The sequence below is a fragment of the Microtus pennsylvanicus genome, chromosome 8 (assembly GCF_037038515.1).
Source record: "Microtus pennsylvanicus isolate mMicPen1 chromosome 8, mMicPen1.hap1, whole genome shotgun sequence".
NCBI classification, from domain to species: Eukaryota; Metazoa; Chordata; class Mammalia; order Rodentia; family Cricetidae; genus Microtus; species Microtus pennsylvanicus.
Window position 1 is genome coordinate 49,686,544 of NC_134586.1, and position 989,083 is coordinate 50,675,626.

At 39.9% G+C, this 989,083-nt stretch overlaps 1 protein-coding gene, 1 long non-coding RNA gene, 1 other non-coding gene and 2 pseudogenes across 4 annotated transcripts; 3 read left to right on the top strand and 2 right to left on the bottom strand.

Moving 5' to 3' along the window:
- Positions 1 to 139,341: 139,341 nt before the first annotated feature.
- Tafa1 (TAFA chemokine like family member 1) lies at positions 139,342 to 649,437 on the bottom strand. Its single transcript, XM_075983393.1, has 5 exons — positions 648,977 to 649,437; positions 646,940 to 647,060; positions 254,314 to 254,454; positions 147,223 to 147,347; positions 139,342 to 140,465 (listed from the first exon to the last, which is right to left on the bottom strand). The coding sequence occupies exons 2-5, from the start codon at positions 647,055 to 647,057 to the stop codon at positions 140,448 to 140,450; spliced, it is 402 nt and encodes a 133-aa protein (XP_075839508.1). The 5' UTR covers positions 647,058 to 647,060; positions 648,977 to 649,437; the 3' UTR covers positions 139,342 to 140,447.
- On the top strand, positions 212,757 to 212,860 carry LOC142856657 (U6 spliceosomal RNA). The gene has a single exon (XR_012911698.1). It is a non-coding gene; the product is annotated as a U6 spliceosomal RNA (small nuclear RNA).
- Positions 382,937 to 383,977, bottom strand: LOC142855515 (nucleophosmin pseudogene; annotated as a pseudogene).
- Positions 590,681 to 591,982, top strand: LOC142855517 (nuclear pore complex protein Nup50 pseudogene; annotated as a pseudogene).
- Positions 645,488 to 783,357, top strand: LOC142856231 (uncharacterized). Of its 2 annotated transcripts, XR_012911604.1 has the most exons (10): positions 645,597 to 646,443; positions 658,072 to 658,130; positions 662,449 to 662,574; positions 699,297 to 699,410; positions 755,525 to 755,630; positions 755,965 to 756,030; positions 774,388 to 774,477; positions 776,519 to 776,565; positions 778,147 to 778,231; positions 779,776 to 783,357. It is a non-coding gene; the product is annotated as an uncharacterized LOC142856231 (long non-coding RNA). The 2 variants fall into 2 exon arrangements; XR_012911605.1 differs by lacking the exon at positions 755,525 to 755,630 and having other exon boundaries at positions 645,488 to 646,443.
- The last annotated feature ends 205,726 nt before the right edge of the window (positions 783,358 to 989,083 follow it).

Consider the following 989,083-nt stretch of genomic DNA (forward strand, 5'->3'; position numbering starts at 1 on the left):
AACCGCACAGACCCAAATGAAGGCCAAGTAAGGAATAGTTGCACACCTATTAGCAAGCTGTTAGAATCCACATCCATAAGGTTGTCTACAAAGCAGCAGCTGAGCCCTCCTCCCAGCCCTTTCTGGAACTTGGTGTTTGGAACTTGGCAGTCCTTCTTCCTAACAGGTACCCCAAAGCTTTCACATACGGCATTGGCCCAGGAAGGCTACTGCGCTCTCCCTTATCTCCATTCTAGTCTCCCTAAATGAACCCTAGTCCAAAAGACACTGACAGCTTCATCCCCATTCTTAGGCCATCTCCACTCCTTTGGGACTCACCCCAGACCCACTTCCTACCATCACCACTGCAGGGGGTACACCGAGACAGGACAATTTTGCTCTCCCTTCCTCCTATTCTGCTTGTCACTTGTATAGGCAAGCTCTAGGTTTTGCCTAGATAGATCCCATGTCCTATGGCCAGGTCCAGTCAATTCCCTGAACTAGAGTCACTTGTTCTCCCTTCTAATCTCTAAACATAGCCCAGTTCTCTCTCTCTCTCTCTCTCTCTCTCTCTCTCTCTCTCTCTCTCTCTCTCTCTCTCTCTCTCTCTCTCTCACACACACACACACACACACACCCCTCTTAGCAGGTCCAATAAAATCAATCTTGGCTACATGATCTCTTCCCCCTACCCCCAGGCTGTTCCCACACTACACCCTATATGTTCACTGAATATAATCAGCAACTTCTTCCTCCATCTAACCTTCAGGCCTATTTCTGGTGGCACAGACTGTATCCAGGTCTCATCTGGTAGTTCCTTCAACTTGACCCTCCTTGAACCCTTCCCCAATCTCCAGACCTAACCCTGGTTACATATCCCGTCAAAGGTCAAGTTTGATGAGTCCTTCTTCCTGATTCCTTAGCCATCCAGAATCACACACCATCTCTGGGTCTAGCCCACGTCACACATCTGTACAAGCATCCACTCTGGTGAATCCTTAGAACATGTGTGACTTCAAGGCCTTTCCATATAGCTTGTGCATTGGCCTAAAATCTTACATCGGATGCACAGACCATAAAGTCCACTTGCTCAGGTCTCATTGTGAGAACAAAAACAATATGAATGGCCACGACAGTACATCTGCCCCCACATCCACCAGTCCTGTAAAAATGTTCTCCAGTGAGACTTACCCAGATGACCCATCGGACATGATACAATTATATTTTAATTAAATGAAAAAGGCAGTGGGTGAAATATAAACAGTGCAATAGAAAGTGGAAAATGTATACTCATAATACATAGAAGTTGCATTAAAACCCCCAAGACTCAAGGATTTGAGAAGTAGCTCAGGTTAGTCTTTAGTGTATCTGTTTTTCAAGTAGTAAAAAGAACGACGATGTTGAATAAGAATTGACAAGATGGCCAGCTCGTGGTGGCCGGCTCGTACTTTTAATCCCAGTACGTGGGATTCAGAGGCAGGTGGATCTCTGTGAGTTTGAGGCCAGCCTGCTTTACAAGAGCTAATTCTAGGACAGGCTCCAAAGCTACAGAGAAATCCTATCTTGAAAAAACAAAAACAAACAAACAAAAAGAATTGACAAGATGTATGTAGGGTTAGATGGTATGTATTGTATAGTAAGAGTTTTAAGATAGTAACTCTTACTATTTCAATTTGTAGGAATTTATTTATTTATGTATGAAAGAGACAGGGCTTACTGAACAGGGAAGTAACGCCCTGCAGCAGGGAGCAGGCTTGAGAAGAAGTTGCTTCATTTGTAGAAATTTATTTCAAGCCATTAAGGAGCCAGTTGCATAGATAAGAAAGGGAACCACATAAGAGCAGAAGGAAATGTTCAGAAGAGCAGAAGTTAAAATAATCCTATATCAATGGTACCGCTAGCCCTCAAAAGGGTAGCGGTACCATTCAAATTCTGGGTAAGTTTATTACCCACACACACACCATCAAATAACTAGAAAAAATCCACATAAATATCTTAGCAGAGATATCTGAAAGGTTGAGGAAAGGGAGCCTGGTTAAGCACTGTAGAAGTCTGGGAGTCTCTGGGATTTCTGGGACTGAGTGGTAGACTCGTGTTGGCTCTTCTACCTGCCTTAGAATGGGCTCTTGAGAAATTAGCGACTGAGCCACATTGAAAAACCAGAGAAAACAGTAACCCGGAGACAAAGTGGCTTCTCTGGCTTAAAAAAACATGAAAGTCACAATTCAACAGTATAGAAACCTTGAGCGAGCATTGTATGTTCTTTTAAAATTAGTGAATTAGCTTGACTATGTGTGTGTGAGTACAGGTACATCTTGGGGGCTGCAGTGCATGTGTGGAGTGTTGCAGGGAGGGGGCCCGCTTGTTCATCCCAGCCACCTGGCTAGCTTAGCCCTGAAATAACCACACAGAAATTGTATTAATTAAAATCACTGCTCGGCCCAGTAGTTTTAGTCTCTTGTTCGCTAACTTTTACATCTTGATTTAACCCATTTCTATTAATATTTATATCGCCACATGGCAGTGGTTTACTGGGAAGGATTTAGCATGTCTGTCTCTGGCGGCTCCAGGGCGTTTCTCTTACTCTGCCCTTCTCCCAGCATTCGGTTCCATATCCCTACCTACCTAAATTTTGCCCTATCAATAGGCCCAAATCAGTTTCTTTATTAACCAATAAAGCAAAATAAAGACAAAAGGACCTCCTATACCAGTGGAGCTCAGAGGAGAATTCCTGCTTGTCTGTTCTCACCTATCAACTTCTGGGCTCTGGGGACTGAACTCAGGTAGTCAGGCTTGCACAGAAGGCCTTCTACCCCCTGAGCCATCTCCCCAGTCCTGTTTATTCTTCAGATAAACACCATAAAGAGACTACTCTAGTAGAGTTTGGGCTTGGAATACTCTCTCCTATATCCCTCTCCTTCAGTGTTTCCCCCAGTGCTCACAGACCTCTGGTGGAGCTTGTGGTTAGAATCGTTTCTTCCGTATCTCTCTCCCTCAGCGCACAGGCTCTGTTCTATCCTCCCACTGTGCAGTCCTGCATGGCCTGGGATGAACTGATTTTTACCACAATCCAACAGCAATGAGGGAATATGCCTCTCCTTTCCAGGAAGAACTGATTTCTATCCTCTGCCTTCAGTCAAGAGGGCCCTTTTGTTGTGTGGAGCTTGGGAGCAAAGTTGTGACATTATCTTCTTTGAAGGGAGACAAGAACACCTTCTCTTCTCTAGCTATGTCAGCACACAAAAGCCTGTCTTCTGCTTTGACCCTGTAGCACACAACACAGGATTCCCCAATGAGGTTGTGAGGGTGGACTCCTATCTTCTATTGTATAGACTACACAAGTGAAGAAGGTAAGAGTAGCCCATTATGCTTTATAAGCCAAACTAACATTTGAACTATGACCCTCATGGATAGGTCAGACATGTCTAAATGGGTTACTATTTGCCTACGCAGTTGATTTAAATAGAAATAAATCTTATAAAACAATCCATAGAATTTCTAGGATACAATCTAAACATCATTATCATCATAAGATGATGACAATGAAGAGGAGGAGGAGAAAGAGGAAGAGGAAAAAGAAGAGGAGGAGAAGGAAGAAACAACCCCAGTTCAAATGAGGAAATGGGGTGGGCATAAGTCAGCATGGAGAGGACCAGGTGCTAAAGTTTATGGATAAGCATGTTAGAGAACAGTACTCTAATATGTAAGCATGTTAGAGAACAGTACCATAATGTGTAAGCATGTTAGAGAACAATATCCTAATGTATAAGCATGTATAAACATAAAAGTAGACTACCCTAGCAACAACCAGGAGGGTATAAAGAGGAATGGAATTAGATTCCAAAATTACTCAAAGTTTAGAACCTCCCTGGATAGGTGGATTGGAGTGAAATGAGGAGGGAAAGGATGAGCGAGGTGAGTGGAACGGTAGAAACCACTCGTTTTGAGCGACGAACAGAAAATGAACTGGAATAGAAAGAGCAGAGTCTCCAAAAGTGTGAGAAAATAGTGAACAACTCACATGCAGGTTCTTTGGGAGACAGAAGAGAATAGAGAATGCCCCACATGCAAAACAAAACCTTTTTAACATGTGGCCAAGAACATGGCAAATTTAGCAAAATGACTCGTATTTACCCTTTCAGGAGTGCACATATAGCTAAGTTCTTGCTAATGTGGGAAAACCACTCAAGGACAACACTCAGGGAATAGCGTGTGCACATTTAACTTTGTAAGAATATCTGCAATCATTTCTAGAGTTTCTGTGCTCTTCACATTACCACATGCCATTTTTGAGACACCTGGTTTGTCTGCACCCTGTCCAGACATTGTAGCCACAAACACTGAATTGATGAAAACTTAACCCAGGTTCCTAGGAGAAAATGGAAGTCTTGGTACACAGCCTCTGGTCACAACTCTTTCATCAACCAGTAAGTTGATGAAAACAACCAAAACAGTGTAACCTTGTTTTGTCCGTGTTTCTAGCCGAAGACACCTCATTCAGTGTAATGTTATCTCATGACCAACAGCACTATGACTTGTGTCTGCTCAAAGTCTGTGCAACACACACAGTTTTACTCTAATTCCAGTGTTAATTAGTTAAATGAACTAATTCTATCTTGCCTCCCTCCTGACAGCATCCCAGTGCAGTCTGTAGGGTGGGATTTTCCACATCCCTGCTCCTACCTTCTGACTAAGGTGTGAGGCCCTCTCTCCACCCCTGGCTCTGTGAAGTGTGCCACAACTCTTTCCTCTCAAGAATTGAAGTAATAAATTCTTCTCTCAATGTTCTGTCCTCCATATATCATCATTCAGTCCCTCCATGAGTGACAGTCTCTCTGGTACTTGTGACACAGGAAAAGTTGTTTCTTTAGAGACACACTTATCAGAATATATAACTTCTTTTGGTATATCACTGAAAACACCCTAAGTCTATCTGGCCATTCCAATCTCAGAGCAAGGAAGACGATCATAATCATTAGATATTGTATCATATTTAACTGTCGAAACTCTTTGAGATCATATTTAGGTCTGGTGAGTAGAGAATTCATGTATCAGAATATTGATTGGACAAGACTTCTGCAGCTGTGCAGAGTTTGTTACCTTCTGCTGTGGGACAATGGTTTGTATCTGTCAATTGTATTTTAATAAAATGCTGATTGGCCAGTAGCTAGGCAGGAATTATAAGTGGGACAACTAGAACAGGAAGTAGAGGTGGGTCAAGGAAAACAGGAGAATTCTGGGAAGAAGGAAGTCCTAGTCTGCAGTCGTGACCCAGCCACAGAAGAAGCAAGATGTGACTGCCTTGCCAAATAAGGTTCCAAGCCATGTGGCTAACATAGACAAGAATAATGGGCTAATATAAGTTATAAGAGTTAATAATAAGTCTGAAACTACTATGCCAATCAGTTTATAACTAATGTAGACCTCTGTGTGATTTCTTTGGGACTTAACGACTGCAGGAACTGGGCAGGACAGAAAATCTCAGTCAACAACCTTCCTCCAATCTCCCAGGAAGCAGTCCTGATGCAGTCCTGACAATCTTTACCTTCACTATTCAGAACCCTGAGGAGGGAGGGAGGTTTAGCATTTACTGCTCAATCACTGTGTGCAGATGTAAGGGACTCTTTCACCAGTACTTCCAGAAAAAGATTACAGAGTGATCTGGAAGACTTGCAGAGACTTCCAGAGCTGACATTCATCCTTTTCCTCATGTCCCTACCATTATTCTTTATAATCTGCAACTGGAGAGGAAATATTAGCTAATAGTATTACAAATTACTAGCCACTATCTTAGACTTCCAATTTCAAAAAATAAGAAATCTAGAGAAAATGAAAGCCTCATTCAAATGATGAGAAGGGAAACTGAGAGAAGATGATCATGTGACATTCTCATAAACTACTACAGTAGCAGTAGAGAGTCCAGAACTGGGAACGTCATTCTTAGAGTAAAAAGATTTAAAAAGGAATTACTTAACTAAGAATTGGTAAGACATTAGCTGAATTTCAGCAATATGAGGTTATGTGATGTGCAGTCAACAAGACTGCTAGGATGGGACAAAATACATCTTGAAGCTTAGTGGAGCATCATCTCACTTGCCAAGCTGCTGATTCAGCAGAAAATAGGAGTATTAGATGCCCAGTTAGAGCCACTTGTCCTTCACGGCCCTAAGCAAGGGAAAGCAGGATTTGGGTAAAATTGTATTCCATGTGAAATTTTGCAGCTAGGTGGATGAAGATGAGCTGTTTTCTTTTTGGTTGACAAATAGGGCTTCCTTGACTGAGCTGAAGGTAAAGGGAGGATTAGAGAAAGGGATCCCTTAAACCTGGGCCAATACTCCGTGTAACTGTCTGGGGAACCAATGAGAACATCCAGGTCTCATTGAAAACTGGACCATCTTCACTGTGATTTCCATAGGAGACATGAAGTCTTAATTAGTTTCACAGCATTTCTCTACCAAGAGGCATACTCCCTTTAAGTTTCTACCTTCAACAGTCTCCTTGGAGTGTAAGCAGACTGTGCTTTTGTTTCCCGGCCATCTAGACCCAAAATAATCACAGAGGAACTATATTAATTACAGAACTGTTTGGCCAATCAGTTAGGTATATTCCTGGCTAACTCTTATATCTTAAATTAACCCATTTTTATTAATCTGTGTGTTGCTACGGGGCTGTGGCCTACCGACAAGGTTCCACTATTCTGGCATCTTTCTCCTTTGACAGCTACATGGCATCTCTCTAACTCTACCTACTCTCTCTTGATATCTCTTCTAGCCTGGCTATATTCTTCCCTTCCATAGGCCAAAGCAACACATATATAGAAGGACATCCCACATTATTGGAGAAAAGTGCTAAATATTGTGCTAGCTTGAACAATATCAAATTAATTTTTGTGTGCTTATTATATATGTATACACATGTGTGTATAGGTGTTTGTGTGTATTGGAGCCAGAGATCAATGTCTGGCATCCTCCCCAAGTTACCTTCTGCACTAATTTTTAAGACAGAATTTCTCATTGAGCCTGGAGCTCCCAGACTTGTTATGTTGGTTAGAAGGTCAGTTGGTCAATGAGTCTCTGGGATGCTCCATTCCCTGACCTAAAGGTCTGGGGTTATGCATGCATCCTGCTTGGCCTGGCCTTTTATACTTGGTACTAGAAGTCTAAACTTAGGCCCTCAAGCTTGTGAGACAAGCGGTTTACTGACCGAGCTTTCTCCCTAGCCCTCTCAAATCAAATTCAAAGACTGTGTTTAAAATTAAATACAGATATGAAAAGGACAAATTTTAACACCAAGAATGTGGCATCCCAGTGTGGGGACCATATCGGGTGTTGCTTTACTCAATCAAAGGAAAGCCTTTGTTGGGGAAAACGCCTAATGACATAATTAGGCATTTGATCCTATGCAGTGTTTGAGTCCCCTTTTCATCTTTCGATGAACATGTGAAAGCAATACCAGCCAGCCTCTTGCCTCATAGATTAAAAATAGCCAGGACCATGAAGCAGGAAGAGCTGCATCCCCCTTTAATTTCCCTGTGATCCCTGGTACAGCTGTTCAGAGCAGCAGGGGGGTGGGGGGGAGATGTGTCATAAATCAGAGGCACTAAGCAAGATCAAACACCATGCATCCAGAGCAGCAGTCTCAGCCTTCCTGATGCTGCCTCTTTCTAATACAGTTCCTCATGTGTGGGACCCCAGCCATAACATTAATTCATTGCTACTTCGTAACTGTAATTTGCTTCTGTTATGAATCTTAATGTAAATATCTGGTATTCAGGATATCTAAAATGCAACCCCCGAGTGGGTCGGGGCCCCACAGGTTGACCTTAATGGAGCTTAAGGCTCTTCAACTTGTCTGCTTCAATTGTCTCTCAGTGTTTGTCCTCCAATCATATCTGAAACTCCTTTGCTCAGAGAGCCCCCAAATACTAAGGACATGCACCCATTATCTATCGGGTCTCAGTATTGAAGAACCGGTAGATGTTTAAATAATAGCAAGACTTGTTTATCAAAAGGAATGTTTAGTATGTTTTAAATCCTTCCCTGAAGGAATAGATGGCTTTTGCTTGGATTTATTTTTATTTTTAAATTTTGAAATAACTATAGAAAGTTGAAAAGTATTGACAGATGCTTTGGGGCTCGGTCCCAGGTTGCTCAGTGGCTACATGTTATGTAAATATAGCACAGTATCAAAATCAGGAATTTATATTTATGAACATAGTTATGTGAATTATAGGGTTATTTTTTTAAGTCAAGTAGTTAATAGTATGATTTCTTGTATTTTTCAGATATCCTTAGACTTATTTTACCTGGCTCCCCTCACCTTCCTTAATGACCTTCCCTTTACCCTTTTCCCTGGTCATATCTTTTGTGCCCAGCGACTCCCTTCTCTATTGCTCCTTAATCTCCACATCCTGGCAATGGTCCCATTTTTATTTCCTGGTTTCTGTAGTTACTATAGGCTACATACTCACACCTGAAAATTTGAGACTAGGACCCTCCAATAGGAGAGAACGTGTGACATTTCTCTTCCTGGGTCTGGGTTACTTCAGTCAGGATGACATCTTCTAGTTCCATCCATTTACCTGGAAAGTTTATGATTTCATTTTTGCGTAGTTTAAGATATATAACTTTTCTGACACCACAAAGATCTGCCCACATTGAACTTTGAGAACTCATATGCTCCAGATTTGAATCTTGAACATGTTTGGCCATTTTATTTGCTAGACAGCTGCTTTTGTCTTATGTGGCTATTATTCTGAGCCTTATATTTTGGTGAGGTCTCATTTCTCTCGCCTCTGGCACATCATGTCTTATGTGATGTCTAACGTTGTCAAAGTCTTCTGTACAGAATATTTCACCACTCGTGCCCATTTTATAGATTTACATTTCACATCCATCTGTATAACATATAGGGTATGCTGGGCTTTGGCCTAAGAATATTCAATAACTTTGGTGCCATCTGCTAAGACCTGGATGGAGTTGCTTTTGCATTACTGCCAAACATCAGCTTGTCCAATTTGTATGCGTCTGCCTCTCAATTCTGTGTTCTGCTCTATTTATTTATGTGTATGTAATAAATATGATATCATTATTCTTATATATAAAATCCTGACATTGATTCCTTGTACTTCATTCTTGTTTTCTGAATTAAATCTAGGTATTTTGGCTTTTTTCTTTCAATATTTGAATAATTTTGTTATTTATAAAACTACTACTAGAATTTTTTTTTAGGAATTGTTTAAACTTATTTTGGTGGTTTGAATGCAAATTGCCCCCATAGGCTCATAGGGTGTGATACAATTAGGAGATATGGCCTTGTTGGAGTAGGTATGGCCTTGTTGGAGGATATGTGTCACTAGAGGTAGGCTATGAGGTTTCAGAAGCTCAAGGCTGACTCAGTGGCTCAATCTCTCTTCCTGCTCTCTTTGGTTCTAGGTGTAGAAGTCTCAGCTCTTTTCCAGAACCATGTCTGCCTGCATGCTACCATGCTTCCTGCCACAATGACAATAGACTAAACCTCTGAACTTCAAGCTAGCCCCAAGGAAATGGCTCTCTTTATAAGAGTTGCCATTGCCACAGAAACAGGATACTGACTAAGACACCTATCTTCATTTTGAACTCAGTATTTACCTTATTATTTGCTTTCTGTTAATGGAATGAATTGTTTTTAACATTTGACAATTGTAACAGCTTGGCACCTTTGGAAGAAAGTCTTCTTGGTCAAGACATATATTTCTATGTATTATTGAATTCTATGAATATGTGTTTATTAAGGATTTCTGAGTGTATATTTGTGAGGAATACTGTTTTATTGTTTTCCCTTTATTATCTTTGATTTGATGTCATTAATTTAATAATTAGTGGGTATTGTAAATATTTTCTCCCATTTTGTGGCAGTCTCTGAACTTTGACAGGGTCCTTTAGGGTATCATGTTGATTTTCATAAGGGTCAATTATATCCTTTTTCTTTTCTTTTACGGATTTAAGTGACATGTCTACACAGCCATGGCCCAGTTGAGGATCAGTAACATTGATACCCATATTTTCTTTCACCCTTATTTTGTGTCTTTGATTGTTGAATTGGTTCTAGAATATTGGATGAGATACATATAGTATTTACTACAAACCTGGGGACTTCAATCAACAAAAATGTATTCCTTCACAGTTCTTGAGGTAATATGTCTGAAACCAGTTTAACAGGATTGTTTCTTCTGGCAGTCTTCGGGCATAATGTAGTCTCTGTTTTCTCCAGTTCCTGGGGGCTGCTGACATTGCTTTTTTTGAGATTGCACCATTGCAATCTATACCTAAGTGACCCCTTGCCTCTGCCCTTCTGATTGTGTTCTATATGTCCCCCTTACACCCAAGGTCTGCTTTAGGGCCAAAACAAAAGCTCCATACTCCGTAAGCACTCAGTTATTCATATCCACAAAGTCTTTTTGAATATGTTGTAAAATATTCAGGTGGAGAAAGCCTACCACAGAAGAGAGACCCCACTATCTGTACGTGTGGGTAATCTGCCTTGGCAACATGGTATAAGAAAAGTCTATTCTTATTCCCTTTGAGCTGTCACGTACAATTGTCAAAAATCAGTTGGCTATAAATATGTAAGTCCATCTTTCTTCCCTTGGTTTTCAGTAATTTGAATCCTTTCATCTTGGTTGACCCGAGGGAGATTCCTCAATATTGATTTTTCCCAAGAGTCCAGTAAGCTGGTTTCTCATTGTTGATCTTTCAACTTTGTTGATTTCCTGTATTTTCTACTTTTGTTTATTTCAGTTCTAATCGTTATCATCCCTCTTTCTATGCATTGGTATGGGTTAGCCTTTTTTTTTTTGCTGTTGGCAGCATAAGGGCTGAGATGACTCATTTGTGATTTCTATCTAACAGTTATTTACAGGTAGACACTCTCAAATTTCCCAGTAAGCCCTGCAGTGGTTGAAACCCTTGAGTTTTTGTAGCTGTGTGTGTGTGTGCTTTACCTCACTTACCTTAAAATATTTTTCTAATTTTCCTTGTGATTTTTTTCTTTGACTTTTTGGTTATTTCAGCATACATTATTCAAGGTTCACATCTCTGTGAATGCTCCTGTTGCCAACAATTTCTAATTTCTTTTCGTTATATTTAGGAAATCTACTGTCAAAGATTGCAGTTTTCTGAAATTTATTTTGTCTACCCACACATGGTCTTTTCTGGGTAACGGCCCCTGAAAACTTCAGAAGGATGTGTGTTTTACTTTTGTGAGATGGGGCGTTCTACTGATGCCTGCTAGGCTAGCTGGCTCACAGTGCTGTCCAGGACTCCTGTCATCGTATTTGTCTTATGTCTAGCTGTTCTATTGTTAGCAGTGGGGTACTGATACCTTTAATCAATAAGGTTGAATAACTCAGTTCTTTCGAGTTTATCAGTTTTAAACTGCATGTGCCTTCACATTTCACTGATGTGTATTCTCCCTGCTTAGAATGCTTCAATCTTAATTAATTCCATTGTCTTAAAAAATACAGCAACATTCCAAGTGTATTTTGTGCCCAGTTGGATTTGAAAAGGCAATTTAACAACTAATGTTCTATATAGGGTTTAGAAATAGAGTCTAGGTAAAGGGCCAGGAAATTAATATTTAGGCTCTGTGAACCATGTGGTCTCTGTCAAAATATTTAGCTCTGTTACTGTTCTGAGTAAACAGACAGATAAGGTGTAAATGAACAGGGTGGAGTACAACCCAGTGAACCTTTATTTACAACAGCAGACAACAGGCAGGGCTGCATTTGCCAACCCCTGATCCACAGGAACACTTTCCAGAAAGTTACTCATTCCCAGGATGGTTTTAATCAATATCACCCCTCGTGATTTTTCAGGCCATTTCCTCTGTGTAATTTCAGCAAGTAATTTGACATTATGAAGTTTGCACATATTTAAGGCTTCATCTACCAACTCAGGATGAATTTATTCCCAAGGGGGAAAAAACTTTCCTTCTTTAATGTCTATTTCTGAAACAGATATGAAAAATATTCCCGTATTATCTTTACAGTCTCTGTGTCACTGGGAACTTGAATATTGACATTTGACATTTAATAAACTTAAGACAGCATAATTTTCTTATCCTAAACCCAAATGGACTTGATGCATGTATTCTAATGAGCCACATATGTGTTCAGAGTACAACTTTGCAAGTCAACTACAAAAGAACATGCTAAGATCTACTGTGCTTGTCTAGAATGCACGAGACTCTTGTGTTGGGAGGGATGTGGCAAGTACTGAGTTGTCAAGGTGCCAAGCATACTCCTGAGACTTCAGAGGCGCAGGGCAGGGGAATGGTGCCATACCAGTCTAGAAGTGTGACAACCAGAAGGTGGAGCTAATTGGTGACTGTTCGCTGGTATGCAGTCTGCAGCAGAGACTAAGTGGGTGAAGTAATAGAATGACAGCTTGTGGAGAGAGTTCTGTAATGGGGATGAGGTAGAGCTGCATTGATACCTTCATGCCCTGGGAGGAAATGAGACATGGACGTGAGGTATTTATCACAATGTTATTATCCCATGACACATTCCTTCCACGGGCCTCGAATCCTGCCACACGTTTCCTCAGGGAGGAAGAAGTGGAGGGTGAGGTTATCTGAGTTTAACAGACTCAGAAATGATGGCCGGCCGTCACTTAGTGACAACGACGCTAAGCTTGTTTGCTTCGGCTCTGGTGCCCCTTTTGGGACGAAACCTGGACATCTTTCCAAGCTGTCTGCCTTCAACTACGTTATGGCAACAAGTATTTATTGAACTTTGGCTGTGTCTGGGGAGAAGGATAAGAAGATAAAGCAGTTACTGGTTGTGGCAAGCTTATCAATTACCAGGCGCTGTGCTGAGGGCTTGACAAATGTTAGTTCATTTGTTGCTCACAAGTGAGGCTGGTGGCCAGGACTCAAATGATCCCCATTTTGATGATGAAGAAACTGAGGTCATGAAGGATTAAGGACCTGAACCCTCTTTTTTCTGATTCTAAGATTCTTTAAACAGTGTCTGCAGGCCCTCAGCTAGCACTGTTTTGTCTGTCTGGCAGCTACATTTTATACTAATTCATAGTGGTGCCATTCTGGTTTACTGGCTAGTGTCTTGTGACTCCTAGGGGCCTAATTTAGGTTCAAGGCTGAATAGGTGAACGAATTTAATTGTCATCCAATGATAAGTAGCTTGCCATGACTCACACCGATGACCTGCTTTTTTATGGACAATGGCAACTCACATCTTTCTCCTTCCTTCTCCTAAATATAGTTAACAATGCCATGAGAAAGTTTATGAGCCTAAATGCTATGTGAGCTGGAAGGGCCAAAAAAGTGTGATAGGCAGAATTCTAAATCCCCTTCAACAATTCCTGTTTCCTGATGGAACTGCCTTGCATAATTCTCTCTCCACACACACACACACACACACACACACACACACACACACACACACACACACAAACACACACACTTGTTCAAACACATTATATGCATATATGAATATGTATCTATACACATATGACTTTCTAAAAGAAAGCTGGAGAGATGGGTTTTATTGTGGATGCTGAGTGGGATCTGATTTCTTGATATTTTGGTTGTGATCCTTAGTATTTAACCTCTGAGCTATTGCTCCAGCCTGAATTACATATATGGGAATATATGGCTCAGTGTGTGTGTGTGTGTGTGTGTGTGTGTGTGTGTGTGTGTGCGTGCATGCACAGAAGTCAGAGAACTACTTGCAAAAGTTGGTGTGTTTCTTTCCAGGTATGGGTTCTAGGGATGGAACTCAAGATGACTTTCACCTCCAGAGACATCTTGCTGGCCCTTCCTGTTTATCTGGGTGGGGTTTGTCATTATGATGGTCTCTCAGTCTCATGGTTAGATCACACTGTTGGGAAAGTATGAAAGGATTTCTCAGGTGTAATCAATGACTCAGTTCTCAGTTTAGTTGTTTGAAAATTAACCAGAAGGAAGATATCCTAGAAGGGTCTGAACTAAGGTGAAAGGCTTCCAAATAGGGCTTGTCCATTTTGGAAAGACTTAATCCCTTGTTCTTGAAAGGCTGCCATGCGGTGAGATGCCGCACAGCAAGGAACAGACACACTGAAGAAGACATCTAGTTTATACCTACTAAGAAAATGAAACTCAACCTTGCTTTCACAAGGGTCTGGGACTAACAGCAACCACATGAACTCCAGGAAGACATTCAGCTCAGTCAATAGTTGGATTTAGCGGGGGAAAGATGCTGAGAGGACAAGCGCTTTACGTTAAATTTGCATTTCTGACCCCTGGGAACTGTGAGCCTGGTGGTGGGTGTTATTTTACACCATTAAGGTTGTGATGAATTGTGTCCGGCTAACACAAAAGGACATATAGAGAGAGGATCTACTATTCTCTTGTGCTTTCCCAAACCCATCATCCAAGCAGCATTCAGAGTTCCCTTTCATTACCACACACAAGAAAGTGGCTCTTCTGCATAAGGTGCCCTGTGGCTTCCCTTGACTGACCTTGTCTCTCAGCAGACTTTCAGCACTGTAGAGAACATGGCTTCTGCTTTGCCTGCCCTTCCTCCCACATTCTCCCACCCCATGCCTGGGTCTCCCTTTGCTTTCCAGATGACACCGCCAAGCACATCACCAATATAGAACCTTTGCAGTGCTCCTCCTGAGTCTGCATGTTCTCTAGGCTGGATGATATTAGACTTGTCATTCAGGGCTACATTTTCTGATTTAGAGGTCACCCTTAATTCCCTATCTCAGTTGGAATCTTTGATTTATAGATTTGCTCTGGTGTCTCAGAGATCTGTGGTTGTGCATTTGCATGTATTTCCAATGATTCCCTCCATCTTCCTTTCTCCCATTAGAATCTCAGCTCTTCCAGGTTAAAGGGTGTGTGCATCACACTTCCTGCTGAATATCCAGAATCTTTAGTGGAGCTGTTGTGGAGCTCATTCATGCTGGTGACTGATAATTTTTGTTTCCTACTAGGATGTCAGGGATTGCTCTTAGTGTCTCCTGGCAGGATATGAGCATGTGGTTCATTTGGGTACTTGAAATTTGGCAAAACATGACAATTATTACTTCTGGGCAGAAACGTTTAGGAGTAGGGGTGTAAGAGTCCATGTCTCTCTCTCCCTGACATAACACCAGTAATGGCTCTATCCAATTCAGAATCAGGGGCCAAATTTTGGTTATGGAAATCTGAACTGATTTAAGTTAGCATTAAATAAAAATGAAGTGTCATTGTCACACCAGTAGCATTTTAAGTGCTTAGTTGCCTCCCATGGCTAGGTACTGTTTTCTGCTATCAAAAGTCGACTTTTTCTTTTATTACAGTTAGACCTTTTGGGCAGAGCTGCTGGAAACTCTTTGTGAATGAGGAAACTCTGAACCCCCCCCCCCCCTTTTTGCCACCTATAACATTAGCTTATCCTGACTGATCAATGAAGTCATTGAATACCTTCTGAATAATTTCATGATTGAATTCCAAGAAGAGATTGGATAAAGACGGGGCAAGGAGGATATACTAAGAAAGGGGAGCTCCATAAGAAGCAACATGGATCTGGGAAGTTGACAAGAATGCCAAAGTTTATATGGGGAGCCTTTGATGTGGAAGAGACCTGTAAAAGTCAGAATTAAACCTTGGTAGAGAGAGTGAGTCAAGGGTAACTGGTAGACTCTATTCTCATTGGACTCCTGGAGTTCTTAAGCCATTATGGCTTGTAGAGGACATAGCTTGAATTCAGTTAAACACCTTGACATGCTACATCTGTGATCCACATCATCTGTCAAATGGGCATAGGAAACCTACTTCAGAGCTTAGAGCCCAGATGGTCCTTAGTAGGCTCCTGTCCTCATTGTCCCAAAAGCTACAATATACTCTTTGCTAAAACCAGAGTGAAGACAGTTGCCACTTCCAGTGCACTTCCCCAAGGGAATCATTGCAAGAGAAAATAGTCCCTTCACCCCGAGAGGGCCACAGTACCACACTGATGAGAAAAATACAAGAACAATTATTGCCTCTACTTCTCAGGTACACATAGTGGGAGATAACCTGGACCCAGACACAGAGTTCCAGGTATGTCCCCTCCAAAATGCATGGGTGACATGACCACTCCTTCATTTCCATCCTGTGTGGGGAAGTTAATGAGATTCAGGACTGAATGTTCATGAAATGAAGAGAGAGAAAAGATAAGAGCAGTATTTACTATCCAAAGAATCTGAATCTCAGAGTCTAAAGCAGACTCATGGAATAAACAATAAATACTTGAAACTCATGGAACTGTTGAGGTAGAAGGGGCTGTTACCAAACTGGGAAGAGTTGGAGAGGTTTTGCATTGGCTTCCTGAGGGTTCTTACTTAGGAAAAAGATTCTTTTTTCTAGTTAAATAGTATTGGATTCTTCAATGAGCCTGTTACCCTAGGACTATGGTTGGAACATGGCCATCCATTGATGATCTTCACAAGTGTTACAGGTTGAAAGATCCTTTAAGAATTCACTCTTGAATACTCTCCAGTTTCATCCTTTAAGCTCCAAGTTGATGAAACATAAGTAACCTTAAAACAAAGCAGGGGGAGACAATGTGATATTCTTAAAGCATTTCTAGCTTTATAATTATTTCATGGATGAGAGAGTCATTTTCTGGTACTATTCAGAAATGTGAAAATTATTTGTTTCAGACAAGCAGACCTGGTTCCGTTATAGGTTTTGATTAAAATAAAAAACTTACTACATTTCACTCCTCAAAATATGATAGCTTCACGGGCAATTGATGTTAGCTAGTTCCACTGCTGCATCTCTAATTCCAGAGCTTATGATAATATTTTTTTTTGGAGTCAAACATGACATAATGCTAGAACTCCTGGAGCTGGCAAAGATGATAAAGCGTTTTAGCCACAGCAGGTGCTCTGCAAAATCTTTTATTAGAAGAGCTGCCATGCACATGCTCAGAGTGTGATGGATTGCACAGAAATTAAGAGTGACACACTGTGCATTTACAGCATGAAAATTTTTCCACTAATTGAAGCAATGGGAATGATCTCCAAACAGAATCTGGCTGGAACTGGGCAGGAATGGCTGCTTTCCCCAGCACTCCAGAGCATGGATTTTTGACCCCTAGTTTTTACAAGAATGCTTGACTGAAACTATGAGTTGATGGTAAAACATAACTGACATGATTTAATCAAAAGTCTAACTCTTCTGTTATACCTCTTTCTACTTAAGGTATAATGTGTAATGTAACTTCCAGCAACAGATTTCAGAGTGAATGACTTCCAAATATCACAGGTGTTCAAAGCATGGCACCAATGGTGATGGTTGTGGTGTGTGTGTGTTATATGTGTTATTTATGCATGTTGTGTCTCTATGGTGTGTGTATTCATGTATGTTGTGTGTATGGTAGATACATGGTGTGCATGTGTGTATTGTGTGGTGTTTGTGTCTGGAAGTCTTGTTGTACACTGTAAAGACGCGTTATTTTCATTGGTTTAATAAAGAGCCAATGGCCAATAGTTATGGAGGAAGAAGTTAGGTGAGATTTGCAGACCTAAAAACAGAGTGTATGATGAAGAAGGGTAGAGTTGCCAGGAGACATGGGGAGAAGCAAGATGAATATGCTTTGTTGAAAACAGGTACCTTTGGCTAAGGCCTAATATAACTCCTCCATCAGTGTGTATTCGTGTGACTTGTATATATGTACATGGTTTATCTGGGGTGTGTATTTGCATGTGTGTGTGTGGTGTGTATAAATGGGGTAAATGTATTTTGTGTGTGTATATATATGGTGTGGTGTGGGTTTGTATTACCAGTGAATAAGAAATTCTTGATAAATGCTCTCTACTAACAACTACTTGACTTCTGGGGAAGATGTTGAAGGGCTTGATTTGTTTTGTACACACCTTGCCCAGAAGAACATGAAAGCACATATCTGTTCCTATTGGCATACCAGCATAAACCCATAGCTGATTTTCTAAGCTTTTGAAAGAGAAAGGTGGCCATTATGCACATAAGAATGTGAAACACAGCTAAACAAAAATAATGTTTCCCACAAATCATAGCAGCTTTGTAACCAAACAAGCCCATTCATCCCAGATGTTTGCTCATTTCCTAATTCTTTGTCAGGCTTTCCCACACTGTGACCTGGATATCTTCTTTACCCATTAGCATTACAGCTCCACCTCCCCAGGAACAATGCTGAGGACATGCATAGGAAATGATACATGGTTCCCTGTCCTCTCCTTCCCATAATACACTTGTCACTTTTATTTTTGTAAGTCAGCACTTAGTCTTACTGGTTTTCTCTAGCAGTGTGACATCACCACTGACAGCTCCATGATTTCTGGGTCCAAGAACTCCATCTTCCCTTTAAACCCCTCAAATGTTCTGAGGATGAGGCAGTATTCAGTGACTGTCAGCTGTAATTGTTCACCGCTATCATCATTATTAGCCATGAGTGGAGACCTGGACTCACTCAGGCTCATGCAAATGACATTTGCAGAATTCTAAAATTGGTAATAAAATATAAAAATACCTGTGAAGGAGCCAGCTATCTATCTCAGGAAGACAAGGAGAGATCAATTTATTTATTTTTTCCTAAGATCTATTTATTTATATATATAGTGTTCTGCCTGCATGTATGCCTGCAGGCCAGAAGAGGGTATGAGATCGCATAGATGGTTGTGAGCTACTATGTGGTTGCTCTTGAAGAACAGCCAGTGTGTTCTTAACCTCTGAGCCATCTTTTCAGCTCAAAATCATTTAGTTATTTTTATTTGTATTGGTGTTTTTCCTACATGGATATTTGTGCACCTCATGCATGCCCAAGGAGGCCAGAAGAGGGTGTCAGATTCCCTAAGACTGGAGTTACAGACAGTTATGAGCTATCATGTGAGTGCTGGGAACTGAACCCTGGTCTTCAGGAAAAACAGACAGTATTGTTAACTAATGAGACATCTCTCCAGTCTTGAGATTAATTTGTTCTTATACTCCTCAATAGTCTGTTAGGTCAAGTGATGGTAGAGAGGACTAGACAATGGGAAAAAGAGAAAGGTGGAAAACGGCAGATGGAGGAGAAGGAGAAATTTCATATAGCATAGAATATGAAGTGATGTGTGTGATTTTTAAATACATTCTTAGCTTTGCTTTCCCATCTAAAAGTGTCACTGCCTGTGCTGGGAGAAAACCTCATATCCCTACTTACACATTGTCAAAAGCTCCGCCAGGTCTCCACAATCTTACAATGAGCTAGAAATACACTTGCATGAGAACCTCATCTAACTTTTAATCTATTCAAACTGCCCAAGGATGGCAAATGATCTTCATCATGTATAGCACCTTCTCCAATGACCCGGTTAACAGCCATTGTATTGCTATGCAAGTTAAATTTCTACACCCACCCCAGGATTCTACAAGCAAGACTAAGTGCTGCTCCCATACTTCAAGTATGGGAGTGAGGAACAGACATGAATGGTTGTCACTCTTGTGACTGTTATCAGCAGTGCTTTTGCTTTAAATGGTTTTCATCTTGCCTTGAGTCCACACTTGCTGTTGGAAATTCGTCAGCCGTAGCCTTTAAGTTACCAGTCCACTTGGGCATGTCCTCTTATACTATAAATGCCAATGTAAAGCATGTGCTTGGCCTCTCTCTTCTGGCTGATAGATTCAGTTGCTGTTCCCCATTCGAGCAGAGGACTGTGATCTGTGAGTCTACCCCTAAATAAAAAAAAAACCTTATTATACTCAATTCTGAGCTAGTGTGGAATTTCTTTTTAACCTCTGTCTTCATCTGGTGGCCCACGTGAATCCCAACTCCACATCTATTAGGTCGAGTGGTCAAAAATGCCCAAACGTTCCACAGCCCAGAAGGTCTCCTACTCCTGCCTGCCTGGCTTGCTTTTACCTACTAAGCAGTTTTTTGTAAAACCCTGTCACAGTGGAGCGAAGTGCATGGTGCCTTGGAAATTTCCCAAGCTCATGCACATCCCTCCCCCCCAGTGCTGTGTTCCCTGCTGCACTGTGATTTGAGCAGCTTCCAGTCTGTGCTCCCTGCTTGTGAGTTCCGGGCTCCTTGCTTCATGTACAGAATTGATTTAATTGCTTTTAATTTGTCAGGAAAAGCATATTTGCCAGTATTTAACCAGGCACCAAGGCTGAAAACCAAAGTGGCCCAGGACTGTTCATGCTGCTCCCGTTTGTGCCACCACTAGTCGTGACTCTTCGCCACGTGGTTGCTACTGTGACACCTGCTGGACAATAAAGATTATCACACCTAAAACAATTTACCAAATATCATAACAAAGGTAACTATTTGATTAATAAATAAATCAATTAACTTGAAAGTTATATCATTGCAGACAATAGTCCCATGCAAAATTTTAATAACCTTTTTGCTGATACTGTGGGTTATATTCTGCAAGGCTTATATGGTTATTGTGATACATCCTTTTATTGGATATTGGAACTCAGTTTTTCCTTCATATTATATCCTTTAGAAAATGGTTTGATAACAGACCCAAGAATGAGGTACTTTTAGAAATGATACAGTCTTTAGAGACTCTTAATAAATAGTTAGCTGACATCATACCATTGAAAATTAAAGGTTACCTGAAAAAAAAATTATTATTGAAAAGGATAACATCAATTTGACAGACAAAATTCAATCCATATCAAAGGTACTGAGAAATTATCTGAAAGAATTCATACTGTTGAATTTGACAATTAAAATCTGTTTAAAAAGTTATGATAGGTTAGCAGATAGAGTATCCCACGAAAGGCAATATGCATGCTATCCAAATAATGTCCAAGGATGAGATGTTATCTTTAAAGGAAAAATGTCAGACCTTGGAATCACATGTGCAGAATGAGGACCAGAGGCTAGGTGCCTTAATGAAATAACTAGAAATATACAGGCCAGGAGATTCATTCAGGCTTCACAAAAGATAATAAAAAGACTTGAAATAGTTGAGGAAATTGTTGGAGCTGAACAGGGAAAGAAGGTACAAGGATAAGATTTAATATCATCAGTACCTGTCAGAGATGACTTACCCAGGGTTTTAGCTTCCTATCCTGTAATCTACTCCAAAAAGGCATGAAGACCTAAATGCTCAAAAGATCCAAAGAAGGTTGGATACCAATAGGAATGAATGATCTAAAAGAAATTAAGCAAGGAGCAGTATCTAATGGCTTGCATTCAGCATTTGTTAGGGAGATGGTAAAGACATGGGCTTCTAGCAATAAGACTGCCCCACATGGCTGGCTTCAATTAGTTTCAGCAATAGTAAATGATGGGCCACAATTACTGTGGAAATGTTATTTGCTAGCAGAGGCAAAAATTTTAGAACAACAGGGAAAAGCAAAAGAACTTCAGACTTCCCAAGATAAAATTCTTGGTGAGGGTACATATGCTGACCCACAGGCTCAAGCTCTTTTTGATAAACAAGTCTTGTCCCTATGCCACAATGCAGTCTTAAATGCTTGGGACAGGATTCAAGAACTAGAAAAATGAATTGAATCATACACAAGCATTAAACAGGGCCGGAGAAAATCTTTTAGTGACTTTTTACAAAGATTAACTAAGGCTGTACAAATAGGAGTAACAGACCCAGAGGCTAAAGAAGTACTTATTGAATCTCTGGCTTTTGAAAATTCCAGCTTAGAATGCAAAAGGATACTTGGGCCTTTAAAGGTTAGATCAGTATCTGTGAATGAATGGATCCTGCATACAATGAAAATTGAGACATTTGACTATAATACTGAATCTTAGGTAGGAGAAGCAATTTCCAAAAGTATGAGGAGACATAAAAATGCCAAATTTTTTAATTGTGGTAGACTAGGACATGTGAGAAGGGATTGTAGATGAGAAATTCCTAGAAATAATGTCTCCTTTGGGAATGGCAAAAATAAAAGTTATCAACCTTCTGGATTATGTAGAAGGTATGGCAAAGGCCAGCACTAGACCAATGAATGCAGATCAACAAAAGATAGACAAGGCAACCTGGTACCATTCAGAAACTTTTTTTGGGGCCTCTTGCAGGCTCCCAAGCTAAAAGTGGTCTAGCCATTCCCAGTCAATGAGGAGGACATGTCTCACCAGGAAAATTAAAAAAAAATCCAGAGCACTCTGTAAAAAGCTATACTGTTCTGGATGATGGAATAAACATGGAGAATGAATAAAAAATTCTAATAGGAAATAAGAAATGTATATTATGGCAGACTTCTATAAATGTTCAAAGACCAAAGCAAAGAGTGTGTATAAATGCTATTGTAATTGTTGGTTTGATAGACATGGGTGCAGATGTGAATATTATTACTCCAGAATCTTGGCAACCAAATTGGCCTCTTCAAGAAGCAGATGTTCAATTCCTAGGAATTGGAACCCTATCTCAAGTGAAATAAATCATGAGATGGGTTGAATGAACAGGGCCAGAAAGATAGAGAGAAAAGCTGAGGCTAATATTGCAGTAAATGTATGGGTTCATGACCTGCTGCAGCAATGGAATACCCAGATTAAAATTCCTGCAGTCTCAGAAACTCATATTTATGGGAAGGATATTATAAGGTACTACAAAGGTCACCAGACATTCAGGCTGTACAAGAATACAAAGCAATTAGCAAAACTTTAGAGGTACCAATGGATATACCTTTAAAATGCTTAACTAAAATACCAATATGGGTTAAACAGTGGACTTTAACAGAAAACAAACTGCAGGCTTTAGAACAGCTGGTACAGGAGCAATTAGATGCTCACCATATTGAAAAAATCAACCAGCCCTTGGAATGCTCATGTATTTGTTGTTAAAAAGAAATCTCGTAAATAGAGAATGGTGATCTAATAGCTGTCAACAAGGTAATTAAGCCTATGGGCCCTCTACAATCTGGAAGTCCTTTGCCTTCTCTGTTACCTAAAGGATGTCTTCTTATAGTTATTGATTTAAAAGAATGTTTATTCACTATACCTTTTCAAGAAAAAAACAGAGAAAAATTTGCCTTTACAATGCCTATTTATAATAATTCTCAGCCTACTAGGAGATACCAGTGAACTATCCTCCCACAGTGAATGCTCAATAGTCCTACCATGTGCCAATACTTTGTAAGCCAGCCATTGGGAATAATATGTAAACATTTTTCTAAATTTATAATTTACCTTTACATGGATTACATTTTGCTATCTTATTCAAATGTAAATACTTTAGAAAGAATAGGATCCTTAGAAAATCCTGACTGAATACTCAAAGACTATTTGCTATTATACCAGATAGTAATCTTGAAACTTAACCATCATTTTATTTTTACAGGATCCTATAGAAAGAACATTGCCTCTATGACAGCTGGAAGTAATTCTAGAAGACAACATCCCCTCTCCCAACAAAGTTTGTCCTCAGGGTTAGGGACATCATTTAGGGGTTGATTATAATTGGTATAGGGTTGGGGTTGGATTATGTAGGCTCAGGTATCTCTTTGAAAAAAAAAGGAAAATTAGATGGGATAATAGATAGATTAGTTTGAGTTTACCACACTAATAATAATAGTGAGTAATAGAGTAAATACTTGTGAGCTATTATTTATAGGCAATTTACATTGGTATAGATTCTTGCATATGGATGCAAATTTAAATTATATTGAAGAGTTTCCATTTTTGTCTACAATATTTGTATACTAGGCAAGTTATTTTGTCATATTGTATGCATGCATGCTTCTACCTCTGCTTAAGACATTTTGTATCTTGATACAATTTTAGAATATATTTATCATATTTCAATATACATTTCTACCTCTTATCAATATACGTTACATTGTTTACATCTTGAGGTCACTGTCCTCATTTGTTGCACAGTTGTTTAAAGATTGTTTAATATTCTAATATGAAGTCTTAGGTATTAAGAATTATAGGTCAATAGTCATCTATGTTTGTCATACTTATAGTTAGACTAATATGGTTCTTTAGATACATAGAGATTGTATTCCACATAGATAGGTAATCTTCAGCCACTTCAAAGAGCTGTAGAATATGGCATTTAAATAACTTAGGGTTCTGTTGATGTGAGAAACGATTTCTCCTGGCAGCACCAATCTATTCCTGAGAAAATGTTGATCACCAAAGACACTCCACTTGGAGCTTGTTTTTTTCCTGGAAAAACTGGCTTTGTGCAAGAAACTCCTCATGCCTTGACCACTGACAAATTGCATGATATCCAAACAGTACAAGCAGGATACAAGAAAAAAAACTGTCAAATCTTGCCAATACAGGGTAAGACAGTTTTGAAATATTCCTTGCCTCTGAAAATGGTCTGTCAGTTTCTCTAGGCCTTAGCCAAAATTGTTAGCTCCAACATTGCTAATGAGACTTTGGGTGATTGCCTAGGTAGTCAGTTGTCTCTGTCATTTGTTACACATTTTGGAAGTTGCTTGATTGCACTTTCTGCTTACTCAAGTAATATTATTTCCTTTTTCTGGTCTTCAATAGGGTTGAAGACAAGATAGTCATAGTTACTTTCCTCTCATGACTTGGCCAAGTTATTTATAATACAAGACTTAGACTCCATAGGATAGGATGATTACTGAAACATTTATCACATGTTTCTTGCTTGATATTGCTTATGTTGGTTGTAATTCTAATTTTTATACTTGATATTTGTTCTTATTGTACATAATTTTGTATTAGGCTTAGAACTCTCTTATTTAGACAATAGGGGGAGAAGCTGTAGGAAATTCTTCAGCCAGTAGCCTTTAAGGTACCAGTCCACAGGGAGTGTCCTCTTATACTATAAATGCTGATGTAAAGCGTGTACTCGGCTTCTCTCTTCTGGCTGCTGGGTTCAGTTGCTATTTCCCGATGGAGCAGATGACTGTGATCTGTGAGTCTATTCCTAAATAAACAATCCTTTAGTATATTCAATTCTGAGCCAGTGTGGGATTTCTTTTCAGCATCCATGTTCACACTCTTATATGTGAACATTTCCCCTACTCAACAATTTTTGAGGAATTCAGAATATTTTATCTTCTCCTTTTGATCAGAAGTTCCACATGAACACTACGGATGTTGGTAATGATAATTATATGTTGGGTGATTGACATCCAGGGGCTGACAGTAAGGTATCTTAGTAAACAAAGGTAAGGCATATATGTCCGCCTTTCCACTGAGATGATGGCTTCTCACCACCCAAAGCAAAATCTTCATCAACTCACAGAACTCCCAAGGAATCGTCATTTTTCAAGGAGTTCCTGTATTTCCCATGCACAGGAAGGAAGATGCTGGCATAATATGTGGAGAACAGCCTCTGAAACACACAATGACTCAATTTGTATAGTTCAGCATCATTTTCCCTGTCTTGAAAAGTATTAGAAATAGCAGGGTGGAAAGAGTGGACCTTTTGAAAGAAAACACACTATTCTTCACAGGAGTTATATTGAAAATGCTATTTAAACCCAGGGTACACAAGAGCCTAGACCTGGAAAGTATCATGCTTGGAAAATGAGCAACTATAGCGTTGCCATTTTACTTTTCCTGTTTGCCATTGCTTCTCTCATTTGGGTTAATATAAAAAAGTCACTAAGAACCCACAAGGCAGGGCGTACTGACAGCAGTTGGGGCAATTAAAGAAACTTCAGGCATGCCTTGATCTGTAGTTGATAAAGAGAATCCATGTTGGGGCACGCAGAGTGAGGGTGTATGAAGGTACAGTCGGAATCACTCAGCCCCCTCAATTTCTCTTGCTAATTCAGAAGAAGGCACAACTGAGGTGTGCACTCATCTAATCAGTCATCAAAATGTTGCTAAGTAGCACAGACAGGGACTGGTACCTAGAGGAACATGGATGCCCACACAATAGGGTAAAAAACAGATTCACACTTATTCAACTAGGTCAATGATTTTCTACCCTAAGATTCTTGCTGCTTCAGAACTGATGTATTTCTATTAGCTGGGAATCTGTTCTGTGCAAAATATTGTTTAATAGATACCTGGACTGTACTTTTAAGATTCTACTATTGCCCACTCTGAACTTCTAAAAAGATTTATTATTGCATTTTTTTGTGTATGAATGTTTGACCTTGTGCATATATGTGTACCATGTACATGCCTGGCATCCCCAGAGACCAAAGGAGGGCATCAGTTCTTCCGGAACAGGATTGAGAGCTACCATATTGGTACTGAGAACACCAACTCGAGTCCTCTGTAAGTGTAGTCTGTGTTCTTCACTGTTTAGCTGTCTGTCTAACTCCAGCCACTCTGAATTTTGATAACTGAGTTGTCTACAGCTATTGCTCACCACAGGAAGAAAGTCACCTTTTGTTAGGACTATTGGATCAGATCTTTTGCTTTTAGTTATTTGAAGTTGAAAGTGGAAAGAGCACCTGGTATTTATAGCAGGAACAAGATACCTTGTCTCCATGTGGAAAGTGAGAACTGACAAGCAAAGTCTTCCGACCCCCACAACGTGTGTCATGACATGCATGTGCCAACAGTCATATGGGCAGAGTGCTTTTTTTGAAGGTGGAATGGGCAATGAATCAACACAGAACTCTTGGCTTTGTAGTTTCCCAAGTTCTGTGCATAGACCTTGTGTTCTCTCATGTAGAATAGCCTTGAGACGTGTCTCTGTTTCAAGCCACAGTGGTATAAAAATTTTCATTAGTATTTTAAATCCTTTTTAAGAACATAGGATTTTAATTTTGAGTATATAAGTTTATGTTCATCAGAGTATTTTTATACAGACAAATAAATCTATATATACCAAGTCACAGCCATATATCATGGCAGAGCTGGCAGTGTATCTAAATTGGAAATGAGTTACATAATAAATGAAAACATGAATAAGTACGTCCCTAATGGTATCCTTTTGGGGGATTGTACTAAATTGGAAAAAAGGAAGAAGTACATGCAGTGGGAGTTAGATATATAGTACATTATATCTGACAAAATATCTTACCATGCGTGGATTTACTAGAATGTGTAGCTTACCGATGTTTTCATTAATCTGGATTTAAAAACATCTCAATGAAAAAGGCAAGGGAAAACACACAGAATCCTCATTGGAATCAACTGAATAATATAGTAATTGAAAGATGCAGTGTTGCAAACATTCAGTCAAAATCTTTACAGTTTGGCACCATCATCCTTTTGGTTCGAGTCAGCTACCACTCATTGACTCAGTACAGAGACAAGGTATGGTAAGAGGAAAAGGATGGGCCAACAAGTTCAAGAGTTTTCCTTTTAAACTTACTGTTATATTCTCTCGGATACAAAGACAATCACTATTTCTATGAAGTTATTTCTACAAAGCAAATTGATCACTAAGCAATTCGGTAGGGAAAGGCAGCTGTTAGTAAATGTAGTTCTTTTGTCTGGGTGGGGGAGCACTCAGTCACCTCAGTGGTGTACTTAGATTGGGTAATTGAACTAGTAACTAGTAATTCTATTAGGTCCAATCATCGCATTGATTTTCCCATTCAAAAAGCAAGGGGATTTTCTACTCCACTTAGAATTACCCTCAAATTCCTGACAGCTCTTTTTATGCTACCATGTGTCTTTATGTCCCTTTCATAGTAAAACAAAGCCTTTCTATTTGATTCAAAGTCATGATGGACTTTTTCATTTACCATATGTGTTTGGGAGTTTGCCTGCTCACCATGCAATACAAGACTCATTGTGCTATACAGAAGCGCACAGAGACTGTGGCAGTATCCACAAGACCTGCATAGGTTCAAGGCAGATGGGAAAGTGGACGTGAGATTCTATGTCTTACCAAGAAACTACGTGCAATTGATACAGCTGGCAGAAGGAAAACCAATTTTCTCCAGTGTCCCTGGGTTTATCAGTCACACTTCATGACAGGCTCCAGGAATAGTTGGCAAAGGCAAAACCAAACTGTATGCTTTTGTTTGTTTGTTTGTTTTCTGTGTGTTTGAGACAGTATATGAAAGCAAGCACCCACAAGAGTGAGAGTGAGGACACAGAAGCATAGAGTTGGGTGAATAGGAGTGTGGGGAGGTTCTGGGAGGAGCCAGGGGAAGGGATAACATTTAAATAATAATGAAAACGATTCTTGTGCTAACATAGCCCTTTGCTGTATGTGATGGTAACCAAGCACGCTCCCATTCCTAGTAAAATTGCCCCTTCCTGTCTTGTGGTGTCTATAGGACTTTGATCCTGGACATCCACCCTCTATCCTCAGAATATGCAATTTGAAAACACCAAGTTCCCCTACATAAAATATTACATTATTTGCATATAATACACTCACAGCCTCATATGTACCTTAAAGTATCTTCTGATTACTTATGTCATACAATGTAAATGTTACAGAAATAATTGTCTAGTATATTACTTATACATTAAGATAAGGAAAACCATCTGCATATGTTCATTCTAGAAAATTATTTATTTTAGCTGCCTTTTTTTCTCCTTTTTTTTTTACCTATAAGACTGAATCCACAGTGGTAGAACTCCAGGGAAAATGACTATATCATAGTTAATGGATGAGGAAGCAGCCCCAAATGAAAGCAGTTTACTGATGAACAGATGAAGCAACTATGGTAAGAATTCACTCGGCCATATAAAGAATGGGGTTCTGTCATTTTCAGCAACAGTTAGAAACCATTATTTTAACTCACACCCAGAAAGCCATGTACTACATGAGTTCTTTCCTTTGTGGAAAGTGAAAATGCTGGTCTCGTTGAAGCTGATGTAAAACAGTGGAAAGAGTATCAGGGAGGGTGAGGGGGCATGGGAAATTGATGATCAATGGGAGTTAACTTAGGAACAAGAGACTCTAGCATGCTGTGGCACAGTAGGGTGACTTTACGTAATAATCTATAAGGTGAGTGCATATCATAATGCACTGCACATCTCAAAAAATAGAATTTTTGAAGTCATGTACCATAAATAATAAATGTTAGGATAGACGTATACTCTGATTTGAGCATTATGAATAAATACATATATCAAAAATTATGCAGTACCTTCTGTAGGAATAGCCCAGCCCCTTAGGGGGTGTGTTCGCCTCGGGGTAATGTTTACATATAAACCTGGCGAGTGAGCCCCAACGCTCTCTTTTTTGTATCTCCTGCTCATCGCTGGATCCCTGATGTTGTAAGCTATCCCTTCATTAAAATTTGCTGTTTCATATTAAGCTAGCCTGGTTATTACGCCGCCTACAACCTTCATATGTAAATTCATATTTTTATTTATTAGCTAAAAATAAAAGGAAAAATTATCTTATAAATCAGGGTCTAAAATAACCAGACTCTAGGTTTTCATGGAGTACATTGGTTAATTAGAGGTGTGAGTAATCAAATATCATAGGAGACAAAAACACATGTAAGCCATATAGGGGATTATGTCACTTACCTAAATGAATTGAGATGCTCAGTGGCAGAACTAGTATATGATTCAGGCAGTCTGGCCCTGGGGCAGGTGTTTTCAATCACCACACTATAGTTTACAGCCTATCCAGGCTCCAACAGTATATGGAAATTAATAAGGAGAGAAGGAAGAAAAAGAACAAATGACAAAAAAGATGATGTTTATTGAGCTCTAGTCAGAGAAGCAAGGAAATAGAATCAGCCTAGGTGTCCGTCAATAGATGAATGGATAAAGCAAGTGAGGTACATATACACAACGGAATTTTAATCAGTTATAAAGGAAAATGGAATTATGTAACTTTCAGAAAAGTAAATGAAACTTGAAATTATTATATTAATTGAAGCAACCAAGACCTAGTAACACAAACATCACATTCTCTCTTACACATGGATCTTAGCTTATAGTTTTTTCATAGATAGAAATCAACATGGCAGTGAGTGAAAATAGATGGCCAGAAAAATTCACTTTCAATAGAACATCACCCTATAATTAAATTTCAGTAAATGTTAATGATGCCATATTTGAAACTTAAAAAGCCATGATAGATTGCATTAACATCTGGCTACTTCTGAGAGATTTAAAATTGCTGATTATATTCTGCCAGGAATTGCTGCTCAGATTTTCTTCCAGAGGAATTTTCTCTTCTAATTAGTAAAGATACTGAAAATATGGTATCTGCTTGTGCACATTCCTCTATGCCTTACTGTCTCCATGAGGCACTGTTTTTATTTGATCTCAATGCCTTTTAATGTTCATTAGTTCTCATTATATACACTTAAATCTGCTAAAAGAAAGGAAAATAATAATAGGAATAGATAGCCCTGGTAGACCACGCTGGCCTCGAACTCAAATGGCTGAAAGACACTTAAGGAAATGCTCAAAATCCTTAGCCGTGAGGGAAATGCAAATCAAATTGACTCCAAGATATCATCTTACACCAGTCAGAATGGCTAAAATCCAAAACACCAATGATAGCTTATGTTGGAGAGGATGTTGAGTAAGGGCAACACTCTTCTGATGTGGAAGTCCCCTCTGTGTGCTGTGATTACCATTAATGAATAAAGAAACTGCTTTGGACCTATAGCAAGGCAGAACTTAGGTAGGCAGAGAAAAATAAGCTGAATGCTGGGAGGAAGAAAGGTGGAGTCAGAGAGAAGCCATGGAGCTGCTGGATATAGACGTGTTAAAACTTTGCTGGTAGACCATCACCTCTTGGTGATGCACAGACTAATAGAAATGGGTTAAATTAAGATGTAAGAGTTAGCAAATAAAAAGCTAGAGCCAATGGGCCAGGCAGTGATTTAATTAATACAGTTTCTGCGTGATTATTTCAGTTCTGGGAGACCAGGACAAACAAACTGCTCCTCCTCCTATACTCTTCCATTGCTGGTGGGAATGCAAACTTGTACAACCACTCTGGAAATAAGTATGGCAGTTTCTCAGAAAATTGGGAATCAACCTACCTCTGGACCCAACAATACCACTCTTGGGCGTATACCCAAAGAATGCTCAATTATACTACAAGGACCTTTGTTCAGCTATGTTCATAGCAGCATTATTTGTAATAGCCAGATCCTGGAAACAACTCGGATGCCCCTCAACCAAAGAATGGATAAAGAACATGTGATAATGTGATATATTTACACAATGGAGTACTACTCAGTGGTAAAAAACAATGATATCTTGAAATTTGCATGCAAATAGATGGAACTAGTTAAAAACCATCCTGAGAAAGGTAACCCACACCCAGAAAGATAAGCATGGTATATACTCACTCATAAGTGAATATTAGCTGTAGAGAAAAGGATAAATGAGCCTAAAAACCATGATCCTAGTGAAGCTAAGTAACAAGGTGAACCCTAAGAAAAAAATATATAGATCCACCTGGGAAGGGGAAATATATAAGATCTCCTGACAAAATTGGGATCATAGGGGTGGGGGGAAAGGGGAGGGTGGAAGGGGAGGAAGAGGAAAGAAGGGGAGGGTAGAAGAGAACTTGGGGGAACAGGATAGTCAAAATGGGGGAAGGACAGAGATGGAGAGCAAGGAAAAAGATATTTTGATTGAGGGAGCCATGATGGGACTAGCAAGAAACCTGGCACTAGAGAAATTCCCAGGAATCCACAAGGATGACCCCAGTTAAGACCCTAGGCTATAGTGGAGAGGGTATCTGAACTAGCCTTGCCCTGTAGTCCGATTGATGACTATCTTAAATGTCACCATAGAATTTTCATCCAGAAACTGATGGAAACAGAGGCAGAGACCCACAGATGAACACTGGATTGAACTCTGAAAGTCCGGAGGAGTGAGAATATGAGCAAAGAGGTCAAGACCATTATGGGAACACCTACTGAAACAGTTTATGTGAGCTAATGGGAGCTCACCAACTCCGGTTGGACAGGAAAGGAATCAGTATAGGACCAAACTAGTACCTCTGAAAGTGGGTGACAGTTGTATGACTGGGGCAGACTGGGGCATTACTGACAATGGCACCAAAATTTATCCTTATTGCTTGTATTGGCTTTTTGGAACCCATTGTCTTTGGATGCACACCTTGCTCAGCCTAGATATAGTAGTGAGAGCCTTGGTCCTTCCACAAAGCAATGTGCCTTACCCTCTCTAAGGATGAGGATGGGGTGGGGTGGGGGAGAAGGTAGAGGAGATAAGAGGAGGAGAGAGAGAGTGGGAACTGGGTTTGGTATGTAAAATGAAAAAAGATCGTTTGTTTTCTTTTGAAAAAAATAAATAGAAAAAAAAAGGAATGTATAGCCGTTGAACGTTAAAGACCAATTTAGTGGAATCTAGTAGTTACAGCAGGGACAACCTTCTCTCACACAGGAAGTTTCTTCCTGCCAAGGCACATAATATTTGATTAAATGCAAAATGGCTATTAAATGGTAATCTTATTTACTAATTGGTTTATGAAAATGTTAGCTAGCATACCAAGCAACAGGATCCCTCCTCACACTTTCATGTCCCATTAGGCTCCACTCTTACTTGTTCTAAAACAGCAATGCTGGAGAACTCTGTGTGTCGTGAAGTCAGAGCATTTGAGCAGCAAGGGCGCTTGTGTTATAAAGTTTAGTGAAGAAAAAAAAATGAACCCCAAACAGCACAGAGCAGAGCTGTTGAAAGGAATAGCTAAGGGAAACACTACAGGTAGCATTCATAAGTTTAATCTTAAACAAATTGTGAAGTTAATTTTAATAGTAATAACTAATCCTATCTTAACACATATCGAAGTTAAATTTTAAATAAGTTGTTTCAATTTTTCATAGTCAATCTTCCAAATATAAAGTACATATCCTTATAACGCATCACCCAAACATGCTATTTAAATCTCAAATGGTTCATAGCTTGTAGCTGGTGGCTACTGTCTTAGCAGTGTTGGTTTAGGATTCTATTATAGTTAAAAGTGGTTTACATTTATTTATTTATAACTATTATTTATACCTGGGTGCAAGTCACTTTCTTTTAAAATTACATTTATTTATTTGTATATATGTACTTTTGCATGTATGTCATAGCACATGTGTGGAAGTCAGAGGACAGCTGTGAGAGTCGGTTCTCTCCCTCCACTGCATGGTTTTGGGCTTCGAACTTCGGTCATTAGGTTTGTTTACTAGCACCTTTAACCTCTGAGCAATCTGACCAGGGACGATTCTCTTGTTACCACAGTCAGCTGGTGAGTCCTTCTACCTGTCTCCATTTATTCGCATGAGGAAGTGGTTGGTAGAGAATACACTATAACATGTGTTAGCTGTTACTGTCTTCTAGTTGAGGGAATACAGGTACCTTTTTTTCACTCTTAAAAAGAGTTCACTGGTTACTGATTTTTTTAATTACCAAAGTATTTAAACCGTCACACTTATGCTCTCTTAGGAAAAGAAAACATTATGAAAACTGAGTAAAACAGCCTGTGAAGCACAAGAGAAAAAAGAACACACCGTATCCCTAAGTGTTGTGGATGAAAACAGTAGCCAAGATTCTGGGGAAGTTGCGAAGGGAACCCGAAGACATACCTCCCAAGTCAGCAAGACTACTAGGGCCTCCCGTTTCTGATCATAGAAAATGAGCCTTCTCAGAGAAATGTCTCATGGAGAACAATAGAAACTGCTGGATAATTATCAAATAAATTAACAAGATACTATACGTAGTAGGAAATTACCAGGCCAAATGGGATCATGAGCTCATAATACAAAGAAGTTAGCAGGCTATAGAAGATATAAGGAGTATGGTGTAAAATAAAAAAAACAAGCAGACCAGGAAACTATAGGGGGTGTATCTTAGAATACAGAGAACCAAGCAGACTATGGAAGTTGTAATGGGCACAAAATAGAATACAGAGAATCAGACTGCGGAAACTGTGGGAGGGCAGTTTAGAATTTAGAGAACAAAGACAGTGGAAACTGTAGGGAATACAGTTTAGAATACAAAGAACTAAGCAGACTCTGGAAGCTATATGGGGTGCAGCTTAGAGCACAGTGGACTAAAGAGACAATGAAAGCTTTGGGAGGGAAGCTTAGAATATAGGAAACTATAGAAACTGTAGAAAATGGAAGTTATGCCCTGAGAACACACACACACACACACACACACACACACACACACACACTTTTCCAAGTCCACAGTAAGGCTTTAGGGAGAAGTTAGTCTATGGAAACATTCATGTTGATAACCTCGACACTGTTTTGGAACTGCCAAGTGCCACGCCATCAAAGGTGGTGTAAAGTCCTTGTGATGGCTGGCGTTGATTGTTATCTTGGCAGAATCTAGACTAAGAAGGGAGACAGGCTCTGGGCATGCCTTTGAGGAACTCTCTTGATGGCCTCTTCTGTGACTGTGTTTTTCCTTGGTTGGATCCTGGGCTGTGTAAGTGGAGGAAGGGCAGTGAGCTGCAGAAAGCATTGCTTGCTATTTCCTGGCTGTGGACACGATGTGAGCAGCTGCCTCCAGCTTTTACCTCCTCAACTTCCTCACCATGATGGGCTCCACCTTGAAACAGGAGCCAGAATACATTCTTTTTAAGGTGCTTCCAGGAGACCTCATCACAGCGACAGCGAGAGAAACTAGGACAGGCTCCCAGGCTGCCCTTCTTCAGACACAGGATGTAATTACAGTGAAAGGAGACACTCAGCAGAGGAGAAAAATGAGGAAAATTACTGACACCAGCTAAATTTTACAACCAAAACAATAAACTTAAACCTCTCATCAGGCTGAATGTGAAGACAGGCAGCCCAAGTTACTCACAGCAAGAATGAAGAGGAGACGTAACTCTAGAATGATGAAATAATCTTCAATAATTTTATTTCTGTAAGTTTAATAGCAGAATGGACAAAATTTTGACAGATATAAATTACCAAAGCTAACTGGAAAAGAAATTAAAATATTCTCTCTCTATTTCTCTGTACTAAAGAATTTTATAAAGATGTTTCAGGTCCACTTTGATCGTTCTGTGTTACCAAGCATATAATGAAGAAATCAACAACTCTACCTAGACACCATCAGAAGATAAAGAAATGATGGATATTTCCCACCTTGTTTATCTCACCATTACTCAAATACTAAATCCTATAAATCAAAAGAAATTTTCATTTGAGTATCACTTAAGACAAAAGATTCTCAAATAAATGGGAAATATTATTAAACCAAATCCAGACATATATAAAATATTAATGTATAAGAGCCAAGTGATATTTGTCTCAGGTTTCACAATTGGATTAACATTTAAAAATTAATGTAATTTTCTAGACAAATAGAATTAAAGAAAAGGACAAGTGGCTATCTAAATAAATGCAGAAGTATTTCTGAACTTAACCGAAGGCCCACTCATTACAGGAATTCAATGCTCATTCGTTACAAACCATTTGTAATGGACGAGAATTCCTTTAACTTGTGAAAGGGTATCATTAAAAAAATACCTAGGCTTTAATCAATGAGTTGAAGAACTAAGAGGAGAAATTTAAAAATGCCCAGTGATGAATTAAAATAAAAACAACTCACTATGATATGATGTTGCAAAAGCAGTATCAATATGAATTGTGTAAGCATAAATGCATATTTTCTAGAAGAAGCTATCGCACTAATAATTGCTAACTGCACCCCTTAAGGGACTAGAACAAAAATTGAAAGCTAAATCTGAAGCTGATAGAAAGAGGGGAGTGAAAGGCAGAAGTTGGGATGAATGGTGAAAGATAAAACCAGAGAGAAAAATCAAGAAAAAGAGCTGTTCTCAGAAAGGACTAGGAAGACTGAAAAAACTAGCCAGATTGCCCCACCCATCCCTGAGGTCCACACTCTAGCCCTGTCACAAAGTAGGACTCCTGACTGTCCCCAACTTCTCTGACCTTGGTTTACCTAAGGACCATGGGTCTTGTGACTGGTCCCTGTCACAGAATTCTAGAGAGGAACACAGGTCTTCAAACACACCAGTTGCCTGCAGAGACCTGTGTCCCCATGGATTTTGACATTTCATAACTTTGGATGGAAGCTTAGGAGTTTGATGAAGTTCCGCTGTTTTCAATTCTTTATATTTTTACTTTGGTCAGTTGTGCTTTTAGTACCATATCCTGGAAAACCCCCTATTCTACCCGGAATCCAATATCAGGGAACATTTTCCTTATGTTTTCCCCCTTAGGCATTTTATGGTGTTAGCACTTTCCACTGAAGAAACTATTCTGTACCCACTGAGTATTCTTCATGTGTTTATCACAGATGAGCTGACCACATAAATGTTGGTTCCTGTCTAGGCTCTTCCTTCTGTCTTATTGATCTTCTTTCATACTAGTGGTACACTATTACAAACAGTTACTACAGCTCTGTAACACAGTTGGAGATCAGGTAATACAGTGTCCCCTACTTATTTGATTTTATCAAAATTGCTTTAGGTTTTTGGGGTCTATTATAGCTTAGTTTCATGAAAAGTTTAGAATATTTCCCCCTGCTGCTGTGAAAAACATCATTGGAATCTGATAGAGACTGCATTGAATGTCTAGATTGATTGAACAGTATGGATATTTTGATAATGCTAATTATCTTGTTCCATAAACATGAGATAGTTTTCAGTTATGTGTTATTTTCCATTTCATTAAATAACATTCATAATTCAGAGTGTATAGATTTTTTTACCTCCTTGATTAAACTTATTCAAAACTATTTTATTCTTTTTGACTCATTATGTGATTATTTTCTTAATTTCTTTTAAAGATAATTTGTGAATGTTGATTTTATGCCCTGTAACTTTGTTGATTCATTCCTTAAACTGAGTATTGAAAGAAGAATTAACACCACACTTCTCCAAACAGTTGAAGAGGAGAGAACTTGTGTAACTTTAATTTTCCAGGAATGTAAATCCCTACAAAGAAACCAGAAAGCTCTATACAGGAAAATAAAATTATAGGCCAATGTCCATGGTGAGCACATTAATAGATACAGAAGTTCTCAACGAAATAGAAGAGGATGAATTTAGCAGCACATTAAATGGCTCGTGCAAGGATAGCTCAGTATACACCATCAACCAATGTGATATGCAAGTTTGTGTCTCCATGTTCAATGGGGCAATATTAATATTAGTCAAAATGTGGGAAGACCCAAATATCTATTGATTAAAAGAAAATATGTTATATTTAACTACACACACACACACATAGAATGGAACCTTTTTCAGCCAAAAAGGAAAAATATTCTGTCAAGTCATAATATAGGTGAAACTGAAAGTCTTCTTCCCGTGCTAACTGAGGAAATCTGGTAACCAAGTACTATGTCCCTAGTGAGTACAGCATTACAGTAACTTATAGGGACTGGGGGATGACTCAGTAGGTAAAGCACTTGCTGGGCAAGCCTGAGAACCTGAAATCAAATCCTTAGAACCCATCAAAGGCAGTGCGTAGTAGCACATGTCTATAATCTCAGTGCTCTATGGTGAGATTGGAGGTGGAGAATACCTTGGAGTTGGTGGGTCAACTAGCTTTGGGTATACGGTGACGAACAAAAGACCCTTTCATAGAAGATCAAAGGAGAGTACTAACATTTGAGGTTGTCTTTTTATTTCCATACTGTTACTGAGGCATGTACATGCATGCATAGAACCCAACACACATACAGATTAAAAACTGAAACATAGAAATACAACTGAAGAAATGATGTGAACACTATACAGTCACTCACACTTGTACACAAAGCCTAGAAGGAGACATTCTCCAATAGAATAAAAACTTGAAGCTGAGGAAAGTATATGACACTAATGTCTCATTTTTTTGTCTTGGGTTTTCTGACAGTTCATCAGTGGGAAATGTAGCATTTACAGCAGTCATTTTGTATAATAATATTTGATATCAAGGATGATTGTGGCCTGGTAAGAAACATACAGGGGAGTTATCGTTCCTGTTAGAGCAAATTGGCTAACTATGCCTCCAAAATTATATACACAAAAGTAAAGACAAAATATTCATTACAAGTAACAGGAAAAGGATAAATAATACACTCTAGGGATTTCTGAGACAACAGAATTTCTGGGGCAAACTGTAACAAAGGAAACAAGGATGATGATGAGGACTACTGAGAACTCAAGAACAATGGCAATGGGTTTTTGATCCTACTGCATGGACTGACTTTGGGGGAGCCTAGGCAGTTTGGATGCGCACCTTACTAAACCTGGATGGAGGTGGGCGGTCCTTGGACTTCCCACAGGTCAGGGAATCGAGCTGATGAGGGAGGGGGACTTGATCAGGGGAGGGGGAGGGAAATGGGAGGCGGTGGTAGGGAGGAGGCAGAAATCCTTAATCAATAAAGAAATTTAAAAATAAATATAAAAATAATCAATAATAAAAAAAAGGAAACAAGGAAGACCATTCTCCTCTCCTAAGGAAGTCCCAAAGAGAAGTTACTGAAGAGAGTTAAGCATCTCATACTGGAGCTGCTTTCAAATTGAATGTTATCCCCTTTATTTTTGCTTTCCCTCAATTATATAATTTCCCTTTTCTCTTCATCCTTCCAAACTCTCTCATACATGCCCTCTCCCCTGTTCTTTTTTAAATTTGTGGCCTCTCTTTTCATTAATGTTGTTGTAGATATGCATATGTATTGCATATATATTTATGTAATAGCACACGGATGCACACACATACATGCACATTCATCCATATTCATGTATACACACAAATACATCATTTATTTGCATATATCTACATGAAAGTAAAAACATCTAATTTATGGATTAAGAGAATTAGCATGGAAATAAATAATAATTCCAAACAATTATTAATGTGATCATGTAGGAGGAGGGCCTGCTTGTTTGTCCTAGCTGCCTGGCTAGCTTAGCCCTGAAATAACCACACAGAAACTGTATTATTAAATCACTGCTTGGCCCATTAGCTCCAGCTTCTTATTGGCTAACTCTTACATCTTAATTTAACCCATTTCTATTAATCTGTATGTCACCACGAGGTTGTGGCCTGCCAGTAAAGCTCCTGCATGTCTGACTCTGGTGGAGGCTCCATAGTTTCCCTCTGACTCCACCCTTCTTTCTCCCAGCATTCAGTTCCATCTTCCCCGCCTACCTAAGTTCTGCCCTATCAACAGGCCAAGGCAGTTTCTTTATTCATTAATGGTAATTACAGCACACAGAGGAGACTCCTACATCATGATCACATAAGGATACTAAAATAATATCTGAAGAAAAGACCTTTATTTTATGTGTATGCCTGTTTTGGCTTAGTGTGTTTGCTACCTGCAGAGGCCTGAAGGGAGCACCAGTTCCTCTGGAGCTGGCGTTAAAGGTGGCTCTGAGCTCCCACATAGATGCTAGGAATGGAACCCTGGTCATCTGCAAGAGCAGTCACTGTGCCTGTGCCACTTCTCCAGCTCTGAATATATAATATTGGAAAATATTGGTGTGGTTTCCAGCCTAAGTAGGTAAGTCAAACTGGGTAAAGTGAAGGGGTAATGACTTGACTATGTACAAACACGGTTGAGTTTTCAAGGATGAAAAACCCTAAGAGATTATTTTTATACTAATATTAACCCTTTGAAGGCAGAGTAGAAGCATAGGGGCTCAGAGTAAGTATATGTTAGAAATCACTTTTCTGTCTTTTCTAGAAGTTTGATTTATAACAGTTTTAATCTAATCCAATGGCTAGGTATCTTCTCTTCTCACAGGTAATTATAGTAGGTTATATATCATATAGTCAGTACCTTTTTTCCGTAGAAGATTTACTGATTCAGATAAATAATTAAGAATTTTTTTAGATAAAATAATAATCTATATGTAATTATGTTTTTTTTTCTCAGAAAAAGTTGACTGGAAAAAGAAAACTAGAATTTAGGGCTGTGGAATTTGGTTAGCCATTACTGCTCTATTATTGCTAGATCAACTCCTATCAAAGTTGTGTCTAACACCTGCACACTAAACTAGAAAAGAAATAGACCTTCAAAACATCCATAAAAATGTGATAAGCACTGAGGCCTTATGGATGAGGCTTGCTTTTTCAGACTCATGGGGCCAAAGAGCAGATGTTTATGATTAGGGGTAGAGTCAGGAATGGGTTTTTAGAAAAGCCTCACGGCTTCTACTGCTTTCCCAGGAGACGGCTCTCTTGGGAAAGACAGTTCTGTTCTCCACAGATGCAAACTCCTGGCAGTGTTCTCAAACAAAATGGAGAGCTGTTATGTGGAGTTTGTTTAGAAGGCAGTATCACCTAGAGACATGCCATTCACAGTGAGCTGCTGGTATCCAAAGTTCCAGGACGCGCTAGATGCTAAAATCCTAAAATCTCTTTTACAAAACAGCATGGAATTTGCATATAAAAAGACCTCTTATGGTTTTTGAGCAATCTCTAGATGACTTACAGTTCCTGTGAATGTTACTTGTGTAGTATGTAATTGTTATACTCTATTGTTGAGGGAACTATGACAATAAAATAAGTCCATATTGTTGATACAGATGCACTTCCCCTACAGGTATTTTGTGTATGTGCTTTTGTATGTGTGCATCTGCATGAGGATGTGGAGGTACGTGTTTATATGTTATCTACATGAAGTGCAGAGTGTGACATTGGATGTTTTCTTCAATCACTCTACACTATAGTGTTTGACAGGGTCTCTCACTGACCTGGGAGCTCGCTGATGCAGCTTGGCTGGCTTGATAGAAAATGCCCACGGCTCCTCCATTTTTCCCCACCTCTGTGCTCCCAATGCTGGGGTTACAGACATACCATGCCAGCTTTTCTGTGAGTGCTTGGGATTCAAGCACCACTCCCCTTGCTCACACAGCAGACACTTCACCCACTGAGCCATTTTGCAGCAGTAACCCACAAATACTTTTGATCTGTGGTTGAGCCTGTTAGTTTAGAAACTGTCTGTTTGGATGAGGGCCAGCTATATTTTAAAGCAAAGAGACCATTCCTTGATCCCATGGATGACAAATGACTCAGTTACATGAGAAAAGTCAGTCATTTCAAGATGGCTAGATATGAAAAAATCCTGCATTATGAGACTCACGTGTGGAGAAGGCTCTCCCCCAGCAGGAGTCAGAAGGTTGGCCTTAGCCCTGAGCTTCTCAGTACCTTGTCAAAGTTGCAGAAGCTCCCGGGCTTCCTCAATTCCTGTCACTCTCTACTCTTTTAACACTCTAAAGAGCACCACTGAGTTCATACTAAAGAGTGGTGGTGAGGGGCATGCATATGTGGGTATTTGTATGCATGTGCGTGTGTGCACATACATGTATTCATGGGTACTGGGGGATCTAAACAACTCACATCCTGATTTGACCAGAGTGAGGCTGTGTGATGAATGCTCACAGGCATTCGTGGAATCTCTAAGTTCATCACTGTGCATATCTGCAAAAGGGCAGTGGCCCAGAGGGTGTGTGTGTGTGTGACATGTGTTCATATGCTTCAGCGTGAGCATGTGTGTGCCACACCCCACATGTGGAGGTTATAAGGCAACAGGTGTTGGTTCTCACTTTCCACCTTGTTCGAGATAGTCTCTGCTGTTCACTGCTCCATGCACTGGGCTACTTAGCATGGAAGTTTCTGGTGATTTAACTGCTTTTTCTTCCTATTGTCATCTCAAAGCACAGGGATTACAGGTCCCTGAGTCACTTCCTCTGGCTTTCACATGAGCTCTGGAGACTTAGGTCACCTGGCTACCAAGGAAAGCACTTGGCTCACTGAGCCATCTTTCTAGTCCTCATGTCACAGGCCAAATAAACAAATGCATGTTGCATATTTTATGTTCTGATGCTTAGATGTCCAGCTATCTAGTCCCCTTTGCCACCTTTGCCAGAAGAAAAACATGTTAAAAAATAATGGTAGTAGTAAAAGCTTGCTTGTTTGCATGCCAAGCATTTCTGTACTCTTGACGATGTTCCATGCGGTAGATGCTCTTTCTTCCCATAGTACTGGTCATAAAAGTGAGTCCGGAAGACCTTAAAGTCTTTCTCTGGTTTAACACAGAAGCACAAAGTTCCTATTAGATTCTGTGCTTAACTCATCCCATCACTCAGTTTTTAATCGCTATCATTTAATGTCTTTCTACTTATCCACATATGCAAGACATTTTGCATACATTACATATTTAAGCTAAAAAACATCTCCAGGAAGACAAAGCTTTAATTTTTCCTTTCCTCATCTTAATTGAGGTGACTGGTTTTGTGGCGCATAAAGCTGGCTGCTCAGAGAGTTAGGACAATTATAAGCCTCCAAGGCACTAGTAAATGCTGAAGTTTGTCAAAAAGTGAAATATTATAAAAGAGGATGCTATTAATTTTTAAAATAATTGCTAGGTCCCCAAGCTGCCAGCACAATGCTACATATATATTCTGAGTAATTTGATGGGGATGAACTTCAAAAACAGATTAAGTCTTTTTAGTTTTTCACCTCAAACAAAGATAATTAGCTTGAAATACGGGGAAAGAGAATCAATCACAAATACTGTTATTTCAAAGACATTCCCGTGATTCACTTAATTCTCATTCACCTGATGTCTCAATTCATAAAGAGCAATGTCCCATCTGTATGCAGGGTTTGCACATTTTGTGTAGAAATACTGTTCTTATGGTTTAACTCCTACATGGCAATTCCTAAGGCTTCATGGGTTCTGAATTGACAGCTATTCAGTGATGGGTCAGTCTCGTGTGTATACGCAGCAAAGGGAAGAAATAACACCAGCACAAAGATGAAGGGTACTTTTTCTGTCTAAGATCGAGAAAAGGAGCCAGTTGAATTCCACGCTGCAGCTGAAGAGCAGGAACCCCTTGAGGTCTTTCCTTGTGTCTTGGATATGTTAGGAACTTGGGCTATATAAGAACTTGAGGCATCAACAAGACATGCCTGTCTGACAGCTTCAGCCCACGGTTTACTCACCATTAGCAACATAGATAGCTGGGTAATGTATGTGTAAGTGAAATAAACAATGGCCACTGACACTCAAAATTCATAAAGAACTACCATTTTTAATTATCAATTATTCCTAAAAAACCACCTATCTTGGCCCACATCTAGAAGACACTGAACATGGGCCAGTATATATCTGTCTTATGATTTTGTCCAATCTGTCACACATCATATCCTTCTTAATTTTTCACTCTAAGTTAACATTTATTTTGGTCATTAAAGAATTATTCCTACTGGGCAGTGGTGGCACATGCCTTTAACCCCAGTACTCGGGGTGTAGAGGCAGGTGGATCTCTGTGAGTTCGAGGCCAGCCTGGTCTACAAGAGCTAGTTCCAGGACAGAGTTCAAAGACAGAGAAATCCTGTCTCAAAAAAACCAAAACCAAACCAAAACAAAACAAAGAATTAGTCCTAACACCATTCAGATATTTCAGTTCACCTATGAACATCAGTCACAAGATGCTGAAAGGGGAAATATTCTTTTTTACATGTTCGATTAGATTCCTGAGACATCTACTGACGCAGTGTTGGCACTGTGTACGGTGTTGGGTACGGTAGTGGACAGGAAAGGGAGAGAGATTGTATATGCTTTGGAGACTTACCCACCTTTTCCAAATCATAGACTTTCACTGCATGTCTTTTAATAAAACATTTCTAATCCTGGCCAAACTGCCGGAAAGAAATTTGTAATGAAAGGTTGCTTTTGTATCGCTTCCCACTTTTTTTTTAAACCTCATTACTATGACAAAAAGCATATTAGTGTCTGAACATTTCATCAGTTCTGAGAACTGTAGCTGTAGGCAGTTCATAAAATGGAAATTGGTGACTGGTTGGGCTCCTCATTTGCATGTGTACCACGCCCACAATTGTTTAATTTGCATTGCGATTGCCTACTTCCTACTCACATCTTCCCGAGGTCTACAGGCTGGGGTGAGGTAGCTTGGTTGTTGGTGAAGGGATCATCCTAGGGTCTTTGAGAGTTCATTGGGAGCTTCTTCTGCAACAGGTAAAATGAAACACTGAAAAATATTGAATTATTCTAAAATAATATGTTACATATCCTCTTCTAATGTTATTCATATTCCACCTTCAGGAATTATTTTAGGGCTGCACTGAATACATTATCTCCCTGTACTGAGCAGATGTAGGAATCATGCCTAATATCTTTTTGGATATTTGGTGTTGAAAATACATACTCGATGGTGAAACTGAACTGGGCACAATGTGGTGACAACTCAGAACAATACATTTTTTTTTCTTCTTCCTGCTCCATAGATCTCATGAAGTAAGGAGGGACCACAGGGATCTAGCATTGTGGTTTAACCCGTGGATAGCCTAAACAGCTAATAAAACACTGGTGGCACATAGAAGATGTTTAATAAGTGGGGCACTGGTTGAAAAGACAAATCCTATTAGGCTCTTTCAGTCTTAGTGCTGTGAACATTGTGGGTCACGTGATTCTGTGGTATGAATGTGGCCTGGGCAAGGATAGTATGTAGAAATACTTCTTCCCTCCACCTAGTAGATGCCAGCACCACCTTTTTGCAATCAGAACACCCCCCAAAGTCACCAGACACAAACAAGTGGCACCTGTGGCCACAGCGTTCATGGTTTGCAGGGCTGCCATGGATACCTGCAGAAGAGAAGACTCCTAGGACAATGGCTGGCTCAGAGTCTACATAAAAAAATGTTTATGCCCAGCTCAAAGCACTGCCATTGCTGAAAACCGTATTGGAAGCTGAATTTTAAAGATGACCTTCAGATGAATTGGAGAAAGCTCACACTAGGGATTTCTCGGTAAAAGGACAGTTTGATGGTCTGTAGGCCTCGTGAGGTTAGGTAATTATGTTCTCCTTCAGAATGGTTATCTGAAGATGGTCACACAAATATTTGATTTTAAGCATCCTTAGTGAAAAATCAGGCCCTTCATTTTTTTAAAAAAAATGTTACATCTTATAATTTATCAGCATGATTCCTATTAAATCAGTGAGGAGTCAATGAATAAATCCATACACAAGACTTGAAAACATAACCTTGACTGTGATCCACTTGTTATATTCATGAGGATTATAATGACTGCCTGCACTCAGACACATTCCTCTTTCTTTTCCTTTAAAAATTTAAAGACATGCACGCTTTGCCAACGGAGCTCACTTTGTCAAGAAAGCAAATAGAAAAATGAGATTACAAAGTTACTGTTGTGAATGTCACCTTTACTTCATCACGCAGTAGCAGCCATGCCTGCAGCATCCACCAGACAATGGACTTTGTCCAGAGGCAGTGGGCAGAGGGTGTGAGACTGAGAGCAGAGGGAGAAGACCTTGTGTTTCCTCCAATCAGCTGAATGTACGAGAATTCCCCCAGAGCAGTACATATGTACTACCTTAGACTGATGCCTGTATTGTGCCTCGACTTCAAAACACTTGAGAACTTTGGTAAAACAGATCAACACCATGAACACTCAACAGAAAACCCAACCCTGTATCTTGCCCTTACATTCTATCATAATGACAGATATGGCTCTACGGGACACAGCAGCAGCAGCAGATGCTGCAAGTATTTCTTACCACTAAACAAAGCTGGCTCCCCCTTCAAGCTCAGTCCCTGCATTACACACAGCTCTACAGCAGTGAATGATGCAGTTTGCAGCCACCAATGCGTCCAAGCTGCCGTGGCAGCCGTGGTCACCACCACCACACTAAATCTACCATTATTGCTCTGTCATGTCCACCTCAACCTCTGGAAAATGAAATGATTGCGTTCAAAATCTACATAATTTTTTAGACTTCACACCAGTATAAACTGGGCGTTATAAAGTCAACCAAGTTTGATAAAGGTACTTACCAAATGCAAATTTTGATTGACAGATTCAGTGTCGGTGGGATTCTGGGTCCCAGGTTCAGTAAAGTATGTTCACAGACTAAATACCCCAGTGACTATGATCTTCATTTTTCCAGACTCCAGTCTTCGTGCTTATTGCATACCAAGAACAAGTGAAAAAAATATATAGATAGGTCTCTCTATTACTGTTCAGGTAAACTTCAATACTACATTCTGTGAATGTAAGCCAGCAAGACATTGTACCATCATCTAGAACTCCATGTTCAAATGGATCATCTCCTGGTTTCCACGGGATGATGGGTCAAAAAGCAATAATTGAGTTTGTCCTCTCCTGGCCAATAGGAGAATGCTGTGATTAAGAGTCCCAGTGTCAATACCAAAGCTGGTCATGAAGCACGGTATTTTAATTTGTACTTTGCCTCTTTTTTGTGAAGTTTAAAAAATAAGGATTATAAAAAGTCTAAGTTAGCCATGTTTTCAAAAACATTCTAACTCAAGATAAAAAGACGGAGGAAGGATTTGGCTACAGGGAGAGCAAGCTTGGGCTTGTGCGGGAGTAGCAGAAGTGTGGAGAACACCAGCCTGCAATAATAGTGTTGTTTATAACAGCAAAAGTTTGGATGCCACTTATATACCACAGGAGAGGACTGACTGAAAAAAGCTGAAGAGTTCTCTACAATGTACCGATGTTAAAATGATGTATGCAGCCCTAGGTTTGATAAAGGATGATTGTTTTATAGTTAATGGCATACATTTCTAAATCACACACTTTGTTAAAAATATCAATATCTCAAACTCCCTGTACTCAAAGTACAAGGGAAATTATTTAAAATGCAGACAAAAGTATAAATCCAAGCTACCTCTTGGTAGAGGGATTAAACCAATTGTAATTTTATCTATCCAAAAGTTAAATAATAAGTAAAAAAAGATAAAGCTTAGATGGAGGGGCTGTTTCCAGTGTCTAGTGATGTAGGCTTTCTTTGAAGTTCTTTTCCAGAGCGTGTCAAATCTGCAAATCATCTGTCCAATTCATTTACATGCCACCGGCCTCTTCACAGAGCTCCCAGTCACCTATCTCTTCAGCCACATTACATGTTAGCTTTGATTCAGAACAACTGGTGGTGTCTCATTAAAATCAAATCCTCCCAGAAGGAGATGGGCTTAGCTGGCAGGTGCAAAAGCCCCGTGAGCCGTGAGAGCATCTTAGGTGAACATCATGGGAACAATTGCCAAGCCCCAGAGACAACTATTCTGCAGGAAACAATGCTTCTCTGGACATAGACATGATAAAGTCTGGGCTAAGAAAGGCACTTCTCTAAGGCATGTAAGTGAATACATGAAAGGAGGCTGTTGTACATGCTTTCTTTCTCCCGTCTTCAGCATATTTTGTATGATTTCCAAAATAAGGCTCTCCAACCTCCAGGATTGTCTCTCAGACTCAATTTGGTTTGCTTATCTATTTTCTTCATTGGTTCTCTCTTTGAGCCCAGTGCATTCTGGGCTCTTTTTTTTCTAGAGGCCTAGAGGCATCTGAATAGGATAAGTCAATGAATAAGCTTAATGGATCCTGTTGGGCTTTCATTTCTGAAAGGGGAGTCAGGGGCTGCTGACTCTGGTATCTTCTGACAATTATAATTTTGGAAAAGCTCATTTCCACCTGATTATTTTTTGCTGAAGGAATATTTACCTTTGCATTATTCAGTGTATATTGACTATGTGATTACGAGCATCCTCCATTGCAGATATAGGTTTCTCCAACCTGCTGTCTTTATGCGAGAACTTCTCTTGGTGTGAACGGTAGCAGTTCTCCAAAGAGAATCAGTTGTACTCAAATATCTTCTTACAGACTCCCATGTCAATATCAGAAAAATTCTGGTAGTGTGAGAGTGAGAAGGAAAAGACCCAGTTCTAAGAGGGTCAAGCTCTGGCCTTGTATGGTCCGGTTCTTTGCCCAAGCAACCACCATCTTCGTAAGTTCAGCTGTGCCTGCTTGCAAGAGACCATCACATTTGGCCTTGTTGACTGTGGGAATTTTCTCCTAAAGTATGTAGAGAGGATCATAGGACCCTCCCCTGGGTATCCAACCACCTCCTTCCAGCCACTTGTGTGCAGTTCTGCTCTCATTGCATGTGGTCTTTAGGTCTCTAGAGTGGATAGAGCAGTAGGCTAGGGAAGACTAAGAGAACGTGGCTCCATCACCACAGCAATGCGAGAGTCATCATCTATGCTGTGTATCATCCTCCTAAGGTGTCGCTTCGGGGTACCCCATGCTTTTGTCTATAATCCCTCACCCACTGATCTGTATGTAAGCCTAATGAACTCACTGGCTCTTCAGTGGGATTGTTTTTATTGGAACCATTGAAGGAGCAGTGGGGTAGGTCCTGCCTTATGCTCCAACCCAGAGCAAAAAATCCTCCCAATAGATTGTTATCAAATATAGGGCAAGCTGTGTGAAAAAAAATACCCCCACTCAGGTGTCTTGAAATGCTTCCTGCCCAAGCCTGTCCCTTGTCATTTTCTGAGGCTGCCCAACTCAATGGCTGAACATCTTTCTCCACCTAACCTTAAATATATCCCTCAAAACAGGGTTAGGGGCCAGAGACACTGGCTTGCTGTCCTCCATGCTAACACAAACTGACATTGGTATCCTCTTCTTACCTGACATTGGTATCCAGCCACACAACTCAGCACTGTTTGCTCAGCGTGCTTGCCCTGATGCCTCTTGAAATCTCTATCCCTTCCTAAGAACGTTATCATCTTGGGATCATTAGCTTAGAGCACAACATTCTTAGCTGGCTCATTTCTGTTTTCTTCTCTGAAAGGATACATGCAGGAGTAAGAGAACTTCCATAAAGTTCCGTCTCCTGGCTTACCATTCAGCTCTCCAGTCTAGGTGTGCTGTCTCCTTCTTGTTGCTGTAGGGGTTCTGTACTGGTGCCTTCCTAAAGATAATGCCCCTCTTGGAAGACAAAAGGTAACCCTGTCTCTGTCACTCTAAAGCACGACCCTACATCTATACCTTATTCCTCTACATCCTCACACATCCTTTCCACACTAACCTGTTCTTGGCTGTAGGAAAACATGACAGTCTGTCACTGTAAAACAATCTTCCTTGATGGCCTCTCTCCAATTAGAGCTCCATTTCTCCCTGCTCTCCTTTAATGATTTCACCCGAAGATACTGAAGTTGAGGGCATGGATCTCCACATTCCCAAAACTTATTCAGGGAGATTTTCTTAATTTTTATCCATGCCTTTTCACTGATGCTAGATTTTCATCAATGACACCAATGAATTTTGTTGCTAGCAAAAAGAACTGTCTAACAAGTTCCCCCCACTTCCACCCTTCCCACCCAAGTAATAGTCTAAATCCAGTAGCAGATCCAATTCTAACATGTTGCACCTCTGTTAAAAGCTCTTTCATGGAGGCCATGCTTCCTATAGGCCATCCTTATATGGTATGGGAAGTCAATCTGTATATGTGTTGCTTTTATTGGTTAATGAATAAAGAAGCTGTTTTGACCAATGGCTTAGCAGAATAGAGCTAGGTGGGAAAAACTAAACTGAATGCTGGGAGAAAGAAGGTGAAGTCAGTGAGAAGCTATGTAGTTCCACCAGAGACAAACATTCATCTTTCTGGGTCTGGGTTATGTCGCTAAGTATAGTTTATAACTAGTTACATCCATTTGCATGCAAATTTCAAGATATCATTTCTTTTACTGCTGAATAGTGCTCTATTGTGTAAATGTATCACATTTTCTTTATCCATTCTTCAGTTGAGGGGCATCTAGGTTTTTTAAAGAGGTTATTAAGGTTAAATGAGGTCATAAGGGCAGGGCTCTACTTGATTGGATTGACAGTCTTTTTTATGAAGATGATTGATTTTATTTTGATTTAAGTGTACATATGTGCACAAGTGCTGGTGACCATAGGGGGCAGAAAGAGTATTGGAGCCCTGAAGCCTAGAGTTGCAGTTAGATGTGATCTGCCCAGCAAGGGTCCTAGGAGCTGAACTTGGGTCCTCTACAAGAACAGCAGACTGCTTTAACTGTTGGACCGTGTCTCTTGTGATGTTCTTATAAAAAAAAGAAAAGAGTGCACACAAAGAAAAGGACACACATAACATTGAGAAGGAGCCATCTGCAAGCCAGGGACACATCTGAACTAGGATCAACTTTGCTGACAGTTTGGTCCTGTATATACAGCTTTCAAAAAGGGAAATAATTTTTTTTGTTGTATGAGTCTTCTAGGCTGTGGTAGTTGATTCAGCAATTAGCTGACTGCTACAGATGGCAACAGGCGCTGCTGTTTTTTGTTGCTCAGCATCTGATCCCCTGTTTTATACATTCAGATTTTCATGTGGAGAACCCCTTTATCTCTACCAGAACTGCCTGGAATTCAGACAGGCTTGGCCCCGTTTCTGAATTTATAAGTCTAACCTACAATTTAGGCTTGACCAATCAGAGCACACTCTGTTCTCTTGACAACAGTGCCCAAAATCAACTCAGTAGAAATTCTAGGGTTTCAACACATCAATTGGAAAAGAGGACCTTGCCTTCAGTGAAGAAAACACAGGGGGCTTGGGAGAGAGAGGGGGAATTGATAGAGAAGTAGAAGTATGAATTTTGAAGCCCTAGACTTAATTTTAATGATAAGCAGATGGGCAGGAGCCCTGAAGTTTTGATTTGTAAGAATGAACAAGTTCTTATTATAACCTACTTGTTGGATTGATCAACACATTTAAACCAAGTACATCTTATCTTCAATTTCCCTGAATATAAATTAAGGAGATAGATTTGACTCCTGACTAAGAACTTGTGGGATATACTAAATCATATTAAGGACCATTTCTTTTTTTCACCTGTGATATGAAGCAACAAGATGATCCTGTATATCATGAACCAATGCTCTTAAAGAGATATTGACTGTGAATCTAGCTGAAGAATACAGTGGTGATCAGAGTCTTTAGGACTCTTCCTTTGATGAAGGTTATCTTGAAAAGAATAGATTTGCAAGGTATTGTAGTCCTGGCATTGGGCTAATTATGGCTTAGTGGACAAGATAGAAAGAAAAAAATACTACTGTATGATGGTTTGAATGAGAAATGTCCCCCACAGGCTCACGTATTTGAATAATTCATCACTAGTTGGTGGTGCTGTTTTGAGGGGTTTGGTGGAGGAAGTAGGTTTAAAGCCTAATGCCACTTCCAGTTCACCCTTTCTGTTTTCTGCTTGTGGTTGAGGAGATAAGCTTTCAGATCCCTGGCCTAGACACCATGCCTCCTGCCTGTCTTCTCATCATGATGGACTCTTAGCCATCTAGAACCATAAGTTCAAGTAAACTCTTCCTTCTATATGTTGTTTCTGGTCATGGTATTTATTTGTAGTTATTAAGAAGTAATTAATACAGACCATAATGTTTGATGTGTGGGGTCAATTGACTCTGGTAGTGAGGAAACAGGTATTATATAGATTTCCTTATACACTCAATATAAAACCAAGAGTTATGGGGTCTTGGTGCAAGACAATTATAATCCAGGGCCACCAACAAAAATATCAGGGCTGGCTCCCCAAGTAACTTTTCTCTGAATGCCTACACACATTCCACTAATCCAATTTAAGCAATGTCATGAGTCAGAACAGATCCCTATCAGCTCTGGCATGCTTGTCATAACACACTATTTGAATACAAGACATCTCTTCCCAAGAGAAATCCCTGAGAAGGAACTGTGCTATTTAATGGGGATTAAAGATCACTTTAAGTTTTGGAGCCTGTTTGTCCAAACTTTACCTTGGCAAAAGGAACTATTGGCCGGGATCAATCTTACTGTAGACATGCTTTATCAAAGCAAGGAGCTATCAGCCCCACTATTGTAGTTAACTAATGTTGGTGACCCTGGAATTTATCACGAAAATGAGGGAGCTTGTGTTTAAATATGGAATCATGAAGTTTTCTAGAAGCTACTGTCAGGGATTTGGAGTTATCTCCAAGTGACTACAACGTGTTTGACACTCATGGTGCCATTTCTCTGGCGGAGATGACAGGTCGATTTCTGCCCAATATTGGTCATCAGTTTCTCTTAGTATCTGGATATGGGACAAGTAGGGATATGTATATTTCCTCTTGAACTTGTGGTGTGTATATTTCTTTTTATTAATTAAAAATTTAAGAATTTTTTATATATTATGATCATGGTTTCCCCTCCCACATGTCCTCCCAAATCCTCCCCAGTTATCCACCCATCCAACTCTTTGCCTTACTTCTCTTCCTCCTATCTTTCAAGAAACATATGCTGATGGAGTTTACAATCTTACATTTGTGTTGAGATAAGAGAGTCCAGTCTACTGGAAACTGAAGCCTATGGTTTCTGTAGAAGTCACAGAGAAAATTCAGAGAAAGAAGTACGATATTCTTAAACAACTTAGTGATTTCACATCTATCCTGTTTTAAGGAGAGAAATATATCTAAATACCTCTTCACTCCCAAAAGAAGCAATTTATCAGGTGTGGTGTTGCAGGCCTGTTTTCTTGGCATTTGAGAGGTGGAGGCAGAAGGATCAAGAGTTCAAGACCTTGCTCAGATACATAAAGGAATTTGAGGGCACTCTGGCTTACTTGAGATACTGTCTCAAAACAAAAAAAAAAAAAACAAAAACAGCAAATTGCAAACTTTTTCTTTCGTTTCCTACTATTATTTTAATAGTGTCAAATCCACAATTTTCCCGGAGGTCTTTAAGCAGAGAGTTCTTGAGGTCTTTTGTTTTTCTCATTTTTAAATTCTTCATTTCAATTAGTCTTGGTTTTCCAGAGAGCAATCACTAGCTTAGAAAACAACGTTTTAAGGATTTATTTTATTTTTGAGTATGTGTATGTGCATATATACTCGTGCATGCCTGCACTCATATACGAATACCCTTGAGCTAGTGCAGGAGTCTGCAGAGGCCAGAGACATCAGATGAGAGCTGGAGGTGGTTGTGAGCCACAGTGTGGGTGCTGGAAACTAAACTTGGGTTCTCTGCAAGAGCAGTATGCCTTCTTACCTAATGAGCCATCTTTTCAACTCAGGAAACATTATTTAATGGAACTGTTGAAAAATTAACAAAAGACATACTCAAGTCAAGAGTACTAGAAACTGTCACAGTAAGAGTTATCCTATTAAATCCACAGAGGAAGATAGATGATCACAGAAATGTAGAAACCGATTGTAAGTATCCTCAGGATACCCTGCCTGTATCCTATAGCATTTTCCCCAAATGTTGCTGGCTACTAAGTCTCTGCATTCCTCTTCATGTCTTGAACTGGGTCAGTATCCAAGTGTCTTATGGCCTTGGACACTTTCACAAGGGCTAAGTAATAAGAAAAAGTTTCCTTTTTCATGTCAGGAAAACAGTGAATTGAATGAAGGCTCTTGTTAGTGATTTAGTTTTTCTAAATGCCTTTTCGCTATGAGTCATGACAGTAGGTCAGCTGTAAATCATCCAGATGTTGCCTTTCATCCACGGCTTCCCTTGCCTTCTTCACTTGTTGCTTTTTCTTTTACTTTCTGATTTGAAAAGCTAAACAAACAAAACAAAAAAGCCTGAATCCAAAACAAAGCAAACCAACCAAGCAAACAAAAAAACCACCACCATCACCAAAAGCTTCTCAAACACTATTGTAGGAAAAGTCCTGGGGTTGGCCATATGAATGAAAACATGAATTGGGTAGGAGAGAGAGAAATAGCTCTGAATATTTTATGTTTATGGTAAAATGAGGTTATCCTCTATGTGACACTGGAGAAAGAATTCTCTCTGTCAATTAGAAAGGTATGTTTTGGATGTGAGGCTTTCAGCAGATAGGCTGTTTTTTTCAGGAGGGTAGGATACTCTGGTTGCCAGTGGCCGTGGTTTTTAAGCAAAGGCTATGGTCAGCTTCTTAGGTCTACACAATGATGGCATCTTGGTTGCCCATTCACATATCCAACCAGATGCTCTCCAGTGTTTCCAGTGGTCTTTGAATATCAGCCCCAGAATCTTTGGGCAGAAATTATTCATCGACACAAGTAATTTCGCCATAAGGTTATTTTCAGAAATCTTTATGACGAGTATATTAATTAGAAGTCTTATTTTTTGCTGTTGTTGTTCTTGGGGGTAGGGGCTACTCAGGTCATTCTGTCTTAGACACGACATAAATCCCGAGAAACAGGACCAAGAGGTTCCACAAACACGCAAGCCCAGAGACTCAACCTCCTTTGTCTCTTTTCATTGTTTTTCCCCTCAGTGACTCAATTGTCCCATCTTTCTATCATGGTGGATCCTGAGAGGGCCAGGATTAGGCTGCACATAGAGTTCTTGCTCAATGTCAATTTCCTGGTTTGTAGACCGGCTCCCTTATTACCATGCCTTCTGCTGATCTTTGGCTACTTCCTCCTAGCACAATTAGTTACATTAGTCTCCTTATGGGTGCTCCACTGTCATGACTTCTTCAAAACCCATTCCCCATTGGCCTCGTCTCCAAATGTCACATACTGGGGACTAGATTGTCAAAAATATGAATTTGTGTGGAACCAACAAACTTTAATTCCAAAGCCTTTCCCTTCTTTTATAGCCTGGCTACTCCTGACCATTGATGATTTATTCTCTTTCCCTGTTTTCTAGTTCTGCCTTCTTATCTCTCTTTCCTAACCCACAGCAGGAATTATCTTTTGGAAAATGAATTGATAGCTGTCTCTCCCTCTAAGTTCAGGCCTCTCTAGGCAGTCATGTTAATACAGAGAATGGATAACTTGGCTTCTTGAGACTAGTTCTGCTTTCATTTCCAGAAACGTGCACATCTTGGAGCCAGTAAAAGCCCAGAGCCCCCACCCCTTATCCGAGCTTTACGAAGTTTCATCCTAATACATTCTTGGATTTTGAAGCGGTAGTAGTTATGAGTAGGATCCACAATTAACTTCCACAAATAAGGAAAAGGAGCACAAAGCCACCTGACTCAATTTGATATAAGGCTTTATTTGGCATCTACTGAGAGTAACAGGCTTAAGGTGTTAGCGGGCTAGGCCAAGCAGATTAATAACTTGCCTTGGGTTATCAGCCAAGCTTCATCCAGAAATAAATCCTGTCTGATCTCTTGGTACAAGCCAGAGATTATTCCATCTAGTCTAGAGGCAAGGATTTTTTTTTTTTTTGCCTTGTAATTGAGCAGCAAAATGTCTCTGGCAAAAGCATATGTTGTGTGTTTTGTGGTTTGGATCATTTATGAATTAGGACCATGGGGAAAAGATGAGTTGCTTGCTGTCACCAGAAATTTCACATCTGAGGAGCAGATGACGAAGCTGGAGCAGTGGCCATAAGCCCGGGAGCAATTCTGCTGTCCCTTCTCTCCACAGGGGACATTTGGCACTGTCCACAGATAGTCTTTGTCATAGTACCAAGAGCAGAGAGTGATGCCGGCACACAGTGGGAACAGGCTAGAGCGGCCTCTGAATGTTCTCCAATGCACAGGGCGACCCCAAAGCAGAGAATTACCTGGCCTGCAATGTTGATAGCGCTGATATTAAAAAGCCCTCAGGTAAATGCTAAGCAGCCAACGATGATTCCCAGGCTACCAATCACGTCAAGTTTTTTCTCAGGAGCTGTTTCAAGAGAATTTAGCTCTTAAGTTAATTTTCTGCTGCTACTGTAACAAATGGCCGTGACCTACTTGGCTGAAATGATACAGATTTCATTATCTTGGACCTTTGAAGGTCAGAAGTCTCCCTTCTCTAGGTGATGATAAAGAGTCTGTTGCTTGTCATTCTCAGCTCCTGCAAGCTTCTCATTGTCTCTGATTTGTGGCTCTGACATCCTAAGATGAGACGTCCCATTGCTCATCTATGCCAGGTCACATGTTTCTCAGACTATACTATTCCTGTCTCTGTTCTATAAGGAGGTTTATGATGACATTCAGCACCCCATGAGTAACCCAGGACAGTTTCACCACCTTGAGATCCTCCTATTCCCACTTGCACTGTCTCCTTTGCCAACCAAAGGGCACACACTCACCCATGTGAAGGCTGGGGATGCCAGCCTCTTTAAAGGGTTACATTTTGCCTCTCATCCAGCCCTTTTCTTCAGGAGGAAGAATTACAAACACATCCCCATTCCCAGAAACACCCCATTCTCCAACCTTTCAGACACCACATGAATCTTGTGTACAAAGGGAAACAAAAAAATGGTTTAAGAAAAAGCGAACCAGACAACCACAAGAGCCTCATGAAAAGATGGTTCTGTGGGAGAAGTTCCTGGCCAAGTGCTAAAGCTAGTCTGCTAGACTTCCACAACTGTAACTGTCATGTTCAAGATTATAAAAAGACTGGAGGGTTGAGCCACTACTTGGGGCTTCTGCTGTTTCTTTTTCTTCATATAGACCAGTGCTAAATGGAGTCCTTTAAAAACACCATTCTCTCCTCCTCATGGTCAAATGTTTCAGGGTCCTTTCTACCAGTTTCTGCTAGTTTCAGGCAAGTCTCCAACTTTCAGATTCTGAACCTGAACCTTAAAATATAACAAAGTTTTCCCTGAACTTGCATTTATGGTACTGTTTGGACAGCCCTGTGCTTTTCACAGTGACTCAAAACAGAAAAGTGGACACAAGCATCTCTCTCCCCACACAGGGCTCAAGGCGTTTGACTCTACCTAAAGAGATAGGGAACCAGGAGAACATTCAAGCCGCCTGAGAAAACACTTCTGGAGTGTACTCCCTGTATCAGCTTGGGACAAAATGGGAAGCTATAAAGATAAGTAAGCAAGCTCCTTTTGGCCTGAGGAGCGAGAAGAGAGTTGCCATGATCTTCTCTACTAGGCTGACTTCACACAAGTCTTCCTTAACAGCATTCCCTAAAGGCTTCAATTTTTTCCTCACCTTTAAGAAGAAACATTACATTTCTACCTCATATTGTGCAAAGCAAATAAAAGTTTTGTTTCCTATGGCTGCAACTTGGCATCCATCCTTTCCCATTTGATCTCGGGAGAAACAATGTGACAGAGGGAAAGAGCACCATCTCCCCAGTTTCTAGAGCACAGCGGGACCCCATTTCAAGCCTTTGCTAGACAGTGGGGCTCTGCAATGCTCTTATTGCCTTCTGCATTCCATTTCCACTTTTGTTAAATAGTGCTCCTAATGCTCTGACTATCAGGAGACACACCGGGAAGGGCTTTACCTGGTAGCAGACGCATAACAGGTGGCAAGCGAGTGATGGCTAAAATAACTCCCCCTCTGTGAACTCCTGATTGCCAGACATGATACTCTCAGGCCAATGTACCTACTTTCTGTCAGAATGCAGGAGCTTCCTATGCAGGCCAGTTACAGACAGGTGAAAACTCTCCAGTCAAGTTTGGAATGACTTTATTCATACCTGTGAAAGTACCTCATTTTTCATAACACCTGATTAACACCTGATGCCGCAAAACCATCCACCATTTATTTTTAACACAACAGCCTATCTTGTAGAAAGTCCTGGTTCTGACTCTCCAGCTTCTAAATTCTATTGCTTAATGAAGTTATTTTTCACATTGGGAACACCTCATCTTCATGGTACATGCAGCCTGTTGGAAGCTTTTAAAACTCATTGTTCTGTTCACCTCTGTCCTTTTTGGAATCCTTCCTCCAAGAGAACAAATTTCTATTAATGGTTTTGGTCAGTCTTGTGTATCTAGAGAGTGTGAGCCTTGGCAGCTTCATTTCACAAAGCCGTGTTTCAAATTGGTAGACAGCCGAGAATTCAGAGTATGAAGTCATGAAGAACTCGGAGTATGAAGTCATTTGAGTCTTAGCTCTATACCTTTCCTGCTGTGTGGCTTTCGGCACGATGCAGAAAGCATCCTTTCGGTTTTCTCAGCTGGCTCATCTGCAATATGAGGATTCTGAGAATTCCCTCAATAAGATTGTTATGAGATATATCATAATTCTTAATACAGTGCCAAGAGTGTGTGCTATCATTAATGTTATCATCTTTATTGCATTTCTTTTTGTGAGTATATAGGCATCACATATGTGTGTGCATATTCACATGTTTATAGGCTCATGTGTGTTCTGTCTCCTTTGCCAGCTAAAGGGCACACCTTCACCTGCGTGAAGGATGCCAGCCTTTTTAAAGGTTTATATTTTGCATGTGTGTAGGGGCAAAAGGTTGATGTTGGGTGTCTTCTCCAATTGATTTCTATTTTACTACGAGTCAAGTGTATCCAACCAAGCTTATAGTTTCAGCTAATCTAGCTAGCCAGCTTGCTCTACCATTCCTATGCGTGTCTTCTGAGTGCTGGGATTAGACGTGGGCCATCATACCTTCTTGACTTTTTCTGTGGGAGCTGAGGATAGAAACCCAGTCCTTACGCTTACATAGCAAGTCATTTAGCCACAGTATTCATTGACTTAGGGTTGGGATAATTTTAGATAGTAAATATTAGATGATTAACATTGAGTCTGGCCAAAGGTAAGTTGTTAGTAAATGGTACGTATTATCACTCATTACTTTTAACAACCCTGTCTATGCTTCTATTTTCCTCATTTTATAGATGGACACATTGAAGCATTAAATGGTTAATACCTCCCGCAAAGGCAAATAGGCATTAATTGACAAAACCAGGACCTGAACCCATGCAAGTATTAAGCTGAGAGACATTTTTATCCCTTAGCTACAAAATTCTCTTCCATCTAGGTGTTACAGTCATGGCCATGATGAAAATCTAGTTCAGTTTTCCAAAGCAAGGCCAGATGAACAAAAATAAAAAAAAGACATTACTGGCTTCATATGGCTACTTCCCCTACAGGACAATATTCCAACCAGAGTAAACAGGAAGGCGAGATCTTCCACAAGCTGACCTCTTCGTGTGGAGCAGCCACAGTCGAAGGGGGATGACTGTGGGTGAGCCAGCTGTAGGTTCTAGCAGACCTGTTCTTCAGTAAGAATGCCCAAGCCGACCCATTTTCCTGACAGCAATTTAAACAGCGTGAGGTCAGGAGGCTCTCTACCACCTTCAGAGGGAAGAAGACCTTGCTGTGGAACAGGCTTCTCATGGAAACCTGAAGCCCGAGCAAATCGTAGTGCTGCCTGACGCCATAGTGAGGGGGTGGGAGGGGATGATGCTGAGAGCAGTCATGTGGTGGCCACAAGTCAATGGATCTGACCGAATGATTAGCTGCCTGAGCAGGATACTGTTTCCCTTGAAGATGACCCTCAGCTAGACGCAATCCTCCATGTGACAGCCTGTCTGGTTGACAGGCAGTTGCACAGCCATGAGGGTGTAAGGAGTTGGTATTATTATTAAGATTTATTGATTTTTCCTTTATGTGTATGAGTGTAGGTATGCATGTGCATATACCATAAGTGTCTGGGACTCCTGTAGTTTAGAAGCAGGTATTGGATTCCCTGGAACTGGAGGTAAAGGGGATCCATTGTGAGCCATTATATGGATGCTGTGAACTCAGCCTGGGCTCTCTGCAGGAGCAAGTGCTAGTTCGTACTGAGCCATCGTTCCAGCTCCCTGATGGTATTATTCTCATTAGTATCATGTTAAATATTTACCAGACATTTGCACTGGACTCTCATCCCACCGTTTCACTGTATTACACAGGAGGAAAGGGATGCATAAAAGCTCAACTTCCATGCTCAGGTGTTTAAAAGTAGTTTCATTTTCCCCATTGACTATTTTTGCTATTAAATTTGTGTCGTGATATTAATGGATGAGGTACATTTGATGTTTTAATTAATGTATATATTAGTTAATCACTATTCTACCCTAAAATTCTGTGAAATTAGCTTTTCATGTTTTATAGGTAGGACATAGTAAAGTCAGAATTCAAACCCAAGCCTGCCTGTCTCTGTCAATTGTTAAAGCAATTACTCAACCACACAAGCATCACCAGACCGGAAACCTGTGAACTACCTAAAAGAATTACAGAGAAGCATTTTGGTTTCCTCATCTCTTTGTGGAGGAGGGTACATACAGAATATCCTTACTCAGTGTCCTTTAATTTACATGATTGTCCTGGGGGAATGGATATCAACACTCTTTGGAAATAGACTAAAGATTATAATTATAATTAATGAAACACATCTACTTATAAATTACCTGTTAAGACAAAATACCGAAACCTGGGGAGGTTGGGGTTGGAGAATATCTAGTTTCTGCCAACTCTCCTTCACTATGGGCTTTGGGAATGGCATCAGCGTTTTTCAGGTAGTGTTTGATTCCCTTTCTTCTCCCCAACCTTCTGAGCAGGCGATAAAGAACTTGTGAACCTTGCCTATTAGTCCTGCTCTTTCCTACGGAATCTTTGGTATGGGGTTGACTCTGACATGGCCAAGTTCTCATTCTAGATCTAGTCTCTGGAGAAGATTTGCTTGAGTCAGCCAGAGATTTTGACTGGAACTAAGGGGAACTAAGGAAAACCAAGGGAAATAGGGCTGAGGAGGACAGAGGGGTGAATTTCACAAAGACATGTCAAAGAGTTTGGTTCTTGGTAGGGACTGAAGAGATGGGTATTGGAGACATTATCGACACACTATCAAGATTTTGTAACTTGGTGAGAGCCTCCGCTAAAGCCTAGATTGAAGCTGGAATTACTCCTCATCTCTTATTTTGAAACACACACACACACACAGACACACAGACACACAGACACACACACACACACACACACACACACACACACACACACACACACACCCTACAGAGTCTCTCCAAGAAGTTCAGGATCCCAAGTAGGAAGGTTATGGACATGTGCCCCCATGCCTAGCATAGCAAATGAATTCTTTCAGGATGTATGCCTAATTTATCACAGAACACTAGCTGTTCTCAAGTAGGGTCCTGTTCCATTTTTTCTCACTTATTAAGTAGGCATCATTGGATCAAAGATAAATTCTGTTTCTACTTACCTAGCTTAATAGACTTCATTAAAAAATGGTACCATAGAAACAATGAAAACAGTGATGTGACCATTCTTTATGTGAGTCTTGCAGCACATAATCCTACTGGTAACTGAATGTGAAGGGAACTCCTTGTCATGCCACTTCCAAGGCTCCGCCAACTTCTGATGCAAAAAGAGAAAAACTTCCCTTTGGCAGTGGGTAAAGGGAAGGACTGTGTCTCTTCTGTATTCACTGCATTGCTGGTCAGCTTCTCTGTGGCTAGTGTCAAGCCACAATGTTGATTGTTTCCCCAGCTACAACATACTTAAGGTAGGCAGGGCAAAAAGCCTGCAATGGCTACTATTTTCTTGACAACATCTGGAATTACTTGGGAGACAAACCAATAAACTGAGTTAATCAGAACGGAGAGACCTACCCTAAATATGAAGGTCACTGTTCCCTAGGATGGATTCCTCTACTGCATACAAAGGGTAAAGAGTTGAGGGCCAGCATTCATCAGTCTCTGCTTCCCAACGTTTAGTACAATGTGGCTGGATGCTTCGCCTTCTTGATGCCATGGCTTATCAAACTGTATCCCTCAAACTACAGGCAGAAGCAAGCCCTTTCTCCCTTAAGTTGGTTTCACCAGGTGTTTGTCACAACATTAGAAAAATAACTAATACCAGGCCTTCACTCTGAAAGACCACAGGTCCAGGAAAGCACCAGTTAAGACTCAATACCATGTATGCAGATGAAGTGAGAGCACACACGGTACTGTAAGTGTATGTGTGCCTGCACAGACACATTCTAGTGATGAATAGCCAGCACCAGAGGGTGAGCGCTTTTATGTTCCCTGACTTGTCCTGTCTCTTGGTGTCTTAGGCTAACCCTTGGTGGTGCTGAGAACTCTTGCTACATGCTCAATTCCCTAGCCTCTAGAACACTATTTGAGACCATTGAGAACATAAAATAAAATACCCTTTGGAAGGGTTGGTCATTTTTGTGAGGCTGGGTTTGTGGTGAAGCAGTACTCTTGGGGGCTCCTCTCTTATTCCTCTGAGAAGGTATTCATCAGTCTCATTTCACTGCCGCTGATTCTGACAAGGCTTAGGGAAATATTCTTAAGACCTTGGCATGATTATGGGGCCAACCATGTCAGGCAGGAAGGAAGCGATTCTTTGAGTACTATGTCTCAGTCATTCAACTGTATAGTGAAAGTCTTCGTTTTGGAGGCAAAGTGGTGAAACTACACCACGGTATTAGAAGATAATAGCAGTACTTGTCTCTAGGCTTTGGTTTCCAAATGTCAACCTATGCCAGTTACTATATCATGGGGTTTATTTTAGCTCTTTCAGTGCCCTTCAAACACCGATACTATTATTCTCCATATATCCTGGACAGAGAAACTCAAGCAAAGCTACCAAGGTTACAAGCTAGAAATTAGCATACGTTGTTTTTAGGTTGTAGGTTATTAGTCCCCAAACTTTGTTAAGCAATAAATTCCCATGCACTGTTTTTAAATATAGGTGGCTACAACCTAGGAATCTGACTATATATGGGGTCTAAGCATATATATTTTAAGTTCCTAGTTGACAATGGTGGTGTTGGTTCAAAAGCTGTACTTTGAGAATTTTAACTGTCAACAAAAAGTCTTTGAAATTTATAGTCCAGTTAATAAAATTGGCTTGAAAAGAATATTTACTGAAAGATCCTGTAACATGGCATTTGAATGGCCTTCTTGACCCTTGTGGGATAATTTTCTTTCATTAACTAACCAATGACCATTCAAATGATGTATTATCTGAAGTTTGTATAGCTTTACTGCAGTTATTATAATGACATTACCTTTTTCCCTCATTTGCTCATTTTCAGAGTAATTTGCTACAAAGGCTTAAACTAAAATTTAAAAAATTAAAAATTAAAATTAAAGTAAAATTAAAAAGTACATATCCCTACAAAGAAATACTGCAATGCTGTTGCAAATAGAGATCTTCCAATCTTATTTCCACTTTATATTGGGTATGTGGTGACCAGGTAGATGGATAATGTCATAGCTGTCTTTGCAGCCAGGAGTGAGTCATGTGGTTTCTTTTTTTCCCAAGATAGATTTTAGTTTGCTTCATTTGCAAGAAAATTGCATGCCTTGGCCTTCTTCATTTTTCTCTTTCCGTAAGCAAGCATACAGACCAGATCACAGGCCACCTTTACTCTTGCAGGTGATGACATTATGCTTGAGATAGAAAATAAACCAACAGGGACAGAGGTCCCCAGAAGGTAGTAAGGGGTAGACTTCAATTTGTGCTTCATGTCATTGAACTGTACTTGAGAGACAGACAGTTTTAATCAAGTAGGTATAGTTTAGAATTTTGTTTCTTCTTTGTTTTAAGCATCTTGGTCTTTTTAAGAGTCAATATCAAATAACATATGTGATTACTTAAAATTATCCAAGGTCTATAGATTTAGCTAAGTTGGAATAACAGTTGCAAGGCTATGGGTTGGGTCCTTTAGCCCTGTGCAAACAACAACTGAATCAAAACCACAACCACCCACATCTACTACCTCAGATTTAGAGGTTGAGGAACTGGGAGCAGTCCTGCTGAGCTTGGTGGTCAAGGTCTCTTGTGAACTTGTAGATAAGGTGTTACCTGAGAGCACAGTGGTTGGAAATCCTTTATTAATGCTGGAAGATGAACTGAACTACAAACCTTTATCTTCAATGACCAGAGAGCGCAGTTATTTCCTCTCCACAGGGCTACTTGAATCTCCCATCATCATACACCAGGTGCTTTACCTTAGAGTCGTGTTAGTCTGACGAAGAGGAAGATGGAACCCACAATCCTTTTGTGACCTGATATTGGAAATCACACACTGCTGGTTTAAATGACCCCCTGTTGAATTACAGTCAGCTCTATCTTCATGAAAAGGACAGCACAGGGGCACAAGAAGATCAACAGGATCACTAGAGGACATCATGGTATGAACCTCCATCAGAGTTAAACTTTTATCAAGGTCAGCATGGTACATACAGTTTGCTTCTAATGGTTCTGGTTTTAGGGAAATGCATACATATCTGTGCATAAATATATGCATGCATGCTCTTTCTGAAAGGCCACCTAATAGAGGGGTGACCAGATGGCCTGCAAAATGTTTAGACTAGGGGTTTTAGGCCAAAAGTTCCATTTTGAAAACTTTAATCCATGTTGATTTTTACCGAGTAATTTAGTTGAAATGCTACTTGGCTAAAAGTTAAAAAAAAAAAACACCCAAACTTAAATCAAACAAAACAACAAGAAGAAGCAGGAAACAATTGAAATTTAGTATAACACAACCTATTCCTTTAAAAAAAGTAAGTTAGTATTGTTAGAGTTTGCTATTACTTATTTCTCCCTTAGACTAAACACATATTGTAAGTAAAACAGTATATATTTTAAAGGATTTTTTGTTGTATGTGTGTATGTCTGTGTATATACTATGTGCTTGCACTATCTACCGAGAGCAGAAGAGGGTTGGATCTCAGAACTGGAGTTATAGGTGGTTCTGAGTTATCATGTATGTGCCTGGAATCAAGGTCCTCAGCAAGAGTATTCAGTGCTCTTAACCCTTAGCCATCTGTGTAGCCTCTAAACAGTGTAATATAACAATATAACATAGTATAAAATACACATATATGTATACATGCCCTATGAATAATGTGTTTTAAAGCCATGGCTCATTTGAAGAGTGAGTATCTTTTTGATAATGCACAATATTTTAAAGTTGAATGAAAGGAAAACAACAGTGTCATCAAGAGCCAATGTGTTCTCTACATACAAATAACCAAGACACACAATGAACTTCATGTCTAATTCTTATAAGAACAACTCCTTTTATGCCACTAAAGGCATTTAAAAGACTCTTAATCGAGACCTTTTTATTTTGGTCTTGAGACAAAGCAGACAGCAGTTATAGAACAGAACAGTTTGCAGACAGTGAGCACACTCCACTTTCTGAACAGCTTCACTGAAACTTTAGACTGAGCTCTTTAAAAGGAAAAGTGATTTTTTTTCTTTAGATAAACTAGCTAAGACAATTTTCTGGCAGAAATAATAACAGCTCATTATTTAGGACTCAAGGCTGAGTGTTGAAGGGGAAATATCTAAATAACTAGGGGAAAATGAAAGCTACCACTTCCCTCCACATGACCCTTCCCAGGAGGACAGCATCAATGCCTCTCAAATGATCCATGAGTGGAGTTTTTGAAACTTTACAACCCATGGTTTCCAGACTCACTGAGGACAACTCCAAACCACTCTATTCCCTTTCAACAAAGTTCATTGTATACATTTTTTGTTTTCCCAGTAATCAAACAACTTTGCAAGTCTCTAAAACTTATTTTATGTGCCTCAAATTATCATATCTCAGATACACATAGAAGATTTAAAAAGGCATCTGTCATCAGGCTAGATGTCACTACTAAACCAGATCATAGTGGGAGAGAGATGATTTGGGTAAAAGAACAAAAGAATGGTTAGAGGTATATGTTCCATAAATGCATAGATTGAAATGTGTTTTTCCTCAAATGGCTAAATCTGAATCTTTGGTGCCCGGAAATGTTATCTTATAGTGAAAATAGTTTTTCTCAGATGCCATATGGTTGAAATGAGATCATAGTGGGACAGGATGGGGCCTAAATTCAATAGCTGGTGTTTTTATAAAGAGACGTGTGGAGATGAGAGGAGATGCAGGGAGGAAGACCATCTGAAGACAGAGGCAGGGACTGGATGATGCAGCTGCAAGCAGAGAAGCACTAGATAGCCAGAAACTGCTAGAAGGTTAGGAGAGCCAAGGCAGGATCTTTTCCTTATACAGACTGGAAATCCTGATGACACTGTAATTTTAGAGTTTTCAGTTGCTAGAACCAAAATTCTGTTATCTTGGTACTCAATCTGTAACTTGTTGATGGTAGCCATTGCAAATGAATCCATCAACCAAGAATGGATTTTATCTGCCTATCTATCTATCTATCTGTCTGTCTGTCTGTCTGTCTATCTATCTATCTATCATCTATCTATCTATCTTCTATCTATCTAATTTGGCAAGATCTTGTATAGCCTGGATCTTGTGTAGGTCAAGCTGGCATGTAGCTCAAGGGATAAAACCCAGTTACTTGTGCTTACAAACAAGCACTCTACCAACTGAGCCATATGCACTTTCCCAACACACACACACACACACACACACACACACACACACACACACACACACACAGAGGCACAGACACACATACAAGCACTCAGAGATCCAACTGCCTCTGTCTCCAAAATGCTGGATTAAAGGAGTATGCCACTAAATCCAGCCAGAGTAGATCCTATGCATTGGCATTATGTAATGGTTGTTATGTAACAGGAAACCAGAGGTTTTCACATCTTAATACATTTCCTAGGAGAAAGCGAAAGACTGTAATTTTAAATTGTTTTCTGAATGCATGAACTGGAGAGATGGCTCAGTTTAGGTAGTGCTTATTTTGCAAGCACGGGTACTTGGATTTGATTCCTTGAATCCACATGAAACCACTGGGTCGGGTAGTGTGCTCTGAGAAACCAAGCACTGGCAAGGTGGAGACAGGAGATTCCTTGGGGCCAGCAAGTCTCACTCCAGGTCAATGAGAACCTCCATTCAGAGAAGGTGGATGGCATTCCTGAAGATGACACTGGAAGTTGCCCTCTAGGGTACACACACATGTACACACACACACACACACACACACACACACACACACTGTTTTTCTTGAGGGATTTTGACATAATATTAGCTGCTTCTGTTGTCTGAGCATTTAACATTCTTCCCAGAAGGTATGTGACAGAGAAACCCTGTTAATTCATTTGATCATTATATCAACTCTATGAAGTGGGGAATTTCTATACTACCCATTTTTATTTATTGTTCTTTTTCACATATATGGTTGTTATGTCTGCTTATATATCTACATACCATATGTGTGTGTAGTGTCTGAAATGAAGATGTAAGATTTTATGGGACATATGTAGAAATTATGTAGAATTTCAGACAGTTACGAATTGATATGTGGGTGCTGGGAATTGAACCTGAGTCTTTTGGAATTGCAGTCAGTGCTCTTAATTGCTGAGCCATGTCTCCAGCCACACTCTGTCCATTTTTGAAATGAAACAGAAACATAGAATCATTGAAAACTTGCATCTTAGTAAAGACCGAGAGCCAGAAACTTGTGTCCAGAACCTGGGCTATCCTTGGAACAAAAGGCCACTGGAGATCTGAAAGGACTCCAACAGCAACATCAGGGAGATTCCTTGTACAGAGAACTTATAAAATTAATATTCTTTGGAGAGCGACTCCTAACCTGTCACTGAACACTACTACTGACAGACTCCAGCACCTTCCATGTCACAGGAAAATTAACTGGCATCATTATCCATGGCCTCCAGTGCTGGCAGACACACTTAAAGAGCTAACCAAATTATGTTTATAATGAAACATTCCCTCTCAGAACCAACTTTCTATTTTCCTTCAGGACTTGGGATTAGAACAGAGAGGCGCACACTGGTTAGTAATAAATACAGCCTGACAGAAGTCCCAGAAAATCTTCCCCAGCAAATGGAAAACAGCTAAAATGAGCCGAGGGCACAGGACAGCTGACTCAGGTGGGAAGAAATGACTTGCCTGTGAGTCACGCCTTGTTATAGAGGATGTGAGCTTGTTTTTACAAAAGTCAACAGCAAGAGAGGAGTCAGGGGAGCCTTGACATTGAACCGCGGGGGATTCAACCACGGAAAAGCAAAAGAAAATAAGTGGTGATCCTAAGTATTTCATGCTTTAAGTGCCCGGAGGCTGAAGGATGGGTGACTGAAAGGGAGTTAGAGACTTTTGGTGGTAGAGGGCAAAGATCCATGTCTCTTTCTTACATGATGGCCTTGCTATTCCACTGCGAATGTCAGAGCAAACAGAAAACAGCCCCTTTGTATAAACACCAGCAATGCCTTCTCTTCCCTGGACCTGCCTCTATTTGTTTCCTGCTCTCTTGGTAGTGGAATAAAGGTTTCCTTTGGTCTTCTCACTACACCCTTGTGTGATCTTCCCACTTTCCCCTTTTGTGTCATTAACTTTAACCCTGCAGGATCACTTATAGCCACGCCCAAAACCACATCCTCCTTTAAACTGATGCTCCTGAGATGCAATGCCCTTCCACTGGCCTTCCACTCTCCTTTCCCTTTAGAGAGAAGCTGGAGAATTCTTTTCTTTTTCTCCTCACTTCTTCCCCTCTCATCTGTCTTGAAAACATGCCCATCACATGATGATCCAGACAGCTCCACCAAATCATTCTTGTCAAGTTGGCAACAACTCTGTCTTGCCAAATCTGATTGCTTCTCTGTCCTCATTTTGTTCAACCTCTCAACACATTGACACGACCAATCACTCTTTAAAACTTTCAGTGCTGCCTGTCCAGGTCACTGAACTCATCTGGAATTTCTCCTGTTTTCCTGGTTGTTCCTTCAGTCTCCTTTCTGGGATTTCTTCATCCTGACCCTAACATTTGTTATTCCTATATGTATTTGTCCCTCAAAAGACTTCATCTCAGCTGGGCCTGGTAGTGCAGGCCTGCAACTTAGGAGGCTTGCCACAGGCGGATCAGGGATTCAAGGCCAGCCTGGGATATTTTTTAGAGATCATTTCTCAAATTGGAAAATCAAAGAGACCTGGGAATACAACTCAATGATAAGGAGCTTTCCTAGGACGAGCAAGGCCCTGGGTTCCACCTCAGTGCTAGACAAGATCTCATTACATCTCTCAGCTGTAGGCACCCCTGTAAGGTCTGCCTCTCACATTGTACCTCCAGTCCTACCCTCACCCTTAGTATTATTTTTAGGCACTGGTCTTCCCTCAGCTGTCTAAACGTGAATTTGCACACCTCTTCTCTACATCAGAACTATCATTTTTATTGCCTCTCTGCCCCAGTCCTGCCTATGCAAGTTGGGTTCTCTAGAAGTAGATGTTGAGACAGAGTTTGGTGTGCAGAATATTCACAAAGTATCTGCATCCCTAGTGAGGAAAATGGCTCGAAGAGTGGGAGATGCTTCTTGCGATCCAGGCCCCTCAAAGTCTTGGTCACAGAGCTCATGAAATTTGTCCATGTGGAGTTCAAGTGAATGGGCCTTTATGATAAGTCCCATTTCACGGGTCAGTGTATATAGAATTTCTGAGGAAGAGGCGACTCTAGGGTGTGGCAGCAATCTGTAACCAAGTCCAACCTTGGCTACAAATCAAGCAGAATTGGTGGCATAGTGTGAAGCTGCCTCTCTGAGTCAGTTCCTCTGCCACCACTAAAACACATTGTGTCACCTACCAATTTTCTAGGGCTCAGCAGCACCTTTGCATGCCAGTGTAACCTGCAGTATGCTTTGAGAAGCTGGGTATTTTGCTAGTTTTTGGTATCTTAGCTCAACCTCAAAGTATTCCTTATATAACACTGGGATATTTTCTCCCACTCATTCTTCTTGGATTATGCTAGTGACCTTTATAAAGGCACTGCCTACTCTATTTAGTTTCAAACACATCTTTAAGACCTACTTATGACACCAAATCTTGGCCATCACGATAGTCATATTTCTAGAAATAAATATTCAGTCTCGTATAAAGATAAGCAGAAAAAACCCGTTAGAAACCAGTATTGTACAGGGATCTCTATAAATACCTCTTTTCCATGTATACCCATAATTTGTGTTTATGCATGAATGCATATTTGTGTGTGTGTGTGTGTGTGTGTGTGTGTGTGTGTGTGTGTGCATATATACAGAGATTGTTGTTGAATATCTTCCTTGGTCAGTCTCCATCTCATATATTGAGGCATGAGTGCTCATTAAACCCAGATCTTGCCAATAAGCTAATCTAGCTAGCTAGCTTGTTCCTGAGAATCCCTTGAATCTGCCTCCCACATATCATACCTACCCAACATTTACAAGACTGCTGGGGAGTTCAATGCCTGTCTTCATGGTTGCACAGCAAGCTGCTTGCTCATGGGGCCATTTCCCCAGCTCCACCTAAAACTATCATCTCTAATTGACTTAGCATCTTTCAAGCTAGGTTTTCCCCAAATCGTATGTTTTCCTACCAAAGTTAAGAAATTGAAAAAGTTTGAAAAGTGGTACACGAGATGACTCCATACTTTCTTAATGGTGAGTTTTGGAAAAACAAAACAAAATAAAACAAAACAGTATCTTGTATTCAGTCACATATCTTATTTAAGTCTATATAAAAACTAGACAGATAGAGCTGTCTCAATGGGTAAAGTAAATCTTGCTTTATATACTGAAGTTAATTCCTCCTAGGCCCAAACAACAAAACCAATGCTCTTCAAAGCATTGCATCTGGAGAGAACTCTGCATTCCGAGGCTTTCCTGCATTTCATTTTCTCTATATGATTTCTTTTGAAAACCCAAGCCCCTCACCTCAAAGTGACAGACCTTTAATGCAAAGTGCCAGCTTTGTATTTCATTATACACAGGCTCAAGAATCCAATGTTAGGTCTTTATAACCTGCATTGAGAAACTCTGGCCTGTCCTCTCTCCTGGACTTTTTTTCCACTCATTGTGGATAAGCAGATTCTCTTCCCAAATCAAAAACCAATAGTGAAAGTACCCAAGGGGGCTCCTCCTGTCAGAACAGGTCCCTGTGGCCCACATGTGGCACATCTGGGTTCCACTAGAGTCTGTGTGTATTTCTGTCCCCTCACGCTGCTGAGCCCTCAGGGATGTACAAGTACAAATTTGACAGATGAAATGGTAGAGGAGGTATATCCTGATCAGGAAACTGAACAAGTGGAAAGCATTGAAGTGGCTCTTGAAAGCCTTATATCATGGTAGATAATATTGTCTTTTAGGCTTGATTTTTGCTGTTTCCTCAATTACCATCATTTTGCTCTTAAGCATAAGTTTAAATTGTAAACTTAAAGAGTAGTCCCCTGAAGAGGGGCTGCCTACATGATATGATATTTTCACTTGGGATAGATGGGCCTGTGTTATATGAAGCACTACCCAGCTTGACCCAGGCACATACTACATATTCCTTTTCTCTGTGATTTTTCTCCCATCTAATTTTTCTTCATAGCATTTTCTAGTCTATTAATTTTTAAATCCCATTCCTTATTAGAAAACAACAATAAAACCAAGATCACCAAATATTTATTGGCCATCTAGAATTGTAACATGAATGGGGCCTGCTTGTTGGTTTTTTTTGTCCTGCCCAGTTCCCCACAGCCAGCAAGCCCCAAAGAAAATCACACGGAGATCTCCATAAGTTATAAAACTGATTAGCCCATTAGTTCAGGCTACATATTAGCTCTTGTAGCTTATATTAACCCATTGTTCTTATCTATGCTAGCCATATGGTTCGGTACCTTTCTCACTAGGGCAGCTCACATCTTGCTTCTCAGAGTCTGCGCAGGACGGGGAGCAATCAACTTCCTTCTTCCCAGAATTTTCCTGTTCTCATTGCATCTTTTCATGTTACATAGAATGGCATAATGTATAGGTAGGTGTTTAACCTGAATTATCACTGTGTCCTGTAAATTCAATTATCTAGTCTATTTTACAGATGAGAAAAGAGACGTTAAAGGAGCTAAGGGGTCTCGGGACATAGCTCAGTTGGTGAGGTGTTGAAATAAGAGCGGCGGGGCTGTGTCCCACCACCCAGCTAGCTTTACCCAAAATAATTACACGGAAACTGTATTCTTTTAAACACTTCCTGGCCCATTCGTTCCAGCCTCTTATTGGCTAGCTCTTACATATTGATCTAACCCATTGCTAATAATCTGTGTAGCCCACGAGGTGGCTTACCAGGAAAGATCTTAACCTGCGTCTGTCTGGAGTGGGAGAATCATGGCGACTCACTGACTCAGCTTTCTTTCTCCCAGCATTCTGTTCTGTTTACTCCACCTACCTAAGGGTTGGCTTATCAAATGGGCCTAGGCATTTTCTTTATTAATTAATCAATGAAAGCAACAGATTAGAAAAAATAATCACTCCCATATCAGTGGGGAATTTACTTATTATGTACAATACCCTATCTATGATTCTCAGAATTGAATAAAACTGGACATTGTGGTGAACTTGTAATTCTAGCACTTGGGAGGTAGAAAGTGGAGGATCATAAACCAAAGGTCATTCTTGGCTACAAAGAAAGTTCAAAGCCAACTTCAACTACATGAGACCATGTCTTAAAAAAGAAACAATGTATCAGGCTTTCTATTTGGTCACTGCTCAGTTCCCAAATCATGACACAGAGACTTCTTATTAGTTATGAATGCTTTACCTAGTTTAGGCTTGCTTCCAACTAGCTCTTTAACTTAAATTAACCTATTTCTCTTTAATCTACCTTTTGACTCAGTACTATTTACCTACTGTTTACCTTCTTTCTTTCTATATATCTTACTTTCATTAGTTCCTGTGCTGTCTGTCTGATGGCTGCCTGGTTCTTGCCTTGAGTGTGTCCATCTTCTTTCTCTCTCATTCTCCTCTCCTTCCTCTTCTTAGATTTCTTCTATTTCTTCTCTCTGCCTACCAGCCCCACCCATCCCTCTCCTGCTTAGCTATTGGCCATTCAACTTTTTTATTAGACCAATAAGGTGCCTTAGGCAGGCAAAGCAAAACAAATGCAACACAACTTTTCATAATTAAACAAATGGAGCATAAACAAGTGTAACACATCTTTACATCATTAACAAAGCCAGAAGAAACAAATGTAACACATCTTTGCCCAGTTAAAATAGTATCCCACAATAAGGCATCTGAGAGATGACATGGGCAAAGATTGTCTTAATGCAGTAGATTAATAACTGTTTCAGAATATAGAACCAATGCCTGGAGGTCTAGCAACTCATTTGTAAGCCTACAAAGCTGGGGCAGACTAGAATCTGGATCCTCCTATTTACATCTAATGGGATAAAGCTTGATATCATAGATATGATACTGTTCTCAATGTAACTAGTATTCTGGAATATCGGGGTCTCAGCAGTCTCATTGGCTTTGACTCAAAGTAAACTTATGTGAAATTGTAGTGACCACAATTTCTAGAAGAAAGTGTTGTGGGGGTGAAGTACTGGATTACCTTCCAGCTTCTTATCCTTCATTCTGGTCATGCTAAACAGGCTGAAGTTCACATAGAGTACTGACATTGGTTTAATTTCTAACTGTGGGGCTATTTGGGCAAGACCCAGGAGGCAATCTTCTCTGTTCATCTTGTCTTTTAAAGCTCTGTTCTAACCCATTCTACATGCTTTTTTTGGAAAGTGAGAACAATAGGGCCACCAAAATGCAGTTTTGACACATTTTTATGTGACACTTTAATGATAGATATTCATTGGCACATAGACCGTTTTATGAATCAGACTTTGTACATATTTTCATGCATCCATCATCCATCCATCCATCCATCCATCCATCCATCCATCCATCCATCCATCCTCCTTCCTTCCATCCAATCATAAATCATTTCTTATTTTTGTAATGAGTAGATGAAATAAAATTCATACACCCAGTCAAATACCTGCTCATCTCACAGAACCAAAAGCAAACTTCCTGTATACCCTGACCCAACTATATTTTTTGTTAAAGCATTGTACTGAGCTTGACATGGAATTACAGGACTGCTTCTAAGGTTGACAGCCAAACACACAAATTAGTCAAATAATGGGAAGAGTGACTGCGTGCAGTGATGGCAAGAGAGAGGCAATTACATAGGGCATACTGCTGCTTTTGATGTGCAAAACTCTTCTAACACATTGCCTCACTGGAATTTCAATTCTTATTTTTTTATGGTATTAATGCATACTATTTTTTTCATGGGCAAAAACAAACGATTTTGTTGAGGAATAATTTGCCACCTCTTCTAGCAGAGTTTGACAGAACTGTTCAAAGCCAAGCGATTGATGAATTATTTATAAACTCTAGCACTAACATCTCATTGCACACCGATTGCTAAGGGTCTGTTTGGCTCTCCAATAGATCCTGCCTTTTTCTTTTTCTTCCCTGGGCATAGATCACTTGCCCATTTTAAATGGTAACAAGTTGAAATTTGTTGGAGAAAATGACATTTTATTTCAAAAATCGCCAATGGCTCAATAGATAGAGAAGAAAATTGCCCTTGCCCTAGTCACTGAAATTTCCAGGGACACAAAATCAGGAGGTGATGGAGTTGAATAAGCAAACATCTCAGAATAAAGCAAAGATGATTTGCAATCAATGAGAATGATATCCTATGTTTTATATAAGAGTTCAGATTAAATGAAAGTGGGAATAAAATGCTAACCAGGCTCAGGGTTTATCATTTCATTCTCACACTGTCTTGTACATATTCATTGTTATTGTTGCTTCATCAGAACACCAAATAACACTGCCTACCAGCTCATTTTTAGTTACCTAAACTGCCCAGCTCAGGAGTCATCAATATGGGACTGTTGTAGCCTTCTTTGTTTCTGAACTTTGCTTGACCAAAGCATACTTCAGTCTTACTACTTGTCTATCTTGTGGTTTCACAGATAATGTACTCCATCATCCCCATTTTACAAGAAAAGCAACAAAAATATAGAAGTAAATACCAGGTATGGAGATAGCCTGCAAATCTTATTTTAAATTAGTTTAAAATCATTATGTGTCAGAACTATTGGGACAGTGAGTGAGAAACATATTACTCCAGTTCATTAAATCACTACACAACCACTACATGCATACATACATATGTGTGTAATATACATAACAGATACAATGCAATGTACAAAAAATATTATATGCATGATATAGCTATATAATGTTATATATTATAGTTGTATATAACTATATAATTCATATTATATATAAGCATATATATGTATTAAAATGTACATGTTGATAGCAAAATCAGTGAATCTAGTTCAGGATATTAATATCACTAATATTCAATAAAAATGGGATTATAATACAAGGGCCATATCTTACAAATCAGATTTAAAGAATAGCCAATGTGCATTAAAATGTACTGTATGTTCTTCACTGCTCCCCAATCTCAAGAAACTTACCATAATTTAGGCCATCTACTTGGACTACAGAAATAACAACATCCTAACTCATGAATTCTTAATGTGGTCCCAGGTATAAAATTCAGGGGGAATGTTTGAACTTGTATGAAATTAGAAATTCTTCATTTTCACTAGTGTCTGAATAGGAAGTTGGACATTTCATTAAAAATTGGCTCTATTTTTATACTATAAGACTTTAAGCAGAATCAATGACATATTAACTAAAAACATTATAGAAAATTCCATGCATTACAGCGGTTCACAGTATGTTAAATATTGATATACATCATGCCTTTGGCATTTTGAAAGATTCAGAGTTAAGATCCTACTATTTGGTGGACTTATAAAGAGATTCATATTTTACTGAGCGGCAGACTTCATTTAATATTTCACTAACTGCATTTTGTGTGACTCTTCTTATAATTAATCTAACTTTTGTTAGGCAATTGAAAGTTGTTTTTAGAAGTCAGATTCCATAGAACCACGAAGTTTTAATGTTATTGTTTTCATTTCACGGGTTTCAGGCAACCTCTCTTCTTCATGCAATGGCCTCATTGGTTCCTGTCACAGATTAAATGTACCATATATCTCCCCCATTCATCCCCTCAAGGACTTCCTAACACCAAGTGAAAGCTAAACCTCAATGCTTGAGCCATATAAGACACAACATAAGCCAGTGTCTACCTTTCCTATCTTCACATCTGCAGACGTCTGCCTCAGAGATGACTGCACTTGGGACCTTGTACCAATTTCTTTGTGGACGATCTTCCCATAGACTGGAATAGGTTATCCCCAGAGATGCAGTGTCCTCTTGCTAAAGAGACTTTACCCATCGTACTTAAAATAGTTCCCACAATCACATCACTCTCATGTCCTCATAGACTGTTCTCTCTCTCTGTCTGAGCATTAGGGACTACTTATACCCAAAATACGAATCAGTAAACTGCATTTAGGGAAATTGAAAGATGAGCAATAGGTCAGTATGACACAAAACAAGACACCAAAGGACCAATCAAAGGAGATCCAAGGTTACTTTCTATTTTGCCAAAGTCTCGGTAGGCCACATGGAATAGTAAAGTGATCTACATGACTTGACAAGAGGCCAGGTGATTCTGCATCATTTCTTAGCCAAGGGAATACTGGGATATATGCGAAAAACCAGTGTGTAGTCTCCTGTGGGTTGGGAGAATGACTTCTTAGCTTATTGAGCTGGGGATTGCTATATAAACTCTTGACGGTCCATGTTTCTCAAGTGTAAAATGGAGATACTATCACTATCTAATCCTAGGGAAGTATAAGAGTGGAATGAAATAAGGACAGCATTTAGCTTCAAGCCTCATCCATGGTAAGTGCTCAGTAATGCTTGGTTATTGTCACCTTTATTGTTTCCATTATAGAAATGAATCATCAATCAGCAGTGCTATAAAATTTCAACCAGAGTTTCTTTACCTGAAAAATCACAAGGGGCTTCAGGAGATTGTGGGCCCTTGAATGTAAATTCCTGTACATTGGAACTAGGAATAAATATGAAATTCTGAAATGAAAACGGGATGCACTCCTATCATACTCCTCTCCTTGCCACCAGAGAGGTGCAGAATAATGTCAATATTTAGATGGGTTGTAGAACAGTGTGGAATGAGGAACAAGAAGCTGCTGGCTATACAAAGTAGGGGGACCCTCTACCTAACTCAGAGATGAAGGAAACATCCTTGTTATGGAAGGAAATATACTGTGGAATAGAAACCCACATATTAGTGGACTTTAGAGAAGAACATAGACATACACAAGAAATTAACTGCCAAGCGACAAGAAATTTCAAATCCCAGGAGAATAGAGGATCTCTCACACCAGACAACGAGTGGTAGTGATGGATGTAAGTTAGTATAAAAGTCTGAAAAGCAACAGAGGTACTTAAATTTTAGTATGCATCTAAATTCTCTGTGAGGTGTGTTAAAATGTCCAGAGGTTCTGATTTAGTCTGTGAGCTGAGACCCATAAATCTGTCCTAGTAATAAACGTCCTAAGGAATTCTGATAGAGGTGGTCCAAGAGAAATGGGACCAAGAGAAAAACATTGAAAACAGGCCTCTTAGTTTATTTCAGCCAAACTGACCAAGAGACAGAGCCTAAGTATTTAGGCTCAAGTCTCTAGGAAGAATAGAAATGTGTTTACCCTGAATGCTTTCTTTGTCTAATGTCTACCATGTACTGATGGTAGCTGGGTGAGGCTTAGAGATTTTAACCATTTCCTTCTTGGGGACCTAGCTCATATCTACTGTGTTTTCTATCATTTATTCATTGTCTTTTTAATCCTAGGCCATTTTTCCCCTGTTATAGAACCTCAGATAGGTTCTGAATTGTTCCTATGCTCATATATTTGGAAAAAAGACCTCTTATGCAAATGCTATTAAATAAGCAGAACAAAGCATGGTCAAATGTTATTGGTGGAAACTCCTTGCCTCCATTCCCTCTGTCCTCTGGAGAACTAACTCATTTCCAGCCTCACTGATACCTGGGATGGCCCTGTATTGGCTTGGCAATTTGCAAATTCCATGCTTAGTTTGGAAAAGCGTTCCATGTTTCTATGCATCCTTGCATGTATGTGTATTAATTTAATTTTCGGTAGCTGCTGTAACAAATGGCCAAAACTGTGGTCATTTGAAAAGTAGACTTTTTTATTGTTTTAGAAACCATAAACCTGAAATCCTGATGTCAGGAAGTTGGATACCTTCCAAACTCTTTTAAAAACAGTTCCTTCCTCTGTGTCTACCCTCTGTGGCCCCAGGGCTTCTTCACTTGTCTTTGCCCAACTACAACATCTGTCTTCATAGTCAAGTGACCTTGTACTGTGCCATCGTTTCTGTTGATCACTAGATTTAGAGTTCAGTTGGATCACAAATGATAATCTCATTTTGAAGTTCTGCATTTATTTATTTTTATTTATTTATTTTTTTATTTAATTTATTTATTTATTAAGGATTTCTGCCTCCTCCCCGCAACCGCCTCCCATTTCCCTCCCCCTCCCCCGATCAAGTCACCTGCATTTAATTGCAATAATACAATACTGTAGTCTGGGAGGCTTAGATATTTATGTCTCACATTTCTAGAGAAGGCTGAAGATCTAAGTCCCCACTGAACAGTGTCTGCTAAAGTCCTGTTCTTGGTTTCTAGGTGGCCACCTTCTTGGTGCTCATCGGGATGGTAGAGGGAGAGAAAGCTCTAGTCTCTCCTTCTTCTCAGGACACTAATACCATCATTGGGGGCTGCAGTGATTTGAATGAGACATCCTCACACAGACACAGGCCTTTGAACACTCAGACCCCAGTTGGTGGAATTGTTTGCGGATGTTTAGGAGGTGTGTCTTGCTGGAGGAAATATGTCTCTGGGGTGGGTTTTGAGAATATTCAGCCACACTGTACTTCCAGTTTGCTCTTTGTGCTTTCTGCTTGTGCTTGAGATGTGGTCTCCAAGTTTCCTGGTCTGGCTGCCTTGCCTCACCAACATGGTGGCCTCTTATTTCTCAGTAACTGTGTGCCCAAATACATTCTTCCTTCTATAAGTTGCTTTTGCTTGTGGCATTTTATCACAGCAACAAAAAGGTAACCAACACAGGGCCCTGAGCTCATCTTCCTTGGTTACTCCCCAAAGGCTCCAGTTTTAAACACAACCACTTTGAGTATTAGGTCTTCAACATATACATTTGACGAGGACACCAATATTCAATACACAGCAAGCCCCCTCTGAATGTCTATACTCAGAAATTCCAGGAGTTAAAAATGCACATGGAATTTTATCCCCCCAGCCAGATTCAACTCAGTATATACTATGAGCTTTTGGTTCCTATAGAAAGTACTTTACCCCAATCTTCAGTCTGTGCCTGCCTGTGCACGCTTAAACACAAGCCTCAGTCCCTGTACTGACTGTGCACCAGTTGATCTTCCAAATTTTAACACAACTGTTGACTACCGAGTACTACTGGAACTAGGTTATAGCTTCTTGCAAAACAACAGCCTACTAATCCATTGAGATAAATAATACACACAGTTACTTTCCTGTTGTGGGATCTTTCTACACTGTGTGAAGATATATTGCTGTGATTGGTTTAATGAAGAGCTGAATGGCTAATAACTAGACAGGAGGTATAGGTGAGACTTCTAGGCAGATAAAGGAAATAGGAGGAAATAATCGAGACACAGAGGAGACACCAACAAGACAAGCAATGAGTTGGACATACAGAATAGAAGGAAGGTAAAAAGCTACATAGTAAAACATAGATGAATAGAAATGGGTTAATCTAAGTTATAAGGGTTGGTTAGGAACAAGCCTCAGCTATAAGCCAAGCTTTCATAATTAATAAGATGTCTCTGTGTCATTTTGGGGAGCTGGCTGGTGAGACAGAGGAAGAGCCATTACACTCTCCTTCCAGCAAAAGGGAATATACAGACTATGCAGCAGATACAGCAGTGAGTGGCTGTGTATTGGAAGTTCTTAGGGAGGCTGGTTTTAGGTTCCAGCACCAGGTCATTTACCCCCAAATTGGCCCAAGACTTTTCATTCTGCCTTAGTTCTGAACCCTGGTGACAGAACTGCTGGAGTAGAGATGGTTTTATGAGAGAGGAATAGATTTTTAACACTCTTTACCTGCTTGCTCATCACTAAAGCAATTCATAGTTGCGAATGATGATAAGACTCCTTCAGATAATTTGCATTTTCTTTACAGCGAAAAATTGACTTTTAGGAACCTGATAAAATACATCTTGCTGTGGAACATTTTTAGCTGCCTCTACACCAGCCCTGGATCAGCCGGGAGAAAGGGGCTATTAGTCAGATTAGTGAAGGTAATGGATCAGCCTGTGGAAAATAGGTGTTCCCACCAAGCAGAGGAAAGGCATTAGACGGAGGAGTTGTGGAGGCACTCAGTGGTGGAATCAAATCACAGCCTCGCTCCCTCATAACCCATGGGCTTTGCTCATATACTGAATTAAATCAGACTTTTATTCATTTCACAGCACCCTCTATAAATAACTCCTGCAGAATCTCTGAGTTGAAGAAGAGTCCAGAGAACTTTGTGTCCCCCAACACCTTGTGCCAAGCATGATGCTAAGTATATGGCCAACAAATAGTGGCTACGTGAGCACATACATAGAAGCCATAGTACTTCTCTTAAAATTTAAGACACATTGACTGCTCTTATTTTGCTCAGAGATTAAACTCAAAGTCCTTTTGATGCCTTTCAAAGCATTTTATGGTCTGACTGCGAGTTTCCACATTCACCTCACCTGCTCACGATTGCCGTACACTCTCATTCATCACCAGCTGCTCCATCTTACTGATGTTGTTCTTGCCTCAGGACCACCATCCTTTCCAACTGCTCTGCCCGTTCTCTGCTTCTAAACATCTGCATGGATTACTCCCCTAATCATTTTACTCCTCTCTTAGGACTTCAATGAATGTCATACCTAAGTCTGCAATGTCCAGCCTCACCTACTCCTCCTGCTTCTCATTCATTGTTTTGCTTCATTTGCTCTAATAATGAATATATATGTGAAAGAATATATTTATATATACATTAATATATATTATATATTAACTATATTGTGTGTGTGTGTGTGTGACAGAAAATGGCCCCCATAGGCTTAGAGGGAATGGTACTATTAAGAAGTGTGACCATGATGGAATAGGTGTGGCATTGTTGGAGGAAGTGTGTCTCAATTCACTTCCTGCTGTTTGCTGAACCAGATGTAGAACTCCCAGCTCTTTCTCCAGCCCAGTGACTATCTGCCATCTTGACAATGGACTAAACCTCTGAAACTGTAAACCAATCCCAATTAAATGCTTTCTTTTATAAGAGTTGCTGTGGTCATGGCACTTTCCACAGCAATAGAAACCCTAACTAAAACAGATATATTTATTGGCCTTTTATCCCAATAAGCTGTAAACTTTCCTGAAGTAGGACACTCATGGTTTTTGTTTATTGTTTTACATTAAAATAGTGCCTAGATCAGAGTCCTTGCATGATAAGGATTCATTAAGGGGGGAAGAGTGGCAATTTGTGTCATACAATTAGTGATTGCATGAATAAAAAGGTGAGTTGGCACTGAAAGCAGTTGCTATAACTTAGGACCAGGATTTTGTACAAAACTCAACCTAGACGTGATGCAAATATTGAACCAGTTGGGAGGTGTGCAGGGAAGAATTCTGGAATTTATTTGTGATTATCTAACCTTGACAGCTAGGAGGCTTTGTGTTTATATACAGGTTGAAGTAGCAAGTGCGCTTTAGCTCAATATTACAGATCAGTCTACGACTTTGTACTGGTCAATAGGAAACAGCCAGATGCATGTTCTGATTTATTAAACATGTCCTCATAATTAAGATGAAATAGCTGCTGCAGGAGTATTTCCCTGCCTGCTGCCTGGGCCTCAGAGAAAGTTCAGTGAGAAATAAGCTCTTAAAGCTTGGATGAACTGCCGTGGGAAGGGCCATGTGGAGAGGAGTAGAAAAATATTTTAAAATTCTAAACTCCAGGATGAACTGTAGATGGTTATTTATAAATTTAATAAGACAGATAAAATTCTCTGAAAACAACACTGTGCTATTCCTCTGGCTCTGTCAGCATGGGAAACACGGGGACACCTGTCCATGGTCAGGAAAGCATGTGTCATACACATGCACATAAAAAAGCTTCATTAACGTAATGTCCTCCATAGAGGAAAACAAGGCTTAGGGAAAGAGACCCAGGCCACGTCACATCTCCTGAATATGTTCTGTCTTGGGGTCAGGGATGGGAGATGATGGGGCGGGGGGCGGATACTGCTACATGCAGACATCCATTAAACAAGAGTTCTTGGATAATGCTATTGAAGAATATTGACACCTGGTAAATCCAATGCCAGGAACAGAGGAAACTCAAATACATTCTAAACCAAAGTAAGTTTTGAAGGATACAAGTGAGAGTAAATACAACGCATGAGGGTATGTGTGAAGAAGGAAACCCTCAATTTATCACATTTTTGGAGCATAGACTTTAGAGTTCCCTGCAACCAAGACACTTGAATGCAGTGACTACCAAGACACTTGAATGCAGTGACTATCAACAATAGATTGACAATTATATTAATTATGCATGCTATTTAGTGCAGTTCTCACCATAATCTTACTAAGCAGGCATCCTGATTTATCCACAAACATTCATCTGTTAAGTTAGGGCACGTTTTTAGATTATTAAGAAATCTTTTCAGAAAATCCAGGCAACTTTTCAAGTCAGAGCCTTGGTGTGGACAGAAACATGATGTGAACCTGGTCTCTCTTCCTAAGCCATTCCTGGTCACACCAATATTTCACAGGAGAACTGAATGGGATTACACCTTCAAGAAATAAAAAAAAAAATTATTTAGAAAATGGCCTACTTCAAAACTCTGTCACCAGGTATGGCTTTACAGGAAATGCAAGGTTTCAGTCATGCAATCCTGATTATGGATACCTTCAGTTTTCCCCCTCAGCTTCAACTGTGTATTTTAGTCTACTTGGTTTTCCTTACAAATAATATTCCAAGCTATACTCCTCATTCCAAGGTTTTTCAATGTGCGCTCATGCGAAATTCCTTAACTGCCACAGACAGACACTATGTAGTTTCCAAAACCTACTGTTTCTGCTCTTTGTAACATCATGCATTTACTCAAGAATGTTACAAACCCCAACTGACAAAAGGTCTGTTTCTGATTTATTTCTATATGTCGTAGTTAACTTTGGACATATGAAAATAAGAGGGTGGTATGAAAATTGATTACAGTGCTTTGCTTAGTAAGAAATGGAGGCCAGATTTGCATTTAAAGACACACTAAGGAGTATTTATTAGAACGTTGGAGAGAATCTCTGCCTACCAGTGTTCTCATGGTCATCACATGAGGATCAGGGGCTTTATACCCTCACACTTCAAAAATATCAATAAATCTACCTGTCTGTCTGTCTGTCTCTTTACCTTCCATTTATTTATAACACACACACCTACACACACACACACGTGTGTGTGTGTGTGTGTGTGTGTGAGAGAGAGAGAGAGAGAGAGAGAGAGAGAGAGAGAGAGAGAGAGAAACGGACAGACAGACAGACAGACAGAGAGTGTGCACATGCCAAAGCATGCATGTGGAAGTCAGAGAACAACCTCAGGTGTGAGTCCTCACCTTCCACTTAGTTTTGATGTGAGGTCTCTTGCTTGCTCCAGTGTATACCACGCTTGCTAGTATGCAAGAGTCTGTTAATTCTCCTGTCTCCACTCCCCATCTTGCTCTATGAGCTCCGAATATGTAGGTCCTCATGCTTACATGCAGACTTTGCCTACTGGGTCATCTCCCCAGTCCTAATTCCATACTTAAATGAGTATACAAAGTATTAGGTTTCATTATAGCATTTTCAAACAAAACTTGTTTTAATTGATCCCCTTCCCTCATCTCATCTCCCTGTCTGCTTTTATCCTCCACACACTCCCCTTCCACTTTCATATCACATGTATCTTTCTGCTCCCCCTTCCTCAACACTTCTGCTTACTTATCCCTTTGTATAACATCTGTGTATGCCTTTACAAATCTCCCTCCCTTGTTATTAAGTAGGTTCAAATAAAGCCTAGAATGTGATTTGCAATGCTGGATTCATTAGTTTTGTAAATCCTCGTGCACATCAAGCAAGTCATTGATGGTCATGTTTCACACCAGCACACGATACAGAATTCAGAGAAAAGCTTTTTCTTAGAAGCCTAACTGACAGTTTTGTAAGATGGAGTGTTACAAGGTGGGATGGAGTAAAAATGGGGAGGCATGGCTACATTTCCAGACACACTTTTCTAGGAAAGTCAGTTTCACCAGACTCCAATCTCCAATTCCCTCATCTCTAAAATATCAATGTATATATCTATGTTCTATTTATTATCTATCTATCTATCTATCTATCTATCTATCTATCTATCTATCTATCATCTATCTATTCATCATTTATTTATCTATCATCTGTCTATCTATAATTTCTCTATTATCTATCCATCATCTATCTATCTATCTATCTATCTATCTATCTATCTATCTATCTATCTATCTATCTATCTTCTATCATTTGTCTGTTTATCAACAATCAATCAATCTTTCTCTCTATATATATTTATCTATCACCTATTTAATGTAAGTGTGCAATCTTGAGTGTACGCATGTGAATATGTGAAGCATGTGCATGCAGTAGCCCATGGGAATCAGAAGGACACAAGTCCATGGAAGTGGAATTACAAGCACTGTGAGCTATCTTATGGGTGCTGGGAAGCAAATCTGGGTCCTCTGCTAGAGCAGTAAACACTCTTACCGATGAGCCATCTCTCTAGCCAGGGAGCTCATTTTTATACTCATGGAGCATACGTGCCAACATGCATGCCTGATCACTCCACTGGCACATTAAAGCAGGTGTTGGTGTTTTAAGTAACAAAACCCTATAGCTTTTTAAAGGGCAGTCTCATACATCTTGTTATAGAAACAACCAACCAGACAGCTGGATATGTCAGATGTCAAAGAATGTTGGAGCCTACCAAAACATCAGAATTCTTTTAAATGAGTTATTGCCTTGTTTATGAAGTTGCCCATGTGCTACAGTACCACGAGATTAAAATCCACAAAATACGTTGGTCTTTTTTTTTATTTTTTATAAAATTTCAGCTGAGTTGAAAGAAAAAGCCAGTTCATGTTAAATGTGGGGATTGCTCCTTAGGGCTCCAGTTCAGCATTTAAGACCCTGTCTTAATAATTTTGACAAAAGACAGAATAACAATAATTAGAATATTGTAGATTCACACATACAGGTGAAAGAATTCCAGTGTGTATGGCGGGGGGCGGGGTGTTTCATTCATAGGCAGCTTCTTCACTTTGGAAGGAAAATACACTGGGAAAGCTAAAGGTTTGTGATCTATAAGAAATATTTAAATGGTACTATTTTCTTCTCTGCTTTGGAAGAGAGAGCTGTCCTAAGGATTAGGAAAGATTTCTCAAAGGTTTGAAATTAACAGATGTTACTCATTCTCTCAGACTCATACACAGGTCTTCACCTCTCTCCCAATACCCCCTGCACTGCTCTGTGGGACTTACTCTCCCTTTTAAGCCTGCCTGCAAGAGGATTGCTGAGTCCCACACAGAATTACCACTCCTCTTCATCATTCTCTTTGTTGCTTTCCTAAGAAAAGGAAAATTTAATGTAATTGCTCAGATTCTAGGATACATTTGGGCTGATTTACTAATGGATTAGTTACTGCAAATTTAGGCTTTCCATTTGATCTTGAAATAGAGTATCAAACCTAAAAAAATCAAGCTTTTGTGCATCTATTTTTGTGTGGTCATGTATTTGTGCATGCATGTGTGTGTGTTCACATATATGATTACAGGAACCTGCATGTTACAGCCCACATGTACGAGTCAGAAATCACAGCAGCCTTGATTCCTGGTGTTGGCTCTTGCTTTCCACCTTGTTTGAGAGAGGGTCTCTTGTCCACTGCTGCACTGGCCAGATTCCTGTCAGTCCCTCCCATCCTGCCCTAGGATTACAGCTGAGTGCAACCTTGTCTATCTTTACAAGCATTCTCAGACCCGAACTTAGTGCTTCACACGTGTGTCAACACTTAACACGCTGATCTATCTCCCCAGCCCTACAGTGTCAAAACTTTTAAGTTCAAATATTAAAATAGATTGATTGAACTGAAATGAAGTTTAAACCTGCAACATTTCTCTGATTATTCCTTTTTTCTCTATACAAATAGACCCTGATTCACAGTAGAATAATAACACAGTGGTTTTTTTTTGTTCCTTTCTAGATAGCATGCTTTGATCCTCTTTCTTATCTATTCTTCCACCTCAGAGACCAAGTTACAGCTCCTTGTAAACAAGGTTATTAGGTATGAACAGGGGATTTGTTTTCTTGTCTGGGAATTTGTTTTTGGGCTGTCACTGTTGGGTGCTGACTAGTTTATTATATCTTTGCAATATCAAATGATAGGTTTTCACTGTCATCCACCTCACCCCATCCTGCCACTGAAATGTGGGCAGAAAGTCTTAGTAGAAGCAGCTGGTGACTTGTTTTGGAATTCACAAAAGCTTTGTGAAAGTCTTCCCCTCAGAGTCACCCTGGGATTTGGCCCTGCTTGGCCACAAGGAGAACCATGGGGGAAGATAACGTCGGATGGATTTTGATGACTTAATGGTCTCATGGTTGTGTTCTTTGTGGTACTGACTCTGGTAAGGGGGTGCAACCCCACCTCTCATCCTTCTCCCCATTTCTTCTGCTCTCCTCTTGATGTAACTTTCAGCATAAGTGTGCATCCTGTCCCTGAAAGGGTTGGGACAGGATCTTGTTAAGGTGTCCATTGGACCAGGGGGGTTGTGGCCAGAGACTCTGCATTTCTAAGCATCTCTCAGGTGATGCAGAGCTGCTCTGGGAACCACACATGGGGTAGACAGTGAGAACTTAACACACCAAAGTCCTCTCCAAGCACCAAGGCTTCATCAGCCTGACTTGCTGGAGTACAAGGTCCTTCAGTAGAGCAAGACAGCCTCTCCCTCCATAGTCTCCTCAGCTTCTATGCCTTGCAGGTGCAGCTACCTCCAGCTTTCTTTGTGGAGGGATGAGGACAAGCACAATAGTGGTTCCTTGTGCAAATACCACATTAGTTTCCTTAGCTATGTTACTACCCTGCCTACCAAAACCTCATTTAAATCTCTGCATTTAAAACTGCATTAGCAAAGCGAATGCTCTCTAGGGAATGCTGGCTTATGGCCAGAAGGCGGTCACTGTCACTATTAGTCTTCATTCTCTTTTGATTTATATTTAAGTGTCTTAGGAGATCTGGTCTCCATGGAAGTGACTATCAGTTAGGCTGCTGATATCTCCATGCAGGGGATAATGAGATTTTCTGAACTAATGATATCTGAATTAAAGTAATATTCACCAACATCAAAGGAAAGTAAACAAAGCCACAGGGGCACATTAGCCTGTTTAAGAAGTCAGAGAGGCAGGCAGGACAATAGAGGAGTATGCTCCTCTGGTCGAGGAATCTAGCCCTAGTCTGTCAGATGTATGTTCCATTCCCTGGCATCAGTTCATTTTCTGGGTTGTATTCCTGCATGAGATGTTTTGTGCATACATACTACTTAACATCTGTTTTGTGTTAGGAACCACAAAAGTTATTATGGGAATAACAAAGTTATTATGGGAATAACAATGTTATTATGGGAATAACAAAGGTATTATGGGAATAACAGAGATGAATAAGAGAAGTGCCAGCTTTACAGATTTCTAATGCAGGCCAGAACTGACACATTAATTACTGGATTTTTAAAGGATTTACTGGAGGCCACTGATGTATGCATCCAATAATAGTTAGTAAGCCATGATCATAAGCCAGGAAAAGCTGTCAAAATAGTAGATATAGTGCCACCTTTCATGGAGCATATTAAGTATCCAATTGCACAAATAAATAATGCATGAACAATAAATATGTTTTGTGAATGGTAGATAGGCTGTGAGGATGCAGGAAAAGGCTCCTGTTTGTGAACTACCCGAGAGATTCTTCTGCCAAAACTTTGAAGGATATAAAAAGGTTTTCTGAGTGAAGAGATAAGAACACTTTAAGAACAGAGACTAGCATAGGCTGTGGTTCAGAGGTAAGAATGCTCAATGAGATATAGAACTCAAGGCAGACTTTCATGGCCAATGGGCTATGAGGGGTAAGGGAAGGAACACAGTGTTTGGATGAGTGGAGGGGCTCACACTGAAGCATGTCACAGGATGTCTGATGGAGTCTGCCTTTTCTTGTAAATACAGTGGTCCAGTTTGCATTTTGAGTAGAGACTGTCAGTGCAGCATTGACAGATGTTGACTGACAGGGTCAGAGGAAGCTGTCTGTGAGCTGCATCTATAATGACCATGAAGCACTTTCAACACAGGCTAAAACTAAGTTGGTGACTGGTTTGGTAAGAGTGTTTCACTCACTCACCTGGCCGTCATCTCTCGCTCACTGGGCAAGGCAGGTTTAAAAGAAAACAGACCCCAAATTTCTTCATTCCATCTTCATTTCTACCCCACACATCCAAAAATTGTGGTTCCACTCCACAGAAACCTTGTGGATATTTATTTATTTGCAAACAATGCTCTTAAATGCCTGTAGTGTTGGGTAGACTCAAGCCATTTGTCATTAGTATATGTGTGTGTGGGTGTCCTAAGATGATTCCTCCTGTGAGTGTCACTACTATTGACAATCAGCAATTCTTTTGTCTCCCTCCATATTCTAAGCTTAACTTTCCAGAGAGGGTTCAGCTAGACAAAAAAATTTATTAGGATGTTCTTTAGTGGTGCAGGAGAATTGTCTGTATTCTGTCAATCATATTTTAAATAAATGCTGATTGGCCAGGCAGGAAGTATAGGTGGATCAACCAGATAGGAAGTAGAGGTGGGGCGATGAGAACAGGAGTATTCTGGGAAGCAGGAAGCTCCCTCCACAGTTCTGCCCAGACCACTGAAGAAGCAACATGTGAGCTGCCCCTCTGAGAAAAGTACTGAGCCGTGTGGCTAACATAGATAAAAATAATGGGTTAACGTAAGTTATAAGAACTAATAAGTAGCCTGAGCTAATGGGCCAATCAGTTTCATAACTTATGGAGATCTCTGTGTGATTATCTTTGGGGCTTGCCAGCTGTGGGATACCAGGCAGGACAAAACCACCAACAAGCTGGCCATCATGTTACACTTTGGGGAAGCGTGCGGGATTCAGAGATGACCTAAAATACATGATAAATCTAGTTCTCCTTTTGGATAAGAATAGTATAATACCAGGCAATGGGAGATTCAAGTACCCATCTTAATGACATTATTTATGAATTGTATCCTTTGGACAAATGCTTATTCTTCTATTTATAAAGTACAATTATTAAATAAGATGATCCCTTGAGTCCAACTCAAGTACAGATTTATCTTGTGGAAATGCACATGGGATCTGGAATCAGAAAAGTACATACTGCTTCTCATGTTGTGACTGCAGCAAAGTCATTCAAGGCCCTGAAGGTCCCTGTTCTGAAAAGGAAGACAGAAATGATGGTACATAGAATTCCAAACCCAGCACCAAACACAGTGCCCGGCATATAGTAGGAACAAAAAATCTACTGCTGATAAAAAAAATAGTTGTTTCCTCTGTGGATGATTAAGTGATATTAATCATTTGAAAGAAGTTTAGGGAGGCTTGAGAGATGGCTCAGTCTCTGGCAAGTCAGAGGACAGGAATTTAGATTAATAGCACCCACAGAAAGATGGGCATAGCCACAGCATGCCTGCAACCTCAGTGTTATGTTAAGTCGAGACAGGAGGATTACTGGAACTGACTATCAGCCTAGCTTCAGGTTCAGTGAAAGATCTTGCATCAAGGGAACAAGAGAGTAGGTGATAGAGCAGGACACCTGATAACCCCTGACTTCAGTGTACCTAGGAATCTTCACACATATATGACTTTACATCACATACACACATACAAAAAATGCTCTTACAAACACATTTTTAAAAGAAAGCTCAGTTTCAGTACTATTTCCCACACTCACCAGCAACCCAATTCATGTAAAAAGAGCCTCATCTGTGCTATTACTTATTCAGCATTACTTGTGGACATGAGGGCAATCTCCAGATTCCTCAGCATACACGGAAATAGTAGAAAGTGAGTCTGTGAAGAAATTGTGTGTGTGTGAGTGCCATTTAATAAGCTATCAACATTTCCATCAGAAAGATGGAAACTCAGAGGGAGTCCAAAATAGCAACTTCTGCACAACCAGTCAAATAATGAGCTACTTTTAAGAGCCGAGATTTATTTTTAACATGCCTACAAGATAAGGTGAACAGAGAGGAAAAATAAAAACAGGCATTGCCACGCACTTCCTAGTGTGGTAATGGAATTCTTTATCTCCAACAATGCACTTTCTAGATTCCTAAGCCACAGTTTCACCAAGACTCGCAGGCTTTGTGTGAGAACGCTCAGTGGTGTAAGGTATGAAAAGCTGCCTTGGCTGGAGAGCATCCATCTAAGGCTGAAATTTTCTTAATGTGATGGCTTGATTTCAACCTGCCAACATCATTTCAATGCCAGGGTGATTGTTCCCTCTCTACCCCAAGCCTCTGCCATTCTGTCGTTCTCATTTTCTGATGGCTGCTTTCCCATTCTTCTGCGAGTTGCCAGGGGAACTAATTGTGGTTTAGCCTGCCTTTGAATTCAGGAAGACGTCCCAGGCTTCCCATGAATGATTTCTCTCATTGAGGGTTATGTTGAGCTTCAGATAGGATTCACAGTTCTCGAAAACAAAACAAAACAAAACAAAAATCCCTCTAGGTGTGCGAGATGAAGAAATAAGACTCTTCTTATTTCTGCCCCAGCTCATCTATCCATCTAAAGTCTGCCCAGTGGGAAGGCTGGACAAAGGCTAGGCTAAAGTAGCACTCTGGATACATTATCCACTATTTATAACTGTACTAGGAAACCTGTTGGCAGTCCCATGGATAGGGCCAGAGAGAACACAAAGATGATTGGAAGAAGAAAAAAGTCATGGTAGACAAAGCCTTTTCCTCAGAGGTTGGTATTTTACTAATAAGAATACCAGCAAAGGTAGCAGTAACACTAGTAATAACAACAACAACACAAACCAAGTGGCACTGAACTGAGAGCCAAATATGTGCTGTGCAAGCAAGGTCAACTGAGTGCCTACTAAGTACTGGGCATGCAAGTTTCATTCACTGAAGGCGTAAGTCACAAACAATCCCACACCAGTTTGGAATTATGATTAATAGAATGGTTATTTATTTGAAGGGGAAAACTTACAGATCACCGTCCCAGACAACAGCCAGGAAAGGAGCCTAGTCGCTGGAAGCAGAGCCGGAAGCCAGAGAGAGAGGAGAGGGAAGTGGCCGCTTTTTTAAAGGGAGAGAGACCACACCCCAATGGGCTGGTATCTCAGTGGCTATTGGCTGAAGGAGCAGAAGGAGCTCCCACAACAATTCACTATTTGAAAATTTACTCGATTTTTTTTAAATTAGGAGATAGAGGGAAACAGGACTGCTGTGATTTGTCCAAAGCCACTTAGCTAGAATAATAGAGAATTGTATTTGAATCTGTGTTCATCTTAGTCTGTAGTCTTTCCATTAATCGTACTATTGGGTACCAGAAGGACCTTAAAACCTTTTTCACTGGCACTTGTACTTTTCTATCTCTCCTGATATCCACGGCATGCTTTAAGGAAGATGGAGCTGGCTAAATGTTAACAAAGTGGTCCTTTTCTGCTAAGACAGTGAGGAAGCTTGATTTTTTTGTTCTTGTTTAAGGCCAAACTCAAATGAATTGTGATGTGTTGGTAAGAGGGAAGAGAAGCAGTAAAAAGGGGCTGGTATAACCTAATAGCAGGTACACAGACGTGAACTACACATTTTCTAGAAGTGCGAAGCTCTGTGGGTATTTAAGATGAAGTGAATTTTAATATGATTGAGTGAGAGAGATGGGCCCTGTAAAGACTTCATGATAAAGGAGGATTTTGTATGTGCATTGAAAAAAATGCAGACCTATAGAGGACATGGTTGTGTCCTAAAATGTTTAATAATGGATTTAATTAGTTTCATTTCAGTCAGTAGGTTGCTGTCATAACAAGGAGACATCTTCATGGCTAACAAAAATGTTGGCTCCAGCAGTGTGCTACAGTGGTGGCCACTGTACTCTTGTGGAAGAGCCTTGAACTTTGAGTAAAAAGACTGACTTCAAGTTTTATTACAGCACTGAGTGGGACTGAAATTAATTTAGTTACTTTTTCATTGCTTTCACAAAATATCTGATAGTAAGATCTTTAGGTAAGAAAGACTCGTTTTGGCTCATGGTTCTAAATGTTCCTGTCACTTGGTCTCAAGTAGGATGTCATGGCAGGAGGAATGGAAGCTCGTTGCATCACAACAATTTGGGAGTAGAGAGAAAGTAAAGTGTCATGGACCAGGCAGGACCTGTAAATGAACACCCTTCAGTGATCTCCTTCTTCTAGAGAGGGTCCACCTCCTAAAGCCTCCCCCACCTTCCAAAGCAGTTTGGTGAATCGTGAATTGGTGATCAAGTGTTCAACACATGAGCCTTCTAGGAAAACTTCCTGTATGAGCCATAAGTGACACGGAAATCCCTCAGCTGTGAAGCTGTATAATAAGTTATGTTCTCTTTCCCAGCCTGCAAAAGGGTCAAATGAGAGACTGTGCATGCAAGGTTATAAACTGAGGAATGATTATTTTCTTTAAAAGATTTTTTTTTCCCATGGAGATCACTCTGACACTTGGGTTAGTGATTTCTACTGGAAACTTCCTTTAAATTTCAGTGGTTACTTGCCTTGCCTTTAGATGCTGGAGTTCCTAAAGCCAAAAATAAATAAAAATAAATTTGGATATTTAACTTTCTTCATATCAATGGGTAATAAAAACTGTCAAGTTCAGGTATGAGGCATGCAATTGTACACAAACACACACCACAATCTGCCTTTACCAATCTTGTTTTGAAAGTAAAGGTTTGGACCCTTTAAAAGTATTAAAATCATAATCTCCGTAATAAGTCAGTCTTTGAAATGGAGTAAGTAAAGTTTTATGGAAAATTTACTGCTTTGCCCATCTGCCACAGAAGGTGAAATTGTCAAACCATGATGGCATCAAATTGAGGCTTGTTTTCAGACGTTCTATACAGGCTTCCTGGGGACAGGCAATTTTGTTTATACATTAGTTTATTTTTATTGTCCCACTTTATGCTTCAAGAGATAAAAAGAACTGAGATAGTATAGGACCCTCAAAGCATCTTTTGCCCATAGCTAGATTGTGAACTTGTTCTGGAGCACCACAGGAATGTTGGGGGGAGGGGATAAAAAAGTGACTCCCCATATTCATCAGAAAAACTTCTGAGTTTAGCAGTTGAAAGAGAAATTGCGAGATGAAGCAATGCATGTGGGTGTTTAGTGCACAAGCTGAAGATAGATGGATGTTTTCTTAACCTCCCCTGTAGACCCAGACTCCAGCCCAGCATCTCCTCAAACAGGCAGAGGTTAAGCATTCTTATAAGCAAAGGCATGTTAGATTTCACTGTGTGTTTATCCCACACTGTTCTGGATTTATTTACTATACTAAATAATGAATTTGAATACTTACATATCCACATATAGATTTCTTTGGTTTCATCTTTTAGAATTTCTTAAATTTTGATGGATGTACAATTACAGCATTGTGCATGTAAAGGCATTGATCTGAATGATTTTTTATATTAATTTATAGTCTTTAATTTCTCCTTACTATACTTACTCATATCTTGTACAATATTTTTTCCCAACCAAATAATAAATTTACTGATCATTGGGAATAACAGCATAGGTCATGGATATTTCCTGGCAAGTAGATGAACTGTTGATGGTTAATGCAGAAAATTGAGGAAGAAAATTGAGAGACTCAGAAAGAAATAAAGGAGCCCCTGGTCTGTATTTCTTAATGTATTTATTAGTTCTGGTCTCAGTGATGCTATGTAACAGATGGCTCCCAAATTCAGGCGATTAAAGCCGCAATGACTTCTAATGAACATGGATCAGTAGCTTAGATTTTGTAAATTGAGGCTACTTGGGCAGATTTGATTCCACTTATGAGTCTGCAGGGCTTGACCTTACCTTGCTTTATGGTGCTAAAAGGGCATTTAGTTCCTGAACATTGTTTTTTCATGGAATAGAACAAATCCACACTTGAAGGCACAATTCTAGTTTATATTAGTATCATGTTTGCTAACTAATTATCCATTGGCAGTGCTGATCATGTTTCCAAAAAGCCAAGGGTTGTAAAATACATTCCAACAGGGTCATGGCAGAGATCACTGCAGAAGGCTAAAAAATGAAGGTCAATAATTATACTATGACCGAGAGGAAGTACAGATATATCATGGAAAAAAAATTTCTGAAGGATAAATGGGGAGGATTTTGGCAAGTAAGGTTCTCATTGCCTCCCCAAGAAAGTGACTTGATATTTTTCTTTTTATCTATTTTCTCTAGAAAGCTTTACCTATTTTTTTTGCAAACTTTCCTTTTGTTGAATAAATATGAAATAAAAATATGACATCAAGTGTTTGCCATGCAGGCATGAGAACCCGAGTTCCATGCCCAGAACCCACACTGGAAACAACTGGCCATAGTGATATGTATTGTGATCCTTGAAGGTTATCCTGTTGGGGAGGTGGAGACACTGGAATCACCAGGGTCTCATGGCTAGCCAGCCTAGCCTACTTGGCTCACTTCAGGCCAATGGGGACTATCTCAAACAAACACAAGAAAAATGGACTGTGCCTAAGGAATGATACGCAAGGCTGTCCTCAGGCTTCTACACATATTTTCATACATCTCTGCACCTGCATGTACATGAACATAAACAACAAGCAATCATATGTACACATACACACATATACAGACACAGAGTTCACCATCTAAAAATTTAAACCTTTCTAACTTTTACAGTTTAACTTAGAAAGGAAACAGTGAGATCTTGAGTCAACTATCTTTGTTCCTACAGACAGAGCATTTCTCTCAATGGGGTCACAGAATAGTTGAGGAATTGATGTAGGAGTGTCTTTTATCTGTCACTTTCATTGGTTAATTAATAAAGAAAACTGCTTGGCCTGATAGGTGAGAACATAGGTAGGCGGGGAAGACAGAACAGAATGCTGGGAAGAAGGCAATGAGGCAGATGCCATAGCTCTCGTCTTCAAGATGGAGACAGGTTAGAATCTTCCCAATAAGCCATCACCTCATGGTGCTACACAGATTACTAAATATGGGTTAAAGCAAGATGTGAAAATTAGCCAATAAGAGGCTGAAGCTAATGGGCCAGGCAATGTTTAAATGAATACAGTTTCTGTGTAATTATTCTGGGGCTAAGCTAGCTGTGTGGGAGCCGAGGGGGAGTGGGGATGAAAAGCAGGCCTGTCTGCAGCTCCATCTACAAGGAATAAAATTCTAAGGGCCTACAGGTAAAACAGCTGCTGTAAAAAAAAAAATGCTTTCTTCTGCTATTGTTTGAAAAGCACCCAGGAAGCAATCCAGTAAACAAACCATGGGAAGGATTTGAAACACATCATCACAAAGTCCTCTCAAGATGTCTAAGGAAGGGAGAGAATACAGAACACTCTCTTAGGTGATACTGTGTGAGAAGGGAGCAGAGGTGGCCATCCAAACACAGGGAATCGTCTCAGTATGGCTGCTCAGTCTTCACAGTTCCCGTTTCTGACATGCACCGTTACTTTACCTGTGGGTCTCATAGGCATCAAGGAATGTTGGCTGAACATGCTTGTCAGAGATTTTACAAGGAGAGCAAAGTGGCATCTAGGCACACAGTTCCACAGGTTTGTTAGCCTCAAATTGGAGTTTGCCACGCTCTGAGTGGTCATCAGATCTTTGAGTACATGGGACTGGATTTACGAGAAGTATCATTCTGAGAAATCTTTTATGAATGTCAGACACCTGTCTGGACACAGTGACCTGCCTGAGACATCAACAGTTCTATGGAAAACTCAAAGCCTGAGAAAGTTTTGATCAGATGTAGGGCTGAGAGTTTTATACAGGGAGAATATCATTGTCTGTGTGGTACTACCTCAGGAACAATTATTGTCACTGGAAATAAAAATCAAGGGTTCAGCGACTCTCCTTATTTTAGTAGCTCTCAAAGGGAATGCCACAATATTATATACTAAGAATCACTTGCTTCTGCCTTCGGGTTTAAATCAATGTGGACAATGAGTTTTTTGTTACAGTTTAGAGTGCGTATTATTGTAATGCCTCGTAAGATAGAAGTCTGTGCTGAGTGGGACTTAGCTCTGTAGAGAAAACCAATAAAAACAGATGAACCACAGTTCCAAGTCACTTTAGAGAAGGAAGCCTGGGTTTCTTGGTGAGCTGAAGAAGTTTTCCTGGTGGATATTTTAGGGAGCTCAGTCAGAGAACTAAACTAGTCTTCTGAGAGGGGCTGTTTTGGGGTGAAAGATAATCAAAAGGGATAAAAGCATGATCCATCACTCTCTGTGATGTATTATACTACTATAAAGAGTGCTTCTAGAATCACATTCTTTATTACTACTGTCAGTCTTACAACTGAATTCATACCAGGTCACAATTCCTAGTGTCTTAAAGGTTGAGAATTGCTGGACTGGTACCATACCATCGCATCCTTCAAATGCTTTGGGGCCAGAAGCTCAGGGTTTTCTGAGTGAGTAGGGATCTGCCATTTATGTGCTCCTCACAGGTTCTTAGGGAAGGATTTTGGATTTGAGAAAGAGCTGAGAAATGGAAAGCTTAAACATTCTTCACATTAAAAACGTAGGAGGCAGTAATGATACAAAGTCAAATGGGCCAAAAATAGTATGGACTAATCATCAAGTACTGAAAGAATGAGCATATGAAGAGGCAGAGCAGCAGTGGCTGTATAAGGTTAGTAGCATTAATGAATGAATGCTTGAATGAGTGAATGAATGAAAGGAAATAATGTTTGCTCTATGTTACAGGCTTGATATACTCCTTTAACTTTGACTATTTAAATAGGCAGATATTATGTGCCCTTCCCAACCCTCAGCTTGAGTTTTAGAGTTAGGGATTGGCATCTCTAAAGTAAGATTGTAATTGACAGAGCTGGGACTTGAACTCAGATCCAGTAATTGTCAAGTAAAAGTCCCCTAGGCTATACTTCGGGCAGAAAGCTCGAACATTCAGGTAGAACAGATAAGGCAGTTATGGCCTTCACATAATAAAACTCAGTGATAGGTTCTCATCAGTCAGGTAAGAAAGTGCAAACTATTGACCTTGGCCAAGGATGTAGCATAAAAACTCATCTCTGCCTGTTTCCAGCTACTTACCTTTTGCCTAGGACTCTTTTTTCTAAACTTTTTTCTTTGCCTCCAAGAGGCTTGTGTTGTCTGTCTGGTCAGAGATATTCTTTCCTTCAACCTTTTCGGGTATCTTTATAAATTCTCTCTCTTCATGACATATTCATAAGGCATGTATAAGAACATGTTCAATTTCCTAACACCATCGCCTTATTCACCTTCTGAAATTAAATGTTTGCCTTACTTGTTTATTGTCTCTTACCTCCAATCTTCTATGACTTCCAATGACCCTCCTAAAGTCCTCCTGTAACAACAGCAGACACATAGTAGGTATGCAGAACTCAAACAGTATTGTCAGCTGAATGAAATATTCATTAATTGAATGAACAAATTTATCCTTTGAGGAAAAAATGCAGTGTGTCATTGCAAAGACATTTCCTTCGTCTGAAAGACAGATGATATCTACAGCAGGGCAGGGAGGTGAAAAACAGTGTCGGAGTGAATATTGTCATTTCAAGAAAGCACAAGATTGATCAAGGAACATAAACCCGTAGCCTGGAAGAACAGGGCAGCGAAAAGATGAAGTTGAAACACAGAACTGAAAAGGTTGGAAATGTGTGGTCATATTCTCACTGGTCACGTTAAACTTCGTGACCTGAACATGGTACAGGTAAAAATGAATTCTGGCTAAAGTTAACTGATGGCAGATTGGGCCATGGGGTCACAAGGCAGGCACATTCTTAATGTAAACAACCTTCCACGCCCAGAGCAGCATCCCAAATGTGAGTGTGACTGCAAGGTAATGCCTCAGTGGACATCAGCAATTTGGAGCAGACACAAAGTGGTCGGAGTCGCCAGCTGAGCTGAAATCACTACGGAATTCAGAATATGTTGTCTGAGGTTCATTTTGTGAGTTCTCAACTTGAACAAGTTTTAGGAGACTAATCAGTGCTCACTCCGCTCCCCACTCCAAGGTTAAAGTACCTCAGAGGGATGCTCTCTGGGCCTCGGATGCAGTTTGGAACTTAGTAGGTTATTGTTTCAGGTTAGGAGTATAATCTAATGAAGTGTGCAGTAATGTCCTGAGGTGGGCACCTGAGCGTTGATCTGCTTGGCATATGGCAGTGGATCTCAGCTGACCTTGTCATCTATATTGAATTTAACACTCCCAGTGAACGCATTTCAAGCAGCACACCCTCAAATGGATGCCATCTATTTCGATTTTCATTTTTCCTCCTAATAGTTTAATACAGCTGAGTAACTCCAGGGGCCTTGGTAAAATCAGCGGCCCTGTTCCCCACTGTCACTTAACGGAAGGTTCATACATAGCTTGGAATTGACCTTCATACAACACCTCACACTACCCCTACCCCACATCCTAATTCCAGAAGGAATCCACAAACTCAGAAGCAATTCTTCCCCCAGTGATGGTCCCCACAGAGAGCCATGACAGATGTAGGGATTGTGTGAGGTGGAAACTGACAACATCTGTTTCTGTTCATACTTAGAGCTTAATTGACAAGAAATAGATGCGCTGAAGTAACGATGAGCAGTACCTTCTGGATTCTGTATTTTGCAGAGCATAGTAAGTGAAACACATATTAACAGTGACCCCCAACCCATTTGTTTAGAGGAGGTGGTGACTACCAGTGGGTAAGAAAAGACATTTCTGGACTGGAAGGATGCTGGGGGCTGGAGGGATGCTGGACGGTTGCTGGAAGGATGTTGGAGGGATGCTGGGGGGATGCTGGGGGGATGCTGGAGGGATGTTGGAGGGATGCTGGAGGAATGCTGGAGGGATCCTGGATGGATTCTGGAGGGATGCCTCACTGATTAAGAGCTTGTGTTGTTCTTCCAGAGAGCTGGGTTCAGTTCCCAGCACCACTATGGTGGCTCACAATTGTCTATAACTCCAGTTCCAAAGGATCTCATATCCTCTGCTGACCTCCACAAGTACCAGATACACACATGGGGCACACATAAACATGTAGGTGAAACAATCTTACACAGAAAATAAAAAAAATACATCAAATTTAATTCAGAGAAAGAGAAGTGATATTTCTTTCTTTTGTAAATTTCATTTTACATTCCAACCAGTTTTCTCCCCACCTCTCCCCTGTCCACCCTTGCCTCCCTGCAGCCCACTCCTCATCCATTCCTTCCAATGGGTAAGGGCTCCTATGGGGAATCAACAAAGTCTGGCATATTAAGTTGGGGCAGGACCAAGCACTTCCCTACTGCATCAAGGCTGAACATGACATTCCACCATAGGGAATGGGCTCCAACAAGCTAGCTCATGCATCAGGGATAGATCCTTGTCCTACTGCTGGTGCCCCGCAGATAGTCCAAGCTTCACCACTCTCTCCCAAATATGGAGGGCCTAGTTCAGTCCCATGGAGGATATTTCTTTTGTAAAGATATTGACAGGAATTCTAGCCAAACTGTCCTTTTAGTGACCCATCCAGAATGCGGGGTGAGAGCCTTTTCTTAAACTTCACTGCAGTGAATATTAGATAATTATCTACCTAAATGTCACCACAGAGGCAACAAGAGAGTTCAGGCTTTGAGACAGCTGCTGCACAGCATCTCTGTTGACAATGAGTGCACAGTAGAACTCCTGTATCTGTGGGCACATGTGCAATTTTAGTTTCTGAAAATGTGTGTGTGTGTGCATATACATACATGTGCACATGAATGTTTGTGTATGTATGTTTATAAAGATGTGTGGTGGATAGAGGACAACTTGGGGGGTGCCATCCCGATGAATATGATCTACTTCTTTGAAACACAGTATCTCACTGACCTAAAGCTCATTTATTGACTAGGCTAGCAGGTCAGTAAACATCAGGGATCTTCCTTCCTTTGCCTCCTTAGCACTGGGTTTATAACTGTGTGCTTTCACATCTGGTTTTAAATAAACAAACAATAACAAATAAACAATCACAAGTTCTGAGCTATCTCCCATTCCTGTGAGAGATAAATTCTAAGATACTGAGTGGATGGTAAAATCCACATATAGAACCAAGTTCTATATTTATATAATGCTTTTTGTTATACATACACACCTGAGGATACCTTTTTAACTCTTTACATGAAGTCGTCTCTTTGGCACACATGACTGACGAGTATTGCTGCTCTTCACATTGAGAATGTTATTAAGATACACAGAAGTCATCTAAGCATAAGAATTATGGTACAGTAAGTCTTAAAACTAAGAGGGACTCCAGTGGCTATCAGGCATGTAGCATATACAACTTAAATGTGCTCGACAAAGGGGTGACTCACATCCTAGGTGGTATGGAGCAGGAGGACATGGAATTTCGTCTTGGTCAGAGTGACACACGATTTAAAACTTAAGGATTATTTATTTCTGAAATTTTACACTGGTTATTTTTTTCACTGCTGTTGATTCTGGGTAACTGAAACCATGGACAGTGAAGCCAAGCCTAAGAGAAGAACTAAATATGGCATTACTCTAGAAAGCAGGATGGGTAACTTATAGGAAATATGTTATTTGAATTTAAAAATGGAATATATTTTAAATCTGATGAATTAATAATAAAAACTGAAAATAAATTTTCCTGATGTAGTCTATGTAATTTTACTTTCTCAGTGAAACAACTTCAAAAGAAGACAAAAATTGGAGCCAAAATTTTACTTTAATCATTTATGTGGGAGTGATATGCGCCGAGCTCTAGGCTGGGGATTATGGCTAGCTCTCATAAATAAGCATTTTATAGATGAAAAGATTGAAGTTCAGGGAGTGTAAGTGACTTTTCCAAGGTCCTACACAATGTCAAAACCAAATTTTGAAACCAAGTTCATTCTGACTGTCAAGTCTCAGCTCTTTCCCTAAGTTCCACCTGCATTTAGACAGTGATGTCCAACTCTCTATCAATCTGTGAACTCTCTAAATGGGTATTCCATGGCCAGGGTAGGATCTGAAGAACTTCTAAGATGTGACCATTTGAACCAAGGGTTCTTGGAGGACTGTCTCATGGATCTTTAAGAGCTATGAGAATGCAACACATATCCATTTCATATATTACTGTTTGTTAAAACCATTTATGGCTCAAAGTATTGAAGTGCCTTATAAAATGCTGTATAAATGAATGAACAGATAAACACATGGTCCAAATATATAAGATTCTACATACCTTTCTAAGTAGGAAGAACTTGGGTGATCAGATCTGGGTAAGGCATGCAGAAGTCAACAAGAACAGGAGAAAGCAATCAGGAATGTCCCCAGCTCAGAGCCTTCACCTTAGCTGTCTGAATTGCTTGGTGAATTCTGTCCAGGAATCTTTGCATACTTGGCTCCTATTTTGCCTTTAGATATTATTATCTTCAATGCCATCTCCTCAGAGATATTGTCTTTGTACCCACCTAGGGTTGATCTCAATTCTAGTCATCATTCTTAATGATGACTTTGATAGACCTTACATCACCAGGCACGCCTTCATAACTCATTTGTGTGTGTTTCATTCTTGTACATGGTTTGCTCCCCACATTTGGAACATCACTTAGCATCCTACTTATTTCCACTACTGTATCCCTATACCCAGGTATTCAGCGAACAATTATTTCATGAATGAATGAAAGAAACCAAGAAAAATTGGCTCATGATAGAATTCCAGAGCCTACAGTGCATAGAAAGGGCTCAAATCTAAGGAGCCAGAGAATAACTAGCACAGAACTGATGCCATGGAACCTTATGTATTTGTCTCTCTGTCGTACCCCATGGATTTTGACTTAGCCTAGTCACTAGCACTCTCCCCATAATGCCTGCTTGGGCTGGATGATACTCATTTTCAGTCTCTGATTGTTCTTGGGTAAGTGCACACACAATTGTGAGATAACAAATCCTATTCTTCTTTTCCCCCAGTTCCAAGAGGGTAAGATGGACAAGGTATCTTTGGTTGGTGGGAAACAGAATTTTGTCTTAGATAATGCACAGATACAGTGCATTATCTGTGCTTCTTGCATCCACAAATGTCAAGAAGTATTTGTGCCAAGATCTATCCATCAAAGACCACCATCTTCTCTCTAGCTATTGTTACAAGGCTGGGTACCTTTGTTCTGCTTGGCTGTCAATCATCACCATCTTTGTGCTATAGAGGAAGGAACAGAGGGCTGGGAAGCTGAATATTCCCACCCTCTGTTAGAGAGCTGGGAATTGAGACTGGGACAGTTTGAATGCATGCTAGCCTGACCTCAGGAAGCATACTTCTTTATCTTAGTATGTGGTGCATAGCTGCACAGGTGGCCAAAGGTGACCTTTGTGTATCAGCACCAGTTACAAATAAAGTCTGAGAATGGTCGCCCGCTTGTTTTAATCTGTGTCCTTCCAAAAATCCAACCGTATGGTGTTTTATGCTATTTTTTTTATTACACTTAAAGTCCTTAACAGCAAAGAGTTTTCTACCTGAACAACAAAGCCACTGTTCTGTAAAATGGAAGGTTTAAATGGTTTACACTCCAACTGTGAATAGTTAAAGGGCAGTTTGGAAGCCTTCTGCAGGTATGATCATCCTCAGATTAATCTCATGTCAGGGGCTGCCATCTCCTGGAATGAAGTCACTCACATCATTTCTCCATTCATATTCTTCACCCAGATGGATAACTGCATCTTCTACTTCTGCCACCACACTGCCTACCTCCCCGCGGGATTCAATAAAGAGTCTGGCCAAAGTAAATCAGACACAGGCAGGTCGGGCTGTCTCATATCCATGCAGGAAATGCCATGGCTGATCATGGGTTGGACGTTTCCTGAGAAAGGCTGCAAGTGCAGGGGAAAGTCGATCATTTTCTAGCAGGCACTGTCTCTTTTGCAAGAAAGAAAGTTCATCTGTCTAAATCCAGATGGCTTTTGCAGTACTGGAACCTTACCTGTTGGAAACAAGTAGAAAGAAGTCAACAGCATATCACTCACACAAAATGAATTGGTAATGATAAATGCCATAGATGGAACCATCATATCTGTCATTCATCAACTGATTATTAACCAATACCCCATCCTTCCCACCACCTCACTTAGTAATCATACTGACAACTCCAAAGTAGGTCTTCATTGCTTCAATGTCTCTGAAATATTAAAGATTTTATCTGAGGACACAATTAGAAGGTAGGTGGCAGATTACCACTTGAACCCAAATATACTACAGAAGTAACTCCTAAATTATATACTTCTTTGGTAACATACACAGCACCTTTGACATACGTTTTAAAAATTAGCTTTCCTGTTTTTTTTTATTTTTGATTAGTGTAAAATTATTTAATATATTTATATGGTACAGTGTGATATTTCCATACACATGTGAGGCATGAGCTGATCAACAGTACCAGATTAGCATGTCAAATTCTTATAATTTCCACGTGTTTAATAGCTTCAAGCTCCTCTATTCTAGTTCTTCATGAAAGGTGTGGTGGGGTATTGTGAACTGAAGTCTGCTCACTCTGCTATAAACACTAGCACCAATGAGCTATCTGTGTTTTGTTTCCCATTACCAAACCTGTTCAATCTGCCCTTGGCAATCTCTAGTAACCCTTTCTCTACCTTTAGTTTATGATCCCACATGCACAGAGAAAAATCCTTCATTTTATCTTTCAGTATCTGGCTTATTTCGGTTCACACAGTGTCATGTATTTCCATCCATTTTGCAGCAAATGACACGGTTTCATTCTTTTTATAGCTGAGGATTTTGTCATTGTGCTTTTGTGTGAGAACACTTGTGTGCACGTGTGTGCACTCACACACACGCGCACACACACACCACATTTTTAAAAGGCACAATCGGTTCTTCAAGTAAGAAAGTACACCTCTCTAAGCCCAAGCTGCTTTTGTAGTTCTTATTTGGGGTCCTTCTTTATCATCCATCCATGGCCATGGGGATTGTCTTTATACCAATGTAACTGTCAGTAGTGTTGTAATAATAGTGCAGGTGTCTTTTTGATTTGCTGGTTTAATTTATTTTAGATATCTACCCAGAAGCAGGGTAGCTGGATTACATGGTAGGCCGAATTCTAGCTTTCTGATCAACGTCTATACTGCTCTCCTCAATAACTGTATTTGTTCCTGTGGTCACGATGTCTCTCCATGGCCTGCTAGCATTTTTTATTTTTGCCTTTTTGATGATACCACTCTAACTTCAGAGCAATGACAACTCATTGTGCTACTGATTTGGATCCCCCCCAAGAATACTATCATGATTGTCCATTATTAAATTGTTTTGTTGTTGTTGATGATGATGGTGGTGAGTTTGAGTTCTTTATGTACTGTGAGTATTGATCCTGTGTGAAATAACAAATTATAAATGTTGTCCTGAATTTCTTAAACTTTCTTCAGGCTCTTCTGGATGTTTGAATGTCCCCTTTGCTGTTGGGCAACAGCTTCTCATTTGTGGGTTTTATTTTTCCAGTGGTTTGGATTATTATTAAGACACGCCATTACCTGGAATAACAACCTGAAGACTTTCCAGTTTCAAAGCTTGACTTTGATTTTCATTTCAACTTGGCTTACTGTGAAGAGAGAAATAGGAGTTTTAATCTTTTGCCAGTCTTTGAGCATGGGAGGTCTTTCCATGCCCTAGTGTCTTCAGGCATTTCTCAATGCAGTTTTTATTCGCCCTTTACCTCCCTGGTCATTTACTCACCCCTAGGTGTTCCTTTTTTGAAGCTATTGTGAATGGGATTTGTTTCTTCGATTTATTTTTTGGCAGGTTCTTTATTGCTATATAGAAAAGCTACTGATTTTGTATATTGATTGTGTAGACTGCTGCTTTGCTCAAGCAGTTGATCATGTTTGAAAGTTTTCTAGTAGAGTCTTTAGGATCTTTTAATATAGGATTTTATCAGATTCCATTTATGTAAACATATATATACATATATATATATTCTTTTATTATGTAATTTCTCTGTTACTTCAAGCACTGTATTGGGCAAAAGTGGAGAAAGTGGGCACCTTTGTCTTGTTTCAGATTTTATAGGAAAAGCTCTCAATTCCCCTCCATCTAGCAGAATGTTGGCTATAGGTTATGTCACATATAGCCTTTATTATATTAAAGAATGTTCCTTCTAGCCCAATTTTCACAAGGTGTTTTAACATGATGAGACTCTAAAATCTGTTGAAGGCCTTTAATGTATTAATTGAGGTAATAATGTGATTTCTGTTCTTAAGTCTGTTTATCTGCTATATTACAGTAGGTGATCTGTATCAATCAACTTTTCATCCTGGATTAAAAGTAACTTGATCATTGTGTATGATAATAATATTCCTGAATTCGGTATGCTAGATTTTTTTTGAGACTTTCCTAGCATCTATACTCATCAGGAAAACTGACCTGTGGATTTTTAAGTTGTGTGCTCATCCAGTTTCCCTGTTAGGATAATTTTGGTTTGGAGACGAGTTAGATAGTGTTTCTTCTCTATTTTATAGAACAGTTTGAGAAACATTGGGGATTAGCTCTTTTTTTAATGATACAGCATAATTCAACTGTAAATTTTATGGCCTTTCTATTTTGAAAATATTTTATTCCTACTTCAGTTGTGTTAATTATTATGTATCTGATTAAGTTGTTTATATCTTCTTGATATCAATTTATTATGTTACATTTATTTATGCATTTACACATTTATCTTAGATTTTATATATTTTGGGAACACCAGTTTAGTGCAAATGGCTATATTAGCTAAAGTGATCTATAAATTCAACTTAATACCTATAAAAATCCCAATGGTATTCTTCATAGAACTAGAAAAAATTCTAAAATTCATATGAAAACATAAAAGACCCCCAAATACCTAGTATGATCCTTTTAAGAAAGAGCAATTCTGGAAGTATTACAATCTCTAGCTTAAATTATATTACAGAGTCATAGTAAGAAAAACAGCACGGTACTGGCACAAAGGTAGACCAATGAGAACCATCTAGAAATTAGCCTACACTACTACAATCATTCAATTTTTGGCAAAGATGTCAAAAGCATATAAGAGAGAAAAAGAAGGTTTATTTATTTATTTTTTTTTGAAAAATAAGTTTTTTAAAGAAATGGTGTTTAAAAAATATTTTCACTCCAGGCAGTGGTGGCGCATGTCTTCCACCACTCAGGGGGCAGAGGCAGGTGGATCTCTGTGAGTTCGAGGCCAGCCTGGTCTACAAGAGCTAGTTCCAGGACAGGCTCCAAAGCTACAGATAAACCCTGTCTCGAACAAAATAAACAAACAAAAGAAAAATCACATGTAAGAGCATAAAACTAGATCCATATCTTCTACCTTGCAAAATAAAATTGACTCAAGGAATTTAGCATAAGACCTGAAAATTTGAAATAGTTAACTTTAGAAGAAAATAGGTAAAACATTTCAGAATATAGGCAGAGGCAAAGATTGCAAACACTGCCATGTTCACAGGCATCAGCCATGTTACCTTAAACATTACTGTCTATTTTTTAATCTAAAATTTCTGGGTGGAAATGTAAGACAGGCAGACGTTCAGCTCTTGGATAACAGACCATTTCTCATCCAAAGCAGATCAACTAGTTAATAGATCAAAGATGTACATTTATTTGTGGAAATAAATCATGTGTGTTTCTTGCTTGCCTTGGAAAAGAAGATACATCTGACCAAAAGTGCTTTTCTTTCTTTCTTTCTTTCTTTCTTTCTTCCTTCCTTCCTTCCTTCCTCCCTCCCTCCCTCCCTCCCTCCCTCCCTCCCTCCCTCCCTCCCTTCCTTCCTTCCTTCCTTCCTTCCTTCCTTCCTTTCTTCCTAAGTCTTACAGTCATTTTACTGTAAATTTTCTCTTATACTCATAGCCATATAATATAAAATATTGTTAAAATGCCCAAGTAGAATCTGACCATTTCTAATCATCTTCATTAATAACCTTGTTATTCAAATCATCCTCCCTTCATGCACGTAACATTGCAATGGTTTCCAGATGTCTTCCCTGTTTCTGCCCTAGCTCATGAGCCAGAGTAAGATGTTTAACATATACATTAGGAAATGTCTCAACATGGATCATAATTCTCCAGTTGTCTCCATCCCATGAAAAGTGAGATGCTTGCTATTATCTGTCAAAATAGACATGTGGGATTTTGTCAAACTGAAAAGCTTCAATACAGTAAAGAAAATGGTTTAAAGGAAAGACAGAGATTGTCAGGACTGGGAGAATATATTTACAAGTCGACATTTGATAAGGAATTACTATCCCAAAATATAATGAATACAAATAGTCCAACAGTAAGTAAACAAATAGCCTGTTTAAGAATTGATAAAAGACCTGAGTAGACACATCAAAAGAAGTAATACAAATGGCTAACGGGGATGCGAAAAACATGCTCTGCATCGCTCATCTACAGGCAAATGCAAATTCAAACTATAAAGGGCTCTCACTTTATACCTGGGAGAATGGCTATTATCGAAAAGATGGAAGAGAGTATTAGCAAGGACGTGATGGGAGTGCAGATTGGCTCGGTCACTATGGAAAACGCTATGCAGGTGCCTAAAAATTAAATCAGAACCACCCTTTGGTCTAGCAGGTCTACCACTCAGCATTTATCCAAAGGAAATGAGATCAATATCTCAAAGATACAACATCCCCCACATTCATTGCAGCATTATTCACAATAGCCACGATGTGGACTCATTCTAAGTATCTATCAGCATATAAACCAATAACGAAAATGTATTATGTACTTAATGGAATAGTATTCTGTCTTCCAAAAGAATGAATGCCTGCCATTAAAATGTTTTTGGTTTCAATTGATGCATAATAATTATACATATTTATGAGGTACTGTGAAATTTCAATAAATACATATAACATGTAATGATCGGATTAGGGTAATCAGCGTGTCTATCACCCCAGACATCTGCCATTTCTTTGTGCTGGAAACATTTAAAATCCTCTCTACTAACCAGGAAATCCTCTCATTTGTGGCAGCATGGATAGACTCGAAGGGTATTATGGTAAATGAAATAAGCTAGACACAGTAAAGGAAATCCTGTATGTCATTCTTTGTGAACTCTACAAAAGTGTTAGGCATAGAAGCAGAATAAAATGTTGGGGACCAAAAGTATGGAGAATGGGGGAACTATGGGTGAGAGGGAAAGGATACAGACTTTAAGCTGGATAAAAAGAGCAAGTGTGTATCACAGTGAAAACAGTAAGTAACAACATCCTGGCGACTAGAAAATTGCTGACAGGGAAGATTATCATCATCATTTTTATTGTATATTTTATGTCACTTATGATGGGCTTTCACTAAGACATCCAGATTGGATCTGAAGTCCTGAACTCAAGCAGTCTCTTTCTTCCAGCCTCCCAGTTGGTGGGATTGCAGGAGTATGCCAAGTTTGTGAGGAACACTAGATACTTTGACCTCATGAAAAGACAATATTCTGTGCTTGCCCAAACTACCATGACTGGTACAGTAAAGGCTTATACCCTTGTGGAACCACTGTCACACATTGCTGGCCAAAGTGGCACTGTATGCCATGTGGGTGCCCCATAACCTGGTTAGGGTGACACACTATTTTTTAATTGGCATGTAAAAATTGTATATGTGTTTATGATATACAATGTAATGTTTTAGTATATTTGTGCAAGGCAAAACAGCTGAAGAGAGCTATTTATCATATTCACTGTCTCACATACTTACCTGCTCTTATGGTGAGAATATTTAGTGCCTACTCTCACATGTGATGCATCCCTGTAATTCCACCAACTGGGAGGTTGAAGGCTGAAGGAAAGTGATTGCTTAAGCTCAGGACTTCAAATCCACCCTGCATGCCACAGTGACTCAGTCTACACACTCTTCAGAATATATATCCAAGATCATATGACCCATGACTTGTCAGACATGACTCTGGGTGTGGTTGTAAGGGCAGTTTCTAATACTTTAATATAAACAGATATTTAAGCAGATAGACTGAGCAAATCAGATTGTCTTTAAATGTAGGTGAACTTTATTCATTGTCAAATCCCTGAGTAGACCACAAAGGCTTACCCATCAAAGGAAGAGCACATTCTCTCCATCTGACTGTCTTTGGGTTAGCCCATTAACTTTTCGTACTTACCCCAGGGCCTGAATTAAAATTGAGAGCTTGGGGGGTGGGGGTGGGTTAGGGGTAAGGGGAGATGGGGAGAGAGAAGGGAGAAGGGGAGGATGGGGAGAGCTTGGGGGAATAGGACGGTTGGGATGGAGGAAGAGTGGATATGGGAGCAGGGAAGTATATATTTTAATTAAGGGAGCCATTTTAGGGTTGGCAAGAGACTGGACTCTAGAGGGATTCCCAGGTGTCCAAGGAGATGTCCCCAGCTTGTTCTTTGAGCAGCTGAGAAGAGGGTGCTTGAATTGGCCCTATCCTATAGTCTCACTGATGAATATCTTGCTTATCAACATAGAACCTTCATCTGGTGATGGATGGAGATAGAGACAGAGACCCACACTGGAGCACTGGACTGAGCTTCTAATGATGGAGGAAGGACATTGGCTAATAAAGGAACTGCCTTGGCCCCCATTTTATTGGTTAGAACATAGGTAGGTGGAGTAAACAGAACAGAATGCTGGGAGGAAGAGGAAGTGAGCTCAGACTCCACAGCTCTCCTCTCCGGAGCAGACGCCTCAGAGAGACGCCATGCTCCTACCCAGGATGGACTTAGGCTAGAATTTTCCCGGTAAGACCAGTGCTCACAGATTATTAGAGATGGGTTGATCGGGATATCAGAATTAGCCAATAAGGGCTAGAACTAAAGGGCCAAGCAGTGATTAAAAGAATACAGTGTCCGTGTAATTATTTCGGGGCATAAGCTAGCCGAGTAGGCGGCTGGGGTGTTGGGGACGCAGCCCCGCCGCCCTTATTACTACATTCCAAGATCCAAATGAGGAGCAGAAACAGAGAGAACATGAGCAAGGAAGTCAGGACCGCGAGGGGTGTGTCCACTCACTGTAACGGTGGGGCTGATCTATTGGGAACTCACCAAGGCCAGTTGGACTCTCTGAACGTGGCTGACAATGAGTGATGACTGAGAAGCCAAGGACAATGGCACTGGTTTTTGATTCTACTCCATGTACTGGCTTTGTGGGAACCTAGTCTGTTTGAATGCTCACCTTCCTAGACCTGGATGAAGCGGGGAGGACCTTGGACTTCCCACAGGGCAGGGAACCCTAACTGTTCTTTAAACTGGAGAGGGAGAAGAAGGGGAAAGTGGGGGAGGGGGAGGGAAGTGGGAGGAGTGGAGAAGGTGGAAATTTGTAATAATAATAATAAATAAAAAAAACTTCAGACTTCTTTGACTTTTGAATCTACCAACTTTTAGACTTGACTAATGTTCCATCAGCTTTCCTGATTCTCAGATCGTGGTCCCTACACCATTTGGTCCTTAAATGGGCTCTCCTGTTCTCCAGGCTGTTGTATGTATATTTATACTTGGCTTTGTTATGTCTCCATAGTCATATGGACAAATTCTTATTTCTCTCTCTCTCTCTCTCTCTCTCTCTCTCTCTCTCTCTCACACACACACACACACACACACACACACACACACACACACACACACTCACACACATTTGGATCTGTTTCTCTAGATAACTGTAAGTAAAGATGGATTGAGTCTGAAATATGTCTCACAGGCCCACATAAGTGTGCATTAACACATTGAGTTCAACATTACCAAACCAGAAACACAATAGAAATATATTCAGCTTCTCCCACAAGAACAGAAAGAGGCTGTTTGCTTGAGAAGTTCCAAACTTTTCTTCTAATCTCTTTTGATGTGTCTCTCAATCTCCTAAACATGTTGAATCATTGCTCCCTCCCACGACGCCTCGACTTTTGTCGAAATCACATTTGTTCCTCCTGTTCTTATTATCTTCTGAACCCTCTCTATTTGTCCAGACTACCTCAGCTCTTATCCCCTAACTCCGCTTAGCAAACAAGAGTGGAGAGAATAAACAAGACGGATAAGCCTCACACTGACGCTGTAGACAGAAACAAGCCTACCCGAGGAACAGACACTTAACACCATGCCATTGTTAGAGAGCTTTGGAGAGCAGGCTGGGAAATTTTCACTCTCTTTCATTGAAGTTCTTATTTATGGCTTTGCATGTTTTTGGATGAATGAAAGGATTGTGGGGATTTGTGACCATTCTCTGAGGCCCTCCATTGCATTTTTATTTAACTCTGTGTGCAATGAGAATCAATGCATTTTATACACATCTTTTATATCTAAGTTGTTATTTCTAGCAGATGTTGCAAGGCTGCCGACGCCCGTTTCTAACACAAAAGTCAGTGCCGTGTTTACGTGCAACCTGTGCAAATCCCTCCGTATAATTAACATCACTTAAAATACCTTATGCAATGTAAATGCTGCCTAAATAATTGTCACGCTTTTAAGGAAATAAAAAAAAATTTGTCCGTGTTTGACGAAGACATAATATTTTAAGCATTGTCAGCTCATAGCTAACATGTTTGCATGTGCTTCAGACACAGTACAATTCAATACTTGGACTGTCTCAAATAAGCTGCTGGTTTCTTTAGAACCCAAAGAGGATGACAAACTCAATTCCATATAGCAAATCCTGTGGGTGTTCCAGTCATTACTTCTTCAGAAGGTCCTGGCATCAGTGTCTGTCCAAGGCCACCCTTGGTGGCTGGAAGTTCTATTCTACTGGAGCAGCTGTCTACTGATGACTGGCAGGATGATTTCATACTCCCCCACTGGGTTGAATGCATCATTTCCCAGAGTTCCCCAGCAAGGTGAAGCTCTATCCCTCTCTAGAGTACCTTGATGGTAACACACACTTTCCTGGGGGTTTTCCTCTCTCCTCCCTTTTCTACTTCTTAGGTAACCACTGACACTCAGACTTTTGTCTGGGTCTTCTTAGTGGAGATTCGTTCTGATAGAAAATGTTGAAATCAAACAAATCAGACCAATTCTCCATCTTTACAAGACTCACTATAGTTTCGTCTCTCCATCCTCCCACCCCTTTCCTTCCCCTCCTCTCTGTTTTGCAGAATTTAGTTTCCTGAACTACCCCACAAAAGGTCTCCCTGATATGAGAACACTTGCTGCTGATCCTTTGCTGAATTTGAAGCAGGAAAGAGTAGAGATGCCGGAAAAGCTTAGCCACTGGGGCCGCCCCTCGGCCTGAGCTAAACACATATCCCACTCTCAACACTGTACTGAGAGAGCTGGACCACACTGACACTGAGATGCACAACATAATAACACAAACAAAGTCATCTGTGTTTCCTTTAGCAAACTTTAGTAACTCTCCTTTTGTAGTCAAACACCTGCTGAAATATATCCTGAAAATAGAGGCAGTCAGCCAATTCATTCTGGACTGGTTTTAGTTGTCTATGTAGTTAAGCAAACCGCGTCTTCTGAGTGGTTTTAGGCAGGTTCTCTGTGTAACATAGTAAAGCCTGTGCATTAGTGGAGGCATGTGTATCATTAAAATCAGCTGTACCACGAGTCAGGACATGTGTAGAGGACAAAGACGTCATATCAAAGACTGTCATTCAAAACACGAAGTCTCCCTCCCTCCACCTCTAACAACCAACTTCTGGATCCAGGAAAGATAGCTCTAGGCTGTAACCCGGGTCTCTTGTGTAAGTCATGCTAACAGCCTACTGTTTTCTTGCAGCGTACCTGGCCTGTATGTTTGCTTTGCTTCTGATTAAAATCCCTTGCTCTTCTGACTTTGGAATGTGCTTCTTCAATTCTGTGAACAAGAGGTCAAGAACCTGCAATAACTGGCACAGACAGCGACGACTGATAACAAATTCATATATATGTGCTTTAAAAAATGATAGTTTATTCTGTGGTAGTAATGTGACCTATTTCTATTTTTTTGGTTAGGCATTTTGTAAGAAGAATGTTTACTATGCTGGTTAGGCTAGGAGCTGTCTTTAGGCAGGTGAAGCCATGATGAACTTGATTTTTCATTTTTTTAATCTTATATTTTATTTATTCATTGACTTTTATTATTTAATTGAAATTTTACATACCAATCCCACCCACCCTATCCAAACACTCCTCAGAGAGGGTAAGGCTTCCCATGGGGAGTCAGCAAAGTCTAGCACATTGCTTTGAGGCAGGACCAAGGCCCTCGTCACTTTATCTAGTCTGAGCAAAGTATCTTCCAAAGAAAACGGGCTTTCAAAACACAGGGATAAATCCTGGCTGCACTGCCACTGACCCCACTGGCTTAGTCACACAAGTGTCACACACATTCAGAGGACCTGGTTTGGTTCTATGTTGGTTCCCCTGCTGTCAGTCCAGAGTCAGTGAGCTCCCATTAGATCAGGTGAATTCACTGGGTATCCCCAACATTATTTTGATCCCTTTGTTCTTATTATTGCTCCTTTCTCTCTTCAACTGGATCTCAGCCCAGTGCTTAGCTGTGGATCTCTGCATCTGCTTCCATCAGTTGCTGGATGAAGGTTATGTGATGACAATTAATGTAGTCATCAAGTTGATTGCAGGGGAAAGCCAGTTCATACACCCTCTTCACTGTTGCTTATGGTCTCAACTGGAGTCATCCTTTGGATTTCTGGGAATTTCCCTATTTCTAGGTTATCTTGCTAGCCCCATAATGGTTCCCTCTATCAAGATACCTCTTTCCTTGCTCTCCTTCTCTGTCCTTCCCACATCTTGAACATCCTATTTCCTCATGTCCTCCTTATGGCTCTCCTTTCCCCCTCCTCCTCTTTTTCTCCCTCCCTTCTCCCCCCACCCCCATGCTCCCAGTTTTCTCAGGAGATCTTGTCTATTACCCATTCCCAGGGGCATCCATGTATGTTTCTGTTAGGGTTCTCCTTGTTACCTTGCTTCTCTGGGGACAGGGGATATAAGTTGGTTATCCTTTGCTTTGCATCTAATATCCGCTTAAGAATGTATATATACTATGTTCGTCTTTCTGAGTCTGGGTTACCTTAGTCAGGATGTTTTTTTCTAGTTCCATTCATTTGCATTCAAATTTCAAAATGTAATTTTTTTTTAACCACTGAATAATACTCCATTGTATAAATGTCCCACACTTTCTTTAGCGATTCTTCAGTTGAGGGGCATCTAAGTTGTTTCAAGATTCTGGCTATTACAAATAATGTTGCTATAAACATAGTTAAGCAAATGTCCTAGTAGTACGATTGAACATCCTTTGGGTATATGCCCAAGAGTTGTACTGCTGCATCTTGAAATAGATTGATTCTCAGTTTTCTGAGAAACCACCATACTGATGTCCAAAGTGGCTATACACGTTTGCACACCCACTAGCAATGGAGGAGTATTCCCCTTACTCCGCAACCTATCCAGCACTAGCTATCTCCGGTGTTTTTTATCTTAACCATCTGACAGATGTAAGCAATACCACTCTTGGTAATATACCCAAAAGATTCTCAATCATACTACAAAAGCATTGTTCAACTATCTTCATAACATGCAGTAGTAGGAGCGGCGGGCTGAGTCCCCGCACCCAGCCGCCTGAACGGCTAGCTTTACCGGAAATAATTACACGGAAACTGTATTCTTTTAAACACTGCCTGACCCATTAGTTTCAGTTTCTTATTGGCTAGCTTTTACATATTGATCTAACCCATTTCTATTAATCTGTGTAGCCCACAAGCTGGCTTACCAGGAATGATCTTAACCTGCATCTGTCTGGAGTGGGAGAACCATGGCGACTCCTTCACTCAGCTTCTTTCTCCCAGCATTCCATTCTGTTTACTCCGCCTACCTAAGGGTTGGCCTATCAAATGGGTCTAGGCAGTTTCTTTATTAATAAGAAATCACTCCCCCATCAATAACAGCATTATTTGTAATAGTCAGAATCTGGAAAAAAAAACTAGATGCCCCTCAACTGAAGAATGGATAAAGAAAGTGTGGCACATTTACACATAAGAGTACTACTCAGTGGGGGAAAAAACCCAATGACATCTTGAATTTTGGGTGAAAATGGATGGAATTAGAAAATACTATCCTGAGTGAGGTAACCCAGACACAAAAAATGAATATGGTATATACTCACTTATAAGTGGATGAACAGTAGCTATAAATGAAGGACATTGAGCCTATAGTTCATGATCTTAGAGAAGCTAAGCAATAAGGTGAACCCAAAGAAAAACATATATAAACACACCTGGAAATTGGAAACAGACAAGATTGCCTGATAAATTGGGAGCATTGGGGCAGGGGCTAAAAGAAAGGGGAAAAGGGGAAGAAGAGGAAAGAAGGAAAGGCTTGAGGAGAACTTGAGGGAATGGGATAGTAGAGATGGAGGAAGGACAGAGATGAGAGCAAGGAAAGGGATACCTTGAATGAGGGAGCCATTATAGGGTTAGCAGAAACCTGGCTCCAGAGAAATTCCCAGGAATCCACAAAGATGACCCCAGGTAAGACCCTAAGCAATAGAGGAGAGGGGGGCTGATCTTGACTTGCCCTGTAATCAGACTGATGATTTCTTAAATATCACCATAGAACCTTCATCCAGCAACTGATGGAAACAGAGGTAGAGACTCACATCAGAGCACTGGACTAAGATCCAAAATCCAGTTGAAGAGTTGGAGGAACAAGAATATGAGCAAAGGGGTCAAGACTATGATGGGTTCACCCACTGAAACAGTTTACCTAAGCTAATAGGAGCTCATCAACTCTAGCCAGACTGGGAAGGAACAGTCATATGACCAAACTAATACCTCTGAATGTGGTTAACAGTTGCATGGCTGGGGCAGACTGTAGGGCCACTGGCTGTGGCACCAGGATTTATCCCAACTGCATGTACTGGCTCTTTGGGATTCTATTCTCTTTGGATGTATACCTTGCTCAGCCTAGATATAGTAGGGAGGGCCTTTGACCTTCCACAAAGCAAAATGCCTTACCCTCTCTGAGGATTAGATTGGGATGGGTTGGCAGGGCATGTGGAGGGAATGGGAGGAGAGTGGGTGGGAAATTGGATTGTTTTTGTTTTTGTTTTTAAAATCTAATAAATCAAAAAATAAATGGTATCTCAAGAGTCTTTTTAAATTGCATTTCCCTCATGACTAAGAATGTTGAGCCATTCCCTAAGTGTCTTTCAGTCATTTGAGATTCTTTTGTTGAGAATTTTCTGTTTAGATATGTACCTCATTTTTAAATTGGATTATTTGGTATTTTGATGTCTAGTTTCTTGAGTTCTTTATGTATTTTAGATATCAGTCCTCTGTCCAATGTGAAGTTGGTAAAGATTTTTTCCTATTAAGTAGGTTGCCATTTTGTCTTATTGACTGTATCTGTTGCTTTGCAGAAGTTTCTCAGTTTCAGAAGGTCCCACTTATTTATTGTTTCTCTTAGTGTCTGTGCTATTGGTGTTATGTTTAGGAAGTGGTCTCTTGTGCCCATGTGTTCAAAGCTACTTCCCACTTTCTCTTCTATGAGGTTAATTGTGGCTGGGTTTATGTTGAGGTCTTTGATCCATTTGGACTTGAGTTTTGTGCATGGAGATAGATATGAATCTATTTGCATTCTTCTACATGTTGACATTCAGTTATGCCAGCACCATTTGTTGAAAATGCTTTCTTTTTTCTATTGTATAATTTTAGTTTCTTTGTCAAAAATCCAGTGTTCATAGGTGTGTGGATTAATATGGTCTTTTTTCTATTCCATTGGTCTGTCTGTCTGTTTTTATACCAATACCAAACTCTTTTAATTGCTGTAGCTCCATAATAGAGCTTGATATCAGAGATGGTGATGCCTCCAGAAGTTCCTTTGTTGTACAGGATTGTTTTGGCTCTACTGGGTTTTTTTGATTTTCTGCATGAAGTTGAGTATTGTTCTTTTGAATCTGTGAAGAATTGTGTTGGGATTTTGATGGTGATTGTATTGAATCTGTAGATTATTTTGGTAGGACTGTAATTTTTACTATGTTGATCCTACCTATCCAAGATCATGGGAGATCTTCCATTTTCTGATATCTTTCTCAATTTCTTTCTTCAAAAACTTAAAATTCTTGTTGTATAAGACTTTCACTTCTTTGGATACAGTTACCTCAAGATATTTTATGTTATTTGTGGACTATTGTAAGTAGTGCTGTTTCTCTGCTTTCTTTCTCAGCCTCTTCATCACTTGTATATAGGTGGGCTATTGATTTTTTTGAGATTATCTTTTTTTTGTTTTGTTTTTTTAAGATTTATTTATTAATTATGTATACAGTGTTTTCCCTACACATATGCTACAGACCAGAAGAGGGCACCAGATCTCATTACAGATGGTTGTGAGCCACCATGTGGTTGCTGGGAATTGAACTCAGGACCTCTGGAAAATCAGTCAGTGCTCTTAACCTCTGAGCCATCTCTTCAGCCCCTGATTTTTTTTTTTTTTTGGTTTTTCCAGACAGGGTTTCTCTGTGGTTTTGGAGCCTGTCCTGGAACTAGCTCTTGTAGACCAGGCTGGTCTCTTTTATCCTGCCACATTACCGAAGGTGTTTATCAGCAATAGGAGTTTCCTTGTAAAATTTTTGGAAGCACTTATGTATACTACCACATCATCTGCAAACAGTGAAAGTTTCCCTTCTTCCTTTCTAATTTGTACATACTTGATCTCCTTTGTTGTCTTATTGCTCTAGCTAGAACTTTGAGTACTATATTAAATAGATATTCAAAGAGTGGACAATTGTCTTGTTCCTCATTTTAGTGGAATCACTTTGAGTTTCTCTCCATTTAATTTGATGTTGGCTGTCGGTTTGTTGTATATTGCTTTTATTATATTAAGATCTGTTCCTTATATTTATTATCTCTCCAAGACCTTTAATCTATGAAGGGGTGTTGGATTTTGTCTAATGCTTTTTCAGGATCTAATGAGATGATTATATAGTTTTTTTCTTTCAGTTTATTTATATGGTGAATTACATTGATAGATTTTTATATATTGCACCTTCCATGTATTTCTGAAATGAAGCCTACTTGATCATGATGGATGATTTTTTGATGTATCTTTGGATTTGGTTTGCCAGTATTTTATAGAGTACTTTTGCATTAATGTTCATGACAGAGATTACTTTGCAATTCTCTTTCTTGGTTGAGTCTGTGAGGCTTGGGTATCAGGGTGACTGTAGTCTTGTAGAAAGAGTTCAGCAATATTCCTTCTGTTTCTGTTGTGTGGAACAATTTGAGGGTTTAGGTATTATTTCTTCTTTGAAGAATTGGAAGAATTCTGCACTGAAACCATTGGGTCCTGGGCTTCTTTTGGTAGGGAGATTTTTGATGACTGCCTTTATTTCCTCAGAGGTTATAGTTCTATTTAAATTGATCATCTGGTCTTGACTTAATTTTGTTATGTTGTATCTATCCAAAAAATTGTCCATTTCTTTTAGATTTTCCAATTTTGTGGAGTGCAGGTTTTCAAAGTATGACCTAGGGATTCTCTGAATTTCCTCAGTGTCTGTTGTTATGTTCCCTTTTTTATTTCTGTTTTTGTTAATCTGGATATTCTCTCTCTGCACTTTTATTAACTTGGATAAGGGTTTTTTTATCTTGTTGATTTTCTCAAAGAACCAGCTATTTGTTTCATTGACTCTCCATATTTTTTGTTTCTATTTTATTGATCTCTCCCCTCAATTTGATTATTTTCAGTTGTCTACTCCTTCTGGGTGAGTTTACTTCCTTTTGTTCTAGAGCTTTCAGGTGTGCTGTTAAGTCATTAGTGTGCAATTTCTCCACTTTCTTTTCGTAAGCTCTGAATGCTGTGAACTTTCCTCTTAGCACTGATTTCATAGTGTCCTGTAGGTTTGGGTATGTTGTTCACTCGTTTTCATTGAGTTCTAGAAAGTCTTTAATTTCTTTATTTCTTCCTTAACTCAGGGGCGATTAATTTGAACACTGTTCAATTTCTATGAGTTTATAGGCTTTCTGCAATTAGTGTTGCTGTTAATTTTTAACTTTAAGTCATGGTGATCCAATAAGACACAGAGGGCTAATTTCCATTTTTTAAAAATATCTGTTGAGGTTTGTTGTTTTACAGAGTATGTGGTCAGTTTTAGAGAAAGTTCCATGAGATGCTGAGAACAAGGAATATTCTTTTGTGTTTGGGTGAAATGAAATAGTCTATAGATATTTGCTATGTCTAGTTGACTCATAGCCTCTGTTAGTTCTCTTATTTCTCTCTTAAGTTTCTGTCTGGCTAACCTGTCCATTGGTGAGAGAGGGGTATTGAAGTCTCCCACTATTAGTGAGTGGGGTTTGATGTGTGATTTAAGCTTTAGTAATGTTTCTTTTACAAATATGGGTGCCCTTGCATTTGGGGCATAGCTGTTCAGAATTGAGACTTCATCTTGATAGATTTTCCCTGTTGTGAATATTAAATCTCCTTCTCTTTCCTTTTTGATTAACTTTAGTTTGAAGTCTATTTTGTTGGATATTAGCATAGCTACACTTGCTTGTTTCTTAGGTCCATTTGATTAGAAAATCTTTTCCCAGCTCTGAGATAATGTCTGTCTTTGATGTTGAGGTGCACATCTCGTATGCAATAGCAGGATGGATCTTGCTTTTGTACCCATTCTGTTAGCTGGTGTCTTTTTATAGGAGAATTGAGTCCATTGATAATATGAGACATTAACGACTGTGATTGTTAATTCCTGCTACATTTGGTTGGATAAAGATGTGTAGTGATTCTGGAATCCTTTCTACTTTCTGACACAGGGATTAAGAGAAGACTCTTTTGCTGTAAAACCACCACACAACTCTTTCTTTATTAGAACTCATGGAAGAGTCCTTACTCACCTTTCATCCCATAGCACTAAGCATGAAATGTATTCAAATCCAAGATAAGAGATCAAGATGCTTTGGAGTCCCAGGTTGAAAACTTGAGCCCAAATGAAAATGAAGAGAGATTTCAAAGATGAGGGTTGTTGGAGGCTGTTTGTTTGTTCCCAGCTGCCCAGACCTAAAACAGTCACACAGAAACCATATTATTTGCAATATTGTTGGCCAATAGCTTATGCATATTCTTAGCTCACTCTTATATCTGATATAACCCATTTCTATTATTTTGTATTTTACCACAAGGCTCGTGGTCTACCAGCAAGGTTCCAGCTGGCAACTTATGTTTTTCTCCTCTAGCAGCTCCATGGCTTCTCCCTGATTCTGCCTTCTTTCTTCCAGCATTCAGTTTAGTTTACATTCTGCCCTATCACAGGCCAAGGTAGTTTCTTTATTAATAATAACCAATAAAAGCAAAACATATAGAGAAGGACTTCCCACACCATTTTCCCCTCCTCTGCTTAAATGAAAAGGAAGGTTTTAATTTTAACATAGTAAAATTACATATAACAAAGTAGGTATAAAGCAAGTATCACAGTTACAACATTTATATATTCTTTATCTTTTATCGTAACTAAGGAAAACCATAATTATAACTATCTATCCCACACCCGAGGGTGACCACTTGTGTTTCCTGTGATTGAAATTGGTAGGAAACACTGAAAATAGATAGGGGAGAGAAGTATGGAATTATAGATCGTGGGAGTTTGGGAGTGTTATCTTCTCTCATCCAGAGACAGCAGATCAGCTTTGTACATTGTTCTATAGCAGTTCAATAGGGAGAAACTTGGGGAATTAACATCATGACTGTATTGTCTCTTCATTTTACTCTCCCAGACCTGGTCTCTGTTGGCTGAGCACAAATGACAGTCAGGAACCAAGGAGATCTGCTGATGTCCTACATAGGTATTAATCTTAAGCCAGAGATAAGGAGTAGATGCAAAGAGGTGCAAGTGACTTAACCATATCACTATGGTTAGAGGTGAATTTCTAGATTAAGATTTAGAAAGGGCTCCTGAGTCTGCAACTATAGTAAAATAGCAAGTGTCATACATAAAACGTGGTCACAGCAGACAGAACCCTGTGCCATCATCCCTCCTCCATCCTGCCCAGTACCAATGCAGAGACTGAGACAGCAGGCATCTCCTCTTCCAAGCTCATGGATCATCTCAAACATGGAACCACAAGTTTACCATTATTCAGGAGTTATAAAGAAAGCTAGAGTAACCCGAAAAATAGCAGCTGAAGAAAACCATGCTTGGTAAGTCATACAATCTGCTTGCCTTTAAGACAGAGTAGTCTACGTGCTGCAGACATTTAATCTCCATTTACTTGCACACTCAAGCCTAGCATCTCACAGAATTTCTGAACAGAGTTTCATTATCTACTTTAGTCTAAACCATAGTGCTGTTTTTAAATATAGAAAACATTTGTAAACAGCTTAAGAATGTGTGTGTGTGTGTGTGTGTGTGTTTGTGTGTAGTTCCTAAATATCTACTTTGTATGTATGCACACTACTTTTCTCTAGAAAGTTAAAATGTCAGTCTGAAAAAGTGATGCTATTACATAATATATATATATAATGTGGGAGTCCCTTTTGTGTGCTGTGATTACCACTAATGAATAAAGAAACTGCCTTGGCCTTCTAATAATGCAGAACTTAAGTAGGCAGAGAGGACTGGACTGAATGCTGGGAGAAAGAAAGGCAGAGTCAAGGGATGCCATGGATCCACCGCCAGAGATAGACATGCTGAAACTTTGCTGGTAGCCACAACCTCACAGTGATATGCATATTAATAGAAATGGGTTAAATTAAGATGTGAGAGTTAGCCAATAAGAAGCAAGAACTAAGACCAAGCGGTTATTTAATTAATACAGTTCCTATGTGATTATTTTGGGGGTCTGGGTGGTCAGGAAATAAACAAGTGGCCAAGTGGCCTGCTCCAACATATATACATTATTTTGCAACTGGAAACTACAGAATGTGGGTATCCTAAGAAGGTTTGTTCCTCTTATTACCTACTCTTATGGTAGAAACATACTTTCCTCAATTAATTTTTTCCTATTCTTCATATGATTCAAGGATGAATCTAGTTCTGCTGAATATGAGCATCCCTCTAGTTGCAGCAGCTAGTTTTGGGCCAGCTGACTCACCAACATAGGCTGGTCAGCATGCTCATTGGGCACATGGGCTGCAATTTTGAACAAGAAGCATGTTCAGATGTTTGGATCAGAGACTGTGAGAAGGCTTGATGTATGCATGACATTCTTAGTAACTATCTCCCAATTATACAATTATATGGCAGGAAAATGAAGACAAGAAAGATCAATACATACCAGAAGCAGAACTCAGAGACCAAAAATAAGCATTCAAAATCATTGAGGCCCTGGACCTTGCTGTGCCTAGCATCTAAATGTCTTCTATGGTCACAGAAGATAAGCAAAAAAGACCCAATGTGCAAGTGTGTGTGTGTGTGTGTGTATAAGTTCTTGTGCTTGCTGTGGGAAAATGCTCCTGTACACTGTGAAGATTTGTCACTGGTATATTAATTTAATAAAACGCTGATTGGCCAGGCAGGAAGTATAGGCAGAGTGATCAGACTAGGAGAATTTTGGGAAGAGAAAAGGCGGGGAGTCAGTTGTAAGCAAGACACAGAGGAAGCAAGATTGGAATGCCTTACTGAGAAAAGGTACCAAGCCACGTGGTTAAACATCGATAAGAATTATAGGTTAATATAAGTTGTAAGAGCTAGTTAGTAATAAGCCTGAGCAATAGGCCTAACGAGACTGAAATGCTGTAGGACTAGGTGGGGCAGAAACTTCTTTCTACAGGTACTCATGTATGTAACTACATATGGAGGAATGGAGGAGAGGGAATAACCTTGGATGTCATTCCTCCAGTGTTCTCCATCTTGCTTTTAAAACAGTTTCACTCACTGACATAAAGCTTGTCAAGTATATAGGATAGCTGTGATGGAGGAAGGTCATTGGCTAAGTAATAAAGAAACTGCTTGGCCCTGATAGGTTAGAACCTAGGTGGGTGGAGTAAACCAAACAGAATGCTGGGAGAAAGAGGAAGTGAGGTAAGATGCATCAGACAGACGCGATGCAGCCAGCCACCTGGTCAGACATGCTGAATTATTCCCAGTAAGTGCACCTCGTGGTGCTACGCAGATTATTAGAGATGGGTTAAGGCAAGATGTGAGAATTAGCCATTAAGAGGCCAGAATGAATGGGCCAAGCAGTGTTTAAGAGAATACAGTTTCTGTGTAATTATTTTGGGGCATAAGCTAGCCAGGCGGCTGGGAGACAGGTGGCAGAAACGACAGCCTGCAGCCCCTTTATTTATTAGCTGAATAGTCTTTGTTTTCAATATTGAATCCATGGGATGTGTAAGTGTGCCTGATAGTAGAATGTGCCAAAAATATCTTTAGAATGTATAGAACATATGTTTAAAATGGTTAACATGAAAGCATGGTCAATAGGTAAGATATAACTCTCTCTCTCTCTCTCTCTCTCTCTCTCTCTCTCTCTCTCTCTCTGTGTGTGTGTGTGTGTGTGTGTGTGTGTATGATTTTTTTTGAGGAGGTGTTATGCTAGATTGGGGAGGGAAAATGGCTTTACAAAGGCAATAAGCATATACAGAAAATAATTGGGAGTTAAAAAGAGAAGTTGACAGCAGGTGATATTAATGTATTTGTGCATGTGTATGCACATAACAATAATCAAGGAAAAGATTTGAGAATTTCTTTTGATTTAAGAATGGAATGACATGAGAGAGAGTAGAGAAAGGAAAGAGGAAAGTGATGTAATTATATTTTAATTAAATGTATAGAATAATAAAATAAATGTTGATATAAATGTACTAACATAGGACAATGTAAAAGATATACTACTAATGAAACAGACAAGTTATTAAAAGTAAGGTTAGCATTTTGTATATGTATTTGTACACACACACACACACACACACACACACACACCCAACACACAAACATCAAGCTCCAGCCTCTGTCCTGACTCAGGGTCCCTTAGCACTGCTGAGTCCAGTGGCCCTGCAAAGCCTGTGTGAGTGGTTGCTCATTGAGTTTTGTCATTCAGATGTCTTAATTACTTAGCTCTTTCCCCAGGAGAATATAGACAATAAATTCATAGATAAAGATGTAGAAAACATAAATAAATTGGGAAAACCAAGAGAATAATAAACATTCAAGGAATATATATATAAAATAATTGATTTTAAATAAATAAAAGGATGTGTAGCTTCATGTATTTATAGTCTTTCCCCATGTTTTTTTATGAAGGTAAATAATAATTTTGATAGCTCCTGGGCTTTTTTTTTTTTTTTGGTTTTTCGAGACAGAGTTTCGCTGTGGCTTTGGAGCCTGTCCTGGAACTAGCTCTGTAGACCAGGCTGGTCTCGAACTCACAGAGATCCGCCTGCCTCTGCCTCCCAAGTGCTGGGATTAAAGGCGTGCGCCACCACCGCCCGGCTGCTCCTGGGCTTTTAAGGATAGGCATAAGGCATATTCTGTGAGGCTTACAACCTAAGATGCAACCTCTATGTTTTTCATGATTATCCATTTTCCTAGTATTAACACTTAAAATTTCATCTAGAAATCAAACCCTTCGAATAAAAGCAATTTTTACCAAGTACACTGATCTTTTTTTTTTTTTAAAAAAAACAGATTTGGGTACAATATAAAATAGGAAAGCTTCAAGTAGAAATCAGTTATGTCCACATTTTGTTTCAAGCTTAGGTGAGCATACTGGGTAATGAATATTTATACATATTAAGCATGCTTGTCAAGGTATGAACTGCTTCATGGGCTCGGTATGTCAAGACTTTGTAGAATAAGCATTTGAAATGTTTCTTTTCTTTTTTTCTTTTGCAAAACCCATTATTTGATGGTTTCTTTACAAAGAAGCAAAACAAAGCCCACGTACATGTGCGTTTCTTTGTGTGGGAGACAAGAATTACTTCACCAAGTTTTGCAATGTTTTTTGTTCAGTAGCAGGAGAAGTTTATGGTGGCCTTCAACTTTAGTGTCTAAACTGCTAAAAAATTGTTTAAAACACCTCCCTTGCCACAGGTTAGTACTATCTCATGTGGCGTCACAAAATAGCCTATTTATTATCATCAGTGTAAGTCTCATTAAAACAACAGGCCACCATCTGCACATTCCAATTGCTGCTATTCTAAATGTTTTGGGAGAAAGGAAAGCAAATCTATGTCTGAGAAGTTCTTTAAAATCCCCTATTGAGAATTCATCTAAAGTGCAAGATTTTAGTTTTAAAAATATTGATGATTTCCCCCATGTTTACAGAAAATTTCACTCTCAGTTGCATTTTATGATTTGATTTTTTTTCAAAGTGTTAGAAGCCCACATTTCTCCATTCTGGGCTACAGCAGCCATTGTCACAAGAGAACGTGTTTGCCATGAACTGACATCAGCTTGGCATTCAACACTGTTTGGAATGCATGTGGAAATGCAGTCTTAAGTATCCATGAACAAACATCCTACTTGATATGCAAATGCCTCCGTGTTTTCTTATCATCCCAAAAGGTGTGAATTAAATTATAAAAAATGAGAAACTTGCTGTTTGAAGTCAGGCTAACTATGGTGAGTCTCCACCAGCACACGCAACCTCAGAAGTGGTGAAGCTTGTGCCTTGAAGCTTTCTTCTAACAATCCAAACCTTGTCCGTGTAAAGCAAGCATAGCCAAGCATTCCATCCTTGAAGCAGCTTATTGAATTAATAAGTCAAGACAATTAATGTGGTGCTCTGTCACTTTGGGATAAAAAAGGAAACATGACCATACAGAGCTATTTGCCATCTGAGGGTCAAGCAGAGGGGAATAAGGAACAAAATGTTCTACTTTCTCTGAGTCCTAAAAAGCTCAGTAAGGATCCTACTGCTTCATGAGTTGAACCTTACCAGTGCTTCTCAACCTTTCTGATGCTGAGACCCTTTAATACAGCTCCCCATGTTGTGGTGATGACCAACTGTACAATTATTTTTGGTTCTCTTTACAACTGCAATTCTGCTATTGTTATGAACTGTATGTCAACATTTGATATGCAGGATATCTGATATGTGACCCCAGTGAAGGGATTGTTAGATCCTCAAAGGAGTTGAGATCTATAGGTGAGAAACACTGCCTTAAGTCCTCTTGTTTACTCTTTTCCTCTTCTTCCCTCCTCCACTGCTTTCACACATCTTATATACCTCAGGAGTTGAGCAGGCTAGCAATTTTTGTTTGTGTGGTGTGGGTATATATGTGTGTATGCATATGTGGGTGTACATACCTGTGTAAATGAGGCCAAGGTTGATGTTGGATGTCTTTTCTATTGAGTTCTACTTTATTTGTTGAGACAGGGTCTCTCTCTGAACTTAAAGCCAAGCAAGACAAGCTGTGTGATCATCTGCAAGTATCCTCCTGGTTCAGCTCCTCCTTCCCAGGCTTGAGGTCACAGCTATGTGTTGCTATATTCCACTTTTTACTTTATACGGGTGCTGGGGATCTGAACTTGCATTCTTCAACTTCCATGCAACACCTCAGCAACTGAGCCAAATTCCTAGTGCCACTCCCAATGCCACATCTTACTTTGGACTGCCCACATTCCAAATGGTATAAGAATAAAATTTTATTGTTTAAGCTACCCAGGGAAAATGTCATGCCATGGCAGCTGGCTGAAGTTGCCTAATACAGGTTCCATCACTGCTTCGTTCAGAGCAATGGAAAGAGTTCTGTGGTAGACAAGGGCTGAGTATTTAATCAGGCAGTCTTTTGTCTAGACTCTCTCACCAGGCTTCCTTACAGGTAGTGGGGACAGAAGCCGAAGATCTGGTTAAAACAGCCCTTGAACAGCTAAGTCCCTTCAGGTCTCTGAACCGGTCTCTGGGATTACTTTACCTGCTTGATGCTGGGAAACAGAAGCTCAGTAGAAGAGTCCATGACCCACAAATGTGTGTGTGTGTGTATGTGTGTGTGTGTGGTCTTTATAGACTGGTGTGGATGGAATTTTTGGTATATAGATGGAGTTCTAGTATCTTCAGTTTGGTTATAAAAAGTGAGTATCTGTATTTTCAGAAAAGGTAAGCATAGGAAGTTCGTCTATCACAAAAGTGGGTAAAAAGGCCACCGTGATACTAGCACAACCTGTTATTGTGCTGTGTAGAGATATCAGCGATTTCATAAAATTGTACAGCTGTAGATGTTCCGAAAGTTTGGTGATATGCTACGCAAGCACTGTACTACTAGGCCACACTACCATCCTCTCTACATGTTTTTACACTCACAACTGCTGTAAATTGTGAGCATTATTAAAACTGCTACCGGATTTTGTTAACATTTTGATAAAGGAGCAAGTTAGCTATTACATCTCAAATTTGTTTTCGGATATTTGACTAGATATTAGTGAGTTTTAATATAATTTAAAAACCCTATGTATTCTATTTTATAAATTTTAAGACTATTATCCTGAAAGGGAGTGGCAGACTTCTGTAGACTCCCAAAGGAGTCCAAGGCAGAAAGAAGACCCCCTTGGCAATTATTCATCTCAGTTCTTGCAGTGTGAAGCAGCCATAGGTAATGTGTAAATGAATACAGTGTGCTAGAGAAGTAATACTTGTGGACATTTCAATGCAAATTCTGTAGAATTTTTAACATATTAGCAGTATTTTCATTTTTTGTTTCAACTGTTAAAAAATGTAAAAGAAATTCTTCAATCACAGGCTACACACAAGCAAGCAGAGGGTCATGGTTCTAATATAGAGGAAGAGACAGTACATAGCCCACCATGACATCTACATAATGCAACATCAATATTCTTTCAATCTTACTTGTTTTCCAGGTAAATAGAAGATACCTAAGGCGGTTCTCAATAAGCGCTCAGTGGTAGTGTGTGCTTACTTGTGTGATGTCCTGAGTTCAGTTTTGGAGTGGAGAGAGAGAGAAAGGGGCAGGAAATAATAGTCTGAAGAGGGGCACTGTGGTACAGTTGCCTACTGTCCTCAAGAGCCTTTGAACCAGAAGCCCTGACATCTCACCATAGTTTAAAAGAGAGACCATTGACCATTAACTACTTGCTAAAATTAAAATAGTTCATAAAAGAAATTTTAATTTCCAGTTGTGGACTCCTTGGTGCTTCAGGTCTCATGAAATGACCAAAGGAAAAAAAAACTTAGAGACATGTTCCTCACCCCAGCATTGGAATGATCTACATGGTATCTAGAAAGAGGATGATTGTACTAACTAGTTTTATATCAATGGCTCACAAACTAGAGTCATCTGAGAAGCAGGAGCATCAGTTGAGGAGATACCTCCTCGAGATTAGCTTGTGTGCAACTCTGTGGGGCATTTTCTTTTTTGATGATCGATGTGGGAGGACACATTTCCCTCTGGATGATGCCATCCCTGAGTTGGTAGTACCAGTTGCCATAAGAAAGCCGATTGAGCAAGTCATGGGGAGTAAGCCAGTAAGAAGCACTCCTCCATGGCCTCTGCATCAACCAGTTCCTGCCTTTAGGTCCCTGCCCTGACTTCTCTGTATGATGGACCACAAGCCATAAAATGAAATACACCTACTCTTCCCAAGCTGCTTTGGTCATGGTGTTTTATCATAGCAATATAAGCCCTAAGATAATGACATTCTTAAATAAATCATGTTCCTTTTGAACACTTTAAATAAAACCTTTCTCTCTTTGAGACAACGATCATTGCTTTAACTCCATCCTCCTTGTGAAAATGACCATAGGAGCTTTAGAAGGCAGTCATCTGGTCCTGTCAACAGTGGCCAGTCCTGGGATGTTTCTTTGTGAATGACTGGGTAACACTTCCCATCTCTTTTAGTTTACTCTAGGGGTATTTTTTTTCCAAAAGGAAAATTAATGCAAATGAAGTGTTTGGAGGGTGTTAGTCTCTCTAAACAAGAGGAAAAAGAGGCAAACTTGGTGTGGTCGGTCTTGATTCAGGAAGCACTGACTGGAGTTCAGCCCTGAGCACTGAGCAGAGTCAATAAAGCCAAAGAAGGAAGTGCCTTTTGGTTCCCAGAAGACCTCAGCTTTTCAGGCAGACAGGAAGACAGGTAGGCAGGCAGGCAGACAGACAGACAGAAAGACTCTGAGCACAGCCTCTCACTTCCAATCCGAAGCCCCCTTTTACCTTGAGGGCCTCTTAACTGCTGTTATAATAAAAAACAAAACAAAACAAAAACCCCCAGAGAAACAGGAAAACCTTCAGTCCCAGCAACAACCCATTTTTATATAACACAAAAACTTTAAAAGTTTTATGTTTTGTGGAGACGGAAAGAGATGGTTCAGATGTTAAGAGCACTGACTGCTCTCCCGGAGGTCCTGAGTTCAATTCCCAGCAACCACATGATGGCTCTCAACCATCTGTAATGAGATCTGGTGCCCTCTTCTGCCTGCAGCATACATGCAGACAGAACACTGTAAATATAACTAATAAATAAATATTACACACACACACGTATATATATATATATATACCAAAATTTTATGTTTTATATGTCTTTTCATGGTAGTATTGGCTTGGAAGTGAGAGGCTTCACTTCCTTCTTTGAGATATGGATACAACCATGAGAGCAGCTGAGAACTCAAAGTGCTGCATGTTCCAGGCATAGATACCCAGGAGCAAACCCTAGAACACTGCCAGTGCCTTCCTGGACTCTTGAAGAACAGTACATTCTGCTATCTTCCATGAGATGGACGGGTAAGGAAGTACAGACAAGACCAAAGTGCAGCGTGGGAAAAGCTTGTGAAAAGGTCTCGGCACTTGGACTGCTGCTCAGTTTGGAAACTCTGGGAGTTGCTGCATGCTGCAAAGTATTGTTTAGATTCTGTCTTCTGATAATAGGGGGGCAGTTCTTTACACAGTGATGCCTGACCTTGAGGCCACTTGGAAATCAGGATAGGGATCTGTGGGTTGTCACAATGGTTGTGGGGTAGTATTATTAAAAGAAGAGGATGCTGCACGGCCTGAAATAGATGACCAATTCTGTACAATATAGAATTAATTGCTGTCTTAATGAATTTTTAGTGTTCCACTGAACATGTAGGAAAAATCCTATTGTAATAACTGGAGCCTGAAAAGCAAGCTCAGTTTGCAAATAATGCTGAAAAGAATCACAATGAAATCAGTACAGTTCAAATTGCACCCTTAAACTTCACTGCTGACCGGAAGAGGAGAAGGCCTCTTCTCCAGTTTCTGGGCCATTTCCTCCTACAGGACCGATCTTCAGAAAATGACCACTAAGTTGAAACATTGATGGCGTCTCAAAGATCTAAGAAGAAGTTTATTTAAAAAGATAATTCTCTTTCTAACTGTCATAGAAATTATTTCACCCCTTGAAATGTATGCAACGTGATGGGTTTCAAGTGTCCAGTGACTGACTGTGCCACCTCCACCCTGCCGAGTTCCAAACATTTTATCTCTTAGCACAGCCAATTCAGCCATTCCCTCATCTGCATCTCTCCAGCCCCTTGGAATCAATCTTTCTGTCTTCGGAGAGTTGCTTAATCTGGACATTTCCCACAACAGAGATGAAACAGTATGTGATCATTTGTGTCTGCTTTCTTTCATTTAGATGAATGTTTTCATAGTTTATCTATATTGTAGCATGTATCAGTTCTTCTTTCCTTTTAATGGTTGAACGATACTCCATTTTACGGACATAGCACATTTTTCTTTATCCACTTATTAATCAATAGATGTTTGTGCTGATGTGATTTAGGTGTGGACTTACTCAGGAGTGAGCGAAGCTACCATGTACATGTGGGAAAGACTATACTTTAAAACTTTGACTAATAATTATTCACCATTTGAAAAAATTACATTATTAAGAGCAACAGGGGTTGTGGACTTGAATCATGAATGTTTCAACTTTTTTGCAGTTGAATGTGTAAATGCTGAGTGGTTTGTTTTATATATAAATACCTAAACTTACCAACTCATTTTCCCTTCGTCTGTACTTTAAAACACAAAATACAATATATTTGTATAAATTTTACTTTTCTTAAAACTAAACACGATTTATTGAAGTCTGTACAATCATCTGTTTCACCATGTTGTCTTCCTTTACCTGTTAGAGATAAATTAGACATTTTCAAAAGTACTTTTCCATGCTTAATTGCTGCTAGGGAATAATTGAGCAGTATATTTTTTTCTGTTTTGTATATGTAGGGAAGTCCTACTAGCCATGAATTTAATTATACAGAAGATAATGTCAAAAAGTAATTATCATCAAAAGGGGGCTTGGCTCATCTAGGGTCGATAATCACTGTATTAGGGAATGAGCAGTCAACTTTCTTGTGGGCTCACATTCCATCGCTGTTGCTTGTGCACACATAGGTGCGTTCATGTTCTTGGGTCCTTGGGGAAGTGAGCTGCATTTCCTGTAGAACCAGGTGAGTGTGGCACAATGACAAGATCCTTAATAATGACATTGTATTGTGTGTGCTTGTTCCTGATGAATGTGTTTCCCAAGAAAAGAAAAACATTGGGACAAAGAAGTAATTGGTGGCTGCCTTTTTCTACTACTAAACTTGCAATTAGTATGCTAAGACTACCAGGTGAGGTAGAATTTGGAGGTTTTCGCTTAGATGAGTTTCACTCAGTGTCCCGCAATTCATTTTTGTTACTGCATTTTGTGGGAGTGATAAAAGTTCAGCCCTGCATGGCCTGGAACTCACTATTTGACTCAGGCTGGTTGAACTTGCAGCCATCTTTTTGTCTCAGCATCCCGAGTGTTGGAATTACAGACCTTCATCACCACACTATGCTGGCACTGCTTTTGAAAATCTGATGTAGACTTGATGTTGTCTGTAATCTGGCGAAGGGTCATTTTATAGGTTATAAGTATCTCTGGCTAAAATATTCACTGGCTGGCTTGTTTTGGTACTTTTGAAAGAACTTATGTCTTTAATCATATTGTAATTTGGGCCAATTTGTCTTCTGTCAATTTGTGTTTGGTCTATTTCCTGCTATCAAATGTTTGTTTCTTCATCTGTAGCTGATGAAACGCCTGTGTCTTTTTGTTCTTCTCTATATAAAGAGATGCGAATGTATTGAATTCCTGCAGGGCATCACCATTAGCAGCCCACTGCTCTCTCTAATGGACTAACCAGAGGTGAAGAGGGCTTCCATCAGGCATGGTCTCCTCACTTTGAAGAAACAGATGCCCCTGATCCTGGAGAAAGAAACTGTTATTGTTGGCAAGTAGAACTTTTAGGGCAGTCAAGAGGTATTTGCATATCTGAACCAATCCACCCAGCTTTCTGCCGTCTGAGTTCTTCTTCAGTTTCTTGAGTTATAAAAATCTGATAATAGTGAGTGGGTCTAATTTTCTTGCTATTCCCTCAGCAACGAAGCCATCTCAGAGAAGGACATGGTCTGAGAAGGACGAGACTACTTAGTCACAAGTCCTGACCCAGCCCCGCTAACAGTTCTTCTGAGTGAAGTTTCAATACCAGGCATGACAAGATGCTCATGACCACTGAAAGAAGCCTGCCAGTACTTTGTTGTTACTGTGAATGAAGCATGTTTGACTGAAAATTTACATGTACTTTTCAGAACTGAATATACTTCCTTTTTTAAATTACAGAATTTTAAATACTTGCATGTGGCTCTCATTCCTAAGCCACTTATCCACTTTCTGAGAATCTAAACACATGCCCTTCGACTGTACACACTTGTCACAACCAATTTGGAGCATCTGTCTATTTGCTTGAGTCCCTTTAACCATGGAAGGTGGGCAATGGCTGCCTACACCGTCAATCATACGCAAAGGCAGTCTTCATATAGAATCCAGCCTCTCCTATGTGCCTGATGATAAACACTGTGCAGAATGAAAACTCTTCTCTAGGATACTGTTGTCCATGAATTAGAAACATTAGAATATGGCTGCAGCCACGGCTGTGAGCCCACATATTTGTTTGTCTCTATCATTCAGCTCTCTCCACTTAAACCAGTTGTCTAAAATCTTTCCTTACGCTGGATCGTGCAGTAAGTGTTCCAGGCTCTCAGAGCCGTCACAACTGTTCAGTCGCTGTTGTAATACAAAAGCTGATTTGTTAACAACAGACTATGTCAGAATAAAACTTTATTTTTTTAAAAAAGATCTAGAGTAAGAGCCATGCAGAATTTTGAAATCCTGGATCTAGGGTTATGTCTCGTTAAGTCTAGAATTGGGTTCTCCATTTTCTTTTCATACTTTAGACTAGTTTCAAACAAGACCAGTGAAAATAGTATCAGATGTGATTTTCTTTTAATGGAACGAAATTATAGATTGCTATCTCCCTAATTACTCACAATCCACTCTAGACTTTTGCCCTGGGTTGATTTCCGAGTCTCTGTATTTTAGGTTTTAGGACCTATGTCTTTTGACAACAATAGCTCTATTAATTAATTTTAATTTTTGGCACCTCTCCCAGCAAGCTCAGAATTTTCCATACACTGGTGTGAAAATATTTGGGTAAATTCTTTTCTTTGGCATAAAGAATAAAGAGTATAATTCCCCCCCCCACAAGCAGTTATGCACAGGATACTCTCTCTCCCTGGCTGTGGAAGCGGGCTACATGTACCACGCCTCAACTCCACATTTCCAGCTTGGGTTCAGCTCTGGTGGAAATCTTTGCACACAGATAAGAACAGAGTACGCCTGACCCCTTCCCTCAGCTCCGTACCCGGGTGGGGTGGTTGAGTAACAGAGGAGGACTGTTTCCAGTCTTACAACTCTCCTTCCCTATCCTGGGTGTATTTCCTTCTTTCCAATATTCCTTCCAGGTGTTTTTGCCTGAAGATAATTTTTATTGACACAAAAGACAGGAAGAGTAGTCACTTGAGAGAAACCTAAGTTCTCTGTTGCCCACACAAGACCAGATTCTGGCAGATGTTTGCCCTTTCTTTGTTTTTCTTGTTTTGAGCTGAGATACAGAAAGCTTTTGGGGGTTTGCTCTTTGTATTTCTGAAAAGAATGCCACTGGGAGAAAGGAACCTCCTGACTGGATTCTTAGAGGTACTGTCTGTCACTCACACAGTCTTTCTTGATGACTCGAGGAAGAGTTTGTCCACGTCTTTAAAAATTCTAAACCGGCACTTAAGCTAACTTGCCGTAATCCCATTGTTAACCCTGGCTGTTGCTGCCTAGGACACCAATCTGTGAACCAATCCCAGGGTTTTAGGTGACTCTGAGGTCAGGACCCAAATGAACTTACACAGATGCCATGTTTACTTTTTATTTTTCCCAAGGGAGGGTCTTGATATTTTCCCAGGCTGAAACTGAACTCAGGTCCTAATGCATGTAAAACAAAAAGTTTACAGCCAGAGTGTTCACTACAGTCCCACTTAAACTTCTTTGTTACCTACACGGCCTTAGCAATTGATTGTGGTGACTGAGACCAGAATCAAAGGTATCATCTCCTCCTCAAAAGGAGCAGTGATATTCGTTGCTCTGGCCTCAGCTTCGGATGAGGTGAATCTTCCCTGTACATAACTGAACACTGGTTACCTCTGTTCCATTTGTGTGCTCTTCAATCTCATCTCCATTTGGCTTTCTTAAAACAATTTTTGGGGCTCTTCATACGAATATCTTGATGCAAAGATTTTGGGGTAACGAGTTTGAATGATAAACTTGAGATGTTGGTAAGCGAACAAAGAAATAGGTCAAGAATCAAAGGCAAACGAGTTAAGCTTGTTATGAGCAGACTAAGGGTCTGGTCACCTGTGATCTTGGGATTCAGGATGGATGGATAGACCTCTGTTGCTCAATGCGGTAGCAGCTGGTCAGGTCAACATGACACTCGATTTTAAGTCAATGACTATTCTAAGCAGAAGTATGTTACACTGTGGTTACCTCATTCAACAACTCGAGAGCCACACGTGCCAACAATTTCCCAACCAGACAGCTCAAATGGAGGCCATCTTCAAATTTTAGGGTCTTTTCACAGAGCTTGAACACAGAATATGCTTCAGTTTCTCCCACTTGGAAGGGAGGAGGTTGGGGGTTTTATTCTCTAGTCTCATGTCTTAGTGATCAATGATTAATAGTTTTGATTTTTCTGCATCAACAAGGATGTAAAGGGAGAGTATGAGTCACAGCAATGATGCCTATTACAGGTATAAACCAGATTGGGTGGCTTCCCTTTATAATGACTTCCTGCTCCAATTCAGAAACAATGCCACATCTTAGTTGTGTGTATGTGCTACATGATGTTACTTCAAGCTCCTTTCCCAATGTCATATAGCTCCAGAGGTGCTTTCATTTTTGCAGACACATCCAGTTCTTTCTTGACTATAGCATTTGCACAGACCATGGCCCCTTGGAATCTGCATATATCCTCTTCATTATCCCTCCTTTCAACTCTCTCACTTCCTGCTATGCTTCTATTCTCAAACTAAACGCCACCCCCTTAAGACCTTCTGTGAGTATTCTACTGAAAGCTAGCATTACTGTCCCATCATTTACTTTCTTGGTGCCTTTGGAACTTCTTGAGTTATGTGTGATTCTTGGTTATTAGATTGCTTTTTGTCATTTATAGAACATATAATGTCATTCTCAATATCTACTACTGTGGTCACTTAGTGTCAAAACCCAATAAGTGGTTGTTTCTTGACTGAATATGTGACTGAATGAATAAACATGATTTTTAACAGTAAGGTACATATAAATAAAACTTGAGATCCTACTTCTGGTATAATAAAGAGTGTTATATAAATCTTCTTGGCCAGTTAGCCTGAATGAGTTGATACCTATAAGTGGAGAAGGTGTCTGGTCATGACTTTCATGGTTGTTGGTCATCCTCTTGCATACCAAATGGCTCGTGCCATCATTGAATTACATTCACGTTTATTCTGGACACTTGCCATGCCTTTACCATCAGGTGCTTACTTGTATTATTGACATGGTTCAAGAGTAGCGTACACTGGCATTTTCAAGCAGCTGAAAAATACTGGTAGTGGTACTAGTGAATGGAAAATTCCAGACAATGGATCTATCCAGTCTTTGAACATTGTAGAAAGAGAGTGTGAAATAACACTGTGACTTTGTTTTCAGTGTTTATCTTGAGTGGGGAGCAGTGACACGGAGCTTCTAGGATGATGACGTCATAGAATACCACTGGTATTACTCACTGGCAGTGATATTCATGAAAGGCTAATTACTCAAATCACTTTGTGTAAAATGTGTCTGCTTCTTTCTCCCTTAGTCCTCCTATAATCTTCAAATTTTATGTAGTAATATCCATCTTACACTATGAAAGCAAATAGAAAGTGTACATGCTTTTCCAGGTTGTGGGTGAAAGCAAGGAAAGAAATATGTGTAAGTGACATGCATAGGACGTGAGAGTGGACTTCAGTGACATGTATAGGACAGGGGAGAGGTCTTCAGTGACATGTGTAGGACAGGAAAGAGAGAGAGAGAGAGAGAGAGACAGAGAGAGAGAGAGAGAGAGAGAGAGAGAGCCCTTCAGTGACATGTGTAGGACAGGAGAGAGGTCTTCAGTGACATCTGTAGGACAAAAGAGAGAGAGGGGCCTTCAAGTTTTCTCAGTCTGGCCCCCACTGACACTGACAAAGTCCAGGTCAAAAACCAAACAAAGTAAGTGTTCACGTATAGTCTGCCTGTGAATGGAGAGGGTCTTTTATGAAAGGGAGGGAGACACATACTCATTTTAAATGTGGGAGGTTGTATGCACAGCATAGAAACTTATGGGGGGACATTGTCACTGGCCTATATTATTTTGAGTAAATACACAAGTTTTCAAGTCATGTGAATATCTTAAGCTGCCAGTGTCCTCTCCCAGTCCCCTAATTTTCCCTTTCTACTAGTTTGATTACTCCAAAGTAGGAATGTATAGAAGTTAAATTTTAAAAAAAGGCTAAGAGAATAGGTTGAATCCACCGTGTGTGTGCATGTGTCTGTGTGTGTGTGTATGTGTGTGTGTGTGTGTGTGTGTGAGAGAGAGAGAGAGAGAGAGAGAGAGAGAGAGAGAGAGAGAGAGAGGACATGCTCACTGCCATGGAGTGTGTGTAGCAGCCAGAGGGCAACTTGTCAGAGTTTATTTTCTACCACGTGGGTTCTGAACTTTGCTCATCAGGCCTGGAAGCAAACACCTTTGTTTTCTGAGAGGCTTATCAATGGCTCAATATATTTTTAAAATGAAGCAAACTCATTGAAATAAACATAATAAACAAATGGGAGCCAGCTATAAGCCAATAATGTAAGGATTCCATAACAGTCAATGATGGAAGCCCCAGACTAATAAATTTAAAATCACAGAATCTGTTATAGGTTATTTAGCATGTGAGAGAGGGGAGGAAGAGAGAAGGAGAAAGAGGGAGAATGAGAGGGGGAGTCAGGGAAAGGGAGAGAGGGGGAAAGAGAGAGAGCCAGAGAGAGAGAGAGAGAAAGAGAGAGAGACAGAGACAGAGAGAGAGACAGGTAGAGAGATTGATTCTTGGCCTCTTTAATTTACTTTGGAGTTTAAACTTTATTTCTTTTCATCATTTTGACATAAAGCCTGTGAGTTATAGGAAATTAGCTTCCATCCCCCATGCCACTTGTCCCAAATACTCTTGTTGCTAATTCTGCCTTTCATCATGTCTTCTTGTATTTATAAAATATGTGGAGATGGCTTCAGTCTTAACTTTTACTAAACACTAACCCTGCTGTTTAGAAGGTAATAACTCAATCAAAAAGACATGACACGTCCCTGTGTCACATAGACCCTAAGAGCTTTTGAAATGTAACTGCCAAGTTTAGTTAGTAGAGAAACTCCATGGATGTGAGGAATGGGTGATTCTCCTCCTATAAACAATATTTACGCCCTTTATAACTTACTGTATCTGTGACAATAGCAAGGTGGCATAATATACCACACCATAAAATCATGACATTGCTTTGTGAAAGCTACATGATTTAATCGAAAAGAGATGTTGGCTGTGTGTTGGTGAAACCACTCGTTACACGGTGCTAGACAATGCTGAGTAGTCAACTTCCCAATGTGCTTGTGGAGCCAATGAATAGGTAAATCCAAGCACCCAAAGCGCCAACAAATGAACTGGGCTCACTTCAAAAATCTTTGAACAAGCTTCATTTTTTCTTTTATTAAGAACAGAAGTCTGATTGAAATGTCGTGTGTGTGTGTATATATATATATACCAGCTGTATATATATATACATATATGGTATATATATGTATATATATATATATATATATATATATATATATATATATATATATATACCAGCTGTGTTACCGATTATTCATGGTACATGGGGCACAAGCTTATAATTGATATTAGTCATACACACTAATCCCTTTATTATCATATGCATGTGATAAAATTTTTTGCACCATAAATGTGCAGGCTCAGTAGGCAGATGGTAGCGACTGAATTCCCCAAATTTGAACAAGTTAAATTTAAACACAATTTGATGGTTCACACATTTGTGTAAGGGGCTTGGATGAATCTAAATTGCATTTGACATTTACAAATATTTGCACTGTCTTATTGGATAGCTGCCTGATTCTGATGTGATTTATTTCTCTAGGTCTCTTCAAGGGATGTTGCTGCCTGAATTTATGGGTGTCAGTGAGCTAACAGATGTAACTCTCCAGGCTAGGTCTAACATTGGGTTGGGTTAGAGCTTCTGGTGCCTCACATACTGGTGTTTCTTTCTTTCTTTCTCTCTCTCTCTCTCTCTCTCTCTCTCTCTCTCTCTCTCTCTCTCGTGTGTGTTCCAGAATTGTCTTACCATGAGAGGTTTTGCATAATAGAGGAGTCTGCTTCTCATTGGTCTTTCATCTGGGATCAAAGTTAGTAGAAGACTCTAGGGGACACTAATATCATAGCTCAGTCCACCCTTCAGAGAACGTGACACAAAAACAACATTTGCTGCCATTTAAGTGAAGTTGGCTCATTTAGTTTTAGGAATGTTAGGGATTTTATGTAAAACTCTAGACTTCTGTGTTTCCTGAAAAACTGAAGATGTGACAATATGGTGACAGTAAATTCATCTAGACGTGAATTTTTATAGGCTCCCATTTCAGTCCTCTTTAGCAAAGTGATATCTCACACTGTCTTTAGGTGTGTTTGAGGCACTGTTAAATTCTCTGTCAAGCATTTCTATTTTAATTTTAAGTTTTTTCTTAACTATATAATTATTAGGGTTTATGGTTTTAATATAATTTATTTTTTCTTTATGGTTATAATCTGAAGATGACAGATAAGAAGTAATCTCTCTCTCTAACAGATATTGCTTGCCACTTGAATGTAAAACCCAGAAAGGACTGCTGGAATGAAGGTTTTTGTTGTTTTGGGGCAGGGGTCTCACTCTGTATCCCAGGCAGACTTGGAACTCCTCACAGCCCTCCCCTTTCCATATCTCAAGTGCTGGGGTCTCAAGTAGTGGGTAGCTATCACTTGCAAACACACCTGGGTACTGGAATGAATTTTATATTCCCTTTTTAGCAAGAATCCACACTGTTTGGAAGTCTCAATTTTACAGTCAAGATTTCTATTTCTTTCTCTAGATGTTTTTTTACAGGACTTCAAGATACAGAATCAAATTTTCTGGTTAGAAGTTCACACATTCAATCAAACTTCAGGCTGTTTAGGTAGAGTTAAAGGGGCATCTTGAGTTTTACTTAAGGTTTGATACTAGAGAGTCCAGAGTCAGGGGCTGCAGTGCTGTTGATTTAGGAAGAATCTCCAACAACACAGAGGCCAGAGATTAAGTTTGGGGGAAAACAGAACACAACACTTGCACTTCTGGGATGACACGGTAACAGGCGTGTAAAGTTCCATTAAAACTTCCCCCAGGAAAAGCAGGTCTTAAGCGGGAAGATGTTTACTCTTAGCTCAGCAACTCCAAAAAGACAGGGGAAATGACTTTGTGGTGGGGGTGAGCCCCATGTAATTATCAGCGTGACCCACATGGAAGTGACCCAGTTGTCATTGGATTTATCGCTACAATCATGTTCATCAATTTCTAGGTTTCAAAATACTTTATTGTTGGCAATAGTAGCCTCCGTAGTTTCAAAGACCTTCTAGCTAACTACAAATATGAACAGGGTCTTCTTGTGATTTGGTCGAAGCAGAGTCTGGAAAACTAAATGGCAGACACAGAGGACAAGTGGGTTAAGAAAGAAGTTATTTACCACTTTAATAGGGCTGTCCAACATTTGGTCACATAGATCACTGGGAAACCTAATTGCTTTCATAGCCTTTCTATCTCACCGGAGGAGATGCGAATACCTTAGGAAAAAGCAAATCAAACATAGAAAGAGGTGCCTTGATAAGACGCGTCACTACCGCACGATGTGGTTGACAATGCCAGACTTTGGATTTAATCAGAGGACACTTCTGCAGTCTAGGAGGCTATACAAAGCCCTAAGACATTGTATTTACAGGACTTATTAATATAGGGATCTACATCCTGCCACCCTGCCAGAGTCTTAAAAGCGTGGTGGAGCAGCTCCCTCAAGAATCCTCATTTGCCTATCTGTGGAAAAGCTAGTAGTTCTAAAAATATTTTCCTGGAAGAGGTTAGAACGGTTATTATATATCAATCGAATATAAAGTATGGTTATGTAAGTCAAGCTTGCATGCTAATATTGCACAGGTAGAAAGCAATAAAACAAGACGAAGAGCTTCCTTGGGTCACCAGGGAGAAGCAGAGGGAAGCTCTTGACTCAGAGTTGTCAGGATGCCTCAGATTCCAGGAGTCTGCCTGCAGCTGGCCTTCCAGGGAGAGCGCCATGTTGGATTCTCACACGGACGTGTATCCTCCTCACCAAGAGAAAAAGAAATGGCAAACAAAACAAAACCGACTAAACATCCAAACCAAAAGGGATACACCAGCCACCTCGCACTGTGGTACTGTTCATTTCTTGAAGAGAATATATAATATTTCAAAATATTATATATACATATATTTCAAATGGTACAAAGTAATGGTAGTTCCAAGTTAGAAGACGATTGATCGTTCTTCATGATCCTCCAAACTTCACTGAGAAAACTCGTTTGTTTTGATTTTTTTAAAAGTCTTTTCCCCTTGATGCTGCCAGAAAAATCCCGAGTCTTCTTATGGGATACTCTGTTTCACAAAGCGAATGCACTCTGAGTAACCAGTCAAAGTGCAAATAAGAGAGATCCATTTGGCTTGCAAATATGTAAGCTATTTTAAATCCTCGCAATGTATTTTCCACAGGTTGTTTTTTCTATTTGTATAATGAATGCTTCTGTTAGGTTCTTGGGTGAATCTGAAATAAAAGAAAGAAAGATATTTCAGTAATAAAAGTAAGAAATGAAGACAAAAGAAATGTGCACACGCAGAACATGAGGATGTTTTTAATTTCAGTGTGTTCATTCAGGTGGTTTCCATTGATACCTAAAATATGTGAACAGATGCTCCATATTTCCATAAATTCATTCAGCTCCTTTGTGTCAAAACCAAGAAAAAAGATTCTTAGAGAAATGACTACGCAGAGCTGGCTTCATGGTTATACAACTGCTATCCAATTCCATGGGTTCTGGACTAATAAGGGTCCCACAGGTGGTTTATTTCATCGCTACTACTGTATGGAATTCACCAATAAATTTTCAATCAGGACCTAGCATTTTCTTGTTGCATTGGGCCACGTAAATAACTTAATCAACCTCTGCTCCTATGATGAGCATTTGAACTCGTCACCCCATGGCCTTGTGTAGCTGTTCTATTATAAGCCATTGAGGAGTGGCCATTGCTAGCCATTGCCTAGATTAGTCCCTGCATGTGGAGGAACAGAAGAAGACCTTTATAAGATGAGGAACTGTAGCAACCAATGGTGAGTGTTAACTGGGAATCAAGAACATGCCTATACATCTATACATGCCACTTAGTCCATCTCAGTATAGACCCAAAGATTCAAATGTTAAAGACATATGCATGCTCAAGGTACCACTGGCTGAGAACATGAACAAGGAGTCTAACACGGAGAAGCCAGCTTAAGGGAAATATTGTTATTGTTCTTTATCATCTCAATTTCTTGTGATATTAGGACCAAACCTATGGTCTTGTGCACACCAGGGTATCATAGAGGTACATTCCAAGCCCTCCTAATTCGTGATAGCTTTGGAAAATGATTTTCCTGAATCCAGGAGTACAAACGAATTCAAGTCTTTCAAAGTTAGGTAGAGCAATAGTAAAATTTTGCACTCAAACATTGCTTGGTCCAGCTACAGAATTGCATGGGAATTTTTCATAAATTTATTTTGAATTCTCTCCTTACAATGATGGAGAATTTTTAAAACCACTATTTCCTTTATTCCAATGGTGGACATAACTTTTGATTTACAGTGTCTTCTTGTCCACCACATAAAGAATATAAAGTAACATTATAAATAAGATAAAGTAACATTCACCAAACTGAATTGAAACTGCCTTTCTTCCAAACTTTCTTTCTTTCCTTCGTAACCCAACACAGAAGATTGGGAGACTCTGTCATGTTGCCATCAAATCCTGGGGACATTAACACATTAGAATTAGACACCAGAGGCTTACCTGTACTTCCTGACTAAACTAATGATTGTGTTGATCATTTCAGGGGGGGGGGGGAATGGCACTGTGTGAAGTAGTTTATCTTCCCTTTGCACATTTTTCTGACCCTTTCAGCCAACTCCATATTTAAAGCCCCTCTTTTCCCTCCCAATTGCTTTCTAATTTTGACAGCAATTTGATATTACTTCCTTGGAGGTTGATATTCTCCTCTCCCTCCCTTTCTGTATTTCAACTGGAAATTGAACAGAAATCAGAAGTTTAATGTCACAGTCTCTCAAAACATTTTAGACCTGGTAGAATTTTAGTGAAGAAGCTAGAAGGTGTCAAAACTGATATTCCTCTCTTTCTTAAATATAAAAGAATTTGGGGTAGTTAGGATGGACAAAAACTCTCAAATTGAAAGTCATCATCTGAGGGAGACCAAGAAACCATCAACAGAAAACCATGGATTGTGTTGGCCACTCACAAAAGCAGTGACTTTACAAGATGACTATTATTCTCTGTTGTGTAATTTAAGGTTCAATATTTCCTTGCTTAAGTGGAAAAAAAAAACCCTTGAGTTTACAAGACACACTAATTATTGTTTTTCCCCACTGGTTTGAAGCAAATCCACAGATGATCGATTCTTCCCGAGGAAATCAATCCGTCTACGTTCTACAATCTTCATCCTTTTGTTTTTCTTTCCAATTGACTACAATTGTCTCTGAATTTCATCCCTTTATCTTAAGTATCTTCAAAGCACTTGACATCCCATTTCCAGGTGTGTATGTATGTATACACACACACGCGCGCGCGCGCACACACACACACACACACACACACACACACACACACACACGCTCCAAATAGCTCATTTCCTCTGTGGGAAATTCTGCTGCTCTAAATCAAGCCATTGTGCCTCCTATATAAGGTTTCTGTGACACTGAGCTTGAGTACAGCCTCACCAAAATTCCAAGTCTTTATTTGATACATTATTTTAAATAAAAAGAAGTGCTAAGAAATATCTGGAAACACAGAAAAAAAATTTAGGCAACATTTAGTTTAGTTTTGCTATTATATAACAATAAAACAATTTAATCAAATAATTCAAGCAATGCTCAAGGTGAGGAAGGTTAATGTGTGGGCATGACACTTTGCTTCTCCCTAAAGGAGTGTGATATCAATGTTATTCTACAGCACTGAATCTTTGCAAAATTCCCAAACATGAATATTTCATTCTTATATGGTGACTCCCAGGGATCTTCTGTCTTTCTGAGGTTTATCTCTCCAAATCCCTTGGTAGAAAATGATTTGCCTTGTTCCATCTATCTTTTCTACCTCCTTAGTTTATACTGTCTCTAAGACTCACTATTACCATGAGTCGTTTGCACTGTGGCTTGCTACCTTAGCCTGTTCATTCTGGTTTAGGTGATACATGTGATTTCTACTCTCCAGCCCTCCTTTAAAAATGAACACTGGAAATCTTTAAAGTACATCACACAGCGAAACATCTTGTCAGTATTACAGAGACTTTCTGAGTCCCCCCTCCCCTGGAAGGTTTTGGTGGTTTTTGATTTCCCAGGGAAAAGAATCAAGTCCCTAGGAACTTTCTGGCAAAGTCCTTTACCATAGAATTTGTTTTATTTATTTATCTTTGGTTATGTGTGCATACATATTTTCTCTCTCTGTGTGTGTGTGTATATACATGTACATGGAGCTCACCAGAGGTTCATGTCTTCATCTAGGCCCTTGCACTGTGTTTTCTGAGACAGGATCATTCATTTAACCCAGAGCTTATAGATTTGGCAAGAATAATTGGCCAGCAGGATATAAACATGTGTTATCACAGCTTTTAATGTGGGGCGTGGCAGTCTGGTTTTAGTTCTTTATACTTGACCAGAAATTGTTTTAGCAATTGCACCATCTCCCTGGGCCTAGAGTTAGTATTTAAATTAACAGCTCGAAAGAAATACTCACTTCCCTTAGAGTTGTTATGTATGGGACCATTAAGGGTTTATTCTTATAGTTTATTTTTTTTAATTTATTAAATTAAAAAAAATACCAATCAAAATTTCCACTCCCTCCCCTCCTCCCATTCCCTACACAATCCATCTCACCCCCATCCAATCCCAAGAGAGGGCAAGGCACCTTGTCCTGTGGATGGTCCAAGGCCCTCCCTACCACATCTAGGCTGAGCAAGGTATACATCCGAAGAGAATAGGATCCCAAAAGCCAGTACATGCAGTAGAGATAAATCCCAGTGCCACTGCCAGTGGCCCCTCAGCCTGCCCCAACCATGCAACTGTTAACCACATTCAGAGGGACCAGTATGGTCCTATGCTTGTTCCTTCCCAGTCCAGCTGGAGTTGGTGAGCTCCCATTGGTTCAGGTAAACTGTTTCAGTGGATGAACCCTCCATGGTCTTGACCTCTTTGCTCATATTCTTATTCATTTTATTCTTCAACTGGACCATGGAAGCTCAGTTCAGTGCTCCTTGAAGCTTGGTTCAGCCCCCTTACAGTTGTTTTGGAAAGGCAAGTTGCATTTTGAGGTTCCTGAGCTGCTTATAGAGACTAATGGTGAGGCTATCAACTGTGGTTCTTTCAAATTAGTGAACACATTGTCGCTATCTAGAGAAACACAATTTCTCTGTGTTCAGTTCTCAAATAGTATTTGAGAATTTATTGAGTGCTAAGAAGAATAGTCAACTAAAAAGCAAGGCTTTTTCCCCCATTAAATACTTCTTCTTGTGTAGAGAGATGTGTTCAATTAACCTCAAGAAAAGAACATTTAAAACCCGTACCTGGGGATGGAGAGATGGCTCAGAAGTTAAGAGTATTGGCTGCATTTACAGAGAATCCGAGTTCTGTCCCCAGCACTCACATTGTGGTCTACCAACATCTGTAACTCCAGTTTCAGGGGACCTAATAACCTCTTCTGGCCTCCGTGGGCACCAGGCACACACATGGTGCCCAGAGATACATGCAGGCAAATTACTCATACACATACAAATAAATAAATCTAAATAAGTTTAAACTACAAAAAAAAAGAGAAAAGAAATGTTCACTTGTCATTTTAACAGTTAGGAGTTTAGAATATCTTTTACCTTTTTCATTTTTAAAATAGTGGGCAGTGTTCGTTTTAAACCAATCTTACATATAAGAAGAAAATGAGTAGGTTCTTCTATGTTTCTTACCTCTTAGATAACAATAAAAATTGAACTCGTAACGATTGAAGTCCCTCTGTGAATTAAACTACTTTAAAAATCAAATTGCTAGAGTCAGTATTTGAAATGGGTAGGCCTACATGGAATCTCATGGGAAAAATACACAGTAGTGTGTGAAAATTAGCATAGACCTTGTTTGGGAGATATCTTATCTAAGAGGTGATGTTAGTCTGCTCTGAATGTGGGCTCCTGGATGAACGAATGTCTGGGCTCAATGGCTGTGTTTACTGCTTAAACGAGTCTTTTTTTCCCAATCTGGGAGTTTTTAGGAATCTAGCAGAGAAAAGGTGAGAGAAATGCCTGCTTCTCTCACTGTTTATAAAGCACAGCCTTATTCAGTGTCCGCTTTGCCCACTTTGAAAGTAGCCTTGAGAAGTCTTAGAAGTGTGAGAACACATACACCCTTAACTTTCAAAGCAGTATCAGCCACGGTTTATTTCTCTTGGACCTTCATTTGCCTGGGTCAATCTCTGTGCACCAAGTGTGGAGCAAACAGCCACAACAACCTCAATTACAATGATCAGGTTCTGCACAAGCCTCCTTCAAAGTGGAAAGTGTTTGTAGGTGCATTACCACATGCCAGATGGTTAAAATAGAGGTAGAATTTGGATAAATGTTGGACAGTGTTCAAAAAGGTATCACGAACTATTTCTGGATATTTCCATTGTTTAGATTGTCTCATTCTCAGTTTTAGTACAAAGTCTATCTTCCAAAGAGTCTCTGAATTGGGATTCATGGAATTTTCTATGCTTGAATACTGAAATAATTTGAGTTGGGTTCATTTTTATTATTGAGTTTTGGATTCTTAGCCAGTGTGAGAGCAATGGGGTGCCTTCCATAAAGGACATCAGTCATCAGTTGAAGAAGGACTGAGAAGGCGTAAGACACCTAAATGATTTGTTATGACCAAATTTGATTGGATTCTAACTAAAATTCAGAGTAGCTTCAAGTGTTCTAGTTTGTCCAGGTATGTTTCAGAGAAAACATAACCAGAGCCAAAATTGGCCTCCTCCATCAGCTAATTAAAACAATTTCTTTGAGTATAAACAACCCAAGCCAGCCTCATTTCTCGATGCTTCCTTATGTAAGTGTTTAATTGAAATGTGAGTCAAAAACCTGTGCTGAATTATTCAGAGACATAAGGATTCATATTAATAAGCTGAGGTTGTTCAGAAATCCCTCTTGACCATAAGTCAAGGAATTATGGCCATTTGTTGGCCACTATAGTCAATGGTCTATAGTGATAATCCTTTGTTTTGTATGTGAGAACTTGAATGTTTTATATAGCGTTATGTAACTTTATTACTGATTTCTGTACCACATAGCTGTAAAGATCACTTTTACTAATTGACAGTAGGATATTGAGAAGGATCAAATGAAGGTTCATTATGTTGTAGCTAAAATTAAAAAAATTGAATAACCTTTTGTTAGAGTAAAGTTTATCATGTGGACTTCGAACTCGTAAAGATCACTTTTAAATGACAAGAAATGAAAGCACACGAACCCAGTTACAGGTACTCACACACACACATACAGGCACACACAAACTCTCCAGGGCTGATATGCTGACAGTTGGGAATACATAGCATAGGATCATACCAGCTGTTAAATTATTTTCATGCATTTGTACTGTGAATAAATAATCTCTCTCAAGCATCCAGAACTCCACTCACCTTCCCCCCTTAGGTGTCTTACATTCCAGACACATTTCAGTCCCTACATGATTAATGGTTGGCCTAGCCACATCACCTCACCCAGGTATAGCAGTATAACACTGATTCTAAAGGATGAGGCAATGTTACCTACAGACTTCAAACATTTTAGGAAGCTCCTGGTTTAACCAGAGAAACAAGGAATAATTACTGATTTTACAAATCTCTTTGTATTTCTCTAAAATGTCATTAAAATTCCTTTAAACATGATTGTACTTAAACACAGTCTTTTTTAGCATACCACCTGGATGAATGAAGCAAGCCATGTGCTTATCACTCTGAGCACTGTGGTTGGAAGATACATTCCCCAAGTAACCACCCTACTGATGCCTCCTCCCTTGCTTTATTTGGGATTCTGTAATGTAAAGAACTACACAATGCAAAAAGGTCAGGTTCTAACTTTCAATTCATTGATGGACACTGACCCACCCAATCTAGAATATGTCCTGATAAAGGAAATCTCCCCTCCTGTCCCACTCAAAGCCCTTCAGACTGCTGCCAATGCAAGAGCAAAGCAAATGGTACAATCTGAGACATGAATGCAGTATTTGAAGTGGACTTACTCTTGTGGTCTTAATTTTGTTGCCTGTGGCACACATCCATCCAGAATTGTCAGGGAGTGTCTTACATTCTTCTCCTTCTAGGCAGGGCTCCATCTCACACCACCATTTCCCAATCACTATGGAGGCTGCGGGAAAACAGGAAACAACTGTATTTGGTACTTTGCCTTACAACCCTGTTCTGATTCTGTATCCTTCTGCAGGTTTTAATATTCTCTGAAGCACAGTAGGTATACTTCCATCATCTAAGACTGACTAGGAGAGACACATCAAGAAAACAGTTTAATACATTATAATGTCATCATCTTGTCCAAATTCACCTCATATAGTTAAAAAAAAAAGTGGGGAATGAAACAGTTTTGTGTCATTCTGTCGGTGACAAGGTCGTGCTATGTAGCTCTTTCTGGCCTGAAGCTTGCTATGTGGGAGACTTACTCTCAGAGTTTGAGGGATTTCGACTCACTACTTTTTGTAGATGAGGCACCTTGTGATATTTCTTGCCAGTTAACGGGGCAAAGAGTTGAGTATTCTTTAGAATGACTAACGTATTCTTTCCAGAAAGGCCAGTTTATCCACCCAGTATTAGGTTTATCCATTAGCCTACGTCCTGTGAGAATTTCAAAGCCCTAGCAAAAGAAAAAAAAAAGCAGAACTGAAAGCGTAGAAGCAGAGCTATAAAGTACAAATCAAGAGTAATGATGAAGACAAGCCCGATCCTTTGCAGCCAAAGGTGCAGTTGGTATGGGCAGTGGTTTCCCTTTCATGTGTTTGAAAAGCTGTAGAAGAGCTATAAAAGCCCAACCTCAGGTGAAACTGTCTTTTGGGGGTTATATCAAGGATGATCATATGAAGACACTGGCAATGAATACACATGTATATATATATATATGAATACACACATATATAACATTTTTTGATAATGATACTTAATAAAACAATGAAAAACAAATATCCGTTATGCTGTGGTTTTTACTGTGTTAGTTCCTCACAAATCCACCTGGGTTTGTTCCATTTGAGGAACTCAAAAGAAGGGCCTGGAGAGAGGGCTCAAGGGCTAAGAGCACTTCCTACTCTTGCAGAAAAACTGGGGTTCAGCTCCCAACATCCACACAGTGGTTCACACCTGGAATCTGTAACTCCAGCTCTAGGGGATGCAAGGTTCTCTTCTAGCTTCAAGGGCATCAGTCATGCACACAGTGCACATATGTACAAACAGGTCAACACTCATGTGCATGAAATAAAAATAAGTAAATCCCCCAAATAATAGTAACAATAAACACACATGCTCAAAATGGCAACTGGCAGCCATTTTTTTTGTTTGGCTGGTTATTCAAATTCTATACTGGGCCTCCAGCTACTCAGCCATCTCGCCTCACATCCCCAAAGGGAATCAGCTACCGCGGTTTTAAAACATAGTGGTAAAGGAGCCAAGCAATACTTATGTCTCAGAAGATGAATATTAAAATTCAGGGAAGTAGGAACACATTAAAATTCTCCATGCTTCCTGTGTTAACTATAGGGATTAGATTTCTATCTTAAAAGTATGTGGTATACACCCCTAAACAGCCACTTGAATTTCAACTTTCCTTCTTCCACACCTTTTAAATTAAAAAATTTATTTATTTATTTTTATTTAGTGTGTGTGGATATTTTGCTGTGTGCTTCTCTATTAACACCACATGCATGCAGTACACGAAGAGGGCCATAAGAGGGCATCAGATCCCCTGGAACTAGAGTTGCAGATGGTTGTGAGTTGCCTGCGGGGTATAGAAAGCCAACCCAGTCCTCTGGAAGAGTAGCCAGTGCTCCTAACTGCTGAGTCATCTCTTCAACACCATTTCACACTTCCTTTAGCTCATTTCCCTTAGATTTCAATATTGCTTCGGCATTGTATCGAGTCAAAATCATTGGACAGGGTTATGTAGACAAAAATCATACCTGTTCATTTATATCATGAATTTGAGAACATTTCTGGGGGCGATTTTGTCACATTCATGTGGAACAGACTAATGCAAATATGATGCCTCCATCAGGTTTGCTAAGAAGGTGTCAGAGGTCAAAGTTCACTAAGCCTTCTATCCTTGTACAGGACAACATGAGATGATGAAACAGACAAAATACTTCCCATGGTTCAGCCTTACGACGCAACTGTCTACTTATTTTTCTTGCTAGTACCAGTACTCACTCTACAACAGGCATACAGAAGGGCGGGGTTTTTATGACACGTGTAAAGGACTTATCCATGCTGATGAATAGGTGAGCGCATTAAATAAGACAGTCTAAATTTTTCGCAGCAAAGAAAACCAATGTCACGTTGGGAGGGAACAAAAAATAAATGTTAAAACTTCAATAACGTGAAAGAAAAGTAAGGATTTGCTGGTATTTATTGAAATCCTGTAACATGTGGTTCCCTTCAGCTGGTGTGTAGCCAGAAACAATTCATGCACACTTATCGCCAAAGCCAATGTTCTCTTGTAAAGCCTGCCCCTTATTTCCATACCGTGGCCCTGAATTGAACAGACGCCATCTGATCTCCTCTCTGAGGGGAAGATGCTCTCCTAACAATTCTTTCACTGAGCCTGTTGCCACATATTTTTCTTCTCACGGAGGCGTAGTGATAACCAACACGTGGCAATGCGTCAGCCTGTAGTATTTAAGCCTGCTCCTACAGCCCTGTGCTCCCTCCCTTCCCTCGGGCAGCTCTCTGTCCTCTTTGTGCTGCCCTACTTTTCTACAAGCTTCTACCAAAGCCGTGTCCCTTTCTCTTGGGCACTAATGTCTCCTAGGTAAATGTATAGACAGACAGACAGACAGACAGAAGAGAGTTCCCAACCTCAAGAAGCACCTTTAAGTCAAAGCTTTAAAGAGCCACAGACTGCTGTGGGAAAGGCTCCATGTAGACGGAAATATCCCCAGATACATTTATAATAGCAAAACATTTGGACCATGGCGTTCTTTACAGAGTGAAGTCGCTGATCTGCCTTTCCTCTGTGAGTCTGGTTCATCATCCAGCATGGCCTTGTTTGATGGACCACCCCATCCATCATACGGGCATCTTCAGAAATACTTCTTCTCATCCTAGGTCAAACCGCAGTCCCTAATTCTGACTTTTTTCCATAAACTTGTATTTCTTTAATATCTTTTATATGATTGACAGAGACCGTTTCAAACTACCCCCTTCCTTTGCTCAAATTGGAAGTTATTTTAAGCCTTCAAACTTGGGAACAGTTAAACTTTGTTAAACTTCATAAAATGAGCTTTATCAGTGCAATTTAGCTGTTCTATGATATTTTTTTTAAATGGAGATAAAATTAAAAGAAGAAAAACATGAATATAAAAATTCCTTTTTCCTGCTCAGCACATATTTCTGAAATAATATAAGAATTGATGCGTGCATTTAGTAGTATTCTCCAAACTTTGGTTAGTTTCCTGAAATGTATTCAAATTTCATTTCTTAATTGTCCCTTAATTTTACACATGAATGAAACACACTATTTGGTTCTTTTCTTTATTACATTTCTGTTCTCCCCATTCCTTCTCTTTAGACCCCTTTTTTGTCCAACATACTCTACTTTTGTTCCTTGTACTAATATATGTATATATATTCACATATATATTAAAAATATACATTTAAAATCTAGAGTCTACATCTGAATAATTCTTAATTGTCTCAAATTACAGTAGTTAGTAATACCTATAACTGTCATTTACTGAACGTCAGTCATGTGTTTCTATATTGGAAATTCTATATTTTTTTTTCATCTTGAGGATCTTCATTATGTAGCCCAGGTTGGCCCACACTTAATGATACGTCTGCTTCCACCCCTGAGGATTAGCATTGCAGTGGTGTGTCACCCCTCCCGTCCCCTGTACTAAGAACTGAAAAGGTATTATATCCTCCTCCCAGGTGTTACTATGGAGCCGTAGTGGTTAGTTTTTCCAGGTTTACAGACGTAAGAGGGCCTCCTGGCCATCTTAAACACAATCCTTGCAGAGCTCACATTTTTATAGCTTTGTGTTCAGAATTCGGAGAACTTAAAACAATTATTGATTGCTGAGTGAATGAATTCTCCCTGCCATATTACTGCTGAAAATAATTTCATGTCAAACAAACACATACAGAAAATAAAAACCATTCAGTGTCTGATGAAATTAGTTTCAGCACGCTTGCTGCTTCTCCGGTCTGAGATGCGCTCTGCTCGGTTCCATTAGTTACAACATTGTAACAGAAATCCCCACCAGGGAACAATTTTGGAAGTGAGGGATGCTGTGTGGCAGATCTGTAACTGTGACAAGGGCTTTTTCATCCCTTAGAAAAACCGAGTTAATTAAACACCATCTACAAAAACGACTTCCTCTTTTCCGTAGTGATTATGAAAGGGGGCGTAAAAGGTCCCTTTTAACCCCGGGGTTCAGGGATTTGCTCTGAGAATGTGTCACGTGCAGGAAATATCTGATCTTCAGCCCCTTTAAAAATGTTCATGTCTCCTGGAGAGATTCTTAAAAAAATCACTAAAGCCCCTTTAATCATGAGTCCTGGATTTCTCCCCTATACCAGATCATATTGCTGCTGGGCCAAAAAGATACTGTAAGGAGAATCAAACCGCCTGTCAGTGAGACTCTAGATGGGCGGGCATCCTTGTTGGGTACTGCTTCTGTTTTCACTACTGTCGTTGATGAGGGGATGCAGTGAGATACTAATCGGCGCTAAGTTTAATAAATATAGCACAGAAGCGTCATATTGAACAAGAGTAGAAATCCGTCTTTTATCATCTCAGCAAACAGAGGTTGACTCCCAGGCCAGCAACTGTTTGTCGTCGCACTATTAGTATACCTAGAGTGATTAAGACCACGACAGAGGCCGGCCCTCCAGCTTCAGTCTAGATCTGGATTCTTGCCAGAGGCCCAGGCACTATTTGGCATGAATAAATGGGCACAGTGATCTTCTGCGAGCATTACCATACTGAAAGAACTGGCATTGGGCGTGGGGTGAGAGGGTGGGGAGAGGAAATAGGAAAACTTTATTATACTCTGGAAGTTCTTCACAGCAGGAAGCTAGGCTTCTGTTTGCTACTTTTGTTGAATAGGGTAAGTCACTGAAGATTTTAGAACCTAGATTCCACGAGCAAAAGTGAGATATGAGTGAAGGGTGCTTGAAGAAGATGAATTGGGCAGTCGTGTGTAAGACACGAAAAGACCAAGGAGGAGCCGATGTGTCTGTGAAGCTCACTACACTCAAGACAGACCTTAAAGGTTTTTGCTGTTGCCATTGTTTGGTTTTTCAAACTTTTGTATAAAAGACATTTTTTTTTAATTTTTGAGATTATGATATAGTTACACTTCTACCTTCCCTTTCTCACCTTCAAACCCTCCCACATCCTCCTCCCCACTCTCCTCCAAATTCATGACTTATGTATGGAGAAACCCTGTCTAAAAAAAAAAAAGGAAAAGAAAAAATTCACTACTTTTTTTTGCTAGTTGTTATTGCCTGCATATATATATAGTCCTAAATATTTCCTGTCTAGTATGTATAATATTAATTAAATTAATATTAATTAATGTTTGTTTTCGGGGCAGACCATTTGGCACTGGACAACCAATTGGTGTGCCATTGCCTGGGGAGACCACCTCTCCTGCTCCCAGATTTCCTCAGTTGTCTGCAGTTCTTTGTGTTGGCTTGTGGTCTCCTGGGCTTTTACCGTCTACTTTAGCATGTCCATTTGTGCTGTCTTTCTTCAGCTCCTGTTTGCACATCCATTTTGTGAGACTTTATGGGTGTTGCTTCTGGTGTTACCAGCAGCCAAGATCTCACACCAATTCCTTGATTCTCTGATCCTTGCAAATCTTTCTGTACCCTGTTCTGCAATGTTCCCCAAACCTTAGGCATGGAAGAGTTTATAGATATATCCATTTTGACTGGGTTCTCCAACTCTGCATCCTGTTTGGTTGTAGTTTTCTGTTGTGGTCTCTGTCTGACAGAGCTTTCTTGTGTTTTTTAGGCTAGCCTTTAAGTTGCTGCTTCCCTACCTCAGCCTTTCAAGTATCCCTAAAGCAGACACTGCCATTATGCCTAATTAACAGAAAGGCTTGATTTGGGGTTCCTGCAGTAGAACACCTAAGAAGTGCAGAGCTGGTAGCAGCGTCAGAAGCACTGGAGGAAAGAATGTGGCCACTAAGTCCAACACCTAAGTTGTCCCTCTCACGGCAGTGGACAGTGGAATAATGTACCCACCTGTTAGTACTAAGTGCCAAACCTCAGAAACAGATAATTTGATGTATATGTTTTCAGGGCTAACCATTTGGTATTACACACAGAAACAACATTATATGGATTGGGCAGGCTGCATTTACTTATGTAGGAACAATACAGTGTGCGTGTGTGTGTGTGTGTGTGTGTGTGTGTGTGTGTGTGTGTGTGAAAGCGAGACTATATTTTGTAAGAAAGGTGTTACATGGGAGGGCTTGGATGATGGAGAGAAATGAGAAAATGATGTAATTATATTATAATCTTTAAAAAAAACAGGAGAAATCTTACATTTCATTATTTGAGGGGTAGTAATATCTGAATGTAAGTTATCAACTTACAAATGAAAGAATATAATCTGAAACAGAAAGAGAAAACAGAAATGCCTGAAACAGTGGTTGTGAGGATTACATGGCGAAAAACGTATGAAGCACAAGGCAGACGATGGCATTCAGTAAACACTCCATACATTCTAGCTGTCATTTCCACTGGTGTCATCATTTTTTTCTCAGAATAAAGTCACTCTAGGCAGAACAGCAGTTCGTCACAAGCTAGAGAGTACACCATTGTTCTTCAGTGCTATGCCAAAGTCCCAGCTTGTTTTTATGGTTTATGAGAGTCTGAGCATAAATAAGTGCTTGAATATATGATCACGTTCATGTTCCTAGAAGATTATAAGCACATCAATCAAGACGGGTTTCCACCCTCATTTTTATCCAGCCTGTCATGCAATGGAAGAGACGGCGTCAGCTCCATAGGGGTGGGACGGCTCTCCAGCCTCTTTTTTTGCAGTTGTGGGAACACAGTTGCAGTAGTTTTTTTTCCCAAGGGATGTAATAATTCTGTGTATATCATTGTCTTTATCAAAGCAAATAGAAAATCAAAGCATTGAATGCCTATCCCTGCAATTTATCCAGACACCCTCTTCTTATGATCAGACATTTAAGGAAGTGGTCTAGCCTGAGGCATTATGCATTGTCAAGCTCCATGGCACATGCTGAACAACATGCCCATGATTCTGGGTCTCAAGTTCCTGTCTTAACTCCACCACTCATTAGTGACATGAATGTCAAACATGGCTTGGCTCAAGACTCAGGTTCCTCACTTACAAAAACCACATTGGTTATTGTGAATTTCACATGACATAACAGATTTAGCATAACTCATAATAAAGGTTGTGTTTGCCACATGGTAGTTATTCATTATATGTGTGTTCATTATGTACTGTGCATGAATTTACCCATGAGTTAATGCTTGATTTTCAGTGGAAGTTTGTATGAGTTCTAATACACATACATTACTAATATAGTATAACATTTAATCATTTTAACACATACGCTATATAACACATATATTAATATTACACATTCCATAACATCCATGGAATGAATAGGCATGGATAGGTTTGACTATCATTAATTCTTTCTACAATTGTTTTCTAGTACTTTCCAGACATTTCCAGAGGTAATTTTCTTTCATAAAGGTGTTGGTGAAGGGGGGGGGGGATGTAAAATAAGTAGGACAAAACCCCAAAGATTGGTAGAATGTCTCTGGGTGCTATTGCTCCTTGAAAGCATTTGGAGAAAAGTATTATATCTATGCATTCAAAAGTTATGTGTTGACTTTTATTCTATATATAAAACAAAGAGGCACAGTTCCCACCTTTCAGCCACTGCTAGCTTCTTACAGGAGAGACATGGATACTATTGAGAGCCAAACTGTGCTGCCTTAAGGCACAATATACCCTTCAGGGATATGAGAAGTGGGTCTAATTCAGACAAGGAGGGTGGGAGTGGCAAGAGGATTTCCCACTGATGAGATTATTTCATACTCATTCATATTTGGTTTCTAGCCATAAATAAAGGACATTGAGCTTATAATGCATGTTCCTAGAGAAGCTAAATAAGAAGGTGAACCCAAAGACAAACACATAGGCATCCTCATGAATATTAACCTTCATCAGGCGATGAAAGGAGACAGAGACAGAGGAGCACGGGACAGAAATCTCAAGGTCCAAATCAGGAGCAGAAGGAGACGGAGCACGAGCAAGGAACTCAGGACCGCGAGGGGTGCACCCACACACTGAGACAATGGGGATGTTCTATCGGGAACTCACCAAGGCCAGCTGGCCTGGGTCTGAAAAAGCATGGGATAAATCCGGACTCGCTGAACATAGCGGACAATGAGGACTACTGAGAACTCAGGAACAATCGCAGTGGGTTTTTGATCCTACTGCAGGTACTGGCTTTGGGGGAGCCTAGGCAGTTTGGATGCTCACCTTAGGAGACCTGGATAGAGGTGGGCGGTCCTTGGGCTTCCCACAGGTCGGACTTTATCGGGGGAGGGGGAGGGAAATGGGAGGCGGTTGCGGGGAGGAGGCAGAAATCCTTAATAAATAAATTAATTTAAAAAAATAAATAAATAAAAGAAAGAAACTTTCATAGTAGAACACACAGGCATATTTTTTTATAAGAGAGGGGTAGCTTTGCATCGGTGGTAAGGTGGAAGAACACCACCAAGTCCTCTCTTGTCATCACTGGTTGTCCTGAGCTATCTTACCACCTGCTGGGGCACATATCCTGCTTTATAAAGAATGATCTGTTCTGGTGACAGAAACTTCCAGCTTGTGCTACTCAAGGGAGAACCCCAAGCTCTTGTCACCAGTAAGCTTTTCCTTCTTCAGCTGGACACTGACACTTGAGTCCAGGCTCACTCTGCAATTTCGCTCAGGATATCTCTAACTGTGGGTCCAGTAAAGATCCTAACACTCTGTCGAGCTTTCTTTTAGAAGTTAGTTTAGCTAAATGTACTTTCACACCAGTGTAGGTTCAATTATTTGTGTGTGTGTGTGTGCGTATGTGTTTACATGTGTATGAGCATACATGTGTGTGCTGTCCTGTGGAAGTCAGAGGTTGACATTGGGTGTCTTCCTTCATCTTTTTCCACTTCGTCTACTGAGGCAAGGTCCCTCTCTCTGAACTTGTGGCTCACTGATTTCATTAGCCGAGCAAGCCAGATGGCTCTGGGCATCACCCATTTCTGCCTCCAGAGTTCTAGGATTACAGCTGGGCTGTCCGTATGGCATTTATGTGGGCACTAGAGGTTCAAACTTTGTTCCTCATGCTGTACAGCAAGTGTATTAGCCACTGAGCCATCTCCACAGTCCCCCGTATATGATTTTAATCAGTTATAAGAGGAACAGAAGGATTTGTGACTCTTAAGTAAATTCCATATTGCTTATATCCTGAATCTCTTAATTTAACATTTCACAGTTAAGACAGTAAACAGAAGTTGTTTGTTTTGCTGAGGCATAAATGTTTCCAAAAGTTCTTCCATTGTCCACAAAAACGTACTTGGAATTCTTCTCCTTTGATTCTGTAGCCATTATTTAACCATTTTCTAGCATTCTGAACATAAAGATAAATGTCAATAGAGAGGAACATTGCCCATAATCGTGTGTGGTAGAGGCATACTGTTCCATTTGACTATGTTTTCTTACAACTTCAGAAATGTCTCCTTGGAGGACTACATTGGTATACAAGTATTTTTTTCAATTTGAAAAGAATATTTTGCAAAAGTATTAGGCTCTCTAATATGGTTTTTTCTAGAATTGCTACAGATTTACTATAATCAAATAATGTCGGTTAAGTATGCTTTCTTCTTTTCATATGCAAAGTAATCACTTTTATGGTTATTGATATATTAAAATATCACTTTTGCTTTACTTCACTTTGCGACTGATCTGGAATACTAAATCATGCCCGGAAAATTCCTGGCATCAAGTTCATTTGCAAAGCCAGCACACACAGCGTTGGCAGTAATGGGAAAGTGGCACACTGATTGTAAGGTCTTTCATTTTAATCTCACTCCCACTAGAGAAGATTGATATAAATAAAATTTAAATAGAAAACACATTTCAGATGCCAGCAGTGAAAAAGACTTTGTCAGCCTAATGAAAAGGTATCAATTTTCTCCACTTTATTCAATAAATTGTAAGTCATTTTCTAAATGGATTAGATTAAAGGGAAGTTCAGACTCCCAGGGAGATGCTCCTGACACTGACAAGACTTTAGACAAGGGAGAAAGAACAGGGCACACAAACCTCTCAGGCCACTTCAAATCTATAAAAATTGATAGCAACGAGGGCAGCTGTGTCTCTAACCCTGAGCTCACCTACTGCCTGCGCAGCCAAATCCCGGAGAATTGAACAAGACACGCAGTTTCTCTGATTTCATTACGATGTCATGGGTGGCTGAGTGAATTCCAGCTGAAGATGGAAGTTGAATCAAAGCAGGCTGGGCTCAGTGTTGTACTCGTCTTTCTCATAGACACTTGTAAATTCACTAATTGAGGTGTTTTTACAAAACAAGACAGCAATATGCTTTAACACTCCTCCGGTCCTGCTGTCTCTGGGGAGACCAGTGTCTTTGGGTTTGTGGTAATGGATTTACCTTCAAAATAAAAAAAGTTTGACTTTCATGTGAGAATGAAATGCTTCACCTGGGATCATAGAGCAGTGACACCTAATTCAATTTGTCTGAAATATCAACATAATTCTTTTATTACTTATTTCTGCCATTTTCAATGAGTTCCCATCATCTTCTCAGAATCAAACATCTGCCATCAATCCCTTGAGAAGCAGAAAACAACAAATGATGATTTCATTACCCCTACACAATTTGATTCAACTAGCACAAATATTTATTTTTAATAATCTGTTTTATTTGTTTAAAATGATCTTATGTGCATGGGTGTTTTACCTGCATGTATGTCTGTGCACTATGTGCTTGGTAGTGGGCAGAAGAAGGCGACAAGAGTCCCTGGGACTGGAGTTAACAGATGGTTGTGAGTTGTCATGAAGGTGTTGGGACTGGAACTAGAGTCCTTTGGAAAAGCAGCCAGTGCTCAAGTATAAGTTAGTTAAGTTGAAAGGCAGGCATGATGTTTTATCAGAGTTCCACAATAAAGCCTAGAAATTAGAATGGCATCTCCAAATTTAAGGGCAAATACCCAGGGAGGAAGGAGAGCTGCAGGGCTTCTATTTTTTTTTTTTGCCTTTTATACTTAATTTACTAACAACAGTAATTTTGATGCTGATAGATTTCTGCCTTACTCTGAAAAATCACTATCTTCTTATGTCATGTGACATAAATTTTCATTTTTAGATGATGAAAATGTCCAAAATCTTCTCCGCCATCTGTGCTCACATCTTCACAAAGTAACTTCAAGAAGTGGTCTGTTTCATCAGTGCTTCTAGTTGACTTTGATCATGTGACTTGCTGGGTCAATAACAAATATCACATGGGAAGAGGATTAAAAGTAATTGGGCTATCGAAGGGGCACGTGAGCACAGAGTAGCTAGCCCAGGTTTGGCCCTCTTAGATGATCACAACCATCAGATGTGTAGCTGGAAAATGGAATATATTACAGCCTGAGATGGACTAGGTAGTCAGAAGATACACTTCTAAAATGAGCATGTTTAAGTAAACATAAAAAACCAAGTCAAGCAAAGAATAATAAGGAGAGTGTGGGGTTATATAGCAAAAATATGAAGATGGTATAAAAGGAACAAAGTTGAAAAGAATTGCTATAGAAATGTCAAGAATCCTCTATGCAAATCTCAAAGAAGCGTCCTGACAAGCTATAATTTGATTTTCTTGGTGCATTTTGGAGGGATCAGGGCTTGTTTCAAGCTAAGGAAGAAGCCCGTGTAAATTTAAGTCTTTAAAAGGAAAATAAAACAAACCCCAAATATTTTTTATTGATTTTTATTGAGCTCTACCCTTTTCTCTGCTCCTCTCCCTGCTTTTCCCCTCCCCTTCAGCCCTCTCCCATGGTCTCCATGCTCCAAATTTACTCAGGAGATCTTGTCTTTTTCTACTTCCCATGTAGATTAGATCCATGTATGTCTCTCTTAGGGTCCTCATTGTTGTCTAGGTTCTTTGGGATTGTGATTTGTAGGCTGATTTTCTTTGCTTTACTCAAAAATCTTAACAACCACAAATAGCATGAAACTGGGAGGGTGAACACACATTGGGTCATGATCAGGAGTGTTATTTGGATAGGATATTTTCTTTCCATCCAGTGCTGACATTACAGTTACAGAATTTTGTCTCTGAAGGCACTGGTGCAGAAATTAATCAACTTCATCCTCTATTTAACATTTCACACATACTCTGGAAGCAATCCCAAGCATATTATTTGGGTTATTAACAACAACATCCCTACAAACAACACCCAAACCAAAAACCAAAACAAAACACCGAAGGAAAACTAACTGACCTGAGAAGGAAAGGGACAAATGGGGTGACGTGTGTGTGTGTGATCAAAATACATTGCATAAATGTTTGAAAAAATCTCACAATGAAACACCTTATGATGTATAATTAGCATAAGTTGGTGAAAAACTTTAAAGACTGAAGCAGCTTATGACGGGGCATGTTGTAATGGCACCCCAATCACTGGCCGGTCCCTCTACTGGCACATGAGGCTGTTCTTGATTTGGAATCATGGTGGTTCTAAGAAATTACAAAACCAATTTGACTCAAAGGTCAAAAATTTGCAACTTGTGCACTAAACCCATCTGAAGAGTCCGCTTTTCTTTCTGACACAGTGGTTTTTAATAGCTGAATTTAATGGCCGATGTTGAGCTTGTACACTAAGTTTCAAATTTCATGTTCTGAATAAAATGAAGAAATCGAGCCACACACTGAAGTGGCAAGTTCATGATACCAAGTAGTGTTTGTTTATGCTGTCTACTTTGCTCGTTGTTGCTCCTTTGTCACAGCCTCGATACTCACATTGTACACACACACACACACACACACACACACACACACGTACACACCACAAGTTATGCCGTAACACCCACATCCCGGTTTAAATGCTGTTTCTTAAACACCGTTCCAACTGACTAGAATCAAGAACACCTTTTCAGACTAGCAACTATGGATGGCCTCGTGTTCCCCAGACCCTTGCCATTCGTCTACTTTTCTTCACACATTTTCTCACTGCTTGCATGGATTTCTGGTCATTGACTTCCGCTCTCAAGTGAGACCTTTCTTTTCAGTGATGATGTAGGAAGGGACAAGAGTTGGAGGTGAGCAAGTGAGATGGAAGAATATTGGCAGACATCACAGGAGATCTATCCGTCTTCACTTTCCACAGCTAGTGCTTTAGATTTCTAGAAAAATCTACTAATACCTATGAAAACTTTCAGATTCTAGTTAGCAGACTTGAGAAGACAAATCCCAGAACCACATAATATCTGTCTGAACACAAAAGATTTTAAAAAAAAAAACAAATTTCTTAGGGCCGAGAACCTCTAGAGTTCCTTTCCCCTCCCGCCTCCCATGTGAGACTGACTGATGGCAAGCTGGTTACTTGACTCATTCTCTCTTTGCACAAGAGAGAAATAACTAATTGTCCCATGCTCCCTAACACTGTAAAAATTTTCTTGACCTGCCTTGACCAAACTTCAGTCTTCTTTTAGGTTGTGTTTTTCCTACGGCTTCAAAAGCTGAAGAATTTCTTTCCCCATATATCTCTGCACTAGGCTGTACATCTCTGAAGGCCAGGGACTACACGTCTCCATCTGTGTGTTTAAGGATCCACACAGAGCAGATGACACACTGAAATTGTGGCCAGAACTGTAAATTGGCTACAGAAAAGCCATTTCCCAGCCCTTTCTCCCATTATAATTCCTACCCCAGAATCTTGACACAAAAATAATTTCCTTGTGACTGAGCCTGGGCAGTTCTGCTCTATAAAAGCAACTAAGGTCTTTTAGGGAGAGTGTTCTGGAAAAGTCCTCATTTCCTGTCAGCAAAAAGCATTTGCTCCTGGCCTGGTTTTCCGTCTTCTGACTCCTGGCTTTGTAGGTGTGTCTACTGAACGCAGAGATGATAGCTGTAACTATAGGCACCTTCAAGGTGAATTCATAAAATTGTCCAATACTGGCACTTAGCTTACTAAATGTCTGCTGCAGGCTGATACCTAAGAAATATCAGTTCCTATTGTTTAAGGTACTATTGTTCAAGCATCCTAGTACTTACTGCTGAACAGACTCCTATGGGACACCAATGTACTCCGGGAGCACTTATGGACTGACTGCAAAAATGAATGGATCTAAGCATACAAAAAACAAAGCCAGAACACCGCCATCACCCCTCATTTAGCACTGAATATGCACAAAGAATATGATTGAGGACGGAATATTTTAATATTACAATTCAAACACTCAGCTGATTGACTGGCAACCCTGAGAGTGGCTCTCCGTCCTGATTATTCTGTGTGCCTCCACTTTGCATACATCATTGCAATGTCCTTCTCAACACAGCAGATGCAGAAGATGCAGGATGGGCACAGCTGTATGTAAATCAGGCATTTTCCTGGTTCGCTTGAGTGTCAGTGGTGACGGGTTTTCTTAATTACAATCTAGTACGCTTGCCATGGAGTAATTCTAATTGTTATGATCTAGAGAAGCTAAATTCAATTTTCGTAAGCAATTAAGATCTGTTTTCTATTCTCTACCATGATTCCAGCAGAAAAGGGCACCATATAAAAACTGGTGCCAGGGAAGCACTTCCTGAGGCCGGCTGCATCTCATGAAGAAACTGGGAGACAGCATCAGCTATCAAAATATATATATATAAAAATCTACATGGAAAATAGAAAAAGATAAGATCTCCTGAGTAAAATGGGAGCATGAAGACTATGGGAGAGGGTTGAAGGGGAGGGAAGAGGCAGGTAGGGAAGCAGAGAAAGATGTAGAGCTCAATAAAACCAATAAAAAAATGAAAAATGAAAAAAATAGCAGCCAGAGAAGGGAAGAAGGTCTGGTAAAATTTCTCGGCTGTTTGTTTAAGGTTATGTTCCCTTCTACCCATGTCAGGCTGAAACATACCCTACACAATGCAAGGGACTGAAGAGCTTTGGGAACTGACAGGATTTTCTGAGAAGAAAGGTGTGCACCAACTTCACTCCGCCTTTGTGCTCTGAGTTTTCAAGCTGGCTTCAGACCAAGCACTAAAAGCAAAAGCCATTTTCATGTCACGCTTTGAGATGACAACTTTTCTCCAGGAAAGAAATGCTTGGTGGAGAAACACGGCTTATGGTGAAATTCTGAGGAAGGCAAACGCTGTGATGGCCATGAGCCCTTCTTTCAGGAATCACGAACCTCACTGCGGTACCCTTGCTAAATAGTGTCCCCCTCGATCCTCCAGAATAGAGACGTCCATGCCATAACTGAATGTTCGTGCTCCCCCACTTCCACCCTGGAAACCCTGATCTACAACGTGATGGTGAGGTGGAGCCTCTGAGAAGAGGACTTGAGAACCGGTCTCTCAAGGATGGAATCATTGCTCTTATAAAATAAACCCCGAAGAGCTTTCTCTGTTCTCTTTCAGAAGAAGATAGTAATAAGTTGGCAGCTTATAACCTAGAAAAGGCTCTTTACCTGAGGTTGCCCATACTGGCATTCCAGTCTGTTCGGCCCATACAAATATGAGATATGGATTTCTGATGTGTGTCAGGTCTCCAGGTTATCATGTTTTACTAGAACCACCCTGACTAATGAAGAAAGTCCACAGCACAATAAGATTACTCATTTTTGAATGTATCCTCCTAGAGAAACTAGTTATGACAAGACTATGAGGTAGCGGTGAGCAATTATCTTAGTCTATTTGGATGCTAAAACAAAATACCACGACCTTATAGTTTGAAATGCAGAATGTATAGGTCAATTTTAGGAAAGAGAAGAGTGAGTCACCGGCATGTTCATGGTTTGATGCTGAGCCACTTCCGGTTCATAGATAGTGTCTTCTCGTCACATCTTCACAGGAAAGAAAGAGACAGAAGGTTCTGGAGACCTCTGTCATGGGAATACTGTTTCACTGAGGATATGATTTCCACTAAAGCTCACATCTCCTAATATCATGCCGGTGATTAGAAGTCAATAGGAAGTCTTCAGATGGATACTTAGCGGTAACCTTCTAGGCTTCATATACTGTGTTTTAGATCAAGATGATGAACATCTGGTTTCATGTAGACACAATAGTACCTATTTTTTGGGAGTAAAAGAATTTTTGATATCTAAAATGGACTTTAGTTTTATCATTGATGTTAACTACAGAAGTAGTTGCTACATAAAAGCTCAAGAACATCACAGACAAATGAAAGTGAACCCGAAACCAGCTTTGTGGTCAGGTGTCAGCTGCTATCTTTCTGCCGAGCAACAACTCCACATTCCCAACTCTAACGGAAACAGTTGGGCAACCCTTAGGGACACCTTGTCTCACCCTCTCAAATCAGGGTGACATAGCACTGGCCTAATTACATATTCCTCCCTGATTATCTCCATGCTCCATAAGGATGGGAATGGAGCAGTTAAGCTTCTATTCTTTTCTCATAATTATATCCTCACAGTAGTTTTCCCTCCCTCCACTCTTCCTAGTCTGTGCCCCCACCTCCCTTCTATCCCAGTTCAACTCCTCTTCTGTTTCCCTTTAAAACAAAACAAAAGAGTGAACATAGCCTAATGAGATATAATAAGACTGGGCACAAATCATCATACCATGGCTGGAGGTGGCAACCCAGGAGGAGGAAAAGGATCCCAAAAGCGGTCAAAAGAGTCAGAGACACTCCCTGACTCCCACTTTTAGAGTTTCATAAGAAAGACCAAGCTACACAACCATAAGGCATATGCAAAGGACCTCGCTCAGACCCATACAGGGCCTGTGTTTGTCACTTGGGACTCTGTGACACCACCCCCATCAGCTGCTTAGTTGATTCTGTGACCTGTGTTTTTTGTGGTGTTCTCCATCCCTCTGGCTCCTGCAATCTTTCCTCTCCCTCTTCTGTGGTTTCTCCTGGCTCCACCTAGCATTTTTCTGTGGCCCTCTACATCTGTTCCCATCAGTTGCTGGATGACACCCCTGTAATGACAACTGGGCTAGGCATTGATTGGCGAGTAACCGAAATATCATTAGAAATAATTTCTTTGACTCCCCCTCCCCCCAGTTGTGTTTAGTTCTATTCTGGATCTCTGGGCTGTCTTGCCTCTGGTTCCTGGTCATCTAGGCAGTGCCAGGTATGGGCTCCCTCTTGTGGCATGGGCAACAAGTTGGACCAGTCATGAGTTGGTCACTCCCACTGACTCTGTGCCTCCATTGTCCCATTGCTATCTCGCAGGCAGGACAGATTATAGGTCGAAGGTTTTGTAACTAGGCTGATATTCTAGACCCACAGTGGTGCAAGGGGGACACTCCTCCATTGTTGGTAGGACTGTAAACTAACAGTCACTATGGGAATTATTATGGTGGTTCCTCAGAAAATTGCAAATTAATCTACCTCAAAACCCACTTATACCACTTTTGGACATATATTCAAAGGACTCCCCATCACACCATAAGGACAGTTGATTAGCTATGTTTATTGTAGTTTTATTCATAATATCCAGGAACTGGAAACAACCTAGATGTCTAGCAACTTAAGAATGGATAAAGAAAATGTGGTATATTTACATGATGGAGTTTTACTCAGCTGGTAAAAACAAGTACATCATAAAAATTTGCAAGCAAATGGATGAAACTAGAAAAGATCATTCTGAGTGAAGTAAGCCAGACACAGAAAGACAAACATGGTATATAATCACTTTTAAGTGGGCACTAGCTATTAAATAAAGGACAATCCACAGACCTAGAGAGGCTAAATAACAAGAAACTTCAAGGGGGAAAACTTGGATCTATCTCCATGGGAAGGGGAAAGAATAGATTTTTATGGTGAACTGGTGGCTGGTAGGGCTGGGAACAGAAGGGACCAGGTAGGGTACTGGGGGAGGAGACTGGAGTTAGGGTTGGCTTTTTATGGGCGGTATAGAAACCGCATGCAGTGGGAACTCCCTGGAGTATATGAGAGTGGCCCTAGCAAAGTCTCCTAGTAATGGGGGACACGGAGCCAGAACTGCCCTGTTTTATTTCAGGACTGACAGCATTACTACTTATAAAACTCCATATCAAACCCTGGTGCAAAGCGAATGCTCACTGACCAAGTGTTATTGTTGCTATTGATTAAGTATCACCAGTAATTAGCAAATGTCATCAGGGGATCTCATCTAGACAGGTTTTCATGCAGTTCAGTGAAACACATTCCTGGGGCTACATTAGAGCTGAGGATAAGCTGATTAATTTTAGTAAATGCCGCTGAGAAGCTCTCAGCTTAATGCAAAATATAATTTAATTGCCATTAATGTGCTCAGTAAGAGAGTAAAATGAATAGTAGTTTGAAGTCATAATAGTTATGTAGCTCTTACTATGAGCCAGGTATTGCGGTAACTGAACTGCATGAGTTCGAGGGGTCAAACGTCCAATTAATCCTGGGTTGCAGATATGACTACTGTTCAGAGAGGTGGAGATTGAGCAGAGGAAGAGGCCATGACTGGCCCGTGTTTACACAGTTGGTAAGGGAGGGCTAGAACTGGGGACCAATCAACACACACTGTGTTCAAATATGATTAGAGAGCAAAAAGGTAATGCCCCAGATAAGTACTGAAGGAGGAATTAATTACAGGCCAGGCACTGGTGTGTGTGTGTGTGTGTGTGTGTGTGTGTGTTCATTGTTCATGTATGGGTGCACATGTGTATAGATGTCAGAGGTCAGATGTCATTCCTCTGAATGTCATCCAGCTTGTTTTATGAGACAGGATTTCTCATTGGCCTAGAACCTACCAAGAAGACTTGGCTGGCTGGCAAGGAAGCTACAAGAACCTGCTTGTCTTCACCTCTCCCAGTGCTTAGATTACAAGCATATGCCACCATGCCAGGCTTCGGTATGTGAGTGCTATGGATTGAACTCTGGTACTCAGGTTGCCATGGCGAACATTTTACTAATCACTCCCTCCCCAGGCTGAGATGCATATTCTCATTGGAGGTAAAATTTGTATATAACCCAGATGTGTGATCAAGCATGTCACATTCCAGCCAGTATTGGTTGCTAGATATTTTTGAAGCAAGAGGAGGTATGTGTTTGTGAATGGGTGGCAATAGTAGGGATGGATCTATTTGGGTGTAAGTAGACTTGGATCACAACCTTCCTCATAAAGTAGACCACGCACTACACAATTGTTTTGGAAAAATCAAAGGTGTGAAGAAGCTGATGGAAATGATCACTCTAAAAAGTTTGAACTAACAACATTTAGATTTTAATGTTATGTGTATGGGTGTTTGCCTTCATGTATGTATTGCACTACATGTATGTCTCGTGGCTACAAAGTCAGAAAAGAACACCAGATCCCCTGGAAATGGAATTACCTATGATTGTGAGCCACTATGTGGTACTGGGGACAGAACTCAAGTCATCTGTCAGAACCAAAGTGCTTTTGACCCCTGAGTCATCTTCCCAATGGTGACATGATCTCCTTTAGAGCAAGAACAGCTCTCTCTCTTCTCAGGCTATAGCTTTCCTTTGTTTGGTGAACTTTTCCTCCCTGGCCACTGTTGTATGTTTGAAGAATGAAACTTTATTCTAGCTGGTGCCATGAATGAGTTGGTTAATTTAAGAAGAACATGCATGCAGTCTGCTCTTCTTAGTACTTCCTGCAGTCTAAATTTCCACCAGGAGCTGCCTGGAGGAGGCTTGCTCAGCATTGATTGTTTGCCTTGCTGCAGGTTGCTTGGCTGTGCTTTGCACAGATTTCCCTGCACTGATATCGAAAAGAAAACTAAAAGCTGTGTGGAATTCTGGTTGATTAATAGGAAGCCCAGACAAGGAAACTGTATAGGGGCTCAAGAGAAACAAAGATCTCCATTTGAGTTTTAAACATAGTAAGACTTGACATCTGTATGTATCAGTGGTAGATCATCTGCCTAGCATGAGAAAGACCATGGCTTTGACAACAGCACACACACACACACACACACACACACACACACACAGAGAGAGAGAGAGAGAGAGAGAGAGAGAGAGAGAGAGAGAGAGAGATCAAAATACAGTTTGTCACTTTTAGGAATTGTGGCAAACTTTTCATATCATGTTGTATCATTGTATCATAGTATCATATCACATATATAATTAACTCCATGGTCAATAAAAACAAATATAACAAATAGTTACTTTCTCTAGGTAGATATGGTCATTGCCCTAAGGAGCATTTTTTACTTTGTATCGAGCACTGGAGGCAAATGCTTTGAGAGCTGTTACATGTATGACAGTATTCACCCAGATTCTGTCTTCTTAAAAACATCAGAAATATTGAAGACAAAAGAGAGAGATGATAGAGAAAGAGAAGCAAATGTGTTGTAGGAGGCTCCTTGTTTGTTTCCCAGCCACCCAGACTCCTGAAATAACCGCACAGAAGCTGTATTATTTAAATCACTGTTTGACCAACCACTTAAGCATATTGCAAGCTAGCTCTTACATCTAGAATTAACCCATTTCCAGTATTTTATCTTTAACTGGCATGTTTCTGATATGTCTGTCTCCAGTGGAGGCTCCATGGCTTCTCTTTGCTCTGCCTCTTTCTCCCAGCATTCAGTTTAGTTTTCCCCGCCTAGTTCTACTCTACCCTATCAAGCCAAACCAGTTTTTTTATTCATTAACCAATAAAAGCAACACATGGACAGAAGGACCTCCCACACCACAAATGTTTAGTTTACTCTATTCTTCCCTGTTATTTAGCACTACCTCAATTATTACCACAAACAATCGCATCTATTATCAGTCCATGACTCCTACACACTGAGCACACAGAAATATTTCTGATCTCCTGTACTCTTTTTTTATTGCCTTTTCCAGGAACAGGATAAAGAATTGTAGCTGTCCTTAGATGCCACATAAAATCCCAGTTGCTTTTAATCCAAGATCACTGCTTTTTTTTTTAGATCAAATTCAAGAGCTAGATATATTAATTGAAAATATATACAAAAGAAAGCTTAAAATATGAAAGAGTGCACTATCCCTATCTTAAATGTTCCATCTGGCATTCACATTTAAAGATATAGAACCCCATGATAACATCTCCTGAAGAGCATTTCCCTTTCAGAACTGTCTTCATGATGAAAAGCCTCAGACTGAGAAGTCATGGGTCTAGTATTTGAAGGCAAATTTAATCACAGGATTTTGGTGACAGCTTCCAGCCACTGAATGTCCAGGAAAAAAATATTAAGCAATCAAATTTTATCAGCAATGACCAATAAAGAAAAAAAAAACTAGCTGCAGCCTCTGATCCCATTATGAAGATGGGTTCAGCGGCTTCCAGTGCTGCAGAAAGACCACTGGCCCTGAATGCTTTGCTTCTGAGGGGAGGCAGCTTTCAAAGGTTGAGAAGGAAGTGTCACCTCAGATATGCATAAGAGCACTCTACTCTGTGAATGAAGACAGGTCTCTCTCTACTTTTACAGATCAAAGGAAAGCGCAAACTCCATCTGGGAAGTAGAGCCCACTGCTGCTTGCAGATAATATTTGGGTTCTCTACAATTAAAGCCCTTGGAAACTCCTTAGCTCACCACATTTTATGCTGCCCTCAAAGCGGATGCTGTGCTTTAACATCAGCTCGTGTCCACTGCCTCACACATCAGGAGAGAGACTGGGAGAAGCGCCCCTTTGAAAACTCAGGGGCTTCATCCAGCCCCTTCTGCATCCCTAGATAGCAGTTACTATTATCCACAGTTTATAGAAAAGGAAAGGAAGACTAAGAGCACAAAACCCAGCTCAAGTTAGTGGATGGTAGAGCCCGAGGTTCAGCTCATCACTGTTTTATTTTGTGTTTTATAATGTCTACTAGAACCACAAGGCTGTGTGATGTAAGCAACTCTTTGCTACGGAGCTGTTGCTTATATGTCCACATGCTCCAGTTTCTTTTCTTTCTTTCTCTTTCCCTGGGAACGTGTCTGATTTTCCTTTAGGAAATATTGGTCATATACTTCAGGTAGAGCTGACCTTAGCCCTTGGAAACAAGGGTAGTCACAGACCCAGGCTTGTCATATTAGATAAATCTATCTCTTTGTAAGGTTAAAGACTGTTGTATGAAAAAAAGTAGTTAGCTTCAGGTACCCCTTGGAGGTAGAGCTTCATTACCCAGTGACCACTTTTTCCAGATGAAAACATTTAGAAGGACCCTTCAGGATGTTCTAAACTACAGCATAAAAAGTCTCTCAAATTTTCTCTTTGGTAATCAAGCCTGTTTCTTCTGGAACAATCTTACAACCCTCCCCATACCATTCTAGAAAACACAGTACATGTGGATATCACATTGGAAAATCTTAGCTGAGCTCTGCTTTCCAGTCCTTTTTACGCCAATGTGCTTTATTCTATGTTGTTTCCAGACTGAGATTTCCAATGAACAGGGAGCACCATTAAATGACCTCTGTCAATACGGTGTGGGGCAGAAAAAAATATTCCTCTGAACTTCATCCAAATTACTGACGAATAAAATCATGGGCTGAAATAAAATGCCAGTTTTGAGCCCCAAGTGTTAGGTGTGTTATGTAGCAATTAAAAATTGGGACAATCAATCTCTCTGGCCACAGTGGCTGATTTGGAGACAGGCTTGGGGCATGAGCCAACCAATTACCTTCAATTCCAGGGTTATACTAACACTAATGAGGAGAGGATGCTTTCTGCTTATTGCCAAGGGTGACTTCACAAGATGATAGAAGACTGGGTTATTGTTGGTGTTTGGGGACAGATTGAGAAAGACATCAATAGAGAATAAACCACAGCAGAGATACTAAGGGATAGTGGTATCTGGAGACAGTCATTGCCTTCATTTTTAACATTATGTTTAAATCAGTTGAATTTTGATCTTTGCCACTGTAGTTTTTTCATCCAAGGAAAACTGTACCTGGGAGAAAAGGCAACACCTCAAGGACAAGGTTGTGGGCAATGAAATGAAAGCTCTCTACTTCTGCACATCTGTTACCATGAACTTGAAATATTAATAGTAACCGATGCTGTTTCACTGTTATTTCATACAAAAAAGACAAACTTAAGGATACTAAGAAAATACTTTGCCAAACCTATATGGAATGGTCTTAATTCAAAGGCCATTTTTACTTCTGAAATGGATTAAAATTTAGTCACTAAATGTTTACATCCTTCCATAATTTATTTATCAAAATTACTAATAGTTAGGGTGTTGAATGTTTCACAAGGCGGGAGATTGGAAGATAATTAATCCACAGAGATGTCACACTCTTGACTAGGATCAGTGCTTTTAAGAGGAGAGCCCATAGGCATCCTCTGTCCTGCATACTCTGCCATTAGAGGGCGACAACAACGTTGATTCCAATGCAGACTCACATGAGGCTCAACTAGCTGGACACTTGATCTTTCATCTCTGGTCTCTATTATGGCGAATACATTTCTGTTATTTGTGGACGTCCCAGCTTATGTTATTTTCGTTGAGCATTCCACAAAGGTATAAATAACTTCTATATGTAAAAATGAAGGCACATTGTTTGATCAAAAGATATTTGGAAAAATAAGAATAATTCAATGGTCATAATCACTAGTTTATGCATTCATTATTTCATCACTAATATACTGATTTTTATGTGGAAAACAAAAATTGTATTTGTCTTACTTCCTTAATAGGTTTGTTTTGAGACAGGATCTTGCCCAGATTGACTTTGAACTCTTGGACTCAAGCGATCGATCCATCTGTGGGGTAGCTGAAGGTATAGGCATGCCACTATACTTGGACTTATTTTTTAATTAAATGAGTTAGAGTTTGGGTAGTCAGATGGTAAAAGACAATTAAAGCTGTATCAGGGCTCACAACTGTGCAGTGTTGATTTGGCTGCACAAGTAGATAGTGGGTCTGTCTCAACAGAAAGAATGAAAGTAAATCTAAATAACATCAAAAACTGGTTGTTAGCCATGTGAACTTAGTTTTATAGTAGTTAAGATTTGGTAAAAATAAAATTTAGTTCATCTATATAAGTCACATTGGAAAGACATAACCACCAGCCAGGGTCACCATGCTGAATAGTGCAGAACAGAACATTTTCACACTGTGGAAAATGGTGTTGCACTGGGTGAGCATTCTTGGCATTCCTTCTACTAGAAGCTATGATTCACGACCTGGTATATATCCATACTGCCCATGTGACCTCGCTCCACTGGTCTTACGGCGTTCTTTAATCTGACCCTCAAATTCTTGTCATGTCTATGTTCACTGCTCTGGACGCATGCAGGTAAAGGACAGATGAATGGTTTGTCTTCACACATGAAGTTCAGGTTAATAACATCTTCAAAAGATCAAGTACAACAACCTACTGACTGGGAGAATATCTTCACCAACCCCGCAACAAACAAAGGTCTGATCTCCAAAATATATAGAGAACTCAAGAAACTAGACTTTAAAATGCTAATTAACCCAATTAAAAAATGGGGCACTGAACTGAACAGAGAATTCTCAACAGAAGAAGTTCAAATGGCCAAAAGACACTTAAGGTCATGCTCAACCTCCTTAGCGATCAGGGAAATGCAAATCAAAACAACTTTGAGATATCATCTTACACCTGTCAGAATGGCTAAAATCAAAACCACCAATGATAGCCTTTGCTGTAGAGGCTGTGGAGGAAGGGGTACCCTCATCCATTGCTGGTGAGAATGCAATCTTGTGCAACCACTTTGGAAATCAGTGTTTTGGTTTCTCAGGAAATTCGGGATCAACCTACCCCTGGACCCAGCAATACCACTCTTGGGAATATACCCAAGAGATGCCCTATCATATGACAAAAGCATTTGTTCAACTATGTTCATAGCAGTATTATTTGTAATAGCCAGAACCTGGAAACAACCTAGATGCCCTTCAATGGAAGAATGGATGAAGAAAGTGTGGAATATATACACATTAGAGTACTATGCTGCGGTAAAAAACAATGACGTCTCGAATTTTGCATGCAAATGGATGGAAATAGAAAACACTATCCTGAGTGAGGTAACCCAGACCCAAAAAGATGAACATGGGATGTACTCACTTATAATTGGTTTCTAGCCATAAATAAAGGTCACGGAGTCTATAATTGGTGAACCTAAAAAAGCTAAGTAAGAAGGTGAACCCAAGGAAAAACATATAGTTATCCTCTTGGCTATGGGAAGTAGACAAAATTGCCTGGGAGAAAATTGAGATCTTGGGGGTGGGGTGGGATGGAGGTAAGGGGGGATGGGGAGAGAAAAGTGAGAAGGGGAGGATGGGGGGAACTTGGGGAAACAGGATGATTGGCATAAAGGAAGGTTGGATAGGGGAGCACGGAAGCACAATTCTTAGTTAAGGGAGCCACCTTAGGGTTGGTAAGAGACTTGAACCTAGAGTGGCTCCCAAGAGCCCAAGGCGATGTCCCCAGTTAGTTCCTTGGGCAGCTGAGGATAGGGAACCTGAAAGGACCCTATTCTATAGCAATACTGACGAATATCTTGCATATCACCATAGAACCTTCATCTGGTGATGGATGGAGATAGAGACAGAGACCTACACTGGAGCACTGGACTGAGCTCCTAAGGTCCCAATGAGGAGCAGAAGGAGGGAGAACATGAGCAAGGAAGTCAGGACCACGAGGGGTGCACCCACCCACTGAGACAGTGGAGCTGATCTATTGGGAGCTCACCAAGGCCAGCTGGACTGGGACTGAAAAAGCATGGGATAAAACCGGACTCTCTGAACATGGCGAACAATGAGGGCTGATGAGAAGCCAAGGACAATGATACGGGGTTTTGATCCTGCTTCATGTTCTGGCTTTGTGGGAGCCTAGCCAGTTTGGATGTTCACCTTCCTAGACATGGACGGAAGGGGAGGACCTTGGACTTTCCACAGGGCAGGGAACCCTGACTGCTCTTTGGACTGGAGAGGGAGGGGGAGAGGAGTGGGGGGAGGGAGAGAAGGGTGGGAGGAGGGGGAGGAAAATGGGAGGCTGGGAGGAGGCGGAAACTTTTTTTTCCTTTTCGCAATAAAAAAAAAAAAGATCAAGTACAATCAAGATAAGGAACTCTAATAAGAAAGAGCATTTTAAAATATATTTACTTTTCTATCTTGCTTTATAATTTACTACTTATAAAAACCTAGATAATTTTAAAACTCTTTTCAACCTATTTTTTTTTCTAAAATGAAGGAGCAAGAACCACCTAATCAAATAATAAGGTTAGGAATATTGTACCTAGAATGGACTAAAAATTTCTCACTTCCCTTCCTCATCTTCAGGCCATTGCAGTCTTCAATCAACACAGACTTGAGATGGTTAGAGAAATAAATCTGTCCTTCTGTGGATGGACAGAGAAAAGCTGATAGCGGTATCACTGTTGTAATACCACTTTATCAAACCAATTGTATATAATTCTTTGTGCCGATAAGATTAAGAGTTAATGAATGTTTTGAGAGTAGAGTTTATCATGTCTTTAGGTGGGGTACCTCCGTTGACTTTTAAGAAATAATCAAGTTGCAAAATGATGAGTGAAACAGAATGAAGCTTGCAAATGATCCAACCATGGATGTCTACATCACAGGAAAAGATTACACCAAGGAATGGTCGACTGCGGTCAGGTGGTCTTTAAAGACTTCGACACAGGTACTTAACCTCTGTAAGCCTCAGTGTTGTTTTACATTAGTGATGGTTACAACACTCCTACCTCCTTGGGTTGCTAAGGTGTATATGCAACAAGCTAATATAGAAAGATCTGAGGACACTACTTGTCATACATGAGTGCTGTATACATGATCCATGGTGCTGATGCTGGCCACCAGCACCACTCTCACTAAGAACAATTCCTGCTGTATCTCAAGGGTCTAATTAGATGTTGCACATCACTCATCATTCCCTACTGTAATTCTAAAATATATATTTGGTTTTAATTTGAATAAGTGATATTAAGAGTCGTAATAAAAATAGATAAGTTATTTAGGTAGATTAAATTGATCTAGGGTTACAAAGAGTACTAGGGAAACATTGAAAGAGCATAAGCCTAGTGAATATCAATCTGTTTTAAATTAACATTTTAAAATTGAAAGCTGTGTGGGTTTATTTTTGTTCTCAGATCACTTTGAATATTTACTGATCTAGAGCAAGGAATTCCTTAGCATCATTTTAAAGCAGGAAAACCTCAGGTTACCTATCCATCTTATCTTTGATTACCTCTATTCACAATCATATTCGTGTTTTTATTGTTTGACAAAAGAAAAATGGTTACCTTTGCTGCTGTATTTCTAGTTGAGGTCTAAAGGGAATAAGTTATTTCAACTTGTTTGCTTCTGGAAATACATGATTAGGAACTTATTGAAGCACTACAGATAATTAAGCTAATAGGGTTTATTACAACCACACTTGCTAATGGTATTGTTTTTACACCTCTTACTTCATATATAAAACTTATCATAGTGAGAAGTTGAGCCTTATTTTCATATTTATTGCCACTCTGATATTTGTACTATATGCCTTTTTAAAAAAATAAAAGGAAACAGCAATGGATGTAGTTTTGAACAAGCAAAATGAGTGAAATGTGACCACAAAAGATCTAATGAGATTTTTCTCCTTCCAAGGCCAAGGAAAGAGCGTATAGCATGGAGAAACATTTGCTTCCAAGCCTTTTAGTATGCACTCTGGACAATCAATGCAGCGGATACCTGACCTTTTTTGTGTTTTTCTGAGCAAGCAAGAAAAGACTTGCAATCAAAAGGTATAAAACCATAGGATTGGAATGAACGCATTCATATCAGAGGGAAAATTTCCAACTTACATTTACCTGAGAGCCAAAGAAGAATAATAACCTCCCATTCCCCTTTCGTAGAGCCCAGTAAATCTGTCACCTTCCTGCATTTTTATTTTTCTTGTCTTCACTTTTTCCTTTGCTGTGTGAAATGATACAATGAGAAATGTGCTGAATTGGCCCTCAAAGCTCCACTGAGTAGCAGCGCTCTGACATTAACTACTGTGTCACCTCACTTGACATTTTCAAATTTCCAAGTCTCAGTTTCCTTATCCTAATGAAGTGTGCAGAATCTAAATTTTAGATGTGGTATAAAACTTAATAGCATTGGGTGGATGGTTGGGAACAGAGGTGACTAAGGTTGTTACCCTAAGACACACAACTGGGAAATGGATGTTGCAGTTAGTCACCAATGAGTAACAACCCTATAAGCTATTCCCCTGGAGATAGGCACACAAAACAGAGCTTCCTGGAGTACAAGGTGGCATGTCTCAGCGCCAGTGATTTCCTCTATGAATTAGCCCTGGGAATGGGGTGATGGGTGAAGTGCTTTCTATTCTCTTCCCATGACTTGCTCAGTGTGTAGTGGGGAAGGTCAAGTCCACAGGCAATTACAGTTCAATATAATACATCCTGAAGAGGAGAGAGATAACAGATACTAACCTAGCGCAGCAGAGGACCAGCCAAGAAGACAGATGAGGGAAGATTGAGGTTTATGGATATAGGAAAGTCCTCTGCTTCTTTGTAAACGCAACACCAGAGGGAAAATGGGGTGAGGAGACAAGGAATCAACAGAATAGCCTTGTAGGTCACTGGAATGACACTGGATTCTATCATGAGACAACGGGCACCTGAATAAGGTTACATATAATATTTATGAGGCCTTTCCGTGAGCCCAGAGAAACCACACAATGTTATAACAGCTATCTTGAGCCTTCGTGCAGGATGCCCAGTTGTACCCAGTACCATTTTACCCCATCATTCCTGCCCCCTGCCTCCCAGGAAGCACCTACATTCTGGAGCCCTTTCTGTAGCTTTCCTTTCTGTTGTAGTTTGAATGTAGAATTCCCCTACAGGCCCATGTGTTAAGCATTTTGTTCTTAATTTGATGTTATTAGAAGATGTTGGAATTTTTAAGAGTTGGGGTCCAGTGGGAGTTTTTACATCCCAAAGGGTTATCCTCTACAAGGACTATGAGAAGTGGCTCTTCCCCTCTGTGTCCTCATCCTCCTCCCTTTCTTCTTACCAGATGCCCTGAGGTGCACTCAGGCCATTAGGCAATGCCTCATCACAGACCCAAAAGTGCTAAGCCCGATGCCCACAGACTAGAACCTCTGAGACTGTGATCAGGGCAAAGCTTGCCTCTTTAAAAGCTCTGCAGCTGCGTTGTCAGTAAAAGAATTTTACCGACACAGTTGTTAATTTTCTACCATTCTCTGGAAAGAATCAAACTAATAAATTACCTTCCAATTACTAATTACTACTAATTACCCAGAGTAATGGCTGATGAGTAGATATGCTATTTTCTCAAGGACTGTGAGTTTTAAAAACAATTGGGATTTGATATTGGTGCTTTTATTTTTTTAAATCCACTTTCATTGTATCTTCTTACACTTGGCAAACCTCATTTTTAATTGATTTAAATCAAAATGACATTTTAAATCTTTTAAAAATTTATATAAAATTAGAAATGTGTTACTTTTAACACCTTGAAAATGCCCAAGTTGGTAGGAAGATGGAGTGAATACTTTCAGGTTATGGGTCTTCAGAGGACATATATTCACACAGGACCATGAGGGAAGGTTGTCTGGTATCCTTCAACATTAAGCCACTGTCTTCCTCTATCATCCTGAAAATGGGATAGATATGCGAATTGCTTCAATAGGCTAAGTGCTGATGTTACCTCATTGATTAATTTGGTGCGTTTTCAAGAAACAATACAACAATGACTTTCCTTTAGACCCCTTTGGCAATTTATTTGAGATAAAAAACACAGCTGAAGCACCTCGAACTGAGCCCAATATGTACCAGGTGATCAGTAAGTACCCTTCTTCTATAGAAAGAATTTTTCTGAGGTACTTAGGTGCTGGATGCCTTGGTGACTTCCAGGTTAGAATTTGCCTCAGCATTTGCACCATGATCCTGTCATTAGGTCTCTGTTCTTCCTCCTGTGTCAATTCCTTTCCCCTCATTTCTTCAGTTGGTCAGCCCTTTTGTCTCTCTCTCTTCAGTGTCTCCTCCATAAACTGTAGACCTAGAATTCGGGCAGTATTACTTCCTCACTTTGTTTCATTAACAAAGTTTCATTTTTTTCCCCCTCACTCCCCAGAGTCACCTTAAACCACACAGTTTTCTCATATATTTACTCATTCCTAACTTGAGTGTAATTATCTGTACTGGTATTGTGTGCATCTGATTTCATTTCTCAATGCATAAGCTTTCCAAGGAGAGAGGTCTCTTCTGTTTCATTCATGGACAGACTTCACGTACTGTGCATTGTTTTGGCACAGAAGACAAAGCTCCTGAATATTTTTGGTTTTTAGACAAAGAAATAGGTAGTTCATTGTGATTTGGAGATAGTATACATGACATTTCTAAGAATCTACAATATGTTAATTTCATAACATCAACTATTCACCAACACAGAGTTTCTATGGAGACTAAATGAGATAATTTAGGAGCAAAAAACATGATATCCAGTTGTCTTGGTTAGTTATTTTGTTTGTTTTTCCAAATTGACACCAGCTAGATTCCTTTGAAAAGAGGAAAACAATTGAGAAAAATTTTCAACTACTAGTTGGGCTTATGGGGCCTTTTTTTGATTAGCGCCCTGCCCACTGTAGGTAGTATATTTCCAGGTTAGGTGGTCCATTCACCAAAATGAACACCATTCCTGCCCAGAGAAAAAGTAATTCAAAACATTTTACCGCTCTAAAAACATATGTTCTGGGGGATCCTGTGTTCACCACCTTTGTGAATGTTTCATGTGAAATAAATGAAGAATTTTTGGTCAACTCAAATAGAAGGATATTTTCATGAACATTTTATATGGCAACTTTTCTGGTCATTATGAGGGATGAGTCACCTGAAAACCATTTTCTATTAAAGTATTAAAATGTGAACAATCTTATCAGTTCAAGATGGTTGTCTTGGATTAGAGGTCATCCTTGACTAATATCTGAACAACAGCGACAGAGTATCACAGTGTCCTGCTTATGTCCACAGAACTGACACTGGTAGTGGCTATTAATTGTGAATTGGTGTAGCATCCGTACTGTGTGTATGAAAAACATACCACCCTCCGATGGAATCCTGATCATCTACGTTCTTGTATAATCTCCTCTCCTTGGCAGGGCCTATAAGTTTTATGTTGTTATTGTTGTTGTTGTTTTTAAGAATATGGTAGAGATGTTACAGGCACTGCTCTCATAATTCTGTTCATTTTCAAGATTCAGTCTTGGCAGCCTAAAGAAAGTAATTCTCTTTCTTCTCTCGAGGAAGCAAGCTGCATGAGTTGCTGGCCTATGCTGGGCTTAGGTGGGAAGGTAGTGTCCAACACCTGAAAGCAGCATCCATCAGATATCCAATGACAGGAGGTGCCTATGCCAGGAAGTAAGTGCTGCTAACACCCTAAGGAGCTTTGAGATGGACTCCTGTAGTCAAGGCTCCCGATAAAGATCAGCCTGCTTAGCATTCTCACAGTAGCTTAGAAACACATTAAGAAGTATCATAATGGCACAAAAACAGACCCGTTGATTGATAGATTCAAGTTAAAGGCCCAGACATAAATCCACATGCTTATGAATACCTGATTTTTGATAAAGAAGCCAGAAACACCCACTGGACAAAGACCGCATCTTTAATAAGTCAAGTTGGATGGGTCCATGTAGAAGAATCCAAATAGATCCATACTTATCACCCTGCACAAAACTCAAAGACCTCAACAGAAATTAGATACATGGAACCTTATAGAAGAGAAAGTGGGGAATAGCCTTGAATTCACTGGCCCAGGAAAAGAACTTCTGAACAGAACACTGTTAGCATAAGCACTAAGTTATTAATTAATAAATGGGACCTTAAGAAACTGAGAACCTTCTGCACGGCAAAGGACATTGCCATTTGGATAAAGATGAAGACAACAGAACAAGAACAGATTTTTACCAACTACCATCAAATAGAGGTCCAATATTCAAATATATAAAGAACTCAAAAAACTAGATATCAAGAAAACAAATAGCCTAATTAAAATGAGGTACGATTTAAACAGAGAACTCAAAAGAGGAAACTCAAATGACTGAGAAGCACTTAAATGTTCAGCATCTTTATGCACCAGGGAAATGCAAATCAAAACTATTTCAAGACTGCATGTTACACATGTCAAAATGGCTAAGATCAATGAAACAAGTGGCAACACATGCTGGTGGGGGAGTGGAATAAGGGAAACACTCATGCATTGCTGGTAGGAATCCAAACTTGTACAATAACCATGGAAATCAGTGTGGCAGTTCCTCAGGAAGATGGATATCAATCTACCCTATGATTCAGCTATACCTCTCTTGGTCATAAACTCCCAAAACACTTTACCTTACCAGTGAGATATTTGTTCAACCATGCTCAATGCTTTTCTTATACCCCCAAATTTGCAACAACCTAGCTATTCCACAAAAGAAGAATGGTTAAGGAAAATATAGTACATTTACACAATGGAGTATTGCTCAGAGAGTAAAAACTGAAATAATGAAATTCACAGGTAAATGAGAGGAACTAGGAAAAATCATCTTGGAGGAGGTAACTCGAATTCAGGAAGACAAATATGGTATATATTCACTTATATGTGGATATTAACTTATGTTAATAACTTAATAGTAAAGAACTAGGGCATACAGATAGATCTCATTAGGAAAGGGGAATAGAATAGACAATTATGGACAGGTAGGGGGCTGGACCAGAAGGATCAAGTGGGAGTCAGATAGGAGAGGGAGACAAGCAATGAAATACAGGGAAAGGCAGCTAAAATTAAGAGTCATTATAGTGGTAGTATTGAAACCTAATACAGTAGAAGTGTCCTAAAATACATACATATATGAATACAATCTAAATGAAATAGTCAAATAATAGGGATGACAGATTCTCAACTGGTCAACTCTTGTAACCAAATGAAATCTCTAGTACTGAGATTGAGTTTTACATCTAATAGAGTTGCTGACCTAAAAGGTTACATGGGAATCCCCGAAGAATCCAAGCTGCTATCAACTATATATAGCTGTAACTGTATGTAACTTGAGTGCTGGCTTGTTTGTTGGGGTTTCTGTCCTGCCCTTTACCCCACAACTGTTTAGCCCCAAAGAAAATCACACATAGGTCTCCATAAATTATAAGCTGATTGGCCCATTAGCTCTAGCCTCTCACTGGCTAACTCTCACATCTTCATTAACCCATTTTTCTGATCTATGTTAGCCATGTGGCTCAGTACCTTTTTCAGTGGGGTAGATCAAATCCTGTTGCTTCGGTGGTCTAGGCAGGAGTGGGGGAATCAACTTCCTCCTTCCCAGAATTCTCCTCTTCTCTTTGTATGGTTTCTACTTTCTGTCTGGTTTTCCTGCCTGTACTTTCTGCCTGGCCAATCAGCGTTTATTTAAAACATGATTGACAGAATACAGACAATTCTCCCACACCAACTGTATACAGCTACAGCTGCCAACAATTATAGTTCTCCGCCACGTGATGGCAAGACCTCATTACTGAAGACAACTCCTACACAACTCATTGAACATGGAGAAGTCAAGCTGGTGCCCACATAGAGCCCTCACCCTAGTTCTAGTGTAGTGATTCTCAACCTGTGATGGTCAAAGGGCCCTTTTACCGGGGTCACTTAAAACTATCAAAAAACACAGATATTCACATTATAATTCATAATAGTAGAAAAGTTAGAATTATGAAGTAGCAAAGAAAATAATTTCATAGTTGGGGGGTCACCAGAACATGAGGAATTGGATTAAAATGTTGCAGCAGTAGGGAGGTTTAGAATCATTGTTCTAACATCTTTAGTACAGAGAAGAACTCTGCAGGCTACCAAAAGAGAAATGTAAATGCCAAGATGGCCATAAAACCTTTATGTACAATAGTGTCCTGACTTCAAGATGCACTAGGGAAATGGTGGCACAAAGCTTGTGGGACTAACCAACCAATAGACTTAAGGCTCTCTCCATGAGATAGAAACCATTCCTGGCACTGTTTGGGTGACAATGAACCAGAGAACTAGATAGCCCAAGGATGTAGGGTAAAACCAAATACTGCCGTTCTAGACAACAACAAAAACGTAGCAACAAAATGACTCCTGATTTTCTGCTATACTTATAGATCAATGCTTTGCTCAGCCATCGCCAGAGGAGTTTCTTCCTGAAGTAGATGGGAACAACTAGAGATCCACAGCCAGGTATTATGCAGATAATAAGAAACCTTAGAACACTCAGCTCATTTCAGAGCTCAGGCTATCCCAAAAGAAGAGGAAGAAAGAGTTAGAGCCAGAGGGGAAATAGAGAACACTGAGAAAATAAGGCTTTTTAAATAAATATAATCAAAGCTTATATGAACTCACAGAGACTGAGGCAGCATGTACAAGGCCAGAATGGCTCTGCACCACATCCTCTGTGTATGTGTATTATGGTTTCTAGTTTATTGTTTTATGGGATTTCTGAATGTGCAAATGACTGGCTTCCTGATTCTTCTACCTTCTCTTGGCCACTTTTCCTTCTTTTTGTTTTTCTTGTCCAACTTTGATGTGTCAGGTTTTGTTTTATATATATGTATATTATATATTATAATATGATATTTTATTATTATCAATTAAAAGCATGTATGCTTTCTAAAGAGAGACAGAAAGGATGTGGATCCAGATGGGAGAGGAGGTAGGGAAGAGGGAGTAGAGGGATAGGGAAATCATAATTGGAATATATTCTGTGAGAAAAAAATTCTCAATAAATGGGAAAAAGAAGAGGAGCAAGTTGAGGCATGCTTAAACTCTTGTGGGACACATTTTGAGTTGATAAATATTGTTATCTTTGTTAATATTGTTATATTTGCATAACTTGTTATGAATATATGGAAAGTAACCTTAGGGGTCAGTGATGAGCCTAAAATGAAATCCTTGAATTTGAAGGATATGAATATAAAAATATGAAAAAATGGATGAGTATGAAAAATAGTGACTAGAAGACAGCTCAGATGGCAAAGTGTCTGACATATAAGCACAGGGACCTTAGCTGGAATCCACATAAAAAATACTAGTGTTGCAGTGCACATTTCTAATCCTAGTGTGGTAGGTAGAGGCATAAATTCCTGAGAATTGTTGGTCAGCAAGTACAGTTGAATTAGTAAGTTCCAGGCCAGTAAGAGACCATGTCTTAAGAAACAATATGGCTGACTTTTAAGGAACAATAGCCAAGGCTGACCTGTGGTCTCCACATACATGGGCACACAGGTGAACATGCTCCCTGCACAGGTACACATAGACACATGATAACATGAAAAGACTCTTATACACATGTGAAAAGTAATATAGCTCAAGAAAACATCATCATATATGACTGTCCTCTGGGGAGTAGATTTTTTATTTTAATTATTTTTGCTAAATACTTCTAAGTACTCTGTCTCTCTAGTTTCCTCACTATGTACCTGGGCATCCTCCAAACACACACTGCCAAGTGAGGCCTGCAGTGCCTGGATTCTGCTTTGTCACATGCTTGGGAACTATCTGTGGATCTTCTGTGGCCTTGGGTGTCTGCTCAGTGTAATTTAAAATTTCCCATCTTTTCCATACAGGAAGATACTCTATGCTTTCTCATTTCATGTGCTCCTTTCATTTCACAGTCTAGTCTTTTCATAGACTTGACTTCTGAGGCCATTTCATCATGTCTCACAGGAGTCACCAGTATTCCTTGGTCAAAACTGAATCCACTTGAGTCATCATTATATACCTGTAAGGCAGAAACCACTAATGTTTGGGTTTCCTATTCTCTGATAGACTTTTTACTGGCCATCGATAATTCTTGTAGATTGAAATGGGAGAAAATTCAAGCACATGAAAAGTGGATGATACTTTTGTCATGATAAGTACATGATTGAGAATCATAGTTTATATTTATTACAGGGTTTCCTATTTCATTTCAAGAAACAAGGTTAATGTGGGAATCCAGTATTGGCTGTGATAGCTACAAATTTCTGGTGGTTGTATTTTTGTTTGGGTTAGGTATTACCAAAGTAATGAGCTTCAGGTTCAGTGAGGAGACTCAAACTAGAAAGAAAGGAAAAAGGAGAGGGAGGCAGAGGAAGACACCTCGATATCAGTCTTTGAGCTCATATGCATGCTCGCATGCATACACACACACACACACACACACACACACACACACACACACACACTACATGTACTCATAAACCAAATCCATACATTCTATCTCATATTCTATGCTTCCAGAATCTGCATTATTATAAGTGGTATTTCTACTGGAGAAATTAAAACATTCCATGAGAAATATTTTCATTAAAAGGTGTCCCTAAGACAAATACTCTTGGAGTGACATTTTTAAACTATTGAGAGAAACTTACCTAACTAGAACTTGGCATCATAATCAACTCAAAGTAGACAACCCAGGGTCTTTAAGCACATTCACAGTGCATAGCCACCTCCACTAAGCTATTTCTAGGACATTTTCAGATCTCCAAAGGAAACTGTACACAATAAGCATTTTTCCTCTTTTCATGATTCTGATAACCATTAACACATCTTCTGGGATCTTTCTCATTTGGGGCTAGTATGCATGATGCTTCTGCAGATATCTGAGTAAAGTGTAAGCTTGAATACATGTGTACAGTTCCTTGGCATCTTGTAATGATTTTAAGGCTTGATTTTTATATTAGTTTTTAAATTACCATACAGAAGTTCCATTGTGGCATTTCCACAGTGCTCTGTTGTTTTTGATCCTTCTCTCCCTTCATTATTTTCCTGTCCTTCTCCTGCTGGTCTCACTGTCCCCCATCATCCCCTGTTACCTGTATGTGTCATGTAGTCTTTCATTTTCTTCTCGCATTCATGTAAGGTCTCATTTCCCCCTCTTATTGTTCCTTTCTTGTTCCTGAATCATAATCTTCAATATCCCACATATATGAAATTAAAATTTAGGATCCACATGTGAGGGAAACACTTAGTACTGGTCCTTCTGAGTCTGGCTTATTTTGCTTAACATACTGTTTCCTAGTCCCACTCATTCTTTTGCAATTGGCACAATTTTAATTTTCTTTCTGGTTGATTGTGTATGGGCATTCCATTCCTTTTTTACATCTATTGATGAACATTTATGCTGGTTTTGTTTCTTATCTATTATGAATACTACAGAAATAAACATAGATGTGCAAATATCTCTGTGCTAAGACTTAGGTAGATCATGACAAGGAAAGATGCCCTCACACCAGTTTCTGGCTTCCTATGGCATGCATAGTCCTTTGGTCCTTAAGGTGCATGCTTAGGAACAATGCAGTGTATATTACTTGTTGAGGGAGCTTAAGTCTAATCCAGAATGACCGAGACCACATGGAGCATGTTGTATTTCAGAGTATCAAGGACAGCTGTCTGATTTGGCTGGGAGACAGAACACAGCAGGTGAGAAGACCTGGGAACTGGCAAGTGTAAGAGTGATATGGGAAGATGGGAAACAGCATCTGGGATGTAGGCCTAAGTTCTCATCACTGATTGTCTGTGCAGTTCTCTGTTGTAGGGGAGTAGGGGACCACGTGTTTGTTTCCTGGCCTCTCAGACTCCCAAAATAATCACACAGAAACTATATTATTTAAATCACTGCTTGACTTATTAGCTCTAGCTTCTTATTAGCTAACTCTTACACTTTAATTTAACCCATCTCCATTAATGTGTGTATTGCCACAAAATTGTTGCTTACTGGGTAAAGTTCTGTCTTTGGCAGGGGCTACATGACTTCTCTGTCTCTGCCTCCTTTCTTCCAGCATTCAGTTTAGTTTCCCCGCCTACCTAAGTTCTACCCTATCAGGCCATGGCAGTTTCTTTATTCATTAATAATATCCACAACATACAGAGGGGAATCCCACATCAGTGCTCATCACAGTGTCTACTTAATGGTTGTTTTCTTTCAGCTGTATGCCCAGAGCATACTCATTACCCACCCAGTCACTCAGTGTTTCGTGACCCATGAATGTCTCCTGTATGGAATGGCAAGGATGTCAGTGTCCAACTCAGAACACTTGTTTACAGTAGCCCAAGGTTTGCTGACTGACTTTGTTCCATTTTGTGTGTTCTGAAGCACAAGAAGAGATGATTTTTTCTATTGTAAAACAAAGAGTAATTACAATCTTTATGTGTAAAAAATGAAATTAATATCAAGGTTGTCATAGGAAATTAAGTTACTTAATGCATTTAAATTACTCAGAACATTGTTATTAATTCTAGCCAATCAGTATGTCACCATCATTACCCACTCAATGTGTAAAACCAAAGGTGATGTTTTCAAAAGTAACCTAATATGTTATTCATTTGCTTAAAGCTCTTCTCTCTCCATTTTTATAAATCAAGAAAGACTGTGTGTACCTCGGCTCTGCTCCAAAATTCAGATTCTAACCACCCAAGTTATTTGAGACTATTGTTGGTTTAGCTCGCTCTTTAAACTGCTCCTTTTCTTTCCTACAAACTGACAAAATTTTGCTATGACAAGGGATCAAGAGATTTCTCTTCCTCTGCCCATCTATACAGCAATTCTCTATGATGTGCCTACACAGCAATTTTCTCGGCGAGTTGGTCTTTCCACTATGGAAATTGGCTTCAAATCACTCCTATAAAAGAACTTTGGTAAAGAAATTCCTCTATTATTAATTTTTATTTCTAATCTCTAATAATAATTTCTTCTCTTTTTTTGCTGTAGTCCAAATGTAGCCTAATTACAATGTAAAGGTGTTTTATGTAATGACTATAGTTTTGGCTCTCTGGCCTTCAACTTTCTTACAGGGACTCATTTATCCACTCATTCTTAAAATTTTCATATTTCACAATGCTTAGATATTTGTGCTATATATTCATGAAATATTGTATAAATAAATACAGTAACTAGTATAGCTTTTACTTCCATTTCTGGGAAATAGGACAAAAGGCATATACTATAATGTTTTCATTTTATATACTGTTGTGATATGAGCGGCAGGCTGCGTCCTGCCATCTGGCTCCTGCCCCTGCATGGTTAGCTTTATATCTGAAATAATTATATAGAAATTGTATTTTTTTTTAAACATTGCTTGGTCCATTTGTTTCAGCCTCTTATTGGCTAGTTCTTACATATTGATCTAACCCATTTCTAATAATCTGTGTAGCCCACGAGGTGGTTGATCAGGGAAGATCTTAACCTGAGTCTGTCTGGAGTGGGAGAATCATGGTGACTCCTTAACTCAGCTTCTTTCTCCCAAATTGTAACGGGTGTAATAACCAGGCTAGCTTAATATGAAACAGCAAATTTTAATGAAGGGATAGCTTTCAACATCAGGGATCCAGCGATGAGCAGGATCTATAAAGTAAAAGAGAGCGGCGGGGCTCATACCTCCAGATTTATATGTAAACATTAGCCCGAGGCAAACATGGCCCCCATTGGGCGGAGTTTCCCCTATAATATACTACTCTGTTGGGTGTTAATAATTCTCTTATTTTCATTGAAATTAGGAATTTATTCTTCTGTATAGTTTAACCCTTCATCTTAGTCAGTGTTCTTTTGCTATGAAAAGGTACCAGGACCACAACCACTCTCATAAAGGAAAGCATATAACTGGGATTATCTTCCAGTGTCAGAAGTTTAGTCTATTGTCATTATGTCTGAAAGCACAATGGATGCAGGCAGACATGAGGCTTGAGAAGGAGATGAGATTCCTATATCCAGATCTGCGGGTGGAAGGAAGAGAGAGTGAGCCTTTGGGCTTCTTCTGGGCCCTTGAACCTTCAAAGGCCAGCCCGAGTGACATACTTCATCCAACAAGGTCCACACCTACTCCAGCAATGCCACGCATCCCATTCTTTTCAAGTAGCAGACTTCCTGGTCACCAAGCATTCAAATATATGAGCCTATGGGGGCCATTCTTCTTCAAACCACCATGCCATCCTTATTCTGCAGAGGATGTACCATGGTAAATTCTTGTAAGCCCTGGTCATCATTTGAAATCACAGCATGCTTTTATCTTACTCATTTAAAACTAGTAATTCAATTTTCAGTATGTAAGACACAATGAAAACCTTAAGAAGGGTAAAAAGATCTGGATTCTGGGCTACACACTTGTAGAGTTTGGCTTTCCTGGATAAAGCTTCTCTTCCTTTGACAGGTGATGCAATCACCTGCTCCCCCTCCTTTCCACATGTGCTTCTGGCGTGTGTTCCTTTGTCTTTACCTAGCACAAATCATACCATTTCAACCATAATGAGTGCTTACAGAAGGCATTAGAAAATTACTTTCCTTTGCAACAAGATAGCAAATATTTTGTACCTGTAGGTGACATACTCTGCCACCACCCCTGAACTGTACTATCATGTCCTGCAAGCAGCAGAGATAACTAGGCATAGACAAACTTCCCTGACTATGTTCCAATAAGACTGTTTAGTGTGGTAGGGGCCAGACTTGGTCTATGGGCTGTTGTTTACTGATCCCGAGCTTAGAGATCTTCTCAAAGCATGGCTGGGTCTGCAGCAAATACAGACATTTGGAACATGTCACTTAAATCTCACAGGAATTTTACATCTGTAAAACCTAACAATAAAAACTTCAGACATATGCCATGTCAGTATTTTCATTTCCATTTCATGCTAATTCACTTTTTCTTTTACTGTGTTTGAAGAAAGGAGGGTTCCATGAAAAATCAGATGTTCAGTGATGATGATAAAAGATCGATCACAACATAGCACTGAACACTACTGATTCAGATCACCACATGGTTTAAGATCAGCTCAGGAAACCAAGTTGATCTGCCATCAATCTAAAGAAACATGCTATCTCCTGTTGTACTTAAGCACGCACAAATGTGAGCTTGTTGATGTCTGAGGTTATCCCACAGAACCTGGGGAGAGAGGTGGAGTAGTGGACGCTACAACCTAGAGATGAGAACGGATCTGAGCACCAAGGACACAGTTTGAGACTATGTCTTAATAAATATGCGGTTCACAAGCTACCTCTCCCCTGTTATCACTTTCTTTGCCTATGAAATTTTCCCTCTCCCTTTACTGAGAATTTAGCTAACAATTCCCTCCCACCCCTTTCTGTCCCTTGTAACAAAATCAATCCTAAAAGCATCAATCTTCCTGCATTCTTCCTCCATGAGTTGCCTGTTACTTACTACAAACACCACTTCTCTTATTCATTCATGGGTTTCTGCTGCTATAAAATACATGAGTTTTATCAAACAATATTGCGATTTTGTTAGAATTTAAATATATTTTCATTTCTGGTTTATGGCTAAATTGTAGATATTTATGCTTTAATTTATAATATAATTATGATATTCAGGAATTTTTGTTTACAATGCCTATTGAAGTAAAAAAAAATGGGAATGAAAGGATAAGAAACTCTGAATTAAAAACAAAACAAACACAATGTTACAATACCCCTTATGTGAAGATCTCTGATATGATTAAGTAATACATCTGCCAGAATATATTAAGGGTGATTGAAATGTACCAATAAGAGTGTACTTTACAACATTTTTCTATAAATTTTTTTCTTTTAAAATGCTTTTATTTTCAGCTTTATACATAAAATATGATCATTTATACCCAATTCTCTAATTTCACTCCATGTTTCACCAACTTTCCCTATTATTAACTTCATATTTGTGTGTGTGTGTGTGTGTGAGAGAGAGAGAGAGAGAGAGAGAGAGAGAGAGAGAGAGAGAGAGAGAGAGAGAGAGAGAGAGAGAGAAAGAGAGAGAGCCCATTAAATCTGGTTAGTGTTTCACACTGTGGAACCATCTATGGACAAGATATTTGTTATTAATATCAGTTTTGCGCCCTACAAAATAGGATGAGTTTCTTAGTATAAATAAAATTCTGCATGTATCTCAAAAGAGGATTTCAATGCCCAGTCTGCTCTATGAGAGTCAGGGAAATGTATCTCTTTGATGAGGTTTACAGTTTCATTTCAGTAATGCAAGGCTGACCACTTGAGTCTCTAGCAGCATAAAGGGAAAAGATTATTACAAAGGTAGGAGAGAAGAAATTTACTTCTAGGCTCCAGCCAATACATTCCCCCAAATCCCTTTAGCTGAAGACAAGCTTTCAGGGCTTCATTTCCCAAGAAGTGTTAAAAAATAAATCTTGTCTTCAGAAAAGTCCCTGAAGATCATTTTGGTCAGTTACCTGGCAACTGACCCCCTATACAGAGGCACTACTTCAAATGCTTCCTTCTGCATGGTGGGCCATTAAAATATATTTTTTCCTTCACAGGGAAAAGAAAGCTGCCCAAAAACTTTTGGAAGAATTTTTATGTTCTAAAATAGACTTCTTCTAATCTGCCATTGGAATCAGGAGAAGTATTTTGTGTCCTCAAGCTGTCTTGCATTCCCAGTGACATCTTGGGTTCTATAACTATCATATTCTGTCCTGACTGGACTTAGGAAAAGAAAACTTTTTCTGTTTTAGAGAGAGGCAGCTATCTGTGCACATCAACACAGCACCCTTTCCCACTGCTCACAATGATAGAAGGACTGTTGTTTTCACCTCCAGCCCCATTTACCCCTGTGTTGTATAACCTGGTGCTGCTAGCATTCCATAATCCATCTAATTGATTCATCTTTGCAGCCCCAACTCCTCACTCTTCTACGGAGATAGAAACATTACAAATCCATAAGGATTAGTAAGGAGTCTCACCACTCCTGTTGCCTCTCAACGATACTTGATATATGAACTATGCTTGCTGAAATCCCATGAAATGAGCTCTCCCCTTATGCTACATTACAGATGAGGAAACAGGCCATAACAGCAAGAAACTGTAAAGACAAGATCAAACTCTTATCTGGAATATCTTAACTAACAGTGCTGTGTTGTGAACATCAAGCTGCTGTTGTTGAAAAGTATATTTACTACTATCAGGCATGAGATTTGCATCTCAGTAAGCATAACATCTAAACAGATTTGTTGAAAAATTCAAAAATATATGTTGCTGCACATAGAGGACAACTTTCTACTAGCAGTGACTCTTTTTTTATTGAAAAAATTTCTGCCTCCTCCCCACCTCCCACTCCCTTCCCCTCCCCCCACTCCTCTCCCCCTCCTCCCACTTCTTTCCCCCTCCCTCTCCAGTCTGAAGAGCAGTCCCGATTTCCTGCTCTGTGGGAAGTCCAAGGTTCTCCCCCCTCCAACCAGGTCCAGGAAAGTGAGCATCCAAACAGGCTAGGCTCCCACAAAGCCAGTTCATGCAGTAGAATCAAAACCCAGTGCCATTGTCCTTGGCTTCTCATCAGCCCTCATTGTCTGCCATGTTTAGAGAGTCCGGTTTTATCCCATGCTTATTCAGTCCCAGTCCGGCTGGCCTTGGTGAGCTCCCAATAGATCAACCCCACTGTCACAGTGGGTGGGTGCACCCCTTGCGGTCCTGACTTCCTTGCTCATGTTCTTCCTCCTTCTGCTCCTCGTTTGGACCTTGGGAGCTCAGTCCAGTGCTCCACTGTGGGTCTCTGTCTCTATCTCCATCCATCGCCAGATAAAGGTTCTATGATGATATGCAAAATATTCATCAGTATGGCTATAGGATAAGGTCATTTCAGGTTCCCTATCCTCAGTTGCCCAAGGAACTAGGTGGGACATCTCCCTGGACACTTGTGAGCCCCTCTAGAGTCAAGTCTCTTATGTGTATTATGATGCTGAGCAGAACTATTCTTCTTTTAATACACATGCACACACACACAACATCCCCCCCACACCCACAGAGAGAGAGAGAGAGAGAGAGAGAGAGGGAGGGAGAGAGAGAGAGAGAGAGAGAGAGAGAGAGAGAGGAGAGAGAGAGAGAGAGAGAGAGAGAGAGAGAGAGAGAGAAGGAGAGAGCTTTTAAAAACCAAATAGGGCAGATTAGATGGCTCAGCAGGTAAAAGTTGGCAAGAAACACACTATCAACTGTAGCCACAGTGTTGTTGGTAATGGTTTAGATGGTGATGGTATAATGGTAATAAGATTTTTTGTAGGTTTTATTCCTTATTTGTACCATAATCATGTGGTCTTCAAAGCTCCTAGATGAGGTAGTTAATGTAATTACTACTACCGGAGTGATACAGAAAGGAGGGATGAATAACTATTTACATGAATAATAAGTGAGGAGTGAGGATACATTTTAAACCATTCTTAGAATTCCAAGCCTTCACTGTTAAGGACTAGCTGGGCAGCAAGTCTTCTAGTTACCCACTGCTCAAAATGTACTGGTCCCAAAAAACAACATGCTACCTCAGTTTTGTGTTTGACTTTGTTGAGCTGGAGGTTCTTGCATTCATTTAATCTCTTATGAGCAAATAGACACTGGTCACTGGGGCTTTAGGCATCTGGGGAGGGATGTCCAAGATAACTTACTTGCCAGGTTGGCAACTGATGCTGCTGTGGGTTGGGAGACCATTGAGACTGTCAATTAGCACACTTATATATGACCCATCCAGACAGCATTGAGACTGAAATTTGATGAGGAGCATCCCAGTAGGAAAATTCAACACCCTGGAGGCAGGGCAAGAGTACATGTTGATCCAGCCTTGGCAAGCCTGGACACGACTCCTCATATCTCTTTGCTCATGGAAGAACTCAGCACTCAGGGCAGTCCAGGTCAAGGGTGATTATATCCAACAACTCAGTAGGGATAACAGCCATGTATGAACACCAAGAGAAAGAGTGAAAATCATTATTTTAAAAACTATCTACAACATCCCATTTCCTCCCCTAATTTAGGCAAATTTGGAACTGGTTCTCTGGAATACAGAGGATGCTGGGTAAGAAAGCCTGCCTTGCTACTCTCCTTGAATGTCCCACAGGGCAATGGCTTCAGATATCTGTTTTGAACCACAGTTTCAGTGATAGTGGATTGAGCAGGCCCATTATTCATCTTTATTTGCTTGAGGGAATGAAGGTTCGCTGGCATTGTATTTCAAGAGGTGGGTAGGAAAATCCTGCAGAATAAACAGCAGTCTTCAAAGGATGCTTCTTAAACCTCTGCCCACAGAGATCGCTTTCCCCTTCCAGCCTGTGAGGGAAGTTTGCTTGGCATTGCCTCACTTGCTTTGATGTAAATTCTTCCTCGGTTTCCTTTCTTTCTTGATCTGTGTGTGAGCCTGGGGAGCTCATGTCTTTCTGCACCCTCACAATCAAACCCAAGTTGCTTTAGATATCTGTCCTTGGGCTATGCCTGCAGCAATACCGACTTCGGGTGGGATTTCAAATGTGCCCCCTAATCCAAAATGAAGTGAGCTGAATACTCTGGAATAGCCATTAAGCAGATAAGAAGTATCTCTTATAGATTTTACTCTAACTTAAAACAACTAAATGCATATTTATTTGTCAAGTTTTTAAACGCAAGGTGAGGGGGTTTCTGGGACTCAGGATTCTCTTATTGAGGTCTCACAAACTCAGTGATTCTTGTCTAAGACACATTTGTTGAGTATTACCTGCAATGACTAGTTTTGTTTTCTTTAAAATCAAAATGAACAAAATGAAAATTGGGGAAGATCGCAGATAGAAACCCCAGTAATGAGCATCTCCTTGTCAGTCTCATAGACAGAATGGAGGATATCAGTTAGCACAGCAGTTGGTGGCAATGTTGAAGAGCTTCATTGCATTCTGGTTCTCACTCTGGCAAGCAACATCTTAGTGAAAACCACACTCTCCAAAGTCCATAGGAAAAGCCAGATTTTAACATAAAACTTTTGGTAATCTAATATGGAAGCTAAGTTTAACTTGAACAATAATTATTTTGAAAGCATATTTGTAGTAGGAGGCCACTTGTTTGTAGCCACAAAGAAACTGTATTAATTAAATCACTGCTTAGCCTATTAGCTCTAGTTTCTTATTGGCTAGCTCTTACGTCCTAAACTACCCCATATTCATTAGTCTGTGTATCGCCACGTGGCTGTGGCTTACAGGCAAGTTTCCATCTGGTGTCTGTCTCTGATGGGGCTACAAGGTGTCTCCTGACTCTGTCTTCTTTCTCCCAGCATTCAGTTTAGTTTTTCCCACATAGCTCTATTCCACCCTATGCAGGCCCAAATCAGCTTCTTTATCAAGTAAGCAATAAAAGCAGCACATATACAGAAGGACCTCCCACACCACATAGTCTATGTGCCAGACACAACTCTAAGTGCTTTTTTATTTAACATGGGGTTATAGTAGGCTGTGAATATAAGAAAAGAAGATTTTGTCAGGGGAAAGACTTAATGATCATGTTAAGACTTGGGTTCGGGGTCATTTGGAATTCACTGACTGTGTGTGACCTTCTGTTTTCAAGATCACGGCATAACTTAAGAGGAACCTGGGAAACTCAATTCTCTAGGACTTACCATAGATCCATGACTTACAGGCTTTACCTTGTGTGCTTATATTTAGCTGTGCAAATTGACACTCGGTGTCGCATCTGCTTTCTTCTACAGTAGAGATAGGGGAGGGAATAGTAGGGAATCACTAGCAAACTAATACATTTGTTTTTGCTATCTGTTTTCTAAGGGAGGGAACTGAGGCTTGATTTCTAAGTAATAAGCAAAAGTCTAGACATTAGTGCCAAGGGCAGTGTTAACTCTTAAAGCCAAACTGAGAAATTGCTATTTCCCACCACAGTGTTAAGGAAAATCAAACTTAGATTAACCACACGAACACAAAGCAAATAAGATCAGAGTCTGAAACAGAATCCTAGCTCATCAGATTTCAAAGCAGAAGCTGCCAGGCAGCATATCACATTGTCTCATTGATGTTTGGGGGTGGAGTCCATCCACATACTCCACAGGCTGCTCCATTCTTGGTGTATGAAGCACAGGAGAACTGTGCTCAGCTCTAGAAAACCATCCAGGCTTGTAGAAGCAATGTGTAAACTGCCTCAGATCAATAGAAACACAGGAGTCATTCAGCAAAAACCACCTTGGCCATGTATTAACCAGAGCAAGCATCTGACCTGTTGAGATGACTACTACTAATGAAGAAAACTAGGGAAGCAAACATGTTGGTGGAGACATGGGGAAAGAAGAGTCCTTCAGTGCTTCTGGTGGGCAGAGCTGCTGGGGAAAACAGAATGGAAGGCCCTCCAGACACTAAGAGCATTAAGAGCAGAACTATCATATGATGTAGCAATTCCATTCTGGGAATACATCCAGGAAAATTTAGAGCTAGCATTTGAAGAGGAATTTGTTCACACATGATTGTATGATCGATGCAAACCAAACCCCTTCACTAGATGAACAAATAAAATATAGAAGGAAAGAGGAAAGGAAAGGGGAAAGAGAGGGGTGGAATATGATTTAGTCCTTAAAATGGAAGAAAATCTGACACAAAGCATAACATAATATCTAATTCCTTTTCCTTTTAGATGATATTTGGTGGGTCTGGAACAAAGCCAAGGAATCTATGGATTCAGAAACTACACCAGCTTGGATTTGTGTCCACCGTGGTGTGGGAACACACAATGTATAGAGTTTAATCAGAACCTTAACTCATTTAAATGAGTCCACAGGGATTTTTCCAGGTAAAAATGTCTTCAGGGTAGTTTACCCCATGTCTTTCCTTTCAACAGAAGGAAAAGAAAATAAAAAACAATACAGAAAATGTTGTTCATCCTTGGTCTTTGTTTTCCCCCTGCAAACCAAATATGGGAACATCACAAAGAAACTACCTCTCAAACTCCAAAGTGACTTATGTTGAACCTCCAGGATTAAAAACTCATCCATAAGTAAAGTCAAGAATGAAAGGCTCCGGTAAACAACAGAGAGCTTGAGCAAACACTTGTACTGATTCATTTATTGGCTCCTTTTTTCATTCACAGAGAGGAGAGATCAGAGGGATTTCCAGAGGAACTTAGGCAGTTGGACTGCCAGGGAGGGAGTTCACTCAGAAATTCCCTCTGTAGTCTGGTTGCTCTGGGTTCTCCCTTTACTCCTAGGGGGAAAAAAAGCCTCTGTGTGGGAACCTCCACAGAGAATTTTGGCAAAAAGCTTAATGGAATAACCAAACCGAACAAACAAACAGACAAAGAAAAGCCATTGGTTTAAACAGAAAGGGAAAGAAAGAACTGTCTTAAAATATTAAGGTTCCATTACAGGGAAAAGAGGAAGTATTGAGAAATTCTTGTCTTTTTACGGCACAATTCTATGAGCCTAATGGGTTAACCTCTATGCATAGTTACACAGACAGAAGAAAAAAACACCTCATCCTCTCATTTCTAGTTTTTTGAACATATGTCACTTTTTCATGAGATATTTATGACACATGAGTGTAGCATGGTCTATATACAGACTAAGCTAAGAAGTGTGCATGAACAGAAAGTACGTTCCCTAGTTCCTATCAGTAAAGATGGAGTGTGTTAATGTAGTTTGAGGGAGACCAGCGTTGCTGTCTTTAGGGAGTTTTGGAGTCACCTCGCCTGTTTGTCTATCACCCATTGGTGATTCCCCAGCGAGATTTGGATCTGGCAGGTTTGGAATGGAACACTCCAAATTGCATTTTTAACTATTTCCCCAAACCTGCACAGATCAGTACTAATCTGAAGGGTAGGAACCATTCAATTTTAACTTCAGGATCCTGTTCCACTCTGAAACAAAGTGTCCTCAATAACTTTGGTGGTATATAGAGATGGTTACTGAATTAAAAATGTAAAAAGGAGAAGTTTTACAAATGTTTCAAGTTACCTAAATTAATAATAACATCGCAGATTAATATAAATAACTTATTTCAAAGGAAAATAACTATATTTTCTAAAAGAAATTAGCAAAAATAATGGCTTATTTTCTAATTTTTGATAGCTTTAATGCATATATTAATGTGAGAAAACAGGAGTTTCATATATGCTTCTTCATTTAATCTTTTGTGATATGTGGTTTTACTTAAAATATGTGAAGAGTGTCTCTTCTTGTGCAGATATATGATAAGACAGAGAAAGTACTATATTATAAGATGCTAACATGGCATTATTGCAGCTACCACCAGATATAATGTCTTACACTTGCAATCCCAGCACAAGGAAGCCGAGGCAGGAGAATTGCTATGAATCTCATACCAGATTGGGCTACCTAGTAAATCCATGGTGAGCCTGGGCTATAGTAGAGTGAGATGTTATCTCAAAACCCAAACAAACAAATAGAACATCAACCAAGGAAGAAATGATATTCATTGTACATCTCCAAAATACAAAGGAAAATAGTTTCCATGCTGTTACTGATAAGCCTTTGTTCTCTTTGTACTGTGAGAGAACTTATATCCAGGCAAGAATTTGTCATATTGGTAATTGTTCACTTTGAAATGTAGGTTCACTGAGTTAAGCAGATTTTGAAATGTTGGCACATTTCATCATATAATATCAAAACCAGAATCTTAATATGCCACTGCCAATCACGCCAGGAAAGTCTGCATGTATTGGGAACCTGTCAAGTTAAAGTTTTCCTAAATTGGAATTTTTCCCTTGAAAGCTTGAACTTTCTCATAGTCGTCAAATACTATGAATCATTGTCCTGAGAAACGACAATCTCATGTTTATGGGTGTGGGGAGGGTGTGCTGACAAATATTGAATCTGCATGACTATACCCATCAGTTTGAAAGGAATTAATAGTGGTATAAACAGGTTGGCTAATCAAGTTAGCAATGGGAACAAAGACAATATAAGTCTTTGAAGTTTTGTCACATGGAATACTTGTGTGCTCAAGTGTTTAGATTAGATGAAATTAACATGTTCACATAATTGCTAGTTCAATCTTGAGTGAATGTAATTACTTTAATTTACTGTAATCAGGTGTCAGTGAATGCTATAATAACTACTGGTGTGTTCTGGTTTCTGGAGACACTGATCTGACTGTTATGTGAACTCTAATCATCACTGACTTCAAATCAGGATTTTTGAAAATAATTTTGAACACTTGGACCCTTATGAGTGTCAGAGAATCACTAGTTAACAGTGAATATCTAATCCAGAGAACAACATAGAAAATGAAAACTCACAGGCCCTCACAAGACTGAAGATTTAATTGAATTTGCTACAAGCATTTATTAATCAGGAGTTTTCTTTAGAAATATGAATTCCACAATATGGTAGTTTCTCAAAAAATTGGGACTAGATCTTCCTCAAGACCCAGATAAACCACTCCTGGACATATATTCAAAGAATGCTCCATCCTACCTCAAGGGCACTTGCTCAACTATCGTCATGGTGGCCTTATAAAAGCCAGAAACTGGAAGCAACCTATATGTCCCTCAACCAAAGAATTAATAAAGAAAAAGTGGTACATTTACACAGCAGAGTATTATTCAGCTATTAAAAACAATGACATCATGAAATTTGCTGGCAGATGCTTGGAACTAGGAAAGATCATCCAGAGTGAGGTAACCTAGACCTGGATAATAAACTTGGTAAGTAGTCACTTATAAATGGATATTAGCCATAAAGAAAATGATAACCATGCTACAATCCACAGACCCAGAGAGGTTTAGTAGCAAGGAGAACCCAAAGGGGGACACATGACTTTCTGTGAAGGGGAAATAGAATAGGCATTGCCAATGAATGGGGATGGACACAGGAGAACTCAGGTATGGGGAGAATGTAGGGAGAGTACTGGGAGAGACAACTGGAGTCAGGGGACATCACTGGGATGAGATAGAAACCTAGTGTGATGGAAACTCACTGGAATCTATGAGAATGACTCCAGTTAAGACTCCTAGCAATGGGGGATATAGAGCGTGAACTGGCTATCTCCTGTATTCAGGCAAAACTTTCAGTAGTGGGATTGGGACACCAACCCAGTCATAAAACTTTCAATCTACAATTTGTCCTGTCTACAAGATGTGCTCTGTTAAAGGTGGAAAAGAAGTTGTGGGAGTGGCCAGCCATTGACTGGTCCAGCTTGAGACCCAGACCATGAGAGGAAGCCCACTCTTGACACTGCCTGGAGTGCCAGGACCAGAAGTAGTATAGCCCAGAGACCTAGGGAAGAACCAAACATGACTGACAAAAAGTCAATGAAATGATTCCTAAAGGTATTCTGCTGTACTCATAGATTGGTGCCTAGCCCAGTGGTCATCACAAAGGCTTCACCCAGCAACCAGTGGTAAATAGATGCTGAGACCCACAGTCAAACAGTAGGCAGAATTGAGGGAATCCTGAAAAAAGAGGAGGAAGGATTATAGGAGCCAGGAGAATCAAGGATACAAGAAAACCCAGGAATCAACTATCCTGGGCTCATAGGGGCTCACAGAGTCTGAACTGACACCCAGGGAGCCTGCATGGGACTGACCTAGGCCCTCTGCATACATGTTATAGGTGTATAGCTTGGTCTTCTTGTGGGGCTCCTAATAGTGGGAGCAGAGACTGTCTTTAATTCTCTTATCTGCTTTGGGACCCTTTCCTCTTACTGGATTGCCTCCTCCCACCTTACAAGGCAAAGAGGTGCCTAGTCTCACTGCAATTTGATATACCATGACTGATTGATATCAATGGGAGACTTGTTCTTCTCTGGAAGAGGAGGCATATATGGGGTGGAGGTGTGTGGGGGGGATCTAGAAGGAGAGGAGGGAGAGAAAACTATGGTTGAGATATAAAAACAAAAATATATAAATAAATTTTTTAAGAAGTAAAAAAACCCCTGAATTCCAGACATGTCTTAAGATGTTACAGGATGTGACCAGACTCTTTCTTTCCCCTTTGCTGAAAATCCCAGCTAGTTTAGTTCATTTATTGCAGTTACTTCCTGCAGCACATGTGAGCTTGAATCCCCCAGTAAGTCCATTACAACAAAAGGTGGCAAGCATTTGCTTGCATTAAATGTACCAGATTAACATCCTCCTTTGTGTCTACTCACAGTGACTGGTGAAGTGCATCCTATCTCCTATAACTTCAGCTCTTCATCTTCCAGATGGAGACACAAGTTTGTTCTCTAGCACAGTGGTTGTATCAATGATGCAATGGATAGGTTCTTGCCATATCACAGAGCATGGCCAATCTTCACTGTCAATTGACTGGGTCTAGAATCACCACCCACACATCTGGGTGTCAATCAGGGTGTTTCCGGAAAGGTTTAACTGAAGTGGGATGCTGGACTGAATAGAAAAGAAGTGACTTGAGCATCAGCATTAGTAACCACTCTCTGGTTCCTGACTGAAGTCTCAGACTCCTGATAATACACCTAAGCCACCATGACGGACTTTATACTCAAACACTGTGCTCAAATAAACCCTTCCTTCTCAAAGTTGCTCCTGTTGTATTTCTCACAGCAGTGAGAAAAATACATGATATAAAGATGTGGTGTGATTCTGTCATGATCAACATTTTCACTGGGTATTTATATTACCCTGTAACTGATATGTTTTATTGACAAACACACATGGAACAATAGAGGCCCAGGAAATTTGTTCAAAATCAACAGAGAAACTTGGATTTCATCATAGAGAGGGCTGCAAATTTTTGTCCTTGGTGCCAAGAAGTGCATTCTAAACAGGTCCTGAAATATAGTTCTAAGCAGCCCTCACAGTTGGCATGGTTGCTGACAGTTTGAGGGGTGGTGTATTTTCAGGGAGGAGACCCTCCTTATGCTGCTGTGCTGTCTGATCATACAGATGTGTCTGTCTGAGGAAGCCCTCCAATAAAGATCAATCAAAAGAACATGGGAAACAGGCACAATACTCAGTATTTCAGTAATATTGATGCATAATTTATCACCTCAGCATTTTTTTTTGGTAGAGAGAACTGTTCAACACTGACACAACTTTCAACATTTATAAGAATAAAAATACACTTCCACCTGTGGAAAAATTAAATACCACAAACATGGGTATTTTCTCCTTTAGCTGAATCCAGACATTTAAATAGTAAAATTTATAGTTTAGATAAATGAAATATCTTGGGGCATTTTGACTCTAGTTAAAGACACCCAGACTTCGTCACAGAATTCTATTAGGTTTCTTCAAACTTTTCCTAACAGCATAATCTTTGGGATTTAGTTGAAGGCAATTGACATTCTCTTTTATTTGCAATTAAACTGTGAGGGTTTTCAAACACTCAGGGACCCATCATAGTATTTCCAACTTTTCATAATTTTGAGAATGACCTTCTTTGGGTTAATTGGATCCCAAAGGTCCCCTCATTTCTTATATTTTTAATTTGTTTCATCTTTGGTTTACTGTCAAAACTTTGTGGAAATGAAACATTGCAATAAACTCCTATCTAGTTTAGAACAGTGTTTAAAATAAGCAACCAACACATAAGTAACCTCAATGTGACTGATAAATTCTTTTATTTATTTATTTATTTATTTATTATGTATGCAATATTCTGTCTGTGTGTATGTCTGCAGGCCAGAAGAGGGCACCAGACCTCATAACAGATGGTTGTGAGCCACCATGTGGTTGCTGGGAATTGAACTCAGAACCTTTGGAAGAGCAGGCAATGCTCTTAACCACTGAGCCATCTCTCCAGTCCCTATAAATTCTTGAAAAACTTTAATTCTGATATAAAAATACCAAGTGGTACAAAGGGAACTCCTTTTCCTAAATGGTCACATGCTATCCAGCTAATCAACTCAGTGCTCACCTTGTACAGACAACTGCTACAGACAACATCCTTTAATGGGTTGCTTCAGACTTAGTGCATCCTTGCTCAGGTAGCTTTTCTAGGTGACATGTACTGGACGGGTAGAGCACATTAACTCCTACATCTACTTTACAAGTTCCATACAGCAGAGTGAGCTAGTAGTCCCATTCCAGAGAAGAGGAAAATGGAAGCATAGAAAGATCAAGAAATTTTTTTCCAAATTATAAAGCTAACAAATGATGAGACTGAGATTTGAACCCATGTCTCACCGATCTCAAGGGCCAGGCTTTGCTGATATTCAAGGCATTGCACAGATCATGGACTGGTCAGATGGTTTGAACAACATGGGCTTTTTTCAGACTAGAAAGAGTGGCATTCTCTGTGAAGAACTAAAGATTGCACATCCTACGTGAAACGCATGTCACAGGCATATAAACCATAAACACCCTGTTTTTCAGTTTGCTTCTCTCATGCTGACAAAAATCAATCAATAATAATAGCATTCACACACACTTCTTTCATTTAACAACTAGTTACCGAGGCTGCTAAAATTTCTTTTAATAAGAACCTACCAAAGAAGGAAAAGTCTACATTTTACCAAATTTAGGTGAAATGTAGGTAAAATGTTTTTAAAAAGCACTGAGTTGAATGAAGTTGGAGATTCCTAGCTCAAGGCATATTTGCACTAGCATTTCATTACAATAATAACTGCTCTATAGCATTTCAACTCCCGAGAAATTATAGTTCAAGGTGCCAATAACTGAGCTACTGCAGGAAAATGACTGGTAAGAAGGTCAGAATAATTGACAAATGTCGATAACCAACATCCAAATTCAATAGAATTGATATAGGTTTTTTTTTCAAATCAAGGATACACAAAGCTCTATAAAGTAATAACAAGTTACTTACATTTACTGGGATACCTAGAGAAGAATTAAACCATTTTAAGACAAGTCTCATAAAATACACTAACTGGTTTTCACAATTGCCAAATGTGTTATGGTTTTGATTTGATATCTTCCCCTCAGACTAACATGCATGAAGCCTTCTTTCCCGAGCTGGCAGCACTGTTTTGAGAAGTGGTAAAATCTTTTAAACATGGGATACAGCTGGCAGACATGGATACATAGGTATAGAATTTAAAGACTCTAGGTGCCTCCAGTATAGTCTCAGCTCTTTGCTTCCTGATCTGCTGAGATGTAACATGTACTATAAATTCCCACCACTGTGGACCAAACACGACTGTCATTCTTTGCTACCATGATAGACTACATACCCTTAAAAGTGTAGGCGGACACAACGCTTCTCATGAGTCACTTCTGTCTGTTATCTGTAGAAGCGATGTGACTGATAAAGATAACTGGTACCATAAGTGGCATCCTTGGGCTGTAAATCTGACCATGTAGTTCATACATTTATCACCAGTTCATGAGAAGAACGTGAAAGAGTTAGAAGCTACAAGAGTTATAGAGTTCTATAAATAGGGCTCATTCTGGTGAGAGTTTGAAAGACTATAATCTGGAAAGGTATGTTTATAGAAAGGAGTAGACACATAAAGTCTCAGATGAGAGTAAGTTTTCTATTGGTAATTGGTATAGAGGCCACTTTTATTACAACTTGGCAAAGAATCTACCTGTGTTCTGCCTAGGTCCTGGTAATTTAAATGAGGCAAAGTTGAAAAAAAATGGACTATTTTGTTTGGTGGAGTAAATTTTAAGACCATATAATACCCTTCTGTGGCAGAGTTATTGCCACTGCAGATAAAACAAGACCAGAACACATCTCAAGGGAGCAGCAGAATGAACTGTCTTCCTGTGGTGCTGAGTTTACAGGAAGCAGAAGTAAATATTACAGTCACGGAGAATTGTGCTAAGAGCCTAGAAAAATCCTATGAAGCCTGGGAATATGAAAGTCCTGGGGAGTCATCTGAGATGCTATTGTGTGAGGCTGTGAAGGGTAAGATGTCATGGAGATCCCATGATGCTGGAGACAAGGCACTGTGTGGAGCTGTCACGTTCAAAATTCCATGTGTTCTACAGGGGACAGAGCTCTAGGTTAGGGCTTTCCAAGCTGCTCAACTCTTGACACAGACCCAGAGCAACAACACTTGGGTGCTTTACTATAATTGTTCGTTACCAACCTTTTATTCTTCCCTTTGGAATGGTAAGGGTTTCTTTGTGTCAGTTTTTTAATGAAAGTATGTAAGCTGTGTTTTGATTTTTACATGGACTTATAGTTAAGAAACTGACTTGAGTATCAGAACACACTGAACTTAGCTATGCCAATGCTTATGATAACTGGGCCAGTAAAAAGACATCTTTTAAAGTTGTACTCCTTGCCTATTGTATTATGAGATGACCACAAACCTATGGGGCCAGAGCGAGATGCTATGATTTGGATGTAAGACATCTCCAACAAGCACATGCATTTGATTGCTTGTTCTCCTGACACTGTGTACTAATTTGGGAGGTTGTGGAATCTTGCAGGGCCTTAGCTGGCATATATAGGGCATTAGAGGTGATTAAGGAGTAAAGGCTAGCTTGCTGAGTGCCTCAGCTGTCTGCTTCTGGCTTATTCTCTCTGCTTCTTAATCCACAACGATGTAAGCTCCAGTCCTAGGCATCCCTTCCACACTACAATCGGCTGTATCTGCTTAAATCATGAACCAAATGAAACGTTCTTTCTTTAAGTCACCTCTGCCAGGTACTCTACTGCAGTGATATAAAAGTAATGAAAACAGAATGGTTTAGTGGGGTGTCATCTGAGACATCACTCTTATCTAAATCATGACTTTATCAGTAGGCACAAGACAAATTGCTTCCCTTTCCTAATTCTCTACGAGAGCCAAGAGGATATAGGAAAAACAAGTAGATTCATTTAAACCAGTATTAGATAGGCAGTGGAGGTGGGGTAGAGTAATTTAATACAAACAAATGGTTATTTTGAAAACTGCTGGCTGGAATCAGTTGCACATTAGGCAAAGTCTGCTGGGGAGTTAATGGCAGCAGTTATTTTCCCCCAGCTGGCTTAAGTGTGATAAGGTGTTGCAGCTGGCCACCAAAAGAGATGATGCAACTTGTGGCCTTACTTGCAGAAAGCATTAGGGACAGACAGTTGCTTGTGCTGGGTGGATTTGAGGCATAAGATACTGGGGACAGTCATAACTTGGACCTCTGATAGTGGCTTTGTGCCTGTGTAGATATGGCCACCTCCACTTTCTTGAAATTCCAGTAATCCCTCTTTGTATGCAAGAGCACATGTCACATGGAAAGCAATCGAGGCCAGGTTTAAAGCAGCCCTGGTTATGATTCTTGCCTTGAAATTAAACCTCAGCAAGCAAATTGTTTCCTTTTTCCCTGAGAAGATTTTTAAATCCAATTTATTTGAGATTTCTATTTAAATTGAAAATACTGTAGCATCTCATGCAAAGTGAAATCAATCTCTTCAGAAACAGGGGGAGGGGAAGGAGGAAGGGAGGATGTGGGCCAAGCGTATGTAGATTAAAACTTGCTTCTTCAAAGCCTCTGCAATATGAGCATCCACTTCTGCCTGTAAGATTAATGGTGGATCCCTGGGACAGAACCACTCTGTTTAACTGCTTTTCTGGTTGCTTAATAAGCATCTCCAACTTAATATATTTAAGCCCAGGCTTCTTGGAATGCTTCTGCCAGCAACTTTCATGGGCTTTGACTGTTCAGAAAAGAGTCAACACATTAGTCTCTGAAGCCAGTCTCCAATTCTCCTCCTTATGACACTCTCCACACCCAATTAGCAGCTGCTTAGCTGCACAATAGGCCCTAATATTTGCTGAAGGAATCAGTGAAAACATTGTTAATATATTTTGGACCTCATGAAGCATTACGCAGATTTGGGTATATGGGGCTTATGAGTTACTTCCTGCTGTAGGGGAGAGCCTACATGTTTTAACAAAGACCAGGTGAGTTCTATGGCTTACAAAGCCAGAATATCTGCCTCATTGCAGAGAACATAAATATTTTAATATTTATATAGCATATTATTTTGTTTGTGTGGTGTGTATGATATATGTATGCATGTTTGAATGTATATAAATGGCATGTGTGCACACATATATGCATATATACATATATATACATATATCTATTAGGTGGTCTGAGATTGACATGTGGAGTTTTCTTCAGCCCCTCAACCCTCATACATACCTGTTTAAAAAGCTATACAATTTTCTTCATAAACTGACCCCTGTCCAGTGTCTTTTAAGATGCTTTCTCCCTCTATCCCATATATAGCAGCTATGAAACACTGTGGCATCTTGAGGACTGAATGCCACCTTTTTTCTCTGGCACATAGTTTTCCACTTGCTGAGTTTGGAGCTGAGAATGCCTTTCTTCTTTGTTTTGGCAAAACAAAAAAAAAAAAAAACCAAACAGTTGCTGTCAAGAGTCAGTAGAATTGAAAAACTGCCAATATTGGTGGAACTGTCTTTGAATTTCCTGCTTTGTGGAAAAGTCTTTTGGATAGTATGGGCCCATAGGCTGAAGATTGGATGCCCCAATGATACAGAAGAACTTTGGGTAACTGTTCAGGCAGAGAGATGTTTCTGTCAATTCTAGAGATTTGGAAGTTTTTTACAATGCACTTCCTGTTTACCTAGGTAATATTATATTCTTCTAGAGTCTTTGATGGAGTTGATGAATATATAGTTATAATTATAGTTTTCCTTAGTTATGATAAAAGATAAAGTAGATATAAATCTTGTAACTGTAATTCTTGCTTGATACCTATTTTGTTATATGTAATTTTACTATGTTAAAGTTAAAATTTACCTTTTTATTTAGACAGAAAAGATGTGGGATTTACCTTTGTATACTGTGAATATGTTTTATTGCCATTGGTTAATAAAGAAGCTGCTTATGGCCTATGGTTTAACAGTGTAAAGCCAGGCTGAGAGAGATATAGAAACAATAGGCAGAGTCAAAGAGAAGCCATGCAGCCACCCACAGGAGACAGACTCCTTCACTCTGATTCTCGTGGTAAAATACAAAATAATGAAAATGGGTTAATTTAAGATATAAGAGTTAGCCAGAAATATGCTTGAGCTATTGGCCAAACAGTATTGCAATTAATACTGATTTCTGTGTGATTATTTGGGTCTGAGCTTCCAGGTATGAACAAGCAGCAGCCTCCTGCCGATAGAGGTGTTTGTGTGTGTGTGTGTGTGTGTGTATGTGTGTGATGCAGGTGTGTGTGTGTGTGCATGATGCAGTTGTGTGTGTGTGATGAAGGTATATGTGTGTGATGCAGGTGCGTGTGTGTATGATGCAGGTGTGTGTGTGTGCGCGCGTGTGATGCTGATGTGTGTATGTGTGTGATGAAGGTGTATGTGTGTATGATGCAGGTGTGTGTGTATGTGTGTGTGTGTGTGAGTGAATAAATAACCATTGAGAGAGTTTTCTGTTTCACAGACCCAAAGCCTTACAGAGAATAATTTTCATTTGAAAAACTTCCCTTTTATGTTATAGAAGTTGCTCGATGTTATCTCAAACATTGCTAAAAAACTCTTCCTGGTTTCTCCTTTAGGAGGGGCCACTGAATTGCTGGAAGTATGAAGAAACCAACTAGATGTGCACAGGTGTTCTGAGCCCATTATAAGCATCACTGAGAATTCTCCTCAACTCTTCTGTCAACTTGCCACACCATGTTCTGATTTGTTAAACAAAGAGAGTGGCAAAGTTGAGAATACCTAATGAGACAGAAAATGCAGCTGCCACCACCCAGGAGAGCGCAAGAGTCACAGCGATGGATCTGCTCAGACTTCCAAAGACCAACTTCAATGCTGGGCTCCGGCAGCCCTATTTGTTCCCAAATCTCATTGGATGATTTTAAAACTCTGTCCCTTTTCTGGGAAAGGCTCAAGACTCAAGTATTCCATAAATAGGGAAATAATCCCTTAGTAGAACTATTTCTATGTGATTTATGTTTCCTGCTCCTAAATTTAAACTCAAAATAAAATGGTAACACTATCTATCCAGCAATGTGATTTTTTAAACAATGCCTAAACCTGATAATACTAAACACTAGGGCTAGGGAGATGGCTCAGTAGGTAAGGGCATTTGCTGTGCAAGCAGGAGAAATGAGTGTAAATTGTAAACAAACTTGTAAAATCTTGGCTAGGCCATACTGTCTATAACCCCATTATTGGGGTGTGGAGATAGGAAAGTCTAGGGAGCTTGCTGGCCAGCCAGCCCAGCCAAAGCAGTAAGGTTCAGGTTCAGTGACTCTATCTCAAAAATAAAGTGGAACATTAAGAGGAAAACAGCCAATGTTTCCCTCTAGCCTCTGTACACTTGTGCATCGAGTGCACATACTCCACCCCACATGCACACACACACACACACACACACACACACACACACACACAGAAATGCCACAAACACATACCAACTATTAGTAATGTACCGGTCTCTTTAGCCGAATCTTCTAAAACTAAACATATACCTACTCTTCAATCCAGCAATTTCACTCCTAGTTTTATAGCCAATGAAAATATACACTTATATTTGCCATAAGATGTGCATATAGATGTCTACAAAATGACACACAATGTTCCAAACTTGTTCAAGAAAGGTTGGACAAAATTCAAAACATGAACTATTGTGGTGTATTTAGCATGTGGAAAACTCTACACATTGTGTAGTGTAGTGGTGAGAAAAAGAATAAGTATTACATGGAACAATATAGAACATCATTACAAGCTGTTTTAAAAATACACTGCAGAATTGTATGATTAATTGTATGATTAATAATTAAAAAAGACATAAACTGACTCATGATAACAGAAGTAAGGAGTAGACACCTGTGACTGTAAGGTAGAAAGGATGTAAGTGAGCCAAGATGCAGGCACTATTGTTTGTCATGGGATACCTGTAACATGTGTGTGTCCATTCCAGAAGCTATTTAGTTTTGCATAAAGATCATTATTTTGCATAATTATAAAGATAAAAAGAAAACAATTATTGTTATAAACTTGTACACTCCGCTTTAATATTAATGCTAGGAACATTAATAATTATAGCCAATATTGGTATGACATTTGTATCTATCTACTTGTCAAAAAGTTTGATCTTGGTAACAAATCCTATGAATATTTTTTAAAAAATGGGTATTAGAAAATAATTCACTTAGGCTTATGTAGGTGAGACTCCAGATCTTGTTAAATGGTTTTTAGCAGTAGATATTTGACCATGAAGTCATCTTAATCCATAATTAAAACAGATACTAGTCCGTGAAATTGCTATTTTAATCCTCTACTTTCAGAAATGTAGGAAGTGATGTGGGTTTGTTGTTGTTTTGTTTTTGTTTGAGTCAAGACTCACAATCTTCCTACTCCAGCTTCCTAGGTGTTGGTATGTGTTATCATATCGGGCTGAGACACAACAATTAAGGCATTCAAACATGAATTCTTCATAATTGAGTCGCAGGTTCCCAAGTCTCAATTTCTGAGACAAGTGGGCAAAGTTCCAGGCATGTTTCTGCATGCGTTGAATGGCTGCTGGTTTCTGAAGGCTGGCACTCTCTCTGTCTGAGCAGCTTAAGGTCAGGCCCCTGAAAATGAGACCCCAGCATCGAAAACAGGGTTTTGAAGGATGAGAACAGAAGCTTTTCACATCTGACCCTAGCAGGAGACTTTCACTCCCAATGCCTAGGGTGAGCACAGCGAACCAGAATGATTCTGACAAGGATGTGGGACCTAAGGCAATCAGTTCAGCAGATCACATCTCATCTGAGAGAAATTCACCACACTTCTAAAAGTCAGTGGGAAAACAGTCATTCTAAGAGACAAAGCCAATAACGCGATAAGCGGGATTGTATCCCCAGTGTCGCCGTTATCTTTTCCACTTTCCTTGTTTCTCTCTAATGCTACTTAAAAAAAAAAACTACATTAGAGACTATGTTGAGGTGATGATTTATTTAGTTCACTTTGTTATAGTCTCTTGTGGATTTGTTGGCATATCTGACCACTACCTAAGTCTACTTTTCATGGAGAACAGACATGGGATGCAGTCACAAGGATAATTTTCAAACTCGTGAAACAAACATGAAGAACCAGTGATATTTTTCACAGGAATATCACGGGATGGGTAGTCACTGTTCTCAGAGTCTACATTTAGCGATATTATGCTGCTAGGTGTGTGTCTTCTCTCCAAGTTCATGCCTTTCTGCGCTTGCTTGTCCTCTTCCCTCAGACTACTCCCGAAGCTTCCAGTTGTAGAGCGAGCTGCATGGCTCTGCTGTCTTCCTAGGAGTGGTTTGGGCAGTTGGTGCAATTTCCGAGAGTAGGGAAAGAGTATGGAAATCCACTCTTGTGTAAAGATTCAGCCTCTCATGTTGTCAAGTATGACAAGACTGTCATATATCACCACTGTAAGGCATCCAGGAGAAATGGTTAAAGAAGAGGCTTCTGTGATTTAGAGACTTCAACTTAGTTACTCGATCTTGTGATCTTCTCGTTCCTTTCTTATACAGGATTCCCAAACATGCTAGTGATACTGTAGTACTAGAAAACAAGCTATGTAAAGTGCCCATGTAATGATCTGACACTTAAATTTTAGTGAAGACTTGCAGTATCTGGAAGTTTTATTTACTTAAAGGTGTTACATTGTCTTACATACATACTATTTAACACCAAACTCTGATCTTATCCACCTTTCTCATGGTGACCTCCTGGAAGCCTTTTTTTATTTAGATTTTTATCTATTGTACTATGGTCCATATTTCAGGTATTTTTTAGGCCTTGAAAATACAATACAAAAAAATAAAAAAATTATGCTATCTGTAGGAATGATATTTTGGGGAAGAGAGGAGATAAAGTATAAATAAACACACATTTAAGTCACTATATATTCTGCTCAAGAAAGCAAATAAACACCAACTACAGCAAAACTATTGGGTAGAGTCACTAGATACTGGAACTGAGTAAAGTAGGGAAGGCCACCTTGAACCCTGTTCTGAGCAGCTGTCAAATTGGAAGGCTGAGGGATCAAGACAAGGAATGACACTTTCTTTGCATGGGTCTACTTGATTTATTTCAGGAAAACATGGCAGATAGATTGATATGAGCTCTTATCTGAGGGAACCATTCTCCCATTGTCCAATGTCCCTGGAGAAAAAGGCAAACCAAACAATATCATTGCCGCTATCTTGTGGGCAGGTGTACCTGGAAAACAGTGTCACCCCACAAAAAGCCTTCTCATAAAGAAATGCTGAGCATACAGAGAGATTGAATTATCTATCATCAACTCACATCAACCTTGTGGTTCATCACCATCATACCTTTCAACATTTCCTCTTCTTTACCCAGGAGAACCTTATAGCCACACTTCCCAGCATCATATTCTGTGTGTTTCTGGCTTAGATACAGCATCCAAAATCAGAGGAAGATGGAAGAGACATAGCAACCGTTATTCTCTGGTGGTATTTTTCTGGCAGACAATTCAGAGCAGCAGCTGCTGGGGCACTAGAGAGTTCTTGAGTGGCTGGGATAATGGACAGTGGCTTGCTTTCACATCTGTGGGCTCTTCCCAATCAATCAGTCTGATCTTAAAAGCAGTGGGGACCATCCACTCGGATGTATTCACAATCACTTCAAGGTTTCTTGGGTGTGGACTACTAACCATTTCCTTATTCGGCTTGCCCTAACCCTCCTGTCAGACATCCAACCATGACATTCATACATCCTACATCTATCTAATCAGGCTATCTAGAGTGGCTCCTATAGCTCTATTTAAAGCAAACTGATGTACTATTCATCCCTCTTCATCGGTTCAAAGCAATTTATTAGTCAAAACGGTACTTTACCAAAAGTTATTATCACTAATTGACTGGAAAATCCTACGTGATTTCCAGGTAGGCTGTTAATTGCTTAACACACATTTTATTCAGATAAATGCCCACGGATGAGAAACAAGTAAGGGGCCAATATTTGTGCATTATGTATCCATGTTCCAACCAGAGTGACTGTTCCCTTGATTCCAGTACAACTCAACCAGTGGGAGGTCAGTGTTAACACCACCATTTCATTCCAATCCCCCCAGCTCTTCTCATGCAAGGATATTTAGTTCTAAAGAATTTCACCCTGTTTTGTGTCTTGTACCTAGCGCAGCCACCAAGATACCAATTCTGGCAGCCAGGACTCCAAGTATGCTTTTGAGTTTCAGTCTTTACAGTGTCTCTACATGTGGTAAGAGCCTCTCTGCTTCCCGGATTAAAAGGCTAAACTGCCATAAACAGTTTAAGTCATCAGTTCAAACCACTGAAGTTAAAAGATAACCAAACCAGAATTTGAACACAAATTATCTTATACCAGAGCCAGTGGCCTGGCCAGCAGCAGAGTAGAGCTGCCCCTGCCCCTGCTCCTGGGGACAGTCACTGTAACCTTTCCTGTCTTACTGGCTCTCTCTCTCACTTTTCAAAAAAAGAGAATAAAAGAGCCATTCTTGACTGTGAGCAATAAATGAGGCATAAATTATGCTTTTTCCATATTTTTCCTCTCCTGTGACTTTGCAAGGAACTAACCACATTGACAAAGAGCCATTTGACACCTTGCAGACTTCATTTTTTACTACAAATGATGTAGCTATTGTTGAGTTGGCAGATTTTTTTAAGTCTCACAGGCAACAAACACGTCTCACTTAGAAATCAGATTTGACGATAATAGAATAGTGCTGATCATGTGGGCCCTGGGTTGGATGCAGAGAACAAGGGAGGTTCCTTATAAATCTCAACAGCATTGCCACACCAGCTATGGATGTTAATAGGGGTCCGGAGGAGCACAAATACTGTAATTGAAATCCACGGATATTCTCAAAACTTCATTTTACTCAATTGTTTCAGTGCCCTTGTGGACAAGCCTTGATAGGAATGGATAACAAGCAGTCCTGTGACTGATATGTGTTTCCTTTTCTTTTGCTTGTCCCAACAGAACCCAGCCACTAAGATGCTCAGCCTCCTACCACGTGGCCAGGAAGGTACTTGGCTTCTCTGTCACAAACACAAATACTGCCCATTAATCTTTATGACATCCCCAAGTCAAAAACACAGTCTCAGAGTCACAGTGTGGGACTGGAAGTAAAACGTGTTCTTTACATATCTTTTAACTGATACAGCATTGATGTGTCATTTACCTCTTAGTCTAGGGGCCAAGAATCATCCTTTCATTTTGTACCATTGTGGCATAAGCAATACATTTAGGCTGTGTTCCTTTCAGTTTGAATTAAAAGCTCAAACTGATTATAAATCTGAAGGAAAAAGAAACCTTGAAACCTTCTGTGTTTGCCTATGGGTATGTTTGTGTTGCTGTGTTAAACAGTGCTAATGAGACAGCTGTACGAACCTGAGGTTTACTTTCTTATAGTTGTAGAGTCCAACTTAGGTCCATAAGAGTCTTCTCTATGTGTCCTTTGAGGGGGATGTATATCATGGTCTTGAGCCCAGGAAAATAAGAGAAGCAACAGAGTCAAACAGTTTTATCAGCATTAGCATGTTGAAGGAAGCACAACACAACCTAAACATGACTCACCAGGTCCTACCTTTCAGACACCTTGTACTGAGAATTAACTTGCAGCACATGAATTTGGGAAGGTTGGTTATTTAGGGGTACTGATCCATAACACAGCACCTCATATCAGTATGTTTTAAATATAATAATGTATCAAGACCTCAGAAACAGGAAGTGACTTGCAGCATTGGAGAAAAATCCAAGTGTTACTGCATAATTGCATCTTGCACATGGCCACAGCAAGGAGTCTGTGTTATTTTTCCTATTCAAAAGAAAGAGCTAGCTTTGGTAGTACAGTTATTAAAATTAGAATGATACATAGATTAGCAAGACCTCTATATAAGGATGACATAAACATCTGTGAAGTGTTTCACATTTTTAGCTGGGAGTAGTAGGTCACTATTATAACCTTGGCATGTGGCAGGCTAGGCCTACTGTGAATAGGAGGCCAGCATGAACTATTTTGATGGAGGAAGGTCACTGGTTAAAAAATAAAGAAACTGCTTGGCCCTCATAGGTTAAAACATAGGTGGGTGGAGTAAACAGAACAGAATGCTGGGAGGAAGAGGAAGTGAGCTCAGACGCTATGCTTCCCCTCTCCCGGGCAGACGCAATGAAGCAAGCCGCCAGGTCAGACATACTGAATCATTCCCAGTAAGACTGGTGCTACACAGATTACTAAAAATGGGTTAGGCAAAATATGAGAATTAGCCCGTAAGAGGCTAGAGCTAGGGGGGCCAAGCAGTGTTTAAATGAATACAGTTTGTGTGTTGTTATTTTGGGGCCCAAGCTAGCCAGGTGGCCAGGAGCTGGGCTGTGGGAAGAGGCCCGCAGCTCATACAACACTATTCAGTGAGTTTCAGACTTTGCCCAGAAGACACTATATAGGACCCTGTTTCAAAAATTAAGAAACATAGGAGTTATCCCTTAAGTCTTTACTAAAACACATGCACAAAGCATACACACATGCACAACACATTCACACAGAAACCACACTACACCACCAACACATCCCATGCAACACATAAACCACACATTTACATACACACACCACCACCACCATCATCACACAAGCATCTCATATATGAAACATCATATACACATATTGCATATCCCCCACATACACTATACACATATACATATCCCCACATTACACACATAAATGCTGTACACACATCACCACGACCTCCATGGAAGACAGAGACAAACAGATACACACACACTTCATCACAATCACAAATAGTCAGAGACATAGACACAGACATATACAGGGAGAGACAGAGAGAGACAATACAATTCTATACAGTATACGGCTTCTAACTATGGAGAATAATCACTGATAAACATTCTGATTGACCAGACATTATTTCTGCTTCCGTGACATTGATTCTAACTAGGTCTGACATTTTGTTTGTCTCTGCATTACCCAATCTTAGCAAAAATATTAATTTAGTTAACCTGATAACCATAAAAAAAATCTACTTATCTAATCATAATCCTTGGGGGATGGCTCCAAGTGGAACCCAATATATTAAGGAGTATTTAACTAAAACCTAAGGTTTCAAGAGAGTAGTTTTATCTCAGTATTTCTAAAGTGGGCATGGTGATATTCATATTTAGGGATATCTATATATGTCCAAATATAATTATATTTATATTATATCCATGATTATAGGCTATGAAAACCGTCAGAATTGAATGTCTTAAATCAAAGGAGTTGATTTTGGTGAGAGTTTTTTCTCCATTTCAATGCATACCTTATGTGAATTCAAGCAAGAGTAGTGAACCATTGATCTGGACTGTCACCAACTACAGTGTCAAAGGAGAACCTGTGTATATGATCTCATTTAGTGAACATGCTCTGTTAAATCTTAAAAATTTCACCCACACTTTGTACAATTTCTAGAATTCCAGGAAATATAAAACTATACAATACATCTAGAAATACCTAGACTATTTGGCAGCTTGTTCAAGTACAAAGTTTTACATATTCAATAAATGTTAATACTACTAAGCTATACCACAGAATGGGTCCCCGACAGACTGACAGCTCCTAGTCTTTAACATACTCGCTGGTAATCTTGCCTTCTCTTCTTCTTTCCCAGTGTACAATCTTCTCTCTTGTGGTAATTGCCCAGATCATAGCCAGATACACAGTTCTCTAGAAACAGACACTATTTTCTAGGTAAGCAGATTCATGAGATGAAAATAGGGCAAAGAAAAAGTCAGTGGAAATGACTGTCTTTAAGGGAAAAGTCATACCCTCTATTTTCTTTTTTTGGAGGGGGGATTTTTCAAGACAGGGTTTCTCCGTAGCTTGTTGGTTCCTGTCCTGGAACTAGCTCTTGTAGACCAGGCTGGCCTCGAACTCACAGATATCTGCCTGCCTCTACCTCCCGAGTGCTGGGATTAAAGGTGTGCGCCACTACCACCCAGCTACCCTCTATTTTCTAGTGGTTTGAATACAAACCTTATAGACAGAGGAAGTGCGGCCACCTTACCCAGGAGGGTTGTGGTCCAAGAAAAAACCCATCAGTCTGCTCTAGAAATTATCTGGATCTAGACTTCAACTTGAGATAGAAGTTTCTGGGTTACTTATACCACCGCTAATTGGGATATTTTTTTCTTTCACTTTCCCCTGTGAAGAACTAAATAATGTTCTGAGTTTACACAGAGCCTTCAACTCCCAGTTGCTGAGAGCCCGTGATGTAACTCAGTGACAGTGTATAGCATGTATGAAGCCCTAGGTTCATTCTCAGAGTGACAAAGAAACAGTAGTATATTGGTGTGTAAGCAATACTATATCAAGTTAGTCATGGCTGAGATTAGAGAAGCCAGACATGAGCAGATGTGGAAGGTCTACAGCTCTGAGACTCTTTTCTTCCTAACCTGTGATCATCAGCAAGTTGAGTGTGGTTTCAGGCACAAAATGCCATGATGATATTCTTCACACTTTTCAGAGAATTATCTCCCCAGTTATCTCTGTGTAGATCAAGATTAAATAATCTCTATGAAGGCTAACTATCTCTTTGCTCTTTTCATAATCCTGGTCCACAAAGAATACCTCTAAGCCAATGAAAAGCCAAGTGGGCTTGGAGTAGAGGGTATCATGACTGACCTCCTGGGTCGGTCCTCCTGGTAGCTTTCTGCTACCCAAACCCAATCAGGATTCTAAAGTTCTTCAGGTTTAGGAAGACAGGGATATGTAAGCACGTGGCTCTGCTATCATAAGAAATGCGATGGTACGGGATGGGGAGGAAGGACGCTCATTGTCCTATGTTGCTATCCACAGTACTTTACCAGCCAGCCAATCTTATCAATTTTTCACTTCAAATATTTATTTTATATTTAATTGAACATATATGTGTGTGCAGCCTCCTTCATGCTTATACTTGAAAAGGCCTGGAGAGGCTCCCGGCATCAAATTCCCATAGAATTAGAGCTATAGGCATTTCTCACCTGAAGCGTGCCCTCTGTGTTCATGTGGTTTAAAGGATATAGCTCTCCATCCAAATCTCCATACCTTCATCTATTTTTATTCACCTTGTGGTAATTTCACTATGTGAAATTATCTTAATTTAATATTTATATGCTTCTTACACTCATAGTTCTATTTTACTTCCATTAGCTTGCAAACTGATTACAAGCCTGGGATTTTTGTCTGTTTCCTTTATGAGCATATGACTTCATCAAGTATAACACCCAGTGTCAATCAGCAGGGCTTATTGCTATGTATCTATACATGTTTAATATCAATTGATAGTATAGTGAGCTACAATTTTCAGGAATTATACATATGTTCAATCTTATTTGATATCGAGCTATAATTTTCATTAAAACCTTGGATACAAGGCACTGACTCAAATCAAAATTCAGCATGGAACATGAAATTGGTTCATAGGCGACAAAGACAGAGTAGAGGAGCAACAGAATTCAACAGTCAGGGAAAGCTAGCGACAGGTCCAGAAAGTCAAACTAATTTAAAAATAAAACTCCCACTTGTATGTCGCCCAAAAGTGCTAATCAAAACTGTGTACAGTGAAGTCTTTTAACAAAAACCTTCTAAGTAACTCTGCTGCACTGCAAGTTGTTGGTATCGAGCTCGAAACGAAACAGTGGTTTTTACATTATGCTCCAGGACGTAGATGCTCTCAAAAGATCTCCTTCAACTTTTCTCTGGCAACTATTGATCATATCCATAGAAATTAAGAGGAGATGGCAATTAAGTGTAAAATTTAATGGTGCTCCACTGCTGTTAATTTACTGGCTGGCTCGATCAATGTGTCACCCTGGATAGAAATCTATGTACCCCTGTGTGCTTGAAAATTCTATGCTGCCCTTTCCGCTAAATTTATAACAATAACATGCAAACAAAGACTAAGTGGGCACTGCAGAAAGAGGTGAGAGGATAACTTCAAGTGTCCACAAGAATGTAAACCACATTTTAAAGGAGATTACTTAAGCAAGAAAAAAAAAGTTTTGCAGTTGTATTTACCGTAGTATTTGTCACTTTTGGGATTCACCAAGTGATCCATGAACTACATTCATCAGAAAAGTACATTTTTTTCCTCCCAAAGAGTGCTAAAAAATATGTATTTGTCATGGGCATTCATTTTGCCTGACAAACAATGACAAGAGGTCCTACACATGTTATGATTTAGTCTGAAATGTGTCATTTAACACACAACCCAAGTGGATTAGGAAACCCAACGGCTTCCTCACTTTACTCTGTGCCAATGGACTTTCTTATGATAAGCCATAAGATAAAACTCCTGATAATTACATATAAGAAGCTAAAATACCCCTTCCTGCAAAATCTATATAGGATGGATTATACATTGATTATACTTAATTTTATTTCCACTAAATCAAGTATAGACATACATTTAAAACTATTTAAAGATACAAAAAATATAAAGTAAGTTTAAGTGTTATTTCTCTATTATTTTTATATGTCATCCTATTCAGAATTTCCCTAAGGTTTTCAGAAATGTAACTTACAATAGCAAGAATACATCCTGTCTTATCAAAGATTTACCATTTACTGTGAATGCACAGAAAATGTTTCTTGCTTTCATATTCCTTCTGAAGCCCTGATAATTGCTCTAGGAGCAATAGATTTTCTTCAAAGGTGATAATGCATTGTGATTGAATAGCTAAAAGCACCCCCAGAAAGCTGGGCATGAACTGAGAGGGGAACCAGAGGTAAGCATAGATAGACAGGGGCTGAAGCACGCCAAGACATCGGACAGCAATAGACAGAAGGATCCACTCCAGAAGAAGAAAGGCTTTTTGTCTCCATCTTGAGACCAGATTATTATAACTGAAATCCGTTTTCATTCCCACTGACATTAGGAGGGTATGTTGTGCTCTGTATACCACTATAGTGTCCACAAAAGCCAGCAATTGCCATCAAAGCTTCAGTTGCTCTTCATATAGTCATCTGCACGAAGATCACAGAGTGGATAATGGGAACAGCTGAAAAGCATTGTGTGGGGGATATATATATATATATATATATATATATATATATATATATATATATATCTGTGTTATACTGAAAGACAAAATGTTGCATTTAATCTGCATAAAAGCAGACTCTGGCAGTGAGGAGACCCTACACTCAGTCCCAAGCATGTTTATTTGCAGGGTCCTTCTAGCCTAGGCTGGTCCCCCAACCCTGTGTCAGAGAGAAAGGAAAACAGTGAAATGGCTGCATCCCTGAGAACAGCGAGAACACAAACTACTTCCAATAGAGGTTATTCTTGTTTATCCCATGGTTTAAAATGTCTGAAAGAGGATCAGGAAATGGGAAGCTCATCTATAGAAAATTGCACAGGGAGGTCCTTAACAGAGAGCTCAAGCTGATGCCTCACCCTTTCTGGTTGATTTTTTCGAATGTTTGTAAATCGTCCATTTGGTGATGGTACCTTTGTTTGCTTTCCTATCCCAGCTACCACAGTCATCTCTGGCACAGGCCATGAACTCCTGATTTGTTGATATTTTGTTCTTTCTTTGCTGCTTCTCTGTGCTCGTCATTTGTTCATTTACTTTTGCTTACTATATAACTAACAAATGCACTAATTCAAAAAATGCCTACCAGGGATCATTCGGTAGACTTTGTAGAACATAGGTGCAACATAAATGATTTGGTCTCTTTTAGAAGATTGGAGCTAAGTTATTTTTATCTATGGTTGTTCCTAAACTGGTGGAGGTTCCATTTTTGTTTAAATCTTTGGCTACAGAGAACTATTTCATTCGAGATATGTTTCTTTTAAAATTCACTTTAATTTGTTTAGATTATATGATTATCAGTACATCAAATAATTATATCACAGTGGTTATGCAGGTATGGATCCCAGACAAGGAGCAAGAACAGTTTCTGGATAACTGCTAGGAATACACATTATTATGCATTAGCCCAAGTATATGGAATCAGAGACCCTGGTAGGACCAAGATTGGGGTCTAGCGCATAGAGATAAGGGGGCAATGTTGTCACAGATAGACACAGTTCACCAGCAAATGCAAAATCCCAAGACTATATTACAATCACATCTACTAAGCTGCTTAATATGTACCTGTCAGTAACTACTTTGTTCCTTATTATGCTAAAGTCTGTCTTTTCCCTGGACATGAGTATTTTAAAAAATTCCTTTATTCATGGAGGAGCCCATCCCAGGGAGTGAATGCTGAGAAGAAAGATGAAAAGTGTTATCCTTGGAGATAGCTCCCATGATGGGATGGAGGAGCTGGGCTATCAGATGTTGGGGGTAGGAGGGGATATTCTAAGGATTTCTTCAAAGGCTGCCATATCAGGATTTGGTAACATATACTTTATCCAACTCTTTACTTCAAATATACAATATTCTGTCTGTGTGTATGCCTGAAGGTCAGAAGGGGGCACCAGACCTCATTACAGGTGGTTGTGAGCCATCATGTGGTTGCTGGGAATTGAACTTAGGACCTATGGAAGAACAGGCAATGCTCTTAACCACTGACCCATCCAACTCTTTTTTATACTTCACAAATGTATTCCTACCTAGATAGTTTTGTTGTTATGGAGAGAAGTGATTTTTTAAAAAGCGCCTCAGTCTATTTCTTACAGAGACCACAAACCAGCAAACAAAAACAGAAAACTATTTTTATGCTCATTTTTTTATGCTTTTTGGGAGACAGGGTGTACAATAAAGCCAGCCTCTCAGAAAGGATGGCAATTATGTACTCTCAAGACTTCCCTTCTGATCTGCCCATGTAACAAAGCAGGTGTCAAATACTGTGCCAATCTGAACAAAGGAAAGAATACTGAAAACACAATCAAGTTCAATGGTAATGAGTGCAACATCTTAATTAAGTTTTCCAGAACTGCAGGTCTCTGTGATGGTACATGGAGAGTTTGCCTCTATTTATGTATTGCTTTGATTTCACTGGGGATGATGTCGCTTCATGAGCATCTTAAAATGAGAATCTTCTATGGGCAAATGGGGAATTAGGGAAAAACAGAAATGAGATTCTCTGTATCGATCTTATCACTCATTTCAAAGATGAGATAATACTCCCTATCAACTGCAAACACATGCATTCAACTCCCATAAAACTAGTATTAGTCCCATTTGATTTTGTGCTTGAACCAGGATTTAGTTATATTTATTCAATTCTCAGAACTTGTATTTTGCAAAAGCGAAAGATTCAAGTTTGAATCATTGCTTACTCCCTGTCCATTAAACGATCAAGTGAACAAAAATTACTTGCTTTCGGAATTAGTCCCTGCATGAAATTCTTTATTTCTTTTTCTCTAAGACACAGATGCTGAATTCAAAATCAAAGCTGAACCAAAATTTTCAACACTTTTAAAATAACTTCATTTTCTTAACACAACTTCTCTTAGATAGGAAAGTCGCTTGTTAGCTGAAAGGTCAGGGTCTTGGTCCTCGCAGTGTGTGCAATGGTCTTGATTTCTTTTTTGGAAAGATGTTCATTTTCCCAGTTCCTGCACTGGATTTCTGGAAATGGCCCTGAGCCTGAGCTTCATTTTGGAAGGGCATGCCCATACTCAGGGGAAGCTTATGTTTTATGATCATAAAAAATGGTGAAAGAATGTCCTGGGTGTTGTCGCCATGTTGTCCATGATGCAACTGCTTCTCATAACAGCACCTTTGCTCATCACTGACTCCTGCTCTTCCACAAAGGTGATTCTCAAAATGTTGCTCTACAAACCTCCAAAAAACAAGTCAGTTTTGAGGGAATTTCCCAAGACATTACTATACATATTGAAGTAATGTTTAGATTGCCCTTATTCTATAGGAGTAAGTTATATAGGAAAGGAAAAAAGTAAAAATATCTCTACTCAGCTCATAATAGATTGTAGCTCAAGCTGTTCAATGTGGCCTTCAGATACCATTTTTCTTTTTGTGAAAAGTATCCAGAGATATTTTAACAGTTGTATCACTGTTATTTATTTGTTTTTTAGAGTTTACAGACCCATGTAGGATTCAGACTTTCTTAGAATCAGAATCCTGTATCCTAACACTAGAAAAAAGCATTAAAGTATCAATGGAACAAATAGTTTGTTATTCTAGAAGGTTAACAAGATTGACAAATCCTTAGCCAAATTAACCAAAAGAATAGAACAGAAAAGAACTAAATTAATATAACTATAAATGAAAAGGTAACATTGTAGTACTAGTATCAATGAAATCCAGAAAATCACAATGATACACTAAAAATTTGTACTCCCTTAATTTATAAAACCTAAAAGAAATAAATGAATTTCTAGATGCACCTGACCTATCAAAATTAAGTCAAGATGATAACAATAATTTTAAAAGATTATGATAAGTAATGAGATTATAGTAACTAAAAAAATCTGGGTTTGCTTTAGTATTCAGTTTTGGATTTTGGTCCTGGTGTTGAACTGAGGATTACATGAATGCTGGAGAAGTTCCACACCACTGAACTACAACCCTCCAGTCCTGAGCTAATTGATTTGGAGAGATGATTTAACACAACAGTGGGCCATTAAGTAGACCATGGGAAAACAAGCCATGTACTAGCTCATAACATATGTTCTAGTAGTACAACAAAGTCATGTTGTTAAATGCTTCATATCTCTCCTAATGCACAAGCAAAGGGCAAACTATTTAGAAGCATGACACCTGGGACGATGTTATTAGAACTATTAAGATATTAACAAAAAATTGTAGGCACTTGTATCTGTCTGCTATGTGTATTCTAAAATAGTCACACAAACATGTAGATTTGGAAGTAGAGCTGTGGTTACCATGAGCTGAGTGGCAAGAGTAGTCGAAGTACGCACAATTTCAGTACTATAAAGAATAAGTTCAAGAGATCTTAAAAATCATTAACCAGTTGATTTTTCACCTCCCTGAAATCATTAAATTTGTGAGGCTAATTAACTACATTTAACCATTCTATCACACATACATATTCTGAAACAGCATGCTGTAGATGATAAATGAAAGTAACTTTTGTCAATTAAAAGTAAATTAATACAAAGAGAATGGTTATGGATCCCTAGCTTTTATTTCAGCCTTCTGAGTCTGGAATCAGCATTAGGAATATAGCTTTTAGGTAAACAATCTGGAGGATGCCCTCCTCTCTCCCTCCCTCTCCCCATCACTCTTGTTTTTACACAGGGTCTCACCATGTAGTCGAGGTTAGTCTTGATCTCTTAAATTCTCAATTCTCCTTTCTTAGCTTCTTGATAAGAGTTACTTAAAAATTCCTTGTAAACGCTACTGAAGCTATGCACAGGAATGATTCTGGGTACTTTAGAGGCAAAGCAAGAGTATGAAACATCAGTTGCTATGACCTGGCATAAACAAAAACAAAACACTGCCACTGACCATTGTTCAAGACTCCCAAGTTTTTCCAGAAGGTCAGAGAAAACTTTAATGTCTATTAAGCAGTAGCTGGGCTTCATCAATGGAATACAGTGCATCAACACAGCCACCAGCTTCTGAGTGCCTGACTCTAATATAAGGATATTTGAAATAGCTGATCTTGAGATCGAAGGAAGGAAGAAGGACATGAAGACTGCTGGGAACAACTGTTAGGCTGGTGAATAGAGGAATCAAGGTGCTTAGAATCAGGTTACAGCACAAACAAGTGCATATATGCGTAGAACAGACATTGTTTAAAGACAGAGAACGCTTGAGAGACTCCTTACATGTAGCCGATCTGTTTCGCGCAAAGAGTGCAGATTAACCCAGGAGAGCTGTCCCTATTCTTGTTTAACTTGTCTGTTGACCAATGTCAAATGTTTTGAAGTCACCAACTCTTCTCTAACATCACAGCTGCCATCACGCTCTGAATTTACAGAAGGAGCCCCATTGGTAGAGTCTCTGTCAACTGCTCTACTTCCACGGGACTTGTGAAGAATTTATTTCTTATTTCAGCGCTTCTTCTTATACCTTTATTTACTAAGAAATACCCAAGAGTTAAGCTTCAGGGTACCAAGATGAGAGGTTATAGACAGTCACCAGTGCTTCTATCAATAAAGAGTAAGCATAGGGAGGCCTGGGAAGAATGTTTTGACCACAACATAACCCCTGTGGTTAATTGTCAGTTGATTCATGATATTGGTGATTACACCTCAGGAATAATGAATGTAAACCCGACAAATAGTTCCGTTAAAATTATCTAGCACAAATCTGGCATATTGCTGTTTGTCAAATTATTCCTATGCCAGATGCTTACACAAAGTCTGTTGCCCATTGCCAAATGGCCTCGCTGCGCATTTTCTCATGAGGTAGGATTGACATTCTTCACAGACACTCGATCAAATAGAATTAATGACAAAGAGCTTCATATTTGCATTCTGTACCTACCTTGTCTGTTGCCACTTCATACCCGACTCACCTGCTGGTTCAGGCTCATCTGTCTTCTGTGGATTCGGAATGTACCAGAATTGCCAAGGGCAGAGTTACAGTTTGCATTTTGATCAGACACAAAGCAAAGCAGTGTGGCACCAAGAGGAGCTGCCTTTCTAATGTGCACCCTCCTTTGTCATGTCTGAAATATGCTGCGTTTTCAGATTGCACATATTTCCACATCCTAATGTAGGGCCTGTCAATCCCCAGCACAAACTGCAAAAGGGTAAAGGACTCTGCAATGGCTCCTTTGTCAAGACAGAGTATTTGGGACACTACATCTGACCCACTCAAACCCCATCATTCTTCAAAGAACTCAAAAGCCTTGAGTCTGCTAGTGTTCAAGGTCAGCAAGTGCTCTTGTCTCTAGAGATTAATCCATTTCTCTCCCAATCCTAGTGAAATAAAGCATTGCCATAGCAGCCAGGCAAAAAAAAAAAAAAAAAAAAAACCGAACAACTGGATATGTGTGCTGTTTCAGATGAAAATATATCATCATTCAAACGGGGAGTATGTGAGTTCATGATTGACAGTTACGTTATTCAACATTTACAATTCCCTCTTCAGGGATATTCAGCATCGATTGAAACAGAATGCAGTGTTTAGGAACTACTCAGGGGTACTTTCAATAAAATGCTTCAAATAATGATTGTCTAAAGCTTGCTAGACACTTTGTAAATGTCAGAAACACATTAAATATGTTAAATGAGCATGTCCAGTATCCAGAAAACATCATGAGTGATTTACAATCAATTTCACACATGCCTGAGAATGCCTCCCTGGTGCAAGGCAAAAAGGTCCTCTTTGACCAGGGCATACCAACCCCATGTTTTGGTCCTGGTTCAGTATTTAAATTCATTAGTTGGCTCAACATAAATGTGGGATACTTTCTTGGGCGTAAATGCATAAACTTTGGGGCCCACTAAGAGTTTCAAGTTGAATATGCCTTCTATGACTGAGTAAGGACCAGAAAAGATGTCACACTTCATTAAAAGTAGATGAAAGAAAAGGTAACAGCATATCTTAAGTTAAAGGATTCTGGCCATAACCCTCCATCCCTCAGGTCCTTCAGACCGTCTCCATAGCCCAGCACTCAGGCAGTTGGGCCTTTCTTCTCTCTCATGGGCTCCTCTCGAGCATTCTTAGAGAGGTACCACCAGATTATCCATCACTTAGATGCCTTCACAATTACCACTACATGTGTCTAGGAAAATCTTGACAATAAAATTCCACCGAGTCTGAATTTTCACTATACAATATATTATCTCTAACCTTAGGCCACCAGAGATCCTATTTGATCTGTGTACTTTTAGAAGTTTATTGTTTTATTCTATATGTTCAAGTATTTTTCTTGTATGTATATGAGTACAATATATGCATTATAGTGCTTCTTGAGGAAAAAGAGAGTGTTGGATACCTGAACTAGTTACTTGGTTTATATGTAATGTTTGGTTTATTTGGTTCATATGTAATGTTGTTGTTCATATGTATATATCTACATGTGTCTTTAGGGCTGACCACTTCAGGATGACTGAAAGACTGGTTCTCTTTCTCTCAGGAATCATTAATTGCATGTAACTCTTTATCTAATGTGAGTGTTGTGTAGTTTCCCCTGATGCCATGGGCATGCCAACTGGTATTGTCACTCTTAAGGTCTTATTAAAGCAGCCAGATCGTTGCAATATCCTGAGTGTGGCATTCCTGTCATATATGGAAGATACAATCTCATGGCAGGTGTTTTGGTCCTCTGTCCCTTATTCCTCAATGCTCCCTTAAGGAGTTGGGTTGTGAATGTCTCTATTGGGGCTGGACACCACATAGCCAGCTGTTCTTAGTTTGAGCAGCTGCAGTTTTCTGTAAGGGACCTTGTCTGTAAAGCTGAAAGGGAAGCTTCTATTGATCGGAGAGTGGTTGGTGAGTTACACCTTTCAAGTTTGATCTGGGCACAGGATGAACGACCCATACAAAAGTTGGAGGTTGGATGTGGTGCAGGTGGACTGAAGTTGGGCAAGCTTCCAGACTTGGCTGGCACACAGGATGCGCAACTGATGCTAAGCTTAAGGGGTTGGAGATTGACCAGACTAGTCTAGCTCATCAACACTGTTCTTCTAATGGCATAAAACTATATAAAACATATAATGTTTGGGACTATAGTGACTGTCATGCAGGAAGTGTGTGCTGTCACTATTATTACCTGGTGTTATCCTTAAAGATTCACCGAAATTCATTAATGTCAACAAAGGAGTTCAAATCCTCAAAAGATGGGCCTTGCACTAACTGTATTTGATACTTCTTAGAAATCTACTTACTTACTTTTTACACTATCCACACCTCTGGATTCATGTCACTCTTATTTGCTGTTTTGGTGGGGTTTTTTTTTGCTTCTCTTTCTTGGATAATTGTGCTGTTGTCCAGGCATCTGTCTATGAGCCTTAATAAACTTCATGCTCACTGAGTGGTGGATTCATTCCCAAGGCCTTACCCATCAACTGCCCAAGGCTGATTATTTAATCCCAAACATTTAACCCAGACACATCTGCTGGTTTTCTGTTGAACACTGATAACCACAGTTATGCTGAGTTTACTTCCTACTTTACATCTCCCCAAAGGATAACTCCTTCCTTGCCATAAACATTCCTTTTCCTCTTTAATCCCCATGATAGCAGCCCCCAGTAACAAACTAGAAAGCAGAGGAGTCCTCCTGCACCACTTTTCCTCAACACCAAAGAATCTTGAGTAGCTACAGGATCCTAAGCAGTAGGAAAGGAAATATGGTATCTTCCATTTTTCTAAAAACACATAACTTTTGGGAATTCATTTTCCCACCTTTGGTCTAGTTTTGAATACTATCAAATAGTTCTGTACTGTATAAAAATGTGCTATAATTCTGATAACAAATGGCTATAACATAGCCCTACAGATGGGACTTTGTGTTAGTAAGAAAAGTAGAGGAGTCCTGGTCTCCAGGACACTATGCACTGTATCAGACATTGTTACTAAGTTATAGACAACGGATCTGGGCTATGTAGATTTGATTATTAGATCCTCCAGTTTTCATGGAGGGTGTGTGATCTCCTGATTATTTAATTATGATAAGAAAAGGAGTTGGAATTTAATGGGGTAGCCAAACATACGTGTAAGCAAGATTTTTCCCCAGAAGTTCATGAATTTTCAATTCCCTTGTAAGACACAAATGATAAACATATAAAAACTATATTCAAAATCATGTGTCCCTCTCCCAAAAAATAGTGTTCAGTCACCTAAACATGAATGGTAAGACCTTCCAGATTCTGTCCATTCCATCTCCCTTCTATTTCAAAAAACAATCAAATCAATCCAAAATAAACAAACAAAAAAGCCTAATCTCCTAGTCTAGCAAAAAATGAAGTGAGTGGCATTTCCTATGTCGTTTCCTATACGCCTAAGTCCACAGCCTACTTCTATTATTTTAATGCTGTTCCTATAATTGGAGCATCAATATGCCTGCCTTTCATAATCAGCTGGTGACTTTATGGATCATCTCTTACAAGAAATTCCCCTTCTTGCTCTCTCTCTCTCCCGCTTCCTTTCCTCTTTCCCCTCTCCATCTCCCTCCCTCCACCTCTGTACTTTCATTAATGATGGAGGTGGATCATTGTTTTCTCACAGTAGCCTTGGCTTCCTTGCAGGTAAAGGCTTATCTCATTATGTTTGCACCCTAGCACCGAAGCCATCCTAGTGTGGAGGCACAGAGAATCTGAGAAACAAAACATGTTTTTAGCATCTTGATTAAAGTGAAGTAGCAGGCAGCTCTTCATACTGACACGTGACTATTTCACCTAATCATCCCCAAGTCCTCTAAGGATGAAGAAGAGCTCACAAATCCTTCCAACTAGATTACTTTTTTCTTCTTTACAAAAGACCTGCAAGAGAAGTTTATTTCTGTCTTACAGCAGACAATGGAAACTTAGTGGCTTCATTCGGGTGATGTAGTAATAAAGCTTGCTGAAACTTCCCTGCCTCCTTTCCTTTGGCAACACGGAAGCCATTTTATGAATACCCTAGTTTTTAGCAGGCAAAATGTGATGCAATTTTTAATTAACCACTAACTCAAATTATATAAGACTCAGTACATTAGACTCAATAGTAGCTACCATTGGCACATGCAGAAAGCACAGGCTTTCATAGAATCCTGTACTCAAGGTGGAGTCCCTGAAGTGTTGTTTATCTTCTTCATTATTTAAAAGCTTCCATGGCTGTGAGACTCAGGGGTAGAGCTTGCTATTTACTCTATGCAGATGGCACATATCCACCACACTCACAACCAAACATCTGAAATACTTTGAAAACTGGATGTTAATAGGATATATTTTCTTAGCTGTCCCGTGTATTTCATCTTGGACCTTTAGGAAGCATGGTGCTGGGAAGGGATCTGGGGCTTTATATCACTTGGTTTGGGCTTCAGGACATAAAGCAGGTTAAGGAGACTGGAGACTTGATCTTTATTTCACTTCCTTACTAGGTGACCCATCTAGTAATAGAAATGTCTGTTTTGTGTTGTGGGATTCCCCTCTGTATGCTGTGAATATGTTTTATTATCATTGGTTAATAAAGAAGCTGCTTTGGGTCCGCACAAGGTAGAATAGAGCTAGGCAGGGAAAACTAAACTGAATGCTGGGAGAAAGAAGGTGGAGTCAAAGAGAAGTTATGTAGCCTCTACCAGAGACAGATGTGCCAGAATCTTGCTGGTAAGCCACAGCCATGTGGTAATATACAGATCAATAGAAATGGGTTAATTTAAGATATAAGAGAAAGCTAGCAATATGCTCAAGTGATTGGCAAAGAAGTGATTTAATTAATATAGTTTCTGAGTGATTATTTCAGGTCTGCGTAGCCAGGAACGAACAAGCAGCCTACGCCAACAACACCAAACCTGCATCCTCTGTTCTCTCTGGAAGAAATGCCCACCACTTCCACATTCAGCTGAGTTTCCCTGTTTTGTCACTCCATTGTGCTTCTTGCTAATGTGACATGGTGCATTGCTTCTTAGTAATGTGAGATGGTGCATTGGGCCAGCCATTTAACCCCAGGGCCTTTGCTCTATCCTTTGGCTTAAAGGACAGTTGTGGAATGGATCAATGCAATATACTTGCCGGCTCCAGATGGCAAGTTATGTTGTCAGAGCTCAATCTTGTGATTATTATCTACAGTGCATTTCATCCTAAGAACATGGCTTTAGAATCCCCAACACAGAGCACTACAATAACCATTAACAAATGCCTAGAGCTGTCTCTGTGACAGACATTATTGGATAGCCTTGGCATTATTCAGTACATAAGAATGCTTTTCCATGACTTCAAGTCATACTTCTCTGTGGAAACCTAGAAAATTGTTAAAACTTCTCAGTATCATCTATACTCGTCCATCTATTGTCTATACCTCTGAGATGAACTTTTGGATCATTAACGGTCATACAAGAAATAGAAAGTTGGAAGCAAGCAATGGTTGTGGATAAGTGGAACAAAGTGTTTTTTTTTTCTTTTTTTTTTTCTCTTACAAAAGGCTCGCTGGCAGAAGGAGAAGGTCCAGAGAGGTAAATGCAATAGTAGGTGAAACTAGTGAAATGTCTAGGAAATATAAGAGAGCAACTTGACACTGGGAAGAGGGAAGCAGTCAGCTTTTGGTTGTTACATCCCCCAAACTGTCAACCACCTGTTAGAATGGACCTGAGTAAGTCCTTTAATATTCTAAACATCAGAGTCTCCCACCATGGAACAAAATGCGACCACTAATCTCACAACAGTGCCACACTGAGCGTTGGAGATGAGACAAATAAATGCCTGCAATTACCATGAGCATTAAACTGGTTGCTTTGCCTTTACTCACTTTGTAAGTATGTTGTACCACCCAGTGCCATACACATCATTTTATACCTCTTCTAGTGACAGCAAATGATTCAGTACTCTGAAGAGATTCATCAACCTTGCTGTCACAGAGACACAGAAATGCAGCAAACACATAATTAATGCCCCTGTGCTAAATCTGTTATAAAGCCAAGAAGCAACCAGAGTGATACAGACCTATCCCTGCGGACTACTCCACTCCACTCCAGACAACCTCATTAAGGAACAATTGTATTCAGATTAGTGGGTTCTGTGTAACAGACACATGGCTCCACTTCTTGCACTTTGGTTTCAGATGAGCATGTGTGTCTAATTAACTGGACATGACAGTGGATCATCCGTCACACTGATGGAGGGAGCCCCTGCCACCTCAGAGGGGAACATTAACCACTGTTTCTTTCCTGGGAGGGATTGATTTGCCACAGAAGCTATCTTTGTGATTCCCTTTTGGACATAAGTCTTCTATCTGTATAGTAGAAATTGGGTACTGAAGTGTGTAATTCAATTCCCTTTCATTTTCTGTCTTTAGTGACAGGCATATATAAATGATTTGTCCTTTTAGCTCGATGTGCTGCTTATGGGCATGTAGAGGATCCCAAATTCAAAGCAATAAAGGGACTATATACGAAGGTTAGAGGGAAGGAAGTAGGCAGGGTCTCTCTGTTCTCTTTACTCACATCTCTTTTCATGAACCAGAGATCCAGAAACCTTTTCTACAGGAGCAGACATAATATTCTGCCTTCCAGACTTATGATCTGTATTATGACTATTTTGTTTTTTTGTGACTCAGTGCAAAAAAAAGACATAAAGAATACACAAATAAATGAGTGTAGCCATATACCAATAAAACTTTATAAGAACAAGCAGAGGGCAATTGAGTGGGGAGGGTGTAGCTTCCCAATTCCTTTGTTAGGTGTATGGTTCCAAGAGTGTGATCACAAGCATACTCACGGCATCTTTGAGGAATTACTTAGAAATGCAATTTTTTAGCCCCTGTCTTAAACCCAATTTAGACTTCTTGGAGATAATATCTGATGTCTGTGTTTTAAACAGTTTTCTAGGAAATCCTAATGCATACAATGTTGAAGAACATTGGGTTGGGTCAAGAGTCCATACCTATGATCCAAATAGAGAGCTTTCTTCTACCCAACATACAGATAGAATTCATTTCAAAGGCTTTGTGGTTAGTGTTAGTTTCAATGATTATAAGGGCAACAGTTTTTATGTATTTGTTCAATATAAAATCACACACACACACACACACACACACACACACACACACACACTCCATAGAGAATTCCCTAGAGAAAATTAGTTTGCTCTAGCTCTATTGTATGGACCACTTGTTTATTTGCTCACCGCCTAAGACAAACATCTCACAAAGCAGATAATGCCTCAGTGCTGGCTTCTGCAGGGTGCAAAGCCTCACAGTCATGCCTGTCTAGATCGCAGAATTCAGAATCAGAGATTTTTTTTCCTACAGCTGGATTGGTGTGGTTGACATTCTCAAAATGCAAAACTAAAAATGGCAGAAAAATAGAGACGGCACTCAACATAATCTGTTAAGTAGATGTCACAGAAAGTCAGCTAGTTTTTTAGAAAAGCAAATAAGGCTCTCCAAGTATATGGTTTATAAAATATGAAACACCTCAGAGATGCAGTCATCAGCTCTGCAAGTCTTCGGTGTAATATCATTGTGTTATGACAAAAACTGAACACAAATATGAGCTACAGGCATCAAAATGATGTTTTACTCTTTCTTTGAATTATTGGACCGTTGTTGGTAAGTCAGATAAATATTTCACTCCAAGAAACCAAGCCTATGGAGTAAATAGTGTTATCAATATTTTACAACAAAGAACATGTGATGTTCAGAATGGGTAAAATACTGCTTGACATTGCAGAGGTTGAAAATGGCAAAAGATGAGAGTTCCATCTCATCAAGCTAAAAGGAAGGCCTAAGAGTCCCAGATTTTTATATGCATGTGCATATTCTTGCAAATATTCTTAGGAAGTTATAGCACAATGTTCAGCTCTTCCCTGCAGATGTGTACTCTCTTCTATGGGCTGGTGTTATGACAGAAAGCCCAGGCAAAGGCTTCATTTTCCAGGCACCCTTCGATTAATGAAGTCACTTGACTGCTCTCAGCCAATAATATTATGTAAATAATAACACATGCCATATGAGGATAGGGATGAGAAAAGTACTAAATGGCAGAATGAGTATCATATGAAATGAAAGTGCAGTCTCTGTTTACATGGAAGTATAACCCTATATCTGATACATTACAGAGTGTTCCCATCCTTAACATCTTAAGACAGGGAGCTGGGGTAGTCCAAACACTAGGCTTTTGGGCTTCCCTCTATGGAGGTACATGGAGACTATGTTCTATGTGGGAGAAAGGGGGATACAGATGTTTGGTGCTGGTAAGAAGTGCTGTAGAAAATACAGCCAGTGCTGCCCAGAGCAGGATGTTCTCACTTCCTAAGGGAGAATGACACCACATACACACAAAAAAATCTGCTTAATTTTCAAGGCTTTTTTGTAGTGAGGTAGGACCCTTCATCAGTGAAATGTGGAGTAGTCCAGATGTGAAAATGTCCAACACAGCTTCAGAGGTTAGAGACTTGTTTTTTTTTTTTTTAACCAGGTAGTGATAGAAGATTGTAGTAATAAGGGCGGCGGGGCTGTGTTCCCAGCACCCCGGCCGCCTGCTCTGCTAGCTTATGCCCCAAAATAATTACATGGACACTGTATTCTTTTAATCACTGCTTGGCCCATTTCTATCTAGCCCTTACTGGCTAATTCTGATATCCCGATCAACCCATCTCTAATAAACTGTGTAGCTCCGGTCTTATCGGGAAAGATTCAGCATGTCTGAACTGGCGGCTTGCTTCATCACGTGCATCTTCCCGGGAGCAGGGAGCATGGCATCTCTCTGATTGCGTCTGCTCCAGAGAGGAGAGCTGTGGAGTCTGAGCTCACTTCCTCATCCTCCCAGTGTTCTGTTCTGTTTACTCCTCCCACCTATCTTCTAACCAATGAGGGCCAAGCAGTTTCTTTTTATTTAACCAATGACCTTCCTCCATCATTAGATCTAAGTGGTCACTTGGAGCATGCCTCTAGTAAAAAACGCTTTGTTCCTGGCCTACTAGAGTCTTTCTGCTTTTTAGGTATGTTGAGGTGAACAGCTGATTTGTCACGTTTCCATGACCATGAGCTTCTGCCTCACTTCAGGCACACAGTGTCGAAGCCAATCAGCCATGTGCTAGAGGCTTTGAACCATGAATCAAAATAACTTGTTCTAAAAACCTAACACACAGTGTGAATGAAGCAATGTGGTCAGTTTCTTAATCAGTTTGGTTAAGAGGCTGATGGGCCTGTCCTCCTGTGTTCCACATGACATGTTTGCCCTTGGTGGCCAAAGAGGACAGAGCGCAGTAAGAACAAGAGGATTCCAGAAATAAAGCATCACACACAGAGGACAGTCACTGGCTACTCATATCCACCTAAATTTTCTGTGTGAATGAGGAGTGGCTTTCTATTGAATGTCCATTTCTGCTTTTAGTAAAAATTGTCTGTGTGATATTTAATCTACTCCTTTCTCCAGGTATTTAGATTTATTTCAGGCTAGTTGAATGTTGACACCTGTGCTGCACTATTTTGGACATGCAAACTCTAGAGTTAGATTTATTAACTATGAGAGGTAATGAGCCCTCAAAGAAGGGTAATGGCAAAGCATCATGTAAGACTTAGGAATTACACCAAAGGTCCCTCCCCATGTCTCTCCCCTTGCCTTCCCTGTCTCTCTTTCTCTAGTCCCCCATTCTCTGTTCACTGCCTTTGCAACCTCTAGGCAATAGGCACTGTTTCAGCATCCTGGGAGGTGATGAGACTAATGCTACTCATGTAGTGTAACACTTAATATATTTTTTGTCAGAATGAGAGGCTATGAAATCACCTAGGAGACCAACCTCTGGTATATTTCAGGTTGATTCCAGATTCGGTTGATTAAGGGAAGAGCAATTGGACCCTGAATGATGATATAGCACAATTAACAAAAACCTAGAGACAGAAATTGGGGTTCAACTTGAAAGTCAGAAAAGCAAAACAGTTGGCCACTGGCTCTTACCTCTATCTCAGTCCTATATGGTAGTTCTGCCTCCAGGAATCTCAGAATGAGACTGGGTGTGAGAGCTGTCTCCTCCCATCTTATATTCCTCTCTAGGGCTGGGATTAAGGGCACACACCACTACTTCACAGTTTCTATGACAAATTAGTGTGGCTACTGGGATTAAAGGTGTGTGTCACCACCGCCTGGTCTGTAAGGCTGATCAGTGCAGCAATTTTACTCTCTGAACTTCAGAGAAGCTCTATTTATTAAAATACAATTGAAATATCATTACAGGATGGTATTGACCCATGGGTATAATCTCAGACTGAATAAAAAGGAGACAGTGAACAGGGCTCCAGCACTCATTTCTCCCTAAGCTTCCTTATTGTGGGTGCAATGGAACCAGCTGCCTCCTGCTCCTGCTACCATGGCCTCCCACCACAGTGAGCTGCATCCCCATATCCTCATTATCTTTAAGTTGCTTCTTTTCACAGGACCTTAAATTTAACTGATGCGCCCAGCACACTGTTTGCCTCACCCTGGAACTAGAGTTTGGTCTTGTACTCTTCTAGAAACAGCTGTTTCTCTCCCAATCAGTGGTCTGGGTTAATCTTGGAACAGTCTCTCTGTTGTGATAAATCTTGTCTTCCACTGTTGCCTCCTCTTGGCAGGTTTAGTGTGGAATCTGCATGGTGCAGGTTTACACAGGCTCCCACAGACTCCTTTAGGTGGACTGGCTTCCCTTAGACTTCCACTAAAGCTCGTGAGTCCTGTCCCTTTATATTTTGGTTTCTTATCTAGCTCGGATTTCTCTTCCCTGTGTGTGGGATACATCCTTGTAAGTGACTTCTAATCGGTTCGGAATATTAAAAGAGAAGTGGCAGAAAGAGGAACAATTTGAAGCACCAGGTGGGGCTTTCTAATGAAGAGGGCAGAGATTCTGACAGCAGGCCTGAAGCTGGCTCTGTCTGCCAAGAAGATGAAGGCATCGGAGAGACATCCTCGCCCCTGACCACCAAGGCGTAATAATACCCACTACTTCTCCGCTCAGTTTTAAGGCTTTTGGGTGATTTCACTTCCAGTTTTCACATAGACATCTGTTGGTTCTGCATTTGGGTTAAATTCAAATCCGAACGCAAGTTTTGGAACGAAGTCTGAGCAGTCCACTCATTTATTCTGTTTTATATGATACACACCTGGCTTGTCCCACCTGCTTGGGGACTGTGTTATTAGATGATCATTAATGAACATTCTCTGGAGTTGAAATATGAGCCTGGAGCTCCAGGAAGTCATTTGGCCCCAACACACCTTGGTAAATGTTTTTCTCTATTACTCCCCCAGGTCCCAGGCAAACTGATCTGTGTCTTTGGAATAAGACTTCTGATTTCCATCCCTTCTGATGCGGCTGCCACCTTCATCTAGGGTAAGGACAACAGATGCATTTGTGAAAAACAGTGTGGGGATTTGTAAACTACCTCATATGTTATAGAATCCTTATATTGATCACACTGGGCAGGTACTATTATTTTTCCCAGTTTACATATAAGCAGACGAAGGTCAAAGCTGAATTGCTTTAATATTTCGACTAGATTCTAAATTTTTCTCATTGTAATGAAAATATTATATATTTTTTGAGATGGGGTCTCAGTGTGCAGTTTTCACTGGCCTGGATTTCACTATGTAGTTCAGGCTTGTCTCAAACTTAGAGATTCACCTGTCTCTGTATCTCCACGCTGGGATTAAAGGAATGTGCCACCATACCAGGGGAACTATTCTTTTAATGTTTTATGAAAATTTATAGATGAAAACTTTAAAATTTAAGATAATCCTGCTTTTAGAAAGAGGTGGAGGTACAGCCCACTTTTCTATGCTTTGTAGTCCTACAACTCCAGTTATTAACTGTTCATATCTCAGTGTCACCAAAAAGTATTTAGGTGTACAGACCCCATCTCGCTCCAGTTAATACTTATCAGAGCGAGCTCTTTAAAAACCCAGTTCCATGAGTGAGGACTGTATGCCAATGCCAATGTGGGCAGTGATTAAAAACAAATGACACCTAGGGACAAGACGGGGTGATTTTACGACCCTCCTTAGATGATTCTAATGCAGAAGCTGTCAGAGAGTCAACGTTGTCTTCAGTTCTCATAGTGTTATGTGCTTTCTCTGCCTGGTTAGGACTTCTTCATCACAGACCTCAAGTGTCTCATTACTATAGTGATGCCTGACCACAAGAGTTTTCACAGGAACTTTGAAGTGTGTGTGTGTGTGTGTGTGTGTGTGTGTGTGTGTGTGTGTGTGTATCTGGATGGAGAAATCATTCTTTAGCATGTCTGTCTTGACCAGTACCTCACTGACTCGAGTAGGCGGAATGACAAGGGATTCTCAGAGATCCTCTTCTCTCTCACTCTCCAGCACGGAGAGTATAAGCATATGCCACAAGGACAAAATGCTCTTTAGCATCTGCCTCGATTGCTCTTGGACAGGGGTACATTTGACTCGCCGCCACTCTACCTGCCAGGGTGTTAATGAGCTCACCTCTTTGTCAGAACTTTGAGCCCCTTTTTACAGACTCATCCCACAATCTTTTCTACCCAGGCACAATGCACTTCTTTCTGTTCATTGTTGTTTCATCATGCCCTCTCTTGTTGACTTTACATTTTTATAGGCGCTATTCCCTCTGATTCAAACATTCTATGCTGTCTCCTCCATGTCTCAGTTTGGATATAGACTCATCTGCAACTTGCCTGCTCTCGAGCATTTGGTTGACTCCCATAGCTGCACACATCATATGACCGTAGATGTGCATCTGCTTTCGGCTCTATAACAGCCAAAGTGATGGTGTCTTTGGCCACTCTATCTCTGAGTCTCTGTCAAAGAGGATGGCTATCTGTGGAGTGAGGTTTCTGACAGGAACTTTTCTTGAGCCTTCCATGCAGCCTTTTATGGTTTAGAGATGAAGTTGTGTTAGACACGTTTCTTCTGAGTCTCAGGGTCTACAAGTTGAAATCATTCAAAATGAGATGTTTTAGAAAAATGGTCTTAACCTTGAAGTTTTCATTGAAATTCTAAGAATCAGTCAGCAGGTTAGAAAAGCCATTTGCAGAGTTTCCCGGTAGGAATAGTCATCAGGCATATTAAACCATTCTTCCTATGACCCAAGACTTGCGTGAAGTCACGCTATGTGTTTTGGCTCCACCTAGAACATCAGCAATATTGAGGGGCAGAAGGTGTCTAGTAAGGCCTTTTTTTGCATTAAAATGGATTTTTAAAAATCCCTGGCATATCTGTGACTACAAAGATGGAGTGAACCACATGAAGTTTTTCAGTGTGGCCTAGAAATGGTGAATTATGAGATCTGCTCAGGTTCTTTGACTGAATCTGATTGCATGTAGTCCTTACAACAGCTGAGAGAATGTTACAACCATCTTATGTAGCTTGGAATAATAGTAGATAGGAGAGGAAGTATTTATCATTTGGATTTTTTTTCTGAAAACAATTTCCCCTTTTAAAATTTATTTTATTTTTTTAAACAATCTTTTTTTTTAATTTTACATACCAATTCCAGTTCTTTCTCCCTCCCTTCCTCCTGCTCCCCCTCCCCCAACCCTATTCCCTATTTGTTTCTCAGAGAGGGTGAGGCCTCACATGGGGAGTCAGCAAAGTCTATCACATCACTTGAGGCAGGACCAAGGCCCTACTCCTTGTATCTAGGCTGAGCAAGGTACCACTCCACGGGAAATGGGCTAAGGATAAATACTGTTTCCAAAGTCAGTGACCCTACAAACTGCCCCAGTCACACAACTGTCACCCACATTCAGAGGGCCTAGTTCTGTCCTATGCAGGTTCCCCAGCTGTCAGTACAGAGTCAGTGAGCTCCCACTGGCCCAGGTCAGCTGTTTCTGTGGATTTCCCCATCATGGTCTTGACCCCTTAGCTCATATTGTTGCTCCTCCCTCTCTACTATTAGCCTCCAACTGCTCAACCAAGTGCTTAGCTGTGGATCTCTGCATCTGCTTCCATCAGTTATTAGATGCAGGTTCTATGATGAGAATCAAAGTAGTCATCAATCTTCTTACAGGAGAAGGGTAATTAAGGCCCCCTCTCCACTATTGCTTAGGGTCTTAACTGGGGTCCTCCTTTGTGGATTCCTGTGAATTTCCCTAGTGCCAGATTTCTCACTAACCCCATAGTGGCTCCCTCTATCGAGATATCTCTTTCCTTATTCTCCCTCTCTGTCCTTACCCTGAGTAAAGTGGGAGTGTGGCAGGGCTAGGGTGGGTGAAGGGTGGAAGGGGAGTGGGGAGGGGAGAAGGAAAGGGAGGGGGAGAAAATTATTTTCTAAATATTTGAGACACGGTCTCACTATTTGGGCCAGGTTGATCTTAGATTCTTGATCTGCTCACTCAGCCTCCCAAATACTGACAGGTGTGTTGTACCACACCTGCAAAAATCCTTTGAGTTTCCTTTTTTTAAAATTGATGGCACTGGGTATGGTGTTCAGGGTCTTGCACATGCTAAATTTATAGGAGGAAAAATGCCTCCATAAGACCAGGCTGTAGGCAAGCATTTTCTTAATTAGTGATTCATAGGTGGTGCCACCCTTGGGCTTGTAGTCCTGGGTTCTATAAGACAATGGGATGAGCAAACCTGTAAAAATCACCCCTGCATGGCATCTGCATCAGCTCCTGCCTCCAGGTTATTGCCCTGTTAGGTTCCTGCCCTTACTGCTTTTGATGATGAACCATTACGTGGAACTAACTGTGTGTGAAGAAACCCTTTCCTTCCCAAGTTCCTTTGGTCATGGTGTTTCATCACAGCAATAGAACCCCTGACTAAGATGATACTTTTATGGATTTATTAATGCAGCACAGTTTTATTCCCTGTTTCCAGGTGATAAACCGTGGTCCAGGGGACTAGAATGCTGATGAGTGTGAGGATAATAACTGGCAAACCTAGGGTGGAGATCTAGGCCCCTCTGTGTTTCAGGCTTCAAGATTCTCCAGGGTCAATGGAAGTTCCATTGTGTCTCTGTGGGAATAGACACACCTGTCTGATCCTATGTGGGTGCTGCTTTTCAATTGCTGAGGTTGAAGCCTGGTTCTAAATATGCTGGCTTTGTCATCTAGGGAAAGTCCCTTATCATTTTTTTACTCAGTTTTATCAACAGGAAGATGAGAATAACAAGAATATGCAACCCAGGCTGGGGATATGTGTGTAAAGCACTTGCTTTGTAAATGCGAGGACCTACGTTTGAATCTCCAGAACGCAGGCAAGGTTGAGTACAGTATACACATCTCTAATCCCAGTGTTTCCATGGGGAGATGGGGTGGGATGCAGAGACAGAGACAAGAGAATCCCCAGAAGCTCATATGCTTGGTATGAGCTGTACACAACAAACAATGCAAAGAGAGTCATTGTGTCAAGCAGGGCAGAGCAAGAGGATAGGCAGCGGCTGTCCTCAGACCTCCACACATATCATGGTGTGTATATGTGCTCACACACATGAATGCGTACACTTGAAAGCACACACAATGTATCATTCACATAGAGGATGCATCTCATGCATTACTAAATATATTAAATGTTATAGTGTTAGAAATTTTGTCAGTGGGTATCTCACATATTCTTTGCTCAATAACTGTCTTCTCCTATAGTTCTTAAAATTTGCCTTTAAGTGATGCTAAAGATGGTGGGAAATGTCTGCAGGATACAATGCATTCCTTTATGTCATTTCTCAGACACATGATGCTTGCTGATTTTCAATGGCAATGAGAGAAGAAATGGCTTTTCCACCATCCCCCCATTCATGTACACACTCTTCTGAATTACACCAACCACTTGAGATTTTAAGAGCTATGTTGTAGCATCTGGTGATAGTGTGTTAATGAGATTTGGGGGAGGGGTGTAGATACATAGAATATGGTGTTGTCAATCCATATAGAAATGTCTATAACAGAAAGCCGCAACTTGTCAAAATGCAGATAAGTGACTGTGGGGTGTCCATCCCCAGCTGATACATCTATGACACAACTCTTACAACTTAGGTCCAGGGAACCCTTAAGGAGAGAGGATGAAGAAAATCTTAAGAGTTGAAAGACCAGGACGTCTGCTAAGAAACTGTGTCTTCTATATAGGACAAGAAAGCTACATCCATGAATTATCAGTCATATGGTTTTCTAAACAAAATCTTTATAGTGACAATGCCAGTTGCTATACCAATATGGATGGGTGAAATCTTACAAGAATCCAGACCTAAAGGAAAAGCAATAGGCAATTAATGACTGCAAAGAGAAAGAGAGAGAGAGACAGAGGCACAGGCAGATACAGAGAGACAGAGACAGAAAGAGAATAGTAGTCTTCTTTAGGGACAAGCTCCCAGTACTATGTGGTCTGCCCTAAACACATAAACACCACCACATGGACTCAGAAGGCTGTATTTATGTATTTACATATATGCATACATACGATAATAATAAGTGAAGAAAAAGAAATAATAGAGATATAAATGAGAGAAGGATGTGTTGGAAGTAGAAGAAGGGGGCAGTAGAAGGGGAAGGAAGATAGGACATCAGGGGTTTGAAGGCACTCAAAGTATTTTATGTACATATGAAATGTCATAATGAAACCCATTAGTTTGCATAATTAATAAATAGCAATAAAATCAAAGCAAAAATGAATTGTCACTAATGAGGGAAACAAGAAAGGGGAAGATGAAGTGACATGGCATTGGAGTCCATTGCCATATTGAAATGTGCCCCAAGGCTCCTTGTGCTGATACCTCTTTATGAAAAGAACTACCTGCAAGTTAATATGTGATTAAAATAGGAAGGCAGACTTGAAAAACAGTGACTGGAAATTGCATCCAGATGTTTGTTTTGCTTGACTTGGGAGTGGCTGCAAGGCATATTTGTGGCAGGGTGGTGAGTCAGAAGTGAAGAGTATACAACACGTGCGGGTGACAGCAATCATAGGGAGGATGACACATGGGAAAGCTACTGATGCCAAAATGATAATACAGCTTTCTTTGCTTTGGCATGATCTGAAATCGTATTGCTGAGGTTTTGAAGTCTGTTGTCAAACACTACATAGGAGTTTTTGTCTCAACAAAGAACGCTTTGTGCTACTCCTTAATCACAAAATCTCCTGGTGGGCTCACTATCCAGTTTCTCACTGCAGATTCCTCTTTTGTTGTCTTGATTAACACCTCTCAGACTTAGGAATCATATCAGGAAGCGATGACACCCAGCTTAGTTATGTCACCCTTTAATGTGTGGCCCCATCTGTCTTTCCCACCTGTTCTTGCATACAATCTCACAGTTCATTGGCTTTTAGCCATGATAGCTTTCTCTCAAGGTCTTGATCAAAACCCATGGATTTTGCTCACGCTGTCTCTCTGTTTGGAATGCTCACTCTACCACCTACATCTGTAGGGCACATCACAGACTTCTCACTACAGAGGTCTGCTGACTTCCCAGAAGTATTCCCTGGGAACATCCTTATAACATCTTCAACAACTAAATGTGTAATCTGACAACTTGCACTTTTTGCTGCTAGAAAGATTCATCCGCCCACCCACCCATCCATCTATCCATCCATTCAATAATTACTAGAGAGCATTGCCTGTATCCCAGGAATTATTCTAAATTTCAACACATAGTGATGAAACCAAGCCTGTTTCCATGTAGCAGGCGATCTAACAGGAGAGACGGACATTAGCCTAAGTGTGTTAAAGTCGAAGGATAGAAACTACACATTCAGAAAGGAAAGCAGTGGGCCCTTTAGGAGGATAGACATCAGAATTCTTGAGCTGATACATGGGGTCTGGAAAGGATGAGTCAGATAAAAGTGAGAAAGGGTCACCAAAGACACATTTTACATGGAGGAATTAATAAAAGTCAAGGAAAGTGTTGTGAAGTCCTGAAATCAAGGCACGGAGAAAACTTGAGGTGAACAATGATGGGCATGTGTTGGAAAAAAAGGCATAAGGAAGAGTCTCACATGTTTCAATAGTGGTGTTCTCTGGGGAGATGAACATGAGAAGAGGGCAGGTACCCTCAAGATTCTTACCAGGAGTATCTCAGAAGCCTAGTCCTGACTAGTCTTTCCAGGAGCTCTCCACTAGAGGGCCCACGTGAGTCTTCACCATATCCTGGAAGATGCTACCAGGTTCTTTTCCATCAGTAGTCCTTACTACATACAGAGCTTTGAAAGGATTATAAGAAACAATACATATAACACATGGGGTATGGCACAAACTGAAAAACTAGTAATTATTCTTTTTTACTTTTAAACAAATGATATTACCAATTTTAATATTAAGTTATAGCAAATGGTCCATGTAATTGGTATCATTTCCAGCTGCTGTGGACAGCTGCCTCATTTGTAGAAAGAAAAGGGCATGGTAGTATCTAGAAAGACTCCAAATAAAAGATGACATCATTGGTAAGATACAGTTGAACATAGCTTGGCTCTGATAGCTTTCTGGCTCTAGCTGCCTCATGGCCTGTTCGAGAACATTCTATGATTTTGAATTTTGTAATCCTAGTAAAATATCTCCAGTGAAATATTCCTTTTCCTATGAGCAACCGCTGAGGTGGTAGTTTGTGTTAGCTGCACCCTGGGGCATATTGATGAGAATACGCACCAATGCAAAGAAAACTTCACGAATACCAAAGGAGAAAACGAGCAACAATTTCTAAATTAGTACATGCAAGTCATTCCAAATTTAAAGAAATGTGGCCTTCCTTTGAGAGAGTGGCTGGCTAATTAACCAGTCTTTTTCCTAACATAAATACTGGGAGCTGGCAGTTCACTGGAACATCAGACTTAATGTGATAAGGAAAATATAAAATAATATCAGGCATTATCGAGAATGTTCTTCATCTTAGTTACTTTCTGTTGCTGATATTAAATCTCATAACAAAAGTAAAAAGTGATTATTGTGGAGATGGAGGGGAAAGGGAATAGCAAGGCAAGGTATAAGCTATGTGAAGGGGAAGTGGGAAATGGGGGTCTCTTAATTAAGAAGGGAGATAAATATAGAAGCAGGGAAGAGGGTAAAGTAACAGTAAGTTACCTAAAAAGTGATAAGATTCATACAATAAGGATCTACCTATAATGTTTGTGAGTCAAAACATAAATATACACACACAGAGTTTAAATGAAAAATGTCCATCTGGGCTGACAATGCTTCCCCCAAGAGCCAGAGATCAAAGAACGATATCTCCAACACCAAGCATGAGAAGTCCTCTTTTGAGCTGTTGGTCAGAATTGTCTAAGATAATTCCAATATATTATAAACTATTGCTATTGCCTTTGGTTGTCCCCAGAGAAGGAAAGCAAGTCCTTATTGCTGAATACATCATGTATTTCAGACACAGCTCAGAGGACCAGAGCTGGAGATGATCAGAAAACCACATCCTGTGGACTAGCTCTCATTACACCAGAAGGTGCCATGCAAGCTTGCAAGGAAGGGAGACAACAAAAGTCCCAGCCATCATAATGACCATCATTGCACGGCAGCCCTAAGGGTGTAACAGTCACATGTGTATCTTGGTTATAACCAGAAGTTCTCTAATTGGACTTAGGAGCTACTCAGCAAGAGTAAATTATGCCTTGCAAACCACCAAAGGCTAATGAAGTCACGGATCTTAGAGAAGAACCTACAACTACCATTTGTTAAACCAGCACAACCGTAACAATATTATAAATACTCATCTTTATACCCACAGATAAAAGTAGTTCTTATTTCTTATCAAGGAAACTTTTCATTGCAACAGAGACCATTACATGAAATCACAACCTACAAAAATTGCAGAGTTGTGGAGCCCAGTCCCACCTGATACTTCTATAATAAAACTCCCGAATCTAAGGCCTCAAGATCATTCCAGAAGAGGAGGCAGAAAGATTTAAAGAACCAGAGAACAGAAATTTTGATGTGAAATTTTGTTTTCTAAAAATGTCTGAGCTATACCCATGAAGTTTCACCAACATAACAATGTAAACCAGAGAGCAGGAGAAACGGTCTTCCCTTCCCCCCGGAAAAACGTACCAATTGTCTGTCCAATATCAAAAGGTCAGACCTGAAAGTATATACATATGAGCAACATTATATGGACTGTGTAGCTTGAATTTATGTACTTAGGAATACACATATACATACGTCTATGAAAATTAAAGAAAAAGAAGCCACAAATTTCAAAGAGAGCAAGGGTAAGATACATCAAAGGGTTTGGAGGAAGAAAAGTGAAGGGTAGAATGATGTAATTATATTAAAGTATCAAAAATTGAATATTTTTTTAAAGTAACTTAATGGGCTTATTTTGCCTCAGAGCTTCAGGTGGGGAATTCACAGCAGGAGGATTTTGAGGGATCTGACCCACACAGTAACGTGTCCACAGTCAAGAAGCAGGAAATAATGGATACCTGAGTTCAGCTCTCTTTCTCCTTTCTATATAATCCAGGATCGCAATCTAGAGAGTGGTACTATCCACAGTGGGCAGGTCTTCCCACCTCAGTTAACCCAACCATGATAATCTGTCATAGGAATGCCCAAAGGTCCATCTCTTAGGTGATTCTAGACCTCATCAGGTTGACAGTTTGAGATTAATCATCACACCCTCTGTTTTAGAAGTGAAATGGGGTGAATTGTGGATGATGAGAGTTCTGTGCCAGTGTTCTTTGTCAGGTGGATACCCCAAACCCATCCAGATGGTCCTGAGAAGTTGGTGCATGCAATCGCCTTTCTGAATCCTTTGCACATCTTGGAGCCCAGATCCCTCATCTCATTTTTAAGAGACCACATATGTGGAGGAGATTTTGATGCACTAATGGTTATGACTCCTGTTGGAGAACTAATGGGCACATGCTATCTGTGATTGATAAAGAGTCCACTAAAAGACAAGGGACAGGGCACAGAACATGGACTAATGTTTTTAAAGTTCTTGTGGCATGAGGTTATAGAGCTGGCCTTATAGGGGAGGATAATTAATTGGCCACTTCAGGTAGACAGTCATGGTTCTAGAAGACCACACCCCTGCCAATGAGGCTTTCTTGCCTGTTCTGGCAAGGTCTATGGAAGACTAAAGTGGAGGAAAAAAATAAATCTTGCATTTCCCAATCTTAAACAGATTTTGAATGCAGATATTTCCGGGTCTCTGCCATCTGGTTAGTATGGATTGTAATTCCTTCTTACTGTGGCTATGGAATTTCACAAGCCCCTGAGGTTACAACTTTGCTTACAGTTCAGGAGGGTACAGCCCATTATCGTGGGGATGTCATGGTGGCAGGAGAGTGAGGCAGCTAGAAAAGCCATCTATACTTTGGAAGCAGGGAACATTGAATGTTACTTTGCCTTCTCTAATGTAGTCTTGGATGATAGCCTGTGAGATATTATCACCCACATGAAATGTGGGTTTTCCAAAACTGACTAGCCTAATGTAGAAACTCCCTCACAGATGGGCTTACAGGCTTGTTTCTTTGATGTCAAATTGACAGTCATGATTAGCCATCATAGTAGGCAACTCATGCCCTGTTTGCATTAAGAGTAAGCCTTCAGAGATTTAATAAACTTCAGAAGATGGAGGAAAGTATTAATTTTTAAAAGTACTATTCGACTGTGTGAATTTATATGTGAGTGTCAGAAGGGGTCATCTGCATTGCTGTTCTCTTAGATGACATTATCAGAAGGTACTGCATAGAAATACACTACTATCCCCGGCGGTGTCCAGCACCACTGCAGAAAACAGGGCCATGGATCTTTCCAGGGGTCTGAAATAATTCACAAGGCTTTCTTGTTATTAATATGGTCAGAGCATTAATAAAACAAGACCTTGAGACCCTGTCTTCCTGAGCCTCAAGACCAGCTACAGAAATGAGGAGCTGGTTCCTTAAATTTAGAGCAGCATTTTCTCTCCCCTTTGGGAAAAGGAAAGAACTGATTAAAAGTGAACTCATATGAGAACAACACACCTGGGCTCTTTAGAGATAAATGAAAACCAATTGCTTTGGGAGAAACACAATCATTTATGAAAATGATATCATGTGTCATCAAATTTATAGCAGGTAGACGACTGACAGGGGTTGCGGCTATACCAAGATCTCTTTCTCTGCCTCTGTCTCTGTCTTGCCTCTCTCTCTCTCTCTCTCTCTCTCTCTCTCTCTCTCTCTCTCTCTCTCTCCTCTTCTCTTCTCTTCTCTTCTCTCTCTTTTACACACACACATATGCATGAATGCATGCACACCCCCACACTCACATACATATTCACCCATGCATACACACATTTACACACAAAAGCTTGCATGCACACCTTTAATTGCATGACATGTATTTTATGACTGCTATATTTCACAAACCTGTATTATGCATCAAATGTAAGTAATTCCATACATAGTTTTCCCACTAAAATGACACCAAGTTCTCTGATTGTTTTTTTAGCTGCTGTCTAGATCCATGGAGCTAATATGTGTGAAAATGCAGGGAATTAAATGCTCAAGGACTGTTGCTAAATAAAAGTAAGCACAAGCAGCTATAACACATCCAATTTCTATTATGTCCTCAAAACATCCAGTCTCATTACAACTCCTTGTATTTATCATCCTCCCTTTGGTGAGCCACACAGAGAAGAGTGGCTAACTAATTGAGTTTGTAAGCCGTTTGTCATTGAGAATGATTTAAATGTAATTTTTCTCTCCTCCCTCCTTAAGACTGAATATTACCAAACTTTTCATCTCTGCCTACTTGATTGATGAAACTGCATCTCAGTGTTTAATTTACATTTCTCTAAATGAGTAATGTCCAGTAATTTTTTTTCAAGCTTGTCAGCCATTTCTCTTTCTCTTTCAGTGACTTATTTGAGGTATCCCCCTATGCTATGCTATAACATTACAGACATGGATCATTCTATTTAATATGGTAACATTTGATTTATAAAGTTTTGTGTATGCACATCATAGGCCTGTGTGTGTCTAATTATTTTCTGTAAAGATGTAATGGTTACTTCTGGCAGCTACATTGTAAAATAATTGTAGGGAATGGAGGACAGAGAAAATTACTTTTATTTTTTACTTTCCCTTTGCTGCACCTATATACATAAGCTCCTTTTGAATAGTTCTCACTGACAAATAACTATACAATATAATGGATACAGTGTACATTTGTACTATAGGGTGTACACACATATTTCTGTATATATCGTGTTGTTTATTACTTTACACTAAAAAGTATTATGAAATAACTTGCTTTTAGCTAATAAATAGTCAAAGAAAAGTGACTATATGAGTCACATGACTTTTATCTCATAGTCTTTATGAATCAGGTGTCAGTAATATTATTGTGCTAGAAACTTAAGAGGCTGTACGGAAGAATGGAGGCTGAGGAAAGATGAGGTGTCCTATCCAAACACAATTCCAAACTTATGGTACGCTGCTGGCCAAAGGAATGATGTGTACATGGTTCTTCTCTCTGTTGGTAACGACTCTGCAAACTGGAAGAAAAGGCTAGGAAGGTGATGGAGGACAGTACAATGGCTTCTGCTCTGAAAACCGCTGCTCACCAGCTTCCTGCTCTTCTCATCATGAAAAGGAGTGAATGCAGAAACTGGCTTTCAGTTAAGAGGTGCTTCTTGTACGAATGCAGCCTCCAGTTCTTTTGTGGCTGGGCGGGTGCTGGTCTGTAGTTGGGAACTCAATGCTGTTTCAAAGAGAACTTGCATATAATTTAAAGCCCACATCTGCATCTGCAAGTACCGCCATTTCACACATAATGGCATCTGAGCTTTTCTTCTAGTGGGAGGAGTTGGTTATGCCTATTAAGCCAGCTGGACTTGCCCTTTCAAGAGCAAGGCAGCTATTAGAGGGAGGTGGTAGAGAATGGCATTTCTGACACGTCACATCAGCTCCTCACATGGTGCTCCATTGAGTGGATGACAAGCAACAGTGCAGAACCCAAAGAAATCTTTTCCCATCACTAACATATTTGTAAATAAAGGAAACAAATTTTTAGGTTATGTCTTGAAAAGTCTCTAGATTATTGGCAAACCATACCTGAACTTCACAGGTCACGAGATATTGGAAAGATCTGTGCACTGTTTGCCTAGGGGGGTCTAAGGAAAAACTCTGAGCCATAGACATAGGAAAAACAAAGAAAAACTATAGTATCTACAATGTTATGGCCTTTTGTCTTTATCATGGAGCACATAAGGTCTATGTAAGTGCTTGTAACAGAACAAAAGCTTATAGTATAAAATATTTGACACTCATTGCAACTTTAACCAACTGCTCGTCTGCAGAACTTCTTAGAACTTTTAATATGATAGTACAGTTTGGCAGGCTACCAATGGGACTATTTAGTGTCAAATTGTATATAATATTATTCTATGGAAAATATGCTGAATTTAAAATTTATCTCTATTCTCAGGCTTTCCCAGCATTATACTGTGTTTTGGAATTAAGATGGTATATGTCAAGTACATCAAGAAAATTTTATCATGTCTTTTCAATCCAATCGATATCCATGAAACACTTGCAAAAATTCAGGTTCTGAATCTCATGTCATACAACTGTATGAGACTATATATTATAAATCTAACTCTGTCAAGTAAAATTGATTGTGACAGGAACTTTATATGTAGCCCAGGTCAACCTCGAAATTATGATCTTCTTGCTTCAGCCTCCTGAGTACTCAGGTTATGAATTACACTATCATGTCTGTTAAATTTTTCTTTAATTGTTTTAAAATGTTGTCCTTCTACCTACAGATAAGTGTAGTTCTCATCAAGGAAGCTTCTATTTACAACATACAGAGATCAATATAGAAAACCACAGCCAGTCAAAATACAGAGTTGTGGAGCCCAGGCCCAAAGGATACAGCTGTAAAATACTCCCTCATCGAAGTGTAATGAAACATTCAGAAAGATTTTGGGGCCAGAGGTTCAGAGAGTTTGCTGTGAGATTGTGGATCCTAGTTATTCTCATGAATTTCTGCCAACATGACTGCCTAAACGTGAGCTGAACAAAGTTGACATCAATAGACAAGGTAACGTGGGCAGAAAAAAGTCCATGAGGCCTCAATCCTACACAAATAATTATGGACAAACTGAGGAAATCTGGGAGTAGGAAAGGTGGCTTTCTACAATGAAGAGAACACCAAATGGTTGTCCAGTATCAAATGGTCAGCCCCGGAAATATACAAAGTAACACTCTAAGGACCAAACAGATTATATTTTGAAAAAAAATATATATATACATAAACATATATGCATGCAATAACAATTAGTGAAAAAATAGGTCATAAATATGAAAGAGAGTGAGGAGGGATATATGGGAAGGTTTGGAGGGAGGAAAGTGAAAGAAGGGATGCTGTAATTATATTATAATCTCGAAAAAGAAAACATAATCCTCTCCAAAAGAAACAATCCCAAAACAACAATAGCAGTACTGAATAGACAGTTCTTCAAGACAATGAATCAATCTATTTTGTGGAAGATCTGTCTAGTGTTTGTATTCAGTGTCTATGGAATACCCTTTCTAAGTCACTACCTTTCCTTTCCTCCCTATGGCTCTCTCACTCTGCGGCCTTTCTCCTCGTGTCTGCCAGTCTTCTGTGCTGTCAGAATCTTTGTGTCCCTTTCTTTCTATGTGTTCTTGTCTTGCAGCCTTATGACAAGCTAGGAGGAGATTGTGCTGACGTACAAGGACTTGTTTGTGTCACAAAAGTTACTAGGAAAGTAGTGACTCATTGTATTAGCAAAGGGTTTAAGGAGATCTTGGGATGCTCATGGGTGAAGGATTAAGAGATCTCTAAAAAAAGTTTGCTTCTGTGCTCCTCCCCATGCGTGGTGACAGAGGGTAAGACATAAGAATATAAGAGCCTCAAGTCAAAATCACCAGGACTGTAGTCATTGAAATAGTCATCCTCTTCTCTTACTGAGAAGAAAGACAGATGAAGTTACAAAGTCAAATCAGACTTTTACTAGTTTAGACTGAGGTTAATGTCTACAAGGCATTACAAAGCCCCTGTACTGTATGAACATCTCATTATGAAATAGGTCCTCCCTATAACACACACATACACAGAGAGAGAGAGAGAAAGAGAGGGGGTAGGAAGAGGAAGAGAGAGTGGGACAGAGAGAGAGAGAGAGAGAGAGAGAGAGAGAGAGAGAGAGAGAGAGAGAGATGCATTGCCCTGTTAATACTCAATTATATAGAACTAAAAGCATGATTTACAGAATCACTTCTACCTAGTTTATGGCATTGACTCCAGAAGGTACAATTCCTATGATATCTAATAGGAAGATACAGACATCGCTCGAAGTATATCATATTTCTGTAATGTCTTTTCCTATTTACCTAGATATTTGCATCTTACAAGAAAACCTTTGAAGCTCAAGTGTGGTAATAACAGATGTTGCTTTTAACTACATTTGATGCATGAGGTCTCCTGGAGCTCCACAGCCCAGGTTGACCTTCTGTCTCTGCCTCTTAGGGAAGAGAGTAAGGGGAATTCAAAAAATATTGCAAGTGTGGAAAGCAGAGAGTGAATAAATGAAGGTATATTTAATCATTGAGAATCCTATGTAGTTATTGACAATTATGTCTGGAAGAATATTCACAAACATGGGAAATATTTATCATATATTAAGTTAAATGAGCCCTCTATCTATTAGTATCACAGAATCTAAATCTAGTAAATATCTCCATTGAGCTTTTACATTTTGGTGTTTGGCTAGGACTATAAGGCAATCACCAAAGCCATGACCATTTCTGGAAATGGTATCATGGGTGTTTTCAATGTATGGGTATTATTTATCTATGGCTTTAAAAATCCCTACAATGAACTTGAACTCCTGAGAAGCAATCGATGCTATCCAGGATGATTGGTTGGAAAATATTCTCAGAACACATGGGGGCCAAGATGCCACCATGCTGAATTTACATGACAGTGATTTTTCTAACAATTATTCACACTTACTAGTAAGATAAGAAATAGAACCTATAATTTAGAGAACACTTGAGTGCCAATGTGGAAATCACATTACAATCATAGTTCTATTATTCCTACCTCAGCTCCAGGAGGCATTAATCCTTCTCATTCTCATTTTGGAGAGGACAGCACACTGTGGTGAGAGGGACACACGTCGCCAGAGGCTGTTCTCCTGGTAAAAGGTTTAGCTGTGATTCTGGGAGAATAATGTAGTCCAATATTCTAGCAACTCCATCAAAATGATTGCTCCGTACTTATTTTTTCATATTGAGTGTTAGGTTTTCCAAACAAATTAATTGATGTCTACATGTACTTGTCCATACATGCCCATTGGTGTAGGAGAATTGTCTGTATTCTGTCAATCATGTTTTAAATAAATGCTGATTGGCCAGGCAGGAAGTATAGACGGGGAAACCAGAAGGAAGTAGAGGTGATGAAATGAGAACAGGAGAATTCTGGGAAGCAGAAAGTTGATTCCTCCCACTCCTGCCCAGGCCACCAAAGCAGCAGGATGCAGGCTGCCAGCTGAAAAAGGTACTGAGCCACATGGCTAGCATAGATCAGAATAATGGGTTAATATAAGCTACAAGAGCTAATAAGTAGCCTGACCTAATGGGCCAATCAGCTTTATAACTTATAGAGATCTCTGTGTGATTTTCTTTGGGGTTAAACAGTTGTGGGGTACCAGGAGGGACAAAACCCCCAACAACAAACAGGACCCTCCATGTTACAGCCCATAGATTTGAAATTGAAATGTTATTTAAATATGAATATTCATCATCATACTAAAGAACTTTTAAATTATTTTTTCTTGGAATACGGAGGTGGTGGTCTTTTTGTTTGAAACAATCACACTGACAATAGTTTCCAAAATTAAATAAACTTGTCGTGAGATTAAAATATTGCTGTCATATGGTTCATCATCCAACACAAAATTAGAGCCAAATGCAATTTCTCACTCTCTCAGCCCAGCCAATACACTGTACTTTGTGTTTTTCATCCAAAATCTGAAGGCAAATCCATTCTAGATCGTTAGTGATGAAAATAAACTAGAAGCAGGATGAAGATTTATAGGTAACAACCTCAATGCTTTCTTTGGCCAAGAACCTAAGAGACCATTGTAGCTTTATGCAGTACAATGCCTCCTGCCTTCTTGGCAAGTACTTCCTCCTGTAATAGGCCAATATGGCTTTAGTAGGCTAGCTGCCTTCCTTCCCTCATTACCAATTCTTCATGGTGTTCATTGTGATACAGAACAGTCCAAATCACAATCTAAGTCAGTCAACCTCAGTACCAATGACACTGTTGTAAATCCTTTGGTCAGGGGAGGAGTCCAGTGTAATGTGGATGCTAGGGCCAGCAGCAATAACACTCCCCTTATTGATAGACATTACCAAGTGACTCCTGGGACACACTGCTACAGTACAGAACTGATAGTACTATATTCTAAAATTTGGGTAGTCACATCCTTCAAGACTAAATTTACTTTTCCATGGAACAGAAGGACAGATTGATGGCCATGTATGCTTGTTCCTCTGGCTGTCGTTGACCAGGCAAAACTCTTGACCCACGTTGGACCAATCACACACACACTGTTGTCTCAGAAATCTTATTTACAGCATGGGATCTTGGTTAAATATGCCTTACTGAAGCTTTACTATCAAGCCAAGTGAGATCAGAGTGGTGCCTTTTACCATTTCTAATTCATATGAGAGTGTGAAGCAAATACTTGAAGAGAGAATCAGGCCCTAAAAAGGAGAATGAAGTAAGCAAAGATCAGAAATCAAAGGAAGAACAAAGACAGCAACTGCCAGTGGTTCCTGCAGAATTCTTGTACTTTCTAAAATAACTTATCTTTTCCTTGTCATAACTTGAGTGTGCTTCTCTCTCAACCACTGACTAGTACATAAAGAAAAATACAAAATGCAATCTTATCTAGGAAGTGTCCTCCTTACCCTGCATATCTAGAAAAAGAAGAGAGGACCTAAGCCAAGAGATAGAAGTTCTCAGTTCTGCTCTATGACCCTGCACTCATGGGTCATTTCTCTGAGTCTCAACTCCCCTGGTGAAGAATCACGAAATCAAATCACACCTACAACTTTAAATTTTATTAACTGTAGGGAAGCACAGTCTCCCTGCTTGGCCATAGTATATAAGATTATCTTAAGGTGTCAGCAAGATTTAGGATTAAAGTCTGCGATACTGGCATTAAGAGTCACAAAAGAAAAAACTGTCAAAGCATGTATTAAGGGGATTATCCTGCTATCCTTAGTCTGTTTCTTTATGCTTGCATTGGGAAAGAAACAACCTCCTCTGATATCCAGTCTTTGCCATTGCCTCTTATGATTTCTGTATGTTTGTCTTTATGTTTTGGCAACCAGCTTTATACTAAAGAGGGTAGACTGATGTAACCTATAGGATAGCAACAAAGTAATGACACACGAGCTCTAAGGTTTAACATAAAGAGCATTGGAACTTATGTTCTGCTTTCTTGCAGGCACTCTGGGGAAAACCTACCATCATATTGTAAAGAAACCAAGCCCCAATGGATAGGTTCACATGGCAGAGAACAATAGCACTTGCCAACAGTTATAGGAACAAGCCATCCTAAATCTCCCACTAGCACCAGTCAACATGATAGAACTCAATTGCGGCTCCATGAGCGCTTTCGAGACAGAACCTCCCAGCTAAGTCTAAGTCTTAATCCACAGGCATGGTAAGATAACATTGGAAATTTAACTTAATCTTTTTATTTGATACAGGATTATATGTAATCCAGGTTGGTCTTGAAATTTCCATGTAACCAAGGATGACTCTGATTCCATTTCTACCTTCCAGCCATTGTGATCACAGGTATGCATAACTACACCAGGTTTATGCCATGTTGGGGTTTGAATCCAATGCCTTCTGCATGCTCGGCAAGCATTCTACCAACTGAATCACAGCCCTAGTCCAGTGTTTGGTATTTTGGGCTGTTAAATTTGAGTGTGATTTATAACACAGAGAATAGAAACCTCATATAACAACAGTAAGCGTTTTGTTAGGATTAGCTAAAACAGCAATAAGCAATGTGTACCAGATTTTAGCACATACTCAGACAATGGTGTTCACTCACGCATATATCCAAAGCAACTAGAGTGATACCTGGCAGATAATTTGTGATCACTAAATATCTTTTAAATGAACTTTAGGTACTGCAAACTTTCCTTTTACTAACACTACCATGACCCCAAACAAAATTCTTCCCAAATAAGTTGAATCCATACATTTTTTTGTTGTAAAATTTCTTTTACTTAGTTTTCTTCTACAATATTAAAATATGTGAAATCTCTCAAGCCAGATGTCTCTCTCTCTCCTTAACCCCCCTTGTGTGTGTGTGCTTCTATAACAGAACACCTGTGACTAGATAGCGTACAAATATACTAAATTAATTCCCACAGCTCTAGAGACTTGGATGTTCACGATCAAGGCATGAGTGTTTCTGATGGACGTTTGTATTCTGATGGTGGCCTGTCATGATTCCTCACTACATAGTGGGAACTTTATGAGTGTTTCTGATGGATGTTCGTATTCTAATGGAGGCCTTTCATGATTCCTCACTACATAATGGGAACCAGAAAAGGAGGGGCACAAGAGGGGCTGCACTCCCCTTTTTTAATAGCACTAACTTCACTCACAATGGTGTAGGCCTCATGACTCAGTCACCTTCCAGATGCCTCATTTCCTGAATCATCAAAATGGCAGTTTGCCTTCAACATGAGTTTTGAAGTAGACATTCAAACCTAACACCAGAGGAACAAAAGTTCCACATATATGCTGAGTTCTGACATTTAGCCTCACAACAGTTTAGATATGCCTTGTCCATGGTCCAGAAACACAGTTTACACAAGAAAACACATTGTATGTTGTGTACACTGAATTAATGAGTGGATATCCATTAGAAAGGGCTAAAACCCATTACTTACCATCCACACAGGAAGGTCGGTTTCTTGTTGTCCCAGCCACTTTCCCAGGTAGACAGGAACACTTCACTGTTTGCGACCGCTCCTCTATACGGTTCTTGTTACAACACCTGTGGGCTGCAATCACTTCGCAGGTCCCTCCTTCTGTCAAGACAATAAAAAGATGGACATTGATTATTTCTAACTCCAGGGCTCCTGTGGTGTATTAAAATACACAGACAGGTTTGGAGAAAATGACAGGAATTATAGAGGGTCCCTGTGACATACAATTACTAAAGAGCTCTCTTCCATGGTCCATTACAGCCTCAGAGAACCCAGGCATTGAAGTGCTACACTCTAAACAGTGAAGAACGCCAGCAAATAAGTAAATGGGCATCTCAAGATGCGATGATTCTGGGTTGGATGTAATAGAAAGCAGTGGAGCAGCAAATGCCTGGAGCTTAAATGCCAAGTAAAGAGACCACCTGATTTAGATGCTCTGTGCTGAGCACTCTTACCTGTGCTATCTGCATGTAAGGTTCTCTGAACACCCACTAACGAGGAGAAGCAAAAACCCAGTGATGCAGAACCTACACGGCCATAAAGTGGCCAGGTCAGGTCCCTTTCCCACTGCCTACCCATGATAAAAGGGCTGAACTGAATAAAAATCTAGTCCAGAATCATTGTCAAAGCCAGATGGCATGCACAAATGAAAGGGAGAATTTCTAGAAGGAATGCTATGTGCTTTCTGTGGCATGGCTACATAGGACGCCATTTAAATACGTAGGGCTCACGCAGTCATGAACCAATGTGTGCATGTATCCTAATGGATCCCACTGTCTACTAGCTCCTGGGAAGATGAGCTCCTGGGTCAGGGTAGATGTTGGTGGCTTTTGATTTTGCTGTTGTTGTTAAGCAGCCCATAAACCAGTCATTTTCTCTATTAGCCTCTCAAATGCTTAGATTAAAGGACTGCATTGCCACAGTCGGCTTGGGTCAGTTTCTTCCATCTGGAAGCAATGAGCTTTTCAGAGTTATAAAAGATATCAAGAATTAACTTTCCTATCATCAAGTTTTGAATTCAGAGACAATGGATTTTCGTTTTACCAAAATGGGCTCTTAGAATTCTTGACCTTATAATTTTTGACCTTTGGCATTCAGTAAACAGATAGCAAGAATTTGTTGAACAAGTGCTCTATATGATACTGTTATAAGCTCTAAGGCGACTGTCTACTATCCAGATCCATAGAAGGTAACACAGGCAAGTGGAAAAAGGGGACAGAAAAAAACGGATAATTAAGACAGTTCTCTGAGAACTCAGCTACAACACAGTGTTTTAGGTACAGTAGGAACAGGGTATGATGTGGTTCTCTCCTACCAGTCATTGGAAAGTTTAGAGAAAGTTTGTTGCTTGTAGTCTCTAGGAGGAGCAAGATGCCACTTGCATCCTAGTTAAAAAAATGGATGCCATGAAACATCCTACAATGCTCCCTGATAAACTGCTGCAGCAGGGGAGGACCTTGTCCCCAAATATTAATAACAACTGCTACAAAGCCTTCATCTGCTGTTAAAGAAACACACCAAAGTGACCCATATTAGATATGTAGTTCTGTCTCCTGTAAGAGAAGAGAAGAGCCCAAAGCTTAACCCACTGATTTTCATTAGAACTTCACTCTTTCCACTTAGTATTGGAGGGTCCTAATTTCCTCATCTGTAAAGTGAGAATCATAACCCCAACTCCTACAGCAGATGTGCAGATGTAAACTAGAGAACGTGCCCACTTAAGGAGGTTATCAGTAAGCTTGATGCATAGCCAAGAGTCCCACAACAATACCTGCAACAACAGTTGCCGAGGGGATTTCTGCCTTGCATTCCTCTCCTTTTGTTTCTTGTTTGGTTTTGGCTGTGATGAGGACCAAAACCAAGGCTTTGTGTATGCTAGCCATGCAGAGTTACATCTCAAGTCCAACTATCCTCTTTCCTGTCTCAGTGTATATGGTCCCTTCTATTGCCTCTTAGCTCCTATCCAGCTCCATCACTCAAGCACAGAGGCATAGTCCTGAAGTACTGTCTTAGTGCCTATGTATCCAATGCCACCTCCCTCCATCATGTACACATAAACTATAAAGAAAAAGAGGAGGGATATAGAGCAGGGGACACACACACACACACACACACACACACACACACATATATATATATATATATACACACATATACATGCTTGTGTGTATGTATGTGTGGTTGTGTGTGTGAGAGAGAGAGAGAATCCTCAAGAATTTTCTTTGTTACTCAATGCCAAGATCAGTTCTTTAGAGAATGTCTCATGATCTCCACAACTATTCACTCTTTCTAATTACCCAGAAGTCAATGTTGGTGGTTCCTCCCACTCAAGCTATAAACTAAGACAAGATCAAGGTTATTGTTTATTTGTTCTCAGTCCTATCAAAACAGAGAAAGTCTAGAAGTCTTTTTATTTTAAATGACTGATTAAATAAATAAATTAGCTGACTCTATTGGCAATAGAGTATATCTCAGGGTCTGTAAACTGGCAGAGTGGGAGATCCATTTGTAAAGGGAGACTACAAAAATTTCCAAGATTCTGAGTTGAAAGCCGATGCTCCAATGGGCAGTTATGAACATGTATAACATGATAATCTGAGGCATTGTAAATGTCAGTTTATTATTATAGAGTAATTTTAGATTTTCGCAAGATTTATGAAGATGGTACTGAGATACCCCAAATATATCTCACTTTGCTGTTTCCTGCTTGTGTTATCTAATTATTGACATCTTCAGTATGGTGCACTTGTAGTTTATTGATCCCTGGCATTGTGATCCAGTCCTATGGCACCTGCTTGCTTAACAGATTCTGACTTTGATGACTGGGAATTCTTCCATTGGCTTATGCATTGCTTTGACAGGTGGTGACCACTGTAAGTTTGTTTGACTTTTGTTTTGAGGACTCTCTTACTTTCTGATTCTTACTCTTGCTCCAGAATCATACTCTCTGACATATTTACATGAACCAAAGTCTAAGCTCTCATAGACATTCTTAATTTTAACCTTTTCTAATCCAGGGTTCAACCAGGCAGATGAAACTGTATTCACTTATCTTTCTAGGTGCCTCATGGCTGTGACATCTTCTCAAACATTCATGGCTTTTTAGTAACCTTGGCATTTGGGAATAGACTGGTCAGGCGTTTTGTAGAATGTCTTTAATGTCTTTCAGTTGGGCTTTATCTAATGCTTGTCTTATGATTAGAGTGAGATTATGTGTTTTTGGAGGAAGATTGGAAAGATAAATGCTGTTCTGGTCCCATCCTACCACAGGTATACACTATCAATCCATCTTTCCCCTATTAGATGCTGAATCTTGTCACCAGGCTGAGGTAGTAACTGACTACTATCTTCTTTGTTATTGTATTTTCCCTTCCTTTCTAGTCTGTAGTATACTCCCTGAAAAGAAGTTGCTGTGAACAGTCTACATTTAGGAACCAAGGAGTTAAATTCTTTGCCCTGAGATTATGATAATTCATAAAAGTATCTGGAATTCTTCTCCATAAGCTTGGTATCTTTCTCCCCATTTTTACTTACTTACATGTACCTATATATACTCATGGAATTTATTTATGCGTAATCTTATCTTGCAGTATGAGGTCATTTAATTGCTTCGAATATTACTGATTTGAATACTGTGAGATTTCTTTTGTCTTCTATGTCCCTTTGCCACAGTGACCATTGTTAGCTTAATTTGCTTTTGTCTTTATTCTGAATACTTCCTCACTTCTTGGCTCTTCAAATTGGTAAACGAGCATATTGTAGATGTCCTGGCCTTATGTTATAATTATTTTGGAGCCATTTCTCCAAAGCAATTATTATGGCATTTCAAATAGATACTACAACCAAGAACTAAGGCTTCTAGGCCAGATAAGACAAGATTCAATTGGAGGGTACTTCCTCTTCCTTCTCTCAAGAGAATCTTGTCTCTTGCAGTGTGGCCAGAATAGCAATTTGGAAAGACAATATCCAGTTGTGGGTGTTTCTTCAGTACCACCTCCTTGGTACCTGTGTATAGGAGGAATTGCAGAAAAGAAAGGTGGCCAAGCAAGAGGGACAAACAGCACTGCACAATACTGAACAGGAAATAGAATGACTTGAATTTGGGACAATGGAAAGCCTCTCCCTATCTCTATGCTCACAAGCATGGGATTAGAGTTAATGCAACAGGGCCAATGTACATTATACTCTCATCTGGTCACCCATGATTATGTTGCTTTAGGTAGCAGTTGTCACCTACAACTTCCTTCAATCAAACTTGTAATAGGTAGATTTCTACTTCATGAAAATACTACTAATTTAAGTGATTACTTTAATACCCATCTGCAGCAGTATTTGGGAGGAAAACCAGAAGAAGGCATGTGGATGCTCCCAGGAGGCACTTTGAATCTCATTTGATTTAGACTCAAGTCAGCAGCAGTCATAGACATACAAGATCATGAGTGTAGCATGCTGGATCCCAACAAACTTTACATGACATCACCCCCAGTATATGAGAAAACAAGTCCCAGACACAATTGATAACTTTATTAGATACACAAATGTGACTTCAGACAACAATGCCATAAAAGCAGTTTACTGGGCCTGGAGAGCTGACTAAAGCAAAGGTAAAGAACTTGCCACCCAAGCCTGAGGACCTGGTTCAGATCACCAGGACCCACATGAGACGGGAGAGTGGCAGGCTTCTGCAATGCCAACACTATTCGGGCAAAGACAGGTAATCCTTGGAGCTCTCTGGCCAGTTTGTCTAACCAAATCAGTGATCCCCACAGCAATTCAATATTCAAATCTATCCTGATCATGTAAGTTGAGTTCATTTGTTTGTGCTGACAAAATGAAAATACGTAACATTTTATAGGAAAAGTTTCCCTTATGCTAAGTTATGATTTGTGCGGTGTATAGGTCATGTAAAGGAGTCCAGCTGTCTTCACAAAAGGAAAGGAGTCTGCTACCACAGTGCCTAAAAATTTAGTGCAACAAAGTGTTCTTTAACCATAGCACTCTGCTAAGGAAGAACGAAACAATCACATTTAACCCGTTACCAGCTATACAAAGCTAGTACTAAATGACAAGCATCAAATGGATGGATGGATGGATGGATGGATGGATGGATGGATGGATGGATGGATGGATGATGGACAGGCACACAGATACAGAATGTAATTGAAAAAGGTGGATTTCTTTAGCATAGTAACTAAAGTACAGTAAACATGTCAAATGTGGCTCCCCACCCAGATCTATACTTAATATTTCTTAGTGATAGCAGCATCCCATGTTTAATTTGATCCATGTCAAATTTAGCCAGAAATTGATGAAATTGTAGGAAAGTAAAACCCTGTTTTTGTAGCATAACTACAGAGATTACAAAGTCTATTGTCCACACCAGCTAGCTGATTGGAAAAACAGAATGGATACACACACACACACACACACACACACACACACACACACACACACACCTGTCCGAATCAAAGAGAAGTTTTATCATACCCCTTTCTAGAAACTGGAAATATGGACCCTTTTATTTAATGTTATTTGTATTTTAAGGACTACCTCGTGAACTGTCCCTTTAAATCTAAATGCCAAAGCTATTTAGAAATCACAACAATACTTGTCACGCAAATGCTTTTCAGCCTTTCCGTGGTGCCATTGGCAATCCATTCCCAAATTTTGACTTCGTCCAAGTTGAAATGATTTCAAGATGATCTATGGCCTGTCAGAGCAGTCATTTAAGAGCTCAGAAAATCAGACTTCCCCTTTCTGCATATGGATTATTTGGAAAATGACTTCTTTGGGATTCTGAAGAGCATTTGTACGCTCAGCCAATCACCCAGGTGGAATAACTGATTAACTAATGGCAGAAGATACAGTGCAAATAACAAACAGTTTGGTTGCTGTCTGTACTACTCAGATATTCAAATCATTGTTCATCTTGACTATAGAAAACAAGTCTGTGATAAAGTATCTATAAAAACGCAACCCTCTACCCTAAGTTTACTTTTATAAAGGATTCTGTTATTTTCCAGTTAGGTCCTAATACACGAAGTGTCTGGTTAATGTAGGTCCTTCAGAAATAGCTAAGTGTGTTCAGCAGACAGCAACCTCCTAGTTCTCTCCCTACCCAAATTTCAATAGACTCTCTTGCCTCTCACCCTCTTCACTTACCTTCACCCAGGTGCAAGGGGAAAATCCCTTGCAAGGAAACCCCACGGGCCATTGTTCCCTTCCCCATCCCTCTCAATCTCTTTGGTTTGTCAGAGCTCTGAGTGCATTATCAAATTTATTCTTAAAAGGAAAAGAAAATTTCTAATACCCTCAAAGGTGAAAAGAAGTCATCATTTTAAGATTATTTTTGGCAGCATCAACTCTCTGCCAAACCCAAATGCTCCAAGCAAGAGATCTCTCTTTCTCAGCTCCGTGCATCACTGTCTTGCTCTATACAAGAGAGAAGACCCAAGGGAGATGGATTGCTAAGGAAAATGTTTCTTTTCAAAGGACTCCGCACTGATGGCAATTGCGTGTCATGATGGAAGGGAAAGCCTAAGAATGATTGGCAGACAGATGATTAAAAACAGAATTGAAGGTTGTCATTACAACCAGAATTTTCCCCTGGATTGGAAATCTACTAAAAGTAGCCTATACTAAGGAACTAATTCATTCTGGGCTACAAACTGGGAAAAACCAGTTGAAAATGGTCACTCGTAGGAAGTTTCTTATGTCTATTCCTTTTCATCTGTCAAGGAAATGTATTTATCTATGTGTTGATGGCTTTACAAGCCAGAAGCAGCATAGTGGGATAATTTAAATTACCACAAGAGCAGTCTTTTTGGGGAAAGAAAACAATATTCTAGGCCAGGAGATACAGAGAACCTCTTTTCTTTCCCAGAAAACAGAACAAAAATGAACACTTGGAATTTCTTCATTTGCTCTGTGTGTGTGTGAGGGGGGGGGGGGAGGCAGGGAGGAGGGAGAGAAGGAGAGAGAGAGAGAAACCATAATTCAAAGTCTTCTTTGAGTGCTCTTCCTGAATCAATACACAAAAATTTTTCTAATATATGTTTATACCCTTCACATAATTCTTCCATAATAACATTCAGAATGCATGATTTTGATATTAAAAAATAATGCTCACTTTTGCTATAAAGCTTTGGCCGACTTATTTTCTAAGTGATGGAATTGATTACATGTCTGTGATAGATGGAAAGGAGAAAGAAGCAGAGAAGGGAAGAACTAATGGAGAGTGAGTATAGCTAGATAGGAAACATTGGTATATGAGAAGAAAGGCTAACCATTAATTTTTATTGTCAAATATTATGATTGTAAAAATTCCTTGACATGAACACAACTATGTTATGGTATTTAATCCATGCTTTCCCCTAACTCTCCCCAGGTCCCCAGGTCCCCAGCCCTTCCCAAATAAATTAATATTTTGAACATTTTTAAAAAGTTGTCTTTACATTCCCACCAGCAATGGATGAGTGTACCCCTTTCTCCACAACCTCTCCAGCAAAGGCTATCATTGGTGTTTTTGATTTTAGCCATTCTGACAGGTGTAAGATGGTATCTTAAAGTTGTCTTGATTTACATTTCCCTGATTGCTAAGGAAGTTGAGCATGACCTTAAGTGTCTTTGGCCATTTAAACTTCTTCTGTTGAGAATTCTCTGTTCAGCTCAGTGCCCCATTTTATAATTGGGTTGATTAGCCTTTTACGGTCTAGTTTCTTGAGTTCTTTATATATTTTGGAGATCAGACTGGACTGAAATCTCAAGGTCCAAATCAGGAGCAGAAGGAGAGAGAGCACAAGCAAGGAACTCAGGACCGCGAGGGGTGCGCCCACACACTGAGACAATGGGGATGTTCTATCGGGAACTCACCAAGGCCAGCTGGCCTGGGTCTGAAAAAGCATGGGATAAAACTGGACTCACTGAACATAGAGGACAATGAGTGCCATTGAGAACTCAAGAACAATGACAATGGGTTTTTGATCCTACTGCACGTACAGGCTTTGTGGGAGCCTAGGCAGTTTGGATGCTCACCTTACTAGACCTAGATGGAGGTGGGTGGTCCTTGGACTTCCCACAGGGCAGGGAACCCTGATTGCTCTTCAGGCTGATGAGGGATAGGGACTTGATTGGGGAAGGGGGAGGGAAATGGGAGGCAGTGGCGGGGAGGAGGCAGAAATCTTTAATAAATAAATAAATTAATTAGTTAAAAAAATAAATAAAAAAATAAAAAGTTGTCTTTATATTTTCTTTCTTTAGAAATAAAGAAGTGACTTTCCAGGACACCTAAAAACTTGAAACTTTGAGTAGAGGTAGAGTTAAAATATATATAAGCTTTTTATTTTAGTTGAAATAACTTGGAAATGAAGTAGCAACTAATCACACACACACACACACACACACACACACACACACAGACACACACATGAATGAAGCATGGGTCTTTATCAATAGCCAAGCAAGGATAGTTGTTTAAGGTCCATGTTAGAAAAATCTTGGTTTGCATCTTGAGGAGAGGGAACCTCAATTGTGGAACTGCCTCTGTGAGACTGGCCCATGGGTATGTCTGTGGGGTCTTTTCTTAACTGGTAATTGATGTAGAAATGTCCTGCCTACTGTGGGTGATTGTTCATTCCTGGATGGGGTTGAGCCAAGGCTGTAAAGGACAGATAACTGAATGAGAGCTATGGAGTAAGCCAGTAAGTGACTTTTCTCCATGTTCTCGTTCTCTGCTTCAGTTTCTGCTCTCATTAGCTATTGTAAGTTCCTTACTTAGCATCCCTTGATGGTGGACTGTGACCTGTAGGATGAAATAAAACCATCCCTCTACAAGCTGCTTTGGTAACAATGTTTATCACAGCAACAGAAAGCCAACAAGGACAGAACCAAAGCAATATTTGGAGGAAATTAATAAAACCTAGGTGGAAGTATGTTAAGATTGACAAGATTAATTGGGCACTTAGATTTTCACTTTTTTTCAAGTAGTTCCTTTCATGAAAAGCTGTAATATGTAAGATAAAGCAGAGTCTTTGAGATTCGTTTTTATAGGACTTCCTGATCAGGCTTTAAAAATAGCTCTTTAGGAATCTATTGTAGCGGATGTCAGAAATGCATATTTAAGACTCTGTTAAAAATGCTTTATTGACCCAATGGGCTGGAAGGAAGCTCCAAGTGTCTCTCTGTCTGTGAATCATTGGCAGGAGAGACACTAATGGATCTTCAGGCATGGTCTGGTCAAGCAGGTCAAAATGGCTGCTTAATGTGTTTAAGTAGTTTAAGATTAAACAAGTTATCATCTTCTCTGTTCCAGGGATCTGGGCATGTACAAGACAAATTTTCAATAAAGAAGAAGAAACCTGGGAAGAATAGCCACATCTGATGCGGCATACAATGGGAAGGCCATATATAAAAGCTCGTTGCTAAGGTTCAAGTCCTGGGACAGGATGTTTCCTCTTATTTTTCATCTCACTCTTTGGTTTCTCAACTGAGAAGTGGATGATGGTGCCAGCTTTATAACGGTGCTTTGAGGACAAGGTACAGGGGTTAAGTAGTACAGACAGATGACTACCATGATGCTTGGTTCAAAGTAGGCACTAAAGAAAATCTGATGTTCTGATGCTGTGGAGATGGTCTTAGACTCGATAGGAATATTGATGGGAGTAATAGTCTCCCTGTGTTTTTCCTCTTTGTGCCAGCATGAGCCAGGTGTATCTTTTCCTCTTCACTTTCAGTGACTAGGTGGCTATATTCAGTTCTCAAATGCCCCTGAAATAAAATACTAAAGGAACATTCGAAGCAACTCATATTATTCATTAGATTCTTCTTTTTAGGGAAGAAATGACTTATACAGTGGATACAGCAGAACACAACTGTATGTATCATTTTTATTAATGGCTGTATTCACATGAGAATAAATTTTACCTAACAATAATCTTAGAAGAGAAAAGAGTCACTAATTCTGGACTATTTCTTATATAAGGTCAGATTTTTGTTCCTTAACAGTAAGGAAAGCTTTGTTTGACCCTGAAGATTGTGGTCCCTATAATGAGCTGGACATCAAAATGCCTTAGTTTTATTCTCAGGTCTATCGGTGAATTTTTCTTTATTAAAATGAAGTAGAGAATATAACTTGTCTAACTATTCTTCATCCTCAAAATATGCTTGGTCTAGACTTGCCCTCAATACTTTGTAAACTGCTGTGGTGTTGGAAATTATTTATTGTCCATAACATAATTATTCAAGTAAAGTAAATATGAAATAAATAAAAATAAAAGCAAATACATGGGAATATTCTCTCTCAAAGATGCATTTTCATCCTGGATGACCATGAATGTCTCTGGAAACTGAATTACAGCATATGAGCTTTTTAAGCATCCCTGAGCTATAATCTCCAACAATAAGATGTGTTCTACTTCTGTTGTTAGGACTCAAGACAATAAAATGTTTCTGCCTACCATTCCATTATAAAGTAGGCCAGTTTTGGTCTAAGTCTCCTGCAGGCCTTCTTCAGCCACATCGTTGAACCAAGTTTTGCTAGGCAATGGGCGATCTGACTTTCTCCATTGGTAGCCTTCAAGGCTGAGTTTGATATGGAGATAATTTCTTGACAAGACACAGGATATCCTATTTCATACGAGGAACCCTTTTGGCTATGTTAATTTCCCTAGGATTATATGAAAAAGTGGCATTGAGGTTGAATATATTAATGCTGAAATGATATTTCAAATAATAAGCCTGTCTCGGGTTACTCAGCTCAGGGACTAAGGTTACAAAATAGTGCCCTCTGTGTCTTGGTTCCTCTGAAATAAAATGTTCTCTTTTTAAGGAATTTTGAGAGTATTAGACAGTTGATAGGGAATTAATAAAAGTAGCAGCATATAATCTCTTCTTACCAATATAAAAATGCAATTTGTTTTTTAAAAATACTAGTGGAAGAGGGGCATTTGTTCCAGGTGATGGCTGAAAGACAGATTGCTGATTGGTGGGAATGGCTGCATTTATCTTTCAAGTGTTAGGACGCTCCTGTCAGGGGCCACATACATTTGAACTGTTCATCTGTGGTAATGGGTCATCTCAGTGCCTCTTCATCATGCTCTTTCATTGACTACGCACCATGCCATTCATTTGGAGTCTGTGATTCATTACGTATATTTAATGACATTCAATAATGAATATAACTTGGAATAAAAGAGTATAGAAGTGCAACAATATATATGTACTTCAAAAAAATCTCTTTAAGGGATTTCCTCCCATTATCTTCCACTGAGTGAATATGATGGATGCTGAAGGTAACACAGCACTGATGATACACAAGAGCCTTCATGATAACCTGAAAGAACCACTAATAAACAACGTGATGCTCACAGCCCATCACTGCTACACCACAGCTATTTTAAGATCTCTCCTGCAGTTAAATGACAACATACTCATAGCATAGTATTACTGAGCTGGCTTTGTGCAAAGCTGACAGGATAAAAACACGATGTCTGATAACTTAGGTGAGGTAGTTGAAAGACACAATCCTCTGGAATATACACTCTAACAATGATGCCCATTGGCGGATCTTCTCACCACAAACTCTTCTTAAACTACAAGCCCTTTCTTCAGCATGCCTGGAACTTGAAAACCACGTATAACACATTAGATTTTACTTTATCTGTGGACTAATTATTAGCAACCTCTTAAGCAAGTAACAAACAAACAAGAAATTAGTGTTTCGGTTAAATCTATTCTTTCTTTAGTAAAAGGCTTTGTCAGGAAGCAGTCTCTTTGGCAGTGGTTCTCAACCCTCCTAATCCTTTGACCCTCTATTACAATTCTTCATGATGTAATCGCCCCAACCATAAAATCATTTTATTGCTACTTCATAACTGTAATTTTGATGCTGTTATGAAGTAAAATATAAACATCCATGTTTTCTGATGGTCATAGGTGACCCTACCTGGGAAAGATTATTCAACCACCAAATGGGTCATGACCAGCAGTTTGAGAACCGCTGCTCTATTGTATCAAAGACTGTTGTGGGATTTTTTTTTCTTCTTTTGCTGTTGTTGTTTTTAATCTCAGATATCCATGTATAGGTAGAATGGTTAGAAACATAGTCGTTGAGATGAGAATTTAGACCTAGGAGCAATGCTAACATGATTTTGATACCTCTCCCATGCTTTATCAGAAATATTTAGGTCAAGAAAACCATGATACCTTTCTTGCCTATTTTGCTAATCTGAGAAGTAGAGAACAGTCATCTTTAGTCCCTTATGAGTTGTAGTGAAGATGAATGAGTGAATACAAGTGGAACATTGGCACGGGTGGAGAATGAAAAGCACAATGCCATTGTCTTCTGTGGTAGGTTGTGCTGACACTCACTGGTAGCTCTGTCTTCTCTCATTCCAAGGCTGGCCATGGAAGCTTGCTACAGCTAGACAACTGGTTGTTAGGAGAACTGACATGTCACAACCACGCTGAGAGCTAATTGATGGTGCAAAATTCTTCAGAGATCCCCCTTTTGCTATTGCAGCAGCTAGCAATATTTTAGACCAGAGGTCAGCAAACCTTTTCTATAAAGGTTCAGACTGTAAATATTCTCAGCCTTGTAGGCCTTCTAGTAAGGGCAACTGCCAAACAGTGCTGTTATATCATGTAAATAGCTTCGAGCAATATGGGAACAGGTGAGCATGGCTGTCTACCCACACCGGTGTTATTTATGGAAACAGAAACTTGAATTTCATGTGATTTTGATGTCTCATAAATCATTTCCTTTTGATTATTTTTCACAGGCATTGAAAAAGTAGAGATTTCTCCTAGCCTTTATACCATACAAGTCTAACAGTGAGCTGGATCTGGCTGTATGGAGCACAGTTTGCCTTTCTTATTTCAGTTAGTGGCCCCTCCAGAATGCTTGCCCCTGATGAACTGAAAACCCAAGATTACTGTTGAATCATATCTTACAGCCAACTAGTAAACTTTGTTACTTTTTTTTCAGCCAATGACATACGGATAAGTTGTTGCTGACAATACAGCAAGGTCCATTCGCTATATTATCTTTTAAGTTAACGAGACTAAACGGGGTACATTCAACCCTTTGTGTGCTTATATAACTTCCACTGATGATGCATTTCGTCACAGTGAGAATGATGGGTGGAGGCACCTCCAAAACTTTTGCCCACTGAGAGAGTCTTCCAAGTCTCTGCCTTCTGTGAGTCACTTCAAGGAGATAGATATTTCTGCTCAGCTCCGGCTGAGGGGCTGACCCTTGTCACCCTGGTATTTTATTGGCTTGGCTGAGAGGTAATAATAAAAGTCTATATTTATTTATAATATGAGACTGTGTTTCATGTCAACAGCCAGGGAGATCAAAACATCACAGACATTTAAGGGGAAAGGAGGCAAACAGAAACTGATTTGTGCTACACATGGTAGAAGTCATTAAGGATGACTCAGGTAGAAAAACTTATTACTTCTCCCTTTGACAGTGATGACAATTTAATAGCATTTGACTCCCCCAAGTTGCATATGGCATCCGGAGGCATTGAAAGAGACGGTTTATCAAGATGATAAACAAGGTTTCATTTCCTCCCTGGCTGCATGGATGTGATCAGAAGTCTAAGGCCACCTGAATTCACTTAGGCTGGCCACAGGCAGACACTAAGCTACCAGGGGACCACCTGTGCCTCCCTTTAATGGGCCCTCCTCCAAACAGGCCAGCAATCGCAGAGGCATGCTTGCGTGTGTGCATGCACACGGATGGCAGGGTAGACTGAAGGGCAGAGGGAAGGATGTTAATTGCTTTAGAAACCCCAATATGTAGGATATTCATGCAGTCCAGTTTCAAATGTCGGAGTGAGTTTTGCTTTGTGGATGGGGCAGCTATTGCAAAGCAGGGTGTTTAGGAGCTCATTTAGTGAAGATGGTAAAATGAGTTTGCATGAGGAAGGATAATCAGAGGCACTTTTAACGGACTGTTTCTTCATACGGATGCTATCATTTCCATATGCCACTGTCGTTCTGCAGCAGACTCTGCTCTTGCTACAGCTATTGTCTTTTGTTCCTGGTAAGCCAGTAGCTTTTCTCCCTCATCCCCAGCTCATGAAGTAGGATAGGTACTGGTTTTAGTTCCAGTCCCATAAGCTTCTCTCCCGAGTGTGCTGATCCTGCCATCTCTAGATCTAACAGTTCTGGCAATTGGATTCAAATTGTTCACTGTGAGACCAAACCACAAAACATTTTATACCTAGAAAAGAATACAATTTACCTATCTCACTGATGGAGAGATATGCATGGAGCTTGCTCATAACTTAGCACCGTGGTAGAAAAGCCAGCAAATGAATGGGATCAATGCAATGGAGGGTTGGAAGCATCCCCAACACAGCTGTTAGTGCCCTTTGCTGCAGTTATGCCTCTAGTTGGAAGATGATCTTCTGACAGACTGTAATTCTTTTGCTATTTCCTCTTGACTTTGAATTTGCTATTTTTTTGCTACTCATACTGCAAAGAACCGTGAAGTTAATGTGTGCTAAAACTATCAGGAAGATTATATTTTATTTCTCTTTTCTTTGTAGGTGCGTGTCTAAGTTGAACATTTGTGTCAGCTTCCCTTTCCTCGGAGGATCCTTCCTTACCCTCTCAGGTCATTGATACCTTGTTCCTCTCATGCTGTAGCCTCAGATCACCGTGACCAACACTCCAGCACATCCACAATCACATCTCTACAAGCATGTGTCAAATATCTTATCACCGTTTCCTGTAAGAAATCAAAACCCCATAGGGGAGTGGTCACACATGTTTTCACTAATGGTGTTATCTCAAGTGGTCAGACTTTGGAAATTGTTTTTGCCCACATAACACATTCCTCCGTGTCCATGGGGAATTGATTCTAGACTCCCACACAAAGGCACCAATATCTGGGGATGTTAAAATCATTCTACAAAAATGTTGTAGCATTGATATAAAATTTACACACTTTGAACTTCTGTGTATTAGACGAATAACTTATATTCTTTCCCTTTATAATACTTCATGGCAAGAATGGAATTTGTGACTTACTCTTAACTAACCCAATATACAAAGAGTGATTTATGTAATTATCAAAATTTCAGCTGGAATGGTGGTTTATTTGGTAAAATACTTGCCACATAATCATGAGGACATGAGTTCAAATCTCCATAACCACATTTAATAAGAGTCAGCCTTGGGGATCTGTACCTGTAATCACAGTACTATGGAGTGAAGACAGGGGCATCCTCTGGAGTTTGTTGAGGAGCTACCTACTCTAGATGAGTCAGCAAGCTTCAGGTTCAGGGAGATACCCAGGTTTGAAAAATAAGGCAGAGGGTGATTGACAGAGACACCTGTCATTGACCCCTGTCATCTTCACACACATGCATAAAAGCAAAGATCAAAATTAGGTTGTATTACCTGTCAAAATTGATAAAACAACCCTTCTGATAATACATCATCAATATAGGTGGATGGATTCTCTATTGCTGGTGCTGAGTAAGTGGGCTGTGGCGCTCTAAAGAAATGTGCATATGGAAAGGATCTAAAGAGAAATATTTCAGATTTTTGAGTGCTCCCTTTCCTCTTCACCAAGGAAATTGGAAGCCTGTCCTTCATGTGGAAGATCTCTAGACACCACCCTTGCGAGTATGAAGTCTCCATTTCCACACTAAAGTACTTGATGACCGCATGGCCTGAGCTAGCACCTGGGTAAGGTCGGATAAGACTAAGAAAAGAAAGTGTTTAAATCATGCCCAGAGTCCAATGCATGGGCACTATGAGGTAATAAATGTGTGTTATTTTAAGACCTTTGTTTGCTTTGTAGGTACCTAATACTGGGTTTAAGTGAATCCATGTGTTTAACAATTTGCCTCCTCCTCTTTCTTATACCCTAACCATGTATGTGTTCTTAGCTATGGATTAAGGAACTACAATGTAGAAATGGTTGCCAGGTTTGACATTTGAATTTAGTTACCAAGAACTTCGAGGAGTCATTAGTATTCATTAGATTTTACAGCTGTGTTCATATGGATTTTGTTCTTGGAGAATCTGTTCAATGACAGAAGGATTTACAGTTTCTACGTTACTGGGTGTAGCCCTTTGTCCCATTATGGATGCTAGAATGACTGTCAAGAGCTGTGTTTCCATATTAGGAGTGGAATAAGCAATCTTGATCACATAGACTCCACAGGGATAGAGAGGGACGTACAAGTATCCTGAGGACCTTTGTATTGATTATTGGTTTTACGTTTTATAGCTGGCAAATGTCCAAAAACAATAGCCTCATACACCTTGAAGGGAAATGCTGATGACCACCACTGTTTATATTTATAACCACTGCTCCTGTTTATCTGTGTCTTAATCATTTTTATAGTAATAGTATGGGCTCTTTCCTGTTAATCTTAAGTTTTCACTGTGCAGTAGACAGGAGCTCTAGAATAGTACTGTGACTTAGACATTGCCAAACATTCTTTTTCCAGTCACAAAGTGTGGCCAGAAAGTGGGATTATTTTGACCCAACTTGGCTAAATCAAACTCAAAATGAGGTCTGCATAGAAATGCTTGGTTAAAAGAAGATTTCTTTCTGTTGAACTTGAAGACATGAGCTGACCTTTGGAGAGAATGTGAAGTGATGCAGAGAAAAGTGAGAGATAAGAACAAGGAACCAGGATCTTGTGACCCCTTTCAGCTCTCAACACATTGCTGCTGGTTGCTCTCTGAAATTTTCAATTCAGTGGGCCAATATATTCCCCTTTTATTTATTTAATCCTTTTGGAATTAAGTCACCAAGGAGTTTTAGGGATTGGCAAGTAAAACCTCATAAAGCATTTAGTACAGTGTTTAAAATGCCCTTCAAACTGGGGTGTTTTGTTACCACTATTTTCTATTGTTAGAGCTGCTATAACAAAATGGTTGAAATTTTATCATGATAAAATGCATATATGCCTGACAGAATTACTGACAGCCTCTAAATTTACTGAAAGGGATTGGGAGAGCAAATCAGGTAGGTACTGATTTCCTGAGATTTTTAGAACAGGCAAAGCCATAAGAACACTCCACATCGATTATAGCAATTGATAACAACCAGTTGAACTGATCTTGGTTAGCTGGATGGTAGAGCCTTTGTTGTTATTATGAAATGGCAAATAGCAGAGTGAACAATGGTGGGAAAAGGATTTGGTAAAGAGAGCTGAACTTCGTAATTAGCCAAACAAGGGTTCGACTCCCAACTCTGTAGCTTGTAAATCATGTCGTATGAATTTGTGACTTAAACTCTGGGAGCTTCTTAAAACTATAAGAATACCTCCTAAGATAACCGTGAAGAATCAATAGCATAGTGATTATGTACTGCTCTTCATAGCCCAGCCCAGATTGTAAACCTTCATCGTATTACTTTAGATATTTGAGTTACATTGACCATCATGGATAAAGGAGTGTCAGCGGTAAGGTGATGTAAATTAGACCTTAACATTTTAATTAACAAAATCTTAACTATTATTTAAGTAACGTAAGTGTTATAAATGATATAAATGCAAACAAATAATTGAAATGTTAAGTTGTGAGAGTAAAGGACAACATTTTGCTATGTGATTTAAAAGAATGCAACTTTGAAATAATAAACATATCCCTATATATAAGTTATCAGTGTGTGACCCTGTAAGAATGGCCTGAGACTATGGGTACTCTTCCTTGGTGATATGTAAGTCTGCTGGCAAATAGTTAAAGAATGATAATCTGTGAGCAGAACATGTAGTGTTCAGTTCCCTGAAGAAACGTTCATGAAAGTTAATGGTGGTCATGAAATAACTCTGGGGAGAAGCTGGCCAAAAAAAAGTATATATGTTTCAACTTAAGGCTAAAGTTTTCTTCTTCACATTGTATTTGGGTTACTGGGGTTAATGTAGAGACTGGAGCTATGGAGATATCTCAGATTGCTCATACTAAGCATGTGCTGAACTCGCTAATACACAAAAGTTATGGAGAGGGATGCTAGATAGGATGGTGCTTGTGTAAATGCAGTCTTGACCATAATAGCGTCTGAGATGAAACTCCTTTCTATCTCCTTCCTAGTTTTGCTTGATCCTTTCTCGGTAAATAAAAAGGTTTTCCCCTAAACAAAATAGAAAGTGACTCGTAAATGACCATGCTCAAGTCAAACCTGGGGAAAGCTGTCATTAAAGATGAGCTGGGAGGGAAGTATGAAAGGCAGTCTGGGGAGAATATTTAACAGATGTTAAAATCTAAGTTAAATGGTCCCCTGTTTATTGGAAGGACGCGGAGTAGCTCATAAAAGATGTCAACAGGCAAAATGACAGGAGCAAGGCAGTGCTTTCACTTCTGTGGAAAGCCGTTAGCTTTCTTGGAGGCATGTGCCCAAGAATAATGAGGGCAACCAGGCAAGAAGCATATAAAAATGTTCACGGAAGCTTTGTTCATTATAGTCCCAAAGGAAGCTGCTAAATCAACTCCCCTACAATACCAGTCCCTAAAACAAGAAGGGGAGAAAGAATAGAGAACATTAGAACTCCTGCCATATGTGGCCCTCACTTCAACAAGGGTTTTATTTATCATAAAAAATTAAGAAAAACACTTAAAATTCAGTAAAATAATTTAGAACTATTTTCTTTTTCCTTGCAAAAAAACTCCAAAGAAGGCTATAATTAAGAGTCAATGAGGAAAGGTAGAAACATACACATCCAAAACCAACTGTGGTATAAGCTAGATGTCAATTTTTAAACATTTTGAACCTCCTGATTGCACTGTTAAGTTCTACTAAATATTTAAAGGATAAACACCACCATGATTCCTTGGGTTATTGAATAAAGAAATCTTTGCAAGCACATTCTATAAGCCTAGCTTTACTCAAACACTAAAATCACACAGAAAGAAAGAAGACAGGAGAGACTGAAGCTCGGAGGACACAAAATTACCACCCAAAAAGAGTTACCATGTAGTCATCAACCTATGGTAAATTATCAGGAATTGAAATTAAGAAAGCAACCTTGCCTATAATAGCTACAGGAACATTTTTTAAAATTAGGAATAAATGTAACCAAAAATGTGAAAGATCTATAATGAAAATCATAAAGCATTGATTGAGTCAATTGAAAATACACAATAAATAAAAGACACCCTGTGTTGTTCATTGATTAGAAGAATCAGCATTGTTAAGAGGTCCATACTGACGAAAAGAATCTACAGATTTAATAAAATGCTTCTAAGAATACCAATGGCCTTCTTCACAGACTAGGAAGTAACAATACCAATCCAAATTGAGTATGGACACATAAATGTCTAAATACTCTAAGTCACCTTGAGCAAAAAAGAATGAAGCAGAAAGTGCTACATTTCCTGACTCAAAATGTGCATTGAAGTTGTAGTGATGAAAATAGCATGGCTCTAGGTAAATCCATGCACACAGGTCAAGTAGGCAGAGCAAAGAGCCCAGAAGTAATTCCACATGCCTACAACTGATTTCCAAAAAGACACACTGGAGCAAAAGAAAAGTCTTATCAGTTAGCGGTGCTGGGAAAAATAAAAACTCAGTTGAAGAAGAATTAAACAAGATTGTTCTCGCTCACTGGCTATCAAATCAGTTCAAAAGGTATTAAAGCCTTAAATGTAGGACCTGAAATGATGAAACGATTATAATAAAAGAAGAGAATACTTCATTTAGAATGGGCACTGCTCTTCGTTTCTTTCTTTCTTTCTTTCTTTCTTTCTTTCTTTCTTTCTTTCTTTCTTTCTTTCTTTCTTTCTATCTTTCCTTCCTCCCTTGCTTCTCTTTCTTTTTCTTTGGGTTACATCCCTAAAGCAGAAGAAACAAGAGCAACCAGAGTCCAATGTCTGACTAAACATTCTTGCTTAACAAAGGAAACAATCGGTAGAATAAAGAGACAGCCTCCAGAAGGGGAGAAAATACTTGAAAATTGTATATCAGGTAGGGATTGATATATACAATATGGAAACAACAAAAAACCTAGTAGCCCAACTGAAAGCAGGTAGTAGAAATATAAAGACAATTCTAAGAAAAGTATACACTATGAATGTACAAAAAAAATACTTTTTTTCCAATAAATATTGTCAGGTAAAACAACAACCCACATTTCTAAAGACAATTCTATGCTTTCAAAGACTTTACTGATAGATGATACCAGAAAAACACGTCTGGGCCGTGACAGGATTTGCTCTGCTTTGTAAATGAACCCATCTCAGGTTCAGCATGCTGTGTACTTGACAGGGCTTTGCAAGCTTGTGGATTTCTTTTTATTACATAAGACACTTTTCTTTCTTTTTAAATCAGTCCACTCTTGCTCAGACTAAAAACATTTTCATCATTTTATATCATCTTCAGTAACTAACTCATTTTTTTCCATTATGAATAAGTTGCCATTGAACACAAAGATTTGTAAACATTGGCAGGCATCAGTGAAAGAGTCATTCAGAGTTGCAACTCCTAATTCAGGGAATACGTACCCTATAATACTTTTAAGAACACTCCAGTTATGTTGCTTGACTATTTGCTTTTAATTCAACTTATTTTTAACAAATACATGAAAGTAGATCTTGAAGTTATTAATGGAGTAGCATGCTGTTTTAATAGGTTAGTTTTGATTGTTACACTGTATAATATTTAAATCAGGATAAATACATCTGTCTCCTCACACCACACATGAACCAATCCTTTATGACAAAGACTTTTACAATCCTTTCATGGAGCCTTTTGAAATGAGACAGTGTCTTACTCTCATCTGCATTCCCCTACTGTGGGATATCGTACCAGAAATTCTTATTATTTTCATACTATAACTTAGCATACATTGGTCAAACTTTTCCCATCTATCTTTCCTCCTTATTCTCTCCAGCTCCAATTTCTTTTACTTATTATTTAAAAAATAGTGTGTTGTTTTACCTATGACGAGAGATAGCTTCATATTTATGGTGAGAAAAAGTCATAACAAAAAAGTTCAGCTGAGTGGACTTTGTGATCATTAACTTCTATATCAGAAAATCTTTTCCAAAGCCATAAACAATGACCATAGCTGGTTTCCAATATAGACATCCTGTAACATGGGGGAAAAAATCAACCCACCCTTGCAAAGAGACAAGGTGTTTGGTGAAACCACAACACTAAAAAGCCGTCACATGGAGCTCTCTCTTTCACCTTCACAGAGTTGTTGTGCCCTTCTTCTGCTTTCGAAAGAAATGAGGTGGCCAAAACCCCATTAAATAAAACAGAACGTCTTTATTAAGAGTGCCTTGGGCTAGTAGAGTCGTCAGGTTTGGAATTTTGGAATATGGGCCTGATGGGGAATGAAGGGACTTGACACACTGAAGATGCAGCTGGAGTGGTTTTAATAAATGCTGGGGATTTTTTTTTTTTTTTGGAAATAGCACATAAACAGGATGGTGGTGGTGGAACCAAAAAGCATTCTAGATAGTGGACAGGCTGAGCAGAAGGAGACTAATAGAGATAAATGTTTAGCATGACATCTCAGAGAAAAAGCAGAGAGGGAGACAGAAAAGGGAAGTGATTTACAATTATGATTTACCGAAACAGAGAAGCATCATTTGATAGTGATTTCAGAACAAGGCCCCAGTGGGATGCTCTTACTAAAATGGCTTGTGTGTTTTCAGGTTTCATTAGTGAAAGTTTATCACCTGAAGCAAACCTAGCTGATGAGCACAACTATTTTGCTCTAAATCCATACTATCCTTTAAAAAACAAATATAAAGTTTAATTCTACTGTTTCAGTATGATATGACTCCAAACTCCATAAAGAACCAGTACTTTTCTGAATGTCTTGCCAGATAATTTTTTATCTTAAATTATTAAATATGAACTTCAGAGAAAAATTTTACATGCTTTTTTCTTAAAAAATAATATGTTGAAAAATTGAATGTAAATTACATAGGATGTTGACTTGGGGACCGGAGAGCTGCCATTTATTCATAAAGCAGCACAATTTCTTTTGAGGAATTGAGCCTAGATGATGTGGGAGGTCCTTCTATCTTGGTTAATGAATAAAGAAACTGCCTTGGCCTGTGATTAGGGAGGAACTTATGTAGTCAGAGAAACCTAAATGGCATGTGGGGAAAAAGAAAGCAGAGTTAGAGAGATGCCATGGATCCACCGAAGACAGACACTGAGAATTTTACCCAGTAAGCCACCGCCACATGGTGATATAGAAATTAATAAAAATGGGTTAAACTAATATAAGAGTTAGCCAATGAGAACCTAGAGCTAATGGACCAAGCAATGTTTCAATTAATACAGTTTCTGTGTAGTTATTTCAGGGTTAAGCTAGCTGGGCAGCCAGGATGAACAAGCGGCCTGGCTCTCCATGCAACAGATTGGCATCCATGTGGCCAATTAAATCCACAAAGAACCTGAGAGGGCTTGAAAAGGAATTCTAGAAAAAAAATACAGAGTTTAACACAGCTCCTTGCTGTTTGCTAGCAGCTTGCCACAGCTCCTTTGAGAAAGATTTTCCTGATTCAGCCATAGCAGGAAAAAAAGCCATGGCTGTTTTAAAATGCCTGCTTTCTGTGCTATGCTTCCAGTGAAACCTCTGGCTCTTTTGGAAGACAGAGCATTGGAAGGGGTTTGTGAGCAGACTGCTGCAGATGCTGCTTAATGGAGGCATGGACTGGCTATGTGCTTAGAGATGGGGCACTATGCATGTCTCTCAGAGGCAGTGAACAGCTCTGCTATGCTGGACTGTACAGAGCAGAGTGGATAGGCAGTACCCTATATACCATAGTAATAGCGCATCTTAAGTGTTAGACTGTGTGGGACAAACAGGCGGTACTGTATTTGACCTACTAATGTCACAGCTTAGATTCTTAAGTGCTTAACATTTTAAGAAGCACTTCTGGTCAGAAAATAATTACAGATATTGCAATAAAGGCAAATCTAGATGAGTCATAGTGCTGGATAAGTATACATACGATTGAAAGAAAGAAGAAAAAGAGTAAAGAGAGTTGAAAAAGAAGTAAATAATTTTTTTAAAAAAGTCTTTAAAGAAACAGAGTACAGATAGTCATAGATTAAAAGGAGTAAAGAAAAATAAACCATGTAACAATGGAAAATTCACAGAAGTCTGAATTATGTATACTACTGTGTGTTTTTTATTTTTATTTTTTTTTGACTGTGAAAGAGCTACGTACAGAGAGACATTTCATTGTATGGGCTGGTAAACTAAACCAAAATGTATATTTAAAGGTATCTTGATTTCAAAATTTGGGTCTAAGGACATGTTGCTTGGGAAAAGAGGTTCTTCTTTTGTTTTCACAGAAGATGAGAATCTGTGAATTGCTTCCAGGCGAATATGGTTTCATGGACCAAGACCTCCTGAAAGGTTGCTGTGAACACCCTCAAAAAAATTACTTTGCCCAGCTGCTGACTGAGATGAACCTAGCACACAGGATATACCATGAAAGACCTGATTAACAGTGCCCCCCAAACAACAGGAAGTAGTATGGACAGAACTACACCAATATTTCCAAATATTGTTTATAAATGTTCTTTTACATTTAAAGGAGGATATGATATAGATATTAATAATTTGCATTGATATGGATCGTGGCTCATGGATGTAAATTTAAGGTCAGCCTTGCTATATGTATATTTCTGATTTTGATTAAGGTATTGTGTTTGTGTAGTTCATTTAAAACTATAATGTATAATTAAGAAATATAGGTTAATAGTCATCTATTATAGACATGCTTGTAGTCTTGTTAAGTTTTCTAGATATATAGAGATATAGTTCAGTTAGATAGATATTCTTCAAATCTTTTAGAGACCTTCAGAATATGGCATTTAAAATGTTTAAGAACTTAAGACTTTTCATGACAGTGAGACATATATGCTTAGGGGAACACCAATTACTTCAAGAGAAAGATGGGCATTGAAGAGGCTCCTTAAGGAGTTTGCTAGCCACTTGAGCAAGAAACTGCTCTTGCCTGAACTTCTTCTTTTTTTTTTTTTGCTGTTGTGTCTCTTCTTATTTATTTATTTATTTATTTATTTATTTATTTATTTATTTATTTATTTAAGATTTCTGTCTCTTCCCCGCCACCACCTCCCATTTCTCTCCCCTCCCCCAATCAAGTCCCCCTCCCTTATTAGCCCAAAGATAAATCAGGGTCCCTGCCCTGTGGGAAGTCAAAGGACCACTCACCTCCATCCAGGTCTAGTAAGATGACCATCCAAACTGCCTAGGCTCCCACAAAGCCAGTACGTGCAGTAGGATCAAAAACCTATTGCCATTGTTCTTGAGTTCTCAGTAGTCTTCATTGCCCGCTATGTTGGAAAGGGGTACACTCATCCATTGCTGGTGGGAATGCAAACTTGTGCAACCACTTTGGAAAGCAGTGGGGCAGTTTCTCAGGGAATTCGGGATCAACCTACCCCTGGACCCAGCAATACCACTCTTGGGAATATACCCAAGAGAGGCCCTATCATATAACAAAAGTATATGCTCAACTATGTTCATAGCAGCATTGTTTGTAATAGCCAGAACCTGGAAACAACCTAGATGCCCTTCAGTGGAAGAATGAATGAAGAAAGTATGGAATATATACATATTAGAGTACTACTCAGCAGTAAAAAACAATGACTTCTTGAATTTTGCATAAAAAAGGACGGAAATAGAAAACACTATCCTGAGTGAGGTAAGCCAGACCCAAAAAGAGGAACACGGGATGTACTCACTCATATTTGGTTTCTAGCCATAAATAAAGGACATTGAGCTTATAATTCGTGATCCTAGAGAAGCTAAATAAGAAGGTGAACCCAAAGAAAAACATATAGGCATCCTCCTGAACATTAACCTTCATCTGGCGATGAAAAGAGACAGAGACAGAGACCCACATTGGAGCACCAGACAGAAATGTCAAGGTCCAAATCAGGAGCAGAAGGAGAGAGAGCACGAGCAAGGAACTCAGGACCGCGAGGGGTGCACCCACACACTGAGACAGTGGGGATGTTCTATCGGGAACTCACCAAGGCCAGCTGGCCTTGGTGTGAAAAAGCCTGGGATAAAACCAGACTCGCTGAACATAGTGGACAATGAGGACTACCGAGAACTCAAGAACAATGGCAATGGGTTTTTGATCCTATTGCCTGAACTTCTTAACTAGACATGCAGAATCCACATAAAAATGACTCCTGAAGTTGCCTAAATGTGAGACGATTCTTCAGGGTTCCTGATTAATGAAAGAGTCTGCTAGACATTCTATAGGATACAGATGAAAGTGACTGACAAAATTCCCATATAGGCAGAATTGTCTTTGAAATCTCCTACTTCATGGAAAAGTGACAGACACTGAGAATTCACTGTAATTCATGGCAGTAAGTCACTGCCATGTGATGATATATAAACTAATAGAAATTGGTTAAATTACTATAAGAGTTAGCCAATAAGACGCTAGAGCTAATGGGCCAAGCAGTGTTTTAATTAATACAGTGTCTGTGTGGTTATTTATAGGCTAAGGTAGTTGGGCGCCTGAGACATGCAAGTGGCCTGGCTCTCCTTGCAACACCTAGGTTAACTGAATTGAGAATAAATCTTAATAATATCAGTGCTGAGGAAAGTAAAGTGGAAATTTCTTTGTCTTCCAGTTTTCATGTCCTCAGCACTCATTCTAGTGCCTGTCATGAAGTTATTTGTCAGTCAATGCTGAAGTTGAAACACATAGTAAGCCCTTTACAAGATGCTCCATTGAGACCAATTCCATGGTAAATTGGTACAAATTTTCATGCACAAAAGTTCCTTAGGCTGGTACTATTCAACATATAAAGCATAAAAATAGATAGAGACAGGTCAGTGGGTAAATGCCTGCTGTACAAGACTGAAGACTTGAGTGCACGAACCCCCTTAATTCCACATAAACTAGGCACAAGACACTAATTTATAATTAGTGGTTCCATGGAAGAAGGGGAGGCATAAGGAGGAGAATTCCTGGAAAATCCATGGGCCAGATAGCCTGGTGCATGGTGTACACATGATGGAACAAGAGACCCCAGGTCAATCAAGGTAGAAGGAAGGAACCAACATGCAAGGTTGTCCTCTAACTTCCATGTGATGCCATAGCTCATGAACATGCATACAAGAACAAGAGAGAGAGAGAAAGAAAGAGAGAGATTGTCAAAAATAAATATAAAGTAGACTTATAAACCTGGAATTAATAAATAACTCTAAACGATACTTTTTATTACTGTATTCTAATTGCTCGCTCCACTTTCCAAGGGTTTCGTAGTGTTTTGAAACAGACCCCTCACAAATTCAGCTACCATTGACCATCTTGAGCCAAGCATTGAGAGCTTCCAGAAGTGTAGATTTGATTTTAATTTCCCCTGTCCTGGTAGTTTAAGTTTTTATTCTTAAGAAAACATCTACAATATCAGTTGCAAGAAAGAAAGACCAAGGCCCAGAGTATGCCTTGTGGTTTCTGGGTTTACAAAGAAAATCTTGAGCACACTAGCGAGTAGATGTAGGGCAAGCTCATGCATTTCCATATCAAACCAACAAACACACAGGAGAATGATCTGTCTTTGTAAACTAGAGAATCTTGCAAATTGATCTCATGGGAATGTTTTCCCAGGACCCAAATCTTATGCATACATTTCAATAATGAATCAAAAGGAAATGGAACCATCTCGAATAAAATTAGCCTTAGGCAGGCAAAGTTTTAGAATCAAACATTTTTAACAGACTGCGCCTACTAGCTACAGAGAAGACATCCAAAAGGCTAGTAAGGAAGTAAGCCACAGTACAGGACTAATTCACGAACTCCAGAGCTGGCGCTCCAATGTTGGTGAGGGCAGAGTTTCCACCAGGATATATATGCTCATCCACATGGAAGTCAATAGCAAAGCATTTCTGTAGGCAGGCTAAATTTCACCACAAAATACCAGGCTAGACTGTGCACACAGCACCCTACAGGAGTCCTCAGTGCAGGTGAAATGGAACTGGAGGTGGACTTGTTAGATATGTGTTCTTTGTACTATCTACACGAGAGGGTCACCACATCACCAAAAAAAAAAAAGTTGGGGAAATGTGGTCAGAAATATAAATTTTGATTCTTAATAAAGAGCCTGGATAATTCTTAAACCTTTACTTCCTCATCGGCAAAACAACAGAACTGACAGAATCAGTACTTAGGTTGCAAGGACTCAGTTACGTGCATTGCTTTGCTTGAAGCAAAAACAACAACCTTTTCCCTGCAAGTCCAGATAGCAAAAAAATGTGTGAGGCGGGCTTGTGAACTGCCACAAGTGCACACTGTACTCTGGTGGATCACAAAAGCAGTCACGGAGAAGTAAATGATTGATGACTGTGTCTCTCCAAAACGTAGAGCAAGAAGAGGTGCATGTTGCTCAGATTGTAATTCACAATGGTTATAGACTGTCTAATAATATTATTATGAACTTGGTCCATTCCCCAGCATTATAAACACCAAGTATAATGGCACACATTCTAACTTCAGCACTTTGGAGGTGGAACAGGAGGATCTAGAGTTCCAGGTCATTCTTGGCTCCACTGAGAATTTAAGGCCAGCCTGAACTAGAGAACCTGTTTCAAGTAGGGTACTGTCTCAAGTAAGGTAAGAATAAGAATGAGCAAAACCCAATAGTATATTACAAATAAATCCAAGCAAGACAAATATTTAAGATTGTTTGCCACATTTCACAAGCTGACTTATCTATATTAGTTTACCCTGTCTTGGGCTTGGGATGCAGCTCAAGTGATCAAGAACTTTCTCAGCACACACAAGGCCCTACGAGTTCAGGTCCCACCACTGCATTAACAAGGACTGGTACTGAGCATCAGAATCCCTAGCACTCAGGAGTTGGAGGTAGGTGGTGCAGAGGTTCAAAGTTATCACCGGCTATTCAATGAAGTTCAAAGTCATGTTACACAAGACTGCACCTGAAAAAAAAATTAAAACATATACACTAACTAAAATGTATCAGTGTCTGTCCCTTTCAAGGTAGAAATGGAATCTATTTCTGCTTTAACAAGGCCACACAGGGCCAGGGACTATAAGCAATTAATATAATGCCACATAGTTGTTGACCTGAAAAGTGCGGATGGAGTGCAACTCCTCAAGCTTTGCCCTCTGTGCCCCTCGTGCCTGCTCTTACAGACTGTGATGTAGGAGGAATGTGATTTGCAGAGGTAATACTATCTGGTCAGCTTTACACTCATGCATAGTGTGAATCACTACTGAAGAGGTTCTTTCCAAACAACAAGCAAGATTCTCCGTGTCTGGAAACATTTGGGGGACAGTTCTCTCATCCCTCACAGTGGCCTCCATGCTTCCATTATCTTACTTAATTCCTATTCCCAGGAGAAGAGCTTCTATTACCATCTCCATTTGGCAGGTGAAAGAGTTTGAGTCTCAGAGACATTAACTTTCTCACCTCGGGTCACATAGAAAATTACAGAGCAAGGACAGAATCCCCAAATATTAGATTCCAGGGTCTAAATGTCAAGGCCTTTAAACTCTGCACCAAAATGTCCCTTTCAGCTCAGAAATACCATATAATTGATAGAGACTTGATTAGACCTCAAGGGCTCACATCCTGATTGTTTCTCAAGACCTTTGGAGATGGGTTGACATACCACACACTAGTGTCCACGTCAGAAGACAAACAAAAGATAGAGTTTGAAGCCAGTGAAAAGTCAGAGGGAAAAGATCATTCCCTTGATGTTGTTAATCTCTTTGCTGTTCTGCCTGAGCAGCCTGTGGGAAGCTTTGATGTGCAAGGGTCTGACTTGTCTCTGCACAGAACCAAGTCACATGGACTGGGGTAAGAGATGAGCAGAAGTTTCCATAGGCTACATATTAAGATCAGGTGGGGTGAATAGATGGGTGTACATCCCCAAAATTGTAAAAATTAAAGGGTAGAGTCATGTCTTCAAACTTGACTGCCCACTAGAGTCACTCACATATGTAGAGTATTTATTTGTCACAGAACCTGACACGGAAGTACCTTTAAAGTTTTAATTGGAAATGTTAAGAAGGATAAAGCAGATTTCAGATCTGTATTAGTGCACTGAGTGGAACAGGGGAAAATGGTTCATGGTGCTCCTTGGAAATCACATGCAAGTAAATTTGCCATTGATTTTCCCCAGACCTGAGAGTTGGTTGGGTGTATCTGAATACAGAATGCATTGATCATGACATTTTAAGGTTAGCCATGACATCTGATTTTATTCCATTTGTTTTTGCTTGCATGGGGTAAAGATGCCAGTAAGTCTTGAACTGACTCCAAGTCTGTCTTGTGCAGGTAAGCCACAGCCCACAACTTGAATCAGTTGCATCTGAATCGAGAAAGACTTAGAAATTAGTTGCAAGGTTATGAAAAGCCCGTGTAGATAGAGACATAAATTCACATCACTTGCCAGAATGGGATACGCAATAGAAGCCAGTCTTGGTGGGGACAAAGGGAAAGTTTGCTTCTGAATAGGAGAGCTGCTCAGCAAACAGAGTGAGAAGGAGGGATGAGGATTATTTGTGTTTGGAAGGATTAGACTCTAGGTGGAAACTCTGAAAAAACAAAATAAAGAAAACAGTCCGGTGGTATCAGGTCAAAAGAGGATCTGCTTCTTTAAAGACGGGTCCTAGTAAGACGGAGCCAGATACATCCATTGGTATACATTCCATCTATACCATTATCTTGAAATGTGATTAGTCTTAGAAGGTTGGCATTGTCAAGAAAGAATGGTAGCTAAGGATGTTTTTACTCTCACACTGAGAGATAATTTTTGTGGGCAAGGAAATACGAGGTATTGAAAGTCATATGATCCACAAAGGATGCGGAGAGACAGTCAACCTGAGATCACCCAGATAACCAGATGAGGATAGATTGGAGTTCCTGGCAGGGATGGGGCAATTTTTCTCAGAAGGAAGCTTGAATAACTTAATTAAAGGACAAAGAAGTAAGTTGGTTTCATTAAAGCAAAAGTGAAGACTTAACACAGTGTACTGATTTTTAGAAAGATGGGGGAAGGGTAGATATAGAATTTAGCATGGTTAAAAGTCACTTTATTTACCAAAGGCTATGCATCCCAGATTACCTAAAAAGCCAGCTTTCTGTGATAAATAATGATGCATTAAACTTTCACGATCAGCAAATGTGTACCTCGAATTTTCTGTATTTGTTTCAAACAGTAGGAGAATTTTTTCTTTTTGTCATATGGGTTAGAGCAAGGAGGTGATGGCATAAGTCACAAACAATCCCACAGCAGTTTGGAATTATGATCAATAAGGTGGTATTTATTTAAAGGGGAAAAAACTTACAGATCACCGTCCCAGACAACAGCCCTCTGCACAATCAGGAAGGAGTCTAGTCGCCTAAAGTGGAGCAGAAAGTAGAGAGAGCAAGGAGGGAAGACTCTGCTTTTTTAAAGGGAGAGAGACCACGCCCCAATGGGCTGATATCTCAGTGGCTATTGGCTGGAGGAGCAGAAGGACCTCCTGCAACACCTCCCCCTTTTGTTTAAGTAAGAGAGTTATAAACCTATTATGAAATTATATACAATAAGTACAAATATCCTATTCTATAATAAATGGCTTGGCCGAGTCATGAGAGGAAAGTAATTACATTTATATAGTCTTCAACCCCATCGAAGATCTGAGAAGGGAAATAATGTTACCTGGGTAATTAGGAAGTTCAGTAAAACAACTTCCAAATCATGCAACAAATCACAGAGACAATTGACTACCTGGGCAATCACCTAAGGTCATGTTTGCAGCGTTGAAGCAACCAACTTTGGCTAAGGCCTAACATAACTGACATACCATTTTCAAAGGCAAGAAACTTGTCAAAACTATCTTATCCTGTCTTGGCAGGATATGATAGTCCTGTTTTTTCTATTCATGGATATTCTGTATCTCTGTCAGTGGTTGAGGTATGGGCATTTCTTTGCCCAAAGATCAGTTCAGCCAAAAAGAAAGGCTCCAGGTGGAGTGTCTTTGGTGCTCAACATTCTCTCGGGAATAGAGCGATGTTGCCAGGAGCAATTGTGTCTCACTACCACAAAACTCTGAGTTAGATTAAAGGTCATTTTCTACAGCTCTTTGAAGAGGTTGAAGATTATCTATCTATACTGAGTATAATCTCTATGTATCTAAAGAACCTGATTAGTCCAATTATACATGACAAACTTAGAATACTGTTTATCTATATAATTCTCAATACCTATCTAACTTAAAGACTAAGACAATTAACAACTGTGTAACAAATGAGGATAATGACCTCCAAATATAAACAATGTACAAATATACATTGCAATATGGTAAATATACATATCAATACACAAACATTATATAAGTATCTTAATCCAGAGGTAGAAATGTACACTGCAATATGGCAAATATATACAATATACATATATATATATATATCAATACAATATATGTCAATACATAAAAAATGTTTTAAACAGAGGTAGAAACATGCATGCATACAATAGTCAATATAATTTCACTTTGTATCAATATATAAGAATCGATACCAATATATTTGTCTCAAAACAATAACTCACGAGTACCAACAAGTATCAATCTATTATCCCATCATCCCATTATCCCTCTTTTTTTTCAAATGATCCCTGAGCTTATAAAATTCCTCCCCCAACCCTCAACCATATACTAATTATAATCAACCCTTAAATGATGTCCCTAAACCCAAGGGCAAACTGCCAGGTCAGACATGCTGAATCTTTCCGGATAAGACCGGTTCTACACAGTTTATTAGAGATGGGTTGATGGGGATATCAGAATTAGCCAGTAAGGGCTAGAGCTAATGGGCCAAGCAGTGTTTAAATGAATACAGTTTGTGTGTTGTTATTTCAGGGCATAAGCTAGCTAGGCTGCCTGGAGCCGGGTGGCAGGAACTGTCAGCCCGCAGCTCCTTCAACAGGGAGCAGCTGAGAATGGCTAAGGCTCTCAGGATCTGCAGTTCCTCGCTGTTCCTCTTCGTGGGGACAGTCCTTCATACTCCTCCATTCTTATGATTACCACACAAACACGTATGTCCACGAAATAGGATTCCAGCCTTCCAGCCTCAATGGTTTGCCCCGGACTGGTCAAGGACACAAACCGGAAGGGCATGTGGAATTCCCAGCTCTGATGAGCTCCTGAATGGAGGGTTATAATATCAGGCATGGATGGCTATTTTGTCATGAGGACTGAAGTATAGAAAAGGTATTGATACCTCACCTAGTCTGTTTCCGAGTCTCCAATGCATTGCCTCCCCGAGGCTCTAGGAGACACTGTATTTTCTTACAACAAATTTCCTCCTTAAACATTTTATTTTTTCTTGAGTGGGTTTCCACTTCCATCAAATAAGAGCCTGAACTAATACAGAAATAGGATTCAGCTATTTGCAGAACCCATTCAGTTTTACCCATGAACAGGGGTCCTAACAAAATGAATGTTTGCTAGGCAGAGTGACCCAAGTATTCAGTTTGAATACTGATAAGCATTTTCCACACATTGAAGTTAGATTTAAAAAATCTGGTCCTAAATTAAGATTGGCATATCTGGGTTTCCAGATGGTGACTCATATCTTGAAGTAAAATGAAATGACTTCTGTCTCTTACGGTAGTTTTGACATCACCATTTATTACAGAGCCAGGGTGTGCTGGTGTCTGCTGTGTAAAACCCTCCAAAGCAGACCTTTATTAAGAGCTTCAGTGGGGGTTGCGGGGACAAAGCCGATTTGGGGACAGGAGACCATAGAAAGTGCAGGAGTTAAGAGCAAATGATCTGGGCATACATTTTCTGTTTCTTTGAATAGCATGAGTCACTGTGGACATTCTTATTTGGATGACAATAAACAAGTAGAGTAAAGAAAAGAGTATGCTTTTAGAGCAGATTACTCAGAGGTTCATGTCTCACTTCTTTCATGAAACCTTAACTCTATTACCTTCCTGAACTTCTCATTTGTAGCATGAAAACCACAGTTTTTCTCTGCTATAGAATTTTAATAAAAAACTTTAATAGAAGCTATGGGCAAGGCAAATATTCACTGGATTGTAGTTATTATTATTAGGTCAAATAAAGTTGTTACATTTAATTCCTATATTAATTTTTTGTGCATTCATTAATTCCACAAGTTTTTTTTCCTTGTGTCTACTATATGCAATCCCTGTTAATGAAGAGAAGCAACATTGGCTCCCACAAGAGCCATCTAAGAAAACCACCAGTACCAGGCATGAGAAACACCTTTTCTAATTGTTGCTAAGTGGTAACCAAAAAATCCCTCCAGCAGGCTATTGCTGCTGTCTATGGTTTCCTACCAGGGGTTGAAGGTAAGTCTGCTCCGGCCTGTGCAGCCTGGATAGCCGAGATTGGCGGGAGGGGGGGGTGCCAGGATTGAGACTTGGAAACTTCTTTTCAGGTGGAAGAACAGCAACCTTTATTTTGCCCAGCAACCTTTCATACCTCTATTCCTTCTGTGGAGACCCCCCCCCCCCGCCTTGTCAATTACAAATTACAAACTGACATCCTTGTCAATTACAAACCACAAGGAAGTTACCCTGCGGGTCAGGGGGAGTGAGGGCAGCTGGATCACAACATAAATCCTTAATCCTGAAGGCGCCATGCACTTTGAACCCAGCACTCAGAGGATCAGAATTAGGTCTGACCCAAAAGCCTCCTTTCTGAGGACCAGCTTTCATAAAACCATCAGATATACAAACTACCAAGGAAAGTAAGTAGCCAATAGTCCTATATAGTTATGAACCCTATAAGCCACAATGACAAGCATGCCAAGATATCCCTAAAGGCGCAATAGTGGCGCTCGTATCTTGGCTGTAACCAACAGCTGTTTAATTAGACTTTGAGCCTGCTCGGCAGGAAGGAAAATCATACCGGGTACTGGAAACTTAGCTACCCTGGATTAGTGGAGTCTTTGGGAAGAGCCTGCCACAATCAGGAAATCTGCTATGAGATTGTGTCTTCTAGAAATGATAGGGAAGTTTCACCCAGGCTGCCTAAACAAGACCTGACAAAAATGTAGCACCAATAGGGAAGCTGATATGGAAGGAGGAAATCTCACAGTACCCCACCCATAGACAAATATATGTAGATAACTAAGGAATGTTGAGAGCGGGAGAAATAGTCTTCTTCCAGGAAGAGTACCTAGCTGGTTATTCAATACCCAGTGTTCAGTCCTAAAATCATATTTATTCAAGTGACACTAAATGGAGTGAGAAGATTGTGTTTATATATTCAGGTATGGTGTGTGTGTGTGTCTGTACATATATATGTGTACTAATAACAATTATGGAAGAGGAGACCAGGAGTTTTTTAGGGAGTTGTGGGGAGGTGTGGGAGGAATTAGAGGAAGAAAGAGGAGTGGAGAGAAAAGATATAATAATATTTTAATAAAATGTTAATTGAGTTGGGTGGTGGTGGCACATGCCTTTAATTCCAGCACTTGGGAGGCAGAGGCAGGTGGATCTCTATGGGTTTTAGCCCAGCCTGGCCTACAAGATCTAGTTCCAGGACAGCTTCCAAAGCTACAGAGAAACCCTATCTCAAAAAACTAAAAAAAAAAAAAAATGTTAATTAAAAAATTTACTATTTAAACTGGCAACAAATAATGTGAACTTTACATATTCAGAATTCAGTTTTTCCCCTGTGTAACTGACCCAAACAAATCCATTTCTGTCTCTAGCAGGAGGTTTCCCAGGGAAGGGGCTGGGGACCTTGTACCTTGGCATCATTTACAAGCCTACGCAGGTTTATAAATAAGTGTGGTCTTTTCCAAAGGATCCCTGGCTCAGCTTCTGGTGGGTGTTATTTCTTTGTATCTTTTCACTTCCTTTTTGTTTAATAATGATTCCTCCATTGCCGAATCTAGTTCATTTCCCATTTGATTGCTTACGTTATTTCATTTTATCAGTTCACCCAGTCTTGTATATTGGTCTTGGCAATTTGTTGCCACATGATACTTGTCTAGTTTGGTTTTCACTGACCTTTGTCTGACAATCCTGTACTGAGGCATTATGTCCGGGGATATCTTTACCCTGTCATTTCATATCACCTGTGGGGTCCACGTGGAACTCTGTCACACGGCTAATAATTAGGGAAAGAGGCCTTTGGAGCACAGGCTCAGAGGAACACGAAGACTGGTCAGCGATCTTCCGAACCACGTGGCTCTCTCTGCTCAAGCGTGCTCCAGGCCAGAGTTTGAGTTTTTGAGATGTTATTCCCAGCATTGATCATCTTCCTCTACACTCCAGATCAGTACCCACAATAGTCTTATTTTTTTTTCCTGCACATGCATTCCTCAGTTTCAATCTTTCTACCACCAGCAGGCCTGAGGCACACCACCACACAGGGCAAGGTTACATTCTCAGAGAGTCTCCGGCGATTTGGCCAAGCCATAAACACAGTCAGGCATATAATGCTATCATCGTCACAGTGTGTGTGTGTGTGTGTGTGTGTGTGTGTGTGTGTGTGTGTTACACATTGGTGTGCATAATACAGATTGGAGAGGCCTAAAGTTGATAATGGATGTCTCTCTCTCTCATTGTCTACCTCAGTTATTGAGGTGCATTCTCTCACTGAAGCTGAGCTCAGCTGTTCCTAGACTGTCGAGCCAGCACAGCCCTGCTAGCAGCCTTTCTCTGCCTCTGGAAGCACAGACACATGTCACTGGCATGTTGCACAGGTGCTGGGGATCACAACACACAGCCTCATGCTCCATAGCAGACCCTTAACTTGCTGAACTGTCTATGTCATTCAGTCCTTGTCATACTTAGGAAACAAGTGCACGGCCCAGATCTTCCCTGATTATTGAGGACGTCTTAAGTAGCTTAGGTATTCCTCTGACAATCAGGACGAAAGTAGGGAAACTGAGGAAGCGCTTTCCAGTAAATAGGGTCATGGCTTAGACCAGGGATCTCAAACTGTGCTTTAAGGTTTTCCATAGATGTAGGTCATTCAAAAATCTAATTTAATTGAAGAAATTAGTTTATTGCTTAGTTTCTTGAAAAATATCAGAAGTTTCTCAGCAAGAAGCCATCATGCATTCATAGAGATAGCTAGCTGCTGGAGACAGTCATTAGTGACAGCCTTCCAATTAAGAGCAGATTATGATTTCCCATTTATATTCTCTGCCAGGCCATTCTGCCTCCAATTTGGCCATCTTATCTATTTCTAATTTTCTGAATTCCGTGTGCATTTGAGGTTGCAACCCCTGGCTTAGGTGATCTCAAGCATATTGATTTAATAAACTCTCCAGAAGTAGTACTTCAGACTGTCAATGGACAAACAGAAGTTCTATGAGATTATATTCATGTAACAATGGACCCATGATGATTGAGACATGGTTAATAGGAAGAGGGAAAAATAGTCAAAAGAATTGTTTTCAGGTGTTTCTCTCTCTTTCCTAATTCTACATTATCTTGATAACTAAATTTACAATTAAAAGTATTTGGAAGTGGGAAAAGCAAAGTAATGTTCAGGAAAATTATATTCCAAATCCCTCCTTCAAACATAAAATCATACTACATGATTTCAGGTAATAAAGTTGATTTATTTTTCTCTTTTCACCGGACTAGTACAGGTGTCTTGACCTGACGGAAGAAGTATGGGCATGGACCAATGGATCTGAGCATCAGTTCTCAATGCTCCAGCTTTTGTGTGGGCACTCTACAGCATAACATCTAGTAATGGTGGAATCAACACAACTAAACCCAAACACAAAAGACCAAAGAGATTTAACAAACAAAACATTTGTTCTCCCCTTTTCTAGTAGCAATTTTGACTTTTTTTTATTTTGCTATCCCACAATGACATTCACAATACCACCTTTTTTTCTTCTTTCACGCTTAAAGTACAGGCCATACTGTCCTATTTGTAACTTATTTTTCATTAAGTAGTCAACAGCCTTTGTGAGCACCAACACACACACACACACACACACACACACACACTTTATAATGACCGTAGAATCCTCAAGATGCTTTCTAGTTAGTGGGAAGCCTGAAATTCCAGCTATTTATTGATGCTTTATAATTTGGGGGTTCTCTTTCCTTAGAATACATTATTTATATGGTCCCCAGAGGCATAAGATATTTGAAGAGAAAGGGTTTTGTGGCCTAGTGATGAAGTTGCTGTACATATGGTGCCCATATTTTCTACAATTAGGAATTAGGAAATCACTATTCTCTATTTGGGATGTAGACCAGCACCCTATTTGTTTATCTAATTTCAGACAGAATGGTGGTTTTTCAAATAATACATATGTTAATCTAATATCAGTTGACTAAGTTTGTTTCATCTCATAAATTTATTTTGATTACAAGTAGACATGAGTCAGTGATTCAGACTACACAAGTTTTCTGTTACTTGGGGAAAAATTAACATCTGTAGCCTTTGCACTGGGCATGTGGACAAAAATGAAAATTTCAAGCAATTAAATGGCAGAGTTGCATGTATATGTACATTCAAAATGCCTTATTTTTCACTGTAATTAGCTTGTAGAGCATCACTGGGGACTTCAAATAAACATATGGGATTGTTTCCATATAAATAAACTGTTTGCACTGGAGTTAATTTGCTTTACCACCAGATATAGGCAGAAGCTAAGTGAGCCATTAATGTTGAGCATTAGTTTTGCAGACAATAGGAGCCCTCCACTCTAGCAGCTGTCCTTTGTTTTCCTGTCTCCATCCTAATAGCTGTCTTCTTAGCATTTCCCATCCCATTTCTTAACCTTGTTCTATCATTTCACCTCCAGGAAGTTGTAACAGAAGGAACATAGCAAGTAAATGCATGGTTCCTACCAGGGAGCGGTCTCCTCTGCCTGGAGGTCGGGCTGACTTAGTGCACACCTGAGGTGTGGTGCTGTGCAGCAGACTCCAGCTGTAACACTTACCAGGTTAGGACTAGTTCCTCAGTGACCACAGTTCTAGCCACACCTCCCGGCTCACAGGTGATTTAGTGTTGACACTGAGGGCTAATTCATGTAGAGGAAGTGCTAAAGCCCATTGAACTTCAATGGACATTTAACTGTCACTAGGCCAGAGGACAGAATGATTCTCAATCTAAAATTTGCTTTTTTTTGACTCATTTTTATGCTGCTGCTACAATATTATTAAAGCCTGAAGAGATTTTACACACCTATCGACAACGGTACCTGTTAATTGAAGGGCTGCTAAATAGATGGAGGTGACTCAAGAGCAGCCTGGGTCATTTGTGAGAACTTCCCATGGATGAACACGAGCACATGGCTGTCTGAGAGCTTTCTGTGCCATAAATACATTTACACCTTCAGGTGGGGCCAAAATGAAATATAAATAATATCACTGTTTCAAAGCTGGTAATATCCAAACTGGTTTGTGGGTAGCAATCCTCTAAGTCCTCAGATGTACCTTGTGGACATAATTTATTATCCCTGTTCTGTAGATGGGCAAACATGAAGTAAACCTAAAAGAAGTGGGGAGTGGTCAGGGAGCTCCAAAGCATTGGATGGGTCATGGACGAGGTCCAGGGTGTACTAAGTGACTCAGGGGTCAGAATACAGTTATCTGAGAACATGTTCAGGCTCTAGAGGGGCGGCAGTGATTCGCGGCTTTTCCTTCCAATGTCTCCTCTCATAATTACACTGGATCCTGTCTAAAAACACAAACTATCCATGTACACTTCATGTCTGTTAATTCACTTCATTTCCACAAATCCTGATAAGTACAAGCACTCTTTCTGATTTATAGATTATTTAGGCTTTGAGACATTAAATAATTTGCCTAAAATCTAAAACTGGATTTGAACAGCAGAAGGCTATTTGTTATGTTGGGTTTCAAGATTCTGGGGGAGGTCAGTGGCCACTATAGGTGAACAAGTGTGCATGGTTGTCTTCTCCACAAGAACCAGGAAAGACCTTCCAAAATAATCACCCAGAAGGTATTTTTTATTATTATAGAATATTCTTTATTTATGCTTCTTCCATTTTCATTTTCTTAGGAAACACTTGCTCAATGTTGTGTGTAAGACAATAAGGCATAAGGGTCAGGAATACATGTTCTAGACATAAAATGTCCTTTTCTATGAAGATTATGACAATGTGCAGTCTTAGAAAAATCACACCTGAGGGGAGGGGTGTAAATCTGGAGAGTGGAGAGGTAGGGATGGGATCCTGGAGGATTGGAGGGAGGGGGAGCTGTGGTCTGGACATATTATATGAGAGTAGAATAAATAAAAATAAAAAGTAAAATTAGCAAGTGTGTTGCAGCATAACTGTAACCGTATATTCACCCATAGTGTCTGCACAGAATCCCATGAGAGCTTGCTCCCCACACACCTTGCAGACATTTGAGGCTTGTGACTATTGAAGGCAGAAAGACTATTTCCATCTTGCCTAGAAACCAGCTTAGAAGTTTGCACATCGAGAAGGTGTCCAAAAGGAACATGTTCAAGCACAAACTTCATGTCACTAAAGCCTATTCCAATAGCACAGTTTTATTCTTCGACAGACAAATGTAAAAATCATTCCACTTACTAAACAACCAACCTAGTATTTTACATTATTTGGAGACTATTTGGCAGATGAGTGACAGAATATTAATGCAGTGGTCATTGATTTTATAATATGACACTACTGTGACTTTAGCTATATGAATGCAGATAAATTCTATACCTTTCAAACATTCAGTGCCACTGTATGAAATTGAAATAAGGTACGTGTATTTGTAACACAGCTGAATTAAAATATGTGCATACTCAGACACCTGATACAATGTGATTAGTCCAATCAGCTAGCACACAATGAGAGATGGTGACTCCCTCTTTTTGTCCCTATTTCTCAGGCCTTACCAGTCTGCTGCCTCTTGCTCCACACCTAGTAGAGGCAGCTGGTGTGTGCTAAGTCCCCACCTCCATAATCATTACTTCAGTACTTTAAGACTGTCATGAGAGCAGTCGGCGTAGGATAACAATTAATTTGCACTTACAGCAAGCCTCTATTTGGCCTTATTACTTCTCCAGTATAAGCCCATACCCCACTTCAATCCATCATCATACAGAAGACTGGAAACATAACATTTACTTCTTATGAACATTAAACTTGGTGATTTAAAGGCCTCTCAGTAGCTCCTCTAATATTTGATGAATAATAACAGATACCAATAAATTTTAGCTTTTATTAGAGTATAATAAAACTTTTCTCATGGCTGCGGTATGTTGACGGTGGGATAATGTCTGGCACAATCATTTCTGTCTCTGCATAAAATGTGAGCATTTCCATATGAATCAGGGATTTCAGCATTGTTGTGTCTTCATGTGAGGCCAAGCTGTGAATTTAAATAGCAGCATATGTCATACTTATGTGTACAGACAGTATTTCAAGTGACTAACTGTGACAATATTAGTGATACCGACTTGAAATTTTCAACCTGCAGAGTATGTATTTGTGACTACGGAAGAGAAATCAATTCTGCTACATTCAGTAACTGTTGAGTAGTTACTATGGTGAATTCTGACCTTGCCTTCTGATTCCTTTGTCAGAGTACATTGGGAAACAAGTGGAACTGCCTTCCTGTGCCTTGAGAAAAATTGGGTTGACCATGGTAACGGCGGCACTTGAGTACCAGGTTATAAACCGTGGCACATATTGTAACCACAACCTGGCAAACAGCCCCAGACAAAGGAGAAATGCCTGCATTGCTCCAGTCTCCCTCGCTGGTTTCATAAAGGCTTTCTGATCAACAGAGTGACTACTGACAAAGCCAGGTGTTTCTTACTGGTATTGTCTGTAGAGCACAAGGTGGCGTGGATCTCTATGAAGACTGTAGAATCAGCATTTTTCACCAAGTCACCAAGATGAATAGACAAAGACAAGAAAAAGCCACTGAAATTGGCTACTTGCTCTCACTGTTGGAGAAGAAAAACAAGCCAGTGTCACAGCTGAAAACAATGAGGGACATAAACTGATCCAAATTTGTATGATCTGGGGTCTAAAACCATACTCACCTAGAATGGAGAAACCAAGATTTTATAGAGGGGCAACTATCTATCATTTATTATTCAACATATTTGTCTCTTATCAAGGAGCCAACTGATAAGATTCCACAACAAGACCCCACGGAAAGGAGGACAGGTTGCCACATTCACCTCTACTTTGACCTTAAAAATTTCATTCCAGCTATGACTTAGTGCTCTTTGAATCAGAGTTTGGTGGTGGTTATAAAGATTACCAGAAACATGGCTGCCTGAACCACCATGAATTCATGCCCTTTTATTTTATTTTATTTTTTGGTTTATTTATTTATTTAAGATTTCTGTCTCTTCCCCGCCACCACCTCCAATTTCCCTCCCCCTCCCCCAATCCAGTCCCCCTCCCTCGTCAGCCCAAAGAGCAATCAGGGTTCCCTGCCCTGTGGGAAGTCCAAGGACCACCCACCTCCATCCAGGTCTAGTAAGGTGAGCATCCAAACTGCCTAGGCTCCCACAAAGCCAGTACGTGCAGTAGGATCAAAAACCCATTGCCATTGTTCTTGAGTTCTCAGTGGTCCTCGTTGTCCCCTATGTTCAGCGAGTCTGGTTTTATCACTATGAAACAACATGTAAATATATCCAATGTTATTTACTTATTTATATTTAGGTTCTGAAACAGTCTCACTATGTAGACCAAGCTAGCCACCAACTAGAACCCACTCTGCCTCAGCTCCAAAAGGCTGGATTTACTATCACACCTATTTTTTTTAATTTGATATTTCAAGACAGGGTTTCTCTGTGTACCTTTGAAGTCTGTTCTGGAACTAACTATGAAGATCAGGCCGGCCTCTAACTCACAGAGATCTGCTTGCCTCTGTCTCCCTGAGTGCTGGGATTAAAAGTGTGAACTACCACCACCCAGCCACACACCTACTCTTTTCACTCTATCATCTTTAAAAACAAGTCTCTGATTTTCAAATTCACAAACCTAATATACAGAGGGACATCTCTTGTTATCTCTGGGATTGCTGAACAAACATACATAGGCATCTACAAGGTCAAACACACTTCCACCTGTATACTGGATATGAGAACAGTTTGCCACTCCACTCTGGATGTCTGCACAAGAAAGAACAGAAAGAACTCAGAAAGGGCACAGCTGCTCACAGCTGTTTTCCCTGTGCTTTATCTTCTTAAAAGAACTTTTGTAACTGTTCCTCTGGCTGGAGTTTTCTGTATGGCTGGCTTAGCAAAGAAGCCAGACTACACCTAGTATGAGCGTCTTCCCTGTACAAAACTGGAAGCTGTCAAAAAGCAAACACTACTTATAACAGCCTTTCAAGAAATTAAATGACAAAATAAAACCAAAGGAACGATGCTGGTCCTCATTAGCCAACAACGTCTCCCTTGCCTAGACTACTTATTATTCTTCTGGGAACAAACAGCCCCTTCCATTTTGACCACAAGCATTCATCAATAACCAAAGTGATAATATAATGGGGCTGTTTTGCTACATCGACACAGACAGGTTTCCCTGAAGCAAGTTGCTAAGTAAGAAGCAGTTCTTACACAATCCTTTTTTGGAAGATTTACTTCCATTCAATTGTGTAAATAGTTGCTGAATTCTTGTGTGTTCAGCACAGTTCTGGGAAGGATAGAAGAAACAAATGTTGTAGACATAATTCTTGTCTACTGAGAGCTTGCAATGTTATTGGCAAGAGGAGACACGAGCATAGCATCTTTATCTCTCTGTGACAAAGTACACGGTGTCATTGGCCCTTGCAGATTTTCTCACATATCTTATAAACAAGGCAGCTCAGCTGAGAGCCCAGTTGTAAAGCTCTTTGTCCTAGACAGAATTGTATCCAGACCCCATCCATGCCTGCCCTGAATGTGTGCTGCTAAATCACACATTTAAATGGTAAAAGTGTTGCATGGTTTCTGCCATTTGTGAATTCTAGCTCTGCACCTTCAGATGTGAGTCTATAGCCTGAAGTAAGCACAGAAACCAGGAAGGTAAGGTGGACCATGGTGTCAGGGAGAAGGAGCTCTAGGGAAGGGGTAGGACACAGGCGCTAAGAAGGTGGAAATGGGAAAATGGGGCAAGATTCACCTAGGCAGGGGGAGCGAGAAGAGTAACATGGATGGAGACTGAAGAATGAGTGGTTGAAACAAAGAAACCATTAAGGATATTTGAACGAGCCATATGGAACATATTATGCTATGTTTACTTTAAAACACACATATAGTATATGTAAGTATATCTGTCCACATATACACAGTATAAGTAAATAATATATTTATGCCATATGGGGTGATATGCAAAAAGCCATAGACTAACAAAAATACCAGTGTCAGGCATGGCAAACCTCCCTTTGAGTCACTGGTCGGAGTGTCTAAAACCTCCCAAACCAAAACAGACTATTGCCATTACCCCTGGTTTCCTGCAAAGATTTGAAGACACAACACACTTCAAACACAGGACTTAGCAGAATCAAGCTGGGAATGACTGGGAAGCCCCTTCCTGAGGACTGTCTCTCATAGTATCTGAAGTTATGCACACTGCCAAGAGAGAAAAACAGTCAATATTCCTCTCTGTCTGTAAAGCCACAAACAACAACCATGTCCATCACAACAAGATAAACTCAGTGGTACAATAATGGCACACTTATTTGGGGAGTAACCAATAGCTGTTTGTTTGAAGTTAAGATCTGATCAATAGGAAGAAAGTCATACCTGGTACTACAAACCTAGATAACTAACCATGGCTGGAGAGGTTCTAGATTCTAGAGAAAAACTACCACTTGACATTTTCCTAAACCAATATAATTTAGAACTGTATTTTAAATACTTATCATTATAGCCTCATAGAAGAATAGGCCTCACCCCTCATCAAAGTAGCTTCTTTTGGGAAGAGACTATTACAGAGGACCATGATTGTTCAAAAGCAGGGAGGGAATAAGTGACCATGGTATACCCAGTCCCAAATGATACATCTACATGGCAACTCCTCCATCCAAGGCTCAGTGAAAAATCATAGAAGAGGGGCAGAAATATTATGAGAACTGGAGTACATACCAGGATGCTTGCTTCTAGATAGTATCTTCTAAATAGGATAGAGAAGCTGAAACCATCAAATCTCTACAATGTGGTTGCATAAATAAGACATACACATGACAATAGCAATTGATAAGCCAGTATGGGTGGGGAGATTTTACAAGGGCCAACTCATAGATCAAGAACTAAAGGCAATTAGTGTTTTCCAAGAGAGAAAGAATCAGTTTTCTTAAGCGATGAACGGTCTAAAAGACTATCAAATCTAAAGTGGTCAGTCCTAATCAATATCTTGTGTGTGTGTGTGTGTGCATGCACAATCATATATGTATAACAATAATAATTAAAGAAGAAGCAATATATTTGAGACAATGGGGGAATACACAATAAGAGTTGGAAGGAAAAAAGCAATGAAGATTATTTAAATTTAATATTCATGTATGAAATTCTCAATTAATTAAAAAATAACTTACAGAAGAAAAATTGGGCTGAGAAGATGGCTAAGTCAATAAAGTGCTTGCCACAAAAGACCTCAGTTTGATCTCCAGAGTAAAGGTTTAAAAGAAAGCCAGGCATAGTGATATATACTTATAAGCCTAGATAGCACTGGTGAGGCAGATGTAGTTAATCCTGGGGGCTTGTTGGCAAGCTAGCAAGATCTACAGGCCACTGAGAGAACCTCTGATGTCCACAAACATGCGTGGGTACCCTTAACATATGTATGTACACACACACACACACACACACACACACACATTATATATACATGTGTACAATTGCCCCAGTTTAGTGTTGTATGAACTGCTTAATGTTCACTGTGGGCAGCTCTCAATTCTGAAATGAATTGGCTCTTTGTCAGCTTTTCTGTAGAAGAGGCCAGTGGATCTACAATGTTTCACTTCCACTATGGAAAGAACCCAAGCACCTGTGCACCACACCTCCTCCGTGCCCCCAAAAGTGGTTGTGAGTATAACTGGATGAACTTCAAGCAATTTTAATTCTACATGAGGGAAGTTGAAACTCAAAACCCCTCCTGGAGTGATGATGGGACCCGAAATGTAGGCATCTCTAGGCAAGTGTTTCTCCACTTCACAGATCAAGTTTCTTCTCTACTGTTTCTACTTCATAACTCCTGTCTCCATCTTTCCCAAGGATTTGATTTAAAATGGAGTTTTCCACCAGAATTTGCTGTGCCATTTAATAAAGTAGCTCCAGCCATTGTCATGTGTGGCTCTTGCTTTTAGCATTTGAAATTTGAGTGGTATAACTGAAGAGCTAGCTGGACTTTAATTTTATTCCATTTCAAGTAAACTTAAGTGGCCTCATGTAGCTTGTGGATAAGAGTATGAACAGAGGCCCCACGGCATTTCTCAGGCACAATCATCTCACTCCACACTGCAAGGGATGGGCTGCTCATCCGGTGACAAAGGGCCCATTCCCTGCCTTCTGTCTCCAGTTAAGAGAAAACTCATCATGATGTTGAGCCAACATTTCTCCCTAACTTCTACTTCCTTGATCTGAGTTTTCCCCTGAATCGACATAAATCATGGTTAATCAGTTTCACAAAACAGTCTGTATTAATACTCCTTGCTGCATGCAAATGTTGGCAATTACAAAGCCCTCTAGGTTTTGGGTTTTAAGAGGCTGCAATGCAGACTCAGAAGGCAGGGGTGATGATGGTATCAAGGTGATGAAGAAATTCATCATTGCATGCTATCTAACACTCTCTGTGTGTCAAGCCTTGCAACAGCTCCTCTCTACTCCCCATAATAGCTCTCCAGGTCCAGTGCTAGAAAACAGGAACCAAAATAAACTGTGCATGTATCAGCATACATGTTGAAAGAGATGAAGCCTGAGTTCTAAACTACAGAGTTGGAATTCAAAGTTCACATGTTTAATCATGCTGCAGTCTGGCTTCCCAAGACGACAATCAATGACACAGAAAAATAGCTCTGTGGTGACAAAGACCTTGGGACTAGAACCTTTCACTAGGTAGCAGGAAGGCAGAGAGCGTTATAGATCTGGGTTGCCAAGAGCCTCGCCATTATCACAGAATACTGGCTTGGTAGGGAAAAGCCAGTTCTCAAATGTCCAGAAGTATCTAGAATATGGGAAAATGTTCTTGGCACAGACTTCAAACTGAAATGTTTATGGCATCTGGGAAGCTCACAGAAGTGCATGTGATGGGTTATTTAGTGAAATGAATGCATATATACATGTTTGTGCATGTAAATATGAGTATGCATGTTCCAAAGCAGACCTTAATGTTTACATAGAAAGCAATTTACCAAGTAAGCCATCTTTTCAGCCTTTAAAGAAGTCTTTACTTCTTTAATGTTTTCTTTTCCTATTTGTCTTTTTGTCAGAATGCCTTTGAGCACAGTAATTATCCCATTGTCCTTGTCTGTGTCACAATAAGAGGTGGACAGTGAGGATAATGGCTGTAAATGTGTACCACTGTCCAGGAAGCAATAGAGAGTAGAGGAGACTGTGGAAAATGAAGGTCCAAAAACACCATTTATAAAGGGGTAATAGTGAGTCAGTAGAGAATGGGATTCTTGCCATGTGCTGCCCATGTTTCCAAGAGACATATTAAATTAATGCATTTATGTGAAAAGTTTTATTTTTGAAATATTGATAAATGATTAGACAAAACATGAGCCTGCACTAAAGCATTATAGAATATATATTTAAGTCTTAGAATGAAAGAGAAAACTTTTGTTTTTCTTTTTAAAAAGGAAGTTAAAGAAAAGCCGGCGGTGGTCAAAGCCTGAGGTCAGAGACTCTACACGTAGTCCACAGGCTGTGGTATGTATACTTTGTTCAGGTTTATATACCATATCTAGTGATAGGAAAGTTCAACCCAAGAGATGAAAAATGCATTGTGCAAAGATATAAATTAGTTGTATGATTTGGTCTGAAGCCTGCATTTATTTCTGCTTAGGCCAGGGCTGATTAACCCTGGAATTGTAGGTAACGCAGTTTTCTTTGTTTAGTCCACACTGGAGCAAAGCAAACCTTAGTGAGTTCACTGTGGCAGTCGTTACAGAGATGGAGCTGAGTGACCCTGCTGTTGATGAAGAGCACTTTGCTTCTTCCTTCCGACTGGCCTTCCTTCCCTGCTCCCTACTTCAGACTTAGCTTTTCTCTTTGCTCGACGTTTCTGTGTATCAAGGTTTTCCTCCCATTGCTCCCTACTTTGTCCCAGCCCCTGTGACCTGGAGAGCCAGAGAAGACATCGAGTACTGACCATAAATACAAAAAGATGTACTTAGCCACAAGCAAACTCAGAAATACTGCTAAGCATCAACAGCTTTTCAAAACAACAAGAATCATTGCTGAAGTGTTCATGTCACAGAAGTCACATGACCTTCTCACAGCTGAACGCACAAGATAAGGCAAGGATCCTCTATAAATGACTAGCAGACTTACCTGTCTTAATGAAAAAAAAAAACAGTCAAGCAATCCATCTACATTGTGAAGGACCAAACAGAGATGAGCACTAGATAGGATATACAGATAGGATATATAGATAGGATAGTAGACATCTGAAGTCTACTATCTGGGCCAGCTGCATATGATGCATGGAAGACATAATGTAAAGTCAGAATCTACGGAGGAATGAAATAATGCCTGAAAAGGAAGGAGCTGTATCTGTGGCATGTTCTATCTCCCTTACAGGGCACAGTCTAAGGACAAAGAGCGAGTCACCCATTCTATGGAAATGTACAATTTTAGCAGTTCAAAGAAGCAGTTTTACCAGTTTGCTACCTTGCTCCAGGGACAGAAGGAAGATGCAGTGGAAATCTGCAAGGAGCTATGCATATTCTAGAGGTTGTCCTAATAAGAGGCAGTAAGGGATGGGGAAGATGACTCAGTCAGCAAAATCTTGCCATGAATATCTTGATAGACCCATGTTCTATCCCCTGGACCCACATAAAAAGCTAGGCATGGTGTCAAGAATTTGTGAACCTGGCACTAGGAAGGCAGAGTCAGGAAGACCCCTGATCTAGCCAGCCTAGACTATTTGGAGAGCTCCTGGTCAGTGAGACCATGTAGCATAAAACAAGGTAAAGAAAGAGTGTGTGAACAACATCACCAGGGTTGACCTCTGGCCTCCACATGCGCACGTGGGTACCAAGTGCACACACATAAACACACACAAGGTCTGTTCCTTTGGTTTGTCTCTTCCTTAAACATTGACTGCACATCACTGGAGAAGCTGTACAAGCTGGGATTCAGAGCCATCTCAAGTCTTTTCATTCTCTGAGTATCTCCTATGTATATAAGTTACACATGGTAGCTAACAGTGTCTATCTCTTTTATCAATCTGTCTTTTATAATGGAATTCATTTTGTTCTCAACCCGCAGTTACAGAAAAGCTTTTATAGTATATGGAATCAAATTGATGGAATGAGAATTATTTTGATGTGGTTTATTTGATCGCAATTATCATCTTGATTAGTGACTGGCCTAGAAACTTGAGGTCAGGGACTGAGATGCTGCTTTTCCAGCAGGCGTCCAGTGGTTCTTGTAATCAAGTTACTTTGGCTCTCCTTGCTTCTGAGCTGATGTTCTAATGTTGGGTGCTCCCTGGAACCATCAGCATAACTGGCTTCCACCTCTGTAGATTTTGGCTTCATTATTTAGGAGCTTGAACCAACCCCCAGGAAATAAAAATGCTGATTGGAGAGTGTCGTGCATGGTTGGGGTGGGAAGCTCTGCCTTCCTTAAATGACCTTGAGCTGAGTGCAGCTTAGAAACAGCAGGTGCTTTCTCCACTCCACCCACCAACCATAGCACAGGCAACAGCAGGGATATGCTCATAAAATGTAGAAGTCAGTATTCTAAACTACAAGTAGCCTTGATGGTTTTTAAGAAGGAAAGATATTGTGGGGAGGGGGATAGAGTAAAGGCATGTACAACATGAAGGAGGAAGGATGGATTTGCCGAGTGGTGGCGGAGAAGGGGGTCCAACAAGAGGGAGACAGGCTGCATGTGAAGTACAGTGGGGGAAGGAGGATGACTAAGAAAAAAGAAAACTGACAAAAATGTATTAAAAAATACCACAATAAAACTCATTACTCCCTATGTTAATTTAATAACAATGAAAAAGGAAGGAAGGAAGGAAGGAAGGAAGGAAGGAAGGAAGGAAGGAAGGAAGGAAGGAAGGAAGGGAGGGAGGGAGGGAGGGAGGGACGGAGGGAGGGAGGGAGGGAGGAAGGGAGGGAAGGAGGAAAGAAGAAGGAAGAAGGAAAAAGGAAGGCCAATTCATCCTCATTTCTGTTCTTAGGTTAGTATGGGGAGACCAGAGAGGTTGAGAGGGAAGTCTAAGGCCATAGAGTTCTTAAAGACACAGCATAGACCTCCCTGGCACAGACAAGCAGACTCTTATCAGTGCTAATTGCATCTTGAATAGATGTCCTTAAATGTAATTGACTCTGTCCTGAAGATGCATCCTTGTTCTTTTCTGTTTTAAAGGAATTTAAAGTATGTCTCCCGAATGGGAAATAGAATACTGCGCTTGCTTTATACTGGCAGTTCTGTAAACTTCATAGTGAGTAGGAAACATAAACCCTTTTAAAATGCAAGACTGTAGAAGACTGACTCAGGAAATCTGTGTGTTGGACAAGATTAGAGTTGGTAATCCCCGTTCTAATCCAATCATAAGCAGGCGGTTTCCCTAATCACCCTCAAAATTTTAGGAATCTGACTGAGAAGCCCCTGTCCTGTCATTTGATCCCTGCCACTGGTGTAAGATACAGTCAGAAGATACAGTCAGTGTCTATGCATGTCTTTATATGCATGTGTATATGCAAGTTTTTATTAGCATACAAAGCAATATGTTTTATTATGGGATTTTCATACATATATTTTATCTTTGTTCTCATTTATCCCCCTCCTGCACTGACCTCTCCATACTCCTTAAGTCAAAGTCATAGAGACAGCCCTTTAGAGGGCAGGCAACATTGCTAATGACTCAAACAGACTGTTGGGAACACAGAGGGACTACTATGGACCTCGGCAAACTGTTCGGCTCATGCATGTCTGAAAGAGAACTGTTTTGCAGTGTGTCGGGGCTACTATTATGATGTTTACCCAAAGGTGCTAATCTTTACCTCATCCGCTCTCATCCCTCATTGCCAGAATCAAAAGTGATGATCTCCATCAGGGTTCTACAGTCTGTGACATGAGGGCCTAATCCACCCAGTCACCTGACTCCTCTCAGTGAAGTTTTATTGAAACACTCAAACACTTGATAGACGAATTTTCAATGGCCTTTGTTTTCTTACATTGATACAGTCAAGTATCTGTGACAGGCTTATGGTCCTCTAAGCCTAAAATATTTATTATCTGGACCTTTACAGATAAAACTTGCTGGTCCTAGTCAAAGTAGTTTTTGCATGAAATTTTAAAATTTAAAATATTCAAAATTTCCTAAGACCACATGTCCAAATGGCAAAGAACTTAACAGATGCTTCTTTTACTATATATATGTATGGGATACAGCTCCACAGGGTAAAGCATCCAAAGAGCATTCATTTCAACAATACCTTTTCATAAGAGAAAATGCCCAGAAAAATGAGCATTTGAGTTATGCTATCTGGTTAGAACACGATCAGCAATTAAAAACATTGTGCTTGCAGGAGGAAAGGGGAATAGTAGACAAGGATACCTTTGGATTAAGATAGTAAACACAGATTTAAAATTTTCAAATAGAAAAGAAAACTTCAAAGAGATTCAGTCTAGATAAAAGAGCCTGTGGGAGGATCCACCTCAATTTTTATGATGCTCTTGAAAAAAAAACAGAAAAATCTCCCCAAAACATACAGAATAATTCAGGAAGGGTTTTCAGAAATAAAAAATAATAGCAGGTCTGCACAGAAGATAGATATAGGAAGCAGATTGCCATCAGCCTTTTAATAAGATGTTGACATAAGAGGGCTGGTTTGTCTTAGAATCAAAGTCTTCAGAATGTTTACCCATCATGTTTTAAAATCAGCGAAAGCCTTTCCAGTTGTTTTTGCCCCAGCCGTTAATTTTAGGAGCCCTTGATCTTTCTGCTGCAGCCTTTCAAGCACACTGGTTCTCATGAAGGAATGCGATCCCTGTGGCTGTGGAGGGATTGCAGTAATTCATTCTCACACTTCATGTTGAGTTTTAAAAATTGCTTTCAGAGGTGTCAGGGAACGGAGGAGAAAAGGAAGAAAACAAGGGTTATAAAGAAGCCAGTGTTGAAATATTTCAGAACTGCAGCAAGATGGAATTCTCTCAGAATTCATTGGCACTTCCAGGAAACTTACCCAAACCCAGGCACAGAAGAGAAATTAGAAAAAGAGGTTTTATGTGATTCACAAATTATATTTCTTATTTTCATTTTTTTAAAAAAATGTGTGTGTGTGTGTGTAGACACACCTCTACATTATGTATGCATCTGCATGTTACATGCATAAAGGCCAGACGTTAACTTTATACAGTATCCTTCCTCAGGATAACATTCATTTTTGCTTTTGTTTTTTGAGAGAGGGCTGCTTATGGGACTGGGACTCCCCATGAAGGTTAGACTGTCTGATCAGGGAGGACAAGAGATATCCTGCCTCTGCACTGGGGTTACAAGTGAGACGAAAAGCAGACCTGGCCGCAGCTCCATCTACACAAGTGCATGTCACACCCATCGTGCCTGGCTTTTCTCTTAAACGAGGTTCTAGGATGTTTACTGGGCAAGGGACTTTACTGAATGAGCTATCTCTGCAACTCCTTCTTCTAAATTTCTAGCTTAGTTTCTAGGAATAATATGGAATATATCAAGGTATTGAAGAATACAAACCTACTTACAGCAGAATGCAATTCAATGGGTAGCAACTCCTCTTGTAACCTATGAAGCATCCATCATAGGCAGAATGATAAACACAAATAAGTAACAGTAGTCAGTTACCACGCACTTCCATTGTGCAAAGCTCCAAATAAGCATGTTATACAAATTACCTTCTTTAGTTCTTACAAGGTTCTTAGATCTTACAAACTAGTGGTCGAAAGTTTGCCATATGGAATACAGCTAACAAGGGGATAAGGCCAGCACCAAGACTGTGCTCTTTAGAATATTTGCTTTTCAGTGACCTTGTGAAGAGTGGCTTCTTTACAGAGTAAAGTAAGTGCTCCTTGGAATTGCCTTCTTGCAATTACTTAGCAAATGGCAGCACCAGAAGAACTAGTGGCCAGTCTTCTGGATTTGATAGGCATTGGACAATATCTGCACACAGGGAATTGTTCGTAAATACATTAAAATAGAGGAGGAGAGTCATCCAAGAATTTGTTTCCTGGATAGGTTACTATGGATAAGTTGCAAAGATGGATAAAAGTAGAGAAGAGGGCTCTGATTTCCTGTTGATAGGACTATTCAGTGTGATTAAAAAGTATCCTGTTGTCTCCACTGCTAAAAATGTGTAAAGGCCGTAGGGATTAGAAGAAGAGAATAGAGAAGGAGTAGAGAGCCTCATCTCATGGCCCAAATCAGTTCCCATGAGCCAAATAGATTGATACTGGACTTGTTATCATAAGTTTTATTAGAATAGGAAATATATGTCCCTTATATCTCATCTACAGTGTTCTGTATGGTCTAGAGAAGGTCTGTGATAGCTACACTTTCAGTTTGGAATTGGTGAGTTTATAGAGTATAGAGCAAACAAAAGTAAAATAAAATACAGCAAGTGGCCGATGGATGGAAGCAGCAAACAGAGAGCAAGATGCCATCCAATTGGGGGTTTAAAATCTTTCAGCAGAAATTAACAGGGAAACCCCTTTGAGGCAATCAGCTAGAGTTTCCAGTCAGGTAAGACTTCTCAGCAAAATATTAAATAGCTGCATATCACTGTTATAAAATCAGGTGTTCACATCTAACAGAAACCACTGGGCAAGCTGAAGCAGGTAGCTTGAGTTCCTGTTGCACTTTCTCTACATGGCTGAGCTTTCCACTGTGGCACTTCCAGCTCCCCTTTCCCACTCTGGCCACTTTCATATTTTGTGATAAACTATTGTAATGTCTATTGAAAATGGTTGACCTTCTAGCTATTCTCAAGGACACAATCCTGTTACTCTTGGGCTCATTTGCTCTTGTCTTCCTTCCCTGCTGCAAAGTTAAGGTGTCAGCTCAACTCTGGGAGTCTTTGGAGGATACTTTTAAGGTGCATGTCTGGGTCTGAAACGCAGGGTAGAGGAATCCCACACTTCTCAGTGAGCTCAAAGGGAGCATGCTGATTTACCATTATAATGTATATTTCATATGGCTCTATACATGATGGTACAGTAACAGGGATTGCATAATTGTAAGAGGTCTGCAAAATCTAAAATCCTATTGTATCCATTACAATAGGAAGCAGCTTAGCTCTACTCTAGAGAAGCCTGACTGTGTCATAGGGGAAATGTTTACGTGCTGGGTATCAGAGAACCAGTTCCAGCCAAGACCTACTGAGGAGAGTAAGATTTACTGAAAGTAAGAATTTTTTTAAAAAATGCCTGAGCCCCATAGATCACTTATATCAGTGGTTCTAGCGTGAGAGAGCCAGAGAAAGGACACTTTAAACCGAGAGTGGAATCATTTAAGGCATTGTTGTTAATTGGCACATCTAATAACTAGTAATTAGAAGGTAAAATCTCCCATCATGATTTCACAGTGAAGATCAAATGCTCTGTGAATGTGTAATGCCAAGGACATTCCAGAGAGAAGTAACTGGTGCACATTAGCAATGGTGACTAAAGAACTAGAGCTAAGTGCAGGAGGCAGGGGGTAAGAGCAAGTCCTTGCCACTCAGTAGAGAAAACATAGCAGGTCCGACACCCCGCCTGAGGGGAGGGTAGAGGGTTTCTTTCACTGGAAAGTGGAAGAATTTGTCAAATGACATCATGCACACTGTAGCTTGTGCTACTCAATCCACTGTCCTTTAACAGTTTATCGTTATCCCAATGGCCATACATTTCCTTTTCCATTCATTATATGGAGAAATGAAGAACGCTGTGTGCAATTCATCACTTATGGCTATAGAGCAATTCTATTCAGAATATGCAACCATGCATATATATATATATGTGTATGTATATATACATACATATATATATGTATGTGTGTGCATATATAATGTCATACTGTATAAGCATATGAGGCTGTTTTGTTTTGTTTTAGCATTCAATGGACTTAATATAGACCAAAGTCTCTATGGCAATGGCCAAAGAATATGAAATAGAGAAATGTTAGCCATCGTTGCCAGCCAATGTTTCTGCTGTCTTCATAAGATAAAGGCCAAGTATCTTGGTGTAAGTGTCTAATCCTAAAACTTTAGAGGTAAGGGATGATAGGAAGATCTCAAGTTCAAGGTCAGCCTGAGCTGTGTTTTAAAAAGACTTGGGACTTCAGTGAATGAAAACACCGGGTAGTCAGCTTTCTCTCATGGGGCACACAAAGCTTGACTCTAGCTGAGTGGACTACATGTTGTTGTTATATTTCTCAGTAGCTTCACTTCAATCCAATCCCCATGTAGCTACTGAGGACACAGGCTACAAACAATAGCAGGTAAACATTCAGCCATCCCCTCTCAGTACCCCAAGTCTGTGACTCAGCAAGCCGCTGACTCTCCTTGTCCCCAAGAGAGAGAATGGATATTTTAACATCATCAACCCATCTTTTGTTCCACCCTTTTGTCCCACCTTCCTTCAAAGGCTATTATATAAATTTACAACAAGGTATATCTGATTTTCTAGAATCAAATTCCAATCCTACATCTTACAAGCACGCCATTTTTAGAGAGGATCTGAGTTCTACCCCTATCTCTGAGAGTATTTTCCAGGCAAGAACAAAAGCTTGGATGAGTTATTATCTCTCCACCCTCAGGAAATACGGGCCCAGGTTTCTTCTGCTTCGTTGTTTAGTTGAAATGTCACTCTGCTGTTCTTATCAGCGGATTGCTGATTTCTCTCACTTTTTACCTACCTTCTTATGCCCTGAGTACTGTTAATCCCTTTTCTATTTTCCCCCAGTCAGAGGATTTTCCTGTGCAAAAGAGCAACTCTATTCTGTATTCACTGCATCATGTGAAATTGCATCCCGTAGAAGAAAGGACAGCCACACTGAGAGCTACAGGCACACAGGAGCTTCAGAGCAGGGGCTGGTAGGTCTTTGATGAACTTTCCTCTTTGTCTGGACCAGAGACTTTATCTGTCCCGGACTGCTCACTCTGTTATGGTACACCATAACTTAGGCCTTAATAAAAATTCTATGGGAATTTCAACAGGGTACAAACAAGGAGTCTCCAGAGCCTGACAGCTGGTCTCCTCTGACACAGCAGTGTCTTCTCATCCCTGGACAGTGAGTGTCAGCAAAGGCTGACATTATACAGGTTACATATGCCATCAGTCTCCTTTAGCCAGCAGGAACTGAGCTTCTCTTTTCATTTTGAAGACTGTAAAGAAACCTGGATCCGCTTGTCAATCATGCAGTTGGTGACAGAGCACAAGTCATATGCTGCATGGCCTCTGAATGCCACCTCCCTCATCTCACTTTGCATGTCTTTGTTATAGAGAGAACAAAAGAACCAGCTTCCAAGATATTAATAAATCAAGTAAAAATGACACAAATAATGGTCACAGTTCCTGGGAGCTAAAGATCTATGTTCAGCTGCCTTCTCCATGTCTCTACGCTGTGAAACAAGGCTCAGACCCAGCTTAGGTCTGGGCTGGAACCCCAGTTCCTTGCTTCTCAGTTTGATTTGGTTATTTTGGTGGACTGAGAATATCAACTGATGCTAAGTAGTTAGTGTGAATTTACAGGCAGCCTTGTTGTCTGGAGTGCCTTGAGACTGCTATGGTACAAAAGCTACCATTGAGTAGGAAGGCCCATTTATGAGATAGACTTGGTTCTGTAATTAACTTCTGCAATATATGAGTACAACCAGGGGTCTCCAAACCTTCTAAAGTCAAGTGGTACCTTTGTGGCATTAGTAGATGCTCAGCCTCAGCAGCTGCATGAAGCTTTCCGTTTAGTAGTTAATACTTGGTTCAAACACTTCCACAGATATGTATGCCTTAATAATTTAGAAGTCACCCAAACCACCATATTATAAAAAAGTTATATCACACTTTGCACACATATTAACTATTATAAAAATAAAATAGTGCTGTTATGTAACTTCTAAAATACCAGCGTCTGATAGCACCACAATACTGAAATGGTCCATTTGTAAATGTTATGTTACATTTACTTATGCATTCATGTATATACGGCACAGAGCAGATATGAAGGTCAGATGGTAGATGGTAGGAGTCAGTCTGACCTTCCATCATGTTGGTCCCATGTTTTGAACTCAGGTCATCAGATCTGGTGGCAAGTACCTTTGCCTGTTAGCCATCTCACCAGCCATGACTTTAAAAAAAAATACCGTAATTGCTGAAAACTCTGTTCTATAAAGGTGTGAGATCATTAAAAATACATAGCAAAAAAAAAAACCCATAGCAAATAGTACACATGATAATACAGTTTTAAAATTACATAGTAGTTCACTGTTCAAAATTTATTTAGGGATAATGCATTGTCTCGGTTATTTTAAGGTCTGCTGGATGAACTCAGGTCCTCAAATTGCACAGCAGTACATAAACACAGAGTTTAAGAACCATGAATTGAAATCAAGCCATCTTCTTACCTCTGACTGGCAGGTCGAGGAGGCTAATATTGTGTTTAACACTTATGAGAGCCAAGAGCAGAATTGCCATGAACAGAGGTTAACCTCCTTCAACCTTTACTGTGCATAAGAATAACCCTTTACTGTGCACAGAATAAATAAATGGTTCCCTGCTCCAGAAATTATGATTCAGTAGAGTAATGAAATACTTCTAGAATCCATGTTTCTCATTTTACCGAGGGTTTTATATGTAGGTGGTCTGAAGGCTACATTTGAAGAAAGACTGCTTGCAATAACATTTATTTTCTTGTGTTATATTAAAACACCAACAATTTAGGAAAGAAGAGTTAACCTGTAGCATTTTCTTCAGAATGGATAATAACACCCTTGAAAGGACCCCAGTGGCTGGCTCAGTAATGTTCTCTGATTGGATCCCCTAAGTAATCGATCTATAGATTCTGACCCGCCTCATGCAGGCTTTCCAAAAGCTCCCTGTTAGAGCAACTAGCCTATAGGAAATTTGATCTTTTAGGTAGAAAAAAAAAGCATTGAAAGAAAGAAAGATGCCTTGTGAGTGAAGAATCTATGATTAAATCCTAGAGGCTGCTCTGAATAAAGAGAAATTACGGTTATTAAATTCTTGGCCGATTACAGGGTAACAGCACCTCACACGGAAAAGGCCAGATCGGGTCTTTGTGATGGGTAACTCACTAAGCTTGAAAGGAGCAGGCTGTACTTCTTGAAGGATATTTGCCTACAGCATAATACCAATAATGGAAATAATATCAGATCATATAAAGTTGAGGCTTTTATTCTCCACAGAGCTGAGAAATGATGAGAGAGGCACTCTGGGAATTTTCCCTGTAGATTAAATATTTGAATCATGACTGTCGGAGACAATCACATTCAGCTTGAAAATTACTTTGCTATCTCAAGCATGCTGAGAAGAAAAGAGACTTTCGGTATCACAATTAAGACATGAAAATTTTATTTTCTGTGGGATTTGTATAGTTAAGGAAAGAGAAAAATATTTGAATGGTACTTAATGTTTTAGCTAAATTTAACTAGCTCATTTTCTGGCACCCATACAGGATAAACAAGTTCACAGCCTTTTTGGGCTGATTAAAAATATTCTGTTGATGCTCTCATCCATCCTGAATAGGATCAGTCAGTAAAACAGAACAAAAGCTAACTGCAGGAACATTTTTATTGTTAATGGAAGTGGCAAATTACACATTTTCTAGCACCTACTTTTGTTTGCATCCAAACTGGTGTGGACTTTGTTTTCTGCTGAGACTTAAGAAGACCTTTAGGGGCAAGAGGTGGCATTTTTTTTCCCTATGGATTTATTCCTATATTTATTACTTTTCTATTACTGTGATAAAACACCATGACCAATAGCAAATTATAGAAGAAAGAGTTTATTTTGACTTTGGGTTCCAGAGGAAGAGTCCATAAGAGTGGAGAGGGCACAACAACAGGAATAAGACTAGCATGCTAGCTGATCACGTGGAATTCACATATAGGAAGCAGAAATGGAGCAAGAAATGGGGCGAGGGTATAGACTCTCAAAAATTGCCTTCAGTGAAGTTCTTCTTGTAATGAGGCTCCACCTCCTAAAGGCTCCATAACCTCCAGGGAAGGAATAAGCCTACAGAAGTGTTTCTCATCCAATAGAAGGCAATTCCCTTATCTTTGCCAGGGCTAGTGGTGATTCTCTATGGAAGCTACCAGCTTGTTCAAAAGGGTTTGGAGACATTCCATAGATTCATAGGTCAGCTAGCTCAGCTGAACTTCAGGGAAGATAGTAACCATCTAATGATAGATGGATGGATGGATGGATGGATGGATGGATGGATGGATGGATGATGGATGGATGGTAGGTAGATAGATATGCAGGATTTCCTTCTCAAAATATAAGTTCTTTCAAATATCAGTTCACAAAAACACCAGTTCTCAAGCTCCTTTGTATTCTAGTAGCTTTCATGTTGAGCCTTCATTCCACACCTCCTCACCCACGCTCAAACTCCTGCCAAGCACAATCACTGGTATTTCTCGTTGCTCTTTCTGACCAATATCACTGCTTCCATGACTCCTCCTGGTCTAGAGGACCAGCTGACTGCTTCCTGACTTCTACCAACCAGTGTCTCCCATGGTATTTTATGTCACTTCTTCTAAGGCTTCTCTGACTCCATTGTCTGAATCAGAGACACCCGTATCTTGACTGAGATAAAACAACAACAACAATAACACTTTAGTGCATACTCCCCTCCACCTATAAAGAACCACCACTTTCAATGTCATTGACCCCTCTACAGCTTTGCCATCATGTGACTAGGTAGTCACCCCTTTAGTTTTTAATTCAGCTTAATACCCCTTCAAAACATTTGAATTACTTTTAATACAAGAGCTTTCTTTATACACATATTTCTTGTTTCTCTTATAGAATATTTCATATTTTTGGAAAGAGAAAGAGCCTCAAATTTATCTTTCTTTCTCAAATTTGGTTAGCATTCCCTTCTACATTGGTATGATTCTTTTAAAATTGCAATTGGGAGCCGGGCGGTGGTGGCGCACGCCTTTAATCCCAGCACTCGGGAGGCAGAGGCAGGCGGATCTCTGTGAGTTCGAGGCCAGCCTGGTCTACAAGAGCTAGTTCCGGGACAGGCATCAAAGCTACAGAGAAACCTTGTCTCGAAAAACCACAAAAAAAAAATTGCAATTGTGGTCTAAACTGAACTCCCTACCTCTAATAACTCAGGGCTCCCTTTACTTACAACTGCATTTTCTAGTAAAATGTTAGCAAAATGATAGAACAGCTTTAGTAAGACACATAATCAAATCCTATATTATACTTTGAGGAAAATAAACAGCTTTTTGAATGCTTTGCTTAGAATCTCATGCCATTTCTATTACACTAAAACAGCAAAGTGTAGCTTTGGTATGTAGTGCCAATCTGTAATTATTGAAGTACTTTCTTCTTTCTTAGAATGCACATACATTTTAATCCTTCTTATCTCGCCCAACATGGTACTGTCCATGTGACTTGTGTTAGCCAACAGGATGTAGGTAAAATCTACATTGCATATGTCTCATCGAAGCCTCAAGAGATACTTGTTTTTCATTTGTTTGCTTGTTTTTACCCCACATACTATTGGCCAGAAAAGGCTTCATCCCTAGACATCTCCTTTCTTTTAAAATTGAGCCCAAATACCTGTGATTTTTAACTTAAAGAAAAAAAAAACAAAACAAAGAACAAGATTGGACAGTCCTATCTGGCCAGGGCCACATGTTGCTGCACACATGGCATGAAAACAGGGTCAATCCCCATGTGTGAAATGGAGGAAGGGACACAGGAGATGATGCACTTTGTAATAGCTTGTCCACAGTGACTAATTCAGGACTTAGAGTAAGCTCATTTCCTTAAAACAGCACCATTTCATTCAGACATAGTCAGTGACTCAAAAACCTTCCACTGCCCCCTCCCAGTTCCTAAATACTAAAAAGCTAAGTCTCAACATGAGTGTTAGTGCTAACAAGCAATATTTAAAACATAGCATGAGAGTGACTGTAGCTTTATACACAGCCTGGCTATAAGCCCAGATAAGCTTGTCTTGGATCGGGCAAACCAGAGACAAATCACCAAAGTCTATAAGTGAGTAACAGAGAGTTTGAAGTCACTGAAGTTTGCAGTAATTTGTTATACAACAGTTAAAATACCAATAAATGACTAATGCATTTCACAAACATTGAGTAGGCCTAGAGCAAGTATGAAACATCATTTTTACAATAACTTAGAATAATCCTTTTCTTAAAAAAATTAAAGGCGGGGCTTTGTATATCACAAATTGGCCTCTAACTTACTGTGTATCTAAAGATGTTATAAAACTTCTGATTCTCTTGCCTCCACCTTTCAAGCACTGGCATTACAGTCATTTACCAACCACCGTGCTCCATTTATGATGTGCTGGGAATCAAACCTCATATAGCTAGGCAAGCACTGTGCCAACTGATCTACATTGCCCACCCTCCTCGTCAATCCTGTATATGTTTTTAGAACCAGAAAGCAAAGTTTGAACTCTGACTTAATTATTTTAAATCCCGCTAGCCTTGGGTTCAATAAAAAAGGGTGGGGGCAATGATTCCTATTTTACAAGGTTTTGGTAGAGATAGCAAGGAAACATGGTGAACACACAATGCTATACGATCAGGGGCTTGACCTAGAATTTGGGACATAATAGATAAAAGATTACACAGATAAAAGATAAAACTAGACAATAAATAAAAGAGGGTGATGCGGTGAGCATCAGCGTTCCTTTAGTTAGGGGGCATTTTGGCCACTTACTGTTCACAGAATTGCTAACACTAACTGAAACCTATCGGAAAACAAAGATGGATCTTTTTGGTTGAGAGTCAGAAATCACTAAAAGGCAAAGCCACCTGCAAGGCCGCTTATTCAATATTGACAGTAGAGCACAGCCCAAGGCAATTGCTTTAGAATTAAACACAAGTTTGAAACGCAGACTTACTTTTTGAACATCAATAAACACTGACCATGTCAAAAAGGCTCTCTGAGATGTGATGGATGAAGTCCATTATTTAGGTAAAAATTAAGGCCTGGTCTCCTCCAAGTGCTGTTAACAACAGGCATCAAAGATCCATACCAGGTAGCCCAGAACTCACCAGGGAAAAGAGTTTTCAGCATAAGCTTGTACAGCAAAAACAAATACCCACATCATTAAATAAGCCCCAAGCCAGAAGAACTTTAAGCATTGCACTTGAACATGGGCTAATCTTATCTGACAGAAAGCCAGTAGTAAGTGATTAGACACCTCTACCATGTGAGCTTCAGTGAATTAATGACACTGGCTATGGACTATTGTCTCAGGCATGCCACGCTAATCTGTTGTTTCTTGTTTTCCTTTAAAATAGAGTTGAGAAGACAGGCAATGTAATAGAAAGCAAAAGCTAGGGGGATGTGAATTTTACACAGCAAAAAATCCCTCAGAAGTGATGACAACCTGCTCACCCATGTGACTTTGGCACACAAGTTTGTAATTTCTTCCAAAATACAATATGGAAACACTTGGCAAGGAGGGGAGATGGAGCTTAGATGTTTAAGAGACACATACACACAGGCACAACATGAAACAGAAATAACAAATAGACAGGAGAACCCCCCATGTGTGTGTATTATATGTATGGGTGTTTATCTGTGTCTGTGTGTGCATGCAGAGACCAGCAGTGAACTGCAAGGGATCTCTCCCATCACTTTCAACCTTCATTTTTGAGACAAGATTTCTGAGTGGAACATCCATCCAGTGAGCTCCAGGGACCTCTCTGTCTCAGCCCTACTTGTACTGTTATAGATGTGCAGGCACATACCATCATCTCCAGTGTTCAATCTTTCTATTGTTTGAGAAGTTTCTACACATGTTGAACATGTTTTGATTAAAAAATGTAAATTGTCAAACATTACAAGACATATTAGCAAATGGGCAACTTACTGAAAATACCCATCCTGCCTAGCTTCCTAGTACTGAATCAGTATATAGTCATAGACTTCAATGAATGGCCAAAGATATGTTTTTATAAATATATTTGATATTTAAAAGAGTAGCAATGTTTATAGCAATGTTTATATTTCTGGATTTTCTCTAAAATTTGAATAGATAGGATAATTCTGTGTCATGAGGTGGCAGGGAAGCAAATGAGATCCCAAATGCATGAAAATGAGACTCCGAAGTCATAGCAAACAGTTTCAGAGGCTGCCCATCCCAATATCATTAGAATCATCATGGTCAATATTTAAGGAAGGGATGAAATAAAATGGGCCCTCGACTAGCTCTTTTAACTATGTTACCTTTAATTCTCAATACAAACTGGATTTTTTTTTTAGCTTAAACCAATGATCAGTGAGACTGTTTTACTTAAGTGCACACATCTGGCAAAAGGTGAGAATGGGCTTCAAGACCAGCATGGTCTGACTCCAAGTTTTCCCATCCACTATCCCAACTCAGTATATTAATGAGAAACAGAAACACTGCCACATGCTGAAAGTGGTGGGCAAGGCTTCAGGAACTGCAAAGAAAATTTACAAATCAAAGCTTGGCAAAGCAACTAAGTAGTGTTTGCCATAAATAAATCTCCCATGTTGCCAGAAGTACCAAGGGGATTCCTTCCAAGGGAGGACATTTTTTGTTTCAGCAAATAATTCATGAACGAACTGAGATTCATTCTAGTGACTGATAACACTCATCATTTATCCATCAGTGTTTACAATCAATGAAAATTATTAGAGCAAAGTTACTTAATAACCTTCCAAAGTAGATATGATAGTATATATCTTTGGCTAATGTTATATGTATAAAAATGTATGTCATACATTTTGTAGCATATTCTCTGATTTAAAAAGTGGTTACAACATGATCATAAATCATTGGAAATGCCTGGAAATCTCAGTCATTTGGACATTTAAGACACTTCTAATTCATCTCTTTTAAACTTAGAAGAGTCACAAATGTCATCATAAGAACGGCATGTGGGAGAGGGGAGAAGGAGAAGGGAGAGGAGTAGAGTAAATATATAGCTCAATGAAAACAATTGAAAAAAAATAGACCAGCATACAATTGCAGACTTGGAAAATTTGATCTCTGTTTGGATAACTCAATTCTTGCTATTTCTTGGGATTCAAAATAGGCAAGTGATGCCATGGGATTGTTCTAAGTGGATGCTTAGATAACTGGACCCTCTCAGATCTGGAAAACAATGGACTTATACTATTATTTTTATTCTTTTTATACTCCAACTCTAAATTTAAATAAAAAAGTTGGTAATCAATTCAACAAATTTGCTCAATTCCCGAACTCTATCAGTCTGGAGGAATGACTAGCTTATTCTGTGAAGAGGGAGGAAAAACATTCCAAACTCCTTCCAGATCAAGGTTTGTGATTGCAACCTTCATGCAAACATATTCCTTTTTGTGAAAATGAAGAACAGTAACATTCAGGATCCTCAGCTCTGTCCATCCCTTGACAAGATACTAACATTTACTAGTGTATCAGGGTCAGTACACCATATCTGAAGTGCTGAAACCAGAATGCTTTTGTTTTTATTTATTTTTACATCTTGGAATGCATTTTGAATTTTATAATATTTGCCTGTACATAATGAGACCTCTTGTGGGGATGAGAGCCAAGTCAAAGGCAAAAGATATTTCTGTTTCATCTCTGCTATATCCATGTAGTACAAAGCTAATTTTATACAATATTTTAAATATCTTGTCCATGAAGTAGTTGGTGTGATAGTTTCCACGTGGGACATAGAAGAGTTCAAAAGGCTTCTGATTTTATAGCTTATAGGGCTTGGGCTTTTTGGACAGAAAAATGCTAATTTGGGCAAATGAGATAGAATTTCTAGTTGCCATGGGATACCTTGAGGTTGGAGCATTTAATTGCTGGGGTTTACTTTTCTAGCTCTCTTTTTTTCTATCCTTTTATGATATAATCCCAAAGTGGTAGGTCCACCATTTACAGGGTTCGGTGAATGAGCATACAGGTGAGTATATCATTGACCCACCTTAGATTGTAAACAAAAACATAAAGAATGAGTAAAACTCGGGGCAATAGTATCAAAACACCTGTCTTTAGTGGGGATATTGGTATAAGTTTGAAATTTGTTAAAAATACAAGATCAGAGCTACTAAATCAGAGGATTTTTTTTTTTGAGACAGCATTTCTCTATGTAACAACTATGGTTGTCCTGGAACTCACTTTGTAGATCAGGCTGGCCTCGAACTCACAGAGATCCACCTGCCTCTTGAGTGCAGGGATTAAAGGTATGTGTCACCATGCCCAGCTCTGAATCAGAGAATTTTCCAGAATGGAGAAAACTGGCATTTTTTTTCTAGAAAAGACAATGCATTTCTTTAAAGCAAGCTCACTATTCTACTCACATTGCTTAATACAGTTGAAAGAAATCTTGCTTATCTGTATACACACTATTGCTGAGTGGACTGAGAGTTTATTCTGATTTTATGTGAAGACTTAGTAAGTAGCTACATTTTCACAAGAAACTTGTTCATTTGAGACTCTTCTCAGCTCATATTCAAAGGTTTTCTCACAAGTGCAGCAATGAAATAATTCAAATACACTATGTTTATTGAATCAATCTATTATATATAGTAGGGATGTTTCCTATATCTGTCTCTCTGTGTGTGCATCCGTGTGTGCACCTATGAAGGCCAGAGATTGGTATTCAATATTGTTTCCAACCATTTCCACCCTATATTTTGACATGGGGTCTGTCTGTGTGTGCACTGGAGAGCACCTTTTCTCTGCATGCTCTCCAGCATTCATGGGTTTGTTTCTTGCAAACTGTACTGAGTGTGAGGCTTGCCTCACTATGGCTTTGACGTTTTTCTCCTCAGGGTTGGGTGTTATTGATTCCATTCCATATACCCATCATTTGTCTGTGTCTTCCCTGGAAAATCTCTTCTAAGATGTTTTGTCAACTTTTAAATCTTTTCTTCTGTCCTTATAAATCTACATAAGTTCCTCATATCCAGAATACCAGTTCTCAAACAATTTATTTTTTGCAAATATCTTCACATAGTCTGTAGGTTGCCTTTTAATTTTATCAACTGTTCCCCTTTCTTGTAGTAACATTCAAGTTTGATGTAGCTTTTACCTTATTATTTTGATTTTGTTGACTGGTCTTTCAGCAAGGCTCTTATCATAGATTTTTCATCTTGTGCCTTTATCTAGAAGTTTACACTCCTAAGTATTATGCATACATCTTCATCCATCTTTTTTAATTTCACTATATATAATTTACACAAATATTTCAACAATTATTGACACATATATAATTCGTTTAACTAGATAACTAGAAAATTAGTTACAGCTACCATGAGAAGGTATAAATAAAATTATGTACTATCTTTAACTTTAAACTCTTTTATATATAAATTGTATAGTATAACTTAAAAACATTACTCTTTATTTGGTGATGCATCTATTTCTGCTCCTTCAGTTACAGTATCTCCAAAGACTCTAAACTGGGCCAAATGCTTTTCATAGTGACAGCAAATAGAGAACTGGCTATTTAACTGGCTTTCTTTTTATTTTGATTAAATGCCATATAGTAATACAAATATTTAAAAAATGTTTAAAGTCTTCCATGATCACAGTTCACGAGCACTTTGCTCCAGCCTGCTCGCAGACCATGGAGAAATAGATGCTGTTCTGCCCAGCAGCTGCAGGTGGTGCCACACTGCTTGACCTTGTGATTCTGAGTTTCCACCATCAGGTCTGTGGTGTAGAGGGTGGACAGGTGGTGCGTGATCACAGTCCAGGTGTGGCCTCACCTAGTTGCCCAGGAAGTCTGGACAACCTTTTCACTTTCTGTATCCAGAACTATGTTGCTTCCTCCAGAAGAAACATATGACAGTCTAACAAGGGCGCATGCTATGGCGGTGCATGACTTCTGCCCGCCCAGCGGCTAAGCTCCTTTGTCTTCTACTCTGATGTTGTATTTACCATTCTGAGTTGATTTTGTATGTGATGCAAGATGTGCACATGTTAAACACTGCTTTGCACGTGGCCGTCTAGTTTCCTCAACACGAAGGGTCTCTCTTTACTCTGTCTTGGCACCTTTGCAGAATGTTAGCTGACTATAAATGCCCAGGTTTATTTGTAGGCATTCTACTGAGTTGGTCTATGTGCCATGGTAACATATGCCTGTCAGCTTTGTCATATAATTTGAATGCTGGCTGCTTCATTCTTATTGTTTAAGATTGCTTTAGCTACTCCAACTATATTGGTTCTCTATGAATCACATCAGTTTCCTAATAATCCCATAGAAGATGAGTGTTCTTACCTCCAAGTTACCAAAATGATTGTGTTTCTCAGTCAAGTAACTTGTTCATATAATTTGGAATGAGCTAGGCCTAAGAGATCAGACTATTTTCATATCTGGGCACAAAACCTCTTTATAAACCAAATGCAGCTGTAGGTTATCTGTATCTTTCACATTTTCCATGACACCTATACAAAACTCTTCCAAATTTTCAGCTTTAACCAATAGCTGAGATGGAAAGTGTGTGGATGGAGTTTGATGAAAGTCATAGTAACACTCAAACGAAACAATTGTTTAGGACAGTTTTTGATTAAAGCAAAAAGGATTTGATCATAACAGATACTGTAACAGAAGTGAGAAAGCGAGTTCCCACCACGTCATTGGCCATCGCCATCTCCTACAAGTCTTTCCTGGGACAGAACTGGTTGCGAATGGTTATACTGGCACAGACGACCTGAGGAGTACAGAGACTGGAAACCAAGGCACCACAAATTCAAGATGTACCTTTAAGTATGACTACGATAGTCTGTGTTCTGCTCTCCATGGGGACTATAGAGAGGTAACCAGGTTCCCAGAAAGCATCACAGGGCTTAGTAACATCATGAAGATTTTTCCATTTTGTTTAGCCTGGGCCCCATCTGCCTTCCACTGGATTTTCATTTCTTTATATTCTGTCAATGCTCTTGCTTGCTGTCTAATCCTCTTCTGAATTTCTGTATCACTGTTTTCTGCCACTAGGTTCTAATTTCTGACTCAATTTCATCGGTCTCTGCTCTTCAGTGGTACAACGCTACATACACATTCATTGTGTGTAAGCAATCTATTCTCTAAAATGGATGAATAAAATAGGAGCTGTACAGAAAACAGTGTTATCTGTGAGCTGATGTTCAGGCCAAGTGAATTCTAAAGTGAACTCAACAATAAAAATGAATAGATAATGCATGTATGCCTCACGTCTGCCTGCTGCTTTATGCAAGTTCCCGGAAAAGCCTGTAAACAATTTGTAATGCTCCACCAAGGTTGAAACGTTTGTTACTGCCTTTCAGCAAATGGTTGAAATGCTCAGGCTGGTTTCCTGGCCCAGCAGATAGTTTACCCAGCAATTGCACCTCAAGGGGCTTCAAAACCGGGTAATCACTGCTTCCCCCAAACACAAATCTGAAACTAAATAGGATCATCAAGAGGAAGAGAGTGTCCTCTTGAAACCGGGGCAGCAATTGCCGTGCTCAATAAAAATAGCATCCTACCCAATATCAGAAGCAATTTTATGAAATTGGTAATTTCAGCACTCACACCTCCCAAGCCCAGCACTGGGGAATGTATCTGAGAAAACAGCACAGAATCCCAGTTGATCCCCAAGCAGCTGATTCATGAAAACTCAGCATGGAGAAAACATAAAAGTCAAAGCTATCATTCCAGTTGAGAAAGAGGAGAAAAAATGTGAGACTCGGTCGCATCAAATGACGATGTCCTTTTATATTGACAGGTTTCCAGGTCAGAATCAGCCACGGTGAACAATAAATTCACCTCTGAGACACTTTTCATTTCTGGAAATGTAATATTCCTCTGATCCCAATTACTTTCTATACTTAGATGCCCATTTAAGAAAAAACCCTCCTCATATTATGACATGCTTTAGACACAATTCTCTAGGATTCGAATTTTCTTTAGTTTTTTGGGTATTTGAATCCACTTATTTTCCCCGGTAGTAGCTAATCAGGGAAGAAGTATTTATATCTTGCATTAAATATGAGCCAGAGAACAGACTTTGTGGAGAAGCCTCCTTCAGTATAACAGAGTCCTATCATTCATCTCAGTTTGGAGATTTTCATGCACTTTGGTTAACTATTCAAAATGACACTGAACCATGCCCAGGTGGTAATAAAGCTCAAAAAATAAACTTTGTTGGGAACTTACTTCATGCCCAGCCTGTCAAGGGTTTTCATGAGCCTAATATGTTTGCACTTTAATGAAGCTGTACTGCTATCCTCATTTTACTGTAAAAAAAAATGAAATCTTAGTGATATTTGCTATTTTGGCCCATTTCATGTTGCTAATGAATTATAGAAATTAGCACTTGAACTACAATTGACCTAACATGTTAAAAATTAGTTTACCTGGTCTCTGCCTAGTTTTACATTAATTTTAATTCCAATCCTACATAAAATTATTTTTTTTGTTGGAACACTGATAGTCCTAAGATTCCCAAACTAGTCTTCTTATTACCTGGATGAGGTAGTAGTTTGGCGATGAAATCCAGAGTCAAGAGTGTGTGCTTAGAGGTGTCCTTACCCAGCTCAGGACTCTGCCAGCTGCAGTAATAACTGGCCTTATAAGACATGTCCATCAGTGCAACAGTGATGTGAATATGTCAGGGAAAAACCTTCACTTTCTGATCTTATAGAACTCATACCAGGTACCTGGCCAAGAACCCATAGCCAAGTAGGTCATAAGGCTAGGAGAGGACCTACCATTATGTTGCTAAATGGACACAGCATCAAACTGTCCTTTAAATACTTGTCTTTATACCCATAGATCAGTGCAACGCTCAACAATCATCAGAGAAGCTCCTGTTTGTAGTGTATGATGCTCAATATAAAGATCTACAACTGGTCCAAGTTCAGAGAATAAGAGAGTGTAGAGTTCTCAGCCCCACATGGGGACATCTGTATCAGAACCTTCTTTACAAAGCTCAGCCATTATTGTGGAAAATGGAGAATAAAAAAATATAAGAACCATAAGTTGAAAGAATTGCTACTAAGCTGTGTTTTCCAGACATGACAGGGCGGTTGTACTCGTGGATTCACAGTGGATGTGGAATGCACTGTACCTGAAGAGGAAAATCAAGCCAGATGAAAATCCAGCGTGAGAGGCCTACACAATCCCAACCCTAGCAGAAGAGTTATTGTTAGCTGAGGCTGCTAGAGGAGAAGCAACAGCTTTCTTCAGAGAAGTGGTCTCACCTAAGTTATCCTTGCCCCAGTGAATGGCCAATCCACAGAGGCAGCACTAATTGGAATCGGTTGTACAGTATATGAGATGGGGGAGAGGTCATGGAGGAGGGCTTGAAGGAAGTGATTGGGGAGTCGATTTGGTAAATATGTGTACATACGTATACATACATACATACATACATACAGTTCTAAAAGAAATTTTAAAAATTTTAAAAAGGCAAGATGTCTAAACTCAGTTATAACATTTGGAGTTTTGTTTCATAATATTCCTTACCCTTTTTAAATTCATTTCAGAGGAGAAGATACTTTCTCTTACCAGAAATGAGAGGATTAAGCAAAACAGCCCTCTGAGGTATCCCTAACCTTGTGTCTATCCAATAATGAGGGCTCTTAAGTTCTAGTTTTATTTGCTTCTGACATGATCACTCTTTACTTCATGGTGGCCAAATCTGTATGTCCACTCAAACATGAGATCCTGATCTCACAATGGCCATGGAAAGGCAGCACGCAGGACGGACTGACAGTCAGCCTTCTCATTCACATGCCTTGGCTGCTGTAAGTGTTCAGGTAATCTGAGGAAAATTCAAGGGCTATGTCACTAGTGCATCCATCCACTACTCCTGGTTCCTCTGAGTACTGTGTTGTATCATAATCTCCAATGGCACAAAACCAATGCTGTTGCAAACAATCCTCATTTGGAAGAACTGCATACAATTGGGGGGCCCAGAGCTGTGATGCCAGGCATGCCTCAAATGCTGATTTTATTCAATGTTCAATGGCATCAGTGAAAAGAAGAATGATTACAGAAAAATTTTAAAGATAAATCCTAGAAGAATATTTGAAATGTGTAGTCAGGGTGGTCTAAAAATTTCAGTTCCCTGTTTTGTACATGAAAATGAGAAAACAACACATACAAGAAAATGGCATTTGGGACTTGAGAGCTCAGTGAATTCCATTAAGTATTTTATTTATATTTTCCTGGAATTACTTTTTCTTGGATTCTCAGACACTCTAAGTCCAGTTCATACAGTCCTCTTATAAAGTTACATCAAATGTTATGCATATCTCTTCCCTGCAAAAATTCTTCAGCGTAGCAGCTCCTAATTTTAGAGAAGTTGGTAAGAACTGGGAATATGTGTCCAAGTTACTGCAAGGTAATGTGATTGGGAAAAAAAAAATCTTAATGATGTATCAAGTCATGGCCTTCTAAGTCACAAAAAAAATCTGAGAAGAGATTTCGAGATTCCTGGAGCGTTATGACAACTTGATTAGTACAATAACATCTTGAAATCCCCACTGGTTCCTCCCAGAGTCCACTGACACTGAAGCTCCAAGATTTACCCGGGACCTTGTAGTTCATGTAGTACCGCGAAGAGGTTAATGGGCTTGTCTCCACTACACAGAGAGCACGTGCAACATGATGCATACACAATGAATAGTGGGAGGCCTCAGTACAATGCCCTACAATGGGCTCCGTGGATGTCTGCATGCTCCTTTGCTGCCATGCATACTTTACAGTCTTCACAACCCTTACCTAATTGCATCATTACAGCAATCTCAGAAGGTAGATGCTATTACCATCCTCAGTATATGAGCAAGAAGTTAATAACTAATACAGACATCAGCTGTGGGGGAGGCAGCCCCAGCCAAACAGATCACACTGCTCAGAATCCACACTCCTATCTACAGCACTCCACAGGAAACATGAATGCTTCTAACTGTTGGAGGAAGGACGCTTGTTTGTTCCCAGCTGCTCAACCCCCAAATAACCACATAGAAAGTGTATTAATTAAATCACTTCTTGGCCCATTAGCTTCAGTTTCTTATTTGCTAACTCTTACATCTTAGTTTAACCCATTTCTAGTAATCTGTGTATCGGCGCGAGGATGTGGTTTACCAGCTTAAGTTCCAGCGTCTCAGAGGTGCTACATGGCATCTCTCTGACTCCACCTTCTTCCTCCCAGAATTCAGTTTAGTTTTCCCCGGCTACCTAAGTTCTGTCCTATCAACAGGCCAAGGCAGTTACTTTATTCACCAATGGTATTCACAGCATACAGAGGGGAGACTTATATCATCTACCACCCTCCCTCCTAAAATCAATGACACTTGCATCTAGTGCCATTAAATGATTTCCCTACAATCACACATCCAGTTCATGACATATATAGATTTCAGTCCTCACCCTGATGTCTTCTATTGCAATAGTTCCCAACCATTGTAATTTGGTGAGAAGTTAGACACACAAATACATTCCCTTTGTGTGTCAGCTTGGAGCCAATGTATCTCTAACAGCTCAACATGGTGTTCCCATGGGAAACAATTTCATAGGAGGAAAAATCACATTACACAAGGCCACTCTGTGAGGAAGAGTGATAAAGAGACCACACATGCACAGACAATGGGAAGAGCATGGTCCAACTAAGGAAGAACCCAGGTCTCCCTTTTTTCTAGGTAATGAATTTGTGGTCCTGAGAGAGTTTCTTAAAATGGGGTTTGGGAAAGACTCTAAATGGTGGCTCACACCTATAGTCCCAATCCCTGGTCTAGGAAGGCAGAATAAGAAGGGGCTTAGAATGAGGCTGGACATGGTGGCTCATGCCTTTAATTTCAGCAGTAAGGAGGCAGAATCCAGGGAAATATGTTGATTTTGAACATAGTCTGGGCTACAGAGTAAGGCACTATCTCAAAATCAAAACATAAATATTTTTAAAACAAGAAAAACTCAGCAGAGCAGTGGTGGTGCACACCTTAATCCTAGCACTAGGGAGGCAGAGGCAGGAAGATCTCTGAGAGTTTGAGGCCAACTTGGTCTACAGAGCTAGTTCCAGGACAGCTTGGGCTATTACACAGAGAAACACTGTCTTGAAAACAAACAAAAAGGTTGAAAAACTGGTATTTACTGACAAAAAAAGCAAAACTGCAATTTCTGGAGCCTTAGAGACCCTGGTACCCCTCTACTAATGTCTCTTCAGCTGTTGACCTGGTTAGCTCTGGCTGTCAACTTGAAACAATCTAGAATTGTTTGGGAAAAATCAGCTTGGTCTGTGGCCATGTCTGTTGGAGACTGCCTTGATTGTTGATTGGTGTACAAGGACCCAGGCAATGGTGGGCAGCACCATTCCCTGGGCAGATGGTCCTAAACTACATGAGAAAGCAAACTGGGCATAAGTCTACCTTTCGGGCAGCATGTAATATCCTTTATGATTCCTGAAATATTTATTTGGGTGTGAAGTGAGCTCCTTTGTCAGAGGAAATACTGTGTGGTATGGTAAACAAACCTGACTCCAAGTTGTTGCTTCTGTGATGGACTGTGACCTGCAACTGCAATCCAAATAAATCTTTTCTCCCTTAAAGATGTTTTTTTTTTTTTTTTTTTTTTTTTTTTTTTTTTTTTTGGTTTGGGTGTTTGCCACAACAACAGAAATAAAACCAGAAGAGCTTTGATCAGAAATGCTAAGATGAAAATTAGTCTGGATTACAGTGTGGCTTCCCCTCCTCAACGCAGCACAGGGGCTCCTGTTAGCAGAGGCCTCCACTCTCTGATTTCATTTGCTTCACAGTAAATCCACAAGCTAGCGTGTGCTTTATGTCATGCTGCTTCTGAGGACCGCATTTTAAGTTAGGAATTCCAGCTAATCGCACAGGTTAGAGGAATCAACAAACGTTCCTGTCATTGAGGTCCTCTCACCAGCCGGTAGCTCTTCTACTTCCATCCTTTTCAGTTTCGCACGATAGTGTGCGTTTCAGTTGTGAGATTCATAATTTTGATGGCTGAAATTACCTGGATACACAAACAAGGACAGTCAGCTCAATACATTTTAGCCAGAGAATTGTCATCCCCTGACCTGTAGTTAACCCAGAAGCCTTTGAATCCTTTCTTCCTGAGACCTAGTGTTATGTTTTGCTTGATTTGGTTTGGGTCTGACTCCCCTCAGCTTTTCTTTGCGTTTGTGTTGGCTCCTATTCCCGGGCTCCTCAATCTGCTCCCTACTTCTGGCCACTTTAGCCTATTTATTTCAGTGTGTTTTGCACAGCTGGGTAGGTCTGCAGGTGGCAGCTAATGTATTGTACAGGTGGCTGCATAAATCCTGGTTCATTTCATCTGGAGGAGATGCTGTTTCTCCTGGAATATGTTCAGCTCACTAGGATCTGGGCACATGGCCCTGGTCATGCATATGAAAGTGGATATTTAAAGCGAAATGACACTTGCCAAATCCCATGAAGATATTACATGGGAGCTGTTTTTCCAAGCATCTTTTAAGATAAGCAATGGCACATCTTCTCAGAAACGGTGATTATGAACTGCAATTGATCCTGACTTTACTTTGGATTGGGAGGCTCTGCAGTGTCTTGGTACTTACAGCAGATTTTAAATTCCGGTTTGAATGATATCTGTGAACTCTATGAACAGGGCTGGGAAACCCAAGTGGGAGTGTCAGCGAAATGGAGACAATAGCATTGATGTTTGAGGCCGTGAAAATAAAGAGCCAGAGTAATATGAAAAGTCCAGCTCTGGGAAAGATCAAGGGAATGATTGCAATCAGGCTAACCAATAGATTTCTCATAGACCTGAGGCTTTCCCTTTAGGAGGGAGTTCATTCTCTGAATCAAGGAACTTGTCAAAGGGCAATGACTGGGGAGGTCATAGTCACTAAGAGTGAACCTCCACAATGCTGGTCAAAGCACCGAGAACAACTGACTTGAGTGTTCAGCCTTGAACATACCAGTCTCTGCAAGGTTCAGGGAACTTCACATACAGATTCAGAGAAATATAAGGGTGGGGAAGAAGAGTGTGACAGACAGTATTACAGGTATCACAGCTGTAGCACTTATGAACTCACAGCAGATGATACAGTTGCATGGCATTTGTCTGCCATTGAGCCCCAAAATATTTAGTCATAGACTAAAGAGGGGCTCATGGTGCCCAGCTGACCCCTCAGGGAGCTAATGGGAGTCAAGGGCTGCAGGTAGAGAAGTCATTGTCTTTAGTGATGTAGCCATTGATGCTTTTGCATGCACCACTGGATAGCCCCACACCCATGCTCTTAGTTAAGTTCAGTAGGTCACAAAGTAAACGCAAAACCAAAATGAAAGGACATGAAAGTGGGGTGGGGGAGCTGGTGAGGGTGGATGGGGAGTAAGAGACACTGCATGCAGAGGAGGATGTGTTATGCACACAGATGAAGTTGTCAAAGACTAAATTAATCATAATGAATACAAAATAATAGACATAAATATACAATTTGATTTGTACATGATCATGAGTTTGTATTTATTTGCACATATCTATATGCATATTCATGTATGTGGAGACAGCATGGGTTCTTATGAAATGCCTTTTTCTATCACACTAGACTTTGTTTTTTGAGTCTGGGTCTCAAAATCTAAAACTCATTGGTCCAGCTTAACCATGACCATTGAGTTCTAGGGATAAACCTGTCTCTGCCTGCACACTGCTAAGACAGTAGGTCCTGCCGCAGTTGCCCTGAGTCTTTCCTACATAGGTGCTGGGGTCTAAACCCAGGCTTTAAAGCTTATGCAGTGGTACTTTACTGGCTGAGCCACCTCCTCAGTCCAAGCCTATGAACTTGCTGAGAGAAGTACAGGCCTAAGCATATGTGATAATTTTGAGAAAAACATCACCTGAAGTCAAAAAAATCTTGCTGTAACATTAATGTTATTAAATATTGAACTTTAGGTATATAGGTATGCTATATTATAATGCATTTTATATTTAAACAACTATCATGGAGTTTGAAGTGAAATGCCTATACTTATGGTAAGGTATCTATAAGACAAGGTCACAAACAAGTTGGACTTTAAGTAGGTACCATCAACTTATGGTCCTGGGAGAAAAAAACAAAACAAAACAAACAAAAAGCAAAACTGTAACTTCTTTTTCAGTTAGGCAGAGTTTGGTGTAACTTAACTGTGTCATTTTAAAATTCTGCATTTATAAAGTATTCTATGACTTCTGGAACAATCCTTGAGTACACAGCTTTGGAAGAACATTTGTCTTTGAAATAGACATAGCTGAAATGTCTGGAAACAGGTCATTATAAGGATAGTAAGCAGAGGAAGAAGAAATTATGCATAATTTAGGTTCTTTCAGTAAACCTTGGTGACGGCAGTTGACTATTTCCCTTAAGACAGAACACGATGGTCCTTCTGCAGTTTTCCAAGCCTCTAAGTCCAGATGGAGACTGGAGAGGAATGACAAAGGTAACGAAACTTAGAAGTCTAGGTGAGAAGAGGTGATAACACAGTAGAAGAGAGGGACCAGAGGAACTTGGTCAGAAGGAGAGGACAAGAGAGGAACATGGCTACTGGTCAGTCAAATGCTTTAAAAGCATGTGGCTTATTAAAAAGTCCCAGCATTTTTTAATCCCGGGTTTATATGTTTATTATCGGCCTTTCTTACATAGCTAATGATTTTCAAGAAACCAGAGCAATTTTAAAAAGTCTTTGAATTAGGGAAATGGCTCAGTCAGTAACATGCTTCCTATTCAAATATTAGGACACTGGCTCCCCAGCAACCATGTAAGAATCCAGGCACAGCAGTGCACACCTGTAATCTCGGGGCTGAGAAGGCAATTAGACAAGAGGAATTCGGATTGCCGGGGCTTGTTAGACCATCAGTCCATCAAACTGGTGATCTCCAGGTTCAGTAAAAGATATTATCTCAAAGAAGAAAGATAGATAATGAATAAGGGACAGACACAGTGCCTTGCTTCCATACATATGCACATATATGCCCCCACACTCACACACCACACTCAAACATACAATTCTAAATAGTTGCTTCTTATGTATGTAAAACATTTATTCATTTATTTATTAATATCTCTACTTTCATATATTTTTTCTCCACCATTAAGGGAAGTCACAGTCCTTGGGCTTCCCACAGGTCAGGGAACCCTGATTGCTCTTCGAGCAGATGAGGGAGGGTGACTTGATCGGGGGAGGGGGAGGGAAATGGGAGGCAGTTGCGGGGAGGAGGCAGAAATCCTTAATAAATAAATAAATTAAAAAAATATCCCAGAAGGGATGTCAGTTGTAATATCTACTTTATTGAGCACTTATGATGTGCAGGGATAATACACTGAATGATAAATGAACCTAAAACGTAGATGCTGTGATTTTGTTATTATATATGTGATCCCTATTACAGGTGTGACCAAAAAGAACCTAAATAATAACAATCACATTGTAGAATGCCTACCCACATGAAACAGGCAATGTTCAAACTATTTCTCTGAACTAGATTATGGGTAAAGCATAAAGCTGCATATTATAAAATGTTTATTCTCTATTTGACAGAAAAGGGAACTCCAAGAATATAAGCTAACTAACTTGCCTACATAATACAGCTGGAAGAGGCAGGTCAGAGATGTGGACCAACACTGACAACTGAAGTTTGTTTTCCTCCACAGAGTAGGAAAAATAGTAACTTCCAGTCCACTCTGCACGTGATGATTCACAGGCCAGGCTTTCACCAGTTCTCTCTGCCACATTCTCTCTTCATCCACTTGAGATGAAGGTATCCATCAGAAGGTTCTAGTTCCTTCTGAAGACATGCATACTCTTGGGACACACACTCTCTCTGTTCCAGGTCCCACCCCATGAAGTGAAGGTCAGGTCCTATCTAGAATGAGAAGAATCTTTGAAGACATATCTTTCAGCAGAATACTATGGAGAGGAAGGATCTGATGCTACCTACAGTGGAGACTGGAATGGATTGTAACAGGGAGGCGCAGGTCTGAGTGAGAAGGAAGAGTGGGGCCAGCTGGTTTTACTGAGTTTTAGAATCCAGCACATTCTCTAGAAAGAGAAAAGGCTGAATTATTATTCTTCTACTTCAACTGAAGCATTTGTTTAACAGCTTGATACACACCACACATACACAAACATCCATACATACACCCCCATTGCACATGAAGCAAAAATTTCACTCAGGTAAGAATCATCCTTTTAGAAGAAACCCAGTTTTGGTAATATTCTCATTACAAGCTGTATCAAAGCTAACAACCATTGTAGTCTTACTATGAAAATAACCAATTATTTTTATGATAATGAAGACTTTAAATAGCTCAGCGGGATAAATTAGATCCGAGTCTAGGCTTAGTCAGTTCTTTCCATCTTTGGAATACTAAACTGGAATGAAAGATTCAATCCCTCTAATACAGGCGCATCTCTTTTGAACTTGGAAGAAAGGAAAACACTTATTCTGTTTTGAGGATGATGAATCAATCCGAGAGTAGGGTTAGGAAAATGGGATTTTTACTGAAGGGACTAAGCAAGCTAGGCATGAATTTTAACTTTGCAAAGTCCTTAGTGGTAACAATCATCAACATCAACATTGAGGATTAATGAGACAGATCTAATAGGTGTGCATAGTAATTCACTAGGACAGGGTATGGATACAGAACCTAGGGCATTTTCCTAGACCTCACAGTATAGATATTTTTGGACAGTTAATGTTTTTACTGGGAACCATGCAGTCCTGAGTAGTGCAGGATGTTCCCCTGACTTCTATCTACCAGGTGCTAGTAATCCCCCAAACTCCATCCCTCAGTGAAGACAACCCTGCTCCTAGACATTTCTACAATAGCTCCTGTCTGAGAGTTACTATTTTAAAGGCTTAAAGTTACCTTACTTGTGCATATTTGCTTGTGACCATTCACTATGATTGCTGAATTAGTTCTCCTTTGCATTGTTTTTTTAATTATCTGCATTGGACTTAGGGCCACATACTTGTTGGGCAAGCACTGTACCACTCAGCTATATTCCAAGCCTTCCCTTAACTTTTTCAGAATTATTTGTTTTGATGACATCACACTTGTATACAGTGCACTGTGAACACTACTCACTCTCATTCCCTTCTCATTCCTGATGAACCTCTCCTTCCCAACAAGGCTCCCCACCATCCTCATGTACCCATTCCCAATGCCTTAATTGCAGCTTCTATGCAGGCGGTATGATGATTGCTATGGACAAAGTATGTCCAGAAGATGGTGGCCCACCACACTTCGCCCCATTCTTCAGCTCCCTCCTGTGATATTTCCTGGGACTCAGGGTCAGGGTGATGAAGGTGGTATGGTAGCCATCCTGTTTGGGACTGAGCGCTCAGCAGCCACTTGTTCTTAGCCCTTTGAGCAGCCAGCCACATGTCCCCTCTCTGAGAGACAGTTGCTGAGACTAGGACAAAGGCTGAGATTTGCACTACGGAGGTCATGAGTCTTGAACGTTCTGCTGATATGTTGCCAAACTGACATGGACTTATACTACCTGCTTAATATGTATGTGTATACCAAAGATCTCTGCATTTATTTTTTTTTTGAGATGGCATCTCCGTAGGTTGGCCAAGCTTGCTTTCAATTTGCAATCTTCCTGCCCCAGCTTCTGGAGTAGCAAGGATTACAGGCCAGCACCGCCAGTGCCACCAGGTCAGGCTCAACTTCCACTTCTAAATCATAGCCAAGAAGATGATTTTACTAAAAGTAGAAGTTACATGCAAGGCTCAGTCTCTCTGTAGGATGAAACAGTTTTGCAGCTACCTCTTACTTGCCCTTAAAATGAAAAGTTGCTTCCATACTCTTAAAGATGGAATGCATCAACTGCCTTTTGAAAGGGTTATGTTGAGACATAAGGGGAAAAAGGGATGCAACAAAAATGCAAATAATAAAATAAATCTTGAAAAAAATAAATGGGCATTTGTTACTGCTGTGGATTCTATTTCCACCTATGAATTTATATTGGGCTTCATTTCTTTATTAACAAGGATATTATACAATGCATTTTTTTTAAAAATCATCATTCAAAAAGGTTTAAATTCAATTACTTTTTAGGCAGTAAGCCTACTTAGAACAGATTACATTCAAATATTTTAAGCAATTATGAGGAAAGAACAAGGTTTCATATAAAGCATATTTCTCAGTTTAAAGAAGATACTCATCCCCTTGTATAATTTCTAATGATAACTAGAAACTAAAAGGAAAATAACACTCAAAGAGGAAGAAAAACACAATAAAAAATCAAAACAATATAGTGTTAAATGGAAAGGCAGAAGAGCTGGATCCTAGCCAGACACACTAGTAACAGTGCACACTAGGTGACCTATGAAACACCACTCTGCCTCTTGAGGAATCAGTTCTTCCCTGAAAGTAAAGGTGGTCAACTTGATGACTCTGGACATCCCATGAACGTCAACGGCTTAGGATTCTACAAATAAATATCTACCAATGCACTATCTCTCTAAAATTTTTAGTTTTTTAGTTTCAACATATAACGACAGTCAGTTGCAGTCAGTGCTGGTGACATTCTATGCATAATTGGTCCTTCAGCCTGGGTTCTGGGATGGGAGGCAATGTAGAACAGAATTATTGCTGATGTATGGCCTACGTAAGAAGTAGCACTGGCTATAGGAGGAGTGTGTGTGTGTATGTGTGTGTGTCTGTCTGTTTGTGCATGCATGTGTGCATGGATGTGTTTGTGCCCATTCATCCCCAAGCTGATGCCACAGGTCTTCTACCACTGCCCACCATAATTTTTGAGAGAGAGTCCTGTTCTTGAAGGTCATCATCTGGTCTATGCTGGCTGGTCAGTGAGATCCCAGGGACTTTTACCCCTGCCCCTCCTCCAGCACTGGGCTTACATAGCTAGGTCTAATGTAGTTAGTGTGGACTTGAACTTAGGTCTTCTTGCTTTCATAACAAATGTTCTTACCCCTTGAGACCTTTCTCCAACTCCAGGAACTGTTCCTTAATGTAGGATGCTTAATGTAGTATAATTTTTACTAATTTATGATTGATAGCATTTCACTCATGGAGAGGAATAGCTATAGAATCTCTGGAAAATTAACAGAGAATATGACCTATAAATGTAAACCTTCTACTTTACATAGAAAACAGCAATTTATCAAGTCTTTGGGGTTATTTTGCTTAATTTTAACCTCCCAATCAATCATGTCTTACAACCATCCCCTTTAACTTTCAATATAAAATTATTGACTTCTCAATTAATGTGTTTAGTTTGACAATTTTTGTCTTATAAGGAACCAACTATGAATAATTTGCATATTTGAAATAACCCATTTCAATCTGCATTAGTATGGTTATGGAACAAAATAGTAATTACTCAGCTTGATTAGTGAGTATTTCATTACAAATGGGAAGGTCAGCAGCTTTTTATCAAACACACATTTTCTGCATCTGTATTGTGCACGTATCACTGTCGCTCAAACTGATAAAAATATAGTCAGAGATAATAGATGCACATGGTGATGTTTCCCTCAATCAAAACACTTCAGAAGCATTCACTCTGTAACCATTTTGTCTTCCTTAGCTTCCCATATTAGAGACCTAGACCAAGAAGTCCCCCAACCACACTATTCAAGTGTTCCTCTGCAGCTCCGTTTCACTTACTCATCTAGCACATTCATCTGTCGAGACTTGCTGTTACGTATCAGACACTGGAGTAGACAGTGTATCGCCAGGGCTTAGGATGGCTCCAGGTACTTACAGAACAATCAATAAATACTTGTTAAAAATAAGACTCTAAGGAATGCATTCAAACCACCTCATAGAAGCCACAATGTTTTCAACATTACTTTTCATTGTCTGGAAGGAAGTGGAAAGGAAAAGTACAGCGAAAAAGCCCAGACCACACAGGTAAGGCTCCTAAGAGGCAGGACATTATGAAAAAATCTAAACAACATTAAAAGCACATTCAATGTGAGATTTATAACTACAGCAACATGAAACAGTATTGGTTGGGAAATTATTCTGTTTCCTTTCCGGTCTTCAGATAGATCCTGAAATGCTTTCGGGCAAGTGAATTTTCTAAGCCACTGTCATTTTATTGAACCATTCTGATCACTGCTCAGGGAAGAGCTTCCCTCTGGTGGGGTGAACCTTCTTATGCACCCTCCAGGGTATCATCGGGTTGTCAGCTTTACAACTCAGGCCATGGAATGCATATTTAAAATAACCCATTTCAACAGAGCATTAGGACAGTTATGCAATGAAATAGTCTTCACTCGACTTAGATTAGTGAATCCCTCATTTAATTATAACGGGAAAGGTTAGAAACTTTTTTTATCATAGACACATTCTCTGGGAATTATCTGCCTTTGGAATATAATTAATCATCTTCTGTCATGCTTTCATTAAACACAGCGCTCTCCAGAGCCCTGGCTTTCTTCTCTCTTCATTCATATTCCTCTGGCCTTCCCCTTCCCTGTTCCCACAGACCTCAGGTGAATTTTGTCAATTGCTCAGAAATGACTGGATATTGTTAAACCCATTTGTCAACCTCCATTATCAACACACAAACAACAAAAATCTCTGCACGTGCTTAGCCTTTTCCATATATATCAGTCTCGGCATTAACGTGGATGGCATCTGTCAATGTTGACAAAAATTGAATTTCAAAACTACTGTAAATAATAAAGCAGTCATAGAGAGACAGTCTCTCTGGAGTAGGAGCTACTCGTAAACATGATTTGCATATTGTGCTTACAGCTGTTTCAACATGAGCTGTTTGCTGTGGTTCATTAAAGTGATTTGATGTGTCAGGTTCTAGGATGGTTGGAAGTTTGCACAGAGAACTATTTAAGGGAGTTTTGTGAAATTTTTGAATTTTACAGCAGTACATATTGGGCAAAACAATAGTAAAGAACATTCAGGGGTGTGGCTGTAGCTCAGTGGTAGGGACCCTGCCCATAAAACATACAAACACTGGTTCAATTCCTAGCGCATAAAAAAATCATTCTAATTAAATGGATTGAGCAAAGTATCTTTAGGAGAAATTAATAGTGATTGAAGTCATAAGAATGATCATTAATTAAATTCCAAGCCATTTTCTCTATCTCTGTACAGTTCCCAAGATATTCCAGGCACAACTCACTTGAAGTCAGAGAGCTCCTTGCCTTTCTGAAGTCGAGAGGAGATGATGAACTTGCTCAGCGACTGTGCATTGTGGAATCAAACATGCAGTCACTGACCTGATTACCACTTCTGGGGAACGGATTTAATTCAATAATCTACAGCCTGCCTATCATCCTACCACCACTTCTAACGAGATATCATAAATCCTCATTGCTCACTGCAACTGGTAACGGGTACACAGGTTGGCATTCTATCTTCCAGGAAGAATTCAGCTAATCTGTCTGTTTTAAAGTTATAATTTGTTTTTTTAATAATTTCTGGGAAATAGTATCCCATGATTTGTTACTTATGGGAAACATTTTTCCTTTAAGGCAAATCCCTTTGAAAATGTCTTATGATTTCTGTGACTTCTCTTTTCTTCGTTATGCTGGCATGCACACTGTATAATCTGTGTTTGTATAACTATCATAAAACACAAAAATAAGACTCAGGAGTCTGTCAAGGTTTAGCTGACTTCAAACTGTGGAATGAGTCTCCTCAGCACTGGTTTGTTAAGATGCAGGAGTAGGGTGAGCTTTGCTAGCCATAGGTCATAAATTTAAAAAGAAAATTTAAAATGTCCATCCAAATAGCACAGCTGTCTAGCACATGCAAGGCCCTGCAATGCTGAAGTGAAAATATTTTGAATACAGAAGTCATTGTCAAATTCACAATGGAAGAATCACCATAGGTAAAAAGTATCCCAGTTATTGATTGCTAGCCAACAGAAATAGTGACTTGATGTGTGTGAGTGTGAGAGTGTGTGTATGTATAGAAATACACATGTATGAATACTGAATATGTATGTACAGAAATACACATGTATGAATACTGAATATGTATGTACAGAAATACACATGTATGAATACTGAATATGTATGTACAGAAATACACATGTATGAATACTGAATATGTATGTACAGAAATACACATGTATGAATACTGAGTATGTATGTACAGAAATACACATGTATGAATACTGAGTATGTATGTACAGAAATACACATGTATGAATACTGAATATGTATGTACAGAAATACACATGTATGAATACTGAATATGTATGTACAGAAATACACATGTATGAATACTGAATATGTACATACAGAAATACACATGAATGAGTGCTGAAAAGTGACACTTTCTTTTTCGAAAACCAGCCTTATCAAGAGAAAACACTACCAAACATTTGTCTCTGGGTGTGTGATCAACAACAATTTGGGGGACACCGATGGCAGGTGGATCCAAAGGGGGCTGAGGAAATGAGAGAAATGAGCAGGTATTGCTGTCATGGCTTTGTCGTAATTCCACTGCTAGGCAGCAGACATCAATTCTCTTTCCAAATAAGCATCCAGACAAAGCCTGGCTCTGAACACACAGGTGTGTCCCCCATGGACAGAAACAGGTGTTCCTGTTTAAAATTTATAAAGAAAAGTGCATTCGTGACTTACTCAAGTGTCAAGTATTGCTCACTAATTGGGTCAGTTGTTCAATCATGAGGGTTGGTCTTCTCCTAACTACCTTTCAAGGGCTGTCATAGGAAAAGCAATGATTAAACCCCAAAAGGAACAACATCCCTCAAGTCCAGAAAAACACACAAGGAGGGCAGAGGTCACTTTAGCTCCACTTGAGGCACCAGGCAGATGTGGTGGAATTGCTGTTTTGCTTAATACCTAAGGGAGAAGCTTCCTCTTACAGGTCTCAGTGTTTGGACTCAAAAGAAAAAGAACATTTGTCATTTCTTGAGGCTAATATTAATAACCTAGTTTCCAAAAGAAAACATCTCATTGCCCCTAGTCCAACAGCTTTTATGGAAACTGACTTCAGCCCCACCGGGATATGATAGGAGTGGCAAAGCCCGGATTAAGACTTCAGCCTCTTACAGTGAGCCATATAAGCAAATGCCTCAATACTGCCAATACTGCCAAGCTATGGACAAGTACAGAAAGGACTGCGATGTGCTTTATACTCTTTTCATGAGAGTTGTATACACATATCCAGGTTCTGTACTGCAAACGAGTCTTCCAATTGAGGAGCAGCATATATATTAAAATATCTTCAATAGTTGGACTTTTTTGAACTCAAAACTTTTATACTTCAGCATATATGATTTATATATTATTTGACAAAGCTTTATGAAAGATAGCATTAAGATATTTTATTTTAAGCAGCTCATCATGGCAGAATAATTTTCCAGTGGGTAAATTAGGTAAAGGCTGAATCTCAGGAAGTTCTGTTGAACATGATGCTTTGAACTGGCCACATTTGTGCTGCAGGACATAGTAGTACACACATAAGATAACACACAGCAGGAGATTGTCAGCAAGGAGCTTCCAACGTCGACTATGCAGGGAAGATGAATGGTTCACTTTCATGTCTACTTGTTCAGTTTTAATTTGGTGTGATGTTTTAAAAAATGAGAATGCCTTAAGCACATGATAAGCATCATAAGCTTTGCACACACACACACACACACACACACACACACACACACACACACACACTTAAATAAAGCAAAGTTTTAAAGGTATATAACTAAAATGTGCACCAAATCTTTTAGCATTAACATTGACTTCTCCATAAAAAAAACATTGCTTATTTCAAACATGAATCCAATGATCACATCCTCTATAACCCAGAACTAAATTTTAAAATAAGAGTTGAAGAACAATAATAATCACAAATGACTTCAGCACTCAAAACTGCAAATCTGAACTGAGCCAAAAAACACAATGGTACAATATAGAGGAAAGCAGTGCAACTTAGTAATGGCATTGCACACTTAATTTCTTCACATTTAGAATGGTTCCTGGTGAACTAGTCAAATACTCGGTAGTAATTCCCCTGTTTAAAAAAATTCCATGTTTGTTTGCTTTGGCTTTCTGACACTGTTTAGACCCAAATGGTCTCAAATCTATGATCCTCCTGTCTCAGACTGAGGTCACGGATGCTTATTGCCACACCTGGCTCAAACATTTTATTTAAAAATATTCAGAATATTTAACTTCAATACTGATCTCTAATAAAGACCTGGGATTCTCAGAATTAAAACAAAGACTTCCCCAAGTCTCCATGCAAGCTGCGAAGATAGAAAAGTAGGAGATTCAGCTCTGGGTACAGGAAAACTCTGAGAACAACACTTTGTTTTCCTCAGAGGAAGTCAACAATTTTATAATTGGCATGTAACAATGCCTTTGAATTTTTAATTTCTGTGACAAGAGTGTACAAACTCCTTGATTTCCAATGATGACTTTTTGTGATTTTATGCATGTTTCAGTAATTTTTATTGATAAATAAATCATACACTAACTTTGAAGACTTCCTGGAACAAGAGGTATCTTTTCCTAACTTGAGACATATAGTCAGGCCACAGCCTTGATTTCCAGGAAAACAAACTTCTTCCCGCTAACATGAGAGAGAATCTGTGATACCTGGAGTGGCTGGAACTCCCATCTCACCAGCCTATCACTGAAGGCATAAGTATAAAAATTAAGGGAAAACCTGAGTCATATTGTCATAATTTGAGAGCCAAATTGGACCTCCTTTAAAGTTGGAGCCTCTTGATGGGTTCCATTTTTGTGGGTTAATAAATTTCTTTGTACCTACCATTGCTAACATATTCCTCTGGTCTCTCCTCAGTTGCTGCTTTCTTGTTCCTGTCTTGAGTTTCAGCCTTAGCTTCCCTCAGGATGATACTGTCATTAGAAAGTATAAGCCAAGGTAGCATTTTCCTCCTCAAGTTGTTTTTGATGATGGTATTTGTCATAGCAATGGATGGTTAACCAGAACAGGAAGAGGTAAATGTTTAATAATAAGTAGCCTGTGTGTTCCCAAGTGCAAGGGTCACAGGTGTACACCATCACACATGATTTCATATATGACACGTGAAGGAATGGGAGGTGTCAGAATAAAAGTAAGGGCTCTGAAGCAGGAATCACACTTCACGAGAAGAGACTGGCTTCCAAAAGCCTTAGATTGTTAGAAAGGTATCTAATGACTACCCTATCTATTCTGATTAATGGGTTTGTTCACAAGATAGCAAATTCATCAGGAAAGGGGGAAAGATTATAGAGGAATAACTGTAGAAGAAGGCACACTTGCACTTCATCGTTAGGGACAGATATAGGCATTTCTTTTAGTAAAACTAACTAAACTAAAAATAGTGATTTAGTTTGACCCCTCCAGGGTGATACTATTTTAATTAAGGCTGAACAGAAGATAAAGTCAGATCCTGTATGTTACACACTGTGCAGGAGACAATTGTCCCAGGAACAAAGCCTTCCTGGTGCTTGTAACCCACGTAATACAATTCTGTGTTCAGAATCACAGAGTTGTCAGGCAGGAGATGTTATATCATTATAAGTTTAAATGTATAATTATTTTGGAATATTTATGAAAGCTAAAATCTCCATGTTAGAAACCATATTAGAAGTGACAAGGGCAATTATGAGAACTTCTACCCTGACTGTCACTGTTTTTATTATTGTTGTGCATCTTTACATATTCTCAACTCTGGCCTAAGGTTCACTTTGTCACTTGGGTTCAGTCCTCACTATGAGAGGCCCAGTCATTAGAAACTATTCTCTCCTGAATGCCTAATGTCTCCAGATAAGATTGATAGGCTAAATCAAGACCAATGTGTCCATGGCTTTCAAACTTCTTACTTCTTCCCAACCCTTTAGCCTATGGAGTTAAGCAAATGTAAAGCAGGCATAGAATAAAATTAGTTTTAGGGAAGGCAGATACAAACTTCTGGTACAAAAACAAAACAAAACCAGTTGAAGCTTGACAAATCTTCACATCTCATACAGTTGAGAATATTAACAGATTAGCTCATGTGTAAACACACGCAGATACCACTGCCAACAGCAGCGCCTGAGAAGGCACCCAACCCCAGATTCCTAACACTGAATTGTCAGCATTAGAGTGTCTCTTGCCTGGTTCTGACAGGGATGAAGGTGTTATGAAGAAACAGTTGTGACTCCCCTTTGGCTATCAGACAATTGAAACAATGGACACTCCAAAACTGAAATTTCTGCAGGAAACTCATATTAGGAAGAGAAAAAAGAGTGAAGACAGGGAACATCCAGAGTGGGTACAAAATTTCTGGAAAGAAAATTTCAACTTCCCGGATGACTTCACAGGGGAGACTGAAGCCAAAATAATGATGGGTCAGTGATAGATGGGACTACAGCTTGACAAGGGCCAATGCTTAATCTTGACCCTCATATCAAGATCCCACACAGACTCGTTGGATGGTTACTGGAGGTCTTGGTCTCCATTCACAAATATGGTCATGTTTTCTCCATTAATTTATCTTTTTAATTGGCTTTTGGATGATGGGTGGCTGAGCCTGAGTTGTTATGCTACCAATGCCCAGGATTTTATCCTAATAACACCACAAATATCCACATACTTGGATATTGTCCTACAAGATCATTTTGGACTATCAATAAGACATGACACAAAATTTCAAATTGTCTATAATGTCTTTGATTTTGTATCCCATGATTATGCAAATATTTCTAATCTTACTTAATATAAATATTTTTAAACTTCTGAATAATGAGCTATAGATAAATACTTTAGAGGTTTCTCTCATTTTATCATAAAATGGTCTTAAGTTTGTAGGCTGAAAAGTTACAGTTTGCAATGCTGACTATGTCTACTGGTGTGTGGTTGACAATGTGTTAACTTAGTAACTTAATTAATTATCTCAGTTCCACACTATTTAGCATTATGCAGAAATCAAAGTATAAAGATTTTAGACAGCTTCCCAGAGTTACACATGATAAAGGTCTTTGTTTGATCCAAAGACTACTTTTAAAAAAATCACAACAGAAATATGTCTTGTAATCAAAAAAGAGAAAAGGGGTATCTTTTTCTTTTTCCTGTCTTACCATAAGGAAATAGTAAATATTTTAATGGTTATGTATCTTCAACCTTATTGAATAATTTCATAATGTGTTAATGAACCAAAATATATGTTAGTTCATTAATGTGTGTAATTTTGCTTTTATGTATCAATTAGAAATCAATTAATAGCAATAACAAGTATTCAGAAAAGGAAGGTAAATATTTGGAATAAAATGATTAAAATATGTTAATTATTTCTAAATTAGTCTTGGAGCAAACTAGAAATGAAATTGTTGCTGGGATACAGGCACGGGAGAATTCACTCCACCCCACCCCACAGCTGCCTACTGCGTGTTCAGCATGAAGGACAGCAGTCCCACTCACTGCTTGGTCCTCAGCCTGTGGGGCTCAACCTGCACAGCAGTGGGATGTTGGATACCCCACATAGCAGATATTTCCCACCTTAGACACAGGCATGTGTTACAGTCACAGAGACTATGAGATGCTGTGTTTGAAACTTTCATATAGAAAGACTACAGAGACAATTTTTTTGTCCCTTGAGGTCTGGTTCAATCCAGAGGTTGGACTCCTCAATGAATTTACATGAAACAAAATTTAAACTAGAGCGTCAAAAAATACTTTTGACAGCATGCAACTTTAAACAACACACAGAAACACATACACACACTTGCTCAAATGCACAAAATGCACCCATGCACATTTGTACACACAAAACTGGTGGTGTGAGGGTTTTTTTTTAAGTATTTATGCTTGTGTAGAAATTAAATTCAGGCAAACTCTCTGGGGTGGGATGCAAGTCTTGAATGCTTTGAAGTTAATAGCACTCTGATAATTACTGTCATTTAATTAAGTTTTTGCAAGGTCAAACCCACAGAGAGACTTGTTATTTCCCTTTAGGCACTAACCCACTAAAGGATAAGCCCACATATATGGAGGAAATGCAAAGGCAAAAGATGAGCCCATTAAGGAATCACTACAGAGTAAGTGCCGACCCCAATGTTCCCTCCCTGAATAACATGCAGGCACTGCTCAATGGACAGAGGCTTCCCTTCATCCACTGGGTCTTTCCTGGAATCTGACGTTCCCTGGATCATATTTTCTGTGTAAGAATTGCATCAAGCAGCTAACTCATGAAATTCTCATTTCCCTGTTCTCTTCTCTTTTCCAGTCATTCAAGGGTATTAGTTATTGATTTAATTGTATTGTTTTTAAACTTTAAAACCCACGTGTTCCCATACAGGGCATTATCCCATTAGCCACAGCAGTCCTGCCTTGTTAAGAGCTCTGGTTAACCTGAAGAAACTGAGGCTCAGAGGCTACATGTAACATGTCCCTCTTGCACACTGAGGAGTAGACAGACGAGCATGTGGGCCAGTTTTTCTTTGGCTCTTTTGTTTGCTTCTTAATGGCTCTGCTGTGGCCTCTCTGTATTCATATTGTGTGTACACTTCCAATGACAGAATCTGCTAGGGGCCTATGACAAATTCCTCTCCCCTAACCACCAACTTCTACTTAATAATTATAATTATTCACTCTGGCTAGAAACTTATTAGAACCTCCCTATAATTCTCAGGTCTCTAAAGTGCCTACTATTTCTGGCCAGAAAATTATTATCTTTTTCACTTTTTACCCCTTTGATCTAAGATTTTATTATAGTTTGAATTCTCCACCACTAAAAGAGAATATGAAAGTCCTAAACCCTGTACATTATACTGTAAGTTATATTGATAAATTGCCATGTACTGTTTAATCTTATTGAAAGTGGAGTCTATTAGTGTGGTGGGCTCTCTTATTCCAGACTCCGGCATGTTTAAGTACCCTCCAAGAACTGACATCCAGAGATGAGCTGGGCCTTCTATATCTGCAACATAGAGAAGGAAAAGCGACAAACCAGCTCCAAAGCGAAAACATGGTGTCCTTGAGAACAGCCAAGGGCAAATCATCTCCAGTTATGATTGCCGTTGTTTATCCCATATTATAAAAATGGCTGCAGCGGGAAAGGGAAGGCAAAAGCTTACCACAGACGGGCTGCTCTGCTCTTTTGGGAAATCTCCACCAGAATCTCCAGTGAGACTGTGCCAGTAGGGCTTTGCTCTTTACCCCTGCTGCGTATTTGAGAGTGCCAAGTTTGATTGTGCTACTTTTCCGCCTTTCCCCTTTTATTGTCGGACTCTTAATCAGGACTCCAGCTGGCTGGCTCAGTGGAGCTGGACATTTGTAAACTCGGGATTTGATAAACTGTTGTTTGGGTTCTCATTTGGGCTAGTCCAGTTGTGTCTGCTAGACTTTGTAAGCACCCAGTTTGATGATGCTTTTCTGTCTACTACTTCTGGATTGCCACTCACTGTTTATTTTAATTTTACTTGCTCTCTGACAAACAAACGCATCCAAACCAAAAACATGGCTGTAATAGATAATTCTCTGGATCGCATGCAATACCCTGGTACCTGTAATTGTGAGTTGTCTTGGAATAATGTGACTGCAGATATACCTGAGGTTACTAGAGTGGTCTCTAACCCACTAACACCCTTGTAAGAAGAAAAATAGCAGACAACACACAGGAGAATCTGGACATGATGACACAGATAGAGATTGGCATGCTGGAGGTACAGAGAAGTTTCAGGGCAAGGAGGCTCAGAGGAACATAAATAGGTAGGAAAACCAAAGGCAGGCTCCCTAAAACAGCAGCTTCTTATTCCCTTGAGACTTTGCGAGGTAGAACATCAAGAACGCATGCGCTGGGTATCTAAACAGGACCAGCTGGGAGAAGGGGAGGATGCAGGGACCCTCAAAAACAGCTGAATTAGAGCCCCTTTAGGGGAATTCCAACCTTAGGATTGCTAAGGCTGTTGCTCTCCTTTTCTCTGAAGCTTGGATTTCTGTCTTTCTGGGTCAGTTCTTTGTAGAAGGGAATGAGCTTGGCAAACCCCTAGACAACTTTCAGTACAACCATTCCATCAGTGACTTAGGGGCAAAAACTCGAAAAAGATAGAAAGGATTTCACATGGAGTCTTAGATGGGGCATGGGCCTGCCTGCGCACATTAGTTCCTCTAGGTTTCCAGAATAAATCCTAAACGAAAACTACCCAGCTTGTGGTTCTTTGTATTAGCAATCACCGTGGCCAAGTTTCCATTTGCATTGGACACGAAATGGAAGAATCTCGTCAGGTGCAGTTATGATAAGATCTGCAAAAGCAAATGAAAAACCCACGCAGTCCAGTACACTTTCCTTCGCCATCATTGCCTCTGGTACCTTCACTTTTTCCTTCTTAGATGAAACCATTCGTTATCATCTCGTGGGATTTCACTTCCTTATGTCTTCACTCACAACTGAGACCTAACAATGTCTCTGCAGATTTTCTAAATATTCTTTGTATTTCATCCCAGTGGTTGTTTGGAAAGAATAATCTCAAACACTGTCACATAAAGCTTATCTTACTTCCGAGGTGCTACAGACGATTATCGCTCGGTGATTAGCACGGATCCTGGGGATGAGCTATTATCCTCCAACCTTACGTACATCCTCATGTCTTAGGGGCACATAGGCTTTGTTCTCAGGACCAAGTCTCATTCTTCCTTTAGCTTACTTAGAGAAAGGAAGTATATATTTAAAATACTAGCTGTGCTGCCCAAAGATAAACTGATAGCCAGAAATGCCCTTTTTCCTCAGTTCAAATATAAGTATAATTTCAAAAGAATTCTCACTATAGTTACAAATATACTTGTTTGAACTTGGGCTTTTAGCAAACAAAACTCTACATCATTTGAAACTTGGATTGTTGATTCTAAATGCAACTTTCTCCTTCACATATGCTCATAGCAGAAATATATCATTTAAATCACACAGCTATTGAATATTTTCTATTTTAATATGCAACAGGATGAAAATATGGTTTGAATGTTTCCACATGCTTTTAGAAACCTTCATTTAGCCATATTTAAATATCCAATTTCAGATTTCTATCATTTTGAAATAGCTCTGCCTTATTCTTTGCGGGTAAAACTATTACCGTACACTTCAATTTTCCACTAATGCAATGTCTACCTTTGTTAAGCAGACACTACATTGTGGATGCAGCTTAACACTTAAAATTCTAGTGAACATGTTTCAAGTGGGAAGAAAGGAAATAAAAACATTTACATTGTTTGTTTGTTTAAAAACTGCTTTGATAAAGTGAATGGCTGTAATTTCCTAATCATTTTTCAAACATACCTGAGCAACTTTGGTCCTTGTGCTATATTTTGAGTCTTCCTAAAGGATCTTCCTAATAGGAGGAACTGAGAAAATCTTTGTTTCATCACTCTTTGGGGAACAACTATGTGGATTATGTTAGGGTTCCCACTCCATCTGTATGTCACAATTTGGAAGTATTTTTGTTAAATCTATGACTTTTGCTTGGATCACCTGGTTCTAGAATCGTCATACACTACAACAAGTGTACATTCTCAGCAAAGATGAAATGAATGCTACCATGATCTGAACATGTCTGTGAACTTCATGTACTGGGAACTTAACCATCAGCACAACGGTGCTAAGTACTGGGGACTCACCCGTCAGTGTTGCAATGTTTGATAATGGGAACATCAACATTATTAACTGTGCAAAGTTTGAGGTGATTGGACCATAAGTGCTCTGACCCTTCTAAAACATCATCATCTTGAAAGTGTGCCATCATGACAATGGGAAACCACAGACAGGACAAGTTCAGCCCTCCTCCATTCTGTATCTCACGTGAGCTTCATTGTCCTTATGCCCTCCACCATGGGAGAAAGCCCAAGGGCTGACTTAGCACACTGGACCCTTATCCTTGGATAGCATACTTTCCGGAACTAAACTAAATAAATTTGCTGTTTTAAATAGACTTATTTTATTTTTAATTTATGTGTAGATGTGCGTGTTTCTGTTGAGTTGTGCACGTGAGTGCAGGAAACTGTGAAGAATGGAAGAGGACTTTGGATCCACTGAAGCTGGAGTTACAGGTGGTTGTGAACTAACAGGTTCTAGGAATGGAACTCGGGTCCTCTGCAAGATATCTGATCTTTTATCAGCTTCTCTAATATTCTGTTAGGGCAACACAAACGGATCTGAGCCATATAGTAGCCTGGAAATGTCTCTGTGTGGACCTATTTGTTAAGTAAAGGGGCTCTCATTCAGCATGTATTATTGGGTTCTTTCAACAATGCTGGGAGTGGAGATGGTCCGTGTTTATTGAGCCTTTACTCTGCACCACCTGGCTGCATACGTTCAAAAAATGAGGTCATCATAACTACCTGATGGTGAACATTACTAACACTTTTCTCATTTAATGAGAAAACTGAGGTACAGAGGGTTGTGTAGCCTTTCTGGGATTACTCATAGCCAGTAAAGAGTGGAGTTTTGATAAGACACAAGTGTTTTAAATCTTAAAATATTATTTTCAATCTAAATCATTAGCCTTACTTACAAAGGTAGAAGCTGGGGTTCTGAGATCATTGTTTTCCATACTGGTCCATATAGTTAGCAAATGTAAAAAATGGACTTGAAAATTTTAGCCTATCAGACACCTGGTTAGGCTCCGCCCCCTGTGGACTCAACTATATCCTATGCCCAATTCATAGGATGTTCAATGAGTTCCCCATCTTATGTGTCTGTGGATGTTACAGATGTCAGCACACAATAGCAAAATCCAGACAAGGATCTGCTCTTGGGAACTTGGGTACAGTGCTAAATGAACTGAGAAAGTTTTAGAGAGTAGGTAAAGAAGGAAAAAAAAAGATGAGGGTGTGAAAAGAAAAACAAGGACCAGGATGTGTAAATGATGTAACTGGCATCAGCTGTGAGCTCTATCTACTTTTTCTGAGCAGCTCCCTGTCACTCAGAAATGCAAAGCACGGAGAGGTCATGGTGGATCCTGACAGCAGAGCCTGGGGAATTCTTTGAGGGAGAAGCCATGTTAGATGTGTGCTGTGATTGATATGTAAGACCCAGTCGAGCCATTTCCAATGACTTTCTGGGGGAGATTTTCATTCTCAAAAGCTTGTGGTATGGCTGCAAAGAAATACTTCACTATCCCTAGGACTTTTGATAATGAGTTAAGAGTTTATGTAGTCATCACTTTGGCCTAGTGAATTATAGCTAGAAATATGTATCTCTTCCTTTAAAAAGTAGAGGCAAAGGAAACATTTGATCTGTGGCAAAGAGTCTCAAAGTCATGTTAACTACATAGCAAAAAAAGATGCTATATAATAAATTTTTAATACTTTCATTGAATACAAAAATAAAAAAATGGGTAGCAGCGATACAAAGAAGAGCAAAGGGAAATGATGGCATAGCTGGCTGGATCCACAGTGTACCAGAGGTAGGGCCGGAAGTGAACTTGAGATACAAATCTGAATAAAATTACCATAAAAAGTCTGTCTCCGAAATACATACATTGACCGAATGCCATCATTCTGAAATATAATCTTCCTTTTAATGTGAGCCTAGACAGTTAAGTGATGTTCTTTGTAGCTTTTCCACAGAAGCACCAGCTGTCAGTCAATTCACAGACTTTTTACGGTTTTCAGTGTTGGCTAAATCTCCTATGTTAGTTTTCATCTTAGTTAGGACCCCTTTATCATAAGTAGTTAGATGATGCTCTTTTTCTTTTATTAAAAACAAACTCAAGTCTTTCATAGAGATATATACTTACTGCTTTTAACTTTTCTTTTCCTTTGGTGGCCCAGCTAAGGTCACTTTGCCGCCCCCGCCCCTATCATCTGTCAGACTTAGCCACTTCTATTGTTCACATTTGGACCACTTCTCTTGAGCTTTGATGAGACTTGTTTTAGGACACAGTATTTCACCTTTGGGTTTAGAAAGTCTCTCAGTGGATCCTCAGGAGACAGCTCAGCTGGTAAGGTACTCGCCTTGCAAGCCTGGGAACCTGAATGTCATCCTCAGAGTCCATGTGAAGATACTCAGCATGCCTCTGAGAACTAGCCATGCCAGAACTGGAAAGAAGAACCCAATCCCTGGAGTTTACTAGCCAGCCATTCTGCTCTCCCATCCAAGTACTAACCAGGCCCAACCCTGCTTAGCTGCTGAGATAGACAAGACCGGGCGCGTTCAGGGTGGTATGGCTGTAGAGAATCTGTGAACTTTAGGCCAATGAGAAAACCTGCCTTGCAGGAGGTAGATGGAGCCTGACAAACTACAGCCCAGTTGCTCTCTAGTCTCCTCACACAGGCCTACGCACATACACCTGCACATATAAACACAGGCATTTGAAACAAAAGCCAGTCAAAGTCTCCTCAGGCTTGTCTAAGAAGGAAGTAGCGTCCTGTGTGAGGACACCAAGTGGGTCTCTATTGTGCATCAAGGAAAGATGCCAAGGTATGAGTTTGATCAGTGCTACCTCTTATGTGAGGAGGATCTAAATAAAAAGGGGATTAACTTGGCAGATATTTTTAAAGAGAAATTACTAGAAGAAAAGTTGATGGGAAATGGTGCAAGTGACTATTTACAGGGCAGAGAAGAGATTGAGAGGATCTGGAGGTGGGATTAAAAATCTGACAGGACACTGATATTTTTGCTTTCTTAGTCAAAAAGGATATACTAACCTAAAACAAGTTATAGATTTGGGGGTTTATACATATGAAAAACTCATTAGGTATCATTAGGTAGCAGCAGGAAGATCTGACATTCAAAGTTATCTTGACTACATAGAGAAGACTACATAAGCAAATCTGGGATTTAGGAGAACTTACCCCAACTCATATTAACCCCTCCCCACCAAAGATAAACAGGATGGAGAATCTAATCAGTAATCTAGTGAAAGATTCAAGGACAGATAGAGCAAGCGCCCTGAGACCCTCCCCTCACTGTCTCCTTCTTTGGATCCCCCCCTTTGGTTCATTTTCTTTTTCCTTCTATGTTTCTGTCACCCCTTCCATTCCATTCTCCCAGCTATAAGACTTTCCAACACTAAACAATAGCCCTCTGATACTTTCCTTTCTATGCTCCACATTTTATTCTATTTCCTTGATTTCCCACTCTCATTTCTCAGCGTATTGCACATGGATTCACTTCTACTTGTTAGTGGTTATTCCTGACTCTGCATGGCTGCTCATTTCCAGGAGTGTTAACTACCTACCCAGATGTGTTGAGTCCCTTGCTAGCTGAAATTTCTGCAGGGAAGACCACAGTGGCTTCACCAGAACTGGCATCTATCTCTGGGCACTTCGGGTTGGCCGAGGCATTGACTTGTTCTGTATTGGTCAGGTTCTCAAGGAGGGCTTAAGGAAGAACAGATCCCCTTTATGTCTGCCAAAGCAGATGAAAAATAACCAATGTGTTAGGGCAGGGGAAATGTTCTCCAAGTTCAAAGAAGTAACTCAGCCTGAGAGAAAACATCTTTTGCATCTCTTCTGAAGTGCCCAGAAAGTATAAATACTATGGACTGCCAAAGAATATGAAAATTATAATGAGTTCTTAACAGACAAAAAATAAAATAAAACTACTATAAGAAAATGCTTTATATATTTTGGAGATCAGACCTTTGTCAGTTGCGGGGTTGGTGAAGATCTTCTCCCAGTTGGTGGGTTGCCTTTGTGTCTTAGTGACAGTGTCCTTTGCTTTACAGAAGCTTCTCAGTCTCAGGAGGTCCCATTTATTCAATGAGGTCCTTAATGTCTGTGCTGCTGGGGTTATACGTAAGAAGAGGTCTCCTGTGCCCATGTGTTGTAGAGTACTTCCCATTTTCTCTTCTATCAGGTTCACTGTGTTCAAACTGATATTGAGGTCTTTAATCCATTTGGACTTGAGTTTTGTGCATGGTGATAGATATGGATCTATTTTCATTCTTCTACAGGTTGACATCCAGTTTTGCCAGCACAATTTGTTGAAGATGCTCTCTTTTTTCCATTGTATACTTTTAGCTCCTTTATCGAAAATCAGGTGCTCATAGGTTTGTGGGTTAATGTCAGGGTCTTCTATTCGATTCCATTGGTCGACTTCTCTGTCAAGGCCAGCTGGCCTGGGTCTGGAAAAGCCTGGGATAAAACCGGACTCTCTGAACATAGCGGACAATGAGGACTACTGAGAACTCAAGAACAATGGCAATGGGTTTCTGATCCTACTGCACGCACTGGCTTTGTGGGAGCCTAGGCAGGTTGGATGCTCAACTTACTAGACCTGGATGGAGGTGGGGGTTCCTTGGACTTCCCACAGGACAGGGAACCCTGATTGCTTTTCGGGCTGGGGGGAGACTTAATTGGGGGAGGGGGAGGGAAATGGGAGGCGGCGGCGGGGAAGAGACAGAAATCTTTAATAAATAAATAAATAAATAAATAAATAAATAAAAAGAAAATGCTTGACCTACAAAGATTATTGTAGGGACTTATTTGATTGACTTTCAGAACACAAAGAAATTTTAAGTCATTAGAAAGATATAATGTATGTATACAAACGCATTATTGAGGTATAAGATCCCAGAAATGTCAAAACAACAAATACCACATAGACCATTGACCTCAATAAAGGAAAACCACATAGTAAACATAGAAAAAAGCAGGCAGGCATGGCACTAGAACAGTAGCTGAGAGTTTATATCATACTTCCAAGTTGGAGGCAAAAGAAAAAAAACTGGGTGTGGTGCGGACCTTTGAAACCGCAAACCCATCCTTAGTAACAGTTCTCAACAAGACCACACCTTCAAACCCTTCTTAAAGAGTCCATCACCTAGGGACCAAGTGTTCAAATACATGTGCTTATAAGGACCATTCTCATCACACCACTCTAGTAATTTCTTCTGAAACCATCCAGTATCACTGTCCTTCCCACCTGTATGGGGATTTTGTGATGCACAGGTCTGTCCAATAAGAGCAAGCCCCCTGAGAGCAGCAGCCATAGCTTGTCCTATTTCTAAGCATAAAGTACAATGTTTGCTTGGGGGAAGGATTCAGTATGAGACATATAAACACGGAAGCAGAGGAGGACAGTTCTGAGGTGAACCAGGAAGTACATCTGCTGCATGAGAATTCAGTTCCAGGGGCTCAACTCCCCTATAGAAAGATCTTCTGACTAGTTTCTCTTGGGGTCCTTACAACATCATTTGGCACCTTGCATTCTTTTTAGTGATGATCTGAATATGTCCTATCTTTCTGTGGCTGCTTAGCCTGAATATACTTGGATGGATTCTTTTTTCATCAAATTACAAGGATATGTTTGGGATTATGAGATCTAAATAGAAATTTCAAGGCATATGTGACAGAAATTTATTTAGGGGGTTCTTGGGAACAACTCAACTGAGAAGCCAATAATTCTCCAGAGAGGCTAAAACTGAAACTCAAAAACCATTCACGTGGAGAGGCATACCACACGCTCTGAAAGCCTCTAGATAGGAAAGAGTATGAGTCTCATATGTGAAGCTAAAGGAAGTTCATAGAGCATGGGATCCAGATTTCTGTGGCTCACATTGGCTTCTCTGGGGCTGGGCTCTTTGTGTGTGGAGCAGGGTTTGTGTATGCTCATTTGTTCCTGCATGTGCGTAGGCCAAAGTCTGATGTCTAGCGCCTTTGCCAGTTGCTATTCTGGTTGGTGTTTGCCAACACAAACCTAGATGGATTTGGGAAGAGGAAATCTGAACTGAGAAAATGCCTCCATAAGAATGACTTGAAGGCACACCTGTGGGATAATACCTTGACTAATCATTCACGTGGGAGGGACTCACTCCCTGCAGGCAGTGCTAGTCCTGGGCAGATGGGTCTTGATGGTGTAAGAAAGCGGTGGGAGGCAAGTCAGAAAGCAGCACTCCTCTGTGGCTTCTCTTTCAGTTCCTGCTTCTAGGTTCCTGCCATGACTTTCCCCAGCAATAGAGTATAACTTGAGAATTGAAGGACGAACTAAATCCTTTCCTTTCTAAGTTTTATTTGGTCATGGTGTTTTAGCAGAGTAATAGAAACCTAACTAAGACAACCGCTCTCCACTTTATCTGTTGGGACTAGGTATCTCATTAAACTTGAGGCTAGCTAGCCAACCCAAATATTTCTTCTGTCGTCACCTCCCCAGTACTGGGGTCACTGGTACTCACTGCCAGTCCTAGTGCTTTCACAAAGATACTGGAGATGTGAACCCAGGTCCTCATGTTGTGGACAGCCAGCCCTTTACCAACCGAGCCATCTCCCCACTGACTTGGATTCCGTTAAGAGGCAGCTACATCGTTACTGGAGTGTCTGCAGCAATTCCCACGTGCAACAGCAATGGTGGAGCTGCAAAGAGAACTTAGTAAATTTCTTATTGAAGAGGACCATTCCTTTGCCATCTGCACTGGTTTTTATAGCATATGTATGCCTGCTTAATTCAAAATTGAAACACTACAGAATCCTCTGGAGTGAAAATCTGGGAGGCACGTCCACTTTCCACCTATCTCTGTGGGAGCAAACAGGGCTGGCAATTTCATGTATACATTTTCCTTTTATATACACACACAAGTCCATATACGAATACCCTACTGTGACCATCTTGTCGCTTCCACTTTTGTGAAAAACTGAACAGTCTATTTTTAATTTAAAAACACATCTTAGAACTTACAATCAAGATAAAAGCATGAATTTTTCTATTAGGAAGCAGGAGAAAGTGTTGCTTTAAAAAGCTACCAATCCAGTGCATTTTAGCTGTAGGATTTATAATCGGCACCACAGGAAGGGAGATGAGACCGTTTCCTTCGTCTTCTATAAATGTTGTAAAATTGATTTTAAAAAAACTCTAAATAATGAACTCTTTCCACACTGTTTGCATTTAAAATGCATTGTATTTGCATTGCATTGTACAGGTCGCTGGCCCTTTAATTGGCATTATCCTCTCAACTCTCTGAGCAAATTTATGCAGAGAACTGGGGCCAGAAATGAGGCTCAGAGAGGGTAGGTGACTTGAGCAAGGATGCACACTGAGAAGCAGAAAAGGCAGGATTCCGACCTAGAGCTGAGAAACAGATGGTTCAGGCACAAAGCTGAGCTGAATTCAGACCCTTTCCTGTACCGTGTTAGTGCCGTGACCACTAACATCACGGTGCCTGTTGCGCCCATGAAACTTGGCTTGGCAACTAGGAAGCTGCTGCCGTTTTGATTTTATCTACTTGAAATATAAATTTAAAGTAGACATTTTACAAATCTTTTTTCTCCCATACAAGGTTTATTGTTCCATTCAAACTGCAACTGAGTTGCTCTGTTAGAAATTTAGTGCCAGAACATAATACAAACACACAGGATTTTGAAGAGTTTGCGTAATTCTGTATGAACTCAAAATATCTCATTAGTAAACCTGCATTGTATGCTGAAATGACATTTTGGAAATATCGTTTTCAATAAAATATTTGTTTATGTTTTTCTACTACTTTAAATGTAGTTACATGGAATTTGAGGATTATATGCAGAATGGAAATTTCCTTGTCTTGGGCAGGACAGGTCTGACATACTTTGTCCCATTGATTCTTGGATGTCTGGAAGAGTTGTGCCTGCAGGATATTGTGATTTGAAGTTTGTTACTCCGACTGCATAATTTGACGACTCAGAATATTCTAAAATCTTTCCTTAGATAGAGAACGTCCCAAATAAGCCCAGGCCAGAGGTGATTTTCTCCACTGCCGAGAGTGTGTTTCTGGAACGTTAGAGCATATTTCACTCGAAATGAAGAAAATCCCTCCATCTCGATCGATTGCTTCGCAGAGATACTCTGTGCTCTGATCAAAGTCTGTTCTTTGTGTGTTTTGACAAGACTTGCCTTTCCCCATGACCTCGTTCATCGGGCAGCTTTAGGGAGCAGTCCCTAGGTGGCCCTCAAAATGAAATAAAAGAGACCTTTCCCATCACAGTTCTCAAACGTTTTTCTCACCTCCCCAAACATGGGGGTTTCTCTCCACCAACTTCCATTCTCAGGGAAAGAACTAAGGGACCAAGTATGAAGGCTTCAGGGAGAACAAGGAGGCTCACGGTGATCAAGGGCTTGAACAAGGTACACTGCTAAAGTCTTGGTATCTGTAATACCACGTTCAGTCCTAACTGAAGCTCAAGATGAAAATTCCACCATTAAACATGTGGACTGGCCAGTGTTAGTTTGTCTCATAAAAATTATGTAGAAAGGAGACTTGAAATCTCAAGGTCCAAATCAGGAGCAGAAGGAGAGAGAGCATGAGCAAGGAACTCAGGACCGCGAGGGGTGCACCCACACACTGAGACAATGGGGTGTTCTATCGGGAACTCACCAAGGCCAGCTGGCCTGGGTCTGAAAAAGCATGGGATAAAACCGGACTCGCTGAACATAGTGGACAATGAGGACTACTGAGAACTCAAGAACAATGGCAATGGGTTTTTGATCCTACTGCAGGTACTGGCTCTGTGGGAGCCTAGGCAGTTTGGATGCTCACCTTACTAGACCTGGATGGAGGTGGGTAGTCCTTGGACTTCCCACAGGGCAGGGAACCCTGATTGCTCTTTGGGCTGATGAGGGAGGGGCACTTGATTGGGGGAGGGGGAGGGAGATGGGAGGCAGTGGCGGGGAGGAGGCAGAAATCTTTAATAAATAAATAAATAAAAGACTTGAGCCTTTGTCTGAAACAGAGTAAACATTTTTTTGTTTATATTTTCATCAGCTTTCAAGATGTTGGCAAGGCCGCAAAGAAGTTCCCAATCTGTGGCCTTGGATTAATGTCTGAAGCCAATGAAGCTGTTGGTGACACTGCCACATGTTTTCAGAATGTGCTACCCTGTCCTTGGGTGAGGGTCTATAATTTTCATTATTCAATCAAACTAATCCATCACTTTGGTCGACAGAGTAGTGAAACTTCTGGTGAGTGTTTTCAGCCTTAGGTTGTGGTGGTTAACACAAACCAGAAAAAAAAAACCACAAAACAAAATATAAATAAACCCACTGGGTCCTCCTTCTATACTCACAATTTAAAGATGGCACAAGATTGCCAATGTAGCTTTGGAGAATTCATGTCAAAACAATGAAAAATAATCAGCGAACTGCCTCTTAGTCTAACCTGCAAATGAGCGCAGGAAGGTGACTACTGATTTTTCCCCCAACTCCTAGTAGCTCACTGGTGGTCACAAAGGGAGTGAAAAGATTAAGAAAACATTTACATGAAACCTAACTCCTGTGCATAATAGACTCCCAAGAGCTCTGAACTGGTTCAGAGATTATGTATGTTGACAAGCAAAAGGTCAGGAGGGAAAGCCACAGAGAAATAGAGAAGAAATGGGGGCAAAATTTCTTTAAAGTTCTAATGAAGTTAAGGCTGAGTACATAGAATTCTATGTGCGTAGGTGAACTAATATGATCTAAAAACACTCTTTTGAATATTTATAATATGCAACATTTTATATAACATATTTAGAATAAAAGACAACTGATGTCTATGTTGATTTGTGTTAGGAAAAAGACAATCATGAGAAATGAGTGAAAAAAAAATAAAATTACATTTTCAGGAATACCGGTTTCCAGGTACACTTCTGAGAATGTTTTACTAAAATTCTGGGTCAGGGCCTTACTATACTAACTACTCTTTTGTGAACTTGACACAAATTAGAGTCACCTGAGAGGAGAGAACTTCAATGAGAAAATGTTCCCATAAGATTGGCTTGTGATCAAGTCAGTGGGGGCATTTTCTTGATTAATGTTTCAGGTGGGGAGGCTCAGCTCACTGGATGTAGGCCCACCCCTGGGCAGATTGTTCTTGATGACATAAGAAAGCAGGCTGAACTGAATGTCAAATCTATTTAAGTGAATGGTGGTCTTTTCTAAAAGACAGTCTATGCACACTCAATCTCTCCCTTCTTCGTTTCTCTCAAGAATGTTTTTTACTACTTCCTATTTTACCTTATGGCTCTAGTCTCTTCTGCATTGGGTTACAATGAACTCATTCATGAAATTTTCTTCCATGTCTTTATAGAGGAAGCATTACTGCCTAGTACCACATTACTCCAACACTGAATTGTAGTGAAATGACTGTCTTTTCTGTCATGGCAGCCAGTATTCTCTACATATATACGCACATACATATGTACATACACATATTTATTGGGAAGAAAACACATAATATGATATATGGTTTTTAAGCAAATAAACATTATTTTCTCATAATACTTTATGCATTGTTGAAAATGTTCCAAACTCCTTTTGTGCAAAACAAACAGAATGTCTCCATCTAGAACTACTCGAGTGTGTATATCTTGCTGTTTTTACTTCCTCCTTTTTATAAGATGACTTATTTTCACAAGGTTATTTTAATAGGAGCACTGAAAGAGGCTCGATGTACATGCTTTGGGGAAGACAACTCCATGGCCACCACGGTAGTAAATTTTGGCCTTAGGCAGGCATCAACCATAAATTTTCTTGTCAAATAAGATAAGCAATTTTGTCCACCTTGTAGAGTTTCTATGGAATTTAAACAAGCCCATAGCTATAAATAACTTAGAAGCCATTAGCCATATAAAGAGTACTCTATGGAGGAAATACAAACCATTCTGCCCCAAAGCACTTCCTAGGTCTTCTAATTAGTTATTCATAGTTACACTGCTATGGGCATAAGGCTAGACATCATCTTTTGGAATAGGAGCCTTGTCCTCAATATCTTTATTCTAGTGATGCATAAGAGAAAACTTCAGTGCTAGTTAGCATTAGTTCAATCCAATAACCTCATAATGGAGCCTGTGTTGTCATCATTTTCACAACATTATTATCAATGAGGTAGATAAAGATGGATTTTCTTTAAAATTTTATGAGTCAGATCCAGTTGCCATCCTTTGATATAAATTATTTTTATTTGACATTTACTATGCTCATAAGACTTATTTACTATACTCCACAGGTTAAAAAAACAAAGGGCAAACAAAAATCAGAGTTTAGCAGAGTAGAATAAAACATGAAGAGTAGCTAACTATTAAACAGACTGTGGGTGGGAAAATAAGATTTGTTTCAGAGTAAAAGGAGTTAAATTTTAAAAAGCCATTTTCAGATATAACTATTTGTAGCTGATAACATGAGTAATTTCTTCTTTAAATTATTTCCCACATACAGATTAAAGGTTACAAATTAATACTTAAACACATCAGACAAAAGCCTTCTTTCCAAGGCACTAATACAGATATCAATTAAATCATAAATTAGATATACCTTTTGACTTCTGTGAAAATAAGAGAATTACTATACTATTAAAGAGTTTTAAATTACTGGGTAGTCAAGTAATTAGGAACCTGTCAAAGCTTGTTATGCTACCTTGTCTTGGTTACTGTTCAGAATCTTTCTTGCTGCTTCTGGACCAAATGAGATGTAGTTAACATGCAACTTCAGTCAACAAACGTTCAAAGGGGTTGAACTCTGCGACTTCTGAATTTTCAATTATTATGACATGGGGCAACTGCCCTTGAGAGGGGGCAGTTAAGAGGCAAGTTTTTCGCTCAAAAATTGTAGAAAAAAATAAGTTTGAGTAAGAATACTTACTATTCATGTATTTTTAAAGGTTGAAGTATGACAATAGACTCCCCAAAGCACACAATGTATATGAACACACACACACACACACACGCACACCCTAATTTTACATGGTAGTGTTGAAGAACACTAAAGCCAATTCTATTGACCACTACTTGCAGTGCTGTGTGCTGTTACATGTTTTTCTGGAGGATACTTTCAAGGAAAAATATTATAGAAATGAAGGGGTTAAATAAAACTAAAGAGTTATTTTTCTGTGAGTAGCATTTCTTAGAAAATAGTGTATAAAATAATTCAAAGAAACTACTATATAAAATATCCCAAATTGTGTATTTTGTTTTGCCATTTTTAGTCGTGTTTAATGGACTATTCTCTGGGTTATGCTCACATTATGCAAAAAGCCTTCAGCATCGAGTCAGGACACATGGGTGCCCTAGTTACATTACTAGTTGGCTTTTATTTCTCTCATGGGCAACCTGTCCTCTCAATCCAGTACCTTTTCACTTCCACCTACATGGTTTGGGTTAAACGAATGAGATGACCTGTGGTTTTCCTGTGAGAAATGTAAGCCTTCAAATTTAACGAGAGCCAAACTTAGGACCCCCATTTTCTTCACAAAACATTTTTCCTTCTCTTCTGATCAGTCTGAGCTGATGGTTCCATCATTCATCCAGATGCTCACATCCAGAGCCAAGGACATACGGGTGATTTCTTTTCCCACCTCATCTTCCACATTCTGCTCACCTGAAACATTTGAAGGCTCAACTTCTGAAACTAGACTCCACTCTGCTTTTCTGCATTTTCACAGATGCTGCCCAGATTTTACCAGTAATCATTTCTTATCTGCACTATTGCATTGGAATAGTCTAATGTTCTGTTTCTTTCCATCTTTGTTTGTAGTTTAGATTACTGTCAAACAGAAGTAGTTTGTGCCAACATTCTTCTAAGAACATTCTGGCGCACTCCCCTGGTTCTCTCACTAATCTCAAACCCAGTTTCTGAAAACATAGAGATCTAACTATGAAAGGCATACAACAGGACATCGGCAAGCAAGTGCAGAGATATTTAAGACTTGAATTAAGTAAATAATTTAAGAAAAACAAATCAAACACTAAACAAAGAAGAAAGATTAATAAATTGAACTACATTAAAAAACTAAAACTCTCTCTACCCATTAAAAGATGCCAGTAACAAAGGGCACTTTGTTAATACTTACATAGGTTTACTAACATACAGGAGCTAAGATTCAGATTATATATACATATATATTCCAGACCTATATACAAACAGCACAATCAATGTAATAAAATATGGGCTAATAACGTGAGCTGTGTAAAAATCTTATTCCTTTGCTATGGCAATGGATAAACATTTTGTGATAATTCATTGAAGTAAAATTTATGACATGAGGTTTCTATTTTAATAAGCATGACAAAAGTTAACATAGCCAAATACTTCAACCCCTGAGAGAACTTCCTTGGAGACTAAAGAAATGTGAACAGGTTTCAATACTTAGGAATTGCTCCAAGGATCTTCACAGACCTAGTCATTTTCTCCTACAGGGTGAAATTGGCAGAGTAGATTTGCATTAAAACTGTGTGAGTTTTAATAATATAGAATCCTGCCTCACTCTTATCATGACACAATCATTACTAAGTCCGTTCACCTGCTCACAGAGTGGTATTTGATATGGATAGACGCCTTGGTGTTTCCCTTTATGGAAGATGAATAAACAAAGAATAAAAGAGTTAGGACATTAATGTTTTAAGTGCTATGCGTACGTTGGAAAAGAGGAATGGAAGCTATTCATTGGCAGCACAGGTGGGAAACCGCCTGGACGAGAAGTGGAGAAGAAAGTCAAGACCGCTGTAGCATGGTGAGGTGGAGTACAAATGAAAGCATGGCTAGAATCTCTCAATACACAGCCACTCCCACTTCGTGAGAGTCTTAGCTAGAATCTCTCAACTCACGGCCACTCCTACTTAGTGTGAGAGTGGGCAGCAGCATCTGCCAGGGGCCAATTCTCCATGCAGCAAAGCCAATGAAATGGAAGTTTCCAGAGCAGATTTTAATTTCATTTGCTTCATTTTTATGCTCACTGGCTCCTTTGGATTCAACACACATGCAATTCAAGGAAAGCTGAACCTTAGTAGACCTGCTTAAAGTTAAATGTTTGGCGATGGACAGATGGCTCAAAGATTAACAGCACTTGTTACTCTTACAGAGATTCCGGGGACAGTTTCCAGAACCCACATGGCAGCACTTATCCATCTGGATCTTTAGATTCAGGAATCTGAGGCCTTCTTTTCTAGACACCTGACACACACCAGTGTACATACATACAAGTAGGCAAAATACTCATACACGTAAAATAAAAATAAATATATCTTCTATGTACAGAATGCCTATGGCAAGGCCAGGGCTCACATGCAGTACTAAAATGTGCTGTGTTCTGAACCCAGACATGATGAGCAGTGTATACATGAGAAGCAGTCTAAAAATAAAGAGCATTACACATGAGGAGCAGTGAACGCATGGGGAGCAGTGTATGCATGGGGAGCAGTGTATGCATGAGGAGCAGTGTATGCATGGGGAGCAGTGTATGCATGAGGAGCAGTGTATTCATGGGGAGCAGTGTATGCATGGGGAGCAGTGTATGCATGGGGAGCAGTGTACACATGGGGAGCAGTGTATGCATGAGGAGCAGTGTATGCATGGGGAGCAGTGTATGCATGGGGAGCAGTGTATGCATGGGGAGCAGTGTATGCATGGGGAGCAGTGTATGCATGGGGAGCAGTGTATGCATGGGGAGCAGTGTATGCATGAGGAGCAGTGTACACATAGGGAGCAGTGTATGCATGAGGAGCAGTGTACACATAGGAAGCAGTGTATGCATGAGGAGCAGTGTACACATGGGGAGCAGTGTATGCATGGGGAGCAGTGTATGCATGGGGAGCAGTGTATGCATGGGGAGCAGTGTATGCATGGGGAGCAGTGTATGCATGAGGAGCAGTGTACACATAGGGAGCAGTGTATGCATGAGGAGCAGTGTACACATGGGGAGCAGTGTATGCATGAGGAGCAGTGTATTCATGGGGAGCAGTGTACACATAGGGAGCAGTGTATGCATGGGGAGCAGTGTATGCATGAGGAGCAGTGTATGCATGGGGAGCAGTGTACACATGGGGAGCAGTGTATGCATGAGGAGCAGTGTATTCATGGGGAGCAGTGTATGCATGGGGAGCAGTGTATGCATGGGGAACAGTGTACACATGGGGAGCAGTGTATGCATGGGGAGCAGTGTATGCATGAGGAGCAGTGTATGCATGGGGAGCAGTGTATGCATGGGGAGCAGTGTATGCATGGGGAGCAGTGTACACATGGGGAGCAGTGTATGCATGAGGAGCAGTGTATGCATGAGGAGCAGTGTACACATGAGGAGCAGTGTACATATGAGGAGCAGTGTACATATGAGGAGCAGTGTATGCATGGGGAGCAGTGTATGCATGGGGAGCAGTGTATGCATGGGGAGCAGTGTACACATGGGGAGCAGTGTATGCATGGGGAGCAGTGTATGCATGAGGAGCAGTGTACACATGGGGAGCAGTGTACACATGGGGAGCAGTGTATGCATGGGGAGCAGTGTATGCATGGGGAGCAGTGTATGCATGGGGAGGAGTGTATGCATGAGGAGCAGTGTACACATGAGGAGCAGTGTATGCATGGGGAGCAGTGTATGCATGGGGAGCAGTGTATGCATGGGGAGCAGTGTACGCATGGGGAGCAGTGTATGCATGAGGAGCAGTGTATGCATGAGGAGCAGTGTATGCATGGGGAGCAGTGTATGCATGGGGAGCAGTGTATGCATGAGGAGCAGTGTACACATAGGGAGCAGTGTATGCATGGGGAGCAGTGTATGCATGGGGAGCAGTGTATGCATGGGGAGCAGTGTACACATGGGGAGCAGTGTATGCATGGGGAGCAGTGTACACATGGGGAGCAGTGTATGCATGGGGAGCAGTGTATGCATGAGGAGCAGTGTATGCATGGGGAGCAGTGTATGCATGGGGAGCAGTGTATGCATGAGGAGCAGTGTACACATAGGGAGCAGTGTATGCATGGGGAGCAGTGTACACATGGGGAGCAGTGTATGCATGGGGAGCAGTGTATGCATGAGGAGCAGTGTATGCATGGGGAGCAGTGTATGCATGAGGAGCAGTGTATGCATGGGGAGCAGTGTATGCATGGGGAGCAGTGTATGCATGAGGAGCAGTGTATGCATGGGGAGCAGTGTATGCATGAGGAGCAGTGTATGCATGGGGAGCAGTGTATTCATGGGGAGCAGTGTATGCATGGGGAGCAGTGTATGCATGAGGAGCAGTGTATGCATGGGGAGCAGTGTATGCATGAGGAGCAGTGTATGCATGGGGAGCAGTGTATGCATGGGGAGCAGTGTATGCATGAGGAGCAGTGTATGCATGGGGAGCAGTGTATTCATGGGGAGCAGTGTATGCATGAGGAGCAGTGTATGCATGAGGAGCAGTGTATGCATGAGGAGCAGTGTACACATAGGGAGCAGTGTATGCATGGGGAGCAGTGTACACATGGGGAGCAGTGTATGCATGGGGAGCAGTGTATGCATGAGGAGCAGTGTATGCATGGGGAGCAGTGTATGCATGGGGAGCAGTGTATGCATGAGGAGCAGTGTATTCATGGGGAGCAGTGTATGCATGGGGAGCAGTGTACGCATGGGGAGCAGTGTATGCATGGGGAGCAGTGTATGCATGGGGAGCAGTGTATGCATGAGGAGCAGTGTACGCATGGGGAGCAGTGTATGCATGGGGAGCAGTGTATTCATGGGGAGCAGTGTATGCATGGGGAGCAGTGTACGCATGGGGAGCAGTGTATGCATGGGGAGCAGTGTATGCATGGGGAGCAGTGTATGCATGAGGAGCAGTGTATGCATGGGGAGCAGTGTATGCATGGGGAGCAGTGTATGCATGGGGAGCAGTGTACATTAAAGATCAGCCAGTATATGAAGTCTGTTTTCTTGAGAAGCAGGTTTTGCAGTTTATGCGAATTCTAGTTTAGAAATACATGTGAACTCTCAGCATGCATGGAGAAATAAGATTTCCCAGGACCAGAGAGTAAACTAATGAGAAAGAAGACCAAAGGAGGTTTTGGAGCCTAAGCAATAAGACTTTACTCACAGTAATTGTGGGTTTAAAAAAGTATTTAAAACATTACGAATGTTCCAATCATGTCATAGTTTTCAGGAAAAAAATTATAATGCTCCACAAAAACAACAAAATCCGTTACAACAAATCTCCTCCGGGTACATGAAGTGAGTTAGACGAGACATTCTACAATGCCCTTCACTCCAGCAAATGAACAGATGTAATTAGATTTCACAAACAGGCCTTGCTCCAGGGCATAGGAGAAAGGGGTGAGCAATTCTAATTGGAAGTTTATACAGTATTCAGTGCAGGATAGAAAGCATTCACGATTAAAATAATTTGCCCAGGTGTATTTTTTAAAAACTTAGCATGCATACGGTAGCATCAGGAGGCACTTTGAAGCCACCAGGAGAAGAGGACTTTTGGATGGAAGATCTGCTAACAGGGCTCTTTCTGAGCATTCCTTGGGCCAGATCCACGTTTGATTATAGTTGAACGTGAAGTTAGACAGACAGGAAACAGTGCTTAATTCTCTGTACTCCATAGAGAAGAAGTAAAGAAATCTTGATTGGCCCTGACTATGATTTTCCGTTAGTGACTTCAGCCCCGAAGGGATGCATCTGTTTACTCATGACCATGGTGGGGAGGAGCAGAGGTCAGGGAAGAGCAGCTGCCCAGGAAACCAGAGCAAGCCAACGAGGCTTCCATAGTTAGCAGGTGATGAATGAAGGGCAAAGAGGAGCCTACGTCTTCTGTAATAGGGTGATAATAGGAGTCTCATTTGGGCTGCTGTATTCAGCTTCAGCTTGTGTCAGCTTTTCCATTACACAGGCAGCTTTTCAGCAGAGTGATAATTCAATTCAGGGGTAAGGAAAAAATAAGAGGAAAGTAAATTAACTGCAGGCTGAGATTTAGCAAATAAGGGTATCGTTTGGGTATGCAGAGCCCAAGAAAATGTGAACGCAGACCAGACCATATAAATATATATGGCTTGGAATCAAATGTGATTTGCATATATATATATATATATATATATATATATATATATATATATATATATATGCAGGGGTAGAAGTGATGCAAATACAGTACTCATATATGAAACTCTCAAATGAAACCTATCTTTCAGAAATGTCCAGACATTACTCAGAACACAAACTCTATAGTCATATTTTCTGTTATCACTAGAACCTCCAGTAAATACACTGAGGCAAGAACATACTTCAAGAAGACACACAGCCTATTGGAAGTTGGCCTCTTAAAGAAGTCTGTGGCTGAGGTGGGCATCAGTGCAGATTCAGCACCAAAAGCCAATGGCAAGCTTGTTAGCTATAGATAGCCCAAAAGAACAGGCATATTCTCTAGTGGGGAATCTCAGGACTTGACTTCTGGTTCTTCACTTGGTGTGTCATTTTGCTTACATCACTGAGTTTGATCAAGATGAGCAAAACTGTATAAATGTCTACCCTAAGAAACCATTGAATACTAGACAAGTCATACAACACAGCACGCCGACAGCTCAGGGTTGATCACACTACGTAGTGGTGTGGAATAGGCCATGGGGAAGGATGAATGGCAAAAGGAGGTGGCGTTTCCTCAGTCCTATGACAGGACCTTTTCCAGAAACATACTTTCAAGCTTCAAATACTCCAATGTGGATTTTATTGCTTTCCTGAGGGAAACCGAGGCTCAGAGGAACCGAGGATATTTCACTTCTGCACCCAGGTTGGGAGGCATGCAGAATAAAATAATGGCTCGAAGTTTTATCTTGATGGAGAATGTATCAAATTTAGGGATTATATGCATACACTGCTGTAATGAAGCCTTTGAATTTCTCAGTGAGTAGAACAGACCTAGTCTGATATAGGTAACCCTAGAGAATCATATATAAAAGTATAGGAAGGCTTGAAAACCAGCAAGTTAGACAAAAAGAACTAACAAAAAAAGCATGTGTGGATTCATGGCTCCCCTTTTTGCATTTTAAGACATTCATCAATTCTTCTGTGGGAATCAATTATGACAAAACAATCGTAAACACTCCTACTTATGTGCCAAGTTCATTTGTTTGCTTTAAACATTAATCCTCTATGACAATAAGGTACATTACATCTTTTTTTAGATTATAGTAAAGTCACAGTTCCAAGAGAAAATGCCATCTTCTAAATGAGCCAAAAGTAAAACATGCCTACGATATGATGATGCCTCTATTCCCACTGTATCAAAAACCAACCTGATGTCTGAAATGACATATACCAAAAGCCCTCATATTTACTAGAGCATGGCAATGAACCCAGATCATCTCATCACAAACTCAAATTTGATGACCCTTTCCATCAATGACTGAGTGAGGACAAACAATTGATCTGGAATGTGATAGATTCCAGATTGTCATATTTCAAAAATTTTGAGGAAACTTAAGCCCCTAAACATTCTTGTCCACTGGGTTTATTCCAGGGTCATAAGACAATAAAAGTAATAATTCTGTTCTTTCTAAGAAGATTCTTTAGCGCTGACCATGACAATCAGGTTTCTACTGTGATGCACAGAATGACTTACTCTGTTCAGGGAAGAAGCAGTATCCCTGGGCTATGTTCAGGTTGGTTACTCCATAAGTCTGCCCATTAGAAAAACAAGGTGGGTAAAAAGGCACTTGTTGCAAAGAGAGGGCCTGCTTGTTTGTCCCAGCCACCCAGCTAGCTTAGCTCCAAAATAACCACACAGAAACTGTATTAATTAAAGCACTGCTTGGCCCATTAGCTCTAACCTCTTACTGGTCAACTCCTACATATTAATTGAACTCATTTCTATTAATCTGTGTATCGCCACTTGGCAGTGGCTTCTTGGGAAAATTCCCAGCATCTGTCTCTGGTGGATCCATGGCATCTCTCTATGACTCTGCTCTCTTCCTCCCATCATTCTGTTTAATTTTCCGTGCCTACCTAAGTTCTGTCCTATCAAGGGCCCAAAGCAGTTTATTAACCAATGAAAACAACACAAAGACAGAAGTACCTCCTATAACAGGCATTACTTGAGGAACCTTCACCATTATTTTAAAATAAAGCATCTACATATACATGATTATTCAACAGTCTTATGGATTATTTTTATAACATATCCATAACTTATCAGGACCCCAAGAAAAATTTTGTACACATAAAAATGTGGCAGCATTTTTCCTGATGGTACTGTCTCATATTGACTTTTAATGACTAAACAGGGACCATTTGACACTGAGCTAAAACAGAGGGCAGCTAAGGGTTAGAGTTCAGATCAAATCCCAGCCATCAGACCTTGAATAGTTTAAACATGCTAACTAATGAGGATGACTGACAGTTGTGCCTACTTCATTAGGGCATCACAAAACTGAATAAAACGTGTAACATCATATTACAAGCACTTAGCATAAAGAGTTCACTGCAATGAGTAAGAAAATGGAGAGGTGGGCATTAGCAGCATGAAATGATTATGTATGCAATCTACCAGGAAATTATATTAATAAGTAACAACGGTCAGCATTAAAGAGTAAGCCTGCACATATAGGGGAGACACTATAACAATGGGCTCCAAGAAAAAGTGGGTAGAATCATAAGTCCTGGTTCTGCTGTACACTCTTGGGTAAGTCACTAATGCATGCCTGATTCTGTTACCCCATATCTGAAATGGTCATAGTAGCTGGCTAGTTTATAAATAAAAGAGTTGGCAAGATCCCATGCAAACACGCACAATGTATGCACAACAATGTCTGATCCACAGTAGGTGCTGGATACCTGCTATCCTTGAGGACCATCAATTAGAAATAGGAACAAAGCATGCTAACAGATGCCACTTTGGGGCTGGCAAGACTGACCAGCAGTTAAAAATTCTTGCTGCACAAACCAGATCACCAGAAGTCATGGAGGAAAGAATGAACTGACTTCAAAAGATGTTCTCTAGCCTCCACACATTTGCTGTGCTGTGTGCAACCTCCCCAGTTCTCCTACTACTACTGCTAGTACTACTACTACTGCGAATACAAGTTAGAATAAAAATAAATAGCACTCATTTTTTGGGGATCAAAAATATACTGCTAATTTATACTAAGGAAAATAAAAGAAGTAACTTGACAGAAGCACACATGCATCCAATCATGTCAGTATCCCAAACAGTATAAGAAGCCACACAAGGAAGAAAACATGAAAATGTATTCACTCCAATGGAGCTATCACATCAAATAAAAGGTCCCCATGCTTTTGTTGAATTTCAAACTGTGGACAGAATTCAGCATGAACAATGGATCGGATCATTAAAGGATCTGAATATGAATTCTGAGTTGATTGCAGTTCACCAGTGCCACTACTGTGCTATAAATAGAACGAAATAGCACGATCCTGCTTCCCCTGGTTTTCCTTCAGAAAAGTAGCACATACTTCATTAGAACGGTTAATATGGAAATTAACACCCAGAAAAATCAAAACATCTTAAATATGGGATCCTAGAGCTTGCTGTCGCAGCAGGTGCCGAGCATTCCTGATTTTGAAGGCACTGAAAATACAGCCTTCTGACAGTTTAATCTCAAGGGCAACATGGTGTGGTGATATCTAGAGGACTCCAGTACTACAAAGGCACTTCTCGATGTGCAAATGGCCTTTGCCACATATAAGGCTCACAAAGAATAGGTATTCTACCTTTTACCTTCCCCAAGCCTTGGGTTACATTCACTGTTTTAATTTGCTTCTCTATTGTTGTGATCACCGACTAAAAGCAACTTGAGGAAGGAAAGTGCTTCTCTGGCTTATATGTCTTCAACACAGTCTATCATCCAGGGAAGCTAGGGCAGAAACGTAGCAGAAGAGAGCAGGGGAAGAGCCAGGCTGGTCTGCTAGCTCTATCTTGTTCAGCTACCTTTTTTGTTGTTGGCAGTGAATTCCATTTAATCAGAGACAACTATGACAAGTTAATTCACTATAATACATATTGCATAGATGAATGACTGTTTTTAAAGACAAAGATTGTTTGTAGTAAATGCAGATTTTGATAATGGCTTTGTCATGATTGTCTTTGGTTAAAGAAAATTCAGCTACCTTTATCATACAGGTCAGGCCCACCTACCTAGGGTGGCACTGTTCACAGTTAGCGTGGTCCTCCCATGTCAATCAGCAATCAAGGAAATGCAACACAGACGTGACACACATGCCCACAGACAAGTCTGATGAAGGTAACTCTCCAGCTGAGATTCTCTTTTCTCAGGCATGTTTAAGTCTGCATCAAATTGACAAAGAGCATGACATCCATAAAACCTTAATTTAAATATTTACATCCCTATCCTCTAGGGCCATTGAAAGAATCAAAAAAATTGATAGGGAATTGAGTAGACCTATAAAAATTAATACTAATATTTTATAAGAAGTTGTGTTGATTTCTTATTGCACAGAATAAGAAATGTTTACACTTTCATCATCTTGACCAATACCATATTTGTTAAAGAATGTGCAATTTTCTAAAACCTTCACGAAATAGAGAGTATAATCATGAATATAAAAGAAGTTTGTGATCTAAGAGTATGGACCTGAAATCTTCTGAAGGAATACAGTCTTATCCCCCTCAAAAAAAGAAACACTAATATCACTGTCAATTCATTTTTATTTCTTACATGACTTAAACACTGAACACTTCCAACTTTTTAATATGTTCAAAATTCCTAAATCCCTATGATCCAGATTTCAGATATGTAACTTACATAATGTAGGTTTTCTTTTGTATTAAAATATGCTTAAGCACCCCACTAACCAGAAAGTGAAGACTCAGTGCCCTGACAACTCCTCTATTACTAGAGGCATGGTTGCTTTGTAATGATGGAAACCTGAAGCTATACTATTGCAATGTATTGCCTGAGAAATCATTCTCTGTCATCTGAGAATTTTCCTAACTCACTGAGTCATATTCTTCTAGAAGGAGAATATTGAGATTGCATCACAGTGAACCATAGAAGATTAGGGTACCACTAATCCAGTAACTTACAAAGAATCATTGCCAGCCAGGATTGTTAAAGGATCAATGGTATCGAAGTAATGAGTTGTGGGGAGCAGAATATTGACCACTGAAAAGAATGATGGACAATTGCAGCCCCGTTTCAGCATCCGTGTTAAAGAGGCCTTTGTCATCAGGTGTCTCAGCCCCTGTCCCTCTGAAAGTCCTTTTCTGTTTGACTACGGGCTTTCCACTCCACCTCCTTAACTCTGTTTTCTCAAGTGTTTCCTCCATAATCTTAATGGGAGCAAGTAGCATTATCCAGCAGATGGAAAAACATATCACTTACAATGTTAACATTATTAGAATTTTACATCCTGTATGGAAAACTACGTAGGAGAATTTCAGCAAATGTGCTCTGCCAAACTGCCAGTGAACATTACTTAAAATGCAAATAGCTACAGTTGTATATCATTAAGGATACTAATATAAATTCCTCTAAAGTCCGTGAATGAAAGGAGTTATGTCTCTCTAGATGGTGTTCAATTCCCTGTTGCCACATGTACCATGTAATGCAGGACGTGTTGTGTTAGACTTACAAGCTTAGCTGTTAACCAGGAGTAGCATCCATGCGCAAAGCCCATATTAGGACTTAATGTTGCTCAGAAAACCATCTCCTAGCTGTTCTATGATTTTATGAGATTTCTGCTCAAAATGGGAAATTTCCTATTTAGTAAATGTTTTTAATTGAGATTCTAGGTAGAAGAGTAGAGAGGAGAAATATACTAGTTTCTCCTTAGATTGCCTATAACAGACATAATGTATTAATTATTATGTCTACCTTATTATTTGGATTATCAGATCCAAGAAATAAGATCCACACCAGTTCATCTCTGTATAGTCTGAGGCAGCTACTGTAAAATGTCAACTGACTACATATGTCTTGATAGGATGGATGACTTTGGAGTAGGAGGGGAAAGCAGGTGAACCCAAGCATGGATGAATACCTGTGCAACATCTTTTACAAATAAAGTCCTGGCTATCTTTCTATGTTCCATAACGTTAAAAAAAAAATCTCTGGACCTCTACATAGTTTTCTTTTAGATAAATAAATGTCTGGACATCTCCCAAGTTTTGTGATGAGGCACAATGTCTCTCATGTTAGGTTTAAATTTTATTTCAGTTTCTATATGGCTCTAGCCTATTCAGTGATACTTAGGAACCATTGCTGTGTCTCTGTTCAGACATGGCGCATAGTCTCCATTTCTGCAAACTCTGATGAAGAAGAGCAGTTATTGAGGACCTGGGTATCCAAACCAGGCCATGAACAGTCAGTAGCAACTAGAGCCTTGGTGGCAGCCATTGGATCTCAGCTCTCACAGCAGATCTACTGAGATCTGCCTCTAAACTTGATTCCTGGTCACAGTTAGAAAACATTCTTTACAAAAAGCTATGGAGAAACCCTGTCTCAAAAATCCAAAGAAAAAGAAAAAAAAAGGAAAACATTCTTCAAGAGCACTGACTAAAAGGGTGCTGCGTGGACAGGCCGTATTGGGATTATCGTCACTTAGAATCTTGTTAAAAATCAGAATCTTAGTTTCTGCTCTAGACCTGCTAAGCAAGGTTCTGATAGAGCAGGGCTCAGGATGTGTATTTTAGCAGGCTCTCCAGCTGATGCTCAGGCTTGCTAAGTTTGAGAGCCACTGATCGAAAGCCCCATGCTGGCAACAGTTGAAAGGGTACACCTGGGCTTAAACAGGAAGAGGTATTGATCAATTCATATGGTCCATGCAGGTGCACAGTTGCACAGCTAGACTTATGCCACAATATTTAGTATCCCTTCTCTAGATAGAAAAATCTGACTCGTGGCCATGTGCTTTAAGACCATATATATAGGACTTTTCAGGAAATCAAAATTGGAACTAGGATGAGAAATAAAAGTTGAACAACCACATAAAGGAAGGGGGAAGATGAAAGCAATCTAAGAAAAAAATTAAACCCTATGTAGATAAAATGAATGTCAGGTATATTATAAGCTTCAAGTTGGGTAGCAAGCAAAGGGAATAGGTTGGCATTCCTTATACTTTTGAGTACAATAATCATTCATTGTAGAGAAACAATTTAAGATGCCCAGTGGATGGTTGAAATTGCACACAGAAATTGCCAGAACTCCATGTACACCCTGATTTTTCAAAATATGCATAGCTATGACAAGGTAAGGAAGTAGCCATTTTCATAAAGTCTTAATACAAATGTCTATGTTTCTTTCTTTGAAATGACCATATGGAGAGAATTGGAGCCTGTGCACTGACAGAGACAGAACTGTTCGGCAAATGGGATGTGTTCATAGCACAGTTATTCCTGAACGTATTGACCTGGAAAGCTGTCAACAATGCACAGAACAAAGAAGAAACTGTCCATCATCCTTTCTTCGTGTGCAGAAAAAAATGCTTATGTGTGCATCCGTGTCTACACGGACCAGCATCTGGAAGACTAACAAACAGTCTTTACCTCAGAGAAAGAGGAAGGAAAATGCCTGCTCTGGGGAGGATGTCCATCACTTTTATGTGACTGTAGCTTTGTGCTAATGCACCTTGGGGTCAAGGTGACACAAACCCAGCCAATGAGTTTCCCAAGGGAAACTCTGAGTAAAGCTCACTTCTGTGCCTTCAGCTTTCTAATCTTTGCCTTCTCCCTGCTTCCGTATTGAAACCAGGAAAAAAAAAAAAAACCTTAAGATGGGGAAGTTGTTGTAATGTCTGAACATAGGTCTTCAGACCATAAATGGCACAAGGGAAAGCTAGAAGCAGCCAGCCTGGGTTCTAGAAAAATTGTAACCAAAGAGTACACACATGATGTAACTAGCTCCTTTCCAATTGTTTGCAGTGTGCATTTAACAGGGTCTTCAACATTTAATTCATTGTTTTTTAGGTTTTCTTCTCAGAAGAGTTCTCATTTAAATGTCCAATTGTCAGGTGCATGTGGTACAAGTAGGTGCAGCATAGATATATACATGCATGTATGTAAGATGCATACATGCATAAAACACATATCTTTGAGAAAATGCTTGTCTACAACATAAATGCACACATATAGCATAACAGATATTGCATATGTATATGATACGAATATGCTATATATACAGTATACATACATATAACATATACTATCACACACACACATAAACACATATGTATATTATATACACTGTGCTCAGTAGTATACACAGAAAAAGATTTCGTATGAAGAGGTACACCATATATCTTACATGTATCTCAGCCTAGCCTTCTGCCTGGCACATAATTTAATGAAAGACTAAATGAATCTATAAAAGAATAATGTACACAGTTATCTTTAGATTGTGGGGTTATGGATGATTTTAATTTCCTTTTGTATACTTGCCTCTACTCTCTGAATATTTAGCACCAGGAAAAAAACAATGAAGCCATTTTTTAAAGAAACTATTAAAACTGTAGAAGAAAGCTGTGTGCTACTGCGTGATGAAGTAGGGCTGTGCATGCCACAGATTTCAAAACACTGCAAATCACATGTCCTCCCCCCGCTCCATAAGCTACTTAAAAAATAGAATAAAACCCCGATAAAACTCAATATACAAGATAAGTATTAGTCCAATCCCCCATCAGAATGATAAAGGAGGCTTAGTCTACAATTATATTACATATTTATAAAGAAAAATTTGGAAAGCGGATTCTTTTACATTGATGGATGTGTGAACACAAACCATAAGAAATAATAAAAAATGAAGCATCTTTGTTTGTTGTGGCTAAGAACGCACATATGATGTACAATACTTCAATTCAGGGAATATATTTATCATGCCTCTTGGGAATGTGTGCGCAGAAATCAACTGAAAACCCTCTGGGTGGCGGGAACCACCTTCTGCATTGTTGACTTCTGAGACATTTAGAAAACAACTCGGCGTGAATACCTTCACCCCTTTGACCTAGACTGGGCCACTTAGTAAAGTCTCAGGACATTTGGGGTTGTCACAAATGGAAGATGCTACAGTATCTTACAGGTCAGAGCAACGGGTTCTACAAGACCTCCGCCAGCACATCACACATGAGCTGTTGTTAAAACTATTGAGATGAAAGCACTCCTCCAAGTCTGCTACCAGACCCTTGCTAATTGCTTGACCCGAATTTAACCTCTGCTTTACGTATTGACCTATTAAATTAGCAGTTGGATAATTGAATTTCAAACTAAGTTATTTTTTTTTCCTAGTCTTGGAATTTTAGCAGAACTGTGGCTGTTTACTTTGGAGATGCCTTCAATCAATGGATTTCTAATTCACAGTCCAATGGCGATTCCAGCTATCACTGTTGGCTCTAGGTTTACAGAACTGAGAGACCACATTCCCTAGCCTCAAGTATTTATTGTCTAATGAAACAAACAAGCGAAGCCCCAGAAAGGAGTCCCACTTGGAAATGTCCACATTCTGTTAGCTGCTGTCTGCTTTCTGTTTACGAGACAAACAACCGTAGACTTTTGTTACTCCCACGCCTCTGCAGTTTTGTCTTTTTTTTTTCTTCATGAAAAATCTTGCTTCACATCTCTTCTTAGCTGGCTCTTTTGTGTCACTTAGGTCTCTGCTCAAATGTCACCTCCTGAGAGAGGGCATAGGTGATCATTCTGGCTATTGTCTCCTTCCAACTCTCTACAGCCCATTGTTGTTTCTACCCTTTATCTTAAATTATCTTGCTTTTCTGTTTAGTGTTTGTCTGGAAAAAGTGACTTTTAATGACTTTGGGGCCAGGGGAAAATGCCCTCACCACAGAAGGCCTGAGACGGTGCCATGGCCAAGGACATAAAAGATACTCCAACGCTGTTTCTTTCTTTTTATTTCCAGCTGCACTGGTCTGATTTCTCTTCTCACGAAACACACTTGCTGTGAGTATCTGGACATGTCCGTCTCTCTATCCCCCACCACTCACCTCATCACTACTCAGTCTCCGCTGCTCAGCGCTTAGCTTACTCAGTCTCCACTGCCTCACTTACCACATCACTCAGCCTTGCCTACTTCCTTCTCTCTCTCTCTCTCTCTCTCTCTCTCTCTCTCTCTCTCTCTCTCTCTCTCTCTGCATACACACACACAAACGCATACACACATATAATTCAAATCTCTCTCTCATATATATACATACATACACACATATATACATACACACACATCCTATGTTCCAGTTCACTTCATGCCAGGATTTCTTTCCCATAGGTAGAAAACACAAAGATAATGGAGAACATAATCCTTGAGCAGAACTAGATAAGATTTAAAAAATGAAATCAAGCTAAGCATTTACTCAAACTTTATCTTGCAGCTTTCTCTCAAGAACTCTTTGCTTTACTGGCCACCCGTCCAATATGCTTCTGCAGATTGTGTGCACTCTACATTAATTTTACATCAGAAGTGATAGAAAAATCTTTTGCTGAAATAATCCTTTCTAGAGAGAACCACTAAACCAGCCGTCATGACATCATATGAGAGCAAAGGCCCATAACGATACTTCTGACTAAGGTTATGCACTGAGACATGAGTACACTTACCTATATACATAGAGATTTATACACACATACATGTATGTACATGCACACAAATATGCATACATATACAAACTCACTCACATGCATACATGCATGCACCTTGCCTACACAGAGGTACTTTAGAATGAAACGTGATTGTTGAGGTGCACACCATTATTTTGACACTGTTTTGTTATGGTTTATGAGTACTGAAGCTGTTAGGGGTCTGAAGTCCTCTCGGTGGAAGATATCAATTCCCACAGTACTTTAGGTGAACTCAGTGTAGCCAACGTGGGCGATGCCTGTTCTTGAGGATATTATCTGTGGAACGATTTTTGCAAACCACACTGTAAAGTGGGCATTGATTGCCTGCATCTTGCCTGCATCTGATTCTATATGCAGAAGTGAACTTTGGCTGTCCCTTGGATATATTGGCATCCCACACTACTTTATTCTTCTGTTAACTTACCATTTTCTCTAGGCACCCGAAAGAGAACTATCAGAGGAGGTGTGGAGAATTTTCTTCTTCTAATCTGTCATTTAGTAAAAGTTTTATTGTAGATCTGTTAAATATTTTGCCCTTCTCCATGAAAACATTCAACTTGAGCACATGTTACAGAAATTTAGATTCATAATATGGGATTCTTAAATTTATAATGTGACTTTGGAATCAGAAATTTATTTGTACATCAAATCCATGGGCTCTTTTGAAGCTACCTTGAGTTTGAAAGAGAGAAAATAATTCAAGACAACTTAAAGACTATCCCACCCCTATTGGTTGCTAAGACTCAAGGCCAGGCTAGAAAGCTAATCAGGGCAACTGGGGTTTATTGGGTAAACTACTTGTATCTAAGGAAAGGCTAATAATCAGAATGAAATGTAGGTATAGGAGGAACAGAGATATGTCCTATGTATTCATGTACGTAGGGACACTGAGTCCCAAGGACTTAATTAGATTTTGAATAAGTCGCATAGCCAGGGAGAAGGCTGATCTTTTTCTCCCTTATGTTATCCTGCTACCATGGAGCTTTCTTCCCGTGCCGTCTGTTCTCCGCACTTCTTTGCCTAACTCGTCTCCCTACTTCCATTCTTACACTCTCCCCTGACCATCCCACCAAAGCCAGCATCTTCTCAAGCCATAGCTTATGCCATCCTAGCTCTGCACAACAGTGCCTCTGCGCAGAGAGAGTGAGGCTTTGACGACACTTTATAACGCTGTGCGTGACGTAGTCCCTTCCTTTCCCCCAACACATGTCATATCCCCTACCTTGCCACACCCACTGTTTCCAGCCTCGCTTGGGACTCAGTTCCCCCAAACACATGCAGCTTTTACTTGCAGGCAGGTATTTTTGCATTTGTACTCTTTCTGCATTCTTTCTGTTTGGGATACTTCCTTTTGTTTCTTTGCCTGGTTATCTGCTTTTCAGTCTAGATATTAACTTATTGCCACCTCTTAGAAGCCATTCTAGATGAAAAGGAGGCTTTTCCCCAGGGTAGCAAGTCTGAGTCTCTTGTTTTATTTCCTCTAGTGCATGCAGACTTACTTTTCTATTGTATACTTCTATGCCCCTTCCTCAACTAAAATATTACCCTGGTAAGTATCACAGAAGTAGGGACAGAGCGTAACTCTAGTTCATTCACTGTTGTAGAATGGAACTTAAATTCAAAACAAAAACTACTATCTCAATGCATGCCTGAAAGAATAAGAAAGACAGTATTAGATGTATTGCTTTAGCCAACTACAGAGTCCCCTTTGGCTTGAAAATATACAGCTTCTTTTCACAATACAGGACAAATAAAGCCACTGAAAAATTTTAATCAGAACACTAGACACCATTTGAGTCCTGCTTCCCATGAAGAGCCTAAGACCCAGGCAGAAGAAAGACAAGTGCCATAAAACTGCCTTTCTCAATGCCTAGCCTTTAAAGAAGATTGTGGTTCTCAAAGACAGAATAAATGCACGATGTTGTAAAAGTCACTTTGAATAGTAATATTCCAGTGAAGCTGAGACAGGAGGATCACTGGAAATGTGAAGCTACCCACACTATGGAGTGTGAGGTCATGTCTCAAGATAACAACAGCCAAGGTTTTGCTTATGTTTCCATGCACTGAGCATGCATGCACTTCCATCGCCATTTTCACTTGGCTTCTGAAAAGGTCATGGTCATCAGACATATTTTATGGATTATAGCTCTTTTTGACTTCCTAACTTTATTTGCTTCAGGAACCTTATCTTAGCTATTGAAGAAATGAAGAAACTCAAGTTGCACGAGCTAAGTAGGTAAAGCCACCTAGAGTAGGGAGGGGGCAGGAGGTCCCTGAGGGCAAACAGGTGTTGAAGCTGCAGGGTGACCACCGCCCTGCCTGTCTAATGGAGCTGCAGTGGAGCACAGAAGCTAACACTGCTATTCATAGTTCTGTATTTTATTGCAAAAAGAGCCGTTTCACCACTGAGAATAGGCTCTTTTATGTAAAGTGATTTTTATCTTTGGCAGAAAGCAACTGCAATACAAAGTCATATTTCACTCGGCCCAGAGCTCAAATCTACACATACATCTCTATAAGTCAATAGGATCGGGGAAAGAGACTGTCCCCCTGAGCATCTATTTATAGCTACATAGTACAAATCATTGTGGGCTTCAAAATAACTTAACCACATTTCAATCATGTTAGTGACACCCTCCAGTGGGCATTGAGCCCTCATTTCTGAGATGAATAAGCTTATTGTATGTATTTAAATATTATAAGCATGTGTGAGACAGAACATGAGAGAAAGAAAAAAAGAGGGGAGAGATATTTAATATAGAAAGTAACAGACAAAATACAGGTGGCTGTTCTCCCAATTCCATCCACAATGCATTCCCCAAACCTGTAACTGACACCACAAACATTCCTAATAACTTCTTGCAAAGTATAGGGCTTTCCATCACTCCCTCTGGTTTCCTAACAGAATGTCTTGCCTTAAATTTCTGATTTGTTCTTAAAACTTCAAAATATTCCCCTTTCTTCCCAGTCTTCCTTCTTTCTTGGCCAGTAGTTCAGTGTCACGGGGGCAGTGATTGTAAGTGGTTGGTTCTCTGGTGTGAAGTAGTTTGGGTTGCTGTGGTCAACTCCATGCCCCAGACCACATTGGTAGCTATTGATAGTTAGGGTGTGGGGGAAGGCAGAGCCATAAAACTGGATCCCAAGACTCCTGTGGCTACAGCCAAGCATCAGCAGCTGTGCATGTTGCTGGGCTTTATTGCCTCATAGAAAACAGATCTGCTACATCCTGGGGAAATCTTCCCATGCAGAAGAAATCTCATGGGGAGATGGGGGCCAGAAGACATAGGCATGAACAGGACTTGACACTCCAATGCTTCACATGCTAACCTGTATCAAAACATGTATATTCTTGCCAGGTAAAATTAAGATAACCTGACAATCCCACATCTAATTTTGTTTCGTAATTAGTTTGTTTGGATATCTAAATTTTTTATAAGGACTCTTGATGACTGCAGATTGAAAAATCAATTTTCTTAAGCTTTCAGTAAAAACAATATAGCCAGTTATCATTTCATCACTCATGTGCTAAATTGCTCAAACACTTATACATGCTAAATGGTCCCTATGTGCTTTTTCTTTATGAATTTTAAGTTGAAATTTGACTTTTCTCTCCTGCTGAATCCATATCCTCCCCCATAGTTTCCGGGGAGACTAGTTGCCATATAATCAGAAGGAGATGTCACTTTTGCTCTTATGCCCAGAGGATAAGCTCCATTGATTAAAATCCCAAGGCACAGGAAATGGAAGCCATGACTGTCCTAGGTCATACTGTCACATGGAATCCCCATGATAAATCCTTTACAAACACAGTACCAAAATTCTAAATCTTTGCAGTGGCATGGGTACAAGTTTTTCACAAGCACACCCAGGCACTCATGAATATGTTGAAAATTTCCTGATGTTCTTTGCTGCACTTGAAACAAATATTTTCTAAGCATTATGGGAGGATTGGAAATGTCTGTGTGTCTTCTCACTGAATCCAGACATGCCAAATGGGATAAGAAGTACCAAAAGCATATTCAGGTGATATCTCTAGTCCCCTTTGTTCTGACCCATGCTAACTTTTGAACTAAGGCCCCTCCACAGCCACTTAAAAAGACTGTCACTTCCATCTTCATTTTCAGGAGGAGCTTAGATTGGCTAAGTAATATCCCTGAGAAAATGGAGGATGCATTTGGATGTGCCTGGATGTACTTCTCTGTAGCCTGACTTTCAGCAAGAGTGGGAGAAGAAACAAAATTCCTGAAGCTATTTAGCCAAATATATCTCTGGGTTAACAGCTTCCAGAATGGTCTTTGATAATAATAAAATGGGTTAATTCCAAGTGCAGTAGAAATCTAAGTGTTGTTGTCTATAAACACTCAGTGTCTTGCATCAGTCAACAGGATCATCTTCTCAGTCAGAACACACCATTTCAAAAGGAACCACAAGTTACTCCCATGACCATTTAAGTTAGGGACACACGAGCCTGGACTAGAACTGTCAAAGTGTGACTCCGGAATAGACTCCCAGTATCAGTGGGAGTGTGATAGAGAAGTGATAGAAAGAAAGGAAGGAAAGAGGAAAAAGGGGGACGAGAAAAGGCAATCAAAGGAAGACATAGATAAGAAGACATAAAGGAAATATTCATGTTAATTAGAAATTCTTACATGCAGGTATAACAGGGTGCTGGAATTAATGCAGGGATGCTGGGTTAGTCAGGGAAGACAGCTCAGTGTCAGCGACTTTGAAGGTTTGCATCTTTTATCCTGATTGTCCAACTGACTGGTTTCTTTTTCACAGCAGGAAAGAGCAGGCTAGGCATGAGTTAAGTCCCATCGGCAGGACTCATGGAGCATGTGTAAGAAAAGGCAGTGGAAATGTCAGGCAGGCAAAGGGTGGATATTTTTAGGTTCCTGGAGAAAAACCAAAGGCCTGGGTTTGGACCTCTTCCCCTTCTGTCAGGGAGTCTGGCCTCTTTCGCTATTCATCCATCTTATCCTTTTCATTCCGTTCACCTCTCATTCCCTTCTCGGCACTTTCTCCCAGTGGGGAGGGGGGATGGAGATGATCATACCTGTCAAAGAGAGGTCAGATATCACAGAAGAAAATATCTCAAGGACTTGACCTGCCCACCTCACTCGCCTTGCCTCCTCTTTACACATCCATGATGAGTTGAACCATAGGGCCAGCAAATTTTATTCTTTGGTTTGAATGTGCTAACCCTCAAGAATGTCAAAGTTTGGATAACTTCCTAAACTATTTCTTTCATCTTCTCTTTCAACCTGAAATGTTATTCTTTTTCTTCCATTTCAGTTTTCTTATCCCCTCGTAAACTGTTCTCTTTTAGAATCTCATGATTCAGAACCAAACTTTGGTCATCATCTTGCTGTAAAGAGCACCTAGAAAGCCAAAAACTTTATTTTGGAAGCTGGTATCGTAAAAGAGAATGACTCTGATTCTGAAAACACATTTCACCTCTAACCAACCCTTACATGGGGAAAAACTTACAACAGAAAGAATTTTCCTCTGTGTCACCAGTGTCAGGAGAAACAATTCTAAGAGTACACTGTGAAGAAGAGCGTCAGAACTCATAAATGTTTGCTGCCTCATATTTATAATTGTGTTTAGTGGCCCCGATACTGTCTTACAATTGTCCAGAAGAGATCTGTTATGTGCTTCCCATTGTGATGTAACTGGAATCATTAAAAGGCATTCAAAGAAAAAGACAAGTTTGAGACGTTACAATATGGAGAGTAATACAAATCTAGTGTCTCCCCCGAATCCCTTCAACTCACAAAGGAAATATTTCAAATAACCTGTGCAGACTGAACAAGATTTCAGGGGTTGACAGAGAAATCAGAACATCAGCAATTGCCTGTTCTTGAAGAAAATTCCCTGGAAACTCTCTAACAAAAGCCCTCAAGTCAAGGTGTCAAGAGAAAGATCTTCTACCAATTGGGTGGAGTCATACTTAGGACCAGCCACAGGTGACTCAAAACTGCACTTCAAATTTTGTCTTCAAGCCGGGTGGTGGTGGCGCATGCCTTTAATCCCAGCACTTGGGAGGCAGAGGCAGGCGGATCTCTGTGATTTCGAGACCAGCCTGGTCTACAAGAGCTAGTTCCAGGACAGGCTCGAAAAACCACAGAGAAACCCTGTCTCGAAAAAGCAAAAAAAAAAAAAAAATTGTCTTCACATCTGGCCTTCTATATTATTGTTGGAGTTCCTTGAACTTAAAACCTCACTTTCCTTGCCTGAAATAACTGTGACGTACATACAACACATACATATACACCACAGCCCTTCATGGGACACTTTGCTTTAATAAAATTATTCATGACAAGTGACTGGTACATGTTAATGGGGTTCAGTAAGTATTTTTGTGTTTTTATTTTGAACAAATTACTGACAAACAGTAAGGGCATATATTTATGGACTATAACTTGGCAGCGTGGCATTGTTTGCACTAAGCAGGGTAATTAACTCTAAGTCTTAACCTTTGTGATCCACAGAAAAATGCCACAAATGGGTGGGGATAAACATGGCTTAGTGTGGGGAGAAAAGCAGCTTTCTCTTTTTAAAGCTTCCCTTGGGAAAAGGATCATTTGCATGTTGGAAGATCATCTCTGGAAAACGTGTTTTTATTGGCATCCACAGTACCCAACGCCTTGGCAAAGGCTGCTGGAGAAGCTGCCATTGCCTGAGTCTAGCTGTGGATATGCCTCATTAAGGTCCAGCCAGGCAGGACACATAGCTTGAAATGATGGTAACAAGCCAATTAAAACCACATATGTATCCCCCCAAAGAACTGGGCAGCACCTTCCAGTGAGGAGGACACAGAAGGCAAAAAGATCACTGGATGACAGCAACCAGACTCCCTGTCTTCCTTGTCTCACCCTCTCTAGGTACCCAAACACCCATGGGCACAGCCTCTCTCTGTCTCTCTGTCTCTCTCTCTCTCTTCTCCCTCTCCCCAACCCCCTTCTCCAAGAAATCCTAACTGCCTTTTTCTGAAACTACTTTTTTTTTTCACATAAATCCTTATTTGGTTTATTCAAAAAATTTATTGAACAGCTAAGGATAGAAAGGTATTAAAACATGGTAAGAGATGAGGCATATGCACAAGTATAGAAAGCAGTAAAGCTCTCTGCATCACAAGAGTGAAAGAAAAATGCTTTAGGAAAACAAGAGATTGCTTCCAGCGTGCAAGGGTGAATGGATGGCCAATCAGGAAAGGGGATTGAGATTAAAAAGAAGACTTCAGTCTGAATTGTTGATGGTACTCAGTATGGACTATATTTGTTTCTCCTTTTCCTCTTTCCCCATCTTTGGGCTTAAATTACCAGTAGCACCCAGGAATGTTCAATGCGCTTTTTCTATACTTGCTTGCATTTTTGCCTTAATGTCTTCTACAGAACTAGGTCCTTTATGTGTTTTAGGGTTTTTTTCTGTTTTTTGAAGGACTCTTGACCCTTTGATCTTGGTGTTGATGGTTTTAAGTCTTTTCCATTTTGGTTTGACTTTTGTGCGTTTTTGGCTGGGGTATCTTGTACAGATTTCTTCACTGGAACTTTTTCTTCAGCTTCCTCATCATTAAAATCATCATCGTCATCATCTTCATCATCCTCATCATCTTCATCATCTTCATCATCATCCCCATCAAGTTTTACTTTTTTCTGTGGAACCTTGTTGCCACCTCCAGGAGCAGATTGCTTTCCAGACATACTCAACAGCTTTACATCCTCCTCATCTTCATCTTCTGACTCTGCATCTTCCTCTACAGCTACTAGATGTTGTCCACTAATGTGCACAGGCCCAGAACCACACTTCAATCTTAAGACCACAGGAGGTGTTATTTCAAATCCCCCTAGAGAAACTGTTGGCTGTACAGACATTTTCAAAGTTGCCAGTGTTACTTTAATTGGACTGCCTTCATAGTTCATTGCTTCTGCCTCTATGATGTGTAATTTGTCTTTTGCCCCAGCACCTAAACTAACCATTCTTAGTGATAACTGGTTCTCATTCTCATCATTATCCACCTTAAAGTGATCATTTTTGTCGGCTTTTAGTTCACAGCCAAAAAGGTAGTTCTGAGGCCTTGGAGGACTCATGTCCATGTCCATGGAGTCTTCCATGAGGTGAAGGCGCGTTCTTCGGTGGCAGAGAAGTCGGACGGAGGGTTCTGCCTGCTGCTCCTCAAAACAGGCATGCAGAACGGAATCATGCCAGGCTTTCTGGAACTTCTTAAGCTTGTGATTCATGTCAAAGGGTTTTCAGTCTTATGTTTAAAAAATGTAGACCTTCTAATCTGAAACAAGTGTTTGTAAAGGAAGGATAAAAATACACCATAATACAGACAGGCAATAGGGAGCAAATAAGTTTGTTTAATTTCTTTGGGGCAGGAACACTGTTCATAGAGTAAAGACATCTGCCACCAAGCCTCACGACCTGAGTTCAATCCTGGGGAACCACATGGCAGAAGAAGAGACGACATTCCACAAATTGTCCTCTGACTTCTGTGTGAACTAATAAATGGTGAAGAAGTAATATACTTTGAAAAATTCTGTAAACAATAAAAAATGAACTGAACATTAACATAAGGAAGAAGATTCTGGCGATAGAAAGGAGGCTCAATGGTGAAGAGCACTTTTGCTCTTGCTAAGGACCTGGGTTTGGTTCCCAGCACTCACATGGCAGCCCACAACTGTCTGTGACTCCAATTCTGGGTGATCTGATACCCTCTTCTAGCCTCTACAGGTACCAGGTACACTTAGGGTTTACATATATACATGCAGGCAAAACACTCATATGCATAAAATAATCATAAGAAGTTAAAAATTAGAAGGAAGGGAGACAGAGGCTGGCTTAGTGTTGGTCTATCCATGTTCTACTTCTGCAGAAGAATGTAGTCACACTTTATATTATAAAATCTTCAACTTCACAACACCCATGACACACATCTGTTTAATTAAAAAAATGCTCTCTTTTAATATCATTCTTTTAAGCTAGATAGCAAGCTTCACCTTTTACCAGCTTTTTTTTTTTACACTTTTTCTACAGTGAAGAAAAGTATCCATGACCATCTTGGCTGCAAATTAGGTTGCCCTGCATGAAAGAGATGACATTCCGCATCTCTCTCCACAGCCCCACACCAATCTCTTGTCTCCAGAGGGATCCAGATCATAGAGGCTTGTTTTGGCCCAGAAAAGAGATGACTTATGTGTTGAGGTGCAGCCATGAGGCACAGTCAGGAAGAATAAGGTCTTGCTACCATGTCCTGGGAAAACATCCAAGGGCCTCCCACATAGAAACTCAAGACTCCCACACTCCACCAATCACAAATTTTCTTTTTCTCTTGTTTCCTTTTACTTTTCTTCTTCTTTTAAATGTCAGAACCAGAGATTAAATCTGAGGTCTTCTGTATGCTACAAAATTGTGCCACCACTAAGCTATATCCCAGCCCCTTTCTACCTACCTTTTCATTTTGAGTCAGGGTTTCAATAATTTGCCCAGGCTAACCTTAAACTCAATCCATAGCCTAGGCTGCCTTGAACTTGTAAATAGCTAATTTTTTTTTGTTTTGTTTTGTTTTTCGAGACAGGGTTTCTCTGTGGTTTTGGAGCCTGTCCTGGAACTAGCTCTTGTAGACCAGGCTGGCCTCGAACTCACAGAGATCCGCCTGCCTCTGCCTCCCGAGTGCTGGGATTAAAGGTGTGCGCCACCACCGCCCGGCGTAAATAGCTAATGTTACAGAACTATAAAGACCAAAATGCAGATACCAGAAGCTATAAAGTGGATTTTGGCTAGTTCTAGTTTTGCTGTGAATTTTTTTGGTTTTGCTGGAGGCTAAGTCCATAAAATATATTCAATACTGAAAGTGCAAAATTTATTGTGAAGCCCCATAGCTTTTGACCAGATGCCCCTTGTAACACTATAGAAGCTCATTGAGCTGTATAGACTTTGGGTCTGATTAATTTGGGTATGTGAAATTTTTATTTATTTGAAAAATTTTTAGCAATAAAGTTTATAAACTAAAAATAAGTTAAAATATCAGCAGCGAAAATAGTCAGAAACCCTCCATCCAGATGTTGGATGAACTGGAGTCATGAAGTATTCCAGAGAAGTATACCAATGCCACTGAGGCCTGTCATATTATTCAGCGGCCCAGATGTAGCTGGCCAACCTTTACTGCAGTACTCAACAGTATACAGACCATGGGAGAGTGGAGGTTGTCTGTCTTTGCAGCCTGTTCTGTCAAGAGCGGTTCTTTATTTATTTTTTGTTATTTTATTGTCAAATGTCATTTATGTTTTTATTTTTTGTTTATGTTTTTAGTTGTTGAAAAAATTCTGCCTCCTCCCTGTTTCCCATTTCCCTTCCCCTCCTCCCACACATCACTCCCTCCCCTACTCTCCTCCCCCTCTTCCCTCCCCGCCACTCCATTCCCCCACCTTCTCGAGAATGAAGAGCAGCCCAGATTCCCTGCCCTGTGGAAAGTCCAAGGTCCTCCCACTTCTATCCAGGTCCAGGAAGGTGAGCATCCAAACAGGCTAGGCTCCCACAAAGCCAGTTCATGTATTAGGATCGAAACCTAGTGTCATTGTCCTTGGCTTCCTGAGTGAGGTATCCCAGACCCAAAAAGATGAACATGGGATGTACTCACTCATAATTGGTGTCTAGCCATAAATAAAGGACATTGAGCATATAATTTGTGATCCTAGAGAAGCTAAATAAGAAGGTGAACCCAAAGAAAAACATATAGTCATCCGCCTGGATATGGGAAGTAGACAAGATTGCCGGGCAAAAACTGGGAACTTGGGGGTGAGGTGGCATGGGGCTAAGGGGAAATGGGGTGAGAAATGTGAGAAGGGGAGAATGGGGGGAGCTTGGGGGAATGGGATGGTTGGGATAATGGAAGGGTGGACATGGGAGCAGAGAAATATATATCCTAATTAAGGGAGCCATCTTAGGGTTGGCAAGAGACTTGACTCTAGAGGGGCTCGCAGGTGTCCAGGGAGATGTCCCCAGCTAGTACCTTGAGCAACTGAGAGGGAACCTGAAATGACCCTATCCTATAGCCACTGATGAATATCTTGCATATCACCTTAGAACCTTCATCTGGCGATGGATCGAGATAGAGACAGAGACCCAAACTGGAGCACCAGACTGAGCTCTTAAGATCCAAATGAGGAACAGAACGAGGGAGAACATGAACAAGGAAGTCAGGACCACGAGGGGTGCACCCACCCACTGTGACAGTGGAACTGATCTATTGGGAGCTCACCAAGGCCAGCGGGACTGGGACTGAATAAACATGGGATGAAACCGGACTTTCTGAGCAGGTTCTTTATAAGTAGCTTCAAGCCCCCATCTTTCCCCTATGTCATTTATCCCCCAGGCCTGGAAATGAATCCAGACACTAAAAGCTATGAAACATAACCAAGGTCCAGAAAATAGATCTACCCATGGGGGCAAATCAAAACATCCTTCCGAAGTTTGGAATACAAAAATAGTTCCCACTGAGAATTCCCACTTGAGTTTTTTTTTTTTTCGAAAGAAAGAAGGAAAGAAAAGAAAACACCCTGATCTTGGCAGCATGCTGGACCAGTGTGCTAAATCGCTGTTAATTAACAAACGAGTTGCCCTTGATGATGGCAAGCCACATCCACATGAAAGACCTCTCAAATTAAGTTGATGTTGAAAGCAGCAGGGATTGGGGCCCTTTGGAATACAAAAATGCTGTGTGAGACTCTTAGGAAGAAATGATTAGGACAAAGAAAATGAAATCAACACATGTTAATAATGGCAGAGGGAAATCAAACAGAAAATTGAGCCCTGAGTGATGTGAACCTCAGAACAGGAATTTGATGAAGCTCTTTGAACAGAACTCTCAAGTTAAATAGCACCATGAGGAGGTGAAAATAAAACTCTGACATTATGGAAATTACTCTGAGTTGAACACATATCTAGCTTTGCCAGTGAAGCAACATGTGAGTTTCTAAATTCAATAATATATAAATCTATTCCAATCTTTTGCATATATTTTCATATAAGGATGCCAATTCTATAAAGAGATATGGAATCTTAGATAAAGTTTTAAATAAAATTTTAATATTATCAATATAATGTTACCATATCTCACTTATGCACTTGTTATTAAAAACTGTCCATGTTTCCCTAAAATACAGCTCTAAACTTGTCCAGTTTTGATCTTAATAGAACAATACATGAGTAGTTGATCATCATTAAGATAGGTTTTGAGCTGGGCGGTGGTGGCGTACTCCTTTAATCCCAGAGGCAGAGGTATGCGGATCTCTGTGAGTTCAAGGCCAGCCTGGTCTACAAGAGCTAGTTCCAGGACGCGCTCCAAACCACAGAGAAGCCCTGTCTTGAAAAACAAACAAAACAAAACAATAAAAACAGGTTTTGAGCCATTTAAGTAAACTTTCTCAAAAGCCCCCCCCCCATCTCAGACAGTTGAAAGAATAGGACTTAAGTTCTCCACACTCTATCCTTTCTGCAGTAAAGTACGATCATAGGACTGGATCCCCACTAAATGCAATCATTACATGTATGGAAGAAAGTCTCCAGGCCTCAGCGAAGCCATGGAAAATATCTTTTTTAAATCAATTTTTCATGTACTATGTAGAATTACAATCAAATTTTGCATGAGATAACTTTCACATATGATTGCTGAAAAAAATTACAAGGGGGAATATAAAGTTGAGAGAGATAAAATAGTATATTGTGGGTCAAATCCTGCTGATGCTCCCTGATGTAATATCTGTGGATATTTAACAACAAAATGTGCCTTTGATGATTTTCAGGGCTCAAAATTCTGTGTGGGGACATTAGCCTCCCTCATTGAAATCAAACTTCCATTTCCACACACAACACTCAAATAACTTTTTCTAAACAAATCTGTATTTTCTATGCTCAAAAGCCACACTATGCTGAACATTATTAAGACATGTTGTTAGACTGGGTGTTTTTTTCCCCAGACACACAACCTGGTATCAAATCTACATTATAAATGTTTTCAGTGACCCTGCACAAGTTATGAAAATATCATAAGATTTGAAGGCTCGGAGTGGATGGAACTGGAGTGGGGAGGAAGGTGGAGATAGTAGGAAGAAGGAAGAAAGGGTGAACTGCAGATGAAATATAAAATGAATAACAAATTTAAAATAAAAAATATGTAATCAAACAAATCTCCAAATACGTTGGTCAAATTCTGAAATTTAGTTCTTAGAAAATAAGGGAGGAATTCTGCAAAATTGGGAATTTCTGAACCAAAAGAATTAAATTCAAAAGAGAAAATGATATTGAAGAATGCAGTTAAATCCTTGAAGATATGATTTTACTTTGAGTATTTTATTAATCAGCTTTTGATCATCATAAAAAGTACCTACAATGGGCTAATTTATACTACAGTGCTAAGGTCTCCAGGCTTACAGTTTTGGAGAGTAAACATACTAATGACATAGAAGGTCAATCTGAAAGATCTGTTCACACACATTCATTTTTCTGATACATTCACAGAGCCTCCAGCACACAATGTCCGTGTCCCAAGAATGTGTCCAAATGTATGAGGTCACCAGGAGATTTGACAACACTGGCAACTGGTCTTTGTTGGGGAGAGTCACTATAGAGTCCTGTGGGATTTTAACTTGCATTTTCATGTGCATATCAGATGGAGATATTAATTATTCTCTGAACACTCAGGTTCACCATGGCAACCACTAAGTTGAATAGAATAGTCATAATACAGCTTCATGTTTTGAAAAAAAAAAGAAAGAACTCACCTTATTTGAGAGAGAATACTTTAAGCACACAGTGCAGGCTACTGTGTGTTTACCCTGGTGCTTATTGAATTAAGTGTTCATTTGATGGATTATCCACTGGTTCCTCAGCTACTGCCTAAGTACTAGCCATGCTCAAGGCGATTTCCTAGGAGTTAACGTACATAGGTGAGGCCAAAAAGAGAGACTACAGTCTCTGAGTCCATGGACTTAATTATCTTTTGAGTAATAGGTCATGCCAAGGAAATAATGATTATGTTATACTTGAAAACAGATGAGGGAAACTAACTGTTGGGGTGGCATGAAGAGGCTTCATGGACATGCTGCCTAGGAAGAGCAAACAGAGCGTGCCACATCTGGAACCGCATGTGCAAATTCCCTGAGGCTGGAATGGGTCTCACATGTTCGAGGACCAGGGAGGAGGCCTGATAACACAGATCCATACAAACAAATGGGGACGTGAGATGAAGCCAGAACGGGGATCAGGGGCCTGATGCTTTGATGCTATCTTCTTATCCCTTGAATGGTGCTAACCACAGGAGTGATAAGATGCGGGATAGAGTCATGAAATAGCACACCGACTGTGGTGTGAGCACAGGAATGAAATGAAGACGTGGGAAACTGGCTACTGTGGTCATTGGAAAGGTTCTGGATAGAGATAGGGCAGCTGAAGAACAGAGTGGACACATTGCCTTGGGAAATGTGGAGCCACAGCACTTTGGAAGTGCTAAGCTTCCCTAAGCGACCCTCAGTCCTCTCGCCACAGGCTCACATTTTCTCCTGACTTTCCAGTATCCCAGTGATGTGGCGCACAATGCCTTGGCCATGCACATTAGGTTTCGCACATGATCAAACATTTTTAAACATTCCAATTACAATTTGCAGGCAAAATGCTCTCAGTGGCATCTTTATCTCTCAGGATGGTCAACTAAGAATCTTGTAAGAAAGAAAACTACAATTTACGGGGAAAAAAATGACACCTCACAGACACTGTTAAAAGCAATCACAGATCAAAATACAACTTTGCACTGCAATGCCAGGAGCTGGGTATCATGACTGCCACGCTGTACAGATGACAATGGAGGCACAGACAGGGTAGATAGCATAGTCAAGTCCTTAGTCTCACAGATTGTATGCTTGCTCTGAACAACCATGACAAAACCCAGAAATAAGGACGTTTTTATTTGTGAGACCCCTTGCAGCAAAAATGTACTATGTCCCTTGTGGCTGAAAAGGGGAGTTTCCGCGATGGCACTGTGGAGCTAGAAAATGTAGACATTGTTCAGTGATGGTCAGCAGGGCCCCTTATCAGGGTCATCAAAGACTAAGAGTGAAACATTGCTTTATCCTATTATAACCAGAAAGGACAGTAGCAATGCTTCAGTTTAAAGGCCTTATCTTAGATTCTACTATTGGGAGACATTGTAATACAATTTTCTGTCTTTGACAAATAATTTATCCTACAGATATTAGAGGTAGGATTATGAGGCAGAACAATTATTAATAAAAGGACTCATTAAGAAATTTATTCACCAGTAAATTGATTCTTTGATCCATACTTTGGTTATTTACATATAAATGCTCATGAAAACAAGGTCTCTGGTGGTTACAGATTTTCCAGCTGTCAGCCACAGGAAGTGGCCAGTTGCCAACCACCCTCTTTCTCTTCGTAGACATGCTAGTCAATATCTTCCAAAAGGCTCAAATCCCAAGCAGTTCAGGGGCTTTTAAACAGATAAATCATTATCTCACAAACCAGACCAGAAGCTGAACAAATCAGAAAAACTGTAAAAGTCTAAAGGATTGTAACATGGGTTTCAATTTTCTTTCAGTGATTCCCTGGCCTGTGATCACAGACACTTCTAATTCCCAGAAGGGCATGTGGACAGTAATTATCTCCAAGAAAAAGAAACAAAGGGGTGAGATATGAAGGTGATTGGGGATGTTACAAAGACCTGACACAAAGTCCTCATTTTTAAAAGTTTCTTGGCAAAATACTAGAATTGGTAGATTTATTTTTTTATAATCTAAACTTAGTGATTAATGTTGACAGAACGGGACCAATGAATGTAAAATACATAATGTTCTCCTTAAAATGGCAAGTAAACCATATTTATAAATATAAGTTTGTAAGCTAAATTTAATAAGAGAAAAAGAATTACATTAATGAAAGCTCACTGAGAACAAAAGAGTGCTCTTGATTCCATCTTTATCCATTCATATTTCTCAGACTGGATCCTTCCAATTTGATCCAACTGAGTGAGGCTGTATATGACTTGAAGATGAATGAAGACATTTCATCTGTTGTGCTAGCAACTGTTTGATTGATTTCTTCCCCTTTGGCACAGTGGCCACTCGTAGGAATGGTTTGTTTCCTGTTGTAAACCAGATATTGTTTGAGTGACAAGCAATTCATTACAAAATTCATTTCCTCCCCACCATTTTGAATGAGGCCAAATAGTTGCCACTTCCAGTGGCACTGTTTCAGCCATTGCATTGTGGAACCTGGCAATGTGTTCTTGGCTTGCTACTGCCATGGTTAATTTGACATGTTAGAATCTAACAATCACAGTACTCCATTGTCCTTCGGAAAAGCAGGACTGTCCTAGATGGTCCCTCACAGAATACTGAGGCTTATTTTTTGGCATGATGCCTTCTGTAGAGAACTACAGTGATTTGTAACATCCCTACCCCGCCCCCAGCTTTCCTTTGCTGAGGTAGTGATGTCCTTAGAAGATCTCACTGCTTCTTATTGGACCAGGTCCCAGCAGAGCTATTTAGAAAGTGGCTTCAGTGCTTATAGCTTCCCTCCCCACATTGAAAGACAGATAGAAAAGTATTTTGTTTCTGATGTACAAATTATTTTTAAAAAAGTCTTTTTGGGTTAAAAAAAGATATGAGATTTGACTGCATTTAAGGCAAATTTAAGTTGGTATTAATGTAGATGAATATTGGAATGTTTTACTTTCTCTTATCCTTATTCAGTAGCTAAATATTAATGGAATTGATTTTCATACTTTTTCAATTATTAGTTTCCATCCCATATATATTATAATTCTTGTATTTTGTCTTTTATCCATATTAGAGACCAATGTTTGTATGAACCATACAAATTTTATGTATTTTGATAAATTTTATAAGTACAAGGAAACTGATTCCCCAGTCATTTCTGTAGATTTTCCAAGCGAATCTGGAGTTCTGCAATGTAGGAGCTAAGACAGAGTGCAAAGTCAAAACACATTTGTGACAAAGGAAAGACCTTGCAACTACAACTAACGTCTCATTGACCTTCAGTCATCAACGACCTATATGCCAATGATGAATAAGGTGTTTTGACGTATGAACCCTGCTATTAAAGCTGGCTACCCATTTCCATCTTCCACTGATAGGAGAGAAATCCACCTTTTAGCTTAGTGTTGTTGGCCAAGAAAAGCATAATATTTCAATTCTTCCATGGACTTCCATAAAATAAATACTGCCCAGCATAGCATGTTGCTGCCTCGGGGCCAGAAAGTTGAAGCTTGATCCAATCATTACCTACCTTCCTTCTCATTAGAGCGCTACTGTCTGGTGGAAGGGATAAAGGCTCAGCACACTTAAACAGCGGTGTGTACAACAGAAGTTCTGCACAGCAGCAGAGCTACAGGAATGGAGAGGAGTGGAAACTGATGTCTAGAAGAATCACTGTGATGGACTCCCAGATGGATGGAATTTCAAGTAAGCCTAAAGAGGCAGGTGCCATTCAATTATCACAGAAGATGGGATGGGCTTTCGAGAAGGGCAAAGAAATGGGATTGTAAAGGCATATTCACTTTTATGAGCAATGACAGTTAGTACACTCATTATTCAGTAGGTCTAAACGCATGTGCTATGTCATTTGAAATAGGACTTCAAAAAGTAAATTTTATTGTGCTTTTTTTTAACCAAACAGTACTTTTATTAATTATTTGGAAATGTTATACAATGCATCCTGATCACACCTGCTTCCTACTTCTTACAAGTCCACCATCCCACCCTTTTGTTCCCTGTGCCTAAAAGGAAAACAACAAATACATCAAGCCCAATTTGTGCTGCCCAAATGCCCAGCAATTGCTTTAAAAGGTTTTGTGTGTGTTTGTCCAGTTAACCATTACACTCATAAAACCAGGTAGTTGTTCTCATCACCTTCCTTTCACAGGCACTCACAGAGCTTTTAAACAACTGGTCAGCATCAGAGTGGGGGAGGGGTCAAGTCAGAGTCTGAACCTGCACAATGCTGTAAACAGTGGATTCTAAACCCGATTGGTCAATTCGATGAGAACCCATCTCAAAATCAAATGCAAAAAGAAGGCCATGTATATAGTTCAGTGGTAGAGCGCTTGCCTGGCCCTAAATTCAATTTGTAGCATCTCCCACCATCCACCTGCCTCTACAAAAAAAGAGGAGAACATGTGGCTGAGAATGTAGACTGTAGGTGTCAAACTAAGACATCAGGGAATATTGAATATGGATTCAAAAGGTGGTACTAGATTGCCACACGTTCCGAAAACTTAGGAAAATACAGTATAGGAGGCTTTGACCTTGAATCATCATGACAATAGAGAAGAAGGGAATACGGAGAGAATTTCAGAAGGATAATTTATCTGGACCCGTGAATCTGGAGAGCTAGAACAGGAGGATAAGAAGCCAGTCAAGTGAGTTCAGTGCACACAGTCATAAGTTTAGAAGGCTAAGCTTATTTTTAAAGCCAGTGATAGGCCACACCTGGCGTTGCCTGCAGAGGGATGAGAGTTAGACTATGGCAGTAAATGGTTAAGGCTTTGGAGCTTCAAAGACCCTAGTGTGAATCCCAGCTCTGTGGCTTCTCTATCTTTGACATCTGCGACTGAATTACATCCCTGTAGCTCCAGTGTCCCTGCAAGTAAATCATGCTACTTCTCTATAGTCACTTGTGTGGCTTTCCTTTAGCCTCAGGAGGAAATGAGGTTTTAGCTGTTCTATAAGATCTTGGTTTGGTTCCCTCTTCTGTTTCAGCGTATTCCCCACAGAGAAGCCATGATCTAGTCCTTACAAACACGTCTTCCTCAGGACCTCTGCCCTGGACTGGGGCCATGCTGGAAACACTATCCCCTGAGCAATCTCCATCTCTTCACTCAGCTCTCTCTTTAAACTCAACCTCATCCTTCCCTATGTCCTTTTCCTCCACTGAAACAGAGCCTTTGTTTCCTTCATAGCCGTTTCCTAACCTAAACAAATGACTTCCTAAATGTTGGTAGAAAAGGGTAAGTGGAATGAAAAATGACACAAGAATAGTAGAAACTCTAGCAGGGTATGTAAACGAGATGGGAAGTCATTCCTCATACTTATCAAATAGTCTTATCTTAGCAGTTATGAAGGAAATGCTATATTACAATGGGGTCAGGAATTGAAATGTCCTGTCTGAAACCGTGAACAGATTTCAGCCTTGACCCACAGGCACCCCCTGCCCTCTCATGCATCCATCATCCAAATTCTTGGGAGGGACTTCGAATTCTATTCCAATGAGAAGCTGATTATTATTGGCGTATTAGGAACTAATCATTTGTTGTGTTTGTTTTCTTGCTTAAACACCATCTACCAGCCGCCATTTATTGCGGCTCTGCGGATACATCGGAGATTTGGGAATGGTGTGATATTAAACTAACAGCAATGAGAAGCTGAAAGAAAGCAACTGCCATTTCTATCATATGAATTGTAGTTATTTCAAAAATTACCATCACATTACCATAATAAGAGAAATGGGGTTCCTTTTATGATTTTTTATGTAATTATGGCCTTTATGAATAGTAATTGACTTGAAAATAGATCCTTGTCCTGCAGGGTCAGGCTCTGGGGAAGAAGGAAATTGCTAGGAAAATGATTAAGGGATCACTTAGGCTTGCCCAACTAGGCTAGAGAATTTCTTTCCTTTTGTGAATTTCTGTCCACATCCCCATTCAAGCGGTTTTTATTTCACCTTAGAGGCCGGTCATCTGTAAGAAAGAGTGGGTGAGAATTTCAAAGTCTGCAAGATAAGTTGTTACCGACTGTTTCAATGTTTCGGGCCTAGAGCCAGCCATCCTTTGGAAAAGAGACAGCATCGTGATTTATATTTAGGAGGCCTGAACACACAGTGTAGGGCTGCCTTCAGGATACAATAGAGAGGGGGAGAAGAGGCCTGGACACAGAGCAGAGCTGCCCTCCAGACGTAATAGAGATGGGTGAGAGGAAGAGTTCAAGGGTCCACACCAGTGTGGAAGAAATATTACCCTTGGTTCTGGTTCCCCCAAATCATGATATTGAAGGCCTGGATAAATGCTCAGCCATTAAGAGTGCTTGCTGCTCTTGTAAAGGCCCGTGTTCGATTCTCAGCCACCTATGTGGTGGCTCCCGGTCCTCTGTTATCCAATTCCTGGGACTACAGAAAAGCCTTCTGATTTTCCTGGGCACCAAGCACATGCTTGATACAGATATATACTGCAGGGAAGACATTCGTACACAAAATAAAATAAAATAAAAACAGCAAAACCCAAAACAAACCATGTATCGAGCATTGGTGGATCATGCTTTTTCAGTCTCCAGTAAGCAAAGATGTATGTGTTGAGCTTGAAGATCACAGCTGGTTCTGGATATTCTCAAAACACCCAACTAGTCTCATTCAGGCTCCATATCTACTCAATGATGAACCTTCTCTACCTCTGTCAACCATAATTCCTATAGGCAAAAGAACATGGGGGGGGGATTTCCTGGGCATTCTTTTCTTTCATCTCCTTTTAGGCCATGTTTGTTCTTAGAGGTGCCTTTCTTTCTCTTTTCAGTGCCCTCTGAGTCCAGAGCTTGGCAGGTCAGTTGTGGGAGACTCCCACATTGGCCTTGCCGCCTGTGCAACTATTCTCAAGTTGCTCTGGAATATTGTTCCTCTCCCGTCCATGAGACTTTGGATGGAAGGGCTGAAGAGAAGATCTGAAACATCTCTCGGGGCTGATGTTCTAACCACAACCAATAATTGTGGCTATAAGAAACATACAGGGAAGATTCTCCAAAGGAAATGGATGAACCAGGGAGCTTAAACCTGAAACTCTCTAGGCTAGTTTAACCAGATAGCAAAGCCATGGCTAGGAAGGACCAGGAGAGATCAGGTCCTGGTGACAATATCTTTGTTCCTCCACTGGGTCATTTCCTGGCCTATTCTTGTCACTTCACCTGAGGCTTAAGGCATTTGAGTTGGATTGTTCTTGTCACTTCTTTGGTGATGAAGGCATTTGAGCTGACTTTCTGAAGCCAGGAAACTTTTCTGCCAATGTCATGACACATTTCACGTCACGGTGACCAAGAACATGACAGACATGATGTAATGGGAGGAAGGATTTATTTTTCTCGTGGTGTCCGAGGGTTGAGTGCATGGTTCCTTAGTCCAAGTGGTAGAGGTATCTCATACGGCAAAGGAGCTCCTTAGGTGCTGTCTCCAGGGAATCAGAACACACGGCAGGAGAGGAGCCAGGGATAAGATACTCCTTTTCCTCCAACTTAATCCTACCACCTAAGGTTCCAGAGCCTCTGAAAAGAGTGTAACCATCTGGGAAGCAATCACAGGAGCCTTCTCACAGATATTTTGTATCCGAACCTTAACACAGGATATTTGCCACGAGGGCTTGGTTTGTTTGTTATTTTAAAAATTATTCCTTCTCCAAGTGATTTGTCTTATTCTTAATCTCATCTCAATAATTTTATTTTTCTTCTGGAAACAGTAAGCCTAAGGCAGCCTGAAGCCTTCTCCCCAGTAATGATCTGAAATTACATTGTTTCATCAAGGGTCTCTACTTAGCAGTTCTTTCTGAGGTTCGGATTTGCCAAACTATGAATTTCTGACATTTATAAAACAAGGAGCCACAGTCTTTGATTTTGCAGATAAATCATTGAAAACTAGTTATTAGAAATTAATATGAAAAATGTGTCAGGGCGCTGTGATTCTCGTAGATGCTTTTCTTTTAAACAAGCAACTCTCTCTAATTTTAAAGTCTGTATCTTGAAGGAGATCTTAGAGTTCCCATACCCAATGCCTTTGTTAAAGCGCACAAGGTCATTCCTATCTCTGCCACTTAGGCTGCTACTGAATTAATACGCAAATTGTGTTTAGTATAAACTATAGCTTGGGCATTTATATCACCTTTCCAAAGTGATTCCAACAAAATGGAATTTCCAGAAACAGGATACTCAGGGTGATTCATGCTCAGTGTAAAAAACTAAATGCCTAGAGCATAAAATGCCTTCCATGGGATCTTATGACCCAGTGGAGACGGTCTGTCCTTGGCACTCTGCCGCAGTTCATGAACTGTGGCTGAAACCTCATGGGGTTGGGTCCTCTGTCCTAGGCAGTGCTGTGTTCATGTCCTTGTTGAGTGAGAAATACTCATAAAAGTGGATGGAAACTAGAAAACCTAAATGAGAATAAGGTGGGTAGTGGCAAGGAATGGTGGAATATGCTTGCTCTTATATCCCTGTAGCACTCTGGGTCCCTGAGTGTGTGCATGCTAAGTAGACTGTCACCTCCAAGTCTCTTCGCATACCTGTGGCACCAGGGACTTGAGGTGGCTTCAGGCAAAAAGCACTGGGACTCTGACAAGCCACAGACTCTGACAAGCCTGCAGGAGCCACCGGAGCTGGAACTAAGACAGGTGTTAGCTCTGATGACATTTAGAGACAAGAAAAACAATAATATTGCACATGATAATTTTTTTTTCTTAAAGCAAGAGGAGAAAGAATTGGAAAATTCTAAGAAAAACAGGGATTTCTTCAAAGGATGTATACAAAAGAAAAGTCCAAGTTGTGACAGATAGAATATTTCAGGTAGATTTCAGGACAATAGAATTTCTTGTTTCTAATCATATTCCTGGACTAAGAGTCGGGAAATAAGAAAGGAGAGGTTTAACTGTCCTCGACAGGTTTTCTTAAAGCAGAAATAATGGCTACATGTTGATTCATATTTACGAATGTTTTCTATGAACCAGGTATATTGTGAGTCATTTCTTGTAAAGTTTTTTTCTTATTTTCAATCAACCGCAGGGGATAATCAGCTTCAAAGAGATGGCTCAGTAGATAAATGTACTTGCTGCTAAAGTTGAGGACCTGAGCTCAATTCCTACGACCCATAATGTGGAAGTAGAGAACAGCTTCCTACCACTTTCCCTCTGAGCTTCTCACTAGTGTGGCACACACGAGTGTGCAAGCACACGCAAATGGTAAGTGAAGAAAATAATGTAATAAAGGAAAAATGAAGGTGAGAAATTTAAGAAGAATCACCCTGCAGCACTTAAAGTGGCAGAAACGGACACACGATTTTCCGTAAGTGGCAGAACTAGGTCTTGGCCTCAAGCCGCCGACTTGACATCAGATCTTTATCAGGCTTCTAAATCCTCAGATTAGCTTGTCTTACTTCATATGTGGGACAAATGAAGTCTTTTCCATTTTCATCATTTTCTATGCTGGTTATTATTTAAGTGGGTTGAGCAGCCAGTCTGAGCAGACATGAAGCTATAGCGTTGGTGATGAGAACACTCCTAGACTGAGGGCAGAGCTTCACAAGTGGGAAAGACCATTTCACTATTCCACTGTAGGTACAGCAGACCAGAGAGTTTTAAAATTACTTCTTCAAATGACAGAAATAAAGTTGAGACAAAAAGGAAACAGATGAACTAAGATCATCTAATATTCATTGAGTCTTAATCTCGTATGCTTCCTCACAAAGGTTGTGACCGTGGGAAATATTTGGCCACAATGTAGGTACTAGATGACCAGAGAGAGGGATCACTCCTTGGGCATGCATGCAAGATTCTGTGTTGCTTTTCCCGTTGCATTTCCAAAATACCTGAGAGAAACAATTTATGGGATAAAAACCTTATTTTGGCACATGGTTCCCAATGTTTTCAGTCCAGTATGGTGGGAAGGCATGGCCATGGGTGTGTTTCAGGCCTGGTAGCTGGAGCTTGTGGCTACACCAGGGAGCAGAGACCTGGGCCTAGAACCTGGGGTGGGGCAGCCTCTTAAGACCTGCCCTAGTCACCTATGACTCTTTAAGGATTTGTAGCCTTAAAAACAGCATAATAAGTTGGGGCCAAGGGCTCAAGTCCTGAGCCTATATGGGATATTTTAGACTTGAATTGTAGCAAGTTCTAGGGCACACCGGACAGACTTCACTGGACTGCAAGTTCTATACGGTGGTATAGAAATGGGATCAGAATAGCAGAGGCGAGTACCAGATGTGGTGGATGATTCTGGAGATGAAACAGGGAACAACACGCTTAAGCTGCCTGTTCTTGGAGAGCTTTCATTACTGGAGACTGTTCTGTGTCACATTGACTTTACCTATGTAGCTAGTTCTGATGGGTCATTACTTAAAGGCTCAGCATCCTTTCTCTTTCCTCCAGAAAACCAGCCCATGCATTTTATAAAACAAGGAAACAATAAGGGCTAACCCTAAAGAGCAAAGCATTTATTTTCTCTATGATCTGTACTCTCTGGATCGGCAGGTTTCAGGTGGGAGGCTGTTCAAGGTCATTCGAGAGGTAATCAGGAAAGGAAGCAAGGCAATTCATCTTCTGATTCCTGCTCTGTCCGAAAGATTTTCTATTTGCAAAAGGTGAGCAAGTATCAGACATTTGTGAAATAAACTATGGAAAAAATAAAAGGCGCCTAGCAGTCCTCCTTTGAGCACCAGATGGTACCAGGTGACCCTTTTGTGCACTTTGCTTTAGGATGCAATAGCTAAGCAAGGCTCCATGAAATGAGAAGAGGCACTTTAGGAATATATGTAAATTGCAGGAGCAATATGTAAATCACAAAGAAATCATTACTACAGGTTAATGTCCAGGAAAATAACCCATCAGGATCTTTAAAAGGAATTAGAGGCTGGATAAATAAGGAGGTTCATCCCTAGCTCTGTGGCCTTTGTTAAAATCAGCAAGGCTCTTGAAGGCGTTTGATCAAATGGACACCCTGTAAGAAGGATCAGTTGTGTTGCTGGGTGCTTTGGCTGGAAGTACTGGCGTGGCAGAAAGTATTGTCAGCAACTAATGCTGGGAGAAGGCTGTCACTTAGATTTCCCAAACTGCTCAATGGATAATATGGCCAGCATTTGGCTGAATATCATCATCAGTTCCCCAAACCTCCTGAATCCTTGAGATGTAGAAATTCATTTTATAAAGGTCTGCCAAAGATATCATCTATCCTGAAGATCTGTCGGTGAGAGTTTGAGAAAGGAAAGCCCCATTCTGCGCTTCCTTTACCAGGGAGATAAGTCCATATTAAACACAGTGTGGCCTTTCAGGGCATGCACGCAATAAATCTGATCCTATATGTGTATCACATGAACTTTGTGATACTGGGAAAGTCACTTGATCTTTTCAAATCGTAGTTTCACACTATTATGAGCAAGGCAGTAATCCTACCCACATATTTTATTTCCTGCAAAGTATGTGGGTAGTGATTCAGGTGGGGTACTTGGTAATACACCGGGTAAAGAATAAATAGATACTTAAATATCCCTAAGTATATTATTCAGATCACATATTTATAAAAGCACTATATACGTTTAAAAAATGCTATAATTCAATGGATGAGGAATACTGAGACAATGGGGATGTTCTATCGGGAACTCACCAAGGCCAGCTGCCCTGGGTCTGAAAAAGCATGGGATAAATCCGGACTAGCTGAACATAGCAGACAATGAGGACTACTGAGAACTCAAGAACAATCGCAGTGGGTTTTTGATCCTACTGCACGTACTGGCTTTGGGGGAGCTTAGGCAGTTTGGATGCTCACCTTAGGAGACCTGGATAGAGGTGGGCGGTCCTTGGGCTTCCCACAGGTCAGGGAACCCTGATTGCTCTTCGAGCAGATGAGGGAGGGGGACTTGATCGGGAGAGGGGGAGGGAAATGGGAGGTGGTGGTGGGGAGGAGGCAGAAATCCTTAATAAATAAATAAATTTAAAAAAATTATGTTGGAGCAATTGGACATCTTGAGGCAACAGAAACAACTCTAAACACAAACTACACATCCTTCTAAATAATTGACTAAAGGGATGGTCATATGGTTCAGGAGGTAAGAGTACTTTCTTTGCAAGTGTGAGGACCTGAGGGCAGATACACTGCACCTGCCTAAAAGACTGAGCCTGGGTATACCTATCTGTAGCCCCTGCATTGAGAGTCAGAAACAAGCAGATACTGAGAGCTTCCTACTCAGCAACACTAGATGAAAAGGCAGGTTTCTCTTTCAGTGAGATACCTGTCTCAAGGAAGTAAGGCAGAAACCGATGGAGAAGACGCAGCCATCATATACTCTGGCCTAGTAAAGGGTATGTACACATGCACACAAAGAGCACCTTAAACACACCACGCCACACATGGACTGAAGAGAAATGATGAACTTGGGTCTAAAATATAAAACAGTAAAAATTTCAAGAGAAGAGAGGAGAAAATCCCCATAACCCACTTCCAGTCAAAGAATATTTAGAGATAAAAGCAAAACTCATAAAAGACCTGATAACTTTTCCTTTTCAATATTAGTATCTATTGCTCTGAAAAATACAACCCTTATGAGTATAAAAAGCATTAACTAGAGATGGAATGAAAGCATTTTAAATAATATATGTGGCGATAGATTTAAATCTAGAATCAGATTGCTCAAAACTCAACATTCAAAAGAAGCTAGTTGTAAAATGGACAAAAGTTTTCCAGATATTTCTCTGGAAAAGATACATTAGTGGTTAATCAGCACATTAAGAAAATGCTCAACATCATTGGGAAAGTGAAAATTAAAACAGTTGTGGAATTCCACACCTATCAGGATGTTTGAGTTGGAAAACGTCACCACATCAAATGTTGGTGAGGATGCCAACAGCCTGGATGAGTCTCCCACTACAGTTGGAACTTTAACATGAGTCAGAGCTGGGCACTCTGAACAGAAATCTGGAAATTTCTCTAAAAACCTAAACTATACTTACAATATGACTCAGAAATTTAGTTTAAATATTTTCCTAAGCTTGTTCTTGGTATCATAATTCATAATAATCAGACACCGGCAGCTGCCCCAGTGTTCCTCATTGGGTCAGTGGCAACACTGATCATGATTGTATCTATGATAATTGACAGAAATGAAAGAGAATGTTCTATCTACAACTTGAATGAGCCCCACATAATTTTTGATTCCAGAAGAAAGGCTGTTTTAACAGGTTACATAGTATATGAATCTATTTATATAATCTTTGTAGAATAATATATTTATATAAAGAAAGATTCATAATTGTTGGAGGTTGGGTGGGCAGGGTACAGTTTTGAAGGAACAGCTCAGGTAACTTGTGGTTATGATATATTGTTTTTCTACTGTGGTGGGTGGGTAGTTAAGCTGTGTGTTGAGTGTAAGCAAACATGCACATAAAACACTCATAAACCCTCAGATACATAATACCCTTACCAAAAAATAAACTCAAGTGTAACTGGAACATGTGAATGTATTCTCAGAATTGCCACATCAGTTACTGGTAACCATACTGAAACAATATCCATGTTGTTAACTGGGGAGCTGCTTGCTGATCTGTGGAATTCTCTATTTCTTGGATAATTCTTACTTAAAATAAGTTAAGCTGACTTTATTCCTTTAAGTAAGACCTCTCCAAACTCTTAGGTTTACACCAAGAATGAAATCTGTAGCTCACTTTCATTGTTGGACAGAATCCGGGGAATCTGACAAGAAAAGAGTCCCATAATCCATCCGGGCAAAGTTGATGTGTTTCTCCCCTCTGTGGGTAGGAAGATAAATATCAACTCAGAATGCTCCCAAGGAAATAGCAAATGGGAAAACTAGCTTATTTTATCACACTTCCTTCAATACGCATGCTTATACATCTCACAGTTACTCATCAGTCACCATATGCTAAGTGTTATAGACAACACAGATAGTGAGAAACACTGTGCTGTCTACATCAGAATTTCAGTTTATATGTGTGCACTCAATTCTCACCAACAGCACTTAAGTAGGCAAAATATAAATGACAGTTTTTGGTTTCAAACTCAATTTGTGGTATTAGATAAATTACTTTAACTCCTAAAGTAGTTTTTAATATGGGAGTTTAACTAAATGTCATAATGATAATCATAATTAACTAACAAACAATTTCAAGGAGTAAAAAGTCATGAAACACAGTACTCCAAAGGTATTATGCTTAATTTAAAACCTCACTAGTTCAGACCAATTAAGAATGGTCACTTTATATATAACTCCTAATGTTCACAAAAGAATTCGATCTAAACAATTCATGTAAATACATGTGTAACTATAAGCAAATTTAAGTTTTAAACTTTTGAAGTCATTAGTTAATACTTTATATATTTTCCAGTACATGCAAAAATAGAATAGTTCATTACCAGCTGGGCAGAATCAGGGTCTAAACTATAACAAAGGAGCTCCCTAAACTATGGAATTTCATTACAAGCATTTACAAACTGCAGGCTGGATCCCAGTACCTGAGCCTGATAGTCAAAAATTTTTGTCTGGGGCTATATTACTGCAGATTCAAGCAGGATGAGGAAGAGGTTAGTAAAGCCAAAGTTGTAGATGGTAGTTTCTGCCCAACTGGTCCTTCAGCCATTCAGTCACAAAGAAACACACAGAACCTTATATTAATTATAAACTGTTTAGCTCATTGGCTCAGGTTAATTATTGACTAGCTCTTACAATTTTAATTAACCCACAATTCTTGTCTATTTTTAGTCACATGGCTTGGTACTTTTTCTCAGCAAAGCATTCTCATCTTATTTCCTTTGCATCTGTCTTTCAGCTACATCTCTGCCTTTCCTCTTCCCAAAATTCTCTTAGTCTGGTATCTCTGCCTATACTTCCTGTCTGGCTACTGGACAATCAGTGTTTTATTAAAGTATTACGAGTGACAAATCTTTACAGTATACAAGAGCATTTACCCATAGCATTTCTCCCTTTTCTCTTTTCAAAAGAAGGACTCCAAATCAAATCTCCTTTGTTTGGCTTATTTCCTGACCACTATCCATAACAACTTGTAATCAACACTCTAAGCAAAGATCAACATTCATAATCCATGTTTTGCGAATGTGGGCATAGTTTTCTAGGCTACTTCATGCTGATTGAGGGTGTTGATATTCTTATGTGGGCCCAAGGAAAATTTAGAATTATAATCAAGTCCTAACTTGAGTATTCTGTGAGGCTGAATCATCTCAGCCAGCAGTCTTGAGGCTGTTCTGGATGTTAAACTCAGAGGAAACTTCAACAGAGGTACTGTGAAATGTTGAATCACCTGGGCCATCTGTTCCCATTGGAGATTTTTCAGGGGGGGAGTCTTCCCTGATTAAACTTGATCTTTCTTAACCCAGAATGAATCCACAGCCTCTCATTTTTCTGTAGAAACAAAAGCAAAACCTCTTCTCCAAAGTAACATACCTTTTGACTTAAATTTTAAAGTCAAGGCATTTTCAAAATATATTGGTTGGATTAATCCAGCGGCATTTATAATCAAATGTCTTTTAGTAGCTGTTGTTCCTTCCTCAGCAGTCAAACAATTCAAAGACAACACAATATATACAAATTCTTTGTGTATTTTCCATCTTTACATGACTCCTTTCACTCTATTTCTTTATTTTTATTTTTTAATTTTTCTGAGACAATGGTTCTCTGTGTATCTTTGGCTGTCCTGGACCTCACTTTGTAGACCAGGCTGGCCTAAAAATCACTGAGATCTGCCTGCCTCTACCTCCCAAGTGCTGGGATTAAAGGTGTATACCACCACACTTGACTACTTTATTTTTTTAAAGACTTTCTCTATCCTTTTTCTTCTTCTTTTTAAATTATAAACTGTTGTAAACTGCTTCTGGGTAATGCTCTGTACACTGTAAAGATACTAACAAGGATGGGAAATCTCACAAGGCTCCCCTACCCCTGCCCCACATGAAGAGCTACAGGCAATTAATGGCTGTTAAGAGAATTCTCCAGGGACAAGACTCCTGACAGATTATCTGGTAGTAGGAAGTCAGTCCTACACACACACACACACAAACATACACTGAGCACCACTAAATAAACTCATCAATTTGTATATATAAATATGTAACAATAATAAAATAAAAAAATAAAATAAAAAATGTCTTCCTTATACCTTAAATTTCCTATTGGCTTTGGCTCCAAAATCAAATGGAATATAAAAGATGGGTTCTGAAGGGCATAGAAAAATCATATCTTTGCATCAAGCTTTAAATTGAGCCACTAGCGGTCCTGCCATACCCTTGCCTCTGTCTCTTCTTGGAAATTGCCTTAATAAAGAGGAAGAAAAAGCTGGGGCATTCAAGTGAAGAGTCATTCTATAGGAAGATATAACAATGGCCCACTCAGGGGCAAGTGAATGGATATATCTATGAAAAGCATACTTCACAAGAACTCAGGGTTTATGTTCTGTGCTTCATTCTCAAGTGAGATTCCTCTTCCCCTTCATTAATTTCAATGCTTGAAAAAAAGGAATTCTTTGAAAGTCATAAAAGATGGGATTTTCAGCATGGCTTCTCCCATCATGCACTGAATCTCACGAATCTCGAGACAGATGTATGGGCACAGCAGTTTTAGTGCATCAACATCAGAAAGTGTTTCCTGAGAAAAGAGATCTCAGTCACCAAGTAACTGCATTGTTCTTTTCTTCTATTTAATATCTTCAATCAAAACAACTTCACTTGCTTTATACCCTTCCCAATAGGATAAAGTACAGACAACTTATGTAAAATTAATCTAATTAGAAATTTTATGATAAATAAGAGCATTATTTTACAACCCCATTTCTGTTTAACCTCACATAATTCACCTATTCATTATCAAGACAAAATCTCCTTCCCTTTTTTTCTTTGCTGTTTTTTGTTTGTTTGTTTGTTTTTGTTTTTGAGACAGAGTTTGTTTGTGTTGCCCTGGCTGTCCTGGAACTCTCTCTGTAGACCAGCCTGGCCTCAGACTCACAGAGATCCAATTGCCTCTGCTTCCCAGTTGCTGGCATTAAAGGCCTGCATCGCTACTACCCAGCTATGACAAAATTTTTATACACTACTTTAAACAGAAAAATATATCTGTGAAGGTAAGTCTTCCCCCTTTCTGAAGAAAAATATGAGCATACACACAATGAAGCCTTCTTTATGGCCTCACATCTTTGTCTGATGCCAGTAACTGGCCAGAATTAACCAACACTCTACCATTGTGGGTCGTTGGCTTTTCATTTCTGTACACCACAGCTTATTACGGTAATGGGCGCACACTAGCTTCCTACGAGGCAGTGCCAATCAGGAAGGCAATGTGCATGAGGTGTTTTAAAAACCTGGCCTTTGTAAAGTATAAGGGTGCTTCAGTAGGCACTCAGACCTCCCAATAACAGGAAGGAAACAGGCTTTTTCTCTTCCTATTCCATGACTATTTTACCTATTTCTCAACAAGAGTGACATAACAATGAAGATCCAAAACTCTTTATGTCTAATCTACAGTGTTGTATGTTTATTAATGACATCCTCAAATGTCATATAGACATGACACAAATATCAGTATGTAATTCCTTCCCATATAATTGGGGTGAAAATAAGTAATAATAATAGTAATAGAAGTAGGGTTGTACTATGTTCTGACTGCTGCCATCTCCTGGTTGTCTCATCTCATTCTTGTTATATTCCTGTGGTGTTGACTAAAGTAAAGAATTTGAGCTTTGCCATGTATTTAAGGGAAAAGATACTGCATTTGGATTGGTAGAACCCTCAGCTGGCTGGCACTGAATTGACTAGTGTGAGGCTTGCTGTTTCTTAAATGTTCAGATGCCTGTGCAGGGCTAGTGGGTTTTAGGAGACAGCTTTGCCTATTCATTAGTCCTCCCCCAGAGCACACCATGGGTAGTGACAGGACTCTCTGAGTAAAGGAAATGAGTATTCCTGGATCACTGGCAAATCTCAGAGCTTCCCTTCACTTCTACAAGCATAATAGAGAGATCACTGACAGCTAGCCAGCCCACCAGGGGCTGGAATCACAACTCAATCCATGCCTGGACAATCTCTTCACCTGGTGTACCGAAGAGCTGCTGTGAGCATCCAATTTCCCAATGCACGAGAGCGCCTTTTGATGCCCAAGCACTGTTTATTTATAAGATGCTATTATATATTTAATAGAAAAGTCCATTTTCAATGAAACCATCTGTCTCCTCATCTACAAATGTGTCAATGAGGTTGGTACAGGACAGAGGGGATGCAAATGGTTCTGACTAATTGTCTGAGGGCTTCAGTGAATTTGGGGCTGCTTGCTCTAAATGGCACAAAAGAAGCAGATGGGCTGCCTTCTTACCCCTCACTAACCCTGCTAATTGTTTTGGCACCTAAGCATTCAGGAGATGAGAAGTTGGACCAAGCACTTCTTCAATTTGTCTGCTCTTGGAGTTGTAGAAAAACCATGAACCCAGCTGGAAATGTTCCTGTGTCAGGATCTGGATACTAACTTTAAAGGGTTGTTTTACTTGAGGCTGGAGCAGTGTGGTGGGGTGAGTGAATTCACCCAGAAATCCACAGGCTTCTGCTAGGAAAGGAGCTAAGACTTGGAGAAGAATATCCTCTTACTGAACAATAAAAGAGAAAAGTGATGGAATCTGTTTTGTCATAAATTGGAGTTCAGCACAATTGGCAAATGGAAACACAGATAGTTTATTTGTGAATGATTATCTCAGTTCAGATTTAAGACCTTTGATTTCCCAAAAATTATTGATAAATATTTTAATGGAAAATCAAGTCAGTTCTCTCATAGTGCTTTCTTCCAAATTAGTTTGTTAAAAATAAATTATTGATAGATGAAAAGTGGAGATACAGATGTCAGGTGTCTTATCAATTATTTGACTGGCATAGACATAAACTTTAATTTTGGCCCAACTAAGCATAGACACATACCCACTGTAAGTCAAATGTTTCTGAAAATTTCTCTTCTGTTAAAATTTAAGTTTCATTGGGTAACAGTTAAATTGCCCCATCTGTTAAAAAGTCTTAGAAATTTAACTAAACAAATGTACAAATACAAAGATATGTAATTTAAAATCTTTACCCAGAAGAACACTATTGGTGATTATTTTCCATATTTAAAACTTAAACATTGATCTAAACTGTACAGTCCAGACTTCATCCATAACCTACAATTTTGTTAATCTTCTCTTATAAAGTTAAGCATACACAGATTGTGGCTCAGAAGAGAAGGAAGCTAAAGGAGGGGGCTAATATTACACTTGCCTGACGTGTCTTTGTTTCTCTTAAGATGTTACAAAATATTTAATCATCAGTCATCAGTTTGGCAAAGGAAATGATAAACAAAAGCATGTCTACCCTTCCTGGGGGATTATTCACTCGCTGCTAGCATTTGCCTAAACAGTTTCATCTCACTCCCTACCAAGTTGCCACCATCAGAAAGAGAAAATGTTCAAAAGAACCAGTTGAAGTGTGTGGGTGCACCCTTCACGGGCCTGAGTTCTTTGCTTGTGCTCTCTCTCCTGCTCCTGATTTGGACCTTGGGGTTTCCGTCCGGTGCTCCAATGTGGGACCTGGAAGGAGATGGGAGGTCCTTGGACTTCCTACATGGCAGGGAACCCTGACTGCTCTTCGGGCTGATGAAAGAGGGGGAGTTGATTGAGAAAGGGGGAGGGAAATGGGAGGCAGTGACGGGGAGGAGACAGAAATCTTTAATAAATAAATCAATAAATAAGAACCAGTTGAAGAAATGGGCCATATAATGTGTTCTGAAGTTCATTTCTGTACAGTCCACCTACTGAAAACCTGTTCACTGTCAGTGGCTTCTGTGGCTAGACCTGACATTTGATAAGACATTGTCACCTTCTCCTCTTTAAAGAGAACCGTAAGTGCTCTTTATCCAAAGCAGGAATACTAGGTGGTCCATGAGATCCAGCAAAGTAGGTAGTGAAACCGCAGCAAGTTGGTGTCTTCGGGTGCCACATGTCATCCAAGGGCAATGGTTACTTTCCATTTGCTGCCTGATATTATTCTGATAACAATCTTGAATTATCAATCATCAATCTCCTGATTAATCTATTTCCTTTGACGTTTTCAGACTCAACTTTCTATTCAAACTACTGCTTAGTTTCTCATTTCTGGTTGGATTCTTTGTATATATTTTACTTTTAATAATAAGTATGGAGTATGTTCATAATTATTTTGGGACCAGGGACAGTTTGCTAAGCTCTCTGCTCCATATTACCATACCATCTGATGCTGATTCATGCCTGGCTTGAACCAGACCCTCAGGAAGTATGTCCAGAGTGGTAGCCAGCCAGGGTCCTACTTAGTTACAAGCAGGAGCTGTTCTATTTTCAGTCAGACAGACCCCTGACAGACACTGCAACAACAGTTACTGATCAGGTATCATGAACAAATCATAAATTGATTTCTGTACCAGTAAGGGTCTATACCTAATCAATTCAAAGTACACTTAACCAAATCTGGAATTCCCCTAAGCATATGGAAAAGGGACTGTCCTACCATCCCTCTGGTTCAAAACCATTTTGGGTGGGCCCCAGCATGCTGGTTTCCTTGTCTTGAGAGTAAAGCTGCTTTCCAAAATTGCATATTGGGTGTCGTCTGGTCATTTGGAGTGCTCTAAGGACCCTAAATCATATATAGGAACAGATAGATATTAAATATAGATAAAAATATATATGCATACATACATGCATACACACATATGTGTGTATGCATGTATGTGTATGTATGTGCGTATGTAAGGTAAAACAGAATTCAAAGGTACTTTTATCTTTATATGATAATCTTTTTTAAAAAAAATTTATTTATTTATTAAAGATTTCTGTCTCTTCCCCGCCACTGCCTCCCATTTCCCTCCCCCTCCCCTAATTAGGTCCCCCCCTCATCAGCCCGAAGAGCAATCGGGGTTCCCTGCCCTGTGGGAAGTCCAAGGAACCCCCACCTCCATCCAGGTCTAGTAAGTTGAGCATCCAAACTGCCTAGGCTCCATGTCATATCCTAGGATATGATGAGCTTTCCTGATGTGGGAGGGTCTTCTGTTTTGTGGTGATTTCATTGGTTAATAAAGAAACTGCCTTGGCCATTTGATAGGCCAACCCTTAGGTGGGTGCAGTAGACAGAACAGAATGCTGGGAGGAAGAGGGAAGTGAGGCAATCGCCATGCCTCTCCTCTCCGGGACAGACACCATGGAGCCAGCCACCAGGTCAGACATGCTGAATCTTTCCCAGTAAGCCACCACCTTGTGGTGCTACATACATTAAGAGAAATGGGTTAACCAAGATGTGAGAATTAGCCAGTAAGAGTCTAGAGCTAATGGGCCAGGCAGTGTTTAAAAGAATACAATTTGTGTGTTGTTATTTCGGGTATAAAGCTAGCCAGTGGCCAGGAGCCGGGCAGCAGGAAGCGGCCGGCAGCTCCTTCGACACTTTCCCCATGAACACAGAAACACAGAACTCAGAGATGCTTAGCTATCCTCCCAGGCACCCAACATATGGGACTGCATTTAGGTTGGAGGATAATCATGTACTTGAGCATCAGCAGCCTGTGACATTCAAGCATTTGTTTCTCTCAAGTCTTTATTTCAAAATCAACACTCCCAAGGCAACCTTATTAGAAGACAAGGCCTATGAGGGGTGACTACATTATCATATATAACCCTTCACAAGTGACATTGGTGGCCATGCAGAAGATACCTTGGAGTCCTGTGCCATGACAGAACACAGTGAAGATGGCATCCTCTGTGAGTGTGAGCCAGAAGGCAGGTCTGCTCCAAACACGGAGTTCACTGTGAACTGTGGGAAGTGCATTTCTGGCCTTTTTCAGCTCCCTGGGATGTTACAGACATATTTTTCCACAGCAGCTTGGCTCGGACAGTTGTGGGCTAGCCTGTCTTGTGGGGTTCACAGGTGTATTTGGGCATCACCTAATTGTGATGAGAACAATTAGTCTAGGAACTCTACAGAGTGGCATTTGCTCCAGCACACCTTTTCTGAGATCCACACACTATTCTCTGATCGTGATCTCAGGGGAAACTGCCGCTTCTCACTACAGAACACATCTGGGAAGTCCAGGGACACAGTTTCACGTACACTGTTTTCCAAAGCTGTGAAAGATCGGGATGGCATATGGGAATTTAGCTTCAGGCCCAATTGAAACTTCCTTTCAGATGTACATTTCCCTATGAAGAATATTACTTTAGTCTGAATATGGAAGACTATCTGAGAAATAGAGCAAAGGTGAAGAAGCCTTTAGCTCCATCCTATCATGTCTCCCATACTTCTGTCTCCTTGGTTCCATCAATATCTCCCTGCACACCTGAGAAGGAAATCTGTCACTAAACACATTATAAAATAAGGAAGGAAAGTAAGCTGCAGTGATTGGAGTCCACCATTTCTCTCTATGTGAAAATGCCATTTCCTGGGCTGAGGCTAGCTCAGTTAGTAGTATGCTTGCCTAGCATTGAGTTTGATGCCCACCACTGCTTTCACCAGCTCTGGTTGTACATTCTGGTAATCCCAGTACTAAGAGGTGGGATTCTAGTACAGGAAGATTAGACATTTCTCAATTCTATTAAGAGATTAACATATAGATTCCTATTGAGTGTTTTGTGTATAGACCCTCATACACACACACATAAACACACATACACACACACACACACACACATACACACACATAGGAATCAAGTTATAACCATAGCACATTTTACTTCACTGAATGTAATATTAGAATTTTATCAGTGAATTAAAAATGAAAGTAATTGAATGGCTGAAGAATGCCTACTTATATTACAAAGTGACCCTTTCTTTTTATCCACTCTTACTGTAAGTTTGGGAATATTTAATGTTTCCCAAACATCAAATCTGTGCAAAAATATTAAACATATAAATGCAAAACTGTGTGTTTTGCTATTAATAATTATAATACTATGTCAACCAAGATTTCAGTTTTTAATTTTTTTTCTTTTAAACACTGCCTGGCCCATAAGTTCCAGCCTCTTATTGGCTAGCTCTTACATACTGAACTAACCCATTTCTAATAATCTGTGTAGCCCACGAGGTGGCTTACCAGGAAAGATCTTAACCTGCATCTGTCTGGAGTGGGAAAATCATGGTGATTCCTCGACTCAGCTTCTTTCTCCCAGCATTCTGTTATGTTTACTCCATAAAATTAGGTAGGTGGAGTAAACAGTTTTTAATTTTTTTATATTAACTTATTTTTAATTGCATTTTGCATTCCGTCCTTAATTCTCCCCTCCCTTCCTGCTCTCCCTGCCTCTCCCCAGCCAACCCCCATCTACTCCTCCCAAAGGGTAATATTTCTAGTTTTAAAATCCAAAAACAAATTCAGATGACGTTAAACAAATAAGGGAATTCATAGTATCTCTTACTGAGGAAGTTCTAGAATGGTTCTAATTCCAAGGTTGTCTATGAAACACTCAACCAATATGAGAAAACTTCATGTTTCTCTTTCCTTTATCCAAGCTTGCTTTTCCCTGCTTCCCTCTGAAGAAATTTCCATGTGTGCCATGATTCTCAAGAAAGACAGGTTGATAACGTCCTAGCCTTAAGTATAGTTAACACACAGTTTTCCTCTACCAAAGTACTGAGGGTCCAGAATTGAATCCAACTGGCCTGCTATGGGTCACAGAGAGCTTAGAATGGTCAGACATGATTGATTTACAGAGTATAAAGTAGGATTAGCCCAAAAGATCTTAATGACTTCACAGAGAAAAATCAAGAAGAGAAAGAACATTCTGTTAGGAATATCAGAAATAGGGACTGGGCAGACACAAATACAACTTCTCCATTCCCAGAAATTACTATTTATTTTAGCCAATTACAACCTATGATACTGTAGCCAATTCTAAAATTACCACACATTTCTTAAAATCATAGAAAGGAGTCGGTGTTCAAAAGGTATATAATATGCACAAGATTTCAGAACTGGTTTGTATCGGGGCTGCTGTAAATATCGTCATCCTTCAATCTGCACTCAGGAAGTCTGGGAAATGTACCACACATGTGCTCCATATACTTGGAATGATTGCTGGATCACATGTAGTACACATTATTATGCACATCCATAGGAGAATACAATGTAAATTCTACCCAACTAGTTGTTACACTCTATTATTTAGAAAAGAATGACAAGAAAAAATAGTCTGAACCCATTCACACTGATGTAATTTTTGGGATACATTTTATCCCTGGCTGGCTAAACCATGAGTGCTGAACTTGTAACACCAGGACCCATCTGGACCGGTAGTTGCTACCAGTGTAACAAAAAAGGGCACTTTTCAAAAGAAGTCCCATCTTATGAGATATCTTTCATAGTTAATCTGAGGTTTATGGTGGTTTGGACAATATGTAACAGAGACATCACTGACTGCAACACAATACGATATCTACATAACTACATAAATTGGACATTTCTTCCAAAATTATCAAGTTGGAGAGAGAAAAATAGTTCTGAGCAGCAAATATACTTCTTATTTTGAGGTAAGATGAAAATTCATATTGTCCTCTGAGAGTAAGCCCTGGGAATTCCAGAAAAAGGGGCGTGTGTGTACATGTATGTTTGCATGCACATTCTATATAAGATTGAACAAGGATCAAGAATGGTTCAAATGTTTGTTGTAGATGGCCAAGTCCATTTGCTATATCCACTCATTCATTAATAAGATTTTACCACACATTCTTGTGGTCCTAGGGAAGCACAAGAAACTGAGTCTAAAGGAACTACAAGCTGCTTCACTTGAATGGTCATATGCTCCATCACTTTGATTTAACTCTGTCATATTCAAGGACCAAATCATTAGAAGAAGGATAAGAATAGTTATTGAAAATGATATTTGCATTGTTTGTTAGTTTTATTATCTGAGAATAAAGCGTGCAAGAAAAATGTGGGCGAGCATGACTCCATCTTGGAATGCCAAGAGGAGCTTTGTGGGCTGGGTGAAAAGGGAACCAGAGCACTGTTACTTGTGAATGAATCAGAATCCACACTTTCTGGAACGAGTAGCATGGAACGGCATGTGGCAAGAGCTGGCGTTTTCTCGCTTTAATCATGCTCAGAAACAATAAGCCCTAAACGCCCTCTTCTGGGTTAGCACCTGCAAGTTGATTTCCAAGAGAAGACACTCTACACGAGAAGGTGGCATTTCCAAGGCTCTCCCGCTTTCTACTCCCATGGATTTATCTTCAGGATATTTAATCCAAAGGAAACTGAAATTTTCTCTTGGAAAGCTGCCACAGATGTAACTTCCCTCTGAGAACGCCGTTGACTTCTCTCGTCACCCACGAAGTCAGTATCTAGCTGCTTTCTGTAGGAGGCCAATTCCAAATTCAGTTTCCAAACACCTGCCACTGCTCCTCTTTGATTTCCTTCTCAAATGCCATCGTGGGGAATCTGTTCAAGCAATCACCACCGTGGTTGAAAACCCACAGAAATACAGCTGCTGCATAATCTGTCTATATTCTCCAACCCAGTGGTGTTGGGAGGACCACAGTGCTCCCAACAGACCCTCCCCAGCCCCAGTGTGAGCAAAGGCATGAGCAATATGAGCTCCTAATTTGAATTCTACCTCTAGCACCTCTTCCCTTCCCTATTCACATATGCTTTTTCCCTCTTCCTTAACTCATTTGTTCTCATCAGTAAAATGGGAATGAACCAATTTTCCAAATAAAGAATTAGAGCAAGTTTAAGCATAGAGTAAGCTCATTACGGGGAGATTAATTGTCGGTGCTGTGTCCCCTCTTCCCCTATAGAAATGTAAGTTCTCTTAACTCTGGATGCTGCTTTCCATAAGTTTGTGATTTTGGAAATCTTGGTTTAGAGGTACTCTGTGAAGTTTTATTATGTTGGTTACAATGTATCGCTTTTTAAATCTACAGAGACAGAAAGTAGATGAGCTGCCTGGGGCTCCAGAGAAGGGGCACTGACTACAAATGAACACAAAGCGTCCAGGATGACGGCAGTGTGCTAAAACTGGGCTGCAGGGAAGGCTGCGCAGTTCTAGCCAAAACCTTTGCATTTTACCTTTGAAGTAAATACTTCTTACAGACTATAAATCATACTTAAATCAGCTGTTAGTAAAAAGAAATATGGATTAGATAGTCGGACTGACAGATATGTGATAAAGTAACTCTAATAAAACTATTAATTGTGCAAGCTGTTTAGGATAATTGTTGACTAATTAATGTTAAGTATTTAATATTCTAGCTCCTCCATTCACTGGCATAAATAGCTGGTCAATGTCAAAAGTCACTTCTTGCAGTTTCCTCCTTCTCTTAGGCCTGGAAATCTTCATAGCAAAATCTCATAGAAAACAGATGTGTGGAAGACCGGAAGCTCTAAACTCGTAGAAAGGGTGGAGTCTTCTACTTAGTGGAAATCTGTAAATATGCACATAGTTAAATAGCAACAAATGGAATCCAGTCCAAACTTTGGCTCTCTTTGACGAACGCATGTCAAATGTGCTGAAAGAATTATAAATATATCTATTATATACCTATACATTGAAACCAAGTCTAAGTCCTGTTGAAATGGCCATATAAATGGGAGAGTTTGAACATGACACAGCTGGCATAGAGGCCTCATCACTCAGCTTCTGGTCTAAGGACACATACTGGGAGCAGTTCACATGTCCACATAATAGCGTCCTTAGTCTGACACTTTTTTCCCTCCACAAGGAACAGAGAGATTAGTGTGCACACACTCTGAACTGACTGCATTATGACTCGTTTGGCCATGGTAAATTCCAGACTCTATTCAAAACAGAAAATCACTTTGTATCTTCTGGAAAGATGCAAAGTGGTGTCTTGGAATGCCACTGTGGCCACTGTAAGATAAAGGGGCTGGTGTCAAGCACTATCAATGAGGGTGGCTGACGAATGACATTTTAGACAACACACCAGGGGCACATTCTTCCTCTTTTCATAAGGACCCCAATATTTTCAAGCAAGCATGTAAGATCATCAGGTATGTGTCTATTTCATGGAGGCAAAGCTGTTGTTCTCGAGAAACTGAGAAGAGCAGCTGGAAATGGCACTTACCTGCTGGACAGAAAACCTAAGAGGAAACGGTCACCAAAGTTGCAGTTAAGGCAGCACTACATACTCCTGAGACTGTTTTGCCTACTTGGCTCCAAACTCTCAAGTTGTAGCCAAGATGGTTTGACTCTGAGAAGAATTAAGCTGGATCTTTTCAAAGGTTGAGTTAAGTGCCATATTGGAGGGGGAAGGTAGTGGGTGGCCACAGGCACAGAGGAGAATATGCATGAAAATCATCTCTGTTAAAATAAACTCCAGAAACAATACTTCTTTAAGATCCCCCCATCAAACTTCTTAGAGATTCTTTTGTCTTCTGCTTCCTCTCTCTTCTCTTCTTTGATCTTAAGTCTTTGATTAAGGGCTCAATATAGGCAGAAATGGAGAGGTGACACTCAGTCTATTTCTTTTGCAAGTTCAACAACAGATCAGATCGTTTTAGTTAAGCTTTGAAGGATTCTCCAAAGTGGGTTTTGCTGGGGAAAAAAAATCCAAAACAAACAAACACAAAACCCCACAAAAACCAAACCAAACAAAGAAACAAAAATCCAACAGCAAAGGCATTGCCTCCAGGCAATGCACCTTGTTTATAGTGACAAGAAATGAGTCCGCTTTTGAGGCTCCATGGTACAGTGGAAAAGATGAGCGTGTGTGTGAATTAATGACTAAGCAATTAAGCAAGAGAGAATGTCATAATTAAAAGCATGGTTGCCATATGTCAACGTGATACAGAAAAGATGCAGTCACGCTGCGTTTTCTTTAGAAATGCCTTTGAGTCTGAACCCAGTCCCCATAGCAGAACTACTCTTTATCAATCATTCCCGTCACACCCAAGTGATGTGAGACAGTGCTGTGGATCCATAATCTAATTTAATCTTCACGATGAGCCATCAAGTAACTGCTGCTTTAGTCTCTCTAGTTTTCCAAATGAGCAAAGCTCAAATGCATCTGCTCAAACAAGCTATAGTCTACAGCTTGATGCAGTTTAGATGCAAGCAGCATGCTTGTGCATGTGGGAGCCTGTCTCCAAGTTCAACCGTTGAACTGTCTCCTCCACAGAACCTCCCTCAAGTAAATCATCCCCTCGCTACAAAATTAAAGCCAGTCAGAAAACACCTTCTTTTGGGGAATAACTTTGTGTGTGCAGATCTGGCTCGATGAAGTATCTGTGGTTGGGAAAAGATGCATTTTTAATTAAAAAAGAGCCAGATACTACCAATATTCTGCAATAAATTCACACTCTGAGCATCCGATTGGGTTTTAGGCAGAGAGTGGGAGAGAAACTTTCCATCTTGACCAAAGTTGGATTGAGAGGGGCCTGGCAAGGGCAGATGGGGAGCTGGAGAGATGGCTTAGTGATTACGAGTCCTTGCTGCCCTTGAAGATGACCTGGGTTAGTTGCCAACAGTAATATGGAAGCTCACAATGGTTAATAAGTCCACCCCTAGGTGATCCAACAGCCCACCTGGCCTCCATGTATGTCAAACATACTTGTAATGACCCCACACACGTAGGAACTCACACACTTAAATTAAAATTAATTTTCTTTTTAAAAATAAACCTAAAGCAATACTCTCTAACATTTAAGTGATCACTATTACTTTTTTTGCCTTTAGCTTCCTCTCTCCCCTTTCATTTGGTGGTATTTAATGATCACTTCTTCCCCACGTTCCTGGAGGAGGCCTTTCTATGTAGGAAGTTACATGTGGTGCTTGCACTCATTCTCCAAGTTCACCTGCCTCCAACATGAAAGGTTGAAAAGGACTGGCTGAAATCCAGCTTTTGTAATTATGTTCTAATTTGTCTTTATTTCTTCTCCTCATTTTTCATACGATGTTCTTCACACAACTCAAAACATAATTGCATTGCTTTTTTTGTACAGAAGAAAATAAATGGAAGCACTGTGAGTCCCTAATGACCTGAGCTTTATTTTAGTTCTATTCCTGCTGAGCAAAAGCTAAACAGAGATTACTAAGATCCTAGGTATGTGTACACTTTTCTACATGAATATTTGTAGAAAAAAAGAAAGGAAAGAATAATGGGAAAAGAGGGGCGAAGAAAAGTGTAGAAGAGGAGGAAGCAGGGGAAGTAGTGAAGGAGAGAGAAATCTTAAATTATCTAAAGGCCAGCAGTCTATAGGGCTCGCTCAGTCACTAGGAGTGCTTGCTGCTCTTGCTGAGGATACTGGCTCAGTACCCAGCATTCACATTGGGCAGCTTAAAATCACCTCTAAGTCCACCACCTTCACAGAATCCAGTTTCTACTTCTGGCCTCCATATATACTTGTAGACATGGTGCACATAAATTTACACACATGCACACACACACACACACACACACACACACACAAAACTCACAGAAATGTATAATAAATAAATCTCTAAGAAATGTTTGGAAATACCATTTGACTGTGACTGCTTGACCCTGGACTCTCAACAGCCCTTTGCTTTGTAAATGTATATCCTCGAACTGACCGAAATCCAAGCACTTCTTTGTGCACTGTAAACTCCCAAACTAGTTTGGAGTCCCTGAGTTCTCAGACTTTCCTGGAAGCATTCACTAGATATCACTGCCTTGTATAGGACTGGGTTTTCCTCTGGTGTGAACCATAACATATTATCAAAACCATGCTCTAGGGACCAGACTGGTTCTGTGACTCCAGTCAGACCATTCTAAACTTTTGGTTTTCAGACATCAAACAAAAGACAGTTATTGATATCCTATCAACAGTTCTGGCCAATTGACCACTTTAAGCTACATAATACACCTAAAATATACCTTATAGCATGTTCTAAATAATAAGTTAAAATGATAAAGAAGTGAGTAAGGCAGTGAGGAAGTACATATTCTTTTCTATTCAGACCATAAATTCATTGATTTAAGGTCCACACAGTTAAAACACAATTTTAAAATTTGTTTGCCTCTTTATATTTGGGTTGTCATATAGCCCAGGCTATCTTGTAACCGATTATATAGCTGAGGATGACTTTGAACTTCTGACCTTTCTCACTCCAGTTTTGGAATGCTGGGGTTGCAGGTATGCATTACCCCACTTGGTTTATGAAGTTGCTGATAATTGAGCTCAAGGACTTCCTGCATCCTAGGCAAGCAGTCTTAACAACTGAGCAATACCCCCAATCCTAAAGATTTATTTTTATGACTTTTATGTGTTCCATATTAGAACTTCATAAGAAGGTATCACAGGAAATGAAGGAAGTAGAGTAGAGTGGTAGAGATCAGATAAACATCTTGAAGCGATCACTGCCACATGCATATAAAATCATGTCTCTAAGAAGCATTCATCTGGACATGTAAAAAGATAGTTGTGCAAAGTCTGCGGTTACAAAACACGGCAATCACTCTTCCTCTGTGAATGGTCATGAAAGCCTATAAGACAACTGAAGCATGCACCTCCTTGAAGCAAACAGCCCTTGTGCATGACACTGACTCACTTCATGCTTAGTTGTCTGATCAAGAAGTTCTAGAGGGGCCAGGTGGTGGTTGCGCACGCCTTTAATCCCAGCACTTGGGAGGCAGAGGCAGGTGGATCTCTGTGAGTTCGAGACCAGCCTGGTCTACAAGAGCTAGTTCCAGGACAGGCTCCAAAAACCACAGAGAAACCCTGTCTCGAAAAACCAAAAAAAAAAAAAAAACCCACCAAACAAACAAAAAAAAAAGTTCTAGAGGACAGGGGCGAGAGTGCGTACTCAAGACTGAGAAGTTCTCACTACTTTCCAACAATGAGCCAGTCTCTGTTGGAACTTAGAAAATGGGATCTGGAGTCTACTGTACTGGTGATTGCGTGCTACGTTTTCATATAAATACTCCACTTTAGGTAATCAGGACTTTCATGTATTGCATCAGCTACATGCTGTCCACTTACCCATTGCCATATCTTCTCTCTCCACATTAATGATCTTCTATAGTAATAAAGGAATAGCTAGGGACCAGGAAGCTTGTTCTATACTATAGTCTCTTACGCTCATGCTCTCTGCCCTGCATATAGGATTCCTAGTATAGGATTTGCTTAATATATAGTAATTGCTCAGGAAGTCAATATTTCAACACACATGAGTTGAACAGACTTGACTAGAGGAGGAGATATGACCGATCCAAGGTCACCAGCTGGCCCTCCTTCTGTGGCTCCGCATTGTCACCGCAGGCAGGAACTATCAGGCTATCTATTTTCCTTACCCATCTCGATGGATTCCTTTGGTGTGGGTTTATTTTAAAGAGATGGGCCTGTATAATTCACAAAGACTATATATACACAAGATTCTGGTTAGACATTAAAGACTGTTGAAATTTCCCATTCGTGCCTTTTCTCTTTGAGTATATATGAATGCGTGTGTGTGTGTGTGTGTGTGTGTGTGTGTGTGTGTGTGTGTGTGTATTGTGCCTATATGCTGAGGATTGAACCCAGGCCTCATACATATTAGAAGGACACTTTATAACACTCCTAATTCCTCATGTCTCCTCTTGAACAAGAGATTTCACCAGGTTTAAGTCAGGGAAATAAGCTATTATTCAATCAATTCGTAAACTATCACTAACCAAAGATGTAGATAGTAAGATATGAAGGGTTATAATCAGAGGCCCGTTCATTGTTTCCCTTCCACCACCATCTTACTGTAACTCTGTAAGATCTCATATTAATATGAGTTCAATTGTCATATTAATATGAGTTCAATTGTCTTTTAAAAACATATCTAGGATAATTAGTTCATTGGAAGTCTAGGCAAAGTGGTCCCCAGAGCCAACAATGAGAGTCAGTGAGCCTCAGTCAGGAGAGTGACTGGTTTCTTTGTTAAGACTCGTTTTTGATGAACTATATCATACCACTTATATTGAAAGCCACAAACAAGCATTTCCAGGAAGCAGACACCCAAATCTCCAAGTTGACATCCCTCTGAGTAATGGATTTACGGAATGCCAACCAGCACGCCTACCAAATTAAAATCATCACCCCTTTAGCTAAGGTTGCAAAACGTTTACAAACAGTAGGATTAAAATTTCATTTTCAGCCTCACAGTATGCATAATTGTAATGGTTTATACCTGAAGTATCTCTAAATCGGCCCTGGTAGGCATCACCGAGCAGGGCAGACAACCAGAGGGATGATACCTATGAAGGGCGTCTAAATCCTTCCTTACAAGCAGCCAGGCGTCCATCTACTTTCATTAACAGAAGGTAATTCATACACATATTCAGTTCTTTCTTTTTTTTTCATGAGAAATGACGGCAAGACAGGATCAGTTCTTTCCAACATATACTAGCCTTCATGTTGACGTGAGCAATGAACCAGAGAACATTGGTGGGTATGTGAGACAGAAAATACCCAGTTGCAGCAGTTCCCCAACACCAGCCTGATGAATCAGTGCTTAATTAATTGTATTCTCAGCTGCATTCAGAATAAAGGAAGCAGTGAATATGGGTTAGCAAATTCATGTATTTGATTTTCAAAACTTCATGTAAGTGTAGCTATTGAATCTTGCACTCACTTAAAATGCAGAAGTAAAATAAAATGGATAGTCACGAAGTTTGATTGGTCACAGATTTCTGCCTAAGACTGCTGGGAACTTCATTTTCTCTGACCAGTCTATGTCAAGACACCGGATGAAACAAAACCACATTGGCAAGCCTTTGCCATTTGTCTCAGTGTCTCCCACTCCCTGCTATCAGTGGACAAAGCTTTTGGGGCAGGTTTTATGAAGCTTGGAGATTTCCAAAGAACTGTGCGGTATCCATCTGCTTGTCAGTAAAACTTTCTGAAGGTTTACGTACTTGTTGAAGCATGAAGCAATGATAGGAAATTTGCCTACTTGGCTTCTGAGAGTGCACGCATGCCTTTATCCACACATACATGCAGAACACACACACGTCTGGAGGATAGCTAGAAATAGTGTTAGCTTTGCAGACTATATCATGACTTCATTACTATGGTTGTAAATAGGAAATTTAAAAAAAATAACGTTAGTATCTGGGACATACATAGCAATTGTTCATTTATTTAAAAATTTTTGAATGAGAGTTCCAACATGCTTATTGGCACAGATTTTCTTTCAAGTGTAAGTGGAGAGGCTTGATAAGCTAGCTTAACCTTAAGTAGCTTGAAAGTACTTGAGTAATTATTTAATAAATCCTCAAGGAAATCATGCTGATAACTTTGGCAGGAAAGAGGACTACCCATTGAGAGCCCCTACCTTAGTCACCAAAGTTGGCTCTGAATCTTTTGGTTTCTTCCAAAAGACAAATCAAGCTTCAAAGAAAAAAAAATGTCATAATGGAGAGTGTTCCGTGGAATGTGACTTCTGTCTCCATGTGCATTGTAGAATTACTTATAATGGCCATGGCAATGCATGAACCTAAAGGTCCATAAATCAGATGACTGAATAGTAAATAAAGACAATGTGGTATATGAACACAATGGAGCTTTGTTCAGTCATGAAGAAGAATGAAATTAAGTCATTTGAAAGAAAATGAATGGAACAGAACTGGAGATCACTGAGCAAAGTGATATAAAATAGACTCAGAAAAGACAACTATGCTTTCCTTTTATGAGCAGAACCTACATTTGACACACACAAACTACATATAGATATATTTATAAATAGTCATGAAAATAGAATGGTTCTAAAGAAAAATAAAATGGGGACATGAGAAGTCAGTGGTCATGAATTGAGCAAGAACAGTCTAATAAAATATATGCATAAAATAATATACTGAAGCATTATTTTGTATGCTAATTAAAATATTAAAAATATGAAAACAACAAGTTATGCCCCTTAAAAGGAGAATGATGGATGTGCGTTTTACACAGCTAGAATAAATGCCTCATGTGCCACACTGAAGGGAGAAAACCCTACACATACAAACTCTGGAAAATTAATTAAACCAAACAAATGATCCATAGATACTAAATACCTGCTTGATGGGAGCACCAGAATGGCAAGTGTATAGAAAAGAGGTGACAGAAATGTAGAGAAAAGTGACCCTTCCCTCTACAGGGATTAGATGTCATCAAAGGGGCAGGTGAGGGGCCAGCTTGAAACACTTTGCTTTTACCTCCACAAATCAAGAAATACCAGAAGTGCAAGTGGGGAGAGGAATACTGAGGACAAGCATTGGCATTTGTCACTGGGAGGGATAGACCATGGGTATTGTTATGCAGTAATGAAAGGATGCCACTGGACCAAAGGAGAGCAGGGAGAGCCGAGGGCTCAAATTCTTGCACTTCCCATGACCCTATGAGGTCAAAAGGACTAGAAGCTGCTATGGAATTGGGGGATTCTACCAGGGTGGCCGAACAAGATAAGATGACCCTACATTAGGGATACTAAGCATCCCAGACAAGTCAGCTCTCATAGTCATAGCAGTCAATAGGCAGTTGCAGCTATAGTATTATGGAAGAACATTAAAGATGGAGTGGGAAGGGGCATCAGAAGCTTCAGTCAACAGAAAGAGATCAAATTGAAATACCACTAGTTACCTGAGAGTAAGCTATGCACACAAGAGACAAATGAAGAAGGGAGACTACTCAGCAGACAGAAAAACCAGAGAACACCATGCCCCAAGGACCATAATTCACTCTATACAGATATTTAATCAATCACATCCCTTCCCCTAGATAGCTTGTATGCCACTTGAAAAGTGTTTTCAGCATGGGAGATAGAAAATAGGTTAGTTCTTTTTGTCTATTGATACTGAACATTTTAGTTTAAAAGACTAAACTAGGGCTGGAGAGATGGGTCAGTGGTTAAGAGCATTGCCTGCTCTTCCAAAGGTCCTGAGTTCAATTCCCAGCAACCACATGGTGGCTCACAACCATCTGTAATAAGGTCTGGTGCCCTCTTCTGGCCTGCAGACAGACACACAGACAGAATATTGTATACATAATAAATAAATAAATATTTAAAAATACAAAACAAAACAAAAAAGACTAAACTCCACCTCAAGGGAATGAACCAACAGATGAGAATTACAAACTTGATTGAATCAACATCAGCAGCTATTTTTCCTCATTAATTAATAATGGTATTGAAAGAACTGTATTAATTACAGACAAAAAATTACATGTTCAAGTTGTAATGAGTACTAAACTTATTACCCTGATTTGCCCCCAGTCTCAGTACAAATGACCTGCGTCTGTGAGACTTAGCTCAATTTAATTTAATCATGCTTTACCTGAGATCCACAGGACCCCAATTTGCTGCAGAACTGCCTTTATTTGACTCTATATGACAGGCAATATTTATATACCATTGTTACAAATGTATAAACTCTTTGAAAGTGTCTGTCCTTGTGATCATTAAAAAAAATTGTATCTCACTGAGTTAATGACCTAACCAAATTTAGATGCTACGTTGCGTTCTTTTCTAATTAAGAATGTTTTGTTTCAAAGATCTAATCCTTATTCTATTACAAATACAGTTCATACTGTGTCTTGCATAATTATGTGAGGGCAGATAATGCTTATAAACCAATTTATCATATTAAATCTTCAGAGGATGAAAACATACAAGCCTGTTTTATGTACTGATAACTGTTTTAGCTATTAGTTCTTTGTTCAAAATGTGTAGAGGCCATTCTTTTTTTTTGTAACAAGAAACTGTCATTAAACATGATCAGGGATGAGATAAAGCTGATAGCCTTCTGCAACAGGTGGGTTTTCAGCTGGTCCCCAGGCCATGAACTATGGTGTATACACTCTGTCTCTTCCTATTCAGTGTGGGCAAAAGCACTAAATATGACCGAAAATTTAAGAAACTAATAGTCTGAGTTTGACTAAATATAAGGACAGATTAATTTGCATGATTGTGACCAATCAAAAGAGGAACTCAAAACATAAACAACCAGGAACATGCTTACTGGAAGGAATGGAAACAGCAAACAGATACAGATGAAGAAGGAAGCCACTTGGGGACCCCTAGCTGATTGTAGAGGCAGGAAGAACATGACTGACAGTTTTGTGAAGGTGCTTACTGTTCTGCAAAAATGCTGCATGCAAATTTGCAAAGCCTGTGTGGGGGGAAGTGGAGGTGGGTGCGTATGCATTGCATCATCATTATTCCCTAGATTCCATGTTTCAAACTTGTGTTTTGATGTTCAATAATGTCCATATTAGCAAATCATATACACAGGTGAGTTGAACTTCTTACTGTTTTATGTCACTATTTTACTAGTTCTTGTCAAATTAAAATACTTTTAAAAATGTCTTTGGATTATTGAGAAACTTGTTCTGGAGGGGAATGGAAATACATTTCTCACTGCTGGGCTATGGTAGAGATTTATTTTTTTTAAAGATATAATAGCTGCAGCCATATTTCCCTAGTGATTAAAAGAAATCCCCTTAGTAATCCATACAAAATCCTGAAGGGCTAAAAAGCAATGAAGAGGATTTCTAATGGTAAGTTATAAATCCTTTTAGAGAACATCTTGGTTTAAAATAATTCCAACAAAAAAAAAGAATGCACAGGAATTGAGCGGTACTATTTAGAAATCCAACAGCAATATCAAGGACACTCAAAAGGATTTCACTTTCAGAGTTGAGAGTGGAAATGAAGTTATGTTTGTGATGGTCCTGGGGAGGTGGCAAAGAACTGGAGCCATCACGGAAGCAGAACTCGATATTTTCAGAGCTACGCAGAAACTTTGTGATCATGTTCCCCAGTTTGTTGCACCTGCCAGAGAAGGTGAGGGTCTCAGCGTATAAGTCAATGCATTTCCCCAGTGCATAATGCAGAATTTGATCTAATGAGTTCATTTTATTTGAGTTTTGTTCTCTGCCATTTCATAGGAATTACATGTACAGTTTATACAGATGTCAATCGATAGGTCCTAAAATCACCTTGGAGACAAAGACATGAATATGCCTCTGTGGGATTACTCATCTTTGATTAATTAAAGTAGAAAGATCCACCATAAAAGTGGCCAGCATCATTTCATAGTCTGGGATCCTAAACTGTATAAAATAGAGAGAACTAGCTTAATGCATTGTCCTCTGCTTCCTGACGGCAGGGGCTCTGTGATCAGCAGCCTTGGACTTCTGCCCCATCTGTCTTGCCTTCCTTGCCATGATGCTTTCTCCTCAAAGTGCAGACCAGAATAAACCTTTGTTTGACTCAAACCGCTTCTTATCAGGTATCTGGGGACAATAACCAGAGACGTAACTAATGAAATGATTTTGTTCTATTTAGCTCTCTTAGAAGAGAGCTGTTCCTATTATTAACTTTCATAGGCTGGAACTTAACATAACTTTCATAAGGCCCGACTGGAACAGTAAACAAGGACAAAATAATGATATGGGGTATAAAGATGCAAGACAGTCAGCCACTGGCTGGGTGTCAAGCTGTAGGGCAAACCCTGGATCAGAATGGGAGGTGCTGTTCATTGCCCAACTACACATAATGGTTCAGAAATGACTCTGGTCAAATTATCAAGAATAAACTGCTTTCTTTATAAAAGCTACAATTCACTAACCCAAGTATTTTCCAAGATTTTTTGCAGTTATTTTTTTAGGCATTGTCTCACTCTGTGCCACAGGTCAGTTTTAAACTCGACAGCTCCCTTGCCTTAGCTTCCTGAATATTGGAATGGTAGGGAGTGTTGTGGCATTTGCTCTTAGAAATTATATTTTGCAGAGGATTTCAATAGAGCTTCTACATTATTTGACTCTCCCAATAGGGTCACCACATCAGGACACACTGTAATGTTGTAACTTGGGTCTTTAGACAATTATATCTCAAAGCAAAAGTTCAAGGAGACAATCTAAAATCTACTTCTGTTTACATACACACAAATGGACTTGGAGGGCGCCTTCAATGAATGTCTACAGTTTTGATCTGAAAGGCTAACTTTTTAACATGAAATTGATGCTAGAAAATTGAGACGTCAAATCATGTGTGGTGTCTGTCAAATAACCCTAGAGGACACATATTTTATAAAGATCTCAGATCTATTGGTCATTGAGACACAAAGACAAGGGATTAGGGGTACAATTCAGTGATAGCATGTTTGACTAGCGTGAATGAGGCCCTGGTTCAGTCCCCAGCATCAGAACAAGAGAAAACACTTACATTTCACGCAATCTGAAATCAAAGGGGCACTTTGGACACTGTCCTCAGAAAGAATACTCATGTATAGCCAGGGTAGAGGACATGGTGAGCAATCCTGGCCCCATGTAAGATATGCACTTTCTTTTTATTTAAATGTGCTGGGATGAAAAGAGAATTGGGATTAAATTTAGCACATTAGACAATAACAAGGGATGCTTTAAAAGCTTAGTTAAGTGAACTTATTTTAGATATTTTATAAACAAGATACACCTATTAGCATACCAATTTTCCAGTGAAATTTATTTTAATAACAGTTTTAGATTGAAATAAAGAATGTGACGATAACAGTTCCTGTGGAGGCCACACCCAGTTTTCTGTTGTCAATATCTTGCCTCATACATACACTTGTAGTATAGTGAATAATGATTCAATATTGACGTTCTATTTACAAGTCATACTTTTCGCCTAATGCTTTTCTTTCTGCCTTTAGATCCTATCCACTATAATCCATTACATTTAATCATCTACCTCTGAATATATATTGTATTGGTAAATTGTGCTGTTTGAGCTCATGAGAAGCTGGCTGTTACAGCAGGGTTATTCTCTCACTTCAAACCCAAAACTGTTTGTTTCAGAGTGTTCTCCAACGTCCTTTGTCTGGGGGTGGTATGGCTGCCACATCATCCCCCAACAATGTGACAGAAAGGGAAGATCCAGTCCAAGAGTGAAAGCATTGTGTCCTTGAGGACAGTTAGGAACTAAAGCATTTCCAGTAGTTGTTGCTATGGTTTATCCAGTAATATAATGATAGCTTAGTGGGAAAGAGAAGCTGAATTGCAGCTACGGGAAGCTCAGTCATGGAGATGGAACTCCATCTACCTACCTCCATTTCCAGGTCAGGTTTTGCTCTGTGTTGTGAGTGCCTATCTGTTAGTTCTATCTGTTGCTCCCCCTTCCTTTAATTGGATGCTGTACCTTACAGGACATCTCCTCTGCCCAGGACATTCTCTCTGGAGAACTCCAGCTGACTACTGTCAAGGGCTACCTCAGTTACTCACTGCTGCATGTTCTGAGCAACTGATTGGATATTTGTCTATGTATCTGCATGTCTGTCTGTCTCTATGTATCTCTCTCTCTCTCTCTCTCTCTCTCTCTCTCTCTCTCTCTCTCTCTCTCTCTCGCTAGATGTCTTTCTCTCTTGCTTTTTGGCTTGCTATATACTTAAGCTCATTCATCTGAACCAAAAGTGTGGCTCTTGGAAATTATTCTCAGGATGGCACAGAATACCTTCTTGGTATTTCTGACTATAATTTCTCAATAGTTTTCTTGTTTTGAAGAATTTGACAAATAATGTATAGAACTCTACTGAGTTTTTATTTGCCTAGTTTTTTTAAAAGACTATTCTGAGATTTTAGGTGATTCAGAACAGAACTCTAGAGAGTCATTTCATCTCATTATATCAAGGGCACAACTGCAGTTACACTGGAGTGTATGTAAACCCTAGTCACTTTCCTGAGGCAGTATTTCCAGTAGGCATATATGCATAGGTGTGTGTTTGAAGGTTGGAGATAAATTTTGGATGCCCTTGTATGTGGTTCTCTACCTTATTTTTTGCAGACAAGGTGTCTCACCAAACCTGAAGTTGATCAGTTCAGTTGGGTATGGTGGCCAATGATCAGGATCATCTGTCTCTGCCCTCCAGAATTCTTATTACACAACAATCCCACTGCACTTGGCTTTTGTAAGATATAACATGGCTCCCCGAGCTCATGTGTCAGGCACTTCATTGGCGGAGCCATTCCCCCAGCCCTCCTTCATTCATCTTCTCATTTGCTATCTCGCTTTCTGTCTCCCGGGACACTGTTCTAGTGGCTCCTGGGTCCTTTGAAGCCATCTCCATGGGATTTTTTGTTTTGTTTTAAGTATCTCCTTACATTATTGTACCATGAGGTATTCCAGGCTCACTTTACATATTCCCTGGCCCTGTCTAAGAAGCAATCCTTTCTCCACATGTAGATAGTGTCCTTTATTGGAAAACAGCCTTAAAACAAGGGCCAGGCTTTTTTTTTCTTTTTTCTTTCTTTCTTTTTTTTTTTTTTTTATTAACAGGGGTTCCCTGTTACTTTAAGAAAATATGCTGGGCAGTGGTGGTGCACACCTTTAATCCCAGCACTTGGGAGGCAGAGGCAGTTGGATCTCTGTGAGTTCAAGGCCAGCCTGGTCTACAAGAGGTAGTTCCAGGACAGTCTCCAAAGCTACAAAGAAAACCCTGTCTTGAAACAAAGCAAAAACAAACAAACAAGAAAATATTTGTTTGTGTATTAGTACACATTTAATCCATACCCTATAGGATACAATTTTACTAATTTATCTACAGTACTTAAACATAACTTATTTATCCTTTAATTTTAGACTACACTGGCTTCTGAGTTCAATGCAACATTGTTCACTCTACTCCTGCCTTAGCTGATTTTCTGTTGCTGTGATAAACACCATGACCAAAAGCAACCTGGGGAGAAAAGATTCAGATAACTGTAATCTTTCATGAACAGAAGTGAGATCAGAAACTCAAGTAAGAGCCTAGAGGGACTAAAGAGGCCACGGAAGAGCAAATGAATGCCACTTCTTGGCTTGCTTTCTTATACAGCCCAGGACAACCAGCCCAGCCCTGGCACCACACACAGTAGGATGGCCCTCCCCCATCAGTCATTAATCTAGAAAATGTCCTGGACACTTGCTTATAGGCCAGTCTTATGAAGACATCTCAGGTGAAGATCCCTATTTCTAGATGACTCTAGTTTGTGTTGCCAACAAACACATTTCCCATCTATAGTCACTTCATACCTTAATCTCCTCTTTATTCCGGATCCACAATGCTTGCTTCTTTTGAATATTTATTTATTTATTTGTTTGTTTATTTGTTGGGGGGGGGCGGGGGAGAGTTTTCACATATCAAGGCCCACTCTTTGTGCTGAGAGGGCTCAGTGCATTTTGGGGAGATAGAAATCATCCTGTTACCACACTTACAATACAAAACATACTAGCACTTGGGGTGCCTTGACAGCAGCAAGTGATGAGTTTAGAAACATATTCCCACATATCATCGTCTGCTCTGCTGTCCTGTTACATCTTGGCAGACACTAATTGTTCCACCATCTCTAAATTTGAGCACATTCCTACATGTCTTCCCGTTGTAATTATTCAGAAGATAGCCTTTTGGGCTGTGATGTGGGAGGGTCTTCTGTTTTGTGTTGATTTCATTGGTTAATAAAGAAACTGCCTTGGCCATTTGATAGGCCAGCCCTTGGGTGGGTGGAATAGACAGAACAGAATGCTGGGAGAAAGAAAGAAGTGAGGCAATTGCCATGCCTCTCCTCTCTGGGACAGACGCTATGGAGCCAGCCACCAGGTCAGACATGCTGAATCTTTCCAGGCAAGCCACCACCTCATGGTGCTACACAGATTAATAGAAATGGGTTAGTCAAGATGTGAGAGTTAGCCAATAAGAGGCTGGAACTAAAGGGCCAGGCAGTGTTTAAAAGAATACAGTTTGTGTGTTGTTATTTCGGGTGAAAAGCTAGCTGTGCGGGACCCGGGTGGGACAAAAAGCAGGCCTGCCTGCAGCTCCTTCTACAGGGCTTGTTGCACTTAAATTCCCTCATGTAATTCCCCATATGGTTGAGTAATATTCCTTTTTATGGGTGTACCACAGTGCTTTTACACATTCACACATTGAAAAGAGCATATTCGTTGCTTTGAGTCTGTGGCAATGACAAATGAGGCTAATATAAACATATACCTGCAGACTTTTGTGGGGGTATAGATGTTCCAAAGTATTTAGGTAAATACCTAAAAATATGAATGGAGAATATGAGGGTAAGATTGTGTTTAGCTTTTAACAAACTGCTAAATTCCTTTCCAGACTTGTTGCACTTTATTGATGGATGGATTGATTAATTGACTGACTGACACCCAAAGCATTCATTAGAGAGTTTTCTACAGGGTGGACAGTCCACTGCTTTCTGATCTTGTAAGCTTCCAGAGAACATTGCCAGGACTCTACTTTTACTGTTACTTAGCATTGACAGTTTCAAAGATGTTAGCCATTTTATGGCCCGTGTCCTTTATCAGCTGTGTCCTAGGCCATGGCTTGTATTTTTATCGTCTTATAAATGTTTTTCATAGAGCAGAGAATGGGGGTTTCAATAAACTTTAATATCTTACTTGCTATTGTTGTTCATGAACCATGCTTTTGCTGTTGTATCACCAAACACAGGGTCACCTAGAACTCCCTGAGATGTCTGTAAATGACACACTCCATTTTTTTGATGGTATTATTGGAATGTGAAGAGTGACTAGGTCAAGGTCCCTTAAGCTGAATTTCAACCTTGATAGTCTGACCTCCAGCCCTATAGGCTTACTCATGCTTATGCCTATTGAGAACTGTAGTAATGGCTCCCTGTGTTAATTTGTTACAGTTTACAGTCACCGGAGCAGAAAACTTCAGTTAAGCAACTGTCTTGGGTGCCGTAAATGAGATGAGAAAAGCCACCCTAAATGTGGTGGCATCTTCTGGTAGCAGGTCAGATAAACAATGGGGCAGAGGAAGATCATTCACCTTTTGAGCTCTTTGCCTTCCTGCCACAGAGATAATTCATTATCTTGCTCTTGCTGCCGCTTCCTTCGCTGACATCGGCACCAGCATTTTCAGATTTCCAGCTTGAACCGGGGCTCCTCTCCAGTAACCCTCTAGGGTTTTGATGGCAGATTGGGACTGTTGAGATCCCCAGTCTCAGGAACCAGCAGCTGTTGTATTCTTGGTCTCTGTGGTTTAAAACAGGTGCTGGTCTACTCAGACTGGTGAGAACTGTCTAAGCGTGATTCACTGCTCCTGTGATGAAACACTGACCAAAGGCAACTTGGGGAGAAAGGGTTTATTTCATTTTATGTTTCCTAGATCCCAGGTCATCACTGAAGAAGGTTATGGCAGGGATCCAAAAGAGGAACTGAAGCAGAGGATATGGAACGCTGCTTCCTGTTTTGTTCTGCGGCTCATACTTAGCCTGTTTTCTTATACAAACCCGTAACACCTGTCTAGAAGTGGCCCAGCCCACAGAGGACTGGGATCACCTACATAAATAATCAATCAAGAAAATAACTTATCCTGCAGGCATGTAGGCTAATATGATGAAGGCAATTCTTTGATTGAGGTTCTACCCAAACAGCTTGTGTTGGGTAGTCAAAAACCAGCCAACACGGGCACCAAGACTCAAGGACCAAGAAATTACTAGGTTCTCATTCTCTGATGTATGAGACACCTGTTGTCATTATGTCCACCACAAGCTGATTTAATAAATTCACACACACACACACACACACACACACACACACACACACATTCTTTTTCACACACATACTTTATACATTATGGGTTCTCTTCTTCTTGAGGACTCTGACTAGTAGAAGTTTATTGTGTATATTGTTAGCAAGAGCTAAATGGGATCTTGCATGAGAAGTATCTTGATATACTTCCTGTCATATTACAATTATTGATGATAATATTATTATCAGGATATATATATATGTATATATATACATATATATATCACCTCCATTTTTGCCACAAGTCATAACCACACTAATGTATAATAAAAGCCCCTGGTACACTGGAATGATAATGCTTCACTGAATTTGAGGCAGTATGATTCAGCCTTATATTGATATGATCACACAGTGCAGAAACCTAAGAATTCTTCAGTTCATTCATTAGCAGGAAGATAAGCAATATCTAAGAAACACTGCAACTTTCTTTCCTAATAAGAAACTTGAACTTAGATTTCAAAACCATCTCCACGTGTCCCCTGGGGTGTTTCCCTCTCACCATCAGCAGAAAACCTGCAATCTGATAGTTAAGACAACAACAATAAATTGTTTTATGGATGTAGTAAATAACCAAAGGCAGTTTATATAAGATGAGGCATGACATCTGTACCACACCTATAAAGCACGCTGCTGATAGCATCTACCATTATTGAGCCTTCATTTTGTGATAGACATAGGCCCAAGCACTTAGCACCAATTCTTTCGATTAAATTCAGCTATTACTACTGGTTTATTACTTGGAAAGGAGAAAACCAAGTGATGTGGGATTCCCTCTGTATGCTGTGACTACCATTGATTAATAAAGGACTGCTTTGAGCCAATAGCAGGGCAGGGCAGAAAGAGCTAGGTGGGGAAAACTAAAGTGACTGCTGGGAGAAAGAAGGACAGAGTCAGAGAGAAGTCATGTAGCTCTGCCAGAGACAAATGACAGAACCTTACTGGTAGGCCACAAGACTCATAGTAAAATATAAAATAATGGAGATGGGTTAATTATAGATGTAAGAGCTAGCTAGAAATACGCTTAAGTAATTGTCCAATCAGTGATTTAATACAGTTTCTGTGTGATTATGTCAGTTCTGGGCAAACAAGCGGCTTTTTACTATAGCCAAGGACTAGAGAAATGAAGGCATTCATTCAACATTATATGTAGCTTAAGAGTGAACTCTGAATCCAGGGCCTGGGCTCTAAAGCACTGTGTTTTTCCACCTAATGAAAACCATGTCGTCAGAAGACCACATTTCATTAGCATTTAATCCTGCCAAGTTTCTTGAGAAAGAAAAGACTTTATATTTCCTAAGAGAACAGATAGGGAGTTTTGAAAGGTTATCCTAAAGGCTCTGTGTGTGTGTGCCATTTGGCTAAACGAGTGACAATGTCCCGCTGCCTCTATCAGCACAGCTCAAATCCTAATGGTTTAATAATTTTTAAGTATTCTTGGAAGGCTAGGAAGTTGACCACAGTCTATAATGTCTAGAAAGCAGAAGGACAGACCAAAGCATTTGGGTCATGTTGCCTGCCAATGTGTCGATGTACACCTAAGAAAAGACCAATCCTCAGTCGATCTAATCCTTCTAACAAGCTAACCCAAGAAGTGATGCTCCTGTGCTTGCCTGAGGAGTGGGAGTCAATTAACAAACAGCTTGTTAATGCATTTTCTCTTGCAATATTGCAAACAATATTATCTGCTTAAAGTTAACTCTACTTTATGTAGTCTTTTTCACTATGTGTGTGTAATAACACCCAGGTAAAAAGACAGGCAAAACTCAATAATATTTTATGAAAGTCAAGGTTGAATTGATTCAATATTGGAAGAATGTGCTAAAGGCTCTATTGGCTGTAATCAGAACTTTCTGTCTAGCTCAGAGAATAAGAGGGTTTCGGCTGGGTACACTCCCTGGTCTCAAACATTTTCTGTAAGCCTGATTCCTGAACTGGAAGAGGTAATTCAGAGAAATTTCACCTGTGACTTCTGCCTTACTGATCAAATTACTCTGAACATGTAAGTTGGGTATCTTCCTAGAAAGTGTAAGATTGATAGAGTCCACAGGTTTGTTGATATTTCCTCTAAGATTCAATAACTCTCACACACTCAATAGCCTCCTCCTTGACACTTGAGGGAGACTGGGGGTAGAAAAGTGAAAGCAAAGGAAAGCTATAACTTTGGGTAACAGTACTCAGAGTTATTTGTGGAATATTTGATTCTCCTAACTCTATAGGAGCAAGCTAAAGCAATGAACTTTATGAGGTTCTTTTTAAATGCAGGTTTAGAATTCTTCATACAGCTGGATCTCCGATACTGTGGTTGTAGGTATTGTTGCCACACCCAGATTATACAGTCATTGGGGAATCTTACCCAGAGGATTGTTTCATTATTGAGGTAACCACTTATAGACATTATAAAATAGCTGCTGCATTTTCATGCATGGATAGGTGTTGACCTTTCTCATCAAACATAGTTTACCCAACATACAGTTTCTCAAGTCTCCCAATAGTCATGGAATAAATTCATTTTTAAACTTGTACTAGCTGGATCTCATTTTTGTCATGGATGTCTATGTGTTGGAACTGATTCTATTGCCCCTCCCCAAATGCTGATTTCCCTTGACACGAAGAGGAGTTTGTAGACTGAAGGATGTTTGCTACACACTCTGCCTCTCTTGCAACAGATTTGTATCAATTGTCACCGTTTACAAGTTAAGGCTGCTGACCTCAGAAGAGAACTGAGCAAGAGGAAAATCCTGCAAGTTTCTTCAAAAGTCATGTTTTTTTTTTGCTGGACTGATGCCTTGAAATCCCACCTGCCAGGTGAGTGGGTTATGTAGGACCAAGGAAAGAGAAGCACAAAGGTAAGCCGTGGACAATTCCCGAGCATCCAACCCCTTCCTTCAGCTGAACTCACCACTGTTATTGCCTGGCCACAGTTAGATACACTTTAGGAAAGTGGCTCGCATACACAGACAGCATTCAAAAAGGAAATCCCACACAAAGCACGATTTTGAAAAGGAAGGGGTGCTGAGTGATGTAAGCAATGGAGGAATGTGTACGCTGTGTGAGTAATTCATGATTTTAGTCATCGACTAGTGGAAGGAAAGATGAACAGCTCCTCATCACAAGAAAGCATCTGCTTTGAAACATAAATATATTTGGTATCTAAAAGAATTTTTAAAAGGCAACCTAAAAGTAAGAGGCAATGAGATATTCGTTTTCCCCCTAGAAATAAGATCACTCCGCTCAAAGCCTGAAGAATACTATATTCAGTTTCAAGTATGAATAACTCAATGTCTCCAACTGTATTTACAAAGGGCTCAGAGTGTGGTCTAGCCACTTTCTCTACTCCTAAATGTCTTCTTTGTCCCTCTCTCCAAGTCAAGTAAGTTTGCTTCAGTCGTATGAACCTTTCCTCTGTCCCTGAGTGGGCCAAGCTATTTTCCTCATGGTCTCTGCCCAAGCTCTTTCCTCCTTCTGACATGTTATCCCTTTTCACCCTGACCTTCCCATCTTAAGTTCATTCTTCATCACATGCTTATTCTTAAATTTAGTGCCTTCACTTTGGTATAGCCCATGTTCCTGCCCCCTTCTGTGTAAACACAAGTACCCAGATATTTCCTACCTCAGTTCTTTTTTTTTTCTGGTGCTGTTCATTTCATTGTCAATTTAAAAGTTTGTAATTTTCCCTTCACAGACAGAAGCTTGATCATGGTTGGTGGTCTTTCCATGTCAGTCACTCCAGTATAGTGACCAGAAGATAATAGAACCTCAGTATTTTTCCAATATCTATATTCAGATGGATACAGATATAAAAATCATGACGGTAAAGATATTTATATCTATGTTCAAAATTTTCCCTTTTAAATTATCCTCCAGAACAGAAAATTTTATACTCATAAATAACATGTAGATAGTAGAAAAGAACCAATGTAGTAAGTTGGCCTCTGACCTCCACACATATGCCATGAAATAGGCTTATTTCCTCATTCTGACCCACAATAAACAAATATTTTAAAAGAGTAATAGGCAAAAAATAAACTTTATAAGCACTAATTCTATAATATTCCTATATCTGGACCATGACCAAGATGGTCCTTGCACAATTGCCTTTCATAAGAAGTAGAGTTAGTCTGCTTTAAAACCCAATGAATCCTTGCAGAAATGGTAGTATATAATTTCCAGAGATAAGTCACAAAGGGCATGGCTCCCTAGTGTGCCCTGCTTGGGGAAAACTTTCAGTCAAGTTGAGGAGATTCTACCAGCCTCTGAGGCAATCCAGAATGGAAAAATAATCTTCTCTTACAATAATCAGCTGCAAGTGTTCATTATCTTAACATGGGAACCTTGGGCCTTTTATCAAAACTGTGTGAGATGAGTCTTGTTCCTTAGCTACATTTGGGGAGTAGCTTTATATAATAGCAGTATGGGAAATAGTATACTGTCTCCCAGAGCTTACGATGTAGGAACGATCACACAAAGGTACCTAGTTGCCTCAGTAGCCATAGCTGAAGTTTAGCTATAACTCAGTGGGGCTGGGAAGGAATAAGTTGCAGTAGGATTAAAAAGAATTCTTGAATATTTATACTGCTTGGCCCAGAGAAATTGTGACAGTGTGTGTCAGGCATCAGAACTGATTCCTTTCCTCTTGTTAGACCAAAGAGTAAATGGAATTGACAATGTGGAAATTTAAAATGGCTCAGTCTGTTTGAGTTTGGTAACCCTGAGGATACAATCACATGGGCATAAGTGATAGGCACCAGGTAGGTACCTATCAAACATCACTGGGCAAGCAGCTTAAAAAGCCCAAGATCAGAGGATGCCTACCAAGTACGTATTCACACTGAGAACTATGGTGAGGTCACCTGGTCTCTGAGGATGGTTACCTAAAGTCTATGTGACCAACCATCCTTTTAGAGAAAAGCCCCTAAGAAACAGGCCGCATGACAGTTGGGTTTTCCTGAGTCGAGACATTTGTGATGAAGCCTTCTGAGTTAGATTTCATTTTCTTCAGCTTCTGATAACTGAATCACACATCTAAGGTAAAACAAATGGAAGGTGTTAAATAATAGAAAAATCTTCAAAAATAGGACTCAGTGGTAATAGAAGAGACAGTTCCAATTATTTTCTCTCTTTCTCTTTCTCTAAAGCACAAGCTCATTGCAAATCTGGGTCAGCAAGAAGGAAAGGGAAGAAAAATTTGTGATGGCGCTCGGTGCTTTCAAACCATCTTTAAGCACGCTTAAGAAAGAAAACAAAACTGACACCGATGAGATTAAACAGGCTCCTCATTCCAGCTGCCGTGGGTTTCACATGCACTGATTTAGACTCTGAGCTGCTGAATTCCAATCTCGAGACAGTAAGTTATATGAAGATTGTGGTGGGGTTTTGTCCCTGTTATGGTTGTGTCTGTATTATAATACAGGAAGAAATTAAATTCTCTAATGTAGGCAAACATGAGATTCTTTGGGATGTTGCAGCATTTGTGGATAGGGTAATTCAAAAAAAAAATCAAGACATACAACTAAGAATTTAAATCAATGTCTAAATACATTCGGAGCCAGAAAACCATGGGCTGTGACTGCAATGAACAGACGTGTAATATAATAACGCAAGTGGGAGAGAGCAAATAAGCTGGTTAAGGAGCAAGAAGAGATGATGATAATGTGATATGCCACCCTCTAAATTTAATTGTCTGTGAGAATCACAACATTCCTATGTTGTTTTCCATTTGTTGCGAAGCCACTGTCCATTTTTTTCTACATCAGTCATAGAAATTACTACTATATAACGTAACATTCTTCAGGGAGGACTAGGCATGTTCTAGGCTGTACTAGTCTTCTATTGCTGAATAACAAATTATCACAAATCTAACCACTTAAAATAACAAATTCATCTGGCTCCTTGAGTCAAAAGGGTCGTGTGTTCCAGCTGCATTTTCTGCCCAAGGTCTCCAAGGCTGAAATCAAAGTCTCAGATGACTATATGGTCAAATCTAACTAAGCAAAGCCCTAAGTCTACACTACCATTGCAAACAGAACACGTTTCTTCACATTTGTGTAGCCAAGGTTCCCATTCTTGCCAAGCCTTAACTGGAAGCACCTCATAGGAACTGGAGATCAGCCTCAGGCCCTTCTGTGAGTCCTACCCATGAAATGGCATTTGGCCTATTGAGGCAAAAAGGAAGATTGGAATTCCACAGATTGGAATTTCTCAAGGTTTTTTTGACTCTGACCACTAGACCTATTTTATCCTGTTTTACACAGTGCGCACATGATTCAGCTGCACCTGTGTACAACAAGAAGACCTCGACATTCATAGAATTCCAAAGAGAGAATTTTAGGAGCATACAATCTGCAATCAATTTTGCACAGATCAGAAGCATGGGTGATAGATTTGTGCACATGACCAGAAATCATGGCTTGGTCCTTTTTTCTGTAGGGAAAGAAGCATCCTAGAAACATAGACTGTGAGCATGTCAAGTCAGTTATCAGGGCACTATTCCAGATGGAAGCTAAAATACTATTTGGATAAATTGACACAACATCTATCAAAATGGGAATGGGACCTTGGTGAATCTGAGTTTAAGGCAAGAACAAGCAAAGACCCACATTTGGGCTACTTCTTTGAGAAAAGAACTCCATGGTACAGTTTTGTCCCTGCTGTGAACTTAAACAACACTTTATGGCTGCTTCTTACTCCAGCGATGTGACTCAGAGGGTAAGCGTGCTTGCCTGATGAGCTGAGTTAAATCTCTGGAGCCCATGTGGAAGAAGGAGAACATGGATCTTTGGACTTCTATGTGCATGTCATGGTATGTGCATGGACTTTATGCTACTAAAGTAAAATACGGTCATGTGATTTATGCTAAAGATGCATCCATGAAGGAAGGAGCCAGGTCTTGAATTCAGTGTGATAGTATATACAAAGTAAACAGACTCCAGATGTTGTTTAAGGCTGAAGGAAACATTTTGCCCGACACCAACTAGCTTGTTGTAAGTACATGCAGTCTGTGTTCTGAGCTCTAAAACTATGAGCACACTGACTCCAGAATTGCAGCATGCTGTTGAAAAAAAAATGACTGGGTTTGTAGTGTTATGTGCATGGTGGGTAGTGGAAAAGATGGGATCCTAAGTCTCTGCATGCATCAGAGAGCAGTGATTGGCAAACTCTGTCTTACCAGCGAAAGTCAGATGGGTATTCCTTTTGCTTTAATTAATTCCTCCCTCTCCTCTTATGCCCTACATCTAAATTTGCAAAGGCACAGGGCTTATGTTCAAGTGACTATAAAGCAAAACAGTTAAAATCTTCCTGTTTCTGCATGTGTCTGAGTCTACTGTAGCTCAATGCCTCGGAATCTGAGTGTCTCTAAACATCTAAATTACAGAACAGGAAGCTGGGAAAAGAAGCTTTGTATGCACAAGCCACATAATCTTGACTAAACACTTCACTTTTGCTCTCTGTTTTCTTTTGCAAAATAGGAATAACAAGAGCTACTAACTCCTACAGTTCTTCTGATCATCAAATGAGTTTTGGAAGCTGTCTGACCTACGGTCAAAGTTTAGCAAATACCATTCCAAGTTCTACAGCTTGTATTAGCAGAATACAAATTTTACTGGCTTTTTATTGCTGTTTGTAAATCTTTGTTTATATTACAATCTGTTGGTAGATTTTAGGACTGTCCCCAGAGGCACAGATTCAATAAGTCTAGCATGGCACCCTGAGAATTTATGTGGCATGCTTATTGTCACTGTGTACTGCAGAGCCTAGCACTTCATTAATGGAATAGAAAAGTACCAATCCGAGTAGTAATGTGACATTCTATTGTATGGCAACATGTGATGATATTTTTGTTTAACTGAAAAAATTCTCCTATGGCCTATAGAAACTTACCATTCCAAATTAATTATGATATGTTAATATATTTTAATTGGGAAAATGCATGGAAAATATAAGGCATAGAACCATTAATTACTGATTCAGAAGGAGAAAAACTTTAGACAATGGTGAGCGGGTGGATTTTGATTGTGAAGAGGTAATGCCTTACTGGTCAATAGAGAGCAACACTTTACTTATTGATTTGTTTGTTTATTTGCTTGCTTATTTATTTATTATCAGTTGGAGATGAAATTTATCTATTTTCTAAATGCCACTCATCATGGATGTTGGCAAGCCTCTGGGTAGCCATTAGCAGGCAAATTGATATTAACCCTAACCTCAACCTTTAGGTTTATGCAACACACATATTCATTTTAAGATGCCATGATGTTAAATTACCCCTACCACCTGTCTAAATCACCTTATCAGCTTAGGCGGTCAGGTCATTTTTGTTCTTCAGCAGTGTGTGGCTTAGTGAGACTCACTGGAGCTCTCGGTGTCTGTGGACATGTTTGACTCAGGGCTGGTCAACTAATACCAATTTCTCAAGTACAAATTTTGGCTCAGGTAAACTCATAGGGTCCATGTTAGTCCGGAGACATAAATCCAGCATTTTGTGAAGTTCCTTGGGGAAAAGGTTCCCTTCGGGAGCTGGATGCTCCATTGTCCCCATGCACTCAAGTCTGGTCAGAGAAAAGGCATAGAAAATAATGGAGCTCAAAGGGGAAGGGTGTGACTCACCATGGAGCTGCACAGTGGGAACGCGCTGCACGTGAAGCTACGATATTACTTGGTTTTAATTCTACTATGTCAATAAATAAATACTATGTCAATAAATTCTTTTTGCTGCTGAAGCCTTTTTATACCTATTTTCAACCCATCTCTTAAAGATCCCTGAATGATGCAATTTGTAAATTAGTAGGTCTAAAAGAAAGAGTGCCTTACAGTCAACACATATTTGAGAATATTTCCTAACATTTCACAAGAAATCAAATATACTAAGGAGACATATACTACCAATGAACTCAGTTTTTAGGCTGTCAGCAGGTTATTATCTATCTGTCACTAGTTGTCATCTTAAATTTTCATTGTTGACAATATCATATTTAGTACATTGATATGGAAAGAAAATTGAATCCACCATTATATATATAAAATCTTTCTTGCTGTCATGGTTGTGCACTAGATTTAAACCCACATGAAATTTTTTACTGTTTACCAGCATTTGTTTTTCATGTAAAATATGCACTTTCAAAATAACTAATGCCTAAAATCATTCCATTATTTATGAAGCACGTGGAATAATGACAGAATTTGACATTGTTTTTTGGGGGGTATATCACATGACTACATGTTTCTTTATTCTGCAAGTGAATCTCAATGCATCATGGCCATGAGGTATCTTCACCTACCACTTGAGCGCTCAACCAACAAGAGAAATTCTGAACTGTAATCCATAGCAACACATCTAACACATTTTCTTTATTAATATGATGAGAATCAATTCTGAGAATTTATTTTTATTTTTACTTTTGTTTTTCCTTTGTCTGTCCTTAGATTCATGACATTGTGGTCCTATGTGACAGTTTCTAGTCATTTTCACATTACTTATGATCTGCTCCCATGAAAAGTCACATTACCTGCAAATAAATAAATGTAGAAATTTGATGAAACAAAATTCATCCTGAGACAGTTCACATTCTCCCTAGATCTAAAAATCATGTGAAACTTACTTTTGTCCTTTTTCCGTAACAGGTAAGAAATCCTGATGGAATTCTACTTAGCTCTAAACATCTATGTTTCACATATGGAGAGAAAGAAAGAGACAGAGATAGAGAGCACAGAATGCAGATGGACCCCTACCTAGCCCTGTTTTCCCTTTCCTCATCCTTACAGTTGTTTATCTCTTTGATCTGTGATCTTTGAGTACAAGGTCTACAGCATCGCAGCATACTAGGGCTGGACATAAGACCCTAAGATAGCCTGAAGCGAACACAGCCACAGCTTGCCTCCTTGCAATAATTTCCATTGCATTTATTGACTAAGAGTTTCAGTTCATAAAGCACAAACCCTGGTTATTGAACCGAGTCAAATCATTTTGCAGGAGAATGTGAGTTCTAAAAATCATCCATGTCTTCCAGACTAAGTCAAAGAAATCCCTCTTCACAGAATCCTTGCATTTCAGTGTTAAATTACAGTTCATTTTTTTTGGGCTAGCCCACATTATGGAATTCCAATACATTACACACAAGGTCAGTTTTATATTATGTGTGGAACTACAACTGGCCACTCAACTTTATAATTCTGTAATAAGATGTGATTTACTAAATGGGAATAGTTACGCTTGAAGTGAAAAAGGGAAAAAAGGAAGTGGGTTTATAGGGCACCTGGGAGGCCAAATGATACACCGAGAACAGATATTTACAGGATGAGACCATAGACCTCTGTTATTGAATAAATTAGTCATTAACTCACTAGATGACCTTGAGCAAATTAGCTTCACCTTGAGAACTTCAGTTCCTTCTAAGGAATTTGAGAAAGACCACTGATAAAAATCAACCAGAGTCCTTTGCAGAAAGTTTGTTAGAGGGAAAGTGATGGACAACTGAAAGCCTATAGTTGTTATTTTTTTTAAATCTTTATGGCACTTGGTACTCCATTCGACTGCCATGGACTTCTAATTCTGGTTACACTTTCCTGACCCCAGCAAAGGCACATATCTCAAACTGACTTACAAGACTATCCCTTCTATCCCCTATTAGTCAATAACTGGGCATATCATCAAACAGGGTTAATCAGTGTCACCAATGAAAAGTCAAATTGACAAAGGAGATGGAGGAGCTAGCTAGTCTAACTGATGAGAAGCACTATGGACACGGTTGATAGCTGAAACTGTGTTATCCAGACAGAGTCAGATTCCCGCACTTTTGTAAGTTTCACAGCCAGGTTTTCACAGTAAATACCGGAGGAAATCCATAGGTTATTGTGGCACAGAGAAGAAAAAGAAGATTCAGAGAACACCCTGGAAGAGGGGGAAGAAAGTTTATAAGATCCAAAGAACCAGAATGTCTTTTCAAGATAGTGTCTTCTAGGCATGACAGGAGATTTTCATCTGTGAAATCTCAACAATACAGTTATCTAAATAAAACACACACAGTGACAAAAAAAGTCAACATGCCAGCATGGGTGAAGAAAATATAAAAGGCTCCAGTCCTAGATAATGAGCCACAGATGATTGATAGCTGCTCTTTCTCAGGGACAATCCCCCAGATAGGTTGTCCAGAACCAAGTGATCAGCTCTAAACACATGTGCTTATATGTAACATTTAGTGGATTTGATAAATTGTGCTTGTGTGTGTACTTGTTCATGCACGCATACTCACATAACAATGATAATTAAAAAAGAAAAGTCAAATTTGACAGAGAGTTTCATAGAGTAGAGGGTTACTTGAGGGGTTGGAGGAAAGAGAGAGAGAAAGGAGGGGAAATGATATCAATAAAGAATTCAAGTATGAAATTCTCAGAAAGAAAATATTTTTCCAAGAAAGAGTAAAAATATAAAACAAACAAAAACAAAAAGGAAAAGGAAAGGGCATATAACATAGGCTGGAGAGCAGAGTAAACATCAAAAGCAAAGATGGCAGGGATGGTGGAATGATAAGGCAGCAAGCCAAAGACAATTGTGATTAATATGCTATAGGCTATAATGGATAAAGTAGACACCATACAAGAAAAAATGGGCCATGTTATCATAAAAATGAAAAGCAAAAGAAAGAATCAAATAAATACTAAAGTGAAAAACACTTGCAAAATTGAAGAATTTTTTTTAACGGGGTGAACACTAGTCTAGACATGAAGAAAGACTCCCTGAACCCAAGGTCATTTTGATCATAGAGACCAAAAGGAGTCAGGGGACAGTAGAGAAGAAGGGGTAGGAAGACCAGAGAGACCTATGAGAGTCAGCGGTTATCAGAGAAGAAAGGGTGGAAAGCCAAGAGGCCGCAGTCTGGAAATTGCTTGGCTATAATGTCTTCTGGACATCATAGAGCTGTTCCACTTATGAACTGACAACAGCAGTGGATGGTGGCACAAGATCCTCACATGGTTAATGTGACCAATATTCCAACACAGAGATGGAAATGGTGCATAAGGCCCCACACCTAGTTGAAGAGCTATGGCACTTGATAGTTTCCAGGGAAGGAAGAGTCTTTTTTTTTCAGTGGTGTGTCCCATGCTAGGTTACCTGTGTTTCAGTTAATGGTTCCCTACTCACATGTGTAGTAGGAGTCCACTTGCTTGCTCCTGACTGCTTAGCCCTGAAATTACCATACAGAAACTGTATTAATTAAACTACTGTTTAGCCTATTAGCTTATTATTGGCTAGCTCTTATATCTTAATTTAACCCATTTCTATTGATCTGTGTATCACCACATGGCTGTGGATTACTGGGTAAAGTTCCAATCTGGCATCTGTCTCAGGTAGAGCTACCTGGAATCTCCTAACTCTGCCTTCTTTCTCCCAGTATTTAGTTGAGTTTTCCTTGCCTAACTCTATTCTGCCCTGCCAGGCCCAAGAGAGCTTCTTTATTAACAAATGGTATTCACAGGATACAGAGGTGGAATTCCACATCACCTCCCCTTTTCTGTTTAAATAAAAAGGAAGGTTTTAACTACTGGGAGCTCACCAAGGCCAGCTGGACTGTGACTGAAAAAGCATGGGATAAAACTGGACTCTCTGAACATGGCGAACAATGAGGGCTGATGAGAAGCCAAGGACAACGGCACGGGGTTTTTGATCCTACGCAATGTGCTGGATTAGTGGGAGCCTAGCCAGTTTGGATGTTCACCTTCCTAGATATGGACGGAGTGGGGAGGACCTAGGACTTACCACAGGGCAGGGAACCCTGACTGCTCTTTGGACTGGAGAGGGAGGGGGAGAGGAGTGGGAGGAGGGGGAGAAGGGTGGGAGGAGGGGGAGGGAAATGGGAGGCTGTGTCAAGCAAGAATTATAGTTACAAGATTTATACCTGTGTTATATTTTATCATAACTAAGGAAAACTATAACTATTCTTCAACTCCATCAAAAACTCCAGAAGGATATAATATTACCTAAGTTAACAGGAGATGCATTGTAAGCAACTTCAAAAACTCTAGAATTGACAGAGACATCTAGCTAACCTGAACAGTCACCCAAAGGTCTTCTGTATTGTTAGGGCATCCAATCTTCAGCTCACAGGCCCATAGTATCCAGAAGACTTTTCCACGAAGCAGGAAATTTCAGAGACAGTTCCGCCTAGATTGGCAATTCATCAGTCATGTTCTTCTGTGTCCTGCAGAATGTCTGGCAGACTTTTTCATTAATCAGGAACCCTGAAGGAATGTCTCACCTTCTTTAGGCAGCTTCAGCAGTCACTTTTCTGTGGGTCCTGCATGTCCAGTTCATACAGGATAACATCAAGCAGTCCAGGCAAGAGCAATTTCTTGCCAAAATGGCTCACCAACTCCATAAGGAGCATCTTTTATCCTCTTGAATTAATTGGTGCTGTCAGGAGCAGATGTGTCTAATAGTCATAAAAAGTCTTAAGTTCTTAAAACACTTTAAATACCATTTTCTGAAGGTCTCTGAAAGATTTGAAATATCCATCTAACTGAAATATATCTCTTTATATCTAAAAAACCTAACTAACATGTCTATAAGCTTAAGTATTATTGATGAATATCTATTAACCTATATTTCTTAATTATGCATTACATTTTTAATGAGATGCACAAACACAATACCTTAATCAAGAGCAGAAATATACATGTAACAAAATTGACCTTAAATTTTTATCAATAAACCAAGATCCATACAAATGCAAAGTATTCATACATATAGCATATTCCCTTTTAAATATAAACAAACATTTATAAACAGTAATCCTATATGGACAGGACTAATTGGACTCACTGAATTATTAAGGTAAAGGAGTCAAGCTGGAAGAGGTCTTAGAGGAGTTGGATAAAATTGCCAAGATTAATAATTTAAAAATGAACACTTGAAGGTGCAAAGCAAGGCAGAAAAAAAGAAAAAGCTAAAAAAAAAGCACAGAATATTTATTAAGTTTGTGAAAACTATAGAAGGTGTATCATGAATAAAATGGTAGCACAGGAATCTAAAGAAAATACAGAAATACTTGAAGCAATAATGACTGTGAGTTTTCCAAAAGTAAAGGGTGGATATTAGATTCAAGAAGCATGGAAGTGTGATCAGGGAACTATATTACACAAAGGTGCATATTTCTCAATGCTCTATGGAATTCCTAGCATCAAAAAAATTCTAAAAGGATCCAGCAATTCACTCTTGGGAATATACCCAAGAGATGCCCAATCATACTACAAAAGCATTTGTTCAACCATGTTTATAGCAGCACTATTTGTAATAGCCAGAACCTGGAAACAACCTACGTGCCCCTCAATAGAAGAATGGATAAAGAAGGTGTGGCACATATATATTTTAGAGTTCTGCTCAGCAGTAAAAAACAATGACATCTTGAACTTTGCATGCAAATGGATGGAAATAGAAAACACTTTACTGAGTGATATAACAAAGACCCAAAATGAGGACTATGGTATGTACTCACTCATAAGCGGATTCTAGCCATAAACAAAGGACATTGAGCCTATAGTTTATGATCCTAAAGAAGCTAAATAAGAAGGTGAACCCAAAGAAAAACATATAGTTATCCTCCTGGAATTTGGAAGCTGACAAGATCACCGGGCAAAAGTTGGAAGCAGGGGGTGTGGGTGGATTGGGGGGAAAGGGGAGATGGGGAGAGAGAAGGGAGAAGGAGAGGATTGGGGAGAGCTTGGGGAAATGGGATAATTGAGATGGAGGAAGGGTGGATATGGGAACAGGGAAGAAGTTATCCTAACCAAGGGAGCCATTTTAGGGTTGGCTGGAGTCTGGGCTCTAGAAGGGTTCCCAGGTGTCCAAGGGGATTTCCCCAACTAATTCCATGGGCAGCAGAGGAGAGGGTGCCTGAACTGGCCTTATCCTATAGCCACACTGAAGAATATCTTGCATATCACCATAGAACCTTCATCTGGCGATGGATGGAGATAGCGACAGAGACCCACATTGGAGCACTGGCCTGAGCTCCCAAGATCCAAATGAAGAGCAGAAGGAGGGAGAAAATGAGCAAGGAAGTCAATACCTCGAGGGATGCACTGAGACGGTGGGGTTGATCTAACGAGAGCTCACCAAGGCCAGCTGGACTGGGACTGATGGAGCATGTGATCAAACTGGACTCTCTGAATGTGGCTGACAATGAGGACTGACTGAGAAGCCAAGGATAATGGCACTGAGTATTGATTCTACTGCATGGATTGGCCTTGTGGGAGCCTCGTCTGTTTGGAATCTCACCTTCCTAGACCTGGATGGAGTGGGGTGGACCTTGGACTTCCCACAGGGCAGGAAACCCTGACTGCTCTTTGGACTGGAGAGGGAGGGGGAGGGAGAGCGGGGAGTGGGAAAAAATGGGAGGATGAGAGGAGGTGGAAATTTTTAATAAATAAATAATAAATAAATAAAAAAGAAAAAAAAACCTTTAAAAAAGCAAAAAAAGAAAAAAAACCCAAAAACTTCATCTATAAAAGAGGGAAAAGAATAATTATATTCATGCTCACCCCTTCCCCCCCAAAAAAAACAGAAAACAAGCAAGGAGAAAGTGTTCTGGAAAAATTACAATCTAAGGTTTCTTTATCCTATAAAATTATCTTTTAAAAGCTCAGGAGAAAAATAGACTTTTTATCAAAGTTAAGTTATGATAATTTGCAACACTCTTTAAACCTTTAGAAGATGGTCTTTAAGGAGAAGAAAGAGAACAAAGGTAAGAGACTCCATAAAGTGTGGAATGATAAAGGAGGATGGGTGGAAATAAAAGACTAAGTTTTACTCTTCCTAATTTATCTAATACACAATCTTTAAAATAAGAGTATTTAATTATAGATACTTATGTATATGTTTGAAGTATGTAATGTTTAAGCATATTATATGTAAATGAAATGAATTACAAAATATAAAGGATAAAAGGGTGTTAGGATTACTTTATTATAAGGCAATTCAACTACTCAGGAAGCTAGGTAGTAAAACTTTGCGCTTGATAAGTTGTATATGTATATGAAAATTTCTCCTTAAGGAGTTAAAGCAATACAATTGTTAAGAAAAGAAATGAGAGTAAACGGAATTTTAAATGTGCAATTAAAAATAATTAAGAAAAGAAGGAAAGAACTACTTTGACTCATAGTTTGAGGGTTTAATATATAATAATGAGAAAAGCATAGTGGCTGGTCACATTGTGTATCTAGGTTAGAAAATGGAGATGGGTGAATGCTGGCACTCAGCCCTCCTTCTTCTTTTAAATCATTTGAGTACCTGATCCACATGGTAGTGCTACCCGCTTTGATGGTAATCTTCTTCCTTAGTTAGACCTCTCTGAAAGATTGTCATTTCATGCACAGAAGTTTGTTTCATAGGTGAGTCTCAATTTAGTTACACTTACAATGAAGATTAACCATCAAAAGCAGAAAAGCTACAGCTGACAACAATTAATTGTTAATTTGAAAACACCAAGTAGGAAAGGTTTTGAATGTTTCTATCACAAAGAGATAATGACTACTTTAAATAATAATTATGCCAATTATCATGTTGTGATCTCTATAAATATCATACAGCATTACATAAATTTGTACAAGGATTGCATGTCAATTAAAAATCTAGCAAGACATGGAGAGAGAAATAATAACACTCTAACACCAATGAAAAGCAAGTAGGCACAGCCATAGTGATTTGAGGTAGAGTATATCAAAGCAGAAAGTAACCAGAGATCATGAGGGGCATTCTGCAATGATCAAAGAATAAAATACCCATCATCAAACATGTAATAAACTATAAAGAGGCAAGATAGTAAGATATCTTAGACAAAACCTGGATAGCTATAAATAAATATAAGTGAATCAGCTTATGGGTTGAAACTTCGACAGTCCTTCACTGGGAAAATAAAGGGCCAGAAGACAGAAAAATAAGCAAGCACAATGTTGGACTCAAAAGCATCATTGGCAAGCTGGATAAGATTGATCCTTATAGACTATGTCATCAAAAGTAGACATAGATGTGTATTTTCTTCTCAAGCTTGCTTACAATATGCACTAAGACATCATACTCAACAACAAAATAGACCTTAACAAATTTAAAAGATTGACCAATCTTTTCTGAATAATACATACATCAAAGACATATAAAATATTTAAATTTCAACAAAGAAATGTCAAAAAGGCTGAAGTAAGTGAAATCAATAAATTGAAGTAGTCCTTTTCAAAGTTGGTAGAACAGAGCAGAGGCAGAGATGAAATGAAAATTGATACTGTTGAATGTGACTATTATAAAAAAGTATGGGGTTTGCCTTAGGAAATGAGCAAAAGAAAACCACCATGAAAATGGGAAATAAAACAAAAGCAAACTTTGATAAAATAAAATTGAAAATAAAAATTCAATAGAGAAAAAACAATGAAGCTAATAAACGAGTGTTTAAAAAGCATCAATAAGCTTTCATCTATGCTGAGACGAGAGGAGGACAGAAGAAAGGAAGAGAGAAGATTGAAAGGGAGAAAGAGAGAGAGAGAGAAAATGAACATGATAATGCACAAATTATATCTCTAAGTGATAAAAATATTGCTATAGAGCAGTTAGGATACCCTGCTCTTCAGACTGGAGAGGGAGGGGGAGAAGAGTGGGGGGAGGGGGAGAGGAATGGGAGGAGGGAGAGATAAATGGGAGGCTGGAGGAGGCAGAAATTTTTTATACAATAAAAAGTATATTAATTAATTTTAAAAAAAGAAAAAAAAACTTGAAACCGAAAAAAATATTGCTATAGAGGACTCATAAACTAAATGGATAATCAAGGACTACTAAAAATAGATCTATTCTTTTAATTTCATAATTTAGATGCAGTGAGTTAGTACCCAGAGAGATATAATTTGTCAAAAACCACACAGGAGTTCACAAACAATCTACATAGGGCTCTGTATGCTAAAGAAATTAAAATAATAATGAATAAGATTCCAAATGAGAAAGCACTGGTCCAGATCTGTCCACTGGTGGAATCTACCATCCATTTTAGGAGCACAGTACTCCAATTCTGGCTTAATGCAAGCTGTGTCATCCATATATCAAAATTAGACAAAGACATGGCAAGAAAAGAAACCTAGAAAACAAAGCCTCTCATAAACACTCATTAAAAAACCCTCAACAAAAATCTAGGCAGGTTTACCCTTAGGAATATAAAAAAAAATATGACAAAATGGAATTTGCCCACAGAATGAACACAAACATGACTCAGTATCTGAAAACTATGCAACCCACCATACCAACAGGCTGAAGAAGAAAATATCACACAATCACTTCATAGATGGGCAAGATACAATTACTACTAATGAATGACATATGCTTTCAGTACAGGGAACAGCTTTAACTCAGTAAGAATGTTCATTAAAAAAAGAACCCTACAAGGAGCATTATCTTTCACTTTGCCAAACTAAAAAGTCTTCCCACTACAAAAAAAAAAATACAATACAAAAGACTAACTCCTTTCATTTAGTTTCCACATTGCACTTCAAATTCTAGAAAGTGGGAAAGACAATAAAATACTACTGATGAGATACTGTTTGCAGATAACAAGATTGTTTATGTAAAAAATTGGAGGAAATGACAATAACAAAAGACCTTCTAGAAACTGATAGTCAGTGGGGTAAAGTTATAAAACATAATAATAACATAAAATCTCAATCACATATACATCAGCAGAATTTTAACTTAAAAGCACAATGCAATTTACATGAGCATCATACAAAATTAAATGTTTACTCATAAATATAACTACATTTATACAATGCCTATGTGAAATTAACTATTAAAGTCTGGTGAATGAAATCAGAAAACTAAATAAAAAATTTCTATAAGAAGATTCAATTTTGTCAAGATGCAAGTTTCCATAGGTCATTTATATATTTAGAGAAGAGCCAGTTGAAATATCAGTAAATTATTCTGTACATGAAGCTTGCTGGGTGTGGTGGAACACATCGTTAATCTCAGCACTTAGAAGCCAGAGGCATCTACATAGTAAATTCCATGATAGAGCTACATGATGAGACCTTGTCTCAAAATAATAATGGTAACGATGATGATGATGGTGGTGGTGGTGGTGATTATGAAACATTCTTTCTAGGCACAAATAAAAGATCTCAATAGGCTAACAGAAAATTGAAGGAGGAAATACAGAGTTAAAAGCCCAACACTACCTACTTCTAAGACATCATAAAGGCACAGCAATAAGAATGACATCATTTTGCTGACAAAATAGACAAACACATCAATGTAGAGAACAGATAATCAAGAAAGAGGCTCACAAATCTAGTCAACTGGTATTTCATAATGGACAAAGCAGAGAAATGGTAGTCCTTTCAATAAATGATCACCAAACAACTGGACACCACTTGGAAAACTTTAAAGAAAAAGGAAGTGTCTAGATATATATCTTTCACCCATCCCAAAGATAAGTTCAATGTGGACCAGAAATTCAAATGCAAAATTCAAAACCACAGTCTCCTAGAAGATAACACAAGAAAAATCTGAGGTTCAGCTCAGTTTGATAATGACATCTTTCTTAATATCAAAGGCATAAGCCATAAAAAAATTAATGATGAGGGTAAGCATCATTAAAATCAAAAAGATTTGCTGAGCAGAAGGCACAAAGAAAAAGAAAAGATAACCCTCACCAGGGAAGCTTTGTGAATGGCAAGTAAATATGGAAAGATGTTTTATAGAACATTCTACCAGGAAAAAACAAACTGGAGCAATTCTAGGTTATTGCTACACACCTATCTCAATGGGCAAATCAAGAGCAGGACATCTGCAAATGTTGGCAAGACCACGTAGAGACAGGAACTTGGAGGTTGTGTCTCCTAGAAACGGACAGGAAAGCTACACCCATGCTAACTCAACAATATGCCTATCTAAAGAAGACATAAACAATGAGTACACCAATAAACATACTAAGGTAGAAGGGATAAATGTCACAGAGCACCATCCCAGACAAAACAACAAGCAACTGATGATTGCTGAGAGAGGGAGAATTATTCTTCTCCGGAGATGAGTTCCTTCGCTGGTTATCTAATACTAGGTGATGAGTCTTGAAATCACAAACAATATATGAATTCATAGGTTGTGTTCATATATTTATACATAAAAGTACAAATAAATAAATAAATTCACACACCTGCATGTGTGTGTTAGTATGTGTCAATAATAATCAAAGAAAAGGAGAAAATGACCTGGAAAGGATTGGAGAGAGGGGACATGGGAAAGATTGGGGGTAGAAAAGGGAAGAGGAGAAATGAAGTAATTATATTTTAATTAAAAACAAAAACAAAAAAGCAAGAACTCTCTTTGTGAGTAAAAATATAAAACCATACAGCTATTTTGGAAAACAGTTTGATTTCTTATAAAACTAAGAATATTTTTACCGTAAGACTCAACAACAGTATGCTTTAGTGTTTACCCAAAGGAGTTGAAAATTGTGTCTATATAAATGCAATGCGGAGATGTTTATAGTAGCATCAATCATAATCACAAAGCTTTGGAAGCATTGGGGGTGCCCTTCAGGTAAATAAGAAAGTCATTCAGAAAATCTGTACAATGGCATATTACTTAGTTGTAAAAAGAAGTTATACAAAGTCAAGGAAAGCATGGAGGAAATTTAAATGCTTTTTATTATGAAAAACACTTGATTTGTAAAGGCTTTGTGCTGCAAGACCCTAACTGTAGGACAAGGCAAGTGTTTGTAGACAAAGATTTTCAGTTTTGGGTGGCTAATAGATAAATATGTGTATCTGTTCAATACTGTTAGACAACTTTTACATATGGTTAAACTGTACCGGTTAAACAATTATTACATACGAGGCCCTGAGATGGCAATAGTGAACAGAACAGGAATGCCCACTAGCTAGAACTTGCACGCTGGCAGAACCAGAATTGCATTATGTTTAATTACATATAATTCATTTTCAGAAGCACTCAACCCTCCTGCACTCAGTAATAATTAAATCCAGAATGAAAAATGATACCACATAATTCACAGATCTCAGATTTCCCAATGTTTCTTCCAACAGTGAATTTGGAACCAAGTTTATCACAAGAGCCTGAAGGTATAATATTTGCTAAGGTTTTTCTTTTTTAAATAAGGACTCCTTCTTGCTGTTTTGACAAAGATATATTCATGCCTTGTCTGATGGAACTTTTCTGCAGGAGATAATTTTGAGTTATATCTGCCAACTAGAGTTCTTTTTAACACAACCACCTGCCGGCAATCAAAACAACACAAACGGCATTAGCATTTTACTCCTCTTTATTATTAGAGGCTAAACTGGTAGGGAGACAGAAGAGGCCGCAATCCTGGTGCACTGCTGCCTGGCAGGATGCTCACCATATTTTCATAAGGCAGAGAATTAGCCTATCCGAGCCCCCTTAAATCCTGCCAGGCAAAATGAGATCATGCCAAAGATACAAGTGATCCAGTGAAGACATATAATTCAGACCAGGCCCAAGGAACTTCCCCTAAATCTCACCATTTTGTTAAGGAAAGCAGACAGGCAAGCTCAGGGAATGCTTATTTTAGCAGAGCATAAACGTTCTGATATTGTTGAGAAGTTTTTCATTCACTATGTTGGCAAATCCTTCTAAATAAACCAGAATGCTGACAATATGTACTAGAGTAAATCATTAAACTTGGCCTTTAGTCAGTAACTATATATGTTTTCAATTCCAGCTGTAGTATAAAACACAGTTCGACATTGAATCTGTGATACATCTTTTCATATTGGTTATCCCATAATGTTCTCTTGTCCTGGAGTTCTTTCTGTACATCCTACCAGCTGCAAAATGTTTGTCCTTTTCTGAAATGTATCCCATGTAGTTGAATCAGCTACAGAACCCTCTTCCAGACAGAGGTATGGGTCCATGGTTCATGCTAACGAAATCATTCAAGTCTCCTTGACCAAAATAATTGGTTCAGGTGTTGGTAAATGATTCAAAATTGACATATTAAAATTGTTCTTATGACTTATTTAATGTTACTATAGGGAATGAAAGACTAGTGGTAGCCATCTTGTCTACCATGTTGAGCCATCTATATGAGCTGGGCAAGTACAGGAAGCACTGATCCAAATTACATATCAAACATCCCAGATTGGCAGAAATAGGAATGAGAAAGAGAAGCGTATTAACTTTCTCCTATATGCACCTACAGAGACTCCTTTTATCTTTATACTAATTTCAACTATATTTTCTCAGTTAAGGGATGTTAAAGGCATACTGGATGACAGGAAAGTCAGAACAAATCTAGATCTTACGTAAGTATCCAAGGAGAGTGACTGATTTGAAGATTGATTGACTACTAGTCTCACTTCTACACTCAGACATGCACTGAGTACCCAGCACATGTTAGGGACTAAGGGACATGAAGCACATGAGGGAGTCCAATGATACAAAATCAACTCCAAAAAATCAGTTGCCCTCCTATACACTAAGGATAAGGATGCAGAGAGGGAATTCAAAGAAGCATCACCTTTCACGATAGGCACAAATAACATAAAATATCTTGGGGTAACTCTGACCAAGGAAGTGAAAGATCTATTTGACAAGAACTTTAAGTCTCTGAAGAAAGAAATTGAAGAGGATACCAGAAAATGGAAGGACTCCCTTGCTCTTGGATTGGGAGGATCAATATAGTAAAAACGACAATTCTCCCAAAAGCAATCTATAGATTCAATGCAATCCTCACCAAAATCCCATCAAAATTCCTCACAGACTTTGAGAGGACAATAATCAACTTTATATGGAAAAACAAAAATCCCAGGATAGCCAAAACAATCTTATACAATAAAGGAACATCTGGAGGCATACCATCCCTGACTTCAAACCCTATTACAGAGCTTCAGTATTGAAAACAGCTTGGTATTGGCATAAAAACAGCAAAGTCGATCAATGGAATCGAGTAGAAGACCAGGATTTTAACCCACAAACCTATGAACACTTGATTTTTTATAAAGGAGCTAAAAGTATACAATGGAAGAAAGAGAGCATCTTCAACAAATGGTGCTGGCAGAACTGGTTGTCAACCTGTAGAAGAATGAAAATTGACCCATATCTATCACCATGTACAAAACTCAAGTCCAAATGGATTAAACACCTCAATATCAATCTGAACACACTGAACCTAATAGAAGAGAAAGTGGGAAGTACTCTACAACATGTGGGCACAGGAGACCACTTCCTACATATAACCCTAGCAGCACAGACATTAAGGGCAACATTGAATAAATGGGAACTCCTGAAACTGAGAAGCTTCTGTAAAGCAAAAGACACTGTCACTAAGACCAAAAGGCAACCCACTGACTGGGAGAAGATCTTCACCAACCCTGCAACAGACAAAGGTCTGATCTCCAAAATACATAAAGAACTCAAGAAACTAGATGTTAAAATGCTAATTAACCCAATTAAAAAATGGGGCACTGAACTGAACAGAGAATTCTCAACAGAAGAAGTTCAAATGGCCAAAAGACACTTAAGGTCATGCCCAACCTCCTTAGCGATCAGGGAAATGCAAATCAAAACAACTTTGAGATACCATCTTACACATGTCAGAATGGCTAAAATCAAAAACACCAATGATAGCCTTTGCTGGAGAGGTTGTGGAGTAAGGGGTACCCTCATCCATTGCTGGTGGGAATGCAAACTTGTGCAACCACTATGGAAAGCAGTGTGGCAGTTTCTCAGGAAATATGGGATCAACTTACCCCTGGACCCAGCAATACCACTCTTGGGAATATACCCAAGAGATGCCCTATAGTACTACAAAAGTATTTGTTCAACTCTGTTCATAGCAGCATTATTTGTAATAGCCAGAACCTGGAAACAACCTAGATGCCCTTCCACGGAAAAATGGATGAAGAAAGTGTAGAATATATACATATTAGAGTACTACTCAGCGGTAAAAAACAATGACTTCGTGAATTTTGCATGCAAATGGATGGAAGTAGAAAACATTATCCTGAGTGAGGTAACCCAGCCCCAAAAAGATGAACATGGGATGTACTCACTCATAATTGGTGTTTAGCCATAAATATAAGACATTGAGCCTATAATTCGCGATCCTAGAGAAGCTAAAGAAGAAGGCGAACCCAAAGAAAAATATACAGTTATCCTCCTGGATATTGGAAGTAGACAAGATTGCTGGGAAAAATTGGGGAACTGGGGGTTGGGGTGGGATGGGGAAAGGGGTGATGGGGAGAGAAAAGTGAGAAGGGGAGGATAGGGAGAACTTGGGGGAATGGGATGGTTGGGATAATGGAAGGATGGATATGGGAGCAGGGAAGTATATATCTTAATTAAGGGAGCCATTTTAAGGTTGGCAAGAGCCTTGACTCTAGAGGGGTTCCTAGGGGTTCAGAAAGATGTACCCAACTAGGTCCTTGGGCAACTGAGGAGAGAGAGCCTGAAATGGCCCGATCCTATAGCCACACTAACGAATATCTTGCATATCACCATAAAACCTTCATCTGACGATGGATGGAGATAGAGACAGAGATCCACATTGGAGCAATGGACTGAGCACCCAAGGTCCAAATGAGGAACAGAAGGAGGGAGAACATGAGCAAGGAAGTCAAGACCATGAGGGGGGCACCCACCCACTGAGACAGTGGGGCTGATCTATTAGGAGATCACCAAGGCCAACTGGACTGAGACTGAAAATGCATGGGCTAAAACCGGACTCACTAAATATGGTGGACAATGAGGGCTGCCGAGAAGCCAAGGACAATGGCATTGAGTTTTGACCCTACTGCACGTACTGGCTTCGTGGGAGCCTAGCCTGCTTGGATGCTCACCTTCCTAGACCTGGATAGAGAGGGAGGACCTTGGACTGCCCACAGGGCAGGGAACCCTGACTGCTCTTTGGACTGGAGAGGGAGGGGGAGTGATGTGGGAGGTGAGGTATGGGGGGAGGGGGAGGGGAAAGGGAGGCGGGAAGGAGGTGGAAATTTTTAATTAAAAAAAAATTAATAAAAAAAAGAAGTTAAGCAATGTGACTGGTAATTAGAAATGCCTATTTTTAATCTTTAAACAAATATACATACAAATCAGAGTAATGAAAATTAGCATAAATCTTGAGAGGACATTTCCAAGTGCTATGTGCTATTGAAGACTGTAGTCACAACCCTTCAGGCACACATTGATCTTCTTCTAATGGGAACATAAAGTGGAGGAAGTACATAGAATCCCAACACACTAGTAATCGAGGAGCATCTCTTTAAGCTAGACTAAAAAAATTAAATGGCTGTATGTAAATCCTGACAATTACAGAGAAATATATGAGAAAACAGCCACCATGATAATGGTAATGGTGGCACATCTTCACTGTGACATATGCTATCTGGACACTGTAGACTTTACATAGAAAATCCATGCCACTCCTGTGATATACCTATAGGTATTGTTGTCATTATGTGAGGTTGGGGAAATCAGCTTCACAGACGCAAGTGGTTCATTCCGGGATGCAGAGCCAAGACAGGAGTTTACTCTGTCTTCTGTAGTGCTATTCAAAAATAGCTTGAAGCAATAGAATTTTATTCTCCCACAAAGCAGAGACTCAAAGTTTGAAACTATCATCCTTTTTACCTGGATATTAATATGCCTTCTCCCATGGCTATACCTCTATGTACATGTACATTCTAACACACTCACACACACAGCTTGAACACATTTGGTTCAACTTTTAGTATACTACATCTTTCATAAGAATAGCACAGCCTTCATTATTTAACTACTTCTCATCAGATTTTCTATTGGCATAATTACAAAGAATGTCTAGTTATGCTTACCTTATTCAGTTGTTCAAGGTAGATATAGAATTATAATCTTGCACATTGGGAAAATTTAAGTGGAGACAGCAATAGAGAGTCCTGTTTGGTGGACATGAGCCACCAGGGCACCCTGCATTATCAGGACACCATGCCTTCTCCCTAACCCTGCCGCCCTTTGACCTGTGACCTGGTAGTAAGTTCTCTTGTGGGAATAAGCATGTGTCCTCTGATATTTTGTTTGTGTTTTAACAAATAAAGCTTGCCTGAAGATCAAAGTGCACAGTTAAGTCACTAGAAGCCGGAGAGTAGTGGGACAGACCTTTAATCCCAGGATTTAGGAGATGGAGGCAGAGGGATCTCTGTTAGTCCAAGGCCATGCTGGGCTACATGAGATTGAATCTATCTAAAAGAGAAACAGAGATCACCCAGAGGTGACCCCAGCACTTAGAATTCCATGCCTTCAACCCCAGAACTAGGGTGGTAGAGACAGGAGGGCTATGGCTGGGCAGAGAGAAGAATATAAGTTTTGTGGAGACAGGTACAGTCTGAGATGCAGTCTGAGGAAACAGTCTGAGGACAGGATAACCCCTTTGGTCTGAACACTGATAGAGGTAAAAGGTCTCTTTAATGGCTGGTTGCTCTGCTTCTCTTTTACCCCTTAATATCTGACTCTGAGTTTTTATTAAGAACAATTAGAATTCCTGCTACAATCTTCCCCTACTGTCTTTGAACTTGGGTACTTTATATGCTTTAACTGACACAGACACGGACCTGACCCAAAGCCTGACATGAAGCCTAGCCTAACCAAGTTCAGTCAAGATCATCTGAAGTATAATACTGTACAAGTCCATATGCGTTTAAGATGATATGCAGCTGGAAAAACTTGGACCTCAGGAGTTGTTCATTACGCAGCCTTAGAGCAACGGAGACATGCTAGTCCAGCCATCCTGCAGGATACACTCCGAGGAGACTGTTTGCATTCTGAAACTCAGCTGTAGAGTTTAAACTAAAACTTAGGGTAAAACACACTTTCTCTATGAATAAAAATATTTTTCCACTGACTCATTATAATTTCAGAGTCATCTTTGCCTGGAGGAAAATGTTTTTTTTTTAAAAAAGGATATCAGCCATATTCTCAAGAAGGCAATAGAGTCACCATACAAAACTCTACTGAAATCTCTACCCTTGACAATGCAAGCAACTTTCAAAGTGTTCGGAACAGGCAAAAGACATCTTGTCCTAAGTACTGACATTTTGACATCAGACTCCATTTTATCACACAGGGTGAAACAAAGTTCAGGTTCCCAGGCCCTAAGGGAGCGGACCCACCTTCTCTTTCAACTGTAGAAAGAGTCATTAAGCATCTTTAGTTCTCTAGAAACATCTTGGCTGGTCTGAACAACAAAGGAGACGAATCTGATTGGTTGGACTAAAAGGCTTGTGTTGTATGTCAGTTGACAATGATGGAACATTCAAGGAAGCCCGTAATCTCTAAATCCTGATTGGTGAAACTGTAACTGTAACTTGGCAACAAATGTTTGTAAATTTTGTGCTTAAATACTTGCTTCGACTGACATTCATTAGGGGTTGCAGCTCAGCTCTGAATCTGTTCTGAGCCCCTGATTGATCAGGCCTCTCCTCCCCCACTTCTTTTGTGCTGCCCTGCACTAAATCTTTCCCTGCAGTAACCTCTTGTATCTGCTGGGGTTGATTCCCAGCTTCAGACCACAACAAAAGTAACGATGCACAGAGAGAACAGAAGGCTTTTTAATGCAGAAGAGATGTGTTTGAACTTTTGTTTCTTTGTTTAAATTTCAAAGAGAAGTGATTTGGATGAGTTTTCTTGTTATAAATTTCATTTAACTTTGTTATTTTCTCCATATTTTATGGGAAAAACATGGGATCCTGTGGACTTAAACTAGGTATTTCAAAGCCTTTTTAGAATAAGTTAATACTTAAATAAATAACATAAAAATATCTAAGATATCTGCCTTCTGACAACCCTCAGCTCCTAAATACCATGCTGCCTAACTGGAGTTTGTGGTTTTCTTTAGGTGAAAGAGACAGGTACTATGACTAATTCCTCATTCTGAAAATAGTTCAATGACTCTTAATCTTCATTATCGAAATGAGGCTTCTGAAGATCACATTGAATTTAAGGATATAGAAAGCCCAGTGATAGAACAATGCTTAGCATGTGTGAGGTCACGGACACTGGGAAAAAATACAGTGTACCGTCTGAGTTCTCTAGCGAAACACTGCTTGAAAAAAATCAAGATAAATAAGTAAATAGCAACACAATCTCCTTTCCTCCCATCCACCGTGTGCTTATGCCACAAAACGCCCTCTTCTCTTTACACCCTTTGCTTTTTCATCCTCCTGGGCTCCTTTTGCTGCATTTTTACCTTTTCCCTTCTATTGAACTGCATGGAACACAGAGCTCCCTATCTGGAAGAATATCCTCCATCAAGCTTGAGGTCCCATGTGGCCCATCAAACCTTCTGCCCCTTCAAGTTGTCATCAGAGCCCCATATGCTGTCAAGCTTCTCAATCTCACTCTAATTCCACTCATTTCTTTGTGGTTTCCATGACAACAAGCATTCTATCACTCCCTCCCTTATATTCCTATAGTCTCATACATAATAAGTACTCAATGAAAAAAAAATCACTGGTCTGCAGTGAACATACATCTCATAGATCAAAAGACAAGAAATACATATGAGCTGGAACAAATGACACATATGGGCAAAACTTAAGGAAGGAAAGCAGGGGCCAGGGCAAAGGCAGAAAGATGGACCCAGAAGGAACCTCCTGAGTGACATTCCACAACCCGTCTGGCATTAAAGAATTGCTGCACCACCAACAAATCAAATAGGTCCTGAATTATGGTGGCATCAGTCAGACTTCCTAAACTACCCACAGTGGAAATTGGAATTGCTTCGTGATTCACAAATATTTGTGGGAAACTTTACAAAAAATGCCTAGTCATGTCATTTTCTTAATCCAAGTAATGGTCCTATTTTAAAGTCATCTCTTCTTTCCCTGGATTCTACTGCCTTTAATATCAAACAAGCAAACAACAAAACGACAGCATTATGGTAGAGAAATGGTTAAAGTCTAGGTTACTAGTCTAGAACTTGCCCCATGCAATAAGCTTCCGTAGGACGTTTCATTCTGTCACTTCTACACATAACCCTGCTATACCCATTCCTATTGAGACACATGAAGAACAAAAATGACTGAATGTGACTTCTAACTGAGCTTCATTTGCATACCACAGGCTCAGTTACAGGTTGCTATGAAGGTGCGCAGTGGCATTCAAGGGGAGTCTTGGCTTTCTACTGCTTGAACAAGCTCAGTAAGTGCTTCCATGACAACCATCCCTGAAAAGGGCTGTGAAACTGGATCAGTGATTTTCTGGAGATGTCCTAAGCCTAATCTTCTTGGGGATGCCCAAGTGTGGACATTACAAGTCTATACACCTTATAGAAAAATGGATACTCATGTGTTTAAAATTGGGTTTTAAAGCCAAACAATAGAAAACAAAATTAAGATAAACATATAATAGTCTCATTTTTAAACAGCATTCCCTTCTTCCTTCCTTCCTTTACAGGAATTCCTGTAGAGTTCTTCTGAATTCATCTCCAGGACAACTGAAGCAGAATCTCTGGACTCAACCAGCCCTGGCTGGTGGGATTTTAAGATTCCTGAAATATAAAAACTATATTACAAGGAATATCTAAAAGGACTGTGATCAGGGCATTTAATTCACATGCCAGTATGTCCTAATTTACTACACTTCTGTTGTGATAAAACACTGATCTAAACAATCTTAGGGAGGAAAGGGTGTGTCTGGCTTACATGTCCCAGTCACAGTCCATCACTGATGGAGGAAGTCAGGGCAGGAACCCAAGCAGGAACCTAGCAGCAGGAACTGGAAGCAGAGATCATAGAATGCTACTTCCTGTCCTGCTCTCTATGGCTTTCTTAATTTGCTTTCTTACACAATCCAGGACCACCTTCCCAGAGGTTGCACTACCCCTAGTGGGTTAGGTTCTATACATCAATCATTAACCAAGAAAATGTTCCACAGAGTTGCTTACAGGCTAATCAGTTGGAGGCATTATTCAGGTAAATAATGCCTCTTCCCAGATAACCCTAGCTTAGGTCAAGTTGAAAGAAAATGAGCCAGTACACAGCCTCACTGGAAGTCCATAGTATTTTGCTATGGAAAGTAGCAGACACACATTTAATTAGGAATACCTGAAGTTTTTTTTTCCCTGTTAGACCCAATTCAGTAAGAAAACTAATGGTCCATGTGGAGAATTACCTATTCTGCTTCCACAAACTCCTCCCTTTATGCACACATGTGCTTCGCAAAGAGGCTAAGGCTCTCCCTCTCAAACTCAATGCCCAGAGGACCATGTAGGCATGTGGTAGAAATTCCTATGCTCTCACTGAGGCAGGTCCAGGTATGCTAGGGTCTGGCTGTAATTCATTTTGCCCTTCTGAAAAACACGCAAGGCAAAAGGTGTGAAGAACACAGTTTGAGAAACTTAACAGGATAATGGCACTGTGGTTCAGAAAAGGACACTGCCGCTTAAAGATGCCGCTTTCCACTCCTGATCACTTGGATCTGAAAGACAGCAGGCCTCAAATAGTGTTCCCTCCTGATCTCCAGATTTCTCTTACCTCTACCTATCTCTTGCTCAAGGCAGGTCATAGTAACAAAGAATTGCCCTTCTCAAAGTAGGGCATACAAATTGTTACCCTTTGTCTTAGTTAGGGTTTCTGTTGCTGTGACGAAACACAGTGACCAATAAGCAAGTTCTGGAGAGGGCTTTATTATAGCATTGCTGGTCATCACTGAAGAAAGGCAGAACAGAAACTCAAATGGCAAGATCCACAGGCAGGAGCTGATGCAGAGGCCATGGGATAGAGCTGCTGACTGGCTTGCTTCCCATGGCTTGCTCTTCTTATAGAGCCCAGGACCAACATCCCAGGCAGGGCTATAAACTGGGCCCTCCCCCACTAACCACAACTGAGAAAGTACCTTACAGCTTTAACTCATGGAGGCATTTTCTCTACTGAGGCTCCTTCCTCTCTGATGACTCTAGCTTGTGACAAGCTGACACACAAAACCAGCCAGTACAACTGACCCCGTGTCAACTTGACATACAAACACATCACTATTAAGCTACAATGCTTCCTTTCTTATTCAACCCCCAAAATCTCACATTAAGAACACAAATAACGTTAAAAGTTCCACAGTCTTTACAAACTCAAACACACTAAAATTTTAGCAACCATTTTTTTAAATCCAAAGTCTTTCAAAAATCAAAGTCTCTCAACTCTGCGATACAGTGAAATATGTCCTTACTTCAAGAGGGAAAAATCAGGGCACAGTCACATTTAAGGGAAAACAAAATTCCAGTTGTTTAGTGTCTGGGATCCATTCATGATCTTCTGGACTCCGTCAAAGGGCTTGGCTTACTTCTCTGACTCTACCCCCTGAAGCATACACAGCTTATTTATCTTTTAGGCACCAGCTGGCTCCACTCTCCTATTGTTACTGTTCTTAGTGATCTTCTAATGATACTTAAATCTCCAAAATGCTGGAGTCCCATGCTGCAACTGGGCTGCATTTTCACTAATAGCCTGCTATAGGCACTCTTCACCGAGTGCCTTCCCTGACTTCTCATAGTGCCTAGCTTCATGCCTTCAAAACCAGTACCACTTGGGTGACACTTACACATCACATTACCAAGTCTGGCTGCCAGAAACTAGTCACAAACTTGACCACCTTGTGAACACAGTTTCTCTGTGCTCTCATGAAATACATCCTAGAAGATTTCATCTCAGTGATACTGGTCTCTTCTGAATCACTGCCAATTTCTTAGCTCCAACCAACCAGCATCAAATATCCTAGCAAAGCACAATTTTACTTCAGTAGTTCTGGTATCTTTTTAATCACAGTGGATTCTTCAGCTCCAGATAAACAGAACCATAGGATCTTAATTCAAAATAAAAAAAAAACCCAGCCAATAAGCCAGTACTCACTTTTCTTGCTAAACCAGCCTCTTCCAGTCATTATTAAGTCTCTTATTCTATAAGAGTTCTTGCTCCACACCTTGGAGGAAGAAGTGTACACAGAGAGGCCTGACTGTGGACACACAGGGTTCTCTTCATTTCCTCTTCTCATCCTACCAACACAGATATTACTCTTTTAGAACAGCCACCTTTCCACACAGCTGTCTGTGCCATGATATCCATGAAGTGTATGAATCAAAAGTCCAACCAAGCTCTGTGTCTTAGTGAGTGTTCCTGTGTCAAATAAAATGAATTAATTTACTGTATTCTTCCCTTGTTAACACACATTTTTATAGGAATACATATGGTGACCCTTATAGTGTGGAGGAAAGGCTTTCCACTAGGCCCCTACAGTGGAGTCTGAGAGGACATAGCTCTCATGTTAATGCTTTGCCTTCAGACAAAAAGATTATGAAAATTGAATTCAAGTTAGTGTGTAAAACCACCTTCTAGAAGGACTTGGGTCTTGCCTTCGAAGAGCTTCTTGCTATCATCTAGAATATACTCAGAAATGTGGTCAGTCCTAGAGAGGCTGCAAGGCTGTCCTGCAGAAGACGCAAGATCATCTGTGATCTATTTAATCATTTCTTTCACTACAGAGATGTAGACATAAAAGACTGACAACAAATCAGAAACAGAGGATAGAATGACAAAATGTCAGAATTCATTCATGTCTCTTTTCTGACGCCACTCAAGGTAGAAAGCAGGCTGATTCCACAGAACTAGCAGCAATTCTTCTGACAGACTCTCCCTCATGTAGAGCAAGACAATTCAAGGCAACCACAGTAGCTTGATATAATAGCTTGGATGTTCACCAGCTTCCTTTGTTCTAATTCATTCTCATCACACAATGAGCTTCACTCTAACTGAGGCTTCAAAGTTCAGTCACACACTAGAGGAAATTCCTCCATGCCAATGACTAATAATGCCAATGGTGACACTAGGAATTAGAGCAGTGACAGCGGTGGTATTAACGGCAGCCCCTTGATGCCTGGTATCACGCCACCCCTTATCCCGAGTTGTCTCACTTTCAATTTAAAGCATCCTAGGAGGAAGAAAAGCATTAGTCTCGGTGTAGAGCTAAAGAAGCAGAGGCAAGGGGAGATGACAGAGTTTCAGTACAAGTCATGTCATAATCAAAGAGACAAGCTTTGATTCAGTTGATTATTCCAGGGGACAAGGATTTACCTATTGCATTTTATTTTTACCTTGGTCACATATCCTTGATAGGGCTCTGGTTACTGACCTACAGGTGAACTGTAAAAGAGCCAGTGCCAGGTGAGAAGTTCCCAATGAGATTCTGCAATCCAGATAAGGCCGAGCTTTGGTGGGCAGTCATATTTGATATAGGCAATCGTGAGAGTCTATGTTCATGGATATATGCTCATGGGTACAGGTGTGTGCAAGTACATGCAAGGAGCCAGAGCTGGGTGTTATTCCTCAAGAATCATATAGCATGAATTTTTGATTATTTCCTTTTACATAGAATCTCTCCTTAGCCTGGATCTCACTAAAAAGGCTAGCCTGGTTTACCAGCCGTCTCCTAAATTCCATCTGTCCTTAATATAAGAATTATAAGTGTATGCCACTATACTCACCTTTTTATTTCATTTTGGATTTTTTTTAAAGTGTATTCTGGAGAAGGAACTCATATCTTCATATGTGCAAGGCAAATAATCCATCAACTAAATAATCTAACAGAACAGACATCTAAACCAGCATTTCAGGAACAGGAATCTATGGGAAAGTGGTAAGAAGAGCAGGAATGGGCTCAAGCATCATTAAAGCTAAGTTTGAAGAAAAAGTTTAAACACGTTTCTCTCTTGGGCTACATGTTCTGTGCCAGGACCACTAGCATGTGGACAAGCACGCTGAAGGGTAAAGGCCAAGGACAGGATGAGAGAGTGCTAACCATAATGCCTACTATAGCCTTTCTTTTCTTAAGTCAACATTTTTTGAGCATTTATGTATGTGGTCATTGGGAATATGATAGTGAATAACACATAATCTCCACTTTCCAAAAACTTCCATCCTCTAATCTTATATTCCAAAATTTTATTCTACTCACCAGAGATGACTTATATAAGTCAGTCCTGAATAACTCAGTCATTAGCATATATCCAACCCGAATCTCACTGTCTAGAGCTGATGGCCAAAATCTAAATATAAAAAGCCAGTAATGGTCACAAACCCTCTCCAAGCCATGACACACACATCCATTAAGGAACAAAAAGGGCACCATGCTTGAACCTGCCGAGCCTCACATTCAATGCTGGATGGCATCCCAAAGCTGCCATCTTTCCTCCACTGCAAAGTTGCCTTCAGTGCAAGAGAAAGGAATTCTGACTTAAGAAAATGCAGTCCCGATAGAACATCCCCATTGTCTCAGTGTGTGGGTGCACCCCTTGCGGTCCTGAGGTCCTTGCTCATGCTCCGTCTCCTTCTGCTCCTGATTTGGACCTTGAGATTTCTGTCCCGTGCTCCTCTGTCTCTGTCTCCTTTCATCGCCTGATGAAGGTTAATATTCATGAGGATGCCTATGTGTTTGTCTTTGGGTTCACCTTCTTACTTAGCTTCTCTAGGAACATGCATTATAAGCTCATTGTCCTTTATTTATGGCTAGAAACCAAATATGAGTGAGTACATCCCATGTTCCTCTTTTTGGGTCTGGGGGATGTTCTATCGGGAACTCACCAAGGCCAGCTGCCTAGGTCTGAAAAAGCATGGGATAAATCCGGACTAGCTGAACATAGAGGACAATGAGGAATACTGAGAACTCAGGAACAATCGCAATGGGTTTTTGATCCTACTGCACATACTGGCTTTGGGGGAGCCTAGGCAGTTTGGATGCTCACCTTAGGAGACCTGGATAGAGGTGGGCGGTCCTTGGGCTTCCCACAGGTCGGGGAACCCTGATTGCTCTTAGATTGGGGGAGGGGGAGGGAAATGGGAGGCGGTTGCGGGGAGGAGGCAGAAATCCTTAATAAATAAATAAAAAAAAAAACAAAAAAAAAAAGAAAGAAAATGCAGTCACCTGCCTAAATAAGTTAGACCAAATTCTTAAGGGAAACACAAAACACTATTTACAAGAACCTGGGTTGCTTCAGGAAACACTATATATATGAGTCTCAAGTAAACAATGAATATAAGAAGTTAAATTGGGAAATATCACAAGGCCCCATTTCTAGATAAAGAGATATGAGCAATTAATGATTGTGGATAATGAAATCATCCATCTATCTCAATGATGAACCCCCTACTTTTTATTCCAGTCCTAAGTGGTCAAGCCCAAACATAAATAAAACTCCAATTATAAGTAAATGGACTCATCTCGTTGTATTTATAAATTTATTCATGTATATATGTAGATATAGTAATCAAATCATGTAACTAGTCTTTCTCTGCTCCACCTGCCAGCTCCCAAATAACCACATGGAGACTTCTTATTAATTATGAAAGCTCAGCTGATACCATAGGCTTGTTTCTAACTAGCTCTTCTAATTTAAATTAACCCACTTCTGTTCATTTACTTTCTGCCTCGTGGCTTCATTATCTTTCCTCTGTACCGCCCATGCTACTTTCCTGCTTCCTGTGTCTGGATGTTGACTTTGCCTGGTTTCTTCCCAGCATCCTCTGTGCCTGGAAATCCTGCCTGGCTATTGCTGTTCAACTCTTTAATAAACCAATCAAAGTGATATATATTTACACAGTGTAATCAAATATTTCAGGACAAAATCAGGACATTTTAAAAGAAAGCAAGTGAGCGATGAGAGGGGCTGAAAGAGGGAGGAATGATGTACCTACAGTATATACACACATGGTACACAAATGAAATGTAAAAAGTAAAACAAATTAAAGAATAAAATTGTGAGGTAATATCTTCCAGTGGCAGTACATGTATTTATACCACAGATGCTTATGTGCACAGAGAGATATAGTTAAAATGCTCCATAGAAAAGAATACAAGTTAAAAACTTTAAAATCTTAAGAATAGGTAAGAAGTGGAAAAACCCACTCAAAGAATTTTAAAGACAAATGAAAATTCAGTGTGAGAAGAGAATCAACCTTGTAAAACTTTCCCTACTGTTGCCCAATAATGTTAGATAGTCTGGGATTTAGCCACTTAATTTAGCTTCCCCAACAAGATGTCAAACACACTAAGAAAACCAATAACATTAACGTTATTTTTTTCTGTTCAATGGAAAAGCAAAAGAAATGCACCCCCTTAAGAAAATAATTATACTCCAAAGGTATTTGTTCAACTATGTTCATAGCAGCATTATTTGTAATAGCCACACTTGGAAACAACCTAGATGCCCATCAACCGAAGAATGGATAAAGAAAATGTGGCACATTTACACATTAGAGTACTACTCAGCAGTAAAAATAAATGACATCTTGAATTTTGCATGCAAATGGATGGAATTAGAAAACACTATCCTGAGTGAGGTAACACAGATCCAAAAAGATGAATATGGTATGTTAGTATCCATAAGTGGATACTAACTATAAGCAAAGGACATTGAGCCTATAGATCACGATCCTAGAGAAGCTAAGTAATAAGGTGAACCCAAAGAAAAACAAATATAGATCCACCTGGAAATTGGAAACAGAGAAGATCACCTGACAAAATTGGGAGCATTGGTGTGGGGGAAGAAAGAGGGTGGGTAGGAGGGGAAGAGGAGAGAAGAATGGGGAGGATTGAGGAGAACGTGAGGATAGTTGGGATGAGAGCAAGGAAAAAGATATCTTGACTGAGGGAGTCATTATAGGCTTAGCAAAAACAAGGCTCTAGAGAAATTTCCAGGACTCCACAATGCTGACTCCAGCTAAGAGCCTAAGCAATAGAGAGAGGGGGTCTGATCTTGTTTTGCCCTGTAGTCAGACTGATGTCACCACAGAACCTTCATCAATCAACTGATGGAAACAGAGGCAGAGACCTGCATCAGAGCACTGGGCTGAGCTCCCAAAGTCCAACTGAAGAGTGGGAGGAATGAGAATATGAGCAAAGAGGTCAAGATTATGATGGGTTCATCCTCTGAAACAGTCTACCTGTGCTAATGGGAACTCATCAGCTCCGGGCGTACTGGGAAGGAACAAGCATAGGACCCAACTAGTTGGTTTGTTTGACAGTTGCATGGCTGGGGCATACTGAGGGGCCTCTGGCAGTGGTACCAGGATTTGTCTCCACTGCATGGACTGGATTTTTGGGAACCTATCCTTTTTTGGATGTATACTTTGCTCAGCCTAGATGTAGTAGGGAGGGCCTTGGACCTTCCACAAAGCAGTCTGCCTTACCCTCTCTGAGGATTGAATGGGGGGTGTAGTGGGAGGGTGTGTGGAGGGAATGGGAGGAGGGGAGGGAGTGGGAACTTGGATTGGTATTTTTAAACATAAAGCAAAGAAAACCAGCCTACAAACCACAATCCTAGAGAACTTCAACAACGATGAAGACACTAAGACTTACATAGATCTAATCTACATGGGAAGTAGAAACAGACAGATCTTCTGAATAAATTGGGAGCATGGGGACCTTTGCGGAGGGCTGAAGGGGAGGGGAGAGGCAGGGAGGGGAGCAGAGAAAAATGTAGAGCTCAATAAAAATCAATAAAAAATCAAAAATCTAATAAATAAAAAAATAAGGCAACCCACAAAATAGAACAGGCAACACAGATAACAAAGGACTTATGTTCAGAGTATGAAAGAACTTTTGTACTCTAGTAAGACACAGCACAGGCTAGTGAGATGACTCAGTGAGTAGAAGTTCTTTGTCCCTAGCGTGACCACCTTCATCTTACCCTCTGGCTGTGGTTGAAGGAGAGCAGCAACTCCTGCAAGCTGTCCTTTAACATTCACACGCTTGCCAGGGCATGCGTGTGTGTGCCCACATGCATTCTCATACCCATCCACAAGTAAACAGTAAATGTAATAAAAAAAAAAACCTAAAAAGAGACAGAGCAAGATCAGTAGAAAAAATAAGGAAGACTGAAACAGCAACCGCAAACCATGATATTCCAACAGCCTGTAATTACATGAATAATCACAGGAGTAAGCACTCAATTTTATTACTTAATGAAACACAAATCAAACCCACAATGTGGCCACAGTACTCATTACAGTGGTGAAAATTAAAAAGACTGACAGAACCAAGTACTTGGAAAAAGTTAAGTCAAAATTGTTGTTCACTCTTCTTGGTCCAAGAACAAACCTAAACAGGTAGGAAAAATATGTGGTATTTTTTTACTAAAGCAGCACAGTGTTTTGCACACGAGAAGCCCAAATCTTCTCCAGATTAGCTTGTGGTGGATTTTCTTAATTAGTTATTGATGTAAGAGATTCCGGCCTCCTGTGGATAGTGTCATAACTGGGCTGGTCCTGGTTTACCTAAGAGAGCAAGCTGAACAAGCCATGGAAGTCTTCATGAGCAGTATTCCTCCATGGCCTCTGCAATGGTTCCTACTTTGAGTTGCCCCCTGGCTTCTCTGAATCATTGACTACAAGCTATAAAATGAAATAGACCATTTTACTCCGGGTTGCTTTGGGTAATCTGGTTTAAATCATCCTAAGTATCTCATGTTAACTTGGACACACTCCCAAAATATGGACAGAAAGTTCAGGAGACTGTTACTGTCAAGAACCCCAAACGGAAAAACAGTACTACAGGGGTTCTCTAAACATGCCCCTGTAACCATGCCATGCAACGCTGAGCCATACCATCCCACACAACCATGTTCACAAATACTCTATTGAATCGATGAAATCATATTATATAATATCATTGTGTAAAGCTAGAAAACAAACAAACAAACAAAAACAGAGAACGCTAATGTGTAAAGCTAGAAGGCTAATGTAGACTTTGACTAGGGGTAAAAAGAATCAGAAAGCATGTGTCAAAGTCTTCTATATTGTAGCCTTGCATTGTCTTGTCTGTTTGCAGCCCCTTCTGTTAATTCTTGAGTTTATGATAGACTTCTGTGTGTTTTGTCCCATTAACAGGCGTTCCAAAGGTACCTTGATAGCTTACTGATGAACAGAAAATCATAGCAAGTTATGTGTGGAGTAAGCCAAAAGCCTGTGGTGGATTTTATTTATTTATTTTCTGTTCACACGGAATAAAAGCAGATAGAATGAATCCAGCTCAGGACTCAGGGCTCCAGTTCTCCACTGAAGTTTGGTGTGAAACACAGTAAAGGATGAAGCAGGGGGTGAGCATTTAGAGATAGCAAACTGGTGTGACTCATTGTTTTCACACATTCACAAGTTTTTAAGAATCTGCTAATTATCCACAGAGGCAAGAAACACACGTGACTCCCAGAGCATCATCTGTGGGGTAGCCTCATGGTGTGCTTTGATATGCCCGTCGATAGTGCTGTGTGTATGTGTAGGGGGAGGGTTGTACAGGCTGTTATCAAAAGCTTGAGTTTTCCTAGGAGCTAAAAGCAATTTAAATATCCTGGTTACCTAGGAAAAGAGCCAAAGGAATGAATAAAAGGGAAGCAAGGAAGCAGCGGACATGGACCAGGCAGGTTAGGCGCCCCGGTGAGGAAGGAAGTGAAGGAGACACTTAGGGAGGCTCAAAGGATAAGCAATAATTACTTCCAGATCCAGGCAAGGATGAGACAGAGATTGTCCTCAGCAAAGGAAATAAATTTGACAAAAGGCCAACTCAGGAAAAGCTTAATATTTCTGTTAAAATGAAGAAAGGAGGAACCGAAGCCCCAGGACTTTGATGATTGGCACTGCTAAAAACTTCTGAGAAGTGTATAATAAATACAGGAAAAAGACTCTGTGGGCCAAGCAGGGCCTATTTTCTTTCAGTATAGGGAATTAAATGCACCGGATATATGAGTTTCAAAACCGAAAGAATCATTGCAGAGGCCATTACGTGCATCACAAGCAAGCACAACACATGTGACCGCTTATCAACATGAGACATAGTCATTGAGCACCCACCGTGTACCTGTCCACATGCAAGAGATGACAGGGTGCTATGTTGGAAAGGAGAGAAAGTCTGCATCTCCATCTCAGGGTTCATCTTAGCAAGGATTTCAACAGTCCTTTATTGTTATTTCAGTGCAAGGAGCTGAGTTAAACTTCACAGCACAAATTACTGGGAGTTGTCAAGTAGTACATGAGGACAGGAAGACATGTTCAAGCTAAACCAGAAATTTCCAGGCAAGAATTAGGAGAGAATAGCATTGAAGTATTTAAGATTCACCAACAGTTTTTAGTCACCCCCTATTACAAAATTTAAAATCTTTATGAGGTCTAATAATTATTCTTAAGTAGTAAGATTGCACACTAGGAGAAACTGAAGATAACATTAGATAGGAAATTCAGTGGGTGGGAGAAGGCGCCAGAGACTGCGAGTTAATGATGAGAATGTCATTTTCCAGCTTCATTTCCAGGGAGAAAGGATCCTGTCTGAGATCTCCTTACTAACATCTATTCACCACCCGATTTAAAAAGAGAAACTTTATGCCCAGCAGCTTCTGCTTAGAATAACTCTGAATTAGAACCTTATTTTGTCTTGCTTTAGGTTCTTCTAAATGTCCTCTTCTATTTACATTAAATGTCAGATGCTGGTATTACATATATGTAGACAGTCCTTTAAGATAAATGAATGTGTGATGAAATAGGGAAATAATAGTACAAGGGATCCCCAAGGTAGCAAGCTACGAAAGTTCAAAGACAATTTCAAGGACTGGAAAAGACAGGCTGGTGGTACCCCTAGTTTCTAGTCCTTCCCATTCCCTCCAGGGCTGCTAGACTCTGCCGTTCCCAGCCACTAAGACCTTCTGTGATTAGCAGGCTCTGAACTCATAGAAATAAATGATTTGCTTTATTAGAAAATGTCCTTGCCCTACTCTCTCTTTCTCTGACCTCCCTTGCCTAGGGCCCAGTAACTTTTTTTAGTGAACATTCAAACTTCTTTGAGGAGACCCCTCTCCTATCTTCCTAGGAGACTCAAGTCCCTCAGAGACACACCCAGGGTGCTGGGTCAGAAGTATGTTTTCCCCAAAAGCCTGAGAGCTTCATCAGAAGAGGAAGACATTTAGATGGCCATTTTGAATGAAGATCCATGAATAGAACCTATGCCTGGTTGTGAATAAGAAATGCTCCTGGAAGGAGTTTCTATGTCTGCAGAGACCGAGAAATTTGTGGAAACTTGAGTACTGTGGAGAGATTGGGATTTGGTAGGCTCTGTCTTGGGCTTGTTTTAGTCTTCTCAAACAGCCATCCATGCCCCACTCTGTTTCTGAACTAAAGCCTTGTAATAATAAACAAAAAAAAACCTCTCAAAAGCTACTAATTTAGCAGAATATTTTCTTTCACCAACACAAGAGCTAAGTATGTCATCAGGGAGCATGCTGAACATGCTATAACAAAGCTTCCCCCACCAAAATGTATTTACCTCTCTGGTACACCAATCAATATATTTTAAACTGGCTCTTTGTTCTGCAAAACTGTATTTTAAAGAAGTCCTGTAAAATACTTCCACATTGGAACGTTGAATTTGGGTTACCCTAAATCTGTGCTCCTGGAGTATGATCCTAAAGAATATAACAGCTAAAAAAAAAAAAAAAATCTACCTCTTACTCTGTTTAAGACAAGAGCTGTGGTTTTTGTGTGAGCACTGTCTAGATCTATTTCCTGTCACATAATAAGACTAAAATTTATTCATTTAAAATAAATGAGATAAAAATGGCATTTAACATGCAGAGATAACAGTTTAAACGAGAAAAAGGCGTTGATATACCTTATATTTATAGCATTCCTAAAATATGGGTTCTAGTAATTTTTATGCCTTTCCCCCTGCAAAGATCAACAAAGACAACAGTACTTGTTTTCAGATGAGAGTCATGTGATTTTTTTTCCTTATCTTATCAATCATCTGAATCATTACAAGGTGTTGACTGAATCATTTACTCCTTTATTCACAGGAAACTGAAGGGAGAACACAGCCCAGAGAACACACTGTCTGCCCAGTTCGTCTCTCAGGCACAGCAATGTGACACGTCACGCTGGCATCTCAGACAGAAGCAGTTTAATGTTAGTGTTTGGATAGGCAGCTTGAGCTTGCTGCTTGGGTTACAGATTAGGGGTAATTACATTTGATTGTGATGAAGGGCAGTATCTTTTTTAGTGTATTAGCTGTGTGCTGCACAAGACCAAGGTCAGCTCATTATCCCATCCTTGTGGTTATCTCTGAAGCACATGGCATTATACTACACACTTGTGCATTCGTTCTCCTTGACACGTTAATGGCAGTTACTACTGTTTTGTATGCATGGGTTCCCATCCTAGAATCAGAATGAGAGCTGCAGAATGGCATCTCATGTAAATAGACTATGCTTACTTGCAAATATATTATTTTCATTTAGTGGGTTAGAAATTGCCAACCACAGAAATGAGGGGATAGACAGTCCCTAAATTCAAAAGAGATTCAGGGAAAGGAATCTGTTTCAAGCAGACTGTCCACCCCCCAGGGGAATGATCAAATAACCTTGTCTCTTGTGGCTGAGGGCAGCTAATAAATAAGAATAAAAGATAAACAGCATCCAATCATCTTCTAAATCCTAACAGTTCCAATGAGAAAGTCTTTATGATATGAAAATACGGTCCTCTCAAAGCTGGAACTTGACCAAGATATTAATATGCACCTCACTTTATCCCTCAGTGGAGACAATATATCTGAAACATAATAAGTGGCTGGAGTGTTCCAGTGCATGATAATGCATGGCTTCTAGTTCATTATTTCTTGATGTTATGACACTGCTGTCCAATCCTGGGGTGTAATGAGGAGCTCCAGAACTTATATTACCACTTAATGAAGTCCAATTAAGTATCATTAACCTTTGATCTACTCCTCACACTTGATGCACAATGAGTGGTCCCAGGAAAACTTGAAAAGGTGAACTTGGGCAAGAATTATTCAGTGAATCTCCTTTTTGGACAGCTAAAACCCTTCCAAACCAACATTCTCACCTGAAGCAAGGAGGTAGGTGGTGTTATTGATCGACGCTAAGACTACACACATACCCCCTCAAGTCAAATGTATTGAATATTGCTATGTTTCGATGATGGAATAATTACTTGGGAGGATCGAGTCAGTTGATAATAAACCTGGCTTTGAAGATTTATTGTTTTATCCGTGAACCTCCTGGACCTAGACATAAATTATATTTCTTTCCATTTTCAATTCAGTCTAACCCATAGTTATTGCCATCATATGCATAAAATATAAACAACATCCATAAAACATGACACTACTACTAAAATCCAAACTGAATGGCTGAAATTGCAAGCAAATGTATACAGTACACAGTGCAGTATGCTTTATGTAAGAGTCTCAAGAGTACAAGGCTTATGTAAAGAAATGTGTTAGACATTCCTTGAAAACACACATTAAAATATGTATTATGTGTTTGTCAATAAGAATGTTAGGCAGCTGGAAGTAGGTCTGGGTAAAATGCTTCCGTAGCAAGTATAAGACCCAAGGTTCTATTCCCAGAACTGCACAAACAAGGCAAAGTGAAATAAATATTCGCCCAATGTGGTGGTACAGTCTCATAACCCCAGCACTCAGGAGGCTGAAGCATGAAGCCATCAAGCAAGAAACCAGCAGCCAAGCAAGAACCTCAGCACTAAGTGCCCCAAATTCCCATTTCTGATATTTGAATATGTTAAGCTGTTAACACATTTTTGAAGCAAATACTATTATATTGTGTGTATCATTTAGGACCTACATGTCACCACGTCAGGAAGTAAGGACGCCCCACAGCACACTAATGCATTCATCTCCACACACAGCACAATACCACGGAGGGTGTTTACAAAACTCACTGAATAGAGTCATGAATGGGACCCGTTTTCCCGCTGAGAATCCGATAGCCAATAGTGCTCCAAGGGTTACACAACTTATTAGTCAAGAATGGCTTTCATGCCTCACACCATCTTTACCATGAATTTGTCCCATGATTCTTATTGTATCCTCTATTAGACTGTTCCCCAGTGTTTCAGATGAATATTGCAACCCCCTTCCCTGAACTGATGCAAAAGAAACCTGTTTTTGATGTCTGCCTCACTTCTAGTCGGGCACCGTGGGAGATGGTGGTGGCCGGTGGTGGCCAGGAACATTCTGAGTATCTGTGACTTATTTTTGATAGTTAGAACATTTGAAAGTGTATCTGAAGGGACTGAGAAATCGAGATAATTGGTGTGGGTTTGGGCTGCTTAGTTGCTGGGACAGTGACTGAGGCCTGTGACATTAGGCAGGCCTCACAGCATACCCTCACTTGCACTTAGAGGGTATAGGCCAGTATCTCAGTATGGGCTCTAGATGCACTCAAGAGATGCTCAATACAGATACAAGGTTATGACTTCTGGCAACATGCATGCTGGATTACAGGAAACACTGCTTAAGTCCAGTACGTGCTAAGAACAAGTGAATTAAGGTGTATAATAAACATACAAAGCATTAATATAGTCTTTTATTATCATTATCAAAAATTTGTACTAACTGCATATGTTCTTCCTCTATGCAGCAGACACCTCAGTAGGCTTGTTGGTACCTGCATCATCCCAAATGGGAAGCCATGTCTTATATGTTGCTGTGTTATGCTGGCTAAAGTGTCACTAGATGATAGGAACCTTTTAGCTCCATTATAACCCCAAATGTTCTGTGCCACAGAACTGGACTTTGAATGGACAATTTTCATACAAACAACGTATTAGTAGGTCAGAGACTACAATTGTTGACTCACCCGCCATGAGTACCTTTAATTCATGCCACAGTGGCTGAGGAATTCTGATAACAACCTTTATTAAAACTATAGACAAAGGGAGAGCAAAGTTCATAGCTTTCCTTAAGGAAATGTCTTTATGTTCTTTTCTATGAACTGCCTTTTCTGAAGCAAGGCATATTGTTTATCTGTTGTTATCTAATGGCTTGGGATAAAATTTTATAATATGAAGCAATACACAGTTTCTCAAAGCCAGGGATCTAGGTACAATTTACATAGGCCTTCTGCTTTCTAGTAGGGATGTAGCTAATGATTGAGTCAGAACTGAGGCTCTTCTCCACACTCTGTAGGGGGAAGGAAAGACAAGCTCATCCTTATGACTTTTGGCTTAGATCCTATTCCTAGGCTGCTTGATGTGGAGCCTGGGTTCTTCATCAGTTCTTGCAGTGGGCCCTCACTTTCATGCCTCTTTCACTAGACAGTTTGCATCATGAAAGCAAGCAAGCAGAGAAGGCAGGAGGAAGCCTCCACATTTTATGATCCAAGTTCAGAAGTGAAATCCAATCACTTCTGCTTTATTCTGGTAGTTTCTGAGGAAATTCATTAGACTAAGCCGTTCTACAGAAGGAAGCAGGCATAAGCACGAGGGTGAGCGAAGGATACCTGAGAAGCAGTTTAGAAGCTACCTTCTTCTCCCACATAGGCAGTGTCAGTCTCCTGGTGACGGCACTTGATGTTACGGAGGGCCGGCAGTGTTAAAACATGGCTGAATCATATCAGATTTCAAGAAAACTAGGCAGTGGCAGAGATCTTACCAAAGAAGGAAGACAGGCACATCCTCCACCAGAAGCATGGAGAACTCAGTTCTTGCTGATTTTTGCCAACCATGTGCGTTTTCAAAAAGTATAAAAGCCAGTTGCTGTATTAAATCAGCAAATGTCTTGCTCAGACCACAAGTTGTCCAAGCAAAACCTGCCTGAAGGCAAGGAGGCCCTGTCCTCTTTCACTTGCTGTAAGTTTGCCAGTTCTCCCCTTTTGGGTGATAATTCACAGCCTAACCTCCATGAATCTATATCTAAACGTTTAAGTGTGAACTATCATCATGTGAGTGTGGCAATTTGGTGTGAACCGGATGAATCAAAATCTTCTGACATTGAACCATGCATAAAATTTCTTTGCATTTACAGAAACACACAGGTAAAGGAACAGGTAAATCAACCACAGGTGAAGGGTATGGCCTTAAAGATTCCATGAGCGAGCATCTCTTCAAGATCCTAACTCAGTTTACAACATAATCTAAGAGAAGGCACGTGTCCTACGTATCATCAGCTTCTTTATTTGAAGATAATAACTGTAGCATCTGGAGAGTAAATCAAGAAGATGAAGACCAGATGATATCACTTTGAACAATTTACAGAGAATGCATTTCCTGTGTTCCTAAAGTATCGAGTTGGAAACAAGATGTCCTTGAAGAAAGCAACAGCCAATTGCTTGTTCTCACATTATTATTTAACAATCTAATAGCACAACCAGAGCAAACCAAAAACATACACTCTGTATAGTTTTTACAATGAATAAAGAAAACAAAAACACTGAGCTAGAGTAACATGATACTTACTAAAAATATTCTAGTAAAAATTTGAATTCCATGTTCACTTTGTGATACTGAGGCACTCAAATTAAGTTCTGAAAATTGTTTAGAAAGACTGAGATGTAAAAGTCTAAAGGTATTTTGTGTCTAGTGAGGAGGAAATGAGGAAAATATAGTGATCTTGTACCTGTCTTTAAATTTTAAATTTTTAAAAGCACCAAACGTGGTATTTCATATAGGGGAGGTGAGCAGGGGAGATACAGCACCCTATTTCCCTGCATGTGAACAGGTTGCAACCTGGTGGGATTACAACTGATGATACCATATGTGTTTGTAAATTGTAGGACCAAACTCTTAAATGGTTCTGCCATCAGAAGCAACTTTCACCAAGTGGGACCCTTGTTAGCACCACCTCATGCCCTCTTCTGTACACTGACGAGACCATCTACCATCTCCAAGCATCTCACAGACTGTTCTAGGCATGGTTGTTTGCTGAAAGCCCTTTTGATCAGAGTCGCCATCGTCTTTTTTAAAAACAGCTTTTACTGACCAATTTGAGATACGGTTCTTGAAGAACATGACTCTGCCATGAGTTTTATCAGAGCTGATCTGAAAGGACTGGAAGAAAGGAGCCTGCTGTGTTTGGTTCACTGTTTTAAGGCAGCCGGTCCACCATCTCCTAATCCCCTCCCCCATGTACTTGAACAGAACATCATGGAGGCAGGAGAGTGATGGACAACCAACTCTCAAGTGCCTTCCCCTAATACTTTCCCCACCTCTTAAAGTTTCCACAACTTCCCCAAACAGCACGGACAGTAGGAAATTAAATATAGAATGCTTAAGGGGGAGTCTATGGGAAGCCCTTCTGTATTTAAACCCTAATGCCCCATTCCACCATCTCTACTGAGCTGCTCATCACACCTCAAATGGAATGAAAAGCTGCTGTTACTCCCCCTGCCCTTTCCCTCTCCAAGCTATTCTTATTATTTTATTCTCTCCAGCTTAAGTCCCTAAAATACTGATTGCTGTCACCCTGTGAGTCAGATGACTCCTGGTCACAAAAGTTAAAACCTGGATACTGAAACCCCATGATCTCACTTCCCCAATACCGAGGCATCACATATACCTACCCTGTTACCACAGGGGACTCCAAACAGGAGTGTCCTGATCTGAATGCCATTTTAAACTCCTGCCTACTTGGTTTCATTATAACGATACCAGACAAATGCAACTATGCCCCAATTATGGTGCCTGGGCTGCCGGAGGTCTGTTCCCTTCCCTTCCCATCCCATGCGGAGTTCTGGTGGCAGCATGAGTATCACACTCCCTCACAGCCATTCCTAGCAACGTCTCCATACCCAGAGCCATCAAGAAGAAGGCACCCTTAGAGTCTGAGTTTCCCTTGATCACTCATTCAGTTGTCATCAAAAGGAATGCCTTCTTGCTCTCGGAACCATTGGTTATTTTCTCAGGTTATTGGGTGAGAAAGAACCTGAAGATCCGGACAGCCCTGACCTTCCCCGTGGCCCAGCAAATCATCCTTCTCTGATATTCCTGAGCATCCCAAGCACTTCCACTGCAGGCTCCTGTTGGCCCTAGATCTTTGTCCTGAGTGGGTCTTCTTACACACCTTCTCCTGGAAGACATCCCTGGATGCTACATGTCATCAGCACTATACACACTTTCTCGTGGAAAATATACTTGGATGTTACATAGCATCCGTGTTATACACAACTTCTCCTTGAAAGCTTCCCTGGATGTTGAGAATTAAGACTCATTTTGATCTCCTGGTTGTTAGTCTCTTTCTTAATCAGTTACCTGTTTCCTTCTTAGCACCTGTCCAAATTCATGAATGTTTTATTTATCCAATCACCTTTCTGTCTCTTTCATTAGAGTTATAGTTAAGGAAGAAGAATTCTGGCAATCCAGATCCTGCATATTCTCCAGCATCACATCAGAGTGCCTGTCACAGTAGAAGCAACTGGATGAGAAAATGAGTGAATAAACAGATGATAGATGACAAATTAAAAAGCCATTCCAATTAGGCCAAATACAAGTTGACATAATAGCCACTGTGTCGTTAAGTGCTATGCTTCTCAGGGCTGTCAAATGTTATACTTTACCAGATTCCTTGTAGGCATCTATATATTATGAATGAGAAATGGAAGCTTAATGGTGTTAAGTCATTTGTCCAAAGCCAGACACATTAAAAGAAGTGGAAGAATGCTTGAATCCTATTTTTTCATTTTGCTGGAGTTTCAGTTTGTAATTATTAAACATGTCATTAACAGTCAATCCCTTACTGAAGAAAAGCATGGCATTCTAATTATTTGGATAACTGACTAAGACTGCATTTAAACTTGTAGCAAATATGACAATGTATCTAACACAAATTGACTACAATGGGAGTGAATTCCTGTTCCATTCTTGAGGACTATAGCCAGGTGTCTCAAGATGGCAACGTGGGCAAAGGAGAAGGCGAGAGTGAGACAGCACTTTGGACACATGGCATAGAGAAATCCTACTGGTATTGCCTAGAAGTCTCCTATCTGCTCGATAACTTTCATAGGTCCAGAGGTGCTATTCAGGCTTCTGGGGAGAAAAGCCATCAATAGTTTTATGCAGCCTGGAATCTACCATCTTAAGAACAGCAACCAGGTAAGATGTGTCCACTGTGTAAGAATGGAGGTACTGTTATGGAGTCCAGCAACTGCTATCTGATTGGATTTGTGATCTGCTGCACAGGACAAAGAAAAACATGCCTGGTAGGAAAAATGTTACAAAAAAAAAACCAATAAAAACCAAAAAATGGGACCAAGGATATCACAGGCCCTAGAGAGGAACTGAATACTACTTTGTTTAACAAACTGACACAGCATCAGACTGTCTTATGTGTATTTATAGACACACATTCCTTCTAGCCTTAGTCGTAGAAGCTTCTCTTTCCAGTGAACAGAGGTAAGTATGGAGACTCAGGGCTGAACAGAGGGTTGGAGAGTAAGTGGCGAATGAATGCTCAGCCATAGATAAGACATAGATAAGATGAGATCACCTCAGAGATTCTGGGAATGTCTTGCGTAAAGAGGGTAGAAAGAACATAAGGAATCAAAAGACAAAAAATCCTGGCCAAAACACAACCAGGAACTAACTCACAGCAACTGCAGAGGCCTGGACTGGGTTGGGTGTAAGAGCCCACAGAAGTGAATCTGCTCCACTTTGACTAAAGGTTAGAGAGTTCATGTCTTTTCTTGCTCCTTCAAGGTTATAGGACAGGATGTGTTGACCTAAGGTGTGGCTACAGTATGTATTGCCTAGACAAAAGGATATTTTTTTCTTGGGTATGGTTACTTTATGTTTGGAGATGTGTGGAGGAAATTACTTTGTTTGTTCCTTGTTTTATGGTAAAGAAGTTTTTTGTTTTGTTTTTGCCTTCCCCTATCTTTTGGATTTGAGTATATAAGAATTCTGAGTAGTATACTTAGGGAGATCACAGTATGCACTGGATGCCCTCCCAGTTCTATTTGTTGTGTCTTGTCTATTTCTTTCTTAATCCTTGCCCCTTCCCCCCAGTACAGATGAACAAATCTCCCCGAGAGTCAGACAACAGTCAGTACTGGATGAAGGATTGGATAAGGAAGCCCAGCCTTCACTGATAGACTATTTGCTATAGATATATTCAAATACTGGGGTAACTATTATCTTGAGTTGTAGACTCGTTGAGAATCCCCACCAAGTTCCAATAGATAGTTCTATCTTAAGTTCACACAGACTGCCCGGCTAAACTAAATGAGTCGTAAAACAAAACCAAACTGTTAGGAATTTTCCTAATGCGACCTCTCTGGCGATGCAAAAATCCCAATCAAGCCAAATGAGAATGAGCCGAATTAAAGGAGGTCCAGATTTAATGAGATTTCTGCGCTCTTGGGTGGCCCCGAGGGAAACTGGGAAGCCAGGAACGCAACTGCCACCACCAGGGAAAGAGAAAAGGCCACGTGGAGACTTTTAAATAGACTGGGAGAGGGGTCAAGGTTTTGGCAGGCTGTCTCGTCCCTCCTCAGGGGAGGGGCCAAGGTTTGGTGGGCACAAGGGTGGGGCTGCCTTGCCCTTCTCCGGAGAGGGGTCAAGGTTTGGCGTGCACAGGGGCGGGGCCTCCAAAGATGGGTGGGACTTACATAAACTTTCATGGATCTGGAAGAGAGACTGATACCTATGAGGGAAGACAGGTAGCAGTAGGAGGAAGACAAGAGTTTTGGGAGTGAAAAGAATGTATTTATGCATATATGAAATTTTCCAATAGCAAAGTTAATATAAAGAAGTCAATTGTACACAGGCCAAGGATGTACAGAATTCTGAGGCCTTCCAGCTGGGAAGCTTCCCCTGCAGTTACTATGAAACGTGGCTGGTAGTTTCCTTTGTTTCTTAATTTTTAATTTTTATTTGTTCTTTGGGACATTCATACATATAAACAATGTGTCTTGATTGTATCCACTCCATAATAGCTGCTCTTCTCCAACTTTCCAAAGTACCACTATCACACCCCTTCCAACTTCATTTCCTCTTCTAATTTTTGACTATTCTATGTATTTATTTATTTCCACTGGGTCTTATTAGTGCTGCTGATGTGCACATACATGCATAGGTGTGGGGGCATCATGGAGGTACTGGAAAGCTCTCAGTGAATCTACTGGTCCCTAAGCAGACATCAACTGCACCTCAGCTAGAAGTGTGGTTAGCAGTTTCCTAACGGAGCTGGATCTAAACCTTTCTGAGCATTTGCAGTGATTTACCAATTACACATCCCAGAGCAATTTGAGGGTGTTTGCCTCAGTACGTACTTGACAAGAATATATGGCCAACTACAGAGCATCTACTTGAATGAACTGACACAGTTCCCACCTAATTAGAGTAACCCCGACTTCATGTTACCTGCATTTCTGTGCATATTGTCCCCATTCAAGATATAGGCAGATACACTGGCTGAGTCACTGTAATATTTACAGTCTGGGTGAGGTCCACAAAGACACTGGTGAAAATGTCAGTTCTTCATGATCACCAAGCTCATAAAAGATCCTGATTCAAATGCCACAAAGATTCAGATGAGCAGTACAGAAAATCATAAACAACCAAATCAATCCCCTCTCCCCAGATATGGCAAACGATCTATTCCCAGGTTGAGCTTTTGTGCTGAGTTTCATCCCAGCAAACAACTTTACAGCTGAGTTATAAACCCTGAAATTGCTGATGCAGCCTTAATTATAGCTATGCTGGTGACATGGTCCTAATGAACTCTTCGCTCTATTATGTGCCTGGGGATCCCAGAAGGAGCATTGTGGAAATGTGCAAACACATTGGTCAGGGTTCAGTAGGATATTTTTGGAATGGAGAACTGGTGAATGCATATATGAAAGCAAATATGAATTATGTAGATTTTAATGAGTGTGATACCAAAGTGGTAATTACATTAGTCATCATCACAGAAAAGAATTAATGCCAACATGTCCAATTTTAAAAATATATCAAGATCAAATGGGAGACTAAATGTGGTGTAATTTGGGCTTCTATTTACACAACGTCCTTTTTTGCGTTGGACAACAACTTGACTTTCAAACCAAAATATCAACCATCCTTTCCCATTCAGTGCAATCTGGAGCTTTTGGAAATGCTACGTGTTTTGGAAGCACAGTCCAGTTCAAATTCTGAATCTGGGTCTGTGGAGCAGGATTGGGGCATCTCTGAATATCTCACCAATTGCTGGTCCACAACACGATTTGTTTGCAATGGAATTTCTGTGAGAGGTTGTAGTTACCACTGCAGTGTTTTTATAATATTCAAATGCACTTTGAAAATCTGTGAGGTGAGAAATTTACATCCAAAGAGATACTGTCATTGCATACGATAAGGTTTTAAAAATTAAATCATCCTACACCTGTTTCTTGTCTACGTATCTGTAAGTGATTCAAGTGCTGCTTTAAAACTCGACGTTTCTGCAAGGCATGACCTTGAAAAGAAGAGGTTCAGAAGCACCACACAGAAAGACAGGCAAGCGTATTGCCATCTCTAATAGCAAAGTACAAAAGTTCTGGAACAGTCGAGCTGGTCAGGCTGAAGAGAGTAATGGTTTCCATCCTTGTCAGGGGGCAACTTCTTTCAAATGGAAACATCCCTGCCTGGAAGGAGTGGGAGGGGGGGTTCTCTTGAGAATAAGGAAGCTGAGGCCACTTACAAGGCTGAAGAAACACAGGACCTTACAGGGGGTCACAGGGATTCCCAAGGTTTCAAAAGCAGTAAACCTATGGGAGCTGTCTGCAAACTGGGCAGGAAGAGCCAGGAATACAGCTTCCCAGAGTTGCCATTTATTTGAGGGTAAGTTTTTCAGTAATCAAGCTGCCTTTGAGTCACCCATGTTCCTGTAAGAACCAAAATAAACTGACCACTCCACCCCGCTAGACTCAGGTAGAGTAATTACTGCTTTGGTGCACTGTTGGTGTCCTACTTGGAGTGAACAGACATTTGCTCACACCTCCTCAGTAAAAGTCACACAGAAATTTTTTTCATCTTGAACATGAACTCTCCAAGAAGGCAAGTCTTGCAGCCTGCAAGCTGTAATAATGCTTGAGGATTCCAAATAGTCACCATGCCTATAATATAACACTGTACACACACTTAAAACCTAGCTAATGGTAAGGTATATAGAGCAAAGTAGACTGCTTTCCTTATTCCATTTTCTTTCATGAGCAGTGCAAGGTGATAAGGGCTTGGTTTGGCCCCAAAGCTTATATATTGGAAGGTGGGGTCTGGCGGGAGCGACTTAGGATAAGAATGAGATCAAGCCTTCATGAACGGGTTATTCCATAGAACTGAGACTTTTCTCATAAAGGAATTTTCTCCCTTAGCAAAACAAACACACCAACATCACAAAATAAGCTAGTAAACTTGGTGGCTTACTCAGATGTTATGGCTATGGTCTTATGCCCCAGGATTGAAAAGCATACCTCTAAAAAATATGAAGAGCCTCTTTAGGGCACCACAGAAAGGAATGTGCATCTTGACACATTTCTTCGATGAATTACACCTCTAACTTGTCAGAAAACATATATATTCTGGGATGTAAACTGCCACTGAAATATTGGTGAAGTGGCTTTGAAATGACTCGAATGATTCACAATTTTGACATTCTGTCACACGGGATATGAGTGATACGGCCACATGTCCTGTAGCTGAAGTTCTACCAGCAAGCACTGATGAGGGTTTAGATAGTTTAAATCTTAGGTACCGTGAGAAATGTGGCTGTGTGGGGAAGGAGAGAATGCAAAGGCTTCCAGGAAAATATACAAGTGATGTAAGAGGGCTGGACTGACATAAAAACAACCTATATACATGTTTTAGAGAGATACAGCTAGAAGTCACTGCCACAGCCATTTCGCCTGGATAATTCAAAGCTGTCTTTTCAGGAAAACACAACATTGTATGAAATGCAAAAGTGAATTTTTGTTTTGTCCTGGGTGAGATCTTCCCCCTCTTAGCCTTTTAAACCATGACACACACACCCAAACCTGACAAACACACCATATTCTACCCACAAATCCCAAAGGCGATTCTCTGGGGTGAGTATTTCCTTCCTGCCCTAGTTCAGGAGTCACATGTCACACAAACATGGAAATTTGGGTTAGGTAATACACATATGCTTACCATTTGAGCTTGATCTAGGAGTTCTAGATAGCTCTCTATATAGGCTAGGGGAAGATGCAATGGGTGTTACCAATGATATTAGCCATAGCACCTTTGTCATGTACCAGGGCAACTATCTTGTAGCTTTTCTCTGACGTCTGAATTCAGATTGCTACAAAAAAAACCCTCGGTGTCCACAGTTTCAATGTGTTTTACTTAAGATGTCTCTTTAAATAATAGATTTATTGAACAATAATTCAGACGCCATAAAACTGAAGGCTGGCAAGATGGTTTAACAGATTAAAGTACTTACTGCCAAGCCAGATGACCTGAATTTGATCTTTAGAACTTGCATGGTGGAAGAAGAGAACTGACTTCTGCAAGATGTCCTTTGATCATCTTCCTATGCACACCATAATGAGCATGCGCACACACACACTTACACACAGCACATTGACTATTGTAATAAATAGATAATAAATAATATAATAAATAGATAAAAAAAATAAATAAATGTAACAAATACAATAAATTTTACCCTTTTAATTCAGAAGTTTTAGAATAGTGACTAGCTATTAGGCAATCTAATTTTTGATCCTTCTAGAAATGAAAACCTATCACTGTGGATAACTGTCACTTCCTGCACTGCCCCCAACATTCTTTCTATTTTTATATTGTAGAAATTTTGTATAAATACTATAGCGGCTGCTGCTGTGATAAAATCATGACCAAAAACAACTTGGGGAGAAATGAGTTTATTGTCTTAAAGTGAAGAGTCTCTCAGCAAGAGAAAACAGAACAGGAACTCGAGGCAGGAACCTGGAGACAGGAACCAAAGCAGGTCTGTGGAGGAATGCTTCTCATGGGCTTCTTCTTCTTCTTCACCATTCAGTTTGTTCTTGTACAACCCAAACCACCAGTCGGTCTAGGGAGTGGCACTGCTCCTAGTGGGCTAGGCTTTTTTCCATCAATCATTTATCAAGAAAATACCCACAGGCCAATCTAACAGAGGCAATCCCTGTATTGAAGTTTTCTCTTCTCAAGAAACTATAATTTGTGTTGGGTTGAGAAAAGCTAACCAGGACAAATACAGTCGCATACCAACTAGCTGAGTTCCTGTGAGTTGCTTCCATTCCATTTTCTTTTTTTTATAATTGAACAATATTTCATTCTGTGTCTAATATATATTTTATTTATTCAGTATTTCTAATTTCTTAGTGCTATGAATTATGTTGTTATGAATATATATAAACCTCATGTAATACAGTTTTAATAGATGATAAGTCTTTGGGGATATATCTGGAGCGAAACTGCCAAGTCTCATGATAGCTCTGCTTCACATTTGGAAGAACTACAAATCTATGTCCAAAACATTTTCTCATCCTTCATTGCTTATATGGTATCTTCTTTGTGGAGATGTGTATTCAAATCCTCTCCCCAAGTTAGAATATTGGGTGGCCTGTCTTGGCGCTGTTGATTTGCCAGGATTGTTATATATCCTGGATTTTAGATCTTTTTAGGAATGTGATTTAAAAAATATTATATCCGGTGTGAAACTATATTTTCACTTTATTAATGAGGGCTCCTGAACCACAAAAGTTTTGAATATTGATTAAATAGTTGATCTTTTTTCTTTCATCAACTTATCTTTTCATTTAAAAAAATATTACTTAATACAAAGTTAGACATAGTTATGTCTATGTGTTCCTCTAATAGTTTGTTTAAACTTTAGGTTTTCTGTAGTAGTTAATCATTTGTGATAGATGAAGTTCTATATCATTTGAGGCAGTGGTCCAGATTAATTGTTATATAGAAAGCTATATATTATTGCATATATTTACATTATTTATTATTTATTATACACTAGCCCAATTTGAAATCAAGAGTCAATGAAGAGGCTAGGAATTTGAAAGAAAGCAAGGAGGTATATTATGGAAGGATTTGAAAGTAAGAAATAAAGAGGAGAAATGAAGTTAATATATATAAGCTATTATCATATAATCTTAATGTGAAACTATTATCATATAATCTCAAAAAATGAAAGAAAAATACGTTTAAAGAAAATGCTGAATAGAACTTACTAGTGAAGTCTTGTCATCAAAGTTCTCTTGGGTAAGATACTGACTACTTATTTAATGATTGCTGTGGGTAAATTCACATTTCTATTCCACTGATGCCTTTTATATATTATCTGATACTTTTTGTATTTTCATAGGCATTTCTTATTTCATCATGTTATCCACCTTACTTGCATCTGGACCTTCATGTTTTTTTCTCCTTTTTGGTTCTGTGAAATGAGTAATGATAGCCCCATTCACTTCCTCATCTGATGGTGTCCCAGATGTGGGAAGTCTCTTCATTTAGGTTTTTACTATTTTTATTACTTAACCTAGATGATCTCATTTGACCTATCTTAAAGTCAATGTTTTTTTTTTCTGTTGATTTTCCTCCTCTTCCCCCTCCAGGGCTTGTTGGCAATAGCTATTGATGCCTTCAAGTAAAATTTTCACTTCAGTTTTTTTGTACTATGCAACTTGAGAATAACCATTTAGATCTTTTATAATGCCATTATCATTATTGAATATTTGTATTTGGCAAGATATTGTTCTTTTTATCATCCATTTTGTCTTTGAGAGAGTGTCCTGTAGTTGTTCTTATCATTTCTATAATGACATATTTCAAGCCTTGGTACAGCAAGTCCAACATTCACCTGCTTAGGTGACAGTTTCTATCATTGGGCTTGCTTCCTGTTTCTGAGCTATGAGCTCCTCAACCCCCTTTTTTCCATAACTACATATTTCAAATATGTAATCTAGAAATTCTGAAAATAAGCTCCCCTTCATGTCCTAGAAATATGCTGGAATATTTTAAGAGCCACTTGTGGACATCTCCTGACCCACATTTCTCTTTGATGTCCATGGTCAGTTCTTTTTGTTTGTTTGTTTGTCTCACTGTGCCACCACTTTACAGAGCTGTAATGTTAAACAATGGAGGCTGATGCTCCCCCCCCCAATACCCCAGGGAGAGGGCTGTTTGTACAGAGAAACCGGAGTCAGACTAAATGGACCAAGCTCCCAAAATAGGGCATTCCAAGGAAGTTACTAGACAAATACGACGGTGATGCAGCTTTGGGAAAGTCCCCCGATGGCTTTGATCCCTCCAGTGGCTGATACACTGCTGGTTTTTACCAACCCTGTATCTGTGAAGTTGCTGGTTTCCAAGGTGACTGGGAGCCTGAAGGAGGGCGATGAGACTATAGCAGGTCAAAATTAGATGAACTGTGCCATTTTTACTGATATCCACTTGTTTTTATGAATAAGCCCCAAGTATTGCAATAGGCCTTTATAGTTCACCGCTAGAGTTCTGTAAGATTTGAAAAATTTTTGCTTCAAATTTGTAGATTGAGGGTAGAGTCTAATCTTTACTCCACCATTCTTTTGGATTTTTTTCTGAAAGCCTTTCTTAAAACCTTCTATCTCTCCACTTTTTCTTTAACTAGCATATCCCATCACTAACAGGACATCAAGCTTTCTGACCACCCGCTAAAGGCAGCCAGCTTCCCATCTGTCAAATGTTTGTAGCAGATACGTCACTTTGCTCTGCCTCGTTATCATAATCTTCCCTCTAAAACCTTGTTAGAAACTAACATGTGTCAAAACTCTTCACATGATCAACACTGTTAGAGAGATTCATCTCTGTCATGGAGCTTGGCTGCATCTAATAACATGAGTCTTTTATTTGTCTTCCTCTTGCCTTTGATGATAAAATTCTATACAGGTTGAACATGCTTTAATTATTTGAAGTACTTGGGACTGATATTCTGGAGTTTAGATATATTTTTGAATATGCACATATATAAAAAATATATTTAGGATTGGGAGCCAAGTACCAATGTGAAATAATTCATATCCTAAATTATATATATATATATGTATATATATATATATATATTCTAAATTTAATTTAATATGATAAATATGATATTATCAGTATGCCTTACTAATGCTCAAAAAGTTTCATATTTTGGAACATTTCAGGTTTTAAATTAGGAGTCCAAGTTATATTTATTACTAATGACTAAATAACAAAACTCCCAAGAATTATTGGCTTCAAACAGTTTTTTTATCATTCCTTCCTAAAATGTCCATAGTACATGGATGCTCAGGGTTAATGATCAAGCAGCTATTGCTGCTGCCTGGAAACTAGGCCACTTTCTTTGGGAGATTACAACCCATTCCCTCCTGTTGTTGTCAGGAGATGACTGGGTATGGAGGACAAGCTTCCTAGGCTATTCAATTAGAAGGCCAGTAGATGTTAATTTCATTTAGTGGCCCAGTTGCACCATCAAAGGATGTTTGAAAGTCATGATGACACAGCAGCTGGCATCTTCCAGAGTATGGAAACTCCAGCTTGGGAAGGTTGTCATCAACATGTTTGTCACCTTCTGGTCATCTGAGGCCAGACTTGATTCAGTCTGAGAAGGTCACCAATTAATGGTAACATAAATCATTCAGGAGTATCTTAAAGAACGTCTGCTATAGTATCTAACTTGCCCAAGCCTATTTTGGAGGGCATAAATATTTATAGATGTGGCCACCTCTTAAACAAGTGCCAATCTCTATGCAGAGGAGTAAAAGCATGCACTCTAGTACAATACAACTCCACATAACTCATGTGTCAAAAATGAAAGAAAGATGATACACTTTGAAAATTCCGTAAAAATAGGAATTGCATCCATTTTTCAAAATAGGAGTGTAGACTGAGAAAGCTTCAGCTTTGACAGAGAAATCAGAAATCTGCTGTTCATTTTTTATGAGATAAGTATACTCTCTGCTCCTGTAAAAAGACACTATAATATCTACTCTTTAACCCTAATAAGGTCATTTTTTAATTTAAAGAAAATATGTCTATAGGAATTTTTAAGATCAAGAGCAGTTTTAGACTCTTTGGTTGGTTAAATAATTTTCAGTCTCAAAGAAGGGCTCAGAGGAAATCAAGATTCTCAGGAGTAATTTGTGGTACTGACCTACTGATGACAACAATAATCTGCTTCCAGAATCTGAAGAAAAGATAGTTTCTAAACTGCCCTTCTTTGACTAGACTACAGACTAACTAGATATTGCCTATAACCATAAAAGATGATGACTGTCTCTAGAAACATGAAGTTATATAGTTGTCAGTATTAAAAACCTACTTGCATTCTAATATGTGGCTTTTAAGATAGTTACTTGAGGAATCTGGGATTTCTGTGGCTGGTTTGCTGCACCAGTGTTGGCTGCTGAATTGGATACCCAGGCCAACATCCAAGAGAAGTATTTAATTTACTTTTCTTTTCCTGTGAAGATACCATAACCAAGGCAACTGATATTTAAAAAAAATAAGACTATCTAGGGCTCACAATTTCAGATGATTCAAATCCATGACTGTCATGGCTAAAAGCATGGCAGCAGGCAGGCAGGCATGGCACTAGAGCAGTAGCTGAGACATTTCCAGTATCTCACCGTGAGGCAGAGAAAGATACACTGTAAATGCACGGGCTTTTGAAACCACAAAACCCACTCCCCACCCACAAGTGATATATCTCCCCCAGCAAGGCCACACCCCTAAACCTTTTCAACGAATTCCAAGTGTTAACCAAGTATTCAAATATGGGAGCCACTCCAGTTCTTACCACCACAAGGAGGAGCAGTGTTCCCGTGATTTCCATTGAATCAAACATAGCAGGTCTTTGTTATTGTGTGTGTCTGAAGTGTATGAGAAAAAAAATAAAGAAAAAAATCCAAATCTATGGTAATCATTCATTTCTTCTAAATTTTTAGTGAAAAACTGAATTACGAATAGAGGATAGTATTAGTATTCAAGTCAACATAACCTTTAGAAGTACCTCTGAATGTATGTATAGAGTTCTGTAGAAAAATACTAAGATGCTTTTCTTTTTTTATTTATTTCTTTTTTTTGTTTTTACCTCCCAAAGCAAGTTTCCTCTATTCTCCTTCTAGTCCCTCTTTTTTTATCTCCCCTACCTCCCCATCCACTCCTCCTCCTCCATTTCTCTTCAGAAGAGAGAAGGCCTCACATGGATATCAACCAGCCATGGAATATCAAGTTGTATTGAGACTAGTCTCCTCCTCTTCTATTAAAGCTATATGAGGCAATATAGGAGAAGGAAAAGGTCCCAAAAGTAGATAAAAGAGCCAGAAATAGTCCTTGCTCCCACCATGCTACACAACTGTCAGATATATGCAGAGGGCCTAAGTCAATCCCATGAAGGCTCCCTGGTTGTTGGCTCAGTCTCTATGAGCCCTTATGTGAGCCTTGTTGACTCTGTGGGATGTCTTGTGGTGTCCTTGAAATCTCTGACTCCTACAATCCTTCTTCCTACTGCAAGGTTCCCCAAGCTTGGTCTATTATTTGGCTATGGGTCTCTGAAACTGTTTCCAATGAGATCATTTTCTATAGGACTGTTGGGTTTAAGAGAAAGGAAACTGTCTTGATACGGAGTGGGCATGGGAGCAGTTGGAGGAGGAAAGAGAGGGAAGTAAATGGCACAATAAAAAACGTAAAAATGAGTTATTCTCATTTTTTAATCTGTATGTGTGTATTGTCTGTCTGTCTGTCTGTATTAGTGATATACACATGCTATAGGCATGGAGGCCAGAGAATACCTGTCTTCTTTTTGGCTTGAGACAGGATCCCTTGCTTGACATAGGATATGCAAGGCTAGCAGACCTATGAGCTTCCTGTTCAGTTGTCTCTACCCTCTCATCTTTCTGTAGGAACATTAAGGTTTATAGAAACTTGCTTTGGCATCTGGGTCATGTGGGCAATGGATGTCAAAACTCAGGTCTTCCCACTTGTGTGGCAAATACTGCATCCATAGAGCTGAGACCTGGGGTGCCATGTCTTCTTGAGCTATTTAAGCTTTATCTTGGAATAAATTTAGACTTCTATTCTACTGAATATTTCTGACTAAAATGGAGTTGTTTATTTGTGCATTGTGGTCCTTAAGCTCTGATATGCTATGAACTCATCAGAACTCTTGCTTAAAGATGCAGATTGAGGAGAGGACCCTTCCAGTTTGGGTGGCTGAGTGAAACTTCAAAATCTGCATCTATAACTCCGCAGGGTCATTCCAAAGTTAGTCTTCTAGGAGAGTGCTGTGAGGAGCTGAGAACCATAGCCTGAGTCTTACATTTAGAGCACCAAGGAACATTCAACACAGATTTAGCAAAACTGAGCCCATGTCTCAACTACGGTTCCAACCAGCCAAGTGGCCTAGGGAACTTTTCTGGGGATCCAGTGAAGAATTGAGAAGATTCTTGAGGTGGATGACAAATTCCAAGGTTTGGCATTGGGAGCTGAGTACCAGCAGGTATCTCTCTCTGCTTCCTGACTAAGATGGAAATGAGACCTCCAACTCCCACTGTTACGATTTTCCCACTGTGATAGGCTCCGCCCCTAAACCATAGGTCAAAATAAACCCTTCTTTTCTTCAGGTGCTCCGCTTGGTATTTGTAAGGTCAGTGGGAAAGCAGCTGACACAATAGGAAAGGAGACATCATTCTCATGGGTGTCACAAACTTCTGAGCTCCTCAGTCAGCATTCAAAACACTCTCAGGGCAAGGGCAACGGCCACAGGTGGACAGCTCAGACCCTCGCCCTTCATCACTCAGAAACTGTCCCCTACGTGTCTACTCTGAGGCTTTGTGGCCACTGTGCTTTCCCTGGATCTAACACATCCCTGTAAGGGGATTGCAGGTTCAGGAATGGGCAATTAAACCCTCAGCCTCTTTCTGAGAGTCTGGCCATCGTTTGATTCTAGAACTTTTCTCTGATGATTCTATTGGCACCTTGATACAAAAATGTTCTTTTCCCGTCCTCAGGGGAAGGTTGCTCTGCCATTACAGGCTTCAGAAGGGTGGCAGGCTTGGTTGGGCCTTTCACTGTGTTAATTTTTAATGTGGATCATCAAATTCCTTTGGCTCCCTGCATCATTGTGAGCATTCTGTTGGCCTCTCGTCTGCTCTGTGAGGCACATCTTTTAGCTGTTCAAGGAAGAGGCTTTCTTCTGCTAGGATTCACAGGGTGGCCTCTTGTTGTATCATCTCAATAAAAGAACACAAAGCTTATTTTCATTCACTGTGTGTTGTTACTGTAACTAGAGAAATATGTAAACAGTTATAACATGACAAGTAGAAGACTGACTGAGAACAGATACAGTCCTCTGAAAGGAAACAAGACCACCAAAACTAGTATGGGATAAAGAGTCCACAAAAAAAAAAAAGAAATATACATGCGTTCAAGACCAGTAGTGTCAGAGGTAAGACATAGCAGCCATTCCTGTAGTTCTAGAGGCAGGAAGGCCATTCTGAACTGTGTGAGAGCCTGGGAGTTTTGTTTGCTTGTTATTTGTTTTGTTGGTGTGTGTGTGTGTGTGTGCACATGTACACATATGTGAGACAAAATGAGAAAGCATGTACATTTTTGCTGTTTTATTATCATTGTTTTTAAAAACCGAACAAGAACAAGAAAGAAGAAATCCTAGCTATTTTCATCTCAGTGAGCCAGCAAAGCCCTGTCCTTGGCAAGCAAGTAAGAGCTTTGCAATCATGTTCCACCCCTCCCTGTGGTCTCTGAGCTCTGACCACACTAACTTTTAGGAGTGGGATGTGGGTTTGTCGTGACTGTACTTAGGATTCCCTCTTTTCATTTGCCAGTGCTACTTTCCTTCACACCATTTTCGATGGTGTGGAAAAAGTCAAGATGAGATTGGACTTTGACCTAGCCCATGTAGTAAGAATGAACAGTTCCCTCTTCTGTCCCTGGTGACCACTTTGCCATGAAAATAGTTCCTCATTTCCATTGCAGTTTTACTCAATTATTTAAATTCAAGTTTTAAATAACTGTTGAATAGAAGTCATGTGCCAGGCTCTATAGCTCACTCTAGAGACACAGTACTGGACAAAAGAAGATTGCTTGTCTCCCATCTACCTTATTTTTATTGTCTAACTTCTCTGGGAGGCAGGAGGACAGGTCTTGTATGTGTATTGCAATTCTGAATTCTACATCCTAGGAGAATTATGGCACCTGGAAGGAATTTAATAGTTGGGTATTTGTTGAATAAAGAAGCCTTTAGAGGACATCTTCCTAGAAAATTGTGTTTTGTATAATAGACTTAAAAAAGTTTGCAGGTAAAGATCATTTTATTTTCACCTCTTCCTTCTACAGAGGAAAACACAGATGTGCATGAGGTGAGATTCTAAAATGAGAGTAGATAAAGACTTTCCGTGCAAACAGCACTGAAGGCTACAGGGCTATCATCCTTCTTCCTAGTCTATTTAGTCTGGTGTACCTTGGCCGAAAGTTACTTATCTTGAACAATTGTGTGAAGAGTTCATGTATAAATAGCCACCACTGTCTATCTACAAAATGGAAGAAAGGGAACATGAGTATTACAGAGTAGCGGTATGTGCCGAGAAGCGTAAGAACACTTAACTTTGGGCATATTTTATGAAGTTTAGAAAATATGTGTATATGTATTATTATTATTGCTTTTATTAGATGGGGTGTGAGTCCAAACATACCATAACACATGTGTGATGGCTAGAAGACAACTTTCAGGAGTTGGTTCTCTGCTTCCACCATGTGAGTCCCAAAGACTGAATCAGGTTTGGCAGCACCTTTATCCAAGTGAGCCATGTTGTCAGTCCATGATTTATGAAGATTTGAGGAAGAAACGCCATCCTTAAATGATCCACTTAAGAGGACCATCAAAGGGTTGTTACATCCACTATGTGTGTATGAGAAAACTGGAGAGGGCTCACTCAAGTTATCTTCTAGATATAAAAAAAAATTAGAATTGAATGAAAATTACCTTACAGATAACCAATAAAGTAAGTTATCATATGGGAAACTGTGAGCTGATTCTAATAAATGGATATTAATCTCATTCCCAATTCCCTCAGTAGTCTTTACACACACACACACACACACACAGAGAGAGAGAGAGAGAGAGAGAGAGAGAGAGAGAGAGAGAGAATATTGTAGCCAAGGTAAAAAACAAGGTGAACTCTAAAGCAGACAGAAATGAAAAAGAGAATGTAATAAAAAAGAAGAGCTTCTGCAGAAGCAAGAACTTGTTGAACTCCCTAAGACTGAAAGAATGCACCTATTCACACAATGTGTCTGGGACAATTTCTCTAGGGAAATAATTTAATAAATGTGGCTGTTGACACCTCTAAGCTGTAATGCCAGAAGTCAGGTGATAACAAATATTCCAATGTCTTAAGGACCTTTCAGAATTTTGCTTGAATACTTGTGGCCCTCACAACAGGTCACGCACACTGAACAGTGTACTTTGAGAACCTGTTTGACAAATCCTTCACTGAGACGAAAGCCCTTTCTGTGTCAATTTTCTGCTCTGAGTGAAGGTTTATGGCCAAATTAAAATCCCTGAAAAAGAGAGAGAGTGAGGGAGACCGTGGTGGAGGTGCTGACTCAGCAGCAAGCTGCGGAGTGGCAATGAAACACTGTTTTAATGATGCTGGGGCTGTGATGCGTCATTCCTGAAATTAGCATATCTGTTAAAAATAAAATAAAAAAAAGGACATCCAGCCAAGGCATTTTGCTAGTGGTCAGCAGAATGGCATTTTTACATTAAGAAAGAGGTTGGGAGATCCGATCTGGGAATTTGAAAAGAATCTCAGCATTTATAGAAGTGAGCTAAAATGCAGACGTCTAGATGAGAGTCATCCTTGTACCCCAAGTCATTTTTTAAAAAATATGTTTAAAGAGTTCAAGTAGACTTTGCCTGGGTCCACCATCAGCTCATTCACACCCTGCTATTCCTGTAGCAGTAGTCCAGCTCGTTCACTGAACTTTGTCTCTTGATTAGTTCAGCCACAAATCGACTTAGCACCACACTCTCCCAGGCACTTGGAATCCACTGGGAATCAATATTCACCTCCTATCCTTGAGAACAAAAAGAGCTTGCAAGGGGTCACAGCCACCATAGGTAGGCATTTTAGCCCAGAATAAGTATGCAATGACAGAGGTGAGCAGAGAAAATTACAAGGAAACAAAAAATTGGCTGCCTCATGAAGGAAGGGAATGCAAAGTTTCAGCCCATGTTTCAGAATTTACACTTTCTTAGAATGTTTAATTTATCCAAGTGCAATACTGACTTCTTCATGTGCTCAGTTTATTTTAAATCTTAAAATTTGGAAGAACCAACTAATAACATGGAGAGATCATGTATTGGCCTAAGGTTATACATTAAGATCATAGTATGGTTTCCTTGGAAGACATGGTGGTTAACCCCAGACCAATATACCCCTCTGGAATCATTCAGTGACATTTCAAACTTCAGTAGTACTTAGTTAGAACCCAGCCAATACACTGGAATGGACTGATCAATACATACAGAAGAATAGCCCTTCAGAACATTATATGTAAAGAAAAATAAATCACGGTGCCCTTGACAGAAAAGCTACTTTTATTTAAGTTAATAAAGCTTTATTTGTTCTCTAGCTGTTAAGTTTATAGAAATTAAAAGTCTTGACTATTTGTCTTTTGCCAACATGAATTTAAAAGTAGCTTTAAAAAATCTCATTAACATTGTGCTCTTTTTTTTTTATCCCAAGCTGATTCAATACAAAACACATTACCTCCTGTCTGTGCCACCAAAGTGCACATAAATATTTCACAAACCAATTTATCTAAAAATTTTTGTCATTCTTCATTCTGAGTCTGGACACAGTGCACACTGTAAAGCACTTTCGGTTTTTCAGATAGCATCATCCGAGAGGCAACAGTATATTGTATCCTTTTAGGCTTCCTGTCTGGACTCAAAATATTCCTCTTGGAGTATTATCAGAATTTCATTATGTCAGATTCAAATACACAAATGTAATGATACTCCAATACTCCCAAGAAGACTTAAATGTTATAATTTAACAGAACACTGACAAAAGACTACATCTCTGAGCCTTAGGGGAAGAGTGAATAAATTTAGTTTTACTAATTCAGGTGGGAAAATTATAGTCCCCATGCAAAGAATGATCTAGAAAATTGAGGTACATATTCAGAGAAGAGCTAGGGAATCTTTGATATTGAATTCAAAAGTAGAAAACTTCAGCTAACAGCCCTCTCTTCTCTTCAGCTGTCTTACATGTAGAGATTTATACCTCTAGACCAAACGTACTTTTTATAAAGGAACAAATAACAAAGAATTTCTACTTTATGAACTATCTAATATCCATTGTGTTTATACAAGTTTGATGGTGCATGGTTAGCAACTAAAAATGAGGGTGGTTGTTTTCAAATAAAATTTTATAAAAACAAACCATGGGCAAGATTTGGTCTGCAATGCTGTAGTTTTTCTTATTTCTGTAGTAGAAAAAGAAACCATGTATCTTAAGATAGAAACCAAATGGTTTCAGGATACCCTGGCTAGTCTAAGGAGGAAAGATCAAGTCTTCATGCCAACAGTACTAAATATAAGCAAGCAAGGAGACATACAAAGAGTAAAATTTGAGCAAAAAGACTTGACTGTCATCTTCCACCCATCATCCATCCAGTCTGCTCACTAGAATAATGACATAAACAAAAATTTGGAATGTTTAGGACATCTTAAAATAATAAACAAATGACATAGGTATTATAACTATTTGGTCTTTGTAACTCAGATTGCTGAGTTCTACTACCACATTCTGGGTGCTATATTTTCCAACTCAGCAGGTTTGAAGTGAGATCCTTCAGTTCACATTGCTCACGGTTCTCAGAGTCTGCTGTTACTGCTTGTCTGGAGTCCACTTATTCCTTAGAAGTGAACAGGAGGTCACAAATGGAATTCCAGACCAGAACAGTAAGGGCTACAAAGAGATTTGAGTCTTTTATATATACAAGAATCTAAAATTGAAAGGTACATCTTTGGTCAGCATGTCAAGCATTTTAAGCCTTTTGCAGGAAATTGTGTGACTCTATGATAAACACAAGCTTCCTTCTACAGCTTCCTAACAGACCCAGAGAAGTATATTTGAATTATCTTTTCTTCCAAGTACTACCTTAACATAATATCACACACACACACACACACACACACACACACACGAGGGAGGGGGAGATATAGAGGAAGGGTTATAGGATATAAAGTCTCATTAGAATTTCTAACAAAAAGAAACAATGGCATAGATTGGAAACTTTTAGGATGTAGTTCTAAACATATAGTGTTGTCCATACTCTGAACCATGAGCTTTTGCATTTGACCTATGAGGTTTACCCAGCATGAATAAGTGACCAGAAATCCTATTTGGCAGCTTAGGCTTTGGGCTTAGACAAACTGGGCCAAATCCTTCTCTATAGCCCTGGGAAGGCAGTCACTACAGTCCAGTTCTGACTTCCCGAGTAGAAAATCTATTCATATATATTAATGATCATGTAGGCAGAGAAACATGTAAAGTTCTCAGAGTCTTACCACTAAAGGCCAATAAATCAAGAAATTACTAGGTGCTTGCTGCTACTCTAATTGTTCTGCAGTAACTTTTACCCTCATATCAACTCTGACATTTCCACAACTGTTACATCCATATCATAGATTTAAAAACAGAATGGTGGGCAAAGAGAACCTCCTATGTTGACTCGCCAAGCCAGAAAGAAATGTATCTAGAGCTATTTACACAGCAAATTATGACCCAGTGGCCAAATTCCATCCCAGAGAAAAAATTTGTCAATGAATCTTGACTGAGACACAGTTATATCCATTCAATCACATAAAAACCTATGCTTACATTCCTATTCCTTAGTTGGGCTGAGTAATAGCATTAAAGAATGAATGGCCCACAAAGTATTGTGTATCTTCTCTTCTGTTCTGAGAGGCCCTAGGAATGAGCTGGCATATTCTTTGGCAAGTTACTTCTCTCGTCTCAGTCTGTCTCTGTACTATTTTGCCTGTCTATAAAGTAAGGTTCACCACTGACCCTAAAGGATCCCAGAAACTCTCCACATCTAGTGCTCATTTCTATGCTGTGTACATTGCCGTATTTTCTAGTGTTCTTGCTTTGGTAGGTGTGTTGGTAACACTGTGAAGGACTGTTGTTGTAGGCAGAACAACCTGGAAAAAAAATTCTGGGCTGATGGCAGTCATTCTCAACCTGTGAGTTGCGACCTCTTTGACAAACTCAATCTCCAAAAACATTTGCATTGTGATTCATAACAGTGGCAAAATTACACTCAGGAGGTGGCAATAAAAGTAATTTTATGGTTGGAGGTCACCACAACATGAGGAGTTACATTAAAGTACCACCGCATTAGGAAGCTTGAGATGCACTGGTCTTGATGCTTCCTTCGAGATGAAGAAACTAAGGCACATGGCTTAAAATTCTATTGCTAGTTAGATGAGGAGGAGACTTTAATCACTTCTTGTGATGTCAAGAAGCTCCTCCCACATGGTCAGTACTGCTCTGTAGTCTTTACAGGTACCTGACTCTCTACTTGTCTACTAACCCTGTCTGTCTTCAACCAACACTGATCTGGGACCCGAGTCCCTATCCTTACCACCTGTGCTCCCAGAAAAAACACACAATGTGTATGATGAGTCAAACTCTTAGTAACCATTATCAAGATCCCATACAAAGCTTTTGTGATCAATTTACACAATTTATTCCTCACAAGTTGAATTTGAACAAAGATAGCATGACGTTACACTCTATGTCCCGAATGATTTCCATGTGCAGAGCTATAGATAAGGGGGTGTGGGCTCCCATAAGTTGCTAGGAAGTCATGCCTGGCTCATTCAATAGGGAGTGCAGATGCTTCTGAATTGGAGAGGTCACTGGGAAATCTCAGCAGTATACTGATGAACACTATTGTAAAAGAGGGCCTGAAATCAGAAGCCCTTTCCCTATCAGCCCAGGACTGGCAAAAGAACAAAGGTCCAGCAAAGCCATTCTACCAGAAGCCCAGTATTAGGGCTGGTCTTGAGGGGCATATTTTCTAAAGGGCTTGAGTGAAGCTTCATTGCTGGTTTTAATTTCCGCTGATTCTAGCAGGAAGGTATTGATCTGTGGAACTGGTTAACCCTGTGGAGGAAGCGACAGATCAACAGGGAAGGAACTAGCAGGGCAGCCTCCCAGCTGTTCACTGAAAAGTAAGATATAGTTTTTCATCATCTAATCAAAGTTCTTAAATCCAAGAAGCCCTGTCTTCATGAATACAGGGACTGAAGGTGGTGCCCTCGTTGTAGTGCAACGTGCGTAGGAAGACAGCCTAAAAGCAAAATGTGCAGCCACAGCTACCAGGAGATACACTGGAGGATGCCAGCCCTACTTAGAAATGACTCCAGAGACCACATGTGAGGGTTTATAACCTTGGGTAAATAAACAGGAAGCATAAGCCTGGGAGATGAGACCACGGGATTTCTTCGTCATGTCTATTGATCAGAAGACAGTTCCAGAAAGACTGAAAAACATTTTAAAAATAAAGAAGCTGTATTTTTTTTCTCCTGTCTGCCTATATGCTTTCCAAGCAAGGTTTTAGTCTCTTTCTCCCACTGCAGTTGGGATAATTTGTTTTTAGTAAAGGAGAAATTGTTTACCAGATTTTATGGACAGAGTTGTGATCATGTTGCCTATGATAACTTCTGATACCTCCTGGCAATAGTCTGCTTCTGACCTAGGATGATGGACCCACCCAAGTGTTCTGTCTACCAGTAAATGTGAACCTCAGCCCAGGTTTCTACAGGATGTTCTAGAGCAGACTTATAAGCACAAAGACCTTAAGCAAAACTAGAAGAAAAACAACAACTAAATGACACTAGCAATTATTCTCCCAGCTCCTTTCTGAACACTCTCTAAACACGTTTCCTGTCCCACATCGATTGCTTCTGAACTCTATCTGACTGAAAACACAGAGGGTAGGATAGGATAGCCCAGAACCAAAGTTTGCAAAAAGAACCTGAGAACATTTTTATTCTTTTCTAAATTATGGTGGTTAATAGCCTTAGGACCAGGATGACTTCCAACTCAGCTCCTCATGTATTAGCTAAAAGTATATCCAAACTGTAGGGAACTGCATGACCTCCTCGGACCTCAGGCTTTCTTTTACACAATGTGAATATTAATATCAACATTAAGAAGTGCATATATTAGAATATTCATTTAGCATTTCCCTGGCATGTAATATATACTTAATAAATGTGGATGCTTTTATTTTAGAAATGGAAGATAATAGTATTTATCATTTCAAAGTTCTGATCACTGCCAATCTTAACTGAATATTAACTCATTAAACCATTTTCTATTTTGAAATCAATAAGGTAAAACAGGTTTCTATGAATGGATACTTTATTGTACAGCCAGCATTGCACTAAGCTGTGTTGATACATTTCTTCTTAATAAGCACAATGGCCACTCATTTAACCATTTTCGTGTTCCAAGTGAAGAAATTGAGGCCTAGGTAAAGAAATTGAGGCCCAGAAAGTAATATAATTTGCAAAGATGTCACATTTAAGAAGAAAATCCACGGAGAAAGTAAAAACCTATCACCCAGACAAATAAGTGTCTATCTGATATCAAAGCTGACACATGGGACTGTTAACACAGTGACCATAGCCTCAGAGCACATGCCTACTTCTGGGACTTCATCCTTTGTGCCCAGAAAGACCATTTCCAGAGGTAGCGCAGTAGTTAGGGTGCTCACAGGCACAGTGGTCATTGGTCACAGACCTCATCTGTCTCTGGGAAAATCTTGAGGTCTTGGATTTCATTCCCCAAGCCTGTCTTAGTATGGCAATTTTGGTACTGGGTTTACCTCATCTTATCTACGAGTTATTCCTGCAAGTGTTCTTAGTTTCTTCAAAATAACTCCGGAATTAGAAATGGTATCCGTGAGCCAAATGCAGCCTGCCTGATCCTGGGGTTTAGACCACCTGGTACTTGAAGGGGGAAAAAAGTAATAACCTCATTATTGCCACCACCTGCCTGGTGTCACTGTGGCGCTCCTGTCTCTTGCCAGGTGTGGTGCTGGCAGGCTTGGATCAATTAGTAATTGTAACTGAAGCTGAATGCAATTAATTACATAACTTTAAGCTGTTCAACTTTAATACCCTGAAATGACTGCACAAGACTGGTTTTTAACGAAGTGTTGCTACAAACAAAGGAACACAGTTATGAATAAGGCCTCTCCAAGGGTCTTCTTCAGCTTTGGACTCTGGTCAAGCCTCTGGCAGCTTCTTCAGATCTGACCCTCTCTGTTTGCCTATTGTTACAGAAATGACTTGTTAATTTTCAGCTTGTGGCCCCCAAAAGTACAAGCTATTCTTCTCAGATTATAAAGGAGGACGGCGTCTCCCGGGTAGCACGCTGTGACAGGAGCTGCACAAGGCAGCCAGGCTGGCACCAGATCTGACCTGTGGGCTGGCAGTGGGCTGGCCTGGATTAGTCTGAGTTCTGGCTCAGATCTTAAAGAAGGCATCGTTGGTAACTGCCCTCCACTTCCATTTCCTCATCTAGAATATAAGCATAAAGTCGGGACTGGGAAATTCGGGAGAGCACACTCTGTCCGGTGCAAATGCCGACTACTATAGTACCACATCTCCCTGCTAACGCTGGAACAGGTTAAGGGATGGGCACCACTTCTTAGGCTCCCCCATTGCTGTAGCCCTGCAGTAACCAGGCAGTGTAGTGTGATGCAGATATTCATGAGTTTGGACTGGGGGTCTGTGCTCCTTGGGGTCTCATTATGAATCCCACCTAATGCAGAGTATGTCTGGGGAGAATTAGTATCACTTCTTCAAGTCTCAGATTAAAATGGGGAAAACATGACCTACCCCATGGTGTCAGCTTTATAAATTGTATTAAGGCTTGTAATTAGTATAATCAATACATGTCCGCTTTTATTTATTGTTCAGCAGTTCATTGTTAGAGTATTATTTTTTCTTAATACTCCCTGTTCTATTTGTATGGCACAATTATCATCAAGCCTTTCTTGGTCTAAGAATTTTCTGGCACAGCAAGTAGAGATTAAATGTTCCATGTGCATTGGATCGATCATATAAGAAATGTGTGTGTGTGTGTGTGAGAGAGAGAGAGAGAGAGAGAGAGAGAGAGAGAGAGAGAGAGAGAGAGAAGAGAGAGAGAGAGGTGTTCACCCATACCCATGGCTGAAATAAGGAAATTATGTGAAAATAAATTTTGGAGAGAGTGGAAAAAAATACAACCTCTATCCAGGCCCCCAGCACAAGTCTTCAGGTACCCAGAGAAGGAAAATCCACTGGAAAAGCCCAGAGCAGGAGGGGATGAGAAGAGACAACTGTGAGCCCAAGGAAGCAGCATAAGTTTGGGTAACATTATACAAGGATCGGCAGCTACAGACATAATTTATACACAGACCTGATTTTCTAACTAAGTTCTCAAGGTTGTACACAAATCTGAAAGCCAAAGGAAGCCCCAGGAATGATTATAGAAAGAGTTGGCTGGATGTTCATAGAACACATTTCTTCCTTTTTGGAAGCTCACAGGAATCGCATTTAACATCACAGCTTGTAGTAGGTTGTGGTCAATGAAGAGACTCATCACTGGTTGCAGCGCCAAGTAGAAATAACACCGAGTACTCAGCTGTGGACGGGCTGTTCTGTATCCATTTCCCCTCATGCAAGGTTCAGGGAACTTAGCTGAATATGGGGCAGAAAGAACGTACGAGCCAGCATGTTGGGAGCAGAGGTGTGACTTCTGGACATAGCATGACTGTTGCAAGAATCACCTCACAGCAGCTGAAATTACCCACACCAGACCTTCGTAAATAGGATCAGCCCAGTAAAAGTAATCAACCATGGATGGCAGAGGGGCCCTGGGGCCCTGCTCCTAGCTGATGGATTGATTATTGGCAGTTGGTAACTGCTGAGAAAGAGTCACTCTCCTTCAGTCTGTGGTCACCGGTCATCTGTTTATGCCCCAGTGGATGATCCTATATGCATTTGCATACAGGCAACACTAGCTGAACTCAGGAATTATTACTAATAATAAAAAAGAAACATGGAGTTTGGAGAGAAGATGGAGAATACTATGAGAAACTGGCAGGACAGATGGACGGGATCAAAATACATTGTATGTATTTAGAAAACTTTCAATGGATAAAATATTTAAAATAATGTAAACAAATGAAAAAGAATTATATGCCATGTATTAGATGAGTTAGCATTGATCATTCTTAGTAATCAAGTGGCTGACATAAATTTTTTATAACTTAAAGAGAAAAGCTGGAGAACAGAAACAAACAAATTCAAGGTAAACAATGAACAGAATGTGAGTCACACAAGTCTATGAACTTGTTTTTGAAAGGTGGATTTTCTATGTATCAACCCAAGCAATACTAATGTCAAATGCACATCTTCTCACCCAGGGATCTCTCACTCAAGGAAAATGTCAACATTGGAGTGTCATCTCTTAACTGTGAGAGTACCATAGCATCATCAGAGTGATGTGTGAATCTTAGCTGATGTATGGAGGTATCTCTGCAAATACAAATGATGCTAATACTTGGAGCCTAGAGGTATAAAATAAATAAAACATGAACAACGGAAAGAAAGTACCCTTTGAAAGCTTGGTTCCAAAGCGAGAGAGAAGCTTTTCAACTTTCTGTGAGTCCTCATTTATCTACCTCCTCCAGCTTTCTCAACAAAACACCCTTCTCTCCGCTCCTTTGTCTTTCTTACCAGTTCCCAACCATGACCTTCCTGCTCTCCCACTGTAGCAGTTTCTAAATGGTCCTTGAAAGTGTCCTGTGACACGTCGTAAACTACTTTATTCATTTCAGTCATTTGAAGCATCTGGGAAATAAATGCCATCAGAACACTAATTGGGTCTGATGTGAATAGTTTGGTATTGATCTATGTAGAGACACAGCTGGCACAGACTAGATTACTTTAGATTGGGCACCATTTAAAATATTTACCGAGAAAATTTTGCTAAACTTAACCATCAAGGGGGAAGGGACTGCTGAACTATGAGCAAAGAGAATGGCTCCTTTTATCTACTGATGGATCAGAAGGGCACCAACTGATTTATCTCCCCAACATCCAGACTCCTGAATTTTAGAGTTAAGACCCAGCCTTCCCTTGAAAACCAAGCTCTCTCTCTTTCTTTTTTTATTTTTGTTTTTATTTTTTTTATTGATTTTTATTGAGCTCTACATTTTTCTCTGCTCCCCTCCCTGCCTCTCCCTTCCCTCTTGCCCCTTCCTCTGTGTGGATAATGAGTGATTGATTCCATCCAGTCCTAAGGCTACAAACAGCATCCGAGACACTCCATCACTTAAACTTCTATTCTGCTAAACAAGGTATCAGAAATCATCTTAGCCACAAACCTTAGGATGTTTGAAGCGACCTTGTTGAAATACTGGCTCGTGTGATTGGGAAGTGTAGCCTGGTAGAATAGTGGGGGCCTCCTCATCACCACTGTGGAAGCAGCTACTTAAGACTAAACATAAAAAGAAAAGTGAGTGAAATCATGAAGAGGAGAGAAAGGCACCGGACCTGGCTATATGTTCCATAAGCAAACAAATTGTCTTCTACACTTCAGCCAGTTTGAGCTGGTATCTCTGAAAACACTAAGTCAGGAGGTAGATGCTGACCTCCACAAAATGCTCTGCAGTTTGTACAACAGGTTTGGCTACACAAAGGGGGAGGTTAGCTGTGACAGGTGGAGAAAGAATGATTAGAATCACCATACACTAGGAAACTATGAGTAACATCCCGATCGGGGACTGGCTATGAGAGATAGCCATCCTGGGTTTAAACCACAGAGGTCCCATTTGCCAAGCGCTTCATGCCAATAGGTTATTTAGCTTCTTTAAATTCTAGAGCCTGAGTGTACACAATGAGAAAAGTCAGGAGCACTGGGCGATACTTAGGACTCCATGTGTTGAACAGGATGCTGGGCGTGGCACCCCAATGAAGACCTGTAATTGTTATCGTTGTTGACTAGGAATCCTACTTTTAAGGAAATGGTAAGATATAGACAGAGTTTGATAGAAAGAGCACAAAAGTCATTTAATGCTTTATGGGGAAAACAAGAAACAACCCAATTCAACTCTTTTGGTGGGAAAGAAAGAAGGAAATGGAAAGCTAATAAAGACACTCACTAATCTAGTCTTGTAAGTCGCGTTTCCAAGACACAACTTCCCAACCTCTGTTGTCTTTCCCCTTGGACATGAGAATCAGCTAGCACCCTTCATCGCTGTAATGGCAGGACTTCCCAACATTCGTGTTCTAATGATTTGCCTTTGTTGACATAACAGTTGCAAAAAAAAAATCAAATTTACAATTTTTTCCCTTTCTAGCTACCCTGGACTTTGATAAAACAGTGATTTACTGTAATGTCAGAAGGCAGCCTGAGCATATGACGAAGAAATGGTCATTGGGTTTCTTCTTTAGATGAGCCTTAGCATGCGCTGAAGGGATAATCATCCTGCTTCTTCTTTAGATGAGCCCTATTTTTAACCAATCCCTCAGCCTCTGAGTGAGGTAATTAAACAGAGGAGCATCTGAAACACAGGGAGCGCAAACCGAAAGCCATGTTCATTTGGCGTTGTAGCGCGGGTAACTGCAGGTGTGAGCTAATGAATTACATGACTGGTAAAATGAAATTAAAGGCAGCTGTGTGTGTTTACAAAACTGCAGCCGAAAATTACAGGTATCTGTAGCATCCATAATTCACCCATAATTGACAATTTTCATATTACTGCATAAAGAACCAAGTCAGGTGGATGATTACAGCATTTGGCTCTTGGCGCTAGAGACCTTCCTTCAGTGCAGGCACCTAGGCAGCGACTCAGATGAAATAAACACAGCTTTTCAGGGGAAGTCCTCCAGGTAAAGGCGACTGCAGGGGACTCAGCCCACAGTTCCACCCCACTGTTCCACCCTCCACAGCTTCAGCTTTTATGCCAATAGAGAAACTAGCATGCACCATGCTCTACAACACAATCTTCATCTCCTTTTGACACCCTGACTTAAATCCAGAATATTCAGGTACATTCCTTAGAGCCCCATACCTCAGTTCCATCTTTGATTAAACAGGATAATGACACTGACTAATCTTTGGGCTTGTTTTAGTTAAATAAATTAAGATTATTGACTTAAGTGATGGAGAGTACTTTGAGCAATGGCTAGCACCAAGTGAAAACTTAGTGAATATTTATTAATAAGGGCAAGAATTAATTTCCTTAACCATATAGCATGGGGAAAACATGGCTTCGTGCATATCATTGGCAAGGGCATGTAGTGAATGACACATCCTGAATGCTTAGCTGATACAGGTACATGAACATTTCAGCTTACTCCTGGAGTGGCCGTACCTTAAATGACATGACTATAGTAAACCTAAATAAATAAATTAATATTGCTGTTTTTAAAAGAGCATTTTGTTTCCAAGTCCCACATCTTGAGTTTATTTTATTTGAAAGAATCTTTTACATTTGGGTACTTACGTTTGGAATTTTATTATGCATCATTTGAATCATTTAATACTGATAAAAATACTCCCTGCTCTAAAAGGATGCCCTATGCATAGGAGGGAGACTCCTGTGTTTTTCCTCTATGATGGGAGCTGGACTTCTCAGGGGCTTAGTAAGAACTGGGAGCTACTTTAGAAAGGTGATGGAATTGGGAGAAATACTGAACACCTCAGGGTCTGTGAGCATGTCAGAGCAGAGAAGGAACAGGATCCAGGCCTAAAGCAAAACGCTATTCCGAAACCTCTGAGACTCTCCAGAACTGACTTGCTCAAGTGCATGCCATTGCAGAGGTAAGAAGCTGAGGGTTTGATAGGAAGGCCATGCAGACTGCAAATACAAAACTGAATGTCTGAGGCAAGCATATCTGAGCTTGGGCCCAATTTTATTGCCTATTAGTTAATAAGGGACCCAGCTGGCAGAATACACTCATTCGGAATTCTGCAAGAGATTAAACAAATGCGCTCCTGGGAAAGAGCCTGCTCCTCTGGCCCTCAGAGGCTCTGCTTTTAACCAATATGGAGCAAATGCGAAGAACAATATGCTGCCATTTGGGGAACAACCCTTAAATCTGTAAGAGAGACAAAGGATTTTTTTAAAAAGGATCTTTGACTGTTCATTAGATAAACCAGCTAACCAAGTTTCCCTTGCCGCTTTCCACACAGAACCAATCACACCCAGACTCCGGACAAAGGCCAAATAAAGAAACAGTGTCTTGATTTATTATTTCTAATTTCTACGCTGTATGAATGTGGTCAACAACTTCCTTAATTCCAGACACGTTTCTTTCAAAGCAGTAAGGTTGTCTCTCAACAACATCTTTAAATACTGCTCGACTAAGAGGTTTTTTTTCTTTTTTTTAAAATTAATTTATTTTTTATGAAAAATTTCCGCCTCCTCCCCGCCTCCCTTTTCCCTCCCTCTCCCCCCACTCCCCACACCCCACACCCCACTCCCCTCCCCCTCCCTCTCCAGTCCGAAGAGCAGTCAGGGTACTCGACTAAGAGTTTTAAGGTGTTTATTTCACAGAGGCCACAGTAAATTTTCACAACAGGTGTAAACACTAGGCAAAGTAGGTATAGCCTTACATTTTTCACAAAGAACTGGGTGCTTCAATTACAAAGAACTGGCCATGTGGGCAGATTAAGTTCCTCTGTTTCAAGTCTACTATCAGATGGCTGGAAAGAGGCAAGAATGGACACATTTGAGCAATAGCTATAAAAAGTTTGAAGTGCATCGTTGAAATTGCCACTGATGAGTGTCAAAGGTGACCACAGATGGTCATGAAATTGACAGCATTAGGTTCTGAGGGTGCTGTGTATTGTTTTATGTTTGGATCCACGAGCTATGGCTGATAGAGGAGAGAGATTACGAAATGTGTTTTACTGCATAGCCATTCCCCAATCCACAGCAGCTCAATGTCAAGTTTTGCATGACACCCATTGAGTAGACACTCTGCTCTGGATGGTGAATATTAATCGTTTCCTAGCTTTACAGTCTCTAGTGATGCTGAGCAGCTGTAGTGAACTATACAGTTCTCAGTTCCTCTATCATTGTGAGATGATCAAGTATCAACAATTGACTGTGCCAACAGTATTCTGGAAATGGGTATTCAGCAAATCATGAGGGGCATTTAACACTTATGAAATGGGCTTTGTGGAAGATGAGTTTGCCTGCTGAATGAAAGCTTTTCTGGCATGTTTAAGGTAGGCTTGACCAAGCTCTTCTCTTTGGAAGGTCAGGTGTGTGGAAGGAATGCACTTTCCCACTAATGATGTGTTCAACTTCCTATAGGTTTATCAGGACCCAGCTCCAGTAAAGTCAAGAAGAGTCTTTACTTACAGTTACTAAGCAGGGGAGGTATGCCATGTCACATAGAGTTACCTGGGGAAGACACTGGGGAGGGAGGGTCACAAGTGAGAAGGCAACAGCAGGATGTCAAAGGTCAGCGAGTTCTAGGAGTTTTATTTGGTTTCCTTAGGGAGTTAGAGAAGGAGGAACAGTTTAAGATTGTCTGGTTTTGTTGTTTGTTTGTTTGTATTTTAAGTTTTCTATACACTGTAGAGTTGTACTTGCTGATACTTGATCCTTGGTTGGTCCAGGCAGAACAGATCACTGCTGCTTATATATCTGAGCCAGGTGGCACAGGTACATCTTTGTACTAAATAGTCTCAAGATTGAAAGTCTGTTCCTGGATGCATTCTTAGTGTTTCTTAGAACTGTAGAGGAAGTAGGCGTGCCTCATCTAGGTTTTTTTTTTAAGATATCAAAATATTACAATATGTGTGTGTTTTAAAAAAATCTGCATGAGAAGCATTTAAAAGGTTTACGATGCTTTTCACCCTATTTCAACTTGTGTCCCAACATTCCTAAGTTGATTTCAGTTATTTAAGACTGTTTTAGCAAGACATGTATTATATAGTCAGACTCCTTCAGAAAATCAGCATGTCCACATAATCAACAATATGCTACATCAGATTAATTATTTCAATTAGAGGATCTTCCCCAAATTCTGTAAGGAATTTTTTCAGCTGCCCACCAGAGTCAAGTGCTCTATGTCACTCATGTGGGACTGTTATCTAGTCTAAAGATATGTGGGAAACCCAAGGGAAAATCTACATTAAACCTTGTGAAACATGCATTTGTTCTTATTCTGTTTCAATTGCTTCATGGTACAACACAGCATCTTTTTGTTGGTGCACTCATACATCAAGTGAGTACCAAGATGGGAGCTATGAGTTCTGTTTTTGCCAAACCTAATTAGTAGGAATGAGTGCTATGACCTACCCTTACCCCCATACTCTGCAATATCTTTTCAAATTTTCATCACCCTGGCATCGCAGAAACCTTTCCAATGTTTAGGTCCTTCTGTAGCACCTCTTCAACACTCCCGTAAAGAGCCATAAAATCCAGGAGTGTTATAGGCTGTGCACCTACACAAAGAGGCATCAATGTGGTTCACACATTGCATGGTTTCCCAGAGAGTTGTGTGAACCAAAGAAATATTTTCAAGATCTGTACCATTCTATGTGAAAAATAGAGCCTTATATGGGTCTTGTCCAAGATCTTTAACAAATAGCAGTTCGTCAGTAATAGCTGACAAGCTAGGCAATTGATGGCACTTAACACCATTGTTGTATATTGTCACCATGCCAACTCTCTAACATGGTTTATTATCATCCTATTTTCCAATTAGGAAGTGGTGTGTTCTGTGGGTTTATGAAAGATTTTATACTTAAGCTCAAGGTCAAAGATCAGGGAAGAAAAATATCAGGAGCTGGGATTTGATATGAAATCTAATTACAGCGCTGTGGTTTTCACATAGAAAACTAGGTTAAAATTTTCTTACTGGACAAAGTTGGAAATTAATAAAAAAAACTTGGGGAACAATATTTCAAGAGAGAAATGAATGTAAAATGTGAGATCAGAATGTGTTCTTAGTAAACACATTTTTGTTTTCCTGATTTGGAATAAAGAATACTGTCTAAACAGACAAGATGAAACAAACACATGTATCTTTACCAGGAAATACACATTAGGTCTTTAGGAATAAAAGATGAGCCAAGCTTCTCTTGGCCAGCCCAGACTCACAGGCAGCAGAGAGCAAACGAGAAGGTTCATGGGAATGAGGTGATAAAACAACAATAACAAAATTTAGGAAATGCCTTCCAAGAATTTTTCACACCCCAGCAGACACTTGGTTCTAACAAATGGTCCATTCTGGAACCTAGGAGCACAGAAAGTTATTTTTCCACAGCCCTGAAATTTGATTTTTTTTTCCTCTTTCAAAAAGAGTGCTTCTGCCAAGTTTTCTCAAAAACAAAAAGATCCTTAAAAAAAAATAGAGTCCTCCAGCTTCTGGTGACATAAAGGGCATGTGGAAGATAAGCTGCCTATCAGACACAATTTTTAGTTCTAGTGACAGTTAAAGGAACAGAGAGGAATTGGGTTCAGTTATACGTTTAAAAGTGGTATAGAATTCAAGGGTCATGCAGGATCTTGAGAGACCATTTACTCCATCCCTCTGTCTCCAAGAATGACTCATCTCTTCAATCGCTTTCTCTGGACCCTCAGAGGATAAACTTCATCCCATTTTAGAGAACCTAAGCAACAGATTTTACTGTGCACTAAGACCAGAAAAAAATTCTCCAATTTCAATATAACCCCCTACCTTTAATCTTAGTTTAACTAAGTGCTTCACAGTCTGGAGAGAGTCCCCCTCATTACACCCACGTTGGAATCACGTGACAAGGCATGTAGGCCCTTCTTTGTTAGAACTGAAAACAGAGGTTATTAGTGCCACTAAGTGGCTGATTCCAAGGATGGTAAAGTACCTGAGATAGATCTCACAAGGAGTTATCTGGCCTATAGGTTAATAGTTGAGGGTGATAAGCCTTGCAAGGATAGAGTCATGTTGCTGGCAGTGTTGGCAGGGGATAGACAATGTCATGTTTTGCTCTAAGTGCCTAACTACTATACTGAGACTAAATTTCTTGTAATTCAGGAACAAATTGCTTCATAACCCACTGTAGAAGCCTGTACTAGAAAGTTTAATTTATTTCCATTTTATGTGTATGAGTGTTTTGCCTGCATGGCTGTCTGTGCACAACATGTGTACAATACTCGAAGAAGTCAGAAAGGGTGACATATCTCCTGGAACTGGAGATACAGACTCTTGTCAACCACCATGTGGTTGCTGGAAAGTGAACCTGGGTCCTCTAAAAGAGCAGTCAGTACTCATAACTGCTAAGCTATCTCTCTAGCTCCTTTCAAACCTTATTAAAATAATGAGATAGATTAATCAACTAATCATAGTTGCTGGTACATGCTTTCAGAACAGAAGCTACGTATTGCCAATCCCTAATCCTTTAGTCCCTAATATAGGGAATAACATATAATAAATGATTGATGTAGTTTTTGTACATCTCTGTGTTAAAATTTAACCCGTCAGTTTTGTGAATTATTTTTTCACAGATTTCAAGCATGGGCATGAGACTGTGTTAGAATTGCTGCTCACCATGTATGCTCAATACTGTTGGAGTGCCCAAGAGAGAAAGCTCAAAGAGATGCAGGGTCTTGCTGAGCATCTGTGGCTATAAGTGGGACTTAGCATCATGGATACAGATATATGAAGATCTGCAGATTTGTTTTATTTAGAATGTTTTTATTTACCACATTTGTCGCAATTGTGATTTGGAACAATTGGAGAATACTAAAGCATCAGAAGATACATGGAAGAGTCTTCAGAGTCTATTCAAATATGTAACTTAACACATATTTTAAATTATTTGTCAAATGAATAATGGTTCTACATGGCTCCAGGTAGATTCACACTTACACAAGATAATTAGTTAGTTGTGTGCAACTTCAGAGAAACATTCACTATTTAAAGGCAACTTAGAAAGAACAGAGAATTTTTTTAAGGGGTAACTTCCAAAGTGAATGTCAATGTGAAATTCACAGGGCTGGATTCTCCAAACTGTGCGTTTTGCTCTGCTTTCCAGACTGCAGCCCTGTCAAGTTACACATTGGTCCATTCTATGGGAGAGAGCCACTTCTGGGAAGAACGTCTGAAAGTGAATGTGAGCTAGGCGATTCATGACATGGGTATATTTAAAGTGTTCTTGGAAAGCTACCAACCACCACCATCATAGACACAACCCATTTCTGTCTTAACAGGAATGTCTTTAGCCCATCCTGTTAGAGTAGGAGGCTTTGCCAACTTCCTTTAGACTTTAATTGATAACACACAAATCTGTTGCCACAGATGGTTAGGTGGGCAGCATCTGAAGCTGAGGTCTGGAGAAAGGCTTCCCACCCCCAAGCAAATGCCAGAATGTTCAAGGCACGTCAGTGTACAGTGCACCATGGAAACAGAAATAAGGAAGGAGCTATGGATACCAGGCTAGAGAATAGGAAGTCTGGATGCAAAGTGTCCTTGTATGAGGAAGGTTTGAGGTTCCCAGTTTGTCTGCCTATCACATACAGGTGAAAATGCATGGCATATTAATCCCAGTTTTCCTCACTAGCAGACAGCACAATACCTTGGGCAACTTACTTAACTTTATCAGGTTTGACTCCCAAAAAGAGATAAATACTAAAACCATCTTTTTAAATGAAATAGCAAAACTCTCCATGAATTACAAGTGCTTCCAAGTGTATGAAGCAAAACTCTCACAGAGACTACTTCTGTTTCCTGTCTCTCCACAATTTGACATTGATACCTGGTAATTATTCTTGTAGCAAGGAAACCTCAGGTTCTTCAGGGACTCTGGAGAGTCACATGATGGCAAAAGGGAAAGTGACCCAGGTTGAAACCATCTGAAATGAAATAAAATTTACTAAACTGGTCCTTTTTGGTGGCGCATAACTGAAAGTCAACTCCAATTAAGTCAAGGATTAAAAAGGAAGACATCCATACATCCTTATTAATCACAGATGAGACGCCCAATGAGCAGTCTCAATGAGGAGGAACATAACTTCAAAATAAGTTATCTCAAGCTGGTCTTTTCAATTGGCTTGCCTTTGTGTGGGCTGCAGCATTCTTTGTCAAGGTTTCCTGGAGAGGCAGCTTCAAGGACAGCCAAACACACGGTCTTTGACTGTTGAGGCCAGCTGACCAAAAAGGCTTCCCCAAACCACTTGAAAACTCAGAATTCATTCACTTTTGATGAGAAGGCAAGGACTTAGCCAGAAACAAGCAAAATAGACGTCAGTCTCCTCCATTGTCTTGCTTGCCACTCAAGTTCTCTTTGTCAATAAAGAGCCTTGCAACCTCCTTCCTTCCTGTCACATGCTGTGGGTGGTGCCAAAAGTGAATTGAGTGCGGACTGGAAATGAGAGGGGCATGGCAACAGCTGGACTGGAAACGTGGTGTCGGTGAGCTCATTAAAGGCATGTCCATGTCAGGACATACATGTCCCCTGCCTATCAAGTAGCCATTTGGCAGCCCGAGAAAGCAGAATCTCGTGAACCACTGCTGGACACTGACCTTTCTCTCCTTTTCAATATTCTCACTCTTTACAGTTAAAGCCCTTAGAGCTACTGGAAGGAAGGAGCAGGCTGGCTACAATATTCTAACCATCAATCCATGGTTGGCTAAAGTCATGGGCAAATGGAATTTAAGCTAGGCTACTTCTGCCATGTCTTTTTCCAGAACAGGGTTTGTGAACTTCTACCTAAGCCTGCTGAGGTCACTCTGAGGATGAGCATTAAGGAAAACAGGAGAGCATATGCATACTTCGGTAGGGTGGATTTGAAGCAGAGCAATAAAAGGGACCACATGTCTAGGTTTTAGAGTATATTTAGTGGGGAAACCCCAGAAAAAAAAATGTGCAACTGTCCTGAGATGATTTGCTGTCCTATAAAACAGAGATAGCGGTTACACTGAGTGTTGCTGACATTGTCTAAGTGCTATTTATCTATCTATTTATAGTGTGTGAGGAATATGTGTATGTGGAAGGAAGGGAACAACTTTATGGCATTATTTCCCTCCTTATACCTCTATGTGGAATCCAGGAATGGAACCCAGGTTGCCAGGCTTGCTTGTGCAGCAAATGCCTTCACAGGCTAAGCCCTCTCGCTGACCTCCAAATTCTTTCCATACCTAAAGATAATCTCAAATCATCGGATGTCCTCAAAACGAGAAAGACTATCACTTGACAGGAAAATGCAGCAGTTTCATCTGGAAGTGATATTTGAAAGGGAAAGTGCTGTTCAGAGTAATCTCTAATCATTTTCCCTCTGAGCGTGAGGCAGGCCATGTCGTTGTCTTCCCCAGCCCCCGCACAGAGACTTCAGGAAGACACCTATCCTCAAGAAAAGCACATTGACCAATCAATGCCAAGGACTACCATCACCAGAATACCTCCCACCTAAACTGAGTGTGCTTGGCTGCTGTGTCCAGTTTTCATGAAGTTGCTTTAAGTCCTTTCTATTGCTATAGTTTGAGATGCGAGCCTGAACTTAAGCCACCTCGACCATAGGTACATCAACATGGGTTGGACCTTGTATTGGTGCAGTACCTATTTAAATTTTACATGTGTCATTTACACAATCCTGACAACTCCTCCATGAGTGAAGAACTACTATCTAAACTTTTCAAGTAAAACGCTAAGTACCATCGAGGAACTTGACCCAATATTGTATCTAGGCAGTGAGCAGTAGAGCCAGCTCCCAGCGGAGTGCAATGTTCTCTATTTTGAAATATTGTCATAGGGTTCAGATCCAGCTCTGCACGGATCCAGATAAGTCACATGAGGCTTTCTGCTGATTGGAATGGATTCCTACAGCAGACTCCAGACTTAATGTAAGTATAAAACCCAGAGCTAGTATAATGGAGTGAGTTCACTTTTTCATGACCTCAGGGTACCCAAGTCATGGGGGGAAATGTTGAAGCCCAATAAATCTTTTTATTCTATAAAAGGATGCAATCTAAATGTCTTGGTTACAGTAAGCAAGTCATATATTTAGGGTTTTTTTTCTTTAAAGAAGGAAATGAAAAAACAAATGGCCACAGACTGTCTTTATCATAACAGGACTCACTGTGCCCACAGTGAATCAATATTTCCTCATAATGTTACTTGTTTCCCACTGAATTCCTGGCAATGTCTACAGGGGAAAGCAGTACTTACAGCACATTATTACTTTGGTGTTTGGTGGGGAATTATTCATCCCCCATATATTATTGAAACTGTGTTCACTTTACAGAATCTATTCCCAGCTCTAACTTCTGTGGTGCGTATTTCTCATCTTACTGATCTCTAACTACATAATTAATTTCCAAGGCTAATTGACCCGGCATTTGGTATATCAACATTTGCATGAGTTAACGTAAACAAATACTATCGTTAAAATGATGGCTCTCACAATGTATCAGAAATCCTGCTGGAATTCTTTAACAGTTAAAAGGTGGTAACTGGAGTTCTCCCGGACAACTGGAAACACAGTGCCTGTTTCTGCATGGCCACACTTAAAGGCAGTCACTCATAAAACAGCAGCACTGTCGCGTATTGGTTCGTGGAGATTGTCTGTCATCATGGAAGCCAACTCTTGATAATGATGCATGAGGAGGGTGACAAACAATATGACCTAGTCCACACCACGTACTGCAAGTTTTGCACTGGTTATTTAACATGATTTGCTCAGGGTTAAGGAGTTCATAACAAACAGGTAAGGAAACAGTGCCACAGTGTCCATCAGGGCATAAGGGGTACATACATCTAGGGTTTCACTCCAACACTATTTGCTTCCAAAGTGTAGTTTTATCAAGCCCTCTATCTGTTCCTATACAAACACAAACCTTCACAATAGTCATTCCATGTTTATTTTAACATGGATGCTGCATGTCTACACAATGCTCCTGACAACTCTGACACTGTGCCCCTACCATGTCCACATCTGTCCATGATGAGGGTCCTGATCCCTAGAGTAGAGGGGTAGGAATCGTGCACTTTTGACTCACAAGTGCTTCTGCCCACAAATAAATAGCAAATCTCCACTTAACACAGCGGATGCTGCCTTTACACAGCTCAGCTTCAAGGAGGTTAGAAAGATGGAAAAGAGCACATGCTTCCTCTGCTGTGTAACTCCTTCTATGACCCTTATGTAGTAGGTGACCTCCTGAGTTGTTCTATGCATTGGACATTTACAGATGGATTAATTAAACAATTTCAAGTTCTTTACCGTGATTTCTAGGAGGTGAATATTATGCTCATTGACTCTACATTCTGTTTACTCTACTAGCTAAGAATAGCATACATGGGCTCAGTCAGGAAATCACTTGCTTCCCAAAGGACTTAGGGTGATTCCCCAGAATTCACATAAAATGCCAGCTATGGTGGCACATGCATGCTAGTCCATTGGTGGTGAAGTGGGAAGTAAAGACTGGTAGATCCCTGGAGCTCCTAGCCTAGCCTACTTGTTGAAGTTCCAGGTCAATGAGAGAATCTGCCCCAAACACTAAGTGGAAGGCACTGGAGGAGCAACGTCTGAGCATGTGTGTGCTTATACATGTAACACATGCACCCACATGCACATGCACATCCACACACATGCTTAACATGCACACACAGATCAAGCAAATAAAGATAAGAATGTGGCGTTTCATCTGGAACAGTTGACAGTGTGGAAATACTTTTGAAAAAGATAACTACAGAGCACTAAGAAGCAGATTTGGGCATCTTTAGTCTATTAATGTACCTACCAGCGAAACTATTACTATTTCTTGCTAAAAATTACAACTTCTATTTTATCTCAATAGTTTTTATGGGAAGGTACCAAACATAAATGCCAGAGGGATATGAAGATGACCTTTCTGGACTTTTCCTTCCATGCCTGCCATGATTTAGTGTTTCTATTCTCACTTCCTGCCCACAGCTGACCGACACAACTGTAGGTTCAAGGGGCTCCCCACCAGGGTCAGCAGCTTGTGCGATGGTCATCCTTCATCTTTCTCATTCTCTACTTCACTGAAGCCAAAAACAAGATCTTGGAGGAGAAAAACTTCCAGAGCCATTGGTTTACTTGTCTTTGGTTCATTTGCCTCATTACATGCTAGGGAGCCTAACAACTCTCTAGAACTTTCTATGTTTTGCAATATGCTCCAATCCTCTACCACAATTGTGACCTACAAGTACAGTACAATTTATTATATATTCCCTGGATTTAAAACCCAATCCTGTATCTGGGTATAGCCTGATAGGATAAATTATTTTTGAGAAACTGAAATGTTACAGAAGGAGGAGTGGTGATGGTGTGGGGAGGAACGGAAATCAGATCAGGGCATTTATGTGAGGTAGTCTGAAGTGACTGGGTGCTGAGGCTTTCTTTGTTGGCTTTGCCTTCCTTTTTCTGTCTCCAGGAAGTTCTGTGCTTACTCCATGTGAGCAAAGGAATGGCTTTGCTACAGAGAACTCCTATTTCAGACCCTGAGAAATATTTCAGATAGTAACATATTCTGACCATGATGGAAAAATTATTCTGGGGTTCTCAGTCCTTCTTCTCTGTTGAAAACTTCTATCTTTGAAAACACTGTATTGAAATCCTTTTCTGCCCATCAAGACCCCAGAACTTGGGTTTTGGTGAGCAGTCTTTAATGAGCAGGTGGAGGGAAGCCTAAGTGTCCTCTGACATTTCAGCAAATCACTGGGCCAAAACCAAGTTACCAAGAACAGTGTAAACTATTTGATTCGAGTCATGTCTCAAAGGGATGCTCACTGATGGTGTCTACAAAGTGAATGTTAATCCTTTCTTTCCCACTCATACTCATCCAAGAAGGAATGTCAGAAAAGCAACACTTGACTCTTTCCTTGGTGTCTGCAACCCCTCCTTTTCTCTACCTAGGAACGCAAGTCTCCATTTTCTACTTTCTTCCCAATGTGTGTGTTTTATGAAGACAGAAGCACCCCATGAAGAGGTTGCCATGGAGAATCTGTTCCAGGTAAAGAACAGTCACTATGGGAAAGTGGCATGCAACCTGTCAGCAGACATGCAGCAGCTACCCTGCCGAGCTCCTAATTCCTCTTCCCTTCACTTAAATGCAACACGACTCTGCTAGACCAGAAAAGGCTCTGTCCTTTGGGCAGTGTGTCTTGCTGTGTACTAGAGCTGTGCCCGTAATATCTAGATTGAAGCTGAAGCACATTCCAAATGCTCCTATGTGGGAGCCACGTCTAAAAGAAACCTTTTAGCAATGCTTTGTTCTATGCTTTCTTTCTTCCTTTGTGGATTTTGGGTATGGTGGAGTTCCTCCACATGGAATGAGCTTGTGAAATTCTGACTCTTGCTCCCTCCAACCCTGAAGGAAATTAAGCGCATCGTTTCACATTCCCGAAAAGATCTATCAGTCAAAACCAGAGTGTGCACACCTCTATCCTCCCCAAGTCTTATCTGCTTTCACTCCTGGCTGTGAGTTATTTAAGAATATGGATGTTAAATTTAGTCCAATTGCTAGACTGAAGCCAACCTACCTGGATTTGAATGAAGAAAAGTACAACTGCACAGAAGATACATACACACAGCCGCTACTGGATAAAAAAAATGTGCCTTCATCATATTGGCAGCTACTTAAATGTAATAAGAATCTTAAAATTTCTTAATAGGTGCTTGTGTGTGTGTGTGTGTGTGTGTGAGAGAGAGAGAGAGAGAGAGAGAGAGAGAGAGAGAGAGAGAGAGAGTACAGGTAAGTGTGTGGCCATGCTATGGTGCATATTTACACAAGTTTTAGGGATTTGAACTCAGGCTTGCATCACCCGTTCCCACTGAGCCATCTCACTGACCTCAAAGAGTCTTGACAGAACCAAAGGAATGGGAAAATGAAATTTTCTTCCCATCACAGCTGCTTAAATAATGATCTGGCAAGTCTAAATGCTATGATCCTTAAAGAACTATTTTCAACTTTGCACATGAAAAGAAAAAGTCTCCCTGACATTTATCAACCATCTATTATGTTCCCATGCACACAGCCAAGTCCTTTATACTTGTAATTCCACCCAGTCCTCAAAACAACACATGAGAGATGGTGCTGTGTGACCAGAAAACATGGGCCTAAAGTTGCTTAGCAACCTGCCAAAGTTCATTCTTCTGTATAAAAGCCACGCTAGCATCTGCTTCTTCTTCCACACTACCTGGACATCAGGAAATGCCAGCATTCAAGTACAGAACCTCAGACATGTCAGGCATGTGTCCCAGGGCATGTGTTTGGATGCTGCCAGGGAAGAAATCATGGCCTTTTTTGGCCTTCAGCAAGCTACACATGTATTGTGACAGATATTGTTCAGTGGTGTGGAGTCTGAATGAGAATGTCTCCCATAAATTCATATATTTGAATATGGGGTTTAGAGTTAGAGATACTGTTTGAGTAGGTTTAGGAGGGATGACCTTGATAAAGAAAATATGTCACTGGGGACAGGCTTTGAAGTTACAAAACAACTTCAAATGCCAATCCCAATTTGATTTCCGTTTCTTTCTTGTAGTTCTCGAGGTCTGCTCTCAGCTACCATCTCCAGCCACTACACCATCGTGGACCTTTGTCCCACTGAACTGTAACTGTAACTCCAAATAAACTCTTTATTTTTTTTTTTGCTGCTGTTGTTTTCCTTTATTTCTTTTCCCAACCCCAGAACTGAGGATCATTCACATCTTTTAAAAGTGTCCCCCTCCCCCATGAGCTATATCTGGGATAAACCCGGACTAGCTGAACATAGCGGACAATGAGGAATACTGAGATCTCAAGAACAATCGCAGTGGGTTTTTTGATCCTACTGCACGTACTGGCTTTGGGGGAGCCTAGGCAGTTTGGATGCTCACCTTTGGAGACCTGGATAGAGGTGGGCGGTCCTTGGGCTTCCCACAGGTCAGGGAACCCTGATTGCTCTTCGAGCAGATGAGGGAGGGGGACTTGATCGGGGGAGGGGGAGGGAAATGGGAGGCGGTTGCGGGGAGGAGGCAGAAATCCTTAATAAATAAATAAATTAAAAAAAAACTCTTTATTCTGTAAGCTGCCTTGGTCGTGGTGTTTTATCACAGCAATAGAAAAGCAACTAATAGAAACGACTACCTTAAATCTCTGTTTTCCTCCCCCCTTTGGTAGCAGATGGATGTGCCCAGTCAAATAATTACATTTGTAAGACATATGGAGAGATGTCTATAACCAGTGAGATGTAATAGAAAACTGATGGGTAAAGTTGTCAGCAAAGCTTTTTTCAAAGAATCTTGTTTGGTTGTAATTTGTCCTTTTAGCCATCTCAAAGCCCTGCTCCATGTCTTTACAATGTTATACAGGTGGCTGAAAGGTGAATCCATAATCATGAAGGAAGTCGGGTGGTAAAAAGAGAACACGAAGAAACCTCATGCACCTCTTCTACTTCAAACATCATTCGATATCAGAGAACAAGTATGGGCCAGGAAAGTGTATGCAGGAAGTAAGGATGCTCCCCAGCTTGAAAACCTGAGCTCCATCTCTTAAACCTACCTGGTGAAGGGGAGCACTAACTTCAATGTTATTCTCTGACCTCCACGTGTGCTGTAGGGTGTGCTTGTGGATGTGTGTGTACATATGTGTATGTACCCATTTGTATGTACATGTGTGGCTGACTTGCAATTTTATTTAAGCTACAATCAACTGAAATATCTGATCCACGAAGTCCATATTGGTTTCAACTAGAACTTAATGTTGTTAGGGTAAGGAAGCAAAGGAACCATGAATTCATGTTCTTGTCTTCCCCCAAAGAAAACTTTCTGGAGATGCAAAACTCTACCTGCTGCCACCTTTTAATGTTTCCCCAACATGGCTAACTATCCCAGGCAAACATCATGAGCCCACAATTTCTTCTCCACTCAAACCCATCGATGTTTTACAATCTCTGATTAGAGTCTTACTTCCAGGACATTCTTGTTTCAAAGTTAACTCAGTTCAAATACTCCAACTGTAAGGAAATGTACTTGGGACAGTTTCCAGCAGGCCGCTGACACTGACTGACAGCAAGAACCAAATGTTCCTCAACCTGGTACAAACAACAACCCAGCTCTCAATGTGTCATTCTAAATGACAGCAGCTAAATAGGGAGCCTTGTGGACTTTGAAATAATTACAGTTGACAAAGGAACTGGTAAAGACTTCCCTTGGTATCCTGGGGTTTGATTCAAGACTACCACGGATATTAAAGCCTACCTGGGGTGTCAAGTTTCTTGAATAAAACCATGCAGTATTTTCATGTAGCCTACTTGCAAATCCTGTTACCTTTATATTATCTAAATATATATCTAAATAAATAAAATATGGTGGTCTAATATATAAATGTTATACAGATATTGCTATACTATATTATTTATATAATAATGACAAGAAAACAAACCTGTATATGTTTAGTACAAAAGCACTTTTTTAAAATACACTCACTGCAAATGAATCTTTTGATATGTCTCTTGGTGGAGGTTTAAGACCAGCTCTTATGATGTAGTCCAGGCTGCCATCAAACGTATAGCACAACTCCCTTAGCCTCACACATGTTGGTATTACAGATGTGCACCATGCAAGATTTCAGGCGAAAGTGTTTCATGTTGTAGTTGGTTGATCCATCCATGATGAGGTAACTGCTGCTTATACTTCAGGGATCATTTCAAAGCCTTCTCTCATAAGAAACTGGAAGGCACCTTTGTCTCCTGAGGCAACTCTTGTCATTCTGTGCCCTTGTCCTCATATCAGAGCACCTATTCTGGGTGCTGTGATCTTCTGTCTCCCTTCCATCCTTCTGCCCATTTTACACGGTTACACTTCCCCCTTGTATACACCTCGCTTCTATAGCCATGCGATCTTTTCTAGAGCTACCACCCCCTCACACATTGGTAACTGTGAACTCAGAGTACCAACCTCTCTAGATTACCACACCTGATCAAGCATGTGCTACCTGCGCTAAGACACCTCACACAGACAAAAATAATTGGACTTGTCACCCAAAAGTCAATTCTACAGGGCCAACCATTTCAGCCTCCTATTTAATCAACCCATAAATTAGTGCTCTCCTTTCCCATTCCATCACAGATTGACATCATTTCAGCTGTATCCAAACCCTTCTCTGATGTCCAGCCCAGTTCTTTCATTTCCTAAGATGCTAGCTACACTCCATGAGTTCAGAGGTATGTCCATGTGTTTGAAGTCCCTTTTCCTTGACTCTCTGTCCAATTAATTATGTCTTGACTTAAAACTCTACTCTTTGTATGTGCATGTATGTGTGTGTTGGTGTTTGGGTACATGGGTAGGTAAATTCATGTGGTAGGGGGATAATTTCAGTGTCATTCCTTTGGTACCATCAACCTTTTCTTCTTAAACAGTGTCTCCCACTGGTCTAGAATTCTCCAAGTAGGACCGGCTGATTGGCTGGCTAACAAGTTCCAGTTCACTAATCTCTGCCTCCTCAGTGCTTGGCTTGCAAACACAGGTCACCTTGTCTGGATTTTATATGCCAGTTCTATGAATCACACTCTGGATGTGTGTGTTCTAGGAACAACACACAAACACACATCTCTCCAGCTCTCAGAACTTTCCTTTTATCATGTGACTAGTAAAAAGACTCATGGAGTTTTTCAGAGCAATTCTGTGTCCTCACCCTCCTTGATCCTCATTGGCTGGCAACGGACATAATTAACTGAAGCCAGCCTGATTGCTAGCATTGGAGAACACCTTCCCTGAAACTAAGCTGTTGGGATCAGGAGTCTGAAACTCACACAATCTAAAGGAATATTAGAGTTTATCATTTTTTCAAATTGTATCTAGAGAACTTACGAGGTGCCAATTACTGGGTCAAATATTTCCATAGACTACCTCTATCAGATAAGGAGATTCTGTAGTTATTTGTATATTACAGGTGAAGAAACTGAGGCACATAAACCACTCATGAACCAAGTCTACTTCCAGGTTCAAGTTCAGACTCTAGAACACTAGAGTTTAACTAGAATATCACATTGCAATTAATATAAGACAAGAGTTTTGAAAACTACTAGTTGGATGCAGCTCAATCCCCTACAGCGAGGTTCACATGCCATCCAACAGCCCAGGAAGGAGCTAAGAAATAGACAATCATTGTACACTGAATAGCTCACAGCAACAGCTACAAAGTTCACTTGATCTACCTGGGAAGACACTAATAAAGGCAGCTGTGGGTCGAATAAGGGAAACAACATAACAGCAGGAGGCAAGCTGAAAATAAAAGCAAGGATGCAGGATGGGAGGCTTGAAGGTAATTAACCTGAACACCCTCTGGGGAGAACAGAAATCAACTAATTGGCCAGCATAAGCAGCTTTGACAGCCACACACCTTTGTACACGGAGATAATCATGGAGGGATAATACTGTCCGTCACCTAGAGTGGACAGGACATAGATAAAGTATGAGAGAGTCACTTAATATGCCAAAACAACAACAACAAAACCAAAAACCACCACTCAGTCTTGGTTTTAAAGACCACAAGCAACCTGCCATATGTGGTGCTTGGCATCTTTCTGAAGGAACGCAGTTCAGCTAGGCATTTTTATTTAAAATATTTTTTCTTTAATTGAAAATAAATTCTTTTCAAATACGATATATACAGGTATATGTATATATAGTGTGTATACACACACACACACACACACACACACACACACAAATTATAGTTTCCCCTCCCAGTTCCTCCCCATCTCTGTTTCACTCCCTTTCTCTCATTAAAAAAGGAAAAGCTTCTAAGAGATAGCAACCAAACATGAACAAATCAACTCAAATGAGATGAGGCAGAAACTGTCATGTTAAAGCTGGACACAGAAACCCAAAAGGAGGAAAGAGACCCAAGAGCAAAGCCAGACCTACCAGTTCTCACACTCGGGAATCCCATAGAAATACTAAGCTAATAAATATAGCATATTCGCAGAGGACCTGGTATAGATCCATGCAGGCCCTATGTTTGCTGTTTAAGGCTCTTGTGAGCCCACATGTGCCATACTTAGCTGATTCAGAGGTCAATGTTCTCCTTAACTGGCCATTCTTTACATACTAACTTATTCCACAAAGTAGGTAAAACACATTATTAATAAAAAACATAGTCTGTTGCATGTATTTCCCAGTTTCATGGAGGCAGCAATACACAGATAGAATAAGACTCTGCCACGTCATAGAGCTTGTCTTCTGTGTGAAGGAGATAGACAGTGCAAATGTCAACCAAGAGAAACAAAATAACTGAAAGAATATGATGTAACAAACCACAAACCAGAAAAGAGCAATGAGGAAGACTTAGTCAGGAAAGAAGAGGGCTACTTCATAAGAAAGCAACATCTGTGCTTCATAGCAAAATGGTATATGCTGAGATATTCAGGATGGCAAGGACCCATCCCTGCTACCTTCCAGCAAGGAGAGAAGCTTTTAGACAAAGAAAACCTTGAGGGCAAAGGCCCTGAGGCAGAACCTAGTTTAATAAATTGGAGGGAGAAAAACACTTCTTGGCTCGAATACAGAGAAAGTGAGGTGACAGATCAGAGAATAGGAGAAAGGGTGGAAGAACTTCAGAGCCTGTGATATGAGCCTGGGTTTTATTTTAGAAGAAATAGATACTTTCAAAGAATGACAGGAATGACGAACTCTGCTGTGCTGTGGAGACACTTAGCTCCTGAAGGGAGAAGGGGTCTTCAGTACAAGACAGGAAGAGGACAGACTTGGAGGAAGTGGCTGCTGTGGGAGGTAGGTGGTTAGGAAGAGTGTGAGATCAGCAGAAATGGAAATCACAAAGGCTTGGGATAGTATCTTGCAGCAAAACCTCTTGCTTGCCCTTTGGCACAGTGTCTAAAATTCTTAGAATTAAATAATTTAGAAGGCAGTGGTTCTATCCTATACTAATTTATGAAAGGATTTCAGATAGCTGTTTTCCCAGTCTCTTCAATGCAGAGGGTCAACTTCTTAATGTAACTGATGTTTGGTGGCTCTACAGGCCTGGGCACCCCTGTTTCTAGAAGAGTTGCTATGGCAAATTAGTTAATCAGTAATAAATAAAAACCTTTAAGTTGTTGTGTTGGTATCTCACCAAATGAACCCCATGTTACAGTACCTGACATGTTGGAACATCTACTAAATAGGTGGGACAAACAGAACAGGAGAATTCTGGGAAGAGGAAAGGCTCAGTCTGCAGTCATCATCCAGATGCAGAGGATACAAGATGAGAATGCCTCACTGGTAAAAGGTACCAAGCCACATGGCTAACATAGACAAGAATTGTTAGTTAATGTATGATGTAAGAGTTAATAAGAAGCCTGAACTAATAGGCCAACCAGTTTATAATTAACGTAAGCCTTTGTGTGATTCTTTGAAACTGAATGGCTGCGGGATCAGGTGGAAGAGAAACCTCTGTCAACAAACTACTTCAAGAGGATAATGGGCATCAAAGAGGGTTTTTATGGAGTTTGTAGCCATTTGGGTAAGAACTGCTCTTCCCTGGACTGCTTGATGTTTTGCTGTATACACTGGGCATCCAGGACCCACAGAAAAATGACTGTTGAAGTTGCCTAAAGGTGAGACAGTCCTTCAAGATTCCTGCTTCATGAAAGAGTCTGTCAGACATTCTGCAGGATGAAGAAAAAAGTGACTGACAAACTGCCAATATAAGTGGAACTGTCTTTGAAATTTCCTGCTTCATGGAAAAGTCTGTCAGATACTACTGGGCCTGTAGGCTGAAGATGGATACCTGCAACATCACAGAACTTTGGGTGACTGTCCAGGCAGCAAGATATCTTGGTCAATTCTAGAGTTTTGGATGTTGCTTATAATGCACTTCCTGTTAACTTATATAATATTATATCCTTCTGCAGTCTTTGAAAGAGTTGAAGAACAGGTAGTTATAATTATAGTTTTCCTTAGTTATGATAAAAGATAAAGTAGATATAAATATTATAACTTGAATTATACCTGTTTTGTTATATATAATTTTACTATGTTAAAGTTAAAGCCCTTCTTTTTATTTAAACAGAAAAGGTAATGGTGTGGGAAGTTCCTCTGTACATGTGTTGCTTTTATTGGTTAACAAATAAAGAAGCTGCCTTGGCCTCTGATAGGGCTTATCATAGAGTAGAGTAAAACTAATGAATGTTGGGAGAAAGAAGGCAGAGTTGTTGGAAGCCATGTAGCTGCCACTGCAGACAGATGCGCTGGAACCTCGCTGGTAAACCATAGTTGGGTAGCAATACGCATATTAATAGAAATGGTTAACCAAAGATATAAGAGCTAGCTAGCAAAATGCTGGAGTGATTGGCCAAACAGTGATTTAAATAATATAGCTTCTGTGTGATTATTTCAGGGCTGAGCAGTCAGGAATGAACAAGAGGCCTCCTCCTACACCCAACTTCTTCAATGCAGAGGGTCATCTTTTTAATGTCACTGAGGCTTGGTGGCTTTGTAGGCCTGGGCAACCCTGTTCCTAGAAGAGCTGCTAAGAGAAATTAATTAAAAATTAATAAATAAAAACCTTTAAGCTGTCGTGTTGGTATCTCCCCAAATGAACCACATGTTACAGTACCTGATATGTTTGGATCATCTGCTAAATCTTTAGACTTTCTTATTATTTTATGTACTATTGGTTGTGTATTCTTTGAAAATACACAAGGATCCCACAATGTTGAGATTCTTGGAGACTGATGAGATCTTGAAAATGAGAGTAAGACTAGTCCCCCACTTCCAGAGTTTCCTTTAGCACTATTTATTCATATGCATGCATTTAGGTTTAAGTGACAAAAGAGAAAGGTCACATATTTTCACTTACTCTAGAATATCAGCTAATAATTTTTAGAAATGAGCTTTCCATATAAGCTGTTTGTTTGTTTGTTTTCTGGAAATACTCTTTTGTGCTAACTCATATTGCTGAGTAATTTGAGGAATATTGGCAAGAGATAAGGACTTGGCCACTGAGGCTGCATAAGCCCCTTGGTGTCTCTAAGTAGCAGGATTTCTTCTCTGTAGAGTGTGAGACAGCCTGCATGGTTTGGATCCCAGGAGGGATACTAGGGCATGTCAGTGTAGGGAGTCTGCTTGGACAAGGTATAAAGCTGCATTGCAAATCTCACCTTTTTCTTGACTTACTTAAGTCTGCAGGAAACCAGCTTTTGACCTTTAAAACACATCATCCTGTTCACAGTCCCCTTGTGAGTTGCTTGTCTACTTAATGAAATTGTTGCTCTGATAATAAAGTTGTGGTTTTCAAAACCCTGCCTCCCAGCCATTAACCCCAGGATCTGAGTACAATTTTCTGTTCATTACACTTAGAAGTCCCTTAGCAGTGGGGTATAGGGTCCTGCTTAAAATGGAATCCAAATGGTTATGAGCTTGATGGGTTTAAATTGGAAAATAAGACGTTAGATTAGAATAAAGGCTATGTGAGATTCAGCTTGTGGCCTTTAGGATCAGCCTGTTTGACTTTGAGTCTGGGTTCCACGGCATATTATTTGTAAGACCTCTTGAGGCTTGTTCCTTTAGCTTTAACCTGAATAATAATTTTAACGAGAATGATACCTGCCATAAACTGGTGAGTGATTATGAAGATTAAGGGACAAATAGAGTTCCTAAGGCAAAATAATTAGCATCATTTCTATTACCACAGCAACCACAATATTCACCATCATTAATATCAGCATTATCATTGTCTGCACCATCACCAGCACTGCCATTTTCAATACTACAACCATCACTATCTCCACCATCATCATCATCACCATGGTCACCATCATTATCACCGTTTCTACAGTGCTATCGTCATGAACACTGCCATAATTATGAATACTACTATCATCACCAGCATGACCACAACACTATTACCATCATTATCACTGGCCTCTATCTATTATCACTGCCACCCTCTAACAACCAGCATCTTAACAACCAGCATCCCCATCATCCACATTCCCAGCATCTCCGTCATTGCAACACCACCATCATTACTATTAATACAACCAAAATGGCCACCTCCATGATCAATGCTACATTCATCATCTCCACTACCACTACTACCACCCTCAATGTCACTACCAACCACATCATCACCAACATTGCCATCAGCAGAAGCTCTGTCATTAACATCACCACCACTATCATCACCATAAACCCTACATCATCATCACCATGACCTTAGCAACAGCGCTAACAGCCATGTTCCACCCAAACCCATCAGCCCAAATCTCCAAGAGTCTTTAACATCTCTTTAGAATCCCAACATTTCCTCTCCATGGTGCATTTCAGTCAGGCTCTTATTTTGCAATGTGGTAACTAAGAACAGTTTTAAAATCAGCTAGCAAGATAGTAGACAAAAGTCTCAGTAACTACAAGCTTAAATATTATTTCCTCTTATCTAGATTCAAATGTCCTGACATTTGTCAGTCTTTGATCTCCTACACTGTAGGGGCTGTAGTGTCTTACTATTAAACACTAAATATTGCCTATTTTGTAGCCATACACATTTGTGAAGATCTTCTTCTTGGTTTCTACCTCCTCTTTACTCACCAAGTGGGTTATGCAGCTGTGAATGGAATTCCAGAAATCTGGCAGGAACTTTAACTTGTGATCTGGTTGAGTTCACACGTGACTGATAAAGACCCTTGAGTTTGCCACTTATACTGACTGACCTTGCAGCAGTGATCAGCTGACCATACCGTCTCAGCAATACTATCAGCGGCCTCTGAGCAGTATCTGAAATCGTGGAGGTAGGCCAGTTCTATAAACCCTAAAATACAAAGCTCAAATCTCTCAACAATTGAAATTATGAACTTGTTGTATTGAAGAATTTGTGCCGTGTGTTTATTTGGAACATATGAGGCAGGAGCATGCACATGCTAAGGGAATGCTTCTCATTCTTCAATCAGGTGAGGATGCCCACGGTCTTATGTTAGCAAGTGCGGGGTATGGTCACTTGAACCAGCACACAGCAAGATGCCCTTCTGATGACAGCTTTTTCTCCTAGTCCATATCTCTCACCACGATGTATCCTTGGCCATGCATTTGCTCTCCAAGCTTCCTTACAAACTGTGCATCAGGGAAGTCACCCATTTCTACTACCAACCCTCAGGCAGGCCTTTGATGAATATATGATAGCATGTAAAAACACACACACATATGTATGTGAGTGTGTGTGTGTGAGTGTGTATGTGTCTGTACATATCCTCAGAGACAAATTTTGGAAACAAAGAACTTATATATTTACCAGCTTCCTCTTCTTTGTGACCATAAGGAAAGCAGAAAACATGCCGTGACTAAAGATGGAGCTAACCAGGCGTAACATAGAGCCCTCCGAGGAGGCTTTTGACAGCCTCTTGCCATGTCTCCAATGCAGTGCTTAGTAAATAAAACCAAACAACCCCCAGCTGACCTGCTCATTATCACGGTCCTAGAATCATGTTGATTCATTCATACACTGCCTCCATCATCCAAGCAGCAGCTGATGATGCCTACGGGCTGCCCGACACAGGAGCAGACATTGGGGAAGCAGTACTGACCAGGACAAATGGCATTTGTTATAGATGTACGCTGACACTGGTTTCTGCTTTAGGATTTCAGAAAAATGCATGCTTTATTATGGGTCCCCACAAATCAGAGTCCGAAACAGGCCTTTGGAACAAAAAAGTTTATTTCAAAGGTGGTCAAAGGACATAGGAACTATGCAGCAAGGACAGTGATGTTATAACAGATCAAACTCAATCAAATACTGTGTTCTGGGGCTTCTGGTAAAGACAGAAGGGGCTGTTGGGAATCCTCTGGGACAGCCAAGAAGTGCATAGTGCACTTTATAGACTCGTCCATCTGAAGGATGAGAAGCTGCTATCTTTGTGTACTGGCCTTCATCCTCACTGACTGGGGCTATTTGCAGGCTAATTTTGCCTTCACGAGGAGGCCTCATCAGGAGAACACACAGCACAGTCTATGCGCATCTGTGCTAGGGGGCTACTTGTGTAAGGTTCTGAAGAGGGCTGCTAGTTAGTTCCTGGCCACTTAGCCCTGAAATAATCACACAGAAACTATGTTATTTAAATCACTGCTTGGCCCGTTAGCTCTAGCTTCTTATTGGCTAGCACTTATATATAAATTTAACCCATTTCTATTAATCTGTGTATCTCCACATGGCTGTGGCTTGCCGGCTAAAGTTCTGGTGTCTGTCTCAAGTGGGGCAACAGGGCTTCTCCTGACTCTGCCTTTCTTTTTCCCAGCATTCAGTTTAGTTTTCCTTGTCCAGCTAAGTTCTGTCCTATCAACAGTTAAGGCAGTTTCTTTATTCATTAACCAAAAAAGCAACACATAGACAGAGGGACCTCCCACACCAATGAGGTAAGGGAAATGTAAGCCTCCTAATGTACTGTCTACCTGGATGGCTCAAAGGAGGATTGAGTTGAGTGAACCATGCACGATACTAATGACATAAGAATAATCCATTTTTTTACATTGTCTATGTAGCCCAGGCTGGCCTTGAGCTAACAGCCAACCTTCTTTGGTCACCCTTCCAAGTGTTAGGGTGACAAGTATGTGTCACCTCACTCTCTAGCAACTCTTTTACTAAAAATACAGTAAGAGTCTACTCCCAGAGTCTATAGAGAAGCCCTGTGCAGGGTTCCTGTCTATGAGCCTCACAAAACCAAAAGCTTCTGAACTTTAGAGTCTCCACATATTTAAGCCAGATCCACATTTCTCTAGCTGCCTTCAACCCACAACAATGATAGCACTTACAATAGCATAAGCGCAATAGCATAGCGCCACATCCCAAGCTGTGCCCCAGAACTTGATATGGGACATCTTCATCCTCACAGTGATGGAGCAGCCCAAGTGCCAGTAGGAGCAGCTCAGTTCTACAGATGAGGAAATCACAGCTGAAACAAGCACTGAGATTTTAGGAGAGTGAAGTTGTTACTGAGCTCAGGGCTAGAATTCATATCCACAGTTAGATTACAGATTCTGCACTCACTGCATTCCACTTCTCTAAGCTTAAAGGAAGGAAGGGGCTGTGGTGAAGCTCAGTGGATGAGCATTTGCACTGCATGTGCAAAATTCTGTGGTTTGGCAGTACTGCAACACACACATGCACACACACATACCACAGAGAAAGGAGGGGACAATGGGAGTAGACAAAGATCAGGCCCCACCTTAAAGTGCACATACACACAAAATGTTGTGCACAATCCCCAGAGACATCCACACCCCGTGGAGATCCTCTACATATTAGCCAGATCACAAGAAATATTATTCAAGGAAATGGCTTTGAAAATAAGAAATGACCAGAGGCTGCTCTCATTGCTAAGAGAAAGAATTTCTTTTTTAAATCTCTCATTCCATAGCCCCTGCTAATTATAAAACCCTTGTTACCACTGAGTGGCAAGGCTTACAGCCAACACAATTAAAATTGTAATTAATTAAGCTGAAGGCAACATTAACTTATAAAAAACAGAATATTAACCCTAAAACTCTCCGCATAGGAACGTTAGCAGAAGATTTTTGTCAGTAAATACAGTAATATTTTCAACACTACATGGGCTACCATCCTTTGTAACTAACACTGGCAACCTGACAACGAAACATTGGCAGGATTAAGAGAGTTCAGAAACAGTGTCAACTATAAGTTATAAAGATCAAACACATTTTTAAAAACATTACTGTCCTTTGTTTTAAGTGTAATTTAACTTTAAAAATATCTTTATTAATTCTTAGAGAATTCAATACATTATATTTTGAACATTCTTATCACCCTCTCTCATTTTCTCCCAGATCCAAGCCCTACTCTGTATTTACACAAATTTATGCCTCCATTTAAAAACAAAGTAAAAAAAGTACATGGATTCCCACTTGTGCTGCCTAATACTCAGGTATGTGGCCATCCACAGTGGCTGTTTCAAGCATTGTTGTTTTCTGTTCTGCTACTTTCAGTGGGTAGCTCTTCTCAATGAACCTTGAAATTTTGCTGTGTATGTATCATGTGTGTACATATATGATATCCCATATACATGTATATAAAGTGAAAATTCATGTGTATCTGCACATATTATATGCGTGCATATGCACATACACAAATGGCATAAAACATGTTATGGTAAAGTCAACTGAAGTCTTAAATGAATTTACTATTTGTTTCTAATTCTGTTTAGCAAATGAAAAACAGCTGGTTTTTCCTAGGTTTTACCTTTTATGAAAAACGTGTGAACCATATCACTGTGAAAGATCCCCTCTGAAGCTTGTTTCCATACTGGTTTCACTACAACATGGTTCCAAATTCATGTTTATCTTCTTTCCCTACCCATGAGTAAGTGTTCCCATTAGGTGAGCCACTTATTACATCACACAATATGTCTTGCCCCATTGAATCACTCAACCTATTAATTATCCTCAACTCATTTATAATTCTTTGCAAGCTTTTCTTCTCTTGATTTTATTTATGTTTTTATGACTGACATTATGCAGCAGGTAGTATGCTTTATGGTCAAATGTGTTCATAAACACTATGAAATTTATATATTAAAGGATTGCTCCAACCAGTTTTGATGTCATTGTTAAGAGGGACAGAAAGCTGGGTTGTAAGCAGAGTTGCAAATCCTCAGTATCATTAGAAAAGCTAACTGATAAAGTAAGCCTTAAGATCACTATATAGAACAGTAGCATCAGAGACCTGGCTGGGGGAAGCAGCATGAAATTTGACTCAAATTATTTGGAATAAGATTTGAATGCCAGATCCATGCTTAATGGAATACTATGTTTTTTTCTTTGTAAACTGAAGATTGAAAGAAAGATGTGTGAGATAAACTGGGTAAAGAAACTGATGTATACATAGGAAGTTTTGCTCAGCCATGAAGAGGAATGAAATGTCATTTGAAGGAAAATGGATGGAAGCTGGGATCATTGTGGTAAGCAAAATAAATCAGACTTAGATATACATCACATATTCTCTCATTCAGCATCTACAATAAATATAAACATATATATCATGTTACAAATAGCTGTAGTACATGCAATACAAAAGTAGAAAAGAAATTATGTGGAGAAGAAAATAGACAAAAACAAAAAACATAAAAAGCAAAGTCAGAATTCCCATATTCTCTCTTATATGTGAAACCCATAGGACACATGTGTGTGCATGTGTGCATGTGCGTGGACACGCATGCGCACACACACACATGTTTCTGATATGTTACATATGTAACATCTGTATATGACATGAAAACAAAAGGGAGACTGTTTAGGGGGAAGAAGGGGACCAACAGGAAGATGACTGTAGGCAATAAGAGTAAGGTATAAGATATACACACAGAGGTGCCACACTGAACACAGCTATTTTGTACCATTTCTAAAAATCCATTCTAAAAATAATGTAGTCATAGATATAAAAATGCTGCTTGTATATACAGCAGTCTGCTAGACTTACAGAGAAAAGTGAATGCTCTCTAAACCACCATTGGTGTTAATAATAAACACAATGGACCACAACATGAATGCAGACATCCCGCACAACCCACTGGCCTCCTGTGTTGCTGGGATGAGCCTACAAAATACATGACTCCTGTCTGGGAATTACACCCAAACTTTTGAAGATAGTTCCTTCTTTAGTTCATTGTCAGCTGTTCTCGGAAGTCACAGTGCAGACTGTATTTTGATTGATCTAAATGACAGAGGTCCGATACTGAACAGAACAGCAAGCTGAACATACTTATCTCAGGCTTTTTATTTTTGATACTGAATGCTGCCTTATTTTGGAGGAATGGCGAAACCTGTGATTATTGAATTAGGGCACCATGGAGAACTTAGTGTCCCAGCTGGTTCATTCACACTCCAGACACACGCTGTTCTTTCTCAACTGTAGCCCGTACATTCAGTTCAAGAGTGTTCTTCAAAAGCCTTGTTAGTGAACTTCAGATTTCTTAGAACACCAAAAATAAGCTTGCATATGGGAAAGATCCACCAACACAGAATAATGAGTTCTGACAGAATTGTCAAAAACACAAGAAAGTCATCTTTGTTCCTTTGTCATTAATAATTATTGAAGCAGAGGACTCAGAGTTTACTCCTGGGAAGCTTCAACTCTGGTGAAGAATACATATATACATAGACATCAAAGATATGAAATTAAGAATACACTTATCCACACAGACAAAAATATGCGTGTGCAACATTTGAAAATTCTAATTAAAATATGTCCTAGGAATAATTAGAAAGGGATGCTTTATCCAAAGCATTTTTCAGCTTCTATTAAAATTGGAGCAGAAAGGACCTAGAATCAAAGTCTTCCCTATCTATCTGCTGCCTCTTCATCCTCAATCTGCTGGTCCCGATGCAGTTCACTGATATACAAGAAAATGCTACTATCACAAAGGAGAGACTGTTGACTCCAGGCAGGGTTTGAATTTGTCATTTAGCTCTTGGCTCAAGTTGTGTAAACATTCTTCAGTTGTCTTTAATTAACTTTCAGTTATATGTTGTATAAAAACTGGGACCAAAGGCTGAGGGCATAGCTCAGAGGGTGGAGCACTTGCCATACAAGTATGAGCACCTAAGCTCAGCTCCCCAGCACCCCTGCAAATGCTAGGAGGGTATTAGAAACCACTTAGAACCTGCTCATACAGCAGAGACAGGTGAAAACTGGAGCATACTGGGGGGAAAATGGCCAGCTTTGCTGAGTTAAGGAGCTTGGGTTCAAGTGAGAAACTTTGCCTTAATGTAGAAGGTAGAAAGCAATAGAAGACCTTTCATCAAACTCAGGCCTCCGTGTGCATGTGTGTCTACATGTACCCCCCCACACACAAACAAGTCCATCACACACAATAAAAGAAATTAATCTTAAAAATAAAAAAAATAACTAAAGGCTGCAACCAGGCAGTCACATCCATAAAACTGTATCAACATGAACTGCAACAGATAGCTTTTTTCATTCTTCAGGGATCATAAGGAAGAATTTTTAGCAAAAGGTGTGGAGAAAATCAGTCCTCAAGGACTCATATAAATGCATGTTTCTTTCATGAATTTTCATGAAACAGAAGGCACAAAATAAATATCTATTGCACAAATCATGAAGACAGCAGCAGTGTCTCTCCAAATGACCACTGTTCCCCAGGAATACCACCCTTGCTTCATAAGATGAGACCGTGTCATTGCTGGCACCCTCTCTAGGACACAGAGCGGTCTTGCAATGAAAAGCCACAAAGTCAGATGGCTGGACCACACCTCTGCTCGCACCCTCTGCTAAGGATTTCATAGTTCTCTTCAAAAAATTGATTGAAAACCACCAGAAGGCATTTGCATTTAGGTGTTCCATTTCCCCTTTTAACATAGATCAGTGGTTCTCTAACTTGAGTATATCCCCAAAAAAATGTATACAGTTATTAGAAACTGTGCATATATACAACTATATAGATGATCCCCCCCAAAAAAAGTTGAAAAGGAAAAATAAAGTTAGAGATCTTATACTTTCAAATTTCAATTTCTTTCAGAGGCACAGTAATAAATGCACAAGGCAATAATAACATAAAGACCAACATCTATCTAGACCAGCAGTGTGGAAGAGAAAGCCCAAAAGTAACTTCTGGCCTACGTGGTGAAATGACAAAACACATATATAAGAGACTCCATCTTTCTAACAAATGCTGCTGGGGAAGCTGGATGGCCACATGTGGAGAAATGCTGCTGGACACTTTCCTTTCACTGTGAACAAAAATCATTCAAAATAGATCAGAGAACTAACCTAGATCAAGCTTTCAGTAAGAGCAGTTAAAAGGTGAGGCCTTTTAACACTGGCTTATCAGTTGTTTCTTGGACATGAAGCCAAAAGAACAGGCAATAGATGTAAATCCAGATAACCCAGACAACATGAAAATGTAAGCTTTGTGCATTTGTAGACATGATCAAAAGTAAAATAAGTATCCTACAGAATAGAGGAAACATTTCAAAATGACATATTTATCAAGGTTTTCATACCCAGGTTACAGAACCAACCAAGAAGAATAAAAACATAAACTCAATTAAAATATGGGCCAACTTAAATGCTTATCTAAAGAACACACACACACACACACACACACACGTATGTATATATGAGATGAAGAAAGGCATGAAAAGGTATTCAGTATCACTAATCTTTAGGGAAATGCAAATTGAAGCCACAATAAGATATCAACTTGCAACCATAAAGGAACTGCCATAATAAAGAAACTGAACAAAACTTAAGAAATTAACAAAGTTATGAAGTAGGAACCCTTATGTTTATGGGAATGCAAAATAATGTAGCTTACATAAAATAGTACAATAGTTTCTCAACAAGTTCAACAACAATAATAAAATTACTATTCAACTCATCAATCTCATGTCTGGATATTTACCCTAAATAAAGAAATCAGAATCCCAGAAAAATGTGTGTATATCCAAGTTAGCAATAGGGCATTGACAATAGTGAATTTCAGTAGAAGCAACTGAAATGTACAATAGTAAGTAAATGAATAAATCAAATACAACATACACACACACACACACACACACACACACACACACACACACACGAGGAGCAGTTAGCTTTAAAAGCAACGGAAGGCCTTCCATGTGTTGATGAACCTTATAGATATTATGGAAAGTGAAGCAAACCAGTCAGAAAAAAATGACAAGGACTGTATTATTCTACTTACATCCGATGGCAAGGATAGACGTGGTCAAGGAAAAGTCATTACATGCTGCCCATTGTTTGACTCCTGGTCTAGCACAGTTTCTGAGAAGTTGCAATTAACGAGGATTCCAGGCAGGCAAGGCAGACTCAGTTGCCAACTGCACAGCTCTGCCACTCAGTGAAGCGTGTAAAAAGCTTTAGATAATATGTAAATTGTTAGGCAACATTGTGTTTAGAAACAACTTTATTCAGAAAACCAGGCAAATGAGTGGATTCAGCTCAAACACCATGGAGACAGCCTTTGTTCTGCTGGTCAGAAGCCAGGGGTCGCGGTTCAGAAGTCTTTCTTTTCAGAACCTTCAGCCCCAGTACAAGGGTGATGGAAAATCAGGCAGAAGTAAAATGACTACCAAATGCCATCTAATGAGTCGGTTTCAACTCTTCCAAACTGTCGGTTTCCAAACCTGACAAATCGATAGGCGTTCAGCAGGATCCGCTAAACATCCAGACTGGCCAAATGATCATGGTAAGCCCAGTTATGGTGGACAAATCTTCAACACAATTCCTGCACCTAAAGCTCAGGGAACATCACAAAAGTAGAGGCAGGAAGATAGTCTGAACCCCAAGAAATCTGCTGTGAGAGCATGTCTCCCAGAAACGACAAGGAAGCTTCACACAAACAATATGGCTGCCAAATGACTACTCCAATAGATATGATAACATGGGAAGGGAAAATCTCACAGGTCACTACCCCTAGACAAAAAACTATTGACAAAGAGACTGGAGAGATGGCTCAGCAGGTATGTGTACTTGTTGCTCTTCCAGAGTAATTGTGTTTGATTCCCAGTACCCATGGGGCAGCTCAAAACCTTCAGTAACTCCTCTTCTGGATTCCACAGGCATTTGACACGCACATGTTACACAGACATACATGTACACAAACTACCCATTAAAAATAATAACAATAATAATAATAATAATAATAATAATAATAATAACTTAAAGGCAACTAAGGAATGCTGAGAGTAGGATTAGTAATGATGAGTCTTCCCCTGGAATGAGTGCCCTCACGGGTTATCCAGTACCAGGCTTAAAATCATATATACATAAGTATATAGTCAGCCCTGAAAACATAGACACAATAGTAACACACACTTAATGAAATCAGAAGGTTAAATTAAGTATTTGTGTATGTGACAATAATATTTACAGAAAAAGATATAATGAATTTGAGAGGGGAGATATGGGAGGGCTTGAATAGACAAAATTCTACAATTATATCGAACAGTAAAACAAAATCAGACTCTTTAGTCACAACTGGGATTTTGGTTCTGTCATTACTGTAGGGGTAATAGAACCCTAATTCTTTTTAAATAATTTTTATTTGTATATAGTAACTGTACTTATTTATGGGTTATAATGTAACCTTTCAATACACACATACCGTAATTGGATCAGAGTAACTGGTTCTGCTTGGAACTTCAGATATATCTCATTTCCATGTGCTAGAAGCCTTTAAAATCTTCTTAGCTAGCCATTCAGAAATGCTTGGTTATTTTCTGTCAATTATAGTGACATACCATGCTGGAAAACAATAGAAATCATTTCTCCATGCAAGTATGCCCTGTAACAATTTAGAACCCTCTCTTCACCCTTCTCCCTCCCTGTGTCCTAACTTTGGATAACCACTGCTCTATTCTCTAGTTCTTTCTGAACAACGTTTTTGCTTCCACAAATAAGTATTTGTTCAAGACATCTCACTTAGAAAATATTTAGGAAAAATAATTTTTAAAAAGTTCTACAGGTGAGAGCTCTTACCAAACAGTCTTTTTCTTCTAAATATAGTTGAGAATAATTTGTTAATTTCACTGGGAAAGGAATCATGGAAACAGTGATATTGTATCAATGATCTGCTCAGAAATAATTTCTTCCTTTACAAAGGCCAATTGCCTATGCATTACAAGTAGCATGACAGCTTGAGATACTAACAGTCTACTTATCTAAGAACACTAAATACATTTGTATAATGTACATATCTAAATTCCATGTTAGTACTTAGGGATACTACAGAATGTTTCAGACTGATAGATTTTAATAGTGGCTGGTCTTAGACGTTGGTACTCAAGGGTGGTTCATTCCCAAAGTTTGCTTTTTCCAGGAATGTCTTACATTGATGGAAGACATTGCCTGCAAAGTATTGCAAGGCTTTCAACAACAATAAAAAAAAATCACAAATGAGATATGGGCTGAAGATGACTCAGTCAGTAAAGTGCTTGCTAACTTTACTCAGTAAAGCAGGGGAACCTGAGTTCAATCCCTACCACCTACTTAAAAAGGCAGGTATGGTATTAAATTTGTAATCCCAGAATTTGGCACACAGAGACAGTAGTAATACCCTTAGCTGACCAATCTAGCCAAATGGATGAGCCTCAAGTCCAAGTGAGAGACCCTGTCTCAAAACCCAAGTGTGATCCACAATACCCCATGGCAAACAAAACCTGAGGTTTCCCTCTGGCCTATACACACACACACAAGCATACATGTGCATGTACACACACCTATGCCCACACACATAAGCATGTGCATGCACAAACCCAGTTACATGTACACATACCTTCCGATAAGTATCTTGATGGGTTTTCTTTTTAACACTGACAGTTTGTAAAATTGAGGGACAGAAACAAACCTTCAGCATGACAGAAAACTCCCTGAGAACAAGGCACAAAGCAGGCTTGTGAGTTTCTACCCAGACATATCAAAATCTCCACCTGGTTCAGCATTGCCATGGTGTGTGTGTGTGTGTGTGTGTGTGTGTGTGTGTGTACACACAATGGTCCATCATGTGTGGTAGCAGGTGTGGTGATTGTAACAGAAACTGAGAGATCACATCTCAACCATGAGCACAAAGAAACAGAGAAAGGACTAGAAGTGGTACTGCTGTCAAAGCCAGGAACCAGCTTCCTCCAGTAACCAGCTTCCTCCAGTAACCAGCTTCCTCCAGTAACTAGCTTCCTCCAGTAACCAGTTTCCTCCAGTAACCAGCTTCCTCCAGTAACCAGCTTCCTCCACTAACCAGCTTCCTCCACTAACCAGCTTCCTCCACTAACCAGCTTCCTCCACTAACCAGCTTCCTCCACTAACCAGCTTCCTCCAGTAACCAGCTTCCTCCAGTAACCAGCTTCCTCCAGTAACCAGCTTCCTCTAGCAAGTCTGTGCCTCCTAAGCTTTCCCAAACAGTGCCACTAACTGGGGACCACGTGCTCAAATACCTAACACTATGGGGGACATTTCTCAAACTGCCACACATTTAAAAGAGACTTTCATTTGATTTATTCGAAACATACAAGATTGTACATATTGCCATTGTTTATAAGAAGCCCTAAACTCAAATTAAGGCAAATCTCTCACAGTTAAGATATGGGGAAACAATGATGTAGTCATCATGGAATGCTATGTTGCAGGCTCAGGAGTATCTTTACTGGCCAAGTTTCAGAAACATCAAAACAACAATCCACCATGGTCCTATCTACATGAATGGCCAGATGGTTTTAATTGTATGTTTGGAGATCAGAGGAAGGAAGAAATGAGGGGGAAAAGACAGGACAGGGATAATGGTGCATCTTGGAAGATGTCATAGACTAAAGGCCTTTTCTGGAGGAGGAGTCCATAAAACCTGATGACACCAAACATTGCTAGCTTGAATTAAAACCAAAATACAAAATGTGAATTGTTCCTCTCTGACTCTCACTTTTATATCGTCACTTTCTTGCTCTGACCCATAGTTTCTCCTTGGAGACACTCTTTCCGCCTCAACACCGATTTTCTCAGAGTCTGTCTGGTTCATGGAGAGTTTTGGTAACTTGCCTAATGGCTGACTTGACTGAGTCACACAGCTCTTCTCAAACTATCCTTCCCAAGAGGTCGTGGCTGGAGACCTCTGCAAAGTTCTCCCTCAGCAAGTCCCCTGAGCACCACTCTAAGTTTGTTCACTGCAGACTGGGGATGTAGCTTAGTTGTAGAGTGCTTGCCAAGCATGTGTAGGGTCTTCGGTTTGCTCCTTAACATCACCCATCATACACACATGTGTATGTACTCCTATGTGTGCATTTAAGTATGTTGCATATATATATATATATATATATGAATATATGTACATATACATATATAATGCATTTAGAGTTCTTGCAGTGCTAGCATTTTTTTTAAATCAATGAAAATTTCTCCAATCAAAGATGATAATTCCATTTTAGGGCATGGAGAAACCTGCTTAAAAGTGTCACAATTGATTATCAGATGACAGTAATTTGAAGGAAGTGATAGCACATAAAACTGAAGCCCAGCGCTGGCACATAGAAGGGTCACTCAGTGTATTTGATAAAGCTGAGGTGACAAAGCTCTAGCCAGCACAATCATTAACCCAGTCACGGATTTATGGAAATATTCTTTAGGAGGAAGAAGCTGGTTTTCTCTCCTTTTGCTCTTCATTCCAAGTCTCCATTTTAATGCCATTCGATTTTCTTCCCAAGAAGCTATTTCTTTTTTATTTTCAACCAAATCATCTGCATCGAGCAATGTATCCAAGGACACAGCAATGGACGCCAATTTCCTAACTGAGTACAGGAATCTGAAGAACAAGAAGGAAAATTAAATATTCATTTATTGGGAGCTGGCTATCTATCCTGTGTCCGAGAGCTTAATTGTGGGTAGCCTTTCAGAAGATCTGCAGGTGTATTTTTATGAAAGAACGTAATGTCAAATTACCATGGAGATGGCTGAATAAATCATTCAAGTGATGTGACAGATTACAGAGATGAATGTATAACATTATGCAGCTTTAATTTGAAAGATTTCTCTCTATAGACACATGTATATTACTTCTATGGAGTAAAGTCAAGAGTAAAGACTATTACATTGCATTTCTAGGCCTTTGCTTTATCTTAATATTTTATTTTATGTATTTTTATTTTTATAATAATAGATTCAGGTAAGAAATCAGAAATTTAAAAGTTGTAACTGTTTAATTTTGGCCACTTCCCTTGGGTATGTTTTTATGTCTTCATCTAATCAACAACAGTGTTCTTGGTGTGTGAGAACTTACTAAATATGCTTGTACAGGTTTGTTCTGCCTGGATTGACTTGTTCTCTTTTAATGTCTGAAGCCCTTCCAGGAACCTGAATCCCTGAGTACTCACTCACCAATCAGCCAGGGTTATGGACATCTCAGCTTAAAAGTGGAAAGGAAGAATTAGGAGCCAAAGACCAAAATACATCATGATACCTATCTCTTTACATATACACACAAACTTTAAGTAAAATATCATTGCCACTACCTTATCTTTAACTTACAAACATCTGTTCTCTCAATTTTTCTTTGATTACATTAAGGTCTTAACCTTGGGATTTATTAGGAAAGTATTTATAGTACAACTTACTTCAAGTGGCTTCCCACATTTAAATTCAACTCTCACAGCCCTTATCTGAACAAGTTTCTGCATTTTAACACATGAAATAAACACCAAAAGGACAGAAACAATGCATTCTTGCACACCATTTGACACAGAGATACTATTAGGTTATACAATAATTATCTGCCAAAAGTGCTTTGACTGTTGCTAATACGGAATCATTCAAAGTCGGGGGAGGGGGGTGGTGCACACCTTTAGTCCCAACACTCGGGGAGGCAGAGGCAGGTGGATCTCTATCACTTCAAAGCCAGCCTAGTGTAAAGAGTGAGTTCCAGGACAGCCAGAGATACACAGAGAAACCCTGTCTTGAAAAAAACAAAAAATATTTGGCCAAAATTATTAGAACATAATAGCATTTTTTTAAAAAAAAAAGAAAGAAATGAGACAGCCTGTCAGTCTTCGCATTTCCTCATCCAGGCATTGAAGCATAAGGTTTGGCATGAGTTCATGATTTATAAAGTCTTAATAAGTGTTTAGCAAAATTAGTACTTTAATGACTAGGGCAGAGCCATCCAAGAGCCTCTGCAAAATCAATAAAAACACAAGCAGCAAATTGAAATTGACAATAAATTATGTGCAAAAAGACTTTTGCCCTTTGAATTTGAATTTGAATCTGCATGCTGCTAATTGGTGTTACATGAGAATATCAGAAAACATATGAAAGGCAGCCTCTCTGGATACTTCATGGAAGGGAGAAGCCTGAACCCTCTCTTGAGCCTCTGAAATATCTGTGAACCCTACTGGATGGCTAATGGCAATGGCAATCTTTCTTCTAGTTCATAAACATTCCTCATGATCCAAGAAAAAGAAATGTAGATGGTAAGAGAAGATGAAGTTGATGCAGGTCCCTTCCCTAAGTACTTACTTCTATTTCTTATTGCAGTTTTTATTTTTAAGACACTATTTTTAGTAAATCCCTCAGAATTTAGTTCAATGTGCTTTAAGCATATGGACCTCCCCCAACTCCTCCCAAGCCCACCCCTACCTCTCTACCTACCCAAGTCCATGCTCTTCGAATTCTATTTGTGTTAACTAATACTCTTGGGGATAGGCCATACCAGAGGTCACATCCTTAAAATTTACTCTCTCTCTCCCAAAAGTTATCAAATGTTAATTGTTCCCCATGCTGGGATTTTCTGGCTTGAGCTTGGGAAGGTCTTGTATATGCTTTGACCATCACTTGGGTTCATATGTGCAACTGTCTCTTGAGCAACACTGTTTCACTATTTGTATCTAACAACTTCAGTTCTTAAATTCTTTCTGCCCCTTATTTTAGAAAGCTCCCTGAACCTTGGAGGTAGACATGTGATGTAGATATCTCCTTTAGTCTTAAACCACAGAAAGACTATGTTTGTAGACATGCTTCATATGTCAGTGGACATATAAATACGTTGTTATTTCTTTGTTTTGCCTGGGCAATATTCTGCATTCTGTGTGTGAAAACATGACTGTTTGTTCATTCACTCACTCCTGCTGGATAGACCTTTTTTTCATATCTGGTTTATCAAAGTCTGAATAAAACTATTACAAACATGAATGCGTGGACATATAAATAGATACAAATTTTAATGTCCCTAGTATTGTTGGGTCATGTGTAAGGCTGTAATGGTAAACATTTAACATTCCCTCTCCCCTCCTCTTGATCTAAGTTCCTAATTTCAGCATTTTCTAGTTACTATGATATAAAAAATAATTTCACCCTGTCCTACTTTAAGTTTACAAAAGTGGGCAGACTGGAATCCATTTATAAACACAAATATATACCCAATTTGTTAAGAAACTGCCAAATTGTTTGGCCAAGGGTCTGGCTTCTACATCCCCATCACGAAGTTCATGAATTCTGTTTACTCAGCATTCTAGCTAGCATTCAGCACTGACCTCTTAATTTAGTCAGATTGTTAGGTATATAATGTTTTATCTTTATAGCTTTCATCTGAGTGTGCCTGTAATTGATGATGTTGAATGCCCTCTCTTATATTTATTTGCCTTTTTACCTCAAATGCCTTTTTATTACCGAAATGCCTTTTCTTTTAGTATTGCATATTGAGTTATGCTTCACATCAAGTATTTTGGTTAAAGGTATTTGCTTTGCCACTCATACCTTGTCTTCATTGTCACAACTGTCTGTTTACAAAGTATGGCTTTTATGCTGACAAAGTCTCATTTACCTTTAAAATGTATTATATCTATTTATGCTGACAGCTGAGGAGGCTGTGGGGAGCTGTCAGTGAAGGTCAGAGGATGGCTAACATAATTTCCTTCTAGCTGAAACATTTTAGGTGGAGGGAGGCTCCGTAAGGCTACAGAGTTGGAAATTCTAAGCCCAAATCTTCCCCAGGAAGCAGAAAGGATACTCAGGAGACCCAAGAAGCAAACAATCTCCACTTATCTGGGAATGCTGAATTAGCGTCCGAGGACCTTCCCTGCGGTTATGGAAGCAGTAAACACCTGCTGTGGGGAGAGACTCTGCCCTGTTCAGTTGCCTGCCAGCCATGAAGAGAGCTCCAGGGTGGCAGCATGACTGACTTGTGACCCATGCTAGGGCAGGCCTTTCAATTATATAGCTGTCCTTTGAGCTGTCCCTCCTCCAGTATGTTACCCTCCATCCATGTGCCTATACATGCCCAATATACCCAAGATTCTCAGAGTTGGGCTTTGGCACAATTGCTATTTGGTTTGGCAATTTGCAAGGTTTCGTCCTTTTTATTCACCATGTAGATCCCAGAGACTGATCTTGGGTCATCGGGCATGGTGGAAGCTGTTTCCCAATGAGAACACTGCCTACCCTCATGGTCGTCAGGCATGGTGATAGCTGCCTTCCTACTGAGGAACACTGCCTGCCCTCATAGGCCTTTCCTCACTATTGTTGCCATTGTTCTTATTGTTTGTGCTTTTTGTTCTAAAAAGTATACCTAACCAAAAAAAAAAACCCATTTATTAAAATTTCTTCTAGCATTCAAATGTTCAATGAAATTGACACAGGTAGTGACCTAACATTTGATACGAAAGTAAAGTAAAGCTCTAATTTGATTACATGTCTATGCCCAACTGATTTATGGGCTAGGTTCTATTGCATAAGGCAAGGCACCAATTGAACATTTTCATCACTGTTTACTGTCCTTTCTGGAACCCTCCCACCCAAGTTTTATTGTTTCGGGTTTAACAAATTTAATCCAGGCATACGATGTGTGGTATGGTGCAGGGTCAGCTCTCAGACATGGATTTAAGATGGTTCCTGCTATAGTTTTGAAATATTTCTGCATGGTGTAATTCTTTTGCATTTGAAAGTGCAACTGAAATAAATTTCAGCATTTAAAATTACTTTCAAAGGGGTAGGCATGCCTGAGAATAGAAGACGAGATGCTAGCCATTGTAGCTGAATTGTGCCCACCAAGTTTCCCATGGTTAGTTTGGGTTGTCGACTTAACACAACCTACACACCCAGGAAGAGTGTCCCTAAGGATTTGTCTGGGTTGGGTTGGCCTGTGAGGTAACTGAGATAAGAAGTCGCTGGCTGGCCCCTGGACAGCATGTGAATGCTGGAGGTTAGTGGAACAAGCCAGCGTTCTGTGGTTGCTTTCTCTGCCCCTGACTGTGGATCTGATGTCACCAGCTGTTGGGGTTCCTACTTTGACTTCTCTGAAATGACGGACTGTAAAATGAAATTATAAGCCCAATGAACCCTTTCCTCTGTAAAGTTGCCATTTGTCGGGATATTTCACCACAGCAACAGAAATGAAATTAGAACCGTAGGAAGACGTGCTTTCTCACAGACTTCGGTATTTATTTCCCTTCTCTTTATTTAGTGAATTTTCATAAACATATTTTGTGCTTAAAGACCAACTGTAAAACCGAGATAACCTTTGAGCCTTTTTCAAATCAAGTCAGGTTTCAATTAGATAAAACATTTCTTAATTGGCTAAACATGTTGAACAACTCCAATTATTTTGCGATGACGGTAGTTTGTCCATCTGGAAAGTCTCAAATATTCGATGACTCTAGGGAATTACAGGAATGGATATCCATAAACATTTAGCTTGAGAGAAATAATCTAGATCAGAAGTCATCAAGTCTTATGTGAATGTGCATCTGTAAACATTCTAGCTTGGAAGAAACCATTCAGAGCTGACGTGATCCAGCTTTTCTTTATGAAAGATCGGAAAGTAATTCTAGGTTTCGCATGGATTGTATATCTCCCACTGCTACGTCACTCTGCTGTCATGGCATAAATATGGCCATAAGCAACATGTGAGCCAGGGAGCATGGTCAGTGTCCAATAACACTGTATGTGTAAGGAAGCCTGAGGACGGGGTTCACTCCAGGTTGTAGTTTTCAGGACCCTGAGACTTCCTATGAGAAAATTCATTGCAATACAATTTGTGTAAAAATAAATGAAATTTAAGGATAATTCATCTCTTCTAAAGACCATTTTAAATATTCTAGGAATGTGATATTTTAACCATAATATGAATGTAATGAATTCTGTCAGAATACTTTATAATTTTTACATACTTTGTCTCATTTAAAACTTCTCTGCTTTGCATACATTTGAAAGGATAATGAAAATTTAATTGAACAATGTAAAAATTCATAAAGAACCATTCTTAGAATGGTTTGATATAGGGTTATTACTTCGGTGTTTAGCTAAGCAAATACAGTAGATACAATTCAATTTGGCAACCTCCCAAGGTCCTTAATGACCATGATAGGAGACTGGTATAAAGTGGCTACTGAGTCCACATGTGATGATTATAACAAGGGCAATAAAGATTAATTATTATGAAAAGGATGTCGAAAAATGAGTCTTCAAATCCCTGCTGCATCTTGGAGGTACACTCAGGATAAATCAATAAACTGAGATGACAAAAAAAACACACACACGCACACACACACATATACATATATACATACATATATATATATATATATATATATATATATATATATATATATATATATATATATATATATATATATATATTTGGGAATCTTAAACAACCTGGGTTCAAGTCCTCACCTTGCTGCTGTCTCTTGTTAGTTTTCAGTTATGGGAATATCAGTCTCGGACCTTATCATCTATGTGTTAGAGGTAATTCAAAGTAGCTACATCACTGTTCCATGGGCACTGCATGATACAACTCAGTGAAGGAGCTCAGAACAGAGGTGCACATAACAACGAAGCAGAGGGTAGAGACTACTGGCAATTACAGCTTTTAATATGATTTGATGGTGATGATTATAGTGCTCAAGTTTACACTCCACAGACCCAGAGAACTTCAAAGTGGTCCTAGACACTTCATAATTCACCACCAATGACTGGCTAATGGGGTGGATGCACAGAAAGATGTTAATTACTGTGAGTGTATAATATGGATGTATTAGCACTAATCTGATTAGAACTGTTCAGATATTTAGCCCAAATTCAACATTTAAAATAGGGGAATTAATCAAAGAGACTAGGATTATCATGACATGTAGTTAATAAATATTTGTAGGGAAGGAACTCTTTATATTCACTTACCCCCCAACACACAGGCCAGCCCTTGGTATAGCTGTTTCCCCTACACTTCCTCCTAGCAGGTAGCAGCAATAACTCAGTCTGCCCAGTACTTGAAGGGTTGAAAGCAAGAGTGCTGGTGAACACACACACACACACACACACACACACACACACACACACACACTCCTTCTCTCCATCATCACCCATGACTCCAACCTATACTGTGGGGGACTGAGCACATAATTTTGAGACTGAGATACATAATAACAAGCTGATTAACTTCTCTAGGAGCATGGGTCTTCAACTCAGTCCCATCCGAAGTCCAAGCCACTCAAGAAAGCCACACAGCTTCCTGTGTGTATTATTAGTTAGCTGACATTAAAGTTCCTGGTTGGATCTCCTATTAATTAGGTTGGTGTAACATCTCTGCTATATCCATAATGAATGCTGGGTCAGAGAGATACAGGATGTTGCAAAGTTGTGATATCCTGGTTATCTGAATGGGAGATAATGAATGGTATTTAAATGAACAATCTTTAAAATCCTAAGCCCCAGCTACTTTTTCTGAGAAGCCCAGACCCATGCTCTTAGGTATGCCTTTCGATCTGAATGCCTATTTGCCTTAACTCTCAGACTTATGCCTATATTAAAAACACCCTTTTTAAACCCAGTTCTGCTTCAAAAGGAAATCCTGAGCCCAGGGTGCTTAAAGAATGGGGAAGCCAGTTTAGAACTTGCAAGTGTAGGAAAAGTACCCTAGTTACCTTCCGCTGCTGTGATACAACACTGACCAAAGACCATCTGGGGGAAGGAGGGGCTCGTGTGGCTTCTAAGCCCTAAGCACAATTCATCTTTGAGATAAATCAGGGAAGAACTCAGTGAGGATCAGAGGCAAGAACCACGGGGGAATGTTTCTTACTGGCCTTCTCTTCAGGGCTTTCTCGGTTTGCTTTCTTATGACCCAGATACACCTACGCAGTAGTGGGATGGGTCCTTCCAATAATTACTCAAAAAATGTCCCCCAGACTTGCTTAAAGGCAAGTCTCATGCAAGCTTTGTCTCCATTTCAGTTCTCTTGAGTTTTTGTCAAGTTGATAAAAGTTAACCAGAACAAGAAGTTTATAGTTCTCTCATCTTTAAGAATGGTATCAGCCTCACAACCCAGGCCAGCCCCAGGCTTCTATGGAGAAAAAAAAAAAAAAGACAGCATTTTCATCGAATCTGAAGGCAGAGCCTGACTTCCAGAGTGAAATGTCAGATATACGGCTACCCCAGCACAACTATATCTTACTTCTTGTTTGCAAAGAGGCTGCAAAGAATTTTTATCTTTGATGATGCAGGTGCTCGTTTTTAACCTATTCATCTCTATCACGACCTGGAAGAAAAACCAAGCAAGAATCTCCACCCAGAACCATTGAGATCTATATAAACTTGAGTTTCCTGAGAGGTACTTAGGGAGGAATGACCAAATAAGAAGTCATTCAAAGCAACCGTATATCTTCCTAGAATAGAGGAGAGCTGCCAGATTCCTTGGAGAGGGTGCTGTGGCATAAATCTATAAATTGCAATGATATGCCTGAAATCTCCAGGAGAAAATATCAATCATCTATGTTAAAGGAAAAAATAGAATAGCACTTTTCAGATGTTATCTCTCAGCCTCAGCCCACTCACAGGCCCCAGGAGGCGCTGCTACCTATCTTTATTCATGCTCTCCTTCTTCTGCATCAAAACTGAGAAGCTGTCCTACCGAATAATCCGACCTGGCAACCCAGGCCTAAAAGATCGCAATTATCTCAACACAGGATCCTCTCCTCCTTCCTTCACATGGATAGAAGTGTCTAGCTCCTTCATCTAGTATGGCAGGTAACTCAATGTACTGTGCTAGTTAGATGTGAAACAGAAGTATGAATTGCTTCCCAGCCTTGGTCTCTGCTTGTTGATATATGAGCTGCACCATTTCCTTGACCAGGTGCTTCTTAAGGAGAGAAGGTCTTATTCAGCTCTGTCTTCAGAGCAGAGAATCACAAACACAGTACACAAGAAAGGCTTCATATGGAATGTTTAGACTCGTGGAGTAAAGAATGGTGAACAACCAGAAGAACTGCTTAGGATTGCTGTACTCTGCATACACATGAAAGGTCTATTGATAAGCAGTGTCAGACACTAAATTGGGAATCAATATTCAAAAGGTAGCACATCTTCCTAGTAGCCCCAAAGTGCCAGAATAAGCCAAGACCCCAAATCCATACACCCATAACCTTTAACATCCCTATCTAAGGTCTTTCTTACTTCCTACTCCTTGTATTCATTTGCATATCTGTCTTTCAACCAGCAGCCTTCCTTAGCACACACTCCCACTTGTCAGGTATCCCTTACTCATTTTATTTTATTTTTAGGCTTTGACTTTTGTTGTGTTTGGAAACTAAAACTCTGGGGAGGTCCAGTGACTTCTCCTAAGTCACAAGCTAAGATGAAACCCAGGAGACTAGAGAAGTCGGCTCTGTGTGAGAAGATGCCAGTCATTTTCAAGTCTGTGGACACATTTTACAGGACAGTCAGACATCAAAATGGCACCAGTTGAGTGTGCTTTTGTTTCTATTTTCTATTTGATGCATCCAATTATTGACTTCCATTACAGTGCAGTTAAGGCGCTGAGTTCACTTAGCTTTCATTTGAAAGCAATGGTGTAATTCTCTGCAGCGAGAAGCCAATCAATCTTCAGTATCAATGGCAATTATAGTATTGACTGCCCAGCATGGTCTGGCCCCTAACAAAGAGCATTCCATGGAGAATTTCCCATTCTGCATATAAGAAAATGAAGGCTTTATAGGGACAGCATGCTGATGCATTCATATTCATTATGGGAAGAAGTGAAGTGGGCTTTAGACCCATATTTACCTGACAATGGAGGCCAATGTCAGGGCTACCAAACTTTGAAGATTCTCTCTTTTTTATATTTGTATCCTTCCTCCAAGAACTATACTTTATTATGCATTTTCTTGTTCAATAAGCTTTTACTGAGCATATATTAAGTGCCAGGTCTTGGGTACAACATTGAGCAAGTCAAACTAAATGCCCTGTCTTGTCTTCTTGGTAGACTTGAAGGTGCATAGAGGAAGAGAACATGATTGCCTGTCTTGCTTTCATACTGCAGAATGACAGAGACCACTGAATACATAAGGACTCAAAGCTTGAATAACTGCTCTGAGACTACAGAACACTAGCCAGTGAATATGTGTGAAAGATCTGATCCCATGACTCATCTGCCATTTGGTGGAGAGAGCAAAGGAAGGGATGCAGCCAGTGGAAAAGCTGGCCCAGAGAACATGAGAGCAGAAAAGCTGGCCCTGCCCCTCACTGGCTATAGCGCTTGGGAGAACAGGCCCTGCACCTTGCCTGGACAGCACAGTAGATCTGACCCTTGTTGGCACCGGGCACAGGTGAGCCAGCACTGAAGGCATGAGAGCAGGAGAGCTGATCCCATGCCCCCCATCTGCCATGTGGTGTCATGGATGTGGGAAAGATGTCCCCCCAAGCATACACATATGTTCCCCTTGCCTCCTATGACAGGCAGTAGAGCTGGCCTTGGGATCATAAGAGCAAGAGAGAGCTGGTCCTGCCCATCACCGACTGCCACACTCAGAAGAATGGACCCCGCACCTCGCCTGGGAAAAACAGTAGAGAGCTGGCCCAGGTTGTGTCTATGGGTGAGCTGGGCCAGAGGCCAGGAGAGCAGGAGAACTGGCCCGGCTCCTTGCTGCCTGCTACACTGGGTGAGCTGACCCTGGAAGGGCAGGAGAGTTTTCCCAGGTGGTGACAATGAGGTGGTGGCTGGCTGACAAACCCAGCTACCATCAAGGCCCAGAACCAGGGCTATGAGTTAGCTCATCCCAAAATCCACCTCATCTATGAACTGCTGGGCCTTGTGAAGGGGCCAGACCTGTAGAACCAAAGCTGCAGGGTCTCCATGACACAAGGCAACATCAGGATATCCAAGAGGAGCCCCAGTGGGGGCCCAGTATCAATGGCGTAGCCGAAGCCAGAGGCCTTGAAACCAGACCAATGACTCATAGCAATGAACACTTACAAGTGAAGATATATGGACTAAAGGGTTTACTGTGTGACTCACTGAGCCACACTACAGCTTCCATGCCAAGATTTTTGTAGTTGTTGTTGTGTTTCGTGAGGGTTGCCAGTTTGTTTTGGTTTGGGGTTTTAAGTTTTCCTTTAAATTTTATTTTATTGGGAGGGGGGTGTTTCAAGGGCAGATGGCAGCTACAAAGGGACAGGGAGATGAATGGGATCGGGATGCAGGATATGAAATCCACAAAGAATCAGTAAAAAGTTTATTTTGTTGTTGATGTTTTAAGGATCATTTTATCCAAAGCAGATTTGGGGGCAAAAAAGGAATGTTGCGTAGTACTGTGCTGGCTGATCAACACAGAAGCTAACAGATAGAGAAGGTAAACAGACAGAGACAATCATTTATTTTGTTTACTCTAACTAACTGCTCTTCAACCCGGCATAATTGCTGTGGCCCTAAGGCTGAAAGGTGTTCCTTTCAAATGAGGTTTATTATAGGAAAGAAACATCTGGAGTAAAAGCTGGTGTTAATGAAGCTGAGATTCAGTTTTGTAATCACAAGAAACCCAACCCCAGGTTATAGTCCCTGTCGCTTGCTTATGAGGAGATCATTTCTCTCAGGATATACTCCTGGCGGATGCATGCATGGGAAATGCATCAACAGCGACAGATGACTCAATTCTTTTACTTTAATAAGAATGAGCCCTGAGCGTCTGTTATCAAATCCCCTGGCTTGCAGGAGAAGGCTGAAGGGAGAAAAGGAGCATTTACTCAAAGAAGTATTTCCAAAGATCCCCAGGTACCATTTACCTGCTGAGGATGCCTTGGGGTACACACCTGCTGGATGGTAATTAGATGTTTTCAAAAAACCTTCCCATCTATCTGGTTACTCTCTTCCATTACTTGTGAGAGGAATTTTGCCAAACTTTCCTTTCTAAGCCTTGTAAAAGTGATCTTGTGGTCCCCTTTCCTTAAGGTATGCATGGAATGAGGGTGAGGGTACACAAGTGCTCTCATGTGCATCTGTATGTGTTCATGTGTTTGTATGTTATGCCTCTTGTTCCTGTCAGCATCTTTCTATTGGAATTTAAGTCACACTACAGTAGGAGTTAGTTTTGCCCAGAAGTTCAGGGCATTGGTTTTGTTGTTCTAAACTCCAGTTCTGATTCCAAACTGTCTGACCTGGGAGAAGTTTCCTAACTTCTTCCCTAAGAGCCTTAGTGTCTTTGGCTAGAAAAGTAGCTAAAGTTCTGACTTTATGGAATTGTAAGGAAAGAAATTAAAACAACAACAAGAAAAAAAAACCAATGACACACAAACAAATAATGAACTCAATGTATCTGTAGTAAAGGAAATTGTCTGACGTCTGCTGCAAAACTCCGGCAGATTATTTAACTACTCTTAACCCACTTACTTTATGTACAAAATAAGAGTACTAACAGTATTTAACTTACAGAATATTTTGCCAGGATTAAATTATTTGATGCATGGCAGGTATCAAACTGTATAAAACATCGGATGTTTTAGTAAGTGCTGTCCACTACAGCTACTTCTATGATGCCATCATCGCCATCCCAGATACTCTGGACAAATACTTCCTCAGCCCAGATCTTCAGAACTGAAAGCTCCTTAATATTTTATATCTAATTTCCCACAGGTTTGAGCTACACCAAGCAGAGGTATCTCATTGCACAAATATCTCTCAATATTATTTTTTTAAAACAAATGCCTTTTTTAAAGAATGGAAATACCACTCAATGAAAAAATATCTATATATACTCTTATCTGAAGTATTATCAAAAGTAGGGAAGTGGGTCTTATGGGTCTGAGAATGTAGAGTGGTGTGTGATTCCCCTCAGTATTCTATGAATAAGTTTTTATTACCATTGGTTAATGAATAAAGCTGTTTTGGCCAACGGCTTAGCCGAGTAAATCCAGGCAGGAAATCTGAACAGAGATATAGAGTGAAAGTAGGCAGAGTCAGAGAGATGCCATGTAGCTAGCTGCTATAGGAGAAAGATGCCCCTGGAACATTTTCTGATAAGCCACAGCCTCACAACAATAAACAGAATAATAGAAATCAGTTAATTTAAGATGTAAAAATTAGCTAGAAATATGCCTGGGTCACTGGCCAAACAGTGTTGTAATTAGCATAGTTTTGTGTGATTATTAGGGTCTGAGTGGCTGGGAAACGATGAGCAGTCTCTGCCTACAATAGAGGCTTTGTAAGCAGCAGAGTCATCCTGGGGAACACTAGCCAATATGAATATAGCGATCATGTCCAAAAAGCTGTAAGCAGATTTGGAAGACATCCAATCACATGTCCATTGTGTGAAGACAGGATCAGAAGGATACACATCTGATGCCAAGCCACCAGAAAGCCTGTGAGAGGGTCAAAGACCATTTCTGTGATAGTCAGGTAGCTTTGTAGAGTCCTACATGTACTTCCACAGTTTTGCAAGGTGTTTCAACATTGCTAAAGTAATGTGCAATGAAGAATGAAGACCGAAACACCTTCACTTTCATTACCCTTTGAGTCTCTGACTCTTGATGCCCTACTAAAGGCTGAAACCTGGGAAGTGAAACTGAAAGGATATCAACATTCATTGAAGTGCCTAGAAAATTCTAAAGGCAAACAACTCTATTTTACTCTTGAGAATGTTGCCATTGTGGTAGAGATGAAATAACTCATTTTTCTCTTTCCCATCTTCCATGAACTGACAAATGTCTCTTCCATATTGCAAAATGACATTTCCTAAGCATCCTTCAATCAGTATGACAAGTCATTTTTTTCACCTATGTACAAGGTCTGAATTTCTGTACTTGTTATTAAATGAGTAGAAACAAAATCTGTTCTTTTTATTCACTGAGCAATTATAAGTCCCAACTGAATATTCTGGACACAATATATGCATCAGGATACAAAACAGATTAAGAAACCCATCCTTATGGATCTCATATTCTAATGGAAGAAATAAGACAGTGAATTATAACCTCAACAGATAAACAAATTATTTCAAATGTCAGAAAAAGATTCATTGGCTCACGTGAGATGAATTATTTAAACATCTATAACCCCACCAAAGTTGGAAATCATAAGTAGATAGAATTAGAGCTATGATAGATATAATGTTTTTTAAAAATATTAAACTGATGTATTTTTCATTCATCTTCAATCACAATACCCTGAGGCTCCTCTATCCTAATGGGGTTTAGTGCCACAGAGAAAGAACAGGCATCATCTGGAATAACATAAACCTTGCTCCATGAGGACTGTCAGGTTAGATTTATTTTGAGATCATAACAAGACAATAGTTCTGACAGGTAGGTCTTGTCAAAAGAGGGGGAAAGTTCAAAGGCTCCCTTCCTATATGGAAAGTCCTGCAAAGATGTCCATATGCTATATGTCCTAGGTAGAGGAACTCTGAGAGAGAACACAACTGCACATTCATGGGTGATTTGGAAAATGATTTCAGGGACGTCAAAAAGATAAGTTTTTATTTTTTGCCATCTTTTATCTACCACTGTGGTCCAATCTTCCAAGTGGGGTAGTGAAATCACACAATGTAACCATGAAGGTTGCCCTAAGTGTCATCCACTGTAACTACAGGAGAACACTATCCCTGTGTATCCTTCGTTCAAAGGTCAGCTAAAGAAGAATATAAATGGCTTCACGGCATGGTAAGATGAAAAGTGACGCTAATGGACTACCATTATAAATATGCCTAACTACCATGTCAACTGAGATCTGAACAAACTATTTTATGACTCACTATAATATTGGAAACATCTAGAAGTTTCCTGAATACTGTTTTTTTTGAGGGGCGGAGGGGGGCAGGAAGAAAAAGCAAATGGTAGGTGCTAGGTAATAAGGGCTTGGAATGGGGCTGCTAAGATAATTTTCAATTTATAACCAAATTATAGATGGTGGATATTGGTTTAACATCATAATGGCAAGACAGAGCCATTATAAAACCAAGAAATAAGATAGAAAGAAAAACTTGGTAAGGAAAGGAACTGTAAACAAAGCAAACAATTGTGTAGATGATAGATGAATAGATAGATAGATAGATAGATAGATAGATAGATAGATAGATAGATGATAGTCTCATCAGCTATGACCTAAAAGGCCGAATAAAAGGATACACAGAGACAGGGTTGGAAGGAAGGCTCTTAAAAGAAGCCAGCAAAAGTACCCTGAACTTACTTTCATCAACAATTTTTCTATACCTATCACCATCTTAGATTTTGAAGAATGGAAAACTTTTGAGGGGAAATAAACCTTTACAAAAGTGGATTTCTCCATCCACTGGACTGGACATTTACCTAATAGTGACTGAATTAATCTGGAACACCATATTTAATGAACAAGAAGATAAAATATCAACAAAATTATCTTTTCACAGCTGGCTTCATTCACCTAGACAATAAGGCTAAGTGGGGTGTAAATCTTAATCCCTGGTCTAAGCATCAGTTACTCAGCCTTTATGACTATAATACAGCCCTCTACATACACACGGAGCCAGCTGATTTAGCTTTGGAACATGTGGAACGTTCAACAGCTATTCTGGGAGGCGTCTAGACATTAAGACCTTCTGTTTAGGACTTCTGAGAACTGTCTGTTGGAAGGAAGAAGTGTTCTTTTGCTTATGGATATGCCTATAAAATGTTTATGCAAAATGCTTAATATGTCCCATGAAAGATACGCCTGAGATAGAAGGATAAATTTACTGGTAGCCACAACTCAGTTTCTTCCTTTGTCCTGGCTCCTTTGTCACAAGAACTCTCTCTTCTGATCTAAACCTTTAATTTGAACAAGTTGAAATCGCTCCCCATGGTGGTGTCTTCTTACAGCTCCTTACCAAAATGGCTGCCCCTACTGCTCAGCACTTTTTTCAGTATCACTATAGGTTATCGCGAAGTTGGCATAATTCTATAAGTGGGTATCTTAGTTACTTTTTTTTTAATTTATTTATTTATTAAGAATTTCTGCCTCCTCCCGGCCACCGCCTCCCATTTCCCTCCCCCGATCAAGTCCCCCTCCCTTATCAGCTAGAAGAGCAATCAGGGTTCCCTGACCTTTGGGAAGTCCAAGGACCGCCCACCTCCATCCTGGTCTAGTAAGGTGAGCGTCCAAACTGCCTAGGCTTCCCCAAAGCCAGTACGTGCAGTAGGATCAAAAACCCATTGCCATTGTTCTTGAGTTCTCAGTAGTCCTCATAAATGAAAGCACAGAACAATGAGGTGGTAGCTGACCAACAAAAAACAAGATGTGTTGCACTGAGAATAATTAATTATACAAAGGAAATGGTGGGTTCCATATTTTCATCTAAGTTTAGATGTGATCAGAGACTTGTTGTAGTCCATCACAGGCACAGACTGGCTGTGACTGAGGGTGGTGTTCGCTGAAAGCATTCCTGCTTATTACGAGGGTATTCATTACGAAGGTATTCATTGAGGCTGGCTGGGAGCAGGACACTTGCCTACCCTGACCCTGCCTTGTGCACTCAAAACTTGCCCAAGAATTTCAAGTAGCTTCTCAAAGTTGATAAGCATATGAAGCTTAGTTTCAAAACTGGTGAGCTTCCAAACGGGGGGTGCAACAAGTGCTTTACCTATAATTCTAGGGTTCAGCTTTGTGTTTTATAGGACTCCTGACTGAGAGCAAGTGGGTTTCTGACACGTGTCTGTTCTTAGGACTCGTTTCTTTTTATTCGGTTTCTGTGTCCAATTTCAATATGATAGGTTTTGCTTTATCTTATTGTATTGGATTTTGTCATGTTTGGTTACTATCTCTTAGCAGCCTTTTCCTTTCTAATGAGAGACAGAAAGGAAGTAGATCTGGAGGGGGAGGGGAGGTGGAGCAAAACTTGGAGGAGTAGCAAGGAGAAACTATAAACAGGATATATTATGTGAGAAAGGAACCTATTTTTGAAAAAGGAAAAAGAAAAAAGACAGACAGACAGAGGGAAAGAGAGAGAGAAAGGGAAAGGGGAGAGAGAGAAAGGGGGAGAGGGGGAGAGAGAGGGAGAGAAAGAAAGGGAGAGGGGGAGAGAGGGAAAGAGGGGGACAGTGAGGGGAGAGAGAGAGGGAGAGAGGAAGAGAGAGAGGGAAAGAGGGAGAGGGGGGCCAGAGAGAGGAAGAGAGAGAGGCTAAGCTCTCTGAAGAAAGACACCACAGTAGAGTGCCTGGATTCATCTTTTTATCCCAGTGACTTCTCAGTGCTGAAAAAAACGGGACATGCAACAACCAGAAATCTCAGAAGGTCTCAAATTGGAACCTAGAAACTGAAATCCTTAATCTTAAGGCTTGGAGCGCTGGAGAAAGAGGTATGAAGAAAAAGCAAGCCAGTTATTCCAGGCTCTTAAAGGGCAAGACAAACAAATGTATAATAAGCATTTTACTTTGGGGCTTGTAAGATGGCTCTGTGGGTAAAGACCTTGGCTACCAAGCCTGACCATCTGAGTCTTATCCCGCTAACTCTCAGAGGCTATCTAGCTCTTCTCTGACCTCCACATGCATGCTATGGCATGCATATGTATGTATTCACACACACACACACACAATAAATAAAAGAAAAAGAATTATTAAATACTACTTTATAAAACTATTCCAGATGTGCTCAGAGTTAGACAGGAGGATGGATTCCTTTACCAGAATTTATTTCAGATTACTTGCCAACCAAGACACACAAAATGCCAAATCCTTAGCACTCTGTTATCCCTAGAAAGCAAAATGTCTGTAGAGTCTTGTGTGGCCACAAGGAAGGTTTAGGGAAGCCTTGACTTGCACTGTTGTTATGTAGAGAAATAATTTCCTGATGCCTGTCCAGATGACAAAATAATATGAGAGAGAAAAAGATATGTTCTCCACTGAGAAAGAAGTCCAGGAATGGACCACAGTTTCTGACTTGCTTTCAAGATATTTTGGTGTCTGGCTATTTGATATTTCGCTCCCATTTGATTGTTTTGAAGACTAATATTTTCCCATGAGTCTGAGCACATAGATATGTACTATAAGAGGAGGTAATGGATGGAAACCTTGAGAAGGATCCAGATTGAGGCTCTGAGACTCAGAATCTCACAGCCATTGATCTTTTCTTTTATTATTATTTTTGTTGCACCAACATTCGCAATCTGGGTTTCCTCTAATCTAACTCTTGGCAATGCGAGCATCTCAGCTGGGGGTAGAGTAGTTGATTTTCCAATCCCCCCAAAACGCATCCAGTCTCTGCATGGTAGATACATTGCCAGATGCTCCAGAAACTGTGGTGAGAGCAGATAGAATGTTTTCCCCTGAATTTACAGTCCCAAAGGAAAACTAGCACTGAAGAAGGAATTCCTTGAGCTGAGTGTTACAAAGAGGTCCACTGAGCTCTATATACGGAGGGCTATCCATATCTGCAGGATCATAGATGGAGGAGAAATACGTAGAGCACAAAACATAAATATTATCAACTACGATGTCTTTGCATATCTTTAGAGTTAAGGATTCAAATCTTGCGTTTGTAATCGTAATTACACCAAATTGTTGTGTTTGTGTGTATGTCTGTGTGTGTATTGGTGTGTGTGCAGATACATGCCTTGATGGGTGTGAGTATGGTATGTGTTCATACATGTAGAGGTCTAAGGGCAGCCTTAGATGTCTTTCGTCAGGAGCTATCCACTTGGTTTTTGAGACAATATCTGTCATTGGTCTGCAATTGACCAGAAAGTCTCAGGGTTCACCCGTGTTTGCCTCTGTGCTAGTTTACTAGTGTATGCCACCATGCCTGGGTTTTTGTTTGTTTGATTGATTGATTGATTGCTTGTTTATTTGTTTTTATTTGTTTAAGGTGAGTTCTTTGGGATGATTGCAAGGCAAGTATTTTACTGATGGAATAGTCCTCTAATCCTGTGTAAAATCTTAATGTTAAAAATGAGGAGCTCACCAAAGCAAGCTGGAATGGGGCTGATGGAGCATATGGTCAAATTGGACTCTCTGAAAGTGTTGAACAAAAAGGGCTGACTGAGAAGCCAAGGACAATGGCACTGGGTTTTGATCCTACTGCATGTACTGGCTATGTGGGAGCCTAGTCTGTTTGGATGCTCACCCTAGACCTGGATGGAGGGGGGAGGACCTTGGTCTTCCCACAGAGCAAGGAACCCTGACTGCTCTTTGGACTGGAGAGGGAAGGGGAAGAGGATGGAGGAAGTGGGAGGGAAATGGGAGGAGGGGAGGAGATGGAAATTTTTAAGTAAAAATAAATAAATTTTAAAAAATGAGGCACTATTAGCTGACTGGAATAGTCTATTGTGGTTTTTTTAACAAGTTATCATAAATGATATAGAAATACTACTCTTGAACATTTTAAAAGTATAATTAAAAAGAGAAGAACTTAAGAAAATATACTCAGGATATTTCTCTACTGTTTCTTACATATATGTGCAAATCTACAAGTCAATGCTTTATTTAAAAAACCAAAAGGTAAGTTTGTAAATGCCTTTCATTTGGAGTGTTGGATGAAGATGCCTCGGTGACCTGACAGGTTTTCCAGCAACACTGGGCTCTGGGTCATCAAGGTTTGTGACTTCCATTAGCTGTTTTTCACACTCTAGTGATTGAATGAGTGAGAGAATTTTTATTTATATTTATTTATGTATTTATGTATGCATGTATTTGTTTATTTAGTTTGTTAGTTTTTTTTTTGAAACAGAGTTTCTTTGTGTAGTGCTGACTGTCCTGGCACTTACTCTATAGACCAGACTGGCCTCGAACTCAGGGATCTGCCTGTCTCAGCCTCCTGAGTGCTTGGATTAAGGGCGTGTGTTGCCACATCCAGCTCTTAGTGAATAGAAAATCTCATGCTGCTAACCTCAAGTGCAAAGTCATGGTCATTATAATGAAATATTCACTGAGTGTTTAAGAGAGGCTCTTAGGAGGTCAGCCAGCCAATCCCATTTGCAGAGATCACACGCATAATAGCGCCTGTGAATCAGGAACATGTTTTTAAAGTAGAAATTGTAATTCAGTGCAGGACTGTTTGTATTTCTCTCTTTAATATTTTATCCTTTATTCCTAACAAGACCTAGCTCAGACATTAGGGGACCATGTAAATACTGGTTGAATTATTAAACAGATTCTCTCTGAGCATCTCAAGGACTCTACAGGCTCTCCTAGTCAACATTTCTATCTAGCCAAAGAGGGTCAGGACCACATTTCAACCACAAAAACTAGAGTTGGCATAGTCAGCTTAGGTAATGTGAATCCTGAGATTCATAGCTCAGATTTCACTGGAAGGTGTAATTAATAGCCACTTATTACATTCACTTAAATATATTTCCTTTTCTTTTAGGTGCCCCCATTATACCAAAATAATAGAAAAACCAAATTGTAAGTCTGAGATTGGCCAAGTCTCTGGGAATGACTTTAACCGAGTTGATGTTCATAAATTTAGCACCTACATGCTTCTTAATTTGCCCTTTGTCACAATGAAAAAAAATATCTGGTATTTATCAGTTAAATATTATTCATCAAGCAGTGTTATACATGATTTATAAAGTTTTCATTATTTATTTAACTCTTTCAAAACACATAGATGAGAAAACTGAGAAATTTCAGGATAGATCACCTCCATATCATTTTGGCAATGTTAACATTTCCCAAATTTAAATCACAAGTTTTCATCTTTCTCTTGAACTCAAGGCAAACATGTCTAGCTTCATACTCAACCTCAGTCCTCAAATGATGGAGGAAGGTCATTGGCTAATAAAGGAACTGCCTTGGCCCATTTTATTGGTTAGGACATAGGTAGGTGGAGTAAACAGAACAGAATGCCGGGAGGAAGAGGAAGTGAGCTCAGACTCAACAGCTCTCCTCTCCTCAGGAGAGACACCATGCTCCCCGCTCCAGGGAAGATGCACGCTATGAAGCTCCGACCCAGGATGGACTTAGGCTAGAATCTTCCCGGTAAGACCGGTGCTATACAGATGATAAGAAATGGGCTAGTCCAGGTGCGAGAGTTAGCCTAGAAGAGGCTAGGTAGAAATGAGCCAAGCAGTGTTTAAATGAATACAGTTTGTGTGTTGTTATTTCAGGGCAAAAGCTAGCCGAGCAGGCAGCTGGGGTGTTGGGTATGCAGCCCCGCCACCGCTGCCCATATTACTACACTCAAATACAGCATACATAAAACCAAAATGGTGACTACGCTCTCCAAACATCCCCATGACAACTTTCACACATCCCCGTAGAAATCTTAGTACCTTTCATATTAGGGAATGGCAACCACTGTCGGTCCAGTTACTGAAACCAGCAATGACAGAATCTTTCTGAACCTCCCTTTCACTCTTCCTCTGCATCCTAGCTGTATGTCCCTAAATAGAACTGTCCCTCTCAATAGAACCAAGACTAGTCCCATCATTCATGGCACTGCTATAATCACTCAGTGTGTCAACTGAAAGGATCTTTAGATTTTGAGTATGACTTTTGACCTTCTACACTCTATTCAGATACAAATACTGAACAAACCTGTAGAAGTTGGTATATCAAGCAGACCCTTGGTTGAAGTCTGTGGCATTTATTTGGTTATGTCTCTTCTTCTCTTTGCACGAGTTAATATAATGAAGACATACTCAGAATGAAGTACCCAACAATTTTGATTTAAACTTCAAGTAGAAACAATGAAGAATACACTCATTCAAAAGTTGCATACAAACTAAGGAACTATCTAGTAATATGCTTTCATTTTGCAGGACAGAAAAGAGAAGCTAAGGAATATTTGATGTTCTCCAAATGTCAAGCTGCTTATAAGCAGTGAACTCGGATTAGTGTTGAGAGTTCCCAGCTCCTGGCCAGTGCTTCAGATATGATTTCATAATTGCCACCTTCTTGGTAGTTATAGCAGGAACTGCTGTGCATCAAAACCACAGGTGATCAATAAAACCAAAATCTTTGGAAGGATAAAGCCTGTGTCTATGCCTGACATCACTAATTCACTGTGGCTGTGGGACTTCAGGTAATAAGATTGCCTTGTGGTTTTTTGGATACTCTAGTCCATGGACATTCTGAATCCAAATTTTTTCAAAGTTTACATTACACTGGTATTTATAGAAAATCTTGTATAGCCCTGGAAAACACTAACCAGTAATATTAACTCTCAACTGATGATGAAAACCATCTCAACAAAACAAAACTTTACTCCTGATTAGATTTGAATGATTTTGCTTTATTATTTTTCACAAATCAGATAGAGTAAAAAGATGGATTACATATGGTATGTTAGGGTTTAAATGTAAAATGTCTGCCCCATGTTGGTGGTGTTATAAATGATAGGAGGCAGGGCTTACTTGGAGGAAATAAGTCAATAAAGACATGTCTTTGAGTACTGTTCTTTTGAAGACTCTCTGCTTTCAGGATGCTGAGGTGAGTACCTTTGTTTTGCTACATTCCTCTGCTATGACATTTCACTTCTTCATAGCCCAGGAACCATGGAACCAGCCAACCAAGTCCGCAAACCTCAGAAACAGTGATGGAAAATCAAACTCTTCCTTTAAATAATGTTTTTAGCAACAAAATGACTAACAAATGGCTATCCTCCTGATACCTGCACATATCATCAGTTTAAGACATTTTCTGAATTAATAAATCAGCACATTATCATTCTTTCCAGAAAACAAGAGTCTCACTATGAAGCACAGGCTGACCTTGAAATTCTGTTCTTCTGACTTGACCTAGGAAGTGCTGACATTACAAGTATATACCACCATATCCAGCCTTACAAACATGGACACGGACTGATAAACAGAAAGGAGGTAGGAAGGAAGGGAAGGAACAAAGAGAACAATAAGAAGTCTGGTAGATGTTTTCTTACGTGCTTTCTCTACATGACACATACCAAGAATTGGTCTTTCATGTTTCTGTGTTAACAAAATTAATTACTTGGATGAATCCTTCAGAGTATTATTGTCAGTTGCAGGTTCTCTAAATGACATACAAAAATTTGGGGGCATTTCTTTCTTTTACCACCATCATCAACAATAAAACCCCTCCAAGATGAATTAATTCACTTCTGTTCTCTAGCATCATTAACTATTGTCTCCATCTATCTGGGCATGGGAGCTTTATGGATTTTGCAAATCAGATTCAATTCCCTTCTAAATGCAATTCCTGGACAGCAGTGGGTATCCAATGGTAACTAAGCAGGGTTATTTGAACAGCACATAAATATTTCATAGTGTGAGAAAAGCCACAAATGCCAAACTCTAAAATGTCTGCAAACATGCAGGATTTTCAGTTCCAAGAGTGTAATTGTTGTCTTGGGAGTTGCGGGATGTCTTGTTGAAAACCCTTTTCATTTTGATAAAACGATGATCCTGCAAGAATAATGTTCTAACATCCCACATTGACCTCCGTGGTCCTGATCAAGGGGGAGGATCCTTTTAGTAAATCATTTAAGAGGGCACTACCTAAAACCTTTTGTCATCTGTTAGCATCAAAGAATGCTCTCCACCAGGACAAGGGGAGGAAGATGGGTTCATAACACAATAGGTCACTTCACTGCAAATTGTACAACTTGGAAATCATTGTGATTGACAAGCTGCCCTTGTGCTTTAGACTGCACTAAAAAGGAAGGAGAGACATCTCATCTTCCATCCTCCTCAGACTCATTACAGAACAAAGAACTTTTAAGAAAGAAACCAATTCAGGTATGAATTTTGAAAACAGAAGGGAAATTATAGTCAAAATATTTTTATATAGTTGATTATGACTTAAAAAGAAGTGAAAATGAAAAATAAAAACGTGAATGTTGCTCTAGCACACACCAAGCAAAGATAGCTCCAGCAACTGGAATAGATATGCAAGATGCCATCCCATACTGCTAAAATCAAGGGTCAACAAAAACGGTGGGCAGGTGACTCAGAAAACACCACAGATCTCTAGCTTCCAGCATACCTTGATCTCTACACAGCTACTGACACTCTGACACCCTGTCCAGAACAAAACCATGGGCAATACCCACAAACAACCTGAAGAACATCTGGGAAGTATCTGGTTTCCTAGAATATTTTAAGAGAGAAGAGGAAAAGACTATGTGTGTTTCTCAGTCTGGATCACTAAACTGGTAAGTCCCCACTGGTAGACATGTTGGTAAAGAATTGACTATTTCAGTATCTATCTAAGAAGAAAGAAACAAAGTCTTGGGTAGGAAGGACAATGATGGGTTTTGTCAAATATCAGGTGTCAGTTTTCTCAAACACCTAAATTATTCCTCAATTTCTGCAATAAACATCAAAAGCCATTGTTAGAACTTTCTAAATTGGGCACAGATGTTCTGACATGTCTGTGGATTTTTTTCTGCTGCTTTACCGTTTGCCCTGTGGGCACAGACTTTGAGGAAACCCATCAGAAGAATATGAAAACCCTAATCTGAGGGAGTTTATTTTGAAAAGCCACTCAGCTACAGAGTATCCTTTTCTGAGTTTTCAAGTTCTTAGGTAGTTCCTTGGAATGCTAATTACAAGACCAAACATGAGAGAGTAGAATGAGTGGGTATACTCTAAGGAGCAGGATAAGACTTGAAAACAAATAAAAATCACTTCAAAGCTGTGCAGAAAAATGGCATCTTCATGTGTCCACTGGTCACAGTGATAATTGTATCCAAGGAGATGCAGTAAAGAGACTATACCATGACCACTCAATGGTAAGGTTTTTAGTGTGTGTGTGTGTGTGTGTGTGTGTGTGTGTGAGAGAGAGAGAGAGAGAGAGAGAGAGAGAGAGAGAGAGAGAGAGAGGGAGGGAGGGAGGGAGGGAGGGAGGGAGGGAGGGAGGGAGAGAGAGAGAGAGAGAGAGAGAGAGAGAGAGAGAGAGAGAGAGAGAGAAAGAGAGAGCGAGCAGTTCAGGGCATCTGGAAGATTCTAAAGCACAGAGAGAATGACCAGCAGACTGGACATAGCCAGGGCTCTCTGCAAGAAATGAGAATAACAGGTGATAGAGCCTAGAAAGAAGACAATGAAAATAGGGGGTAAGGAGGGTGAGGAGTGGGGGGTGGGGTGATGGTCTGGGAGAATGGTGTAGGAGCTTTAAAATGTATAGCAAGTACTTATGATACTGAGGAATCCTGGAAGCTGGCATGAGTTTTGATATGAAGCCACAGGGATGTGTCAATGGAAAGTCATACGTCCCTTCGGCCAGAGATAAGGGAAATGACTCTATTTGGCAAGAGGGAATTGGTTGCACAAGTTACTGAGGGATACTGGTTCTTTTCAGATATCCTTCTATGGGCCAAGTTGAACTTGTTTCTGGGTATTTAGCCTGTGTTTTAATTTGGGAAACTGGAATTTCCTTTGGAATTGACAATAATAACACTTGCAAGCTTAATGTGAGCAATTACTAAAGAGCTCTAGTACTACCATTTCCCTCGTCTCTACTCAAAGGGTCACCCTCCATGCATTAATCATAATGATACGAATGAGGAAGAGTTGCATGCTAGGTGTCCTCTCCAAAGAGCCCCAAAGGGCTTCTTCATTAAGGTCTTTATAAACCCTGTTACAAAGAAAACAATTTACACTGTTCATCTTCTCATTTCTTCTTTGGGGGTTTTTGTCTGTTACAAGGTGTCACAATGTAGCCAAGGCTGGCTTGGAAATCACAATCCTTCCCAGCCCCTCAGTCTCCCGAAGATTACAGGCCTATAGGTCATGTTCCACTTCTTGATTTGTAAGCACAGAATTTATTCACTAGTTAATAATTTTGGAATTATAATCCCCTATCCTATCAGGAAAAAAATATACCAACACTCAGCTCTCAGAAGTCATGAAATGTGCTTTTACACATGGCAGTTGAGCAATGCTAACCCATGCCTATTTCATCACTCTTGTATCATAATGCCAAGTGTTCAGTTTGAGCTTACATGCCTCAACCATTCACTGAGTGCTAGGGAACACAAGGAAGAGGCAAATGAATAAACAACAGAATTTTTCATGTGTGTGGGAGAGCATGTGGAGGCCAGAGGACAACCGACAGAACCCTCAGGAGCGCACGCAACATCATTTGGAGGGGACTACCATTGGTCTGAAAGTCAAGAACTGGGCTACAGCAGGTGGACAATGAGCTCAAGAGAACCACCAGTCTCTGCCTCCCCAGTGCTGAGATGATAAGTGCATATCACTATAATCAGAATGTATAAGTACATCCTGGGGATGGGACTCCTCATAAGATAAGTGCTTTACCAAGTGAGCCATCCTTTCCCCACTGCCCCCTGACATAACTACCAGCCCACAAGATACCATTTCTATGACCCAGACCTGCATCGGAGAGAAGGCAAATACGTGCAGCGGTGACTCTATCTAACACAGGGCACATATTTCCAGGCACTGAAATAAAGGCAGGAAGCTGTATAATGGGAGGGAGAGAGAGCAGCGAATTCTCACTATCTTAGGAGAAATAATTCTCAAAGGAGACAACATGAAGGGTGAGAGGTAGAACTTAAATTTTAAAGACACACTTGTGGGGAATTTAGAAAAGCCATCCAAGTATTAACAATATCAGCATCTGAATGGAGTAGAGAATATATATTAATGTAATAAAGTCATACATGAAGAGAAATTGCCATTTTTCTAAGATAGGAACAAATTTAATCTAAGACTAAGTGTATATTAAATCCATAAAACAATACAACTATACACTGTAATATAATCATGAAAATATATAATTATTATGACATTGTAACATATATCTATGTATATATATATGTGTGTGTGTGTTTATGTGTGTGTGTGTGTGTGTACAATAACACAGTAACTATAGGTCTACAATCCACTTATCCTTCCCTTTACGGAAACTTCCTTCTCATAGTTCATATTAAAGAGTGATCTTACGTAACTATGAAGTGTATCCGCTAAGTCACATGTCAGGTCACCTCCATGATTGACAGAGTCAATCATCTGTCCAGGAACATGGGGACACTGGCATGAATAACACTGCCAAAAGTGCAGGAGCTGGGATATTGAGGCTCTTATTCTAAGAAATGAAACTGGGAAATATGAATTTTAATCCTGTGGTGCTGGTTTCATTGGAGACTGTGGAGGAAAAAAAAGAGACTCTTGAGGTAGCTGACAGGAACACTATGAAGCAACACTGGTGGATGAGATGATTTATGTAGAAGTAAACAAGTAGAGGCCATGGAAAAATCAGAAGCACGTGCATACACACAGAAAAGAGACGAGAGAATGAATCAAACACTCAGTTCTCTCTAGTCAGTAATTGAGCAGAAGCAACAAAAAGCTTACCAAAAACAAAAGCTAAGGCCAAAAAAAAAAAAAATATAGCCTGAAACTGCAAAGACATTCAGTAAGTTCTGTTGAGGTCTACAGTGATGTATCTGTTCATCTCCATTTCTCATAAACCCCAGGAGTGTCACAGTGCCAGTTCAAAAATCTCAAGAAAGTCCATTTGCCTGTGAATCATAATCTCCACCAACATATGCTAGTCTTAAGGCCTATGCTCCGTGACACCCAAAGAGGTGAATTAAACCAAATTTAGAAGAAGAAAGAGCAAAGAAGTCCACTGTACTCATTCTGTAACTGCTCTCATGTAGTGATCATTTTGGAGCATTCTTGCCCAGTCTTTCTGATGTATAATTTTAGTTTAAATGACTTTCATATAAAAATCTATAGAAAACAGGCAATCAAAATCCAGGATGATTACTATAGAAACAATATGATTACCTCCGAAGCAAAGTGATTACCACCTGAAATATATAACTACCTGGCCATGAATAGGACAGGTTGAAGGGTGGGTGTAGCTGAGCTCCTCGGGTAATTTCCTTACCGCCCAGCACACTGCTTTGTCACCAGTCAGAGCTCCGATCTGATGACAGAGGTGGTGTCTCATTAGGAATGTGTGGGACATAGCCATGGCCTTCAGCTTCCTTCTTTCATTCATACTCGTTTATGCTGCTAAGCACTTTGCAACTACAAAGGGAGTTAAAAGCAAGGCTATGAACTTCATTAATATTAAATATTAATCCTTTGCAGATTAAGGGACAATTCCCTGTTAAATGTTAAATACATTCTTGTAGACTCCCTGAAGGGCAGGTAGGATACCCCCTTCTTCTATGTGGAAAAGTGGATAAGCCAAGAGGGGGAGTGACTTCCTCAATGTCAAACAACTGAAGAATGGAAAATGGCAATCGGGCTTTGACAGCTCAGAGACTCCAATTCTTTTGATTCAGGACTCCTACATTTTTCAGATGAACCTGAAGCAAGTAAAATGGTGTCTCTCTTAGAGAGCACTATATAAATACAGTTTTGTTCCTACCCTCAAGCTACTCACTGTGTAATGAGACAAGCAAACCTGAAATAATTATTATAACACATAAAACATTAAAAATCCTCACTGCCATCACCCACAACCTAGTGTGCTTGGCTGCCAGCTTCAGTTTTCTCTTTCAGTCTTCAACTACCAAAACTGCAAATCATAAACAACAGCTCATATACAGTCATAATATTAATGTTCCTATTCTGTTTTATTGAAATAATATTTTCAGAAATTAGTATCTTATTTATACATATGCATGCATGTATGTATGTTTATATGTACCTACCTAGAGAATGTTATTCTTAGGACCTAAGCGCATGTACAATTTGTTATTATTCTACAGAAATAGACTTTCTGTCATAGAGTTAAATGCACTCCTATAGCCAGCTTTTCAATATTCTTATCAAAGATTCCAAGTTAATTTCTGAATTACCTTACGGGAAAGGATCATAGTGGAAGGAAGCACATTGGTAGTACTTGAAAGATTCTTATAATAAGAGTAATAACCAAAGTCACATAGACCCCAGACTCCAGTGAAAAACCAAAATGCAGCTAAGTTTGCGTCTGCCATCAACCGTGTATCCATACATAAAGGGAAGCAGGAGTTGTGTGGTCCACACGAAGTTGTACCCAACTGTGACAGTCTTAAGGCAACTCTTTATAAAAGAAAGTCATAGATTCAAATACGTTTCCAGAAAGTCTTTTATTGATCTTATGTCTATGTTCTGTGATGCAACTATTTTGTCAACTGTCAGCTTCCTGAATGTTTTAAGAGAAAACATTTTAGAGTGGGGAAATCTTGTTGCAATAATTGTAGTGGATTCTGAAATGGAACACTATATGGTGAAAATCATTCTGAGATAGCAAGCATGAGGTATACCGGGGATAGCTGCATGGGCTTGTGACTCTAGCTACTTGGAACTGTTTACAGGAGGATGTTAAGTTTGAGGTTTATCTGGGATATATAACAAGTTCAGGATTAGTCTCATGAACAACAAGAACAAGAACAAAAAGCTGTTTTAAAAGAGAGAGAGAGAGAATGTAGCTCAGTGGTAAAACATTTGTCCATCAAGCATGTTCCTAAAACTTTGGAGTCAATTCATAGGACCACCAAAAAGAAAATCAAACAATAAAAAGCCTAAGAAAGAGGCATTTTCCTGATTCAAGATTGAAACGACTATCCGAAGGAAATGCACATGGCATCTGCAAAGGAAGCTAAGGTGTCGTGCGCCCGACTGATAGCTCAGCTCCACTGTAAAATGAACTCTTTGCTCTTTCACTTCCTAGACTCTTGGTCTTCTGATATGTGGGGATAAAAGGCTTCCACTGCAAAGTTGGGGTTACACACTTTCCCAAATGCTTTTTATGGGTTTCTTTTAATTTGATCATTTCCCTTTAATATGAACAGTTATATTTCTAAATTTTATGAATGAGGAATTGGAACTTCAATAATTTAACTATTTGTTCAAGGTCACACAGTAGGTAAAAGCTACCCTGAGATGCAGTTCCAGGAATCTGAACTTCAGGTTCAGAGTTTGGGGTTAAAATTCTTCACATCCTTGAATACATACAAAATGTCAGCCACAGCCACACAAAAAAATCACACCCCATCATTTTCACTTAAATCTAATGTTCTGTAAATGCATAATGTGTTCCTGTCACAAAGCCAAGCCATGGCATAAGTAATCCTTGCAGAATCCCCCAAGTTGAAAAGGCTGCCCAAAGGAAGTCTTTCCCGTTATTTGTCTACTCATTTTCCAATTAACACGGAACAAGGACGGCCTGTTGGCTAATTTCCTTTGGAAGCCTGAAATTCAAACGCCTGTCGTTGAACAAAGATCCTCTCTACAGAAATCTTTCTAATGAGCTGGGGGAAGAGAGCATTGTTCCCTTTTAGAAAAATATCACTGGAGTTCATTGTACTCTAACTCAAATTAATTAATGCTGAAAACAGCACAAACACATCAACACGGCTCTGCATGCCTTCTTCTTGTAGTCTTCCGTTCAGGCTACCAGACTCTTACTGTCTTTTGGGTCACATGCTCCACAATTCAGACAACAACCCATCACTCACTCTTAGGTTCACAATGTCTATGCATATATCTGAATATACATATCTGTCTAGGAACATCCCGTGACACCACAAATTTCACAAAAAACAAGCAATCCATAAAACATTGTATATTATCTGTGCCATTGTCATTGCTCGAGTTCCAAGGCCAGAAAGTTATTTCTGTGACTCCGTCTTACATCTAAGCATAAAATTGGGGGGCCTGCTCTTTTCTGAGTGGAAAGGGAGAAGCAGCAGGTCTGAGGAAGAGGACAGGTGGGGAGATTAAGAGGAAGTGAGGGAAGGGAAGCTGCAGTTGGGATATAGTATATGAGAGAAGGAATAAATAACAAATATGATGTATCAATTTCACTCACTTCTAGACATTCCTGGATATCCTTTTATCCATCAACTCTGGTTTGAATGTCACCTCAAAAGTGAATGTATTAGAAATTTAATCCTCAAAATTATATTACATCAAATGATATCTGGAAGTAGAGTGATCATTGACAGCTATTTAGCTGAAATCATGAGTATGAGGTGTTCCTGATGACATTAGTGGATGTATAATAAAAAGAGTTGAGATATGTGATATGAGCTAGCACACTGGTATTGTGTCATCATGAGATGTCCTTTGTCACCATGCAGTAAGAAAACCTTTACTACATGCGGGATAGAAGCCAAGGCCATGCTCTTGAAAGTCACCTAAACCACAGGCCAAATAAACTTTGACCCTTCCGAGATTACCCAGTCGAGTATTTTACAGCACAGTATGAATTAAAACCCTCTCCTGCTTCTATCTGTACATCCCCTGTCACCTGGAATCCTGTAGGACCGACCAACTTCTCACCCTGCCTGCAGTCTTACTTGTCCAAATCCATGTTCCACATTTTCAGCCTAACAATAGCCGAAACATCAGCCTCTTTTTCATCTTGAGAATACTGTCACATCACTCGAAAATTTACAATACAGAATTAAGAGCTATGGTGTGACCTCAGCCCAGTTCTCCGGCTTCCCATCCTGTGCTTTATGCTCAAGCAACATGAGGCATTTTCTCACATCTGTGCTTTTGCTCATGATCATAGCTCTGCTTCAAAAGCCACCTGCTACTACCACATCTGGTCCTCTTTCTGGCTGACTCTTCCTCATTCCTTAAGCCTCATTTCAAGGATTACAACCTCTGCTAACAGAATTTTAATGAGAATGAGTGTCAAATAGTGCTTACAATATTTAGGATAATGTTCCAAGCAAATTATGGTTTTAACTGACTGATTCCTTGCAACGGTTGCACCATTTTTGAGATAAAAATCTAAGGTACAGACAGGCTAAGCTAACAACTTTGTCATTGCATGGGAACACAGCTTCCCAGGCTTTACAATTACACAAACCTACCTCTCATAAACCTTTCCTAATTTCTTCCCAACATTCCACCATTTCACTTATCAAGATACAATACTAGTTGACACAGATCTCTTAATTTCATCCCAGGAATAAATTATTATACCTGACAGTTCCGATTCTCCCAGTGTCACCTTCAATAGAGCATTCCAATATATATGTTTTCAATATATGTTGAAAACATATATATGCATACACATATACATACATACACACATACATATATGAATATATATATATATATATATATATGCTACTCCCTTTCTCAGAAGTACTCCAATTCCAGAATTTGACATTGCACTCTATACATACTGAATGAAGGCTTCAAGGGAAGGACGCAGACCCTACAGTACTGACAATCTTTGTAAAAAAGACTGTAAATATGTGGTCCCTGGTTGGTGATGCTGTTTGAGAGGTGTGCCCTGGTTGGAAGCACATCCCTGGGGGAGGGGTGTGAAGATTCCAAACCTTGGGCCATTCTTAGTGCAATTTCAGTTTTGTGACTGTAGCTCAAGATATGAACCCTCAGCTTCCTGCTCCTGTGAATATGCTTTCACTCTGTTGCCATCAACTCTAGCCTTCTCTTTAAACTCCTTCTTCTATAAGCTGCCTTGCTCATGGTGTTTTGTCACAGCAACATAAAATTCATTAATACAGTTGGTAAAGCATAAGCTGGGGAAGCATGAAGGCATGGGTTCAGTCTCTAAGCATCGTATAAGAAAGCTTAGCATTAGCATTTGTAATCCCAGTGCTAGAGAAGCAGAGACAGGAGGATCCCTGGAGCTCCCTGGCCAGACAATTTGACCTACCCAAATTGATGAGTTCCAGATCAGTCAGAGAGCCTTTTTCAAAAAGCAAGTTTATGGTGCCAAGGAATGATACTTGAAGTTGACCTGTGGTCTCTATATACATGTGCATACACATGCACATGTGTCCCTACACAAGAAAGCATAGTTGTACACATATATGCAGATGTATAAACACAAAACTTATCATTCTTTTGTTCTCTGCAACATTTTAGATTCAAAAAGAAGAAAATAAATAACTACCTAACAATTTTTTTCTTAATTCAAAAGAAAGGTTAGGAAAGAGAGAGAGAAAGTAAAGCCATAATGCACGAGTTCTTTTTGGCCAAAGTGTAATTTTGGAGGAAATAAGTTTATCGTTTCCAGTTCCATGATCTTGGGGTTTGTTTCAGGTAAACCACAGGGAAAAAACACAAATATGTTATCTGAGCAATGCTATTCCTGAGAATAGTGGCATCTACTTAAGTAACATGACCCCAAGCACAGGTATTCGGGTAATTAAAGATTTAAAAGCTTAGAATCATCAGCATGGTTGTACTATGAAGTCTCAAGCCTCAGGACAACATGAAAATCCAGTGACTATAAACAAAATGGATCGATCTAAGCTGGATAGAAATGTCATTTTTGGAGCAGGTCCATAAGAAAGTCCTATATGAAAAGTTCTGTAAGAAAATCTATGCATTAAAGTCTTTCATGGAAGTCTCCTCCCTGCTCTCATGGTACCAGAAAGTGTCATACAATCTTTCAAAGAAGAGCAGCCACCAACAGTCCTACCCAGCTATGGTGCCTAGGAACCACAACAATGACTAACATGACACAACCTTAAGGGTAAGGTAATGTTATATACACCTTGGCATTAACCAATGGCTCTGTAGCTGAGTTTAAGACCCACACAACAAAAAGGAAATCACACTTGGTACTGGACATCTAGCCAACTAAGGTTAATGAAGCCATGGATCTTAGATGATAACTTACAACTACCACTTACTGAGCCAGCATAATCTCTAAATTATATTCTAAATATTTGTCTTTATATCCAAAGATAAGTGTAGTCTCACCCCTCATCAAGGAAACTTCACTTGCCACAGATAAAGACCATCACATAAATCCACAACCAACCAAAATGCAGAATTGTGGAGGCCAATCCCAACTGATACATCTTTTCTGGGCAAAATGACATGTTATATAATGTACAACAAAATCCTTCTTGTTGCATTTCTCATTATATGTGCACCACATAATGAAACTAGTTATTTAGTTTATCTGTCATTAATAGCTGATGGGAAATGTTATGACTGAAGAAAGACAGGAGTGTTCATTATTTCCTTGTCTCCATCAGAGCCAAAAAGTCAACCATGGCTTGTTGTCCTTGGTTACTGATGACACTGCAACCAGTGAAGAATGACAAGAACAGTAAAGTCAAAGGAAGCCACGGGAATAGTGACGAAGCCCCCTAAGCACAACCACACCTATTTTCCCAGTTCTAGCTGAGCATTTCAGAGCTGTTTCATTAAAAGAATTATTCCTTCTAGTTGCCCTAACTGTTTATATATCTGACTTTCTGTCATTCCTTCACATCAAGGACACAGTCTCATTCAGATTTGCACCATCAGATCTACTACCTACCAGTCAACTAGTGAATACTTATTAAATGAAAAGGAAGGAAGGCAGGGAGCAAAGAAGAATGGAGAAAGGAAGGGATGCAGACGAAAATGTAAGGAAGAAAAGAACGAAGGTGGTTAATTGGTAGAAACTGCATTTAGCAATTTACAAGTAAAAACAATCAAATTTCCAAATTTCAAGTAGTAGCACAATACATTATTTGTGACATTTGTGACAGTACAGTCTATTTTGTCCACCTGATGGCAAACACTTTGGTTGTATATAACTTGAAGCTAATACAAATAAAGAGATGTGTAGATAGATGATTGACATATACATCTATATCGTAAATCTACATCTATATTTCTTTGGACATTCATACAAATTCCTAGAGTTAAAAGAAGCACTCACATGGTTCTCCATTACCAGTTTCTGCTCTCCTCCATACTTAAGGACTCTCTTGAACTTTCTATGAGAGAAGGGGGTTTGACTGTATTAGATTTGGGAAGCCATTGATACAAATCAAGCACTAGGCATGAAATCTTGCTGAACAATGTCAGAGCATATGGAAACATGGGGTTATTTATTTAGTTTATCTGTCTATAGGATGTAAAACTAGTTATTTAGCTTCTCTGTCTATAAAAGGTAAGATAGCTTGTTTCTCGGTGGCTCACTAGATACCCTGAAAACATGCTTTTGAAACGCAGAATTCATTACCTAGTCCAGTAAAGGTTCTTATTCTAGTTGGAAAAGTCTTCTCTCAGAGTTTAAAAATCCCAGATAAGATTTATGAGATCAGATGAAAATACGTTCTGCATTTTCTGCAGTCATGTTAGAGAAATCCCAAGTAAAACAAACAAAAGGCCCTGTCACACAAAAGGGAAGTCCATCAGAACAGAAAAAAAAATTGCAAAGCAGACAAATTAATTAAATTGCGTCTATGGGGGTAGCCATTCTCTCTTCCAGGCCAAAGAAAGACTATCCTGAACTCTCCCAAGTAGCAGTTTAGATAAGAGATGACAAACAATTAATTAATTGCATTTACAATGCACAGGAAGTCACCCACATAGTGCAAAGCTAGGCCTACATGTGATGCTGGTTTTTTGGATGGGTTTTGGTTTCCTCGCGAAGCACAGCTTTGGGACCCACCTCAGGGTCCACCAGGGAAAGCCACAGTAGCTGAAAGGTACACATCACGATTTTATTTTCTCAAAAACACAGCCATTTCCCATAAATTGAATTAAAAGCCTTTAAATGAAGAAAATAGAGATTCCTAGAGTTTGCAAATGTGTCCAATCTTGTTAAATTTACAACGTGAGCCAATTTTATTATTAAAATTATATAATAACAAAACCATAATCAGACACTTCTCAGGCAGAAAATGACAAAAACACACACACACAAAGTGTGAAATGTTTTCAGAGGCATTAAGAAGCCTTCGTGGGCAAGTTATGTTACAATAAAATATTAATGTGTGCTCATTTGTCATGTGCTAATTAGCAGAATAAGCTGTAGGAAGTCCGGATTACCATGCAAATGTTAATTAGGTCATAATTTATATCAAGCATTTCTAAGTTTAGGAGAACTGCATCTCATTTAGCAGCAGATGAACTTTAGAAATAATTTACATGCGCAGCTACTCCTTTTCTACTTTAATATGACAGTCGCTTCACTTTAATAAACACAAAACCTACATTCAAGGAATAGGAAATTCTGGACCGATTTGCTTAGTCAGAGGACATCGCTGGGAGATGGAGTAGGTTCTTCTGTCGCCAGTCAGGCTGAAAGGAAATACTTCAGAAGATACTTTTCCTGTAAGAACTAATAGACTGGCTGTGGAGACCACTCAGTGAGTACGAGAACTTGTAGTGCAAACACGAGGACCTGAGTTCAAAGCCCCAGCATTCACATAAAATCAGGGTGTGGTCCCATGTGCCTGTAACCCCATGACTGAGGGAAGGGGAAAGAGACAGAAGGATCTTGGGAGCTCACTGGTCACTCAGCCTATCTGAAAATGATGGAGGCTGGAGAGTTAGATCAGTAACCTCTTCTCACCTCCACTGGCACCAGGCCACATGTACAAATGCAAAACAAATAAATCTTTTTAAATTAAAAAAAACATAAACTGGAGAGTGACTGAAGACACCCAGTGTCCTCCACTATCCTCCAAGTATGTCCCAAAAGCAACAAATGAATTGATAAACAGTAAATAAATACAGAGCTACCAGACTCCGCCACCTCCCCTGTGCATTAATCCATTCATTTAGCCACTGGTTCATTTGCCCATTGAAGAAAATACTCTCCCGGCTGTTTTTCTGTGTCCCAGCGTGGCCAGTTTTCATTTCTGTGGCTCTAAGTGCTGCAAACCCAACCACACAGAGCATCCCGCCAACTCTCTTCTACCCTGTGTTTGAATGTTGAAATTTATCTTCAAAAACTCTTCAATCTTTAAAGCTTAACGTCTGTTGTTTCAGAATGATGAATGATTCTACTTACTCTTAAATCCCCCCAGCCATACAAAACTGAGAGTTAGCCATCATACCCTGACTTGCTTGAAAGTGGTTTGTTTCTTCTGCCTTGTGAGCAAACCAAGAGGCAAACAAGCCACCTCCCACACACACTGCTACAGCCTGCAGCCAGCCCACCATCCAGCCTTCCCTATCAGGATGGACTATGTCCTTAAACTGTGAGTCAAAGTCAGTCTTTCCTAGCTCAAAGTGCTTGTTTTTTGATATTCTACTCCAGTGATAAAAAGGAGTAGCTCACACAGACTTCCATTGTAAATTCAGAGAAGACACTATTCTTTTGGAGGTATCAGTTCCACGTGTTTAACATTTTTATAAAGAATAATATAAAAGAAACCTGCCCCATTAATTTTGAAGGTTTTTTTTGCAAGTTCATTTCTTCACATGCTCATAAAGAAATACCCCTGTCTTTGATGAAGAATAAATAGTATTCTTAATAAGTATAAGTTAGCAGTCAGAGAAGGCAAATAGGCAAAATCAGTTGGGTGGTGGCAGTGCACGCCTTTAATCCCAGTACTAGGGAGGCAGAGGCAGGTAGATCTCTGTGAGTTTGAGGCTAGCCTGGTCTTCAAGAGTGAGTTCCAGGACAGGCTCCAAATCTACAGAAAAACCAAAATAAAAGGGCAAAACCCCTCTGAGTCTATTCATCTTCCTCCTCCATCCTGAAGATCCTTCTTGGAGAAGACATGATGTCACTCTATGAAATGAGAGGCCTCTCCTGGATGCTCTGAATATACCGTCATCACCAGCTAGTTCTGTTCTTCACTTCCACATCTATTCTGCTTCAGAATCTACTCTCTCATGACACTGTATAATCCTTTGTGCTTCTATCCTGTGTAAAATACTTCTGTTATTCAGGCAGAAATCCCCCTTTTGCATGCTTCTGGTATTTCCAATACTTCAACTTCCAATGAGGTCCTTCCTACTGCCCAGATCATTTCTAATGTTGTAGCACTAACATGATTCCTCCTTGGACTTCATGTTCCAACACTAATTCCTACTCCATCACAGCCAACCCAGCTCCCTCTCTCAAAACTTCTGCTTCCCGCCTTCCCTGGGGCATACCGACTGCATTAAGGGTATAGTTCTTAGTAGAAGAAGAAGTCAATCACCACATTTTTTTAAAAAGAAAATTATACTCATGTTATTTTCACAATCAAAATACAAAACTAAGATTTTGATGTGAGACTCATTTAATAACCTTCTCAAAGTCCACTGCCTGTTACTGTTTTCATCTTTTTATAGCTTGGATGGGACAGACTCTTACATGACCTAGCATGGCGTTTTCTGCTACACACAGCATGGATAATACAGACAAACCTCTGTGGCCTGCTGTGGCACTTTCCACTGGGAAGATTTTTACAGTGGTATTGGTAGCTGCTGTCCACTCAGCTTAAGTCAAGTTCATGTCCAGGGAGTAACTCTGTTCAAACGAGTGTGAGGATAAACTGGACATACATGGAAGGGAGTCAGAGCAAGGAGAAGGTGAGAGATTGAAAAGGACCATGCACCTGGTACAAAGAGAAACCCATGCCAAGGCCACTGCATGATCAAGTCTGTGGTGGTTTGAATAAAAATGGCCCCATGGACCCATATATTGGAATGTTTAGTCACCAGGGAGTGGAACTGTTGAAAGGATTGGAAGGATTAGGAGGTTTGGCCTTGTTGGAGGAAATGTATCACTGGGGGTGGATTTTGGAGTTTCAGAAGCCCTTGCCACACCCAATCTCTCTTTTCTTGGGGATCAGGATGTAGCTCTCAGCTACTTCTCCAGCCCCATGCCTGTCTGCCATCATGTTCTCACCCATGATGATAATGCTCTAAGCCTCTGAAACTGAAAGCAAACTCCCAATTACATGTTTTTCTTTATGAGAGTTGCTTTGGTCATGGTGTCTCTTCACACCAATAGTACAGCGACTAAGACAGTTCACCCGTCCACCTTACCATGATGGCTTGGGATGGTGAGATTTAAAGAATCCCCCTTTCCATTAGATAGTGCCTGTCCACTAAAAAGAGCAATCAAAAGCTCGCTAATTGAATTATCCATGAGTCCATTTAAAAGAGAAATATTGCTCAATAAAATTAAACAGCCTCTCTCCAGCCCACCTTTTCACTCTTTTATCTTTCCCCTAAGGCATATGTACCTGACATCCATTAGAAAGAGCCACAGCTCAACAGGAAACTAAGCCCACGTCACAGCAGACACCAGGAACTCTACATTCATGGGACCCCAGAGTGATGCCATTCATGCGCAAATAAGCGTGCCATAAAATCTCAGTGCCGAGATTCCTAGCAAAGCATTTGCATATCAATTATGATCTAGAATAGATTACTCCCACGCCCTATATGTTTCTTTGCTTGAAATTATACCAGTCTATCTTTATTTCTTCAAGTCCAAATGCCATGGCCTTAAACACTATTAAAAGAAAAGAAAATATCCTGGAGTCTCAAAATGAAGTTTCACTGGTCACTGTACACTCAGGGTCTGCTTGTGTGTGATTTCTCCATTGGAAGCAGTTGATAGAAAAACTATAGCGATGAAGTTGTGATGGGTGAGGCTGCGATCCATGTGCTGTGCAACAGTAGAGTACAGTCACTGCCAGGAGACAGGCAGACACTGGCCACTTAGGGAGGTCATACCTCTGAAGGAAGAAAAGGATTCCAAAAGAGTATATACATATGTATACATATATATGTACACATATACATACAAACATACATACAAACATGAACACATACCCATGCCAGGTATTGTTGAAATATAGACGTCTGAGGGAGTTTAAGGATAATATTAAGACATCCAGACAAACGTCTCTTCCTTTCCAGGTTGGCTACTGGACGAATTGGAAGGCAATTGTCTTGTATAGTTCATGAATAAGATTTAAGCAGCAGATTTTCTATAATTGTACTCCATTCAAAGAATCATGGGAATAAGTGTGTGTGCCTGTGTTGTGTCTGTGTGTGTTTTATGTGTGTGTGTGTGTTATGTGTCTCTGTGTGTGTTATGTCTCTCTGTGTGTGGTATGTCTCTCTGTGTGTGGTATGTCTCTCTATATATGTGTCTCTGTGTTATGTGTCTCTGTGTGTGTGTGTCTGTGTTGTCTATGTCTTGGTACTGGGAACCAAAGCAAGGTCTTGAGGGTGCTAGGTGAGTGTTCTACCATTGAGCAGTATGTCCTACTTCACTCTCTTTTGCTTTGATAAATACCAAGACCTAAATAACCCTACATTGTGTCAGTTTAACAAACCGTAACCAGCACACCATCTAATCCCAGTGACAGGGACAGGTTCACTTGTACCTAAGAATTTCATCTTAGGTACCCAAATTTAAGCAATTACACTCTTTCATGGCACTTAAAATCAGAATGCCTACAAGTCTGTAAATCCAGCTAGTATACTTCACAAAAGTCCTTATTTTATTCAGTCATTAATGCATTTAGTTAGGCATGGCATTTGCCTCAATTGTAGAGTAGATAAAGATTATCCATGGGGCTTTTCATCTGAGTTTGGCTACTTATAACCAATTATGCACAAAAATATTCCATCACCCCAACATTGCTGAATGCTCGAGTCCTATATGTATAATATAACTGCATAATATATACATGTAGCCTTCAAACATGTTCCTATGTACTTTAATATGGAATCTCCTGATTGCATATAACATTAGGTGTCATGTAAATAGTATATAGTAAATAGTATACTGTATTGCTTAGATGACAATAATAATAAAAGTCTGTATGTTTTCAGTGCACATGCACCTTTTGTTTTTTTAAACACATTCAGTCCTCAGCTGAATCTAAGGATGAGGAATAGTTCTAAATAGGGATGCAGCTATAATGAGTGCCCCCATGCTGTCACAAAGGTCAGAACTCTTTAGTGGCACTATTCCAGAAGTCTCCCTTCTGGCTCTCAAAACTCATATGTCCTTTGTTCATAATTATTAGAGATGTGTTCTTTACCTTCTTTGATAAGGAATTAAGGGCCAGACTGCCTGAGTTCAAACCCCACCTCTGCCACTTACTAACTCTGTAACTTTGGGGATAACATTTATCCTTTCTGCTCCACCAGCAGAAACCTAGAGTGCAGAGTAATGGTAATATCTGTGTAGGTGACAACACGTTGTGGGCTGCGAAGTGTTCATATGAATGAGGGTTGCAATCATCATGTTGCAGTAAGTCGATGTTTTAGCTTTTAATATATGCCAGGAACAAAATGCATTCTATCAATTATAAGTGATCTTGGTTGAAGCTCATAGCAATCTAAGATAATGCTATATCATCATCATTTCTTGATGAAGAAACAAGGCTCAATGCTGTTAAGTAACTTTCTGAAGGTCACAGAGTGAATATGTAGTAGATCTGTGAAGTGTTGTTTCATTAACTACATTTTTGAACCTTTATCATAATTTATGCACAAATAGTCTTCAATGTTACCATAAATATGCATGATATATACCCTAATGAATATTTTTATTGATGACTATATTAGTTACTTTTCTGTTGCTGTGAGAAAACACTATGACCAAAGCAACTTAAAGAGTTTAGTTGAGCTTATGGTTGCAGAGGGTTTGAGTCCACTCAAGTGAAGCAAAGACATGGCAGCAGGAGCAGGAAGCTGGGGGCTCACATCTTGAACCAAAAGCACAAAACAGAGAGTACACTCCAAAACGGAGTAAGTCTTCAAACTCCTAAATGCCTCCCTCCAGTGACATGCTTCTTCCAGCAAAGCCTTAACTCCTAAGCTTACTCAAAGATTGTCACCAACTGGGAATCAAAAATTCAAATGTCTGAGACTACAGGAGACATTACTTACTTAAACCACCACAATCATCAAGAAACTACCATATTTGATGATTTAAAACATAAACATATTATTCTATAGTTCTGGAGATTAGGTGTAGAGAAAGTTTCTATCCCACATGGCTCTGCAGCTGTTCAGTCGCAAAGAAACATATAGTTTATAAACTGTTGGCCTCTTAGCTCGGGCTTATTACTAACTAGCTCTTACAACTTAAATTAACCCATAGTCCTTGTCTATGTTTAGCCATGTGACTTGATACCTTTTTTCACTGAGGCATTCTCATCTTGCTTCCTCTGCATCTGATTTGTGACTGACTCCCTACCTTTCCTTTTTCCAGAATTCTCTTGGTTTGGTCACCCCATCTATACTTTCTGCCTGGTTACTGGCCAATTAGAAATTTTATTAAACTAGTATGAGTGACAAATCCTTACAGTGTGCAAGAGGTTTATCTCACAGCAATTAGGCATACAGAATGGATCTTCAGAAAGAAGAATCATTATGCCATCAGGGTCACATTCCTTCTGAATGTCGCAAGAGAGAATCTGCTCCTTGATCTTTCTGGCTTCTCGTGTATCTTCAAATTTTCACAGAGTCAATGCTTCTATCATTGTATGTCCTGTCCTGATGCTGAGTGACCCCTAACTCATTCAAAGGTAAGGCCATTGTAATTGCTCTGGTCTACCTAGTCCATTCACATACATCATGAGCCTTTCTTTCTCAAATGAGGAAAGTCCCCTTTGCAATTTGGTAAAATATGATAATCAAAGGATCTGCCCTGGGATTACAGAAGGAACGTCTTTGACTAGACACAATGTTTTGTCTATCACACTTATCAAGTATAAAAGTATATATAATTAAATAATTATTTCTAATATAAAAACAAATTTCTTCCATCCTCCCATATTTGATGCACATATATTTATGTTTAAATGAGACTGTGAGCTTGATATTTTCTCATTAACTTAGTGAATTAAGCTGTCAGTCACAGGAGATAAGGAAGACACAGTGTTACCTCTTTCTAATTCTGATGCAGGAAGCTGGTGTTGGTGGCTATTGGAGCTCTGCTTTATGTAGTAGGAACTAGCCCCATAAAACGGATAGTGAAACTGTGAACCATAGATAGCATTTGAGCTCTCCCACAACAACCTGCAGAGGGCAGATTTCTAGCCTGGGTTCCTTTTGCAGGTTATAGAAGATCCACTGACTCTGACCTTAAACAGGCAGGTTTGTCCTCATTCAGGAAAGAGAACCATTGGCCAGGGGTAACAGGATTCAAAGACAAGTATTAGAGGAAAGTGGTTTCAGGCAGCTGAATTATAATTACCAGGTTCACACCTCTTTATTGTTAAGCATCTTACTATAAACTATGGACAATAAAAAAAATCTTTTTGGTGATGAAATCAGCTTAACATTGGCTACAAGTTGTCCTACTTATACTTCCTGCCTGGCTACTGGCCAATCAGTGTTTTACTAAAATACAATTTACAGGGTACAAACCGTTGTCCCACAGCACTCATGGGTGATAAGTGCTGCTTAATGCCATCATCCCTCCTTCAATGACTCCTGCAAAATTTCAACTGGGGCTTCCTGGACCACATAATGCTTTTTATACTGGAACTCAAATCAAATCACCCTGGCCAAGGTCAGATGACTGAAAATACCTAGAATTTAATGCTTCCTGGGAAGAACTGTTAACCAGTGACTCGGGAATTTGCCAGTTCCCAATATTTTCATTAAGTATTGGGAATTTAAGGAAGTTTGTATTTCACCCTAGTTCTCAGTTTCTCATGGGATTAAGCACTCGCTGCTCACTGTGATACATTAATGTCTTCCTGACCAGCTGTTTTACTTCCATTGTTTCAAACTAGTACATCCTTCTGTGTTTTCTAGGTAAATCAAGATGAATTTCACCTCAGCATATGCTCTTGGTATCAAGACATTTGGAATTAGGGGGGTCAAGGAAAGTGAACTAAGAAATTTAAAGCCAAGACTGTACAAAGAAAAGCAGCACAAATTTATCTGAAACTGAGAAGTTTTCCTTCTCTCATTTGGTTTGATTTTAATCTTGTATTTTGTTTGTTTGGTTGGTTTTGTTTTTTGTGGGGAGATATAACACTTTCCCAACACTTTCAGTAAGAAAGTCTTGGGAAAACAAGAATGAACTAGACACTTCAATTGTAAACTAAAGTCTTAGTAAAGGTTATCCTTTTAAGAAGCATCAAATATGCACACACACACACACACACACACACACACACAAGTGTGTGGATATGTGGCAGTCAAAAGACAGCTACGGGAGCATCTCTCTCTTTCTACCATGTATATCCCTAGTATTGATGGTATTGAACTCAAGGTTTGTCAGGCTAGGCAGCAAATGCCTTTCTTTACCTGCTGAGCCCTTACCAGCCCCAAGAAAGGCATCTTTATAACTGATCCTTGAAGGAGGTGAGGAGATGGTTCAGTGTATAGAATACTCACCTTGCAAGCCTGGGGATTAAAGTTCAGACCTCTAGAACTCTGGTGTGGGAGAATTGTCTGTATTCTGTCAATCATATTTTAAACAAACACTGATTGGCCAATAGCAAGGCAGGAAGTATAGGTGGAAAAACCAGACAGGTGGCACAATAAGAATAGGAGAATTCTGGGAAGTGGGAAGCTCCCTTGCCAGTTCTTCCCAGATCACCAAAAGAGCAAGATGTGAGCTACCCCACTGAGAAAGGTACCAAGCCATGTGGCTAACACAGATAAGAATAATGGGTTAATATAAGTTATAAGAGTTAATAAGTAGTCTGAACTAATGGGCCAATCAGTTTTTTAACTTATGGAGATCTCTGTGATTTTCTCTGGGACTAAATGGCTGAGGGACTGGGTGGGACAGAAACCCCAAGCAGCCTGGCCCTCATGTTACAGAACTCACTTAAAGCTGTGCAGGCATGGCAGCTGTCTGGCATATCAGCACTTGGAAGTCAGAGACAGGGGAACCCCAGAGCAAGTTGGCTAGCTGAACTAACCAGGATAGATGATCTCCAGGAAGTTCAGGGAGAGAGCCTGCCTAATTAAATAATGTAAAGAATAAGGCTTCATAGATATAAGATGCCAACTTTGGATCTCCACAAATGAGTACTCTAAGACACATGCAAGTATGCACACAAACACATCACATATACATGGCAGGGAGTTGGGTATAATTAACCTTAGAAACCTGAAAATGGACGACTCAAACAAAATTGATCTTTTTGGTTAAACCATGTATATGCTATGTTATCAGAATTGCCAGGACTCTGCTGAGGTTATCAGAATTGCCAGGACTCAGCATGGGGCATAACTGAAGGTGGACACAGTGGTTTGTGCATGCTCTCTGGCTCCTGAGAAAGATCATGGCAATGGGCTTTGAAAGGATTGTAGAATTGCAGAGTAGTCCAAGTGTCATCCATGAGAAGAAAGAAGGAAATAACAGAATAAGGTGTTTTGAATACCAAGTCAGGACAAGAAAGGAGGCCAGCAGGTTTAAAGGACTATATGAAAAGTGATTCTTATTTTCTTCAGGTGAAAGATCAGACTGGAAACTGGTGGGAGGGAGGAGCTTGGGAGATGTGATGTGATAAAGACAAACATAGCTCCCTCTTCCTACTTAAAAACTGAACGGAAGTTTGACCCATGAGAAAGTGTGAAAGATGACCACATGGATAACCAAAGTCAAGTTTCAACATAGCTTCACGAGGAGAGTACCAACTCTGTACCATGAAATACAAATTATTCAAAAATGGCTTTTCACAACTAGGTGGACAGAATTAGACCCTCCCATCTTCTGTCCTCCAACTCATGAGGAGCTTTCAACCAAGAGTTTAAAGCTGGGAAACAAATAAACCTGTCCCACTTAGGTGGGCCATCTCTGATGATGAACTTTACATGTTTCCCAGGCTTATCCATAGAGGTCCTAACCTTGCCACAAAGGATGATAGGTGGTTTGTCAGTGAGCCAACTGCCTTTCTCCACCCATCCTTCCAATTCTTGAGATTGTGTTTGCTTGATGTTTTGTTTTCTACCCAACGAAAGTTCTTGAACCCAAATCTTTGCCTGATGGCATGGTTGCAGGAAAACCCAAACCCAGAAATGGAGATGAAAATCTCAACACTAAGATCAATCAGTATCCTTTGTCTTCCCCAAAAGTGAAGCAGCAAAGAAACACATTCGTGTCAGATTAAGAATTTGATAATCTTAATATTTTAAGACACAGTCTGGACTTTAGTGGCTACATTAAATATGTGTTGACTGAATGAATATAAGTGAATAATCTAAACTCTGTTTCCATACCTCACAGGGTGACAACCTTTGCCTGTAAAATGATGACTATTGAATAGTTTAAGTTTCACAGGGAACTCAGTGTCTGTTGTAACTATTTGTCTCTGTTGTTGTGTAAAAGCATCTGGGGACAATATGCAATGAATGTCGATGCATTTCAATAAAACTTTATTTGTAATCACATGCCAGGCCACAAGGCATAGCTTACTAATCCCTGGTATCATCAAGTTGGTTTCACTACCAAAGAAGTTAGAGGGAATGCAGAAGAGTTCAGGTGTCTCTGATGGCTATTTCGATATTTTTAAAATACAAACTTATTTGATAGTGTTTTTATTATTTACAATGACTCTGCTTTGCTGGAAGCTTTGCTGATCATTAGAGTGAATCTATAGCGCACAGATGCCACAGCTGGCTGGATAGGAGAGTGACTCAGTAGCCCTCTCTACAATGCAGTTTCACCATCTATGGTTTCAGTTATAAGCAGTTAAATGTGCTCTAGAAATACTGAATGGAAAATTCTAGAAATAAATAGCAGTTGAGTTTCAAATAACTTTGTAAAGGTGCATTATGTTTTAGTACTGTTGTTGGTATCTTAAACCTAATTCAAAACTATTTTAAGAGCTATATATACAGAAAAAACCATGGCTTATATTTACCTATACACGTGCATACATACATGTGTTCATAAACTTAGTTTGGTGATATCTATAGTTGCAGGCATTCAATGAGGGCCAGGACCTATTGCCTTAGTAAAAGCAGAAGATCACTAAATACATGTCCCTTAAAAGTGGACAGCAAAATTATGGAGGATAAGTACAAGAAGGTGAAGATGCCTAAAAGGCAGATGTGGTGTTTTCATTCGTATTAGAAAAAGAAATCGTAGATTTCCTTTGTTTTCCTCTTGAATATCCAGTTACTCGGGTATACAGACCAAGGTTCTGAATAAGGTCCGTTAAAATTTAAATAGCCCCGAGATTCTAGTCTGGAGCGCGCTGTGTGGTTGCCGTTCCCCAAGTGGTATCAGGCCCAGAAGTCCCTTCGCTCAGTGCGGGACACGGAGGAGGGATATGAACATGTTTTCAAGCCGCCAGATTTGCTGACAACCAAATCTCTTCAAGCTCCTGATAAAGACAGCTCTCAGGACCCACGGAGAGCTGCGGGAATCCTGAGGGCCAGTCAACATATATGGCCAAAAAAAATGCCAAGAAGGAAGTTACAGGCAGGAGCTGGCATCAAGATGCTGAAGAGGAGGGAACATTCTCACTGGCCAGTCAGGATGTCCTGAGGAACAGAACCATAAAGAGAGCTAAGCGGAGACACACCAGACTCCAGCCAGATGGTGGAGGGACTTCCAAAGGGATTAAGGATTTGGCTGTGCCTTCTGGAGGAGGAGAATTTAGCAGTGGTCCTGGAGAAAAGCATCGGGAAGGACCAACAACCAGAAAGAACACGGTCAGGGCCGCAGCACAGCCCAAGGCAGCCCTGGGTTCTGTTACTGTAGATGGCCCCTCCTCTTTGGACCGTGATCAGCTCTCAGGTCCCCAGCCTACTGGTCACAGTCAGCATCCTGCCTCCTTCGGCCTTAGTTTCAGTCAAGCCTATGCTGGGAGTGTCTACCATAGGCAGTTGACCGGCCTGAATTGCTCTGTCCGGGACTGGATAGTGAAGCACGTGGACGCGAACCCGTTCTGTGATCTGACGCCTGTGTTTAAACAGTACGAGAAATACTTAATCGCCATCGAAAAGCAACTCCATAGCAGCTGCGGCTGTTTCTCCGAAAGAGAGCCCAACAGGGGCTGGGTTGGGACTCAACCTCCTTCCCAAGATGTTGCTGCAGAACTACAGGCAGAGTCGGTCACCTCTGAAAAGATAGAGTTTATCGCAGAAAATAAAGCGGACCCATACCAAAGAGCAAGTGCCTCATGTAACTTTGGCAAGAACTCGGAAAGCCCAGTTTGGGGTGCCTTAAGCTCTAGTCCCATGAATGAGGTTTCATCATCCACCAGAAGCTCCAGCATGACTGGTAAAGGTACCACCCAGAGGAAGCCAGTGTCCGCAAAAGACAGTCCAGAACAAAATTGCAGTGACGAGTGCAAATGCAAGCGGGACGAGCCACCTAAGATGGTCCTCATGGAAGAGAAGGAGGAGGGCGTTTTCTACTCCAAAAAATGCAGACTATTTTACAAGAAAAACAATGAATTTAAAGAAAAGGGTGTGGGCGTACTGCATTTGAAAGCCACAGCCAATGAGAAGACACGGCTCCTAGTGCAGGATAGCAAGTCAGACAACATCCTCCTGAACATTCTGATTCCTCCCAGTATGCCATGTACCCGAATGGGGAAGAATAACGTCCTCATTGTCTGTGTGCCCGATCCACCGCTTGATAAGAAGAATGTCATCACCGAGGTCACTGTGCTGATTCGGGTGAAGACAAGCAAGGATGCCGATGAGCTGCACAAAATCTTACTGCAGAGAAGGGGTGCGTAAACGCACAGATTCCACTGGAGAGCCTACCAACTTCCCGCTTTTCCTTCTGGCCCCCAAAACGTAGTTTTTCATCTGTTTTTGCTTATGCCACCGTAAGAACTTTCATATAACAAAAATTTTGTGAGGAAAAACAAAGGTCAACAAAAATGCCAGTGTTCAGTTGAGTGTGGAGAAAGTGTGCTCCCTTTTTAAGAGCCTCCTAACATTGCAGAATACTTTTAAATAAAAAGGTTTTGGAAATTTCTTTTGATATTTATTTACTGAGTAAATTAAGTACAGGTGACTTCTTAGAAAAGAAAGTAAGTATCCCATCTGTAAGGGGAGGGACATTTTAGACAGTTTAGAGTGAGACCCTCCTTGACTTGGTCTCCTAGAAGATTGCCTACTTGTAGGGCCGCCCTCTTCCACACCACAGTGTGGATGCTGCATTCTCGGCCTAACCACAGTGGCTATCTATGCTAGTGCTGAAAGTGCCGAAGGCTTTGTCCTAGATCAGGGACGGCTTCTGTAGGGTGCTGTATAACGTTTAGCAGCCTGTGGGGTGGCTTCTGTAGGGTGCTGTATAACGTTTACCAGCCTGCGGGACGGCTCCTGTAGGGTGCTGTATAATATTTATCAGCCTGTGGGACGGCTCCTGTAGGGTGCTGTATAATATTTAGCAGCCCTTCCAGAGCAGTGGTTCCCCATCTGCCTACTGCAGTCCTTTAATCCAGTTCTGCCCATTGTGGTGACCCCCAGCCATAAAGTTATTTTCATTATGATTTCAGAACTGCAGTTTTGCTACTGTTATCAATCATGATGCAAATATCTGTGCTTTCTGGATGGTCTTAGATAACCCCCGTGAAAGGGCCATTTAACCAACCCCTAAAGGGGTTGTGACCCACAGGTTGAGGACCACTACTCTGATTCTGCTTCCATTCCAATGGTATACATGTACTATGACTCTCTTTTACTGATCCACATCTACATCTAAGAGAACATAAATTGTAGATGATGGTGGTGACATAAAAATCTCCTGTCCAAATCAAGGTGAATGGTTTCTGCCAACAAAAGTAAGTACCTCTGACAGACAGTGACATTCTTTGTAAGTCCAATTCTCATTCAAACCAACTGTTAAACATTATTATCCCACTAGAAGTGGAATCAAATCTTTGAGAGCCATTTATTATATCTGGGTGAGCCATGACTCATTGTTTCAAAATCAGCCATTGACAGTAGACCAGCTTCAAAAAGTGAACCAGATAGGAAAGCTGTATCGTTCAATATTGTGTCAGAAACACCATGGGAATGATAGATGAATAATTGATCAAGCAGATTGACAGGAAAGATGAATGGAGCTGACCAGACAAGATATAAAGCCACGAGGCAAAGCTAACTAACTAGAGTGCAACTTTCAAATGTACTTTATAAGAGTGCATTGGTTGGGAACCGTGCAAGACCTCCTGATGGAAACCACATGTCTTGGTTGCAGTGTGCCTCTTCTCAGAGAATAGCCTTCTTTAATCGTCACAGGCTTCTGTGTGGGCTGCCAGCAGGTGGATAAGCTTCATGAGAACATTAGAAGTCTCATCGTAACCATGGAAACCTGCTGATGGTCAGGTGAAAGGTGGCTGTCAAAAGAGGGGTCGAAGGGGCCTATTCAGACCCACTTGATTTTTTGACACTTTCACAAATATATGTGGGTTTCTGTCACTTTTATGCCCCATTACCCTCTTACCCCACTCTGTCTTCTACTGACCCCTTTCTTCTTCCCCCTTGTGCTTTGATGTCCTGTGTTGGTGGTAGGGAGACAGCTAGTGTATGTCACTGAGTTCCATTATGGTTACTTAAATGAGCATGATTTGGGGGCTAATATTCTAGACTGTGGGCAACTTATAAATGACCATACCACTGAAGGAAATGATAACCCTCCCCCTGAACTCATTAACGGCCCCCAGTCTCTAGATGAGGGGTGGGGCCTCTGAAGCCCCGCCCACCGCATGATGAAATGGTAATAGACCCAATCTGGTGTAGGTATAGTGCAGGTGGACACAGCTACAGTGAATACATGAGCACATTCGTTGTGCTTCATCTAGAAGACAGTGCTCCCCATCACTCATCCCCATCTTATGGCTCTTATCTTCTTTCTGCCCCCTCTTTATGATGTCTCATGAACCTCAGAGCAGGCAATAAAGATTTCCTGTTTAGAGGTAATCACCCCATAGTCACTTAGTGTTCACATTCTGACCATTTGTGAGTCTGCCCTCTGCAAAACGAATCTTCTCTGAACAATGCCATGCTAGAGAGGACAGGAAGCATGAAGAGCCCGGAGAACTGTTCACTGCAATCATTTAGGGATGACACAACCATTGTAACCATGAACTCAAGGAGGCTGAGCAATCAGCACTGAGGCAACAAAAGAAAATTAGTCACAAATGGGAGAGGAACTCGTGGGCTCCTACTCTCTCATACTAAGCTATTGGCTATGGCTAGATTCTGGGAAAGGGAAGTCAATGTCTTGAGTTGTATACCAACCAGTGAGTCCACCAAGTTCCAATAATGAATAGTTGCAAACCAATGGTCACACAAATTATCCAGATTAAACTCAGTGTGGACATAAAACTGGCAGATGTGAGGACAAGGGAAACAAACTTAAAGAGGAAAGAGGGTTGACATGAGTGAGAGAGATAAAAAGGGTAGGGATGAGAGCAACTCAAATGTGTTGTATACTTGTATTAAATTGTCAAAGAGCGAATTGAGAAGGCAGTTTGTCACTGTCCAGTTAGCAAAGCATTCGTAGTAGATTCTCCCCTGGGACCTATGACCTCCCTAGCTACCAGCTAGACCCGTTTTTTTTTTTAATTAAAAATTCTCTTGCACATTATCTGTCAAGCTGAAAGCTCTCCATATTTAGAAATAAGAGAAAGAGGTCATGGTGAGATTTTGATGGGAAAGAGCTATTAGTAATTGCTCCAGTGTGGTGAAATTTAGAAGAGAGAGCATTTGAATGGGGGTAATCACTTCAGAGCCATGCTGTCATAATATTGAGAGTTAAACAGCTATGCATAACAGTCTCACAGACTTTCCACTGCCAGATACCTCTGTAATTTATGGAGAAAAGGCTTCTTTAAATCACAACAAAGATGAGAGTTTGGGGGCTGTCCTCTGTCAGCTCCAATTGTTCCAGATTGATGGAAAGATATGGAAAGCAAAGGACATTATTCGTATTGTCAAAATAATTCTTCAATGTTTAAATTTGATTTAGGAGAAAATAAATTACACAGTTTTCACCAACCAGGCATCTGACAAGAGTTTTGTTCAGTGATAGTGCCATTCAAAAAAGAAAGAATGAAAAAAATTACCCCCTCTGACTGCATGCACTTATCTTGACAAAATATTTCCATCCATCTTTTCAAAGCCTGTGAGCCAGAAAAATTATGATGATAATTTATAAATCATATGTGATATTATGACATACACTGTGTCGAATATTAGAGGTTAAGAGTTCAGTAGTGACATGTCTAATTTAGGGGTTCACTCTGGCACTAATGCCAGTTTAACGCAAATAAATCCTGCAACAGAGGCCAGCATCATCAGTTTCTACACATGGAACGCTAGTAGCTCCCTCTTCCGTGGTTAGAGTAATCTGGAAAGCCTCTTGAATTGTCAAAAGGCCTTTTGATTTGAGCTCTCTGGTTCTTCAAGGTTACTCAAATGCTTTAGTAAATATCTGCACTGAATCTGAATCTTAAGAAAAGTCTAGGAAATTATCCTGTAGCTTCCCCTCCAAAATAACTCTAATGGATTTTCAGTAAAAAGGAGAGAGGAGTGGAAATCTAAATAGGTGTAATATAAACATTTATTCAATTCTAAATATGGCAGATATTATGTCAATTTGAATGTAGAGATTAACCTATGCAACCATCCAAATGATCCTATGAAGTAGGTAATTTTATTATCCTCATGAGAAACATGATAGTGAGATAATAAACATTTTGTATAGGTTTCCACACAGAAATCCCTTTAGACTAAAGTTCAAACCCAGACAGGGTTGTACAGAGAACATTTTACTCCTCTCTCTACTCTCTCTTGAAACAAAAAAGCTCCCTTAGCAAATGTTATACAGATATATGGAAAGGTATGCTGTCTCCTGAACAAATTAATAGACAACCTTTGATAGCTGATGAATTGCCACTGAATCAGGGTCACATCCACTTACAGATACACTATCTACAGAAGTTTTCATGCTGTAAGGCAACATCAAATAGAAGCAACATATTATAAAGACTGTAAAGAAACAATTATTGCTCTTATCATTTCTTTAGTGTGTGTATGTTGTATGCTTCTGCGTGAACATAGATGTGCTGGAGTGTTCATCCATGCATGTGCATGTAGAAGCTAGAGGTTGACCATGTGTGGTGTGGGATTTCTTTCTGTATGCTGTAAATACTATTGGTTAATAAAGAAGCTGGCTTGGCCTGATAGGGTAGAACAGAGCCAGGCAGAGAAAACTAAACCGAATGCTCGCAGAAGGAAGGTGGAGTCAGGGAAGAAGCCATGGAGTCACCGCAGGAGAAAGACACATTGGAGCCTTGCTGGTAGGCCACAAGCCTCATGATAAAATATAAAATAATGGAAATGGGTTAAATTAAGATGTAAAGCTAGCCAATAAGAAGTTAGAGCTAATAGGCCAAGCAGTGATTTAATTAATACAGTTTCTGTGTGGCTATTTCGGGAGTCTTGGCTGCTGGGAAACGAACAAGCAACCTCCTACTACACATGTGTCTTTATATATCACTCTTCATCCTAGTATTGGAAACGGGGTCTCTCACTGAACTCAAAACTTGTTTCAGCTGTTCTAACTGAATAGCAACCCCGGGAACCCACATATCTGTTTCCCAGATTTTGTGAATGTGCTAGGATTCAAATTCACATCTTTGTGTTTGCCAGGTAAATATGTCACCCATTGAACCATCTGTCTAGCTCCCAAATAATTTTTAATTGACCTTTTCCAGAAGTGTGTCACTGATTTAGACCTTGTCCTAGAAGCTTCAAAGCTATTCCCTCCCGTGGCTACAGAAAGAGGCAGCACGTGAATTCAGGTCAGTTCCTTACCCAGGTTCTCACCTGGAGGACTCTCTAATGATGACAAGACAACCACCAGTAGAGCTAGAGCTTTCTATGGACCATTCTGGAAAATATATTATTGAGGTTAACACCATAGTCCTCTAACACTCAACAAGGTAATGTTGCATGGCACAGCGAGGCTAAAGGGAGCCAGTCCAGTGCCCTCTCCATTTGTTGGTACACAGAGAGGCCTTTTCTCTTAATATCCTGGGAACAGTTTATGAAATGTAGAGTAAGCGGGATTCTCCAAAGGCCATACCACTGTTCATCCTCAGGGAGCACCCTGAGAAGAGTCAATGAGGAGAACCTCATTCTGATTCTTGACTGAGACAATTCCAGAATCTTAAGCCTTGCCTCAGTTTCCGGTTTCTAGGATTAGCTGTTTTGAGAATGCAGCCTTTATTGGATCTCTCCCTTTCCGGTACCTCTTCCTGATTTACAACACACGTTTCTTATAACTGTCTCATAAAAAAATTCTTGAATTTTTACTTGGAAGTCTGTTTCTAAAGAAAATAAAACTAAGGCATATCAGGTTTTCTGGCAAAAACACTGTGATGGCTATTCTTGGTTGTCAACTTGACTATATCCGGAATGAACTACAATCCAGAAATGGAGGACACACCTGTGATCCAGATCTTGAGGCAGGAAGGCAACATGCCTTTGATCCAGATTTTGAATTGGGATGACACAGCTTTAATCTGGGACACACTTTCTGGTGGGAGCCTATATAAGGACAATGGGAGAAGGAAAGGATTTTTCATTCTTTGCCTTCTTGTCTTCACTTTGCTAACACATCCATCCTTCACTGACATTGGAGCCTCCTTCTTTGGGATACCTAGGCCTGACTGGATTCTGGAGACAGCATAATCCACACTTGGATGTGTTACTCTGGCTCATATACCAAGTCACTCACAAAACTGCTAGCTTTATGTGGGGCCTGGGACAGGAGAAGGCTCTTCAACAGGTCCAGGCTACTGTGCAGGACACTCTGCCACTTGGACCATATAATTCAGTAGATCCTATGGTACTTGAGGTGTGTCAATTGCAGATAGGGATGCTGTTGGAAGTCTTGGGTAGTCCCCTATAGGTAAATCACAGAAGAGATCTTTGGGATATTTTAGAGTAAAGCTCTGCCATGACCTGCAGACTATTAATCTCCATTTGAAAGACAGCTCTTGACCTGCTATTGGGCCTTAGTAGAAACTGACAATGGACCACCAAGTTACCATGCAATCTGAACAGCCTATCATGAACTTGGAGTTATCAGACCCACCAAGTCATAAAGTAGGACATGCACAGAAGCAATCTATTATCAAATGAAAGTGGTACATATGTGATTGGACGCAAGCAGGTCCTAAAGACACAAACAAATTACATGGAAGATGCCTAAATGCCTATGGTTCCTATTCCTATTACAATGCCTTCCACTGCCAAGCTTGCCTTCTATAACCTCATGGGATGTGCCCTAGGACTGATGAAGAGAAGACTAGGACCTGCTTTACTGATGGTTCTGCCAGTATGCAGGTACCACCCAAAAGGGCACAGCTGTAGCATTACAACCCATTTCTGGTACAATCCTGAAAGATACTGTTGAAGGGAAATCTTCACAGTGGGCAGAACTTTGGGCAGTACACATGGTAACACAGTTTATTTCGAAGAAGACATGGCTAGGTGGACAATTGTTCACTGATTCAGATGTAGCTACTAGATTGACTGGATGAGCAGGTACTTGGAAAGAGCATGATTAGAAAATTGGTGAGAAAGACATCTGAGAAGAAGCATGTGGATAGATCTCTCCAAAGAAGCAAAGGATGTGAATATACTTGCATCTCATGTAAATGCTCATTAAAAGGTGACTTCAGTTGAGGGAAGAATTCAGAAATCAAATACATAGCATAACCCATTCTGTAGAGTCAACCTTCATCCCCAACCATTTATATAATTGCCCAATAGGTCAATGAGCAAAGTGGCCATGGTGGCAAAGATGGAAGTTATGCACAGGCTCAACAACATGGACTTCCACTCATCAAAGCTGACCTGGCTACAGCTGCTGCTGAGTACGGGAGCTGCCAACAGCAGAGAGTAACACTAGCTCAGATATGGCACCATTCCTTAGGGTGACCAGCCAGCAACCTGGTGGCAGGTTGACTACATTGAAGCGCTTCCTCCATGGAAAAGACAACACTTAGTCTTTATTGGAGTAGATACTTTATTCTGATTATGGATTTGCCTTTCTTACATGCAATGCTTCTATCAAAATCACTGTCTATGGGCTTACAGAACACTTTATTATCTGACATCATATTCCACACAATATTAATTCTGACTAAGGAACTCACTTCAGAGCAGCGAAGTGTGACTATGGGCCCACGGTCATGGAATCCACTGATCTTACATATTCCTCCCCCCTCTGAAGCATCTGGCCTGATAAAATAGTGGAATGACCATTTGAGGACACAGGTATAGTGTCAATTAGGTGCCAGCAGCATGGAGGACTGGGGCAAGGTTCACCAGAGGCAATATATGCTTTGAATCAGCAGCTACCTTATGGTACTCTTTCTCCTATACACAGGATCCACTGGTTCAAGAATCAACAGATAGAAAAGAGAATAGTTCCACTCCCTCTCACCCTTAGTGACCCACTAGAAAAGATTTTGCTTCTTGTTCCCACAATCCTAAATTCTGTTGGCCTAGAAGTTTTGGTTCCAGATGGGGTAGTGTTCCTGCCAAGAGCTATGACAAACATTACATTGAACTGGAAGCTCAGACTTCCTCCTGATCATGTTGAACTTCTAAATCCTTATAACAACAGGCTAAGAAAGGAATAACAGTGTTAGGATGGGTGATTAAATCTAGATTACTGTTGTGATATTTAAATTTGAGTTACTAAAAAGATGTCCTCCAAGAGACATTATCACACATTCTAAACTTACGTTTTCAGTTGTACAGGGGATAGTTACAACATGTTAGGCATAATTATGACCTGGTTAAATATATAATTCATTTATGATTGCAAATGGGACAGTTATATTATGTTTAGGGGTCACTGTGAACTGGTTATTGTTTCATTTGGAAATTAATCATGTCATTAGAAGATATAGTTGTGTGTCCAGTTGAAAAGGGGTGGATCATGACAGTTATTCACTATTGTCAACCTAATTATATCTGGAATGAACTACAGTCCAGAAATGGAGGACATACCTGTGATCCAGATTGTGAGATAGAAAGACAATGTACCTTTGATCTGGATCGTAAGGCTGAATGACACAACTTCCTTAATACAGATCTTGAGGAAGGAAGATGCACCTATAATCTGTAACACAACTTCTGCTGGAAGCCAAATAAGGACAATGGAAGAAGGAAGCCTTCCTTCTTTGCCTCTTTGCCCTCACCTGTTGTCACTTCCATTCCTTCACTGGAAATAAAGGTATTTCTTCTGGATTCCAGCATATATAGAAGACCAGGTGAGACACCCAACCTCCTGAAACTGAGCAGCTACTAGATTCTTGGACTTTCTATTCACAGATAGCCATTATTGAATTAGTTGAGGTTGTAAGTCATTCCAATAAATACCCTTTAAATGTATGTGTGTATGTATGTGTGTGTGTATATATATATGTGTATATATATATATATATATATATATATATATATATATATATATATAGAGAGAGAGAGAGAGAGAGAGAGAGAGAGATTCATTCTGAAAGTTCTGAAACTCTAGAAAACCCTAACAAAAATAAACAAGATTTGAGAAAGTTATAGGAGGTGACCCAGAGTCCTCCAGCTGTGAACTGATGTTGCCAAGATTTGAACCATGAACATCTGGCTCCAAAGTCTATACTTTCCTCAGAACAGCTCTGTGTAGGTACAGATGAGCGTCCCTGCTCAGCTTTCTCTGCTGAATAGGAACCCGAAAGAGCATCTGGACCACCCCTGAAAGCTTATTCAGGAAGGGAAGAAAATTATTTCAGAGGGAAAACCAAACAGCAAGAATAGTCTCCCCCTGTCCTCACACAAAAGTCAGGGCTTCTCTCATGATGATAGTTTCTGTGCCACTACCTGAGACACTGGAAGAGGGACCTATCCTCCCCTGCATCCTAGGAATGACAGCTTTACCCTCCCCTTACCTCTGCTCCACTACCAGCCCCAGGTGAACTATTCCCCTGAGCCTCACACCATCAGTTACCTTTCCCCAGGCATCAAGACAAACATAAAATCTCCACTTGGATTCTATTACTGACACACAGAATTCATGTGTCCCCACTAACACAAATCATGTTTCTATTCTTCTTTAGTCTGGGGAAACAGTGAAACCATCACCCTTTTTCCTCTAAGGGATTAAAATAAGACACACGTGTGATTGATACACTATTGCCATTATTCTTCATCCACAGCCCGTGATGAGAGACATTCAAATCATTTTGCCTGTCACACACTCTTCCTGCCTGGTGGCTGAACAAAACCTGGTCCTCAAGAGAAAACATCCTCTGTCAACAGACCCTGCTGCCTTGAACCTGCCCCAGGCACTATTAGGCAAAAGTGAAGGGTTTATTTATCCTTTGTATTGAATAAAGAAAACTAAGAAGAAAGTAGGGAGCTGAGGCACAGCTATGATATACAATACAGACTATGGAATTGATGACTCTAGAGTTGTATAGTGGAAAGTCCACCCAGTAGTACACAGTATTCTTTCAGCCCACCTCAAGATCTATGAATCCTATATGGACATGTCTTGCCAAACACACTCTTATAATCATAGATATTATGTTAATTAATATAAATTATTTACTAAGCAAAGGATAGAATGTGTCTGACCAGCAGAAATTATCATTCAACTAAAAAGAGTTGGGATTCATAAAGCAGAAATGCAGTGGGTCATTCTCATCTTGTTATTTCAAGGACTCTATGACGCCTGGGTTCTTGACTGCTATACAATCACATCTCTCTCTGTCTCTTGATGTGTAGGTGGCTGCTGGAACATGGGCACCATTCCCCAGGGACACCTGGCAAAAAGGACCCACACACAGAATCCAAAAGACCAGAGAGCAAATGAACCCCCATCTCCCACTGTAGATCAATGGTCTTAGAGCTGAGGAAGCTTCTAAAGTCTCTAGATCTGTTACCTGTCACCACCCACCAACCTTAGTTCCATATTGGTAAACATTCCCAGTACATTCTCATTCCCCATTTAAATAACCTAGATGAGCATATGTCTGCTTTTCCAATCAAATGGCTTAACCAACATTTTCATCTGCTACCTAAGAGATATTTCCCATCTGGGCAATTACACGATACCCCAAGGAAAAAAGATCCATGACTTCATTCCAGAGAGGGCAGCACCTTTCTTAATGAAATGTAATTGCTGTCACTCTTACAAGTTAGAAAAACTAGTCTGTAGTAAGCAATGATCGAAGGAGAGTTTTCTGACTGGTCAAAATATGGAGACAAATTGACTACTGAATGCTCAGTCCTAAGCAAGACATTTATATCATTCCCTCCACGAAAGCATTGCAGAAGAAGGGTGGAAGAATACATGAGGAGGAGCACTATGAAATGGAAGCCTCTGGAAATGTCATGGCTGCTGTGTCCATGAATTCACAGCCAGCAGTAGCTACCAACCAAGACGGCATGAGAGTAAAGATAAGTGAGGAGAATAATCTCAACAACTAGAATTCATAGATTCTGTACAGGGGTAACTGAGAAAGCATAAACTTTATCCAAGTATTTATTGGGTATAGTGTTATATAATAGTTCTGACAACATATGGTGGAAGTAGTACATATTTAATAGTCTTTTCTTTTAAAATAACAATATGCGGTAAATCCCAATAGTAAAGTGTTTGTGTAACATGCACAAACTTTTTCCCAGCACTAGAAAAAAAATCATCATGCTGTATATAACAGTACCTTATAAACCTTAATATTGCCAGGTTTAACTTTTATATATGCATGGTATCTCTGCCTATGTACCATCCACTCAGGGTCTGGAATCAGACTATCTCAATTCAAGTCTTAGATCTGCCACTTGTTGGCTGGTTAGAAAACTAAGCCATTTAACTAACCTCTCTGAACTTTTGTCTATTTATAAATTCAGTTGGTACATGGGCTACACATTGTGCTTTGTGGATTAAGTGGGATTGTCCATGTGTCATACTTATCATGATGCTTGAACAGAGTAAGACTTCAATCAATACTTATTGTCACCAAAGAAGCAACACACTCAACATTGATCTTAGAAGTAAGACAATGAGACCCTAATAGACAATTTTACTGATTTATTTCTAGCGTTCTTGTTCATAGTCAGCCTATTGTTTTAAAAGCTTACTAAAAATGTATCATTACAAACTGGAGAATAAATAATGAATCTTTAAAAGTTGAAAATAAATGTTTACTAGAATTAATGGAGCAACATTTTCCAGGTTCTGGTCAGCTAATTTTTTGGTTAATTATTTTTGATGAATTATTTTATACCAATACAAACAGCTTCTAAAATATAACTTTTCACATCAGGCAACAACAACAAATACCATCTACAACTACATAAAAATATTCCATATAGTACATAAACTAAATGAAGACATAAGCTTGCTTCAAATTGTGGAAGCCAGCGCAAAATTAACTGTATTGTACTCAACACCTCAATGGAAAATGGAGTATCCTCAATGGGAGTATGGCTTACATAAGCCATGAGGATAAGAGAAAATGAATTCCAGTTGATCTAAGGGGAGTGTAAACCTATTAGGACAAAGATGTTGCCAGCAGAAAAATGTAATTAAAATATGCCAGCAGGAAAATTCCCAAAACTCAGTGATTATGACAGTATCGGAAAGTTGCTACTCACATCACTAACAGTTCCTGGCAGCTTCCAATTCCAGCCTTTGTTAGGACATGATAGGATGTTTTCTCAAGAAGAGAGATCTCCTTTGTTAATTTAAGTGCTTGATTTTCAAAATGAAGTAAAGCTCATGCTGGTGACTTTGTTTAGACAATGGATTATGCACATAAGGGATGTGGTACCAGCTCTGAGCCTAGGTTCTTAAGATGTCTCATTTTTGCTTTGGCTCTCTACCTTGGAAATGGCAAGAGCTTTCTTCAAATGGCTTAGGTTCATCAGCCTGAAATAGGCATGTTGAACAGATCTGGCCTGGCTGGACCCAAAATTCAGAGCAGAACTGTTGAGGTCAGCCAATGCCTTCTTACATCACTAAGCCAGACAAGGCTATCAGAAGTGTCCCTTGCCTACCTGTAGAGGCTTGCCCAGAAAAGAATAAAAATGCCCTTTTCCCTGAGATTGTGTAGATATTTATTTCATGACAATATCTTATTGGTATATTCATGATTATTGACAGTAGTAATTACTACCTGTGTCTATATGCCGAACCCAATCACAGGACTTTTACTATGACAGTTTCTTTTGTACAAATTTAGAAATGGAGAATTGAGGGCTCTAAAATCTTTTGCATTTTTCTACTATCTAATAATAAATGGCTAGTCTGTGATTTGGAATTTGGTCCACTTTAACATTCCATTTTCTCTTCCTCTCGCTAATGATAAACAATATATCAGTGAAAGCCAGTGAAACTTTTCTACAGAGAGGATCTATATTTCTTGGAAAGTCAAACCCAGATACTTAGACACCAGTATAATAACACAATCAACAATATCCAGGACAATGTGTTACCATCAAAGTCTGGCTTTCCTGCTACAGCAAGAACTGAATATTCAACACAACTGAAGCAAAAGAAATGACATTAAAACCAACTTTGTTAAGATGATGATGGTCTTAAAGAGGACATGAATAAATCCCTTAAAGAAATTGACGAAAAGGCAAACAAAAATTGGAGGAAATCAATAAATCCCTTAAAGAAAGCCAAAATTAAAAAAAAACAGACAAACAATTGAAGGACATGAATAAAACTGTTCAAGCCCTGAAAATGGAAATAGAAGCAATAAAGAGATCACAAACAGAGGGAATTCTGGAAATGGAATAATCTATGTAAGTGAACAAGAGCTACAAATGGAAGCATCAGCAACAGAAAACAAGAGCTGGAAGATAAAAACTCACATGTTGAAGATACAAAAGAAGAACATATCCTTCAAAGAAAACATTAAATAAAGAATTCTGACAAAACATCCAAGAGATCTGGGATACTACAAAAATACCAAACCTAACAATACTAGAAAAAGGAGGAGGAGGAGGAGGAGAAGGAGGAGGAGGAGGAGGAGGAAGAAGAAGAAGAAGAAGAAGAAGAAGAAGAAGAAGAAGAAGAAGAAGAAGAAGAAGAAGAAGAAGAAGAAGAAGAAGAAGAAGAAGAAGAAGAAGAAGAAGCCCAGCACAAAGGTCTAGAATATATTTTTAACAAAATCATAGAAGAAAAATTTCCTAACCTAAAGATGAACATGCCTAAAATTACACAAGAAGCTTGCAGAATATCAAATAGATTGGACCAGAAAGGGAAGTTTCCTCACCACATAATAACCAAAATAAAGGCATAAAACAAAGAAAGAATATTAAAAGTTGCAAGGGAAAAGGCTAAGTAGCATAAATAGGCAGACTTATTAAAATTACACCTGACTTCCCAACAGAGACTTTAAAAGTCAGAATGGCCTGGACAGATATCTTGCAGACTCTAAGAGCACTCTGATGTCTGCTCAGAATAATATACCCAACAAAATGTTCAATCACTATGGGTGGAGAAAACAAGATATTCCATGATAAAGTCAAATAAATAATCTCACAAAACCAAAAGAAAGAAAGCACATACATGCACACATACATCACCACAAACAAACTTATGGGATACAATTAAAGCAGTTCTAAGAGGGAAGTAGTTCATAACACTAAGTGTCTACAAATTTTTTTAAAGAAATGAATATTTTTCTCAATAGGTAGCATTTAACAACTTAAATCAGGATCATATAAGCAATTTAAATAGATATATAACCCTTAAAGAAATAGAAGCAGTTATTAAAATTCTCCCAATCAAAAAAGACCAGGATCAAAAAGTTTAATCGCAGAATTCTACCAGACTTCCAAAGAAGACCTAATGCCAGCACTTCTCAAATTATTCCACCAAATACAAAGAGGAACATTGTCAAATTTATTCTATAAAGTTATAGTCACCCTGATACCCAAACTACACAAAGATTCAGCAAAGAAGAGAATTATAGACTAATCTTCTGCATATAGAGACAAAATTATCCAACAAAATACTTGCAAACTGAATTTAAAAACAAATCAAGACTATCATCCACCATGATCAAGTATGTTTCACCTTAGAGATGCAGAAATGGTACAACATATGAAAATCTGTCAATGTAATTCACTATATAAACAAAGTGAAAGAAAAAAACTACATGACCATCTTATTAGATGCTGAAAAAGCCTTTGACGAAATCCAATCCCCCTTCATGATAAATATCTTAGAGAGAGCAGGGATAAAAGAGAAATATATACCAAACATAATAAAGACAATTTGCAACAAGCCAATAGCCAACATCAAATTAAATGGAGAGAAATTCAAAAACAATTTCAATAAATCAGGTACAAGATAGGGCTATTCACCCTCTCTCCATATCTATTTTACATAGCAATTGAAGTTCTAGTTGGAACAATAAGAGAGCTAATGAGATCAATCAGATAAAAATGGAAAGGAAGATGTCAAAATATCACTATTTTCAGATGATATGATTATATACATAAGCAAGCCCAAAAATTCTACCAGGGAACTCTTACAGCTGATAAGCACCTTCATCAAAATGGCTGGATATAAGATTAACTAAAAAAAATCAGTAACTCTCCTATATATAATCAATAGATGGGGGAGAATGAAATTATAAACACAATATTTCATGATAGTCACAACTGATATAAAATAGTTTGGTTTAACTCTAACCAAGCAAGTGAAAGACCTGTATGACAAGAACTTCCAGTCTTTGAAGAAAGAATTTGGAGAACATACCAGAAGATGGAAATATCTCCCATGCTCATGGATTGGTAGAATTAACATAGTAAAAATTGTCAGCTTGCTGAAAGAATCTTCAGATTCAATGCATTAAAATCCCAACACAATTCTTTACAGACCTTGAAGGAACAATATTCTCAACTTGATATGGAAAAAAACAGGATAGCTGAAACAATACTGTACAATAAAAGAACTTCCAGAAATATCATCTTCCTTTATTTCAAAATCTTCTACAGAGCTATAGTAATAAAAATCACATGGGATTCACACAAAAACAGACAGGTGAATCAACTAAATTGAATCATAGATCCAGATGTAAATCCATACACCTATGGACACTTGACAAAGAAGATGAAAGTATACAATGGAAAGAAGAAAACGGCTTCAATAAATGGTGCCAGTCTAACTGGACTTTGCCATGGAAAAGAATGCAAACAGATCCATATCTATTGCCTGAATAAAACTCAAGTCAAAGTTGATCAAAGACCTCAACGTAAAACAAGATACACTGAACCTAATAGAAGAGAAAGTGGGAACAAGGCTTGAATACATTGGCATAAGAGACAACTTCCTGAGCAGAATACTGATACCACAGGCACTAAGAACAAAATGAATAAATGGAACTTCAGAAAACTAAAAAGCTTCTGTAATGCAAAGAATTCTGTTAATAGGACAAAACAGTAGCCTATGGAATGGGAAAGGATTTTCAACAACTCCACATCCAACAGAGGGCTAATATTGAAAGCATATAAAAAAAACTAGCCATCAACAAATCAAATAATCTAATTAAAATGGGGTACAGATCTAAACAGAGAATTCTCAACAGAGGAATCTACTGGGATACATTCAGAGAAATGTTCAACATCCTTAGCTATCGTGGAATTGCAAATCAAAACTACTTTGAGACTCCACCTTACACACATATCAGATTGGCTAAGATCAAAAATACAAGTGACAGCTCACTCTAGTGAGGATATGGAGTAAGGGGAACACTGCTTTATTGCTGGGGTGAGTACAAACTTCTACAACCACTGTGGAAATCAATGTGGCAGTTCCTCAGAAAACTCAGAATTGATCTACCTCAAGACCCAGCTATGCCACTCTTGGGCATATGCCCAAAAAACACTCCATCCTATCACAAAACTGTTGCTCAACAATTATGTTCATAATGTTTTATTCATAATAGCCAGAAACTGGAAACAGCCCATTAGATGGATAAAGAATATGCTTAGACAATTTTCACAATGAAGTATTACTCAGCTTCTTTAGAAGAAAACAACATCTATCACAGATGCAGACACCCACAGCCAATTTAGGCAGAGCTTGGGAGAAATCCTGAGAAAAGCAGAAAGGGGGGGGGGGGGAGAAAGGATTGTAGGAGCCAGAGGAAAAACCACAAGAAAATCCACAGAATCAACTAACTTGGACTCATAGGGGCTCACAGAGACTAAATTGACAACCAGTAAGTCTGCATTGGACTGACCTACACTGTCTGCATATATGATACAGTTGTGTGGCTTATGTAGAATTAAACATGACTGTGAAAAAAAGGCAATGAAATGATTCCTAATGGTATTCTGTATACTCATGGACCAGTGCCTAGGCCAACTGGTATCAGAGAGGTGACATTGAACAACTGATAGGAGAAGATGCAGGGACCCACAACCAAAGACTAGGCAGAGCCAGGGGAACCTCACAGAAAAGGAAGAGGACAGATTGTGGGAGCCAGAGGTGGTGTGGGAGGTCCTTTTGTCTATGTGTTGCTTTTATTGGCTAATGAATAAAGAAACTGCCTTGGCCTGTTGATAGTGCAGAACTTAGGTAGGCGGGAAAAACCAGACTGAATGCTGGGAGAAGGAAATCAAAGAGAGGAAAGCCATGGAGCTGCCAGAAACAGACACTGGGAATTTTACCTCGTAAGCCACGACCTTGTAGTGATGCAAAGATTACTAGAAATGGGTCAAATTAATGTAAAAGTTAGCCAATAAGAAACTAGAGCTAATGGGCCAAGCAATGATTTAATGAATACAATTTCTGTGTGGTTATTTCAGGTGTAAGCTAGCCCAGTGGCCGGGGACCAACAAGCGGCCTGCTTCAACAAACAGCCCCTCCTTGCAACACAGAGGGATGGAGGATACCAAGAGAATACAGTCCACAGAATCAACTCAGCAGGACTCTGTAAGCACAGAAACAGAAGGGACAAACAGAGTCCCTCTATGGGTCTGAGCTAGGTCTTATGCATATACATTATGGTTATGTAGCTTGATTTTCTTGTGGGAGTAGGACGATGTCTCTAATTTTTTTGTCTGTGCTTGGGACCCTTTTCCTCATACTGGGTTGCTTCGCTCAGCTGTGATATGAAAGTTTGTGCCTAATTTTATTGCAATTTATTATGCTGTGTTCAGTTGATATCCCTAACAAGCCTGCTCTTTTTTTTAAGAAGGCGAATGGAGGAGGAGTAGATCTGGAGTAGAATGGGGGTGGGGAAGAAGGACTGGGAGGAGAGAAGGGAGGAGAAACCGAGAGAATAATATTTTTAAAAAGAAATATAAAAATGTAGTTGCAATGAGTAGGGAAAAGTACATGCTACTTTGAATTTATAAACTAGGCATAGTTAAATGAATAAAAAGTCATGGTTAAATGAATGAAGAAGTAAAGTAATAGAAAGGAGTCCGGTCTGGGACTTAAAATAGCTTGGTGGTTAAAACACTCAATGCTCTTGCAGAAATCTTGGATTCAATTCCCAGCACTTACATGGTGGCTTGCAACTCCAGTTCTGGGTTAATCCAATGCCCCCTTCTGGTCTCAGCTGACAATGCATAGATGTGATGCACTATCATATACTTAGGCAAAAATACCCATATATATAAAAATAAATAATAAATAAATAAATACTTTTTAAAAGGAAGAAAGGGAAATGGAGGGAGGGATCGGAAGAGAAAGAGAGATAAAGAGAGGGAGAGAGAGGAAAAAGTTAAAGACACATATTTAAGGGCATAATATATTTGTCAGACAGGTACCAAACTTCTGGCTTTAATGGCAGAATTCTAAAATTAAGGGCCATGAATTTTCTCGTCTTTATATATTAATGAAAAGTGATACCTGAAATGGTGGGCATGGGAATTCTAGGGGAGAAAATGAGGCGAGGGGTCTGAAAAAGTTCTGTATACGTCCATTGGTAACAGCCTACTTCCAAATAAGTGCACTATTAACAACATAAGAAGATTTGAAACTGGCAAATAGCATCTGAGACAGGCTGAATCGTCTGGGGAAAACACTGAGGACAAAGAACTGCTTGGATTCTGCCAGCTGCCTCAGCCTCTTTCAGAATTCAGACGCAAAAGGAAAGCAAGTCTTCAGCCTCACATTTAGATACCGGAGAAAAAGAACGCACAGAACACACTGTGAATGATGAACCTACGTCTTTATTTTTTAGGCTATAATTAATTTCTTTTCTAAAGTAGAAAATGTTTATACTGTGTCTGGTGAATTTTTAATTATCTTTATTGGAATATTACATCCAAGTAAGTATATTCATATTTCCCCCAAAATAAGATGATTTTGATACTGAGTTTCTTGTTATATAGTGTTTTCTTAATTGAAAAAAAAAATTCCAAGCAAGACACTCTTAGTATTTTCAGTTAATTCTTTTCTTTGTGTTTGCTTGTCTAGAGAGAGTTCCGCTGAATTATTCAGACATGTCTCTAATTTATGTAGCTCAGGCAGGCCTCGTACGCATGCTGAACTTCAGCCTCCTGAACTCTAGGATTAAAGGTTTGTGCTCCCATATCTCATCCTATTAACTCTCTAAAATTATACCCCTCCCCTTCCAAATAGAAGAACCTAAAGAAACTCGGGTGACCTAGGATGGTATTTTATTATTTAAATAAAATTTTATTAATTCTTTGAGAAGTTCATACTGTATATTTTGTATATATTCACCCTTACCTACTCTTCTCCTTCCCACTTTCTCAGCTCTCCCATCCCTCCTCATCCAACTTTGAGATTACTTTACTTTTCTTCTCTCCTCACTGAGTAATGCTGCTGTTGTCTGCATAGTCTTAGGATCGGAAACAAAACTGAGAAATTATGGAGAAGTCAGTTTTAATGGTACTATTTCTCTTCCCAGTGTCACTAATTGGGCTTCAAGTAAACAACACCAGAATCACAGCCAACATGAAGGTAAAAGACATATACAAACATATAAAGGTCAATGTCATGGGTAATAACAATCAAAATTCATAACAATGTTATGTGTAACACAGAGTTAACACTAGATAAATATAACAGATGATAGTCTCAAGTAATCTGTGATGTTGTATATTGCTTAGTTTCCCAAATTTGTAGTCAAGCCTGTGAATGAAGGGTCCGGCATGCTCAAGCCATTTCATCTAACTTAGAGAAGAAAAAATGTCAGAGAACAGAGAGTAAGGATGGCCTAGAGCAGTGGTTCTCAACCTGTGGGTTGTAACCTAATGTCCGTTCTTCAGTGGTTACCTAAGACAAGCAAAAAACACAGATATCTAATTTATGGTTCATAGTAGTATCAAAATTATAGTTATGAAGTAGCAACAATAATAATTTTATGGATGGGGTCACCGCATCATGTGGAACTGTATTAAAGGGTGGCAACATTAGGCAGGTTGAGAACTACTGGTCTATGGCAAATACAGAACAACCATAGAAAAAGAAACGCTTTTTGCTGCTAATTTACCCAAATACGTAAGGAATTTAATTTGGATTAATTTTCTTAATAAAAAGTACTCAGAATTTGAAAACAATCTAACAACACTGACGGATCTCTAGCCAAAGCTCTTTGCAAGGCCAGGATAGGCCTTTCAAACCATGCTCTGTGAAGGATCAAGACAATAAGGAACCTGTATCCATAATTCATTATAATAACTAAGGTGGGTTTCTACAGAAATTTTAATCAAAGAGTTCCACTGTAGTAAGAAGTTGAAAATACACTACATGAAATAGGCAAACTATAAAAAGGGAGAGGGCAATATGCATGTGTACATTCTCACTTTAAACCATGCATAAACTCTTGGGAGAATAAAATCTGAACTTTGGTAAGACAATTCAGCTGATTCTTCTATTTTTTTATCAGATAACTGAACATAAAAGAAAGATACATTTTATATTAACAACTTCAACAAGTGTATTAGAGGTATGGAAAACAGCAGAGGGCAAGAACAAAGGCTCCAAACTTTACTTCTAGTTTTGACCGCCAGAATTCTTCTCAGTGAGGCAGCAAGCCTTTATCATTATCAGCCAAGTTACTTGCAAATATTTCCATGCCTTTCTATAAGTTCATTTAATGAGATCATTAATTTTTACATTTGTATTAAAGCCTGATGTATTAATGGGTCATCGATACATTAATATCTTCTTCATGTGCAGCAGTATCAAAAATACACTAGTATCGGAAAATAGTAGTGTAATTTTCAAAATAATGTTATTTTATCCCAGAGTTGTGTAATCTATAAAGCAACAGAGGATGAGAACATTGGGATCTTTAATGACAAGCGTGTCATTAAGAAAAAAAAATTCAAAATAAACAGTATTTTGTTGTTTTGCTCAAATAATTTCTATCTTATAAAATTATTGAGAGAAGTAAAGTCACATAAATGTAAATTGTAAATGAGTACAGAAGTGGGGTGAGTAATTAGTGCTCACCAATATCTCCTGGAAGGTTTTTTAAATAGGATGTTGTGTGTCATATCCAGAGACTGCGAGGGAAAAGGAAAGGAGACCAAGTATATGAACCTAAATAGTTTCCTGAGCAACTCTAAAGCTGCTAGGAGGATGGCCACACTTCCTGAGCTACTGGACTATAGAAAATTGTAATGCATCAAAAGGAAATTTTGGGGGCTAAGGCAGATCATTAACCCACTGTTATTGTTTAAAAATAAAATGTTTCCAGTGGCTCATCTTTTCAATTTTTTCCACGTGAGAGACTACTGTGAAGTGAATAGATCCCAAGGATGCTAAATGCATCAATGAGCTAACCCTCTGGGAAGTGTCTAGCTGAATGGGCTCTTAGGTGGTCTGACCTATTTTGAGGAAGCCAGTATTTCTGGATAGACCTTTTGAAGACTATATCTGTTCTAGCACTATTCTGCTGCTGTATCAAATACCACCGCAAAAAAATCTACTTAATGGAGGGAAGGATTTATTTGGCTTATGCTTCCAGGTCCCAGTCCATCATGGAAAGGAAATCAAGACAAGACCTCAAGCAGGTATTTGAAGCAGAAACCATGAAGGAATACTGCTTTCTCATTCACTCACAGACTCATAATTAGTTAGCTCTCTTATATAGTTCAAGACTGTGCCTAGGGATGGTATCACCCACGGTGGACTGGACCCTCTTACGTCAATTAGCAATTAATATAATCCTCCAGTGCCAATCTGAGCTAGGCAATTTCTCAGATGAAACTCCACTCAGATGGCTCTAGGATATTACAAATCAGGTAAAGCTAACTAGGATAGTATCTTACCCTTGGAGTCTTCCTCTTTGCTTTCTGGGGGTCATGAGGTGAGCAGCTTTGCAAACCTACCATGATGCTCTACATAAAAGAAGCCTACAGTAATAGGGCTAAGAAACCGTGATGAAACCACAAGCCAAAATAAACACTTCTTAATGTTGCTTCATTTTGTCACGATGATGAAACATGGTAGAAAGACGCACCATCAGAGCACCAGTAAAAATACCTCTGTGCACAAGACAGCACAGTCTTTGCATACATGCTCCTGGTGCCCTACCATATTATCTCAGAAGTCTCTATCTCCATGTATTTGGCATGTGGAATGGCTTGAGGAGTTCCTACGAATCTGAGCACATGAACAAACTTAACCCTTCCATAGGGCAAGTCAGGAATGTGCAATTAATACCCATAAGAGCAGTTCTTAGCCAGTGACAAGCAAGAATAATTAGTTTATTCCTTAAATGAGACTCCTCTCTGCACAGACCTCAGAAGGCTTCAGTAGGCCTGAGCCCCTACAGTACACATCTGTAATGTGCTATTGATGCAAAATGTAATGACTGTCCTCTCTTTCCTGCCTCACTTCCCTAGAACCCCACTGGCATCTCCTATGATAACCAGCCTCTTCCCAATGAACTATCAAAGCTCAAATCTTTGTTTCAAAAAGCCTACATCGGGGGCACCCCAGCTGTTCTCTGAAATGTTGTTTCAAATAGTATCAAAACAATTGTCTACGTGGATATTAGTCAGATGAAATTCTGTGGTCTCACTGAGTCGGAAGAAACTGTAGGATAATAAAGGCAAGTAGTCTAGTATTAGTTATACTAAATGCTCACACACACACACACACACACACACACACAGTAGCATGGATTTCCTTGGTGTATTTATTCTACATAATAATCTAGAAAGTAGATCTTCCCATGAAAGTAATTAAAATCTAAAATTGCACCAACAGAAGGTTAAGGAAATGAATCATGAGATATTCTGAAAATAAAGAACTATGCCACTTCCAGGAGCAAAATAGTGCTTATCAATCAACAAGTGTGCAAGTACAGACTGACAAATGGCAGAGGCTGCACACAGAGCAAGGACAAGCCTGCCACAATCCTGGTGACATGGAGCTTGAAGTCTAACTAGGGAAGGAAAATACTGAAACATAATCTGCTACAAAGCAAGAAATACACAAGTTAAAATTTCAGGGAATTTTCATCTAACATAAAAAAAAGTTCTAAATAAAAGATGCAAAGCATCTCATTTCATGGAAATGCATGGATGCTGTATTGTATGGATTGTAAAGAACAGGGGAGGTTAAATATAGAATTTTACCAAGCAATGATGGTTGGATAATGAGATTTATTCAAAACATATGTTTTGATTGTTTTCAGTTTACTCAAACACTTCCAAGGTACTATGCTGGTAGATTTTTGATTAATGCAATATTTTAAACCTATAAACACTGAACCTTGTGTGGTGTTTTCATTTATTTATTTTTATTTTATGTCTCTAAGTATTTGCCCTACATTTATGAACCTCATGTATACGTGGTGCTTATGGAAGTCAGAGAATGTCAGAGAGTTGTGAGCCACCATGTGGGTCCTAGGAACTGAACCCAAGTCCTCTGCAAGAGCAGCAAGTCCTCTTAACCCCTGAGCCATCTCTTTAGCCTCTCTGTTCCTTTTTTTAAAATTGGATTTTATAGATACCCTCTACTGTACTACTGTAAATAATATGAAGTTCAAAACTTGACCAATCAACTATGGATTCTATATGTTAACAATGCAAACATAAAAGCATCATTCATTCACACAAGTGATATACGCCAAGTTCTCACTTGAGTCTGTGCAGTGTGCTGTGGGTGCAGTATGAAGAGAAATCATTGTCCTTAGCCTCAGAGCACTTTCATCTAAGTCCAGGGCAGAACCAAAGGAAGCTAAGTTGTATGACATTCATTTCACTTGTGATACAGATTTTATTATCTGGCTGCTGAAATTAAGGCTTCCTCAGTAAATTGGCTCATGATTCTATTGACACGAAACTTAGGTGTTCAAAGGCTTAGATAATTTGCCTAGGTATTTCCAGTTGCCTCTGTGTCTGTCATTTACTGAAAGTGACTCATAAAAAAAAAGCAGAAGGAAGATGTTTTGGACTCTGGGAGCTATTGTTTTGTTGTGTGACAGTGATGGTTTGGACAAAACATGACAAAGACAAAATATGACATGTCAAAACAAAGGTGCATATGCTACCACTATTTCAGACATAACCTAGCACTGCTCAGAATTTCTAGTGCTCTTCCTTGGTCTGTTGATGGTATGATCAGCTGAGAATCGCGTGTAATACAATAATTTAGCAAACACTAGTCTTTCATGCAATGGTATGCAAAGGTGTTTCATGGTTTTCCATTGCCGTTCTTTTCTTTCTTCTCTCTCAGAAAGGAAGAGACAAAGGCCACACAATTTCTTTTGGGCTGCATTCCCACTTACATGTAAATGTCAGGCAGTGAGAATATTTTTTCTTGCTTCGTTGTCCTGTCTGGCCATAAGACGCTTAAAATGGATTTGCTTAAATTGAGCTTCCAGAGCAGCAAAATCTTTCTTGCCAGAGTTCTCTTTACCTTGCCTCTGGAGTGATGCTTCTAAAATGCAAATCTTACTGTGTCTCATCCCTGCCAAAAATCATTTAAAAGAGCCCCTTCCACACACCAGAGGAAAAGATTAAAATATTTACAGGCTGAATATTTCCCCACTAAAATGGAAAATCATTTTACTGAGTCCCATGGATGAACTGTATTTCTTCTAAAATGGATTACCGCCTTTATTGAGTAGAAGAATGTCACTGGGAAAAATTGAAACTGCAGTTTAGACATAAAATGTTAATACCTAGACATTTTTTGAAAAGAAAAAGAAAAAAATTAGCTTTCAAATCTTCCATGTTGGAGTTGGGTGTTATGGGCTGGGGGACAGTCTTGGACGATTTGTAGCCTGGAGGCTCATGATCACTGCTTATAAAAAAGACCATCGGTTCCTTTAGTGTGACATGAAAATGTGGTCCTCACCACCCTGGTGTCATCTGCAGACTGTAAGCTCCGTTGTGCCCTCCAGAATACTGCAGTCTTCTTATTTCTCCAGATACAGGGCTGTTCATGTTCTCTGCTCTTCCCTGTTTGTTCCTGGCTTGTGCCCTTCTTTACCGTTCTTTGTGGGGATAAATACTTCACCTACTCTTGAAGACAACACAGTTGCTATCATGTCTCTCAGTCCTTCCTTGACCTGCCCAGGGATGAAGCCACTCACCATCTGCTCATGGGTCTGTGTCCTTGCTCGGATTACCACACTGCTCTAAACAGTGAGCCTATCTGATGCAAGAGAACGCAGACTTAAGAGAATCTGCCTGAGCTCTACTTTGCTGGCTTCCGACTCAGGACTTAGCTCTTGGCAGGTATTATATGTGTGATCAATAAGCAAGTGATGGCACCAACACAAGAAATAAACAGAGAAGTATTAGCAGAATACTCAAAATTCTGTTGATCTTGAATGGCCACAGACTAGGTTCTATATATTGAACAAATGGTTTTATAATTTTCTTGAACTCGTGAAAATTACTTTGACAAAGAGGAGAAATTGTCCTCAGAGTCAACATTTATTTGGGGATCAACAGAGTAATTATCATGCCATAATATTTTCTAGGGAGAAATTGACCAGGATTTGAAGCAGGGTAGATAAATGTGGACAGGAGTTGTGATACCTATGCTACTAGCCTGACCTTACAGGGACTTACCAAGTCTGTACCTAATCATCACCTGTAGCTAAACATGACATATTTAAAAATAACTGAGATCAGAGACACTTTCCCCAAAAGAAAATTTTACAAAAGGTTATAATAATAAGTGTCAGACTCCCTGACATTAAGCAAGATATGAAATCAATAATAAACTTACAAATAATGTCATAAAATGTTTTATGTTACACTCACTGGTTTTTAAATTTACTTAATAACATCCATTGTTTTTGCTGAATTGCCTTGTAGAGTTTTGAAAAACTCAACTGTCATGTCACCGTTAGCACAGTGTAGGGCACTTCCATCCCCCTCAAATACGCTGGCACCGCCCCATGCTTAGCTCCAGCACCAGCCCCAGGACATCACTGTAAGTTTTCCATCACTCTGATGTTGGCTTTTCAGAATACCGCATATGTTAAACTCTGTAGAAGATGGTCTTGAGTCTGGCTTCTTTGACTTAGCATGATGCCACGTCAGTGCACATTTCTATATTTTGTACTGTGTTGCTACTCCCTTCTGCAGATACGCCATAGCTCACTGGTCTACTCACTTTTTAACGGTATATTTGGAGAGTTCTCAGTTCTTACTTACTTTGGATAAAACCTCAATTAAATAGTTTTGCATGATGTTATGTGAACACCAGTTACAGTTTTCTTAAGCCAGCATGAAGAAGGAAACCCAGTGAACCATATTGTAAGTGTCTGTTTGCTAAAGAAACTGATAAACTATTCCGGTTTCTGTAAAGTTTTACTCCTATGCCATTGTTTCCGATCTCTTCAGCAGTTGGGAATCACCTGTAGTTTTTATTCCTGCTCTAGTCAGTGGCTCACTGAAATCGGAGATTTGGCATTAGAGGGTAAGATTTCGAAGATGTAAGAATTATAGTGCACCCTGGAATATGAGAGTTGCCAAGTGAGAACTTGTGTCAAAGTTAAAAGAGCCTGTGGGTACAGTTCAGTGGTAGCGTGCTTGTCCAGAATATGTGAGGCTCAAGACTTAATCCCCATGTCCTGAGAAAAATATGCATGACATCATAAAATACCTTAGTAAAACAAATTAGTTTCAATACAAGTGGAGGCCACTCAATTTGTTATAATACATTAAGTATTCATTATAAATAAAGACACAAGGAATTTATAAAGTCAGGTTTAAGAGGACAGAAGTATGGTTTCTAGCAAACAGAAGGTATTTATGAACTAAGAAAGTGCCTCAAAACTGCGTGTAAGAAACAATAGTCGTGGGCTAAGAAAACCACAGATACGACTATGTCACAAACGACAGGAAAAAGAGGGCTAGGTACAGTCCATAAATCAAAGAGAATTCTTGGCTTTCCTAAATCATACAATGGGATATGTCAATGAATAAGGCAATGTTCACAACCTTCCTAATGCTGCAACCCTTTAATACAGTTACTCATGTTGTGATGAACCCAATAATAAAATAATTTTTGTTGCTACTTCATAACCATAAGTTTGCTACTGTTAGGTTTGTAATATAAATATCTGTGTTGTCTGATGGTCTAAAGTGACCCCGATGAAAGGGTCATTCAAACCCCAAAGGAGTAGTGACCAACAGGTTGAGAAGCACTGGAATAGGGGGAAATGAATGACTGCTTTATCAGCAGATTTTTCTGTAAATGTTGGATGGATTCCTGAAAGGGAAAGTCTTCCAAGAGAACTGAAGATCCTTCATAAGCAAGTCCCAAGACATCTCTAACCTAGGTGCCACCACAAGGCAGAATATACAAACAAATGGAAAACAGCCTGTTCTGTCGTGTTTTGATTTCCTGTATTGTAATAGGATCAGCCATTTCCCAATTTGCATATTCACCTGAACATTCACACAAATATCCCTGCCCTCTCTCTTCCCCATTGTTTTATGTAGACAGAAATGGGAGACACTTAGGCTCAACATCCTGGCATAGAAAGTGTTAATACTTGCCAAGTGGGGACATGGAAGATTGTTAGCAACTTCCCCATCTTCAACTCAACAGAAGAGTAAGAACTAAGAACACAAAGCATTATTTTGTGAAGAAACTCTTTGAAATCTGTCTCTGTGTTTGGAGGGGGCAGGTGTGTGTGTGTGTGTGTGTGTGTGTGTGTGTGTGTGTGTGTGTACTACAGTGCATATGGTACCACCTCAGGAGTTTGTAGTTCCCTCCTCATCTGACCCAGGGTCTCTTGTTCGCTGTTTCTACTGTATATACCAGGGTAACTCTAGAGATTCTTTTGCCTCCACCTCCCACCTTAATGTAACAGCACTGAGACTATAGACATATGTTAGGACATCTGCTTTTCAAATCCGAGGGTTTGAGTTCAGGTCCTCACATTTGCAATGCAAAACCTTTACCCATTGAAACAACTCCCAGCCCAAGAACCGCTTACTACCTACTACAATATGCTAGACCAGAATGTAGTCCATTTAAGGTAACATCAGAGCACAGGGTGAGAAATTGAAGAGTCCAAACACAGACTTGACTCCTTTACTTTCTAGACATCTGAATGATGTTTTCAGGAATGATGAACTACTTGCCGTTTCTCTTTGATTAGAGGAAATAATCTAGTAATGGAGTCTTATAGGCTTACATAACAGGTAAATGTATACTGGGAAGGATAAATGAATTTAGATAAGCAAGAAGATTAGTATGTGGATCATAAGTGCTGTATATCAGCAGCTACTACTTTCAAGTTTATTATCACAATTAAAACAATCTTTATCATCTGTCAAGGGAAGGAAGCATTCAAAAGGACCCAAACTTAATTTCCTCCTAACTCCTATACTACCTTTTCTATATTTTGTAATGGTTTACTTATTTAGCTCAATCTATAATCTGAGGCATGCACTTAGAAGGGCGCTATGGATTAGCAAGTAGTCAATATCACACCTATGAAAGACTACTATCTCACACATCAAAGGTGAGCTGTGTGGACACAATGAACACCTGTGCTCCTGTGACTGAAGACATTGCCTCTCTTGTCATTAGTATGATCAAGTTCTCATTTATTTTACTGCTATATTGTCACCTGTCTTCTTCTAAACAAACTGATCTGAGAAGTGATCTCTTAACTGAAAGGTGATTTATGAAACTCAACATGGTATGTGTATATGCACAGGGACATTAAAAACTTTATTTTTCAACGTTTGTCAGCTGACAAAGATTTCTATAGTAAACATTTTTGAAAGAGAAAGCATTGTCCAATTCCACTTTCTACAGAGAACCAATGTTTCCTACTTTAGAAGATACTTTGTATGCTAATTTTCCTTTTATCTGTTCCTTAAGAAGGAAGCATCCAACGTAAGTTTGATCCAGCATTTCATAAGCTAATATTTGTCATATCATATTAGCTTATCTGCATTTAAAAATGCTGTGCTGTCAGGGGACATTTAATTTGTGTATAATTTTTTTAAAAGAGCAATGTCTGACATAAAATTGCAAAGTAAATGTCAACATCAAAAGTTAAATACTTGCATCGGACATAGTTTCCTTGCATTGTACATAGTTTTCAAATAGAGAAGAAGAAGGAGGAGAAGGGGGAGGAGGAGGAGGAGGAGGAGGAGGAGGAGGAGGAGGAGGAGGAGGAGGAGGAGGGAGAAGAAGAAGAAGGAGGAGAAGAAGAAGGAGAAGGAGAAGGAGGAGAAGGAGAAGGAGAAAAGGAAGAGAAAGAGGAAGATGGAAAGGAAGAGGACGAAAGAAAGAAAGAAAGAAAGAAAGAAAGAAAGAAAGAAAGAAAGAAAGAAAGAAAGAAAGAAAGAAGAAAAGAAACACAGAAAAGTAAAACCCTCATGATCCAATACTTGGAAAAAGAAAGACATGGAAAGGAATGACCCTGAGGTAGAGTGTTCCAGATATGTCAGGAGTGGAAAGTCAATGTTCAGTCCCCAGCTGTGAGGACAGAGGAAAGGTGAATACTGGGACAGCAGACCAGACTGTCAGAAAGAGAAGTAAGTCTGAAAGTTCCCTCACAGGAAAACTGTGAGCCCAGGCTGTCACACAAGGAACTAGCAACTAGGTCAATGAGAAAATGCAGAAAATTACTAGAGGCGTTATCTATTTTCATCAAAAATTGAAGGCAATTTGGCCACTTTTTCATTATTGTGAAAGTGTTTCACAACCAAGCATTACCTTCCTAACCAACTGGTAAGTATATATATTTTTCATCTACCATGTAGAAGTAAAGGTTTTCTCTTCTCACTTAATTTTGGTAGAAATATAAGGATGTTATGTGGAGGGACCAAAAGGGAAACAAGGGAAGGGGAGGAGAAGGAAGGGAAGGGGAGCGGAGGAGAGGGGAGGGGAGGGGAAGGGGAAGGAGGGAAGGGAAGGGATGACAGATTAGAGGGACTGAAAGAAGGAACAATGGTGAGTAGAAGAAAATGGAAGGACAATACACGCAATAATTAATTTATGTACAGAGTTAGACTTGTGTAGCCTCGGGAACTGCACCTGCCAATCAACTAAGCATAGCTGAAAATATTTTAATGAAAAGGAAGAGGAAAAAGAAAAAGAAGAAACAATACAAAAATAATATAAACTCTAAAATATGGTCTAACAGCTATTATGTCAACATGTACTACACTCACTTCTCCTGGGCATTGAGGTTCCCAGAGTAGTTTAAAGTATATGGGAACAGAGATGCTGCAATGTTCTATATAAGGGATTTGAACAGCCAAGTATTAGGGTGTCTGTGAGGATTCTGAAACTACTGTCCGTATACTATCAAAGGAGAACCATAGGAATAATCTCACAAGTCACTCAGTACATAGGTCTAGAGGAAAATCTTCTCATCTTACAGAACAGGGTGGCATAAAAGTGAAACCTAAGAAGAGTGGGTTCTATAGTAAACAAATGATTTGGGGTTCTTCTTACAGACATAGACAGGGAATTTGACAGGGAGAAAGCAGGATAGAGATGGAGTAGGGAGATAGCTCAGTGGGTGGGACAGGAGTGGTGTGGGAGTTGAAGGATTATGGATAGACATAGACCAGTACTGAGAACACTCCAATGAGGGAAAAGAGAATTTAGCAAAGTCATGCTTCTTTTTGCAACAGCAAAGGCCTGATATAACCTGGCACTCTTATCATCCTTTCTTTTCCAGATGTTAATGGGATCAGATGAGCTTTGGGTTCAGAACTAAACACTTTGAATTTACATGGGCATGGGAAAAAGCAGGAAAGAAAGGATACGGAATGAAAAATATCAAAGCAAGCATTGGCTAATCCCCTGCCAGTTGACCATGTTAGCATCCCTCCATACACACTCCTTCCTTGTGTGTTAGTGCCTTCACTTATCTAGAGGGCATATCTGTTTGGTTATTGGCTCATTGTACTGGTTAAAAAAAAAAAGTATGGTGAGAGCTTCAGCTGATGATTCACACAGGCCAGAGAAGCCCAGCCTAAATGCATAAAGTTCAGAAAGACCTGAAGACAGGAGCGCAAGGCTTAAGACATAAAACATGAGGAAATCTCAGAGAAATACAAACACCAAGACTCAGATTCCAACATGGCCAATGGGCAAATAAGTAAATAAGCTCCACAGGCCTAAGAAGGAAAATCTATAAGAAGATTCAAATGGGTATAATTTAGGGATTAAGTCTAAGAGAACCACGTGTCTCCGATTCCAGCTTGGGCTTATCACAATGGGATATGTCTCAAGTAGTATGTACATTAGAAATGAAAACAAAAGCCACAGGAGGTACAAGAGAAGATAGAAGACATCAGATCAAACCTTCTGAGTTATGCAGTATAGCTCAGTGTTACCAGGGATTCAGAAAGGGATGCTTACATAATGAGACCCCACTTTTTTTAAAAAAAAAATTCTGACTTTCTTGTTTCATTTATTCCCCATCCTTTTCCATTACTGGCCACCATGCTCTAGCTTCTGGATTTGTGACTAGTCTGCCGCCCAGGAACGACTCGACAAATGGAAATGACTATTTTCATTTGCCTTCCAGACCCACTCCCTCTACGCTCTCCTCCACCAAGTATGCTTTCCCTGGCTCTTCTAGGTCAGCATCATTAAAATTTCTTATTCCTTGCACCTTCAGCCTTGACTTCTCCTTGCTTTACATCTCTTTTTCATTTCGAGTGTTGCCTACACTCCTGTGAGTACTCTAGGGTTAAAGTAAACTTTTATTCATCTTCTCCAGCACCTACCGGCACGAGCACAGCATCCCACAGAAACATCTGTGGAATGAGATCCACGTGAGACGTAAAATTCGTCGCCAGGGATTCCACAAGGAAAGTACTTGTACATCAGTCTCTCAATACGGATAATTCCAGGCCTTAGTCCATACTGAATATTTATCTTCTTCCAATAATGATTGTATTAAGGTATTCTCAGGGGAGACCTTCAAGTTTGTACTCTATAAAAAAATACCCTTTTTGAGAAAAAAAAATCTGAAATTTTTAGATAGGATCTGAGTCGTTACAGGAAGCAATTTCAACACCTACAAAATGCAATACAGTCAAAGGACCAGGAGACTTTAGGAATTTGCCCATCTCAGAAGCCTTGGCATCATTTTTGCTGGTGTAATTATTTCTGGCAGTGAAGCTAAGCTCACGTGACTCACAGTAATGCATGAGCTTATTTATGGTCTCTTTGAAGCCTCCAAAGAGGCAGCATTTGCTCTGTACCAAGGAGGGGACATTTCAGTCTGGAGTTGCTATTGGAAGCAGACACTCAGTATCTTAAGAAAGCCCATGGGGGAAAATACCATATAAAAGATAGATGGGTTAAAACACCATTAAGTGTGGGCCGGCCTGAACTTGTGTTCTCTTTCTAGCTTATTTTACTGATTGGACATTACTGTTTGCCTTTGTTAATAACACTTTCCACCGCATTTTCAGTTATACCCATTCTCCTGACATTTTAGCTAGAGTCTCTTGTTTTTCATCCTAAAACACATCAAGTTAACATGCTGAGAAGATGTTAATTAGAAGAATAGAGAAGGGCATTTGGTGTCTACCTGGTAGAAAGTGGAAGAGTTTGTTCTTCTGGAGTTCAGATCACATAGCTACCAAAAGCTTGACCCAGGACCAGGGGACCAACAGGATGGCCTTTTAATCTTACTGGATTTATTTAATTTAAATTTTCAAGCTGGTGTTTGGTTTGCTTAGAGGAAAACTTTTAAATATAACCAGAACAACTTCAGTGTGTGATTAGGTCTTGTTCAGCTACAGATTTCATAAACTCTAAATGCAGATAAAGAATTTATGATGACTCCTAAGAGTCTGCATAACAACAAACTGCCAGTTTAGGGCCAGATAGCAAAGCACTTCCTCAAAAAATAAAGCAAACACCCTGTGAAGTAATTTTATATTGTTAATGAAGGCCTGAATGAGCATTTCAATGGACTGAATAATGCCCTCTAAGCAATATATCCACGTTCCCTGACATGCATAAAGAACCTATGACTATAAATTCAAACAGTGAGTAATATTACCATTATCAAAGAGGGAGGAACAAAAGCAGTGATTGAAAGTCTTGAAAAAAATCTTGTCCTGGATTAGGTAGTCTTTAATCCAAAGATAAGTACCCTACAGGTAAGACCAAGAGGTTTGACAGCCAGCAGAGGGATAAGTGGTATGGATACAGAGAGCTCAGTGATGTATTCACCACAGTGAGAGTACCAACAACCAGAGTAAGTTGGGAGAGACAAAGGAGGCATGTGTTCTTCCATTGGAGGATTGCAAGCCTACAGTGATGCTAGACGTAGCTTCTCTGTGACTGTGAGACAACACCCTTCTATTGCTTTAAGCAGTGAAGCTTATCGTAACTTGTCATCAACAGGCATGGGAAAAATTAAAACTAATATTTTGAATTGGTTAGACAAATGATACTATCTTAATTGCATATTTTTAACTATGAAAAATGTAGTTCTTAGAAAATTGTGTTATATGTGGCTCACATTGTATTTCCATCACACTTTCTCACCTCAGAATGAACTATTTGATATTATCTTTTAGAACATTTTTTCCTGTAGTTCCCATCCCTAAGATTGTATGGGTAGCCGGGCGGTGGTGGCGCACGCCTTTAACCCCAGCACTCGGGAGGTAGAGGCAGAGGCAGACGGATCTCTGTGAGTTCGAGGCCAGCCTGGTCTGCAAGAGCTAGTTCCAGGACAGGAGCCCCCCCCCCCCCAAAAAAAAGCTACAGAGAAACCCTGTCTCGAAATATCAAAAAAAAAAAAGATTGTGTAAGAAGCAGCTTGAAACTACTCTCCTGCATGTGTGTTGTTTGAATATGTGTGTGCACATGTGAGTGTGTGTCTGTGTGTCTGTGTGTGTACTCCCACATAGTTGTGTGGAGGTGCACTTGCATTGCAATGTACAGGACAAATGCCAACTTCACTCACCTTTCTCAATTGCTCTCTACCCTATACTTTGAAGAAGGGATGCTCCAGGTGCTGCTAACCTCAGTAACTGGCTAGACTAGCTGGCCAGCAAGACCCAGGGATCTTCCTGTCTCTGCTCCCCCAGGGCTGAGTTACAGACACACAGCATACCTGGATATGTCACGTGAGTGCTGGCGGTCCGAACTCAGGTCCTCCTGCTCACGTGGCAATCGCATTTCCTCTCTTTCCACCCCAGACACAAAGTGAGAAAATTCTCACACGCTATCAGCACTTTTGGAGCATGGTAAATTCTTCATTCATACTCAGAAACAAATTTATTAATTATAACTTACAGATTTCTTTATCCATTCAAAACCACTAAGCTGAGAATTCAGTGGTTGTAAGAGAATTAAAATTTTTGACAGTTTCTAATGAGAGGAAATGAAGGTTGAAACTTAATAAGATAGAAAGTAACAGGAACAAATTCGGAGTCCACACTTGGATCCAAATAGCCAGCTGCAAAAGCAGAGACGGGGGAGACATGATGTCTGTGTGGCATGCGTGACAAAGGCCTGGGGGTCTTTGCTAACCCAGAACACAATAGGAGTTGGCAGGGTGATATAGTCGCCAGGGTAGCTGTATGGACATTTGTGCTGTTTAAACAAAATTCAGAGCATCACAGAAAGAGTCCTGCACTAGTCCACAGCCGCCGCATATCATATGACAGGCAACTAGCCTGGTCAAGAGAGGAGTCAAGAGGGATCCACTGACTTACCATCTCTGAATGACTCTTGTCAGGAAGACATCTTGACTCTTCAACCTCCCATAAACTTAAAGACAACTTGGCTCATCTTCCTTAGCTCAAATTTTCTTACAATTCAAGTAAATACAAAAGTGACACTCTACTGGAGAAAAAAGACTTTTTTTTTTTTGCCAGTGGGTATCAATTGCAAATATTGCCCACGCCCAATAGTTGACTAACACACACGAACTCCATGCTTGTGCTTTGTGTTGTGGTTTGTTTTCGTTTTGTTTGGCGTGATTTTGGCCTTGTTTTGGCATTTTTTTAATTTTTTGCTTGTTTTTCTTTGCTTTTTTTACAGTTTTGTAGCCTTATTTTTCCTGAGTGAGAGAGAGAGAGAGAGAGAAGGAAAGAGAGAGAGAGAGAAGAGAAAATGAGAGAATAAACATAAAGTTGGGTGGGTGGGTAGAAAGGTGCGGAAGATGATATGGGGAGTTGAAACTTGGGGAGAGAAATATATAGTTTGATCAAATACATAGTTTGAAAAAATTTAAATAAAAAGAAGGTCAATCTACTTTAAGCTATCAAACACTAAACTAGTCTACCTAAAAAGGTGATGAACACCTCATATCTCAGAGAAAGATGCTCATGAAGTACCCTGAATGAGAGTTGGGAACACTGTTTCCTTTCCTTAAGAATGGCATCCCAAGTTAATAGTGTATCGCTTCCATACAGAAGACACACATGAGCCAGCATGCCACACACTGGGTCAGACTACACACTGGTTAGGAACATACACTAGGGTGAGACCAGCATGCCACACACTGGTTAGGAGCATACACCACCAGCATGCCACATACTGGTTAGGAGCACACCCTAGGGTCAGACCAGCACGCCACACACTGGTTAGGAGCACACACTAGGGTGTGACTGGATTTTATTCCCAGCCTTGTCACTTATTGTATGAAACTGGAAAATTATGTTTCTCACCTGAAAAATTAAGATAATTAAAGCCTCTATCTCTTTCAGTTATTATCAAGATTCAAGAGCAGGGATGGGTACTGGTATGTACAAGCACACTGCTTAACGTTCAATACATGACAAAAGCTACATGGCAGGCAGACACTACAGTTCAAAGAAAATGATATTTATATCACCAAAAGTCCCTCATTAGCATATTTGTATGCTTGTAAATCATATGAATTTCTCTTTTGGATTTCTCTTAGAGTGTCAAGGGAAAATGGACCTTCTGTGTGTGGGGTTATGACTTGGCACCACATTGGCCATGAAGATGAGCCTAAGAACAAATGGTCCACATCCTGCACCTTGTTAAACCAGCCCCTCCACACTCAAAAACGTTTGTTCATGGGATAACCCCTGTACTCACCTGTGACCAGCAAAGACACTTTAGTTTTGGGGGCAGAACCACCAAGGTAGAAAGGTATTCCTTTTTGAGCAACAAGCTGGGAACAAGAGTTTGGGGCAAGGGCTATGGGAATAGTTTTATATGGATATATTTAATAAGAAACAGTGGAAAAGGTTGTCACATAATGAGACTCTAAAATTTCTTTGCTTCATTGATTCACTTGACAGGTATTTCAGGGACTTTTTCTTCACCCTGGGTTTATCAAGTGGCAGCAAGAACAGAACCACAGCTCTTGTGCAACTCACGTGTTAGAGGAGACAGACAGACAGACATAAGTACAAGGGAGTTAAAGTCTAAAGTAGTACATGCTACTGCCACAGAAAAAAAAATAGAAGGAAGGGAGAGATGCAGACCTCTGGGAGGATGGAGAAATGGAAAACCCATAAAGGGTCTGCACAAGCACAGAGTCCATATGCAAAGCCAAACCAAAGAGGGTGAGTGTGCATTGCGTAGAAATGGAAGAGATTATGTTCCAGGCAGAGTAAAAGCCGGAGGCACAGGTGTGTGTCTGTCTTTTAAAGGAAAACAAGAAGGCCGTTGTAGTAAGGAAGAGTCAGCAAAAGGGGAGACGGCTAAAGAGGTCAGTGATAACAGGGTCATGGGTTTGGGGGTATACCATGTAGGACCATTTTAAGGACTGTGACTCTTACCTTGGGAGAAATAGAAAACCCAAATAGGGTGTGATCCCATAAATAAATTTAGATGGTGTCTAACTGTATAGTTCTGCTGCTGGAAAGAGAAGAAAGCACGAGGCTGCAAAGGACTTCTGCAGCAATCCACTCTGGAGCACATAATAATCAGCTGTAGAGATTCAAAGAAGAGACTGGAGTCTAGATGTATCATTGGGAAAACAGCCCCACTGGCAGACTCAATGTGAAATTTGGGAGAAAGCCCAGAGCTGAGAGCCATGCTAAGGTGTTAGTGTAAGCAATGGGAAGGTTGGGGTTGCCATTCACTGTGATGAAGAAAGTTATGAATGAAGCAGGTCAGGGAGAGCTCAGCTTCCTGAGTGAAAGGGACTTCTCTAGGTAAGACAAAGGAAACTCCCCAAATCTCAGCAGCACACCCCAAAATAGCATGGCAGAGACCCATCAGTGAGCCAACAATCACTTGGCAGGCAATGATCCAACGAAAGCTTAGTCTAGGTTGTTGCTAGGATAATCACCACCTTGTTCCTCACTGAAATATAATTTTAAAATACCTTAACAGCATATGATACTGTGTATATGTCTGTCTGTCTGTCTGTCTGTGTCTGCGTGTGTCTGTGTGTGTCTGTGCGTGTGTGTAGGAGATATTCTAGTCCAGAGAGGCCTTTAAAATTATGACAAAAATAATTATCTCTGTTGAATTCCACTCTTAGGAGATAGGTCAGATGCTGAAGTCACGTTTCACAGAACTAAATCTGCAAGCAAATGTCATCTTCATAAACCATCCACAGGAAAATGGCGTTCGGTGATGACATTGGTGACACATAGAAGTGTCAGCAGACCAGACTAGCATTCCTGTTTTTAATTCTCTTCCTTTAGCTTCGCAGTGCTGAATTTCAGCTCCTTCTGATCTGCCCATGAGCACAGAATTCTTTTTTTTTTTTAGGTAATAAGAAAAAATTCTGTTAGTTAACAAAGAGTTCTCCTGAAGCCTGACTCTCCCCAAACAACTTTCCTTCCGTGGAGGTCACCGTGCATTATGAGAACACTTAGTTACAGGAAGGAGGCGAGGAATAATATTGCCATACTCCTGGGGTTTGAAAATAAGTCATTTAGCACCTAAAATTGCCATGTTCTCTGCTATTGCTGTTTTCCTGGCTTCATTAATTTTTTTTTCTCCCCAAGTCAGCATCCACTCTCACAAGCCCCTGTCTCCTGCTGTCATCAAAGCATTTGCATGCATTAATCCATGGCACATGCGTGCATTTGATCCATAGCTGATTACTCTGCCTGCCAACCAGGAAGGAGCACAGTTCTAGAAATGAAAATAAGGAGATTAAAAAATAAAAAAAGACATAGCCAGGAGAATAGAAAAAGACCTCCCTGTTAAGTATTCCCTTTCCCTATTTTCTCTAAAACAAACAAGAGCATCCCAGATGGTGTAGTAGGGATGCTTTGACCTTTGAGACCCATGGGGAAATTTTCCCTGAACTGGCTATCAGTCCCCAGACTATAGTCTCACTGATGAGAAGGAGGAGGGAGGGATGCAAAAAAAGAATAAGCAATAAAAAGCATGACACATCCGTGATAGGGAAGAAATGCAACTGACTGAAGAACAGAAATACTCATGGCCTTTCAAAGGCTTTCCTCACATTCTCGCCAAAGAGAAGGTGGACCATGACACTCAGTCACTTACCTGTCCAAGGGTCTCTGTGGCGTTTTTGGTTTGATATAGATTCACTAACTAGATTATCCCTTTTGCCTCCTTTAGTTCCTTAAGCCTCACTGAAGTATTAAGACAAACTAAGCCATTTAAGCAGGGACATATACAAATGGAAGAAACTGCTATTGAGTTGAGCCATACAACCAGGTCCAGCCAGAAAGCTGTGAACAAAATTGATTTGTCATCATTCCACACAGCAGCCTCATTGTTGTCAGACCCTCTCCAGCTCTTCTCTGCCACTCAGGACCCAGACTAGAGGGAACCACTTAAAGTCAGCCTCAGCAGACAGTCACGTATCAGGGAAGTAACTTAAACTGGTGACCCTGGGAAGCCTAGATACTCTGATATCACCTTTCCTGGCCCCACATACATTTGTTTCCATCTTTAACACTTCCCACCTCAACTAAAATTAAGCACGCTGGCAGGGGCACAATTCCCACACTGTCATTGCAGCAAGGATGGCATCTGCTTCCAGATGGCCTGCCTCAAATTCTGCCTTTCTACTTACCAGTCTGCACTTTGGGCAAAGAAACGTATCTCCTTATGTGAGCCTTATGCCCCTTATTTGTACAAAGAAGAGAGGAAATGCCTCACAGGGGTAAATGTGCAGGCTAATAAAATGATTTGGGATGCTTGACGCTGCACCAGCCACACAGCAAATGATGAGCATTTGGTATCCATGCAAATTTTAGGCTTAGCAAAGGGAGAGGAATGCTAAGTCACTCTTCCTGCCAAAGCCTGCTTCCCTCTGCCTCTGTGCCCTCAAAGCATTTGAATGCACTGGTCCACAGCAAGGCAGCACCCTTCCTCCAATCTGATGATCTGATGTGCCCCTTTAATGTCCATCCTTCATCCTGACCGAAACACTGAAGAGAATGCTGCGATCGTCAGGTGATCGTCACCAGGAAGTATTTTATTGCCCTAGAACACCCCCCACTCTACCTCTTCTTGTTGTATTTGAAGCAGGGAAGAACTTTGCCCAGACCTTAGTCATTTCTTCACATCAATTCAAGTCAATAAAGGAAGGAGAGGAGGTATGGTTGCTCCCCAGGGGCCATAGTAGGAAGGCAGGAAATTCTGCATTGATGCAACCCCACTTACATACTTTAAATACCTAACACAAAATTCAATGTTACAATTAATACGGGAAGCTTCCATTTCCAAAGTTTCTATCATGATGACATCATTGAATTAGCATCTTTAATTGTTTGTCCTTGATGAACGGCATGATAGCCAGCAGAAAGAACTTCCCACTAGACCTTATTCACACAAACAACTACATCAATAAGCCTTTCTACTTACAACAATAATAAACTACCCTTACTTGTGTTCAACAATTTAATTAAATACAATTAACTCTAGTTTGTTTTGGCAACCTATTAACGTCACAATTGAAAATAAATAGACTCATGAAAAGATTATAATTAATAAATCCTTTACACTACTATAAAATTACTCAGATGCTCCGCTTGCCAGAAATACTTAACAGCATTCGCTAAGTATGTTAATGAGGACAGTAAAAAGGAGATAATAAAGCTCCAGGAAGAACTCAGAAAGGCTTGATAATGCTTTTGACCCCTTCAGTACAAATCTGATGACTGTTGGATACAGTTATTAAGAGACTCTGAGACATCAATTGCAAATTTATCATCATCTTAAAATATCTTTAATCCATGATTTTGCCTGTTTGGGATAGTCTCTCATGATAGCTCAAATTCCCTAGGCTCTTCGAACATGAGAAACAGACCACTGATACTTCTTTTAATATTCATTCTCTCTGCCAAGGCTGAAAATTTTAGATATCATACAACTTTGGCATTTAGATATTTTGAAACAGGGTTTTATGTTCTTGTTCTTGTTTGTTTTTTTTACTCGTTTGACTCTTTTATCTTTTTTGGGCAGCCCACCACCCAAGTAAATCACATACGGAGACCTATTCTTACTTAAAACCACCCAGGTTTAGCTTGGCTTATTTCTAGTCAGCTTTTCTTAATTTAAGGTAACCAGTCTACCTTTTGTCTCTGGGCTTTTCCTTTTCTTCTGTGTATCTTACTTACACTCTTACTCCATGGCTGGCTATGTAGCTGGGTGACTGGCCCCTGAAGTCCTTCTCCTTCTCTCTTACTCCTTCTTCCTGCTCCCAGATTTTTCCCTTTATTTATTCTCTGACAGCCCCACCTATCCTTTCTCCCGCCTCACTGTTGATCATTCAGCTCTTTATTAGACCATCAGGTATTTTCGACAGGCAAGGAATCACAGCTTCAGGGAGTTAAACAAATGCAGCATGAACAAAGGCAGCACATCTTTACATTGTTAAACAAATGTTCCAGAGCATAAACCAATGCAACACACCTTAAAATAATATTCTTCACATAGCCTATGTTGTCCTCAAACTTACTATGTAGGCAAGGATAGCCTTGAATTTGTGGTTGTCTTGAGTCCATCTCCTAAAATTTAGGAAAACCGATATGCATTTGCCATGTCCCATTTATAATGGGATATTTAGGGGTTTGTATATATTAGATGAACACTTTATCAGTGGAACGATAACCACACCCAAAGAATTCTTGTGTGTAGTGTAAATACATGCTAATTTGTATATGTGCATATGTGTGTTTGGGTACAATTTTATTGTGGACATGTACATGTGGACGCTAGAGGTCACTGTCAAAAGTCTATTATATTATTTCCACCTTATCTTTCAAGACAAGGTCTCTCCATGGACCAAATGCTCACCAACCGTCTGACCGGTGAGCTCTGCAAACCTACCTGTCTCTACCCTCACAGTACGGAGAGAATAGCTGCTCACAAAAGCATCCTGACTCTAGTCCACATCATGCTTTTATGACAAGCGTTTTATCAATTGAGCCATCTCCCCAGGCTCATCATGGGCAATTCTTAATATACAAAGGTAACATGTAATACTCAGACTAGAAAATAAAGAACACATATGAGAGTATAACTTCATAACACAAATGGTGGTCTGGGATGGAATCCCATGGACATTTAGATAGTGCTGTGTTTATCAGCATATTTATGAGTCTCTTCCTTCAGTAGTTGGGCTGTGTGATAAATAGGCGATAGATTTTCCTATGAACGGCTCGATCCAAAGAAAGGGGCTCAGAGATAGAGTACAGGCTTAGCATTGGCAAATCTTTGTGCTTCATCCCCAGTGCCTCTGAGATAATTAAAGTTAATAAAAAGGCAAGCCACACAAGGAAGCATGGATATATGATATAAGGTTTCATGTGACTAGTATCTGTTTTAGTGCAATTAGAAAAGAGTTGGGCTATCTTCGGAGAGTGACGACAGTATTAACTTGCAGGGTACCTCTGAAGGATGATTAATGAACTAAACTTCCCTCAGGTGGCATTGCACAGGCACTACTAAACTTGACTAGAGCACTTTCACGAGTAGTTCCATATGCAGCACTAGAAATATTGTCCTGTTCATATTGACTTAGAACTCATGGCTAACTCTTGAGTATTGCAGAGAAGAGATTAACCATTAAACTTCTCTTATTTGTTGTGCTGAACACATGGATTTTATTCTCAGGAGTCTCAGATATGACTGGAATTAATTAAGGCCAAGTTACAAAATTTACATGTGCATCTTCATTACATTATAAAACATTAAGTGTATTGATGCCAGCATTAAGTATTCCATCTATCTCCCTTTTTTTTTCTGACATTCAAATAGTTATCTAATAGGATAACAGGGTATCTCATGCTGAGCTCCTATTTTAGAGAAGATAACAACACACAACTTCACTTTTTCCTACCCAAGTCTAAAAGCTAGGATTTTATAAATAAGGGTTTCCCATTTGGTGGATGAAACAGGAAGAATTAGTCTCACTTATCTGTACTTAGAGCCAATAAGTATAATAATAATAATAATAGTAATAATAATAATAATAATAATAGAAGTGTGATGTGAACTTCTGGTTTGTTTAGTATGCCATGGTTGTTCTATTCTACCCAACTCCTTGCACCAAAAATTTTTAACAGGATGAATTCAAGACACACAAAATAAAAGCAGCTAATTCCCAAAGATGCAAAATGACACTTCACTCATAGGTACTTAACTTATTCCGGGATCGATTCTAAGTACTGAATATGAATCAACATTTTTGATTATTTAAATCATTATTTTTAATTTATTTTTTAAAATTTTAGTTGATGTGTCTAGGCATTTTCCCTACCTGTATGTCTGTGTGCCATGTATGTGCATGTAGTATGTGCAAAGGCCAAAAGAGGGCATTAATCCCTGGGAATGGAAGTTAGAGATGGTTGTGAGTCTCCCTGTGGACTCTGGGAATAGAACCCAGGAAATAGTCTTGACTCTTGGTCCATCTCTCCAGCTCCCAAATAATTAATTTTAAGTGAATAATATGGCTCACATTGAAGGGGCAGGTGATAAACATAAAAGAACAGCCTAAACTAGAAAGAGCCAATGTGTTTCCTCTTGGTAGCTAAATAGGCAAGTCTATGAGGCAACATGTGGTATGTAGTAGCAGCTAGGTGTTGACTGTTCTGGAAGCAGTTGCTGAGGCTGTTTTTTTTTTTGTTGTTGTTGTTCTGTTTTGTTTTTAATCATTGTTGTCCTATTTAGTTACTCAGTGATTCTCAAATAGAATCTAGGTTCAATGTAAAAACTTTCTGTGATTGATTAATGATGCCTGCAATGGTGTTTTCATAGGAAGAAGGAGCTGGCTGGCCGTCGAGAGTGTCATGGGGAAACTTTTAGAACAGAGGGAGATATCTATTAGATGATGACAGGGATTGAGAAGGAAGATTTCTTGTCTGATTCTGCAACCAATTTCTACCTATCATGTTACTAGGCTGTGGGTCTTGCATGTTTTATTTGAAAGACATAAAATTCGATCATTTTGCAAAAAGACACTGCTGCAAATGATCAAATCACTTGCCAGAAAGGTCAGCCCACTTTACAATACTCTACATAATTTATAAAGTCTCAACATGATAAATGCCAACCAAAAAAAATGGTATCAGAAAAGTTAGACTGCAGTTTGAGAGAATTCTTTCCCAGTGTGAATGATTTACAACTTCATTTCGAGTATTAGGAAAAAAACCTCCATTTAAGGCCAGTTCTCCTCTGCTGCTGCTTCCCTGTGTGTGGTACAGAAGGGTCTCCAGAGTCTACCGGCAAACAATAGACATGGAAAAAGTATTTGCAGATGAGTTGCTGTTCATCCAGCAAAGAACGAACAGAATGCATGTGCCCCAATTTGTCCAGCAAAAATAAAGACAAATGCATTTCCTAGCCACAAAATATTGCCTGATAGAGACTAAGAAAAGTTCCCAGCAAGCATGGTATTTAGCTAACATAAAACAATGGCTCTTGCATGGGAATTTGTTTTCTAATTTCAGTTGGTTGAGATGACCTTGCTGGTATTCCTAGCGGTATATGGCTATAATGGAAGCATGACTTGACTAAGGGACCTTTCATAAACTAACTTTTCTCCTCACATTAGCATAATTTCCCACATTTTGCTATGTGGAACAATGAGGGCAACATTAACTGACATGTAGGATTGTGTTGCAGGTAAAATGGGATAAAGAAAGGATCATGTCACGTTGAACTTTATGTACAGTAAATGGAGTTGCCACTCAGACACTGGAAATAATCTTCAGTTTGTCATCCCAAGCCATGTCCCAAGCTATAGGAACTTGATCAAATCAATGAACTAATTATTTTAGATTCCTTCATAAACCAAAATTATGTTCTCTGTCACAGGGTTGTGAGGAATAATATTTAGGCTAAATCTCTCATTTATTCATTAGCAAGGACTCAGTTGACCTTGTTGTGTGTGAACACAGTTTCCAGCATGACCAGCATTTTCTCTCTCCCAGAATGTTAAGTGGGCATTATTAAAAAAAATAAGTCATCTCTATTATAACAGGAAAAATACAATTCATTGCATCCAGGAAACAGCCAATAAATATTTGAGAAATATTATGTATTAAATGTCCTCTATGTTAAAAATGAAATAGAGAGGGGATGTTTTCGAAGAGTATGATTAGAGTCTAGGTAAAATGAAAATAGATAAAAATTTGAGAGATAGAAAAGTTTAAAATGAAGTGGAGGTGAGGAACGGGGACAGAAGAGAGGGTTAACTAAAGTGGAGGGTTATGAAAAAGACACCATATAGATATCTGCTGTACTGAAATCCCAACTAAAATATGACTGGAGGAGATAGTAGAATATATGCAACATGGAAGCATAGAGAAGGAATATTGAGTGCTGAAGATAAGTGATTATCAAAGCTCAGCCCTAAGTAAAACAACTATACTACTTTCCCTGCCCCAATTCAGGAAACAAGGATGAAAGCATAGAAAGTGATCACTTATTGATCTTGTAGGCCTGATAAAAGGTTTGAGGTTGGCAACCCACAAGCCATGAATTTACTCTGTCTTCTCAATAATTTTGGGAGCCGCTGTCAAAAATGCTGCCCTACAAATGTTCACCCAGTGACCTCAATTCCAGATACCTTTCCAGGATGTGACATTTTTGCATTCTTGGAAGAAGAAGAGATACGAGGACCAACCAAACCATTTCCATCTGGTGTAACTGTATCCAAAAAGCTTCCAAACACTGCATTTCTCTGCCCTTTATCATTTTGTCTCATAAAAGAGGATTGATTGATTGATTGATTGAGTTTTCATTGTGTCAGCTACTATTTCTAATTTAAACTCCTATGAACACTAATCTCTAGTCACACAATTGTCTTGACAAAAGCAATCTTCAAACTTCTATAACCATAGCTCAGTGAAGAAGAGAAATATTCAATGCCCACCTATTTCAACTTTATAATGGAAAGAGTCCTAGGAGATAAATTCTTAGAAAGAAGCCTCTATGAAACACTGTTTTCAGTTTCCTTGGTTGTTTGTTTTGCTTGTGTGTGTGTGTGTGTGTGTGTGTGTGTGTGTTGTGTCTTTTTCTTTTTCTTTTCGATTATTTTTTGAGATAAGATGAACCTATGAATAGGTTCTTATAAATCAATGCTCTAGTTCTATGAACACAAAAGTACCATGAGAACACATTGTAGAGGTCCACAGTTAGTGTCTACATAGTCACTATATATGTAATACATGCACATAGAGTGATGAGATACACACGATTCAGCAATTAGAATCTAAATTACCACACACGCTCCTGTCTCTATGGCCTGATGTAATTTGGGCTGTCCTCAGTCTTGCTAAGTAATTTAGGATGATCTAGAGCATCTAACCCTTTGCCTCTATCTCCTGAGTGCTGAGGTTACCGGTATATGCCACCACACCTGGTTTATGGGATACTGTGAAACAAACCCAGGGCTTCATCTAAGCCAGGCAAGCATTCTACCAGCCAAACCTCAGATCAACCATATCTTAACCAGAACTCAGGAGTGGCTTAATCACTAGTCTTCTTCAGCAATTTAAAGTGCAAAAGAAGCAAATATGCATCATTCATACTGTAGGGTTAACCAAACAGCCCACAGCAAATTCATTGATAATGAGAAACTGAACCAACAGCGATTTATAATTAAAAAGCAAGACCACAGCAATTGAAAATCACTAACAACTGAAACAACTCTCACAATGCACTGATAACAAATTGTCTTTTCTCAAACAGGATGAATTAGCATTGTCTGCTCGCAGGAACTCAGTCTTGTTTTCTGAGAGCTGAAAGCCAGGTTTCCTAGGAGGACACTAAATTAGGAATGCCCAGGAACCTCAGCTATGTATCGTTTCCAGAAGAATGATGACACAGGTGGCTTTCTAATAAGTTACCTTTATTCTTGCATGAAATAAATGCACATGTTTAAAGAACAACAGCGAAAAAGAAATAATATTAGCTTCCAAGATATATTTATAATGTACTAGTGGGTTGCAAACTAGATACTGAGAACTTTATTAATATATTAAATTAAGAATTTTATGTGGGCATCACAGTACTTCTAGATGCTTCTCTCCATTTTATTACATTTACCGATTACCATTTCTTCCAAGCCTTAATTTAAAAGAAAATTAATGGAATTTTTTTTGAGCTGAGATTCAAATGAGACCTCTGATTAGAACAATGGCCTCATTATATAAAAAACTCTCAGTTAACTGGATCCGCTGTAATAACAATTCCAGTACATGTAAAAAACACAGATTCAAGTGTTTGTTGGGCAAAACTCAGGACATGTCTCAAGTGTGCTCATAATTTTAAACCAAGACAAGACAGATGTGCCTACAATGCCCCCTTAGTAACTGTTGACCTTGCCTCCCTTGCCTCACCTTGCTCTAATATGTTTGATAAATTCATTAAGAATCAAAGACCATTAAAACTGGAAATAATCTTGTCTGACAGTCTGCCGGAAGGATGTCACTCTTAGTCAAGATTTGTTGTGCCCACCTGATATTTACAAGATAAAGAAAGTACAAATAAACATTAAGATTGAGGATCACGTTCAAATGTCAGGTAATCTCACTCTGGGCTGGGTTCAGAGGCAGCTCAGAACAAGTTTATTCCTCAAGATGTGTGTCTATTCTTTAGTTATCTCAGCTGTTAGGTGCTTTGGAATCTAGGAGCTGGAATTCTGAAAAGTGTGTATCTGCAGAATTGAGAAACATGGTATTACCTCTGGATATGTATATTCAGATGGCTTTGATTTAGGATTGAGTGGCACAAAGCATCCTCAAAGAGAATGCCAGGATGCAGTAAAGGTAAACATTGGTGATGTCAGGAGAACAGTGACCATACAAGAGGGTCTTCTGTCCTTTAGGACCCAGAGTAAGACTTGGTTTGATGTCTTTCCTACATGAAGGAAGTCTTTAATCAACAGACATACCCCTCGGTATTTAATCCAGGTTTCTGAGAGGAAAACTTCATGATAACACCATTTCTGCTTTCATTCTGGAGTCTGATATTACATAATGTCAAGAAGGAGAAAGAAAGAGTGGGCTAAGAGAGTTCCTTGTGTACTTTAAGGACATTATCTTTGGGGGATTCAATTAGTTTATGCAACTTGTTAACAAAATAATTCATCCTTTCTTTACCCCAAAGAAGGGGGAAATTGCCTGTCTGCTGTTCTCTTTGCTACAAAGCTGAGGTGATTTTTTTTCTCTCTCAAAATGAAAAAAATTGACACAATGAAAGGCCTTTCTCTGCCTGTTAAGGGGAGTTTTTTCTTTGGTCCCCAAAGCTCATCCCTATGAGACTTTTTCAAATTGAAAAGGGAAAAAAGGAAGCCTAGTGTTGAAAATGAAAATCTCAGGCATTTAACATGTGACTATATTTATTAGTATAATTCCTATAAGCACATTTTAAAGCAGTAGTTCTTCAGATTATTTTGCTTAGTAAAGTGGTTGTAAAATATCAAACAGTTAAATATCTATATAAAGACATACATACCTATAAACATGTATATTATACTAATTATTTGCTATTTGTATTAATATCCATTTGAATAGTATCCATATTCTAATCACACATACAAACAATGCAAATTCTTGTGACTACACACCCAAACACACACACACACACAAACACACACACAAATCATAACAACTAACAAAGATGTTGCAATTCTACCAAAATCTTCATCAATTTTTTTGCTGAAAAATTTAGCAAATTATAAGAGAATAATTTATCTTCTGAGCATCTAATACATGTCAAGAACCTCAGTCATACTGAGATATAAGGGATGAACATAATTTTAAAATTCTCTTCTTCAACATCTCTCAATGCATGTGATGTGAGCATACACTGTTGTTGCAGGCCAAATAAAAAAAACAATGTTTGTAAAAAATAATTGTTTTTTATCTGCAACTGTTTCCAGAATTTTCATCACTTACATTATATATCTCCTAGAGGAAAATATATCACATAGCAATTGTTTGCCCAACATTCAAATCCAGTTTCCCAATAAAGATCTTTATGAAGTATAATTTGGGCAATACTAATTTACATTTTCTATTATTAGAAGGCTTTAGGAAAGAGGCCTCATTCTAATTTCTTACCCATATTCTTTCATTTTTGTTTATTTAGAAATATCATTTATTTCTATTTTTGTTTTGTTTTGTTTTTTTCAAGACAGGATTTCTCTATAGTTTTCTGAGCCTGTCCTGGAACTAGCTCTTGTAGACCAGGTTGCCCTCAAACTCACAGAGTTCTGAATCAAATCCTTAAAACTCTATAGCTAAATTGACAACACTTTTGTTAAAAAAGCCATACATGCTCATCCAAAATGAATTAAGCATACAGGCAAAACAATAAACGAAAATTCTAAGCCATGATTGGCACTCTTAAGGTTTTGGCAACTGTGCTTACCTGCACAAAGTCTACATAAAATCAGACCTATTAACATTATGAAAAAGATTGTGAGGGATACAGGAGGCCTTATCCCTTCCTGAAAATCTATAGTCAGTTACAAACTTCTAGAGGAAAGAGAAACACTTTCTTCAGTGTTATAGTCACTGGTAAGTTGTCCATGCTCAGGTAAATACCACCCCCATTCCTGTAACCATCCTTATTAAACTCATTAGTCCACACATCCATAGGAAAAAAAAAGTTCTAATAGGTCTTCAGAGAATGCTTGGTAGTTAAAAGAATGCACTGCTTTTGCAAGAGCAGCAGAGTTTGTTTCCCAGCACCCACAATGAGCAGCTCACAAACACCTATAACTCCAGCTCCAGGGCATTCAACACCTCTGGCCTCCTAAGGCACTGACACTTACACGCACATACCCACCCATAGATACACAATACACACAACTGGAAAAACCTAAGTCTTAAAAAAAAAAAAAGACATGAATGTAGAAGGGGAATCAATTGATAAGATAAAGATAAAGGAAAGTTCATGGGCAATAGATCAGAATAGGATGTTGGATATAAACAAAATCATTATATACAGACATGGAAATGTATAGCGAACGAAATCAACTAGTATTCATAACTAATATTAATATATACAATTAAAAAATTAAACTTTCTTAAATCATTTAAGAATTTTCTTCAGATTTCACTAGCACTGCATGATGTTTATACTCTTTATATTTTGATATTTTTTTCATTTCTCTGAATTGTTTTAAAATAGCATTTTACTCCTTGTTTTCTTCATTCATCAATATCTTAGGGATTTTCCCACATGAGCACACATAAACCTAACTCATCCTTTGTAATGGCTCACACTGAATCCTAGTGGGTAGATGTGTGCCATAATTTATTTTATCAATCCCATTTCGATGGAGTTGAAACTCTGTTGTCGCCATGATAACCATTGCTGCAATAACTATACCTCAACATAAATCTTTTCACACATGTTCAGAATTTTTCATGGAGGTAAGCATCTAGAAGTGGAAGCATGTGTCAAATTCACACACTTCACATTTCAAGAGATACCACATTTTAAGAGATATAATGCTGTGGGAACGTGGTTCACCAGCTTCGGAGTACTCAAATTAAAACGGTCTGCCATGTTCCAAGCTGAAAGTTCAGATCATCATCCGCAATGAAGCTTAAGAAATTAATGATTGGTAACTAATGCTCGTTCATGCTACTCCTAAATACTTTAGTTTGCAGTGTAGTGTAACATCTATTATCCTTAACTATTAATTGCATAGTCTCATGCTCAAATCAGGGTATTTTCACCGTTCTACTCCAAGTTCAGGGCAGTGGCAAGAAATATGTACTTATATCTCTACTCCTCCCTGGTATTTGGGGGTTTTATTTGATGCCCATAGCCGTGCTCTGCCTCTTGGAGGAGGTCAATATCATCCATCAGATGATCAATGCATTATCACTAGCACCAGCTTACACCAAATAACTGCCTGTCTGCTCCAATCCTAACGCCAATCCACTCTACTTAGCAGCTTCGAGCTGGTAGGCATTCCCGAAAGGAAAATGTGCAGCCACAGTTGTACCCACGAGTTTTTACACTCTAAACCCACAACACAATCCTTTTTGGAAAAGCACCTTGGCATCTGAAACATATGTGCCAGGCAGTTTTCTAAAATGTAGTTTGGAATGGTAGAGTAAAAGAAAAAATGTGCAAGTTTCGTACAAATTTTTAATGATTTACCCCAAATCTTCATGTTAAAATGGATGCTGATGTTCACTATATAATAAAGTCATAAATGAGTCATAAATGAACTCCTAAGATACACAGTCTGCTTAATACAGCCTTAAATCTTGTCAAGTATGAATTACATAGATGTTCTCTGCAGAGCAAGATTTTATATATCATTCCAACGTCAATGAAATCACGCTGACTGAAGAACAAATGATTCATTGTTTACTAATAACTTGTGTCTCATGTAATCCACAGATACATAATTTTATTTTACTAAAGAATCCCAGGGACCTTTTTTTTCTTTCTAAAGAATTTTGAGAAGACTCTTATTTTATTGTTTCAAAGACACACACATACACACACTTCCACCCACATATTCCAAATAAAGGAAGCATTAAAATTGTCATCCTAATTCATATATCTGCATCAGGGGTAAACATAATCTTAAACTGGAAGGCTACATTTGGCAGAAAATTTTTCCTTTTTCTCCAGCATACACACTGTTGAGTGTGAAGAACTTAGACTGTCTTAATTACTGGAAACCAAAGAGATGCTACATCTGAGTTTTCATTGTGGAGTCTGGGTTTTTGTTTTGTTTTTAAATTAACTGTCCTTCCAAAGGCTTCATATTAGGAAGGGCTACAAATATTTTCCAAGTTGTCATAGTAACTTCGTACATCATTCCCCAAATAAAAATTATTCCAATATTTCAATTACTGAAATTATGAATCTGTTAATCTACAGCACATTTTATTCACTTATGTAATTTTAAATTTCAGTTTCATTTGATTGACTGTTTTAATCTTCCTTAACTAGTGAGTAAGTGAAAATAAATGGTGCAATCTTCATACTATAAATGTGAAAAATAGGAAGTACTTAGGGGCTGCGGGCGAATACATTAAAATCAGTCCGTTTTCTAGTTAACATATTCTCATTCTGTTTGTGCACAAACCCACTCCATTGAGGAGGCAGATCACAAGTGCATGGCCTTACAAAAACACTATCCCAATTTCACGTTATGACAGCAGAAATTGGCCCAAATCTCTAACCACTTCCCCTAATGGGCCTTGGCTGGTTGGTGCCATCCAGGTGAGGCACAACCTCAACAAGGGGAGCGGCTGTCAAATTCCGCTCATCTGTCAGTGTAGTGGATTATTTCTTGAGAGACTGAAATTGCCTGCTTGCAATCGGAACACCATCAATCTTGCTGTGGAGAGGATGGGGAAGCTGCCTGTGAGGGACTGGCCTGAGGGGGAGTGGATGCCATTCCTAAGCAGGTGAGGGTGACTGTAGAGCCCCCTCTCACATACATACATACATACACACATACATACATACACACACACACGCCTAGTGAAAGCTTTGTCGTTTTGCACATTCCCACATGCTTGGCATGCACGCCAAGTACGCTGCTCTGCTCTGCCTTGTGAGGAGGTGATTTTTCAAGCTTAGGCAAATGTAGCAAGGCTGGGGTCCGCTGCTGCCTCATTTTTTCTCATCATGTCACCTATTTTCACTGATTTGAGAGAATGAAATTATGCCATCCCTTTTTTGCTCATTTATCCAACCGTTTATTTATTTATTTGCGCATTGAGGGGCAGATTGTCACAGATAACTGGCCCTGGGTTTTTTGTTTGTTTGTTTTGTGTTCACACACATTTCATTAGTGTCCCTGAAGATTTAAGACCCACAAAGGAAAAATGCCACAACACTTATTTGAGAGGGAGAAAAAAAAAAAAGAAGAAGCATATTTTTGCTCTTAAAATCACAAAAAAAAAAACCATTAAAGAGTGACTGAAATAATTTGGAAGACTGCTATGACCAAGATCTATTGCTTTAATCTCTGCAGCTATTGTAGCGATTCTAAGAAAGTTAAACAGGCACATTACACAGACCCATCGGACTTCCAAATCAACAGCATTTTAATCCCTCTGCATTTGGAAGAAGCATTTATAGTTCCTCCTTTTCTACAATAAGACTGGGATCGGGCTCAGAGAGTGAGCCCATGGGGCCGAGTTGCTGGGAACAAAGTTCCCGAAGATATTTAAGGTATAGTTTCAACACAGATTGACTGATAGTGAGCAAGCTCCGTGGTATGTGAGAAAGAACACCAGCAGTGAGCTGAATTTCAGTCAGAATCAAGTTTTAAAATATGGTATTTTAATAAGACCTACGATGATACACAGTTGATACACATAATAGTCCCAGTTTCCAGAAACGAATAGACATGCTCTACAAAAGAGTTCACTACCAATTATATGAGCTTCTTTTCGTTTAATGACTGCACACATAGCATAAAGTAAGAGAGGTGGCAATCACCGGCAGGTCCTATCCATGTATCAATCGGGTTAGAAAACAACAAAGGCAACAAACTTAGTCCTGACCAATGGATCTGTTAGCAGTGCAAACAGGAAAATTTGACTCACTCAACACCCTTGACTTGTAGGTGGGTCCCTTAAACAGAACGCGACTGTACTCGATATTTATAGGAAGTTCACAATATACCCAGCACTTGCCACTTCCTAGGAAGCCATTCCCTCCCATTCCCTCCCCATCCCCTGATGGGGAAATTCGTTCAGATTTGGAAAGTCACGTATCCAAGTTCATGTCAGGAAAGTTAAGTGACAGAGACTTGCCCCACCACTAGTCCCTGTCCCCCACCACCGACCACCTGCTTCAGCCACCTCCAAGAACTGGATTACAGTTTAAAGGGGTAGGTGCACTGATCTGACCTTAAAGTTTTCATAGATTATAGCCAATGCTCCTAAAGGTACCTGGCATAGACAATTTGCGTACTAGGGGACATTTCCCCCTCTTGTGGGAAAATCACATGGCCATAACCTCCATCGGCAACCATTTTTTGGGTGGCTTCAGACTATCACCCAGTACCTCCAAACTCCCACTTCTGTTCTCTGGATGAAAGGGGTAAACTATATCTACTTACACAGTGGTTAAATTAACAGTATGAATCAACCCTGAACACATTCTCTGGCACTTTCGGGATGGATGGTTTTTTTAATCTCATTGTTGAGCATTACAGAGAAACTGCATTTCCCAGCTTATTTATATGACTATGTAACAAGCAGAGGACTTTTCTTGCCAGAACAGATTGGCGATTAAGTGGTTGGAGGTAGCTCAGGGATCCCCAAATCCACGATTGTACTTCCTCCATGTTGGCACTGAGGCTTCTGGCAGGAACCTGGCACTTCCTGTGCCAGGGTCTGTATACAGGACACAGTAAACACAGGCAAGAAGCACCAGCGGCAGCAGCCCGCAGCTTGGTTCCCATGCCCACCCGCAGGGGCACCAGCGCCCCCTCGCTCTCTCGCTGACCTGGCTTATGGAAGGAAGGAAGGCGGCTGGGACCCGGGACAGCTGGCCTCCTCCGCCCCCAGCCCTCCTCTGCAGCTGAGGGCTGCAGCCCAGCAGGCGTGCGCTGGCATGCATCCTCCCGGCTCTATCTAGTCTGCCCTAGCCTGGAAGCTGAACCCCGGGAGACAGCAAAAGGCACCGGGAGAGAGACTGGAGAAGGCCAAAATAAGAGTGCAGGATCACAGTCAAGGCTGCTGCGGAGCCAGGAAAGACAGCGTTGCCGACTCCGGACTAGGACCTGCTGCACGAGAAGCCTGTGAATGGCAGGAGGCCAGGGAAGTATACAAGCAGGTCCGGGAGGGAGGGCGGCTGAGCTCCAGAAATGAGGAGAGGGAACTTGGGACAGCAACTGGTCCCCGCACGGTGAACTTGACCATTCCAAGGGGCTCCCAAGGACGGTGAAGGTAGGGGGTGTGGCCGAAAGAACACAAAGGCTAAACACAGCTACAGGGGTGGGGGGTAAGGGTGGTGGTGACGAGGACCGAAGGACACCTTTCTGAGAACCAATTAGGGACTGTAAAGACAATTGAACTGGGGGCGATTTTGTATGAGAAAGCTGGAGCAGCAAAGAAAGGAAAATCAGGATTGAAGAGCTGAGAGAGAGAAGAGTTAGAAGCCAAAGAAAGCAAACTGCACCCGGAACTAAAAGAAAAGGGAAATCAATAAAGGAAATTTTCAAAACACATGGCAGAGCGAACTTGTTCCTGAAACTACCAACAGAGGGAGGAAAAAAGGGGTGGGGGCGCCGAGCAGACTGGAGGAACCAAAAGAGAAGGAATGAAAGGAGAGAAGACTGGATACAAATTAAACCAGACACGGCATAGTAAGTCACTGTTTCATTTTCTTTTTCATTGACAACTTCTAAAGTTAGTCTGGTCATTAACACATCCCTGGAGTCCTTTGCCCCAGACAGAAATGAGAGCATCTATACTAGGTATAAACTCAACCCAAGAAATACATGCCTTCTCTCTAAATCCCCCAGTCTTCAAAGTTACTCCACCCTTTGTAGAATATTTTGCTAACAAGGTGTGTGGAAGACGCTAGTGGGGGTGCGGGAGGGGGGTCGACTCCTTTAAAGAAACCCACCTTTTCTGAAAAAATTAACAGAAATACCTCCAAGACATTTTTGGTATACTCTCCATCCCCCAGAGCATCCAGCCTACAACATGTCTTAGAATTCAAAGGCAAACTGCCCACACTATAGCAATTTCTGTCACTTGCATTCCACCATCTGTTGAAGAGACCACGATGAACCTGGAGGAGCCTGCTCTGGAGCAAGCCCCCTCCCAGACACCCCCCCACACACACACACACACTACCTGGTCTGTGCAGGTGATGCTGCTGGAAGGTGTGCTGGAGGGATCCATGGCAGAGCAGCATGGCGCAAGCACTTATCCACAAGTACAGGACCCAGGACATCGCAGAGACCATTGCCATTCTCTAGAGAGGACATGAGATGAGAACAGGTTACCCCTGACTTGCAGCCCCTAGTGGAGTACGTCCCACTCAGGAGGGAAGGGAGATATCAGACGTAATGTTCTTTGGCTCCTTGGCAGCCTAGAAGGAGAGTTCCAGCAGAGGTCATGCCAGGGATTGGATCGAAGACCCTTTCCAGAAGCTCATAAATATGTCCCTTAACATCTGGAAAGCAAAAGGCCAATGATTGCCCAAAATGCAAAAATAAAGTTTTTGACTATCAATCAGGCAGATGAAAACATTGCATGCCCATGAAAACACCCAGTTTTACACAAAGAGCTGCAAACTACTTTCCCCAGACATTCGGAAGCTGCAGACTTGCTCATTCTAACTTCATTGCAAGTCTGACATAAGCCTGGAAGAAAAAGAGTGGGCTCTTTTTTTTCCCCTTTAATTCTACAGTCATGAATTTTTAATCGCAATGCTGTCCTCTAAACTAAGCAATCATTTCTCAGAGGCATGTTGTAATCTCCCGATAGAACTCAGCTTTCTGACTGGACTTGGAATCAGAAGGAGCCGTGTTTTCAGCCGGAATGAGTTTCGGATGCAAGGTCTATGCATCTATCCTACAGCAAGCCCATAATTTACAGTATTGTTTTGCCTCCTAAGATCCCACTGTGGCATTTGCTGGAGCACTGATGAATATGCATATACAGGTGGTGTGTGTATTTATGGGTGAGCATATACCTTTTCTCAGGCGCCGAAACTTTGAGAGTCTTATCTGCACCGATGAGCGTCTCAGGAGCTACAGAAGCTCAACGGCGCTACATATTGTCCAATTTCCCAAACAACACCTTATGCTGCATCTCATATTGCCAAATTAATCAAACTTGAAGCATCTTCCTTAGTCAGCCTGTGATAGGAGGCATCTCCTATACAAGAATTCAGTTAGCAACATGCCTTTCTCTTATTGAGCTCAAAGAGGGCTGTGCAGGCAAGGCTGCGATTTCCTCTTTCAAATGACACCCTTCAAGAAATTCCGCTATATGTTGAAACCCTGCTGTGACCTCCCAGGATGCCTTCCTTATCTGTGGAAATTGGCACTCTCTCTAAACCAGTGATGTTCAGCAAAAATAAATATTAAATACATGTATGTGCATAATTCTTGGTAATTCACAGGTTTCAGAGAGGCAGAGTGTTTGAGAAGGGCTTTAAAGATAACAATAGATAAGCGTGAGGATTGTAATTAAGTGCGAAGTGGGGAAGCATTCTTTTCAACCCCATGGAGCCATCAGTGCCCCAGGCAGTGACTCAGATGGACCTCTCACTTTCTAATTAGTTTCCAGTTTGGTGGCCCAGTGTTTACTTTTGTATACAGCATGCTTTGCTGGACTAGCAGGATAGCATAGATTCATTCTCATCAGCCCAGATAAGTAGCATCCCTCCTTCTGTGCATCCCCAAATGAATGCATTTTTAGAGTCTTTCAGAATAGCCTGAAAATTACAGGAAGACAAAACAGAGGTGACCCAGCATGCATTTGCTGTGTTGTCAATCGCTGTTAAAATGTACTGGAAATGTAACTCAGGAAAAACCCAGCGATCATCAGAACTTAACAGTCCTTCGGAGCTCTGCCGTCCCTTGCTCATTTTTAACCCACATAGACCTCAGCATGCAGGAAGATGCTCGGATTTGACAATCGCGGCACTTCCCTTTTCCTTTCTTTTTCCCCGGTTAACTTTCTTTAATTCTCAGCATTACTTCTCAGGCTCCTCAATATCTCTGTTCCTGCTAGCTCACTCACTCACTCTCCGAGAGAGCTCTGCTCCGCTCAGTGGCAGTAAGTGTTTTCCCCCAAATAATGCATCTAGCCTTATGTACTTCTCTGACTATGTTTCAAATCTGCTTTCTGAATCTTAAATCGTCGCAGAGGCTTTCTTACCTGGAAAATCCAGCCAAGAGCAGGGCACTCTCCTAGTGTTCATTGGAAAGAGCTAACACTTTTTAAAATCCATCTGTGCCACAATTCTGCGATATTCAAAGACAGCACTTCCCAGCAGTTCTTTATCAAGAATTAAAGAGAGAAAAAAAAAAGGCTTTCCTCTTCCGATCCTATTTCCACGGCTAAGAGGATGTTGGGTTCCTTCGCTGTATTGTCAGAGAAGGAGCCAGGGTTTGAGGGGTGGAAACCTTGTCATTTTCACCTTTAAATCTTCTCCTGGCGTCACCTCTGTCTGACGAGACCTTTGAAGTGATGGTGAGCTAATGTAGTTTCCTGATGAGAAGCAGTTTATAGCCACTGACAGACCATCCCTACTCGGGCACATTCAGGACAGAGTTAGGCAGGGAAATGTAAGAGCAGGGCTGCTGTCCCTCCTGTGAGGAGCGGGAGTCTGTTTCAATACACCCCTCCTCTCTAAAGTCTCACATGTCTTAAAGTGACATTACCCTCTATTATAGATGAGGTAAATTTTAATAACTGCCCTTAACTCTCCCACGACTCAAGCAGCACTTTAACACACTGTTACCTGACGGTCTGCGGTGGAGGTTTTTGTCTTAGACCATTCTCATGCCAGGAGACTGAGAAGGGAACGAAAAATGAAAAAGAAGGAAGTATCATGCAAAATATTGATAGTGTTAATGACTGTTAAGACTTGAAACAGTAAACGGAAAAGCGAGACATAAACCAGGTCTTACCTCTGAATGTTCTTTTTGCCAGCAAGTTAACCAAATACACTGCTAGGCTTATCCTGCTTCTATTTTTTTTTCTGTTAGTTGTTTTGTCAGCTAAATCTTGGAATACAATTTATCTGGAATATAACTGATGTTTGTGTTCCTAAGCCAAATAAAATCTTTGGAGTTATTTAACATGTTTAATAAGTAGAAATATATCATTGTTGGCACCAAAGGCTGAGTTATGATGAAGAAATATGCTCAGGGTTCTTTGTCAAAGTATTTTTGCTTCCTTTCAATAGCGTGCAGAGATGGAAAGGGGAAACACGCAGAAGTTCACTAGCATTTCGAGTACTCTGCTGTGAACCTCGGCTTCCCTGGAAATATACTATGATTGTACTTAAACTTCAGAGGCGCATGGGAGATGACCTACTTTTCTTTTCTAGGCTGCGCCGGCGATAAGTGTCTGAAATACTCATTCAGTTGGCTTTATGAGTCACTGACACCACACCTACTATGTGCCAAGTGCTTGCGATAAAGCAAAAGGCAAGACTAGTGTGATCCACGGTCAAAGGTCACCACCCCAAGTCCTCTACGTTATTTTCAGAGCAGAGATGGTTCTCACACTTTTCTTGTCTTGAAAACTTCAAAGTTTCTGAGAATGCCTTTGCCTTTTGTGAGCATTATAAAGAAGACGCGAGGCTGGGGTGCATCTTTGAGAAAAATCTTCGTTCCTGGGCTCTCCAAAGTGAAAGAGTGAGACCCTCTTGGGTTTCACCAGTCTTTCTCACTGGTCTCACAGTGATCACTATGCACATAAACACACACACACACACACAGACAGAGAGAGAGACAGACACACACACACACACACAGAGAGAGAGAGAGAGAGAGAGAGAGAGAGAGAGAGAGAGAGAGAGAGGGAGGGAGGGAGGGAGGGAGGGAGGGAGGGAGAGAGGGAGAGGGACAGGGAGAGGGGGAGAGAGAGAGAGAGAGAGAGAGAGAGAGAGAGAGAGAGAGAGAGAGAGAGAGACTCTCCACAAACCAAACTTCAAAATAACAATCAAATGTGTTAGGAATGATGAATTTACAGTTTGAGTTCATGTGTCTTATTGCTGAGGCTCATTACTGCTGTCTTAATTAATGGGTATCTATAGACATTTGCATTCATGCTGTGGAACCAAGACAGAAATAGAAACAGCCACAGAAGCAGGAGCCAAAGTTCACCAGGCCTTCCCCGTGTGCTCGCATTACTCTGAACTCTGTCTTGTAAGGCATAATCTAAAGTGTTTTACTAACCCAGTAGGACAGGCATTGCCATTATCTCCAGCTCACAGATGAAGGATGTGGAGGGGAACTAAGAGAGCAGAAAGAACCCTTTCAAGGTAACAGAAGCATAGAGTAGTAGACTGGATTCCCAACTCCAACGCTCTACACAGAAGCCCACCTCTTATTCCAATAGAGGAATTTGGGAAAAGGTAATTTTAAAATCTGCCTTATATTTATACGTGTTTGACATTAAGGTAGTTTCAAAACTTATTAGTCATTAATTCTAGAGACGTGTATTATTCTAGTTGTTTGAAACATTCAGGTGTTCAAGACAGTCTTTGCCCCATGATTTTGGGAGTTTCTGATAATGGTTTGCAAATGAATTTAAATTAAAAAGAAATCCCCATATGCTAGTAAATGCTACCATTTAATTTTGAAATGTTATAACTTTATATTTTCCATTTCTAGTGGTGATTAAACAAAGGATCAATGTAGTTGCTAAACCATAATTCAGTGCACTTTAATACAGTTGAAGCATGAACTCATGGGTCATGCTTAAGGCACTGTAGACAAAATGTGGGATATATAAAGAGGTAAACGGTTTGCTGTAACATTCTATACATATATATGATGAGTGAAACGGATGAGTCAAGTAAGAACAGCAGCACCGCTCCGTTTTATTCCTTCCCAACAGATACCTTAGAACCCATTACACTGCAGTCAGTGTTCTTTTCTTCCATAACATAAACATCAGCAAATACTGAGGATGCGCGTCTGCACATGTGAGTCTGTGTTGTAGGTGGATGTAGTGCCTGTGTGTGCACAGAGGCCAGAAGATGTAAACTGTTGGGCCCTGACACTCTCCACTTTATTCCCTGGAGAGGGCTTCTCATCGAACCTGGAGCTAGACTGGTGGCCAACAAGCCCTGGCAATCCCCTTCTCTCTGCCCCTGTAAATCACTGGGGTTACAGGCATAGATGGCTTTTCATATAGGTGATGGGGATTTGAACACAAGTTCTCATCCTTGCTCAGTGAGAGTTTTTACTCACTAAGCTGCCTCCCCAGTGTTAACATTGAGGTTTATTTCAACTTAAACCAAAGGACTCTCATGCCTTTCAGGGGACCTGTGACTCCATGGTAGTGTGGAGAGCAGATAACCTTTGGGTTTGTTAGGGTTGAAAGCTTTGGTCAATGATGACAGGTGTAATTATATTGGGATTGAAGTTTTAATGTTTGGAGAAATATCATTCAGATCTCTCTTTGCCTCTGGAACAGGGACAAGCTGTATAGTCAGCCTAGATCAGATCACCAAGGGACCGCAATGAAGAGGCCCTTCCTCAGCCTCCATAACCCAGATGGCTACACACAGTGAATAGGAAGTAGTTGTCAAAGCAACTGAGACTTGTAACTTTATTATAGCTTAAAATGGACAATCCTGATGGATAAAGACTTAAACCTGTATTAGTCATTTTCTAATTAAATTGTCTTGTTCCATGACCTATCCTAAACTATCCCCAAGGAGACAGCCGTGCACCTATTTAAACACTTGTCTTCAGGGAGACCACTGTGATAAGAATCTATTGGCTTTTTTTCATCAAAACACTGATAATCACAAAGCATGGAATATTGGGGTGAGAGGTTTTGGGGTATCCAAGTGAAGAATGATGGATAAGTTTTTTGGGGAAGGATGTTTGTTCGTTCCCAGCTGTTCAGACCCAAAATAATCACTCAGAAACTATATTATTTGCAATACTGTTTGGACAATAGCTTAATCATATTGCTATCTAGCTCTTATATCTTAAACTAACTCATCTTCATTAATTTGTATATTACCACGAGGTCATGGCCTACCGGCAAAGTTTCAACAAGCTTCAACAGAGGTGTCTATGTCCTGTGGCAGCTTTATGGATTTTTCCTGACTCTGCCTACTCTCTCTATAATATATATTTTTTAGCCTGGCTTTACTCTGTCAAGCCATTGTCCAAAAACAGCTTTTTTATTAACCAATGGAAATAAAACATATTCACAGCATACAGAGGGGAATCCCACATCATAAATTGATCTCATATGTGGCTGATGATGATTGACCATTGTCATGCCAGGAAAATGTTTGAAAGAAAGGGGACTAAAAAGAACTATAGACTTATTATTTTTAACTTTCAGTTTCATTAATTCAAAATAGTCTAAGCATCATGGGGTTCAAATTATGTTCTGGGTCAAATTCCTAAAGACAGACATTTCAAATACAGTAATACATATACACACATACACATATGTACTTTTAAAGTTTCCTATACACTAGAATTCCTCCCATGGGAAAACCCACATATTCAGAAAGAAGGCCCTACAAAGATGTTGGAGGTAAAAATAAAGCACCCAGAATACTTAAATAGTCCCAAACTTTCAGCAAACTGCCCTGCACAAGGAAAAGTGGATAAGCAGAGGGTAGAGGAGGAGAGGACTAGACTGTAACATGATGGGAACCTGGAAGGAGGAAACATCGGTGGGAAAGAGCTGGAAGCTGAGGAACAGAAGGAACCAAGTGAAGAGAAGCCATCCAGTCCAGTTGTCTTGACAAGTTATTTTATCTGAGTATCTGCATGTATATACGACTGGTGCCCACAGAGGCCACAAGAGGACATCAGATCGCAAGAACTAGAGTTACAGATAGTTATAAGCATCCAAGTGAACACTGGGAATCAAGTCCAGATCAGGTACTCTGCAAGAGCAGCCAATGCTCTTAACGGCTAAGTCATTCATTTGTCTTGGGAAAAAAAAAAAAACTACACCTAAAGTATAGTATAATGCATTTCTCCAGATGAAACTGTAGCTCTGAATGATGACAAATCTATATACAAATGTTCCATACAATAAATGTGATTTAAAAACTAACCTGGGACCCCACACCCGATACTGGGTCACCTTGCTCAGTCTTGACACATGGGAAGGTGTTTGGTCCTATTGAAACTGAATATGCCATGTTTTATTGATGCTCATGGGAGACCTGCCCTTTCCTAAACAAAAATGAAGAAGGAGTGGACTGTGGAGTGGGAACAGAAGGGGGCTAGGTAGGGGCTGGGAGGAGAAGATGGAGGGGAAACTGAGACCACGATGTAAAACAAATAAATAAATTTATAAACAAAACAACAGCAAAAACTAACCTGGGAAATCCACCCAAGGAACTAAGTCCAATGTAGAGAGAACAGGCACCAGAACTTATTTACTCAAAGATAGAATTTCCCATTTATCTCCTTCCACACTCTTATTTCCGATCCCTGGAAATGAAAGATATCCTTATTTCAATTTAACAATAAGTGAATTACTAATTCAGCTCATTTTAATTCACAAATGTACAGTAGAAAATATGAGGCATGTAAAATTTACATCTCCGTGTTTCTAAAGTGAAAAACAATGTCAGGAACTTAAATAAATGACAGCCTGACTGAGAAGCCCACCAAAGTTTAGTTCAGTGCCAAGTCAAGTGGCTTAGACGTGTGGTAGACATTTCTTCAGATCACAAAGTTTGGCTGTGAGTTCAAGGCTTTGCTTTTTTCCTTATTCCATTTCAATCTGTTAATGGAAATGATGACACAGACAAAAGATTACCGAGAACCTTGGAATGCAAACATTGCCAGTACCATTAAAGCCCATTTTTTCATCTTGTTCCTTTCTCTTTTTCTCCTTCTTTATTTATTCCTTCCTTTCTTTTTCTTTCTTCCTGTCTTTTTTTTTTTTTTACTTTGAGAAAGAGCTGTTATTGGGACTACCCACCAGTTAGTCTACAATGCCCATTTAAAATGCCCCTAAAGGCCCACATATTTGAATGCTTGGTCTCCAGTAGATAGTCTTGCTAGCAAAAGTTGTAAGAACCTTTAAGGAGGCATACCCTTGATAGGGGGAGTTGGAGAGTGCCTTGAAGCTTTACATCCTGGCCCTATTTTCTGTTTACTCTCTGCTTCCTGAATATCAATGTAATGTAACCAGACAACTCCTGTCTCTGCTGCTATGTGTTTCCACAGGAGACTCTATCCATCAACAACTGTCAGTCAGAATAAACCCATTCTCCTTTGTGCTGCCTGAGTTGCATTTCTTATCTTCTCTCTCTCTCTCTCTCTCTCTCTCTCTCTCTCTCTCTCTCTCTCTCTCTCTCTCTCTCTCTCTTTGAGGGGGGTAGAGTCTCACTACATAGCCTTGAACTCACTATGTAGACTAGGCTGGCCCTGAACTCACAGAGATCTACCAGCCTCTGCCTCTCTGTCTCCCAGGTTCTGGGATTAAAGTCATGTACCACCATACCTGATTCATTTTATTCCAGAAACAGGAAAAGCAGCAAAGACAGTAGTTTCTCTATTTTATACCATGTTATATCAAAGAACACTGGATAAGAAAAGTATTATGAACAGAAATCAGGTAAAAACCAAGCTAGAATACATGAGCTGATGATGCTGGTCAGATGCTCTTGTGTCAGTGCATACATATAGTGGGAAAAGAAGGAAGGTGGATACTAGTCTGGGCCCTTTACACATCATCTCATTTCATACATAATTGCTAATAGATCAATTTTTGTTAAAGACAGCTAAACTCAGAGAAACTGGATAATTAAATAAATAATGTCACATCTCTTTCTAGCAAGGTTGAAGAACTATGATTCAGATTCCTCTATGATTTCTACAACTCAGGTGCTAGGCAACCAAATTCTAGGCAAACAGCATTAGTAAGAAACAATAAACTTTAACTCATAATTATAACACCATAGGCCTATTCATAAAAGGAAAGGAAGCCAGATCTGAGAGAAGAATATGACATGCAAGACATACAGCCATTCAAAGACAGAACTATTTTAATGCTAAGTAAATGCTCCAGTAACCACAATGAAGAAGGAAACAATTATTCTCTTAAAATCTAGAACAGAATGAGATTTAAACATGCATTGTGCTTGTGTGTGTGTGCGTGCACACACACACACACACACACACACACACTCACTCACTCACAAAGCAAAAGTAAAATAAAACAAATGAAAATGACAATAAAAAAAATCTACTGCTGCTTAGGAACCAGTAAAGAATTTGAGTAATAGGGGTGCAGAAATGGTAAGGCAGTTAAGAACACTGGCTGCTCTTGCAGAAAACCCAGATTTGGTTCTCAGCATCCATGTGATGGCTCACAACCATCTGTAACTCCAATTTCAGGCACTACAACTCCCTCTTCTTGGCCCTCAGGCACCAAGCATGCACATGGTTCACACACTTATAGGCAGGCAAAATAATCATACACCTAAAATAATAAATTTTAAAAACTAGACAGCTGAGATTGGGCACATTCAGGATGGACAGCCTATGCTGGAGAGGATGCAGAGTAAGGGGAACACTCCTCCATTGCTGGTGGGAATGTGAACTTGGACAATCACTCTGGAAATTAATATGGTGGTTTCTCAGAAAATTGGGAATTAACCTACCTCAAGCAATACCACTCTTGGGCATATACCCTAAGGATGTTCAATCATACTACAAGGCCATTTGTTCAGCTATGTTCATAGCAGCATTATTTGTAATAGCCAGAACATAGAAACAACCTAGATGCCCCTCAACCAAAGAATGGATAAAGAAAATGTGGTACATTTACACAGTGGACCACTCGGTGGTAAGAAATAATGACATCTTGAAATTTACATGCAAATGGATGGAACTAGAAAAAACATCCTGAGTGAGGTAACCCAGACCCAGAAAGATGAGCATGGTGTGTACTCACTCATAAGTGGATACTAGCTCTAAAGCAAAGGATAATGAGCCCAGAGAAGCTAAGTAACAAAGAGAACTCTAAGAGAAACATATAGATTCCCCTAAGAAGAAAAAATAGAAAAGATCTCTGGAGAAAATTGGGAGCATGGAGGTGGAGGAGAATGAAGGGTAGAAGGAGAAGAAGAGGGGGGAAGGGGGAGAGAGAGAACTTGAGGGAACGGGATAGCCAAGATAGAGGAACGGCAGAGGAGGAGAGCAAGGAAAGAGATATTTTGATTGAGGGAAACATATGGGGGCTGTCAAGAAACCTGGCACTAGAGAAATTCCCAGAAATCCTCAAGGATGACCCCAGCTAAGACCCTAAGCAATAGTGCAGAAGGTGCCCAATCTCGCCTTGCCCTGTATTCAGATTAGTGATTATCTTAAATGTCATCATAGAACCTTCATTCCTCAACTGTTGGAAGCAGAGACAGAAAGCCACAGCAGAGCACTGGGCTGAGCTCTCAAAATCCAGTGGAAGAGTGGAAGAAGTGAGAATACGAGCAAAGAAGTTTAGACCATGATGGATACACGCACTAAAACAGCTTACCTGAACTAATGGAAGCTCACCGACTCTGGTTGGACAGAGAAGGAACCAGAATAGGTCCAAACTAGTCCCTCTGAATGTGGTTGACAGTTGAAATGCTGAAACAGACTGAGGGGTCACTGGCAATGGCACCAGGATTTATCCCTACTGCTTGTACTGGCTTTTTGGAACCCATTCTCTTTGTATGGATACCTTTCTCAGCCTACATATAGTAGGGAGGGCCTTGGTCCTTCCTCAAAGCAATGTGCCATACCCTTTCTGAAAAGTTGATGGGGGTAGGGTGGAGGGAAAGTGGAGGGAATGGGAAGAGGGGAGGGAGTGAGAACTGGGATTGGTATGTAAAACGAATAAAGATAGTTTTTTAAAAAAAGAATAAAAATAAAAAAGATACATATAAAATTTAAAAAAACAAACTAAAGAGTCAGTAAAATTGATAATATTAGTGAGGCTAAATTACTTGTTATAAAATAATAATGATAGTCTGCTATTCAGATGTAAATACATCAGACAAAATTCTAGTAAGAAAATTTGTAAGAAAAATGTAAGAGAAAGAAGATGGAGGCAAGATTGCTCTGAGGCCTGATGAAAAGGTAACCTTGATGTAGGAGTCTCATTTTTCAACTCCAGTAGCCTATCCTGGCAATTACTTTATCAAGTAGAACCAACCGCTCACTGCTTATGGTCTCTGTCTTGTAGTCAGAAGAGAAAGAAAGAATGGGGTCATTTCCTTTGTTCTTCAACTCCTGATTTCTCTATTGTCTTTCTAGGACACAGATAAATCTGGCATCACAACAGCTGCCCATTCTTCTCGCTATGCAAAGTACTGGTAAGGCAGAGACTGGAGGGGGGCTGTCTTCATTACAAAGGTGTAAACATGAACTATAAAGCACATAAGGGTTGTAACAGTCATTACTTTGGTAAACCAAAAACAATCACATGGCATTTTGCTTTGTGAAAATCTAAGATCCAGGTCTGGTACCATGGCTCAGAAGGGAAAGTGCTGTGTGCCATGAAAGCCTGAGCATTTGAGCTGGAACCCCCACAGTTCACACAAATGCCAAGTGAACAAAGCAGATTCCTGTAATTCCAGAACTCAGAAGGTAGAGAAGGGGAATCGTTAGAACAAGCTAACTGGTCACACCATCTGAATGGCAAACTGCTTTTTTTTTTTTTTTTTGAGAAAGCCTGCCTCAATGTGTAAGGTGGAAAGTAATCAAGAAATATACCCAACATTTGCCTCAAATCTTCATATGCACATGAGCCCATGTGTGCAAGAACCTGCACATGTAACTCCATACATGTGAACATGTAAATTTATGTTTATCATTTGCAGACATGTGCAAAAGAAGCATTAGTGTTACTTTAAAAATATCCCTCATATTCTCAGTTGATTTGAAACCAGACCCCTCTCAGGCCCACAAGGTTAAATCAATGATTCATTCTTTCATTGATTTCATTTCAATGAAATGACTCTGTCATATCCCTTTCAATGAATTTCTACATTCAGTTGCTTCTTTCTTCGAACTCTGCTACCCAGCTATGCCTCAGTCATCCACTGCTTCCTCCTTTCTTCAAACACCATCATCCAAGATACATGCTCCTTATCCAACCCAAAGGAGTAACTTCCAATTGAGTCCACTTACCTGAGAGTGTACATCTTCCATCCATTTCTTCCTCGTTGTCTATGTAACTGGAATGTGTTTAATACCTATGGTGATCATGTTACTCTTGCTAGTTTAAAAAATTTCAAAGATTCCCACTGAATTTAAAATATTGTCAAATTTTATGGTCATGATTGACAAGGATCTGCCAGAGCTGGACCCTCTAGACTGCAACACTCACCTGTTAGAAACACGATGTGATGACAGCATCTGGAATCACCAAGGAGACTTGCATCTCAGAGCACCTTTGAGGGATTACCTAGATTAGGTTAAGTGAGGTTAGAGACACACTCTACACATGAGTAGCACAGTTACGGACGGGGGTCCTGGTTGTTTTAAAAATGCAAACTCAAGCTCACTGCCGTCACTCAATGTTTTCTACTTCTATAGATGTGATGTGAGTAGCTGTCCCCAGCTCTTGCTGCTACGACGGGCTGTACCCTTGAACTGTGAGCCAAAACAAGCTACTCTTTAAGATGCATTTGTCAGTTATTTTGTCCCAACAAAAAAAAAGTGACTAATACACTTGTCTGCTCTTGCTCCTGCTGACACCTCTCCTTAGGAATTTGAATGAGACAGGGAAACCATTCTTCAGAAACCTTCCCTTCTGCTCAGACAAGATCAGGTGATTATTATATCATGTGTTCCTGCAATCTTTGGGGTGTCACCTCTACAGCCTTAACTACCATTTCTGAATTTATCGGTTTAATATCTGCTTTATCTCCTTACTGAGATGAACAGAACAAGCCGTTTGTTTTGCTGCTGCCTCCTCAGAATCTAATATACTGCCTAGGATGTAGTAAACACTGAAGTGTTTGAATGAATAAATGAATAATAATGAATAAATTAAGGACCAAATACTAGTTCACCATCTAGAATGCATTTACAGTAAACTATTTTTAATAGGACTATATTGATTTTGTCATTCTATCCTCTCACCTCCGTTGGACTCTTTGGTGAGCAATGTATTCATTTATAAAGTAGTGACACAATCAGGGTGAGTGCTGTGCCCTTTGTTTGTCTTCTGTTTTGATGCTAAGTAAAGGAAATTGGCCCATACATTGCTTAGACCTGCGGTGATTTGAATAAGAATGGTCTCTGTAGGCTCTTCTCTTTGAGTATTTGGTCTCTGATTGGTGGAATTGTCTAGTAAGGATTAAGAGGTATGGCCTTATTGTAGGAACTGTGTTACTGGGGGCAGGCTTTGAGGTTTCAAAAGGCACTTGCCATTCTTTTGGTCTCTCTGTCTCTGTCTGTCTATCTGTCTGTCTGTCTGTCTCTTTCTCTCTGTGCCTCCTACATGTGGATTAAAATGTAAGTTCTCAACTGCTCCTGCAGCCATGTCTTTGTTCTACCATCATGAATTCTAATTCTCTGAAAATGTAAGCCCAATTAAGCACTTTCTTTTATAAGTTGCCTTGGTCATGAGTTTTGCCACAGCAATAGAAAAATAAGTGATACAAATCCCTGCACCTAAATTTAGGTTATTTTTGCTGGAAGAAAATTGTTCTCAATTTGCAGCCTTTGATCTCAGAATTCGATATCCAAATATGGTCCAATGCCACATTGCACAGAAGCCCTGAAGAATGGAAAAATCTACATGTAAAACAAAGAATACTTTTAAAATATTAAAAGAAATTAAACCTAGAAAGGATTTCGACAGCCTCCTACTTTAGTGTCTCTCTTCTGGCAGAGATAAGAGAATATAAGAAAAAGAAGAGGGAACGCTCATGGGAAGACAGAGTTTATCTGAAGCAACATGGTGGTATGAGAACACAGGTTTCCTGGGCTGAGGAAATTACTCAAACAGTAAGGTGCTTGTTATGTGTCTTAGTTATGATTCTATTGCTGTGAAGAGACACCATGACTATAGCAATTCTTAAAAGGAAAGCATTTGAATTGGGTGGCTTGCCTACAGTTTCAGAGGTTAAGTCCATTATCATCATGGCGGGAGCATGGTGGCATGCAGGCAGAAGTGGTGCTGGCTACATCTTCACCAGAAGGCAACAAGAACTGGTTTGAGCAAAGCCTGAGCAAGAGAGACTTCAAAACCTATCCCTCACAATGACACACTTCCTCCAACAAGGCCACACCTACTTCAAAAAAGCCACACCTCTTAATAGTGCCACTCCCTTTGGGGGCCATTTTTTTATAGCCACCACACTATAGAACTATGGTTACCTGAGTGCAATCTCTCAGAATCCACGAAAGCTGGAAATGGAGGCATGCACACGCACTCTCAGTGCTATAGGGGTAATATTAGAGAGACCCTTAGCAGACCAACCTAGCCTGCTTGGTAAGTTTCATGCAAATGAGAGACCTTGTTGAAAGAGAGAGAGACGGACAGGTAAATAACACTTCAAAAATGATATCTGAGGTTCTCCTGTGTCACACACACACACACACACACACACACACACACACACACACACCAGGTTTCCCACTCTAACATGCCTTCCCTTCTTCTCTTTCTCTTTTTCCCCTACTCCCTGTCTCTCATCCTTTCTCCTTTCTTCACTGTGCCCTACACACGAGTACTCACACACCGCCATACAGGAGCATCTCCTGCAACACTGGAAATGCTTTCCTTGTACACTGGCTGAGAAGGTAACCCACTATCCAACTAGTTGTTAAGTATTTGGAGTGTGGCTAGGACAGCTATGGAAGCCAATTTTAAATTCTACTTAACTTTCACTGTATTTGAATCTAGAGAGCCACAGTCAGCTAGTGACTACTGTCTTAGAAAGCATAGCTCTGGCACTCACCATCAAGGTCAAAGAAAACAAATCCTTTGCCACTGGATAGCTGGCAGGAAGTTAGAAAAAGGATAGTAGCTGCTATGGCTTAAATGTCCTCACCAAAGTTCGTCTTGAAATCAAGCTCCCACTTGGATGTCTTGAGTGCTGGACCACGTGGAAGTTTCAAGAGATTCTACCCCCGTGAGTGGGTTAATCCTTCCATGGACCAATAGATGAATGAATTAGCTCATTATCTTGAATTTAGTCTGTTACAAAAGCTAGGTCTAACTCTTGTAAGTATCCCTTTAACTATATAATAGCCTCTGACAGGTCAGAGTTTTGCAGATTCACCACTCACAAGAAGACCTTCAGGCTGTCACCAGATATGGTGCCTTGACCTTGGACCAAACAGCCTCCAAAACCGCATGCTAATTAAACCTTTACTCTTTATAAATTACCCATTCTACTGTGTTCAGTTATAGGAGCAGCATGCAGACAAAGACATCAATCTTCAAAAGATGCTAATGACACAAAAGAAGGATGTAGGTTGTAAATGATAGTTGCCATTTTCAGAAAAAAAAAAACCACTAAAATCATTTCAAACAAGAAAATAATAAAGATGTATAGTTTCTTAGTGTTTGGCAGCCCACAAGTGAGCTCAACTCCAGGCGAATTTGCTTCTGCAATTCCATTGTGCCATTGAAGACCTAACTGTCTCATTTCCAATTATCTCTCTGCCTTTCAGGATATCTGTTCCAAAGCAATCTCTTTATCATGGATGCATCAGAATTGCTAACAGGTGTCTGAGCTCTGTGCTTCCTCATCCATGACATGAGTTTTGAGCAAGACGAACCACAGCAGCTACTCTCAGGTAATTCAAGATCTCCTAGTTTGTTGCCAATTATTGATAGCACAGGCTGTGTTTTCCTTGACCTTGCTGGTGGATAGTAGAGCTGTGCTTTTCAATAGAGCAGCTAGTCAGTCATGGTACTTAAATCTATACAGGTAATGGCAAGAAAAAGGGTTATGATGAGATAAGTCACATAAACAAGGGTTTCTCCTTTTTAACTTCTACAGAAAAGCACTTCATACCTACAGAGGTTAGTTTGAATCAGTGTGTCTCCTGTACTGCTATCTGGACCAGGTGGAAAGATCATAGTGCTGGGTTTAGAACTGTGTAATGACCCATCCTTCACCCATAAGCTGAAGGAGGTATACTATTGATGGAGGAAGGTCATTGGCTAATAAAGGAACTGCCTTGGCCCATTTTAATGGTTAGGACATAGGTAGGTGGAGTAAACAGAACAGAATGCCGGGGGAAAAAGAGGAAGTGAGCTCAGACTCGACAGCTCTCCTCTCTGGAGCAGACGCCTCAGAGAGACGCCATGCCCCGCTCCCAGGCAGACACACACGATGAAGCTCCGACCTAGAATCTTCCCGGTAAGATCGGTGCTCACAGATTATTAGAGATGGGTTGATTGGTATATCAGAATTAGCCAGTAAGGGCCAGAGCTAAAGGGCCAAGCAGTGATTAAATGAATACAGTGTCTGTGTAATTATTTCGGGGCATAAGCTAGCCGAGCAGGTGGCTGGGGTGTTGGGGACGCAGCCCCGCCGCCGCTCATATTACTACATACTATACAGAGGGAGGTGGCACACAAGAAGGCCTTAGAATAATAACAAAGCAAAAGAAACAAATATCAAAGAGATAATCCCTTTATGATCAAAGTCATAACGTTTTCTATACTTTCATATATTTATCATTTTCCTACTTATAAAAAATGCATACTCAAGATTTTCTTTCTTTAGTATCTCTATAGTTAGAATTAATTTTTTTTAGTTTTATTGTGACACTTTCATACATATATATGACGAATCTCCCCCAACTGCTCTCCCCCATACAGCCTTTCCCCCACTTGCTGGTACCATTCCTGCCCCTAAATAGTCTCTCCTTCTGTGTTCATGTCACACATATGCATCACTTTAGAAAGGTAGAAGATTCAAGATCTAAATTGAGAATTTGAAATCATCTCTGAGGCACCACAGCAAGGTTGGCAGCATTCTCATATAAATGTGCACATCCCTAAACCTTTTTAAAGCATATCCATAGGATTTCTAACTTTTCTAAATAATGAACTTTTAATATTAACTATATTGAGCCAGGTATAGTGACACATTCCTATAATCCCAGCACTTAGATGCCAATGCAGGAAGATGCTATCAGTCAAGGGGTCGACCTCTACTATGAAGTGAGTACCAAGTGTGCCAGGGGTACACAGTGAGAGCCTTTCTTGATAAGACTAAAAACATTTCAAAGAAGCTTTGTAAGATTTTCTTTCTTGGGATATCACATTTTCCAAATCAGTAATTCTTCCTTCAATGGTGTCTTAACCAATAAAAAAATGACTTTTCTTTTCCTAAATAGTTCCTATCCACTGGTTATTTCTAACATAGTTGCTCTTACTTTTGATGAGACAGAGTCAACAAGAAAAATGGTTCTCTATGGGATCCTATAAGATACTAGTTGTTAACTCCAGCAAAAGTTCCCTAGAATTTCCCTTCTAGGGAAGAAAACCTATTGACATTTCTTTTTTTCTCTATGTTCCTATCAAATTTATTTTAAAATATATTTTTTCTGGATTTTCTTTCAACATCAGCTATTCTTTTAATCTGATTTCAATTTTAATTCTGGGAACTATGCAATTTCAAGTAATAGGATATAATTTTTTTAAATGTGCATTTTAAAACCAAGGTCTCAGACCTGCTAGACAAACAGCTCTCTGCTGAACCTCACAACCAGCCCCTTTCTTGTGTCTTCTTCCTTTTAATTCTTTATTATTGACCTGGTCAATAAGACAGTATGAAAGAGATAACCAAAGAACTCTGGAACCAGATTATACTGTTCTTAGTTCCAGCTGTGCGGATGTACCACTCTGACACCCATATGGAAGGAATCATTGAATCATTGCAAGGTGACTATCAGAGATCAGAGTGCCTGGCATACTGTTAGTTTTTAGGGTGTTTTCTTGCTTCTCTTAACTCTTACAAATTCAACCGTATCGCAAACATCGACATACACACACCCTCTTCCATTTTCAAACACTAGTCCCCTCTACTTTAGTTTTCCCAACTCAAAGTCTCTAGACACAGTACTTGTAGGTCATTTCCCACTGAGTTCCACTTAGTACCTGAAGTCTACACTAGACACTGCTCCTTAATATCCCTGAGAGTCAGTGCTACATCCATTTGCAGTAGTGACTACTACTCTGTGTCCTGAGCCTGCTGTCCATATCTGTACCATCAGGGAAAACGCAGTGCCTTTTAGCCCTTGAATGTTTTGTATTCTTCTTGATACAAAGGGTTTATACATTTTTCCACCTTTCTATCCTGCTAGTCTTTACCCAAGTTGGTTTCTAGCACCTTGGGTACAGACTTTCTCCAACCCCATCTTTCCTTGCTTGCAAACATGCATTACCTTTCCAACACGCACAGCATATAATGCCATATGAGGTAGGATTTCTTTCTGGTTTTGAGATAATTATCCTACTGTGTAGCACTGATTGATCTGATTCTTCCCATTCCTGCTTCCTGGATGCTGGGAGTATAGGATGTGCCACCAAACCTAGGTCTACTTAATTATCTTAAAACCACAGATCATAAGACCTAGAATGAAATGACATTCATCCATCTTTTCAAAACAATATCATTTTACTCTGCCCTTCTATCTGCCTATTCATTACTCTTCATTTACCCTTGCCTTCACACATTAATTTATCCAACTCCCCATTCATTCAGCAATGTGCAGAGACTGGAACTCAAGAACTTATATGAAAAGATGGTAGATCATCATGCTCATGATCATTGCCCAAAATGCTTTTCAAATTCAGGACTTTGATAAAATCTGAAAGCTCTTGTTCTGATCACAGTTGTTCATTTGCCATCTGCCAGTGTACCTGGTCAAAGGTGGATATTCAATCAATAGTTATAGAAAATATGAATAAATGAATGTGTGAATGAATGAACAAACTCAGTCACTTCTGATTTATTCATGTTTGAGATGTTTTATAAATTCCCAGGAAGATGCTAAGTGAGTGGTTGTCAGTGGGCTGAGTGGGAAAAAGCTGGCAAGAGTTTCAGATGACGTGTCTGTGTGAGCATGGGTGTTTGTGTGGGCTGCTGAGACTCGGAGTGCCTACAAGTGCCTCTCCAACCACATCCCAGCACCAGAAGGAAGTGCTTTCTGCCTCCCTTCTCATTTTCTCTTTCGTATCCTTTCTTCCCTTTCTTCTCACACACCATATTGATAGTGGGCCTTCCCCACTCTAGGTTTCCACCCTCACATTCAGCGGTTTTCATACTGTAATAGAGAGTTTGTGGTATTTCTGACAGTGCCAGCTCAGATAGGAGACTCTAGCCGTAACTAGTTTAGACAAGCAAGGAAGAGTGTTGTAAAAAGAAGTCAAGGAACTCTTGGGCCCTGCTCAAGAGCAAGAAGTGGCCATACTCATATCTCCTAAGCGTGAGGTCCTCTGGCTTACCAGTGAAATTCAGGAAGGGATAAAGTAGATAAGCCTCCCTGTTTCACGACCCCACCCTGAAATCTATCAAATTAGCATCTCTGGTTGGAGACTCTGGCAATAGTATTTTTCACAGCTCCCTAGTTAGTTCCAAGATGCAGCCAAGTTTGAAAACCACTGTGCTAAAACAGAAACTTATTTTCGTAGATTTTATGTCACTATGGCAACACCAGAAATACCTGGAATTTCTTTGTAATTAGTTGACAACTAAAAAACACATTTGCTATGTTTAACAGATAGAACGTTAGCCCAAAGTAGGCATATTTATTGAAAGCTTACTATGTGCTTTGTGTGGTAATAGCTTTCATATGAAACCTCTACTTTGTTGTCATGTTTTTTTTTCCTGGATCTTTTTTAAATGCATAGAGTAGGTAAAAAAAAATGTCAATACAATTTCAAGGTTGCTTTCTTTCAATATATCTCTTGTCTTGATTTTCATTCATGCTAATACAATTACTCTGCTGAGATAACTGTAGTTTTAGGAGTCTCTCCTATAACACATGGAAGACTCATTCCCTGGTCATAATCAGAGATGGGCACCGAAGCCAATTTAGACTGGACAAGGATATGCAAATGCAGGCTTTGTAAACATCTCTTGGGAAGATGTCTTTCTCTAAAACAACTTCAAGAAGTAATCTTCGCTTTGTAACTAACTAGAGCTGGGGATAAGAGGCATGTCATTAACTATGTCACTTGCAGCCATTTTAAGGAGTGCTAACTTAGGATGAAACCAATACTAGCAAATCAAGGCAAACACATAATGGAAAACAAGTCCATTTTGGGAAAACCAACCCCCAAGTCCCTTCAACCCTAGATGTTTCCTACTAGAGAGAGGATAAGGCACTTAGATTTGGGGTGCCAGTCCTCGTCTTCTCTTGCTATTTGATTGTGAACTACCTATTCTGACTGACCCATGACCTTCTGGGGATTCTCCTGCCTCTGCCTCCCATCTCCCTGCAGGAGTGCTAAAATAACAGATCCACGGTGCCACATCTGTTTTTATGAGGATTCTTAAAATTTAAACGCAGAAGTTTGTACTGGTGCAGCAACATCTTTACCCACTCAGCCATCTCCTTATCCCCCAAACTCTCAGTTTTGGAAATTATTAAATTAGGATCCAAAGATCTGGAGTGGTTTATGCAAGGTAACCTGTCTTCCCATCCTGGGTTCTGTCAAGCCAGGCATTGCTCTCCAGCCTCTTCACTGCCATGCCATTGTTCATCCCACTCAAGCTCCAGAGCCATCTTCATTGAGAATATTTGCCTAAACTCTCTAAATGTGCTAAGTTATGTGATGGCCATAGTCTTTGAAATGCCTTCAGATTTCCCTGGAAGAAACTCTCTCTAGAAATAGATATTCTCAATCCTCTCTCAAAAGACATACCCCCAAACCTATGGATGCAATTTGGTTTTCAGATGTAGACACCATGAAATAATATGTAAAGCTGTTGAAAATATAGATCCCACAGCTCACCCCCAACCAAGAAAAACATTAAAAATTCTACCCAGCTCAGCTGCCTCAGTACACTTTTACACTACACATGATGGTGCTGAATATATAAAATACTTGGATCTAAATTTAAAAAATGCTCCCCCTCCCCTTGATTAACCAGATTGTCCCCTCCCCTATATATAGGAACGCTATGTGCCTGAGCCCACTTACCATCTGTCATCATATTTTCCAAACTTCTCTTCCACCCCCTCCTCTTACACAATTTTATCACATAAAAATATTAGATTTCAGGGATTTGTATAATTTCATGAAATTTTCTGAGCCAAGTGAAAATAGAAGAAGGACTGGGAGGTGAAATGGCCACAGCTTTTCAGTGTCCAACACCTGTCCACCACAGCCATGATACCCTTTGGCACAACTGGCGTGGCCAAGAATAGCAAGTCAGTTTTCCTCTATTGTCACATTTTATATTAGGAATTTGCAAATGTTTCCCACGTTACAAAGCAGAATTCAGATCATCTCCAGAGGTTTCTGACTCATAGAGCATTGTAATGCTTTGTTTATTACGCGTGGTGATATTTAGTGACTTTTCCCACATGGTTGGAAAAAGTTCATCAGTTACCTAGAGGTTGTCCATTTTCTGTGCCCTCTCATGGTTGGGAGATGAGATACCTAAATACATGGTCCTCTAAGGCCAAGGGCTTTGACTGGAGACCTAGGAATCTACCCAGGAAGCTTCGTTTCTACTTTCACACGCAACCACAAGAAGTCCCAGCCAACTCTTGTTTCTGAACCACAGGAAGTCAATGTGGAGTGTCCATGGAGGTTGGCTCTAAAGTACAAAGCTCACAGTGAAGGGGGTAGTTCTCTTACTATGATCTCTCCTATCTTCCTATAAGGTTTTTTTTTTAAGATATGTAATGAGTACCCTGGAATCTCCCCCCTATGCCCAATGGGTTAGTTCTAAAGGCCTCACGGATCTCAATGCCTTAACTTATTCTATGATTAAAGGGGCAGTCACTTGACTTAAGCTTGTCCAATCAGGAAAGTCATGCACTGTCACCAGATAATGGTCCAAATATGGGAAGATGACCAAAGAGGATCCTTAAAGAGAAAGCAATTAAATTTCTGGGCTATTAAAAGCTTTCTAAATTTTTCTACTTTTTATTTCTATGAAAATGTCGCTCCATGACTGTGGAGAATATAAGCAGATCCACAGGTAAAGGAGAAAAACTAGATACAGGCAGCACAATTGTTACTAAACAGCCTACAGCTCCTTGCAGTGTTTCCAGCAAACATATATTTCTACACACACACACACACACACACACACACACACACACACACACGGGGATAGTTAGGTAGGCAGACAGACAGACTAGGGTTAAAAGGTAGAAATGGAAGACATAGGGTATTTTTTGAAAAGTTTTATTTTATGTGTATATATGTGCCAAAGCATGTGTACCACATGAAGACAGTGCCCACAGAGGCCAGAGGAAGCCATTAGGTCCCCTGGAAGAATTATGTGTGGTTGTGAGTTACCGGAGGAAGGTGCTGGGAACAAAAACTGAGCTCCCTGAACAGCAGCAAATGCTCTTAACCTGTTGGATGAAGGTTTGCTTGTTGGTTCCTGGCCGCCTGGCTAGCTTAGACCCGAAATAATCACACAGAAACTGTATTAATTAAATCACTGCTTGACCCATTAGCTCTAGCTTCTTAATGGCTAACTTTTATATTCATTTAACCCATTTCTATTAATGTGTATCGCCACGTGGCTGTGGCTTACTTGCTAAAGTTCGGGTACCCATCTCCTGCAGGGCTACGTTGTCTCTCTCTCTCCACCTTCCCTCAGTATTCAGTTCAATTTTCCCTGCCTACCTTAGTTCTGCCCTATTAACAGGACAAAGCAGTTTCTTTATTCATTAACCAATAAAAGCAACACATAGATAGAAGGGCCTCCCACACCATTTCCCCTTTCTGTTTAAACAAAAAGGAATGAAGGCTTTAACATAGTAAAATTACATACAATAACCTCTGAGCCATCGCTCCATTCCCACAGTTAGGGTTAAAGAAAGAGTTTTTAAACTGAGATTTATGTTCAATTCTGTAAGCTATAACACATCAGACAACCTGTCTAAACAAAGGGCTGATGGGGCATGCTTAGAAGGGAAAAAGTTGGAAATATTTAGAAAATATCCTGAATACTCACCCAAAGGATTATTATTATCCTCGTATTTCCTATGAAGAAGAACAGAGAGAAAGGATAAGAGACTTTCTGAAGGCTTGACACTAAGAAGTCTAAATTGAGTCAAAGCAAGTATGACTCTAAATGCTGAACTCCTTTATATCCCCTCATGTCAATGCCCTTTCTAATCAGCTTTGCATAATGTTGCTGAATGGTATTGTAGGTTTGCATGACAGAGGACAAGTCAGGGATTTGCAATGTTTAGGTTTGCTGAGCTGCCCCTTTGGCTTTTTAAAAAATACATTTACATAACACCACAGTATTTAAGAACAGTGCAGTGCAGGTAGTGGTCTTTAGCTAGATTTGGGTCCAGGGTATAGTATAGAATCTCCAATAAGATAATATAAGAAGAATAAAAGGATGGCAGGGAAGGAGGAAAAAATAAGATAGAAAGAGGTGGTAAAATGAGTGGTAGAAGAAGGGCTTAGGCAGAGACGCAGAGACCTTCCCTATTCTTGAGACCTTAAGTATAATTCTTTCTTAAAAGGTTCAAGTTCAAATATTTATGAGACAAAGTTACTATTCCTTTCAGAGTCTTGTCAAGTGTAAAAGAGGAGGACAAATCTGTTTGTGAAGGGAGTTTGCAGTACACTTAAAAGTTTATTTTAAAAATAAATAGGACTTGATAGATAGGGTAATAAACAGTAGACCCTATCCACAACCTGCCGGCACCAGTGACAGGGAGCTTCTGCAGGCTGCCAGAGCCAAAAATAAGAATGAACACTTCTTCCCCGTCACAAAGTTCCAGGAATATCCACAAACACAGAGGGTATTTGGGATGTGGCATCTGTATGCCAAGTGGCTCTCTGTAACATCACAGTTTGTGTGGAGCTCACCCACACAGGTAGTCACATCTGAGTCAGATGTTTCTGGCTCCTTTTACAGTGAGTCCCCACTTTTGTTTTAGGTAGAAATGATGATACCATTTACAAGTTAGGGAGGGACTTTTGGAAAAATGGAGAGCCAGAGGAAAATTAAACTTTGCAACACCTCAATAATGTGGCCAAAACAAGTCCTTGTGTGTCCTCTATCCTAACACTTATTATCATAATATTCCATTTATTGAACACACAGAGGTATTTCCATGTGACTACTGTAACCTAGACAGGATTGTAGAAACGGGGAGGCAGGCATGAGAAAGAAAAGCAATGTCTGCCTTCATGGAACTTAATATTTTAGAGGTAGAGAACGATGTGGAAACAGATACACAAAGTGACAACACACACAGGAATAGACAACAATCAAAATCATGATGTAATTGACCACTGGGGCACAGGATGAAACATTCTAAAGGGAGTGACCCACAGGCTCCTTGTGGGTGATGACCTTTGAGCCAAAAAAAAAAAACCTTAGCCATAAGCATTGTTTATAAAATGACAAAGTATAATAGATCCTCAGTCCTGTTTCAATTGATAAAAGACCTTGTATAGAGATAAAAATATCATGCTGCAGAGTTAGAAAGCTCCTTGGCTTGGGAATTCTCAGATCTGAATCCCTTTTATCATTTAACAACTACACATCTTTCAACTAGCTGTGTACATTTTATAAGCAGTATCTCTTTATCCTTGAGCTGTATGTGGATGGAGGAGCATGCTCTAAAAGTGCTTGCTTTCCTATTCCCGCGCTCCTTTCTCTCATTCTTCAGAGTGCAAACATGCATACACAGTGACATACACAGACCATATGTGTTATGTCTTCTACTTTCCAACTCCTATCGGGAACACACACTGGGCAAACTAAATGTTCATTCAAGAAAATTTGAATATAAGTGAAATCTAACATGTTCATCTTTAGCCCTTTCTAAAAGTCATCAGATACCCCATTAATTAATCTGGAAGGATTCCTGGGGACATGCGTGTGACTACATTGTCATATAGGATATCCCACATCTTCTTCTCAAACTCCTGCTACTGCTAGTCTGTGGGATATTTTTTTTTCTCCATCTTCTTACCTCAGTGTGCATCAATCCCAGTTCAGCTGATCAGAGCAGAAATGAACAATAACTCAAAGGAAGGTCAGCTGTCATCTTTCTTTTGTTGGACACTGACATTGTGGGATAACAGTTTGCTTCTAAGATGTGGATTTAGAAAGCATTGGTTAGGTTGCTAGCAGGACCAAAAATGAAGAGCCCTTGAAAGATGCTACAGCATCACCAGGGAGCACCAGGGCAGAGTCTGTGGACTCAGTAACTGGTGACACTCCCTGAAGAGTTTCTACGTGGCTCCTTTCCCAGTGTCAACCCCTTTGAAGCCTTGGCAGCATGGTATTTCTTGCTCATGATTTTCAAGGGATTTCTCCTGTCCTATCCACAATTTTGTCTCTGCCTGGACTTATATAACCAGAGTTTTTACAACCAAATTTTTTTCATTGAAAATAGAGGGTTCTTCCGGCCAATGATTTGGAACTACATGGAGATGTTCAGGGGAGCCAGATAAATGAAAGGAATCATGAATAAAAATGGAATAAAGGCTACCTTTCAGGAGACAGGCCAATGGATGTGATAAATGGATGGAAAGCTGTTACTTCAGGAGATACAAATGACATCTTGAACAAAAACTGGGTTGGCGGGGGGAGAGAAGCTGAAACCAATCTGGGAGAACATTAGAGACTCAGAGGTGACAATGAGACCTGCAGTCTTGGTAGCCATCAGTTCAGAACTCTGTAGGATGTGAACAGCCCCAGATCTTTCAAATGTTTACCCTCCCTTGTCCCAGCCACTTGCTCATGTTACACGCCCCCAACACTCAAAACTTCAGTGAAGAGCTTTGAAAGTTTCTTTCACCTGCCATGTAAGAAAAATGTTTTTTTATAGTCATTCTTTGAAGAACAGCCTCTATAGCACTTTCTGTTCCTATATGAGACGACCACAGACCAAATAGAAATGAAAAATTATAAGGAGAAGTTGACGATTATGGAGGCAGGAGAGGTTAAACACACAGTGAAGGCGTAGGGCAAGGGCACTCATGCTGCATCTTGACGTGGTAGAAAGGGAAAAGGAAGTGGACACACGCACAAGAGGAGGCAAGAAAGGCAGACTTCATCTTGTTAAAACAAAAATAAAAGAAATCACCTTGCTTTGTGATTAAGCAACCCACTCTTCTGAGGGCAGCACCAATTCTCTCACTAGGGATTCTTGCTCACAACCCCAATTCCCAACCCCCTGCACAGGGATCAGGCTCCTAAGGCGAGGACTTGGAGGACATGACCAAAAACCCAGCCATGCTGCCATTCCTCCCCTGTGAAATTCTTTTCAAATTTCTTTTAATTTTGTCATTTATGCTCAACTTGGGGATTATGGGTAGGCTGATAAAGCTTGTCATTTTTAAAAAGAACGTGGTAAGGAGTGATCAGCCAATAGTCACTTCCAACTGCCATCTGTGACAAGTCTGTAAAGCATTCCGTTTGCATAATACATGGGAAGTCTATTAAAATACAGCACACTGCTACAAGAAGGTGGAAAAAATCTAAGTCAAATTATGTTTCCTTGTAAAATCGTCCCTCTATTACTAGCAACAAAACTGAGTTTTTCTGTATTGCTTTAAATTGAAAAGGCCACTGTTGAAGGAATCCTTGAATAGATGCTATACCTAGTTTTGCCCAAGGCTAGACATGTTGCCCCTCCATAAGGAGCAGGGTGCTGAGCAGTGGGCATTGAGCAGAGTGGTTGCCTGGTTAGCTGATAATCTCTGCTCTCGGGTGAGCAAGGACAGAGCCTCGATTGGTTATAAAAGCAGGCAGTGTGTTCACGCACAATACAGACCTATATATATGACCCAAAAAGGCGACCTCTCATGTTGCTAAGGATGGGAAAAAGTATAGCAAATACTTTCCCTGTAAGAACAGAGTCTTCTGTGTCAGAAGTAGGCCAGCAAACTGGTATCTTGACAGTGTGCTAGAGATTCCAGCAGAGGGGGGCTGAAGGCATGCACTCTTCACTCATTCCCTACCTCAGGCTCTGAAGCATAATGTCATCTCTCCTCTAAAAATTGACACTTTTCTGTTTGTCAAGACTCAGTTTTTCAACACGTGCAACTCTCCTCACTGCTTCAAACCAGATTGCCTGCTACAGGGATGGCTTTGAAAGGGTTGGAAGCCGTGAGAATAGTTACCACTAATGATGGATACGTTGGTCCCCAAACTGCTCTCCAAATCTTCGAGATTCTTGCAGGGAAATCCAAAGGGTAGAGGGATGGAAGACAGTTTCTTATCTTTATTATCTTCAACATTTTAATTAATCCGGTCGAATAAAGACATTGACATTATCAGCAGATGTCGTGAACTTGATGTCTGAAGCCTTTTTACTGGACTGCCAGCCCTGGAAATCACCTCAGAAGGTATTTTTTTTTAATAGTTTCCTTCATCTCTGTGTGGAGTGTTCAATCAGGACTGGAGACACTTATAAATGGCTTGCCTTTCCAAGCAGCCTGAGTGACAGTCACTCCTATATCATACTTCTTTCGAGACAGATGGTGAGAACACAGTTTGCTGTTCAGTTTCCATTCACTGCTGTCTTTTCTAAGCAGCATGGAGAAGCGAGCTGCAAAAGAGAACGGCCTTCAAAGCTACTCAGCCTAATTTTAACAACACGGTGGAGAAACTGCAGCTCGGCTGTGTGGTTCTCTCCCTGAGACGTTAGGAAGCCTGCGTGCCTTAAGTTTGCCAGTCAAGGTTCATGCCTGATGAAATTGAGGTAATGCCCTAAATTCCAAACACAGGAGACTCTGCAGTTTCCTGTGCTGCACAGATTATGACCGTTAGGATCGACTCAAATTACCGACAATGCATCAGTGTTGTGTTAAGAACTAAAGCACTTCCTCTTGAAGTCCTTTAACTAAGAGTGAGTCCAGATTTGAATTTTCTACTTCATTCTCCTGTGTCTTCCTTCTTCTGTCTGTTGCATGAATCTAAATCTCTACCTGCCTGAAGGTTGTCTTGTGAATTCATTTATCCCTGGGTCTGTGTCTTCTGTCTGTATGTGTCTGTCTGTTTCTGCCTGTGTGCTTGTATGTGTCTCTATGACTAGCTGCTGGGTCTGTGTGAGTCTGTGTGTGAGTGGTACGCTTGTCAGTGTGTGCTGATTATGTGTGTCTGTGACTGTGTTCATGGTGTCTCATCCCTAACAAGGGGCTTTGCTCTGTCTTTTGTGAATAGCACAGAATTCATCACATGAGGGAATGGGATACTTTACAGAAATCTTTAAAAAAATTTTACAAGGGATTAAGTCACTGCCTCCACCTGATCCCAAATGACCTAGATAATAAGCGCCATCATGATAAATCCACATCATTTGTCAACCAATATCCATATTTTGGATGCTTTCAACTGTCATTGTAAATTTTAGGAAGTCGCTTTTACCTTCTGATTTTTGCTGCTTTCGGCAGATGATGCACATGCAACTCTGGGTGAGGGGTATGAAAAAGTACAGAACTTAAGATTGCAGCTATGTATTAGCTTAGATTGCAAAAGCTGATCACATGGAAAATTCAAGGCAGATAAGATTGGTTGTTACATTGTTCTCTTAAAGGTAGGTTAAGTCAAGAATTTGAATACATGGTATCATAACAGTCTTAAGTGACCTGGAGGTGACTTATTAACTTTGGCTGTGGGGTCCAGCAGAAGCCTCAGTCTCTTAAAACATAAGAGATGCTTCCGGAATATTGCCTTGCCATACATGCTCTTTCTGACAGCATCATTAGCCTCCCTGCATGTGGGCATTACCATTGGCAGAATCTGATTTATATTTGTTTTTGAGTTAATCCTTTATATCTCATGACGCTACAAAAGAAAAATAAAGATGCCCCATCTCTTGAATATGCGACATCTGTATGTATGTTTTCCTTTAATATCCACACCGAGTGCTTCATGTAGGTTTCCCACTAGGCTTTGCTGAGATTCTTCATGTTAATCGTACAACACCAAAAGATAAATGTGGTCTTCCAGACGATACAGATCTCATACATTTCCAGACGTCACCTGGCTCATTTGCTGCACAGCACAAGTGCAAGGGTAAAGCTCTGCATTCTAACTCTTGTCACTAAATAGCTCATCACTGCACTCATTGCTCAAGGTGATGCTGAAAACACTAGCTTTAGTGACAAGACCCGAACACCTGCAGCCTCACCTTTCAAACCCATCCACTGTTCCATGTTGATGAATTCCCACTTAGCTGATAAACATCTGCATTATGGTGTGTGTGTGGTAATATGATATTAGGCTCTTTGGACTCTTTGGGGAGGCCCACCACCCAGCTCCAAAATAAATCATACACAGAGTGTGTAATATAAATATTCTTATTTATAAACATCCAGCATTAGCTTGGCTTGTTTCTTGCCCGCTTTTCTTAACTTATATCATTCTGTCTACCCTTTAGCCTCTGTGTTTTTCCCATTCTCTTACTTCTTTAAAACGTATTTGTATTCCATGGATTGCTGTGAAGCTGGGTGGCTGGCCTCTGATGTCCTCCTCCTTCTTGGGCTACTATTCCTAAGCTTCTCTCCCAGTTTTCTTCTTCTATATAGTCTCTCTACCTCCAATCCCACCTATCCTTTCTCCTGCCTCACTACTGGACATTCAGAGCTTTTTTAAACCGTTAGGTATTTGAGACAACCAAAGCATCACAACTTCAGAGTTAAACAAATTCAGCATAAACAAAAGCAACACACCTTAAAATAATATTCCCAACAATTGTGCTTTAAAAGGAAGCCATTTGGGGGGGGGCACAAATGAAAGATAGTTCAAGTAAGGATTACCCTAAGAAAAATGTGGTTGTTTTAGTGACTCTGCACATTCCTATGCTCAATTTATTAAATTGCACCCTCTAGAAAGTTCAAAGACCCAGTCAAGTACCCTAATCTTGGAGTCCACAGTTCATTTTTAAGTCGAATATTGGATGGATGGATGGATATGGTAGATGGAATTGAATCTATTTATTGATAGGGTGGAATGGATGAATGTGTGGGATGGCCATATATGTGTAGGTATGGAATAGATAAAGAAATTAACAGGGACATCATAATGTAGACACAAGAGTTCTTAATATAAGATCCTTTTCTTCTGTAGCATGCTTTAATCAACTATATTTCTGGCACTAGTCTATTCCTGATGCTGACTGCCAGCTTAGTTACTAAAACCATAACATGTCCAGCTCTAAAAGCTTGGGTCTCTCTCTGGTAGACAGCCTGATCCATCTGGAAGCTTGTCTTTTTTTTTTTTGAAGGGGCCAGGGGCAAGGAGCAAGGGGGATATCGCTCCCTCGCCCAGGCCACTGAGTGACAGATTGTGGGGCTGGTTCTCCCACTCTAGGACTCTTAGAGCCAGCTCCCCGGAACCCTGCAGGGTACTCTGTGTACCCAGCAGGGACAGCTCTACTGTGCTGCTCTGGGGAGGTACAGGGTCTGCTCTCCAGAGTGGTGAAATTAGTGAGGTGCTGAATCAGTTCTGTGAAGCTCCACCCTCACTGCTTTTGGTGGCAACAGAAGCTATGGGCATCAACAGAGACCACGGCTACAGCAGGGCCACAGACCCAGACACAGCTTTAGTTTCAGAATGAACTTTACTTTTCTTGCGTGGCATAGATCTATGATCCTCTCTCCGTTGCTAGCCCAAAGAGCATCAAAAAGAGAGAAACAGATTTTTGTGCTTCAAACATAAGATAAGCATTCTGACATCTTCACCACAAAAGATGATTATGTTGTTCTATCATTTTCACTCACATAGCAAACATGACAGAGACCCTACTGTTTGTCGGGTATGTTCCCAAAGTTGTTGAGGAAAGGCAAATAGACAAGAATACTTGCTCTGATGCAGCTTTCATTCCAGAGGAAGTCAAACAGTAAACAAAATAGACATGCAAATTGTAGGGTGTGTGAGGAGACAGCTCAGAAGTGGGATGGCAGTGATCTGGGCAGGGTACAACCTGCAAGAGTGTGGGGCTCATACATTTCCCCCCAAGGAAAGCAAGTTGAGATCCTACCTCTTGGCACCTCAGTATGTGCACGTTTTCTGGTAATGGAATGGATAGTGAACCAATGTCCTAGATGTGATCCTAGGAAACGAGAGTGGGCTCCTGGAGCAGTTACACTGTCATTTTGAGAGACAGCGGGAAGACCCAATAATGCTTAAACTTCAGCCAGGAAGGGATTTTATGTCCTGAGGGGGTCATCAAAAATACAGTTTTCTGGGTTCAGGGCCTCTTCTCCAGGCACTCTGGTGCCAGCACAGTGAGCATGTATGTTTAACAAGTTGCCTGCTGATGTTAATAGTTCTGTCCCAGGGTCTGCCAAATTGGTTAATCTGTAGAGCTTCAACATGACCTGGATCTCTTTCTGTTCTAAGCTGATAAAAACCATTCAGAGAGTTGGAATAGAGAAGCAACAGATTCTGACTTCTGTTTTAGCAGCGCACTGGGCCTGTTGGGGTTGGGAACAGACTGTGAGGAATGAAGGGTAGAAGGAGAAAGGCCCAGTTGTGAGATAATTAAAATAAGAAGAGCACACTGTGAAATAGCTGTGTAGAAAGCAGGTAGGAGCTGAGGTCTGCCTCATGGAGCCCAGGATTCTGTTTTTTTTTTAACTTTTTAATGTCAACAGTTTATTTTTCATTTTGGTATAGAAAATATGCTTAAAATTTAATGTAAGCTACTAAAAACTTAAGAATATGAACAGACCTTAATAGGAATGGAGAGTTATGGTCTTTGTTCTTATATTTTTGGTCATGAGCCTAGCCTTTAACAGCAAAGACATCTCTCCAGCCCCAGGGTCTTCATTCTTTAGAAAGCTGACAGACTGCTTATAATGTGAGACAACCAATGTGTTAGGATCCAAGGTGCCCATTAAAGCTTTGTAAGCAACAACTCAACTTCACTGGGCTCTGAGTAACTTTCGGCAGATAGATGTTTTATGTTCAGAGTCAAATGCCGTTTCTGTCTGATTGACTTCATTCCCTTCTTTAATTTTCCTTTCCTTCTTTCCTTCCTTCCTTCTTTCCTTCTTTCCTTCCTTCCTTCCTTCTTCATCCTTCCTTCTCTTCCTTCTTTCCTCCTCTCTTTCAAAGGCCACAGCAACTTTACGTATTTGTTTTATTTTTTGAGATTAAAATATAATTACATAATTTGCCCCTTTCCCTTCCTCCCTCCAAATCCTCTCATATGTCCCTCCTGGCACTCGTTCAAATCCATGGCCTCTTTTTTCATTAACTGTTATTGGTGGTGGTGGTGGTGGTGGTGGTGGTGGTGGTGGTGGTGGTGGTGGTGATGGTGGTGTATGTGTGTGTGTGTGTGTGTGTGTGTGTTTCTAAGTACATAAATTTAGAAACCTGTTCAGTCCATATAATGTTACTTATATGTATATGTTTTCAGGGCTGACCCTTTAGCATTAGATAACCAATTGGTATGACCCTTCTCTCAATCTCAGCATTCTTTAGTTGATGCCTTGTGGACTTTCTCCCATAAGCAGTAGCACACCTATTGTTGTGATCCTGGCTCAGTACATCTTTAGGCAGTCATGTGGGTGAGACTTTATGGGTATAACTTCTGAAATAGATGTGCATACACAGTTTGAACGAAATTTTCTGATCCAAGCTGACAATGCTCTTTCTAAGAGCCAAAGACCAACTAACAAAAATCTTCTAAGTTGTTGGTCAGGGACAACCAATAGTTCTCTTTTTTTCCCAATAGTTCTCTAATTGAACCTAAGACCCACTCAATAAGAGGGGAAGCATGCCTGGTACTAGAAACCTAGCCGGTTGCCCAGGGTTAGTGAAGTCATAGATCTTAAAGGAGAATCTGCCACTTTATTAAATCACCATAATCCTTAACTATGTTCTAAAGACTTACCTTCACATAGAGAGATAAGTGTAGTCTTCACTCTTCATCAAAGAATCTTCTTCTTATAACAAGAATAGACCATTCCAGAAAACCACAGCCAATCTAAATTCAGAGTTGCTGAGCCCTGTTCCAATGAACACGTCTTAAACAAAACTCCTTTACCTGAAGCTCAGGGATCGTTGTGGAAGAGGAAATGGGAAGATTGTGAGAGCCAGAGAATCAGGGAGTTTGCTGTGAGATTGTGACCCAGGTTCATTTAGAGGGCTGAGAAGTACTTGGGTATAGTTCACAGAATACAAATCCTTAGGAGATTTGATTTACCTGGTGCCTTGACAACTCGGCGTTCTCAGAGAACAGCACATATTAACCATGAGCTATATTGCCTCTGCGTGGCTCCAGCTTCCCCTCCACTCATCCATCCAGCAATCCAACTCAAGTCATGTCTTGAAATTCTGAAGGACTCAATGACCCATTCCTTGGAGTTATTTCCTAAGTGGCTGGGGGAGGACAAAAGGATCCTTTTATTCTGCCCTGTCACCACTTCACAATCCTACAAACTTAAGAACTTTTGTTTCAATAGCTAATGATGGTGACAGCACACGTTGTGCTCAACTCCTCGGCCCATTCATAAGGTGACATTGAAGAAGGCTTTGAAACAGAATATGCATTACCTTTTTATATACAGCCCAGGTCTTACCATGAACTATTTCCACACGTGCAGAATAAGATAAAGCCTACACGCTGAGTGACTGGAAAGTGCTGTTTAGACAAGACCAGTCCATTCCGTCTCTGAAGCCTGTGATTTCTAATTAACATGCTCTCATGTCACCCCTGTGTACTCTCATTTTCCCACTGATCTATCATTTTGACAGCATGCTCATCACAACCACCCAGACCACTTCAAAAGCATAATGATTTGGAGTTTTTGTCTGTTTGAAAGACACTGTGAGCTGCCTAATTTGGCTATTACCAATACCTTGTTTTCCTTTCTATTTTCTCCTCTTTCTTTTCCATTTCCTTTTTGTCTTTCTTTTCTTTTTTTACAAATAGTATGTTTAAAGAACTCAGATGCTGAAGGAAGACAGAGCCTATGACCTTTTCCTTCCATGGCAAAAGTGAAGAATCTTTAAATTTATATTCAAACCACTTAAGTGCTAGCACACTAAATCATTAGCTAGCTGAGTGTGAATGCAACTAGCTTCTCTGTTCCTGGGTTTCCCTATTAGTAAGTTAAGGATGTTTGGACCAAATCATAAAGGCTACTGTGAGTACTAGAAACAGCTCTTATAGGTGTCCTGTTTTAGATCCTTTCTAGTGGTGGTGGTGCTTGGTTTTGAGAAACATAAGCAATATGTTCTGTCACCAGAGTCATCTTGCCTCCTGATGGTGAAAGGAGAACAGTGGTTTTTAATTTGTATCCTCCATGATGTTAAAGCAGAGATCCCAATCCAAGCCTTAAAGGGGCTGCTCCTGGAAAAAAACACAGACAAGAATCATAAACTCACAGCCTAGGAAGGTACAGGGCAACTCCAAATTAAGAGGCAGGCTCTGTTACTGAGCAACCATAAATGCACCATGAGAAGAGAAACGCAGGCTTGATATAGCACCCTGTCTTCAGAATCTCAAAAAGTTCATTTGGGAATAAGGTGCCTTGATCCTTAAGTAACAAGTAATTCTAATTAAAACAAAAAACATTATCTTCCTTGTTTGGATCAAATCAACAGGTCAGTCTTTCAGATGACTCTAACCTATATGCTAGGAGTTTGCATGATGAAAGTTGTAGTGAATGGGATTTATACTTTGGGGATTATTTTCACGTGCTGGGTTTCATAAGAGGAGGATCAGCTTGCATGAATGCTTATTTTAATTTTCTCTCTGAAAAAATAACCACTAAACTCTCATATGCCCCAACACAGAAAGAGTAAATCAGTCATAATATCCTAAGCTAAACAGAAAGGCAGATGATCCAGGATACTGTAAAAATGCTAATAAGAAAACAGGAACAGTTTTCCAATGAAGCCTTATACAACTGCAGTTTGGCTCGCCTACAACTGAATAGATAGCCCATTCTCTATTTACTATCAGTTTCACTGGATGATGGCTGGAAGTAAGTATAAATCACAAGAACAACATAGAAAGTCAAAAATAGAAAGCAGACAATACTATAAATGGATTATTTCTATTTCACAGAGGGATTAAAATAATTAAATTGTAATTTAGAATATCCAAGTAGTTTTCTTTAATTGATATTTCAGTTGATATGTAGAAGCCTATAAAATTTTCAAGAAAAAGTACTTATGTATGGATTTTTCTATATAGATAAAATTGGACCCCTATCAGTCTATATTGTCAGACACACACACACATACACACACACACACACACACAAACATCTAGGTGAATTTTTATCAGTTTTGGGACATAAATAGGGTTGTCTGAGCAAATGTGTAGTGCTGTGTCCAGAATGGCTCCAGGGATTTGTCCCTACTCGGTTGTTAGGGAATGAAAAGGAGATAAAACACAGAAAAGCTGGGATCAGACCACAGCAATCTGGGAGCTCTGCATGTTTATCATATAGAGGTAAACTGGGTAGCTGGGTTATTGTAGCCAGCTGAGTCAAGGAGATAGGGTTTATTATACAGCTGGAAGAAGAAGGCAGATTTCCCTAGTCCCCATAGGAAAAGTCTCTATACGGGAGCATGAAAAGCTATAGTGGACATTTTCTGCACACACTATCAACATCTACACAGGGACCAGAGGAAGGCTTTATCACCCTCTGAGCCTCTCCTGGAATGGGATGGGGGAATGTGTGGAAGTGGAGACTGCACAGAATAATCACACAGAAACTATATTAATTACAACACTGCTTGACTGATGGCTCAGATATATTTCTAGCTAGCTCATATATCTTAAATTAGCCCATTTCTACTCATCTGTGTATCACCACGAGGCTGCGGTTTACTGATAAGATTCTGGCATCTTTCTCCTTCGGCAGCTATATGGCATCTGCCTGACTTGGCCTTCTTTCTCCCTGCATTCAGTTTAGTACTTCCTACCTACCTATATTCTGCCCTACCATAGGCCAAAGTAAATACTTTATTAACCAATGGTAATACAGCATATTCACAGCATACAGAGGGGCATTCCAAATTAGGATGTGGGGACGGCATTGTTATTTTCCCAGGGGTATGAGGCCCTGGTCCTTGACATGGCCATGTCTATGTCAATAATACACATTCACTCAGGACCTCATTCATTCAGGGCTTCTTCCATTTGCCACAGTGTAGTCTGTGCTTTGTATCTCAAGTTTGTCTTTCCATATAAAATCTGTGGGAAACAATCTTGGGTAATTGATTTCAGAAATGATCCTGACAAGCAGGGAGGAAGGAGAACAGCTGGAGATGACTATTATCCACTGGAGGTGTCTGAGAATCACAGAGGATGGCTTTGGCTGTGCTGCCTCCAAAAGTCGAGCTTCACCTTAGAGTCTCATCTTCTGTGGATATTGTCTTCCTTGGATAAAAACTGATTATGGCGTTGGGAGAAGTGAAGCAAAAGAGCAGAAAGATGCTGAAGAAAGTGGTGGGGGTGGAGTCTAGAACCTTAAGCTGAGCATGCTCAGAAATGAGTCCCATGTCTTTTCTATGAGAATATATGTGTGAGCTCCAAGAGAAACTCTAAGCTTTCTCCATTCCAGAAGAGCATTGCTTATAGATGACCCCAGTGCTTTCCATACTTGTTGCTGGTACTAGACCTTTCTTCATTTTTCTAATTGTCTCCCTTTCTTTGTACCCACCCTACCAAATGCAATCCATTAGAATTTTATATTAATCACAATAACAGTTAAACTGATTAAGCTCCGATATTTTATTTTACCAAAGAAACAAACACCAATTCTTCTTCAAGCACATGCCCAAGCTGGAAATCACAAGTCAGGCACTTGAATCTCAGACATTGATTTGTCATGTGCAGGTATTCCTGGAGACCATTTCTAAACTATTAACCATAGGTTTTATTTATTTATGATTTATGGACTTCCCACCTCTCCCCGCTCAATCTATCATGTATTCCTTTAGCAAATAGAAAGCAATAAAACAGAAGCAAGTTGTTTGGTTGTAAGAAGAATATGAATTTTAGGAATAGAGATGTTACAAGCAAAAAAAAAAAAAAAGCTTTCCCAGCCGAAATACATATAGTTATCTCATTTAATGCCACCAGGCACAAAGGTATTTAGATAGAACACGGTACTTTTTGCATGAAGTATATACACACATGTCTAAGTCTTTCATGGCACACCAGTGGCTTGTGATTCTCCTAGGCAAGAGAAGGCACACCAGCAATACATCAAGCACAAGTTTTCTGAAAATATAATCGAATTATCTGAGTGAACAGGACCAAGTTAGGAATATTTCCCGGGTATTGAGCACTGAAGAAACCCACCTGCTGTGTATTACAAGATCCACTCTTACAAAATAAAACAACAAAAAAGTGTTTATGCATGCACACCTGAAGGGAAACTCACACTAAAGGGAATTATTTTCTAAAAAAGAAATTGTTCCCATGCTGAGTGTCACCATTGTGAGGCTTTAACACAGAAGCAGGTGTTTGCAATTCAGGACCTTGGAACCACCACTTGAGTACAAGCCTCCTGCAGAAATCTTGCTAATGACTCCCCTATTCTCTGCTCTTAGATTCCAATAAAGGTTTTAAATAACAAAGGGGAGAGAATGAAAGAGCAGGTGGAGAATGGGAAAGTAAGGCTAGAAAATAACAGGTGAAGTTATATCATGTCGCAGTGAGCATGTTCATTCTGACTTGTATAATTTTATTTACACATATCAAGTAGGTAAACGCCATGGGCATGGTCAAAGGACTCCCAGTAGGGAAAATGACTTGAAATCTTCTTAACGATGCCAACCAAACTGTTAATAATTGATACCTGGCAATTAAGACTTCTCCACCTACGTTGGTACCATTTTCTTCACCGTAGTTGGAGTTTTAATTAAGGCTCAACTAGGGAAACGTTTTGTTAAACTTTTCAGTTCTATTCTATTAGTTAGCTGCCTAATTCAGTTTCCTAAGATTTGGAATAATATGGAGAAACAGATATATACGCTGTTACAGGAAACCTGACTATGGAGTTTGAAAATGTAAAATGTAAAAGGGGATCAAGTGGGAAGTAAAGATCAGACCCTAAAATATATAGAGACATAAATGGCAATGGACTTAGAGTCTGAGAATTGTTCTGTCCAGACCCTTAACAGACTACTCAAGATGCCAATATCTTTCCTCTTCCTCATTTCTTCTTGGATGATTCTAATTTTCAAAGCATATGGTTTTGTTAATAACTGGCCAAGGAATATTTGCAAATGAGTTTTTTCTTTTAATCAGAGCCCACAACAGTGTGTTCTTTGCTGCTCAATAATTAAAAAGAAGATGGTTACATGAATATTCATGGTGGGAGGATTATATGAAAAACATGAAGTTTCTCTATTTTTCATGATAGTCTAGTGAGGGGGAAGTGGGCATCTTGGGATTTCTGCTTGGACCTCGGAACCTCGTTGACAACTCTGAGAGTGTATTCCAAATTATGAATCAATGTATAAATGTTTATCTTTCTGGAGATGGGGGCGATAGCTGCCATCCAATTCTCCAAGTGGCCTGGCGCATCTCTCCATAATACATACAAAAATATAAAGAGAGGACTGGGAAAATGGTTCTGGGAGTAAAGCCCTTGCAGCACAAACATGAGGTCACAAATTTGTGACCCAGCACCCACGTATAAAATAGGATTAGAATATAGGCTAGTAATCTCAGCTCCTAGGAAGTAGAGACATAAAGACCCTCAGGGCTAGCCAGCCAGCCAGCCTAGCCAAAACAATGAGCTCCAGGTCAGGGAGAAATCTCTCTGGAAAAGCAAGGTGAAGATGAGTAATTTCTGGCCTTCATATGTATATGAATCCATGTATTCACAGTAAATTAAGTAACAAAAATTTAAAAGAGAGAGAACTATTAACAGAGATGGTTTTGCTCTTTTTTATTACTTTTTATTTTTCAAGTGTTAATGTACAATATACTTTGCTCATATTCCTTTCCTTCCCCCAGTGTCTTCCAAAATTTCTGAACATTCAACTCCTATACCCACTCAACTCCATATTCTTTTCCTCTTAAAAAATACACAAACAATAAAAAGAATGCCTGAGCACATGTATGCACACATGCATGCACACACTTACACACATACAAAACAACAACAGTAACAAAGCCATGGAATCCATTTTGCATTGTTTCTCAATTATTTCTGAGCCTGGGCATGCCCTAAAGCTGAAAAGAGATCTACCACAAGACCCAGCTATGCCACTCTTAGGCATATCTACAAAGGACTCTATCTAGATCTGACTTTAGAGATACAAGCTCTTCCATGTCTGTTACTGTTCTAGTCCCAATATCCAGAAATTGGAAACCAGCCGGGCGGTGGTTCCAGCACTTGGGAGGCAGAGGCAGGTGGATCTCTGTGAGTTCGAGACCAGCCTGGTCTACAAGAGCTAGTTCCAGGACAGGCTCCAAAACCACAAGGAAACCCTGTCTCGGAAAAACAAAAACAAAACAAAACAAAACAAAAAAAGAAATTGGAAACCAGCCTAGATGTCCATCAACTGATAAATGGGTAATGAAACTGCGGTATGTATACAAAATGGAATATTATTCAGCCATTAAGAAAAACACAATTTTCACTCAAACAGTTGAACTAGAAACAATTATTCTGGGTGAGATAACTCAGTCCCAGAAAGACAAACACCACATGCTTTCTCTCATATTTGATGTCCTCTTCTTAAGCTTTCACTATGTAATATCATGCAGAATATCCACAGATCAGAAGCCAGTAAGGGCCTAAAGGAGGCATAGGGAATTTTTCAAGAAAGAGGAAACAGAATATAGTGTTATAAAGGGTTTTGTTCTTTAACAAGTGAGGTGATTGCTCTTCAGTGATGAAGAACTAATCTTCACGGAATGGTATTAGGTATTAATTTGTCACACACTGGCTCGCACAAGCTCATCTTTCTGATACCTCTTTGCAATGGGTGCTTACAAACACCTAGATGGCAGGTATGTTTAAGATGGGCTTCCTGACAAAATATTTGGATACTTTGCTGTTGCTTTGGTCAGTAGGCTTAGAGATAAAACTGTGCAGAAACTCTGCTAGGCCATAAAATTGGCATGTCTGGAGTATAATTTTATATTGGGATGTAATCACTTGTGTCAACCTTCAACCCCCTTAATGTGTCTTTATAAGATGCTCCAGATTCCCATGCATATGAAAATCACAAGAAAAATCTTCTCGTGAGGGAAGACGAAGCTCAAAGCAATTAAGTCACAATCATGACTTTTAAAAATGATCTTGCATTTCTTAGTAGTGCTTATATTTAACTACCCAGCAGGATAGTATATACTGGTTTGTCGATGAGTCTTGTTTATTACCCTGACAGAAGGAAAGTAAATACTATTGGGACATAGACATTCTCTAGCATGTCCAATATTGTATCATCAACACCTGGAACCCAGGCTAGCCTTCAAAGACCTGAGTCGTGACTTCCTCTGTGAACCTTATTATCAGTGTTCACACAGAAAAGATTGGGAACTTCAGAACCTCCCTGGTTACCCCTCTCCTGTGCTGCTTCAGATCCTTCTGGGGAGTTTCCCAAAGCACTCAAATAGAATTACAGTTAAGTGTCGCACTCTCCACAGCCTATGCAGAAATCTATTCAATAGCCATGAATGTTGCCTATTCAAATAACAATATAATTCTTGCACTTGTTTTAAGTGATTCTAAAAGGAGGAAATCATTGGCTTTACAAGACTTTTGTAATTGGAAATCTGGGTGCATTTTAGCAGAGGCTAATGGATATATATTTATTTTTTCTGTGGAGTTGCATTTCCAGAACACCAGGAAAGGAACTCTTATTAAACTTTTAAGCATATTCAAAACAAGCTTTCTTTTATGTTTCTAAAGGAAATTTACATACTGTTCCTCGTTTCATACCAACTTCGGTTTCATGGCCCTTAAATCATCATTTTACATCCTCAGCACTCAGCAAAGAACAAAATATGTGTCCCATAGAATTTGTGGTTTGTTTTAAGAATGCAAGAGGGTACAGTTGAGAGCTGCACAGCTCAGAACAAATTTAATCTAGACAAGACAGCACACTGTTAAGAGCAGTTCCACCCATGTCCCGTCTCACAAGAGACTGCAGGAAGAAATTTCTTTCTCTAACGGGAAAGTCATGGAACTCTTTAATTCTGCAACAGTCATACACCAGGCGACAGAAAAAAAAATCATTTCATCTCCTAGTGTTTTCGAGACCCCAGGCAAATGTAAACAGTGGATGCTGTTAGACATTAAGTATTCATTATGGGTACTAAACAGCTAAAATAAAATCTACTGATTTATATGAAATTCTATCTGATTCTAGTAAGAGATTTATTAAATTATTTACCAAACTTCAACAGGAAAAATTATCATTGATTGACTCTAAATGTACCATTTATGAGGGCATATTTATTTCACAGCATGGTTTATATTAAGCAATAAAATATGTGGCAAAATAATTTCTCGTGTCTACCATTAATTCAGTTACGGTCCATTTTCATGTAAGGCTATGGTGCTTCTGTGAAAGTACTCATTGGTGATTAAGCATTTTAAAGATCTTCTGATTAGATTTATCTTCTTTTAGTAATGACTGTCTGAGTGCAAGCTTGGGTAATTATACAAAGAGAATGGTCCTCCTTCTACCAACATCACCAAAAACAAAGAAAACCCACATAACAGTATTGTATCTATTTCCATATGATACATCTTCAGATATTTCTGAATAATCAGATACTAGTCTCCTAACTGAGCTTACTCCTAGCAAATATTGATAGCAGATAAACACTACATATAGTTACATGTGTATCCAAACCTTAGCCACTCCCATCTGAAGCAGGCATTGTAAACATCTGGACTCTTAGTAAAATGGAAATGCAGAAGTGGAGGAAAGGCAGCTACTGAGTAGCAGAAGTGAACAGAGACGAAGGGATGGATGCCACTGGCAATGGCACACAGGGACCCCTTAGAAAACAGGTGTGGTAGTCCAGCTAATAAGAGGGCTCGGACCTCAGAGGATCAGAGGTGCAAACTGACAATCTCAGACAGGTGTGTTTCTCGATGAAGATATACAATCGCTGGTTATGATTACATGCAAAGCTGTACAAATGAAAAGAGAAAAAAATCTGGGCAAAGCCTGTGAACACTAAAAATTAATAACAAAGGAGGGAAAAGTAGGATGGAGAGACCTGAACGCAAGAAAGATAGAGTTGCAGGAGATATTTTTTTTCATATGTGTGAACATTTCATTTATTCTCTTAAGAAATATTTATAATGTATATACAGTTACTCTGTCTACTTCACTGGTTAGGCTTGTCATGAGGATGTAGCTCAGTGGTAGAGCATGCACACAACACATTCTGCCTCCTGTCTTTTTCCTCAGCACAGTGCACACTGTGCACTCACACACAAGGAATACTTGTAGAAATGTATAGTTGGTTTTCTTTTTACTCTTTGGGTGCCCGCTACCCAGCTCCCAAATAAATACACAGAGACTTATTCTAACTTATGAATGCCCAGCCTTAGCTTGGCTTGGTTCTAGCCAGCTTTTCTAACTTAAATTATTCAGTTTCTCTTTAACTACATTTTCCCCCTAATCTTTTTACCTTGTTTATTCTATATATTTTTCTTTCCGTCTTACTTCATGGCCAGTCCCTGATGTGCTTCACTCCTTCTACTTTTCCTCACTCCTTGCCTTCTTTCCTAGATTTCTCCTCCTATTCTCTCTGCATGCCAACTGCATCTATCTTTTCTCCTGCCTCACTATTGGCCATTCAGATCTTCATTAGACCAATCAGTTGTTTTAGGCAGGCAAAGTAACACAGCTTTACAAAGTTAAACAAATGCAACATAAAAGAATGCAACACATCTTTGCATCATTAAACAAATACTCAATGGCATGAACGAATATAACACATATTTAACTAATATTCCACAAAAGAAATGGTAAGAGAACTCTGTACAGTAATTTCTAAAGCAATTTCTATAAAATAGTCCTCATGGAGTTATATATAAATACTGTAAACTCATAGACTGTCAGAAGTCAAGGGAAACTCTAATGAAATACAAGGCTAGTGGCTCCTAAATATTTTGTTGTTGTTGTTGTCATTGGCTACTTTCTAACTCTTTGGTTTAAGATGGTAGTCTTTTTATTTATTTTTTATTGAAAAAAAAATTTCTGCCTCCTCCCAGCCTCCCATTTCCCTCCCCTTCCTCCCGCCCCTCCCCCCTTCCCCCACTCCTCTCCCACTCCCTCTCCAGTCCGAAAAGCAGTCAGGGTACCTTGCCCTGTGGAAAGTCCAAGGTCCTCCCCCCTCCATCCAGGTCTAGGAAGGTGAACATCAAAATTGGCTAGGCTCCCACAAAACCAGAACATGAAGTAGGGTCAAAACCCCGAGCCATTGTCCTTGGCTTCTCATCAGCCCTCATTGTCCGCCCTGTTCAGAGAGTCTGGTTTTATCCCCTGCTTTTCAGTCACAGTACAGCTGGCCTTGGTGAGCTCCCAATAGATCAGCCCCACTGTCTCAGTGGGTGTGTGCACCCCTCATGGTCCTGACTTCCTTGCTCATGTTCTCCCTCCTTCTGCTCCTCATTGGGACCTTGGGAGCTCAGTCCAGTGCTCCAGTATGGGGCTCTGTCTCTATCTCCATCCATCGCCAGACGAAGGTTCTATGATGATATGCAAGATATTCATCAGTATGGCTATAGGATAGGGTCATTTCAGGTTCCCTATCCTCAGCTGCGCAAGGAACTAACTGGGGACATTGCCCTGGGCACCTGGGAGCCACTCTAGGTTCAAGTCTCTTGCCAACCCTCAGGTGGCTCCCTTAACTAAGATATGTGCTTCTCTGCTCCCCTATCCAACCTTCCTTTATCCCCAATCACCCGTTTCCCCAAGTTCCCCCATCCTCCCCTTCTCACTTTTCTCTCCCCATCTCTCCTTACCCCCATCCCACCCTACCCCCAAGATCCCAATTTTTTGCCCGGCAATCTTGTCTATTTCCCATAGCCAGGAGGATAATATATGTTTTTCTTTGGGTTCACCTTCTTATTTAGCTTCTTTAGGATCACAAATTATAGACTCAGTGACCTTTATTTATGGCAAGAAACCAATTATGAGTGAGTACATCCCATGTTCCTCTTTTTGGGTCTGGCTTACCTCACTCAGGATAGTGTTTTCTATTTCCATCCATTTGTATGCAAAATTCGAGAAGTCATTGTTTTTTACCGCAGCGTAGTACTCTAATGTGTATATATTTCATACTTTCTTCATCCATTCTTCCATTGAAGGACATCTAGGTTGTTTCCAGGTTCCGGCTATTACAAATAATGCTGCTATGAACATAGTTGAACAAATGCCCTTGTCATATGTTCGGGCATCTCTTGGGTATATTGCCAAGAGTGGTATTGCTGGGTACAGGGGTAGGTTGATCCCGAATTCTGAGAAACCGCCACACTGATTTCCAAAGTGGTTGCACAAGTTTGCATTCCCACCAGCAATGGATGAGGTACCCCTTCCTCCACAACCTCTCCAGCAAAGGCTATCATTGGTGTTTTTTATTTTAGCCATTCTGACAGGTGTAAGATGGTATCTAAAAGTTGTTTTGATTTGCATTTCCCTGATCGCTAAGGAGGTTGAGCATGACCTTAAGTGTCTTTTGGCCATTTGAACTTCTTCTGTTGAGAATTCTCTGTTCAGTTCAGTGCCCCATTTTTAATTGGGTTAATTAGCATTTTAAAGTCTAGTTTATTGAGTGCTTTATATATTTTGGAGATCAGACCATTGTCAGTTGAGGGGTTGGTGAAGATCTTCTCCCAGTCAGTGGGTTGCCTTTTTGTCTTAGTGATAGTGTCCTTTGCTTTACAGAAGCTTCTCAGTTTCAGTAGGTCCCATTTATTCAATGTTGCCCTTAATGTCTGTGCTGCTGGGGTTATACATAGGAAGCGATCTCCTGTGCCCATCTGTTGTAGGGTACTTCCCACTTTCTCTTCTATCAGGTTCAGTGTGTTCAGATTGATATTGAGGTCTTTCATCCATTTGGACATGAGTTCTATTTTCATTATTCTACAGGTTGACATCCAGTTGTGCCAGCACCATTTGTTGAAGATGCTTTCTTTCTTTCATTGTATACTTTTAGCTCCTTTATCGAAAATGAGGTGTTCATAGGTTTGTGGGTTAAAATCCGTGTCTTCTATACTATTCCATTGGTCGACTTCGCTGTTTTTATGCCATTACCATGCTGTTTGCATTACTGTAGCTCTGTAATAGAGTTTGAAGTCAGGGATGGTAATGCCTCCAGACAATCCTTTATTGTATAAGATTGTTTTGGCTATCCTGGGTTTTTTGTTTTTCCATATAAAGTTAATTATTGTCCTCTCAAGATCTGTGAAGAATTTTGATCCCCTTATGTTGTCTTATTGCTATTGCTAAAACTTCAAGAACTATATTGAAGAGGTATGGAGAGAGTGGACAGCCTTGTCGAGTTCCTGATTTTAGTTGGATGGCTTTGAGTTTCTCTCCATTAAGTTTGATGTTAGCTGTTGTATTGCTGTAAATAGCTTTAATTATATTTAGGTATGACCCTGTATCTCTAATCTCTACAAGACTTTTATCATAAAGGGATGTTGAATTTTGTCAAATGCTTTTTCAGCATCTAATGAAATGATCATATGGTTTTTTTCTTTCAGTTTATTTATTTACATTGATAGATTTTTGTATGTTGAACCAGCCCTGCATCTCTGAGATGAAGCCTACTTGATCATAATGGATAATTTTTCTAATGTGTTCTTGGATATGGTTTGTCAGTATTTTGTTGAGGATTTTTGCGTCGATGTTCATGAGTGAGATTGGCCTGTAATTCTCTTTCTTGGTTGAGTCTTTGTGTGGTTTTGGTATCAGAGTAACTATAGCTTCATAAAAGGTATTTGGCAATGCCTCTTCTGTTTCTATATTGTGAAATACATTAAGGAGTATAGGTATTGGGTTTTCTTGGAAGTTCTGGTAGAATTCTGCATTGAAACCATCTGGTCCTGGGCTTTTTTTTGGTAGGGAGGGTTTTGATAACAGCTTCTAATTCTTCGCGACTAACAGGTCTATTTAGATTGTTCACCTGGTCCTGGTTTAACTTTGGTATATGGTATTTATCTAAAAAAGTGTCCATTTCCTTTACATTTTCCAGTTTTGTGGCATACAGGCTTTTGTAGAAAGATCTAATGATTCTCTGAATTTCCTCTGTGTCTGTGGTTATGTCCCCCTTTTCATTTCTGATCTTATTAATTTGCAAATTCTCTCTCTGCCGTTTGATTAGTTTGGATAGGGGTTTGTCAATCTTGTTGATTTTCTCCAGGAACCAGCTTTTTGTTTCATTGATTCTTTGGATTGTTTTCTGTGTTATATTTTGTTGATTTCTGCCCTCAGTTTGATTATTTCCAGTCTTCTACTCCTCCTAAGTGAGTCTGCTTCTTTTTTTTCTAGAGCTTTCAGGTGGGCTGTAAAGTCTCCAATGTGTGCTTTCTCTGTTTTCTTTAAGTGGGCACTTAGTGCTATGAACTTTCCTCTTAGGACTGCTTTCATCATGTCCCATAAGTTTGAGTATGTTGTTTTTTTATTTTCATTGAATTCAAGGAAGACTTTAATTTCTTTCTTTAATTCTTCCTTAATCCAGGTATGGTTCGGTAGTTGACTGTTCAGTTTCCATGAGTTTATAGGCTTTCTGGGAGTAGCATTGTTGTTGAATTCTAACTTTAATCCATGGTGATCTGATAAGACACAGGTGGTTACTAATATTTTTTTGTAACTGTGGAAGTTTGCTTTGTTACCGAGTATGTGGTCAATTTTCGAGAAGGTTCCATGAGCTTTCTCATGGAACAACAAGTCATAACCTTGTGAGACTTCTGTTAGGGTCTGAGAGAAGGTGCCAGAGAAGACCAACATCCATGTAAGTAATAACAAGAGTGCTTTATTAATTCCAATGTTGGGGTGATGTTTGGTGACCACCATAGACGGTTACAAATTCCTTTTAAGTGAAGTTAGGGGAATACCAAAGAAGAAGGATTAATCTGGGGCTGATTGGTAGAGGAAAGATTAGTAGAGGGCTGATTGGTTGGAGGTCCTAGTGGTTAGGGACCTTCCAGCAGCAGGGTAGCGAAAGCTATCTTTAGTTATCAAGGGACTGGGGGTGTCTGCTGAGCCAGCAAAGGAGATTTGGAGCCTACTTAGTGAGCAGAAGCCTGTGATCTTTCTGAGGACTGTCTGTTTAGCTCTGTTGGCAGAGGTTTCTGTCCTGCCTGGTCCTGCAACCATTAAGTCCCAAGGAATCACACAGAGGTCTACATTCATTAGAAATGGATTGGCCCATTAGCTCAGGCTTCTTATTCTTAACTAATTCTTATAACTTACATTAGCCCATAATTCTTCTGTTAGCCATGTGGCTTGGTAACTTTTTCAGTGAGGCAGTTACATCTTGCTTGCTCTGTATCTGGCTTCTTCTGTATCTGGGTGATGACTGCAGACTGACTCTTTCTCTTTCCAGAATTTTTCTGTTCTCATTCCTCTGCCTCAACTTCCTGCCTGGCTACTGGACAATCAACATTTATTTAAAATACAATTGACAGTGTACAGACCATTGTCCCACAGCATAGCTCTGTCCCATTTTAGTGAACCAAAACTAAGGCTTAGATTTCTTTCAGGCTAGTAGGAGAACCTGGCCCATGCCCACAACCCCAGCTCTCTCAACTTCAGGAAGACAAATGTGAAGACCAAGTCTCAGAAGTGACTTGCCTCATAGTCATCTTCAATAACAAAAAGAAAAGAAAATCTCCATTCTTAACAGGAATAGCCTCGTGTGTGTGTGTGTGTATGTGTGTGTGTTTATTTTCTAACTTAACTATTTTATCCAGTGAATTAGAGAAAATAGTTTTGGTTATTTAGTTATTTAATCGCCAACTCCTTTAATGTAGGCTGATAGGCTTGATTTTCAGGGTTTTTTCTTTTTTCTTTTTTTTCTTCCATTTTTGGCTAGCTAAATAGAACAAATGCATGTCATCCCAAAACAACCTTTTGCTATTTAAATCACTAAGCCAAGGCCTCTTATTATTATTATAAGTAAATTACTGAGTACAAAAAATTAAAAGCTTGGCAGTAGAGTTAGTTCTTCTGCTTAATTAGTAGGCAGTGCAAGTAATTTAATTTTTTTTCAATTCTAAAGATATTTTAATATATTTACCCTAGTTCTGCGCAATGAGATAAACTGAGATTGTTCTGATAATGTCATGATCCTGATGGGAGACTGTCACTGGACAGAAACAATGCAAGCATGTTCCCAGTCTAGTCCCCACACCCCGTGTGCTCTAGTCAGTTAGATGACCTTTAAGGAACTTAAGATAGTCTGCCCATCATTCGTTTCTCATCCTCTGTTTATTTTCACTTAATTTGAACACACCAAGGGAACTCTACAGGGTCTCTGTGCTGAGTCTCATAGCCACGAAATGTAGATGATCACAGGAGCCTTTAAGCCCCCTTTGTCTATGACTGACCAAATGGAGACAAAATTTCAGAACTTTGTAATCCACAATCTTATCATTTAGCTTTAAAAGAACAATGTAGCAGAAATCAGCTTTCACAGCCTAATTTGCACACCAGCTCTTAGCCCACTGGCATGTGCTTGTACAACTCATTCTCTCCAAGATTCTGCTTCCCCACTCCCATGCTTGGGAACAGATGCAGTACTGGAGTTACTTGCTATGAGATTTAACTGAGATACTGTCTTCAGAGTTTGAGCTGGTGCTGGCTGGAGGTGATTGGTAGAGAAAATATAGAACTCATTTCCCATATCTGAAAAAGCTATTTGAATACAAGATATATGTTAGCATCTTTGGATGACATCATTGTCCTTTGGTAAGAAAGGGAGTTTGGCAAATCATAATCCACCATTTCCCATTTAGTTGTAAAACGCTGCAATTTGAGAAACAATACAAAGTTCCAAAAAAGAAGGGATAGTTAGATAAAAAGATAGTGAAAGACAGAAATGTATTTAGCTGTGATTCCATAGTTATCTATGTTAATAATTATTCTAATATTAACTAGAAAGGCCCATGAAGCTGTGGACCAAACATTAACACACTGGTGTTTGAGGCATCTTCAGTCAACATCTGTGATCAAATAAAGGCCAGTATTTGTTGTTTACTCAATGGCAGAAACAGCTCTAAGAGTTTTCTGTGGAAGTTCTGATATACTCATGTACACACACACACACACACACACACACACACACACACACAGAAGAGGAAATCCAGACAGAACATTTCAAATGAAATTATCCAGTGAATGTACAGATCTCACAATTTAAAACCATTTCTTCTCTAATGCTTTCCCCTCCACTTTTACACTGCTTTTGTTTCTAGTTTTTAAGTTTTTCACTTTAAAAATGTTATGTGTGTGTTTTGCCTTTATGCATATCTGTGTACCATGTGTGTGCTTAGTGTCTGCAGAGGCCAGAAGCTCCATGGCTCCATCATGTCAGTGCTAGGAATCACGCCCAGGTATTCTGGAAGAGCAGATGGTATCAAACCACCTCTCCAGCCCAATATACTACTAGTATTCTGAGTGTCTGAATGTTTAATATATAGAACTCAGAACACAGTTGGAATTCTAATATAAAAAGGTCAGTTCAAATATTTAAGAAGTTTCAATTTTTTTTAATTATTTAGCACAATAGGATATGGATTCAAGTGCCAAATGCCATATACAGGAAGTTAAACAGATGACCATATTGTGTGTGTGTGTGTGTGTTTTATTTATTTTTATTTTGTAATCATTGGTGTTTTGGGTGTTTTGCTTGTATGTATGTCTACATCAGGGTGTCAGATCTTGGAGTTATAGACAATTGTGGGCTACCCTGAGAATGCTGGGAATTGAACTCAGGTCCTCTAAGAGTCAGAGCTCTTAACCAAAAAACTATCTCTCCAGCCCCAGATAACAATATTATAATGAGGCTTAAATACTGGCTGAAAACTCAGTCTCCTAAATGGAAGGAGAATGAGGTAAAGAATGAAATCAGGAGCCAGGCGATGGTGGCGCACGCCTTTAATCCCAGCACTTGGGAGGCAGAGGCAGGCGGATCTCTGTGAGTTTGAGGCCAGCCTGGTCTATAAGAGCTAGTTCCAGGCCAGGAACCAAAAAGCTACAGAGAAACCCTGTCTTGAAAAAAAAAAAAAAACCAAAAAAAAAAAACCTAAAAAAAATGCAATCAGGAGCTAGGTTCAAGATAAATGAAGCTCTAGCTGCTATATAAGATGATGGGAGAGATGGTTCAGGGGTTAAGAGTGCTGTCTGCAATTCCTGAGGTCCTGAGTTCAACTCCCCGCAACCACATGGTGTCCTCTTCTGGTGTGTAGGCATACATGCAGAACACTGTATATGTGATAAATCTTAGAAAAATGAAGATGATGGGAAGTTCAATATATACCCCACATGGTTTGTGTTCTAAAACTACAAGAGAAAATTTTAAGTTGGTAAAATTAGTTTTAATGATAAGCTAAATATTGTACATAAGATATGTTATTCCAGCATATGATCAGTATTAGAATTATTGAGATATTTTACATATTTCTTTTTCCTCAAATTAACTTCTGTTGGTGAAAAAGCTTCTGTTTACCGTGATTACAATTCTTATGTTTACCATATACCAAGGGTTGTATGAAAGCATGTCATGGCTAAAGTAATCCAACTACCTATGCATTAGCTCACATTCTGAAGAGATTTTTATGTTAAGAACGTTTTAAAAGTCTCCCATCTTAAGCAATTTTCAAAACTGGAAGTGTAGTTATTTACTGTAGTCATTGTGTTTCAGCATGTACCGATTCGTGGCTCCTTTCACACGGAGAATCCCTTGCCTTTCAACCACTGTGTTACCTATCCCAACCCTGACCACACTGAGATCCCCCCACCCCAGCCACCCGCTCTGGGACCAACCTCACTATCCACTTCTGTCTGTTCAGTTCTCTGAAGCTCTACACGGAAGTGAGATCCCGAGATGGTATTTAGCTTAACACAATGTCTTCTGGGTGTATCTGCTAGGTTGCAAATAAAAGACCTGCCTTCATTTCAACTAATCTCAGTTCAGAACCTCGGACCCATATTGGATCAGGTATTGGTCTTCAGTACTAAGAAGCCTGGATTTCTTACATGTTTTCGATGTCAGCCTCTTAGCAGATACATGCATTGTAAATATATCACCTAATTACATTTTTCATCCTTTGCCCCTGTTGACTCTTTCCTTTGCTGTCTAGAAGCTTTGTGGTACAATAACACTATCAGAAGATACTTACAGAACATCTGTTTAGAAGAAGAATGTCTACATGTTGAGCGTTAATATCATCATGTAACTATTGATTTCTGTGTTGGATGAAAATATCTAGACAGAACAAAACTTGGACAAAAATCCAAGAAAAATCAATAGGTCCATGAGGAAATTCACTGATAGACATCAGGGTCTTCTTCAAGAGCTCAGAACTAGCCAAATGGAGTATCTTCAGAGTACGCAGAAGCTACTGTTTAATCTAGGTACTGGTTAGGATTTTACAACTATTTCAAATGCATGAGGTGAAAAGAATCCCAAGCCCAAGATGGAGGCTTAGAATCCAGTCTTTCTTTGTGTAAGACGTGGTCAAGTCATGTACCCATTTCCTCAGCTCTAAGCTGTTGTATTTCCTAGCAGTGATTTGACAATGAAATTAAATAATTTTGTTTAAGTTACAAATAAAAAATAAACAAAAGGAATAGTGACCATATTACTGAATTAATTTGGGTTTGGTAATGTGCCATCCACATTGTCGTTTGTGATCTAGAATCTACGTTAAAATTCCTTCATAAAATAATTCTAAGAAATGGGACTTTATTTAAATTATTGAATTGTTAAAAACAAATCTCAAAGAGTGATATAATTGTTGGGTGTATCTAATTGTCTCACTCTATTGAGTCAACAAAATTTCATTTTTAGTTCTACCCAAATGGTCAAGAGCTAAAGGAGAGACATATGAAGAAGATGGATTTATGTTTCTTACTGCACAAAGTAGAAGTGAATTCAGAGAAAGCCATTTTGACTATATTATAACAAATCATTGTGTCAACATTTTACATCAATAAGACAACTGTTATCCTTTCTCAGGAGGCAGGAAAATTTTAAGGGTGAATTAATAGGTTGCATTGATAATCACTTATTCTAGGCTGGTTCATCATAAATATGAAGTTATCATTCATAAAAGAATAAATAATTGTATAGAATGGAAAATGCTCGAAAGTATTCAATGTTTTCCCACAGCTGTGCATGATGGCTAATGCTTATATTTCCAGCACTCGGGAGATGAAGGTAGGAAGATACCAAGTTGGAAACCAACCTAGACTCTAAAGCAAGAGTCTCAGGCCACCTGGAGCTACATAGCAAGACCTTTCTGGAAGACCATATCAGTGAGTAAACTAGATTATCCCTAATCTAGACTAACTTCTTTGGAATTATTTGAATAAGCATATATCAATAAGCATGTCTATTGGGTACACTGTAACATTTCATAGATATACATAATATGTAATCATATCATATGTGGGCCATTGGGATGCCTAACACCTTAGGCTCTTGCCTCTTCTTTGCATTGGAAACATTCAATGTTCTCTATCTGTTCTGTATAATATTCAGTTAATTGTTCTCAAATATTGGATTAACGTTTAACAAATTTTTCAGTAAGACAGGCATGGTGACACAATTCCATAATCCTAGCAAGAGGGAAACTGAGGCAGGAAGAGCAGGAGCTCAAAGCCAGCCTGGGTTACATAATGACACTCTGTCTCAAAGAGAGAGAGGGAAGGAGAAAAGGAGTAAGGGAGAATGGAGGGAGGAAAGGAGGAAGTAAAAAGGGAAGGAAGGAGGGAAAGGAAGAAAAGGGAAGAGGACAGAAGAGTAGAAAGGAGAAGTAATTTTTTAAATTTTGTGTCCAGCCAGGGCTGTGGTGGTAGGGGAGAAAAAGTTTTATGTTTCTTATTTAAGGTAAAGCAGAGTTTACACTTGATTTAAGACAGCCGCAGTATATAATAAGATTCAATTTCAAAGAATAACAAGCAGGCAACGACACATTTAAAACCAAAATATATCTTTCCTTCTTTGGATTGGTTTTCTTAGAAGAATTTCTTTCTGAGCTAAAATATTTTTGCAGAACCTCAATATATAAAACAAACTAAAGCCATATTGTATGAGCTTAAGATAAATTATGTCATATTTGTTTCTTCTGATACAAAAATAACAGTGTGAAGACAGCTTTGATCAGTTAAAATATTTTACTTAGCTATAGGAGGATCACTACCTGTGAGGGTCTCATATCTCTGCTTGCGCTTTCATGTGCATATCACTATAAACATGAATATGAACTGTTCAGAATTCATGATAGTGAACAATTTTGAACAGAAAATGACAATAGTGATTTAATAGTGGTAATGGTGTGACACTGTACCTCTTTTTTGTAATTTTCTCTATGAAATTTTCACCCATGCATACAATGTACCTTGATTCTATCTATTCCTGCCCCTTTGCTCTATCTTTGTGCTCCTTATACATCCTGGTCTGTGATATTTCAATTCTCCTTGATGTGTGAGATACAGGAACTTGAAGTAGCTACACAATGAAACTTGATTCAAAGTTTAATCCATAGGAATATCAAGAATTTGTTCAGAATTTCTACTATAAAACTGAGAGTCACATGAACCAAAAGGTAACTACTACTTTTTTAATGGGTCAAATCTTCACAAGAAGATACCTTAAAATACATAGACCAAGAAGAGGGAAAATTATTTCACCAAGTCTAAATTGCAAAAAAAAAGAAAAGGTAGTAAATTTGGCATTGATGTTCATATATATACACATATACATACATGTGTCTCATTTCTTCATATATATATGTACATACATACTGTGTGTATGTTTATCTTTATATACAGATATATAAAATTATAAAAATCATCCAACATATGAAACACAGTCTAATTATCTGATTGGGGAAGGATTAAAACTAAAACATAGGATAATAGTACTATTTAAGTTTGAAGGAATATGATCTGAATGGAGCTACTTTAGGATCACATATTATTTATTCTGATGTATGACAATGATAGTCATTATTTTATATATCATTAAGATAGGCAAGCATATTATAATAGCTTGGATAATTAGTAACACAGACGCCTGACTTGTTACTATCAAAAATAATCTGAATGAAGGGGAAAACATCCTTCAACAATTTAAAATTAAAAAACAAAAGAAAAAAATGAAGTAAACTTGTCACAAATTATTAAGTAATAGCAAGAAACACAACATATTAGAAGTTGTGTGTGAGTGTGTATGTGTGAGTGTGTGTGTGTGTGTGTGCGCACACACACACGCATGTGTATCTAGTGGTTATCTAGGATTGATGCATTGGTGTTAAAAACTCAGTAGCTAATCTGCAATCAATTTAGGTGTGTAGAATCTTCACTGCCAAGTTCAGCTATAGAGTGAGACCATGACAAAACCCCCAAGACTGGGAATCTTACTCAGTGGTAAACCATTCATGTACAAGAACCTGGGCTCAACTTACAAGTGATAAAATGGACAAAATTTTAGGAGACACACCTGACTGAGAACTAAAGGAGATTTTAGTCAATTAAAGAATTAATAGTAAAGAATGTGGGTGAAACAATAATACTGGATAAAATAGGCTTGAAGGCAAGAGAAACTTATGCAGAAAATCACATTTTAATGCTAATCTTGAGCAGCCTTAATTACTAAGACAGTATAAAACTCTAAACTATGGTGTACCTGAAAGCTGCTTTGTAGCAGCTGGAGGAATGGCTCAACAATTATGAGCACTGGATGCTCTTCCATAGCACAAGGGTTCAATTTCCAACACACACGGTGACTCACAACTTGTAACTCCAGTCACAAGATATCTGGCACTTTTTTTTCTTGGCCTCTGTGGGCACCACCAGGTATACGTAAAGTGCACAGACACACATACATGGAGAACACATATACATATAAAAATAAAACACATAAAAGATTTTAAAGGTGTAACTACAAAACACATAAAGTAGAAAAAAATGACAATTACCATCTGGAAATAAGTTCACCATCACATAGCTCATTTACAGATGGAGAAAAAGGTGTGACTGGCTACTAAACATTTGGACAATGTAATTAACAATCTTGACTTGATATATCCAATCACAATATAGCCTTCAAGATAGGACACAGCACACCTTCCCATTTCCATGAATTTGTCTCCCCTTCTACTCTCATAGATACCAGAAGTGGTGAAAAAATGATGGAGGTGCAATCAACTCTCATCACATACATCTGGCTAGTGCCCATTAGAACAAAAAGTACATGGTGCCCCAATTCCATGATAAATAGTCCAATTTCACATTCTAGGAAGCTAAAAGTAGCAGCTAAAACTATTCAAAACAGAACAGATCCCATGTAGGCCAAACAAACTCTTCTCAGTGATTGACCCACTATTCTGCCCCTAGGAAAACCAGGCAAAGAGGGACAGCATCAACTCTTTGTGGACCCATTATGACCTTTCTGATTTTAGCTAGACAGACAAGTATGTCTGGATTTTAAGCAGATAATGCTGAAGTTAACACCTCATTATCACCATGTTCAGAATACTGAAATGGAGCATGCATGTTAGGGGAAGGCAGTTGTGTCACAAATTCCACACCTAGGGCGGTGTTAACCTGACCCACAATGGCAGGCAAAGGGTGTGTTCAGACAGTTCTCACGCTTTCTCAAAATGTACATTGCTTTTTATTAATTTCTAGATAGTTAAAGTACAGCTGAAAATAAAGCAAGGATGAAAATTACCAGATATTGAAGGAGAGCACACAGAGCACAGTTAAAAATGAGTCTTGTGACAGACACAGAAACTGAAATATTTCTACGAGAGATATTGTCTATTAATGAATTTATTTTATCTATCACGGACATATCTCTGTTATAAAGTCAATTATCTCCAAAATATATATCAATAACCAATACAAAATGCAGTACAAGTACAGTGTGATCAAATATAATGCACAGCAATACATAGTTAACTTTCCCACTGAGATTTGCCATGGTTTTTATTAATTCAACAAATATTGTTAATATTCCTACTCAGGTCAGGTACAGAGTAGACACTAGAGACATGACCATCATGAAACAGATAAAATATTTTTAAAAAATGGTCATTATCCCTAGCAATGAAACAAATGAAAATTAAAACTACTTTGAGATTTCAAAGTCAGAACAGCTCTTTAACTTTTTATTATTTTTAGACAACGACCAACAAGTGCACGTGAGGAGGCATCAAAAGGTACCAGCTACTAGGGAAATGACTGTGAAGATTCCTCCAAAAGCGAAAACTACATCTACCATACGACCCAGCTATACCACTCCCTGGCATTTCCCCAAAGAACCCAACATTACTACAAAGATATTTGTTCAGCCATGTTCCCTGATGCTCTCTTCACAATAGCTAAAACATGCAAATAATCTCGCTATCTCTGAGTCAACAACTAGAAAATGAGACGGTGGGATGAGTTCATAATGAAGCCATGTTCAGCTGTAAAGAATAGCGAGACTTTAAAATTTTATCTAAATGGATAGAACTAGAAACTACTATATTGATTGAAGTAATCCAGAAAGTAATCCAGAAAGACAACCCTGCACGTTCTTTCATCTTTGTGGGTTCTAGATTTGAATCTTTGCATATGACTACAAATCCTAGGGTAACCAAAGAAATGTGGAGATACAAACGGAGCTACTGGGGAGGGAAAGAGGAAAAAGGAGCTCCAGAGAGGGAGACAGCAGGGCACAGGTGCCATGAAGGGGCGTGGGGAGGGAAACAGGAGGGCAATGTAACTAGGGAGAAGGAAGAGAGTTAATAATGAGAGGGAGAGAGGAGAGATAAACTACACTGAGGATGTTTGGAAAGGCCAGAAGGAAACATTTTTGTAAGCAGTTTACTTTAAATATATACTTATAATACACACACACACACACACATACATACATACATGTATGTGTTTCATATCTATTAAACTACATATGTGTATATCACAACAATGGTTATTGAGGAGATCATGAGCTCCATGAGGGATGGAGTGGGAGATGGTAGGAGCTGGAGGGAGGAGAAGGAGCAGTGGAAATGATGCAAATACAGTGTGCTCAGGCATGAAATTTCAAATAAATCTTTAAAAGACAAGATTTCTATTTTCCTGGCATTTATATTCTAATTCAGAACACAAGTAACATCTAGTTACAATCATGAATGATGAGTCAATCAGTTTTTCACAATGCCAAGTTCCGTAAGTAAATAAAGTAAGACTGTGCTACGTACGATCTCTCAGCCTTCATAACACTGACATTTGTGAGAGACTATTCTTTGGAGAGCATTTCCCGATGTTTAGAATACATTTGGCCTTCTTCCTCTATGTGATATCCTGTCCCTTACAGTGGTCATAAGCAAAATCATGTACAGAGACTGCCAAACATCCCCTGGAGGACCACAAGACTCCTAGTTGAGAACCATTGTACAAGAGTGATAGGGCCACAGAATATGCTGTTTGAGTTGATGTCCTTTGATGCTCATAGAACGTCACCGAAAAGGAAAAACAATCTAATGAGACAATAATTTGGTGAGAGGTTTCCAGACAGAGAGAACCAAATGTGAAAGCAATAAGCAGTAATGACCTTGTACTGTCCAAGGAACAAAGGTTTGTGTGGCCAAAGCACACAGTTGGAGTGGATGAAACGAGAGGAAGAAAGATCTGAATTGCATAAGGGCAGTAGACCATGAGGGAAAGTTTTGATTTAAGCTTGATAAACACATAATAAAAAGTTTAGAAGAAGAGAGTTCTAGCTGTGCACTGAAAAAATGCTTTGGGCCAGGCCTTAAATATGCACAGGACTGAGCTTTTCCAGCCCGAGGAGACAGATAACAGTACTCCAGGTGTGGATAAGGGATCAGACATAGTATACCCCAGCTTGTACTGAGCAAAGACTACATAGAACAGGTTTTTTGAACTGTCAGAAACTTAAAGTCTATTGCAGAAGTTGGGAAAACAACTCAGAGTAGCCTGCAAGGACAGTGTATCCTAAGTGACACATGGGCAGCAGCTGGGAGCCATGGTGCCCACTGTGTGGGTATGGACGCTGGCTCAGCCCTAATCAAGTGTCTTTGAGAAGAAAGGGCTCAAAGCCAAGGGCAGGCTAGGTTACCCAACAGGAGCCATGCAGACAACCCACAACCTGGCAGTGATAGCACAAAGATGCCACTGGATTGACTTTGCAATGTTCTTGCTAGAGGTTTACAAAGTCAAGGTCTTTCTCTTCAACATAGATCAGATGGAAGGCAGACATGCACTGTTGTATCACTGTGTGTGTAAGGTGCTGTCCAGGGAACTTTCTGTGCTTAGTCTTCCAAAAACACAGGAAGCCTAGTTTTCCATTCAGTATGCCGTTTTCTAAAGATACTGCAACATGCAGCTGTTCTACTGTTAGGTGATAGAATATGAAACCTAAGCATTTCCAAGTTCTAAGCACCCAGGCCTAACAAGAAGCATGGCAAACTGCTCAGATAAGGCTGTTGAAAAGGATGAACTCAGAGGCAGACCTAGCTAGCTGCAACCATTTGAACAGCAACTAGAACCAGCTGTTTTTATAAACTTTGTAAATGAATGTAATTTAATCTTCACAAAGACCCAAGAAAGGTTTTCTAGCTGTCACATTTTATAAACAACAAATCTGAGATTTACAGACCTAAGAATCTTGTCCAAAGACACACAACAAATAAGTCATAGGAGTGAAATTTGAATCCAGGCAGGCAAAGGCACAGTCCTTTAATCTGGAATGAACCAAGGTCTCTTCCAAGAAGGAATTTTATTAAGAACTCATATATTTTATTCTGCAAAAATAAGGTGTATAACTTAAAATAATGCAGCATTATTTAAAGGAATTTTAGCAACAAGAATAGCTGCTGATGTTTTAAGATATATTTAGGTATTTCCTTGTAAATCTTCCTTCACTGTCTGCTAAAACAAAAATTTAAGGAGGAAACAGCCAATTCACTCATTTATTTGTTTCATTTCTTAATTTTCAAACAAGCAAGTGAAAAAAAGGAGTTGAGTTGTAAATTTGTGAATCTTCTTCACTAATGAGTCAAGTATTTCCAGAATAACAGGTTAAGATTCATCCAAACCTCATCTAAACTCCCTCCTCTAGCTCTTCTAACCCAGTGGTTCTCTACCTTTCTAATGCTGTGACCCTTTATTAGGGTTCCTCATGTTGTGGTGAACCCCAACCATAAAATTATCTTCCTTGCTAATTCATAACTGAAATTTTTCTACCTTTATGAATCATAATAAATATTTTGGAAGAAAGGGGTTTATCAATGGGTTTGTAAGCCACAGGTTGAGAATAACTGTTCTAGTTAACTACAGTTTGAAAAATCAGAATAGAGCTGTACCCATCAATGACAGCATTTTAGAACCCGCGTGTCTAAGTTCAAGTAGCTGACAAGAGGAATGACATAGGAGCTTTCAAAATGACATCACACTTCCTATTGCTTTAGGGTGATGTAAGAGATTGACCCAATATCCTGATGAACCAATGTATCAAAAAATGTGCATTCTCTAACAAGAAAATTCTAGCTTTAAAAAGCAACTACACAGCCATGGAAGAGATTCAAGACTTGGAAACAGAAGTTTAATGTTAGAACCTTGGTCAAGTAACTATACTACAAACCATTTGAGATTAAGAGACCTTCCTTAGGCAGGAGGGAACATTCCCTGGCCCTGGCCATGACGTAGGGTAGAGTGAAGACAAAAAAGACAATTCCTGAATGAACAGTTTATGAACTGTGCAATGTTCTGACAAGAGAAACATATACAGATATAGATTCTATATCGCAGGCTAAATAACCAAGGATAGGATGCCTCCTTTGTGCCCTCAAGTTTCTTGGAGAGTAGCAGTGTGTGCTGGTGTAAAGATAAGACCAATGTATACACTGTATTTCTGCTTTCTGAATGTGTTCAGGATAGAGAAAGAAAAGTCTCCATATATGTAGCTTTCCCTGCTGTTGTGCTGCTCTGTCCAACTTCGATGTGATATTTTTTTATGTTTGATTATCTCCAAAAAGCCTGTTCTTTTCTAAAAAGAAACAGAAAGGGAGTGAACCTGGAGAGGAAGGTGCGGAAGAAAATGGGAGTAGAGGAAGGGGAAACTATAATCAGGATATATTTATTGTATGAGAAAAGAACCTATTTTCAACAAAAGAAAAATGTAAAAAAATAGATTACAGTATGTTGATAGAAATATATAATTTAATAAGCAATAAAGGAAAATAGACTAAATCTGGAAAAATAAAAAAAAGAGAAGAGTTTCCTAATTGGAGCTGTCCATTGATTTTTTTTGACAAATGAGGTTTAAAGTATTTTAATCAGACTTGGTGTGGGATGATTGATTAAATTTGAATTTATACTTTTAAACATCTATATGAACACAGTTTAATGAAAAATAAATATTAAATGAAGATTTTTCTTTTACTAAAAAATGATTTTGTATGTGTTATATGAAGGGACATTTGTATCTGATACAAATGATGGCTATGATAACAATGAACACTAATCTACCTCCAAAAGCTAGGCTGTTACTAATATCTTGTTAGTCTGCCTCTCTGTCTCTTTCTGAAAGTTAAAATTATTTTCAAGTTTGTCTTACTCTCTTGCTTGTAAAAGCATAGGTCATACACAATTGTATCAAGAGTTCTCCTTGATTGAGCCCACAATTGTGTTGTCACACATACATAACTTAATTCAACTTTAAACTCGTGTACTGAAAGAATTTATCATAATATATTGTGTTGACTGAGGTCCTGCAGCCAGTCAGTCCCAAAGAAACACAGAGAGATCTACATTAATTATAAACTGATTGGCTTAGTAGCTCAGGCTTCTTATTAACTCTTATAACTTGTATTAGCCCATAATGCTTGTTTGTGTGCTGGCTGTGGGGCTTGGTACCTTTCATCAGTGAGGCATTCTCATCTTGCTTCCTCTGTGTCTGGGTAATTCGCTGCAGACTGAATCTTTCCTCGTCCCAGAATTCTCCTGTTCTCATCATCCCACCTCTACTTCCTGCCTGGCTACTGGGCAATCAGCATTTTATTAAAATAATACAAGTGACAGGATACAAGACCATTGTCCCACAGCACCCCCCCTTTTTCCAAACAAAAACTCTGAATCTAATTGCCTTTGTTTAGCTTTTTTCCCAAGCATTATCCACAACAACTTGTAACCAACACTCTAAACAAAGAAAAACATCCATAATTCATTTTGGGGGAATGTTTTCAGGTTACTTCCTGCTGATTAGGGGTGCTGATAATCTTATGGGGACCTAAAAAAAATTTTGAATTATGGTCAAGTCCTGACTAGAATATTCTGTGAGGCTTAATCATCGCAGCCAGCAGTCTTGAGGCTGTTCTTGGTATAGAACTCAGACATCTGGGCTATCTACTATTATCAGAGATTTCTCAGGGGTCTTCCTTCATCAAACCTGAATTTTCTTAACCCATAATGAATCCACAGACTCTCATTTCCTGTGGAAACAAAGGCAAAACCTCTTCTTCAAAATAACATCTTTTGACTTAAATTTTGAAGTCAAGACATTTTCAAAATACATATGTTGTATTAATCCAGCAATATTTATAATCAAATGTCCATTAACAGCTTTTGTTCCTTCCTCAGCCATCAAACAATTCAAAGACAACACAATAATAAATAGTATCCAGACTCTCTGTGTATTTTCCATCTATACATGACTTTATTTTAAACTCTATTTCTTTTATTTTTTTATTTGTTTGGTTTTTTGTAAGACTAGATTTCTCTATGTATCTTTGGCTGTCCTGTCATTCACTCTGTAGATCAGGCTGTCCTTGAACTCACAGAGATCTACCTACCTCTGCCTCCCAAGTGCTGGGATTAGTATGTGTCACCATACCCAACTTCTCTCTCTCTCTCTCTCTCTCTCTCTCTCTCTCTCTCTCTCTCTCTCTCTCTCCCTCTCCATATATATACATATATATATGTATATATATGGAGTTACATATATATATATACTTTATCTTTTTGCTTTACTCTCCATGTCTACATATATTTTTAAACACACTGTAAATTTTTTAGAGATTTTCTTCATCTTTGAATCTATCTATACTCTATATCTCTTTTCTGACCATATCAGTCTTTAATGCTAAGTGATATGGCTAGGATTAAAGCCGTGACTTTAACGGCTGACCCACCCCATTCCTTAGCCTCATGGCAGAAGTATTAGCAGGAGCCATGTTTTATGCCAGAACTCTATGGAGTTTCAAAGTCCCTGCCACCACCAAAGCATGCGGTTGGCTATTCATCAAAACTATTTAAGTGTTTTGTGGCAGGGCCTCTTAAAAGAGCTGCAAGGTTTTTGCAACTAAAGGTGAGTCAGAAAATCTCTCTTAAATGAGACGAACTTGCCTTTAGCAAACAGAGCCCACCTGAGAAAATGCTGCTATCCAGAAACCATGCTAAACTCCGTTCTTTGGTGTCTAGAATTACTCTCAGGTTTTATATGGATATTGTTTTCCACTTTGACACCATTTGTTGACAGAAGTTTCTGTCCTGCCTGGTCCTGCAGCTGGTCAGTCCCAAAGAAACACACAGAGGTCTACATTAATTATAAACTGGTTGGTCTAATAGCTCAGGTTTCTTATTAACTCATAACTTATATTAGCCCATAATTCTTGTCTGTGTCAGCCACATGGCTTGGTACCTTTATCAGTGAGGTGCTCTCATCTTGCTTCCTCTGTGTCTGGGTGACGACTGCAGACTGACCCTTTCCTTTCCCAAAATTCTTCTATTATTTTAACCCCACCTTAACTTCCTACCTGCTTGCCCCACCTATACTTCCTGCCTGGCTACTGACCAATCAGTAATTTATTAAAATAATAAAAGTGACAGGATGAATGACCATTATCCCACAGCAATATCACGTATCTTTACCAATGAGTTATTGGATTGCAGCTTACGTTTCACTGTGATAAGCAACGATCCCATGAACAATAGTGATGCATGAGGGTTTCTGTTACAATGAGAGGTATGACAATATTTCACATTATCAGACTCCTTAACATAGAGATAATAAAATATACTTTTATCATGACCTTAGTCTTCATTCCCTTTTCACTGCACATGCATAGAGTCTCTTCATAAGGCGATTGGCCATATGCGGTTTTTTCTTCTGTAAGCTGCTTATGTGTGATTCTTGCCAATTTTTCCATTGGGTTATTTATCTCTCTTACTGATTCACATCAGTTATGCAAATATTTATGCACCATATGTACATAAACCCTGTCCATTTTATATATTATTAATATCCCCTCTTGTTTTGTAGTTTATCTTTCCATTATCTTTATAAGCAGTGGGGGATTTGTTAAGCTTTTCTTCAATGATTATCCTACATTGGACAGTACCCCCTACCCTGCAGACATATCCATCTCAAAGCACGAAGTGTGCTCTCACTTGTAAATAGAACCTTTGAAAATATAATCAATTTTAGCTAAGATTATATTGCATTAAAATTAACTCCCAAAACAGCCATTGTTACTCTTGCTTAAAAAAACAATAAAGAAAAATTTAGAAAGATAAAATAACAATAAAGAGAAAATGGAAAGCCACAGAGAAACCCTGTCTCAAAAAACCAAAAAAAAAAAAAAAAAAAGAAAAGAAAAAAAGAAAAGAAAAGAAAATGGAAAGAATAATTCCAAATAGTAAAGGATGAGGACATTGAATAACACCCCTATAACTCAAAGAATATCAAGAAAGGCTAGCATACATAAACAGCTTATTTTACATTTTTGAGGAAGATTGTAGGAATCACATCTTGATGGTTTTTCTATTTTCTTCTATTTGTATAAGAAATAATTTCTGTACTATGTATTAGAAAGTCTATCTTATCCCCCTAAAGTTGCAAAGCCTCGGCCACACAGCAAGGTACCAGCTAAGTTTGGGTTTCATACTGAGAGCTTGAGCCTGTTCAGTTTGCATATGATGCTAATCTAAGCTAATTATTAACTATTAGAGTTCTCTTCTGGGAGTGCTTCTCCTCTCAGTTCCTTCTATTTTTTCTCTTCAAGAGTCTCTTGGTTATTGTTGGGCAATTAAACCTTTACTAAAAGTAAAAATTAGGTCATAAATTGCCTCTTAAATATCTTTTGGAGTTTAAATTTAAATTTCATTTAATCCATAGATCAACATAGGAGCAGTAACATTTTTATGATATTAAGCCTTTGTATGAAGAAAATGTTCTTGTTTTTAATTTTTGTCTGAAAAGTTCAACTGATCTTAACCTTGCTATGTAGCTGAGAGTGGTCTTGAACCTCTGGCCCTCTTGTCTATAAATCTGATGTCCTGGGTTTACAGGTATATACCACCACACACTGTCATATTATATTTTCTCATAAATTGCTGAATTACTATAATCTTTACCACGTAAATGATGTCACTATTAAATGCCTTCCTAAGTATTACAAATACTTTGTGACAATACTAGCTTTTCAAAATTATTTTCTAAGAAGTCTCTGTACATAAAGTCTGAGTTTGATTATTAGTGTTACATTCAACTGCCTCATGAAGCTCTGTTGTTTCTTTGACTTATTTATAAATACCATTTAGTTTTATATTTGGAGCATTGCATGTCCTCCCCCTTAAAAAGCAAAAATATCTGTTTTTTTTTTCTTTTCATATATTACTTTTTTTGCAGTCCTGGAGAATTAAAGCAAAATTGCTACAGTAAACAATATATACTTGAACCTTGCAAGCTAAGAAGACAGATCTTTCTTTTTTTAAAAAAAAAAATTCTTCTCAACTTCTTGTTTTGAAAAATATCAAGCCCTTGAAAGTTGAAATAACAATATATTTTAAAGTACTTAAATTTAAATTCCCCTTTTCCTTTTATTAGTATATACTACTTATGTAAAATAAAGGGCTTTGATGTAATATTTTCTTGCATGTTCATAATATAGTTTCAATTTTGCCCCTAAAATTACATTTTTGACTTATCTTTCCCTGGTCTCCTTCCTATGTCCACATAGTTTTTCTACCACTTTAATGTCTCTTTAAAATGCTATTTTATTTATATTCCGGATGAGATAAAAAACACTCTGTATTTGTCTTTCTGAGTTTGGCTTACTTCACTTAAGATGAGCATCCTGGGTCTGCCCATTTTTCTGGATATGATAGTATTCATCACACTTCCCTTATCTTTTGTCTTTCTTTCCTGGGAACTGATTGAAACCTCCAGCATTATCTTATACACTAATATCACCACAGCAGCCATTCCTGTCTTTTTGGGAAAAAAAAGTATTAATTCATTGAAAATTTCATTCATACATAATCATAATCAGCTTACTCTTCTCCATAATTCTTGCTTAATGCATAATTTATCCCCTCATCCCTTCCAAACCTCAGGTCTTGTTTTTATAACCCACCCAGTCCAATTTGTGAGACCATACACTAGACACAATCAACCTACCAGGAGAAACATCCTTAAAGAAAATAGATTCTCTCTCCTCCAGAAGTCCTAAACTGTCAACATCTTTCTGGCCAAAGGTGGGGACTCATCATCCCCTCCTCACCTTGTCTTTTTCTTAGTTCAGTGGTTCTCAACCTTCCTGATGCTGTGGACTCGTTAATACAGCTCCTCATGTTGAGGTGACCCCCAACTTTAAAGTTATTTTGTTGCTACTTCATAACTGTAGTTTTGCTATTATTATGAATCATAATACAATTTTTTTTGGAGATACAGGATTGCTAAAGGGATGATCCACTGGTCTTAGTTACATTTCTATTGACATGATAAAACACCATGACCAAAATGACCTACAAAATAAAATGTTTATTGAAGTTCACTCTTCCAGACGGTTAGAGTCCAGGATCATCATGGCGGGGAGCATGGTGCTCCAGGCAGGCATGGTGCTGAAGCAGGAGGTGAGCTTACATCCCGATCCACAGATGTGAAGTAGAGAGAGTATGATGTAGAGTGTAGAAACTTCAAAGCCCACCTCTAGAGACATACCTCTCCCAACAAGGCTACATCTCTTAATCCTTCCCTTTCACCAACTGGAAACTACAAATTCAGAGCCTAAGGGGACCATTTTCATTCAAATAATCACCCACACTTTGTGTGGGTCTTGTGCAGGCAGGTACAGCTATTGTGAATTCGCAAGTACAGCACTCCTGTTTTATCGGAATGACAATGGCCTGCACAGCAATTGTGAATTCACAAATATAGTGCGCCTGTTGTGTCCGATAGAAAACACCCTGCACAGCTATTGTGAACTCATGAGTATAGCACTCCTGTTGTGTCGAAAGATGTTTTACTCTAGGCCTTCCTGACATAAGATGTCCCATATGTGGCTGAACACTCCACAGATATTCTCTGCATTCTCATCACTTTCTGCATTAACCACACACCCTAGGAGTCTACATAGCACCTTCCAGAAGTAAAAAATGAGGGAGGAAGTCATAGAAAGCAAGCCAGTAGGCAGTGTAAATTCAATTTTTTCCTCCAGGTTCCTGCCTGTGGTCCTGTCCCACTTCCCTCAATAATGAATAGTGATGGGGAAGTTTAATTCAAACACATCCTTCCCTCTCTAAGCAATAAAATGCTAAACAGCAACCCAGAACAATGACAATAGCCTGTTCTATTGAGGGAGATCAAAAACAGGGGGAGAGGTATACCACATCAAGAACTAGACTTTTTATTTGCCAACTTAAGGTTTGTGAGAAAATTATTATTCCATTTATAGGGTAATGTCAGTTAAATTATATTCATATGAGATTTATAAAGTAGAGTTTTGTGTGGATTTTTCTGAATGTTGTTTATCCTTCCTCTAGACCCTATTCTACCTACGCCTCCATCCCTTTTCCAACTTAAAATTCCCTTCCATTATTCTTTCTTTCCCCTTCATACAATCAATGTTCTACTATCTCTCCACCCCCTGCAATCATTCTTTTTCCTCCCTATCCATGCTTTCTTTCTAATTTTCTGGATTCTATGTATAATTCAAACTGAACATACAAATCTAAAGATTTGACACTAGGATCCACCTGTAAGCTAGAACATTTTACATTTGTCTTCTTGGATATGAGTAAACTCGCCCAGTGTATTCCACCAGCTAAATTCATTTTATTGGCAGAGTTCATGATTTCATTATTCTTTAATGCTCACTAACGTTCCACTGGGAAGTTGATTTTTCATTATCCATTCATTATCAGTTGATAGCCATCTAGGTTTTTCATATGTCCTAGCCATTATCAGTGGGGCAACAATGAACATGGATGACTAAGTAGCTCTATAGTAAGATACAGAGTTCTGTGGGCATATGTCAAGGAGTGGTGGTAGCTGAGTCAGATGATAAATCTATTTCTAGGATTTTTTTTTAAAGCCACCCTGGTGGATGCACCAGTTTGCACTCCTACCAACAATGAAGAAGTTTCCCCTTTCCCACATCCAACCCAGCATTTATTGTCTTTTTTTAAAAAAGTCTTGGCTATACTAACTGGAGTAAAACGAAATCTCAGTGTAGTTTTAGTTTGTATTTCCTTGATTGCTATGGATTGTAAAACTTTAATATATGTTTTAGTCAATTGCACTTTTTCATCAAAAATGCTCTGCTGAGTTTCACGGCCCACTTTAAAGTTGGGTTGTGATTGTTTTCTCAGTGCTCTGTTGAGTTTCATTATCATTGTTCTTTGTATATTCTAGACAGTAATCCTCTCGCAGATGTACAGTAGTCAATGATTTTTTTTCCCCATCTGTAGCCTGAAATTCAGTTGATAGACAGTTTCCATTGCAGTAGAGTTTTGTTTTTAATTTCAGGAAATTCTCTGCTTATTGATTGTTGGTCCTATTTCCTGGGTTACCAGAGTGCTATTCTATAAGTCTTTAAATGAGTCTATACCCTGAAGTATATCCCATACTCTCTCATCTAGAAATTTCTAGAGCTATAAATACTTTCATGAAAGTGGCAGGTTACAAAAATGAACATGCCCAAATCAGTGCCCTTTCAATATACTGAAGACATGCAGACTATGAAAGGAATCAGGCAAACAATCTCATTTACAATAGCCTCGGAAACAACATACCTTGGACTTAAAACATAAACCTCAACATAACCAAGGACCTGAAAACCCACACAGTGAAAACTTTAAGAGATAAATGAAACAGACTCTAGGAGATGGAGAAATCTCTCATGCTCATAATTAGTAGGATAAATGTTGTAAGAAGACTTCCAAAAGCAACACACAAATTCAGTGAAATCCCCATCAAAAACTGCAATGCAATTCTTGACAGAGCTTTTTTTAAAAAAATCATAAATTTCATATTGAAGCCCAAAAGACTATATATAACCAAAACACTCCTGAACAATAAAACCTATTCTGGGGGCATCATCATTTCTAATTTCAAGATACACAGAGCTATTCAAGTGAAAATGCTGGAACAAAAATACTGGGACAAAAATAGACAAACTGGCTAACGGACTAGAATTGATAGTTGAGAAATAATCTGGGAACCCTTGTCTTATGCTTAGTTTCAAAAGAAATGCCTCTGCTAAAGAATTATAGTTTCTATAAGTATTAATGTACTCTTTAATAGATTAATGAAATTTTCTTCTACTTATAATTTGATATATTTTTTAAAGATGTATTTGAAATATAGTGTTTATTTGATGATTTGAAACCATGCAGCTTTAAATATACTAATATCAAAAGTATAAAAATGAACTGAATTTCTAAGATAAAGCAAACAGTTTTGATGTGTTGCTTTTTATATTGATGTTTTGATTGATACCTTTACATTTATCAGTCAAATAGCTTCATTTGCATTTTTGGCTCATAAATGGGAGACTTTCCTTTTGAATTCTGTGGATTTTCATGACGTTGGAAATATTTTGCTTCTCAAAATGTTGTAGAATTTGCTGACATAGCATTTGAGCCTCATATTTTCTGGTGTGAAGAAACTTGCAAAATTATATATGGTTTAAATAATGCCTTTAATAAGATTGACTCCATAGAAGACATATAGTAAAACCCTTCTCAGAATTATGTAGGCTTGTCTTCTTAAGTCAACAGAGAACTTATAGAAAAAAATTAAATGTTCTTGTCAAAATGCCAAGACTTAGATACTTTCAAAGAAACATCTCTAAGCAAAAGTTGATAAAATAGCCAATTACTAATAGCTAATTAGCTGCACATCCTTTTAAGAAATAAGAAAGTCATGCCAATTTCTACTGTGTGATGCTAGAGTTAGTGCTAATAATCTGTAATTTTGACTAATTTTTGAGATAAACTCTTGTTATGTGTTGAAATTGCTCTCAGATAGCCTAGCTTTCCACCCCAGCCTTCCCAGTGTCTGAATCACAGGTATCTACCAGCTCACATTTGTAAGTCAGTTTTTAATTGTTCACTCTTTAATATTGTTTTAGATAATATATACATGCTTAGAATAGCTATGCCCTCCTAAGGAGTTGAGACTTTTTGTTTAAGGAATTTTTTATCCTTAATTTTTTGTTATTTTTATTTAATGACTTTTTAATGCTATTTTTAGTTATTTTTTTTACCTGTGAATACCCATATGCATGAACATGCAACTGTGTTTTGTAATGCAACTGCAACACTGAAGAACTTCATACAGAGTGTAAAAATAGACTTTTGCTTGTCAGGTATTTGATTATTTTAAACAACTTCCTCCTTCCTTGCTCATTTTTATCTCTTTAATTACTTCATATATTAATTTTACATCCAGCATCTGTTATTCCTCTAATAGTTGCCTATTAAGTCCGAAACATTGTTTGCTGCTTTTTGTTATTTCTTACCTCTGGTGGTTTGTGTGTTCTTACTCGTTTATCTAAAATTGGCAAGTTTTGGGGTACTGGCTAGGACGTAGCATTCATCTTTATTGCTCTGATTTTTAGAGATAATGTGGCCACCCACCTGTGTTCCTACTGCGTTTCCCTCTTCCTCACCGTGACGGAGCATGTCCCTTAGAACAATAAGCTGAATCAACCCTTTCTCCCTTAAGTCACCTCTTGTCAGATATTTGGTTACAACAATGAGTGAAGTAATTAATATGCTAGCCATATTTTTTACTGTGGAGGATTCATTTTTGCTGAGAGCCGGGAGGTCGTGCTAGTCTGGGACAACCTCGAACTTTCAGCAAGCCGCAGGCTTGATCTACTGATTCCGTGCTACACATTTCTAAATAGCTCTCATGGTCATGTGCTCATGAACTCAAGCCAGAAGCAGAATGCAGATGTTGAACGCCAAGGCGTTCAGTGAATGATGCTCCCTTTAAATTCCTATTGAAGGTCTGCAACCCCAATATGGCTCTTTGAGGGGAACCAAGGTATTAGAAGGCACTTAGAGTGAAAGGAAGTCATAAGAGTGGCTTAGAAAGAGATGGCTCTTACAGACTGTTCTGTTACCCTCCTCTCCTCTGTTTTAGCATTATCAGAAAGACCAGCTACACATATAAAAAATGTTAACTGCTTGCTGGTTAAGAGACTAGTCCTTGAAATGAAATCTACCTAGCTAGTCCTTCAGCTCAGATATATAACACTCCAGGATTATGAGATAAAAAATTTGCTATTTAAAATAATAAGTCTGTAATATTTTGTTGTATCTGCTCACACTGACTAGGATGTTTTGTTGCTATATTTACAGAAAAAAAAAACAAGAGAAAACAAACCTCACAGAACCTTCTGAAGCACAGATAAAGTTTGCTTTCTGCTGGATGTCATACAAGATCCTAACTCAGATCTTTTTTGTATCCTGGCAGATCATTATATCACTTTCAAAACTTGAAATGCTTGCAAGATAGTTTTCCATTTCAGTGCCATGAACTATTTTACAAGTGTTCTTTCTGCTGGAAATGTGCAGATGTCCTTCCTCCAGACATGGTCATCTTTCCCCGGCACCTGCTTTCTTTGCCCATGTTGATAAACTCACCCTCACTGGGTTCCTTGAGCTTCATGTTCAGGTTCTCCCAAAGCCTGCAGCTGTCCACACTCCTGTAGACAGGATTTCCTTTGTAACATCATATATATTATTTGAATTTCACCTCTAATGTTTTCCCATTTTATTTCCCTCCTTTACTGTTAGCTTTGTTGGCTGAGTGGTTCCATTGACTATTATTACCTAGAAAATGGATAATTTTATCCATTCCTATAAGATGTCCACTCAGCTCTATCAATGAGAGGCAAATGGAAACAGATTGATTACCTGCACTGTTGTCTGCACATACTTTTAATACCGAGCACACAGAGACCAATTACTAAGAGGCTGTGAAAAAATTGACATGATTTGTTACTATACAATTCATGCTAAACCTGATGATAGCAGCTCTTCTGCGGTTACCAGACTATGGACCATAATGTTGTAAGACTGCCGTTATCAGCCAGTGTGTGATCACTGATAACCAGGAGGTTGGTCATGTGTAAAACAAAAACTACCCGCACTGTGATGTTTTAATCTTCAGCATGTAGATAGGTTAAAAGATGGAATTTCTAACCAAGGACCTGAGGCAGAAGGATTCTAAGCTTATGGCCATCTTGGACTCTTTAGGAGAAAGTTGTCCTGAGAAAAAAAGAGAGAAGATGAAATTTCTATAAATTTATAACTTTAAACACCATCAGTTGTATTATAATATTTGGGGAAAAATCACTTATTCTAACCCTTTCAAATATCTATATCATCATTTGTAAAGCATAGCTACCAATAGCATTAAACCAAAATTATTGTTCCTTTCTGGTTATCATTAGTTGGATATTTATTATATAGTGATAAGGAAAACACATTAATAGGAGTAGGGTAATAGCCACTTTATTAGTCACAAGTACCAAGAAATGGAAACATCATAAATGTTCCTTAACTGGCAGATGCATAAAGCAAACATATATATATATATATATATATATATATATATGCATGTATATATTGTGTACATGTATATTTATTATATAGTATATATATAATACTATTCAGTCATAGCAATAATGCAATTCTGTCATTTATGACAATATGGACTGAAGTCGAAGACATCATGCTTGATTTAAAAAAAGGCATAGGAAACCAAGTACACCCTTTATCTCATTCATATGGAAAATTTAAAATTGATCTTCTAGAAGTTGAGAATAGAGTGGCAGAGTTGATACTAGAGGTTGGGAAGGTTAGGTATAGGTAAGGAAAGTTTTATGTTACATTATAAACATGACCTGAAGTTCTGATATGTCACTGCTGAATAAGATCATGACAAATCATCATACTGTATATTCAAAAGAGCTTGAAGAAAAGGTACAAAATATTTCTACCAGAAATACATCTGACTATAAAGACACTGATATACTTACTGGCTTGAAAATTCAATAACATGCACAGGTATCAAAATACCACACAACAACTTATAAATATGTATAACTTTATGTACCAATTGAAAAACTAGAAAGAAAAAGAAAAAAATTACACTTACTGTTTCCTTTTACTGGGAGGATGTTTTCCCGTATCATTTGGTAAATAGTTTTTTTTTTAATTTCACCCAAAGGTGGCTTATATATTTAACTAATACTCTGCTCCCACTGGTTGCTATTCACCCATAAAATTGGAATACACTGTTCAGGAAAATTATAAACTGCATGTGAATATAATGTGACTTTTCAGGTGCCTTATCTTTAGTGAATAATTAAAATAATTAGTGGTTAAATGGTGTATGTCTTAATACTTCTTCAAACCTTCCCCTAAGTTAAACAGAAAAGAACCTACCCTTATAATCAAATCAAAATGAACAGTGTTATCCAAAAATGACTGCGGCTTTAATTGACACAAGCTTTGCATTGGAACGCAATTCTTATAGCTGCTGGGAGGCACTAGGTTTTAAAGCCATACGAATTTGGCACTACCCTAGAATGACACTGTCTTCTAGTGACCCCTCTTACTCTAGAATTTATTATGTATTTATAATTTAGTGGGAGAGATTGCAGGAATGTCATTATTGATGGAAAACCACAGTTTCCAAGCCAGATGCTGATGGAAATATCAATTATCCAAAAATTATATTCTCTAAACTGACTACAATTTGAGAAAGAGTTTCTGCTTTGGGATCAGAAAGGAGTATTTGAATACACTCACTGATTCCCTGAGCCAAGTATTAAGCAAACAATGTCACAAGTATTTCTTTCACATAAAATTATGTCAGAGGATGACACGTACGCCTGCTTTGAAATAAAATTTAACTTTAATTGAACCTTGATCATACTTGATAAAGGAAGCAAAGTCACTGGGTGCAATGGGAAAAGAAATATAATTACCTGGAAGAAAAACTATTTTTAAGTTAAGGAAAGCACATAGGTTAGGAATTTATAATGCAATAAAATGCTAAGAGAAAAGGGCCAAAGAACAAATGCAAACCAGCTGCCATCATTTAATTTAAGCTCTCACTTCACTCATGAAGTTGAATTTAGAATAACTTTGTTAAAAGCAGCATTTCCCTATAATCACAAGGAGTTTATTTTAATAATCATCTCACTGGGATTGTTAACCTGAAAGTCTGAGGTTACATATCCTTATCAAAGGAAATTTCAATTTTTACAATTACTTTTAAAAAGAGAAACAAGTTCACTAATGTTAAAAGGTGTATAAGACAAGGTTGAGGAATTTTACTTCTGATATGAGTTGGCAGCCATTTTTCAACTACAAATATATACAATCCACCCCTTTCCATCTCTATTTCTGGATATGCTCACAGCATAAATGCAGTACTTGTGTATAAAAAACATATTGGTGTATTCATAGCAGAAGTATTTGTAATAACCTCTCACTGGAAGATACCCAAAGGCTCATGCCAATAGAATGGACCAATAGTGGTATTTACTGGTAAAGAGATCAAACCAACTGCAATGACACACAGTCTCATTTTGAACTTCATGCTGAACAAAAGATGTCAGACACATAAAGAAAACATATAATATAAAATCAACCCACTATACTGAAAATAATATAGTTCAAAGCAATCTTTACATCTAAGTAAGGGTGGATCAGATGGCCCAATGGGTAAAAATATTTTTCCTGCAAGCTTAACACCATGAGCATGACTCCCAGAATCTAAACAGAATGCCACTTGCAGTAGCACACATCTGTAATTGCGACACTTCTACGAAGATTGGAAGCCAGAGACAGGAGAGTGACCTGGAGCTTGTGTGCCTGATATGCTAGTATACACAGTACAGAACCAACAGGAGAGGCTCTGCCTCAGAAACAAGATGAGGAGCTGGAGAGACTGCTCAGCAGTTAAAAGTCAAGGCTTACAAGTGCCTGTAATTCCAGCTCTAGAGGGTCTGAAGTACCTACCCTTCTGGCTTCAGTGTGTGTGTGTGTGTGTGTGTGTGTGTGTGTGTGTGTGTGTACACAATACACACATTTTCTTTAATAAAAAAAGGAAGATGAAAAGATGAGGTTGGATTCCTGAAAGTTGTTTTCTGGCTCCTACAAGTAGATCATAGTAATACATACACACATGTACACACATCATATAGACATTCTGATCCCCACAAGTAGATCATGGTAATACGTACATACATATTATATAGACATTCTGACTCCCACAAGTAGATTATGGCAAAACACACATACATGTATACACATCATATAGGCATTCTTATCCCCACAAGTAGATTATGTCAATACAAATACAATACACACCATACAGTCAAATATATCATACATACATACTATTCATACACACATGAACACACATCATACCTGCATAGATACCATATGCATATGAAAACCATTCACAGACACACAAACATACACACACAGACACACAGAGAATGCAGTTAATAGTTAGTCTGGGTCCTGAAAGCCTGTGTCTAGAAAGCAAGGACCTTACAAATAAGGTGTTTGCTATGAATGTGTTGGGTCTGTTTTGACTCAGTAAGAATACCTTGAGCTCTCCACTTTTGTATATTTAATTCTCCTTGCATTACATTTCAGTAAAAACTTAACATCAAAATTATATAAAAACACAAAGCAAAGCCCACTCTTACAAAATACCATGGTAGTAGTACTGCCATGATACCGTCACTCTCTTCATGCTTAACTAACCCACCTGAAGAGTACAAAATAAATATTTTATATCCCACTTTAGAAATATGTCTTAGTGTGGACACGTTTAAGCCATCAGAGAATACACTGTTATTAACTGAACTTGAATCTAAATGTGTTTCTGAGTCAGAATTTGGTTCTTAAAATAAAAAGCAATGAGAGTCAAATTTATTCACTACCTGCGTCAAGTTTCTTTTCAGTTTGCTGACATTGTTTCCTGTTCTCCACAATGGCCTCTCAAGACAGATCCCACCCTGAAGGTGTGGTCAGGTCAGTTAAATTCAAGCTCCCCAAATAACTGTTGCTCCAGTTCTTAGGCCCTCTTGACTAGTCCAGTTTCAAACAATTGATTCCCTCTCAAGACGTCACATAAGGACTGTTGTCCATCTAAGTCACACAGCATGGTGGGAACACTGTCTTGCTCAAACCTGAAGCTGGAGTCATCATTTCTGAGGGTTGCGAGCCTGACCTGAGGGTATAACTGCTGTGGCCACTGGGCCTGTTTTTGGAAAGAGGTTTTTGTTTCCTTTCTCTCTGCTGTGATAGGCTCTATTGCCTGTTCTCTTTCTTTTCCTGAGTACTTTGCCATTATCCTGTCTCCTTCTTGAGTTTCTAAAGCTTTTCTTTCTCTTTTTGAAGTAGTCTATTCTTTCTTATACTGACTTTTTCATTTCAGGCCTAATGCTTTGGATGAGAAATGTCCCACATAGGTTTGTGTATTTGAACATTTGATTTCACATTGGTTTTTGTCAAGGTTATAGAACCTTTAGAGGGTAGGACCTTGATGGAGGAAATACATCATTGGTGGTAGGCTTTGACTATTTATATATAACATCACCCCATATCTATCTATCTATCTATCTATCTATCTATCTATCTATCTATCTATCTATCTATCTATCTATCTATCTCATGCTCTAACTTGTTCTCTCTCTTTCCCTCTCCCTTTGTCTCACTTTCTTATGCTCTCTACCTTGCTCTCTCTTCTGCTAACTTGCTTTCTCTCCTTCCCTCACTCCCTCACTCTCATTCTCTTGTTCTCTCTCTTTCTCTCTCTCTCTCACACTCTCTCTCTTTCCCTTTTTCCTATGTATGAATAAAAATGTGATCAACCAGCTTCCTGCCCAAACCTGCTGCCATGTTTTCTGTATTACCATGCCTTCCCCACCATGACAGATGCTAGCTACATAAATCCATGTCTCCTCTAAGGTGCCCTTGGTCATTTTATTTCATCACAGCAACAGAAACCAGTACACCAAGTCACCAAGTCACACAAAGGTAGATTCTAGTCCACTATCTTAGTGGAAAATCTCCAGAGGTGGGCCTTTAGAAGCCATGTGGACCTCCTTTTCTGTTTTCTTGTGTTGTAAGAATAACTCCAGCCTAGAAAACAAGCAGTATGGGTCAGTAGCCACTCATCCTAATCAAGTCAGCTGAAGTCCCAAATGCTTGCCAGCCCAAGCCAGTCCGTGGACTGCCACTCCACTAGGGGCTCTCCTGACTGACCACAGACATATGAGGAAGAGTACCCAACACCAATACTGCCTAGTTAAACCAAGAGTCCCATGAGTGTTTATTACACTACAATACATTGTGAGTGTTTCTGTAACTGGAGGTTTCTCTGTCCCACCGTTTTATGACTGCTTCAAAATAATCACTCAGGAACATTATTAATTACAAAATGTTTGACCTATTTTTCAGGCTTATTATTAACTAGCTCTTACATTTAAATTAACCCATTTCTATTAATCTATGTATTGCCACATAGTTGTGGCCTTTACCGGTCTGCTGGCATCTTGTTTCTTTGTTGTAGATGGAGCAGTAGGCTGCGTCCCACCGCCCAACTGGCTTACACCCAGGCTGGTGGGCTGCTTGTCGTCCCTGCCACCCGGCTAACTTATGCCCAAAATAATCACACGGAGATCTATATTAATTAAATTGCTGCCTGGCCCATTATCTCCAGCCCCTTATTGGCTAACTCTCGCATATTAGTTTAACCCATCTCCGTTAATGTGTATCGCCACTTGACTGTGGCTTACCGGCATGAGTCTAACCAGCCTTTGTCTTGGAGAGGAGAGCCATGGCGTCTGCCACACTGCCTTCTTCCTCCCAACATTCTGTTCTGTCTACTTCGCCTACCTGAGTTTGCCCTATCAACTAGGCCAAGGCAGTTTTCTTTATTTAATCAATGAAAGCAACACATCCTACACCTTTCTTGGGCATCTGGCTTGGGTTTCTCTCAGCTCCACCCTTCTTTCTCCCTGTATTCAGTTTGACTTTCCTGCTTAACTATATTCTGCCTTGCTAAAGTCAAACAGCTTTTATTATCAAATGAGAGCAAAATATATTCACAGCTTGCAGACGGGTTATCCCACAGCAGTTTCTTTTAAAACTATACCATAATAATATCTACCTAATATAGAAAGTATGCTTTCTTATCAATTCTAAATTTTCTTTCCGCTTTAGAGCATTAACTGCAGTTTGAGAGTCATAAGCATTGCAGCATTTCTATATTGTATAATATCGTTCAGACACTGTGAAATATTGCATTGATTAAATGTGTGTATATGTGTATAGATTGAGAGAGAGCACAAAAACCTATAGTTAGCTGCATAAAAAATGCTTCTTACAAACACTAGGTTTTCCTATGTCTTTTATCACAGTGCTCTAAAATGAAAAACGTAGTTAAACCATCATTACCAGCCTGATCTAGTCATTTTCTCTGTCATATCACAAATAATTATTTAACTAACATCTCTGTAAATGATTTTGGCCAAAACAATGAAGTACCTTATTTCAAACTTAGTACATGATTAGACACTTAATTGGCAAATTATCTTAAAATATTAGCATAGTACTATTAATAGTTACACAGGGAGTTCACTTTAAGCTCCTTCTTCAATTTAATTATGTAATAATGAACGTATATTGACAAATTATCAAGTCCCTACAGCCTATGCTTAAAGCAGCATCATTGTTAGGACCTTACCCATTTCCTCTCAGGTATGTTATGTTGTGCCTTGTATGTACATACTACCTGTACAGAAAAACTGGGATTATGGGTAGGAATGTACCCTTCTGCTATTTGTTTCCTTCTTTTCATGTTACAGCTGCGGTCATACATCAATATGTACATATTTTAAAATAGAATCTAACATGAAGTGTTTCCATGTCAGGGCAAATAAAGGGTCATACTATTTAGTTATTGTGATGGCCTATCTTCCCATGTCTAAAAGATTTAAAAAGATTAAACATTTAGACTTTCTATTCAAGTTTCAGTGGATTCTTTTCATTGGAAAAATAGAGGCAGTGTTCTGATTTGATCTTTTTGTTGGGACAAACACATGGACTAAAATCACCTTAGGAAAAAGAATGAGTTTATTTTAGCTTACAGGCTATAGACCATTGTCGAGCAAAGTCAGGACAGAAATACAAGTCTGAACGTGAGCAGAAACCATGGAGGAGCACTGCTTGTTGGCTCACCCGCAGGCCCATGGTTCGATATCTTCCTTATACATATAAGCCAGCAGTACCGACTGCCCACAGTAAGCTGGGCCTCTCTACATCAAGACAATGCCACCACAGACATGCAGACAGGCCAATCTGACTAAGCGATTTCTCAGTTGACATGCCTCCTTTATCAGGTGACTCTAGGCTGTGCCAAGCTGACTATTAAGACTAACAAGAACACACTGTATGAATACTAGGGAGTCAGGGACATTAAAGACCACCCCACCTTTTTTATATAAAATCAACATTTGCTGAATCTATACTATGTTGTTAGTCTTTTAGTAAAAAATAATTTGAATAAAAAAATCAGCTCCAAGGGACTAGAGAGATGATTCAGTGGTTGAGAGCACTTGCTGGTCTCCTATAGGATCCAAGTTCAGTTTTCTGCGTCCATATTGGGTGGCTCACAACCTCACAACCACCTAAAGCTTCAATTCGAGGGGAGACTGTTCCAGGAGATCTGATGCCTTTGACCTCCATAGTTACCTGGTCCTGAACACATGTATACACTCAGACACACACACACACACACACATGCATTTTAAAATAAATCGTTTTTTTTTTTTAAAAAAAAGACAGCACTCAGGGCAGAAAGATTGAACTTCAATTTCAATTACAGTTTCTTGAAGGCTTAAATCTTTGTGTTTAAAAGTACTTAATTGTATTTGTGAAATCAGCCTGTATTTCTTTACGAGAATACTTTGCATTAGGAATCATTTTACATCCTTAAAAAAAGTTAGATCCAAACAAAATGCTGAGAAAAACACTTGTGTCTCCAAATGTCAGAATGTCTACTTTATAGATCCAAAGCCCAGATAATCTGCTCATTCCGGAACTGATGCTGCCAATAGAAGTTATTTGGTGTTCCAGAACCAGAAGTCAAGTGTACACAACTACGGACTCATAGGAACACTCATAGCCTTGTGATGACACCATGGTGCCTCCCTAAACCAGCTTTAAAAGAAGAAGTATATCACAAATGCATGTAAATGACTTGCAGCATTCAATACCAAAAACACACAAACAAACAAAACAAAAGCAAAAGCAGCCAGAGGTGGGATTCTGAAATCCCCCAACCTGATTTCAGTTTATTATGTATTGAATAAATATGGCTTTAGGCTGGTGGTTTTATACTTCAGATTCCTTCCTCCTCCTCCTCTTCCTTCTCATGACTTCAGCTAACTCTTCAAGATGTGGCATCTATACAATCGTAACAAGTTATTATAAGAAATTGAGTCTGCAGTTCTTTTTTAAATAATCAGATTAAATTCAGGGTACATTTCCTATCATAAGAATTTAAAAGTGCTTAAAATCTGGGACAGATTTTTTTCTGAGCTGTGACAGGAACTAACGTGGGAGGAAGAAAGAGAGGAGGCAGCGGAAGTGAAAGCAAAGGAGGAAAAAGAGGTGGGGGAGGAAGAGGGGGTGGAAGAAGAATTGTTGAAGGGCTGGAAGGAGGCAGTCAAGAAAGCCTACTCAGAGAAGTCGTGTCCCATGAAGAAGCAATTCTATTAAGGAGTTAGGCTTGCTACGAAACCAGATGCATTTTTCTCTGGACTGTAACTTGAAGATGACACTGTTTATCTCATATAAAGCAGCAACTTTTCTTAGAATACTAAGAAGTGGGATTCAGAGAATTATGTTCTGGGGACATAATGATCACTACAAAAATAAACAAAAAAACTTTTGGTTTATTTCTCACTGGAAAAGAGCCCACAAAACTCAGGGCTTTTTCAAAAGAAAAATCTGATGTATCTGCTCCATCTAAGGAAGCAGGAGCGTGAGCATCCGGGGAGGTGGGAGTAGAAAACTGTTCTCACTATTTTTTTCTCCTTTATTATATTTTCTCTTCCTGATAATTTTGGGAATAGCATCATGTCCCAAATTCCTTCAGCTACTGCCAAGGTGCTAAACTTCCTGTTCCTGTGTGGCAAGAATCTATCAACCCTTAATCTTTTCATTATTAATTCGATTCCTCAATATAGGTCACTTGAGTCTAAAGTACTCAGTTACAGATAAAATATAGCTCTCCACTAGAGGGACATATTTTTATCTCAACATTCAAAGAGTTGCCTTTCCCACATGTCAAGTGTTAATGGGGTGACACTTGTAACTCTTCAGGAGGATATCATAATTTAGAACTCTACTCTCCCTTTGGGAATTAGGCAGAACTTCCGTGAACATCAAATGAGAATTATGTGACTTAAAGGAGGCAAGATCAGACCCTTTAGTTGAATATAATGATGCAAATTGTGACTCTGACAAACTACGGAAGTCTCTGAAACCAGACCACCACTTAATGGAAATGTCATTATAACACCTATAGCTACTCCTACCACCAACAAGTGCAAGATAGACTATATCATAAGCTCTCTGTCCCATCTGTATGCCTGTATGCTGGGAACCTCAGTGAACTTCCTTTTTCTTCTTGGATGTCTACCACTTATTTCTTCTGTGGTGCTTTGTCACTCAACTATAATGTTCTTCATTCTAACCAATGACTTGTTCTGCTTTCAATAATGGGAATTCACTTTATTAGAGTGTCCTTGACTACAAGTGGTAAACAAATTATCATTAAATTCATGGCAACTTGCAGATGGGCTCTGAAAAGCATCTACCCCAGGTGAAGGGCCTGACTGTAAGTCGCTGTACATATGGACTATTTCATCCATTTTACAAGACTGATAGATAGAGTTGTGTATCTACTGGGTGTCTAGCAAAGACCACAACACTTAAACAATGCTGATGCCAATTAATATAAATTACTGAGAATCCAATTCTTACCTGTGTGGCATATTGTAGATATTATTTACAAATGTTTAACTCTTAAAAATTGATGCCTTTCCTACTAACATGTTACATATTTTTTAAGATCCTATCGTCCATATGATCTGTGAGAAGAAAATAACACCAAACACAGTTCACAGTTGAGTTGCATAAAAGTTGCTTAAACACTTTGTAACAATGGCTCACCTGGGTGAAGAAACATTTCTGGGCTAGGTGATAGATCAGTCAGTGTTTGCCTTATAGGCATGACGCTCTTTTTTTTTTTTTTTTTGAATTTCTAGAATTGAAATTATTTTTAAAAAAAAAGCTGGGGTAGAGGCACACACATAAAATCCCAGTCCCAATTCCCAACAGGAAGAAACAGGAAGATTCCTTGGTCCAACAGCCCAGCCTACTCAAAGAGATCCAGGCCAGTCAGGGAGGAGATAAGGTGATGGGGGCCTGAGAGATGGCGCTGTAGTCAAATACTGCTTGCTTCTCAATTATGAGGAGTAAAGTTCAAATCCAGTCTATGGAACAAGTTAGGCATACCACCAATGCCTCTAACTATAGCTGCTAGGGATCCAGAGATCCGAGGCCTTCTTCAGTCCTAGGTGAATGTACCTGAGTGTGTACTCACAGACACATAGACATATAACACACCTGAGTGTGTACTCACAGACACATAGACACATAGCACACCTGAGTGTGCACTCAAAGACACATAGACACATAATAACCTGAGTGTGTACCCACAGACACACAGACACATAGACACATAACATACTTGTGTGTGTGTACTCACAAACACATAGACACATAGCACACCTGAGTGTGCACTCAAAGACACATAGACACATAACACACCTGAGTGTGTACTCACAGATACATAGGCACATAACACACCCAAGTGTGCACCACAGACACATAACACACCTGAGTGTGCACTCACAGACACATAGACACATAACACACCTGAGTGTGTACTCACAGATACATAGGCACATAACACACCCAAGTGTGCACCACAGACACATAACACACCTGAGTGTGTACTCACAGATACATAGACACATAACACACCTGAGTGTGCACTCACAGACACATAGACACATAACACACCTGAGTGTGTACTCACAGATACATAGGCACATAACACACCCAAGTGTGCACCACAGACACATAACACACCTGAGTGTGTACTCACAGATACATAGGCACATAACACACCCAAGTGTGCACTCACAGACACATAACACACCTGAGTGTGTACTCATAAACATATAGACACACAATACACCTGAATGTGCACTCAAAGACACATAGACACATAATACACCTGAGTGTGCACTCACACAGACACATGGATGCATCATACACCTGAGCGTGTACTCACAGGCACATAGACACACACGGGAGGCGGGGGGAGTCCATATGTGGCTGTTACTGGGGGATTAAGTTAAATAGTGCACCAAATGGCAATCAAGGCACTGAAATGCACAAAGATCACCAATGAATATATTTTCTGCTTAGGATAAATACACTCTTATTTTACACATTCTTTCAGCAAAGTCATTTCATTCCCTGGAACATTGCAGACAATAACGAGAACAACTGTTGGAGTATCTAACACCAGAGGGAGGGACCAGAAATGTAATCCATCATCTGATAAGAATATTCAGAGGGTGTAGCTTCCTTGATCAGTAACTACACCTAGCCATGTCTTTACTCTCCACACGAAAGAAGAAAACCTTAGCTATTTTACACACAGCATCCCATTCTATTCAAAATGCTATTGCTGATGACAATGAAAGCCAATAGTTACTGTAGAAAGGCTTCCATTCTGACTAAATTTGTTATTACTAAGGTTCTGTCCAAAGAAGAGGCAGCTATAATTAGCTAATCAATTCCTCCCCCCTCCCCAGCACTTGGTCTTCCCAATGTGAAAAGGGAAAGCTGGTTACCCTTGATGTTTAGCCATGAACTATCCAAACTTGATAGCATGGCCTCCCACTGGGCCCTATTCTAGGCAAGATACTACTTAGCAAAGATTATGGAGTTGGAATGAATAATCTTATTATACATGTTAGTGAAACCCCTGATCCATTTGATTTCTTAATTCCTTCATCAATAATTAATGACAAGTACTAGAAATTCTTGACATATAGGTCTCTCAGACTCCTTCTTCCCCATTTAAACACAATTTCAAAGGGGAAAGAGGGTGATAATAATAAGTGCTAAAGGTCAAATGCTGTTCTGAACCACAATAACTTGTTACTTCATTTGGGACCGGAAAGAGAACTCCGTGTTAAAAGCCCTTGATGCTCTGTCATGCTCCTCAGTTTGGATCCCAGCTCTCATGCCAGGCAGCACACATTCCTGTAACCCTAGTTCCAAGAGATTTGGCATGTCTTCTGGTCTCTGCAAGTACACACATGCATACGCCCAGAAACACACATACAAAAAGAAAGAAAAAAGAAACATTACCTTGTTTTGTCATTATAAGCACAAAACAGCTACAACTGTCAGCCTTATTTTAGAGAAACCAACTGAAGAGAGTGACTCTGGACCTTGTGCAGGACTTACCAGGCAGCAAGTGGAAGAACTGAATTCCTAGAGGAAATGGGATTCTCAGCATGCTCACAGATAGAACTGTTTTACCTTTATTTTAGGTATATGAATGCTTTGCCTACTTCCAAGTCTCTGTACCATGTATGCACAATGCCTGAAGAGGCCAGAAGATGGAGTCTGATCCCTTGAGATTTAAGTTACAGATTGTTGTGAGCTGCCACATGGTGCTGAGTACTGAACCCAGGTCCCCTAAAAGAGAATCAAGTGCCCTTAACCAATGAACCATTTCTCTAGCCCAGAGATAGAACTTTTAAAGAGCCCATAAATGAAATGCTGTCTGCATCATGAGACCCAGGCACCCTAGATTCAGAGCCACAGTGTGACTATGTTTATATAAATATATAAACCCTCCACAAGCTGCCAGACTCTGCTTTACCCTGAGTTCAGATGCAAAGGGATCCAACAGCTTGGATGTCAGAGATACCTGATCATTGTATGTGCAGTAGCATGAGAATATTTTTTTAATCTGGATTTCTCACAGTATGCAAAACTGATCATCAGTGTAGCATCAAAATTAAAATTTTGAATAAATAAGAAAATAAAGTCAGTGACAACTAAAAGTAGTTTCTGTGCATAAGAAATAGTTGTTACCTAAAACTGGTGTTTCAAACAGAAAATTTTTGGTCACAAATGGCAGGCACTCAATTCAGGCAGCATTATGGAAGGGGCATGCTTGTTCAAATGCATGCAAACCTCAGGGCCATCTTCCCCAGGTGCTCTCAGATTTGACCTCCTTCCCTGGTATAAGCATTTTCTTCTCGCTGATATTAACATAAACACACAAGACAGCAAGATCTTCAACATTTGCCTTTATTGGTAAGCCACCTCCTTGTTCCTCTTCCTTTATTGTTTAAGAATTTCACAGTGTGCCCTGTGGTGGCACACACCTTTAGTCCCAGCCCTTAGGAGGCAGAGACAGGCAGAACTCTGTGAGTTTGAGGCCAAGCTGGTCTACAGAGCAAGTTCTAAGACAGCCAGGGCTACACAGAGAAACCCTGTCTTGAAAAAAAAAACAGAATTTCATAATGCATGTAATATGTTTTACTTACATTTACCTGCCATTTCCTTCTCTTCTGATTCCTCTGCTATTTTTCCACCTCTGCTATTCTCATCCACGTTTTTGTACTCTTTCTGTATTAACTCAGAGTCTACTTAGCTCTGCTCGCATGTGTATAGTAATATACGTATATTAAAATGCGTATAGTAATATACGTATAAAATGCATATAGTCCATCTACTGTAGCATGGGTAGCATCTCCAGGGCCATATCTCTAAAGAAAACTTATTCTCCCCTTCACAGCAGCCATCAGGTGCCAATAGCTCCTCATGTAGAGGATGAGATTTTGTCAGCCTTTCCCCCAAATATTTTGAGGTTTTGGCTAGCTTGATCTTGGGAGGGTCTTATGCACACACATACCCAGTCATGTATTCCTGGCTCAGTTAGCAGTGCCAGGCATGAGCTCTGCCTTGTGGCATCTTAGATTACTTTCTAACTTACCAGGCCAACCTTAGACTCAGTACCCCTTACTGACTTAGACACTTAAACCTCAAGCTCAAATATTGGAGGAGTCCAACATACATGCCCCTTTGTGAGATGAACTGCTTTAGTAGGATGTTGTGACTAGGGAAGGAGAGCTGGCCAAAGGAAGACAGGGTGTTCTACGTTCTGAGAGCAAGATCCATTTGTCAGATAGAAATGCCTGACTCCTAGCTTGGTGTCCATTCCTCCATAGAAAAGGCTCAGTTTCACACACATGCAGCAAGGACCGCCTTCTATTGTGGACTATGGGTCAACTCTGTGCTAAGCATCTCACGTATCTCATTTCATTTAATCCTCATAACAATGTCAAGGCAAACACTGTTGTTATTTCCAGAAATGAGATATATTTAGATACCATTTCACCTTGCCCAGCTATTTATACAGGAATTGCAACCATTGAAACCTAAAGAAAGACAGACCACAACAAAAGCAGTATGTTATCATGCTCAGCCAGAATGGGAAGTTAACTGCAGAACACTGATAATGTGAGGTGTCAGTAAAGACATAGGAAACAAATGCCTGTTATTTTACCTAGACTTTCAAGCATTCAATGAGCATTTGAAAATAAATACCTATCACTATTAAATATGTTCAAAATGTTCCAATCAGTAATTTGGACAGACTAATTAACGCTATGAATCATAATAATAATAATTATAAAGATAAACAAGATAACACATATGCATAATTAATGGTGGCTTAAATGAGAAAAAATACTCTGAAAATAACTAATGTCCATTGATAGAAAATGAGGCAAATGAACTATGGCACATCAATACAATAAAACTCCATTTTGTCACTTACATGTATACAGCCATAGTCTTGATGATACTCCCAATTAATAGTAAAAATTTAAGTGTGAACACATTAAGAAAAGATTCAAGTGATGTGGATTGAGCCATGCTACATTAAGCAACTGCCACTCTATAGCATATCAGACTTTCTAAAATTTTATACAGATACACACCACAAGCCGTGTGGAAGAAAAGGTGCTGGAAGAAAAATACCTTACAAGAAGCTAAGGCTTATTTGAAAATACTTCTTTTCTAAATGATTGTGTGTCATCCTGTGATGGTTGGTGATCCTGCCTCAGGTCTGTTCATCCTGCCTAACCCTGTTCATCCTGAACACGTACTTGAGACGACTTTGCCTTCTTCAGCATCTTTTCTCCTAGAAGCATTTTTCAGGTTGCCTTATTTCCTCTTTGTCCCACGTATGGGAGGATGGGGCTGGGAGGAAGAGAAGAAGGTAAGGCCCTCACCAACCACAGGAGCCAAAGGAAAGCACCTACCTTGACTCCCTTTACAAGACCCTCCCTTGTGAGCCTGTTGACTGGAGGGCAGAGTTTAAGCTTTCTTTTGCTCCTTACAAGTTGTTGATAACAGGTTTGGCTACACATCTTGACCTAGGGTGTGGTTACTTGGTGTTTTGAACATTAAGATGACCCACAGAAGTGGAGCAAATCCACCTTGACCAAAGGTTAGAGAATTCAAGCACACTCCTTCCCTTTTATTTAGGAGGTGTGACATAGGGCGAGGCTGCATACAGGATACTCCGTCTAGAGTGTGTTCACTGCATATCCTGCCTGAGACATTAAATGCTTTACTCAGGAAATAACAGCTTGATGTCTCAAGTATTGCAGCAAGTAACTGTTCTGGCTGTCCTTTGTGTCATGTTAAAGCAATCTTTTGCCTACTTCCCACCCTTTTGTATTGGGATATAAAAGCATATGAAAATTAAATGTGGGCAAACTCAGTATTCAGTATTCACTGAGTTGCCCTCCAGGCACTATCCTGTGTCTCTGTGTTTCTTTCATATCTCTTATCCTTCTACCTAACATTTCTAATCCACATGCCCCTACTCTGGAATGTACAAACCTTTCATGACTAGGACCAGAGCAGAAACTATCCCAAAAGGTGGTTTATGACACTCCCTGCAAAGGCCACATCTTGGTATTTAAGACTGTGGTTTCCATATATAAATCAGAGAAGGAATTGATTTAGTGTGTTGTTGACAAACTTAAATAGAGAACATCAAAGTACTTTTGGATCTAGGCAGTGTCACATAGTTAAAAGACTGGATGATTACTGACCTAAGTATTGAAGTAATTCAGAAAAATTCTTAGGTCTTAAGAACAGTGGTGAAGCCAGAAGACCTAGCTCTTTCTAATTCTGGGATTTCTCCCCAACAAATCCATCAATGTACATAGAATGCAGAAAAGAGGAGAAAAACTTAGACCCCTCAGCGTGAGCCTCGTTCAAATCCTGGAAGAGATCATAACGACATCATAATCGTAAAACAGGATCATTCACATCAACTGCTTTGGTTTGAGTCTGAAAAAGTCTCCCAAACACTCATGTGTTAAAGTCATGGCCTCGAGTGCACTATCAGAGATGAGGCCTGTGGAACATGATCAAATCAGAAATGCTTTCACTTCATTGATGAACTAAGTGTCTTAATAATTTCTATTTTACTTAGATATTTAAAGGAAACTTTGGGGTATACCATCAAATTAGATGAAGTAAGTCATTGGGAATTTGGCTTTGAAAGCTATATGCTATCTCTAGTAATTTCCTCATTCTGTCTCTCTCTCAGTCTCTGTCTCTCTGCTTCTCTGTCTCTGTCTGTCTCTCTCCTTCCTGAAATGAGTAGTACAGCTTCTACCTCCTCATGCTCCTGCCACCATGATTCTCTGCCTCAGCGTAACTATGAGGATGACATTACCTAACCGTGAATTGAAACTATCATCCAGAAGGCACAAACTTCCATCAGGTTACCTCCAGGACTTTGTCATTGCAACCAACAGCTTATACATGGAAATTTTACTTGAAAGAAATGACTTAAAAGAAAAGGATTGATCACAGCTCATACTTTCAGAGGATATGTTCTGTCATTGTAAGAGGACATGACAATTGGATGAACTCAAGATACTGCAATGGGAGCAATGGCATGAGCTTCCCACAGCAGTAAGACCAGGAAACGGTTAAACTGAAGCTGGAAACAGATACAATTTTTAAAGTATGCCCAAACCAGCCAACATTGGTCACCTAAGCCCCAAGCCACAAAGCCTTCACAATCTGCCTAAATACCATCAGCTAAGGGTGCTATTTCCATCAGGAGCCTGTGGGGCAGGGTGGCTCCAAACCAAAAAGCTCCAAATTTCTGGTTCTAAAAATTCTGTAATTCTTTCATTTTACATGCTGTTTCCAGTTTGAGTTTTGTGGCGTGTGTGATTCCAGTCCTTGTGTTTAGAATAATTTACCATTATTTCCTCTTTTGTGTCACTCTCAGACCGGAAATCCTTTTCTTACCTCCAGTACACTGGGATCCTTTCCTCCTTTTTGTTTAGAAGCTCAGGGCATTTGTATTTTCATGACTTCACAGACACGAACTAGGGAAAGGAAATATAACTCTATTTTCTGAATAAGGAAGGAAGTTACACATCATCTTTAAAAACTAGTCTTAAGCAGTGAGGCAGGATATGAGTTTACATGACTTCTGTGATACATGTTAGGGTCAGGCTTCTTCTATTTGACAACATCCTGTCATCAAGATCACCATGCAAACACTGGTGACAGTAGAGGGACAGGCTTTCAGACTTCTGTGATTTGGACGGAGTAGCAGGGCCAGGAGGGTGCACACTTACTCCAATAGCATCTTAAGATCAAAGATTATCAGCATGGTTAGCTCAACCTTTGAACTCTACTTGAGGGCAAAAAGACACTTGTCACAGGCCACAGTGACCACCCATACCTCCATACTTGTCTTCTAGCCTTCATCACTTCTTCCAAGGATCCCTGTGCCTTTTTCCTTCAGCTATTACAAATAGCCCAATCTAATATTTGCTGTTCAATATTTTTACCATTTATACTTAGTGGGATTGCTGTATACCAAGACTTTGATCTGTCATTTTGCTCTGTGTTTTTTGTTCGTTCCATCCCCCTCTCATTGCCCTTTACCTATCATATCCTTCTTCTTAACATCTTAGAGAATGCCAGTGTACTCTCCACGAGCTTTTAATTATATTTCTTTGAATTTCCTTTTCAAGGGTTACTTATATGGTAATAGCACGTGTAGTTAACTCAAACTCATGAGAGTTTGCTTGAATTTTGTATTGATTTTTCTAAACTAAACTGTCATAATTGTGAAGCAGTACATTTCTATTTTCAACATCATTTGTACAGTTTATATTATATCTGAATTCTATGATACCTTTTGTTGTAAATATTAAGAAGTATTTATATAATATGTAGGTTATATATACTTGTTTACATATACAAGTATTCATTCTTTCAAATGTTTCTCATTTCTGTCTGCAAGCCTATGTTACAATATTGTAAGGCTCCCCTGGAACATAAAGAAACTTCTCCAGCATTTCTTATACTAGTAATCTGCTAGCTATCAATCTTCTAGGTTATTATCGTTAAGTTTATTTAACTTTCTTTTTAAGATTATTTATTCATTAATACATTTATTGTGTGTGTGTTTATGTGTACCCCATGTGTGTCGGTGGTACTTATTCATTTATATATATTATGTGTGTGTTTATGTATACTACATGTGTGTGCACTATTCATTCATTTATTGTGAGTGTATTTATGTGTACCACCTGTGTGGGGGCGTCCTTGTGGTCATAAGAAAGTTTCAAATCTCTTAGAAATGGAGTTACAGGCAAGTTGTAAGATAGTTCTGGAAATCTTCCAAAAGAGTAGTAAAAACTCCTAACTGCTCATCCATCTCACCAGCCCTATATTAATTTTGTCTGTAAAATAACTGCACTAATTATGGCATATTTGGTTATCATGGTTTTTGTTTGTTTGTTTTTAACTTGGTTCCAGTTTTGTCTTTGATTTTTAATGCTTCTTTCTGTCTGTTGAATAGAGAAGACAAGCCACCTGGCAAGATTTCACATTCAACTTTCACTCTTCACAGTCTGTGCGGTTTTGTGGTTGTGTGTGTGCGCAACTTCTTTTAAATTTTCAGTGTTTGAGTTTCAGAGTTATACCCCTTACAGCTCTTGATGAACTATGGTGACTAAGCACAAGCTTTTTAAAACTGAAACAAAGTCTTCACCTTCCCAGAAGCACTTCTGAACTGCAGAGAACTCAAAGAGTCCTGGTTGACTTCCAGTTTCCAGTTCACTTTGCTCTAGGGCACCTACTCAATGCATAATGGAACATGTACTCAGGAAGGGATCTGTGGAGAGTTCAGAGTTTTGACTGCAGCATATCTATTGCCTCACATTCTCAAACTGTCTAAGAACTCCCACTTTTCCCTTCCGTGGATGATATCTGTTCTTTCAAACTGGTCATGAAGGGTAGTAGCAATTTACAAAGTAAACTGTGAACACAATAGTTATTGACACAGGTTTGTCAGTCAGCTTTGGCACAACTCATCAGTTAAAAAATACTGAAATAAACTGGTCAGTGGTGGCACACACTTTTAATCCCAGCACTTGGAAGGCAGAGGCAGGTGGATCTCTGTGAGTTTAAAGCCAGACTGGTCGATGAAGCAAGCAAGTTCCAGGACAGCCAGGTTGTTACACAGAGAGACCAAGCCTTGAAAGAAAGCAAAAACAAAAGATATTGAAATAAATATAAATTCCTATGGAGTCATAGAAGTAATAAACAGAGACTTGACATATATACTTTACCTAATTTGACAAATGGTGTCATTTGCGAAAAGACTATGCTCTATAGCAACTAATAAAATTATCTAATTAGCATTTTGCCAATTTATATATGTGCATATCCATCCGTGTTCATGTATGTATGTGGGAAAATTGTCTGCTATGCCTAGGCCCATTGTATCCACCACTGAAGTAAATCCAGAGACCCTTCACCATAAGGATGCCCTTAATTCTCCTTCTGTTAACACACTCATCCCCTTTTCTTCCATCATGTTCTAATCCCCATGTTCACCCATGTCTTCAACCCCTGGAAATCCATAGTTTCTATCTAAATCTGTAATTTTTTTATTCTACACTACTGCCTAAGTAGATGCATATTATATATTAATTTTTAGTATTGACCTTTCTCTATATAATTCTTCAGGAATTTATCTGAGTTGTAACATAGATAAGCATATATTTCATTCTTAATATTAAATTATATTTTATAAAGGAAGTATATCACATTTGTATGATCATTCCCCCATTGATTCAAGCTGTTATACATTTGTATACTGTTTGAATTTTAGTTTGTTTTTCTATTTCTCTGAGATAAATACCCAAGAAAACAGTCATTAAGTCATTAAGTCTTATGACAGCTAAATCCTTAGCTTTTAGTTTTAAAAGGGAAGACCAGACTGTTTTCCCAGATGACTGCACTGTTTCTCAGTGTCACTGCTGCTACATTTCTTCTGGGTCAGAAGCAATGTCTGCTGTTAGTTCAACTTTTTTCTAAGTAATAACTGCTTCTGGCTTTAATCTGCACTTATTTCAAGAGCACATGCTCTAGAGAACACACAAAATACTCCCACAACAACTGCGACAAATAATCACTTAGAAGCTGGGTGAAAGGCATGAGGATGCATTCTACTGAACACACATGCAAGAGTCAATTTCTAGACATTAATCTTTTTAAATGGTTGTTTCAGAATTACATAACGTCCTCAACACGCTCCCAACTTCTGTTCTATTTTTTTTAAAAAAATTTGTTTCTACTTCCAACTCATGTGCACACGTTGATCCCTGCGTGTGCATGTGCACATCTGTGCAGTTGCCCCTAGAAGGCCGAAGAATACATTGGCTTCCCTGGCGCTGGAGTAAACTCCTGATTGTGAACTACCCAACATGTGTGTTGCTAACTGAACTCAGGTCCTTTGCAAGAACAACAAGCATTTTTAACTGCTGAGCCTTGTTGTAGATGGAGCGGTGGGCTGATTCCTGCTGCCTGGCTCCCTTACACCCAGGCTGGTGGGCTGCTTGTTGTCCCAGCCACCTAGCCAGCTTATGCCCAAAATAACCACACAGAAATCTGTATTAATTAAATCACTGCCTAGCCCTTTCGTTCTAGCCTCACATTGGCTAACTCTCACATCTTAATTAACCCATTCCTATTAATGTGTATTGCCACTTGACTGTGGCTTACCGACATGAGTCTAACCTGTGTCCGTCTAGGAAAGGAGAGCCATGGCATTTACCACACTGCCTTCTTCCTCCCAGCCTCCAGTTCTCTTTTCCACGCCTATCTAAGTTTTGCCCTATCAAAAGGCCTAGGCGGTTTTTATTTGACCAATGAAAACAACACACAGAAAGAAGACCCTCCTACACCAGAGCCTGCTATATAGCCCCATTCTATAGTTAGTTTTATTATGTATATGAAGACCTCGAAATTATATGAGAATATACTTATAGCATTAGAATAATGTAAAATGGAATGCCATAGCAAAATCTAATATTGCCCATTAAAAACATCAATTATATGTAAAGACTAGAAACAAATGTACCAAAAGATAGAATTATTACCTTTGATAACAGTAATGAGTAAATTGTATCTATTTTAGATTTCTTTGTACTATGGTTGGTCAGAAACCAATCTTCTGAAATTACTGTTATTTTACTATTTCATTAGGTTACAATTTAATTACCATTTAAGTGTACTTTTCAAAGATACTAATGAGAAACACAACTCGAATGTTTTAGGAACTGTAATATCTATCTAGTCTCTCTATTCTACTTTGATAAGTGAATACATTTCCCTAGCTCTCCAAAAATCGCAAGATAAGGATACCTTGTAACTTTTTAACATAAATCAATATGGGTGATTATTTTTATTATATTTAGCAGTACCACCAACAAATAATATGAATAAAAATAATGTGACCTATAAAAGTAACTAATTAATTATTCAAATAAATTAGAGCCATATTTTACAATAAAGATTTTATGTGTAGTCTTCCAAAATTTTAGAATTAATATTAATTAAGCAAGAAGACATTACAATCCTAAACATATTTTTGAATAAATCCTGATACATACAGTTTAATAAAGAGCATGCTACTAGACTAAGGCATGCATCAACCCCACTGAAATAACTCTATGTGTCCTATCTAACCACAGTACAATAAAGTTTTAAATCAATACCAAAAAATCTCTGGAAATTACATTAAATCACAGATATTAAATAAAACTACTGAATGATGACTGAATCATAGAAGAAATCAAGAAAAAAATTATATCATGGAAATGAAGAAAAATGAAAACATAACAAAACCTCCAAGACACATTAAAATTGAATGCTAAGAGAAAAATTTACAATGCTGAGTGGCTACATTAAGAAGAAAAAACAAGAGAAAAAAACACCAGACAGAACACAAATAAATTAACTAGTGATGAAATTTAAGAGTTTGGAAAACAACAAAGAAAAAAAAAATATAAAATCCAGTAGTTGGGCAGAAATAAAAAAATCAGGGTAGAAATTAATGAGATAGAAAAAAACATTATCACTAACCAACAAAAAACAATACAACGAATCAAATCTAAGAGCTGGTTCTTCGAAACAATAAGCAAGATCAATAGATGCTTATCCAAATTAACCAAAAAACAGAGAAAGAAGATCCAAAGAAAACAAAGTCAGATACTACCAGGAAGACATTACATGACACCAAAGTAATTCTGAATATTATAAGAGAATACTTTTAAAACTCTATTAAGTTAGAAAATCTCAAAAAAAACCCGCCAAATTTTAGATTCATCAGAACCACCAAAACTTAAACAGATCATAACAAATAAATTGAAACAGAAATAAAATGCATTCTGGCTAAATCAAAATCTCATGTACAAATGGATTCACTGAAGAATTCTACTTTCAAAAAAAAATACTGAAACTAACAACTTTTAAATAATTAAAATAACAGAAACAGAAGGAGAACCTCCAAACTCCTCTACAAAGACACTATCACTCTAAAACTGATTTTTCTTTTTAGTTATTTTGCTACATTACTGAAAGGGCTTATGAATTGTAGAATTCCTTGGTAGAATTTGGGGTTGCTCATGTAAACTATCATATCATCAGCAAATAGAGAGGGTGACTTCTTTTCTGATTTGTATCCCATTGATCTCCTTTTTTTTCCTTATTATTCTAGTTCTAGGACCTCAAGAACTATATTAAATAGATATGGAGAGAGTGAACAAACTTGTCTTGTTCCTGATTTTAATGGGATCACTGTGAGTTTCTCTCCATTTAGTTTGATGTTGGCTGTTGGCTTGTGATATATTGCCTTTATTATGTTTAGATATGTTCCTTGTATCCCTGCTCTTTCCAAGACCTTTATCATGAATGGATGTTGTATTTTGTCGAAATCTTTTTTGGCATATAATGAGATGATCAGGTAGTTTTATTTGTTACGTTGTTTATATAGTGGATTACGTTAACAGATTTTCATATGTTGAACTATCCCTGCATCTCTGGGATGAAGCCGACTTGATCATGCTGGGTGATGGTTCTGATGTGTTCTTGAATTCCATTTGCCAGTATTTATTTTGTATTTTTGCATCAATGTTCATGAGTGAGACTGGTCTGTAATTCTCTTTCTTAGTAATGTTTTTATGTAGTTTGGATATCAGGGTAAATGTAGCCCCATAAGAAGAGTTTGGCAATGTTCCTTCTGTTTCTATTGTGTGGAACAATTTGAGGAGTACTGATATTAGTTCTTCTTTGAAAATTTTGTAGAATTCTGAGCTGAAACCATTTGGTCCGGGGCTTTTTGGTTGGGAGAATTTTGATGACTGTTTCTATTTTTTTTAGCAGTTATAGGTCTGTTTAATTTGTTTATCTGGTCTTTATTTAATTTTGGTAAGTGATATTTATCCAGAGAGTTGTCCATGTCCTTTAGGTTTTCCAATTTTATGGAGTACAGGTTTCTGAAATATGAGCTGGTGATTCTCTGGATTTCCTTTGTGTCTGTTGTTATGTTCCCCCTTTTCATTTCTGATTTTGTTAATTTGGTTATTATCTCTCTCTGCCTTTTGGTTAGTTTGGATAAAGGTTTGTCTATTTTGTTGATTTTCTCAAAGAACCAACTCTTTGTCTCATTGAATCTTTGTATTCAATTTTTTTATTTCTTTGTTTCCATTTTATTGATTTCAGCGCTCAAATCGATTATTTCCTGCCATCTAGTTCTCTTGGGTGAGTTTGCTATTTTTTTGTTCTAAAGTTTTCAAATGTTCTATTAATTCACTAGTGTGGGATTTTTCCATTTTCTTTATGTATGCATTTAGTGCTATGAACTTTCCTCTTAACACTACTTTCATTGTGTCCCATAAATTTGGGTATGTTGTGTGGTCATTTTCATTGAATTTTAAGATGTCTTTTATTTCTCCATTTTTTTCTTCCTTGACCCATTAATGACTCAGGTGAGCATTGTTTAATTTTCATGTGTTTGTGGGCTTTCTGGAATTAGTGTTGCTGTTGAATTCTAGTTTTAAGCCATGGTGATCCAATAAAATACATGGAGTTATTCCAATTTTTTGTTACTGTTGAGGTTTTTTTTTGTTACTAAGTATGTGATCAGTTTTTGAGAAGGTTCAACAAGGTGCTGAGAAGAAGGTATATTCTTTTATGTTTGAACTGAATGTTCTATAGATGTCTGCTAAGTACATTTGAGTCATAACATCTGTTAGTTCCCTTATTTCTCTGTTAATTTTTTGTCTGACTGACCTATCCAGTGGTGAGAGTGGAGTGTTGAAGTCTCTCATTATTAGTGTGTGGGGTTTAATATTTGATTTAAGCTTTAGAAGTGTTTCTTTTACATATGAAGGTACACTTGTATTTGGAGCATAGTATTGAGATTTCCTCTTGATGGGTTTTTCCTCAGACTAATATGAAATGTTCTTCTTTGTCCCTTTTGATTGATTTTAGTTTAAAGTCTATTTTGTTAGATATTAGAATAGCTACACCACCTTGTTTCTAAGGTCCATTTGATTGGAAAATTTTTTCTTTGTCCTTTACTCTGTGGCGATGTCTGTCTTTGATGTTGAATTGTATTTCTTCTTTGCAGTGGAAGGATGGATTCTGTTTTTGTACCCAATCTGTTAGGTGCCTTTTTATAGGTGAGTTGAGTTCATTTGTGTTAAGGGATATTAATGATCAATGATTGTTATCTCCTGTTAATTTAGTTTTCATTGTTGGTGATGTTAATTTGTGTGTTTTTCCCCTCTTAGGGATTTGCTGCTGTGATAGCATCAATTGTCTTCGTTTTTGTTGATGAAGTCAACTTCCTTGGATTGGACTTTTCCTTCTAGTCCTTTGAGTATGGCTGGGTTTGTGGCTAGGTATTGGTAAAACCTGGTTTTGTCATGGAATATCTTGTTTTGTCCTTCTGTAGTGATTGAAAGTTTTACTGGGTATAGTAGTCTGGGCTGGCATCCATAATCTCTTAATGTCTGCATAATGCTCGACCAGGACCTTCTGGCTTTCATTGTCTCCATTGAGAATTCAGGTGTAATTCTGATAGATCTGCTTTTATATGTTACTTGACCTTTTTCTTTTGCAGCTCTTAATATTCTTTTTTTATTCTGTATGTTTAGTGTTTTGATTTTCATGTGGTGAGGGGGCTTTTTTTTATCTAGTCTATTTGGTGTTCTGTAAGGTTTTTGTATCTTCATAGGCATATCTTTCTTTAAGTTGGGAAAGTTTTCTTCTATGATTTTGTTATATATATTTTCTGTGCTTTTGCATTGTTTGTCTCCCTCTGCTATACCTATTATTCTTAGGTTTAGTCTTTTCATGGTGTCCCATATTTCCTGGATATTTTATGTTATGCTTTTGTTACATTTAATGTTTTCTTTGGCATCTATTTCCTCTATTGTATTTTCAGTGCTTGAGATTCTCTCTTCCATCTCTCATATTCTGCTGTTTATGATTGCATTTGTGGTTCCTGATTATTTTCTCATGATTTCTGTTTCTATAATTCCCTTGCCTTGTGTTTTCTTTATCGTCTCTATTTTAGTTTTGAAGTCTTGAGTAGTCTCATATGTTTGGTTGCTTTTTCTTGCTTTTCTTTAATGTTTCCTTGATGTCTTCCAATTTTCGTCAGCCTTTTTCTCCATTTCTTTGAGGGAATTTCTTATTTCCTCTTTAAGGGCCTCAAACATTCTCCTGAAGTTACTTTTTAGGTCATTTTCTTCTGCTCCATCTATATTTGGTTGTTCAAGTCTTGCTGTTTTAGGGACACTAGATTTTACTGATGTCATGTTGCTCTTTGTGGTAGTGGTATGTGTTCTTATCTTGTCTACCTGTCTTTCCCCCTAATTGGTGTAGTTGGTGCTGTCTGTGACTCTGGTGATCAATCTTCCAGGTGCTAGTGGATCCAAGGCTCAGATGGTTGCTCCTCATGATGCAGTCAGTCAGAGTTTCTGGAGATCACTCAGCGGTCATGAGGTTTACTCCACTCCCATGGAATTTGCTGTCTCAGGCCTGCTTTGGCCTAGATTGCCAACTCAGACCTGTTTCTGTAAATGTCCCTTGTTTGGATCAACTCTTGCAGAGGTCACTAGCTTAGGGCTGGTCCTGCCAAGGTCTCTGGGTCCCATCTACTCCCTTAGAGGTCACAGACTCGGGTGCACCCAGACTCTCAGAGGTCCTAGCTCAGGACTACTCCCTCAGATTCACTCCCGGACCCACAGAGGTTCTGGCTCAGGCCTAGTTCCTTGGAGGTCCCAGAATCATGCCTGGACCCACAGGGGTCCTGGCTCAGGTCTACTCACTGGAAGGTCCCAGACTCATGCCCAGACCTGCAGAGGTCTCTGGTTCCTGCCTACACCCTCATAGGTCCCAGACTCATCGCTAGACCCACAGAGGTCTCTAACTCTGGCCTACTACCTCAGCAGTTGCTCCCCTCTACTTGTTTCTGTGGAGTTCGCTGTCCGAGGCCTCCTCCAGCCCAGGTTGCTGGCTCAGTCCAGCTCCTGTGGAGTTAGCTGCCTCAGGCCCCACTCCATTTCAGATTGCTGGCTTAGTCCTGATCCTGTAGAGTTCACTGCCTCAGTTTTACTCTGGTCTAGCTTGCTGGCTTAGTCATGCTCTATGGAGTTCCCTGCCTCAGGCCCACTCCAGCCCGGGTCATTAGCTCAATCCTGCTCCTGTGGAGTTTCCCAAGTGTGTTTCTTGACCAAGCCTCTGAAGGCAACATATTAGAGCTAGCAACCAGAAGACCATGGATAAAAAGCTGTAGTCCCTAACTAGCAGACAACCAGAAGAAATTGATATCATACCTTACTATGAATTAACTGAATATTGAACATTGCAAGCACCCATTCTGAAAGAAATGTGACTTGAACAAAATGAAAGAAAGAAAGAAAATGTAAAGAACTCCATATGTTAGTTTTTACAAATTCTAACACAAAGATAGAAACAAGATACACACACATACATACAAAAACACAAACATGTAGTTGGAATTTTCTTTGGACCACCAACCAGCTCCCAAATGAAGACATGAAGACTTGTTATTAATGATGAATATTCGGCCTTAGATGAGTCTTGTTCCACAAGCTCTTTTAACTTAATTTAAACTTTTTCTATTTATCTACATTTTGCCTTGGGGCTTTTATCCTTTCTATATGTCATGCTTTTCTGCCTCCCCCATGTCTGATTGGCTGGCTGGCTGGCCCCTAGTGTCTTCCTAGCATCTCCCTTTCTCCCCTTTCTCCCTCTGTCTCCCTCTGTTTCTGCTGAGTGTAGATTCCTCTTTCTACTTATTCTCTTTGCCTGAAAGTACTGCCTATACCTCCTGCTTATCTGCTGGACATTTAACCTTTCATTAGACCAATAAGGTACCTTAGGCAGGCAAGGCAAACAAATACAACACATCTTTACATTGTTAAGTTAGTATTTTACAACATAAAAAATTCTACACATATTTACATAGGTAAACTAATATCCCACAACATACACACATAAACACACATACATACACACATCACCACACCTCTCAAAATACAAATTTTTTGAAAAGTTCCCTATTAAATGTGGGAGGGTTCTGCTGCTTAAGGTTGTCCATGATTTCTGGACAGCATTCTGAGCTCAGAGCCAAATAGAGGACTCCCTTCTCTCAGAAGGGATTCCTGCTCTCTACATGAGCTTTTTTTGGAAGCTGTCTCTGAGCAAGGATACCTGACTTATCTTAAGTGTGACCTTTGACAGTTCCCAACAAATGATTCCACCATGTTGCCCATGTGAAATTATGTATTGTGCTCCAGCTATATGGTAGGATTGTGCTTCCAATCACAAATTACATGATGTGTATATATTCCTATTCCCCTTATTCTGAAATAAAGTTGAGCTATAATACAGAAAGGTTAAGTCACTTATAGAGGTAGCCACTTTAGAATAATTTCAGGTTATTTGGCAGGAATATTTAAAGCTAGAAGAGCCTGACAATGAGTACTCTGAGTACTGAAATATCAAACTGTCAATTTAGATTATTACATACAGAAAAACTATGAAAATTGAAGGGAAAATCAAAATTTTCCATGACAAAAACAAATGAACGGGATTGGTGCCTACAAAGATAGATCCACAAAAGACACTGGAAGAGATACTTCAATCTAAAGAGAATGATAAACATACCCAAAGGGACACAAAAAACAAATAAACAATGCCAGGACAGGTAATCCTAAGAGATCTGAGAAAACTGCAAAATCAACAAAATGACAGGAATTAATTCACATCTTTAATAACTCTGGTTATTAATAGCCTTAAATCTCCAATAAAAATACAAACTAACAGATTATATTAAAAAACAGGTGTCTCCAAAAACCATACATCCCCACCAATGATAGAAACCATCTTAGGGTAATAGGATGAAACAAGGTACTTGAAGAAAATTGAACAAAGAAGGAAGAAAATGTAGATATTCTAACATCTGACAAAATATTCTATAAACCAAAACTAGTCAGACAATGTAAGAGAAACTTCATACTCATTAAATGTAAAATTATGCAAACATAGTATAACAATTCTAAACATATAACCACCCAACACAGGGACACCCAATTTCACCAAAGAAATGATATTGTAGGTAAAACCCTAGATTGGCCCCAACTCAGTGGTAATGGGTGACTTCAATAGCACATTCTAATCAATAGACAGGACATCAAGAAAAAATAAATAAAGGGAGAAACTCTGTATTAAAAAACAACATAAATCAAAGGGGCCTAATAGATGCTTTCAGAATATTCCATCAAACACTAATGATTACCAAGTCTTTTCAGTAGCCCATGGAACTTTCTTTAAAATCAACCACATATTAGAATACAAAGCAAGTCTCAAAAAATATAAACAAAATGAAATAACATCCTGCATTCTCTCTGAGCCCAATAGGAAAAGATGAATATCAACAGCAATAAAAACTGTAGGAAATACATAGAGTTGTAGAAACTAAACATTCAGTTGTAGCACTACTGAATGACAATTGTGCCATGAAAGAAGGAAAATATAAATTGCTAAAATGAAATGGAAATATAACATACTAAAACCAAAGGAACGAAACAAAGGCAATGTTGAGAGGGAAGTTTGTACCAATGGCTGCTTACACTCAAAGAAATTGAGTGTAACTGGAGACTGCATCTCACTTCCCAGACACCCAGACCTGGATAATCACACAGAAACTATAGTAATTATATACTTTTTAGCCAATGGTTCAGGCATATGTCTTGCTAGCTCTTACATATTAAATTAACACATTTCTACTAATCTGTGCATTGCCATGATGTTGTGACTTACCAGTAAGGTTCTGGCATTATTCTCCTTAAGCAGCTACATGGTGTCTGCCTGACTCTGCCTTCTTTCTTTTTCTCTGCATTCACTTTAGCTTTCCCACCTATCTATATTTTGTCCTGCCATAGGCCAAAGTAGCCTCTTTATTAATCAATGGTAATGACACATATTTATAGCATACAGAGGAGAATCCAACATCCAACTGAGAGATCACAGTTCAATAACTTAACTATTAACCTGAGTGCTTTGGAAAAATAAGAAAAAAAATACCTGAAGAAGACAGGAAGAGATAACCAAATTTTGAACTAAAATTAATAATATACAAACAATAAAAAAGATTTTGTTATATTTCTATGTGCATATAAATCGTGCATACATGCATGTGTACATGCATGTGAATGAGGGCACACACATGCAGTGGTGAGAAGAAAACCTACAGTGTTGATCCTCACCTTCTACCTTGTTTGATTCAGGTCCATGGTATGTTTTCTGCTGTGTACACCCAACCCAAAAGCAGCTCATCTTCCCAGGGCCACAGCGACATTACAGATCTGTATTAGAGTGCTGGGCTTTACATGGATTATGAGGATTTGAATACAGGTCCCCATACTTTCACAGCAAGTTTCTTTACCTACTGAGACATAGCCCCAGAACTTGAGTTAAAATTTTTAAGTTTCATATACAATAAATAAAGACCAAGATATAGACTAAAAACCTGTGTGGACATTCAGTCCACATCTCGAAAGATAACCTGGGCCCTGGGCAATCTTTCCAATTTTCTGACTCATGCTCTATGAGTCAATTAGTGTGGTCTCTGAATTTGGCTCAGCAACCTGACTGAAATAAATAAATCCATATTTAAAATTTTAATTTCAGTTCTTTTTTTTTATACAACCAACAAGAAAATCTGTCCTCCCTACTCCAAATCAGTAAATACAGCATATTAAATGCAGTCCCCTCTACTAGGTCATCATAAACAAACACATTATTTCACATACTTTGATCTGAAATTATGAAACTTCATAAACATCAATAGGTAATTGAGAGAAAAGTGAAAGTGATTTCCGACATTGTGGAGGCATTTCCATGGCCGGATGCGAAATTCTGAAATCTCCAGGTGGGAAGAACAGACCTTTTTGTCTTCACCATAAAGCCATTAACATTTAAAAAGTGGCAAGGCTGGTATTTCACGTAGTAAATAACTCCAGATCCAACCGTCCACACATCAGTGTCAGAGACTTGCGCTCCAGTCTGACTTAGCCCTGTGTCTGGAAAGTGGCCAAATACTAGTTCATAGCTTTCTGTTTTGCTGCAATAAAGCTCCTGAGAAAAGTCCTCAGAGTGCAATATTAATAATTAGCATGCTGATGACTAGTTTGCCTTTAAGAGCTCATAAATTAGAAGTTCATGTCATGAATACTGCAAACACCCCACTAACACATATGCTCCTAAAAACACAGTGGGCCATAACGAGGGAGGTAAAAATGGGGTAGCTTTTATAATTTATACATTATTCATTTCCCATCGGTTTTGGTAACAAACAACTCCTGACAGGAAATGAGCTGCCAAAGAAAAGTTACAGCAAAGGAATCTTGGTGCTGGAACTAAATCAGCTAATAAAGGATAAAAAAATTTCTTTATTGGTGTTGAAGAGTCTGTTACTACCAGATAGGTTGGCGGGATGTGGGAGAGCAGGCTTTCACCCTTAGTCCACAGGGGATGAGAGGGGGGGGGATCTTGCTTTCTGCTTCTGAAAGGCATTTTAAGTTATGCACTGGGAAGGGAAATTGGCAATGTGGTTAGACTATTACCTACCTCAGGACGTCTTTCAGAGATTCCTCTGCAGCCAATACCCTCAGCATATTTCATCTAGCAGAAGGCTAGCTTCTGCTTCAGGGGACTTGTTTTAATTTGCAAACATCCCATTGAGTACTGAGCGTGCACGAGGAGTTTATGCCTGAGGAGTCTCCCCTTCTTGGGACCATTTTCATTTTGGAAAATGCAACTGAACAGGTTCACATTATAGGTTGATGGAATAGCCCAGCTGACCGTTATCAAGAGGGCTCCAGAGAGACGGTTTTTCTTTTGCCTTTTTCTTTTTTGTCAGTGACATTCCATTTAGAGAAATGCAATGTTTGGGTGTTCTGAGGGCTCTCAATCATTACAAACATTCAGCTTGCCTCCCCAGTGGTGATGCTCACAGTCCCAAAGTGAACATCCTGGAGTGAACGCTGCTGAGAGATTCCAGAAACTCATTCCAGTCCTCACCCCAGTTGCACTATGATCCTGTAGACAACTTGATGTCCACTCTGTTCATTATCATTGCTGGTATAACACAAAGTCTGCTATTTTCGCAGTAGTGTTCCAAGTGTCCTAAGCTGTAGAGGGAAAGTGCTACAGAATTTATATACTAAAGCCCTGACCCTCTGCGGGATGGTCTCTGGAGATAGATCTTTGAGAATTACTTAGGTTGAGGTAAGGTCCTGCCAATGGTTCTCCATCACATGATGGGAGAAGAAAAGACAGATTCATTCTTCTCCCCCTTCTTCCTCTCTCCTCCCTCCTTCCTTACCTTCCTCATCTCCCGTTCTGTGTTTCTCCTTTGCTTCCTTCCTTCCTCTGGTGCATGAGGCAAGTCATGTGAGGTTATAAGCAAGCAAGCCCTCACAAAAAAGCTGACCTCCTGGGAACTTGGATTTGGCTTTCTAGCCTCTGGGACTATGAGAAACAAATACAAGCTATCTAAGCCTTCCGGCTGGTGTCTCTATAGCAACACAAAGAAAGGTTCATAAACTTTGTATGATTTTGAAATCTAGTATCCAAAAATCTAGAGTTACTTAGAACACTTTTCCTCTTTTGTTTCCTTTCTTTCTTCTCTCTTTCTATAGTCCTAGGGATTGAACCCAGGGTCCTTCACATTCTAAGCAATATTTAATATTTTTTTAATCTAGTGGCAGGATTTACTAAGTTGCACTGACTGGTCTTAAACTTGCTCTAGACCAGTCAAACCTTGAACTTGCAATTCCGTGCCCTAGTTCCCAAATACCTTTGATTATATATCAGTGCCACCAGGCCTAGCTCCGCATGTAACTGTTAATCCTGACTGGCAGAACCCACTTATAAAAAGAAATGTGTTCAGCTTGCCTAAGCTGTTCTCATGTTTCTAAAGAAGAGCAACACCAAGTCAGAAGTCACATGGGAAAGCTGTGTCCAAGAACATCCACTGACTGGCTTCCTGGCTCTTATCCTTCCTTTCACTTGTGGGTCAGAGGTCTCCCTCTGCTCTTTCCGAATGGGATTCTTAGTGAACGTTGGAAGTCAGAGCCCTGGGCATCCAGCTCTGAGAGCTGGGGATGCTGTGGTTCCCTGCCACAGTGAACCCAAAGAGATTGAGCACTCATCTGGCTTTTGTCGCCAGGAAAAAAAATACATAAACCTCATACAAAATCTATAGACCCATAAGCACAGAGGCCTCCGTAGAGGCTGGTGAAACAGAAAAGAGGGGGAGCAACTGAGACTAATGTCAGAGATAAGATAGACTGGTCAGGTATACAGTGGCATTGAGATGAGATCTAGCAGCTTCTTTCTCCTCCCTCATTCATTACAACATTTAAGGAGCATATACAATGCAGAAGGGAAAGCTGAGTCTGTAAACTGCATACTGAATAAACATGAGAACCTCAAGTAGTGCCCAAAAAAGAGCCAGGCATGATAGCATGCACTTGTTATCCTAGTGAAGGGGATACACAAACAGACAGATCCTTCGGGATCACTGACCAGACATTCTAGCCTACTTGGCCAATCCTGGGTACCACTGAAAAACACTGCCTCAAAAAACGGTATGTACAAACATGTAAACATATACACATCAAGGAAATACATGATTCATGCTCACAGAAGACTCAGACCACAGTCAGCAAGAGCCCACATGGAATTCCAGAAAGACTACAACAGTTATCTTGACTTTTAGGGCTTTTGACCCTTTAAACTCCCTTGGCAAACATTATCAGCTCTGTCAAGCATCCCCCCACATTGCGGCTAAGAACAAGGCATGGCTGCTTAGAAGCAGGGGATGCCTAGGACGGCTTCTGCTACGATTCTATTTTTAAGAAGTGTTGCAGACATTGCTATGGAAAGCAACAGGTAACATTCTGTATGAAATATGTTCCACCAGCTGGCGCCACCAGCCAGTCCCCTCCCATGCAGCTGCTTTACTTCCAAGACTCTCCAGGGGCCGATGGGGCAAGTCACTTTCTGTGCTGTGCCTGTGGTCGCTCTTCCAACTCTTCTCCCGATTATGTTCTGACCCTCTCGGACTTCTGCTTGGATGCACTTGTCCTAGCCTCCGACTGACCAGAACAGCGTATGACTTAGAGATGTGTACCTATATCAGCATGTCTGCTTGCTACATCCAGTTTCCTGAATAAAGCAGCCTATGGTGCAATAAGGAACGTAATTTCTACCTTTGAGCAATGGTCGAGAAGTTGTGGGTGGCAACAAAGAAAATGGTACTTAAAGCATTTTTTTTCCTTTATGTGCCATAAACTGAAAGGGCTTTGATGAGTTTTGAAGGTTCAGTCTGTGATCCAGAATCTGCCATGCCAGTAACAGTATCTGCTACCCAGCTCCTGGTGCTGACAGACCTAGGCTTTTCTCAAACTTGTCAGAAAAGCTTCCCTTTGCAATGGACAACAGGCAGTGCTGAGATGCATCGTTGGTCAAAGTACTGAGAATAAGGGACTGAAGGGTCAATCGTAAACAGGGCATCAACATTAACCTCCATAGGCTTAGGTAACATGGAAGAGGAGATGGCAGAAAGAATGTAAGAGCTGGAGGAATAAGAGGAGGGCTACAGAAGAATCTTTTCTGGATATGACATGACTATTGTTATAAACTCAGAGTTGTTATGGTTACCTGCACATAACCTGCACAAGATCAAGACAGCCGTGATCTAGGCATAGGTGGCTCAAACCTTCACCCCTTTGGTAGCGGGTAACTGTTGGGGGAGGACAAATCATTCTTTTTTTGAGGTTATGGCCGCTGGTAGGTTTCCCATGTTTCTGTGGCTGCACATGTGAGCAGCATTGACAAGACTTAATAAGTTATACAAAAGCAGGTGGGGTTGACAAAGTTGGGAAGTGTTTTGTGAGAATATGTAAGGGTTTGGGGGAAATGGGATAGGTGTGATCATATTTCTTTGTATGCATTTGAATTTCTTAAAAATAAAGTAAAAATTTAAAGCCATATCTGTGAAACCATCAGGAAAATGGATAGAACAGGAAATCATCATAATCAGTGATAGAGGCCACACTCAAAAATACACACACTGCTTGTTTTTATCTCATATATGGATCCCATATTTGTGTGTGTGTGTGTGTGTGTGTGTGTGTGTGCATGTGTTTATATGAGACTCACCTCTAGCTCTGATCTTGTGTCTTTGCTTCCTGATTGACCATTATGTGAGGGGCCCTGCCTTCACCACCATGTTAGATTTAACCTTCTGAAACTATGATCCGAAGTAGACATTTCCTCCCCTAAGTTTGCCTTTGTCAGCTATTTTACTATTGTCTCAAGAAAAGGAACTAATGTAGAGATTATGGAGAGGGCTGCGGCCAGTCGGAGCCTGTAGATTTTCTTCTACCTGGGAACACGAGAGATGAGAGATGCTTAGAAGCCAGGGGCCATGTGTGCTGTTGACTTGAAGATGTATTTGTCTCTTCATTTTAGGAAATTCTTTAGCATCCTATAGCTGAACCTATCAAAATCTTTGGGTAGAAAGTTCATCTCCTAGGTCACTTTTCTTATCCCAATTTGTACTTTTTCCTAGTCTTACCTACTCACTAGCGTTTAGCTTTTTTTTTTTTGTTGTTGTTGTTGTTCTTATTTGGATTCATGATGATTTTATATATAGTCATCTCTAGGTTAATATGAGGTAACTACAGATTACTTACTATACATTCAGGCTTTTTTTTAAATGTCATCATTTTAGGCCAAGATTTTGTTTCCTTAGGCCTTCAAACCACTCTGCTGTTTTGATATCTAATATAAGAAAAAAAAATGTTAGACTTGATGAGCACATTTATAAGACAAATTTGACAAACTTCATCCTCCATCTGCCACTGTCTGTCAATAGATTCTAGTTTTGAAAATTGGAGAAGTCCCGCAGTTTCTGTGGTCCTTTTCAAGTCACAGGAACAGTCTCATTGCAGTAAAGTCTGATCTTAAATACATAATAGTCCAAACATTAAGTTTCTCTGTTCTCCCATTTCAGACCCACTTCAAACAGAGACATCAGCCATGTGTACAGGATGATTGCTTTCCCCTGACCCGTTTTTATTGCCTGATTCTGGCTGGGTTTCTGAAGCCTGAAGTCTTTCACTCAGGAAAAGGCCTTGTTCTACTAGCTAAGCCCTCTAGAGAACGGCAGGACCACAGTACAGAATCCTTCATTGATAATCCCCAGCAGTTCCCACATTCCTTTCTGTAGTGGCTTCTGGCCTGTGCTCCCAGAACATTAGTGGGGACCCCTTCCAACAACCACTTTCAAGTTTCCTATTCCCAAAATTTCAGGTCTCCCAGCCCACCTAGAAGTCCTTTTTCATATAACCTCTTCCACACAACCTCCATGACACCAGACATATTTTCTCTCTCTTTTTTTTTTTAACTCTATGAGCCAATCCAAGAGGGTACAGACCACCATCTCCACTCTTTCCTTTGTGTTGAATTCTTCTGTGTTCAGGGAGGTTGCATAACTCTCTCCTGCTCCACATGAGGAGGGCACGAAAGTGAGAGTATAGCCCACTGGCATCTTTCCTCACCATTCCTTCCAACCTCATTTTTACAGCAAACCCAGAGGTGGTTATTCATAAAACTCGGCAGGACCATCTAGGAGAGCACTTTGTGTTGGAGGTTTTGTTTACGTTTGTGCAGCTGCATTTAGTCGATGACACTGAGCACCAGTTGAATTTCTAATACAGTACTAACGCGTGTTGTAAGAAATAACTTCCAAAATGGCAATTCTAGCTTTCTGTTGATTTCATAAACCATTCTCACAAGCACAATAGTAGCTTAAAACAACACACATTTATTGTCTCACAGCTCTGTAGGGCAAGAGGATAACATGGGTCTCTGTGAATTAAAATCACATTTTCCTTCCCAAGGTTTGAATCATTTCTGGAAGTCAGCAGGGGTCTCCAATGTGAAGAGCACTCTCTTTTTTTTATTGGCCTCCTCTATCTCAAAGGGCAATCAGAACCTTCCTCTCGGGTATGTGAATATCAATGGATGTACTTCAAAATCATAATCCACCTTTGGGATTTTATTGCATTTTATAGTCTGTCTCCTAGACCCCAGGGCTTGGCCCCATTTCCTGAGCTTTCTCGAGTATATATGTTTATGCCATTGTGGCTTCTATGAGCTATCGCAAACTGACTTCCGTGAAAGATTTATTTAATTTTTTTGTTTATGTTTGTGTTATACCCAAATTTGCCACGGTCTGTTTTAGTGTCTTCCTATCAAATAATCTAGGCTAGAATGTGCGGTTAACGTTCCGCAGGAGCCAAGGTTTCATGAATGTAATTCTGAGCCTTCGATTTCACAGGCAAGGAATGCATCTATGTGTCTGTGACGTATTGGATGCTAAGACTCGGAGATCAATAATATCTCAGTAAGTACAATACTTCATTTTGCCTCGCTCGGGGAAGGATTCATTTTGTTTGGGAGAAGTCAATGCAAGAAGGATAACTAATAAAAATGCAGTGTTTCCTTACAGTGATTTAGGTTTCTGCTGAATTTGAAATTTTTATGCCAATACTCCATGGGTCACTGATTTAGACAAATTAAAGGCATAAATCATATGGGTGCTATAATTGCAGGAGTGGTTTGGTTTTCACTTTACATTTATAGAATCTATTTGTTTGGCTCTGTTTTATTGCCTAGGTTTACCTGTTTTCATTGTTATGCTGAGGCAGTTTTCTCCTTGGGATATCCATTTGTCTATGCCTTGCTTATAGAGTCCCTCTAGGTGTGTGCTAGGCTTCAGCAGCTTCTGAGATAGTGTGAATCCTTTAAAGAAAAAAAGCCAGTTTCCAGCTGTCACACTCATAGTATCATCGACCTATGAAAAGTCCTTAGGGAAAGGGTCAGTGGGTACCTAGCCAATATTCTTCTATGTCAAATTAATCCAAATTATTCTTTCATGGATGAATAATTATAAATAATGCTTTATTAATTTATTATGTTCTAGTTCAAGACATTATTAAATTTATTTTTCCTGCGATGTAGGGTTTTTCGTCTTCAACTTACAATTTAAAAAATTGTAAAATTTTACATTTTTCAATGTAGGGAACATAGCAACAAGCTTCAGACACATGCAGAGACAGCATTAAGGACTGCAGCCAGGTCTAACTTACTCGAATCTCATGACTGCCAACAACTCTGAAATTTTGACTTCTGCTCAACTTTCCCATTTGTTTCCTAAATAATTCAAACTGTGTTTATGTTGATTTTTGACACTTTTGTCAGAATGAAAACACAAATCCTTGCATGAATTATCACAGAGAATTCAGAAAAGTTGGGGGTTGGCTCTTAACACTGGGCCATCCATCTAATTTCAGTTTTGTAGTTGACTGTGGCTCCTGTGGAGTCCTCCTTAAAACATAAAATGAAAAGAATCACCGGTAAAAGAGGCCTCTAAGAGCAATCTGGGAAGGCGTATTTTTGTGGGTTCAAATCACGGTCCTTCTATACCCCCCGTTAGTGCAGGAAGAATGAAATGCCAATAAGGAAGGTTTCCTCAACTAGATCAAATTCATTGCAGAATAAAAATGAAGTGAAATGACAGACTTGAGGTCTAGGAAGACTTTCAACATAGTCCATTCTTTCATTTGCCTGTTTGATGAGAGTGATTTAAATCTATATTCTTCTTCGCACTTTATCAGTGTTTGTATTTCTACTTAGGATCTGCAAATGTGTGCACTAATACATGGTGGGGTGTGGTGATGAGGAGCACTCTTTGTCCCCAAACATGTGGCCCTTATTCTGGCTATGTTTTTTGCTAGTTGTTTGACCAAAAGTCAAAATGTTTAACTGTTCTGAGCTTTATACACCTACCTATAAACAGGATATCATAGTGAAAACAACTTCTCAAGGTTGAACACTTGTTGTCTTTAAAAAAATAATGTGTACTTCATAAATGTATACAATTATGTGTATGGGAGTTTATCCTACATCTATGCATGTATACATGTGCATACACACAAGAAGCACATATAACTTGTTTTTAAAGATAGGGCTTGGCTATTTCAGGCTGCCTTTGAACTCACTGCATAGTTGAGGATGATTTGAATCCCCAGTCCTCCTGCTTCTACTTCCTAAGTGTTAGGATTACAGGCATGTGCTACCATACCTAGTTTATGTAGTGCTGGGTATAACATATAGTACATACTTGAAAAATGTCAATTATTTTTATCTTGTATGTACATTTAGGTATGTAGCTCCATTTTTAATTTTTTAAAATTTTATATGTATGAAAGTTATAGCTAAATGTATGTCTGTGTACCATATGCATGCCTGGTGCGTGCAGAGGCCAGAGGAGAGCATCAGTGTTAGACACTTGTAAACTTACATGTGGGTGTTGAGAATAGAACCTGGGTCCTCTAGAAGAGCAGCAAGTACTCTTAACTGCTGTGTTACCTATCCAGTCCCTGTATCTTCAGTTTTTAAGAGGACACTTGATACTGAAGAGGAGGCCTTCAAAAATGACCCATATTTAGTCGCATGCAGAAAATAAGAGATTTTGAAGTGTTGAGCCCTACATGGGGGGGCCAACATCACACACCTTCCATATGGACTCAGAGAATCTTCCAGAAAGAGGATGTAGAAAGATTGCAATAACCAGGGGTGATAGATGACTTCAGGGAAATAGTGTTTACCGTACCCAACAGGGCAGTTGCACATCTGAGCTCACAGCAATTAGGGCAGCATGCACAAGACAGACACAAGTTACAAGCAGACAAAATCCCAGCCTGGAGGAGGTAGGAGGGTGCAAAGGCCACTTCTAGCTGAGAAGCTATTAGCATTGGATAACTGCTAGTATAGGGAGGATCAATTTTCACTAATCATGCGGCCAAAGATAGGTGGACCGTATGCCAGGTTGTCTCCGTACCCAAGAGTACTTAGCCAATACAAACTGAACTTTATGGTTTAAGGGAGTTGGAAGGGGCGAATGCAATCAAAATACATTGTATGAAATTCTCAAAGAAGCACTAAACGCATTATTTTTAAAAATGGGTCTTGGTGACAAGAAATAGGTGGGGGATAAGAATGAGTCACCATGTATACTCACCATTAAGTTTGTATGTCAATGAGTTCACAGTGATTTTTATGATTTAAAAAGCAATCCTAATTTCTCATTAACTTGCCACAAAGTTTCATTTGTTGGTTACATTTTACATCTTTGTCTTACAACTACAAGCTGAACTGTGAGTCACTCTTATAGACTTCCTGTGTAAGGTAGCAGCCCATGCTGGCACTTTATCGGCATAGCAGAGAAGGAAAGTGCTGAAGAGTTGGCCAATGACACTGCTTGATCCTAGAATTTTGTCTATGTGTCATTTCCTTTTGCAAGTGAGGAAGACACTCTCTGTGTTCTACCCAAATGTGGGCACACACACATTACAGGTACATGCCATGAACACAAAAGAACAACCAGAAAGGAAAGTGAGAGAAGATGGCATTGATACGGCTATGACTGGTGAACTAAACAGCCGTACAAGTGTAGGGACGGGACGAGTATGCAAGGGGCTGAAGAGGGAAACAACACTGCTTCTTTTTAGAGCGCAGTTGTGTAAGGAATGGGACTATGTCAGAAGTCACAGGAGAAGGAGACCAGGCTGCTCAAGAAAAGCAAAATGTCACGCTTCTCCAGAAGGGAGAAAACACAGATTCAGGGCCTTTGTTGCCTGGGTTTTGAATCTTCATTTTCCCACTTCTCTGTGAAAAACTAAACAAGTTATTTACCCTTCTACTTTTGTTGAGCAATTACAAAAAGGGAACTCGCAGTGTGCCTACCTCAGAATTTTGTTAATCAAAGACTTTTTGCAAAGCATTGAAAGCAGTCTAGTGTAAGACTGTCTCTATGCTTATTCCTAAGTATGGAGAACAAGAAACACAGTGGTGTAATACCTGAGCCATCATGTTGGGAAAGCAAGGCTCATCACAATAATCCATAAACCTTTACACATTTACCATGGTGATGTCATGGAGAAGCAAAAGAGCAGTGTGAACGTCCCAGGTTTCCATTGACTCCCACATACATTGCTGACTTAGGGTCAGGTGGAAGCTGAAAGAGCCATCTCTCTGCCATGAGCCTGGAACACAATGTTCCTACCTCATTATCGACCATGGACCAGAGGGGAAAGGAGAAAATAGGAGAACTAGAAACGGCAGCAAAACAAAGTGGAGACAATTCTCCAGCCACAAGTGGGAAGGCAGATTCCATGACAACACCCAGACAGCAGCTCAGCTCATGCAGGCGATGAGGAGATCTCCAACGGAGGCACCTGATGTCAATGAAGATGTCTCTGTGGGCTTGGTGGTCTCAGGTGGGGATGAGTCCTTAACTGAAACACACCTCTGAAAACTGAATCCCACTTATTAGATTGTTTCAGTTTAGGAAGAACAGCATCCTCATGAGGCCTACTAGGCACAGCCTGTTCATGACTGCCTGATCAAGTTAGGGGGTTACATATAGGGTTTGGTTTGAGACAGATTTCTTAGCATCCAGTCAGAAACACACACACACACATGTGTATACATACAAGTGTATATGTATAGATCAATGTGTATGTATGCATATATATAGTGTGTATGTATATGTGTGTGTCTCTGTGTATATATAATACATACATACTATACACACATTCATCAGCCTAAATGGCTCTATGACATTCCTCAGCTGCTGATAAGACAGTTTGGAGTAAGAATGGCATTGGGCACCCTAGAAAGAATTCTGCTTGCCAACATTCAAAGTACTTGATGCCCTCTCAGAAGTTTGATGGCTAACGTCTGTAGCTTCCACTTGGTACCATTCAGGATAATCTCCCAGATGTCTTCTCCCCTAACATTCCAAGCAAGGTGCTTGGCTCATTTCAGTAAAAAACTAAAAAATCAGTGTGACTGAGTGCGTGACCACTCAAGATAAAGTTGAATGACAGAGAGGGACCAGTATAAAATGTAAGGAACTGGGCTGATGAGTTGGCTCAGTCAGTAAAGCACTTGCACAGCAGGCTTGATTACCTTTGTAAAAAGACAGACAAGAGCTGCAGGAGTAGGCAAACTGTCAGCAAAGATGCGGAGACAAGCTGCTCCCTGGAACTCAATGGCAGGTCAGCAGCCTAGCTGAATCAGTAAGCACCAGGTTCAATGAGAGAACCTGATTTCAAAAAAAAAAAAAAAAGAAAGAAAGGAAGGAAGAAAGGAAGGAAGGAAGGAAGGAAGGAAGGAAGGAAGGAAGGAAGGAAGGAAAGAAGGAAGGAAGGAAGAAAACGACTAGAGAAGAACTGGGAAAGACAAGCGACACTGATCTGTGACTTACACACATACACACACACACACATTGTAAGGAACCACATTAGGGTCTCAGAGCTAAATTGATCCCCCCATCAGGGTCAAAAACCTCAAAGCCATATAAGCCTACTACTTTGCTGAGCCCACTAAGTTCAATCAGAGGTGGGGAAGGACTCATTTGAAGATGATGATGATGCAGGGAACTCTTTTGCTTTTCTATACTATACCCAAGGAAAGTGGTGATAGTAATCATACTTCATTGTCATTTGCTTAGGATCATAGAGAGCAATTTTGATCTCTTGCTGCTAACAGGAGAGAATAAAGCTCATCCGGACAGGTGACTTGAATCCCGGAGTCTATTGGTGCAGATGTGGCTAGTTCCCTCGCCAGCATTTAGCTTTTCCATGTAACATAATGACAGGGAAAGAAAGCCCGAGTCAATGATACATCTGCTCATAAACTTCCATTTGTTAAATATGAAGCAAAATCCTGACAGCCATAAAACAGGGTGAACAGTTGTGTGTTTGTATTAAAATATCATCGAGATAAGCAATAACCAGCTAACCGAGCAAAGGAACATCTGCGATATTATCTCGCTATTTCTGGCTGAGTCATCTCACGCTGGGAGAAAACATGGGGAAATGGAGTTATCACTTGTAGTGCTCTTAATTGAGTTAAGGACGGGCTCTGCTGTGGATCTTCCCAGGGGCTGTCCCTACAGACACAACAGGTCTCTCTTAAAAATAAATTTTTTAGCTGATTGCTTCAGATCTGGCACTGTAGACAATTTTAAAGTAAAGAAATAAAATTCTGTCCTGATAATTCTTGGAATAAAATAAAAGCATCCAGGGCCTTACAATTAGTAAATCTACCTCTGCTCTAGGTGCACAGGCAGATGTGAACCTGAACGTGGAGGCCAGAGGACAACCCCAGGAGCTGCTCACCATAAGTGCCATCTACAGGTTCTTATGGTTTGTTCTAACGTTTGGTTTTAGGTTTGAGAAAACATTCTCAGTGTGGAACTTGCCAAATACTTAGGCAAGGAAGCCAGTGAGTCAGGGGCTTCTATTTTCTCTAGCTCCCCAGCACTGTGATTGCAAGCACATGCCAGGACACATGGGCTCTAGGTGTAAAAGTCAGGTCCTCGTGCTATTTCATTTACTGAACTATCTCCCCGACACGCACTAGCCTTCATGAAGGGATTTTTTTTGTTTGACCTCTGGGAAGGGAGCGAGCTCATCAGAAGTGTTTGAAAGTGTCACCTCCCAGGCTTTCACTAAGAGAAGGCTAAAACAAAACTCTTTCCTTAATAGGTCTTCTTTAAGATGCTTATAATTTATGAGCTAAATACTTTGGGTGGAGATAAAGTCAAAAAGACACTAGAGAAGTACTGAAATAATGGGATCAAGATCTTGTATTATTGAAAGCAGCTCCAGAATCAATTTGCTGTAACCTCTCATTACACAGGTGGTAAACGTGTACCTATAAACACCATGTATGTAGGACCGGCAGGTAGAAGCCATCAGGTATAGTGAAGGGCCAACACACTTGGATTTGATATTGGATTTTTACATCTTGAGCAAAGCACTTAACCATCCTGAGCTGAGGGTTAAATTTCTCTTTAAAACGGAAGAGCATTGTACAGCCTTGTCCTGTAAGCTTCCAGCAGAAGTGAGACATGATATTTAAACAGCTTGTACACTGTGTTCTGCTTCTTAAAGATGCCCCACTGGTGGCTTTTATTACTGTGAGTAGAGCTGGAAACGGAGTGGATTCCAGATAGCCTGTGCATTACATTAGAAAGCAAATACATTCATTATGAAGAGAGTGAGAAAGTCAGTGGATCCTATCTGTCAGTGTTCCCAGACAGGTCTGGCACATTCTCGAAAAGCATATCTATACACATGAGACAGTCAAGAATTGAACCACAGGCTTTAACCAGACCTGTGACAATCTGGGCAACGCAAGCACAAGGCAGTCTGAGCCTGGAGGCTGACTGAGGACAAAAACCTGATGCAGAGGGTCTTCCTGCTGATGGCGCCATGTGGCTGACAAGTGCAGGCATTTTCATTCTAGCTCCCGACAAGGTAGTTCCTGCAACCTGGCACTTGATTTGGGTACAGCCATCTTTTGTATTCAGAAAGTCTGATTCATACATGTCTCCAGTCCCCTGTCTGAAACTACTGAAAACAAACAACCAATTCTCAGTGAAACTGGAAGTCATTCTTAGAGGCCAATTCGGAGTGAGTCGTGCAAACAGGATACAGTCTGAATTTCAAAGACAATGATCTCTGTGGGCATCCATTAGATGTGAAGATCCCTTTGAAAACCTCCTTCAAACAGAAAAATATAAAATCAACAGCTGGTAACTCCGAAGAGAAATTTACTTTAGTACAAATCGTAGTCATCAACCTAAATTTGTGTTATTTCATAACATAAGCTACAGCTTTATAGAATGCTTTTTATCTGTACTTTATTGATCACAGAGCACATCACAAACATAAAGCATTAAATAACTCATTAGAAATGCTGAGTGCTTAAAGGGATTACTGTACTTCCAGAGCACAGTTCCTACTTAAATATAAACGACCTGACACAAAGATGTAATAAATGTATACCTTTCTTCTAAATGTTCAGCCTCTTTACAAACAAATTGATCTTTATGACAGCTTCATAAAGTGAGAATATGGTGTGTGTTGCTTTCATGTTTATATTGTATAGTAAGGGAATGTGGAAGTAATGCCCCCTCAAGGTGTGTGGCATAACTGCTCTTTGCTTTCCAACAATGTTGCCGTTGTGTTAGCCATGCTATTCTAAATCCTCCCCTGACTTTGCTGTTGGAAATACTCCCCTACAAATGCTCTCTGCAATGGGCAGCCGATATGTCACTGCTCTGTGTGAAATCTTAAGATACTGACATCAAGACCATTGATAATGTCAGAGAGATGCCTATCAGGCCTCCAAGTTCTAAGATCCACACACATCAGGGAACTACCTGTCTATGCATCCCACAGGGATGTCTCAGAACCCAGTGACCCTATCCACACAGCAACTAAACTCACATCAAGAGCTGGCTAAAATGAATCATCTACACGAGGGAACCCAGGGTACCTTTAAAACACCACCATAAGGCTTTGGGGTCACTAACAGATGTCCATCAAAGTTTGTAGTGAAAGGCAAGAATGTCTCCAGCAGGCATCTCTCTGATACTGATGCCTTGGCTTCTGTGACTTTTGATTTCTATTTTTATAAATGCATTATTTAACACCATTCAAGAACCTATTTGTCAACCTTAATTATGGCTTACATTAGAGTTTATATTGATTGGTTTTTTATTGGCTCTGAACTCTTTGTCCAGAGACAAAAAAAGTAATTTCCATGAGAAATTACCATTACCAGAAGTTTCCTTCTGGGCTGCTTAAAATATACTGTTTAAAAATGCATGCTTTTAGGATGACTTGAGCAACAATCATTTTTAAATACATATAACCTCTTGTTGTTGAATTGTACGAACAAAAGAATGTAAGGTTTATATGCAATCTAAAATAATTTAAGATCTATAGCTGCCAGATTGCATTAATCTTTTACAAAGTCTAATTATTTTTCCTAATAACATAATTGCTTTATATTCCCTCAAAATGTTAGGTTTTATATTTATGACAAACTTACAAAAACATTAACTAGTATACCTCTGCTCTACATATACTGGGAGTTCTGGGAGTGTTAATTATAAAGTCTGAACCTTTCTGTAGTTGTAAGGAATCAAAAACTGTATTGATTACTCTGATAGAGTAGCTGTTGGTCTTGACACCACAGTAAATGTTGTTTCCATTTGCTGTGATTATTAGTTGTGTCTTAAAAATGAGAAGGCTGAAATACCGGTTAGGAAGTTTGCCTATGATACTTAAATATTTGACAACAGGACCAGGATTTAACCTTATATGTATCCAATAGCAAGTCTATATTCCTAACACAGGGCTTGAAGAGTATAGCAATTTTAATAAAATTTATAAAGGTGTGAAAGATCTGCATAATACAGAGGTAAGATAACAAAAAAGAAAACATGAAAAAGCTGTACAATGAAGTTTCTGAGGAGATTTAGGAAGAGCTGGTTCTGCCCTCCTGCGATTGGGATCGCTTCCATATTGTGAAGCAATTGAACACAGCATAAAGGAAAATAATGGTGAGCAACATAATGTTCCCATCTGAGAATTTCTCTTGATTCCCTCAGTTCAAGCAACCATCGCCTCACCAGGGTACCACGGCCACTTTCCAAGTGGTCTCTCTGACTTTGGTCTTCCTTTCCCAGTCTGCCTGCCATGCTATGTTCACATTGTTCCAGAGTGAAAATGTCATTAAGTCTTCCTGAAACCCAGTTAACTCCCCATTACCCTCAGAATAACAGACTCTGAAGGTGTAACACAACCCTTTAAAGTCAGATCCACACATATCTGATTATTTCTCACTTTTGGTCTCTGAGGTCCCCATATCCTCAGGGCTTCCCACACACCCACTGCACGTGACAACAGACTACACACCATTCTTCCATCTCAGGACCAGGCCAGGAGCTTTCCTATAGTGTGATCTTCACACTCCCAGCCCTCTCTGCATGGAACTTTTAAACCCATCATTCTGAATTTCTGCTGATGCTAGCCTACCCTTCACTTGGACATTTCTGTCTACATCCCTAGTACCATCTCTACCTGAGAAATCCAGGCCCAGCTGTGTATCACTGCTATGACTTATTATGGCATTTGTCCCATTGTATTTTAATAAGTGTTTTGCTTTTCTAGAAACCTTCTTAGGGAAGAGTACCTCTGAGAGTGAATTCAAATCCTATCTTATTTACCAAAGAGTCTCTAACTACTATCTGCCAGCCATTGCTCAGCAAACACTATATTTCAAATAAAAGATGGATGGACAAATAAATGGTTTGCTGTGGGAATTTCTACAGATAGTAGCCTTTAAGTTACCATCACCCTATGCCAATACTTTGTAAGTCAGCCATTGGAAATAATAAGGTTAAAAAAAATCCTAAATCTATAATTTACCGTTACTATTATCACATTTGGCTATCTGCTTCAAACAGAGATAATTTAGAATGTTTGAAGAACTAAAGAAGTTCTGCCAAAATGGGGATTACAAATTGCTCCTGAAAAAATACAGAGAGGAGATTTTGTCAATTACCTATGTTATAAAATAGGTATATGGAAAATTAGAACACAAAAGGCACAAATTAGGAGAGAATGATTGCAGACTCTTAATGACTTTCAAAATTGTTAGGAGACATTTCCAGTCTATGACTGGCTGTTGGAATAACACCTGACCTAATAGTTCATTTAAACAAAACCTTAGATGGTAACAAAGACTTAAATAGTCCCAGAAAATTAATAGCTGAAGCAGAAAAGGAATTGATTGCTGTTGAAAAAAAAATACAGGAGGCACATGGGGATAGGGTGAATCCAAATCTTAATTGCATTTTAATCATATTGCCTTCCAGAATTTCTCCTACAAGATGCTTAATGCAAAGGAAAGATATTATCTTAGAATGGATACTTTTACTACATAAACCATAAAAAATTAAAAACTTATGTGGAAAAGTCTCTGAATTGATTATAAAAGGATAATTGTGACTTTATCAACTAGCAGGTATAGATTCAGCAGAGATTATAGTGTTTTTTACTACTGATAAAATTAAAAAATTATGGGAAGAAAATGAACCATGGCAAAGATCTTGTGCTATATTTTAAGAGAAATTAATAGCAATTATCCCAAAAGTGATAGAATTAGCTTTATAAAAAGAACTACTTGGATCCTTCCCCACATTGTATGGGACATACCTATAACTGGAGCTCATACATTCTACACTGATGCAAATAAATCAGGAAAGGCAGGTTACAAATCAGAAGATTTAAGTAAGGTGGAACAAAGCCCTTATAATTCTGTCCAAAAGGCAGAACTATATACTATTCCCATTGTAGTTTTAAAGAACCTCTTAATACAGTTACTGATTCACAATATGCAGAAAGAGTTGTCTTACATATTGAAGCTGTTGGATTTATAAAGTATGATACAGAATTGACTTCATTATTTATATAGGTTCAAGATATAATCAGAAATAGGCTCTGACCCATATACATAATACCCATCTGATCCCATATGGGTCTGCCAGATCCTCTAGCATAAGGTAATGCAGAAATTAATCAATTATTGTTTGAAAATGTGTTGAAGGCCTCAGAATTTCATAAGAAACATCATGCCAATAGCAAAGTTTTTCCATTACAAAAGAAAGAATTTTCTATTACATGGCAACAAACTAAGGAGATTATAAAGTATGCCCTACTTGCTTTTTCTATAACCAAACACCACTACTCACTTTGGAAGTAACCCAAAGGGTACACAAAGGAATGAAATCTGGCAAATGGATGTGTTCTACTTTGCAGAATTTGGAAAATCAAAATATGTACACCACACCATTGACACTTATTCAGGTTTCCATTGGGCAACTGTTTTGAGCTCAGAAAAGGCTGATTCAGTAATCACACATTTATTAGAAGTTATGGCCATCATGGGTATACCTGCACAAGTAAAGACAGATAATGATCCAGCATATGTATCTAAGAAATTGAAACAGGTTTTTTTGCTTATTATAATATAAATCATATTACAGGTATACCACACAATCCTACAGGTTGGGCAGTTATAGAAAGATCAAATAGAAATATAAAGGATATGTTAAACAAACAGTAAGGGATGGAAAATACCTCCAGAAATAGATTACATAATCCTTTATTTACTTTGAATTTTCTTAATGCTAGTGGGAAAGAGACAACAGCAGCAGAGAGACATTAGATAATAGAAAAGTCTTCTGAATTAAATCAGCTGTCATATTTCAAGGATGTGTTGACCTCACAATGGAAGCCAGAAGATGTGTTACATTGGGGAAGGGGTCTTGCTCTTGTTTCAACAGGAGAAGAACAGTTATGGATACCATCAAAAGTAATAAAGATTCAGTTTGAAAAAGAGAAATCTCTTGAGAAAGAGAAATGACAGCTCATTCACAGAGGTGACAACCATGCAGGTGGTGAGGGAATCATATAGGGCTGGGGCAGGGTTCTGTTCTTGTCTTTACAGAAAAATATACATCTTCAAAATTCAAGAGACTCTAGATATTTGGATGCTGACCGAAGGAAAAATAACTATCCAATAAGGAACATCAAGAAAAAGAAATATAAGGACATGTGATCAAAACAAATACATTTATGTGTGTGTGTGTGTGTGTGTGTGTGTGTGTGTGTGTGTGAATATATAGAGCTGACTTTGGAGTTGGACAATGGCTCTGTCCTTCTTTAAATCTAAGCATGTTGTTAAAATGAAAATTCAGAGTTTCTGTCTCATGTCAGGAGCCATGGTATGGGACAGAAAGAAAAAAGGAATTTAGAAAAAAATTACTTTTCTTCATAAATATTTTTGTCTCTATTGTACCTTTTACTGGATATATGTCTGTCAAAAATTCAATGAACAATGAATTTTCCTGTAGAAATCTTTGAAGTTTCCAGGGAGAAGATAGGGCCCCACAACAACTCTACCTGGTTGATATGACACCATGATGCTAATAGTATTACTATAATACCTGTTTTGGGTACCAGCTGCTCAAGATAGTTCCAACTTGGTTAGCTGAAATGGTGCACTTTTTTTTTTTTACAACATTCTGGCTAGAACTCCAAATAGGAACCTCAGAAAAACCCTACCAAATACTCAGAGAGTATTTGCAATTTTACCAGACAATAATCTTGGAACTTAACCATCATTACTTTCACAAAATCCCATAGAAAGGACCTTGCCCTGTGACAGCTGGAAGTAATTCTAGAAGACGATGTCCCCTCTGCCAACATCCTAGTGTTAGAGACATCATTTAGGGGTTGATTATAATTATTATAGGTTTGGGAGTTGGGGGAAATTATGTAAGCTCAGGGATCTCTTTGGTAAAAAAAAGGATAATTGAATGGGATAATAGATTAGTGTGCGCTTACTCACATTATTAATAATAGTGAGTAATAAAGTGAATACTTGTGAGCTGTTATTTATAGGCAATTTATATTGGTTTAGGTTCTTGCATATTGATACAAACTTAAATTATATTGAATATGTTCCTATTTTCATCTATAATATTTGTATACCTAAGAGGTTATTTCGTCATATTGTATGAATGCATGCTTAAGACATTTTGTATATTGATACAATTTTAGGATTGCAATATACATATCTACCTCGGATCAAGATACTTACACATTGTTTACATTTTGATGTCATTGTCCTCATTTGTTGCACAGTTGTTTAAAGATTGTTTAATATTCTAATATGAAGTCTTAGTCTTTAAGTTATATAGGTATTAAGAATAATAGGTCAATAGTCATCCCTGTTTGTCATACTTGTTAGACTAATCAGGTTCTTTAGATACATAGAGATTGTATTCTGTATAGATGGATAATCTTCAACCATTTTAAAGAGCTGTAGAATATGACATTTAAATAACTTAGGGTTCTGTTGATGTGAGACATGTTTGTTCCTGGCAGCACTGCTCTATTCCCGAGAGAATGTTGAGCACCAAAGACACTACACTTGGAGTTTGTTTTCTTCTTGGCAAAACTGGTCTTTGGGCAAGGAATTGCCCATATATCGACTGCTGACAAAATGCACTATGTCCAGACAGGACAAGCAGGAAACAAGAAAAAAAGACTGTTAAATCTTGCCAAGACAGGGTAAGATGGTTTTGAAAATTTCCCTGCCTCTGAAAATGGTCTGTCAGTTACTTTAGCTAGACCTTAGCCAAAGTTGGTTTCTCCAATGTTGCAAATCAGACTTTGGGTGATTGTCCAGGTAGCCAGTTGTCTCTGTCATTTGTTGCACATTTTGGAAGTAGCTTAATTGTACTTACTGCTTACTCAAGTAATATTATTTCCCTTCTCGGATCTTTGATGGGGTTGAAGACTAGATAGTTGTAGTTACTTTCCTCTCATGACTTGGCTAAGTTATTTATAATACAAGATTTAAAGTCCTTAGGATTGGATAATTATTGAGACATTTATCACGTTTCTTGCTTGATATTGTTTATGCTAGTTGTAATTCTTATTTTTATACCTAATATTTGTTCTTATTGTATATAATTTTGTATTAGGCTTAAAACTCTCTTATTTAAACAAAGTGGGGTTGTAGGAAATCTTACATCCAATAGCCTTTAAGTTACCCACCCACTTAGGCATAGCCTCTTATACTATATATGCCAATGTAAAGTGTTGGTCCAGCCTCTTTTCCAGTGGCTTCATTTGGTTCCTATTCCCTGTTTGTGCAGAAGACTGTGATCTGTGAATCTACCCCTAAATAAATAACCCTTTATCATACTCAATTCTGAGCTAGTGTGGGATTTCGTTTTAGCTTCCTTCTTCAATGGCTGGAGGAATATGACAAAACAGCTAAGAAAATATGAAAAAGGATAAATGTGAAGAATATAACAATAATGTAATCACCTTGAATACAATACAAAAGCTAATATACTTAATATCACAGTGTATCAAAGCATACTTTTACAGAGAAAAGTAATCAATTGCTTTAAATTATCTGTACAGGGTATCCATAAAGTACAGAAATACAAATAATATCCCTTTTTACTAGTTGTTTCTTTGTTGGCATTATTTAATAAAAATAGAAGGGATATATTTGTCCGAGTTTTTAGAATTTGGGGCACCCACAGATACAAGGACTATGCAAGTGATTTCCACAATCCCTGGTTCATTCTCTACCTGGTCTGGGAAATCTTGTTGTTGTTGTTGTTGTTGTTGTTGTTTTTCCACATGGAAAAGGGAGAATGACAGGAACAGCCCAAGCAGGAACCTCTTGTCAATGTGGAGTTTGAAATCCTTTGGGATGTCCACCCTTTAGGGAAAGTATGCCCAACCTGCAGCCTGCAGGTAGTACGTGCCCCAAAATAAAAATGAATGTGGCCTGATACCTTTGTAAGATACCATCATGGCATTGCCAGAAGTCTGTACAGCCCTGCTCTAGGGTCCTCATGTGACACATTAATAGAGGCTTCCAGTCCACATATACCTGTATTTAGTGTTACATATACCTGTATTCAAAGTCCACAGAACTGCCTTTATGCCTGTCTCTTGATTTAGGAAATGAAATAAGCAGATATTTTTAGAAAATAGGGATAATTATTTTGATATTTGAAAGCTGGTTTCAATTGACTTTCCTTAATTTTTCCATCGGTCTGACCTCTGAAGGTAGTAAGAACCAAAACTCAGAGCTGTCCCTCATCTTTGAGCCACAGACCCCCCCCCCCCCCCCCCGCATTGTGAGGTCTGGTTCTGGCTTAGTGTTTCCAAGTTTTTCGTTAAAAAATTAACTGCATTTCTTATTTTATATACTTGGTGTGTGAACACGTGTGTGCTCATATTTCACTGTGTACATGTGGAGGTCAGAGAACAGCTGGCAAAATCAGTTATCTCCTCCCAGGGCATCAGGCTTAGTGGCAGGCTTGTCTACCCAATGTGATATCTTGCAGGCCCAACAATACCAACTGTTTCTATTGAGAACTTTGTTGCTCCCCAATTTATGCTTAATGCTGGACTCCAGTACCTTCCCTCTTGCACATCCAGCTACTTACTCTAAAAAGCAACTTCCTAATACCCAAACCTCACAAAGGTTTTCATAATCAGGCCTCATTTTCTCAACACCTTGCCCTGAAAATTGGTCCATTCCCTGATGATAAGCACTATCCCAATCCTCCCATCCACTCTTATCTCCATATAAAATCTATCAGAAAATGTGACTTTTTCCCCATAAAGCTTCATTGTGTTGCTGAAAAATCATAATCATTGAAACTCCAAACTATTTCCAAGATAAAGGAATAATATGAATAAAATCAAATGGATGACTTGAAATCAAGAGGAAAGGGAAGTGACCAATTGTAGATCAGGGACAAAGAGGAAACAAGGTCCTAGATATTTTCCACAGCGAATTATAAAATATGACACAGGAAGAAAAGTGCCCCTGTGTGCAGCTACAAATGTTCCATATGCATACACGCATCTAAAATGACAGTCACACCTCTGTTAACTGGTGGTCTCCTCGTGGGAGACCCTGTGATCCTTATTAAGGTTACTGCTTTCATTGTGTGTTCGTGTTGTTGAAAGCAAATAGAGGGCCAGGGTGTGATTTGCTAGACTGCTTGCCTGGCAGGCACAAGGCCCAGGTTGCAGACTGGGCACTGCAGTAATGGAAAAAGAAAACGAAAGGCACCATGGCAGCATGTAGGGACCATACTCTCTTCTCAAGCCTTGCAGTTCAGGCCTGAAATTCTTCCCACTGACTCCAATTCCATATCCTGAGGGGCAGGATAATCACTATGAGACATTATGCTACATCTCAGTTTCTTTAAAAATAACCATTCTGGATCAAATATTAAGTTCTAGGGCTTTTCATTAATGCTTTGAATATTTCAGAACTGTGGGTTATGCTTCACTGTATTGAAGGAAGATCACTCTTAGACTCTGCTGCAGTTAAAGCAAGGAATGGGCTTCTTTTCAAATTGCCTTTTTTATTTTTACCGTTGTGTTACAGCACAACCTTCTGTGTGTTGCATACAAATGATAGTTGGTAAAGAGATTGTGGGCTTGCATGCATAATAAATACGGTTCTATCTGAGTAGTTGGTGAGTATTTCATAACGCCCAAGTAGGAAATGGGAGCATTTACATATTTTGGGAGGCTTCACAATATATTCACTATGCATGCATGTACATATTTACATACCATTTTCAACACTCTTATTTATAAGCAAATAGCCAAACAGGCAATTATTTGTATGAGGGCCAGTATGACACAGTCAATGGTCTGGAAAATATAGGGTAGTTAACGAACTCATTATTGTAAAATGGGAATGCCAAGAAGGTGTACCAGCTATTTGAAACATAAGCCACTGAAGAGAGAGCAATTCCCTTCAAACGAAATTTAGGAGCAATAACTAGATATAAGTCCTCTCATTTTTGTAATATTTAAAAGAGCATAGAAATATGAAACACATAAAAAGCCATTTTAGTAAAAAAAAAAATGTGACTCAATGATTTTCTCTGAAAGGCCCGAAAATCAAAACCAACATATTCTTTGTGACTTACATTTCAGTTCTGAGGACTGCTGTATTCTGTGGGCCATGGCATCCTCTGTGGGAGTTACTTGATTCTTAAACAGAAATACTTACAGAGAGTGGCCAACTAGCCCAGTGAGCTTTTCAATTAAGGACGGAGACACTGTGGAAGTATTCGAGATCTGCTCAGAAAGGTCAAAATTAGGAGCCAGCCATGCTCCAAGTTGGGTTGTTTGGGCAAGGGGAGGCATCGCAGGAGAGTAGAGGATGCTGTCTGCTCTCCATCACTGCCCATCCAGGTAAAACAATGAATGGAAATGACTGATCTACAATTTGCATCCTCTTTTCGGTCCATCAACAGAACATTATTAAAACCAGTCAGCCGGAGCCCATTAGAACAGCACTCACGTATGAAACAATACCCAGGTCTGCTTGGTCTCCATTTTTATGCACTGCTACAGGACTATAAATATTCATCGTAATGTAACTGAAAATTATTGAAGTGAGAAAAAAGAGAAACAGGGAAGCCATTTGCTTCAATTCATAAACAGCATCTGTTGGGAAGTTATTCATAGATTGCTTCAGGGCCTGCTGAGCAGCAAGCCCACGGAAAAGGATGCCATTGCAGGCAAATTGGCGCAAACTGCATGGAGGTGCTATTAGACATGATTCACTGACAGTCAGGGAGAGTGATCAGGCACCGGGTTGTTTTATGTGTTCCTTTATCACGGGGACACAGAGTTACCCTCCAGCCAAAGTCTCTTGCAGTTCAAATTAGACAAGCAACCTTCCGAGTGTATTAGGCCTAACTAGTGTCTGGGGAACGTGAGAAGAAGCGGCTGCATTCCGGATCTTAGAAGGCGCTCGTTCATCTGCCCACACCTGAGGCGCTTGTCGGATGTGACCTGTGCAACCTGGCTGATTTGGATGTCCCTAGCAAGACCTTTTTCATCAAAAATTAAGCATGAAAGAGAAAACTTTTTAGAAGGATGAAGTCAGTGGTGTGCTAGACCAGAAAGGAGTGAGTGGGATGCTTGCCACTTATCACTAAGAAGACAAATTAGCAGGGACCCTTTCCAATCTGGCCTTTCAGCGAAGTCGTACATCATCAAAGACTGGATTTATGGTTTCCCAGTCAAAGCCTCAAATTCAGTTCACAGAAAACAAACACGAGAGCTTTCACATGCGAAGTGATCACGAATAAAATAGATAGGTCGGTTTAGCAACTGTTTATACTTGTACATTGATGCATGTGTTTGCCGTTTAAAGGCATCTTTGAGACTAAGAAATAAAATACTTTGTTTTTCAGATTTGGGATGTATTTTAGTGATGCGAATGTCATCCATTTCCGGCTAAACTCACAGATTCATCTTAATCTCACTAGAAGAGAGACATCCAGGTATGTATCTCCCAAGACGAGAGTTCTGCTCTTCTAAAAGAAAGAGCCTTATGCATATAGTAAACACACAAGCATGGACACACACATACACACACATAAATGTACACACACAGACACAAACACAATCAGACTAAGCCTTTAGATGTAATTACTACATTATAAGAAAAAAGGTGACAAAATATATACATTGAGATCATGAAAGTGTCATTTCAGACTCGAAAGCTTGAAGTGAATTGGTTTCCATGACAAATAAGTTACAAAGGAATAAAATGGTCAGGAGAAGAAAGGAGGGGCCTACAGAATAAAGAAGGCTTAAGGAATATGTCGAGTTAACTGAGGATTTAATGCAATTGGTGGAACACTCTCTGGAGCAGTGAGGCTTTGTATTTCATTCTTAGACACCATCAAGTAAATGCGTTGTGCAGAGCCTGTTTAGATCTTTATTTGAATAAGCTGACTACTTGAAAGAGAAAAATAAAACACACACACACACATGCATACACACACACTAACATACACAGTTGAAAAATTCTTAATGCTGACTAGATATGTTTATGGTTTTAAGGAATTGCAACTTTTTATATGATAATGTATTTTTAAACAGCCCTTAGAGTTTGAAATATAGACATCAAAATAGTGCCATAGAAGACAGAATATGACACAAGAATTTCTTGATTTGATAATTAACAATTATAGGTTATAAAGACATGAGGATTGGTCAATCAATCCTCTCCTCACCTCAGTCTTCCACAATAAACATTGTAATGCCATACTTCCCTGTGTGCTCTAATCCAATCACTCTTCATTTTCTTCTGACACAAGTTCTCTGCTTGGAACTTGAACTTGCTGATTCAGCTAAACTGCCTGGTCAGCACGTCCCAAGGATGCTTGTCTTACATCATCAGTGCAGGGATTACAGATGTGCACCACCACACCCAGCTTTTTATGTGGATGCTTGGGATCAGAACTCAGGTCCCCATGCTTGAGTGGCAAGCATACTAGCTACTGAGCCATCTCCCCAGCCACTAAATTGCTCCATAGGTATCATTCATTTGTTTACTCTTGATATTTAGTGACCATACTGTATATATACAAAATAACCTCTCACTGACACAATGCTTTATTAAATACTAGGAATAAAGACATTAATTAACAAAGGAATTTGATTTTTCTATCCTATTAGGACATTTTAAAAAATAATGAGAGAAAGGTTTTATGTAGGGCCACCTGGCTAGAGTCAAACTCATGATCAAAGTCTTAAAAAAAAGTTTGTCCTAACTTAAATTTTTCTTTTTTTAGCAAATCACTTGGTTATTGGCTGTGTAAACATAAAGCAAGTTTGTATAAACTCGGGGATGAGAAGGGAAAGAAATCTCAAAGGGTCTCATATCCTTCCACATACACAATGTTACAAAGGCCTCTGGGCTCATTAAAAACATCTATATGCAGGCATTACTAAATTAGATACAACAAATACAGAATGTGTTAGATTCTATCAGAAAATGAAAGCATTCCATATTTTATGAAGCATAGATGTTGGCTCCCTTAACTTGTAGTTGCCTAGATTGCCAAAGGGGTGTGTTTTGTTTGAAATACAGTGATTTGCCAATTACTGGCTGCTATTCCCGCTTTCTTCCCGCATTCCAACAGAAGCCATGCCACACTTACTAGGTATTATTTTGGAGGCTAAAGGGCTGTAGTCCCACCAACATCTAAATTCCCTGCACTTACATTCTCTCAAACAAAATGAGTAAGACAAGCAATCCTTGTCGATCCCCGTGACTTGTGCCTGTTTTTCTAAGACTATTAATGCCATGTTGGATCCTTCGACTGAGGAAGTGATTGAGGGGTCAGCTTGAGGGGCAAGATGTGATCTTCCAGTAAATGCTGAATAAAAAGACATATTCTGCTCTTGTGCAGTCTTGGTAGAAATTTGAGGAGAAACTAAGAGTTCCTAATTACTCACTAATTTTATTGTCTTTTTTTTGTACATCCCTGTTATATTATTGACTGCCTGCTACCTGCTGGATACCATGTCAAGCGCTTGGTTTGTGACAGTGAAAGACCTTGACCTCCAGGAACTTACAGGCAAGTGCATGGGAGCTTTAAAGAAAAGACATGGGCACGTTAAGTGGGCAAAGAGTTATATGGAACTGATACCAAATTTTTGGTAGAGACATGGGTGCCTCACCTGCCAACTTCTATATAAACAGAAATATCCTGAGAGGCTGGGAAATTTTTCTGATGAAAATATTGAACTGAAAGAAGACACTACAGACACTGAGAATACCATGTGTAATGAGGTTGGGAAAATTTCACTCTCCGAAAGTCTGATGCAATAAATAAAGTCCAGGAAAACAAAATCTCAACAAGGAGCCAAGGGATTTGAACATAAATGACTAAAGGCTTCAAGAAGGTCAATGGCAGCATGGCCTTCCCAACCACCTGGCAATATGATTGGCCCACAGCTTCTATGAAGTACCATCCTTGGCACCATTTATACGAATATCTTCAGTCACATTGATTATGTGTCTACTGTGTGTGATATAGGAGGCAGTTTAGAACCTGGACAAAGAAGGGAGAATGCAGAGCTGTGGACCATATGCAACATATAACACAAGGTACACGGCATGAAGGAGGCCTGCCTGGGTGGCAAGATGTTAATCTAAAACTTTAAGTACAATCAGAACACACACGAGAGCAGTGCATGTATGCCCTATAACTTCCCTGAACTGGATCTAGGCTACGCAGCTTCTTGACTATGACCTTCAGCAAAATGACAGGACTTTTTGCTTCTGTTGCTTCATGCATAAAGATGCAAATGATAACAATTTAACTTGTGAAGACTGTGGTAGCCTCCATCAAATGAAACAAATGAGACCTAGTGTACAGTAAGTAGTACAATGTTATTAAATAAAAACTAAGCTCCAGGTGTTCCAATTTTTCTCTTATGGGTAGGTCTCAATTTTAACACAAACTCAACAAGTAAGCTATTATTCAGATAATGTATTCTGCGCTATAAGGGGGCCATGAGTATTTAAGGACCAGGGATCAAATGCTGTAGTTTCAAAGCTGTGTGTCTAGATCTCAAGTTGATAAGGATAGATTTGTGATGATTAACTGATGTGGGATTCTCTTCTGTATGCTATGAATATGTTTTGTTGCCATTGGTTATAAAAGGGGTTACTTTTGGCCAATGGCTCAACAGAATATATCCAGGCTGGAAGAGTAGGCAGAGTTAAAAAGACACCATTTAGCCACCTCCAGAGGAGACAGATGTCAAAACCTTGCCGGTAGGCCATGAGCCTCATGATAAAATACAAAATAATAGGAATAGATTAATTTAAGATATAAGAGCTAGTTAGAAATATGCTTAAGCTAGCCAAGCAGTATTGCAATTAATATAGTTTTGTGTGATTATTTTGGGTCTGGGAGGCCAGAAAACAAACAAGCAGCCTCTGACTAAAATTAACCTTTATCATTGCCTTTGCTGAATTTAGAGTCACCTATGAAACACGCCTCTGGGCATTTCCAAAGAAGTTTTAACTGAGAAAAAAAAAGACCCACTCTAAATGTGGGCAGCAAAACTTCATGAACTGAGTCCCAGACAGAATAAATGGAGACCAGGGAGCCAGCTGAGCACTGTCAGTCTCTGCTTTCTTTCTACAGACCTAATGTGACCAACCGCCACATGCTCTCTAGACAGATAGACTGAATCGCCTCATCAATGAATTCTCTCAAGCCGTGAACCAGAGTAAGCCATCTTCCTTTCTTAACTTTCTTTTGTTGAGTATTTTATGTTTTATTTTACAGTAGTATTCCCAGTCTTTTCTGAGCAGCTCCGTACATACATAGGACACATCTTTGACTTCCAGTTAGTCTGCCTTTCCTTGCCTTCATAGAGCCTCAAGATTCGTCAAAGGTGAGTACTTTGGAAGTCTCAGTCATTTTCCAGAGAGTGCTAAGAGCCCTGAGAACACATACAACCCTTCACATGTGTACGGCCTAGACACTTAGTCATTCTCCTAATTTCCTTTGACATTTTTTGGCTGGCCTGTTATTTGCGCCAACTGTTCTCTACTTTCATAGTTAAATATTGGCCTCTAAGTGGTTTTTGCTAGCATCCCCTAGAAAAAGAATTCCACTTGGTGATATATAAGTCAGACCAAATCAAGATACTTTTGCAAGCAGAGTATTGCTATGACTGCCAAACCGATTAGCTAAACAGTGTTGTAATTAATATGGGTTTTATGTGATTATTCAGGTCTGGGCAGTCAGGAATGGAAGTCTCTGTTTACATTTTTGCATGAAGTTCTTGAGAAATTAATTTTATTTTTGTTTTTTGAGACAGGGTTTCTCTGTAGCTTTGGAGCCTGTCCTGGAACTAGGTCTTGTACACCAGGCTGGCCTCAAACTCAGAGATGCACCTGTCTCTGCATCCCGAGTGCTGTGATTAAAGGAGTGCACCACCACTGCCCAGCAAGAAATTAGTTTTTAAACAGTAAATTCTATAGGAAAGAGACTGAAGCAACTCTGGCTGCAGTCAGCATCTTGTGCATGGCTGGGCTTCCCCATTGTCTCCGTCTGTTGGTTTCAAGGGTTTCTACTAAGCTGTGGAAGGGAGACTGAAATAGCGTGAGTTAGAATGTATGGAAGCACGCTCTTCTAGCGAAGCTCCCTTGAGGGATAGTCACACTGTTTCAAGGCTTTGCTGAGTTCCAACATTCTGGAGGACAGTTCCTGCAGTGTTTTTGCCCTCTTGGTCTCCACGTGTTTCTTTGGAGGTGGGTATCTTTACACCATCTCTCCCAGTGCTGGCCTTTCTCTCTGCCTGTCTCCCTACAGCTCTAGGTGAAGAAACATTGTACAGCCCCAGCTTGGACTCTTCCTCTCCCTCGCTATATTCCCCAGCATTACAGAAGATTGAAAAATCTCAGGGTTGGGGAAACATTTGGGGAGGTACTGTTCCAAAGATACAAATTTGCTATTGTTGTTGTATTTGAGTCTTAAAGGTTATTAACTGTAGATAACTGGCTGCTAATTCCCCTGGAATCTTAATCCAATGTTCTATCCCTCACTAGGTACCCTAACTTCAAATTTTCCACTGTGCTATCTTAGACTCTTTATTTTTACATAATAAAAACCAACTCTTTGTTTAAAAAAGAAAGCAGCGGCAATCTTTAGATAGCAGAGTGCTGGAATGGAACAACCCATCGTCTTCAGAGCAGAAGCAGCCTCCTTAGTTACTGCCACACCCTGCTCAGTCAGGTTTGACCTGTCTTCTCCCTGCTCTCCCAGATTCAGAATTCTGCTCCGCCTTGGGAAGGAAAGCTACTTCCACCTGCCAGGAAGAGCCAAGACTGCAGAAGCAGCAGCTGGCCTGAAGTGACTTTTATCCTATGGAGCAAGTCATATGCACAGGCAGATCATCGCATGTCTAGGTGACGATCTTAGATTGATAATGCTTCTGGTTTTATTTGAAGTCCATTTGATTGCATTAGCATGGAATTTCTCTCAAGGCCTTAAAGAGCATATCCAGAAATGTCTCTGAGAAAATAATAATAATAAAATAACAGTAGTAATGATAATAATTCCAATTGATAACATTAAGATAAAACTCACACCAAGGTGCTTTACTGCAATTAACTCACAAAATAAGGCACAATGCAGAGATGGTTATGGTCTTGAGGCCCAGTGGGCAGTCTGAAAAGGGAGCCTGTGTTTGAGCATAAGTATTACTCACTAAATAGAAATTTAATGTTCTTACATTTGACCGGGTAGAGTCACTTCGGGGAATGTGTCTGCCAATTACTACCTCAATATTTGTGGATTGGAGCCCCTGAGTATTTGTTTATGTGTTTTCCAATCTGGTACCCAAATGAGCAGAATGGTCTTGTTGGGTTATTTTAAACTACCAGGTAAGGAAAAGTCCTTTCCTCCCTCCCAACTGAAAACAGTCCCAGCGTTTCCTGACAGCTCATGGAATCGAATCAGTTTCAAACGACCAGACGCAAGGTCACTGGCACCAGTGGTGACGGCACCACTGGACACATTTGTCTCCCTCCACATGTGGCCTGAAACATCTGGTTGAGACAGAAAGTCCCAGACATCTCGCTCATGGTTACAGACAGATTCTGCACGATATGAGTCTGGGGAAGGAAGCCCGCACCCTGAAACCTCCTGACCGTGTATTTCTATTCAAGAAAGACAGGGAAGCAATGACCTTGCACTTATGTGAATTCCAAGGAGGGAACTAAATAAATGGCCTCTACTCTACACCCATACTATTAATCTATACAAACACTGGTCAATTAAATTAGATTACACTTGTAAAGTGCCTGGCACCAGGGCTGGACACAGTCAGGTTTCCTGTAAATCTTAGTGGCAATTAATAATAAATCATTTCTGAACAGCTTAGCAGTTTTTTGGCATCATATTTAAAATTCTGACAGAAGAAATGACCTCAAGGCAAAGACACCAGATAAAATGTTCTTTGCAAATACCTTGGATTTCAGGCACTAATCCACATCTGAATGGTCATGTGTTCCACTTCTAGACATGGATGGGCAGTCCATGGGTGGGCATTTGAGGAAGAGAGATGGGATCCAAGCATCATGGAAGCGACAGACTAAAGGCATACGATCAATGAAGGCAAACTGTGGCCTGTCTGCCTCTTGCTTCCTCCGTGGACACTATGGACAGCCAATAAACTATAAAGGCTGGACTCTAAGCACCTATGGATAGAAGTGGTACCATGCTACCTACTCTCAGTTCATTTCCACTTTGAGATGCTTTTTAGGAAAATCGCTGTAGATTCATGCATCTGCTTACTATGTTCAGAACTCACACTACTTCCCTTGGCAGCGTTCTTGTTGTTGCCACCATTGTTGTTGTTGTTCTTATTTCAGCAGCTTGCAGTTACACCCAACGTTATCACCATGGTGGGTCCAATACGCTCAGCAAATACGTGAAAAGCTGAAAGCATCAGCCCCTGATGTGTTCTTCAGATAATTCAAAGATCCGTTGCCCTGATTGGTGTTTGAAGCTGCATTAAGTATACAAAGGCATAAAATAATGGCAAGATAACATTAAAAAGGTAAAATTTAGTTATATTATTTAAAAAAATAGTTTAAGAGGTATTCATAATTTAAAAAAAAAACCAACGTGGAATTGGAAATCAAATATACTGACTCTGCCAGTTATCCACCCTCTGACTTCCTCATGAGAGGTGGTTCCTTTGAGCCTTTGCTTGTAGGGTCTGTCTGACCAGAATACTATCTTCATTTCTCTCCTTTATCCAAATCATTCCTTCAAATGTCCAAGCTCCACATCCTACACAGCCCCATTCTCTGCAGACAGTTCGTGTCAATTACTGCATTGTGTCCCTCCTGACAGTGAACAGATTGGGAGGGTGGGTGATCCCAGGTGATTCTGTCACAGCAAATATTTTTTCTGCCTGGATTTATGCCCGAACCGTTCGAGGAAGAGGGTTCCTCTTTCCCTTCAGCAGGCATTTCCTGTTGGCTGTGATGACATTCAAAAGACAAAGGTTGCATGGAATTAAGGCCAGCACTAGGCACAGATTTAAGAGATGATGAAGGCACAGGCCTTTGAACATCTGGGTAAAATCAGGCCTGAAAACGTGCAGTGCGAGATTTGCCATTTACACAAAGCAATGCCTTCCCTTTCCAGTTATATGGAGTAGCACGTTTTACTTGCTGCGGCAAGTCAGTAGTAACACACAGTATGGTCGAGGCTGGGAATTCAATAGTGACCTAGAAAAGTGCAGTTCCTGACTTCCGGAAGAGCCATTATTTGTTAGTGAGTGAGTCATCATCCAGCCACCAACAGTGGAGAAATACAGTGGGTGCAGGAGCCAGCAGGTGCACCTGGCCCAGCTTCGGACGGCTATGGAGGAGGACTTCCCAGAAAGGATGGTCTTGGATGAATTCCCTGTCATCTCTGCTGCAGGGCTCAAACTAAAGATGTCATGCTTATAAATCAAGCTGGGGGCCGTCATGAGTGATCCTGTTGACGCCTGGCCAGAGAGGCCACCACTGAAACTCTGGAACTGTGACTTTTCCTTAAAATTTCCACTGGATGAGATGTCACCCTTTCATTCTATTTTAATAGCTGAATTTGCATTATTCATGATTATTGCCTCCAAAACATAGATTATCCCAGCTGTTCTGCTTCCATATATATAGCTTCCAGCCCCAACACCCACTCCCAATCAGAATTTTGGCCATAGCCCCAGTTGGTTCTGAGAGAGAACACATAAACTTTAAATACTATAACAATCTGTGATGGAAGGGAGAAAATTCATCAACTGGCTGCCGCAGAACAGAACTGGGAAAGCAGAGCAGCCCCCTCCAAGCGCCCGTATTCTCAACGCCATGTACGCTGACACAGCAATCCTCTGACAGGGTTAGTAAGCCCATCAAAGGCATAGACTCATAAAATCTTTCTGTGGCTCTTTTTTGAGGAAATAGCAAACTTAGCCAATATTTGAGTCATAGATTAAATTTTGGTCACTGATGAGAGGGAGAAACAATAATATGAACAAGAGGTTAAGACCATGATGGGAATACCCATTGAAACAGCTTACCTGAGCTAATGGAAGCTCACTAACACCAATCTGACAGCAAGGGAAACAGCATAGAACCAAACTAGGCCTTCTGAATGTGGCAACTGTTGTATAGCTGGGGCAGTCTGTGGGGCTACTGTCAGGGAGACCAGGATTTACCCCTACTACATATACTGGCTTTTTGGAACCCATTCTCTTCAGAGGGATACCTTGCTCAGCCTAGGTATAATGAGGGCCTTAATCCTGCCTCAAAGCAATGTGCGATACTTTGTTGACTCCCCATGGGAAACCTTACACTCTATTAGAGTGGATGGGGGTTAGGGTGGGAGGGAAGGTGGAGAGAGTGGAGGAGGGAAGGGAATGGAACCTGGGATTGGTATGTAAAATGAGAAAAGATATTTTTAATAAATAAATAAGCTTTATTTAAAAAAAAAATATGTCTGTGTCTCCATGCAGTGTATACTCCGTTCCAGGGTACGTTGACTCAGTGGGCAGTTAGCCTCTATTCCACCTGCAGAGAGCTGCTCTGTCAGGATCCTCGCTCCTGCTCATGTACCCTGCATGCCCATCTGCACGCTGATCTTCCAGGAGTCATGACCACAAACACCCTTCAGTCCACTCGTCCATCAGCACACCTGCTGTAAGGCCTTCAAATCGTAAACATGGTGACAGCAGCTTACGACTCACTGGAATTCCCCCTGTCTCTCAAGCAAATGCATTCCAGCAGAGTTGAGTTCCTTCTGCTGACCACAAACTGCTGACCACAGTTGGCAAATGCTGACCACAGACACTGTGTCAGTCACATTCATCCCTGGTCACCCTTTCTGAGGTCTATGGAAAGTATTTCCTCTGATCTGAATTCTTCCTTGCACAGCATGAATTATCTAGCACCAGATACTACAAGTCAAACACGCTAAGCCCCTGACATCCTTGCATTTTCCTCCTTTCTTGCTCCCATTTCTTTGTTATCAACTAACATTCTTCAGGTCCATGTGCCACGTATGAGTATCTGTGTGTCTGCGCCTGAGTAATTTGAATCTGGGCACTTTCTTACACAGCAATTTCCTTCCTCTGTCCATCAATCCCACATGCCCCATTTCACAAAAGTTGGCATCCCCCTTTCTATGCAAGCCTCTCGTCTTCTATTTGTTGATACAGAGATTGTCTCATGGCTATTACTAGGAGGGAATCCGCTTCCTCCCCTTGGCACATTTGATCTTAGACACAGCAAGTTAGTAAGTATTAAGCATTTGCCAAACATCTCCAGCTGTATCGGGAGCCGTATCAAAAATGTGCAAGATGGGATAGTAGTCAGTTTACCTTCTTAGATCAGATGTTGGATCCATCTGCCTGGGACCCAACAAGCAAATACACTGATCTAACTGGGAGATGAAGGAAAAAATCCAACAAACCTTAATGGGCAGAAAATTTTGTGAGCAGTAGATGCTTATAAAAAATAAACAGAGGTGAGATGCCTATGCCTTAGGACATTGGAAAAAGAAAAGGGAGGCATGGAAGAATGGGAGAGTCTGCCCAGTCTACCTCAAGCTCCCTACAAAAGATCCACTCTCCCAGTCAGTGTCTTACAGGAGGCATCAATTCTTCTGTTCCCCTTGCTTGAAAACCTTAAGACTGAACAATACTTTTGTTGTGTTTACTATATGACTGGATGGTAACAGAAATTCAGGAGAGTTAGACCAAAGGTCTCTTTATCTTTCTATTAAGAAAAAAAAAGCTGCAGTGGGTCAAAGTGTAGGCAGTAGGTTTTTCTCAGCAAGGAATTTTAGGGGGACAATAAGTAATCCACGGTGCACCTCAAGAAGCCTATCTGTATTGTTTGTTTCATGCTGCACACATCTTGCAAGCCTCAAGTAGAAGAATTACCTCTCTAAATATCAGCCGAAGGAGGGACAAAACCCAGCACACAATGGCACTCGACTTTTAATTCCAACGACAGGTAAAACACCATTAAACTGTACTTCAAGTCTTTGAAGTACTAAAAAGTTCAGTCAGAAAATAGTGTACGGCCACGTATCCAATTTAATAGCTAATGCAGTTTCCTCTCTGTGTGGTTGAGAAGGCATTCAAAGTACAAAGGGTGCTACTGGAAGCTTTAAGGGCCCAAAATAAAGGAGCCAGCCTTTCAGAGCAAGATAAAAGGAATGTAGAAATCATTACCTCCTCTTCCCACTTCACATCCATTATCCAATCGTATCAGACATTCTTTCGAGGTTGGAGAGATGATTGGCTCACAGTGTAAGCTGTCTCCCAGTTTGCCTCCTCCTCCACAACCTATAAACTCTTGTCTCAATTCTAGCGCCTGATGGCCGTGACCCTCAGCCTTCTGATCTATAAATGTAGATAACAATAGTCTATCCCTCATAAAGATCTATGACGATGAAATGTAGTGATGTATTAATGGCCCCACATTAATAACCTAGTAAGTCATGTTCATAGGGAAGTAATGAAGTTCCATTTACAGTCCCAGCAGTGGGCTCCATTTGCCACTATGAAGAATATTGAAACGGCAGCACGTTGAAGGAGACTGGTCACCAACCCATCAGTTCCATGGATGACACTCTGAGGTTGATGGCTCAGAGACCAAAGGAAGAAAAAACAAAACAAAACACCATCTACACACCTCTGAACAAAATCCCTAGTACTCCTTGGCCACAGATATTCTAGAATTTAAAACTTTCCCTTATGCCAATAACATCCATATGCTGTATAGAACTTGACAGTACTGCAGGCAAATGGCCCATAGCCTATGCCTAGGATCTTGTCATTTATTTAAGCAGCTGTTTTCATTGTCATTGAAGACTTTGACTTTCCTTGCATTAGTGCTTCCTCCCAACTTTGACACTATATTGTATTATATTTTTAAGAAGTTTGGTATGGTAGGGTCTAAGAAAATGAAACACATGACACACAAAAATCCCCTTCACTTTTATTCGCCCCCATTCAGTATTATATTTAAAGAAGTAATTCTACTTCTGGATTGTAGGATGTGTGTAGTACAAACCAAACAGTCAAGGCAGCCTCTCAAGGTGCATCATGGGTTATTTTCCTTAACTGTTCCCAATGACAACATACAGAAGTATTTTTATTATATCTGGAGTCAACCCACTGACACGCCATGCTCATTCAGTCTTGCAACCTCAAATATTAACCAGTGCAGGACAAGTAATACTATGTTAACTGTTACCCTCGTATATGAAACCCTGTTGCTCAAACATCTGTCACATAAATTCTCAGGCCACAAAAAAAAAACAAAAAATAAACATACAGCAGGAGAAATGCAGGGGACTTATAAGTAATAATTTACTGGAGTGACAAAAACATGCAGTGCCTGGAAACAAGCTGGATCCAAGCATTGCCTTCTCAGAGAAAGTCTAACATATTTTTGTGCAAAATGATAGTTTAAATAGCTTGTTAAATTCATATTTCACAGTCAGGTTTACAAGTCTTTCTTGTACAAGCTGAAACTTGCAGTATTAATGGTTATGCTGTACATGTGGCCAAACCTTTTGTGGTGTTCAGAACACCTATCCTTTCTCTTCCAGTATCTTGGTGTAAGAAATTTTCATGTGAACAGTAAAAAGTATTACATAGGAATGTTTTTTTCTGTTTTGGTTAAAAATCAAGATCATGTGTGCATAACTTCCATATAGAACTAAAAGTATGTAACACATTCATTAGACATTGAGAAAAAAATTGTTAATGGGTTATACGCATGTACTGGTTGGACAAATGTAATCACAAGGTTACATAGAAAATGTATCAAAGTTCTTTTTAAAACCTAGAGAAAAGCAAATGCCTAGGCATTCACCTATAAATTATGTATTTCAGTGAAGATTCACTGTCAAGGTCTATCAGAGATCAAATTTCTAGAAATTTTCATGGACTGCTCAATGTTTTGTTGGCTTATTCCCCTAACAATCTGCAGAAAATAGAAGCTGATAAATTCTGCAATGCATGTTTTGTTGCTATTGTTGTTTTGTCTTTCTAGCAACCATCATTTAAGCTGGGTTTTTTTTTCTGGAATCATTGTGCTAAGAATGTAGGATTCCAAGCCAAATCTTATCCACATTCTTTGGACTTGGTAGAAAATAGTGTGGAAAATAGTGTGCTCCCAGCTATGGCTAGAAATCAAAGTGTCCAACATGTATACTTCCTTCATGTATCAGGAAGCCATAAAAAGGATGGTGAATGGTGTGCATTGAATAGAATCTGGGGTTCTGTGGATTGCATTGGATAGAACCTGGGGTTCTGTGAATTACATTGGATAGAACCTGGGGTTCTGTGGATTGCATTGGATAGAGCCTAGGGTCCTAAATTCATGTTTCTGGGCTCTAGGCAATGGCAGAAATGCCTCTGCATGTCCTCTGTACACCAGAAGAAGATAATGTGCTTAGACCTTTATGCTCTTTTAATTCCAGAAGCTTTGATTCACATAAATAATTGGAGACTTGGTGTCCTAGTCAAGAAAATAAGGATTGAAATGGCCTCTGAACATAAATCTCTACAGCATGTCAGTATAGGGAATATACTTCAAGAAACTGGGATATTAAGTCTAGGAATTTCTCTCGTGATGTAAATATAATGCATTTTTTGTGTCAACTCTGAAGGACTATAAGCAAAATTCACAAAGCAAGGTAGATTAAATATGGAAGGGAAATAGAGACTTTAAAAATGGAGAATAAGTACTTTTTAAAAAAAATACTTCAGGAGAGTCTGGAGAGATGGCTCAGTAATTAAGAGCACTGACTGCTCTCCCAGAAAAACCAGATTTGATTTCCAGAACTTATATGGTGGCCCACAATCATCTGTAACCCCAGTTCCAGGGACACCAATGTCTTCTTCTGGCTTTCACAGGTACAAATCATATATGTAGTACACAGACATACATGCCTACAAAACACTCATACACTCAAAAGAAGAAAATAAAACTTCTTCTTTAGAAGTCTCTCTCCCTTTTATATCATCCCCCTTCTCCATCCCTCTCCCCTTCCCTTCCATAATCCACTAAATAAATATTCAACCTCACTCTACATGGTGTCCCTATTCGTCTTGGTCTCTCATCTACAATGCAGCTCCCTGCCTGGGACTGGCTGCCTTTGTGGCCCATCATGGTATTGGGACCCGCTACCCACTGCCGCCATTTCAGGAACAGAACCATTTAATTTTATTTAAACAATAACAGGTGGAACACATTTATAACCCCAACACTAAAGAGGCAGAGACAAGAGGATCCCTGGAGCTGCCAGAGAATTGGTCTAGCTAGATCATGGAGTTTCAGGAGAGAGAGAAAGAGACCTCAGGCTTCCACATGTACATGAATACACATGCAGAGTGCATACAAAAACATGTGCTTGCATACACATACACACACACATACACAAGATACTATAAAATGTTAGAATTTGAGCCTAAAGAAACTGAAGATATTAAGGATTATCTATCTGAGATGTGCATTCATGAGGTGGGTCATTTGCTAAGGCAATGGTAACAGGTGTCACAAGGAAGGCCACATGGATTTACTATTTCACTGGCCACTAACTACCCTACCGTAGCCAAATGATATACAAATTGACAGTTCTGGAACACCCAAAGAACAGGATCTCACCCATAAAAATCCCATGGTAGTGAGACTAGTTTGTGGGAAAGAATTTATAGATCTCAACTAACTGTCCCAAATAATAACCATGATTGTCTCAGTTTCTCAGTGTGGCTAGGAACCACCCCAAATTGTAATGAAAACTCAATACTCATTAAATACAGATGGTTGAGAAGTCCCCTCTTTGCTTGGTGGTGGTGGTGGGGATGTGTCCAGTAAGGTTAAACTGAATAAGGCAAATGCCTTCATTCTGGATGGATAGATATACTACATATTTATCTGTTTCTTTGGTTTTGTCAGAAAATTTAGAAAAAAAAATGAGAGAAATGACTTGTGTGAGTGTCAGAGATGAGTTTTGACAAGGATACCATTTACCAGGGTAGAGGCATGGGGATTAGAAAAGTAAGTAAAGAGAACAAAGACATAAGTTAAAATAATAAAACAGAAGCGTAGGATAGTATCGGAAGAGAGTTCCAGTAAATCCTGAAATTACCCATGTTTAATTTCCATTTCCTTAAATACCCTGACCCCAAAAGGTAGGAGCAAGAAAAAAAAACCTGCATTAACATGATACAAAGAAATGAACTGACCAATTGAAGGATTGCAGGTTACATTCTTAGTTAAACATTCTGTTGCTAGAACAAGACAGGTAACGCTCACACCCTATACCAAAACATTCTGTAGGCAAATAACTCCCTGGATGAAATACATAGTTATCTTCCTAAGGGAGAAGGAACTTAGATTTGTTTGAGATAGAAACAGATCAACTTCTCTAAAATATAAAGTGTATATATTAATCACACCTGTTGACAATAACCTAGAAGGAGCAGAACTCTCTGGTATAAATCAAGATGAGGTAGAAACAAACAATAACTTTGAAGAAACAGGTGTAAGTTTCAACTCTCTGATCTTAGGCCAGAATGGAGTGGACCTACTTCCAGGGACCAATTTAATATCCAAAACACCAAGTAACCACACCCTAGATCAGGGTGTGTAATCATAGTTGTTGTCAACAACTTTGAGCAAGCTGAAACTCTCTGACCTTCAGACAAGGTGGAAATACTCACATTTTGGGTCGCTACTAAGACTTGTGTAAATTGAAGATGGAAGCTGCATCATTATCACACTAACAGTACCTCCTGTCTTGTCAGGGCATTGGGAAACAATGAATCAAGGCAGGGCCATGAGTGTGGCAGGGCACAACTTACAACATAGCAAAAGACAACTAAAGCCATCAAGAGCTACCTAGAAATATAGGCACAATTATGATGTTATCATAAAATGTCTCTAAACTTAAAAAGTCTGACCTGGCAAGAAATTTGACTTTCTCTAATCCCAGTACCAGTATCATATGCATGCTCTGATGAGAGTTTAAAATTCCAAAGATGTATTTTCAGTAATTATCTAGAAATATGTACAAGTTAAATGTCCCTGGCCTTCATTCATCTACATTTAAGGGCTTTGCCCTAAAGAATCAATTCCATTGAAAAAATTTAATCAGTATATTAATCAAGCCCCTTTTTATGGAAGTAAACCACAACATAATATGAAAGAGGAACTACACCCTAACCTAACTGAAATAACTAGGGTAGAAGAGGTACCAGCAGATAAGGACTTAAGCATCAATAAAACATGGTTTTCCTTATCAGCATCTTTCCTTCTGGGTTGCATCTTGGGCAGGTCCTTTCCTCTTGGTGACAGATGGTGCAAGAGACTTACCTTTTCTCTATCAGAGGTTAAATCAAAAGTCCTTATATTGAGTGTCTTTGTTTATTTCTGCTACAGTGACCTCTCTTGAGCTCACCTGTTGTCACTAGGGGGATTGTCTGTGTTGATTTCCCTGGCCCGAGTCACTCAGTCATTCCCAAAGAGAAAAAAGCAGCCACCCATCCACATGACATCTTTATGAAATGGCAGAGAATGGGACACAACCCTCCAAAACAGGTAGAGGTGCCTCATCAGGAAATAGTAAATATGTAGAAATAGTAGAAAAGCAACAGATGACAAGTCATACTGCTTGATGAGTGTCTGATTCACTTTTGTAAACTTGACATGAACAAGGTCATCTGGGAAGAAGATCCTCAACTGAGAAAATGCCTCCACCAGATGGACAGTTGTTAGTCTGTGGGGGACATTTTCTTGAGCAATGATTGATGTGGAAGGACTCATCCAATGCTGGGTGGCACTACCCTTGGACAGGTGGTCCTCAGGTGTATAAGATTACAGGCTTAGCAAACTGTAGAGAGCAAGCTAATGAGTGGCTTTCCATCATGGCCCCTACATCACTCCCACTTGAGTTCCTGCCCTTACCCTTTTCATGATGGGCTGTAAGCTGTGAAATAAACCCATTCCTTCCCAGGTTGTTTTTGATCATAGTATTTTATGACAGCAATGGAAACCCAAGACACTGACACAGAGATACTATTAGAATGTGCCCTACCCCAACCCTAAGCATAGACTCCAGGTCCTTCAGGAGCTATCAGTACTGTTTCCAGAGCACAGGCAACAGTCCAACTCTTAAAGCATTTCTCCAAAAGCAAAAGATTAGAGGTCTGCAGACTCTTGTCTCTCATCTTTCTTTGTAGACATAAAAAAGTTACTAAATCAAGAATTTGCTGTTAAATTGTGGTTCCATTGCCTTCTCAATGACCAACTTTATGCAATCAGATGAATCATTCCATCGATCTTTTACAGTTAAAAAAAACCAAAAACTCAAATATTGAATTGACCTCTTTCAGTACAGGGATTTACAATTCTTAAAGCAGTGTCTCCTTCATCAGAATGCAAAGGTTTTTTTCATCCCTTTTCTTTTCTGCTTTCTTCTGTCCCACTACTTTCATATCTGCTATGAGTTTCATATTTATGTATATTTTCTCATAAGATCTTGAATTCAACTCTACATTCTTTTCTCAGTCAAATAGAAATGATAGCAAATTCTACATTGTTTTTGTGCCCAAAAAAGACTAACATTTCAGGCACTATTCAAAGTTCTGGGATCATACACGGCCACCACCAAGTCAGTGAGTGAAGAGGATGGTTTTCAGTATTTCAATGTGTAATTTACATTCTGGTGTGGGATACGGTCAAAGTTTGTCTGTGTCTCTTCATCTGTGACTGTCCACCACAAACTGTGGTCATAAGAACATGCAGGAAACTTTTTAGACTATATTGTCTGATCAAGTCTTCCCAGTTCTCCAAGAAAGGTAGAGCAAGATCCACTGATCCCATTTTGATGTGATAGGAGCGGCGGGCTGCTTCCCACCACCTGGCTAGCTTTACCCGAAATAATTACACAGAAACTGTATTCTTTTAAACACTGCTTGGCCCATTAGATTTAGCCTCTTATTGGCTAGCTCTTACATATTGATCTAACCCATTTCTAATAATCTGTGTAGCCCACGAGATGGCTTACCAGGGAAGATCTTAACTGTGTCTGTCTGGAGTGGGAGAATCACGGCGACTGCCTAACATGGCTTCTTTCTCCCAGCATTCTTTCTGTTCTGTCTACTTCGCCTACCTAATTTTCTGTCCTATCAGGGCCAAGCAGTTTTCTTTATTAATTAGCCAATGAAAGCAACAGATAAATACAAGACCCACCTCCATCACCATTTTTTAGATATCACAGAACAGAGACATCAAATACTACAGATAATTCATTCAGTCACAGAAGAAAGATCTATATAAAGCACATGGGTTCTATTTAGATCTTTAGAATATCATCAGCCAATATTATTGGCCTGGGCATACTCCTTATGAGTCCTGTGAGGGGCATCAACAAGTGAAGTAGCAGCCAACTGCACATGAAGTGAAACTGGTGTGCGGGACGGTGTGAAAATACATTCTGTAGTCTCCCATCAAGGTTCTGCTTCCAGTCCTCAATATCACTGGCCTCGTGCTCTTCATCCATGCAGTGTGATAAGTTGGGGCAACTGTGATCCATCCCAGGCATCCTCATCTGTAGAGCAAGGAAAACTTCTGCAAGGAATCTTCTCAGCACAGGATACTTCACAAAAGAAAAGATGACATTTGCTCAAATGAAAAGTATCAGGGTACAGATACTGTAAGATGTGAGTTCAACAGTCAACAGAATACAAGCAGATGCCTGTGATGAGTCGAAGTAGGAAATAGTGTGAAGAGCAGATAAGGACTGCTACAGATGATGAAAACAAGAGTGGGTGAAGCAATTGCAACCCAATAAACAAACAAATATCGTAAAGTTCAATTAGCAAAGTCCTACAAGCTTAAAATAGCAGCGAGATGGTGTACAATCTCACACTCCTCAAATAGGGAAGAAAACTTCTGGCCTCACTTGAGTTGCTTGCAATTGCTTTATTGGATAGTTTGGAAACAGGTCAGTACTTCTTAGAGAGATTGAAAGTAAAATCTAGCCACTTCATTTCTGTAACCCCTGTAGAAAACCTGGCACTTGTGTCTGAGAAGATGCTTCATTTTAATAAACAAACTGCACATCCAGCATTAGGAAAATAAAGAATAATCTAAACTTTAAATGAAAGTGCCATACCTATGTAATTTACCATGGATCATCGTGGATGGTTATCAAAAACTCATTGCTAAGAGGAATATATTACAAGTGAATATATTCACACTCATCCAATATAAAAATTGCCATTTGCCTGCATACGTATAATATAAACATAATAAAACACACCTGATGGAGGTGGGTCTTGTATCTTATCTGTTGCTTTCATTGGTTAACTAATAAAGAAAACTGCTTGGCATGATAGGGCAGAATTTAGGTAGGTGGAGTAGACAGAACAGAATGCTGGGAGAAAGAAGCCTAGTCAGGCAGTCGCCATGATTCTCCCACTCCAGACAGATGCAGGTTAAGATCCTCCCTGGTAAGCCACATGGTGCTACACAGATTATTAGAAATGGGTTAGATCAATATGTAAGACCTAGCCAATAAAAGGCTGGAACTAATGGGCCAGGCAGTGTTTAAAAGAATACAGTTTCTATGTAATTATTTCGGGTAAATCTAGCCAGGTGGTGGGACACAGCCCCGCCACTCCTAACACAACACACACCCAGAGTAGGTGTCCATTTAATGAACTAAGAACTTCCTACTCAAATATAAGTGTGAGGAAACATGGTATCTCCAAGAGATGGACTCAACTATGCTATGTATTTTATCCTTTCCTTTTTGGGTGATTTTGTTCAGTGAATCTTCCCAAATGGCTACCACACCCAACTGCTGCTCAAAGGTCTATTTACTTCCATACTGTCCAGAAGCTCATTGGAAATGTGGAATTGAAGCCATATCCGAGGACCGCATATTCAAAGTCTACAGAATATATATGTTCACTTTAAAATGCAGTAATCACTGATGTGGAAATATAGCTACCTACAGCAAGAAAAATTTTTTATTTTCTTTTAGTGAACTTCTGCCTGAACTCAGGTCCTGAGTCAACCATTAATGCCTGTGACCCTTAACAAAGTAATTTGGCTTGCCTAGGTCTTGATTTTCTTATTGATTGGTAATGAACATGGGTGTCTATCTCTCAGCTGGTCATAGGCATATGCTGTCCTCTGAGGAGTACTTGGGACAGCCTCAAGACTGTTATTAATGTATTAATGAGACATTTGAAAGAAATAAAATTAGCAAAGTAGAGCATGGAAGAAAGGACCATCGGGGGCATCATTGTGGGTAGAGAGAGAATGTAGACAGGAAAACAGGTCTATGAGGGGCACTGGGCCGACAGGGTTGGAGGACCAGGAAAGACTTGCATAGCCACTTTGCTCTAGGATCCATTGCCCTTGACTGCTTCTTCATTCCTTAAAGACACAAATGTTAATGGTAGTAGTTTGGGTATTTTGAGTTTTATGCTTTATTTTTCTGATATTGCGACATCTGCACCATGAAGGGTTTTTATACTTCTTTGCAGATAGATTTTTCTATCCACTCCTTTTCAGCTCCCAAAATAAAACAGAGGCAATGGGAAAGTCCTTTAACCTTTTTTGAGGGAGAGACTGTCTCTTTTCTGCATCCAGTGATGCTCTGTTCACAGCATCCTGCTCCCAGCATGGTTTAAAACACTTGTTATCTCACCTGGACCATCTCCAACTCTTACCTTGCTGCAACACACATAAGAAAGGCAGCAAGAAAGAGCACTGGAAATAGCAATCCCAGGGCTAGCTCATGGCCTAAGGTCATTAATAACTGTTGTTTCACTATAAATGTTGGTCCTTTATCATATCATTATAAATCCTGGACCTTTGCTATAAATACCACACCTTCATTACTTCAATATGTTAATTTCAATTCTTGTACTGTGTGTGGTTTCTCCCTCCTTTCCTCTATCCTCCTCCTGCCTCCTCTTCCTTCCTCCTCTTCTTCTCCCACCCCTCAGTCTCTCCTCTTCTCTCTCTCTCTCTCTCTCTCTCTCTCTCTCTCTCTCTCTCTCTCTCCCTCTCTCTCTCCTCTTCCTAAACCTGAACCTGCTGACCAAGACACCTATTCACATGACCAATCCCCTACTAGAATACCCTATCACCACCCATACCACTTCAGCAAATTGGTCTGCCTTGCCCACTCCAAGCATAGCAGCTTCAGTGAAACTTTGATAGCAAATGCCAAAATCTTGGAGTTCAGTCTTGCATTTCTGTGGAAATATTACTTAAGTTTAGAAGCTTCACTTCAGCTGCCCATTGTGGCTGCTGACTCACAGGGCAAACTGTTTATTCCCTCTGATATATTCCGTGAAAGCATTCCAGAACACATTATTACAAGAATTCTCAGTGCCTGAGAACGTAACTGTGTACTTCTATTATTTAAGGATGACTTATCTATCCTACTGCAGTGTAATTGTCACGAGAGAAGGGACTGTGTGTGTGTGTTTTGCTGTCACCATCCTGTACAGAGTAGATGTCCCCCAAATATTTGTTGAAAGAATGATCAGATCAGAACGGGAGTGTGGAAGATTTTCTTTGGAGTGTCTTACTGAATAGCAGGGTGATAAAACTTAACCAAAGGCGATACGACAAATTCCAAGATGTTCAACATTCTCAGAGGCACTCACAGATAAAAGCCTCAGAGCCTTTGATCACCAGAAAATGTAGCTCTCCTACTAGTCGGATGCCATTAATCTTTAATGCATTCCTCACCCCATCTATCCTACACTTAAGTTTCCATATTATTCATTAATTCTGACATTGGCAGGCTGAATTCCTCTGAGGCCCAAGGCACTCCAGCTCTCTCTACATCCCAAAGGCATAATTTTAAAAGGCAGGCATAATTTTTGCCCACAAGATTCTCTGTAACAATATTACCAATTAGCTCCTTGTACTCCCCAAATAAATTGGCCACTAGTCATCACTTTAAGGGATTAATTGACCATGCAGATACTGAGGCAGAAAATTCAGACCCTGATTCAGTTAAGGCTGCCTTACAAGCTCCTTCTTCAGAGCACACTCCTTTCTATTCTGATCTTATGGTATCTGGTATCACTCAAATGAAAGTTACAAAGTTCAATTAAGTTTTCTATCCTTAGCATCATGCTTAATTCATCTGTCCTTTGCCACCAGGGACCTGCTAGTCCATTTTGAGAGATTTGATACCAGATGCGGGGGGAGGAGGGAGGTAGACTTAGATGAGTGTTAGAACTGGTTTTCTAACTCTTTACCTTGGAGAAATCAGTCACAATGGAATACCCCATGATGGATATAGGAGCAGGGCCTCTAAACTTCTGCAAGCTCTGTACAGAGTCAAAATGTTGAATGCAGGAGGTATTTAACACTCAAGTGCATTGAAAAGCTAGGCAAGTAGGTAAAATAGCAAAAATGAAGTTGGGTTGCAGCAAGAAATAAACAGTATAAATCCAAGAATGAGAAGAGTCTGGTGTGCGTGTGTGTGTGTGTGTGTGTGTGTGTGTGTGTGTGTGTGTGTACATACTCATAAAGCTGTGTGTATATGTGCATTCGCTTCCATGTGTAAATATTCATGTGGAAGCCAGAGGTTGATGTCAGTATCCTCAATCACTTTCTACTTTATTTTTGAGACAGGTTTTCTGAAACAGGCTTCTCACTAAATCTGGGTTTAACAATTCCACTAGATTGAATGGCCAATGTGTTCTAGGGATCCATGATCTTCCATCTCCTTACAGGTGTACACCCAACACCCAGATTTCATTGAAATAAATGTTGGGGATTCTGAAGATCCAAGCCTCATGCTTATATACCAGGCAGTTTACCAGCTAAATCAGCTGCCTAGCCCAAGGAGACTTATAATAAAATAAATAAAACAATATTTGCAAAGAATATAAAGAACCCATAAATGTTCTAGCAAGGCCCTGACCTTCCTGCCAGCTGAGGAAAGGGTTGGGAAACAGAAAAGTCAATAGAACTGGGAAAGACAAAGGAACACCTTTGGCAAAGGGATGCCTTTCCAGGACCTGTGATCTCCAGGCCACTGAACAGGCACATTCTATGTAATCCCTGTAAGGAGAGAGCCAAAGATCTAAGATCCTCTAGGCTCGCTTCTTTCCAACCACCCACTCACCTGATGTAGGATTCCCTTTTGTATGCTGTGAACACCATTGGTGAATAAAGAAACTGCTTTGGACCTATAGCACGGTAAAACATAGGTGGGGAAAGCTAGGCTGAATGCTGGGAGAAAGAGGGCAGAGCCGGGGAGAAGCCATGGAGCTACTGCCAGAGACAGACATGCTGAAACCTTGCTGGTAGGCCACAAACCTTGTGGTAAAATATAAAATAATGGAGATGGGTTAACTCTAGATGTAAGAGCTAACTAGCAATACGCTTAAGTAATTGTCCCCGTGGTGATGCAATGGATACAGTTTCTGTGTGGTTATTTGGGAGTCTGGGCAGCTGAGAAACAAACAAGTGGCCTCCTACTACACTCACCCTACACCCTCACTGGCCAGTATGATACTAGAAGGCGAAGGAGTTCTTCAAAGAAGACCTAGTGTGTAGCCTTCTGAGAATAGAGTCTGAAGAAAAACAAATCATAGAAGGAGAATCAATGCCATCAAGGAGCCAAGGTACCTAGGGAAGATGCCAAGAGATCCCAGGGAAGACCCCAGATTCACTGAATCAGAGACCCATCAGCAAAGACACTGGAGTTCAGGGAAAACTCATTTAAACTTAAACCCTTAGTTTGAACTATTTTTTGAAACATTAACCAGCTAAGTCCTACGACCCAGTTTTGCCTTATATTTCTTATGTCACGTTGTATAGGTTACCCTCCCCCAAAACTGAAGTATCTAGCCAGTCTGGCTTCCAATCCAGGGTATGGATCCATCCTGCGTACGCCAGTATTGCTGTGCTGGCTCATAAACAGCCGATGCTGTGATTTTTCAAATGGTCAACCTCTAGCCTAGGTACCCAGCACTTGCCTACTTAAACAATTTAAGTATTCGTACGTAGACACACACTAATATCTGACGAGCTCAGGCCTTCTGAACACCATGTTCAAGGTTTCATTGAAACAAACCTGTCAAGTATGCCTTACTTGACATTTTGTCTTCAGCTGCCTGGATGGTGGTGTCGAGAGAGGGTCTCACAATGATCCTATCAGGCTGGCCTAGAACTCCCACCGCTAGTGCTGGGATTAACGGTGTTGAGCCCCCGCCCCCACCTGGACATACCCTTCTTCTTAAGTAGTAAATCTCAACTACGAAAATGAATATTCCTGGTGATATTAACTACCTCAGCAACTACACTATTATGGAAGGATAGAGGGCTGACTGCTAGTCATCTCACTGACTTGCTATAACAATATAGCAGTAAGAGACACATCCTTTCTCTACGTGAATTTTTATCATCAAAATCAAGGGACTGAGCCAAGCTTAGAGGATCAGGCCTGTGATCTCAGATACTGAGAAGGCTGAGATAGGAGAAGAATGGAAGCCTTAAGGACTGTCTAGGACTGTCTAGGACTGGCATCTTTACTTGAAAGGAAAAACACAAAAATAAAAGGGACTGGGAAGCACTCAGCAGCATAGCATTTACTGTCATGTGTGAGGTCCTAGGTCCAATCCCTAGAGACAACAAAACCAGTAATTATCAGAACTAAATATTAGATATGCAAGAGGCCAGCACCTTTAGGCAGAACTCTGGTTGCAAATGTCTTTTTAGTATGGTTCACCTGATGGGTGGGTGGTCTAGAAAAAACACCAGGCCTCAAACATGCAAGGCGTAAATACCAGTATAATCCTCTGCCTTAGCAGAACCAGCCAAAGTATGTCATTTCTCAAGTTATTTCTTTATTATTTGAAGATTGAAAAACTAAACAAACAGGAAACTAACATCAAAATATTTTTGGCCAAAGTACTCCTTCAAATTATACCCATCTCCGGCTTTATTGGTGAGTTAGGGGAAATAAATAGAGGAATTTTAAAACTGCAGGCAAATAGACAATGTCCTCAGATGTCTGTCATATGAACAAACCCCCTGCCTTTTATGATGCTGTTGGGCTTCTCTAGCATGCAGCTGCAACTCTGCACAGATGTAATTCTAAGGTCCTAACAGGGAGTATTTTTTTTCTTTTTCTTTTTTATTGTTTTTATTGAACTATGTATTTTTCTCTGCTCCCCTCCCTCCCTCTTACTTCCCATTCTTTCCCATGATCCCCATGCTCTTGTCTTTTTCTACTTTCCATGTAGATTAGATACAGGGGTATCCTTTAGCCCACTCTATTGAAGGGAAGACACAGCTTAACATACAGTTCTATTACTATATACTAGCCTTTCAAGACTGCCTATCAGTCAGTCAATCATAGCACATTTCTAAGAAGGCTCATAATGACAGAGTATTGGCTTTTTACTGGCGATAGTGATAGAACTTCTATATAGAGTAAGGTGGGTTTTTAAAACCCGCTGGGCTAACAGTCTAGAAAACCAATAAGCTATAAAGGGTTGGTCTCAAACATGCTTTGGAAATTCGTAAGTAAAGTTATCCATTTCTTCTTCTGCAGAATTTTATGTATTAACGCAGTCTGCATGAAGGTTTGGGTTGTACCCTAAATCTAGAATCAACAACCCAATTAAAGTTTATTTTATTATTTTTTGTTTCCCTGTTTTCTTTTATTACATTTTTAAAAAGCGCCAATCCAAGTTTCCACTCCCTCTCCTCCTCCTCCTATTCCTTCTACACACCCTCCCACCCCACCTCCATCCTATCCTCAGAGAGGGTAAGGCATATAGCTTTGTGGAAGGTCCAAGGCCCTCCCTACTATATTTAGGCTGAACAAGGTATACATCCAAAAAGAATAGCTTCTTAAAAAGCTAGTGCATACAGTAGAGATAAATCTTGGTGCAATTGCCAGTGAACCCTCAGTCTGCCCCAGCCTTGCAAATGTCAACCACATTCAGGCAGACTAGTTTGGACCTATGCTTGTTCCTTTCCAGTCTGGCTAGAGTTGGTGAGCTACCATTAGCTCAGGTAGATTGTTTCAGTGGGTGAACCCATCATGATCTTGACCTCTTTGCTCATATTCTCATTCCTTCAACTCTTCAGCAGGACTTTGGAAGCTCAGTACAGTGCTCTGATGTGGTTCTCTTCCTCTGTTTCCATCAGTTGCTGGAGGAAGGTTCTATGGTGATATTTAAGATATCCACCAGTCTGACTACAGGGCAAATCAAGATCGGCCCCCCTCTCCTCTATTGCTTAGGGTCTTAGCTGGAGTCAGCCTCATGGATTTCTGAGAATTTCTCTAAAGCCAGGTTTCAGCTAACCCTATAATGGCTCTCTCAATTTAGACATCTCTTTCCTTGCTCTCTTCTCTGTCTTTCCCAGACTTGACTATCCCATTCCCTCAAGTTCTCCTCAACCTTCCCTTCTCTTCCCCTTTTACCCTCCCTTCTCCCCCTCACCGCCATGCTCCCAACTTTGACAGGTGATCTTGTCTGTTTCCAAGATCAAGGTATATCTATAAATGTTTTTCTTTGGGTTCACCTTATTATTTAGCTTCTCTAGGATAATGAACTATAGGCTCCTTGGTTTAAAGCTAATATCCACCTATGAGTGAGTTCATACCATATTCGTCATTTGGGTCTGGTATATCTCACTCAGGATAGTGTTTTCTAATTCCACCCATTTGCATGCAAAATTAAAAACGTCATTGTATTTTTACCGCTGAGTAGTACTCTAATGTATAAATGTGTCACATTTTCTTTATGCATTCTTCATTTGAGGGGCATCTAGGCTATTTCCAGGTTCTGGCTAGTATAAATAGTGCTGTAGAATTGTGTTGGAATTTTGATAGGAATTGCATTGAATTTAAAGATTCCTTTTGGTAGAATTGCCATTTTTACTATGTTGATCCTACCTATCCAAGAGTATGGGAGATTGGTTCTGGTATTTTTTTTTCAATTTCTCTCTTCAAAGACTCTGAAATAGGCCTTTCACTTCTTTGGTTAGTGTTACCCCAAGCTACTTTGTGTTATTTGTGGCTATTGTGAAGGGTGATGTTTCTCTGATTTCTTTGTCAGCTTCTTATCATTTGTGTATAGGAGGACTACTAATTTTTTTAATCTTGTATCCTGCCACATCACTGAAGGTATTTACCAACTGTAGGAGTTCTCTGGTAGAGTTTTTGGGGTCACATATATATGACTATCATATCATCTGCAAATAGGGAAAGTTTGATTTCTTCATTTCCAATTTGAATCCCCTATATCTCCTTTTCTTGTCTTATTGCTATTGGCAAAACTTCAAGAACTATGTTAAAGAGATATGGAGAGTGGACAGCCTTGTCTTGTTCCTGGTTTTAGTGGAATCACTTTGAGTTTCTCTCTATTGAATTTGATATTGGCTGTCAGCTTGCTGTATATTGCTTTTATTATATTTAGATATGTTCCTTCTATTCATGATCTCTTGAGGACCTTAATCATGAAGGGGTTTTGTATTTTTTCAAATGCTTTTTTAGCATCTAATGAAATGATCTTATTTTTTTTTCAGTTTATTTATATGAAGGATTACATTGATAGATTTTCATATGTTGAACCAGCCCTACATCTCTGGGATAATGCTGACATGATCAAGATGGATGATTTTTTTTAATTTGTTCTTGGATTTGGTTTGCCAGTATTTTATTGAGTATTTTTGCACCCATGTTCATGGGTGATATTGGTCTATAATTCTCTTTCTTGGTTGAGTCTTGGTGTGGTTTTGTTATCAGGGTAACTGTAGCCTCATAAAAAGAGTTTGGCAATGTTTCTTCTGTTTCTATTATGTGAAAAACTTTGAGGAGTATAAGTATTAGCTCTTCTTGGAAGTTCTGTTAGAATTCTGCACTACAATCATCCAGCCCTGGAATTTGTTTGTTTGGGAGGATTTTGATGACAGCTTCTATTTCCTTGGAGTTTATAGGTCGATTTAAATTGCTCACCTGGTCTTGATTTAATTGTGACATATGGTATTTATCAAAAAATTTGTCCATTTCTTTTACATTTTCCAATTTTGTGGAATACAGGTTTTTGTAGTATAACCTAGTGATGCTCTCATTTTCCTCAGAGTCTGTTGTTATGTTCCCCTTTCATTTCTGATTTTGTTAATTTGGATGTTCTATCTCTGCCTTTTGATTAGTTTAAATAAGGGTTTGTCTGTCTTGTTGATTTTCTCAGAGAACCAGCTCTTTGTTTCATTGATTCTTTGTATTGTTTTCTTTGTTTCTATTTTGGTGATTTCAGCCCTAAATTTGATTGTTTCCTGTTTTCTACTCCTCCTGGGTGATTCTACTTCTTTTTGTTCTAGAGCTTTCATGTGTGTTGTTAAGTCGAATGTGAGCTCCATTTTTTATATATGGGCACTTAGTGCTATGAACTTTCCTCTTAGCAATGCCTTCGTGGTCCCATAGGTTTGAATATGTTGTGCCTTCATTTTCACTGAATTCATGGAAGTCTTTAATTTTTTTCTTTATTTCTTATTTGACTCAGGGGTGGTTCAGTAGTTCACTGTTCAATTTCCAAAAGTTTGTAGGCTTTCTGAGAGTACTACTGTTGTTAAATTCTAACTTTAATCCATGGTGATCCGATAAGATACAGGGAGTTACTCCAAGTTTTTTGTATCTGTAGAGCTTTGCTTTGTTACCAAATATGTGATCAATTTTAAAGAAGGTTCCACGAGATGCTGAGAAGAAGGTATATTCTTTTGTGTTTGGGTAGAATGTTCTATAGAGATCTGTTAAGTCCATTTGATTCATGACATGTTAGTTCTCATTTCTCTGTTTCTGTCTGTTTGATCTGTCCACTAGCGAGAGTGAAGTGTTGAAGTCTCCTACTATTACAATGTGGGGTTTGGTGCGCTGAAGATACTATAGAGGAAATACACCAGATAGACTGTAAGCTTCTTGTAAATTCACAGGGATATCCTTCTTTCGGTTGGGAAGTTTTTCTTCTATGATTTTGTTAAATATATTTTCTGTGCCTTTGAGCTGGAGTTCTTATTCTTCTAAACCTATGATTCTTAGGTTCGGTCTTTTCATGGTGTTCCAGATTACCTGGATGCTTTGTGTTAAGAATTTGTTAGATTTAATGTTTTCTTTGACCAATGAAAGAATTTCCACTATAGTATTTTCAGCACCTGAGATTCTTTCTTCTATTCTTGTATTCTGTTGGTTATACTTGTCTCTGTAGTTCCTGTTTGTTTGCCCAGGTTTTCCATATCCAGAATTCCTTCAGTTTGTGTTTTCTTTATTACCTCTATTTCAGTCTTCAGGTCTTGAACTTTTTGCTTCACCTATTTGATTGTTTTTCCTTGGTTTTCTTGGGCTTCTTTGAGGGATTTATTAATTTCTTCCAGTTTTTTGTTTGTCTTTTACTCCATTTCTTTAAGGGAGTTTTTCATTTCCTCTTTAAAGGTCTCCATCATTTTCATAAAATTACATTTAAAGTCATTTTCTTCTACTTCTTCTGGGTTAGGATGATCAAGTCTTCCTGTTGTGTGGCCACTGGGTTCTGGTGTTACCATATTGCTTCTTAGGTTGTTGGAAGAATTCTTGCATTGGCTCCTACTTATCTCTTCCTTCAAATGAGGCCAGCAGTGTCTTTGCATATTGGTCCAATCCTTGCAGTGGCTGTCTGAGAGTTTGGGAGTTTTTCTTGATCTGCTCTGTACCATCAATGTCTGACTCAGAAAGCCTCTGAGGTCTCTAAAAGCCTGCTTTCTTGGTCTTCTCTCCTGGTTTGCTCTCTTGGTGCTTTCTCTTGGTCTCCTCAGTACTGTAGCAAGCTCTCAGCTCTTAGGCAGAGTATAACTAGTAGCTTGGTGGGTCCAGTTAAAGGGGCTGGGTTTTAGGGGAGCCTATGCACAGGAAACTCCATGCTGGCTGCCTAGGAAAGCCAAGGGAGTTGGGGGAGGTGCCTGGGATTTGTCCCACTGTGGAGGTCCTAGAGAGTGGGGTGTCCTGCTGCGTGACTGCTCATTCACCTCTTAAGTCCCCTCAGTATTGGATCAAGTTGTGTTTCAGAGTGCCACTGAGGCTGCAGGAGGATAGGCAGGTTTGGGGATGGAGTGGGGCTAGTAGTTTGTAGGAGTCACTGAATGGGTTTGGGTTTGGGGGAGCCTGCCCACAAGACACTCCATGTTGGCTGGCTAGAAAAGCCAAAGGAGCTGGGGGAGGAGTTCTGATGATACAAATTCATGCTCAAGTTTGAAGCATGGGTCCAGGCTAGACAATATGATTAGATTGTCTGATTAGAAGCACCTGGGACATCATTCTTCCCTCACAGCTTCTGGCCAGTCAAGTGGCTAATCTCTCTGGAAGCCCCTTCCATGGCATTTCTGTTCATTGACTTTCAGATGATGTTGTAGACTGAATTCTATCCCATCAGAATTCACACACAGAAGTAGTACGTCAAAACATACCTGTATTTGGTGTGGATATTTTGTTAGGATAATTTAATTAAAATGAGTCTCTTAGTGTATACCCTAACTCTGTTGCCTGGTAGAGATATTATTAGGACTACACAGAAGCCCACAATGGGTACACCAAGCAGAGGGTTAGCTCAAAGGCAAAGAAGATGCAGAAGCAGTAGAGGGAAGCCACACAAATCAAGGAGAAAGACCACTGGAGAAAGATCATCCTACCAATACCTTGATCTAGGACTCCTAGCCTCCAGGACTATAAAGAAACACATTCTTTTACCCCAAGGTCCCAGTCTAAGTCAGCACAGCATGGTGACGAAACATTGGTGGTGGCAACAAATATCCAAGCATGGAGACTGACTCTTCTAGAGGGAGGAACTCTCCCTTTCACCACTTACCATCCTGGTGTGAACTTTAGAATGCGTCATCAAGACAAGTGTGGAATGCTGACCCATAATTCCAGCCCTCATAAGACTGAGGCAGAAGGATCATATGTTTAAAGCCAGACATAAGGCTTTTCTCAAAACAATGAGAAGGAAGACACAGAAGAGGAAGGAGGATGGAGTTGGTGTCTCAGATTCATGATCATAGAATGAAAATATGCCTTCTCAAGAATTTCTCAGGTTACTGGGCTGCAGAGACAATTAAGCCCTAGAAGCATGGCCCTACACCAGAGTCCAGGGTTGTCATATTCAGAAAATAGGGACATATTCATCCATCCATGCATAAGAAGATATGCTAACATTAAGGCATTGTTTATCTGAAGTTCAAATTCACCTTGGGGTCCTGTGCTTGTCTTACATCCCTACAAGAGCAGGCTCCTTGGGGATGGGGAGCTCAGTCATAATGATATCAAAACAAGATTGTCAAAGAGCCTAGTTTACTAAAAGGTTCCTTTAGGACTGATGTGTTTCTTCTCTCCAAGTTAAATAATGTAATAACACTCAAAGGGACTGACATTTCCATTAGCTGAAAGAATAATAAATCTCCATGATTTTGTCCAATCTGCAGGCACCAGAATTCTCTTTGGAAATATTTCTATCAGTCATCATTGTTAAAGCCCATGGTGTATTTTTTCGAAGGAATCCTGAAGTCTAGAGCACCAAAACACCCCAAAGAGCCTCAGAAATATCATGTGGCTCCTTTCTGTCATGTTGACTTATCTCTGAGTTAAAGTGGCAGCTCATTTATTTTAGGACTTTATATATCTCATCCTAGAGATATGGCCCATTGGAAAATATGTTTGCCACCAGGCCCATTTCTATCTGAAGCTACATGGTAGAAGGAAAATTGCACACACGCATACACATACACACATCAACACTGAATACTGCATGCAATTAATGTGTAAATTTTTAAATAAAACGTTTGCTTGATACTATAAATAATCTTACAAATCTGAGTTTACCCCATCTTCCTGTAATAGTACACTAAGGCAACTAATATTTATGAAATACTTCCCAAGCATCCAGTGATATGCTTCAAAAATTTATTTGCTTAAGAAATCATTTTCAATTTCCAATAGGGCTGATTTTTCAGCAATATTTAGTTTATGCCTAGCACAGTTAAAATATCTCTTCATTCTATCATCACCTACTCTAATGTATATATTTACACTGCTTTACAGATGAGATATGTTGTTACCTTGAACCTCACACAGCTGATTAACATGGGTTGGATTGAACTTGACCAATGCAGCACCAAATCTTTGTGCTAATCACTAATTCAGCTGACTAAAGAGGCCACTCACAATCAGAGCATTTAAGCCATTTCCCTACATCCAAGATAGCATTTGAAGTCAATTCGGTACTTTAAAGACAGTAATTTATGTAAGACAGTCAGAAACCTGAAGTGGCCAAGAGGCCAGACTATGGTCTTAGCCACAGGCAAGCAATGACATCAGTATTGGGTTTCTACATAGAAGAGATGCAGTTCAAAGACTTCCCACTATCAGTATGGCAGATGGCTAGATGGCAGACAACAAATCAAGGGCCTCATCTTTCCAGTTTTTTCTAATTGATCAGTTGAACCTGTAGCTGGTGAAAACAAGAGAGAAAAATCCAAGCATCATCAGAATAAAGCCTTAAGGAGCAGCATTTGCAGACACTGGAGTATATTAAAAGATATTTATTCCTCCACTGAACAAGCCTGGGTGGAGTTTCCCCATCCATCGGCCAAGCATTCAACTGCTGTCTGGATTGTCAACCTGCATTTCACAGAATAGCTCACACAGTACTTTGCACACATCTCTTGCACACAGCCCTTGCACATTACCAAAGAGTAGCAATAACCTTTTGGCCAACAAATTTTTAAATTTTAACGAAGGAGAATTTGAAATCTACAAATCAATGAGAAGTACTTTTCAATTAAGAATTCCATTATCGCCTTCAATGTTTTTGTATTGTCTCAGCTACTCAACTTTAAGGGATTTATTTGCTTTCTCGGAGCCTCAGTTTTCTCATCTGTAAAATGTGGACAGAAAATGATTCAGTGCATGGGAGAGCTGTGAGTATTGAATGTGTCAGTGTGGGTGGGGGCAAGAGGGCTCTGGCACATCCTAACTGCCACCAAGTGTTACCTGGGCGTCCCAAGTAGGCTCATTTCAAACACAGCCCCTGGGTCTCCTAAGTGGGACTCACATAGGCATCTGCTAAAGAAAGTTCACTCCTGGGTCTCGTCTACAGATTAAGAATCTCTAGTTATGTTGCTCCCAAGGCCTAGTGATGCTCATGCCCGTGGGAGTGTGAGAAGGCTTGGCATCAAGGCAGGGAATCCTGATGGTCTCTCAGTAGTAGTCTTTGCTCATCAGTCACTTGCACAAGACAAGCAGAAAGGATTCCGTCACTTTACATCACAGAATGCCAATGGTAATAAACTTTAAGTGATTTTCCAAGGTGATATGTTACCCTAGCAGCAGACAGCCAGGCTTTCCACACATAGGCCTGACTCTAAAGACATGCTTTTGGTCACCCCACAAAAGGCACAAAAATCTTCCCAGAAAACCCACCAGCACCAGAAGATCGACTAGAATAAAGTCTTCAATGCAATGTCTTTGTGATGCCAGACTCCAGAACTGAGCAATTAACAGCAGTCTCTTACCCTGAGGAAACTTTTTTATTAAACAATGGACCTGGGAATCCATGCTTTAAGCTCGAGAACTCCCATGTGGCCTCTTAAACTAACCACGATGCCTTCCTTCCAAGGAAAGCCTAGCTTTGGAATAAAATACTGTAGGCTAAGAGTGCCCACAGATGGTTAAATATCATCCACCAGGACCTTGTGGCTTAAGAGTTTGTATGTAGGGGCTCTCTTTACCACACAGGACATTGCAGGCAATTGGGATATGGACTGTGCATTAGGAGATGACAAAGAATTAGACATAATTCATTGTGTCTGATGAAGATGTGGTAATTAGGTGGGAATATATCTTCTTTCATCGAAGTTCAACAGTAATAGAGGGGAATGTTGTGATTGGCATACTTTATTTTCAAATACTCAAAAAAAAGCATCGATCCAGGAAAGATGGAAAATGGTAGCAGACTAAAAATCAGCTTGTTAACTGCACACTGGTGGTCATTAGACAATACTTGCTTATATCTTGTTGGATTTAATTTTTTAAGAATTAAATAGGACATTTAGGGGTTGAGTAAGTCCATTTCTAAAAGCTTGTCAATTTTTTTCTGAAAAAACTGGGCCAACGAATAAAACTCTATTAAGTGTTTACATTGGGTACTGAAGGATTGGATGTAACTGGTAAACTGTTTTCAAGTTTAATGCCCAGCAATTAGAAGTAACCAACAAGTTACTTAGTGTGTGCAGCGGAAGTTTATACATCTCTAAAACATGGTGATGTTGATGTTTGTATTGTGTCATATGAAAAGATGTCCAAGACCAGTTTATGTTGTGAAAACAGCAAAAGCCACAGGCATGATGTGACTCTGTGTGTGCACACTTCATACTGATTCTGTAATCTTGGGTGCACCAAGAGCTTCCCGGCCCCTGTGCTACAAGGAAAGATTGGCTCGTTATTGTCACTGTTGTCCAAGTGAGGAAGTGAAGGGAGTGAAGGCACAGAAAAGTTCATTGTTCACAGTCTTCTAGCAGAAATAAACAGACAAGATTCATACCCACAACTCTGAGATCTTGTATCTAAAAACCCTTCCTTGCTCAGTACAGTGGCCTACCCCAGGAGGATGGGGTAACGTCTACCAGAACACACATTAATGCTAGTTGTCTATAGGATGAGAGGTCATTGTTTTGTTTTGTTTTTATGCTTTCCATAGTTCATCTTTATTTCTATAGCATGCATTATCTGGAATCTTTTCTATAGGTTTAGGAACATGTCTTTTACAAAATGGGTGGGGGCGAGTGGTCACAGTCAGGATTTTCCTGGTTGTGTTATGCTGTCTGTGCCCTCTGATCGAAGCCTGGGACATTGTATCTAGGAGACTGTTCTGTGTTTACTTATGCTGGGCTTAAACTCAGAACCCAGACTGTCTAATTTTGTCATGCCTTCTTAACTTTATTCTCCCTTGAAATATTATCAACTACTTTACTGTGGAAAATATTTGCCGTAGGTGGCCATAACATCCCATCCCATCTCACAAGCTCTTTGTTATGTGTGACTTAGCCACTCCTTTAAAGAGGTGACATCCTCCCCTTGAACCTGGTGAATCACTGCCTCCATTAATGGAGCGTGACATAAATGATTCTATATGTCATCCCAGACTAGACCTCAAAGATGACACAGCTTCCAGTGGAATCTTTCTCTTTGAGGATTCTTGCCTTTGAAACTCAGCTACACAACTGTGAGGAAGCATGGGCCCTGTGGAAAAGCCAAAGGTAAATGTTCCAACCTACAGGACCACTGAGGTCATTGGCCAATAGCCAGCATCAGACACACTGTGCACAATGAGACATGTTCTTAGATGACTCTAGCTCAAGTGTTACCTGGCTACAGTTCTCTAGGTGATCTGATCAAGAACCATGAGAGATAATAAACTATGCTTATTCTGTAGTACTAAGAGTGAGGCCTTTGCCACACTGTATTTTATAGACTCGGACATCATTCTCATATTATCCTTACAATCCCACACTTGTGAGTATAATAGTAAGATCCTTTTTATGGTGGAAAGAATGGTGTATGGGCAATTTAGGAGTCTAATATTGTAAAAATAAGATCAGCTTCTAAATCCCATCTCTGTGTCTCTGTGACATGATTTTAGTGGATATCAGGGACCTTATCAGACTGCGACACATGCTGTCTGATAGTGTAATGTGATCTTCATTACTGACTACATGCTTGAAAGTATCCTAGACACTTGTACTTCATCTTTCATACTCAACTCTCTGCAAATTCTAGAAGCTCAAGACACACACACACACACACACACACACACACACACAACTTTAGACTACATGAAGACACACACACAGCTTTTCTGCTTTTCTGACTTCAAAGATTGCTAGGCGATATTTCCAATTTATGGCCCACTATTGAGATAGGTCCTGACAACATGATTAATTTAAATAAAACCTTAGATGATGAGAAGGACTTAAATAATCTGAGTGAATTATCATCTGAAACTGAGATAGAATTGGCTTTGATTGAAGAGAAATTACAGGAGGGCACATGTGGATCATGAAGATCTGAATCTCAACCACATTCTGGTCATACTACCTTCTAAACATTCCCCTATAGGAATTTTAATGCAGAGGAAAGATGTTATTTTATAATGGATCTCTTTACCACATAAACCAAGTAAAAAATTAAAAACTTATGTGGAAAAGGTCTTTGAGTTAATTCTAAAAGAAAAGGTGTGATTTTGTTAATTTGCATAATAGACACAGCAGATTATAATACATTTTAATAATGATGAAACTGACAAATTATGGAAAGGATGTGAACCCTGACAAAAGTTTATAGTAATTTTTGGGAGAGATTAGCAACAACTATCCCAAAAGCAAGTGAGTTCAACTTACAAAGAGAACTAATTGAATCCTTCCTCACACTGTATAGGGCACACCAATAACTGGAACCCCTACATTCTATACTGATGCAAATATATAAGAAAAGGCAAGTTACAAATCAGAAAATTTAAGTAAAAGTGGACCAAAGCCCTTATGATTCTATCCAAAATCAGAATTATATACTATCCTCATGGTACTAAGGAAGTTTAAAGAACTTCTCAACATAGTTACAAATTTGCAATATGAAGAGTTGTTTTTCATGTTGAAACCACTGAATTTATACAGATTATACAGAATTGACATCATTATTCATTTAGTTACAAAATATAATCAGGAATAGGCATCCTCCCATCTATATAACAAACATCTGATCCCATACAGGTCTGAAATGTCCTCTAATAGAAGGCAATGCAAAAATTGATCAAGTTTTGATTGGAAATGTTCTGAAAGTCTCAGAATTTCATTTTAACAAATCATGTCTACAACAAAGGTTTAAAAAAAGGCTTCTCCATCACATGGCAATAAGTCAAGGAGTGTCCTTCTTGTTCTTCATACAACCAAACACCACTACCTGCAGGAAACAACCCAAAGGGTACTCAAAGGAATGAAATCTGACAGATGGATGTGTTCCATTTTGTACAATAGGGAAAACCAAATTATGTACACCACACAATTGATACCTATTCAGGTTTTCAATGGGCAACTGCTTTGAATTCAGAAAAGGCTGATTAAGTAATCATACATTTGCTAGAAGTTATGGCCATAATGGGAATACCTATAGATATAAAGACAAGCAATGTTACAGCATATGTTTCTAAGAAAGTGAAACAATTGTTTTATTATTATAATGTAATTCATACTACAGTTCTACCACACAATCCTATAGGGCAGACAGTTATAGAAAGATCAAATTGAACTCTAAACGATATGTTAAATAAACAGAAAGGGATAATAAATAACCCCAGAAATAGACTTCATAATGCTTTATTAACTTTGAGTTTTCTAAATGTTAATGAGAAAGGAACAACAGCTGTGGAGAAACACTGGGTAATAGAAAAAAACTACAGAATTAAATCAGCCAATATACTTCAAAGATTACTGTCTTCAGAATGGAAACCAGGGCATGTGCTACATTGGGAAGGGGTTTTGCTTTTGTTTCCACAGGAGAAAAAAAACTATGGATATCTTAAAAATTGATAAAGATTCAATTTGAACAGGAAATTATGCTACTTTAATTAGAATAGATGATAACTCACTAAGCACCATGGTCATTTAATTTAATCTAATCCATAAAACTAACAAATGCTTTTCATTTGATCAGATAGAACTGACCAGAAGAAAATCTCGCAACAGTTAGGGTTGGGAGAAGGGTTCTGTTTCTGTCTTTTCAGAATAAAGGTATCCAGCTAAGGAATCTGAAGATTAATGGACAAATGAAACATCTGAAAAAAAAAGGAACAAATAATCCAGGAAAAAGTGTCTTAAGGAAAAGAGTAAATTGGCCTATTGGTATATCATATTTCCAACATGGTAAAATTTTATAAATCTTCCTAAATGTTTGTTTCTGCTGTTTTCTACAGACATATAAGACAAAAGATCTTTTTGTAGTCCCAGTCCAATTAAAGATTAAAGCCGGCTTTGAAATTGGAGTATGGTTCTTTTCTTCTCTAAACTTAAGCAACCATTCTTATTAAAGTGAAATCCAAGCTCTCTGTCTCATGTCAGAAGAACTACCTGATATGGGACAAAAGAAAAAGAAAAATTTAAAGACTATTTTATTGCTCCTAATCTCATAATCCTTTGGTTTTATATTGACCTTTTAACAGCTTCTTGTAGGGTAATAGATAGATAGATAGATAGATAGATAGATAGATAGATTGATTTAAACTTTTTGTCATGATAGTAATTGTCATAAGAGTACTAATTCTAGGAAAATGTTTCATCTGCCTTCCTGTACATGATTTCAGGTTTGAGTCTTTATCTATTTTCTGCAATGAACCATGAGCATGTCAACAGTGGCCTTTGAAGTATCCATAAGGAGGATGGGGCCCACAATGATGTTTCCTTCAGGACTACGAAAACAGTCCTAAGCAGAAAAACACTACCTAAAGATAAGTTTTGGATTACAAACTGCTCAGAACAATTTCAAGGTGGCTAGCTGAGATGATCCAGTCTAACAGACTACTCTAGCCAGGACTTGAGACAAGCCCTGCACTTTCCCATTATGCAGAGACTGAACAACAAATGATAAAACTACCTCTCCCATGACTTGACAATTAACAAAAACTTTTTATTTGTAGGACCCTCTAAAGATATGGTTGCCCCCAGAAAGCAGAAAGTAAATTTAAGAATATAACACCCACAATTCCAAGAGGTGGGGTGGGTATTTTTTGATCATTCAGTGGGTTATCAGTATTTGTCAATGTTTAGGGGGATTCGTTACAAGTTGTTATTGATAATGGTAGGTAAAAAAATCTAAACAAAGGAAATTAGATTCAAGTTTCTTGTTTTGAAAAGAAAAAAAATGGGATATAGACATGATAGGATAAAAGGGTAGATTACTGAATCAACTCTAAAAAGAGTAAAGGAAGGATGTGATGAGATAAAAAAGGAAGATTATTAAATTTACCTTTAGAAGGCAACTAACTACTGGTTTTAAATGTTTTACAAAGGATTGGATTTTTGTATATTGTATACAAATTTTGTATATTGATATAAATTTTGTATATTGATACAAATTTTGTATATTGATACAAATTTTGTATATTGATACAAATTTGAGATTAATTTTGTTAGAACATACTATACATTTCTATTCTTGTTCAAGGTATTGTACATATATACAGCCCATTTAACAATGTAGTACAAATTTCTAGTCCTTGAAAAGTTATTATTACCAATTGTTTAGGATAATAAAGAAATGTAGATTAGTGATTACTCACCCATTACAATTGAACTTGTAGTCACAATAGGTATGTTTTCAAGGTCAAACAGAGATATATTTTAAACAGACAGGTCATCTTCAAACGTTTCTACAGAAGATGGCATTTAAGATGTTTTAATAAGATAGGTCCTTTTTTGTATGACAATGAGATGTGTCTGCTCCTGGCAGCACCATTCTACTTCAGAGAAGATAATGAGCATTGAAACTCCACCTGGGGTTTGCTTTCTTTGTGGCAAAAGCAAGCCACTGGGCAAAAAAGTGCTCTTGCCTCAACTGCTGTCAGTACACCATCCTAATGGGACAAGTAAGGCATAAAAGAATGTGGCTGACAAACCTTGCCCAGACAAAGCAGGAGAGTCCTTCAGAAACCCTACTTCACTGAAAAGTCTGTCAGATATTCTAGGCCTGTAGGCTGAAGATAGCAGACCCAACATTGCAGAGGTTCTTTGGGTGACTCTCCAGGCAGCCAGATGTTTCTGTAATTTCTCACGTTTTTTGGAAGTAACTTGCTCACACTTCCTGCTTATTCAGTTAATATAATTTCCTTCTTGGGTCTCTGAGGGAGATGAAGACTAGATAATTATAATTACAGTTTTCATTGTTTACGAGACTTAAAAAAAATTTACTAAAGAAATATATAGTATATAAGGATGAGAGATATCAAAAGACAGTTTTGGATGGTAATGCAAGTTATGATAGAAAGTAAATTAGGTACAAGACATTGAATTCACCAAGACAGAATAGATACAGAATGTTTTTTCTGAATTTTTCAAATGTAAATGGACTAGACATTATTTATATATTTATTGCCTGTATGTATTGTAGATAGTTATTATCCTTATTGTATATATTTTTTTCATTTTAATTATTTTTGGGGACCTTGAGTACCAGTCTCAATATCCCCTCCGGCCTCAAAATAGGCAAGAGAGGATCTATGTTTAAAAACTTATCTAAAGTACACTACCTCTGAATATGTTATTTTTCATGTGAGGGAAAAAGTGAAGTGAAAGGGCACGAAGAAGCAGAATAAGGGGAAGAATAAGGAGAAGAAAGAATAAGGGGATTAGTAAGGGGAAGAAGTAGAAGAAGAAGTAGCTAAAATGAGGAGGAGGAAGAGGAGGAGAAGAAGAAGGAAGAGGAGGAGGAGGAGGAGGAGGAGGAGGAAGAAGAAGAAGAAGAAGAAGAAGAAGAAGAAGAAGAAGAAGAAGAAGAAGAAGAAGAAGAAGAAGAAGAAGAAGAAGAAGAAGAACTTGTTGTTTTAATCTCCATGGGGTTTCTAGTTTTTACAGACATAGTTGGAAAATTCCATAGGCAAGGACAATGATAATATAAATATCAAAATCACAAAAGAGGAGGTCGAACTTGACATAGCAGTACTCTGGAACAGGTGACCATACCTGGGAAAGAGTTAGCATTCAAGGGAAAATACCTGACATTCCAAACCATTAGATAAAGTTACTAAACCTCCCTGAATCCTGGATTCACCCATTTTTTCACCCATTCTCTTTTGTGATAACTAGTTTGGGGGATGTCCAAATTTTTTTTGTTAGCAATGGAGGGCCATGCTTCCTCCCTGCTAAGTGCCTGTCTTCTGTAGAAATGTCTATGTGGTCTGTTAGCAAGTAATTTTGTGGGGTTGACTCTATGTAAATTTGACTGTGAGAACAAGGAGTGAATGCTATTGCTCTAAGGCCTCATGGTGTGGGGGAATGGAGCAAGGTTATTCTGTTGCTCATGCAGAAGTTACACTGTTGAGGTGTTTTGGAAATTAATCCCATTTTGAAGAAAAGAATTATGGTTTCACAAGGTTTTTACAGATATGGCAATGATGTTTCCAAAAGACAAGTGGTCCCACAGCCCTGCAAAACTGGGTGCACCATAAACTGTACACTTGTAGGTCTGCCTTTATAAATCTGTCAGTGGTAACATTTACTGTTGGAGTCTTGTGGGCTCCAACAAATTATAGCCTTCCTTTTTTTATTTTAGACAGAAAAAGAAATGTAGTGATATTTCATTTTACTTTAATAAATAAAACTTGCCTAAAGATCAGAAGGTAAAGTTAAGCCACTAGAGGCCAGGTAGTGGTGTCTCACACCTTTAATCCCAGCACTATAGAGGAATATAGAGTGGAATGAGACAGGTAATCATTCTCTTTCAGTCTGAGGTTTTCTTAGAGGCAAGAGCTCTCTAGTGGCTTGGCTGCTTTGCTTTTCTGATCTTCAGGTTCAACCCCAATATCTGTCTCTGTGTTTTTATTAATTGTGCTACATCAACCAATTTAAAGACATCCCACATCAATCTACAGACCAGAGCTATGCACAGAACCCATAGATCAGAACGATGTGTCTACTAGCCCAGGAACACCAACACATGTCAATTGCCATTGGAGAAAGGAGAGAAACAACACAGAGTCTTCAAAAAGAACAAATCCCTCCAGCACCTTGATTTTGGATTTCCAGCCTCCACAACTGTGAGAGATTAAATTTCTATTACAAGCTATTAACTTGGGTATGGCAGCCCAGTGAAACGAAGCCATCTGTAACACCCTCATGGCTCCCTAAATGCCAGAGTGCTTTCCAACTTGGATCAACAATCTGGATTTGACCTTGTTGTTTCAACAGGCCTCATTATAATTGCACAGTCCTTTCCTCAGGACACGCATGCTAACACAGCCTTTCCTTTAACCTGCAGACAATGCTGCCCACTTTCCTCACAACCCCAGCCTGAACTCAGGTCTTGATGTTCTCCCGTCTCAACTGACAGTGGCTGTAAATTCCCAGTGATGCTATTTCATCCTGGAATGTGCACCTGGTGGCCAATTCCCATCTCTAGAAATCGGTGAGCTGGATACAACCAGTATCAGTATTTGGGGGCTATGCATCTCCCCATGTCTGTGATCGAATCACTGCTGGTAATCTCAGCACACCTCAAAAGCTCAGGATCCACTGCCCAAGCCTCACTGACCCACTGTAGGAAGTACTGTCTGTTCCTGAAACTTTCCTGATGTCTACTGTGATGTTTAATTTATGCTGTAAGAAATAAAAGAACATTTCTTCCCACTGAAGGCATTTGCACCTGCTAAACTCTCGCTCTGTTGTTCCTTACCAGAGACAAAGCAGGAAAGGAGTTTCTGTCCTAATCTCCAAATGTTTAACAACACACTACTGCAAGGAGGTCAGAGAGAGGTCACACAACTGTCCCCAACCCTCCAGACAAACTCTGTGTGCAGACTCAGACCGGTAGATGGAATTCACATTCCCTTTGTCCTTAGTCTGCACACATGAATAGAGGAATGGAAGATTTATTCATCAGATCACTTATAAGATGCATTGCTGGGGTTGGGAAGATGGCTCAGTAGGTAAAGCACAAGTGCAAGGACCTGAGCTAAGAACCCCAAAACCCACATAAAGCAGGCACAGTAAGCAGTTCAAGTCTGTAATCACAATGTTCTTATGTTCAAGGTGGTGGGGACAGGGAAATCAAACCCAGCTCTGAACGGCAAAAGGCCGAAACAAGGTGAAGGGTAGAGATTGATATTCAAATTCTCCTCTCCCCTCCACGCACACCATGGCTCACGTGTGTGCAAGTTCATGCACAGGTACATGTGCACAGATGCATGCATGCACATTCTCACATGTGCCCCTGCCCCACACACAAATAAATCCATTGCTTGCCCTTCAAAAATCTCATAGGAATATTATTTAAATAGTTATCAGTGAACATGCAAAGGGGAACTGGCAATCTAAAAGCTAAATATTGAACCAACCTTGTCTATAGCCTGCCTATCAAGGCCCTGGGCCTTCCAGGCATCCGTCAAACCAAGAAAGATGACCTGGTGACAGGCAGCTCCTTCTCACAATTCATTGCTCATTTGCTGTTAACTTTGGCTCAAAGAAAGAACACTTGCCAGCATGTACTAGGTACTCAGTCCATTCTAGCAATAAAAAGAAAAGAAAAAGTACTCTTTCAGAAAGAAGAAAAAGAAAAAAGAGGAGGATGAGGAGGCAGGAAGGGAGGGAGAGAGGGAAAGAGGGAGGGAAAAAGGAAGGAAGGAAGGAAGAAGAAAACTCTCAAATACTCATAAAAAATTCATCTGTTTGAAGAGGTGATGGATAGGAAACATAGTTCACAGTCCAAATTGAAGATTTCTTGGTACAAAAAGAAATTTTACTCCATCAAGCCAATACATATTTAGTATCTCTATGAAACAAGAATGATGTGGTCAAGAGAGGACTGCTCCCTTGCAGACAATTTTCCAGGCAGAGATTTTCCCATCCATGGTCACTGATTTCTCCCCTCCTTGCTATGACACTGGTACATGTTGTGTGTGCTCAGAAAACACATGCTGAATGTTACATCCCCAGGAAATGAGCAACAGAGAGGCCACAGAAAATTCCATAAAATACCCAAATAGCTGGACCTTTTAGGGGAACTGACCCCCAAAATTTCATTTTTCAGTACTAGGGATCAAGCCCAGTGCCTCCTGGATACAAGGCATGAGTTCTGCTCTTAAACTACAGCAGGAGCCATGACTTTAGAATAACGATGACTAATGCTGTTGGTGAAGGGAGAGTGCTCAAGAGCGAAGCACTTAGCCAGGCGGTGGTCGGTGGTCGTGCACTCGGGAAGCAGAGACGGGCAGATCTCTGTGAGTTCGAGGCCAAAATGGTCTAAAACAGCTAGTTCCAGGACAGGCTCCAAAGCTACAGAGAAACGGTCTCGAAAAACAAACAAACAAAAAAAGAGCTAAGCACTCGAGATTCATTTCCTAATTTAAGGTCATTATTATCCTTATTCTGTGAGAGGAGGAAAGGTGGTGGTGGGGGCGTTTGTAGTAATATGGAGCGGCGGCAGGGTTGCGTCCCCCAAACCCAAGCCACCTGCCCGGCTAGCTTATGGCCCGAAATAATTACACGGACACTGTATTCTTTTAAACACTGCTCTGGCCCATTTCTAATAATCTATGTAGCGCCCCTAGGTGCGCTTACCGGGAAGATTCTAGCCTAAGTCCATCCTGGGTCGGAGCTGGGGCATGGTGTGCGTCTTCCCTGGAGCAGGTAGCATGGCGTCTCTCTTGCGTCTGCTCCGGAGAGGAGAGCTGTGGAGTCTGACCTCACTTCCTCTTCCTCCCGGCATTCTGTTCTGTTTACTCCACCCACCTAAGGGTGGGCCTATCCAATGGGCCTAGCAGTTTCTTTATTGCTTAACCAAGGAAATCAACAGATTGATATATGACACTCCCCCATCAGGCGTTAACCTAAGGTCACACTACCAGTGAATGGCCAAATCAGGATTCATCCCCAGGATCCAGAGTGGCAGTGTAGAACGAACTCTTGTTTACTGGTGACAGGAAAAATTTTGAAATCTCAGTTCGGCTCAGAAAAAAAAAATTTCTCATCCTAACATTATAACATCCCCCCTCACTCCCATGCTAAGAAGGAAATCTGGTCGATATCTTTAAAGAAGATTTTTTTTAATTGAGGAAAAAAAACTTCTTTTTAAATGGCAACAGCATATTTAATCAGCAAAAGAAACAAAAAAGACTTCTATTCCCCTCCCCCAAAAAATCAACCTATTTAAAATATTAATATGGTGTTTATCTACTGCCTTTCTTCCAGGAACTGAAAGAGTTTAATATAGCCCATTAATATACTATTTTGGTGAGAGAGGAAAGCAAGCATCATTATCTATATTTTAACATGAAGGAAGAGAAGGGCAGGACCAGTTAGAGTGTGGGAAACAGAGTAAATATGAGTTCCAAGCCCAATACAAACAGGCAATATTGAGGCCAGCTTTCTCTGGAGGGTTTGCTGAATGTAGATGGCTTCCCAGAAGCACTCACTCCAGCCACTGATTCGTACAGACACTTAAAGAAGCCTGTGACATGTCAGTGGGTCCTGCGGTGGATAGCAGTTTTTGGTGAAGTAAGAATATTAGTTAAAGGTATTCTCAAGGGGACAATGCAGCACAGTCGCCAGGATAGAGGGAGCAAAGTTAGCTGAGACCTTCAGAGTTTTTGATCCTGCCACCCGAAGGTGTGGCCAAGTCTGCTTTTGTCCTAAGACCCTGGTGATGTGGCGACAGCTGGTCTGTCCCTGGACCATACATTAAAAGTCACTCATCTCACGGAGCTCAAGAACGAGCACAGCCCTACAAAGGGCAGCGCAGGCACAGAAGTCACCACAACCAAGCCTGAACCCCAGCACTATCCCTTCCAGCTTTGTGACTGTCAACAACCTACGTAATTGGTTGCTTTGTACTTCAGCAGCTTCTTTAGAAAAAAATGGAGTCACAGGCAGAATTTCGCACATGGAATGGGTTCATTCGTTGTTAGCAACCCTCTTGTTTTATAGTCAAGCTACACTTAGCAACCTTCTTGAATGCTACAAAAACCCTCACTCACAAGGTATCTTTAATTAGAAACTATTCCTTCCGAGAGGTAGGGCAGTCCCTGGGGAAATTAATACCAGGCAGAAATCTTAATTATGGGAATCATCCTGAAACTCATAGGGCTGGGGACTTTGATCAACGGGGAAGATTGCTTCAGGACATGAACTTACTAGACTTGCCTGAAAAGTCCTCTTAGCAAGGGTAGGGACTCTAACTTTGATACATTTCCAGAGAGTTAAATAACAAATTATCAAATTTTAATGATGCTGGCAAGGACAGCTGCAACCAATGGAGGTATGTTCAAGAATACTTAGTCAGAATTTTAATGAAAAAGATTTTCTCCCTCCCTAGGTCTCACCCAGAAGCTAGGATACTGGGTATGGGATGGAAGATCACAGGATGATAAAAGCTGTATCCACCTTTCAGAAGTTCCTGGACAGAATTTCTTACTGGGAAATGTGGAGTTTAGTCTTACAGCTGCTGAGAGCTGGAGGTGGTAGTGCACATACGTAATCTTAGTGCTTGGGGCAGTAAAGAAAAATCTTCGGCTACATAACAAGTTTGTGAGCCAGCCTGAACTACATGAGACCCTGACACCGAAGAACACAAAAAGAAACATGGACATACTTTTAAACTGTCTTCACCGTTTGTCCCGTGAAAGGCACAGTCGTTTTAGCATCATTTACATTCAAAACGGCCATGGCTATGTTTTGCCTGGCACTTTATACAGGCGAGCAGACCATGCTATGAACTTAAAAAGGATTGGTCTAACAGAGTCTGTTTAGCATCTCATGTGCTTGCCCTACCCCAGCCTCCTTCCCAGACTACACTGAAGAGCTCAGTATTTCATTGCAATAGCCAGGAAATAAAGAACCTCATCGTCCCTAAGTTATAATACATTGAGTTAATCTATAGACAGACTTTATGGACCCCTAATAAATGACACACTCAGCTGAAAAGATGTTTCTGGTGGGGGGTGGGAGTAAAAATCTGAGCATGGTGGTATATGGCTATAATCAAAGCGAGGATTTCTTAGAGCTTCTTTGTCAGCCAGTCTAATTCAGTGGGTGAACTCCAAGCTCAGTGAGAGGCCCTGTGGAAAGAAAGAAAGAACTAAAGAAAGGAGGGAGGGAGGGAGGGAGGGAGGGAGGGAGGTAAGGAGGGAGGGAGGGAATGAGGAAAAGAGGAAGGAAGGAAGAAAGAAAGAAACAAAGGAAAAAAGGAAAGAAGGGAGGGAAAGAGGAAGGAAGAAAAGAAGGAAGGAAGGAAGGAAGGAAGGAAGGAAGGAAGGAAGGAAGGAAGGAAGGAAGGAAGGAAGGAAGGGGAGAGTGACTGAGGAAAACACCAGTGTCAGCCTCTAGCTTCTGCAACATGCAAACACATTATACATGCACACACACACACACACACACACACACACACCAGACTACATAAAAAATAAAATAATACATTTGTGTCCTGCACCTATTGAATTCGAGCCTACCTGTCATTAGAACTTGTTTTCCCTAATCATATGCCCATTTTGTGCCTAAAATTTACAAAATAGGAGCAGCCTCTGAATTCAGAGGAAACAGCTAGTATGCAAGGTCTGATAATGCAGTACATGGAGCTAAGTCTAGTCCAGTCATGCAGATAAGCACATGCAAAAAAGCACTGAGACCCTAGCCAGGAATGACAGCTGAGCTCCCAAAGCCAGCAAAACTCTACAGCTCTGTGGCTGAGACTGTCTTGGAAATGGACCCCAGCCTCAGTCAAGCTGCCCTGCTGACGCTATTTGGAAACAAAGGGTACATAGTTGGCTATTTGAACTCACTAAATATGGCCTTGCTTCATTCCACTAAGCAGTAACAAGTAGTTCAAAAGCCTACTGGGAGATTCACACAGTAACTATGCTTAGCCTATGTCTGTTGCCCAAAAATTCATAATTCATCTTGGTGTAGCTCACTCAACCCAGGATTTTTTTTTCTGAGACAGGGTTTCTCTGTGACTAGATTGGCCTCAAACTCTTGGAAATCCACCTGCCTCTACCTCCCAAGTGCTGGGATTAAAGGCATGTGCCACCACCATCTGGCCCAACCCAGTATTCTGTCTTGGCCCTTCATACAATACATTGATAACAAATTAGCAAATATATATATATATATATATATATATATATATATATATATATATATATATATAATTTGATGCTACCAAAACCAGTTTCACTCTACTATCCTGCTGTTTGAATTTGATTTTTATGTCAAAGATAAAGCCGAGGAGAAAATTTTTGAATCTTGTTTTGGCCCTTCAATAATCTAAATCTGACACTTTAAATATACATGACAACATTTAGTCAATTAAGACATTACCTTTGTACAAGTCTATGTTCACTTTTGTGATAAGAGCATTTTAAAAATGTAATGTCTCTTTTGAAAGTAATGCCTTAATTGACTGAACGTTGTCACGTGTATTTAAAATTGCTTGCATCTTCTTGCTTGGGGCCCATGTATTGGCTACAAACTGCATAGTGAAGCAGCCCACCCCATCCGTCCACCTTTTCTTCATTTGCCTTCAAAGATCTATGCATTTCCTTAAAAAAATACGTTTACTTCTATTGGTGTGCATGTGTCTGTGTGCACGCATATCAGTGCAGAGGCCCGTGTAGGTCAGAAAGGTGGAACGCCCCTGGAGCTTGAGTTGTGCACGTGTGAGTCACCCAACATGCATACTGCAAACTGAGCACGGGCAAACGCAGTACATGCTGTTTTGATAATGGGGGATGGGGGCAGCAACACAAAGTCTCTAATTTTAACCCATCATCTTCATGCCATTTCCCTTTTCTACCAGTTTTTGCAAAATGAGTAAAAGCTGCAAAGTCCAAGAGAACAGATGAGCACATGTTAGGTCTAGCATTGTTCCCTTCTAAGCCCCAAGTTAAGACCCACATAAGCAGGGTAACAGCCAGAGACTCCTTCCGAAAGGGTCTCCATTCTCTGCAGTTCCACTTCTGCAGGTCTCGCCTCTCTGAATTACCCTGCCTGCTCGTAGCTGTATCCGCTGTTTACTAATGGAGGGGGCTAGACTATGTACTGAGCTTGTATATTTACCTTTGCAGCAGTGGGGTTTTCTGAAACTTCTGCAAACAGGTACTTTCACCTCATGAAAGGTTTCCTGGGAATTGAATACAGAGAAAGAGACACCTACGTGGGAAATGAAAATACTATTTTTATAGCACATTCATCTTCTGTTGTCTACAGGGAGAGGGAGATAAACACACTGGGAAGAGATCAGTATTTGGACTGCCTTGAACTCCATCCTTGCCTTCCTTGCCAAGTTATTCATGTTGAAAGTTCAGTTTCCTGGTCCACACAAAGAGATGGGAGCCAACTCCTTCACAAATGAATCCAGATATGAAGTTCGGGAAAGCACGTTTTTGGGAACTCTATAAAGGGCTGCCATCATAATATTAATGTCATTACTAGAAACCTGTGAATTATGTCTACAGATAGAGGAAGGCTACCATGGCCCCCTGTTCAGCACTTGTTGAAGTACTTTTTATCTTTCCCGCAATGTTAATTTCTCCTTCCAACCCTCCCAGTATGGAGGGATTCTGAAGATTGAATGAGGTAGCACCAAGGTCTTATGACATCAGCACACTGCCAGAAACCCCAAGCTAACTCCAACCCTGACAGCCTCAGCCAGGGTCTCCTCACGCTAAGAGGGAATTGCACTAATTCGTTCTCCTCAATACAGCTTCACGCTTGGAGCAGCCGTTGTTGACGCTCTGTCCACCCCAAAGAGACCTGCCACTGTGATGGCTGGTTCACAGGAAACTGGCCATCTCCCGCTGTCCTGCTCTTTGGCTTTGCTGTGTGAAAACTCTGACTCCATAGAAACAGAACTAAGCAATGCAATGCAGGGGGTAGGGCAGGGGCTGAATTGAAGATGGATGAAAATAGCTCACCTCCTCACAGTGATGCTTCTCAAATACATTCTAGATTACCCAGCTAGTTCTCAGAAGATTAGACCCACTTCTCTATAGTGGTAATCTATTCATTCATGATCCCTAAGGGATCCAGACCCATCTTCCCTATTTCCTGTGTTGTTTGGTTGCTTGTTTTCACTTGGACTTTCTGGCTCTCTTTCCAGATAAATAACCCTGTAACCTTGTCGCAAGGTTTTCTCCTTTGGAGATCCCAAGTAAGACACCAGAGTAGTGTGCACCCAACTTGCCAAGACTATCATTAGCCCTTGCCGGGAATCTAAAACGGTCCTTGCCAGCATAAGTGAGTATCTGGCATTTGCAGCTTCTCTAGTGAGAGCAATCACATCAGCTGTGTCTTTGTAGTGTCTCTATTCTCTATATTCCCTGAGCAGCAGAAACCTTCTACTAAAATATTGAAAAATGTCTACAATTCAGTATTTCTATTATTAACAAGCCTACCTATGTATTCTAGTGGATACAGATACCTTATAAAACTATAAAGCATTATCTCTACTGTACTGTCCTCAGCATCTATTAGAGTTGATTGTCCTTCAGCTTCCCTGTCTTCGTGATTACTGAATCCTTTTCTATCTGATCTTAGATTCAACTGCAGACCCATTTCATGCTGACCCAAATCTGAAAAAGCAAATGAGATACTGCCTTTGGCTCTCCACCCATCCGTAATCTAGTTGAGAAGACAATTGCGTGCATAAACAGCTCTGATTTAAGGCTCGCACTGGAAAACAAACACAGAAGGCAATATACTGGGGGAAAGGGAGCTTTGTTTTCAAAGAGAGGACCAGGAAATGCTTGGGCATTAAGCCATTTATAGACTTGGTGCCATCTCACAGAGCTAGGCAACACGGCCAGTATAAGCATCAATACTAATGTGAAGGCATGCAAAAAATGCCCTTAGCCCTGCAAACAATCTGTAGCTACAAGAGTGTTTATGTGAGTGACACAGTTTGTTATGTACTGCAGAGTTCCTCCAGGGAACTGTACCAAGTGGTTACCAGAGTATGTTACTGATTAGTGAGTAGACAGCGGCGGCTCAAGTAGAGAAGATAGGCCACACTGAAGCAATGGTAACAATATGCAGGGAGAGCAGGCTGAACCAGGGGAACAGTACTCAGGTTCACATCCATATATTTTCTCCAGGTTTGGAGTGAAGTAGTTTCTTGGTCCACAAAAGCAAGGCTGGTCCATCTTGTACTGAGCTACATCTCATTTTTAGTTGTCAGAGTTCACAAGCAAGACAGCATGTGCTGATTTCCCAAAGTGCTCCAACAACCCTTACCTAGGCATTCCCAGTTCTACCCCACCATTATGTAACCCATTAGTGGTCAAGTTGTAAGGATTATGTTCCCTAAATCCCTAGCTCTCTTCTAAGTTTTATCACTTAATTTTATGCCAGTAAACTCCATTTGAATTTTTGTCATTTCGACTTGTCTCCTGCCTTCTATTTGTTTTCTTTACAATATAGGCTTGGTTCTGCTGCTGTTATCCTCCTGAATCCCAGTATCAAGTCATCTAATGTGTGGCTAAGAGAAGGGAGAGTGGCGTAGACAGGCTTGAGTTTAAGTCTCGGCTCTAGAGATTAAAATTCAACGATGTATTTCCAGAATTGGCAAATGGCTCCCTTTGCCTCAGTACATAATATATTGTCAAACAGTCACACCCGCTCATTTACGTATTACCTATGATTGCTTCTCTCCAGAGAATAGAAAATTAAGTAGCTTTAACACAGACTGAATAAAACACAAAGCCTAAAAATACTTGCTACAGAAAACCTTTGCCCTGGTATGAGAGAAGTATCAGAGATTAATAAAAACTTAAGAAAGAAAACCCAATGTATATGCATAATATAAATGCTTAGTGAAAGTCAGACATTATAATTACCATTATTATTTCAAAATTTTTATTCATTGGCCCCCATGAAGTCAGAACTCTGCATTCCTGAGTTCTCTGCAAAAACAGATGCTCAAGGCGCACTGGACATTCCTGCTCCTGGATCACTCCTTCCCACAAAGCACATTCTCTAGAGGCTTGAGATGTGGCATTGTGTCTTTCTCTGCTCCCTTCTCCTGAAGCCTTGTAAGGTGTAGACTTGCTTCAGTGTCCAATTCTCAGTACCACAGGCTCCGAAGAAGAGTACAAATGGGTCTTTCCTCCTAAATTCCAAATCCTAATCAAATGGAGGACATAAATGCAACCTGAAACCAAGATTAAAGATTTTAAAAACTTCATAATTAAAACAAATGTCAAATTATGGGCTTTTCAGGCCAAAAGCAAACCATAAAAATCCAGCTGTCTTATTTCTTATAAATTAGGTTGGTTACTTTTTTTTTCAATGAGTATTATCAACTAGTAACTAAAACTCATTTTCTCTTCTTTTTAACCATTTCTTTTCACATTTCATAGCTAGAGTTACAGACTCTGTTCCAGCCAACATTCATCCCTGCATCTCCTTGTTCCATCTTTTATTCATTGTTCTGATAGTCACTAAGCATCCTAAAGTGGGATTATTGTCCAAAGTTCTAGGGACACAATAAAGAATGAGCAACAATTGACATGCAAAGTGAAGATAAATATTCATGCAACTAAATGTTCTAATGAAAACTAAATTCCAACATTAGTATTCAAACTTAATATAAAAGGCTTCCTCTGCCACACAGTCCCACTGTGATTTATCCTTTTGTGATAAATCCAAAAGATGGGGTCAAATGACCAAGTAATAGAACCTCTAAAACAATAATCCAAATCAAACTTTATTTTTTATTACTGTGTTATTTTTTTTAAAGTTGCCACGCAAAGTAATGGGTTTCATTGTGGTTTAACAGCCAGATGTTATTATATATTGTTCTTATTCTACCTCCTCCTCAACAGCCTTCTGTTTTCCCCCAGATGTTACCATATGTTGTTCTTACTCTCCCCTCTCCTCTACACGGCCCTCTATCATCCCGCAGATGTTGTTATATGTTTCTCTTACTCTCCCATCTCCTCCACAGCCCTCTATCGTCTCCCCCTTTCCCCTCTCATACTTCCTTTCTTCTAAGTCCTTCCTCCTTCTGCTTTCAAGTCTCATGGAATTTCATCCCCTTCTCATTCCCCTAACGCCATCATGATTTTTCAAATGTCATAACCTACACACATTGCACATGCATATATAGCGTAAATCTAGATGCCATATAAAAATGTGAGAATGCATGCAGTACTTTTTTTCTGAAACTGGCTCATTTCACTTACTCTAATAATCTTTAGTTCCATACACTTCCCTACAAATATAATGTTCTCATATTTTTGGCAGTGAAATATTTTAAGAACCAAGCTAAAGGCATAGTGATACAGAGCTTAGAAAGGAGATGGGTGATCTCTTGCCCATTTTTTGCTGGTTTTTATCAATCTATATTATTGTGTTGTGATTACTACTGTTATTCTCTTTCATAGCACATCCCATTTTAATAGCTAAAAAATAATTCTGTTGGGTTTTCTTTATCCAGCCATCTGTTTATGGACAAATAGGCTACAATCACATGCGGTATTGTGAATACTATAAACAGGAATTTGCAAATATTTATATGATACATTGAATTAGGGTCTCTCAGTGATGAACAGGTAATGTGGTACCTATGATAATTTAATTTTAAATTTTGAGAAACCTCCACCCTGAATTCCACAGATATCGCACCAATTAATGTTCTAACCAATAGTGTGTAGCAGTTGGTCCTTCCTCATATCTTTGCCGTGTTTTTTTCATGACAGTTATTCTGACTGAGGTAAAAAACAATGTCAAAGCAGAGCAGCTTTAGTTTGGATTTCCTAGAAGACTAAGAATGTTGAACACATTTTCAAAGTGTATTATGGGTGATTTGTATTTTTCATTTGAAAACTATCTTCTAGTTCATTACCCATTTATTGATGATTTAACTTTTTGGTGTTTTGACTTTTCAGTTCTTTATGTATTTAGATACTAATCCCCCTTCTAATGTAAAGTTGGAAGATTGTTTTTCCCATTCTGTAAGATGCTTCTTTACTTAACTTTCCCAGTTCTTTTCTGTGCTATTGAAGTTCTATCAAGAAGGTCCTTTGCCCAAACCTGTTTTGTAGTGTTTCTTCTGTGTTTTCCCCTAGTAGTTTGAAATTTTGCGGGTTTGCAATTTGATCCACATTGAAATGATTTATATATATACATATATGTGTGTGTGTTGTATGTATGTATATGTGTGTGTATATATATATATATAATTTCATTCTTCTTCCTAGATTGCTTTGACTATTTGGGATCTATTATGCGTCCATATGTATTTATCATTACATTTTCTAGTTCTGAAAATATAAACAGAATTTTGATATTGTATTAAATATATGGATTATGGATTACGTCCACTAATATAATTATTTTTACAATATTAATTCCACCAATCCATGAGCATGAGAGGGCTTTCAGTCTTCTAGAATCTTCTTCAATTTTTTCTTCAGTGTCTTAAAGATTTTATTGTAGGCATGCAGGGTATATATTTAAGATGTTTCTGACTTATAGTTAGCAACTTTCCTCCTAGGATAAGCATGGCTGTATACCAGAGGTTCTCGTAGCCTGTGTTTTCATGGTCATTTGATTCTAGCAATTTTTTACTTTCATTCCTGGTTTATTTAATGACCCACTGATGATTCAAGGGTATATTATCAGTCCCTGAATATTTGTGTAGTTTCTCCAGGTTTTTGTTCGTTTTGCTATTATTGCCTGGCTCTATTCTGCTATTATCTGAGAAGATCCAAGAAACTATTTTAATTCATTCTCATTTATTGTGGCTCTCTTTGTTGCTTAGAATGCAATTAGTATTAGACAATGCTCCATGGGCTGTATGTTTTAGATCTGTTAGGTGAAATGTTCTACAGATATCTATTAAATCCTATTGTTATGAGGAATAGTTTGAAGTTGCTTTGTTGGTCTTAGTTGGATACCTTATCTAAAGATGAGAGTTGGATATGAAATCATGCATCATTATTGTATCAAGACCTACTCCACCTTCTATGTTTATCAGTATTCTCTTCATGAAACTAAGCCCCCAAAGCATGGTGCATGTATATTTTATTATTTGTATGTGAGTGTGTATGTGGGTGAGTTGTTCCCTGCATTAATATGTGATGACTTTCTTTATCTCCTCTGATGACTTTGGTTTGAATTCTACTTTATCAGATATCAGAAAGCCCATGCTAGCTTGCTTTAGAATTCCATTCAATTGATAAATTGGATTCCACTCTCTGACTCTCAGTCTATGGGTTTCTTTGCCAATGTGGTATGTTTCTTTTGTTGTTGTTTATATATTTCTTTGTTTATAGGATATTTATTAGAGACAACAGATAGATTTTTTTAATCCAATTAGCATCTTTTTGGTGAGTTGCTGTCATTTACATGTAAGGTTATTATTGGGAGATGTTAGTTTAATTCCTATCAATTTTTTTTTTTGGATTTTTTTCTGAGACAGGGTTTCTCTGCACCTTTTGGTTCCTGTCCTGGATCTAGCTCTTGTAGACCAGGCTGGCCTCGAACTCACAGAGATCCGCCTGCCTCTGCCTCCCGAGTGCTGGGATTAAAGGCATGTGCCACCACCGCCCGGCTAATTCCTATCATTTTATTAGTTGTTTTTCTGGTTGGCTGGATTTGTTATTTCATTCGCATCACTTAACATTAGAGTTTGCTGATTCACTGTGCTGAACAAGAGGTGATTCCTTCCTCTCATCACTGCTTCCCCTCAAGGAATTTATTCCACTGTGGGCTCGTGGTTGAGAATGACTTGTTTTCCTCCTTTGTAAGTGGCATCCTCTATACATATTATACATAACCTCTGCAGTGCTGGCTTGATGGTCCTTGACTGTCTTACTTCATCCTTATCTGTAAAAGTCCTTATCTTGCCGTCAATTTAAAAGAAAATCATGCTTGGCAGTTGTTTGTTTTCAAGACAATATATTATTCTATGTTTTTAGTGCTATTAATATGAAATCTGATCTTAATCTCTTTCTGCCTTTGGAAGTGTTTTCTCCTTATATCTTCCAATACCTTGGTCTGTCATGGAGAGATTCTTCTCTGATCATTACCATTTAGGGTTCCAAAGGTCTTTTCTGTTTGGATATCTATTTCTTTTTCTATAGTTTGGATATTATCTGCTGTCATTTTAATGAATAAATTCCGTATGCCATCAGTTTTATGTCAACATTTTCTTCTTCCCATACATTCTTAGGTTTGGTCTCTTGATTGCATCCCAGAGTTCTTGGTTAGTAGGGTCATGCTCAATTATTTTTTTCTTTATTGCTATGTGACTGTAGTCATTATTTTTGTCTTCCACCTCTGACTGTCTTCTTTCTTCTTGGTCAAATGTACATATGATGCTGCCCACTGTTTTTTATTTGATTAATTGATGGTTTATTTTTTATTTTTTGTCTGTTTGTTTTGTTTTGTTGGTTTTTCAAGACAGGGTTTCTCTGTGTAGCTTTGGAGCCTGTCCTGGAACTAATTCTGTAAGTCAGGTTAGTCTCAAACTCACAGAGATCTGCCTGCCTCTGCCTCCTGGGTGCTGAGATTAAAGGCATACACCACCACTACCCAGCTTGTTGAGCTTTTTATTTCACACACTGTAGCATTTATTTTTAAGACCTCCAACCCCTTTACTGAATTTTTCTTCCATGTTGTTGACCTTTCCATTTATAATGTTGATCTTCTCTCCATTTTGATGACCATTTCCTCTTCTTGCTAAAATTTGTCTCCAGGTCCCAGACAACTTCATCTGCCTGCTTGTATCATCGTTGAGGTCACTGATCACTTTTGCTAGTAAACTTTTGAAGACTTTAATCAATAGATTCCCAACTTCAGTATCTTTGAATTCACTGCTTAAGGAGTTATGATCGCTGGGCGGTGGTGGCACAAGTCTTTAATCCCAGCACTCGGGAGGCAGAGGTAGGTAGTTTTCTGTGAGTTCAAGGCCAGCCTGGTCTACAAGAGCTAGTTCCAGGACAGCCTTTAAAGCTACAGAGAAACCCTGTCTCAAAAAACAAAAAAGAAAAAAAGAAAGAAAAGGAGTTATGATCTTTGAATGACTGGCACTGTGTTGCCTTTTTGTGTGTCTTTTGTTCCCCATGTTTGCAATTATATAAATTTTCTTTGGATATCTCCTCTGCTTTTATTTGCAAATCTCCTCTACTCTTGAGTGCTTAATTATCAGTGTCCCTCACCGAGGAGAAAACAAATTTCTGTAATGGCATCAACATTAAACCATACAAAAATAAAGAAATACACTTGACATCAATCAACTCAGGCCCGCTAATCATCATCAATGATTGTAAAGTGGTAAATAGTAAAACTAATTCAGAATGTGCTAACAATTTTTTTAAAAGCTAATTAGGGTAAATATAAAAATAGAAAATGAATGATATGAAAGAATGGGCAGGAAAAGGGAAGAAAGAGAGGGAAAGTAAGAATGAGTAAGTGAAAGGAAAAACAAGACAAGAACTAGAGAAGAATATTATATAGGAAAATAAATAGAGGAATATTATAGAGAAAAGACCAAGAGTAGAAAAATAGAGAAAGAGAAAGAAAGAATTTTTCCCCAAATGAGATAAATTTAAAACTAAAATAAACATAAGAAGATAATTCTTTTTTAAAATTAAATTAAAAAATACTAGAGTCAAATATTAGCAAAACATACTAGGGAGGAAAGCAGGCCAAAGAGTTAAAAAAGAAGGGGAAACAATGGATCGACAGTGAAGAACACCAACCAAAGTGGGCATGCTTTTAACTCACAACAGAGTGAAAGATCCTGGCAGCTGTGTTGGCAAAGGCAGGCAGGGTCACTGGAGTGGAGGCAAAGAGTAATCGGAGGTACTTCTCTGTGAGGCTTCAAAACAAATCCAACAAGGTACACCAGGGTGGGGTCAGTTGACTTGGGGATGTGTCCTCTTTTCCAGGGCTACTGCAGACCCTGAGCCTGAACTGGACAATTGCCTGACTCTTGCCAGAGAGGCATTCACTTCAGTTGCTTTTTTCTTTGCGTACAGGGATATCTGCTCACTATACCAGGGGTATCTGCTTACTTCCATTCCCAGTGGCTGAATGAGGCCGATTCTCACCCTTCCAACAATCCCCCAGATTGTGCTCTAACAGTGGTAATTAATACTCTGTCTGTGCCTCCCACATACACTGGGAGTGTGGAAATCAGTCACATCACCAAGATCTGTCCGGGTAGAAGATCTGCTCTTCATTGAAAAATGCCTAAACACTGAGCTCCCAGCAGGATCCAGCAGACAAGGGGGCTCCAGGGTTTGATCTACCCAGTGGCCTCTGCCTCAGGTGCTCTCATATTCCAGTGTTACTCTCCATTGGTGCAAGCCTCCCTGTCATGAGACACACCTCCCTGCCCTGTCCTCCAGCTCCCAAAACGGTTTTACCTTCCTTGTGCTGTGACAGGTTAATCCAGGCTTTCTGACTTGGCTCATTTCCTGTTCCTGGCTGAAGGGTAGAATCTGGGAGACACCAGTCACTAGATTTTCTTGTTACTTTCAAGCAATGACTGAATTCACCTAGTGGCAAGGGTTCATTATTATTATTTGCCAAAAATCTACTATAAGTCTATAGATATTTTAGAAATAATTTCTTGGAGATGGGAAATACCAAAATAATTTTAATATTTTAAAACTATAATTTCTCTTTAGAATACCCCACATTGATAAAATGCAATGTTGACTTCCTTAAAAATATTAGTAAAGAATATGTAAATACAAAATATCTGCATGAAACAGGCATATAGACAAATTATAGAATCCATTAATAAACTCAAGCATAGATATAAATTATAGAACCCATTAAACTCAAGCATAAATATTCAACTAAGCTTCAGCCAGAGAAGTAAGAAGACACAATATGGAAAGGCTAAGCTTTTCAATAATTAGAGGAGGCAGACAAGGACACTCACATATTAAAAAATGAAGGTTAACTCTTAGATAATACATAATCAACTCAAAATGAATTAAAGATTTAAATGTGAGGCTAACACTATAAGACTCCTAGGAGGAAATGCAGAAGATCTTGGCAATAATTTTTTAATAAGATGCCAAAATACAGACAACAAGAGAAAAAACAAGCAAATGGAATCACATCAATCCAAAACCAAAAATCTCCCAAAGGCCAACAATAAAACTAGAAGGTAGTCTAGAGATGGGGTAAACATCAGCAAGCTACTCACCAGCTATGATGCTAAATATCCAAAATAGTGAAGAACCTCAGGCCGCACAACAAAAGAGGAAGGGATAACGCAATCCATTAAGAAATGGAAAAGGACCTGGATAGATTTTCCCAAAGCAATGGCATACAAGTGACCAATAGTTATATGAAAAAATGTTCAGCATCATTATTCATGAGAGGAATGCAAATCAACACCACAATGAGTTGTCACTGTGTACTTATTAGGATGACTACAACCAAAATCGCAGGAAGGGACTGAGGGTGGCCACAGGGGTCGAGTGCCTCCTACTATACTCAAGGCCCCGAGTTTGTACTCAGAACCACAGAAAAATAAGGAGTAATTAAAAAGTGTCATTGTGGGTACAAAGCAAAGAGAACTTTTGTATACTGTTGAACACAAATGTAAACTGATTTAACCATTAAAGAATGTCCAATGAATTTCCTCAGATCATCAAAATAAATTGCCATATGATCAAGTGTCATGCTTCCAGGTATATGTATTATGAATATGCACATAAGGCACACCCATGGAAAAATAATAAACAACTCACAAAGAAATCTGCATTCTCATGTTCAATGTCAAATCATCCCCAACAGTCAAGAAAATGAAATAACCTAACCATTTGTAGATAGATAAATGCAGAGAATGAGTGTACAAACAATGGAATATTAGCCAGCTTTGAAGAAGTCTGTGACTATGTAGCAAAACTGATGACCATGGTGTCAAAGGAACTGCACAACTATTTTTCCTTATTACTATATCTAACCTGATATTGTGTGAGAAAAGATTTCAGAAAAAAATAAAACAAACAAAAGCAGTCGTGACAAGGGCTGGGGAATGGCGTGAAATGTTCAGGTGCATATTAGAGGACACACAGTCTCATTTATAAAAGATCAGTGAGTCTAGAGTACACGGGAACACATGTATAAGAAGACAGTTACCAAAACCTCGGTGAATGCTGGAAGTGTGTAGGGAGTGTGCACATGCAGTGTAACTGTAAGAAGAGCGAGCTGTTCACTGACTTGACAATAGGAATCATTGGATGTCAAAACATCATGCTGAGCGGGATAGGTACGCACGATGGCACACACCTATAATCTCAGCATTCGGGAGACTGAGGCAGGAGGATTGTCATGAGTTTGAGGTCAGCTTGGAGTGAGCTCCTGTCTTAAGACAAACAAGAAAACAAATAACCCCCCCAAAAATCATGCTATATACCTTACATATATCCAATAAAATAATACAAAGTATGGACTGTTTTGTAAAAGAGAAATATGAAGATAATAAGTGGGGAGCCCTCCCTAGCCAACCTTTTCCCTGGATGCTCTGAATAAGTGGTGAGTCCTCCCTGGTCAACTTCTTTCCTGGATGCTCTGAATTCCTCTAAGCCTATTGGTTTCTTTTCTTAAAGGAGAAAAAAGAATGAAGAATTTGAGTATTGAAAAAATGTCAAAATTCTGGGGAAAATATTTTGCATAGACGTCTTTTGGGAAAAATAAATCAAACAAACAAATACTTTTCTTTGAGAAGCAACCAGACATCTTTGTTTTCATGAGTGAGGTTTTGTCAAGAACACATTCAGAATCAATAAGCTGCAAAGTTCTTGCATTTGTCACAGTAAGTAGCTTAGCAATCAGGATGCCTTGAGTCCTACACAATCAGAGGCAGGCAGGCTACCTCTAGCATTTCCACACCAAGCGACACCTTAACCCCAGCTGATGACAGTGTTCCAATCATCCCAGTTAAAGTTAGAAGCAGTCACTGGGGTATATATGAAAAGGGCAAGATGGAAGAACCTCCAAAGGTGTTAACCCCATGGAAACGAAGGTTCAATGTTAAGGACACTTTGTCCGTCCATGAGGAAAACGGAGTTGACCATTGGCAGTCCTCTCAGGGGTATTCATTTAGGACTGTCAGTGTTGGAGCACAGCAAGGAGCACAGTGCAGAAGCACCACCTTACCTACCCACAGCAAACCCTTAGACCTGCAGTGAACGAGGTAAGTCGCAGGCACAGCATCCTACCCTCATTCTATGTAAACACACTGCTGTGCCTTACAGCATTTATTTACCCCAGTTTATCTTAAAGCTAATTTGTGTGAGGTCTTTGTAAGCAGTCACTTATTTCCTCTTACAGTTTGCCTGAGGTGAATGTAAAACCTTTACTAAATGGCCATCACAATAAATGAAGTCATTCCATAATAAAATTACCATGACTAGTGAAATGCTGAACAGCTTTATAATACAGAACATTCAGATAAATGAAATAGTATTATATCTGTGCAGTAATGGGAGAGGGGACAGCCTGTCAGGACACAGTTCCAACAATAAGAACTTCTTGCATTTCAGACAACACTCTCCTCCCCCATACCAATTGTTCTGTTCTAAATTTAATTCTACGGGATTTTTTTTTTTACTGTAACAATCTCACAATGTAGGGCATAGTGTCTTTAAATACAGTCCTAAAGAGAAGCCCTAATAAATCACTGTTTTGGACAATAGCCATGTCTCCAGTATAAACTAGAATAGAAGATAAATGGCTCTGTAGAGGGCATTCACCTAAATAGGTTTTTCCTTGGTGACAATGACAATCTCCTCCCTGGGTCATGGGGTGTGATGGAATCTCTGAGGTGGTTGAGAAGTCAAGATCTCAGTGAAGTGACATGGAGTCCTTTGACTGAACACCCTTGCCTACACTAATCTTGACCAAGCGTCAAAGACATCAAGAGAAAAAGACTAAACAATTGATTTTAGGAGCTACTTTCCTTTCAGGGTAAAGCAAACACTGGTGATGGAAACAAATTAATTCAAACTGGGGAAGGAAACAGCCAGCCAATAAAAGGCAAAAACAAGGGCACGGAGTTTGACTGAAGAGGGCCAGAGGAAGCACAGTGAAGTCAGTAAAGTCAGGGGAGAATGATTCCTGGGGGAGTAGAAAGGGAAAGTGGGAGTTGGAATCTATAAAAAGCCTGAGTTCTACTGGGGTTCATGAATGATAACTACAGGGAAGTGACTTCATCTAAGGCTAATTCTTCATTTGTAATCTGGGTGTGCAAAATCGCATCTAGTGGGAGTTTATACTAAGCACACTCAAATATAAATGATCAAGATGTGGGGGAAGGTTGATGAAAAAAGACAATATTTTGCCTTACTAAACTTTGTTCTATGCAGACCGTCAAAAAAAGTCATTTATCTTACCATGTATGAGTCAAAGAAATAGCAACAAGCCCCAGTGTTCATTGGGAGCATACTGGAATATTCAAGGAAGAGAATTCCAGAGAGTAGTTTTGACTATAATTTTTTCCCCTCATGCTCTGTAGAATTCCACCTCTAAGTAAAATGCAACAGAAAGCATTAATACCCAAGTGACTAGCCCACTGGGTTCATATAAGAAAATAATAAGATTGAAATATAAACTGGCACTGTGCAAAATAGCAGTGCCATTGAAAGCGCCATGTGAAAGAAATGTGTATAATCACCACCTACGAGCAATTGCTCTTCTATAGAACTCTGGGGCATAACACAATGACTGTGGGTCTCTTCTTTAGTCACTCAGCAAAAGGAATTAACCACGAGGCAGTGATGGTAAACACTTTTAATCCCAGCACTTGGAGACAGAAGCAGGCAGATCTCAGAGTTCAAGGTCAGCTTGGTCTACAGAGTGAGTTCAAGGACAGCCAGGGCTAACAAAGAAACCTAGTCTCAAAAAAACAAAACAACAACAACAGCAAAAGAATTAGCCATAACGGCTACTTATTCCGTCGACTAGATGGCAGCAGCGTCCGGGCTCTCTGAGGTTCTTCAACAGAGATGTCCTCAAAGTTGGTGCTACCATTGTTAAGCTTAAATTCGCACTCCCTACTTAGTATTTGTAAGCTATTTTATAATTTAATGATGGCACAATGTATCAGATCCTCTTTAAATAATAGATGATTGTCTGAGGAAGGTGCCTCTTTCTTCAGACAGACCTGAAGTCAAGTTTGCATTCATTGGTGTGTGTATCGCATATTGGACAGGTTGTTTTCCTTTTCTGACTAAAGTCCCTCAACTATCAACTAAGTATCTCGCCTCTAAGGCTTGAGAGGTTGAAAATGGATCTCTTTGGTTCCTACCTGGACCCTTGAACTGAAACTCCATTCAGCTGAATGGCCTTTCTGTATGCTCAGGATAAAAACAAGGGACTGGTTTCTAATCCACTTCCCTTTTACCTTCTCCCAACAATCCAAATGTCTCCTGGCCACCAATCAGCAAACCAGCTTATTCTCATCCTCTTAAATTCAGCTTGTGACTGGGGAGATGAGTGAGAGAACAAGAGAGCTTTCTGTGTAAGAACAAGAATCTGTATTTGGATCCCTAGTACCCATAAAAACCTGGGCACAGGCAGAATCATGTGCACCTATTATCCTGTCACCAGAGAAAAAGGTTATAGCAAGAGGGTGGCTGGGACTTTCTGGCTGGATAGCCTAGCTGAAAGAAAGCAGAAAGCTTCAGTAAGGGCCTCTGTCTCAAGGGAAATGATAGGCTAGGACACCCAATATCTTCTTCTGGCGTCAAGTATATCACATACACACACATACACACACACACACACACACACACACACACACACACACACACACATACACACACACAAGAACCTTTGGTGTCCATCCCCAAGACTCTCTTCAGGGTTCAGATTGAATGCTACAACCAGTGAAAGAGACATTTTACTTAAGATACCTGAGGGCAAACCAACAAATTCTCTTGAGTTTTTCTGAACCAGTCTCTTTATTGTTCTTCTGCCTCTATTTTAATTCTCCTGTCCTCTTTCTAATTCCTCCTAGCTTTTTCTTCTAGCTTCTTCCCTCTAACCTAAAAATTCTTCAACTTATAGGAGCCTTTAAGTGATTTTTAAAAAAAATCACAAAAGCATATTCCCAGAGTAAGCAATAGGGAGCTGAGTCATTGCCATGAAAACACAAGATTTCAAGGTTACAGGAGTAAGACCATGGCCAGACTAGGGGAGGGGACTGGGTGGGCATAGTGCCTAGTGACAAACTTTGAAACACAGAAACATAGGTCTATTGTCAGCAGACTGGCAAGCGAAGAATTGGCATAATTTTCTTAGGGTGCTTTGTGTAGCAACCTGGTAGACATCTGTGACTTGGACCTTGTGCACAGATATAAAGTTTTACACTTACGATCCATTTACAAAAAGCATTTATCTATTTTGAACTTGCTTTGAGGTGAAAGTGAACTAGTTATGGACAGTTAGTCTGAGCAAAAAGGAACAAAGCAGGCTTTTAAGTGTCTACAGTTCTTGTGGGGTAAATAGATCTAGTTAAGAAACATATCCTAGTATATTTTCTATTTATCAAAATTATAAGGCTAAATGAAAATTCATCTTCCTAACCATCTACAGATATATATGCCCATAAGAGGAGATGTAATCATGAGATTACATATAGATATCACATGAGATTACACACTACAATGCAGGCACTGGGGAGACACCAAGCTGCCTTAACAAAAGTGAGCAACAGTTTCCAGAATCAGTGGTCCTGCAGGCCTTGCCTGCACAGGACTGACCTCCATCAGAGTCATTTCTCTGGTGTGATGACATCTGAATTAACAATTACCATATGCTGTATATTTCCATAGCCTCCAACACACATGCACATACACATGCACTCACACACACATATATACACACACCAAAAAAATCTTAAAATAAAAAAAAATAAAATTTAACTACTACTTTCCTCAGAAAAGACTTCCCTGGCCACCTGTCACAGAAAGTGTTCTGCTGGTTTATCATCCCAATGACCTCAATCCTTTTTAAAAGTGTCCTCTGCATGGAATTAGCATAATTATTTTATGGCTTTACTACTTCCTAGAGAGTAACTTTCACGAGACTTGGGAACACCGTCATTAGTTTCTATCCAGTGTGTGGCACATGGTCCTTCAATGAATATCAAGTGAATAGTGGTAGAGAGATGACGGGAAGCAGTCAACTTACACATGCAGAAAGGTAGGATTTTCATGGGCAGTACTGACTATACAGTCTGATCCCTTCAGATTGAGGTCCCACATTCTAAGCAAAAGAGAACTCCACTGTAACCGTAGCTAAGAGTCATTTACATTACATGACATTACTGTGTACTGTTGATTGCATTGAAACGTGTCAAAGTCACTTTTAAAAATATAGCAACATGAAAATGTTGTATTACTTATTATTGCCAGAGTTTGGTTGCTGGTATCTGCTCTTGTACCAGTTCTGATACATAAAAGCCGCTATATGAGTTTGATAGTTTTGGAATCAAGAAACAAAAGCTCAGCATGAGATAATTAGGGAACTCCCGCTCAACACCTCAAACTTACAATGGTTTGCAGGACTACGAAGATGTGGCATGAGGCTTGGCCTTTTTTTAATGATTCTTCTTTTACTCCTTCCCTTTACTGGCTTCATCCTTGAGCACACAGAAAAGGGCTGCCTTGGTTCTGTTATGACAATGACTTTGGTCAAGAAAGACCATCTTTCCCACAACCTTTTCTTTTCCAAAGCCCCTGGCCAATACCTCCTCCCATCTTCTTTAACTGTACTTCAACTATTATTTGTCTAGGGGCCATTGGTTGTCATGGTCCTAGGTTGTTCCACCAATTACTGCCAAGGAGAAAGAAAATAAATCATACTCATCTTGGATATGAGGGTAGGCTTATTTTCCCTGAATCATTTGTTTCTGTCACCGAGAAATGTGGATGTCTAAAAGCAAATCAGACAGGAAAGAGTGAATATTTTCTTGGTAAAAACAAATGGGATCCACTACTTTTGTGAAAATTAATGTATTAAGCAGAATGCTTAGACAAAACCCAAGACGTGAACAAATGCTTAGTAACTTAACTGCCTTTTGTTGGAACCAAAACTACTAACTAATCTGCCTTTCCATTCTAGACATTTATGAAAGAATCTATTAAACCAAGAGCAAATATCGTCTTATGTAAACCTTTTTTGTAGGTTCTTTTACTTGACTTAAGCATAATACATTTTCCAGTTAGGTTTTGGTCAGTCAATATGTTTAAGTATTTATACTAAGAAGTACACAATTTAAAAATACTGCACCATACATCAAGTCTCAGATATAGCTTCCCCTAGGAGCTTAGAAGCCAATGCCTGACATATGAGCCACGTCAATGCACAGTGACAGCATTCAATACCAACGCTAATACTTAAATGTGATATAAGTATGTATGTCTGTATAATCCATTTAAATAAAAACAGAAATACTGAGAGAGTGCTTCAGTCTAGCAGTGTTTAAAAGCCTGGTCCCTGGAGCCTTGCAGAATGCAGTTTGAAGTCATCCTATGGGGTAAGCAGAGAGCACTTGACAATTTATAAATCTTCCTCTGCTGTTCATGTCCTCACCTGAAAAGAATGCACCTAATCTCAGTGGGCTACTGTTAGGATTGAATTAACTGAGATGGCACAAATAATTGCTGCCACTTTGTCCACCATGTGCTATGAAGGAAAATTTACCCATATTCAGGAAGGGCATATTACATGTTTGTTGCTTTCTTATCTTTATGAGCAAAATGCATATCAGAAACAACAAAAGAGAGAAAAGTCTTAGCTTGGCTCACAGTTTGGGAGCAATTTTAACCTGTGTTGCAGGGAAGACATGGCCGGCCGTGTGGTGTACCGTGGCAGGAATGACACTCTGGCAGCAGTACACAATGCAGTCGCTCGACATGGAGCAGACAGGAAGAAGAAAGAGTTAGACAGGAGCCAGGGATGGGTACCATCTTCAAAAGCCCACCACTAGTGAAATCCTTCCACTTCCTAAGAACTTCACAGCTGCTAAGGACCTACCTCATATCCAAAAGATGAGCCTTCTGTCCATCACCATGGTAAAATACCATAACCAAAGCAATTGGGGAAGAAAGAACTGATTTCAGCTATACGTCAACATCCTAAGTCAAGGCAGGTACCTGGGGGTAGAAACTGATGCAGAAGCCATGAAGACATTGCCTACTGATGCTCCTCATGGCTCGTTCTGCATGTTCTCTTACAGCAGCCACCATACAAGGCCACTTACCCAGAGTTGGCAGCACCCACAGTGGGCTAAGCCCTCCCATATTCATCACTTATCAAGAAAATGCTCAGCAGACTTGTTTATCGGCCAGTCTTACGGAAACATTTTCTCATCCCTCTTCCCAAACAATTGCCAAATTAACATAAAGGAACCAACACACATCCCAAACCCTTAGTGGATGGCTGAAATTTTGGACAGTAATGGTCTGTGTGCTGGTATAATAACAGATCATACTAGACACTCAATGAACAACCAGAAGTGAGCCAGAGACAGACTCTGGATGCAAAAGACCATATTTATGTGGCATTACCTCACCAATGCTGCTATTGAATTATGGAAGTAGCTATTTTCTCCCTTCTTCCCATCTCAATCTACTTAACACATGTGTTCTTCTTGAGAAACTGGGATTGTGGAATTCATGTGCTACAAATCCTTACGTAGAAGGACATCCGCCCATTCTAGGAGACAAGAGACCTGCTAACACTTGCCGCTGATACAGGGAGGATGGGGAGACGGCTTCTTAGTTAAGAAGAGCACTTACTATGCAACAATGGAAACTGAGTTCAGATCCCAACGGCCACATAATAAGCCATGTGAAGTCTCATATGACCTGTAACTCCAGGGCCGGAGGAAAAGAAAAAGGAGGATCACTCGCGGAGTGCATGATGCAACCCAGATGAAAAACACGAGCTCCAGGTTCTGGCTTTCGTGTAATCACAATGTATTCATCCACAGAAACACAGATGCACATGCATATAACATATGCTTGCTCTCTCTCTCTCTCTCTCTCTCTCTCTCTCACACACACACACACACACACACACACACACACACACACCATCACCACCACTACCACAAAAGGAAGGAAGGAAGGAAGGAAGGAAGGAAGGAAGGAAGGAAGGAAGGAAGGAAGGAAGGAAGGAAGGAAAAAGGAAGGAAGGAAGGAAAAAGGAAGGAAGGAAGGAAGGAAAAAGGAAGGAAGGAAGGAAGGAAGGAAGGAAGGAAGGAAGGAAGGAAGGAAGGAAGGAAGGAAAAGAAATTGAGAGGATAGAAAAAAGAAAGCAAAGAAGGACACCACAGTACCTGGCAAATTGAAGTACTCCAAAAATGACCTTTGAATACAGAAAACAAAGTAAAAATAAGTGAGTAAACAAGTTAGTAGAAAAAAATGAACTTGTAAACACCAGGAACCAATCCACCACTCCCTAAGAATGAGCCCAGCAGACTGGGAAGCATGCAGGATTTTGAAATCTCGGCCTCCTCTTCCCAGTCTCAGTGACCTTTAAGAATATGCTTAGTCCGCTTGCACCTCCCGTCCTCACCAAACAGCTGATACCTCACACACTTGCAAAGACAACTCTGAATGGGGCTTCCATTTTGCAGAACACTGCTGTTCTTCATTTGAGTTCTGCCCACCCCATATTTGAGCATCGGTAAATCACCCTTCTGCCTCCCCTCAGAGGCGATAATGCACTTTTTTCCAGTCCTGGAACTTCATGCTTACGATGAAGTGCTTTGCTGAACTCCTTCAGGCCTCATACTAAGAGCTGAGTCAGGGGTGATGGTTGAAATCAGTTGTCAACTTGACATTATCTAAAATCACCTAAGAGGCAGACCTCTGGGCATGGTTGTGAGGAAGTTGCTATACTGAGTTAATTAATGGGGAAGAACAACCTAAAGGGCTGGTGTCCTGAACTGAATAAAAAGGAGGAAGTGAGCTGAGCCCCAGCATTCATCTCTCTCTGCTTCCTGACTGCAGATGGCATGTGACATTTGCCTCCTGTTCCCATTTTCAAATCATCCCTGCCTAGATGGGCTGTATCCTCAAAATGGGAGCTGAAATCAACCTCCCGCTGTACAGCAACAGAAAAAGTAAATAACACACAGGAGGAAATGGCCAGTGTTTCCCTCGTGTCTGAGACTCAGAATGGGCCTGAATAATGGCACTCACATCCAATCGGCTATGGGGAATTTTTAAAACATGGGGCTTCTTATTCCTAACATATTTAGAATTTCAAGACAAGGAAAACAGAGCATTCAACTGAATAAGAGCACTCTCTGGCCACATACGCAGGATGTCCACCCTGAAACACACCCAGCTGATCTGCTGATATGCCTAGCTGCCCATGTAATTCCTTCTCACTCACCTTTAACTGGGGTGGATAGTCACATATAGCATGCACTATACATCACATGCCGTGGAGGATACGGACTCTCTTGTTCTAAGTTTACTTCCCAGAGTCATTTCTCCTCTATTTTTGCCCCAAATGCTGGGCATAAAATGTTCCACTTTCCTGTAATCTTCGCATTTCCTTGCTATGCATTCTGGAATCCACCTACCTGGATTCAAATTTGGATTCACCCCCACTGATCCCATATAGAAACAGGCATGGTGCTTCTCTCTACCTACTTCTAGTTTCTTAACTGGAAATTGAAAATAATGAGAACAGCAACCATACAGGCCTATGGATTATCTGAGCTAATAATGGTAAATAGCATGGAACACGGTAATTCTTATCCCTGAGGTACATTTAGGGTCTTCTGGGGAGCTGTCTAAAATTTACAGTCCCTGGCTCCTCCTTAACCAACTGAATGGGAGTCTTAAGGAGTGAGGCCAGGATACTGAGTAATTTCTAAAAGTTTTTCTTGACGTCTATACCACACCTCTCAATGCTCAGAGAACACAACCAAATAAGGGGCAGAAATAATATCCAAGCCGGAGGGCAGGAAGGACTGCTGTGACTTTCTGCCTTCTGGGCACGGCAAGGCCATTACACTCAAGAAGTCACAGTTGTTATGGTTACTTACATGAGACCTGAAGTCGACTGAGCCCACCAATATTTCATCATGGATACGGGAGAAACTCATGAGAACCCCCTGCAAGCTGAAGAGCTATTGGCAGTTGCTGGATGCTGGGGAAAGGGGAGTCATTTTTCTTCAGTAATCCAGCCACTGGTTAGTTACCTACACGCCGATAAATAACCTCACACTCACGCTCATGCAGGGCCTTGCAAGAAACTCAGTGGGTCAAAGGGGGTGGGGGAGACAGAGAAGGGAATCAAAAGGGATTAGAAAGAAAATGGATGAAGAAGACAATGAAGCAAATTTAATTAAAAATAAATTCTACACGTGTCTGAAATTGTCAAGTAATAGATTTTTTTAAAAATGTTTTTAATTGTCCTGCCAGATGTCAAAGCAGCTCAGTGGGGAAAGACATTTACTGCCAACCCTAATGAGCCGAGTTTAATCCCCAGAACTCACATGGTGGGAAGAGAGCACCAATCCCTACAAGTTGTTCTCTGACCTCCACCTGTGTACCATAGCAAGTATCCGCACACACACACACACTAGGTAAATAAATGTAATTTTAAAATGTAAGTTTACCCTAGAGATGTGAATGAGCAGGGTGAGGGGTTGGGGACCAATTGTCTTACCTATGGCCACTGCTCTCCACGTGTTGGCTAGTGATAGTCACACAATTGAGCTGCCCAGAGAAATAAGATAGATTACATTGCCGTTCTCCTTTTTAATCACTTTGCATCTGGATTCTTTCTCCCACTCCCACTTACTTTGATCCAGCATGTACCTGCAACCAATATAAATCAGAGCCAAAGATGTCTTGGGGTGCTCCCACTGAGACAAAGGTACCTTTGAATCCTGGTCTTCCTATTAACCCAGAGATGAGAGAGGAAATGTCGACTTCTCCAAAGGGGTCCTTCCTTTGATATCATTGTGGGGTGTCTTATAAAAGTTCTTCATGCTGCAGGATTGAGGGCCAGGAGGATTCAGTCAAGTCACCAGAAACGCCTAAATAATGCAAAGCAAAGAGAGGTGAAGAGTAGGAAAGTTAATTTTGTGAGCCGGCATGTCTCTCATCAGTGTGGATAATCAGCTTTGTGCAAATGTCCTTTTGTCATATTTATGATGATAACACATCCATTATGAATACCGGAGCTCATTTGCAACGTGACCTGGCAAATATTGAACGTTCCGGGCTACATTTAATTCCAAGGTAACTGAAATCATTTGTGTTTCTTAGTAACCAGATAGGGTTTGGATCTCAGAAATCTTAAAATAGTAGGGCCTTTCTGACTTGTGTTTCAGAAACCCCAATCTAGATGGAGTTTGAGGAAGAAACCCATGGTGATTTGAGTCTGTTGGGGTCAAGGGCAAGAGGAAAAGGCTGAGAGTCTAAGACACATTGCTAAGGGAGTGGCTTGAAAGAGCTGTTTACAAAATGGCTTCCTGCCTTAAATCAAATGACCATCTCCTCCAGCTAAACAGGATGCAGAGGTACTCACCAAGCTTATCAGGGCTCAGATACACAAATCTGCCCTCTTGAGAACCTTGGAGGTCTAAATCTTAACATCTGACTATTGAACACTTGCTACTCTGCTTAGGTTGAGAGCCTAAAACAAGGTGGATTCAGTTCAGAAGCTGTTTGTATTCTAATCAGCTTACCAAGTCCCAAATACTAGTGCAGGCTGTGGCAAGCCCTACAGAGAAACATAGGTGTTGAGGGCAGAAGACACCTTGTTGTCAGCACAGTACAGCCACTGAGTTTTCCAATCACTGTGAGTCACGGAGATAGTTTCACAGGTCAGGTCAGACAGCTTTCCAGAATGAACTAAAAGAGGCAGATCTAGACCAGCTCTAAGTGTTTCACTCTCGTAGATGAATATTAGCACACGGTTCTGTTTTGTTGCCCTTATGTATGGTTCTATCTATGTATAAGTGTGTGTTGAATCAAGATATGAAGAAGAATGATTTGGCTACAGCTCAGTATCCTCTCTCCAAAAACGAAATTCAGGCTTCTGAAAACAGAGGTCCTTCAGGCAGCATGTAAAAATCATTGACTCAGGGCACATACCACATACAGCCCACCACCGGGGAGGGGCCAACGGGAGGGTGTTGTTATTGTGTGTGTGTGTGTGTGTGTGTGTGTGTGTGTGTGTGTGTGTGTGTCATAAAATGATCTTGAAAAAATAAGCTGCTAACCGGCAGTACAAAAATCAGAAGGCAACACATTTTTAAAATACAGACATTGAGTGTCTCTTCAAAATGATGAATCTGGCTTGCTATAAACTGGGATAACCTGGGGAAACCTTACTCCATTCAAGGAAACAACTTGACAGGTAGATGCGGTGAATTGAGATCTACGTCAATCTCTGTCCATGGGTCCTTCTGGCAATGATTTGATTCTACTTTTGACCCTTTAGCTAACCTATATTTCCGGTCTTATTATCACTCACTATCTGTTTTAGTCAGACATGCGCTAAGTCAGTCAAGAAGATTTCCATCCCAGTGCCCTGGATGTAGTATCACTCCCTTCCACACCTTCTGACAGCTGAAACCTGTTCAGAGCTGAATTTCCATCTGTGATCATGGGAAAGCTTCTTTGCATCTCCATCCTCTCCTGCCCCCCACCCCATAGACCTGAATTCTAATCTGGTTTACTTCTCCCGCAACCCTGGTACACTCACAGTTCCCTCAAGCACGTAATCTTTATTTATCATTATCTGTCTGCCTGAGTGTTCATGAGCTCCCTAAATGAACAAATTGCATCCCATTTATTTCTGTTTTACCATCCCATTGTCCAAACCAGTAAATTGCATAAAACAAATAATCAATAACTCTTTGATGAATTAGATTACAATAGACTTCAATATAAGCTTATTCATTATAGCACTGCTGAAAAAAGCAAAATACTGAAAACAATCCAATTGCCCATCAGTTGAATTTGAATAAATCATTACAGTGCCCTGTTATGTACAGAAACAACACAGAGACTGTTGGAAGTTTCTTAGATCTATATCTGGTGATGTACAAAGATTATATATATATATATATATATTACTGATCAAGATAGCAATTCTCAAAACCAAAAGGAGATTATTCATGTATGTAATAGAGGTTTATAACATAAAAAGAACAGAAAAGATGTAAATTTATTTGAGAAAATTATTTATTGAAGGCCTACTATGATCCAGGAATTACTCTCAGATCTACATGTAAAATTTAACTAAGCAATGTGTCTATAGATGTACAGTCAGCATCCTAGTTGGGAGATAAAGGAAAAGTTACATATTAGTATAAATCATAGTAAGTACAAAAAAGAGAAATAAGACAAGAAATTGACCTAAAAATTGGTATGACCAGCGGGGCATGGTGGCACACCGTGTTGATCCCAGTACTAGAAATGCAGAGACAGGCAGATCTGTGTGAGTGGAGGCCAGCTTCATCTACAGAGGGAACTGCAGGTCGGCCAGGGCTGTACAGTAAGACTCTGTCTCAAAATGAAAACAATAGGACAATCGTGAAGAATATTTCTATATGAAATAAGGAGATGAGCTGGTAAGGAAGCACCTTCATCACTGATGAGAGATTGACAGTGCGCACATACACATGCCTCTGCCCCAGAATCCTTAAGGAAGTGAGAAAATAAGCCACAGAGCTGTGGGAACAAGCATTGAGAGCCGCAGAATCAGAGGATCAACAGCAATCATATTATTATTTAATTCACTTCAATAGAGACAGATATTTACTCTTTATTTTTTTTTTGGTAGATGCATGCATGTATTACAGATGGTTAAGAGCCACCATGAGGTTGCTGGAAATTGAACTCAGGACCTCTGCAAGAGCAACCCATACTGTTAACCACTAAGTCCTCTCTCCGGTCTCCCCTCCCCCAGACAGCTACTCTTAATGAGGCACTAGGGCTGGGGACTTTTAAGAAAATAGAAGTCTGATACTGTCCATGGTAATTCTGAGAAGTCTATGGGGCCTCTATATGAGAAACAGGTCAGGGCAATGTTTGATCTAGAGTTCAGGAGTGGAGGCCAGGTTGAATTTAGATTTGCGGTCACACATAAATGGTATTCAAATCAATCTGAGGGCCTGCAGAGGAAGAAAGTTGAGTGTCAGGATTAGTTGTGCAAGTCTGAAGGCCTGAGTTCAAAATTGCAGCACTCATGTTAAAAAAAGATAGGCCAGTATAGTCACATGAACTTACATGCATTTGTAATCCCATTGCTGGGGATTTTCTTGGCTGCTTTCTACTTCTGCTTCTGTAATAAACACCATGACTGAAAACAACTTGGGGAGAGAAAGGATTATTTCAGTTTACAGTCATAGTCTATTATGAAGAGAAGTGAAGACAGGAACCTGGAGGCAGGAACTGAAGCAGAGACCATGAGGAGCACTGAATACTTGCTTGCTCCTTGTGACTTGCTCAGCCTCCTTTCTTTACAGTCCTAAACTACTTGCCCAGGGCAGGCACAACCTATAGTGAGCTAGCCTTCCACATTAATCATTAATCAAGAAAATGCGCTCCAAAGACTTGCCTATTAGTCAATCTGATAAAGGCAATTCCTCAGTAGAAATTCTCTCATTCCAGACAGGTCTAATCCTGTATCAAGTTGACAAAAACCTAGCAGCACAGCAACGGGAGACCCTGGGCCATGCTGGCTACCAGCCCAGCTCTAGCTTCAATAAGAGATCCTTTTTTTAAATAAATAAGGCAGAGAGTAGCAGAACAGGACACTGAACATCCTCCTCTATATCCCTTCGGTGCACATGGGTGCAATTACCCATATACATGCGCATATACCACACTTGCATGTGTGTATACCACACACACACGTAATATACTGCAACACACACATGTGCATATATCATAGACACACACACACATACCACATTCACACTGCAAATAAGTAAATAAATAAATAAAAAACATATCATTTTCTAGTTTAACAACTACTTGAAAATAAATGTGGCAAACCAAGAGGTCTGAGAATTAATTTTGGTGACATTGCTCTGTGTGGGTCTAGATGCTGAAGAGGTGAACGAAGGCTACACCAGGCCCTGAGTAGGAGGGCAAGGAGGAGGCCACAAAAGAAGCCTAGTAAGAATGTAAGCCAGTCTCCAAGAGGTAGGAGATAAACTCCATAAAACTGTTAAGAGGTTGAATAAAGAGATAACTGGGCACTAGCCATTGAATTTTGTGACATGAAGGTCACTGGTGACCTGAATAAAAGCAATCTTGGAAGAACGATAGGGACAAAAGTCAGAGTCAACAAGGATCTCCAGAGAAAGAGAAGGCTGGACTGACAGGGAGGCCATATGACCCCTTCAAAGTCTTTTCAAAATTAAAATCTATCAGACAAATTGAGAGGCATTCTAGAAATCACCGAGCCTGTTGTCCACAAAAATGTCAATGTCAGGGAAGCTGAAGAAAAGCTGAGGGAATGTTCCAGGTTAAAAGAGGCCAGGGAGACGTGACAACTGAATTTCATACGGGATTGGACACTGACTTGGGATTTCAAGAAAGCATTTATGAAGAAAAGTATTGAAACAATTGACAAGATTTCACTACAGTCAACATTCTGAAACAAAAGGATTGTGTGGATGCTCAATTTCTCCAGTGCAGTCGCTGAATAGTGGCTGGGTAACACAGCGCTTTTTTCTTTTTAACCTAAAAGCACTTCACAGTAAAGAACAATGGTAGAAAGTGATGTAGAAAAAAAGTAAATATGGATAAACATACATCCCTTGGCACATATACATAGTTATGTATGAAATTAAAGCAGACAGATACATGGAGATTATAATAAAATCACATGGGATGTGGGTGAGAGATGTATGAAGGTTCTAGGTATTGTTCTTATGACTTTAACTACATTTGAAATGATTTTGTAGCAAAACACTTTTTGAAAATATGAATAGTATTTATTTCTGAGTAATGAGGTAATGGATTTTTCCCTATATCCCAATGTCTAATTCCTTCTTCATCAAAATAAACATGGTAGAGCATGGATCAATTGGTAAAGCCACACAAGCATGAGGACCTGAATTCAAATCAATGTTTTAAAAATAAAAGTCAGACATAGCAGCATTTACCTGTTTTCCCAGTGCGGGAAGAGAGGCAGGAGGATGCCTGGGGCTGGCTGGCTAGCTGGTCTACCCAAATCAGTGAGTTCCAGGGTCAGTAAAGAGCATATCTCAGAAAAGAAGATGAATAGTCATTGAGCAAGACATCCAGCACAGACCTCTGACCTTCAAATGCATGCACACACACATGAATGTGAACCCCTTCATACACTCACATATGAACATGCAAACAAGCAAACAAGCAGAGATGAACTGAGTAAAACATAAATTTTAACAATGAAAAAATTTATCCATTAACTTTATCAAGCATCCAAAAGAGAAAGTTTCAATAGTTTGTGTAAATACTAAATCATAAAAGCAATAAGTAATTCTTAGGCTGGAATGTAGCTTTAAGAATTTTTAATTAATTATCACATCAAATCATCCAATAAATGTTTAATGCCCAAATTTCCTTAATTCTTTTGTCATAACTTCTTGGGAACTAACTGTTATCTTTGATTTCTGACCTTCTCTTTTGGGAACTTGTGAATGAAGTGGCTGTGAGTGAGTACAGAAGGCAAGTGGTCAGCTTCTCATTCTGAAGCCAACCTAGCTGTATACCCCTCACTAGTAGAATAAGTCCACCATTAATAATAGAGAATTTTTGGAAGAATCAATACCATCTCAATAGAAACTTGTTGGTTAATTGAAGAGCATGAAAGAAGAATTTATATTAAGACAATTTGACTTCACAAGATGTAGCAGGGGTAGAATCATCTCTGTCAGATCCAGAAGATAAAATACAAAAGCCACAGGATTAGGGGGATGAGTGGAAGTTTTTGAGATATGAATTTACCTTGCAAGAAGGAACAACTTTATAGCCAAATAAGAAAAATGAGTGGTGAGGGTGTCCCAGAAAATTGAATGTTGATAGTTCTGCTGTGATGAATTGTAATTAATTTGAAATCTACCATTTTAATTCAGCCTTTGAAGACACATTTACAGATATTTTTAGAATGAATTTAAGCATTTGTTTTAATGATGCGATAATGTATTATTAACATGCTTTTCAGTTTCTAGGAACACAGTGGACTGTTCAGTCTAGCTGACACTCTTGATAAAACTGAGTCATTACAAATATCTGTTTGCATAAGTTAACAGGAGGGCCAATGGCCTAACAGTCATCCTATCCATCCTGGAAGCTGAGGAAAGAGAATCACAAAATTCAAGTCAATCTGACTTCAGCTCAAGATCCAGCCAGGGTGGAGGACTTAGTAAGATACTAACTCAAAATAATATAAAATAAAAATTTCAAAGGTTTCTGGATATAACTCAGTGGTAGAATACTTGCCAAATTTGTGCAAAGCCCTAATGTCAATCCCTAGTAACACACACTCACACACATAGGAGACAGAGAGAGAGAGAGAGAGAGAGAGAGAGAGAGAGAGAAATCCTCTGAGTCCAAAAGTTCAGGGGAAACAAAAGCCTAGAGATGCAAACATGCTTCAAGCATATTTTGACTTGAAGGGCATCTTTTGAGGCCAGACAATCCTAGCTGTCACTTTTCACGCCTCATCAGGAGTGAAGACAGGAGAAAATTGTTTCAAAGTGACAAGTTTAATAGGAGATTCTACACATACCCAGGGATAAAAAATAAACCAATTACATATTCAGAAAACAAACTAGGAATAAAACTGCAGCTCTTCAGAGTAAATAACTAAATTACGTTCTATATTTATTGTTGTGAGAAAAAAAGGGAAGAATAGCTATAAATTAAAAGACAATCAAAATTTCAAAACAAATAACTATCTAATAAACAAATGATATGTACAATTGATTTGATCAAAACACATTCTATACATGTATGAAATTCTCAAGCAATTAAAAATTTTTGAAAGGCATATTTGTGATAGCCTATGCAGCACCATTAAATGATCAAATTAGAGTCAAATGAATGTATTGGTCAGTTACTTTTCTCATCTCTGTGGCCAAAACTCTGACAAAAAGCAAAGTCATGGCAGAAGGATTTCCTGTGCCCATTGTCCCGTTATGATGGGGAAGGCCTGGTGATGGCAATGGCTCCTGGTGGTGGCAGTTGGAGCTTGTGTGCTTTGTTACAACACAGGGACACTCAGGAAGCAAAGAGACTAGATAGAAAGCAAGTGAGCTAGAATTTTCAAAGCTCCTTCCCCAGTACCCTACTTCTTTTAGCTTTGCCCGGCCTCCTTCTTCAAGCTAGGTCCCGCCTCCAGATGCTTCTTCAACTTCCCACAACAGCGCCACCATCTGGGGAAACACGTGTGTAAACATGAGTCTGTGGGCGAGATTTCACACTCCAAACATGACACCTGGAATCAAGAGTTGACTCTGAACAGTAGAGAGGAGAAATCAAACTGAATGGCAACCCCAAAACACCAATGAAATGTCACTTTCAAAGCCTGGATACTATAGCCAAAAACAACAACATCAAAAGAACAGAACACAAGTGACCCAGAGAGCCAGACACCATCCTTACTTACCCTCTATCAAAACACTGTGAGTAAATCCACTAGTCTCAAGCCATGTATAATGTCAAAAGTCTAAAGGAGAGCCTGGATAATGGCCCTTTTAAAGGGAATCCATATATGGCATACCCATAGCCACAGATACCACAAAGGGAGTTCACATGACTCCAAGAGAGGATTCACAGATTCACAGAATGCCAGCTAGAGAGTCTGGACTCTCCCTGCACTCATTGATAGCAAGGCACCTTCGTATCTTCCAGCTGAAGTGGCATCAGAAGAGGCCTAACAAAGTCTCGGGAAGTCCATTGCCGCCCAGGGTCAAATGAGGCCACTGTGTCTCTGGACATCATTCAGGGCTTTGGATCTCCATTTTTCTTCATATACAAGGAGAGGAAAAATCTCAACTCTGAAGGCTAAAGACATAGCTTAAGTAGTAAAGTGTATTCTTAGCATGCTTAATGACTCAGCATGCCCTGATCTTAGTCACTGGCACTGAGAGAAGAAAACAATGGCTTTTACTTGGTGAAATGAATGCCATTTGTCCATGCATCACCAACACAGTGAAAACAGCTCTGCTCCAGGAGTGCAAGGCAGTCCCTACACATGGAACGTGCTGGCTGGCTCTGGGTGTAACTCAGCCATGCTTCTATCCATTAGCAGAAATAGCAGCACATTTCCTGCAGATTCATTTGCACTTTCTCTCGGAAAATATCTCAGGCTTTTGTATATGCATATTCATAAAATTAAAATAACTTAATCTGCTGGTACTCTGGGTCTGGAAGCAGAGGGGTTGGAGGAAGGGAGGAAGGGAGAACACCCTCAAAGGTCCAAGAAGAAAAATCAGGATTCTCCAGGAAGCTCAAAAGTAAAGGGACTGCAGAGTCCAGGTCCTAGGGAAAAGCAGGGCTATACAGATGTTCATTTTGCAGATGTGCCCGGAAAAGAAAACGGCTTTTCTCCTCAGGATCCTGAAGTCCAAACTTGAAAACAGGTGATGAAAAGGTGTGTGTCTGCTGGTGCCAAGCTGAAAGTGTGTTTGGATGCAAACAGACTGGAACTCCAGCCAGGGAAGCAGCAGCCACACAGGGATGGGCAGGATCGCCTGATCTTTGTTAACAGAGGTTCCCTTCAGAATGCTCACACCTGGTAGGGCGGCAATAGCACAGAGAAAAGGAGTGGGAATCAGTGGGCTGTGCTTTATTCTGCCAGCGCCATTCAAGACCCGTTTCCTGTCTTTTAGATGTGTTTGTGTTTGATTGATGGAGAGGATGTCATCATTTTATTCCCCAGCTCCATCCCTGCCAAGCTCTGAGGCAGCAGTGACTGTATTCTTCTTCCAAGGCCACAGCTGTTCTTGGGCAGCAATGGCTGCTTCCTGCTGTTGCTAGCCACGGGGTACGTCACCATCATTTGCTGGTTTCTCTTATCGCTGCCATGCCTATGTAATGCTCCCCAAATAGAACTCAACTCACTAATCCCATCTGAGTTTTGGTCTACTTCCTGCCAGGCCCCTGACTGAGATGGTGCATTTGGCTGGGCTGGTAAATGAGTTTCAGAAGGAGGGGGAAAGAGCAGAGCAATGGTTGGAGAGGAACCTCAAAGACTTCATGCTGCTTCAATCCTTGGCTGTCCTCTAGGAAAGCAGCTAAGGGCTCAGCCATCTGGAGAGGTTGTGGTGCTCTGGAAATGAAGACAATGACATTGGGTGTCATTGCAAGCTTGGAGAAGGGAGGCGAGAGGAAGGTAGTATAAAAGAACATAAACTTTGAAGGTCACAGAGACCTGGGCAGGACCTCTGTGGTCCAGAGAGAGTGGTTCAAGTCTCTGAGGCTGTTTGTTTGTTTCCATCTTCTCAGAAAATGATATCCACATATTAGAGACTTTTTAATGATGGTTAAAGTAACAAATGTATGCATCTAAGACAGGATCCTGCCCATCGCAGGGTCTAGATCAATGTGCACTCCCTTTTCTGATCTCTGCTCTCACTCAACAGAGTACATCAAAAGCCTGGAGAAGCAGACACTTCTCAAGTGGGGAGATATGATAAGAAGTGTTGGCATCTGTGAATAGTGCTACGTATTCAGACTCTACTCAAGAGTTAGCCAACTTCCTGCAAATTTCCTAACATCTCTGAGCCCCAGTGTCCTATGAGTGAGAACCAGACCAGCTTTTTCTAAGATGTCAGTCACTATCTAGAGCTGGGAAGGACACTGAGGCATAATGAGGAGAAGATGAACCCACCAACTTAAAAGAAAAAGCAGCCATAGAAACAATGGTACCAACTCGCTTGTTGAAATAGTTTGCTGGCAGGACAAAAAAAAAAAATTGCACGTTCTTACAACTGAGTTCTACTGGGCCTGAGTTTTAGTTTCGTGGTATTTGAAAACTTTCAAACTCAGAAATATCATATGGAAATTCAGATGGCACCTTACTTCTCTTTCAGATCAGGCCATAGTCCCCCATCTACTATATACCTTCCTCCAGGGTACCAGGGACCACCCACACAGACCCCTCAAGTTTTTCCAATGGCCCACTCTTCACCTGGCCCACTTCACTCATGTGCATGACCAGCACTTGGGAATACCTGAGTATTTGACAGCTACTAAAAATCTAGGACTTCATAGCCTCTCATTTTCAAGAAAACAGAAAAACACGAACCAAGAGAATGCTAGTCTACCACATCTGAAATTGATGCACATGGCAGTTTTGCCAGCATTAATTTGTTTGTGCCATCTCTGGCATTGTCAAACACTGCAGTCAGGAAAGCAGTCACATTCTTTTGAGAACTAGTAGAAAAGGTGGGAAAACCCAGAGCTAGCCCTGGTCTTTATTCTTGCCTTGGTAACCCCTGGATGACACAGGAGCCCACAGATGACACGGAAGCTTTCACTTTGCACAGCTATTCCATTAAGCCAGGGCCAAAGCAGTAGTAGAATTAGGATATCATTTTAGCACTTGGTGAATTAGGGATCCTGATAAACACCAATGGTCTTTATCATCACAGAACCAGGAAGATCAGGAATTCAGGGTTTCTGAACAAGCGCATGACACCTCTACACAGAATTATTACTAAAAGCAAAGCAAACTGAACCTAACAAAGTCCATCATTCTAACAATGCCCCAGCCCTTCGGAGGCATGAAACAGCACCTGTTGTGTCCTGTGATGAGGATGCAAACAACAAAGCCCAGACCTGAGAAAGGACAGCAATGCAACAAACAAACATTAAAGCAACGTGTTTTTCTAACCCAGCTAAACAGGAAGCTGAGGTAAGATGGCTGCAAGGTCACACCCAGCCTGAACAACTTGAGAACATTTTGCCTCCAAATAAAATTTTAGAAATAATATAGTTTGGTGTGGAGCACTCAGCTGGTGTAAATGAGGCGCTCGGTTCAGTTTCCAGTACTTCAGTAACAAAGCTTACTCTTAGGGTAGATTCAAATAACAACAAAATCAAACCAAAATTACAGAAAATTCCATCTACCACTTATCTTAATATACACCCAATGTCTGGTTCTATTCACACCTGCACTGGAGCCATACATTGAACATGACTAACACCTACACTAACACATCATTATCAATCCAAGGACGTAGTTTATGCTGGGTACCACTGTGTGCTACACATTCTGTGGGTTTTGAGATGTATGAAGATGCGTATCCATCACTAAAGTAAGAGCGTTCCTCTGCCCTCAAAAGCTTCATTCTTTCTTCCTTCTCACCTAACCTCTAGTAACTACTGTGCTTTGAACCCTCCATAGTTTCATTTTTTTCCAGAAAGTCATATAGTTAGAATCATATAGCACATAGCCTTTTCACATTGGCTTCTTTTACTTAGTAACACACTTTGGTTTTCTCCATGATATTACCTAGCTTGGTAGCACATTTCTTTTGTGTTTCAATAAAACATAATATTTATTAATTTAAAATATCATATGGCATCTACTGTACATGAGAGTTTCCTAAATTTGTCAAGTTTTCTCAAATTTATTCTTCTCTCTCATACAGTGCATCCAAACAAACCTCAGTCTCCCCTCCCACTATTGCTTGCAGTCCCTCCCCCACCTCCCTTTTATCCCCAGATCCACTGCTCCTCTATTTTCCTTCATAAAAAGAGCAGGTCTCGGGGCTGGAGAGATGGCTCAGTGGTTAAGAGCATTGCCTGCTCTTCCAAAGGTCCTGAGTTCAGTTCCCGGCAACCACATGGTGGCTCACAACCATCTGTAATGAGGTCTGGTGCCCTCTTCTGGCCTGCAGACATATACACAGACAGAATATTGTATACATAACAAATAAATAAATAAAATGAAAATTTAAAAAAAAGAGCAGGTCTCCCACGGATGTCAACCAAATATGGCCTATCAAGATGCAATAAGACTAGACACAAGCCCTTATGTCAAGGCTGGAAGAAGAAACCTAGCAAGAGGAAGAGGGTCCCAAGAGCAGGCAAAGAGTCTCACTTATCCAGTAGCAGGATTATTGGTTGCTTCCCAGTTTTAACAGTATGAATAAAGCTACTGAAAACATTTATGTGATGATAATGTATGGATGTTAGGTTTTTAATTCATTTTAATAAATACTAAGAACATTTTATAGTTTGTGTTCCTTTATTCTGGACTCAATTTGTTCTTTTTCCCAGTTTTCAAGGTGAAAGCCTAAATTATGGCTTTTTGATTGCTCTGCTTTTCTGCTATGCACCGACAATGCTATAACATGGTATGAAAACTTCTTTAGTGTATCTTACACTCTCTGATGGTTGTATTTTCATTTAGTTCAAAAATGTTAAACTTCTTTTAAACTTTTGCTTTGATCACACGTTTTCAAGTGGATCTTTAAGAATCCAAATATTTGAGGCCTTGCCTGTTCTTAGTCTGTCATTGATTTCTAGTTCACCTCCATTGTTAAACTTGACACCACTCTGTGATTTCCATTCTTTTCAATGTGTTGGATTTACATGTGTTTTATGGCCCAGGATATAGTCTATCTTAGGGAATGGTCCATGTGATATGCTATTATTGGATAGAATTCTCTAGACATGTCAGTTATCCTGGTGACTCATGGAGCCGTTGAGTTCTTCAATGTCCTCACTGACTTTCTGCTTCCTGAGCTTCTCCCTTTACAACAGCAGACTCATCCACCTCTCCTTGTTCTACTTGTCTCTGTTCCATGCAATGTCCACACAGTGTTCAACTCTGTGGTTAGCCATATATATGTTAAAGTCTGTTACATATTCTTAGAGTACTCACAACCCTCATTTATACATACATATGTATATAATATTGTATATTATATGTAATACATATTCTTTCTTTACTCTGAAGTCTTTGTGTAAAATTAGCATAACCACTCCCACTTCCTACCTTTTTTTAAATTACTTTTTCATGGTACAGTCTCTACTTCCCTTTACTTTGAATTTATCACTAAAATGTATTCATTAAAGACTATTTATAGTTGAGTCTTTGACTCACTCTGATCCAGTAAACTGAAACTATTGTATTGATATTCAATACGATTATTGAAATACTTGTATTAATAGGTAGCTGATATTTAAGTTGAAGAGAAATATACAGGTAGTTAGAAAATGGCTAGATAGATAGATGGTGTACAGATATACAGATACATAAATAGATGGTAAGTAATATACAATGGATACGTACATGATAGAAAAATGATGAATAGAGAGAAAGTGATAAACAGATGATGCATAGATCATACTTGTTACTTCTTTATCAAACTTTTACTACTGTTCTTTACTTCAATTCTTGTTGTCCAATGTTTTCAGCACCTTGTGGTTTTAACTATACATTTGTATGATAGCTTTTTCTCTTAGCTTTTAGTATATCACTTATCTATCTTTAAAAACTGCTTATCATTGAATTTCCGAGTATCCACCTACAACCAATCAAGTTTACATTCAAGCGACATACTACTGCTTCACAGATAGCACTGATGTCTCATGCTAACAAAATATCCCTAATGCTTCCTTCTCATCCCTTATGTCATTGCTGTCATGACATAAGGATAGAAATGGTGTTCCCCTTACTCCACATGGAAAGCTAAGAGTATTGTATTTGGTTCCTTCTCTGAGCTGGGGGCTAAAAGCCCAGTGAGTTAGGTTTGGGTAAAACAGTTTCTCAGAGCGTTACTCAGTGTGTGTCAGTATAACGCATTTTCTGCCCTTGCTGGAAGCACAGGGGATTTTTTTTCCCCTCTGACCTTTACTGTGAGGACCTGGTAGAGCTCTTGAAGGTAAATGGCAAAGGCATAGGCCTTGCCTAAAAATGGAGCTTTCTGGAGCTTGACCCAAGGCAAATGCTCTAGCAACTTGTCAACTGCTATTAGGTTTCCTTCCCCAGGCCTGTTTCTGCAGTGCTTTCTATTTGTATGTTTCTGTCCCAACACATCATGAGTTTCTGTGCCTACCTGTTGATTCTGCAGCTCTGGGTGCAGCAGTCTTCCTGTGACTTTTGTTGTCTGACTAGTCTAAGAAGAACTGATTTTCACTGTCTTCAGGCCTTGATTAGAAGGAGCAGTCACTTCTAAGCTCCTTAAATGTCAGACTTGAGTATCCCTCTCCCATCTTGAGGTGCTATTGACAGTTGATATCTGCTGGGAATGGAGAACCATACTTCTTTGTAAGTCACTGGTAGGTTGCCTATGCTCAAGGGGATGCCCCCAACTCATGCACATATGGACAGCATTAATTGTAACTTAGTGGACTTTTTAAAAAAGAATACAAAGTTGGGAGGGGATGTATGTGGGAATCCAACAGAAGCTGGAGAAGGAAAGTCAGGCATAGCGATTGTCATATTTCATTGTAAACATGTATGAAATTCTCAAAGAATAATCTTAATGTAGGGTTCTAGCAATGTTTTAGTACATATAAAAATGGATCTCTACAAACTAAAATAAAGTCAATTTGTTTGTGTTCATCTCTATAGCAATTTATATTTTTTTTCATGCTTTGGGCACTGTTTTAGCTTAAATAATAATCAGAACCATGGATAGAGGTGTCTAGAACCCAGGTCCCCTCAAACTTTGTAATTCATTTATCTTCTTTTCATAGTACAACATGTAGAAGATAGTTAAATGGCAAAACTGAAAATTCTTAGGTCTGCAGTATAGCCAGCTGTACCTGCGTCTTTAAATCTCCCACTCAAAGTTTTAGGGGAAATGACACCTGCTTTACTACAAAGATTCAGCTGTTTCAGAGGCTTCCACAGCTGTCCTGGTTTTCCATCGAGGGAGGGAAATATGAATCCACGTACATGTCTTGGGAACATTCCTGGACTGTAGCTGGAAGAACAAGCTACTGCTTTGGATTCACTTTGTAATTCATCTAAGAAGAAAACCGCATGGACTCACCATGGAGGATGGCAGCTCTGTTCTGAATGAAGCCACGTGAAAACATCACTGTACATATAAAGTATGACAACATACTTCAATCATACAATAGAGTCTTGGGTTTTCTTTTACCTTAAAGATTGAGTTTTCTTTCACTGGATTGGGGCTTTAGAGATCGGGGGTGGGGAGAGGGTAATAAAACAGAGGAGGATGAAAGTTAGGGCTCATTAAAATTTATAAAAGTTGAAAAATAACCATTCTGTGTTTCTTTGTTCAGTGCAATACAACAAAAAACATCAGCTTATTATAATAAGAAAATAAATAAACCAATGCATTAGTCCATTAGTACCACAATCATTAAAATATAAGCATTCAGTTCTGAGAACACATCAAATACACAAAATCCATTTAAGGAAATGCTTTTGAAAATTGAATGACTATTGAACACTAGTACTTTACAAAGCACAACAGAGAAAAGTTCTAGAGATACACCAAGCTCCTAAATCAACCCTAAAGTAAGAAATGCCAATATTTAACATTTAAGGCTATTTTATATCCAAAAAAAATGCAATGAGTGCTGCAGTGTCATTTTTATTCCAGTACAAACAATATAACTCTCTAAAGACATGGCAACATAAAACAAAAATGCTTTTATTGTCGGCAGAAAGGAGGTGGCAAGCCTGATAAACACAACATGGAAACTCCTTTGGGTTTTGGCATCGCTTCACACTTATTTTCAAGTTACTAATAGGATCTGCCCATTTGACTAGCCATCATTCAACGTTGCCATTTAGTCTGAAATGGCAAAAAAAAAAGTAAAGTGGTCTTGAATGTCTAATTGTCTCTTTGTCCTAGCTGAGCTGCTAACGACTGAGAGTATTATCTTTACTTTGTGTTTTTGGAGTGATAAGATGGTCATTGCCCAATCATGAACACTAAGCAGAGATGTTTCACTTAACAGTCTTAGAGAGAAATACGAAAACCTATCCTAGCAACCTAATGGCTGTGTGCATGCACCCATGTACGCACCTGTGTTTGCATGTGTGTTGGCGAGCGAGCGTGTGTGTGTGTGTGTGTGTGTGTGTGTGTGTGTGTGTGTGGCATACTCTTCCTGTGACACACTCATGCACCAGATGAAGCCAGCTGCAAAGAGGATGACTTACAGGCTAATTACCGGGTGGAAGGACAAAGCAGGAATGTACTTTGGCTTCTTCAACTAGGGAGGTTTTTAAACTGGTGGCAGCTGGGGACCTACCTATAAATAATTAATGACAAAACATTCTGTGGCTTTCCAGGCAGCAATTTTCTTTGAAAGTCCTGTGATCGTCTTGGAACAGCACATAACAGCCACATTAAGGATCTCTGGGTGGCTGACCATGAATATTGAAACATAAATAAGCAGAAAAGACCTGACAGGGTACCTGGAGGTTAAAACATAACTCTTTACTATGTTGGCTTTGGTAAAACATGGCAAGGGTTTTTTCTCATTACAAATAGTTCCGAGGAAAGATTAGGCATCTCTAAGCTTATTTAGCACCAAACTTACTGCTGAATTGTTTCATCCATTAAGGCATTCATTTCTTCGTTGTCAATTCATCATTTGACCAAATTGTTCTGGTTTCATTTTAACTCTCAGACAGCAGTGCACATGATGCACAGGGGGGGATCGGTGGTAAATAAGAAAATTACATCTCCTTTCCCATGAAATCAGAATCAATGGTGATTTAAGTAATGAAGTAGAAATGCAGCAATTCACAAAGAAGAGTAGAGAGAAGGGGTGGGATCAGAGGAGCTCACTTGGATAGAAAGGCAGGCCAAGGAATCCACGGCAAGAACAGTGACATTCAACAGCTTCAGCATCACCTGAGATGGCAAGGGAAACATGAACTCTGAGTCCCACTCCTGACTGACTAGATGAGAAACTAGAGGTAGGTCCAGCTGTCTGGTTTCAATACGCCTTGTCCTAAGAGCAGGTTACTGTTGGAATGTGGACACAGTGAAGTCCTTGGAATGAGAACGCCAAGTGGGCCTGATTCACCTTGAAGTCCACTGCCTCTCCGCAATCAGCCCTCTTTTGAACACAGACTTTCTGATACTTACCCTTAGTGGTCCATTTCTTTGCTCCTCTTTACAGCAAAATTCTAAGAGAGTCAAACACACCAGTCAAGTTTGCTTGTGTCCCACGATATTGCAATTCTCCACACCAAAGTCACCAGTGACCTCACTATTCAGTCCATGGGACTTCAGCCTTCACCTCCACAGAGTGTGATACAGTGTTTTCTTAGAGCACCTCCCATCCTTGCCTGTTACCCTCCTACGTAGCTGCCCTTTATCTGCTTTACCTGTGAGCATTAGCTGCTCCAGAACTCAGGTCTGGGACCTCTCATCTGCTCTAAAAGCAACAACAGCTCTGGGACTTCATTTACTTCCATTGGTTAAATACCACTCGGTCCCTAAACTTATACCTCTGCTCTTTACTTTTCCCCAAACTAAGAAATTTCCCTTTTCTAAATGGCTGTTTAACCTGCATCTTAAGATCATCTGTATCGTTTTTTACTGCTGAGTAGTACTCTAATATGTATATATTCCATACTTTCTTCATCCATTCGTCCATTGAAGGGCATCTAGGTTGTTTCCAGGTTCTGGCTAGTACAAACAATGCTGCTATGAACATAGTTGAGGTGGACTTCCTATAGGGCAGGGAACCCTGATTGCTCTTCGGGCTGAGGAGGGAGGGGGATTTGATTGGGGGAGGGGGAGAGAAATGGGAGGCAGTGGCGGGGAGGAGGCAGAAATCTTTAATAAATAAATAAATAATAAAAAAGATCATCTGCATCACAATAAGCAACTGATTCTCTCTCTGCAGCCTGCTTCTCCATCTCAGCGAATGACATAGCCAGCTTTAAGCCTCTTTGTCCTCCCTGCAATTTTGGAATTATACATTGTCCTTCCTCTTTTTCACCCCCAAACATATAATCCATCCTGTTGAGTCTGCCTTCCTGTGATCGCTACAACCCAAGCAACTCTTCAGCATCAACTCCACTCTAGTCCAGCCTGTCTCACTTGGGTGGTCCCTGTGTCTTCTGCATTGCTGTTCTCTTTAAAAATTTCATACAAAGTATTTAAATCATACCTCCTCCACTTCTGCCCAAATCTAGCACCTTTCCCTATCCACCCATGTGTGTGTGTCCAGTTTTAATTTGGAAAAAAAATTTAAAATCAAATTTTGCTGCCCAAATATTCAGACCTTCCTTCAGAGCATGGTTGACTTATCAGAAGATTCACTCTTAGAAAAAACTGATCCCTGCTTTTCCAACAGCTAACAACTGCCAATGGTTCCACCACTGGGGATGAGAGTGTGTGCCTATCAGAAGGTAGATTATGTGGGAACGAGGTCCCTTTGTTCAAGGGTAGCGGTATCCCTCTATTTGGAGGTGTCTCTTTGTGTCACTATGCACACATTAAGCTCAGGGAGGAGTACAGTGGCTGTCCTGGATCGTGTGGGATCCTTAAAGTGTCTCTGGTATCTCTACCCAGTAGAAGTCAGATGCATTCACTACAAAAGTAATATCAAACCACCTCCAGGTATTGGTTTACTCATGTTCCCCGGGGAAACAAGACACTCCTTGGCCCACCACTGCATTGGAGTCTCGGCCCCTATCTAGAACTGTGAGCATAATAGGATTAGTCTTCCTGTGATACCCTAACCAGTTTCCAGACTCACATAGGCCTGACAGGTAAGGGTCATGTTTTCAAAACTCTAAAAATGCAATGCACAGTATTTTACTTAATGTGACATCATTTCATTTCTAAAAACTACTAAAAATCTATCTACCTATAAGAAAAGATCTGGACATATCTGTACCAACCTGTTTGTAATTATCACACTGAGATTGCAGGCTGGAGAAGTAATAGAAGTGGTGACCTTATAATAACATGTTTCTGTCACGGTTTGACTTATTAGACAGCAAAATACAGTTTTCCAAATATGTTTGTTAATAGCAATGAACAATGCAGACATATTAGGGTGCACAGCTTGTGTAGGCCTTAAGCTGGATGTAGCCAAGGAAAGCAAAAAGAAGCATGTACAGTCCCCATACCTTTTAGCAAGTCACCCACCTTTTTGCAACAAAGATCAAGAGGTTAGCAAGTGAGCCCAGTAGTAGTCCAAGGGCTTATTTAGCGCAGGTAAGGCTCTGGTTCCATCCTCACAACCACAGAAAAAGTGTGTAGTGGCTAGATGTTCTGGGAAAGCACATGTGAGTTCTTGGACTTTAAAGCATTGAAGAAGCTAATTTTGAGTGCATCTCTGTCTCCAATCATATCGTGTGTGCATACATGCATGCACGCATGCCTGTGTGCATACATGTGTGTGTATGTGTTCATGTGTGTGCATGTGCATTCGGATGTATGCTTGTTGCCTTTTGTATGTGCATCAGGCACTTGACCAACTGAGTCACCTCCCCAGACCTCCAGTCACAGCAACTCTGAAAGACTAGAAACACCCAGTGCGTTGTTTCTTTAACCCACTGGGTGACAGTGACCTGGAATCCACACCAGAGATACAGGATCTGAACACGGAAGTCAGGAAGGGTTGGAAAAGAGATTTATTTTTCAGAAATTAATCAGAAAGATGCTTTATTTATTAGATTCCATTTTATTTATACTATCTTCTACACAATATACACCCATTAATTAATTACCTCATTTTGGATTGAATCAAATGAAAAGCAAATGACTTTTTCCTTGAAGCTAGAGTGCAATGCAATGTAGAGGGGAAAGGCGTGAATATTTAAGCTTGTTATGTCTCTTCATAAACCTGTGTGGATTGGGTAAAAGCAGAGTTTAATTCAAATTTAAAAAGCAGCACAGCAGCCTTCAGAAATAAGATTGTCTTTTATCATGAAAAATGGCCCACATTCTTCTGGATTTCAGAACAGAAGCCTAGCATCTGGTAAAATGATTAGTCAACTCAGTTCATCTGAGAAGTTTTTGAGAGAAAATGGTTATTAAAATATCAGCAGACAGGAGCTGAAGAGATGGCTCAGGAGTTAAGAGCACTGGCTGCTCTTTCAGAGGACCAGGGTTTGATTCTCAGCACACATGAGTCAGCTTGCAGCCATCTATAACTTCAGTGCCAGAGCATCTGACACCCTCTGCTGGCCTCCAGTGCATGTACATGGTGCACAGATATACAAAAAGGAAAATTAACCCAGTCACACGAAAGGAAAAAGAAATAAATATTTTTAAAGTTCACAGAGTCATTCATCCTTCTTCTTATTTTATTTTAGAGCCTTTAGATGTCTTTCTAAAGGATATCTGCCTACAGCAGCATCTTCACCCCAGCCAGGTGAACCTAGGATCATGGCAACATCTTCAAGCTACCCAGAAGAGCCCGGGGCACTCACAACACCATCTGCTTGGCAGCCCAATGGAGGGGGTCCATAACATTTGCAAACTTTTAAAAACATCCTGATATTCAAACTTCCAGTCACTTGAAACTTGAAGCATGTTCAAACCCAAGGGGATAAGTCATAAATGACAGCATGCCCAGGAAATAAGGGTATCTCTAAACAGACTATAAAAGGAAGAGGGCTAAGACAACTGGAAGATGTTACTGCACAGCCAACAGGAAAAAATAGGCTTAAAATGGTAAATAAATACTAATTGTTCTTATGAGAAGGCTGTTTACTTTGTAAGTAAAAGATAAAATTTTTGGAAAACGGCATACTAAGGGCTTCCTTTCAAATTATAAATTTTTATCTAAAGAGCAAATTGTCTTAAAGTCTCCATTTTATTACTCAGCACTGTTTTCACTTTATGGAATATTTTGCATTATATTTTAATTAAAGTTATAATTACAGAACTAAATATAATTAGCTTCTTTCTCCAAAAGAAATTGGAAGTGAACTTACTTTATTAAATTTTCAATTTGTTTCCTGTAGTGTTACATAGTTTATTCTAATTAATTGAAAGAGAACTCATAAATATTTTATCAACATGAGAATGTGATTAAAAGCTCAAGAATTTCCCCCCTTATTTATGAATTTTCTACCCCTTAATCTGTGACTCGCGCTCAGATAAATGCTCATGAAACTAAAGTCTGTCATTGTTTGGTTCCCTCTTGACCTGTTGAACGCACTGAGGGCGCCTCAATTCCTGCATTCTCTTTTCTTTAGACTTTGCATTTTGAAGTCCTCCGAAAGGAAGACAGGGGGTTGTCATGCTTTATTCATCTTTCCTGAGTTGATACAAAGATGGACACCACAGTATTTCTGTCTGTCTTATGATCCCTTCCAACCTGAAAATAAGGGTGTCCTTATGAACAGGGTTCACCTTTGCTTTGTTGGCCAGCCATTCATAGTCCTGGAAACAGCACCCAGCACAAGCAACAATCTCAAGAATATTTCTGGAACTTATAAATGGACCCAAAATTTTCAGAACTTATTCCCAAACAGACTAATTCTGACTGATATTTAGCTTGTATATTCCTTTAAGGAATTCTGTGTCCAATAAGAAAGTATCCTCAGATGCTTGGCAGAATGCTGTTCAGGAACCAAACCAAGTTTCTAATGCTATCCATGCTGTTTGGGTGGGAATTGTTTTTCTTCTGCTATCTCATGAGACCACTCTACAGCATACATGCTAGGAAACTCTACAGAGTCTTAATGACTCCATGGTAAAGGAACAACATTAAACACTTGAGAGTGGTTGGTGAGACCATCATCATCAACAAAGGGGCATAGGCCCTATCCTGACCAACTCACTCTTCATGATTAACTGCTCTTTAATTCCATTCCTTTCTAGATCCACTGTAGGCAGCCATGTCACTGTGTATATATATGTATATACACATATGTTGGGCTACAGAAGAAGTTGGCTCAATTCAATATTGGAAGGAATCTCTAAGTATTCCTTTCTGCATATAGTTTTGACTTTCTGAAATCCTTAATCCTCTACATACTAAAAATAAATGTTGAAATAGAATGGACTGAAAACAGAATTAAATGGACTGCATGAATTGAGTTGTATTTCAAATAAAGGCCATGGTCGCCTCATGATGGACACAGAGAGGGAAGAAGAGACAGAGAAAATGAACAAACAAAAGAGAAAGGAGGTTGGATGAGGGATGGAGCGGACAGAGGATACACGTTTAGTTTGGAGCAGAGGGGAACAAGGAAGGCTGCGGTGCTTGGAATTTGAGTGGTCCCCACTGGCTCGCAGGTCTTTGCTTACTAGAACTGTTTTAGGGAGGATTAGGAAGTGTGACTTGTGGAGAAAGAGTGTCACTGGGTGTGGCCCTTAAAGCTGCAAAAATCCCATGCTAGACCCCATCTTTCTCTCTCTGTCTTCAAGTTGAGAATCAGACGTGAGCCCTCAACTACTGCTCTGGCACCACACCTGCCTGCCGCGGCCACTCTCCCTACCCTGATGAGCATTGGCTAAACCTCTGAAACTGGAAACCAGCTCACAGTTCAATGCTTTCTTTTATAAATTGCCTTGGTTATGGTGTTTGGTCACAACAATAGAACAGTAGCTCAGACAAGGTTACACATTCTATCAACAAATTGTCAACTATTTTTAATCAACTTGTTTTCTATGGAGAAAAAGAAAAAAACAATGGAATCACTTGGAGTGTGTTATAGAATCAAGAATATGAGCCAGGCATGATAGTGAATGCTGGAATCCCAGTATGCAAGTGACCAGGGAACAAAGATCCTGACTCTAAGCCATACAGTTGTGAGAAGGAGAGGAACGAGAAAGATGAAGGAAAGGGGGGAGAGGGAAAAGTGAAGAAACATGGCATTGGGTTTCTCCATGATGAAGGATATACACACAAATATGAAACAGAGAAAGACAAGAGGGAGCTGTGTAGGAAAAGAATGGAAATAGGGAGAAGTAGTGCAAATTAGTCATTTCACATTCGTGCATGCATTTGCATGTCTGTGTGCACGTTTGATCATTTATGTACATATGTAAGTATATGTGATTCTGTGAATACATATATATCTAACAACTCAATGAACTAACAGTAAAATCACTTTGTGCCTACAGCCTACTGTGCAATACTGTTCCCAGTAATTGAACCAAGGCACTTAGAGTACTGGACCCTAGAACCTCTCTTTATTCTATAAAGCAAATGATCAAAGAATTACCAGAATATTCTCAAGGAAGCAGAAGCCAGCTTAAAGTACCCCATCAATCAAAACTTCGAGCAGATGAGGGAGGGGGACTTGATCGGGGGAGGGGGAGGGAAATGGGAGGCGGTGGCGGGGAGGAGGCAGAAATCCTTAATAAATAAATAAATTAAAAAACGCTGTGGGGAAATTTTGGCAACAAAATGCATACTACGGTATTCTAAGATGAAACATTCTGTGAAAAAAAATGAATTTATTGTTTCATACACAGGGCAGTCAGTCAGATAGACAGGGTTCTTGCTTGTAGAAAAAAGCCATGCGCTGGTAGAGTACTGGGTTAAGAAGTCAGCAATTGGCATCCACTGGGATTTGACTCACCATTGCTTATTGGAATACTACTTTAATGCGCTGACAGTGGGCTATGTGGAAGGACCAACGTGTGAGATGCACTCAGTACCCTGACCTTAGAGAAGTGAATGCCCCAACCACACAAAGTGCCTTCATGATTTTCCCTGTGCAGCTCCCGAGGTCTCCCAGTCCAATGCTGAGGCCCTCGCTCGACTCCTGTGAGTTTCTCTTCATCCTCGCTCACCCCTGCTCTCTTTCCTTTCATTCTTCCCTCCCTTGCTCACGCCTCTGTTTTTTGAAGCCTTTTTGTATTCTATACAAAGATCAAAAAATTAACTATCTGATGAAGAGAGATGGCTCTGGCTTCCTTTTTTTCCGGGCTGTTTCTTCATATTCTTGCAGAATTTTCTACCCCTTCTTCAACCCTGATCTCACATGGCATTAGCCCTTTACAGCAGTGCTATGCTTTCAGAAACATTTTTCCCACACAATCTGAGACCATCTACATCATGCTGTGAACAATATGCATATAACCACACGACTTTCACTACCAAGGAGACTGGAGAGAGGAGGCACCAGTGAGCCCACGGTAGAAGGAATAGGAACTAGAGCCTCAAACATGAGCTTCAATTCTATTCCTCACCCAGCCGACAGCACACTGCACCGTGAAGTCAGAGAAACATGATCCATACCTTTTCAAAGCTTGTGGCAAGCATTTAAATACCATCACAGGGGACTGGAGAGTTGGCTAAGAGATAAAGAGCATATACTACTTTTTAGAGGACCCAAGGGTGGTCCTCAGCACCCTCATCAGGGCCCACAACAGCTTGTCACTTCCAGCTCCAGGGAATCTTTTTTTTTTTTTACGAGATAGGGTTTCCGTAGCTTTTTGGTTCCTGGCCTGGAACTAGCTCTTGTAGACCAGGCTGGCCTCGAACTCACAGAGATCCGCCTGCCTCTGCCTCCGAGTGCTGGGATTAAAGGTGTGCGCCACCACCGCCCAGCTCAGCTCCAGGGAATCTTATGCCATCTTGTGGCCACCATGGGTACTGCACTCACACGTACAAACCCATGCGCAAACATTCACAAGTATACATGATTAAAATTAAAAATAATATATTTTGAGGGACTGGAGAGATGGGTTATCAGTTAAGAGCACTTGACACTCATACAGAGGGCCCATATTTGATTCTCAGCACCCATAAGGTGTTCAACAACCATCAGTAACTTCTGTTACAGGGAATCTGATTCTTTCTGCGGATCTCCATGGGCACCAGATACACATATGCTTCACATACATCCATGGAGGTAAAGCATTCATGTGTAACTATGACTATGAATAAAGTAAAATTTAAAAATTAAAATTATTTATTAAATGTTTTATTTAATGTTAATACATGTACACAATGTGTTTGACAGTTCATCCACCCCCTATTCTCTTCCCTCCAATTCCTGACCCACGTTATTCTCTCCAGATATCACATACTTCCTCTGCTCTAAATTTAACATCCACTGAGTCCCTTTAGTGCTGCCTGTGTGTGCGCACGGGGCTCAGACCAGCTACTGTAAATAACCATACAAGGCTTGCCTTCAGCTTCCGGTCTGCTCCAACCTGGCTCTCAGCTGCAACTATGCACAGCCTGGGAGTCTTTTGCGCTTGTCCATATTGACTTTACTTCCATATGAAATATTTACATATGTTTATCACTTCGTCACCATTTAGCACAGCATCTGTTTGCCAAAAATGAGTCAGGCACTATCCACAGCAACTTGTGGGATCACATGGGATCTCAGAGAAAAGAGCGAGCTGGCTTTCTGGGAGGTTCTCTGAGGAATGAGTTACTTTAGATGGAGGTACCTCACATCTCATCCCACCCACCTCCTCAAATATTTGCTGCCTGCCCTCTTCCCTTGATATTTAACACCACCTGTGGGATGTGGACAGGAGCTTGGAGTGCCCAGGTGGCTGTGAACAGGAAGTCTCGAGAGGTGAAGCGGTGCACAGCTAAGACAATGAGGGACCACATCTCTTGACTTGTGGCCTGTGGTCTTTCCATTACCTTTGCTGAGACACTTCACTGATGGAATCCCAGAACCTGATTTTATAGTTAAAATAACAGCTACAGTTTAGCAAATTTGGGGTTTGTTTTTAATTTTGTTTTGTTTGCTTTTTGTTGTTGTTGTTGTTGAGACAGAGTATCACTTTGTAGATCAGGCTGGCCTCAAACTCAGAGAGTCATCTGCCTCTGCCTCCTGAATGCTGAGAACAAAAGAGTGAGCCACCAAGTCCCTCTCATTTGGTGAGTCAATACATTCTAGTTTATACATATAACATCAAGCAATTTTTTCCTGCTACTTCTAAATACTAACTAAAGTCTCAAAACGTCTCTCAGAAGAGACTTAGGTTAGCGTTACTCCCCAAACCGAGCAGCTCACCTGGTCCTTCGACTCACAGGCCCAACACTCAGCCCTTCCCTAAGAACAGGAGACCAGAACTGAGAGGGCCTATGTCAGGATGAGTCTTGGCCTACTGGCTATCACACAAGGCAAGAGCATTTCTGAGAACAGACCAGATGATGGTTATAAGATGGGAGTCATGGTTTCTGTGAGGTAACAGACCAGCATGCAGGTCAATAACAAACTTGTTTTCCCTGACCCACCTTCTAAACCCTGGCACAGACCTCGGTGGCAAGGTTCCTCGAAGAGCACTACATCAAAAAAAATTTTTTTTGATTTTTCAAGACAAGGTTTTTCTGTGTAACAGTCCTGGCTGTCCACTTTGTTGACCAGGCTGGCCTCGAACTCACAGAAATCTGCCGTCCTTTGCCTCCTAAGTGCTGGGATTAAAGGCATGTGTCACCACCACCTGGCTTTATCAATTTCTTAACTTGGGCGTTACATGTGAGACAAGAATGTGATAATCACTTTCTTTCTGTAAAACTGGGGAGTGACTGGAGCCAGCTTCAATGGCAGGGAGAGGACAGAGCCTTGGGGAAAACTCACACCCAGCTCAACAAATTTCCCATGCACCAAGGAGCTTCCTTGCTCATCTCAACCGTTTCTGCTCATAACCCATGAGCAGAGCAGCAAAAGCCGTCAGAAGTCACCACGGTGGTGTAGGCCACAGAAGCAGCAGCTGGGCTTCCTCCTGGCCTTCCAGCAACGATAGAAGTGCGTTGTTGAATAACTGCCCTTATGTTCAGTCAAGTTCCCTGAAAACAGATGGGGACGGGGATTCAGGAACACAAGACATAGAAATGGAGAAGTTTCAGAGTCTGTTGGGGTGGAGAAGAAAACAGAACAAAGACTAGGAAAGCAGAGCTATGGAGATGACTCAGCGGGTAAAAGTGCTGAGAGCCCTGAAATGCTCAGTGTAGCTTGAAACATTTACCTAGAACCATTTAAGGAAAATCTGTTTGGGAAACCAACAGAGTGCCACACCTGTCTTCTGAAGGTAATTCTAAAAGGTGCATTCCCAGGGTTCATCAGTGACAGCAAGCTTTATGACCTGCTCATAACATTTTCTCTCTCTCTCTCTCTCTGGTGTGGGAGTGTCATCTATCTGTTGCTTTCATTTGGTTAATTAATAAAGAAACTGCTTGGCCTTTGATAGGCCAGCCGGGTGGAGTAGACAGAACAGAATTCTGGGAGAAAGAAAGCTGAGTCAGCCAGTCGCCATAGCTCTCCTCTTCAAGATGGACGCAGGTTAAGATCCTTCCCAGTAAGACACAACCTTGTGGTGCTACACATATTATTAGAAATGTGTTAATTAAGATGTGAGAGTTAGCCAGTAAGAGGCTAGAGCTAATGGGCCAAGCATTGTTTAAAAGAATACAGTTTCCGGGTAATTATTTCAGGCGTAAAGCTAACCATGCTGGCGGCCGGGCACTGGGAACGCTGCCCGCCACTCTTACTACATCTCTCTCTCTCTCTTTCTTTTTTCTTCTCTTTTTTCTTTATCTCTTCCTATGATGCTTAACCTTATTGCCAAATCAATTGCATCTGAAATCCACTAAAAAGAAAAAAACATCTTTAGGTGGATCTGTGAAGGTCTTTCCAGGAAGGACAACCTAAGGGAAGGAAGTCCCTCTCCCAGGATGCACTGAACTTTCAGGTTGGTAGTCCACATGGAAAGAGCTCTAAGAAGAAATGAATGCTACCTGTGGGCCTCTGAGTCTTCTTACTGAAATGTGAATGTCCACTGCTGCCATGTTTTGGTAATGTCAGAACCCAGATACTTCAGACTTCCGATGTGGATTGGAGACCAGTAGCATTCCAGAACCTTCTAGGTGTCCAGCACCAGGTTTTTTGTTGAGACATCCCTCTGCAGGGATTCTCAGGGCCCCTAGTGTGGAGTCATTGTTGGACTAAAGAACCCCTGCTGTGTAAGCCAATCTAACAAATTCTCCCCGTGTGATATGCTCTCTCATTACTTTGCTTCCTCTAGAGAACCCTAATACAGGTCCCTATTTCTTCATTCATACTACTTGAAACTCTTCCCAAGTAGATAGGCTGCACCCATGCTCTTCTTTTGGTTTATTTTTATTAGAGAAACTCAAACTGAGGTCATTATGATAGAAATATTATTATCACTGAAAGTTATACAAATATAGATTGGTTGCTTTTGTGTCTTTGTTACCAAAATTCCTGACCTGACAATTCAATGGATGGAAAGGTACAGCCAAGCAGAGGAATTTTATTTTCTGGCAGGCCAGAAAGCAGAGCAAAAGGATTGCTGTTTCCTTTCTCTCCTACTTTATTTCATCTGGGCTCCCAGCACTTGGGTGGCACTGCTTATGAGGGAGAATAGGTCTTCCTCCTTCAGTACGTCATCTCTGAAAACACTCACTCTTACACCCAGAGATATGGCCCACCAAGCTCCTAGGTGGTTCCCCCATACACTGGAGTTGAAATGTATGGAGATTCACCATTACATCTATCTGTGCCCACAGGCTCCAATGGAGCAGCTTTAAGAAACAAACAATGGTAGATGATTTGGAGGGAGAATAATGAATGACTCTCTTTCCTGCTTCTATCCAGGAAATGTAAGTCAGTTTATACATTGACACCCCTTCATTGTCTAATGCCCACAGCTCTATTTTTAAAGGAGGTGCAATTGTCTTCATTCTATATGAATTCAGAGAGGGTCAGAGAAGGTACATGTGCTGTCAAAACCTCCCTGCTGAGGTTTGAGCTCACAAACTAATTTTAGAACCGAGAAATGTTCTTACCCACCCAGCCATCCAGCCCCACTTGAAATCTCAGAAGCACCCCACCAAAAAGACAGTTGCTGATTTCTGAACTTGAAGGTGAAGTACCTAAGATAACTCAAGAATTGGTGGGTCACTTCTGTGAAAATAGGTACCCCCCTTTTCTCCTATCACCAGCAAGATGAAAAGGGCAGATAACATGCTCTGTTGTTAAGCTGACAACATTATTGATATTTTCCAAATTATTACCAGAAAGACCTGGCACTCACATGTTTTATTTAAGACAGTTTCTGCATTGTTTGGACATTAGATTATTTATGTCAAAAACGGTATATTGGGTGAACATTTATTCACCCAGTAACATTTATTAGTTACAACCCAGCAGTTTTAACACCAGAATAAAAAATTGCAAGAGGGAGGGGAAACGACCAAGTATTATTTTTCTGGCACTCTCCCTGACAAGCAGAGATTGTGTTCAAGTTATAAACTAAATCCCTAACGTTAGCTTGGTAGGCTTGCTGCAGCTTTCTATGCAACCAGCTGCAAGGAATACCTACTCAATCAGCCAGGGAAACAGGACAATGTCAGGAGGCTGAGCTGTGTGGTAAGTAGTTATACAAACATGGGTACCAAGAAGTCTTTTGAGTAATTGGACATAACACTAATCATCTGCAATCTTAGACTACTTCCCTTCCTTAATTCTTCAGACAGTAAGCAGAACTACTAAGGGTTGGAAAAACATTGAATATGGCCATGTTACATGTGTCTGGTCACAGTATATTCTGTCCATTACAAATGTCTCTCTGTGTGATGAGAATTGAGTGAAGGATATTTATATAAACATGAATGTGGTTCACTTTGCGCAGTCCTGGCCTATGCTGTTCCATTCAACAGCATAGAATATGTTCCTGAAGGCTAATAGAAAAGTATCCACGAGGAGGTCCACCACATGCAGATTCACTGGCCAGTACACATCCGTCATGTCTAAGCTGCTGATATTGTTATCTGCAAAAGGCCACTTACAGCTTTCCCCAGATGGTGCCCGAGACAGCAAAGGACTCAAGGGGACAGCAGATATGGATGAGAGAGAATGTCTGTCAAACTACAAGACTGTAAACTTACATTTCTATAAATCTGGGATGACAAGCCTAAGTCACAGGAAGGGAAGTGCCACTTGAATTGCACACAGTCCCCTCCAAAGAACTGGCCTAAGTCAATTGACTAGCCTTAACCAGCCCATGTTTCCTTTATGCTATTTAGATTCATCACAGAACTTTCATATTAATTCTCTCCCATTTTATTCTCCTTACCACGTGAACAGAAATTGTTTCAGTTATTTAACACTTATTTGTTGAATGTTTTCTCCTTTGAATGGATATCTCCATAGAGCACTGTCAAGATCTAAGTGACAGTCACAATAGATTTCTTACCCAATCAAATCATTTCTCCATCACAAAAATAGATCATGAGAGTCAAAATATTTTTTCGATCACTATGTGTAATCAGTATCTTGCCAACACAACTGTTTTATGTAAATTATAAAATAGATGCTGGGGATGGAATGATGGCTCAGAGGTTAAGAGGATTTGCTGCTTTTCTGAACACTCAAATTCAGTTCCCAACACCCTTATTAGGACTCACAGCTACCTGTAACTCTGGATCTCTATAGGACACAACACCCTTTTCTGGCTTCCATGGGCATTGTCTCCATGTACATATGCACAAACACACACACACAAATAATTGCAAAAAATATATTTCAATATAAATTTCAACTGACATCATGGTGGCTTGTATTAGTTTCTTTTCTATAGCTAGGCAAAACACCATGACCAAAACAACTTATAAAAGAAGGTATTCAATTGGGCTTATGGTTTCAGAGGACTAAAGTCCATCATAGCAAACACTGTGGCAGCAAACAGCAGGCATGTTGGCACTAGGGCAGCAGCTGAAGAGTTCACACCCCAATCCCTGAGCACACAGGGACAGGCATGAGTCTTTTGAAATCCCAAAGCCCACCCCCCAATGATACACATCTTCCAGCAAAACCACACCTCTTAATCCTTTCCAAACAGTTTCACCAACTGGCAACCGACTATTTGAACATGAGAGCCTATGGGGACTGTGATTTCTCAAACCACCACTGGAACAGAACACATATTGTTAATTAAGATTCCTGTTGCACCAGTGGGTTTGTCTTGCCAAGCCAGTCATTATTATAGCATACAGGGTTCACAGTCAGGTAAGATTAATTAATGTTCTCTTTAGGTGCATAGCACCTTCCATAACTGGGAAAGCTATTCAGTAGGAATGAAACTTCCAGGCCCATAAATCTTACTTTTATCATGTTGTATGTATGTGATATCTTTAGCAAGGGGGACCTTATCATACAATTCTAGAGATAACCAAGACCAATGCCAATATCTCACAATGTTTGGGGATCTATGGAACCCCCATTGACCAACAATTCCAAAGAAGTAACCTGTTTTCGATGATGGGCTTTTTTTTTGCCAGCCTCTGATGTCTAGTCAGATTATTGTTCCTATAATAGGGCAGCTCCATTTTAAATATGTGTATGAATATATTGTGCATATATGTATAGATATCATATGTGTAGATATTGTATGCATGTTTCTACAATGGTGTGTTTCTATATGACGTTTCTAAAAAAATGTTGTTGTCTCTGTTCATATTCCTTCCTTTACTCTGCTCTCCCACCCACACCTCAATTTAACCCTTCCTGTCCCATTATCCCATTTAGCTCTTTATGCCACTGTGTTCTATTTCCCCTTCCTTGAACCCCACTACAACCATGGGCCTTTAGTATTTTATTCACATAAATGGGCATTCCAAAGGAAAGACACACATCTGACAATTCAAAGCCAACAACCACAAAATAGAAAAAAACAAAAAGAGTATATGAAGGTGGGGGTGGCGGGTAAAGGTGAAGAAATATAGGAAGAGTCGAAGGGAAGGAAATGGGAAGGTGGATTTGGCCAAAGCATAGGATATTAATGTCTACAATTCTCAATAAATGCTTATAATAAATAACAGTTGTTGAGAGAATTTTTTAAAAATGAAGACAACCCATAGGGATGGGGAAATGGAGATGGCTGTGCAGTTAGGAGTACTTCCTGCTCTTGCAGATGGCCCAGGTTCAGTTCCCAGCACTCACAGTGTGGCTCACATCTGCTTGGAAGTCCAACTCCAGGGATTCTTGTGCCGCTTTTGGTTCTCTTTTCTGACGTCTTGAGGTTGTGGAAACACATGGTACACATACGTACATTTGGCAAAATATTTTTACACATAAAATAATAAATATTTTAAAAACTGTCCAGCTGTCATTTCTTAGAGGAAGCCATCTTTTCTTCAGATCCTTTGAAAATCTACTGGAATGGATTTTGTTATTCTTGCACAGGTTTATCTCACATTACTTTTGTTTGTTTTCTACTGTGTTCTCCACTACAATATCAGATGCTGTCCATCTATCTGCCCTGGGTATCCATCAGAGTCACTGACACAGAGACTGAAAACACCACTAATCTGAACTAAATAGGAAGGTCCATTGACAAACCCCAAAGTCATCCATTTAACCAGATACTCCCAAGAGCTCTTCTAGGAGATAGTGAAGAAGTTTTGTTGTTTGTTTTTTTGGGGGGGGGTTTTTTGGATTTTTTTGAGACAGGGTTTCTCCGTAGCTTTTTTTGGTTCCTGTCCTGGAACTAGCTCTTGTAGACCAGGCTGGCCTCGAACTCACAGAGATCTGCCTGCCTCTGCCTCCCGAGTGCTGGGATTAAAGGCGTGCGCCACCACCGCCTGGCTAATGAAGAAGTTAAGAAGAAAAAATACTCAGAATGTGAATCACAAGGAAAGAAAATGATCTTTCACTCACTCACCATCAATCAACATAAATATTAAGGGTCCATGATGAAACCAATAGGAAAGAAAAGGAGTGGGAAGCTCCTACTTGGTAGACTAGGGTGTCAGGTAGCACTAGTCACATGTGAATGAGATTTAATAATCAGTCATGAGGAAACTTCAGAAATAAGTAGAAATTGGGATGGACAGTACAGGAGAGGCCCTAGTTAACATGAATATGCCACGCCAGTGGACAGGACCCATGCTGGTGCTCTTCTTCCATATTCCATTAGCTAGTATCTTCCAAAGGTTTTGTTTCAGGTGGGAGACTCTTAAAAGTTAAAGTCACTTTTTTATTGTTTTAGTGAGCCATACATTTTTTCTCCACTTGCCTCCCTTCCTCTCCCTTCCCCTTCAGCCCTCTCCCATGGTCCCCATGCTCATAATTTACTCAGGATATCTTATCTTTTTCTACTTCCCATGTACATTAGATCTATGTATGTGTCTCTTAGGGTCTTCTTTGCTGTCCAGGTTCTCTGGGATTGTGAATTGCAGGCTGGTTTTCTTTGCTTTATGTCTAAAAGCTACTTATGAGTGAGTCCATATGATATTTGTCTTTCTGGGTCTGGGTTACATCACTCAATATGATGTTTTCTAGAATCATCCATTTGCCTGCAATTTAAAGATATCATTATTTTTTTTCTGCTGTGTGATACTCCATTGTGTAAATGTACCACATTTTCCTTATCCATTCTTGTGTCAAGGTGCAATTAGGTTGTTTCTAGGTTCTGGCTATGACAAAAATGCTGCTATAAATATAGTTGAGCACATGTCCTTGTGGTACAATTGAGTATCCTTTGGATATATACTCAAAAGTGGTATTGCTGGATCTTAAGGTAGATTGTTTCCTAATTTTCTAAGAAATCACCACACTGACATCCAAAAAGGTTGTATCAGCTTGCATTCCTACCAGCAATGCAGTAGTATTCCCTTTACCCCACATCCTTTCCAGTATAAGTTGTCATCAGTGTTTTTGATCTTGGCCATCCTTACAGGTGTAAGAGAATCTCAGAGCTGTTTTGATTTGCATTTCTCTAATGACTAAGGATGTTGAGCATTTCTTTAAGTGTCTTCCAGCCATTTTAAATTCCTCTGTTAAGAGTTCTCTGTTTAGTTCTGTATCCCATTTTTATTGGATTATTTGTTCTTTTGATAATCAATTTCTTGAGTTCTTTGTATATTTTGGAGATCAGCCCTCTGTCTGATGTGCAGTTGGTAAAGATGTTTTCTTATTCTGTAGGCTGCCATTTTATCTTGATGACCATGTCCTTTGCTTTACAGAAGCTTCTCAGTTTCAGGAGGTCCCATTTATTAATTATTTCTCTCAGTGTCTGTGCTACTGGGGTTATATTTAGGAAGTGGTCTCCTATGCCAATGTTTTCAAGTGTACTTTCCATTTTCTTTTCTATGAGGTTCAATGTAGTTGGCTTTATGTTGAGGTCTTTGATCCATTTGGACTTGAGTTTTGTGCATGGCAATAGATATGGATCTATTTTCATTCTTCTACATGTTGATATCCAGTTATGCCAGCATTTTCTGTTAAACATGCTTTCTTTTTTCTATTTTATATTTTTTGCTTTTTTGTCAAAAATCAGGTGTTCATAAATATGTGGATTGATATCTTGGTTTTTGATTCTGTTCCGTTTGTCCTCCTGTCTGTTTTTTATGCCAATTCAAGGCTGTTTTTAGTAGTGTAGCTCTGTAGCAGAGTTTGAAGTCAGGGATTGTGATGCCTCCAAAAGTTCCTTTATTGTACAGGATTGTTTTGGCTATCCTGGTTTGCTTTTTTTTTCTTTTCCATGTGAAGTTGAGTATTGTTCTTTTGAGATCAGTAAAGAATTTTGCTGGGATTTTTCTGGGCATTGCATTGAATCTGTAGATTGCTTTTGGTAAGATCGCCATTTTTACTATGTTAATTCTATCCAAGAGCATGGGAGATCTTTCCATTTTCTGGTGTCTTCTTCAATTTCTTTCTTCAAAGATTTAAAATTCATTAAAGTCATTTTAATACTGTTGTTATAATAAGACGTTAAAGCAATGTGTTCATCCTACCATTCCCAGGACACATTTATATTTTTCAAAATATCTTTTAAATGAAAGAAAGCTTATCAATGTAATCTTTTACATCATTTATTTACAGATACACTTTTGCTGAAACTGGATTTATAAATTAATAAGTGTTCACACTGATATATACACATGAAGAGGCTAAGAGGCAAAAAGACAACATAATAATGTAGTAGATCTAAAGAGATCATTCCTTGTATTCCAGGTGTGCTGTGGGATAATGCTTTTGTACAGTGTAAAAACTTATCACTTGTACTGGTTTAATAAAATCTGATTGCCAGTAGCCATGTAGGCAGTATGCACAGGGCAACCAGACTAGAAGAATTCTGGGAAGAGGAAAGGCAAAGATGCAGTCATCAGCCTGATGCAAAGGAAGCAAGATTAGAACGCCTTACTTAAAAAAGATACCAAGCCATATGAATAAACATAGATAAGAATTATGGGTTAATTTAAGTTGTAATAACTAGTTAATAATAAGCCTGTGCTAAGAGGCCAAACAATTTATAATTAATATAAGCCTCTGTGTGTTTCTTTGGCACCAAATGGCCATAGGAGCAGGCAGGACAGAAACCTCCAACAACACACATGTACCATCACAGATAATCATACCACTTCATCTGTCTGTATGGCTATGTTTACAGTCATAATAACTCCATATTATCTTAGGTCATTGTTTGGAATCATGACTTTCTATTTAAAGCTCTTAGCAGAAAACATGGCACATGAAAGAAAGCCATGGTGTTACCAGTTTTTAGGGTTAAAGCATGAGCAATGGCAGCTGTAACAAGCCAAACCCGCACTCAGTAGTCAAATTCAATAGACAAGTTAGAATTAAAAGCAGAGAAAGATTTATTCAATGTGGTTCCCTTGGGAAAAGGAACAAAGAGTCCAGAGACAGTCCCCAAGCCCGTCTTCTGGGTCTTGACATGAGGTTTAGATTTAAATAGAGGTCAAGAGGTCTGCATAACTGAACAGTCCTGGGTTAATCTATAATCCTGCCAATCATGAATCCACTGTTCTTGTGACAGTGATCTAACAAACTGTCAAAACTTGGTACAGTCTCTTCCTAGAGAAAAGCTTCTTCTCTGGGTGGTACCAGAATTCAGTCTTTTGTTCTTTCAATGTGAAAATCCAATTCACTGGGGTCCATTGTCTTGGGAGTCTATTGACCAAAGGGAAAGATATGAGTGTCTCTTGAGAATATCTTCATTCCTGCAAGATAACAATGATGACATGATAAAAATGTAATTATGATTATTGTATTGTATCCATACCCTAAGTCAAGATCCTCATGCTAACCACTGGTAGGCTGACATGAATTGTGGTGAAGACTGCGTTGATGGAGGAAGGTCATTGGCTAATAAAGAAACTTCCTTGGCCTATTTTATTGGTTAGAACATAGGTGGGTGGAGTAAACAGAACAGAATGCTGGGAAGAAGAGGAAGTGAGCTCAGACTTGATAGCTCTGCTCTCTGGGGCAGACGCGATGAAGCTCCGACCCAGGATGGACGTAGGCTAGAATCTTCCCGGTAAGTGAACCTTGGGGTGCTACATGGGCTAGTCCAAGTGCGAGAGTTAGCTGAGAAGAGGCTAGATATAATGGGCCAAGCAGTGTTTAAAAGAATATAATTTGTGTGTTGTTATTTCGGGTAAGCTAGCCAGTGGCTGGGAGCTGGGTGGCAGGAACGCAGCCTGCAGCTCCTTCAACACAGTGTTAAGAATAGGTGAAGACTAGAAAATATTAACCTCAGTGGGGTAATCAAGACCCCTAAAGACAAACACCTCATGCGCTCGGATCCTAGCCCCGAATCTTTAGGTCTGAGTACATAACCTGAAATAACCACAGAATCTAGGAAAGGAAAAAGACCATGAGGGAGAGAATGGAGAATTGGAACTCCACGGGGGGAGGGGTGTCTGTGAGCTGTGAAGGTGGAAATGAAAAGAGCGAGGTGGGGAGTGGATTGTAGCTGGTGGTGGAGTGGGAAGAGAGGGTGATACCAAGAAAGAGGAGAGAGGAGAGCTAACTCACACTAAAGATGTTTGGGAAACCATAGGGAAATAAACCATTTTATAAGCTTACTTAAATATATATTATTTTATATTACTATATTAATACACAGAAAGAGTTAGAAGAAAGAATGGGGAGGAAATAATGTAAATACAGTACTAATGAAATTATTAAAAATATTAAATTCAGAAAAAAGATTCACTAAGATAAGACAAACACACTGGTTCACACTTCCGATCTAGCACTTGAGAATTGCAAGGAGAAGTGGTGCTGGGTCAGTTGGGTCATAGCAAGCTCCTGGCTCCAAACACAGAAACCAAAACAAACAAACAGGAATGGACAAAGATACAAATTAGGAGTCTCTAAGAGCATCGATAGTGTGGAAATCGATGATGTATTTTGAGTTCATTTCTACAGAGTATTCTAGTAAGTGCATATAGTTGACTAAGGTTCCTCATTTACAAAAGAGAAATGAATTTTTTTCTCTCATAAACTTCTTTTAAAAGTTACATAGATGTAATTTTTCTCACAGCTCCTAGAGCAGAGCAGACACTCTAGAGTGGCAGCTGTGACTGTACCTGTTAAAATTAGTCATAGATGCTTATTGGTTCCAGGATAAGAACCAAATTAATCTTTAATTCCAAAGCACCCTGTGACAGAAAACAGAGAAGAAGTGATTGATACCTTTGCTCCCAGCATCCTCCTCAACCCTGGCCCCTCACTGCCTCCAGTCTACCCCGGTAGTTCTAAGACATCAAAGAAGGTGTGGGAAAGCAGTGACCTCAAGGAGAGCGTGGGCCAGCTCGGCCTGGAGCTTGCAGCAGGCAGCTGCTTAAGGACATGAGAATTCAAGCATAAAGTGGGCTGCTCAGTTCACAGTGAATTAGATCTTTGATTCTTTATATTTCTTCCTTAATCCCCGTAGCTTTGATTTTAAGTAGCGCTGGTTCGCATGTAATTCTAACAAAGGCTTCTCTGAAAATCCAGAATAACTCTACTCAGTCATTATGCAGCCTTCTTTGTGACCTTATTATATAGCAAGGTTTTGTTAAACAGATTTTTCTCTCTTGCAAATTAGTACAGCACATACTTTATTTTTGTGTGTCTCAGCAAGGTTTCTAAAATCCTTCCCACATCACAGTTCATTTAGTCCAATTAGAATTCCATGAACAGAAGATAGACTATGTTATTAAAAAAAAAAAAGCAGGCTGGAAATATGAAGCGGTACCGGTGCTCTGGGAAGGAGTTTGGCAGTTTCTTCAGAAAAGTAAACAGGCAACCCAGCAATTACACTCCTGGAGAAATGAAAATTTATGTTCCCCCAAATTCTTATGCACAAACTTTCACAGCAAGCTTATTTGCAAAAGCTGGAAACTAAAATCAGAGCAGGTGTTCTTCCCCAGGGGAACAAGATAAGGACGCGGCACATCCATGCCACGGAGTCGATGCCACTGGATGAATCTCAGAAGGAAAGGAAACTATTGACACTTCTGGGGATTGTACTGACAAAACCAGTCCCTAAGGAGCTATATAGTGTCGATTCCATCTCTGTAACATGCTTGAAATGACAAAAATGGAGAGCACGTTAGTAGAGGTCAGGGGTCAAAAACTAGGCAGGTTGATGAAACAATCATTTGTTTTTAATACACAAAGGTCCCACAAACAAGGATAAACAAAAATCTGTTTACATTTACTGGGTTATATGACTGCCAATATACGACTTATGCTAATTATTTTGTGCATGGGGATTTTCTGTATCATTCCTCATAGCTGCATCTTGATCTACAATATCACACAGAAAACACTGTTCAACTTAAAAATAAACTAAATGCAGACAATAAGAAAAGAGATGAACACTGAGTTTTAAAAGAGGACAGGTAAACTAAAGTGCTTTATGTCAGACTAAGAATTGCAGCATCTTAGCTGGGCAGTGGTAGCACGCACTTTTAATCCCAGAACTTGGGAGGCAGAGGCAGGAGGATCCCTGTGAGTTGTAGGTCATCCTGGTCTACAAGAGCTAGTGCAGCATCTCAGTGTGGAAAGGTACGTGTACTTATTGCATTGCCCTTATAACTGTGTAAATTATACCTAAAGGGGTAAGGCCCTCAGCATCTTCATTTGCTCCGCTATTTACATCTGTGCTCCATCCATCAATAGATTCCAGAATACAGAACTTTTTAATCCTCTCCACTACCACCACAGGCTCTCAACTGGATTGTTCTAGCAACCTTGTAAATAGTTTCTAAGTCTGTCTGCTTCTCTATAGTCCATCTCAGCACAGCAACTAGGCAATGCTTGAAAATCTGTCCGATACTGAAACTGGCATTATGCCTCAGTGAGTAAAAACACTTGTTACACGAAGCTGGTGACCTGACTTCGCTCCCTTGAAATCAGGGTGAAAGGAGTGACCAACTCTGGAAAGTTGTGCTCTGACTTCATGCACATGTGCACGATGGCATGCACATGCCCCCAGCACACGTGCACACACACACACACACACACACACACACACACACGCAGGCGTGCACACATTCAACAATAAGTAAACTTTCAAAATAAATTAATAAAGCAACCACTACTTAGAGTGGAGGCTAGTTAAAACCATACCACATGAGACTCTTCTTTCCAAACCCACCCACAGCCTCGTACACTAATGATTACCATTTTGATAGGGAAGCCCTCCTTGGCACTTTCTGAGTTCCACACGATCTGACTCCCATTTTATTCTTCTATTCTCCTTTCCTCCCCTTTACTCTGCAGCTCAAACACCATTGGTCTCTTTACTTTTGCTCAGATACCTGTCTCAGGCCCTTTGCACTATTCCATCTACCTTGAACAGCTTTCCATAAGACACCACACTCCCCCCCCCCCAGCACAGGTGTGCAGCTGAAGGCTACCCTTCCACAGGTATGTGTACTGCCCCTATTTCTCTCCTGAGGAACTCAACAGCACTGTTCTGGTTCATCTTATATTTTGGTCTTACGCTGTCCAGGTTTTGTTTCCAACACTATTGCCTAGCACACAGAACACACTCTGTTCGTTGAAAACAAACCTACATTAATGCAGATGAAGCAAGGAGATAATGCAGTGTCACACAATGGGAAACACTCAGTTTTGATGGCGATTCCCTCCCTTCAAATCTAAGCCACTGACTTCCCATGCTCTGCCTGTTTTTACAATTCATAGTTCCCGCACCAGATTATAAATGCCTACACATCACCTCCTGCTGCACTGATTTCTTCAAATGGCGCCTCGGATGACTTCTAAGTAAGATTAGGAGCTCAAGAGCTAAAGCCCAAAGCTGGCTCCTTCTGATTCTCTAGCATTACCTGAAAATAACTATGGAACAAAGCACGTCCATCCTAGGCTGCCACGGGCTCTTCTCCCTTTGACATTTAGAGAATACATTTTCATCTTCTGGTGAGTGTGTCTTCTCTTCCAGGGGGAGTTACAACAGCATTCTGCCACTCCCAGTTTCCACGGAAATAACAGAAATAGTCTTTCACCTTTACCTCACTGACATCTTCCAAGGTCGAATCGCACCACCACAAAGATGGAAATCCTAAACAAAAGCCAATTCTTGGGAAAACCCATCATGAGGAAGAGGCAATATTCTGAAGCCCATGGGAGCAAGGGTAAGCTTGCATTAAATCTTGCTAGCTGTCTTGCCTTGCATAATCATTGGAGCAGCCATTTTTCTGCTAGACTTTAGAAATGCAGATTCGAATAACTCATTTTAAAGAAAATCAGAAAGTTATCTTTTTCTTTCTCTGACTGCTTCCACCCTAAAATGTAACTCTGAGTTTAAAGTCCTTGAATGTTGTTTTATGTAGAGACCTTGGAGACAATTTTGTATACAGCATATTTGGTTTGTATAGCATTGAGTTGGGAAAAAAGGGGATGAGGGCAGTGGGGAAAACCAGGGCAACTGAGTTCACAAAGGAGACTCTACTCTTTTAAAAAAAAAAAAAAAGGATGTAGGCAGGAAGAGGCAAGTCACATTCTGAACATGGTGGTAAAATACATTCAGTGATGGAGGAAAGAAACCTGAAAACCATAGACTTCATCTTCCTCCTGTAGCATAGAAAAACTTCTTCCCCAGTTGGTAGGATACATTGCCACAGAGTAAGGCCAGGGTCACTCTGCAGCAGCGTTATACCAATGGTGATTCTAATATCCATGGTGGTGCTCAAAGGTCATAGAAATCACCATTCCTATTCATATCATCATCCTTTGGAAGCACTGTTTATACTACTCAGATGGAGGCTCGATCCCACCCTATGGAAGCCATGCCTCCACCGCCTAGCTTCTTTTTGAACTTGCTGACTCCTTATTTGCTTTGTCAGAGGAAAGCTAAACTTAAGATTTACATTTCTTACAAAATGTTGACGGTAAAACACAGAGCTGTTAAGTATCAGTACACTGTGATGGCAGTTCTGCTGAACTTTACACCTCTCGACTAGCAATTCCCTAATTCCTCTGCTCCCGCTTCCAGCCGGCTGCCGTTCTCCACCCTGCTTCCTTGTGTTTAACCATTGCTTGTGCTTCATACTCTTTGAATCACATAGCACAATTCCTCCTGATACTGGTTTGGGATAGTGCCCTTTGGTTCATCCATAGTGTCATATAGGCATATGATAGGAATTTCCTCCCTTTCTTTGGCCCTAGGTGACCAAGTTTTCCATTTTGTAAAAGAATTTCTAAGCTGCAGATTGTCTGGAAGTTACTAAGACCAGATAGTACACAGAGTCTTTTCTAAAAGACCAGGAAGTAATGGACATTTAATGAGTATTTCTTTCTAGATTGCATTTTTAAGTTAGCAGTACATAATGGCTTTCATTACGACATTTCCATATGTGGGTGTCACACTTTGTTCTTATTTATCCCTTCTCCCCACCTCTCACTGCACCTTTTCCTCCTGCAGAAGAGCCCCCTTCAATGTTCATGTCACATGATTTCATCACTCTTTTTTCTACCTCCCTTAGGATTCCTTTCTCCCCTCTTGTAGTCCCCTTTCTACTTTCAAAAGATTTCATTTTTTAAGCTAAAGGAGATCTCATTCTGTGTATTCTTGCCATTCCAGTCCTCCCTCGGCCAATGGGCAAGCAGGCTGCTTCTGAGATGACTGTTGTCAGTACTACTGCAAGAAATATGAAAGTTCAGTGTTTCCCTGACACACTGATTCCATCTGCTTTACAGACATGTGCACCAGCGGGATTGCTGGGTCATATGTCACTTCTGCTTTTAATGTTTTAGGAACATCTATGCTGTTTTCCAGGAAAGCTTCATCATTTCATATGCCCACCAAGAGATATCCAAAGCAGCAGATGTACAAGTTGCAACAGAATAATGCAAGAAACATGAAAAAGCAAAAGAATATGACTTGTACAAAAAAAATCAAGACCTGTACTCATCGATACTGGAATAGGCCAAATTCTAGGTGAAGTTTCCAAACGTTTTCTGTAAAAATGACAGGTGACCTGAAAAGGGATGTAAGCAAGATATAAGTCCAATCCAGAGTCTGGAGAAGAAAGCTATCAGCACAGAGGACAAAGGACAAAATTAGCAGTGAGTATAGAAAGTAACCAGCAACGCTGAAGAAAAATCGGCACAGTAACTGAGATTCTAAAGAACATATTAGTAATAAGAAAATGAGTCAAATAAAAACAGTAAAAAGCATAATTAATAGACTCAACAAATCAGAAGGGATAAGAGGCATGGTATATAAAGCTGATGAAATACTACATTCAAATATCAGTAAGAAAAAGAAGGAACATGACCACAAAGCCCAATAACTATAGGGTATACTCAAGAGACTGAACATCAGAATCCAAAAGACGGGAGAAATTCAAGAAAGCACTAAAGACATAGAGACTCTGTTCACTGAAGTTATAGCAGAAAATCCCCCAAATCCAGAGGAAAAAACAGACATTTCCAACACTTAACAGGGCATTTAAATCCCAAGCAGGCACGACTAAATAAGAACCACTCCCTGATACACTATAATCAGGCTGTCAGCGATACAAAACAAGGTTAAGAGCTGTAAAGAAAAAGTACTAATTGACTTACAAAGGCAGAAGCATAAGAATGACATCACATCTGTCATCGGCAACCCTTAAACCATGGATTCATGAAAGCAAGTAACTGCCAATCCAGAGTATTATACCCAGCAAGGCTGACTTTTACAATTGATGATTAAGAACATTTCAAGATGAGTACAAACTGAGACCGTTCATGACTACCAAGTTAGCAATACATAAAATATTTAAAGGAATATATACACAGAGAAGGAACCATATATCAAACAGTGAGCCCAGGAATGGTAACAGGAGAGCTAAAATGACATATAAAAGAAAAAAAATAATGTAAAGGCACTAGAATGCAACATACAAAATGTTAGGAATTAGTAAGTAAATCTCCACAATTAATACATGTGCAAATAAACTCAGTTAACCAAGAAACAACATAGACTGGTTGAATCCATTAAAGAACAACATCCTGGTATCTTTAAGAAATATACCCCACTGGTAAAGACATCTATAGACTAGAAAACAATATGCCAAAAGTGAGCAAAAACCAAAACCAAGTGGCCATGGCTTTTGGTATTTGACACAGGAGACTACAGACCAATATTAGTCCGAAGAGAAACATTAATAACTGGAACAACGCATCAAGAAGATATGACAATTTTGTGTGTGCATGAGCCAAACATTAGGATTTCTAATTTCAAAATACAAATATTAAATAGGCATAAACAAATGGGTATTAATACAATGACAGTAGATAAATTTAATGTTCCATTCTTATCTCTAGATAGATCAAGCTAAAAATCAACAACTATACAATAAGTCAAATAGACTTATCAGTTATCTGAAGCACATCTCATCCAAAGAAATGAAACACATACTTTTCTCAAAAGCCCATGGAACTGCATTGAAAGTAGATCATATTCTACAAATCAAATCATCATAAACACAAAAGAAGCAAGATATCTTATATCCTAGAATATAAAACCACAGCAATCAATGACAATAAATGAAGCCATAATTTAAAAGTCTCCCAATGATGAAAAGTCCAGAACCAGATAAATTCACTGCAAAGTTATACCAAATCTTTAAAGAAGAGCTAACGCTGATGATCCTAAAACTGTTCCATACAATAAAAGAAGGAACACTATAAAACTTATTCTACAAAACCAGCATTACCCTAATAGAGAACCTGGATAAGGACACAACAAAGAATACAATAGATCAGTTTTCCCTGATCGACATAAGTGTAAAAATTCCCAAATGAAAGTCAACAGCATATTAAGTTAAATACATTATGATCAAGTTGTTTTCATTTCATCAGCGGAATTTTGATTCAACACACATAAAATATTATGTACTACTGAGCATATAAATAGACTTAAGGAAATAATCACATGATCAATTCAAGCCATGCAGAAAATGCTTTTGACAAAGTTCAACATTCTAAAAGAACATCATCACATTGTAAAAACTAGAAATTATTCCCAGTAATAAAAGTAATATACTGCAACATAATAGAAATTATATCTGACAAAGCCATAACCAATATTATACTAAATGATAAATAGCTCAGAATTTTCTCTGAAATTTGTAATGAGGCAAGCATGCCCAATTTGTCCACTTTTCCACTCTTATTAAGAGAAATTATTTAAAGGAATGCAAGTAAGAAAAGAAGGCGTGAAGGTATCCCTGTGAGCAGATGGCATCATCTCTAAGACTTGAAGACTCCACTAGCAAATACTTATACTTGGCAAATACTTTCAACAAAATAGTGGTGTAAGATGTCCTTCTATATATGTGTTGCTTTTATTGGTTAATGAATAAAGCTGTTTTTGACAATGGCTTAACAGAGTAAATCCAGGTGGAAAATCTGAACAGAGATAAAGAGATAGAGATAGAGATAAACAGAGAGAGAGAGAGAGAGAGAGAGAGAGAGAGAGAGAGAGAGAGAGAGAAAGCAGAGTTCAGGAGATTCCATGTAGCTCCTGAAGGAGAAAGATGTCAGAATAGTACCATAAGCCACAGCCTCGTGGCAATACATAGATTAGTAGAAATGAGTTAGTTTAAGATGAAACAGCTAGCTAAGAATAGGTCTGAGTCATTGGCCAAATAGTGTTGTAATTAATATAGACTGCATGATTATTTGGGTCTGAGCAGCTGGGAAACAAGCACAGTCTCTGTTTACAAAGTAGCATGCAAAACTCAGAGCTTTTCTATATGCCAATAATAAACTCACCTAGAAAAAAGTTAGAGGGCAGGGATTCCATTCCTAATAGCTTCAACACTAAAAAAAAAAAAAAAATACCCAGGAATAAACCTATCCAAGAAGGCAGAAGACCTGTAAAGGGAAAACTTGAAGACAATGAAGAATTAAACTGAAGAGGACACTAGAAAATAAAAATGTCTCCATGGTCATGGATAAGCAGAATTAAGATTGTGGAAATGCCTTATTTTTAAAAGTAATCAACATATTAACTTCCATCCCCACATCCCAATGACATTCTCCACAAAACTTGAAACAGTTATTCCTAAAGTTTTTATGGAAGCATGAAATGGCCTTAGCAGAAAATCCAATAGCAGTGATAAGAACATACTCAATTTCAAAATACATTATAGAGCCATGGACGAAAAAGAAAAGCATAGTACTCATAAGAATATGTGAAGGATAATAGAAGATAATTGAGGACCCATAAATAAATAAATTCACACAGTGATAGCTACCAATTTTTTTGACAAAGATGGCAAGATATATTCGACAAAGATATCTCTTTAAAGTTTGTGGGAAAATTAAATTCCCAAGCACAAGAATGAGACTGACCCTTATCTTTCACTCTATACAAAAAAAAGAATTAAAAATGCATCAAAGATTGATTCTTGACCATATTTGCTAAGATAAAGTGAGAAATGGATCAAAGTCCCTAATGTAAGACAAGGAACCTGAAACTGCTGTTAGAAAACAAAGATAAAATATTATAAGGCATAGTGATAGACATGGATTTCTGAACAGGATTCCAACAGCATAGGAAACAATTGAGAGGTGATATGATACACATGAAATTTTACATGTGATAGGATATACATGGAAATAGGTATAGTGTTTGTGTATCCAGTCAGTGCGATGAATAACCAGACCAGCTTAAGAACAACAGTTATATTTTTTAATAATTGAAAAAAGGGGAAACTCACACTAACAGAGTGAGAGGTCCGAAATCCGAAATGGTCCGGCGAGCACAGCATAGAGAGCGCACGCATCTATCTACCCTGTTTTTCTACCTGGGCTCCACGCGGCCACACCCTAGCCAGATGTGATTGGCTGAGCTTCCCCATCAAGTAAGGGAACTTTTGGATACCATCTTTAAATTACCGTCTGAAATATAAGTCTACTAAATGTATAAAAAAATTTTCTTGCCAAGTACACAACAGATAGTATATTAATCAAAGGTATAAGAACTGCAAAATTAAACATCAAAAAATATTCAGACAGTGAGTGAGCTAATTAACTAAATAAAATTGTCAAAAGAAATACAAGTAGCTAATAAATGCCTTAAAAGGCATAAAACATTCTCATCCATTAGAGAAATCCAAATTAAGTCTACTGCAGCTTGATGTGCCCTGTCTGGTTGCTGTCCATGAGAGGCCTGTCCTATTCTGAAGAGAAAGTTACAGGTAGTAGATGGGGGGGACAAAGAGGAGGTAAGAAGAGGGATTTGGAAGAGAGGAGGGAGGGGAAACTGTGATCAGAATGTAAAAACAAATCATAAAAAGGAAACAAATACTACAAAAAGTACCCAAAGAGATAGGAAACAAATGACAACAAATGCTTAGAAAGAGAACAGTTATATTCACTGTACAGTGCAACTGTGGAAATAAGTATGGAGTTTCTTTTAAAAAAAAACTGAGACCAGAACTACATATGATTACATACGTCTCTTAGGCATATACCGCAAAGGCTCTTACATTAACACACTACAAAAGTACCTGAACATCCATGGCTACTGCTATACTGCTCACAAAAGCCAAGGAAGAGGTTTCATTGAACAAGATCTTCCATAGACTCAGATATTTGAACACTTGGTGCCCCATAGGTACTGCTCTTTGGAGAGGTTATAGAAGGTGCAACCTTGCTGGAGGAAATATGTCTCTGGGGGTAGGCTTTGAGAGTTTATTGCTTTGCCCAACTTTTCTCTCTTTCTCCTCTCCTCCCCCTGCATTTGAGGTTGCAGATGTGATCTTTCAGCTTCATGCTCATACATCAATCACCTCCTTCTGCACTCTCTCTCACTGATACTCCTGCCTGAACCAATAGCAAGGTTTTAGACTACTGTGCTAGGAGCAGCAGTGTTTTACTCTACTGTACATACAGATGTTTTCTGCTCTCATGGATGCATAATGGTTTTACTATGGGAACAAAGTCTTAGTATTTTCTTACTGCCATTCCTCATCATGTGTCAAACTATAGTATCTTTGAGTTCTACTGTGTTAGAATGCTTGATTATTTTTAATTAATTATTTGGGAATGTTACATCATATACCCCAATTCCGCTCATCTCTCAGTACCCTCATATCTGCCACTCATCCTTGCAGCACCCCTAGCGAAAAGAAAATTAAAATCAAGCCAAACCAAACCAAACAGAAAACTCTTCACTCCTATGTCTTTCTTCCTTTACAATGCCTCTTCATTGGTCTTAGTGGCACTGGGACCTGCAATGTGTCACACCGTATACCCTTTTGTCCAATCAGCCTTACTTGCAAGTGTTCATGGCAAGGAGTCATTGGTCTGGTGCAAGGCCTCTGGTTTCTGGTACACCATTATCACTAAGTCCTTACCAAAACTCCTTTCTGATATCCTGTAGCTGCCCAGAGTCATAAAGATACAGCGGGTATCATTTCACAGGACCAGGCTATGCTCCAGCAGGTCATAGATGGGGTAGATGTTAGGGTGGGCCAAGACAAGGCCCTGAATAATATGGGCCTGTGTGGCAGTTGAACTGGTCGTCTGGGTCACTGGGGCCTCCTCCCTCAGGTGAGGGGTGAAGCCAGCTCTTCTATGCCTATAGCATCAGAGCCAGTTCTCCCACACCTGTTGTGAAGAGTAGGTTCATATCTCCCAAGTGCAGGGGTCAGGGCAACTCTCCCAAGAGAGTCAAGGCCAGCTCTTTTGCTGCAGTATCTAGCAAAGGGCAGGTCCAGATTTCCTGGGGTCAACAAAGGGCAGGGAGGGCTCAGCATGGTCTTCTGATTTCATCATGCATGGTTTCTATAGCCCCTGTGGTAACACGGGCCACAGACGTCATTTCAGACCCCAGCTGCAGCAGGACCATGGACCCAGAAATGGCCCACGGCAGCAGCTTGAGCCTGGCTGTCACCCTTGTCCAGGGGGCAGCACTCAGATCAGTATGGCTCTGGTAGTGGCATGGCCCTCAGGCACCAATGAGTTGCAGCCTCAGTGGCAACCCAAGCCTCAGACTTCAACAGACCCTGACTACAGTAGGACCATGAACCATGATATAGTCCTTGGTAGCAGCTGGGCCTGGATGTCACCATTACCCCAGGTGGCAGCGCAGCCACTCAGATCGGCATAGCCCCTATGGCAACATGGCCCCTGGACAACAGCATAGCTCCAGATGGCAGCTCAGACCTCGGACAATTGCATGGCCTTTGATGGTAACAGGAGTCACAAATGTCAACTGAGACCCTGGCTGCTGTAAGGTCCCAGACCCAGACATGGTCCTCAGCAGAAGCTCAGTCCAGGACAACACCAAGGCTCTGGTGGCAACATAAGGCCACTCAGATCTGTAATGCCCCTGCTGCAGCATGTCCCATGGACTCCAACAAGGCTACTGCTTGCATCCAGACCAGAGGCTTCCTGTGGCCTTTGGTGGCAATGCGGGCCATGAATGGTCACACAGACCCCAGCTACAATAGGACCATGGATCCAGTCATGGCCTCTGGCAGAAGGCCTGGCCAGGGGATCATACTGGCCCCAGGTGGCCCCAGGTGGCATAGTAGGCCACTCATATCAATATGGCACAGTTGCAGCATGGCTCTTGGGTACCAACACGGCCTCAGGTGGTAGGCTAGATCCCAGGTGTCCCCACAGCCTTTGGTGATAACAGCAGTCAAGGACATCCATACCCTGACTACAGTAGGGCCACGGACCCAGACATGGATAAGCTACAGCTTGTCGCAGATGTCACCTTGACACTGGGTGACAGCAGAGACCACTCAGATCAGTATGGTCTCTGCAGTGGCATGGCCCTCCAGCACCTACATAGCCACAGGGGGCAGCCCAGACACTGGGCATCCTTGTAGCCTTTGGTGGCAACATGGGCCATAGATATCAACACAGACCCTAGCTGCACAGGGACCACACACCCAGACATGGCCCTCGGCACCAACTTGGCAGGTATCACCATGGACCAGGGTAATAAGTAGGCCACTCCCATGAACCTACTTCTCACCTCCTTCATTCCTTCTGTTATGCCTCTTTCCACAGCACATTAACCAGCCCCTTTTCTGTCTCTCCCATTTCTCTGCCATACATATGCTCATCATAATGGCTCCCACCCATCTGGTGCCGCAAGATGACAGGCAAGCCCAGGAATGTCTTCAGCCAGCTCAGGCCTTGAGGACCAAGGCTGGCCTGTGGGTGGATAGCACCCACCTGAGCAAAATGACATCAGGCGAGCCCCATGGATCAGAATGCTTGATGCTAAAAATTACTTGTGGGGTATGTGTGAAACACAAAATGGTGATCAGAATACATTGAATCAATTTCAATTAAAAAAATAAAACAAAATAAAAATTCCTGTTTGAATAGCTGACCTGACTGTGTCCATCAAATAGTGTTAAGTAAAATTTTGACTTGGGATTAGGGAAATTTTTCCAGCTATTTTAAAAATGGCTTAAACATGTTTTTATCATCTTATGTAAAGTTACATTCTCAGAACTGATGAGTCTAAAACCATAATTCTGATCAACTCTGGAAAGTTTTGAGAATGCTTGAGGTCCTGCAACATTTAATATTAAACCAAGACTCAAATCTTTACATAAAAATAAATACATCCCTCTAATTAGTATTCAAATTTTCTCCCATGTTTAATAGATGACAAAATTGCATGTATATGAAACAGTCATTTTAAAATAAATGCCTTTGATCTACTGCCAGTAAAAGGAAAAACTGTCACAATGAAACCCATTATTTTATACAATTAGTATATAATAACCACTGTTCTCTCTTAGAAAAGGACAAAACCCTTAAGAATAAAATTTATTAAAGAACTGAAAGACTCAGGCATTGTCTCAAAATCACAAAGCAGTGATAAGAAAAATCAAAGACATGAATAATTAGAGATGTGTGTGTAAAGAAGACACTATTAAAATATCCACACTAGCAAAATTTACCCACATAGCCAATATGCATAATACCTATCCAAATTCCGATGATACTTTTTATGAAAATATTAAAAATAAGACTGAGCTTCATTTGGACTGAGTTTTGTAGTAGACAAGGCTTAGACCCTGGCCATAGCAGGTGTCAGAGTAAGAATATTAACAGAATGCCACAGATCCTATCTAGATATTTAAATCCCATACAGCACACCATTGCTAAATAATATTCTCTTTTCCACATTGACAAAAAGAATGAGATTTTCATTGAGAATCCTCTCAGTGCTGAGAGTTCTGAAGCAGAAAATGGTAGGCAGGGAGTCCTCCTTAGTTGCCAGTCGTGGTTGGCAGAGGTTTTCTCCCACACAGCTCTATGCTCAACACTGTAAAGGCATGGGGCATCCAGGTTCCAGCAGCACTGTCTGCAAGTAGCCTCTCCTTTGATGCTATCCATGTGGCAGGCCTTTCCTACCAGCAACAAGGTCTGTCTTAGGAAGGAAACACTCAGAAAGGGAACCCAGACAGACTCTATGACTGGGACCAAGGCCAACAAGGCAAGAAAATCTTGTGTTTGAGAAAAAGGTCACAAACCACAGGGAGATCCATGCCTCTAGCCTCATGGACTCTATTCCCAGAAGGGCCAGAGACAGGCCAACCAAAGGACTGGGCCCAGTGCCCCTCTGGTCACAACCTGGAGTATGATATTATATAATTGTATGTATATTTATAAAATCGTGCATTATATTATATGAACATATGTATGTACATTTATATTTATGTATATGTGTGTTTTCTAAGAAATAACTTGGCCATAGCAGGTTTCAGAGTAAGAATATTAACAGAATGTTTCTACAACATACTGAAAACGGCATACTTAGAATATTAACAGAATGCTCTTCTACAACATACTGAAAATGGCATACTTAGAAAAACATGTGAGAAGGATATCTCAAATCCATTCAGCTTCATAACCAATACATTTTTTGTTAAAACGGGATCTTTAGCCCAGGCTAGCCTAGAATTACTTATGATGCTGAGAATTGCCTTGAACTTCTGATCTTCCTGCCCTTACTTTCCAACTACCAGAATTACAAGTGCCCGTCATTGACAGTACTGGGGACTGAACCCAGAACCCACATGTGCTAGCAGGCACTTTGCCAGCCAAGCTGTATCCACTAACTTTCCAGACTCAATTTTCAATAAACAAAACCAGAAACAGTAGCTTGAAGGGCGACTTGAAGAACAGCTCAAGGTGACTGCCTTAGAGAAAACAGAAATATACAAGAATAAACATGTCTTCCTTCGGGCACTAGAACAATGGAAATGCAGAGATGTGCTGAACCAGCAGGGCTATTGCCTAAGTAGGCGTGCGAGGAAGTACAACCTCGTACCAGACAGGTGATGGGCGAGACGGCAATCTCCCAAGGTGAAGCCAGATGCTGATCGCTTTCATTTCTTTAAAACGACATTGCAACTGTCCTACACTCAAAGCAAATGAACTGCAGTTTTCTTCTTCCTAAAGATTATTACTCTCCTCCCATCACGCCACCTCAGCTAAGAAAACCTCCAAATGACGGGCAACTACAACTTGATTTTCAGATGACATCATTTCCTGTTTACTACGAGCCAGGAGACCAGGGCATTATAAAAACGCATGCGCTGGATAACAGAAGATACCCTATAGCTCCTTTGTTGCTGAGGTTGCAGGTGGAGAGTCCCGCTGCACTAGCTGCGTGCTAGCTGTGGCTGCTTGTGGAGCATTTGTTCTTGCCCACTTCCCCCGCTGTGACAAGCGGAAGGTGGTCTGAGAGGGTGTCACAGGTGTACTCTCATGTCCTTCTAGCATCATCTCATGACTGTCTAGTCACTTGCATGTTACAGGAGCTTCTGGAGTGAAAACTTTGTCCATAGGCCACTGGAACTTCTCCAAGACGTGGTCTGATAGGTATTTAATAAACACTAATGGAAACTAACTCTAGGCTCTGGAAGCCAGGATTCTCTGTTTAAAGTCAGTAGTGAGTGATGAAAATTAAATGGCAACCTTTGTTTTTCTTTGTCTCAACTATAGCTGCCCCAGGAGGCTGATGAGATGACAGAAAAACAGAAAATAATAAAGTAGTAAAAACTATTAGAGCACTTTTAGATAATCAGGCATGAAACTAAGTGCACCAAGTACATTAGCTCACTTAGAGGCTATCCCAAGAGCAATCGGCTGTCACCCTGTGCTACAAGAGGCAGATGATCAGAGGAGTTAAATTGTCCCAACGACAGCACATGGCGTGTAAGCCACAATGCTCAATGGTTTATCCTCGGAATCTCAGTCCCCTCATCCAGAAAATCATGTCAAATATTTTCCCTGAAGCCCTCAAAGAACCGTTATGAGATTGGACTGAGCTACAGAAAAGCCTAAGAAAATATTACTGTCTGACATTTGCAAAGAGCGTTAGAGGTCTTTAGAGCGCTTCCATGTGCACCAAGCATTTAACAAGCCCTAAGGGCTCCGTGCAAAAGGAAAGTGTCGTTAATCTCCCCCACGTTTCTCATCCCTCACATGTCTTCCGTAATCCAACGTAATAAGCGCAACAACAGCTAATGATAAAATAAGCTGAGCTTGACACTAAGAGCTGACTGTCCTAGTATATACTAAGAAGGAACAGTAACTGCTCTTCCTAAAAACACGTTAAAGGTAAGAAAGTGCATGGAAATTAAATAATGTACATTGTACATTATTGATTCTTAGTAAATTAGCAGGCCAGAATTTAAATACATGTTACCATTTTACCAAATAACAAAGCTTTTCATAACACAATTAATCCAAGATAGCTTATGATTACAGCAGTGCTTAGAATTCAATGTATTTGTAATCATCACTGACTTTGATAACCTACAGGTATGGAAGGTCAGGAAAGGTATTTAAACTTTGAATAAATTATATCTCTAAAACATCACACACATGCGTGCGAGTGCACACACACACAGAAAGAGAGAGAGAGAGAGAGAGAGAGAGAGAGAGAGAGAGAGAGACAGAGAGACAGAGAGACAGAGAGACAGAGACAGAGAGAGAGAGAACTCACAGGATTCTCTAGAAAAAGCTGGCAAGTCAATCATTTACATTCAGAAAATTCTTAATTTTTTCCAACTCTGATAACACTGTGAAACTGTAAATATACGCATGAAATATTTAAACCACACTATGAGGTGTACTGAGTAGTGCAGTTTTTCTCGAAGAAACTCTAAAATTTATAGAACAACAACATTTAAATTATCCCTCACAACGGTACCCACCCTAAATTCATATTTTATGCATCAGGTCTTCTAATGAGAGTACGCTTCTATTGATAGATTTTATTCTTAAAGAGATTTGTGTTTTCAAGGGTATTTTTTACTCTTCTTTAAAAATTATGTTATGATCATTAATATATTAAAATGCTTGTTTTAAGTGAATGCTCCTATTTCTCAGAAATCATGTTTGTGATCTACATTAGCTTTGGTGAAGCAAACTTATTTTTTCTCCTCTTATAATAAAAATATTTCATCTAAAAATAAGTTTGACAGAATATTGAGCAGATGGGGAGTTTGGAGGAAACCTCTATTTAATCTCTGTAACTGTTATTTCTATTATTCAAAAGGCTATATTAGCATGATGAATCATAATTAATAAAACAAAGCTGACATCTCACTCCCAACTAAATCCTATACTTCCTGCAGATGTCCTTAGCTGATGTCTAATGTCTTTCCTTTGCTCTAGGTCACAGTGTCACATTTACTTGCCCTGTGTCCCTAAACTCCTCTTACCCCAGGAGAGTTTCTCTGACTGTCTGAATGGCTTTGCCAGTTCAGAAAAAGTCAAGTTCTCATAAGACTCTCATGATCTGCATTCGCCTGATGTTCTTCCTGTGAACATACTTGAGCCTGTAAACCTGGGGAGGAAGAGACCCAACAGACAAACCATCATTCCATTTACATAGAAAATATAAATACAGGTCACATGATTTCTAGCTGTTCATATTGGTTGGCCTTGATAGCCTAGCAGGAGGAAAGTTTAATCACTCTCCATGAATTCCTTTCTAACGGCTTTTTGGGGGTTTTATAAAATGAAGTCACCTCCCAGTCCACTGCCAAGAGAGGGAAAGCTGAGGTTCTCACCCTCTAGGATATAAGAGCTGCATCATTTATTTGAAATTCTTCTGTGTGTGGGATTTAATGTTTTTCCTTCGTTGTTTAATCTATGCAACCAGTGTTTAAATCAATAGCAACTGTAAACATTTATTTTTATTTTAGGTATAACCCAGTGTTTTAACTTATTTTCTTCCTCGAGGTGTTCCAGCTTTGCTGGTTGGTAGCCTTTGGAGATGGTTCCTGTGTTTCTTTGACACACTGTTGTTAGTGTGACTTTCTTTGTCACACACTCATGACTTTTCTGACTCTTACAAACTTCACTGAGATCAACTAACATGTTTTCTATCCCCTGTTTGACATCAGCTGTCTCTGCAAAGAGCACTTGTTCCCTTGCTAAACAGTGCTAGGAACCAACATCTGTGAGCTAAGCTTGCTTCCTGTTACTGGAGTATTTCTGCTGTTAGGCCTGAGAAACTGCCAGAGCAATGAAAAGTATTTAAGTATATGCCAGCATTAGATAGATATTAAACTTATAGATGAATAAATGATAGATATAAAAATAAAGATTATAGATAGGAGATAGATAGATAGATAGATAGATAGATAGATAGAAGAAAGAAAGAAAGATAGATAGATAGATAGATAGATAGATAGATAGATAGATAGATAGATAGATAGATAGATACAGACAGTCACACATTCAGGACTGTATAACTACCTATATTCCTAGCAAGAAAAATGAGTTCTAATTGATATCTTCAACTTTAATCCATTACTGTATGGATTAACCCAACCATTTACTTTAGTTTATAAATTCTAAGTCAACTATAAGAAATAAAATAGTGTCATTCACCATCCATGGGCTTCATTGCAGCACTTTTGTGGGGTTTTTTCTTCTAATTTTACAGCAAATGTGCATTCCTAAAATTACTTTAACCCCTTTTCCTGCCTCTGCCTTGCTGAGATTATGTCACACATTATATTATCTCTGCCTTACTGAGGTTATATCGTACGTTATAATCTGCACTCCTCTTGGGACTCCAGGCCTTCTAAATTGTTTTAATTTCCATATACTATGATCTTTTTCAATATTATGAATTGTGCATGTGCACATGCTTGAGAAGGCTTACTAGCCAGTGAGGCCCACAGAGGGCCCAGGACTGCTTTTGAGGTTTGAGTGACAGTTGCTTGGCTGTTGTAAGGGGAAAGTTATCTGCAAAGTGACTGCTATGTGTTCTGTATGTCAGGCTCAAATGGACTATCCATACATTGACACTTTAGAGAATTTTAAATCTTTAGAGAATTCACTCTTCTTTTCTGTTTATCATCACCTGTGGAATTCATGTCACCCATGCGGGCTTCAGGCTCACAGAGGATGAACCCGAGCTTCTAATTCTCCAACCTACTCTCCTGCATGCTAGATGACAATGATGCATCACTCACACCCTGTTTTATGGAGTTCTGGAAACTGAACCGAGAGCTTTGTGCATGTTTTTCAAGCCTGTCCCATCATCCTTTTTTTGTTTCTGTTTTTTTTTGAGACAGGCTTTCTTTGTGTAGCCCTAATTGTCCTGGATCTCATTCTGAAACTCACAGAGATTCACCTTCTTCTGCTTCCCAAGTTCTGGGATTAAGTCATGCACCACCACCACCCAGTTCATGCCCTCTTTAATCATCTTGAAATTATTTTAATGCATTTTATATGATTCACAAAGTTCTTAATCTTCAGGACAGCGTAGTGAGCCTCCCATGATAGGTCCCTCTAGCTTTGCTATTCTAAAGTTTGGTCATTCACAGCATGTCTATAAAAAAATTATCACACATGAAAATTCCAAAGTTCAAGAAGCAGCTGACTCCCCTCAGTCATACAAATAGCTAACCCCAGAGAACAGACTCTGCTTTTCGGACTTACTGTTTTACCTCTATGAGCTTTCCAAGGTCACTAACTCTCCAGAATATGCTCTATCACATAACAAGATGGCATAATCATACAATACAATGTTTTTCAATACTTGTTTTAGGAAAAAGTGTAAATCTACACCATCTAGTACCATGCATATTTATTTGGTTCCTTCCTTGTAGGTCCTAGACTCTACCTACTTATAATTCACAAACAAAAAGTATTTTAAGGATATAAAACATGCTTTTGCTAGACCAAAACTGAGTTAGAATTAGCAATATGAAAATCACATTATTAGGCCAACCAGGGTGTTACACACATTGCATCCTAGTAGGCAGAGGCAGGCAGATATCTGTTGTGGGATAATCTTTTTGTACACTGTGAAGGTGTATCTTTGCCAAGGAGCCTTCTGATTGGTTGAATAAAGATCTGAGTGGCCAAGAGCTAGGCAGGAGAAGTTATGTGGAACTTCTAGACAGAAAGAGGAACTTGGGATGAATCCCGGGAAGCCAAAGAGATGCCAGCAGGGCATAGAGGGAGTTGGGCATACAGAATGAAGGAGGGGTAAAGTCATATGGCAGAATGTAGATTAATCGAAACATGTTAATTTTATTTATAAGAGCTAGTTGGGAATAATCCTAAACTAAAGGCCAAGCTTTCATAATAATAAGTCTCCATGCTATTATTTGGGGGCTAGTGGCTGACAAGATAGTCTGAACACAGATCTCTGTGAATTTGAGGTTACCCTGGCCTGCATAGTGAGCTCCAGACCAAGAGGTATTATAGCATGTGACACTGCCTCAAAAGCAAAAACAAAATAAATTTTAAATACCCCAGAGTGACTTTTTTAATCCAAGCACTCAGTAGGCAGAGGCAGACCAATCTCTGTGAATGGTTATATGATTAGTTCTAGGACATCCAGGGCTACAGAGAGACCCTGTCTCAAAGAAATCACATTTCTTTTCTGGTGAATGTTCTTCATTTCCCTTGAGTTCTCAAGGATTCCGGTTTCATTTCATGTGCTTTGAAATGACAAGTTCTTAAAATTTAACCTATATGCTTAGTTATTATTTTACTCACTTGCGAAAGGAAAACTGTTGAAATAGCAAGAGCCTGGGAATGTCTGCAATATGTAAGAGATTTTTTTAAAGGTACATTAAAGAATGTGAATTAAGCTAATGGTGCATCTTTAACAACCAGAGTGTTTGCTGGGGGCCTCTGGTTTGTATTTTACTCCATTTTCCTACTGACAGTAAAAACGTTCATGGAAGGCACCTTAGCGTCTGACTTCTAAGGAACTGTATTCCAGAATCAATGCTGTGTTTCACTCCTAGCCCATCACAGACGGTCTCTCTTTGTGATCAATTCTTCTTTGGGGATAATTGTTTAAAAGCCATGACTTCATTTTTCAGGTTAAATTCATGTCAGTACCATTCTGAGAATTAAAAGAAAAAAATGTAAAAACAAAAAGGCAAAACCAGTCTTAGAGTTCTATGTTCAATTTCCTAAAAGCTGTCCAGCATGCTGGAGTATTGCTAAAGGCAAATCTTCGGCATGACAGATGCATAATAATGCACGCAGGCTGAAGGGCTTGCTTAGAAAGGCATCCTGTAGCTACTTTAACAAGAGGACTGGCTGTCATTTATAATGCATGCAAGTAGATTGAAGCTTTCTGCTGCCATCCAAGAAAGATGGTTTGCAAAGCTACAGAGCACAATAATCCAATATTCCTTCTGGAGAGTTCCATATATCTCAGACAGATTTTACACTGGAGATCATTTCCATGCCAATGTCCCCAAGAACATAATGTGGTATTTTCAGAAAACACAGATTTATGCTGTGGGTTATTTCTGCAGGCGTGGAGGATGCCACTAGATCATCAAGTTGAAGGTGGATTTCTATGCCGTGTTCACCAACAGTGTAGCAGCTGCTTCAGAGGAATGGATATCTTCATGCTTCAGGAACTGCTCTTATGCAGGGCTGAATATATCTCACAGTTAGCATGTCTTACAGTTGAATGATCAGAGTGTAATCTTGATAGAAGTCAGAATGACCTTGAGAATAATTAAATCATTTATTCTGCAGCATAGGACATATAAATAAGATCAACTTCTGTCCAAGTATGTGTTGTAGGTCAAAAGAAGCAGACTTCTGAAAGTGAGCTAATAGCTTGACAAAATGACACCGGAAGGCATGGCCCACCATTAAAAGGCAATCGACTTGTTTTGGCCCCCACAGTGCACTGGAAGATCAAGTAGTCAAAAGATATGAATCAGACTAGCAATACAGCTAAGCAGTTGAAGGCATTTACCACCAACCCTGGTGGCCAGAGTTTGATCTTTGGAAGCCCCACAACAGAAGGAGAGGACCGACATTAGCACCTTTCCATTCTTAGCAGACTTATCTATACAATACAGCCATAATCAGAATCCAAGTATATGAAATTCTCTATCCATGGTAATCGTGTGATAGCAAACACCACTTCAGTATTTCTCTCTGACTTCTACCAAATGACATCAGATTTCTGCTCTGCCCCAGGGTACTAAACTACACACAGCGCATGGTATACAACTTTTAAGGGGTTGTCAATTACTGGATGGAACATATACCCATTTTTAGCTGTAGAGACCCATGACATGTTGCTATGGTGTTTCAGTGTGTGTATAAAAAGAACATCTGTTGAATAATTAAAAATATCAATAAATAACTGGGGTGTGGTTCAGTTGGTAGAATGGTCACCCACTATGCACAAGACCTGGGTTTGAGCCCCAGGGTCATATGAAACAGCCATGATGGTGTAGGTCTGTAACCTCGGCGCTCAGAAAGAAGAGACAGGAAGACTGTCCAAAGTTGAAAGCCAGCATGGTACACACAGGGAGTTTCAGACACACAGGGTATACAGCAAGGCCTTGCATCAAACAAAACAACAATAAAAATAAACCAAAAATGCTAATAAATGCCCCCAAACAAAGAATGGATAAGAAAATGTGGTACATTTATACAATGGAGTATTACTCAGCTGTAAAATTTGCAGGCAAATGGATGAAACTAGAAAAAATTCGTTCTGACTGGGTAACCCAGACCCAGAAAGACAAACATGGCATGTACTCACTTATAAGTGTCTATTAGGCATATAGTATAGGATAACCAAACTACAATTCACAGTCCCAGAGAGGCTAGATAACAAGGAGGGCCCAAAGAGGGATTCATGGATTTCCCTGGGAAGGGGAAAGAGAAGAGATCTCTTGGATAAATGGGGTCAGGAGAATAGGGGGATGGGAACTTGAGGGAGGTGGGTTGGTGGCAAGACGGGGGGCTATCTACTGTAATCAGATTGGTGACCATCATAATTGTCATCAGAGAGCCTTTATTCAGTAACTGATGGAAGTAGATGCAGAGATTCACAGCCAAGAACTGAGCCAAACTCTTGGAGTCCTGCTAAAGAAAGGGAGGAGAGATTGTATAAGGCAAGGGGTCAAAGTCATGATGGAGGAACTCATAGAGACAGCTGTCCTGAGCTCATTGGAGCACACGGACTATGGACTGACAGGAAGCCTGCAGGACACTGACCCAGACCCTCTGCATGTGTGACAGTTGTATAGCTTGGTCTGCTTGTAAGGCTCCTAGCAGTGAGATCAGCACCTGTCCCTGGCGCTTAGCTGACTTTTGAGAACCTGTTTCCCATGCTGGATTGCCTTGCCCAGCCTTGGTAAAGGGAGAGGATCTCAGTCCTGCCTTAACTTGATGTGCCATGTTTTGTTCAAGCCCTTTCTGAATGGAGATGGAGCAGTGGTGGATGGGGAAGGGGGTAGATGGAAGATGGGGTGAGTGAAAGGGAAGGAAGGAGGGAGGGGAAACTGGTTAGTATGTAAAATAAATAAAAAAATGTTAATCAAATAAAAAAAGAAATAGAATCATTAAAGAAAAAAACAGTCTAATTGCTTGTTAAGCTCTGAAGGCCTAAAGAAATTTCAGTGAATTCTTGAAGACATTGTAAATTATAAATTCCTTGAAGTCCAACCCTTTCATTCCAAAAGGCGGACCAGAATCCTGTTGGAATATGAACACTGAGATTCTCAATTGAGATTCATAATTGAGAACTTTGACTGTAAATGCCATAGAAGTAGCTTACACCCCTGTGTGTATATTGGGGCAGGGCAATATATAGATATATGAATGTGTTCATGTGCTGACATAGGTGAGCCTAATAGTCTCAATTTATATGGCAAACATTCACTTTGTTTAAAATTCATTAAGTTAAAGTTATCCACCAGTGGTTTAACATTAAAAAAATAATAAAACAAATGCCTGCCAAATCTCTTTGAATTTCTCTTAATTGGGAGAGTTCTTAGCCAAAATTTTAATGACCATACTTGACTTGAATCATATTGCCCAGGTACTTTGTTTAAAGCCTCGTTAGTGTGTTTTGTTTAACATAATTTTTATGATGAGACTGGATTTCTGGAGCTTTTTTACATTTTTTACTTAAATATAATGATATTATTCCTCATCTTCCCTTTCAACCCTCCAATGTCCCCTACCTCCAACCTCTTCCATGTCCCCTACCTTCAACCCATTCTATGCCCCCACTCTCAACTGAGAGCCTAATTTTGTGATTATGAGAGGGGGGAATATAGATAAATATATAAATCTAACCTGTTAAATCCACTTTTGATATATATATATAGTTTCATGACTGGCCACTTCAAATTTTGGGTTTTTTGAAGGAAAAATTCCAGACATAAAGGGTGATTCTCATGGGTAATGAGATGGCTCAGTGAATATAATTTTATGTCAACTTAACACAAGCTAGATTCATTTGGAAAGAGAAAACACCAATCGAGAAAATGCCACCATAAAACTAGCTTGTGGAAAAGCCTATAGTGCATCTTCTTGATGGATGATTAATGTGGGAGGACCCAGCCATGGTGGTCAATGCTGCCCCTGGCCAGATAGTCCTGAAGTATAGAAGCAGCAGGCTGAGCAAGTCACAGGAGCAAGCCACTAAGCAGCGCTCATCTATAACAGTTCCTGCCTCAAGGTTCCTCTCGAGTTCCTGCCTTGACTTCCCTCAGTGATAGACTGTGATGTAAAAGCATAAGCAAAATAAACCCTTTCCTCTCCAAGCTGCTCATGGTCATAAGGTTTTAACACAAAAATAGACACCCTAACTAAGATAGCAGTGAAAGCAACTTGGCACCAAGCTCAATGACATGAATTAGATCCCTGAAATCAAGACAGCAGAAGGAAAGAACTTACTCCTGAGGTTAGCCACTGATATGCGCAGGTGCATCATGGCACATACATTGATGTGCATACACACATAAAGAAATAAACAAAAAACAAATAAATAAATTTATATACTTAAAAATAATGCAAGCAATTCCTACTGTATTTTATTAGTAATCCATGACTGATTTTTTTCATGATAGCTTTTATCATTGACTAAATTGTTCTCTGACATCTTTCTCTACAGTGAAATTATTTTTTCCACTTCCTATAATTTTGAAAAGAAGTCATACTCATGTCACACCCAACAAGCAGGCAATATTGTCATCTCAGAGCTTGGAAGATGACTCAGGAGCTAAGAGCACTGAGAATTAGAGTTTAGATTCTAACATGCACACAACAAGCATCCTCAAGCTCTTGGACCCAGCCCCAGGGACAGAGAAGAGAGAATGAGTGGGGATTACTGGCTTCCAGTCTATCGAAGGAGAAGTGATGCCCAGACTCAAAGACCCACAGGCTCAAAGAGATGAATGAGGGATGATAGAGTAGGAGTTTTGAAACCTTCTTCTGTTCTACATGAATGGAAAGACACAAAGGTATATATGTGTACACACCCATACATACACACACATATTACGCTCATCACTTTGATGGAAAAGTAACCATATAAAATACTTGAAATCTTTCTACCTATGATATTTTTCTGTTTTAACCAATCTATTCACTTAATAAAGTATTTTTCAGTGTAGTTTTGTGGATATTTATTTTCTACTTTGGATCAAACCAATGTCACACTTTCAGGGAGAGCCTGTTAAATTTTGACACCTTTCATTTAATAACCTTGTTCTTTTGATATGTCTTATCATTGTGGGAATATTTTTCTATTTTTGCTTGGTGGTAGTAGTGAATACTTCTGTACCTTTTTGCATTGTAAGGCCCTTTGAGTTCACCTAACTTCAAAGAAGCCCCTATTTCTTCAAAAAGTCTTGTGCCTTGCTTGGATAAATTGGAGACTAGCATTAGAAACAAAGTTTGTGGCAATGGGGTCTTTGGGGATATTTCTGTTGTTATGTTTGCTCATAAGATGTTGAAGCTTCCTCTGGTGATCACCGGGTATAAATCTTTAACAAATTCGTTGAAAAATGAGAATAAGTATGCCTATATCTCATACAATTGTATGTGTCGGAGAGAGTCCTGGCACAGCATGGAGACTGAATGCAAAGTAAACACTACCTTTAAAGGAGACTATTGCATCACACTTGAGGAGGCCAGAAAATGCAGACCCATTTCCACCTTGTCTGATGGTCAGAGAGTTTGGAAACTAACAGGCATAACTGCACCTCTTCAGGAGGTAGTTGCCTGGCTCATTTGAAATTAAGACAGCTCAATGCCATCCTGACAGGTGGTCAGGATATGTAAATGTGCTTCTGCTCCTTCTTTGTTACTATGAGGTCACCTAGGGAAGGGTGGTCTTCAGCCTAGTGACTTAGAGCACCTTAGCTACCTAAAAGACAGAATGCTAATGATTTGATATCTCAGAATTGACTGTGTGAGTTATCCTTTTGTCATATAATTTATCATATTAATAAAGTCTTTTGTTACCTTCCCTCCCCCAAGTTTATGTTGGGTATAAAAGCTGTGGAAAAATAGACTCGGACAAATTCCAGGATTTCAGTCACTGGAAAGCTTTCCTGATACTTTCTCTTTTCTGTTTTATTATTTTTATGTGTCCTCGTATGTAGGAGGATGGGTCGCTTGAGCGCTTGTTTGTTTCTCAGCCACCCAGACCCCCAAAATAATCACACAGGAACTGTATTAATTAAATCACTGCTTGGCCCATTAGCTCTAGCTTCTTATTGGGTAACTCTTACATCTTAATTTAACCCATCTCTATTAATCTGTGTATCGCCACATAGCAGTGGCTTACCGGCTAAAGTTTCAGCACATCTATCTCCAGCAGCGGATTCATGGCATCCACTGACTCTGCCCTTTTTTCTCCCAGCATGCAGTCCGGTCCTCCCCACCTACCTAAATTCTGCCCTATCAACAGGCCAAAGAAGTTTCTTTATTCATTAATGGTAATCACAGCACAGAGAAATGATTCCCATATCACTCATATTCTTTACTTAAATTTCTTCAATTCCCATGCCCCTACCCTGGTAAGAAGTATTTTTGTCAAGGCTGGTCCTTTGTTATCTGAAGTCTATCATAGTTCTCTAATGTTTTGGTTTATGTTTTGACATGCTTTCATTGCCATAAAAGTAAACAAAAATGTGAGAGACTGAATCTAGAACTTACTCTCATTGTTAAACATAGTTTAGGCAAATCACCTACAACCACTTAATACATAATACAATTTGCTCCATCTAACCCCCAGGCATAGTCTGTATGTTTAACTGACATATGCTGACGCTTTTACAAATATATAAACATTAGGAGCTGACCATAGGCTCAGTGAATAAATCACTTGGCACCAAGCCTGATGTTATGAATGTAATCCTCAGAACCCTTCTAATGGACAGGAGTTCATAAAGCTGTCCTCTGACTTCCACACATGTTCAATGGCATGAATGTGCCCACACAATACATACATACAAGCACACATACACAAACAAACAAATAATACTAAATAGTGATCAAAGTAGCAATCATTCTCTAATATTTCATTTATGTTTTTAGCTTCATTTCTCTAATTTTCCACCACAAAACATTAGTAACTATACTATCCTGAACCTATGCCTTAACTAAAACTTTGAGTAATAAAAAGTTTTTAAAAACTAATATCCAAGTTTAAATATGACAATTGCTTCAAAACTTTATTATAATGGACCTTCTTGGCCAACTATGATAGATGCTTGAATTTCAGTCAACTTTCTAATTTGCCTGCAGGGAGCACTTGGAGTGGGTGATGTTTTCTGATCCATGCTCTTAAGAAACTTGAGGGGCTGGAGAGATGGGTGTTTTTAAAGTGTTTGCCTTGCAAACACTGACCTGTGTGTTATGCCTAGAACCCATGTTAGAAGGCTGGGAGGCATGGCACATGCTTAGATCCCAGTACTGGAGAGGCAGACAGAGGGAGCTCTGGTGCTCATGTGCGAGACTGTTTAAAATATAAGTAGGGAGGGGGGGAGAGAGAGAGAGAGAATTGACAATGCCTGACAATGTCCAATGATTTCCTATGATTTCCATACACATGGCAAGCACACATGCACACAGACTCACATATATACATGTATCTGCATGGTTGGAAACACATGTGCACAAGAAGCTCAGACAGAACTAAGCCTACTGAGTTACCTTGTCATTACAAAGGCAGACACTTGGGTATCTGGGCAAATGACAACAGAGAAGCGCTGCACATCTTAAAACCCTTTTATCAGATTATTGATGCAAAGCTGTCAGCTACTGTCCTTAAGAGGAAGAATTCACAGCTCTCTAGACACAATCAGATGCCAGTGTTGGCAAGTTCGCAATCTGATCATCATGTGCCCTTTATATCAAGGCATTTTAGGGCCTACAAAACACAGACAGCATCAAAAAGCACCATTTGAGAGCGTTGATTTCCACAGCATGAGTCAGTCTTCCAAGACATTTTAATAGACAGATGAGATTGCTGATTGGCCTGTTTGCTTTAGAGTATGGATAAAGACAGTGAGTGGCCATCTCTAAGTCCCCTGAGCCTCACATCCTCCAGGTATCAGGTATCTACTTTGTAAAAACTTACTCCAATTACTCTTATGCACCTCACCCCCTTTTGCTGCAATACTACAGACTGAACCCAGGCCTATACTTTCCAGTTAACAGTATGACTTAGTGACAACACATTGAGAAAAATTAGACTAGCTTCTCATTCTTAAAGTGTCGAGTAACTATTTTCTAGAAATACCTGCATGTCCGTTTACTTAGAATGGCACCATTCATATCAGGCAAGTTATATAATCAGTCTAGGTGTTGATTAACGGATGTATGAATAAAGAATATGTGGTGTGTATAAACAAATTTTATTCAGTAATAAAGAGGAATAAAAATTATGTCATTTTCAGGAAAACTAATGGAACTGAAGATTATTATATGAAGTGAAATAATACAGGCTCAGTAAGACAAATATGTTTTCTGTCATACACTGGATATACGTTTTTTAGAAGGTAAAAAAAATAGGTAGAAATCAAACTATTTTAGAAGAGGAAGAGAACAAATCTGAGAGGAGAAAGAAGCATGAATATGGGGGTTGTGTTCAAAGTACATTATATATGTGCACAAAAATGCCATACAGACGTCTACGTTTGCATAATTAATATGTGCTAACAAAAGAAAAAGTAGTCCCTCTTCTCTTATTGATTTACCTTTATGGAACACAAATTCAAATTATTTATTATGCACCAGTTGATGCTTTAATTATTGGCATAAAATTTATTGCAATTCAGAAAAGTTCACAGTAAAATATTCTCCTGGGAGAATGCAGGCACGTCTCTCCACCTCTGGTTTCACACATTCCTCCTTTGGCCCCAGTGAGCCACTTCTGTCATAATCAGGATTTCTATTGCTGAAAAAAGACACCATGACTACAGCTGCTCCTACAAAGAAAACATTTCATTGCAGTGGCTCACTTCCAGTTGGAGAAGTACAGTCCATTATCATCAGAGTGGAACATAGCAGTGTGCAGGCAGACATGGTGCTGGAGAGGCAGCTGCTATATGTCAGTGTGCAGGCAACACAAGGCAGACTGAGACTCACAATGAGCAAAGCTTGGACAAAACAGACCTCAAAGCCTGCTCCCACAGAGACATGCTTCCTCCAACAAGACCACACCTACTTCAACAAGGCTCCTAATAGTGCCACTCCCTTTGGGGCCATTTCCTTTCAAACCACCACTTTCTACTCCCGGGCCCCAAAAGGCTTGTAGCAATATCATAGTGTACAAATGCATTTAGGCCAACTTTAAAACTGTCCATAGTGTATCACCATTCCAATAATGTTTAAAAGTCTCAAGTTCAAATTTCTTCTGAGGTTCATGTAATCTCTTAAGTGTAATCCCCTATAAAATAAAAATAATAAAAACACAGATCTCATACTTCCAACCTATAGTGGCACAGAATACACATTATCATTCCAAAATGTAGGGAAGGGAGCATGGCAAGAAATATTGGACCAAAGACCAAAATCCAGCTGGGAAAACTCCAAACTCTGCATCTCCAAGTCTGATATCAATATGTTCTTAAGTTCTCCAACTCTCTTAAGCTTTATTGACTGCAACACACTTTCTCTTCGGCTGCTTCTACTCTCTGTTAGCATCTCTCCTCTTCAGGTACCCCAAAACTCTGGCATCTCTAACATCTTGAGGTCTCCAAAACAATCCAGGCTTCAATTTCACAGCTTGACAAAACAGCCTAATAGGCTTCCGTTCAGGGACACCCCTGACACGTGCTTGGCCTCAGAAGATTTCCTTAGTCATCGAGACAAATTTCATAGTCCCTTTCTTGTATCCTTAACTCCAGGACCATGTGGCCAAAGCTGCCAAGTTCTGCTGCTTGCTGGGACTGGAACATGGCCCTCTTGTTCAATTATATCTTCAACTTTCTGCCCTGAGCTCTTACGGTAGCAATAGCCCCATCTACAGAAGGCCTGTGGCATGAGTTCTAATAGGTCTTAATAATAAAAGTCTGGAGTCAAATATTGGGGGAAAATGCTGGGATATCAGAGAGATGAAGGAGAAAAACCCAGTCACCCTAGCTACTCAACTCCTCAGCCGAAAAGAAACTTGAGTTCCTGTCTCCTCCCACCTTATCACTTCGTCTCTCCGCCCAACCATACACTTCTTGTCTGTACAGATCTCCAGACCTCTGGTTAGCTAGTAGCTAGCTCTGTCCTCTGATCTTCAGGCAAGCTTTATTTGTACAAACAAGTTATCACCACACAAGACCATTTAAACACTGGATGGGTTTTTAACTCAGACACACACAGAGTACACTTGAATGGCCAAAACTGATAAGAAGGTAGATGTGAGAATACATTAATGTATATTTGGAACCCAAGGTCAGAGTGGGACTTGAGTGGGTGGAGTGAAACAGGAGGGTCAGGAGTTCTGGGTCATCATGGGCTATATAGAGAGACCCCATCTCAAAAACAAAAATAATAAAAGATAGCAACATCAGACTGAGGGAATTAATATTTATTTTCTAAACTTACTTGGTTCTGTTTAGTTTTCTGAGCTATTTTGTTCCTATAGAGCCATTTTGCCTCTAAAAATTAATGATGTCAAAAAAGGGCACTTACATATAGATTGTGTCTAATTAGTCTAGGGGTGTGTCTGTTTACATATTGTTCAATACAGCTGTCATTAATTGACTTGAGTGTGAAAGGTATTTTTAAAAAAGTTGGAAAAGTCCTATTACATATGTGCTTAAATACTGGTGTATTTGTAAATATTCTCTTCTTCACTGGAATTTTTAATATCTGGAAGTTTCTCAAGAAAACTAGAAGTAGATCTACCATATGACTCAGCTAACCCATTCCTGGGCATATGCCCAAAGGACTTGATGCCTAATTACAGGGACATCTGATCATCTATGTTTTTGTTGTTGTTGTTGCTGTTGTTAAAAATTTGTTATGCAGCGCCAAGCGATGGGCATCTCTCGAGACAACAAGAAGTGGTAGGGCTTTCTCTTACTCCCAGTCTTGCGGTGCTTGTGCATGTTGTCTCGAGAGATGCCCAGAAAGGCAAATAAACCATCCGTCATAGCTCATGTAATAAAGGTGTTTATTATTCTGTAAAAAAAAAATTGTTATGTATACAGCGTGTTCTGCCTGCATTTATCCATGTAGGCCAGAAGAGGGCACCAGATCTTATTATGGATGGTTATCAGCAACCATATAGTTGCTGGGAATTGAACTAAGGACCTCTGGAGGACCAGCCAGTGCTCTTAAATGCTGAGTCATCTCTCCAGCCTCCTGACCATCCATGTTGATTTCAGGCATGTTCATATAAGTAGGAAATGGAAGTAGTCAAGATGTCCATCAGTTGATGGATAATGGAGATGTAGTATTTATACCCAATGGACCAGTTAAACAACTGTACTGAAAAATTAAATTACTAAATTTTCAAGTAAATAGATGGAATAAGAAAAATTACTTTAACTAAGGTAACCTAGGTCCAGAAAGACAAGCACCACATGTTCTCTCTCCTATGTGAATCCCAGCATCAATTCTCTAGCTTATTTTAACACAGAGTATCTGTGGGAGCCAAGCATGGACAGAGACAGGAGGAGTATCTTCAGGGAGAAGAGGTAGAAGATCATAGATAAAAAGAAAGTAAAGAGTGGAATACTATAAGTGAAAGGATTTAAACAGGAATAGAGGTGGAGGTGTTGGAGAGATGGATGTGTGCAATTCTTGGAGTATTAACCAAGATAATAAGAATATAAGGAAACTACATGGATATTAAGGTATTCTCACTTGTGCAATGATGGCTTGATTCTTCTGGGGTTCCATTTGCTCTCTTACTGGTTTGAGACCTACTCCATTAAGTCTGTGGAATTTAGGTGACAATGAGCTTAGCTAATAACTGAGGTCCATGTAGGTACTAAGCCTCCATAGAGAACTTATTACTAATGAGTAACATAGCAGCCAACTGCCTTTCAAATGCCTATGCTTATTAATATAGAAAAACTTAGTAGCTTCCAAAAAGCCTTTACTTATAATAAACAGTGGTAAACTCAGGCTGATACATGACTTCCCAAGATGTAGATAACTGGCAATAGTTGTGGCTCAAATCCTAAACAAGATATTTAAATCCCTCGAGGAAGCATCACTGAAGAGAGGTAGGAAGTGTTTAAGAGCAAGAGGATTGGGTGAAGGGTTTAAAAATGCTACTCTATAGACACGATGCAACAATTGCTAAAATTAACTCACAAAAACTGGAGTTTCCTGCAATGGGACCACACAAGACCAGCCATTAGCACCAATCCGTCAAGGAAGGGGGAGGTGCTCATGGGACTCTATCCTTTACCTGTGAACTATTTACTATTGATAGATTCTAAAAGACAGAAAATCGACTTTGGTTGAAAACACACTGACTAGCTTATCGGGCTCCAGGAGATAGTTTCAAATCCACTGCCTCATAGAGAACTCTGAATCATCTCACTGGGTCAGAAAATAAAAGGAATGGACATGACCGTGAGAGAAGAGTTGTGGAAAGGAAGGAGGAAGGGATGGACAGAAGTGGTTGGGAGAAGGGAGCTGAGAGTAAATACTATGCACTGAAAAATTGTCTGAGAACAAAGTAATTACTTTTTCTAACTCCCTGTCATTATCTAATCTTGTAGCCATTGAGTGCATATGATATCAAAAGGGTCAAGTGCAATAATAATCCTGAGATGGATGTGGTCTTACTGCTGATGCACACTTATTTTAGAAATGCTGTTTTAACTGGTTTACCAATTAGTATTCCTTCCCAGTCTAATAGATACCATTTTGAAAAATTGATAATGAAATCCTCTACCAGTGTAGACATCTAGGGTGAATAATGTCAAGGGTAAGTGGCGACAGAGAGACTCAAACATTCATATTGACATGTTTTGTCTACAAGTGAGGATAGACTTCAGGAAAGTGAAAAAGACATTTCACCCCAGAGGATTAAGGAATTGTGCTTTACAACTTGCTGATAATAGAATAAAGTGGGGATAGATTTTAAGTTTAAGAGGAGATTAAGCAATGCCCTGGAGAGTCTGAGAGCCTGTTCTCTACAGCTGTGACTGATGACACACAAGTTCCTCTGCATGGACTTTTGCAAGACTGTTACGAACCAATCTAAGAATGATCAGAGAACCTGATGGACACATGAGTATGAGGGGCAAAGCACTGTGTCTAGTCTGCTTTAAAAGACGTATAAGTAGAAACAACTCGAGAAAACAAAACATAAAGAGAATTTGGCCTTGTAGCCCTTTGAAAATTAAATATTCCTCTTCTCTAAGTCCCCCAGTGAGCAGAGAAGAGGATATGAGCCAGCCAAATTCTTGTCTGACAACCTTGTACCGAATAACAATGGTTGCTTTGGAGAACTCTTACCTATTTTTCCTCAATGTGGAACCGCAAGGAGGCAATGACCTTGGTATCCAAATTGAGTATTTTAGCCAGGCAACACTCTTTGAAAGCTACAAATTTTAAGTAATACAAACCTAAGCTCACGTTCATGTTAAAAATGTATTGGCAAGCCTATATTTCACCATTAAATTGATACACATCTAAAACATATAAAGAACTATTTAAAATAAATGAGAAAAAGAGAGCTGACCCAGTAGGAAAATAAGCCTGAATGCTTCACAAAAGAGAATATTAAAATGGTCAGTCATCATGATTTAAGGTGGAGCCATATGAGTCAGCTGGGAGATGTAAATTTGAACCACAATACAGTGTTACATCATTTCTATATAAATAATAAAGATGAAGAAAATGGACAATATTTAATACTGATAAAAAAGTAAAATAGAAGTTATTTTTATTTTTTCAGTCCTAAAGTTTGACCTATGACCCTAAACATGCTAGGCCAGTGATCTACCAATGAACTATTCATATCACCCCTGAAACTGTTATACAGTGTTGAAGGAATATCCCATCGCAATAGCTCTTTGATGATAACTAATCCAATAACTCTACATGTTCCTTGTGATATAGGGATTTCATTCTCAAGCACACACCAAACAGAACTGTGTACACTAAGCTCATCAAAAGGCATACTCAGAAATATTTATAACATCTCTAATCATAACAGACAAAACCAAATGGAAATGGGATAGTTAAATTATGTTAATAGTCATCCAACTGAAAATGATATAATAGCATCAATAAAGAACCTAACTCCATGTGACAATAAGGTAAAATAATGGAAGAAGGATGAAATATGAAAGAATCAGATACCAAAAACTACAGATAGAAAGGGTTTGGACATCATACAAAAGGAAAAAAACTAATATATGATCACTGAAGTCACCTTTGCATTGCTATGACAAAATTTCTGTCATAATCATGTTAATTAATAGAAGGTAAGAGCTATTTTGGTCCACAGTTTCAGGAGCTTCAAGCCCATGGTGACTTAACTCTCTGCACTTTGGGCCTGTGGCAGCACAGTGCATTGTAGTGGAAACAGCTCATAGAAAAGGGCTATTCACTCAAGGTAGCCAGAAAGCAAAGAGACAAAGTAGCCAGCATCTCAATAACTCCTTCATGCATAAGCCACCTATGATTTAACTTCATTCCAATGAATTTGCATCCTAAAGATTCAACCATCTTCTAGATACCAAGCCTTCGAGATGTGGGTCTTTTAAAAACAGTTAAGATGTTGAATGCTGTCAAAAATCTAAGGTAGTATTTTCCTCTAGGGAATAGTGAAATGGAGGTGAGAAAGGGGACTTGAGAGAACTGTAAATATTAGTTTCTTGGTCTGATTACGGGCTCTGCAGCTGTGTTTAGTTTGTTAGAATCTGTAAACCAGCACTTACAATCTCTGGATATATAAAAGGCTATACAAGAGGCTCTTATCATTGCAATTCGACCTTAGGAGCAGCTCTGCAGTGATATCTGAGTGATGCCACCAGTGTTTGCACTCCATCTTGCTCTCCTAATCTGCCCTTTCTTTTCCTTTGTTGGTTTTCTTGGACAAGCTTTAGAATATCTGGTAGTCTAAGGCTTACATGCTGTTCATTTAGGGACTAGGTGACCAAAAGAGTTTCTCCATTCTTTCTTCCTGTAAAGACCAAGGAATTGAATTTTGAAGAACTAACCTAGTGCACATACCTACTCGTGGGAGAAACAGTACTCGCAAGAGATCAAAATATAATGACTGTTTCACTGTGACTGCCTGTGCAAAACACACGACCAAGCCAGTCAGCATTCTAACATAGATGGAGAAAAGGCCTCACCATTATTTCCAATGAGGTACTATTAGTAGCTAATGGCTGCTAGGGAAGGGAAAATCAGTATTCTTCAGGGTTGTGAACCCAAATAGGTTGATTGTATGTCAGTGGATGGCTTCATACCCATACCCATTCGGGTTGCTCTAATTTTGGACTCAGTGAGTTAGAAAAGAAAAGAAAAAAGAGGACTGTCCAAGAGACCCTACAAAACATTACAAGCTATTATTATTACCCTTGCTTGCCCCACAATAGAGGAACCTAAGTCCCTATTGCTAAAGACGTGATGCAGTTCAGACATGGGGCCCAGAATTCTCTGATCTGGAGCTGCTCTGAAAGCCTCCTCCCTAAAGACAAGTTCTCATGGTCCCAAGAGGTGCCATTCAAGCTTCCAAGGGAGGAAGCAACCCATAGCCCTACTCAGCTATAATGCCTATGGAGTGCAACCATAACCAGCATGGCATGATAACCCTAAGCCTGCAGTAGTGGCACACACATCTTGGTGGTAACCAACAGCCACATTTGTATCTAATAATCACTATGTATCTAATAAAGGAGGAAATTTACCATTTGTATAGCCCTTCAATTAAAAAAAATAATTGCTTTAAGGTCTCACTATGTAGCCCTGACTGACCTGGATCTTGTAATATTACCAGGCTGACCTCAAACTCACAGAGATCCACCTGCCTCTACTTCCCTGGTGCTAGGATTAAAAGTGTGCATGGCCAGACTCCTTTTTATAAAATCTGTATTGACCTATGATCTATTCAGGAACACCATACAGTATCATTTCTGCTATAATCCATTCATTAGAAATAAGAGGTTGCTGGGTGAGGTGGTCCATGTCTACAGTTCCAGCATAAGAGATGCTGAAACAGGCTGGACCCATAAGTGTGAAGCAAGCATGGACAATGCAATATATTTGAGATCAACTTGGTCTACTTGCCCAGACCGAATAAGAAGGATGGGAATGACTAAAAAGAGTAGAACATTGAGAACAACTTACACTCAGAGTATTCATGTTGTTTTCTCTACCAGTATAGAGACAACATAACCAAATATGTATGCTCAGAAGAAAGGGACAAGAGTTCAAGGATGCTGAGCTGCCGGCCGAGTGAGAGAAACCTCTGGAAGGTGAGATAGCTTACTTTTAATCCTCTTGCCTGGTTGACAAGTCTAATGTTTTTCAAAATTAATTATCACAAGGTCCACACCAGGGTGGTAAAGGCAAGACGTGTTCTGTTACAAAATGATACCAGTTGCTCCTGTGCCCCTATGCCAAAGCCATTCTAACAACACTTACAATGTTCTAATTGAACGGCCTCGGTGCAGAAGAATTGCTCTTTACTAAAGTAAAATAGAGGGGAAATTACAAAAATAGCATTATAGGAAAAAATGCAACATGTTCTCTGGCTTTTGAAATGTCAGAGTTCTGGGCACCAATTTATCTGTCCTACATTATAGGGCTACAAACAGTCAGCAACTCTTATTTGGTCATTTTTCACAATACAAATACATTCCTAAGTGCTATTTTCATTCCATTACAGTTGCACAGATCTCTATTTTTCTTGGTGTGTATGTGTGTTTGTTTGGAGGAAGGGGAGGTTCCCTGAGTGATACCTTTGCCTCTGGCAGTGTTTGGCAACAAAAGAAAACGTATTGTGTTAATCAGATTGGACCACTTGCTTAGTGAGAAGAATGCAATGTGGGTTTTAACAAACTACAAAGCATTCCACATCCACCCAGAAAATTAAGTAGTCACTGGATCCTTTCCTGCAGGAATATGTAACTGGCATCCACTCTTCAGCTTCAGGGTAGAAAAGGAGGCTGAAGGCCACTGCTGAAGTCATGCAGAGATTTCTTTTGACCATTGGACGCCCAGAGAGGCAGTATAAAATGTGAGTTAGCAAAGGAGGCAGGCGGCCCTAATGCAGAAGACCAGAGTCCTTTTGACTGGCCATACTTCTCACACCAGCAGGTGTGTACCCTCTTAGGCTAGAAGTGCCGCTCAGCAGAGACTCTGAAAGGCATACCAGATGTTGACAGGAATATTTTAGCCACCCCCATTTCATCTGTATTTCAAGCATGGTATGGAGAGATTCTTTTAGGTTTCTCTGTTCAACTCTGATCTCTAAGAAGAGTATCGGGCCATGCACAAACCATTATAACACAGGGTACCACACAAAGGGGCCCTGCCACAAAGTAAGTGCTGAGCAAATATGGATTGGGAGTTGACATTTATTTAGGGCTTTGTACAGAGCAGGCGGGTGGCAACTGCTTCGTGCATTCACCCTTCCCAGTCACTCTGTAACTCTAGTCGCTCTGTACTTCTACTTATTTAAGAGGCAAAGAAATTAGGGCTTCACCACGAAAAACATCTTGAAGCTTTGATCTGAAAATTTTATTGTGAATTAAGAAAATCTAATTCAACAGCCTTTGTTCTTAATTGCTATCTATTGTAGTCGATGAAAGGAGGGTTTGGGGAAGAGGGATGGACAGAAGAGAGAAAGATAAATGAATGTACAAAGAGAAGATAGGATGACAAAATCTTTGTTAATATCGGGAAGGGTAAGCAGATTTAACCAGCTCTCAGACAATGACAAACTGAAGAGGTGATATCCAGCTTAAGTTCTGGAAAACTGTATATTTCTAGGTAGGAAAGCTAGAGATGGACTCCCAGAACTAGCAGAGAAGCATGATCAAAGATACATAATACCCGAGCTCACATGAATGCAGCAGTGGTCAGTAGTCCTAAAGGACCGGGCACAGGACACATGGGGCAGCAGCTGGGAAGGATGTTGGGTAGGACTGAGCATTCAGAGGTTGGAATTTTTTGTGAGTAAGTTTGGTGGCGTTCCTTCCATAGACATTACAAGGTTGCAAACTCTTTCTCAAATGATCAGGAGCATTTATTAAGATCTTTGCTTGTATCGGCCATGAAACCTTCTCAAGGTCAATGCTCTGATGATCCCTTTTATTGCATAGGTGATAGTGATGAGGTCTGAAAGTGAAAATCACTTGAGCCGATCAAGTCACCTAGAATGGTTTCCATAAGAATTCAGACAAGGCGACCCTCAATAACTAAAGTTTATTAGTAAACAGTCATTGTGTATTCTACAAACAACTGATCCGTTAATAGTATATCTCCATCATTAAAGTTAAAATGAGAAAAGGGTAATACAACTTAATATTTAATTTGCAACCAAAATGCCTGTGGATGTCTGTCTAAATCCTATGCACCTGTACATATATAAATTAGATTGCTGGAATCACACCAAAGCATTAATAGCTGTTATGAATGAATAGTAAGACATTGTGTATATTTATTTTCTCCCTATTTTAACCATTATTTAGTTACTGAATGTCTCTAGTGAGAAAATATTAGACAATAGTGAATGTTACAAAATATCCCCCTTTAACATTCACTGACTGAGAGCCTATAATAAGCTAGGTCATATAATGATAAACTCCAAATACAATGAAGCCACCTCCTTATACACTCACACACTCACACACACACACACACACACACACACACACACACACTACACATGCATATTCACACATAGACGTAACTAAAGCTGAAAAAAAAACACACTAAGCCAAGCATACATACTTGGTACAAACCTAACACTTACAGCCAAAAGCAAATGATCTAATTAATTTTCTTTTTCATATTCTAATCATCCATTTAAGTCTAGGAACATATCCAAAGAATTTTCTAATTCTCCTTTGAAGGTGGCTCAGTGGACAACACCATTCTAAGCCAGGTGCAACAGTGTATAGCTGTAGTCTAAGTACTCAGGAGGATCACAAGTTCAAGGCTAACCTGAACTACATACATAGTGAGAACCTTTCTTACAAACTATAGCAAGACTTCAGCTCATGACATTGCTTTTTCCTCATGAACTTGTAGCCTCTGTGGTCACCTGCACGCAAGGGAGCCAGTGAAATTTTCAACATGGACATGACAGAGTTTTATGAGGTCCCACTTTTAGATGAAGAGTTATTGTTAGTTAATGGTTGCTAGAGGAGAGAGAATCACTTCTTTCCCCAGTGGCGAAGTCACTGGTAAGTTGTCCATGCTCCAGTAAGTGAGCCCCCCCCCCCAAAACACGTTCACATAAGCAATGCTAATCAAATTCAGTCAGTCATTTTAGAAAAGACAAGCAAGTAGCAAGGAAAACGGTTGGGAAGCAGCCAGGTCCCCAAGGGATGGGAAGAGGATGAACAAGGGTAATGGGGGTGAATATGATCAATGCATTGTGCATGTGTACGAAGTTGTCAATGACTAATCTATATAAAAGCTATTGTTTCCTCTTTTTAGAGTTGTGCTTCCTTCCTTTAGCAATTTCTAGAACATGAGCTGGTGATGTCCAACCTTGAGTACGACAGTAGGGATGGTTCCCCCAGGAACTGTAGCTTCCCACTGGGAGACTTATTTCAGAAACACAAGCTTTACTTTGACAATGTATAAGAGGTTTTCTACTTCAGAAATAAAAGAACTTGCCCTCCCTGCACACTTGGGGATATTTTAAACCGTGTCTATTTTTTTCTGAGCTACCACAGATTTATAAAAACAATTATTTGGGCCACAGGAAGATTTCCTGACATCCCCCATTGTTAAGAGGAAAGCATCTGAAGTAGACTCTCCAGATAACAAGGAGACAATGGCACCAAGTTGTCACTCGGTTTTCACCAGTGTCTATGTACGGAGAGAGAAGGAATGGGCCATTAAGGGCATTTTCTCCCTTCTGTGTCATGTTTAATTAAGTGTCTCTGGAAGTGATGGACTTCATACAGGTAATGGGGGGGGCCTCTCTGTGTCTGCCCCCTGTCGCTCATTCTCCCTGCTGTATTTCAGGAATTGGACTTCATGTTCTGTCATCTTGAATATTTTAATACTTTGCTGATCTTGAATTTGTTTAGACATAGAAGGCCTGCAGTAAAATAAAATTTTATAGCCAACAAACTCTTTATACCTAAAGTATATTGCACATTTTCTGTTTTGTTTAACAACGCATGGGTCTCTGAAATGCAGTCTTTTCAACTTGCACTTGGCTCATTTCCATTTGATTTTTGTTTTTTCTTATTGGGCGCTGATTGCATTGTTATACTAGAAAGGATAGTCTATGAAGATAACATTTTATAACTATTTTCTCTATAGCAATGATTCTTAAAAATAATTAGCACCACTTTCCATTAATCTCTGATTTATAAAGATGGGCTGGGGGCACCAGAATTTTTAATTTTAGGCAAATTTTTGTATAAGACACGAAATTCATAATGTAAACAGATAACCACCTTTTTAACATAATGATAGAAACCAAGCAAACAAGACAATTCCAGGCTTTTCCTTAAGAAGGACTATCTGGGAATTGTGGGGGATGGCAGAGACACAGGCATGCTGAGACCAGTCCCAGATCTACACTGCCATCCAGATGACATGGGACATGGCTGCTTTACCATAAGCAAAAATGGATTCAATTTGGTATCCGAAGCTTTTCCAGTTAATATTTTCTACACAGGTAATAACAGATAAAAGGCAAAGCTCCGCCACTTTGAAAGAAATACTGGAAGATTCTATCATTCACATCCTCCTGTAGTATCTATTAAACTGCTGTTCATTAAGACCCCAGAAGCTTGAGCCGTCTTCACTGCTGGCAGATCCTCACAGAGGAGATGTTAGGGTACTCTTAAGAACAAGGGTTAACTAACTACTGTACAAAAATAAACCACTCATCTCCTTGGGCTCTTGACCTATTTTCTTGCTGAATGGCCGGGAAAGAAATCCAAAAGGCTTTAACCCTCTTCATGCTTAGAGAATCTATAAATATACGGGTTGGATGGAAGTTTCTCGACTCTTGTCATCTCCAAGGATGAGATCACTGAGTCTTAGAATGGGAGCAGTGTTTGAAGGGTCACCCTATCTGGGTTCCAACTTTGGAACTACAGGACTCACAGGCCACAAATGTCATGTACAGAATCATTTCGCAGGCCCTGTTCAGATTGGGAATGTATCAGAAATAGAAGAGTCGCTTTTTCGATTTTTAAATGACCGTTCTCCCCATACCCTGGTAGTCAGGAAGTCCACTTCATTGTCTACCATTTTCAACCTCAATTTTATCTGGTCTGCCGTCTACTGAGGTGAGAATAATGCCTTGTAAGCCCTTTTAACAGCCCTGCTTACCCTTGATCGGATGTTAAGGTGCCCTTCAATTACCATTACTGGGAGGCTTGTATCCTTTGTGATGAACATAATTGAAAACTGCTCCAGGGTGTTCTTAAAGTAATGTGAGATTTTTCCATTTTTATGCCTGGCTTGGGTGATGTTAACATCCAAGTGGCACCGGGATGTGAATACTGGGGAGATATCAAAAGACAACCTCCATCCTTAACACTCCCTTGATGGATGTGGCAGTCGTATTTGTTTTGCTAACCAGTGAATAACCAAAATTCAGCATTCAAGACCACCATAAAAATCTATCTAACTATGCCTGTAGTGAGTCTGAGGTTGGAAAGGAATATCCATTAAAACACAGCCATGTGTAATTTACAAGAAATCAGTAATAAAATGTTTGCTCTCGACATTATCTGCAAATGGTCTGTGTATTACCAGAATAAATCTGTATTACTTGGAATCTGTGGATAAACATTCATAGGCAAAGTTCACCTCGAGGTTATCTGCTGCCTGCTCTGAAGCAGGAAGCACAATTTAGGAGAGATAGATGGTAGTTGGCCTATCCAAGTCTGGAGTCCACGGCACAGAAATGAGTTTTAGTCCCAAGAGGGTATCTGTCATATCCAAATGGGAATGAATACCTTTAGAGGTTAGTGCCCAGTGCAGAACACAGTTTGAGTCCTTGGTGAGAAACGAAAAGAGCCTGAATGACCCAAAACCTGGATTCACCTTCCACTCACAGAGATGCTTCTGTCTCTGTGAAAGGCAAATTCAATAGCAATGAGGCCACCAGTGACGCCACAGTCCCAGAATCTAAAATCCCATGTGTATCTTGACCTTGAGTTGTGAAGGAGGACGAATATTTTATGGATAAGGAGACATACATGATGAAAAGGGGGAGACACTGAAATGACACGTCATGAATGTTCCAGAAGGTCATAGAATTTTCCTCAGTGGTGTAGCCACCACTAAGTTGTCCATGCTCTGAAATATAACCCTTCATACATTCCTGATGATTAAAATTCATCGGTTCACAAAAAGGAGAGGAGGAAGAGAAGGAACAGGAAATTAAAAAAAAAACAGACAGGATTGGTACATTTTAAACTTTGTTAGAAAATTATACTGATCAAAAATGTTTGAATTTTTAGGGTAAGAAATCTGTACCTCCTGGGCTTGCTTTGTTTCTACATGTCTTTTTTACCCCAGAGGGAATTGGTCTTTTCTCCACTCACACTTCATTTATTTCTCTGGGAAGTACTCAGATTTCCAGCTGTCCCACTAAGGAATGCCCCCACCCCATCCTCATGTGTTCAGACTGACCTCCTCTCTGGGCAACTCCTCAATTCCTTGTCTCTGTCCTTACAGGAAGCAGCTAGGCCACCTTGTGAAACAGAGGAACTTTAGCCACAAAGCCTTCGGAATACAACCTGGTCCTATTCTGGAGGCTGTTAATCTGATGCAGGGAAGGTAGGGAGCTAGAGGGGCCTCCCTTCCCCCAATTGTGATTCAGAGAATATTCAGCCCATTATGATGTCATTGTAGATTCTTTAATCTGTTATACAGTAACCATTGAATAGCATTTGTGGAGGGAATTTTTTTTTTGACAGCTCACATTATTTTAGAAATGAATGAAAAGTCACTGGTCCACAAGCACACATTCAGTAAGGGGCTTACACTCTTTCATTTGTTCATCCAGTTGACAAATGTTCAGTAGGTGCTGTAATGGTCTGTCCTATCTATCCCTTTAAGAGACAAGCTCCCCCCACTGCCCCCCACCCCATCTGCTGTAGCAGTCAGATCGTCCTTCCTGCTTGCAGCCCAGAGCCTTTTCCTTTTCCATCTCCCTCTCAAAGAGGCAGCTTCTGTCTCTCCTCACTTCTCCCCTTCCCCCTTCTGTTTTTTTCTCTCTCTCTTTCTCTCTCTCTGCTCTTTTCCCCTTCTCCTCTTCCCTTCTATAACCCACTAAATATCCAACCTCACTCTGCATGGCATGCCTATCCATGTCTCTTGCCTACTCTGTAGATTCCTCCCCCAGGACCAGTCACCTTCAGAGACCTGTGGCATGGTCTTGTAGCATGCCCATCTGTCTGTCTCTCCTCTTGGGCCCCTCATGGCCCACACTAGCCACTTGGGGAACTGCACTGTCCCTACCAGGGACTGACTGCTCTTGGGACCACTGCCCACTGCCACCACTTGGGGACCTGAATCATTTTTACTTAATCTATTACAGGTGCCTCCTAGGTTTTAAAAATGAACTAAAGGCATTTTCTTCTAGCTCAGTATTTAGGCTTATCCAGATACCAGAGAAGACATACTCCTTAAACATACAATGGCTAAGGGGTGACTTGGAATAAAGATGGAAGTCACCTCTTCCTGCCACTCAATGTCTAGCCGGTAGCTCCAGTCTTTGGAGATTCCCCCTGGCTACAGAGCAGCTCTGTCTGATCACTGGGCAGCTATTAGCTCCTATGAGTCCATTCTCTGAACAGAACAGCCCAGAATCCCTAACAGCAGTTGGGGACATCACTGAAGTGTATTTCACACTTCCGACTCCCTGTGGGGACTCTAGTTAGAACTTTTACCTGGAATGGAGGTACTGCCACTGCACAAGTGCCTCCTGTGCCCAGTGTGCCTCTCCTGGTTGCTCCTGGCATCCTTAGGAGCACTTCTTTAAGTCACTGACAAGCAAATACACTCTGCAAGAACCCAACACCAGACAGCTTCAAAGAGTCCAGTCACATGGGCTGGAACATAAGGCACCAGGTGAGGGGATGATGAGATGGAGTCTGGTCCTGCTCTGCTGTGTATCTATCTCTCAGCGGTGCCAATGGGCTGTCATGGGTGGCTGCTGTGTAGTCACACTGAGACCTGCACTCACAAGGACACTGTGAATCATGTCCTTGGATCGTCCCTTGTTACCTCCTTTGTTTTTCATTATTAGTTTTCAAGGGCTCCATGCCTTCATTTCTATGAGTACCCAAAAGGCAACATTCTCCCCTGGAATTATTCAGGCTACAGACTCGGGGCAGGATATAAATTAGGATTGGGTTCTGGTACGTACCCTAGAGAGTCCATGGGCTGGTGTGTCGGCCACCAGCTGTAATGCTAAGAGGTGGGGCTTCGTGACATAAGGCTTTGTTGGAAAGAAACAGATCATACTTGAAGGATATATTGGATCCCTAGACTTTCGTGTCTCTATGCCTTCCTTTTACTCTGAGGTGAGCCACTACACTCTACCCTCCATGTTTTATGTCATGATGCTCTGCCTCACCATATGCCCAGAAACAAACTTTTTTCCAAATGGCCATGGAAAGAAACCTTGTGTCAAAATCAACACAACAGTGACTGTGGAGATGGCCCAACTAGTAAAGTGCTTGCCGCAGAAGCATACAGATTTGGGTTCAGACCCCTGGACCCCACAGTTAAAAGTCAGTTGGGGTTGTTTACATGTGTGACCCCAGCTGGTGTTAGTGGGAGGGGAGAGAGGCAAAACCCTGGCCAGTCACCTTAGCCAATCAATAAACCCCAAATTCAGGGAGAGACCCCCAGTCTCAAAAGGTAGTGTGAAGACTGACTGGAAAAGACATAATATCAGCCCCCGGCCTCCACACACATGTACACACATCCACACGTACACATACCCACAGAAAGATAAACTGCACATACAAACAAAAAATACAAAATGAAATAAATCAATACATCTTTAAGAGCTTATCATGTATTTTGCCATAACAAAATACTAACTAAAACAGTATCCTTTCCCCTCAGCCTCTGACTTGACTCTACTTGGTGCCCTAAGACTGCACATAGATCACCAGTTATGATGAGGCATCATGCTGTTCCCATACACTTTGGTGTCTGATAAGATGTCAAAGAGAATCCTTAAGCGCAAGTCTTAGGATTTCTCTTACACAATGCTCTCTTGCTGTGAACAGATACCACAGACAAGATTGTTATTTTTAGAAAAATATTACTTTAGATCATGATTACGGAAGTCCAAGAGCATAGGGATGGCATCTGCCAGGCATGGTGAGGGCTTCCCATCTGGATCAGAACATTTCAGGGAGCACTCCACGAGAACAAGCCAGCTACTGCTTTCACACTGAGTCCAACAGTCATCTGTCTGTCAGTAGCTCATGGTCATCACCCCTTCACAGTCCCACCTGGTCTCTCCTGAAATTGAATTATGTTTCTACATGAGTTTTGGAGGATACAGTGGCTACAGTTAATTCCGTATCAAGAAGAGATCACAGGCCACTTAGCCTGAAGTACTCAGTACAGCAACAGAAGCAAGATAGATCTTGCTTCAACAGGTAGAGAGTGAAAACCAGCTCTGCAAAAGTCATCTTCTGATCATACACACAAGAGCACACACACACACACACACACACACACACACACACGCTTAAACGATTACATTTCCAACTGGAACTCCCAATTTTATTTAGCCCATAACTCTGCTACAACACAATATATTCATGAAGGGGTTCATGTTACTTTAATGATGGTGATTAAACAAAGTAGAAGAAATAATAACAAATAATTTTTTTTAGAAGTGTCTTGAAAACTCATGCTCTGAAGAGGCAATTCCACCAAATAAAGCACAGAAAAATTGAAGTCTTTTGGAAACATAAGACAGAAGTTAGGGAGAATTGCGAACCTTTGGAACCAAAACCCCTGAGAAGGGGCAGCTGAAGTTGCAGTATGCAAGGGCAGCACAGGTGTCCACACAGTTAGCTCTCTCTTTCCTCATTCTGCACTAGTGTTAGTCATGATTGTTGACACACCTTTTTGAATGCCTTAAAATTTCTTCTGGGATATCTCCTCAGTTTTTCTTTGAGGTAAAAGACTAATTTCATAAAATTTAATGAAACTAATTTCAATTTAAATGCAACTAAATTCACATCAGAGGTCAGATTTGAAGTGAGAAATTTAGTCCTGATGTAATGTTTCAGCGGCCCTTTTCATTGATTGGTCAGAGCTGAGCATTCGTCTTTAGCAGCTCCAGGCAGAAGCAATACACAAGGCTAGGATTACTGGGGAATGCTGTTCATCCCCAAGAGTTTCTATTCTTGTGAGATACAAGTGCTTCTTACAAAAAGCCTAGGAACAGAGTCAAACTCCTAATTTCAACCATGAAGTGCCCAGTTCCTCCTGTGCTGGCGTCATTCTCTTAAATGAGAAGCGAGCTTGCTTTCCTCTGTGTTTGGGGCTTTGTTATTGCTTTCTGTCACTGTCAAACTCAAGAGTCCATTTATTTTACAACAAATATCAATTAATGATGCTTCGCTATAGCCAGCTCCATTAGAATACCAAGGATTCACCCAAGCGCTCCTTGGATTCTGTTCCGGGTGGGCCGTTTTCCAGAATTTTCAGAGGACTTGGATTTGAGGACCCTACTTTGTGTTGATTTCTGTTTGTTTGGATTTTCTTTGTTGTTTTTTTTCTTTACTATATTCTGTTTTAAACAAATTTCACTTTTGTATGGCTTCTTTTTCTTGATTTGGATCCATCTAGTCCTACCACTGTTAGAGATATTTTTCTTCCCACCTCTTTCCCAAAGAGATTATAACAATATAAAAAGAAATAAGAAAGAAATAAAGGATAAGTATTAAAGAAGAAAGAAAAGAGGAAATTACAGATGCATTTAAAAAGTCTTAAAGGTAATGGATGTATATTACTATGCCTACATATTGACCCAGCCTCTCTTAAAAACCAGAGCTACACTGGGGCTCAGTGGTTAAGAGCACTGACTGCTTTCTCAGAGGACCCAGGTTCAATGTCTAGTGTCCATATGGCAGCCCACACATCTGTAACTCCAGTTCCAGGGGTTTTGATACTCTCTTCTGGCCGCCACAGGCAACAGGTACACAAGTGCCACACATTCATACATTCCTACCTCTAAAAATTTAAATAAATAAGTAATAATGCTATAGCTTTGGGGGAAAAAATTCTCTGTTGGAGGACAGGATCCTGTCTGTCTTTCTATTGTTAATACAAATATCTTACCAAAACCTCATGAGTGACTCCAAGTCTTTGCTCTCATGTTTGTATAAGAAGTGACTGCAACTCTCAGATTTCTGAAACAACCAACCTGAAAGGGGAAGGAATGACAGATCAGAAGTCAAATAAAGGCAAGTGTACAAAAATAGGGTCCCCTGGGATGAGAACTGTGACACACAAGTCACAGTGTGAGGTCTAGACCCTCCCATACTGAAAAAGATCTGGGGTTAGAGAGAGACATAGAGCAGGATGTGGTGGCATGGTCCTGTAATCTCAGTGGGAGGTAGGCACAGGAGGTCAGGCTGGGCTGCATGAGACCCTGTCTGGAAAGAGAGGTGTGGGGAGGAGAGAGGGAGGAGGGAGTGATTGAGCCACATGATTTCCTGCGGGATTCCTGGTGTTACTACCAGTCCCAGACAGGTACCAATACACCAGACAATCACATACTTAGGAATTGTTCGTTGGCTGAGGCAATGATATTCAATTTCAGGAGTAAATTCTTTGTTTTAATAATTGGTGTGATTCCTATAGAAAAAATTCAGATAAAGAAACATTTGATTTTCTCTAATGAGGCAAAAGGAGGAACATTTCATAAGCAGAAGGTTTTGTTCCTTCTGAAGATGAACATAATACTGGTTAGGATGAACAAGCATTTCCAGCCTACTGGAGTAATTAGTTGGCACTTGATAATAACGAGTACAGATTTTATAGTGCCGGTTTCTGCTTTCTCTCCAGTTAATGTCTACAGAGAGATTTAATTCCCAGAGAAATGAGTTTCTAGCAGTATGTTAGCACGGTACTTAACATAGAAAACCATGCGAAAGGCAGAGACTTAACTGCAGCAGCAGAAGGGCAGCCCAGGCTTGCACGTAGCACATTTGCCCATGTGTCCCTTAAGGTGGCTAAGAATGTCAATCCCCTGCCACAGGCTTCTTGCTCCCAGGTCTGCGGAGCTTTCTTCACCCAGGTGATGTATATGAAAAGAAAAGCTGTGTGGATTTTGTATCTAATACAGAAAAGCCAAAAATCCATGTGAAAATAAATTAAAAATCATTACAATTACAGGCTCTTCCATTTTCAGGAAAATGAAATTGAGTTTGTTTATTTTTTTTCCAAACTGGCCTGTTAAGTACAATAACAGACTCTGCCAGGCTGACCTTTGACATTGCAGCATGACACTGAATCACACAAACACATGTATGCACGTGCGTGCACACACACATACACACACATAAACACAAACACATCAAAAAATTTCATAATGTTTTAGGTAAATGTCTGAGTTTTTGTCCTGCCTGGTTTCTGTCCTCCCACCAGGTCCCACAGCCGTTCAGCCCCAAGGAAATCACACAGAGGTCTATATTAATGATAAACTGATTGGCTCATTAGCACAGGTTTCTTATTAACTCTTATAACTTATATTAACCCATTATTCTAGTATATTTTAGGCACATGGCTCGATACCGTTTTCAGCAGGGCAGGTCACATCTTCCATCTTTGGTGTCTGGACAGGACTGGGGAGGAATGGGCTTCCTCCTTCCCAGAATTCTCCTGTTCTCATTGACCCACCTCTACTTCTTGTCTGGTTGTCCCACCTATACTTCCTGAATGGCTATTGGCCAATCAGCATTTATTTAAAACATAATTGACAGAATACAGAATTATCCCATACCAGGTAAGTTTACAAATTTGTGTTTGGCCACATTCATAGCTATCCTGAGTCACAGACTAGACACACTTGTAGACAAGATACCTGGAACAAACCTAAGGAGACTCTAAAAGGGGAAAACAACATATAACTTAGGGGATTTGAGATTCCAGGAACCACACTGGGATGTTTGGTTTGTGGTTGTCAGGATTTATCTTCTCTGTGTGGACTTTTTGGGGTCAATGATGCAGAAATACTAATGGGTGTCAATGAAACTCTCCCCCAAATTTTGCTCTTGCCAATGGGCAACAAAATAGACGCCAAGTACAACATAACCCTTGTAGAAAAGATGTATTCTACTTCAACCACAGAGCACAGATAACGCCATGGCCCCTTCCTGGTCCTCCACAAAGCACAGATAACGCCATGGCCCCTTCCTGGTCCTCCACAAAGCACAGATAACGCCATGGCCCCTTCCTGGTCCTCCACAAAGCACAGATAACGCCATGGCCCCTTCCTGGTCCTCCACAAAGCACAGATAACGCCATGGCCCCTTCTTGGTCCTCCACAAAGCACAGATAACGCCATGGCCCCTTCCTGGTCCTCCACAAAGCACAGATAATGCCATGGCCCCTTCCTGGTCCTCCACAAAGCACAGATAACGCCATGGCCCCTTCCTGGTCCTCCACAAAGCACAGATAACGCCATGGCCCCTTCCTGGTCCTCCACAATGCACTGGCGCACCTTTGCAATGCTGTAACAAAGCTGACACTGCTGGTAACAGAAGGCACAGGGTACCTGGGACTTTGAGCCATACAGAATGGTAATAGGTGTCCCTCCCCCAGTATAAGACTAAGGGAGAATGGAAACATATCCAGTAACACAGAGGGAGGCTGGCTTGATTAAGGGTTAATCAAAATTCAGACTTTTCTCCAAACCCAAAGGTTTAGCCTTCTATCACAAATCATCATAAATCATCATGCTAAGATCTGGTGATATTTCAATTTGAACGTTCTAAAAAAACTAAGAATGTCAGTACTATATTTGACATAGGTGTCAGCAGTATCTGACAAAAAAAGAACCCATGACAAAATGCTTCAATTATTTCCCCTCTCTCTGTGTCTCTCTTTTTCCTCTTCTCCTCCTCTTCCTCTCCTTTCCTTCTCTCTCCTCTCTCTCTCTCTCTCTCTCTCTCTCTCTCTCTCTCTCTCTCTCTCTCTCTCTCTCTCTCTCTCTCTCTCCAGGGTTTCTACTATTTAGTCTGTAACTCACTATGTAGAGCAGAGATCTGTCTGCCTATACTGACTGACTTCTGGGAGTAAATATGTGTATCACCATACCTGTCAACTAAGAATATTCTTAAAATAAAACAAAAAAATCTCTTCAATCAAGAACATTTTTCCAAAGAAGTAGAAGAGTAGGGTCAGCAAGATGGTTCAAAAGGTAAAGGTTCTTGCCAACAAACCTACCACAGGAGTTCCAACCCAGGTCCACACGGTGGATCTCATCTCACTTATACACCACGAAACCAGTGTGTGTGTGTGTGTGTGTGTGCGTGAGTGTGTGTGTGTGTGTATGAGAGAGAGAGAGAGAGAGAGAGAGAGGAGAGAGAGAGAGAAAAAGAGGAGAGAGAGAAAGAGGAGAGAGCCTTTTCCTTGCTTTGAAAAGACAAATAGTAATGATTCTAACATAACTTTACAAGCTTACCAAAACTATTAAATTCTGTTCTATAAAGGGAATTTCTATGGTATGTGAATTTTATCTCAAATTTTACCACAAGGACACAAGAGTCATCACCGTGTATCAGCATGTTAGCCAGTGCTCTCATCAGATGCAGAATGCTTGATGTGAGCAGTTTAAAAGAGTAAAGGTTTATGTAGGCACTGATTCAGAGCTCCAGTCCATCATCCTTGGCCCTGGATTCTTGGCCCATGCTAAGGCAAAAGAACATGATGGTAACAAGGGCATATGGCTGCTCACTTTCCAACAGACAGGAAATAGAAAAAGAGAGCTACAGGAAGGGACAAGGACAAGACATAGTCCACAAGAGCTTACCCCATTGACCTACTTCCACCAACTATACTCCATATACAGCTGTTTTGGGAGGTCCCTCTGTCTATGTGTTACATTTATTGGTTAATGAATAAAGGAATGCTTTGAGCCTATGACAGGGAAGAACAGAGCTAGGCAGGGAAAGGTAGGCTGTATGCTAGGAGGAAGAAGGACAGAGTCAAAGAGATACCATGGAGCCACCGCCAGAGATAGACGTGCTGAAACTTTGCTGGTAGGCCACAACCTCGTGGCAATATACAGGTTAATAGAAATTGGTTAAATTAAGATGTAAGAGTTAGCCAATAAGAAGCTAGAGCTAATGAGGCCAAGCAGTGATTTAATTAGTATAGTTTCTGTGTGATTATTTAGGTTCTGAGTGGCCGGGACGAACAAGCAGTTTCTCACAACATACAGTGTTTACTGCCTCACAAAAGCATACTAAAAATCCATCCTTAAACAAGTCATTGATGAACTGAGAATCCTCAGGATCCAATAATATCACCACATCCCAACAGCTGACAACCAAGCCCAAGTGCATAAGCTTGTAGGGGACTCTAGAGATTCAGAACATCATCATGAAATAACACAAACCAACACAAGAAAATTGGCAGGCAGAGAGGTGTGGGGGACAACTCAATCTGCCAAACTCTAGCCACCCTGAGCTGCCAAATGCGGGTAGCAAACACCAACAGAAATGGAAAGGGGAAAACATAAACCCATAACCATTACTGAAGATATCTACAGCCCTTCCAAAAAGTGGTGGAGCTAGTTAGGAAATTAACCAGCATGTGGAAGAGCATGAAAACACGCTCAAGAAATACTTCTCCACCTCAGTATGCTAGATAACAAGCCTTCAGAACATGAACTTCTGTGGGAAAGAAGCAGCATCCGGACTATAGCAGATCCATCAACCAGTGAAGCTGTGGGGGATTTTGACCTAGGAGGATCCTCGACTCTTTCCTGAAGCCAGCTTCACAGCAGATGAGGCAACTACCCTCTCTAGTCACAGGTTCATTGGAGGGTAAGGAATTTATAAAACAGAAAAGAAAACAAAGACTTGCATTAATGAGATGACTGTCGAAACCTCTCAACCAGAACCGTTTATTGACTGAGCTCTTTAAATCAGCAGAGGATATAGAGCGGGAAGCAAAGCACGCGAAAGGCAGTCTGCACAGCTCCTAAGGGGAGACTCGGGTCTTTCATCTGGGAGGACATGGTTGTTGTGACACATGGGCTAGTGCACCAGCCAGAAACACTGCAGCACACGGCTCTCTGTGCATATCCCAGTTGTTCCTCCTCACCAAGCTTCCCCTGTCCACCAGCTATTCATCAGGACCTTAGCTTAGCATCATCTATGAACAGTGTGGGTAAGGAAAAAACCTAGGGATTTGGAGGTAAATTATGCCAGACAAAATACTGATTGTGACTGGTGTTGCTATTTTTTTTAAATTCATTTATCTGTTTATTTTTTTAAACTATCTTTTCTCATTTTACATACTAATTCCAGTTCCTACTCCCTTCCCTCCTCCCTCTCCCTTCATCTCCCCCCAATCCCATCACCCCTTATCCACTCATTAGAGAGGGTAAGGCTTTCCATGGGTAGTCAACCGAGTCTAGCACATTGCTTTCAGGGATGACCAAGGCCCTCCCTACTATATCTTGGCTGAGCAAGGTATCCCTTCAAAAAGACTGGGCTCCAAAAAGCCAGTACAAGCAGTAGGGATAAATCTTGTTTTACTGCCCCAGTCATACAACTGTTACCCACATTCAGAGGGCCTAGTTGGATCCTATGTTGTCCCCTTACTGTCAGGCCAGAGTAGGCGGGCTCCTGTTATTTGCTCAGATAAGCTGTTCCAGTAGGTGACACCAGTCATAATGGCTAAGATCAAAATCACCAATGATAACTTATGCTGGAGAGGATGTAGAGTAAGGGGAACACTCCTCATTGCTAATGGGAATGCAAACTTGTACAACTACTCTGAAATCAACATGGCAGTTTCTCAGAAAATTGGGAATCAACCCACCTCAAGACCTAGCAATACCACTCTTGGGCATATACCCAAAGGATGCTCAATCATACTACAAGGACATTTGTTCAACTATGTTCATAGCAGTATTATTTATAATCGCCAGAACCTGTAAACAACCTCGTTTGCCTCTCAACAGAAAAATGGATAAAGAAAATGTGTGGTTCATTTACACAATGGAGTATTACTTGGCATTAATAAATAATGATATCTTGAAATTTGCAAGCAAATGAATGGATCTAGAGAATCCATCCTGAGTGAGTTAACCCAGACCCAGAAAGATGGGTTACATACCAGAAAGAAATATGGTACATACTCACTCATGAGTGAATACTAGCTGTAAAGCAAAGGATAACCAGCCAATAGTCCACAACCCCAAAGAAGCTAAGTAAAAAGGAGAACCCTAAGAGAAACATACTGGATCCCTCCTGGGAAAGGGAAATAGACTAGATCTCCTGAGAAAATTGGGAGTGGGGGGGGAAACGGAGGCAGAAGGGTAGGAGGCTCGGAGGAGGGGTGAAGGGGAGCAGGGAGGGGAACTTAAGGAAACAGGAGGGTCAAGATGGGGGAAGAACAGAGATGGAGAGCAAGGAAAGAGATACCTTTTTATTGATTTTTATTGAGCTCCACATTTTTCTCTGTTCCCCTCCCTGCCTCTCCCCTCCCTTTAATCCTCTTCCGAGGTCCCCATGTTCCATATTTACTCAGGAGATCTTGTCTTTTTCTACTTCCCATGTAGATTAGATCTATGTATGTCTCTCTTTGGGGCCCTCATGTTGTCTAGGTTCTCTGGGATTGTGATTTGTGTTTTCTTGACTTTATGTTTAAAATAAGCAAGTATGCATTGGTTGATCTCTGTTGCTGAATGCTGTCTACCAGCTCCCTTGGTTCCTGCATTGTGGTTTCTCTGCTACAATAGGCTGTTACTTGACGTAATGAGCCAAAATAAATGCTTTATCTTGAAAAAAAACAAAAAAAAACCCACTTAAGAGTGAGTACATGTGATAATTGTCTTTCTGGGTCTGGGTTACCTCACTCAAAATGATCTCTTCTAGCTCCATCCATTTGCATGCAAAATTCAAGATGTCTTTTTTTCTGCTGTATAGTACTCCATTGTATAAATTTTCCTTATCCATTCTTCAGTTAAGGAGCATTTAGGTTTTTTCCATGTTCTGGCTATGACAGACAATGCTGCTATGAACATAGTTGAGCACATGTCCTTGTGGCATGAGTGAGCATCCTGTGGATATATACCCAAAAGTGGTATTACTGGGTCTTGAGGAAGGTCATTTCTTACTTTTCCGAGAAATTGACACACTGACATCCACAGGGGCTGCACCAGCTTGCATTCCCACCAGCAATGCAGGAGTGCTCCCTTTTTCCCCACAACCTCTCAGTGTAAGTTGTCATCAGTGTTTTTGACCTTGACCATTCTTGAAAGAGATATCTTAATTGAGAGAGTTCTTATGGGGCTAGCAAGAAACCTGATTCTGCTATCTTTAAGTGCTATCTTAACGCATCCTTTGATTAGCTTGAAGCCACCTACTTAGAAGCTGCCTATCAATGCACCAAACTGACACCCAATATACTGTCCCAACATTTTGGTAAATAATTCTTCAATAATGTTTCACTACATAAACAGCACTAGGGGCAAACGAGAATAACTCTCAGGCTTGTCCATGAAGGATGAAAGCACAAACTAAAATCAAGGACTCAACAACAGCAACCCTTTTCTCATTAAAAAAGATGCTTCACAAACTGAATAGCCCTTGACAGTGACCACCGGTATGTAGTCTCTTGTCACAAAGTCCAACCAGATACAATCACTGTCCTTCCTGGTAAGACTTACCTTCAGATCACCCACCCTCATTCTCAAAAACTAGAAAGAGTTCACCAAATCCTACTTTCCATTGAGGACTCACATTTGGTCAAGGTGTGTTCTCCTCTATTGGGGTAGATGTAATAGATGTAACTAGCTAACATAGTTGTTTATACTTGGTCAAGGTGTATCCTCTTTTGCAGTAGATGGAACAAATGAACTTAGCTATCACAACCTAGAGTCCACTCCGAGGATTTCCAAGGGGGTCAGTAGTTAACAATATTAATGTCATCATGGTTATTTCAGTTTTCCACTGCCAGTCAGATCTTGACCCACTGCCAATAAAAATAGCAAATTATCTTACTCAAACCCTCCTGGAAATAAAAACAAAATAGCATGAAATGAAACCAACCTACTTGAAAAACTGTTATATTAAACCACCTCCTGTTAAAATATACACTTTCTTTAAAAGTACATAATTAACTCGATTCACCAGTAGTCAAAGGTCCAAACTAGTGTCTGGTTTTCTGTTTGGTTTTGGTTTGGGGTTTTGTTTCCTGTTTGTTTGTGTTCCCCCCCCCCCCGCCCCAAGTAGATTGGATGGAAACTCTTGTCTGCTTCTCGATTGCTAGGGTTACAGGAGACACTATTATATCAATCAATGTTGTGTTACTTCTTTTTGGTTATGAGACCCTCATTGTCCTTCCTTACCATTGCTGCACCGTAAGGTTCTCCAGTTTGTAATTCCTCTTCTTCCTATAGTGACAAAAGTGTCTCTGGATCCATGATTTTAAAGATAACATCTGTTCTTTTTTCAAAGTACTACACTGGCATGTCAAGGTTTAGAAGCTGTCCCTGGTGTGCCTAGAACCGTTTTTTAGAGAGAATACCAAGCAAGTGTCAAAGTCAAAGACCACAGTGATTCCAGTAACTTACTCTATGTTGCTAAATTATAATAAAAGGCCAGCGGGCTAGGCTTCCCTGTTCTCATTGTTAGCTTATGAAAATGACTGGCATTGCAAGGCATAATGGCATTAAGATACAGGCCAAGCATTTGGGAATCTTGGTCAGGGAAACTGAGTTCTGGGTCATTGTGGGCTACATAGTATATTCTGTAAGGAAAGAAGGGAGGGGGGAAGATGACAGGGAGGGAGGGAAACAGGGAGGGAGGGGGGAGGGAGAGAAGAGAAGAGAATGGAAGAAAAGGAGAGAGGGAAGAGAGAGGAAGAAAAGGAGGGAGGAAGGAAGAGAAGGGAAGGAAGAGGAAGGGAGGGAGCAAAGAAGATGAAACTATTGGTGCTTGTGTTACTTATGTCAAAATTTTTGTTGAAGCTTTGGCCATGGTTGTGGTTTCCCACAGAGCAGAAACCACGTTTCTTTCAGATGGAAGCCACTGTATTTCCGAACACTGCCTTATCATGCCCCAGGTTTTCTCCTAACCTTATCTCTATCCTCAAGCCAAGTTGCAGCGTTCAGCGGTAATGATGGAGAAAATATCTCTAATACATAAGAAAACTATACTTACATGCACTGTTTGGCTTCTAATGATGATTAATACCACTAGTCTGAGGTTCAGCTCAATATACGAATTCTAAACTTTGGCTTTTACTTAAACAGCCGCGTGGCCCCCCACTATAAAACTGTTCCCATGCAGCTATCATGGTGGGCCATGGTGGGGAGGGGAGGGAGAAGCCTTTACTTGTAGATGACTGAACATCACTTATTAAATAAATAAATAATTTTAAATCTTAAAATATTTATAGGCAAATGGGAACACGGCTAGTTATCGCAGTGACAACTCTTAATTAAACAAGATCTCACTGTTAGGACCGTGTTTGACTTTCCTAACACCATTTCCTCATCTTTTGGTTAAAAATCATGTCCTATGGCTCTGAATATAAACCCACTCAAGACCTTGGGATCCAGCCAAACCCTTTTAACAAAAATCACTCTCTGCTATTCTCACATCTTAGGGCATTTTAGACCTTGCAATCTGATGAGTAATTAGTATCACCGCCAACCCATTAATCACACATATGGCTGTCTTAATAAGTCACTTTTTTGTGGATATAGCTTAAAGATTATAATTGAAGTGAAATTGTGCCTGCTTTATCAGCTTATTGGTCTTCCTGATGAATTGATTTAGTCCCGTGTTCTCACATGTTTGGGATTGGTTTCACAAAATAAATAATTCCATTTTTTTTCTAAGTGTCCATGCTCCATGTAACATCGAATCAGTGTGGTCAAGCATGGCTGTGTGAGATCCAGCGAAAATCTGAGATTGGTGTATAACAAAGTGAAGTATTTCAAACACATTCATCTTGATTTTCACATAAAAAACAACCACTTGTTAATTTGCAAATATGCCACTAGATAGTGTGTGACATAGACGTTAACTGTCTGTTGGTATATAACTCTCTCCTCTATAGAAACTCCTGCCTGCCAACATTCAGGAGTCCTGGCTTTCCACTAAGAACCTTGACAGGTAAGAAGAAGAGAGGCAAGCCCCAGCCTTGTTTCTTTCCATAGCAGGAGGCTGAAGCATGAACGTTCTCCTTTATTTTCTTCTCTGTGAGTTTGTAGTTTTCTAAAATCATGTACACATCCATGGTTTCTGGGTTGAGTTCAGATCTTGATTATTGTAGATAGAACTGTGGTCAACATTGGACTGCAGACATCTCTTCTGCAAAGATGGAGAGAGCAATAGAAAGGGGAGTTAATAGATCTTAGAGCAGTTCTTTTATGTGCTATTGCCTCAGTTTTGAGACAATCTTTAGACATAGCCCTGACTGGGACTGAACTCACTCTACAGCCAGGGCTGGTGACCTCACAGCGACCCCCACCTCAGGTGTTATGGGACAATAGGCATAAACCTATATCTTTTTTCCTTAAGCAAACTCCATACTGTTTTCCAAAATTCCTATCCTAATTTATGATGTTTAATTCATTCTTTTTAAAATTCAAAGTAGCAAATCTTAAGGAAAAAGATTAAAAATTAAACAATGTGTGAAATATACAAGAGCATCCTCCCTGACACCAACCTTTTTTTCACTTCCACTCCACAGAGCTCATCCCCACTCACAGGCAAAGCTTTTGAGTGTTTTAGAATACAGTTTTGAATTTGTATGTGTCTGTCTACATGTGTTTTGCTTGCTGCAAAGGGTTGAGGAATATATGCATACGACCCCAGTACTCAGGAGGATGAAACCAGAGAATCCCACAAGTTCAAAGCCAATCTGGGCTGTATAGAGATAAAATGTCTCCAAAGAGTGGAGGTGAGAAAAATCTTAATACCTATTTCTAGGCTGCTAGTAAATAGTATTTCCAAATAATAAATTTCTCCACAAGACGCAAATTGGGAAATCCTTATACAAAAACATGGCACACTTTTGGAGTGACACCGAATGAACAAAGTGTGATGAAGAACCATGTGCTGCAGGCATCCACTTCCACTTTTAAAATGCAAGAATCTCAAAGAAGATTTTTTTTAACGAAAATATGTTTTTTGAAAACTTAATAGGAAATAGCTCATCCCAGAAGACTTCCCCCACATGTTTTATATCTAAATTTCCTTACATAAAAAAATTAAAAGGGCTAAAGAGATGGCCCAGGGGGTAAAGGCACTTGCCACCCAGCCTGACAACCTACACACGGTAGGAGAGGACAGACTCTGTGTCCTCTGACCTCCACATACACACTGGAATACGTGTGTCACATAGATGCACAAATAGACAGATAAATAAATGTAATTAAAGATTTTAAATATGACAAAGTGCTTCAAAAATAAGAATTATTTTAATTTTAAAAGCACTAAGGCATGCTGCACCTTTTCCTTTCAGTGAGTTCCTACTAAGCAGATGGTTGTGTTCATTGCTTCTTAATCACATAACAGTTTGTCTTATAGCTTTTCCTTCCAGTAAATAGGAAGCCAGTGGGTTCTTTTCCAAGAGTGCATAGTATCCCAACATAATTAAACTAAACTTAAAACTAAAAACCCTCTGGTAATGAACTAAGTCCCTGGATTTAGGGCACTAGAGTCGTATCCCTCAGATGATAGACAAGTAGACAACAAATGCCAAATAATGGAAATGGTATAGGAGTCCTTCTGTATTTGTGTTGCTTTCATTGGTTATTAAAGAAACTGCCTTGACCTAGTTGATAGTGTGGAAAACAGGTAGGTGAGAAAGACAGAACAGATTTCTGGGAGGAAGAAAGCAGAGACGGGCAGATGCCATGGTTCTCCTGCCCGAGATGGATGCTGGTTAGACTGATGCCGGTAAGCCACAGTCAAGTGGCGATACAGATTAATAGAAATGGGCTAAATCAAGATGTGAGAGTCAGCCAATAAGAGGCTAGAGATAATGGGCCAGGCAATAATTTAACTAATACAATTAGTATGTGATTATTTCGGGTGTAAGTTAGCAGGGTGGCCAGGACCAAAAGCAAGCCCTCTCACACAACATGGAAAAGTTTAACCTTAGTAGTCATCAAATACATGACAAGCAGAACAGCGAGAAAAACACATTGCTGCCAAAGTGTGAGTGGTGACCTCAGTCCTCATTACTGCTGATGTGTAAACAGGCACAGAGTAGCTTAGCAATCTGGTTGGAAACATGAACTGATACACACTTTTTTTTCCATGAACATTCTGCCTGTGAATTGTCCTTTATTAAGCAACTGAGTAAATTTTCTGACATGAAAGTACAGTTTTCACTGTGGTGTTTTATGAAAGTAAAACATTGAAGGCAATTGAAATATCTAGCAATATCCACTAGAGAAAGGTGACTGGTTAGTTACTTGATAACATGCATGTGTGTAATAAAGCACTAGGAACCATTCAAAACAAGGTGTTGTTCACTGGAATTATTTAAAGAAGAGGCTGGAGAGAAGGCTAGGTGGTTCAGAGGGTCTACTGATTTCACAAAGAAATACAGTTATATTCCCAGCACTCAAATTAGGCAGCTCATAGCCACCTCTATCACCAGATCTCAGGGATCCAGCTCCCTCTTCTGGCCCGTGAAAGCCCCTGTACTTACATGCACATACCTACACACAGGCATACACACATACACATAATTTAAAATAAAATAAACTTCCTAAAATAATTGTTTAAAGAAGGGATCAGGTTAAAATAAAAGGCAATGGTGTAAATCATGCTCTCACTTGGAAACAGTCCCTTGCTATACAAGCTGTCACTGGGATTTCAAGTGGCAATGTCAACAAGAAGCTCTATGTTATTCAGACTGTACCTGCATTTGATTTCAGATCAAAAAGCAGTAGTTTGGAGAGCGAAGGGAGTTGTCAGGAAATAGATACGACTATATTCATCTCCCAACTTCAAATAGAAAAAAATCAAAATCTAATTAAACAGTGGATGTTACATCTGAACACTTGAGATAAAAGTTTAGAAGATTAAGTGGTTTTTCTTCCTTATTCCCTCTGTGTTCCAGAAATTTTTCTAAATCAAATTTTGGTGTTTTGTTTCATTTTAACAAAAGAACAGATTTGAGTTGTGGCTCTTGCTTTGACATGTTTTCAGAAAATAAAAAACTAAATCAAGATCAGCATGAAGTATCTGACCATCAACAAAACCTTACTAATGTAACAGAAAGGCATCAGAGGACAAGGGGCACCCTCTTGCCCAGGATAAGCTTTGCAGGAACTGGGGAGACGGCTTAGTCAGCAAAGTGGTTGCCACCCAAGCAGGAGGACCTGAGTTCAAATCCCTAGCATCCATGTAAAAGCCAGGCAGAGCAGTAACATCTGTTAGCCTAGTATCTGGGAAGATAAGTACAATAGAACCCTTAGAACCCACTTCCACCCAGTCAAATCAAAATCTAGTGAGCGCCACACTCAGGGAGAGACCTTGTCAAGAAAACAAAGGGGGAAAGGGAATTAGGAAGATACCAGAGGATGGCCTGTAACACACACCACACACACACAGAAACACACACACACACTTTACAAGCATTTAAACAAAAAAGAAACATACTAAGAAAGTGTTTTCTAACTGCCCTAAACCATTTCACACAGCAATAAACAAAATTCATTGTATTCTTTATTTACTATATTAAAACAATAAATTCATGTGGGGGGGGGAATCTGTAATAAAATAGGAAGTAAGATTATTTTTCTCATAACAACTATGTTTTTTAATCAGGTCACTGTGAATTCGATAAAAGCAATCTATTCTTGCTATGTCTGCCTTGTGCAGATCAATTCTTCAATTGCAAAGGCAATAAACAAAACAGATTTAAATGTCTGAATTAAAATCAATATAATTTACTCTGGAATCTTACTCCTTTTCTTTGAAATGGTATGCCTAAAGTCTTTAGAGAAGCCCTGCACATCCAGTGATATGCGTGGAAACAGTGTCTCCTAAGTGCAGCAGAAAAAGTACCTGTGTGTGTGGTAGGGCAGGGTACATAAACTGTGTGGCATTTGCTGAGTGTCTGTAATATGCAGAGTATGTTAAGAAGTTGCAGAAATACAAATAGTTAATGTGACTATATAAGATATTAAATTTGTATCCTTAAAATCTGACATACCTAGAAGTCTGTTGGATTGTTTGACGGGGAAAAAACAACAACAACTATCATTTGAGATCCGGCAGCAGATCAGTACAATAACAACACAAAATAAACCTGTCCATTGGGCCCATCTTCTACTGTCATGATTTTCATCATGAGGCCAAATTGATACGGTGCATGTGAGTGCATACGGGCTTTCGTGCACGTGTACATACATGCGTGCATGCATGTGTATGTGTGTGTGCCAAAAGACAACTTCAGGTCTCGTTCCTTCAGCTGAAACTTGTTCTTTTGATAGTAGTTCCTGTCCTGGAACTCAGCAACTCAGTCTTAGAGCTATATAGTTTAAAAATGAATTTGGAAAACGCTTTAAAATCAGGGGCAACTAGGGATGTAGCTCAAAGTTTGCCTAACATGCTTGACGACATGAGTTTGCTCTGCAGTATTGAACAAACCAGATACGATAGTGCCCACTTATCTATCACTTGAGCTGTTTTGGCAGGAGATTCTCAGGTCCAGGGCCAGCCTAAGCTAAATGAGACCTTTCCTCAAAAAAGGAAAGAAATCAGAGTCAGAGAGGAAACTGTCTGGGAAGAGAGGGACCATCAGGAATGGGGAAGAGAAGTGCTAGTGAGGAAGGAGAAAAACAGAATCCAAGCCGGCGATGCACACGCCTGAGTGTAACAGAGAAATCCCCCATTCCACCACAAATAACAAAGAAGTTATACTCAAAAAAAAAAAAAAAAGCCAGGCGGTGGTGGTGGACGCCTTTAATCCCAGCACCAGTTTTTTCCCCAGAGGAAAAAAACTCTGCCATGAAAAACAAAAACAAACAAACAAACAAACAAACAAATAAATAAATAGAAATGAAGGTCAGGTCTGGATCAGAGCAAACTGTGAAGGAATCTGCAGCCTGGACCCACATCTGATGGGTGGGTTCACTGCTGAGAAAAACAGCCTTCAAAGTGGCTAATATTATCCCCTGGGGATCTCTAATAATAGGGGACCAGAACTTGAACTTGGGTTCTCAGTTTGGGAAATTAGAAAGCAGATACTGTAGGGTCAGTCGGTTCCTTTAGAGAAGTTGTCCCTGTTCTGAAGAAACAAAGCTTAGCCTCTTTCCATAATGATTTCCTCAGGCTGGGCAGCTGAACCCTGGTTGATTTTACAGCTCCTGGGGCGTTAAAACGAACTCTTAAACTTCTCATATTGAAAGTAATTGTAAATTGAATTTACTAAAACAGTGCCTTAAAGAGGCGCGGCTTGAGTGTTGTTGACACAAATCAAATGATAAAGCAGAATTGAAAGAGCCACAGAGACAAGTGTCTTCCAGCACTTTTATCGATCTGCTGGATGCAGCTTCTGCGGGCCCCCCGCTTGGCCCAGTGAGAGAAATTACACATTTACAGCTCATTGATTATTCTCGGGGAGCCAGACTGGAAGGCCGGGCTTCAGGTGTGTTGGTCATTCCTAAGTCAGTGCTTGGATTCATACAAAAGATAAGCGACCTTGTGGGAGGGGCCTAGAGATGCCCTCCACTGGGGTTCCCAGCTGCAGCTGGCCAGTCTTCATGAGGGAAAGGGGAAGAAAGCAACAACAACAACAAAAATGTTTGAATGAGCTCTCAGAGATGCCGATGGCATGTGTGTACTAAGGCGCCGGCTACAGAGTTGTGATGCCTACTGGGCGTCTTAAGCGGTACGAGATTTGTCTCACTCTTCTGGAGACTGCAACCCCAAGGAGGAGGTACAGAATGGATACCGTCTGAGGGATCCAAGTAAAATCCCCCGACCAGTGCTTCACTTATTTCTTTGCTTGGGGAAACATCACCCTGGCGTCCTCCTTCATATCCACATTTCTGTCTTCCAATGCGTAGGGTTCCTTTTGTTTTAATAAATCATACAAGATTGCACAGTCCTCAGGCAGGAGAGTTGGCACAGATTTAAGGCCAGCTGATGATACGAGGGAAATCAAGGTCCTCTCCTGGGGTTCTTAGTACCAGTAACAGAAAAACATTTAAATGGACTCAAATGGAAGCTCAAGGACAATTTTATTAGCGTTTAAGAGACGACACCCCCCCCCGCCCCGCCCCACCCCGAACAGGCCATCTGTATTACTGAGCAGCTGCCTGAGGGGGACAAAGAGAAGAGAGGAAAACCATCCATTTAAGCTGGCACGAGGTCAGACACATGGCAGCCAAGCACCCAAGGCAGGGAGGAGTACTTTAGGAAAAAGGAAACCTTAATGGTGGGAAAGCTCCAAGTGTTAGGGAAAAGATGCTTAGAAAAGAAGTAGAAAAGAGAAAAGGGGAAATTGCACTTCTCTGAACCATTTAGATTCACAACACTGCATATCTGGGGCCCAAGGAGCTACTGTGCTGGCATGGGAGTTCAGAGAAGTAGAGTACCTTGGTAAAGGGAAGGTCAGCTCTTTCTCTTTAGCATGACTCAAAGGCAGCCTGCCTCCTAGAGGTGGCCTCTGGACCAGGTTACTGATTCTGCCCTGACTGGGCAGAGAGTCCATGCTCTGGACCAGGAGGTTTTCTTAATAGGACTTTATGGATACTTGGTCTACCTAGTAGAGCCCCAGAGGGGGTATGGGGAGGAAATGCACTGTCATGATCTAATTTGTGTGGAGAAGGGAACTCTGTGCATGTGGAGGCAAAATGACAACTTTATCTCTCCTTCCTCAGGTGTTATCCTTTTTTTTTTTTTAAGATCATTTCTCTCTTTGGCCTGGAACTTGCCACGTAAGCTAGATTTGCTGGACAGTGAGTCCCAAAGGTCTCCCAGTCTCTGCTTCACCAAAACTTAAATCACAAGCACAAGCCATCACACCTGCCTTTTTTTTTCTTTTCTTTTCTTTTCCTTTTTTTCTTTTCTTTCTTTCTTTCTTTCTTTCTTTTTTTTAAATTTAAACATGGGTTCTGGAAGAATAACAAGGCAGGCACTTGGCTATCTGAACTGCTACCCTAGCCCTCCAAGGACCTAATTCTTAACTGTGTCATCAAGGACTCCATTCTCACTCAGATAACATTCTGAGACACTGTGGGATACGACTTGAAGGCCTGAGTGTAGAGAGAAAACAGTTCAACCCAAACAGTGACCTACCTGGAGTGTGGGAAGTAGTTTAGTGGACTCTCAGCCTAGGACTTTGTATTGCTTATCTTGGAGGGTTTTCAAAGGTGCCTTTGCCTGTGTTGCACCTCAGCAGGTTTTAATTTAATTGGTTTGCAGTTTGGGCCCAAAAGTGGGTGTTTTTAAGTAGTAGCAAAGGTGATTCTAAAAGTCAAGCCAGGATTGAGACTCATGAAACAGTTCATTCACCAAAAAGTTTAACAGCTGGGCCACTACCATTCAGAGGTAACTCTAAAATACATACCAGCTATTTTAAGGACCATGGGGACATGGGCTAGATCCACATTGATCACTATTGCTAGGAGGACTAAACACGGTGTCTGGCCTGAACAGGCTGTTCCATAAATATTGATGAATCAATGAAAGAATGCATGCATGAATAATTCAAGCCAACATGTATTCTCTGAATGCAGGCTGTGCTTAGCATTGCTTTGGGCATTATAGAAGTGATTTTAGGAACCGAATAAGAGAGTGGATGAATGAATGAACTCATACCCAGAATTCCCTTCCTGTCTACTAACACTAACTAGTAAATGTTACATATTCAGGTGTAACGTTTTTGTCCCATGATTTTTTGTTGGTTTTTATCTTTGTTTTTGATTTTTGAAACAAAGTCTTACTGCATAGACTTAGCTGACCCAGAACTCTCTTTTAAAAAAAAAACCAAACTTTATTATTCATGTTTGTGTATGTGTGTGTGTGTGTGTGTGTGTGTGTGTGTGTAGGAAAGGGACTTACACGCATGCCACCATGTCTGTGTAAAGGCCAAAGAACAACTTGTGTGAGGTCAGTTCTCTCTCTCTCTGCCTTCACGTTGGTTCCTGCATGGAACTCAGGTCATCATCATCAGCCTGTGTAGCCAGCCCTTATCCCGGCTGAGCCATCTTGTCATGAGTGTTGATGCTCTGCCTCTTCATCAGTTCTCAGTCTCTGAATCTTTGAACTCCTCAGACTCCGCTGCAGCCTCTTTTACCCTTTTATAGCCCCTCTGTAACCCACATATACACAAATATGCATACATAATTGCTGTGCGATGTGTCGTGTGTGGTTTGAGAGTAAAGTAATTAAGCGATCAGAATAAAAGAACTTGTGTCGAGCAATGGCCTCCAATCAAGGGCAGTCGGGACACTTGGCAAATTGCCACCAACCAAACCAACATAGCTTGTGAGTTTAATTATCATGCAAGAAATTCTTACATTGTGCAGACACACGAACACGTCTGTCTGTGTGCTTGGCATAGCACGTCCATGACTTACAGAAATCTAACCACCTGAAGTGTGAGTCTTCTCCAGGCTGGGGGGACCTACAGAAAGGCTTTGGCAGTTATGCTTAACACCAACAGAACAAATCGTCTGATAGTTAGGTCTAAGATAGTGGGAATGAGACTGTTAACCATTCTGTCCTAGAAGTATGTGGGATGACACCAGACTCTCAGCTGAGATTACAATCAGTGTGCTCCCCATGTGATCTTCTGAGTAGGAGTACTAAAATATATTGAAGCTAGAAGGCTAAATGGGGGGTTGAGACTTTCCCATAATGCATCTGCTCTTGAATCTACCATGTCAGAGGACTTTCTGCCTGCTAGGAATGAGGACTTTTTAAAGAGACACTTGTATCCCTCCCTTTGGCTATCAGACTACAGAGATATTACACCCTCTAAAATTGGAATTTCTCTAAGACCTCAAGCTTGGTAGAAAATCCTGAAGCCTGAGGTCAGCCAGGAGAGGGGCCACTGGTCTCCCAGAAAGGCCACCTCGCTGGAAATCTCAGACAATAGTGGATTGGCAATGACTTGGGCCACACCTTTACCAGGACCACTTAGCAACTCATAACTCTGGCATTCTGCTTAAACCTGAACTTCATGTAGGACCCCAAAGCTGGACTTGGATCTTCCTGCCTGTCTCTCCAATGCAGCCTCATTAAATAAATCTCCCTTTCATGTGTCACTATTAATCCATCGCTTGGCTTGTTAGGGGCAGGTGACTGTGCCTGTTAGGGCTGTCAGAAGAGTCTCAGACCTTAATAAGCCAGGTAACAATGGGTCTTTCCAGTGGTGCAGTCACCCTGAGAGCCACCCACACCTTGTAAGTAACCCTTTTAAACTCATTGATTCACCAGGCTGGACTTGGACAGAACTTTTCCTTTGTCTATTGATGCCTCTGCCCTACCTCCCATATAGATATTTCTTTACATTTCCACAGGAAAACACAAAAATGGTCGAAATAGACCCCTGTCCTTCATGAAGTACTCAGTTTCACTTGGGGAAGACAAACGAATAATCATGGATTAATATCAACAGTAAAGAACAGATGAGAAGGATCCAAGGCCCTAGAGGAAGGGTGACACTAGACACTCAGGTTTGTCAACTGTGTTCTACTTTCACTATAGTTGAAAAGAAATTAAGAAATAGAAATTCATAAAGGAAAATGGATTTATTTACTGGATGGCTAAATCAGGGAATCAAAAATTGGTTCATTGCACCTCTGGATAGTCTCCACCTTTTCTGGAGCAGTGTGATGACCACATAGAAGAGAGGAAAACAATGCCAGGAAGCTACAGTGTGCTGGTGTCACTGAGATGAGCTGTTGGGGTATGAAACATCTCACTAAGGTCCTCCCCATACCAAGGATTGCAGAGGAAGTTTGAATTCTTTGGAGTCCACTGTTTCAGGAGTCTCACAGCAGAGAACTCGTGTGTCTCTCTGTAGAATGCATCTTCTCCTGCCTGGGCTTCAGCACAGTTACAGGAGTGTGAGAGACAGGTCCTGGAAGAGAAGCACAGAGCAAGCACAAGGAGAGAGTGTGACCATAAAAGCGTCATCATAGCTATGTGATCAAGAAGTCCTAGGCAGCCAGAAGGAAGAGAGTGGAAGGGGCCAGCCAGAAACTGCCTGGAAGACACAGCAGGCCCGGACAGCTTTAACTGTGAGCTACAGCCATGCTACTTTGTAAAACTTGCCTTTTTGGTTAAACTCACATGGCAACTTTTAAAACTTACCTATTTTCTTCTGAGAACTGAAGGAACTTGTTCTTCTAGACTCTTGCCTTCTCTGCCCTAGTACCTCCTAGGAACAATAGCCAATAGTCTTGAACTAGAGATGCCCCCTCTTCATGCCTATTTTTGGATAAAGCCTATGCCACAATTGATTGGCTCATCCCAGTATCTGTTTTTCTTTCCCACTGGCGTCAGATTTTTAAAAATACAGATTTTTTAAAAAATATATTGATTCATTTCAGGGTAGGAAAAGAGTTGGGCAACCAAGGTAATATTATGCAGACAAGCCCTGGGGAAAGAGCCACTGACTGTTTACTATGGAGAACAGGACACTTCCAGGATTACGGGCTTCTCTTTTCTACCACATTAATTTCATGGATCTTTGTATAAATTACCTAGCTTATTAGACAGAAGGTCTTTCAAGGTTCTCTTGCGCAGTCTTTCAATGACATTTTGGGTAATGATGGGCCAGATATGCAATGGTAATCTCATATGACTACCATGGAACTGGAATTTCCTATTGCCTATGTCTCTGTAGCCTTGCAACATCGTGGCAGAATGCGTCATTCTTGTATTCGGGATGATGATGGTATAAACAACTGTACTGCACTAACAGTTTTATAAAGTACAGCAATGTAATTATGCACACTGCATAATGCTGGGTAATGGTGAAAAATGGCTACGTTAGTGGTTTATGTGTTTCCTATACTATTCATTTTATAATTGTACTCTACCTATAAAAAAGAGCCTTATTGTAAAATAGTCTTTTGTGCTATGCTAGCAATGCCTCACATTTCCTATGTTTACTGCTTTTTTGATTATGTAGCAGAGTAGCAGAGTTAGGATGAAGGGCATCAAGATTAACAGGTGCCTTGAAGTCCAGTACTCTGGAGGCAGAGACAGGAAGATCTATGAGAGCTCAAGGTCAGTCTGGTCTATGGAGATGGTCTCTTTCCAGAACAAAGAACCCCTATGCATAGTGGGCAGGGAGGGATGTGTGTATTAACATATGAAAGAAACCAGTGACCGAGGACAAGGACTGGACACTCCCCACCACCAAGGGTTTCCTGGAAGAGAATGAGTGTGCAGCAAAAAACCCTTCATCTACAGCTGCAGAAGACAGTGGGGCAGAGCCATGAAAATGACACATAAGGATCTTAACTGTCATGACCTACGGTTAGGCTCTCTAGCCCTCTTTACCCCTCTGAAGAGCTTTCGTAATATACTGTCTCTGTTTCTCCACTGTTTCTCCAGCTATCCAAGGGTCCCTGGTTCAGTTCTATGTTGCAGGGTACAAAAACTTGGAAACCCCAACAGGTACCCTGGGGATTCAAATCTACATCTATAACAACAGTGACATTTTCTCTTGAGCTTGATCCTATCTAATGTTATTTTGTTCATGGTAACCCAAAGAGCAATGGGCCAGTGTGTGTGTGTGTGTGTGTGTGTGTGTGTGTGTGTGTGTGTGTGCATGTATGTGTGCGTGTGTGTAGCATTCTGGTTTGCACTCCATGATATTCTAATGATAAAACTGTCAAGTGATGCTAAGTGAAATATGATTGTGCTTCATTTAAAATGTGCCCAATAAAAAGACACTGAGACAGCAACCAAAATAGGTCAAGCATTTTAGCCTCAATTTTTTTTATTTATTTTATTTTGGAAATTATAATAGAATTATAGAGTTTCCCTTTTTCCTTTCCTCCCTTCAAACGCTCACATATACCTCTCCTTGCTTCTTTCCACTTCATAGTCTCTTTTTTCATTAATCATTATCTGATGTATATATGTATATATAAATACAGACGTATTCCTAAATGTAAGGTTATACTTATATATAACATATATGTCTACATATCTATACATATGAGTATATGTGTGTGCCTGTATATATATTTTTAAATTCTTACTTGTTACAGTTTATTACTTGTATGTATGTTTCCAGTACTGATCATTTCATATTGGATCACTCGCTGGTATGATTTTAAATCCAAAGTATAATTTTCCAGGCAGATACTTTTTTTTTTTAAATATTTATTTATTTATTACGTATACAATATTCTGTCGGTATGCCTGAAGGCCAGAAGAGGGCGCCAGACCTCTTTACAGATGGTTGTGAGCCACTATGTGGTTGCTGGGAATTGATCTCAGGACCTTTGGAAGAGCAGGCAATGCTCTTAACCACTGAGCCACCTCTCCAGCCCCCAGGCAGATACTTTTATAAATAAAGAAAGAAGATTAGGCAGTTTCACAAACTATTGACATTGATTAACATGAAGTCACTCCTAGGACTTCTGCATGGCTTTCCTCTAAAACAGCAAATAATTTTCAACAAAGCTAGCATGTAACCTTGAATCTTGGTTTATGACCATTTTCTTTTTTGAGTGCCTTGAGGCTCGAAAGTTCCGACTCAGCTGAAATAACATTGAATCTAATTTGGAGAATCCAGTGGAGTTTAACCATAAATTACTGTGTTATAGTCAAAGGCCAGGGATCCTTAAATTATCACATCAGCAGCATTTGCCTCTAATGGCATTAGGTTTCTTGATACGATGTTCTAACATCTAATTTGTCAGACTACTGTTTCAAAGATAATTCCTTGGAATGAATGAAACATCTGACATGGGACCTGAAAGGAATTGCCGTACTTGAAATAAATTACTAATGAATATGTGACCAAATGAAATGCTTGCTCAGACAGCATGACTGACAAATGTCACTGCAACTGTATGCATCTGAAAACCCCGTACACGGGTTTTGTTTTGTTTATTTCATAATATTGATGGGCTGTTTGAAAATGCTTTTATCATATTTTATAAACTGCTTAAAGGTAAATTGTATAGGACCTAAGACGTGTCCACATCTCCGTACTCAGCCTATGTCCAGCATGACCAGTACATAGCAAACATTCAAAAACTATTGATTAAAAATATGGATACCACTAATTACTTTCTCCTAGATATAAAAACCTATGCAAAATGTTTTGTGTGAGCCAATTATGGGGGTATTCAACTTTGCAATAATTTTGTCTTTTTAACATTGAGTAAAGATGGCTCTTATCTAAAAATAATCATTTCTGAACTGAAATCCTGCCCCAACCACTTCATATCTTAGTCCCCCCAAAAGCCCCATTATAAGCTTCAGAAAGACATGAATGATATTTTTTAAGATCACATCTGTATCCAAAGAGTATAAAACATGGTAATAACTAAAATTATATAAAATGGTTTAATTGTTTACTATCGGCCAGAGACAGAGGCTGCCAGATCTCTGACTTTGAGACCAGCCACACCTACAAATCCAGTTTCAGGACAGCCAAGCTTAAGCAGTGAAGGAAACCATCAAAAACAGAAAGTTGGTGAAGATGTGATTGAAAGAGGATGTAACTGAATGAGCACGTTCCAGCTCCAGTAAGCAGCAGAGTTTGGCAGCATTGGCTATAAGGTTTTGGAGTTAAGGATAAAAGAAAGGGATTATGGAATTTGTCTCTGTGGCTAAAGAAAGCCACTAAGGCCAAGCATGTGTCAGGGGTGTCCCTAAATGGAGTTGATAGATAGCATGAAACTCGGAAGAGACTTTAAATTTTGGATTTTTAAACATTGTTGAGACTGTGAGAGACTAGAGGGCTTTTGAAGTTTTACTAAATGCATTTTACATTGTTTCATTGTTACAAGTCTTTGAAAGCCAGGGAGTAGAATATGGTAGTTTGAATGTAATTGGCGTCCATAAGCTCAAAGTGAGTGGTGCTATTAGGACGTATGGCTTTGTTGGAATAAGTACGGCCTTGTTGGAGGAAGTGTGTCACTGTGGAGGTGGGATTTGAGGTCTTCTATTTGCTCAAACATGGCCAGTGTCTCAGATCATTTCCTATTCCTGTGCATCAAATGTAAGAACTCTCGGCTCCTTCTCTACCACCATGTCTGCCTGCATGCCACCATGTCACACCATGATGATAATGAACTAAACCTCTGAAAATTTAAGCCACCCCATTAAGTGCTCTCCGTTATAAGAGTTACTGTGGTCATGGTGTCTCTTCACAGCAGTAGAAACCTTAATTAAGACAGGCCTCATAAACAATTTTCACTTTTCAATAATTAATAGTTTTTTCTGTAACTAACCCCTCACTCAAGTATCCCTAGTTAAGCTCATTAGTTTACCAAAATAAATATATACCTGAATAAAAATACATCTTATAATTGAGAATAGTAGGAAAGGGGACCACAGAAGAAGAGAGGGGAAGGAAAGATAAAGAATGGCCTAGAAGGGAATGGAAAGAGAATGGAAGGAAGAAAAGGCAAAGGTGTGAAGAAAGGGTAGGGAAAAAAGGAAGAAAGATGAGAAGAGCTTCAAAAATAAATCAAAAGGAAAGAAAACAAAGCAAGCATGGGAACATGACAAGGATATTAACAATGAGGATTGTATGAAAAGCCATAGTGAAATCACCATGTGATACATAAAACAACATGAGCTGATACCATGAGACAGTAATGGTAAATGTACCAGGAAGCCTTGGGGTTTAGATGTCAAACACCTGCACATAAGGCATTACAAAGAGAGGAGCATTAGTAAGAATGACTGGACTGGTTATTTGCTGAAATTATAAGTGAATTAACCATCAGCCACTCAGCTATCACGCCCTCTTATGAGTACAGATGTTAAATTGGCTCTGATGTGACAGTGCCTCTGCAGCCTTCTTGGGACAGAGTGACAGCTTGGAGGACTTGCCAAGAGTCTCCTGGCCCCAATAGATCTAAGTGATCTGACACCACAAATAGTCAGGACAGGTAGTTACTCAGCCAAGTTTACCAGACATCCTTTACCTTTGGACTATCTTACAAGAGCCCCTGTCTTTCCTGTCTACCATTCGTAACTGAAAGCAAGAACCAGGTTTCTAAGACTCACTTAGAGAGAACGCATGTATCTACAGATAAAAAAACCACATTTCACAAAAAATCCCTTGTCAGTCACATCCCAGCTTCTTACAGGGAGAAAATGGGCCATGAGAAAGCCAGATTGCAAAAAGAGGCAGCACCGGGACACAAGCATAAAGCTGAGTGCCCAAGAATCAAAGAAAAGTCCTAGTGAGATCCTGGAATTGTGGCCAGATATGCTATGGTAGCTCAAGTAGAAGGCCATAGAAGAAGACATCCAATGTAAACTTCTGGCCTCCACAGGCACACACATTCATATGACACACACAATAAAAAAAAATAAAATAAGTAAAATACAGAGAAGGCAACAAAATGTTGTCAAAGGACAGATGAGCGAAGTATCAGCCCATGGACCCCATGGACACATGGGAGTACGTTCTGCAGAGGACCTGCCAAAGACCCAGGATGCGATGTCAGTTCTTTATTGAGTGACACAATGGGGAGACTTCGCCCACTGCTTTCCATAGGACATAATGAGAATTGGCCCTATGAGATAGTTACTCTTTTACATAAAGAGTATCAATAGTATCCTTCAGAATGAAAGAGAAGGATTAAAAAAAAATCCCACAGGGAAAGCACAAGGGACAGGATAAACCCGGAGCAGAAACAGAGAAATGTGTGGTGCAATTGGCAGAAAGGGCGTTCTATTGTTAAGTTCCTCCTACAGTTGATTTCAATAAACATCTGATTACAAGTCAAGCATTGCAGCCGGACAGTGGTGGCACACACATTTAATCCCACCAGCACTTGGGTGGCAGAGGCAGGTGGATCTCTGTGAGTTTAAGGCCAGTCTGGCCTATACAGTGAGTTCCAGAACAGCCTACAGATTACACAGAGAAACTCTGTTTCTGGAAAAAAAAAGGATAGTTAGTGTATGACCTAATTCCAGCATTTAAACTTCAGAGGCAAGAAGATCATGAGTCTGAGGCTTGGGCTACATAATGAGACTGGATCAAAATACAAAGAGCTAAGACTACAGCTTAACGGTAGGGCTTAACATGCACAAAGCTCTTCACAGCAAGAATAAAAATTAAGGATTAAAATTCTGATGAATAAATGAATAAATATCTATGGGGGAAGAAGTTAATGGAATATCTGTCTTGGCATCAGCTTTCGTCACACAATTTACACACTGGGTAGTAACATGGAGAGGGGGAGCAGGGGATCCACACTCAGAACTCTCCCAAATGCACTAACAGACTGGAAACTGACTATTACTGTTTCAGTATTCCCCAAAGCCAGTGTGCACCACTCCCCTTAATACTCTTCATTGGATGCTTCTTTTACACACACACACACACTCATATTTTCATATATGTATGAATGATATGCATGCGAGCTCAGTGTTCAGCTACCGAGCCACGTGTCCACCCTTTACTGCAAGTCAAATGATGGCTTTACTTTCCAATGCCTCTCGCCCATCTCTAGGTCTTCGTTGTCTGCAGCTTCAACACCTGCCCCTCCAAAAGACTTCCCACTGCTCTATTAGGTTGTCCAAATGCACTTCTGCCCATTCTCTTTGCTTTTAGAGTGATCTGAGCTCTGACCAATAGTTCCCTAACAGCCATGCCTAACTTTCTGAACATTTCTTCTTACGTATATTAAATTCTGCTGACTTCCCCTTTGGGCTCTCCCCTGGGAAGAAGTTCAAAGAGATTGTGTAATGTTGCCAGGTTCTTTCACAGTAGAAAATGCTTCCAGTCACGTGTCTCTGTCCTGTATCCACTTTCTCTCTGCTACTGACCCTTTAGAACATCTATTATGAACTGTCAACAAGCAGTTGTATAAGGACCGATATGTCATAAAAAGAATAAGGCCAAAAAAGAGCTTGTCAAGTAAAGGGCAGGATGTATGGAGCCATAGTCAGAGGAAGTGCTTGGCGAGAGATAAATAACAATATAGGGAAAGTCTTTTATATTGTTTTTTAAATTTATTTGGTTTTTGAAGCAGGATCTTACTGGGCGGGCCTGGCTAGCCTGAAGCCTACTACGTAAGTCATGCTGGCTTTGAATTCATGGTGATCTTCCTGTTGCTGCCTCCTAAGCATTGTGATAACAAGCAGGCACAACAGGCATGGCCACTGTGCCAGCAAGGAATGGTTTTATTGGCATTCTATGTAACATATAGCACATGCTAACAACACTTACACTCTGGAGGAGTGCTTCTGTGACCATAGTCATTACAGGACTGTCTATCGAGGTGTTCCACCTTCTGACATGGTGACATGGTATTGCCGTCTACAAACGTGTCGGGTCACATACACAGCTATTCTGAGATGCATGCCACATGTCAGGCAACCGTGAATTCTGACCAAGTGGGAATGCTGCTGTATTTAATTCTGTCCCTTCCAAAACTCAACAGAGCTCAGATTTCCTACCTATGAGTAACGTACTTGTTTAGTTGAATGGCTTGAAGAACCACACCGCGTGAGGAATACTCCTACACCCCATGAAGTGGTCACACTTTCATCCTCAGAACCTTGAGGAAGGAGCAAGAGCTGTTGAAGTCAAAACTTTGAGGAGGGTAGAAGATTAACTGCAGGAAAGTCTATAGGTCAGAACTCAACCCTGCTCCTTTAGCAAATAAATCAGGAGAGGGGAAAACAGAATGAAACAAAAACCTATAGTTTCAATGAGAACCGAAAGGTGTTAATTGGCTGTAATTTATGGACTTCACTTGAACCCTGAGGCAAGCAAACTGTAAATCAATCAATTAATTAACTAATTAATTAATGATAATTATACAGAGATATACTCACTGGGAAATTGGAAACTTGACTGCTGAACAGATTGAATACTAATGAATTGTTGGAGATTAAGGCTGGGTGTGATAATGGAAGCAGGTTTTTAAAAAATGTCTTTTGTCTCTTAGAGATACATGTAAAAATACGTATGGAGAAAAAAAAGAATCAATGTATGGATCCATGTCAGTGCTACAGTGTGCCTCCCGGGGACACCGTGTATCTTTTAGGACTTAAGTACCCATTCCTCCAGCCTCTGAGAGCCCTGGCTACTGACAGATCACAGCTCAGGATCACTCTAGGAACTGTCCTCTAGCCAATTCTATTTCTCTCCCTTCCTTCCAGACATTAAACTCAAGAGCACTTGCCAATAAACTCCCTGTCTGCTAATTTCTGTCCGTGAGTCTACTTACCTGGGAAGCACTGAGTAACAATTCAGTAATAACAAGAATAATGGTGCCAAATTCATGGTGTGTGTTTGGGGTCCTCTCACAAGATACCCATAGGTGTTTTCTTTTTCTTTTCTTTTTGTTGTACTGGGGATCAAACTCAGAACCTCCCACATACTAGCCCAGCACTTAATCCCTGAACTATATTCTCAGTCCCCAGGTAGATTTTCTTGAGTTTCAAGATATTTTTTTTACAGCAACAGACAAAAGGAAAGACAGCCTTCAAGCCAAGTGTCTCACCCACCAGGTTGGCAGGGAAACGGATGGATGCAGAGAGTATGTTGAGTGTAGAGTAACGACAGGCTACATGCAGTGATAAAGGCTGGGTGTGCTAAATGAAGACTTACATGTGCCTGTGTAGAGATGCAATGTGTTTAGATGGACGTGGTCCTCAAAAGTGTCCCATAAAATAGTAAAGGGCTACCTTAGGATGCATATATTGTTTCTACGTGCATAACGTGGAGTCAGGCTCTGCAGTGAGGTCTAAAGAAATGTTCGGTGCCTCACTACTTTCCCAATGACAATGAACATGAGCCTGGAGTATCAGCATCTTCCAGAGACTGGCAAAGGACCAGAATGTAAATGCTCTAGACTTTGTGGGTCCCCTTGATCCATCACAACTGTGCAGCTCTAGCCTTGTGGCACATGTGTAGACAATATGTAAATGGGTATAACCGTGCTCCCATGAACTATGCCTTGTGGAAACAGTCAGGGAGCCCATGAGCTATAACTTCTTCAGCCCATCATGTACCATTTACTATTCCATGTGATACCATGGGGTCCTGTATGATTTGTTAGTATATTTCATCTTGTTTGAAATTTCAGTACTTCTTCACTTCAGAGTATTTCTTAAGAAAATACTCTGAGCCATGAGCTCAATGTCTAATCTCATCTCAATGAGTGAATACATCCTATTAATTACTGCAGTGGTCACTACTGTACCAACCCAGCCGCAAGAAACCCCATATTACCCACTACTGCTTTAGAAATTGGAAACTAACATTTAGGTTGAGAAATTTCCAAAGTATGTATAAAAATTCTAATTTTTGGAGCGAGGACTCAAACTTTAGCTGAGTTGTCCCATGTCTTTAGCTAGTTCCAGGTATTGGCTAGCCACCCTGTGCTTATTCTCTACCTGGAAATTGAGCATTGCGTGCAAGACTGCATTCATCATTAATTGGTTATTTCTCTTCTGGACTTTCTTCTGTTACTAATCTCAGTTTCAGAGCAATTAATTTTCTTAAGTGCCACAACAACCACACTTACATTAGAGATGAGCTACAACACAAAACCCTAAGCATAACTAGCTACCTAACTGTAGACTGGGAAACATTTATCAACAGCTCATTTGCCAGGGTTATCTTTCACAAGGTAGTTTTACAGTCAACTGAGTACAGTTCTCAAGGTAACTATTAGCTATCAGGTCTGTCTATCGCCAAACATGATTGTCTTTAAATTCAGAATTCTAATTCTATAACAGCAGAACACATGTTTTCCAACACTTTTTTTGACACAGGGTCTCAGTCTATTGTCAGTATGCCAGCCTTGAACTTGTCATGTAGTCCCAGCTTAAAATCTGCTGAGATCTTCCTGCCTCAACATCCCACATGCTAGAGTTACAGGCATGCACCATCCCACTTAGTTCTCATGTTTTACATTCTTGCACAGACAGTTCTGTGTATTTTCTTTCCATGGTTCCAAATGCACAAGTCTGCTGTTGATACATACATTGAGCCAAATGCCGAACTCTGTAGAATTAATACCAATCTTAAAAACAAGTGAAAGATGCATGATAAACAATAAAGTAGTCTGTATCCATGGCTGTGAAATCCTAACTAAAGTCAAAGACGATAAACATTTTCAAGTTCATCTGTCATAATCAGCAGAGAGAAAGGGGAAAATGAAAGTTGATACAATGAGGCTTGTTAAAACTGAGAGTGAAGCAGATCTGCACAGATGGGAACTCCAGTGAACGAGCATGTGTATGTTCGCAGGTCAGAGGAAGAGCCACTGAAAATAGATTATAAAACATCAGATCCTGGCACAGTGTGTGTGAAAATCAGAGTTTAACTCAGCCTCAATGGGGGAAAAGGCCCATCATCATCCCATTACCTAGTAAGATGTGGCTCTGCTATTGCAACCCTTCAAAACACAAGAGGAGTCCAGCCGGTAGAAGGCAACATGGCTTTGGATGAACACATTTTATCAGGGCAGCCAATTGCTGCTTTGAATGAATCCTTTACCATTCATCGAGGTTAAAATGCTGAGGACTTTATTTATGTGGTTACATCTGTTCAATGTAAAGAAGTGTAGAGTCTTTTCTTTATTCCTTCTTCTTTTCTGCCCCCTTTCTTTTTGCAGTACAGTTGCTGATGAAAATAATTTATTTAAAAGAATGATGAGAGCAATCCATGGTTTGCTTTCTTCGTTTTCTTCAGTGAAATGAAGGCAAATTCTGCAAGACATGGATTGCCATTCATGGTTTACCAAGGGGGTTATTCACAGAAATTAAGGAATAAGCTCAAGGTCGGTATCTAATTAAGTGACTATCCCCAAAGACTGTCCTTGTCTGCAGGTAATGCTGTACCCGATGCCCGATTACACATTAAGAGGAAGTTCAGGCACTGACTCCTGAGGATGTAATGATGTGGACTGTGGAGATGGCTTTCTTAATAGGTAAAGAGCTTTGCTGCATAATCTTGAGGACCTGAGTTCAAATCCACCACTCATGTAAATGTTAGACATGACTATACAGGTCTGAAACCTCAATGGCAGTGAGCCAGAGACAGGCAGACCCTGGATGATCTGCTGGCAAGCCACACTATCCAAGACAGGTAAGCTCCGTAACAGACTCTGTCTCAAAAAATAAATAGAAAAAGACACCCAGTGATGTGGGAGTGTCATATATCAATCTGTTGATTTCATTGGCTAAGCAATAAAGAAACTGCTAGGCCCATTGGATAGGCCCACCCTTAGGTGGGTGGAGTAAACAGAACAGAATGCCGGGAGGAAGAGGAAGTGAGCTCAGACTCGACAGCTCTCCTCTCCGGAGCAGACGCAGGAGAGACGCCATGCTACCTGCTCCAGGGAAGACGCACGCTATGAAGCTCCGACCCAGGGTGGACTTAGGCTAGAATCTTCCCGGTAAGCGCACCTAGGGGCGCTACACAGATGATTAGAAATGGGCTAAATTAATATGTGAGAATTAGCCTAGAAGAGGCTAGGTAGAAATGGGCCAGAGCAGTGTTTAAAAGAATACAGTTTCCGTGTAATTATTTCGGGGCATAAGCTAGCCGGGCAGGCGGCTGGGGTTTTGGGGACATAGCCCCGTCGCCGCTGCTCCATATTACTACAACCCAGAATTAACCTCTGGCCTCCAACATGTGCACACACAGGCATATGTATACACATGCACATGAGCATGCATGCACAGGTCATACATCCACATGCGCAAGCACGTGCATGCACACACACACACACCTACAGAAACTGGAATTTAAGAAACTAATAATAATACAATTTAAAATTAAAAGAAAAAGGGAAAAGCGTCTTGACTTCAAAGGGACATAAATGGCAGTCAACAGCCATATGCTCATCCTGACTGACAACCCCTATGACTCCAGTGTCAACATTTCCCCAAAACAGCAAGGAAAAAAGATGCAAGTGATTTTAAATGTTTATGTGTCTTAATGCGATTCGATCCATCTGAAAGCTCCCGTCATTTTGGATCGTCTCCATTTTGGAAGAGTTAGAAAAACAGTTGGCAGCGCTTTGTGCATTTTATTTTAATTGAGGGAAGGGCATTTGAGATCTGCGATTAAAAAAGAGGTCTGGTTTGACTGTGATGCGCTAATGTCGTTCACAGTTTGAACTCATTTGGAGGCAAACATCAACAGCCACACTAGTCACACTTGCCAGGGACGGGTGGGTTGAACAATACAGGGCTGGGTATGGTAAAAAGCGTGTTGATAGAACAAGAGAACCACAGGTCAGTCATCAGAACAGCAGACCATAGTTCCATGAGCCACTGGTTGACTTTTCTTTTTAAAGAATAGACTTTTATCACAGTAGTTTTGAAAGGATTAATAATAATAAGCTATATACCCTTGTACCTGTTGATGAGTTAAATATTTAAATTTTGCACATTGAATAATGACATTAAGGTATGCAATCTGGGGCCCTTGGTGGCATGAAATAAGGAAAACAATTCATCTCTGAGGGAATGCTCTCATTGCTTTTTGTTTTTATTTTCTTTTTGTCACAAAAGAAAAAACTCAGAAATCTCACTGCTTAGCTCTGAGATCCGGGGAAAATTGTAAATGTCTGTGTTTACCCGAGGATTCATTCTGCACCTGTAAGCCTAATATTTACCCATCGAGTACTGTTCAAGAACACTTATGTCCTTGTGAGGCTTACTACAGCATCCTCTCTCTGAAAATCCACTAGCCGTGGGAGTGGAGGAGATGGTGATAAAACATGATATTCTTCCATTATTCTGAACCACAAAAAGTAGAATATAGTTGAGTGTTATTTCCCATGAGATGAACTCAAGTTATACCTCAATGTTTTGAATTTCTTATTCAATCAATAAACAAATCTGGAGGGAATGACAGCATGAAACACCAAACTGCATTTTACTTCTTGGGAGGAAGTTGCTTTTCTCCATTTGCAGCCCTTCTGCCACGAAGATTAGGCCAAGAAGCTGAAGCCAACTGCTCCAGAGGAGGAAGAAATGATGCAAAACCAGATCTTCTCGAAAGGGAAACTGGGCAGCCCTGCTGCCAAAGGAGACCCTAGGGAACAGAAGAAGAGGGGGGCAAGGATATGTCCCCCCCCCCAGTCATGTTGTCCCAGCCATCTCCAGTTTACATCATCTTGAGATGTGAAGGTACAAAGTAAATGAAGCTGAATGCACAGACAGTGCTCAGGGTTCAGGACGTTCACTACAAAGATCAGAATAATGTAGGAATTTTTCCAGAGGATGTCCTAGAATGAAGGGCCAAAGCAAAGGAAGGCTGAAAATCTACAACAGCAGAGCCCAACAGGAACACAAGACATTTGTGCAACTAAAATTGCTTCAGTTAGGACTGGGAGAAGACTCAGTCATAAAGTGCTTGCCGTGCAAGCCATAAGACCTGAGTTTGATTCCCAGGACCCACATTTTTAAAAAGTCAGATATGGCAGCACACACCTGTAATCCCAGCACACGGGAGACAGAGAAAGGAGGCCACCTGGGGCTTGCAGACCAGCCTAGCTAGCTGAATTGAATGAGCTCCCAGTTCAGAGAGAGATTCTGCCTCAAAATATAAGATGGAAAACTTTGAGGTAGACAAAGTTTTCTCTCTCTCTCTCTCTCTCTCTCTCTCTCTCTCTCTCTCTCTCTCTCTGTCTGTGTGTGTGTGTGCAAAATAAAAAGAAGCTGGTTGCAGTGGTTAGTTCCTGTGATCCAAAAATTTAGGAGGCAGAAGCAAGAGAATTTCCAAGTTAAGGCCAGTCTGGCTACTTAATAAAACTCTACAATCCTTCCCGCAAGAAAAATAAGCAGGTAAAATTAACTTTATAAATACTGTATTGAACCTAATGGAATGCAAACATTAGTAAATAATACAAAGTGTTGATCAGATATCTTAACTTTATATTTATATTTATTGGGTCTCCTTAATTTTTATATTTATATTTGTTGGGTTTCCTTTACAATATCTCAGTTCAGTCAAGTCACTAGATCTAGTGATTTTTCTCTTTCTTTTTTTTTTGGGGGGGGAGGATGGGAATGAAGTGGAGCCTTATGTAACCCAGGCTGTCCTTGAATTTACTATGTAGCCAAGGATGACCTTGAATTTCTGATCCTCCGGCCACCTCCTCCTGAGTGCTAAGATTGCTAGTGTTCACCACCACTCTGTTTCTGCCCCATTTCAGATGCTCAGTAGCCATATGTATTTAATACCACACGTCTAGAAAGTACTGGAATGTTTTAAACTGGTGAAACCAAATAAACTTGAATAGCCAAGTTGATTATCTTTCTCTTATGAACAAAGGTTAAGGCAAAACCTGAAGAAACAGGGATTTAAAAAAAAATAGTACATGCCTATAACCCTAGCACCCCAGAGGCTGACTGTGGGTTCAGTCAGCTTTGCCACATAGCAAAACTATGTACAATTTTAAAAAACTAAGCCAAAAATAAAATAAAGCCATGGGTTGTTATTTTACTGAGAGGACTCTCCTAAATTGTCACAGAAAACGCCAGTTAGCCATTCACACATGTACCAAGGGTCTTCCTTGTCACAGGCTTTGGAATGGGCCCTTCAAATCCAAAGGTAATTAAGATTTGAGCTGCTCATGATGCTGAGGAAACAAAAATAGAAAATAAGAGAAGAGATTGCAAGCTCTCGTGTGTGTGATTCCAGGTAAGGGACCGGGAAATGGTAGCAAAATGTGCTATCTTATGAAAGAAGAGTTGACTAGGACAAAACTCCATTTTTAAAAATTGTGAAGAAGCCACTTGACGGAATTTCCAATTCTCCCACAGTCAGCACTTCTTGAAGTCAAAATATATTCTCAAAGTTACAGCTTCTTAAAACTCGCACGTTGCTTAGCAGCTATGCCATTCTCGGAGTCTGGCAGAGGAGCCCTTCATAAGAGGCCAATGGAAACTCCATTGTGTGCTTGCCTGCTTGATTCCACATGGCTCTTCACTCTCCTGCAGATGTACAACTCCCAGCCTTGCCAAATACTCTGAATTATGTGATAATTATCTTGTGAGCCCGCCACCCATTTCTGACAGGCACTAATTTCTCTAGACCTTCCTCCCCCCCCCCCCCCCCTTAACTTCAGGCTCCACGAAAGCTAGAACTATCTTTGTCAGCACCTAATCTAGGGTTCAGTATACACCAGTTCACTGCGTGGGTGAGTCACTGAGCAAGTGCCAACAAGCGGGTGCCCACCGACTGGAGAGGGCCACCTGGGAAAGCCTGGGAACATGGTGCCTACAGCACTAACTGTTTTTCACGTGGAAGAGTAAAACAACTGTACTGAGATGTGAACATCAGAAAACATTCTCTTCTGCAGCACGCAGCCAATGACGAGGACTGTAGGTGGGGACAAGAGATGAGGGGATGGTAAGCTAGGGTCAGATGGCAGAAAGCACCACAAGGGTTTCATGAAGTATTTGCAGAATATGACCATCCTATACACCTGCTGGTAGCACTATTGTGTGACAAAATCCCCTCCCTGCTAAGGCAGACTCCTTCCTCATCTTGACTTGGATTTTCGGAGCTTTCCGCAGGCAATCAGCTATCAGTCGTGAGAATGAGGGTGAATGTCTGTACACACTCCTTTAGAGCCTCCAGTACCTGCTGTTGAGCTTCCTCCATCTCTCTCAACACTTTTTCCTCCCAACCAAAGTGACTGAGTGAGCAATATAATCAGTGAATAAAATGAGAATGTGCTGGCTTTTCGAACCAAAAAATAATAAAACGAGATTTCTTTTTAATGAGGTCTGGCAATGTTTTGTGCACCGTTCTCATCCAGCATCCTTCAAGGGCTCCCTATCTGCTGAAATAGCATCAAGTGTCCCTTCCGACTGGTGATAGCAGCGTATGACACCGAGGAATGCATCACTGAATGTCTCACTATTAAGAAGTGGATTGCTCCTGCCTAATGTGGTGCTTTATAAATTCTATGTTCATACAGCAGGAGCAAGCCTAGAGAGTGGCCATAAACAAAATATAAATTAATTAATAAGAAGAGGGAGGATAGTTTATGAAGCTTATAAAAGCTTATTCCAGCATTTGAGTAATTGGAAATTTGATTATGGCCAAAACAATTTAAGTTCATTTGAAAACAGAGGAGGCTTTGATAATGAAACGAATGTTAGTGTCAGAGAAGCAGGGGTTTCCACACCAGCTGCTTTTCTTCTTAGGGAGTGACTTAACTGCCTGATTCCTCTGGACTGCATCTGGAAAACACAATGCAGACAGCAGCCCGAACTCTGAGAGTTGTGCGATCATTAGTTGACATGTGAAAAAAAGGGTCTCACACATGGGGCGAGCTCAACAAATGGCAGCCATTGTTTTATCATTCGTTCCTAAAATGGTTATCAGCTATCTGTTACATGATTTATTCTAGAAACTGAGTAATTTAACAAATACTTCCCATCAGAGCCTCTTACAGCTCAGTCTTTGAATACATGTGGAAGACATAATTCTTTGTTGTTGGGGGCTGTGATAGCTAATCTTGGTTGTCAGCTTGGCACACTTGGGAAGAGGGAACATGCTTTGATGAATTGCCTTAATCAGATTAGCAAGTGGGCTTGTCTATGAAGGATTTTCTTGATCACTGAGTGATGTTCAAAGGCCGAGTCCACCGCGGACAGTACCGTCACTAGGCAAATAGGCTTAGGCTATGTAAGAAAGGTAATGAATGTGAGTCCGGGAGAAAGCCAATAAGCAGCGTACCTCCATGATCTGTGCTTGAAGCTCCTGCCTCTGAGTTCCTGCTGGCTCCCGGATGATGGGCTGTAATCTGAAATACACCGTTACTTTCCAAGCTGTTTTTACTCATACTGTTTATCATAGCTACCGAAAAATAAGCTTGAACAGGAACTACCTTTTAAATCGATGGTATTTAACTACATATTCGGCCTCTGCCCACAATATGTCATAACACATCCCAGTGGTAACCAATATCTTCAGATATTGCTTAAATGTTTCTAACAGGCCTATTGTCTCTGGTTGAGAACCTCTGGCAGAGGCTGACAGCAGAGGTACACCAGTCCTCAATAAGTTGTAAACGGGTATCTCTAACTCACATCCCTTAGTCTGGTTATACAGCCTTGAATTGCCAACCTCATTTGCATCTTACCTCCTCTGTGTTCCAACCACCTTTATTATTTCTTTAAAAATTATTACATTTTATTCTCCTCTCTCTCTCTCTCTCTCTCTCTCTCTCTCTCTCTCTCTCTCTGAGGCCATAAGGCTTGGTGGGAGGTGCCTTTATCCACCGAGCATCTTGCTGGCCTCAGTAGCTCCTAGCTAATTCAGATGTGTCCCCTGCCTCTGACCAGAACAGTAGTACAACTTGGACTTCCTCAAAATTTCTACTCTATCTCTACAGCTACTAATTATATGCCTGGGAAAGCAGATTAATCTCCCCAAGCCAACCTCTAGTTGCTTTTGGGCAGTGAATTGTATTTTTCTGTTGTTGCTGTTTTGTTGTACTGGGGTTGTTTTTCTCTTTCTTTCTCCCTTTATATCTTTTAGGGTTTTTGAGATAGTGTCTACTACATAACATAGCTCAGGCTAGCCTGGATCTCAACATTTCCTAAGTAACATGAACCACTATGCCTGGCTAGTATGCTAGTCAGATTTTTCATATCTATGACAAAATTCCTGATGTAAGCAAGTTTGAAGAATAAATATTTATTGTGTATCATGGTTTTCATGTTTTCAGTCCCCAATTCTTTGATCCATTGCTTCTGGGCCAGAAGGCAGAACAACATGGTAGTAGGAGTGTGTGGAATGGCTCATGACAGGGAACAGGAAGCAAAGAGAGAGAATAGGAGTGGAGCCGTTACAGCTTTAGAATGCTTGGCCCTAGTGACCCATATCCTCCTGTCAGGGTCACCTCCTTAAAGTTCCCCCTCTTTCTAAATACCACCAACATGTGAGCTCTGTCAGACATTCCCACTCAAACTGTATTTGTAATTTTGCTGGCATTGACAGAGTGGCCATTTCACCTCATTTTGAGAACCATTGGCCTAGCCTAATGGTAGAGGCACCTCGGTCTTCACAAATAGATTGGCAAAAACTGGCCCCTCTGACTCCACATCCTCTGGTTTGGTGGATACAGCAGCGCCTCGCTGCTGTGATGTCATCCATGTCTCACCACCTCCAATCCTAGAAGCTTTCGTTCTAGCTCAGGCACCTGCTGCCTCTCACCAGAGGAGTGGGTAACAGCTTGCAATTTAACATGTTAGGTCTGAAAGTCTTGGGGAGCCCAGGTGAACAAGGGTGGGTGGTCACCCTTAGAAAGTAAACCTGATTGATTTTCAGAAGCCTCTTCTATGGAACTACAAAAAGTAGATTCTCAGACATGAATCTTGGAACTCAATGAGAGAGAACAGAAGACCTGGATACAAGGTCATACATGTAAAACCTGAATTTTGGCAAAGACATCCAAAACACACAAAAAAAGAGGCATTTTCAACAAATGATGCTGGGAAAACTAGATGTTTACATGTAGAAGAATGAAAATAGTATTTCTTTCACTCTGCATCAAAATACATTCAAAATGGATCAAGCGCCCCAGCAAAAGGCTTGAAGATGCTAGAGGAGATCACTTAAAATACTTTTAAGTTCTAGGCACAGGGAACAGTATTCTAAATAGGACATAAGTCCACATAAAAAATTGTCAATCAAACGAAGAACATCCTGCATAAGGGGAGAAAGTCTTCGGCAGCTACACACACATATCCAACTGATGAGAATCACTATCTATCATACACAAAGAACTCAAGACACTAAACATCAAGAAAAAACGATTTCTAAAAAATTAGCTGTGTGAAAAGGAGGGGTGGATGGGGGCGGGATGGAGGAAGAACCTGGGAGAAGAGGAGGGAGGGGAATCTTTGGTTGCAACGTAGAAACAAAAACAAAAGCAAACAAAAACCAAGAAAATGGGCTGTATACCCAAACTAAAAATTCTCAAAAGAAGAAGTCCAAATGACTGATAAAACAGTGTTCAACATCATTATAAAACATGAAAATGCAAATTAAAACTACGTTGGGAAATTTTATATTCCTCCCATAACAATAACTGCCATCAAGAAACAAGTAACGCTGGAAGAGACCGCTGCAGCGACAGGCAGCCTAACCAACTCCACTGTCATATGGACCCAGACCCCTTACTTCGAGTAGGTCAACCCTCGACACCCACTCCATTTACAAGCTGTGGACTGAGAGAAAAAGCCGGTGCAGCGGAACCAGATGTTGAGCATGTCACCGCCAACAAAGATGAAAACTTGAAGCACAGTTGTAATGGATGAAGTTTCCGTGATCGTCTGGTATGTAAGGAGCTTCAGAGATCAGCGGCCTCAAGCCAAAATATACTGAGTGATGCCCTGCAGTTTCCAAAGCATCAAACAAATTCACCCTGGAGGCATAGGAAGGATGGAGGAACTGAGTGGTGAGTAACCTGTGGAAAGAGGCTGACCCATGTCGAGGGCCGCAGCCTGAACTACCACTGGATATGCATGGCCTGTACTGCCCCCTAGGGCCATGTCGATGTCTTTGGCCCAGGCTGCTGCCCATGGGGATCATGTCTGGATCCATGGTCCTATTGCGGTGCCCATAGCCTGTGTGACCCATGTTACCACTGAAGGTCAAGTGGATGCTTGGGCATGTTTGGATCTGTGGTTCTGCTACAGCTGGAGGCCCAGGGCCGTATTACTACCCAAAGCTCTCTGCACTGCCCCTTGAAGCCACGTTGAGTTTCATGGGCCATGATGTAGGGTAGAGGCATTCAGAGGTGAGTAACCTGTGTAGACACCTGAGATTATATTGAACGTGTTACTTTCCGTGGTCCATGCTACCACACTGAACCATGGTCCTGCTGCAGCCTGCTGAGGCTGAGTTGATATCTGGCACCCTTGTTATTGCCAAAATCCATGTGGATATCCATTGTCTGTGCTACTATGGTGATGTGCATGGGCCAGGCTGCCTCCAGGGGACCATGCTGAGGTCTGTGGCTCGTGCTGACAGTGGAGGCCGGGTGGATAGCTGGGGTGTGTGCTGCTGCCAGATACCATGTGGAAGTCCATGCACAGTGTTGCCGCTGAGTGGAAAAGACAAGGAAACTACTGCAGACTGCAGACCCATAGTTAAGAGAGCGAGAGACAGAAAAGGCTTCTGTGTCAACCCTAAACCCTACCTCTACCTCCACCCTCCAAAAACTAACAACCTAGATGGGAAACCACTGGAGAGAACTCTTCAGAATCGTGATGGGGATGTTGCTGTGTAGTTCTCTACAACAGATGGCTGCTGATGGGGATAAGGTGGGAAAGGACTCATTTTTCTTTAGGGAGCTGGCCACTGGGAGTTTAACCATGCTCCAGCGACTATATGGGCAACACAAATTGGATGTGTTTCTTTAATTTTAATCAGGGGGGGGCAGGCCACAAGGGTGGAAATGGACAAGGGAAGAGTGGGAAATAAGGATGATTGGGATACATTATGTGAAATTCCCAAACAATCAAGAAAAAGAAAGGAACAAAAGAAGGAAGGAAGGGAGGGAGGGACGGAGGGAAGGAGAGAGGGAGAAAGGGAGAAAGGAAGGGACGGAGGGACGGAGGGACGGAGGGAAGGGGAGATAGAAAAACAGAAAGAAAGAAAAACAAATGATAATAAATCCTGATATGAATGTGGGGAAAGGGGACCCCGGTATCTGCTATTGGTAGGAGTGCAAACTAATGCAGCCATTGCTTAAATCAGTGTCGAAGTTTCTCAACTGTTAAAACTATCGTATGAGCCACCCGATCACCCCTGGCCATATACATGAAAGAATTCATATCCTACTCTAGAGACACACACCCACGCGTGTTCACCACTGCTACTTCCCATAGCTAAGACATGGAATCAGCCTAGATGGCCATCAACTGACACATAGATAATAAGATTATGGCAACTATCACACAGTTGGATTTTATTCTCACACAGATGGATTTTATTCAGCAGCAAAGAAAATAATGAAATTTGCAAGAATGATGGAATTATAAAATATTATACTGAGATAACCCAGGCCCAGAAAGGCAAATGGCATGTCTTCTCTCCCTTGTGGATCATCCAACTTTGAAGTTTTAGATTCATGTTTGACTTGAGGTAGCTGTGGAGAGCAAGAAGTTAGAAAGGGTCCAGGAGACAAAAAAGAGGAAAAGGATTTAAAGGGGTAGAGTATAGTATAACACATATGATATAAAAGAAGGTGGGGGCAATACTGAGAATCAAAGGTTTAAGCAGCGATATGAGACAGGATGGAGTAGGGGTGGATTAGCTAAAATTAAAGATATATAACGAAGCCTTATAGAAACCTACCACTTTGTAAGCTAAGCAAAAGGTATACTTTTCCTAAAATGAATTTTTGTTAGATTTGATTTTTTTTAAGAACTAGAACCCAGATTAATATGACTGAGTTCCCAAAGACAGAGTGTGGTGTAGTAATATGGGTGGCGGGGCTGCGTCCCCAATACCCCAGCCGCCTGCTCGGCTAGCTTATGCCCAAAATAACAACACACAAACTTATTCATTTAATCTCTGCTTGGCCCATTTCTATCTAGCCTGTTCTAGGCTAATTCTCACATATTAATTTAGCCCATTTCTAATCATCTGTGTAGTGCCCCTAGGTGCGCTTACCGGGAAGATTCTAGCCTATGTCCATCCTGGGTCGGAGCTTCATAGCTTGCGTCTTCCCGGGAGTGGGGAGCATGGTGTCTCTCTGAAGCATCTGCTCCGGAGAGGAGAGCTGTGGAGTCTGAGCTCACTTTCTCTTCCTCCCAGCATTTTGTTCTGTTTACTCCACCTACCTATGTTCTAACCAATAAAATGGGCCAAGGCAGTTAGTTCCTTTATTAGCCAATGACCTTCCTCCATCAGTGTGGGACCCTGGAATAATAGGTGAGTACTCAAACAGTTCTTTATGTGGTGACATTTACCCTGGGAAGGATCATTACAGTATTGTTACAGACCAAGTGAGTCCCCCTCTCAGACAGATCAATTCTAGTCAAACTGTCAATACCTCATAGTCAATGAATGCCACTTTACAAAGCTGTGCAGAGGGTTGGGGATGTATGCTGTAGGAGCTGCGGGTTGCATTCCTGCAGCCCCAGCTCCTGGTCGCCTGGCTAGCTTATGCCCCGAAATAACAACACACAAACTGTATTCTTTTAAACACTCCCACTCCCTGGGCCATTATATCTAGCCTCTTCTCAGCTAACTCTCGCACCTGGACTAGCCCATTTCTAATAATGTGTGTGGCACCCCAAGGTGTGCTTACCGGGAAGATTCTAGCCTACGTCCATCCTGGGTCGGCGCTTCAGCATGTCTGTCCCAGAGAGGAGAGGAAATGGCGTCTTACCTCACTTCCTCTTCCTCCCAGCATTCTGTTCTGTTTACTCCACCCACCTATGTTCTAACCTATGAGACCAAGCAGTTTCTTTATTAATTAACCAATGAACTTCCTCCATCATTTATCCTTTTTCTGTTTAAACAAAAAAAGGAAGGCTTTAACTTTAACATATGTAAAATTACATATAACAAAGCAGTTATCAAGCAAGAATTACAGTTACAATATTTACATCTATTTTATCTTTATCATAACAAAGGAAAACAACTGTAACTATCTATCTATTCTTCAACTGCATCAAAGACTCCAGAAGGATATAATATTACCTAAGTAAACAAGTAAGAATCTTCCAAAACTCTAGATGTGACAGAGACATCTCGCTGCCTGGACAGTCACCCAAAGTTTTTTTTGTACCGCTGGAGCATCCATCTTTGGCTTTCAGGCCCATCTTCTTCTTGAAGTAGATTGGTGTTTCCAGGAGCAGAAATGTCTCATTGTCATGAAAAACCCTAAGTTATTAAAACATTAAATAGCATATTCTGTAGTCTTTGAAAGATATGAAGAATGCCCATCTAAATGAAATATATCTCTATATATCTAGAAAATCTAACTAACATGACTACAAACTTGACTATTATAAATGATTATCCATTAACAACCTATATACATTACATTTTTAAATGAATTACACAATCACAATACCTTAATCAAGATCAGAAACACATATACATATAACAAAATTGACCTTAAATTAAATCACTAAAGCAAAATCCATATCAATGTAAATTATTCATACCTATATCATATCCCCCTTTAAATGTAAAAGAACATTTATAAACAATATTTGGGAATATGGGCTCAGTTATTTCTCTCCAAACTGCTTCCTGCTGTATGGGGGCGCTGTTAATCAGATATTTCAGAGTATAACCTGTGTGCTAGGTCATCTCAGTCGTCAATTCAGTGAAGTAATTTTTTGAGGGTGTTCACAGCAACCTTTCAGGAGGGCGTGGTCCATCATACCATATTGGGATAGAAGCAATCCACAGGGTTTCATCCTCATAGAAAACAAAAGAAGAATTTCTTTTCCAAAGTATCATATCCTTAGATCCAAATTCTGAAGTCAAAGTATTTTCAAAATATCTATGTTGGATTAGTACAGCAGCATTTGTAAAGAAATATCTTTTAGCAGCTGTTGCTCCTTCCTCAGCATTCAAACAATTCAAAGAGAGCACAATAGCATACAGTATAAAGATTCTCTGTGTATTTTCCATCTTTGTGTGGCTTTATTTTAACCTCTATTTCGTTTATTTTTTTTTTTTGAGACAGGTTCTCTGTATATCTTTGACCTGGAATAACTCTGTAGACCAGGCTGTCCTTGAACTCTCAGAGATCCACCTGTCTCTGCCTCCCAGGCATTGGGATTAAAGGCGTGTGCTACCACACCTTGAAGTCACAGAGGTCAATCTCCCTCTGCCTCCCAAGTGTTCAGATTAATGGTATGTACTACCACACCCAACTACTCTCTTTCTTCCTTTTTTTTGTTTTTTTTTTTTACTTTAAGAACTTTAACTTTTAGCCTGCATATATTTTTAACACACTGTAAATCATTTAGAGGTTTTCTTTGTTTTTGAATCTCTCTTTACTGTATCTCTCTTTCTGAACACATGAGCCTTGAAATTACTGAGCAATATGGGTAGGATTAAAGCCGTGGCTTTGCCGGCTAGATCCAGTCCATCCCTTAGCTTTCAGCCTCATGGCAGAGGTACCAGCTGTAGCCATGTTTATTGCCACAACTCTATGGTGTTTCAAGGTCCCTGCCAACAAGCAAACTGCAGCATTCTGCTCACAGACCACATTCAGTCAGACTACCTGCTTGAGTCTAAGTCAGAGTTTGCCCTGGCAGGATGGCCCAGAAAACCAGCATTTTAAAACAGCACAACTTTTTTCCTGCTATGGCTGAAAACAAACAAGCATTCAGTCAGCTTTTATCAATGCCATTTAAGTGTTTTGTGGAAGGACCTCTTAAGAGCTGCAGGGTTTTGCACCTAAGCTGAGTCAGGAAGCCTCTCTTAGATGAGAGTGCTTGCTTGCCTCTAGCAAGCAGAGTAGACCTGAGAGAGTGCTGCTACCAAGAAACCATGCACAACGCTGTCATTTTCTTCTAGAATTTCTTCCCAAGCTGTTTCAGGCTTTATGTGGATACAGTTGTCCACACGTTGGGAGCCATTCTGTTGTGATGAGCAGCAGTGGGCTGCATTCCCACCCAGCTCTGCACGACTACCTTTATCTGAAATAATTACACGGAAACTGGATTCTTTTAAACACTGCCTGGCCCATTAGTTCCAGCCTCTTATTGGCTGGCTCTTACATATCGATCTAACACATTTCTAATATTCTGTGTAACACCACAAGCTGGCTTACCAGGGAAGATCTTAACCTGTCTGTCTGGAGTGGGAGAATCATGGCGACTCACTGACTTGGCTTCTTTCTCCCAGCATTCTGTTCTGTCTGCTCTGCCTACCTAATTTTCTGTCCTATCATTGCAAGCAGTTTTCTTTATTAGTTAACCAATGAAAGCAACAGATAAGATACAAGACCCACCTCCATCAGATGTATCTCATTGGGTACAATATCGGTCTACTAGGCATAAGGCCCTGGATTTGATCAGCAGAACTGCACAGACCAGATGTGCTATTACACCCATATAATCTCAGCAGCACTTAGGAGGTGGAGGCTGGAGAATCAGAAGTTCAAAGTCATCCTCATCTACAGAGTTGAGTCCAGTTCAGGCTACTTGAGTTTCTGCCCCAAAGAATGAAATGCAAAACAACAACAACAACAATAATAATAAAAACTGTGAAGGAAACCAAAATGCCACAAATTACAGAAGCTCTAAAGTCCAATAAACAACATCTTGAGAAGACTTGCTTGGGTCACTCCTTTCATAAAAGCCTCACTTATGAAGCTCTGTAGGAAGAATAAAGGAAGGCAGAACATCCATATTGCCACCACGTGTCTGACTCGCTATCAGGATGAACAAGTGGCAGTGCCATCCTTGAGAAAAATGTTCCAGTTTAGCCAAGAAAGACCATCCGTTAATTCATGTTCAACTTGGCGTATCTTTGAGATACCTGGAAAGGTGATGTCAAAAGAAAGCCGTTAAATATGTGGGTCTTACATGGCTAGACATGGACAGCTGTGATCTGTCTGCTTAAAAAGCAGGACTGAACCTGTGATTAACAAGGTTATCCAGAAGAGAGTGGGAAGGAGAGAGAGCCTGGGATTCTTGAGGGAGGTCTTTGGTTAAAGGCTGGTTGAGAGCAGATGCCTGACATGACAGGAGCCTTTTGTAAATGCATACAAAGATAAAGTTTGAGGTGCTCCTTGAAGAATAATTAGGCTCTGATGGCAGAAATCAGTAGGAAGGACGTTGAAAGGAGGAAAGATAATGAGAGAAATCATTTTGGACAAAGCAAGCAAGGCAGATGAAGACAAAGCAAGACTCCAGAGACCAAGAGGAAGCTAAGGCTGAGAAGCCTGTCGCAGGATGAAGCTGAGAGGCCCTTCGCACGATGAACAGTCTAGACTGTCACTGTGAAGACCTGCTGCTTCCAAAGATGAGGTGGCAGGGCTCTGGAACACGTGACTAGTTATCATCTATTGGGACTTTGCTTTCTTATCTTTTCATGTGTGACTTACAAAGTATTTTGAAATATGATGTATGTTGTCTTTAACTACAGAGATGAAATTATGTTATCTTTTTTGTTTTCCCTAAATATTAATACATATTCTCTCAGAACCTGCCTTATTTGTCCATGATGGACAGTGGTTAGAAACTCAAGTTGTTTTTAAAGATCATTCAGGGAATGTGAATAGGCCAGGTGGATGGGGTACAAGAGAAGCAGGCAATGTCAGTATGTGTGACATTATTCTCTTTTAAATAATTCAAATTTAACTTGAAAGATAAAGTGCAGGCCCAGTGGGAACCTCACAGAACTCATTTGTATAGTAGTCAAGCCAAGGTCCCCCTGATTATAATCTTTAAGCTATATTTTGAAGGACTGGGGGAAAAGGTTGTTGAAAATTGAAAGATTTGTCATTTCCAGGCATGTCAGATGTGTTCTGGGAACACAGTTCCCCCTCCTCACCTACAAGGTCAAGGAAGCCTTCTCCACTGCAGAGGAGGAAGAGGAAAGGGCCAAAGGGAGGCCTTAGCAGTGGTTAGGATCGCCCAGTATGGCTGCCTGCTTGGTCCCAAGACCTCAGCACATTGGCTGTATGGGATGGAACAGAAGCAATAGAGACAACAGACATCTCCTGGTCCAGACTAGGATGCTCACAATGTGGATGGAATTCTAAAACATGAGTTTCCATGAGAGCTGCAGTCATTCCCCCCACCCCCCGCCCAAAAATGAGGGCCAGTCGGGAATTAGACTGTTCTTCTCTTTTCATACTTTTGATGAACACGTTAATAAAATTGTATTTCTGAAAAAAGAAGAAGACAGGAAATTGATCCTTTATTAGAAGTATGATTGACAGTGCCAGTCACAGGTGAAAAGGTTGATCTTAGCACCTCTCCTGAAGGCGGGCCAATTGGCAAGAGAAGGATAATTGGACAATTGTTCTTTATGGAATGAATGAGGAACAGGGAGTGACACTAGGCCATAATCAAATTTTAGGGGGTGGCAGCCCCCCCAGTATTGATCACAGTCTTAAGCACAAGTAAAATAATCAATGTATAGAATTAGGAAATCATATTTGACTTTTTGAATTTTCATCCAGAATTTTCATTCAGAGCGTTTAGAAAATTGTCATATTAGAAATGTACTTTTTCAAAGGGAGAAGCTTGGTCCTACCTCAACTTAACACCCATGAGAGACCTGCGCCTTTCTGGACAGAAAAAGAGGACTGGATGGGAGTGCAGAGGGGAGGCAGAGGGAGGGAATGGGAGGAGAGGCAGGAGAGGAAACTGCTGTCAGTATGTAAAATAAATGAAAATCTTTAGTTAATTAAAAAAATGTACTTTTCATTGGCTGACCTATATTGGAGACCCTCTCCATCTTTAAAAAAATACTTTATTTGTTTAATAACACCTGAGTATAATTAATGCTGCCTATATGTTCATGAGTGTAGAATTACCTACTTGAGCATAGGCAACCCATTAGTGGCCATGCCCTCCCCCAAAATGATTGCCCATCCTCCAGTAAACTTCAACTGCCCTAATTCTTTAGCTATGTGTGGGATATTGTGAGGACCTCTCCATTCTTGCTGGGTGGCAAGTAATCAGAGCTGTTGTGCCATGTGGGCAAAAGCCATATCATGTCTAGAAGAATAATCTTTATCCATATCTTCCCCATCCTGCAGCTCTGGCATTCTTTCTTCCCTTTTTTAACAATGTTCCCTGCCTTGAGGGGGATGAATGGGATGGAGGGTATGGAAAGAATGGAGGGGATGAAGGAAATGGAGGGGATGGAGGGTGTGGAGGAATGGAGAGGATGAAAGGGATTGAGGAGATGGAGAGGATGGAGGGGATGGAGGGGATGGATGGAATGGAGAGGATGCAGGGGATGAAGGGAATGGAGGAGATGGAGGGGATGGAGAGGATGGAGGGGATGGGGGTGTGTAGGGAATGGAGGAGATGGAGGGGATGGAGGGGATGGAGGGGATGGAGAGGATGGAGGGGATGGAGAGGATGGAGGGGATGGAGGAGATGGAGAGGATGGAGGGGATGGAGGGGATGGAGAAGATAAAGAGGATGGAGGGGATGGAGAGGATGGAGGGAATGAAGGGGATGGAGGAGATGAAGGAGATAGAGGGGATGGAGAGGATGGAGGGGATGGAGAGGATGGAGGGAATGAAGGGGATGGAGGAGATGAAGGAGATGGAGGGGATGGAGAGGATGGAGGGGATGGAGGGGATGGAGGGGATGGAGGGGATGGAGAGGATGGAGGGAATGAAGGGGATGGAGGAGATGAAGGAGATGGAGGGGATGGAGGAGATGGAGAGGATGGAGGGGATAAAGAGGATGGAGGGGATGGAGAGGATGGAGGGAATGAAGGGGATGGAGGAGATGAAGGAGATGGAGGGGATGGAGAGGATGGAGGGGATGGAGGGGATGGAGGGGATGGAGGGAATGAAGGGGATGGAGGAGATGAAGGAGATGGAGAGGATGGAGGGGATGGAGAGGATGGAGGGGATGGAGGGGATGGAGGGGATGGAGGGGATGGAGAGGATGGAGAGGATGGAGGGGATGGAGGGGATAAAGGGGATGGAGAGGATGGAGGGGATGAAGGGGATGGAGGGGATGGAGGGTGTGGAGGAAATGGAGGAGATGGAGAGGATGGAGGGGATGGAGAGGATTAAGGGGATGGAGGGGATGGAGGGGATAAAGGGGATGGAGAGGATGGAGGGGATGGAAGGAATGGAGGAGATAAAGGGGATGGAGGGGATGGAAGGTGTGGAGGGGATGGAGGGGATGAAGAGGATGGAGGGGATGAAGGTGATGGAGGGGATGGAGAGGATGAAGGGGATGGAGGGGATGGAGGGGATGGAGGGTATGTAGGGAATGGAGGAGATGGAGAGGATGGAGAGGATGGAGGGGATGGAGGGTATGGAGGGAATGGAGGAGATGGAGAGGATGGAGAGGATGGAGGGGATAAAGGGGATGGAGGAGATGAAGGAGATGGAGAGGATGGAGGGGATGGAGGGGATGGAGGGGATGGAGGGTATGGAGAGGATGGAGGGGATGAAGGGGATGGAGGAGATGGAGGGGATGGAGGAGATGGAGGGGATGGAGGGGATGAAGGGGATGGAGGGTATGGAGAGGATGGAGGGGATGAAGGGGATGGAGGAGATGGAGGGGATGGAGGAGATGGAGGGGATGGAGGGGATGGAGAGGATGGAGGGGATGAAGGGGATGGAGGGTATGGAGAGGATGGAGGGGATGAAGGGGATGGAGGAGATGGAGGGGATGGAGGAGATGGAGGGGATGGAGGGAATGGGAGGATGGAGGGGACAGAGAGGATGGAAGGGATGGGGTGTGGACGGGATGGAGGGAAGGGTGTTAATAAAGATGTCCACTGAACACACAAATCACTCTCAGTGCTTCGGCCACTTATAAGTGTTTTTATTAACCACTGCCCACTACAGAAATAAGGTTTTCTGACCAAGACTGAGGTCAACACAAATGCATGGGTATAAATATAAACATTTAGAAGGCAATTTTACATATTCATATGTACGCATGCAGAAACATGTACACACAGATTTACTATAAGAAATAGTCTGGTGGCTGAGGATATTGTGTTGGTAGTGTTTGCCTTGCATGCATGTGGCCCTGAGTTTGATCCTAAGCACCACACGAAGCAGGCATGGTCGTTCATGACTGTAATTCTAACCTTTGGGTGATAGAGAAGGAAGTATTAGAAATTCAAAGTCACCCTTAGTCACATGGGGAATATGAGGCACATCTGGGATGGATGAGAATCTATTTTAATAATAAAAGAAAATAAGAGAAAAAGGAAAGGGAAGGGAAGGGAAGGGAAGGGAAGGGAAGGGAAGGGAAGGGAAGGGAAGGAAAGGAAAGGAAAGGAAAGGAAAGGAAAGGAAAGGAAAGGAAAGGAAAGGAAAGGAAAGGAAAGGAAAGGAAAGGAAAGGAAAGGAGGCAAACTGTCTCCTGTGGAGACTGAGACATCCTCAATAAGCAAGTTGAAGACTTGAGAAAGCCAGTGGTAGCCCAGACCCAAGTCCAAAAAAATTTCCAGATTTCCTGCATCAAAACCAGTCAGAAAGAAGGAGAAAATATAAATCTCTTCTTCCCTCCAGGCCTTATGCTTTTTGTGAAACAGTGTATTTATATAGTCCAAGCTGGTCTAGAAACTTCACTACAACCCTCCCACATCAGCCTCTTAGAGTCTACTATTACAACCACACACCAGCATCCAGATGTCAGTTAAGTGAGGCATAGCTGGATGCTGGGCTCTGGGCCTCACAGTGGTGGAACTTGGGTGCTGACTAATCTCTCTTCCCTAGCCCTCAGGGTCCTCTTCCAAGCTTGCACATTTGCTGACTGAATTTAGTTCCTCAAGGAGAATGAATTGAGGTTCTTTAATGCAGTTAACTGGCTTGAGAGCCATCACTTTTCCTCCCCTGTAATCACTGCCAAGTCTGTCTTTTTCTATTACTTCCTAAGAAGCTAGACGATTTTGCATCTTAAAAGCTTCTTGAAATTCCAAATGCTGTAATATAATATCAATTCTGATTTTGTTCTAATACTAATGAATATGGTGCACATTTGTGTAGACTTCGTAAATTGCTAGTTATTTGGCTTAATTATGACAAATCCTGGACAAAATCCTCCAGGATTGACATTATGTCCATTTCACAGATTCCATCCTTCCTCCCTCAAGGGGAAGAAAAACTTAAGATAGTGTTAAAAGCGACTAGAGAGATGGCTCAGTGGTTAAGAGCACTTGTTACTCTAGTTGAGGACCTGAGTTTAGTTCCCAGCACCCATATGGCAGCTCACAATCATCTGTAACTCAGTTCAGGGGGATCAACCCTCTCTTCTGACCTCCCTGGACACCAGATATTCACATGTGCATGTGCACATACATACAGGCAAAGCAGTCACACATCAGAAATAAAATAAGTAAAAATTATAATGTGTTTTTTTAAAAGGACAGTGTTCTAGTTTCCTTTATGATGCTGTGAAAAAACAGAGCAAAATTGCAGCTTAGGGAACAAAAACACTTCTTTGGTTTACACTTCAAGATCACTGTCCATCAATGAGGGAAGCTGAAGCAGGAACTTAAAGGTGGAAACTATGGAAGAAGACCACCTACTGTCTCCCTGTTCCATGCTTAAGAAACTTCCTTCCATGGCCTAGTACTACCTGCCTAGAGACAAGAGTGTCCACAGCGGTCTGGGCCCTCCCACATTAACTAACTACTACAACAATCCCTCACAAACATGTCCAGAGACCAACCTAATAAATATGGATATTCAATTGAAACATGCTTCCAGATGATTCTATGCTGTGTCAATTTGACAATTAATGTTAACTAGATCAGACAGGGTCTCACTGTGCAGCACAGGCTAGCTCCAAACTCGCAGCAATCTTACTGTGTCTGCTTCCTCTGCCTCCCAAGTGCTAAGAATGACCAGTGTATATCAGCATCGTTAGTGATCTTTTTGGACTGTGTGCCAGGTTCTTGGGCATCTTGTCCAAAGAACTAAAGAAGCACTTACAAAAAGCGGCATGATGAAGGATTTTACTCAGAATCAAAATGAAAATAACAAGGGGATATACCAGGAGTCAGTTGCAGATTCTGAGCACCTGATTACTGTTTGCGACTTTCTTGTATGTGTCCAAGAGGAAGGACAGTTGGTTGCTAGAGGGCAAGGCATGGGTGGTTTCCTGTTTGATTGACAAGCATGGGTTTCTAGGCATTTCTTCACTGCATGTGCTCTTTCTTCAATCATGCATTGGTATCAGATGCCAAATAGGGATTCACTCAGAGAACACAGATTATATTACTGCAGACACACCCAAAACCAGTTCAATCTGGATCAGTCCATTGCCCCCTAACACTCTGATACATTTTAAGATGTATTACTAAGGGTTGCTAGGTAGCTCTAGGTCAGAATGTGTGGAGAGAGAGGTGTGTGTGTTTGGAGCTTGATGCAGGTGCCAGGCTGCTAAGCATTTTGTTGGGAAAGGGCCGTGTGTATAGCTCAAGGCACATCCAGTCCCAGGTTACTAAATCTCCCCTGTGCTTACGTGCCTTACCACCATGCAAGTTAAGGCGAGGACATTTTATAGGAAAACTGCACTAGACTTTGGGTCCTGCAGCATTTGTGTTAACATGTACTGGCATCAAGAAATCCTCTAATAAAGAAACTAGATTGCTTTTGTTCTATGTAGTGTTAGCCAGATCAGTTTTGTATCCCTGATATGCCTTGTGTTCTATCTTTAAGTTACTGTTTTGTACCACTGTGTTTTGGGTATCTGGGAGTGGAAAAGCTTGTAAAGTTAGACAGTCCAGAATTTGAATCTCCACCTTCCCCCAACCTAGTGGCTTCAGCTTTTGTAGGGCTTTGGAAAAAAAAAAACAATGTGTGGAATATTTTTATCTGCTTTTCAGTGTTGGGTCAAACTGCAGTCAAAGCCACACTTTAGACTATGACTGATACAGGTTAAAAATCCAACAAAAGATCTAAAAACACACATTAGCTCTTTGCTGTCCCTTTTTCATGTGAAATTTTACAAACAACTACAAAAATGGTACACTAATTACCATAGTGCACATAAGCATCACGTGACTTTTCCCGGCGAGATATAAACAAATGCCTGCTCACCCCAGATGGGGCACTTTCAAGAGACCAAAGAAATGTTTTCCCCCAAGTCTAACAGAGTGATCCTGGGAGATTATTGGGGTGTTTACAGGAGCGTGGGTGATTCAGAGGCAGCTGCATCAATGAAAAGCCCATCTTAGCATCAGGGACTGCTCAGAAAAGCTGCATTCCGGGACCTACATGCCCAACTTGTAGGAGGCACCACTAAGATTTCCCATTCCCTTGGCACAGGGTCTTGTGAATATTGTTTGTTTCTTTTCCTGAACTCCCTGAGCCCTGTGAGCAGCTCTCTTCCCTCCACCAGAAAGGTCTCTCTTTGAGGAAAGAGCTACATGCTATGCTTTCTAAACATCACCCTTTCACTATCATAACATCTTAGACTGAAAACATTTCCATTATAATTTACAGGAAAGAATGTTCATTTCTGCTTCCCACAATACCTAATTCATGTTTAGTGCATCTTTCATCCATGATATCAAAGCCCGATAAATCTAGACGTGAGCTTTGGCATATACATAGACCAAGCTTTCCTAAGCCCTTCTTAATCACCAACATAAAAACTTGGACAATTGAAAGGCACTAACCTGGTCACTGTTGATTGAGATGTCACCACTAACTTGTGTTGCTGTTGCTTCTAGGGAAGTACAATGAAAAAATCTGAGAACACATAGTGTAAAATACAAAGTACTTACCACTTTGGATCAAGACCTATGCCTTGAAAAAAAAGTGAAATAGGAATGCCTGAAAAAGCATAAAAAAATCAAATCTTGTGGATACCATTTAAGTGCAGCAATGATTTTTTTGACCACTAGGGAAGCATTGACCCTTTCCAAGCTCCAGTTTACTCCTCAACAAAATGGGTACAGTGTTAATAACTATGTAAGTTAAAGCTATAGTATGATCTCATCTTTGTTTTACTTTTAAATTCTCAACTAATAACTTGATGCTGAAATTTGAGACGCTCTGAAAACTTTAGATTGAGACTCACACTGGGCATGTTTTCTAAAAAGAGGAGAGAAGCAGCATGATCGTATTATTTAATGTCATCAAGTATTAACAGAGAGGAGAAAAGTGCAGAGAATACATTACTCATGCACAAAATCCTCTCTGCATGGATGCATTGCGATGTATCCCAAGAGGCATCTGCAGGTCTTCAGGGACACAAAACAATTTATTGAAACTTCTGTGCACATTGAAATCCGTTCTGGAGCAATGCATTAAGCGAGTTCAGATTGTCTACCCACACTGCACGCTGATGGAGTCCCACAGATCACTTTTATTATACAAATGGTCCTTTAGTGATTAAAACTCCTCTCTGACATATGGATGGGGGAGGAATAAAAGCCAGGGAATAGGAAATGTAACCCACTCTGCTAGACAGATTGCATATATTCAATAACAAAGAAAATGGGGTGTGTGTTATCATATTAGAAAATACATTGGGAACTGCTTGAATATCCTTCCTCAATAATGAGAGATACAGGCGAGAATGTTCGCCCCTAGTAATTTCATCAGCATACCATCAATGAGGCTGTAGTAAATGGTAGATATTACTCTTGCTCAAGCACAAATAGGATCTTATTTAGCTATTATTTCCACAATCACAGTTAAGAAAAATAATGTCAATTATAAATTGTGTGTCAGAGATTCATAGGGGTAACTGTCAATTTAAAAAAAAGCCCAGGCAGTTTGCTAGTTTGGGATGGTAGCTAAAATACACCCATATGTATCCTAGATATTGTTAAAGAGCTAAAAAAAAATAATATGGGTGGCCTGGGGGATAACTGAGTTGGTAGAATACTCCCCTGGAATATACAAAGCCCTGAGTTTGATCCCCAGCACCTCACAAACAGAGTGTGATAGTTCAGGTCAGTAATTTCAGTATCCCACAGGGAAGGGAAGCAAGAGGACCAGAAACCTAAGGTCATCTTTGGCTACATAGTGAGTTTATGTTCTGTCTGGGCTATATGAAACCACCTTTAAATAGTACTACCTAATGAACGTAGGTTACTTTTGCATACCAATGGACCTAAGGGGGTTATGTAAGAACTTTAAGAATATATAAAACATAAGTCTGATGTACATTCAGATCTATTGCCAACCTGAACTTGGATTGTGTCTTGCCTTTTTTTTTTGAGACAGGGTTTCTCTGTAGCTTTTTTGGTGCCTGTCCCGGAACTAGCTCTTGTAGACCAGGCTGGCCTCGAACTCACAGAGATCCGCCTGCCTCTGCCTCCTGAGTGCTGGGATTAAAGGAGTGCGCCACCACCGCCCGGCTGTGTCTTGCCTTTTTAAAGACTTCAGTTTCTTCTTGAATAAAATGAAAATAAACATACCTACTTCTACATGTATTATGAGACTCTAGTAAGTTAATGTATATGAATTATTAAATTCGATATGGTATACTCAAACAACAGTGATTGCTGGGTGCTACTAGTCAAATTAGTATCTTTGATGGGATCTGCCTGTAAGAAGCCTATGAGACAAGGCTTTTGGTGCAATGTGGTTATTGGGAAAGGATTCCAGGAAACACTCCAGATGGAGAAGGGAGACAGAAAAAGTAGATGGCCATGAAGGGTCAATCATGGATCTATCGACTGGTATACATAACAGCACAGGGGTCGGACCCCATGGGGAACGCTAAGAAACTACAGAGAACAGCTTCAGAATCATCCTCCTAGGACTTGGGGATGTAGTTCTAGGTATGAGCCCCAGTCTTACTGTAGTGTAGTGACATTGTAACTGGGTATGGTGGTGCACACCTATAATTCCAGCACTCAGGAAGTAACTTTGGGAGAATTAAAATTCAAAGTCATCCTTAGCTCCAGAGTGAATATGAAGACAGCCTGGGTGGGCTGAGATAATGTATTGGGGTGGGAGTTATTCCACCCAAGGGCCAAATGAGCTGGAGTATAATCCCCCCACTTTCTGCTACTGATTCTGGGAGCACAGACTTTCTAAGAATTTCATCCTGTCGTGTATGCTGACCAAGCCGGATCCCACATGCAGGCAGTCTTAGGTAGACAGAATCCAAGAGATGCCAGCAATGTGACTGACAGGCAGGAACTCCTAGGAGAAATAGGCAGAATCTAACAGTATCCACACAAGCCAGCCTGGGCAGAGCAGGACCCTGGACCCTGGCTCCTGACTCCTGGCTCCTCAGGCCTCACTGCTCCATGTTTTTGTAACATAGATAAAACCTTTCAGGCCATTTACTTACGGATCTTTCCACGTGACTTTATACAGACAAGATTCCGATAAACACCATCCTGCTTGAGTGACTTTAGATCTTGAAGTTTGGAATTCAGATTTGATACAAAATTGGCTTAGGTAGGTGAGACAACTTTCTTTAAGTATAAATTGAACTCAGTTTAGAAAGTTAAGATTCCAAAGTATGTGCAATGGAGCTTCCTGAGAAATTAGAAAGTTCCTGAAATTCCTAAATGCTTTGATCTAATGCTAATTCTGATTTTGTTCTGTTACAAATGAACATGGCACACATTTGAGTTAATTTCCTAAGCTGTTGGTTGTTTGGCTCAATAATGAAATGGACAAGTGATTGTAAGTGGAGACTGCTTGTTCATTTCCTGACTGCTCAGACCCAAATAATCACACAGAAATTGTAGTAATTACAACACTGTTCAGCCCACGGCTTAGGTGTTTTTCTAGCTAGCTCTTACATCTTAGATTTACCTATTTCTAGTAATCTATGTATCACCACGAGGCTGTGGCCTACTGGTAAGGTTCTAGCATCTGTCTCCTTCAGCAGCTACATGGCATCTTCTGACTCCGCCTGCTTCCCTTCTCTATCTCTGCTTGGATTTCCTGCCTTGCTCTATTCTTCCCTGCCAAAGGCCAAAGCAACTTCTTTATTAACCAATGGTAATAAAACATATTCAGAGATACAGAGGGGAATCCCACATCAAGGGATTTACTATAGTGGGGGTAAAATTGAATAAAAGCCAGAAATTTACCAGGAAATATCTATCAAATTGCTTTGTCTCGATTAAAGAGGAAAGTGAGAAGTCAGTAGACAATTTTCCAGTTGTGGCATGAATAAAGTACCAAGAATGAAAAAAATGCTTTTAACTTAAAAAAATATGGGAAATGTTTTTTTCTAAATATGTAAACTGTACTCATTAGAGTAGACATCCATCAATTAATAAGGGCCCAATTTGTGGTAAGATTTACTCTAAGAAAGGTGTGATATTAGAAAATAGCGTAACTGTGTTAAGGAGAAAACCTGCTACCTAAGCCTACAGGTTGAACAGCCTCCCAAATCAGTTGCCGGCTGGGAAGCAAGTGTCCAGACACAATCTTCTAAGGTGCCTTCTACACTTAAAGGATGCTCTTCCACCTCTCACCCCACAAGCTCGTGGCCATCTCATTAGGTGAAATACATTTAGCCCAAATTCCAAACTTCTTATGATCTTAACAGTTTCAGCACTGTTTAAAACAAGTAACCAAGTCCAGGCTCAAAGCAATTTTTCAGCTGTGAGTTCTGCACTTGGGGTGGCGAGGGCAATAGTCACTGGGATAGAAGATAACGCTCCATCCCCAAGAGGAACAATGTGAACACAGTAAGTCAAGATGGAACCAAAGCAAGACTGAAACCCAGCGGGGCAAAACACAACCCCTTAGCTTGATGCCTGACATCTAGGGCTTGGGCTTTCATCATCACAATGGGCTTGGGTAACTCCATCTTTCTCTGTTTGTTGTCGGCAGCCCCCATGGCCTCTCTCCTTGGTTTAGCTCCACTCACTGTCTCTAACTTCCCTTGGACAATTTCCTGTGTATCTGGCATCTCTGAGTCCCTGAAGTCTCCACTGAGACTGGGGCTTCACTTTCACACTTTCATGCCCAGCCCACTCATGAGCTCCATAAAAGCAATCCTGCTCTGACACGGGTTGTCTTGCCTTGGATGCCTTCTAGAACCCTGCCACAAGCCTCCCTTCCCTCTTGTATCCTGCGTGACTGCAAACCAGCAGCATGTGGACAATACCAGGTCTTCTGTCAGCTGGAAAGGAAGCCTGGGCCTCCTGGATCACAGCTGCAGTGGTCTCTGCGAGCTCACGCCTCTGTGAGCTTCCTTAGGCATCAGTTTCTAGGCCAGAACCCTGAAGGCAATATCTTTCTTTTTTTTAATTTTATTTATTATGTATACGGTGTTATGCCTGCATGTACACCTGCAGACCAGAAGAGGGCACCAGATCTCATAGATGGTTGTGAGCCATCATGTGGTTGCTGGGACTTGAACTCAGGACCTCTGGAAGAGTAGTCAGTGCTCTTAACCTCTGAGCCATCTCTCCAGCCCGGCAATATCTTTCTAATGAATTTATATTGTTATGTGTGGAAGCATTCAGTGGGTGAGTTCTTGCTTTCTAGACACCTTTCCTATTCTACTATGAGTCTATGGGAACATCTTACATTTATAAAAATAAACAACAAACAAACAACAAAAAAAAGCTTAGCTGCTGAATAATAGAAAGGAATTGACTGTTAGTTTACAAACCAGCATAGAGTAACCTCAGAGTTACCTCAATTATTTCAGGCAGAAAAAGAATACACATAATTATACAAAATTCCAAAAAATGAAAAATAACCTACAGGAACGGAGATGTGTATGTGAGGACTTACTTGAAGACATGGGGAATTCTTGGGGTGCTGGATTTGTACTTTATCTTGGGGGCAACGGCTTCATGAACGTATATGTATATGAGAACTTGACAGATTGTATGTAACTGTGTGCCATTTGTAGTGTGGTATCATACCTCAGTAAAGCTTTTAGACAAGCTAGTGTCCCTAGCAAATTCTCAGCAAGCACAAGCTTCCTTCTTTATGTACATGTTTTTTGTGCTTTTTTTGACTTAATGTGCTTGAGATCAAATATGACAAGGCCAAGTCAGTTGGAGCCACATATTATTGGCATCATTTTGTCTGTTCATTGTCTTTCTTCTCCACATAACAGGATCTTCCCTCTGTAAGAAAACCCTTTCTCCCTGGAACGAAAACATGGCTCTTGTTGAAACTGGCAGTCACAGAGATCCAGCACCGAGCCCACTCGGGGATGAGCACTGCAGAGTGCTCCTTCAGCACGCCCCTTCTACCAGTATAGAATACCTAGCTCCGTACATCCTTTTACTGGACCTGTGACCCTCTCCAGAGAATTGTCCTTGCTAGGGTTACTAGAGCTGCCTGGTCTCTGGAAAGTCAGCTCCAAGGTGCCTAAGAGATTAGATCGCTTCATGAAAGTCATAGCCAAGGACTGTGCTAAAGTGCAAAGCCCAGTTCCCTGGCTGAGTGACTGATCAGGCTCCTAGCTCCCTGGGGGGGGGGGGGGTCGTACAAAAGTTCACACTTAATCTGTGCCGTCTTTTGGATCACATGAGGTGTGGTTTAGGAAGGTGTTCTGCAGGGGCTTACACAATAAAGGGTTGGATTCCAGTTTGTGGCATGGTAGGAAAGGGCTGAATTCTTTAGAAGAGCCAACCAATGAGGAAGATTTAGGGCACATGGTCATAGGGGATCATGGAGCCCTAGTCTCTCCTGCTTTTTCTTTCACTTCCCAGCCTGAGGTCAGTAGGCTTCCTCTGCCACACATTCCTATCATGTATTCTTTCACAGGTCCTGACACAATCGTGCCAATGAGCCATTGACTATATAATCTTTGGTGCTGCGGGCTAAAATAAACCGTTCTTCTTAAGTGGGTTAGCTCAGGTATTTTGTAATAGTGATGGAAAGCTGACTACCACATCGTTCTGTTATCTCACCATTTTCCCCTAGGATAATTTTCTCAGAAAACTGCTTGTACTTCAGGTTGAAGCACAAGCACCACCGATCACGGGTGACTGTATAAAAAAAGACAAAAACGGAAAACGAAGCTCATGAAGGCCGAGGACTGGAAAACAGTCGGCAGCTGCCACATGAGTGGTGGAGATTTCGTCCAGGAGTTGATATCCTGGCTGACCTCATGAGGCTGTCACAGGTATTTTTCAAACTTGAGTTAGGACTGTCCTCCTTCTGTGACCGATAGGAG

What these genes read in the sequence shown, in the direction of transcription:
- Tafa1 (XM_075983393.1), bottom strand. Translation starts at nt 647,057, where the DNA reads ATGGCAATGGTCTCTGCGATGTCCTGGGTCCTGTACTTGTGGATAAGT. An exon ending in GCATCACCTGCACAGACCAG is followed by an intron (nt 254,455 to 646,939) that starts GTAGTGTGTGTG and finishes TTGTCTTGACAG; the next exon opens with AAGGAGGGACCTGCGAAGTG. An exon ending in CCGACCTTCCTGTGTGGATG is followed by an intron (nt 147,348 to 254,313) that starts GTAAGTAATGGG and finishes GTTTTCCCGCAG; the next exon opens with CCTCCATAGTGATTGGGAAA.